Below are 1023030 nucleotides of genomic sequence, written 5' to 3'. Positions count from 1 at the left end.
TCCCCCTTTCCTTATTCCTCTGTCACCATGACAACTAATGATGCTCCCTCATCCTCGTCCCCTCTCTGGCTGGCTCTGGTCCCCAGGCCCCACCACTCTGTCTGACCAACCTCACAGAGCCTTTGCCAGCCTCCTTCCACATCACTCAGCCTGGTACCCAGCCTAGCCCTCCACCCCCAATACACTCTCCTGTCTCATTTACCTGCTTCCAGGCCCCTGCCCTGCCCCTGCTTTAATCCTGATCCAGGCTTGAGCCAAATTCCCATCTTCCTTCAAGAAGTTGTATGGAAATTAGATTTTTGCCACTCTAACTGGATTTGAAATGCATTAAGAGATCTGTCTCTTGAAACACCTCAAGGTGAGGCAGTTGTGGAGAAGGATCCCTTACTGCTGCTTCCGTGCTTAAACACTGCTGGAGTGAATCACATTCTATTTTTGTACTAGGAAAGCTTTCTGTTTCAAGAAATCCCCCAGCAGGTCTCTGAGTGAAACAGAGACTGTATCATAAGGGAAATCACATCTCAAGTTCAGAGACTGTGAGCCAGTGGGCCTGGCCCACAGACTTTTGTTAGGTCCATAGTATGACAAGCAAAACAAAACAAAACAAAAAAACACAAACCAACAGTTCAAAATCAGCAGGTATTACATTAAAAAAAAAAAAAAAAAAAAAAAAAAAAAAAAAAAAGACTGGATTCCTGGCTGTTCTTGACCTGGACAGGGACCCAGCATCTTTACATGGTGAAAATGGGGGTGGGGGGAGGGGAGTAGGGGCTGCCTCAGTTGCACTGGCTCATCATTTCCTGTTAGCCACACATCTGACCAATTTCCCTGTTTTGCCTGCTCCACCTGGGCCCTCTGGGCACCCCAGCTTTTGATTCCTGCCCTAGCTGATTTGTTTTGAGAATCAGGATTGTTCTGCACTGTGTGGTTTGCTTAGGGCAGTTATCTGGAGTTCCTCTGAAGGTAGCCTGATATCAGCTTTCTACACTTTGCTGTGCTTCCAGGGTCTTCCAGTCAAAGCTCATCACTTTCTAGGAACCCACTCAGGCAAGTTCTGATGTGGGCTGGGTGGGAGAGTTGTGGCAGGTGCTTTGTGTTTGTGAGGATATAGAAATCACCCAGAAGTGAAAGTCAGTGAGAGTAAACCCTAAGATTCCTCTCTGGGTCTGACCACCTCCCTCTTCTTTTACACACCTGTCATGGTACCCTGTTCTTAACAGAGCCAGGCATGGCTGATTCAAGAGGGAAGACTCCCAGGCCAGCTACAGACTCTCACGTGATTTGAGGGATCCAGTAGAGGATGTTGGGTGGGGTCCAGAGGCTGCTCTCCAGGGCTTTGAGTGCGGATCTCCCACTCCCCTCCCAAGAAAATGGTGGGTATGTGTGGAACAGGTGGGCCAGTGAGTGAGGACTTACATCCTCGTCCCCTCTCAAAGAAAGACAGTTCCCTCCACAGCCTTTGGTGGGAGGAAAGGAGACACTGGGTAGAACAGAAAGGTAGCTTTTTAAGCCAATAGCTTTGAAGCTGCTACCCCTAGATATACATATTTGGAGGGACCCAGTGGGTCTGCGCAAGATGATTGGAAATACACAGTACTCTTCATATATGTTATCAAAGAAGCTCTGAATCTTCATCCACAAACCCAAATGGACAAGACATAGATTTGCTCTTTTTAAATCAATTTTTAGCTCCTTCTCCTTGCCACACTTGGTCTCTGCCACCTTCTGGCTGAGTAAGCTCAGGCAAATCCTGAACCTCCCTGAGGTGGGTTTTCCCATATGCAGAGTGGGGATGGGAATAGTGCTCCCTGGGGAGTGGCCTCGGATGAAATAGACACAGAGCACACTGGACAGGGCAGAATGCCCAGTGGGTATTGAGTAAGTGTGTGCCCCCCTCTCCAGACGCCTTCACACAATGCTTTAGCTCTCCCAGCTTGTCTCAGGTTGCCTATTGCAGCCTTTTGTTCAGTGGATTGTTCATTTTTTTGGTAAGCACTGTTAAGTCCCCAGGTATTAGGTATTAGCCTCTCTGGCAACTTGGCCAGGGTTATTGGAGAAGAGCTGCTCTGTGTTTGAGAGCCCCCCCCCCCCCCCCCCCGCGTGCACGGGCCCTTCCTGGCGTGGAGAGTAGCTCCCTGAAACACCCTGCCCGCCCCCCCCCCCACCTTCTCATCCGGGGTCGCCTTGCTCAGCACTTTCTCCAGGGCTTCCTGGTGGCTGGCTTCCAATGCCTGCTCTCTGCACCAGGACCCTACAATGGCTCCTTTGATGAAAAGTTTGAGGGAAAAGGACTGTGTCATTTGATACAGTGAGGCTCATAGGGGTAAAAAATGGAGCTTTTTTTTCTCCTGTTTTGGGATTTTTGAGTCCAGAGAAAAATGATTAGTTGAGTGGGGCTGGGGGCAGAGGCCAAGAGGGGGAAATGCCCTGGAGGAAGACTTGGAGAGCCTGAGGTTTCTTGAGTCCTGTGATTAGCAGCTGCTAGCCTGGAGCTTCCTCCTGCCCAGACTCTGCTTCTAGAGCCAGTGGGTGGACAAGGGGTCCACGTGGCCCGGGAGAAGTCCTGTCCTCCCCACAGATCACCAGACTCAGCCTCCCAAGTCTGCTCCCAGGGTCCCCGCACCTTTTCAAAAGGCACAGAGCCCGCTCCCCTCCCTCTGGCTGATGGGGTGGCCTGGGACATAGCCTCTATACCCTGAGAGTCTCCTCACCTACCTCCAGGTCTGGCCTCATGGGCTTACCGTCAGGGCTGTGATCCCTGCTGTGCTTGGGAACCGCTGCCATCGTGGGGGTGGAGGGTACACTTGGTTTCCAGGCTCTTTTGAACAAGGAACCTGGCATTGTCCTTTCACTCTGGGCCCCACAAATCGGGAGCCCGTACCCCCCACTTCCCCTAGCTCTCCCAGTCAGGTGGCAGTCAGGACACATTCCCTGCTCCTCTCTCACTAGCACCTCCCATTTGTATAGCTCTGCATTATCCATTCCCCCTCCTCCCCCCATCATCCGTACCTGTCACTACAGCTTGTGACAGCTAAGACCACCAACTCACCGCTGAGGAAAAGGCCTTATGGGAGTATTTGTCCCTTCACCATAGGCTCCTTGATGCCACCCCTTTGTTCTCCTTGAGAAACAAAACTGCTACCTGCTGGCACTATCTGTGACCCTCTCCTGCTTAAGGGTGGGTAATTTGCAAGTCCGAAGCTGATCCTGCTCTTTGCTCTAAAGAGCTACCAAACCCTTTGAGGGCGCTTAATAAATACTGACTAGTGAGCCTCAGCTGCTGCTCCTTTGGCTAATTAAATCTAAATAAGTCACAGACTTTAAATTATGCAACAAGGCTTGGCCAAAACAGCTGAAAAAATGCGGGAGCCCTAGCTTTGCTGCTGTGCCCTGTGGAAAAATCCCATCTTTTAATCATGCTTAACCTTCCTGAAGGAACAGTGGCAACCTTTAAATAATGAATGAATGCATATTAGCAAGATTTTCCCAAGCTACACGTGTAGAAGCTAGATCAAAAAAGGGACAGAGGCAGAGACAGGCCTGGGGGGATTCCGGAAGTTTCTGGTGAATCCCTGAGTGCTGGGATAAATCATTTGGTTCCTCAGAAGCCCAGAGCCAGGGCTCATGAAAAGGCACAGAGGGAAGAGGGGCGGACACAAGGCCACCCTGGGCTGTGCCAGATGTTGGTGGCCTGCCCCCCTCCCCCTCAGCACTTCTAGGGGCTACAGGCTCAGTCGTCCTCTTTCTCCTTCCCATCTTGCCTCCACATCCCCTTCTGGAAGATCCTCCAGGCTAAGAGCAGTATCTTCATAACAGAGGACAGGTTGAATTGAATTGAATTGCATCACCTACAGTAATACTTCCCCTGAGAGTCCCTGGGGATATTGTCAAATGGAGCAGTTAACAGTGGGGTCTGGGCAGCTGGGGCTGGGATGCTGCATTTCTACGATGCCCCAGGCAATGCTGAAGCTGCCGCTCTTCAGATCACAGGTAGAGCAGCCAGGAGTTGGCTTTTACAATACGGCTGCACATTGCAATCAACTGGAGCACTTTTGAAGCGACTGAACCCATATCGTTTCAGTTAAATCAGAATTCTGAAGTCAGACCCTAGGATTTGGTCCTTTTCTCCCTCACTAAGAGTTTCGGTAATTTACAGGCCATCCAAATGAAGCCCAGAAACCTTAACCAGCTTGCTTACAGTCACCTGCTCAAGTGAGATTAGAAAAAGAGAGGCCAGGAAGTGGCCTTTGGAACCAAGCCTGTTCCCTCTTCCCTCCTGCAGATTCCAGCTGTCTTCAGGATTCTGCTTTTGTCCTTGGGCTTGGGGTAGCGACTTGTGTGATTCCATCTGGGGAGCAGGAAAGATTCTTCTATCTTTCCCTCCGGAAGCCTGCCTGAAAGTTAACTATTAGTGTTTGTTTGGACTAAAGCTGAGTGGCCCTTTATAAGGCGTAGGATCTGTCATACCCTCAGTCTTTGGCAGCTTGGGGTGAGGGGACTGGCCGGCGAGACGAGACAGGGAGTGGGGGCACTGGGCTCAGTTCTGTGGAAACTGGGACTTGCGGGGGGGGACTCTAGGAGCAAACTTGCATCTTGCAGCTGTGCTGAGGGCACTCAGCACAGAAGGGTGTACCGTCTAGTGCCCCGGCCCCAGCCAGGGCTGCTGTCCTGGATGTGTAGGGCCTTGGGGCCTCAGGCAGAGGTCAGGAAGATGAAGGCAGAGCTGCTCCAGCCGCCCGTCCAGAGGAGAGGTCTGTGACCTTCCTGCTGTGGTATGTGAATGCCGCCTTAGGGCAGTAGTGCTGCAGTGCTCCAGGCCCGGACTGGCCACAACTGTGCCCCCAACCCATGTCTCAACCCCACTAAGACCGGCGCAGGGCTGGGAGTGGAAGCTGGGTCTAAGAAAGCAGGGTATGCTAGACATAGTTATTTGATTCTTCGATATCCATCTCTCCCTCCCCCACACTAATTCTCCCTCCCCAGAATCCTAATTTTGTTCAAGGCTGCAACGGTGCGCAGGTAAGAAACTTCCCATCTCAGAAAACATGCAGCTAAGAGCAGCCACATGACCCAGTCTGACCAATGAGATGTAAACAGAAGTCTCTGGGTGAGTCTTTCTAGAAAGCTTCTAAAAGCTGCCCCTTTTCTTTCCTCTCTTTTCTGAACTGGAGTTGTGGATGTGGTACTTGGGGCGGCCGCAACCATTTTATAATCATGGGGCTGAAGGCCATAGGGTGAGGAGGATAAAAGCTGAGTGCTAAGTATGGTGGAGGAAAAAGCAGCCTGGGTCCCCTCTGATTTCCTAGAGCAATTTCACCAGTCGCAGACTGTCTTACCTGGGACTTCTGAGTATGTGAGAAACATAAGTCACTATATGGTTAAGCCACTTTGGTTGAGTTTCTTTTACAGCTGAATGCAGTCCTCCACGTGGCCAAGGCAAGAACATGGTCCCCAGGAGAGAGGGGGAAAGGAAGTCTTTTTTTTTTTTTTTTTTTGAGGGAGGTTTCTATCTCACACTACACTCTTCAGGGATTCTCTGTTTCCCAAGGGATTAAGTTCATATTCCTCAGACCAACATTCAAGACCATAACATTTGGCCTCCTATCAATTTTCTAGGCCTCTTACCCTTCACACCATTTATTGGAGCAGAATGAGCCTTCTCTTTCTTCTGTACACTGTGTATACACTCCCGTCCTGACCTTAGTTTGTGTGAATTCCCTCTCTTCCTTTCTGCCTATCCCGGGCTTACCTGCTCTTGTAGGCTGCTCTTTTGAGAGGTCTTCCTATCACCCTGGGTTCCAGGAAACTCTCCTTTGATTTCCTTCATCACTAAGGTCTGTGTGCGACATTTTCACGTATGTTAACCTCATCCTGCCAGCAAGGCTGTGAAATCCTTCAAGGCAGGATCATGGGAGCATAGTCATGTAGGAAGATCACGTGTTTAGGAGTCAGACTTGAGATCTAAGACGATTTCGGGTAAGTTATTTAACCTCTCTGAGCCTCAGTATCCTTATCTGTGAAATGGAGATAGTAAACCCTTCCAGGGTTTGAAGAGCGTCTCCATAAAGCATTTAGCAAAGTGCCTGGCACGTTGGAGGTGATCGAGATATTCTTGGATGTTGTCTGTTTGCAACCCCTTGACTGTGCCTTCTTCCTATGTTGTACAGCTCTCTCCACGTTCATCTCTCTCCCTTCTGATTTTCTGCTCTGAATTTGAACCAGGAGAACTTTACCACGTTTGGGGAGTGACCATGAGCTGTTCTCATTTTCCCAGAGGGCAGATCTGACACTACCAGCTTCAGTCTTCAGTCACAGGACGAGGAATAGAAGGAAGATTTCATGCCCATTCTAAGGATGGGATGCTAACTTAACTGTTCGAGGGAGTTAATTGTCTTTCTCTGAAGATTTGCAAGGAAAATGGATGTATTTAAGTCCAATTTACCTGGCAACAGGGCAAAGAACTAAATGGCCTTTTAGCACTTGGTATTTTTCTTTTTTTTTTCAAATGTTTATTTTTGAGAGAGAGAGACAGACAGACCATGAGCAGGGGAGGGGCAGAGAGAGAGGGAGACACAGAATCCGAAGCAGGCTCCAGGCTCCGAGCTGTCAGCACGGACTCCGACTCGGGTCTCGAACTCACGAACTGTGAGATCATGACCTGAGCCGAAGTCAGACACTCAACCGACTGAGCCACCCAGGCACCCCAGCACTTGGTATTTTTCACAAACTCCCAGTTCCGTCTGCTATAACAAATACCTGGACCTTAAATCTTTTTGATACTCTGATTTCCTTCTCCTCTTACCTCAGTTCCACCCCAGATCAAATAAGATGAGGGTGAGAGAGGACCCATAGCAAAAACACCTATCATTCGAAGTTTAACGAGAAAGGAGAGTTTTCCTACTTTCAGGTAAATATGTGGTGCATGCAACTATGAATGGGAGTGGTACCCCGAGCTGGGCGGGAAATGATGAGTCACTGCAGACTCACATGGCTTGATAATGTGTTCGGATATCGAGTCCCAGGGCAGTGCTCTTTTTTTCATGTGTCTTCACTGAGTATCTCTCACAGAGCCCGATGAGACAGAACCGTATTCTTTCGTCCGTCTCAAGGCTGAGATCTATGCCCCAGAAAAAGAGGGGTTATGACAGACTTGACTGATTACAGAACTGTGTCCACCCTCGTTCAGTTTGCTGCATTTTCCTGAGGGCCTCCTGTGCCTTAGTCAGGTGCCAGTCCTCCCCGGGCAGGGCTGGTGGGGCCGGAGCAGCTGATGGCCTGCTAGCAGTGTGGTGTGTGTGTGTGTGGGGGGGGGGGGGGGGTGGGTAGGGTATTGGCGATGGGGGAGTTGAACTCTTTGTTACATACATACTGGGAACCCCATTTTGTGCCTACTCTGGACCCTCTAATGTTCAAAGTCGGCTCCTTTTCATTGCTGCTGCCTGTTTATTTGGGGGTGGGGGGACTGTGTGTGTCGCTGTTATGGACAACTGCTTATTTGCTATGCATCTGCGTGTGTGTATATGTGTGCGTGTGTGTGTTTGGGATTTGAAGGTTGAGCTGTGTGGCCTGTTTTTTTTTTTCTCCTCCTACTTTTCACTAATGAGCACTGCGGAATTGCTCTGGGCCCTGTCAGGCATTAGAGCCTCCCTTCCCCAGTCCCCTGGGAGCAGGCAGGGACTATGCTCTCGAAGTCTCACCCAGGCAAGCACTGCTCAGAGGTAGGGATAGCCTTTGCCTATCAGATTCTGACAGGCCTGTCCTGGGCTCCCTGGGGCTTCAGAGGCTTTCTCTGAACTGCCTGTTGCCTGAGGGTAGGGTCTTCGCCTACGTGACTGACTGTACAGTCCTGCTCATGCCCAGTGTTAAACCAACTCTTGCCCATGGCCTGGCGCTGCTCTCCTGACATGTGTGCGGAGCTGGAAAGAGCTCGGGGAGTCTTGGCTCCTGTATTAGTTCCGTGTTGCTGCTGTAACACTGTACTACCCACTTAGTGGCTTTAAGCAACTCAGATTTATTCTCTTTACAGTTATGGCGGTCTACAGGTCTGTCTAAAATGGGTTGGCAGAGTTATGTTCTTTCTGGCGGCTCTCAGAGAAAATTCATTTTTGTGCTTCTTCTAGTTTCTAAAGGCTGCTTGCATTCCTTGGCTCGTTCCAACCCCCACTTCTCTGAGGTCACATCCCCTTCTCTCTCGCCCTCCTGTCTCCCTCTTGCAAAACCCTTGTGATTACGTTGGACCCGTGGAACAGTCCAGGCTTATCTCCCCATTGGGAGGCCTTTAATCACATCCCAGAGCCTCTTTTACTATGTTAAGGTGAATCCACAGGTTCTGAGGATTGGGACAGGCACATCTTTGGGGGGGCTTATCCCCGAGCCTACCACAGCATCCTCCACCTCAGAGAAGATCTGTGCAAATGAATAGATGTGATGGATCCCGAACCAACCTGGTCATAGTATGATTCCTGTGATCCTAACAAGGCTTTCCAAACCCCTTCTCCCTCTAGAAACCTCCCTAGCTTGATAACTTCTGAAGTCCTCCTCTTAGGGCATAAAGTATCCTCAACCACACTGAGAACCCAGGCTTAGAACGAGGCCTGAATGCATTTCTTCACACTAATATGTAAATGGTTGACAACAGAGCCTTTCCTAACAGCCAGTTCTGATTGGAGGGAGGCTCGTATGAGGGAAGGAGGAGGCAGGGAGGCCACAGGCCGACTTGGATCATGTCCTAATTACCCATGGAGGTTCCCAGTGATGGAGGGAGCGAAAGCACCTAGAAGTATGACCATAAAGTTTTAATCAAACAGAGCAGAATGGCCGCGATGCAGAACAGGTAGTGCTTGGAGAAGAGGAAGAAGACCATCTCCTTGGTGACATAGATTATGTGTATAAAGATGAAGCAGTACAGGAACATGGCAAACTGGTTCTGGGGGAGCAGGAGATCCTGGAGGCCTCCGGAGAACTGTGGGGGGAAAGAAGAGAGTGGAGCTGGCCAAACCGGGCTCGGGTGCCAGGCAGGTATGTGTGTCAGTCCTGCTCTTGTCCCCTCCGGAATGGGACCTGGGGCAGGTTGTCTTCCTCATCCCCCGCTCACAAGACCGCAAGAGGAAGAGTGGACCGAGAACCGAAACATTCCTAGTCAGGTCACTGGCACGTGGAGGAACTCATGGGTTTTCACTTCTTGAGTCTGCCTTTAGCCTTCCTGAGCCAGGCTCCAGGTGACACCTTCCCTTCTCTGTGCGTTCTGTGCTGTGGCTGAGTCACACAGGTGGCAGTCTCTCTCCGACTCTGAGGTCCCCAGATCTGGATGCTGGGTTCTTGGGAATGTTCTCTGCATGGTTTGCCCTGACACTCAGCCTTGTTTTCTGGACAGCGGCACAATGAGAGGATGTCCCTTGGGCACAAGTGACTGTTTCTGACCTCTTGTACTGGCATATGTCTCACAGGGTCAGTCTGTGGTCTATCAGTCTAAGGTTGGGTCTCCCTGGGGGATAGGTGGTGAGAGACAGGTGATAGAGCCTCCCTAAACCCTCACGGTATTGAGGAGGAGGAAAGCAGCTCAAGTTAGTTCTGGCTGATTCTGCCTGTGTTCTTGCTGCTCATTTCTGGAATCTATAGAACTGAGATCCAACAAGCCTCCATTTTAACTGTAGAAAGCATCAACATCGAAGTACAGCAAAAAAGCTGATATAACTATTTTGATCTGTAGTTAAGAAGGCATCACCCATGGTTTATTCTTTAAAATATCTTTTAAAATCATGCCATGTTTTTTTGTAAGCAGGCAGATGGCAGGAGCTGTGATACCCCAAGCTGGCTAGAAACAGACAGAGATACTTTTCAATACAATGAAATCGATCTACCCACCCATTCATCCAGAAAAAGAGAGTGGGGAGGGGCTTAAAAATCAAGTCAGCTCTCTACCTGTCAATAAATGCACAACACGTGAAATACTTTTGTAAACGATTATGAAAGACAGCAGTTTCGGACACACCATTGTTGGAGTAACCACATACAATGTGAGGGCAAATAAATAAACCCGAGGGGGCAGAAAATGACTCCAGGAATGCCATTTCCAAAATGAATAGCAAGGCAGGTTGAAGAGCAGAGGAAGAAACCCAGTGTTCTAGAGGGAGGGGTGGCTGCATGGGCCCTACTGGGCACCTATGGACCTGCTATGGCTCTGGGTCCATGGATTTCCAGCGGCCCCAAAGCAGCCAGCATATGCTTTCAGTCTAAAATGCTGATGGGTGATAATTATGATATTGACAACCAGACATGCATTTGTGAAACCTTTTAGACTTTTCACAACACTTTCCACGGTCTATCTTTTGAGCAGAAGACAGACAGCAGATAGGACCATACACCCAGGGTTTCAGCTCATCCAACAAGAGTAAGCTTTTCAAACTAAAAAAAGGGAAAACAAATATGGTTAGAAGGAAGCATAGAGCAAAGGCACAGTACCTTAACCACAGGTGCTTTAAGTAGTTTCAGTGTCCAACTCGGGACACATTTTATCCCAGGATATTGAGAATAAAACCCCAAGCCTGGACATGGAACTTACCTGTGAGAAATCAAAAATCTGAGGAATGTGCCAGAATCTTAGAGACAAGCAAATGTTTGTTCTATTTTTTCTTTAAAGAGGGAGTAAAAAAGATGGGATTCTGGAGATCCCACTTCCATCAGCTTGACTTGGCTTAGCAAAACCATTCGGTGTATAATTAAGCAGGCATTTTGTGAGCAAGAAAAAAAATGATTAATTGTTAAAAGCCAGCATGTGTTCATTGAAAACAAATCATGCAAAACCAATCTCATTTTCTTAGGGAAAAAAAATTGACCCGTCAATTAGGGAAATTCTATAGGTAGTGTAATAACAATTATGGGAAACTGTTTGACGGTGTGTCTGTCTCAAGATAGTTTTTCTGGACAAGGTAGAGAAATGTGAGCTGGATAAAATGTGACGCAAGGGTGGTGATTAATGGAACATTGCTAACCTGTAGGGAGATCTTTTAGTGGTATTTACTTTAGGTCATATCCTCCTCAACAATTACAGTGATGACTTGGATAAAGACAGAAGGCAAGTTTCTCAGAATTGAGGATGACCCAGAGCTGGGAAGCATGGCTAATACATTACATCCCAATAAAATTGCCAAGTGATGAATGTAAGTTGTTGCATTTGGGTCAAGAAGTGAATTGCGTGAGTGCATAAAAACGGTAATAGCTAACATTTATTGAGCGCTTACCTAATCTGCCAGGCTCATTGCAAAGCACCTCACATGCAGCCTATCACTGAATTCTCACGGCAACCCTATGAGGTAGGTACTGCTTTCCAGATGCGCAGAGCGAGGCTCGAGGAGGATTCGTAACTCACCCAATGCCATGCAGTTCATACACGGGAGAAACAGAGTTTTAACCAATCCTGTCTGATTTGAAAGCCCGGGCAACCTGCTTTAAACAATGGCGTCTTGTGTAATTTGGGACTTGTGGTGGCCCAATCACACAGTGCTAAGTCCTTCACATCCCATTTCATCAAGAATAGGCTTTTTTATCCCCATTGAGTACAGGTTAGGGGAGAGCAGCCCATTTCTTGCCACAAGACGTCTAAGCCTTCGATGGCAACAAGGCAGAGCGAACAGAACCAATGCAGCTCTGATAAGGGGAAGGTGATGGTTTTATCAAAATCCACTGGCCAGACTGCAGGAGGGCTCACATCTCTTACACAACAGGCAGAGAGGAATAGAGAGTGGTGAAAAGATGTTGAAGACTTTTCCCTGAGGAGGGAAGCTGCGGACAGGTGGGTGGACAGGTGGTTCTGGGGCCCCCTCCAGGGTCAGGGTCAACTCTCCTTAAAGAGTTGATCTCAGCCGAGCAGGGCAGCTCTAAAGCAGCCGGGCAACCCATCTCTAGACCCGGGGCAGGGTGCAGGGGTGAAGCAGGTCAGGCGGGCTCCCCATGCAGGCAGCCCCCAGCCCTCGGGCGGGGGGGACCTGAGGGCCTCTGGCCAGCGCCCCCACCCTCCCGGCACCTACCAGGCGGGGCATGGCCTGCTGCTGCAACTGCTCCATCACCTCCTCGTGCTGCCGCTGGCGCTCGTTCTCCTCATGCAGGTACCTGAGCCGCGTCAGCTCAAACTCCATGCGCACCTTCTCCAGCTCCATCTCGGCGTTGCGCTCGGTCCCCGGGGTCCCGGGGGTGGCCGGGGCCGGAGGCAGCTCTTCGAGTTCGGGTGCGTCGCCCGCCTGGCCCTTGGCGGTGGGACCGGCCTTGGAGCACAGTGACTTGGGCGGCCCTGGACAGCCTCCGTCCTCGCGAGCTTCCATCTCCTCCAGGTAGTGGTAGGAAGAGTCTGGCTTCGGGGACTCCGCCTCCTGGAGCAAAAGCGAAGGGGCAATTCAGGGGCCTGGGGCCGCCCACATTCCCCCACAGCACATCTACAGCCCCAGGCCACAGTGGGCGGGGGCGTGTGAAAGAGGCTATGACCTGTAAGGATCTAGAGTTCTAACCAGAGGTGCACTTACCTGGAGTTACACGGAAGGACAGGGCACACTGACGGGAAGGAATGGCACCCTGGAGTTGCAGGGGGAGGCTTGGGGCGTTGAGGTAGAAGTCTGACTTCCTGATGACTTTCCAATCACCACTGGTGAAACTTTCCCACCCCCCACTCTATGTAACTCTGAGGCCAGTTATACACCCGGTCCTCTCTGGGCTACAGAGGGAGGAACCTCCACATAGAGGACCAACAAAAAAGGGCTACGGGGGAGCCAGATCCCAGTCACAGAGGGAGGAGAAGGCCCTGAATGGGGCGCTAGACGGGAGAGACCAAAGCCAGCTTCCTGTGACTTCATAATCTCATCAAGGACTACCTGGTCCCTGGTGACAGCTGGGGGCCAGTTGTGGGGGTGGGGTGCACATCACCTGCTCTTGTTAGCAGCTCTCTGGGATCCCCTAGCACTTAGCTCCGATCCCATGTTCCCTCAACACTGTCCTCCCTGTGTAGGGACAGGCTGGGGCAGTGAAATGAGGCACCCCCCCCTTACCAAAGAAGGCCTTGACTTCCCTTCAGACATGGGGTCATCAGGCACCACCTTGGGGAAGGCTGGGCCGCTTTCTCCTGCTCCCCGGGCTTCCACTGATTCCCTGTCCTCTGCTGCCATCCAGAAAACTACAATGCTGTCAACTGCAGCCAAAGGACATCTTTTGAGGTGCTGACATTTGGTCTCGCTGGATTCCACAGGTGGGCCACCATCACAATCCCCTGCCCTCATAATAACCCACATTCTATTAGTTGCTAGGGCCCCTTTGGCAGAGGGTGTGACACACCTTTGAGGTCCAGTATGAAGAACTGCAGGATGAGTCTTTGCTACCCTAGGGACTGCTTTAGAAACTACAATTCCACCACTTGAAACCCAGAGTTCCATCATTTGAAATGTCTTCCCTTGGGTCCCTCTTTTATTTGTATGTATGTATGTGTGGCTATTGACTGAGGAGGGGAGGGGAGAGGGAGAGAGAATCCTAAACAGGCTCCATGCTCATCACAGAGCCCAACGCAGGGCTCGAGCTCACAAACCATGAGATCGTGACTTGAGCCGAAATCAAGAGTCAGACGCTTAACTGACTGAGCCACACAGGCGGCCCCCCATCCCCTGCTAGGGTCCCTCTTTTAAAAGCAGACTGTATTGGGATGAGTTACAGTTGGCTCCACAAACCCTGTTACAGGCTGAATTGTGTCTCCCCTCCAAATTCATATGTTGAAGCCCTACCCCTCAGTTCCTTAGAATGTGCCCTTATTTAGAGATAGGGCCTTTAAAGAAGTGATTATGTTAACATGAGGTCATTAGGGTAGGTTCTAATCCAGTATGACTGATGTCCTTATATGAAGAGGAGATCTGGGCACAGACACGCACAGAAGGAAGGTGGTGTGAACATAAGGGAGAAGAAGCCCATCTGCAAGCCAAGAAGAGAGGCCTTGTGTTAGTAGTCAGTGTTCTCCAGAGAAACAGAACCAATAGGGGCCATACATATATATGATCTATTATAAGGAATTGGCTCATGTGAAGAAGTGGCATGATCTGCTGGCTGCCAGTGGGACCTCCAGGAAAGCTGGTGGTGTGAATTCCAGTCCCAGTCCATGGCCAGGAGAAGACCGATGTCTCAGCTCAAGCATTCAGGCAGAGAGAACCAATTTAGTTTTCTCCCACTTTTTTCTACTCAGGCCCTCAAAGGATGAGATGATGCCCATGCACAATGGGTAGGGCCTTCTGCCTTATTCAGCCCTCCAATTTAAATGCTAATCTCTTCCAGAAATACCCTCACACACACTGAGAAGTTGGGTATCCCACGGCCCAGTCAGGTGCAGACAAAATTAGCCACTACAGGGCTGGAACAGACCCTTTCCTTACAGCCTTCAGAAGGAACCAGCCCTGCTGGCACCTTGATCTTGGACTTCCAGCCTCCAGAAGTGAGAAAATACATTTCTGTTGTTCAGGTCACCCAGTGACTTTGCACTTTATCGTGGGAGCCCTAGCACACTGGTACAACTCCCATTATTCATAGAATGGATTGAGGGAGACCAGCAAAGAAACTGGGAGACTGGGGAATGTACTTTGCCCTCTTCAGTTTTGTGAAAATGACAAAAAGCATTTTTGGTAGCTGGAGGCAAAATTGCATTACGGAAAGAGAAAGGATTGTGTTTGAGTTTTAGCTTTACTACTCTCCCTAGCTGTTGTCCAAGGGAAAGTTATTTTATCCGTCTGTTGCTCGGTGTACTCATTTAGAAATGGGGGTAAGATTTAGCCACTTCCCTACACTGTGGCACTGACATGAAGACAAGAAAGTATATTTGCCCACTACCTGCCTCTATAGGGGCTAAGGCAATGGTCGTCATCATCACCATGATCATAGTGGGTTTGTCACTGGAGAGGAGAAAGTGCTTAAGTTCTGCCATCTTGCAAATCTTACAGTTTGAAAACCATGGCTCTTCCCTCCCAGCACTTTAATGGTGACCAGGAGAACTATGGCAAGATTATTGTGTAAGATGTTGATACTGCCTTAAGCACTAGAAGTAGGATTGCTAGATAAATAGAGGATGCCCAGTTAAATTTGAATTTTAGATAGTTTTTAGTATCAATATGTTCTAAAAATTACATGGGACACCCTTATATTAAAAAATGATTCCTTGTTTTTCTGAACTTCAAATTTAACTGGGGATCCTGCAGTTTTATTTGCTAAATCTGGCGATCTTAACTAGGAGAGAGCTACCCAAAGAAACAATTATGTGTGACCAAATAATGAACTGTCGTTAAAAGTCACCAAGTACTGGGGTGCCTGGGTGGCTCAGTCAGTTAAGTGTCTGACTCTAGATTTCAGCTCAGGTCATGATCTCGTAGTTCATGAGTTCGAGCCCCATATCAGGCTCCATGCTAGCAGTGTGAGCCTGCTTGGGATTCTTTCTCTCTCTCTCTCTCTCTCTCTCTCTCTCTCTCTCTCTCTCTCTCTCCCCCTCCCCAGCTCTCTCTCTGTCTCTCAAATAAAGTTTTTAAAAATCACCAAGTACTAAAAAGCATAATAAGGGTTATGGGTAGTTGTATTAGCTATCTATCAAAGAACCATAGAATCTCAGTGGTATAAAACAATAAACATGCATTTAGCTCAGGCATCTAAGAATTGGCTGATCTAGGCTGGGCTCAACCAGGGGGCTTGCCCAAGGCAACTTGCTTCCACATGTCCCTCATCCTCTTCTTGGGAACAGTGGGTTAGCCTGTGCATGCTCGTTTCATGGCAATGGAAGAAGCACAAGGGTCCTTGGAACTGGCACATCATCACCTCCATCTTGAGCTATTGGCATTGGCCAATAATATAAGGTGGTCATATGGCCAAACCCATGTGGTTTGCCCACTACCTGCAAAGGTGGGAGTCAAAGGTGGGAGAAATGTACTCTGCCTTTTTAGTGGGAAGAACTGGAAAGACATACAGTAAAAGGTATGGTAAAAAACATATGTGGTATGGCTAGAGGGCAAGATGAAGAGTTGGGGCCCTTAAGGCAATGTAGTCATGTTAGTAAGAAGACCAATGCTAATATGGTTGGAGCGGCTAGGGAGGGCTTAGTGGAAGAGGTGACATGAAGGGTGGGTGGAATTCAGGCAAGAGGGAAGGATCTGCATGAGCAAAATCTCAATTGCTAATTATTATCCATTTTCCTCTCCATTTCTGCTCTCTGCCCCTCTTCACTCTGACCTTTTCCCAGAAGGCTGACTTCCATGTAGCTGCATCGATTTCAGCAAAGCAGTATATTCTAAAGCAAAATGGAATCTATGACTCCCATTTCCCCTGCCCTGAGGTAAGATCTTCACACACCTGTCATTTAGGGGACTCTGCAGGAAGCTGGGGATATGGGTCTCACAAGCCTTGGCCTGGTTTCACACTCCTGGCAGCACGAAGAGGGTCTTTCCTCCTCCGCTGTGCCCAGGGAAAGGCAGGGTATGGTAAAGTCACATGAGGGAGCGAGGGAGACAGGATCATACGGGACCCCAACAGGGACTTGGATGACGGGGCCTCACCAGGGCCTTGTCATGTTGGCTTCAGCAGCTGAGCTGGTCACTGTTAGAACGCTTTGGTTCTGGTGGTTCTGCTTCTCTGTGTCCTCTTTTTACCAGCATTCTCCACTTTTTTCCTACCTCATAGCTTCCGCGTATTCAGCTAACTCGTTTCAGGAACTGTGGCTTCTAGTGGCCCTCCAGGGCCCTGACTGCACGGCCTCTCACTGTGTATTCCGTCTTATGTTTGTCCTAACTATCTTAGTCACTCATGACTTCCTAGTAGACTTTTCCAAAGACAAGAGTCAGAATGAGTTGGGTTGTCTGGGCACCGCTTCTCATTCTAGCCACTGGGGAGCCTGTGGTCAGTGTGCCTCAGCCAGGTTCAGTCCCGAGGTGAAGTGGAAGCTTGGGGGGAGCAGGGACACACAGTGCACAGCAGCCTAGGGTTGTCCGTAAGCAGGAGCTGTGGGGGTGGGGGTGGGATGGGGTGGGAGGGTACGTTTCCTTTAGAGGGAGCCCTGGGTGCCCCAGGCAGCATGTTGAGGATTTATGGGCACAGTCCTCGAGCAACATATCAACTGTAGGTTTGGCCAATAACCTGGTTAGAGGCTTGTGGATTAGCACAGTGCTCACCAGCTTTCATGCACCTTGTCTCATTTGGTCCTCAGAATGCCCTTGTGAGGCCATTGAACGCAGGTACCACTATTGCCTGACAAGCAAGGAACCTGAGTGACACAGGGAGGTGAAGAAATTGGTGCCTGTGTGTGAAGGACATGATTAGTTGAGATGGGTCTGGAATGCAGGTTCTCAGCTCCTAACATGGTCATGTTAGACCATAAGGATGGCCTTTGGATCTCCAACTCTAAGAGGTGAGATGATTTTTCTACCTCATAAAAATAAAGAAGTCATTATGTACAGTAGATAACTTTTGACAACATTGTTTATGACGGGAAAAGACCGGGGAGAAATAAAATTTCCACCAGAAGGGCTCTGGTTAAATACTTAGTGCTGTATCCATATCAAGAATACTATGCACATTTAAAAAAGAATAAGATGAAAGAAAAAAATGAATAAGGGAGCTGCATCAGTGCAAATATGGAATGCTCTCCAAGATATCTTATTCAGTGGAAAAGCAAAAATGGTGTTCCCGTATGTATTAAAATATGAAAACATATTATATTTGTATATGCCTAAAATATGCCTGGAGATACACATAGTAAATTGGCTCATGGTGACTGTCTCTGAGGTGGGAGAGATGACGGACTGGGGGTTTGGTGTGGGAGGGAGACATTCTTGACTGCATAGCATTTTGTACTCTGACGTTTAAAAAAATCATATGCATATATTACATTTTCAATTAAAAATTTTAAAAGGAATCTGGGTGAGAGAGCTGTGCTCAGTGTATGTGAAGGAAGTTTAGGGTATAAAACTCGTTCTGGTTGAGGACAGGCAGGGATTGGAGCCAATGGGGCATATCCAGCCTACACATCATCCTGTTACTCTCTGACTCCCTCCCCAGTCTTTACTTCAACTGGGGATGGAAGTCTTACTGCTGAAATGTCTTCTTCCCTTCTTGGCTGCCTCAGATACAGTGATGTGGCTTTGGGACCCTTCAGCTCAGATGTGCTGGAACATTTAGAGGATTATAATAGTAACACTAATAATAGCTTATAGTTCTTGGGCACTAACCATGTACCAGGCCCTGGGAGTTTTTCATGGACTATTTTACATAAGTTTTCAGAGGTGCCATATGAGTTAGGTGTTATTTTTATCTCTATCCTTATAGAAGTGGTAACTGAGTTTCAGAAAGGCCAAGTCACCTGCCCACAGGGACAGTTAGGAACAGGTGGAGACTGTTAAGCACCAGAGTCCCTGTATTAAATTCCTTCCTGCTTGAAATACTTGGGATGGTTCCTGTCTTCCTGGTGGAAGCCTGATTGATACCAGGGATATTCAAGAGGAGGAGGTGACTCAAGATGCTCAGAGGATTTACGAGGGGGGAGAATCCATCTGAGGAGGGAGCAAGGAGCCCCTCCAAAGAGTCTGTATATATGTGTGTGAGTGTTTTATCCATCGGGGCCTAATCAGGAGACAGAAACCACATGGTAATTCCAACAGGGAAGGTAGACTATCAAGAATTATTACCTAGTGACAGGAGATTGACTACTTAGAGCTAAAAAGAACTCTAAACATATAGGAAGGAATAAAATGGGAGAGGTGTCTCTCTAAAGCTGAGATTCAGGTCTCATTGGAGAGGGTGTGGCTGGTGCCACTGAACAGTATAAAAGTTCACTAAAGCCAAGGTCAAGTAGGTCAAGGCTGGTAAGCAGGAAACTGCCTAGTGGGGGGCCAACAAAACTCACTATTCACCTAGGGTTCGGTGTTGAACTTACCAGAGTGTCACTGGAGAGAACCTCAGCTTGTTGTGAAGCTGTCCCTTAGGTGCCCCTGAGACTCTCGAGAGGTTAGTGTCATCGGATGTGCCCACGAGCGAGCATTGCAGCATTGAGGGATCAAGAAAAGAGAAGACTCACCTTTTCCTGTGACGTCTCTCCGTCGCCCTCTACTGACAAAGCATAACATCGCGCACGGGCAAGAGGAATGTTTATAAACTCTGGCTTCATTACCAAGACCAAGGCAATGAAGGGTAGAATTGCAGCCCAGAGGCAGTAACACTGCAGTGTGTGCAGTTCCAGGAATTCAGTTCCCTTTCAACATAGCTACTCCAATGCCCTGGGGGAATGTCCTGTCTTTTGAGAAGTTCACCCAAAACAATAACTGGCCCCTTCCAGGTTCCTGACCCTGTGCTAGTTACTGATGGGAGCACTAAGGATCATCATATGCAGTTCTTATCTTTGTGGAATACATAATCTGGATGGAGACAGAAGGGGTGCTTCTCTCTGTTCCCTAAAAACACCCTAGCCTTCCTGCCTTCCAGGCTTTTTGCTGGCACTTTTGTCAGCCTATAGAATGCTCTCTCCTTTATCTCTGACTATGAAAGTCCCTGCAACCTTTGGGGTCCATTCCAGCCACTGCCACCTGTGAAACTGTGTGCTTTGTGTCTCTGGCTGCTTGGTGTTAACATGATCTGGTGCTTGTTTCACCTCTCCCCCTAGATTAGGGGCTTGGTGCAGGCAGGGCATACTGCTTCACTCACGGTAGCACCGAATGGGTTAGTGTGGCCCCTGGCCCCTGGCCAGGCTGTGGCTCCCTTCTGGCTAGTGAGCGTAACATAGGCAGGCAGACCAGAAGGTCAAGGAACTATATCTTTTCCTGTTTGTCTCTACACGCCCAGCTGAACCAGAGGCCTCACTTCCTACCCACTTTTCCTGTTTGATCCCTCGACTTTGATGTGGGTGAGTTAGCAATCGAGGGATTCACACACAGCTGGGTGTAAATTAAACCCTTGTCCCTTTAACTCTATTTTAAATGCTTGGGAAGTAGGATGATGGGTGCAGGAACTTTGCCATTTCAAGGAATTTTGTGCATCATTTCACAAAGCTCCTTTCCCCCAATCTACAACATAGGCAAATCCAATGGCCATTCATATACTGGGCTTGTTCAAGCAAAGCCCACCTGTGGTGACCTCAGAGAAACCAAAATATAGGTGCTCTTGTGCTCTAACCAGGTTCGAGCTCTTGATGGGAGGAATATTCCAATGGAGAACCTTCTTAAGGCTGAGATTCTGGATTTTCATCATTCAGAGCTGAAAGGGCTATGGAGACCTACAGCCTGGGCCACAGTGGCTCTCAATAACAACGAGAATCCATTTGGGGTCAGAGAAGAGGACCAGTGGAGTGCAGTGGAAAATGTTCTGCACTGGTGAGTAGGGGTCCTGGGGTTCTGGCCCAAGCTGTGCCACTGGCTAAGCCACGATCTCAGTAAGTCATTGAAACACTCCAAAGATGCAGCTTCTGTGTGTAAAAACTGGGGCAATTTAGGCCTGCCCTGCTTCCTACAGGCCCATTATCCTTGTTTCCACTTGATGACAGGTGGGCTTGCAGGTGGTGGTGCGTCTGCTATTAGAACTGCCCCCAGCTGGCCTTTTGGAGCGTGCCGAATGAGGTGATGGAAGGTCTCCCCTCACGTTGTTGAAGTTGCCCTCAAAAATCCTCCTTGAATGTTTCATCTGATACTCTTCTTTCGTTTCACATAAGTTAACATAAAACAAATTTATTCCAGGGAAGACCTTTACTCTCCTCATCTTTGTCCCCCTCCATCCTCCTCCTCCCTGGCGACAAGAGGTGGGGAACCAACTCTGTGAAGCAGGGGTTGTCCAATACTGCCCCCTTGTGGTCCAGCTTGTCCTCACTGGGAGGCTTTCAGCTCCGTTCTCCAGAGATTCCCAATTCTGACCATTTGCAGAATTATCAGAAGGCCACCCAGAAAAGCTGACCCACAAGACCCTTGGAAGGGGTTCCAGATCCAGAGAATTCCTGGTGGCAACCCAAATGTCTACACTGGCTTTGTGGATGTCTGTGTTCCAGGGAGGACTTTGGGGGTGGAGAGGGAAGGAATACATCATAAATATCTGGCAGGTGTGAGGGTGCCTCTGGGAACAGGTGAGCACAGAGCTCTACAGAGCCATACTAGGACCTTGGCACTATGCCCTGCCACCACCACAGCCAGTCATTTATGAAGGGCTGTGTGTGCTAGGCCTGGGCTGGGGCTCCGCATGTGTGCATTGCCACATTTAATTCCCCTCTGGAGGGATTATTATCATCACCCCTATTTGTGTGGGAGGCAACTGTGGCTCACAGAAGTTCAGCGATTTGCCCATGTTGCGGCTGTGAAGTGGTAAACTGATGACCAAAGCCAATCTGGTGTCTTACTTCCTCTTGGCCCTAGGGCTCACTGTCCCACACCCACGGGCTGAGCCAGGGGCCTAATAGCCCCCCCAAGTCATCTCCAACCAGACCCCATAACTTTCCATCTCTCCCCTTCTCTAGACACCCTGCAAGGGTCCCGGTCACCAGGGTCCTACTAACAGTGCTGCCTACCATGATGGGGAGTGAAGGCAGTGGTAGGACTCAGCAAGACATGCTTGAGCCTTCTCTGCCCTCCCTTTCTGCTGCCCACCCCCAAGTGTCACCTTCTCTGTTCCCATGGGACCATTTCCTCTCTCTGCTCCCAGCAGATTTTTCTCTTTTGAGTATTGTGTCCCGTGGTACATCTCCCTCATGACACTAATCACAGTGAAATGTTACTATTGGCTCTCATGTTTCTGGACTTCTGAAACTCAGGCTTTTTTATTTTTTATTTTTTTAACTTAAATTTTTAAGAGACATTTTACGTTCATAGAAAAAGACTTTAGGTTTTTTTTTTCTTTTCTAGGACAGAAACTATCCAACTTATCTCCACCCCATCACCTAGCATGGAGTCTGGCACATAGTAGGTGCTCAACTATGAGCTTGTTGAGCGATGAGTAAGGCAAAACACACTGGACATGCGTAAAAAACAACAGCGAAGTATATCATTCAATGCATCTTTGCTGTAGCATGTGAAATCAATTACTGGTTTCTTGGCAGTTAAAAGTGATTTTTTTTTTTTCACGGCCCTCCCCTGGTTGATTTTCAAGTTTGCTCCAGAAGCTGCTGTGACCAAGGAGAGGCCTCTCCCTGGCGGCAGTACCACCTTTGTCCAGAAGATGGCGGTCAAGGCCAGGAGAACACACCTTGCAGCCCTCCAGAGCCAGGCCTGCGCAGGTGTGACCCCTTTTTGTAAAAGATGCAGGGATCTGAACCTAGTTGCCAACCCTATAAATGCGCATGAGCGATAAGAATTGGCTTTCGAGGTGGGTTCTCTGGCTGATCCCTGTGAAAAGGAGCTTTTTTTTGAAGACGTCTTTAAAGGGAAAATGTGGAAGCTGGCTGTGAGGGGACTGCCCCTCATAAACCCTCTTTCAGTAGTTTCTTGAAACACTGTGGAAAATGAACATAAAGCAGACACAGTCCTCACACTCTAAATGACTCAGGACAACATCTTTTTTTTTGCCTCTTAGAGCTCATTTCTTTGGAGATCCTTCCCAGCTCTGTGGCCACCTCTCCAGTTGACTGGAAGCTTCTCTCCTGCCACGTCTCTGCAAGTCTTCACCCTTAAGAGAGGTAAGTAAAGGCTTTCTGACTCGAACTGACTGAAAAGAGGTTAACAGCCTAACAAAACGGCCTCGGTCTTTCTAACACGATGGGAGGTTGCCAAACAGCTTTTTGGCAGAATTAATAAGACCTACCAATATTTTCTCCTCAGATTCAGCATAATTACTAAGGTAAGGCCAGGCCTCCCCTTCCCCCTGCTCCAGGGGACATGGGTGTGACCGTGGGAAGAGGGAAACATCTCCCTAATCTTGTGCTAAAACAGATTTTAAGGCTGCGGCCACCCCCACCCCCATTTTCCTTCTGACCTAAATCCTCCCCTGAATCTGAGCTGGGCTCTGCGCCAGGGTGTCAGCTGTGGACAAAGGCGCCCTGTTTGGGAGGCCTGGCTACTGTGTTTTCCTACCCAGTCTAACAAACGGTGTTGAACTCCCCCAAGTCAATGTGATAACACAGAGACATGCAAAGATAGGCAGTGGCCTCAGTGCTACCTCCCAGGAAACCAGAAACACTGTCCCCTCATATTTCTACCACCTGGCAACAGGGCTGTTCCTATGAAGCCGCCCACTCCTCTGCCCTGGGTGTGGCTGCTTACATGGAGGGCGCTGTGCTGGAGGCCTCCTCAGGCCAAGCTTGCCCTATTTTTTCTGGCTGACTGGGGAGCCAACGGTTACTCATTGCTTCTCCTCAGGGTCTTTGGAGCGTGAGTGCTGTCCCCCCTCCTCCCCATCTCTTTCTCTTTTCAGCACCCTGGCTCCTCTGCCTCTGGTATTGCAGGAGTGGTTGGGGAGGGCTGGGCTGGACACCGGGACCAGCTCTGCTCAAACAACCCATTGCCTTGCAAACTTGAGGGGACAGATCTTTTACTTCTGTAGGCATCGCTCCTGCTTTGGCAACGTGGGCATAACACACAGGCCCTAACTCGCCAGTTGGCCAGATGCCACTTTCATGTAGATGGTGCCGATGACAAATGGGGTGTTCGTTCGAGATGGACAGGGCTCTCTGTGGGCCTGGAAGGAAGACCAAGATGGAAGGAGGAGGGAGGGTCAGAAGGATGAGAGGGATTTTGACCTGTGTTCATTTGGTGGGACGGTATGCCAGGTGGGGAAATGGTGGGAACGGCGGCACAGTGGCAGGAATCCACGGAACACTTCCTAGGAACAGGGACCACATCATTCTGGCTTAATCAGAAGTTGTGTGTGTACACGCATGCAAGTCTGCCCGTGGTGGGAACTTGGTGTGAGATCCAATTATGGAAGGCCTTGAGGTCCTGGCTCAATACTTTGGAGAATATTGCAAGTTTATGAGCAAGGTTCACCTGTCAAGTAGCATGAGGAAGATGAATGTGGACATTTATGTATGAGAGAGGGTTGGAGAGACCGAAGGTAGCCGTTTGGGACAGAGAGGAGAGTGTGTGAGACCAAGATGGCGCCCAAGGGACCATTATAAGGGCCATTATGCACGAAGATCAGTAGGACTTGAGTCCAGGCCTGAGACGAGAGGCTGGTGGTACCCTGGCAGAAACTGGCAAGGCCAAGGAAGAAAGCCTGGTGTGGGCAGAAAGTTCAGCTTTCAGGTCTTCCACCTGAGGGGACTGGGTTCCTTTGGCCAAATAGAAGCGGTGACCAGTGAGAAGGAGGACAGAAGCTTTCAATGGCCCTGCTTGAATGAGCTCTCTCTACCACTCTGGGTGCCTTGTCCTTTCAGAACGTGCTCTCCACCCTGACCCTGAGTCTGGACTTGGGCCTCTACCAACAATCAGTTTAAGAAACTGGGCCTGCTGACCTCTGACCTGGGCCTAGGTGGAAAGATCTTTGGCTATGGCTGGGCTTAGTGTCACTAAGGAGCTGGTGTCCTCTCCCTGCAAAGCCAGGCTTCAGCTGTTTTTTTCTGGGTCTAGCCACATTTGGCAGGCTCTATATGGGAAATAGAGGCCGGGAGTTCTGCCGAAGAAGGAGGAGAGAAACAACAATGATTATTTTCTGGGAAAGAGCAAAAGGCAGAAGGGGGCATTTTGTTTCTCCAATTCAGGCCCTTTAGGACAGCCGCTCATATGATTGATGGAGACATTTATTTGCAGCAGTTTTCTTGGAATCCCTAATCTCTAGTAAATGCTCAGCACCGTGCAGGAGAACACTGGTAGTTTTGTAAGGTATGCATTTCAATTCTGAGGGAGTCACAGATGCAGTCAGGACATGGACGGAGCAGTGGCAGTAGAAGGTAGGTGTGAGCACCCACAAGGAGGAGTCTGGTGGAGAGGGAGAGCCCGCCCAGCTCTGCGGCAGACTAGTCCCTCCCTCCCTCCCGACCTCCATCTTCTCATCTGTAAAGTGACGGCACTGGGCTGGAGGACCTCCAAGCCCCTTCTGTACCCTGACATTTTGTGACTTCTTTTGTGTCGCGGTCTCAGCCTGGACCTGGGCTCTGTGGTCAGTGCTGGAGAACAATGCACCGACTGTGCTATCTGGAAAAGACCCCATCAAAACTGGCCGTCTCCAGCCTCTCAAAAGCTTTTGAATCAGTCTTGATCAGCTGAACAGAATTCTGGTCTTGTGAGCCAGTATCAAAGCTCACGCTGCCCACGGTGTGGCCCCTCCCACAAGCTGACCATAAGAAATAATTTTTATGACAGATGGTCGAAGACTAATTTTCAAACATTTTAAAAAGCAATTAAATCCTTGTTTTCAAAGGACTTGTTTTATGTGGACTCGAGACAAGAAGATAAAACTCTGGCTGCTCTAGTGGTAAGAACTTGCGGTCCCCAGGCCTCTGCAAACCCACAGGCTCTGAGCAGCGTGGTTTGAAAGGGGCCGACCGAGGGGGCAATCTAGTGACAGATACGGGGACAAGCAAGGTCCTCATCCATGTTCATGTCCTGCCTTTGCATTTTAGCAAAAGCCGCTTTGAGGACCAGCCATGAATGCTCCCCTGCTTTAGAATGCTCTAAAGCTTTCATTGAAGACACTGCACGTATAACATCACACGATGTCCACTAAGGAATGCCACCACGTGAGAAATGGCTTTCAGCAGTTCAGAGTAGGAAAAACTTTATCTTTTCCCCAGGAACTCCGATGTCCTTTAGTTCTTTGTTCTAAAACAAACAACCAACAGGCAAACAATCACTTTGTCTCCCCTGAGAGGAACTTCGCCATAATAAGATATGTATCATTTATTGCATTTCCCTCCCCGTGCTGTCTGGTGGATGTGGTAGATGGGCACTTGGCATCCATTTCCAACTCCTTCCCTGTGCCTTCCTGTACCTGAGGGGCTGGAAAGCTAACAATGGCATTTCCCGGATTCCCCTGCTCCGAGGGTTCTGGATTTAAAGTAGTTTCTGTCCGTAGGGCACTAATGCACTCTCTGGACGTGAAAGTGGAGGGGAGGCCATCTTCACTCTGTTCTGGCTCTTGCTGGGAACCAGCGTGGTTTTGGGGTGTGGATGTTCCTGCAGTCGTGACTTGATGTTCAGCCACAACCTCCAAGAGTGGTCTTGGCACATTGGTGGGGTGGCAGTGCCTCCCTGGTCCTGGGGTTGGAGGTTAGATGGTGTGTTCTTGACTTCAATAATTCTGTGTGATGGTCTTCGGTTCTCTGTCATCCTGATGACGGCAGAGGTGGGAGCTCCCTTGGCAGGCAGGTTGCATGGCGAGATTCTGATCATCCTGTCTGACAGCCCAGCCTGGAGCCTTTTTATCCCCCACTCTTTCCATGACCCATTCTGTAAGCACAAATTCCTTGTGTTACACTGTCTTTGTTTAATAAACAAATGAGCAAGAAGGGATTGTTTCCTTTTTTAAAAAATTCTTTTTTAATGTTTATTTCTGACAGAGCGCACATGAGTGTGCGCGTACCAGCAGGGGAGGGGCAGAGAGAGCGAGGGAGACACAGACTCTGAGGCAGGCTCCAGGCTCTGAGCTGTTGGCACAGAACCCAACACAGGGCTTGAACTCACGAACTGTGAGATCGTGACCTGAGCTGAAGTCAGAGGCCCAACTGACTGAGCCACCCAGGTGCCCCTTCCTATTCTTGATCTCTGACTAATACTCCTCGGTTACCAGCATATGCTTGGATCCAAGTCATCTTGCCCTTTGCTCCTCAGTGAAGCTTGAAGGGTCTGAGCCTCAGTTTCCACATGTATAGCTCTGTGATAGTAGTAATCTCATTGTATTGTATCCTTGAATCCCTCACTATGGGCTCCAGTCTCCTTCCATGACTAACATCTGTTTGAGGTTTTACAGCTTGTCAAGCCTTTCCCCTGTTATCACTTGACCCTCACAACCACCCTAGGAGGTCAATAGGGAATGTTGTTAGAATTACAAGACTACAAGGTAATTGCCAAGGCAGAGAGAGGCATGTGCAAAATGTGGCCAGAGAATGGGTGGAATGCTTCGGGTTGCTTGGGGCAATCAGACAAGGCCTTAGGAGGACCTGGTGCCTGAGCAAACTTTGAAGAATGAGATGTCTAGAGGGAGATAGGCAGGGGAAGACTTTACCAGCAGAGGGAAAGCATGTGCAAAGGCTGGTGGGGTGCACATTCAGGGGAGTCTGTGAGTGTGAGTTCAGGGCTGTTGGAGTGGAGAGTAGGAGGGATGGGCTAGAGACGAGGCAGGTGTGGAGGACCCATGTGAAGTCCTGGCATTCCTGACTGAAAGGGTTCAGATTTGCCCTGTAGATGGCTGAGAAGCAGGGGAACAACCTGATGGAGCAACCATGTTGGGACAGCATCGAGGGTGGGCTAGAGGGGTGAGACCAGTATGGGTGGAAACAAGGGGGCTGGTGAATGATCTGATGTGGAGCATGAGAGAGGGAGGGGTGATGTGGGTTCCTCCCTGTTTCTGGCTTTGATGGTTGGGCAGGTAGTGCTCACTAAGAAAGGGAACTCTGGAAGAGGAGCAGATTTGGACATATTGAATTTGGGATTATCTGGTAATTAGCTAGCTACATGGCTCTGAAACTTGGGGGAGAGAGTTCTGTCGGAATGTATGAAGTTTAGGTAAGTCTATGTTCAGGTGGTGGTCAGAGCCTTGAGTGGATGACCTTGTTTAAGGAGAGTGAGAGGACTAGGGAAGAGGGGGAATTAAAGATAGAGCTGGGAGGACCATCCGTACTTAATGGGAGAGAAACCTGTAAATAAGCAGGGATGAGTGGCCAGAGATGAAGAGGGGAGAAAACTGAAGGAGAGAGGTTCAAGGAAGATGCAGTGGTCAGCAGTGTCCCAGTTGCAGAGAGATCCAAAAAGGTGAAGACCAGAACGTTCCCTTTGGACCTGGCAGAAATTCACTGGTGACCTTGGTGATTCAATTCATTTGTAACAAATACTTACTGAATGCTTACTATGTGGCAGGCACTGTTCTTAGACTTTGGGGTATTACCAGTAAATGATCTCATTCTAGTGAGGGGAGACAGCTAATAAAGAACGAACATAACAAATAAGTATTTTTATAGCATGCCAAGAAGGTGGTAAGTGCTATAAAGGAAAAAAAAAGCTGAAAATATAAGGGGAAAATCAGGAATGTTGGACAGAGGTTGCAATTTTAAATATGGTGGTCAGAAAGTTACATGTGAGCGAAGACTTGAAAGTGGTGAAAAGTTGACCATGTAACGATCTGGGGGAAAAGTATTTCAGATGAAAGGCATAGCCAGTGAATAGGCCTTAAGGTGGGATGTGCCTGACATGTTCTAGGAATAGCGAAGAAGCCAGCATGGCTGGAGGGAAGGGAGTGAGGGGAAAATAGTGGGAGATAACATCAAGGAGATAAGGTGTAGGGTGGAGGCCTCTTTCAGGACTTAGCAGATGTGGGGAGGACTTTGACTTTGAGGAGCCACTGGGGACTTTTGAGCCAAAGAATGACACAGTCTAACTTACACTTTTAAAAAGATAATTCTGGGGTGCCTGGGTGGCTCATTTGGTTAAAGCGTCTGACTTCGGCTCAGGTCATGATCTCACAATCTGTGAGTTCAAGCCCCATGTCAGGCTCTATGCTCACAGTTCAGAGCCTGGAGCCTGCTTTGGATTCTGTGTCTCCCCCTCTCTGCCTCTGCCCTGCTCACGCTCTGTCTCTCTCAGAAAGTGAATAAACATTAAAAAATATATAAAAAAAAAAATTTCTGGCTACTGCATTGACAACAGACTATAGGGAGGGTAGGGTAGCAGCAGGGAAACCTGTTGCAATGACCCAGGCAAGAGACGATGGTATCTTAAGTCCGGATGGTGGCACTGGCAGTGGTCAAATGGGTCAGATTCTGGATATATGTTGAAGGTAGAGCCAACAGAATGCCTGATGAATTGGGCCGTGGGATATGGGAGAAAGAAAAGGATTACTTCAAATCTCTCGTTATGTTATCAGTTCCTCATGCTGTTTCCCTCAACTGAGATGGTGGGAATCGTAGGGGAAGAAGGTTTGGGTTCAAAGATCGGAAGTTTAATTTGGGGCATGTTGAGTTTGAACTGCCCACTACACACTTGAATGTGGATATTGACTAGGCGTTTTCAGTGGTGTGGGAGGGGGTGGAAGCCAGATTATCCCCCTTGGGGGAGCGGATTGGAGTTGTGTAAGTGGAGGCTGAAATAGAGACTGTATGTCCTAGAAACCTGGCTATGGGAGGAAAGTGTATTGTATGTGAACGTGAGGGGATGGATAGGTGGAAGAATTTTTTTTTTCTTTTAAGAGGTGTAAGTGTGTTCACAGAAGTGAAGAATCGAGTGAGAACCCATAGGTTTTTGATCCTAGAAGAGAAATTGTTCCTGATGGCTCCAACTCCTTAAAGCAGTCAGTGATAATGGGTACATCTGGGCATCAGGAATACCTTTTCTTCTGAGAAGGGGTAATGCTGAGCACAGATGTAGATAGATAGGTTTCTTGGTAGTAGCAAGGAAGCTGAGAGATTTTAATTTACGTTTCTGCAAAAGAAGAATTTGGTTCAACCAGGAGAGAAGGGAGTGGAGCTGGGGACTGGGGGGTGGGGGGGGGGAACAGGAAGTCGGAAGAGACCCTGAGGGGAGAAGTTGGGGAGGGGGTTGCTGACAGTGGTGAGGGTGTAGCTGAGGCTATTGCCAGAAAGACAAACAGATGATTGAGCTGAGGTAGTTGAAGTGAGGCTCTGGAGGGTCCCTGCTAGATGGGGGAGGAAGCGAAGTCAGGAGATGCTGATAGATAGGGAGGACCAGGTGGAATCAGGAACTCAGAGGTCAAGGTGAGGTCAGAGAGTAGGTGTGGTGGGAGGACCTGAGTGAGAGCTGGAGGAATTGATTGTGACCTGGGAGTGGGGTATTGAGGTTAAAGTGGGGTATTGGGGTCAAAGATGAAATGGTTCTGGGTGGTTGTAATCAAGAAGGTGGGACCTCCAGGGGGATGGGCAGTTCAACCTAGACAGGAGATGAAGGTCACTGGAGCTGAGAATGTTAAGGACCTGGAGACTGGGATGTTAGATATCATTCACACATATGTGAAATTCTCTTGAGATGATGCTGGGAATTGGGGTGAAAAGGAAGTCAGTGGGTCTGGATGATAAACTTTTCAATCTAAGTTGGGGGAAGTTCAGGCGGTACCTAAAAAATCATGATAATGGGGAGTTGGGGACAACGAGATGCTTGGCTTAGTACCAAGGAGAGGGGGATGTTGCCCAAAAGCTGAAGAGGAATTTGTTTCTCTTTCTGAAGTTTCTCTGCACATTTTTGGCATCTCTATAGATAGGCTATGTTTCATATGGCCTCCTGCTATAACTGACCTCTTTTCAGTGTCTTTGTTTTACAACATTGTTAGGTCCTTGGGGACAGGTATAATATACTCTCACATTGAAGGTACTTAATAAATGCTGGTCTAAAAATGGAGAGTTGGACAGATTGGGACTTGTGTTGGGTACATTACCTGAAACAAATTGGTGAGAGCTGTATTTTTTTCTCCACCAGTTTGTGTTTTCAATGGGAATACCCCATCCCCTAAATTCAAGGTCTGAGGATGGCTGGCCTCACCTGGAAAATACCAGAAATGTTAGATTCCCATATGTATCACTGCCTGGGACCTTGGGGTCTGGAAGTGTCCCTGAAACCTGAGTGTGCTCAGGCTCTTGGTGACCTGACACCTGATGGGGAAACACAAGGAAGTGGAAAAGAAGCCAAACCCAGAAGTGGCTGCTGAAAACCAGAGACTCCAACAGAAGATGAGTTGTACAATGAACAGCAAACTGTATACAAAGGCAAATATTTAATTTGAGGTGGAGCCTTATTTTCCTTACATCAAAATAATACAGACCTTGGATCAAAGCCTCTGGGATTAATGACAAAAAAATTAAATTAAGTGTAATTATATGCCACTCAAAGACTCCTGGGAAGCCATTCAAATATGCAAGAGTCCTTTGTGAAAGGTGGTGTTAGTTCTTCCTGATTGGGAAGGGCAAACTGAGGAGGAGGTTGGTTGAGTAGAGGTAATTATGTTTGATAAACTCAATTACCACTTCTCAGCAGCTGTAATGGGTTCTGCTCAAACAATGGAAAAATGATTATGTACCCTGTCCCTTTGATGATCCAAGTGAATAAAAGAAGAAATCACAGAGTTTCTAGAACCTGGCAACTTCAAGGCAAGACCAGATCCTAAATTTTGAAAGATACTTCAGGACTCGTTAATACACAGGGGACTGACCCATTTAGCCAGCTGGTGGATAGCAGGTATTGGATGCCAGGGATGTTGGTAGCCCCCTGTAGGCAGGTACTATGTTTAACACTCTTTGGTATTCTGCACATGGCGTGGGCATTGGCCACAGTTGGTTTGGGAATGCTCTGTTTTGCTCCCCTGAATAAGGAGGGATGGATGTTTTGTTTGTTTTTTGATATAGTTGGTTGCACATTTTTCCCTTTGTGGTGGCTGTAAGAGGCAGCTTTAGTTCACACCTTGATTCTATGATTAGCCCTTAGAGAATTAGGTCTGTAAAAATAAACAAAACAAAAGCTAGCTTTAGCCATGAACGAGTTAAAAGTTGCCTGGATTCATAGTAGTCTTTTCGTATCACTGTGAGTGAGTGTCCCAAAATGTTTTGCCTTCCCGATTTGTTTACCCCATCTTTCTTTTAACGTTCTGACCCACATGTCCAGTGGTTTACAGACACCTTACACAGGTATTTGAGATTCAATCCTCCCCTTCTCTACCCTGTGCCTAGCTATCCTCCCCTGGAACCCCTGCCCAAGCCCTCAGGGTGACCTAGGGACCCCTTTCTCTCTCTCAGTCCGATTGTGACTTTCCAAGTTGTCTTCTGCCAACTTCCCTCTAAAGTCTGTCCTCTTTCCTCCAACCCCCTTGACACAGTCCTAACTCCTGCCCTTGGTACTTGTCACATTGATGGGGGCAGCCCATCTCTAGCTGTCCTCCCTGACTGTCCCCCTGCTGAACTATCCTCTGTGATGTTTCTGGAATACTCTTTGAAAACAAAGCAGAACAAAAGACAAATGGATCACACTGCTCATGGCCTATTGGTGGAGGATGCAGACTCTGGATTAAGAGGCCCGCTCCACCATGTCCTGGTTGCAAAACCTACTTGTAAAGCCAGGCTCAAAAACGATCCCGACTTACTGTGACAGTTCAGCGAACAAACCTTTCTTGGCTAAGAAAATGAAGCTTGAGACGTTGCCATTTTATGAAGTTTCTCACATGCATATAACCCTTGGAGCAAGCTGTGGCAGCTTCAGATAAAAATCAGATGAGCCAAACCAGCCACAGTTTATACATGAGTATGTCTTGGGGGAAGGAAACTGGCCTTCAAAAGGTAAGGGGAAAAAAAAAGGTAATGTTAAAATGATTGTTTGCATGGCAAGTAATAACTTAAATAATTTTAAATTATTAATGAAAATTTTGTTTTTTAAATGTTTATTTAGAGAGAGAGCAAGCGAGTATGGGGGAGGGGTGGAGAGAGAGAATTCAAAGCAGACTTTGTGCTGTCAGTGCAGAGCCTGACGCAGGGCTTGATCTCAGGTACCAGGAGATCATGACCTGAGCTAAAATCAAGAGTCGGACTTTTAACTGACTGAGCCACCCAGGCACCCCTGCTGTGACATCTTTACGTGCAGCTTCATTTAATGATTCTTGCTCAGGGCTGTGTAATATTGCAATGAACGGGCAGCTCGTAGTTTAACAAAATAGTCCCCTTTCATTGGAAAGCTAGGTTGTCTCTGTTTAAATTTGACATGGCAACACTGGTGATAATGAGTTTCTGAAAAAGGAATGTCTTGAGGGCTAACTAGGGAACAGTTTACGAAAGGAAAACTAAGCTGAGGACCCCAAAGATGGTCAAGAAAATGACACCGGCATAAGAGTGGACCATTGTCCGTCTGTCTCCCCAGATGATGCTTGAGGTGTTATGTTCTTCTGGATGCGGTGGAGTTTGTTCTGAATACCTGTCACTGTACTGTGTTAGGTCCACTCAGATGCTGTGTAAAAGTGACTGTATTTTTTCAATCTCTGCCCAGCAGGAGAAGGGTGGGCCTTTCTCTATATAATAGTCTGATCCTAAAAATCCAAGCACCACATTTTTGCTTTGCATAAGGATAATTCCCTTTACAAGACCTGTACCTAATTATCTCTAACTAAAATGTTTTATTCCTGATTACATTGGTGGGGCTTCTGATTGGGAAAGGAGATGGAAAGTAGGGAGACTTTAAGCTAAAAGCCTGGGATTCCCTGTCTCCTTAAAGATTGATGGAAAAACAGTAAATTAAAAACAAACAGCTAGAAAGTAAGGTGAACCACATTTACTAAACTTCAGAGTCCACTGTGGTAGATTCTGAGAATCTCAGCCTTGGAAAGGACACTTGGTCCCTCGCTCTGCTGAGTGTATGCTCTCTGAGGTCTCTTGAAGGATGGCATGGAGCCTTTGGGGCTAGAACATTTGCTGAGGTGGGGAGGTCACTACCTCCATGAGATGCTCTAATTGCAGGCAGGCTCTTCTTCCAGTGGTGATGTCTTCTGCCTCCCTTGGAGCTTCCTGTGGTGGTCCTTGGTTCTGCCCTGTGTGGCGGCCCCAAGCAAACCTATTTCCTCTCTCCACCTTCCAGCTGTTTGTGGCAGTTATTATGCCTGTCTGGAGTCAGCTCCTGTCCAGTCTAAATACCCTCATTCCTACTTGTTCTTCAGCAGACGAGGTTCCCAGCTTGCCATTCTGCTCTGTCTCCTCAGGGAAAAGGCCATCCCGTCAATGTCTAGCAAAGGAGTGGTACTCATGAGGTTTCTGGGACTTGGACTTGAGTAATCCCACCCGATGAGAGTAAAGCCTCATTGGATAGAAGAAACCTTCCTGCAGTGATTTTTTTTTTCTTCTTTGTGGGACAGTGAGAGTAAGAAACAGGAAAAATAGACCTACTGATTCCACCCAAATTTAGTTATTCATGGGGTCTCTCCAATGATGAGGCCAGTTACTTCTCTGGGTCACTAGGGGTCATGAGGGGGAGGATGGATAAAGGTGTATCAGAAAAGAAGAGGTAGACTTGATCCATTTCTTCCCAGAACAGAAAAAAGAATCTCTTTTATTTGTGGTCCTAGAACATAAGAGCTGGAAAATTCTTAGACGCCATATCCACCAATCTCTAGATGTTCATACAACAAAACTGATACCAGACTGATCTGCCCAAGGTCACAGAGAGATTTAACAACAGGCCTGAAACTATAGCTCAAATCTCTAGGGTACTTTCCATCAATTTCTGCTGCCTCTTCATCTCTCCTCTACCTACTCTCAGACTTTACCTTTGTGGGCAATCCCCCAGTCCCCAAACCTCTTTGTCCCTCTGACCATTATTTTTATCTGAAAACTTCATAGTGAAAACACAAGCACCAAAGTAAAAAGATGCCTTGGCACCTTTTTCCCCCCCACCCCATGAGAATCTTTTGCACTGTGGTTTGTGGAGGAAGCTGACGTTAGCAATGTAGGTGACGTGGTGGTTATCAAGAGAGAACAGTGGCCGTTGAGATAATGTATGTGTCTAAATATGTCAGCAGGTGCAAGAGCTGTCTTGTCCCACTGGGGCTACAGGAAATGTATACACCCAAATATTCGGGTCACAGATAGGTCAGAGAGATAGCATAGTACCAGGGGTCAAACCAACCACAGTGTGGTTTTGATAGACACATAGCCTTCCCAGAGCCAGGGAAACAGAAATGCCCATCTCTAGAAAATGTCTTGAGTGTTCATATGGGCACCCAGAAGGAGAAAACTCATTTAAATGGGAATTTTTGCAGAGTCAAGGGCCATATTTAATTTTAATCTGTGGTCTACTCACTGCCTCTAGAATATATCTTGGACATTACAATTTGTTCTTTTGTTTCTCCAGGCTTTGCATGCATTCTCTTATCCAATAATTATTTGAGGTGAACCCTTTAAGATTCACCTGGAATTCTAAGTCCTTTGGGATGCCTCTGTTGTCCACCCCAGCCCTCAGGGTTCTCTCTCTGCTCTTCACACTGCCTATACTCCCATCTGCTTTGGACACTTACTGCTCTCATGGGTAGGCTTGAACTCACTAACTGGATAACCAAACCAAACATTTGTTTAGCCATTGGTAGCCAATCAAGTTCATGTCTATCTTCATATTTCATTGCCAGAACATTAGGTAGATATTATTATCATTCTCATTGCAAAAGTGACAACATTGAGGGCTCTGAGAGATCGAGAAACTTGCTGGTCACATGGCTGGAAGTGATGGTGCAAGACTCAAAACTCAGCTTTGTCTGGCTGAAATCTTCTACTTTTTCTTTTTAACCACATTATACTTGTCTTTTTATGGACTATGTTTTAGACACTTTTACTGTGAAATATACACTGAAAAAGTGCATAAAGTGCATCTGTATATATAGTTTGTTATAAAGTGAATGTCTGTATAACGAAATAGCCAACACTCCACACACCTCTGTGTATCTTTTTCTAGTATAATCCAGCCCCTCTGGTCCCCCTACAGGTAGCCATTAGCCTGAGTTTCTGTGTATATAAAGCTAAACAAAAAATTAGTTTGCTTGTTTCTGAACTTTATTGGAATGAAATTAAACTATATTCTTTCTGGCCTTGCTTTTCTTTTTTTTTTTTTTTTTTTCCCAACATTTATTTATTTTTGGGACAGAGAGAGAGAGACAGAGCATGAACGGGGGAGGGGCAGAGAGAGAGGGAGACACAGAATCGGAAACAGGCTCCAGGCTCCGAGCCATCAGCCCAGAGCCTGACGCGGGGCTCGAACTCACGGACCGCGAGATCGTGACCTGGCTGAAGTCGGACGCTTAACCGACTGCGCCACCCAGGCGCCCCTGGCCTTGCTTTTCTTGTTTGACATGATATCAGGAATATTTTTCCATGATCACGTGTATAGTTGCAACCTGCTCACTTTCACCACTTTATAATATCCCCTTGCATGAATATAGTAAGAAGAATTCATTCACACTATACTTGTCTTAAACTTCCTTTTTTTCTGTTGATTCTTACACACCGTACCCAACTACATTCTCACTGATTGAATTGTTCCGATGTTTTTCTACTCTAGTTTGATAGTTATAGAAGGACATATTCACTAGGAAACCATCATGGAAATATGGAAATGTTGGATTGTACTTGTGGCCATTTTTGTTTCTAGTGTTATGCTAATTGCTTGGGCTGAGCCTGGCAGAAGATGAAATATATACATTGCCACCATAAAGCAACTTGTTAGTACACAGCAATCACATTATGCCCTACCCTCCAAAACAGAAGTCAGTTTCTGGGGCAGAGGAGGAGAAGAAGAGAGCTACTGAGGTGGCCTAAACAGAACAGATGACTTGGTATCTGAGATCTAGTGAAATCTCTCAGTTTTCATCTATGTGTCTTAGGATCCATATCAATTCAGTTCAAGTTTTCTATTTAAACTGGGAGTTTGGTTTTGTTTGTTTCTCGTTTTTTGTTTTTTTTGTTTTTTTTGTTTTTTTAATGTGGGCTCTGGTTGGGCTCTAGGATGAACTTGAAAAAAGAGTTCCAACTTCTTAATTTGAAATTATGTTACCAAATTAGTAAGAGTCCGTCTTATACTGGGTGCCAGATCTGATAGGCAGTCTTGCTAACTGTGAATGAAGATCGTTTCATTTCTTTCTTTTTTTTTTTTTTTTATCCCATCTGTATACTTCTTATTTTCTTTTCTTACTGCAGTAGCTAGACTTCCAGTGTGATTGTGAAGAGGAGAGATGAGGGGGCACATCTCTGCGTTGTTACTGATCTTAGGGGGAAAGCAACCCATTTATCCCCATTAAATGTGATGTTAGCTGTAGGTTTCTTGTAGATGTTGTATATCAGGTTGATGAAGTTGCCCTCTATTCCTAGTTTGCTGAGCGTTTCCTTTTTTTAAAACCACAAATGGGTGTTGGATTCTGTCAAATGCCTTTTCTGAATCAATTAATATGACTATATGATTTTACTTCTTTAGCCTGGTGATGTGGGTCACATTGACTTTTGGATGTTGAACCAGCCTTGCATACCTGGGATAAATTCTGCTGGATCATGGTATACAATTCTTTTTATACATTGTTGGATTATATTTGTTAATATTTTATTGAGTATTCACCTTGATTGATTTAAGCCCCAGCCGTGAATAAATCATTCCCTTGTTCAAAAGCCTCAACGGCTCTTAATTCCAAGCAAGTAAAATCCAGATTCCTTACCCATTCAATGCCCTCTATAATCTGGCCTCATATTACCCTTCTGTGCTTCCTCTCTCCCACTACTTTCCATGATATACTATTTCTGTAAACATTTTCCTTTCCTTTCTTTCTTTTTTTTTTCAAGCTTTTATTGAAATTCTACTTAGTTAACATATAGTTTCAGGAGTAGAAATTAGTGATTTATCACTTACATAAAACATCTAGTGCACATTACAACAAGTACCCCCTTTAATACCCATCACACATTTAGCCCTTTCCCCTGCCCACCTCCCCTCCAGCAACCCTCGATGTGTTCTCTGTAGTTAAGAGTCTGTTTTATGGCTTGTCTCTCTTTTTTCCCCCATGTTCATCTGTTTTGTTTCTTAAATTGCACATATGACTATCCCTAAACATCTTCTATACTTTCTTATCATCCTGTGCCGAATTATCTTATTCCCTTCATTTGGGACTAGGCATAACATTCAACATTTTCCCACTCCCATTTTTTAAAATCCCATTTTTCTTCAATACCCAGCTCAAATTACATTGGGAATTGTGTCTTTTCATCTCTGTACCTCCTGAAACACAGTGTCTCCTATATAAGGTGCTTAGGAAAGGATCCTGGAATTCAACTTTGCTTCATTTCTCAGAATCTGACTTTCAGTCTTTGTTTTTTGATCTCAGATATTGAGGTCATCTAGTTCAGCAGTTCATGCAAAGTGGTGATCCCCCTCTCTATTATCTCAGAAAAGTCATTTCTGTGATGAAGCATCCACTACCTCATGGCTGGTTCTGTTGCTGGATTTTGTAACTGTGAGAAAGTTTACATGATATTGAGCCAAGTTTTGCCCACTTACGACTTCTGTCATTAGTGTAGCAATCACTAGCTTTCATGAAGTGGTTTCAGGGAGACAGCTTGGTGGAATGGAAAGGGCCTAGGATTTAGCATTGGGTGGTCAGAGTCCACTCTGCTGCGTACTAACTATACTGTCTTGGATGAGTCCAGGGATTTGCCAGTGCCTCTGTTTTCCCATCTTTAAAATGGGGGTAGTGCTACTTTTTGTAGAATTGTCAGAACAACAAAATGTATGTGTGAAATAAATGATGTAAAGCTTCAAGCATAGCAGCTGGAATAAAGTACTCACCAATTCAGCAATTATCGAGCTCCTACAGTACACACAATACTAGGTGTCATGAGGAATCAAACATGTATAAACTTATCCTCCTCACTTAAGGCTAGTTTGAGTTAAATTAAATTTGGTTTCAAATTTGTTGCTCCAGATGAATAACAGGAGAAACTTAGTTCCTTCACTTGCCTGTGGGATGAGGCCAGCTTGGTAGATGAGGATTGTGATTTCTGTTGGGGGCAATGTCATAGTTTCTTGGCATCAGGAATGAATCAGAATTAATTGATCCATGATCAGTTTAATTTAAATTGCCAGTGGCAGGTTTGGAAAGGCCCAACTGTCAGTATGATGCCTGTGTGGAAAGGAAAAAGTGAGACAGACCCTCAGGGTGTTTGGTGAGTTGAGTGAGCTGTGGACAGTTGAGCAAGGGAGGGGGGAGGGACAAGTGAGAATTCCTTAGAACTTTCTTTTCACGTCATCAGAAGACTTTGTGGTGACAAGTGTCTATTTTCATAGACAATAATTCATAGTGATGTCCAAACCTTTTTTTCATTTTAGCATTGGTATATTCTTCCCCCTTCTTTCTCACGCTAGCGTTCTCATTTTTTTTTTTAATGTCTTGTAAAGATAACTGCGTGTGTAGCTCATTTTAGTTAGATCCTGCAGTGTTTCTTGTTTGTTTGTTCGTTTTTTAAATCCATGAGCTGGTATTAAGGTTCTAAGTGTCCTGGGCACTTCATTAAATGTTTTGTGGTCTTCGTGGGCAATTGGTAATGGTTGTTTTGAACATTTCCTAGGCTCATGTGCTAGTGGTCACTCTCTATGACATTTAGCTTTTGGGACCTTGCCACAGGTTGGAAGAGATGCAGAACCAATTCCTGTGGGAAACTTTGCTGCTGGTCTTGGCCCTGTTCTGGGTAGGGGTTCAGTGGATTTTTATGCTGGCTCGAATCCTGATTAGGCTCCATAACTTGGCAAAAGAGGACACTGGCTCCATCCTCCACTTGGCTTATGGCCAGAGCATATTCAGCCGTCCTTTAAGAGGAAAAATAAAGCTTTTGCCTGATAGTATAACTTCAAACTCTGCAGCTATCTTCTTTTCAGTAGCTCATTTTTAAGAAATGTTTATGGAGGATTACTTGAAGGATAAACCATTCGTCTGTTTCTCTATATTCTAAATATTATCCTTGGGTCAAAGGCTACCATCAGGTGTCTGTAGGCTTGGACTGCAATGTCCTGGTCTTTCAAATAATTCAGTCTGATGATTTGAACTTTGGCCTGTGCCATTAATCTATATTGAAGGATAGCCCCTTGAAACCTGCTGTTGTATTCATTATGGGTCATTCTTTTTATTATTACTATTTTTTGGATACTGTTTTTAATTTTATTTTCTTAATATATATCCAAATTAGTTAGCATATAGTGCAACAATGATTTCAGGAGTAGATTCCTTAATGCTGCTTACCCATTTAGCCCATTATGGGTCATTCTTGAAGGTGGAATTCATTCCAAACAACTACCTTTGGGGCAGGGAGAAGATTCTCCCTGATTTCAGTACCAGGATAAGCTATGCTTCATCTAGGCACCTATTTTTATCTTTTAGAAGCCAGGAAACTTGTAACTAATGTTATCCTCTGTATTTGCCCTGGGGAGCGTACTGTCAAATTTGTGGTCCTCTCTCTACCTAGCATTGTGTCTTACTCCTTTGCTTTATCTCTTTTGCCTACTTTATTTTTCCTTCAGGCCAATTTTCTCATTGAAACAAAACTCTCATTGTGTTGTATGGATGTCTGTACCTGGTAACTGGCACAAATCCCTCCATGAGCAGGTCAGGGCAAGTCTAAATCTTTAAAAGACTACTCTCCTTTGACGAAGGTCAGCACAGCATATGGGAAATTCCAGAGGAAAGAGCAAAGGGAGGCACTCTTTAGAGAACAGAGGTCAGCATTTGCTTGCATCTCAGTTCTGCAGAACTCTCATCTGTCATTTGTTGCATGCAGTAAACTCAGGCCGCAAGGTTCGGCTTTCTCAGGAAATCATGGAGATGCTGCAGAAATGAAAGTCTGGGCCCACTGACCAGAAATGCAGTTATACTGGGTGGGTGTTTGGGGCCACAACCAAAACCAAACACACCCTTTGTCAGAACCCCACAGCCCCAGCCTGCCTCACCTCTCGGGTGACCAGCAGCTGCTGTGAATACCCACCTACTCTGCATGGCGGAGTCTTCAGAGTTCCGTGTGTCTGTGTATCTGCCTGCATCTTCGGGCCTCTGATTAATTTCTTTAATTAATCCTTTCACCTGCCAAACAGACAGATGGGCCAGTGAGCTCTGTGTAATCCTGGCAAAGAGGTAGATGACCCCTAGAAGAAGTCATGGACTCCTTAAGGTGAGAATGTCTTCCTCAGCCATCGCCTCTTTCCTTGAGATGCCCTCCCTCCTGTGCTCTGTGCCCATCACTCAGGCCGTTGTAGGCTATGCTCTGCATATGTGTGCTATGGCGTCCTTCAAGCTCACTCAAGTTCTTTAAGTTCAGTCCACACCACTAACAGCCCCCCACACCTGGCATTATTCCGGACTTAGGTCTGGAGCATGCTTGGCCCTTAAATTCTGCTGTCCCTGTGGCTAGGCCATTTCATTTGTCCATGGCTCTACTCTAACTAGATTTGAAACTTCTAGAGGGCAGCATGTATACCCAGACCTTGATCTTCTATTTCTCACAGACATTAACGTGGTTCGAAGCACCAGTAGGTACTCAAAAATGTCTCCTCCTCTCCTCCTGCTGTTCCACATCGTCCTCTTCTCTTCCTCCTGTTTCTCCTTCTGCTTGTGGGTCTCTCTCTGTAGGGACGGTTCTGCTGTGGTAACATGTAATTCCCAAATCTCAGTGGCTTATAAAACATAGGTTTGTTTCTGCGTCATGAAGGCCACTCTGGCTCTGCCCCATGTGTCTTCTCTTCTAGGAACCCTGCTGAAGGGGTGCCCTGATTTGAGATGAGCCATGGCTGTAGGAAAGAGTGAGAGAGAACTGGAAGAAATTCCCATTGTCCTTAAGGCTTCTGTCCTTCCCGTTCACATCTCATTGTCCCAAGCCACGTCATGCGGCCCAACCTGACTTAGGTGGAGACTGTGAACTCCACCTGCAGGAAGGCAATGGTGGGATGTATGATCAATTTTCAAGGAAGGGAGCCAACAGTTGGGCACGATGAGACATTTTACCATAGACTCCTTCTAGGTGCCTGGCCCTCCTGGGAGCATCACATAAAGCATGTATGACTATCTCCAGGCACAGTAGTTTTATGGCATGTGACAATTTTAGACCTGTTTTTTTTAAGTTTATTTATTTATTTTGAGAGAGAGAGAGAGCGAGCAAGCAGGAGTGGGGGCAGAGAGAGAGAATTCCAAGCAGGCTCTGCACTGTCAGCGCAGATCCTGATGCGGGGCTGGAACTGTGAGATCATGACCTGTGCTGAAACCAAGAGTCAGATGCTTAACCGACTGAGCCACCCAGGCACCTCAGCCCTGTTTTATAACAAGGAAACAGAGGCTCAAGTAATTTATTTAAGCAGCTCTGAAATGAATGAATGAATGAATGAGTGTCCACATTACTTTCAGCTTTTCTTGGCAACTGCTAATGCCCAGGTCCCATCAGCACTTTTCTTCTCCAGATGAGGCTACCATTATCACTCTTACAGTTCTCCGTGTGATCCTGTAGAAGAGCACCCCATAGGTCTCAGGATGTTATTTGTTATCTCTCCAGATTAAGTTATTTTCATTTCAGTGGGGATTTCTAAAGATGCCTCAGTCCCCAGTGGTGAGTCTAGTGGTGGAAACTTCAAGTACTAGCCACATGTAAGACTAAGGGAAGCTTATTGATAATATCTGTTAAGCCTCTCTCTCTCTCTCTTTTTTAATGTTTGTATTTAAATTCCAACTAGTTAACATACAGTGTAATATCAGTTTCAGGTATATAATATAGTGATTCAACACTTCCATACAACACCCAGTACTCATCACATCAAGTACACTTCTTAATCCCTATCACCTATTTCACCCATCCCCCCACCCTGCTCCCCTCCGGGAACCATGAGTTCATTCTCTATTATAGTTAAGAGTCTGTTTCTTGGTTTGTACCCCCTCTTTTTTTCCTCTTTCCTCATTTGTTTCTTAAATTCTACATATGAGTGAAATCATCGTATTTGTCTTTCTCTGACTGACTTATCGCACTTAGCATAATATTCTCTAGCTCCATTCACATTGTTGCAAGTGGCAAGATTTCATTCTTTTTTAATGGCTGAATAATATTTCATTGTGTGTGTGTGCGTGTGCATGTAAGGCCTCTTCTTTATTCATTCATCAGTCGATGGACCCTGGGCTGTTTCCATAATTTGACTATTGTAGATAATGCTGCTATAAAGATCAGGGCGCATGTATCCCATTGAATTAGTGTTTTTGTATTCTTTGGAAAAATATCCAGTACTGCAATTGCTTGATGGTAGGGTAGTTCTATTTTTAACTTTTTTAGGAAATTTCATACTGTTTTCCATTGTGGCTGCACCCATTTGCATTCCCACCACAAGGGGATTCTCCTTTCCCCACATCCTTGCTAACACCTGTTGGTTCTGGCGTTGTTATTAGCCATTCTGACATGTGTGAGCTATTATTTCATTGTGGTTTTGATTGGCATTTCCCTGATGATCAATGATACTGAGCATCTTTTCATGTCTCCATTGGCTATCTGTATGTCTTCTTTGGAAAAATGTCTATTCATGTCTTCTCATTTTTCCTCTCTCTCTCTCTCTCTCTCTCTCTCTCTCTCTCTCTTTAAAGCTTATTTTATTTTGAGAGAGATGGAGAGCAAGCAGGGGTGGGACAGAGAGAGAGGGAGACAGAACTCCAAACAGGCCCTGCCTCATCAGCAGAGCCCAATGCAGGGCTCAAATTCATGAACTGCGAGATCATGACCTGAGCTGAAATCAAGAGTCAGACTCTTAACCAACTGAGCCACCCAGGCACCCCAAAAAGGTGATTTTATTAAAGCATAGGGACAGGACCCGTGGGCAGGGAGAGCTGCCTCATTTTTCCTCTCTTAATAAATGTTCCTAATTGCTGGTCTCAAATAATTAATGGGTCTTGACTTGAAAGCATTTTCATGGGTGATCAAAGATGTATTTTAAAACATGAAATAAAATGGGGTGAAGAGTATCAGATTGCATCACGTACAATAAGGCTAAGTTTCATCAAACTACTGTCTCTATTATGTATGTGTATGTGTTATATGTATGCAGAAGTGCAATGTAAAACGTATTTTTTGTTGTTGTTGAGTTTACATCAAAAAAGCTTTGAAAGCCATTGCTTTAAACAATGTCTTTTTCAGTTGATTCACTGGGTCTATCCTGAGATCCAGTTCAATGAATATCCTTCAAGGCCAAAGTTCACCTTCATTGTGCTGTTTCACCATGGAGGTCTAACCTGGATGACAAGGATGGCTTCTCCCTCTCTTCCAGGTGTCCAGACCCCAACCTACAACTAGGGTGCTGTAGGCTTCTAGAAAAAGATGTGTTTATTAGGTTACCTTACATCTGCAAGAATGAAGTGGTTGATCAAGACACTCCTTAAAAAAATTTTTTTTAAGTTTTTTTTATTTTTGAGAGAGACAGAGCATGAGGATGGGAGGGGAAGAGAGAGAGGGAGACACAGAATCCAAAGCAGGCTCCAGGCTCTGCGCTGTCAGCACAGAGCCTGACACGGGGTTCGAGCCCATGAACTATGAGATCATGACCTGAGCCAAAGTCAGATGCTAAACCAGGCACCCCTGATCAAGATACTCTTTAAGGCCACTTTCAGCTCTATGATTCCACAATCCTACATGTTTTGTTGCAGAAAAGGGCAATCCACCACAATGTTATGGTTTGATAATGTGGAACCCAAAACATTTTGTATCTTTTGGACTGTGACCTCCTACCTCACTCCTATGTCTGTGTCACCAGATGTTTTCAAATACCCAAATGTTTGCCAATTCATAGGGATAGTGGACATTTGTTGTTTTTGTCTAACCCCCTTTCCTTCCAGTTCTGCTCTTACTCTCTGTTAACCACATTGAACCCTGACAAGTAGACAATGGATAAGTGTGTGGCCCAAACAAAGCCAGCCAGAAACTTTCCTTGAGGTCTTTCTCTGATGAAGCGGAGATAATTTTCTCTTGTTCTGGACTCCTAGATGGACACTCAGAATGATGTTAAGCCCAGGGCCTGATGTGCCTCTCCTGTCCCCCATCTCCACGAGGAGGTTGTATGCAGTAGAGGATGAGGGCCACACTCAGAGAATGGATACGTGGTGGTAGCTTGAGAGTGAAAGACGGACTCATCAGAGCATCCTGGGTTGAAGATAACATGGTTTGAGCTCTTGGATCCATCTGACCTCCTGCCAGACCTATGTCCTTTTTCTGTGTCACATGTACCAACGTATTTCTCTTTTGGGTGTAAACTAGTTTCAGTTTGGTCTCTGTCCCTTGCATCAGAAGGAGTCCAGATCAAACAGTGGATTACAACATTTGGGTGATTTTCTAAAAATATCACTTTTGATCCAATCTGTTCACATGGCTTTCGTTAAAAACCCTCCCTTCTTTCCAAAAGTGTTGAAGCACAAAACATGTGCTCTAAACAATGTTAGATCTAGATAATAATGACTGCAACTGCTGTGTGTAGCAAGTTGTGCTTCAGTGTTTTTTTCCGACATTTGCTTAGTGCAAAAAATAACGTGACATGGCTCAAGAGAACCTTCCGGAGAGTAAGATTTATCTCTATTTCTGCCAAAGTAGTTTTTCTGTTTTCCATCTTTTCACGTAGTGTTCCCTGCTATGCAAGATAGTATTCCATGATGAAAATCATGGTGTACTCCAAGTTTAGATTTCTATTTTTTTCTCTTAACATAAAATAGAGTCTTCATATCAATCATGATTTCTGTATAACAGAGTTTCTCAACCTCTGCCCTATTGACATTTGGGGGCCTGTCCTATGCATTGTGGCCAGTTTAGCCACTCCTCTGGCTAGAGGGGTGCCCTTAGGTACCTATAGAACTCATTCCCTTCCCTCTCTCCCATTAGGACCACCAAAAATGTCTTCAGACACTGCCAAATGTCCCTGGGCGGGGGAAAAATTGTTTCCAGTTGAGAACCATTGCTCTACATTAGTCCTTTGACTCCACACCATGGTCTTCTTAAGTAGGCTCCTATGTTTGGACGTTGAGATTACTCCCAATGAATTGCTGTTACAAATAATGCAGCAATGTATCCCCTGGGCATGCACCTTTTTCTATTACAAAACTGATTTCCTGAAAAGAAATTCATCAAGATCAAGTCGTAAGAACACTTTTAGGGAGCTTTCAACTTGATCTTCAAAATACTTCCACTAGTGTGTACTTTCCTGTAGGAGGTACAATGTTAATTAATGAATGTAATTCTTTCCCTGCCATCTTGCTAGTATAGAGTCGAATATGTTGCAATTTCAGCTTCATGTGGTAAATGGAATCTAGAATTTGGAGTTAGCCTGGTCTGGACCCAAACCTAACATTAGCACTGACAACAAGTTGACCTCGGGTAGTTTCCTCATCTTTCAGCCCCTATGTCTCATTTGTAAAATGTGCTCAAAAACAACTATTTACTGTCTTTGCCTTTTATCACCTTGGATTCTTGAAGTACCTCTGCCTATGAGTAGTATGCACTGAAAAATATCATTTCTGTTTTACAAAGGCCATAAAGGGGCAGGACTTTACCATGATCAGACCTGTGCTTCCGAGGTGGAGGTTTATTGCATCCGTCAGTTTCCTGCTTCATTTCAGCCATCTGTATGTGCTATGCCGGGTGCCTGCCCTCCTGTAGGCTGTGGGGCCCGCAGAGAAAGGGGTGGGAGGGGTCACTGTCAGACACCTGAGATTATAGGGATGGTAGGCAGAAACAGCAAAGCCAGGGGCTAAATGGGGCAGAAGCCTTTGGTAAGAGCTATGGGTGTGCCCAGGAGGATGGGAGCACCAGGGGCCATAGGGCAGGGGTGGAAGGCTTTATGGGGACCTGGGATGGGCTGCAGGTAAGAGGTATGCTATGGAGACAGAGGAGGACACACAGAGATGGAAATGGGTGTGGCAGTTAGTGGGGACAGCTAGAAGCCAAGAAGGGCCAGGAGCCTGAGCCAGCACAGAGGGGAGGATGAGTGTCCTTGGAGCCAGTGGGACGGGGTGGTAAAGAGGGGGCAGGTAGGGTAGAGCTCGGGGCGAATCAGGACAAGGCGATATAACTGGCCCTGTCCTGTCCTGCTCCTGCTGTTTGGGTGGGTTGGACCAGGTATTTCCAAAGGAATTGCTGAGCGGACCAGAAATCTGGTTTGAGCCCCTAACAGCAGGACTCTTCTTGATGAAAGTGCCAGAAATACGATGTGTGCAACTTTCAGTAAAAAGAAGATACTATTGGTGGTTCCTCAAAAAGTTGAAAAGAATTCCTGTATGACTCAGCAATTCTAGCCCAAAGTGTATGCCCATCCCCCAAATGAAAATAGATTCAAAAACTTGCACGTGCACACTCGTGGCAGCACTACCCACAGTAGCCAAAAGGTGGGGACGACTCAAACGTCCACCAGTGGGTGACTGGATAAACCAAATGTGGTATATGCATACCATGGAATATGGTCCAGCCACAAAATGAAATTCTGATACAGGCTTCAAGGATGAAACTTGAAGACCTTATGCTCAGTGAAGAAGCCAGAGACAAAAGTCAACATGTTGTAGGTCTGTTTATAGGAAATGTCCACAACAGGTAAATCCATAGAGGCAGAAAACAGACTAGTGGTTGCTAGGGGGCAGCAGGGAGGATAGAGAGTGACTGCTTAATGGTATGGGGTTTTCTCTTGGGATGATGCAAGTGTGTTTGGAATGAGCAGTAGTGGTTGCACAACACTGTAAGTGTGCTAAATGCCACTAAATTGTTCTTTCTTTTCTTTTTCTTTTCTTCCTTTCTCTTTTTCTCTTTCTTTCCTTCTCTCTCTCTCTCTCTCTCTCTCTCTCTCTCTCTCTCTTTCCCTCCCTCTTTCCCTTCCTTCCTTCCTTTTTGAGAGAGTATGTGCGAGTTGGGTAGAGAGGCAGAGGGAGAGAATCTTAAGCAGTCTCCATGCTCAGCACGGAGCTCAACCTCAGGCCCATAGGATCATGACCTGAGCCAAAATCAAGAATCGGGACACTCCGTGGACTGAGCCACCCAGGGGTCCTTAAATTGTACACTTTAAAGTGGTTGCTTTTATGCCGTGTGAATTTCACCTCCTTAAGAGTCACTCCCATAGCCTCAGGAAGGGCAGGCTCATGGCTGGTCCTCAGGAACAGCCGGAAGCAGGGGGTTCCAAGGCCTCTAGGAGGTTTCTCTCTGTGGTTCTCTGTGTGTCTGTGTCATGCTCACTCTTCATGGAGGAAATGTGGCAGCGGACAGTTCCAGGGTGCCCTGAGCACACAGCCTCCCAGCTTCTCCAGCTTTATGACAGCGTTCCCTTATTGGCCCAGCACTGACCAACGGCCCGGTCCTGTGTCCTTCAAATGCAGCAGAGATAGGGTCAAAAGAGCCTTGGGGGAGTGGAGGAACAGAGGGAGCCAGCAACGGTGCTGTAAGGTCAGCTCTGGGGCCCACGCATAGATTAGATTTCCAAGGGAGCATTAAAAGGTCTCACCAAACTAAGTCCACCTTGCAAATGTAATGTGAAGGTTCAGAGTAAATGTCCCCTTTCACCTTTCTGAGGAGCAGCGCCCTTCCTCAGCCTGTGCGCAGTATACGTCCTGATTCTCCGTACTCTCTCTCACTGGTAGGACCTAACTAGGGCTCCTGCCTCTGCTGTCACCTCTCTATAGTTTGTTTTCCACAAAGCACCAGCCCTTAAAAGGCCAATCAGATCACGTCACACCTTTCCCTAAACCCATCGATGCCTTCCTACTGCATTTAAAATAAATGCAAACCTTCTTCTGGATGGTACCTCAGTGGCTCTCAACACTGCCTACACTTTAGAATCACCTGGAGTGGTTTTTAAAAGTCCTGATTCTTGGCTTTCCATAGACTAATTGAATAGGAACCTCAAAGTGAGCACATGGGCAGCTGGGCATGAATATTTTCTACAAGCTGTAGAGCTGTTTCTCTATTGCAGTCAGAATTGAGAGCTACTGCCCCACATGGTCTGGTCGCTGGCTACCTGCCTCCCTGAAGTCTCCCTTATCACTATTTCCTTCATTCCAACACTCCTGCCACATTGGCTTTCTTTCTGCTGCGCAAGCTCAGACAAGTTCATCCTGACCGCAGGGCATTTGCACTGACTCGTTGGCTTGGAATGCCTCACGCTCATGTCTTCCCTTGACTGGCTCCTTTTTGCTTTGGCAGATCTGTGCTCGGATTTCACCTTCTGACCCTCTGCCTGTTTTATCTGAAGTTGTTTCTACCTTTTCCTCTTCAGTTGCTTTCTGTCAGGTTACTCTGTTTCCCCTTTTTCACAGCACTTGTTACCAGCTGAAGTAAACTTAAAAGGAAATCTGTCCATGCCCTGTGTCTCCCATGGAAATGTCAATTTCATGAGAAAAGGGGCCTTTCATGATTTATCCTCAGAATCTATAACTGTGCCTGACATTTAGTGTATGGCTGAACCCTTGCATCTCAAATTCCACATCGTGTAGACATGGGCTATCTACATGGCTATTGAGCACTTGATATACGGCTAGTTCGAATAGAGATTAAAAGTAAAATACACACTAAATGTTAAAGTCTTAGTGTGAAAGAATGTAAAGTACCTTATTAATAGTTGATCATTTCAATACATAATAAGTTTTTAATGTTTCTGATAAACTGAGTTAATTAAAACATTGAAATTAATCTCACCCGTTTCTTTTTACTTTTTGTAATGTGGTTATTAGAGAACATTACATTATACTCAGTTCAGATTAGGTTTCTATTGGCCCACTAAGGAGTTGGGCCAATAAGACACTTTGTCCAGGGTTCATCTCCACTGGCCCCCACAATTTCATAGCCCTGCACTTGGAGTTCTGGTTCCAAGAAGCCTCGTGGGTTTCTGGTTTCTGCGTACAACATCCATGGAGCTGCCAGGCTAAGGACATTTATCACCTTGGCTTGAGCCCCCTCCCTTGCCTCTGGTGTTTCCTCCCTTTCTCACTGTTAGTCCCTCATTATACTCTTTTGAATTTTTCCTGTAATCTTTTCTATCAAAATCAATGCTATGCTACTTGGCAATCGTGTTTTCTGTTTTTCATTATATCTTTAGTCATCTTTATAAAGTTCATTTATTTTGAGAGAGTGCGCATGAGCGGGGGAGGGACAGAGAGAGAGGGAGAGAGCATCCCAAGCAGGCTCCACGATGTCAGCTCAGAGCCTGACAGGGGTTCGAACTTATGAACTATGAAATCATGACCTGGGGCTGAAATCAAGAGTTGGACGCTTAACCGACTGAGCCACCCAGGCGTCCCTTCTGTCTTTAAAAGGGCCACAAAAAACTATTCAAAAAAGAACCAGAGTTGTGAGCTGGATGGGACTGTAGGGAAAATTTTATAAATTATGAGACTTGACTTCAACGAGGCTTCACTTAAGGTCACCAGGGAGATCATCAGGGAGTCCAGACTCAAGTGCAGAGGTCAGTAAGGTGTGTAAAATAAGAAGTGATGTATGAGCTGCAGCCCCTGTGCTCTGGAGACCTTCAGTACAGGTGGACAGGCAGGTGTGAACAGATGAGGACATAATAATACACTTGCTCCAGGACATGAGAAGGAGGGGGCTTGCTGGGGATCCAAGGGTTGGGGCTGGTGCACAAGGGGGATTCATAACAGGAGGGAGCTCAGGAGATGGAAGACATCTACTTAAAGAGACCGGTTTGGCTCCTTCCCAAGCCCCGTTGTGACCCAGGCCACAGGATTATGGTTTGCCTAGACTTAGACAATTTTCTGAGGGAGTCCATCATCTTTGTGTCCAGGGGTTTCTGAGGATATGAACCAAGGCTTTAAAATCCTTACTTTGTCAGTCTGATGGGACTTCTAAGTCTATGAAAAACCATGAAATAAACCCATTCACTCATTCATTCATTCTCCAAGGACACTTGGAGAACCTGCTATGTGTTGGACACTGTGCACACAGAGTTGACTGAGACATGGTCATGTGGTACCACAAGGGAGGTCGTCTGAGGACAAGGTGAGGGATGGAAAGAACCCGGGTCTTCAGTGGTTGTCTGAATGAGCCAGTCCTGCACTTTGCTCTGTGTCTGGATCTTCTTATTTTAAGGCATTGTTAGTCAAGCTTCCTTGTTGCTTAAGCTGAAGCTGTCCTGATGGGACCAGTGTTTCTCTGGTGACATTTTTACCCCTGGCTGTGTCCCTAGGAGCCTTCTTCATCTCTCTTGTAGATCCTCATCGCTCTGAGGGAGATAAGCTATAAAAGGTACAGAATTAAGTGAGAAAGATGAAAAGACATGGTTTTCTGTGGGACATTCACTTTTCATTGACTTCTTTCCTACCTTCCAGCTCACCAGCATCACCATTCCTCGTGTCCTTTTAATCCAGCTTAGACACTCCCACCTGTCATTGCAGAACCCTGAAACCCCACCTGGGTCAGTTTTACTGGCCACTGTCTTTGTACACTCATGCTTTCCAATCTCAAGTAGACTCTTGGGACTGGTCAGCAGTTGTACTACATTTCTCTTGTCAACTCATTCTCTCACATCCCACAAGGGCTACTTTTAAAACCCTTTATTTTTGCAAAATTCCATTTCACTCTTCAGCATCTCTGATATTGCTAGGAAAATTCAATTCCCACGCCAAATCTACAAACCAATTAGTATTTTTACCCCCCCCTTTCCCTTTCTATTCTTATAAACAAGGTGCTCCCTTTTCTTTCTAAAGCCATCCATTCCTCTTTGCTTGGCTTTTACCCCTTGCACCAATTATCAATCATTTCTCACTTTTGTAAGCATTTTTAATTTTCTCCTATCTTAAGAAAAAAAAAAAAAAACCAAGCCCTCCTTCCTTGATCCCATGACCTATTATAGCTATCACCCTATTTTTTACCCTCCCCCCGCCCCCATACAACCAAACCTCTTGCAAGAGTTGTCTGCCCTTGTTGCAAGACTGTTGGGATTTTGAGCCAACTGCTTCGGTTGGGCTCCCCTCTTTCTTGGCCTGAGGCACTGACTAGGCCCAAGGGCAGAACATGATGGCTGTAGGACAGCCTTGCTTGCACTCTCCTCCCTCCTGCCTTCACTGCTGCTCTTCATGGAGATGCAGATGTACAGCCCTCAGCTGGGCTCCACCGAGTGACTCACCATCCAGGGCACCCTGCTGGGCTCTGGCCTTTTCATCTTCTCTCTTACTGCCTTCAGTAATCTGGAAAATCTTGTCTTTGGCAAAGATTCCAAGCAAAGATCTTCCCTGAGATTCTTCTCTGCCTCCTGTTGGCTCTCTCTGCATCTAGCCTCATCCACCGAGTCTGCGTCACCACCTGCTTCATCTTCTCCAGGGTTGGCCTGTGCTACGTCAACAAGATCTTCTCCACTGTGTATCAGGCAACAGCTCCAGGGCTCACACCGGCCAAGGTCACTAGGAAGGGCAAAAAGAGAAACTGAACTTGAATGTCCAATAAAGTTGATTCTTTGTTTAAAAAAAAAGATTGTTGGGATTTTGACTGGGATTGCATTGAATCTATAGATCAATATGGGGAGAAATAATCTTTTCAATATTGTCATCAAACCACGAATGTGGTAAAACCTTTCCTTTGTTTTCACCTTTAATTTTTCTATTTTATACTTTACTGTGTGGAAGTCTTACTGTGTGGAACTTGTGTTGCATCCCAGAAATTTCATATTTCTTCTTGCTACTGGATATGGTATTTAAAATTTTTTATTTTCTGTTTCTTGCTTATATATAGAAATATAGATGAAACTTGTTTGTTGACTCTGTGGCAGCATTCTTGCCCAATTTACTTATAAATTGCAATGATATGTCTGTAGATGCCTTTGGATTTTTTCGTGTACACAATTATATCATCTGCAAATAATATTTCTTGTTTTCCAGTCATTACTGACTTACGTACTTGCTTAGTACCTCCAGTGCAATGGTGACTCGGAATAGTGATAGTGTGAAAACTTGACTCATGTTTTACTTTTTAAAATGGAAGTATAGTTGACACACAGTATTATATTAGTTTCAGGTGTATGACATAGTGATTCAACATTTATATACATTATGAAATGATCACCATAATATGTCTAGTTACCATCTATCATCATACATACTTAGTACAATACTATTGACTATATTTTCTTTACATGCCCATGACTTATAACTGGACGTTTTTACCTCTTAACCCCCTTCACCTATTTTGCCCATCCCTCTACCACTTTCCCCTCTTGCAACCACTGGTGTGTTATCTATGTGACTCTGTTTCTGTTTTATTCATTTGTTTTGTTTTTTTGTATCCCCCATATAAGTGAAATCATAATGGTGTTTGTCTTTCTCTGACTTATCTCACTTAGCATAATACCCTTCATGTCCATCCATGTTGTTGCAAATGGTAAAATTTTATTATTTTATGGCTGAGTAATGTGTATGTATGTATGCATATGTGTATATGTATGTGTGTGTGTGTGTGTATATATATATATATATATATATATATATAAGCAAATCTTTGTGTGTGTGTGTGTATAGCAAATCTTTATCCATCTGTCAGTGGACACTTAAGTTACTTCCATATCTTGGTTATTGTAAATAATGCTGTAATGAATATAGGGGTGCATATATATCTTTTCCAATTGGTGTTTTCACTTTGTTTTTTATTTTTATTTTTTTTAATGTTTACTTTGAGCGAGAGAGAGAGAGAGAGAGAGAGAGCGTGTGAGCAAGTGGGGAAGGGTCAGAGAGAGAAGGAGAAAGAAGACAGAATCCCAAGCATGTTCTATGCAATCAGCACAGAGCCTGAAGTGGGGCTTCATCTCACGAACCATGAGATCATGATCTGAGCCAAAATCAAGTCTGATGATGGACTGGGCCACCCTGGGGCCTCTTCATTTTGCATAAATACCCAGAAGTGGAATTGTTTTGTGGTGGTGTCATATGAGAGTTCCATTTTTAATTTTTTGAGGAACAGCCATATTTTCACAGTGGCTGTGCCAATTTACATTCCCAATGACAGAGCACAAAGTTTCCCTTTACTCCTCATCCTCACCAACACTGGATATTTCTTGTCTTTTTGATGATAGCCATACCGACCGTGTACCATGATATATCATTGTGGTTTTCTTTTGCATTTCTCTGATGATGAGTGATGTTGAGCATCTTTTCGTTATCTGTATGTCTCCTTTGGAAAATGTCTGTTCAGGCTCTCTGCCCAGTGTTTAAATTGTCTGTGGTTCTTTTGGTGTTGAGTTGTAGAAGTTCTTTATATAGTTTGCATATTAATTCCTTATTGAATGTATCATTTGCAAATATCTTCTTCCATTCAGTAGGCTGCATTTTCATTTTGTCGATGGTTTCCTTCATTGTACAAAAAGCTTTTTAGTTTGATCTAGTTCTATTTATTTATTTTTGCTTTTGTTCTTGCACGAGGAGATAGATCCAAAAAATTATTGCTAAGACTGACACCCAAGAGTTTACTGACTATGTTTTCTTTGAGGAGTTTTATGGTTTCAGATCTTACATTCAGGTCTTTGTTCCTTTTTGAGTTTATTTTTATATATGGTGTAAGAAAGTTGTCCTGTTTCATTCTTTTGCATATACCTGTCCAGTTTTTCCAACACCATTTATTTTTTTTAATTTTTTTTTTAATTTTTTTTTTCAACGTTTATTTATTTTTGGGACAGAGAGAGACAGAGCATGAACGGGGGAGGGGCAGAGAGAGAGGGAGACACAGAATCAGAAACAAGCTCCAGGCTCTGAGCCATCAGCCCAGAGCCCGACGCGGGGCTCGAACTCACAGACCGCGAGATCGTGACCTGGCTGAAGTCGGACGCTTAACCGACTGCGCCACCCAGGCGCCCCTCCAACACCATTTATTGAAGAGATGGTCTTTTCCCCATTGTATATGCTTGCCTCCTTTGTCATAGATAATTGACCATAGAAGTGTGGGTTTATTTCTGGGCTTTCTACTCTGTCCCATTGATCTATGTTTCTATTTTTGTGCCAGTATCATCCTATTTTGATTACTGTAGTTTGAGTGTAGTTTAAAATCAGGGTCCCTTGATACCTCCAGCTGTGTTCTTCTTTCTCAAGATTACTTTGGCTATTCAGAGTCTTTTGTGGTTCCATACAAATTTTAGGATCATTTGTTATAGTTCTTTGGAGAATGCTATTGGTATTTTGATAGGGATTTCATTGAATCTGTAGGTTGCTTTGGGTATATGGACATTTTAACAATACGAATTCTTCTACTCCATGAGCATGGAATATCTTTTCATTTATTTGTGTCATCTTCACTTTCTTTCATCAATGTCTTCTAGTTTTTAGAGTAGTGGTGTTTAACCTCCTAGATTAAGTTTATTCCTAGGTATTGTATTCTTTTTGATGTAATTGAAAATGGGTTATTTTTAAATTTTAATTATTTTAATTTTAATTGTTTTTTAAATTTCTCTGTTATTGTATAACGATAATAGTAATTGTTGTATATAGAAACACAACAGATTTCTTTCTTTTTTTTTACTGAAGTGTAGTTGATATACAAGATTACATTGGTTTCGGATGTACAACATAGTGGGTCAGCAAGTCTACACATTATGCTATGCTCACCACAAGTGCAGCTGCCATCTGTCCCCACACAATGGTATTACAATACCATTAACTATATTCCCTATGCTGTATGTTATTCCATAACTGGAAGCCTGTATCTCCCATACCTATTTACTCATTTTGCCCATACCTGCACCCCCCGCCCCCTCTTTCTGGCAACTATCATTTGTTCTAGGTCTATTTCTGCTTTTGTTTGTTTTGCCTTTTAGATTCTACATATAAGTGAGATCATATGATACTTACCTTACTCTGTCTGACTTATGTCACTTAGCATAACACCCTTGACGTTCATCCATGTTGTTGCAGTGGCAAGATCTCATCCTTTTTTTTTATGGTTGAATAATACTCCATTATAGAATATCTGTATATATGTACACACACACACACACACACACACACACACACACACACCCTAAATCTTCATCCATTCATCTATTGAAGGATACTTGGACTGCTTCCATATGTTGATTATTATAAATAATGTTGCAATAAACATGGGGATGTATATATTTTTTTAATTAGTTTTGGTTTTCTTTGGATAAATCCCTAGTAGTGGCATTACTGAATCATATGCTATTTCTGTTTTGTATTTTTGAGGAAACTCCATACTGTTTCCCACATCAATTTACGCTCCCACCAACAGTGCATGCACAAGGGTTCCTTTTTCTCTACATCCTTACCAACAACTTGTTCTTTCTTGTCTTTTTGATCCTAGCTATTCTAACAGGTGTAAAGTGATATCTCTTTATGGTTTTGACTTGCATTTCCCTGATGAGTGACATTGAGCATCTTTTCATGTATCTGTTGGCCATCTGTATGTCTTCTTTGGAAAAATGGCTGTTAAATTCCTCTGCCTATTTTTTAATTAGATTATTATTATTATTATTTGTGTGTGTGTGTGTGTGTGTGTGTGTGTCTGTGTCTGTGTGTGTGTTGAGTTGTATAAATTCTTCATATATTTTGGATATCAACCTTTTATTGGATATATCATTTGTAATATCTTCTCGCATTCAGTAGGTTCCCTTTTCATTTTGTTGACATTCTCCTTTGCTGTGCAAAAGCTTTTATTTTGGTGTAGTCTCAGTATTTATTTTTGCTTTTGTTTGCCTCACCTGAGAAGATGTAGCCATAAATAAGTTGCGAAGGCTGATATTAAAGTGATTACTACCTATGTTTTCTTCTAGGAATCTTATGGTTTCAGGTATTACGTTTAGGTCTTTTATCCATTCCAAGTTGACTTTTGTGTATGGTATAAGAAAGTATCCCACTTTCATTCTTTTGCATGTAGCTTACCAGTTTTTCCAAAGCCATTTGTTGAAGAACTGCCTTTTGCCCATTATATATCCTTGCCTCCTTTGTCCTAGATTAATTGACCATATAAGCTTGGATTTATTTCCAGGCTTTTTATTCTGTTCTAATGATTTAGGTATCTATTTTTGTGTTAGTAACATACTGTTTTGATATTATAGCTTTGTAGTATATCCTGAAATTTACAATTGTGATACCTTGAGCTTGTTCTTTCTCAAGATAGCTTTGGTTATTCAGGGTCTTTTTGTGGTTCCATACAAATTTTAGTATTGTTTGTTCTCATTCTGCATTTTGTATTTTTATAGGCATGACTTTGCTTTGGGTACTATGGACATTTTAGCAACAGTAATTCTTCTAATCAATGAACATAGAATATCTTTTTATTCGTTTGTGTTGTCTTCAATTTCTTTCATCAATGTTTAGAGTTATAGTTTTCAGAGTATAGGTCTCTCACCTCCTTGGTTAAGTTTACTCATAGATATTTTATTCTTTTTGGTTCATTTGTAAATTGAATTGTTTCTTATTTTCTCTTCTGATAGTTTGTTATTAGTATATAGAAATACAACAGATTTCTGTATATTCACTGAGTATCTGGCAACTTGACTGAATTCATTTATTACTTCTAATAGTGTTTTTTGGTGGAGTCTTTAGGGTTTTCTATGTATAGTACTATTATGTTATCTATCAATAGTGACAGTTTAATTTCTTCATTGCCAATTTGGATGCTTTTTATTTCTTTTTGTTCTCTGATTACTGTGGCTAGGACTTCCACGACTGTGTTGAATAAAAGTGGTGAGAGTAGACATCCTTGTCTTGTTCCTGATCTTAAAGGAAAAGCTCTCGGTTTTTCGCCATTGGGTATGGTGTTAGCTGTGGGTTTGTCATATAAAGCATTTATTATGTTCCTTTTATTTTCAACCATTTTGTTGAGAGTTTTTATCATGAGTGGATGTTGAATTTTGTCATGTGCTTTTTCTGCATCTATTGAGATGATCATAAGATTTTTATCCTTTATTTTTTAATGTGGTTTGATTTTTGGATATTGAAACATCTTTGCATCCCTGGAATAAATCCCACTTGATCATGGTGATTGATTTTTTAATGTACTGTTGAATTTGGGTTGGTGATAGTTGGTTGAGGGTTTTTGCATCTATGTTCATCAGGGATATTGACCTGTATTTCTCTTCTTTTCTTTTTTCTTCTTTTCTCTTCTTTTCTCTTCTCTTCTCTTCTCTTCTCTTCTCTTCTCTTCTCTTCTCTTCTCTTCTCTTCTCTTTTCTTTTCTTTTCTTTGACTTGTAGTATCTTTGTCTGGTTTTGGTATCCAGGGTAATGCTGGCCTCATAGAATGAGCTTGTAAGCATTCCTTTCTTTTTAGCGTTTTGGTATAGTTTGAGAAGGATAGGTGTTAATGCCTCTATAAATCTTTGATAGAATTCACCTGCAAAGCCATCTGGTCCTAGCCTTTTGTTTGTTGGGAATTTTTTGATTACTGATTCAATTTTGTTAAAATAATTGGTCTGTTCAGATTTTCTATGTCTTCCTCATTAATTTTTGGAAGATTGGATGTTTCTAGGAATTTATTAATTTCTTCTTCGAGGTTGTCCAATTTGTTGACATATAATTGTTCATAGTAGTCTCTTACAATCCTTTGTATTTCTGTGGTGTCAGTTGTTACTTCTACTCTTTCATTTCTGATTTTATTTATTTGGGTCCTCTTTTTTTCTTTAAGTCTGGATATAGGTCTATAAATTTTGTTTATCTTTTCAAAGAACCAGCTTTTGGTTTTATTGATCTTTTGTTTTTTTAGTCTTTGTCATTTACTTCTGCTCTGAACCTTACTATTTCCTTCCTTCTAATCTTGGGCTTTGTTCTTTACTAGTTCCTTTAAGTGTAAGGTTAGATTGTTTATTTGAACTTTTTCTTGTTTCTTGAGGTAGGTCTGTATTGGTATAAATTTCCCTCTTAGAATTGTTTCTGCTGTGTTCCAAAGATTTTGGACTGTTGTGCTTTTATTTTCATTTTCATTTCATTTATTTCATTTTTTGATTTCCATTGACCCATTGGTTGTTTTAGTAGCATGTTGTTTAGCCTCCATGTGTTTCCAGTTTTTTCTTGTGATTGATTTCTAGTTTCATATCATTGTGGTTGGAAAAGATACATGATATGATTTTAGTCTTTTTAAATTTATTGAGACTTGTTTTGTGGCCTAACTTGTGATCTACCCTGGAGAATGTTCTATGTGCAGTTGGAAAGAATGTGCATTCTGTTCATGGATGGAATGTTCTATATTTACTTTTTGAGTTCATTTTGTCTAATGTGTCATTTAAAAACACTGTGTCTGTATTGATTTTATGACTGGATGATCCATCTATTGATGTAAGTAAAGTGTTAAAGTTTCATTATTATTGTATTACTGTCAATTTCTCCTTTGATGTCTCTTAATATTTGCTTTACATATTTAGGTGTTTCAATGTTGGGTGCATAGATATTTACAGTTGTTAATTCCTCCAATTGGATTGGTCCCTTTATCATTGTGTAGTGCCTTTCTTTGATTCTTATTTCAGTCTTTGTTTTAAAGTCTATTTTGTCTGATATAAGTATTGCTAAGCCGGCTTTTTTTCCCCCCACTTCCATTTGCATGGGATATCTTTCTCCATCCTTTCATTTTACACTCTGCTTGTGCCTTTAAGTCAGAAATGAATCTCTTGCAGGCAGCATACAGATGAGTCTTGGTTTTTTTTCATCCATTCTGCCATCCTATGTCTTGTGACTAGAACATTCAGATCATTTACATTTAAAGTAATTATCAATAGGTATGTACTTACTACCATTTTGTCATTTGTTTCCTGGTTGTTTTTGTAGTTCTATTTCTTCTCTTGCTCTTTTCCCTTGTGATTTGGTGGTATGCTTGGCTCTCCTTTTGTGTGTGCGTGTGTATGTGTGTATCTGTTATAGGTTTTGTGTTTGTGGTTACCATGAGATTCATATATAATATCCTAAGTACATAGCGGTTTATATTAAGTTGATGGTCATTCTAAAAGAACCTTTTTATTCTCTGCCTCCACATTAAAAATTTTTAAATATTTATTTTTGAGAGAGAGAGAGAGAGAGAGAGAATGTGAGCAGGAGAGGGGCAGAGAGAGAGGGAGACACAGAATCCGAAGCAGGCTCCAGGCTCTGAGCTGTCAGCACAGAGCCTGACGCAGGGTCTTATAAGACCAATGTAGTGGTGATGAACTCCTTTAACTTTTGTTTGCCTTGGAAACTCTTTACCTCTCCTTTATTCTGTCAGGTTTTTTGTTTTTTGTTTTTTGTTTTTTTGTTTGTGTTTTTTTGGTTTTTTGTTTGTTTGTTTGTTTGTTTGTTTTGGAGGAAGAGCGAGAGTGTGTGAGCAGGGAAGGGCAGAGAGAAAATGTGGAGCCTGACTCAGGGCTCCATCTCATGACTGGGATCATGACCTGAGCCAAAATCAAGTCAGATGCTTAACTGACTGAGCTACCCAGGCACCCCCTCCTTCATTCTGAATGATAATCTTGCTGCATAGAGTATTCTAGGTTGTGGAGTTTTTTCCTTTCTGCACTTGGAATATATCATGCCACTTCTGTATGGCCTGAAAAATTTCTGCTGAAAAAATTAGCTGATAATCTTATGGGGTTTCCCTTCTACCTAACTATTTGCTTATCTCTTGCTGCGTTTAAAAATCTCTCTTTAGGGGTGCCTGGGTGGCTCAGTTGGTTAATTCCTGAGCCTGACTTCGGCTCAGGTCATGATCTCGCGCGGTCCGTGAGTTCGAGCCCCGCGTCAGGCTCTGTGCGGACAGCTCACAGCCTGGAGCCTGCTTCAGATTCTGTGTTTCCCTCTCTCTGACCCTCCCCCGTTCATGCTCTGTCTCTCTCTGTCTCAAAAATAAATAAACGTTAAAAATTTTTTTTTAAAAATCTCTCTTTAGCTTTCTTGAGAAAAAAAAAAATTTAATGTTACTTATTTTTGAGAGAGAAAGAGACAGACTGCAAGTGGGGGAGAGACAGAGAGAGAGGAAGACACAAAATCTGAAGCAGGCTCCAGGTTCTGAGCTGTCAGCACAGAGCCCGACACGGGGCTCAAACCCATGAACTATGAGATCATGACCTGAGCCAAAGTGGGATGCTTCACCTACTGAACTACCGAGGTGCCCCTCTCTTTATCCTTAGTCTTTGGCATTTTAATTATCGTATGTTGTGGTGTGGAAGTCTTTGGGTTCATCTTGTTTGGAACTCTCTGTGCTTCCTGAACCTGGATATCTGTTTCCTTCCCCAGGATAGGGACATTTTCAGCTATTATTTCTCTAAGATTTCTGTCCCTTTTTCTCTTCTCTTTCTGGGACCCCTATAATGTGAATGTTCTCTTGATGTTTTCCAAGAAATCCCTTAACCTATCCCCAGTTTTTCTTTTAGAAATTCTTTTTTTCTTTTTGATGTTCTGTGTGGGTGCTTTCCATTATCCTGTGTTCCATATCACTCCATTCCTCTGCATCTGCTAATCTATTGTCAGTTCTCTCTAGTGCATTTTTGTTTCATTGATTGTATTCTTCAACTCTGATTTTATTCTTTTTTAATATTTTCTATCTCTTTGTTAAAATTCCCACTGAGTTCTTCCACTCTTCTGTTCAGTACAGTGAGCATCTTTATGGTCATTACTTTAAACTCTTTGTCAGGCACGTTGCATATCTCCATTTCATGTAGTTCTTTTTCTGAGGTTTTGTCATGTTCTTTCATTTGAAACGTATTCCAATGTCTCCTCTTTTTACTTGACTTTCTGTATTTGTTTCTATGAATTAGGCAGTGTTGCTACTTTTCCTAAACTTGGAAGAATAGTCTTGTGTATGGTAGTTCCCTGGTAGACTGTGTATGCCCAGTGACTTTCGCTGACTGGCTGGCTTGAGCTATGGCTGGTGTAGGCTGGGGGTCCTGGGGCACTCTGTGCTGGGGATGCCCTGGTGGGTGGTTGGAGCTGAAATGGGCATAAGCCAGGGCACTCCTGGGGCTCTCCATGCAGAGTGCTCTGGCAGGACAGCTGAAGCTGAAGTAGGTACCAACCAGGGAGCCCCAAGGCTCTCTGTGCAGAGGGTGTCCTGGAAGGACAGCTAAAACTCAAGTGGGTGTGGGTTGGGTAGTGGCTGGGCTGTTCACACAGAGGGTGCCCTGGCAGGATAGCTGAGCCTGAAGTGGGTGCAAGCCAGGATATCTTGGGGTTCTCTGCATAGGGGGCACCCTAGCAGGGCAGCTGGAGCTGACTCAGGCATAAGAAAAGGGAGAATCTGTGTAGAGGGTGTCCTGGTTGGCAGCTGGGGCTGAGGTGGGGTTATAGGTTCTAGGGGTCCTAGGGTGCTGCATATAGGAGGCACCCTGGTAGGATAGCTGTAGCTGAAGTGGGCATGGGATGGGGTGGTCCCACGGTTCTCTTTCTGTAGGGTACCCTTGAAGGATGACTGAAGCTGAAGTGGGTGCAAGCTGAATGGTCCCGGGGTGTTTAGGCACAGGGAGCAAGCACCCTGGTGGGGTGTGGGCCAGGGGTCCTAGGGTTCTCAGTGCAGGGTTGCCCTGGTGGGGTGGTGGGAGCCAAGGCAGTGTGTAGGTCAGTGGGTTCCTGGGTGCTCCACATAAGGGGTGCCCTGGTGGGATGGCCGAAACCAAGGCAGGCATGGGCCAAGTGTTCCTGTGGCCCTCTACGCAGGGGGTAGCCGGGTGCTGTGGCTGGAACTGAAGCAGGCATGAGCCAGGAGATCCTGGTGTGCCCTGCACCTGTTGTGCCCCAGTAAGCCTTCTAGAGCCAAAGTGATGCAAGCCTGGAGTGTTCTGGTGTGTTTTGCACCTGTGTCACCTTGGTGAGCTGGCCAAAGCTATAGTGAGTGCTGACCAGGGGTGTCCCATATGTGCCACACTGGGCCACCTTGGTGGCATCACGGGGGCTGGTGTGGGCTAGAGCCCTGGGGCTCACGAAGGTGGCAAGCCAGTGATGGCATCGAGACCATGTTCCCGGCTGTTCTGTCAGGTTGGAGAGGGAACATGACCATGCTGCTGGCCAGTCCCTCCGATGTGGAGAGAGTTCCAACAGCTCCCCCACCTTTAGGCAGGATTCTAAGTCTGGTTTCTTCCTATTCTAATTGTCCTTTTAAACTGCAGCTTTTTTTTTTCCTGTGCCCCAGGGCAGATGAATCTGTTCACAGTCCCTCAGTATTATCCCTCCCCACTGCAATTCTCAGCATTGGGGGTCCCTACCCTTCATTACTGTGTGTCTGTCTCTCTATCTTTTGTTGTGAAGAAGCTGTTCAGTCACCCCCCAGTTCTTCCTCAGGAGGAATTGGTCTATAAGTAGATTTAGATTTGGTGTTTTCATGGAGGAGCTGAGTTCAGGGTCAGCCTGTGATGCCATCTTGGGTCAGAATTTCTTTCGTTATTAATGATCGTAAGTAATTCAATTATGATATTGTTTGGTGTGGTGTTCTTGTTTCTTTTTCCTGGGATTTGTTGAGCTCTGGACTTACGGTTTGCATCATTTTTGGAAAATTTGGCCATTATTTCTTTAAACAGTACTTCGGTCTTCTCCAATTACATGTATTTTGTTCACTCAGTTCACGGATGCTCTTTTTCATTTTGATTTTTTTTCTCTAATCTTCTTAATTTTTGATACTTTCTATTTCTGTGCCTTTGAGTTCACACATCTTTTCTTTGGCGTGGTCTGATTTCTTTCATGAATCTTATCTAGTGTCTATTTCAGACTTTGAAGTTTTCATTTTTAGAGTTGGATTTGGTTCTCCTTTACATTTTCAATGTAAAGTATGACATGAGTTATACTTTCTTTTTTTTCTTTGCATGCCTGGTAACTTTTATTGGATGCCAGACATTAAGAATTTTACCTCTTTGGGTGCTGGGTATTCTGCATTGCTCTAACTATTCTTGAATTTTGTTCTGGGATGCTGCAATTTAGAGAAAGTCTGATACTGTGTGCTTGCTTTAAGTTAGCTGAGAGCATCATACCCTTTAGTCTAGGGCTACATTTCTCCACACTACTGAAGCGATGCTCTTCTGAGTCCTCCGTCTGATATATCATGAATCACAAGGCTTTCTGTTTTGCCTTATGGGAATGCAAACTTCTCCAAGTCCTGTGTGAGTTCCATTGATGGTTTTTCTCCTTCTGAGTGGTCCTTTTCCCAGCTTCAGGTTATTTTCTCAACTGAATGCCTTAATTCTTAGCTGAAGTATCAAGGCGGTTGGGGGGGAACTGTCTGCAGATCTTTAGATTTCCCCCTCTCCCATCTCTTTTTTTAAAATTTTTTTTTAATGTTTATTTATTTTTGAGACAGAGAGAGACAGAGCATGAACAGGGGAGGGTCAGAGAGAGAGGGAGACACAGAATCTGAAGCAGGCTCCAGGCTCTGAGCTGTCAGCACAGAGCCTGAGGCGGGGCTTGAACTCACGGACCATGAGGTCATGACCTGAGCCGAAGTCAGACGCTTACGACTGCACCCAGGCGGCCCCCCCTCCCATCTCTTGTGCAGCTCTCTCCCTTCTGCTACCACCCCCCCCCTGCAAACTCTAGCTTCCAGGGGCTCCGTAGACTCCCTTCTCTGTCTCCTCAACTCAGAGACTGTCAGGCTCTGCCTGGGTCCCCCACCCTGCACTGTGCCCTGGAAGTGCTCTCCAGTAAGCTTGGGCAATAATAGGGCTCACCTTGTTTTGTTTCCCATCTCTCAGGGATCCCTGTTATGCATTGCCTGATACCTGAAAACTATTGTTTCCTTTCTTCCTCCCAGTTTTTTTCTTTTTTCTTTTCTTTTATTATTTAATTTAATTTTTTTTTATTATGAAATGTATTGTCAAATTGGTTTCCATACAACACCCAGTGCTCATCCCAACAGGTGCCCTCCTCAATACCTGTCACCCACCCTCCCCTCCCTCCCACCCCCCATCAACCCTCAGTTTGTTCTCAGTTTTTAAGAGTCTCTTATGTTTTGGCTCCCTCCCTCTCTAACCTTTTTTTTTCCTTCCCCTCCCCCATGGTCTTCTGTTAAGTTTCTCAGGATCCACATAAGAGTGAAAACATATGCTATCTGTCTTTCTCTGTATGACTTATTTCACTTAGCATAAAACTCTCCAGTTCCTTCCACGTTGCTGCAAAAGGCAAGAATTTCATTCTTTCTCATTGCCACGTAGTATTCCATAAGTGTAATAAAAGCTAGAAGCCATAGAAGGAACATTTGTAGGTTCTCTCTTTATTTACTTATTTATTTATTTATTTATTTATTTATTTATTTATTTATTTTTTAAATTTATTGTCATATTGGTTTCATACAACACCCAGTGCTCATCCCAAAAGGTGCCCTCCTCAATGCCCATCACCCACCCACCCCTCCCTCCCACCCCCCATCAACCCTCAGTTTGTTCTCAGTTTTTAGGAGTCTCTTATGTTTTGGCTCCCTCCCTCTCTAACCATTTTTTTTCCTTCCCCTCCCCCATGGTCTTCTGTTAAGTTTCTCAGGATCCACATAGGAGTGAAAACATATGGAATCTGTCCTTCTCTGTATGACTTATTTCACTTAGCATAACACTCTCCAGTTCCATCCATGTTGCTACAAAAGGCCATATTGATCGCCAGGGTTGATTTGGCTGATCTGGCTGGCTAGGCAGGTGCCCCCTTCCTCCATTACCACTCCATGTGCGTCCCTCCAGAAGCTGCACGCTCGGTCGAAGAGGACAACCTTCCCCGATAGAGGAGGACCATTCTTCAGTCAAGGGTATACGAGTAGCTGCCCTCCCCTGCTAGAACCTCCAAACAAGCTCTCCCAGTTTTTTTTTTTTTTCTGTTGTTGAAGCTGGGAGGATAAACCTAGTGTGTATTAATCTGGGCCAGAAACAGAAGCTCATGTAGATGTTAAGGCCTCCACACATGAACCACTGTCTTTTGAACTCAGTGGATATTTCCATTCTGCTTCCTCAAATTAATTGTCCCAAATTTAGCCCATACTGGAAACACCATACAGCAGTTTGAGCTAAAGCCGATGTTTAAATTTTCCTTGCTTTTAAAGTTGTGAGTACAGTAGATGCACACTGGACTTCCTAAATTAATCCTAAAAGATTAATTCAGTGCTGATTGCTTGCCTGCCATGCAGTAGGCCCTATTCTCAGTACTGGGAGGACAACAACGAACAAGTCATATGAGAATTTTTGCCCTTCTGGACCTTACCTTGCAGTGAAAGATGGATAGATTGGACCATGTAATAGCTAATGTTTATTGAGTGATTGCTATGTGCCAGGAGTTATCTAGGTTCTTTAGACATATAAATTTATTCTATCCTTACAACAACCCTCTGTGGTAGGTATTATTATGCCCATTTTATAAAGAAAAAGATCCATTATGTGCCCAGAATGGCAAAGTTAATAGGGGATAGAGCTGACAGCAAATTCTCGCTGTTGGTTTCAGAGTCTGGCTAAGCACCGTGGTATGCTGCCTCTCGGTATATGGTAACTCGGATGATTTCTGGGGTCGACTCACCTCAGTTATAATTTTTGAGCTCAGACCTCCGTTAACACACAGCTTTGCCAAATCAAGGTCAGTTGATCCAAATTATGCAAAACTCAGACCTCAGACCATTCTCTAATTGTTCTCTATTTTCTTGCTAGTAAATATGATGTTACCTTGAGAAGATGTCTTGTTCCAGAGCCAATTAAGAGCTGCCTGGAATGTTGAGGTCTAATCTCTTCTTACCTTTACCATCTCTACAGGCAGTCCTAACTGGTGCCATCTTGTCCCTTTTTAGAAAGGTAACTCTGCACCCCCTTAAATTGTCAGGTGAGCCGAGTAGGCATTGCTTCTAAAACAAATGTGTTTTTGTGCAACAAATGATAAGCTAGGGCTTTTCTTGGTCCGGTGTTTTACAAGAGATGCAGGCAGGCTCCAGACTTGGCTCTTCCACTTGAGATCACCGTTGCCAAACCTTGGGACAAGGCAGGTCAAGAGTATTAAAAGTGGGGCTTTAGCATTCGATTCTGGACAGGAATCAGTTATGATGTTATGATGTTAGACGAAGAAAGATACCATTTGAATTATTTAATTGACAACTTTAAAACTATGAGTCCTGTCCTGTGTTATCTTTTATTTTCCTTGGTCTACCTGATTTGGACCACAGACTTCTTGGGAGACAGATCTGATCAATGTTCAGTTATGGAGAGTTCCAGGAAAGGATACTTTACGTATTGTCTGCCATGTACGTTACGATAACTGGTTCATTCTTGTCGGTTTATACTGGCTGTTTAAAAATCCTAAATCTAAAGACCTACAAATAATTAAATACTGTTTTATTATAAATTATATATAAATCACATAGTTTCAAATCCAATTAAAATAAAAAATACTAAAGATAGTAAAACTATTTGGGGCACTATTGTCGACCTAATGCGATGTGTCAGTCTGATGATTTATTTTATGAAATGTCAAAAATAACTTTTGGGCCCAGAAAGTCACTCTAAATCTGTAACTTTTGTTTGAGAACCATAATTTTAATAGCTGTATATGACTTAGAACAGCTTTTGGCAAATAACCACAAGTCTTTCCCTTCCCAAGTGTGGATATTTTTGCCTGGATTTAAAGGAAATATCAATATTTGGCTGGGGAGTAAGGTTTGGTCTATTTATTATTTGCACGGTGAGCATATTTTTAAAAACTTAGGTTTTTAATCAGGAGCATGAGGACTCTTGGGTTTGTTCCTTCCTGCCCTCTCTGGGCTGTTCACTCTTGTGCTTAGAGGAGAGAACTTGGAGAAATTAGCGGCCCAAATGTGTGATTTCTTGGTCTGCTAGGGCTGGGCACAAAACAGGTGCTTCCAGGACACTCACGGGTTGCCCAGGGTGTTTGCAAGGGCATGGGAAGGGACCCGCCCTGTCTAGACATTTCGGTAGCATCATTTCCCAGTGTTCAGCTGGCTCCAGCAACCTGGGCCATTCCAGATCTTTCCAGTTCTCTGCGACAGACAGATGCTGGCTGTTGGTGACATGTGGGGCTGACTCTTACCCCTAAAACTTGGAGGTGAAGGAAACAAGGACACAGGTAGTGCTGTACAGCCTACAGAGCCCTGAGAGGGAGGAGCGAGGGGCATGTGCTCTGGGGTATGTCCAGGAATAGATGTAGAGTTAGCTTCTTCCAATCCTTGCGTGGAGTCTGTGTGATGTAGGGACAAGAGCTCTACCTGCACACGGAACCCTTGGATTCTGTCCCTTGCTTGCCATTGGACAAGCAGTTTTCTCAGCTGTAAACAAGAGGGTCAGGCTAATGAGTGATCCGTAAGGTCCTTTGAGGACACACATTCTATGTTCTATGATCCCCACTTCTCTGGGTTTTTGTCTTTCTTTCCCGCCCCCACTTTGGGGGCCGAACGTTGGTGCTGTATGTGATTGGATGGAGTGAGGGGGGTGGATGGAGGGCAGGGAGCGGCTTCTCCTTCTCCTGGCTTTCACTCTCCCGGCCTTCACTCTCCCTCCTTTCCCATCGTCTCCCCTTCTCCAGGGTTGAAAGCACTGCCGAAATCTCAGAATGTGGAGTTCCCCTCAGCAGTTCGTGAAGCTCGTTACATGAATTAGTAAGCTAGGCAAGGCTCTTCTCCACTGACAGCTCTTAGTAGATACCTGTTGGGATGTTGAGGGAAGTGCCAGGCACTTGAGGTGAATTTGGCTGGGATTGCGGTGACTCAGGGAGCTGGCTTCTGGGGAGGGACTGGTGTGTGTGTATGTGTGTGTGTGGCCGCATGGTGTGTGTGTGAGCCAGTGACACAGCCTAGCGGGACCTGGGCCAGTGGCTGGCCACTGTTGGGGCCGAGGTAAACACCTTGAGACGCTTTTGTCAACAGAGCCTAAGCCCTGTCCAAATGTGGACTGGGAGACATAATTGAGCCTCACAATAGCCCAGGGAGGGTTGGCCTTTTTCCACCTACAGTACTTAGTTTTGTCTCCAAAAACTGAGCCCAATCCTTTTAGCCCTTGCCTCTCCATGCCTCCAGGGGAGGAACGTAATGCTATCCTTGCCTCCTCAGGCTCAGTGAGGTTATGCAACTGGTTCCAGGCACCAGGAGAGGGCCAGGTCTGCCTGTGTTCTCTCTGGGCTGGTGGGAAGGGAGGGGGTTGCCTGCTGGATTCTCCTGGGGAGCTTCCTGGCTGGCTGGACATCTTCCCCCCGGCCCCTGCATGCCTGAGCCCCTCTCCACATCCAGTCTTGCCCTTCTCTTTCCTTATTCTCAGACACTCCCAGAGGATCTCATACCCTATCCCCACCCTCCCCACCATGGCTCCCAGAATACCTAGCTTCTAGCCCAGGCCTCTCTACTGGGCTCTAGACACACCACCTCCCCTCAGATGTCTCATGGTCAACGTGGAGCAGAGGGTTAAGAACGCAGACTCTGAAAACCACATCATGGCTCTTATAATAGCTATGATGATAATTTTCAATCACTCTGCCTCATTTCTCAGCTGGAAATGGAGATGATAACTGCACCCTTCTCAAACAGTCAGTGTGAGTTTAAATGAAATAATTCATAGAAAGCTCCTAGATCAGTCCCCAGCACCTATTATTTTATTTCTCTTCTTTACCTTCCCTCCCCTCCAGCCTGCCCCTGCTGGGTCTCCCCAGTCCTGAGGAATGGCTCCATGGTGACCCGGTCTTCCTGGACTCTGTCTGTGCTTCTCCTGTATCTGGTCGCCTCCAGGACCCAGTGACTCCCCTTGCCTCCATTCCTGCTGCCATTATGTTAGCTTAGGACCTTTTATTTCTCTTTTCCATTGCTCAGGCTTCCCAGTGACACTTCTTATCCCCATGTCCCTTCTTCCAGTCCAGCTGCTTCATGACACAACCACCAAATCCGATCATCCGATCACCCCAAAGAGGCATCTAGTTGCTGCCTGTCAGCTACAGGACCAAGCCCACCCTCTAAGGTGCACATGGCCTGCCAACGTCTGGCCTTCACCTGCCTTTCTGGCTGCCTTTCACCACATGTTCCCATGGAGCAGCCATGCCAAACCACAGCCCACGCTTCCACCATCCACGGCCCGTTTATGCAGTTCCTTCTTCCTGGAACACCTTCCCTACGCCCTTCCTCATCTGCTAAATGCTTGCCTTTCCTTCCAGACAGTAATAAATACATTTCTAGGACCTAATAGCTGGCATGGTTCTAAACATGTTTTATGTGTATTAGTTCACTTAATCTTTTCAACAACCTTATGGAGTAGGTACCATTTACAGAAGGAGGAAACTGAGGCACAGAGAGGTTGATAAGTTGACCAAGCCCATAGAACTGGTAGCTGGCAGAGCCTGGGTACAAACTGACTCAGCCAACTCTAGAACATGTGTCTGACCACATGCTTCATGACCCTCATGGGCACTGACCTCCCATAGAAGTCCCCGCCTCTCCAGGCCTTGTTTGGTGCCCCCTCTTCTGGGCTGATGACTACTGTACTTTGTCAAACCTTGGTCACATTGCTTTCTCCTTTGGACCTCTGGAGAGAGAGGACCATGTTCTATTTGTTTCCATATCCCCATTGCCTGTAGTGCCAGAGGGATGCCCATACACATTTATTAAATGAAATGAAAGAACCCTGAATGAAGTGTTATCTGTAGGAATGCCTTCTTGTTTCCACCAACCTTTGGCTCTCTATTTCCAAGACTTACCTGCGACTTGCCTCCCCCAAGAAGCCTCACTCCCCCTCTCCCTCTCCTTTGGCTTGAAGCCTTCTTCACCCTTGTCCAGGACTGTGTGTATGGTCAGCTCTTGGTTAGATCTGCTGGCTGCAGAAGAGCCACAAGCACCGGGGAAAAACTCCGGTTCTGTTTGGTTTGGGAAGAAGAAGCTTGGAAGTTTGGGGTCAGATCACGCCTAGCTGACAGGACAGAAGAGTGAAGAAGGGTGTGTGGGGTTGAAGGTAGGAGACAGACCAGCAGTGGGTTCTGTTCGGATGACCCTCTGCCACCACAGCCACCCCAACTCAAATGAAAGAAAGAGTAACAGGGAATCCAAATGCAGAACCAGGGGCCATCCTGCCCCTACACAACTATAATTAAGGAATCTGACAGAGGGAAGGAAATGTCTTTCCCTAAAAGTAGTCATTCTGAAGCCAAAACTGTGAATCGGGTCAGGCAGGACATTTTGAGGCTGATTCAAAGTTCTCTCAGTCTAACAGCTGTGTTTCAGGGGCACTGATGGGAGCAGTGGGGCAACAGGGCCACCACTGAACAGGATCTTTCTTTGTGCCAGGCACTGAGCTGGACACCCCATGTACTTCATCCCACACAGTCCTCACTGAGACTCTAGGAGCTGGGGGTCATGTTCTTTGTGCAGAGGAAACTGAGGAACCAGGTTGCCCACTCCCAAGTGTCTGTCTCTAAGGCCAGTCACTCGAGATTTGGACACATCTTTTCCTTACAGGCTGTCCTTCAGCTCCCGGAAGGAACTAAGTCTGTGGGCCTTCGTGGCGTGGGCTCCTTCCTCCAGGAAGCCTCCCCTCTTTAAATGTGTGTTGTCTCCAGGTGCTTCCTGCAGCCTCTACCCCACACTTCCTGAGGAAGCTGAAGCTCAGAGAAGGTTTGGAATATTCTGTCAGCCACCCAGAGAGAACCATTTTGGTATGGATGTGTCAAAATGGCCCTGTCCAAATGTAAAATCACTGGTTATTTTTTTTTTAAGTCCCCAAGTGATGTGTCCCATAGGCCTCCTTCAGTCACTGACCGCACATTAGTCCTCATGCCCAATCCCTGACTTCCTCTCCTCTCTCAGCCCCCACTTGACCCTCAGATCTCAGATGATCAGGTTGGGGGCAGGGAGAGAATAAAGATTTACACGTTAAAATGTTGTGACTTTTTAAAAGCAAAATGTCTAGTGTATGTGTGTGGCTGTGTTGGTTTTAGGTGGCCTTAAAATGTCCCCAAATGGGCCCTCTTCCAGAGTGTCGAAGTTTGGGGATTTCCCTGGGAAGTGCCCCTGCAGAGGGTGGGGCTCCCGGGTCACAACAGCCTCAGATAGGCCTGGCCACAGTTTGTCTGTAAAATCCGAGTTCCCTGCCCCTGAGACCTGCTGGCTCCCTTCTTGACAACAAGAGGGGTGCTAAGAATCCTACAGGACACAGAGCTGGGCTCCGTGCACACAGGGCAGGCTACCCCTGGGACCCAAGTGGGGACCTTAGTGAGTTTAGCCAATTCTGGCGGTGCCCATGGGGCCTGGAGGGAAGGTATTTAGCTAGGCGAGTGTGGGGTTTGGACCCAGGCCGACTGAGCTCCAGCTTTGCCACTCACCACATGGGTGACCTTGGATTGGCCCCTTAACTGCTCTGAGGCTCATGTCCTCATTCATCGTAAAGGGAGAAAATGGTGCCTTAGCCATAAGTTTGCTGCGAGGGTTAAATACTGATATATCGTTGTAGCTGTTTGCCCTTCAGTTCTCATAATTCCATTAGCCTGTGTGCTGTCCACGCTTTCCCTCACCATTGGCCCGAGAACATAGCAGAGTAGTAACCGACTCTTATTCCTGAAGGACTTCAAGAACAGTGGCTGCCTGGGGGTGGGGGTGAAGGAGAGAGGGAATGTAAAGGGAAGGATGAAACTCGGCGGATGGTGGGAATGTTCACTGTTTTTGTGGTGATGCTTTGGTAGGTGTATGTCAAGGCTGGTCAGTCTGTGTACTTTGAGTACGTGCACTTTTTTGAGAGAGAAGGTAAGCATGTGTTTGTGGGAGAGGAGCAGAGGGAGAGAGAGAATCTCAAGCAGGTTCCATGCTCAGTGCGGAGCCCAACGCAGGGCTCGATCCCATGACCGTGAGGTTATGATGTGAACTGAAATCAAAAGTCAGTCGCTCAACTGACTGAGCCACCCAGGCGCCTGGCATTTGTGCACTTCAATTATACCACAATAAATTTGGGGAGAAAATTTAAAAGATGTGTTGCAAATGGGCACAAAGGACAAAAATGTGCTTTAATGCTATATTTGAATTTCATTAAACTACAACGGAACGTTAAAAGCAGCTTTGGTGCACCTGGGTGGCTCAACTGGTTAAGTGCTGACTCTTGATTTCGGCTCAGGCCATGATCTCACGGTTTGTGGGCTTGAGCCTTGCGTCGGGCTCTGTGCTGACAGTGCGGAGCCTGCTTGGGATTCTGTCTCTCCTTCTCTTTGCCCCTCCCAAGCTCTATTCCTCTCAAAAGCAAACAAGCAAAACAAACAAACCCAACAAAACGGCTTTGTCTGTGGCCTATCAGTAGGTGGTCTCACTAGACCATCACAGTTTGTCTGTGAGCTAGGCCAGAACGTGCTGTACCTCATTCTGCCAGGATCACGTTTACGGTGATATTCCTCATGCCCAGTCCAGAGTCTAGTGCCCAGGAGGTATGCAAAAAGATTGATGGGTTATTGAATGAAAATATGAACAGATGGATGTGGAAATGAAGCCCCTGGACTTGCAACCAGCTCTTCTCTATCAAGCCTGCTTTGGAGCCGGAGAATGTTGTCAGTGGTTCCCTCCTATTCCCCCCAACCTCTGGTCTGTCCAGGATGCCATGCCGGACCCTTGGTGTTGGTCTCCCTACCACCCTGTCGCCTGCACCCTCCCCCAGAGCACCTGCTTTTCCTGCACACATTTCCTGGGGCCTTAGCTGCTGTCTGATGGTTGCGTCTGCACACAGGTGGAAGAGTGATGGTGTGTGAGTGTGTTTAACTCCCAGATCATGTATTTTCCATTTTGGAGGAATGCAGACCGTGGCTGCTTCAGTTTCCTTGTGGGCATAATGGGGGGTTGGGACCTGATGGCCTTTGAAACCTGGTCCTTCTCTGGCACCCAGGTGCTATCATCCTGGACACCATTGTTTTCTCTTTGGATTGACGTATTTACCTGCTGACATGATACAAAATTCAAAAGGTAGAATAGTGGCTCTGCCTCCTAGTGCCTGGCCATAGAGGTGACCATCACTGCTGGGTCCTCAGGTGTCCCTCCAGGGACATTTCAGTATACAGAAACCTAGAATAAAGCTTGAGGACTTGGGCCACACTGGGTCAACATTTGTTTGTTTTGACACTGGAATGCTATCGTCGAGATGCCCCATAATTTATTCAGCAACCTCCCCCCAGCTTAAAAACAGTGCTGCAATGCATATCCTTATATATGTATCTCTGTGCACATGTACAAATATAACTACAAAAATCCTAGAAGTAGAGTTGCTGGATCAAAAGATATATATGGCATTTCAGTTTGTATAGATATGACCAAATTCCCATTCAATGATATTTACAATTTATACTTCCACCTACAATATAAAGTGCCCATCTGCCCACAAACCAGCACCAATAATATTTATCAAATCATTAAGTGTATAGTAGATGAGTTTTCCCAGAGTGGAACATGCCTATATAACTACCTTCTAGGTTAGAAGTCGCATATTAACAGCATTCCAGAGCCCCCTCCCCCATGCTTTTTTGTCACCACTCACTATTCTGCCCAAGGGTAATCGATATCTGACTTACTGCTTTTTTGAGAAAGTGCACGTGCGGGGCGCCTGGGTGGCGCAGTCGGTTAAGCGTCCGACTTCAGCCAGGTCACGATCTCGCGGTCCGGGAGTTCGAGCCCCGCGTCGGGCTCTGGGCTGATGGCTCAGAGCCTGGAGCCTGTTTCCGATTCTGTGTCTCCCTCTCTCTCTGCCCCTCCCCCGTTCATGCTCTGTCTCCCTCTGTCCCAAAAATAAATAAACGTTGAAAAAAAAAAAATTAAAAAAAAAAAAAAGAAAGTGCACGTGCAAGTGGGGGAGGGCCAAAGGGAGAGGGAAAGAGAATCTTAAACAGCTTCCGTGCCCAGCAGGGAGCCCGACTTGGGACTGGATCTATGACTGTAAAATCAATAGTCTGAGGCTTAACCAACTGAGCTACCCAGGTGCCCCAATATCTTAAAATTTATTTTTAATGTTTATTTATTTTCTAGAGAGAGAGAGAGAGACAGACAGACAGACAGAGTGGGGTGAGCTGGGGCAGAGTGGGGTGAGCAGGGGAGGAGCAGAGAGAGGGAGACACAGAACCCGAAGCAGGCTCCAGGCTCTGAGCTGTCAGCACAGAGCCCGATGTGGGGCTCGAACTCACAAACTGTGAGATCATGACCTGAGCCAAAGTCATACACTTAACCAACTGAGCCACCCAGGTGCCCCTTAATATCTGACTTTTTTAATACCATACGTGAGTTTTGCCTGTACTAAACTTTTACATGGGATTATACAGTTTGTAACCTATTGCTTCTGGTTTCTCACACTCAGCATTTATGAAACTCATCTGCGTTCTTGTGTGTGGCAGCACTCATCCATTTTCATTGCTGTTGCATATTCCATTTAAAAAAATATAGCTTGACTTAACTTGTCCATTTTGCTGGTGACAGACATTTGGGTGGATTTTAGTCTGGGGCCATTGAGAATAATGCTGTTACGTATGTTCGTGTGCCTGTCTTGCAGGACAACTGTACTAACTTCTTGGGCATTTCTATGAGCAGAGCAGCTGGGTAAGGCAGCATGCTTATGTTCAGCTGCCTGGCATTGTGTGAAAGCTCCAGCCACTTTGTGTCCTCTCCAGGACTTGGTGTTGACAGAGTTTTTTAGTCATTCTTTGGGGGTGGAAGTGGTTTCTCACTGTGGTTTTAGTTTTCATTCTCCTGATGACTACTGCATTTGAGCTCTGTTTTATATTTTTTGCCCATAAAAACTTCCATAAAGTGTCTCTTCGAGTCTTTCATTAATGTTTCTATTGTTTTTAAAATTGATTTGAGGAATTCTTTATATATTCTGGACATGAGGTTTTGTTTCTTGTTTTGTTTTGTTTTTTTTTTTTTTTGGTCAGATGTAAATACTGCAAATATTGTCTCCCATTCTGTGAATTACCTTTCCGTGTACAAGAAGTCTTGTCTACTTTGAGGTGACGAAGATAGTCTCCTATGTTCTTTTCTAGAGGCTTTATATATCTTTTATGTTTAGATCTCTATTCCATCTGGAAATCTCATTTGGTATAAAGTAGGAGTTAAGAACAATTTTTTTCCCCATATGGATATCCTATTGATTGGGTATATTTATTGAAAAGACCATCCTTTCCTCATTGCTCTGCAGTATTATTACCTTTGTAATAGAGTGAGTGTTCATGTATGAGTGGGTTGATTTCTGGGCAGTCTTTTTCTGTTTAACTGGTCTATTTGTCTATCTTTACATGATATGCTGTTATGATTTTTGTGATTTTACAATAAGTTTTGGTATCCAGGAGTATATGTCTTTCAACTTTGCTCTTAATATTGTTTTGGATACTTTTGACTCTTAGCATTTCCACATAAAGTTCAGAATACATTTTTCAGACTACAAACACACATATACACACAAACTAAGCTCTAGTGTTCTGATGGGGATTACATTTGATACGTAACTAAATTTGAGGAGAATTGATATCTTAGACATAATGACTTTTCCAATCCATGAACAAGGGATAGCCCCTCTTTTATTTTGGTATTTAATTTTTTCTCAATATTTTTCAAGGTTCTGTATTTAGCACTCTTCTTCATCTTCTATGTCTATTTGGATATTATATTTTTACTGATTGAGTAAATATTTTAAAATGTTATTTTTCAATTATTAGCATATAAAAATACAGTTGACTTTTATATATTTATATTCAGTAATCTGAAGATCCTTTTGCATTTTCTGTATACACAATCATGTAGACTATAAATAATGACAGGTTTTTTTCCTTTCTAATCCTTGTTCTTTTATTTATTTTTCTTATTTTATTTCACTGGCTAGGTCCTCTAACATTGTGTTGAATAGAAGTAATGATAGTTGGCATCTTTATCTTGTTTCTCTCAAGGGGAAAGCTTTTAGTGTTACTATTAACTTCACCACTAAATATGATGTTTATTTAGGTTTTTAAATAAATATCCTTTATCAGATTGAAAGAATTACTTTCTATTCAAAGTGTACTTAGAGTTTTTTTCCTAATAATGCATTTCAAATTTTATCAAATATCTTTTCTAGGTCTCTTGAGTTTATTCTGTTAATATGGTGAGTTACATTGATCATTTGTTAAATTAACTTTGTATTCTTTAATAAACTCAGCTTTCTCATAGTGCATTTTCCTTTTTATATGTTACTGGGTTTGATTGGATCATGTTTTGTTGAAGATATTGAAATTGGTGTTTGTGAAAGAGATTGACCTCCTGTAAGCTTTCTTTCTTGTTAAATGCTTGTCAGGCTTTGGCATCAAGGCTTTATTGGCCTTGTAAATGAATTCAAAGTAGTCCCTCTTTTTCTGTTTGCTAAATGTGTTTGAGAAAGAGTGATTTTCCTCAAACACTTGGGAGAATTTAATAATGAAGCCATCTGGGACTGAAGTTTTCTTAGTGGGAAAGTTTTATTTAAGGATTCAATTTCTTTAATTAATATGGAATTATTTTCTATTCTTGAGTCAGTCTTTTGTTTTACAAGAAGTTAGTCCATTTCATCTAGTTTAATGGCATAAAGTTGTTTTTAATATTCTTTTATAGTCTTTAACTTTATTTTGGGATATTTATAACTTGTATACTTTGTATTAATAATTTGTCTCCTTTTCTTGAGGTGTTTATCAATTTTATTGTTTTCAAAGAACTAACTTTAGCTTTGTTTATTTTTCTTTATTTTATATTTGTTTTCTATTTCATTGTTTTCCTCTCATATTTATTATTTTCTTATTTCTGCTTTCTATTAGGTTTAATTTGCTATTTATTTCCTAACTTCTTGATATAAATACTTATATCATTGGTTTTCATCCTTTTTTTTTCTTAATGTATCTATTTAAGGCTATAAAGTTCCCTTTAAGCATGGCTGTAACTGAATCCTAGAAGTTTTGACACACTGCTTTCATTAATATTTAATGTCTGCTCTAATTTCCAATGTGATTTTTTTTGGACAAAGTACTGTATATTCCTTACATTCAAGACTTTGTGATTCTTTTTTTTTTATTTTTTTTTTAACGTTTATTTATTTTTGAGACAGAGACAGAGCATGAACGGGGGAGGGGCAGAGAGAGAGGGAGACACAGAATCAGAAGCAGGCTCCAGGCTCTGAGCTATCAGCCCAGAGCCCGACACGGGGCTCGAACTCACGACCGCGAGATCATGACCCGGGCTGAAGTCGGACGCTTAACCGACTGAGCCACCCAGGCGCCCCCAAGACTTTGTGATTCTTAAACTTCCATTTGGTTACCGACTTCTAGTTTAATTCCACTTCATTCAGGGACTATACTGTGTATCATTTAAAACCTTTGAAATATATTGATATTTGCTTGGTACTAATACTATGGCTTAGTACAGGGCCAATTTTAGTAAATTCTCCATATGCGCTTGAAAGAATGTCTGTTCTTGGGGTGCCTGGGTGGCTCAGTTGGTTAAGTGTCCAACTCTTGATTTCAGCTCAGGTTGTGATCTCAGGGTTGTGAGACTGAGCCCTGTACCGGGCTCCACGATGAGCGTGTAGCCTGCTTAAGATTCTCCATCTCCTTCTCTCTCTGCCCCCCCCCCCCCCCCCCCCCACACACACTCACACTCACACACACGGAATGTCTATTCTGTAGTTATTTGGTAAAAGTTCTACATACGCCATTAGGTCTGTTTCTTAATTGTGTACTTCAATTTTTTATGCCATTATCTACTTTATTTTTTATTGAACTGTAATTCACATGCCATAATATTCATTCACTCTTTTGAAGTGTACAATTCAATCGTTTTTAGTATGTTAACAAAATTGTGCAACTATCACCACTAATTCCAGAATATTTCATCACCCCCAAAAGAAACCCTGTTCACTTCTCTCTTCTTTAGTCCTTGGCAACCACTAATTTACATTCTGTATCTATGGATTTACTTATTCAGGACATTTCGTATAACTGGAGTCATATAATATGTGGCCTTTTGTGTCTGACATCTTTTGATCCATATCATGTTTTTAAGGTTCGTCCATGTTCTAGTATGTATTCGTTATGTTATATGGCTGAATAAGTAATATTCCATTGTGTAGTTATACCACATCTTGTTTATGCTTTCATCAGTTGATGGACATCTAGGTTGTTTCTCCTTTTTGGCTATTATAAATAATGCCTCTATAAACATTTGTGTACAAACTGTTGTGTGAGCATAGGTTTTCAGTTCCTTGGGGTGTGTAGATATATGTACGTGTGTGTGTGTGTGTGTGTGTGTGTGTGTGTACATGTATAAATTTCAGGGTCATATAGTAATACTATGTTTAAATTTTTGAGGAACTGCCAGACTGCTATCCAAAAAGCTGCACCATTGTACATTCCCACCAGAAATTTGAGGTTTACAATTTCCCCACATCCTCACCAACATTTGTTACTGTCTATCTTTTAGATTTTAGCCATTCTAGTGGTGTGTGAAGTGGTATCTGATTGTGGTTTTCACTTGCGTTTCCCTGACAACTAAAGACATTGAGCATATTTTTATATGCTTATTGGCCATTTGTGTATCTTCTTGGAGGAATGTCTAAAATCTTTTGCCCATTTTGAATTGGTTAATTGCCCATTTTAAAAAGGTTATCTGCCTTTCACTTGTTGAGTTGTGTCCTTTATATATTCTGAATATTAGCTCCTTATCAGATATGATTTCACAAATATGTCCCCTATTTTTTTTTTTTGGCAGATATGTCCCCTATTTTGTGAGTCATCTTTTTACTTTCTTGATTATTATTTACAATTTTCCTGCTTGTTCTATCAGTTAAAATCTCCTACCATGATTATAGATTTTATGTTTTTTCTTGTGGTAGTATCTATTTCTAAGGCTTATTGGGTGCATAAGTCAGAGACTTATAATATCTTTCTGTTGTGCTGACACTTTTATTATGAGATGTCTGTCTTTATTTTAGTAATGCTTCTTCCTTAAAGCCTACCTATCTGCTATTAGTGTGCTATACCAGATTTTTGGGCTTTTTTCTTTTTAGTGTTTGTCTTTTTTTTTTTTTTTTGTCCTTTTAAATTCTCCTGTCTGTATTCTTCTTTAGAAGTCCTATATCCTGTAAGCAGCTAATGTTTATTTTTTACACCCAGTCTGACATTTTGCATTTAGTTGAAATATTTAACTTATTTGTATTTTATGTAATTACGGATACATTTAGATTCAAACCTATCATCTTACTTGTTTTCAATTTGTCCCACTTATTCTATGCTCATTTTTCTCTCCTTTTTTGTTTTCTTTTGGAGTCATCATGTATTTTTTAAAGATTCAGTTTCTCTGCTGTATTAGCTTGTTAGTTACGTATTATTTTACAATTCTTCTAGTGACTTCCCTAGTGATTACAATATGCATTCTTGGCTTATTAAAGTTGAATATAAGTTAGTACATTGACCACTTCCTAGACAATGCAGAAACTGAAAGTCACTCCATTTACCCCTTCCCAACTTTTATGCTATTGTTTGCATATATGTTAATTTCACAGTTATTTAAAACTCCACAGTATATTATCATTATTGCTTTAACAATCAATATTCACTTAGATTTATTCACTTACCTATCCTTTTCTTTGCTTTCCATTTTCTCCTGCATTTATTTGTCTTTATCTGACATCTTTAAAAAATTTTTTTTTTATTAAATACTTCCTTTTTCTTTAAAGAACAGTTTTGGATTTACAGAAAAATCACAAAGGAAGTACAGAGGATTGCCATTTATCGTGCGGCCACTTTCCCTTATTATCATCTTACATCAGTATAATATATTTCTTACAATTAATGAACCAATACTGATGCATTAACACTAGGTGATGTACATACTCTAGTCAAATTTCCTTATTTTTAACCTAATGTTCATTTTTTCCCCACGCAAGAAATCACATTATATTTAATCATCCTGTCTCCATAGGCTCCCTTTGTGACATTTCTCAAGTTTATTATTTTTTTTCCTAATGTTTGTTTATTTTGAGAGAGAAAGAGGGAAAGCGTGAGCAGGGGAGGGGCAGAGAGGGAGAGAGAGAATCCCAAGTAGGCTCCATGATGTCAGTGCAGAGCCCAATGTGGGGCTCAATCTCACCAACAGTGAGATTGTGATCTGAGCTGAAATCAAGAGTCCAACACTTAACTGATGAGCTACCCAGGCACTCCAGGGTTACTTTTTTTTTTAACTGTTTTAATTTTAATTTTAATTTTGAGAGACAGAATGAGAGTGAACTGGGGAGGGGTGCAGAGGGAAAGAGAAAAAGAGAAATCCCAAGCAGGCTCCATGCTCAGTGCGGAGCCCAGTGCGGTGCTCGATCCCATGACGCTGAGATCATGACCTGAGTCAAAATGAAGAATCAGAAGCACACGGACTAAGCCACCCCACCACCCCTCCTCTTCCTCCTTCTTTTTTTTTAAGTTTACTTATTTTTGAGGACCTTGACAGTTGTCAACAATACTAGGGAGGCATTTTGTAGAGTGTCCCTCAATTGGGATTTGCCTGATATTTTTCCTGTTACTAGATTGGTGTTACAGATTTTGGGGCGGAAGAACCACAGAGGTAAGGTGTCCTTTTTACCACATCTTGTCAAGGGTACACACAGTTAACAGGCCCCTCAAAATCAGGATCTGCCCCTGAATGTGGGTCCCCATGCCCACTGACCATTCTAGGAAATGACACATGTCCCTGAGGTAGGTTGGGGAAGTAGCTGTGGATGCTCTCTCCTCAGGGAGTCTGTCACCACTCCCTTCTCAAGGTGTGAGCATCCTGCTGTTCTGAGTGTAGTTGTGTTGAAAGACATGCCTCTGCTTTGCAACACGCTCCCTAGATGTAAGCCAACTATTTCATCTTGTGCTCATCCAGAAACACTGCGATTGTTCTGACACTGGAGGGGAAGCCGGCGGTGCTGGGCTGGCTGGGGTGCCAGTTTTCAACAGGGTCATACCTTCTGAAAAGGTTCGCAAGGGTAATTTTGGCTCAGGTGATTTTTGTTTTACTCACTGCCTTTAGATGTGACCCCACAGGGGGTGCTTGGGTGGCCCAGTCGGTTTAAGCGTCTGACTTCGGCTCAGGTCACGACCTCACGGCTTGTGAGTTCGAGTCCCGCATCGGGCTCTGTGCTGGCAGCTCATAGCCTGGAGCCTGCTTTGGATTCTGTCTCTCTCTCTGTCCCACCCTTGCTCACACTCTGTCTCTGTGTCTCTCAAGAATGAATAAACATTAAAAAAAATAAAAAAATAAAAAGATGTGACTCCACAGTATCTCCTAAATAGAAGCAGTAACTCTTAGAGACCATGCAGTTTAAATCTGTATAAGAAAACCGTTTTTATTTTATTTTACTTTTTAAAATATAACGTATTGTCAAGTTGGCTAACATACAATATATACAGTGTGCTCTTGATTTCAGGGGTAAATTCCCGTGATTCATTGCTTACATACAACACCCAGTGCTCATCCCAGCAAGTGCTCTCCTCAATGCCCATCACCCATCCCCCCCCTTGACCCCCCATGAACCTTCAGTTTATTCTCTATATTTAAGAATCTCTTATGGGTTTCCCTCCCTCTCTGTAACTATTGTTTTTCCTTCCCCTCCCCCATGGCCTTCTGTTAAGTTTCTCAAGTTCCACATATGAGTGAAAACTTATGCTATCTGTCCTTCTCTGACTGACTTCTTCCACTTAGCATAACATCCTCCAGTTCCATTCACATTGTTGCAAATGGCAGGATGTCATTCTTTCTCATTGCCAAGTAGTCTTTATCTTCTTTATCTATTCATCAGATGATGGACATTTGGGCTCTTTCCATGATTTGGCTATTGTTGATAGTGCTGCAATAACCATTGGGGTGCATGTGCCCTGTGAATCAGCATTCCTGTATCCTTTGGATAAACTCCTAGTAGTGCTATTGCTGGGTCGTAAGGTAGTTCTATTTAAATTCAGCAAAATTTGCACTCTCTTCTGACCAGACAGGAAAGGAACACTTAAGGAGCCGTTCAAGTTCCCCTCTCCCTGCGCCAATTTCCATGGGGGCCATCGATGTCTGACGGCCAGGCCAAGACCTGAGCAAAGATTTGAAATCACAGTTTTTCTTTATCTTGACAAGATCTCCTGAGATGACATCGTTCTCCAAGTAGCTTTGTTTGGTGATCAGGGTAAAGACCTTATTTCCCTGTTATACTGAGCAGGTGAACACTGACACATTGGGGAAAAAGTGAGGTTAACTCTTGAGTGTATTTGCACTGAGCTGAACGCTGTCTGACCTATGGGCCTGGTTCTATCATGTGGGGCCATCCAGAAAAATACACACTATGCTTCTCTGGATATTTGAAAGTGCGCTTTTGAGCTCCCCCAAATCTTAATTCCTCTGGGACAAACTGTCTCAACTTTTCTAGTCAACTCTTGTGACGTGGTTGTGAGCCCCGTCATCATTTTCGTCTTCCTTCTGTGAGTAGATTCCTGTTTACATCTCAAAGTGTGGTGTTAGAGAGGGCCATAGTGTATTGGGGTTGCTGCCTAGCTCATGGTCTTGTGGAACATAAGCTCCCAGGGCCTCAGCACAGCACAGCTCAGAGCTGGTGCCTAACCTGAGGGTCCTTGGTATGTGGGCTGCCGGGAATAGCCGGCCCTTACAGCAGAGGCCACCCTGGTCAGCATAGCGGCCACTCCATGTTTTAAGAAGCAGCAGGACTGGAAGCACATTCTCTCGATTTCCCACACCCATCTGGGCCAATTTACCCCATTCTGAGTTCTCTCTCTCATCCAGATTTGAATCTTTACTTGGAGTTCTGCCTTGGCTTTTAAGCAAGCCCCCCCCAAATGATGTCAATGTTCATGCTCAGCTGCCCTCGCCTCAACCAGGCTAACAAGGACAGGAGAAGGTCCCTTTGTTTCTGGCCAATGGGTCCTCCAACTACAGCCGACTTCCTCTGTTTCTGTAAGCGCTGGGCCCACCTACAGGGTGTAAAACCCAGATGCCAAGAGGCCGGGAAGTGGGGGGGCCCTGGCTACCCTCACACCTACCCTAGAAAGCAACAACTCCACCTTTCATTCAGTGAGAACACTTGTGTGATGGTCCCTAGGCACTGTGGGGTATAAGGAGGGCCTAGAAAATTCTGCAGGCAGGGTGGAGAAGCCATGCAGGCTGCAGGGGGGTGGTCAGCTCCCCACCCTTTGGCTTGCCACCTCTAAGAGATGGTCAGGATGATACACCATCTCTTTACTGTCTCTACCTCAGTCAGCGGTGGCAGACCAAGGCTTCCAGGTCATCTGTCACCATTTGGCCCCTGGCCCCAGTTGGTTCTCTGCATCCATCATTCTCTCCCATCTCCCATCCTCCAGATCCTTCCACCACACTCTCTGGAATCTGTCTGACATCAGCCACCTCCTAGATCCTCCCCTCTTCTCTGAACGTGCCTTCACCTTTCTCTTGAACTGGACCCTGGCTTTCTGCTGAGGCCCCTACTCCCTACAGCCCTCGGGGAGGGGACGGTTTCTCTCCTATGGGTGGATATCAGGCAGGGCCTGGAGGGGGAGGGGGTCCTCCTAGTTTTGGGATGCTGCCTCCAAACCACTTCTCCCTTTTCCCTTCATGTCCTAGGACACTTCTTTCTCCTCGTGGCTGTCTACCTTGGCCTCTGGTCACTCCCCCTTCAGTGATTTCAGCCCACGGCTCATACCTCTCCTCCACCTCTCTGCTCAGCATCCTCGTGACCCCCACCTCATCAACCTGTCTCTCCTACTTCCTCACGTCTTCCCCTCCATGTTATTTCCACCACCTCTGAAATCTCAAAATTTGCTTTTCTTTTTAAAAGTTTTGTATTTACACAAAGTAGAATTCTTTTTCTGATGTATGGTTCTATGATTTGTGTACATGCACAGATTTGCATAACCAGCACCACTGCCAGGATATAGAACAATTCTAATACTCCAAAGAACTCCTCCATGCAGCCCCTTTATTCAAGCTGCTCCCACCGCTAACCCCTGGCAACCAATGATCTGTTGTCTCTTCCTGTAGATTTTGCCTTTTTCCAGAATGTCATATAAATAGAATTATTAGAACATACTGTTTGTTATTGCCTTCTTTCACTCGACAGAATACCTTTGCGCTTCCTCTATGTCATGTGAGTCAAGTTAGTTAACTTTGGTTGCCGAGTGGTATTCCATCGTTGGGATGGATTACAGTTTTGTTTTAAATCCATACCCCTGTGGAAAGGCATCTGGGTTGTTTCTAGTTCTTGATAAATACAGCAGCATTGTTCACAAATAATGAATATTAATGAATATCTGTTTGTGGGCAGATTTTGCATAGATCTAAAGTTTTCACTCAAGATAAATACCTATTGTATTTATTTATGGTGGTGCTGGGTCATATGTGAGTCTAAGTGACGTTTCAATGTTAAGTTTCCTCTCCTCTCTGGCGGTGACTATCTGCATGCTTCCTTTTCTCCACACCTCTCTCCGACCCCTGTCTGACCTTACTAAGGCCTCCGGTTCACTGAGCCTACCGATTTTGCATCGATCATCATCCGCCTCATCTTTTTTTCTTTCCTTCTCAGACAACTTAGTTTTCATGGTCTAACATAATAGTCTTGGGAACATTCCTAGTTCCTTCTAACATACTGCCCCAGCTGCCCCCCAACCTGGTAACCTCAGCTATCCATCCATTCTGCCTCCACTAAGGTGGACCAATGTGGTTGGAGAAAAACATACAACTGTGCCAATGGGCTAATTTGTGACCCAAATCGCATTTGAACATCTAATACTAACCATCAATCTGACCTCCTGGAATGACAGTTCCATACTTCTCTCTCCTCAAAACTGATAACACCTCCCATCCTCTCCACTGATGGTCTTGTCTCACACATCACTGAGGAAATGGAAACAATTAGATTAGAGGTTTCTCATCATCTTCCCCCCATCAATTCCGCCTGACAGGCTGCAGACTCATTCTTCTCTTTACCCCCCCCCCCCTTAAAACGATCAACTGCCCATGCTTCCATCCATGGGTAGCCACTCCATGCTGCACTGGATCCCATCTGTGGCCACCCCACCTTCTCGGTGGTGGTATTCCTGAAAGTATACCTTCTCTTTTCTGTCCTGATTGATTTTTCCCTCTGCCATCACCATATAAACACTCCAAATACTATAGCTCATCTTGAAACATAACTTCCCTGAAAAAAAAAATCTGTAACTTTACAGGGGGGCAACCTGACACGCAGTACCTCAGCCAACTAATTGAGATGAACATCAGCAGTGAGATGTCACATTGATTGTAATGTGGCCTTGATATGAAGCGATGAGAATGGCACTTTACCTCTACAGTCTTCCTCCCACAAACCCATCATCTAACTATTCTAACTATGAAGATAACGTGAGAGAAATCCAAATTGAGGGATGCTGTAATTTAAGAATATCTGAATAGCACTCCTCAAAATTGTCAAGGTCATCAACAACACGGAAAGTCTGAATGGGTCTTATGATGGACCATGAAAACTATCAGTGTAGAGAAACCTAAGGACTCATGGCAATTACATGCAGTGTGGTATCTGGGATGGGATCCTGGAACATAAAAGAAATACATTAGGCCAAAACTAAGAAAATTTGAATAAAGTACAGATTTTAGATAATAAGAACGTATCCATATTGGTTCCTTTGTTGTGCCATATGTCCCATAGTAATGTTAACAAAAGAGGGAACTGGGTGCAGGAATGCTCTAGAATATTCTTGCAACTTGTTTATGATTCTAAAATTACTCTAAAACAGAAGTTCATTAAATGTTAAAAAGCAAAACAACCCGTCCTCCAGCTTTACTCCATTTCCCTGCTTCCCTTCACAGGGAAACTTCCTGAAAGAGTTGTGTGTTGCTGTGGTCTCTATCTGCCCCTGCCCCACCCAGCTCATTCCTCAATCTACTCCCATCAAGCTGCTTTTCTTAGCTCTCTACCCAAATTACTTCGGACAAGGTCAGTGATGATCTTCGATCTTCGTGTTGCCAAACCCGATGTTCCCAGAGCCAACTTTGTTTCCTTCTCTTACCTGGCCTTTCAGTCTAGGGTGTGACCCAGTTAACTGTTCCTGCTTCCTGGAACACCCTCTTCCATTGGCTTTTGGGATGTGACATTGCTGGGTTTTTCCTACTCGTGGCTGCTTCTGCTTAGCCTCTTTGCTGGCTCCTCCTCTGACTTTGACCAGCACTTACATGGCCCAAAGGCTCTACCTTAGAATGGTACTCTCTATGCTCTTATCTCCTGGGTAATTTAATCCAGTCTCATGAAGTATAACTTACCTGCTGTTGACTCCCAAATTTATATCTCCAGGCCTCATCTATGAAATAGAGACTATTATACCCAGTTCACAGGGAGGCAGACACAGGCTCTCGGGCATGAAGGGGCTTCCCCGAGGTTACACAGCTAGCAGCAGCAGAGCCAGGACCTGAACTCACGTCTCTGTGACTACAGGCCTGTGCTGTGAGTGGCCAGGCTGCCCTTTCCCCCAATCCTAGCATCCTGTCTGCTCCCCAGGGTCCCCTGCATGTACTATCCATTCTGGCCTTATGCTTTCGTCCTCCTCCTACACTCCTGGCATGACCTTCCCGCCATTCCCCCCTTACTAAGCTTCTTCCCTCCCAGCTGTGGTGGGAGGTTTCTGCATTCTTGAGGCCCAGGCTGATCTTTCCTGGCCTCTTCTGAACTGCCACAGGACCTGGACTCTGCCCAAAAGCAACTGAGGGCTCATTTGCATCTATTAGTTTTGTGCTTTTTGAACCCAACATGGGCATCCTTGGCCCAAGTACAAGTGTAGCTGGGGACACTGGAGCACAGTATTTGAGACAGGGACTATCTGGGAAAATGTGGGCCAAGGGCCTCCATCGTTGTACACCAGCTCACACAGGGGAGTTGTTCAGGATTTTGTTTCCGCCACTATCTGGTAAGCTCTTGTGGAGATCATGACTTCACCAAATGAGTATAGTTAAAAAAAACAACAGTGTGTAGGGGGGAATACTTTAAAACTCTTTTCTCCTGGGTCCTGCCTGGGTGGTCATGGAAGTGAAGCAATTGATTTCATTTTCACAGAGGCCACAGAGAAGCCAAGCAGTTCCCATTGGGGCCACAGAGGTCAAAGGAATATGCTGGAATGGCCGGTGCTAGGACTGATGGTTGTAAGCAGAGGCTGCTGCCGGCTGTCTCCCTAGCCCTGCATGGAGACAGCTGCCTATTCATAAGCAGGTCATGATTTAGAAAAGTAAAATTTGAACTCGAGAACGCATCACATATGGTCTTGGTCTGAGGCGGTCTTTGCCCTTCCCATCCTACCTGGGAAGGTCCCGCTGGAGCCCTGCCACCTCCAAATGGAGGTCCTTCCTGACCCTTCGCGCAGCTGTCATGCTGCTTCACATAGTCTTCTGAAAGCAGGGCTGTGACTTCTGTCCTTGGGGACCCCCTAGGATATGAGAAAGGGCCCAGAGGCAGACAGAAAAATATGTGGGAAATATGGACAATGCAACATGGCGCCCGGTCTTGAGCCGTTCCTAAGTGTTAATGTTGCTCTGTTCTTCCTGTCGGCTGGCCTCCGTTGCCTCACAGAGATCAGCGCCAAGGTTCGTGGTCTGTAAACCGTTTAACAGATTCTTTGCTTTACGTCGGTGTAGCCCATGATAAGTCCCCACGGAACAAGAGTCACCGGCAGTGGTAGGATCAGAACACTTTAATAAGATATCAGTGTCAAAATACATTTCTTTATAAAGTTAAGCTCCCCTATAGTAATAATGTTGTCAGTAGGAGTTTGACAATACAATAATGTTCATGAACTCGTTACGTTGACAGGTAAGGTTACTATGAAGCTTGGAATATTTTTCAGAGTGTTTTAGTAAAACTGCAAGGGTAAAAATGCCCTTAATGCTGAGGCAACACACACAGGAAATCAAACACCAAACACCAGCATTAACGTGTCAGTAACCCTTCAAGTTCTGCCGCCATGCGTGGGGCAAAGCAGTGGTGCTAAAGTGTGATTTGGTCAATGCAGCGACCGGGTCATTCTTCTTAGAGATTTCTTTTGAAATTGTTTTTTTTTGTTGTGTTTTTGGCAATATATCCCTCCAGCTTTACCAAATTCTTCACCTGCTGTGCTTTGTGTGTGTTTCTAGAAACTTCCTTGTTGTATCCAGGACAGAAAAGCTCCATGTGATTGGTATTTAAAAACCAAAAAGGTATCGTCCTTCTTACCCAGTGAGTTACAAAGTGCTCTGAGAACACTTGATTTTCAGTGCTTCCTACCTAAGTCACTTCAGGTGACAGACAGAACTTGGGGAAGGCCTGAGGCTAGGGGCCACCCAGGAAGTCTGCCTGCTGTTCCTTGCTGGGCCACCTAACGGCAGGCTGAGGAAGGGGTGCGTGGCCAGTCAGGACCAGCTGTGCCCCCTTCCCATATCCTCTCTCAGGCCAGCAACATGTGCTCCCGGCTGGTAAGCTGGGAGCACCATGGCTGGATCACGACCCCCATTTCTGAATCCTGTCTTTCATGAACTCCCACCAAAACCATCTTGTGGTAATTCTGGAAATATCCAAATGTGCCATGTGAAAGACCTTTTGGGTCCCATAGCTCAGTGCACTTGAAGGGCTGGCAACAAAATCTGAAGAAAAATTAAAGCACTTCCCCTCCCTTAGATTTGCCCCACCCTCACCCCCACCCCATGACATGCCATCAGACCCTCTTGGCAGCAATAATATACATACATACATACATACATAATACATATAGAACACGAGAAGACAGCTCGCAGTGCTCCCACACTTTATGATTCCACGTCTTGGATTGTCTGTCATGCCCAGGGCATATCCCTGAAGCAAAAAGCCACCAGCAAGAGGCCTTGAGCAGTGCTGGTACAGGCCTGTGGGAGTTCTGTACAATCTGCAGCGTCAGCAACACCAGGGGAGAGAAAATGGACAGCTTCAAAAAGATCTTAAAGTGATTTCGTGAGCAGGATTCCATTTCCAAGTTTTTAGATATTACAAAGTACCCATATATATGATAAACATTTAACCCAGATATAACTTTTCTTTTTAAAGAACTCTTATATTTTTGAATAATAATTACCAAACAAATCCACTGAATGTGGGAGAAAAACCACACTGGGGGAAAAGCCACACTACACAACCTTCACAGTTAACCCCATATGCTGGAGCCCACCCTTTGCGTTTTCCTTTTCCCCAACAGTTGTGTCAAAATTAGAGCCGAGAGTCAGCTTAAGAAAAGAAGAAAAGATGGAAATTTATTATATGGTGATTAGTTTTAAAAAAGAAGGAAGGGCTTTGAGAGGGAAGAGGCCATGAAAATCAAGCTTGGAAAGCAAAATTATTTTGTTTCTCTTTGGCAACAACAACAAGACCTTTTTAGTTAAATGAAGCCAAAGCTTTCCCTACAAGAGAACAAATGTACACAAAACTCGTTAGTATGGATATTATGTGTGTGAGAGAGCGAGACAGAGGGACCCATGAATAATATAAATTAGAAGTAATCAAAGTCGGGGGAAGAAAAATCTTACAAAATTTAAGAACGTTTCATTGACAGAATAAAACACAGCAGGTAAAACAACTGTGCATCTTAAAAATACACTGAAGTGAGCATCTTTAGAAAAAGGCCACCACGTGGGGACGTGGGCGAGTTCACCAGGTAGGTACATCTTGTAAAAAGTGTGTTGGTGTTAGAAATACCTAGTTGCAAAAAGAGACGTAGAAGAGTGAAGCTGGTGGGGCGGCGCGGGCAGGGGGGGCGGGGGGCCTGCCCAGTGGAGGGCCCTGGCTCAGGTGGCCTGGTCCAGGGCTCTGAGGAGGTCCCCTCCTTGCAGGAGCGTGGAGCTTCCTGGCACAGGAACATTCACCTCACAGTCATATCTGGTCAATTCGGGCAGCAGGTAGGGCTCAAAGGAGGGCCCAAGCAGCCGACTCGCCATGCCTGAAAGAATGAGAGTTTTAAAAACATGGTACCAAATGTGCCAAAAGGGTCTCTTCCATAAGAGGGGTTCTGGCGTGTTTCCCCCAAACAGTACCCTTTTCGTGATGGTATCTGTGTTTTGTAAATGGCAGCACACTCAGGCAGCCCAGGGAGGAAGACGGGCATCAGGTGCCTAACCCAGAGAACAAGGTCCAGGAGGGTGGCCCCTGCAGAGCTCTCTGGGCACATCCTCCGCTCAGTTCCCGCCTGAAGGCAGAGCGGCACTCCTGCTATGGGAGTGAGCAGCAGGCAGTATGGCAACATGAAACCCTGAGCAAAAGACATGGGTCTGGGGACTCGTAGGTCCAAAGGGCCCTGGATGTCCCTTCTAGAGCCCTGTGGGCACATGGCACCCAGCCCCTGCTGTAGTAAAAATCTGGAAAGGTCGCTGCCTTCCAGGGTGTCAGTCTCATTCTCGTGCCCTGCTGAGTTCTGTGGCCTTGTGAGATCCAGCTCCTGGCGCTCTCTGTCCCCCGTCAGACCCTAGCATGGTGGGTCTACTTCCTGAACGCACTCACCTGACACCTTGGGAGCTGACGGCAGGCTGTAGTCCTGGTACTGGGGGGCATAGCACTGTGGGGGGAACCCACTCTTGGTATTCTCCCTGGGGCTCATGGCAGACGGCGGCAGATGTCTCAGAGGCTGTCCCGCACCCCTCATGGGAAGTTGGGTAAACTCATCTGAAAGACCAATGCTGGCGAGTGAGGGCAGTGCCAGGACGAGGGAAGGGAGAGGCCGTGCAGCCCCCAGCATCCCCCTTCCTTCACAAAAGGTGCTCGCAACTAGAGCCAGCTCCTGGGGCAGCAGAACCCAGAGCTTTCTGACTGTATCGGCTGAGCCAGAGTGGAAAGGGGGTGCTGGGTGTGTGGAAGGCAGAGGACACCACCCTGTTCTACCACGGCTCAGAGGTGCAGGCGGTGAGACGGTGGGGGATCCCGGGTGGGCCCCTGCAAACACTGTCCCCCCAGCACCCCAGGAGGCCCGGGCCTGCTGCTTACCACTGGGGGCGCTTGCGCTCAGCAACTTGTTGGGCACCAAAGGGCAGTTCACGCTGCCCCTGAGGCTCTTCATCCTTTTCCACATCTGATGTGAAGTGCTGCTGCCTGATGGGTCCCCCTGGATCTAGAGGGGAGAAGGCCAGAGACCTGTTCCTCAAACTGAGTCGGGGGTGGGCTGCTCTCTCTGCAAGGCTGTATCCCTCTCTGCTGCCCGTCACAGGCTCTCTGAGCCCTCACAGCCATCGTGAGGGTTTCTGCCCGGGCCGGACCTCTGCCTTCGGGCTGTTTCCACCCCCAGCCAGCATCCCTAGGCCACACCAGGCAGATGGCTCACCCCGCTCAGGTCCTGGAAGGCCTGCTCCTCATATTCTCGCTGTCGCTTCAGCTTCAGCTTGTTGGACAGGGCTACCATGGCCGGGCTCATCACATCCGGGCCCTGGGGCCCAAAGCCTTTTGCAGACCTGCGAAGCCCGAGAGAGGAACTGTGGGGAGCCCCATACCCCCCAGGGCTTTCCCCCTGCTCCAGGGGCCCTCCCAGAACCAATAGTTGACCGTGCTGGCTCTAAGACCCAAAGGGCAGAGTCCCAGAGGAGGGGCAGGGGGCTTGAGATACCGATGGCTCAGATCACCTGTACCTCCCTCCACATTTGCCTGCTGGCCCAGCTGTACCCAGACAGCCTTTAGGCCTGACCTCATTCCATCTGTCTTTAAGACCTCTGGCTCCTGCCCTGTCTCTCCCCTGTACCACTGCCCGGAACCATTCCCCACTGAGGACCAGTGATGGGCAAGTGCCCCAGGGAAGCATAACCAGTAGGTCCTGGGAGCTAGAAGTCACATCCCAACCATGTGACTCCGCCCAGTGAGCACCCTGCTGGTTGGCATGAGGCTTACTGGGGAGATTTAAAGGAGCCCTAAGATGTTGCTGCACTAGGACCTTGGGAAGCCAAAAGGCAGGGCGAATCAAGGGCATCTTTTTGCTTTTCTCAATCAGGGTTCTAGGAGAGAACTAAGAAAATAGTCACTCAAATCATTCTTTGCATTCTGTGGCTCAGCTGATGAACCCTGGTCTGAAGAGAGAGATGGTGGGGCTCAAGGCCCTCAACACCCCCCTTCTCTTCCTTCTCTGGGCCTCAGTCCCCTCTTGGTCTCCAGCCCTGATAGAAATGTGTCCTGCTTGAGGCCTCACATACCTTGGGGTGATTCCCTCAACGCATCCAGACTCTGAGTACAGAGAAGGCTGTGGTGGGGGAGAAGGGGAGGAGGCAGGGAGCCTTTCTGGGGCCCCAGAGATTACAGTGGGAGTGCTGCTGCAGCCAAGAGTCTCTGCCACTTACTTTTTCTTGAAGATGGAGAGATGGGGCGAGTTGACGGGGCCCCCCAACGGTGATGGCCCCAAGGACTCCGCGTGCTGATCCACAACAGGCCACTTCGTGGGCCCAAAATGTAATGGCGGATCAGGGGGCCACTGTGTGCTGCTGGACCTGCCTCCCAGGGAGGAGAGAGGGGTGCCGGCTTGGCCACAGCACGGGGGCAGGGACACTTTACTGCCGCCATCAAAGAAGATGGAGGACAGGGGCCGGTGCTCAGGCTCTATCTTCTTGCTTCCCAGCTGCTGTTGATACTTGTCCAGGAGGAAAGGGCTGTGGGAGGCCCCGGGCGCCAGCGGCTGGAAGATGTTCGTCATGGTGCTGAAGCAGTGCTGGGGGGTCGACTGGGGCTTCTCCTGCAGAAGCCTCTCCTCGGGGCAGATGGGACTGAGCTGGAAGTCTTCCCCATCCATGGGGATGTAGGGGGCCAGGGTCTCCAAGTCCAGCTCACCGAAGTCCGTCTGGGGGCGGGGCAGGGCAGCGGCAGAGGAGTGGTGAGGCTGGTGCCTCCTGAGAACGCTGGTCCAGCCGCCGTCTGCCCCTCACAGCCCTGCCCCTGTCCCCCCTCTCCCGTGCCCCTCCCGGCGTCCCTCCCTTGCTTCAGCACCTCTGGCCGTTGCCCACCAAAAGGAAACCCAGGTTTGTCTACCCCATGTACGCGTCTCCCCGCACGTGATGCTAGCCTTTCCAGGGGTCCACCCCTCTTCAGCCTGTGCCCCAGACTGCCCCACACTGCTGTCCCTGCCTCACCCAACCCGAAACGCCCTCCTCTCTCCAGTCTACCTGTCCAAACCACCCCCCCCTTCTCTCCTGTGGCCCCAGTAAGACTTCTCTGCCTGGGGTGACTGCCCCTGGGGCCAGAGCATACACAGGGGCTCCTGGAGAGCCAGAAACAGCTTTATATGTCCCAGCACAAAGGACGTTTTACAGAATTGCGGGAGCTTGTGCGAGGCAGGGCAAAGAGACCAGCTGAGCAGCCAGGTGGGATTTGTTTTATAACTGGGACTGAGACAAAGGGGGATTAATAATTCTTCTTGGGGCTTTGTGAAATATCCACAGATACAGAAGTGGCCCTTTTGTAACAAACGCGTTCCTAAAAAGTTGTGCGTAAGTGAAAATTTGTCAGACGCCTGTCATTTTAAAATCCATTTCAAATAAAAATTGTTCTTACAGAATCCTAAGGTGAAGGTGTTTGTGAGGAGAGTAATTGCTCCTTATTGCTTCTAAACATCTCACAAATCTGGAGATGCTCTTTAAACGTAGGGCCTCTTTAAAGAATGCAATAGCTGGATTTGGCATGCAAAGCCGAGGGCAGAGGGGGGAGAAGAGGCTACCCACCGGCCCCATTTCCCAGTTAAAACCAGGGCCTTGGCCAAGTGTTCCCACTGGTCTCTGCCAAAAGGAACGAGGCTGCAAGAATGGGCGTGAGCCTTCACGGTCCACCTACCTGGGTGCTGCCCTGGTCCTTTGCCTCTGTATCTATGGTGAAGAGCTTCTCGATCACTTCAATCTTCAGATCGTCATTCAGAGATGTGTAATAGTCTCCGGGGCTGCTGGGCTGGGGGCCAGGAAGGAGGGTGACCAAGTCAAGAGTAGGACACTGGTCTTCCCAGAAGTCCAAGGTGAAAGGAGAAATCTATTTCTGGACCCACAGAGTCAACGCCAATCCGTGGAACAAGCATGTGTAGAAGGAACAATCCTTACAAGAAGGCTATGGCCAGGGGCCAGTGGTGGGGAGGGGAGTGCTCCAGAAGCTGTACAGCTGTCTGCCTCGAGCAGGATGGTTACTGCCCTGCACAGGGAATGAGTCACGGGCTCCAAGCTGTGTGTAACTCAGCCCCCATCTTCAAGGATCTTATCAAATAGATAAGGGGGTGGTGCAGACAGATATTAATGGCAAACTGCTGGAACAGCCGGCAGGTAAGGGTTACCACTGCCCTAGGGGACTCTGGGATAGCCTGAGGGGCATGCGGGCAGTATTCTTGTCTGGACAGTCTACTCAGCCATCCTGCAGCAGCCAGAAAGAGCAGCCCACCCTTTCAGTGTCCTCACCCCAAGACGGGGTGCTCACCGTGGAGCAGCTGCTGCTGCTGGTGGCACTTGGGGTGGCGCTCCCGGAGGCAGCCGCTTGGGGCACGGTGAAGGCGGGCAGGCTCCCGGCCTCGCTCTGGGTGCTGTGGCTCCTCAGCTCTCTGGACCACGGCTGGCTCGGGGGCAGAAGGGCACTGCTGTAGGCTGAGGACTTCTCAAAGTTCTGGCTCCCTGTGGAGACAAGGGCCTGGCCGCTTAACCCCCACAAGCACTAGGCCCACCCCTGGGCAGAGAAAACCCAAAGGAAGCACAGAGCGTCCGAGGAGGCTCTGAAGGTGTACCTGGGGGCTCAGCCCTCCATGCTCCGAGGTCTGGCTGTGACCAAGAGGCCATTACTGGGTCTGTGAGTCAATGAACAGGCTCCCTCTGAAGCAAACACCTTCCGGGAGCATCTCATTTTCAGAGACCTCATTTCAGATCCTAGCACCCACTTCCTTGACAGGCAATTGGGAATGTTGAGGAGGAGGAGGTTGCAAAAGGACAAGTGGACAATTTGCCTCAGTTCTGCCACAAAATAAGGAAGCTGCAAGACCTCTTGTCCTGGGGCTGCTGCCCTTTATAGTTTCTGAGGTTGCATGGCCTTCCAGAGCACTTCTGAAGGGGCCAAGACAGTTGTAGGGTGAGCACGGGGAGGTGCTACTGGCCCTGGGGCAGCTGTGCAAGGCTGGGGGAGGAAGATGGGGGTCACGACCTGGGAGCATGGGGCTCCCCGGGTGCACACTCAGGGTGCCTCCAGCACAGGAGGGGGACCAGGGCTGAAAATTTTGCCTGGGGCCATAGGACATGCATCTCCACTGGACTGGCATACATTTGTAAGAAATAGTGCATATGAGGGCTTCATGCTGAGCCAAAATCTTTTCTCCATCCACATTTCTGGAATTATTTCTGACACTATTTCAGCCTGGCCCTCCACCTAAACAGTCAATCTGTCCTTCAAGGCTCAGGTGGAGATTTATCCTCTATGAAAATGTGCCAGTGGCCTCAGGGCATCTCTCCTGCTGCCTCCTCCCTCATCTCAGACTCTCTGCGGCCTGGACCAGAAAATCAGTCGACGTCTCAGGAGGGAGTCCCCCATAACCCCGCCCCACTCGGCACTGTGCAAGGTCAGAAGCAGGACTGTATTAGTGGCAGGAGCATGCGTTCTGTTTTGGGGCTCAGCACAGTCTGGCCACATTCACAAGACGCAGGGCTTAAGAAAAAGCTGAAGCCAGGGAAGCCTGCTACAGTCAGAACTGCCTCACCCAGAGAGGCTCAGCAGGCCCCTTTGAGCTAAGAAGCACCCACCGAAATCCAGGGCAATGATGGCATCCCCCGCAGTGGGGGCCAGCTGGGCCAGCTCCTCCGGCTCCTCCTTCAGCTTGGTGAACAGGTAGTCACTCTGCTCAGACACAGCCACCTCACTGCTGCTGTCAAAGATGCTGCTCATGGCTGTCAGGTGCGGCTTGAACAGGGATTCCGTCTGGTCCATGGAGAACACCACGTCATTCTTCTCAATCTCGCTGATGGGACGAGAGGTGTGTCAGACCTTCCGGGTTTTCCAGCAAAATCCTTTTACACACCCCGACCCGTGGAATACCAGGTAGCCAAGCCTTTCAGCCAAAAACATGGGTTTGGCCCCCATACCAGTGCTTTGTAAGGAACCACACAATGACATCTGGAGTCATGGCGGCAGCAATCCTGAAGAGTGCTCTCTGAGTATGGATGTATCTTGGATGCTTTTTATTATTGTGTGTGGGCTGCACTGTGTACATAGGTTTGAGGGCTTTTGTTTTTCTACTCTAGCAGTGTGACCACCTCCAACTCTCTTCCCAGGCACTATGGAGTGAAGGTGTTACATCTTCTCCCGGAAAGAACGAGCAATCCTCTTTCCTTGTCCCCCATTTAGAAAATATTAAGTGACAACTATGCTTTCTGCCTCCCCACGTGGGTCAGAGGCATGACACAGAGGACAAGCAGGGAGAAAGATGCAGGGGAAAAAAAACTGTGAAGGGGAAATGCCAGGTGTCCTATAATTCCTGAGACAGCCATAGAAATCCTGTGTGTCATAAGGATCAGCACTGCAAAGAGCTTTCGGAAGTAGTGCCCAGGTTCTGGCAGGTCTGGGTTCCCCGGGACTGCTGCCCTCCGTCCAGGGAGCACCGTGGCCCTCATAGGCTTACCTCAGGACGTAGTTCACACACATGATGCACTGGGGCTGCAGGTTGCGAGGGTTGTAGATGACCGTCCCCTGGGTCTCCAGCCACACGTAGCCCCCATGCTTTGCAAGCATCCGGTACTGGCCGCTCACCACCTGACCTTTGGTGCACACTGGGGGAGGAGAAACGGAGCCTGAGGTCAGGGAGGTTGGAAAGCGAGACCTCACAGGGAAGGCAGCCTGCAGGGAAACAGACAAGACTGGCCCCTAAGGCAGCAAGGACCTGCTTATGGCTTCTTTCCTCCTCCAGATTGTTCTAAATGCTCATGTAGCATTTGTTTACTGTATGAAAGCCCTGGGAAGGCGTCTCACATTCCCTACTCTGGAATTCTTCATCTGCTCCCAGTAAAAAGGAATCAATAAATCTCCTTAAAGTCTAATGTTAGAATTTCTGGTAGTTTTCCAACCTGGACATATACATTTTCATTCCTTGGGAATTCATTCTTCAGAATCCTGGCTCAGAACTCAAATCACAGAGAACTGGAAGAGGCACAGTGTAAGCATTAGAAAATCTTGCTTCATGGGGACTTTGGGAAAAGAACAATCCCCCTTAGATTTGGTTTCCTTATCTGCAAAATGAGGTACTGATAAAAATAATAGTAATGATAATAATCATTCTTAACTACCCGTATACCACAGCTATTCGTACTGGGCATGACATCTGCCTGTCTGGCTTATCAGGTGCAGAAGTGTTGACTGAATATCCTGGACAAATGCTGTATAGGAAAAGCCACCTCTTCCCCAGGTGTGCAGGTAACGTTGTGAGGGACCCCACGGAGAAGACCCAGATTGTCTGTAAACGCGGAGATTCTCTGGGTACGCTCATGGGCCACCTCCCCATTCACCAGCCCTGTGTGGTGGAGGAAGGCAGCGTGGTTCATGCTAACACCACTTGTGGTCTTTTACATTAATGTTTTTCTAGGCACAGTTAGCGTCTTCAAAAATTGAACAAGCACCACCTCCAGGGTGCAGGAAATACTAACTTACGGGTGTGCAGTGCTTTGCAGTGGTCAAAGCCATCTCAAGATGAATGCACTGCTGCAAAGCAACTAGAAGTACCCGCACGTAAGTGATCAATGAGGATGAGTGTTATCAGCAGCTCATGTGACACATGGTGGCACCATGAAGTGTCTCCTGTGATTCCTGTTTTACATCTGAAGAAACGGAGGCTTCGAACTATTGAGTGACTTACTGAAAGGTCCCCTTGGTGGAAACAGTAGACGGGATCACAGCCTAAATTAAAGACTCCTAGTCTAGGCTTTTGTGGTTCAGTTTTCATTTTTAAAATCAACTGGAGTGAGGTTTAATTTACCTTCAATAGAAAATGCACCTGCTTTAAGCACACAGTTCAGTGAGTTTGGACTAACGTACACACTCTTGCAGCTATCACCCCACAATCAAAGGTAAATGCCCTTCCCATCACCCCTCCCCCACACCACCAAATTCTTTATGCCTCCTGACGGTTAATCCCCATCGCCACCCCTGGTCCCAGGCCACCCCTGATCTATTTTCTGTCACTGCATGTTGCTCTTCTCTCCATCTGCATGTAAGTGGAGCCATACAAGAGTGTGTACTCATTTGTGTCTGGCTTCTTGTCACTCAGCATGTTTTCCAGATTCCTCATGGTGCTGCAGGTATTCATGGTTTGTTCCTTTTTATAGCTGAGTAGTATTCCATTGTATGGAGGTACCATAATTGGTTTATCCATTCACCTGTAGATGGATGTGTAAGTTGTTTTCAGTTTCTTTGCTTATTACCAATAAAGCTGCTATAAACATTTGTGTACAGATCTTGGTACGGACACGCATTGTGGGTGCAGCTAGGAGTGCAATGGCCAGATCACACGCTAAGAACATACTTCCTTTATAAGAAGCGGCCATGTTACTTTCCAAAGTGGTGTATCAGCCTCGTCTAATCTTTTTAACAAAATCCTGGGCCGTAGAGAGGACAGATACGATCTTCTTTTAACAGGAAGAAACTAAAGCCGGGGGGATGGTGACCTGCTTGACATGATGCAGGACAACAGTGACACAGTCTGGGCTGCACAACAGCACTCCAGGCACCACACTCTCTTCCTATATCCCCCAAGCCGCCATTCACTGGGAAGACTTGATTTGCTATTGCTGTGGTCTGAAATCATCAGGGACTCCTTGGCCAAAGAAATCACTTCCTCCCTGATGTCCCTTTATGTGCCCTGCTGAGGATCCCTTGCTGCAAAGAAACGATTCTTGCACAATTTCAAGTGCCTGGAGTTAACTTATTTAGTGGGATCTTAATGCAGACAAAGTTCAGGGCTCTTACTCTTTTTGATTAAACAGTACAGTGAGCAAAGGTCTTAACTGCATTTCTAGTGATTGCAGGCGAGGGCCTGCTCTGTCAGTAGAATATAATTACGCCTGCTTTCTAACCATCTGCTCATTAATGCCAGCCTTGGTGAGGGGCCTGCTCCCTGGTAGATAGGCCTTTTATGGCCTTTAATCTTGTTTTCCTAAGAGCACATAATGTCCTCACACAACAAAGAGAAACCGACCCCCCCAACCTTCCCGCCTAGCTCTTCCCACCCCTACCTCCAAGAGTAACAATGTATAAATTACTAATCCATTTGGAAATGATGGCTTTCAATTATCTAAATCTGGTTTGGGGACAGAGCTTCCCCAGTAATTTCAACGGTAAACTTTCACAGGCTAAAACACACATAGATGCGGAGACTCAGGATGCTGGTGTATAAACCTGGACCAGCCTCAAAGTTGGGCCTCCAATTATTCCACAGCATTGGTGTGAATCTGTGCTACAACTTTATTTGCACAAACCCAACCTCCCTCCCTCCCTCTCTCTCTCTCTCTCTCTCTCTCTCTCACACACACACACACACACACACACACACACACACACAGAAATAGATGCTTCCGTTTTAGCTGGCATTCACACGATTTCCAACCCATGCAGATTTCCCTTTGCTGGATTTGGGTTTGCTGGCTGGGTACAAGGCCTCTGAGCTCAGAGCAGCTTCACTTGGCTTCATCAGGAGAAGAAGGGAGACTGTGATTTCTATTTGGGTCATGAATTACCTTTAAGTGTGCCTAATGCTTAAATATACAGATTCAATAAAAAGCACCATAATTTTCCCTGGAGTCAGCAGGAAAGTGATATGACAAATTTTTACCCCAGCTCTGTTTTAAGGATCCAGGATTTTCTAAGAAGAAAGAAAAAATCTTTTTTATATGCCTTGTGAGAAGTCATCATTTTTGTTCCCTTTGATAGTAGTTACCTCCACTTTCCCACCCCAGAAGACAAAGTACAATACTGTCCTCCAGGAATTCCCAGAACCTTCTAGTACCTTCTAGTCTACTTGTAGAACCCTGAATTGACTTCACCCTTGGCTCATAAAAAAAAAAAAAAAGCTGGACTTTTCCCCAATTTTACATCTAAAGGAGCAAAGGCCCAGAAAGCCAGGCCCTGGGCCAGAGCTGGGCCAGAGCCCAGGTCCCTGAGTCGCATTGTTGGGATAACTTTGGGACCAAGAACCATCATGTAACAGAAAAGCATGGGGAATCCTACCATGAAGGCTGGAACCACATCCTACAATTTCAAAGCTGGGGCGGGCTAGGGCTGGGTCACATCCACGGGCACCCATCTCTGGGTCTCTAAGTGGGACTGAATCTAGGTTGGTTGGGCTGGTTGGTTTTTTTGCCAGAGAGCAGAGTGAGAAACTTCTCTGAGATATCCTCAGGGGCCCTTCTGCACTGTCAGCTCAAACCCCAAAGCCATGAGGAATAAGCAGAGAGACCAATTAGAAAGAGAAGATCCCACTCCATAAGAGAATATTAACTGTGCTCACGTACAGCTTATAGGGGTTGCTAATCTGTTAGCTGCTCTGAACTCAGCTGGCCTAGCCTTAGGACAGACAATGGATTTAAGAACAATGGACACACAGCAGCACCGCCATTTTCTTCACTGCCACCCCAAGCCACAGCTAATCCTGGAGGCCCAAGAGCAGCAAGGCCACGGGGAATCTTGTTAGACTTACCTTACCCATTTTTAATCCTCCTATGATCCTCTCAGCACCTTGGTCTGCACCACTATCACCACTTATTTTGAAGCATTCTTTCCCAAATATGTGTTTTGCCCTTGGGTTTATCACTCAGTGCCTGCATTTTGCCAAACACTGTGCTAGATATTGAGGCTAAAGGTAAGAGCCACCTTGCTCCCACAGAGCCCACAACCCTCCTTTTCCTTCAGAAATGAGATCCCTTAAGTCGGGGAGTAATCCCATAAATTTCTCTGTCCCCCAGTGGGGCAATATAGGGTCATAGGCCCAGAGTCCTTGCGTGTTGATGGGCTGTATGGATTTAAGGAAGTTGTCTTGGATCACCTGCAAATAGGATGTCTGAATTAGGAAAATGGCTAAGTGAATGCCTTAGAGTTGCCCTGTCCCATACGGTAGCTACTAGCCAGGTGTGGCTATTTAAATTTAATTAAATTAAACAAAAAATTCAGTTCCTCAGGTGCACTAGACATTTCATATGGACTATGCAGGTATAGAACAGTTCCACTGCAGAAAGTTCTATTGGACAGTCCTGTTCCAGAATCTCTTTTAGAATTCAGGTTTTCGTTCAAGGGGCAAAGCACAGTGTCCATGTGCCATCACTAGTATGCCTGGGATAGCCTCCAACTGACTTCTCTGATCCAGCAAGATCTCTTGGGAGAACCACAGCCTACCTCAACACATCTTTTAAGTTGTGCCCTATGACTTTCACCCATGTAGCCCCATCCTCCCCCATCCTTCAAGGTGCAACTCAAGTGCTCCGTCCTCTCCTTTTCCTGAACTCTCCCAGGGCTCCTCTTCTCAGGACATGTGGACTTCCTTCTATAGCATACAACCCAGTTGACTGTGTGTTGTCTCGTACTGCTCTCTACAGAGCTGTCCCACAGGGTTGTACAGACTGCTGACTGCATGTGGGTGTTGGGTGGAGGTGGCCCGTGGGGACTGAGATTCAGCCTGCCTTCCACTCGCCAAGCTGTGTGCCTTGGCATGGGTGTGTGCCCCCCTGAGGAAGGGTGTGTGCCCTCTTCCTAATTTGTGTGAAGTTGTCATCTGGGCTGGTGGCAGCCTCAGTTTCTGACCATCCTGAGGGCACGGGGCTTGTCTGCCACAGAAGATGTGATGTCTGTGAAGGAGGTAAGCAGGTCTTATCTCACTGGTCACACCTCACTCAAGGCCATATTCCACAGATACAAGGGAGCCACATAGGGCACTCCAGGAACTTACGGTTCTGGTGACTTTTGGTCATGTTCTCTGAGTCCAGGGCATGGTAGAACTCGTAGGCTGAGCGGCCGAGCAGCTCCTCAGGGTGGTAACCAATCAGTTCTGTGATTCTGAATTAAAAAAAAAAAAAAAATCACGTGGGAAGAGACACTGCATGAATGTGGGCGGGGGCTCAAGGAGCTAAATCCAGAAGGTAAATCAAATGCACGCATTCTGATGAAAACACTCCAGGCTTTCTGGTCACACCATTCATCCAAGTTAAAAAACAAAACAAAACATGTGGTCCACCTGCAACTGTGGCTCCACCCAACCTCCGCTCTTCCTGCCCTTCCCGGACTCATGTTTGGAGGGTCAGGATTCCTATCCCCCAGCCCCAATATACACGTACACCTAGTCTCCAACAACCACTGGACGGGGCTCTCCCGCCCTCCACCTCCCGATTTCTGCAGGCGAGGGAGCAGAGATCCAGGGAGAGCAGACAATTTGCTTGATGCCCACACAAGCATCCAGGGACAGACTAAGAACGAAAACCAGGGATCCGATCGCCAGCTCAAGCTTATGCTAGTACAGGGTGATATAAACACAAGTGAAGACGATGTGGTGTCAAGTTGGGAAAAAGCACAGAGTCGGCCTTCGTCTGTGTGTTAAGTCGTGACTGAGGAGGAGAGTGGGCAGGAGATCCCCGTGTGTGTCTGATATTCACTTCTCTGAGTGCTTTTCCTTAGGCCCTGCCTGGTGACTTCAGGTACCTCTTGGACATCAGGCTTGCCTTCCATGGAACTTTAACCTACCCTCCCTACTTCAAGGGAAGGGGGCAGGTGGGAAGTGCTGAGGGGAAGAAATATAAAAGTAAGGTGGTGGAAAAGTGTCTCCTCATTATACTCTGATAAAGGGGCAGCTCTGAAATGACAGGGCTCGGCTGTCCCAAGTGTCCCTGTCTTCACCCTGTAAGGTGTCTGGGTTTGACGGAAAGTGGGCAGAGAGCAGGCAAATGTGGAGAACTGTGAAGGGTCATGTAACACTCTTAGGACTCTTTGCTCTGTACCAGAACCATTGAAATCAAGAAGACCTGCCCAAAAACCACCAGATTAGCCGCTTTCCCACATCATACCTAAATATTATTTCTTGTCTTTCTTATCTCACAGCTTTCCTAATGGGCTCATTGTCTTGTTTACTTGGCCTACCACAAGTCAGAAGTGGGGCTATGTTCTTATGATTACGAGCTCTATTTCAGAACGCATGACTTCTGAGTAAAGCCCTGTCATCGATCCATTTTGGAAATTAATAACAGAGGAGAAAGCACAAGCAGAGAGTAGACGCAAGGGCCCCCTGATTTCCTGTCCCTATTCTCTCCCCGCTCCAAAGGGCCTTTGCACGTGTCTTCCAGAGCAAATCTCCCTGAAATATTATTTCCATCTTGTCACTCCCCTATTTAAGCACTGACAGCTTTCTGTATTGTCAACCACTATCATCACCATGATCAAGAGTAAATACACTCTGCCTAACTTCAAAGACCCCCTGGAATCTGGTCCCCGACTTCCCCAGCAATTTGATTTTCAACTAACCTGCAGCGTGTCTTACACGCTGTGCCCTGGCAGATAGCTCTCCTCAAAGTGCCCCACACCCAGAAAACCCATTCTTGCTGCAGAGCCTTGACGCTTTCTCCTTCCCCCTCTTCTCCAGGCCCTGACGACTGCAAGGCCAGCTCAAGGCCTGGCCCTCGCCACGGAGCCCTAATTCCCCCACCCCTCACCCATGTCTCCTTCTCGTGGAGTCCTAGCAGGTGGCTATAACATCACAGAGAATTACCCACATCCTAGGCTGCCAACCCCTGAACTCAGGGACCACTTTCTCCTTTGGCCTTCCCTCCAATGGACACTTGATAAATACTTGAGTGACTGACCAGTGGATTGATTCTGTCTTAGGACCTAAAGTACAACAAGAGCCCTGTCTCCTCCAGCACTGCTAAGGGATCTGGGCAATAAAACTCGACTTTTTCTCCCAGAACATGAGTAACTTGTCTCAATGCATGTCAGTGAGTGTGCGCGCACACACACACACACACACACACACACACACACACACTTCTCAGCAGAACCCCTCGTGGTATTCAATACATCCTTTCTTCATTCTGGAAGCTGTGGCTGGTGTGGTCAGAGAAGAGAAAAATTCTCTGCCTAGGTGAGACTTTGGGGTTAAACGCTTGGTTAGACAAGGAGCAGCCCAACGGGGCTGAGCAGCTTAGGCCTCAGCTGATTCAGCCCCAATGGAGACTTCTTCAGAAAGATTCTCAGCAGTTCACTTGTGCCAGCCAGCTGCTCTCCCACCAGGAGGATCTGTCCCCTCACTTGGCCAGGAGCAGAGAGGCCTTTAAACTCATCGGCAACAGACATGTTCCTTGGCAGCCTGATCCTGGGGGTGGTGCCCAACAGCACCTTAGCGAGGTGAAGCCTGGGGGAGAACATGGAGACAGCCGAACAGTGCTGGCCTTTCCTTCCTTCCCTACAACCAAATAACTTTCTTGTTGGATCCGGGGCTTTTGAGCGTAAGCCTGGGAATAAGAATTATACCAGTGGGCCCTGCTGACAGTGGACCGGCCATTAACAGGCTTGCTGGTTTGCCAGATAAATTGCTTCTGTTTCTGGACAGGGCTAGCATTTTCTAGAGACCCTCAAAAATGAGGCCATCCTGGAAAAGATAGGATACCACTCCCTGAAGAAATTAAATTTTCTTTCAAGATTAGAATCTTTAAAATGTCCAAAGTAAATGTTTATGATAATCAGCCTCATAATAAAACATTTAAAAAATCTAATTACTTTACCATGCATTCAAAGGCACACAATGGGCATATTTTGGAAGGAGACAAACAAACCTAGATTTCAGAATTGCCAGCTAACTTCCCAGGAGTGGCCTTCATTTATCTTGTCAACTAAAATAAATATTTAACGTCTCCTTCTTCATTCCTTTAAACAGACTACTATAAAAACTGGGAAATACACATACCCCAAACACAATTGAAGAACATTCGAGTTGTCAAACTTCACAAAGCCAGGAAACCCCAACTTCAAGCTAATGGTCATTCCCCTCCATCTGCAGGCACGCAGACGCCAATGGGGAGGTTAATGAACCCAGCTTGTTTATAGGGTCAGCTACAACAGCACAGAAGGGCCTTCGCTGCTAATTTCCCCGGGTCCCAGAGAAGCCTGTGGAGCTAGGCTGTGATAACGCTTTCATCTGCTCTCTCCATCAGGGGCAGGGAAAACTATTTTTTTTTCTTTCTTTCTAATTAAGGGCCCTGACTCACTGGAAAAAAAAAAAAAAATCAGTCTGGGGCTACCCATAAATTTAAAAAGTCAACTCAGTAGGGCTGTTCTGTTTTAGAGAAGAAGGAAATGTAAAAGGGCCTAATTTACCAGATTTCAGAAATGAGAAGAGTAGAGCTCCTCTTTAACAATAAAGTAGAAGAAACAGATCAAGGGTGAGGCACAGAGAGAGAGATAGACACAGATGGGCAGCCACAGGAGGCAGAGATAGAAGGCAGAAAGAAAACAGAAAATACAGAGGAAAAAAGGTCACTGGATTCTGAAGTGTTATGCCAAGTTAAGATGTGGGTCAGACCGCCTGGCTTTGGGATTCAGAATCAGATATGTCTTCATAATGTAAAATGACAGTTACTCACTGTCCTTCAACTGTTCTTTACCTGTAAATGCCCACAGGTTCTTTTCAACATGGATTACCTGTGCCTCTCTTGCCTACAGTATCCATGCCATTGCCTCAGTGGGCAGCGGAAACCCAGCAAAAGGCCTAAGGTGACTCGCTCCTCTTCCAGGTGACACCGCTAAGCACATGTGCACGCGGGACACGGCAGCAAGCTCCCTGACTCTAGACACCACTGCCTGGAGTCAAACAAGGTCTGGCCACGGCTTTTACCCCTGCTTCCTAGGCGGGTAAAGAGTTTGCTAAGTCAATTCATCATGTAAACAAGCTGTTTAGAGGGTATTTTAAACTATTCAAGAGGATAAAAGTTTTAAGGACTTTGTAAACCACGTATTTGTTTTCCAAAGAATGCATGTGCTAATAAACCATACTTCTGTTGAAGTCTGTTTTCTTTCCTTCCACCCTTTCTGGCCATGGCCTGTCTCCAGCAACAACCTGATTCACCTCAGTTTGGTTTCTATAATGGGCTTAGAAGCTTTGGAACTTTATTTCCTTAATAATAGCCAGACTGCTCACAGACTCAGATTTCAATGTCTTGTTTTAATATACTTTTACCCGGATTTTGTTTGCTTTAAACAGTAGTCCTTAAGCTTTGCGTTTTCCTCAAATATTATGTGGCCTTGTGAAATCTATATAAACAGCTCTGTAGTTAAGGGACAATCAGTTTTCATCTTGTCGGTGTGATGTGCAATGGGTGTGGTGACTTTATACCTAGGAAGACCGCCCTAGCTCAGTCCCGGACTGACCCTGCTCTGAGTACCACCAAATGCCACAGCTGCCTTTGGTTACCTTGGGACCCCCAAGCAGTAAGAAGAAATCTGCCTTGAATTGTTGCAAGAGAGGAGCAGATCGTGTAGAAGAAATAATCTTTGAATTAGGACGTTGATTCAACTTCGAAATATATTGCAAAGAGAATTTGTAGAGCTGTCTCTTCTAGGGGAGTATCTCAAGCAGACCAGGCAGGATAACATATAAGCATTTCTCATATGTATGTTCAAACTCTGGCTGATTTCAGGACACTGTCATTTGGAGGAGACATAGATGCCAAGGAGAGCACTTAAAACTTCTTCTAATTCAAAGATTTAAAGAAAGTCACTACACCCTCTTCTATTAGATGTGAGCAGAAAGGCTAATAATGTGTAGGGCTGCAAAAATATTTAGAATACACTAGGTATGGTACTAAAAAACTACATGTATTAATTTGAAAGGCCACTCTGAGTTTTCAAATGCCACCTACCCTCTAAAAAAAGTACAATAATTTATTAAGTTTATCTCATGATGCAATGAAAGTATATAATCTTTTACTATTAATTTGCCTAAAATTAATGTATTTTATTCTCAGATTTCAATACTCCTGCCTCCCAAGTATTTTGATGTGTATGTATTTCATGACTCATGGCTCTTTATAGTTTTCTTCACTGACATTCTCTTTATGATCCCCAATTCTTCTCTCACTACTATTATTTTTATTATTCCAGACTTTTTTTTTAATGCTTATTTATTTTAGAGAGAGAGAGAGTGCATGCAAGAGCAAGGGAAGGGCAGAGAAAGGGGGACAGAGGATTCAAAGACGGCTCTGTGCTGACAGCAGCCCTCCCAATGCGGGGCTTGAACTCACGAATCATGAGATCACGACCTGAGCCAAAGTCGAACGCTCAACCGACTGAGCCACCCAGGCGTCCCCCTCTTCTGTGTATAAAGAGAATTCCTCATCAATTTGACCCACAGAATTTGAAACACAGACATCTTAACTTACCCAATTATGCCTCATGTTGCCTTAATCCAATGGCAAAACAGGGTTGCCTTCAAATTCTTTAACTGTAGACTACATGATCCTCTTTGTTAATCTGAAATTTTCACTGTAACTCTGATACCGTATTCTCCCTATTGATATGGAGCCTACTCACAATCTGCTTTTATAATTTATTTCTCAGAGACAGGAACACTCACACACAAATCACGGTAGGATTATGTGAATTAAGAGTTGGCCCTCTCCCTGGATGCCTGGCTCCCTTCGCAATTACTCCCTGTCACCACTAGGTGGCACCTCCACATGAATTTAAGAACCACCCCATTTTAGAGTTAAACTATTTGTGAATAACCTCTATCTCCCTTTTCAGTGAACGGAATGCTCTATTTTGTGCCATCTACTGCAGTTCATTAAGCTGCTGGTGTCTCAATATCTAAACTCTTGGAGATCAGGAGCCATTTCTTTTACTTATTTGCTAGAATAGTCTCCAGCACAGGGCTAGATACACAGCACATGCTCAGTAAATAACAGGTGGCTCACTGGTTGCTCAGTATTTTAGGAAACGGAGTAGAATGGCTCTGTGGGAGTCCTAAATGGAGACAGATCATCGGTCACAGTGATAGTCAGGACATCCTTCCTTAACCTTGCCACCATGGTGCTCCCCTTGTCAGGAGCAGTCAACCGCATATACCCAAATGTAACTGACATGAAGTGTCACAGAATTTACTTTGTAAAATGTTTACTTTTTAGATGATTAATGCGAGACCTAATAACGGTCCTCTAACCCTTTACGATGAGACACGGGACCAGTGCATTCTGAGCTGTTTTCCTTTATTCAGCTGTGGGCTGCCTCAGAACCCCATCGCCTGGATTCCATGGACTGTGGGAACCCGAAAGTTAAATGTGAGATTACAGCCTGATTTTCTCTCTTCTTTCTGCTTTATTTCTCTCCCCTCTCCCTTCTCCCTTTATTTCTTCTCCAACACCCCACCCCCCCTTTTTTTTTTTTGATTATCATCAGTCTGTGGTTTCTATACACGGAAGAAAAAGTACTCAGCCCTCTTTAAAAAGTGATTTTGTGGATTCCAATTGCCTTATATTTTCATCAGATTCTTTCAGTTTTCCTTATGATAAAGTAGTCCCCTGGGTGGGAAATCACAGCCCCTCAATGTAGTTAGATGTCATCAAATCTAGTGAGTTCCTAGATTAAATGGGAAATGGAAAGCAGTCCCCCGCCCCATTAGCTATTATATGTAAGTGTTGGTTTTTGAAACATTGATCTCGGAAGGGTATTAAGGAGGCAGAGTGGGGGGGGGGAGGAAGAGTGTGTGTCTGTGCACATGTGTGTTCATGTACACCTTTCCCCATTCTAATGAAAGAGCGAAAACAAAACAAGCTACCAAACCCAAAAAACTCCAGTTCTCATCAAAGCAATAGAGAAATAGCACTTAAGGATTAAGGACTTAAAATAGTCACTTTATAAACCGTCTAAGCCATGTCTGTGCCCTTGTTAACTAATCTGCTAATCGGTTAAACACAACTTCCGTGAGGCACAGCATTCTGTATACGTAAAGCACCTCTGTGTTCATCCCTCCAGCCCACTGAACTCAGAGTTCGGGCCATGTAATTAGGTTTGTTGAAAGGCAAGATTTTGCTGAAAATGCAATGTGTCCAGCAGAACTTAGAAGCACTATCACCCTCCACACTCTGAGTCACAAAGCCCTAAATCACAGGTTCCTTCCAGCCAATATCGACTCTGCCTGTAAGCCCTGAGCCAGACTAAGCAGCCGGCACCAGGGATCTCTCTCTGCTCTGTGTCCGTTCCCTCCTCGACCACTGTTAGGCCAATTCCTGCTACGTGTGTCCCCTCTTCTTTTATCCAAAGCAAAGCTGCTTTCAGGAAATGACCTGAGACCCATTCAAATAAGGTAATGAAAGGAGGACAACCTCAGATTACTCTTTCCAGAGGATTTTTTTCTTCACTTTAACAAGGATCAAAGTCTTAAGCTTAAAAAATCCCTGTCTTCTATTAACTAGAGATGCTGAGTTATTTTCTCGGACTGTAGGGCTTTCCCAGAGCTTGTGGGCTCACATGAGGGATGGCTTCACTCACAGGGGCTACATGCAGCTTGCAGAGTCCCAGGCACAACAGCGGCTGCTCCGGGCTGTATGGCTAAGGCATCCAGAGCACCACCCCATCCTGGAGCCAGACATGTGGGCCACGCAGTGGGAATTCCCATGTCATCTGGAGCGTCTACGTTATAGATCTGTGTCTTCTGCCAAGAATGTTCCTTTGAATGCAAAGGCTTCATCTGACGGATGACCCCTTACACACAACATGGATTTCTCCAATGCCTGCCTTTGGGACAACCTTTATCTCCAATCTTCATCCCGATCACAATAATGACACTATTAACCACGGTAATCAACGTCGACTGTGTCAGAGTTCTAGGACAAAAGTCTTCATATGTGCATTTTCTCCCTATGAGGTTAGAGTACTTCTTACTAGAGAATTAACTGCTGCCTGGGTCCTGGTGCCATGGTGGTCAGAACAGGGGGCCAGGAATGACTCAAGGACCCTTTCACAAAAGTCCTTCTATTGTGCCTCGAGTGGAGACCAATTCTAAGAAGGGATATATGCAGTCTTAAGCACTCTTTCAACAACTTTTAATAAAGAACAATTTAGCATGAGAATAACAGCTCACACTGAACATTTCCTATTGGACTTGAACCCGGGGCCATCCCGCCAGAGCCGACACTCTGAAGCACGTCACTCTCCTGTAGGAGAGCTGCCAGTGGGGCCTGGTTTGGGGGGTTAGAGTCTAGCTTAGCTTCCTTCATCAAAAAGTCTTTGAAATTAGCCTGGACAGTAGCTGGGATGGAGGTGACACAGAAGGAACAAAGGCTGAGGGAAGAGCTCATTAATGGAAGAGAACAGGTGGAAGGCTTGCAGCCATGGGGCAGTTTCAGACCCCGAAGCTCCTGGCTGGTCTCTGAATTGGGAGTGCTGATGGGGATCTCTAGACCTTGGTCTCCTGGGAATGAGACTCCTGGAAATTTGCTCAGGAGCCTGACACATATGTGGAGGACTATGTACACACTCAACAAGGACAACGGGGCCACAGAGCAGAATGGCTCTGCCTTCGTGCCCTGACATCGCATCAACGGGGAACCACCAAATAGGGTACCCAGAGCCCCTCAGCCGCACTGATGGGATGAAACAGTGACACACGCCCACAGACTTGTACCCGGCAATGCAACGTTCTCACCCCAGACCCACACCTTTCCCACAGGCACAGCCACACACGCACACCCGTGCAGGTGAGACACAGCCCTGCTACGGCACACGCGCTCCGGGGCCCCCACCTGTCGTCACAGTAGGTGAACTTCATGTCCATGCTGTGGCGGCTCAGGAAGGTCTTGCTGTCCAGGGGGATGTCCATGTGGGATGGGTGCTGGATGGGTTCGCACATGATGATGAGGCAGGAGAGCAGGGGCTCCTTGAAGCTGCACAGACTACTGTGAGGGGGGCAGCTGTTGTAGACCTTCACCTGGCCGGTGCAGTGCAAGACCTGGAGACCAGCCACGGGGGGATCAGCTGCGGGGCCAGCGGCACACACGGGGGTCGGGGTGGGGGACTCCAGCCCAGGCCTGCTGTCGTCCTACCTTCCAGGTGGCTGACTTGAGGTTGACGGTCCGGCCTCTGTTGGTGACGGTGCACTTCATCCTCATGAAGAAGTCCCGCTCTGTGGACATGTCTTTGCCTTTCTTCCCAAAACCAGAGCCTGGATGGGGGCGAGCAGAGGGACCCGGATGACTTTTAGTTTCATGCTTATATTCAGAAGAGGGGCCCTGATGCAGTTTTTCTGGGCAATGTATTGTGCGTGCTTCCCGAGGATCTGCTCCCTTAGCACCTGTGGCCTGCCATGAACGCTCAGTACCATATTGGCCCACGGACTAACGTTGTCTCATCTCCGGCTAGTCTCTCCACCTGGAGTAGAAGCTCCTGAAGGCTGTTCCACTGTTTTGTTTCCCACTGCACCTAGTACATAGTCAGTGCTCACTTCAGGGTTGCGAGGCAAGGGGTGACCAGTAGCCATGATCTTGGCATGCCTCTCCTGGGTCAGGCCCATGTCCCCTAGAAGGAATTCCAAAGGACGGTCTGGGCGAGACCCAGTCTCCTCAAAGGGATAAACCTCTCAGATTAGAAATGTCCCTCAGACACCCCCGTTTTTTCCTCATCCCTGGCCCTCAGTAATTTGATCCCTCCAGGGCCCTATTTTCAACCTGCAGTAGCTGCATTCAGGATACCAAGCCATCAGCTTTCTCCCTAAAGCGACATGTGTCAGGACTGGTCCAAGCCTCCTGGGTTTAGTGAGCAAGTTCACTTTGAAGATTAACTCAACACGGATCATATCCTTTCTCAGCCAGAATTAAATAAATCACCACGACAAACACCACAGCCTCCTTTCTGATAGTCTTCAGATGCCTGCCCACTCAGAACTTTTCCCACTTTCCACAGAACAGTGATGAATGTGGTGAGTGCCAGCTGAGTCCCCGTTGTCAGTGCCTAAATTCTGCCTCCACCACCACCACCTCTCGGACCTTCCTGGGTGCACTCCTGCTTCCCCGCCCAGCATCACAGAACAATCCAGAGCCTTTTTTTCCCCAAATAGTCACAGCCCTCCATAAACCTCTAGAGGGCCATGATATATCGGACTGATGTATCCTCAAAGGGCTGTATCAAATGAATTTTGGCATCTCTGAATCTATCTTAAACTTCCCTAGGAGCTGTTTAGCCCATGAAATAAGAGAACAAAAGTGAATCTCTTTTTTTTTTTTTTTAAGAGAGAACATTCCTTCAACACGATTATAAAATCATCTCTCCCAAAACTTAATGATGGTCCCTACAATTTTCATTTTCATCAGTGGGGTCTACATATCATGAGATATTCTTCTATCCTGGGGCCTGGATCCACTAGTAGGACCAGTTCAGGTGCTGTTGATAAGTGGACTGGAGGGACTCATTTGTGGCTGTGGCATAGGTTACTATTGTGGCCTCCTAACTTTGCTAACCTCTAGATTTTCCCCATTCTGCCATTTAATTAATCTTTCTAAACATAGCTCCAATAAGATTACCCCACCCCTGCTCAAAAACTTTCAAAAGCTCCCCTCTGATTACAGGATAAAGTTCGAGGCCCTCTACCTGGCCTTCAAAGCCTTCCACAATCTGCCTCATGGCCTTATCTCCTTCTCGGTGTTCACACTAACCCTTTGCTTCCAGATTGTGAGTCCACGCAGGCCGGCACCTTCAATGAGGATTTGCTGATTCATACAGTTTGATCCCAAGTCCTTGACACATGGACCAAGCGACCTAAAGTTCTACTCAGATAAATAGAGTAGAATCATGCTATGAATCATGGTACTTGTGAGCAGAAGGTCCCACCTAGACTTTGCCTGGTCCAATGCCATCAGTCTGAAAAAGCAGAGGCTCTGAGGAACAGAGCAATGGAGTGGCCTGGCTCAGGTCTCATGGTCAGACTGAGACTAGGGCAGTGGCTGAGCTCCGACTGAGAACCTAAGGGCTGAAGAGTTTCTGGAGTCCAGAACAAGAGACTTTTCCATTTTCCCAGGCTCCCAACACCTGCCTTAGAAAGAGATTCAGAAAGTCTGGTAGCCCCTTCCTCAGAGAAGCAGACAAGATCTTTCAGCAGCACAGATAAGGCACTAAACGGCCTGTGGAGTGCTCTCCAGCCTGTGCACTCTAGGAGCCAGGTGGCCCGAGGCCCTCAGGTGGGAGAGCGTAGGGGCTGGGTGAGAACTTTAGCAGGGAGGGGGTTATAATTCCACACTTTGCGGGCTCCGACTGTAGCAAGGGTGAAGGTGGGCCTGTGAAGCACCTGTTTCTGCAGTGTGTGCAGGAACAGAAGCCCAACCCTGCAGGCTTGGTGCCACTGCCTCTGTCATTCAGGCTGGCCAAGCACACACCCCATGGCCGTGACAGGTAAGAGATGTTACAGGGGATGGACAGCCATGGGCACAATCTGCCCAGGACAGTGATGGAATCTCTGATTCAGAAGGGACCTGGAAAGTCACTGAGCCCTGTTTCCGCTCAAAGCTTCTTCTTGAAGCTTCTCAAGTCTTCTTCTCAAGTCTTCTTCTTGACAATATCTTCATTTGTGCCTGTGCCTGGATGTCCCCAGCTCTGACCGTCCTTGCAAAGTGATTTCAGCTTATGTGGGCCCTTCCATCCACTGGTATGTGCTGGATACCCCCCATAGGTAGGGATACAATATATGAGAGCTTTTCAATCTCTTCTCCATCAAAAACTACCTGTTGTGCGTCTTATCACCCGGGGACCAGATTCATTCCTTATCTAGTCTTCAAAGTTGGCCCCCATGAGCCATGCCTCCTGATATCCATGGCCTTGTGTACTCACCTCCCACCCTGAGCAGGGGCTGGCTTATAACTCCCTCTAATAACAGAATGGGGCAGGGTGATGCAGTGCCAGTTTCAGGGCTAAGCCTTCGGAAACTCTGGCAGCTTCCGCTTTTGTACTTTGGGAGCCCTGAGCTGCTGTGTCAGAAGTCTGGAGAGGGAGGGGCTCTGAGACTCCACAGAGTGAGAGAGAGGTCCAGCACTGCCAGCAGCCCAGCAGAATCCCAGCCTCAGCTATTGGTCACAAGGTCCCAGACGTGTGGGGGAGCCATCCTGGTCATTCCACTTAGTCCAGCCCCCAGACAACAGTAGCCCAGCTGATGTCATGTGGAGCAAAAGAACTAGTCACAGAACCCACAGAATATGACAGGTAATAAAATGATCGTTTAAGCCACAATGCACTGTGTGGTTTGTTACACAACAGGTAAAAGCAATAGGTTCCACGAACATCTGCGCACAGACGAGTGTACTGGTTTGGGTGGCCCCATTCGGCAGAGGCACTGGCCTCACAGGTGGTCAAACCTGCTGGAGACAATGTCTTAACCTAAAAGACTGCCTTACTAGCATGGCATCAGGTGCCATGAAGGGCCGGCCAGACACAGTTCTGAGTACCATGTCCCACCCGTGCCCTCCATCTCATGCTGGATATTTTAGGGATGCCAGTTTTTTTCTGGATAATGACCATGATCTATCAGCCCTACATTCGTAGACAGAGGGAATACAGATCCCCTCCCATGTGATGTAAGAAGGAATGAAACACAGAGTGAAGAATACTTTACCATTTTTGAGACTCAGGTTCTCACGAATCTCCTCGTGGTCACAGGGATGAGTGAAGTCAAAGATACTGTGTCCTGTTAGCTCCACCTGTTTCAAAAACAAGGTTGGGCTTCATTACTCCTAATGCTGAAGAAGAGGTCTCCAAGAGACATTTGAGCCACCTTCCAGGTCAGGAGACAGAGAGTAGGCTGAATTGGGTCTTCCCATATTCCAGTCTGGCTTCCCACAGACACGTGGACATAATACATAAAAGACTGCCATTGATGACAGAGAATTGATTCACAGGGTTGGTCTGTTAATCTAGTCAGTAGAACTGTCCATCAGCAATGTCAAACTCAACACCAGGGCCTGGGAGTGTGCTCCTGAGGCTTGTAGCCTGAGATCAGAGAGAGTGGGGGAGGGCACAGGCAGGGAGAAGTCAGGATGGATGTGACCAGAACCTTCCACTCATTTCTACCCCCAAATGCAAACATCTTCCCTTTTTGAAAGAGCCAGAGGAGGGTGTCACCTGTGTGAGTCCCATGAACTTGCTGATGTTTTCCGATAGAAAGATCATGTCGCCATCTTGGGTCACCACGGCAATGAAACCCTCCAACGCTTTCAGGTACAAGTTGTCCATCTGTTGGTTAGCCTCAGTTTCAGACTCATTTTCAGAGCAAACTGGAAAGAGAGGGTGGGGGGGGGGGGTTGGGTGGCTTACACGAATGTGGTCCTAAAACAGATATGACTGGCACAAACGAACACCAGCCCGGGATGGCTCAAAGGCATTAGGTGGACTTTTCTGGAACTCACACTGTCAACCATCTAAGTGTCACCACATGCCTAAAAAGTGGGTATTTGATAAGCACTACACAGAGGACACCCTGATGGGGCTCTGCAGGAGTGTGGCTGTAGTGGCAGCATACTTGAAGGACCAGGGGTAACGGTGGCAGCAGGCATCATAGATATGATGGCAGTCACAGTGGTACTAGAAACCGTAACCTTCACCGCTAACGCACACTGAGCAATGACTATATGTATTAGGTACTGCACTGAATATACTGTCTTATCTTTACAACGCCTGTGACGTAGGTACTATTCTTTGTCTCACCTTACAGACGAGGCTTAGAGAGATGTAGTCAGTCATTTGCCCTAGGTTATAAGGACTGTGGTTAGTGGGCTCAGGCAGCTGAATTCAACAGCTACACTTCTAACAATTTATAGGCCTTGGAGTCAAATAAATGCAGGTTCCATTCCTCCCATTAGGCTATGACTTTGGCTAACACCTTCTCTGAATATCAGTCTCCTCATCAGCCAAATGGAAAGAATAATTTCCATCTTTTGAGTAGCAAGGATTAAATGAGTGTCTACAATGCCTAAAACACCACCTATCATTGTGATTTCCCCCCTCTTCTGCTCCCTCTAGGATAATGCCGCTCCCCCCAAATTGCTCAAAGCCTAGATAGGGGACGTGTAGCACACGATGGTACAAATCTAAGTAAGAATGCAGGAGCAACAGAACTGGGTGACCAAAGACGAATATAGACAGTAAGTGCTCAAGGGTTCAGGGGAAGAGGGGGTCACTTTGTGGTGGTCAGAGACAACTGTTCCAAAAAAGGGCATTTGAGGCAGCTCATAAAAAACAGGGATTCACTCTGTTAGGTGAAAGAACTTTCTGGGCCCGGTCGAGGTGGGCAGATACTGGGCAAACATGGAGGTGGTACGGCCTGGAGCAAGCTCCCACCCGGGGACCGAGGAGACACTGCTGAGGGGAGCCCAGCATCCTGGAGCGGTGGCATCGCAGAGCACTGCTCTAGGGGGAATCACCTGGCAATGGTACTCTGAATGGTTTGGAGACAGACTGTGAAGACCAGAGGTGCAGAGATCACACGAGGAGGCCACGAATCAGGTTGCAGAAGTAGTCACTAGGGGCAACCCGGGGAAGAGCCCACCCCACGGAAGAGCCCACCCCACAACCACCACTCTGAGTAGCGCCAGCTTTTCAAGTGCACCCCTGCCGCCTGCGGAACAGCAGATGAGATATAGGCTCAGCTCTTGTCCCAAACAAAGCTCTCAGGCCCTGGGCCCTTGGCTGTTGTCCTCGGACCAAGGACTTTCTTTTGGCCCTGCTTCTCCTACCTCATCATTGAACTCCAAACATACATGTACTTACAAAAATTTGTATTCATCCAGTACAAACGTTAGGCCACGTAGACCTCCTTTAACTTAACAGAACAAGGGGGTTAGAGAGTGATTTGTCCCTTATAAAAAGTGAATACTCACTTAACTAAAAGGAGTCTTCCAACACGAGGCTGTTCTGGGGAATGTGAAATGCAGTTAGATTTATGGCCCACTTGGCAAGGAACGCATGGATACTGTGACATGAGGTCCAAGGCCCTCTCCATGAGGGCACTGGATTTATTTAGTTTTCTTTTCCCTGGAGTCCCTAAATTTAAGCTCTGGGCTATATGCTGTCATTCCTCAAGAACAAATCCAAATTAGGAGATGTTTCTACCAAGGGGCTTCGGTGGCACCCCTGGGGACCAGCCACCTTCAGGACATGGGACCAGCACACGTGCCCGAGGCACCAAGAGAGCAGGCAGTCCAGGGACAGGCTAGCAGCCTTTGAAGCTAAGGGCTGGGCTGCAGACAGTAGTAGCCTGGTGGCTTCCCTTCTGTTTTGCGAAAATGGTGAAAACAACGAGAGAAATTCTTTCCCCTTCACACCCTAGCCAGCCTCTGGGAGGGGAGACCATCTGGGGACAGCCTGGTGCCACACACATACCCACACTCGATCCCTGCGTTGGGTTTCTGCCCACCAACTAGTCAGCTGAACTAATGATAATGAGCCAAAGTTCTAGGTATGGATGCCGTTACTGCTAATGTTGCGGTTCCAGTCAACAGCCATATTTAACCTGGGGCTTTAGGAGAGATGGTGATAGAACTCAGTACTTTCAAAGTTGAGCGTGCACCAGAGTCCCCTGCAGGGCTTGCTAAAGCCAAGGATTCGGGGGCCCAGACTACTACATAACTCAAAGCAAAAATGTGAGACCTCTCGTTGAAAACTTAAGCCATGTCCAGGGCCCCTCTCAATGTGCCTTGGGGGACCACACAGGGCACACACTCATGAAGCCGGCCTTGGATGGTCCTTTCCCCAGGGTTCCTGATTCAGTAGGGCTCAGGTGGGGCTGAGAATATGCTTTTGTCACAAGTTCCCAGGTAATGTAGACTTGCTGGACCTACGGCTACAGGTTGAGAATCACTGCCTTAACTCAAGGTCCTACGAGTGACCCTTAGTGCTGGGAAAATCAAACTGTTTTGGCAGGTGGTGACCTATTTTGGGGATGGGTGAGGAGAGGTTTCCAGCACCATTAAATCACACCAGATAGGTGACTACCCTCTCCAGACAGCAAAGGCCAGCTCTGTGATTCCTGGCCTATTGAGACAATTTTTTTCTCCTCAATTTCTTTGATCTCAGTGGCAACACTGACATCAAAATCTGGTGTAATCCCAAGACAGCTCTATTTGGGTTAGCTAGGCCCAGAGGAAATAGTTCTGCTTAAAATTTCCTGTTTTTAACAGTTCCAACCTAGCCAAACTGGTTTCTATCCATGCCTAGTACACTTGCTTCCAGGAGGTGGTGAATTGGCTATAGCAGCTGGCCAGCGGCCTCTGGGAGGAAGGCAAAGGGGCACTCAGGGACCACGAATGGAAACAGAACACCTTGGGACTGAAGTCACAATGGCTGCAGGGCCAGGAAGCCAGCAGGCCGGCCCCGAGGGACCCCTGGGACAAGCTGGCCTCTTGCCTTTGTGGCACTATTTGCTCCAGCACCTGCTTTTCCTCCTAGGGGATTCTGAAGGAACCTGGCCAGCTCACTGTCAGCTTGGAGCTGAGGCTGAAAACTGCAGGGCTCGAGGCAGACCTTCACCCTACGGGCCAGGGGTACGCGTATATCACTCTCCGCTATCACATCCCTACTATGTGTCTGCCCTGTGCTAGGCACCAGGCAGGAAATCAGGACATCTGTAAAGAAGTGTCACTATGTACTCAATCCTGTCCTAGGGAGAATCAGGGATACTGAAAGGTGTAAGAGCAATCTTTTTTTTTTTTTTTTTTAATTTATTGAGAGAGACCGTGTGCACACATGCACATGAGTGAGTGGGGGAGGGGCAGAGAAAGAGGAGAGAGAGAATCCCAAGCAGGTTCCGTGCTGGCAGCCCAGAGCCCAACACGGGGCTCGATCCCACAAAGCATGAAATCATTCTGAGCTGAAATCAAGAGTCAGACACTTAACTGACTGAGCCACCCAGGTGCCCTTAAAAGCAATCTTTTTGCTGAGGGAATCTACAGATGGGTGGGGAGGACAAAGATAAACTACCATAAGGTTTCACGACGATCCAGAAGAAATCTTCAGTGCTAAATAAAGAGGAGCCCACCAGTAGATGCTCAAGAAGCCCCCAAAGGGGTCTTTAAGTTGCCTTGGGTTCGGTCTCAGTTACTCGCTTCCCAGGACCCTTCAGGGTCTGACCCCCAGAAGAGAGAGGAGGGTCATCAGAATCAGAGGCAATCTGCTGAGGCGACGCATGCTCAGCGTGGGGAGCACAACAAGATTCTTTAATGCTAAAAATAGCCCCAGTAAACAGGCTTTGATGACGACTCCCCACAGCCAGGATATGCGCGGGCTGAGGTTTCGGAGCACTTTTTCCGGAGCACCGCTCATTTCCTTCAGGCAGCACCACCCATGTGGGGCGGGACCCCATGGGCAGCAGGAGCTGGGCATCTGGGGTGAGCGGGCAGGGTGGCAGGGCAGACATTCCTGACCAGGTCTCTGAGACCAGACTGTTACAAGGTACTGTCAGTCAGGACGCATTTTTATTCCACCAGGGTCATCTTCCCTCTTTATTTCCTACCCTGAAAAGTTCCAGGACTGCTCTGACCATTCTTAAAACCATGCTGACGTGATCTTCCCGATTCACATGTGCTCGGCAGTCACCATTTAGTTATTATTACAGGGGCTTTCTTTTTCAATCCAATTCCTCCCCTCCAACTTTCCCAGGCCCATAGACCCACCACTGCCATCACCAGGTAGTGGGCCTGGGCTATCCTTACATCTTGGGCAGAAGGCACTGTGTTTTACCTGATCTTGCTGGCCTCCCAATGGGCCTTAAACATCCACCACGTGAGATTCGTTCCTTTGTTCTCTACATAGCTTATTATCCTATCTTACGTCTTTGTAGTACCCTTCGTAAGACGCACAGGGCCGGGGTCACCAAATACCTTTTTACCAGACTTTTTTGGTTTAAGTTAAGGGAGTGATCTGAACAAGGTCAGTATCTCTAGAAGAGATTGTGTATTAGCTGCTTTTAGCCATTTACATCTCAGCATGAATCAGCTTCTCAGCTCCTCTCCAAACAGGACAGACAAAAGGCTCGAAGTAGAAGGTGAGTGGGGCAAGACATGAATCAATCGATTCATTCATGCCAATGAATTGATAATAAACCTAACATTTCTCTTTTGAAACCTTGCTACATAATGACCTCTAGCAATCGTGTAAAATCAATTTGATTTCACCTCGTATGAGTGTGGGAAGCCAAAAGTCAATTTTACGGTGGAAAGCCAATTTTGCATATTTGCTGTTTGACGCCCCCCGAATGCAGGAGCAACCCTCATTTGGTCACGGTTTGCGGGGCTCATCTTGAAAGAGGATTTCAGACAATCAAGCGGTACTTCCACTGATGTTCCCGTCAGAGTGTGTTCTGTTCTCGGCCCAGCGTGGAAGCTAATATCATAAAGCTATTGTTTCAGTTTGTTTCCTGTGATATGGATCTCATTCGGCCGTCCCGACTCCCAGGCTGAATTTCTCAGCGCTGAGGTTTTCCTCTCCAACATTCCCACACAGAACAGCCTACTGTGAAAATCAAAGGGAAGCATGTTACTAAGTAAAGCAGAAACTTTTCTAAAGCAAAACCTGGTCTTTTTTAGCCTTTTGAACTCTGAGCTAGGCAACTGGCTATTTCCTATTTTAAAGTGAGCCAACACAAGTGCTCACCTTTGTTAAAAAGGCTTCAATAATGAATCTCTGGTTTGTTTTGACTTGGAAAACCCTGGCTGTTCGGCATTTTGATAGGCGTTGCTGGAAGGTGGGTATAAGAGGACAGTAAGAGTTTCTGCCGGGTCTCCGTCTATGCGATTTCTCCAGAAGCCTATACTTAGTCTAAATCCATTTGCTTCTTCGTAATGACTTTTATTTCTAAGCTGTAACTCGTGAAGAACCTCCTATGTGGCAGCAGAGAGGATAGGGCTTTTCTATCCACTTAGATCAATCCTCAGATAGCACTGCAAAAGAACTCCTGTCATCCCACTCGTAGAGATGAGAAAGGAAAGTTCAAAGGCAGTGAAGAGATTCTCACAAACTTGTAAAGAAGGCTCCAGGGTGGGTCTGTGTGCCCACAAGTCCCATTCTCCTTTTTACTGTATGGCATGTTTTGAAAAAGCAAAATGTGATTTAAAAAAAAAAATCCTGTCTCACATGCAATTCCTGAAGATGATTTCAACAACTGGTCTAAAGAATGTGCAGCTGAAGCCTGGAAGAGAAGGCAGAGAAAGGGGATGTTGAAAAGCCATCCACTGCCTCCTCCCCATCGTGGGTAATGCGTGTTTTATGAGAACTGCTCTGTCAAGGACAGCAGGACCCGACGGCCAAATGTAGACACTTCTTATCATTTTCCGTCATTTCTTTCCTCAGGATGGAGAGGACCAGAGCTGACGTGCTGAGGGCTCTGGTCCATCTGGGGCCAAGACCAGCCAGAGGGCAGGCAGTTTGTGTCCACAACTTGCAACAGCTCCTGAGCGGGATGTGTGCGGTCTCGCCGTGGTCCCGTCTCCCAGGGGGTGGCTGGCACACGGAGGCTCATGCCAGCACACAGGCAGGCAGATGTGCTCAGGGGACCCAGCCTCTGGTTCACAGCTTTCACCGAGCCAACCTCTGAACCACTGAGAAGAATGATTGTATGTGGGGGAGCATGGAAATCAAAGCTGTCTATCAGAAGAAAGAACAGAAACAACTCACTGAATGTGTGAGGGCCATCGCTGCACCCCCTGCTCAGGGCTGGCCCCCAGGTGCTTCTGCTCAACCTTGGTTCTCCCACCAAGGAAGAACCTGTCCCCCACACCTAGCCCTCATCAACATCTTTGCCTGACCAGGTTTGCACAATGCTCCTGCCCTCCCATGTCTGCCCTTCTCACAAAGACAGACTCCAAAGGACTCGCATAGCAGGTGCAGATTCACCAAGTGCTAAGCATGTGGCTCTGAGCAACCGTTTTTGTACCTCACTTCTTCTCATCATTCTACAAGTTCTATGACGTTCTACAAGTCCAAATTCAATCAGAGAGCTGTCCCAGGATGAATACAGTATTCCTTTCGGGGTCTCTGGTGGTGGTGGGACGGGGCTTGCGGTGGAAGGAAGCAATAATTTACCCAAAGAAATTAATGTCTAAGAGTAGGATTTCAAGGCTTCATAACAGGGAAGTTGAGGAGATGCTTCTGGGTGTGGAGGAAGCGTCTGTCTGGTCATTAAATCCTCCAGTGCAGACTCTTTGTGTGTGTAAAGATGATTCCAATGGTACCAGACACTGCCCTCACCTGTCCAGAAACAGAAGCCTCTTTAAAAAAAAGAGGTACACACGTGCCCTCTGATGGTGTCTCCCGGCCACTGTCCCCTCTCTCACTAGCATCTGTGACAAAACTGCCATCCCTTGGCATTGTTTCTTTGTAAGTATTTATAGAGCATGTCTTTGCCCTTGGTTCTCCCCCCCTCCTGTCTACTCTTTTCGGAGACTCTTTAGATTTGCAGGACAGGTTAGCCCTCCGACCCTTGGACCCACTGAGCTGTCATCCTATTTTCTGAAGGTCTTTCTTTCCCCATATCCTTCCTGTGCTTCAGGCCCAGAATAGCACATGCTGGTCTGGCCTCCCTGCCTCGCGCTGGATTCCCTCTGCTCTGGGTTTCCTTCCCAGAATAGCCACTTCATAACAGGATGGCAGAGTCAACCAGCTCCCAGGCACCAGGCTCACTCAGGAAAACTGAAAGCCAGCCACAAAAGAATCTTCCCCTGCCCGCCTCCCTGCCGCTCACCGGCTGGGACGCTGCCCACCCGTGGCGCCTCAGCCGCCGCGTGGGGAAAGGTGCTACCTGCTGCCCAGTTTCCTCACGAAACTGACAGACCGGATGGGACTGTCACATAGGATCTGAAACTGGAAAACTAATTCCCCAGGCCGCTTCTTTCTGGCCAGGGCTAACAGGAAAAGGTTTCTCTGAAGATTGTGAATTCGGAGGGGAAAAAAAAAAAGATTGTGAACTGGAGACTCACAGTGATAGCAGGGAGGGTGAGTGAGCTCTGGGGAGGCTGTTATCCACCCAGGACTCCATGCTGGGAATGAGTGTGGCTGGCTCAGGGGCCTCACACACACTTCACCTCCTCTCATTCCCACAGACACCCTGTGTGGTAGGCATTTTACAGGCGAGCAAACCAAGAGTGGAGACACCACACAATCGGTATGGTGTACGGGCTGGTAGGAGAGAAAAGACTGCACGGGCACACCAGCTGCCCTTCTGGAGAAGGTAGCTGGAAGATAAGCGCAGAAATGCTTCCTAAAGACGCGCTCTGGAGTGGAGTGTGGGTCTGATGGCCGGATGGCCGGGCACCTGGGAAGCTGGTGAAAGCCACTTCTGATGCCCCAGACCTTTCTCTCCTCCTCAGCTTCCGGGTGCCCATGTGCTTCCTTGGTCCTGTCCCTGCTCTTCACCCCATGGCGGTATTCACTGTAAAGGTCACTGCTGGACCAGGAGGTGTTCAACACCAAGAAAGGAAGCACCAGTGATGGTGTCTGTGTGGGCGGGGGTCCTGCAGAGGAAGACCTTCCCAGGAGCCTCCTGACCCCGGCACGACAGAGCCTGCTGCGTGTAAGCACACACTGGTAAGGACGCCAGCCGTACCAGCCTGGGGAGACTGCCAGCCTCACCTGAGGACAGGAGCTTGTGTGTGCGCAGGAAGCTGATGGCCAGCCGCATGATGGAGGCTTTGTCCAGGTGGGAGCTCACGCTGTGAGGCAGGGGCAGCTCGTGGGCCAGCTCGTAGAAGACCTCCGTCTCCTTGCTCCGTCGGCACCGGGCAGCATCCCGGGACTTCTCCTTCCTCCTCTCTGAGCTGCTCCTAAATTGAGAGAGAAGGGGTTAGATCCTGATATGTCACGGTCATCCTATCACGCCTCTGGTCAAGACATCCCCAGGGCCACAAACCATGGGGCAGCCAGACTCTTCCCCTGAACGGATGTGGGTCCATACCTGTCGTCCAAGCACACACAGCCTCAGCTGTACATTATCAGCTCTATTTTCGTGTGTGTGTGTTTGTGTATGTGTGTGTGCCTCTAACCGCCTCCCTCCTCTTGTGCACCTACAGTGTCCAGACTGGGGGCTTCACATGCAGGGGCTTGGAGCAAAGACTTGCCAATTAATCAACTGGCAATGACTGGAACTGGTCCCACATTATCTGGGGACTGAGGTGCGTGCCCGGGAATGGTGGGGGCAGAGTGAGGAAGCCGTGGCCACTGGCTCAGAGGGCTGTGTCAAAGGATCTGGAGAACAAGACGAAAAACCACTTCAAGGCCCTCTTTCTGGATAAAACGCACTTAGAAAAAATTAAGCCCGGGACTGGACCTTAGATCCCATTTTGTATCAAAGAGTGATTTCCTCAGTAAACATTGAAAATGCCATGAGAGCCCAAGAAGAAACAGTCGGCCAGACATCTGTCAGGCTGGTGTCCCAAAGTGCATGCCTGGCAAGGGTTAAAAAGGATTATGCACAAACACTCCTCCTCTCTCATCCTGCCAGCATAGGTTAGCAGCCTGTCTCACGCTCACTTTCCTCTTCTTTGCAGGACAGAAGGAAAGATGACACACAGTCAAACCTGCCTCTTTCAGGAAATCCTAAAGAAATCCTGTATCTTACAAAGCCTATGTTAGGTCCTAATGTGGGCAAGTTCAAAAGCCAGCCTGCCTGGGTTGAAATTCTAATTTCTCCATGTGCCAGCTCTGTACACTTAAATTATTTAAACCTCTCAGAGTCCTTTTTCTCATCTGCAAAATGGGACTAATAGAACTTATCCCACCAAGTTACTGTGAGGATTGGATATGATAATGTATGTGAAACCTTTACAACAGGTTTATCACAACTATAAGCAATCAACGTTAGCTTATATTAATAACAAATCTGAAAAAAAAAATCCTGAGAGTAAAAATGTTACACAAGAGTACAGTTCAACCTATTTTCATAGAAAGGTAGGTATTATACATAATACTTCTTATACATTACATAGGAAAAAATGTAGAAATATAACAAAAATAACTATTATTCTTTTTGTAAAAAAAACTTTTAATATTTATTTTTGAGAGAGAGAAAGAGAGAGACAGAATGTAAGCAGGGGAGGGGCAGAGAGACAGGGAGACACAGAATCCAAAGCAGGCTCCAGGCTCTAAGCTGTCAGCCCAGAGCCTAATGTGGGGCTCAAACTCCAAACTGTGTGATCATGACCTGAGCTGAAATTGGACGCTTAACCGACTGAGCCACCCAGGCGCCCCCCAAAATAACTATTATTCTTACAGTTATAACATATATAGTGCTTACTATATTCCAGGAGCGGTTTTAAGCACTCCTACATTAGCTTCTTGAATTCTCACAATTGTCCTTAAAAATAGTACTGCTGTTGTGTTTAATTTATAGATGAGGAAACACATCCAGAGAGGTGAAGTAATTCACCTGCAGTCCTTGGGCAGGTTAAGTGCAGAAGTGGCTTTGTGCCAGGCTTTTATCCATCAGTGAAGTTAGTGGAGGGATTATTATTTTTTAGTACTTATCTATATTTTCTTATGTTTCTATAAATAACCTGTACTGCTCATTTAGTAAACAAGTTTTTAAAAAACTTCTTCTATTTATATATTTTTTAAAGTGGTTTTTTTTTCTTTTTTTTTTAATGTTTGTTTTTGTGAGAGTGCGCCAGCAGGGCAGGGGCAGAGGGATGGATACAAAGAATCCAAAGTGGGCTCCACACTGACAGCAGCGAGCCCCAGGCGGGGCTCGAACTCACCAACTGAGGGATCATGCCCTGAGCCGAAGTCAGATGCTCGATCGACTGAGCCACCCAGGGGCCCCCCAAAATTCTTTCATTTTTAAATAAACTGCCCAATGTAGTTAATAGTTCTCAAGGCCTCATCCGACCAGCTCCACCTTGCTCCCTCTGTCCTCCCATCTGAGACTTGCAGAGCCAGCCACGGCTTCTCCTTCTGTTTGGTTTTGCAGACTATTATCTGGACAGAAGATTGGTATCTGGGGATTCACAGAATGTTGACGTGTCTCTCCAACCCCTCCAGATTTGGGGCGGAGGCACTTTTTGGCTTTATAAGATGCTTCATTTTTAAAAAACAGAGAATCCAGCTCCCTGGATGGATTAAGCATCACATACTCAGACTACGGGAAGAATGTCCAACAGCTGTTGATAGGCAGGGAGAAGCTTCAGAAAAAGTGTGAAATGGGTTAGTTATTTCCTGTCCCCTCTCCCTATTCTGTTTCCTTTACCAAACTCCTGTTTCCTCTGCTCCCCCTGCATCCATTCTCTGAGTCCTCACTCCATACCCTACCATCTGCACCCTCTCAGAACCAGCTTGCTCCTGTATAAGAGTTTTAACAGCACACTGTGTATGAGTCCCTTCCACTTATATTTTAGTCCTGACCTCTGACTGTGGAGCAAAAGCAGTTGTTCAAGGCTTGCCAACATTTCAACATAGGGAAGGAGATTGGGAGGGGACAGGACACTAAAACTGGACACATCACACCTGTCTGTCATGAGAGCAGGCAAGGGAGCGCTAGTGTCTTCAAGATGCTGGATTCCACTCTCTAGCACCAACCCGTGGCTCCCCAACAAAAGCATCATCAGCACATGATCAGTATTAAGGCTTCTAGAGAAGCAATCCTGGGCAGAACAGATTGCCAGCACTGGCTGTGACATTAATGCCAACATCTGCATGCACAAAGCTTCCCTTTGCTACTGCCCCTTTCTTAGAGTGCAATAGATAAGGCAGAGAGGAAGAGCCAGAGGTAAGGAAAAAAAAAAAAAAAAAGATAGGCTGGAGTCGATGCTCTGTCTGGCAATGGCATTCATGACTTGGGTCCTACCACGTTCCCTCAACCATGAAAATGTTTATTCACACCCCCTTTTGTGCCTCAAAACTGCACCAAGGACCTCACATATATGACCTTATTATAATTCTAATGACAATATGGTAGGTACTGTGGGCACAGTTTATACATGTGGAAACAAAGGCTCTGACATGATGTATAACTTGCCCAAGGTCACAAAGTAAATGCCTGCTTAAGCCCTTGGAAAGCATGAAGTCAGTTGAGCAGACACTTAGAAGTCCTAAGACACACTGATGCTCTGTGTCTAATTCTGTCTTTACAACCTGCATGTGAGATGGGCAAGACAGGCATAACTCTTGCCCCCATTTCACAGATCTGGAAACTGAGGCCCAACCAGGCTAAGTTACTTACCGAGGACAATCGAGCTAATCAGTGGCAGAACTAGGGCTAGAACCCATCTCTTCCTAGGCCAATACTCTGTCCACTGCTTAATGGCAGGAGATAGTGGCTCTAGCAAGAAATAAAGAAACCGCAATATCTTAACATTTAGAAAAAGAAAGACCGGAGAATCTCAGGCAGCCTCTTTTAAAAGTCATGAGCTACATGTTAGCTACCTTGTTCTTACAGTTGCACTCTGGGGCTAGTATAACTTTAGATTATCTAGTTAACCTTGACACAGCCCAGGGATATCTGTTTAATGCTGACTCTTAGAAGAACAAAAATGTGTAACGCTGCTCTCATTTAATTAGCAACACTGAAGAAGAAGCATAATTAATGATAAGTGTGAAGGTAAGACCTCCCTAATAGATGCATCCACAGCCTACTTCAATTTGCCACAGGTTGAGCCTCTTAGCAAATGGAAAAAGGGGCTGGAAGTTAGGAGGGCTGGTGTTTTTGTTTGTTTGTATTTGTTTTATTATTAATTTTTGTAAATGTTTATTTATTTTTGAGAGACAGAGATGGGCAGGGGGTGGGGGGTGCGCAGTGAGAGACAGAGACACAGAATTCAAAGCAGGCTCCAGACTCTGAGCTGTCAGCACAGAGCCTAACGCGGGGCTTGAACTCACAAACTGGGAGATCATGACCTGAGCCGAAGTTGGACACTTAACCGACTGAGCCACCCAGGTGCCCCAACTGGTGTTTTAATATACTGGCCACAAGACTATCTGATTCAGATGAAGAAATACATTCTCGGTGCCTTGATAGCCTCATCTGAAAAATGGGAGAGGTCTCATGTCTTATTTATTTGTCAGGATCAAAGGTGAGTGTACAAGGGCTGGAAGCGCTAGAAAGCTTCTCCACAAACGAAAACCATCATGACATCAGGCTAATCTGAGCGTCAGTCACAGAGTTTGGCCATAACAGCTGCTCTTCATCACCAAATCCACACTGTCCCAGGGCTGGAGGCATAACTGGGGGTCAAGCTGATCTTGACCAGTTCACGTTATGTTGCTGAACCTTCTTAGGGCAAGGAGGCTTCATGTACTAAAATACTTCGCATTTTGTTTTCTCTCCCTAGATAGGTGCTAGAATTACCTGCAATATGGACCAGCATTTTTTTTTTTTTGTTTTTAATGACAATTCTTGACATGGCATGTTAGAATTCTCTGCTTTCTCATCAAAAGATAGTTAAATAAGTTTTCCAAATCATCCGAAAAGACTCAAATTTATTTCTTACTCCAAATTGTTCTTTCTACGAAGTGCCCGCTCCTGTCTTTCTTGGTGGCCCTCCTGCAACCACAGGGTGGTCGTGCAGAGTATTTGGTGTCCAGAACGCACAACATAAACATGGCCCTGGTTAACTCTGTCCTCCTGCAGACCCAGAAGCATTTACTGAACTCCACGCTGGACCTCGTGAAACTGCAGAGTGGGTAAGGTGCTCATTCCTTGTTTGCACGGAGCATGCAGTCCACATGCAGTCTCGTTAGGAGCCAACAGCTTGAAACACCTCCGTTAACCACAGGCAGTAAACAATATAAGCGGTTAAGATAAGGAACCAGCTAGGATGAGCAAGTCACAGAAAACTACTCAGGGAGGCAGGACTTCAGCAGATCCTAGAAGGATACATAATACCATCCTTACATGGCTTGAGGGTCAGAAACTGCTTCTGCCCCCTCCCCCCCCCCCCATATATGTGCTATCTCATTTGATTCTCGCAACAACCCTGAGGGATAGGAACTATTATCCCCACTTAATAGATGAAGAAGCAGAGATTTAGAGAGATTAAGTAACTTGATAAAAGACATTGTCTCCAAGGGAGTTCTTCTGGGTCCAAGATCAAAGATTTCCCCACTGCCAGTGGGGAAACTGCTGTTTATTGCACAGCTTTGACATGCTGTGTTAGATACTTTCCCACAAAGTGGATGTCCACAGACACTGCAGGGAAAAGAGGTGGGTTAAAATTTGAAAAGGACACAGTGACATAAAGATTCTCTGTCCTTAAGTGAGTACCCACTCATTTGGGAAAAAGACCTGAAACCTCAGAAGGAGGATTAAGGGCGCTATCCGTGTTCCTATTGGGTGTGAGAAGAAGGCAGGAGTCAGTGTGGTGGCCCTTCGTGGGATGCAGCCTCCATCACTGTGGGGGTGGGGTGTGGAGGGGGGACTGCTGCCTCCATCACTATGGGGTGGAGTGTGGAGGGGGACTGCTGGAGGGGACCCGCTGGAGGCTTTGGGATGCAGCCTGCAGATACGTTTCTCTCCACGCTGCAGGGGAGGAACACGTATCTATCATTTTTTTTTTGACATGTTAATACCTACAAGTTTATACTTACTCTCCCCAAGGTGGAAACTCACATTCTGAAACATTTGATCCTGATCAAGGGAAGCAACCATGTAAGGACCAGGCAGCTAGTCAGAAAAGAAAACAAAACTGATGTAAAGCTTCAGTGGGTATATGCCACAACTCAGCCAGGAAAGACCTCTGTGTCCAGAGCTTTGCTCTCCAAAATGTCTCAACTTCTGGGTCATTGGTCCAAGCTTGGCTTAAGTCAATAATAGAACCATTATCAGCTCTTGGTCAAGACGATCCTGGTTGCTGACTTCCAGCTGAATACAGCCTGGTGTGGGGCCCCCAAGATATCCCCACATGGCACCAGTAAGGCTGGTTGCTTAATTAGCTATCTTCTTCTGACCTTCAGGACTCCGTGCCTAATGTCTGTGGGCCACCAGGGGACCAAAACACTATGCCTGTTACCCTATAAGCAGGATGGATTTCAGCAGGTAGAGAGAGAGACTTAAGTTAATTAAGCCAGCTTGCATCAGTCTATTGGTTGGTGGTGAAATTCTTTGTTTTAAAAATGTTTATTTTTGAGAGGAGGGGAAGGGGAGGAGGGAGGGAGGGAGGGAGGGAGGGAGAGAGAGAGAGAGAGAGAGAGAGAGAGAGAGAGAATCCCAAGCAGGCTCCACGCTGAGCATGGAGCGTGATGCAGGGCTCAGTCCCACAACGCCAGGATCACCATCTGAGCTTAAATCAAGAGTTGGACACTCAACCAACTGAGCCACTATGTGCCCCGTTGGCGGCAAAATTCTAAGCTGTGCCAATTTGCAGGAGGTTGTGAACAGACGAAGGTCAAATGCCATTGGGAGGGCTCTCGTGACCCTTCTGTAAGGCTGTGTGGCCGCTGCACAAGGGCTGCCCGAAAGGGACGAAGAACAACAGCTTCAGGTCCCAGAGATCAGGACGAACCCCACACCCAGGGGTCGATAGCTGCACGGATGAAATCAGAGCAGAGCCAAAGCAAGTACTTCTCAATCTTGGCTGCTCACTTGAGTCACCAGAGGAGCCTTAAAGACTGATGCCTGGGTCCCCTCCCCCAGAGTCTGACTTAATAGAACGTTTTAATGGTGTGGAGTCGGGGTATCAGGGATTTTAAAGCTTCCCGTGTGATTCTCATGTGTGCCCAGGCCTGGGAACCACTGTTGCAAAGCAGCCAGCTTAAAATAAAAAGGTTTGTGTTTTGGTTTTGGTTTTTGTGGAAGGAAAAGGAAATTGATATTTATTGCGCACGGGGGCAAGGTGCATTTCATGGACAATCTCATCTGATCCTTGGTTAAACTATGGGGCGATACTGGTCCTGGTTTTTGCAGAGCCGTGATTCTCAACTTTGGCCTCCAGCAGAATCACCCGGAGGGCTCACTAAACCACAAGCTTCTACACCTGCGATCACATGTCTTCAGAGGCGTGAAACCCACGTCTATTTCTGAAATTAACCACTGCTCTAAGTATTTGGGGTGGCCTTTTAGAATGAATTTCAGAGCCACAAAAGAAAAGCAGTTGTAACACTTCACAGAACATATTTCATTTTAAACCCTAAACAATATCATCCTGTTTGCCCGCCTCCTTTAGTCACCAGATTTGGCTGTGGATGGATGTTGGTTGTTTGAAAGAATGAAATGTGCCCTCAGAGATAAGGCCTTGCCACAATTGAAGTTACTCAAAAGAATAGTCTTTAGCTCTACAGACAATTCTAAAGGAGTGGCAAAAATGTGCAGAAGAGGGTGGTATTCTCACGGCCAATTTTCTGGTGTATTCGGATATTTGTCCAAAGGGAGCAGAAATTAGTATATGAATCTATAACAGAGGGGAGTAAAGGCATCAATGTTAATCAGTCAAAATAGAAGAAATTAAACTTGCAAACTCAGGAGGAACTGGGCATATCAGACAGACCTCCACAAGGGGGGGGGGCGGGGAACCACATTAATATAGCTTCACTATGCACACCTCTGGTGAGAGGCATGGGCTCTGCCCGAAAAGAGACCAAGCCTCACTGGGAGAGAAGACTAATACTATAGATTTGTATATCGAAAGTCCTAAAACAGGGAATACCAAGAAGAGGTGAGGGCTAGAGTGGCTAAAACAGGAGTGGATGCTCCCACTCATCTCTTCCCTGAAGGACAAATCCTGGAGAGTGTCTCATACCTCAGCCTCCCAACCTCCCCTCCACTGGGGCCGAGCCCCTGACTCCCTGACCCACGTTGATGGTCTGTGTCCCTGGAGAGCGGGCCTGGACTGCATTCAGAGCTGACAGTAATGTCTGGGGCCCACCCAACATGGCCCTCTAATGGTCAATTCTGCTTAGGGCCCGCTGGAGATGCTTATCTCGTGGGCTTCTGGGCTCCAGGCAGCCTGGGAGAAGAGCAGCAGACCCAATTACCAAGCAGCCCCATAGGTATAGCCCATGTAGGGCTCCAGATGACCCAGCGCCTTATATAATCTGAGGACGTGTGCAGTCCCCAGCCCAGCTGGGAAAAGTCAGGCAGGCAGAGGAGTACCAGTGGTGAACTGTTGCCGTCCTAGCTTCTCTGAGCCCAAGCCTTAGCGGGGTTTTCCTTATTCGACATATTATGAGCAACACCACTTTGTACCAATCACTACAGTTTGTAAAGCGCTTTATGAGCTAGTCTGTAAATCTCACCCAGTAGGATAGAAAGAGCAGATACCATTATCCCCATTTGAGAGATGAGGCAACTTGAAGTTCAGAAGGGTAGTATCAATGTGCGGAGCTGGAACAGGAGCCCTGAGCTCCGAGTTTTCCAAGGACACATGAACAGAGAGCCCCCTGCCAACCAGCACTAGACATGTCACACAACTGCAACAGACCTTCGTTATTCATTGCCATTCTATAACCTAGCTTATCTTAAATCATTTCCTTTTAAAAAAATGCTTTGGTGAAGATAAGGGTAATACACATTTAGTGTAGGCAACTTTAAAAGTACAGAAAGGTGGGGCGCCTGGGTGGCGCAGTCGGTTGAGCGTCCGACTTCAGCCAGGTCACGATCTCGCGGTCCGTGAGTTCGAGCCCCGCGTCGGGCTCTGGGCTGATGGCTCAGAGCCTGGAGCCTGTTTCCGATTCTGTGTCTCCCTCTCTCTCTGCCCCTCCCCCGTTCATGCTCTCTCTCTGTCCCAAAAATAAATAAACGTTGAAAAAAAAAATTTATAAAAAAAAATAAAATAAAAAAAAAAGTACAGAAAGGTATAAACAAAACAAATTGAGATTTTATTGGATTTATGGCTTCTTAATGGTTTATCACATTTTAAAGAATTCTTTAAAGATACTCATAACAGTCAGTCATATATTGTGTGGGTATATCACAATGCACTATGCTATTGTTGAGTTACGGTTTCTAATTTCTAGGTGTTATAAACACCACTAAGGTGACTGTGCATCAGGTGTTGCTTTCTAATTTATTTTTTATGATAAACAAGGACACATATCAGCTGGCTGTCAGCTCCCCACAGCTGCCTCGCAGTGACTCCCCTGTGCAAGTTGAGGACTGGACAACATTAGCATTTCCAGGGCCACGATGGCTGCTATTGAAGGCAGGGTCTCGGGACAGGTGCCGCAGAGGGAGGTATCAGGGGCAGGAAGGTAGGAAGCACACACCCTCTCAGCCACTTTCCCTGCCCAGTCTCATAGGCTTCCTTTCTCTCTCTTGCCATATCCATGTTAACACAAGTGAAGAGAGATGGCCAACTGAGTTGGAATTGGAGATCCCAGTTCTGTAAAGGCAGCCACTCTTGTTGGTCAGGAGGACCTCCTTCCCCATTGTATAAGTGTCTTTCCATCTACTCTGATCTCACCACAACCAATGTGTGGACAGAGAAGGCTCCGTGGCATCTGTACCCATGAGAAGGGGAGGAAAGCGAGTAGCCGCAGGGGCATCAGCCTGGCTCTCCATGGCGCTCTCTGGTCTCTGATGCCTGCTACTGCCTGACCCTACACTGTGCAGACTCTAGCCGAGGGACTAATCAACCTCAGTGACCTGAGATACTGTGGCTGCTGGTGCTACAGCATGAGATACTTGCTGTTGTAAAGGTCTCTCATCATACTGCCTCTGATTTAATCCTGAAACAATCCTATCAGGGAGGTATGGTGTCATCCCCATTTTACACAGAAAGAAATAGGTTGCAAGGATGTTAAGTGACATGCCCGGTATCACCCAGTGATGGAGCCAGCACTCAAACCTGTCATTAAAAAAAATTTTTTTTGTAAAGTTTACTTATTTTTGAGAGACAGAGCACAAGTGGGGGAGGGGCAGAGAGAGGAGGAGACACAGAATCCGAAGCAGGTTCCAGGCTCTGAGCTATCAGCACAGAGTCTGACGTGGGGCTCGAACTCACAAGCCATGAGATCATGACCTGAGCTGAAGTTGGATGCTTAACCGACTGAGCCACCCAGGCGCCCTTTAAACCTGTCATTTAATCATAAATCCTATTTCTCTTCATTGCATTGCCACCTTCTGGGAAATGCTCATAAGCAGATCCCTCTTGCAGGTTCAAATGGGTTAGCTGAGCTGGGTGTATTGGGGGTGAAGCCTTCCCTGTAAGGATACTTTATTAGATGAATTCTCGATCTGGGAAGGGATGTCCCCAAAAGAGACACCCTGGCCACCCTCTTGCCCTAGGTCAGCCCCTTTTAAGCCAGGCCCAGTGAGATACGTTTTCTCTGCTTGGAGATGTCTGTGTTAAAAAAAAAAAAAAAAAAAAAAAAAAAGTCCTTACTTTGCTAGCAGACTTTGCAGACACCACAGGTAAAGTGTTTCATTCTAATTTTTTCCTATTAAAAAACTTTTATTGATGTCTAATTGACCTAAGTTACATTTGTTTCAAGTACACAACAGAATGATTCACTATCTGCACACACTGCAAAGTGATCACCACAATACGTCTGGTCCCCACACTATTTTCCTCAGGGCCACTTCCCTAGGCTTGAGACTATCTGTCCGCACTCAAGGGTCTTTCTCTAAAGCTTCTATCTGCCAGCAGCCTTTCTTCCCCTGGGTCCCACGGGCTTCCAACCGCATGATCTGGTGGTTTGGCTCAAGCCATTCTGCATGTGCAGCCATCCTGATCCTATACCGCTGCGTGCAGCTAAGAAAACTGAAGAAATGACACAGCAGAAAGACAAAGGAAAAAGTGCCTGAGATGAGATGTGAACGGATTCCCACGCATGAAGCATGCACTTTCTCTGGAGGGAGTCGGGAACAGCTTACCGTCAGCGACCCCAGCCTCTACAGACCAGCTCCTGGCCTTCCCTGTCCCACATCCCGCCTGATACACATGCCCTTCATCCACCTGGCCTGCCTAAGTGACACCCATGTCTCGGGACCTCCCGCAGCCCATGTTCTCCGGGAAGGCCCCACCTCTGCAGACTTCTGCACATCCCGCATCAGAGATTCCGCACTGCATGATCCAGCCCTGGTATTTATTCTCTTCTTATATCACTTCTGTAGTCTTTGTCTCTCCCTCTAGACCACATATTCCCCAGGGAAAGGACCCATCACCTGTTCTTTTGGTGTCCTCTAAAGCATAAATAGTACAAAGTGGTACAAATTGGAGACACTGGATAAAAAGCACTTGAATGATTTCTGTTCTGTGAATTCCTCAAAGTCTCTCACCGTTCTAGGTCTTTTGTAAGAATTCTAATCCAGTTCTCAATCAGAATAAAAGGTTTCCATCCAGGAAGAGCCATAGAGAGATTCAAAGACGTGTGTGTGTGTGCGTGTGTGTGTGGGGGGGGGGCGCGCGCACGTTTCCAACTCCTTGAATGAAACCTGGGGTCTGAACTAGTACTGCTGACAGCTGCCTGTGGGGTCCCACGCACCAGCACTTCTCAAACGACTGCGCACACAAGTCACCCCAGGATCTTGGTACAGTTTCTGACTCAGTAGGTCTGGGCTGGGGCCTGTGAGTCTGCATTTCTAACAACGTTCCAGACGATGCTGATTCCACTGACCACACCCAGGGACACAATGGAGATGTCAATGTTGACAGGGTCAATGTTACCCTTGATGCCATCCTTATCCAAAGCCACCTAAAGTCTAACAAGTCAGATCTCTCTTCTGCCAGGAAGAATCTCCCTCTCTTTTTATATTTTCTTACAGGATATTTCACTGGGCTCCACTTGGATGTCCCTGCTCTCCTTTGAGTACCCCTCCCTCCATCATCTCATCCCCTTTTATTTCTTAAAACTCCTTCCCTCAGGGCCAGTCCAAGCCCAACCTCCCGCAGACGCTTCCCGGCCACCCTCGCTCCCTTCTCCAAGGTGCTTCCTGCCTACATTACTCACTGGCCCTCATGAGAGGCCTCCCTGTCTTGCTGGCTTTTCTAAGCCAGAGCCCTGCTGCTAGAGCTGGACTGTAAGTACCTTGGTGCTTTTGCACAGAGAAGGGGCGCAGACACAACATTTACTTCTGTGCATCCTTCACGGGACCTTGGCCCAGGGCAGACACACTGGGTAAATATTTGCTAATTGACTCTAAGGACAATTCAAGCATGCCCTTTACTCTTCTCCTTTCCCTCTCAGGGCCGAAAGCAAAAGTGATCACAGCCGCCTTGGCCTCCAGCCCCAGCCCCGGGGCCTTGCCTCTCCCAGGAGCTGCAGCTGGGCCAGCTTAGATTTTGTGTAGTGCTCCGCAGCTCCTCTTCCCTTCAGTGAAGAGTTAAAGCACCGGGAAGGCTGCTTCCCACTTGGAAACCTCCATTTCCTCATGCAGCTTGAACAAGAGAACATCTATGGACGGAGGCTGAGTGAGCCAACTGCACAGGGAGTGAACTCATTCTGAATGGGGCTGTTCTAACGCCAGCCAAGTCAAGCCATTAAGATGCCAGCCCCAAGGCACAGCCCCCAGCCTCACCTCTAGATATCCCCTCAGCTCTTTGGCACAAAGGATGAATGGTGAGCACAGAGCCTAGTGAAAGCAAGCTCTTTCATGAGCAGGGGAGCGGGGCTGGGTGCTGCAGAGTGGGTGCAAAAGTAGAACTCCTCTCTCCCGCTCCCCCTCTTCACCACGCTGAACCAAATTAACCCCCGATGTACACGGAGTTGCCCAAACCACTGCTCCTCAAAAAGGCAACCGAGGGGAGGGGGGGGGGAGTAATAACATTAGAGAAAATATGTGCAGTGCCAAAAATAATCACCGTGTCATGAGAAAACAGAACTGGGCCGCCTCTGGGGCCAGCGCCGGGCATAGGCAGGAAGGAGGGGGCAAAAATTCCCCTGGCAGTGTCGTCAGGCATTCTGGGTGAAAAAATTTAAAAAGCTATAACTGGAGTAGACAGTTGTCAGAAAGAACGCTCTTCTTGAAAAGAATATGATTTTAAAGGTCTGTTCTCTCCTATTTCAGACACTTTAATTTCAAAGAAAATAACATTTGTTTAGTCTTTGAATGGGGACTGACGCTTGATCATATGCTAATAGTGAAATATCCCAGGATCTGCCTTACTAATCCCAATCTGACGCCAGAAATTCTGGTGCCTGGTATTTAAAGTATTTCAAAACAGAAATAGAAAGCGGGGGGGGGGGGGGGAGGGGGGTGTGGCGCACAGACAGAATCTCTTACTTTCTCCCCCCATCCCATAACACCCTCTCTTCTCCCTATTTAAAAAAAGAAGAACATGGGGAACCTGGGTGGCTCAGTCAGTTAAACGTCCGACTTTGGCTCAGGTCATGATCTCACGGTTCGTGGATTTGAGCCCTGTGTCGGGCTCTGTGCTGACAGCTCAGAGACTGGAGCCTGCTTCAGATTCTGTGTCTCCTTCTCCTTCTGCCCCTCCCCCACTCACGCTCGCTCACGCGCGCGCACGCTCTAAGATAAACATTAAAAAAATTTTTTTTAATACAAAAAAAAAAAAAAGAAGAAGAAGAATGCAAGCAAAGATAAAGGAAAAAGAAAAGGAGAGAGAAAGGAACCCAAAGAAAACCTCGGGGACCCTTTCTGTCCTGGGCTTCAATCCTATTTTCAGACTGTTACACAGTTGCATGTCCAGAGCTGTGGGATCTGATTCATGGCCAAATGCTAGTCCTTGCTTTCTTCCAATTCTGCCTGCCATACTACAATGAGAAGGGAGATGTTCATGCACATTATAGAAGCTACATTCCATTCCTTTGTAGAAAAGTCATCAAAAGCCACGGGAAATGCCAAAGTCTTCCCCCAAGTTACTATCATGCTCTCAAATGATAATATTGAGCAATTTGGGAAATAGGGTTTTCTCCCCGGCAACAGCCTTTCCTCTCCACTCACTCAGCAAGTATTTATGAACCCCTCTTCATGTGCTCAGAATGGGAGCAGTAGAATGAAGCCTAGAATGACCACTCCTGGCCTCAGGGAGTTTGCAGAGAAGTGCAGGGTCAAGTCCTGAAGGGCTGGCCTGGCAATCAGCCACTGTGATGCCAGGCACCAGGAAAAAGTCTGCAAGGCTGAACAATACAGGGAAAGCTGGCTTCTGGAAGAGGGCTGCTGGAGCAGGGGGTACAGGGAGGCAATCGGTGGGCAGGAGGGATGACAAGGACAAAGATACTGCTGAAGAAATGTGGGGGCGGGGTGGCTGGGAGTCAGGAGACAGGCTGGAGCAGGTACCAGGCTGGAGAAGTCAGAGTGGGGAGATGCATTCATTCCACAAACACCACTGAGTATCCACAAGGTGCCAAGCACAGAGGAGGGTTTTCAACAACAAAACGACAGGGAAATAAAGTCTGATGATCAGATACCTGCCTACCCCACTGACTGGTAGTGTCTGAGGTGCCAGGTGGTGGGCAGGGCAGAACCCAACCTGGATCCCTCTTCTGCTGGATGTGCTTTTGCCACGCTGGACAGCAAGTATGAGAACCCCTCTTGGAAGTAATGCCAGGGGAAATGAGTCCCTTTATTAGGAGCTCTAAATATGGCAGCAAATTGTGGGCCACCACGGACTGGAGCCTTGGCTCAGCCCACAGAGACCTCAGCAAGGCATGCTTGCTAAACAGTAACTCATAAACGCTACCCATGGGACGAAAAACAAACTTCACTGAGGGTGCGCGCCTCTTCTGGCTCCAGTGGTGCTTTGCTTATTTTCAAAGACATCAGCCCCCATCTTCTGGCTGTTTCCCCTTGCTTCCTGATTGAGAAGAATACAATTCCAATCAGACCTCAGGGGAAGGAACAGCTCTCCAGTCCACTCCCCTTGCCCCCAGACCATTTCAGCATGTCACTGCCCTGTTTAAAAATGAGAGTGGCTCCCTACTGCCTGATGAAGCCCAAGCTCTAGACGTCCCTTGAGGTCACCTAGCCACGACCTTGCCTTCTTGTCTTTATTCCTCGAAGCCAGCAGCACCCTACCTGCTCCAGCCAGACCACGTTCCATACTGCCCCCCCATCACTGAGCACCCCTAACTGCCACCTAGTTATTTTTTTCCACCTGAAATGTGATCTTTACTCTCCTATATTCCAAACCCTATACTTTCAGAACCACCTCTTCCATGGAGATTTTTCTGATCACTCTACCCAGCCCACCCTGATCCCCCACCCCTGTCCTGAACACATGGAGAGCTGATCAATACTTACCTGTAAGGTAGCATCACCTTATTGTTCCTTATCTTATGGGCCTTCTCTGACGGCAGAGGCAAATGTCCAAGTTCTTATGTACACACAGCCTGGCACTATACCTTACCCTCAAAATAAGAGTTTCATCTCTTTCAGATGGCAAGCTGGAGTGAAGGCCAAAGCAGCCAAGACCACCCCCCACCCACCCCCCTAGTTATAGGATCAGGACTGCAGATTTCTAATGCTTTGGTGCTTTCTGAGTAGAAAGGGAGTTAATAAAGAGGAACGATGGTGACTGTCTTCCTCACTAGGTTACCTAACATCCGATGACTCCTCACTGTCCCAGGAAACAGGTCCCCATACCCTGTCTTCATACTGAAGGTGCTGGCTGTGCCTGCTGTTCTCATCACAGGGGGTGTTCAGTGAGCCAAATGCCACTCAGCTTTCACTGACAATGCGCAAGCCTAGACAGAGGTGCCCCCCCCAGCCCCCGCACCAGATGAGACCGGGGAGGTTTCTGTCTCAGATCCCAGGTCCTTGGCACAACAGAACAATTTGCTGCCCAACACCACCCATCACCCAAAGCTTTCACGTCACATGTATAGATGCCCTTCTTGGAATCAGATTTTAAACAAAGAAGATGCCAGGGGTTGGCCAGGGTTCCACCCCTTTAGTGATGTAACTTGAGAAAATGGGCCAAGCCATCCTCCCGCCCCCAAAAAGCTTCTAAAGACAAAAATCCTAAGAGACAAAAACCAAACAAATTTAAAACCCAATGAATACCCTGGAGGTCAGCAAGAAGGGTTCAAGAACGACCCACACTTTGGAATAAACATCCTCCATTAGCCCAAATGTCAGTGTTTAAAAATCTAGTCCCCAAACCACATTTCCACCCCCTCAACACACACACCAGACCAGGAGGGGGTTAATAGAACCCAGCTGCTCCCCTTATCTGGCTAACCTGCTAATGGCAAATCTCTGCTACTGATATTTTATCAGTGATTTCTGCAGATCACTTTTATTAGAGATAATGTCATTTTTACTTCATTATCCAGCCCAGCAGTCAAAGAGAAAACAAGTTGCTATTTTTTTCTGTGAAACACCAGTTCTGTCCATTAATGCTGACAGGTGACAGCAAACTGAAACTCTTTGGCCACAATTTTGGGCAAAAGACTGGGCAGTTAACCCTCTGTTTCCTGGGTGGAGCGGAGCACCCCGGAAGCCTCTTCCATCATGGCTACAGAGCCAAGGATGGCTTCTATGTTTCTGATGCCCATTATCCCGAATGCTCAAGAAGGGCCCATTGGTTTTGCCTCAGCCATCGTGTGCGCTCAGTCCCAACTCGGCAGATAAAAATGATTGTATGACATCTGGGCAGGCGAGTGCAGCAGCACTGTTAATTCTACTTTGTGGAAAGCGATAATTAACATATGAGTCAGCAGCAGAGAAAGACTTTAAGCCCAGGGAAGAAACAGCCCCAGAGTCCCTGAGGCCTCAGAGGCTGGACAGTGTTCGATTAAATGATTTAGAAGATTAGCCCTAGTATGGGGAGACCTGATCGGAGGGTGGTTGTGTAACCCCCAGTGGCTCTTTGGAGTGGCTCTCAGCTATGCCTGGAATAGTCCCAACCAGGCCGCCAGCGTGTGGAAGGAAAAGGCCCATTCCTCCGGAATCAACTAAGAAATGTTCTTTTCTGTCCTACTGCTTACTTGTTTCTCCTAATTATTTTTTAAAATGCCAGATGCAGCTTTGAGTGACTTCTGATTGACTTACAGACTGGGACAAACCCATTGTCCTATACCCGCTGTGGTGGGCCACACCCCACAACTCTGTAGCACCTGGAAGAAAGTTCTAAAGCAGCCAGAGGTCTACAAAGCCACTATTTACTTGGCTAAAAGGGCAAGTACTCCTTTGCAGTTTAGCATTTTTTTTTAAATTTTTTTTTTCAACGTTTATTTATTTTTGGGACAGAGAGAGAGCATGAACGGGGGAGGGGCAGAGAGAGAGGGAGACACAGAATCGGAAACAGGCTCCAGGCTCTGAGCCATCAGCCCAGAGCCTGACGCGGGGCTCGAACTCACGGACTGCGAGATCGTGACTTGGCTGAAGTCGGACGCTTAACCAACTGCGCCACCCAGGCGCCCCTGCAGTTTAGCATTTTTGATAGAAGTGTGGCTCTCTGGAATTTAAATCCCATCTGGCGTTTATGTTTGGCGAGCTTTTAGCTTTCATTAACTGAACATTTACTGAGTGTCCGCCCTGTGCCAGGCACTGGGGATACAGAAGGAAAGACAGGGCTCTGCCCTCAACCAGCTGACAGTCTAGTGAGGGAGACAAATAAACAAACCACGGCCAGGTGGACCGCCTGGGCTTTGGGGCTCAGACACCCCCTCTGTGACCTAGCAAGAGTCCCTCAGGTTTTTCTAAACCTCAGTGTCCTACAAAACAGTTACTCTAAAAGTGCTGGGCTCCTTGAGCTTTTGTGCAGAGTAACATATGTACATGTAGCCTCGATCCATGTCTGTGGCACACCGTGGGCTGGGCGGTGCTGAAGGTGTTGCTGCAGAAGTCAGCAGTGAGTGCTCTTGGGAGCACAGAAGGTGCCGTGACCCAAGGCAGGGAGAAGGGGAGCCTCACGGAGGGCTCTCTCAGTGAGACTGTGCAGACAAACAGGAGTTGGCCAGGAAAAAGAAGTGGTAAAGGGGTCTCGAGAAGATGCAGCACAACAGGCCTGGGGAGGTCTAATAAGGAGGTGCTTGGCTCAGGTTTTTAGGAGCACGGGCCTTACCAATCGGGGCTGGCTTCCAGAACAATGTTTGGGACCGTCCCTCCCAAGGTGTCCCAAGGTGCCCTCGGCCAGAGGCAGAATCCTGGGTCCGCTGGAACATGGGGCAACCCTGTTGTGGCATTTCTTCTATTTTTGCATTCCTCGTGTTTTGACAATGAGATGATTGTGTGGATATTACAAGAGGTGATTATCTCCACGGGCGCTGAGCCTGTTTTAGTGCAAAGACTTTGCCTTGCCAGAGCCAAGACTTCTGAGGTCACCGCTGAGTTGCCAGTTCTAGAGAACCTCCGACAAACCTCAAGGCCACCAGGGAACCTGCTCTTTGCAGGATGGCTTATTTTAAAAGATAAGCCATGCTACACAGGTGTTGGATAGGAGACAGTCTGTGTGGGGGACAGTTTCAATTCAGGGTGGCACACTAAACATCTTCGTGTGCCTAGCTTTGTGTGCAAGGAATTGAGGGAAGAGAGAGGTACCCTCTGCCGTGAGGCAGTAACTGCACAGAAACGGTCATCTGTTGGGGCGCCTGGGTGGCTCAGTCAGTTAAGCATCCGACTTCGGCTCAGGTCATGATCTCGTGGTTCGTGGGTTCGAGCCCAGCATCTGACTCTGCGCTGACAGCTCAGAGCCTGGAGCCTGCTTTGGATTGTGTCTCCCTCTCTCTCTGCCCCTCCCCAACTCACATGCGCACACACTCTCTCTCAAAAATAAATAATATTAAAAAAATTAAAAAAAAAAAAGAAATGGTCATCTGCACTTCTGGATTCCATAAATTAGGATTTCACTCCAGATTTCTGTGTTCAGTACAGCTCACATCAAAGGAGTGGTGAGCACTGAGCTTGTTTGACTCTTGCGTGATCAAAAGCATTAAGGTGAAACACTGGAGGAAAAGTTTTAAGAAAAGGGAAACGATGAAAATATTCCTGTTTTTTCTACATGTTACAACAAGCAGGGAAGCACATATGTTCCGGGACCTCAATCAAAATATGGTCAGCAGTTACACATTCTTAGTTGGATTTAAGTCACTGTGAATGATTCATCTTGATGCCTATAAGTGAACTTCCTGGCTGTGAAGGGATGGCTGGAGAAATTAAAATGTATACTATCCCATTAAGAAGCAGGCAGAGGCTATCCAGATAGCCAGTGGTGCTTTTAGCTTTAGGGAAAGTTTTTTTTTTTTTTTTTTTTTTTTTTTAAAAATTCTTACCATTCTTAAAATTTTCTTAGAGATAGAAATAGGGATGAGCACAGGCCAATGAACAAGCAAGTCTCCAGGGAAAAAAAAACTTGCCGTATAGAGGGAGGGCTCCTGACTCCTATTGCTTTTAGCTGCCAGCTTCCCTTGAGTATCTTCCTGTTCTGCAGAATAACCTCCATGCTCCTCTCCTGCCTTGTAAGGATCCAGAGTAGAGGCTGAGTCCCAGGAAAGAAGGAGCATTCTAGAAACGGTACCTCCTGTCCTGATGTTGCCCAGCACCCAGATGATGATCCCCAAACCAGCATCCCCAGCCTGAGGTCTCCACTTTAGGACAGGGTCTAATCACCCAGGAAGGATTTCTGGAACTGCCCTTATTAAGGAAATGTAATATGTAACTTGACTTAAAAAATCCAGGAAGTTCTAACACTCTATCAAGTTCTTAAGACGTTTTCTTTCCTCCATAATCCTTGGCCAAGTTCAAAGGTGAGCACTTTCCCAGAGGCTTATTAGGAATAATGTTTATTTCATATATTTGGGGTTGCAAGGTTTGATTCCATCTTGCTTATTTGGGAAAAAATAACTTTTTTTATGAAAGGAAGGGAGGGGGTGGGGGATGAGCCAAGGGTAAAATTTGGGAGAGAAGAAAGGTGCTTAGAATACTGGCCTGGAGGGCAGGCTCAAGTTCTGAACATTTTTTATCTCTGATTTTCTCTGAAGGGTCGTAAGGCCACCTCACTGTACCTTTCACTCTTCTGAACCTGTGTGACCGCATCTGTCCTCCCTATCTTTGTGGGTGCTTGTGTCAACGGGTGCTCTGATGGCAAATGTAATACAAGCTTGTGCCTTCACAGAGGGTGCTATATAAATAAAGTGTACTGACAGGGATTACCAAGATTTCTGGGTTCTTTACCGTGAAAGGAATTCAGCAGAAAGCTGTGTGCGAGGGTTTGTGGTCTGTGCATCTGAAGCCAGGGTGTCACAACTGGCCTATTGAGCCAGGCCATCACTGACGGCTTGGGGCCGGGGGTTGGGGAGCAGAAGTTCTCAGTGACTGAGGGAGGCCAGGGAGTTCATTCTTGAAACTCATGTGTCATATCCACTTCATATCCATCCCCCAGGATAAAGCGCCAGATCTAACTGGCCCTGCCACCTCCCATGTTTGGTTAGTGAGGAGGAAGTATGGGAGTGCGAGTAGGGGGGATACAAATACTTGATGCCTCTACCCATCTTATCTGCTGACTTGGCCTCTACTTGTTCCTCAAGCCCCCAGCTCACCCCTCCAAGGACATTCCCCCACATTCCCTGGCTGGGGTGACCTCTCTTTTGTCTGCACCACTCTTTTGTCACACGGTGGTCTTTGCCAAGTATTGTTAAGTCTCTTGTCGCCTTTGTAGGTCAGGGGCACTCAAGGCCCACTCTGCATATCTACCTTGAGGAACTACGGGATAGTCAGGCTGCAGGAGAAATTGGAGGCTATTGCCAAGTTTCCTCAAAACCTAAGTTCCAACGCTGCTGGGCAGAGGTGGGGCAGAGGTGGGGAAGCCTCATCTCTGATAAGGATGGTTCAGTAGGCATGAGGTAAAACCGAGCTCTGACAAAGCTGGGGCTGGAGGACTCTGCAGGGCTGCCTCTGAGCGCTGCCCTCTAGAGGAGGGGCTGAGAACACCACCAGGATGCCCGGGGCTGTTTGAAGCCTCGGGAGGGCACAGGGCTGGGCTTTTTTCCCACAAGTCGTGCAACACATGATTGTTTTATGCCTACTTTGTGCCAGCTGCTATGCTCTACCGGAATGATTGTCTAAGAAGATCTGGAAAACCAGTGAGTTTTCTAGACTTTGTCCCATCTCCATCCTGATGTGTAACCCTGGTCTTGCTACAGTTCTACTTTAAATATGAATGCAGTGTTCCAAGCTGAAGAATCCTGGGATTTGGTCAACTGGTCTGAGCTGCCGTCTACAGTCTTTGTGTTGGATTTATGGCTGCTACAAATCTCCTGACTGCTCTGGTCCCCTTGATATTCTCTATTCCTATTGTCTTACCACCCATACCACCAAGATTTAAATTTCTAATATTCTCTCACTCTCTAATTTTCTCCTGAATATTAATGTCCTCTCTCCTCTTAGACTATAGGGCCATATATTCTACTTTTTCTCTTTCCCACCGCGCTCAGCACAGTACTGGGACCAGCACACCACTGGCACTGAATGTATACTCAATCACAGAACAACAGCATTTTAGACTACACACGATGTTAGCATGTATCTAGTCGGATCAGGTCCCTCTGATGGACACATGAGGAAACTGAGGCTGGAGGTCATCATTCACTGACTCAAGCAGCACAAACCCTGTTTTCATGTCTTGGAGCTAAGACCAATGTTACGAGCCATTAGGACACACCCTCTGACATAGACTCTACTAGAATGACCCCCATTTTGCAGATGAAGAAACAGGAGTAGGGAATGCTTAAGCAACTTATCCAAGATGCTTCCACTAATAAACAGCAGATCCGGGACTTGAGCACAGGCTATGTGGCTCCAGGGCCTACATGGTTACCACCACTCTATCCCATTTCTCCTCTCCAGAACCCCTAGAATCATCTCTCACCAATTCCCCATCATGGCATTTACCATCTCCTGCCTTGACTATGACCACCTGCATGCCTGTCTCCCCCTACCCAGCCCCCACTAGATTGCAGCTCTCATGGGCAGGAACAAAGGTGTTTTCTTCTCCTTTAATCTTCCAGGGTCTCCATTCAGTGCCTTCCCTAAAGTGGATGTTTATGGGTAAAACTCCCAGGAAATACAAATAAAATATGCTAGACTAGGTAAGGCAATAAATTTCTTCCTCCTAGAATGCTGTGCAGAACTCTAAGTTTTTTTAATGTTTATTTGTTTTTGAGAGAGAGAGAGAGAGAGGGAGAGGGAGTAGAGAGAAGGAAACACAGAATTTGAAGCAGTCTCCAGGCTCTGAGCTGCCAGCACAGAGCCGGATCCGGATGCGGGGCTTGAACCCGCAAACCATGAGATCATGACCTGAGATGAAGTAGGACGCTTAACCGACAAAGCCACCCAGGTGCCCCTGTGAAGAACTCTTTACACCTGTTTTCCCCATGTTTACCAACATGTTTTCCCCACGTTTCCCCTGTTTACCTACAGGGTACAGGCATCTGTTAAAAGTGCAAATGCCTTTGCCAAGGCCTCTCCACCCTGACCAAACATTGCACAACTCTTGCACAACCATGGAGTCACAAGGGAGGTTCATCCTCCAGGCAGGTGATCTGGCCACTCCTTTCTGCAGCTTATTCATGGTTTTCCTTCCCTTACTCTTTCACTCTGTACAGAAGACTCCATCCTGGCCCACATCCTTAAGCTACTTACTACTCCAAGACATCTTATGTCCCTTAATATTAAGTAGGCAGCTGGGACTGGAAGCTAATGTGAAAACAGACCCACCATCCCCCAGCTTCTCCTAGGAACATAAGTTGGTCCCCTGCTGGCAAGACAGTCAGCAGTGACTACTGGATTTGGGTGTTTCCCAGCTCCACACAGGAGAGGGAACCGGGCTATCCCCATGGACAACTGAGGCCGGGAGCATGCGATCCCAGAAGCATGCGATCATGTCCAATCCCAGCAGCATGCGATCATGTCCCTTTCACAGAGAACCCCACTCTTTTCTCAAATATTCAAAACGGTGTCCCTGCTACTCCAAGGCTGCCCCTTAGGAAGACTAACTGGCCCCATAATTACAGTTTTCTTTGCAGGAAGTGATTACTACAGCTTGCTATTTTCTCTGTTCAGGATTTAAATGCTGTAGGAACGAGGGGTTTTCATTAACCTTGTATATATAGCTTTCTGTTTCTTCTATATTTTGCATCCTTGTTTTAAAAGCAAAAAGCCCTAACACAAATTTTGAAAACCAACATGGTAATGGAATTTCAAGTTTTTCACCAAATTTCTTGTCTATACAGCAGCTATGGATAAATGTAAATAAGACCTACTGGAAGTGAGGATGCTCATCCCAGTGGAGTTTTTCTGTAACAGATGGCAGGAAGAGAGAAAAGTGGTTATGGAACTCAGAATCCTCTAACATGTGCCTGAAAACACTGGAATTCTCCTGCTGAGCAACGTGGAGGCTGACCAGCTATCATACAAGTAACCTCTACTGACCCGATTCACCTGGACTCTCAGTTGAACAGCCAGGAGGTCACCACCAGAGTGAGTCACCTCATCCGTCCCCCACTGGCTTCCTGGGCATTCTTACACTGAGACTATCAGGGATTTTACCATGAAAGACGCACACCCCTGGTGTCTCTCCCTGTCTCTCAGCCCTTAAGTAAACACATCAGTAGAGTTCACACGCTGTTTTACATTCTCCTCTCCCGCCTCCAGTGGATGGGGCAAAATAGCTTTCTCTCCAAAGAATAACTATCTAAAATACTTCCAAAGACATTATTATTCTAATGTAACACAATAATGACTTTTAACACCTTTTGGAAAACTCTGACCTTTGCATATCCAGAGTCACTGCCCAGTGGAGTGCAATGGTCCATCAGGTGCTGGGAAACCTTCTTCTCTGTGCTTAGGCAGGGAGGTGGGCTCTTCCCAGGAGCCTGTCCTTAGGGGGTTTCTCTGCTCCATCTGGGAAGTTCATATCCACCCAAAAGATAAACTGGATCTGTTTTCTTTTCTTTTGTTGTTCGAACTCTAGAACATAACTGAATATTAAGCAATCTCTGTCAATGAGGAACTTCCCAATCCAGCACTACGGCTAAAGTCTGTACCCACATTAAGCAGAACAAAAGTATGGTTCGTGCAGGCCATGAGACTGACTCCAGCCAAATCCATTTTCAGTGCAGAGCAGGAACATTCACTGGTTTTGAATTTCCTTACCCTTGACATTTAACGAAACAGGCTCCAAAGAGAGGACTCTGCCTCTTCTGTTAAGCCTTTTATTAGGTGCAGTCAGCTTCCCAATTACACAGCTGTTTTTAATACATGACTTTAAAACTTACTGTGGAAAGGAAAAACCTTGGCATCTAGGAATTGCCCAAAGATGACCAGTTTTTATTCTAACCAGCCCCAGTCTTGCCCACCATGGGGCATCATCAAGCCAAAATGGACAGAGATGATGTCATTCCTTTTCTTATGCTCCCAACATCTATATGCTATTCCCAAACTACAATGGTCTGCTCAAAGCATGTATACTAATTAGCCAGGACAGGAGACATCATGAAGAAACCTCTTTTGTTTTTCTCTAGGGGCCCTAGGTTCAAGTTTTTAACCATTAAATGATCTGTTCTTGTTGATCTACTTCATTTAACCTGCCCAACCATGGCCAATGGCTTTCAATAGCTAACTGAGTCATCATTGTGTATCTGCATGAAACTGACTTCCAATCCCATACAGTTTCATTGAAGACCCATTCAATATCTTGGAAAGCGTTCTTGTCTCCAGACAGATTGTTGGATGAAACTTTCTTCCTCCTTTTGCCAGGGGGCTACACAGGTGGTCTTATTTTTAAAAAAAGATAGCATGACTACAAGCATACTCATATAGAAACACAGGCATTAGGAATGTGCAGAGAAAATTGAGTTTTCTTTTTTCTCTATAAAGATTCCAAGGTGGAGATGGTCAAGTACCACAAAGTCTTTCCTTTTAAAACAATCCAGAAGGCAAAACCCAGGAAGGCCCTTCAAGGTAATAAACATAAATGCTCCCTGTAACTGCTTCCTGGTTTGGCCAGACAGCCCTGGACAGTTACTTTTCCCCACCTCCAACATACATACACCTTCCCTACCGAAGCTCTTTTCAACCATGTGCATGTGACCTCAGCCCCAATCTTCCCCTCAACCCCATCACATGTCCATTTCAGATCTGAAATGCAAAGTCACCCATCACTTAAAAAGAATACACACACACACACACACACACACACACATACACCCTACTCACTCTCATGTCAGATATACAAGGTAGATGCAATACACCCATATTATATGTATGCTTATGGACATTACATTGTTTCTTTTTCCCAAATTTAAAAAAGAAAAGATCTGTGTTTTCAGATAATGAATTTTTATTGAGTATCTACTACACAAAATCTTGCTAAATACTATGGGACTCAAGACATACGAAATCGTAATTCATCCTGCCCTTCCTTTTAGGCTGTGAACAAACATTCAAAGCAAACATTCAAAGAAACAAGAGATCTCCCTATACACATAATAGCAACAGACTAAATATCTGTTGGTGGTGGTGATGAGGGCCAGACATTGTGTGGGCTGGGAGAAACATGCACAAGGTGGTGGGGGGGGGGGGTTATTTCAGAAGACAGGATAATCACACCTGACATAATCAGTTTACTTTGATCATTACCATATATAGTTTAGAACACTCTTGACCTTTATAAAACTCTGCTTTAATGGAATAACTAATTTTTGAGTAAAATATAGCAGAGATGAATAGATTATGGCAGCCTTAAAAAATCTCCTTATTAATGTCATCTAAATTTTAAAAGTTATGGGTGAGGGCCCCTAGCCAAGGATCCTGCCTCTGCCTGGGTGCTGAACCAAGACTCACTGGTGATCCATGCTGTTCCAGTACTGTTTGGGATGGCTGTGCTTCTCACGGCTCCAAATCCACCAACCACTTCTCTCCGAAGCAGTGGGGACTGGAGCTCAGGCTAGGGCTCTTCAGATGTTAACAGACCACTTTTTGGTAATGTCTCTATTTTAGGTATAGGTATAACTTATTTCGGCTCCCACCCACTGATGGGTAGGTATGGTTGTGGAGAGCAGTGTGTGAAGGAGCCCAAGGCCATGTCTGTGCTCAGATATGCTATGCTTGGTTAATACTGCTTGTCCTGGGGGTGGACTGGATGAGAGATGCTCAAAGGCTGTGTACCTGCCACTGCTGATTCAACAGGAACAACAGAGGCTTTGGAGTGAGGGCCACACCTTCAAATCTGGGCTTCTGGCACTCTATGTGACCCGGGGCAAGTCATTTTGCCTCTCTACAACTCAGCTCCTCTTCTATAAATGGAAATAATGTCTATTTCACAGGGTTGATATAAAGTACTGGCTCTCAAAGTGTGGTCTCCAGACCACCAGCAGCAGCATCACCTGGGAACTTGTTAGAAAGACAAATTCTCAGGCCCCACCCCAGATCCTGAATCAGGAACTCTGGGGATGAGGCCCAAGATTGTGAATTCTGGTTCTGATGCACACTAAAGTTTGGAACCCCTGTTATCAAGAGTCGTATGAGTCCTTAAGTTATAAGTCCTAGAGTAACTTATTTTAAGGACAGAAGTCATGTTTTTCATCTGCTACAAAGTGACCAGCAAAGCACCAGGCTTAACCACGGGTGCTCAATTCTAACCCCCTTGGTAAGTCATCTGGGAGACTTCCTCCCCAAGGAGAGGAAAGAAGATGGGCTCATGCTTCTGTAGCCAGTGCCAACAATGATTATTCTCAGGGAAGAGAGACACTTATGCCTATACACCATGCTAAAGCAGGAAGGATTACAGCGGGTAGATCCAGCCCACAGAGGGCTTGCCTTTGTTAAATCTCCTCCAAAGAACCGCCATTCCTTCAGTCCCAAAGGTCTCCAGTTTAACACAGTTTCACTTGCTCCACAGTGCAGGCTTTGAGAATAGGTAGGTGGTCTACTAACATGCCTGTGCAATAATCACACGGTGCCTCCCTCCCTTCCACCACCTCCTACTCCAACGAGGATCACCACACAGAGAGTCCCGTTCGCCTCACAGATATAAACAACGAGGCCGTGATTTCCACTGCCACACAGGCCATCGCGCGTAGGCCAACATATGCACAAAGACAAATAAACTGCTAATTGTTAGGGAAGTACAAATTAGAACCACAATGAAATACCTTTTCATACCTGCTAGGATGGCTTTTACCAAAAACAAAAAACCAGAGAAGGGCGAGTGCTGGCGAGGATGTGGAGAAATTGGAGCCCTTGTGCACTCTTGGTGGGAATGTACAATGGTGCAGGGGCTGTGGAAAACGTGTGGTGGTTCCTCAAAAATTTAAACATAGAATTACCATATGATCCAGCAAGTCCACTCCTAGGGACTCAAACAGGTATTTGTAGACCCGTGTTCCTAGCAGCATTATTCACAATAGTCAAAGGTGGAAACAACCCAAATGCCCATTTATGAAGAATAAACAGAATGCAGTACAGGCACACAATGGAATCTTATTCACTCTTCAATAGGAATGCAATTTTGACATGTGCTACAACATGAATGAAACTTGGACACATTATGGTAAGTGAAATAAGCCAGACACAAAAGGGCAAATATTGTATGATTCCGCTTACATGAGGCACCTAGAGGAGTCAAATTCACAGACAAAGTAGAGTAGCAGTTACTGTGGGCCTGGGGGAGGAAGGAATGGGAAGTTATTTTTGAATGGATGTAGACTTTTCAATTAGGGAAGATGAAGTTCTTGAGATGGATGGTGGTGATGGCTGCAAAACAGTGTGGATGTACTTAATGCCAATGAACGGTACACTTAAAAAATGGTTAAAATGGTAAATTTTATGTTATATATTTTTTGCCACAATAAAAAGAGAGTCGTTAACCACCCTCATCCCACCACCATCACCAAAGGAAAAAGACACCACAATGGCAACCTTGTAGTCTTAAGTCTCAAAGTAAATGTCTTGAACAAAAAGGACTCCCAAACATCTCCATGTTTGAAATCTAAAATGATAATGACAGCTACACCTTTTCAAGACGGTGTTCCCAATTTACTTCAGCTTGCCAAGCTCTAAGCATATCTGATGTGAAAAAGAGACACTCAGCTGAAAACGGAGATTTGGCTGTGGCTCTCCAGTGTGTTCGCTCAGTAGCTTCAAAATCCCCATCCTTCTTCCTGTTAATGAAGGTTTGCTTCGACCTTTCCATTAGCCCACAAACTACTATTAAAAAAGCCATTTATCAGATTAACACTGAGTACTGCAAAAGTCATCTGCAAGCAGCGTGCACTTTTCCATGTAGGGGTTGCCATGCCAACAGCTGCTCCATGTTCATTGTACAGAAGTATCAATTTCAACAAAGTCCCACTTCATAGTTCTGAGGACCGATTCAGTCTTGTTGTCCCTCCTCACTTCCGAGATGTGCCCACATGGCAAAGACCCCACCAAAATCAGGTAAATGGCCGAGAAAAAGAGCAATGACAAAATTAACCAGCTGCATGTCTACATACTGAAAACGCTGTAAGGCAGGCAATATAGTTATTTCCTCTATCTCTGACCCCCATCCTAATTCCTCAGGAGTACAGTCAGGGAATCTGATGTAATAACCATTTTGCCAGTAATTCTAGAAATGGGAGTCCAGAGGGAATAAACTGAAGGAGAAACCAGAATTACACAAATTTGTTGTAATAGATTATTTGCCCAGAGAGCAGACAACTATAAACAAAATGGGGTAAGATACTTGGATTTTATTGGTGCTAATTTTGATTGCAATTTTTTTTTTTAAATAATGCCTGAGAGGTTTTAAATAAATGTGTTTCAATTGACTAGCATTATCACATTTCAGAAGGTTTAGATTTGGAAGAAGAGTCTGAAACAGAAAGCTCTAGGAAACAATTTGTCTTTGACTCAAGAGTAAACCTAACAAGCAATTTCCAACCACGAGTAATGAACCCCAGTCTCACGCTAAAACTCCTGATGAAATCAGAGAAATAGCCAAACCAGTTTAAAGTCATTCAAAGAAAATAAGCAAATGCTGTAGACACCAGGCCCCTAAATGAACAGGAGCCATTTTTATGTCAAAGTGGACTAAACCTATGTCACACTTCCAGCCACCGTCAGCAAAGGAAGAAAAATAGCTCACCATAACCCTTAAAAACACATAGCTTTCAGGGATGGGACAGAAACATTGTATTGATACCATTTATACCAGCTAATTAAAAAAAAAATCTTCTCACCGTGACATACCCAAATGATACTTTACACACATTAAAGTTTTCAGTATCAGGAGCACACTATTGTGTGAAGAAGAAAGGGCGCCTTTTACAAGATATGGATTGTATCACAAAATTTCAGAAGGGCAATAACCAATTAAAATTTTAAATGGGGCTTATTTGAAATCTCGGGCACAGGAACACCACTGAAGAAAAACTTGTCCTCCCAGCTAGTGGCTCCTTGCTCAAAGCAGATACATGGGCCACACTGGGAGATCATCTTATCCAAAGTGAGACCAAGCCCAGTCCTGACAGCCCTATGGCCTCAGCCTTCTCTATGCAATCATGTGTATTATTCTAAGCCTAGAGAAAAGCTTACATGGGTGGGGGAGGGGGAGGGAAGCACCTTTTAATTTGTAGTTATTTCTGGGATACCAGAACTAATACACTGGTCGGGAACATGGAAGAGATGCTGCTTTTCAGGTTTGAGAATAATGTTTGGGCTGGTTGTAGCTTGTTTCCTGAGCCCAGACACGTTAATGAACAGGGGTTGCATTATGATACATCTGTAAGTGGGACGTAATACAGCTACTTATTAAATCTACGTACCATGATAGCTAAGAGATAACTCTGATATATTGCTGTATAGAAAGTGCAGTTTTCACAAGATATAATAGTATCCTATAATTACGTATCTATATTTAATATAAAGAAGTATGAGCAAGAAAATGTTAACAGTGTTATCTCTGGGTGGTAAAATTTTGCTGATTTTTAATCCTGAGGACCTCGCATATTATGACTTTTTATAAGAAAATGCATACTTTTTATAATAAAAAAAGTAGCTACTTTAAAAATAATCTTACAGGAGAGAGAATTTATAGGGACTGCTGTGTGTGTGTGTGTGTGTGTGTGTGTGTACATGAACATTCTTGCACAGTCTCCCCAACTCCCCTTATGCTATCATCTCTCACCAGCCAATATGGGGAGCACTATCCCTCCTGCCTTTGACTCACAGGGCCCAGGGCACTCCTGGGTGATGTTTACACATCCCCATCCTCCCTCCATATCCTGCTCTCCATCCAGCAGCGTCATTGAGCTGCCCCTTGCGCTGGGGGCAGCCATTCAAGAAGCAAGGAAATATTATGCAAGCGCACAGGAAGTCAGAGGAGACAGGATTCTGGGCAGGCCTGGCAAGGAGTCTGTGTGAACTCCAGTGAACATGCGGACTTTGCTCAGTGGTGCTGAAGCCAGCGGAGAGCCTTCCCAGGGCGGCAAGGGAGAGCCGTCCACCTCAGGTCTCTGGCCAGTGGGCCGCCATCTAGAACTTGATGTACCTGATTAAAGGCAGATAAACCCACATCCCAATATTTCTACTTTTTTGGCCCAAGTTCAAGGTGACTCCCCAACACTCACGCACAGTGACTCACCTCTGTCCCACAGCGTGCTCCCCTCCCCCCCCCCCCAGTACAACATGATTCCATTCAGTAATGTTTGAGCCTGTTCCTCTCAAGGCCACCAGCTTCCTGACTCGGGCCTCCTGCTCACTGCCTCAGATCAATACTTTCAGGTGGCTTGTGTCCCTCATTTCATGGCAATATCAAGCCTGAGCACCCCAGTTATGTTCATTTACACACACACACAAACACACACATGCACATATACCTATTCCTGTATATACGGGGGTCGTGGCAGTAATAACACCCTCTCTTGGAGCAGTTTCTATTTTCTCAGCCCAGGCAGAGATAATAGCAGCCATGTAACAGACGTGGAATCTGAGGCTCCGAGGGAGTCCATGACCGACTGCAGCATGGTGGTGGCAGTTGGGAGCCGGTCTCTTAGTTAAGGGTGCTCTCACTCACCCCAGCAGCCCACCCCCTGCTTCTCTGGCATTAGGAGATGAGCCACTGCCCCTCCTGATAACACACGGCTGTTCCCTCTGTAGAAACCACTGGGCAGTGCACATTGTGTCACAGCTCACCCCTTCCTACTTAAGGGAGGTCCTGCTGCTACTGTGGAAGTGGATCCAGCCCTTCTCTCTGGCATCACGCCATGCCCAACAGCGACTGCCAAGTCTCTGCCCCTGTCCACTTGAACCTCCTCTCGGGCGGGGAGCAGTTCAGGGAAACTGGAGAGGCTTCCTCCAGGCACCCACTGATCACCTTTAACGCCCATCCTCCTTCCCTAAGGAAGCACCTGGAAACAAGGCTCCACTTGGACTGCACTTCACAATGGAATTAGAACCCTAAAAGGCATCTTTGTGTCTGGTTGCCCCCTACTGGCCCATTTTAAAGGTGGAGACACTGAGGCCCAGAGGTCACTCGGCCAGTTAGCATGCCTCTTTCCTCTTCACCAGACCACAGAAATTCCACTAGCTACCCAAACAGGACCTTTCCCAAGCAGAGGGGGACAAGATGTGAGTGGTGGGACAGACAGACCCAGGCAGAAATGCGGCTGTGGTCCTAGGACTCCCATTCCCCTTTGTCTCTGTCAGGAGCAGGCAATGGTATTCCAACATGCAAAACCAGCCACATAAGGAACGACACCAACCCAGTCACTGCCCCTGGCCTGACAATTGCCAATTGTGGTAAGGAGCAACACTGGAAGTCTCCTGGGACTCTGTTGTATATTTCCAGACGCCACCAACACACAATGGCCGCTACTCCTCCGGTGTAAACATTGCCAAATAGGGCAAACAATAACATCATCACAACACAAAATCAGTAAAAAGAGGCTGGGCCTGGGGGTTTGTTAACACGGGCTCCAACATTTTTTGTGATCACATTTTTATGCCACATGAGAATGACAACTACTTTATATCATGAGCTTTGGGGGAAAAAATTAAGCACCAAATGAATGTAAGAAACAAAAGTGCAGAATTGAGGACAAAGACCCAGAAATCCTAGCTTAATTATTTCACTTAGCAATTATTTAAGAAACATCTAATATGTGCCTGGCACTTTCCCAAATGCTAAGGATATGATGTTGAGCAAGTCAGCACAGTCCCTGTGCTCCAGGATATTAAAACTAGAGGAGAACAACAGGTAACAGGCAGACAAAAAAAAAAAAAAAAAAAAAAAAAAAATCACAGCATGTGGAAGTATTGTTAAAAAAAAAATAGAACAGGGACAGAGGGATGGAAATTAACTGAGGGAGGTCAGGAAAGGCTTCCCAAGGAGGTGATACTTAAGGTGAGACCTCAGACCTAAGTCAGCTGGCTGGCCTGGGCACGGGGCTGCAGGAAGGGCAGGTTCAGGCACAAGAGATATCAGGAATGCTGCAGATCTGAGGCCAAGTATCATGGTCACTGTGTGGCAGAGCCAGGGTCCTCCACCCAAAGCCTCTTCCCACTTCTAGTAACACCCAGAGGCCCAGGTATCATCTAGGCAGTGTATGTCCCCCCATATCTGGATCTTCCAGTAAGTTGCCTGACCTTTATTTTAAAGACCTTGGACCAGGCACTCTGTCCCTTCAAGAGCCCACAATTAGGTCTTGCTTGTAAGATGCAAAGCATCAGGTGGGTCCTGAGCAGATGTGATGTGGATACAGCCCTTTAGATCATGAGATCTGGGGGTGCCAAGTCAAAGGGAAATTCCCACTCATAACAGGATGGTAGCCAGCATGGATGCTCTGTCTCCACAGGTGAGGGGACACAGGCCAGGCATGGAAAGGGACACGTCCCAAGTCACACCATTGTTCAGGAGTCCTGGAAGGTTTCTTGGTCTCTTGGTGTTATCAGATTTCCTCACGTCTCAGAGTATGGGAAAAATATAACTCATGCCCTGAAATCACTATTGGCAGGAGCCCATAATCCTGAAAAGCATCTTCTTTTAGATTCTCCTGAGACTCCCTTCCAACTGCAGTCAACAGGTAACCATGTTACCAGTTATTAGTTACCAAAAGGTAACGAAGTGCTGAATAATTACACTGCTGTGCTTGTTAGTAATGATGCCTTAACGTCTGCACTTTATACTTTCAAAGATCTTTGTAGGGAGATAATGGCTGCAGAAATGATTTTTAAAGTGTAATATACTTTTAACATAAGTGGTTTTATTGAAACTCTAGCTCATTTCAACCTCATGACAGCACTCATGGAAAGCAGTTAGTGTGTCTAATCCCCATCTAGGAGTGAGAAACATTCAGAGAGGTTAAATTACTGGTTTTCGATCACACAAGCCAGAAAGGAATCTAGAACAGTCTTTCAGATTCCTTGAGACTGTCAAGAGCTCCCCTGACCTGCACGTGGAGGCAAGTCCTGCCAGGGACACAAAACAAATGAAGGTGGCCCTGGAGCATTTACAATCTGTTTGGCAACACAATGGCTAAGAAATATGGAATTCTTGGGACACCTGGGTGGCTCAGTCAGTTAAGGGTCCGACTCTTGGTTTTGGCTCAGGTCGGGTCGTGATCTAATGAACTGTGAGATAGAGTCCCACATTGGGCTCTGCACTGACAGCTTGGAGCCTGCTTGGATTCTCTCTCTCTCTCTCTCTCTCTCTCTCTCTCTCTCCCATTCCCCTGCACTCTCTCCAAACAAACACTTAAAAAAAAAAAAAAAAAAGAAATATGGAACTCTTGTGGTCATTCCCTGACGCTAATTTTGGAGGCAAAGAAACTCAAGTGGGTGAAAGTTTGTCCCTTTCCAAAATAAACATGTACCCTGCTGTGGCCCAGAAGATCTAACTCAAGGAGAATTACAGCTGTCGTCATAACCCTTATAAAATCTGAATCCATACAAGGAGATACAGGTGGCCCAGAATCACAAGGCTTATGCTAATCTATGGAAATAGTTTCAAAGGTGCTCGAATGAATGGCTTGGAAAAGACGGGATCAATGTTCATAGTGAGCTCAGACTCCTTTCTCCTAGCATTCTCTGGTCACTAGGCTTTCCCAAGGCCCGAAGTTGGCCAGAGGCTGTGGTGACCCCACAATCACCAAGAGTGCCCGGGTCCCCTGTCCTCACTGACCTAGGTGGGGAGAACAGTTTGCCAGGAGTTCTGCAGAGGCAACATTGAAATTTTTCAAAAGGAATTTTTACTTTGGAAAGGAAGGGAAAAGAGAAAAAACACAAAGGAATGGACACGCTATGTTCACAGGTTTTAGACCCCAGTGGTGTAGTCACAAATTATCTTGGTTAGGACACCTTCTTTTCCTTCCAAAGGCCTACCTGGAGCTGACGTTAAGTAGACGCCAAACTCAAGCTTCTAGCCCTAGCCAGATTCAAGTAAACACCACTTTCCGGCCAACGGGGGTTCTTAGGATGACCCAAAGGCAACTTCCTGGGGACTGCCCATGGCCCCAGACAACCCTATATCCGGGCTGCACAGGGCTCTGCAGCTGTCTGTCACCTGCAGTCCCAGATGAGGAAGCCTCCTTCCACCTGCCTCCAGAGGCCCTTCCCTGGGTTCAGGCCCAAGGTTCAGCAGCCTGCACAGAGTAGGTACGGACATGATTACTGAGCACACCGCTGAATAAAGCTATTATGCCAGCGCTGGGTAGCAGTTTCCCAGTTTGACAACCATTTATTGATTACTGAAGGGATAGAAAAGGAATAAGAGATGAAGACATGCGGTTGTCATGATGAGATTAAATCCCAAGCCAAGAGCATTCAGGAGCTACAGGCTCCCGCAAGGTGCCATTGGGCAGCATGCGCTGAGGTGACTCTGCTGGTCCTTGGTGTGGGATCCTCTCCAGTGATTTGGGATCTCTGGTCAAAGCTCTGCTCACAAGTGTCCAACCATGACCTCTAGTGCTTCTAAATACCTCCAGGGGAAAGGTTACACCTGCTGGGGGAGTGCAAAAATTTCAGCCACCCTACCCACCAGGTGACTCCAGAAAGATAATGCCTTTTCTTTCTCTTCTGGCAGCATCTGCCCAAGAACATCAGAGCTCAGGCTTTAGGGAGTGGTGTAGGCACACAACAGGAAAGGCAGAGGTCAAGGAACTGCTTGGCTGCAGTTCTCTGCACAAGAAATGCTATTAATGGGTAGAGACTGGCAAGAGGGCTGGTCTGACTTGGATTTGGTGGTCTCTCTTCCTATAAGTAGTGGTGTGTTGAAGGGACTTTACAATAATCAGACTCAAAGCCCTAGAATGTGGAATGAGAAAGAGCAAGAAGGGACAGAGTAAGAGACTTGATCAAATTGAAGGGGACAAAGACTTTACCACCAAAAACGAGAACACAGGGTAAGGGTCATTGCACCCTCCCTCAGAGCCTGAAGGAAACTATTGTAGCATATGGTAAGCTGACCCCTTTCAGCTCCCGTTTTGTACAACGGGAGGTATTTATGCCCCTGAGTGATGGTATAGTTCTATATATATTTATATATATGTTCCAGTGTGATTTGGATACACTGGCAAATGACCGATTTCCTAAGCAATATGGGGGGACTTTTCAGTCTTGGAAGTCATTCCTATGGAGAACAACCACAGCCTCATCCAGCCATCTTGCCGTGTTCACACAAGAGCCAGGCTCCTGGTTGGAAGATAAAAGAGGTGCCCTGAGCAGCTCTCTCATGTCCCACTAATTCTCAAGAGAGACATGGGCTGCTCCTGTGGCCCCAAGGCAGTCCAACGATTCTATCACAAGATAACTCAGGACAGACTGCTCCCAAACTTCTCTATACCGGCCCAGGCCTGGTCCTCACCTCCTGTCCGTTAACAGTGCTCTGGATTCAGCTGTGCAAGGAGCCAGCTCACCAGCCCTGACATGCACACCTTGTTTATTTCTGCCTCCTCGCTTAACTTAAGCTGTTCACTCCAGCTGGAATGTCCCATACCCACATGCCTACCCAAGTTCTACCCAATGTTCAAGACCCAGATCTTAAGGCTCCTCTGTTAAATGGCCCTCTAATAAATGCTAACCATCTCCCTTCCTAACTATTCGCAACACACAAGACCTATTTACCCTTGTTCACACTCATTTAATTACTACCAATATTCCACTGTTCGGTCAGTCTTTTATCTGAGCTAGTTTCAACTACCAAACAAGATTGTAAATCTTAAAAAGGGGCCTAGGGTTCCCATCAACATAACCATCTTGCAACGTTTTAAACAATTTTAGGGATTCTTTAACACCAACACTAGACTGTAATTCCCCTGAGTGCAGGTCCATCTAATGGACCTCACTGCATGGCATGCCACCTGAATGTGGTAGGTGACCATAAATGTTTACACACAGACCTCACCACATGCATGGTGGGTGACCAAGGAGAATGGGAAAGTTGATCTGAGCAAAGGTTTCTCCCTGTGTCTCCAACCCTCTGTAACTAAGCACCCAAAATTCCAGTCACAGAATTACTGAGTCTACAAAGAACTACTGGGCACCCAAATGTGGGCCTCTGTTCTGGGTGCTATGGGAAGAAAGAGAAAGGTGACTGCCCCTTGCTCCCCATGGCCCTTTACCCCAAGCACCACCCCACAGACTGGGCACCAGATCCCTCCCCAAATCCCTTTAGTTGGGGAAGGAAGAGGACAGAGGGGAGGGGACCTGCCTCCTCCTCAGGCACCTGGGAGGGCCCTGCCTCCATTAGCTTCACCCTTTCCTAAGGGCTCTCTCCCCGCCACATTTTTAAAAATCAAACCTGAGTAAAACCACAAGTGTAATGCAAAAAAAAAAAGAAAGAAAAAGAAAAAAGAAAAAGATGATTGGTCCCTGCTCATGAAGGCCTTACCACCTACATGTTTTCAGAGACAGACACACACAAGGACACGCACACTCAAAAGCAAGGTGTGAAAGCCTCATACAAATAAAATACAGACGGAAAACCATATAAATACAGGGGTAACCAATGTGCTGCTGATCGGGGAAGGTACCTCAGGGGAGGTGATTCTTCTGAACTGAGAGTTGTGTTCCCTTCTGCACACACTTTCCCATCTGGCCTTTTAAACACTGACACTAAGCTGGAGTACTTTATTGTTTGGCTCACACTTGCCTTGGTGTATTGGGTGCTCCTGAAGTGTTGACATAGTTCTAGCCTGAGGTTTGCATTTGATGTAAAATCAGGTATCAACAAGACCTGCATGTGGTTCCCCCAAGTTTTTCTTTTCCTTTTTCGTTCTTTTTAAAGGAAAATGAGTCCAGGGCTCAAATCTACATGACTGAGAAAAGGAAGGCCCAAGAGGAGGGCTTTCCAAGTGACCCAAGGGACAACAACCAAGCAATTCTATGATTTTTGAAAGTTAAGTGTGATTTTAGGGACTCAAATATGGAAAATATTACAGAACACAGCAGAAAATTTAGACACCCTGGCCCTTAAGCAACACACAATCTAGTTGGAAAGACGAGAACACATGAAATGTCATTAGATAACAAGGAAACAGAATCAGGCAGCCTCTTTAGTAAACATAAGGAAGAACTACAGTGCGGTGGAGGGGGGTGCAGTACGAGCATGGGAATTACTACAGCAGGCTTTGCTGGAGCCGGAGAACTTGGGCTTGCACTAGGAAAGTGGCTGATATTTGAGTAGAAAGAGCATCCAAGATAGCAGTACTAGGGTGAGGGAATCTAGGTGGGAAGGAGCCTGTGACATGAGGTAAACAAGTCACTAGGGCACGGGGAGGTGGAGGTCTGCATAGCTGGAGCTCAGAAGGCATGTTGGGTGATGGATGGTGGTTGGGGGGAGAGAGCTGGGATGGGGTCCCTTCCACTGCCGTGTAGGCTGCCCTTGGGAAGGAAATTAGGCCAAGGATCCAGGTCTTCTTTCAGACTACACAAGCCAATCCTTCGAGATCTTTAGGAGAAACAGTCCAATCCTCGACAAAAGAAACCCTTTTCCCACCCAGTCAGATAGCAGGTAAATGCATGGGGCACCAACTTCCATGGAACACCATAAGACGCCAGAGAGTGGGGCCCCACAGTGGACTACAATTTCCTGACTTCTTGACCACCCCAAAGGGCCTCGCCTAATGGGAGGGGCACATCAGCTGAGCCAGGACATGCTCAGTACAGGCAAGGAAGCCAAAAAACCAAGAAGGGCCTGGTTCCCATGCCCCACCCACCATTAATTCCCCTAAGTCCCTGGTTTAGAATAAAAGACAGACTCCTGCCGCACAGTGATATGGTTACATTTATAGAAGCGCCTGTCCCTGGCAAAATGTGACCTTCATACTTTTCTTATCTTAATATCTGGGTAAACATTTGTTGTGCAAGCACACAAATAAAGGTTCTAAAGGTGAAATGTGGTGTGTCTGGCAACACCATGCTGCTCCAAACCGAGGCACCAGAAAGCCCTTTTGGCTCTGCAGAGGACTTCTCTCTCCCTTTACCCTGGTCACCAAAATTAGCTTCATCAACCTTAGCCAGTGCTGGAGTGAAAGCTGCCATTCTAAAATAGGATCTGAGGACTCTTGGAAACATGGGAGAGAAATACAAGGGTACAGTGGTTTACAGACACTGAAGAGAAAAATTGCAGTGAAGTGCTCTTTAAACCAAGTGTGTAGGAAATGAGCATTATCAGGATTTACTCCGGAATCTTTATTAGGTGGATGATATTCTTCTTGCTCCCTGAAATCCCCACATGGCATATTTTATAAATCCTGATTTACTCCATTATGCACGACTGTTTTCATTCAGAAAAATATTGTAGAGATCACGTTCATAAAATAGTATTTACCGAATGACCTGTGCTTGAACTCAAAAATTTTTCTTTGCAAAGTTGTTTTATTTCTAGAATAATCTGCAAAAACATCTGGTGTCCCATTTCCCCATATATTTGATCATCCAGAATTGATTTTTTAAAATTTGTTTTAAAGTTACTAGGGATGGATCCTCAAACAGCCCCTCATGAACATAATTTTGTTGTTTCCATGTGGAATCCGTGAACAGAGCCAAGCAACTGATTTTTTTGTGTGTGCTTAAAGCCACTCTTTCCTGCAACTGTGTATGACGTATTTTTCCAGGACAATCTTTCTCAATACTCCAAAGTGCTTCAGCAACAGGAAGTCGTAAAGGTAGGAAGGAGGCCTGTAAATATTTGCTATAATTACTCATTAGTAATGAGAACAGTTACCACTTAAATTTGAGTCACCCCTTTTGTGCTCTTGACTCTTTATTACCTTATAGCAGGAGCCTTAGGGGTCTAGCCTCACCAAGGGCACCTGGACCCAGTGGTAGATTTCACTGCAGACAGAGTGGTTTGCTCCTGTTAGCAGCTCAATTTCCCAAGTACAAAGTTAGGATAATGTTTTGCCCTTCCTTCCCCTTGCCCCCAACCCAGGGGCAGTCAGGACCAATATACAACGTGGTTACAATATGAAAAAAAAATTTTTTTGAAAATTTTGTATCACAAGTAAAATACGGTATTTGTTAATACAACATCAAGACACAGAGAAAGAGTACTGCGTGGCTAGACAATACAGCACAGTGACTTAAATGATTACCACCAAAAACAACCATATACTTTAACTGACGTATTTTAAAGGATTTATAAAATGCTTCTGAACAGTCTCAGATAGAACCCATGGATCTCTTATGCATAGCAAACCACTGACTCTCCACAAGAGAAAGGAGCCTCAGACTGAAAATAAGACCGAGAGAGTCAACTAAAGTTGTCACAGAGTTGACAAGCTCCTACAGAAACTATAACATTGGCTGCACCCCCAGCAGTTGCAGGAAGCGAACCTGGGGATGGGGACTACCCTCCAGTGGCAGCAGCATGAGTATAGCACAGTGGAGTCATTTTCCACTCATGTGTTTTCTTACACAGCCTAACCCAATAAAATCACTAATCTGCCAAGATTCCTAGAACCTCTCAGGTTTGACTTTTTTTTTTTTTTTTTTAATCGGAAGGTGCCATGGAAAGGGAAGTCACCAGAGGAATATAAGAAGAGAGTTCTAACAATCCATTTCACGGCTTTGTAGAATTGGAAAAATGCCCGATGGGTGTGTGGCAGATCAATACACATTTTTAACGGGGTCCTTTTCCTTACTCATGAACCACCCTTTCTGAAATACCTTCCCATGTGAGAAAAGAAACTGCTTCTCAGAGTCATTATCTTGCACAGAAGTTACTTGTAACTTTAAAACTGAAGAATTTTCCCAAATTAAGGGGGAAATGTGTGCCTCCTGGGAACACGTGAAGCCTCTGGTGGCCATGCCACGTAATCAGTGTTGCTGATGAACAAGTGGCCCCTGGGAAGGGCCCAAGGCAGTCAAACAAACCAGTATTTCTAGAGAAACTAGAAAAAAAGAAAAAGGCCACCTAGAAATAGATGACGTTCTGACCCATTCTGCACCTGCCTCCTTGGCTCCGGAGATCTCAAAGGGCCCCACCACTCTTCCTGACTCCATACTTGCAGACCAGTCTGTGGCTTTCAATACCAGACAACTGGCAACAAATTACACCCAGACTCTGCTTGAAAATCATAGATGCTGTGAGTAGCACACACCCACGCATGACCTACCACACATACGGTGATGTGCAACTGCCAGTAGGATTTGCTTCTCTCTGTGTGATGGTATGTGTTGGTACACTTATAGTTTACAGCATGACGAAAACTCAAGAAACCCATCTAGGCCCACAGTACAGAAGCCAATGGTGTGACGGCTGCGAAAAAGCTCAGGGCTCCTCAGAGAAAGGGCTCTAGAAAAACGCAATGTATTATTATTGCAACGGTCATAGCTATTCTTTATTCCCCCCATCCATTCTTTCCTTCCTGTCCTCGCAGTTTCAAAAGATCAAAAGAGCCAGAGGAAGTCTTGTGCATCTTGATTTGGAGATGGTTCTTCAGAAGCCACAGAGGAAAACTTCTAACAGGTTCTTCTGCACAATGGGGTCTGAAGGCTAAAGTAATTATTGAAGTCTTGCCACCAGTTAAGGGTGGGAGGTGGAAAGCTTTGAACTTGTTGGGGGCAGTAGAGAACCACCTCCTATAAGAGCTGAGGAAAACGCACGAAAAGTAAGAATTTCCAGGACTTCCATGTCTACCCTTCAGATCTTCAATCCCTGTCTATGAGGTTCAATCCAGCGATGAGTCACAAAAAAGTAATTGTAATAATTATAAATACAGCAGCAAAAGCAGTTATCATCTAGAGAGTACTTACCACGTATCAGGCATGGTATTAGATAGCTTCGAAAAGGTAAGGGGGAATGGAGCCCCAGTTCAGAATATAGACTCTGGAGATTATCTGCCCAGTTCAAATCCCACTCCCACCCATGTGACCTCTGGCAGTCACCTTCCTACACTTCAGCTTTCCCATCGGTGAAATGGGGATAATAACAGGGCTTATTTAACGGGGTTGTTCGGAGGATTAAAAGAGTTAATCCATGTAAAGTTCTGAGAACAGAGCCTGCCCTAATAAGACTAAAATGTTCAGGTTTTATGGTTTTGTCCTACTGCATATACGATTTCTATTAAGGACACACATTCTTACTACATAAAAGGACCTCCAAATAACTGTTTGAGGATGATGGAAAATGTGAGGACACATTTTCACGGGTGTTTTAAGAAGCATTAAGAAAATGAATCACACCAGAGCTAACCCTGTGACGCACACTCAGCTCCCCTTCCTTCTATCACCAAAAGCAGACATGTAGCTGGATACACAGGACAGCCAGGTACAGGTAAGGTTAAGGTGCACCACAAAATCTCTACTAGATTACACATACCAAAGCCCTCTCCTATTTGCAACCGGGGAGAGACACTGGCAGTAAATGTAGGAACTGTCTGGGACCTGAACAGAAAGATCCTGAAATGGAAGGCAGTCACCGAATCAGACACTGAAGAACAAGGGCTTGCCTTTTTCAGATCCTAGAACCTTTTAAAGGCTATTGAGAGCTGAACAGACTTTCATCCTGGGGGGGGGGGGGAAGGCATATATACATAGTATCTTGCACCCAATTTCAGAAGCTCATAGACCATCCCCTGAAGCCTACTCACAAAGCCCATGTTAAGAAGTTCCCTCTCTCTCAAGGAGCACCTGGGTGGCTCAGTCGGTTAGGAGCCTGACTTCAGCTCAGGTCATGATCTCTCGGTTTGTGGGTTCGAGCCCCACATCGGGCTCTGTGCTGACAGCTCAGAGCCTGGAGCCTGCTTTGGATTCTTTGTCTCCCTCTCTCTGTTCCTCCCCCACTTGTGCTCTGTGTCTCTGTCTCTCAGAAATAAACATTAAAAAAAAAAAAAAAAAAGAAGCTCCCTCTGTCTTCTTGGCCTTCTTGAAGTCACAGCTGTCTACACTGTTATCCTCAGAGGGAGAGGGACCACAACCTCTATCCCCATCACTCCCAGGGCCCTGCTAGAGACCCCTTCCCATGCCCCTCACCCCAAAGTTCTTAAGAACAGCAAACACACATCTTAGGGGCCTTTCTGTCCATAGTATGGAAGTGTACAACAGGAAATACTCCTGAATCCTCCATTTTCTCTTTACTCTCATTACCCCCAACATGGACTACCCCCGTTTGACCCTACCAGAGTCAGTCGCCATGCTGGTGATCAGCGTCTGCCTGTACGATTCCAGGAAAAACTATGAACCAACTCTCCCACCCACAAACCCACACAATGCCTTTCAATAACTGCGTGCTTATGTGTATGGTTATGAGCTTTTCTTTAGCTTCAAAAGATTTGATCTCAACCAAAAAGTGACATGTAAGCTGCTACCTAACTATATTTTTAGGTAAACCTCCTTATGTGTCCTCCTCCCCCCACCAATCAAACTAAACAACTTGAAGGACCATATCCCCTATTTCTTAGTCTCTTGTTTAGCATTTTCTCCAGGTACAGGTGTCCAACACTCCTTTGTTGTCTTAGGGATTTACATCATGGTGTGAACAGCAGAGCCGGTTTCCATCAGGAGAGATGACATCATGGTCGGCGGGGGGGGGGGGGGGGGGGGGGGCGGGGGAGGGAGGGTGGCGGGGGGGCAGGGAGGGCTCTGGTGAGCCAACATTGGTAACTTCACAATATTGGCAAACACCCGACCAGGTGAACTATCAGTGATGAACTATCAGTGATGGGCAGTACTGAAAGCAAAAGGGAAGATTCATTAGGCTAAAATGAAAAGGAAAAGTCATGTTGGTAGGAGACAGAACTGGGGAAAAGACAATAAAAGCAAATAGGACTGGATAGGTTTCTTAAAAAGTGAAAAAGCCTAAATCTTGAGACAAGTAATGATGGCAAGTATTTTCAAATGTATGGGGCTAAAATCCTGGAGCACTAAGCATTATCTAATTGGTTCCTTCTTTCTGTAAACATTTTATAGAATAAATTCCTACAAAGTTGAGGATCACCCTACACAGGCACACACGTGTGCACACACACACACATGTGTACACACAGACTGACTGATTTACATTCCAAGTGAATTAAACACTTTAGTACTACCAACTCCATACAGGAATCAATCTAGTAGCTGCTTGAATGTGTCTCCTGACAGGGGGCTCACTACTTCACAATGCAATCTGCCCTACTGTGGAACAGTCCTTGCACTGGTTTTGTTTAATGAGGTCCACATATAAGTAAATTTTCTTCTAAGTGAAATAAAGGGAGAGCACTAAAACAACTGAATTCATACTTCCTCAAGTTTATAGACAATGGAACCAGGCTTCCTATTTTGCAAAAAGCAAACAGAACTGCTCCTGCTGCAGCTTGGAGTCTCTTATAATTATCTAGAAGAACAAATCTCCTTTCTACAAGGTTCAGTGATTTGGCGGGGGTGGGGGAGAGGGCACTGTAATCCCTTGGAAATCATCCTCACTGTTTAGAGGCATTTCAGGGCAGGGGATACTATTTGGTCAACAATAGGAAAATACATCATTAATGAAAGTAATGAACCAGGGTTCTGATTCTTACCAGCACTAACTTTCCTTGTGACTGGAAAAGTCACTTAACCTCTCTGGGCCTCAGTACTAGATGATTTCCATGACCCCTCATAAAATGATCGTTAAGCCCCTCTTCAGCGACACTGAAAAAAACCTGAGCCACAGCATTCTTTTTGAACTTTGTGAAAGCTGTATGAATTAAATTTTAAATGCCTGAACCTAATGTGTTAAACCAACTCCGTATCATCTCTGCATGGTCATGCAGTGGACAGAGATAATCAAATGATAAAGAAAGATTTATAGGAAATATACTTAAATTGAGAAAAAGTGCCTAGCAATAATATCCCCATCAGAATTGGGAAAAGATGGGCTTTGCGTTTATTTTAGCAGAGGAACAACTAACTCCAGCCGGCAGGGGGATGGGGAGGTAGTTTGAAAACTTCTGGTCCAGATGTCTCCAACTCCGTTCCACTACTGGCCCTGCACTAAGTGACCTATGCATTCCAGAAAGGTGCTCTGAGCTGGGTCTGGCTTTGGGGTAGACTTTGCTCCCTGATTATCCAAAGATCTCATTTACATTTACCTGAACCACTCTCCAAATCCCCACATCGCTAAGGATTTCCAAACTCTTCTCTCCCAGGGAAGGGACTCAGGAATGGTTTTATCAGGAGGTGAGACACTTTCTAGCTCTTCAGAGAATCAGGAACCTTAACTAATGAGATCCCCACTTGCTCAAAATAGACTGATACAGAAAGGGGAGTGCAGTACCCTTACCAAACTTCGGCTTCTGACCTCTGAAATCAATGGGAATGCCCACTACCACCCAAAAAGTGCACTTTGATACCCATTCTGGAGGCCAGCCAGCCAACCTTTAGAAAGCAAACTCTTTGCTATTAAACATTAACATATCCATGGAGGCATAAACGTTTTTGGAACAAAATAATCCCGCCCACTTCTTGAAGGGCTGTTGTTAGAAGGAACATTGCAAAAGTTCTGTGCCTCTTGAATTTGGGGTAAGAAATGGTTCTGTTGAACCAGAAGATTACAAAATCTTAAGAACCCATGTGCAGAATCATCATCCTGAGAGCCCCCTGGGCAGGCATCACTTGTGAGGCACGTATGGAAAGCTAAGAACAGACACTTAGATGTAACTAAGACAGTAACTAAGACAGTATCTTTGAATGTATTGGTTCACATGCTTTAATTACACCTTGGTCCCGCAAGGAGCCTGCAGCGAACAAACAGAACCGGGCAGGAAAAGTAAATATATCTCAAAACAACCCAACAGGAATTGGACAAGCCCTAGTGGGGCTCTGGAAGGTGAGCGGCATGCTGTGTATGCTGCCAGTCTGGGACGCAAAAATCAAAGCAAGCCACAGAGGGCAGACACACTGGGCTCGGTCACCAGCTCTGCTCCTCAGCCCCAAGGGGGCCTTCAAGGCGACTTCGCACGCGATCCCCACAGCAGTTCACACCGGCCGCCGTTCAGGAGAGTTAATTGGAGTCTGTTTATCCACTTTCTTTCCTTCTCCTATTCCAGCTCTCTCCATCTCTAACCAAGGAGGTAATACGGCCAGGCTTATCGAAGTAATTATTTCCCCTACTCCCAAGTTTCTTGCAATTATTAAAATACATAACACAAGGACCCAGGCGCTGAGCCGCGGGGAGAAACTGACACTTCACACATCTGTCAAGATTACCATCAGGCCCCACCTCCGCGATTGCGACCTTCCCCGATAGGCATCACAGTTGTAAAATGTACCTACCATAAGTTCCCTCGCCGGCTCCGGAGCCCAGAGCGCGCTCATAAGAGCGGACTACAACCTCGTTTTTTGGTTGTTCAGTCGTTAGCGTTGGCATCATGACGATGCAGGCTATGTTGGTTTTACAAAATACGTCTTAAGAGATCTTAAGGTCTCTTGCTTTGCCGCCGTCAAAAGACACAGGACCCCAGAGAAGCTGCGAGGCCCTGGGGACCCAGCGCGGCCGGGCCCACGCTCCCTCACCCGTGGCAGGCCGGGGGGGGCGCCACAGTGACGCGGGAGGGGGAGCCAGGCTCAGTCCCCTCCCCCGGCGATCCGGGAGCGCCGGCCCGGGCGCCCTGCCAGAACGCGCGCGATTCGCTCCCAGTTATCAAATCCTTATCGGTGCCCCGAGGTGGGAACCGCCGCTTGACCGAAAGATGCACTGTTTCTGGCGCAGGTCCCACAGTGGAAGTCAGAACAAGAGCAAATCAATCCCGGAACTGAGCTCTCCCGGGCCTCGGTTCGGGGTCAGTCACCCCCTCCCTTCGCGGCTCCGTTCCCCCATCTCCGCACCACCGCCCCGCAGCCCTGCAGCTTATCTGACCCGGCTCTGGCCACAAGTTCTATTCGGTTCCCCCCGAAACCCAGCCCCGCCAAGCCGCCGCCGAGCGCAGGGCTGAAAGGGCCAGCCCACCGGGCAGCCCCAGAGGAGGAGACCCTGAGCAGTTGGGGTCTAGGCGGCCGGCCTCGTTCCATTGCTGGAGGCAAGGCCGTGCCCACGCCGTGCGGCCGCGCCGCGCGCTCCCACCCCCGCCCGGAGAGGGCCGGGCGGGGAGCGGCTGGGAGGGGGCGGGAAAGCAGTGAGAGTTGGCCGGAGTTGCCTCTCACCCAGAGCCGAGAAGCTAACGAGGGCAGACGCGCAGATCGTGGCTGCCCTTCTCTGTCCTCTTGAGGGAGAGACACCAGGACCTGCCGGGGTTACCCGGTGTCGCCATTCCCTCCTCGCACACCAACACACCTGCCCCCCGCGAAGCAACCTGGCCCACCACCCACTCCCCTCCGGAGTCAAGGTGCGGGACCAGTAAGGGCGTTTCTCCAGGCTTCAATAAGGTCTGTAAACCCAGAGTTGGGGGGGCCCTTTGCTGCGTACTGGCCCTTCCGCGGGGGCGCGTCCCAGAGCCGCGCTCCGCTTCCGGCCCCTGGCTAGTTTGGGGCGCAGTACGAAAATAGCTCACTTGCAAGAACCCGAGGGGTCCGAAGGAAAAGAAGACGAGTGGATGGTGCCTCACATGCAAGACCTGAGAAGGTCGAAAGTTGACCTAAGTCGAGTCAACCCAGAAACATTTCAACATGCTGGCCACATGAGTTCGGTGCGGGGGCTGGAGCGGCAGCGATCTGGGAAGGTTCTGCGCCCCAGAGCCCCTCCGACCTCCAGGGCCATCTCCCTGGGCCTCCTGGCTTCGTCGCGCGCTCAGATTCGTGATTCCTTCGGATCACAGAACCCTCCCCTGCGAAGCCGCAGCCCCGACTCCGCGTCCAGGGACGGGGCACCTGCTCTCCCTCTCAAACCCCTCCAAGCCGATCCTCGGGCCTCAAAGACCTCTCCGCACTTCTCTCCTAGCCGCTCTTGGTCGTGCCGACCCCGCGCAGCCTGGCCATCCCGCTCCAACCAGGTCCCTCGCCGGCTTGGACGCATGCTTACCTTTTCTTCTCCTTGTCAGTTGTCATTGCGGCCGTGGTGCTCTGAGACGCCGGACACCTGGGCTCCGTGGCCGGTGGGGATTGCAGGCGCCGCCTTCGCTGTGGCCCTCGCCAACTCCTCGCGGCCGGGGCCGGTGTTAAAGGTCCCAGGTGCTCACAGGTCCCGGGCGCCCCGCACGGTCAGGTGGAAGTTTGCGGGAGGCTGGGTAGGTGCGGGGGAGGAGGGTGGAGAAAGGTGACTGGGAGGAACCTGCACAGGGAGGCGGGGTCGGGAAAAGGAGTGGGAGGAGGCTGTCAAATCCAAAAAGAGGGCAGAGAGAGCGGGACCGAAGTTCCTTTTTCCCACGAAGAAGAGTCACTTTTCTGGGTTTTCAAAAAAAAAAAAAAAAAAAGAAAAGAAAAGAGAGAAGAAAAAGTGGCTGCAACGATGTGAGTTGGAAGAGTCCAGGGCCCGGCAGGCGCGTACGCGGAGATGACCGTACAGTCTCAGGACACTGCCGAGGATTGTACAGCCTCCTCAGGCTAGAGCTGTGTTGGGTGCAGGGACTGTGTCGCGGACCGCTCTCGAATGTCCGGCTCCCGCGGCCGCCCGCCCACTTTAAAAACTCCTACGGCCGCGCGGGGGAGGGCGCTGGGGGCGCGGACGCGGGCGCGGGGGGGCGGGGGCGGGCGTGCGCCGGCAGGCCCCGCCCCCGCCCACCCCGCCCGCGCAGCGCCGCGCGCCCGGGCAGCCCACTGCGTCCCGGCCAATGGGGAGGCGCGGCCGCAGCCTCTGCCCTGACCCCGGCCCGCCCCCTGCCCCCGCGCTCCCGGCCCCGCCGCGGCCCGCCCGCCCCGCCTCCTCCCTTCGCAGTTCCAGAAGTTGTTTATGAGGTCGCGGGGTGGCGGGTGGCAAGGTGGGACTCCGCACCGGGCAGGCGCAGCTTAAGTGGGGCTAACTGGCAGCGAGAAGTCGGTCTCCGGGAGTGCTGCGAGCACCGGGAGCGCCCCTTTGCACCGGTGTCCTTCCACCTCCGCCATAGCTTTGGGTCTAGGGCAGGACCGCGAGTTCAGAGGGTCCCGCGCTCTGCCGGGCCTCGCAGAGCCCCTCCTAAGTGCTGCGCTCCTGCTTCCCTCGCCCTGCTGCCTGGTCCCCTGGCCCGATGGGGATAATTCGAGGGCCCAGCAGCCGCGCTCCGAGCCTAGGCGATGCACTTTTTCGGCCGAACGCAGCTGACTTTGCCGTCTGGACGAAGAGGCGGGGAGACCACCTGCAGCTGTTGGGTCTGGGGGAAACAGTTCGGTGAGGCAGAGCTAGGGCTTCGCCTGCTCTTCCGTTCCGACTGATACACCGGTTTGCTTGCGGGGCTGTGTTGGACCCTGTGACCTTGATAAGGATGCGGGAAAGGAGGGTCCTCGCTTTGAGCTGTCTGGCCTGCCTGCCGCACCCTACTCTCAACACCTGGCCACCACAGCGTGGGCCTGCGCCACTTCAGAATTGGCCAAGGCAGTCTGGCTTCCCAGTGTAATTTTCGGATTAAGAGTTGACAGCGTGTCCTCAAATCACAGGATCTCAGGCCTGCCCTGTGTGTCTCCAAGGTTTTATTGAAGCACTAGGAACATGAAAACTTCAGGTGTCGAGTGTGGGGAGACCAGAGATCTAAGGAGCGGGCCGTCAGAACTCAGGGATTTTCCAGATGTGCTTTAAACGCTGCCTTTGGGACACCTGGGTGGCTCAGTCGGTCAAGGATGGGATTTCTGCTCTGGTCATAAGGCTCTGTGCTGGCAGCGCAGAGCCTGAGCCCGCATGGGAGCCTGTGTCTCCCTCTCTCTTTCTCTCTCTGCCCCTCTCCCGCTGGTGCTCTGTGTCTCTCAAAAATAAACATTAAAAAAAATTTTTTTTAACGCTGCCTTCAATCGGTGCTGGCCCAGGCACCTATGTTCTATGTGACTGGGTGGACTCTGCTCTCCCAAGAATCCCACCCCATCGTCTACCTACATTTGGTTAATCCAGGTGGTAGGGATCGGGGACAGGGGAGGCTCAGTCTTCCAAGCCTTGAGAAAAGTCTGTGGGCTTCACAGGTGTGAGTGGAAAAGAAGAGAAAGGCCCACAGAACTGGTAGCCTGGGCACCGAAAGCCTTGCTGTATGTTTCCCCATAAGCTTTGCCGTATTTTATATTAAATAATCTGCATAATGAAACTCTAGGACTTTATGCAAAGTGAGAAAGGCCAGTCACAAAAAAATTCCGTATGATTCCACTTACATGAAGTATCTGAAGTAACCAAATTCATAGGAACACAGTAGAAAGGTGGTTGTGTGTGAGGGGGATGGGATGGCAAATTAGTGTTTAATGGGTATACGGTTTTGCTTCTTGCAAGATGAAAACATTCTAGAATCTGTTGCACAAAATGTGGATATATTTAACTCTACTAAACTGAACACTTAAAAAAAGGTGGTAAATTTAATGCCATGCTTTTTTACCACAATACAAAAATAAATATTAAGAAAAAATAATCATAAGTGGAACTTTTTTTTTGTATAGGTTTGTGTTATCACCAAAATACAGAGTTTTTTTTGTTGTTGTTTGTTTGTTTGTTTGTTTTGCATATCAGGAGGGGTGGGAATACTTTTCAGGTGCCTGGAAGGCATTGGAAAGCAGAGGAGAAAACCTGCTGAGAACCGGATAACCAAGCACATTTTCTCATTTTCCTAGAGCCACTGAGCACTGTGTACACAGACTTTGAAATCAAACATCACGCCTGACAGTGAAGGGATTCAAACAAAGATTGCAAATCTCTTTAGGGGGCCATTTCTTGGAGGTGGTGGGTTTTCAGAAATAGAGTGATTTCAAACTGGGCTTCTCCAGCCGCCCAGTCCTAGTGGACACATGAACCTTAATAAGGAGATTGGTAAGACACAGCGCTCCCTTAATCAACAATTAGCTTACTTATCTCACTTGGTGCAGGAGTGGGAGAAGAAACAGGTGCTTTGGCAGCTTCCAAGGTGCTCAAAGTGGTTCACTGCCAGAGCAAGGAGAAACCTCCTGAGTCCTGGGCTGTGCTCTCAAGTCACAGAACAACACCTCCAACCTACACAGAACATTTCAGTTGTACTGAGCTTATGAAATTAGATTTTTTGATGTTTAAAAAAAAAAAGAGGAAAGGTAAAGGATCACTTAAGAACACATCTACCATATCAATATTGCTCCTTCCCCATGGCCAGCCTGCCCATCTTTCTAATTGGGATTTTGCCCTCTAAGTGAAAGGTCCCCAAGCTCTGATAAACAACTGGATGGATTTCGTGGAAATCCCAGTGAGTAACTTTGAAGAGTCTGGGATTGAATCCAGACTCTCTGATTGAATCTGAGAGATTCACCAAAAGCCCTATACAGAAGGATTGGCCCCAGCCTTGCTTAGAGCAGAGCTGAGCAGCCCAATGACCTTTTAAGATTTCTTCCAGGATTCAGTTCAACAACCTTTGCAGGAAGGAGCTGAGAGTGTGAACCCAACACCAGCTTGTGGCTGGAGGGTCCCATTTTACTTTTTAATGCCCATGGAGCACTAAAGGAGAAGAGCTTTAAAAGATAGTGGCGGAGAGAGATGGATTCCAGGATTTAGAGGAGTGTCTCTAGAGACCCTGATGTTTTGGCCACAGAGGGCAGCAGAGGGCATTACTAAAAGAAACTCCCAAACTGCTTAAAATGGGAGCAGCTGCCCATCTCCCAGCAAATTTCCCTCCCTGTCCCCCAGCTGTAGCCTGGACCTCTTGGCAACAAAGTCTGTGACCCCAGGAGAACACCCTCTTGTTTTAATATGGGACAAGACTGGGTCTCCAGCTTCCTCTGTCCTCTGTAGAGCACAGAGGGATAGGACAGGATAGGGTGGGATAGATGCGAGACAAACAGGTAACTTACAAACTTAGTAGAGAGCGGGCACTGGGAGGTAGTGGGCAGGTAGAAGACAGAGGGCCTCAGTAATCTTGTTAAAGTAACAGTATGATCCAGGATATGGTTGGAATTTAGGTTGGGATGAGTGGGATCTAACAGGAGAGATCTTGGAAGGCAGGGCTGTTTCTTTACTATTTTACAACTTGCAATGTATTGTCACATGTCAGGGCCAGGGTGCAAAATTTAAGGAGGTATTTACTCTCAGGGTGGTACCAGCCCTGGCCCTGCCACATATGTCATCTCTCGTAACACCCATCTGGCCTAGTCTCGCCATTTATTTGGTTGGAAGGGAAGTCACCCCTTCCCTCATATTTGCCTGTTAGTCCTCCAAACAAAACCAACTCTTAAATTGTGACTTTACAAATCTATCCTCATACCCCTCGTCAGTGAACTCCGTGACCAGAAAACCACACCCCTTGTGTTTGGCTTCAGGCCAAAGCCATGGGCTATTTCACACAGACATATGCTATATCTACAGTGAAATGTGACTTTTGACCGTACAAATCCAGAATTTGTCATCTTTCAAAAAGAGTTCTGTGACTCTTATTGAGGAAAAGGAGGAAGAAAAAGTAGAGCTTTTTTTTTTCTACTTGAATTCTTAGCGCTTACTAAGAAGGATCCAGTTTTAAAAGAAACACAGTTTCCCCATCCCCCCTCCCATCTGGATGATCAGTGACTTAGAGATTAATGTCTTTGCCCATGAAAGGTCTTGTGTGTTTATCATTTTGTCACTCAACAAATAGTGAAGAAGTCTTCCTCTCCCAGACTACTTTAAAATACATATATATAGGTATGTATTCTTAGAACTTTTTAAATATGAAAATTGAGAGCAAAATCATATACTCTAAACAATAGGTGTTGTGAGAATCTGGTGATGCTGGGTGGGAGGGTGGAGAGAGTGAACAAGAAGGCAGGTAAACCTCGAGTCCCAGCCATATCCACTGCTAGGACTCAGAGACGCCTCGCCCACACTGGCCCGTCTGCCCGGCTGGTGGGTGCGAGCTCTGGGGTGGTAAAGTCACACACATGTGAGAGGAATGGCCGATAGGAAGGATGTGCCAGCCCCACCTTAGAGTGGAAAGGACACAAGAAGAAATGAAGGTGCCACTGTCAATAAAGATGATGACATTGGGCCCCAAGCAACACTGCCCTGAAGTCTGGTAACTAAGAATGACACAGAGTGGGGGGCAGAGACACCCTCCCCATTCCTATAGTATGGCTTTGGCCTGTAATAGGGTGTTAAAATGGGACTTTTTCTAGCTCAGTTTCAAAATACAGAAATACAGAACTGGACAGAGTGCTTTTGAAAATGGTTTTGTGTGCTTTAGTCAATGCCCATCTCAAGGGGATGCATGAACTGATAGAGACAAGGACTAAGAGTTCGATTTCTGGGGTAGAGTTGTCAACATCATGGAATTTCCCCTCCCTACACCATGGACAAAGGAATGCTTTTCAACTATCTCCAAGTCCTGTGACTGGGGCTTACTGGAGACCACATGAGAGCTTGATGTCTGTCCCCTGCAGCTTGAGGGACACAGGACACTGCCCCCGGGTGAGAGCTGGCTTAAGTGGCTATTGCAGCCAGGTGGAGGGCTGGGTTTGGAACTTACTCCCTCTCACCTAGTCATGGCAATGGTGTATTTTGCAGGCTGGATTCCCTGGAAGCCAACAGGAGGGGGAGATTAGTGTTCAGCAGGTTGATGAGGGAATGCTCTGAGGGATCACATTTGGGGGACAGAAGTGGGATTGGGCAGAGAGAAGTGGAGCCTCAACAAAAGTCTCATCCAAACCCTCAGGGGGTCTGGAACTGGAATGGCTCTTCACAGTCCCAAAGTGGGGTGAAGGGGACAGGCCTTTCTATCTCTGTGTTGATCAGTCAAGGGGTGTGGCTTTGGGCAACAGCACTCAGCGGGGGAAAGGCCTTCATTCCTGCAGAGGGATCTGAGTAGGGATTTGGAGCTCCAATACACAGCATGATGTTTACAGATCAGATGTGGAATCCACAGGAGGAATACCCAGTGAGGATTTTTAAGACGACCTTGCCACATGGACTTCTTCAAGAAGGTCTCAACAGAAAAAGATGGGGGGCACTACTGGAGGCAGAAACTGAGGAGGATCACAAGTGATCTGCTGGTGGAGGGTCCTTCCGGAGCCATTGGGGTTGCAGTTGGAGGAGACTGTAAGGGGAATATCCAAGGAATCCACAGAGATACCAAAGAAGCAAATAACTGCAATGGTGAGAGAAAACCAAAGAGAAATTACACTCATGCTAGTGAAGAAGAAGAAGAAGAAGAAGAAGAAGAAGAAGAAGAAGAAGAAGAAGGAGAAGGGGGACGAAAGGGGGAAGGGGGAGGAGAGGAAGAAGGGGGAGGAGAGGAAGAAGTGGGAGGAGAAGGAGGAGGAGAAGGAGGAGAAGGAGAAGGAAGAAGAAAGAGAAGGAAGAAGTAGAAGAAGAAAAAGGAGAAGGAGGAGGAGGAGGAAGGGGAGGAGAAAAAGGAGAAGGAGAAGAGGGGGAGGGGAGGGGGAAGAAGAAGAGGAGGAAGAAGAGGAAGAAGAAGACCTTTCTTATCTTAGTTTTCCCTCTCTCCTAGCCTAGAGGGGCCAATGTAGGCTAGTAGAGGGGTTAGGTGTAGAGGTGCTAGGTAAGGAAATATCTTAGCATCCTCAGTGCCTAAGAGGGCATCTGGCATAAAACGGGCACCCAGTAAATGCTGACCAAACAAATATGCAAATGTATAAATGAATGAGCAAATGAATGGATCAGTCAAGATTCTAAGGTGTAAGCAATGTATAGCATCTTGCCTCCTGCACAGGTTTCCAAGTTCAAGGAAGTCTGAGCTGGGGAGGACAGAGCTTTAAGTTGGGGTGAAGCTTGGAATTTTCATTATCTACTGGATTTGGACATTTATTTAATATGAGCAAAGGAATTTCTATTTTTACTACTAAAGAGTGATTTAAAAAGTCTTGGGACCTGAGATTTTACTTGAAGTGGGAATAAAATAATCCATCAAATGGACTACTTAAAAGTTTAATGGAAGAAAATAATAATGTTGCCTTCTGATTGTGTCATACGCACCCTGTTTGTTTAATGTAACTCTTCCAGAGGTCTTGAGACCCCTTTCAGGTCTGTGCGTGTGGATGATGTCAGAAGCCACAGTAATGCTTAGAGACTCGTTGGAAGAGGCTCAAGAGGTGGCCCAGAAAAAAAATTGGGCCCGGGAGGCAGTGGTAAATGTACCAACCTAATTTTGCAGAAGGCCTTAACTATGGAAATCACAGGAAGGGTTGTAGAAGGCCGGGGGAAAATGGCAGCAAAGGCAGAACTTATGAAAAAAAACTCCAGGGACTCCCAGAAATAAGTAACGGGGAGACTCAGGAGCAAGGAGGGGGCATCCTGCAGCAAGAGTCAGCCAAATGGAGCAAATAGAGGCAAGAGTTGGCTAAATGCACAATGTATTTACATCTTGCACCTACATTTTCTTAATTTATTTGTGGTAATGAATATTTTCTTTCTTCTTAGCTCCTTAGCTTCTGAACCTTAGCACCTTCCCATGACTGGGGAGTTCCTTACTCACCTTATTTAGTAAGGCCTGCCTTTCACTAAAGATAGTAAAAATGCTAGATTAATCTCAGCTCCCCTAGAACCCTTGCCATGGACATGTGACTCAGGTTCTTTGAATCAGACACGTCTCCCTAGATTTCAAATCTAGTTGAATCTGGGGGAAGTGGGCACCTTGCAAAGTGGTCGCCATCTTGGTGTCATCAGTTCTGACATCAGTGTTCAGAGTCGTGAGTTGGCGGGTTGGCCATGTGAACTACAGTCACCTGCGGTGGCAACTATGGTGCTCTCGTGGTTCCAGTCTGGGACGTTATTCCTGGTTGCCTCAACCTCTGACTCTTCAGTTACCACCCCCACCCCAGAGATTTTGTGAGATAACCAGAACCTTCTTAATAAATCATTTCTTCTCAAATTGCTAGAGACAATTTCTGTTACTTGCAGCTAAGAATCTTGGCTGATATATTCATTCATTCCTTCCCTCATTCATTTGTATATGGTATTTACTTGATCAGCACCTGTTGAATGCTCACTATATGCCAGGTATGCTGCTTGGCATTGGTGACACCAAGATCAATGAGACATGCTCCATTCCTCAAGGAACCTACAGGCAGATAACTTGAACAACTAATTTTCTACCTCTGGCCCTGAGTTTCCTTTTCTTTAAAGTGAAAGGGCTGGATCTTTAGATACTTTGGGCTCTGATGTTTGAATTGGCTATGCATCATTCAATTAAGCGGAGGTCTTTACCCCATTAGCTTCAGCTGGCAGAGATGTGAGACCATCTGTGGATTACTTTGGGTCAGGCCATAAGCTGTGTCTTTAGGGCTTCCATTTCCTACATGGGAAATTAACCACTCTCGGCATCTTATTTAGGCAGGTGCTTGACTAACGTTTGACTCGGCGGGAGCTGGTTTCTAGCATCTTCTCACCCTGCCTTCTCTTGATCTCATTTAGAGCCCTTCTCCTGCCAGCCTGAACCCATCCCTGTGGCAGACCACAGAGCACCCAGCAAGGTCTGTGAGGGAGCTTGTCTACTACAAGCAGATCGTAGTGTTGTCTGGCCCACTCTCTCTGGGTTTAAATTTCAGATTTAAGCTAATAGAAACACAAGGGAAAATGGAAGGAAAAAGCCTCACAACCTCACAAATGGCTTTCCCTGCAACTCATTATCATGTCTCCCCGGCACAGCACCTGCAGATTCAAGAAATGGTCAGAAATAACAAGATATAATTGAGACTTTTAGTTGAGAAGGATGGTCACATGACATTTAGGGGGTCTGGATACTATAGGAGTTGGTTTTGAAACTTATTAATATACAGGGAATGAGGAAAAAGTTTGCCCCTTTATGATTTCCATGGCTATGTAAAGGCTTTTCCTATCTGCATCACTTTGGAACTAAAGCTGGGTCCTTCTGCAGCACTGATGTTAGAGGGGAGAGCGTCAGGGGTGCATACTAACATGGCCCTAAGTGCACCTGTACATTCATGCACCTACACGCACCTTTACCTCCCCAGGTGCCAAGCCCAGAAATAAGTTCCCACACAAACCTCATTGAAATGTTTGATTTTCTCTGAATGCATACCTCTGTCTTAGCCCTTTGAAGAAAACCAGAGATGCAATGCCGAGAATGTGCCTATAAATACTTAAGATTTTAAACTCTGAGGATTTTCTCTGGGTCTGCTTCAGAGGATTGCAGACTCAGGTGCATGAATGCTGGGGTTGCAAGCCCAGCTATGACCAGTGTGCTCAATGATCTACTCTGATGGAGGGGGAGGCATAGACATGTCAAAGCCTTTAGACAATGGGTCTGGGCATGCTTTATCTTGGTAATTTTAAATTAGAGCAGATGAGCATTCCTAATTATTCTATTTTAGGCTAAATTAAAGTCAACCTTGATCAGACAGGAATTTATGGTAGAGAGATGCCTTCTGCCATAAAAACATGCCAGTGGTAAAGCTCTAAGTAGATGACTCCAAGTCAGAGAGCCCAGAGTTCATTGCGTATCAAAGTGAAGCTCATATACCCAAGGTTCAATAATTAGGATCATAGTTAGGAGAGTACTTGAAAGATCTAAAGGCAATTCCATAGTAACTTTACCAGTTAAGAATAGATAGCACATTTTAAAAGTAATAAAACAACAGCGTTTAAAAATGCACCTTTCCAAATTCTCTCCTCAAATCTCATCGCACGTGAGGCATCACCCCCTTCGCGAGAAGTCCGATTTTGTTTAATTAATTAATTTTATTCGTTCATCCTTCCATCCTTAAGCATTTAATGAGTGCCCAGCTCACACTCATCAATGTGGTTGAAATTCAGCTTGGGCGGATGAGTGAGACACAGCCCTACCCTCTAAACTCACAGTGTACCGTTGGGGACAAACTCGGAAACAGACAAAACACCACACGGCAGAAGTTTACACCCCTGTTTTTGTTTTTCTGGGAGTTCAGAATAGAGAATGATTCTGTCAGTCTGGTGGGGGTTGGGGGATGAGAGTAAAAGCCTGCAGGAAAGGTGACATTTTGGCTGGGTCTTGAAGTGTAGACCTGGAGTTTGCTAGTCAGAGAAGTGGCAGAACAGCATTTGGGTCTGGGAGTAGGGACCAAATCCTCTTTTACAACCCTCAGAGCAAAGGGCAGGGCATACAGAAGCAACACAAAAGACCCTTCAGGGGGGTTAGTTATTGTTGTCATCTGAGGTCATCAGCTATTATTGGCTCTATAGAGCACGTAGACCACCTGTATTCATGCCTCCTGGGACCTTTGGAGGATGACAGCAACACCTATGCTGGTGAGGAAGGGACTGTGACCCTCTTCTTTTAGCCATGACATTCCAGTTTTCCCATCATGAATTTGCTCCCAATAATTAGGTGGCCATTGTGGCAGTAATGATACCACTGTATAGGACTGAGTATTTCTCTGCAAACTCTGGGAGCACATGTGGAAAGGAGTGTGGATGTCCTTGATCTGGGCAGCCCTTGACTCAGGTTACCAGGTAGCTTTTCCCAGGCTTTCATAAGAACAATTTATCATTCTTGTTCAGCAACTCCCCCCCTCTTTTTTTTTTTTTTTAAAACCTTCATGCTCAGTTTGTACTAGAGTTTTGCACAATAGGCATTAATATCAGAGCAAACTTCCTGTAGGTTCTAGAATCTCCTGGGTACGACCTCTCTAAGCAAGGAGCCAATTAGTACAGCCCTGAAATTTGAGGGGATTCTGGTCTGTATGCATAGCCCTGGAAGTATAGACAGGTAGCTGTAGAGGCCATAGCATCTTGGGGATGTTAAGTAGGTTCAAAGGCAAATCAAGCTCTCCCCACAGTCCAGTTCAGAGGATATTTATGTGTAAGCAGCATGGGGGAGGCCCCTGGAGGTGTGACAGGTGGACACAGGCCCTGCAAGTTTCTTCTGTATGTCTTGCCATGGGCAATCCCACCCCCTACCTGCTCCCTACCTTCTTCCTTCTCTTTCTCCACTCGTCTCTCCCAGTGAATACACCTTTTTTCTCCACAAGTTTCTACTGAGTTTGAGGGTTTCAGTGACCATGCTTTTCCCAGCCACAATGATCCCAGAGATAAGAAGGCCACTTCCATTAGTACCTGCATAAGAGAGAGCACAGTTGAGAGGCCCCTCTGCGCAGGCCTGCCTGGGCTGTTCAAGATGAACGGGTAGCAAAGATGTGTGGGAGGTGACACTCCAGCCATCTTCTGTGGCTTGAAGTCACTCAGGCCAGTGCTGAAGAAGCCATCACCGGGCTGCGCATCGGGCCCACAAATGCTGGAGAGGTATGACCGAGAGACCTCAAGAGAAGGCATGAGGAATAAACACATCTCGCTTCCCATTTGTTCCTACATTTATTTTTCTTCCAAATTAAAAGAAAGGTGAGGAAGTTAATGAGCCATGGAATGAGGAGAGTCTAAAGCCCTATATAACCATAAGGACCTGATTTGACTGAACTGGGTCTGTGTGAGCTCAATGCTCTGGGCTGGGCTAGAACAAGAGGCACATTCAAAGGTGCCCTTTTCTCCCTTGGGCCCAGAGGCTGTGCACGGGGCAGTGCTGTGGAGCCCCACTGGTAGGCTTGGAGTCTGAAGCCTGGAGCCCAGATTCTGGCCTCCACTTCTTTTTTTTAAATTTTTTTTTTTCCACGTTTATTTATTTTTGGGACAGAGAGAGACAGAGCATGAACGGGGGAGGGGCAGAGAGAGAGGGAGACACAGAATCGGAAACAGGCTCCAGGCTCTGAGCCATCAGCCCAGAGCCCGACGCGGGGCTCGAACTCACGGACCGTGAGATCGTGACCTGGCTGAAGTCGGACGCTTAACCGACTGCGCCACCCAGGCGCCCCTTTGGCCTCCACTTCTTAGGTGGTCACTGATCCATTCAACTGAGTCCCAGTGTCCCCATATGCAAGATGAAGATACTAAGGGTTCCTACTTCACAGACTTCGGGACAGGGTCAGATGCAATCCTGTGCCCAGAAGCCCCTTATAAAACTATGATGCAAATGTGATTATTAATGTCCTATCAATATCATAGTTTCTCATACTGTTATAGATTTCCAAAGGGAAAGCATTAGCAAGACGGAATCATCTCAGACTGAACTAAAAAAAAAAAAACTCTGAATTTTGCATACTGATGTAAATTCCATACCTTTGAAGCTTAGTATTTATCCAATATAATTTTAAGCCAATTTATTTTAAAATTAAGAGGCATTTTTTTTTTAAGAGTCAGTAAAGACCCCTGTCTTCTGCTCTTTGCCATTGCTAAATTAGCCTACTTCTGGAAGGGAGGCCCCCCCCCGCCCCCCCCCCCACTAGGGTAGAGCTATCCAGCTGAACTCCCTCCCCTTCTCCCTGAGCAGATGGGTGGGGACCAGGTAAGCCTCTAGTCACATTTTTAAAATAGTGTAGAGGGAGAGAGAGAGGGAGGGTGGCAGGCAGGGAGGCCTACTTGACAGGAAGGGCAGGTTCATCTTCTTCTCTCCCTGCCTGAGGTTCTAAAGCAGGCCAAGCAGCTGAGCCCCACACCCTGTCACCTTGTCACCCCAGAGGAACGTGGGCCCAATCTCACACATTAGAGGGCACTATGCTGGCCCTGCACAGACTTACCGCAAGAATTTGTCCTTCCCACTGTGTTTCCCTTTTCCCCAGGGGCTTCCCCCCTGACATAGAAAGAAATCCCTTTTCCTAGTTCTCGGTTCCTGCATGCAGGCCCTCAGTCACTCAGTCACTGAGCCAGCCTCAGTCTCGGTCACTCAGCCAGTCACTCAGCTAGCAGCTGGCAATGCTGAGAGAATGACTCTGTAGGGAAAATGGACAGCGGGGCCCGGGGCTGTGCCTGGGGCATCTGGGCTATCCTGAAGTGTGCGTGCCGTCTGTGCTGGGCACTCCCGTGGCCCTGTCCCGGCTTTCTGCTGTGCTTCAGAGAGACACACAACCTGAGTCCCAGGCCCTGGAAAGGGAAGCCGTCAGGCCCTCTGGCCTTCTCATGGTGGTAGCTGAGGTCCATCAGCATTGCACGGACCCTGATTCACTGTTAGCTCCTGGTCAGCTCCTTCCTCAGTGGCCAGCCCTGCCTCTCCTCTGGGCATAGACACGGCTGCATCTTGTTCTCAAATTATTCTTGAATCTGCACACCTCCTGCCTGCCTGCCAGACCTCTTCCCCAGGCCCGTAATTAACATCTGCTGGCTGATTGATCATTTGTCTTTTGATGGATTAAATGACAAGCCAGCCCCAAGAGGTCTGACTTTGTCCTCAATCATCTCTGGCCTGAGGGGTTCCCAGAATGTCTGGAGAACTGGCCTTCATGGAAAGAACTGTGGAGAGGTACCCTAAATGCTTTAGGACTGTGAGCCTCAGGGCTGGGGTGCACAAGGCCTTGGAATCGGCTGACCGGGCCTAACTCCCAGCTCTGCAGCCCATCAGGCAGCCTTGGACAAATCCATTACCTTCTCTGAATTACCAGTTTCTCAGTCTGTAAAATGAGGATGATGATATCCACTCGGTTAGGAAGAAGTGAGCTTTAATGCACTCACAGTGCTAAGGCACAAAAAGCACCTTGATCCCACCCAAGGTGTATGTGCCCATAGACTCTGGCTTCTTACGGTTTTGTTTGTTTGTTTGTTTTCTGCTTCGTGCATGTGTTTCACAAAATGGCCTTCCTCTGGAATCCAGCCTGCAGGGCTGGAGGCAATAATCTTTCTTGATGTATCATAGGCTTTCTTTCCCAATCCAGTGACAACAGTGGTAGTTCCCTTGGCAGCAGCAACAACAGGACTAACACTCCAGCCCCTCCTCGGGGGTTTCTGTGGATCTCACACCACCCCCCCACCACCCCGGGAGAAGCCGGGACAAGGCCCTATTCCCCATTCTTATGAGGCAATTGCCTTGGAGGAGTGAAGCAACTCAGCCATATGGCTGGTTTGAAACTCATCTTCAGTCCCAGGTGATGTTCCCATTCCCCTGCACAGAGGCTGTCTTAGTGGTGGTGGTGGGGCGGCCACTGGTTCTGTGGGGCCGGTGGTGACCAGTGACATCCAGCTAAAAGCTGTCTGATCAGGTCGTGGCCCGGGGATGGAGGGAAAGAATCTGGCTGGCACTGGGGTTCAGTTTGGCCTCATTAACCAAATGAACTGACCAGCCTCTGTGCCAGTGAAGACTCAGATGCCATGATGTTCATGGAGGAAATGAACTCAAGTTCTTATGACGCAGACCCCACTTCTTCACTTGAATTTAGTGTGTCTAACATACTGAGGGGCAAGAAGATACCACAGTCTTTGTTTTGTACTGCCCTTTGTCCTTTAAAGGTAACATTTTAAATGGTCTATCACTGATTGCTACCCTGTCTCTATGACGTAAATAGCCTAGATACTACTACTGGCATTTGACAGACAGATAAGACAGGAGAGAGGCTAAGTGATGCATCCAAGATCACACACAGCACACTGAGGAATCCAAGACTCCTATCTCCTTGCCCATTGTCCTGTTTTGTTTGGTTTTCTCTTGTCACCGCTCCAGGCTATTCTCCACACAGTGGCCAGTCATCTTTGAAATCTCAGATGAGGCCGTGTCAGTCCTTCCTTTACACCCTCACGTGGCTTCTATCTGCAATGGAAGACAATCCCTTCCTGGTGCAGCTGCTACTCCTTCTCTGAGCTCTGGTCCTGCCCACCCCCCCCCCCCAGGCAGTGTTGCCCTCCAGGCTCTGGGTTCCCGGCCCCCTGGTCCAGCTCCCCACTGGCCTTCAGAGCCCTCTCCTCATGGGTCACAGGGGCTTCTCCATTTCTACCCACTGATCCTTGCTAATTGCCAGGGAAAGAAAGAGAAGAAGGCAGAAGGGAGAAGACAGGATTGTTGATTTCTTTAAGATGAGGGCACACGGTCTCCCAATTAGAACTTAAGCTCTGTGATATCCATGCATCCCCGGAGTTTTGCTCCCCACATTCACGCTCCCAGTAGCTAACATAGCACCTGGTGGGTAATCAGGTAAGATCGGGTAATCAGTAAAGGTTTTTGAATGAATGGCTATTACACTGTATCATTAAGAGACAGAGAAAAGGTCCTGGGCAAGAGAGGTTATTAGCAATGGGAAACACATGCCTCCGGTCCCCTGAAGGAGCAGCTGCTGTGAGAGGCCACAGGACCCCTGCCCGCCCGGTCAGCCCAACCCAGCCCCACTCAACTGGGCCTTCCTGAGCCCCGGCTTCTCTAAGCCAGCTCTCGCAGAGCTCTCAGGCAAACCAAATCCAAGCAGACTGACTGTAAATTGGGCCCTTCACCCTAGGCCTGTCCGGTAGCCCCAGCATCTTCCCTGACTTTGCCCCACTCTGAATCATCACCTCAAGTTGCTACTCGAATGGCAATGGCACGGCAGACTCATAACTATAGTCTTCATGGGCTAATTTCAGACCCCGGAACCAGCAGATTCATTCATCCCAATTCTCCCATAACTCATCCTAACAAATTCTGCCTCAGTGCCACTAGTAGATGCTGTCACGTGAATTACAATCAGAGACAACAAAAGCTGGAAAAGACCTTAGAGATGATCTCATTTCTTCCCTTCATGGGTGACGTTACCATTAATGGATGCTATCATTGCTTTCCTATCTGTCCATTGGTTCTGTGCTCATTTTTCTTGTACTCTTTCAGATCAACTGCGGATTATAACTTAATATTCCATTTTACCTCCACTCTTGGATTTGTAGCTAAACCTCTGTGTTGTTTTAACTTTTTGTTCTAAGTATTACCACATGCATCCTTAACTTCTCCCAGTTCACCTGGGATTTGCATATGAGAACTTAAACCAGTGCAAATCCCTTTCCCACCCCCCCCCACCCCCCATCCTTTGTTCTGTTGTCCTGTATGTTGTTTCTTGAACATAAGCTCCAGGGTACATTGTTGTTGTTGTTGTTATTGCTTTTGACAATTGTCTTTTTCTTTTTAATTTTTTTTAAGTTGACTTATTTTGAGAGGGAGAGAGCTCGTGAGTGGGGGAGGGGCAGAGAGAGAGTGGGGAGACAGAATCCCAAGCAGGCTCTGCACTGGCAGCCCAGAGCCCGATGTGGGGCTCGAATCCACAAACTGTGAGATCATGACCTGAGCCGAAACTAAGAGTCGGACACTTGACCAGTTGAGCCACCCAGACGCCCCTCGACAGCTGTCTTTTAAAGAAATTGAGAATGGAAAGATTGTTCTGTTAGAGCTACCTATATAATTACAATTTCTGATGCTCTTTATTCCTTTCTGTAGATCAAGCTTCCATGTTATTATTTCCCTTCAACCTGCAGAACACCACAATTCTCTTCCCACCTCCATGGACACTGAAGCCTCCAAAATCTGCAAGTTTCCATCCATTCCCCATAGTGCAGTTAACTGCCAAGATACAATTTTAAGCATTTCCAAACTCCCTGAGGATGGGTCCAGATGGAGCTACAAGAGAGGAAAGGGCAAGTAACAAGGGGCCTCCCTTCTTTCCCCTTCCTGTGCCACCACCCCCTTCCCTGCCTCTGCCCTCCCTCTAAAGGGTATCTGCTTCACCCCAGAATGAAAAATTAAACTACTGCATTTATTTACTGTTCTTACATCCGTTCTTTCCTGGAGGAGGGAGGACAGCAGACAACCTTTCAGCAGTAGTGTAGACCCCCCTGTCAGTCATTCACAGGCATTTACTGAGCCCATCTCAGCCCATGCCCTGTGCTTGGTGCAGGAAACATGGAGGAGAAGCCCGCATGGATGTCAAGGGGCTTAAATGCTAGTCGGGAGAGCACGTGCACCCATCCTAAGGGAATCAACAATCCAGTCTTCTGCCTTCTTCCTCTTTCTTTCCCTGGCAGTTAGCAAGGATCAGTAGAAATGAGGGTTGTAATAAATGTAACTGGGTAAGAAAAGATGACCAAAGAAGACCTCTGATTTTGGACTCCGCTGAAGGATGTGGCCTCCAGGGCCTATCCCATCTCTAAAGATCAGTGTAAGAGGTAACAAGGGGCCTTTCAAAGACCTGGGAACATACAGGTGAGGACAAACTGAAAGTTGTGCTGCGGCATACAGATTTGAAGAGGATGTGGGTAATTGCTGGAGGCAGTCCTCTGAAGGGTCATGAAAGTATGAAGGATGCCAGAAGGGTGTCCCTCAGCTTGGAAGCAATGATCAAAAAGACGCACAGCTGGCACCAGGCCAGGCCCCTTCCTGGCTTCCAAGTCCCCCAGCACTGTGTTCCTTCTTCTCCTCCATAAACATCTCCAACACTTCCAGCAGCTGACTTCTACTCATCCTACAGAACAGACTCAAGTTCCACCACTGAGGCTTCCACAGCTACCGTTACCATTTCTCTACTCTTCGTATTTTTTTCTGATTAAGAGTTCTACAGCCAGTAAGACCTGGGCTCAAATTCCAGCTAGACCATTTGCCAGTTGGGTGACCTTGGGTAATTCACTTCTTCACTGAGTCTTGGCTTAGTCATCTGTAAAAATGGAGATATTTTCTTCTTTACTTGGAAAATTCTCCAAGAATAAGTATGATAAACATAAGGTTATGTTTATAACCTTTAAAAGATAGAGTTCATCTAAAACATCAAAAAATATATACTAAGACAAAAACAGTAAGGTGAATAGGCGTCATGAACAGATAATCCCCCAAAATGAACTACAAGTAGCTAATAAACATTTCAAAACATTATCGTTAATAAGAAAAGTGAAAATTAAAGAAATGAATCATAATCAGTATTGCAATTATCTCTGGTTATAAGGATACATTTTGGAACGCAATTTGGCAATGTGTGCCAGTAGCTCTGACAATGCTCGTAGGCTTCGACCTGGTAATTTCACTTCTAGGAATGTGTATGAAGGATATGATCAGAGATGAGGTCAAAGATTAGTATTCACAGATATTCAAGATGTTCAGATATTCATAAGAGAGTTACTAATGGAAAATTTGGGGAAACAAAACTCTAAGTGGCCATGAATAAAAGAAGGCTTCCATTTGTATGCTGTATCCCTACAGTGGCATTGGGCAGCTGTTAAAAGTAATATTGTCCGGGTGCCTGGGTGGCTCTGTTGGTTAGGCATCCGACTTCGGCTCAGGTCATGATGCAGTTCATGGGTTCGAGCCCTGCGTCGGGCTCTGTGCTGACAGTTCAGAGCCTGGAGCCTGCTTCAGATTCTGTGTCTCCCTCTCTCTCTCTGCCCCTCCCCCACTCACAGTCTGTCCCTCTCCGTCTCTCAAAAATGAATACATGTTTAAAAAAAAGTTAAAAAAAAGTAATATTGTCAAAGATAATTAATCATACAATTAACAATACAATGCTTGGTGATGAGCAGGCTGGAGCATGGTATATACTAGTAATACCAATTTTTTGCAGTCATATTTATTTATACTTACATATGTATGTCATTGGAAAAAAAACTGAGAAATAAGCACCCCAAAATGTTAATAACAGTCATTTGAAAAGTTATGATGCTATTTTCTTTTTTATGCGTTCCAAATATTTCACCAATATTTCACAAAAAACAACTCTCACTTTTGAAGTCAGAAAATAAAACTACTATTTAAAATCAGTTACACTGACCCCAACCGTTCTTCTTCAAATCTATCAAAAATACAAAAACAAAAAACAAACTCAGAAATTCATAGGAAGATGTTGGTACCAAGATGTTACTGAATCATTATTTATAATTTCAAAGGATAGAAAAACAGATGCCCGGTAGTTGGGAAATAGTAAAATTAGTTGTAGATTCGCAGAACGGCCACTGCGAAGGCACTACAGATGTTATTTTAGAATTTTCAATGACATAAAAATATTTCTGTCATAAAGTTCAGTAAAAAAAAATAGAAAATTGTAGGTACAAGGTAATATCACATATATTTAAAATGGATTTTGAAAACTGGAATATACACATATATAAGTGCTAATAATGGTTATATCTTTGTTATGAGATTAGAGATGATTTTCTTCTCTCCCCTGCACTTTTATATTATTTTCATATACCATGTTTACAATGAATATGAATCACTTTATGACCAAAAAAGAAAAAAAAAAAAAAAAACAGGAAAAAGAACAATGGAGAAAGGGTGTGAGAGGAAATAAACTATGTTGGGGAATGCAGCTAATGACAATTATCTCCCAAGATTTGGGGGAATATTAGGTGAGGTAACATATGTAAATGTGATTAGCACAGTGCCTGGCACACAATAGGTGCTCAGTAAATGCAAGTTCATCCCTCCCTCCCTCCCTCTCAATACCCACACCTGCTTTTCCCATCCTTATGCACCACCGGCAGTCTGTCCCACTCTCTTATAATTGAGTAACATTTGTCCCTCCAGTGGGACCATAGGTCCTAGAGGACTGAGTTAGTTCCTTCCAACAGCTCTTCCTTCTGGGCAAGGGGCTGGCAGGAGCTTGCTGCCTTGCTGACGCTGACCAGGGACAGAGGAGCAGACAAATATCCACAAGGTTTCTCATGGCGATATCTAAAGAAGTAAGGTCTGCATGGAGTAAGGGAGTGGTAGGTTTCCTTGTAAGTTTCTTTCTCCTCTTTCTACCCTGTGCCCCTTGTCTCCCGCCCTGCCCCCATGCCCTGTCTAGAACCGGCAGCACAGAAGGCAAGGAGAGCGGGGTATGACTGAATGGCTCCGAGAAAGTTTCTCATGCCCACCATTCATCCCTTGTTGATAACTGGCATTCCACCACAAAAGCTAAATGATGGTTCACTAATGCTCTTTTCCAGGCACCTCTGGCAATGCAGATTCCCTTTGGAGGACAGATGTATGAAATTCCCGATCCCTCAATATGCATATATTTATCAGCTCCCCTTCAGAAGCATGTAGGTGGCAGCCCCGGCACATGGCAACTGTGCAGGGAATGACTGGAGACAGGAACATCTGGGGCTGAGGTCTGGAAACTTCCCATTAGTAAAGCCACACTGAGCCTGCTATCGTGCACCAGGCATTGCTATAGCACAGAAGATGCCAGTTGGCAAAGGCAAGGTCTGGTCCCTAAAGCTCTTGCTCTATGAGTAGAGAAGTGAACTTGTAAAAAATGACAGCAAAATCACATGGTTGTAATACAACTGCAGGACAGAAGGGACCCTAAAAGCTCTCAAGGTCAACTGTCTAGTTATTAAATGACTGTCATAGGTAGTAAGCATATGTGATCCAGGGCTCAGAGATGGGTAGCCCAGGGCTGTCTGGACAGGTTTGTATGTGGAAGCATTTGTTAGAATTGGGTAAGTAGTGAGGAACAGGAAAGGCATCGAGGACAGGTAAAGCCCAGAGTGGGACAGTATTTGAGAGACAGTAAGTACACTATTGCACAGAGTTTGGTGACAGGGAAGGGTAAACAAAGGTGCACACAGGGGAGTTAAGGTCAATCTTCAGGGGACCCAGGACACCAAGTTTGAATGTTCAGATTTTGTCTTTTGACACCCAGAGTCACCTCTCCAAGTGGAGGTGAGAGGTGACTTGGAAAACAGAAGTATCTGAAAATGGTTCTAACATTGGAAGGAGAAGGTAGGAACTGATAGGGGATGGAGACAAGGTGGTGAACCAGAAAACCTTCTGGGCTGTCCACATGGGAAGACAGGGGCATGGGTTAGGACTGTGCATGTCAGAATAGGAAGAAAAGGACAATGACTTTCAAGGGAAGGCTGGCAGGCCTTGGAGGCTGAGCGGTGACCGGCCAGCCAGTCAACTGCACTTTTAATTTTTTTTAATGTTTATTTATTTTTGAAAGAGAGAGAGAAAGAGAGAGAGAGACAGGGGAGGGGCAGAGAGACAGAGGGAGACACAGAATCCAAAGCAGGATCCGGGCTCTGAGCTGTCAGCACAGAGCCTGATGCGGGGCTCGAACCCACGAGCCATGAGATCATGACCTGAGCCGAAGTTGGATGCCCACCTGACTGAGCCACCCAGGCACTCCTCCACTGCACTCTTTGTAAGTGGCGCTTCTGCAGGAGTGCTCAGAGTCCTGGTGGGAGGGAGAGGAAGCCCATTTCTGACCAGGGTTTCCAGGAGTTGTGTGGCCAGCCACAGACTGGCATCCAAGGCTGGGGTGGAGTCAGGGAGAGGGGCAGCCTCTCCTATTCTCTCGGACAACAATGCCACATGAGCCCGTCATTTTCTGTAGTTAAAATGAAGGCCTTTCTCCCGGCCAGTCCCTCACCCACAGGAAATCCGTGACCCGGGAGTCCACAGCTGTGAATACAGTCTGTTAAATATCCAAGGGCAGGGCCAGGGACTGGTTGACTCAGGCCTCAAGGCACTTAGGGAACCAAAGCAGCCAAGTACTGCTCACTCATTCAGTCGAGTTGTCTTTACTGAGCACCTACTCTGTGCCAAGCAGGTGCTGGATGCTGAGGATACAGAGGTGAGGGAGCCACCGACAAGAGGCCACCGACAAGTCAACACATAACTGCCCCGTGGCCAGACACTTGCCTGTTGAGATCTGTGCCAGGCATCACATAAGCAGAGGACGGGCTGGAACATTCAAGGGGAAGTGAAAAGGGGCCTTATGGAGGATGTGACATTGAACTGACTCTTGAAGGAAAAGTAAGGGCTTGTCAGGTGGGCACAGGTAGGAGGAATGTGTGTGGCATTCCAGGAGATGCCATGTACCCAGGCCTGAAGCAGCACGATGCACCTGGGGAACCACAAGTCACTGGGCAAGCTGGGCACAGTGCAAATGGAGAGGGCTCCGATGAGGGACTGGAGACAGAAAGAAGGCCCAGATAATGAGGATACCTGTGGGCATCCCAAGGTATATCAAAGGTATATCAATGTTATTCTGCAGGCCGAGGGGAGTCACTGGAGCACAGACGTGGCCACTCATGTTGGCCCTGCCTCAGGGAGATTTTTTTTTCCTTCAACTGAACTCTGGGGGTCCAGGTGAGGCCCAGATGGCTAAGGGGGGGAGGGGTTGGGGAACAACGATCTCTGTATAAGTCACATTCTGCCAAGCAAGCTCTCACCTCAGCGCTTTCCATTGCCTGTTTCCTCTACCTAGAATGTTCTTCCTCCAGACAGGGATTTGGCAACTCCAACCCCCACTCCCATTATTGATCTTCCCACCCCCTCCTCTTTCTTTCCCTCCGCAGCACTTGTCGGCTGTATAATTACTTACTACATCCGTTATTCATGGTCTGTCCCTCAGCTAGAATGAGAGCTTTAGGGGCAAAGATCCCTGGCTGTATCCCTAGCGCCTAGAACAGTGCCTGACCCATTAGTGCCTGGCCAAATAGTTAAAAGAACAGTAACTACTTGTGGAACGAATGCATGAATGAATGAATGAATGAATGAATGAAGCGGAAACCGTCTTTGTAACGCCAGCAGCCAACAAAGCTTGGCAGTACGAAGTGCTATAAGGATCCGGGGAAGGAACGAAGGAACGATCCAAGAAGCGAGCGCACCCGGCTGCCCCTGCAAACCCCAGGGCCTGATTTGGACCCCAGCGTGGCGCCACCCCCCTCACCTCCGCCCAGCGGGGCATTTGGCACGGCCCGAGGCGAACGTGCCACTCGGAGAATCGAGCGCTTCCTCGGCGTGGCCGCCCTGCCAGGCTGCCCGGCCGCGCGTCCAGGAAACGCCTCCCCCCGGCCGGCGGCGCGGTCCCCAGGCGCGCGCACAATGGCTCGCCGCGGGATGGCCAAGGCCGCGGAAGCCTGGGCGGGTTTTTCTAGGAAGCGACCCCCTCCCTCTCCGGCTGCTCTGGCCCTGGGCCCGCGGGAGAGGCAGAGAGAACCTGGGGTCAACTGGCCCCAGACACTCCGGAGCGGGCCGCACTGAAAATATCATGGAGAGCCGGTCCCCATTTGTAATTTTAGAATTACATTGTTTTTATTTACACAAACAGAACGCTGCACAGAGTTGTAAGAATAGGATTGACTTCCCGACTACAAGGGCACTCTGCTCTACCTGAAATGTTTATTTCTTACAAAATGAAATGATTGAAAGCAAAGGCGAAATCAATCTTAGCTTAAATTTTAAGCGGTGAAACTCTGGGTGCTGGTTAGATTATTCTGTGACTGTAAAATAGCTCAAGATTCAAAATAAAATCAGCATAAGGAAGAGGGACCAGATTCATATTTTCTTTTCCATGATGATCACTTGGAGGTTGGCTGAATTAGTGAATGTCCTGGATTCCTGCCTGGGTGCTGTTGTTCAACCCTTCCGGAGAGGGAGGCACCAGGACAGTTCTGTGGGCAGAAGGGATCTCATAAGGTTGGTGTAGACCCAACCTCATCTCTTGAATGTCTATGAAATCAACGACTCTGCTGGTATCTTAGCTCTGGCTGCTGTAATAAAATACCATAAACTGGGTGGCTTAACTGACAGACCGCTGTTTCTCACAGTGGCTGGGAAGTCCAAGATCAAGATCTAGTGCTTGCCAATTCACTTCTTGGTGAGGGCCGGCTTTCTGGCTTGCAGACAGGTACCTTCTCACTTCCTGGCAGAGAAAAGATGCCCTGGTGTCTGTTCCTTTTCTTATAAGGGCACTAATCCTATCAGGGGGACTCCACTCTTATAATTTCATCTAATCTAATCTAAATCTCATTACCCCATAAGGTCCTCATCTTGTAGTATCACTACATTGGGGGTTAGGGCTTCAACAGATGAATTTAGGGGGACACAAGCATTCAGTACATAACAGGTGGGAAGCATCTTGGGGGCCAACCCCAACAGGTGACAGAAACAGCCCTTCTGACTATGCACACACAGTCTCCCTTTTAACTTCCTCAATGACAGGAAACTCACTACCTCCATCCACTGAAAACAGTTCTGCTGTCTGGACTATACTAAACTTGCCTGACCCTTGTCCACAAGGCACCCTTCTCACATTAATAGACTGAGTATTCCTTTCTTTAGACTAAATGCCCTGGCTCCTCCCATAGGTCTCCCACTCTGAACAGGTCTGTGGAATGTCAATGATGCTCCCAAGAGTACTTGGAAACCCCTAAAGATTGATAAGTGATCAATGCACTAGCTGGACACGACAGCTTGGCATTACCCAAGCTATAAAATCACCCAACTCTGTTGATTTCCTGGTCAGCTGGGTCACAGAGTTGGTTAAAGATAGAGTGGCCTCCTAAAGTGTTTAATCTGGGCTCACATGGGGCTTGGAAATTTCAGGACTTTTTACAGGAATATTCTTTCGATTACTGCTTCATGTACCTTGTCAAGTGTCAACTCTTCAGGGCAATAGAAGGCTAAGGAATCCTCCACAATTATTTCAGAAGATAGACAGTGTAGTCTGGCCTAAAATCCTTAAAAAACCCGTGTTTTATGTAGATTCACATGGCCCTCCATATGGCACCATTTCAGGGGTTGGGGTTGGGCCCAGAATTCGTCTATTGCAAATGTTTGCTGTGAACAGGAGGTATTGACCAGTATTTCTGATCTCTAGGGAATCAGGATGGAGCAGAGAGCTGCAGTGTGTCTGTGTGTGTTGGGGGGGGGCGGGGTGGGGGGTGGTTAGAAGATGGGGGAGGGGAGGTTCTAATTACAAAGAAAGAATGGGTGCTAGAGGGTCCTGACTTCCTTCCTGAGACACTCATCATCCTTCCTGCCTCACCCAGAATGTAATCCAGCTCCCTGGTGGCTCCTCTTTATCTACCCCCCACCCCCATCCCAGATTTCCTTCAGAGATTTCCTTCAGCCGACCGTGGGCACTTGTGTGTGCAGGCCTGAGTCGGGAGCCACAGTTTTTAATCTGGGTTGCCTGCTGACTCATTTTGACTCTGGATAATTACACAGGGCTGGGCACAGTGTCTAATTCAACACTGCATCTCCTGGGACCCAGCCAGGCACCCATACATGTCAGGAGGCCCTAGGGAGATAGCACAACAATGAATGGGTTTAGAGACCCAAACAGGTACTCGGGAACATGGAGGGCCAGGCCTTGGGCACCATATGCCTCTGGGGCACAAGCCAGCTCTTGAAAATGTCTCTGTTTTTTTTCTGGGCCTGCTGGGGCTCAAGGAGGTCAATATAGAACATCTATGTTTTCCTCACACAAATTCCAAAATACAGAAACAGCAGATAGAAGTAGAAATGTCAGCTCTATTTCCTGGAAGGATAATGCTCCCCTCCTTAACTTTCACACAGCAAACCCAGCTCCCATCAGTGGGGAGGGGTCTTGGGTGAAGCAAGCAGTCAGGAAGGTACAGAGCATTCCCTCCTATAAAAACCACAAGAGTGGGGAAGAAGCCAGCTCCTATCTAGTAATTTACTTCCAAGAAAAAAGCTTTGAAATTCGGGGTAAAGAGTTTTGGTTAGGAATTGGCAGGGAAAGTTGGAAAGGAGTCACTGAGGGAAGCCAGTAAGTCTCCTGGGCGGGGCAGAGAGGATGCCTTCAACTCAATTCCACAACAGCGTGAGTATCCACTTGTGATGCCAGGGTCTGGGCTCTCCCACGAGAATGGCAATTTCCTGCCTTCTGCATTCCCCACTACAGCCGTCCAATTTCTGCTCCATGAAACTTGGAGCTGGGTCACACTGTGCTGTCCGGAATTGAGGTATGAATCAAGTGCAGAAAGAGAGGAGGAAGCAATGTTTCTCCAGGGGGACATTCTGAAGGTGAGCAGATATAGGGTAGCCCTGAGGAGAGGACAATCATGGAAGCATCGAAGGAAGCCTAAATAACATCCTATCTAGAGGCAGAAGATTGTGCTAGTTGGATCTCTTAAAAATCCCAAACTGGGGTGCCTAGGTGGCTCAGTTGGTTAAGCATCTGACTCTTGGTTTTGGCTCAGGTCATGATCTCACAGTTCCTGAGTCAAGCCCTGCGTTGGGGGCTGTGCTGACAGCGTGGAGTCTGCTTGTGATTTTCTTTCTCCCACTCTCTCTGTCCCTCCCCCCACCCTCAAAATAAATAAATAAACTTTAGGGGGGGAAAAATCCCCAAACTGTAGCTAACTGTAGGAGTGCTAGGTTTAAAGCAATAATCCTCCAGGGAGAGAAACCATAGTCCCACCTAGGCCCCAAGTCAGCTCGTTTGCTTTGGGCCGCACCTCTGCACCAGTCACAGCTGCTTTCTGCAGGGCTACACCCTGCTTTTGCAGTGCTTTCACTGGCTTTCTGAGACAACTTTTCCCCAGGTGCCAGCAGAACCTTTGGGGGGCCTCGGGTCAGCCTCCAAAGAACCTAAGTCATCTTCCTAACCCTTTGGTTAAGTTGTTCCGATTATGAGGTCTCACAACCAAATGGCAGGTCAGGAAAAGGTTCTCCATGTAGTAGTGTTCCCCCCATGAATAGTAGAATTATCTGCCCTAGAGGTAATTGTTGTTGGGGCAACGAGTGCTTTCACCCTAGAGAAGGGGCCAACCTTTTCCAGGGGCCTTTCTCAATCACACAGTCCCATCCACCTGACCATGTGACTGACCAGGTCTCCCAGATCCTGGCGAACAGCTCAGGGCTTCTGTGGCAGCCATCGGCCCCAAGCAAACCACAGTGCTGGCTTCTGAGCCCACACAGACTTCTGCCCAGCTCTGCAAAGCCGTTACCCTCACCAGCACACACAGGCCAATTACGGCTGGCCCAGATTTAATAAGACGTTAATACCCAACAATAACAAAGAATTCACTTAAGCAAAAAGAGAAACCCAAGTTTCAATGCTCCATGTGTCAGATTGATTTGCCTCCTTTGGGGCCGGGGCAGGGTCCTGGGAGGCCTCAGGGTTGGTAGAGGGAGTTGTGTGTGCCAAGAATGCTGTTGAGGGGAGGGGTGCTGTGTGGGACAGGGCTGGAGGCCTGGCCAATCCAGGTCTCAGTTTCTTCATCTGGTCTCTGGGCTAGAAGCTACCTCTGGAGGATGTCATGCAGATGACATGCAATCACATGGCCACATTGTGAACCCTGCAGAGGGGGTAGTAGGTGCTAAGCTTTCCTTGCATATTCTACAGCCCTTATCAGAGTATTCAGCTCTTAGAAGCCACTTAGCAGAACCAATCTTTGTTGAACAAATGAATAAATCTGTTTCCTCCCTGCCAGAAATCCCCCATCCCCAAAGGGAAGCAAGTTTTGGGTGAGTCACAAATATTACAATTGTTGTATCCAGGACCTTCCATTTCCATATTGTCTGTAGTTCTAGGAATTTGCTGAGAAACCTCAGCAAAGGCTTTGCTTTATAAAGGAACAATGCTCCTGAGAAGCTGGGTGTAAATCAGAGTTTTGTGAAAACAATTTAGTATTTTAAAGGCACAATGGGAACTGGCTATTTTAAGAATGCTGTGAATTTGTATAGAAAGTGAATAATTTGTGAAATCAGTATAAGGTGATCCAACTAAATCACACATACAGATACATACTCACTGCACCCTCCCACATCTTTCTTTATCTGTTGTTAAGGGACTAATCCTATATAAAGATTGTATTACATTATCAAAAAGAAAAAAGAAAAGAAACTCACTACTAGGGCTGTGGCCCTTAAAAATGCAAATAAGTGATAGGGATTCTCCTAATCTTCCAGGATTGCAGCCCTGATTTCCAGTAGAAGCACAGGGGAAAATGGGCTGGTACATCACTAGTCACCAGTTGGTTGATTATCTTCTGGGAAGCCAAATGAGTCACACAGTGGCCCCTGTGAGTAGCCCGCATGTGCTCCTCAAAAATGACCATGAGTCTACTCTCAGAAGGGGCAGGGCGGGACCCTCACAACCATAGGGCAGACCCAGCTGGAGTGTGGGAATGGGACAGGAAACGAACAGACATGGAGGGGACCTACCGAGACCTCTACACCCAAAACAAATTCCCCTAATTGGTCTTGGAGTGCTCTGCTGCAGGAGGTGGAGGCGTTAAGGGTTCTCTCAGTGGGGCAGAGTGCGTGGGGGGTGGGTGGGGTGGGAATGGCCCTCTCCCCAACCCCAGAATTCTTTCCCCCAGGGGTGAGGGAAGTGCTGGGGGCTGGTCAGTGTGGTGGATGGTACTCCTCTTCCCCAATAGTCAGTGCACTCCCTGCAGGAGGATTATAATTTCCCACCTATTTTAAGTCTTGCTGGGCCATATGACGTGCTTTAGACAATGAAATGTGAGCAGAAGTGACCTAGGTCATTTCCAGGCAAAGGCCGTAAGAGCCAGCACCCACAGTTACCACTGTCTTCCTGATAGTGGCTATGGCATCATCCTGGATCCCAGAGGGGCCATGACACAGAGAAGAACTCTGGCCAACCTGAGGTGGATGTGCAGAGTGAGCAAGACACAAACTTCTAATGTTTTAAACCACTGAGATTTGGGGATTGTTTATTAGCACAACACAACCTTGCCTATACAGATGGGTTTGTGCATAAATACAGATGGCGGAAGCATAGATCCTGAAGGAAGCTCCCACAGAACCACAGAACACACATAACGTGGGCCGACCCTCAGGGAGGTGGGGAAGAAGGTGGAGGGCAGGCATGCATCTCCCAGGTCACCCCTGAGCCTCGAGTAACCAGGCTTCAGAGATCCAAGGGAAGGCTCATCTTGTCTCTGGGAGATTAAGATAACCTTCAATGAATCCTTTCAGAGCTCCCCCCAAGAGAATCTTCCTTTCTGTACTCTGAGCTTCTCCATCCCCTGTTGATTCCTATCTATGGATTAAGCATGAACTAATACCCAGCCTCGCAAAACAGGTGGGCTTGTAGACCCAGCGCACGGGAAGCCTTCTTGAGAAGAAAAGTCTAACCTTTGAGAAAGATGTAGAAGCAAGATAATGCAGAGCCGACCATAAACCCTACAACCCTCGTTTTGTTTTGTTTTTAAATGTGGTAAAATACACATACTATGAAATTCACCATCATAACTATTTTTTAAGCGGACAGTTCATGGCATTAAGTACATTCGCACTGCTGTGCAACCAGCCCCACCATCCACCTCTGAACTTTTTTATCTTGCAAAACTGAAACTGTACCCATTAAATACTAACTCCCCATCTCTTCTCTCCTCCTCCCCAGCTCCTGGCAACCACCTTCTACTTCTTGTCTCTGTGAGTTTAAATACTCTCGGTATCTACAGTACTTTTTGCTCAGGCTGAAGGGCAGTGGTCTGTCTCCAAATCTTTCAAACAAGAACTCCCATCAGCTAAATAAGTTTGCATACACATAACCATTGTATCAAGAATTGTTAATTTAAAAAAAGTTTATTTATTTATTTTTAAGTTTTGTAAATGTTTACTTATTTTGAGAGAGAGAGAGAGAGTGCGTGCCAATGGGGGAGGTGCAGACAGAGAGGGAGAGAGAAATCCCAAGCAGACTCCAACCTATCAGCGAAGAGTCACATATGGGGGGGCTAGATCTCATAAAGCGTGAGATCATGACCTGAGCTGAAACCAAGAGTCGGACACTTAACTGACTGAGCCATTCAGGAACCTCTAAATGTTTATTTATTTACTTTGAGAGAGAGAGAGATAGTAGGGGGAAAGGGACAGAGAGAGAGAGAATCCCAAGCAGAGAGAGAGAGAGAGAATGAGCGCATGGGCAGGGGAAGGGCAGAGAGAGAGGGAGAGAGAGAATCCCCAGCAGGGTCCATGCTGTCAGCCCAGAGCCAGACATGGGGCTCGATCTCATGAAGCTTGAGATCATGACCTGAACTGAAATCAAGAGTTGGCTGCTCAACTGACTGAACCACCCAGGTGTCCTTATAATTGTTAATTTATAAATTAATGGAAGTATCTCAATATATGAATACATTATGTGCATTTTAAAATGTATGAGAGCAGTAAAGTTTTTATTCCTTTTTTTAAAAAATTTTTATTTTGAAAAAAAATGTAAACTTCCAGAAAACTTGCAAAAATAGTACAGAGAGTTCCCACAAAGCCTTCTCCCAGTTCCTCCTAATGTTAATATCTTACATAATCATAGGACAATTATCAAAACAAAGATAGTAACATGGGTACGATACTGTTAACCAAACTACAGTCTTTATTTGGATTTTCACTAATTTTCCCACTATTATACATATTCTGTTCCGAGAGCTAGTCCAGAATCCCACACTGCATTTATTTGTCATGTTGCCTTCGTCCCCCGGTCCATTCTGTGATAACTTCTGCCTTTCCTTGTCTTTCCTGCCTGTGACATTTTGTAGAATTTTCCCCAGTTGGGATTTGTAGGATGTTTCCTGTTGTTTAGATTGCGGTTCTACATTTTCGGCAAGAATAAATACCACAGAGCCCACGTGTTCTTGCCACTGTGTCATAGCAGGGTCTCCACGATGCCACCAGACTCACTTCTGGCTCTGTCTACTTGAAGCCTTACTTAAGGTGGTGTCTACTAGGTTTCCCCACTGTCAAGCCGTAGTGTGTCCCTTTGTAAATGATAAATATCTTGAGAGAGATGCTTGGAGATTATGCAAATATCGACTTTCTCCTCAGACTTTTGCTCACTAACCTTAGCATCTGTGTGGGTTTGCCTGTAACATTTATTACTGTGCTGTTCTGACGGTGGCTTTTCGATTTCCTTCATTCTTTCTACATTTCTGCATTCTTTCTACGTTTAGTAGTTGGAATTCTACTGAAAGGAGGAGCTGTCCTTTCACTGCCATTTACTTATTTATTCAGTTATTCATATCGGTATGAATTCATGGATGTGGTTATAACCTAAGATTATTATTTATTTTATTCCTCCAATTGTTGTAGCTTTGGCTACCGGGAGCTCCTTCGATTTGGCTCCTGTGCCTTTTTTTACATGTTCCCAACCTTTTATTTGATTATTATTTTTTAATGTTCATTCATTTTTTTTTGAGAGAGAAAGCATGAGCAGGGGAGGAGCAGAGAGAGGGTGAGAGAGAATCCCAAGCAGGCTCCACACTGAAGCAGTGAGCCCGATGTGGGGCTCGAACTCACAACCATGAGAACCTGAGGAGAAGTTGGATGCTCAACCGACTGAGCCACCCAGGCTGCCTGTCATGTTCCCAACCCTTTAAAAGCATTCCCTAACTCTCTGGGTCCACAAGATGTTACAGACTCATCTCACATTTCCCCTGTCCCAGGCCTACAGTCAACCACTTCTCCAAAGAGAAGTGTTTATAAACTAGGATCTGGGTGCTAGGTATGTCCATTGCTCCTGGAGTATAGTGTCTTCATGGCCCTCTCAGTGGACAGAGACAGGAAAATATGTTGTGTCCTAATACATGGACACTCATGTCTCCATATTCATTTCTGTAGCTACCTATCTGTATATAAATTTAAAAAGTCATGAGTGCCCATCAACAAATGAATGGATAAATAAAACATGGTGTAGACAATATGGTATACAGTAGAATATTATTCATCCTTAAAAAGGGAATGAAATTCTGGGGCATGTGGGTGGCTCAGTCGGTTAAGCGTCAAACCTCAGCTCAGGTCATGATCTCATGGTTTGTGGGTTCGAGTCCTGCATCAGGCTCTGTGCTGACACCTCAGAGACTGGAGCCTGCTTTGGATTCCATGTCTTCCTCTCTCTCTCTCTGCCCCTCCCTGACACATGCCCTGTCTCTCTGACTCTCTCTTTCTCTCTCTCTTAAAAATAAATAAATAAATAAATAAATAAATAAATAAATAAATAAATAAAAGGATGAAATGCTGCAGTGCGTAGATGGCTCAGTCAGTTAAGCTTCTGATTCTTGGTTTTGGCTCAGGTCATTATCTTATGGTTTGTGGGTTTGAGCCCCTCATTGGACTCCAAGCTGGCAGCATGCAGCCTGATTGGAATTCTCTGTCTCCCTCTCTCTCTGCCCCTTCCCTGCTCTCTCTTTCTCTCTCAAAATCAACATTTGTTTTTAAAGGGATGAAATGCTGATACATGCTACAATATGGATAAACCTAGAAAGTAGTATGCTAAGTGAAATAAGACAGAAGAACAAATATTGCATGATTCCACTTACATGAGGTATCTATAATAGAAATATCTATAAAGATAGTATAATAGAGGTTAACAGGGACTGGAGGGAGGGCAGAATGGAGAATTTTTATTTCATGCCTACAGGGTTTCTGTTTGGAATAAAGAAAAAGTTCTGCAAATGGATAGTAGAAATGGTTGCACAACATCATGAACGTAGTTAATGCCAATGAATTTTAAAACTTAAAAATGGTTAAAATGGTGGGGCACTTGGTTGGCTCAGTTGGTTGAGCATCCCACTTTGGCTCAGGTCATGATCTCACGGTTTGTGAGTTCGAGTCCCACATTGGGCTCTCTGCTGTCAGCACAGAGCTGCTTTGGATCCTCTGTCCCCCCCTTTCTCTGCCCCTCCCTCACTCCCTCTCTTTCTCTCTCAAAATTAACATTTAAAACTTTATAAAATAAAATTTCCTTATTTTCCTTATTTTCCTCCTTTTCCTTATATGTAACTTCTTTCTCCGGCAGTGAGAAATTGGGCTGTCCTTATCTAGAATATATTTACGTATTTGTCCAATATAAGTATATTCATTTTCAGATTTGCCAAAGCACATCCCTGTGAGAAACAAACCACAGAATTTGTGTACAGTCTATTTTTCCTTTAGCCTGACAACATCCAGTCAAAATACTAGTTTCCGGAAGTACATAGGTGAGGTCTTTTCTTTTCCACCCCAATTCAGGGTAGTGACGTTATTCATTTATAATACATTGACGTTCATTTATTATAACTTATATTCTATTTTGAGTTCATCCTGTATCCTGGTTGGTTTTTTCTTAATTTACATATTGTAAAATTCACTTGCTATTATGCTCAGTTCTATGGGTTTTGGAAAACACATAGTGTGGTGTATCCACAATGCCAGACACGTGATGCAGGACATCCCATCACTCCCATGTGGTTCTCTGTTACCCTCATGCTGGTTCTCTGTTACCAACACTCCTCCCAGCCTCTGGCAACCACTGATCTATTCTTTGCCCCTTCCGTTTTGCTCTTTTTGGAATGTCACGTAAACAGAATCACGCAATACGGAGCCTCTTGGCTCTGGCTTGTTTCACTTTTAAAATACATTGAAGATTCATCCGTGTTGTTTGAAACAGATCTTTGTTCCTGTTTTATTGCTAAGCAGTAGTCCAACCATTTTATGGATGTACCATAGTTTGTTCATTCACTAGTGAAAGGGCATCTGGGTTGTTATCAGTTCAGGACAATTATGAATAAAGCTGCTAGAAACATCTACATACAGGTGTTTGTGTGAATACATGTTTTCGTTTCTGTTCAGTCAATCCCAAGAGGAAAGATTGCTGGGTCACACAGTAGGTGTATATTTCACTTTATATGAAACCGCCAAACTATCTTCCATAGTGCCTGTGCTGTTGCTGTCCTTCCAGTAACTGATCAGACTTCCAGTTGCTCCAAATCCTTACCAGCACTTGGCATTATCAGGGTCGAGGGAACCCATGTTTTTGTTTTCATTTTGTTTTTACTCTAATGTGGGTGGGGTAGTATCTCATCTTGGTTTTAATTTGCATTCCCTGGTGACCGATGCTGATGATCTTTTATTTATTCATTCTTTAAGGTATAAAATAAATCTGAGTAAATGCTCTAGTATTTTCTAGCTTTACCCTAGTAGGAGATAAATTGTGGGCACTTTGGAGGCCATTGCTATAGGAGGTGAGGAGGGAGAGCTCAACCTGGCCTGAGGTGGTTCCGAAAATTACCGGGGCAGTGAATGTGTGGGCTGGTGTTGGTGTTAAACTGGCCCTTTAGTGGTGAGGAGCATCTGGCCAGGCAGGGACTTCCTGGATGCATTCTGAATCCCAGCTTCTGGGATCCCTACTCAAAGTCCTTGAGGTGAACAAGAAGACAGCAACGAGCCAGAGGAGTAGAACTGTGTCTTTACCAATCCATGCCTGGTTCTCTCAACTAACTCCTATCTGTAAGGCGCTTGTATGTTTCCCACTCACAAACTCCTTAAATCTTCATAACCACTGCTGGTGTAGCTACTGAGATTACTCCCATGTTACACACGGGGAAACCGGCTTGGAGAGGTTAAGTAATGTGGCCAAGACTACCCTGTTGGAAGCAGCAGAACCAGGACTCATGTCTGGATCAGTTCATTCTAGATCTTGAGCTTTTGTCATTTTCTATGCACGATGGAAGGGGGGGGGGGTGCCACTGTTTTCACATCTCAATCTTGACTTTATTTTCATAGACAGATATATCCATGTATTCTATAAATATTTACTGAGACTTTACTGTGGATAGATAAACCACTCCTAGGTTAGGTGGGGGTTCAAAGATTAACAAGACATAGTTTTTGCCTCAATGGACCTACCTGAATATAAATAATCTAAATTTGATTAATTCTTAAATTTATATCTTTGGCTTTGACCACTTCCCAAAATTGCACTCTAGTATCCAACTGCCTGCCTGACGTCTCCACTTAGATTTCCAACAGACAATTCAAACTCAAAATGTTGAAAGCCAGACTCCCGATCTTCCCCAACCCCCACCAGCCCTTCTTGTCTTTCCCCTCACTTAATGGTGACCCTACCCTTGCATTGCCCAGTCCTAAGGTCTTGGAGTCATCCTTGACTTCATGCTTTCTTTTATATCCACATTCAATTAATCAGCAAGACCTGTGGGCTTTACCTTAGAATAGATACAGAACCTGACCACATCTCACCAGCTGTGACACAACCACTTTGGTCCAAACTGCTGTCTTCTCCCTCCGTGTCCCCTACAGTCTCTCCTCAATACAAATGATCCTGTTAAAATGGAGTCAGATCAAGTCATTCCTCTATGAAAAGACGAAAGACCAAGTTCTTATAGTGGCCCCTGAGGGCCTGTATGATGTGGTTCCCTGTGGCCCCTTTGACCTCATTTACACTCACCAACCCCTGCCATTCCAGCCCCACTGACCCCCACTGTTCCTGCTCATATTCTCTTGCCTCAGGGGTTTTGCACTTGCAGTTGCCTTTGCCTGGACCACTCTTCCTCCAGGCTGTCACATGGCTCATTCTTCAATCTCTCCAGGGCTTTCTCAAACCCATCCTCAGTAAGGCCCTGACCTGCGCCCCCATCCTCCATATACACACGTTCCCTATTCCCCTTTCCTGCTTTGTGTTTCTTCACAGTACCTATCACCATCTGGCATATGTTGTAAATACAGGATGTTTTATTTCTTAAAAAAAAATTTTTTTAAGTTTTTTAATTTATTTTGACAGAGAGGCAGTGAGCAGGGGAGGGGCAGAGAGAGGGAGAGAGGGAATCCCAAGCAGGCTCTGCACTGTCAGCACAGAGCCTGATGCAGGGCTCAAACTCATGAACCGTGAGATCTTGACCTAAGCTGAAACCAAGAGTCAGATGCTAACTGACTGAGCCACGCAGGCACCCCAGGGATGTTTCATTTCTTTATTTATGTGTCCATCTGTTCCCGCTAGAATATAAACCCTATGATGCATCAGTTTTTATCTGTTTTGTTCATGATATACCCCAGCTCCTGGAACAGTGCCTGGAATGTAGCAGGTCCTCAATAAACACTTGTTAAGTGAAGGAAATAACTAGTATAAGAAGAAAGAGATTTGTGTCACAGAATAGGTGCTATAGGATTGCCTAAGGGAAGTGACCATATCGGAGGGAGTCAGATGGAGGAGAACTGTAATTATTTGAGAAGAAAAGGACTTATTTTATAATTCTGCATGCAAACCCACACTGCTTGCATTCTTCTGTATATTTCTAGCTCTTTGCTTGTTTTGAAGCATTTACGATTAGGATTTAGAAGTAACCACATAAAAATAAACTGCTCTAATTACAAGTGTGTACACATACACATACAAAAAATGGTTTTTAAAAAAAGGCTTATTTCAGACAGCCTTATCTAATGCCCTTTCCCCCAGCTTCTCCGCAGCTCTGGGAGCCTCCATGTGCCCCCAGGGGCTGGACCACGGTGCCTCCTCTGCGTTCCCTTAGTCCCACACTGACCCCTTTTTTTCTCAGCCATTTTCTTGCCTCTTTTCTTGTCACCGGAGTGTTTTGATAGCTTGGGAGTCTTTTTTCCTGTCTACATCTTTCCCAAAGAAATTTAAGAAAGAAATTTCTTACCAAAGAAATTTAAGACAAACCCATGGAGTAAAATTGGGCTGCCTGAAGTTGAGGCTTTTTTCATTCCATCCAGTGAATCCAAGAATGGTGACTTTGGAGGGCCCTTCTATCAGGCCTCAGGTGTGGTGTGGGGTTTCTCAGGCCTTCCTGACTACAGACCATTATTAACCCATTCTACACACTCAGCTGGCTCCCAGGTCACCAGGCGTGAGAGAGTGAGGCTTCTCAAACCAGAGGAACTTGCATGCAACAGAGTGGAAGACTTTTCTCTCCCTTAGCCATAAACCCAGACCCTTCCTCTCTACCTTCCGTGTCATTCTACTGTATAGAATTTGACTGCTGGTTCCCATTTTGCCTGCCTCCTTCCCCAATGCAGGCAGGGCCCACGCACACCACTGAGTCCCTGACTCATTCAGTCATCAAACATGTACTGTCTTCCTACTTGATGACAGGTCCAGGGTAGACCCATAAGCTACAGAGAGAGGTAAGGCCCATCCCTACTCCGGCAGAAGTCTTGGGGCTCAAATATCCATGCCTCATCTATATATGTTTTGGGGCCAGAGTTTTCAAGGGAAGCCATCCCTGAAAGTTTTAGGAATTCCAGGATGGGGTAGAGGAAAGTTTGGAGTAAAGAGGGATAATGGGGGAGGGGGAGAAGGACTAGATGAGTTTGGAGTGGGGAAGATGTCTCTGGCGGGAAAAATTACAATACATTCCGCAAATAGTAAATCAATAGCATCTCAGCCCTTGATATTTTTCAAAACCTTCCTATGTATTATCTTATTCTCTCATGACAACATCCCTGTGAGTAGGCAAGGCAGGGACAATTATCTCCAATTGATCGATGAGGCATTTGAGGGCTCAGATCGGGTAAGCGCCTCACCCAAGATTGTAGAGTGAGTCAGCGGTGCAGCTGAGGCCAATTGGGATTTTCTCTCTCCTCTACCAGGGTGAAGGACATTATCCTATTATGATGATGTCATGTGAGGCATGTATATGTGTCTTCTAATTAGATTCATTTCAGTCAATTAAGTGTCATAATCTTTTATGAGGACATGAACTGTTGCTCTTGCCCCAACCTGCTTTGATCTGTGATTGGTTGGCCGAGATGATGGGCACCATGGTGACGGGTTGGCCACCAATAAATTCGTAGGCTTCCAAGCAAAATATTTTGTTAGGAGTAGTCATTGTACATGTTGGTGTGGTTGAGATTCCTAAAATGTGAGTTGGTTGCCTGCTATCGAGCCTGTGTGCCCTAGCAAACACCTTTCTCTGGACTTAACATAAGGGAGAAGCCTATGGCTTCTGCTCTCATGGAAGCCCCTCATTTGGTGAGGATGGAGTCCTCGAGGTGCCCCTAGGTGAAGGAGGAGGCTCGGCTCCCATCTTCAGTGAGGCTTAGTGAACCTCCATGGGAGGAGTGCCATGGCTATGATGTTAGGGGCCTCCTGGTTTGGTTGGCTCTGTTGGTGACCCAACCGGCTCTGTAGGTTTCTGAGTTTCTGGTCCAGAACCCTCTCCCTAGTCATTTAAAGTGTGCAAATTTTTCACCATCAAGGCTTTCCTGGTCAATGCCAGTGAGTATAAGAGCCTGAGCATGCATTCTTGGAGTGGGAGTAAACTTTTAAGGCAGAAAGAGACCACTCAACAACACCAATTGATGCCCAGTTGAAATTATGGCTTAGAGGGGGCAAAGTCCATAGTTTTCTAAAAAACAAACAAACAAACAAACAAACTGGAAATTGGGTTCTTAAGTGAAATTCCTCAATGTTAAAATATTGGCTTAACTTTTTTTTAAATGCTGTAAAGTTGAAGTTGTATATTTCTTTGGGCAAGATTCGATTATTTTTTATTTTTATTTTCCCCAATTTTATTATGTGGAACAACTTCAAATCCAGGAAAGGTGAAGGAAGAATAAGATCAATCCCTATATTCCAACTTCACTTAGACCAGCCTATTGTTACCATTTTACCACATTTGCTTTATTTCTCTCTCTTTACACACACACACACACACACACACACACCACAGATTCTTTTACTGCTAACTGTTGGAGAATAAGTTGTAAACATCATGATCTTTCCCTGCCTAAACACTTCAGCATGTATCTCCTAAGAACAAGATATATCTCTACCTAACCATAGAATGATCATCATATTGAAGAAACTAAACGTGTCTTCATCTCAAGAAAACAAAGTTTTTGTAACTATGTATGGGGATGAATGTTAACTAGATGTATTGTGGTGACCATTTCACAATATATACAAATACTGAATTATGTTGTACACATGAAACTAATATAATGTTATGTGTCGGTTATACCTCAATAAAAAAGAAAAAGAGAAACAAACTAAACATGATACAATATTGTCTAATACACAGCCCGTATTCAAACTCCCCCAATTGTCATAATCCTTTCCTCTGTGACTCTTTTTTTTTTTCCTCCTCAATCAGCAACCTAATCCAGATGTACACACATCTTTAGTGTCTTTTAGTCTCCACCAGGTCCTCTGCCTTCTTTGCTTTTCATGGCAGTGACAGTTGAGAAGAGCCACCAGCCAGGTGTTTGGAGGCCGTCTTGTCTATGGCTGCTCAGCAGTTGGAAGGTCAGACATCTTTGGCAAGAATACAAGATAGGTAATGTTGTGTCCTTAGTGCACGATGTCAGTTTGTCCCACGAGTAGTGATGCTAAGCTTCCCCACTTAGTTAAGGTGGCTTCCGGGGGGTTTCTCCATTGTAAAGCTGCCTTTCCCCATTTGTAACTAGTAAGTGATCTCTGGAATGATAATTTGCGACTGTCATCTTTGGTTTCACACCTTTGCAGGTGTATGGGAATGCAGAAAGAGACAGCGGCACATCAGTAACCAGATGCCTGCGTTCCGAATCAGGCCAGCCGCCCGGGAGCCCCTGGGCCTGATGTGTGCAGTCATTAGAAGTGAGGACTGTATTTTTCACAAAAAACGGAGCATTGTTAGTCCAAAACACACCTGCAAACCGGCTCAAGCACAGCGACCTTGGGAGGGCCCCAGCTGACTTTCTCCCTCAGGCTCTCAGTCTCCTCATCTGTAGAGTCGATTATATTACATGATTTTCAAAGTCCATTTCAGCTGTAATATTTTTATTTTTAAAACGATTGGGGCATCTACTATGTGCCATGAGTTTCCCCATCTGGTATCTTGTTTCAGTTGCCAAGAACTCCTTGTTTACCTAGGGTTCTGAGGCCGAAGAAGACTAAGTAAACTTGCTGTAGTTGCAAGTCTTGTCAGTAGGTGGTCCAGGGCTTGAACTGTGGTATTCCTGAGTACAAGAATCTTGCGCTCTGATCCAGGGAGGCAAAAAGCAGATTAGTGGTTGCAGGGGGTGATGGGAGGGGGACATGGGGAGCACAATAGGTACAGGGTTTCTTCTTGGGCTTTTGAAACTGCTCTGGAATTAGACCGTAGTGATGTTTGCATAACATTGCACATGTACTAAAAGCCACTGAATTATGTACATAAAAATGATGAAAATAGTGAGTTTTATGTTATGTGCATTTTACCTCAATGATAAAAAAGAAAAACAAGAAGAAAAAAATAATATGCTTTTTTCCCCCCTTTTCTATGCTATGTCAGCTTTCTGGTCACAGACCAAACTAAAACTGTATCAGAAATGTGAGCAGATTTGTAGGTGGATGCCAGTCTCATTATTCTTCATTAAAATGGAAACTTGGAAATAACCTAAATATCCAACACTAGGAAATCAATGAAATAAATGGCGAAATAGCCAAGGAGGGAACATTGTGGGGCCATTCCAAAACACGTTAAAAAAACCTTTCAATGACACAGCAATGTGCTCATGATATAATGTTAAAAGAAAAAAAACAGGACGCAATACTATGTATAATTATATACAGTGCTTGTGTGTATGCTTAAAAAAAAAAAAAAAAGTCCTATATGGAGACATGCCAAACTGTTAACATCGGATGTCTCTGAGCTGTGAGATTATGGAGGATTTCTTCTTCTCTCTGCTTTTGCATATTCCAAGTTTTCTCTAGTAAGCAGCTATTACTTTTATAATAATAATAAAAAAAAAGTACAGTAAAAGTTATTAAAACAAATTTAAGCAAAGTTTCCCTGCACTCTCTCTGGCTCTGGGCATAGTTCCCAGGACCTCTGTTCTCCTCCGCACCCTGCCCAGATAAATAACAAGCAGATAAATATTTCAAAAGGTCTTGATCTCAGATGCTGCCCAATTCCAGCAGCAAATTAAAGGGACACTACCCTGCTTACAGGCCCAGGGCTGAGTATGGCCCTGGAATGTCCTATTTTTGATGGGTGGAATATAAGAGCACCTCTTGGGAATCCAGATGAGCCTTGTGGGACACAGCTACTCACCCCCTAGATGGAGGTTTGGGGGGCGTGGATCCAGAAGGGCCCTATGGCTCCTCCTGTTCAGACAAGGGACGTCCTATCAAAAAGCTAACTGACACATGACTGTTATCAGTCATTGACACCTCAGTGTGACTGAGCTTGTCAGTTTCCTGAGCACGGATTGATAAGAAGAGAAGGAAGTCACACCCCCAAGAATAATGATAAAATCCAAGTTAAATTTCTTTAGCTCCTTGGATACTGACTCTGAGAAGTGGCTTTTATAAATATACAAAATTAACAAGGATTGAGGTCATTTCAGGGCAGGGACTCTCAGTCCTGGCTGCACACAGAAACAGCTGGGAAGCTTTTTAAAAAAGACCAATGCCCAGCACCACCCCCCAGAGATTCTGACATGACTGGTCTCAGGTGGGACCGAAGCATCAGTACTTTCTTAAATCTCCCTAAGATTCCAGTCATGGTTGAGAGGCACTGGGTTTATGCATCTTTTTCTTCCAATAGCTCTTTGCTGTTAAAATAAAGTAATTTATGGGCGCCTGGGTGGCTCAGTCAGTTAAGCATCTGACTCTTGATTTTGGCCCAAGTCATTGAGCCCCACATTGGGCTCTGCGCTGACAGATTCTCTCTCTCCCTCTCTCTCTGACTCTCTCTCTCTCTCTCTCAAAATAAATAAATAAACTTAAAAAAAATTTAAAAAATAATTTAAAGATGCTGTTTCATCAAAAAAAAAATAATTTAAATAAATAAACTTAAAATTTTTTTTAAATACAGTAATTTAAAGATTGCAGCTAAATGGAATGCCGGGGTAGCTTAGTAGGTTAAGCGTTTGACTTCAGCTCAGGTCCTGACCTCGCAGTTCGTGAGTTCAAGCCCAGCATTGGGCTCTGTGCTGACAGCTCGGAGCCTGGAGCCTGCTTCCAATTCTGTGTCTCCCTCTCTCTCTGCCCCTCCCCTGCTCTCACTCTGTCTCTGCCTCTCTCTCAAAAAGTGAATAAACATTAAAATTTTTTTTAAAGTGCAGCTAATAAAAGCATTCATAATATCTGACAATAAATGACCCCTTCTTTTCTGAAGAATAACTTAGGATGGGGGAGAAAAAAAAAAAGAAAACTTTATCTTACACTTGGGCATATCAGGATTCATAGGCCTAGACCCACATTCTGCTATTTGGAAGAGAAAAGAAAATGATCTGAGATGTAAAGAAAGACTTATTTAAAAAGATGTTATTTATAACATCAAAAATTCTGAGACAGTATTGTCTGTTGTTTTTGATTCCCTGAAACCTGGTACAAGTTGAGTTTGGTCAAGAAAATAATCAGGTAAGTAATTTTAAACATAATACCGAGTTTTTAGACATAACATGAGGATGGTTCTATAGCTCTCCGTGTGAATTAGATCCTTCTGTTGCATAGAGGAGACATGCTTTGGTTTTTCAAAAAACCTAACAGGAAACAACATTAAATGTACTAAATGGCCAGGTGTCAGGGAGCCTGAACCATCAGTTGGAAAATACTGTATTTCTTAGGATGCAACCTAGCTGTAGTGACGCGATTATTTAGCCACCCCCTGGGCAATTGATGCTGAGGCCCTGTCTGTCACACTCCATCATTATGGTGACTGGGCTACTCTCTGTGCTCTGGCTCTACCGACTTTCTGAGCCTTTCCAGGGCAGACTCTCAGGAAGGAATCTGATTGGTCGTAATCATTTTCTAAGTCCTTAATTCAACAATTATTTACTACACACCTACGATACACCAGGCTCTTTTCTAGGCACCAAAGACGAAGCAGTAGGCAAAATGCACAAAGTCCTTGTGATCATGGTTTTACATTTTAGTGAAGGAAGACAAGAAAAAGTTACACACACGTCTGTGTCAAATGTCAGATGGTGCCACATGCAGAGAAGAAGAGAGTATCACGAAGGAAGAGAGAGAGAGAGGAAATGCTATGTGTCATTGAGCAGTAAGGGGAACTTCTCTGACAACATGAACTTCAAGGTGGGATCTGAACACAGCGAGTGCACTCAGGAGATAGGCAGCAGGGAGGCCAAAAGCTTGCTTACTGCGTTGGAGGAAGAACAAGAGGCCAGCATGGCTGGAGCATGGTGAGGGGGGAAGGAGTGATGGGAGGCCCCTCAAAAGTGATCTTGTAGACCATGGTAAGGGCCTTTGCCTTGCTCCCAAAGTGGGGTGGAAGCCCCTGGGGGGTATAGAGCAGAGATGTGATGTGATCTACTTTTCTCCCCAGTTTCTCCCCGATTGCACAGTATGGAGTTCTGACATACCCCCTTCCCTCAAGCTTCCTCGATTATTTGCATCTTACATTAGTGTGGCACATCTGTTCCAACGGCTAGGCTGATACTGACACGTTATTAACTGAAGTCCACAACTTATGGTAGGTCTCACCCTTCCTGGTGCATATAGTGCAGGTTTTGACGTGGAGGATAGGACCTACTTTCTGTGTTATGAAAGGATCACTCTGGCAGCTGTGAGTGGAGCATAGAGGCTGGGGATGGGAATGGAGCAAGGGGAGAAGGGAGCCTACAGTAGGTTTCTCGCTGAGGCGAGGGTGACATGGGCCAGGGAGGTGGTACAGAGTGGCCAAGTAGAGCTGACAAAAGTTGCCGATGGATGCCACGTAGAGAACGAGAGAGAGGAGAGTCAAGGGTGAGTAGCTGGAGAATAAAATTGGTGAGATAGGGACATACTGGGGGTGGGGAGAGGGGGCCGGGAAGTGTCAGGAGTTTGGTTTTGAACACGTTTAGCTTGAGGTCCAAGGGGACGTTTTGGACAGGAATTGAATGTACGAGTGGAGGTTAGGGGAAAGGTCTGGACTGAGGTATACACCTGGGATTGGCATTCATTTGAACATGGGGCTGCATGAGCTCAACTAGAGGGAAGTATGGATGGTGACGACCAGAGCTGAACACTGAGCCCTGGGATGTCTCAGAGGTCACAAATCAAGCAAATGAAGTGGGTCCTGCAAAAGACATTGAGAAAGAGCTGCCAGCAAAGATGGAGGAGAACTGAGAGAGAGTGGCCTTGGACACCAGAAGAAGAAATACCTCAGGGAAGAGAAGAGCCAGCATCCATGTCAAGCACTGTTGAGATGTGGAGGAAGATGAGGACTGAGAATTGGCCGTCAGCTTTGGAACGTGATGGCCATGCGTGGCTCCTTCGAGAGTGAAAGGTTGGGGGAAGAAGTCTAACTAGAGTGAATTTTAAAAATACAGACAGGAGAAGCACTCCTTCTTGCCGGAGACAGCGAGTGTAGACAACTCTCTGCAGCCAAAGAATGAGGCCATGGCTACACAAGGTTGCTGGGTGGCAGGGAAGGGGGATGGACCCACATATGTTGTGGATTGCTCAGTCAGCATCGAGTGGAGCACACTGGTGGGTGGAGGGGGCAGAGATTTCATACCTGCTATCTTGCCTGCATAGGGTTGCCCACCTGGTCTTGTTGGCTGTAGTCAAAAGGGGTGTCATGTGGCACCAAGCCCAATGACCCTCTAGATGAGTCTCTCTCAGGATGAGTCATAGCAGCATCCAGTCTTCCCAGGAGGGGCCAGCGTTTCTAACTAGTACCTTGTATGGCTAATTTGGAACGATCCTTTCTTTAACGGAAGTGATATATTTTTATTTATTTAAAAAAAAATTTTTTAATGTTTATTTATTTTTGAGACAGAGAGAGACAGAGCACGAACGGGGGCGGGTCAGAGAGAAAGGGAGACACAGAATCCGAAGCAGGCTCCAGGCTCTGAGCTGTCAGCACAGAGCCCGACATGGGGCCCGAACTCACGGGCTGTGAGATCATGACCTGGGCCAAAGTCGGACGCTTAACCGACTGAGCCACCCAGATGCCCCGGAAGTGATACATTTTTAATTAACCCAAGGAAAGCATTTCTTCATTCATACACTTAAGTGTTTGCTCTTCTGAGGTATTAGAGTCTCCTTTTCCTAGTTGTATAGTAATGTCAGTATTGGTCACGCTGCCTTGCTCTGCAGGAGAACTTTATATTCTTCTAAGCACCTACCTATACAGCCTTGCCATTCAGATCTCTCAACTCCATGGGGTAGGAAAGATAAGCATTATTTTCCTCCTTTTAGTGTTGTAATCCCAGAAATATTGAAGCCCTGCCCAGGAATGTGGTATTAGGAACCTGGTTCCTACAGGAACCTGGGATTAGGGTTGAGGTGTCCTGATCCAAGGCCAATGATCTTGATTTTCTCAGGCTGCCTGGGGGGCCAGCTTGCTCCAGGTTCTGAGGTGTGTCAGAAAATGTTTTACATTCACTGAGATTTGGGACAGAGCATGGGCCTTCTGTGTGTGTGATCCATTTATGGTGGTGTGATGGATGCACGGAGGGGTCAAGTTGAAGGTCATGGTCCAGAGAGCATCATCAGGAAGCTTTGACCTGGGCAGAAGACCCTAACTGGCTTAAATAATCTGAGAAAGCCATTATATTAACACCTCCATGTGATAAATGGGAACTTCGAGGCCAGAGAGCAAGCAGAGTGACAGCCACCTCAGTGTCTTAGTTCCCAATCCAATTGCTTCTCTTCTTCAAACATTCTCCTCACTCATACTCTGGAGTTTCCCAAAGTCTTGATAGCAGTGGTGATGAGACTTGGCCATGTTTTGGTTGTTTGGGCCCTGTCAGTATGTCAGGCCTTGAATCCCACTTGAGGGAGACTTTATCCCTCATAGGACCCAGTCTCCTGGACACTCTGCTCTGGATGAAGTGTGGCCTCTGGCATTACCTCCAACCTCCCTATCTTTCTCGACCCTTCCAACTTGCTCCCAGGACTCTGGAAACATAGGATCTGCCTTCTGCTCCCCTCGTTCTTGGGGGCTGAGGTCTTTCAGGTATCCTGTCTATCCCCAGGCCTCCTTTCCAGCTACCCAGCCAGCCTTTGTTAGCTCTCTCCGTCTCTCTCTCTCTCCTCTCCCCATCTTCCCCTGGCACACCACCCATCAAACGAACTGAGTCACTTGGAAAATGTGAGAAATCACTTAATAAAGAACTGCCCTGGGGAAATGGACAGGTAAAAGGCTTTAAATAAATGATTTCATCTCACGCTTAATTTAATAAGAACTATGCCCACAGTATCTCCACTAGTAAGGAAGATAGACAGCAGATAAGTGGACAAGAAGAACTTGTCAGCTCTGGGGCATGTAATCTCCATGAGTCCAAATGTCTCTCTCCTGATGCAAATACGGCTGTGCCAGGGAAGCAGTTCTCTGCCTGGCCCTACGGAGAAGAGAAAGGACTGGGAATCAGGCCAACCTGATGTCAATTCCAGATCTGTGTAACTCAGGGTAAATGACTTAGCTTCTCTGAGTTACATTCAGGAAATGGAGGAACGATACTTACTTAACTTTATCCATTACACACCACACACACACACACACACACACACACACACATGCACACACACACACACACACACACACACACACACGCCAAGTGCCAAGCCCCATGCCAAATGTTGGGAACACTCAGTAAGGACCAGTATGCCAGGAACACCACAAGCTGAGGTAAAATGGCACGAAGAGTGTAAAACGACAGGGCAGGAACAGAGAGGCTGGTCAACCTTCACCATCCAGCGCAAAGAGGTGCTATTGGCATTTGATGACGTCGTGGTCAGGAATCCTGGCAAATCAGAATCCTGCCCTGCTTCTCGTGTTTTCTCTCTTCCTCTCAGCTCCAGAAAGTTCCCATAGGAAGGAAGAGGAGCCAAAAGGGAATGAAAATTACACTTATATGCTGCACAAATGCAGATCTTGAACAAAAGCTGGGTTGAAGCATGAAGCTCAGACTGTAAACTGAATGACTTCCTACTTCCTCCTAGGCCCGCATCCAAAGTTTGTGAGCTCACCAATTTCTGTCTGGGCTGCATGGAGGAAGTCAAGGACAGAGGGGAGTAATAAGGCCAGGTCTGTAGAGTAAGACACGGCCTATTTACTAAGCCAGCTTGCTATCTAGCCAGATGGAGAAAGAAAAGTGAATGCATGTGACCCATTAATGCACAGCATTCCCGCCCACCTCTTCAGGTTAGTACTCTCCATGGAGAAGAACTAGGAAGAGGGTAGGAATGGAGGTTATAAGGAATTCTCCTTTCTCCTAGATGAGTCAAGCTAAGAATCCGGAAGCCCAATGGGAAACCCCCAGAGCTCTTCAGCCAGGACAATGCGAAGTAAGATTTGCATCTTTAAGAAGCACAAGTGCTGGCTTTGTTCCCCCAAGATCAACCCAGAGGATCTGTGAGATAGAAAACTGTGGGAACCCCCAGGGATGACAGGAGCTATTTTGATTTGTTGTGTGGGGGTGGTGACTTTGGCCTGGGGCTGCAAGCACTCCCTGGGACTGTCAAATAGAAAGAGCTGTTGGCAATCCACAACTGCTTCTCCACCAACAGTTCCCTGAGTCAAACCCCGTATTTACGGCACCTGGGAGGTGAAATTGGGGCAGTGCGGAGTGGGAGCTGTAGGCTCCAGTTGCTGACAAAACCAGGCGGGGACCAGCTGGCTTGTTTTCTTATCCCATCTCCTTCCCACCCCCAGGGATGGGGAATTACATTCTAAGGAGTGTCTCCTCCGAAAGCACTTCTGCGTCTGGGGTGTGGAGAGGAGGGTGAGGACCAGACTTGACCTGAAGGTTGTTTTGGATGGTGAGCAGTGATTGACTATGTCTTATGGGGGCGGGGACAGTGCCCACTTGAGAGGATCCGGAGACCTTTCCTTTATAAAATATATTAAGAATTATATTTTATAACTGTACTAACATAAAGATTAATATAATCCAGGCTGGATTCATTATTACACATACATTGTTATTACGTTAGTTTTTTTCTTTTTATATTAAAGTGAATTAGAAATGACACATTCTCATGGGTCTTTGAAAGCATCATGGAAGCCAGGCACCATGCCTGCTATGGTGAATGGATAGAGAACTGTGGTTTTAGGCTGCCTGAGGCTCCCTCAAGGTTTATTCACTGGCCATCCCTTGAGCCTTTTGGCATCTTCCCCTCCCACCCCCTATAATTATTGCCTAACACAGTAGCCAATACACATAAGAGAAAACTAGCCCCTGGCCAAAAGAGCTGGCCACTTGAAGAGCTCATAAAAAAGGAACCAAGTAGAAATATTAGTTATGAACACCTAATGTTTCAAATATAGAACACAGTAGATGATTAAATAGCTGGATGGTCACAACTGAGAAATGAATTCATAAATCAGAAGATGAAATTGGAAAAGCAGACAGAAAAAGGAAAGAAATGGAAATAGGCAAGGAAAGTTAAGGAGACATGGATTTTAGAGGTAGAAATGCTAATATCTGGATTAGAAGTTACCAGAAAGAGACAGAAATAAAAAGGGAGAAGAGAAAACATTTTTTTAAATGTTTATTTATTTTTGAGAGAGAGAGACAGAGCATGAGCGGGGGAAGGCAGGGAGAGAGGGAGACACAGAATCAGAAGCAGGCTCCAGGCTCTGAGCTGTCAGCACAGAGCCCAATGTGGGGCCCCAATTCACGAACTGTGAGATCATGACCTGAGCCAAAGTCGGACGCTCAACCGAATGAGACACCCAGGCGCCCCAAGAAAACATTTTATAAAGCAGCCGAGCTGTATTTCCTGAAATTAAAAAAGAAAGAAAGAAAAAAAAAAGAACCTCAGATCCAGAGGACCTGTAGAGTGTCAAAGAGGAAAACATTAAAAGGCTCACACTTATCCTCAGTGCAGTGAATTTAAGACTATTAAAGACAGAAATCCTAAAGACCTAGGAAGTTCATCAAGCTGCCTGGATAGGAAATCAACACTCAAAAGTCCATTGCATTTCTACCTGCCAGCGCAAATAACTAGAAAATGCAATTGAAGGGAAGGTAGCATTGACAATTGCATTGAAGAATATAAAATACTCAGGAATAAATGTAATGAAAGGTAGTAAAGACCAGAGGAATGGTATTAAGAGATATTTTTAAAGCATAAATAAAGGGGAAGAAATACCATCAGGAAAGCTGATTATCAGAAAGTTGTCAATTCTTTCTAATCTGATCTACATAGTGAATGAAATTCCACTGAAAATCCATTAAGATATTTCTTTCTTTCTTTTTTTTTTTAGAACTTGAGAAAATAATTCTAAAATTTAGTTGGGGAAGTAGAGGGCCAAGAGTAGCCAGAGCACTTCTGAAGGAGATGATCAGGAGAGGACTCATTTTGAAGCTGTTAAGGGTAAGATCGTGTGGTACACCCATACGGTTCAGGGATGATGAGGCTGACCAGTGCAGTATAGCAGAGAGCTCAGAAACAGGTTCACACAGTGTGGGACTCTGGCACGAGATAGAGATCACGCATTCAACTGATGGAGAGAGATGATTAGTTAATAAATGAAAATGGGGAAAAAATGATTGCCCAAAAGGAATAGATTAAATAAGATCTCTTCTTCATAACACCATGTGGATTAAAGACTTAAAATTTCAAAAACAAAACTTAAATTATGCTTGGTAAAAAAAAAATGCGAATATCTTTTATACCTTGGGGTAGAGAAGGATGCCTTAACATACAAAAAGTATTGCCTCAAATAGTAAAGATGAATAAATTTGAGTATATTAAAATAAAGATTATTTTGTTTTTCAAGAGACAACCTGAACAGGCTTAAAAAAACCAATTCAGACACTGGGAGAAGATATTTGCAATATACGTGATAGACCAGGATTAGTGTCAGAATATATTTGTATATATATAACAACAGACATTTTATTTATTTTTATTATTTTTTTAACGTTTTATTTTATTTTTGAGAGACAGGAGAGACAGAGCATGAGCGGGGGAGGGGCAGAGAGAGACGGAGACACAGATTCTGAAGCAGGCTCTAGGCTCTGAGCTGTCAGCACAGAACCTGATCTGGGGCTCGAACTCATGGACTGAGAGATCATGGCCTGAGCTGAAGTCAGATGCCCAATCAACTGAGCTACCCAGGCGCCCCTACAACAGACATTTTAAATAAGAAGATGGGTCCAATCAAGCCAATAGAAAGATGGATATGAGCAGGGATTTCACAGAAAGGAAGCACATATGGCCAATAAACATATAAAGAGATGTTCCTCATCATTGGTGATCAGGGAAACACAAATCAAGACCATAATGAAACACTGTTTCAGACTCATTTGATTAGCAAAAAATTTTTTAAAGTTTTGGAGTATGTGCGCCCACAGCCACACGGTCTTTTGTGCGTTGCTAGTGAGGGTATACATCAGTGGAGCCATTTTGAAGAAGTAGTTTTTGCATTATTTCCTTAAGTTTCCAACATAACCTACGCCCCAGATTTTCACTCACTCACATATATTCAGGAAACACGCGCAAGAGTATTCAGAGCAGCACTGTTCACAGCAGCAAACACCTGCCAACAAGCCAAGTGTCCATCTACACAGAGTGGACAATTACAGTGTGGCATATTCCCGTGTATGGGTTAAAATAAATGCACTGCAAAGATAGACAACAATATGAATAAAACGCAGCAAAGCAAAATATTAAGTGAAAATATTAAGTCCCCCCCCCACACCCCTGTTCCACACAGCATGGCATTGTTTTTGTAAAGGTATTAATAGGTAAAATTTTACAAATAACATTTTAGGAATTATATAGAGTAAGAATCTTAAAAAGGAGTACAAGGAAACAAAGAATCGGGATTCAGGATTATTACCACCTGATGTGAGGAGGAGGGAGAAAAGGTTAGTTGTGAGGAGTGATCATATCATTAGATGTAAATTCATAGAGACAGAAGTAGATCAGTGGTTGTCAGGGGCCCTAGGGGGCTTGGGATGGGAGAATGGGGAGAGATTGCTACTATGTACAGAGTTTCTTTTTGGGGTGATAAAAAGGCTCTGGAATTAGATAATGGTGATAGTGACTCAACTTGGTGAATATATAAAATCCACTGAATTATAAACTTTAAAAGTGAATATTATGACCTATGAGTTATATCTCAATTAAAAAAACAAGAAAGGGGCGCCTGGGTGGCGCAGTCGGTTAAGCGTCCGACTTCAGCCAGGTCACGATCTCGCGGTCCGGGAGTTCGAGCCCTGCGTCAGGCTCTGGGCTGACGGCTCAGAGCCTGGAGCCTGTTTCCGATTCTGTGTCTCCCTCTCTCTCTGCCCCTCCCCCGTTCATGCTCTGTCTCTCTCTGTCCCAAAAATAAATAAACGTTGAAAAAAAAAAATTAAAAAAAAAAAACAAGAAAAATTTTATTATAAAACTACAGTAATTAAAAACAAAACTCTAGTAATTAATATAGTGTGTATTGGTTTAAAGATGGACAATCAATGGAACATTGAGTCCAGAAATAAATCCACAGATATGTGGTCAAATGATCATCAACAAAAGTGGAGAAAGGAAAATCTTTTCAATAAACAATGCTTAAAAAACTGGATATATGTCTAAAAAAGAGGAAGGAAGGAAGGAAGGAAGGAAGGAAGGAAGGAAGGAAAGAAAGAAAGAAAGAAAGAAAGAAAGAAAGAAAGAAAGAAAGAAAGAAAGAAAAGAAAAGAAAAGAAAAGAAAGAAGGAAGGAAGGAAGGAAGGAAGAAAGAAAAGAAAGAAAGAAAAAGAAACAAGCTTTGACCTACCTTGAACTACATAAAAAATTTAACTCTAAATGTATCATATACCTCAATGTAAAATCTGGAATTATTATAAAAGTTCTAGAAGAAAACACAAGAGAAAATCTTTATGATCTTGAGTTAGGCAAGAATTTTTTAGATGCAACGTCAAAAGCATGATTTCTTTTATTTAAAAAGGGATTTTTTTTAAAGAGCAAGTGGTAAATTGGACTTCATTAAAATCAAGAACTTCTCTTTAAAACACATAGAAGAGCATGAAAACACAAGCCACAGACTGGAAGAAAATATTTGCAAATCACATTTCTAAAAATGGAATTTTATCCAGAACATGTGCAGAACTCTCAAAACTCTGTAAGAAGTAAATAAGCAACCCAGTAAAAAATGGGCAAAAATTTCAACTGACACTCTACGAAAGACAATATGTAAGTGGAAAATAAGCACATGAAAAGATGGTAAACTTATTTGTCCTTCGCGAAATGCAAATTAAAACCACAATGAAAGACTGATACTAATTTTAGGATGCCTAAAATTAAAAAGACTGATCATATCAAGTATCATGATGATGTGGAACAACAAATTCTCATGTATTGCTGGTGCGAATATAAAACAACCACTTTGCAAGCGAGCCTTACGGTTTCCTAAAAAGTGAAACACACCCTACCACGTAACTCAGTCATTCCACTGCTAGATATTTGCCTGAGAGAAATGAAGTCAGATGTATACATAAAAACGTGTACCTGAATGCTCATAGCAGCTTTCTTTGTAATAGCACCAAACTAGAAGCAGTGCAAATGTCCATCAACAGGCGAATGGATCAAAAAATCATAATGTATCCTTCCAATGGAATACTACTCAGCAATGAAAAAGAATGAACTATTGATACACACAACAACAATCTCAAAATAATTAGGCTAGGTGAAAGGATCCAACAAAAAAAGAGTATTTGCTATATGATTTCATTTATATAATACTCCAGCTAATGTAAACTCTGTTACTATGACACATCGGTGGTTGCCTGAGAATGGGGGTGGAGTGAGCTTCGAGGTAAGGATTGATTGCAAAGGGGTATAAGGACATTTCTGGTGGCCATAGATATGCTCAGTACCTCGATTGTGGGGGGGAGATGAGGGGTTGTTCCATGGGTGTAAACATATTTCAAAACTTAATGAATTATCCACTTGAAATATATGTGATTTGTCATTGTTGTTTATCCTTCAGATAAAGATACTGGCCTGTGTTCATAATTGGAAGCTCGATGATGGGTATATGAAGGTTCATTACACTATTCTCTCTGTTTTTGCATATGTTTGAAAGTTTGCCCATTAAAAAGTAAACAAATGTCCATAATGGTGATGGTTTTAAAATATTTTTACAAGTTCTTTGATCCTCCTCCCTTCCATAGATGAAGTCCAAACTCCACCCCTTAAGTGTGTGTGCTGTATCTAGGGATTGGCCTCTAGGCCAATCAGAAACCGGCCCATAGAAACTGGAAGGAATGGTGCATGATTACAGAAACTAGGTCAGAAATGACAGTGCAGTTTCCCCCTTTCATTCCTTCTTGGATAGCTCACTCTGGGGGACGCCAAGTACCTCATCATGAGGATTCTCAAGTGGCACTCATGGCAAAAAACAGAGGTGTAACGCTAACAGCCAGTGCAGAACCAACTTCTCCTGCCAATGACCATGGCAGTGAATGTAGAAGTGAGTCCTCCAGCCCAATCAAGCCTTCAGATTACAGTGCAGCCCAGCCCAAATTTTGACTGTAACCTCATAAGAGACCCAAGGCCAGAGCCACCCAGCTCAGCCATTCCAGAATTCCCAGCCCATAGTAACGTTGTGAAAATGAATGTTTGTTGTTTCAAGCCAGTATGTTGTGCCATTGTTTGTTAGGCAGCAACAACTAATATACTAACATTAAAAAAAAAAATCAAAAGACAGGCAGAAAAATTACCCACATGAAACATGATCGGGCATCTTAACCAAGTCAAAAGTTTCATTCAAGTGTCAGCTTCTACAGCAAGTGTCTACAGCTGATCCAGACCTCACCCGTGCCTCCCCTTTTATGACCAGCTGCAACCCTCACCTGGTCCACACAGTTAGTCCACACTACTCTGCACAATCTCATCTCCCCAGAGCCAGTCTTTGTGTTCCCAGGGAGGCCTATAGATTCCAAAGGTCATCCCCTGCTTCCCTCATGACACAAAACACAGGGCAAAGCTCATGGGAATACATACTTTTTGGTAGATACAAGTCAGGAATTCCAAACAGTACCATTCTCTACCTCATTTAAATTAGAGAAAGAGCAGGCATTTCTCTCTTGAGAGTCTCATCTCACTCTAAAGAATGATGACAGCAAAAGCCAACAACGTTCAGAGGTAAGCATTTTCATCTGTTTTACTGATGAGGAAACGGAGCCTCAGAGAAGTGAAGTAGCCCCCGCAAGTTAGCACATCTGGAGAGTGACAGCATCACTATTGGCCATCAAGCCTGGCTTGCGTGGGTGCTGGTGTGCTCACAAGATGTCCATACCAGGGTCCGTCCTCCCTCTACTGATGAGGGCGTTCAGACCCACGAGCTGGGGAACAGTGTGTGCATTACCATCAGCTGGCCGTGTTGTTCCTCCCTGCCCAAGATAACCTTCCCAATCCTCTGAGCTTCTCCTTGGTGAGCTGCCAAACCCACTTCCTCTCTCTGCATCGCCTTCCCAGACCCTCTGACCCACCATGCTCTTCCCTCCCGAATGTAATACAGCACTGCTGGGATCTGGCACCGCTTTCTGGATGGATTACCCATTTCCTTGTGTGAGCAGACTGGGTGTACCTAGATCCTCTGTCCATGGGGCAGGAAACACATCTCAGAGATTTGCCCCACGGTGCTGTGTGCAGAGACTATGGCTACACAGCCATCACCTCTGGGCCTCTCAGACGTGAGGACTCTGATTTCAGGTGAGCTGAGGCATCACAGCCCAGACCTTGCGGCTGCTGTCAGGAACCTCCAGCATGGCTCCCAGACCCAAACCATCAGGCCAGGCTGCCCTCAGGGGGTCAGCTCCACCTGGTCCAGCCCTCTGTGGGAACAGGATTTCTGAACATACTGGAAAGACCACATAGTTTTTTATCGCAGCTGCAGAGGCATGGTCGGAGGCCCTCCTCCTCTTTACTTCCTCCCCACCCTCCCCACCCAGGCATGTGGAGCCCAGGGCCCTGGGGGGTCAGAGGTGGAGGGTGGCCAGAATGCTGACTCCAGAGGGAGGGATGGAGGGATCTGCTGTCACTGCCCCTGTCCTCAGGGGTACAGAAGCCCTTTGGGATACCAGGTCAGAGGGCCATGTCTGCCCAGGGCTCCTCTTCCTAAACCAAGACACTCCCCTATGAGGAACACTGTTCTTCCAGGTCACAGTGTTTCTGAGACTATACAAAGCTACCCCGGTGACCTTGTGGCCCAAGAGACAGGCTAGGAGACAACTGCAGACAGAGGGTCTCTTATCATCATCACTATCTTGAAGGCATGAGGAGCTAAGGACACAAGAGAATAAAAGTCCCTACCCTCAAAAACAGACCATCTAGTTGGGAGGTAGGTACAATGTTAAAAAAAAGATGTCTTTTTAAGACAACAGCTAGGGGTATAAGTCCAGATGGCCACTGTACTCACCAGGATGTCAGGAGCTCAGAGCAGGGAGAGTGACAGTGACCTGAGGTTATGAGCATGCGGGCCTAATCCCAATGGTCTTAGTCAGTGAGTATGGCAGTGGGACCCCAGGAGGGATCTCAGACATTTCTGAACCTTGGTTTCCTTGTCTCGAAAACTGTGGTGCTAACAATGCCTATTTCATGACTTTACTATGAGACTCGAGTGAGAGCGTGTATGTAGTCTGCACAGAGACACCAAGGTCCACAGTGTGTCCAGTCCATGCTCCAGCACGCTAGTGTCCAGGGAGCGTTCCGTAGCAGATGGCTGCTGCCACTGCTGTTCCTGACAGCCCTGAGTCTTAAAGGATGCCGCAAGAGCAAGAGCCGGAGCAAAGGTACAGAAGCAAGACTGGGCAAGCCTTATGTAGCAAAGCACGAAGCAGCTCATCATGTTCCACATTGGGTGAGATTGTAGGAGGGGCTAGAGATCTGGCCGTGGTCTCCCAGACGAGGAGACCCTAGATCCTCTGTGTAATGTATGCTTTTCCCTGTCCCACGCTGCTGCCAGGGAGGCCCAGAGCAGAAAAAAAGCAGAAGCAGATTAGGAGGATGCCGGGCCCAGTGTTGGTCCACTCTCTCCCGTGGCTCAGCTCTGCCCTGCTGGGCTGAGGGAAGCCTTCACAGAGCATGGGGTCCAGGTGGGGAACATGAACAACTAGGGAGGTGGAGAAAGCCATCCCAGAAGATGGTAAGGAAGTGGTGGTCAGTGCTGTGGGTACATGGGTACACACATTCAAGCTGATGCCCACACACACAGGTACTCCCCCCCTGTCCCCGACAAGAGTATGGACAGATCCACCCAAGGCAGGGATAAGTGCACGGAGGTACACAATGACATCACACGTTCACACAGTGAATAGACACAGCAGTACAGAGATGCACAGACACACCAGAGCTTGAGTGCTACATCTAAGGGAGGTAAGGGCCTTTCTGGGCTGCTGTCTTGAGATGGGTGTGTTGTCTAGTGCACAAGGGTGCCTGGCTTAGCCAAGAGAGGACAGTGGGACTGAAGTCCAGCCCCCACCTCCACTTTCCAAGCTATGGGCCTTAGTTTGGGGCTATGTCTTCCAGGAGGAAAAGGCTCCTTTTCCTGTGTGCAAAATCATAATTTACTGGCCACGCCCTGTACCCATGAGACGGCATCCACTGATAGGACAACTTTTTCTACTTTGCCAAATGGGCTAGCAATGGTCCTACATTTGCCTTGTTCCAGGCTGACTCCCCAGCACCTAGCACTATGCCTGGCACAAGGTAGGTGCTCAATAAATATTTATCAAATGAATTAAAGGTATATTGAAAGGGCAGACCCAAGTGCCTATGCAGAAGCACACACATCACATGTATAGACATAAAAACAAGGATCCTCATAGAAACAGGTGTGACTGCAGGCAGTGGGGAGCCTAGCAGGGAAGCTTGGGCCAGGCTAAACTTGACTATTCAGAGAAGGGGAGGGTATTGAGGGAGGGGGGATGTAGGGGCAGCAGAAAGAAAGGCACGGACAGGTTCTGAACCCAAAGTCCAGGAGTCTGCAAGAGAAATCCCTCTTGAGAGTGTCATGCTTTCGAGTTTGCAAATGATTTCTCTGGCTCACTTTACATTTGAGAGAATCAAACTCAGAAGGGAAGGGACAGGTCCAGAGTCACGTGACTAGGAAGTGGTAGTCTCTCCTATCTGTGTGCAGTAAGAGTGGACGATTGTGGGGTGCCTGGGTGGCTCAGTCAGTTGAGCATCTGACTTTGACTCGGGTCATGATCTCGTGGTTCTTGGGTTCGAGCTCTGCATTGGGCTCTGTGCTGACAGCTCAGAGCCTGGAGCCTGCTTTGGATTCTATGTGTGTGTCTCTCTCTCTCTGTCCCTTCCCCACAGGTAGGGGTTCCTCACAGGTAGACAGGTTCTGTCTCTCAAGAATAAATAAATGTTAAAAAAATTAAGAAAAAGAAGAGTGGACGATCGTGCTGGAGGGGTCTATGTATGCTAGGCATGGAGGACCTTGAACGCCAGGGTAAGACATTCACGTTTAGGAATGGGGAGCCACGGGTGGATGTGAAGCCCTGCAGATACCCACCTGCACTCCCCAACACAATTACTGTGCCTCGAGATGCCTAGGGACTGAGGTGCCCTGTTCCCATTTAATGGACACCATAAAGCCTAGACCACTTCATAAAAACTAGATGCTGTACAACATGGACATACCCACAGACACGGAGATCCACACAAGCCCATGCAGTGGGACACACATAAAGAGACCCCCCGGAGAAGCAGGCTGTGGAACAGAACCTTCCCTGCAGTCACAGGAAAACTCCCACTTGCACACTATAGCACAGACAGACATGCTTGTGCAGGCACAGAGGCCCACACACAGATGCATAGAGCACAGGCAGGGCCCTTAGGTTTGGGCAAGCTGACTGTCCTTCTGCCTCACATTTTGTCACAGAGGGATCCATGGGACGCTTACACTAGTGGTCAGCAAGCCAGGCCATTGGCCCCGAGCTCCCTTAGGTGAGTCTGAGACCTTTCCCTGCATCACAGTGTGCCTCAAATAATCCCTTGGGCCGAACTTCAGCTTCTGCTCTGCCAAGTCCCTTCCCTGTATTGGTATCATCTGAGCCTCTGAGTGCTCCTGGGTAGCAGTGATATTATCTCCACTGGCAGGGGAGGAAGCCAGGACCTGGCCTAACCAAGGTCAAGCAGTGACCTAGCAGGCCTCTCTCCCCACACTAAAGCAATGCATTTCTCCCAGAAGACTCTGCCAGACCCCCTCTCTCCTATCTCCCCAAACCCTCCCTTGACAAGCCTTGCAGAAATGTCACAAGGACATGGGAGTGACATCTGTGGTGGGTGGAGAACTCTCAGAGGAAGGAGCCAGACACAAGGGCCACTGTGGGAGCTGAGAACAGAAGATGAGGCAGCTCAGACATCCTTTTTAGTCCCTTTCCGTCATGCCTATCCATTCTTCCATCCCCAGAGAAGCCCCAGAACTTACATGCTTAGGACTGGGAGGGGACGGTGGAGACTGGCCCTCAACGGGCCTCAGCACTTTGGGGCTCCCTGTAGGGCAGAAAGCTAGTTAGTACCTTTGTGCACATAATGATTTGCCTGAGGCCAGTGGTGAGCTGGCTGTTGGCTATCCTATAGCAAGCAAGACAAGGTAGATATGAAGAAGGACTTTCTGTCTCTGAAGCTGAAATGCAATAGTCTATGGGTCCAAGGAGAAGAGGCAGCAGCTATGGTTCTTAAATTCATTAGGGCAGACCAACCTAGGGGGTGAGGCCTGTGGGGGCCATCCAGTTCTCTAGCTCCCCAAACCATTAACAGATCTGATAGCAAGTAGCATTGGCATTGCACATCTTTGTTTACAGACTGTCTGCTATAGCTTATTTTTGTCAATGAATATATTCATCTGGGAGGAAGGAGGGTGCAGTTGGTCAAGAGTGGGAGCCTAGAGTGGCTGCCTACAGTCAAATTCCACTGTATTCTGTCTGGTTTGGGCCAGTCTTTTCCCTGCTCCAGGCCACAGTCTTTTCACTTGCAGAATGGGGATAATAGTACCAGCCTCCCTACCTTGAGGGTTAAAGGAAGTTGTTAGCATGGCACCTGGCACCTCAGATAGTTCAGTAAATATTAGCTATTTGGATGAATTCTTCTGTTGATTGGTGCCCTGCCTCTACCTGTAAAGTTGGTTACAAACTTGGATTCAATCTTCCCAGTAGCCCTGGGGATAACCATGTTTGTCTCCAGGGTACAGTTAAGGAACCCGAGATCCAAAAGATCGAGTGATTTGCCTTGGTCCCGTAAGTGAGTCCAGGCCTCTTGCCCAGACCTTTGGGCCCCCAGTGTTGTGTTCCTTCCCGGTACCATTAGTTGACCCCGCTGCCTGTCATGCAGCCCCTGGAGCCTGGATTGGGGACGCTGGAGGAGTGGGTAGGAGGACAGGGCCTCTTAGCTTCAGAACTGGGAGCTGCATGGCAGTCTCTAGATGTGCATGGCATAGAGTCTGATGGTGTGTCCTTTGACATGGATTTATACATTTTTAAACCTGAAAGCTGATCTACAGTGACATAAATCAGACAGCGGCCGAAAGGAGAGGGGGCTGAGTGGAAAGGGGCATGAGGGAACTTTTTGGGGAAATGGGAATATCTAGAACTCCGGTGGTGGTTGCACCCAAATTGTAAAGAATGATCAAACTGACAGTACATTTTGTTATATGTTAATTTACCAAATGGTATCAAGTTTAGATGTAATTATATAAATTACATAAACAAAGAAGTCCGAGCCTACCTTTGGGGGCTCTTTGAGCTATATAAGGGGATTAACTCCACCTCAGTGCTCTGTGGCCACCATGGGCAGTGCAGGGACCTCTGAGGAAAGGCTTCAACTGCATCTGCTATGAGGGGTGTGCACCCTTGCAGGCACACATGTGCACACACGTTCACACTCAAACTCAGATGTGGGAGAAATGATAGGGACAGGGCAGGGAAGCATAGGACACTGGCAACTGAGCGCTCAAGGTAGGCTCCAGTCTCCTGTTTGCCCCATAGAGCTGCGCACTGTTGAGGGCACCAGAAGAATGTGGGGGTGGGGTGGGGGTGGGGGCACACAGAAGAGTGTGCCATGAGCTGTAGCTGGAGTGAACCGGCCATCGCCCCAACTTCACTACCCTCCTGGCCGTTTTCTGGCCTCCCCTTCCTGGGAGCCCTCCAGAAACCCTGCTGGGCTGAATCGGTTCTCTGTCTGGGACCAGGGCATTCATCCACGAATTGAGATGCTGGAGCTGACTCAGAGGACAGGGAAGCTTCAAGGACGTGAGTGAGAGCACGCTGGAGCTGCCTATGCCTCCCACACCACCCAGGCCCCAGCAGGAGTCCCAGGCTGCCCTGACAGGCCCTCCATGCAGAGTCCATGACCACACAGGTTTCCTGGGTGGTCCCCACCACCCCTATCACAGGCCACCTGCTGGGACAGAGGGAAGGACTCTAGAGGAGCCGAGGAAGAGCAGCCACAGGGTGAGAGGGAGGGGGTCTTTCAGCTCTCAGGGTTTTAAACTCTTGTGTTTCAAAATATTTATAAGATGCATCTAAGAGGAAAGAAATAGTTTTGAGATCATCTGCTATGATAGGTTATCCAGACCATATATTCATTTATTTATCCAACAATGTACTCAACTGGAAGCTAGCTTATTCTATGCACAGCTCTGTAAGAGGCCCTTGAATTGCATACAAAGATGGATAGTATAGTCTCTGCTTTCATAGTGTTTACAACCCAACTAGGCAGACAGGCAGGTAACAAATCACAATAACAAAAAGAAGGACATCAGGACAACTAGCAGCAGTGGCCCAGAATGAGTGTTCATTCTGGCCGGAGGGGTTTACAGGAGGCTTCCTGGGAGGGAAGCATGGGTTGAGCCATGAAGACTGAATGCATCTGGTGAGGGGAACAGCATGAACAGAGATGAGGAAGGTGAGAAGAACGTCATGGGTTCCCAAATACTGAGCCTCTGGAGATGGTAGGTGGGGGTCTGGCCAGTCTACCTGATCATCACCTCCCTGCTCCCAGTTGACTGGATCAGGCCGGGCACTGCTCCAAGTCCTGTCCGTGAGGTGGTCTGGTGAGAACTCTCCACCCAAGGAATATTGGGACTAACCGGCTCAAGAGATTCTTTCCCTGTGCGGGATGAAGTAGATGTAGGAAAAACAAGGCAGCTAGCTGGTTGTAAGAGCAGAAGGGAAAAGGCAGAGAAGGGCAAGATGGCACACCTGTCTGCAACAAGTAGAGCTCAAGAGTCGAGGAGGTGATGAGGTAGCCCAGGTTCTAAGCTCAGGAAACCAGAGCTCACTGTCCACCTAGGTCTTTCTTGGTGGCTTTTCCTGGCTTTTGCCAGCAGCCCTAGTCACGTGGTTGAGGTTTGCCATTGCCTGATTTCCCTTGTCCTCCACTCCCCACACCTGCTGCAGGGGCAGTCTGATCTTTACAATGAACATCATCATGAAACAAGTACTTTGAAGTACAGGCTGAGGAGCTGAAGTTCTGGTTTATGGGCAGTGGGGCACTTGCCAGATTTATGAGCTATTTAGGAAGACCCTCTGGCAGCAATATGGAGCATGGGATAGAGTAGAGCAAGACTGGAGGAAAGAAGGGCCTCCTGATGGCTGTCCCAGCTCTAGCAGAGAGGCCCTGAAGTGGAACTGGTAACTGTGGCATAGAGCCACATGGATGGTCTTCAGAGACCTTAAGGAGGTAAAATAGATTAGATATGGTGACAGGTAGGTGGGGAATTGGGGCTGAGGAGAAACAGTCAAAGACTCCTGGGTGCAGAAACCATGAGCAAAGAATAGGTTTGGGAGAGGAAATGGGTTGAGTTGAAGGACCTTCTAAGACATTGAGCCCAGGAGAAAGATCTGGGTCAGGACATAGAAAAATGGCAGGTATGACTAGAAAGTTTTCAACCACAAAGCATGACTGACCTCTCAGGTGGGCCAAGATGGAGCCATAGGTGGTGAGTGACACTCTCTGGCACTCTACCCCTCCTCTTGGTTCCAGATGAGGAGATTCCAAAGGCACAAAGACATTCAAACATTATTGAGATGACCCAACTAAAAATCGGCAGGCGATTTGAACAGGAATTTTACAAAAGAGGACATCCAAACTGCCAATAAACACATGAAAATGTGTTCAACAGGCCCACCTCTAACACTTATGGTCCCAGAACCCACAAGTCTAGTGATATCCCAATTAACATCAGTCTTAATATTTCAGTGATAAATTGAGTTAACTATTAACTAAAATATATTCTATCCACCTAACTCCACAATACACATTCACAATGACCTGGGAGGCCAGGTTCAAATTTAGAATCATCACATTCCTGGGAGTTCCATGCCTGAACGTGGAAGTTCTGATAGAGTGGACCCACTCTCCTCTTTTTCCTACCCCCAGTGGCATCTCTCTCTGCAGAAACTTCACACTCCATAGGGATAGGCCAGCCTATGTGTCCAAGGTCCACCCACAGCTAGCAAATTTCTGCCCTGTAGCTACCCTTGAGAGTAGAGACAATGTGTATATACAGTACAGTCTACCCTTGGAAAACAGGCCTGGAGAAGTGGTCTGTGTAGACTCTGGAACCTTGTTTGTGGACATTTGGGCAAAGAATTCCAGAGTCTTATGCATCAGCTCAATCCCTAACTGAACAACTTAACTTCTATGAGCCTCAGTTTGGTCACTATAAAGACTCAATAAAACCTCCTCCACTAGCTTGTTATGAGGTAAGAACATTATGTAACTCTTAATTCCCATTCAAATGTTAGTCCCATAAATTTAATAGTACTGGGCTGGGCACTGTCACCAGGAATAATGACAAGCTGAGAGGGGGCTGGGCTCCCGCTGACCCCCTCCTGCAGCCTCACAGGAAGGGGAAAAGGTAGCTAACCAGCCCAGTCCCGGGACCAGGTGGGCAAGAGCCTTGGCCAGTTTGGCCCCCCTCAGGCCTCCAGGCGATCCACAGCCTTGGCTAGAATGCCTGGCTGGGCTGGGAGCTCTGGCAGCAGCCCTGAGTTGGGTAACAGGATTCTGGCCCCAGCAGCATATCTGCCAACTGGGCTGGCTTGCAGCTTGGGTAGAGCTGTGTGAGTGCCAGAAGCAGGGAGACCTATTTTTGCTCCAGCCACAGGCCAAAGGCTGGAAAAAAAAAGTTAAATTAAGATGGCCTTTTTTTTTCTTGGCACATAAAGAGTGCAACTTGCCTACTTTTGAACAGAAGTGATTACAGAATCTGGTAAAAACAACGAATCCTAAATATGTGTAGGTCTGCCCTGAGGCTGACACAGGGGTAGACACATGAAGACAGAGGACAGAAAGAGAAGTGAGGAAAAGGGGAGGAGGAGGAAAGGGGGATAGAAAAGAACAAGCGGAAAGTGAGAGGAAGAGGGGCAAGGGGAGGGAGAGAGAAGACGGGGATGGGGGAAAGGAAAGAGGTACAGATACACAGATACACCAGGGAGCCTACAGGAGAAAGAGAGGAAAAGAGACAGACTGACAGAGACAGAGAAGATTTGGCAGGTTTGGAGGAATGCATGGAAGGAGGCCATGAGGTGATGTGTATTTGGATGTGATTCTTCCTGGCTAACCATTGGTCAAGCTCTTCAACTTCTCCCATCTGCGAACCCCCAGAGAGGCCATTTTCAATGCACAATACCAAGCAATCCATGAAAGAAGAAGAAGTTATTCTTGATGACCTCAAATGTTGTCTCAAGCTAAGGGGGCACCTTCTTCTTCTGTGCTCCTGTTACTTCCTTGAACGAAGGCAGAAAAAGGGTCAACTGGGAGCAGACCCTGGTAGACAGGGGCCATCCAGCCCACCTCATGGTGAAGATACTCAGAGAAGGTGAGATATCTCCTTCCAAATAGCTTTCCAAAATATCAGGGTCCTGGGCCCAGGACCAGCCAAGACATTGGGCAGCCGCCTCCAGGGATGAGATTTGAGAAGTGCTAGGGAGACAGCCCTACCCCACAATATCACCCCCATTCTCTGTCAGGGCCTTGGCCTCAAGGTAACAATCCTCAGCCGGGTCAGGAGTCAAGCTGCTAGCTGGAGGTCCCTCACAAAGTTCTCCAAGTCCTAATTTCCTATCTTCTATCAGGATCACATTCATTTCCTGCCCATTTCCCAGGGTTGCCGTGAGAACCAACCTAACAAATGGATGCGCAAGAAAATGGCCTGAGTTTGAATCTGGCTCCGCTGCTAAGTAGACAGGTGAATCAGGCCCTCTGTTTTCTCACTGACAATATGACCAGGAATAAGTTGCTGTGACAAAGAAGAAAAGTAATTATTTATAGGGATCTAGCACCAGTTGGTGGCCAGTAGGAAAGTGCTCAGGTACTTTCTCTGGCATAAGCTGTAAACTAAGACATTATTAGGATTCCTTTTTGTGTAGGGACCCATATCACTTTTTGGACCCTGATGCATGTATTCCTGGGAGGGAAACACATCTGAGCTGTTGTTAACGTATTTTCACAAAAATTTTCCAATAGGACAGGCGGTGGAGAGCAAGTTTCTGATGGCCTGCTGCCACACAGCACAGGTAAGGTCGGATGAAGATAGGTGAGAAATTGATACAAGGCTGGGCACTGCCAGGGTTCAACCAGGAAATCACTCAGTGCCCCACCTGGCAAATTCTAACATGTTCTTGAAGACTCAACCCAAATGTCACCTTTTCAGTGACACTTTCCCAAGTAGAGATAGTTCCTTCTCTGGGTCCTATCACTCTTTTTCACTATTCTGTTACCTTTCTCACATTTTACTGCAGTTATGGCTTGCCTCCCCCCATCAAACTGAATTCTTTGAGAGCGGGGACTGCATCATGTTCAACTCTGGATCACCGGCCCCTGGCCAAGTGCCCGGTTTCCGAAAGGCACCCAAGGTTTATTAAATAAATACCCAGGCTTGCCTGCCCTCTGGGGAAACCAGAAAACAGAAATGTTTAACCTCTGAGAAGATCCTTGTTATCAGAATAAAAGCCCTTCCGTTTGCAGAGCCTTTACAGATTACAAATTTACATATCTCATTTGCTCCTCAAAATGGTCCCATGGGGTAGACTGGAAAGGTGCTGTGCCCCACAGGACAGCTGAGAAAAAGAGCTAAGGAAGGCTAATGGTTTTACAAGGTCATCCAGCCAGTGAAGGGTGGAGCCAGGACTGGCGCCCAGGCCTCCTGAATTCTAGTCCAGGACAAATCTGCTAAGTTCTTGCTGGGCTGAGAAACTCCAGCCAGCTGAGGAAAGAAATGGGGGATATTATTTTCTGTTTTTTTTTTAAGCTAAAGCACTATATACTTTTTAAAGAAAGCTTGTTAAAAAAAAAAGCCCAATAACTAAAACCTATGAAACATCTAAAAGCAGAATATTCTATAAATTTCTTTTATACATTTAAATTTATTGCATTTATCATTACTGAGTTGCTGAATGAGAACAACAAAGCTGTTATAAATCACACAGAGGTAGAGATTATACATGAGCTCTGCAGCCTAGTGAGCCTCATTATCAAATGAATTTATGTATTTTGTCTTGAATCACAATTGTTGTTTAGTTTTATAGCTTATATTAGGGAAAGTAGCTAAGTGCTTTCTAATGACCATCAAGGAGGTGCCAGATCATTACAAATATCACTTTTCTCCATTTGTCACACAAATGGACTCATGCTATAAATATTGCCAGAAGCTTTTTTTTTTCTTCTGGCTTTATATATGTTGTCCTCTCTTTGACATGAACAAACACAGATCAGCATCTCTTCCTAATGGTGCAGAGTATTCTGTATGCTAAGTTCTGGATGTCTGTGTCTCCTGAAAATTCATAGGTTGACACCTAATCCCCAGTGTGCTGATATTTGGGGGTGTGGCTTTGGTGAAGCAATTAGGTCATAAAAGTAGAACCTTCATGAAAGGGATTAGTGCCTTTATAAGAGACCCCAGAGAGCTTCCTCACTCCTTCTGCCATGTGAAGAGCCAGAGAGAAGACCACTGCCTTTGAACCAGGAAGCAGGCCCTCACCACACACTGAATCTGCTGGTGCTTTGATCTTAGACTTCTCAGCCTCTAGATCTGTGAAAATCAGTTTTTGGTGTTTATAAGCCCCCAAGTCTATGGTGTTCTGTTATACCAGCCTGAATAAACTAAGATACCATGAAAAGGATTTATCACTATTTGCTTAGCTAGTCCTATATTGAGAGACATTTGTGGGTTTCCCAATGAATGCCTTTAAACCCAGAGTACGTACTTGTGAAGTATATCTATAGGATTAAATATCAGAAGATGGGCTGTTCAAAGAGCAGGAGCGTTATACATTTTCACAGATATTCCCTATTGGCCTTCAACAAAGTCTGCCTCAATTTGCACTCTTACCTACCTGCTGATCTGCCTTTACCTTTGTTAGTGATGAGTATAAAATTCATTTTCTGTGTCAATATACTACAAAGAATTGGCATGACATCATTCAATTTGCATTTCCTTAATTATGAATGACATGAAGAATTTATTCGTGTGTCTCTTGATTGTATTTCTTTTTTTTGTAATGTGTATTCATATTCTTTGCCTCTTTTTCTCTTGGTTTTCTCTTTTCTCCATTTTTGATTCACTTATCTCTTTGAATATTAAGGGGGGGTTCCACCCCCAGTGTCGACCAAGAATCTTTTATCTGGCAAAACTCCTTCAGAAGTAAGGGAGCTATTGAGACATTCCCAGATAAACAAAAGTTGAAGGAGTTTAGCCTAAACCCAAGGGACCACCCTGTGGGCAATGTCTATGTCAAGTACCAGCACAAAGAAGATGCAGAGGGGCGCCTGGGTGGCGCAGTCGGTTAAGCGTCCGACTTCAGCCAGGTCACGATCTCGCGGTCTGTGAGTTCGAGCCCCGCGTCAGGCTCTGTGCTGCCTGCTCAGAGCCTGGAGCCTGTTTCCGATTCTGTGTCTCCCTCTCTCTCTGACCCTCCCCCGTTCATGCTCTGTCTCTCTCTGTCTCAAAAATAAATAAACATTAAAAAAAAAAAAAAAAAAGAAGATGCAGAGTGGGCAGTGGCTGAGCTCAGTAACTGCTGCTTCAACAGTCAGGCTGTGCATGCCAAGCTGTCCCCTGTCACCAGCTTCTAGGAGTCATGTTGTTGGCCACATGAGATGGGGAAATTTACCCATGGTGGCTTTTGCAACTTCAAATCCCTGTAATCCATCTCCCAGAAACTGTGGTGGAAGCTCTGGGGTGGGGGGTGGGGGGTGGGGGGTGGCACAGGTCCAGGTACCTCAGGACCAGCCTTCTAAGACTTCTCATACCTTAAGTTTCCTATACCCTGAGATGAACCTGATGCCATGCCTCATACAGTATTTCAAGCATCTTGTACCCTAGGACTAGCCCCGAGTGCCACCCTGGGACCAGCACCTAAGTCCTAAGTTGGGACCAAAACCCAAACCGAAACCAAAACAAACAAGGTCTTCTGTTTCTTTACTCATATTTCCATTTGTTCATACATTATTTTCTAGATTCTCTTCACATATTCCTTTGGATCTTTAAGTATATTTTGGCTGTTTTAAAGTCTTTGTCTAGTAGATCTGCCATCAGATCTTCTTCAGAAATAGTTTCTGTTGACTTAAATTTTTTTCTTTGAATGGGCCATTCTTTCCTGTTGTTGTTGTTGTTGTTTTTTGCACGCCTTGTGATTTTTTTTTTTAAACTGGACACTTGAATCTGATAATCTGATAACTCTGGAAATCAGATTTCCCCCCTTCCCTGGGGTTTGGTATTTTTTTATTATTGCTTTTGTTTGTTTGTTTATTAATTATCGCAGGGTGTCTCTATGCCACAGATCTGCCTGAGGTGTAAACTTAAGGTCTTCTCAGGTCTTTTCTGAACTTGGAACTCCTTTGGGCATGTGTTATCACTTTTGTTTTCTTTTTCTTTCTTTTCTTTTTCTTTTTCTTCTTTCTTTCTTTCTTTCTCTTTCTTTCTTTCTTTCTTTCTTTCTTTCTTTCTTTCTTTCTTTCATTAGAGAGAGAGAGTAAATGAGCAGGGGTGAGAGGCAGAGGGAGAGAGAAAGAGAATCTCCATGCTCAACACAGGGCTTGATCCCATGACCCTGGGATCATGACCTCAGCAGAAATCAAGAGTTGGACTCTCAACTGACTGAGCTAACCAGGAGCCCCATGTATGATCACTTTCTAAATTTCCTTATGTATGCAGTTGCTTTTAAATATCCTGATTTTTAATGTCTGGCTCCCAACAGTGGAAAAAGAGAAAATTAAAGGGGGGACAGGGAAAGGAGTGGTAGCCATTTAAATCCCCCTTGAATGGATTTCAGCTCCACGCAACAATGGGAGGAGATGCAACAACGATGGCCATCCACCTCTTTGTCCACACTTCTGTGAAAAAAAGCAACTGTTAGAGGGCAGAGTCCCTTCTGCCTACCCTGGTTCCCACATGCTTCATGCCAGCTGCTCCTGGAATGTGTGCTCATACCTCTGCCATGGGGCTGGGAATAGGGTTTGGGTGTCCACAATAGTGCTAAGAGCTGAACTTGAGTGAAATTAACAGCAATGTACTGTTCAAGACTTCCCCTGGAAGTGGCAAACCTTCCACAGACTCCAGAGTTCCAAAACAGTTACATCAGACACATTCTGCCAGTGTAATTGTTGTCTGGGTATGAAGGCAGATTACTGGTTCCTGGTGCTTCCCATTTTGCTGCCTTCTGAAAATCCTCTTTATTTTGATTAAATTTACATGAACATAGTTGGAAGATTACAGTAGTTATATAAGGTTTATTATGAAAATTAGCACACTTACCCTCATACCCTCCATTAAATGTTGTTCCCCAGAGGCAACCAGTTTCAACCACTTAGTCGATTCATTTGGTATTTACTTCCACATCTCTAAGGAACATGCTTATACGGCTATTTATTGATTTTTCAGTTCTAGATATGGCCTAGCCTGCTATGGAAAATGAGAATCTAGCTTTCTTTTAACCCTGGCTTGCCCCGTCACATTTCATTCATGAACGCTCTTCATTCCTCTGTCCATCAAATACAGTTACATCATAATTTAGTTAGATTGCTATTCTGTGTTTGCATTTTTCATGACTGCAAATGCCAGTTCCAGTTGAGGCAGAGAGTAAACTTTGATTGCTTTACCTTTCCCCGCCATGTTTTGTTTTCTCTGGAATTAAGAATTTGTTTTATTTTCCCATTATCTTCCGTTTTGATGAACTCATCACTAGCTCAACTTCAAACTCTCTCTCAGTTGTGTAAATCTCTCACCGTGTTCATAAATCTTAGGTGTTCTATCAATTTAATCCTCTCATTAAATAATCTCCTGAGTCTTCTGACCTGTTCAAGTCTGTCCTCTTTGCTCTCTGCACTTGGCAATAGCTGTTGTCTTTGGAATTTTTTTCTCCATCATTTTGGGGATTTCCTTCTTCTCTTCCTTGTATTGAATCTCTTGTTTCCTGGATCTTCTGTTTTCTCAAAGTTTCTGAGAAAGAGTGTGTGGGAGACCTTTTTTTAAACTTGAATATCTAAAAACGACTCTATTCTGCACTAAAACTTGCTCGTGGTTTGTCTTGGGTATAAAATCCTATATTTAAAGTAATTTTTTCATCAGAATTTTAAAAATACTGCTTCATTACATTGTCTTACACACTTGTCTTTGAGAATTATGAAGGCATTCTGATTCTAAATGTTTGCATGTGACATCTTTTTTTTCTTTCCCGGGATCTTGAGAGATTTTTTTCTTTGACTTTTAGTGTTCTGAAATTTCATGATATGCATTGGAGAGTGTTATTTTAATCCATTGTTCTAGAAACTTGAAGAGCCCTTTAATCTAGAATCTAATTAGCTCCTCATCTAGGGCATTTTCTTCTATGTATTCACCTAGTATCCACTAGTATTCATGCTCTTGGGAGGCCCCCTCCAATATTGAAAGGGATGACCTTTCTGATCAGTTGGATATTGGAGTAGTAATGATGCATGATATGTAAAGCTGTCATAAAACACATTTCAGCCTTTTACTTGGTCTCTTGGATCACTTTCTTGGGGGAAAGCCAGCTGTCATCCCAAGAAGACATTCAAGCCACCCTGTGGAGAAGCTCACATGGTGAGGACCTGTGCTCTTCTATCAAGAAAGAGCACAAATTTGATAGCCATATGAGTGAGCCAGTGTGGAAGCAGCTTCTTCAGCTATAGGCAGGCCTTAAGAAAACTGTAGTATTGGCCAATATCCAGTTGAATCTCATGAGAAACTCAGAGACAGACCATTCAATTAAAGTACTCCTGAACTCATGGTCACATAAACTATGTAGTCCTTATTCATGGGAGAGAAGTTTGAAATGTTTCTCTGTACTAGATATCTGTTGTTTTGCTTGGTCAGCATTTCTTCTTCTGGCAAAATTACTATGTCTTCTCCTCTGGGGAATCATCTATGTGGGTTGGAAAGGGCTTGTTCCTTCCCCTCTATCAGAAATGAACTGACCCAGCAGGCAGAAAATCAGTGAGGACACAGTTCAACTCAACAACACCATTAATCAACTGGATATAATGAACATCGATACACTACTTTATCCAACCACAGAATACACATTCTTCTCAAGCTCACATGGAACATTCACCAAGATAGACCATGTTCTACACCATAAAACACAATTTAACAAATTTAAAAGAATAGAAATCATACAATGTGTGCTTTCAGACCACAAGGGAATTAAACTAGAAATAAATAATAAGGTTACTGTAAAGGCACCTGGGTGGCTCAGTCAGTTAAGCTTCTGACTTCAGCTCAGATCATGATCTCATGTCTTGTGAGTTTGAGCCCCGCATAGGGCTTTGTGCTGACAGCTCAGAGCCTGGAACCTGCTTTGGATTCTGTCTCTATCTCTCTCTGCTCCTCCCTCTCTCACATTCCATCTCTCTCCCTCTCAAAAATAAATAAACATTAAACAAATATTACTCTAAAAAAAGAGATTAAACAATACTTTTCTAAATAACACAAAACAAAAAAATCTGAAGAAATTTAAAAATATTTAGAACTATATGAAAATGAAAACACAACTAGCAACATTTGTGGGATACAGTGAAAGTATTGCTTAGAGGGTTGCTTAGTATTAAATACATATATTAGAAAAAATAGACAATGACAAAAAATTGAAAACTTGAATGAAATTAATACATTTCTAGAACAATCTAAAGGATGATGGTTTTATATGGAAGTTTTGTTTCAGAGAATAGAAAAATACACAAATTATTTCAGATAATAGAGAAGAAAAGTTATCCAGCTTATTTTATCCAGTACATTAGTCAGGTTTTGCTGTGATAATGCCATGTAACAAATAATGCCTTAAAACTTAGTGATTTACAACAACAATTATTTCTCAGTCATTTGTCTATGGGTCTCTATACTCCACCTAATTATATCCATCAATATAGAAAATATATGTAATAAAAGCCAACACTCAATCATGATAAAACAAACTAGATCTCGTAGCAATGTAACATTAGAAAGTAATATGAAAAGACATGGCTTTCAAAAACTTATAGCAAAAATACAGGTTACAAAACTGTATGAAAAACAAACAAACTGGGGCGCCTGGGTGGCGCAGTCGGTTAAGCGTCCGACTTCAGCCAGCTCACGATCTCGCGGTCCGTGAGTTCGAGCCCCGCGTCAGGCTCTGGGCTGATGGCTCGGAGCCTGGAGCCTGTTTCCGATTCTGTGTCTCCCTCTCTCTCTGCCCCTCCCCCGTTCATGCTCTGTCTCTCTCTGTCCCAAAAATAAATAAACGTTGAAAAAAAAATTTAAATAAAGAAAAACAAACAAACAAAACAAAACCAAGAACCCAAAACAACCCTAAAAACAAACTTTTAGCAATCATTATACTCAATGTTAAAGCTATAGACTTCCTGTTAAAACTAATAGCAAATCAAGAGTGTTGGCTATAACGGCCTCTATTCAAATTGTCCTGGTGGTCCTCACCACAGTAGATTTGGGGAGGTGGAAGGATGAAGAATTTTTTAGCTGATGGCTTTTATTTTCTCCATGAAGCATAAGGCAAAGTCATGAGCTGAAAGTATGGATGGGAAGAAGTTGTCAGAAGTACAGCAAGAGAGGAAGGTATTAGCTAATCATCTTCCATAATGGGAGAGCAAACTTATTTGGGAACTATCTGAGGATTTCCAGGAACAGCTAAATGGCCACTGTGTTTTGTGGTCATGAAGGTAAGGGGAAACCTGTGATTTAGAGTTTGTGATTTTTCTCAACCGATATTTAGCTGCTCAGGGGTAGGCACAGTGAAATTGTTGGATTTAACCAAATTTGGGATTTTTGACAGACAAGTAATGCTAAGCCCCAAGGAAGCTAAGATTGTTTGAAAGGTAGTCATAATGACGATGGACTCTAAGCTGGGTTAAGAGGACTATGAAGACAAAAGAAGGATGATAGATGACGAAGAGGTGGTGGGCTCAATGGATTGTAAGTCTCAATGAAGTTGAAGATTCCTTCAGGGGATACAAAACGTAAGTACACTGTTGGCTAGAAGGCTAGAAGGTTATGGTGAGAGAGTCTGAGGCTTGTGGTTGAGTTTCAGAGATACTGCAGTTACTGGGTCTGAACAGGAATGGGGCAACCATCAGGGTAGGGGGTGGCTAGGTTGGGAATGGAAGAAAGTTGGAATTAGAGGCAGGGAGGGCAGGGAACTGGGAGATCAGGGTGTTAGATGTGGGGGCTCCATGGATGTTACAGTTTCTTAGAATGAGGTCAGGAATGGGAAACAATGACCCCAAAACTGGAATCTTCAATGAAAGAGGGAAGAGCAGGGAGGTCGATAGTAGAGAGGGATAGTGACTGCAGATGGTATGGAGAGATGGGGTCAGTGTCACAGGAACCGGGATTTGGAAGGAAGGTACAAAAAGGCTTGGGAATGTCAGTGGAGGGCAAGGAAAACACCTACCCCAGCTCTGGACCAGTGGAAAGCTGCCTCCACCTGGGAGGGCTGCAGGGGACAGGAAGACTTCAGTGAGGGCTTAAGGCACCCAGGCTGAGGGTGTAGTGGAGGTTGCTAAAAAATGGGTCTGAGGTGGTGGAGGTTCAATGGGAGGGCTTGAGAAGGAAGGACTAGCAAAGGATTAGATAAAGCTGGGCCCAGGATTCACCAGAGCAGGAAGATCCTTGAGGACATGGGCAATGGCTGAAGTAAACAGGGATTATTTACTGTCTTGGGGAGGGTTGAGAGGAGAGAAAACTTTTTAAACTACCATCTTGAGTCCTTGGTTGGGGGCTTGGGGGTTTGGGGTGATGAAAGCCTTATCAATTCAAATGAAAGAGGATTATGGAAGTGGAGCTGCTTTTTTTTTTTTTTTTAATTTTTTTTTTCAACGTTTATTTATTTTTGGGACAGAGAGAGACAGAGCATGAACGGGGGAGGGGCAGAGAGAGAGGGAGACACAGAATCGGAAACAGGCTCCAGGCTCTGAGCCATCAGCCCAGAGCCTGACGCGGGGCTCGAACTCCCGGACTGCGAGATCGTGACCTGGCTGAAGTCGGACGCTTAACCGACTGCGCCACCCAGGCGCCCCAAGTGGAGCTGCTTTTGAGAGAGGGTCCCTCAGTGGGTCCTGAGGGAAGTTTCTGGAAGGGGGCAAAGGGGGGTCAGGACAACTCCCTGGAGGTAAGTGTGGGTCACAGGCTCAGCTCAAACTGCACCTCTTCAGGCTGCAGTGGCTTCAGAGGGCAGCAGCCCTGGGGAGCAAATGTGTCTGGGCAGAGATAAGGTCTACAGGAGATGGTTTAACCAGGAAGTGGTGTCCTGTCCTCTTATCATTGCTCATAAACAACAGGTATTAGGAGTTCTGCTTTTTCGGGCTGGACCCAGAGGAGCAATCTTAGTGGGTCCTATAAACATTGGTTTTAAGGAGCCCCTTTAGGCCAAAGCTGGGGTAGGGAGGTCCTAGGAAATGGTGGGTGCTAGCCTTCCCACAGGTCCTGAAGATGAGCTGACAGGTTTCTTTCTACGCACCTTTCTAGGGGACTGCCCCGAATTCTGCAAGGAAGAGCCACCCTGGGCATGTTTGGCATCTTATCCCCACCCAACAACTCTGCGAGGTAGGGATGAGGGTCTCTACTTTGCCAATGTGAGCAACCTGCTCAGTGTCCCATGGAAAGTGGCAGATCCCTCAGACTTCAGAACCTGTGCTTCCTGCATGGTATCTCCCTGCCTCTCATTCAATGCTTCATGTATTTGTGGGGCACCTACCATGGCAGGCCCTCAGCTAGAAATCAGGGACACCCTATCCACAGGAGAACAGTTTCATGGCCCTGGTTATGTACCAGGTCACCTTTGAAACCCCCCACCCTCAGACCTGACTTCGTAAGTTGAGGGGTGGAGCCCACAAGTCCCCATTTTTATTTGAACAATATTCGGAAATGACAATACTAGTTCCCATTTGTGTGGGGCCCTCTTGAGCCACCAGCAGCTGAAGGAGATCGGTTTCCCTTTCTAGGCAGGCAAGAGAAGTGGGGTGGTCTAGCTTTGATCACTTGCAGCTGGACTCTGCCTTAGGCAGGGGTGACAGAGACAGCTCAAGGCTCCCCTGCACACCTTCCACCACCACCCCATCTCCTCCAGGGTGCCTGAAACTCCACAGTTAGAGATTTATTTCTTTGGGTTAGATTTTGTCTCCAGCTAAAATGCAAATCCCTCTGGAGGGGTGGTGGGGAGAACATCAGCTATTATAGGTTGGATTTGGGTGAGTTTGTCACATCAAGACACTGGGAGAGCAAATATTCAGGACCACTTTTTTTTTTTAAGTCACAGCCCAGGCAAGTAATGGTGAGAAAACCAGATCAGAACCTGCCCTCTGGGAAGTTCTAGAAGGGAAGTAAGGAGAAAAGGGGAATAGGTCCAGAAGCCAGGGCATTGCCCTGGAGGAGTAGGTCTGGAGGGGGGTGGTGGGAAGGGCATTGGAGCACACAGGAAATCCAGAGCTTACAGAAAGGAGGATGGCTCAACCAGTGGACCAGCTACTGGGGTAGGAGGTGGGAGTCCCAGGAGCAGGAGCGAGACCTGGGAGGTGGCTGTGGGGAGGGGGCATCATGCCCAGGAGGGCCAGGGAAGGCTTCCCAGCAGATTTGTGATGTCAGTGTTAAAGAAGCATCTGATGTGGTGGAGGGTGGCTGGGAAATGAAGGGCACAAACAGAGGGACAGCAAGGGCACAGGTACCAGTCTGCGCAGAGGACCATCCATCTGGGGGACAGAACCCTCACCAGGGGGGTAGGTGGGCCCTTGCTGGGCCAGCCAAGGCTGGGCTCTGGCTGCAGTCCCTAGTCTTTGTTAGTTGTGGTCTCCTCCACTGCTTGAGCGGCAGTGGGAAAGGTGGGTGAAGGGCAGGACTGACAGAGTCATAGAGCCCTGCAAACCTGGGTTACTGCCCTAGCCAGGTCCTCCCTGACCTCCCCCTCCAACCAGAGAAATCTTCCCTGAGGCCTGCAGGGGAGGAAAAATGTTCCCTTCTACTCTTCTAGATTCTGTGGCTGGTCTATGAATTAAATTAACATAAGATAAACAGGGGGAAAAAAGCCAATTTTAATTACATAGGTGTTGTAGGGTCAGTAGCCCCACAAAGATAAGAGACTCAAAAGGTGACAGCCAGTTGATGGGACAGGGCCTGGGGCTTCTGGAGGGGGAGAAGATAATTCACTGGAAGGGGACAGGAGGAAGTATAAGGAAGGAAAGTTTGCCCAGCTTTGCAGACCAGTCTCCCAGGTGAAAAAGTTATCTCTGGTAGAGGTTCCCTTCTTAGCACTGGGAGGGAGACACCGGGACCAATGGTGATTTCCTTTACGAAAATAAATTTCCCTACAAAAGGGTAACTTCTACTCTGTTTACAGAGCTTTTGCTGTGTCTTCAGTTTCTCAAAATAAGCAGCACAAAATGATCCTGGTGCCAGGGAGACATATTTTGGGGTGGCAAATTCTGCTTGCCTCAGGCCTCTTTCCCTTCCCACTGCCCTGTGCACTGAACAACTTCTACAGAATAAACTAGGGTTTTAAAAGATTCAGTTAATCTCGATGGAAGGAGGGGTTATTCCCTGTGTTCAGTTCCCAAGAGCCTTTAACTCCAGCCAAGGACCTGGCCTGCTCTTGCAGGATATCTTCTTCCTCTCAGAGGTGGCTAGGGACCACAGTGCCTCTCTGGGCAAAATAAAAAGGCACATTAAAAGAATTACAACCTTTAAAAAAAAGCAACTAAAAAAGAAAAGTCCAAGAACAACAGGAAGCTGAACAGGAAGTTCCCATAGAAGATGAAAATATTTGAGAGTCATGCTGAGTGCAGAGGCTGAGGGCAGAGGGGGATTGCAGGGATACACAGCATGGAGGTGGTGGTCCATGCCACCCCTCCTCTTAGCAGGATGCCCCTGGTCCTGCTGGCCAGGCCCTGCCCACCTCCAGGGGCTCCTTCATCAGGCGCATGCACATACATATCTATACACACATGACAACTTTTACATGTGCTTGCCGAGATATGTCCGTGCACGTTCATGTACACCTATGCCAACTAATATGTGTGCATGGTGAATTTATTTATGTACCCAAATGCAGAAGGACAAACACTCGGAGACGTTTTGTGTGCCAAACTGTAAAGAAAGTGAAAGTTAGACTGTAGGCCCTTCGTTTCACTTGCTGTGTTTGGCCACCTCTCCCAGGCATCCAGGCTTCTGAGTTGTTGGGGTCTGAGAGGTTTCTCGTTGGCATGTGCTTCCCTTGCCCCGCACCCCAGGGCAGCCCTCCTCGGGCAGTATCCTAGCTCTATCCTTTATGACCTGTGGTCCTCAAGTTTTTTGATCTCAAAATCCTTTGGAGGGCCCCAAAGAGCTTTTTATTGATGTGGGTGACATCTCTCAATATAGTGGCATTGTTTTCCATTTCTACAAATCTCCTTTTTTTCCCTACAAATCTCTTTAATGTGCAGCTTAATAGAGGACAGCTGGATTCTTGCATATGCTTCCGCATGAACTCTTTTGGGTGAAATATATGAAGAAAATCCAGCATCACAGAGATATGTTGGGAAAGACAGAGCCTCATGGATTTCCTGTTAGGCAGCATCTGAAATCTCTCCCAATGACCTCTGCCCCCCGATCTTCATGCCCTTGTGGAATCCCCTCCACTTGGGTGTGGGCTGGACCTGGCAATTTGCTTCTAAGGAACACATAGAGCAAAAGTGATGGGATGTCATTCTGAAGATGACATCCAAAGACTGTGGCTTCCGCCTGAAGTGCCTTCTCTTGCTCTCTTGCTCTGGGGGAAGTGAACTGCCATGGTGTAAGCTCCCATGTGGTGCCACGGGGAGGTCCACCCAGCAAAGAACCGAAGGAGGCCTCTGGCCGAGGTCCTGAGTGATGAACTGAAGTCCGCCCACAACCACAGTGGGCAGTTAGAAGCAGACCCTTCCCTAGCTGAGTCATCAGATGAGACCACAGCCCTGGCTGACACCTTGACTGAAGCTGGTGAGACTCTTCCAGCTAAGCCACGCCTGTGCTCCTGACTTATTGCAAGTTACTATGAGGTAATATCTGTGGTTTTAAGCTGCTAGGTTTTGAGGTATTTGATTACATAGCAATATATTACTAATAGATCACACCCCATGAAAAGATCTTGGAGATGCCAAGAGTCCTCAGACCTCACCTCCTTTGGACCCATCTATCTTCACCTGCCCTCATGGATTCTGCTTTTCTTTCAGTGTCCTGCTCTCAGCTGGTATGGGGAAGAGGGCTGGTAAGGGAAGCAGGCCTGCACAGGTGACAAGTGACAGGTAATGTGCAGGTGAGGTATAGGCCAATGCCTGTGTATGGGGTTGCTGCTCCCCGATGGTGGACTTCCAGGCAGTGCACCATTAATAAGGGGTTAGCTTATTGATTCAGTTAATGATGGCAGAGTGGGGACAGTTTGTAAATAGTGGTTCGTTCCCTCCACAGCCAGTCTACACTCTACCCACTGCCATCCCTGTGTTTTCTAGGGAATCAAACCACATGTGAGCGGTCTTCATCCCAGATTATCCTAATTCCTCTACAATTTGGGTCAACACATAGCGAAAGTCCTGACACCTGTGGTGTCACAGCTCTTTTCACAGATGGAAAAAATATTAGTGGCATCTAGTCAGGGCCCCACCATCTATGGGGGAACCAAAAGGTCAATGTCCAAGTGGTGGAGGGATTCCTTGAACCCTCATCTACCACGTAGAAGTAAAAGTGCCTGACCTCTTATACCCTCCCAACACTGACGATGATGCCTTATGTTCTAGACTGCTTCAGGCTTCCCCCATTGGCATGCACCATGGAGGATGGGAACCTCAGGAACCATCTGGGCATGCTGTCCCACTGCAGAGGAACCCATGGAGACCTTGGCCCACGAGGTGATGTGACCAACCCAAGGTTACCTGGCAAGTTGGAGACAGTGACGACACTGGAGTTTCAGATAAGTCTCCTACTATCTGCTCCTGCCACCTCCCCCAAATCTGATTAGAGCTTCACATGTGAGGCCTACCTTCCCTCACAGACAGTTAGGGTCTGTGCAGGCTGTGTTGGGCTTACAGCACTTAGCACTCAGTAAACTACTGAATGGATGAGGAGACTGGCAAGCAATTGAGTTTGTTCTGTGGCCAGGGTTAGGAAGCAAATCTGTAGTTAGTACCAAAGGTTAGTTTCTGACAAGGTCAAGTGTAGAGGGTCAGTGTGTAGCCAGGATGAGGAAGTGAACCATAGGAAAGGACTAGGAAGTCAGGTTTTGTTGGGGGCCAACCAATCTCTGACGGGGGGTTAGAAGCCACTGGGGTGGGGTGGGGGGGCTGGTGAGAGGTCAGCCTTTGGCTGGGGTGAGGTCTCCACCCACGGTTAGAAGCTAATTAGCCTCTCTGGTGTTTTATGTAGGATTGCTGGCATTCCAGGGCTCTGGCCTAGTCTCAAATGACCCGTATCCTGAGTAGGGGATGAGGAAGTCAGTTCTGGCTCCAGGAGCAGAGGGGTTTGTAAGTGGCACTGAGGATCCCAGTCTCCAGGCTGGGGGTTGGGTGGCCTTGTGTCTGGGCCTTTGCTCAGCAGCTGGCCTGGGACGCAGACCCTATGCGAAGGGCACGCAGTGACTAAAAAGACTTCAGACCCTTGGAGGCATTTCCTGTTTTCCAGTGAACTGAAAACCGGCTTCCTGCTTAGAATAGTCCATAGGGAGGGGTTCTTTTTCTGGTGGTGGGAGGGGTTTCTGAGGGTGGAGGACTTGCCGGGCTCAAGGACCTCCTGGGAGGGGGTGGCATGGGGACAAGGGTGGGGTAGGAGAGAAGGAATTCCCAGATACCTCTGCCCATTTCCTGGCTGTGCCTCAGTGTTCACACTCAAAGCTTTCTGAGAGAGCAACACAAGTCTAATTCCATCAGACAATCATATCTTTTCACTGGGAGGTGACATTTCTCTGGGAAAAAAAGCAAAAAGCATGCAGGACCTATGTGGGGACAGTGACCAGAAGCCCCACGGGTAGAGCCAGGTTTGGGGCACCAATTAGATGCAGATTCTTTTTTTTTTTTTTTAATGTTTTTCTATTTTTGAGAGAGAGACAGAGAGACAGTGTGAGCAGGGGAGGGGCAGAGAGAGAGGGAGACACAGAATCTGAAGCAGGCTCCAGGCTCTGAGCTGTCAGCACAGAGCCTGACGCAGGGCTCGAACCCACGACCGCGAGATCATGACCTGAGCCGGAGCTGGACGCCCAACCAGGTGAAACCCCCCAGGCGCCCCTGATTAGATGCAGATTCATGTTGCAAGCTTGAGTCCTGCATCTGCAGGGGACTGGTTATGTGGCTTGGACAATTTCCTGAACTTGCTGAGCCTCAGAGCCCTCATTTCTTCTCAAGCTGGGGACCTAATCAACACCGCCTCCGTGGCACAGTGCCCGCCCTGTCCATGGCAGGCGCACCAGAAACCAGCCTCCTTCCCTCAGTCGAGCACAGCGGTGAGGGGGTTACTTGGGCAAGAGGATGAGGCACATCCGTCCCCACAGCAATCCAGTTTGCTCCCCTGAAGCCGAAATGCTCCCAGCTACTGTGGCCAACCCTTCCAAGACCCCGCTCCGTCTCTCCTTTCCACACCTGCGGGCACATCGTGGTCAGCCAGCTCCTCACCTGCTCCCGGATCTCTTCATTGCCTCAGTGGTGGTGATGAGATTTGGGAGGACAGACTTTCTTCCTTGGCCCCACCCACCTTGCTTTTGGCTGCATTTATCCTCACCAGGCTAGACTCTCGCTGTTCTTCTTCCCCTGTCAGGGGTCACGCAGGAGCCCCTGACCCCCAACCCAGAGTTCACACAAGATACAGATTAAACACCCACACACACAGCGGGGATAGGTGGAAGGCAGGGCCATTTAAGACCCCAAGTTTTAAGGAGGTGTTGGCCAGGGTAAGTTCTTCTGATTCTAGCCCACTGTGGACCTGAGCTGCAGAGGAGGGGCTGGCCTCAGCTAAGCAGGAGGGCAGCAGGGGAAGGCGGGGAGGGGCTGTTCAGCCCATCCCTTGCTCTGATTTCATCTGCCGTCTTTTGTGTTACCACTCTCTCCTCCTAGTGAACAGAACCCACTAGGAGGGGCCCTCAGGAGTGGACCCCCTTACAGTAACTGGAATCGCTGGAGGTGATAAGCCCGGAATCACAGGTACTTACGTAGGTGTCTTTGTCAAGGGACAGGGCTAGCACATATTTAAAGGTACCTTGACTTTTAACTTAAAAATATATATATATTTAGCCCTATGATCTGGACCTCCAGTTGTACTCTGACTTCAAATGTTAGGGGTGGCCTCGACCTTCTTACAAATTATGTAATTCACTTACTGGTCGTATTTGTTGCTTGTTGTCTGTCAAGATCCCGCCCCCTCGTAAGTTCCGTAAGGGCAACGATTTTTGTCTGTTTTGTTTGGTTCACTGATGTCTAGATGAATGGTTGGCACGTGGTAGGAACTCTATGAACATTTGTGGAATAAATGGGGGAATGAATAGTTCTGCATTATCTGTTCCGCGTGCAAATACTTTCTGTCCTGTCTGAGCAGACCCTACCAGTCACTGGGTCTGACAATTTGGGCAATTATCTGTAGAATGGGCATAAGAATACAACAGTTTCATGGGGTCATAAGGACTAAGTAAGTTAGAAAATTTCTGAGCTTCAGTTTTCTCATCTATAAAATGGGGGTAACTGGAGCATCAACCACCATATAAACTAGAAACTACCTAAATCGTGTGATTTTTGTGAGGCTTACATAGATTACTTATGTTAAGAGCCTAGCATGGTGTTCGGAACAAAGAAGGATAATACATGTGAAACTTAAATAAATAATTAACAACCCAAAGAAGGAAGCCTAAACGGTGAGATTCTGCAGTTGGTGCCCGGAGGGGACCCCCCCCCCCCCCCCAGAGCTCCAAGAGCAGGGTGGCTGTCTGCTCTGATGCACAGAAGGCCTGAGAAGCAAGTACAGTTTACTTGGTGTTTGGGTCCTAGAACTGAGAATGACCTGATCTCAGTCCTCAGGCAGCAACTACCGGGTCCCATCGGGAGAGCGGGCAGGGAGACCTCATCTCTCCTGTCATACACAAAGGCAGCCCTCTACCGAGGGCTGGGCTGGGCTCTCTGAGAGACCATCCCACCTGCAGAGACCATTAAGGCACTTTGAAGGATTCCCATCCCCTGACAATCTCCTGCTGGGAACAGAAGTTACAGCATTGCCCTGGAACTCCAGTTCCCCACCCCCGCCTTTCCCTGCTACTCCAAGCTGAGTGCGGGTCTGGTATTTTTGCGGTAAGCGTCGTTGGTATAGATGCTTAGGCCCAAACAGATTTACAAGTGTTTTTGCCCACATGACTAGTTGGCCATAAAACAGTTTGCCATGAAGATAAAAAACAAAAACAAACACTGGTTGATAGTTTGGTTTCGTTTCTCCACTGGTACAGTGCTCCCATTTTGACACTCTGTAAATCTTAGCTCTCGTGCTATACAGCAGCACAGGGTGTCGAACCCATGTTTCCCATAGAAAATGGGATGTCAATGGATGTGAGACAATACACCGAGAGCAAACAGCAGGGTAGAAGGCCTTCACAATGCGACACAAAGCTCAGTTATATATATGCATCCTAGCACTTGGAAACACATACCTCTCTTAATGAGGGAAGAAAATTGAGTGAGGAAAGAAAAAATGAGATAACAAACAGGGAGATGAATCAACCAGCAAAAAAAAAAAAAAAGTATAATATTACGATAGAAAGACTTTGAAGTGCTTTTGCACAACACACAAAATATAATCAGTGGTGGGGTGAAAATGCTTGTGGCAAAGTTGCTTACTGCCCAATTCCCTAGAACCAGCTGAGTGGCCACCCGGAAGGCCCTTCTCTGCCCTTTGCGTACCCATAGTTTCATCATCCTTCAGTACCCTCTCACCACTGCCTCCTCCAGGAACCTGCCTGGATAGCACACACCTAACCCCTTTCTCTGGACTTACCCAGTGTCATCTGAAGAGCTTATCTTTGTCTCTCCTGTCAGCCCTGTGCTGCTCTCCTGCATGGGCCTATCACGTCTTCTGCTGGTCATAAGTTCCCTGAGCACCAAGACCTTGTCTTCACCACTCTTCTCCCTGCCTCCCTTCCTGCCCCCGAAAGGGTCTTTCACAGGTGGGGTAGGGTGTGAGGGTGCCCCAGGAGAGCTGAGGGGCAGGACATCCGGAGGATGAGAGACAACAAATCGGAGCGAGGATAGGAGAGCAGACCTCAGGAGACCAGGCCACGCCACTCGTGGTACAGGCTGGCCTCTGATGAAGGACAGGGCACCTTGGGGAAGAGAAAGAATACTAACAGTTCTAGATGCTGTGCTCTGGAATCTTTATCTCCCTGACCCTTCACAACAGGACTTTGAGGTAGTAGGTCTTGTTATCGCCATTTGATGAATGTGGAAAGGCACGGTTGCCTGCCCAAGCGGAAAGAGCTAGAGCCAACCCTCGCTTGCTGCAGACTCTCTGAACCGATTTTTGTGATGCATTTCCCCGGGTTCTTTTTGGTGATCTCAGTAGCTGCCAAAGGGGGAGGCTTAGCTGCTCCCTGATGACCTCACTGACCATGTTCTGAGACATATATGGACAAATATTTTATTAGCAAGCAGGCACAGAATAGTCTTGTGGACATTCCGCAAGTTGCATGAAGTCCCAGCTCCGGCAGCCTGGGTGTTTCCAATAGGGCCTTGAAGCAAAGGTCTACCCAGGTCAAACACAACCCTGTGCCAGCCACAGACGAGGCTGTCTGTGGGAGTTAGGCAACCAAGGCTCTGGCAGGACAGCAGGGGGACACGGGCAGCTTATGGGGCCAGCCTAGAGTGCCATCCCCAAGGGTGAAAGACAAACCTCATCCTAAGGTAGGTGTGTGTGTGTGTGTGTGTGTGTGTGGCAATTTTTTATTGATGTACAAAACACATAGAGGGAAGTGCACCAATTGTAAGGGTACAGCTCGGTGAATCATCACAAAACGAACGTAGCTCTTTGGCAGCTCCCAGCTCAGAGAATAAAACTTAACCAGCATCCCAGAAGCTGTTTCGTGGCCCCTTCTAGTCACTACATCCCTTCCCCATGAGGGCAACCACTCTCCTGATTTCTAGCGACACAGATGATCTGTTTTGCTTCTCTGCACAAATGGAAGCATACAGTCTATACTCCTTTCTGCCTGGCTTCTTAGACTCTGCGTTATGTTCTGAGATTCATCTGTCTTGTTGCACGTAGTTATAAGTCATTTGTGGCTATATAGTATTCTGTTGTGTAAATACTCCACAATTCATTTGTTATTCCACAGCTGCTAGACTTTTCTGTTGAGTCAAGGGTATTCATATCTGGCTTTAGCAGACTTTGAGTAGCCAAAATGTTTCATAGTGGTACCATTTTATACTCAGACCAGAAACACCCAAAGTTCCAACTGTTCCATATCCTTAACGAAACCTGATACGTCTGCCTTTTGGATTTAGTCATTCTGGCAGGTATACAGTGGTATTGCACCGATTTAAATTTGCACTGCCCTGATTACTAGGGGAGGAGAAGGCTATTTTCTTACATTCTGGTTTTTTTTTTTTTTTTTTTTTTTTTTTTTTACTTTTAAATGCAGAGATTTGTCTTTAAATATCTTTGCCCATCTATTATCCCAAATGTATCACCAACGTCACCTTTCTAACATTCTTTATGCTAGTTAACAAGCCACCATTTTCCTTGAGAAAATAGTTTCCTGGAGTTCCTTATGCTGGTGACAAGACCTCCAGGTGTCGATGGGAGATAAGAGAGCACATGCACTTGTGGTAGGCTTCTGGAAAAACACTATGCGATCAGCTGTCTGTCGCTAGAGGAGGGATTCCTGATGGGCGCAGCCGTTCCATTCTTCAGGTATTGCTTACAAACAATGAGGCTAGAGTAAGAGGAAAGTAAGAAAGAGACTTCATAATATGACATCTAAGCCTTCTTTCCACCCCCATCTCTCTGTGGCTGTAAGTGCTATGATAATGCACGTCACGTGGCTCAGTCCTCTCATCACATGGGGATCTTTAGGCCACTGCTCACCCAAGCGCTGGACTCTATTCAGGTACAAGGAAATGGAGAAGGGGCAAGGTACTCATTGATCCTATGAGAAATCTGTTAGACTGGCAGGTTTTCAGTTCCAGGGCACAGCTGCCCAGACAGGCTTTCCTGAAGCGGTTCTGGAGCCATCTAGGCCTCGCCAGGAGACAGCGTTCCTCTTCCTGGAACAGACCTACCAGCGCTGGGCATTCTCTCCTGGAATGTGGCTAGCGGTGGGGAGAGAGGTTCCGAACCAGGGATGCTGATCAGCCAGTGACTTTTCCTATAGCTTCAAAGTGATTTGTGCAGTATATAGATTTGGAAGGATGAGTTCCCTCATCTCCGGGACTTTGGAGCTGTCTCTTCTGGGCTACCAGGCAAGGGACGTGTAGGCTGGTCAGATTGCATTCAGTGCAATGCTTGGAGAGGTCCTCTGAACTCTCTGGAATGGCTCCTTTTGTTTCTTCTGACTTTTATGTAAATTAGTAAGACAGATAAGCTGGCAAGAGGTTTGCTTTTCCTTGGTCACTTACCTAGAAACTTACCAGCATCAAGGGAGGAAAATATGTGATGTATACAACTTTCCTGTTGGGGTGGATCCGGGGGTCCTTTTCCTACATCTCCAGGCAGGCAGGCGACATTGCTAAGGGGAAACCGAGGGTACATTCAGGATGACATGCCATAGTCATTGGAGGGCTCACAAGGAAGCACCACCCTTACCCCTGAGGATGACAGATGGTAAAACTGCAAATATTTCCACAACTTGGAAGGAAGACAAAGTTGTGGCTAATTGAAAGTTGTGGTATACTCCAGAACGTACTTAGGAGTTTCAAATATGCTTGAAAAATCTGTGTCAGAGAAGGAAGAGGAGGAGCCTTGCAGAACCAGCAGCGTGACATGAATGGAGTTGCCAAAAAGGAACACTCCAGAACAAAGGAGGAACCGGAGAGCCCAGGAGCCACCATGGTAGCCACGAACATTGGCTGAGCAGGGGCGGTGGGCATGCGCTAAAGCTCAGAGCCCCAGTGACCAGTCATGCTCCGGGACCAGCCTGCAAGGGGCCCCAGTCTTGAAGGAGTTTCCTGGACTCCAAAAGCCTGAAGTTCTGAGCGACCGGCCAGAACCTGAGTCCTGACGAGGCTTGAATGGGCACTGGCTTCAAGAAGATTCGGTGTTTGCTTTGCTAGAAAGATAAGAATGAGGGTGCTGCCTGCTTTGCTTGCCCAAATTCCAGCACTCCCAGGCCGACTGCATGCTTTCGCTCTGCGCCCAGACAGCCCAGAGCCACATCTGATCTACTCAGGCCCCCTCCATCTCGATGGTGGTAGTCCCAGAAGCACAGAGGCGAGGCTGGGTGGGCCAGTACGGCCATTTGCATCCTTTGTGCATATTCTTCTCTCTTTTTTAATGTTTATTTATTTTTGAGAGAGAGAGAGAGAGAGAGAGAGAGAGAGAGAGAGAGAAAGTGGGGAGGGGCAGAGAGAGAGAGGGAGACACAGAATCCAAAGTAGGCTCCAGGCTCTGAGCTGTCAGCACAGAGCCGGGTGCAGGGTTCGAACCCACGAACCACAAGATCATGACCTGAGTCGAAGTCAGACACTGAACTGACTGAGCCACCCAGGCGCCCCTCCTTTGTGCAGCTTCAAAGGGAAGGGGAAAGCCGAAACTGTGCCTAGGTTTCGGAATTTGGAATCCCTAATGTACAAAAGGCACAAAGCTTCATTGGTGCCACGCTGCCACTCCCAAAGAAGATAAAGAAATGCTCATTGGAGCCGAGAAATAAGATTTAACGCCATTGTATTTATTAGGTTCTGAAACAATACACATTCACATCCTTTTGAATACAGTACATTTGGCACAATAATGTTTACAATGAAATAACACTAATGAATGGCAAGAGATTAAAATTACATCCAGAAAGGAAAAAAATGTACAAATAAAGCATCACAATACAAAAAAACCCCTAAAATTGAGTACATTTTATATTTAGCCAGAATTATTTTGCACATAATTTAAAAAGAGGTAATTTTTTAGCCTTCTTTTTTTTTTTAAAGCAAGAATGCATTTTTTTTTCACCTTTGGAGGAAAAAACGATGTTTCCACTTCACAAAGTCCATAATGAGAGAACACAGGAGAACAGCTATCCTTCATATATTTTTTGGCATTTTTTTTTGCACTCAAGAGCTGGATAGATTAGAAAGAAATGTAATAGTGTGTCCGCTTCCTAAGCCTTGTGAAAATTGAAATGAAACAGTGAATACTCGAGGAACACACAAGCTTTTTTCTATAGACGACATGGGATTTGAACCCGCCTGTGAGAGAACTGATCAGCTCCGGCCCCAAGCAGGAGGCATCCCAGCCAGCCCAGCTTTGGTGCTGGAAGGGGGCATCTCTGGGCCAGGCACCCCGCGAATGACTGCCTGGAGCTGCCGGGTGGAATGTATTACTTGACTCTGCAGCCAAAATGCCAGTTGTTCTGTAGGAAAGGCCCGAGCCCGGCTGACATGGGAACGCCACCGGGGCCTTGAAGCAGGCCGCTCATCTTGCAGGTAGAGCTTGCTTGGCTGTTCCAGGTTCATCGTAGTGAAGGAAGCAGAGGAGAAACAGAGCAGTAGTGATGCAGGAGTATGATGGGCAGTATTGTCACGTCTTCTTAAAAACTGAGATGATGCCACCGTGAAGATGTTTCTGTGCTTGTACTCAACTCCGGAAGATAGTCTCTCCCCCAGTACGTCAAGTTACCGAAGAGAAATTAAGTTAATCTGTTCTTCTTCACTTCACTGGTACGCCAAACACACAAACTGATAGAGTAATAGTATTTCTAAGTATCATAAGAACGGATCATAACTACACCTGAGTTTTTCAAAAATAAAAACAAAAGGAAACTGAATGTCATCCTTAGTAATAACGAAGGCTACGGCCAACCAGATGCAAATATGGACACCAACCTTCTATGGGCTCGAGCTGGTCACCGTCCAAGCTTCGAAACCACCATCGAAAACATTCCTTTCACTTCCCCATCCCTCTCAGGGCATAATAGAGCACGGGAGAACTGTATGTGAGATTTAATGTAGCTTACTATATGTTTACGTCTTTTGAAATAAACCAAAATGAAATAAACAATACAAAGGACTCCTCCCCATCCTTGAAAAAGAAACATACCTTATCTCTTGGTAACTTGAACCAATACGCTTACAGAGTATTGCACCTGGACATTATTATAATTATTCTTTCATAGACTAAAGTTTTATAATATGCCTGAACATGCAGCAGTTGATACCTCTAAGTTCAATGAATTAATTCCACAGGCCTTGCAGCAAACACTATATACAAAAATCTCAAATGTACAAAAGGCAAAAAGCTTCATTAGTGCCACTTTGCCACTCACACGTATCTATATTTAGGGGCAGCTAGGAAATCCGCGTGCAACAGTTGGAATGGATTCCATTCCCTGCTAAAATCAGTTCGGTAAAATAGATAATCAAATAACCTCCGGGAAACATATACACAAAGCCACAGAGAACCCTTGGAAATCAAAGAATGTAACACTGTTAGCATATCTACAGGAGGTAACATCACATCCATGAAATAGTGTCCCACACGAGTTGCCATTTGCATGTCACACAGAAACAAAACTCCGAGCACGTCTCGCCACATTGGCAGTTTGCAGATAAGTTGCTGTTCCGTCTCTGGATTCCCTCCGCATAACCCACGTTTAGCCTCATTCGGCTTGCTCCGAAAGCAGAGATTTCATATTTAACGTTATATGTTTAATGTCTAAAAAACACAACACAGCAGTACTACCAATTCTTCGTAGAAGTGCGCAAAAGTAACACACTGTTGCAGGAAATAAATAGAGCGTATGCTGGGAACTCAGAACGAAACTGGAAAGAGAATTTGGGAGTGAGTTTTCCTAGAACCTCAGGGTCTTGGCCATTGCTGCGGTGGCCTCTGTGTTCAGGCAGAATTTGAAGAATGAGGAGCATTACTTGTTTTCTTCTCTCTCAATTCATCCAGCCCCCGTGTGCCACAAACCACAAAAACGTTAACAGCCTAAACCCTGGACAGTTGGTTTCTCATTGTATAATAGCCCTTTAATATCTACCTGTGTTAATATTGGAATTTATATCATTTGGCCGATTAGAAAGCCAATTTGGTGATATATTCTTCAAATGTTAACCGAGTTCAAAATCCGATTTCTTTTTCTACAAAGAGTGATTTCTTTCACGAGACACATGCTCTCACAACTTTGGCATGCCCAAGGGCTACAACCGAAGCAAGCCAGCGTTGGCCATTCTGCCAAACACGGGCAGCCAACCCATGCATCTCGCGGTGTGCCTCCACCACAGCGCGCCTCGAGGGCACCCACCCCCATGCCGAAGAAGCACCTGTCTCTCCTGGACAGAAGGGCGGAGGGCGGCAGGCTCTCAAAAGTGGGAGCCTCAGAACCGAGGCTCTCAGAAGTGAGAGTGATCGGGCCCCTATGTCCAATAGCACGGCCAGGCCCTTCTTGTTTGCTTTTCTTGTTGCTCTTTGAAGTAAAAGAACCGAAGCTGCCTTGCTGCCTCACTGCCAGGAGCCCCCGAGGAGTGGAAACGGGCTTGCCAACAAACCAAACACGCAGTGTGTCCAGCCGACCGCTGACCCCATGTGATTCTGCATCACTGGTGAGACAAGAACCAAGAGTGCCTTCTGGTCCCCAGGTGGAAGAGGGAGGAGCCCGCCTGGGGTGAGGGAACACAATAAATAGAGGGTAGACGAGGGACTAGGGCTCTGGAGAACAGGAGAGGCAGTTCCAGGCCTTCTGAGCCTCCAGAAATAGGACTCTTCTCGGCACCCTTTCCTGCAGCGTCACCAAACTCCACCTGGAACAGCTTCTCAGGGCATCAGGTCTTCGCCAAAGTAGGAGAAGCCTTTGAATTCCTCCTGGTTGATCTGCTTCACGATTGCTTCATCCACGAGTGTGAGGACGGGCTCTTCCCGGGTAAAGTCTTGGTCAAAGTTATTGACGTCTCTTTTGGTTTTCTGTGAGAAGAAAAGAGAAAGCACTGACTCCAGGCTGACCTTCCTCCCGGGGCCCCCCCACAGGGAGTGGGCATCACACCGACCAGCCTCTCACCAAAGCAGGCCTCTAGCTACTGAGAGAAGACACGGGGCTGCTCCAATGAGGTCACGACGGATGGCCCCAGGACCAGGAGGTGGCAGAGGACTTGGAAAGGAAGAATGAGTCCAGGTGGGAGGGAAGAAGGGGTGAGAGGGTATGATGGAAAAGCAGGGAAGTGGGATTCCCACAGACTGCCGTGTGGGGGTGGAGCACGCGTGTTTGGGAGCGTGGGATGCATAGCTCTCATCCCGTACTCCCCCTGCTAATCTAACCCTCTGGCTCCATCGAGATCTCCATCCCTGTGACCCGGGGAACAAACTTGAATCTCTCTCCCATGGAGTCTCCAGTGGTCTTTCTTGTCTCTAGGTAGACCTCCATAACCTTGCCAGGTCTGCTCCATATGACCTCTTCTAAGTAGGAGGATGAGTGGAGTGGGGGCAGGGGACCGTCTTCTGGGAAGCCTGCCTTGATCCCTACCTGCATCCACCACGAACCCTATTTTGTGCTCCTACATTCTTTCCATGATTATACTCAACATGCTGACTTGCAACGAATTGTGGCTATTTGCCTTGACCAAGAGCTCCTTAAAGGCAGGGGCCTTGTCTTACTCAACCTTGGGTTCCCTACAATAAGCATCTACTGAATGAATGGCCATGTGGAAGAACCCGCCACTGCACTGACTCCCCAGCCCCGAAGGACCCATACCCAGTTAGAGGCTCAAGTTCCCGAAATAGGGCTTATGGTCCATGGGGGATGGAGAGCAGCAAACAAACAAATCCTGGCTTTTGGAGAAAAATCTGGAAGTGTAAATAATATTCTCTCTGCCTTTCGGGACTTCCAGTTGATCTGGGAGCCAGTACTACTGTCTAGAACACACGCTGCAATAGTTAGAAAAACTTCCATGGAGAAGTCGAGACTTGGCTGGGACCTGAAGAATGAATTACGGTTGTGTTGGCAGAGAGGGGAAGAAGTCACCTCGGCAGGGAGAGGTGGGACAAAGATGGTGGGTGGGGAGGTGGGAACACGGAAGATGTAGAACAGGGTTCACTGAGTTGCCCAGGGTGGAGTCCAGCATGGGGATGGAGGGAGGCAGAGTGAGTCCGACTGCGGAGGCCTTCAACGCCCGCCCCCCTCGCCCTGCACTACATGGCACAATGCCCAGAGGATTGAAGGAGCTCCGGCAATACCCTTTCAGGTGCTGATTAACTGGTGTTACCCAGGATTAGTGACCTGGATGATGGAATAAATCTTGTGGAAAGATTAGCATTATTATTTGTAGGAGGAATATTAATTAATATAAGCTTTGTTCTGTGGAAACTAGTAACCTAAAAGATGTTAATAATACTCTATGAAAAAGGTGGTTTAGAGACAAAGCTATTTTTGCACCCTGCTCTTGGAGGTTTGCCACATACAGTGGCAAATTAAAGGCTCTGAGATGTCATAGGGTCAAGAAACCTGGTTCACTTTGTTTAGAACAGCCTTCCTCAAACTTGTCGTGAAACTTTCTTTTTCCTGAATAGCTTTTTTTAAAAATTTAATTATTTTGAGAGAGAGAGAGAGTGCACATGTGCAGGGGAAGGGCAGAAAGAGAGAGAGAGAGAGAGAGAGAGAGAGAGAGAGAGAGAGAGACAGAGAGACAGAGAGACAGAGAGAGAGAATCCCAAGCAGATTCCGTGCTGTCAGCACAGAGCCTGACTCGAGTCTCAATCCCATGAACCGTGAGATCATGACTGGAGCCGAAATTGAGAGTGAGATGCTCAACCGACTGAGGCCCCCCCACCCCACCTCAGGCACCCCTTTCCTGAATAGCTTAACATCCATCTCAGATGCAGAGTTCTGCAGGACACGGTTTGGGAACTGTGGTTTTATAGTTTATAAAGCACCTGCCCATTTGTTTCCTTATTTGATCCTTAGAACAGGCAGATACTATTACCCTGATTTTACAGATGGAGACACTGTGGCTCAAAGAGATTTGGTAACCAGGGTCACCCAACTAGTTAAGAGCAGAGTTGGATTCAAATCCAGATCCCTGCATGATGCTGCTTGCATAGAATGTCTAGAAAGCTGGACACTGGAGAAATGGAAAGACAATGCAAGGATCAAAGTCCACCCGGAGACATTCAGGCCAGACTGCTAGGCCTGGAGCCAGAAGGGCTTGCCAGTGGGTGAGTGCGGCAGGAGAAGCTGTGGGTCGGGGCGAGAGTGGGTAACCTGTACTGGGCGAGCTTGGCTGGGGGGGAGGGGGCATGTGTTCAGACCATCCCAGGCTGAGATCACAATCAGGAGGATAGCACACAGCAGGGATGACTGGATCTTTCGGCCACATCAGTCCTGCTTCGTGTCTTTTCTCTGGGCTTGAGCTGCATAGTTGAGTGGGTCTCGGAGACCTCAGAAGGGAGACAGAAGAGAGATACAGAAAATCCAAGGGATGGAAACAGGACCTGAAGGATGTGTGTGTTGCCCTTGAGATGAGGAACGTTGAGAAATCTGGAACTGCTCGGGCACTGGCCTTCCCTGTCTGCTTACTTGTTTATGCTTCACCTTTTCAGTCATTAGTGTCCATGGAAACTGGCTTCATTTCCTGAGGTCGGCTGAGCGTAGTGACGGAGCTAGATTCCACAGGACGTCTGAATTTCATCACTCACTGACTGTGTACCAGGCAACCAGGTTCGGTCAGCACAGCAAGGGATGTCCTTCCCAGAGGACCTCTAGCTCCATTTCATGCTATTTTGGGGCACCACCAAGTCAGCTCTGGGCTCTCCAGGGGTCACAGAATCATGGGTGGCATTTCAGTGACGGTGCCATTCTTTAAGAACTCTAGAGAAAGACATACTTGCCTTGTTTGCCCCCTTATCCAAACTGGCCCAGGCCCTGGTTTCCTTGGAAACATTTTGAATGCATATCAGTTACTCATTTCCAATTCAAGAAGCCAAGATCCCCACTATGTGCAATTCCTGACCATTAACCTTAGAGACTTGAGAAGTTTTCCAAAGCAAATATCTCTGGGAAACACCACTCCCTATTAACAGCACATAGACAGCATAGCATCCTCAATGTGGAGGGGACTGGGCATTATATCCTTTATTCACCGATTTTATTCTTTGAAAAGCTGGGGCGTCCCTGTGAGCGAGCATAAGACTCAACTCCAAGGTTCAGATGGACAACCCCCCAGAGACATTCCCCGTTGACCTAGATCCTCAGTCTTCCCATATGCCTCCCCTAGAGTCTAAATGTTAGACTCTTAGCCCACAGTGTGGAGCCTGAGAGGTGACCCTGGGACCTCTTCAGTCTTTATCTCCTTCATGAAGCCCATCCTACATGCTTGTCCCACACTTAGCAGGGTGACACGGAGGAGGACAGAGAGCACTAGCTGACCTCTTATCTTGGTACTGCCCCTTCCTGGCTATATGACACTGTGAGGTCACTCTCTGAGATTTAGTTTTTTCATCTGTAAAATGGGGGTAGTGACAGGCACTCTATAGATTGCCTTGAGGACTCAGTGAGACATCAGATGTTAGGTGCCTCAGTGCAGACTGCAACATGTAATGGGCACCCAATAAATGCACCTCCAAGTCTTAGCACCTGTGTGCCATGGGCACACATCATAGACAGCTTGGTTGCTACCCAACACAGTCTGTGTGGCCTGCCCATTGATGCCATGAGCTTCTCGAAGGAGGGACTGAGTCTTACATTTATCTGTATGCCTCCAAATGCTGAATGAGTGCAGAGCTAGGGTCTACCTGAACGTCCCAGTGCTTTGTCCAGAGATTGAGATTCTTCCAATGGCACCTGACTGCCCTTGGTAAAAGTCCCAGGGTCTTATAGTCCTCTACTTCTAAGGCCCTTCAGGGTCTTATCCCCGCATAGCTCCCCACTGCTTCTGGGCCCTGCTGGACCATGAGGTTCTCTGGACTCACTGGCTTCCCCTGACTCCAAGCCTGTGCCTGGAACCCCCTCTCCCACCCCTGCCTCTGTCCCATGTCCTCATCACCCAGCTGAATTGCTCACCCTTCCCAACCAGGCTTAGATGGCCTTCCTTCAAGCAGCCTTCCTGTCCTTCCACCCCTCTTATGGGCGCTCCATCATCTCTCTCTCTCTCTCTCTTTTTTTTTTTATGAAAGAGAGAGCAAGAGAGTGAGCGAGTGCACTAAAGCAGGAAAGAAGGGCAGAGGGAGAGATAGAATCCTAAGCAGGCTCCACGCTCAGCACGGAGCCCGACACAGGTCTGAATCCTACGACACTGGGATCACGACCTGAGCAGAAACCAAGAGTCAGATGCTCAACTGACTGCGCCACCCAGAAGCCCTCTCCTGCCTTATCACAGCCCTGATCACACACATCCTCCTCCTTTCCACTAATCTGTGAGTTTGTTGGGGATGGGGACTGGGTTGAACTCACATCCCATCCCCATCCTAGTGCACTGCCTGGCACACAGTGAGTGCTCAATAAATAGCTGCTGAGAAATGAGTGAATGCACTGCTCTTGCTTCTACTGTATCCAGAGCCAGGTAAGTGCTCTGGCTTCAGGACCACTGGCAGCTGTTCTACCAGATGGGCTTTTCACGGCGGGGGGGCCCAGGTGACGTGGCGAGATGGCTGAGGTCTGATCTGTGAGGGGCCTAGCGAGGGGCAGCCCAGAGAAACAGGCAGACTTAGGCCTACTTCATGGGGTTTCCTCTCTGAGCAGCAGTCATCTTGGGGCACTGGGGTTCCCTGATTGCTGGCAGGAGACCAACACAAACAGGTTCAACCAGGGTTTGGGAAAATTCCATCAAAGACAGATGGGCTAAGGGGACTTTATGACACTAACCCTTGTGGCTGATGTTAGAGGAAAATGACACTCCCCTTCCCTCTGGCATCCCTCCCGAGAGAGATAAGGTCTGGGATTTGAGAGGTCCGGGGCTGACTCAGGGGCAAGGGCCTACCTTTGGCATCTCCCACGGGGGAGTGAGGTAGGTTATGGAAACAGTTACAGGTCCCTCCAGATCCTTTTGAGAAACTGCAACTGAGAAGCAGAGCCACTGGGCCTGCCTTATAAATCACCGGAGGCGGCCGAGGGCTTGGGGGATCAGCCGGCTGTGGTAGTGCTTGGATCGCAGCACGGACATGGGCAGGCGGCCTGAATGCCTGCTTCCTGTCTGGCTGGTGCAATTCTTTCTCTCACTGTACTGAAGTCATAAACACCAGCTTTCAGAAGAGCCAGCGATTTCTGCTTCTGTCTTCATCTGATTACGAGATCAACAGATGACTTTGTTCTGAAGCACCGAGAAAACTCCCTAGTCTCACCAGCTGGGGCATGGGGCTGGCTTTCATGTGGCTACCTCGCTGGTCCCTGCCCACACCCCTTTACCTCTTCCGGGCATGACGAGAGCACAGGTTGTGGTCGCTCTGATCCATGCACACAATCAGAATGGGGGAGGGGGGAACATGCTGTCTCCACACAGTCTCCAAAATGCCAGCTTTTTTTGGTCTTGGGCCCACAGCAGGTTCCGACTCCCTCTTCGGAGTTCCCTTACAGCCACCTTACCCAATCTCACCCTCCTCCCAGCTCCCACAGCACTTTCTGGATCATGCATTTGGCCCCTTCTAAAACGCTATGTGTGTCACAGCCTCCTCTCAGATACCTTAAGACACCTAGGACACAGCAGATGATGTGAAAATATTCATTTGCTTGAAATAATTTCATTCACCAGAGCAGTCAAACCCCAAATTCCTCCTAGCTTTGAAATGTCAAAATTCTCACCTAAGCTCCACTTGGCTCTTTTACATACTTGAAAACAAAAAGCAAGACTTTAAATAATTAGAATGCTTGCTCTCTATTAAACAAATCTTTGTAGACACGTATCTATTCATTATACCCTTACATTGTAAATAACAGCGTATACGTGTGTATGTTAATGCACCCATGCTTACATGTGAAGTTAAATGAAACAAAGGATGTAAAACTGCATAATGCCTTGCCTGGCAAAAATGAGGGCTGGAACAGAATTTCAAGTTAACTATCATTTACCTAGAAATTGCTCCAAACATAATCTTCCATTCCTTTCTTCCCCTCTTGATCTTGTTAACTGAGAATTGGTCACACTTCGGGATTTTCTTTATAGAAATCAGAGCAAGATGTACGGGCCTCCCTGGCACTCGGCCGCCCATGGAGCTTTTATGGCACCTATCCTGCCCTGAGCCCTCAGTGGCTCCCTCCTTTTTAAAATCCACCTCCTTCTTAGCATGTAGTGGCCACAGCTGACCTTTCCACTCCTGACTCTGGTCTGAGCAATGCCAAGTGCTGTGGCATGACCTTCTACTTGGTAGGAACCCTCAAGTTAATCCGATGCCTAGTTCCATTTCTCAGGGAGCTGTGATAAATCAATGATGCTCTTAGTGTTACCTATCCAGTGTGACCCTATTATGGGTTGAACTGCATCTCCCAAAAAAGAGATGTTGAATTCCTAAGCTCTGGGATCTCAGAATGTGACCTTATTTGGACATAAGGTCCATGCAGATGTCATCAAATTCAGATGCAGTCATGAGGGTGGGCCCTCACCCAGTGTGTAACTGGGGTCCTTACAAGAAAGGGAAGTTTGAACAGTGACAGACCTGCACAGAGGGAAGCCCACGTGCAGAGACATGGAGAATGTCACCTGAAGAACGGAGATGTTGCCACAAGCCAAGGAATGTCTGGGGCCACCTGAAGCTGACAGAGGCAAGGGAGGACTCTCCCCACCACCTCTAGGCTGCGGGGGCGCCAAGGCCCTGCTGGCAGCTTGATTAAAGACTTCTCCTCCCCAGAACTGTGAGATAGGTTTCTGTTGTTCTAAGGCACCCCGTTTACGACACTTTGTTTGGGCAGCCCTAGGCAACTGATACAAATGTCAATCTTCTGAAATAGATTGTTTTGAATCCAGATGTAATCCTTTGCATTTGACTTTGATTTCTTCTTACTTTGGTGCTTATTTCCGGCTTGTTGAGATAGTCATAAATAATGATTTTGTAACTTACTTCTCTGATCTCAGTCTGTTACCAACAAAGTAGGGATAATAAATATGCCTAGCTTGCCGAGGGCTCTATGAGAGCATATAAGCAAAGCTCATGTAAATGTGAAAATACTATGGGAACATAATGTTAATTCTATCATCCATCTTGTCTGCTATATCCTTCGACTCTGTGTCATCCTAAAATATGACTGGCATGCCTCCCATTACTCCAGTAAGACATGTATAAAAATACCATGTAAGGCAGGCTCAGGCTTGGACCCTTCTGGCCTGCCCTCTACAAACAGCCCTCTTGCAAAGCCAACATCCAGGGACCCCAGCAGACTTTGGGGGCATTATGGTTAAATCCACTGTGAATTGACCAGCCAAGGTCACTTTTTAAAAAATGTTTATTTATTTTTGAGAGAGAGCACAGGTGGGAAAGGGGCAGAGAGAGGGGGACAGAAAATCCGAAGTAGGCTCCTCACTGACAGCAGCAATCCTGATGTGGGGCTCGAACTCCTGAACTGCGAGATCATGACCTGAGCCAAAGTCAGGTGCTCAACGGAAGCACCCAGGCATGGTCACATTTCCCATCTTGTTCGGGAGGATGATATCAAAGACTTTCAATTGCTTTGCTGGAATAAAGACACCTAACGCTGTTGCATTTCTCTGGTCTATTGGTCTAGAAATGAAGTTAATTGGCTCCAAGTGATTACCATTTTCCCCCAGTGTTCACAAAATATCTTTTCATAAAAACTTCTAGAAATTGCTTTAATAGCACCTACCTCCAAGTATCCCAAATCTACATTTTCCCTATTTTTGAATATGGGGAGACTGTCTGCCCATCTCCCATCGCTTGGTGTCACTGCTGGATTCTGGAAATCCAAATTACCAAGTAGTGGGCACAGCAGATTTTTTAGTAACCTGACATGTAGTTCACCTGGGCCTAGACCAGTGACTGCACACTGGACTGCCAGGAACTTTACATAACAGTGATGCTGGCCCCACATCAGAGAGTCAGTGTCACTGCTCAGGGATCCGGCCCAGGGAATGGCCCGTCCTAGCTCCCCAGGTGAGCTTTATCAAGTGCAACTGATTTGCATTTGACTTTGATTTCCTCTTATTTTGGTACTTATTTCTGGCTTGTAATGACTTATTTCTCCCTTGGAAATCAGTTCATCTTTACTGGGTTTTGCCCTAATCTTTGTACTTCTAAGAGACTTCTCTTTGGGGAAAAGCTAGAGACAAGGTAACAGCCTTGCTTTTTGTCACTGGTAACAAAGCAGTTCTCCATCCTGCCTGTGCATCAGAAACAAAGGGAACCTGGGCAAGGAGCCCTGGTGCACTGCTGGTGGGAACCCAAACTGGCCGTGGCTGCTCTGGAAAACAATGTGGAGCGTCCTCAAAAAGGTAAGAATAGAACTACCCTGTGTTGCAGTAATCACTGCTGGGTATTTACCCAAAGAAAACACTAATTCAAAGGGATACATGCACCTCTAAGTTTACAGCAGTGTTATTTACAAGAGCCAACACATGGATGCAGCCCAAGTGTCCACTGACTGATGAATGAAGAGGTCATACACACACACACACACCCACGCATACTGGAACATTACTCAGCCACAAAAAGAATGCAATCTTGCCATTTGCAATGACGCGGATGGAACTAGAGAGTATAATGCAAGTGAAATAAGTCAGTCAGAGAAAGACAAATACCATATGTGGAATTTAAGAAATAAAACAAGGGGAAGAAAAAGAAAAAAGGGAGGCAAACCAAGAAACAGACTCTCAACTCTAGAGAGCAAACTGATGGTTACCAGGGAGGAGATAAGTGAGGGTGAAGGAGGGCACGTGTCATGATGAGCCCCAGGTGGAGTAAAATAAAAACTTAAAAAAAACAACAAAAAATCCAACAGTGTGCCCACATGGACACCTGGGCCTTGCCCCACACCTCATTAATTGGACCATCCAGGGGTGCGGCCCAGACCTGTGTATGTTTGAAAGCTTCCCAAGTGATCCCGACAGGCAGCCTGACTGGGTCCCTCTGTGTAAAGGAGCAGTGGGTCCCTTTCTTCCTTCTTTTCCTTGGTGTTTCAAAAGGCCTTTTTGTGGCTTAAAAGCCTATGTAGGGCTGTAGTTGCTATGGATTTGGCTTCCTCTCAAGTTCACACTGTATATTGGCATTCCTTCTCAATTTCATGCCCTCCTTTCCTTATTTGATATTAGCCTTTATAAACTGGGACATCCAAGAGCTCACTGGGAAGCATGCTGGTGTCTCCAGGTGCTGCCTCTGAGAGGCAGTGCAGCTCAGTAGGTTAGCACGAGAGCTCTGTGGCCAGACTGCCTGGATTTCACTTCTGCATCTCTCCAGCTTTGTGGCTTTGGGCAAATCACGTGGTCTTCTCTGGGCCTTACTTTCATCATCTGTAAAATGGGGATGCTGGTAGCCCTCCCTGTATATTTGTTATAAGGAATAAGTGAAATAATACATTTAAGTGGTGAGAACAGCACATGGCATAGAAGAAATGTAAATTATTAGCATTGCTTCCTCATCATTATTTATCACAACTGTATGGTTAGAACAAACAGCACTGTCTTTGGGATGATCCTTGAGAGCGATTTCTACTTGATCTTGGTTCACAGAACAGTCACTATTTCACCTGGACACCCTGGGTGCTTTCTCGTCCCCCCCCCCCCCACTCTGCTCTACAATTAACAGTCTGCTCTCAAAAGCTAAGAGCCACATGTGTGACACTCCCACAAAGAACATTCCTGATTTTTTTTTTGTCTTCCTGCCTTTGTTTTTCTTTCCTCATTTTCACTGATATTATATTTAGAGTATGTCCTTTATATATCCTGGTGGGCCATCTTTAAACTTTCAAGAATAAAGCAAGATAAGAAAAACAAGAAGAAGAAAGAAGACAAATTTTACTTTTGGCGCTGCTGGCTGTGATGTCATCTCTCCTCTGTAACGAGCAGGGTGTGAGTGTGTGTATGGGGGGAGCCTGGGGAACTTGGAGCTGTTAGAGACTGGGGCACGGTGGGCACCACACGGTGATGACCCCTGTAGGAACAAGACCCGGGGCTTCCAGGGCTTCTGAACGTCAAGAAATGCTCCAGTTACATTTTCACATTAGAGGTCCTAATTTTTATTTTATTTAAAAAAAATTTTTTTTAACATTTATTCATTTTTGAGAGACAGAGCGCAAGTGGGGGTGGGGCAGAGAGAGAGGGAGACACAGAATCCGAAGCAGGCTCCAGGCTCTGAGCTGTCAGCACGGAGCCTGAGGTGGGGCTCGAACTCACAAACCGTGAGATCATGACCTGAGCTGAAGTCGATGCTTAACCAACTGAGCCACCCAGGTGCCCCAAAACCCACAGAACTTTAAAAGGAGAGCCCAAGACACCACTCCCTGGAGTCCCCTGCTTAACATGGTCAAGTGGGGAGCTCATCAAGGTGATTTTCAAAGTCGCTTTTACCTCTAAAAATTACAGCTCAATTATTTTTTTAAGTTTATTTATTTTGAGAGCGAGAGCAGAGGAGGGACAGAGAGAGAGAGAGGAAGAGAGTGAATCCCAAGCAGGCTCTGCACCGTCAGCACAGAGCCTGACACGGGCTCAAACCCACGAACCATGAGATCATGACCTGAGCCAAAACCAAGAGTCAGACACTTAAACAACTGAGTCTCCCGGGGCACTGCATACAGCTCAATTATTTTAAGTAAAGTATTTCAAGCAAGCCTCTTAACCTGGATTCTCACTCTTAAAGCAGGGGTGGCAAATTTTCTCCAAAGGGCCATACAGTAAATCTTTAGGTTTTGTGGGCCACAGGATCTGTTACAATCACTCCACTCTGCTGTCGTGGCTCAAAGGCAGCTGCAGACAGTTGCACAAGTGTGGCTTTACATATGGATGCAGAACTTTACATATGGATACTGACATTCGAACTTCATATAATGCTCATGTGTCATGAAACATTCTTCTTCAACCATTTTTTTTTTTTAATTTTTTTTTTTCAACGTTTATTTATTTTTGGGACAGAGAGAGGCAGAGCATGAACGGGCGAGGGGCAGAGAGAGAGGGAGACACAGAATCGGAAACAGGCTCCAGGCTCTGAGCCATCAGCCCAGAGCCTGACGCGGGGCTCGAACTCACGGACCGCGAGATCGTGAGCTGGCTGAAGTCGGATGCTTAACCGGCTGCGCCACCCAGGCGCCCCTCTTCTTCAACCATTTAAGAAAAATGTGAAAACCATTCCTAGATCGAGGGCTGAACAAAAAGAGGCAGTGGGCTGGATTCAGCCTGTGGGCCAATTTGCAAAGCCTTGTGCTAGGGAATGGACTTCAGGGCTTCGTGAGCCTCGTATAGTACAGCATGTTGTGCATGTGGAAACATCTCACTGCAGCAGATTTTTGAAGGGGCGGTGATTTGATTGCTAAGAACCACAGATTTGAAAGTTTCCCTTTGAATAAAGCCTGAATCTGTCCAACGTATGATAACTCTGAGGAATCCACATAGAGAAGAAAGATTCTCAGGACATGAATTGTCCCCTTGGACCATGGCGAAGGGGTCCCCAGCACGGGGCGTTCCCTCTGGTGTATTCAGTGCTCTGCCGGAAGGCTGAAGCGACTCTATGAAAATGATTGGGAAAAGTCCCCCGGACACAGACTGTGTATCTGAGGCTCTTTCCAGAAGGTTCTTTTAAGGCCAGGTGAAGTCATTTGTATCAGAGTCTTAACTCCACAGACAGCATTTCTTCATTCCTTTTGGGGAAGGAGGCATTTCTGTGCGGCTCTGAAGGGTGGTACTTCTACCTGCTCGAACCCTTCGGGCCTTCCAAAGTCCACCCACATGCACACCTTTGGCTGTGACAATTTGATTCTAAAATTTGGTGACAAATGCATAATGCATACATTTCAGCCAAGAGTCATTTTGAGCCACGTGGCTAGGGAGAAGTCCTCATTGTCTGTACGGTGCACACGGGTGCTTGATGACATTCAGTCTGGAGTTTATAACCAGCCTGGAGGTGCCTCTAAGTGGCCTGTGAATCTTGGCTTCCCGGTGAGGCAGGCATCTCACCAGCGCTGCCTGGCTCAGAGCTGGGGCCTTGCCAGCTCCCGGTTAATTAAATGGACCCTGCTGCATCCCCAGAGGATGGCAAAGTGCAACGGCTTTGTTCAAAAGGTGAGCCTGCCCTCTGAGACCAGCAATGAGAATAAGGGAGAGTCCACTGCCCTCTCAAAATGCTGTAAAGGAGTTCTGAAACCATTCCTGAGGCCACAAGGCTTCCATTCTGCCACTAAAGACAGGGTCTGGCGCTGCCATGTGGGGAAGGAAATGCCCCTTGTATCAGTTCCCTTTCCTGGGGAACCATTCCCAGCCTAGGCTGGTCCCCCCCATACCCCTCGGTTGTCCCGTGCCTCTCTTTCCTGGTACTCCTCATAACTAGCGCTAAATAATGACGCACTGGGCATCTCTCTTGTATTCTTAGCGTCGTCGTACAGAGCCTGGCACGCTTGTTTCCGCACATGAAAACGTCACTAAAGCCCACGGATGGAGGGTTTTTCAGGTGCCGGGCTCTGCGCTGTTTCCCCTGCCTGATTCACTCTTGCTCACCCCCTCCCTAGGGGTAGCGAGCACTGCCAGAGACCCCGCTGGAGAGACTGGGAAACAGTTTGCCCAAGGTGCAGCCGGGACTGAATTCAGGTGTCCTAACACCAAGGCCCATGCTCCTGACATGTGCCGTCCTGCCTCCCTCCGAGAGGCATCGATGCGTTCATGTGCGCGATGGGTTGCTGCACGGAGCCCAGCACAGGCACGCTGTTCAGAGCTTTCCACCAATAGCCTTGTTATTTGCATTACAAACGCACACCTGCAATCTTCCCTGTACATGAAGCCACCGTCCCCACTACAGCTCATGGGGTCATTTCTTAGACATGAGGAGCGAAGAGGGGCCTAGCCCTTCAGAACTTTTTAGTATGACCAACAGTAAGAAAGACATTTTGTCTATAACCTAGTGCATATCACCTCATCCCATCAGCGCAAGAAATGATTCAGCAAGCCATAGTTTACCTAGATTGCATTCCGTGCTATAGTCTGGTATTCTACTTATTCTTTAAAAACTTTTTTTAATGTTCATTTATTTTTGAGAGAGACAGAGTGTGAGAGGGGGAGGGGCAGAGAGAGAGAGGGAGACACAGAATCTGAAGCAGGCTCCAGGCTCCAAGCTGTCGGCACAGAGTCCGATGCGAGTCTCGAACCCACGGTCTGCAAGATCATGCCTGAGCCGAAGTCAGACGCTTAACCAACTGAGCCACCCAGGCGTCCCATGATATCCTACTTATTCTATTCTGTTTGATTCTACTTGACCTGACCCTACTCTACCCTATCTTAGTCTTTATTACACTTTTTTCTTCACCTGACTCCTTAAATTGACTTCACACCCTACTGCTGCGGAGACCCTGAAGTAGGGCAAAGGGGCACTCAGTTGGGGTGTCTGGAACTGACAACATGCGGAAAACCTGGGTGGATAGCCAGCCATAAAAAGGCTCAGGAGACAGCGCCCTACATGCTGTGGCCCGCCCGAGGCCTGAGCGCCCGAGCTGGGCTCTGCAGGGAGCTGGCCCCACACAGCGGGACGTGCCGCGGCAGGACCTGTGCCCGGTGATGCATCAGGAGCCTGCGTTCTCCAGCTGAAAGTGGGGAGGCCCACAGCGGCAAACCTGGCCCCATTCCGCTTCTAATCGTGCAGGCCTTTTTCATGTAGCATCTACTTTTCAAAGCAGTGTCATGGCTGACGCCTGTTGGGTTGACATCTATCTAATTCCAGGGACTTTTTGGTGCCCAAAGAAACTTTTCAATCTGGTCCTGGCAAAAGCCCTGTTCCTCCACTCACCAATACCACCCCCCTCATTTATGAAAATGTTCTAGATAGAAATCAGTTCTCTTGGCCCGGAATGTATTGTTGCTCTGCCTGCTGGCTTTGAAACGGGAACTGTAAACACCCGAATATATGCCTCTCAAGTCAAGATGAGGTCACCCACCTCTCCTACCATTCAACACTTTCAGGTTTCCCAATGCAGGATCTTATCACCCTAAATTCTGAGGCATAAACTGGAACAGATCTTGGGCCATAAAAGGTGACAAGAGAATTTAGAGCTGGAGCTAAGAGAGAAGTATTCTCTGGAAAAACACCGTCGACCTATAGAACTTATTCATTCATTCACAGTATATGTTATAACACCTACTACGTGCCAGGAGTTGCTGAGGATGCTGCTGTGCACAAAACAGATAAAAATCCCTCCCCTGACAAATTAACCAGAGCAGGCTAGTTGTTGGTGTTGGGTGATGGGCACATGGGGATTCTCTCTACTTCTGTACACGTTTGACGTTTTCCATGGTAAAAAATTAAAAATATAATTCCTAAATCTCACACACATGGATGCTGAGTGAAAGAAGCCAGACGCAAAATCACAAAACAGCACACACTACACGGCTCCATATATATGTGTGTGTATACACACACACACACACACACACACACACACACACACGAAACTCTAGAAGACAGATCTACTCTCCAGTGACAGAAAGCAGATCAGGGACTGCCTTGGGGCACAGGGCACCTGGGAACAGTTTGGGGTAGAGATCTTCTTTCACTGTGCTGGCGTAACATGGGTGCATCCATTTGTTAAAATGCGTCAAAATGCACATTTTAAATGGGTTAAATTTTATTCTATGTAAATTTTATTATAATAAAATTGATTTCCAAAAACCTCCAATCCCTGCCCTCATAGGCTGTAAGACATTTTAGGGATTATGTAAGTCCCTCATTTTATAGGAAGGGAGCAGAGAAATTCAGTGATTTGCTCCGAGTCTCAAAGATATAAAAAATAGAGGGACCAGCACCCAGCCTTGTCCAGTGTTTTCCTCTTAGCTCGTTGCCTCTGATACAAAGTGGGGAATAAATTCTGGAATCTCATGTTTTGGGGTGACTATATTCTGAAACTTCTGGTGGATCACCCACATCCCAGGTGCCTGGGTACCTGTAGCCTGAATCTGCCATGCCTCCCCCAGGAAGACCACCTGTGGTTTCCAAATACTGGCTAAGATGCGGGAGGGGTGGGGAGGAAGTCTGGCTGAGGCCCCAAGTCAAGGTCTACTTTATTTCCTGAGTCTTCGCAGTTGGTAAGCCCCACTGTGGGCTTATCTTCCCATCTCCTTACTCAAGGCAAGTATCATATCTCACTTTCCCTGCCATTCTTGACCTTCTTCCACACCTAGCGGGGCTCACACACCTGACATTCAAGCTCTGTGCACCGATAAAACCCCTTTGGGGGTGGAGCAGGTCCCAGAAAGAAGAGGCCAGAATAACGTGGGGGTCTGAGTCCCGCAGGCTGGGATCACCTCGCTCTGAGAGTGAGGCTGATGTGGAACTGTAATGATGTGCCACAGACCTAATGTGTGTTTGTCAAATCCCAGAATTCCAGAAGAATGTCTGAGTGTCGAGTTTAAGCTAAATCCAAATCTGTTACCATCCACTATCCTGGCACAAACAGTGGGGAGTAACAGGGCACTAATGCCCCTGCCCCCCAATGCAAGCTGGGTTTCCAAGAGCTTCTTTCCTCCCTGATAGCCAGCTGTGTCCCCTTGGAGGCTGGCATGGGTGGGGAACACCCCCAACCCCTTGGTGCACAGTCTCCCTTGGTGTCTGCACCCCTCAGAGAACAAATGCTGGCTGGAGGCCTGGAGGCCTAAGCCCCCCACCTGGGGAAGGTTTGAGCTTCTATCTGCTTCTACTTCGATGCACATTATCCAGCCTGGGACCACTGCCCCTCTTTTCCTGGCTGCCAGACCACCACCCCGGGCGGGACCTTCTGTGAGACTGCAAGTGGCCAGTGGCTCCTGTGGCCCACAGAGGCCCTGCCAGCTGGCCTGTCCAGGGAGGCTTTCCTCTTCACATCACCTTTCCTCCCTGCCCCCTAACCTTAAGAGGCAAACCCCAAGACCCCTGCCCTGAGTCAAGGCCTGCATTTTGTACTGTGCCTGGTATTCCCCAAGCACTTTATGTTTGAGGCTCCTCCTGCCACTGGAACCCCTCAGGATGGTAGCATCCAGATGATTCTTCTTTCTTTTTTAAAAAATTTTGCTTAATGTTTATTTTTGAGAGACAGAAAGACACAGAGCATGATTGGGGGGTGGGGTGCAGAGAGAGAGGGAGACACAGAATCCGAAGCAGGCTCCAGGCTCCAAGCTGTCAGCACAGAGCCTGATGTGGGGCTTGAACCCACGAACTGTGAGATCATGACCTGAGCTGAAGTCTGACACTTAACCAACTGAGCCACCCAGGCGCCTCTATAGGTGATTCTTCTTACGTCAACCAGCCTTCTCCCCTACAGCTTCACAGAGGGTACAAAGTACATGCTCACTAAATTCCCACTGAAAAGACCTGACGTGAATCCTGCCTTGCCCTCCCCTGCTGCCATGCCTCTTCCCGGTAGCTCTCTGTCCCTAATCCTTTTTGGCTTTCTCTGCCCAGATCCAGCTCCTCCGGAGAACCTTCCTTCCTTCAGTCACACACAGCCCAGTAGGTCCCATGCTCCCCGGCAGGCTGTGTGTGTTACCTCAGGTGCTAGTGGGGTGGGGAGGAGATTAAATTCAATATACACTAGTTCGATGAACCCATGAAGGCAAATCTCAACTGAACAGCTATGAAGTTATAAATGAAAACTTCAGAGCTTACAGAAATGCCCAGCCCAGCCCAGGGCTCAAATTCCTCCCCTAGGGTAGTGGGTGGGAGCACCAAAGTGATGTGCAGGTCGGGCTATAGGAACGCTCCTGCAAGCAGAATTCCCAGACAGAGAAATCCCTTGTGCAGAGTCAAAGATGCCCCACTGAGGCTGTTTAGCTTAGAAACACTTGGGAACCCTCCGTGCTCCTACGGCCACGGTCATGGGGTCTCATCAGACTGCCAGCACTTTAGGGTTGGGCTGCACGGCTGTGCTCGGCAAACAAGACCAGTGAGGACAGGGGCAGGGGAAGTAAAGGTGGTGGCAAGCTCACACCGTAAAAGGGGGACAGATCCTGCGGGGAAACTTGGGGTTCCTCAAGGGGCATTAGGGCCGGGGTGAGTCTCTGTCTTGCCCTATCTCCTGTCTCCCTGAGCTCTCCCATCCCAGACCAGGGGCAGGGCTGGAATGAAACTCCAGAAGGCTCTCTGCGGGGACTGGATAGTGCTCTTTGCTAGTCCTCTGCCTTGCAATGGCAGCTTCCCCGACCACATGGTGTCATCCCTCATGTGAACCCCTGGCCTCTCCGGGAACTGCGCCCTCTCTAGCCCCCTTGGCTTAGACCCCCGGGGTCTCCAGTACTGTCAGCTTTAGCTCTGTCCCAGCACCCGCTGTATCCCAAGGAATGTGCTAATCACTTCACTTGATTTGCTTTTCACTCCTCACAGACATTCGACGTGGTACATACTAGTATCCCTGTTCTATGGATCGGCTCACTGAGGCTCAGAGAGGTGAGACGACTCTCCCAAGATCCTGCAGCCCTAGTTGGAACCTGGCCGCCTCTGATTCCACAGCCTAGCCTCCATACACCGCACTGCCTCCTTAGCTCTTGATTCCTGACGTGAGCGGGAGAAGGAGGGGCTTTGACAGGCTGGGTGGGGATGGCGACTGGAGAGAAGAACTAAAATTCATAGGGAATCTACAGGTTTATCTAATCCTGTTCATAATTTTATGAGTGGATATTTTTATCCCTATTTTACAGATAAGGAGCTCAGGCCCAAGGAGGCCAGGGGTCTGCAGATGAAGTGAACTCCCGGGCTTACACGGCTAACCCACGACAGCAATTTTGTTCCAACCCAAGTCTCTCTGCGGTCAAAGCCGGTACCGGTCCACTGTGCCATGTCACTACCTGGGCCAACTGCCAGAAACAGCTTCCTGGACATTTCCCATGATGCCCTCTAGGCCCGGACTGGTGTCCTGGCTCTTTGCAGGACCTTGCAGCCTCTTGGAGACGAAGGGCTCCCACTCTGGCCTGGACACAGTCCGGGGGGATGTCCTCACTGATGTCTCTAGGCACTGGCCGGGTCCCGTCCCTGCTCTGCTAGGTGGAGGAGGAGGACAGCCTTTGCTGGTCACCTGGGACTCTGTCTTCATGGGGCCCATTAACAGGTGGTCTCCTGGGTGGGTTGACGAGCTTCAGGGGAAAGGGTTGCCTGTGCCTGCTCAGCAGGGCTTCTCCTCAGGCTGCTACGTTGGTGAGGTTGTGAGGGTCTCAAACCCACTTCCCGGTTTTCTCTCAGCACAGCCCGGTCATGCAGGAGCATGCAGGAAAGGCCTCCCTCGAGGGTCCCGCCATGCAGTGTGGACGACTGGATGGAAACAGATCATGGGGTTGGAAGGGCCTCCATGTCACCGGGCCTGAGAGGGCTCACCTACCTGGACAGACTCCCCATTCAGGAGGCCTTACCTTAAAGAGGGACATTCACACTGAAGCAAACTTGAAAAGAGAGAACACGTACACAAAGAGAAGTTTACTTGGCCGGCATTTCCCTCATTGCCCTTGGCTTTCACTGAGGATAGCTAGGTTTCTGGGGAGGCAGATCTCTCCCCCCTCCACTGGCTTCCCCCAATTCCAGCGCTGGAGCCCTGGGAGCCATAATCTCGGAGCCTAATGCTTTTTGGGTGCAAGAGGAGTGCCCAGGAAAGAAGCCTGGAGCGAGAAAATACCTCCAACATCCGCACGGTCACATGATGCCATTCAAACACACCGAACCCATCACTCTGCCCTCTGCAGTCCCCAAAGAAGGTGAGCTCACCAGTAACACAAAAGCAAAATGTGCTACATTTATTGGCTACTGGACGATGCCATCACCTTGGAACTAAATCCCCAGTGGGACAGACGAATGAACTCTATGCCGGGAGATTTTTTTCCAGCATCAAAGGCCTTGGCTCCAGCCTTACTGGCTTCTCTAGCCCCCCAACCGCTGCTGGGGTGCCTGCCACCCACCCTGTGTGCCCTTGCCGTGAGGCCAGCCACCTCCAGAAATCGATTTGAATACAAGGGTGGCACAGAGTCTTTGGTTTGGTGTTGACGGCACATCGCTTGTGCAAAATCAGTTGCAAACGTGGGTGGCCAGAGGGTAGACAGGAGGAATATAAAAGGGAAAGTGAGGGCAGGAGAATACAAGATAGTTGGCAGGACGAACGAGACGAAATCCCCACATTGAAGCAGAGGCCACTGAAAAATGTCCCGAGGTGGGGGTTAGTGCAAATGGGCCTAAACCCGAAGGCAGGCATTCCAGTCGGACTAATGACAGCTGGTGAGTCAGGGCAGGGGTCAGACAGGGAGGCTCAGGTGTGAGGGAGCAGAAATCTAAGCTTAGCAAATGTCTTGAGAAGGTAAAGGCCTGGAGGGGACAGCAGCCACCTGAGGTCTGTGAGGGAACTGGACCAGAGGCCAGAGGCCAGCTAGGGATCTGGACAATCTCGGTGAGATCTTTGGAGGGACGAGGATTCCTACGGAGGGGATGGAAACCAGGCCTGGGAACCTGCCATATCCTCAGCCCCTACGGGGGCGACTGAGCCACCCTAGTCTTCAGCAGAGCCAGCCTGGGCAGTGTACAGGTTTGCTCTCCCACCACAGGCTGCGCCGTGGAGGAGCTTCATCCCTGCCGCGCGAGCAGGAAGAGTCCGGAGATGCAGAAAACATACCACGGAGTCCTGGCTCTTCTTAAGCCCTGGCGCCTGGATGACGTGACCTCACCTGGCCTCACTCCAGCACCTCCCACCAGACAGAACCAACTCCCTCCTGGATCAAGACAGGCAGGACACCCCCAAGGCCCTTAGACTCGGTATGGCCGGCTCATCCAGTGGGGTGGTCGCTATCCTGCTGTTTTCTGGGGGTGGCGGCATTTTGCTGTGATGTCAACAGGACATGGGTAGGAGCTAGTGGAGCTAGCCCAAGACAAAGGAGCCCCAGGGTTCCCTCTGTGACTGAATGCCCAGGGCGGGGGTTGGCATGAGGAGATTAGAGGATTTCTGTGTATCTCGTTTTACTGCCTTCTAAAACACACACCCCGTGTCTTCTTGAGGCCACCGCCAAATTGCAAGGCTCACACACTTGTCCTCTCCCTTCTCAAGGAGGCTGTCTGTCTCTAAGATCCAAGAAGCTCACACTGCCCTGTCCACTTCTTCCCAATGTCAGGCTCCAAAGCAACTTTCCTTCCTCCCACTGTCACAACCTTTCCTTCTCAGCTCTCCTCAAAGGGCATCGATGTGCCCTAAGGTTATGCGACACCCTCAGCCGGCGGACAGCCTATCTTGTGATGGAACCCCTCCCCTGTAAACAGAAGATGACTTCTGTGGGATGCACTTCAGCCCCCAGTGTCTCTCCCGTGACCACTCGTGGGTGGCTATCTATTTTGCCTGTTGGTAACCGGCCCTACTTACAGAGCATAGCCACCCCCACTGCTGGTATCTGAGCCAGGAGGGCCTGGCTACCCGTGGTCCCCCCAGGGTTAATCCTGGGTTAGTAAGAGGTGGGTGTTGGCTTCTTAAAACCTTGTGTGAGTTACACATGGGTCTTGCAAGGCTTTCAGACACGGGAACTAGAGTATGTTTGTCACTGTGGTGGGCTTGAATTCAACTTAAAATTCATTTCTGCTGTGAACAAGCCCACAGAGGACTCAGGGTGGTACCATCAACATTTTTCAGAAAAGGGCTTTCAACTTAGGGGCAGTCTCAGGCAGACCTTTCCAACCTGCTAAGGAGATGTAGACTATTCTTTTCTTTCCCATTTTGATATTTCTCCAGAGACAAATCTCTAGGATATAAATGAGATCAGATACTTAAAAGAACTTGAATACATCTTTAAAGACCTGTAGCTGAGAACTCTGTATGGAACATTATTCGGCTCAAAATGTGACCAGAGACACCTGTTGCACAATGGAAGTTTCCTTTCTTATCCTTCCTTCAGATGGCCTCTCTCTTCCAAATGGAATTCAAACCAGCCAGATAAACGCTCTCCCTGCCTCCTCCCCCCGCCCCAACCCCCAACAGTGTTAAGGATAACTCTGGAGTTCTGTGGGGGTGAGCAGGGACTTGCACAGAAGGTGACGTGTGAGGTAAGGATGAACTCAGTCTTTGGGAATGCTGACTCAGACAGTTGGACACTGTTGGGAGCTCCTGAACAGCCCCTGCCCTCACTCTTTGCCATCCTCTCAGGGGATGGTCTGGCCCCAGGAAGCCTACTTGAGTCCTTCGGCAAAGGAAGCGTGGAGAGTCCTGCCCTCCTGTCCCACACTGGAGGCTCGGGAGAGACCCAAGGGAGGGAAGCACGGGTCCCTTGTGCTCCGGGTGGAGTCCCACCTGACCTCCAGGTCAGCCTGACCCCCTCACCCAGAGATGTACTTCTGCTGCTGGTTCCCAGGGACCCTCTCCCACCCTGGCCCACAGGAGCACCTGCACGCCAGGCCGGCTACCCCTGCCTGTCCAGGCCGGGTGAGGCCTGTCTACCAGTGGACTGGGTCACGGGTTGGCGTCCCGAGTCACCCTTCTCTCCTTCTTCCTCTGTGTCTGGTTCCTTCTCCATCCTGCAGGCCCACAGAAACCTCACGCTTGTTCTTTACGCCCTTCCCTCACTCAGGGGAAGCCAGGCACAGCTCAAAGGGTCGCTTCTCTTGGGTCTGCCCTTTCATTTGGCTCAGAGGTGAGACAGAGGGTCGCAGCCTCAGGAGGAATCCCTGCTATTGCTCGGCTTTAGGGACAGGCTTCTGGAGACAGGAGCTTCGCAGGGCCCCTGAAATCTCAGAGCACTTTCCTCTGCTGGGTTTGAGCCATGTTCTGCCTTCTCTTTATCCCAGAGAGAGACTCTTCTCCATGAATCCACACTTTAAAACTTCTTTGGGCCTTTTATCATAAAGATTCTCCCTAATTCCTTGTTTCCCTGTGACTTCTCAGCAAAGACTTGGGTGCCTGCCTCCGCCCTACCCCAGGCCCGCTCTTCCCTTTGCATCCCCTGCTGACGGTCCCCTCAGCTTGCCCCACACCCGCAGGAAGAGCTGCCCCTCCAGCCCTGTCTGGCTCTCTATAAGCCTAGCTTTGAGTCGAGTAAGTCATTTTGCAGACCTGTGCTGACTGATCGGTCCCTGCTCTCGCCCTGGGATCCCTTTTGTCAGGTGGATTCTCTACCTCGCTCTACTTCCCACTTTGCTTTGGGTACATTACCTTAGACTAAACCTGCAATAACATTTTACCCTCAGATCTGAGTCTTTAGTTTTCCCCTCCTTCTCCACCTGGTCTCTGGTTTCCTACTTCCCCTTGCTTTTTCCAGGACACAGTTGATCTTGTCCTTGTAAACCATTCACAGAGACCCTCTGGGTAGGGGGGTAGCCTTTGAGCACGATGGCATGTGCAGGGAGCCCTGCCCAGAGCCAAGGGGGAAATGGGCAGGAGCGAAGGTGATGCTAACAAAGAAAGAAGGCGAGCCTGAATCTAGCCTGTTCCGAGCTGTGCGCCAGCCAGTGAAAGTTGTAAAAACCAAAGGAGGAAGCAGATGAGGAACAGTGACCCGATCAAGCATCCAGGGACAGTCAACCTTCCGTGCTCTAGACTGGCTGAGCCTGGACCATGCTGAGAGTTGCTTCCTACTTGGGACATTTCACAGCACTATCAGTAACTGCTCCCCAGAAAACCTCCTGGAATATAACAGAATTCCTCTGTGATCATTCACAAAGCACAGGAGGGTCCGTCCTGTACTTGGAGGTGAGGGAGAGGGGGCTGCATGACACAGTGTGGGGTGACTGAGGCTTGACTGGATGGTCTCAGGTCTTTCCTGCCCAGGACCCGGGTCCCAGCATTCCGGGGCTCTTGGCCTGTAATTTCCTAATATTACATACCCCCTTTGCTCCTAGCATACTAGCCAGCTGGCTACCCCAATTTTCAGTCTGAATAATTGCCTCATCAGGCCACAAGCCAGCAGACTTGGGATACTCCCCCTACACAGGCCTGTACGCACACTCTCAACTTCAAGGAGAGCCCTGCTGACCAGAAGGCCTCCCTCTAGCAGAAGGTCACTGCTAGGACATGGCCTCTGCTCTCTGATTCCTCTTTCCAACGGCTGAGCTTTGACACCCTTTCCTGCAGCCTCTTCGACAGGCATCACCGGGACAGGGCTGAGAACCTGGAAGGAGGTGTATGCTGGGCCGGAGGGAGGCCAGCAGGGACAGCGGGGCAGAGGGGGGTGGGGAGCCCTACAGAGACAGCCTCTTACAGACTCGGCCCCAGGGTTGGTGCAGCACAGCCCTACCCCAGGTGTTGGGCACTGGGTCTTACCTTCTCACGCTGTACTAAGTCCACATAATGACCATGACCGTGACTCTTATTTACCTAGTAAGTACTTTTCTTTAAATTGACTCAGTTATAAAGCGAACCCATTTGTTTATAAAGAAACCTTAAATCTCCACCATACACGGCCAACTCATATCATTTGTAACTTCTGATTGAAATCAATCAATTGATCTCTGTTAAAATTAAAAGTCTTCTGTGTCCCATACGAATCAGCATCTTGGTTATGGCTCTAGGTTATGTATTTTTGACAGTAAACTCTGAGGGCTAGGAGACTCTTTCGGGGAGCAGCTCGGCCACCTCCTGCCCTTGTCATTTTGGCTGTAAAACGTGCCCCAGACCGCTTTTTCTGCGCACCCAGGCCCGACGCACAGTGTGGAATGGGCTCTGGGGCCCTACTTACAATTCGAGGCTTGAAGGGCGGCTTGATCTTCTTCTGCTCCAGGAGAACCCAGTCGATCTCCTTGAAGAACGGGTGCTGCTTGATGGCGTCCTCGCCGTTCTGTGCCACCACACAGCCCAGGCGCTTGTGGGGGTTCTTGGTCATGAACTGCAGGGAGGAGGGCATAACAGAATGAGTGACAAAGGCTTGGCAGGGACAGGCTGTGAGGGAAAGATGAAAGTCAGCCATGGCAACAGCTTCAAGACCATCTCCCAAGCCTGTTTCCTGCACTTTGAGGGGCTCTGCCCCTCAGGGTATTCTTGCACTCTTTTTTTTTTTTTTTTATGTTTATTTATTCGAGAGAGAGAGAGAGAGACAGAGAGACAGAGCGAGCGAGCACACGAGCCAGGATGGGGCAGAAAGACAGGGAGACAGAGGATCCAAAATGGGTTCCATGCTGACAGCAGAGAGCCTAATGCAGGGTTTGAACTCACGAATTGTGGGATCACAACCTGAGCCGAAGTTGGATGCTTAACCGACCGAGCCACCCAGGGGCCCCAGGGTACTCTTTCACTCTTATACAGAATTTACCATATGTCAGCCGTCATTCTAAACATCATATATAAATTAACTCATTTCATCCAAATGCAAGCCTCTGAGGTCTATTATTATCCCTATTTTATAAGTGAGGCACAGAGAGGTTAATTAACTTGGCCAAGATCAAACAGCCAACAAGGTACAATGCTGGGATTAGGAACTCAGGCTACTACTAACTCCCTGATTCTCCTCAGGTTCTCAAGTCTTCTAGTTGGGGAGACTGAGATCAGATAAACTCACTCATGCTGAGAGGTCCACAGTCCTTGTTGAGGTAAGGAAAGAGGACCAGATATTCATGCCAAGGTAAATTATCAAAGGCACCCCCTCCACTTCTCCTTTTCCTGGACCCTCTCATTTTTTTTTTAATTTGAATTTGTAACCTCTAGCATAAAATATCCATGTAGATCAACTGATTAAAAAACAAACAAGAAAAGGAAAAGCTTACTACTTGTCTGGTAAACCACATGGATGTGTTTTCCTCCTTAGCCTTGTGAGAAGAGCTTCTGGCTTGGAGGCAGCTTCCCCAGATGTTAAAATCTGTACTTTTATCTGTATCCCTGATAGTTCCCCACACACCCAGGCGAACTTATTCCTGTTAAGTGAGTCAGTCCTGATGGCAAGTAATTTGAGCAGATGTGTACCATATAACTGAAAAAAATCAGTGCTGGTAGGTGGAAATATTTCTGATAGCCACCCAAAATAAAGGCAGGGGTGTGTGTGTGCACGTGAGCTGGAGACAAAGAGTTAGATTTTACAGGGGGAAGGCTGAGAGCCTGTATTTAAACAAAGGAATTTAAGAGGACAAACCATAATCCAAAGGAATAAATTTATACTGATACAATTTCAGGCTTCATCTTCAGGGAGATTTTCCTGGGCTGGGAGAGCCTCTTGCTGACTCTTGCCTGGTGTCCCTGAAGCCAAAGCACATGGACACTGAGCTGGGAGAGCCACAGGTAAGAGAATGCCTTAAGGGGTTTGGGGCAGTTTGGAGTTAGAAATGGTACCAATGCACACCTTGCCCTCCTAATCTAAAAGTCAGCAGAGGCCACCCCTGCTTAAACACTCCTGATTCGTAACACCCATAGGATAAAGTCCATACCCCTCCGTTTGGCACACGGAAACTTCTCAGTCTGAACCAAGATTACCCGGTTAGGCTTTTGTATCCTTTATTGCACCTATAATGCCCATATCCAGTCCCTATGTATCCTCTAAGAACCAGGCAAAATGCTGCCTGCTCTGTTGAAGCCTCTCCAGATTCTCTCCCCTGTAGGGACCTGGGACCTCATGTTTCTCATTTATTTAAATTATAATTTATGGGGCACCTGGGTGGCTCAGTCAGTTAAGCATCCGACTTCAGCTCAAGTCATGATCTCACAGTTTGTGGGTTTGAGCCCCGCATCGGGCTCTGTGCTGACAGCTCAGAGCCTGGAGCCTGCTTCAGATTCTGTGTCTCCCTCTTTCTCTGTTCCTCCTCCGTTCATGCTCTGTCTCTCTCGCTCTCCTTCAAAAATAAATTAAAACATTAAAAAATTTTTAATTATAATTTATCTAGGGGCACCTGGGTGTCTCAGCCAGTAGAGTGACCAACTCTTGATCTCAGCTCAGGTCATGATCTCAGGGTCATGGGATCAAGCCATGTGTTGGGCTCCACACTGAGCGTGGAGCTCAGCCTCTTTCCCTGTGTCTCTGTGCCTTCCCCACTCATGTTCTCTCTCTCTTAAAATAAAAAATTAAAAAAATTATAATTTATCTAAACATCCCTTACCCTTGGTGAGCTCTAGGATATAGGAATCAGTCCCATCTTCCCAGCATTTGGTTCAGTGCCTAGCTTCTACTGTGCACTCAGTACATTTAAATGACTAAATAGGGGGCTGAACACTGGGCCTTAGAGCACAGTGGTAAGGAAGGAAGGCAGCAGGACCAGCACTTACTATTGCACAGGTTGTGCACTGCATAACTCTATGATGCAAATGGCCTTCTCGAGAGCTCTGCACCACTTTGATGTAGGCAGCAGGTCTCAGAGACAGAGCTCAGTGGCCAGTCATGAAACCTGGCCTGGGATTAGAATGTGAGGAAGTAAAGTGTTCCAAGGCCAAGGGAGTAAAGATTCTTCCTTACTTCCTTAGCTCTTCCTGTCCTTCCACTTCTGGGAGACAAAGTATAAGGGCTACTGACAAACATATAGATTTTAACATCTCAAGAAGATGCTCCTGAGCCAGAAGCTCTTACAGGGAAATGCATTCTCTCAGAGACTTTGCCCTCACGGATCAGTGGACACAGGCACAACTTCTAGCTTCTGAATCTCTGTACGTCAAAGTTTCTCAACCTCTGTGCTAATGACACTTTGGATGGGGTACATCTTTGTTGTGAGGACTGTCCTGTGCACGGTAGGATGTTTAGCCATGTCCCTGGGCTCCACCTACTAGATGCCAGCAGCAGCAATGCTCCCTCCCCACCCCAAGTTGTGATGGCAAAAACATCTCCGGACGTTGCCAGACGAATCACACCTAGCTGAGAAACACTGCTCCGGGTTGGCCAGAATGAAAGAGCCTAGTGGGGGTGCCGGCAGGGGGCTCACTGGAAGGTTTGCCGGGCTGGTGTTCAGGGCGCCGGGTGAGTGATCAGCTCTGCTGGGCTGGTACTCTGGGTGTTTTGGGTGCTGCCTGCACGTTTCTCCTAAGCCGGCATCTGACACAGTGCCTGGTACATAATAGATGCTCACTGGCACACACTAGATGAGTGAATACACATATTCTATCTGCTTCCTTCACCGCTTTCACCCCAGTGGTGACTATGTGTGGGTCTATTTTTTATTTACTGCCCACGTTTGCCTGCTGGATTGTAGTCAACCAATCCAGCAGGACCCTGGCTGTTATAGCCACCAATGCTTACTTAGAATGAGGCATGATGCCCAGGACATTGGAAACACTCAATAAATAATAGGTCATTATGGGTCATTATGGCTCAGTCAGTTGAGTGTCTGACTTCGGCTCAGGTCATGATCTCACAGTCGGGAGTTCGAGCCCCGCGTGGGGCTCTGTGCCTATGGCCTTCAGATCCTCTGTCTCCCTCTCTCTGCCCCTCCCTCACTTGTGCTCTCTTAAAAAAAAAAAAATAGGTCATTAAATTATTGACTAGGAGGGAGAGAAGGCGGGGGGGAGGGAAACTGATGAGTTGAGGGAAAGAAGAAAGGAGGAAGAAAAAAAGAACTGCGGAAGAGAATAGCATGCTCTGATGTGGCATTTTCCAGAATATGGTATGTGTGCTCCCAGACACCTACAAAGTGATTTTAGGTCTTTTTACCAATTTCATATGATGATTTGTGTTAATTAGTTATGGCAATGATACTGATTTTCCATTTATGACAGCGATATAGAACTTCTTTGTAAAAAAAACATGCCATTAGGTAAATATTGGTAGTGGATTGAAAGAACAAGTAAATCACAGTTGAGAGGGTACCTGATATGGGAAATCTGGTGAATGTGATGTGCCAAATACTGAACTTTGGAGCATTCTGGTGGGTGAAAGAAGCCAGGACTGGAAGGTTCTGGGGCTGTCACCTCGGTCCTGCCTCAACCCTGAGGGTCAACTGCTCTGCTCACCTTCCCTGCACCCCAGCTTTTACAGCTTTCCAAGGAGGTCAGGGAGCTTCATATACTTGCCCTAGCACAAGTGGCTCCCATGGCGGAAAGAGCCATGCTGAGGCAGTACTGAGCGTTTCACGTGTGAGGATTATTTGCAGGGCTGGGATAGTCTCTCTGTCATGCCTGAATCCAGCGCATGGATTCCACGCCCTAAGTGGACACTTCTTTTCTGATCAGGTCTTCTGCCACAGAGATGCCGTCATGCACGCAGATACACTGTGCTCGCCTCCCTCTTGTCCATCACAGGCTCCAGAGGAAGATGGGTGCAGGTGGCAGGGGAGGACGCAGGGTCCAGTGCCTGGTGTGTAAGGGGGCAGAAGTGATCCTGGCACGGTTTGGGTTGGTTCTGCTCCCTCTGAAATGCAGAGCTCCCTCTCAGGAAACACAAACGCGTCCCTGGCCCACAGAAAGCAACTCGAGCCTCAACTCCCCACTGTGACTGCCTACCATTCGGCTGCAGCAGAGGTGGGCCAGAGACAGGCGGAGAGGGATGGCGAAAGGGCTCATGGGATGGGAAAGGAGTGACAGGGACAGAGGGAGAAGACAGAGGCCAGGGGAGCAGGCACGAGGGGGAGGGGGAGGGCGAGGACTCACGGCTTTCAGGATGCTGACGGCCTCCTTGCTGAGCCAGACCGGGTAGAGCACGTCGTCATGGAGGATGGACTCAAACAGGTCGTCCTCATTGTCGGCCTCGAACGGGGGCTGCCCAGCCATCATTTCATACATCAGCACCCCCAGGGCCCACCAGTCCACCGAGGGGCCGTACTCCAACTCCTGCAGGATCTGTTCGAGGAAACAGGCAAGGTCAGGGCTCGCCAACGATCCCCACCCACGGCCGCCCTTGTCTCAAGTGCTGTGCGAACTGCCTCGTTATTTCCAGCTTGTTTCTTTGCACAGCAGGGCCCAGGCTGGTATGATTTAGGCTCGAAATCAGCCAATTCAGTGAAAACTGAGTTTAGAACGCGCGATGCTGGGGGCTAACTATCAACTTTCCTCCAAAGTCAACACTGACAGCCTGTCCTCCCGTGGGAATAGATCCTGTTCTTTGAGCAGATGAAGTTCCTGACTTGCGCTTAAGACCATATAAAAATGCGTGAGTGTTTTTGACACTAAATTCAGGGTCAGAGGAGCAAGATGCAGACTGAGAGAGACATAAGCAAGCTGTGAACGACAGAGAGCAAACAAGGATCGTCTCACACCGAGCACGGCGCACACAGTGAGAAGGTGAACAGAATGTCAGTCTTCTTTAAACTGTGACAATGTCAAGTTCACCTGAGTCCTGTGCTTTTGGAAAAGAAACTGCAGTCAATAAGTCTCCCCATCCTTTTGTGTTCTAACCACAAAGGATGACTATGTTTTTGGATGTTCCAGGAAGGAAAAGACCCATCTCCAGCGTTCCTCACGACTCCCATAAAACCCACTGATGAATCCCTTGTTTGCCTGCCTCTGCAAAGCCCAGGCCCCTTCACTTTCTGTGAGGCATTCTCCTTATTGCAATAGCCCCAATCAAATCCTCTCCTTGATCATCCAGTGTGCTTTATCTTTGTCAACAGTCACTTCTCTCACCTAGGCTCTCAGTCTCTCTTTTTTTCCTCTGACTGTAGGCACAGTTGAATGCATTTATGTTAAACGCATGTATGACACATGGCTGAGGAATGTTCTGTGCCATCACCTTCCTGCATGGCGTGTGGGGACTGCAGTTTTAAAAAATGAATCACAATTTCAGTATCTGGGAGAAACACCACCTAAAGTTAGGAAGCTACAGAACCTTTAGAAAAGCGAGTAATTGCCCCGATCCTATTTTTTTCTGGAGCACTGGCTATGGGTTCCAGTGGAAGAGATGGAAGACTGACCGGGATGTTTCCACTCTATTCCAGGTTTGGTGCTAAGTTCTTTCTGGGTGATCTGGAGCCACTCACTTGACTTCCTCATCCGATGAAGCTCAGATTCTCAGCTCAACCTCATAAGATGAATCAAGGTGGAAGATTTGAAAGCATATTGCAAAGTACAAAGCTCCAGATAATTGGAAGGTGGTAGGAGATCCAAGTTTTCTTCTGTTAGCTTTGGTCTCCATGTATACAAAGTACATGGTAGGTCAATGGTCTATGTGTGGCTCAGGGTAGAAATAAATGCTGCGCTGTCCCCACTGCTAAGGAAGGGATTATGAAGTGATGTCCCCATCCCATAATTATCTTCTCCTCTTATCAGAGCAGGAGTAGGCCTGGTGCTGCCCAAGAACAGAAGGGCAGAGGAGATGACCTCTCCTGGTTTCTCTCAGCTCTGTAATTCTATGGAGAATTCCCCAAAGTGATGGTGATGGAGGACAAGCAAGGGTGGGGTGCATGTCCTAAAAGGGGTGTGCATCCAGGACTCTCCCCAAAATGGCAAAGGCCATGAACAGTCTCATCAGTTTGCAGGTAACTTCACAGGGAACTTGTCCAGAGCAAGGCTCCAGTTCAAGTTCTCAGATTTCAGGACAGCCAGGGAAGAGGATGCTGACCGTGAGGACCGGGGCTTTCCATGGTCTCTCAAAACACCCTTCTAGAGACTAGAGATTGCTTGGGATTAAGTAAAAAAAGACTTGGGAGGAATCATTTTGAAAACATTAAAAGCATGCATGATTTAAGAATTTAAGAATCCTTTTAATTTAGAATGGAAAGAAATGCAAGCAAACACAGCCATCTTTGAATTATTTGGGGCTGGCACTCTGTTTGGTGAGTATCTTTGGTCTCTTAGCTCAGTGGTCATCACATGGTATCTGAGGGTCAGTAAGCTCTGCTGTCCCGAGAAGCCAGTAATGCTGCTCTGTGCCAAAGCCAAAGCCAGCGAGTGGCTCTGTCAGTCATGAATGAGCCAACACCCTGTGCGGCTCAGCATGGCATTGCTGGTTTTGAGGGCATCGCTATCACCCATCGTGTCCAGAAAGCTTTCTCATATTCCCCCAGCTTTCCTCTTATCTTCTGACATCCTAAGACCCTTTCCTGTCCCTAAGATCTTTAGGCACTTTCCATATACTACGGTGATTTTGGTTATTTTTTCATGGTCAATTGTTCCCTCTGGGCATCTCTAAGGCACCAGGCATAAGGGTTCTAGCATGCTTCTGAGCAATGCGCCCCCCACCCCCGGCTCCCCCGCAACCAGGCCAATTGCAGCACTCGGGACACTGGCTGCTACATGTGCCCCAGTGTGTGTCTCACCGGGTGTGCTCCCTTCTCTCTTGGGTTCAGGGGGCTTGGGGTGCCAGGGTGGCCACCCTCCAGCCTCCAGGAGGTGGAAGATCTGGGTTCAGTGCTTCACAGGGTGGTGGGGAGGTGACCTCCAGGTGGCCCATGTGTGCTCAGCCAGGACGGCTCTGCAGAAACCACAGAGCGGCCCTGCCCACCCTTCCCCAGGCCCACTCCAGAGCCTTCCCTTTTGGGGAGGCATCTTTTGTAAAATTCCTTTCGGGCTTGGCCCTAATTTTATGCTTTCTCACCAGCTTGTCAACAATGGAGAGGTGAGAAGGGCAAGGCTTCACACGCCACGGGAGGGCACCTGGTACGGTGGCTACCCCCTTGAATTGGTCAGAGCCCGGGTAGAAGAGAAGGGCAGGCACTGGGTCTAATGGCGCCAGTCATACCCAGGGCTGGCTGCCATTTCCTGGGGAGCATGCGCTGGGCATGGGAAATGGAGAGGGGGTGCAGTGGGGGCTAGCCCAGGTCGCACGGTGGGAAGAGAAGCCTTGGGGAAGAGCTAGCACCAAATGAGCTAGCGCCTCATTAGGTGTCTCTGGTTTCAGGGTTAACCCAGGTGCCTCACAACCCCTCCCTGTTTGAATAGAGGCTTATGGTTTCTCAAGCATTTCCATGCTCTAATCTCATTAGATTCTTATAACACCTTGATGAGGTAGGTAGGGCAGGAATTGTTATTCCTATTTGAAAGATGAGGAAGCTGGGGGGTTGAAAACATTTTGTGACTTGGTCAAGGTCCCATGGGGGCATCAGTGGTCAAGTCTAGCCTGGAAACTCAACTCTCAGGACTGTGCTTTTCCCACACTGCACGTGCCAGCAACAGTGATGATGTGACAGAGCTACTAGGTATTGTCCCAGTGCTCACTGTGGGCCAGGCACCAGGCTAAATGCTTTAGAGGCATAATTTCATCTAATCTCCCCCGTAGCCCTTGATAAAAGTAGCTATGTCTCTATCAGTTGTAATTTGCCTACGGGAAGACCAGGGATTGCTTTTGGCATTGCACACATAGTGGAGATTCTGTATCGCGGACATAAAGATGGAATGGGAAGGAACAGTGTCTGCGCCTCCTTATAGACAGAGAGATCAGCCCTATTCATTGTGACTCTCATCAATGGACTGCCTTTCATGAAGGTTGTGTGGGCGTTTTGTTCATCATAAAGTGAATGTTTGCCTTGGGCTGGGTCCTTAACTACTATGCTGGCCTGTTAACCCTTTGTCTCTGGCATCAGCTTACAGAGGAATTGGAACCAAGTATTCTGATGATAAGAAATGAATGAGGAAGATGGTAAAAAAGAAGGTCCCAATTGAGAGCCCTCACTTTTGCTGATTTCTCCTCAAAGATTAAATTCCTAGTGTTCCTACTAAGGAAGATATTTTGAAATCTCTCCTTTCAGATCTCTTAGAAGATAAAGGTCCTAAGGGAATTCAACTATTACTTACCATCCTCACATCTCTCCTCAGGCCCCCCATGTCTTGTCCGGTCTGTGAAAAGTCTCTTCACTGACCTTCCCTCACTCTCTGTCTTCTGAGCTATATTGCTGTTGCCTGTCTGTGTCCTGGGACAGGTGTGAGAAACCTGGACACCCTCCAATGGAAAACTCTTAGTGGGTCTATAGAGCCGACAGGAAAAAGACCACTTTCCTTGGTCCTTTTTCCTAATTTTATCTATTACCATAAATAGCTATACTATTTTCCTTTTCTGAACAAGGCCAAGAATATTCTCATCCTTTCAACTGTGTTCATGGTGGAGTGTCACAAGTTCAAATTCATTTATTCATTCAACGAACCATGACTAAAAGCCTGATCTGTGGTCTGGTTCCTGGACTCAGATTAGAAACACAGCCTCTGCCCTAAAGGATTCAGAGCCCAGGGATACTGAACCTCCTGTACTGCCCTGCCCCCACCCCAATCTTCCCTGTTGTTTTCGGGAATGCTTCCCACTCCCTACCACCAAAGGAAATCCTGCTGATTCTTGACAACTTAGTTAATCTACCAGGTGCTTCAAAAAGACTCCCCTTATCCCTGAGGATACCATCTTGTCTCTCATATCTATTTATTCTGCTTAATTAGTTGTTTACTTATCTGCCACTGCCTCTAGACCAGAAGTTCTTTTAGGAGAGTGATGAGTGTTTAGCCAATTCTTTATCCCCACTTTGCTTTGTGTCTAGCAGGTGCTCAAACAATGCCACTGAAAGGAAATGAAATCTGAATGGGCTAACACCTACCCACCACGGGCAGTGCTTAATGGAGATTGGTATTTCCTTCCCATCTTACATGTGTCAGAACCCTCAAGTCCATTTTTATTAAGCATCTGTGATATACTTTGTCCTAAATTGGAATCATGTCACACTAGGTATCACTCAACCTAGGTAAGATTGATTTGGAGAAATTCGAAGCAAATACTTTATGAGGAACAAAACATCCAGACAACTTGACAAAAGGCAGCCCATCAGTAGGGCTCCCAGTGGACATCTCTGATCTATATGTATCAGATATACATATAGCTTTCCTCTTCCTGCTTGACCCTGTGCACCTGCTATGCAGAATCGTCACACCACTAGGAAGGGCAAATAATTCTTGGTTTTACTGTAGGTGCGTTACAGCTAATGAAGAAGCTAACTGCTGCCTTTATCGATGGTGCTCCTTTATTCCGGTTATTAAGAAGTGAAAACAATGATAGAAGTCTACAAAGTTCTCTTAGTCTTACTTTCGTTGGTAGTTCTGGACGGAGAGGGAAGGACCTGCCCAGGTTTGGGGAACTGTTCACAGTTTGCCCAGTATCTCCCTTATCACCGTCAACTTCCTTATGGAGAAATCAGCAAACCTTCTACCTTTCCTTTTCTCCCTCCTCCCTCAGAATCTATCCTAGTTTTCTAGAGCCTTCCCTCAGCACCAGTAAGTGACCCCAGTGCATGGGAATGGATCCCTGCCTCTGCCCTGGTGGAAGAAGGTGGTTAGCACATGGTCTTACCTCGGGTGCGATGTAGTCAGGAGTTCCACAGAATGTGGTGGTTGTGACGCCGTTCAGAATCCCCTCCTTGCACATCCCAAAGTCGGCTAGCTTGCAGTGACCTTCTGCATCCAGAAGGATGTTGTCCAGTTTCAAATCCCTGCAAGAGGGGTCAGAACCACATGATTAGTGCTTCAGCCACCCCAATATGGTCTTCTTGAGTTGGAGAGATGTGGCCACCTCAGGGAAATCTGCGATAAAAAGGAAAACCTTTGAGGAGGCTTGACCTGCTGGCAACCAACCTCTGTCCGGGGCTCTTGCCCAAGTTGAGCAACCCCTAAAGGTGCCTCCATTGTCCCCAACATGAGAGGGGAGCTCCTAATATCTCAAGACTACTGTGGTTTAATAAAATCAGTAGCTACTTATTGAAGCCCTACTATGTGCTGCAATTCAAATTATTTAGACCTTGATATGAGAGAGAGAAGCAACTTATCCCCCTTCCTTCATGGGTTAACCATAGGGATCAGTTGGAGGGACAAGACTAATGCATAGTAACATCGATGACTCAGATAAAACCACAGAAGGATCAGATGCTACTTTACAGGACACCGACTATGTGAGCTATTGTGTTTCATGGGGAAGACCACTGAGAGCAGCTGCAGGCTGGGAGAGCTTCAGCAAAAAAAAGGACTCTCAAGAGAAGCTTGGAGAGATGGTTAGGTTTGGAAAGGGCACAAAAAGAAAAGGTGGGAGGGAAGGGAAAGCCAACACAGCAGGTGCAAAAGGCAGTGAAAGGACCAGAGAATTGGGCTCCAGTGAATGGCGGGGCAAGACAGGCAGATTGAAACCAACCCCAAAGAGCCTAGAATGCAAGAGGGGTTTGAAATTCCTGCTGAGGACAACGAGAGACCTGCCTGCATGAGCACGATCTATTTGTAAGATCAGTCTTCTCTGGGCAAGCAGGCAGAGGGGGGAAAGGTTCTGGGGACAGGAGGGAAGACACACTGGTGGCAACGACCAGGGCCTACAGAGACCAGGTGGTTCCTTGCAGTGAGTGAGGGCCACAAAGGGTGGGTGGGGGCCTGCTGGCCTCAGTCAGTGTAGCTCTCTTGCATACTGCTTTACAGTTTGGGGTTCTACATAAGATCCTGTATAAAATCTGAAGTTCTGGATAAGAATTCCCCTACCAACCAAATCTGCAAACCCCAACCCTGTCCTGTAGAAGAACCCAGACTGTCAGATGGAGGTCCTCACCCTGGACCTCCCTCAGCATCCTCTCTGGAATGGGGCCAGAGTCTTACAAAGAAGGCCTATTGCCCCGCACACAGAGCAAGAGGGGCCTTTCTCATAAGTCTGCTGGCATCTGGATTTGAACTTCAGCCATCATCAGAGATCTGGGCCTGAGTGCAAAGGTGGGGCAGGAAACATTTCAGGGCCTGCCTGCTTTGCACCCACAGCCCTGTTTCCGCTTACAGCTGGGACTTCTTGAGAAAAGAGAAGGCTCATAAAATATGCTGTTCTAAGCAGATGCTTGTGAACTAAAGAAAGAACAGGGAGCGCAACCAAGCCACGCCACTGGGACTGGGCTCCTCGACCTTCTACCCTGGCCACTGTGTGTGGTCAGGGCTCAGCTCTGGCTGGGGTGGGAGGGAAGGGAGAAGAACACTGACGTGGTCACAGGAAGCCTGGGTTTTAATCCCTCTTGTGGCATGGCCCTGGTGAATTCACCTTGTGGGTCTGTTATCTGGTCTATCAAATTGGGATGACACTTTCCTGCTTGTCTAAAGGGTTGAGATAGTATGTGTAGAAGTAGCAGGCCTTTATACCGTTACACCCACTTCCTTCACAAGGAAACTGAGTTGGAGGGGAGTGGGTGTTCTGTCTGCCCATCTGAAAATGTTGGCGTCGTCAAGAGGTGAACCTATGTGCCCCACTGAGTTACAGCCCCTTGCTGCTCCCTAATCTAGTGTTGCCTTGTCAAGACCCACACGCACGCACCATGGTCACCATGGCAACACTTGCAATTGTAGCAGCAATAAACAAACATGTGGAAAGCACCTCTGTGGTCTACAAACCACATTCATGTTCTGAACAAGGGTTCAGAAGAACATGCTTTGCTATTATCGTGGCAGCAGTAAGCAAGTGGAAGCTGGAAAGAGGTAGGTGATTTCTGGAAGGTGACGAGGGGGTTGATGTAACTAGGACTTGAACTGGGTCCTCTGCTCTAAAATCTGGTGTTCTTGCCTCTGTGTACTACACTCCTCTACCTTCCTGCCTTCCTGTTGGTGGTCTTCTTCCAATGCCAGCCACCAGCCCCAATTTAGAAAGGCCCCACCTGCACCCTCTCAAGCCCTCTCTTTTAAAGCCTTGTCATTGGAAGGGTGCATTCTGCTTTGTATGAATGGAGGAGATTCGGAAGATTCCAAGCCAGCCTGAACTTTGCCCTTCTAAAAATTCAACTCCGCGCTTCCTTCTGCTCAGGATTCCTACTCAGGACAAGAGAAGGTGGAATGTCTTTCTTCTCCCTCTTCTGCTCTCTGCCTGTCCTAGCCCTGGCCCAGGTACACACTGTCCCCCTGCTTCTTGCCTCCTCTTCTCCCCGAGGGAAGAAGCCACCCCATGCTGAAGGCCCAGGGGGACCACGAGGGCTGAGTATGTTCTGTAGGCAGTCCACGGGCAGCTGTCCCCTCTGCCGTGGGGAAGGGAGGCCCCAGGCCAAAGCACATCTTCACACTGTCCCACCGCTGATGCCAGAAATCCTGCCACTACTCACCTCTTCAAATTTCCCCTCTGCTGTCTGTGTTTCTCTAGAGCTCTGCCTCCCCACATGAAACCATGTCTCATGGAAGAGATGGTGACTTAAGTTCCTTTCCTCTGTGACAGGGGAGACTGGCACAGCTGGAAAGTCCCCTGGGGACCAGAGATGCCACAATTAAAACTTTATTCCCCTGGGGTCTTCAGTCTCTTTAAAAAGAAAACTACCCACACTGCTGGGACTAAGCCTGCCTGGTGCTGGGCTCTCAGTGAGTTCTCAGTGGGGTTTCAGTGGATGGCACAGCCAGGGCCATGTTTTGCTCAGGCAGAGGAAAAGGGAGAGAATGCCCTTCCCTACAAGGGCGTAGGGGCCCAGGGCCCTTCACGGAAGGTGGCGTCCCTGGAATCCTGCTTGCTGAATGGCTGGCTGAGGGTGGTGGCCCCTCTTGGTTCTCCCTCCCTCCTCCTTGGCCGCACTGCTGCCCCAAGACCCCCCGCCCCCCCTCCACTTTCTACTTGCCGTTCCGGCCCCAGGATCTCCTCACCTGCTGGCTTTTAGTGCTGCCTGTTCCGAGGGGTCTCTAAAGCTTCCCTGGGAAAGAGGTCAGAACAATGGTTTCTCAGCCTTGCTGGCTCTGAGGCCCAGCTTGCAGGGCAGGGTGAGTGGGCTTTTCTCCTTCCTAGGTGTTCCCCAGGCGCTCAGGTCAGGAGCCGGGCACATAGTGGGTTCTCATCGAACTTGTTGACTGATAGCTTTGCAAAGAGGGATTTCTGACTAGATATTAACCCCCATCAGTCCTCAAATACAAGGGCAGGTTACATTTGAGGACTGGGGACATTTTTAAAGGAATGGGGTCATTTAATAGTGGAAAAAAATACAGCAAAATCCTTTCCCCTATATATGAATCAATATAACTAGCTTTTACTTATTAAATAGTTTCAACATTTTAAATAGACAATGCCTTCATGTGTTCTAAAACCCAAAGTATAAAAAGGGCATACGTAACAATAAAAATTCTCCCTACTGCATCTGTTCTCCAGACACCTCTATTTTCCCCCTACAGGCAACTGCATTAAAAAAAATGTTTAGGGGCGCCTGGGTGGCTCAGTTGGTTAAGCATCCAACTTCGGCTCAGGTCATGGTCTCGTGGTTTGTGGGTTCGAACCCTGCGTCAGGCTCTGTGCTGACAGCTTAGAGCCTGGAGCCCGATTCGGATTCTGTGTCCACCTCCCTCTCTGCCCCTCCCCTGCTCATGCTCTGCCTCTGTCTCTCAAAAATAAATAAATGTTAAAAAAATTTTTTAAATGTTTATGTTTGAGAGTGAGCAAGGGAGGGGCAGAGAGAGAGAGAGAGAGAGAGAGACAGAGACAGAGGATCTGAAGCAGGCTCTGAGAGCACAGAGCTTGATGCAGGACTTGAACTTACAAACTGTGAGATCATGACCTGAGCCTAAGTCAGATGCTTTGACTGAGCCACCCAGGCGCCCCAGGCACCTGCATTTTATTCATGTCTTGTGTATCGTCTTGGTCACATTTTACGCATAAATAAGAACACTTCATGTCCCCCCTTTTAACTAATCACGACCTTACTACATGCACTGTTTTGCGCGTTACCTTTTCCATTTTATATGTACTGGAGATCTGTCTTGGCACATAAAGAGGCTATTTTTTGTGGCTGTATAACACTCTACCATATTTATTGGGGAACGTTTAGCTTGCTTTCAATTATCGGGCTATTACAGTGCTGCTGTAAAGATGCTTATAAATATATGAAGGTAACCGTACATGCTTTCTAGAAAGGAAATTTCTGAGTCAGATAGAACGGGAATGTAGATTTTGATGGATGTTGCCAAGCTGCCCTCCTTAGAGGTTGAAGGATTTACACTTTTTTAAAAAATGTTTATTTATTTTTGAGAGGGAGAGACAGACAGACGACAGAGTATGGGCAGGGGAGGGTCCCTGAACTGTTAGCACAGAGCCTGACACTGAGCTCAAACCCATGAACCATGAGATCGTGACCTGAGATGAAGTTGGACACTTAACCAACTGAACTACCCAGGCACCCCAACGATTTACACTTCTGTCAGCAGTCCATGATAGTGCCTCCTTGCCAAATGGTACATTATTGAGTTTCTGGTAGTCTGACAGGTGAAAACAGTGAGTTTCTGGTAGTCTGATAGGTGAATACAGTATCTCAGTATATTCTTAAGTTTCTCTGTAAGTTTGAATATTTTTTCATATGTTTAAAAGATACCAGTATTTTTTTTCTGTGAACTGTTGTCATTTTTATTTTATGGTGTTTGTTTCTCATTGTTTTTTTTTTTCTTTTTTTTTTTTTTTAAGGAGCTCTTTCCAGATTAGGAAGTGAAATTTGAGTGGCAGAGGAATTGCAAATTCTTCTCCCAGGTTAATTTTTGATATTGCTTATGGCGGTTTATTTTATGGTTTTTGGATTTTATGTCTTAATTTGAAAGGATTTACCCCTTTCAAAGTTAATAAAAGCATTTTCTCAAGATCCCCCTTTGTACTTTTCTGCTTTCATTTTATTAAAAAAAATTTTTTTAATGTTCATTTATTTTTGAGAGAGACAGACAGAATGCAAGTGGGTTGGGGCAGAAAGAGAGGGAGACACAGAATCCGAAGCAGGCTCCAGGCTCCGAGCCGTCAGCACAGAGCCTGATGTGGGGCTCGAACTCACAGAGCTGTGAGATCATGACCTGAGCCAAAGTCGGATGCCCAACCGATTGAGCCACCCAGGCGCCCCTGCTTTCATTTTATAAACAGAAGTCTTTTGACGTGTTTGGAATTTGGCCTGATAAAAGTACGAAGCAGAGATCCAACTTGGGTTCAAATCCCATAGGTTGGATAGTTCATGGACTGAAACACCACTTTTTCAAATGCTGTTACTAGCTCTCCATAAGCATTTGGACTTATTTCTGTACTCTTCATTTGATGATGTTGATCTATATCACACTTTTTAAATTACTGTGGGTTTATAAAACATTTTCACATCCAGTAGGGCTGATCCCCTTCTTTCTTAACATTTCCTAGCTACTCTTGCTTGTTTATTTTTCCATATGAACTTTAGAATCATCTGTCTTGTTTTAAAAAAAATCCTTGTGATGTTTTTATTGGGAACATGTCTAAAGCTATAAATTAACTCAGAGAGAATTGATATTTTTATGATGTTGAGTCTTCCTATCCAATAATATTGTTTGTCTTCTGATTTGTTAAAGTCTAATGTCCGTGAGGGGCATTTGAAAGTTCTCTCTTATAGATCTTGTGCATTTCTTGTTATATTTAATGGCAGCCTGCTGGTTGTCCCAATACCCCTTCTCATTTTCTTCCTTAGTAAGAGAACGTTGCTGCTATTGTTGTTGTTGTTGTTTTTTGAGCCCTGCTCATAGTGATGTAGCTATAAATTGGGACTCAAAGCCTTCCTTAGAGCTGGGTGTGGTTATGTGACTATGTTCTAGCCAATCAACTGTGTGAAGTCGCAAAATGAAGAAACTTACTCTTCTCGTTCCTTCCTCTCCCTACTGCCTGGATGAGGATATCATGCCTGGAGAATCAGCAGCCACCTTCGACCATGAAGGAAAGGACCAAAAGCCCCAGTAACGGTGACTGGACTTCCCATCTCCAGTTAGCATTCATATGAAAAAGAAACTTGTATCTTATTTAAAGCACTGTTGTCTGGGGTTTATATGATAATTACAGCGGAATCCATTTCTAAAGAATGCAAGTTGTTATTGTCTGTTTTAAATTCCAATTATACATGGGGTCTTTTCTTGAGGGTGCCTGGGTGGCTCCGTGGGTTGAGTGTCCAACTCAGGTCATTATCCCAGGGTCGTGGGATTGAGCTCCCTGTGGTGTGCTAGGCTGAGCATGAAGCCTGCTTGGAATTCTCTCTCTCCCTCTGTCCCTCCTTGTCCCCTCACTACCACTCATGCGCCCTCTCTCTCCAAAAACACTTTTTTTTATTAAAAAAATTTTTCCTATTATAAACGAGGTCTTTTTTTTTTTTAACATTTATTTATTTTTGAGACAGAGAGAGACAGAGCATGAACGGGGGGAGGGCCAGAGAGAGAGGGAGACACAGAATCTGAAGCAGGCTCCAGGCTCTGAGCTGTCAGCACAGAGCCTGATGCGGGGCTCGAACTCACAGACCGTGAGATCGTGACCTGAGTGAAGTCGGACGCTCAGCCGACTGAGCCACCCAGGCGCCCTGAGGTCTTTTCTTCCATCATATTATTTATCTGGTTGCATATGTATTTACTAGTTATTAATTTCTGCTTATCATTTTATGCCCTGCCACTATACTGAATGTTTTTTATTTTTAAAAAAAAATTTTTTATATTTTATTTATTTTTGATAGAGGGAGACAGAGAACAAGTGGAGGAAGAGGGAGAAGGAGACACAGAATCCAAAGCAGGCTCTAGGCTCCAAGCTGTCAGCACAGAGCCTGATGTAGGGCTCGAACCCACAAACTGCAAGATCATGACCTGAGCCGAAGTCGGATGCTAAACCAACTGAGCCACCCAGGCACCCCAAATGTTCATTTTTGTAAAGGAGTTTTCCAGTTGATTCTCCTGGATTTTCCAAATCATCTGTCGTTGCTGATCATTTTTACTTCCTCCTTTTCAGTGTTTACATTTTTAGCTTACTTATTTTGCCTAATTGTGTTAGCTAGAACCTGAAGAACAATGCTAAATAACGATGGTGATAGTGAGCATATTTGGTAGTCTTTGATTTTAGGGTGGGGTCCCTCCCAGCACTTCCTCAGGCAGAATGCCTTTATCATAGCCCTTGTCACTTGGTACCTGACTGAAGGCGACTAGACCTCCATTAGACTGAAGACTTGTGAGAAATTCCATGGAAACTCCCTTTCTCTCCCAGCTTCCAGAGGTCCAAATGAGGTGTGGGGAAGAGGGTAAGGAACAGGGTGTACAGTGCCCCCCTCTAGTCCTGGGTTTCTCGTCCTTGGAGCTGGATTGACATTGGCAGCTGGATAATTCTTTGTTGTGGGGGGCTGTCTGGTGCATTGTAGGAAGTTCAGTAGCAACCCTGACCTCTGCATATTAGATGCTATTATCAACAACCCCCCCCCCCCCGCCCTGCCTAGTTCACAAGGCCCCAGATGGCTCTAGACATTGTCACATATCCCCTACAGGACCTCTGGTGGACTGTTACTGCCCTAATCTAAGTCTTAAAGAGTGATCAAAGCTCCAAGATGGTCTGGCCCAGATCATTAAGCCAAACAGGGATTTGACAGCAAAGCTATCAGGAAAGGGTACATCTGCCTGGAATGTCCTCTGCCATTTTATCCTGGGAGACAGGAAGCCTGACCACACCAGCCTTGCGGACATTTGGTATACCATCAACCAATCTTTTTAAACGTCTTAGGAAATCGAGGCTCACCCACACGTGCATGGCTGGTAAGAGGAGGTGCTGGGCTTATGCCACACAACTACCCGTGACCAGCTTTCAGACCAAATGTAAGATCCGTAAGCTGTAAATCTCTGTCTGCTGATGGGACTCCAAATTTCTTTGGTCTTATAAAGGTGGGCTTCATGGTGAGAAGGGAAATACAGAAGCCGAGAGGTCACAGCTGCTGACAGGGAAGGAGTGATTTAGGGGCAGGATGGTATAACCAAGGCTCCCTTGAGATAGGAGCACAGATCTCTTCCAGAAACTCAAAAGACAGTCAAGAAAATCTCAAATATCTTTGGGACTCAGTTTCCTTATCTGTAAAATCTGGGTAACAATTGCCATGATTAAATGATGTAACCCATGTGACAGTTCTAGCATAGTACCCAATACATGGTGGTTACTCCAGGAGTAACTAACTGTCTCTAAGAGTCTCCAGGGGTCTCCAACCATCATTTCTTAAAACACACATGCCCTGTGAGGGCAGGTGAGTAGGTCCCTAAAAACTCTTTGAGAAGTACTTATTACTTCCTAGTGTGTATACACCACAGAGATAGACTCTGTAGGGCGAAAACTACAAAGCATATGTAACTATAACATACGGGGAAGTGTCAAATAATACTTGAGAGATGGAAAGAGACTGAAACTTTTAGTCTAGTCCACTGAAAAAATCACGGATTCCTTTCCCCTGGGCCTGGGGAATGACACCTCGCACGCACGAGGGGAATACCAGTGCCCCAGGGGAGAAAGCAAAGGTGGAGGCCATGGTTTAAGTAGTAGGGGTTAGAGCAGCACAGGTGTCACTAATCAGGATTGATGCGACAGCTTCCAGACCCTCAGCAACCTTCCCAGGCCCTTGGGGGTAGGCGCTCTGCATAGCCAGGGAGCAGCTGTGGTAGCGGCATGAATCTGTTCCTGTGCTTTGTGGCTCACTGTGTGCTATCACACACCTTATCTCTCTTTCTCCCAACAGCAGCCCCAACTTGCAAAGAACATGGCGGCATGGCCCGGCTGGGGGTGGGGGGGTGGGGAGCACCAAGGCTCTTGAGGTGAGCAGGGACCTGAACAACAGAAGCTGGGTGGAGTCCAGCTTTCCTCCCGCTGTGGCTCAGCCATCTTATTTGAAAATCATCCTTTCCTACTTGTGAAATTGTATTTTCCCAACTTGGCAGATCCCCCAAGAATAAGGGCCAGAAAACTCTTCTGTAAACCACAAGCATTTAGCAAAGGGTTGGCACAAGTTGAGAACTTTCACCCATAAGAAAAAAATTGAACAGGGGCACCTGGGGGCGGGGTGGGGGGGGGCTCAGTCAGTTAAGCGTCCGACCCCTGGTTTTGGCTCAGGTCATGATCTCATGGTTTGTGGGATCGAGCCCCACATTGGGCTCTGTGCTGACAGTGCAGAGCCTGCTTGGATTCTCTCCGCTCCTCTCTCTCTGCCCCTCCCCCTGCTTGCTCTCTCTCAAAATAAATAAACTTAAGAAAAGAAAAAAGAAAAAAAGTTGAACTTTTTTTTTTTTTTGCTTGACTTGAAAACTCACCCCAAAGGAAGAGGCCCACATGCCCCCATCCTCATCAACCAGGCTCCATAAAATTTAATGCCTTCATTTCCCTGGTGCTACGCTCACTGGAATATTTCTCTGGCATGCTAATTCCACAAAGCTCAGGCCTGAATGCCACACATATGATAGCAAATTCTTCCATTTACTTGAAGATAAGAGATTAGAAGGATTACTTCTCAGGATGCCAAATATTTCAATCACCAGAGAGCAGGCCCCTCAGGGGAGATTATGAAGAAACTCTGCTTGTTTTTGGACAAATAGTGGAGACTAGCACGTGATTGTGGTTAATCAGATGGGAATATAGGCCCTTCTGGCAGATGTCGCTAAACACCTTCGTAAATTTAACAACACATTTACAAGAAAGACAAGTTTCCCCTCTGGGATAGCACACTCTCCTTGACACTGTGGCAAATGTTGGTGACCAGCTGATGTCCTTTCTCCTGGCTCCTTCTGTGGCAGCCACCCGAAGCACACCCAGGAAAGCCAAATCACTCAAGCACCACACCGGGCCAGATGGCACTGCACGCACGGAGCCTGTAAAACCACCCTTCATGCCTTTCACCCAAGAGAAAAAAGCAGAATTTGCTGCAGAGTCGAGGTAAATGATTTAAAAAGTCTCCACTGCTATGATACCTGAGCTGAGAGTCAGTGGTAATGTTTCACTCCGGGCCAGCATGCTGGGAAATCTCTGAGTCTTTCCATAGGAAAAGCTCAATAATTTAGGACAAAACAATTAACTACATTTTTTCCCCCAAATGCTTTTGCCCAGGCTCAGCATTAAATCTTTAAATGCATTATCTCATTCAATCCTACCAATAGCCGAGGAATGTGGCAGGACTATTGTTATCTCCATTTTATTTATTATTTATTTATTTATTTTACGAAATTTATTGTCAAATTGGTTTCCATACAACACCCAGTGCTCACCCCAATTTTAAAGATGAGGAAGAAGGGTCTGAGGGGTTATTTACCTAGCCCTGGACACACAAGTGGGGAGTGACACAGTGGATCTGCCTGATATCAACTCCCATGCTCTGAATCACTTTGCTATGTTGTTTGGCGGCGGGGGGGGGGGGGGTGTAGGGAAGTGTGGAACATTGTATTTATAGCTGTGCTGCTGTGGGATTGACAGCACAGTTGTTGCTATTGGGGTGATGGTTGTTTCTGACTCATGGCAACATGGTTATAAGATGTAACTGATAAGCTAGACCATGCTGTTTTGACCAGCAGGCCTTCAGCTACTATGCTGACCTCTAGAAATCTGAGGGGTGAAACGGTACTCCTTTCGTGGCCAAAATAAATAGCCTGGGGCTGTACCTGGACATGAAGACTTGGAATCGAAGCACTGTAGAATAACTTATCTGACTGCATGATTGTCCAATTACTTTTTAAAATTTTTTTTAAGTTTATTTATTTTTGACAGAGACAGAGTGTGAGCATGAGCTGGGGAGGGGCAGAGAGAGAGGGAGACACGGAATCCGAAGCAGGCTCCAGGCTCCAAGGTGTCAGCACAGAGCCTGACGCGGGGCTCAAACTCACAAACTGTGAGATCATGACCTGGGCCAAAGACGGACGCTTAACCAACTGAGCCACCCAGGTGCCCCATCCAATTACTTTTTTAAACCCGCAGTTGTGAAAGCAAATTCTTTTTTTTTTTTTTTTTAATTATTATTTGAGAGGGGAGGGGAGGCAGAGGAAGGGAGAGAGAAGGAGAGGGAGAAGGAGAGGAAATCCTAAGCAGGCTCCATGCTCAGCATAGAGCCTGATGTGGGGCTCAGCCCAATGACCCTGGAATCATGACCTGAGCTGATATCAAGAGTCTGATGCTTAACCAACTGAGCCACCCAGGCGTCTCATGAAAGCAAATTCTTAAGCTTGACACACTCACAGACAATATCCTGACTTCCACCGAAGGGAAATAAGTCTTGACTTGTGTCCCCAGCCAGTGGGATGGATCCCTCAGACCATCATGACACTTACCCCTGGCCCCCCCTATTCCTCTCCAGGTCATCAATCAACCTGCGCTGGGAAATGGCTATTTATGGGCTTTGGTGTACAGACTGGGTCCAAGGACAACGACAACCTCAAGCAAATCACTTCTCTGAGTTCACTGTCCTCAAATATGAGAAAAGACGGCTGGATGAGTCAATCCCCAAGGACCTTCTCGTCTGAGATCCTGGGAAGTGAAGGCAGCTGGAGCCCATGAAGTCTGAACTTGCAGTCCTGGCTGTTGCACACCAAATGTGTCCCTTTCCACTCTGGAGCAAACCTCTGCCCGCAGGCGTTTTTATAGAAAACGTAAATCAGACGACGCTCTCCTTCCGCTTGCATTCTTTAGAGGCGCCCCACGAACATGCTTCCTGGCATAGTGTGCAAGATGCTTTGGGGTCTCCACCAGCCTGGACTATCAGCCTCATCCCTCACTGTACTCCCTCATAATCCAAACCTGGGCCTGTGGGCCTTGGGTGCTTCCCAGGAGTGTGAGCCTGTTTCCTGCCTCAATGTCCTGGCTATAAGGATCTGCCTCCCACAATGGACACCCCATGGGGGTTGCTGAGATGTCCCCCAGTTGCCAGATGCTCTCTAGCTTCTCAATACACAACTTCCATCAAAGGATGAAAGAATCAGTGAGCAGGGAGGGAAATTTGTGAATCACGGCCCCAGGCAGCCAGACGGCCCGAACAAATGCTTTCAGATAATATATGGAACTATTAAAACATGTTATTATTAAAAATTGTTAAGGCCAAGGGCAAACCATCCAAGGCAGCTGATTGCATCCGTTCTCCCATTACATTCAGGAAGAACCCCTTCGCTAACGCAGCAGCTTCCATGGCAGTCAGAGGGGAGCCCCAGACCCTCGCTCTGGCTCTGGCACTGGCCCTCCCCTCCCTCTCTTTTGCCGCCACCTTCCCATCTGTCCAGCCCCACAGGGGACTCCGACAGCACTTTCCTGCCTTGAGACCTTTGCCACATCGCCGTTCCGTCTCCCTGGAGAACAGACTCTTCATCACTAGGGTCCCTGACTTGATCCCCATTCCATAGGCCTCTCTCTGGACACTGTGTCTAAAATGGCCCACCACCACTCGTCCCCCACCGACTCTGACCCTCATCTCTGTCACCTCAGCCACTCCCTTCGCGGCAACGACCACAGCCTGTAATGATGGTGCTTGTTTATTTCCTGGAGTAAATGGTTTTCCCCCGCATGAACTCCATGAGAACCGGGGCGGTGTCTTTGTGTTCCCAGTGTGGTCCCCAGAGCCCTGCCAAGTGAGCCTGCACTCACTGTTGGCTGAGCGTCTGGAGGAGCCGGATCTGTGTTAAGTCCACCTTGGTGAGGGTGTAGTTAATGGCATGATTACAAACCCTAATGCACCCATTGCCTAGATGGCCCTACTGTGTAACGTTCCATTATGGTTGCCACTCAGAGTCTGCCTTTTGTAGCAGGCCGTGAGGATACCGAGAGAGAAGACAGTCCCTGTACTCAGGGTCTGGAGGGAGAGGTGGACGTGAGGCCAGAATGCCTGGGGTGGTAAGTTCTACACTAGAGGGACAAGCAGAATGCTACCGCTGCCCTTAGAAGGTAAGGGCTGCCGGCCTCGCCTTTTTTGGGCCCAGCGATTTGCAGCTCAAAATCCGGCCAGTATTCTGTCATCACAGAGAGGGCCACTCCGGCTAAAGGACCAAGAGTGACCCTTCTGGGGGTGTGTCGGGAGCCGAGCAGAAGTGGACTCTAGACCCTCGTGGCCAGGACTCCCAGACAGGAAGGCCAGAGCGCCACTCTCCGAGCTCCTTGGGCAGGGCGAGCGGCTGCCCAAACGAGGGCAACGTAGGTCTTCCTCGTCTGGCCACATGGGCAGCCGCGTGCTAGAAGAGAGGTCAGCGCCTCGCGGGTCACCTCCACCCAGATAAAGAGCTGAGGGAGCACAAATGTAAGTCCGCACAAGTGGAGGGGGATGTAGGGAAAGCACGTCTTCCTGCAAAGTGGGGGTCACCCAAGTTACTTGGAGGATAGCAGAGGCCTCGTGCGAGGCCAGGGAGCTGAAAGTGGACTGACCTCTGAGGGGACAGAAAACAGATTTTATTAGTCTTAAAAAAAGGCGTCTTACATTTGTATTTGTTTAATTTGGCCACGCAAGGGATTTGCTTCTAGGACTATGTGGTGCTTTTCAGCTGATCAGAACCGTTAATATGGGAATGTGCGCGTGTATATGCATGCATACATGCTGCAAGGACAGCGACAGGGCTGTGCTCGCGCCTACACGTCTCCTCGTGGGCGTAGGCCTGCAACTAATGGCCGAGGAGAGGGCACAGGCCCACAAGGGGGAGGCAGGCGAGGGAGATCCCTCCGTGTCTTCAGGGAGGACAAAATCTGGTGGAATTTATAAAGCAGACAGCCTCCATCACTCCACCTGATGAATACTGAATGGGCCGCTACCACGCACCAGGGAGGTCCTGGCTTCCGAGTGAGGGCAGGGGTCTCCCAATACCTCAACCCGCCCATGCGGAGTCTGAGGTGACTTGGAGACGTCTAAATGGACATGCCGACCAAGTGGTGAGAGATGAAGGTTTGGGCTAGAGAAATAATGAGCATGGGTGAAACAGTCTGAGAAGAGAAGTGGGTTAAGACTGGTCTGGGAGCAAGGCCGATATTTAACGGGACAACCAGAGAGGAAACTCAGGAGCCTGGGGAGTCCGGAAGCCCACAGAAGCCCAACTATCCACCTCAGGCTCGGAGAGATAAAGGCACTTGCCCTTACTTATATTTATTGAGATTTTCTCTCTATGCTTAGATATTCCAATGCATACTCAGAAATGATGATGATAAGTTGTATTTTTCAAGAAAATCCTTTCCAGATCAGTAGAGGTATCATGGGCCAGAGTTGGCCCAGTGAACAGCTTTAGTAAAGAACAGAATTGTAAACTGCAAATCCGCCAGTGGGAAGAAGGGAAGGGATTTCCAGGATTCTGCTCAGGGGAAAAAGGAAAGAAAGCATCATCTCTGCAGTGACCCCGGGAGATCTGCCCGTGCACAAGACAGCAGCTGTCTCTGTGCAGGAAGAAGCCCCGTTCAGAGACACCCTTGTTCAGAGACACCCCTCCACCCCCACCCCACCCCCCCGAGCTCTGTGTTCTCCAGGAGCCTCCCAGTCTCCAACCAAGATGGACCTAGTGCCTCCTTCTCTTCCCAGTTAGTGGATTTAGAGAGAGCCCAGCTCAACAATAGGGCAGTTTCCTGAGCCCTCTCACTTCTCTACTAGCCCACTGCCTTCTGGGTGCCCTCCATGGACTCTTTTGCTCCATCCGAGGGGGCCACTGTGCTCTGGATATTTCTTTGCTTCCTTCTGGTTAGAAATCACCTACCCCCAGGGCACCTGGGGGGCTTAGTCGGCTAAGCGTCCAACTTTTGGTTTCCACTCAGGTCATGATCTCATGGTTCATGAGATTGAGTCACGTGTTGGGTTTTGCCCTGAGAGTGGGCAGCCTGCTTGGGATTCTCTCTCTCCCTCTCTCTGCCCCTCCCTCCCTTTAAAATGAATAAATAAACATTAAAAAAAATAACCCTCCCCCAAACAATAAAACCCTTTCAATTAGTTGCAAATCTGTTCAATGTCACTGAGCTAAGGTGCGCACTTATGCCTTGAAGTATAACCTCCCCCAGGGAACCTGCCTAAACTGAAGACAGGACTCTGGAGAGTTAGTAGAGAAGATGGGGTGTGGAGCAGGGGGCACAGCTTCAATACCACGTCTCAAATCCTGGCTGGAGGGGGCCTAGATCCCTTCTAGGGGCCACTGGCTTACCCCACCTCTGGGTCCAGCCTGAGCCAGCTACTTCTTTTTATTTACCCCTAGGAACATCCTGGGAGGACTGGATTTTCTTGATGTCATTCAGCTAAAACTCAGGGTGCTGCTCATCCCCTGACTTCGCTGGCAATCACCAGCTGCCTTGATCTTCACACTGGAGCAGGCTGTTTGGCCACAGATGTGGATGAAACAGTACTAAGTTATGTCCAATGGAGGGAGGTACTTAAAAAAGGTTGACTCATCTCTGCCTTGGAAAAACGTGATACCCAGCTTTTAAACAAAGTCTCTTTCATTACAGTCAAGGTCATGGATGGGTAGTAAGGGCACGGGGTACACACAGAGCATAGTGGACCCCCAGATTGAGCAATAGTGTTACTACTCTTGAGCTAGCACGAGTATGCTGTATGAAAGCAGCAATTTCTGGGGCGCCTGGGTGGCGCAGTCGGTTAAGCGTCCGACTTCAGCCAGGTCACGATCTCGCGGTCTGTGAGTTCGAGCCCTGCGCCAGGCTCTGGGCTGATGGCTTGGAGCCTGGAGCCTGTTTCCGATTCTGTGTCTCCCTCTCTCTCTGCCCCTCCCCCGTTCATGCTCTGTCTCTCTCTGTCCCAAAAATAAATAAACGTTGAAAGCAGCAATTTCTACCTGTACAGAGAACATCTTTTAATTTGGTTTTGAATGGAGCCAGTTTGTAGTGTAAGCCAGCTGGCCAGAGAGTGGTCAGACCAAGTGAGATACTGATGAGGTCTATGAGAGGAATAGTTTTCAGCTAGAAAGCATGTTGTTTGACCAAATTAAGCACAAAAATGTGCAATCTGTGGGTGTTTCAGATATATGACAAATAAGTTCTCCAAATATTCTACTCCGAAATAAATCATGACTTGTGAATTTATTCTAGCAAGTGCTGTGACAAAAACTAAACTGTAGTGAAAACTAAAAAGGAAGTGAACATGGCTGTGAGGATGTGCCCAGGCAACACAGAATTCTCAACATCTCCCCATCCACCTACAGCTCTACATTATACTAATCATACTCTATGCTTTAGGATACACACACTGCATTATCTATGTGCTTTATTACATATACATAATAAAGTATACAGTGTTATTCACATAGAGACAAATTAATATTTGTAGACACAGATACATACAGAGACGCTGGGAGCTATGTGTTGCCTGTATATATACAAAGACATATATGTGTAATAAAGTAGTTAACATATTGTGTGACAATGAGTGAAGATGTAACTCTCTCACATATTAATCGTACTCGGTACTTTGTTGTGTGTATAATATGGTATATAATAAAGTAATATATATAATAAATTATATATATGTAATAAATATAATGATAAATACATATGACATAGAGAGATATGGGGAGTTATACATTACATATATATATATATATACACACACAAACACAAAATATATATATAATAAAAACAAATAATATAAGTATATATGTAATATATATGTAATAAACATGTAGCATGATTAATATATGCAATATTTATTTGTATATGTATTTATATTTATATAATTCATGTATGTATATATGAAACATGTGTATACAGTGTATGTTTTACATCACGAAGTTTAAGTGACTTGTTAGATTATATTTGGTGTTGTTGGTCTCTTTCCAATTTTGCAATATATTCCTGCCTATTCATTTATGGTAACAGAGATGGAAACAATTACTCTTGAGGCCTTAAGAGTATACAAATGCAAAATCTGTCATCTTATGAAGGAAAAAAAAAATTCACTCTTTTCATGCACTAACAGCCCCAAATGGAGGTTAATTAAACAAATGCTAATTTCCTAATCTGTTGAAGACTGTTAAATAGTTTTTATTGCCAGAGATTAGCTGTTAAGATATATATATACCCACAACCATACCTGCTCTTTTTCAAAACATAAATGTTCGGATTTGATGGAAAATCACTGCAGGGCACAAATATAAACTATAAAACAATTAAAATCATAAATCCAAATGGCAGCGATTCCCAGTGAGTTTTACAACATTACACTAAGCCGCTGCCAATCTGAAAAGCTGTGCCCTGGGCCCTGCAGGTGAGCTGGCTGGAGCTGGGTCAAGGGACCGGCACAGGCAGCTTCCGTGAGAACCCAAGCCTGGCTGCAGTCTGTGGGACAGTGGGATCATTAACCCCGGGGGCTCAGGAGGTCCCGGGGCTAAGGCTGCCCACAGGTTTCTAGCCAGCCTGTTTTCCTCTCTGAGGAAAAAACATTCATTCGTGCATTCAGATATTACGGAGCAACTGCTCTGTGGCAGGTACTGTTCCTGGCATGGAGGAAACAAAGTCCCTGCCTCATGGAGCTTACCTTCGAGTGTGGAAAGAGACTTCAGCTAATGTAACAATAACTAACGTGTGAAGGGATGCAAATGCTGGGAATATTTCGGGTGGGATTAACTCTGGTCCATGTCCTTATCTCTCTTCCGTGAAGTGACGAGTATCGAGCACCTTCTAAATGCCTAGCCTTTGTGAGAGGACTTACATGAGACAGAATTCTCACACGTAGCCTTTGTCACTCGCAGGTGAACCCGGGAGAAAGCTACCTGCTTGATGATGGTATTTGGTGAGTATTTACTAGCGCACCTCATGTGGATGATCTCATTTAAGTTGCCCCCAAACTCTCTGGAATGGGCACTGCCACACTCCCATTTCATAGATGACGAAATTGAGGCCTGGAGTAGGTGAATACCTTACCTGGAAGCCCACTGCTAGCACTGGGGTGGGGACAAGGATTTGCACCCCATAGACCTAGCTCCTAACCACGCCCTGGAGGGAGGGTTCTAAACTGGGTGGTGGAGACCATTGGCACTGGAAGAATTCATGAGCAGCTGCAAAGAAGGGCCCCCATCTGCTGCACTGTCCATATTCTCCCTTGGCTCTGGTGCCAGGAAAAGTCAGTACATACTGACAGCTGGGTCGTTCTCTGGAGGTCTCACGTCAGGGTCACCCCAATTTCTAGTCCAGTAGGTTGTGAGGTGTGGTCGTCCAGCCCTGACTTCTCAACGTTTATTTATTTTTGGGACAGAGAGAGACAGAGCATGAACGGGGGAGGCGCAGAGAGAGAGGGAGACACAGAATCGGAAGCAGGCTCCAGGCTCTGAGCCATCAGCCCAGAGCCCGACGCGGGGCTCGATCTCACGGACCGCGAGATCGTGACCTGGCTGAAGTCGGACGCTTAACCGACTGCGCCACCCAGGCGCCCCAAGCCCTGACTTCTCAATAATGGCATTTCATTGGCTTGTCAGACTTAATTTTTAATGGTCAGCCGAAGATCTAGATCTGGGGCCTCTGGAAAACTGGTTAAAGATCAAAGGCATAAGGATTAGGAGACATTTACCAAAACAGGGACTATTCATGATCCCACCTAAGGATTAATAAGGCAAAACTGCCTGAGACCGAGCAGGAGACTGAGACATCTCACAGATACGAGTCTGAAGATTACTCTGGTTCTGACTTACTATTAATGATGTGTGAACACAGTGACCTAATCTCACTGAGCCTCAGGTGTCTCACCTGTAAAATGGGGATAACAATTACTCATTTCAAAGGCTTACTGTGACGCTTAAATAATACGTAAAAATTCATTACGGTTCCTGGCACAGAGTGGGTGCTTGACAAATATTAGTTCCAATTCTCCTTTGTGAGCAATTTCCAAACTTGATCACTGAAACCACTCATTTCTTACTCTTCTCTCACCTACAAAAAAATGACTGTCTGCCGCGTAGATTTGAATGTCTGGTGTGTGTGTGTGTGTGTGTGTGTGTGTGTGTGTGTGTGTTGACTGACCACATTACAAATGACACTGGAAGGGAACACCGCAAATGGTAAACAACCAGAGGGGGAAACCAGAATGAAGAACTCGGAATTACAGAGGGGTAGCTGTGCCCTTGTTGCTTAGACTTTATCTCCCACAATAGCTGACTTTGTGTGTGTGTGGGGGGGGTGGTGGTGGTGAGGGGGGCACCCCCCGTGTGTGAGTTGTGGAAGGACACGGGACATCAAAGTCTGGCCAGCTTGGTACTCCTGTGACTTTTGAGGCAGAGGCACAAAGGTGAAGGGACTGAGCTGACCAGGCTGTGGTTTCCTATGGTCATGTCGACGAGGCATGGCTGTGTCCGGCCTCCTTGATCCCTGCTTATTTCTGATTTTCCAGCTTGCCCGTTGTATCTGTGAGCTGCCTCCATTGCTATCCAGCAAATTCCCTTTTTTGTGCAAATTAGCCAGAGCTCTGCTTAGCACTAAGTCCCTCATCTAAGCCCCCAGACCCAGGCCAATCTAAAAACCCCTCAACTCATTAGCGGTAGCAAGCTGCCTGTGATGACAGCCACTCAGCCTCAAAGGGTTGCAAACTTGGATCTATCTCAGGAGCCGGACCAGCATACTCTGAGAATGGAGAGAACTTGCTGGTCCTTGTCCATTCACAAGTACCTGCAGATCGCCTACCATGTGCACACAACGGATTGAAGACGGCTGCTGGGAAGAGCAGTCAAGGGCAGCAGAACAAGCAACACCAAATTCAGTACATCTCCAAACTCTAAGAGAAGCCTGGAATGGGTGGAAGCCAGTCAGTGTGTGTTGACATGACCTGAACATCCGAAAGCTGAGAGGTTGGGATCAGATGCTAGCTTATGGCTCAAGCTCTCTCTCTCTTTTTCAAAATAGACTACACAGCTGTTTCTACACCAACTCCAAAATAAGAGAAAACATTAGGCACACGATTAAAAACCCGGAGGCAGCATCGCTAGGGACACTATGTTAAGAAGATTATAAGGAGGCACTTGTTGGGATGAGCACCGGGTGTTATATGTAAGTGATGAACCACCAAATTCTACTCCTGAAACCATTATTACACTATATGTCAACAAACTTGGATTTAAATAAAAAATTTTTAAAAAGGAGGTTCTAAGAATCCAGGGTTTTAGCAGTACGGGAAGGAAATATCAATGGCAAATGTTTCAGGGCAAGGACCAATGATTTTAAGCAGAACAGACCTGGAAGTTAAATAAAGACACAAAGTTGGAGCACAGAGCTAATTGGGAAGGCCCAAATCTACAGGCTTTCTGGCCCTGAAGTCTTTCTCTTTCCATACTTTGCCCCTCAACTCCTAGGCTAAGGGTCTGGAGGCCTAAAATAGCATCAACCGTCTCTAGGTGTTAAATAAAGCTCAGCAATAATACCCATATGGCAAGGGAGCTCACCTAGAGAAGCCTATTAAGGCCAGGCCTTAAGGAAAGTAGAATTCAGAGAGGGGTCTTCACTCTCTGGAGCCTCTCCACCCTCAGGCATCTACTCTGCTGGCCTCTTCCAGGAAGGCTGCCACAGAGGTATTATCCTCGGGGTGAACGCTCCGGAAAAGAGGGAAGGGAATTCACATTTTTCAAACTGTTACCACAGGTCAGGTTCTGTAGGGAGACCCAAGGATACTAAGAGAGTTTCTACTGGGAAAAAGCTTTTAACCTGGCCTTAAAATGGGAAATATATATTTACGTATCAATAAATGTCAAATAAAAGGTGTAAATAGTAAGACTTTTGCAGAAACTGCTCTCTCTGCCTACAACACTCTTTCTCTCTCTTCTCTGGCCAGCTTCCATCACTTACTTCCTGCAGGAAGCTCTCACAGGCTCCCCCAGTTAGGTTCCGTCCCCCTCCTAAGGGGTCCCAAGGTGCCTGGATTGCCCCTGGCATAGTATTCACGACAGTAGAATCTGAATGCCTATTTTTTTGCCTCCCAAACAAGGTGCAAAGAAGGATGAAGGCATTACACTGAGTTCACCACTGTATCCCCATACGACCCTGCACGGGGCCTGAGATGTAGCAGGCACTTAAAAAAAAATCTGTTGGTTGACTAAGAATGAACATGGGTACTGAGAAGAGACTCAGAGACATCTCTGTGGGCTGAAGAGGGTCAACTTTCAAGACAGCAGGCGCTTTGGAGTATTGACTAAAGAATGAACCATTAAGTAATTTTCTTCTGGAAACTTAGTGTTGCCTGTGCCACAGCTCAGATGTCATGCTGATAATACAACCCTGCCTGAACCCGCTCTACAAGAACCAACCTGCTGGGTTATTAGTACCCTGGCTTGGCAGCTGCAACCCCGTTGCTTCCATCTGCCATGCTGTTTGCACAGATTAACTTCCTTAAATAATTTTTAATCATTTTAAGCAGGTACTTCACTCAGACACAATGAAGACACGTACAACTTGATTTTGATTCACACTCCATTTTGTTATGGCAGTAATCATGTATGGACTGGACTTTGATTTTCATACCTATTTAATCCTAATGCGAATTACGAATGACTCACTGTCCTAGGCTGAACATTTGTTTTTCTCAGTGGATCCTTACTTATGTGCCTACTAAGGGTCCCTGCACTGTTAATGCTTTGTTGTGTGTGTGTGTGTGTGTGTGTGTGTGTGTGTGTGTCCACATTTATAAGCACGTGTGAACTTAGAAGAAGGGGATTATCAAAGACACTAAAAAGTAGAAAAAGTTCATCAGTTAGTTGTATTTGACTAGATGAAGTCAATGACCAATTCATTTCCTTCCTGATGATATATAGTTAACCATATTCAGGGAACTGACTTTCCTTCTCCCTTCCTCCCTTTAAGTCCTGCATGGCAACAGCCAACCCCCAGTCCAATATACCAACTTCAGAAAAGATCCCTTTGTTCCAGATAAACTGGTTCCCATCAACTCAAACTTTTATTTTGAACTCAGTCACTGTTACCAAAAATGTCCCCTCAAAGTCGTTACCTTGTTCATTTAATGACTGGTTCCAAAGAACTTTCTAGAACAACACAGTATACCAGAAACTAAACAATCTTCTTTGTTAACCATGTGATGGGGACTATGCCTATTTTTCTTTTCTAACAGAATTTGGATTGTTGAGTTCTCTTGGATGAACAAACTATGGAACTGCTCATCAATTAATTTTCCCAAATATTCTTCCAAAGGCATTTTTCCTAATATTTAGATACATGTCAAGGCAAATCAACTAAATTCCAATTTTTCTAGAGTTTATATACGTCAATAGGACTAAAGTATGGCAGTGAGGAAATGGAGAAATTACTAGAGAGAGAGATCATTGAGCAATTAGTGGTTGAAGTGGGCAAGACACCTTTGCAAATAATTACCCCAGTGTCCTATTTGTGCCCCAGTGGCAGAGTCCAAGTGAGACATCCCTTTTTTCAGAAGAGATTTCACTATGTGTAAACGGTGTAACATCCACCATATTTACCAGTTAAATGGAGGTTGCCAGTGGAGAAGTATTTTTAATTGTGTAGGGGCACCTGACATTATATAAACAGGTAACACAATCATCCTTATCACTCGCAACACTGACTGTAAGGAGCTTTGCTAGATGTAGAAGATCAGAGAGCTGGAGGACTGGTTCCGGTCCTTAAAAGAGTTTGTAGCATGCCAAAGTTAGATCAACGAGTGAAGTTTTGGTATAAAGAATATGATCTCTTTCCTCCACCCAGAAGCTCTAACATAAATATAGAGCCATGGATTTACATGGTCATTTTTAACACAAGCAGGAATTTCCAACTGGTGAATGAACATAGGGCAGTGTCAAGGGTACTGATCAGATAAGTTTCATAGAGGAGGGGGATCTTGATCATATTAATATCAGCTTATCAGGTTAGTATTTAAAAAGAAATTCCCTCTAGATAGTTGCCTATTCATATTCCTTATGACGTCTAAATATACCATACATTAAAATAAGAACAGCATCCACTGTTTGACACTAATCTCTTCATTTACAAGCAAACATTTTATTAACAAATTTTTTTCTTATATGTTTTTATCTATTTTTGAGAGAAAGAGAGTGTGTGAACAGGGGAGAGGCAGAGAGAGAGAGGGAGACACAGAATCCGAAGCAGGCTCCAGGCTCTGAGCTGTCTGCACAGAGCCCGACGCGGGGCTCAAACTCATGAACCACCAGATCATGACCTGAGCTGAAGTCAAATGCTTAACTGACTGAGCTACCCAGGCACTCTGCAAGCAAACATTTTAAAGTCACTTTTCAAACTAGCGGCTCTTGGTGAAATCACTTGACCACCATCAGTTGCTTGAACTTGGCAGTGCCTTGAGTTTGCTTCCCCTTTGGATCAGTACGTGCCTCATAAACATTCATTTTCTTCATTTATTGTTGGCAACTTGATCTCTTTGTGCTTGAGAAGGTGCTAAACCTTATCACCAAATGCCAAAGAGGGTGGAAGGAGGAAGAAGATACAATATGACCTTAAAACCAACATATTTGCTTTTGATCCATGTGATCCAGAGCCCTTAAGGATTCTTAGAGTAAACAGGTGAAATCATTCATTCCTCCAATAAAAGTAATTCCTTGTTTCGGGTAGTGCTTTTGACACTTCCCCCAAATTCCTTTATCCTCATGTTCCATCAAACTTTATTTTAGTCTCCTACTTCTCAGTAACTGTCCTACAATTGGAGGTAATAGTTTAAGGACATTAATATGTGTGACTTATCTTTTTACTCTGAGTTTCCTTTTCACAGTGTGTAGACAAAAAATAAGGGGGCGGGGGGAGGCTCAAGTGTTTTCCTTTCTAAGGCTCTTCCTTTCCTTGTATTTGTACATTTTTGCTAGTGAACTTAAGTAAACTTTCTTTTTTAAAGACTGAACACAGCACCTCAAAGGGAGGTTTCAGAAACCATGACCACTGGGCATTAAATATTGCCACAATGACCAATGGCAAGGTAGTCTGGCAAAATTTTCTAGAATCTTTCCTCAAGCTTTACTAGGGAGGACTGAAGTCAGTTTTATATGAAAAATAATCTGGCTTTGCTCAGACTCTTCTACGTATAATGGAGGCAAGTACCTGCTGGCATCATGCTAAAGGAAAGAGGCTTCGGTGCCTGAGCCGGGTTCCAATGTGGCTTCCCCACTTCCTGCCTACAGGATCTTTTTGCTTCAAGTTACAACCTGAGTCTCAGTTTCTTCATCTGTAAAATGGGGACAATGCTGTCTACCTCCCAGACCACGTTCCTGAGGGTTAAATGAGAGAACATATGGAAAACCTCTACTGCCAGGCATGATTTAACCTCGGTAATCACTACTAATAATTTCCAAAGTGAGGGAGTGTCACATATCAACCCAGACCCAGGTAAGGTCAGAAGGATACAGTGAGGGCTAATTAGGGTATCCTATCACTAAGGTCATCTTTAAAGAGACCTGAATGTAAAACTTACCTATGGTCAGAACGGTGGCTACCTCTCAGGGGGTGGGATGGTGCTGATTGAAGGGCTGTAGGAGAGCCTGCTGGGTGCTAGAAATAGTCTGTATCTTGATCTGGGTTACATGGGTGTATATTCATGTAAAAGTTTGTTAACATATAGGAATTGTGTACTTTGCTATAAGCTTATTATACCGCAATAAGAAAAAAGAAATAAGAAGGAGGGAAGGGAAGGGAAGGGAAGGGAAGGGAAGGGAAGGGAAGGGAAGGGGAGGAGAGAAAGAGGAGGAAAGAAGGGGTAAAGAAAGAAGAGAAAAAAACAGGGAACAGACATAAATAATTTTTCCTTTAGTCTGCCTTTGCTCCATTTATGTTACCTACAAACCCAGCTCCGGAGAGGATTGTTCAGCGAGTGAGCTGACTGTACAGAGACATTGACGAATGTCATTTTGGGTATATATTTAGGTGTATGAAGCCATGGGGGTGTGTGTTCAGAGATAGCATGCTGGTCTGTTTACAAAACAATGTACCTACTGACCTACTGAAACTGGTGAACCTGACCACCAACCCAGAATTTCCCATCAACAAAGTGGTCAACATTTTCTCTAGCCACTCCCCTAATAAGCCCTACACTGGGCTAGGTTCTGTAACTTCCCGGTGGGCACCTATGCCATCTCAGAGCCCACTTGCTATGCTGCACAGACCGGGCAGGTATTTGCAGGCACCGACCACAGGGCATTGAAGAGAAGGGAGTGAAGGCACTGGGTGCCCTGGTGTCAGAACAGAACCAGGAGACTCCTCTCAGGGTGCAGGGTGGACCCTCTCCCAGGGCACTGGGGACGGAGCCTCTGCAGACTGATCTCGCACCATAAAACGTTCAAGGCAGTCTGGTCCCAAGAAGCCATAAACAATACGAAGTCTACTTTATGACGGGTGCACTGAGGTGGAAATCAAAATTGTCTACCGGTGTATTTGTAATCCTTTTAATCCCAAGAACACCAAACCATTAACTGGCATAACCTTCTCATAAAAAGATTAAAGGGTGGGGTGGTGTTAAGGTGCTCTGGTTAGATCGGGTTATGATGGTAAATTGACTTTAAAAATTTTTTTTGTTTTGATTGGAGCAAAATTTATCTGGAGAGAAGTGGTTTTGGTTTGTGAGTGGGCCAAGCAATTCCAAAGGATACTGCCACATGTTCATTTTAACCATACGTGAGGGCCAACCGGGGTGGGGAAACCCACATTAATACAGCAATAAGAAGAGAGGATCATATTTAGACTATTTCAGCTTTTATGGTATGGATAAATATCTTTCTTAACATTTACAGAAAAAAATATCTGTTTTTTCAAACATGGGTGGTATTCTTTAGGGAAAAAAACTCAATGCGATCTCAGAGGTTATGCTGTAGAATCTTAGAGAGTGGAGGAAAGGAAAGGAAATGAAATGACAAATGGAAATCTCTCCCTTATGCCTTTCTTATCTTCAAAAGGGTTTTAAAAATCTTCAGCATCTTGATCTGATTTCTTCAGGGTCTGAAAACCCTGCACTTCTGGCTGTGCTCCCCCTAACATGCACACACCTTACAAGGGCCAAGCAAGGGTCCTGTTAACTCCCAGCCTCCCCAAGCCATTAGAGCTGCTTCAGCAGAGAACTTTAGAACCGAGGCAGGGACTTTTGGTCTCGGCAGCCCTGGCAGGTTGGTCGGACAGCGTGCGCTGTGGGCTGTCTAGCAATACTCTTGGCTTCCGTCCACTGGATGCCAGCAGCAGCCCCCTCCCCAGATGCGACAACCAAAATTGTCTCCAGACATTGCTCATTTCCCCTGGGGGCAAAATCACCCCAGCTGATGTCAGAGGAACATCAAGAATCACCTGGTCCAGTTTTAACAGAGAACTGAAAAAGCTATGGGCAAATAGAAGTTTCTGAACCTGAGTTCAGTGCTTTTTTCCCCCCCTAAACAGTGCTGTTGCTTGAGAACCAAATTCTGTTTTTTTCCCTGAGCTCCATGCTGGGAGCTGAGTTCCCCAAGTCTATTGTCCAGAATGACAACACTTCTGGGAGCTTTAGGAACAAAGGAGGCTCATGGCTCTATAGGCAGAGTGCATCATCTCTGGGCGGTGCCCAAGGGGCCACCCATCTGCAAACTCCCAGGGCACACACCCACTGAAAGCCAGGAGAATCCAACCAATTCCCAGGTGGCATTTTAAAAGACACTTTACAACTACAACTTCTATCCAAATTCCAGCAACAGGAATTGAGAACCCTAAAGCCGAAAGTAAGATATGCTAGATGAAGGTCATTAACAGACCAGGTGGATGTTTCTTGCTAGCTGCTGGTTGGTAAGAATTTAGCTCTGCATCGGAACATTGTGTGTCCCTTAGTCCACTGGTTCAGAAGATCTCTTTGTAGGAGTTTCTTTACTTGCTAAGCGGTGATGGTTTCTGAGAAAAGAAATTGCTGGAAACGGTCCTGCCTTTTCCAGCCCTAATATACACCACACTGCAAAACGAGGCACTTTGCTAAAAACTAAATTCCTCCTGAACAGCCTAGAGGCGCTAGCAATTGGAGGATCAGAAAACATGAGCTCCCAGGGCTAACAAACCACATTTAGAACCACTCGAACATATTTTGTACTTAAAGGAATTTTATTTATGATAAGAATTTGAATGTCTTCTTGCCTCCTCCCCACCCCTTATTTATAAAGATTAATTTAGCTAAAGAATGCCCTAAAAAGAACTAATAGGCCAAGTTGTTTCTACCATTTAGGAAAGGAAAAAAAAAAGCGAAACAAGAACAAACCCAAGAAACGTTGTTTTTTTTCTCCTTCACAAAAATAACAGAAGGAAAGCTGCTACTGTAATCAGCAGTGATTGCAGGCATTTCCTGTATTTTTATATCAAGCTGCTTGTTTTTTTTCCATTACATACCCAGTGAACTCCAGTTAGGTCAAGATGAGAGAAAAACAGTACTAATTATGCCTCCAAACCCACAAATCTGCCTACTTAGCTCTGCTAATTTGTGTTGACTCCATGGTTCCCAGGAACCAGTGGAAAGAAAAATCTTCGTAAGCCATTGGCTCCTTCTCCGGGAGCCACGGCCCTCGATATCCTCCGCCCCCCCATCCCACTTAGTTTCCAACATCCCGAGAACAAACTTTTGCCCTATGTGTTTCAGGTTGAGATTCAATCAGGTTGCTCAAATGAAAGGGTCTTGGGTCAAAGATCTACTTTCTCAGGAGTTCCCAGGCTCCCTGGGTCAGTGCTCCAGGCCTGCTTATAGACAGTGAATTCCTAAAGCTCCAGGTGCCATAGTTACTCTTGCCCATCACTAGGGATCTTTGTCCTTATGTTTTATCTCCAAGAAGGTCTTCTTCCTTACTCGTCACCTTCCATCTCTTTGGCTTTAAGTCTGTTCTGTCTCCTTTGTCTTCCATGGTTACAAGCGAGCATTAGAAGCCTCGTTACTGAAGTCAGTATATTACTGTATGTCAGTATATTACTGTATATCAGTAATATCAGTATATTACTATGCAGTGATAATCAAATAGGCTCATCTCCATTTTTCTTTTTTGTTACTTGAAGGCTTTGCATGAAAAGCGTCCCCTATTGTGTTTCTGCCTTCTCCCAATTTTTGATTGCTTATGATACTGCGTCACACTGGGCTTTGTAGTCAACGTGGTATTTTCAGAGCTGCGAGGGCCTACTCTCCCTTTTGTAGCTGAAAAGGTATGAAAACCTTATCAATCTGAGATCATCATAAGAGGGTGACAAGATCTTTGGCCAACCTTGGACAGTTTTCTCTTTCCCCGCCCTGTCCCACGACTGCCCAAGGGCTCACTCTCCTTTGTTTGTGGACTTTGAGGTAGGTTTTCTTCTTGGTGATGCCTCCCATGCTCCAGTTAAATAAATGACCTCATCGGTTTTGAATGACGAGGCCACAGAGGAGCCTTTCCGGTTGACAAAACTGTCCCAAGGATATTCTCCTCTATATAGGGTTGAGTCTCTGACAGTTTATTTTTCAATTATCTATGCTACTTAACATTTTTTCTTATTGTTCATATGAATTCCTTCGTTTCACCTAATAGTCAACTTCACAGAGTAGGATTGCTGAGGTGGAACTCTGGGGTAAATAAATGCCACTCTAAAAGAGTTTCACAGGAATGAGGATTAGACGTGTTTCCTAGCCCTTCTACAATGACCTCAGATGACCCGACTTGTCAGCTACAGGTATACTTTGAAGTCAAAGCCTGACATCTTTTGCATCAACCTCACAACCAACCCACTGCTCTTTAGTGATTACCAACCATGCACCTGGTTCCACAGTCAGATAGTATGAGGGAAGAATAATAGCAATGGAATTACTATGCCCTGCCTATGTGCTTTTCAAGCATTACCTCATTTAATATTCCTAACAGTCACAGGGCACCTGGCTGGCTCAGTCAGCCAAACATGCAACTCTTGATCTCAGGGTTGTGAGTTCGAGCCCCACACTGGGTGTAGAGAGTACTAAAAAATATATATGTATACCTACACACACACACACACACACACACACACACACACATATTATATATAAACTTAAAAAATAAATATATTCCTTACAGTCACAAGAGGTAGGTGTTATTCCTATCCCAGGTTTTAAATGAGGAAATTGAAGGCCAGAAATGTTCAGAACAGGCTGGCAGGCAGAGCCAGGGCCTCACCTGGCCCAGGTGTGTCTGGCTTACAGGTGGGTGATTGCCCAGGCAGGCTGCTGCATGTTGGATCCCTGGAAGTTACTGGAGAAAGCAGTGAGGGTGCTGCTTCTGCCTGCTTGATTTCTGGACCTCATGTAGAACTTACTTTAGAATGTTATCACTGTAAAGTCCCTCAGAAAATCGAGGTTTTCCCATTATATGCACACATTATTTTTGATACAAAGTATAGGATTTTCAGAAATCAGATTTACTCCTAAAGGAGAACCATCATACATGAAGGACACCACTTGAAGAAGAAGCTGGAAAGGAGTGTAAAAATATTCAAAGTGAAAGCAGTATTTTCCCCCGAGAATAAAGTCTCCCAGGAGGACTCCTTTAAAGGAGATGACCATACTCATTCGGATAGGCAAACTCTGGTATGTTTGTCTAAAAAATCAGTCCATTTCCTGATGGCAGAATTGAGAAAATCCTGGCCTCCTGATGCCCTTGTGTGCTTTCTGGAAGAGCTAACTTGACAGGATTTTATAGTATGTTTGACAGTCAATTGTGGTTTTCTCCCTCAACGTTCTTTCAAACATTCAATTGGGTTCTTAGCTATTGAAGATAAAATCCTTCATTTCATGTTGCTTCTTATATGAAATTTGACCCATAATTTTCTTTACTGTGGGCTTCCCTTTGAACAATAGCAAGGAAAACCAGCACAAAATTCTTTAGCTTCTCCAAGTGAAATCTCTTTCTGTTCTCCACAGTTTGCTTTTCCCCTCTGTAAACCTCACCACTGAAGTACCTTCTCATTTGCTACTTTCTCCTTCTCCTAATTTCAGTATGGGGTGTTTTTAATCCTCACATTTTCTAGCCAGCCTTTCAAGGAGTTTTCATTTGTTTGTTTTTTTAAAGAGACATTCTTCTCAGAAAAAGCATTATTTGTGATTATTAAATTACCGCCTCTGGCCAACCACAGGGGAGAGTGGGGATGGGCAAACTTGGCTGGTGAGCCCATATAGGTTGTGGGGATAGCACTGTTATCAGCACAGACCAAATCGCGTCAGTGAAATGGTGCACTTGGTTGCAGTTAAGGTGGGGACAGCAGGGGAGTGGGGTGTAGTGGGAGGTGAATGGGGGGATTGCAGGGGAGAACTCATACTCAGGATAACCCAGAGTTCTTAGCCCATGATCGATCCTTCCCAGGTGTCAACCATACCAGGCTACCCCAGCAGCTCTCCAATCTCCTCTCACATTTCTCCTCATCATCTTAGCAGCTCACACCCATGGGTGCACACTGTTCTCTGAGAAGTTCTAAGAGGCAACTCTGATTTGACACTCTCCATCTGCAGGTGTAGTATGCCCCCTTGTCAACAGGGATATCCTCTCTGAAGCCAGCTTACCTCCTATGCAGCTGTGAGGCTGGGCACCTTGGAGGACCTGGGATGAGGAGAGGTCATGGCCCCTGACCACCAAGGGCTAACAGCTTAGTTGGGGAGAAACAACAAAAATGAAGCATTTTGAGACAGAGCAAGCACTACATCCCTACCTACACTCTGACATCCCATAAGCTACTAGGCAAATGCTCATTCACCTTTCAGGGAAATCTCACCCTAATCCTCCTCCCCTGTAACATTATAAGGCAAGATCTTTCCTCCTGTAACTTTAGGCTTTCAGTTCCTGATAGTGAGGACTTTTGTTTGTCTCATATTGAAAAGAAAAACAAAGAGTCATATACAAACAGAAAAGAAGGCAAAGGATGGGAGAGCTCTCTCTGAGCTGCATTCCCCAGGGTACCCTCCATGATGGGGTGCTAATTACAGAGAGAAAGAAGCCTGTGTCTGATTCTAAGTGGGTTCTAATTATAGCTCTGTATCTTATTTCCATCAAAAACACTGATTTATCTCACACACACACACACACACACATATAAACTTGGTAGCTTTGAAGCAAGTACTGATGCATATATTGATAGCTCTAAAATCTGGCTTCATGCATGCAAAGATATGTCCCTCATCAATGGCCAGATACCATATTGTATGCACACAAATGTGTCCTTAGACTATAAAGGTCCCCACTGGAGAATACTGTGGAATCTTCAGGGAAGCAGGGCTTCTGGGTTTGTTACACCTCTTAGCACATTCTTCCAGTCATGTGCTCAGTGGCTCAACTCTGGACAAGATGGACTAGGTGGTCATTTTTTGCTGGGGATTTGAATTTTATGAGAAGTGAATTTCTCTTTGCCAACAATAAGTTAGGTTTTCAGGCTCTCACCTGAAATGGCAATCACCTCCACTACCCCTCAGGAATATGGAAAGGATGAGACACAGCGTCTGGGACTAGGCCCTCTCTGTGCAAGCTTACAATATCAGGGGGTGAGAGTCTAAGGTGACCAGCTGAGCCTGGAACCTTTGTTCTGCTTTGGGTAGTGGATAACTCGTGAAATACTTCCCTGCCACTTTATCCAAGTATAACCTTCCAGTGCCTAGGACTGAGGCTTCAGCTCCGCCGTATCCAGGAGGGACACCAGATGCAGAAACTCTCCACAGTACGCTTCACGTGGAGGGCCACTCAGGACAGGGTGGAAGCCTTCATGGAACTGTCCCTACATCTCCTCAGCAGCCCAGACCAATGCGACAGGATTTTCCTGGGATCTTGCACAACACACAATCTTGAGAAAAGGGGTCCCTAAATATATATTATGAAGGGCTCAAATCCTTTTTCTTCAAATCCTGCCTTTTTCTTACACAATCCAGATAATTGCTTCAATTCACCCATATTTTTAAAATTCATGTCAGTATATCACAAAATTCTCACCGAATCATAAAGCACAGCAAAGAGGCACTCTTGAGGGAAAGAAGTTTCCATTCTTCTAGAAGCCTTGGACTCTGGAAGGGCAATGTTGTTTCCTGCTAGGTTAGCCAGATGATGGCTTCTGGAAGGTTGCAGTCTTGACTCGGAAGAATCATGAACAAAGCCCCCTGACCACAGAAAACTAGGTCAGACATAGAAATTTCCTCTCAGGCAGGCCTAGATCTGCATGTGTTTAGTTCTGTGCTGTTTGACATGCTCACCACTGTGGTGAAACAGAACCAAGCACTATAGGGTTTTTCTGTGAAGGTACTTCTCCCTGCTCATCTGGGTCCAAAGGCCAGCCTGGTGGTTATTCAGACATTAAAAATGTATCTGGGGAATGAATAGAGAGGCAATGATTCACTCCCATTAAAGCAAAACTGCAGATTCAAGAAAAAAGTTACATACACACACGCACACGTGTGTGTGTGTGTGTGTGTGTGTGTGTGTGTATGGAAAGTAAATAAGGAAATAAAAAAATGAAAAACTAGCAGTATCTAGAATATTCTTGAGAAAATTACAGGGATGAAGCACAATCACCTGGGACTGAGATGAATATGTAGGTGGTATTCCACCAAGATTCACTGCTTTATGATGGATGTGAGAATGGGGTTACTGTCCTGTGGCCCCTGTTGCCTGCATCGGCCAGGAGTCTCTTCCTGCCCCAGAGCCAGCCCTGTCCAGGGTTGAGAGGTAATCCCCTACATGAGGTACACTATAAAGTGGCCCCATTCCCTTTCCCCTGACACATATACCTATGGCTCAAGGCATTTCTCCTGCTGATGCTTACATCCTTCCATGAGCCTTCTGCCTTCCTCAGGTCCTGCCTAGAGTTTCCAGCTCAAAAAGAGAGACTAAGGCATAGGGATGTTTTGTTTACAGGAAGATATATGACAACTGATAAGAGTATATCTATGATTTGGTCACCTGTTAGGTCCTGACCACATTCTATAAGGCATTAATACAAGCATTCTACAGGTAAGGAAACTGAGGCTTGGAGGGGCTTAGAAATTCCCCAAAGTCATACATTTGTAAGTGACAAGTCTGGAATTCAAATACAGGGCTGTCTGACCTCAGAGTTCTATTTAACTGTGGACTACAGAGCAGGTCAAGAGAACATATTCTCAGCAAGTGACTTAAAACAACAACAACAACAACCCCAGTCCAGATCTATATTCCTATGTATTTAGGGTAATTATTTTCAACTGTGGTGCAGTAAGGGAATTGGGGTGTCTAAGTCAGCTATGAGGTCCACAAAGTAATTGGATAGTACTAACACAGTAATTATAGTAATAGTTAATGTTTAGTGCTCACTGACAAACCAAATACTGTGCTAAGTACTCTGATGAATGATCCTATTTAAGCCCCATAACCTCCTTATAAGGGGGGTATTAAGACCATGTTTTATAGACTCTAGAACATAATTCTCCCCCACATTTTCATAATTTTGATGATGCATCTTACAATTCAAACTGATAATTTTTCTTTTTAGTTAAAAAGCATCAGAAAAAAGTGGGGGCGGTGCAAGAAAACAAAGAACAAATGTAATGAATAGTTACAAAAATGGTAGATATGAATTCAATTATATCAATAATCTGAATATACAAGTTAAAGGACTAAGATTGTTGGAGTAGATTTGAAAACAAATAAGACCCAATTATATGTTTTCTATGAGAAACCCACTTTAAATATAAATTATCAGGAATAAAGAGGCATATTACCTAATGATAAAGGGGCCAATTCTTCCAAATGACCTAAAATCCACATTAGCCACATAGGTATGCAAACAGAGAGTGAAATAGAGGGAAAAACTGAGAGAACATAAAACCACAATGGGCTATACGTCACATCCACTAGGATCTGTAATAAAAAATGCACACAATGACACGTGTTGATGAGGATGTGGAGAAATTACAATCTCCACGTGTCGCAGATGGGAATGTAAGAAGGTGCAGCCACTTTGGAAGACCATCTGGCAGGTCTTCAAAAAGTGCAACACAGTTGCCATCTGGCAGAGCACTGACACTTGTAGGTATACAGCCAAGAGAAATGAAAACCTACCTCCACTCAAAGACTTGTACTGCTGTACTGCAACATTTCTAGCAGCGGTTGGATAACCCAAAGGTCCAGTAACTGAGGAATGAGTATACAAAATGTGCTACCTAAGCCACATAAAGAAGGGAAGTACTGATGTATGTTACAACACGGATGGACCTTGAACACATGTGGAAGAAGCCAGTCACAAAAAACCACATACTGTATGGTTCCATTTCTATGAAATGTCCAGAAGAGGCAAATCTAAAGAGAAAGAAGGCGTTAAGAGTGGTTGCCTAGGGCCGTGGGGGAGGGGTGGGAGGCTGAGGGAGTGATAGTTAAAAGGAATGAAGCTTCCTTTTGGCCCGATGGAAATGTTCTCACACCGACTGTGGCGATGGTTGTACAATACTGTGTGAAGACACAAAAACACATTTGATCTGTATACTTCTGGTGGGTGAATGGTATGGTATGTGAATTACATCTCAGTAAAAATGCTAGGAAAAGAGATGTCCATAACTGAAAGGAGAAATGGACAAATGGATCTGTCAGTGACAGGTCAGGCAGGCGGCTAATCAGTAAGGATGTGGGTGACCCGAACGGCACTGCCCAACTTAACCTCCGGATTCCTTTTACAGCAGTGTGCCGGTAAATGTTTAACAATAGCTCTTGAGGGGAACAAAGCTTGAGCTGTAGCATTTGCTGAGCTCCATGGCTGATTTCAAACCATCAGCAAATATCACCGATCTCAGAGTTGGGAAGAGGTGCATATAGTCAGCTGTCCCTTCGGGTACACTGTTGCTGGTTCATACTGGCGCACAAACCAGACTGCTCAACTTCCAAGGATTTTCTGAGCTGATTGTTAAATATGGGTAGTTTGAAATTGGCCAGGGGCTAATATTTATATCACAGAAATCAGCTACAAATTAGGTATTTCTGTTTAGAGCCAGTTTATTAACACACACCATCAAAAAAAACACCCAACTCACAATTCTGCTTGTGTCACCAAGAGACAGAACGACCTTGGGTAAGTCACACAATCTCTCTGTTTCAGTTTATTTATCTATAAAAGATGGAACTGGAGTAGCTGACCTCCAAGTTTTCTTCCACCTCTGAAATTCTATTAAATTGTAGGCCTCTCTTCCCCAGCCCCTACATACAATACAATCTAAGATCATGTACTGACATTACCTCTCATGGGTCATCTATGGTCCCTCAGGATGAGGACCCTGGTCTCCCCTCAAGCCTTGTTGCTCACCAGGCCTCCCTTTGCGCTCTGAGACACAGGCATGTAGAAATTCTTTAGCCCACAGCCCATTTGGTGTTGCCCCCACCCCAAGCCTTCGCACATCCTGTCCCCACTCCTTGGCTCATTCTCCCAGGTTCTTTTATTCTGGCCATCAGGTCTCTATGGGAGAGGTCACTTGCCCCAGAAAGCCTTCTTTGATGTTCTCCAGCTAGCTGAGATATCCCTGCTATGTGGTTCCCTAGTACCCTAACCTTTCCCTATCACCATTCTTATCAGTTTTTATTGTTATTGCTTGTATTACCGTCTGGCATCCCCACCCAAACTTAAGTGCTAAGAGGGCAGCGAATGTATGTCCTTTCCTTTCCATCATATATTGAAGTCCTATACCTGACAATGCCAAGGGGACCAGACAATCATTGATTGAACAAATGAGCGTCTGCTTAAGCATAGTGCTCTCTAAACAACAGAGACATTTTCTTGGTTGTGTCTCAAGAAAAGGTATAAACCCAAACAGAAATCCCCTTTGGGATTTAATCTGCTTTTACATTAGCAGATTTCTAACAAGGGAACACATTTCACCGGACAGATGCCCCTCTTCTGAGAGGGTTTTTGACCCCTGGGTGTGAGATTCTCAGTCCTGATGGGTCCACAACTATCTAAGCCAGCAGCCGTATTCTTCACCCAGTTCTTGCGTTTCAGCCCCTCAAGGGATAAACATTTAACTTGGCAACATCAGAGCCTTGAAAAACTATTCATTTTGATTAAGAGAGAGGACTGAGGAGACATTAGGGAGGGGAGCCCCCATATGGTGACTTGATATTCAGAGAGCAGCTTATGGGACCACCTCCAATGATGTCTCATGTTCCAAGGGATCATGGGAATCACGGACCACATCTCTGAACCTTTCCAAAGGGCACCAGGCACCCTTGCTACTTTGATCAGTTGCCTCCAGAGACGCACTGAAATCATTTGGAGAAGCCATTTTCAGACTTTCATTTTCAGATTCTGTTCAAGGCATTCCCAGACCAATAATCTTATGGTCACAGGGCTAGATCATCCAATCCTGCCTACACGCAGGGTACTAAAGTCCAGAAGGGAGAATTTGCCTAAGGTCACAAGGCTGAGGCAGAGCCCTGTTCGAGTTCTGGGCCCTGAGTCCCAGCCCATGCTTTTCACTGCAGCACTTCATCAACCAGGCACCGAAGAACAGAAAGACCCATGGCAGGAGCACAGCATACAGAAAAGGGCCCAGGGGAATGGTAGTCTAGCAAGAAGTCCATTAGAAAATACACCCTGTGGGGATGCCTGGGTGGCTCAGTCACTTGAGTATCTGACTCTTGATTTCAGTTCAGGTCATGATCCCACGGTGGTGAGATCGAGTCCTGTGTCAGGCTCTGTGCTGAGTATGAAGCCTGTTAAGATTCTCTTTCTCTTCCTCTGCTCCTTTTTCAGCTTGTGCGCTTTCTTAAAAAAAAAATCCTGTGGCCAAATATGTTTAGAAAATTCTCCCACCTTTCTGGAGGGGGTTCCTCGATATGTTTGAATGGGTTGGCCAAGAAATCAAGGACTATGGGGCAAAACCTTAAGTTCAGCATAACTGGGGGAGCTCTCTGTATATGATCTTTCAACCAAGAAAGTTACAATACGATGTAAGAAATGCTATTATATAAGGTAGCAGGTGCAGTGTGAACAGGAGAAGGAAGGGACTCACTGTGCTTGAAAAGGCCAGGAGATAAAGAAGTTGTGGTTTATATAAACAACGGAATACTACTTGGCAATAAGAAAGAATGAAATACAGCCTTTTGTAGCAACGTGGATGGAACTGGAGAGTGTTATGCTAAGTGAAATAAATCATACAGAGAAAGACAGATACCATATGATCCTGAGAAAATTAACAGAAGACCATGGGGGAGGGTAAGGGGAAAAAAAGGTTACAGAGAGGGAAGGAGGCAAACAAAACATAAGAGACTCTTAAAAACTGAGAATAAACTGAGGGTTGATGGGGGGTGGGAGGGAGAGGAGGGTGGGTGAGGGGCATTGAGGAGGGCACCTGTTAGGATGAGCACTGGGTGTTGTATGGAAACCAATTTGACAATAAATTTCATATTAAAAAAAAAAAAGAAAGGGCCAGGAGAAATGAGCTGAGGCAGAATCTCAAAGGATATGAGTTAGAAAAAGTAAAAAGTGAAAAAGAAGGTATGGTATTCCAGGAAAAGGCAAAGGGAGGAAGGAGTCCTGTGACTGGTAATGTTCAGGATCTAGGCAATACATGTCCAGTGTGTGGCTGTGTTGATAAGGACACCTGTTAGCCTCAAGAAGGTATTCGAGCAGGAGCTGGGTGGGAGAAACACTTGAAAAGCTGTGGGTAGCAAGAGAATGTCCATAAGTTCCAGAGACGAAGCTAATTAAGAGAGTCAGCTTGGGGATGGCTTTGAGGAAGAGGTAGAAGAAGTCTAGACATTATCCTGATAATGGAATGTGACCGCAGACTTCTGAGCAAGAAAGTGCATCAACTCCTTATTTTATGATAATTAATCTGCAAGGAATGGTCAGCCTGTTACCCCATGACCAAAGAAAGAAGCAAAGACAATTAAGTGTGACCCCTGTGGCCTCAATGTGCTGAGGCACCCTGTCCCCCCACCCCAAGCCCGAATCATTCTGGACTCAGCCAGGGCCCACAGAGACCACAGGACCAACTCAGGTGTTCATGTACACTCTGCTTACCATGGGGCGGAGCCACCCATTGTTTGCTAAAACAATTCCCATTTTTAGTAGTTCAATCATTAGCCAAAGGCATTGAAGAAACAAAATCATGACTAAACCTAGGAGGGTTCAGGCTCTTATTATCGACTACTTTCTAGAGCACATTTTATAGTCCTATAATAACAGTGAATATACAGATATTGACTGCCTTCTCATATGGCAGCTCCCACCTCCTCAGATTAGTCTTCATTTGGAAGCTCTGATGTGACAAGGTGGTTTTCCTCCATTTGCCAGCTGGCAAGATACGTTCAGGGTGAAATTCTCAAGATAGACAAAGTGAATCTTATCCACTGTTCACTCTGCCACTTGTGAAATAGAACAATATGACAAGGAGGACAGTAGCTAACACCTAGCGAGTGTCTACTTTGTACCAGACACAGTCGTAGTTACTTTACAGATGAAGAAACTGAAGTTTAGAGAAGTTCCTTGCCCCAAATCATATACCCGATGAGCCGTGGAGATAGCGTTTGAGCCCAGAAGTCCTTAACCACCATACCAGGTTCTCAGCTCTACAGTAGGTAGCATGAGAGACACAAAAGTAGATGACAAGGTCCCTGATAATTTTTTTTTTAAACACATACTATTAGCTGAAACACTGAAACAAATTTAATCAGGAGTTTCCCTCTGGTTCCAAACTTCCTGTTTGCTCTGAATGTCCGATGTCAATGAGAGTCAGAATCCTACTTCTGATCAGGTCAGCAATAATGTGGCTTCCTCAGAGGAATGTAAACTTGGCCTTTCAGCCCAAGCAGCTCAGTCCCTTCCTCTTATTCTCCCTCCCCTTTCTCATGTCCCAGTGACTTCACCCCATGCTGTGACGGGCAGGTAACACCACACAAAAACAGTTTGGGATAAAGATGATCTCACATTTAAGAAAATCTGGACCCACAAAAAAGCAATTACTCCTGAAAAACTCCTGATGATATTTAGCATTCCTTTATCAGGAGGGTAAGCACTTTAATTATAAGAGATGGTACAGGGGCAGAATGATTCTCATGACCAAAATGCACATTTCTGAAGTCAGTGCATTTGGGGAAGCATGTCACGTGGGAAGCGGGTGGTGCAGGTGTGGGAGGGGGTAACAATGGATGGATGCAAACGGAGCCCAACAGGAAGGCTGAGGCACAACAGTCAGACCTCCAAGCTTTCCAGCGCAAGCACATCTGTTCAGGCCACTGGTTGTTGTCAGGCGCATTTATCAGGAGTTGCCTGTCCTGTCCCAGGGCCTCTGAGTGCTCCCAGTATTAGAATAGCACCAAGGAGAGGCCCCCTTTTCTGAAACAGTGCTTGGCCCGGAGATCTGGCCCTGCCCTTGGTGGGCCCTTTTACTTGCACGGGGCACACGACATCACATGTCCACCATCCTGCTCCCCTCGAACAGGGGCATTACTACACCATCATTACTGCCACGTGCCTGTACCTCTGCAAGGCTTGCTGGGCCCCAAACAACTTCCAGAGGCCTTTCTGTGTGCATTAGCTGATTTAAATCTTTCAATTTATGCCGAGACTGCAGGCCTGGCCACCTTATTTTATTTATTATTAGCAGCTCCATTTTATAGATGAGGAAATTGGGGCTCAGGGAGACTAGGTCATTTGCCCAGGACGACACCAATTCGTAAGTGGCTGCGCTGGGGCTTGAACCTGGGACTTCAGTATTAGTTTGTTAGGGCTGCCATAACGGAGTACCACAAACCGAATGACTTAAGGGAAATTTATCTTCCGAGGCTACAAATCCCACATTAAGGTGGCAGCAGGATTGGTTTCTTCCGAGGCCTCTCTCTTTGGCTTGTAAATGCGTCCTTTCCTGGGATCTTTACATGGTCCCTCTAGGTGCATTTCTGTGTCTCAATCTCCTCTTCTTCTAAGCACACCAGTCATATCAGATTAGGGCCCACCTATGTGACCTCATTTTACTTTTTACCTCTTCAAGGGTCCTCCCTCCAAATAAGCAGCCACGTTCTAAGGTTTGGGGGATTAGGGCTCCAACATATGAATTTGGAGGGGACGCAATTTAGCACATAACATCCTCTGACTCCATAACCTATTCATCTAACAAATATTTCTGGAGCCTCCTAGGTGCCAAGGATTGTACTTAGTACTTCTGTAAATGCTTTCTCATGCGATTCTCAAAAGCAGGCCCGGGTAATTCCACAGGAGAATGAGGGCACTACATTTCAAGCAGCTTGAAGATCCTGCCCAGGGAAACACTACAAAGACTAGGCAGAGCCAGGATGCGGCCGCAGTTCTCCGAGTCCGAACTCAGCGCTGTCTCCAACATACAACTCTGCTGCCCACGTGAAATCACAGCTGGCCTGTCAGGGAGATGGGACATTGGCGGCGGTGGGGCAGGTCTTCAGAAAGATCACAAATCCCGTGGATAATGGCAGTATCTACTGCCAGTATCTAATGGCAGGGGCTGCTGTGAGGATTGAATGAGTTAATAAGTGGGAAGCGTGCAGAACAGTGTCTGGTTTGTAACAAAGGCTAAATAAGGGTCTTGCTATTCGTGGTTGTCATTGCTGCTGCTGTGGCTGTTGTTGTTGTCATTGTTGTTATTATTATTGACTTCTGGATAAAGAGAGTAGCTTGAATAGCCACAACGACTTTTGTCTCCTTCCCAAAATTACACACAAAGGCCTAAATACACAAAGATGGGGAGAAGAAGAGAAGAAACAACAGCAACACAACGTTGGAAGCTGGCAAGCAAAGGGTTGAGTGGTGAATAACTTAGTAGACCCGAGAAAGAGCTGAACCCAGGACACGCCATGGCCATGGGGAAAGTCAAGAACAGCTACATGTACGCTGTAGAATCTCCCGTCCTCTGTCCCACCCAAAGCTCAGGAATTTGCAATAACGTTTACTTCTGGAGAGGACGGTGGAGAGAGATAAAATAAAAACAGTTGGCTGAAAAGGAGCCATAAACCCAATTCTCTTCTTCACTCTGCATAGCCCCTTCCCTGCCCCCAGAGGTTTATTCTCTGGAGAAGAGAAACAGAGGGTCTCTGGACACAGGGTAGGATGGGGCAGAGGGCAGGCACCAGGATACAGAACTGGAAATGGAGGATTCAATGGACAATGTATCCTGGGAGCAGGGCCCTCCAGGTCTCCCTCCTCATGTGGCTCCTATGATGGAGCCTCTTGTGGCTGCTAAGCCCTCTCTCTTCAGGCAGGATGCTGGAAGAGTCTTCCCAGGGCAATCTGAACATTCTAAGAGGAAGGTTCTAAAAATATTGACAATTGGGGCCTCCCCAACTATGTAGCCAGCCGTATTAGTCCACAAGCAAGTCCAATACCCAAATGACAGTTCCAGAAAGAGAAAACAGAAGGAATCATTAAAGAAGTATTTTCCAGAATTGAAGGACATGATTTTCTAAATTGTAAGTCTATCCAGAGCCCAGTGCAATGGATGAAAAATGGCCTACCCCACATCATTAAGTAATCGCCAGCCTCCAGAAAAAAAGAAATAGATCCTTACCAAGGGATCAAGAATAAAAATAGCTTGGGACTTCTTAAACAGTAACACTGGAAGTTAGAAGGCAATGGAGCAATACCTCCAAATTTTGAGTGAAAATGGATTTCAATCTAAAGTTCTATACCCAGCCAAAGTCTTTAGCAGGGTTGAGAGTAAGATAAAGACAGTTTTATATATAAAAGAAAGGTCTCAAAAACTTACATCCCATCCTTTTCTTCAAAAACCTTCTGGGGCTGCTTCACCATATCAAGGGAATACATGGAGAAAGGGGAGATGGGGGACACAAGACCGGAGATTCACAGAGGAGAGAGGCCAAAGGAAGCCCGGCAGCAGGGGAGGGAGAACGCAGGATGACAGCTGGACGGCAGCCACGGGGGTGGTGTTCAGACTGCAGTGGTCTAGAGGGTTCCAGGAGAGTTACCCATGAGCATGCAGTTGATAGAATACCCACTGCACGGAAACATCCTTCAGGGAGATGTGGACAATTTGTAGAGTTTGTGTTGAACTAATAACCACGTAGAAAGCAAGGAGATAATGATGACCTCCAGGGAAAACAAAGAAAATGTATAGGAAAAGTAATGATAGCTTACCACAGGGCTTAGTTCCACATAGTCTTTCACTGTCATAATAATGTACACGACGTATACTCATTAACCATGATTGCAGTAAACTCTAAGGAGAGGAAGGGAGGAAGGGGGGTTGGTACCAGAGTGTGGATGTGGGTGGGGCAGGGAGCGGGTAGAGGGTGGGGCAGAGAACCAAGCTCTCACTTCCACAGTGGAAAGTCACTATAGAACGCCTAAAATAAAGTCTGACAAAAGTAACAATAAAGCATGTTATTTAGAAATACGAAGGTCCATACGAAAGGCAGCAGCTGGAAAGATTGCAAATGGTTATCTCTGTGGAAGAGGAAACTGGGCAAGAGGGAGAGTGGAAAATGGCTTTTTATTGGCTTAGGCACCTTGTAGAACAGTTTGAATCTTTATCTATATGGGTATCTCTGGTTAAAATAACATCGAAGCTTTATAGTGCCTCAGTGTGTAAACGTTGGGGAGTTACTTCTCAGCTCTGGTTTCAAGTTCTGCATCTAGAAAATAGAATTGGATTAGACTGTCTCTGGGCCCTCCTTGATTTAGCATTTGAGATTCCTGCCACCCTCTCATTACACACTCAGTTCTGACATCCTTAGGAGTATTTAATCACAATATCATTTTCTAGAATGATTGGGGAAAGGCTGACAGTAAGGGACAGCGCTTTGTGAGGGAAAAGATACCCAAATGTCCTAGGAGATTTTCTGAAGGCAGGCCACAGAAGTCTGGGAAGGAAGAAGGAAGAAATGATCCTAACCCCTCCTCCTCCTCTGCTTTTTTTTAGCATTAGAGAAATTGAGAATGTAGTGAAAGAAGATAGGACTCTAAATATTAGGGCTTCCATTTGTTAGCACAGGCTTTAGCTGGAGACCTCCACCAAGTCAAGAAATGTCTAACTGCCAATGGCAGGAGATGGCTCTGGGGATCAAGGCAGGCCATCATTCCCCAAACCAGGCACACATGTTCCCCCTTGGACTAGCAGGAAACAAGGCTAGTGTTTACATCATGACTCTGTGTGCATTTTCCAGGGGGTTCTGGCTTGCGAGCATAGCTAGGGACCTCACTGTGTCTCCAGCTCTGTCGAGGGAAACCCCCCTCAGCCTCCCGTTGTTAGCTTTGTCCCCCAGTCCTTCTGAGGACAAGGCATTTAAGATTCATGTTTATTAGGTATTCTGAGGTTTTACCTAAATCTTTGTTCCATGCTTCTCACTCTTATTTGACTTCTTGTGAACATGATCATCAACAAGGAAAGTCTTTTCTAAGCACCTCTTGAATATAGAGTGATCTAGAGTGAGCCAAAGCAGAGACACCCTTCTCTCTCCTCCTGGTGCCCCACTGCCCCCACTTCTGACACCGGGCATGCAATAGGCCCCTAGAGCAGGATAGCTCTTGGGGAGCAGTGGTGATGATGTCTTGTTACAGATGGAAAGTTCTGAAGAATTAACAGAGGAGAGCATTAGAAGTCATTGTCCCCTGTGCTAGATCAAGACAAAATTTTAGTGATCGCAGTGAGACATCATTCATCAATGAGGCTTCCCATGAATAAAATGCCTTGTCATTTCCCACTTGCTTTCAGAACCTTCACCTGGACCTGGTCAGTGTGACTTCCAGGAATCACGCTCTGCTCCTGCATGAGGGAGACAACACAGGCATTGTCTGAGCTCCAGGTCAATGGAGGCCAGTCACAAGGAGGTTCGGCAATTTGCTCAAGAAGAATTCTCAAAGGATTCTCTAGAAACTGTTGAACTATTTTACCGTGGATGGCTGCAAGGCTGGTGAAGGGAAAACTGACTTCATCCTTCACTCTGCTGCTTAAATTTTTATTTTTCCTATGATTACTACTTTCATCATTTAAAAAAAGGAATCAAATTGTTTAAGAAGGAAAAAGGAATTCATTCTTCTAATGTGATTCCAGGAATCCCTTTTGGAGCCTGGATTGGTTAAAAGATCTCCAATGTTCTTTCAATACATTTTAATAAAAATCAAGATACAATGAGATAGCTAACCTTTATTGGGGACCTACTGTGTGGCAGGCAGTATTCAAAATTACTTAGGCCTATCAGATCACAAAATCTCTACGACCTCAAGAGATAGGTATATACAACTATCATTCCCACTTTAGAGGTGAGGACACTTAGGCATCAAGTGTTAAGACGCTTGGCCAGTGTGACAGCGGCCATGTTCTCCACCACCCTCTGCCACAACGGTCCTGGCTTCCGAACTCTAAAAACACAAAAGATACATTCCTGTCTGCCAAGCTTTTGGTTCACTTCCCAGGGGCCCCCAGCCGTCCTCTGTCTGGGGTGGATCACACCGTCTTTCTCTCTCATGTTGCACACACAGAGAGAGGTGTGCTGAGAGTCAGCTGCTCCCAATAGAGCAGCTCAGAGGAAAATGGACAGGCACCAAGCCTGATGTAGAGGAAGAGAAAGTTCTCTGAACCCACGCTTTTTTTTTTTTAAGGCAGATTTTTTAAAGTTTTTTTTTTTTTTAATGTTTGTTTATTTTTGAGAGAGACAGAGCGCCAGCAGGGGAGGGGCAGAGAGAGAGGGAGACACAGAATCCGAAGCAGGCCCTAGGCTCTGAGCTATCAGCACAGAGCCCTACGCGGGACTCCTCCTCGTGAACAGTGAGATCATAACCTGAGCTGAAGTCGGACGCTTAACCGAATGAGCCACCCAGGTGTCCCTGAACCCACTCTTAAAGAAGGCCCACCCTTTAAAACCTCTACCTTTCACGGTGTATGTGTGTAAAGGAGGGAAAGAGATTCTTTTTAAGCCATAGTTAGGAAGAGCGGACCCACAGTGAGCCACACAGAGGAGTCCCAGGAACGCTGGGCAGGGGACACAGAGACAGTGTCCTGTGCAGCCTGGTGCTGGAGCCTGGCTCAAAGATGAGAAGAAAGGGGGCTATGGGCTCTCTGTTGTTAAGTGTGAGCCACCAGCCAGAGAAATGACTTTTTTCCTTAGTTCTTGAACGCTGGCCAATTAGCTGCTGATTAGCATGTATATAAATTCCAGAAAGAAGGCTGGAAAATTCAATCTCAACTCCAGCCATCAGCTTCCTCCTCCAAAACCTGGCCTTGCCAATCTCCTAAGTAAGACCCTGGATCACACAAAATAGGGTCTCTGCCTGGGCTTCAGGACAGAGGCAAATGGCAGAGATACAGTGTCTCTAGCCAGCGGCATACAGACAGACTGCCCCTTAGCACAAAGCAACATGGGAAATAGAGGTCATACCATGCTCATTAATCCATAAAATGAGAGATATGAAGGAACTGGGGGGCCTTTTAGGGTCAAGGAGTTAGGAATGCTTCCAACACAGACTTTTAATCAGTATGCACCTATGAGGGAGCAGCCCACTGGACTGGAAGGCTCTGGAACATTACATACATGAGGAACAAATATTTAGTGAACACCTACTATAAGCAGGCTACTGTTCTAGGCCAACCAGGTAAGGACTCTTGTGTGGAGTTCTCAACCACGGAATAGGCATCTTAAGTAAAAATATAAGCCCTGCAAAGAGAATCTGCTAAATGCCTGGTATGGAGAGACGTTATATTGCTCAGGGAAGGCACGGTTGCCAGGACAGCCTGGGTGGTCAGGGAAGGCCTCACACAGCAGGGGAGCTTGGCATAGTTCCAAAGGCACAATAGAATTTTTCTCGATCTGTGGTCCCCAAGCCACCTGAGGAACACTTTATAAAAATAGAGATTCCTGAACCCCATTCCAGACCTACTGAATCAAAAACTCTAGGAATGTTACCCTGGAGTTGCTAGTCTTTTTTAAAAAAGACATTATAGGGGCGCCTGGGTGGCGCAGTCGGTTAAGCGTCCGACTTCAGCCAGGTCACGATCTCACGGTCCGGGAGTTCGAGCCCCGCGTCAGGCTCTGGGCTGATGGCTCAGAGCCTGGAGCCTGTTTCCGATTCTGTGTCTCCCTCTCTCTCTGCCCCTCCCCTGTTCATGCTCTGTCTCTCTCTGTCCCAAAAATAAATAAACGTTGAAAAAAAAAATTTTAAAAAAGACATTATAATTATGGCAAATTTAAACATATACACAGTAGATAGGATACTGAAGCCCCAGGTACCCATCACCCAGCCTCAGCAATCATAAACTCATGGCCGTTCTTTTCTCGCTGATACCCTTATTGGTTTCCCCTCCTCCACTATTATGGAATCTACACACCTTTTAAAGCAGGGACTCAGAGGCAGTCAGAACACGGATGCGAACTAGGAACTGCTCATTGATGAAGACACAGATTAGAAGCAAGGGATTTCCAGGGACAGGTGTACAAAGGCTCAGAGAAATGAAAAAGAATGGTACTGGGGGAGGGGGAGAATGGCAAATAATTTGGAACACTTAGAGGGTGGGATGTGTGGTTAGAAGGAACAGTGATAAGGGTCACAAGATCACTGGGGCTACTGGGGCCCAGTTAGCACATGTGGTGTCTTTGTGAGAAACACAGCAAGGCATCTCCTCTGGGTAGAAAAAGCACCCCTTTCCTGGGCTGAAACCACCCACAGAAGCAGAGCTGACCTGGATGCCACCCTCCACTCACTGCCTGTGCCCTTCACTGCTAAGCCATGTCCAGACCACAGACCTCTGCACAACAGGGCCAGGGCATGAGGGAGTCTGAAGGCCAGAGAAGGGGACTGTGCTTTATCTTTAGGGGCTGAAGGATGCTAAAAAGGGGAGCATATGACAATCGTGTGCTTTCAAAGAATGCTGGGCAGCAAACGGAGGGAGGACAAAGAGGAACGATGGGACACCGAGAACCGGTGAGGGAGTCAGGTCAGTAAACTACTGGAAACTCACCTGGGAAGAAGGAAGAAGGCCCCCAAGGTCAACTCTTGAGAGAGAGAGGTTTGGGATAGAGATCTTGTTTGGGGGTCTGGGGATAACTGGGGACTGGATATAGTGACATAGAGTCGCTGGCACACAGGAGTCATCTGAAAGCATGTAAATGTTGAAATCGCTCGGGCAGAGTATTTAGGGAGGGAGTAAGGAAGGATGAAGGCCCTGGGGAAAACCAGCATTTAGAGAATGGACGTTGGAAGGGAGAAGCAGCCGGGCTGGGTAATACAGACACTGAGGAGAAAGGGTCAGGGAGGTGGGAAGGAGGGGGGGAGGGGAAGGTACGGCGCATAAAAGCCAATAGAGCAAGTGTTCACAACTGTGATGAGACAGACTTGGAAAGGAGAAAAGTAGAAATGTAAGGGAAAATCAAGTTTTGGAATACCTGGGATGACAAGCCTAAGAGTCTGGACTTGGACCTGAAAAGGCAGAGTAACAGGTGTCATGGCGTACAGCACGAGCTTGCTTATCAGTCACTTAGACTTCCCAGGTCTGTCACTGACCAAGTAGGGCCTTGGGCAAGCTATTTAAAGGGAGTCTCTGAATCCCTGCCAGTAAACTGGACAGTTTATACCCACTCCTAACAGGGATGGAATGGGGATGACATCTCAAAGGACAGAAATTCTTCCTCCTGCCACTGGCACCTAACAGTGCACTGCCTTGCAGGATGGGTGAGCCCTTTGCATACGTAACTCCTGTATCTGGAACTGGCTTGTGAGCTGCTCTGGGGGCAGAGATTAGGGTCTTAAACTAATTGAAGTCAGTGGTCATTTGTTGAATATTTACTATGTGTAAGACAAGAAGGGTATGTAAAATAAGATGATTGAGGGCTTGAAGAAGAAGAAGAAGAAGAAGAAGAAGAAGAAGAAGAAGAAGAAGAAGAAGAAGAAGAAGCAGCAGCAGCAGCAGCAGCAGCAGCAGCAGCAGAAGAAGAAGAAGAAGAAGAAGAAATGGTCCTTTAAGGTTGTTTGCAACTTGGTGAAGGATCCACAGCGATGCCTACTGCTAACACAAGGTGGACAGTGGTAGGCGCAGCGACGCAAGTCTCAAATCCCATTCATTCCCAAATTGCAAATGGAAGTGTCCAGCCTGGAAAGACCTGCTCTGGCTGGTGAGACCAGGCTTTGTGCAGGCAGGCAGTGTTGTGTGAGGCCTCTGGGCTGGACAGGGGAGGGAATAAGCACAGGAAATTGGGAATTGGCAGGTGAGTTTGAGAAAAGCTACGAACCTTGGTGAGGTCAAAACAAGGTACTATGGGGAGTAAGGAGAGAAAGGTGTCCTGGGCTATAGAGCAGATACAGCCTAAGCTGAGCCCCACTGAGTCACATGCTGGTATAATTCCGTAACCCCTCCCCCAAGTATGGTGGCAGCTGTGACTTAACTCTAACCGAAAGAAGGTGGAAAAGATGATACGCTATCACTATTGTGATTATGTGACATTATAGGAAAAAGGACTTCTGCAAAGATAATAAAGGTCCCTAATCATTTGAGTGAAACCAAAGGGAGATGATCCTGGACAGTCCTGATCTAATCATGCGATCCTTTGAAAAGAGGACCCAAGCCTTCCCTGAAGGTAAAGACTCAAAGCAAGAAAGGTTTTCTTTCCTGCTGGTCTTGAAGAAGCCAGCCATGTGCTTCGAAGAAATGAATTCTGCCTACAAGCACATGAGCTGAGAAGAGGACCCCACACTTCAGACAAGCAGGCAGCCTGGCCTGACACCCTAATTGCAGCAGAGAGACCCCGAGCAGAGAGCTGGGGCACATGATGTCTGAACTCCTGACCCATGGAAACTGGGCGATAATAAATGAGTGCTGTTTTAAGCCCCGAAGTCTGTGGTATTTTGTTACAGAGCAATAGGAAACAAATACATGGACGCAAGATGCGGAGGGCCATGACTAGGGGCTAAAGAGCATGGGCTTTATTATGTAGGCCATGGGGAGGTCCTGACTATTTTTGAGCAGAGAGATGCATACTTTAGGAAACTAAGACTCATCAGTAGAAAGGAAGTCTGGGGGGCGGTTGGTCAGAACCCCTTCAAGAGCATTTACTCAGAGCACTATTCCCAGGAGAGAGTCAGAAAAGTTTTGGTGACTAAGTTCTAGGTTGAACCCAGCCAGCTATTATTCAACCCAATTAAAAAAAGGGGGGGGGGAGCAAAAGCAATGGACAGTCATTGAGAAAACCTTAAGGAACTTTAGTGTCCTTATTGCTAATTATAAATATTTACTCCCCCCAGAATTCCTGACCTCACAGAAGAGCCTGCGTAAATAGCCCTGCTCCCTTACTGGAAAATCAGTGTGTGTGTGTGTGTGTGTGTGTGTGTGTGTTTTCTTGGAAAGGGGACAGGGCGGCAGTAAGGGACTGGATGATCTGCAGTCACTTCCTGTTGGATATTGTCTAGCTCCCTTCCCCTCCTCCTCCTTGAATCATAAACCCAGAGACCCCCAAGCAACTCCTCCTTCTCTGATTCTATCTGCTGGAGACAACTAAGCCAAACAAACTCAGGAAGTGGCAAGAGGTTGGGAAGGGAGGAAGTTCATGGCACAGAAGGAAAAAGTAAGGAGAATGCCCTGATGTTGAAGGAAGAGGGTGGGGAGAGAGAGAAATGAAGGTCACCCCAAGGTCGCTCGGCGCCAAGCCTTTAAAATGTTGTGTTTGGGCTTTCAATCAAAACTGGCACAAACGGTGGGCCAGATCTCCCGGGGCTATTCAAATATTAACATTCACAGTGATAAACAGCCCCCAAAAAAGTCCTCTGTGAGCAAATTGGAACAAACAACTAATCTAAAGCGGGTTGCTAAGAGACCAGTTGGGCAGGAGTCAAAGTCAGTTCAAGTGCCTGCAGAATTCTTTATTTTTTCGCTGTCAGGGAAGGGAGGCGGAGGAGGAGGGAAGAGCTACCTGTAGATGACTCCATGTTGGTGGAGGAACATGAGGGCTGACGTAACCTCTGCAGCATAGAACCGGGAACGAGGCTCATCGAATTTTCGAGAGCGCTGAATCTGGAACATGAGGTCTCCACCATTGACATACTCCATGACAAAAAAGAGGCGGTCCTGAAAGGAGAACAGAAAATGCCATTTAGGTATTTCTACCGCAGCTGCCCACTCAGGCCAGAGAGGGTATCGTGAGCCCGACACAACAGAACTCGAGGGGGAAGAGGGTGCGGAGGTGAATGAGTCCTGGTAGCACCCAATCCAGACAGAAGACAAATAATGCAGACAGCACACAGATTAGGGTATGAGGTGTTATTTTAAATCTCTTCCTCTGTTTTATTTTTATGAACATCAGCTTAGTCTAGTGGAGAAAGCCCAAAGCTGACAGAAAGGAGACTTGGGTCTTTGTCTGATTTCTGTAATGACCTTGGAGTGTGTCCTTGGGCAAATCTCTGCCCCTTTGGAAGCTCCAGTTACCTTTACACGTGGGGTAGGTTGGATAATGGCTCCCCAGAAGAAATCCATGTCCTAATCCCTTAATGTGCAAATGTGACCTTAGCAAAAAAGGACTTTGCAGATGTGCTAAGGATCTTGAGAGGGGGAGTTATTCTGGATCACCAGGGTGGGCCCTAAATGCAGTCACAGTTGTCCTTATAAGAGAAAGGCGGGGGGGGGGTTTGAAGCAGGGAGAAGGCAATGTGGCCTCAGAGGTAGCGACTGTGATGTAGTCCCAAGCCAAAGAACATGGCGGCCACCAGAAGCCAGAAGAGGCAAAGATGGACTCTCCCCTGGGGCCTTGGGAGAGAGCAGGACCCAGCCCACACCTTGATTTTGGCCCGTGACACTGGTTCCAGACTTCTGGCCTCTAGAGCTGTGAGAGACTGGATTTCTATTGTTTTAAGTTCCCAAACTGGTGGTGATATGTTAAAGGCAGTCCTAGGAAACTACTACAAAGTAATGAGGCTGCAAGTGCCCCTTCTGCGAGGGCCACTTTTCACTCTGGAGGAGGTTCCTTCTGGGATTCCCATCTTGGCACATTTTCCTGTGGATTCCTCCCTCAAGGCAGCCTTCTGAATGGCCCGACCACACTCCTACCTCATGGGAGGAGGGGCCTTCTTTATCTGCCCTATGTGAGCACGTTACATGAGCATGTGCGAGGCAGATGGATGGATATTCACTTTGCGGTGAATTTCTTGACTACTATTTCCTAAGGCTGTGGGGGTGTGGGGTGCTGGGCTGGGTAGGAGACAAAGAATGATGAGCCAGCACTGTCCCTGCAGAACTTATGATCCAGGGGTAGAGATGAGAAATGGGCAGATTGAAAAGCAAAATAGGAGCAGAGTGTCTTAAAGATGAAAGAGCAAGAGAAGGGTGGGTTCTCTAAGCCAGGGACCATGGAAGATTCTGGACAGAGCTAGGGCCTGAGAAAATGAGGATGCGGGGGTGGAGGGCATGAACAAATCCCAGGATTTGGGGACAGAGTGAGAATGCCCAGGACAGGAGCTGAGCAGCTCAGCGGAGGAGGAATGTTCATGGAGCAAAGGGAAAACATTGATGTTGGAGAGGCCAGAGGAACAGAGCACATTCTTAACGTATAGACAGAGTCTGAGTGAAGCTGCCAGGAGGAGGTGAGCATACTGTTTTCAACCAAAATTAGTAGAAACACTTCCATTAAGACTGACTAAAAATCACAATACTTCTTTATTCATGAAGCAGTCTTGATAGCATATTTACTTTACAATTGGAAGTGCTCTGAAAATAAGTCCCCCGTGAAGAATTGTTATGAATTCAGACTGCCTTCTCCTCCCACAACAGTGTCCAGATTTATTCAAGCTGTATTGGTATTCACAAAGGGCCTAAGGTCTGGCTTCTCTTCCATTTGTCTTCTTTCCCCTTCAAGACCTGCCTTGTTTTCTCCCCCAAGTATGATTCTGACTCAAAAATACACAGGCTGCCTTGCCAACCATTCACTCAATCATCCACTCCCCATTCAAGCCTTCATTACAAGAACCAAATGCCCAGGCTGACCCCAGCCCAATGACACCAGGATTTCTGAGGGTGGGACTTGGGCATCGGTAGTGTTCAAAGCTTCCCATGTGACCTCAACGTGCAGCCAGGGTTCAGAATCAGTCTTCCATCTGGTTTCTGCCAAGGCATTTTGTATCTGTGAGATACATGGATTATAAGCTATTCAGATTTTCCCTCTTCTGGTTTCAAGGATACCCCAAGAACACGGGTTTGTGTATCGGAATCACACAAAGACTTGTTAGAACATGGATTCCACCCCTCGTCCCCCGAGGTTTTGATTTGGAAGACCTGGGGCGGTGAATCTGAGAATCTGCATCTCTAACAAGTTCCCAGGTGATGTCAACACTGTTGGTCTGGGGACCCCACTCTGAGAACCGCGGCCGTGAAGCACTGGGGGCAAGCCTTTCCGCCTAGCAGTGCAGCTGTGTCACGTATCCGACACTGCCCTGCTCTAGCTGAAACACGCCATCAGAAACAACTGCTACAGTGCCTTCCTATGGTCACCAGCCCGGACTTGGGCTTTAGCAACAACACTGCATTTCCTCAGCTGACTTTGAAAGAATCCAAATCTTTCAAGAGGAGAAAACTTCTCTTTCCCATGCCCCTCTCCACTCCCTGACTGCTTTTTATTCCACCAACCCCAGACACACAGCATTTAAGAACAGGGTCCATGGAGTGACGGAGGAGAGCTCCCTCCCGAATCTGTCACTTACTGGCTATCTGAGCTTGGGCAAATGACTTCATTCCTGTCCTCAGTTTTCTCATCTGTAAAAAGCAGATGACATAGGACCTGCCTTACAGGTGTCTTACGGGGGATGAAATTATATGTTAAGATGCATGGTTCACGACTGGTACTCTGTGAAGGTGGCCTATTCCTATTGTCACTGATGGCTGTATAGCTGCCACCATTACCAAGTCTTCATTTTCCTGTCCTTTTAGCAGCATTTTCTCATGATCACATCCTCTTCCTGCAAACGCTTGGCTCCCTTGGCTTTTAGGCTGGTTTCCTCCCCATGTCTCGGGCCGGTTGTCTTGTGCCTACTCATGTGAGGATCCTGAGGGAGGTTAAATCCCTTACTGTATCTCCAGCAGCTAGAATGGAGCCCGGCACCTAGTGGGTTACTAGTGTGCCTTTGTCGAATGCACAAGTTCTTGAACATCCACCATGAGTGAGGCTCTAGTTGCTGGAAATTCAACAGTAAATCAGAGCTGGTTTCCCATGTTATTTCTATTGTTAACCTCACTTTGAGTTATTCCAACATTAGCTCATTCTGAACTTCTGTTTTAACCTTTCTACTCAATATACCTCAGTGTACATGGCCCCAAAGCAGAATCAACCCTTTTTAGATAGGATGGACTGCTGCTAAAGCAAGATCAGTTTTTCACTCCCCCTCCCTCTGTTTAGTGAGCTTGGATCCTTTCTGACCTCCACACCTAACACATCTGAGAAGCATGTTTTGATGCATAGTGAGAACCTCAAGTCATTCTGGGAACTGCTTAATTACATAAACTGAAATCAAAAGAAAGCTGGCAAACCCAGCAGCTACTCGTTAATCCCCTCTTGGCATCAGTAGAAAACAAAACAAAACAAAAATCCAACTTCCTGGTAAAGTAAGCAAATATGTTTTCTGAGGTAACCAAAGGTTTTAAAAGCCTTATTCCACCTCCTCCTCCCTTAATCTCACCTGAATGTCTAAAAAGTTACGGTCTTGTGATAGTAAGTAAAATAATAAAATTAGGAAAGAGATTATATGTCATGGCCATTTAGGGTAAGAATAGTTAATAATGACCTACAAGCCGGAAGGGCCACACCGTGTGTTTGAAATTCCCATTGGGCTCTGTTTTCCCAGAGCGCTAACCTTTCCTGCCTTTGAAGGGAAAGCTGGGCCTGCCCTGTTCATCTTTCAAGGTGTGATGGATAGCCAGAGGCTTCCTCTCAACAGCACCACATGTCCTGCCAATTGGATTTGTTTGGACGCACATTCTCCATCATTTGTTAGCTGTTTATATGTGCAAAGATTCTATCGCTTTTGAATCAATTTCAGATGAGTGCCCAACAAAAGACTGGACTTGGAACAGTCCTCCTTTGATGTGCCAGTGACAGGATGAACGATTTCTCCAATGCACCATCTAAGGGAATCATGGATCCTCACTTCACACTCTGTGACATCTCCTTGACCCCTCCACATCTACACCATTTAATCTATCAGTTCAACAGGTCTTTCTTGGGTGTCCAGCCCTGGAGTGGGTACTTGGGGGGATATGAAAGATAACATAAGCCAAGGCTTTGGTTTCAAAGAACTAGAAACTGAACACGGGAAACCACAAAAAGCAACACAAAATGTTCTATCGTTATGTACGAATCAGATCGTGAAAGCTATGTATCTGGGTCATTACTTTCTAGCCACCATAGAGAGTAATCATCTGTCATCCAGGCCTTAGTACTTATGATCATTATAGGAAACAGTCATGGGAAAACCCTTTTTATATTTTATTTTCCATAATATCACTGGTCCTGGTCGAAGTGGCCATTTCTACAGGAATTTGGATGACACAAATCTGAATTAGAGTCAGGAGGGGGGGCAGGTGGAGGAGAAGTCCTGGCAAGTGAAAGGAACAGCCCTCGAGGACAGAGGGAAACAGAAAGGGACACTGCATGTGGGGATGGGGAGGCTGGGAGCAAGCAGGTGGAAAAAACCTGCTATCTAGGAAATGGCATAAACTCTGGATGTGGGTAGGAAGACAGACTGGGTGGTGGGGGTGGTACAGGGAGGAAGTGGTTCTGAAGACACAGGGAGGAACCAAAGAACCCTAGAAATATTTCTGAGTTGTGAAATGGCATAAAGAAAGCTGATTTTATGCAAAGCTATTCTGGAAGCAGACTTCAAGATGGAGTGGTAGAAGGCAGCCTGAAGTTATTCCCACTGTTCCCTACTGCCACTGTCCTAAATACTTCATTATCTTTGAACAAGAACAACAAGCCATCCTTCCTCCTCTCTATTACACCTCCTTGGTAGAACCAAAGGAAAAATCCAATCACTCTGGGAAACTTAACCAAAACAATTTTTAATTTGTTTTTTATTTTTTTAATGTTTTTGAGAAAGAGAGACAGAGTGAGAGTGGGGGAGGGGCAGAGAGAGGGAGACACAGAATCCGAAGCAGGTTCCAGGCTCTGAGCTGTCAGCACAAAGCCTGATGCGGGGCTCAAACTCATGAACCATGAGATCATGACCTGAGCTGAAGTCAGACGCTTAACTGACTGAGCCACCCAGGTGTCCCAACAATTGTATTTCCCCACAAAGAAAGGAAGCCATCATCACAGGAAACATCCTTTTTCTCACTGGAGACTCAACTCTCAATTAATAGAGAAGAGTCTCGTGTGAATAAGAATTAGGATTAGTGATGTCAGCATCCCGATGCAATAACAAAAATAATTATCACTTAAATAATGTTGTCTACAGAAAATCATTTTCACACATTCTCAGTCCTTCTTCTCATAGGCCTTCTCTTCCTTTCGTCTCCCATCGTTCAAAGGCCTTACTTGAGTGTAATGACCTTGTTGTGATATTTCCTCAAATTCAGATTTATCTCAACTGAATGCCTATCACAATAACCGATTCTGCCAACAGCAATGGTAGCATGGGAAATAGAGAGTGGGTTTTCACATGGCTGTGTCTTGTAACGATCTTCTAGAAGCCATCGAGGGTAGAGTCCACCCTACTTTGGGTAAAAGGGGAGACGCTTATTTTCATGTGGGAAAGCCTTAATCAGAATTGGCCAAATGGTAAAAATTCCACTTGACAGTTTGCCGGTTGAGAAGGTCTAAGCTTCATTCAGGTACATCTGATGTTTGTCTCCAATTGCTTAAAACTATGATTATTTGACATACACAGGATGCCCCAAGTTTAAAGTGACCTAAAGCTGTAGCAAACTGACTCACCCAATAAAGTTCAAATAAACATTTCCTGCCTCTGACTAGAGCTTCACTTTGCTCAGAGAACAACTTCAAGTTACTGCCAACCTGCACCACGCACTTTCAACTGTGTGAAAGCCAGGGGCAAGAGGAAGGGTGTGCGTTCAATACATCAGAGAACACTTTCCTTTTACAGCGGTCATCAACATCTTATAAGAAAGAAGCTTCTATGACATGACACGACAGTACGTATGGAACAGCCCCCAAATAGGCTACATGTCCACAATGTTGACTGCTGGAGTGTCTTCCTGCCATGAACAAGGGCAGTGTCTGAAGTTAAGTGGGAATAATGGCATGTCGTTAATTCCCCTCCCCATGTTAATGTTATTTTGAGAGAGAGAGAGAGAGAGAGAGAGAGAGAGAGAGAGAAGGAGGGAGGGAGAGACAGAGGGAGAGACAGCACAAGCAGGGGCGGGATAGAGAGAGAGAGGAGACAGAATCCCAAGCAGGCTCCATGCTGCCAGCGCAGAGTGCGATGCAGGGCTCGAATTCACGAACCAGGAGATCATAACCTGAGTCGAAACCAAGAGTTGGACGCTTAACTGACTGAGCCAACCAGGTGCCCCAGTTCCCATTTTGAAAATGATAGAATCAAGAGGGTTTCAATGGGGAACAGTGAAAAGGATAGCAGTGTGGCTTTGCTGAGTCTCTTCCACTTCACCACATCATCAGAGCGTCAATGTCTTGTACCTCAGTGGCACCTCACAAAACCCAAGGTCCTTCTTCCTGGTTTCCCCCATTGGCTGTTTTGTTCATCAAGTGCCACTCCTGGGGTGTAGCATCTGATGACTGTCCTCTCTTCTTGGCTGTTGACCTGGACTCCAGGAAAGCACCAAGGTATCAGGAACCTTGCCCCTCACTTGTTTGCTCAACTTAGTGGCCCAGTCACCCAGCAAAGGTTTTAGGCTCTGTGCTATGCCTACTGCCCACCCAGAATCTGGTCTTCCCATTCTGGGCAAGATGGTGGCATAGGCCAAATCTGTCTTTGATGATACCAAGAGATCATTTAAAGAGGAAGAAGACACTGCCTGTTCATTAGAGCCCATTGTCACCAGTTGTTGGCTGTTTGAAGCCAATGTTAAGGACCTCTGGAATGTTCCTTCTAAGTGTTTTTAAGCATAGGAATAAAAGTATTCTTGTTCTAACTCCATTTTCCCAACCCAGCCAAGGTCCACATCATAGTCTTGTTCTTTACCAATGTTCTTCCCATGAGCTCAGGCTGTTCCTCCCAATCCAGTGTGTGACTGTATCCAACTCTGCTTGTTTCTCACACATAAGCCTTCCTGTGTCTTTGTTAGGTCATAAGCACCAATAGGTGGGGCTCAGGACATCCCTGTCTTGTGTAACCCCATCTTGTCTAGGCTTGGTGCATGTGCAGCTGAGTAAAGAACTAGCTGAGATGCTCAGTTTTGATGCTAGAGATGGACCCCACACAGGACTGAAACAGCTCATTTAGCTGCTGCTCTGATTCCAGAAACTAAGCCGTCATCTTATCGTTTCCTGGGCCCGACACAAAAAGCAGCACCTATAGAGGTAATATTGAGGTTTGATTTCCAGGGAGCTCATGCACCTACTACCACTGCAAATAAAGCCTGTGGTCCTGGGTTAGGTCAGTCCTTGAAGCAGGTTATTGCTGTTGCTATTGTTTTTTTCTGTTTCCCTATCTTTGTTTTTGTTTCTGTGCTTACTTGATTCTATTTAGAGAAAAATCCAGCTCACCACTCAGAGGATTAGAACGTACCCACATTCATGGTAAAGTGACCAAGTCTATTCAGTGAAAAGCAATCAAGGCAAGTTTTTTTCAATCTGGTGTACACAAAACAACTGACCAGTTAACTGAATTGTTCCCTTTACAACTAGCTCCTTTCTTACCTTTCTTTTCTTTCCAAAGATTATGCAAAGTTCTTGTGCCAGCTTTAAAGATAAGCAAATACCAGGTAGGTGACTCTGAATGGAGAAGGTACATCAATATTTCCCTTCAATTGTGGGAAGAATACAGAACCTGCTTAGATGGAGATATTCAGGTTGATCCGCACCAAACGTGAAGAAAAGAAACGCTGCCCCCCATGTCTCCCGGCTCTGGGTAGCAGACAGAGCTGATCATCTGTAACAAGATCCTAGAATGTAAATTCCTGAACCAAAGGTTTCCAGCTTCTTCCATTCTAGCACTCTGACGGACAGAGTGTGTTCTCATGAAAACCATGGCTTTCCACAACAGGAGGTGTCTCCTGGAGTGATCAGAGCCCCGTCCCCTGCATCTGGCTGCGTCTCTGCTGTGCTTAACACCATGCTGGGCTCATCCAAGCCATTCCAGTAATGCTGTACGAAAGCACTTACTGTGTAGCTGATACTGCGTTGTGTCGTGTGTTTTGCAACTGTAGGGCCATACGAAATCAAATCAAGGGCCTGAAGTTCCCACCCGGGGCTAGAGAGCTGTGGTTTCACTGCATCATTGTATTTCTGTCTTTTCCTTTCTATCAATCCCACTTGGCTTGACTTTTAGTCCCATAGTCACGTTGTTGGACTCACATGCATGGCTGCCTTGAACCAAATAAGCCACTCCATGATGGCAAGGAAGCGTGGTTGACATCTCCACTGTGCTAAATCCCCTTTCATGTTCTGACTCCTTTAATAAAGCCGAAATGAAAATGTGCTAATCTGGGGGAAACTGGCAACTTGGAAATAATACACTAACGTACCCATACAACTCAATCCTGTGGATTCTGAACGCTCAATCACATTGTTTTAAATCTTAAGTGGCATGGTTGGTGGCTGCAGGCGTGCTAAAGAGGATTTCCATACCACTTCACTAATACTCTCATTTGATGGCAGATAGAGCGTGAAAGGTGGTTTTTTGATTATTAAATTCTTTGATCTCCATACTACTGCCCAGGTTTACTCAGAATGCCAGGCGGTGTGGTGAGATAAACTTCTAAATATTTGGTGTAATAGCACAGGGCCCTCTCAAAGGAATTGTTTAGCTACGGTTGTGCTATTGTAAGAAAGTGCTAAATTCCGGCATGTGTTGCTTTCAAAAATATATGGGCACGGACTCCAATCGACACCAGGTTATCTGCACTAAACAGGTATAGGTACTCAAAAAGCGGAACACAAACAGCGTAGGTTTAATCTGCTCACAAACCTTTTGTTCTTAATGACCGGGAAAGGTGGTGATAGGGACAAAGCAAGAGAGAGTTTCCGGTTGAGTTGTAGCTCTGATGCAGACCGGGGGCGGGGGCAACAAATTTAATTTGGCTAGAACGCTGGTTTCTTTAAATGTAGAAATCCATTCTCTAAATAGATTCATTTAATGTCACGAATGAGGGGAAAAAAAAGACTCAGGAACTTGCACACCTCAACAGGAATAGGGTATGACTGGACTATAGTCAAATCCTATTTGTGGTACCTTGTCAGTGGGTGTTTTTAAATGTTCTGATATCGTTCTCCATCCACACTCTCACCTGCTTGGTGTAGTGGTCCGAGCTCAGCCTGTGGACCCAGATTGCCTGCGTTTGAATCCTAACTCAGCTGCTTATTGGTTGTGTGAGCCTGGACAAACACGGACGTTGGCTTCCCCAACTATCAAATCAAGATCCGATAGCTGTGACTGCACAGAAAACAGATTACCTTTACTATAGGTGCTTGGGTCTGAAAAAAAACCCAAAAACCAAAACTGCTAAGGAAAATATTAGTTCTAATTTTTCATTCACAAGCCTCCTTTTATTTGGTGGCTGCACGTGGCTCACTCAGTGATGGACTCATTTTAAATCAGTCCTTTGTACTACGTTTTAAACTATAAAGCACCATAAAGGTGTTTGCTATCATTGGTGACTTAGCTAAGTTTTTGCATAACACACGCATTAAAACAAAACCCCTACTTACAGAAACCTACCATAGATGCACACCACATCACTACCCAGACAGGACCTACCCTCAGCCTTCGGAAACCACTTCAAAGAGCATTTATATGACTTCAGCTCCCACAGTTAAATGACTGGCAATTTGGAGAGGTTTTCTCGTGCAGGTGGTGACCAGCAGGTGAGTGAGAATTACAAGTGAGAATACTGAAGAAGCGTACAGGTTGAAGACCATCTCCCCAAGGCCCTGGTTTGCTAGCTCACTAAAAAACAGGCCACCTCTCTACTCCAGAGCCTTCAAAGGGTCTCCACTGTCATTTGGAACAAAGCCCCAACTATCTGTAATGGTGCTTTTCAAACTTCAGTGTACAGAAGAATCAAACGGACACTTTTTTAAGAACACAGATTCCTGGACCCCAAATCCCCAAATTCTGAGTCTGTAGGTCCAGATTGGGACCCAAGATTCTGGATCTCCAGCAAGCTGCCACGTACTGCAATACTGCTAGTCTGGGGATCGTGTTTTGAGTAGTTCACACTAGAACCTCCCCATCTGGTGGTGATCCAAATTTCAGTCTATCTCACTGCCTCCTACTTGACTTGATTTCACTTCATCTTGCAAGCAGTCCTTGGTCTTTGTCACTTCTGAACCATCTAGGCAACTCTGCTCCCAGGGCCTCCTCTCCACATTTCAAACACTTCCTATTCTCCTCCTCCTTGGCGACGTCCCTTCCAGTGAAGACAGCATTTACAGAACCCTTTCTCCAGTGAACTCATGGCAGTCCTCAAGCCTCCCAAGAGAATGAGTAATCATATCCTGTGCACTATAAATTTATACCATTGGCATATATTGTGAATGCATACAGGGTCATTTGCCTCAGTGCTATTTTTCTACCCTACTTCTTCAACGAGACTTTCTCAGGCCATGAGAGCAGGACTTACACCTTGTATGTAACAGCCAGTCAATAATAATGACTGATTAATTAGACTTATCAGTCCACGTATTTAATATAATTTTGGTTCTGCCCAGCTAAGACTGTCTGAATTATGAGGTAGGTGAGTACCACCAGACAATCCAAGTCAACACTTTTTTGCAGTCTTGGTTCCTCCAGTGGCTCCTGAGGTCTCTTTCTGAATCCTTTACTGGACCTAGCACAGAAGGCATGCTTATAAATTAGATGGTTCACCACTGATGAGGCTCACCCAAATAGATTACTTCTCTTCATCCTGGATACAGACTAGCTGAGGTTTACACATGTTCATGACCCTTCTTTTGAGAATTCCACAGGGGAGATCTATCCACCAATGATGTAAAGTGCAGGCAAACCATCGCAGTCTCTTATGAACAATGAAAACAAAAGACTTTTCAACTGCCTTCTGACTAATTCCTTACTTAGTGAAATAATCAGTGAGCTGGTAAGGAAACCCTGCTTTCAACCACAGTATTATGTAAAAAATGTGCACTCTCTTGCAATACTGACCTACAAACAATCCAATGCCAGGAAACTCCAAATAAATGCCTGGAAAAGAGGTGCATTTCCAGATTCACATGAATTTTACTGTTCCTCTGCTCTGCGTCAAATTCTTGGTTTGCCACATCAGAGGAAAACTAAGTAACTATTCTGAAATAAACTGGCTTCCTAAGGATGGGCGGTCCTGCATCCGAGAGCCTTCAGGCCCTGCCCGGCTAAGTCTAAGTTTGGTACCTTCGTTTCATAAATGTCAATCAATCTTTGGCAGATACTTTCTGAGCACCTACTAAACACAAGGCAGCATGCCTCCAGGGTATAAACTGCTCATTCTCCATCTCTGTTCTCGGAGAACTCCAAGACATGCCATGCCACCTCTTGAGATTATTGTTGGTGTTTCATTATGTACCGTGTGGACTGGGCCCAAACCTGAACATGTGCTGAACAGACAGAAGAGATGCACAAGACTGCAAGAGGGCACAACATGCACTGCCTTAAGCTGCCAGGTACCCCCCTCTGTCCCGCCTCCCAGGCACGGTCCAAGTCGCCTCGCAGAGGCCGCCTCAGGTTGCTCTTCAGTGCTCTAAACCACTGTTTAATATCTCTTTCCATAAGGTGGACAAGGCCTCAGTATACAGTGCACTTCACCCATGTGGCATGTGTCCAAACACAATGCTGTAATATCTCGAATGGGAATAAATTGAAAATTTATCTTTATAAAGGAATGCATTGCTTGGCCAATGAATGGCCAATTCAAATGCATGAAAACTGTGTAACTAACTGAAGAACACAAATCTTTAAGCACACTGACAGCACCCATCTACTCTCTAGCAAATGTGCTAATTAAAATTACGCTTATCGTTTTATCATGGAAGGTTCCTAGGGAACCTCTACTTGGCAGCTAGGAGTTAGCAGTTCTAATTCCTTTCCACGCACAGAGGTAGTAGCACATCATCTTTCTGAACATATTCCACATAATTCAGATTTACCACCAATTCTAATTGCCCAAATTAGTTTTCTTTTGCTGTGTATCTCTGTTTGGATAAGATAAAATTCTGCCAACTTGGTTAAAACAGAAGCACTGACACAAGAATAATTAGCAGAAGCTCCCGACAAACCCGAGGCAGACTTCGCCCTAGAAACGAGCTTTTCTCCGCGCCATGAAGGCCTCGACCAAGTTCCCATGCACCTACAACCCAGGGTCGGCCAGTGACAACAGTTGCCTGTAGCTTAACAGCGCCACAAAAAACTTCTGCCCTGCTCTGATCATCCAAATGGAAAATTTATGAGAGACACAAACACATCAGTTCACAGGCTATGCCCCGAGCACTAGAAATCACTTATTTTCACAGTTTACTCGAAGACAATGCACTGAGTAATACAAAGTTGTTAAATGAATATACGTCTAGGATTTCTAATTAGAGCAGGTGGTCTCTTGCCCTCTTTTCCCCAGACACTGGTTTAGCAAGAGGCAACCAACAGCTTTAGCCAACCCAACCTCTGATTATCTATTTCCATTTACAAATGTTTGGGAAAAGAAAGGAAGGGAAGGAAAGCAAGATCAAAATAAAGGCAGGTGACTCTGATTACTGCAACATTTCCTTTGGGGTGACTCTAGCCACGCCGACACTCGAACGGGCATGCAGGCATAAATGGAGGGGAATCTACAAAACCCAGGAAAGGGAGTTTATCAACTCTTCCCCCTCACCCGATATTGTACAGGGCTATCTCATCTCCCCACAGACCCCCTGAAGCCCCTTACCACTTTCATGTCCTTCCTCTAGGTCCTGGCCTGCTACTCCTCTATTCTCTCAAGGGAAATGCCAAGGTTAAAATGGTGGCTGAGCTATCTGCAAGCAGCCTTTTGGAATGTCTGTGAAATAGTAATCTCCGGAGGGCTGCTGCTGGGTCTTTACAAATGTGTTGGGGCGGGGGAGAGGAGGGGAGCAATACCGTCTCAGAAGAGATAGTTATGACAGAGTCAGCAGCGGCATTCCATCAGCCCCGTGTGCATAAGGCAAGGGGGCCTGAGCTTCCAAGGAGACAATGCCATCAGCTAAAGCATGCGTCAACTGGCCCCTTCCACTTTCTCAACTTGTGTAAACACCTTCCTGGAATCAGCAGCATGACTCAAAGCATCTGTGATCATTTACAGCTGGGAAATATAGTAAAGATATTTCAGGGTAATTTTCCAATTGAAAAATATTTAAATGTTCTTTTTTGCTTATGTTTCTGACCTCTAGTCACACCAGACCTTGATCATTAAGACAAAGCAAAGACCTGTCAGAAGGATCTAATTCCAGAATAGGAAGGTAAAAGGGTGTCTGCTAAAATCTGAAAAGTAACGTTTCCACATTTAGTTACAACAGATCTTCTCTGAACTGTGGTCCCCACACCCACATGATCTTTGGCGATTCCAATGAGAAGAATACCCCATTTCCCCCAAATGACTGTGTCCTTTTTCTCACTGTAAAGCTTAGCAATCAATGGACAGATAGTAACATGAATGGTCTTCTGGTAGAGTCAGAGAAAGACTTTCCAAGGAGTGACACTGGCATTCACTTGTTGGGAAAGAAACTATTTTGTGAGTAGGTTAGAAACTATGACAAACCCCAACCAAACACTGTTCCTCATGGAGACTTGGGGAGAGGTTGCTTAGATCACCCAAAGACACGTTTCCTGACACTTGGATACTTGGTGGACAGCGTTATTTCAAGGTTCAGGTCTTGGACGGTCGCTTTCCCCTTTTCTCTTCCCTTAAGGGTAGGCCTTTAGGTTTAAATGAGCCAGGAATTACATCAACACCCCCACCCCCACTCCTTTACCTGTCTGAATAAAAGAAGCCTGGAGAATTATTACCCTATACTCTAGGATCCTAGCTCTGAGGTGTGGAAACAAGGAAAATATTTCAAAGGGTTAAGAATGTGCAAGGGTCAAAGAACTTAAGAGTATGGTCTTGTAAGTTAGAAAGTCAACACTTTCTCCTTCATACCCTGGCTAAAAGTAAAGAGCAACATCTGTAGAAGGCGTCAGCTCACTGTCAGCGACAACACCTAACCCCCTTCCCTGCCCCCTCAATCACATGCAAAGGAACATAAATTCCCCGGGCCAGGGACTTCCACAGGCAAAGAGAGACATGTGAGCATAAGGTAGCAAAATTCTGTAATACTAAGGAGCCCACAGAGAGAGCCCGAAAGAGCTAGAAAACATCAGTCGCTGTTGACTGTGCTTCCTGCGGTAGTTGGTCGTGCTCCCAGCGTTAGGCCGGTGAGGCGTTTTCCAAGTCCCAGTCCACACCGTCCCCCAACTCAGAGTATAGCCAACCTCAGAAAATGTTTCCTTGTACCTTCCCGGTTCTTCTATCTAATCTAGAAGAGAGATAGCTTTCAGGAAGACTTTGCTTCTAGTGTAGGCTGCTGCTGATAATCTCAATCCCTTGAGCTATAGTTGAAGCATTTGTGGCCAAGATGTCCTTCCCATTATCATCCACTACCATTTTCTAAAGAAGCCTTCCATGCAGGGAAGTCTAATTGATTTTGGGCTGCCCAATTAGTCAGTATTAAGAAACACATCATTAATTGACGTTCATGTGAACTTCATTTATAGATATATTTAGATGACTTTTGGGTGTCAGAGGAGTAAGACTATTGTAATGGCAGTTAGCCGTCCTTCTGTGCAGCAAAAATTAGCAAATGAAGGATTTGAGGACTAAAACCTTATTATAGTCAACAACCCTTGGGGCTCAGAGGGGAAGGAGGGTTCTGTCAGGTCATTAGAAATGAATCCTCTGTCCTCTCCCTGGGTTATTTAACAATTTGCATCTTCAAGGAGTTTGATAGGAAAATGCAACTCCAATCTAGGCAGAAGAGGGGTCCAGGGGTCCCTAGTAAGAACTCCTGCAGCAGAAAGAATAGAGATGAGGCTTTCTCAGGGAAAAAAAAAAAAAAAAAAAAAAAAAAGCTGCAAAAGAGTTCTCTGTCCTGGGAGCATGCTAGGCTTTCATTTTCAAGTGCAGGGGAAAACAAACTTGGGCTGCTTCACACAGCCTCAAATAGCTTCAGCCCTTGTCAGGTGGGTTTTTGAGGGCCCAGACCACAGAGACAGTCTGGGAGTCTGTGCTCCAAAGTCCAGAACAATTCAGAAATTATTTCAGCTGTTCTCGTTTTAGAAGTAAAACAAAAACACCAAGTAGGAATAAACAAACACATGCTTCTATGTATCTATTTTTAAAAGAAAAGCACAGCTCTGCCCCTGACTTTTTGTCCGTGTTTTGTTTTTTTTTTTTTCCCTGCATAACTTCAGAATCTTGCTCATAAGAAAAAAAGTGTCCTGCATTGCTGGACATGGGGGTAATTCCAAAATTTATTCTCCTAGAATATCACCAATTCACTCACTTAGCTGAGCCTAAAGCATTTTAGCTCTCCCGCCTGCTTTTCCTGGCCGTGGATCAATCAAACATAATAACCAGTGGCTATTTCATCAGTATCGCCTAGTTCAATAGCCACCCTCTCTGCCCTCCCTTCCAAGTACCGTCGCCCTCTAGCGGCACAAGCGGCTAACTGCAAGATGTTCAGCAACTGGCTTGAAGAGAAGAGAAAAAAAGATCAGCTTTTCCCCACTCCGCTTTCTGCTATGGTTTCCAAGAATACACTTAGCAAAATGAGAGACGTGCTTGAATATTTGTGTGCTGTGGTTGTAAATGTAGGAAAACCTACATTAATACGCTGAGTTTTTATCCTTCACCTCCTAGTTAAAAGACGGGTAGTGAAATGGGGAGAGGGAGGGGTGGATGCAAAATAAAGAAAACGGAAAGTGAGCATATCGCAGAGAACCTCAGCCATCATTCTGTCCAACTCTCCTATTTACCCCTCAGTCCTCATGCTTTGTGTCCAGTCCCGGATTCTCAGGGATTGTTTTAGAATCACAGCGGGATTTTCTTGGCATGCTGGGCTTCTCATGGCTTCCTAAGGGGAACACTTTGCATGAAGAGGCTGACTAGATTGGGTAAGACACATCTGCCCAGGGAGTGCCCACAGGGATGACCTATCACCAGAACACACAGACTATGCACTGGGACAGATTTTGCCCCTGAAAGCCTAAAAGTTATCCCCAGCAAGAGGATAGGGGCCACGTCTATCTTACTCATTTCCACGTCACCAGCATCTGACGCAGTGCTTTGTATCTGGGAAGAGAGCAAGAAACACAGTTTATGCATGAATGACAGCAACATGCTGAAAAGGTGCTCAGGAGAGCAAGCATGATACTACTCTCCGGGAGACTCTGGACTACCAGTCCTGATTTCCCCCCATCAACGAAAAGAGGGGATTTAAAATTATACTCCAGGAATCCCAGGTACCAAGGAGGAACTTTGGGGGCCAGCCACCAGAAAGCCAAGTCCCCTTTTATAATTTTATACACTGAGCTGCTCTGCAGGTTTTGTTTTAAGGAAGGGTTCCATTACTATAAACAGCCTGGAACCACCTGCTGTAGGGCATTGGTCTCCGCAGAATAACAATGAATCCAAGAGAATTGCTTCTCCGAACTAGAGAGCACAATGCTAAATCAATTCTAAAAAAAAAAAAAAAAAAAAAAAAATTAGAAGGAATTGGACACAATTAAAGGAAAAATAAGAGCTGGTGCTAACATTGACAGGACTAGACAGAGTTCTTTGGGTGACTGGGATGGACACACAGACTGAGATGCCTTCAGCGTGAGCAGGGCTGAGTATCCTACAAGCATATAGAACATTCCAGAGCCCTGCTCCCAGTGGCCCATTGCAACCCAGCGGCGCTGGAAGAAAGGCCTGCTTCGTAAAGCTACCGTGAGCGGTCACCACCTGGCGTGCATGTGGGCTCCCCGGGTTGGCGGGGGGTGGGGAGAGGGTGGTAGAGCTCTGAGACTTAATGCTCCAAGGCCTTGCCCACGCAAGTCTCACTCACAACAGGTATCCTGAAACCTCAGACAGGGTCTCCTTTCCACGTCCAGGCAGTGCTCATGGAAGGGCTGTCTGACCTTACGTGTGGTGGTTATACATGAACTGCTTTCGCAGTCATCCACGTTGTTAACTTCGGCTCTGGGGACTGAAAACACATTCCCAAGTTGAAATGGTATGTTCTATAGAGAACAGATACGGCAAAACTACTCTTCTCGTGGCATTTAATAGTGTACAGCTCAAAGCCAACAACATGCTCTGTTGTTCTTTAATAACGTACAGGATAATTCACGTTTGGTTAATCCTATGCCTGGTATTTTCTTTAGTCCTTTAAAGGTCTGTTTGGTTTTCATTCTTATCGTACATGTAATGGTGCACCCACATGACCTTGAGCATAGAGCAGTAAGGACATGTCAAATTAGCAAGGAGAAACGCTCTGGTTGGCTAATCTTTAAAATGTTGAAACATCCCTTGAATTCCAGTTCATTTGAAAATGAATTCAGATACTTGTCTTCAGTAAGCACATGACAAGTAGCGAGCAGATGGCCCAAGCCAGACGCTGGGTCCAGAGAACGTGAACACGCACAGGGGTGGTAGGGAATGCCCACAGTGGAGTGCCTCTCACATCTGCTTGGAAACATTAACAAAACCACTAATCCCTGCAAAAGCAAGATGAATCCCAGTGGTCTCGAAGATGAACTGTTCTGAGTCAGACCACTCTGTACAGACTCACCGATCACTTACAACTGCACTGGTTACCTAAGGATCTGAGTGACAACGAGTGCCCTGGTTGATGCAACGATCTATGTGCTGTGGCCACTGTCCCCGAGGAGTCGAAGAAGAGAACTTCACTGGCCAAAAGAAACAATTAATGTGCAGGCAAACAGGCATTCATAATATTTTACTTCACTTAAAAGTGACATTTTTAAGTAACAGAATCAAGAACCATTCAATGAGATGGAACCCATGGCATTTGGTGAACCTTTTGGAACGTCCAGAAAACCAGAAGTCCCTGGGTCTGTCCTGCTTGGGTGAGAGCACAGCCCTCCTCTCACCAGGTGGTATATGCGGACCAGGTCCTGAGTGAACATCTTGATCACAACTTCTGATCGAAAAAGACTCTCTTCTTTCCTTCCGCACTGTCCGTTCCCTCTAAGCCAAGTCTGTGGGATTTCAAATTCAGACCCTTTGACTAACTTCTTCAGCTGAAGTCTGGTTTGACCAAATAAACATTTAGCATCCGAAACAATGAGCCAGTTCCTTTGGAAACATTTCATCCCATCCCCACACAATGGGCATCTGGATCCCAGCCAGTCCAATTCCGGCTTTCCAGGGGCTGGGTGGACGGCATGGCCAGCTGACCTCCTGGTGTCCTGACCTGCCACAGGCCACCTAGGCCAGGATATTTGTGTCCTGTCAGGACAGAAAGCTTTAGTCCTTGATCCTAGTAGGTCCTGAAAACGCAGGTCCTCCCTCTGGCCTTGTCTAGCATCTGTGTGAGCTGTAGCAGGCCGTTTTCTCTCACGGGAATTGAACTAGCCAGTCGCTAAGGTTCCTTCCAGCTCAAACTGCAAAGTACTGAGAAGGGCATGAATTCATCCATTATTTTGCTCCTCTTGCAAACCAAAAAGTGAGGGCAAAGAGGGGGTCGAGGAGAGGAAAGTGGGTTAAAAGTAACTCTTGAGGTCTGAACCTAACCTTCTCATTTCAGGTCAATTGGCTGGTGGGGGGCCTTTGCCTCTTCTGTGTTTCAGCCAGTGTAAGAAAAGTCCCTGTGAATAATCCTGACAGAGATCTTTTTTATATTCTCATCTTTTCACAAGTGGTCCCTCTTCTCATCCTCCCAACAGCTTGGCCAGGAAGCCAGGGAAGCTATATCCAAATCCCTGTTTTTGTGGAGGAACAAATTGAACTTCTGAATGCTTGAGTAAAAAAACCAAACCCAAACAAAACAGAACAAAAATGCAAAGTCACAGAGCTGAGTCATTCAGCAATTTGAAAAGAGAATCTTTCTTGCCTTATCCTATGTCTCGCCCTCTTTCCAGCACTTTACCCCAATAACTTTATCAACTGTGTGTTAGAGTTCTACGTCAGGCGAGACTGGGTGGGAAGAAGGTTGCGTGTTTTCCAGATTGCTGCAAATTCCTCATTCCATGTGTCCCTTGAAACTGGGTGGGTTTCTGTGGAAGAACTGATGCAACGTGACTCCTGAGGTTAATCACAGATGGCACTGAAGGCTCCCCATTGTTCGCTGGAATGTTCTCTCTTGAAATCTTCAGCCACCACACCAGCCCTGGGGCCACCATGTTGTAGGGAAGCTCAAGTCAACCCATGCGGTGAGAACACAGGGACAGGCTTGGAGACCCCATTAGGAGGGAGGGATACCAGTCAGTCCCCAGCTGCTTCAGCCCCCTGCTCCCTGTTTCAACCACCCTCCGACTGCCCTCAGCCAGAACCAACCAGCTGGGCCCTCCAAGCTGAGGTGACCTCTTTTGTAGCAAAAGTAACCAAAACAGGGCCAAAGTTGCATCTTTCTATCAGGGAGGAAATGCCTTCATCCCTTTCATATGTTCGGGGTTTCTCATTAGCATCAGAGCCATGAATTCCACCACTAAAATAAAAGGTTTGAGAGCTATCTTTAGGAAAGAGAAAAGGTAATTTCAGCCCTGCTGCTACCCACAGGAAGGATGGTGTCAGGAGGACAAAATCGAACTCCAGGCTTGTCTGGTTTCCAATATTCATTTTTATACAAAGAGACAGTTACAACACACAGTAAAAGCTCTTAATGAATAGTGATTTGGGAGGAAATAATCTACGGGCACCTGGGTGGCTCAGCCGGTTAAGTGTCCGACTTTGGCTCAGGTCATGATCTCGTGATTCACAAGTTCGAGCCCCACGTCGGGCTCTGTGCTGACAGCTCAGTCTTGGGATTCTGTGTCTGCCCCTCCCCCACTCGTGCTCTGTCCCTCTCAAAAACAAACAAACATTAAAAAAAGAAGAAATAATGTAAAATCTAGAAACACCTAAATGCACTAATTGCCACCAATTTCTGTCTTAATCACTACAACACCTTTTGAGAAAGGAAAGGAAAGAGGATCTGGGGACAACAGCATATGCTCCCTCCAGGTGACAGCTGGAATGAACAGCTTTATCAGGAAGCCTTGTGCTGACACATGAATCCCATCTGAAAGTGACTGTGGGCTCAGCTCACAAGTGGGCTTGGTCAGACACATCAGGGGTTACAGAGTCCAGCTCTGGTGTCTGCCTTTTGGGACAGTTCTTTGCAGGCAGAGTGTACCCAGAAGAGCGAGTTCCGAAAGGAAGGGTCTGTAAGCCACGAGAGGTGGTGGGGAGGTGGGTAAAGCAGCAAAGGTGCTGACATGAAGAAGAGGAAGCTAGACTGGAGTGACCAAATATGGTAACAGTGAGCAGCCCCGAGAGCCTAATGATGCACTCCTCCCAAAAGCTTGTTTGCATTTTACAGATGAGGAAACTAAGGCCCAAGGTTACAGAGTGTGTCACAGAGCTGGGCTTCAAACCCAGGAAACGGGACTCCCTGAGCACTGTTCCAGAGGCAGAACCGGGGCTGAGGATGGAACTGACAAGGCCAACGCCACCTGGGGCTCAGAAAGGAGGAGAACGTTCTATCTAGAAGGGCTATCAAATAATAGTCACTATAGGGAGCTTCCCAGGGCAGAAAATGTGTAAGAGGAAGCTGTGTAATGAGCTTTTGGTGAATATGGGTGAAATTGCAGAGATGCTGAGTTTGGATAGGAGTTGCCCTGAAGATCGAAGATTTTTCGTTCTCCTGTCATTCTTCTCTAACTTACCTTACCTTATGTATGTGGGACGTGTGCTCGCAGTGAACAGGATGGGTGTCAGTGTCTGAGGCAGCAGAAACACACCAGTGAATTGATGGGCAACTTACGTCATGGCCTTGAATAATTGCTTACAGGGTCTGTCCCTGCACTTCCTCAGTTATATGCAAGTGATAGGAGGCCGTACTGGGCCTGGTGAGGAGTCACCGTCCTGTAGCCATGCTGCACGAATTTGTACCCCAGCTCTGCACCTTCTTAGCTGTGGGTCACAAAACCATATTTGCCTCAATATCCTCATCTGTAAAATGGGCGTGAGAACAGTACCCACCCCCTTGGGCTGGTTTGAGAATCCAGCGAGCTTGTATTCTGTAAAGAGCTGGGAGCAGAGGCTGGCACTAGGCAGGCATGGAGTGAAGATGATGGCAATTCTGCTCCTATCTCACCAGAAGGCTGTAGTGTTGGGAGGGGGGAGAGGGGGGAACAAAACAAAACAACAACAGCTACATACAGGAAATAACAAAAAGAATTTGAAATAAGTAGCTATTTTATATTAAAAAGTTAAGTTCCCTTATAACATAATAAGGTCCTTATTAGGTCCAAATTTCTTGGTCTGCAGATGACCCGTGGGGTCCAAACAGTGAAAGGTTCCTGCTTTCAGAGCTGGGCTTCTCACCATGTCTATAATCTGTTTTTCTCTCCCATCCAGTAATTTCTGCAGAATCACTGAAGGTCGTGCTTGTATCTCTTTGGACACTGCCCCAGGCCTTTGACATTCTCATTCTGGTGACTTCACAGGAAGTTGTAGGTAGGACAAGGTCTCACATTTAGGCTTATAATTCGCTTTGAGTGGATTTTAGCCGATGGTGTGGGAGAAGGTTCTACATGTCCTGGCACCATTTGCTGAAAAGATGATCCTTCCCACAACTGAGTGGCCTTGTCCCTCTTGTCAATGATCCATCCATTCACCATAAATGTGAGAGTTGATTTCTGGAATCTTTGTTCCACTGATCTGTAGGTCTACCCTTATGCAGGCACCACACTGTTTTGATTACTGTAGCTTTACAGAAAGTTTTGAAATGAAGAAGTGTGCCTCTTCCAACTTTGTTCTTCTTTCCCAAGATTCCTTTGGCTATTCCAAGCCCTTTGAATTTCCACATGAACTTAAACTTCAGATTGCCGCTGTTTGCAAAGAAGCCTGCTGGGGCTTTGATAGGAATTGCATTGAATATGCAGACCAACTTTGGGAGAAATTCCATTTCAATAATATTGTTTTCTAATCTATCAATATGGACTGTTTTTTCATTTATTTAGATCCTCCTTAATTTCTCTCAGTACTTTGTACTAAATTTTTTTTTAATGTGTATTTATTTTTGAGGGGCAGAGAGAGAGAGGGAGACACAGAATCCAAAGCAGGCTCCAGGCTCTAAGCTGTCAGCACAGAGCCTGACGCGGGGCTCGAACCCACAAACTGAGATCAAAACCTGAGCCAAAGTCAACGCTTAACCAACCGAACCACCCAGGTGCCTCCAGTACTTTGTATTTTTTAGTATAGAAATCTTCAGCTTCTTTTATTAAGTTTATTCTTGAGCACTTAATGCTTTCAGATGCCATTGTAAATGGAGCTGTTTTCTTAACTTCATTTTCGGGTCGCTCCTTGCTAGTAGATAGAAATGCAACTGATTTTTGTAGGTCCATGCCCTTGCCCTTCCTCTGCTCTTTTATTAGTTCTAGTAAGTTCTTTACGTGTGTGTGCATTTGTTAATATTTTCTACATACGGGATCATACATGGTGACTTCTGAAAGAGGCTCAACCCTTAGATACACTCAACTACTAGAGGGATGAGGGGATCATGTCCAAAGTGACACAACCATCGATTATTCAGCTTTTCTCCTCTCTCTCCATGCACCCCAGAAATCATCCCTGAATATTTGCTTCTCACTTGACTTCAGTGATGCCTTAAAAAAGAAATAAATAATACATGCAAGTGGTAAAGCACCGGACAGATAGAACAGTCCCTAACAAATACTATGCCGGGGCACCTGGTTGGCTCATTGGGTTGAGTGTCCAACTCTTGATTTTGGCTCAGGTCATGATCCCAGGGTCTTAGGATTGTGGCCCATATCAGGCTCTATATGGGAGTGTGGAGCCTGCCTGGGATATTCTCTCTCTCTCTCTGCCCCTCCCCTGCTCATACACGTGTGTGTGTGTGTGTGTGTGTGTGTGTGTGTGTGTGTGTGTGAGAGTGCGCGCGGGCACACGTGCATGCTCTCTAAAAAAAAGAAAAAAGAAATGAAATGCAGCATGACTTCAAAGTGGGTACCAGATCCAGGAAATAGCTTTCCAGCTTCCCCCAAAGGAGATCAGAGCCACGTTAAAGTCTGCATCTGGTAAGAAAATAGCAAGGGTACTGCCTCGTGCTCAGGGGTTCAACCACGCCACAGGCTGCATGACTGAGCCTCAGCTTCCTCATCTGTAGAAGATAAACACACCTGCCCTGTTCACAACTTCCCAACCTTCACCACCAAGTCTCAGAGACAAAGTGACAGCCTGTATATGGTACACAGGGATGTCTGGACAACTCCTTGCCACTGGGAACCACCAGCCCGAGGACCCGCTACTCTAGGCTGCCCCAGGGCTGGCCTCGTTTTTGACAGAAGCAGTCATGTTACAGCGTGCCCACAACGCCCTGGTGGTACCCTGCCTGGAAAGCTCACATCCGAGCATCAAATGACACCAGCCGGAGGTATTTTGAGAACTGCTGTTGCAAAGAGAATTTGTGTTCAGCACCCAACCTGACACGACACACAGATCGCCACCCCCCTTCCTCTCCCACTCCGCACAGAATGAAGGTGCAGGGAGAAGAGAAGAGGATCATGAGGAATCGTGGCCTTTACGGGACCCCTCAGATGATGACCCAGGAGGTGCTTCTGCCCATGAGGGACCTCGTGAAAAATCACCATTTTGGTTTTTATACGTTTTGCTTTCATTTTCCTGGCAAAGAGTGAGGCTTGGATTAAAAAAAACAAAATGGAAGAAGGCACATCCCAAATGTACTCGCCCGCCCACAAATGACTCCCAGGACATGGCTGAAAAAAAAAAATAAAAAAATCAGAGATCTACCAAGTCATGTTCTTTCTAAGCCATGGTAGCAGTGTCCTGAAATTGCCCCTGGTACCCTCTGGAACATCACCAAGGGGCCAGTGCTGGGGGCGGGGGAGGGGAAAACCAACCCCCAACGTGGTTCCTTCCCAACCCCCAACGTGGTTCCTTCCCAACCCCCAAGGTCACACCTAGCATTTTATAATCCATTTGGCTCATAAGGGAGGGGCTGGGAGAGAGAGGAGGCAGGGAAGGCTGGAAAGGAAACCAAAAGACCAGAAATAATGCTTTCTCTCCACTGCAACCCACAGGGATGAAAGCCATTAAGCTTGGAGTGATTACAGAAATGAGACTCCTTCTAGGGAGCAGGACCCAGAGCCTAGGTGTGCCCCAGGGCAGGCACATAGGGACGCCCAGTGAGCAGCACTCAGACAGCTTCTCACGGCTTGGGGATTAGAAGGAAGACTGTTGACATGAATTGCAGAAACTCAACAATCACACAATTGCTCATAAGAAATTACCAGGGTTAAACAAAACTAAAAGGCAACCAACGGAATGGGAAAAGATATTTGCAAATGACATATCGGACAAAGGGCTAGTATCCAAAATCTATAAAGAGCTCACCAAACTCCACACCCGAAAAACAAATAACCCAGTGAAGAAATGGGCAGAAAACATGAATAGACACTTCTCTAAAGACGACATCGGGATGGCCAACAGGCACATGAAAAGATGCTCAACGTCGCTCCTTATCAGGGAAATACAAATCAAAACCACACTCAGATGTCACCTCACGCCAGTCAGAGTGGCCAAAATGAACAAATCAGGAGACTATAGATGCTGGCGAGGATGTGGAAAAATGGGAACCCTCTTGCACTGTTGGTGGGAATGCAAACTGGTGCAGCCACTCTGGAAAGCAGTGTGGAGGTTCCTCAGAATATTAAAAATAGACCTACCCTATGACCCAGCAATAGCACTGCTAGGAATTTACCCAAGGGATACAGGAGTACTGATGCATAGGGGCACTTGTACCCCAATGTTTATAGCAGCACTCTCAACAATAGCCAAATTATGGAAAGAGCCTAAATGTCCATCAATTGATGAATGGATAAAGAAATTGTGGTTTATATACACAATGGAGTACTACATGGCAATGAGAAAGAACAAAATATGGTCCTTTGTAGCAACATGGATGGAACTGGAGAGTGTTATGCTAAGTGAAATAAGCCATACAGAGAAAGACAGATACCATATGTTTTTACTCTTATGTGGATCCTGAGAAACTTAACAGAAACCCATGGGGGAGGGGAAGGAAAAAAAAAAAAGAGGTTAGAGTGGGAGAGAGCCAAAGCATAAGAGACTCTTAAAAACTGAGAACAAACTGAGGGTTGATGGGGGGTGGGAGGGAGGGGAGGGTGGGTGATGGGTATTGAGGAGGGCACCTTTTGGGATGAGCACTGGGTGTTGTATGGAAACCAATTTGACAATAAATTTCATATATTGAAAAAATAAATAAATAAATAAATAAATAAATAAATAAATAAATATTAAAAAAAAAAAGAAATTATCAGGGTTAGAGTCTTGGTGGTGGTGCTTGTAAAGCTTTCCTGCTTTGGCCCTTTTCTTGTGAAAGGTAAACATGACTTAAGGGAAGTGACTTTATAGATGTGGGCCATGAGCTCGCCTAAGCCACCCTGTGAACAGGGCAGCTGAGTGAACAGCAGAAGGCCAATGTAGGAAATGCCAACCCTCCAAGGCCACAGGGCTTAAAGTTTCCCATTGGTCCAGAGGCCTGGTTTTCCCCTACAGCCTTCACTGGCTGTGACAATGGCATTTGAGGCTGGCACTGTGCTGAAGGGCCCGGTCTTTGCCCCAGGGGCCTTATAGTTATGAAGAGGAAACGCATATCACAAGAAATTAACCGCAGAACATGAAATAGTGTGTCCTCAAGACCTAAGTGGAGGTAAAGCAGGAGGAATTGGACAGAGGGAAACCAACGAGGGAGATTAAGATAGGTCACCTAGAACAGATGGGACTTCGGACTCAGCAGAAAAGTGGAGGTTAGGTCCCTCAACCCTTGGTGACCCAGATGGAATCAAGTGAGAAGACTTTTCCACAGCTTTCAGGAAACCAGAAGGGATTTCCTCCAACAGGTATATAACCTACAGATGCTTCCCTCTTGCCAGAGTGCTCCTCAGGAACAGTTCAGGCTTAAACTGGCATGGCTCCTCAAGGCCCGGACTCTGGTCTGGGCTCATAGTTCATTGCAAAATGTGTGTGTAAAGGGCTCTGCACCATCTGGTACATGATTTCCCATCTCACCCTATCTCAGACCACTTTAAGTCAACAGAGGCTTAATGGACCTGTAGGCCTCAGTGAGGCCTGGCTACAGGCATCGTCAGGACTGGAAAGAAGCCTGGATGGCACTAATCCAAGGGCAGGGGCTTCCATCACACTCTGAGCCCATTCTGCAACTAGTCACTGCTTGGGAAGCTTCTAGACAGAAACCCTGAGGCCCCTGGAGACACTAAAAAGGGCCGGGGACCGGATAAGGAGAAGACACCAGGAAGGATGGGCCTGGACTGGCATTCCTGCCCCAAGCTCAGTCCAGAAGGGGAAAGAAGGGCCTGTGTCTTCTTCTTGACCTTCTAACTCTGTCAAGGTCAAATCATCTCTATCAGGGGACCCCAAAGAAGGTCTTCGGGACTCTAGACTGCAAGGAAGAACCAACTAACCTTTTTTTAGAACTTCACTGAGTTCCTCCCATACAGGTGAGAGACCAGGCTTCACTGGAGAGCCATATAACACAGGCCCAACGATTACACTGTGTGATTTGTGGCATGTGGACGTGTGAAAGAGGAGAGTGCATTTTCTCTGGGAAGGAGAAGGAAGAAGGCAGGAGTCATTCGGAGATGGGTCTTGCAGGATGAGCACCATTCCCCCAGTTGGAGAAGGCTCTGAGTGCCCTGACCAGGCCCCTTTTGCATTCAAAGCCCAGTGCATTTCCTACCCAAAGGAAAGGCTCACCTCTCAGATGCTGGTTTCCTTCACCACCACCAAAACCCCCATGCAGAGCAGATCACTTCCAGCTATCACCTGCCTCTCCCTGGAGAAAGGCCAAATGTTAGGGAAGAATAGGGTCGAGGACCACTGGGCAGATTCCCTACCCTGGGTGAACCTGCCCCTGCCCCTGCCCATGCCCTCTGTGCGGAGACTGAGGCCCTTGCTCAGAAAGCCATCTGTTTGGTGGGAGGCGCTGGCAAGTCACTGAATGCAGTGAACACCATGTGGGCCCTGGCTGGAGGTGAGGAATCCTTGGAAGTGGGAAGCTGAAGGCGGAATACAAAATACAGAAAGAACACACAGGAAGACTCTTCCATTTTACTAACACCCTCAGGGCTCTACAAAATGCTATTTAAGCCTGAGGACAATGAATGAATGAAGCAGGTAAGGACTGTTGTCCCCATTTCACAGATGGAGAAAATGAGGCTCAAAGGAATCACCATCCAGCAGCCCTGACTACAGCTAGTCAGAAACAGAACAGAAAATATAACCTAATTGTCCTGGTTTCCCCCATGTGCCCCTGAGCAAGGTGCCAAACCTTACTGCGGTGGGCAGGTGTATCCATCTGTGGAGTTCCTGTCCACGGTGCAGAAGGAGTTCAATTAAGACACTGATTTTATGACTGTTGATAATAGTTAACACATACGTTGGCCTTCCAATGTTCAAAGCACTTTTTTTTACATTTAATGAGCTACCCAGCTGGTCTTGGTGAAACCGAGAGAGAACAACATTTCAAAATCAAGTTCAATTTTCCAGGATTTGCTTGGCACTTGACAGCAAACTTTCTGTATGCAGGTCAGAGGTCAGCAATCAAAGTGGAAATGCTTTGATGGGATTTTTTTAGGCCAAGATATCTTCTCTCTTGAAAAATTTTTTCCCAAGTTTTGTTTTTGAGTCTTTTACCATGCTCACTCAAAAATAAATGAGTTGGGGCGCCTGGGTGGCGCAGTCGGTTAAGCATCCGACTTCAGCCAGGTCACGATCTCGCGGTCCGGGAGTTCGAGCCCCGCGTCAGGCTCTGGGCTGATGGCTCAGAGCCTGGAGCCTGTTTCCGATTCTGTGTCTCCCTCTCTCTCTGCCCCTCCCCCATTCATGCTCTGTCTCTCTCTGTCCCAAAAATAAATAAAAACATTGAAAAAAAAAATAAATGAGTTAATGATTAAGTAAATAAGAGAGGGGAGAAAGGGGACCACTTTGATTTAAAGCCTTGAATGAGTGAAACAACCAACATTGTCAAGTTGGACCCAGTCCACTTGAGTGTTCTGAAATGTATAGCTTCTCAAACATTGAGCATCTAAAATGTGCTTAATGGCCTGAGCACTATGGTGACCTCTAACTTGGCAAGTCAGCCAGGATGTGCCAACTACATCGCATTGACCTTGCACTGACCACACGGCACTGTGAGCTCGGTGGCCTGCTGGGTGGGCAGAGGGTGCAGTGACTTCCCAAAATGTCTTCCATGACACGTGTTTTGCCTTATTCTTGTTTCAGCCGTGGATCTTCATCACTCTATAAAAGAGCATGTGCATCACCAGTTATCTGTGGTATTTATCAACCCCTAACAAAATCTTGTCAAGTTCAAGTGCTTGGTCCCTTTGGCCAACTGGAGAGGAGATTTCTATACTCTTTTTTCTGAGGTTTTAGAAAACAGTATAGCAAAGAGTGATTCAGACGAGGAGCACAGCTTCAGTGAGAGCCCTTGCCCATCGGCTCATCTGAATCAATCTATTCGTGTGCCTTGAAACTTACTCTAACGAGGGATAAATACAGTCAGGAAGGCTGGGTCTCCCAGAAAAACAAATGCCACAGGATTTCTCCCTCAAATAGTTCATGGATATCAGATACATCTCTCCTGACCCAAGAAGAATCCACTGCAGGAGAAGGGACAGAGAACAAGGCTGAGCATGGTCCTTCAGTGCTGAGTTGAGGAAAGCGGCAGAAAGCTCAGTGTCAGGCCCATGGGGAGCTCTCAAGAGCTGCTTGTTAACTGGCAGATGATATTGGAAGTAGGGTTGTTCTAACGAGGTTCACTTATTACCAGAAATAGACTGAGAATGTGGAACACCTCGTGAATCCCATCTAAGTCCTTGCTTATAAGATGGTATTTTCAAAAGGATTTCTGAAGGAGTCATGCCCAAGGTGATGCCCCAAGATCAGGGCTCTACTGTTGCTGCTGTAGATGAAGAGTTGATTCTCCCACTTCCTTTCAGTTTCCAACCAGCCACATAGCAACCCTAACCAAGAAGAATCCACAATGAAGCCGAATTAAAGTTTTTTAATTATGAAAGAATATACCCCACATACTTACGTTTTTCCATCTTTCAGTGTGATATGTATATCAAAGAAAGCCAAAGCTGAGATCCTTAAACTTTAATGCATAGAAGAATCCCCTAGAAGGCTTGTTAAAAAAATCACCTGGGACTCAGCCCAGACCTTATGCCTCATCAGGTGATTTTGATGTGAAGCTAAAGTTCTGTGGGCCACTCTTGGGGAAGACTGCTCTGTGGAGCTGCTCTGCCCCATGTCATCCACCAAGGCAGCCTTTTTTTCACAGTAGGATCTATGGCCATCCGTCATCTGGCCCCAGCCTACCTACCCAACCCCCCTTCCTTTCCCCCTCTCTGGTCAGGTGAGTATACCCTCACTCTCTTCCCTAACCCTGAAACTACCGTGCCATTTTCTCTCTCTGTTTACAGCTGCATTTGAGACTCTATTTGCGCTGATCCCCTGGCCTGTAGATTCCTCCACTGCCCATCTCAGAATTCAAACATTGCCATTCTGCCTCCTTGATGTTATGTAATCGGGACTTAAAGTGCCCTTTCATTATTTCATGTAGCTAAAGCTTCCATGCTAAATAAGAACGTCAATGCCTTAAGGACCAAGCCCAGATTTTCTCATTCACTCATTCATTCAACAAATATCTACCAAATATTTGTACCACTAAGCACCACGTTACCCTTCTCTCTTATCCTTGGTCTCTAGACCAAGGTTTTGGAGAGTCTCCGGTCTACACCACCTGTATGGAAAAGAATTTAATGTGCATAGCTGGTGACCAAAATGAGAGACGTGTATTTTGGCCTCAGGCCTAGGGTAGCTGGCTTAAAGCCTTAACGAGGACAGAGCCCATGATGTCACCCATCGCTGCTGCGTCCAGGACACTCAAGCCAATGGACCCAGACACTCGCCATCCTCTCTTCACAGGAGGGTCTTCCCCACTTTGGAATTCTGCATCTGCCGGGAGGTGGCTGCAGCCAGAATACATGAACCACTCCGACACAAAAAGTCTCTATTTCACTCACAAAAACACCCACCCACATTTTCAGACAAATTGATAAGAGCTGTAATGATTCATGGACGTGGAAACAAATTCCTTTCTGATTCCTTCCATGTGGAGCTCCATGATGAAAATACAGGGGAGCAGTCAGAATTAACAGAACATTTCTGTCACCTTCCTTTCTCTGAATGATCATCACAGGTGCCTCCAGCCCTGCCCTGTGCCTCCCACCCACACCACATCCCCACCACCCATCCACACAACTGGGTCTCTTCTTTTTTTTTTTAATTAAAAGAAGTTCGGTGGATGCTTCCATTATTTAGCAAAGTGCCTTCCAGGCAACCATCACCTTGAGCGCCACAGATCTCTAGTGGAAGGTATACTATGTAATTGCCCCTTGAGTTAAAACATTTCAATGTAACATATCAAAAAAGAGATCAACTGGGCATTTCTCTTTTTTTTTTTTTTTTTTTAATTTTTTTTTTTTCAACGTTTTCAACTGGGCATTTCTAATGTTACTTAAAAAAAAACAAAACACTGGAATAATTACCGCATGTATGACTCTTACCCTCCGCTGTTGGACTGAAAGTTGTTTTTCTTGCCATATAAGCATGTCTATAAGAAGTCCAAACAAGCTCTGGGTTATATAACATATTTCACATTTTTGGGGGCTATAATTAGAGTGATAAGATTATGGCAATGATCCTAGAACAGATTAAGGACCTAATTGTGATGAAAGAGGGCTCTGGGTCAGTAAAAGTACAGATCTGAAACTGTTTTATTTAACATGGTTTTGGCACAGGAGCAGTAGTAATCCCCTATTTACAGAACACCTTTCAAAAAATGTGTTTCTGAAGGCCCCACAAGGTTTTCCCACTTCACATGTTTAATCTGGATGTAGAGTTGCCTTGTGAGTTTAGAATGAAGTTATAAAACCAAGAGAGGGACTCTCAGGAAAACCACCACAATTTTGAAGGGCGTAAAGAGGCAGGTGACTCGAGAGAGGCCAATATGGTTTCTAAAACTTTACCATGTTCTCCTATTAAAAAACAGTACACACAACACAGCTGTGCTGGCATATGATGTCTGAAAATCAAAACGCTGACGAGGGCAGTGCCTGTCCATGAAGCAGTGTCCATGGAAAGGCCCACAGTCAGGTCGGAGTAACCACACTGCCTAACCTGGGGGAATCAGGAGAGGGTCTCTACAGCTGAGCTTCTGGGAGTGAACCCCTGCCCCTTGCCTCTGACATTCTGTAAGATGGACAGAAGACCCCCTTGGAGAAGGAGATTTCTTCTCCCACTGGTGACTTAACAGTATACTCCTCGCACTCCTCTTGGGGAACAGTATACTCCTCCACTGCTCTGTGGAGCTGCTCTGCCCCATGTCATCCACCGAGGCAGCCTTTTTTCACAGTAGGATCTATGGCCCTCTGTATTCTGGTCCCAGCCTACCTACCCAACCCCTCTTCCTTCCCCCCTCTCTGGTCAGGTGAGTATATCCTCACTGTCTTCCCTAACCCTGCAACTACCGTGCCATTCTCTCTCTTTGTTTACACCTGCCTTTAAGACTCTGTGCTGATGGTCGAAACTTAATAGAAGGACCAAGAAAGGGATACCTGGGCCTTGAAGATGGAGGTGGAGGGCCCTGGCCCTCGTTCTCCAGAGGCAAACAGAACAGAACCGTAGGCTGGCATGTGGACCTCTTAAGCCTGGCTGGCCATTTGACTCTGTGGCTAGAGCTTATTTAAAGTTGGAACAGAATCTCGGACTCTAACCTCTCCTGCTTACTTCTGTTTGTTTTCTCTTCTTACCAATGTCCCTTTTGAAAAAGCCCAACTTTTGCAGGCAGTAAACAGTCAGAAAAAAAACTTTTTCCTTCCCTTAATAAGAATTTTAAAATGGGAGGCAACCTTCTTTTAGGGGGGACTAGGACATCGGAGGTAAGAAGTGAACAGGAAAAGGGAACTCACAGAGCCAGAATGTGGGTCAGCCACGGAAGCTACAGCCTGAGTCAGAGGGTTTGATGAGATCCACATGCTACAAAGACCCGCAGGTACGGGACCTTACGACGCTGTTCATTTACCCATTCTGACTTGTCCTTTTCACACTGACCTATTTTCAGCTGGCCAGTATTCACAGTCGTCAGCTTTTGGAGCTTACATAGAACTCGCATATTAAAAAATGAGACAAACAACAAAACAAGTGAGATCCCTAGAAAGGGGGCTGCCACATCAAATTATATTGCACCCTGCGATACAGAAGTCAGATATTGTGGTAACTAAAAATCAGCCACAGAAAAGAAAAGCTTATATAATGTCCGTAGGGTAGAAAACAAGAGGGTTTGAGCTGAAGTGTTAAAACGGCAGACTGGCTTTTTCTACACCGAATTGCCAGCAGTGCATCGTAGTTGTAGAATTTTAAACGGAACTATAAACAGTGTAATGTAAACTGACCTACCGTTTGCCATGATGCATATGGAAAGGTATTTGCGAGGAAACACTTCAGGACGATGTCGTTCATTTCACATTAAGCAAAACAGCTATTATTTGTGACCAGGCAGTTAGCTTAGTAAACAAACGCAAGGTCGTCAGTGCCTTCATGGTTACTCAGCACAGTACCTGTAAAGCCCGTCCTAGACTATGTGCCCAGATTCCTCCAGTCCTGCAAATGCTGTCACCTCCCGCGTTCTACATTTTCCAGCCTTTCCTCTAGAAGTCGGCATGGATGTGAGCAGAGTTCCAACAGGTGTAGGGAGAAATAGACATAGATGAGTTTCTCTCTTTAAAACCCAAGAGGGGACATGTTCTCTACTAAGTGGGTCTGATTTATTGAAAGCCCAAGCACCGGGTAGTGACTTACGGAAAAAAAGATGAACGGAACAAGTCCCGCATGAAAAGCATTCTTTTTGTTTGAATACTGCTTTAAAATTCTTACACAGGACATGGGCATCCCCAGTATTCTATGATCAAAGGTAATTATTTGTTACCTTAAGCCCTACAGCACAGTTACTGGTACCAATATGAGAAACGCCCGAGACTGATTCCACACTATGAACCTGAAGGCCTGAGGAATGCAACCCTATATATGAAACGAATGCTTTGCCTCACTTACTCATGAGAAGAAACGATCTTCAAAAAGTCAGGATGTGACGGTTATACTAAATGATTTATTTTGAATAGTAGAAATATAAACAGTACCCTAATGAGCCTGCTGGCTTCTCACTCCTGGGATATATGGTGCTTTCGCTGTGACCTAGATATAGGGTAAAGTCTGAACTACATTTAAAATTGAGATTAGTCAGTTTGCAAGCATTCAGGAAGTCAGCAATTTTCAGAGTGCAAGGGTTACAATTAAGGGAGAGCAGGGGCAGGCGAAGTCTTAGTAAGTCGTTAGCACTGCCTGCCCCAGTGGTTTCTAGCCCTTATCATTTATTCTTTGTCATTGACCGATCTCTCTCATTGATTTTTACACTCCTCTTTCTAGGGTTCACGCCGGAATCCTAAGCTCCAGCCTGGAAGGCTCTAGAGGCAGATTTTGCCATTTCCCCGAGACTGTTACCAGTTTATTGTGAAAACGGCCTCCTGGGTGTGGGACTCTTGCCTTTCTGCAAAGTGTCCTGGCGGTGCTCAGCCCATCCCCAGAACCTTCTAGGCCCCACCCGCAGGGATTCAGTTTTAACCAGACTAAGGTAAAGCCATGAGGGGGTACATTTTTAAAGTAGCCCGAGTGACTCTAACCAGAAGCCAAGGAGACAGCACTACGCTAAGTTACTCAGCACACAGCCAGCGGCTGCTGTCTGTCCTCCCCTCACTGCAGTAGGTCACTGAACTGCAGTCGGCTTGCCATTCACCATTCATGATCCCTGCTTCCTGCCTGCTTGGGCTCCTCCTTCGTGTGGAAACTTCTTCCTGGAATGCTCCGAGCAGCCCACTTCTCCCAGGGACCATCCTACTCATCCTTCAAAGCTCACTTAACATTCCCTGGGCACCCACTGGGAGCCAGACGCTGTGTCGGCTCAGAACACAGCAAAGATACACAAGACACAAGGGCCAGCCTTCACAGAGCTTCCAGCCATGGCTGAGAAGTCAGATTTTCTGAGACGCTAGCCCCAATCAAATGTCCTACCCTCCGCAGGTAAACACGGCAATTCTAGAAACAGCGTGGGCCTATATGCATGGTAGCCCGGAAACGTAACCGCAATCAACTCAGGTGGTGGAAGAATAGATCTAGGATGCCAGGGAGACCGATGAAGAACCCAATGACAGTAGATGGTGGTGAGACCCCACACATCCTCCTCCTTGCTCAGTAGTGATCAGAGGGAACTAGCAAGTGGAGCCTCAGGTCTAAGCAAAAGGGCTTCATCCCCAAAACTTATCATCCCGTTTCTTGAATAAACAATAAATAAAAGATACTTTAAAGGATGTTAGCTAGAGCAGGTGTCCAGAAGAGGAAGACTGAGCCAATCCAAACCAGAGATCGAACTTAGACCCTGGGAGCAGAATTGTTTTTTGCTTTTTGTCTTTTAAGTTTGGTTTTATTGTTTTGTTTCGTTTTTGCTTTTTGAAGTAAGCTCTATGCCCAATGTGGGCCTTGAACTCACAACCCCAAGATCAAGAGTCACATGCTCTATTGACTGAGCCAGCTAGGCACCCATTTTTTTTTTTTAATAACATGAGCCAATAATACAGCCAGAAAAACATAGTAGCGATAAAAGAGACAGGCTTGGTGGAGGTTTACTTGGCAACTGTTTGGAACATCAGTGTGGGAGCCTGAAGCCCCAAGTCAAGTGCAATGCCAAATGAAAATGGCGGCAACCCTGCTAACTGGGTTCCAAGCTCTCTGGAACTTGTGAGAGGCGCAGAGAAACTGGAGGTGGGAAAACAAGGAACAGTAAACTTGCCGAGAATGGTAATAAAAATCATAGCAAATTTTGTGTGCCCTATACTTTACATTACAGACATCACCTTAGAGTCATTCATCTAAATCCTCAAAATGAGCCTTATTAGTTACGGTTATTTTCATTTGGCAGATGAAGAACCTGAAACACCGGGACGTCAAGTAGCATGGCCAAAATCACACAACCAGTCAAAAGAAAGGTGGGATTTCAAGCAAGGTCGTGATCTTACCACCACGTGAAACTGCATTTTCACAGCAGAAACGGCGCCTAAAAACTAGATAGACTGCACTTGAAAGTCTTTTTTGAATATGTGCTCAACGCCAGGAACTGTGTTGGCACTTCAAACGTCGATTAGTAAGATCTAGTTCTCAGTTTGAAGATGTTCATGGTGGCTACAGTGAAAAGTACAAAAATTCAAAGTGAATTGGCATTTAAAAGAAAAATCAAAATAAATGTTCTATTTTTCATTTCACTGTTTGGAGTCAGCAGAGCAGCTCTGTTTATCGTTATAAAGTATGGCTAAGCCTGGAAGCTTGATGTAATGGAACAAGAACATTACTCACACGGAAATATCTGGAAAAAGTGTGTTTGTATGTGAGAGTGTACGTATTCGGGAGGGAGGCTGGTAACCACGATGCCTTCACTTCATTTTCCAGGCTATTTCTTCCCTATCCCCAACAACAGTGGTGAATACTGGGGGGCATCTGGGAGGCAGGAGCATCTGTGGGTCAAATCATTTTCGAGCCTCTTCTGAAGTCAGTTCATTTTAAATTGACAGATCACTTGGAGCTAACAGGAGTTTGAACTTTTGCCCGGCAAGATATCCTGCCCACTGGTAAGTAAACATGCACCGGGGACAAACAGTTTTTATACAACTCTTCATTGTATGATGATAAGATCTGGGGAAGCTTTTTTTTTTCCCCCTAGTTTAGATTTCTTTATTCAAATATCACACTCAGAAATTCCCCACCCCACTTTGCCAAGACCCGACATTCACTCCCTTGTCTGGGAACTTCAATAATTTGGCATTGGCTGCCAGTAGGCTTTTTCTTCAAAAAGAATTTTAAGTGCTATGTAGCCTCCTGAATTTTTTTTCCCTCAAAATTATACCAACAGTATAATTGGCTTATAAAGAAGATAAATATAGAGGAAGGGCCTCCGGCCAGTGACTACCACACCCGACTGCTCCCCTTGAGTCCCCAGCTGACGCTAGAAGGAAACTGGCACACTGAGGTCCCTGTGCTAGGCATTCATAAACATCTTCCCATCTGAACCTTGAAGCAGCTCTAGCAGATGGTAACGGTCACCCTGTCCCCATCTTCCCCCCTGCTTTACTGAGATACAACTGATATATGACATTGTGTAAATATAATGTGCACAACCGTATTGATTTGGTACACTTACAGGTTGCAAAATGATTACACCACAGTATTAGCTAATACCTGCCCCCATTTATTATTTTAAGATGATAAAACTAAGGTCTGAAGAGTCTCAGTAATTTGACCAAAGCCAACCGGCACCGAAACCAGAGGTCACACAGGTGTCTGGATTTGAAGTCTAGGGTCATTTCCTCTTTGCCAGAGCGAGGCTGCCATGTTTTAAGACGTTCCCTCCCACCCCCAAAGGCCTCTTAATCCTGCCTGTAATCTGATCATAACCCAGACCAGTTTCTGGAGGTTGAAGGGTGGCCTACGAAGGAACAATAGCCCCACGATGTCCTGCCCGCAGAAATAAGGTTTAGAAGTTGCTGCTGTTTCCTAGTATTATTACCAGGCTGAATAACAACGTGGGTATATTTCTCCCTCTTTTGAAAGATGGCAAGTAAAACAATACTCAGCTCTAGAGTTACCAACGTAAGGATGTCAGCATTAGCCTGGGGGGAGCTTCAAACTCCTCCGGAGTGTTTTATGTAATAATGCATCTCTAAGCCAAATGGCACTGGCAGGTAATCCCTTCTCCTTGTTTTATGGCAACAGTGCCTCCCCGCTTCTCTCACACGTGGCTAATTGCTGATGGAAGGAAGGAGGTGAGCTGGTCTCAGGGTGGCTGGCAGATAAGCATGCCTTGGAGTTGGAGGTCCTTATCTTGAACTCTCGCATGCCTTTTCAGTCCAGAAGCTGAGTAACACTTTTCATAATAGCTGCCCACCCCCTTCCTGTGGGATTCCAGTGGTTCCAGAAAGAGCATTCCTGCAGACCTCAGAGATTTATGTCCAGGGAGGGTGTCTGTGGCTGGGAGGGGACCTGGTTTGTGCCCCTGGCAGAGTGATAGTCATCACTGGAAGGGATACAGGAAAGTCTGAGTCAGCAACAGCAGGGTTGAACCCGAGGCAGGGTTTGAGACGCTCTGGAGAGCCGGAATCTCCACCAGGCTGGGCCAAGCTGCCTGCTTGGTGGGATCGAACCCTGGACAGCCAGGCCCGCACGGACTTTTCACAGCCTCATCTGCCATCTGAGGCCCTCTGAACACGGCCCCACTTCTGGGTTCAGCTTTATTGTCCATTAGCTTCCTTCACATCTCTCCTGCCTGGAACATCCTCACCCCCACCTGGCCATGCTGCCCTTCCTCTCATCAAGCCTTTCGTCTCGCAGGAGGCCTTTCTTGACCACCCCAGCCCAGAGAGGATGCTCTCTTCTCTGGGTGTTTTAAAACTGTCTATGCCACTCTGTGTGTACTTACCACATCCTGCTTTTCTCAGTTACCTAAGTTTTTATGTGACTATGTTCTTTCTTTCCTAGCATGGCCAGGTGAGTGCCTGCTGTCCTTCTGACTCCCATCTCCTCCTACCCTCCTTTTGGCTCACTCTGCTCCAGCCGTGCTGGCCTCCTCACTGTTCCTCAGAAAAGCCAGGCACACTCCTGCCCCAGGGCCTTTGCACCAGCTGTTCCTTCTGTCTGGAACACTCCTCCCCCAGGTTAATGTCTCACTACTTCCCTTCCTTAAAGGCTCTGCTCTGTTATTATAATTTATCAGAGAGGCTTCTGTCATTACCCCAGATTACAACAAACAAACAAACATTCTTTCCCAGAACTCCACTTCTACCTTCCCTTGCTTTGTTGTTCTCCTTTCTTTCATCATGGATTTTTAAATCTGCTTATTGCCCTTCTCCCCCTACTTGAATGTAAGCTCTATGAGGGTTGGGATTCCCCACTATTTTGTACAATGCTGCAACACTAAGGACAGTATCTTACATGTAATAGACACATGCTAAACAGGTATTGAATGAATATCCCTATGTTATTCTGGCCCCTGTGGCTAGCCAGTGCTAGGCCATACGTGTCTATGTGTGTATTTGGGATACACACATGTGACATATACCATATATGGTAAATGCTCAACACATATTTGTTATAAATGACAATATTGTTGTTTCTGAGCTCAGACCCCTATTACTGAGGTATCAGCAAGGTGGGGGGGGGGTATCTCTGGGTCTAAAGAAGGGAGGTATGGGGTGGGGTAGAGCAAGCAGGGACCAGGGAGGACAGAGTATCCTGTTGTCACACTATGTCCAACATTACAACCTACCAGCCAGGTTGGGCCCATGCTCACAAGACAACTATAGAGTCGCCCATTGGGCATCTGGTTTAAGTGTGAATTCCTGGCTGGTAGCCCTGAGAAATCAAGGGAAAATTTTTCAAGTTAACCTGCATCTTCCTGAGAGGAGCCTCAATGAGAGACACGGGCTAGTCATGCAAAGCCCTGGCCCTCTCTGCTTCCTGCCCACATCGGAGATTCGGACCTCGTCACCTCTGTAGAAGGGGGCTTGGGTCCTTACAGCCACAGGGAAGTCTCTGGACCTTCAGCTCAGCTCCGATTCGGATATTTCCACAGAAGTATAAAGTACACCCTGAAGTATGGCTGACTGAGCTGAGCTACGGACGAGCCTGCTGGTGTGCAGAGACCTGGGATGGGGGGCTGATGGGGGCTGTGAACGTTCTCTGCTCAGAAGCCCTGAGATCAAGGACCATCCTGATTTTGCTGAGTGGGAGTAGAGGAGATCCTGTCTGAGGCGAAAGACAGCCAAGGCCTTCGGTTGCAGCACAACTCACGTGATCACAAGCTGCTTCCGAGAACGGATGGGCTGTTTGGGTAAAACCCAAATACATGGTCCCCTTCCCAGAACCAAGATCTGCGCGTAGTGGGGCTACCATGTAGTCAGTCCAATGTACAAGCAGCACGTGCCGGTGAGCAAGCAGTCCCCAAAGTTGCAAATCTCAGGGCATACCATCAATAATGAGTCAAGCTACTGTTTATTAGTCCCTGATATGTGCCTGGTGCTATGCTAGAGTAATTTTCCCAACCACCCTCCATGGTGGGTCAGAACGGCTCATTTGCTGAAGGACTCACTGCGGTCACACAGCACAACCAAGCCTGGGACCCCTGGTCCAGGACGCCAGGCTACCTCTCACAGCCCATGGCCTCAGAGTGCTCCCAAGGCCAGGGGGGTGAAGGTTACAGAGACTGAGCTACTGTGGAACCCCTCCAGGTGTGGGAGGGACGTCTGCACAAAGGAAGCAGTGATTCTGCCATTTCTTGAGTTTTGATGGACTGGTGGCCAGAAATCTACAATGTTTTCAAAATTGACTTTGGAGGCAAGATACTCTGACTGAGGAAGAACATAATAGCAAATATGCAGGCACAGGCACAGAGCTGCCCCCACCTCCATATGAGAGTAGTAGGGGGGGGCCCTAGTGACTGCTATCATTTATGCAAGGCTAACAGCCCAGCACCATTCTCAGTGCCTCACCCAAGTTACCTCATTTAATCCTCATAGCACCTCTCCCCAGTAGGTGTTAATATACCCATTTCTCAAATGAAGAAACTGTGGTGTGGACGGGTTAAGAAACGTGCCCAAGGTTATTTAGCTCGTAAGAAACAGAGCAGTCTGACTCCAGAGCCTAAACTCTTAACCTCCATCCAGGCTGGGAAGTCAGAGGATTTCTGCTGTGGTCATGGCCCTCCCCACCTTGGGAGGATCACCTGGCCTATCAACCCAGGTTTTCTCATCTTTGAAAGTGCAGGTTGGACAAGGGCCTCTAAGATCACTCTTTTGCTGTACATTGGCTGAGTGCAATTCTTTGCCTGGCACTGAGCTCGTCTAGGAGAAAACAGAAGTGGACAAGCCATAGACTCTGTATTCAAGGAACTCAAAGCCTGGAATGATCCTTTCCAGCCAGAAAATCAGAGGCTCCACTGCAAGGGGACCCTTCTAGGCTGCCTCAGGAAGTCTCAATTCCTCCACAGCCTCTCTCAGCTCTCTGGAGTTAGGACCCAGCCTGTTCTCCATCTGCCTGATTCATCTGTGAGCACTAGTATCTTCCAGCCCTGATGCTGTGGTTCACGCTACTTAAACCTACCCAACGTCCCAAGGACCAGTAGACCATCCACAGGACCCAAACCAAGGACCAGCAGAAGCCCCAACTCCCTAACTCCTTCAAGATACCTACATTCCCTCTTTTTTCCAAATTTCACTACCATTTACTGCCTGGCGCATACAGTTTAATTCATTATTGGCATATGTGTCTCCACTCATTTTGTTTGTTTCAGCCTTGTTTACCAGACATGGTTTATACTTTTTTATTCCCCACAGTAAGAAACACAAAGCTACACACACACAAAAGAATTCCAAGCTTGCCTACGAGTTCCACCAAGGTTGTCTCTTTGCCCAAGAAGGGGTTCTAAACTGGACTTCCTTGACTCACGTCCATTCCTCTCAAAGGAGAGCCATTAATTTTGGAAGCCTCAGCTTCTTCATTTATAAGATGGAAATGATACTAGCATTTCCCCCATCAAACTGTTATGAGGATTCAACATAATGCATAAAAACACTCAGTTTTAGTACCTGACAACAGTGAAAGCTCAGTATTAACTGCTTTCATGACTGGTAGATGGTCTCCAAAGATGGTCCCATTGATTCTCTCTTTCCTTGATGGGCATGCTCCTCCCATCGAAAAGTGAAGTTTGTTTCCCTCCCCTTGAACCTGGGATGGCCTGTGGCTTGCTTTGGGCAAAATACACAGAAGTGATGCCAGAACTGTGCTAGTTCTGGATCTACTCTTAAGAAGTCTGGCAGTTTCTGTTTCTGTGCTCTCTAGGGCAGTGAGCCACCATGCTGGGAAGAAGCTTGGGCGCAGCCACCAAAGGACGAGGCCCTTCGTGGGGGCTACCAGATGTAGGAGTGAAGGCTCCTAGCAACTTCTAACCCTATCCCAGCGACCAGCTGAATGTAGCCAAGTGAGGGAAGCCACCTAACCCAATTTCCCAAATTCCTGACCCACAGAATAAGGAAAATTAACTTATCATCGTTTTAAGCCACTAAGTTTTGAGGGTGTTTTTTTGTGTAGCCTGGATAACTGAAACAATCAACATTATTATTGTAACTCTTGTGATTAGATAGATTGAACTCAATCAGTTAAGGACACATTGAGGGGCTACTGAATGCAAGACAGGTATTTGTATCCCCCATGATCCTCAGAGCCAAAGCAGATAAAAAAAAAAAATAAACAGGAGTCCTATCTAATTCTTCACCTTGAGGTTTCCGGTCTAGTTTGGTGGGAAATGCTACCACAGACATAACTACCATACACATAAGCATGGGGTACATGGTACTCAGAGTGACAAAGTCTCAGGAGGATAAAAGGAAGAAGAGATGAGCCTTATTTAGGAGGATGAGGGGGCACAGGTCATATGGGCATTCATAAAGAGAAAGACGTTTTAGATAGATCTCAAAGGGCAATAGGAAAGGATTTTTTCTTTTTAAACAAAGCAGAGCCCTAAAAATGACTCCAAGAGCCTTGGTCCTCACACGCAAACTGGTCTCAGTGGGGTAGCAGAAGGGTCTCAGCTGCGGACCAGAGGGACTCAATCCCACCCCATATCACTGACAGGATTTCAGGAACACTCCACCTGTTTTCTTACCCGTTAAAGGAGGTGACAGTCCCCAAATCCCACCAAAGGCTCAAACAGAAGCAAGAGCTTTGAAAATCTGGAACATACTCTGCAGACAGGTATAAATAGTGAGGTCTGAACTGTTAGAGGCCACAGCCTACGTTGCCCACGTCACCCTTTGCGTCAGAGTACAATTCTGAAAGCCCAGAGTGTCACTTGCCATCTGCAGCATCATCGGAGCTACGTCCTGACCTGTCGGTAGCAGGTGGGGCCGCTGCCCAGACTTGGCTCACGGACACCAGATTTCAGGGAATCTCGGCCAGTGCCCACTGAGCCCATGACTTTCACAAAACTGAAATGTATGTTTTCAGGCTGGTGAAGTACCAAACTCAAGGCTGCACTCACACTAGTGGTCCCCCATCACAAATGCCTCCTTTCCCCTCTGAGTCATCAGTGCAGATGCTGCTGTCCTCCAAGCTCAGCTGGAGCCCCCACCACCCATGCCCCACCGGCCTTGACTCTCCAGCCCTTTGGGAGCTCCTCTGGCAGTCCAGCATCTGAGTCTGCCAAATCCTGTATGCCCACTCCAATTCTTCCATACACCTCTCAAGCATGAGGCTTACAGTATGTGAATCTTTTGCAAATCCCAGTGGGGCCTACGACAGTGTCTAGGACAGTCACCTGCCATCTAAGGCCAGCCATCCCCAACAGCAGGTGGCTGTGCCACTCCGGCAGTGTCGTCAGAGACCACATTGCATTAAAAAATGCAAATCCCGAGCGCTTCTTAATCTAAAGCTCCAGGAGTAGGACCCATAATGTGCCATTTTAATGAGCTTTCTGGGAGACAGAACGCACACCAGTGCTTAAGGACCCTGTCATAAGACATGGCGCAATAACCAACTTGGACGACAAGATCCATGTCCAAGGGCTCTGCCCTGGAGACCAAATGGGTCTCGCACAACCCTGTCTAGTGAGAAAGATAAAGAGCGATAGCTACCTGACCCTCCTCTTGCCCCTCAAACGTTGATGTGCTGATATGGTGCCATTCCTCCAGATGAAAATGATAGGCCTGAGTCTGTAGCCAATGTTTGATTCACGTTTTCTCCTTTCTAATCCTCCCAGAAATGACCGATATTTGTAAATGCTACATGTTGATTTCATGCCGTTGCTTTGTGAGTGGGGGCCATCCAGTCCATGCTTCCATACCGTTCACACTGATCACAGAGGAAAGTGGGCCTTTTCTCCTCCAGCTGAATGGCTCCAGGTCTGTAAATGAAACCTCGACCTTTAGAAGCAGTGCTGAGGATAGATACTTCATTCTCCAAACTTTCCTGTTTCCAGTTCATGATGAATTCCCAGCAGAGTTCCTTTCTCACAGCTGAAAACATTGGCAGGTTGCAGATTTGGAAGTTTCAGCCGGGAAGCATGAAATTTCATTAACATCCCCAAAGCACACACCTTGGAAGAGTAACTTTACCCAAGACTAATTAGAGTCGCTCTTAATAAGGAAATTACAGAGAGGATTAAGACACTTCATCCCTTTCTCTTGGCTTCCCATTAGGGGCTTCTAGGGTTACAGGGCTTTTCATAAATCACCACCCGTGTAGCCCATCTGACTCCAGCATCAACACACCATCACTGCCTGGGTGTTTTCCAGCCCAGCCAATGAAAGCTCCCAAGACACCTTGGAACTTTCTAGAATAACTGGGATGCAAGAAAAATACATGGTAACCTTGAACAAATCCTACTGCTGGAGGTAAGCAGGGGGGAAGGTTCCAGAGGGCTGGGAATAAGGAGGTGGCTTGACCATAATGAGGACAAATCTTGCCGGAAACTCATGTCCATTCTAAGAGGAGAGTGGTAGGCAGAAGTCAGGCACTGGGGCTCAGTCTGTAGGCACAGGCTGCCCCCTCTCCCCACTGCCCACAAGGCGAATGTTGCCAGGAGGAAGACCAGGCATGGCAAGGTCTCAGGTCTGGCCCAGCCCTTCGTGAATCATGGGTCCTTGAGAAGACCCCTCGCTGATTTGTGCCTGTTTCCTCATTTCTCAAAGGAAAATATGCTACTGTCCTGCCTATCTCAGAGGCTCTGTGAAGATAAACTGCAGTGAGAGCCAACAAAGGACTCTGTAAGGTGGCTGAAGGCTGCCCGTGTGCACCTGCTGGGCACTGTGCTAAAGGCCGGACAGGCCCACACTGAATTCTCATGGCAGCCCTTTGAGGGGAACATCCTTACTTCCACTTTGCAGAGGAGGACACAAAGACCTTTTCTGGAAGTTTAAAAAAAAAAAAGAATAGGTCTCTGAAAACTAAATGTCTGTGCAAAATAAGGGCTACTGTGCCTAAGGGGCTGGGCGCTGGGCATATCTAAGGGGAGGGGAGGCAAAGGAGAAGTTGGGATTCTCTCCCATGCTACCTGTGGTCAGTCAGTAGGGGCTGGCAGGGGCAGTGCAATGTGTTCAGGAGTCTGTAGCAGCGTGCCCAACGGAGGAGGAGGGCGGGTTCGTCACACGACAGACAGTGGTGGTTCAGTCAGCTGATTTCAATTCCCGAAATGATTCCTGCTGGGTGCAGTCACATTACCATCACTGCCATGGCGACCACAGGAAGCACTTACTGAGCACTTACTTTGGGTAAGCAGGCTTTTCCTAAACACACACACACACACACACACACACACACACACACACACACATATGAAAAGTAGGAAGGGGTAAAAAAAATGTGTCAGCCTTTGGACACATACAGCTGGTTTGGGGAGGTAAGACATTTGCACACATGAATCTAACAGCTAGTCATGCTGTATATGCTGGGTGGCGAGTAGTGAGTAATTAATAAACACTAGTGAAGTTCTGATGAATTGAAGGGTTCACAGAGGAGGCAGATATGGATGAGGTGGGCTGTGTCTTTTAGGCAAAGGGAACAGGCAGAGAGGCAGGAATTGGCATGGTGGTGCCCAGAACTTGGGCAGTGAGATGGACAAGGGCAGGGTGTGATCTGCTGGAGGATGTTTTATTTTGTAGGCCATGGGCAGAACGGTGTGGCAAAAGTGGCAAGCTCCTTTGGTCTATTTGTAAAACTCCTTCCCTGATTCATTTCAAATTAAAATCAAAATGGCTAATCCCACCATAATCTGTTGCTCCTGTCACCACCTGACATCACATTTAGGTAAGTCCATTTCAATATTCATCCCTACTCATAGGGAGTGTGCTACGTCATCCACAAGGAGGCAGCTCAAAAGTAGGATGCCCGACAGGTAAGGAATGATGGATACGGAATGAGTGCAAGATGCATCCCCCAGAGAGGTTCCCTTCTACCATGAAAGGAAACACAAAACGAAAACTGTTTTCAGGGAGAAGAAACTTATTCTATGGATGACAAAGATGGCAAGGAGCCTGGAGTTTGTGGGGCAGGAAGACAGGGATGGTCTCCCGTCACCCAGGAGCAGGAGAAAGCAGCATGGTCATTTCAGTGGTTAATTCCTTTTACTGGGGCATAGTTACAGTTTGCTACAGAAAAGGGTCACTCTGGGGTGCCTGGGTGGCTCAGTCGGTTAAGCATCTGACTCTTGATTTTGGCTCAGATCGTGATCTCACAGTTAGTGAGCCTGAGCCTCGCATTAGGCTCTGTGTTGTCAGTGCAGAGCCCACTTCAGATCCTCTCTCTCTGCCCTTCCCCAACCTGAGCTCTCCCTCTCTCTCAAAATAAACATTAAAAAAAAAAAAGTGTCACTCAGCAGCAACCTTAGGTGACATTGATTTCAATGATTCTAAAGGCAGCAGCGACTTTACATCTTATCACATCCCCCAATCACCTCTGAAAGATGCCATTGCTTTTCAGAAGGAACACCAGTGGAAGAGAACGGAGAGCGCTTACAAATCTCCAGGTTTAAGGGGAACCTGGGTGGCTCAGTCGGTTAAGTGGCTGACTTCAGCTCGGGTCATGATCTCATGGTTTGTGAGTTCAGGCCCCGTGTTGGGCTCAGTGCTGACAGCTCGGAGCCTGGACGCTGCTTCGGATTCTGTGTCTCCCTCTCTCTCTCTACCCCTCCCTCACTCATGCACGGTCTCTGCCAAAAAATGAATAAACATTAAAAAAAAGTTTTTTTTTTTTTAAAGAAATATTCAGGTTTGTTGTGTGGCTGGAAGAGCCCATGGGTCATTTTGGCAATTGCATCTTCTGACCACCTAATCCCCTCCCCCGCAAGCCCCACTGCCCAGCACCACTGTCCTTCGGGGGCTCTGGGATACAGGAAGAGCTGAAGTCTGACGAGGCAACCAGGAAGGCCCTCTGGAGAATCCTAGCGTGGGTGTAAAGGATGTGGACATTCCCCATCCACAGGAGGTTGATGGCTGGGGTACTGGTGAGAAAATGACCTAGTTTTTTTTGGTATGTCAGCTGTGTTTCTGAGTGTATCCTTACCCTCTCCAAGTACATGGGGGATGCCTAGAATATCGTCTATGTTCATACACAGAAGACAGAAGTGAACATAGTCCACCTGCAGGACAGGAGGGCCACAAAGAGCTGTCAACGTGGTCACCCCATGGGACCTCCCAAAGGTTTTGCAAGTGAGGACTTTTCACCAGTCCCTGATGGGAAGTAGCTTAACTTTCTGATTGGTGTTCACAATCTTCTAGCCATGTTTTGTGGGTGGACTTTCCTCCCGACATCACAGCGAGGGCATTCAGAAGAATGCGCAATGTGGGAAATATTTACCCAAATGTGCAGCCTGGGAAGGGGGTCATTATTCATGAAGCCTTCTGTTACAAAGGCCCCAGCAAATGCCCCTAAATATAATTTCCTCCACTTACATTTAAAGAGAGAGAGAGAGAGAGAGAGAGAGCGAGCTGGAGGAGTCTGATATTTTCTAGCAGTTTCCTTTTTCCTGACGCTCTCTGTACAGGATGATGTAGTTGTTTACTTTAAGGCTCAGGAGTCAGCCAGCATTGTATGAAAAGCTTTCCCACACACACACACACACAAAAAAAAAAACAACAAAAAACACACATATAACGAGACAAACTCCTTTCCATGATGTTCGAGCAATTAGCAACACATGAACAGGCTTGCTCATGCCCTCGCTCCAGGATCTGCTCCTTCCTCCTATCATAGAAGCCACTCACCCCAGGATTGGCTGGGGTAGGGGGGACAGGGAGGACACTCATTTCCCCAGGGAGTGGGCTGGGGAGGGGAGTGAGTAGGAGGGTGAAAGAGTGGGGGGAAATGAACAAATGGTGTCCTCAATGGTCCCATATCCAAGCCACTTTTGTGGCTTCCTCTGCTGTTCAACCCTGCGTGAAGTGAAATTACAAACCTCAGTATGCTTATCTGTAAAATGGGGAAATAAGAAAGCTTTCAGAGGCACGGTTAGAATAAATCAAACCTATAAAGGTGTTAGCATGTTACCTGGCCCACACAGTGGAATGGTGGGCACACAAATGAAGGAGTGGGGACGATCTGGGTTCAAATCCCAGTTCTACCACTTATTGGCTGTGTGATATTAGGGGAAGATCTTTCCGTAGTTCAGGAGACCTACCTCATAGGTCCCTTGCAAGCATTACCGGTCAATATATGCAAAGAGTTTTAAAAACAACAGGTACATGGTAAGTGTTGTCAAAATGCCAGCTCCTATTATTTTTGGCTTATAGAAGACATTGTATAAATGTTTGCTGCTGCTGCTGAGGACAGCGAGGAAAGCTATTTGAAAACCAGTGGCAGGACAGGGGAGGGTGACACAGGAAGGGACATGTTCTCCGTAGAGGATGTGTCAGAATCCAGAAGGAACACATACATGTACAGCTTAGAAGCAGAGTTAACTCACAATGTAATTTTATAGATGGGAAATGGAAAGATGTCTGTGGTTTTCATGATATAAAGTGCCAAATGAAATCTTTGACTACATCTTCTTAGCTGTAAAATGTGGTTCAAAAAATGCTGAGAAATGCCAAAGTTGTGGAAACCAGGAGAGATTTCTCCCCTCGTCAGAGCCACGTGCCGAAAGAGTAGGGCTCGGCTAGGTCACTCCTTGAGAATTCTCCACCCGTGAGGCCACAGGCTGGGCTAACGGCAGGCCAGCATTCCACCTGGGATAACCCTGAGGTCCCAGCCTCATCTTGGCCTTGGTCTTGGGAAGGAGACAGGGACTGTGCTTTATCCTTCCAGCTAACCAGACCACGTGACCAGCTGCCACACTTCCTGTCCTTGAGACAGACCTCCCTGCCAAAGACAACAGGAAAATCAAGACTTTGGTGGCAAAATACTGACATGCAGACATTGTCCTCAAGCTCAGTTCTTACTACAGTGAGGTTTTTTTTTGAGGGGAGGGGCTGGATATTATAACTTAAAATGCTAACATCTCTGGTAGTTTAGATACTTTCATGATCTTGTTCTATCCCCCCCTTTAATTATAAAATACACCTACAGAAGGATATACAAAACACATTTATTTTAAAGAATAACCAAATAAAACAAACCCCTTTTAGCCATGACACATCTTGACAAACAGAAAATGGTTGCTTGCTGGTCCTCAGAAGCCCCTTTAAACCTCTCTGGCAGCATCCCTCCCCCCTACTTCCCATCCAGGGGTAAGGGTAACCACCATCTTGTTTCTCTTTATAGTTTTATCACCCCTGTGCTTGTCTCCAAATAATATGTTGCTTGGTTTTTTTCTGTTTGGGCCCTTTCTATAAATGAAGCATGCTACACGTGTCTTTCCAGAACTTGCGTCTTTTGTCTCTGTGCCCTCTTTAAATCACCAGCTCTTACAGCTCGGGTCTCCTTTCTGAGTGGGGGAGGGGGCTCCCTCTTTGTCTTTTTAAAAATTTTTAAAATGTTTGTTTAGTTTTGAGAGAGCATGAGTGGGGGAGGGGCAGAGAGACAGGGAGACACAGAATCCAAAATAGGCTCCAGGCTCTGAGCTGTCAGCACAGAGCCCGATGTGAGGCTTGAACTCATGACCTTCGAGATCATGACCTGAGCTGAAGTCTGAGGCTCAATCAACTGAGCCGCCCAGGTGCCCCTCCCTCTTTGTCTTTTAAAAGCACCTTTATAAAACATCCCTCAAACATCCTCCATAAAATATCATGACACAGCCACTGAATGGATTCATTCCATCCCCTTGCTTGCTAACAGGCTGCCACATTTACTCAAGCTGTGGCCACTTCCTCACCTTTATAATTCAAATGCACTTTCCTTAAATCAAAATGACATATTTTGGGTAGATTTAAAGATAAAAGAAATGCATTCAAACCTTCCAGATGATAATCTCTTCCAAAAGGGGAGTTCCCCGCCCCCAGTACCACATTCTTAATATTTTTGCACATTTTGTGTTTCTTTCCAGTTTTGTCCAACTGCTCACACTCTTCCTATTCTTGCCCTTCCTTACCGATGAAGTCTAAACATCCCTTTTTATGGAATTAGGATTTTAAGTCTCACATCTGTACCATAACCTTTGACCAATTTGTATAGGTGTTCACAAAGCCCTCTGACTGTATTTTTCTCCTCCCACAAAAGTGCCTATTTGGATCAAATGGGCTTTTTACTCTCATAATTCTGCAAACTGTTAGCACCATTTTCTATAGAGCAGGAAGGAGCATCAGACTGTCTGCGTTTTATCCTAAACTTAGTGTCTTCAGGATTCAGGACTTACCGTGGAGCTCAAAGAGCTGAACAGAATCCATCATCCCGGGGATACAGATGCATAGGAATCACATAGTTTTTGCACTAGAAGCATCTATCATTTTTCAGTTTAGGGGAGGACCCAGTTTGTTCCTGCCTGTGCCATACACAACATATTGCCTTCCTGTGCTCACCCGATGCCAGCGCATCAGTCTCTCCCCAGTTCCCAGGATGGGGGGCTGATTTCCCTGCCATTAACCTCCTTTAACACTGGGAGATCAACACTGGGGGGCGGGGGAGGCGGGTAACAGCTGGATGGGAGGACCTGAATTACAAAAACATCCAGACTAGTCTCACACGAAGTTTGTTCCTTGTCACAGAATGACAGGACCACATAGAGCCAGTCCCATGGGCTCAGCCGGGCTCTCAGCACTGTGCTCCTGACAGAGATGGACCCAGGCTCTTCCTCCCATGACAAAGCCCCTCATATGTGACAGTAGTGCCCCTCCCTTGTGCAGGAGTGTGCCTTCTGCCCCAGCCCACTCATGCCTCTTTCTCTGACTTCCTAAGAAAATTTCTGCATCACTCACTTTTGTACAGATTTCATTTTCTGGTTCACCTGTGCTGGTCTTACCTTCCTGGACAGACTAGAAGTTCTTTGGACAAGGACTGTGTCTTTTCCTATCCCTGGCATACCTGCCACTAAGCTGAGGACATACCAGGTATTGAAGAAATCCTGGGTGTCTACCATATACCAAAGCAGGACACTTCCTCTCTGGCTGATGGCGCGTATTCTGTGTGTCTTCCCTTCCTTGGGACCGCTCTTCCACTGCCACAGGTTTTAATGCTGTAGGTTAAATACCTCTACATGTCAGCCGTTCCACCTGGCAAGTCCAAGTGGACCTCGTCAACCCAAGATGTTTTCTAGTGAATTCTCTGCTAAACGTTTTACAAAAGGAGTTGGCTTTTGTAAGGTGAGCAATCACACCTAAGTATGTATGTATGTATGTATGTATGTATGTATGTATGTATGTATGTATATTTTTTTAAGGGTCAGATTTTATTTTCAAGTTTTCTTGTCACTTCTACTTCTTTGAGGTTCACTTCTAATTTACGTACAATAAGAAATGCTTCCCGTATTTCTAATAAATTCCCCCATAGGAAAAAAAAGTCTGAGTGAATTAGACTATGGGATTATTGCCACATTAACAGCAGTGCATTTCATTTGGTTGTGTTTGAGTGTTTCTAGTGTTAACACCGGTGCATCTAGGAAGCCTTCATAAGTCAGGACTTGATAAAGGAGGTTATCAATCTATGACTTGAAAGCCAAAACAAAACAAAATGGGTGTTCAGCTGGATAAATAATGAAGAAACGCTAAGAACAAAGCCATCGTTTTCCCCAACCACTCCTTCCTCAGACTCTTACCATACTGCATTCTCCATGCTCTTTCTGGAGGACCAGGGAAGGCCTCAAACCTCATCACCACTCCTGTAATTATCAGTTAGCCAGGCCCAAATTGAGCCTTAGAGCTGAGCAGCTCAGCTCTAAGAGCCAGGGCCAGGTAATGAGCTTAGTTCCCTAGCAACCTGTACATAAGTATTCCTGATAAAATGGATTACATGCTGCTGACGAATCCCAAGTAAATATCATATTGACCCAACAAAGGAGTTAATTTGTACCTTCTGCCATGCCATGGGGGTGCTGAGAGAATTCTTCATTCTCTGTTTATATTATCCCTGGAACATCATGGTAAAATAAAATGCCCCAATGGGGTCAAGAGTAGATGTTTCGACTTCTTATCGCCCCTGCAAAATAAAGGTCTCATAACAGGAATAAGAGGGTCTGTTTTTCCTTCCATTGCTTTCCCAATACAATTCAGATTGCCTAAAATACTACTCCCCAAGGAGTTATTCCAGAATGCCCTGAGCAACAGACATAAGTAGTCACTCCACCGTAAATCAACCAACCACCATTTTATTTACACCTGGTCTCTTAGGAGTTTGGTTTGTGTTCATCAGTCTCAGGGGCCTAATCTGCACTGGATATTCAGACAAAATGAAGTTTCTAGAAGCCAATGGAGTGTGAATCCAGGCTCTGCCACTTCCAGCTGTGTGACCTCTCTTTGGAATAATAGGTCTACCTCAGAGGCTTGACATGAAAATTAAATGAGTTAATATATATAAAATGTTTGAAATTGAACGTGGAGTATGATGAGTCCTATAGAAATTGTTGCTATAGTATTGTCATTATTGAGCCAAGGACGACCCTGAAATGGAAGGTGAGGACTAGCCCACCTAGATGACCCCTGTCCCCCTTTCTCAGACCACCACAAGGGCAGTTTTGCCCAAGATATTCTTTACTGGAACCAGTAACCTCTTCCTCTCACATTGGGGACCTGGCCCCAATATGTGACCCCCTCCATCCACCATCTCAGTCATAGGAAGGAGACAAAGTGTCTAGCAAGAATTCACTAGAATCTTGTGGATGAAACAAAGCATTTAGAGGGGATATACAGAAACCACTGTCATGGCAACCTTGTGTTGGCCCTAGTTCAAGTTATGGGTTGGGGAGTCAGAAGGATGAATTACTTAACTCCTAGGGACATATAATCACAGGCGTGTTCCTCACACCTTAACTAGTTACACTTCTAAGTGTAATTGATTTCATCATTAAGAAAAGATTTTATAATTAAGAAAAAGGATGTAACAGAGCATTCATTTTCTAGTTGAGCAGACACTTCTTCAAAAAGGATGGCCCCTCCTGATGTACTTATGAGAGGAACAGACGAATTCAGAGAATGGGCCACAGCTATAGTCAAGGACAATCTGGGCTCAGGTTAGGGGACAGGTAATATATATTTTCTCTTTGTTTAGCTAGTATACCTGGGGGTCAAATCTACCAACAATGGGGGCTCAAGTCTGTTTCATGAACAACTGGCCCACTGGTCAGAAGAGGTCATCATTATAGGCAAACAAAGCAGGACAAAGCTCTCTATCCACTTTGGGGCCTATCTTTGTAAAGGATATTGAAATTGTTAACTAGGTAAGACAGAAGCTAACATTTATTGTGCCTTCTGTGTGCTAGAAACTGTGCTATGCTTTAATGAGAGCACAATAATACCTCCTAGGAGCTCTTCCGATGTGGCACCATTAGTCATTGAAAGTATGTCTGAATTTGGAACCCTGATGAAGAAGGAAAGCCCTGTGAACGTAAAGGCTTTGATCAAGTAGAAGCCTTTACTGAATTGAGCTCTGAAAAGGGAACACTAAATAGAAGCACTGTTCATTGATTTCATCCTTGTTTTTCTCTCACATTAGCAGCAAGCAAGTCTGGAAGGGTCCTGTGTATGGTTCCCAGTGAGTTGCATTTTCAAAGATCTTTAAAATCCTATAGATCATGCTGTCTAATTCTTTCTGTGTGTCCTCCCCCAGCTTTTATGATGAGTGAGGAAATCAATGCCCAGAGAAATATCTAAGAACCATCAGTGTCAGAACCAGAACAAGAACCAGAATTCCTTGATTCACAGTGCCTTCTTTCCTATATCCCATTTTCCCTACAAATCAACAGGGCACAAACACACACAAGTAGCTGAATGGGACATACCCACTGTCTGGCAAGATCTCAAAGTCAAAGCATTAATGGCCAGCAGGGCCATCTGAAGTACCTGAGACCATTGTAACAAAAAGTTCAGGTTATGTGAGGAAAGCCTGTTGCCTAAGTTGAGCAATCTCAATAGACTGACTTCTCCAAATTGCCCCGTGTGTAAAACATCAGTCTACTATCAAAATTCAACATGAATCTAAAAATGGACACAGACACACACACACACACACACACACAGAGTAAATCCCGAAACCCAGCAGATGGTGTTGGGGGGAAGGTGGGAGGTCTGATGTCAACCAATGAGGAAACTGGCTTTGTTTGGTGAATGGGTTCGATGACTTGGCCCTCTGGTTTTAGATTTCAAGTTGAAACTTTGTATTTAAATCTGATCCTGTGTACCCATGAACTGTGAGCAAAGGACACCTTAGAAGTGTGTAGGTCACCGAACCCAACTGGCAGCTATCTAAATTCACATTTCTAATCTGTCTGGGATTACACCACCAATATTTTCTAGACTATCCAAAGGAACACTCTACTTTCTTCACCAGCCTTTCTAGATGCAGAGGGAAGGTCAAATGGCCTGTGGCAATTCTTTCTTCAGAAGCTCTCTCTTACTGCCTCTGGACACATGTGGGTTATTGAAACAGCCTCTTTCCCAGTATGTCTGCTTTTCCTTTCTCCCTTTCGTCCATGGCACACGGAGGCGTCACATTGCACTAAGTCCTCACTTCCCATGTGACCCTCAAGGAACCTTTTATCTCCAGAGTAAGCCCAGACTGCTTGCCGGGCATTGTAAGATCTCCCCAGCTTGGTCAGAACCTCCTCAGGAAGGCGTCTTTCTCATGCCCTCCCACTGTGGGCTTCCTGTTTCAGCACAGCCATTGCTCTCCTTTCATTGGCGGGTCTGTTCCTGGCAAGCCCTTCTTCCCTGTGGCTCCCTGTGCTCTGAGACCCAGATCTGTGTGAGCCTGGCCAAGCTGTTGAGCACCCCAACCTCAGTTTCCCCATCTGCCCAAAGAGACGGCAGAAGCATCACACCCCATGAAAGTTTGTGTGAGATTACATCAGTTCTATGCAAGACTCACCACATAATAGGTGCTCATTAAGTAGAAGCCTCTCTGTGCCCCTCATCACATACTATATTCTCAGTTACTGATTGATGTATATTTTATCTACTCCCCTTGAACAGAAGAGTTACAGTCCCTGCTATCTTCCAATGGCACCTGATAGGGTGCTGGCACAGAGCAGAGCTTCATGACCAACTTTCTCGTCATCAGAGTGGCATATCCTAGCCACGTTCCATCTACTTCCCTCTCTCTCTCTCTCTCTGGTAGAAAACCTTCCTCAGTGAGCCAAAGTGGTTTATACACTTGCTTCTAGGTACTGTTTTCTGCAAATGCTTGTATTAACCATCCAACCCATTCAGAGATGGCACTCACAGAGAATACGAGAAATCTAGGTTTTAAATCTGCTTCCCCAAATTCCATCTCTACCTAAATCTCAGGAATGTGCCTGTTTTAGTAATGGAAGGACCTTTGTAATGACAGTCTTCAGGAACCGCTGCTCCATATAAACATCAGCTTGCATATGGGTAGGTAAAAATCATCAAGATTTATTCCAGACTCTCAGAAGTTACAGTGGTTTTAAACTGTTGTTTTGTTTTGAAGTGAAATCCCCTCTTCAAATGATAGGTTACTTGGAATCCTAATGTGTGAAGAAGTTAGAAGTGCTCCTTTGGGAGAAGGAGGCAAGCGAGGGTTCCCTTGCCACGGCATATCCAGGGTCTGTGTGTCCTCATGCGTGTGCACACACATGCAGGCACACACCGCACCTCCACAAAACCTCATGCAAAAATTACAGCTTAGAAGAATATGCAGATAGTTTAGGAAGACACGGGTAAGTATATTCTTTAGAGGTGGAAAGAGCGTTTAAATCTTACTCTGCCATATGTCAATGTCAGGTAGATTATTTACAATTTGCACTCGAGTTTATGTTCTAGAGAGAGAGAAATGGCAATAGAAAGAGGCAGTTCTGTTGCAGAGAGGCAAAAGCCATTTCTGGGCAGCACCTTCTGGTTCACTTCCTGCTGACGCAAGCTCCACAGGAAGCCAAGCATGGACTGATGGCCTGCAGCCCCCAAATACAGCATTTCTCTACAAGAGGCCCTCACATATTGTAGAGACCTTGGAAATCATTTGATGGAAGAATAGTGACAATGGGGATGGTTATACGCTGTCACCTGGTGAAACAGTTTATTATATAGAATATCAACTTTATAAATAAACAGATAACTACTTTTAAACTGAAAATACATCAGATACTAGTCATTAGAATCACTCTTATTTTCTTGAGCTTTTCTGAATTTTCCAAATCTTCTACAATGAACAAAAATGCTCTGTGATAAAATTTAAATATTTTTTAATTTATTTTTTTTAAAGTTTTTATTTGAGAGCATGAGAGAGAGCATGTGCGCATACATGAGCGGGGGAGGGGAAGAGGGGGAGGGGGGGAGGGATGGGAAGAGAGAGGGAGGGAGAGAGGGGGGCAGGGAGGGAGAGAGGCGGAGAGGGAGAATGAATCCCAAGCAGGCTCTGTACTGTCAACACAGAGCCTGACATGGGGCTCTTTTAACTCATTTAACATGAGATCATGACCTGAGCTGAAACCAAGAGCCAGACGCTCAACCAACTGAGCCACCCAGGTGCTCCAAAATTAAATATTATTTTTTAAAAGCCAAGGACAACAGTTTCGGAAAGAAAACAAAGCAACGAGTTCTGGGCAGTAGGTGCATGCCAGCACTTCTCACACCGTGGCGCAACAAACATGTTCCAGTGAAGCTTTGAGTTCCATAAGGCCAGGAAACATAACTATCTGGTTCACCACTAACTCCCTCAGCAAGTAGCATGGTGCCATGACACCCATGGCATGGTACGTAGTGGTTGCTCAGTAACTGATGGCTGAGTGGTCAGGTGTGAGGACCTCATCCTATTCCTGCTCATTTCGGATATATGGACAGTCCCTGATTTCCGATGGCTCAATTTATGTTTGTGATTTACGATGTAGTGAAAGCAATATGCTTTCAGTGGAAACTGTACTTCAAATTTTGACCTTTACAAAGGCCAGTGATTGCGGTACTTCCTTTTGAGGCTGGGCAATGGCATGAGCCCCAGTTCCTAGTCAGTGACATGGTCACCAGGGTCCACAGCCCACGTGCTTACAACCAATCTGTATCCATACAACCATTCTGTTTTTCACTTCAGGACAGTATTCAACCAATCACATGAGATATGCAACAGTTTGTTGTAAAATAGGCTTGGTGTTAGATGATTTTGCCCAACTGTAGGCTGATGTAAGTATTCTGAGCATATTTTCAACTTATGATGGGTGTGTCAAGACATTACCCCCTCATGTAGAGAAAGAGCTCTAATTCCTGTGCCTAGGTCCCTTTCTCTTCCCTTCTCTTGCACTCCCAGAAAACAGACACATTTCCAGAAACGGTCTGATAGATCCTACTATATCTGCCAGCATTTTTTTAAATTTCAATCTCACTGGGTCCAAGTCAGATAGAACTATCATCCTTAGACCCTTTCTCCTATGTGTGATAGCAAATGGAGACAGGGGAAAGGAGTTTGGAGGTGAGGCTATCTGAAGTAGAGGATTTGAACAGTAGGAAGGAGCTCCACAGAATAATGTGTGAAACAAGGGCCATCAGGAAATCTCCATTCCAATCTGGATTCTATTACAGACAAGTTGTAAGGCCTTGCTGGGTCTCAGTTTCCCGTCTGAAAGAGAGAGTAACCATACTCGCCTCCCAAAGACACATTTAGGGCATGTTCAATGGCTGATATAAGCGAAAGCATTTTTAAAAGCAACTGTCCATTTTTAAAAGCAACTTTAAAAAGCATTTTTAAAAGCAAATGCAAGGTTTCCTTAGAGGAAAAGAGGCAGGAGCATCGTAGATTAAGAGCCAACATGCATACCTCTCTGCCCCCAGGGCACATGAACATTAATTAACTCTATAACCTTTGTTTCATCAGGTAGAATGTACCCTGGTATGTTTCAAGACCTGAGTCAGATCCTTCTCCTCTGTGAAGCCTTGCCTGATTATGAAAACTCTTATCTCCTCTGACTGGCTTGGGCATGCCTGGCCTGTCCGCACATAGACACATCCTACCAAACACACACACACACACACACACTTTCTCTCTCTCTCTCTCCCTCTCTCTCCCCACCCACACTTCCTCTCTCTCTCTCTCTCTCTCTCCCCTCTCAATCCCCACCAGCCCTCCATGGCCTCAGACCACCCCTCCTCAAGAGAATTGAATCTGTCCGCCATACTAGTTTGATTTGCGAGCATCTTGATTACCAGGTGGCTTTCTGACCCACACGCCAACTCATGGTGTTGAACATGTCAGTCTACTCTTGTGAGGCACCAGTTCCAATCAAAACTCCTCCAGCCCCTTCCACGTCTGGCTGCCTCATACAAGCACGCTCTAGTAGGAGGCATACTTTGTTCAACCGTTTCTTGGCTCTTATAATCTGACACAGTCATCTGTTTTTCAAAATATCTCCCAACGGCCTAATTTTTAACTTTGCTTTTTGCTTTTGTGTTTGCCATCCTACAGAAACAATGATCAAAACAAACATCAGGGTTCCTTGCAACGGTCATTTTTTTCCCTATGCTGTCAACACCCCTGCTCTGTAGTTCTCACCCTACACTCACACGGATTACTAAAACTCATTTGAAAAATGTCTCCAGTTGCTTTTTAAGGATTTTTCCATTCTGCATTTCCCCCAGGGCAGCGAGGGAACCTGGCCAAGGGAGATTCTCTAGGAGTTCACCCTCTGTTTCCTTCACAGCAGCTGAGAGAGGCACAGCCCTCCAGGAGCTAGCTTCCCAGGCCTGGCGGGAAATGCCAAAGGGAGGGGGATGGGTGCGATGAGGTAGAGATTAATATTTTTAAAGAGGAAAAATCGTGGATGAAATTACTCGAGACAAGTTTTATGGGATCCAGTCGGAAGCAATGATTTCACAACGGGGTTCATACATAGAATCTAAAAATGCCTGAGAATTTTATTTCCTGTAACTACAAAAACAAAAACAAAAGCAAAAACAAACCCATCACTCAGTGGCTCTCTCGTCCCTAAGCTTTCTGTGCATGAGTGACAGGCCTGAAGAGGCAGTTCCTGAAGTCACTCCTTGCCCTAAGCCCTGACTTTGACCAAACCTGTAACTTGTGGAGCTGCACTGGGTGCCTCGCCCAGTGAGGTTGGCTCATAGTACAATAGGTCTGGAACAACATGGCAGTTGGGGTGCGCAGCCCCTGCACAGTCAAAAATCTGCATAGAACTTGACTCCCCCCAAAACTTTACCAATAGTCTACTATTGCACAGAAGCCTTGCTGAGAACACAGTCGATGAGCACATATTTTGTATGTAATATGTATTACACACTGTATTCTTACAATGAAGTAAGCTAGAGAAAAGAAAATGTTATTAAGAAAACCTTGAGGAAGAGAAGACACGTTTGTAGTCCTGTACTGTCTCGAAAATAAGCCGCACATAAGTGCGCCAGTTCGAGAGCGTGTTGTCCAAAGGCCAACTGTACTTCCGCCCCCTCTCTACCAATCATCTGATCTCGCAGGTGCAGGAATTTTCTGAACATCCTCTACTCTTCCTCTCCTTCACTGCTGTTGTTCAGCCATTTTCATTTGCTTGCGGAAGTAGGGCACAGAAAGAGGTGAGAGTTCCAGCGTTGGGAAAACAGTGTCGAAGAGGAGACTGGTTGATAAGTTCTAGGTTTCCTCAGTCATCTCTCTGCCCTTATCCTCTTTCAAATGCCACCCATGCTTTGAGGTCCTGGTTTTGTTTCACCTCCTCTAGGAAGCCTTTCCAACTACCCTTTGCAGGGCTTCAAATTTCTCATCTCCATGGCACCATTAGAAGAGCTGTCCATCACTCCACACATCTGTCTCCCCAGTAGAAGTCATCTCCCTGAGTTCGGAGTTGGTATGTTTGGAGCTTTGTAGCCTCAGAGTCTAGCAGTGTCTAGCCTATAATAGATGCTCAAAAAATACCTGTATATTCATTGAAATCATTGTGGACACTACTTTTTTAACCAAGAAACAGTTATTGTGTGTGAAAATAGTAAATACCATTGATAGCAGTTTAACATCATCCATTTAAAAGTCATCTGGCAGTTTTAAATATGGAAATTTTAGTTTCTCATCTGCATCAATAGATGATACTGTAATTCTGGATGGCTATGTCAATCTTGATGAGCATAATGCCTTTATGAAATGAGAATTACATTGAGGGTTCTTTAGTTGTGAGAGAGAGGATCTGATAGAAATGAGGGTTCTCTATCTCAGCTGGAGTTGGAAGTCCCTGATCCACCTTTCATACTATATATTTGATAGTTAATTAAATACAGTTTTGTAGCTTTCCCTAGTTCAGGCTACTCCACCAGCCCCAAGAGCACACAGCATAGCAGGAACTGAAGTCAAATATACTGGTTTGAATTTGACTGAAATTGAAGTTACTGGCTTAATTTACTGGCCTGTCTGCCTTTTCTTACTAGCACTGGAACAATGGAGCTGTTTCCTTTGCTTTTCTTCCTTCCAGATCTCCAGGAGAAGGATCAGAGTATATGAACCAATGGCAGGTAGGCACGGCACAGAAAAGGCCAAATTGGCCTTGAATCGTACCTTCAGTGGGCTGTGAGGACCATATTGAATTCACGACTTGACATCATGACTGGTGCCAGTAGGTTTATATACTCATCACCATTGGTCACCACACCAGACATGGCACCCACACCTCACACACATTTAAGTCCCATCGGGCAATCTGTATAATAGTGTGTGGCCTGAAGCTATGTGCAAACTATCAAGAAGTTCTAAAGGTGTGTTTCTACGGGGGCCTTTTCCCCTACACACTGAAAAACAAAGGCTCACCTAAAAGTAATTAAACCCGACTTAACATTATTGCTGCTTTGTGTGTCATAATTAAGTAAGAATGAAAGAAATCTTAATAGGATTGCAATCAGATCTCACATTCCTTTATCATGTATTAGAGTCTTAGTTGAAACCAGGTTCAGTGTCCTTTCTTTTCAGGAAAAGTGAAATGAAAGCAAGACTGAGCTATGGCTACTGAGCCCGGCTCCTGTTCCCACCCAGACCCTGGCCCAATCCTCCCCTCCTCACAGCCTGGCTTGAGCACCCTCCCCACTCCAAACCCCAAGAGCACCTCTTCTCTGAGTCCTCCTGGTTTGAACACCCACCCAATACTCTTTGCTGCCATTTGTTTACAGAAAGAGTATAAACTCCCCATTGCTTATGGAGTAAACCCCTCCACATTTTGCTGATAAACCTAGAGCCAGCACCTACCTCATAGTCAGGTGAGTGAATAATAGCTACTCTTTAAAACCATGACTACTGGGGGCACCTCGGTGGCTCAGTCGGTTAAGTGGCTGGCTTCGGCTCAGGTCATGATCTCATGGTTCCTGGGTTCGAGCCCCACATTGGGCTCTGTGCTGACAGCTCAGAGCCTAGGCCTGCTCTGGATTCTGTGTCTCCTTCTCTCTCTGCTCCTCCCCCACTCATGGTCTGTCTCTCTCTGTCTCTCAAAAAAATAAATGTTAAAAAAAACATGACTACTGGTTGTCAGAGGAAAAGTCACCTTTTCTAGAAGTTGGGAGTTCATAAAATGATTCTTCGTAAGATTGCTTTCATTAATAAGCTAAGGTCCTTCCAGTGAAGTTAAATATGATTCACTTTCAAAAACTGAGATGAACATATGTCTGCTGTGTAAAGTGGGGTGTGCTATTTCTCTATGGAATAATGGTGGCAGGGAAGAGGTGGGGCAAAGTTGCTCCTGTAACTATGGCTACCTGACATCGGCCTGAGAAAAAGAGTTAGTAAATATCTGAACTACTAAAGTCTCTTCTCTCCCCAACCCCATGCTTCAGCCATCCAGACCCCAATCACCATGTGTCAGTTTGGGGTATTGTTCTCCCTAAAGGAAATCCATGGTGTTTATTAAATACTGCTTTGTGTTCCAAAAGCTGCCATACAGTGAGGAACCTTAGCCTTGATATTCTACAATGCACAGAGGAGAACACTGCTGACATGGAAGACATCCATTCCCATATCTCACTTATTCAACAAGAGGTGTAGGAAAGCTGACCCTTCACTGTGGCTTCCCAAGAATGTTGAACCTCTTGGCAATATGTCCAAAGAAAAAACACCAGTGTGGATCTCTACCCATGAAACCACCTCAGACAGGGAAAGAGATGGCTACCCGCTAGGGGTAGGGGAAGAGGGGGAAAGCTCCCCCCACAGAGGGGGGCACGGTGCTGGGTCAGGCAAGAGAGAATATCAGTGTGATATCAGAGCAAGGTCCCACTGGACTAGGAGTCCCAGAGACCAGATGCTAAGTCCACTGTGGCCAAAACAGAGTGTCTATAGGCAAAAGACTTCTACTTCATTGACATCTGATTTTCTCACTGGTGCAAAAAGTAGAGTAGAAGAGATAATTTTTATAAAATCTTCCAACCCTCCAATTCTGATAGTGAATACCCACCAAATGTGAGGCCCTGTGATAGGTGCCATGGAAGATAAAGACTTACAGGACACATTTTTTCATTAATCTAGAATTATACTCGAGTAGAGAAAAGAAAAAGTTAACCATATGACTGATCCTCTTTTATCATGTTGGGCTCCGCATATGTACACATACATGCATAGACCCACAAATATTAGGAATTACATAACACATTTCAAAAACAAGGATAGTTGGGGCGCCTGGGTGGCGCAGTCGGTTAAGCGTCCGACTTCAGCCAGGTCATGATCTCGCGGTCCGTGAGTTCGAGCCCCGCGTCGGGCTCTGGGCTGATGGCTCAGAGCCTGGAGCCTGTTTCCGATTCTGTGTCTCCCTCTCTCTCTGCCCCTCCCCCGTTCATGCTCTGTCTCTTTCTGTCCCAAAAAATAAATAAACGTTGAAAAAAAAAAATTTAAAAAAAAAAAAAACAAAAAAAAACAAGGATAGCTAATGACTCCTGCACCTGTTCAGAAAAGGGATTTCCAGATTTTCAGAAGGTGTTTCTTATCTTTCTGAGAGATCACGAGGGATAGGAAAAAATCCCACTAGATCACTGTTTCTCAGTGTGGAATAGGTGATTGTATAAGTGGAGCTTGAGATCAAATAATTGGGAAATAGTAGATTAAACACAGGCAATCTTTTTCCCCCCCATTGCATTTCTTCTCAGGGACTTAAACAAGCAAGTACATGTTGAAGCAGTCTAGAAGAAGTCAAAATTTCAATTTCCCAAACTATGGGCCAAAGGATCCTTTATTCTTAGAATTTCTCAAGTGATGAGGGTTCAGAGAAATATCCTTTGAAAAACAGTGTACCAAAGAGACTGTAAATTCCCTGAGGTGAGAGACTGGAGATACCGCTGTATCTCCAGTACCTGGCACATGGGAAGAAGTCAATAAAATATCATAAAATAAAAATTTGCCAAATGACCAATAATAGTTGAATTCAAAGTGGAAGAACATCATGGCAGTGACATAGAGGTGAGAGTATGCCAAGGGGCAAGAGATCGTGTCTCCATGATGGTGCCCTGTACTGTCTGGGCTCCAGATGGGCACGGGGGAGTTTCAGGTGAGGTTGCCTTTGCCTTCTCACAAGCTAAGGACGACAACCCATAAGCCACCATAAAAGACCTTCACCTCCCCGCAACAAAAGGGGTATAAAACAGGAGCTTCATAAAGAATGTTGGCATTTCTCTTCTTTACTAACAAACAGTAAAGTTAAAAAATCAGTTACGATAGTCATTGGTCAGACTCCATAATGCAGCTACAAATTATTTTCATTTCTTTACTGCCACCTTCTGGTTCCCAGGCTCCCACACAGCCAGCTGAAAATGAGCATTGTAAGCACTTGTCCACATCCTCTGCCTCATATGACATTATACAAGTCAGAAGTGGTCAGGGCAGGCTTTACTCCTTTTCATTTGATCTGAAGGCAACAGAGAACTTAAATGATTTGCCTAATGATAGAAAGTTAGGAGAAGAGCAAGGACTAATCACGCCTGTTGTTTTTTCCAGGGAGCAAACACTGGGTTTAGCCATTTGGCTTTGTCCAGCTGCATTTGCAAAGTTCTATTGCCCTCTCATCCCTTCACGAGCACAACCCTGAATGGAAAATTCCGCACCCTTAAAAAAGAGGATGCCGTTCAGATATACCCTGATCTTTTCAAGGGTAAAATCCATGCCACTTCACAAGGCCTGTTAGAAAATAATGGAGAGGGTCTATAATTGATGTTTTTAATCAGACATCAAGATACCATCACATCATACAGCACTACCTCAAGATGGTGGCTTCTTCCTAGACATACCTTGGTCTGAAAGCAGCAATAGAGTTGGGTTAGGTACGGGTGTTTCCGCGCCAGAGCCAAAATCCTCTTCTCTGTCATCGTGCAGTCCACATCATCATCCTGGAGGATGACATCCTTCTTTAAAACTTTCACAGCATATACTTCATCTTTGCCTTTCAGCTCGGCCAACATGACCTGCAATGAACCAAAACCACTCATAGCAATCTATCCATGCATGGAATCCAAAGAAGAAACACAAGTCAATCTCTAGCATAGAAAAAAAAAGAAGCAATACATATCTGTTAAATAATTGTTCATATGTTCATATAGATTTGTCCTGCTTATAATCATACTATTTCACATATAATTTTATTTAAACGAAAGTGATTTCATAAGGTTTCATCACCTACACCGTCACCAACATTATCAGGGATGCTTATATTTAACTCAAGTAAACATATTACTGGAGCGCCTAGGTGACTCAGTCTGTTAAGCATCTGATTCTTGATTTCAATAAATAAATATATATTTATTGGATTGGGTGTTTTTGTACATGTACTTTTTTTTTTCAACCATATCCTTAAGCTAGAAAGTCTTAGAAGTTGACTACAGGGTTAAATATTTTGCACATTTCTTGAATTTCAAAAAGGATGTACAACAGAATTTGCCATCAGGAGTGGAGAGGTGCCTTAGTTTTATGGCAATGTACCCACATTGGGTGTTTTCACTTAAAAAGCATTTTTGCTCATGTAACAGGTGTGATATATAGCCTCCAGTCTGTTTTAACTTGCAGTGAAACTTGTTTTTAATTTTTAAATTTTGTTTAAATCCCCATTAGTTAACATATAGTGTAATAATGGTTTCAGGAGTAGAATTTTGTGATTTATCACTTACTCATGCCAGTAAATGCCCTCCTTAATGCCCATCACCCATTTGGCCCAACCCCCACTTACCTCCCCCTCCAGCAACCCTCAGTTTGTTCTCTGTATTTAAGAGAAACTTGAAAAAATTTTTCCTCTAATTGTGTGAACTGTCAATTTATATTTGTCAAGGTAACTTTGTCTAGTTATCTACTACTTTATATTATTTTCTTATGAGTTTGTAGGAGTTTTGTATATAAAGATGCTAACACTTTACTTTCTGCAAAGGTTTGTCTAGGCTTGCTTTAGGATTTTCTGTTCTATCTTCTATCAGACTGGATCACTTGTCCTCATGTAGCTACATCAGTCATGTTTGCCTTTGCGGTTTCTTCTAACACTGGGAATGTGATTCCTTTTCCAGAGGGCAAATTACCAGTTTATTAAAGTTCTCCTATCACTTGATATTTTTGCACTCATTTCTGCACAACATGACAAGTCTTTCTCCTGTTAAACAGCTCCTAAGCACAGTATTCCAAGGTGAGCTGCCAGTTCTCAAGAGTGGGAACTCAGAAGCCTCAAGAGGGAATTCAGGGGACTACCTAAGGACCTTTCGTCGCCCACACGTAATTCACTCTTTAAAACCAACTCCAACGTTGGCTGCAATTTTCCCCAAGAAACAACCTAAATACTCCAGAGTCTCCCAAGTTCCCATCCTGCCTACACAGTATGGAGACCTGGAAACTCTGAGCCTGCTTGTTTACCTTGAATCTTGTTCAAAATTAAAGTGGCTCACATCCCGGAGTTAGGCCTGGACCAAGGGACTGGGGCCTGCTTCTTACTTACTCAGTCTCTGAGGAATGTGATTGCTTCAGCATTTGCCATTTAAGCCCCCTCTGGTTACCTTCCTGCTACAGTAATCTCAGGAGGAGATGGGGCAGGTGAGGGGCCAGGGGGCAGGCCCATACCGTGGAGGCTTCCTGAGCCATTCCCTTCAAGAGCAGTAGAGCGCTTCAGCAGCTCCGCAAGCTGGCTGACCCGCCGGCTGAGGCTTTCAAGAGTCCAGGACACGGGAGGGCACGTGACCCTGGGGAGCTGCGGGGGGGGGTGGTGCCTGGGCCCCAGAACAGGGCCTGGGGAGACACCTCCCATGGACTCCTGCCTTTGAGAAGAGCGAGAGAATCATCGGGGGTCTTGGCTGAAATGTTAGCCGACATCCCAGGCTTTCCGCCCTTATACCTTCTTTCTAAAACGAACAGTATTTACGCACCCCACTTTGCCAGCCATCAGAATCGTGCCTGATCGCCACGAAAGCTTCACGGGACACGCTTGGCACCCCTACCCTGCATGGTTCTGCTCACCTCAGTGTGGGGCAGGACAGGGAGGCTGGCACCGAGGGCAAAGCAAGACCCAAGACATGAGATGATTATCCTTATTCTCTCGCCAATGTGGAGGATAAACCCAACATGTAGTAGTGCCAGAAAAGTCCGTTCAATAGCGTTTACCTTTCAAAATAACCCACACTCAGATTTGCTTTGAGCCCCAAGCTCACTGAGTGCAGCGATTCTAGAGTTCATTTTTTAAAGTCTTTGCAACGAATGAAAGCCAAAATTTCGCATGGAGCTCTGAGGAAGGGAAGTAGTAGCTAGTAGTACTGCTAACAGGAAGCCAAGCTCATGTTAAGCAATTTAAGCTTTTCTTAAAGCTCTTCTACCCGTGATCTCACTGGATGCCTGTGTCACCATCTGACAAATGAGAAAAACTGAATCCCAAAGAAGTTAAGTGACTACATTGAAGTCTCATAGCTACTTAGCAGCAGAACCCGGACTCCCACCTGCTCAGCCGCAGGCCGTTTCCACTGAACAAGGAAGGAAGACGCAACAAGACTGGGCTGAAATGTTCATAGCTTAATCTGATTTAGATCAGATAGATGAGGCAACGCCACAGGGCAGAGAAAGTCAGCGGTTGTACCCACGCACGCCACAGACCTTGCCAAAGCTGCCTTTGCCCAGCACCTTGATGAAGGTGAACTCATCCAGACCCAAGCGCTTGGCCTGGCCCTGCCGCACTTCGCCGTTCTCGCCGGGGCTCGCCAGGTGGCCATCGCTGCAGGCCGCCACCCTGTGCTCCTCCCCTCGGTTGTCAAATGACAAGGCCTTCCGAATGTTGTTTTCAAGTTCTTTTATTTCTAGGGCCAAGGGTGACAAGATACCACATTAGTGCATGCCTCATGATCCCTTTCCATCAGGACCCAGCACTCAGAACGTCCCCTGCCCCCAAGCGTGAGGCCTCCACCCTCCATCCGGTTCTTCACAGCAGCCAATCCAGTGCGGCATCTCTTCCCACATTCATTTGCTCTACACACCTTCATTGGCACCGAACGTACATGTAACGTACACGCTTTCATTGGCACAAACGTACACGTAACGTACACGCTTTCATTGGCACCTAAGGTACATGTAACGTACATGCTTTCATTGGCATCTAGGTACGCAAACAAGAGGACACGGTCCCCACCAGCCAACACCTTCAGATTACACAAAAACCCGGCCCTCTCTCTGAAAGCCCCCTTGGCTAGCGGCCTGTTGTTATCTTAGGTGTAGTGCAGGAATCCTAGCCTTGTCTGGAATCCTGCAGAGTCTCAAAGGCAACAGGTACCTGTCAAGTCCCTTTGAAACTTAGAACAATGACTGAGAACAGTCATCACAGTTATCACTGGTGATATGACTATATCAAAAGCGAGGACCAGGAAGCCTTTAACTTGTAAAGCACTTTACTCGGCCTTGTTGTTGCGTTTATTCCAATACCCATCTCCCAAGAGGATATTAAACCAAATGAGCAATGGGCTTATCATTAAGTGAAGAACTGTTTCCCGAGACTGGCATGCTGCAAATTTATTGGAGCCGGGGCAGGGATTCCTCAGTTCCATTTCACGACCATGGGACAGTCCTGTGCCCTGGCAGAGCATGTGACCTAAACTACCTGGCGGTGATAACACTGGATGACCCCCTGACCTTTGCTGTTTGGGGAAGCTTTATTGTTAGCTATTCATTCACCAGGACACACACACACTCCTCATTGTAGAAGTGGGCACCGAAAGCATACTCCGGTTTTAAGAGATGCTCATGAATAACTGGGATGGTCGAAGGAGAACACAGACCATTAACCCTGAGGAATCCGGGTTAGGCATGATAAGCATGTGCTGCCTGACATAAACAGATCTTCAGCTTCTTTGCAGGACTGAGGCCCATGAAGCCTGCTCAAAGAATCTGGATCTTTCTTAGACCTGGAGTCCAGTTCCTCTAAGATGTGCTGGGGTGGAGGGGAGGGCAGGGTGAGGGTGGTTCCTGAGTCTAAAGCTCTCCCCTTGGCCAATTCACCCATTTCCTCTCTTTTATGCCTCTACTGAGTATAACTTCTAGTCTCAGCAAATGGCTCAAAGTCTCCGTTTTCAAGGCAAACTATTAAATGGATTTTGGAAAACAGGACTTGGGTGTTTAGGGGCTTTAGAGCTTAAAGAAAATGTCACTGTGGGTGTTCCTTCCTGGAAGGAAGAGAAACTATGTGGCATCCCTGTTGTGTAGCAATGCTGTGTCTTGCTAAGGGTCTTTGCATCCATTTGTGCCCACACCACTGCCAGGTAATGCTCGTGCCTGCACTGACCAGAGACAAACACAGGCACTGCATCCTGCCGGGTCTGGGCAGCACGCTGGCAGGAGCCAGGCCTAGAAACTCCAGCCAGCTCACTCTTACTGGGGGTCTCTACCATAGAACCCTGGCTCCTTGAAGCTCCCAAAGGAGGTCTCAGCACTAACATGGGGCACATGAAAACACCTGCACGGGTTCTAGGATAATACCTACTAGTTTGGAGGCCCCCTGAGTGCCACTGGAAGTACATACAAATGGACCAAATTCTTTTTTGGAATTAAGCAGACACAGGAATAAAGACACAGGAAACTAATCAGAGCAGCAGGAGGAGGGATGCAGGCCGAGTACTTTGAGGCCTCAGATCGGCATATTGCCCTGCAGCTGTTTCGTCTACTGCTGGATAAACTGAAGTGGGTCACACCCCCAGGGAGAGTATGACAGCACAGATTCTGAGGTGGGGCGGCAGCCGGGGTGGGGGGGGGGTCCCAAAACCAGGAGGGGTATGACGTTGCTCTTACTGCTGACTTAGTTCCAGGCCTTTGGACAGAACTTTTTGACTCTCTGATCTTCCGCTTCCCACCCTGTAGCATGGGGCCAGGGATGGGGCACACCAACACAGAGTTAGTGTGTGGATAAGATTAAGATAAGGAACACAACTGGGGCTATGGAAAATCAAGGCACTATTGCCACGCAATGATGATTATTCCTGCTCTGCAGGAGCAGACATCCCTTTCCCAGGGACGCTTGGGTCTGATCACCAGAGGGCAAGGTTTTAAATGTGTTAGTCTCCCCTCAGCATTCTTGGATGCCTGCAGAACTCAGAAACTTCGACTACATGAGGCATATTCTTACGGGGAAGAAGGAAACATCCTAAGCTGAACTTTAGGAAGGGGTCAGGCCTAGAGCTGGCTTCCTCCCTTCTCTGTCTGTTCTCTGCTTGGCGCTCCTGTCCCTGCTCAGCCACAGGCCCCCACTCATGCCCTGCTTTCAGGTTTTTGGGTGTGATGACCAGAGTCAGGAAAGAATTTGCTCTCAGCTGAGCGGCACAGACACATGGAAGGTCTAGGAGCAGGCTCAGGGTGCTTTCCTACACTTGGAACCCGGGAAAGAGGCAGGAGTAAAGAAAGAACCACAACATCCCCTGCTTTTTCTCTCTTACCCTGGCACAGACAAGGTTTAACACAAGCAGAGCCATTTAGTGCCTCTCCCTGAAGAAATACTTGTAGAGAGAAAAGAGTAGCTAATGAGTCAGCAGGGAGAGGGTGTCTGAAGCCCTCAGTCCTTCAGATGATATTACTCAGAGGTCACAAAGCAAATCTGAGGGTCTCACCCTGGTCACAAGGGGAGGTGGGTGCTGACTTGGATCGATCTTCCTCAGACGGTGAGCTTCCGGAAGCAGGCTGCGGAGACTCGGCGCCAGCGATGAGCTACAGAGAGGGAGAGAGAGGGAGAGAGAGGGCGGGGGCGGAGACATGAGAAGGGAGGGTGGGGAGCAACCCCCAGGTCAGAACCACCCAGATGCTGGACCCCAGCGAGGGCTGTAGGAGCCCCGGGGGCACAGCAGCACTTGCTGAACTGACCTTCTGAAAGCCCAGACTCAGGTTCCTCCTGACAGTTAAAGGGAAGACGAGACTGCACGTGGTGATGCACACGAGTGCTGAATCACTAGGTTGCACACCAGGATCCAACATTACACTATGGGGCAGCCAACAGGAGTTAAAAACTTAGGAAGAGACTGTGGTTTGTTCAGTTTTCATCCTATGCAAAGGCAATTGACCTGGCTAAGCAAAGCACAACTGCACCCCTTCCGTGAAAACCCGCTCGCCAATGCAAGCAGCGCGAGTTATCACGTTTATCCGTCCTCTTGTTCAGCTGTGTTTAGTTAATGGCTTCTGCTTGTGGATCCTGTGTGGGGCACTCTCCTTGGGTAGACTATAGGCTCTTTGAAGGTAAGACTCTATCTAGCATTTGTATTGCCTCTGGTGCCTTGTACCAAATGATACCTTTAGTCGAAGCTCAATAAATATTTTTAGGTGCATTGATATCGGTTGGCAAATTTTAACAGGACACCCTCCAGTGAAGTCTATTTCCCAGCACAGGTGTCAGTGCACCCATGTGGAGCTCCCACCAAAGTCAGAGGTTTGGACTAAGCGGTCACACATACTCTATTTTACTCTTGCTCCAGAGCCGTGTGCACACATCCTTGCTGGGTGAAGGACTACTCGCAAGGGGCAATGTGAAGACAGACAACGCTCCAGCAAGCCTGACGCTCTTGCAAAAAGCCCGCTTAGCTTCTGAGCAAGAGACTTCTCTCCCTTCCTCACATGCTAAGGGACCAAGGGATCCAAGCCACGACTTGGATCATGTGGCTTTTTTCCAGCTTTTGCATCAGAAGCAACCCAGCAATAAAAATATCAGAATCCTTTAGTCTTTAACTCTGTCTCTTCTTGAATTCCTCCATGTTGGCTTCATATCACCAAGTGCCCCCAAACCTCAGACAGACGAAGGCTGGTATTGGCATTATGGCCGGTGTAAATTGGGGGTGGGGGGCAGGGAGGGCAGGTGTGTACTGAGTTTTCTTTTAAAATGCTTCATGATGATTAATGAAGGTTCTGTCTCCATTTCCTTCTAGCAAGGAGAAAAGCCATATCTCCTGAAAAGGGCTCTCTCTAGAGCTCATAAATGTGTATGTCCAACTCTGTCATCACAAGGTGTTTACTTAACCCACTCCTTCGGTGGGGGTCTAGCATTCCTGGGTGCAGACATTCTGCTTGCAATTGCAATGCCTTGGGTCAATAACTAAAGTCCTACTTCCACTGGTGGGATTTACAGAGCTAAGAGTCACCAGAAGCACAAAATCCCATAGCTAACCAACCGAGGAGAAGAGAGTTCTTCTCCTCCAACCTTGCTTATTGGGAAGGTAAAGAAGGAGGAGTTTAAGAAGATTAAAATGATCCAAACCTCCCCATTCAAGGGAAAGGGCTCTTCTGAGATGCACCCGGGAAAAGGGGTGGGCAGCCTCTAAAAGAAGGGAAACACAGAGCCCTTCAGAAGGAATTTTAGGGCAGGACTTAGGGAGAACATTGGGAGTCCAAACTGTAGAGCACCTGGTGTGAGAATTACTTTTCTAGAAAGTGCTTGAGGTTGCCTGGTACTGGGCGATGAGGATCACTGCCTGCTTCTCACCTCCACCAGAACTTCTTGCCCAGTTAAATGTGGTTCTGATTTTCTCATAACTTACTTTTTCAAAAACTCTTACATTTTCTAGGCTGGGAGCCAAGGCTGAGAAGGGCCTTCAAACAAAATGCTATGGATGCCTTTAGCTCTGTTTACATCTGTGGGCCCTGACTTACCAAAATAACATTTTAGCAAATGGATCTCTTCCCACTGACATTCCAAAGGTCACCCGGGTAGAGACGGGGGCTTAGGTCTCCCAAGAAAGACCCAGATGTTTCATGTTACGGGGCATTAACAATGTCCCTTGGGCAGCTGAGTGCGGGCACTAGCACAGACCTTCTTGGCTTGTTCCCTAGAAAAGAATGTGGCTCCAGCTCTTCGTCCACTTATCCTCATTACAGCAATACCAGGGGGCAAAGATCAAAACGGTGACATTGCTTTCATGCCAGTTCTGGAGGCAGATAAGCCTATTGCCTTGTCTAGAACAGTGCTTTTTCTAGAGAGAATTCCAAAGTCCTCATCTCAAAGGTTATGTTTCCCCAAGGAATGTAACACTTGACACTTGCTTTGTTTTTCCCCCCACTTCTGGAACTGAAGGAGACTTTAATGTCACCTGCCTATTTTTTTTTTTCCTTCCCTTTAAGCACATGCTATTTTGTGTGCAGTGTCTCAAACCCAGTGATCTTGGAACCTCACTCCATGGGGCTCTCAGGAAGCCAGCACAGAGAAAGTGGGCCCACAGAGAGCTCCAGAAACACCACCAAATAGCCAGTTACCTTTTTCCTCCTCTGGCCGCTGTTGGTGATTTTGTCTGGAGTGACTCCTAGGTCCGCCAGGACTTTGGCAATTCCTCTGGCGTCCACTCCACAGTTGGGAGCTACGTTGGTCTCACAGCGTCGGTGAACGTTCATCTTGCAGACTGTAAGGAGACACGGAGAGGAGACTTCCAACATTCATGACTGAAAACATTGCTTTATTTTTTTCCTGATTGTAAATGTAATACATGTTCATTTGACAGAATTTGGAAAATGCAGAAAGACAAAAAGAGAAAAATAAAATCACACAGAACTAACAGCATCCATCCAAACACCATACAGTGGTCACCACTGTTTGTGGATAAATATCACATTACATTTCCTTTCAGGGAGCAGAACACTGACTATGAAAGAACAAAACTGGTTTATTTAGAGAAAGTTCATTTGGATCATGAGCACAGATAGGTTGCATATATACAGTGCATTATACTACTTTGCTAAAATGTGCGAATATTACCCAGAGAGAAGTGCCCATAGTAGAGCCTGAGACACTCATCTGAACATGAGGACACTGAGTAAGGAGACCACCAAGGCTCCTTTCAAATCTAAAATCCAATTTCAAAGGAACAAGAGCTGTGCCTGAAAGTCTTGTTTTGCCCATACCACTTAGTTGTTCTTGGTATAGAGCATCGCAAGTGAAAACATCAACCAGCTGGTTTCCAGCTTAGTATTCTGGTTTCCAGCTTAGCATGTACAGCATTTGGAGGACATCACTGGGTCCTAACAAGCACAAAGCTTGCACGAACCGAAAAACTCATTCTTCTCAGATTTACCAGAGAAGGAAGGCCACAGGGCAAACGCTACCGCCAAAATGAATGAGACAGATGGGTAGCTACAGTGAACCACAACTCACCAGGCAGAAACTCCCCAGCAGCAACCTCTGTGGGGGCCAGGGCAGGGGAACTAGAAGCGAAACTGACAAAGTGTTGGAGTCTCCGGGCAGACAAGGCTGAGTCCAATCTCTGGGCAGACCCAGTCAGTCATAGGGACCCCCACATCTTTGTCAGTTTTGCTTCTAGGAGTTTGACCAGGTTCTCAGAGTAAACCCTAGAGAAAAATTCCCTTATGCTTCTGGCTGCAGGAGGGTGGGGGGTGGGGGGTGCGGGACGGGGGAAACCATTTTGAAATAAACTAGAATACTTTGTTCTTAACAAGGCCTGCTTTTAGGAGAAACTATTTTACAAGAGCCTCAACTATAGTAGTTTTATCAGATGCTACCTGACCCTGGCTCGGGGCGGGGGGGGGGGGGGGGGGGGGGGGGGGGGCGGATACCCTAAGTCTAGCCTGCTGTAGCTTCCCATGTGGAAGAAGAAAGATACCCAACTCCAGCCCACTCCAGCCATACTGTCCTACCTAAGGTGGGAGGGAAAAGAAGAAAACAAAAAAACCCTGAGTAATAGTCACAAAGCTCATAGTTCAGAGGAACAGGCTCAGGCAAAGACTGAGATCTAATTACAGGACTATAGAATGCTTCCCCTCCCCCACACCCTCGCCACCACCTTATTAAAGGCCTATTTACTGCAGTTCCTTTCACCTAGTACATCATGTCCAGCTATCAAGAAAAAGTTAAAAGGCATTCTAAAACGGCAAAACACACAGTTTGAAGAGACAGAGCAAGCAGTCAGAACCAGAACCAGACCCGGACATGGCAGGAATGCTGGAATTATCAGACTGGGAACTGAAAACAGCTATGATTAATTTGCTAAGGGCTCTGATCAATAAAGTAGACAGCACGTGAGAACAAATAGGCAATATAAGCAGAGAGATGGAAATTCTAAGAAAGAATCAAAAGGGAATTCTAGAGATCACAAACACTTAACAGAAATGAAGAATGCAATGAGCCTGGGTGGCTCAGGTCATGATCTCACGATTTGTGAGTTCGAGCCCCACTTGGAGCTCTGTGCTGACAGCTCAGAGCCTGGAGCCTGCTTTGGATTCTGTGTCTCCCTCTCTCTCTGCCCCTCCCCCACTCATGCTCTGTCTGTCTCTCTCTCTTGCTCTCAAAAATAAACATTAAAACATTTTTTTAAAATGAAGAATACCATTGCTGGGACCATTGGTAGAATGGACACAGGTGAGGAAATAATCTCGGAGTTTGAGAATATGTCAATAGAAACTTCCAAAACAGAGAAGCAAAGAGAAAAAAAAAAGACTAAGGAAAAGAGAGACTGTCTAAGAACTGTGAGACTATAAAAGGTATAATGTGTATGATGGAAACACCAGATGAAGAAGACAGAGAAAAACAGAAGAAATATTTGAAGCAAAAATGACTGAGAATGTCCTCAAATTAATGTCAGACACCAAACCACAGATCTGGGAAGCTCAGAGAATATCAAGCAGGATATATGAAAGAAAAAAACAAACAAACTATACCTAGGCATGTCATACACAAACTTCAGAAAATCAAAGATAAACTATTCTTGAAAGAAGCCAGAAGGAAATAACACCTGACCTACAGAGCAGCAAAGATAAGAAGTACATCTGACTCATCCCCAGAAACCATGCAAGCAAGAGAACACAGTGAAATATTTAAAGTACTGAGAAAACAAAACAAAACAAAACACCAACATAGAATTCCGTATCCATGAAGTTATTCTTCAAAAGTGAAGGAGAAAGAAAGACTTCTTTCAGACAAATAAAAACTGAGGGAATTCATTGTCAGCAGACTGGTCTTGCAAGGAATGTTAAAAGAAGTTCTTCAGGAAGAAGGAAAACAACATCGGTCAGAAACTCAGATCTGTGTAAAGAAAGACCATCGGAGAAGGAACAAGTGATGGTAAAATAAAAACTTGTATTTCCCTCAGTCTTCATCTAAGAAATAACATTTCCTCAAAATAATGGCAACAATATAACCAATTACATATGCTGATGTACATCGTATGTGTATAAATATGTGTGCTTACATGTAAGGGAAATGAACCATAGCAATGATACATGGAGTGGGAGAAATTATGATTATTTTGTTATTATAATGTACATGCATTACCTCTGGAGCATTAAGAGTATTATTTGAAAGTGGATTTGGATTAGTTGTAAATGTATATTGCAAACTCTAGGCAACCACAAAGATAATTAAAAAAGGAAAAATAATTGATATGTTAACAACAAAGAGAGAAAATGGAACCATATGAAATATTCAATTAATTACAGAAAGCAGGAAAAAAAGAGAATAAAAATAGGAAGAACAAGGGCATCAAATGGAAAACAACAGCAAAAATGGTAGCTATTAATCCAATTATGTCAATAATCACTTTAAATGTCAATGGTCTAAATATACTTGACCCTTGAACAACACAGGAGTTAGGGGTATTGACCCCCCTGCATAGTAAAAAAGCCAAGTATAACTTTTGACTCCCTCAAAACTTAACATCTAATAGCCTACTGTTGACTGGAAACCTTATGGAAACATAAACAGTCGATGAACTCATATTTTGCATTATATACTATATTCTTTCAACAAAGCTTGAGGAAAAAAAATGCTAGTAAGAAAATAATAAGGAAAATACATTTACAGTACTGTAAAAATTCCACATACAAGTGGACCCACACAGTTTAAACCTGTGCTGTTCAATGGTCAACTGTATGCCAATTGAGATTTTTAGAGTGGATCAAAAAACAGGACCCAATTATATTTAATCTACAAGAAATATACTTTATTTTTTTGTTCTTTTTGAGGTTAATTTTTTTTAATTTTATATATTATTTTTTAATTTACATCCAAGTTAGTTAGCATATGTTGGAACAATGATTTCAGGAGTAGATTCCTTAATGCCCCTTACCAATTTAGCCCATCCCCCCTCCCACAACCCCTCCAGTAACCCTGTTTTCTATATTTAAGTCTCTTATGTTTTTGTCCCCCTCCCTGTTTTTATATTATTTTTGCCTCCCTTCCCTTGTGTTCATCTGTTTTGTATCTTCAACGTTTTTTTATTTTTTTATTTTTTTATTTTTGGGACAGAGAGAGACAGAGCATGAACGGGGGAGGGGCAGAGAGAGAAGGAGACACAGAATCGGAAACAGGTTCCAGGCTCTGAGCCATCAGCCCAGAGCCCGACGCGGGGCTCGAACTCACAGACTGCGAGATCGTGACCTGGCTGAAGTCGGACGCTTAACCGACTGCGCCACCCAGGCGCCCCTGTTTTGTATCTTAAATTCCTCATGAGTGAAGCCATATGATATTTGTCTTTCTCTGACTAATTTCATTTAGCATAATACCCTCTAGTTCGATCCACGTAGTTGCAAATGGCAAGATTTCATTCTTTTTGATTGCCGAGTAATACTCCAGTGTGTGTGTGTGTGTGTGTGTGTGTGTGTGTACACCACATCTTCTTTATCTATTCGTCTGTCGATGGACATTTAGGCTCTTTCCATACTTTGGCTATTGTTGATAGTGCTGCTATAAACATTGGGGTGCATGTGCCCCTTCGAAACAGCAAACCTGTATCATTCGGATAAATACCTAGTAGTGCAGTTACTGGGTCGTAGGGTATTTCTATTTTTAATTTTTTGAGGAACCTCCATACTGTTTTCCAGAGTGGCTGCACCAGTTTGCATTCCCACCAGCAGTGCAAAAGGGATCCTTTTTCTCCGCATCCTCGCCAACATCTGTTGTTGCCTGAGTTGTTAATGTTAGTCACTCTGACAGGTGTGAGGTGGTATCTCATTGTGGTTTTGAGGTAAATAATCCACAAGAAATATACTTTAAATGTAAGACATATTTAGGTTAAAATTAAAGGCATGGAGAAAGATATACTGTGCTAACACTGACAAAAAGAAGGCAGAAGTGGCTATATTAATTTCAGACAGAGCAGACTTCAGAACAAGGTAAGTTGACAGGGATAGCAAAAGGCATTACATAATGATAAAGGGATCAATTCTCAAAGAAGACATTAAATCTTTAATGTGCATGCACCTAGAAGCAGAGTATCGAAACATGTGAGGCAAAAACAGAACTGCAAGGAGAAATAGATGAATCCACTGTTACAGTTGGAGACGTCAATACTCTGCTATCAGAAATGGATAGATCGAGAAGGCAGAAAATCAGTAAGGACATGGTTAAAGTCAACAGCACCACCAACCGACTGAATATAATTGACTACTATATCTAGCAATTACTCCATCCAACAACAGCAGAATACACCTACTTTCGAGCTCATATGGAACATTTACCAAGACAGGCAACATTCTGAGCCATAAAACACACCCTAACAGATTTAAAAGAACAACAACAAAAAAATCATACAATGCCTGCTTTCAGACTATAGTGGAATTAAATTAGAAATCAATAACAGAAATATGTTTGGAAAATCCTCAAATGTTTGGAAATTAAATAATACACTGCTAAATAACACATAGGTCAAGAGGAAATCTCAAGAGGAATTTAAAGATATTTTGAACGGACTGAAAATGAAAACCCAACTTCTCATAATTGGCAGGATACAGCAAAACCATTCCTGAAAGACACAAACTCTACCAAACCTCACAAAAGAAATAGACAATGTAAAAGGTCAATCAAGTCAGTAATTAATAATTTTCCAAAACAGCATCAGGCCCAGATAGGTTGATTGGTGAATGTTACCAAACCTTTAAGTTAGAAATTATACCAATTCTCTATAGTATCTTCAGGAAGATAAAAGCAGAAGGAATATTACAAGAAAAGACAACTACAGCCCAACATCTCTCATGAATATAGATGTAAAACTCCTCACTAAAATACCAGCAAATGGAATCCAGCAGTGCATAAGAAATATAAACCATAAGCAAGTAGGACTTATTTCAGGTACACAAGACTAGTTCAACATTTGAAAATCAGTTAATGTAATCCTTCACATCAATAGGCTAAAGAAGAAAAATCACACAATCCTATTGATAGATGCAGAAAAAGCATTTGGCAAAATCCAACACCATCACAATCAAATCTCTTAGAAACCAAGAAATACAGAAGAATTTCCTGAACTTGATTAAGAACATCCACAAAAAAACCCTACAGCTAATATCATACTTATGGATGAGAAACTAGAAGTTTTCTAACGTTAAGTACAAGGCAAGGATGTCCCTTCTCATCCCTACTATCCCTTTTCAGTATTGTATCAGAAGTACTAGATAATACAATAAGACAAGAAAAAGAGATAAAAGGTATACAGATTGAAAAGGAGGAAATAAAACTGCCTTTATTCACAGATGACATTGTCTATGTAGAAAATCTCAAAGAGCTGAAAAAAATCTTCTGGAATTAATAAACAAGGATGTAGGATACAAGGCTAATATACAAAAGCCAATCATTTTCTTATATACCACCAACGATCAAGTGGAATATGAAATTAAAAACATGATACTGACATTAGCACCTAAAAAATACTTAGGTATAAATCTAACAAAATATGTCCAAAGTCTATATGAGTAAAACTACAAAACTCTGATGAAAGAAATAAAAAAAGAACTAAATAAAGGGAGAGACATTCCATGTTCCTGGGTAGGAAATCTTAGTGTTGTTAGCATGTCAATTTTTCTTAAGGCATTTTCAATCAAAATCCCATATTTTGTGGATATTGACAAAGGGAGTCTAAAGTTTAAATGGAGAGGCAAAGACCCATAATAGCCAATGCAATATTGAGAAGAGCAAAGTTGGAGGACTGAGACTACCTGAGTTCAAGGCTTACTCTAAAAGGTATATTAAGACAGTGTGTATTGGTGAAAGAGTAGACCAACCAATCAATGGAACAGAAACAGAGAGTGCAGAAAGAGATCCCCATAATTATACAACTATCGATCCTTGATAGAGGAGCAAAGGTACAATGGAGCAAAAGACAGGTTTTTTTCAACAAACAGTGCTGGAACCCCAAGACATACTCACACACAAACGAATCTAGACACAGACCTCACACCCTTCACATAAATTAATGGAGCACAGACCCAAAGATAAAACTCAAAACTATGAGACTCCTAGAAGGTAGAAGAAAACCTAGGTGACCTCAGGTACAGTGATGACTTTTTAAATACAACCCCAAAGGCATGATCAATGAAAGAAAAAATTGATAAGCTGGACTTCATTAAAATTAAAGACTTCTGCTCTGCAAAGGACATTGTCAAGAGAATGAGAAGACAAGCCACAGACTGGGAGAAAATATTTGCAAAAGACAATCTGACAAAGGCTTATTATCCAAAATAAGCAAAGAATTCTTAAAACTCAATGATAAGAAAATGAATGACCCAATTTAAAAATGGGCAAAAGACCTGAGCAGAAACCTCACCAAAGATATACAGATGGCATCCGTTGAAGATGCTCGATATCATCTGTCATTAAGGAATTGCAAATTAAAATGACAATGAAAATACGACTACCATGCCTATAAAAATGGCCAAAATCCAAAACAATGACACCAAATGCTGGTGAGGATATGCATGAAGCAACAGGAATTCTCATTCATTGCTAATGGGAGTGCAAAATGGTACAGCCACTTTGGAAGACAGTTTGGTAGTTTCTTTCAAAACTAAATATACTCGACCATACAATCTAGCTATCACATTCTTGGTATTTACCCAAATGAGCTGAAAACTTATGCCCACGTGAAAACCTGCACAAGGATGTTTACAGCAGTTTTATTCATAATTACCAAAAGTTGGAAACGGCCAGGTTGTCCATCAGCAGGTGAAGAGATAAATAAACTGTGGCATGCCCAGACAATGGAATTTTATTCAGCACTAAAAAGAAATGACCTATTAAACTATGAAAAGACATGGATGAGCCTTATATGCATATTGCTAAGTGAAGGAGGCCAATTTGAAAAGGCTCTGTGTTGCAGGATTCCAACCACATGACACACTGGAGGAAAAAAAAAAAAACAACTATGGAGACAGTAAAAGGATCAGTAGTTGCCAGTGGTTGGGGGGAAGCAGGGATAAACAGGCAGAGAGCACAGAGGATTTTTAGGGCAAGGAAATTACTCGGTATGAGACCATATTGGTGAATACAGGGCATTATACCTGTCCAAAATCATGGAATGGACAATACCAAGAGCGAGGCCTAATGTAAACCGAGTGATAACAATGGGTCAGTCTAAGTCCACTGATTGTAACAAATGTACCGCGCTGGTGGGGGATGCTGATAGTGGGGGATACCGATTGTGTGTGAGGGTATGGCGTATATGGGAAATCTCTGTACCTTCTCAATTTTGCTGTAAACCTAAAACTTCTCTAAAAATTAAAGTCTATTAAAAAAAAAACAACAACACAGACAAATCTTTCTGAATGAAACCAAGCAGGGTGGCTGGGCCTCCTCCTGGCCCTGCATAGCCTGATCACTGACCTGGAGGAGGGACCGCACAAATCACACCCCCGACCCCAACTCAGGCTTGGAGGGTTCAACTGAGCTATGGAGCTCAAGATGTCCACAGAACCAAAGATGAGGGTGCAAGGTAGGGGTGCTGGTGGGAGGGGCCTTTCTCAGACAATATAAACATATAAGGAAGCTCCCCTGCAGCCTAGCCAAGGTGCTGATTGCATTCACTGAATGACTGCTAGTGAGGTCCGGAAATCCTCAGGCCCATCATGTACTCCCAGCCCTCTGTTCTAAATTCCCTATCCCGCTCCCTGTAGCAGATGCTACCCTCTGACACTCAGCTCACCTTACTACTCCTGCCCACCAGCCCTGTGAATGCTTTCTCCTGCCTCTTCTTGAGGTGACAGAAAGGACAAGAACAAAGCAACCAAATTAAAAGGATTTCTCAGCAAGGGCAACTGATCTACATAACTTAGCCTCTGGCGCCCTCTGCTGTTAAAATGCTGACCCTGTCGTAACGAAACCACAATCAGAGTGAGTTGGCAGATAGGAGAACAGAAAGTCTTCAGGGACTTCATTTTTTACTTTTAAAAATTTTGTTTTCTTCCTCAAAGATTTTGCTTTTTATTTTTAAAGACTCTGTTACTTCCCCGGGAGAGCCATGTAGTTTTCTTAATACGTAAGAAAAAACAAATCCCAATGATGTGTCAGTTCAAACGGATGGCACGAGACAGTGATGTTGAAAGTGCTTTGAAAAGTCTGGAAACATGACAGCACAGCTGGCTGAGGAAGGGGAACTGGAGATAATTCAGGCAGCCACATGGGTCCCCTGGAGGCTGGGGGGTGATACCCAGAGGCTACAGACCAATAAAAGTATGTGGCCCTGCTGGCTGGATCCAAAAGAAACCTGAGGTTCACTCACGTTAATGGGGACCAAACAAACCACCCACACTGTCCTTCCTCACCTCCACACCCCACCACTACCGGTGAACACCAAAGTCAAGGGCCATCAGCCCTGAGCTGCCAGTCTCAGCCCTTTAAGGTTTCCCTGTCCAGACTGCCTTGAATGTCCATTTTCAGTGGTTTCACCTGCACAATTCATGCCGGGAAGAAACAGAGCGGGCCTGCTGGGGCTCTTCTAAAAGGACAATCATTATTCTGCTACTTCCCAGTTACTCATAATTGTTGAGCTCCTACTGCGTCCTGGGCAGTGCCACCATGCACTCACCTACGTTTTCTATCATCCATTCTACCGTCCTTTGGAGAGATTTTCTTTCTATGTTTGCAGCCTTTTCTTTGCGAAGATTAAGGATGGTACCAAGGTGGGTCAGGCTGTTGGGAAATTTTCCAAAGCAAGCAGCCAGCCTTCTGAGAACAATGACGGAGCCATGCCTGAAGAGAGAGGCAGGCCCATGTGTCCTGCAGAATTCTCTTTATGTTAGTGTGACCTGGCCCTTGAGCACGAGGCAGGGCGCTGGTTTGATTCCATAGCAGGTTAGAGAGGGTCGTGCCGTGCTCGGAGGCAGAAGATAAATAACTGTCAATAGGAAACAGTGTAACTATGTAACGCAGGTTGGCAGGGGGCAGGAATGACAGACTGTGGAGTCCCAGGAAGAAGATGATAAAGGAAGGTAGAGGGGAAGCTGCCTGGCGGGTCACACCGGGCACCGAATGTCACGGATAGAGATTTGGGAGCCCTGATCACACTGGAACCACCAGTCAAAGCTTCCCAGGGACTGACTGACCAACTATCTGCTGCCCAGCACTCTTCAGATGATAATGCTGATGGAACGCTCCACCGAACGTGCAAGCATGGCCCCCAACATCACCAGGTGCCACTCTGCAAAGGAATCCAAATCAACCAGACTCCCGTGGCATTCTGGTGCTGAGCACAAAACTGCTTCTTCCTTCTGTGCCCTCCACTTACAACCGGTTGCTTACCCTTCCCTCTTGCCCTCCTTCCTGTTCAGGTCCTTCTCCTCACGGTATAGCTCAAGTCCCATCTACCCTCAAAAGCCTGTCCTGACCGCCTGAGTCCCAAGGGCCTCTCTTGCCCATGACTTGCTCACACTTATTTCTGACTCACTGCTTGATTTACTATTATTTAACTTGTTGATGTTCACCACCCAAGTAAGGTGGAAGTTGCTAGAAAGCTAAAGTAATGCTCTATCTCCATGTTCTCCATGATGCCTTGCACAAAGCAGGGTGCCACGCTCTTAAATGAATTCTCTCGAGAGAGTAGTGGAACGTTGGCAGCATAAGGGCAACTCAAAGACCAGACCCCAGTACGTGACAGTGACTGAGATCCTAAACTCCCTACACAAGCATTTTCCACTCATGCAAAACCCAACGTCAAGGCAAAAGAAGGGAAAGCAGTTATTTAAAGACAAACAAACAACAAACGAAAGTCCCCTGATGTAATTACCTCCTCATGCAATTCAACCACACAAAGACCAGGACTTAAAGCTATTGCAGGACTTCTAGGGGCCTTTGTCCCATAACTATTTATACATATGTGTGAAGATACACATACGAGGATGTTTGTAGCAGCTTGAAATAGCGAGGCCGCAGAAACAAGTAAGTGTCCCTCAAGAGGGCAACGTTGAAATGACGGATGGAATGGTCATAATGTGGATTATTAAGCAGCCATTAAAAAGAATGAGGTAACATATATACACTGACTTGGAAATACTCTAAGATGTACTGGCAAAAAAGCAAATTACATAACAAGGCATAGACAATTTAAATATTTATTGAGTGCCAAGGTATCAGACACTGTTGTAGATGCTGGGGAAATAGAAAAACAGATGGAAAAAACCTTTTGCCTTTATGGACCCTTGGAGAGAAATAAACATTATATATAAGTAATTTAGAATATTAGAAGGCGATAAGTGCCATAAAGAAAAAGCAAGCAAAGGAAGGGGATGGAAGGTAAGAGGTGAGAGCTTCAGTTTTTAAAAGGGTAGTCAGAGTAGCCCTCACAGAGGAGGTGATCACACGTGTGTGTAGGAGAGCATGGGCGTATGGGGTGGGGGGGGGTGTGGGCAGCTTCTAAGATGGTTCCTAATGGTCCTCCTGGTACCTATGCCCTCATGTCATTCCTTCCCATTGAGTGTGTGCTGAATGTAGGAATCTGTTCTCATGAACACAGAATGTCAAAAGTGATGGGATGTCATTTTTGAGATGAGGTTACAAAAGGCTGTGACTTCTGTTTTGGGCATCCTTGTTCACATTCTTGCTTGTTTGCTCTGAAGGAAGCCGGCTTCCGTAGCGTGAGCTGCCCTAAGGAGACACCCACGTGGCAAAGAACTGATGTCTCCAGCCAACATCCAGCAAGGACCTGGGGTTCCAACAGCCACATGAGCGAGCTTGGAAGAGATCTTCTTCCAGTCAAGCCTTCCTATGAGACCAGAGCCCCAGCTTGCCTACAAGCTCATGAGAGACTCTAAGCAAGAAGCACTTAGCCAAGCTGCAACTGGAAAGAGACTCTGAGATAATATTGGTTGTTTTAAGCCTCTAGGTTCCAGAATAACTTGTTATGCAGCAATAGATACCTAACACAGAGTGAGCGAGCGAGTTTAGGTATCCATGCAGCAAACATACACAAAAACATCCCTGGAAGGACCCATAGCAGTTAATTCTTGGGATGGAAGTAGAAAGAGACCATAAAAGGTCTTTAATATCTTTTATAGAAGTTTTAAGTCTTATTGGAATCTTTTAGAGAATGACTTACATATTACTTGTTCTTGTTTGTTTGTTTCCTTCTAAAAATACAAACAAAATTTGAAGTTATGACAAGGAGCCAAGTTGCTAGAAAAATAATAAAGGATCGACATTTTCAGAAATGATGAGAATAAAATCACTGTTGTGTGTGTTTAGTGTTTTACAAATGGCCAAAACACTTAGAGAAGAGAAGAGAAGAGAAGAGAAGAGAAGAGAAGAGAAGAGAAGAGAAGAGAGGAAGGAGGGAAGGAAGGGAAAATTCTTCCTTTCTCTGGTCTTTCTGGCTCCTCACAGCCACTCCCCAAAGTACGCCACGAAGGTGGCTCAGTTCACCATTTTCATTGCAGTTCCCAGAAGGCAGGAGGGCAGCTGAGATCAGAAGCAAGCCCAGGGTCACCAAGCCAGAGTGACTCCTGCAACTGCTCAGCCAGGAGATAATAGAACCAGGACCGAAACAGCCTCCAAGACTCTAACCCTGTGATCTCAATGGGCCACAACTCCCCTAGGTCGTTTGTCCCCAAACAAATTGACCCATTCTTCATCACTTCTTGGAGAGTAAGTGATACTCTGGCTCCTTAGCCCATGAAAGCAGCCTCAGAGCAGGGCGGTTATTAAGATGGGATCTCAGAGAAAGGCAGGGAGCCCGGGGGGTTCTTTGGGAATCTCCCAGCCAGACTTTCCCCCAGGGTACCGTCACCCCTGCCTGCGGACAGAGATGCAATCAGAATGGACATGCAGGCACAGGGGGCCCACCTCACATGGGGATGACAAAACGCCAGCGCTTCTGCAGGTCCCTGCAGGGCACACTGTGAGCAGTGTAGACGGATCTGGCTTTCTGCTGCCTTGCTCCTCAGTGCCCGATGACTTCAGGGCAGCTGTGCTGGAAGATGTGAGTGTGGGGGGATCGTGGGCAGAAGAGAAATGGAAGGCAGGCTACGAGGAAGGTGAGAATGTGTATCTTCTTTAGAGACGAAAAGAAAAATCATAAGGTATTAGGTGTCTTTCCCTCCAGGGGGACTGAGTCCATGTGTCAATGGAAAAATAAAACACAGGTGCAAAAGGGGCTGGAGAGGTTGGTGGTGCAGGTGAGGTCACATTGGGGAAGCTGAGCAGTTAAAATAAAGTGAAGAATTGGGGCGCCTGGGTGGCTCAGTCGGTTAAGCGTCTGACTTTGGCTCAGGTCATGATCTCGCAGTTCATGAGTTCGAGCCCCACGTTGGGCTCTGTGCTGACAGTTCAGAGCCTGGAGCCTGCCTTGGATTCTGTGCCTCCCACTTTCTCTGCCCCTCCCCCATTCATGCTCTGTCTCTCTGTCTCTCAAAAATTGATAAACATTTAAAAATAAAGTGAAGAACAAGGATTCACATGCCTCAGGGGCTCAGTGATGCTGGCCTCTGAATGTCTGAAGCCAGTTTCTGGTCTAACAGTGGTTGGGGTGCTCAGGCAGACCCATGAATGAATCCGGAGAGAGACGCAGACTCTACGGGCACTTGAGTCCTAAGAAAAAAGGGATGAAATGTTTTGTCTGCGTACTTAGTGCTGGTGTTTTTCTACCCTTTACTAAGGAGCTCGGTTACCCAACAAGTGTTGGTGAGTGTCCTCCTTAGGGTCCAGTGCCTCCGGGCCGTGGGCGGGGAGGGGGCAGCCCAGAGGACAGAGGTGGGTCCCTGTGGGTCCCTGCCTGTATCCTCCTGGTGCACTCCAGTTCTCCATCCCCCACCAGTAAAACAGGGTGGTTATGTTCCCTCTACCTGGCTGACAGAGGGACGGTCTTTAGGGGAATACACACACAACCCATGACCCCACAGGGCTCAGGCAATTTTAGGCTGAAGGGAGATTAACCAAGACAGCCCCGTGGGTCCTTCCCTGTAGACCCAAGCTCTCAAGAAAACGGTTTCACTGAAAATACGTGACCCTATTCACAGGAGGGGGACAACAAAGCTGAAGGCATGGGCCAGGGGACCAGGGCCCCAGCCTAGGGGACCAAGCCAGCATGATCCAGCGAAGGTGGGAACCTGATGGAGGCTTCCAGAGCAGGAGAGGGCATGGAGCAGAGATCGGAGGCAGGTGGGGTAAGCTCTGGCCCCACAGGAATGTGCTCTAGGCCCCTGGGCAGGTCTCTAATTCCTGGTTTCTTTTCTTTCTTTTTTTTTTTTTTTTTTTTTTAGCAATCATAGCAGCAGAACCAGACTCAGACCCAGGCAAGAGGGGCCCCTGCTCTGAATCCTGCTGGCCTCTTCAGACCATCACCCTCCCTACAGGGTAAGGGGTCCGCAGGAGCAAAAAGACATGAGGTTGAGAAAGGATCAAAAGGGAGAAGTAAACACAGGAGATCTGGAGCAAGGAAAGCATTCTGTAGATACCATGGGGGTGGATTCAGGTCACTGTACATTTGTCAAGACCCAAAGAATGTCCAACTCTAAGAGTGAATCCTAATGAAAGCTAGGGACACTGGGTCCCCAGGGTCCTACTGTGGCAATGGAGGCTCAGCCATTGCAACAAACGTACCACTGGTGGGGGGCACATTGATGGTGGGGAGGCTGTGTGTATGTGGGTGCAGGGGGTATATGGGAAGTCTCTGTACATTTCTCTCACTTTTGCTATAGACTTAAAGTTGCTCTAAAAATAGTCTGTTAATTAAGGGTGGGGGAGAGGTAGCCAGGATAGGGAAGGAGTAAGAGGGAGTGACCACACCACGGTAACAGGGGAACAGGAGAGGGGAGACCTGTGAACGTGTGCTGGGGACCCTATATTCTGACAGCCTTGGCCTTGAAGTCTGTGTGGCCTGCCTCCCATCCGCTGCTCTGGGCTCCTGGGAACAGGTATCCTTGCTGTAGGTAGCCTCACTGTCCCCTTCCTCTGCTTGAGCTGGCATGAGAGCGTTTCCTGCCAAAACAGCTGAATACACGTCCCTGAGTCCTGCCTTCTCCTAGGGTCATCCAGGGACCCTACAGCCCTGGCAGTGACATCTGGGTGCCTGGGAGGCTTTCTTAAAATGTCAATATTTATGAGATGATGGTATTTTCATTTAGATTCCCCACATTGATCAGTCAGTAATATATTTACTGAAACCCAGACATGGCCTTATCAGAGTGGCATCCAAAGCAGCTCTGTGCTTCCCGGCAACCCCACTCAACAGTCCCTAAAAGCGTCACTCCCCTGCCAACAACACTCGAGAGTCCTGCTCCACTCACTCCCTCCTCTTCCACTGTTTTGATGTCACTGAGTGTCAAGAAGGATTTCGGGCAGGCCCTGCTTCTTTGTCTCAGGGTCGTGTGCGGGAATGCTGGTCTGAAAGTCTGGAGAGCTCACCCAGGACAGACGTGTGGACAGCCAGAACTTCCTCCTGCCCCTCCTGCTGGTGCCCTCGGTCTCCAGCATAGCCGCTTCCAACCTGCACCACCTCTCACACCCTCCACCCACTCCCTACCTCGACTTCGAAAGGGATCTCCTCGTTCAGAAGACAAGGGGACTCTCGCGCAATGCCCTCAACAGAGTCAGAACTTAAAGGGTCACCTTGTGTCCTCACCTCCTACCCCTGACACAGGAAACACATCCGCACCTGTGCCTGGCCTCGAGGCTTCCTGTCCACCTGGCAGGAGGGGTGTCCATCTTTCTCCCCAAGGCCCACTCCTCTCCCTCCCAGCTCACTAATCTCTCCTGTTCTCACGGTCTTTTCCCTCATTACCTAAAACATTCTGAAAATACTTCATCTACAGCCTCCACACTTGGCCTTCAATCCCACCAAGACACCTCCTGTCAGGAGGTCACTAGAGGCCTCCTGAGAGTTAAATCCAACTCCATGTTCTACTTCTTACCTTGAATGAACTCTTGGAAACATCTGGCGCCACTTATCACTTCCTTTGAACATTTTTAAATACTCTCTCCCTCTTTGTCTTCCACGATGCCTTTCCTCAAGACCTTTCCTCCTACCTTTGAAGTCCCGCCATAGCCTCTGCAGGCTCATCCTTGAATGCTGGTAACCTTCCTCCCCCAAACCTCAGGGTGTTACCCTCTCTCTCGACGCTCAGGTTCTTCCAGGGATGAACTTTATAGCTTTAAGTACTACCTACTGTACCTTTAACTACTACATTGACAAATCCCAAGTCTGGACGCTCACCATAGCCTTCGCCCCAAATTTCAATGAGAACGCCCAAAAGTTAGCTCTGGTAGATTTCACACAGGCACCTCAAAGGTAATATGTCCTCAACTCAACTCCACCATCTTTGCCTCTAGCCTGATCTCCTCTCCTATTTCCTCTCAGCGAACGGTGTCACTGCCCTCCCAGTTGGATCTGGTCACACATCCAATAAATCACTCCTCAGTATCAAGGTAACTCTGAAGTTACTCTCCTTCTCTTTATTCCCTCTACACCTATAAACTTTGTTTCCAGTTCTCATAATTTCTCATTGGGATCCTTCAATGACCGGCCTGTTCATGGCCTCCAGTTTCCTTTTTATCCTTTACCTTTAATTTTTCCATAGTGGGAATTTATTAATAATATATTCAGTACAAATCCCAACAGTCCATGAATGTCCAATGCTGCATGCCAACTGGACCAGCCCATGAAACTAAGCACTCCATTCAGATCCCCAGAGCATGTTCCCTCCTCCCCACATTATTATGTATTGTTACCCATCTCATCTGAACAGAAGACAATTCATGAGCAGGACAACAGGAAACAGAGGAAGGAAGTCGAGGCTCAAGAGTCAAGGTTCAAACCTTATTTTTACTCATAAGCGGTGTGGCATGAGCAAGTTACTTAGTCGCTGAGCCTCAGGGTCATAGGAATAATATCACCTATGGAACAGACCTATGAAGGATCAATAAGACGTCTTAGGTGATAGGGTCCTAACATGGCTCCTCCCAAGAGTAAGCTCGGAACCATGGATCGTGACAGGGTATCTATTACTTCTTTCGGGTCCTCTCTCCAGAAATATTTCTTCTCCTCTGCTCCAACCTATCTTTTCCTTAAATTATATCTACACTTTTATGGACTCATCGTGTTGCTCTGCCTTGTTCATGGTCTTGATGGAAGAAGCACACCTCCCCCTCCACATCCGCTCTGTGGAGTTTCTTTGGCCGCCATCTGCATGGAGATTGTTTAACAAATTCACAAGTAACTAATGAGAGCCAAATAAGGGCTTGGGCTCAGTCCTCCGACCAGACCTGGAACTTACTGGGGAACAAAGATTTTTCAAAAAGGAGACCAAGGGGACACGCGAGTACGGAAGGGTGAGGGCAGGGCATGGGGCGCCTTACCTTTGCACTGCAAACCCTGCCGTAAGAGGCCCCAGAGCAAGGACCCACAGTGGTCGCAGAAGGTGGGGACCTTGTAGTTGTGGATACCAAACTTGTGGGGCATGTTGACGCTGAACCGCTGGGAGCCCACCTGCAGGGACGGCAAAACACAGGGTCACTGCCAAGCTCATTCACAGCCCGGTGTGCTTAGTGCTGGAGCTCCCAGAAGGCATGACCGCTGAAGGGGGCCAGGTCCGAGCGGGGCTCTGGAAGCTTCCCTGACAAACGAGGTGAAGAGAACCTCCCTGGACCTCTGCTCCTGATGCCTGTAACTCATTCTCCACCTCTTGGTTTGACCTTGCGAGGGCAGGCCTGCTCCCCTGTGTGGTCCCTCCAGGACCGCAGGCTTCAAACTCTCACGGTGCACAGCACCCACTTCGTACCTCATGTTTTGGCTGTTGAGGAGATGTCGCCGTGTGCTTTTCAATGCCACTTTGGGCATGGAAGCTGCACCTGGGCGGTCTTTCAGCAGCTGGATGGTGGGCGGATTCCATAAACACCCTGAAAACCCAGCACAGCTGTGGAGACTGTCGGCCATCCATTGGGACAATCACTGTGGTACGGAATGCTAATGCAGAGTCGTGACCACTACGGGCACTAAGCTACCAGTGCTGGCCACAGACCAGGCACTACCATCACAGTGAAGCCTCACCTGCACCTACGGGCTAGATGCCATCATTAGCCTGAGTTTACAGACGGGGAAGTTAAGGCAGTGTGAGATTAAGGAGCATGCCTGGAAGCTGAGGAGTGGCAGAGCCAGGATTTGATGCCCACAAGTGTGAATTCAGAGCCCAGGCCTTTTAACTATTCTGTTGCCACTTACCCATTATTGAAAAGGGGTAAAGACAAGGTGGCAAGGCGGATGGGGAAGGACTGAAGGATGAGTCGGGGAACCTGATCTGCAGGCCTGGGTCTGCCACCAACCAGCCGTGAGGTCTTGGACAAGTTCCGTGACTTCACGGGGCTGCAGATTCCTTACCTGGGCAAATAAGGACAGCACCCCCTATCCCACCTAATGTCACAGGGCTGTGGGGTGGACAAGACACACGGAAATGAGGGGTCATCAGCATGGTCCACCATTTTGGGTCTCCTGTGCCCCTCCATGGAGCCACTCTCCACCTATGTCCCTAGCAAAGCAGCCACATGAACCAGGTCCCCCTCAAAACGGGCAGGGACCAACACCTGAGACCCCATGGACTGGGAAGAAAGTCGCTCTTGTTACATTGGGAATCAGGGGGTACAAAGCAGGCCGCAAAGAAGCTGTCCTTGGCTCACTGCGGACTGGTGAATGAAAGGCCCCCATGGGGGGGGGGAGCATCAAACGGGGGAAAGCCAGACACAGACATGACAAAGGTGTGGATGAAGACTTGAGCACAAACGTGGAGGCGTGCCTGTGCACACGCACACGCACTCAGGGTCACTCGCCTTCACAGCAAGGCACAGAAAGTCTGATTCTTCCAGTGGGCCAGAATTTTACTGACCCCAGCTAGAGACGCATGGGCTATCAATTAGGGTCTTGCCCCAGTAAAAGATCCCCTGATTTACTGAAAACAACTGCGCCCACCCCTCCTTAGATGCATAGCTTAGGTGTATGTATTAGTGGATATAATCACCTCACCTCTATGTGTGCCTGCCCACCCCGAAGGATGTACATCATTGTACCCACCCTCTTCCTGCAAATGCTGAAGATGTGGTGGACCTAAGTGGAGAACAGGGTCGTGGGTCCCAGGACGAGCCTCATAGGGATATGGGTGACAGACAAAGGTGAAGAGATGGGGAAGTATCCAAGAACTAGGAAGTTCAGGGAGGGGTGGGAAGAGCTGTGTGACTCTCAGCTGGGCTCCCTAAGGACCCGAAGGTGTCGGAGAATGGTGGGAGGTGGGTGGGGCACGTGCAAGAGCCACAGAATCAGAGAGGCTGCGAAACGGGCACGAGAGCGCATGCATCAGGGCCCAGCTGTGCACACACCACTCTACCAAGGAAGACCAGAAACGGGCGAGCGAAACCAACCCGGAGCTCATGGGGAGGAAGAAAAGAGCAGAAAGACAAAACTGGAAGGTTAAAAAGTGAAGGAGGGAAGGTAACACGAAGGAGAGCCTTCCTTGGTCACCACGCTCAGAAGTGCGGGGAGAGGGGTGTCAGGAGAGCTAACCCCCAGATGCAAAACAGGGAGAGAACACCAGCTGGGTGCTCATGGTGTCCAAGTTCCAAAGCATCTGATAAGAGGAAGACCCTAGACATTTGGTGTTTAAAGCTACGTGTGTGCACGTGTGTATGCACATGCAGGCAGTTATGGGGGGAAAAATGAGCTCGAAGGATGCTCCCCAGCAGTGCTATATTGGGCAGAGGGCATGTCGGTCGCCCAGGTATGCCGCGGTACACCAGTGCTAAGGGAGACCGGTCCTGGGAGCAGCGGCCCACAGCCCCCGTCCTCAAGCCTTGACAACTTATCTCCCTTGGGAGACCCGCCGAGTGTGGGAACACACCTCACCGGTGACTTCGATTCACTGCCAATATGCCAGGAAAGACAGAAGAACTCGGTCACAGACTAAGCTGCTGTGGGTATTTCAAATCTCAACCCTCTAACCCTCATGGCGAGGGCTCATGTGCGACTTTTTCTCTCCAAGGAGACAGGAAAAAGCTGGAGAAATATCCAGGGGCTCTCAGTGGATGAAACCTGTGAGATCCTGGAGGGCAGGAGTTGTGTGTTCCTCCTGGTTCTGAGGGACATGTACAGTAGCTGGTATACAGGGAGTGCTCAGTGGACTGTCCAGAGGAAGGAACAGAGATGGACAGCGAGCCAGCCATGTATCTCTCATTTACTAGAAAAGTAACAAGGGTGACAATCTGTTCGGGTTATGATCCTGGTGCTGGAGCCAGGAGGCCCAGGTAGGGACGACCTGCAGTTTCTGCCATGACAGTAAAGTCCCTGCAAACAACTTCAGTGCCCTGGGCTGCCTGCCCCTTGGGGACATGGAAGGTTCCACCCTGGGCTGCCTGCCCCTCAGGGACATGGAAGGTTCCACCCAAGTTTTGTCCCTTGCTGCTTTCTGGAGACCGCGTGAAAGCAAAGGGAAATGAAAGATAGGAGATGCAAGGATGCCATTTGGTTTAATTATTTTTAAGGAGTAGAAGGTCCTGTAAGTCACTCCTTTTGAAAGACACATTAAAAATCCACTTGATTATGAAGCCACCTAGGGTCTCTCTGACCCCCAATTCTAATGTCCTATGATTATAACTGTATTTCACCAAGAATTAAAAGCATGCCTTTGAAATCAACTGTTGTGAACACAGATAACATCCAAACTCTCAGTCACGCTCTTCTCCCACTCGCTTAGTTAGGAGGACTCTACCTTCACTGTTGAATCACCTTGCTTCCTTACTCCTAGCGACCTTCCCTAATCACCAATCCAATACTAGTTGGTAAGGATAAGAGACAATCAAGTCTGGCGGTCAAGGGCTCAGACTCTTCTAGAACAGACCATCTGGGTTTGAATGGGGCTCTTTCACATAGCAGCTGTGTGATATGGGGCAAATTAATTTGACCCCTCTGTGCTTCTACTCTCTTTGTTGCAAAATGAAGATGGTAAGTGCATTGATCTCATTAAAACTGTTATGAGATTAAATAATATTCGATGAAGTACTGAAATCGGGACATGGGAAGTACCCAGTGAACGTTGGCTTTTATTATTACTGTGGCTATTTCCACCTCCTTAGTGTTTCTTGGGTCTGCTGCTTCTACTCCGATCCCCCATCACCTCATAAAGAAAGGTTCTTGCTTGTGCATTGTCTCACACTGTTTATAAACAGTGTGGAGCTACTGACATGTCAGCTAGCTACTTTTCCGTTCCAATGAGATAATGACATAAACCAATTCACATTTTCCTCACAGGCTTTAGCTCTGGGGTCACACGGCTCTTGGCACAACATCCAGAGATGCGAACCTGACTCTGAGCCACGCTCATTCTGCAGAGTGTGCCTCACGCTGGAAGGCTGTAGACAACTGCTTTAATTTCGATCAAACACAATGAAGAAAGCAAGGAGAGCTCAGAGAGATAAGGATTTTCTTAGGGAACCTGGAGGAGGCAGGGGAGGGTGGGAGTGGCAGAGAAGAAAGCCCAGAATTTCAATGTTAGAAATATTTACCTCGTCGGGAGTTTCCTGTTTCTTTAATCCCGCACACTTCGTAATTATGAGCTCATGGCATCGCTTGTGGACCACGCAAGTGCAAACTGCAAACAGCAAAAAACGGAAGGCTGAGCGACAAGTGGGGGGTAGGGAGGTGCCCAACCCAAGATTCAGCTCTGAGCAGAGGGCTGAGGGGAGCCACGCCCCTTCTGTCACCAAGTCTTAAAGTAATATCCTGGCTGAAGCCCTTCGTGCTTCGTCATTTCAAAGCACTTTGCCATCAGAGCCATTAGGGTTTCCTAAATGCTCTGGAGAAGAATGCACCACTCACACCCAGAGGGCATCAGCACTTTTCTCTAGTTCCAGAAGTACCGATCAATTTCCCTGCTTCTTTACACCAAGGTCAGGGAACAGTTTCCCTTCCGTGAAGCAGGTCTATTAAAGGTACTGCAGCAGCCTTGTGGTCCACTCTGGAACGTCAATGTTGGCAGGTGCGATAGCAAACACTGCAGCCGGGGAATGGATGTCTTGTGGCACAGGAGTTCCTAAGCTTTTTGATCTGGCTGTGCCCTTACGTGCCGAACATTTTTGTTTAATTTCATAGCGGCCTGTAGCTGTGTCATCAGTGTCATGGGGCAGTGTGGTGGAAGAGGTAAGCAACTGTTTGTACACGTGATACCCTAAGGACATGGGAAGGTCCAAAAGAACCTATCCAAGTTCCCCAGGGGTGAGACCCAACTTAACCAGTGGCTGACATGACCACAAGCGCATATCCACCCTCCAGTCCTGGACAACCTGACCTAGCATTTTTGCCAAAGAACCAGAAATAAACAATCTGCAGTAACTTCAAGTGAGTCTTAAATGCTTAAGAGCTAAAGATTCCACAGTAGAGACTAAAAAAAGAGAATCAGCAAGGGCCATTGGGTGATAGGAGTGAAACGAGGTGAGGGAACTTCTCCAGGGAGCGAGAGAAGGAGGGAGCAGACAGGAGACACAGAGCCCAGCTCCTTGTAGAGTGGGGCCTCCAAAGGGCCTTCGACTATTGTGTCTCACCAGGAAAGATGCTAAGACCCCTAGGACACCTGGAGACGGGTGGCACCCCCAGGTACTCTGCTCTCATATGTGAATGCAGGAGCCAGGGCCAGGCGGGGACAAAGAAAAGCAGGGTCTTGCTTCTCAGAGAGGGACCATAAGCAGGCAAACAGTATGGAGCCTTCAAATGTTGTCAAACCCAGCACACGCTTCCCGTGTCACTGATCCCAATAGGCCTGTGGGCCCCCAAGGATTTAGTTCATACAATGTCTCTTACCTTGACACTGGTATCCCTGCTTTCCTATGACACCCCTGAAAAGAAGAATACAACCTTTTAATAAAATTTAGCAGGTCAAAAACCATACAAAGCCACCCCATTTTGGCCACCACCCACAATGCACTGAGTACACGGGAGGACCAGCTAGTGGTTTCACGCCCACTTGCAGGGTGCTTTAAAATCGGCATCAGAGGGTAGACCCAGTGCTTGGGATGAATATAGAGTTTGGTCAGTATCAGGTCTTGGCTCCCTAGACAAACAGCCATTCCAGTGGGGCCATTAGTGTTCTGGAAAGCCACAAAGACTCTGTCTGCTCAAGGCAGGCCTTGATTAGTCAAACGTGCTGTTCCTTGTGGGTAATCATGTAGGCAGGCTGCAGCTTATAGATACATTTCCTGGGCATTCCAGAAGCAGTCAAGAGTTCCAGGTCAGTCTGTGGCCAGGACTAGGGGTTCAGTGTACTGTGTGGTGAAGGCCAATGTTAGAGGTTCCCTCCATGGCAGGCGTAGGGTTCCCTGGAGCAGGGTTTGTGTCAGCATGGATGGACAAGATGGACCATCTGGACCAATGGACACAGAACAATCCAACCAACCTGGCCTGGGCCCTGTCCTCAGTGAACCACCACCAAATGGCCAGGGGGCAATCTGCAATTCCCAGCCCAGCAAGAGCAGCCAGACGCCACTTGGGGGCAGTGCCTCAGGAAGCCTAGAACCCCGTGGAGCTCACCATGGGCTCAGAGAAGAGCTGAATCCATAAATCTCAGCACTCACAGCCTACTCCCTCCAAACACACAACTTATGACCGAAATACAGAAAATGGAGGTCAGAGGGCAGAAGCAGCCTTGGGGGTGAAATGTGTCTGTGGGTGGGAGTGGGGTATTATTTCTGCTTCCATCGAGTCGAGTTTGCTCTGATCTGCACCACCTCAGATGCCCACGCCAACCTCGGTGGCTAGTCCTGGAAAACCACAAGGACAAGACAAGCCACTCCTGGACACCTTGGGAATCCGGGGGGTCCTCAGAGTCCAATTCAAACATCCCCTGGCATGATCCATGCTGCAGACTGGCCTCACTCTTTCTCCGCCACACAGGATCCAAGTGTACTGGCAAACTTCAAGAGCTCAGAGAGGTTGCCAGAAAGGCTGGTGGGATGTCAGAAAAAGCTTTCAGTCGGGCCTCTGACACTTCATACCTGGGGGACGCCAGACTAGTCTTGTTTTCATTTCTGAGCCTTGGTACTGTTGTTAATGAAATGGGTTTGATAATACAAAGCTCCTAGGACACCGGGAAGATTGAATTAGACATTTTCAGTGCCTAAGAGAAAGGCTGGCACATGGTAGGTATTCCTTAAAATCCCCCCTCCAATACCCAAGCGAGTGCCCCTTATCCTTCTCCACTTCCTCAAAAGGCCTACAACCTGTCTCTGCCTACCAAATCCCAGTCATCATGAAAAAAGAAATGCCACCTCCTCTAGGAAGCCTTCCCTGAGCACTCCAGCCAATGCTGTTCTCTCACTCCTCTGAAATCTGGCCACCCTGGTAGCACCACTGTTAGAACAGTTATTAACAACTGCTTGGAATTACAGGTATTGGCAATCAAGTATTTTTTAAGCTTTATAATGGAAAAACTCAGATGTATACAAAAATAAAGAGATAAATGTAACAGGCCTATCACCCACCTCCAACAATGATCAACACGTGGCCAGTGTTATGTCCTTTACCCCAAGCCCCTGTCCTCTCCTTCCAGATCATTTTTATTTATTTATTTTTTTTTTTAAACGTTTTTTATTTATTTTTGGGACAGAGCGAGACAGAGCATGAACGGGGGAGGGGCAGAGAGAGAGGGAGACACAGAATCGGAAACAGGCTCCAGGCGCTGGGCCATCAGCCCAGAGCCCGACGCGGGGCTCGAACCCACGGACCGTGAGATCGTGACCTGGCTGAAGTCGGACGCTTAACCGACTGCGCCACCCAGGCGCCCCCTTCCAGATCATTTTTAAACAAATCCCAGACACCATATGATTTGTAAATAATTAAGCTTGTGTCTCTAAAAGAGAAGGATTCTTAAAAAAAAAAAAATACATCACAATATACCATTACTAGTTATAAACTTTTAACTCCTTAAACGTGATATGTGATATGATTCTAAGTATTAAGTCACCAGGAACCATGGTTTGTTCTTCCCATTTATCCCCCCTTCCCAAGCACTAAGCATTCATTTAGCCTTCCAGAAAAGTCTTCTCCAATCAAATAGAGGACATAAAGCACATCAGCGCTTTAAAAATAAAGTTTCTATTCTCCAACACCGCTTCCCCGACTCCTTGCCTCAGAGAAGGCATAGCTAGAGGTTCCCGGGAGAGAGGGCCTTACCAGATAAAATCTCTGCAGTGAGAGCAGTAGGTGGGCTGCCGAAGGTAGGTGGCCATGAACTTGTGGCCGTTGACCTGGTGGACCCTGCGCCTGACGGCCCCCTGCCGCTTCCTGGGCCGCATGCGCTCCCTGAACACTCGCTCTTCATTGTCTTTAGGGGCTGGGGAAGGACAAGAGCAGAGGAGAAAACACAATCTGGGTTAGCACACCTCACAAGAGACCGCCCACCCCACTCTCGGTGCCTGGAGTGGGAGAGTCGTGGGGGCAGCATTCACCAGCTGAGGGGCTCCGGGGTCTGAGCCTCACTGCCCAGCCCCAGCAAGGGAGCACCACTCAGGGCAGGAAGGCCTAAAGTGTGCCTTTCCCTGCACCAGTGGCGCCCTCCAAATCCATCCCAATCCCAGTCCTGCCCTGGTCCTGTGGCTGCTCCATCCACCGGCTGCAAGGGTGTGGGAACCCAAAGGCTCAAGGTGCACACTTTATTGCAGCTTCTTGCAGTGTGACCTTAGACAGCGGCGTTTCCCTGCCTGGAGCCTCTGAAGGCCTGGCCCTCTGTAAATGGGAATAACAGTGCTGAAAACACAGGGTGCTATGGAGTCGGTGGTGTGAGCCCTCTGCACCCAGCTGCCTGGCCCAGAGAAGCAGCCACCAAATCTGACTTTTCTTCCTTCCCCTCTTCCAGCCTAGGACAACCAGGAGCCTTTTCCCGAAGGTCAAAAGGAAAGGGAAATATAACACTGTAAGAGCGGTTTTCCAGAAGGCTCAAGACCCACCACCATGGACTTGAAGACCTCACTGGAGACAAAAGGACTGTCCCCATTTCTTCCTTCCTTCCACAGGAGAGGTTGCTGCAAACCTAAGTAAGTCCTGCAAGGGGGCTAATAAATGACAACAACAACAATAATAGTGATTGTTATGGACTGAATGCTTATGTCTCCCCCCTCCCCAACTCACATGCTGATGCTCTACCCTCCAATGAGATGCGGTCATGATGGTGGGATTCCCAGGATGGGGTTAGTGCCCTTAGAAGAGGAAGAGACGTGAGCTCTCTATTTTATGAAGACATGGCAAGAAGGTGGGTGTCTACAAGGCGGGAAGAGGGCCCTCACCTGACCATGCTGGCACCTTGATGTCAGACTCACAGCCTCCAAAACTATGAGAAATACATTTCCACTGTCGAAACCACCCCGTCTATGGCATTTTGTCATGGGAGCCCAGCAGATTAGTACAATGATAATAACGGCTAATGCTCACAGAGGGCTTACTCTGTGGCAGGTGCTCACTGAATCCTTACAACCACCCTTTCTTGAAGGATACTGATAGCATCCCCCCTTCATAGGTGTGCCAACTGAGGAATAGAGAGTTCACGTCTCCTGTTCTCGCGAACACAGCTACCAAGTGGTGGAGCCCAGGTTCTAACCCAGACAGCAGGGAGAAGCCACCATTCCACTGTCCACACATTGCTTTGGGGGACAGCCCACTTTCCCAACAGCAAAGCCTCAAAGCTCTCATAACACAAGGGCTGAGTTGCCTTTAGCTTCTCCGAGGGTAGGGAAGGTAGGCTCTACTCTCCTGCCTCGTTCCCAGTACTAGTGCAGGCCCTGGAAGGTTGCCTACGTGGCACTGAAAAAGCTCCATGCTCCCAAAAGTCCCCCCACACTCAATATGCCACCGTGGCAGTACCATTACCGGGGAGAAGAAAAACGGCTCCTCCCAGACCCCTTTGAAAATAAGGTTCTTTGCAATGGAGGGCACCTGTGTGAGCCAAACAGCTGCTGACTCCAAGGGCAGCTGTGGGGTCAAGGCAGAGAGGGGAGGGGTGGAGGGACGTAAAACTGGAGGCAAAGGCAAGACAGAAGCACATGCCCAGCGTGGGCTTTTAGAGGGAAGCAGCCTCCAAGCAGACAGGCAGAGCTGCTGATCCCCAGCACAGACCCTGAGACCCCGATGGGGGTCTGCCTGCGGACCCCCCCACTTCCTGGCCCCCAGCCTGCCTGGGTCCCCTTTCTAACTGGTGCTTATTATTTCAAAAAGCCTCTGACACAGAAAGATATGGAATATGGAAAGCCCACCTCCTACCCTGCCACAGCCTAGGGACCAAGACCCAGGTGACCAAATTCTTATGGGGACATCCCAGCTGTTTTATTTTATTTTTTTAATTTACTTTTCCAGTTCTGTTTTAACACAGAGACATGCACACACACACACACATACACACACACGAAGAAATCTGGCAACTATCACCCAGTTGTGCAATGATAGGTGACTTCCATTTCTGCTTCCTACTTTCCACTGCATTCAGAATATTCTACCATTTTTATAAGGAGGAAAAAAAAAAAAAAACATGGTTAATAATAAAAAAAAAAAAAAAAAAAAAAAAAAAAAAATCTATGCAGCCCTTACTTGCTACAAACCTCATCTACAAAAATCCAGACGCCAATTTCCAGGCCCGGGCAGCTGAGGCCAGAGGATGGAAATTCTCTGCAAAAGGCAACCTCTAACTGCCTTCACCGGATTCCCTATGGGACACATTGAAATAGTAAGTTGGCCTCCTATTGCATTTAAGGTGCAATTTGATTTGCAAATCCCTCAAGCTTACTAATCATTTTGACCCTGGAACGTTGTGTTTTCAGTGAAACTCATGATGAGTCCAATCTAGTTTCCTCAAGGGAGTCCTGCTGGAACGGGGGGTACAGGTATCCCTGAGGGCCTCATTTCTCAACTTTTTACAGAAATGACCAGGGACCAAATCAAACTTCTAGACTCTGTTTCCAATGATTTGATACGTTAACACAGCATCCCATTAATTTAACCCCACCGATTTTTAAAGATCTCTTGGAGGGGTGCACTCACACCTGGAGAGAAGCTGTTTAATGTCTGTGGCGGGTGAGGGGAGGGTCCTGGGGACAGGTTAGACAGACAGCCAGGAATAATTCCCCTTAGTCTGATTGTCAGACTGAACTTTCCCCCAAAGGTTCTGCCACTCCTGCCCCCAGAGCACATCCACACTGCCTCATGAGTTATATTCTGTGTCAAAGATGCGTGAAAACAGAAGGCTATAGGAGGGGAAGAACACAGGTAAACCTCATGCTCCCTTGAGGACCTCCCCACCTGCCATGTACACAGTAGTAGTAGGACAGGCAATAGGAGAAAGGGGACGGGGCCCCTGGTCGGTCAGCACACTCCCTCCCACATTCCTCTGGACAGGGAAGCCGAGGGTCCGGCCAGAGCATCTCTGTGCCTGTCACCCACATGCCTGGATCATGAGGGGAGCCGCAGGGTTCCTCGGCCCCACAGAACCTCCCTGCCGGGCCTGGAGTCACCAGCAGAAACCGGTCCCTTGAGCATTTCCTGCTGCTGTCAAGGGTCTCAATTAAAATGCAGTTCCTGTAGGATAATGCACCTGTGGGGTAATGCATCACACACGTGTATATGTGAGTGTGTGGTGTGAGTGTGACAGGATTTATAAATGTATACAGATGTGTATATAAAAATCAGTTAATAGATTAGATATTAAATATATCATGAATAATTTCTATTATTTATAGACATACATAATAATACAGACCAATAAAGTATTACATTTATTTACATCATGAACATAGTATAACCGTATATTATAATTACAATATTAATATTATGATCATGCTTTAATCATAATATTATTAATATAGAGTACATAATAGGATATAAACCTATGTAGTTTGGCTAAACCATTTGAAGGTGGCAAACACAGTGACACCTTATCCCTAAATACTTTAGCCTTCATCTCCTGAGAACAAAGCCCTTCTCCTACATAACCACAGTATTAGAGTCAGGAAATTGAACATTGCTGTAACATTATCTAACATATAGTTCATTTTCAAATCTCTCCAATTGTCCTCCCCCAAAATACCTCTTATAGTTGTTGAAGCTTTAAATTTTTCCAGAAGCTACTTAGAACTCATGCCTTGCATTTAGTTGCTGTGTCTCTTTAGCCTTCTTAATCTAGAACAGCTTTTTTTTTTTTTTATGGCACATTTATGTTGTCTTATGGAATGTTCCACAATCTGGATTTGTCTCTTTCCTCCTGATTAGCTTCAAGTTAAATGGCAAGTATACCACAGAGGTCTATGTATCAACACATCCCAATATATCCATTAAGATCCCTAGAGACAACTGTGTAAATGACACGAGCATACAATTTATGGGGGAGATACAAAATATTCACTCTTCCTAGGAATTTTTAAAATGCAAAGCAGAGCAGTCTTGACATACCGCTGACTTACCATATAATACCTAATAAAGAAACAAATTTGCTTTAAAATGGTATTATCCACAGTATACCTACACAATGTGACATAACATTTCCAAAAGTGATATTATAATAATAGCAAATACCACAAAGAGACTCACATCCTTTCATCTGAGTTCCTTAGCTATTAACTCTAAGTCAATAATTAAACTAAAAGCTATGTAATTTACAGATGTTCCCCATCGCATATCTAATTTGGCCAACAAACAGAAGTAACTTGATTGTCTAACATTAAGAGAATGGTCTAGGGGTGCCTGGGTGGCTCAGTCAGTTAAGTGTCATACTTGAGCTCAGGTCATGATCTCACAGCTCATGGGTTCGAGTCTTGCATCTGGCTCTGTGCTGACAGCTCAGAGCCTGGAGCCTGCTTTGGATACTGTGTCTCCCTCCCTCTCTCTCTCTCTCTGTCCCTCCCCTACTTGTGCTCTCTCTCCCAAAAGTAAATACATAAACATTTTTTTAAAAAGAGAGAGAATGGTCTAATGAATTATATTACATCTATAGCAATTTAAAAACGGTAAGTGGAGACTATGTAGGAACATGGGGAAATGTGATAGAATACTGTAAACAGAATTCACAAGAGCACAAACCTATGGAAAACACATTTGCAGGTTGAAGGTAACAAAAGTGAGAGTTCCTATGCTCTACTAGGATTATGGGTTTATGTATTGTACATAGTGTTTGAAAACAATGTTCTCTAATGTTCCTTAATGACTTTTAAAAGCAGTTCTCTGTGCCTAAGGGTCCTTTGTGCTGCGGAAGCGGGAGGCTGCCTGGCATGAACGAGGAGACAGGCTGCAGTGCAAAGGGGGACAGGACAGATTTCATCAGCTTCACAGCCGCCCGTGCTTCTAAACTGAGCGAAGAGTCACCCTGACCTGTCTCCCGACGCCCGCTCCGAAGGATGCTCACTGCTGTCACTGGATGCACCCAACTACGCCCACCTGGTGGGACCCTTCGTTTGCAGCAGCCCCAGAGGGAAAATCAGGCTAGCTTTCCTCCCAGAACCCCCATCTGGCCCTTTCCAGATCCTTTGTTTTATGGGTGCGTCTGCCACACAGCAGAAGGGGAGACCGTAAGTCACGGAGAGACCAACAAAAAGCTGGATCACTTCTGCCAAACTTTCTGTGGAAACGCAGATTTGGTCGGTCAGATATAATGACAAGAGTTCACAGAGGCATCAAGCGAAGCAGCGAATCCTCTGGAGCAACCCTGAGATCCTCTGTAACCTCAGCCTCCAGCAACATTCCTGGCAGGTTTCCCGCGTGGTTCGATTAGTCTATCAACTTCAGGCTCCTAGGAGCTTTACACGATGAGCATCCTACGTCCCCCATGCTCAGAAGAATCTAGGACAGCCTGCAGGCAGGTGACAGAGCAGCAAAAAGAGCCGACGTGTTGCAGTTACGACTCTGTTAGTCTCTCCTCACCTGGCCCCTTTTCCCGGGGCCGAGACCTCCCTGTTGCAACCACAGGGACACTCTTGCACACAGAGAAAAGCAGCTCCTGGCACCAGTCTGATCGTTGAAGATCTCACTGCTCCGCCATGTCCTCCCTCACCCCACCTCACCACCTCTTACACAAAAAGGGAGCTGGCTTGACAGGACTGAACACCATCCCCTACATGAGGTGACAGACACCCTTCACCTCCACACACCTGGAATATATTTCAGTTTAAGAATACCGAGCAGGGAATTTCTGACAGGCCCAGACCTATGAACACCTGGATGCCAGCACTTCCTTCCAGGTCACATGTAGCAAGGTCGGCCAAACCCAAGGATCGACCCTGCCCAAGACCCTTGACCAGAAGCCTGGACCAGACTGACTAATATGCATGACCAGCAGCCTCTGGGTACCACTGCTGTTCCTCACCACAGGACAGTCACCTATCCTTATGCTCAGGGACACAGGGGGGTCTTTTCCACAAGCAAATATGCTGTGGGGTTGTCTTTATTTTTTTCTGACTTCTCTCTTTTGACCTCTTCTGCCAATATGGTTGAACTAGGCATGAGGAGACCAGACAAATGTTGCCTCTCCCCCAAACTTGCTTTATGTTCTAGACCAATTCATTCAATGTCTTTGGGCTTCTGCTTTCTTATCTATCAAGCAGGAGTAATGCAATGGCTCAGCCTAAACCCCAAGCTCATGTGCTTCTCTTTTTCTTCCTGGTGCGAACACAATACCTCCTTACTGCGGGGGTGGGGGGTGAAACAGCCTCACTCCCCACCCTGCGAAACCTGCTCAGTCACCCCCTAATTGCCCCACCCTGCTGGGGCCCAGCTGCCTCCAGATGTTCCACACCTGTCACTGTGAGTAAGAGAGAGTCAGCATTATCTCTCCCCACCCCATCCATTAGGAGCTTTAGAAAAACAACTCCATCTTCAGACTTGGCAAGCCTCCAGGAAGGTTGGGCAGGGCGAGGGACACTGACTCAGTTCTGGGACTCAGTGAGAAATGTAACGGGTTTGGGGAAAGGCTGGAGACCTTCTCAGAAGGCTTTTCTTAGAAGCCAAGCCAAGAATGAATCCAGTCCTCAAAGGCAGGTAATTTCACAATACAAAGAAAACTCAACCATCCTCGTAGTTTTGGTCTAAGTAACTGTCAAACCTGAGAAATGGGGAGCTGAAAAATAACAGCTACAATTTATGGGGCCCCTGCCATGTGCTGAGTACCATTCTAAGCACCTCATATCCATGAAATACTATTCTGTGCCCATGAGGTACTGTTACATACACATGAGGTGCTGTTCCATATTCATGAGGTACTATTACATATCCATGAGGTGCTGTTACATACACATGAGGTACTGTTCCATATTCATGAGGTACTGTTACATATCCATAAGGTGCCGTTACATACACATGAGATATTACTGCATACACATGAGATATGTAAGCAACTTACATACATCCTCTAATACTAAGGAGTGGTATTATTCTCGACTTACAGACAAAGAAACCAAACCTTCAAGAGACTAAATAACTTATTTGTTGAAGGTCATACAGTTAATAAACAGTAAACGTCAGTTCAGAAATTCCCACCTTGGCCCATCCAGTCACACCTCCCAAGGATGGAGGGATGGCCCGGGGGTCCCACTTGTACCCAACTGTGTGGACAGAAGTCACCTCCTGCTGCTGCCCACCTCCCTCTCCACACGTCTACCTCTGCTCTCGTCTGGAGACATAGGAAAGGAAGCTTAAAGGGACTGATGAGTTCATGATCCACCCACATGATGGCATTTAATGCAGTGGTTTAAAAAAGGCAGATATGCTTAATCCATCAAGAAACAATAAATAGAAAAAAGAAAACTAAGAAATGTGTGTATAGTCTGTCGTATATAATGAGAAAGAGAAAAGGATAAGCATACTCATACAACATAAGTGAAAAGACACACTGAAAATCTTCGAAGGGAATAAAATAAACCGTTCATCTAAAAACGTTTTCTATGTGGATAATGGATATCAGGCACTGTTCTGGACACAGACTCCACACCACAAAGGATGGCCTGTGGCCACTCTCTCAACTATTGCCCTCGGATATTCTAGATTTGGTCCTTAATACACAGATCTCCACTAACAAAGCAACAAATACAAGGTTATTCCAGACAACGGTGGTTATGGCTTGGGGGGAGCGCCTAATAGAAGCCAGACAGAACCCTTCCCATTCCGTCTCTGAGGGGTTAATTTTCCCTCTCAATAATTCTCTGGTCTGCCTTTATGGACTTATTGGTGAAAAGACACAAGATAAATGGAAAGAAGACAAAACCACACTTCCCCCAAAACTAGGTACTGAAAATCAAAGAAGCAGTGACTTTTCTTTTTTATTTGCCATGAGGAAAATAGGTTATAATATTTTCAAGTGGAATTAATGCTTCATGAGCATGAGTTTTAAGTATTAAGTAAATATTTATGTGATGCCAGAGAATATGTTCTACATGCTGTACTCACACAATAAAGAAAATTTCTGTTCAAAACAGGAAAGAGGAAACAATTAACTCCCAGGGAGAGATTACTCCATGCTATCTATATCTTCCCAGAGAGTCACACAAGGAGAATCGGAGATATCTGAGGGCGGAGGCTTGCTGTTGTCTACATGTTTTATTCGGTGTGGAATCTAATCAGAAGAGCACTGGGGGCATTTCAAGATTAGCATCTCAAATGTAATAGAAACTATTTCTTCTTTCTCTGCTTTCTGAATGATCTGTCCTGTGTTTATTGCAGAGTCTGAGCTCTGTCCACATAGTAAAATAAAACTTAAGCTGGTTTGTGCTTTGTAGGGAGAAAATGTGAAAGAATCAGACGCTGATAGGTTAGGGAGAGAGCAGAGTATAAGGTGAGGTGGAGGGGCGCCTGGGTGGCTCAGTTGGTTGAGTGTCCGACTTTGGCTCAGGTCATGACCTCACGGTTCATGACTTCGAGCCCCATGTCAGGCTCTACGTGGACAGCTCAGAGCCTGGAGCCTGCTTCGGATTCTGTGTCTCCCTCTCTCTCTGTCCCTCCTCTGATCGTGCTCTGTCTCTCTCTGCCTCTCAAAAAATAAAGAAACGTAATAAAAAAAAAAATTCAAAGTGAGGTGGAAAACATGCTGATGGCCAGTGGGATGATGATCACTGAGGGAGAATGGGGAGGGTGACCCCCCCCAATCCCACCACCCATGTTCTGATGCAAAGCACACACATGAACACAGAGAACCATTGGACAGCAGCAATTTCACTTAAGCATGGAATGTGCTCCCCTCCTGCCCTTCTGTATTCATTCATTCATTCACTCACTCATTCATTCCCTCTCTCCCTCCTCCATCCATTCAAAATTACATACTGGAGTTACACTGGAACTTCACTGCATGCCTCTGGAACCCAGGAGAAGTCACTACTTGCCAGGAGGAAACCACAGAGCAAAACCCTCCAGGCTGACCTGCTAAAAACTCCAAGAACTTTCCCAGCCCGGGAAATCAGCCAAGTGGGGCACCAGCCAAGGGTGGGGCGAGAGGCCCCGCGGGTGCCAGTGACAGTCCTGTGATTCAGATCGCAGGAAATAGAGCTGCTGCCGCATTCCTGGGCACCTGAGCCCTAACGGAGCTTATGTCCATGAGGTTCCGTACTGTCCACTGTTCACGTTTCTAAAATACTGTATTGAAAAAGGCCTGTGGGAGAATAGTGGCAGAAGTCTGTCTCGGCAGGGCGTCCGTCCACTCCCAGGTGCTAACTGGTTATTGTGGAGAGGAGTGTCAGAGAAGGGGTGTCAATGCCAAGTGAAGGCTGGCTCCCACCTGCCTTCAAATATATAATAAGCCTTCTAATGCCACGGTCACCCCCACCAAAAATGTTATAGGGTTACAAAAAGCCCACACACATCCAGTGTTGTTGATATCAGCCCTTCCGCATCATCCGGTCAGCGGTAGGCAGAGCTCAGAAAGGTTTGAGCACAGTAAACTACCAATCATAATCTCTAGTGCCCCAGGGCCCCTAGCTACCTCATCCTGGGCTCCACCCAGCTTCTCAAAAGTGCCTGTACCATTTTCAAAGACATCACAATAAACTAACTCTGTCTTCTCCAACCTTCTTCTTTGCTAAGGTAGTTTTGAGTGCTTGCTAATGAAGTTAAAGTTCAAAAGACAACCCACATCCTGTCCCTGAGTGATCTGGAGTCCCAGGCAGGGGTCCCAGGAAGCTGGCTAGGTGGGTAGGTCTTGTTCCACTGGCAGGAGAGAAGGAGTGTTTCAGGGAACTAAAAGATGGAAAGAAGAAAATAAAAGGCAATGTAAGAATGGCAGGACAAAGGAGCTGGAGCAAAAAAATAAAAAGAGGTAAAGATGATTGTGAAGTCACAAAATCCAGGCTGGTAATGGGCTAAATGAAGGCCACCCCTTCCCAGGAAGTTGAGGGCTTTGTCTTAAGTACTCAATCCACCTTCGCCAGCCCTTTGGTCCATGCCAAGAAGCGAGCTCACCTTCCTTCCACCCTCCCTCTTGGAAGCCCAGCCCAGTCCAGGCCCCAGGGCATATCACGCAAGAAGCTTAACACAAGTGAACAAGCCCCATGTCTTTCTACTGAAACAGCTATAAGGGCCCCAGCTCTTGTGGAACTTGGATGTTTTCCCCTGGCTCTGAAACCCTGCTTAAACTTGTGCTTTCAAATTTTATGTTCCATTAAGAGTGTGACCAAAACTCTGCACATGGAGAGAGGGATGAACAGGTCAAAAGCAATAATGCTTTTGTTATGAACTGAAAGCATCCCATAATCCAACCCATGCTCCCTTAAGGTGCGTGCATGTGCTCTTGTGTGCCAGAGGTCTCTCTCCCACCCTCCCCCCACCCCCTGCTCCAGGTATTCTCCCCAACCAGGGGACACTGCAGTCGAGGAAACCTAATAAATCCCCAATTACTGCTTCTTAGGGCCTCGGAAACCCCTATCTCCCCTTCAGCTGTCTTTCCTAGTGATATGGGAATGTTGGGAAAAGAACAGTCACTATTGTGAGGGAAAAAAAAAAATGTTTTTCTAATAACTCTGTCAAACAACAGAGCCATTCATTGAAGTTTGGGCCCTGTATCTATAAACTCCCATACAAAGAAAACAAAAACTGCCGAGAGGAAAAGAGGTGTTGGGGGTTGGGGGGGGGAGATCTTCTTTTGTTCCAGTTTAATGAACATAAGAAAATATTTTGAGGCCACAGATGCTGAAGGGTGATCCAGTTAGCTTAGGCCTTGGTGCTAATGAAATCCAAGTGAGATCAAATTCTCCAAGTAAGTGAGTTATCTTTGTCCACAGGCAAATGTTTTTGGCCACAGGCTCTGCCTTGAACCTCAGTAACTTCTTGCCCGTATATATTCTTGGTCACCAGAGCCCCGGGGAAGAAGTGGTTATGGCTCAACATTATCCAAACTCTGTTCTAAAAACATAACTCCCATCCTACACCCTACTACCTCTGGGCAGCCCAAAAGTTACGTCTTTGCTTATAGAAGGTGGTACTTTCCTAATCCAGAAATCTGGGTCACGCATACAGTGCAGCAACCTCCCTGAATTTTCATTAGGGCTTGGCTTAGCAGTAACTGAGACTATGCAGCAAGGGTTAAGCTGAGGTTAAGGTCTATCACATATTTAAGAGTCAAGAACCACTGGTGATGGATTAGCATTGCCCCTGGCCAAAGCACATCTCTGCCACATCTCTGAAGTGCGAGTGAGTCTGGTTATCCCTTACTAGGTCATGAGATGCCTAAGAGGAGAGAATTGAAATGCATCTAGAAGACAGTGGTAAAAAGGAATTCTAGTTTCTGGCAGAAATAAGAAAGGGTTGAATGAGAGGTATCGTAGCCAATCTCCAAGATGACTCCTAGTGATCCCTGCCTCCCGATACTCACACCTTTGTGTAGCCCCCTCCTACAATGAATAGAAGCAACCTGCTGACTTATATAACCAAAAAGATTTTGTAGACTATGACTTCTGAGGCTAGGTCATAAAAGACATTGCAGGTTCCACCTTGTTCTCCCTTGGGTCACTCACTCTGGGGAAAGCCGGCTGCCATGTCAACAGAACACTCAAGAAACCCTAAAGCAAGATCCATTTGGTAGGAAACCGAAGCTCCCTGCACACAGTCAACCCTGAATGGTGAACCATGTGTGTCAGCCATGTTGGAAGTGGATCTGGCAGCTGACCAAAGCCCTGGCCAACATCCCATTGCAACCTCCTGAGAGACCGTGGGCCAGAACCATCCAACCTAAAGTTGCTCCTGAATCCCTGGCCCCCAGAAACCGTGCGAGATAACACATGTTCATTCTTGCCTGCTAAATTTAAGCTGCTAAATTTGTGGTAATTTGTTGCATATCAACAGATACCTAATTCAAGAGATAAAAGATAAGCCAAGCAGAAGAGATATAAGGTCAACATCAGAAGGAATCATTTTTTACTTGTGAGAATCAGTCATTCACTCAATCAGTGTTTACTAAGTGCCTCTTAGATGCTAGGCACTGGGTACTTTGTGTTACACACCTATCCTGCCTATGGAGAGAGAGGGGAGAAGAATAAATACTAACAGGACAGACTATATCAGATTGCTGTCACATGGATCCCAGAGTCTGTGTGAAAGCTAGTTTGGCTGACCTGGCTCTTGAACCTGGGAATTCAGAGATATTACTGGCTGTCCTAAAACCCAAAATGATCCCTGTAGGCGTTCGACTGTACTGCATAAGCTTTATCCTTTAAGTGTGAGGCTTTAACCCTGTTAAACCCTTAGATCCTCTGGGAGGGCCCTCATGAGTTTAGTTTGTGAATCTCAGATCCTATTGGGAGAGGTCAAGCTGGGAAGGGAGGAAATTGTGCTGCATGAAAAGGGGGAGGACCTAGAGAGAGTGGTGGCAAGAGACACATTTTGGAAAGTTCATATCCAAGGCTGGTGAGTGCTTGGCACATCTAAAGCAAAATATGAAATCCATTTTTTTTAATCTAAAACTCGGGGTGCCTGGGTGGCTCAGTCAATTGAGCGTCTGACTTCAATTCAGATCATGATCTTGTGGCTCGTGAGTTCCAGCCCCGTGTCAGGCTCTGTGCTGACAGCTCAGAGCCTGGAGCCTGGAGCCTGCTTCAGATTCTGTGTCTCCCTCTCTCTCTGCCCCTCCCCACCTTGTTTTCTCTCTCTGTCTCTCTCTCAAAAATTAATATATTTTTTTTTAATTCTAAGAATCATGGTGAGCACTGAGTAATGTATAGGATTGTTGAATCATTCATTATATTATATACCTGAAACTAATATCACACTGTGTGTTAACTATACTTGAATTTAAAAAATAAGTTTAAAAATAATAGAACTTATTTACTGCATAATAACTTCTCAAAAGGGTCCTCAGGATTGCCATTATTACCTGCACTCTACAAATGAGGGGTAAGAAAATCTAAGTGACTCACCCAAGGGTGCGTAGTTATTACATGGTACAGCCTGATTTTGCATCAAGGTCTCTCTGGCTCCAAAGTTCATGGTTTCCCCACCATATCTCACATGTTAAAGAATATGAAATGAGGGGCGCCTGGGTGGCGCAGTCGGTTAAGCGTCCGACTTCAGCCAGGTCACGATCTCGCGGTCCGTGAGTTCGAGCCCCGCGTCGGGCTCTGGGCTGATGGCTCAGAGCCTGGAGCCTGTTTCCGATTCTGTGTCTCCCTCTCTCTCTGCCCCTCCCCCGTTCATGCTCTGTCTCTCTCTGTCCCAAAAATAAATTAAAAACGTTGAAAAAAAAAATTAAAAAAAAAAAAAAAAAGAATATGAAATGGGACATTCCCCCAACTCCTCCCCTTTCACCTCATATGGAAACTAGGGAAAACACAAGAAAATTCAAGCATGCTGTTCATATTTCTCTAACAGGTGGCTCATAGATTTTTTTTTTAGTGAACTTTCCTTCTTAAATGCTGTAAATGAAAAAACACTACGTGAAAAATTATTAGCAGATTGGAAAGGGAGAGGCCAATTTCTTTCAAGTGAATATGGGGTTTGATGAGAAGTTCTGAACGTTGTTTTGGAAACCAGACCGCCGGCAAACTAACAGAAAATGCAAACTCACAAAGACAACTAACTCACTTTCATACATACACCAGGGAGCATAAGGGAGTGACAGACCAGAGACCCCACTTTGGGTCTATTTGTACTGATCCAGTTAGGTCATCCAGAATTTTGAAAAGCAGGAGGAGATGTGAGGTATGATGCAGGGACAAATGCAATCACCACATAGGCAACAACCTTCTGGAAACAAAAGGTTTGTATTCACTCAAGTCAAGCAAGGAAGCAAGTTTCAGTTCTAAGTGTTCCCCAAATCTGACCCAAGTCATCTAGTGTCCAGCAGGAACACTGGTCATGGAGAAAAAGTCTATTCTTTTCCCCAGGTCGGTCCCCTCCTCAATCCTGAGGCTACAAACATGGAAATTTAATGCTGCTGTTTTGTTTCATTTTAATAAAAATCATCCTCTTTTTCCAAACACAGCAGTCAACAAAGGCTCAGTTCGAATCTATTACTGGAAAATTAAAAGTGAGAGGTTAAAATATCGTGTGTGTTTAAGGTAGAGAACTAACATGAAAATATGACATTATATCTTTTGCTCTTTTAAACCATTTTCCTGAGGGGAAAAAGCTTGCAGTGTTGAAGATGGCATCCCTCCTGTATTCCGCAGCTGCCCTGGCCTCTCTGGCTGTAGCCTGTACCAGACCATCTGTGGAAAGGCCACCTCTTCCTGTATTTGCCACCCAACACGGGAAGAACAGGGCGACAATTTTCCTCTTGCAGTCAGGAAGTTTGAAGCTTTTTCATGTTTATTTATTTTTGAGAGAGAGAGAGTGCAAGTTGGAGAGGGGCAGAGAGAGAGGGGAACAGAAGGTCCAAGCTGGCTCCGTGCTGACAGCAGTGAGCCCGATGCAAGGCTCGAACTTACGAACCGTAAGATCATGATCTGAGCCGAAGCCAGACGCCTGACTGAGCCAACCAGGTACCCCAAGTTTGAAGCTTTTTAAAAGCTTACACAATATTCCCCCCTTATTTGCAGTCAAGAAAACCCCAGTTGACTTTTGGGTGGGGAGGACCTGGCACTTGACACTCACTAACCAGAAGAACCTTAACCTATCAACCTGATATGCACACCCATTAGATCCCTGACTTGGGTCTATCTGAAGTTGGTGTCTTGCTTGAAAACCTTTCTCGATATCAGAAATGCCCTCTCATTCCTCAAAGGGAACCTCATTTCCTGTTGGAGTGTGATGGCCACAGGAGTTCAGAGAAACATTTTAAGGGCAGGAAGGAAGGGAAAAAAGAATCTCTTTCAGACAGGCAAGAGCCACGGTCTCTGGTCCAATCTGAATGAGAACACAGAAGAACCTGATTAAGCCCATTAACATCATTCCACCATCATTTTCTTCTAAATGATCTGAATTCTGAGATCTTCACCTCCTTAAAAAAAAACAAAAAAAAACCTGTGTTTCTCAAACTTCAGCATGCATCAGAATTACTTGGAGGGCTTCCTGAACACACGCTGTTGGATTCCATCCCCAGGGTTTCTAATTCAGCAGGTTTGGGGAGGCCCTGAGGATTTCATTTCTGACCAGCACACAGGTGATGCTAACACTGCTGGTCTGGGACCACATTTTGAGGACTGCCTAGACCACATTAGGCGCCTTATCTGAATCACTGAAAAGTGCTACACTTACTTATCCAAAAGGGTTAGGGCCCTGCTAAGAATGTAGAAAGCTAGAAAGACCATCACTCCCACCGCTGCGATAAAAAATAGACAAACAGAACAAGGAAACAGAATAGAGCCCAGACATTAGTCCACACATACTTGCTCAACTGACTTTCAACAAAGGTAGTAAGGCAATTCGATGGAGAAACTGTAGTCCTGTTCAACAAACAGGACTGTAACAACTGGATACCGGTATGCAAAAATAAACTCAAGATAGAGGATAGACAGAAATGTAACAACTATTACATATCTGGAGGAAAATAATCTCTGAGACCTTGGGATTAGGTAAATATTAGATACGACACCAAAAGCACAATTCATAAAAGACTGCAAATTTGAACTTCACCAAAATTAGTAGTATCTGCTGTTCACAAGACACCATTAAGAGAATAAAAAGGCAAGTCCCCAACCTGAAAAAAATAATTGCAAATTGCGCATATGGTAAAGCACTCAGGTCTAGAATATATCAAGAACTCCCAAAACTTGATAGTAAGGAAACAGCCCAATAAAAAATGCCCTCAGATTTGAAAGACACCACACCAAAAAAGACATACAGATGTCAGCTAGGCCCCTGAAAAGATGGTGAATGTTAGCTTTAGGAAGATAAAAATTAAAACCACACTGAAAACAGTACGTACCTGTTAGAATGACTAACATCAAAATAATAATAATAAAACTTGAAAAAATCAAGTGCTAATGATGATGGAAAGGAACTGGAATTTTCATACCCTGTTGGTGGGAAAACAAAATGGTTTCACCACTTTGGGACACAGTTCACAGTTTCTTAGGAAATCAAACTCACACTTCCCACACATGTTCTAGCAATCCCATTTCCAGGTATTTACTCAAATAAAAAATTATAGTCACACAAAAACCCATATGCAAATATCTCTAGCAACTTTACTGGCGATCCTCAAACACTGCAAATGATCCAAAGTCTCTCAGCTGGGGGACGGATAAACAAACTGGTGAACACCCATACAATGGAATTCTACTCAGCAACGAGGAGGAACAAATCACTGACACAATCAGCAACACGGATGAATGTCAAATGCACTGTGCTAAATGAAAAAAAAAAAAGCTAAATTCAAAAGGCTATATACTGTATGATTGCATCCAAATGCCATCCAAATGACATTCTGGAAAAGACAAAACTGTAGGCACTGAAAAGGGATCAGTGGTTACCCCCTACCCCTTCCCCCGCACCCCACATGTCACACATTTTTAAGGTAGTGCACTGTGAAGGGGAAAGATAATGGGGGGATTTGGAGGGTGATAGAGCTATTCCGTACTTTGATCATGGTAGCGGTTACATAACTGTATGTATCTGTCAAAATTGGCAGAAATGTATGCTAAAAAACAGAGGAGTTCTACTGTCTATAAATATTGCCTTAACATTTTTTTAAAACAGTAATTAGGGAGGAGCTTCCATATCCTCAGCCCTGAGTCAAGAGCCACTAGAGATAGAAAGAGCCAACCTGAGGATAGCTTAGAATGAACATCTACCTAAAGCATTTAAGAAAGCCTGCTGAGAACTTGGGTGAGCTGGAGAGATGGTAAACACCAGAGAGAGCTGGGGTACCTGGCACAAAGCCAGTCCCCTCCACCCTCTAGTTCTACCGTGAACCTGAAAGCTTTTGTTCTTCTGCTCCTGCTCTCACCAGCCTACAAAGGTCTATCCAGACGGTCCTCACAGAAGTCATGTTTTTCCTCCCTCCAAGCTTCCTGTAAGTCACTCCTACTTCCCAAGACATGGATCTTTTCCTATCTCCCAATCTAAAGCTTTCCCATGCTTTAAGGTCTAAATCTTCCACAAAACATTTCTTTATCTGAGCAGACCATTAGGATCTTCTCCTAGCACTTGGAGTCTTTACTATTCAATTTGATATCCATTCACTAAACACCCATTTATACACCTTCTGAGTGCTTGATGTGGTGCTCGTGCTGTTTCCTCAGCTATGGGGCTAGTTGCTTTAGGAAAAGAAGCCCTTAAGATTTCCTGTGTGTCCTCCCCTACCTTGCCTCTAACACACCCACTGCCTAGTTCCAATCATCATTAATTGAATGAAACACTGAACTATTGACAATAGTAAGAGAATTAATGTTGTATTAAACACATTGCAATTCATTTGCTTATAGCTCAAAATACTTGTGAATTTCTTCCTCACTGACAAGGGGATTAAAATGTCTTTTCACAAAATAAAACCCATCCCGGTTCTAAACAATTTAACAATCCCTAAAGGACCCACAATCGTACAGCAAATATATGCATCTTTTGATATGTGATTGTTTCCATGTATTAGATTCCTTTCATGATAGCACATGGGGATGAGGGTTGGGTTGTTTTCCTTTAAAAAAACAAACAATAATCAAACAAATTCTACATATTTATCCTCTAGAAGTCCTTGACTAAGCATCTTGAGTTTGTAGGCACCCTCTATGGATATTTCCTATTTTCATGCATGCTTATGTTTAAATTAGACAGGCCAATTTAATTAGTCTTTCAGTCCAGCAGAACAGCGATGCAAGAACATCATGCTGGGTTATTGCCATCCTATTCTGAGTCTCAGGCTACATTTCATTATTTGTTCTTTGGTTATTCTACAGTAAATTATAAATGAAAAGTGCTGTATTGATGAGGAATTATTTGATTGCAAGGAAACTGTCATTTCGTTAGAAATTTTCTAACCAGCATTTAAACTCTTCACTCTGTTGAAGTTTTAGTGATAAGGAAACTATCCATCCTGTTTGGCTTGGATACACAGACCCCCTCCAATACTATATCATAGAGACGTGTGTGAATGAGTTTGAGAACTGTGATCTTCCCTGCCCAGAATCACTGGGCTGCACGAAGAAGCCGTGCATCCCTGAGGCAAAGCAGAGGTGAGTCTTAAAAAGGCTTGGAAAGTTAAAGAGGACTTGTCCAAACTGATAATTTTGTCACTGGCCAGTTCTTTCTAGGTATAGCTCACAGGTGTGATTTGAGGTATTATCTCCAGGTAGACAAACTAAAATAGATAGGAGAAGGTTACTAAATCAGTAAGATTAAAATAAAACCACTTAGAGTCCCTGGAAGCTTGTTAAAGCACAGGTGGCTGGGCCACAAGCCACCCATTCAGGAGGCCTGGGGTGGGGGAATGGGGCTGAAAATCTTCATTTTTAAAAAATGTAATGTATTTCCAAATTGGCTAACATACAGTGCGTACAGTGTGCTCTTGGTTTTGGGGGTAGATTCTCGTGATTCATCGCTTACATACAACACCCAGTGCTCATCTCAACAAGGGCCCTCCTCAATGCCCATCACCCACTTTCCCCTCTCCCCCACACCCCATCAACCCTAAGACTGTTCTCTGTATTTAAGAGTCTCTTATGGTTTGCCTCCCTCCCTCTCTGTTTGTAACTTTTTTCCCCCTTCCCTTGCCCCGTGGTCTTCTGTTTTCTCAAGATCCACATATGAGTGAAAACATATGATATCCGTCTTTCTCTGACTGACTTATTTCACTTTGCATAATACCCTCCAGTTCCATCCACGTTGCTGCAAATGGCAGGATCTCATTCTTTATCATTGCCAAGTAGTATACCATTGTATATACAAACCACATCTTCTTTTTCCATCCATCAGTTGATGGCATTTAGGCTCTTTCCATAATTTGGCTATTGTTGAAAGCACTGCTATAAACATTGGGGTATATGTGCCCTTATGAATCAGCACTCCTGTATCCTTTGGATAAATTCCTAGTAGTGCTATTGCTGGGTCATAGGGTATTTCTATTTTTAATTTTTTTAAGGAAACTCCACACTGCTTTCCAGAGTGGTTGTACCAGTTTGCATTCCCACCAACAGTACAAAAGGGCTCCCTTTTCTCCACATCTTCGCCAGCATCTGTTGTTTCCTGAGTTGTTAATTTTGGCCACTCTGACCAGTGTTAAGTGGTATCTCAGTGTGGTTTTAATTTCTATTTCCCTGATGAGTGACATTGAGCATCTTTTTATGTGTCTGTTGGCCATGTGCATATCTTCTCTGGAAAAGTGTTTATTCATGTCTTCTGCCCATTTCTTCATTGGATTATTTGTTTTTCAGATGTTGAGTTTGGTAAGTTCTTTACAGATTTTGGATACTAACCCTTTATCTGATATGTCATTTGCAAATATATTTTCCCATTCTGTCGGTTGCCTTTGATACTCCACTTACAGCAATGGGCAGATCATCCAGACAGAAAATCAATAAACAATGACCCTGAATGATATACTGGACCAGATGGACTTGAAAGATATATTTGGAACTTTTCATCCTAAAGCAGAATACACATTCTTCTCGAGTGTACATGGAACATTCTCCAAGTAGATCACATAGTGGGTCACAAAACAGCCCTCAATAAATATAAAAGAATTGAGATCATACCATGCAGATTTTCACATTACAATGCTATGAAACTTGAAATCAACCACAGAAAAAAGTTTGGAAAACCTCCAAATGCATGGAGGTTAAAGAACATCCTACTAAAGAATGAATGGGTCAGCCAGGCAATTAAAGAAGAAATCTAAAAATATGTGAAAACATGACAATGTAAACACAACAGTCCAAACCCTTTGGGATGCAGGAAAGGCAGTCCCAAGAGGAAAATACATTGCAATCCAGGCCTATCTCAAGAAAAAAGAAAAATCCCCAATACAAAATCTAACAGCATACCTAAAGGAACTAGAAGCAGAACGGCAAAGAAACCCTAAGGCCAGCAGAAGAAGAGAAATAATAAATATCAGAGCAGAAACAAACAATATAGAATAAAAAAAAATAGAAGAATAGATCAATGAAACAAAGAGCTGGGTTTTTGAAAAAATAAAACTGATAAACCCCTGGCCAGACTTCTCAAAAAGAAGAGAGAGGACCCAAATAGATAAAATCATGAATGAAAATGGATTTATTACAACCAATCCCTCAGAAATACAAGCAATTATCAGAGAATACTATGAAAATTATATGCCAACAAACTAGACAACCTGGAAGAAATGGACAAATTCCTAGACAGCCACACACTACCAAAACTCAAACAGGAAGAAATAGAAAATCTGAACAGACCCATAACTAGTGAAGAAATTGAATCAGTCATCAAAAATCTCCCAACACGTAGAGTCCCAGACCAGATGGCTTCCCAGGGAAATTCTACCAGACATTTAAAGCAGAGTTAACACCTATCCTTCTCAAGTTGTTTAAAAAATAGAAATGAGGGAAAAGTTCTGGACTCATTCTATGAAGCCAGCATTACCTTAATTCCCAAACCAGAGACCCCACAATAAAGGAGAATTACAGGCCAATATCCCTGATGAACATGGATGCAAAACTTGTCAACAAGATACTAGCAAATCGAATTCAACAGCATATAAAAAGAATTATCCACCATGATCAGTGGGATTCATTCCTGATCTGCAAGGCTGGTTCAATATTTGCAAATCAATGTGATACATCACATTAATAAAAGAAAGGATAAGAACCATATGATCCTGTCAATAGATGCAGAAAAAGCATTTGACAAAATACATCATCCTTTCTTAATAAAAACCCTCAAGAAAGCTGGGATAGAAGGAACATACTTAAACATCACGAAAGCCATATATGAAAAGTCCACAGCTAATATCATCCTCAATGGGGAAAAACTGAGAGCTTTCCCCCTGAGATCAGGAACATGACCGGGACGTCCACTCTCACCACTGTTGTCTAACATAGTGTTGGAAGTCCTAGCATCAGCAATCACACAACAAAATGAAATAAAAGGCATCAAAATTGGCAAAGAAGAAGTCAAACTTTCACTTTTAGCAGATGACATGATACTCTACAGGGAAAACCCAAAACACTCTACCAAAAGACTGCTAGAACTGATACATGAATTCAGCAAGGTCGCAGGTTACAAAATCAATGTACGGAAATTGGTTGCATTTCTACACACCAATAATGAAGCAACATAAAGAGAAATCAAGAAATTGATTCCATTTACAACTGCACCAAGAACCATAAAATACCTAAGAATAAACCTAACCAAAGATATAAAAGATCTGTATGTTGAAAACTATAGAAAGCTTATGAAAGAAATTGAAGACATAAAGAAATGGAAAAACATTCCATGCTCATGGATTGCAAGGATAAATACTGTTAAAACGTCAATACTACCCAAAGCAACCTATACATTCAATGCAATCCCAATCAAAATTGCACCGACATTCTTCTCAAAGCTAGAACAAACAATCCTAAAATTTGTGTGGAACCACAAAAGACCCCAACTAGCCAAAGTACTATTGAAACAGAAAACCAAAGTGGGAGGCATCACAATCCCAGACTTTAGCCTCTACTACAAAGCTGTAACCATCAATACAGTATGGTACTGGCACAAAAACAGACACATAGACCAATGGAATAGAATTGAGAACCCAGAAGTGGACCCACAAATGTATGGCCAACTAATCTTTGACAAAGCAGGAAAGAATATCCAATGGAAAAAAGACAGTCTCTTTAACAAATGGTGCTGGGAGAACTGGACAGCAACATGCAGAAGAATGAAGCTAGACCACTTTCTTACACCATACACAAAAATAAACTCCAAATGGAAGAAAGACCTCAATGTGAGACAAGGAAACCATCAAAACCCTAGAGGAGAAAGCAGGAAAAAACCTCTCTGACCTCAGCCGCAGCAATTTCTTACTTGACACATCTCCAAAGGCAAGGGAATTAAAAGCAAAAATTACTGGGACCTCATCAAGGTAAAAAGCTTCTGTACTGCAAAGGAAACAATCAACAAAACTAAAAGAAAATCTGCATTTCTAATAAGCTCCCAGGTGACTGCTGCAGCTACTGCTGCTGGACCAACAAGTGAGTGCACTGTGAGTATCACTGGCTGCCGCAGACATCTCTGGTCCCCTGGATCACCAGAATTAGCAGGGAATTCTGCACTGATGGACAGGAGATAGTCCAAGAAAGAAGAGTGACAGAGATGTCCTCTATCTTTATGTGGTTTATGTCTAAACCACACTCCTAACAGCGGCCCCAACAGCTCCAAGGAGGGACACCCCCAAGGCACTGCCCATGGGCGTGCCAGTGCCCCGCATCTCACATCTCCATTCAGGAACCCGCTTCTAGGAGCATGTCAGGGAGCAGGGGACTTGGGCTAGGGAAGGAGACTGGCAGTTCAGGGATCAGAGAGCCTGTGACTACGTGAGGGACAGGGGGAAGAGCACCACTAAACAGGAGAAACTCGAATTCTCTGGCAACTAGAGCACCTGCTGTGCAGAGTACTGAGCCCAACTCTGGGACCGGGACCTGAACTGTCAGGATGGCACTTCGCCCTGGTGGGGGGCCTGGGAGCTGGGCATCCCGCCCTCCCTGCAGAGGCTCGTTTCTCCCGTGGGCATGTAGGGTCACCACATTGGAAGCTGAGAAGCCCTCATTTATGACTAGCTTCTTCCAGTCTTCTCCTAGTAAAAGACCCTAGAGCCTTTCTCCCTGGGAAAAAAAGGGAGAGCTTTAAAATACACAGAGGCCTTGCCCCATCCACCCACCAAGGGTTGCCATTTAAATGGCTGGGGGGAGCGCCCTGGAAGGAGGTAGTTTTTAAAGCTCCCCAGGGGATTTTTAACCTGGGGTCAAAATTGGGAACCACTGGTGTATCAGATCTGAGCTTCTGGGCCCAAAAGAAGTCTGTATTCCGACATTCCCTGTCCTTCATCTGGTGATGAGGGCATTTCCACAGCCAGGAGATTTGTTTTATTCCAAAATCCAAAAGAACTATAAAAAATGGCATTTAAATAGGTCTCCTTTAGTTCTCTTTAATAGGCAAAGGCACTAGATAAGACTGTAGGAGGGCAATGCAGCTTCTATGCCTTGGGAAAATAGACAGCTTTTGTGAATCCATTCCCCTCCCTGAAAGCTCAACCCCCTCCGGGCTTCGCCCACATCAACTGGTAAATTAGGTTTAGCAGGTACAAAAATAATTAGAACTAATATTGCGTGACACTAGCTCTCAACCCAGGCTGCACATCAGACTCACTTGGAAAGTACTGAAATATGCCAGTGCCTGAGGCCCACCCCAGATGACTGAATCACCATCTCTGGGGGTGAAGCACAGGAGTGCTAGTTCTTTAAAGCTCACCAGGGGATTCTAATGTGCAGCCAGTATCTAGAAGCACTGGTGGAAAGGGTGGGTGGTGGTGCAAATAAAACCCAGGAGAGGCACGGAGGGACAGTGGCGTTGATCAAGCCGGTGGCTTCTGACTCAGCAGCTGCCAGTGACCTTGAACAAATGTTTGGGTTCCATGTTTTGGGGGCATGACTCAGAATTGGGTATTCCAGAGGAGATATTGCAAGGATAAGAGAGAAGAAGGAATGGGAGTTGGTTTTCAGGGAGGGGGAGGGAGGGAAAGAAGAGAAAGGGAGATTCTGTTCTATCCTAATTGCGAAGTGTACGTAAAGTGCCCTTGACTGGGAATCGGCTAATGGAGGATAAAGTCTTGGCTCTGACACTGATCAGATGTGACCCTGACATAAGCCTTTTTGCTTGCCTTGGTCTCAGCTTCCCCCAAATTACATGGATGACTGTGAATTTGCAAGTCCCTCCTGGTCCTGACATTCTCCAGGTATGTTCCATCAAGATCGCCTGAGTGTTAAACGGACATTAACACCACCCCCCCCGCCCCCCCCCCCCCCCCCCCCCCCCCCGGCAAAAGGAAGAGGAAGGAGCTTCAGAGCGGAGTCTCTTCTAAGTAACCTAATACAGACGCTCAAGTTTGAGAACTGGTCCAGGGTTATTTCAGAGCTATCAACTATTTGAGAAAGTTATCTCCAACACACTTGGTAATGTCAAAAAAAGGTAGCTGGCTTGAACTTCCTATCCATGAAATTGGCTTTGGGAGGGAACCCAGCCTACTGTGTAAAACAAATTCGCATACTGAAATCTACAGTTTTATTTGGCTGCTGTGTTTTTGTGTTTTGTTAGTTTATAAGCTCCCTGGAAGTAGAAACTGCTTGTCTAATAGAACCTTGGTGTTATATGGCGTGACTTACAGCACTTTCAGGGTTCTTACTTTTCCTACAATTAACTTGTGTTCCTGGGAAGCTGCACGTCAACGGGATTCCCATCAATCAAACCCAATTTTAAATGTATCTTAAATGCTGTGTAAAGGAGCCCCGTGCTGAGTACTTTTGAAGCCTGGCTAAATTTTTTTGGTAATGCTAATAATTACACCTTAATTCAAATTTGGTAAATCTAAATTTTAATGTAGCAATTTAAATGTAAAATAGAGGTTTTCTATGTGTCCTTAATTTAAACCCTTAGCAAGGGGCTCTGGGGCATATTATAATAAATTCTGCTATAGTTCATGCTCCTTTAGAATACTTTCAGCAAAACGAGGGGTGTTTTGTTGGTTTAAACTTCAGTGTGTTTCTGCGGTTGAGCCACTTACACACACAGAACAGTGATAACTCTCACAAGGCCTAGGAGCTGCAAGGTGTGCTGAAATGAGCACAGTCACAGAGTTGGGAGGCCTAGGTTCTTCGGCCTAACATCACCTATTGTGTGCTTTTGAGTGTGGGGGGGGTCCCTTTTCTGGGCCTTAGTCTGTTTATCTGTGTGATGGGAATATTGGACTAGGTGATTCCTGAACTCCTTTTCAGCTCTAGCATCCTAAGATTTAGGGTTCCTTGGAGAGTCTGGATCATCTGAGGTTGTCAAGTTTCACAGCCCTAAACCCCTCTATTAGCGTTTTGACCCAGCTTGAGGCAAACTCGGAGAATGAGATGTGGGAGAACCAAGCCCTCCGTGTGTGACCGCACTGCACGACAGCACTCAGCCTCTGCTACATTTGCCCCCAGCGCGGGGCTGCGTTAGGTCAGTTATGGCCCCTGTTATGTTAGATGCTTCATGGTCCAGCCTGGCCCTGGTGATAGCAGGACCTTTAAACCTAAGGACCACAAAGCACAAATTCTGTGGTTAACGTCATGACACAAGAGTTATCCTTCAGGGCTCAGAGGAGGCTTGGCTTGTGGATGGAGATCATGTACACATAAATATCACCTAGTTTCAGTGAGGAAGCCAGGGTTAAGGGGGAATTATGGAAGCCCAAAGTCTTGCAAGGTAGAAGGGCATGTCTGCGAGTTGGCTGTGGGTGGAAACATTACTTAACGCTCTACATGACCTGCTTCCTCCCTGGAGCCCAAGGTTAAAGCTGTGTAGAGCAGGGGTTCTCAAATCTGGCTGCTTTTTAGTCACCTGGGAAGCTGGTGCAACCACATACCCCTGAATGGGTCCCTGATCCTGTTGGGTGAGGCTGGAATATCTGTCATTTCAGTCCGCTCCCCAGGAAATCTGGTGCAGCCAGCCAGGCACCAGACAGCACTACAGTGTTTGAAGAACACTGGCTTACAGCGATCACACAGCACTGGGTGAGGCGTAAGCTCTGGAAAGGGTCAGAATATACTGCATGATCCTGATCAGAAATAGACAAACGCCAGGGGAAATGGAAGGAGGTCATCTGGGGCCTTCTGTCAGGGTGGCCGAGTGGACGTAGTCCCAGGCAGAAAGTCTGAGGCCACCCAGTGGGCAGAGACAGGCCAAAGAAACGATCGTGGTGGTCAGGACATTTACTGAGGCAAGCCAAGTTCTCAGAGGTACTCAAGGCACATCTGTCCCCCTCATCCCGGGACACCTCTCCCCGACCGCCAACAGGAGTGCGAACCACAGAAACTGGCAGCCTCCCCAAGGCACCGTCTCTCTCTCTGCCCTCCGTGTGCCTGTGGTAATCTTCTTTACTGCATTTCTTATTAGACACTTGACCTGAGGTATCAGCAAGCCAGGCATCTGGCAGTCCCTGGGGAAACTGGAATAGAGTCAAGAATAAACCCCGCTGATGACCTTGAAGCCTATTTATTTTCTCCATACCCAGAGCTACCCATGCAAATGTGCTGTGACATCTTTATTAGCTACCCTTAAAATCAGAAAGCAAGAAACAGAAAAAATGAACTCTGGGAGTGTAACTGCAATTCTGCCAGCAAATTTCAAGATCAAGCTTTTAGTAAGAAAACATGAAAATCAAATGCACTCATCTAAAGACCAAACATCGGTTGATGTCCAAATTACCTGATTTATAAAGCAGTGGTATGTTTTTATACCTACTATCAGAACTCAGTGTTACAGTTTGATAAATATATTGATTTTATTAAAGCAAAAAAACCCACAAAAAACTAAACTGAAGATAGCTGCAGGCCTTGGCCAAAAATTCATTTTGCAGAAAACAACCTTTGTTATGTTCCCCAGGATACCAATTAGGGATATAGTTTCTAAGTATTTATTTTAGGCAAATGTTTTACTTCATAAAAACTTTCAACTCAGGAATTAAAAAGCCTGAATAGATCTATAATCTTTTAAAAACTCAGTAATTCAAAAAAAAAAAATCAATGCATTTCCAGTTTAAATCCCAGTTTTTCATGGAACTTGAGAAATTGATTCTAAAAGTTACAGGAGAAAAATGGCCAAAAATAGTAAAAAGAAAAAAAAGAAAGAAAGAAGAGTTAACAAATCACAATAAAGAATGAGAGCTTGCTCTATTAGACACTAAGATTTGTTTCACAGATAAAGCAATTAAAACAATGTGTATGGGTTCAGGGATGGACAGACAGCCCAAAAGAATAAAACAATGATAAGATAATGGATAAGAAAATGGGTTGAGGGTGCCTGGGTGGCTCAGTCGGTTAAGCGTCCAACTTCAGCTCAGGTCATGATTTCACAGTTTGTGGGTTCGAGCGAGCCGCACATTGGGCTCTGTGCTGACAGCTCTGAGCCTGGAGCCTGCTTCAGATTCTGTGTCTCCCTCTCTGTCTGCCCTTCCCCTGCTCATGCTCTCTCTCTCAAAAATAAAACATTAAAAAAATTTTTTTTAATTAAAAAAATAAAATAAAATGGGTTGATCACAAAGCAATCTTAGGTCCATAGGTTGTTAAACTGGGGGTAAAAACAGAATTAGGCCCAAGTGTAAAAAGCAAAACACTGAAACTTTTACTTGAAGGCTAAATAGGAAAATATCTCTGTCACTTAGACAGGGAAGGCTTTATTAAAACAGAATGAAAAAAACACAAACCCAATATAATCATATTTAAAATGTGAAACTGCACAGAAGGCACCATAAATAAATTATAACGACAAGCCACAGACACTGTGAGAAGATACTTATAACATTTAACAGACTTGGATTTGGTAGTCCAGTTTATATATATTCTTCTCAGGGGGCACTTAGCCAATAACCCTAGCAGGGTCCTCAATCTTATTTATAATTATTCGGAGAAACACGGATTAAAATACTAACGGCATGCCACATCATACTTACTGCTTGGCAAAAATTAAAATCTAGCATTAAGAGATATTGGTGAGAGTATCAAGAAACAGACTCTTACACACTGCCAGTAGGGGTGTAAATGAATATAACTAAGTTGAAGGCCATATAGCTATGTTATAATTAAGCTGATGATGTATATATCCTATAACCTAGCTGTTCTACATACTGTATAGACTATATGTTGTAATATACCCAAAGAGACACAAAGACGTTTACTGAAACAGTCTGAGGTAGCAAACCACTAAAACCAACTTAAACGTCCACCACCAATGGAATGGATGACAATTGTGATGCTGTCTTATAATGAATATCATTTAGTAGTTAAAATGGACACACTCTAGTGCCACAGACACATTTTTAATGCATAACATTCTCTTTAAAAAGCAAGTTACAGGGGAGCCTGGGTGGCTTAGTCAGTTAAGTGTCTGACTTGATTTTGGCTCAGGTCATAATCTCACGGTTTGTGAGTTTAAGCCCCGAGTCGGGGTCTGCACTGACAGAGAGGAGGCAGCTTCAGATTCTCTCTCTACCCGTCCCCTCCCCCCCATGCTCTCTCTTAAAAAAAATAAGCATTAAAAAAATAAAATAAATAAAAAGCGAGTTACAAAAGAATATGTAAGGTATCAGTTTACCTAAAATCAAATTCACAAAACATTGATGGACAGACACGCGTATGTAAAAAGAAAATAATAACAAACATAAGAATGAGCTAAATACCAACATCAGCTCAGTGGTTACCTCTGGGGAGAGAGGAAGGGCAGAAATCCCTCTTCAAGGCTACTTCAACAATATCTGATGTTTTATTTCTTTAACAAAGTCAATGCAAAAGCCTGGAAGCAAATGTTAAATTTTTATACTTGCTAACTAGGGGAATTAGATTGCCACTAAATTATTATTGCTTTTTTCATCTGTTTGAAATATTTTCAACATTCTTAAAGGTTCTGTGTTGTCCACATGCTGATGAGCATTTGTTTTGAATGTGCCACATTAGCATATAGCAAGGACTCAACTTCAGTGCACCGAATTTGGAGATAGGACCCGTGAGCACTCCATAAGTGATTGCCTTGCACAGCACAACTTTACAACCGATGCAATTTATAGATTAATTGTTCCCCACAGCTGTAGTTATTAGCCAGTGTCTAATGTTTAGACAATTTATATGTGAGCAATGTCTGAGCACAGTCTAGGGTCGGGGTGGGAGAGTGAGTTTTATCACTGTTCCAAGAGAGCACTGCTGATCTCGCACGTTCATTGTTCTCTGACTTCCCCTGCTTCTAAGTCATTTTGACACCTCCAAACTTGGTTCGGTAAAATAGGCTAGAAAAGAAATATAAATTGCATGGCAAGAGATTTGACTAGATAGTCCCACTCCAAAAAAACAATCCTAAAGAAATTTTGGGGGGCACCTGGGTGGTTCAGTTGGTTAAGTGTCCGACTCTTGATTTCGGCTCAGGTCACGATCTCACGGTTCGTGGGTTTGAGCCCTGTGTTGGGCTCTGTGCTGACAGCATGGAGCCTGCTTGGGATTCTCTTTCTCTCCCTCTCTCTCTGCCCTTCCCCCACTCATGCTCGCTCTCTCTTTCTCTCTCCTCAAAATAAATAAATAGACTTAAAAATTTTTTTTTTAGTTCTACATAAACACCACTGCCAACAAATCTGGAAAACTGAATGCCTATCAACTGGAAAATAATTGAGCAAACTATCAAACTGATAGAATACAAATGACAATTATAAAGACTATGTAACAAAATTTAAAAAGATTTGCTTAAAAAGGAAAATGAAAACAGTATGCTGTGACTATGCCTGTGTAAAAAAGGTGTCTCCTAGTAAAGATCAGAAGACATGTAAAGTTAAAATAGTTTTGTCAGCATTGTATTATTATAAACATTATCTTAATCTTTTCCTTAGCATTTTGATACATTTGTTTCTTTTTTTGCTAACCACTTTGAGCTATAATTCACATACCATACAATTGACCCATGTGAAATGTACCCTCAATGGTTTTTAGTCTATGCAGAGTTGTGACGCCATCCCCATAGTCAATTTCAGGACATTTCATCACACCGAAAAGAAACTTCCATACCCTTCACCTGGCATCTTCCGTATCCCTGCCTCCAGCCCCAGGCAATCTCTAATTTACTTTCTGTCTCTATGAATTTGCCTGTTCCAGACATTCCACATAAATGGAATCCTATAACATGTGGCCTTTTGTGTCTGGCTTCTTTCACTGAGCAGAAGGTTTTCAAGGTTCATCCATATTCTAGCAAGTGTCAGTACTTCATGTCGTTTTATTGCCAAACAATGTCCCATTGAATGGATATACCACACTTCACTTACAAGGTGCGGTTCTTACAATAACAACAGACACACCCTGCGATGGACAGAGGTTCAGAGAGTGCCCCATCCCGCCTACTCTGACACTGGTTACTTTTGGTGGCTAAAGGTGATCTCAGGGCTGCTACAAACAGCCATAGGGTCTAAGTCTACTGAGTCATAACCGGGACTTAGCTGGTGGGTAGAACAGGCCAGACGTAACGGGCTGTGATCTGGGGACCAGAAGTCTCTAGGGGCTGAACTGACAATTGGTGCAGTCTGGCAGAGATCAAGGGAAACGGGGTTTTCTGGCCCAAGTAGTAGGTGGGAATTGTGAAGGACAGTGCAGGGCAGAAGACGGGCAGAGGTCCCTACAGGTGACCAGCTGCCCAGGGTGGTCCGGCCACACGAGCAAGGGCCCAAGCACAGGCCTGGGCTCAAGGCAGGCCCAGAGCATGGAAAGCCCTGGGACACAGAGCATGAGTGCAGGGAGTAGATCTGGCTGCGGGCTCAGAGTGGCCCTCCACCAGAGAAAGCCTGGTCGAGGCAGAGCCAGGCTACTCAAGCAGGGGGTTTGGAGCCAGAGAAGGACCAAGGGGGCGCAGAGCTCGAGAGGGTGCTGTCCCTGGGTTCTGTAGACTGAGCCCTCATGGGAGGTAAAGGTTACAGACATCGTGCAACTCAAAGGACTGGGACAGAGGAAACAGTTATCATCATAACTGGCCCCACTGATTATTTGCTGTGCACCAAGCAGGGTGACAGGTGATTTAACATATATTATCTCATTAATCCTCACCACCGCTTATAAGGCAGGCACCATTCTTATCCTAATTGCACAGATAAGAAAATTAAGACTTCAAGAGGTTAAACAATGATACATTAGATGTGACAAAGCTCTGAACCCAACTCTGACTCCAAAGCCTGCGTGGGCAGCTGTGAGGAGGGCAGTGACAGTTTGCCCAATCCCCGGCAGGCAGCTGTTCTCAGTGCTCCTGGCCCCTGCAAGCTGGGATGAGGCCACTTTCCATCCCATGCAGAGGACTCAAGGCCTGCCAGAGGGTGGTGACAGCTAAGCTGTGCAGCAGGCAGCATCCTGAACTGATCAAGAATGTGGTCACACCCCTCTTTATCTGGACTCTGTTTCCACTGAAGCCCTGGGAGGCAGGTCGGGGAGGATTAACCCAGTCAATCTGTTGGTGCCTTGATCACAATCTGGTTCCACTGGCCTTTAATGCATCTCCCCCTCCCCCACGGCACTGTGACAAGGACCTCCCGGGGCACCGCAGAGGACCTCAGAAAGAGTAAGCTGGCGGGGGCGATTCTCCCACCTCTCACCATTGTTGACCTTCTTTGAACAGGAGCTCGAGAGCCGATGTGTTCGGGATTGGGCAGCTCTGTTCTCCAGGTTCTCACCTTCCCTCCCCTCAAATGGACAGATGTTTTAGCGGTCCCTGCTTTCCCTGCAAATCCTGGGAAGAGCTGAGCCAGCATATCCCCAGGCTCTGACTTGGGTCATTTATAACCCATTTCATTTCCATAAGATTTAAATGGAAAATAGATTCAGGTGAAGGGAGCCAGAAAACAAATGGGGGAGGAAGTAGGCCAAGTGGCCTTATTGCACGGTCAGTCACAGACTGATCAAGCATGACTCACAGTCACCCAGGGTCCCACGGGCCTGGAGCCCTGTGGTGGGCAGGGATTTACAAGACGCAGGGCTCCTCCTGGCTCCTCAGCAGAGTGATTCTGCCAATGCCAGTCACCTTGGTTGGTATTCAGCTAGCAGCCTATACCTGGGAGGGTCTCTGTCAGGTTCAAAATCAATCCTGGCCCCACAGATGATGGTTTAATGGCAGCCCTCATCGTTAATAAACATGAAACAATTTGTACATGCAGAGCACCGAGACCAATTCAGTTTTCTTGGCTTATCATCACTGCAATCCAGGGCTGACCTCACACAGAGGTAAAAGCGGCCGTCGTGTGGTCTCACCGAAGGACGTGGAGAGACCCTGTACCAGTCTTCCCCACAAGGGCCTGACATTCTACCACTAGCAAGTCATTATTTCCTCTCTAGGGACCATATGAAAATAGAGACAACTAGCCTTGGCTTTGGGGTCACGTGCCTGGATTCGGATTCCGGCACCTACCAGCAGGGCACAGTTACACAGCCTCTTTTTAGAAGATCCACAAGAAGAGGGTGATAACAGGATTTACCTCGTAAAAAGCACTGAGCACAGCGCCTGGCACATAGTATAGACTCGCTGAAGGACAGCCGCGGCTGGGGTCGCGGTGTGTTGTGGCCTTCTCCGGACCCCCTCTGAGACTGAGACCCCGCCTGGCAAGTGCCCTACTCTTAGTGCTTTGGTGCTTAGTGTCAGTCACTTTCTTTTCTTGCCTAATGGGGGAACCTGTGGCAGCTGAAGGCTCTGGAAGGGGCAGGTGGGACGAGGAGCAGGCAATACAAGACCCATTATTGGAGAGGAAAAGGCACTGAGGAGGAGGACTGGGAGTCTGAAGACAAGTGTCTCCACTCCACAGAGGGCAACCTCCACAGGAAAATGGTTTTGGGAGTGGGTGGAATTCACCAACCTACATGCCCAAGGATTTACAAGTGAGGGTTTTGTGTGTGTGTGTTTTTTTTAAGAATTTAAAAGGATTCTTTTTGAGAATTAATGTACGTAAAGTGGAACGTATACATCTTAAGTGTACAAGTTGATGGGTTTTGACAGATGTCTACACCAGTGTAACTACCACTCCAAGCTAAACTGCCTTACACGTACGTGCTGGCTCGAGGGCTTCCACACAGAGCTCATGAGTCAGAAACACACACTTGTGGGGACACGGACCTTCCCCTGTGGCTCCAGTGCCTGAGGCAAGCTGCCGAGTGCAGAACAAAAGCGATGCCAAGAACCTTGAATGGCATCAAGGGACTTAGAACAGTGAGGCAGACCGTTAAGAACTGAGTCACCAGCTAACTGGTTCGATCTGCAGGGGCCGCGGGACCAGGGCATGTGGGCAAGAATCTGCAGAGAACGCCACAGTGGTGGAGCCCTGGAACTGATCGTGACGCCTAGATTCCTTCCACATCTGACTCGGCCACGGCCCCGCCATCTGTCTTTGAGGAAAACACATCACAGCTCCGTGCCTCGGTCACTAAACCTGGACAACGGGAGCACACTGGACACTCATTTGTGTCCTTTCCGGCTCTAGCAACTTGGACAGGCTAGACTGGGCAGCTCCACTGCACAGTGACCCCAGATTCTCCCCCGTTTACTTAACTCAGACACAGCCTCCCCCGCGGCCGTCTGGAACACTCTGCAAAGCTGGGACACTCGGTAAAGAGGACACTAAGAAGCAGGCGCAGGGGCTCGGTTTACGCCAAGATAGTGGGACTTGGCTGACACAATTTTCATGTCCTGGTATCTGGTGAGAACTTCATATTCCTGTGTCTTCCTCTAAGGCATTTGGGACAGTGGAACTTGAAAATGTTTAAGAAAAACAAAGGAGATGTGGAAAGAAGAAATTCTGGTCTGTGTAACCTCAATGATTCTGAGTCTTTGCAGGAAAACTCGTTTTCATCCGGTACGTCTGAATTCTGATTAACCGGCAAGGCCCAGTTCAATCATTCTCTCTCCCCAAGAAGCCCTTTCCAAGGCCCTGGCCGGCGGGGTGCACGCCTAGTTCCTGTGTAGTTACCTGTGTCCATCTGCGATCTCCCGGCTGAGATGGTTACCGTCCCTTTAATCTTTCACAGGCTGGGGGTTTTGTGCATGCTAAGCGCAACATCCTTTTTGATTTTATTTATGCATTTATTCATTTTTTTGCAACGTGTCTTTCTAAAATGGAGGATTCAGTGAATTATGACCTTTAACAAAGGAATTTGCCTCCTACAAGGCTCAAAAGGAAAAAATTACATAAAATGAGTTCTTAAATCCTCCTGAATCTTCGTTGCTGTGTTTGAGCCCACAAAATGCACCCAATCTCTCTAGCTAAAATGGTCACCTACAAACCATCATACAAGTTGAAAGGGTATCTGAAATAATAAGGACAATAACTGCACGTATTTGTGTCGCCTTTTGACTTCTAGAAGGAAAGGAACGGCGACCGCAGCCAGCTTCCAGGGAGAGGGGATCAGGAGTCAGGGGGGTCAGGCACCTTTGACTCTACTCCTCAAAACACTTTTCTGTATTGTTAAATGTCTTCCTGTAAGCATATGGGTTTTTTTATTATTTAAATACTGTTTAATTAAAACTAGAGTTTACAGAGAGTGTCGACATTGATACACTCCTTTAATTACATGTGTATTACAATATATACAATGCATACAATGCATTATAATGCAGTTTATTGTTGAAAAAACTAAATCTCAAGGAGATTAAATGACTTGCCCAAGAGTTAACTGCAGAGCAAGGAAACAGTATACTTATGTAACGAAGCACAGGGAAGAGGGAAATTCGTATTCCACTCACAGTCTAATCCTTCCTGTGAGGACCTCATTATTAGGCCAACGTGATTTACTCAGTGCACACCCTGTGCCAGTGTCTGCTACTCTCCTCCCGAGAGCTGGGAGGACCTTGCGCATCACACTGGCTGCAGAGTCCTCTGCACATGATGCGTATGTGAAATGCACAGGCTTGCTCCATTGCATCACCTAAATGGACTCTAGGAAGGCAATGTTACTTATATTGTTACTTTCTTTTCTCACCAGTACAATTTAGAAGTCATGGACCAAATGCAGTTATCATGTTCTTATCCTAATCCACAGGCAAATTTTTTGTCAGCATCTCAGGGTACACCAAGATTCATTCTGTCAACATTAAACAGGTAGAAATAGAATCAATGTCTAATTTGTTCTGCCTCAGATGAACACAAGAAGTGAAAAAATATTTGTTTTTAATAGCAGGGTCCTACAGTTCTCTAAGCAAGAAGGCTGACGTTCCACAGACCATGCTAGACGGATCATGCCTCAAGAAGAAGGAGCAAACTCAGAACGGCAGCTAGGTTTGGTTTCCAAGAGTTTGCTTTGATAGCTGTTTGGAAAGACCGAGCCCACTCAGAACCTCCAGGCATGTAGCAGCCTTCTGCCTGGGTCTCCAGTTTTCATCCGTGTAGGAGAGGTAATCCTCTAAAGCAACAAGGGTCTTTCACCCCAACCAACAACCTCACAATCAGTGAGTGTATCACCTCTTAACCAGAACCAGCCAGGAAAGGCTGTGTTATCGTAGAGCCTCAGGTGGACTTTCAGAGTTATCTAGGCCATTTACTTTCCACCACTTGAAATCCCCCTGAGGCTTCTCCAGTATCCGTGTGGACAGCCCAATGACCAGGGCACTACTTGCTTTAGAATAAGCAACTTTAGGGGCGCCTGGATGGCTCAGTCAGTTAAGCATCTGACTTTGGCTCAGGTCATGATCTCACTGTTTGTGGGTTCGAGCCCTGTGTCGGGCTCTGTGCTGCCAGCTGAGAGCCTGCAGCCTGTTTTGGATTCTGGGTCTCCCTCTCTCTCTGCCCCTCCCCTGCTCACATTCTGTGTCTGTCTCTCTCAAAAATAAATAGACACACACAAAAATTTTTTTTTTTAAATATGCAAGTTTAGTTTGGCGGGTCCTCGGTCACTGAACAAATGGAATTGTGCTGGCTGAATCTTCTCTTCCCTCTTACTTTTCAACTCAACTATCTATCCCAGCTGAAGTCTACTTCTTCCTCAAAGTTCTCCCACTGACTCTCCTCCCTCTGAACTGCACAGTCTGGCATGTTATAAATACCTGTCAGTGCCTAGTTTGATGGTCGATATCACCTCTCAATCCAAATATTAAGTTTCTTAAGGCTGGAGACCATGTGTTTTCCTCTTGCCTGCCCTCCTGTTGCCTAATCTATTGGTGACCACACACCGATGGTGTCCACCAACACCTGGTGGGCATGCAGAAAATGCCTTGGCTGCTAAGGGTCAGTGTGCACGTGCAGTGTGCTGACTTCCTGCCGCCCGGGTCGACCCCAGCCATCAGAATGGGTTACATCGGCCAGCAGGTGGCCACCGGTGCTCCTCCAAGAGACAAACGGCCCTATTGCCTCCCCTTCTGCTCCTGGGAGTGTGTGTTCCTGCTTCGCGCTAACACACAAGTCATTTGTTTATTTGGGAGTGGGTGTCTATCAAGTTTGCAATCATCGCAGGTTATTAAGCTGAAGGTGCCCGTCTGTGTTTGCGAATGTGGGGTGTGCGGGTTTGTGAGAGTGGGGGAGGGGGTGGGGAGTGTTTGTAAATGGACGTAACCATGAGTATGTGAGGGTATGAGGGAAGGCGCGTGTGTGCGGTGTACACGTGGCACGTGGGTGTGGCGTCTGTGGTATTTGTCAGTACAAGCATGTGAGCACACGTGTGAGGATCCAAATGCATGCTGTGTACGTAGTGTGAGTGCATGACCGTGTGTGCACAAGCGTATGGACAAGTCCCCGGATGTAAGCAATCACGTTTGCTGTTGTTCCAACTGGCATGCTCTCAGCTTCATCCACTCCTGGGATCTACCGGGGTCAACTGAACCAGAGGTCTCCCCATGGTTTTGACTGCAAATACCAGCAAAACCCTTCTGGTCTAAACGTTTCTCACGAGCTGTGAGCATGGCAATCTATTTACGAAACATTGAAGTGAAATCACGTTGTTTCTGAGAGAAGAAGGTAAATACAAAGGGAAGGTCTGTTGCTTCTTTCCCATAGCCAGTAGCCCAGCTTGCCCAGCTTGGGCCGCGTGCAAATTCCACTTTGGAGGCCGCTCCTCCAAACCACAAGTGCCCCTGATCCGGTCTCTCACTCCACTCCTGGCCAGTCACACAGACACATGGACACACAGACACACCCTGATGAGGGTTAGCCCTGGATCGCTCAAAGCAAATGTCCAGCGATGGACTGGAAACAGGGTCTGTGTCCTTCTGCACGTGAGGACAGCCTCCACTGTGCACTGTTGATGCCCATTTCTAGAAGCCAATAAGTAAGAGACAAAAGAAAGAAGCCAGGAAGATGTGGAGATGAGTTCTAAAACGTGAAGTCAACTAAGCAAGGAGAATCTTTGAGGTTTTATGGGGCCAAAGGGGTGGTGGTAGTCATGTTATTCTGGTGTGTGTGTGTGTGTGTGTGTGTGTGTGTGTGTGTGTGTGTGTTTAATTTGTTTTAATGTACTTTCTGGCAGTTCACTGCCAGCCCAGCATGGTGAGGGGCTGAGTTATACCTGCATCTCAGAAATGCCAGCAGATTCCCAAAACAATTTACAGCAAGTGTGCCTAAAAGTGCATTAGCTAACTACTGCTGGAATCACTTAAGTAAAACACTTTTTTAAAAAATTCATTGCATTTCATTTTAATGACACAGAGTTGAAAATGTCTCTTTGAAAACCTTAGTAATCCAGCCAAAGAGAAGGCCCAGATAGTATTCTAAGGAGAGTAGGATATAACATAATGAAAAACACAGCAAAAGGCCACCTCCAAGACCCGACCACCTGACAGTAAGGCTTATTAGGGGCTGAAATTCTGAACCCTGAGGAAGATGGGGGTGCTGGCTTTATACAAGCCTGTCTCTTGTCTGTCACTATTGGGGCACTACCAAGATAAACTCAAGATGTTTGATCACGTTTCACACTTGTATCAAATTTCGCTTTTCCAAAGCGCACTTATATCCGTTATTTCACTGAAGGCTCTGAAGCGACCATATGAATGAGGCTCAGAACAGTACAACGTACAGGGGTCTGTTTTTGTTTTTTCACATTTTCCAGAGAAAAGACAACTTGCAGAGGGACAGTCCAGCACCTCCCCCACCCTGGGCTGGATCTCGCTGGGATGGTCGCAGGGTTGAACGAGGTTGGAGCCAGTGGGGAATTAGCCTACTGCACTGGATTCCTGAGTGTTGGTGCAGCCACAAAACTCCACAAGGGGAGAGAGCTAAAGTGCCAGAGTGAGATCCCAACGTGGTGCCCACTGTGCCTCACTGGGCACGAAGACTGACTTCTGCCCTCGGGGGTTTACGAGAGGATCTATCACAAGTAGGGCCAATGTTTTTGAGACATGGAAATGAGAAAGAAAACTGGCATCATTTTGTAAGTAGACGCTTTCTCAGTTTAAGCAAATTGGTACAGTTGTTCCTTTTGTTCCCAAAGTTGCTGAATAAGATACAATGAGTTTATGGTCAAATAATCAGGAAGAGGCAATGTTCAGGCAAAAGAGAAGGGATCCATAAGTTAGTAAAGAAAGCACACTGGATGCCAGAAAAAGCGTGCTAGCTGAATAAATATCTCCTACAAGGACTGGTGGGGGTGAGGAGGGCAGGTATGGGAACACTGGAAGGGCACCAAAGGGTGGGTCATGGAAGCAAGGTGGGAAATTCAGGGAGATTTATAGAATAGGGAGAATGTAAGTTCTGATTTGCCTGAGAGAGTCCTAGATTTTGCCTGTTTTCCCACATTCATTGTGAATAGTGCCACCTTTCATGCTCGATTGTGTCCTTCTTGAAGAATAAACTAGGCAGTCGCCCTAGTTCTCAAAAACCCACAAGATGCCTCCAATCACCAGATAGCACCCCCTTCAGTCAGGCTGTCTACACTGGCTTCGATATCGACACAAGCTCTCCAAGGGGCTAAACACCACTTCATCAGCCTGTCCTGCGCGGGGAGAGTTCCTGATTTTTCCTGAACAGATGGTAACAGTGTGAGGTCACACAGTCCTTTGTTTCTGGGGCCACACTGACTCCTGAGAATGGTATGAGGAGTGGAGGTGGGGGAGAGAAGAGGTGGAAAGGGAGAGATACCACAGAGATTGGGGGCTGGAGCCCATCATATTTTGGTCCCCCACTCCATAACATCATGGCTTAGGTCACCCTGAGGCAGAGAGACATGGGAAGTCATAAGGCTGGACTTGGTGGGCCAAGAGATACAGCTATGGCTGGGGTATCAACAACATCTACTATGACCCCCTAAAAGGTATTTTAATTACAATTACAAAACTACACGCAAAGGGAAAAAAATGTAAAGGAGATTTAAAACACATGAATAAAAACTGAATCTATTCTTCCCAAAGGGGATCACCTTGTTCACTCCCTCTCCTCTCCACATCTCCTCTCCTCCACATCTCCTCTCTAAGGAGCACTCTGGAAAGGACCCAAAGAAGAAGGTCCAAACTCCTATGGCGTTCAAAGCACGAGCACCAGAAGCCTTGTGTCTGAACAGCACAGCCCTAGCAGGTGTTTGCAGACGCCTGTGATTGATTAGAGCCTGCAAGTGTCAAGGGGGAAAGGCAGACCTCTAGCTTTTGTTCCTGCCCCTCTGAATAAAAACCTGCACCTGTAAGAGGCTGTGGGTCGGAGGAAGTCTCCCAGAACTAGAAGGGGGCATACCCCACACCTACCAAAAATCCAGCCCTCCTGCCCTCACAACTCCTCACAACCACTCCTCACACCTCAAGTTGAACAAAGCCCTAGAATGCTTACCTGTTAAGAAATAGTAGCAATAAAATTAAAAACTACATGTATCAACGAAGATTATGTAAAATGTCTTTTTCAGGAGGGTGCCAGGCCTGCAGGTGCCGGCTGCATCCTCCAGCCTCCCCGTAAGGAAGACCCGGCTGCGTTTTCTAAACGCGTCCACCATGGCCACACGGGGGCACTCGAGTCAACGCCTTGGACTTGGGGCCTCTGGGCGGCTTCCGCTGGGTAAAGTAAGAAAGGAACGACAACGACGTTGGAGGAGGAGGAGGATAGATGGTGAGCGGAGAATCACTCTGGATGATTCCTTGCTTGGCCCACTGCCACGAGGCCAGTGACTCAGACTAATCTGCCTTGGGTGTTTCAAAACCGTGTGGGTGCCAGCCCAGAAGGTCTCCCCTCACTTTCCGAGCACCTTCCCAGCACTGCGGCCTGGGCACTGGTTACTGTATTATAGGGGGTGGGAGGGGGTGGGGCACAAATGAAAACCACCTAAACTGCCGTCTGGGGAGTAAATGAACCCCCCCCACACACACACACACAAAGGAGAGCTTGGAGGGCAGACAGCAGGCTGGGGGTGGGGGTGCGAAGGCATCGCCTGTTCTTCTGTGTTGTCACCATGGTGTCCTTGGCACGAATGGCATGCTCACCCTGAGTGCCTGCCAGGTCTGCTCAGAGGGTAAAGAATCCAGCCTGAGATGCAGGGCAGCAGGCTGGCTCCCAAACAGGGCAGTGCTTAGCTTCTGGAACAGAGGCTCTCCCACACGCACAGGCTGCAGCTTCCTCCCCACCACATACTACATGTCCACACCCCGGAGACAGGCGAGCCACCCAAGCTCCCAGCATCAGCAGACATTTGCAGCAAGGCAGGCGTGAGCTCCAGGCCGCAGGCCATAGGTGGACCCGCCGTAAAGATCACTGTGGATCCCACAGCACTGATCCCACACTTCAATCAGAAGGGAATTTAAATCACCAAACTACTCCTATTACGGAAGAATTCAGCTAACTCATAGAATTCTTCTCACAGAAGAAGTATGTTGTTTTATTTGAAGATTTGGGGGAACAAAATTTATTTTGTTTTTAAACATGGATTAGAATGCAAATATTGAAGTATAAATATTGTTGCTGTTGTTGTTTTTAAGGCAAAACTACTTCAAGAAGTTCCTAGCTTGAGGCCATCCAGGAAAGAGGAAGGATTCCTTCCCCTAGGCCCTCTTCTCCATATGAATAGAACAATGTTCCATTGAATGAGCCCATTAAAGCAGAGAATCATGCAAAACTAAGATATGTAGTTTCAATATTTTAACTGACAGCATACGTTCAAACTTAAAACATTCATCTGAAAATATGTCCACCCACTGGCCAGTACCATAGAGCCAAGGACTTTTCTTTAAAGCATGTCCCTGTGTTCAGCAGTGTCTCGTAGATAATGGGTCATCTGTGAGTTCGAATTTGTTTCTTTAGAGTGGAACAAAAACTCTAATATATTAACGAAGCAATCTGAATTCAGAATCTTAGAAAAACTCTATTATCTGCACCCCTCCCCCTGGATCGTATGGCCTTCTCTTACACACGTAGTTCAACAGCAATTTTATTAGCAACTTATCTTTCCAATGCCTTCAATTTCATTTTCACACAAACTTGTCACACTCACGTAGCGCCACTTTAAATGAGACTGTATCAAACTTAGGCAATTACTGTAAGAACAATAAGCATAAGTGACTTTTGATAATTATACAATTGATGTGTCAGGACGGAAGTCCACGTGCTCCAGAGAGCAAGCTACTGTGCTATAGCTGAGGGTTTCAAGTGTGCTCTTGGGTGTCAGTCAGAGCGAATGGAATGCAGAGTTAATTTAACCAGTCTGTAGGGCAGAGGCGGGTTAATACATAACCATTCCTAAACTTTGGCAGAAATATCTGAAAAGTCATAGATTCAGCATTTATAATATGGCCAAGTTCCCTAATTTATATGCAACTCTTCAGAAAAACAAAATAGTGCCTGTACCCATGTATACATCCACCAGTCACCTGAGCTGGTTACCAGTGGCTCGAGTTAACACGTTTCACCAACGTGCTGCCCAAATTCTAGGTTCCCACTGCAAGTATCCCACTTTCCCTAGGATTAAAAAGTACTCCCAATTGAGAAGGCAGACATATTAGATGAAAGGTAAAGCGATAAAGCTTCTGGAAGAGAACACAGGTGAATATATACCATGACCTTCAGGCAAGCAGCACTTCCTTAAACAGAAGGCAAAAAGAGCGCTAACTATAAAGAAGAAAAATGGATGAAGAATACTACATTCATTGAAGACTTCTATTCATCAAATATATTCTTACGGAATGAAGAAAAGGCAGGACACAGATTGGAAGAAGTTGCAAATAATATACCAACAAAGACTCATTTCTGGAATATATTAATATTTCCATAAATCTATAAGAAAAAGGCAGACAATCCAATAGAAAAATGGGCTTAAGTCTTAAAAGACTTAAGCAGGCCCTTCTAAAAGAGGATATCCAAATAGCCAATAATCACGGAAAGGTGCTCAAGAGAAATGTCAAGTTCTCAAATGCAAATTAAGATCAGAATGAAATGGAACGATGCGTGGGTCAACAGAATGTGGTACATACAATGGAATATTCTCAGCTTTAAAAAAAGAAGGACATTCTGATTTACCTCTGGATGAGCCCCAGAAACATTATGCAGTGGAAATAAGCCAGTCACAAAAAAATACATACTGTACTTAGTCTGAGGGTGAGTAGTCAAATTCATAGACATGAAGTAGGATGGTCTAGAAAAATAAAAAACGTTCTGGGGATAGAAGGTGGGGATATTTGCACAACAATGTGGATAGACTTAATGCCACTGAATCGTACGCTTACAAATAGTTGAAATGGAAAAAAATGGTTGAAATGGTAAATTTGAATGTTATGCATAGTTTACCCCCCCACACACACACACAAAGAGACACACACCCAAACAGCTGGGTGTGAGAAAGAGATGGATAATACCAAGTTTTGGTAAAGGTGACTTTCTTTAAAAGTCAAACCCAAGTAAATCTATGCTGTGCTCTTGGGAGTCCGGATGGCAGAAGAAGGTGGATGGTGACAGTAAGAGGGCAGGGAGAAGGCTGGTCATGTTGTGTTGCTTCATCTGGATGTTGATCACATGGTATATCCACTTGGTGAAAATTCAGTGTGCTGTACACTCACGAGCTATGAATTTTCCTGTGGGTATGTGTCACTTTAATAAAAATGTTGACATAAAACAAAATCACATGCAGCATTGCGTCTAGGGAAGTATCCAATTATGGAATATTTAGGACACAAGAGCATTGGTGAAGGGAAATAATACATGCAGCTTCCACCAGATGTGATTCACCACCAGGGAGTCCTTCAGGAGTGGGGGAAATTTAGGTCAATGAGCTGAGGACACCAGAAGGTGTTGTTGGAGCATTTACCACCTAGGTCATTCATCTTGACATCTAATCGCATCGTGCTTCGTTTTGTTATTTAAGTGTCTGATGAGTGTTTGCCTTACCTATAAGCTCCCTGAAAGCCGAGACTGTGGTGGTATTTCCCTGGTATCAATCAGAACCTTGCACAGGGCCAGGCATGTTGTAAGAGTCAAAGCCACTTGTTTAATAACAATATACCACAATACTGGACTTAGGTGACGAGAGCATAATAAACTAAATGTGTTATCAGCTAATGCAGGGACTTAGACATGTTAGAATATCTATCTAGGGGCAACTTTATAATAACCAAAGAGGTTTGGCTTTGAAGCATGACAGATCTTGGGCAAGTTATAGAATATCCCTGGTATTGTCTTTGCAGCCTCAAAGTGAAGGTAGCAGTGACCTCACGGGGTTGGCATGAGGATGAAACAAATTATAGGAGGCAAAGTGAGGAAATGGAAGATTAGGGGCACAGTTATGTGCCCAGCGGCACACAGACAAGCATGGTAGTTATCTTCCCCCTGAAGCCTGTATACACTTCTGACCCTAAGCAGAAGAGAAGGCAGGAAGAAGAATCTGGAAGCTTCTCCATCCTTCATTTCCTTACATCTTCCCGATGCCAGCTCCTGGAGGGATCACACATCATGCACACGTCGTGCTTTCTGATCTGTTACCAGGAATCCCTTTTGCCATCACACATTCCTCTTCATGAGCCAGATGCCTCTTCTTTATTAATTTCACAGTTCCACAATTCAAGAATAACTTGATTACCCCAGTTAGGGCAGGGGTTGGTCCTAAAAAGCACTACAAATTTCTAAGTACAAATATGCCCTCACTGCCACACTTAACTGTTTCAAGCCTCTTTTCCAGGCCTCTCTCCCATCAAATCCCTCTCCTGTCCCCATCGAACACCCACTGAGAGCCTCTCACTGCTGGAGGCCACAGGTGCTGGGATCTCATAGCCCTGCTGTGATTCTCAGAGATGACACCGTGGACATTGGAGCAGGGAGTCCAGGGATGAATATCCAGTACATCCTCTGTGAGATGCTGGCCTGCTGGTCTCCCCTCTTGGGACCTCGGTTCTCCCATCTCCACTGTTAGATGCATTCAGATGCTTTCATTTGCAAGCAACAGGGACTAAAAGAGGCATCTTCAGCATGAAGGAGAATTTATTGGGAAGACAATGGACCATCTCAGACTCCAAGGAATACTTGAACCCTGAGCCCCCAGAAAGAGGGAAGGAGGGCTGCTCAGGACACCCCAGCAATGGGAGGTTGTGGAGCTGACAATGTGACTCAGCTCTAGACAGACACATTTTTGAGTCAGACAAAGCCAAACAAACAACAGATGCATGAAGTGGACTGTAGGTGGAATAAATCATGTGAGTGATGGCGGTGTGTTCCTAACCACGAGGCAGCAGAGTTCATCAGGGGTAACTGCAACTGACTTGTCCTCTGTAGACCAAATACAGGCCCTCCGATGGTAAGGTGGGCAGCAAGAGCCTTTGCAGATCCCTGTGGGTGGGAGGGCTGCCCTGCCCCCAAGATGTCCCCTTTCTTTCCAGCAAGGGGCAGGGTGGTATCTGTGGAGGGCTCTGAACTAGGTAGGGTTCTGAAGATGGGCCCTGTGCTTGTTTGTAAGGCTTACTGAGCATCCTACGTGACCCCGCAGGCATTGTCCTGGAACTGCCACTCACTAACCATGCCACCTGGGGCAAATTTTATGAACATTCCAGGCCTTCATTTCCACATTTTAAAACTGACCAATAGTACCAGGGCATCTCCAAATCTCTTATCAACCCGTGAGCTTTCCAAACACGATACTAACTGTCCTCAATTTCTGACTCACTCCGTGACATCTTGTTCAGATGTCTTCAGACTCCTCAAGTTCTCACTGTGGAGTATCACATGGGACGGTAGTCAGGTGACTGGTGAGCTGGATGGAAGTGCCACTGGCTGCCAAAAGGAACCTGCCCCAGACCTGAATAATGAGAGCAGGACTCGTCTCTCATAATAGATTTTTAGAAACCATAACATACCCCCTTTGGTTTGACCATTCAGTGATTCACTGAATCATTCATGTATTCAACAAGGAAGTATTTGGTGCTCACCTTGGACAAGGCACTGCTCTGGGCATTGGCTTAGACCAAGACCCTGCCCCCAGGGTGTTCACGTTCTAGGGGAAATGCAGACCTTAAACACTAATCACACAACAGGGCACGGTGAGGGAGAGCTGTGCACGTTGGAGGCAGAGGGACAGATGCCAGGAGACAGGTGATGGAAGATGTAGGAGAAAGAGACCAACTGATGCAGTGAGGACCTGGGGGTGAGGGGTTGCAGATGGGGACAAAGCTGGAGGAAAACAGTATTCCCTTCGGTTTCAGAAAACTCCCTAGTGTTAATTTCCAAGGCAGAAAGTACCTTTGGAGAATTTGAGTCTTCTGAGTGTCTGGTTTCAGGAGACATCTGAAGTGGGAGCATGGTTTACCATCATAACATCTGGCCACCCCCCTAGACAGCGCCTCGTCTGCTCTTGATGGGCCGCAGCTCTCTGCACTGTTCCCTTGTTACTCAGTCTTCATTTCTGCTGCCCAAATTCAGTTCCGTGGGGGATGAGAGGGAACTGAACATGGTTAAAAAGCCACAAAATGGAGAGTACGCACAAGAGTAAAATTATTTATATATGAGCATCTTCCGCTGGGAGGAGACGCTTCCCTATCACTCTTTGGTGTCTCAGACTAAGGCTTAAACACAATCTTTTTTGTGTGTGTGTGTGTGTGTGTGCTGTTCCATTCCAATTAGCTGCATATTTTTAGCACGTGTTATATAAGGCTCATCTGCCCAAATTCGTTGGCTTGGGGCCTTTCCTTCCTTTCATTTCACTGGTGGATTGACCCGCGTGCTGGAATGACAAATCTCTAAATAGCCTGCCTGAGGAGGGGTGGATGGGAAGAGAGCTCTCGAGATGAAGTGAGGATTTGTATTTGGCATGCCAGAGCTAAATCCATCTCTTCTAAAAGGGGAAGGCAGAAAGAACGCATGATTCCGAATGGAACTGCAACACGCTAGGAAGGGCTGCTCCGCCTACGATAGGCACACGCGGACCAGAAGCACAACTCAGGCAGGTGGAGCCGAGCACCCGCAGACAGGCCCCCAGACTTCCACTGAGCCAGGCGCGGATGGGCCAGCCTCGGGTACAAAATGCTCCAGGGGCTCCGGCAGCTGCAGAATCATCTAGTTCTGCCTGCCCATGTACTACAGGTATTAGTCGCAGACCTTTCTAGGAAAAACAAAATGCTCATGGCACTGTCAGTGGGAGGCAGGAAAAGGCATGCAGTGGGATTCAGAAAACCTTTCCCTGGCCCCATCGCTGCCAACCATTACTGCTCTAGGGCAGACCCCTCACCTCTCTCAAGATTAGCATCCTTGTTGGGGCGCCTGGGTGGCCCAGTCGGTTGAGCGTCTGACTTCAGTTCAGGTCATGATCTCACAGCTCGTGGGTTTGAGCCCCATGTCGGGCTCTGTGCTGACAGCTCAGAGCCTGTAGCTGCTTGGGATTCTGTGTCTCCGTCTCTCTCTCTGTCTGCCCCTGCCCCACTTGTGCTGTGTGTCTCTCTCTCAAAAATAAACATTAAAGAATTAAAAAAAAAAAAAAAAAAGACTGGCATCCTTGTGTTAAAAACACCTACCATCTCTTCCAGACACAGGGTTGTGGAAGGACTAAAATGACACAATGGATGTGTCCAGGAAGGTATTAAAGTTACATTCTGATGTAAAGCATTAATGCTATAGGAGTCTGAACTGTAATCCATGACTATAAGCCCCAAGTAAAACTTGTGGTGGGCACAGGGGCTGAGGCACTTCCTTTCAGAGACCACATCACGAAGTCAGTTCCTCTAGAACTGAAGCCTAGAGAGGGAATGGGGAGGAAATCTAAAAGTCAAGGAGTTTAGTGGTGGGGCACTGCCTTAGAGACCCAAAGAACATCCAAAAGCCAAACACCCTTCCCCAGGTCCTGGGCTCATGGGAGGTAAGTCGCCTTCAGCCCACATCCCCCCTCCGCCCCCTCCCAGGCTATAGGTTATGCACCAGGCAGCAGTTACCACAGAAGGCACACATTTGAATGAAGCCTCAGAGGTGTCCAACCACTCAAAGTCACTACAGAAAAGTCTTTCTAGAACTGAAGAGAAATAAAGGTGTATTTTTTCTCAGCATACACCAGCAGTTGGCAATTATATGTTTATCTGTTTAAAGAGAAGGCATTCAAATCCACTGCAAGAGAGCATACCAGCATAGAGACGGATGGGACCTCCCGCCATTTTGCAGTTCCTCTCTCTGATGCCCTTCCGCCTGAGGCGCAGAATCCAGTAACCTATGCCAGGCTGCATATCTGTGGGCCAGCCATCACAGACTGGCACTTAGCATGCTTGGTCTTGGCCAGGCACTGGGGTGCTATAGAAAGATGGCCTTTGGATCATACGGGCCTGGATTCATGTGGCTTTCCTAGGTGACCTTGAGGGAGGTATTTATTAACTTTATGCATCAGTTTCCAACTGTGTAAAATGAAGATAATTCCTACTTCATGGGGGGGGGGGTAAGGATTAAACTGGATGATGCATATAAAAATGCACATTTTTTTATTTAAAAAAATTTTTTTAATGTTTATTTTTGAGAGAGAGAGAGAGAGAGAGGGGCATACACACAGCATGAGCAGGAGAGGGGCAGAGAGGGAGACATAGAATCGGAAGCAGACTCCAGGTACTCTGCTGTCAGCACAGAGCCCGACTGGGGCTCGAACTCATGAACCGTGAGATCATGACCTGAGCTGAAGTCAGGCGTTTAATCGACGTTTAATCGAGCCACCAGGCACCCCAAAAGTGCACATTCTTTAAAAGGATGTATAAAAAGCATAGGGCTTGGTAGGTTGAAGAGACTCAACAAATACTCATTTCCTTCCCTTCTCTACATTCTGATTCAAGGAAGTTACAATTAAATTCGTTAGTTCACAAATTATGTCCTTACTTTTAAATCTCCCTCTTCTCTGAAAACACCCAACACTCATAATCACAGATACACATACACACATTCTCACACCTTTGACTGTCCTGTGTCCTACTTTCCACCCCAAACTACTAAGCTCAAATTCCATTTCCAGAAACCATTTTGGTGCTTCTGGCCTACAGCAGCCCCTTTCTGTGTGAACACTTCTAGCCATAGCTTTCCATGCCACTCATTTGCCGACAAGAAAACAGTGGTATTTAAAAAAACAAACAAACAAAAAACACAAACAGCCCTATCGTACAAATTCTCTGAATCTCAGCCTCCATTTCTCAACTGGAAATATCACTACCTTTTTTCACCTCATTTATTTTGAGAGAGCAAGAGAGAGCATGAGCAGGGGAGGGGGAGAGACAGAGGGAAAGACAGAATCCCAGGCAGGCTCCATGCTGTCAGCGCAATGTCTGATGCAGGGCTCGATCCCATGAACCTTGAGATCACGGCCTGAGCCAAAACCAAGACGCTTAACCAGTTGAGCCAACCAAGGTGCCCCCATAACACTACCTTCACCGTCTACCTCACCATTTTGCTTAGATTACCCATATGGAAGAGCTAAGCGATCTGCCAGTATTACACAAGTACAAGGTCTCTTCTTTACCACCATCATCATCATGACTATTCCTATCATCACCATCACCCCTCCATCATCATTAGTACCACTATCACCACCACCTCCATAATCATCACTGCTGTCGTCATCACCACCATCATCATTACCACCATCACTTCCACCATGTCCACCTCCACCATCGCCACCACCCCTACCATTACCTCCACCACCCCTACCACGATCATAAATACCATCACCATCATCACCATTATCTCCACCTCTACCACCATCACTATCATCACAACACACAAAGGGTTATCAGGGCTGTAGGCACTCACATAAACCATTGAATTCACTAGCTGCTCCCAGACTGGCTGTGTAATGGAAATTTATTTCTGTCAGGCTTTTCCTTGAAGACAGTGGTTATGTATGGCAGTCGCCCTAAAACAAGGAGTGGATAACCCTTCTACCACACACACCCTTGGCCAGGGCCCTGGAGAAAGGAGAATTCAAAATTAGCCAGCTAAGTTTCCATGAATATCATTGCAAGCCCCAGAAAACTCAGTCAGCTGCTGAGCAGCAGACTGAAAATTCATGCCTGCTAACCTTGTCAATTCTCAAAATTTCTGAGTTATTTATACTGCACAAGTCTGTGAAATTTAAGTCCCTAGTTTCCTGGGATGTAAGAGAAACTGGCATAACGCTCTTCTAGAAATGCCCGACCAAAAGTAGGTGGTACTAAGGTTTCTAATATTCTACCCCACTAATTTCTCCCAATCTGATTCTACCCACCTACATTAGCCTTGACTCTTCACGGACCCCTACCCTCAGGGAACCCCTGCAATATGCTTATGGAAAACCTTGAAGTTCTTGCCCAAATTGCACCTGTTGCTAGAAGTAGGTCCAGGCTTTCCCACCCTATGGTGATCAGTGATCCACACAAGCTTTCTCTCATCAACATCATGGATCTTAGTTCTTAACAGTAAGCTCTGGCAAAGTGATTCTTGACCAGCCGGTGAGCTCCCAAAGCTTATGCTCCAGCATTCTCCCCTGGGTTCATTGCTGGCTGGGCGTATCTTCTGTACATGTAAATACTTGCTGATAAGATTTGATAAAAATGCACGATGCTTAAGAGGTCAGGCGAGATAAGTATCAGAACAATTTGCAAGCTTATCAGGCCTATAAGAAAGGAAAGGGGAAAACCCTCACCCTTTAGTACATGGCCTAAGTCTCAGAAATAAGCAACTGGACATTTTAAAGAATAATCCTCAGGTCCTGGTGGCCTGATACCAGGCTCCAGATATTTCTCTCTTTCCTGGGAGTCCTAGCCACCGCAATCAGACAACAAAAAGAAATAAAAGCATCCAAATCAGTAAGGAAGAAGTAAAGCTTTCACTATTTGCAGGTGACATGATACTATATATATAAAAAACCCAAAACACTGTACCAAAAAACCTGCTAGAATTGATAAATGAATTCAGTAAGTTGAAAGACACAAAATCAATGTACAGAAATCTGTTGCATTTCTGTACACCAATAATGAAGCAGCAGAAAGAGAAAGTAAGAAAACAGACCCATTTATAATTGCACCAAAAATAAGATACCTAGGAATAAACCTAACCAAAGAGGTGAAAGACCTGTACTCTGAAAACTATAACACTTTGATGAAAGAAACTGAAGAAGACACAAAGAAATGGAAAGACATTCCATTGCTCATGGGTTGGAAGAATAAATATTGCTAAAATGTCTATACTACCAAAAGCAATCTACACATTTAATGCAATCCCTATCAAAATACCAACAGCATTTTTCACAGAAGTAGAACAAACCATCCTAAAATTTGTATGGAACCAATAAAGACCCCAAATAGCCCAAGAAATCTTGAAAAAGAAAAGCAAAGCTGGAGGCATCACAATTCCGGACTTCAAGTTATATTACAAAGCTGTAGTGATCAAGACAGTATGGTACTGGCATAAAAATAGACACGCAGATCAATGGAACAGAATAGAAAACCCAGAAATTAACCCACATTATATGGTTAATCACTCTTTGACAAAGCAGGAAAGAACATCCAATGGGAAAAAGATGGTCTCTTCAACAAATGGTGCTGGGAAAACTGGACAGCTACGTGCAAAAGAACGAAAAGGAGCCAATTTCTTATACCACGCACTATTCTTATATCTTATACTACGCATATTCAAAATGGATTAAAGACCTAAATGTGAGACCTGAAACCACAAAAATCCTAGACAAGAAACACAGGCACTAATTTCTCTGACATCGGCTATAGCAACATTTTTTTTAGATAGGTTTCCTGAGGCAAGGGAAATAAAAGCAAAAATAAACTATTGGGGCTACATAAAATTAAAGAGCGTCTGCACAGTGAAGAAAACCATCAATAAAACTAAAAGGCAACCTATGGAACGGGAGAATATATTTGCAAATGGCACACCTGATGAAGGGTTACTACCCAAAATATATAAAAAAAAAACCTTATAAAACTCAACACCCAAAAAACAAATAATTCAATTGAAAAAGGGGCAGAAGAACAGATATTTCTCCAAAGAAGACATCCAGATGGCCAATACACACAAAAATGCTCAAAATTACTCATCATCAAGGAAATGCAAATCAAAACTACAATATCACCATATCACTTCATACACGAGAGAATGACTAAAATCAACAACATAAGAAACAACACGTGTTGGTGAGGATGGGGAGAAAAAGGAACCCTCTTGCACCGTTGGTGGGAATGTTAGCTGGTGTAGCCACTGTGGAAAACAGTATGGAGGTTCCTTGTAGGAGGCAATCGCACAATGGGGTATTTACCCAAAGAACACAAAAACACTAATTCAAAGGGATACATGCACCCCTACATTTATAGTAGTATTTACAATAGCCAAGACATGGGAGCAGCCCAAGGGTCCACTGATTGATAAATGGATAAAGATGATGTGGAATATATATGCAATGGAATATTACTCAGCCATAAAAAGGAATGAAACCTTGCCATTTGCAACAACATGGATGGAGCCAGAGAGTACAATGCTATGTGAAGTAAGTCAATCAGAGAAAGACAAATATCATATGATTTCATTCATACGTGGAATTTAAGAAACAAATGAGCAAAGGGAAAAAAGGAGAGACAAACCAAGAAACAGACTCTTAGCTATAGAGAACAAACTGATGGTTACCAGAGGGGAGGAGGTGGGGGGGGGTGGGTGAAACAGGTGATGGGGATCAAGGAGTGTGCTTGTGATGAGCACTGGGTGGTTAAAATAAAAATAAACAAAGACTTTAGCAAGCTTACCCTTGAGGCAGAGTTGGATACCTTTAAAATACCCTGCCTACCATGCCGAGCATCACCTTCCCTCATCCTCTTTGGTGTTCCTCAGTTTCCCCTCACTGAGCCTATCCATGAACTCTGGCTTAGTCCTGGCTGCCATGGGCCCTTAAGCTGGTCCCTTGTCCTCTGTTCTCAGAGCTGTCCACATCCCAGCTAGCTGATGAGCCCTGAGGCATCCAGAATTCTGCTGGCTTCTGCATAGCCCAGGCCTGGCTTTGGTAACCAGCCTGTGCCTTCAGCCATGAACACCTGCCCTCAATGCAAGGTCTATGTTTGGCCTCACTTCCCCCATAAATCAATTTCGTGCCACCAGTTCAAATTAAAACACTCGTTCTTTTCAGCGTTGTGTTTGAGGCCAATAATAAAACAACAGTATCTCTAATATTTACTGAGCACATACTATTTGTTAAGCCCTCTTCCAAACACTTTATGTGTGTTCTCTCCTTTAACGTTATGACAACCCCGTGAGGCAGGGGGCTGGGTATTAGTATCTTCCCTGCTGAGTTAAATAACTAGGTCAAGGACCCATTGCTGGGAAGTGGCAGAGCCCTGTCCAGTCTGGGCAGGAGGCTATGTTCCCAACCTCCCTGCTCTCCATTCAGCACCCATGTGCAGTGAAGAATTCAACCTACCCCAACAACCATTGTTTTCTTAATGCCTCCTCTGCCTTCAGTCCTTCATCTTCCTATTCAGAACCAACTGGTCTGGTAAAGAAAGACTCAAATGTATATAAGGATTTCTTTCTTCTGGCAGTGGACATATTGGTTTTACCAGTCCCCAAAAGTATATTTGTTTCCCTTTGTTAAAATAATCAAGGAACAAATTACTTAGCAACTACATGGCTGGGCCAGGGATGAACAGTCTATTCTACTGCCCCTCCCCACCCACAAGGAAAGGTTCCCACTTAAGTTCCTGAGAAACTGAAGCCGCAGGAGAAAGACGATTCTCCCTCCACAGAGAATATGGACGAGTGAATTGGATCCATTTGTTTATTGGGAATGAAGTCCTGTGGAGGGAGAGCTCACATTCATACTCCTCCCTCCCTCCTTCTAGCTCCAAGGAGTCTAAGACAAAAACTCGTATTTAAAGAAACATTGATTTAGTCATGCCCCTCTTCTCAAAACTTCTGATAAAACCCTCTCCTCACATTGCCCATTGCACCCAAGAACATTCAGCTCTGGTCAGTGAGGTTCCCACACACTCCTAGTACATTTCATGCTCCTTCCAACCACTTCACCTTTGTCTACAAGGCTCTTCCTGCCCCTCCTTCCCTCTGCTCATAGAAATCTGTCCTCCAAGGCCAGCCCCAGACCCACATCCCCCATGGAGGCTTCCCAACCCCATGAAGCCTGAGGGAGAGCCCCCACTCTTGTTCCTACCTCATGAGGTCCATGCTACACAAATCAGCGTTTAACTAACTATATACCATCATGCCCTGTTTTACATGTGTCTTCTCAACTAGTCTAGGGATAGAAATCAAGTGTCTTACACTTCTGTACCTTCCACAGCGTCTGAAATGGTGTCAACATGGCAATTTGCCGGTCAGAGTCACAGATCCTACTGACCGCACATAACATCTCTTCCTCTGGTCCCCAGGCCCTCCTCCGTGAGCCTCAGGGAGTTGGGCTCACAGCTGTCCCATCGGGGCGCGCTTCTGGGCACACAAGCACATTTGTCTGCCAAACGACTAGTTAAATCCTCCAAAATGATACAGCACTCCTATCTCCATATCTGAGAGCTGTCAAAACCTCAAGTAAATATCAGCTCAGGGGGCCAGGAACCTATACTTCCTGCATTTTCTAAAAGAATTTTAGTGTCACCCTCTCTCCAACAGAACCTTCCTGAAATGCTCTCACTCGGGGAGGCTTAGTCCTCCCCGTACAAATGAATAGTCACTCTGAAGAAAATTCAAAAGCACCAATTCCCTCCCCTCTATACACACAACACTCAATTTCTGGTTCTTTCCTTTATCTTGCTTTACAGGTGTGTGGTATTTGCTTCCCTCTAATGTCCTGAAGAATCACTGATCCCTGTAAACCTGGGGATATGGAACACGATCTTTTGTGTACTTGTTATTTCCAATGACAAATACATGAAGGATGTACCTACCCTTAAGTTATAGGGATTTAGCATAAAAGCAGACCTGCGAGAGAACGGTTTGGTGGTGTTTAGGTGCTCGAGCATATCCCGGCACCAGATGAGATACCCACGTGTGGCCTCAACTCCGTGATAATCTCCAGGCAACCAAAAGCCAGCTGCTTAGCAACATGAGCTGGAGAATCAGCTCCTGTGTCTCTATTAAAGAGCAGTTCTCGCCTCTTGGTAAGCACAGGTCTGCACTGCAGGTGCCCTGGGCAGCCCGCTGCCTGGCAGAGATGGGGCCACACAGGCTTGGGGTGAGGGCATCCCAGGAGGAAGGGTTTAGCGAAGACAGTCAGTGAGAAGTGAGTGGGTGGCAGACTTTGCAGAAGTTAAGGGAGGAATTCCAAATGAGACACAGGCTACAATTCCAGGGAGGGCACTTAACCCCCTCGAGGGGTTCTGAAACACCACCTCACACTTAACTTCTTATTCCTCCATTTTCCCTCTCTAGACACTAAACCCCTTGAGGTCGCAAGGGGGCCTTGGCTTCAGAAAGGTCTCAGAGTTGGTTAGTTCAGCCAGTACAAAGCATTTGTACTGGCCTCTACTGCAACTCTTTCCCATTGGACCACACCTAAACCCAACTGTAAAACTAATAGGGATTCGTGAAACCGCTATTTAACAAATCGCAATGGAACTCAAGCTTTTCCAGTTGCTCTGAGGGGTAGCAACAAGAACATAGGAGCAGAAAGCAAGCTATGATTTGGAATATAGGGTACCTGGGCTGGAGATCAGGCTCTACCACTCACCAGCTCTAGAACCAGGGGGGAAAAACGCTTTCCAAGCCTCACCTATAAAAGAGGGATAATAAATACTTGTTCACCCCGGTGTCATTGTGAAGGTCAAATGAGAAAATAGGTGTCTGGAGGAAGTCTGTGGAGCTCTAGTATTAATACTATGCAGGGTGCCTGGGTGGCTCAGGTGGTTGAGTGCCCCACTCTTGATTTCAGTTCAGGTCATGATCCTAGAGTCGTGGGATCGAGCCCCATGTTGGGTTCCGCACTGAGCAAGGGGCCTGCTTAAGATTCTCTCTCTCCCTCTGCCCCTCTCCCCTGCTTGTGCCCTCATTCTTGTCCTCGTGTTCTCTCTCTCTCTTAAATAAATTTTTAAAAATACTATCATAGATCAAGAGACCTGCCCTGAGGGGTGCTCAGCTGGAGAGAGACCAATGTATGATACAATGTGAACTAGGAAGCAGGTGGCTGGCAAAGCTGTAGGAAAAGGGAATCCAGAGACTGGAGTGTCTTTTTCCCATTGCCCAGTTTCCTAACTGCTTGCCTAAAAGCTGGGCAATGAAAAGCATAGGAAAAGCAATTTACACTAATCCAGAGGGGTCCTCGGGGACAGCTCCTTTGAAGTAGGTCTTAACTGGTCCGTGTCCTGAACCAATTCTATGGATTTTAATTATCCAGGCTACCGCAATCCCCTGGAGTCAGAGACAGCCTCAAGCGGCTGTCAGTGGAGAGATACTCATGCCATCTCCACCCCAGATCTTTCGGTGTGACCTCCCAGAGGAACAGCAGCTCATTAGTAACCACATGCATGTCACCAGGTGTCCTTAAGAAAATCAAGTCCCTAAAAGGAAGACATCTCCTGTGCAGAAAAGGTTTTTGAGATCTCAGAGTACCCGCCCACCTGTAATCTCATTTGATTCTTAGGCTCACTTTTCCAATATAAGGGTGTAAAGGGATATATATTATTTGTAATTATAATTCCATCCCTACTACTGACAAATATAAAAAACAATCTAGAAATCAGTTAACCACCTTCATTTATTATACATCCAAATTATGTATCAAGTCCTTTCTATAAGCCAGCAGGCATCACACCAGGCGGAGATACCAAAATGAAGACAACACTAGCTGTGCCCTCCAAGGTCTTGCAGAAGGGCTATGGCCCAGGGTTGTCACACCAGGGTACCCTTGCCATGGAATGGCACATGTGGGAAATGATAGTGTTTGATCAGCACATACATGTAACTGGAGGAAACTGCTCATGGCCAGAGACAGCAGGCCACAGTCTCTGGCCACTGGGACCACCTTGTCAATTTATCCTAGCTCTGCCACTTGCCAGCTGCAAGACCTTAGGCAAGTGACCAACTTGAGTTTCCTAATCTAGAAAACGGGGATGATAACAGCAAATAACTCATCGGCTTGTTGTGAGGAACAAATACACTAAGACTTACAAAACGGTGTCTGGAACAGCATAAATGCTCCATTAAGGCCAACAATCACCAATCTGCCCCATCTTTTAAGGGAATCCCATTAACTCCTTTTAGGCAGCTGCACCTTATTCATCTTTATTTTCTACCATCCCCAGCCAGTTTCTCTCAGAGGACATAGGAATTTCAGCAGCTCCAACCCCACACATAGTACATCTTCTATTTACAAAAACTTTGGGGACTCTATCACGGGCTTTGCTGTGTAAGATGTAGTTCCCCGCCCCACACCCCACCCCCTCCCCGCCCTCCTCCCAACACACACACAGCTGTATTTGACCCATATTCTTCAGTATTCTTTGGTTCATTGAAGACCTCAGCCTAATCATTTTACTTCTCTTCTGTGATATATTTTTAGGTCAATGTTCTAGGGCAGGGGCCATCTTGACTTCCTTGCGTCTGACGTCTGTTTTACAGAGTTCACGCCTCATTTCTGCAGCACGGTTTAGCAGCGATGGGCTGATTGCCTGGCTGCTTGTTAGAAATGTTTAACCACAGGCCCATGCAAGGGGTGGGGAGGGGACAATTATTGGGTTGATCTTTTTAAAAAAAAACAACTTCACGTACCATAATTTCATCCCTTTAAACTATACCATTCAATGCGTATAGACTTGTGCAACCATGACCATAGTCCATCTTAAAGCACTTTTTTCACCTCAAAGATAAGCCTCTTTTAAATTGTCACCCCCATAACTCTCCAATTCCCCGTCCCCAGCCTAGGAAACGGCAAATGTACTTCCTGTCTACAGATTTCCCTACTCTGGACATTTCACACGAGTGAATCCTCTAACACATGGTCTTTTGTGTCTGGTTTCTTTTACTTAGACAATATTTTCAAGGTTTGTTCATGCTGTACCATGTATCCATACTTCATTCCTTTCTATGGCTCGTTAATACTCCCTCGTATGAATATTCCATATCTTACTTATTCACGCTCACAGACATCCGCGTTGTCTCTGCTCTTCGGCTGTTGTGAATAATGCCACGAAGACCATTACAAGCTTTGTGTGGACATAGGTTTTCATTACTCTTGGGAACATACCTAGGAATGGAATTGCTGGGTTAGGGTAAGTCTCTGTTTAATCACTGGAGGGACTCACAGACTGTTTCCAAAGCAGCTGCACCATTTACACTCCCCTATGTGATTAATTATCGAGCGGCCAGTTAGAAAGCCTAAAGCTGAAGCCTTAGTGTACTCCCCTTCACCTTCTAAAGTTTTCCCTCAAGTGAAGGTCACTTTACTTCCTCCATGAGACCTTAGGAACAAAGCTTTTCTCTTGTCAAAGAGAAACTTGACTGTGAGATTGTTCAGACCCTGCCTGAGTATCGCAGAGCAAAGCAGTGTCCTTACCCCCCAGTGGGGCTACTGGCCCTCGCCCCACCAGTCTTGGGGCTGCAGGAGATGAAGACGACAGGGGTGGACTGCCGTGGCTGGGCCACCATGCAGGCATGTGGAAACAAAGCCTGAGGAAACCCGCGGGCCAGCCCAAGATCACTGGGTGACTGGCAGGGTCGGGGTGAGACAAGCCAGGTCTTGCTTCCGAGTGCCTTCCTTTTCCCCTTACCAGTGTCTCTCCTTCACCCAACCGAAGCCTTCCCACACCTGACGGACGCCGGCACCAGCCCTCTCCCCACCAGGGAGGACCCCACACACATGGAGTCCTCTCTTTTGGAGAGGTTCTTACATTTCTTTCCTTCCATGTGTCAGAACAGACCCCACGCGTGCTGTGACAAATGTCCGCAGTTGTTTACTGTGCTCTTTTCCAGCCCCCACCCGACGGCCTGGATTTAAAAAAAGCAAGGCCATTCCTGACAACAATCTCGGGCTGCCCTACTCAGCTTTTCCGTGGCCTTTGTCTCCTGGTAGCCTTCCCACCCCCATTCTTCTCAGTGTTCTCTAAAGCGTGAGCCAAACAGCACCGAGCACACCAAGGGTACCGGCTCACCACGCGAAAAAGGTACGGGAAGGGGCCCCAAACTCAAGCCAAAAATGTGGCATAAACACACACTTCGGTGGAAAGGCAGCAGATCCAGTGAGACTGGAGGGTAGAGGCAAACACCTTCACACACACACGGACTTCCCTGCGGCCTCCCTTGCCTAGTAATTTGGAGATCACGTGCCTTGGAAAGGAAGAGGCTCTCTAAGGCCAAGCCAGTGCCGGAGGGTCCAGCGTGGCCTGCCCACACCTGGTCTTCCAGGGGAAACTGGTGCTGACAAGTGTCGGCCTGCTTCGGCTTCCGCTCGCTCCCGTTCCCAGGACAGGCTCTCGGTGCTACATCACCCCCGCCCCCAGCTCAGGCCAGGCCTCTTTCCCGTGGTCCGCCCACCCCCCTCCCTTCCTTCTCTCCGGGCCCTGAAGTGCTCCTGTTTTCAATTAAACTGAAGTGAAACCAGCTGTCTCCGTATAGCCACCTTGATTTACATAAGCCTTATCAAGCCAGAACCGGCTGGCTTCGGGCCTGTTCTGACACACTCTCTGGGTGGCACTGGGATACCCTGGCCACTGCCACATCCTGCCAGCTCTTCCCAGTGAGCGTCTCCAGGCCCCTGAAGTAGCTTACATTCTCCTTCCTCTGCACCCATTAGCAGCCACAACCCCCCTTCTCCAACCCAGCCCATGGATGCCTTCCCTGGGGCTGTGACCCCCTCCCCCTCCCTGTCACTGCCGGCCTGTCCCTACCACCCCCTCTGACATTCGTTTTCATCTGCCTGTGACATCTCTTGAATAGCAACCTTATGATTTCCATCATGAACACTCTACAAGATTATTGAAGAAAATCTGGCCAATTAAACAGGTGTGGAAGAAAAGCTATTCAAAAACTCCACCATCCAAACACAGAACTGTTAGCGTTTGGAAGTATTTCCCCCCAGGGGTGTCTGTGTATGTGTTCACATCACGGATCTTGCCTTGTTTAGCTTTTTAGTTCTGTCCTGCTTGTATTTCTATCTGAAAAGGAAGCTCCTTGAAGACAAGGGCTGTTTGACAGGAAGGCAACGTAAGTTGGGCCCTGGAAAGAGCTGTGAGGCCTTCCAACCTCTGCGACATTTGGCCTAACAACAGTATTCTCTGGGCTTCTGCAAAACACAGGCAGGCTTGTGGGACTCAGGCTCAGAGGCCTTGCACTGCCCCCCCCCCGCCCCCCGACAGGCTCCTGTGTGCCTCGCCCCGCCGCCAGCCTTGGCCAGCCCCACCACAGAGGACTCAAGCCGGCAATAAACCTGGCCCATGAAAAATAATTCCTATATGTGCCTTTACTTTCCAGCTGGTGGACAGATTGGTTTACTATACACAACCATGAAAGCTTCAGGGATTTGGGCTGAATTTGAGTCATCTGGTTTTAAGGGAACTATAGAAACCTAAAAATGATTTCTATGGTGATTTTCCCTCCTACAATTCCGTTTATTGTCCGAACCTTTTTCTGGTCCTTAATCCCATGTAGCCTTTTATGGTCATCATCTAAGTATGCGTGTTTATACACACAGGCCTTCACATAACAAGAGCTACCTCTGCCTTGGCTCCTTGACAAGTCCAGATGCTTCTTGGTTCTGGTCATGCTGTCCTCCACAGACCTTGCAAAATGGTAGCCGAATAATAGAGGCTTAAACTCGATGCATGTTGCTGGTACAACATGTTTGGTACAACAATCAGAGCTTCAGTAAAAATACAGGACTTGTGATTTTGAACAAAAGTTCAAGTCAAGCGCCTTCAGAGAGCAGACACAGAGAGATGAAGCTAGAATCCTCCTTATAAACCTCCTCCCTCACAGGTCGGGGGAGGAAGTGCCCACCGCCCCTCCCACGGAGAGCAGGCAAGGTTTCATAAGCAATATTAAGTGAGCTGATGAATAGCAAGACACCGCCATGGGGCTTTACTGTGTAAGGACAGTACGCTCTTGTAAAAGTATAGCCGAGAGAGACCAGAGCATCGAAGATTCTCTATTCCACTAAGCAAATACTCAGTGTGAGAGGATGTGGAAATTGACCACATAAAATGCTATTACTGCAGACATGCCTCTGTCAAGTCAGAAATTTCCCCAGTGCAAACAGAAGAATCCCACGACTCTCTCCTGCAATAAAAACACTACGTCCTAGAAAACTTTCAAGGAAAAGTAAGTAGTGATGGAAGAGACCAGCACAAGCCCACCAAAGAGCAGAGGGATCCTTCTCTGTGCCTATGTTTCCTTCTCAACCTAGTGGTCTCTCCTCACGTGAACCCCAGAACCACCCCAAACTCTCCAAGTTCTACCTTCTTTTCACAGTAAAGGGTGAGCTTCTTTAGACCAATTCAGAGCATGGTCCTACCTTTTCTGGCTGATGACAATTCTAAGAGGATGTGGATGCTGCCGAGGTCTCCATGGCGGGGGCTGGGGGGGGGGGGGGCCCAGGTAGGGAAAACGTTCTCCTGGGTTTGTTCAGCCCACTACATCTCTTGTGACCTCCCCTTTGAGACCAAGAGCACACAGGGCTGAGTCACACCTGAACAAGGCCACGACATGACCCTGCCAGCACCATCATGGAAAAGATGGTGTGGGTTTTGTACCACTTTGGGAAGGCTTGAAAATCTACATCCATCTCTAGGAAGCTACGGTGACTTTCATTTGCCCTTTTGTTCACTCCTCAGGTAGAAAATACTTGCTCCTTGAAAGGCCCCTGGGGAACCTAATCTCTAATGATGAGGGGCTGAGTTCTTTAGGGTTCACTGGAGCTTTAGTGAATTCTAGAACACTCATAAGAACAGCCAATTCTCAATCCGATTAATATTTAAAACCTTTCTTCTTATAAATTCATAGCATGGATCTTGAAGATGTGTTTAGATGCTAACAACGGATGGGCTGGCTAAACACTTTTTAAAAAAACATCTATTGGGGCGCCTGGGTGGCGCAGTCGGTTAAGCGTCCGACTTCAGCCAGGTCACGATCTCGCGGTCCGTGAGTTCGAGCCCTGCGTCGGGCTCTGGGCTGATGGCTCAGAGCCTGGAGCCTGTTTCCCATTCTGTGTCTCTCTCTCTCTCTGCCCCTCCCCCGTTCATGCTCTGTCTCTCTCTGTCCCAAAAATAAATAAACGTTGAAAAAAAAAAATTAAAAAAAAAAAAAAAAAATAAATAAAACATCTATTTATTCCTTAAAAAAAAAAAAAACCTCTCAACAGCATGTCCTACTCCTCCATTGTTTTAAATTATTTTGCACAAAACTTCAGGTGTAGGGAACGAACAAAAATCTCTTCAGTCTGAGGGGCGCCTGGGTGGCTCAGTGGGTTAAGCATCTGACTCTTGATTTCAGCTCAGGTCATGATCTCACAGTCATGAGATTGAGCCCCATGCTGGGCTCGGTGCTGACAGCCGGAGCCTGCGTGGGATTCTCTCTCTCTCTTTCAAAATAAATAAATAAACATAAAAAAAAAATCTCTTCAGTCTGAAATTATACAGTATGGTAAATCCTAACAAAAAGATACTTTTTTCAGTGTCTGATAATAAAGGAAAACAGAAATTTGAGGAAGGAAGCCCAATAAAGAGTTCTCTATTGGGTTTCCATGTGGAATCCCCAAGGGCTGGGCACTCCAGGAGAGCTATGCATGGTATTCAGTCATTTCTATGTATGTCAAGCCAATAAAAGCAACACTTGAATAATGTGCCATCAATGAAAGACTCTGTGGACTCTTAAAAAATTCCTAATCTGATTATGGCTCATTGACTTTAACATGAAAGTGAGAATAATATTTGCTGTTGAGTCATATAGCCCCTCCCCCTACTTAACGCCAAAACCAGAACTTTGTAAAGTGGGTCACTCAGCCAAGCAGCCTCCCTTTACAAATGAGGAAACCAAGGCCCATAAGACGGCTCGCCCAGGGTCACATCACTAGCACTGACAGAAGCAGAAGTCCTCCCTCAGTGCTCCATTTGCACAGTATTTAGTGAAGTGTGCTCGCTTTTTGACAAATGTTCAAAAAAGTTCAAAAGGCTCAGAGATGCTAAGGTAGGCTTGAGAAGACTCTTGCTCCCATAATACCCTGAATTGCTTAACTCGACAAAAGGAAAGCTTCAGAGAAAACAAAACCCGCTTTTTCTTCTCTGCAGGGCCATCCGTGTGAAGGACATGACAGATTCATTCTGTAGAGCTCCAGGGGATTGACCAAAGCCAGCCAGAGTGAAAGCTTTAGGCAGGCCGGGTTTGGATCAGCCCCCAGGACAAGTTTCTAACAAGAAGGTGCATCCCATGAGGCATTGAATGCCTGCTGTTCTGTGAGGAAGCAGCTCACAAATGAGGCTATTCATGCACATACCTGGTGGTGCACAGGGAGAGAAAGGCTGGCACCCAGAATCTTGGTTATCACTGGCCAAAAATAATATAAATGGGAATCCTCTTTTGGGTGTGAGTTTGAACCTGACCAGCAGATTTTCAACATGGTTGATCGCTGAACTCTCTGGGGATGCTTTCTAATGCCAATTACTCAAAACAATGGGTGGAAATCGGCCTGGAAATAGGGTAGTTAAAAAAAAAATTCTCTGATTTCAAGGATTCTACAAATAGGGAGCCAATGAAATGGGTCAGTGGCTCCCATACTTTTTGACCACGACCCCAGAGTATGGAAAACATTTTTGGCACAGAAACTCGAGACACACATAATTATATAACTGAAAGAGAAATTTCACAGAACAATTGTTGCCCCTACTGCATATGATGCACTTTGCGATTTTCAATTTTGTGTGCGTGTGTGTGTGTGTGTGTGTGTATATATTTTTTTTTTTTAAGTTCATTGAGATTCACTAAATTCACTTCACAACCAGCTATGGGTCACTGTGGAAAATAGTGAACTACATAACCACCAAGGACTCAAGACAGTAAAGGTGAGAAAGAGAGAGAGTGCCCACAGAAAAAAAGGAACCATGATGTTAGATTCTCTTGGCAGTTTGCATGTGGTTTGGTTGCTTTAGGTATAGATGAGAAGGAACCAGGCAGAACCCTGAAGGAAACGGCTCATTCAAAAAACAAATATTCAGGGCACTTGAGTGGCTCAGTAGGTTAAGCATCCAACTTCAGATCAGGTCATGATCTTGCGGTTCATGGGTTTGAGTCCCACGTCGGGCTCTGTGCTGACAGCTCGGAGCCTGGAACCTGCTTCAGATTCTGTGTCTCCCTCTCTCTCTGCCCCTCCCCCACTGGTACTCTGTCTCTCTCTCAAAAATAAATAAAACATGAAAAAGAAAGTATTCAAAGAGGTGGCTGCTAAAATAATTTTTAAAAAATCCTCATAGGTAGGCACTTACTGAATCTTTCAGAAGCAAAACATCTGAACAAACCTCTGGCACAAGATTTATCTTCCCTTTGGAGAGCTTTGAAGAGGCAGCATAGATCAGGCTAATCTACACAGCTCAATCACACTAGCAGTGGAAAGGGTATTTCCTTCCTTTACATCTGAATTATTATTTGAAGAAAATGGCTGTTAATTAAAAATGTAGGAAAACTTGCCCAGAGCCCAGGGTGCTTCATCAGCCTATTGTCAAGGGGGCCACCATGGCCTCGGTCCCATGGCTTGGTGGCCAGTGCATGCCCTTCCTGGTAAAGGGAGCTCTTCAAGGCCCTCTGAGCACATGCAGCTTCTCAAGCTACTCATGGAAGGGAAATGCATGTCTTTCACCCCATTTCTCTTCTCCCAAAGTAGTTTGGGTCCTTCTTACCTGAAACCTGGGTTACTAACATGTGGTACGGGGGTAAGCACAGAGCAGTGCTTCTCACACTTTAAAGTGCATGTATCTCACCTAAACTTTGTTTAGGAGCTTCTCTTTTTATCTTTTAAAAAAATTTTTTTCTTAATGTTTATTTTTGAGAGAGAGAGAGAACGAGCGTGAGTGGGGGAGGTGCAGAGAGAGATGGAGACACAGAATCCGAAGCAGGCTCCAGGCTCCGAGCTGTCAGCACAGAGCCCGATGCGGGGCTCCAACCCATGAACCGTGAGATCATGACCTGAGCCGAAGTCGGACGCTTTACCAACTGAGCCACCCAGGCGCCCCACAGGAGGTTCTGAGTAGGTCTGAGGTAGGGCCTGAGAATCTGCATTTCTCATCAGGTCCCAGGTGATGCCCACGTTACTGGTCCCTCCCTGCACCACACTTTGAGTAGCAAGGTCCCAGACTTCAGAGCCAGGCATATTGGGATTTGAATCCCTACTGGGCCACTCTCTGATTGCAGTACCTTTGGAAAACACTGAATAACCTTTCTGGGGGCAAGGAACGGGGGTGGGGGTGGGGTGGGGGTGGGGGTGGTGGTGAGAGTGGGGGTTTCTGTTTATAATAGTAATGTGAAAAGGGACAAAGTATTTCACCTCTCTGAGCCTGGTTTCTTCTGTAATCAGGAAACAACAACCCCACCTCAAGTGGGTGGTGGATATTAAAAGCTCTCACCCATACTTTCTCCTCCCCTTACAGTCCTGAAGGTGGCCCCTCCTGGTCCCTTCAGTGCACCTGGCCTCAGCTTCCTCTTGAGATGGCTCTCACCTGGGACACTAGGTTCCAACAGGTGCCGCTGCCCCACTCTCATCTGGATCCCTCGTGAACATCGGAAACTAGCTACCTTTTTGTGCCACAAGGCTCTTTGGTTTGGGGAACAGCCCCCACCTCTACCTCCCGGTTTTCCTTCAGCTCCTCTGGCCAGCCCTCCTCCTTTGGAGATTCTTCTTCCTCTCCCTATCCAAGCATCTGGGGCTTTCTTAGGCTCTTGCTTTTTGTCAGATTCTTCTACACACGCTTCTTTGACCATCTGGCACTGGGATTCTCCAAATGTTGGCAATTCCCAAATCTAGATCAACAACATGGAACACTCTTCTAAGCTCCAGACCCAGAGAGCCACCAGCTCTGTGTCCTCGAGATACCCCCAACTTCACACGACCGAACAGAACTTGCCTCTTGTGTACCCATATTCAGTCCCTGGACCTGCCATCCACCCACCTTAGCTATTTGAGGGGCTGTGGCATTTACCCTACACCTGGCCTGTATCATTACTTCTTCAATTCACATATGGAAGTATTATCTCCCTAACAGTTATGTAGTAAGACTCCCTAATGGCCTCAGAGCACTTACACTATACCCATACTTCTAATTTAAGTCACCAATAAGTTATTTCAGAAACCAGCGTGTGAATTACACTTTGCTACACACGCAGAGAAAACTGCATCCGCTAATAGCTCTTGGCTTTTTGAATGTTTCTACCTAGGAAGAAAAGTACTAGGTTCTGTTAAGTTTGTAGGTCACAAATAAAATCTCAGAATTAAAAAAAAAAAAAAAAAAAGCAGGGGGGAGGTGAGGGATCCTTGTTTTCCTAGGACTTGAGGAATAAACACTCACGTTTTGGCTGGCGGCATTATCAGTATAGTCCTGGAATTATCATGGGTGAGCAATATTCACTGTATTGCACAATAACATGTCTGTTTATACACCTGGCTCCTCTCCCTGACTATATATGAGGTAGACGGCAGGTTACAGCCCCAGAAGCCCAGGGCTGTGTTCAACGTATTAGAGTTGCCTCACTGAGTAGATGGACGAGTAGACAAAAAACTGGCCTACTGATGCTCAAGTAGGTCTTTCCACCTCAAGTCCTAAAAATGGGCTGGAGAGATTAGACCGGGCCTCACACTTCAAGCAGCTCTCAGATGAGATCATCTAATCCAACCCAGAACCCAGTGTTCCTCTTCATGTCCGACCATGATCTCTCCTTACACAAAGCAAACACAAGCTCTGTCTTCTCCATAAATCCAGGGGCTAGAGAGTACACAGATCATGGGATACTTGTCTAGCTCCCTCATTAAGTGGCTCCTGAGTGCCAATTCCACACACTGCAGCAACATCACGGCTATTGCTCTGTCTCGAGTGGCCCCGTGAGGTATGGGCTTGAACTTCATCAGGATGCTCACTCCGGCTCTGGTGGGGTCAGCTGGTGGCCCCCAGGAAGCTCCCAGGCAGCATACTACATATGTACAGGTGGGCCCTTTCCCAACATCCGGGCTAAGTCAGTCTGTTTTGTCATTTCCAAGCCTTCCACATCACAGACTTGCTAAAGCTTTTCCTTTGAAAGCTATTCTGTATTAGAAGCCTCCACCTGGCTGAAGCCAGGGGCCAGGAATGGGTCCTGGCTGCTCCAGAGGTGTTTTCTGGCAAGATATGCTTCTACGATGGGTCTCTGAGGCCACTCCAGGCCACCTGCAAAGCCTGTCTTTCAAATGTCCCCAGGGAGGCTCCTTCCAGCCTCCTGAATTATCACCCCTGCCAGGAGCTGTCAGATGCCTTCTTCTCTGACAAAGGCTGGAGTCTCAACTTCTGCAGTCAGGGCCCTGCGGTGTATGGCAGAACCCGGCCCCCACCCACCCCTCAGGAAGTTACAGTTCCAAGGCAAAGTGCCTTCCTCTCTCCTGAAGGCAAAGCAGACACAGGGTAGTGGGGGTGATCCCTGATTGTGATTTCCTTCCTCTCTGACCTTCCTTGCACCTGAAGCACGCTCAGAGGGCAGTGCTACTGACCTGCAGCTGGGGAGGCATGGACCATGGGGCCTTCATCTGTCACTGACAAGCCTCGTGGCTTCAGGCAGAACAAGTACCCCGCATCTCATCTATCACGCAGGATAACACCTTCCCTGCCTTTCAGAGTGTTGTAAGAATCCAGTGAGATTAGGAGTGCGTTTGGGAAATGCTTGCTTTCATCCTGGCGTTTTCCTTATTACTATGACCAATACGCCCCACTAGTGAGAAGCCACTCTCGGGGTTCTTCCTTAAATTCAGTTACCAACAGGTTTAGGCAATATTCTCCTGGCTCCCTAGCAAACTAAACATTCCCTATTTTTCTCTAGTTTCTTTGTAAATGCGCCTGCCTGTGACTGCTGCACCACACTGCCTCCAGTCCTTGAAGCCAGATACCATGAGCAGACCAGATTCCCAAAGTCTCAGAAGATGCACAGAGGCTCTGAGTGGTCATCTGATCAATCCATCCCCTGCCTTCGGGTAGGGCTTACAAAGAATACTCCTTAAAATCAATTTCTCATCTGGTCTCCAGGGTTTAGGGGAAATGAAACCACATACAGCCCAGGAGCATGGCCTTGCCGGAAATGGAGTCACAGCTGCTTCCAGTCACATTTGGGATTTGGTGACCCATTATCCCAAGGGACCACCATGCTCTGCATGCATAATGCAGCACTTCTGAGCCGGCAGCGCACTCATCACCTAGCCCTCTGCAGGCCCGGTCTACTCTGAGGCCTGTTTCCTCAGTGATTCGTTGTTTTTCTTTTTCCCTTTTTTTTTTTTTTTTTTTTTTTTTTTTGAGAAATGTTGGGGAGGGGGGTTGAGAAATGTAGCAGTGGGGCTGGGGAAGGTGCTCATAGCAAAAAAGACACAGCTTTTTTGTTGTTGTTTTAAAGAACGCATCTCTCTTCCTAATGTTGGTTGATAAGCGTTTCCCCTGGATTCCAGTCAGAAGAAATTTGTAAGGAAAACCCGTTTAGGCTGACAACGCCAAAGGTCCATATCTCTTGGGTAAAGGCAGAACACCCAGGCCTTTGCTTAGGTTTGAGCAACAGTGCACTGCTATGGGCCGCCTACAGCAATCGGCGCAGCTAATGTGGAAACCAGTGACCCTCTCTGTGATCAGCATCACCTCCTGCCTTATTTTCCATGCCTCTTGCACATGTCCAGGACTCTGGACAAGCTCCCCTAAGCACATACGTGCCATGGGCCTCCATGCAGCATATTCTGCTGCTGTGCTGTGGAATCCGGTATGCGTCCCTGCTCCCTGTCCACGCCTGCAGCTCCAACCCCAGCCCCCACCCCTCGCCTTGCACCCTTCCTTCCCCTCCGCCACTGCTCCACCCTCCTCTGATAAGTGGGAAAGAAAAGAAGGATGGAACTAGGAGTGTTCAGGGAAGGCCTGCTATGTGCAAGCCACCATGCTAAGCTCTTCAACGTGCACCATTTCACTTTGATCTCGTAGCCACCTAAGAAGTCAAGGCGCCCAGATACCAACAAGCCACCCAAAGTCCCCGAGCTCATGAGTGGAAGAATTAACGATCCGCTCCACAGCCTGCCTCTGGGAGAAGCGCTCCCAGTCTCCTTTCCACAGCACAGCTGGAACCCCGATGCAGTGCTGGATAATGGGTGCAGGATGGTCTTCCCTCCAGATGGCAAATCCTTTTGGGGCAGGATCCCTGTTTGAGGACTCTCTAGATTCCCCGCCATCACCTTCTCTCATTTCCCAGTTACCCCACCTGGAAACGGTGCGTGCAGCTGTAGGGACTCCAGAACTGGGTCCCAGTGGCAGTGGCCTTCAGAGCCCATTTTATGGTGAGGCTCTCCTTGTGCTTGGTGACTTGTTTTTTTTCTTTTTTCTTTTGTTTTACACAGCAACTTAGCAGTTACTTTCCTGGAATCATTAACTACAAAAGGAGCTTAGAAGAGATTGTTCTCAGGTGTCCTGTTTTGCTGTAAGTACTCTGTAGGGTGAGCTTCAGGGCCCTCCTCACAGGTTCCAGGACACTCGGCTGGGGGCGAGAGTACCGGAAGGGGCGCTCACAGACAGGCCGCTCTGTCACTTCCACCTTGCACAGACGCACAAGTGTGATTCCAGCTCTATTTGAGGGAGAAGGCAGTAGACCGTCTCCATGGCAACTGGAAGCAGCCTGTGAAATAGGAGCCTAAAGAAGGTTTGGGGCAAATTCAGTTGTGGCTGGCCACGTGTCCATCCCACCTTGTCACGGCCAGGGGCTTGATATGCCTGCCTGAAGGCAAAAGAAAGGTGTGGTGGCCTGGAGGAACCGTTCCAGAAAGGAGTCCAACATGCACCACACAAATGACCCCCTGCTTGGCTTTGCTAAATGCTTTCCTGAGGGATGTCAACCGAGCCAGGAAAACCAGGCAAAGCGTGTGTGCACACACGCGAGTTTGAGAGAAAGTGAGAGAGCAACTGAGTAACTTAAAACACGCTTTCTAGCTTATATACTCTATGGCTTGGTTTTTGCTGGTGTTGTTGGCTTTGTTTTTTTTTTTAAAAACACTTTTTTAAACTTCAGAGCATTCTCGACTATGCACTTAAGTAACAATGTGGCCACTGTCATTTCAGGAGGAGTCCTAACACCCAGCTGCAGGCAGACCACACTAGGAGTGTCATCTCTGATATGGCATCACGAGGCCGGGGCTGGGGCAAATTACGACCCAGGGGATTGGCAACTGGTTCAACTAATTCCACTCCATAAGAATATGCACCCACATCCCAGTTCTGCCTCTCAACACCTGTGATCCTGGCAAGCTCATAAACCAATCTGAGCCTCAGTTTCCTGAAGATGATAATCTTTTATCTCATAATGGCCGTTTGAGTATCAAATAAGATAATGGTGATGAAAGTGCTTTGTAAAACAGAATATAATCCACAAATGGAAAAGAGTGCTATTATCGTATTATTAATAAATGCAGGATTTAATGCAAAGAGGTCGCATTACTAATGACGTTATTTTAGCCAAACGGCTTACTGCTTTTCCTGCCTAACCTTTTTCAGAGTTCAAAGAGACAGTGAAAGACAGAAGCCTCCATGGCTGGCCGGCTGGCTTCAAGGTCAAAACTCAGTCATGCATTTTTCTGTGGCACAAAATGTGGCCAATCGATTGGACACAGAAATCAGAGCGCTAAGTAGAAAGCTGCCTGAACAGATGACTGTGGGGCTCAGAGGAAGGAGCAGGAGGTACCAATCTGCCAGCTGCACAGCCTGCTCCCCTCTCTCTAGGGCTGCACCCACCCTGGAGGATAACCCTTCCCTCTCGGGGAGAGCAGAGCAATGTGCTCTCAGAGAGGTCCTCCACTTTGCCCCAGTGGGACCTCATTAGCCTGAGTGTTGTTCCCATCCGGCTGGTGTTGAGAAACCTGTGAGCCTGAGGAGGAAAATAAAAGCCATGCACAAGGGAAACAGAAGCGGTGCACACCGATGGGAAAAGACATCCGGCCCATGCCCATGCGCCCTCTACACCCTCACCACCGGGCCAGGTCCGTGAACCGCGCATGGGCAAGACTGGGAGTTGGGGAGAAATGCAGAACTTGCGGCTGTACTTGGACCCACTGACTCAGAACCTGCATTGCAGTGCGATGCCCAGGCTTCCCTGGTGCAATTCAAGTCTGAGAAGCACTGCTCTTGTACCCAAGGGGTAGGAGACGGGGTGAGCAGTCCTTGGGGGTGTTTGGTAAGCTTCGCCCACCTGCCTTGATCCTGATGAGTTCTGGCAGCCCCTGCCTCCTGATCACTTGGTACAGAGAAGGACCACCACCTGGGTGTGCCACTTTTCAGCAAGAAGCCCATAGGCCAAATCGGCTTTCTCCTCCTCCCTACTCAGGGACAACCGGTGACCTCAGCCTCTTCAGTGCTGTGGGAAATTCGCCTTTCCAGTTCACTAGGCCTCTGTCCAAAGAACTTGAGAGGCTGGAGTGGTCACTTCCAATCACACTTCCTTAGCACTTGGGAGCAGGCTGCACTCTGGGCCTTTAAACCCAGACCGCGGGGTCAGTCCCCTCTTCAGGCTGTGCAGCGCGCCTGGCCTGCAGCGCCGTCCCCTCCCCCACCTCCTCGGCACTTACTTTCTCCAGGCGCTGAGGACTGACCTTGTCATCTGTTAGTTTGTCTTCATTCCGCGCCCGGGAAGCGGGCCCCTATAGCAGATGATGAGACTGGGAAACTGAGGGAAAGTGGAGGGGCTCAGATGCAATTCCTTCCCCTCTGAAAGTGGTATGGTCAACGGCTCCAGCTTCTTGGTTTCCACCCTGCCCATCCACTAACCAGCCATGGGCACTCTGGCAAGGTCTCCAAAGTCCCCTTGTGTTTTCCCCTTTTCCAAAACGGGCAGAAAGTCCCTCCGCACCTTAGAGGTTTGTAGAAGATGAAACTACAGGAAGTGAACACTGGGATGAACAGATCATTCCGGACAAGGTGTTTTATTCATTAATATAGGCGGCGGGCACAGCTCTCAGCACCTCACGCATGCTGACCCTATCGGCACAGCAGGGTCCGGTTTAGGATAAGGCCCGGAGACCCAGAGTCAAGGAGTTTGCTCACGGTCACTCCTGTGGAAAGTGACAGAGAAGTGCTGTGATTCCAGCTGGAGCTCCAGGTTGGTGTCCCACAGGGGCTCAGAGAGGAGGCCTGCCTTGACAGCCTTGACCGTTGTCTAGACTGGCTCTCGGGCTGGGGGAAAACACAAGATGCATGACAGGGGTCAGCCACACCCACCTCACCCACCTCCACCAGGAAGCCCTCAGAGAAATGTGCTCCATCCTTGGCTACCACCTGGTCAGGGACAAATCCAGTCGAGTCTAGTTTTTTCCTAATTGCACAGGAGAGTGACCCCCAGAAGCTCTTCAGAAAACACAGTACGGCCTCAAAGATGTTCTTGACCTGTGAACCCAAATACAATCTGGTGCATTCAAATGTTTCCTCAGTATCTAATTGGTCTTGCCTCTGACTCCTGAAAGTTGCTCAACAGGGGGTTGATTTACTTCTCCCTTTGCCAACTGCCAATCCACTGAAAACCCTGTTACTCCCAGTCTGACGCTCTGTGATATGTAAGCCTGGACTTTCTTCTCTCTCGGGCTTACTCCTCCACTGCTGGTCCAATCACTTCTACAGTCCATCATTTAACCTTGAGCAATTTAACGTAGGATGACCCCTGGACTCCTTTCCTCTATCTCTTACCACACTTACACCTCCCCTGGCTTGTTCTGGAGCTGACCAAGGAGGCCTCCCCGCATGGTGTCTGTGGGGGGCCATGAAAGATTCCCCCTCTCTGCCCCTTGCACTCCACCGGGGGCCCCCACCAGGTTCTCTGGATCTGGACCGACCAGCAGAATTCAGTGCAGCCCACAGGGAGGACAATAGGCAGACACCTTGCAAACCCCTGCCCCAGCCAAGGGTGGGACAGTCTCCAACAGGCGTTTCAGTCAATGCTGGCCTGGGGCCTCTCCACAGGGCTTGCACGCTCAGCCAGGTGTCTTGGAAGCTGCTGGAATACTGACACCCAGGGAGACCGGCAGTAACACATCATGGCCTTTGCTCCTGCTGCCCCTTAATCAGGGGACATGTGGGGGAGCACATCACCCTGTCAAGGCAGAGACAGCCGCCCGCCTACTTCCCAGCGGTAAGATCGAGGGATGACCCCAAGATCCACACCAGCCAGGCCTGTGTTCAGAACCAGGTGAAAGACAATCAGGGAAAGCATGCACCCTGCACCCTCCTCCCTCCTTCCCACCTGGGTTAAACCAAGCCGTGCATAGCCCCACAGGTAGAAAGGCCTCACCTTGTTTAATTGTGGGAGTTTGGGCTTTGTTTTAGTAAACGCACGCTTTTAAATCTTCAGAGTCTCTCAGAGCAATTTTGCAGCTGGTGAGCTATAGGGGTTTAATTAGCCTAATTACCTTCAACTTCCTGCCTCCAGAAACCTGTTCTGTAAACATTGGCAGTGACCTGGCCCTGTGGTCTCGGCCCAGGCAGAGCTGCCTGTACCCTGTGCAAGGCGGGCTAGACTCTCAGACTCAGCATCGCCGCACCTAGCAGCGGCCCCAGTGGGCAGGAGATGCCCGACAGTCCAGGGGCTGAGACTCTTCGACTGCCCATGGCCCAGCTAATTAGGAAAATCCATATGAGATTCCAACGTATGACCAGAAAGCACGTCACGCTCCAGACCTGGGGACATGAAGGTGGGAGGAGGAGGAAGGCCAGAGCGCTTCACTGAAGGCAGCCCTCCTCCCAGCTTCCCCTGCCCATGCACACTCGCACACAGACAGACACATACACGCACATCATGCTATGCACAAACTGCCCTCCTCCCACTGAGACTCTCAGAATAAAGGTCTTAAAGAAAACTGCTTCCCAGTATAGGCACTATGTCTCACCCAGTTTGGGGTCCTGAGAACAGAGCTGGGGAAGCGGTTAAGGGAAGGATGTGTGCTTCTGGACTGCAAGGGGCAAGAGCCAGTCCCCATGAGCCCTTCGGTACACAGCCTGCCTTCACATCACAGTTGAGGGGCTTTGCCCCCGGCTTCCACCCTCCTGCCGGGCTCCTGTTCACCCCAGTACCTGCAGAGGCTTCAGCTGGGGCCGTGGCCGGCCCCTCTGTCCTTTAGGAAGAGCCCACAGGGCCATGATACAGGGCTCAATGCAAACACTGCTCTGCCAGGCTTTCAGGAAAGCACAAAAGGCTCCAATGTGTGGAAGCTGTGTTTTACTAGACTGCAGGATATCTTTAGCTGATTATAAAGTCACGGTCTACTATGGCCCATCAACAACCAATTTGGCCCCGGTAAAATGGATTCCAGTTCCCTTAGTACTAGTCTCCTAGAAGTCAGCTCATCAATATACATCATGTTTAGAAGCTGGATATTGATTGTGGAACCTAATGGACTCATTATTTAGGATTCAGCTTGACCTCTGGAATAAATTTTTTTGGAGCTCCCCTCTATTTCCACTACCAAATTCCAAAACGGGTGGTGGTGTGGGGCAGCAGGAATTTTGAAGAGCAAGCAAAGAGTTTCCTGGGCCTTGACCATAACTAAAGAATGCTCATAATCCAGGGGTTTCCCCCAAGCCCACGTGAAGTGGCCTGTACCACTGCCTGCCCCCAGATTCACTGAATTAACAAGGAGCTGCCGTTGCCATAGGATACGGCAAACACCAGTGGTGTGATTAACATTGGTGGCACCCATGTGTCACAATGCCTGCAGAGGCGACTTGGAGTCCCTACCAGTGTCTTTATAATGATCAGCAGAAGCTCCGTGCCCTGACCCTCATATATGGCCCCCACAGCCCAGTTCCCCAGTGTTCCCCAACTCCTCACTCAGGGCCACCAACACCCATCCACTGCACAGGAGCTGCTTCCAACCTCCTCCTAAGTCCCTGCTGTCAGGAGCACATCCCATGCATGGCTGGGGAAAGGTGGGCTCCTGGGGCAGAGAGCAGGTGGGGGGAGGGGGTCATCAGGAAGAGGAGGGTAGCTGTGGTGGGCAGTCCAGCCACCCAGCAGATCCTGGGAAGACCTTTCCAACAAAGAGATTGGTTTGATTCTTTCTCCTCCTGATGATATCCCTGAGCAGAGACCACTGATAAGGCCTGACCTTTTAGTAACAACCATCCCATCACTAAGCACGGAAAGGAGATATTCCACTTCGCAGCAGGGAAAGGGACACCAGAGTCTGTGTATCCCAACCAAGGATAGCCCTCCCCGGCCAACCTTCATTTACAGTTCTTTTGGTTTCAAGACTTCTAGGTTCAGACACAACTGGCTTCTTCCTACAAAATTATAGGATTTTACATTTTCGGATCTGTGCTTTTGGGGGTAAACTTTTGGATCTGACATTTGTTTGTAAAAGTGTGTGAGCCAAATAAAGGTTATGACCTCTCACATACAAACTCTCCCACGCCCAGGAGAACAGGGGCGAGCGCAGGGAGGGGGCCTGAGGCTGTAGTCACACATCTCCTAGGAGGGAGGGCCTAGGCTCTCAGGAACTTGAAATACATCCACGTTACCTTGCCTTTACACTGTAAGTCACTTTCTGGTCCTAGCATGGCTAGGCTCCCCGAGCATCTTGGGCAAGTGGGTCAGATTTAGAAAATAAAAATACCAGACGCCTTGTTAAATTTCAATTTCAGATAACAATGAATAATTTTTGTGTGCAATTATGTCCCATACAGTATTTTGGGACATAGTTATACTGAAAAATTATGCAGAGTTGATCTGAAATTCACATGTAGCTGGGCATCCTGTATTTTATCTGGCAAGTCCCCAGTGCCAGCTAACGTTCAAGGCTCTGTCCCTACAGTGAGGCTATGGTGTGGATACGAAATCCTTCCCCGTATTTTAACAGAAGCAAGGGCATAACAGTAACAAAACAATTATTTTGTAAAGCCTGTGTTATGTGTGTATTCACATCCTGGGGAATAACTTCTGAACTAAGATGGTATTTCACTCCAGGCTGGGCATCCTTGAAGGACCACTTATTTGCTGGTTTCTTTAAATGAAGTTCCTCTAAATTCCTTCCAATCAATCCCCTTGGGCTTTCAAGACCACTGAAAACATGACTTTATTGCTAGTGACTTGCACTGAAAAAAACACACGGAAGTAAAATCATTTAGGTTAGCATTTCCCCAACTCGATTATACTCTTTGGAGCTCTATTCCTGCAGGAACCTCCTGGAGAAAAGACATGGTTCTGTGGTCAAACAAGCAGGAAACTGCATGTTATATATGCCCATCTGGGAAAGTCACTGTGAATGTCAGCCTATAAAAGGCCTGAGGAGTCTTGCAGCAAGAAAACTCTCAGTTGCTTATTCTAGCACTATCCAAACTTATGTGACCACAGAGCCCACTGGCCTCCAATTCCCCCATTTAATACCTACAAACCCTACAGATAACACGTTGGATATTAGAAACAGATGAATATTTGAGTTAACTAACAACTAACCCTTGAGTTAGTATTTCTATTCCTTACTTGGGTCTGGGGTCCTTCTGGGTTCTTCCGAAGTCTTTTCCTAGCCTTGCTTCCAGACCTGTTCAGTCATGGCCCTTTATCGAGGCCTTCCCCAAGCTCCACATGCTCCAAGAAGGCTCCCTGACCTCACACCTCTCCAGCCCACAGTGACCACCTCCTTGATTACCTGATCTTATCCAATCAGCACCTACTGTCAGCACAAATCGCTTGCCTGAGGACATTGATCCAAATATCCTGATTTTTTAGCTATTATTTCCTGATTCTTTCATTTCTATATATTTTGGCTCTCCAAAGAGACTTGAAGCTACTTGGGGGCAAGACTCTTCCTGCTTAACTACAGCCACTTAGTGCAAGATGGATTGGGCATCCAGCAGGCCTTAGCAAATGCTTGTTGACAGAATTATGTCTATTCATGCACCCATATTCTAACTGTTGCAAATTTCAGGGGCGGGAAACGGATGGTTTCCCTAGAAGAGCTATGAACTGGCTTCTCTCGTGTGCCATGAACGATCAAAGATCAATCTCAGCGTTGTTTCCTGAGCCACACATGGTCACATCAGTCACTACTCCCCTGGCAGAAGCCCCAACTCTGACCCAAATTCCTGGGGGTGAGAAAGACTTGATTTTCTTCAAGCTGGAGTGACTTCTCAGTTAAGTTCATAAGTCAAAATTCCCAACAATTATGGGACCCACAGCCCCGTGCTTCTTTCCTGGGAAATACCACTGCAGTATCCTAAGGCAAAGGCAGCCATGTGCTCTTATAAAAAAAGAACCATTTGCAAAATGACTGATCTCAAACTCTGAAGTCACTGTACTCTTTTATAATGTGCCTGGCTGAACTTCAGGGTTTTACAGACATTGTGTTGTGAGCTCCATCACAAATCGAGGCCTGTGCGGTGCAAACTTCTAACGATTCAACTGCATTCCCATGGTCCTCAGGGGGCTCTCATCTTCTGCCCTGAGACTCTGACTTAAAAAGACAAATCTGGGCAAAAACAGGGGAGTCTCTAAAATACATAATGGGAAATCTAAATACCTTGTACAAATCAACTGTGCGCTCACTTCGTTGTCCCAGAAGCTGTTTTCTTTCCATTGTAAGTTGTTAAAAAAAAAAACCTTAAAACTCCACAAAGCTTTAAATAAATAGCCTTGGTTTCTAGGGTAAAAAATAGACTGATCTCCTCCTGAATGATAATGTGATAAAAATATCAGTAATAACTGATTTTTGTAAATGAATTGTTTTCTAAAAGGCATAATAGTCTTCCCAAGAAGGCTTCCACTGCATTTAGATCCTGAAAGTGTTAAATGAACAATATGTGAACCAGCTAATATCATTGCCTGGGTGAAAACATTACTAGGTCTGAACATTTGGAATTCAGCAAGAAATATTTTAATATTCTAAGCCACTAATACTTTGCTTGTCCCCATCTCGATCCTCAAGGTGTCAATCAGGAATACTTGGAACGTTGTTTGCGAGCACAGTTCAAAATAAGCTTTGGATTCTGCAGCAATTTCTGTATCTCAGAAATACCAATATGATTTCAGGTAAAATGAAGTTCAAATATATTCGGTAGGTTCTGGTGGATCAGACTGTTTTGTATCGTTCAGGACTTTGCCCAAATGCTGACCCTTCAGAGTCCTTCCCAGGCTTCCCCAGCTAAAGCACCCCTGGCCCATGCACATGCAGGACGTGGTTCTAGACCACATCAACTACCTGATTTTATCTTTCTCAAAGTCCTTACGGTACCCACACAGCCCTTCTTGTCTGCTAAATGTTTATTGCCCACCTCCCATCAGTAGAAAATAATCTGAAAGATCTTGCAGTCAAGTCCTCTGCCTGGTCCAATGCTGTCTCCAGTGCCTAGGCCTAGCAGCATCAATTTGTAAACCACTTGCATTAAAAAATGGTTAACTTCATTGTGACAAAATGTATATTACATAGTGTGTATTAATTTAATCATCTCTAAGTGTACAGTTCAGAAGCATTAAGGACGTTCACTTTGTTGTGCAAAGCATCACCACTCTCTATCTCCAGAACCTTCTCATCTTCCCAGACTGAATCTGCACCCATTAAACACTGATTCTCCATTCCCCCCTCCCCGCTGGCAACCACCATTCTACTTTACGTCTCCATGAATGTGACCACTCTAGGTACCTCATTTAAGTGGAATGATACAACATCTGTCCCTTTGTGTCTGGCTTATTTCACTTTGCAGGATGCCCTCAAGCTTCATCCTCACTGTAGTCTGTACCAGAATGTCCTTCCTTTAGAGGCTGAAGAGAATCCCATCGTAGACATATACCACACCTTGTCAATTCATTCATCTGTCAACGGACAATTGAATTGTTTCCACCTTTTGGCTATTGTGAATAATGCTGCTCTCAACAGTAGTGTACAGAGATCTGCTCAGTCCCCTGCTTTCAATTCCCTGGGGTGTCCATTTGACGGCAGAACTGCTGAATCTTATGGCAGGTTCTAGGTTTAACTTTCTGAGGAAATGTCACGCTGTTTTCCACCTGCTTCCAACTTCTCCTCATCAACACTTGTTGTTTTCCGGGTCTGTTTTTGTTTTTCGCATTTTGGGTTGTCAATTGCCTTTTACTTGCACCAACAGTTCCTCCTTATGTCTGCTGTTGATTAATGGATCTAATGAGAACAACCTTTGCATGTGACTTGGCGTACCACCTAATGCATACATAGGCAGCAGTCACAAGCCGCTAAACAAAAATAATTTAACTTCCACAGCTCAGCCTGAGCTAATTAGCACAGGATTACTTCTGAATACTTAGACTCACCTTACACTATACCTGTCAGCAAGTCCAAGTAAAGAGAACCACCTGCTGGGTAGCTTTCTCCCCATACTAGTATCAAACAGCCCCGATGAACAGCAAGCGGGACCTCAGGCAGGAGCTGGTCTGTGCAGCACTAACTTCAGGCCTGTTGCTTCTGGACAAGCATGAAGGGGCCTCTGAAAATGGTGTGGCATGGGCCATCAAGACTTGGAGGGAAAAAGGAGTGGAAATTACGGCCATCTGAACGCAACTACCTGGCTTTATCTTTGCCCAACACTCTGAGAGCCTATAAACATCAGCAGGAAAAAAGTTTAATTTCTAGACACAAAATTTTCAGAGCTATGTGACCTCTGAGAGAATATGGCCATCTGAGAAAACTATTTCCTACAACCCAAATCTAGGCTTTGGGGGTGAGGCTGCCTGCGAAGGCTCAGTCTTCCACTCGAAATGACTGCGTATCAGTCTTTCCTGCTGGAGAGAAAAGGCTGTGGCCTACCTAAACACGTTGCCACATCCCTTAGCAGAGGCCCTGACACCCAGCTGGGAATAAATACATATTTCCTGAAGCAATAAATGTATGGATGACAAGTCTAAGAAAACTGGGGGCTTTCTGGTTCCAAAGATGAGAGAATGTTGCCTTCTTGGTACTTTCTACCCCAACTGTTGCCTTTCTCAAGGACGAGGCCTCAGTGTCCCATAAAGACCCAAGATAACGGTCCTTCACAGAAATCCCTGTAACTGTCACAGCCTCACGTGAGTTTATGGTCAAGACAGGCCTCCTCCATTCCTGCGTTGCCTCTATTCCTGAGCCAGCCCTCAGGAATACTAATCTGGTTAGAATAGTTTTCAATCCCCAGTCCATTTTTATGCCCCACTCCTGTGTCTCCCACAGCAGTACCTCTTTCCAACAATAACAACAGTTGTGGCGATAATGACAGAAACAACCAGCTTCCTTTATTGCTTTATGGTTTACATAGGGCCTTCAACTGCATTAGTTTATTTGACTCACGGTATAACCTGACAGGAAAACCAAAGGGAAACTGGATTTACCAAAGGTATGTGAGGAATATATGGTAGAACCAAGTTTCTAGATTCCAAACACTCACTCCTCTTTCTTGTTAGTGGCTTCCTATTCCTTAAATACTACCCAAGCACATACTAATCTCAAGACCAAAACTCTCATTCTTTAGGAATGTCTTCAATAACCCACTGAGAGGAAAGACGGCTCCCAGTGAAGAGATCCTAACCATACTAATGACTGAGAATGATCTCACATGTTCGTGGTTGTTTTAAAATCTGTCCACAAATTCATACTCCTCTCTTCAAAAGGGGGAGCTTACTACCCTCCCTTTGAGTGTGGGCTGGATGGACTCAGTTACTTGCCTTTAATGAATAAAGCAAAATGATGTGTGACTTCAGACACTAAGTCATAAAAGCCCCTATGGCTTCCTCCTTGCTCTCTCTCGGCTCACTCTTGGTGGGGGAAGCCTGCAGCCATATTGTGACAACACTCAAACAGCTCTACAGACATGGTCACATGGCAAAAAACTGAGGTCTCCTGCCAACAGCCATGAAAGAGTGTTTGGGAAGTGGATCCGACAGCCCCACTCAAGCCTTCAGATGACTGCAGTCCTAGCCAGAAGACTGACTACCTCATGAGAGTCCCTGAATGGGAACCAGCAAAACTAAGCTTCTCCTGAATTCCTGACCCACAGAATTGTGAGGTAATGTCTGTTGTGTAAAGTAGCTAAGTTTGAGGATAGTTTTTTGTACAGCTATAGGTACCTAAGACAGTTTTCTACCACTTTGGGACCATACTTTAAAAAGGTTGCCTTTAAAACAAATTATATTTATACCATTAATGTATGCTAATATTAGAATTTTGAGTATACATGAGAAAAAAGACACATTTAAAAAATTATCCATATTTTTATTATGGATTTTATATGGATATTTATGGATATTTATTTATATGGATATTTATATGGATATTTATGGAAATTACCCATATCTCTTTCAAAGATAACTAATTTTATCATTTTAATATATAGCGTTTCATGTTTTCTATTTGTGTATGTTTTTCTTACAAAAATGAACTCATATTACTTGGAATCTGCCTTATTCAACAACACTGAATAATATTTCAAGTCATTAAAGAAAATTACAATATGTGGAATCGTTGCATAGTATTTTATTGTACAGGTACACAAAATATACTTAATTTTTTTTTAAGGCGATTTAGGCTATCACCAGTGGATAACCATCCATGTGGCTTTTATGTGCTTGCTTGAGAGAAGTACAAATGCTGGGTAAGAAAAGGCACATATGTCTTAAATGACTGGCATACACATTGCCAAATCACATCAAATATTGGGCAAATTTAGATCCTTCCAGCAGTTTATCAGAGTGTCTTTCCCATCCTACCCTGGCCAACAGCAGTGCTCATCAGAATCATTAATGACCAATTCTTAATGAATTGAATCTCTAGTGGTGGAATTTCTAGCAGACTAACAAAAAGATATCTGGGCGGCTGAGAAAGGATCTCTCTCAAATCATACACCATACTGCAATATTCCCTCTGGTCTATGTCCCTCCAAGCTTCCCCTTAGCTCCTCTTACTTCAGCTACACAGACCAGGGGAGGAGGCAGAGGTAATCTCTGCCATGAAAGTCCCCAAATGCAGTTGCAGAAAACGTGGCACCATCTTCTGGTGCCCCTCCAGACAGCAGTTATCTCGGGCAAAAAGCTCCTTTCTCCCCTGAAGATCCTCAATTGCATGCTATTCTCTAACACTAACCATTCATCCCTTTGACCTATGTAAACTCATTCTCTGATTTGCAAAATAAAAATGTAAAATAAAAACCACCAAATGACTTATTTCTGTTGGCATGGTCCAAGATGGGCAGGCGGACCAAAAGGAGGAGCCTTGATTCACCGGACCCATGGACACATGGCCTTGAACAGCATTTACCAGGCAGTGTTCTGTGGAAAATCAGTGTCCTACAAGAGGTCTAAAGGTAGGAGGTAAGAGTCTGGGGGATGCTAACGTTACGTGGATGGATGGATGCATGGATGGATGAAAACAATAGTAATGCCTATATTAGTTAATGGAACTAAAGAACTTGCTAGATTATTTGAGTGTATGTTTAATATAATTTCAGCTATTTCGAAGGACATAATATTACATTTAATGGTACTACCAATCCAGTTAATGGTCATTTTTCTCTCGTATACCCCTGCAGCACATGAAGCTCTGGGCCACAGTGGGTCACTGCTGGTCACTTACAAACACATATATATTTATCTCAGGATTATTTACCATCTGTGTATATTTTCTCCATAATCCATTCAAATAAAAATGTGTGTATTTTACTCCTTTGATAAGGGTATATCAACTCAAAATTCCCTCTTATACAGAAAATACGCACATTGTGCTGTTTGCACAGTTTAAAAAAGCCAATGTCTTGATTCAAAGGTATAAATTCGATATATATCCAAAGCCAGGGAAGGGGAATACAGAAAAGAGGCTGAAGGGGAAAAAAAAAAAAAAAAGCATTCAGGTGGTCGTTCACACTATCCTTGAAGCAGGATAAAAAGGTGAGACTCCCAGGAGACGGGATGGAGCAGAGAGTACTTGAGCCCCTTGTCAGCTATGGAAAGCCTGTGACTCAAATTTCTTCCCTTGCAGCCTCTGTAGACCACCTGTAGGCAGGATGGGGAGGACTACGACCACTTAACCCACCGGCAAGAGCTACATGCATCTGAAAGAGGCTACCATGACTCAGACAAGGTAACGGCGCTGCGCACGGGGCAGGGGCAACACCCAGGTAACAAACACACCTTTGTGGCCAACTGCCCCAGCTCAGGCATGTCTAGGACAGCCATCCGAAAGTGCTGGGACTCTGTCAAGTGCCTTTGACACCTGAGGCCTTCCTCGTGGACACATATTCACACAGAGGGCCTCAGCCACGGCCCAAACACCAGCTCCTCTGGAACCCTTCCCCATGACCCCACCTTTCCATATTAGTGGCTCCATCCTCCGGGCCCCACAGCACCTCTGTACCCCTGTAGCTCATCTTGCCAAGACAACCCCTAGTTCCCTGACCCACTGGGATGGGAAGCATGCCCTCCTCCGCTTGGGTTTCCCAGCCCTTAACAGAGCAGAAGGGCTCCGTAAAATCTGACTCAGCTGAGATGGAAAAGCTTACATCATCCACCCTGCATGCCTTGAGAGTGACTTCTACCAAATGATGAATAAAACATGATCACTTTGCATAAATTCAGAGAAGCATTTTTCCCCTAACCAAACTGAGGAAGTAAAGAATGAATTAGGCTTTCCTCGTGTCCTACAGTTACTCTTCTTAAAATCACCACATGGCTGTCTTTCTTGGTCCTGGGCACCATTTACCCACACAGTCTGAGGTCAATCAAATGCCATCAGAGCACCCGGAGACAGCCAGGCCTACTCTCACTGCAGAGTAGAAGCTTTAGGAGAAAGTCCACCGTTTCCATGGAAACTCCCCAAAGCTCGCGTCCCCAGCACGGGGCTCACCGCCGCTGGGGAGCTACCGTCGCGGCTGTCTGCGTTCTGGAGGAACACACCAACACCCTGTCGTGTGACCGCGAGTGAAGATGAACCAGAACAGAAATCACCTTGTGAAAACACACCCAATCCACACCCTTTATGCTGCAGAAATTTTATTTCTCGGCAGACCTCCTCCTCAGCATGCGGCCAAACCCTTACAACTTAATGCCGTCGACACGCACCTCTGTCCGCCTAAGTTCTTGAGTTTACCCAGACCCAGACAGGAGCACGGATAATGGGAATGGGCCCACTTTGAAAATGGTCAGGATTTTTCCCCTTCAGGGGGAAGTGGTCACATCATCTTACTGTGTGCCAGGCGATGGGGAGAGTGTCTCACATACAAGGCCGAGTCTGCATTCGCATCAACTCTGAGCACTGGCATTACCCCCACCCCGGGCTTAAAAAGCAGCTGGCACCCTGAGGAAGGTGAGAAAGTCACCCGCCCTGTCACCCGGCCAGGCTGCCTCACCTCAGAGGATGCCTCCACGTTACTACACGGCACTAACTCTCACGCATTCCAGCTATACTTCCTCTTAGGTTTATCCTATTAATTTTTATCGTTCCCTCTACTGAATGCTTAACTTCCTCTCTCTGAAGAGGCCTCTACCTGGCATTAACCAGATATTCATTGCTCAGCAAAGTAATTCGTTACCTTAATCTTCCTTTATCATCAAACCTACGTCCTTAATCCCTCGGCATAAGTTCCAGGCTCCCCCCAGCGGTTCTAGATCTGAATGCTGGCAGGCTGAAGTCCGAGCCCTAAAAGAAACCTTCAAAAACAGATACCATTAAACTCTCATCACCATCAAACAGCAGGTATCGACAGAACAACTATTATGCACAGATCCTGTGTGGTAACATGTATGGGCTGCAGAGGAGGGGAGGGGTGTTCATTTGGACAGCGTGTGAATGCCCACTCTAGGTTACCTCTTTAAAGACATACATTTGTGTTCTTTTTACAAATGAACAGACTGAAGTTAAAGACTTCTTCACCTGGAAGCAGAGAGGCAGGATTATGGCCCTAGAGCCTGAGCCCTTCCCCCACCCTCATGCTGTTTGGCACAGTGCTAAAGTACCCTAGGGCATACACAGAACAAGCCAGTTCCAGGCTTCGAGCTTCAGCCTGGCTGTTGAGCAGAAAGTGGACCCACAATTCAAATGAGTGTTTGCAGAGGGATGAATGGCTGTCTGAACAGAAGGGGCCCCCGAGGCAGGAGAAGATGGGCTTCTGGGGAGGCCCTGGGCAGAAAAGACATGAGCCAGCTGTGATGAGGGAGACAGAGGCTGCTCTTGAAGGACAGCGTCACCTCAGAGCCCACAGCACATTGACCCCACAGGATGGCGGTCATTCTCATGGGCCTGTCCTTCCATCGCCCACTCGCCACAAGCCTCAGGAGACACAGGTCACTTCTCTGCTTCCACCACTCCCTTGGTGCCCCAACTCTTCCTTCTCATTCCTCCCTACTTGAACTTTGCTGTGGACGTGGCCCTCAGGGTTCCAGGAGGGATGTAAATTATCAGCCCAAACCGGGGGCCCCCTTTCAACACTTTTCTGGACAGATGAACGAGACTCATGGGAAAGTGGGCAGGAGGCCCTGGGCTGAGTCACGGTGATTTCCTGAATACCTGGCTACGCTGCCTGTGAGAAGTCACCTGTCATCAGCAAGCCGGGCCAGCGGGGTGAGAGGGTGCATTAGCGACTCCTATGCATTTCTGAGCTCTCGGAACCCTCCTGCTGCAAAGACCACAATGATCTATCTCAAAGTCCCCCGCTGGTGCGAGCTACGAGGACAATCCTTCTGCCATCAGCGTATGCTGGTAAATCCACGCGCCGTTCAGCAGCCAATGTTGCTCAAGCACACACCACTCTTGCCTCTGTCTAAACAAAAACATGCTGAAGTCTCCAGAAAGCCTTGCTGCCGACTCTCAGCCACCTTCGGAGCATCTTTTTGAACCAGGTGGGCGCTCAGAGCACACGACCCAAGTGTACTCCACAAACAGAGCAGATACACAACCACCCCATCCTCCCAAACTCACCTTCCACGCCAGCTTGCCTGACCTCCTGCTTTTCCACCTCTGCATTTTACATTTGACCTTCCCTGTTTCTAACATCCCCCACCCCCTTCACTCCTTCTTTGAAAAAACAAAGCTTCAAATGTCTGGAGAGCTCCCATGTGCTCTGCACAGTGCTGGCACGCAAGAGAAAGACGAGGACCAGCAGCATGATATCCAATGAGCTCATCGGTCCACACGGACAGACATGGGCCACGAAGGGGCCCAGTAAATGCCCACACGTGCCGCAGGGCTGAACGCAGGCAGTCCCCCCTCTCTGGGGAGGTGCACAGAACCTGAGTGGAACAGAGACTTTGCTGTGCAGGCAGCAGCAGCGAAGGCCTTCTGGACAACAGAACTATCAGCGAACAAAGCACGAAGCCAGCAAGGCACAGGGTATATCTGAGGACCTGCTTAGTCAGGGAGAAGAGTTTCCAGAATGACAGACAAGGCTGCAAATGGAGACCAGACGTCGACTGTGAAAGGCAGGGCCAATGGAAGGAGTCAGTCTTTATCCTCCAGGCAACAGAAAGATAGCAAAGAATTTTCGAGCCACCGTGCTGTTTCATGGGGATGGGTGTGACAGCGGCGCTGAGTAGGAGGCCTGCAGGTGGGAGCCACCAGAAGGAACCTGCTCAGATGCTCTGAGACACCTGCCGGTGAGGGGCACCTGGGCTCTCACCGTTGCCATGGGAACAGAAAAACAGGATCGACGCATACAAATGGCTTTTTTAAGGAAAACGATGTTGTGACGACGGTGCTGAGAGCAGTAGAGAGAGAACAGTCAACGAGGACAGTGATGTTCAGAGTGGACACTTCTGTTTTGGGGGACTTGGCCTTTAAACCCTTTTCTGTCTCGGAAAAACCCTCCCCACCCCCCCATCCCCCAGTCACATGCTTCTTGATGGAAGACAGAGCCCATATCTTCTAGAGAAGTTGAAGGAGACAGACTGTCCTCTCCCCCTCCCCTTGGCAGCCATTGTTCGGAGGTATGACCTCCCCCAGATGGTCCCACCTGGACTTCGAAACTCAAGGGGTGACAAGGACATAGGGACAGTTTAGGATTCAGTCCCAGAGGAGGCATCCAGCAGCAATCAGGGCCGGATCCAGGGCTGTGATCAAGCCAGAGAGCTTCTGTGGTTAAACTTGGGCCGGGCTTCCTGTGGTCTGGCAGAGCATGGCTCTCCAGCCATGTTGCAGCCTAGAGATTCCTCAGTTACTCAACGGGCCCTTAACAGATGCCTTTAGTCAGAATCATACTGATAAAAATATCAAATCCAATCCATGCTCTGTGCCCCTCCTCAAAGCCTTTGTCCCCAAACACCCAGATGGCACAGCCTCTTGTCCTGCTGAACCCTTCTAGCTCCTCTGAACGTAGACGCTCACTAGGTAACCCCTTTGTGCTCACTTCTATTAGCCAGTGTTCCACTGACTAGGCTGCAGGTGCAGCCAGGACAGAGCCCACATCTTTTTTTTTTCAGGGTGGGGAGGGGCAGAGGGAGGCAGAATCTTAAGCAGGCTCCATGTTCAGGGCAGAGGCCGACATGCAGCTCAGTCCTCCGACCCCGGGATCACGACCTGAGCCGAAATCAAGAGTCCCACTGAGCCACCCAGGCGCCCCCCACGTCTTCTCTTAAACTTACTTCTGTGGTCTTGCTCCATTCCACACCAGCAAAACCTGGCCCACTCCCACACTAGCACAGCACTGTGGGTAGGAAAGGCACTCTGGATACACCTACAGAGGGATATGAATTTCATTTATTCACTCTGGGCAAAATCTGAAAAGCCTCTCACAGGAGTTAAAAGTCCTTAATGCTGCAATGTTTGGAAAATTTTGTAAAAATATTGAGAGATAAGGTAGAGAAAGAAGAGGGCTGCTAGAGTAACATCAAAATATATTTAATGATAATTTTTGCCTCAAAATAATCCAGGGGAACAAAGAAATGGGTACAAGTATAGATTCAACGAGACTGGCCGTACATGAACGGATAGCTCGAGTTAGGAATAGGCACATGGGGATTTATTTTCCTATTCTCTTTAGTTTTGATGTTGAAATTTTCTATAATAAAAACCTTAAAAAGGTTCAAGATATCAAAATTAAATGGCTGTCCATGAGAGTCTAAGCATGAACAGAGAGGGGATTGAAATCTCCCGTGACCGGGTAATAATTGCTCAGGACGGATAGTGAGCAGTGAGCTCCATGTTTTTAGGAAAAGCTTGGATTTAGTGATAATGCAAAAACTTCCATTTATTAAAGAGCTTCCAGGGACAGAGGTGGGGGAGAGTGCTTCAGTAATGGAATCAGCATGGAGGGATTTCAGCCCAAAGAGCACACAAGGGGGAAGCGGTGGTGATAATACCCACTGTGCAGTGCCTACAGTTCCCTGCCCCGTTCTGGTCACCTCAGGGTGACCTGGAGGAGAATGACTGATACCCGTGATTTACCTTTGTATACATAAGAAACTGCCATCCATCCCATAACGTCAGGTGCAGTGAATCAGAACACGTAAAGATATAAGGAGTCAGAAACATGCTCTTGACCGCAGAGACGTAACTTCCACCTTTCACCAAACTGATTGAATCTTATAAATCCCATGTCCCCGTTCCTGGGAAAGCTGCATATAAATCTACTTAGGGCACGGCAGACTGACTTCTTATGGGAACCCACCTAGTGTTCAGAAACAGAGGTGTACAGTCAGATTTTTCAAAAACCCGGTGCATTATTTCAGTGCTTCGACTGAAACTTCAAAAAGGGCCAGCTTGAGAATGACACACCTTTGCCACAGATGACCTGTGTGTCAGATGGCAGAAAATTAAAATCAGTGGAAGATGAATTGTAAGATGGAAGTCCATCTCTGGAAGGGTCTCCTCTTACCCTCTTCTGCATCACCATAGTTTTAGAAGGTGCTTACCGACTACATTTACTGCTGGTCCGACCCTCATTTCCATCTCTGGCGTTTTGCCATCATCCTGGCTGCAAATTCCTCTAAGCAGGGGTCTGCCTTCCCCTGCCCTCAGCTGCAGCTGTCACTCACAGAGGTCCCCTATACTCACCCACCTCCCCCTCTTCTACCCAGGACACTCACTGGAGACTCTGAGCTCCCTCTCCTGCTGACCTTATATTCCTTGAGCTACATGCAATTCCCTCCCTGCGCCACCACCTGCTTCTGTAACAGATCAACACACGAGATGTGGCCTATCACTGATTAACACTTTATTATTGTTGTAACTTCTCCTAGTGATTACAAGGCTACTTCCTTAGAGGCCTCTAAACGTGCCATCTGGGTGCCTAAGGGAACCTCCTCTGTCCACACAGGCTCATTTCACCTAGGCAGGTGAATGTCCCCTCCTTTCCGGTTCTCCTTGAAGGGAAGAGAGCCACCCTCCCTTTAGGATATCCTATCATTTCGATGGTAAATGTTCCTGATGGAGGCTATAGAGAAGGTTCAGTTCCTTGGAAATAAAATAAACCCCTCCTCCAAGGTAATCCCTTGCTTCCTCTTTGAATTAGAGGGAATGTGTGTTTCCCACATATGTTGGGGAACACTACTTCTACATCTCTTAAAAGCAGGGCTTTCCTGTGACCAAGTTGGGAGAAGCTTGCATTCTGTATTCTCACTGAAGAGAGATTCACACACATATTAGTATAGTAAAGACTACACTTAGGACTGTAATGTATCATTTCCCCTAATAGCATCCAATGAGATTAGAATTCTCTAGAACTCTCCCTTGGGATGTTGCAGCTACAGCTTAATAGTCCCAAAGAAGCTAAGCAGAAGCCAGAGGGCAAACCTGTGGCCTTTCCTGCTTTTAACTCCTTGCTGTCTGTTATCTGGAGTCATGAACACACAACCCCCAGAAAGATTCATGATGATTCCCTGCCCTGGCTATAACCTCATTTCTGTCCACGTCAGCTGACTCTGAAAATCAAGGCCCATTTCTACTGACCATCAAGCACGGAGGATACAAAGGATTGGTTTTCAGCACACGTGCTACCCTCTTCCCAGCATGCCCACCTGTCCTGAAGGGGATGGAAAGCCAGAACTACATCTCCCAGATATCTCATCGCTAAGGTTCCAGCTGTGAGTTCAGCATGGCCATTCAGATGTACTGTTGGGAAATTTGGAAAGTAAGAGTGAGGCAAAGGCCATAGTTCTCTGTTGCCGCTCCTTCCACAGCAAGAAAAGTCCAAGAGGCACTAGGTTTTTCTATGATGGTTTTAGCCAAGGTTCCAGCATGCAGGTGCCGTGCCAGCTTCATGGGTGTCAGGAGGCAGGACTAAAACACCCATGTGCTGGTGCAGATCACAGCAGTGTGGCCTGGTTTTGATCGAGGCAGCCTCTCAAGCATGGAAGTGTCAGTGTGGTCCTGGGGAGGTTGCTCTGTCACTGTGGAAGAGGCAGCAGCTTCCTTGGTGGTCCAGCTCTTTAGCATGGCTTTGGGACACTCAGTCCTGAAACCTCCACCTGGAGAACTGTGTCATCAGAACTCTTAATAATTCAAGCCATTCAATTCCCTGCAATAAATCCCTTCCTCCTGGAGTTTGCTATGGTGGATTCTGCTTCCTGAAATTGAACCTTGATCCATACTCCAGCTCCGTCTGTGTTCTTGCAAGGATGACCCAACCTCTCAGTTGCGCGGTGATGGCTGTGGGATTCTAAATAGTCATGGTCTATGTTCCATCCAGGAAGGAAGCCTCCTGTATGGCTGACTGTGGGGGAAAATGCTGAAAACCTGAAAAGCTGGCCTTCTGCAACCAAGTATGCGTCCTGGGTCAGTTCAATATAGATGTCTGCCTCCCAAGCAAGTAATGATGCCAAAACTCCTGGAGTGGCAACTATATGTTGGATGCCACCAGAGGTGGAAACCACGTAAAGCCCAGGCAGCAAAGTTTACTGGAAGGAGCAATATACCTGGGTTCTAACTGCAACCTATGCCATTTAAACTTTGTGAGTTGCAGACCCCCCTGTTCTGCCCAGTGGGGACAGTGACATCATCCACCTCAAGGGGAGACAGGAAGGAAGAGTAACCTGAAAGGTCTTTGGGCAGTAGGCAGTGGGCGAGGCGGGGGGCGTGGAAGGGAAGGGGGAAGGGCGGTGATGGGAGACAGGGGCGAGTATTATTATTTTTGAAGGATGGCATTTATTACTACTAATTATTATTAGGATCCAGAAATCATAACCAAGAAAAGTATATTTTCCATACTTTGAAATATACTGGCTAAATCTTTAATACTCATAACTTTTCAGCACATTGGCATTTAGAGACAAAATTTTATGAACCTCATAAAAAAAAAAAAAAATCAGAGCACTAAAGTGCAATGCTTCCTTTAGATTACAGCCAAGCATTGGAAAGGTTTTTTTTTCAAAAATCATCTAATTTCAATGGTACTATTAAGACCCCTCACAGGGTTACTATTTTCAGGTCAGTTATCCTTCTGTGCTGTCCCACAAGTTGGCTGGAATATTTCCTGTACCTCTGTGGCTCTGGTTTTTTGTTGTTGCTATTGTTGTTTTTGTTTTTAAGCAAGAATCATTCCTGTTTCTTCAGTTTTTGACACAACAGGAAATCAATATGGCAGGTTTCTCTCACCACTAGCCTCAAAATGCCATGACCCCTTGAAGCAAATCCTCTTGACACAATCTCAAAGTGCTGCTCTAAGATAACAGAGAGCCACAAGGCAAGGGGTTCTCGGGAAGAAATAGACTAACAGGCAGGAAAGCAGGCAGTGGCCAGACCAAGGGGAAGGAGCTCCGCGCTCTCAGTGTGCAGCAGAGCAGTGGGTTAGGAATTGGGACAAGTGACAGAAGGGGACCGAGAGTCACGTAGCCAGAGCTCCCTGGGCTGAGGACAGTTCTGCAATCAACTCACCATGCATTCCAGGACCCAGAACAGAAGTCAGCCACAGTTTGGAGCCCAGAGCCCATGGGATACGGCAGGTAAGGGTTATACCTGCCAGCAAGAGCTGGGTCCATCAAAAGAGGCCAAGGAAGGCCCCTGGGAAGGTCTCTGATCAGGGAGTCCTGTGGAAAGGATCCAGACCCTAAAGAGGGGGTGGGCTCAACACTCTCTCCACACCTGATTCTTGCACTTATGTTACCAAAAGTCTTCAGTAAGACAAAACAAAACACATAACTCAACAGGATTCCTTTAAGGTTCCCTAGTGCATTTAACATAGGATTTAGCTTTTTAAATGGTCTTACACATAACATTTTGGGAAAATAACAAAAATCAAACAAAAAACCATAAATCTATGGATTTTTTTAAACCATAAAACATTTCACGCTGCAAAATGAAATCCTAGGAGGTGCTCTGACCCTAAAATATTCACTTTAGGATGTTTGAAGTGTTTGCTCTAACCATGGAACTAAACCCCATTTGTTGTCAACGACAGGCAAAGAAGTCAGACTAGGGGATGATTGTGCAGTGCTGAAAGAACAAGCAGGTCCGATGCAATCAAAGGGATACATGAATTCATGTAGATTAACTGCTTTTTAAAACGAAGTTGAGGGGCGCCTGGGTGGCGCAGTCGGTTAAGCGTCCGACTTCAGCCAGGTCACGATCTCGCAGTCTGTGAGTTCGAGCCCCGCGTCAGGCTCTGGGCTGATGGCTCGGAGCCTGGAGCCTGTTTCCGATTCTGTGTCCCACTCTCTCTCTGCCCCTCCCCCGTTCATGCTCTATCTCTCTCTGTACCAAAAATAAATAAACGTTGAAAAAAAAAAAATTTAAAACGAAGTTGACTAGATTTGCTTTGTGTATAGGGAGACATGTTTTAAAATACATGCAGCCACTTTCTACGATCCAATTAATGGCAACAGCTTTATCCAAGGACACTAAAGAGTTAGTTGCAAATATAAATGTCCCAAGCAGAAGGGCTCTGCAAACAGGGCTGCCTAAAGACAGCTTTGCTGTATTCTCTCAGATCCAAAAAAAAAAAAAAAGAAGGGGAGGGTGGGGGTGGGGAGCTTTGTTAGGTCCTTCCCTCCAGACACACATATCATTTTATTTGGAAGTCACATGGTGTGATTAAATTTAACTGGGTGGAGCAGTGGAAAACCACAGTATTAACAACACAATTCTTTTTGAGGAGAGATTCTTTCTGCCAAGTGCAAAGGAGATAATTCTGAAAGTGGTGAGCTGCTAAGAACTACTTTCTGCATTTTTTAAAATCTAGAGGTACCAAGATAGAAGATCTCTGCTCATTATGGCACTGCTTCTAATAACTGAATCCAGGGAGGGACCTGGGTTTTCATCATTTGGGCTCATGGTGGGGGAAAAAAAAAAAAATCATAGCCCATATAGGAGAGATTAGCCGCTTACATAACTTATGTAAGTTAATATCTGTGCGTGTCCATGTGCCCAGTTTCTGGAAGGTTACAGAAGAAGTAAACAGAAGTCATCTCTGGAGAATAGAACAGATTGGGGGAGGAGTGTCTTTCCCTGTCCAGTTTACACCCTTCTGTCCTAGCTGAATTTTTATGCTAAGTATTACTTTTATAATTAGAAAAACTAGCCACGAACACATGCTTAAAAATCACTTTAAGAGCCCACAGGCCAGGAATCCTAGAAAGCTCAGTGTGAGCCCTGCTCAGTCACCAGGAAGCTATAAAGGTAGAAAGGCTCTACAACTGTAACACTCTGCACAGTTTCCAGGGCATACACTGTCTCCCTTTATTCCTGTAACACTGTCACTGGCATCAAGACAAGACACTCCAGAGACAGTGACTGCTCCTATTTAACCCATAAAGAAACGGAGGTGCTGAAGACTAAATGTCCTTCCCGGGGCCAAAGGAGCTACAATCAGGGAAGCTGCACTTGGACCCAGGCCGCCTTCATCACCGCCATCCTGTCTTCATTCTGGAAACCTTACACAGGTCACTTCTGGGTCTTGGTCTACCCGTCAATAAAATGGAGACATTATCATAGGCATCCTTTCAACAAATGAGTAAACAGTATCTTATTTTACTAAAGACACCACTGAACTCAGGTCAAGTAACTTGCCCAGTGACAGACAGCACTTGAACCCAGAAACCCTCTCACTCCATTTCCTGGCTGCTATTCCAGCCACCTCTCCCGATTGTCCCTTCCACCTACAACAGGGCTGGTTTCAGGCCCCCAGATGTTCACAAACAGTCTTGACTTGCAAAAACAGGTGTCCTAGAACGTGCATGGCAGGGACAAGGGCCGATAAACCGTCCACAGAGCCACCCACTCTCAAGGCATTTGCCTAAAATCTGCTCCATGCCCCAGAAGGCCTCGAGCAAGCTCATGGATTCCAAGCTGCTCTGCGGGAAGGGAGAAAATAAACTTCGGCTCTGCAGAACACTGACAATTAGGGAAGCAACTTCCAAGGAAAGATTCCCAGGACCTTTCCCCAAAGCCAGAGCCTGCACATCTCTCCAGGAGATGCTGGGGAGAATGATGGTCTCCCACCCACTCCCATGCCTGAGCTATGCCCCGACCTCCAGTGCCCACTACGGCTGTGTAGAAACAGACATGCCAGCCCAGCCCGCCCTTCCCCACAGTGTGACAGGGAGAGAGGCCAAGTCCCTCCTAAGGTACGGAGTAGAAACTATCCGTGCAGGGAGGGAGACGGCACTACAGTCGTACGGGCTCACTTTCAGCGCACGCGATGAGAACAGCTATCAATGCATGAAAAATACAGTATAAATTTAACTCCTCCTGCCCAGGAAAAGCAAAACCCCATCCAGAAGAGCCAGGAGGAGGAGTCCATCAGAATGGCCAAGGCAGAGGGAAGTAACTCCATCTGTAACCCTAACACACAGGGAGCTCACCCCAGGAACCTTCCACACACATGGCCTGGCTCCCTCGGGGCATCAGCCACTGGTCACAGCTCGGGAGCCTGTAACAGGCCTGGGGCCCTCACCCACACCCTGGGGCCAGCCGGGGGTCGTCCCTGCAGGGCCCTCAGAGTCCTGTTCCAAGTGCCCCGCAATTGCTCTGCAGCTTCCAATCAACGCAAACTCAACATCCAGTTAATCTCTACAAAATCAAAATCCCTACTTGGCTCTGTTCATGAGCCATCTTTTAGGGAAGCCCCCACGTGGCCAGCTGAAATGCAGCGAACACACACAATGACCACACAGTGCCTGGCTGCAGCAGTGAGGGGGAATACCTAGGACTAGGGCTGAGACATTCATTTGTATATGTGAGTTGTTTTGTTTTGTTTTGTTTTTTCCCCCCACTAAGATTTAAAGCCCAGATAGCCAAATAGTTTAGCGGTGACTGGTCATCGCCACACACTGCTGTGGAGTGCGGTTTCTGTCCAGCTCTGGATGAGCGAATGGCAAACCTTTAGATCTCCGAGTGGTGGCCAGCTTTATTAACAACATCCAAGTCCTTCTGAATGGAGCCTGCTTTCCTCCACACAGGTTCGCCCTGCCAGGGGCGATGACAGAAGCCGGAGCTACCCTGGAACCGGCGAACTCAGAGGCGCCACGTGAAGACCTAAGAAGAAAAGTGCAGTGCAGGCCTCAAAGGGGCAGGTGGAATCTTGAACTCTAACTCACCAGACAGACACCTTCCATTCATTTTCCTCCTCGTCCTTTTCGTCCATTTGTGGACAGGTCCCCAGGGTCAGAGAGTCGCTGAGTATTAGGCCAGTTTGGGGGGAATGCAGGAAAAGAAAAATGCCCACCAAATATCAAGGTGAGGACAGCATGCGAGGAAAGGCAATCGATGCCTTTTTATCCAGCAAAGAGAATTTTCCAAACATCATTTTCCCGCGGTCACTGAACACAAATCCCCAAGACATCTTTGTATTCTTCGAGCCCAGCTGTCGTAGGAGGACCCAGCACCACAGAGTAACCCGCCCAACAAAGAAACCCTCAGAGTCCCACAGGCTCAGACTGCTGTGTGACTGACACCGGCAGGGCAAGGGTGTCGCATTAACTCCCACGTGTCCCTTGCCAGCTTCCACATGGTCGTGTGCAATGGGACAGCCCCACCCTGAAAGCTGGAGCCTGCTCTCCACAGAGGAGTAACTGCATCCCCATGAAATACAAAGGAAGTAGGCGAGACAAGTCACCAAAGAGGAGAACCCGCTGTAACAGAGCCATTTACTCTTTAAACGTTAAAAAACATTTACTTATGTTTGGGTTTTGGTTTTTTTCTTTCCACAAAAAAAAAAAAAAAAAAAAAAAAAAAAAAAAAAAAAAAAAAAAATGCCTTTTCCCTTAGCCAGCCAGACCTGACACATTAGGTTCTTTTGGAAATAACTCAAAAATCCAATGGAAGGCAGGAAAATGCCCCTGCGGAGGCTATGGCATAATGATGCACAGAGCTCCAGAGGTCCTCCAGCTACCACTGAGCTTTTTAGTCTCTGGTTAACATGCACAGTGGCACACAGCCCTGGGTAGCCTCAGAAAAGCCACTTAGAATTCAATCTTGTTCCCTGCAATACTAGAGTAGGAGATCAAGAAGATGGACATCAGAGCCAGAAGGAAGGGCTCTGTTCAAATCGTGACACTGCCTCTTACTGTGTGACCTAGTTACTCCAGCACACCGGGCCTCAGTTTCCTCAACTATAGAAATGGGGATGATAAGAGCATCTACCCCACAATATTGAAATGATTAGATGAACTTATAAAACATATTTAATATACTTCTTGAGATATAGCCAGCACGATGTAAGCGTTGGCTATTTAAAAAAAATTTTTTGATGTTTATTTACTTTTGAAAGAGAGAGAGAGAGAGAGAGAGAGATAGAGAGAGAGAGATACAGAGCATGAGTGGGAGAAGGGCAGAGACAGAACAGGAGACACAGAATCCAAAACAGGCTGCAGGCTCTGAGCTGTCAGCACAGAGCCCGATGTGGGGTTCAAACTCACAAACCAGGAGATCGTGTGAAGTCAGACACTCAAACGACTGGGCCACCCAGGTGCCCTAAGCACTGGCCATTATTAATTAGAATTGCTTAATGCACTGAGGACCTACTGAGGACTGTGAATGCAAGAGCTTTTACATTGCAATAATAACTATATTCATAAATTTCTGACTTGGGTACTTGAGGGTTATTGGTGTTATGCATTATCAAAATATAGTAGTGAGGCCTGGAAATCCTGTCAATTTGAAATGTGTACACCTAGATAATTTTAAAGGTGTGCACCTAGACTGCCAGATGTGCTCACCCTTTGTTTTTCAGGATGTACGGGGCAAAATTCAAACACGGTGTGTCCTATATATGGATTGCCTTAATTCTGTGGTCCGGCCTCTTCTGGAAGACACTGCATAGAGCAGGAGAAGGTGGGCACGTTCAGGTGCCAGCTGCAGTCCCTGAAACCTTGAAAGAGCTGTTCTGAGCCCTTAGGATCTAGCTCTCACTGATCCATGAGAATGTGACAAATTGTGCTTCCTGATAGAACTGTATTCAAACCACCGCAGTCCTTTGCATCTAGCCAGAACCTACAGACCCAACAGAGACTCTGCTGCGTTCCTTTTCCGAGAGACCAGATATTTACTGCACATGTGCTATGAATGAGCTGCCGTGCTAGACGCTGATATACATACACTCTCTGCCCTCACATAGCCATCCAGGCCGATTTCTTTAATCATAAAAATACACATAAAATTATAAATTGAGATAAACGTATGAAGATAAAAACAGGGCTATGAAAGTGTATACTGAGGAGACATAATGGACACTGGCCTTAGCCAATTCTCTGCTGAAGAAGTGACAAAGTGAGACCTCCAGTTTCTGGTAATGGTAGATTAGGTAATGGTAGTTGAGCCAACTGTATCACCAAAAATAATGGCCAGATTAAAAAAAAGTCAGATAAAATTATTCTTTAAACCATCGAAAAGTATAGGGATGCCTGGGTGGCTCAGTCGGTTAAGCATCCAATCTTGATTTTGGCTCAGGTGATGATCTCATGGTCCATGAGATCAAGCCTGTGTCGTCAGGCACTGCGCTGACAGTGTGGAGCCTGCTTGGGATTCTCTCTCTCTCTCTCTCTCTCTCTCTCTTTCTCTCTCTCTCTCTCTCCTCCTACCCTGCTTTTGTGAGCAAGCTCTCTCTCTCCCCCTCTTTCAAAATAAACAAACATTTGAGGCAAAAAATAAATAAAGCATCAAAGTATAGACGAGATAGTGGTGAAGAACAAGGGAAATTGCAGAGAAATAGGAACACAAGGAGCCACTTTTGCCCTGAGGGTATTTGCCAATTCTGAAAAATTTCTATTGTTTACGAGCCACTCAATCTATGGTTTTTGTTACTGCAGCCCAAACAGACTAAGACAGAAATAGCAGCCTGGATGAGATAAGACAGAGACCCAAGCCCTAAACTTGGCTTAAGTTAGCTCTGGATACCAGGCATTAAGCAGGAACAAATACTAGAGGAAGGCACCTTTGTAACAGGTCCCAAATACAAATCAACACAACAACCAAAGATAACCAAGTCCACAAGGAAAGAAGCACCATGAGTAAGAACTAGTTGAAAAAAAAACCCCATAAGAACAGAACTACAAAACCTTCAAGTATTGGAACAGTCAGACCATAAACTATGCTTACAGCGTGGGAAGATTTTAAAAAGACCACTTGGAAAATATGTACCAGGAATAGGAAAACTAGTGACCTGAAAGATTTTAAAAAGAACCGAATAGAAATCTAGAAATTAATATAGTACCAACAATTTAAAACTCAAGATTTTAATACCAAATTAGATACAGTCAGAGAGAGATTTGAAAAATCAGACTAAATTATCCAGAGTATACCATTTAAAGACAAAAAGATGGAAAATACAGAAGAGAGGATAGAGGATGTAGAGGAAGAGAAAATGAAGTGTTCTGTAATCAAGACCTCAGAAAGAGAAAAGGGGATGGGGTAGAGGTAATATGTGAAGAGATAAAAAAAAAAAATTCTGGAAAACGATCAGCCTTTAAGTTTTAATGTTTTATTTTTATTTTTTTAATATAACTTGTTGTCAAATTGGCTAACATACAGCATGTAGAGTGTGCTCTCAGATTTTGGAGTAGATTCCCGTGGTTCATCGCTTACATAAACACCCAGTGCTCATCCTAACAAGTGTCCTCTTCAATGCCCATCACCCATTTTCCCTCTCCCCCATCCCTCCCATCAACCCTCAGTTTGTTCTGTATTTAAGAGTCTTTTATTTATTTTTGAAAGACAGAGCACGAGCAGGGGAGGGGCAGAGAGAGAGAGAGACCCAGAATCCAAAGCAGGCTCTAGGCTCTGAGCTGTCAGCAGAGCCTGACACAGGGCTCAAACCACGAGATCATGACCTGAGCCAAAGTCAGATGCCCAACCAACTGAGCCACCCAGGTGCCCCATCAGAACTTATGAAAGACATCAATATGTAAATGTAAAACCCATTCAGTTCTAAGAAGGAAAAATAAAAAGCCAAACCCTGACATAATACTATTAAAATATACACCCCCAAAGATAAGGAGAAAAATCTTAAAGGGATCCTGAAATGAAGCCAAGCATATTACCTTTAGTAGTGACAGAGTGATGGGTGTCCTCTCAGTAAGAACAATGTGAGATAGTAGAATGATCCCTTTAATGTGCTTGAAGAAAATAACTCCCTAACTAGAATTCTATACCAACAAAAACAACAAAATCATTCAAGGATGAAGGTCATCAGAAATATTTTTAGGTAAAACTAAGAGTGTTTGCCATCAGCATACTGAAATGTGAATTGTAAGGGAATTTATAAAGGATATACTTTAGGCAGAAGTATCCTAAATGATAGGTTTGAAGTATATGAAAGAACAAAGGGCAAAGAAAGTGGTAAATATGTGGTACTATCAACAAAATATTGGCTACATAAAACAATTATAATATTTTATAGTTTCCTTTAATTAAAATTTTTATCATGAACAGCATGTAAGATGAGCATGGGGAAAACAAATGTAATTATTCTAAGAGCCTTGTATTATCTGAAAAGAGAGTAAAAGTTTGATTAAACTTTAAAATTTGAAAAGTGGGCATAAATATATTTAAGTGGTAATTTCCAAGGTAATCACTAAGAGAAACAGACATTTTCAAAACTAATGGCAAAAATAAAATGATAAAAAAAGAAGAAAGAAAAGAAAAGAAAAGAAAAGAAAAGAAAAGAAAAGAAAAGAAAAGAAAAGAAGGGTAAAAGACCAGGGTACATGTAGGAAGAATAAAATGTTAGGTTTAAATCCAAATATATCAGCAATTACATTAAATATAAGTAGATAGAGATATTCTAGTTAAAAGGCAAGGACTATCAGACTGGATTTTTAAAAATTCTGCAGTAGGATATTCACAAGAGACAAGGTATCGGAAGCTGTTGATCTGACCAAGAATAGTTTTCCAGGCAGAAAGAATAACATATGCAAAAGCCCAGGAGTAGGAAAGCTCAACTGATAGGAGGTCAATGTGGTAAGGTGTAGAGATTAAAAAGACACACAGCCTAAACTGAGCTGGAGGTGTAAGCTTAGCCACTCCACACAGGGGCAGGCCAGAAAAGAATCACCGAATTTATCCTAAATGCCTGAGAAGTATTGGATGAAGTACACAACGCACAATCTAGGATCTCAAGCTGCAATGAATAGACTTAAGCAGAAATGATAAAAAAAAAAAAAAAAAAAAAAAAAAAAAAAAAAAAAAAAAAAAAAAAAAAAAAAGCTAGTGCTTCCAAGGGCACCTTGGTCCATCTGGGAAATGGTGTGGCTCGAGTATGAATTCTGAGGTGAGAATAAGCTGAAGGTGACCTGGGAAGAACTGCAGGGACCAGATGATGGAGGGCTTGTATTCTGATAAAGGAATGTAGATTTGCATGTTGCAGGTGATAGGGGACTGCCGAAGGATTTTAAGCTGTAGAGTAATTTGATGAAAAGTGCATTTAAAACCATTCAGGCATGACTGTGGAAGATGAAATAAGAGGGGGACTGGAAGTAGGGAGACCAATTAGACCACTCGTGGTTTCAGAGCCACTGTCATTTTTTCATACTACCTCTCAGTGATATACAGAGAAATGAGCATTTTTTTTTAAGTTTATTTATTTTGAGAGGGAGAGAGACAGACAGTAGGGAAGGGGCAGAGAGAGGAGAGAAAGAGAATCCTAATCAGGCTCTGCACTGTCAGAGCAGAGCCCGATGTGGGGCTCATACTCAAGAACCTTGAGATCATGACCTGAGCCAAAATCGAGTCTGACCCTTAACTGACTGAGCCACCCAGGCACCCCAAGAAGCGTGCACTTATCTCACACTCCCCAGACAGAGGGACCAAAATCAGGGAAGCAGAAATGGATTTTCAAGCACCCATAGTAGATTATTCCCACCATGGTTACCAAACTCCAGAAAGTGGCTTCATTTTGAAATTATAAAATCTACCCACTGTACTATTAATTAGCAAACATTTTTTTAGCATTTTCTGAAGACTAGGTATCTGCTAACATGGTGGGAAATACAAAAGACCTAGCACTTTTAACTAGGAAGAGATGTTATGTCATTCACTTTCCAAAATGTCTGAGGAGTTTGACAACTCATTAAGTTCAACCTCCCAGGCATTGCCCGAACTCCCTGTAGGCGGAAGGTTGGCTGACATCTATACGAACATGTGGAGGGATGGGAGCTCACCATCTCCACAAAGCAGCCTGGTTAACCGTGGGGAAATCTTTACCTTGAGCTTGCATTTTACCCCACTGCTATTTTCCCTGATCTGTGCAGAACAAAATGCATCCCTCATCTATAGAACCACACTTCCCTGGGAGGTGACTGCCTTGAGGCCTTGATCCATGCCAGGTGTCTCTTCCCTCAAGCGACCCCTCTCCTGGTTCCCTCCAGAGTGGGCTGGGGTGTGCCAACATCCTCCTTAGCAGGCACCCCCTGAACCGGTCCCCAACGTGAAGTGTTCAATATGGTCGTGAACACTGAATTAGCAAGCTTTAAATCATAGCGAATTTAAGGCTATAGATGAAAATGCTTAACCAAGACCAAGGTCAGACATACTGTGGGATTTTCACCACAAATACTGCCGGCTGCACCTTGAGCTCAAATGTATGGCTTTCTCTATTAATGGACTAGAAAACCTGCATTTGGTTGTTCTTTCCTCTCAGACTGCTGTCCCACCGCTGCCCTGGGCCTACCTGGAGAAGCTGCCCTCACATCCACACCATCCAAATGCTCAATCTTGCAGCTTCTCAGGCGGCCCATGGAGATCAGGTGCACTTGTTGGGGGTTTTCTATATTTGTAGGCATACACACATAGGCATACATATATTTCATAACTAATTCATATATCTATATTTATATCTATCTATATATGGATATAGATATTTCTTCCTACCAAAATAATACAGGATACACTCACCTGCTTGAAACAAGCTTATAGACATAAGCTTTACCCCCAAATTAAAATAAGAAACAGACAAACACAATGAGGCATTTAATTCCCCAATATTCCCAGTTGCCGTCTGTTCAGTGGCATATTCTGAAATCTGTGAGATCCAGGGCCAGCAGTGAGCAGAAAGCAGGAATCCTCTCTCTCTGTAAACTGTGGAATGCAGTTTGTTGGAACAAGCCACCAGCCACATTTCATCACCAGGAATGTAGACCCCAACAGCAAGGGTTACTTACGTGACACTTTAATGAAATAAGCAGACACCTTAGCTAGGTATTTGACACATCTCATGGCCATGCTCTGCCCAATGTGACTCTTCCAACAACCCTTATCAGACAGTAAGAAGGAAGGAGAGGGGGCCCCCGAAAGAGTGGCAATTGGCAACTGGCTCAGAGGCAAGTGACACATTGGAAAAAGAGCTCCGCATGGCTCAGTCCAACTGTGGGGAGGACATGGTTGAGAGCTGGCAGCCATCTGTAGGCTGAGAAGCCTCCTCCCTCACTCAGTCTTGAAGATGGCAGGTGGGAGGACAGGTACCAGTTCAGGGCAAAGCAATCACAGGAGCCACCCCTCCCCCACCCCAGCTGGAATGGAGCCCCTGTCATTCCATGAAAGCCCTACAAGGTGGCCCATCCAGCAACTTGGGATCCAGCAGGCTCACCACATAATCCTATGAGCAGACAAGGCAGGGAAGGAAGAGACCTCAAGAGAAGGAATCACCCTGAAGGTCCCACTCAGAAGGAAGAGCTTAAAAGATAAAAGGTGGGGCAAGGCTGGAGTCCTAAGTAGGAAGCTCCCTACCTGGTGTGATTTGACAGAACTTTGGTTGACAGATTTTTGACAGAACTAGGTACAGTGCCAGCTCCTCTCCCTAGGTACCCCACACCACTATTTCACATAACACTCCCAACAAGCTATGATGAGGAGATGGTCACCCCGTTTTATACAGGGGGAGGGTTAAGACTCAAAGACTTACAATGTGGGGGGTCTAGTCCAGATTTTCCAACTAACTCCAGGTATAACACTGGGTATAACTTTTACACTCCTGTGTCACTGAGTTTCCCTTCAGAAGATGACAAGTTTGGGGGCACCTGGGTGGCTCAGTCAGTTGAGCGTCCAACTTTGGCTCAGGTCATGATCTCGTGGTTCTGGAGTTCAAGCCCTGCATCAGGCTCACTACTGTCAGTGTAGAGCCTGCTTCGGATAATCTGTCCTCCCCACTCTCTGCCCCTCCCCTGCTGTACTCTCCCAAAAATAAATAAATATTAAAAAAAAAAAAAAAAGATGACAAGTTTGAACCAGGCAGCCACCAAGGACCCTTCCAGCTCCCAGGTGTCATGCTCTCCAGACTTACAGCTCCATAGACTGCCTACCTGCTCATGATTCCTCAGTTCCCATCTCCAGCCTGGACCTCTCCCCTGAACACCAGAGCCATACATCCTGCGGCCTACTTGATGCCTACCCTCAAGATCTCCCGGACATCTCAAACTAAACATGACTGAGGCAGAGCTCCAAAATCCACCCCCCCACCCCTCTTGGTCTCTCCCGTATCAGTTAATGGCCAACTTGATCCACGCAATTGCTCAGACCAAAAATCTTGGAATCATCCTTGATTTCTTTTATCTTGCAACTTCCAACATACAAAAAAAAAAATTTCAACTTACATGTTCACATGTATCCCAAATGCAACTCCTTATCATCCCCACCACCCTGATCCAGGCTACACCATTCTACTGCTGGCCTGACTCATGGCAGTGCCTCCTAATAGGTCTCTGGTTCTGCCTTTGCTCCTCTGCTGTCCACTCGTGCACAGTAGCCAGAAGGATCCTGTTAAAACCCAGGTCACCTCTCCTCTGCTCAGAACCTTCCAGGCTCCCCCCGCCCCCTTCCTTCAGAGCAAAGCCCTGCGTAAGCTGGCTCCCTGCTGCCCTCTGACCTTGCTTTTTACCCTTCGCCTCTTTATTCTCTCTGCTCCAGTCACACAGGCTCCCTTACACGCAAAGTCTTTCACTTGCCATTCTCTCTGCCCAGAATGTTCTTCCATTTCTGCAGAGCGCATCCCCTGATTTCCTTCAGGAATGTACCTGAAGGTCTCCCTGGTCCCCTAACATCTCAGGGTCCGCCACCCGCTACAATTCATATCCCCCTTTCTTAACGTTTTCTCCTTAGCAGTTACACTTAGGTAACAATACTTCATCTTGTTTGTGGTCTGTCTCCCCCACCAGAATGTAAGTGCCCCGAGGGCAACGATTTTTGTTTTGTCCCCAGTCCAGCCCCAGGGTCCACTACAGTGCCTGGCACAAGGTAGGTGCTCAACACATCTGTGGAACAAGGGAAGGAGTTCCACGGGTCACTGGTCAAGCCGGTCCAAGGTCCTCTGGTTGCTCCTTCTCCACTTGGTCACCAGATCCAGACAGCGAACATCTCAGGCCTAAGGGGACAATTCCAGCAAGGGATGATAAAGGCCCGTCCCCATCACTGGGGCACTGTCTTGAGAGGGGACTGCACAGACGTCCGCTCCTCACAAATGCCCCAGCTTCCAAAGCCGCTGCTGTGCACCATCATCTCTGCAAAGGAAAATACCCCCTAGGATGGCTCTAAAAACCTAATCCCATGTAAACCCTTCAGCTGTTTACCTGAATTCCATTTAATCTCCTATAAAGATGCCTCTAAATCACCTGCTGTCAAGGACGGGGGGGGGGGGGGGGGGGACCACCAACTGCTCCCCAGAAAATGTTTTTATCACCCTGCTGCTGAGAAAATAGGCTTTAATTTCCATCAAGAGAAGTACAAAGCAATAGAGCAATTACTTATATTTTTTCCTCAGTGCTGGATTATCTAACCACGGGTCTCACAGCGTTTAATCTCCAACAGGTAAAGGGCTTTACCCATGCAAATGCACCTTCAGACAACGATCTCGGTCCCCAGCTACAGGCTTATGTGTGAACCTGCTGGACCTTCCATTTGACCTCATCAGGGAGGTCATGAAATACTCTCAAAGCCAGAACCATTACAAATGAGATCTTCCTGTTTAGGGGCAGGAGGTGGGGCAGAGAGGGTCTCTTCCCTACCTGTGGTTCACGAGATGTCTGCTGTCTCATTCCACATCCAATGGCATTCCCTCTGAGAGGAGCAGGACACCCCAGAGGATCTCAAGACAAGAAGCACCTGGAAGCCCTTGGGGCACTCTACTCTCTGAGAAGTCCCTTCCACAATGTCCCAGACAACCAGGCCCACTGTTTGCCCAGATGCTACTGGGGACAGGGCATTCCTTCTCCATCTTCTGGGAAGCCTGTTCTTCCTAAGTGCCATTGGTCCCCTGGGTTTACTCTTTTCAAAGATCCTAGGCCTTTGTAATCACTGAGTGCTCACACTGTGCCCAGCACTTGACATAGTTTACCTCACTTAGTCTGAGGAGAGAGTTACCGTCCCCATTTTCAGATGGGGAAATGGAGGCTTCCACTCCTTCCACCCCTTCCTAGCCACTCTCCTGTGACATGGGTCCTAATGCGGCATTTTATCTTATGAATGCTGTAACCATGACTGGAATCTCTTTCTCTCTTATTCTAGAAACACAAGCTAGCACTTGTAAATCCACTAAAGTCTTCAAAGACAGGGAGAGAAAAAAAAAACAAAACACAGCATGCTTAGCCTAAACCCCAAGAAAGAAACTGAAGAAACTCAGGTTCATCACACGTTCAAATAATGAGGCAGGTCAGCCTCTCAGCTGAGATTAGACCCCAATTTAGATGCCGACTCTGTGAATCTTCATTTCACCAAGGCCCTCTATCATTTTTGAAATAGCTTTTAGAGTAGTTTTAGTTTTATGGGAAAATTAAACAGGAAGTACAAAGTTCCAAAATACCCCCTGCCCCCAGAAACACAGTTTCCTCTCTTATTTACATCTTGTCTTACTGTGGTAAATTTGTTAGAACGGATGAACCGATGCATCCACGGCTTCCTTTAGGGGCCACTCTGTATTATGTTCTACAGGTTTGGTTGGACAAATATATAATGACGCGTGTCCATCATTACTGTATACAAAACAGTTCACCGCCCCAAAAATCCCCTCTACATGCTCATTCCTCCTTCCCGTCCCCAACTCCACCCTCTGGGAACTGCTGATCTCAAATAATTGACAAGAAACCCCAGAACTAATTAGCAATCAGAGTAAGGTTGCCTAATACAAGCAATTGCTTTCCTATGTCCTAGCCATGAACGATTGGAATTTGAAATTAAAAACACATTAGCAACAAACAAAACCCAAAAACCCTCAGGTATAAACCGATATGAAGCTAACAAAATACGTACGTGATCTATAGGAGGAAAACGATAAACCTCTGGTGAAAGAAATCAAAGAAGATCGAAATAAATGGCCATCCTTTCGTTGAACTTTAAAAGCAAACCCTCCAACTCCCTCTGTTACCCTGATCTCAAATCGTAGCGGTAGTTAACAGACAAAACCCCCAAGCAGAGGTAACCCCATGGATGTGCGGCTACAAACCCAAAGTTCAGGCCCTCCGCCCACTGTGGCAGGGAAAGAGGTGCCCAACGGGGTGGAGACGTGAAATACAAACAATTGCTTCCTAGTATGTATATATCTCAAACTTTGCATGGAACATATTTACGCTAAACAATTAGAAAGTTACTTGTACTTTAGCTACATTTGAAATTTACCTGGGGCTCCTCTTGCGGTATCTGGTGACCCTACTCCAAGGCCTCACTGTGGCCACACAGGGAACAAGGAAAAGTAACAAACCTCTTAGGTGTATTCAGGGCTTGACAGTTTTCAAAGCCTTTTCAGTTCTCTTTCTCCGGATTTGCTACACGTCTGAGAGGAAAACAGGACAACTATCTCCACCCTCATTAACCAGAGGAGGGGGAAAGGCAGGCGCCAAGCAATGGAGCCGAGGCCATGCGGGTCAGGAACAAAGCTGGCTCTCATTATGCCTAAGCCCACCTGTTCAATTAGTCCGGTGGCTGAACCTTGGGATCACCTGGCGAGCTGCCAAAAGCCCCTGAGGATTGGGCCCCCCTCCCAATGTCCGGGCATCTTTTAAAAACACTTCATGATAGAAAATATTAAAGATGTATAAAAGTAAACAAGAAATAATGAACCTCCAAGTACCCAATCACTCAGCCTCAACAATGATCAGCTCATGGCCAATCACATTTCACATACCAGTGCTGCCCAAGTATTTTCTGTCGTGATGGAAATGTTCCATATCTATGCTGCCCAATATGGTAGCTGCTAGCCACATGTGACTAATGAGCGCTTGAAATGTGGCTGGTGTCATGGAGGAACTACTTTTTCAGTTTTTAAAAATGTTTAGTTGGTTTCAATTCAAAAAGTCACAGGTGGCTGGGGGCTACATATTGGATAGCCCAGATCAATACCCTCACCCATTTCTCCCCACCACCATGTTATTTATTTTTTTAAGTTTTTATTGAAATTCCAGTTAGTTAACATACTACCATGTTGTTTTAAAGCAAATCCCAAACATATTATTTCACCCATGTATCAATAGCTTTTAAAGCTTTCCAGATGATTCAACTGTGAAACCACGGTTGGAGACCAATCACTAGTCCATCAAATACTCAAAACTGTAACACTCCATTTAATTTGAGGACTTTCAGCAACTTCACAATCTTGACAACCAGATTCTAGCCTTGAGTGCTTATCCAATCGCCTGGGGAGCCCAGACTCCACTCCCAGAGATCTGGGTTTGGGGAGATAACTTTATCTTTCCCTCCTCCTCTTGCTCCATCCCCATTTTTCCACAAGCTCCTCATGTGATTCTAATGTGCAGTCTGAATTCAGAAGCACTGCTTAAAAGTCTTTCTATATAAAGCATCTTCCACAGACCAGCCTCACCTGGAAGCTGGTTAAAAACAGCAGAATCTCGGACCCACCCCAGACCTTCTGAATCAGAATTTACATTTTAACAAGCTTCCCCAGGTGACTGACATGCACACTGAAGTTTAAGGAGTACTACTCCGAAGCAGTGGTTCTCAGAGTGTGGTCCCCTGACCAGGACCCTTGGGCTCCAAGCTTATTAACAGTGTAAGTTCTGGAGCCTCATCCCAAGCCTACAGAATCAGAAACGCTGGGGGTCAGGCAGAGCGATCTGTATTTGTACTTTCACCAGCCCTCCTGGTGATGCTGATGCACGTTCTAGTTCAAGACCCACTGCTCTGGAGTCTAGAACGTGACTGTATTGCCCAAGCAGCAAGTACTGATTATAAAACAACACTTCGCTTCAAAAGAGAAGCTGAAGCCATCCTTGGGCTCCTATGCAAACAATTATACATAAATTAAGATATCTCTTTTTAACTCATGACATAGGAAAACAAGGAGTAGAATTAAAAACAAAGCAACCTGGGATCCTTAGGAAAGCACAGGCCAATAACTGATGTTTATAAAAGCATCCAAGATATTAAACATGTCGGTTATGTTCCATACATTCTCCTCGAGAAGGCACCCAAGTTTACATTTTAGAAATAGTTCTATTACAATGTTTTAAATTTCTTTCAAGCAGAAAAAGAATTGCTTAGGACAGTGTATTGTGTCACATAGTTCATTCCTAAAATGGGGAGGTGGGAGAGGGAAACAAGAAGAAAAGTCCCTCTGGGGTGGCATGGGAGGACCCAGCACCATTCTCTGGAGCGGTTACTGTTAAGCTTTTTGAGGTCTTGAATTCTTCTGAGAACTGGAGCAAAGATCTGCCCTTAAAACACGTATCCAGAATGTACAGAAAATTTTGGACACAGTGTCAGAGGAGTCAAGGCTCCTAGGCCAGTGGGTCTGATGCTGAGGACGCCTATTCTGGTACAGAAACCAGGCAGAGAGAAGAGAAAGCAGCTCTCTCCGGGGGAGAACCATTCAGTCCCCTGCCAAATCCTAGCTTATTCTCTCACCAGCTACACAATCAGGGATTCATATTCCACTGAAAAAGTGGGTGCAGGAAGGCCGGTTTTACTGCTGCCGTCTACATACGAGTAAGGAAACGGAAATCCGGAACAGTGAGGCGCTAGTCTAGGTGGGCCAGTGACAGAGTCAATCTGAGCCTTTCCACTGGCCCATCTCCTACATACCAGGATGCAAGAACCCTGCCATCCTCACAGCCCCAGGACGGCCAGGCACACCAGTCTCAGCTTTACCGCCCACCCTTTAGGGCCCATCTCCCACACAGCCACAGCCTGCCATCTGTGACCATTTGTACCCTCCTGACCAGGAAAAGCCCATCTCTGCCTGCAAGCCTCTATTCCAAGCCGGGTAGGGTTGGCCAGCCCGTCCTTGAAGCCTCAATGAATCCTGAACAGGAAGAAGTCTTAAATCAATGACACTATGGCACTGACTGTTGTAATGCCTATTCCCACAACTAAAAGCATGAGCTCCTTGCCAGTAGAGTCGTGTGACTCACCTCTGCATCCCCAGAGTTGGCCAGTGAGCACTCAACAGATGAGGAAGGGAGGCCAGAAACCACTACAGCCTGTGAAGATTCATAATGGAGAAGCCTTCAGGCCTTTGCAAGTGTTAGTTTCCCTGGGATTGTGTTTGCAGACCAGGCTATCTCCAGGACTAAACTTTAAGCCCCTGAGGACGCAGGTAAGTTTTCCTTTCTTTATGTGGGAAGTACCAAGGGCCATGTTGTATAGGTGTTATATATACAGTGGGTGGTCTTAAGACCCTCCATTTTCCTGAAGAGTCAAGTTCTTCCAAACAAAGTAGCCATAGGGTCTAGGCTGAATGCTAACGAGATGTCAAGAAATGGGGAGCCTAATTCTACAGACCCACCTTTCAAGAACCCCAAACACACATTAACGGGACAAACTGCAGGTCCGGCCGCCCTCTCCCACAACCTCACAGCTCCTCAAACCACACATACTGCCTCGAATTTCTGCCTTCTCCTCCAGCAGAGCCCCAGCAGGTTGCAGGAGGGGGCAGTGGTCCCTCCAGGCACCAGGGAGTGGAACAGAGAACAGGAAGGCTGCTCTTTGCAAAACTGTTCTCAACCATCAGGCACTGACCTGGGGCGGGGTGGGAGGGTACCTGCGTTTCCAGCACGAATGTCACTTCTGTGGAGCTTGTGGAGGACACAGCATCGGCAGAGCTTAGAGCCCAGGAGCACACCACACAGGTGATTGTGAATGCACGTGTGTGCGTGTGTACGTGCACGAGCACGCACAAGCACAAGCCTTGGGGGTTGGAACAGAGCTGACTTTAGTAATTGGCTGCCTGCCCTGAGTCCTAGCAGCAAGCAAAGCCCTGGGTATTGAGCCCTTATTCCTATCACCTGTAGGGGAACAAGGCAATATACGTTTCCCAGCCCAGCAGCCCTTGGAAATGGGTCGCAGAGACCATGACTCAAGTCCAGCTCCAGGAGCACAGACAGCCCAAAGGGCCAGGCAAGAGATCTTTGCCCCTCAGGCTGCACCTTGAGGCCTTCTCGTACAGTGTCGTCTTCTCTCTGGACAGTCTGGTTGAAGAGCAGTGATAACCGTGAAACAAGGCAGAGAACAACCTAAGAGAGGCCTAACGGATTGCTAAGCTGTGCAATCAGAGAGTTCTGTGGGGCTTCAGAAACAAGGCCAATGAGCTCAGTGTCAATGAGCTAAAATGACATGGGGGCAGGCAAAAGTCCTTTGCTCTGATTCCAACTCTGCAGAGGTAAAATTCTGTGTGTGTGCACAGGTCTAGTGTGCATATGCGTGTGCGTTTCTTTTTGCACGAATGGGATCATACCATATCTACTGTTTCAACTTACTTACTTTACTCAACCATTTGTTTTGAACATCTCTCCCCGTTAATATATAAAAATCAGCCTAAAAAGTTGTAATGGTTGCTTATTCCATTATAGGGAGGTACGAAATGCCCCTCAGCTGTAGGATTTTTCTTGTTTCCAGTATTTTGCTATTTCAAATCCTGCGATTTGTCTTTGCCAGTGGGATAATCCTGCAGCAGAATTTCTGGGTCAGGGGTAACTCCAGGTACATTCCTACCACCAGCTCAAATGGCACTTACTGAGCACTTACCATGTTTTACAAAAGAGGTCAAATAAAACAGCTTTTATTTTAATGACACTGAAAGTAAACTGATCCTGAGCTCCTGACCCCAACGAGGAGGAGGCCCTTTATTGAGGGATGAGTTAAGCGCATTTCTACTCTTTCTATATTTTTTTCTATTGTATGCACATATATATTTTATGATAAATATTAAATGTGCATTCTAACACGTGAGTTATAAAAACATCACTGCAGAACAGGTAATTACATGGCATATTTACCCCAATCTAGTACACATCATAAATTCTTTTCACTGTCTTCAGCACAACCCAGTGTGTGATTAAATTATGTTCATAAAAAAATCACCCTGCGCTTTTTTAGAATTCTCTCCCAGGGGTTGCAAGGATTGCCTGTAGGGAAGAACCAAATTAGTCTCTAGCCTCAAACCCACCCCCACCCCTCACACCAGCCCCAGCACGAAGGAACATTAACATCAGGCAATAGCTCAGCTTGCTGATTTCCCAGCCGGAAAACCAGGGAGTAGGAAGCAGTGCTTCCCACTTGGGTTCTGATTTCCTGAAAAGCCAAATTCTCACTGCTTTCCCCACCCAGACCCTTTCTCTGCCCCCACCCTTTGATCAAAAGTGAAAGTCACTGCCACAGCACACAAGCCTTGGCTTCAAAGATTCGTGTTACTCACTGGTTCCCAGAAAAGCACTTGTCTGGGACACGGGTTAAGGAGCAGCCAAGAAGAGGTCATTGATCTCCGTCTCCAGGGCTCAGCGGCTTTGGCACCAGGAGGGGCCAAAGCTTTCCAGATGTTCCACGGAATGGCTGGAACAGCGCCAGGAGAGCCCTGCAGACCTACAAAGGGATGCCTGTCCCCCAAGCGTGCACCATTCGAAATCACAAGCTCTCTGAGGAGAGCGCCCTCCAAAGCGGGCAGGGCCTTCATAGAGAGGTCTGCGGTGTCCTCACCCTGTGTCCTGGGCCACCACCCAGCTCTGGAGCTCTGCCACTTCCACAACACCCCTCCCCCAGCATTCACATGCACACACATTTCCCCCAAACTACCAGCTCTGGTTTCTATAGCAACAAAGCAAAAGCCAACAGGGTTTGAAAAAGCAGCGAACTTGACGGCAACCATGCAGAAGGGCAGAGAAAAAAGCCTGGGAAACTCTGGTCTCACCCTAGCAATCTGCCCTCAGAGGAGTGCCAGCCCACCAGGGGCCGGAGCTACAAATCTAAAAACTGAGCTCTCGGCTCCCAAGGGTGCAATTCCCTTCCTTTGGCTCCACCTACCCTCCCTGGAAAGAAGAAGGCTGTAGAATACACTGAACAATGCCCTACACAAGTTGGAAAGTTATCTGAACAGGGAACAAATCCTAAATACAGTGTTGGGACGATCGCACCGCTATGGTACCCTGACTGCTACAAATACCACTGGCTCAAACTCACTGCACAAACATTTTTGAGTACCTACTCTGTGCCAGGCACCAATCCAGATTGCCAGGAATGCAATGACAACCCAGCAAGATAATACTTGCCCTCTGCAGCTTATACGCTAGAAAAGCAACTAGATAGTAAGTGAACAAAATGTCAATAATAATTTCAAAAGGCACCCACTGCAATTTAAAAAAAAGCAACTCAACAAAAAAGATTTCCAGAGAAGATGTTATGGTATAGAAATGAAGGCAGTATGATATATGTGTATGGTGCTTTACTTTCAAAGTGGGTTTTCATGCATAAAAACTCCTCCCGCCATCACTCTCTGTTAGTGAGTAGGGTGGGAATCCGTCAGTATGCTCACTTGATTGAGCAGAAACAGAAGCCCAACCGTGTGAAATGACGTGTTCAAGATCCACACGTTTCATGCCTGGGATCTCTATTTATCAGATGACCACGGAGAGAATGTAAATATCAGCCTCATATAAACATTAGGGGAAGAGATTTGCGACAAATATAACTGCCTCTGAAGCTATAAGACCTAGAAAAAAAGCTATGTAAAAGTGTAAAAAGTAATGAACAGCTATCTTTCATGAGTGATCAAAAACCTGTAGTTACATGAAAAGATTCTCAATGTCACTAGTAGTCAGAGAAATACAAATTAAAACTCCAATGATGCATTACCCACCGTACTAGCAGAAATGTAAAAGTCTGATAATACCAACTATGAAGCTATAAAGTGATTGGAAATTGCAAACATGTCTGGTGGCAGCAGCAACGGGCATGATACTTTGGAAACCAATTTATCATGACCTAGTGAAGTTGAACATACACAAAAATATTGAGCCATCATTTCCACACCTAAATAACTTAAAGAAGTTATAGAAGCCAGTATGCCCCAGAACACAGTATTATCCCTGATAGCAAAAACTTTAAAACAACCCAGGTATCCTGAATAGGACAGATAAATGAACTTTAATATATTACTATAATGGAATAAAAATGAATGAACTACAGCCACCCACATCAATATGGATGAATTTCAAAAGCATAACAGTGCATGAACCACAAAAGTATTTATATAGGATGATACCACTTAAAGAAACCTTAAAAAGTAGGTAAAAACAGGGGCACCTGGGTGGCTCAGTCAGTTGAGTGTCTGGCTTCAGCTGGGGTCATGATCTCATGGCTCATGAGTTTGAGCCCCATGTCAGGCTCTGTGCTGACAGCTCAGAACCTGGAGCCTGCTTCAGATTCTGTGTCTCCCTCTCTCTCTACCCCTCCCCTGCTCATGCTCTGTCTCTCTGTCTCAAAAATAAATAAAAATTAAAAAAAAAATTTTTTTAAGTTGGTAAAAACAAAACAATGTATTATTTAAGAAAACACACGTAGGAAACAACACACAATTCAGGACAATAGTTACCTTTGGGGATAAAGGGTGAAGACAAGATCAGCAAAGGGCCACAGAGGGCTACAAAGGCACCAGAAATGTTATTTTTCTCTATCTGGATCATAGGTATATATGACCCATGATATATAATATGATATAATTTCCGAATAAAAATAGTGGGAAGAGAGTAAGGGAGACAGAGAGTAAGGCTGATTTAAATTTAAATCTGTCTCAAAGGACAGATTGATTCAAGGGAAACAGATCACAAGAGGGTATTTTTGCCAACAGTCAAACCAAGAAATTATCATTTTTCATTTTCTAAGGCAAGAAAGCCTGGTGAGGGCCTCAGGCAGCATGGAAGGAAAAGCTCAGTCGAAAGTACCCTGGTTTGATATATGTTTTAAAAAATTAAAAATAAAAACAAAATAGGTCCTTCTGCAGTCCAAGCTAGGTGTTTCTAGCGGGCCTGGCAGTATAGTGGCTACAAAGGCCATAATTACAGCCAGGGAGAGGTCCAGTGGCTAGACGGACATCTGTAATTAGGCAGGTGAAGTCTGCCTTACAGACTCCAGCTGCTTGGCCGACAACCCTGCTGACCCCAAACCCACCTATGACAGGCAGTTCTCGGCTTCCATACATCTCGCGTCCCAACAACACACATGGACGCTGGCCATCAGCCGGCAATCGCGTTCCACAGTGGTGTCCTCTGTCTGCCAAGCCACTGTGCCACCTTCACGCCTTCGCCGTATTTACCTGGACAGCAGCCACTCATTAATTCACGCAACAAACATTTCCCAAGTATGCCCAGACCCTGGCGCTGTATGAGGCCATGAAGGTAGAGCAGAGACCAAAACAGACATGGTCTCTGCCTCCATAGGACTTAAGAGTCTAATGAAAGTGATTTTGCAATTATTTTATTTTATTTTTTATTTTTATTTTTCAATGTTTTTTTATTTATTTTTGGGACAGAGAGAGACAGAGCATGAACGGGGGAGGGGCAGAGAGAGAGGGAGACACAGAATCGGAAACAGGCTCCAGGCTCCGAGCCATCAGCCCAGAGCCCGACGCGGGGCTCGAACCCACGGACCGCGAGATCGTGACCTGGCTGAAGTCAGATGCTTAACCGACTGCGCCACCCAGGCGCCCCTGATTTTGCAATTATTTTAATATTTTATTGCTTCCTGCCTTTTTTGGTTAAATAAAAATAATAGTAAGAAAAAAATGAGAATATTGGCCTTTGTGATAAGATACATCTTTTCTACTTCGGAGAATAGATTCTAATACAGCAAATCAGCAAAGGGTCCTCAGGGGGCTGCAAAGGCCCCTGGTTAGCCTCGGCTGGACCCTCCCAGCCTGTAAACAGGTCGGCAGGCTGCCCAAATGACCAAGTGGGGAAGGATGCTGGATATAGGACCAACGATGGTATCTAAACACCGAGACACAATGAGAGCATTTTATAACGTATGTTTGTTCTCTGACATATCTAGAAAAATGCTGCTACAGCCCATGTCAAAAAAAATTACTGCCTACGCGTTTTTCTAAGAGTTTTATGGCTTTAGGTCTCAACATTTAGGGTCTGTAATCCATTTGGAGTTTATTTTTGTGTATGGTGTAAGAAAGGGGTCAAGTTTCTTCTGCATGTAGCTGTCCGGTTTTCCCAATATCATTTATTGAAAAGACTCTTTTCCCCGCTACCTTTGTCATAGATTAGTTGGCCATAAAAATGTGAGTTTATGTAAGGGCTCTCTATTCTGTTCCATTGATTTATGTGTCTGTTTTTGTGCCAGTACCATATTGTTTTGATTACTACAGCTTTGTAGTATATCTTGAAATCTGGGATTGTGATACCTCCAGCTTTGTTGTTCTTTCTCTAGATTGCTTTGGCTACTCAGGGTCTGCTGTGGTTTCATACAAATTTTAGGATTATTTGTTCTGGTTCTGTGAAAAATGCTGTTGGTATCTGATAGAGATTGCACTTAACCTGCAGATTACTTTGGGTAGTGTGGACATTTTTTTTTTTTTAATGTTTATTTATTTTTGAAAGAAAGAGAGAGACAGAGACAAACCAGGGAGGGGCAGAGAGGGAGGGATACAGAGAATCTGAAGCAGGCTCCAGGCTCTGAGCTGTCAGCACAGAGCCCGACACAGGGCTCGAACTCATGAACCTCAAGATCATGATCTGAGCGGAAGTCAGACTCTCAACCAACTGAGCCACCCAGGTGCCCCGGTAGTGTGGACATTTTAACCATATTAATTCTTCCAATCCATGAGCATGGAATATCTTTCCGTTTGTTTGTGTCGTGTTCAATTTCTCTCATCAGTGTTTACAGTGTTCAGAGTACAGAGCTTTCATTTCCTTGGTTAAGTTTATTCCTAGGTATTTTATTCTTTTTGGTACAACAGTAAATATTTTAGCCCTCTGGAATGTAATCTCCCATTACAACATTAACTCAGTTATTCAAACTTTCACTCTTTTGACCTTCAGACACCTTTTTAGAAGTGTGTACAAATTTAGGGACCTACCTACAAACCTAACTGTTGGTCCTCTGAGCATGAGGAAATTCAAGAAATGCTTAGGATTTCATCTTTCTATAAGGATTGGTCTTTCTTTTCTTTTCTTCTCTTTTCTTTTCTCTTTTCTTTCTTTCTTTCTTTCTTTCTTTCTTTCTTTCTTTCTTTCTTTCTTTCTTTCTTTTTAAATAAAAGAAGAGTTAGATATTCAATGAGCATCATGAGCTTAAACCAGCAAACACATGAAAATTCTGGAGGTAAAATTTCAAGCATTTAACAAAACGTAGGTCACCATTAAGGGGAGATGGGCCGACCTGCCTTCCTGGTGCCCCACCTCATATGGGCAATAAATTCTTAATTGTAATCTTTATGCTAATACATCACCCATAGTGAGAAGCTATCTATTCAAAATCAAACCACTTCTCAGGGAAGAAGCTGAGTAAAGTCTTCTCAAAGGAATTTCCATTCTTCCTACTTCTATAGCTCCTAGGCTTCTTAAGTCTGAGGAGAAACTCCTTACCCCCCAGCACACATGAACTGATGCTGCTTCCCCTACATCAGGGGCCTTGGTTGCCATCCTTCTCTCCCCTGGGTGATCTCTTCACAGATGCACACCAAGGGACCACTCTTTCGGTGATCTCTGTGTGCATACCCGCAAGAACGAGAACTAAGGAGCGAATACTGGTGTTACAAGAGATTTTCCATTTGCAAAAAGTATTCACAACAGGGGTGGACACAGTTTGGGGTCCGTTCCAATAGAGATCTTCCCTAGTTCTCTGGAAACAAGATCCACACTGTAACATTTCCATTTTTGCCTAAATTTTCAAGAAATATAACTATTCTGTAAATAGATGCTGAAACCCAACTTATTCCGTGTCCCCATTATCCCATACTCTCTTGTTCTCTCTGTTTTTACAATGAGGACCTTGGATTTTTTTTTTAATAAAATAAAGTTGCCCTATGATTCTCCACTTGTATATACTTAAGGAAATTATGTTACAAATATTCAGATCTCACAAAAGACCATTAGGGGATTGATTTTTCTATAATATTTTAAAATGCTCATTCAGTCTCTGAATACCTCCAGCGACGGAGAGCTCCCTGCTTACTGGTCAAATGTGTTTAAATGCTGGAGAGCTCTGTCTACTAGAGGCATTTTCTATATACTAAACCAAGCTTAAAGCTGCCTCCCTGTACCCCTACCACTCTGGTCCTAGAACTGCCCCTAAGGGGTCATGAGATAAACTCTCCCTCTTTACTTAGCCACCTTTTAAGTTCCTCAGACTCCCACCATGTCTCACCCACTGCTAAGGACCCTGTGCTTTGGCCAGGGATAACTGAGTCTGACTTCCTGGTGGTAAGTAGGGATAAGCAGAGTAAGCAGGTAAAGAGGGATTATGAAACCTTCTCATTGAGCCACACCTGTATTCAGAAAATCTCCGTCCGATCTGGCGTTCTGGAATCCTGAACATTCACTGAATCACCGCGTCTTAATGCTGTCGATGCAATCCAGTCAAGGGCTGGAAACACTCAATGATTTGTTCACCTTTAACTGGCTGGTTAGTAGCAGGTCCAGGAACCGAATCCAAGCTTCTGATGTTAGTAAAGGGGTTACTCCTATCACCACTTCACCATAAACTGCTTAAATGCTTAATGCTGAAATTCACTGTAACTAATCAGGGGGCCTTGTGCCCAGCACTAGTCAGGCCTGGCAATAATCAAGGCTCCCATGGACTGAGTCAATGTCTCTATGGTATCCCGTACCACCCTGGGTTTGGGTGGTCTGGTTCCTGGCTGGATGGAGAGGCCCCAAGTACAGAGATGGCCCTTGCTTCCCATCTAGCTTTGTATAGTCCTAACGGTAGGATGGTCTGCATTGTCATATTGTGAGGCCACCCAGGAGCCTCATGGGTGCTGGGCCAGCTCTTAGCTCTGGGTCCCTTTTACAGAAACCTCTGTCCTCAGATGGCTTGTGGCTTACTGGGGCGGGAGGGCACAACCAGGACTCTCGTTATAGATACAATATAAATATATGAGTACACGGTTGTGCAGAAAGACACCGAGGAGTGTGGGAGCAAATACAGTGTTGTGAACCAGCAGGTGGGGGTGAGTGGGCTGATGTGGGAGGGCCTCTGGCAGGAGGCAAACTTGAAATCAAATTTTGAGAGAATGGAGAAGTAGCTGAATAAACAGGGAGGGGACAGGGTATTACAATTGGGGACATGGTGTGTGTGGAGGCTCTGAGGAGGCCTCAGAGAGCCCCTAATAAGTGCAAGGTACAGAAAGCTTAAACACGCAGGCCCTCGCTCACCCATGAAGTCCCCAGTGACTATACACTGGACTATGAAATAACTGGCTATCCAAAGCAGAGTCAGTCCAAACACTTGTTTATCTTAATAGTTTCCTTTTAAAGTGGCACTTTCTCCTGTTATTTCATTTAGCCGCGCATTCATTTATTCAACAAATAAAAATTATGCCCCTCCTGTGTACCCAACATCTCATCCAGAACTCCCTCTATGTTTCCGCATCCATCAAAGGAAGGTGCAACCTGCCTACCTCATCAGAGGAACACATAAAGGTAAGTTCTAGCAAGGGCCCTGGGTAAGCTGTTTTCATCAAAGCCCCAGAAACCGGGAGAAAATTAGCACAGTGGGATCATATTCAAGCACCACTCAATACTTGCAGGTATTTATAGAAAAGCAAACACAAAAACAAAAACTCCAATATCCTGACTGCTTTTTGTTTTCCTCGTGCTCCTCGCTGAAGAACACCAACGCCCTCCACTCTGACCTTCTGCAGACAACTAAAGCCGGGCCTAGAAAGCCAAGGCCGGGGAATTGCTCACCTTCCCTAAGAATATCAAGTGCCTTCTCAGCCCCTTTCCCAGAAGAAAGGAGAAGAGGGATGGAAAAGGATTGAAAGGTATTGACTTTGAGACAGGATGTAGATTTCCCTCTCAATTTCCAGTGAAATAGAAACTGATGCCTTCTCAGCATGCTGCAAGGACACCATCAAAGCTCTAGTAGTGTCCTGCTTCTCAGAGTGTTGTCCTGAGGATCGATCCCCAGCACCTTAATCGCCTGGGGTGGGGGTGGGGGGCTGCTGAGAAATGCAGCATCTCAGACCCCGCCCGAGGCCCACTGAGTCAGGATCTGCATTTCCTCAGGATCCCAGGTGATTCACACTCTTCAACTTTCTATTTTTTATTATTATTATTTTTTAACATTTATTTATTTTTGAGACAGAGACAAAGCATGAACAGGGGAGGGTCAGAGAAAGAGGGAGACACAGAATCTGAAACAGGCTCCAGGCTCTGAGCTGTCAGCACAGAGCCCGACGCGGGGCTCGAACCCACGGACCGTGAGATCATGACCTGAGCAGAAGTCCGTCGCTTAACCGACTGAGCCACCCAGGCGCCCCACTCTTCAACTTTTTAAGCCTAATTCTTCTCATGTGTAAAATAGGATCAAAGTTACCTGACAGACCCCTGGAGGCTTCAATAAAATGATTTCTATACGGAGATTTGGCCTAAAATTTTGTACTCACCACTTGCCCCCTTTCAGGTGCCTGGCTGTGTGTAAATTCTTGGTTTTGATTCAAACCACGGAGGGAGAAGGTGCCCTTAGTCCCCATCACCCTGCAGGTATGGAGGAGGCCCCTGAGGCCTAAAGAGAGCCTGTGACTTCTGGATGACAAGCCCTAGCCTGGGGGCACCTGGAGGGCAGGGCCTCGTCTTTCTCGCCTTTGATTCTCCAGCTCTCAGCATGGCACACAGCCCACAACAGGTTCTCAGATGATGTTTGTTCAGTCAATTGGTAAAGCCAGTAATTAACTAGTGCGGCAGGAACTACAATGCAGATGTCTAAGGAATCCTGGTCCCAATAACACCTAGACATACCTTGAAGGGAATTTAACTTCCCCTGACAACTCCAGGAGAATTCACACCTGGCAAACTGTAGCGGTCACGGGTTCCTGTTGGAAAGAACATCTCTGTTTGAAATAAACATGACCGTTATTTTCAATGTCGGGAAACAGGCAAACTTGAGGGTCTGGAGAGGGGGAGTAACTCACCCACTGGCAGCCAGCTGGCCCTTCCTGGCTGGACAGGAGGTACCCCAGCTGGTGAAGCCACTTGGTCTGTGGACATGACCAAGCTTGGGACCAGTACCAGCTGCCACTAAATGCTGGAGAGTGCTGCTTGGTGCTAGAGAAGATGCCACCATGAGATTGTGCATCCAGGGGGGCGGGCCTTTCAGCAGCCTCAGGGCTAAGCACCCAGAGGCAAGGTGCTCCGTGGAGTGAGCGTCTGCCCACATCACTGGTTCATCACCCACTCTGGCCCACCTGCTTTTCCACACTGGGGCACTCGGTCCTTGGTGACAGGCACAGTCTGGGGGATCCCTACATATCCTACATTTCAGCACATCCCATTACAAATCAGAGGTGTCTGTGGAGTAATGCAGAGCATTAAGAAGGGCATTATCCTTAGAGTCCCTGGATATGATGGGTCATTCCTCTCTGCAGGGTCTTCTGGAACTTGTCGTAGCCTCTGGCCACGGACAAGTTGCTGTGTCTGTGTGTATGGCAATGGTTGTATTTCCATCTATTTTTTTTTTAAGCTTCTAAGTGATTGTTTTAAAAGCTAATACACATACATGGGAAAGAAAAACAAGATTACAGGTATTGACAGGAAAGTCAATTTACCCTTTCCCCTCCCCAGAGGCAGCTGTCGTTCCCAGTGTGTTAGGTATCCTTGCAGAGACAGCCTACACACACACAAGCATAGCCACTAAAGTGTAAGGCCCATGCGGCTTTGTATTGTTTATAGGGTTCACTTCTGGGCCCCTAGCACTCACAAGTGTAACTGGTACAGTTGCCCAATAGCTAGAAGTTGAATGAATGAATGTATAAATCAGATATATTCCTGCAAAGTTCAAATTAGGTAGATCAAAGTCTTTGTCCACCTTTCTTTTACCTTCTGATTGGACAGTGGCTCTGTTTCTTCAACCAAGGAAAACTTGCCTTTTGGGTTTGCCATGAAGAGCTGATGGGAGGCTATGGACCTGTAATCTTGTTTTTCTTTCCCATGTATGTGTGTTAGCTTTTAAAATAATCACTTAGAAGCTTAAAAAAAAATAGATGGAAATACAACCATTGCCATATACAGAGACATAGCAACTTGTCCATGGCCAGAGGCTACAACAAGTTCCATCACTGAACGACTGCCTCCTCCAGGGTGAGCCCTCAAGTTGAAGGGAGTCTCTTCGGTGGTCCCACAGCATTCTGTTCTGCCAGCCGCTACACAATAGCTAAAACATGTCTATCGCCTGCCTCCTTCTGCAGGAGTATAGATACCTGAGAGCAGGGGCCAAGTTCATTGGCTCTACTCCCAGAGCCTACCATATCTTAAGTAAACAAATACATGATGTTTCCAATCAGTGACGGAAACTAAGGACGAAGGGGAGACAGAAGAGGTGATTCAGAGACATTCATTCTCATCTATGTGTGTGTGGACAAATGCACAGACTTCCCAGTCATCCCAGCTCACACCAGCTCACACCCCCCCACCCCAGCTCACACCAAAGGTCTGTAAAGAGGAGGAAGATAAAAGCCCCTGTGTTAGCAACTTGAAAAAGATGGTGAAGCACTTGATTGTGAAAATGTGAATGTTTCAACAAAGCTAGGTAATAAGGAAAATCAATAAAACTGTCAGCACTGGCCAATTTCAACTGGATAAAAGAATAAAGTAGTTGATCCTGAAAGACAGCTCTCTAAATTAGGTTAGATGAATGGAAATACTCTCTTGTTTTAAGCCAAATCATGAGGACATAAACAACAGTCAATGATTAAATTATAGGCCGCTTTGACCCAGTGTGAACTAAGCTGCAAACATGAATTTCCCAAAACAATCTTCTTTATAAGACACAGAAATGATGCATAGCAAGACAACAGAGACAGAATTAGAGGCCATGCCAGGAAACACGGGGCTCACTTCTTGACTAAAGATCTATTATAAATCCGCCCTTTCTAGAAGCTGCTTTCTTCAACGTAACTATTCCTTCTTCAATTACTTCATTAGTGAAATAGGCACAAAAGTCAATAGAAAATACACATCTATACTCCATAATGGCACAGGGGAAGGAGGCTTTGGTAGTGATACGAAAGAGCTCTGCTCTTTCAACACTCAGGATTCAATTCTGTTTTTCATCTGCTAATGGGTGGCATTTGGTCTTGTTAACTGTGGATGACTCATTTCAGAGGAAGTGCTTTGCATCTAGAGCCTATTTGGAAGGAAATGAGGGTTTCTTGGTTTATTTCTCATCAAGCATTTTAGCACTGTCTCTTTGGGACATAATAAACCCCTTGATGGGGGTAAGGTGCTCTGTTTTCTCCCCTTGGTTCACTGCTGACTGCCCCCCCCCCCTCCAATGTCTGGTGCATATGGTCATTTCTAGGAACAGGCATTTATTCCATCAGAAAATAGAGCCAAAAACCTGGAGACTAAGGGCTCTGTGTCCTGGGTATCAGTGGTAAGTACTTATGCCGGGGGGGTGGAGACGTGGGATACACACTGCAAGATCAATGTTTTTGCTCATCTGGACTTTATTTTCACTCTTATCAAGCCCCGAGGCTGCCTCTGTGCTCCACATGCTACTAGAGAATCTCCCATGCCCATGCACGTCGGGGGAGTCTGCGGGGTGAGCCGGACCACATCCCACTGCCTAAGGCACCTCTTAGGAGGGAGACCTCTCGGCATCTTGGAACTGGAGACTGACTTTGAAATCCCATGTTTGGGAAAGTGAGAGCCTTCTTTGCTTCTCAAGCTACGCTTCTCGTTAGAGACTGAGCAGAACTTGCAAAGAGAAAGAGGGAGTGTCAGGGCTTGCTGGGGGGACACAAGCTAGATAGGCTGGCGAGGAGGAGGGTGGTGGAGGTGGTGGAGCACTTACCATAGGACTCCATGTGGTTGCTGAGGGAGAAAAGGGGGGGGGGCAGAAAAGATACAAAGGAATGCCTGTACCTGGACTTGATCTTCTAATCCCCTAAGCCCCAAGCTTATAATAAAATGTGCTCTACTCAACATCGCAGACTTGACCAAACCTGACCTAGAACATTCCTCCTCCTTGGGCTCCAAGGTGGGTGAGAGGCCTTGACCATGAAGACACATCTAGAAAGAACTGCCTCCAACCTTCAAACACAGCTTAATCATTTCAGGTATTTCATTTTCTTGTTTGCACTGTATGAGAGTTTCTGTCTACAATACTGATAACTGTCTTTGTTAGGAAGCTCTTAGAGAAAACAATTTGTATCTATTTAATTTATCATGTCTATCCAACCTTACCTAAAAATAAAAGCCACAAAGCTGTCTTTGATAGCAATGATATGATGCCCCTGTGCTCAGAATGCCCCCCCCCCCCCCGGTTTCTTCCCTGTCAACCCAGGCGATCTATCTTTTCCTTTTCAGCCCAAGCCCTGCCTCTTCTCTGAGGTTGTCCTGGGTTATTCCAGCCCCAATTTGTTCTCTGAGGTTGTCCGGGATTATTCCAGCCCCAATTTCCCATTTGGAGCACTCTTGGTAAAACCCAAGTGAGCATTTCATATGATACTACCTTGCATTTCTCTCTAGTACTTTTGTCCTACAAGTGAGTCCTGGATTCCTAAATGAGCTGTACACTTCCTTGAAGGCAAGGCCTTCTTGGGTCTTGTGAAGGCCATCTCTTGTTTTCTGCTTACCTCCCCGCTTCCCATTCTCCAAACCCAGCACGGGGCACCATGCCGGGCACATTTGTTAAAGCGCACCGGTGACTATCGTTCGCTTGAACTAATGGTTCTTTCTAACTGTCTGGTAACTGAAGGCATTGGATTAAATGCTGTAGAATTCTCAGGAACTAGACCTGAGAGATGTTATCCAGATAGAAACTGCCCAGTGGGCGAGGCAGTCTCCAGAAGCCCTCCCCTTCTATTTCAACACGGAGGATAGCACTCTAATGCTGGCCGTGGAAACAGGGTAAGAAAGACAACTAACCTGCTTGGATTTGAATCACGTCTAGTTGTAGACCAAGCCTTAGTTAGGAACCCACCTTCCAGAAAGCCTGAGAAGGAACTAATGGCTCCTGAACTAGAACTAAAGGAGTTCTCATTTCTAAGAGAGCAGAAAAGAAATCTGCTTATATATGAAAAGGACTCTGGGTCACCTTTGGATTCAAAGCTAAGAATTCTAGCTCCTTATCACTGTAAAAAAAAAAAAAAGCTGAAGAAAAAACCAAAACAGAGTGTTGGGGAGGTCTTTGCCACGTTGGCACACTCACTACTGAGGCCATGATGTAGAGCAGGGCACCGGATTGCGGACTGGGGGTCTAGACCCAACAGGGTGGTGCAATCAGACTTTTGGCCTTGGGCGTGGCACTTGACCTCTCAATGGGACTATCTCCCACGTGGAGGTAACACTGTCAGGCACGTGCCCTACACACCTCTACACACATTACCATTTACGCCAAGCAGGTCTGATCGTGTCTATCTGTCCTTGCAACTTGCAAAAAAGTCCAGAAGACAGCTGCGAAGATGAGTTAAAGTTCTCAACGATTCCTTCAGAAAAGGTAAGGGATTTGAATGATCAACCTGAAGAGGAGAGATTTAATGACTGTCTTCAAATCCATGAAGGGCTTTTACCCAGGGGCCAGTGAGAGTGTGGGGCCCACATGTGCTCAGTCTTCACTGAGCAGAGAGGGCACACCCAGGCTCCAACAAAGACAAGTTTCTGACATCCAAGGCCAGAGATACAAACAGGATAGAGAATGTCCTTCTAGGAAATAGTTCACTGGGGGGAAGGGTGAGGAAGAAAGAGAAAGACAGAAAATGGGGCAAAACTATGGCAAGGTCTGAACTCTGCAGAAAGCAGTCTGTTAGCCCCAGGCAGATATAGATAGGAGTCTATAAATGGCCTCTTTGTCACCTTGATCTGTTCTTATACCTTTTTAATATGCCCCAGAGTCAGAAACCTGCCTTCAAACTGCTTCCCTGTATACCCTTCCCGCTGTTCCTTCACGGGCTTTGCCCACCTCCCTGCCTGCAGGGCTCCAGGGCCTTAGGACATTTACTGAGCATCACCTATATTCAAGGGCACTGTTCCCATAGCGATCTGACCGTAGTCCCTGCCATACACGGGATTATCCCCCCTCGCCAGTGAGAAACTCCAAACCAGTAAGCACTAGAGCCAGGATTTAAGGCCAGGACTGATGGGCTCCTGGGACTGTACTCTTCCTACCCCACCTGCTGGGGCTCCCAGGGAAGAGACTGAATGGTGTCCACAGCATGTGGCTGCAGGAAGAAGGGGATGGCGTGGGTCCTGCTCCCTGCTCTTCTGCTTCTGCAATGAGCAATCACTCCACTCCGAAACCTGATCGAACTGCATTATTAGCGATGCCTCTGTTACAAAAATCCTTCAAATTATTTAATTTCTCCTGCGTTTTATTGGAGAAGCAGTTTGGCAATCCAAACATATCAGTGAGACCCACTTTTAGTTCTTTCTGTTGTTGTGTAGGCTCTGAAGGACTCTCCGGGGTGAACACTGTATCTGGATGGAAGGCAGGGAAAGGAGAGCTTAGAAATCTCTGGGTCAGACCCTGCTGGCTCCTCTGGGAGCCTGCACATAGTGGTGCATTGTCACACCATTATAAAGAATCGGAGTAATGGACAAATTGCATCACAACAAAGGTAGAAAGGCTAACTAATGTGCACAGCAGGAGACAATACTTTGCACACTTGAGAATAACATTGCTGTTCATGCGTCTGTCACCTGGGCTAATTATGCTCTGATTTAAGTATTTAAGTATCCGGTGAGCCTGTAGTGCTATGTTTACCAGGAAGCCAGGTGGCTATTACTTAGGATAAAAGCAAACACTAAGAGGCACCCGACACTGGAAGATCCCACGTGAGTATTCTGGAAGGTTCACTACTGGGGATAATGTAGGTAAAGTGCCTGGTGTGGTGCCTATCCAATAGAGCCCATTTCCTTCAACACCTTCAACCTGCTACAGATATTAGCCAGTCCTCAACTTTGAGCTCTGATAGCTATTCACATGAGACCAGAGATCGAAACTGCATGACCGGAAATGGCCTTCACTGTCATCGTGCCTGACCCCTTATATCTGGGGTTAGGGTGCCTGGTTTAGCTAAAGCACACACCAGTCAAATCCCATTATGGTGAGCTGCACAGGACATGCAAGCAGTGGAATTTTATTAGACAGCTAGAAATCACATTAGCTCCAGCTCTGGCAGACACAAACGTCCAGGCGTTCTACAGTGTGTTAGCAAGAAAAAGAAACCTTTGGCACATCCTGGGTTTGCAGCCTCATCCCACACCTTTCCACACGGCCTCATCCCACACCTTTCCCTGGGCTCTTTGATGTTTGCCTGTGTTGTAAAGTGTATGTGATCGCTATGAACATAGGTATTTTTCTCCACTGATGGGACTGGAGCATTTGAGACAGGTGAGCTGAAGGGATGCCGGACGGCAGAATAACAGAGTGAACCTGTCAGCCCTGCTTCATTGCAACTCTCTTTGTATGCTTTTGTAGAATACAGTGAGGTGCTTTCACTAAAGAAAGGGACTTAGATAAGAATCTGTGAACATTCACAGTCCAGCTGGGACAACCGTGTTTTGCACTGGACCCTTCTCATGCAGTCTAGGTAACACATGTTGTGGCTACCCAACCTTTGCTCCTCTCCTCGCCCCACCCCCCCAACCCCTTCCCAAAACCTCTGGAGCAGATCTTCAAAGTCTCAACGGTATGATGGGCGAACAGATGTACAGAACGCAAACGGAGCACAACAAGGTCAGCTCCTACAAAGAGGTTGCTGGAACTCTTTCCCGCCATCCAGAGAAAGACTCCCAAATCCGGGAACAGTGAGAAAAAAAAAGGGGAGGGGGGCAAAAAAAGTTTTCCTTTTCTTCAGAGCAACACATGCTAGCACTTTACAGAGTCTGGCATGTGTCAGCATTTCTGAAGTAAACTCTATTTTCTTAAGATGAAAGAGATAAAAAAAAAAATACACTCCGAATTCAGCCCAATGAAAATTGCTTTGGCCATTCACATGCAATAAGCCACAGAAGCAAGGAGGAAAAAAATCAATTGCTTCTGATTTATTTACTCATTCATTTGTTCCCTATCCTTTCTGTCTAACGTAAAAAAGGGGGTCTTCCATAATTTCACAAGTGTTTCATCTTTTCAAAGCAAAAAAATAATAATAACCTAAGCCCTCCGATCGGTTACCCAGCATTTTGGCACAGGAAAGGTATATTTTGTTAATTTTCCTAGTTTTCCTATGACATATAGATTATGCAAGGAAAGGGGGAGTTGATTTTGCTCATCAAAATTTTCGCCGGGATCTACAATCAGGAGGCCACTGTAATACTTTTAGGTCTGCTGAATTTGGGATCACACGCTACGTTAAAAGCAGTGCGAGCTTCCACCCTAATCATTGCTTTATTTCTTAATCTGGGTGGTGGGTACACTGGTGCTCATTTTATTATTCTTCAGGCCCTTTGGCACATCTTAAATATTTCACACGAAACATTGCTAAATCCCTGAATCTTCTACAACAGATTCTATTCTGGGCTGCTCAGAGCCGAGGGTAGAGAAAGAAAGCTGGAAACGCCAAAATGTAATTGCAGTAAAGAGAAGAAAATGTACGAGACCAATTTTGGAAGGCTGTTTAAAGTTTTAAACCTATGCCAAATAATTGAGATCTATTCAAAGAGGACTGAATTCTATTATAAGCCCCATATACACACAATTATTGAATTATTCTGAACACCTGTTGAAACTGGGTGATAAATTAGCCAAATGAAAACCATCAGGCACAACTGTCAAGCACATCGTTTGACCCACTCCACGGAGTCTACGAGCATAATCTCTCCTCCCACTACTGAACTGCAAACTAGAGCTCATCCCTAAAGCAAGGAGACCATGTGGTGTTGTGACTTTGTGCTTGCAATCTCCAGCATTCCGGAGAGATGCTATAAAAGACCCCGGTCTTCCAGCCAGGTCTACAGGAGCTGACTGTCTTTCCCTAAAGACTGCCACAGTCCCTGCGTTCCATTATTTTCTCATCGCCAGGAGGAACCAGCCTTGGCCTTCCCATCCATCTTTCTGCCATGACATTAAAGCCAACTGTTCTGTCCTCCTGCGCGTAGAGAGAGGAGAGGAAAGATGGTTCCCAATAAATTCCAGCCCTAGTTCCCAGCCTCCCTGGGGCCTACATCTGCCACCATCTCCCTGTTCTGTGTGGACAAGGTTTTACTGTCCAGTCTTCCCTTCCACTCTGATTGCTCAGTCCTCGCCACCCGGCAAGCCTTTAAAGGTAGTAAATGTGCCAAGACAGGACGGAGAGAAGAGGGTGTATGGAGAAAGAAAGAAGGAAAATCCAACCATCAGAGAACGTCTACACCCTATTTCATCATCCAGTGGGGAGCAGACATTCCCTTACCCCATTATTTCTCTCTATAAGCAGGGCTTTTGCCTGCGTGGGGAACTGTAAAAAGAAGTAACACTTCTATAAAAGCTCGAAAAAAATAAGATTCTGAAATTTGACACCTTATTTGTTTCATTTCAGAATACCGTTAGACCAACTGGTTTTACTTCCTTCCCCCCACACTCACACACACCCCACGCGAGCCTCCGGGGAGAGGCTGCCGCTCTACTGAAGCCTGCCTTGTGCACCAGTGTGCAGGGACGCCTGCTTTGTTGGCCTTACTTGGTAAGTCAAAAATCTTCCCTCTGCTCCACCAAAGCTAACAGATGGCTGGTCCCTTTTGGTACACAGGCGTAAGCATCTTCAAAATAACCTTTTCCTTTGAAGGGTGCCAATTAATTAAATGTCACTGTAATACGTCCCAGCCACAGAGGGGAGGGAGACAACGTTAGACAAAGGGTCAATGGAAGAGAACAATGAGGAGAGATCACATCCTCCTACCTTCACCCGATGACCCCGACAGATCAATGATCACATACACTCTTCCTTCTGGCTCCAGATCAATCTGCAATTAAGAAAATGATAGTGACTCTGTTAATGCATTGTGGGAAACAGCTGGAGAGTTCCATGACTTTTCCACCCCGAACTGCTAAAACCTAGGGTCACAGCTCCGTTCAACTCGTCAACCTGTAGCGTGCCAAGTGCGGGGTGAATCAGGAAGGCAGGAGAATCGGCATTTGTGGAACATCAGCTGTGTCCCGGATGCAGCACGAGGAAGTCTGATACAGACCCAACAGGTAATGTCATCCCAGTGGTTCTCAACTGGAAGTGATCTTGCTGCACAAGAGAAACTTGGCACAGGGGACGCTTGACACAGGGAAGCTTTTTGGGACACAAAAATTATCTGGAGATGTTTTTCATGGTCATGTCTGGAAAGGGAGGGCTGCCAGTGGCATCTAATGGGTGGGAGCAAGGGATCGTGCTAAGTATCCTACAGCGGACAGATGGTACCCGCGACGAAGCATTATCCAGTCCCAGATGCCAATAGTGTCAAAGTTGAGACACCCCGGGTTACGCCATTTCACAGAGAAGGAAGCTGAGATCAGCGTTTTAGCGAAAGTGGCAAGGCTGAGATTCAGTGGCAAGACCGTCTAGAGAAAGCCGTGTTCTCTGTGCTACACAAACTGCTCACAGGGGAGGAAAGAAAAGCATAAGATGCCATTCACACTCTGAAGGTGTTTACACTCTCATCGGGGAGTTAAAAAACGGAGAACAATGCTGAACCCGGCTTGGTGATGAGCGACAGAGGATAACCGGTTAAGTATCTGGCAGGTTGGAAATCAGTGTTGAAGAGCAGTCTGGGAAGACGTCATGAAGACAAGAAAGGGGAGTCATTCAAGGTGGAAGAACCGAGACAGCAGAAGCAAAGGCTGGGAGTGTGCATGGTGCCCATGCAACACTGGAGGGCCCGAGTGCTCGAGCTGCGTGTTGATACGTGTGTTTTGCAAACCCCAGATTCTACCCGGGTTGTAAAGAGTGAGCCAATACTGCCACATTCTTACCATCAGCCTTCTCCACCCACCCTCACTTCCTCCCTGCCCACCTCCAAATCCAGCTAGCTGCTTCTATATAGAACCAGGCTGACAAGTCAAGGCAGAACGCCTGGGCCTCTTCCACTTGACATCTTTGCAAGGTCTGAACTGTCCTTACAGAAACTGTGTTCTCCATGAGAGAGGAGTAACTCTGGAAACCCTGGATCACCAAGTACCCCTGGTGGCCTGTCCTCGCCTCCGCAATTCCATCTGTCTGCACAGAGCTTTAATTGGCTCGTACGTCCGTGCCAGGCCCGTCTCCCCAGCAAGCTGTGAAATTCTTGAGGGCAGGAACCACTACCCCTCCTTTTCTGTTTCACTGTCTCCAGCAAAGAGCAGAGACACACATTCATCAAGCACCACTTAGAAAGGGTCAGTCTGGTGAACACCTCCTTCTCATTCAAGGCTGAGGTCAATTATCCTCTCCTCTCTGAAGCCTTTCCAGATATTCCCAGTCAGAATTGATCACCCCTTCATTTGTGCCCCGACGAGACACATGCACATCTGACCTACGGTTCCTGTAACACATTGTCCATATGTCCATCTCCTCGGCTAGGCAGAGAGTATGAGAATTACATGTATATATCTAGCGCCCACCTCACTGTCCATTAGTCAGGAGACACCCAATAAAGCTTCGTGGAGGGGGAAAGACTTTATGTTCAGAACTCTGAGAGCCTATTCTGGGGTCATTTGCCCCTGCAAGCCCCACCCCCAGGAAGGTAGGCAGGCATGTGATCTGTACTAACACGACATTCAAATGAAGTAGCAGGGGAAGAAGAGGTGGCTTTCCCACGATCACTATGTACTCTCTGTGAGGTGAAAAAAATTCACCTTGGACTGATATTCTCCAGGTCCCTCCCCCAGCACCTCACGCCCCTCACAGTACAGGTTTCCCGAGACATGCGTGAGCCCTACTTTCTTTGTGGACTCAGTCTTTTTTTTTTCTAATTTTTTTTTCTCAATGTTTATTTTCGAGAGAGAGAGAGAGAAAGAGAGAGACAGCATACCAGAGTGAGCAGGGGAGGGGCAGAGAGAGAGGGACACGGAAGATCCAAAGCCGGTTCTGTGCTGACAGCAGAGAGCCTGCCTGCCTGCTGCGGGGCTTGAACTCACGAACCGTGAGATCATGACCTGAGCTGAAGTTGGACACTTAACCAACTGAGCTACCCAGGCGCCCCCTCCCCCCAGACTCAGTCTATAGTGGTTGAGTGTTCAAGGTTTCTCTCAAAATTTCAGTTCCACTGGGGCACCTGGGTGGCTCAATCAGTTCAGCATCCAACTCTTGATTTTGGCTCAGGTCATGATCTCACAGTTCATGGGTTCAAGACCCACTTTGGGCTCTACACTAACAATATGGAAGCTGCTTAAGATTCTCTCTCTCTCTCTCTCTCTCTCTCTCTCTCTCTCTGCCCTCCCCCGCTTATGCTCTCTCTCAAAATAAATAAACGTTAAAAAAGACAAAATCCAGGTCCACCAAGAGAAGTCTCCAGTGGTTGCCCCACAGGGGCCGCTCACCTGAGTTTGGGATCTGGAGATTGGGATCCAGATGGAAACCCAATAACAGAGTGGTGATGCCAGGGGATGACTCTCCCTACAGTTTCTGTCCCAAGAATCTGTGATTTTAGGTTTCTGTCTAAAGAAAATGTTTTCTGGCACCCTCACCACTAGGAATCCCCGCCCCGCACACCCCCCCTTGCCCCCACACACACTGCCACAAGCATAACCCAGCCCCCACACGAAATTACAAACAGGAAAACCACCAGTCAGCTCCACTGAACAGAGCCAAACCAAAATCCTGTCCCTGCCACAAATATCAGGGGTCCTCTTGTCCAAAAGCATGGAATTTAAATAATGTATGCCTTTCAGAGATTAGATCATCTCTATTAAACCCTGCCAGCTAAATGAAACAATTTCTCATATCCTCCAACTCGGAGGTTTCCCACGACTTCGGACTGCATTGGCAGAATACAATGCTATCTGTGAAAAGCAGGGAGGGAGACAGAAAAGGAATGAGATGGGCTGCGAGGGCCTATTGGAAGGCAAGCAGCCTGCCTCTCTTTGCAAAGGGCGAGTGAGAACTTGTGGCAAGGCGGGGGACAGGTCATTGACGATAAAATGTATTAGGATATTAACATTCAAGATAGCAATCAGACACCATTTTAGCACCCACTGCTGCCTCAATGCCGATGAACTGCATTTCCAAACAGAAAAATAGAAATTAAGCTATTAAGCATGCCAAAAGCAACAACGAGCTTTGCAGCCTGGGCAGATGGCCACGGAGGGCTGGCCGGGCCCCAGCCGGCCGAGTGAGGAGGCGCTGAGAACCATGTAGGGAGGTAGGACTTCAACGCAGATGACTGGAGGCTTATCAGGTACAAAACGTGATGGAGTGTGCAGCAACCTCATGGTCAAATTAATTTAATCACAAGTTCTGCTCACAATTACCTGGCCCAGATAATGAAGCAACGAAGGTGCCCAGCCCTGCAAAACCCCTGCAAGCTGTCGATTGCCGTCACCACCAGGCAGCTGGCAGTACATGAAAGGAGGCCTCCTCTCTCCTCCTAGCCATTCCCAGGATTGGTTCTAAGCTCTTTCTCCTGCACTCAGCGTTCCTGCAAATGATCCCAGATGCAACCCTATTTATCAAATCGCCTTGAAACTCCTACCTTTACTTGATGAGTCTTCCCAGCTACCAACACAGAGATAGTATGTCTATGTCTGTTTTCTTTGGACCTCTAGCGCCTTTGGCTACCCCTCCAGCTGAGGCCAGGAGCAAGGCAGTAGAACAGTGGGAAAGACAAACACAGCCTTTGGAGTCAGACCAGGGCTGAATCCCAGCTCAGGCAATTATTTGCCTTCTCTGAGCCGTGGCCTCAGTCTCGTCATCTGTGAAATGGGCTGCTGTAAAAATGCCACGAAACACACATAAAGCACTTGGCACCCAGGAGGTACTCGGTACAGGATGGTTATGTATGAACCTACTGGCTCTCTGGCCTGAAGCAAGCGACTACCTTCTCTGAGCCTCAGAAGGCTTCTTCACGAAACGGAGCTAATAACAGACCCTGTCACATCTGTTAAATGAGATAGCCTGTGTAAAGCACTCAGCACGGGGCCTGGCACAAAATACTCAGTTACCGCTGGTGCTCTTGTTATTAAAAAGCCAAGTCTTCAAATGTGCTGCATAGTTCAATATTCCCTCCACTCGGTCAAGCTGTGCTCCAACAAAAAAGGCATTTTCTTGCCCTAAATTGACATTATTACATGCTATTCCAGGACATCTGACGGCGTTACAGAGTTGGGATTATCAAATAAAGCACTGTAGTGAGAGTTTCATGCCCAGCCTGTGGGGAACCCCGGGGCAAAACAGGCTATAGCCTTGGTCACCAGAGGGGTCATGAGGTGCTCATGAGAGAAGGAGAAGGGGAGGGGGACCGTGGAGCTTCCGAGCTCCCCCTATGCCTCAGACACCGTGTGGGTGCTTGATCTGCATTCGTTCCCTCAACCTCCCGTGTGGCCAGCAATACTCCCTACTTTTTGGATGGAAAAACTGGAGCTCAGAGGGCTTTAGGCAGGATTCTGACCACCTCCCCCCCCCCCCCCCCCCCCCCCCGCTCCCAAGGCTGTCTGGAGAAGACTCTGCCGGAGCTCCTGTCCCAAAACCCCAACCAGCCTGGGAAGCCTTCTCTGACAATCCAGGGCCAGGCCTCTCTTCCCAAGGCCTCCGGCTCTCCCGCTCACCTGCAACTGACGGGCTCCCCAGCCCGGGCAGCTGGTGACAGAGCAATGCCTCTGGCACCCTTCTGGCCTCCCAGAGCTTTTGGGGGCAACAGGCTCTGGGCGTAAACAAGAGCTCCCCTCTTGTGAATGAGGAACAAGGCAATGGGGAAAGAGCCTAAACCATAGAAACCCATGCAAGAGCCACCTCTGAAAAGCACAAAAGTACCACAGGCACTTCTCCAGGTGATGCCCGACTTCACAAATCCTTCACGCACACTATTTCATTTATTCCTCACAATTAACCTGTAAGATAATAAGTACTGCGAGCGCCACTGTATGCGTGAGAAAGCTGAGATTAAGGAAGGCAAGTGGCCAGCACTGCGCGGCTAGGGAGGGAGCTAGGGAGGGATGAGTGCCCCAGAGCTGGACAGCCTGGAGTCCAAGCTCGAAGCCTCAACTCTGGCCTCTCGGCCAACAGGCCTCCCCCACACCTCACCCGTCCAGCGGGAACTCCCGCCGATGCCACGGCAATGGGCGGCCTGCTTAGGCGGTATTGCTGTGCGTCACTGTGACCCACAGGTGTCTGCACGCCCGTGTTTTGCGGGGGGGTGGGGGGGGTGATCGAGTTCAAGTCAAAGGAGGTAAGAAACTCACTGTCAAGACTCCCCCTAACCACAGGCTCAACTTCCTCCAGAGACCTCTAGACAAACCTTCCCTTGGAACAATCCACAAAGGTCACACGTGCCCAATTTGAGTTTTGCATCCTTTTCCCTCTGCTGTCAGGCTCTAGGGCCTAGAGAGAAGCCAGAAGTAGGGAGTGGGTCAGAAAAAGACGAATCCAGGGGCGCTTGGATGGCTCAGTCGGTTAAGCGTCTTACTTCAGCTCAGGTCACGACCTCACGGTTCGTGGGTTCGAGCCCTGTGTCGGGTTCTGTGCTGACAGCTCAGAGCCTGGAACCTGCTTCAGTTTCTGTGTCTCCCTCTCTCTCTCTCTCTGCCCCTCCCCCACTCACACCCTGTCTCTGTCTCTCTCAAAAATAAATAAAACATTAAAAAAAAAAAAGAAAAAGATGAATCCAGAAAGGATGAGAAGGAGGAAGGGAGGCTTGCACTGCCTGTGTTGCCCCAATTAAGCCCTAGATAAGAGTCTGTTTCTTTTTCCCTTGGAGGAGGGGAGGGGACCGGAGTGAGAGACGCAGAGGTATAAAGGGAACCATCAAGAGAGAAACTCCAGGGTTCCTTCCCCAAACAGGGGTCCCATTTCCCAAGTCCTACACACCCCTTTTTGCTGGTCATTGTCCCCTGGTGACACCACAGTCATATCACAGTCTCTGGAGGCACCTGGCACGGAAGAGGCACCCTAGACATTGCAGGAGACCTTCAGGCAGCAGGCATCCTCCTCACTTCCGCTTTGGAAAACCCTGAACGATGAGCACGCTGCTGGGCGCCAATGTTGAAACCGGCCGCTGATTAAAGATTTCATTTGGGGAGGACGTGGCTACCAGGCCTTACTGGTAGCGTGCACTGTTTGAAAGCACAGAGTGCCCACGTAATTAAATATTTTAAGGCTTCCAATAGCATTTACTTCCCTAAAATAAGGGAGACGAGCGTTGTTTCTCTCTCAAACACTTCCCATGGCAGTGCAAAGATATTATTCGGGCTTTAGTGTATATGCCCGCAGGGCAGAGTCCTGTCTGACCAGCACATGGGAGGGATTTAATACATATTGTGCATGTTGGCTCAATGGATGAATGGCCTGACTTTAAAGTGAATCTGCACAACTGAATTATGGAGATGAGTCACTTGGGAAGCCAGCAACCTGGACATAAATGTTCCCAGCAGCTTCATTCATAACAGCTAAATGCTGGCAACAACCCAAATGGCCAACAACAGGTAAAGGAGTAAGCAAACCATGCTGCATGCATACGATGGAATTTTGCTTGGCAATGAAGAATGGACTACTGATATATGCAACAAAATGTGTCGCTGTGAGAACGAAGCCAAACGTTAAGACAATATATCATGGGCGATTCCACTTATATGATGTCCTAGAACAGGCAAAACCAATCTATAGTGATAAAAAGCATATCTGTGATCTCCCGGAGGTGAAGGTGGGTGGGAGGTGAACATAGAGACACAGAGGAGCTTTTGGGCATAGGGTTAATTTTTCTGTATCTTTTTCTTTTAATATTTTTTTATGTTTTTATTTACTTTGAGAGAGACAGTGTGTGAGCAGGGTAGGGGTCGAGAGAGAGGGAGACACAGAATCTGAAGCAGGCTCCAGGCTCCGAGCTGTCAGCACAGAGCCCAACACATGGCTTGAACTCACCAAATGCAAGATCATGACCTGAGCCAAAGTCAGATGCTCAACCGACTGAGCCACCCAGGTGCCCCCAGTTTTCTGTATCTTGATTGAGGCGGTGGTTACATGAATGTATACATTTGTCAAACTCCATCAAGCCAAACACTTAAAATGAATGCATTTTACTGTATATAAATTAGACCTCAATGAAGCCATTTTTTAAAAGGGAAAAAAAGAAGCCATCATTTCATTTTGACACAAGGATTCCTCTGCAAGTTTCCTCTAAATAACAAATCATCTTCCCACCCTCAGGGCATTTAAATTTTCATATTCCAGTTTTAAAAATAAAAGGGTTCATTCAGAGTTTTTCAAGAGTACATCTGTCACACAACATAATGTACACCTACCTGTGTAGGCACACACATTCACACATCCACCCACGTGTGCAAAACACACTCACAGGCACAGCCACCTTCTTCTGTCTTGTGTGATCAAAATACAATAATAGCAAGAAACACACATCCAAAATGTAGGTTTAAGAGCCTGCTGACTTATTTAAATCTGTCTGTGTGTGACTGTCTTTCAAGACAATAACACCAGATGCTTTAGAAGATCTTTAAATGACCTTAAGTACCTAAATATCCATGAATAGGGAACTGCTTAAATAAAATAGGATACATCATGTGGTAGATCGCTAGACAAGCCCGAAAAAAAGAATGAAAAGGCAGAAATGTGCTGATCCCTGGGATATATTAAGTGGGCCGGGGTTGGGGGGGACAAGCAAGGTGCTATGTGTTTATTATGCTCGGCTACTGTGTGAATAAAATGGGCGTGTATGTGTGTGTACGCCCTCACACACTCTCACACACCCCCTCACACTTGTTCCACATCGATTATCTCCAGAAGTCTTAATCAACAGGAAGCAGGGGTTGCCTTAAGAGATGGAAACGACAGGATTGGGGACCAGAAATCAGGAAAAGGCTTATTCTTCACTAAAGCTCTCTTGAACCCTTTGATTTTTTAAGTCATGTTCTTGGGTTAACTTTTTACATAATTTAAATTTAAGTCAATACCTTTTGCCTTAGCTATTTCTAACCTCCAATCCCCCAGAGAGCAGTTTGCTTCAGTTACAAGACACATCTTAACTTTTTTTTATGTTTATTTTTAAGAGAGAGAGAGAGAGAGAGAGAGAGAGTGAGAAAGCACGAGTAGGGGAGGTGCAGAGAGAGAGAGGGAGACACAGAAACCGAAGCAGGCTCCAGGCTCTGAGCTGTCAGCACAGAGCCCGATGCGGGGCTCGACCTCATGAACCGTGAGATCATGACCCGAGCCAAATTTGGGTGCTTAACTGACTGAGTGGCCCAGGTGCCCCACCAGACACATCTTAAACGCCCCTAGAAACTGGCTAACAAATTGTTTTCCCATCCCCTGTAGCCAGGTCATGGCAACCAACCCACCAGCAGCCATCATCTCCATGTGGCAGTCCTCCGGGCTGGACTGGAGGTCTGTGTCACAGATCCTAAGCTCTTCCAAGGCCACAACTGAAGTCAACTCAAGTTAGCACCTGCTTCCTCTTTTCAACAGGCTCAGAAATAGACCCAGAGAGCTGGCTCCGTGGGATGACAGAGGTGGCTAAAAACAAATAACTCTATGTGTACACAATGCTTTCCTGCACTAAGAAAACATCCAAAGGTGCCAAACCCAGGATCAACAGTGTGCAACGGTTTACAAAGCTTCAGATAGGAACAGTATAGATTTTCTATCTTCCTTCAGGGAAATGGCAGTGCATGATTGTGCATCCCAAGAGGAGATGGTGCATGCAAACAGAAGGAAATGGAGGCACTTACCCTACCCCCAGGGTTGTGAAGTGAAAACTATCCCACTACCAATCTGCAGTTTGCATTTTGCATTTTGCCTTGCAGTGGTCTCTCTCTACGGGTATATTTGTATGTGTGTGTTTTATTCTACATTTCCTATTTGTCACAGAAGGCCAATACATTGTAGTGTCTAAAGCTAGCCCACCTGGGTTCAAATCCTAGCTCTGCCTGTTACAAACTGTGTGGCCCTTGTTTCAATTTCCTCATCTATGAATTGAGAACATCAGTGGCGCCTGCCTCATGGTGTTGGGAGGTTCAAATGACACGGTGTAGCACTTGGAGCTGTGCCTGGCACACAGCTCACAGCCTATAAATGTAAGGTGTTGGGCCATTATTGTTACTTCCTGCCCAGACTGTGAGCCAAGTGTTCCTTTGGGGTGGGAGTGTTCTGCACTTCTTTCTCCAGGGCTGGGCACAAGGCAGGTGAACACTAGAGACTCCAAGTGAAACTGAATGGATCCATGGAGAACAGCTTAGGCAAGCTGAGCTGGAGGAGCTCAGGACTGTGCAACCAGAAAAATTACCTTCAACTTCTCTGTCTCTGTGCTAGGACAACCCAGCAGAACCTTCCACGAATGGCTGCTCACAAAGATGTTCATTTCTTGACTCCATTCAAAATCCAAGACATGTAATTGTTCTCCATCCCTTCTGAGCTCCTCGAGAGGGTGTCTGGTTCCTAATAATAATCACAACCCCAATAAACACCCTTTATTGAGCACTTTACACATGTTATCTGTGTAAGGGAGGCAATGTCCTTATTCTTTCAGGGATGAGAAACTGAGGCTGATAGATTTAAATAACCAGCCCACATTCTCACAGCTTGGAGATGAGAAGCCTGGATTACAGCAGGGCTCTCCAACTCTGGACCCAATGCTCCTGGTTGCATTTTATAAAATTCACATAAGTATGAAATTTAAGAGTCATAAGCCACTTGGAAATCACTTGGTTAAAATAAGCAAAGAAATAGGGCGCCTCGGTGGCTCAGTCAGTTAGGCCTCTGACTTCGGCTCAGGTTGTGATCTCACAGTTTGTGAGTTCGAGCCCTGCGTCAGGCTCTGTGCTGACAGCTCAGAGCCTGGAACCTGCTTCAGATTCCATGTCTCCCTCTCTCTGCTCCTCCTGCACTCATGCTGTCTCTCTCTGTCTCTCAAAAATAAATTAAAACATTAAAAACATTTTTTTAAATAAGCAAAGAAATAGGAATTAAAGGGTAAGAGTTTTTTTAAATGTTCTTTTTCCCTATCAAATGAACCACAGGTGCTTTAGCTTTAGGTATTTTTGTGTTATTTGTTTATTAAAACATAAACAAAATTAAGTCTCATGATACGTTCAGTTGTTAAAAATAAAAAACTACATGTGAATCTTATAATGAGAAGCAACAGTCCCCTGCCCCATTATTCCCCAGGGGGGGCCAATTTTAAGAATTTCTATTTGGGTTTTGCTGGTGTCACTGCCATGTCCCTAAATAAAATGCTTGTACCTCAATTTCCTGATTTTTTATTTTAGACACTCTCTTTTGCCTTGCTGCTGTGATCAATGAGGATTTAGTACTTTCACCGCCTCCCTCCACTTTCCCCCTCCACAAAATATACATCACAATTCTCAGTTCCTTCTCTATTCTCTGCAACTGCAAAAAAAGCAATGTCAAATGTCAATCTCTTGTTCTGTTGGCTATAGACAATATTTCCTAGGCCTCCACATTACAACTAGAGGACATTGGTGCCTCCAGCCCTCTCTGTCCTGCGATCACCTCTCCCACCGACCTCCACCCCTATCTATGTGTCTCTACTGTTAGACTATCAGTGTTGACAACAGTGATGCTCTGTTCTCTCATTGTAATTGAGTTTTCTGTATATGCTGTTTCAAAAATCTGAAAACAAATTAACAGTGTTTATTTATCCTAACTTTGTAAATGGTATTACATATATTGTCTTTTCCATGGGTCCGGTGTGAAAACCCATGTGCCACCCAATGGAAACTATATCTAGTATCCAATCTAAATGGATTTTTCCCCCCACTCAGTCAATTGCCTTTCTGAGATCATCAAGTTTTCCCTGGGTCCTTATCTCTTGGGTTTGTCTTTCTAGAAACCCCCACTCTCCTCCTCTTCCTCTTCCTAGTGGACGGACCGCTCTCTGGTCTGCTACACAGCTGTAGTGCTGTGACTTCTTTTCACTGCTCTGCTGAATGCAGCCACTGTTGCTGGAATCCATCATCTTCTTTGTTCTGGGTTACTCCCTTGTTTTAACCAGTAAAGTACTCACTGAGATAAAGTTCTGATTGAAATATTGATTAAGAATACATTGAAATCCAGCTAAGACCTTGTGTGCCTGTCCTCACACATGATTGATACTTGGCTCTATACAGAATTCTAAGTTAAAAAAAAAATCATTATCTCTCAGAACTTTCTTTTTCTAACATAAATATTGCCAACGAATCTCATGTCAGCTTGACAGCTGTTGTTTAGTAGGTGACTCCATTTTGTTTTCACTCTCTGGAAGTTCTAGAATCTTTTTTATCTTAGTGTTGTGGACTCTCACAAAGATACGTCTCAGGCTGTCCTTTTCTGATTCATTGTGCTGAAACTCAACTTGTGGAAGAGGCTTTTCTCTTTTGTTTTTTGTATTGGCCTCATTTTCTCTATGAAACACCTATTATCCAGATGTTGGACCAGTAGGATGATCCCTATGTCTCTTACTATGTGTTACACTTTTATCTTCTTTGCCCATATTCTAGGAGATTTCCTTGGCTTTGACTTACAACTCTTCCACTGTACTTTTATTCCTGATGATATTATGCTGTGTTTCCAGAAATGCCTTCCTATTTTCTCCTTTCTCATAGCATCCTTTTTAAAATTTTGACTTATTTATTTAGGTTTATGGATGCAACATATTTCTGTGGATACCAGTCCAGTGGTCTTAGGGTTAGAGAGTGGGAGCTGACCATTCTAGCAAGGGATCCCCACACCAGCCTTGCCAGTTCTCCCCAAAGCATTGCACCATTTGCTTTTGAAAGAACCATCCATCTTTTTACCTGGGAGTCAGAGTCTGGCTCCAGGACCTTCTGTAGTGAGAGTAGGGAGTACATAGTTGTACATATAGACCTTTAGATGGGCACATGTTTTCAGCTACACATCTCACGTCTTCGAGGTTCCTACAGTCTTCAAACTTGGAGCCCCTTCTGGGTCCTGCAGATGAGGCTCCAGTATCTTCTGCACATGTTCCTGGCTGTGACTCTTCAGTATTGCCCATCAATTGCCACCCTGCCCTCTACTTTCATCCCCAGAAAGTCACTGAGATAATGTGATGATAGATCCCTTCTGCTGACTTAGTTGTTACAGAATTTTATCCCTCCCCTTTTTTTCTTTGTCTATTATTTAGATGGGGACTTTAGTAGGCAGAGGAGCAAACATTTTTGCTTCAAGACGATCTTGAATGGAAAATCTAAAAGCATATCATCTTAAATGATATAATCCTGTGCTGGTGAGAGTAGAAAAGAAACAGACACTCTTGCACACTGCTGATGAAGTGTAAATTGGCACAGAATTTGTAGAGAGGGGTTTGGCATTATATAACAAAAATCCTTTGACCTAGCAATTCCATTTCTGGGAATTTATCCCAAATCACACATGTGCACAATGATTTAACAACAAGGATGAGCATTGCAGCATTTTTTTAAGAGTGTAAAATTAGAAACTAATTGTTTAATAGTAGCCAACTATTTAAATAAATTGTGGCATATTCAAATCATTAAATACCATGCCATCACAAAGAAAGATCTTGTTGAATTATATTTAATGACATAAAGAGATATGCAACGTACTGTATTAAGTGAAGGAAAAATGAGATGATAAAGGAATATATATTCTATGATACAATTTTGTAAAACAAAAACAAAAGGTATATGGGTGGGTATATACACAAAGGGGAAAAAAAAGATTATCTAAGGAGGAGTGAAATAGTGTGTAAGGTTTTTTTTGCATTTCTATACTTTGCTAAACATTTTACTTTTCTTCTATGTCCCACTATAACTTTTGTGGTTAAAAAAATCAATAAATTTGTTGTTGCTTGAAGAATATTGTGTTGCTCAATCCCCTCATTTATAAGTAAGGAAACTGAGGCACGATGAGATTAAACAATCCATTTAGGCACCTGAGTAAATTACCCATAGCCAGGAAAGAGGATAGGGAAGGGAAGAGAAGGGAAAGGAAGGGGAGGGAAGGGAGGGGAAGGGAAGGGAAGGGGAAAAAGAAAAAAAGAAACTCAGTTATTCTAATTTTCAGTAGAGTTACAGTGAAAGTTAAGAATGAGAAACATTATTTTAAATTTACATATTTTTAAAGTGTAGTTTTCTAATCATATAATAATAGCACTACTCAATCCTAATCACCCATTTGAGAGTAACCAGGCATATTCTTAATTAGATACAATTTGAACATATTAAGGAAAAGCTTCCACAGCTCAACCAAATAGACACTACAAATCCTTTTCTTTGATCAAACCTCTTTCTCTACATGTGTTCCTCTGTTTCTATTGGGTGATGTGGTCCACATTTTTACACCTTACACACTGTTGCCTTTAAACTACCTTTCATGGGGGCACCTGGGTGGCTTATTCTGACTTCAGCTCAGGTCATGATCTCGCATTTCATGGGTTCGAGCCCCGCATCGGGCTCTGTGCTGACAGCTCAGAGCCTGGAGCCTGCTTCGGATTCCGTGTCTCCCTCTCTCTCTGCCCCTCACTTGCTCACGCTTTGTCTCTCTGTCTCTCAAAAAGAAACATTAAAAAATTTAAAAACCAGTAAAATAAAGAAATAAACTACCTTTCATGTAATAGACTTTCATAACAACATAGACTTTATTCATCAGGTAACAAGCAAACATTTTTGTTGTGACACGCCCATACAGTGCCTATGACCTAGCTAGTTATGCTGCGTCACCATTTTATTTCTACAGGAATACTTTGGAATATATTCTCTATTTGCCTTCAAATTTTAGAAGACATTGAAAAAATAATAATTAACAATGCTGGTCCTACAAAAAATCAAGCATAGGTCTCAAATTTATATACTATAAAGAAAAATAGAATTTATTTCTATATTTCTATATCATAATCAGTAAAAAATTTTCCACCCATTGGATACTTACTCATCATGGGACATGTTGTGACTCTATTGAATTTTGAAGGAAAACATCAAATTCTAAAAACTTTTAGATTTTGTATCAAAAAGGTGAAAAAGATGTCAATAAGTTGGGCATAACTTCCAGTTTTCTGGGACATGGCCTGCCTGAACATGTACTCTAATGAGTGCGTGTTAAAGTTAAGTTGGGTTTTTTTTTCTATAAATAAATGAATATGTAAGTGTCACATGTACAAATTATATATGAATGCACAGACTATCTAGTCTCTGAAAATGGACAACTCCCCTTATACATCTGCTCTCATTTTCTCCACCTGAATGAAGTCCCAGGTCTTATAAAATGAACAGGTTAATGCAGCTGGAGACACAAATCAGACATATGTGTTCTGAAGGCCACACCAACATCTGAATCAGAAGGAGAGACCTTCCTAAAGCACACAGCAAAGGGGACCTGAAAATTATCTGTTCAAGCCCTAAATGTCAGAAATAGTTGCTTAATTCACAGTGTTCTATCCTGGATGTTAGACTTCCATATATATTTTGGACAACCACAGAAAAGAGTTATATCACATATATATTGTGCTATAGACCATATGAGATAGATTTCATGAACCCAAATCTACTTTGTGAGGACAGCTTGGGGCCATCTACAATCATTAATTACTTAATTAATTAACTGGGTAGGGCTTGAAAGAAATAGAAGACATAAATCACTGCTCAAGCATAAGGAAAGTTCTCAGCCTTTCAAAGAGATCAAAGAAAAATAGAACATCCAACTCTATCCTTACAGTAGTCAATGCTTTGTTTATGGCTCAGAGTGGATGTGTAACTGGAACTTAGTTTTCGTTAATAGATCTCTTCTAATGTGTTGGAGTTTTTGTTGGTTTTCATTTAGATTATTTCATGCCTTGGCTGCAGAAAGGCACTTTTCAAAGTTTGGGTTTGGTGATTGTATGTTAATGTATCTGTTAATTCATCAAGGATGGCCTTCCTGATACTCAAAGGATCCAGGCCTGTGGGTTTCTGGAAGGGGAATGGAAGCATCGGAAGCAGAGGAAGAACCAGTGCAAAGGCGTAGAAGTGGGAGAGGACTTGGCCTGGCCAGGAGTAGTGGAGGCAGGTGTGACTGGAATAGAGGGAGGGGAGGGGCAGCTGGAGGTGAGGTCAGAGAAGTGAAGCACCGTGAGTACTTGGGCTTTGGCTCCCAGAGAGATGGGGAGCCAGGAGAGAGTCTGAGCAGAGCAGTGAGGTGCTGTGGCTTACGCTTTGGAAGGGTCACTGTGGCTGCTGTATGGAGAATAAACCTGACGCACAAACAAGGAAGCAGGAGGGCGGCTTAGGAGGCTCTCCTAAGCATCCAGGTGGGAGACGATGGTGGCCGGGAAGGGATGGTAGTAGTAGTGATGGCCAGTGGCCAGATTCTGGCTATATTCTGAAGGTAGAGCCAACAACAGGATCGGACGCAAGGTTAGAGATGAAAAGTGGGCTCAAGGATAGCGCGGAGATTTTTGGCCTGAGCCAAACATGGAGCTGCCGTCAGCCGAGCAGGAGAAGGACTGGAGCGGGGTGGATGGGAGAAGGGGCGCCAGAAAGAGGGTGTGCACAGGCTGGGCTGGAGACACCTCTGAGACAGCCAAAGACAACTGCATACACGCAGGGAAGGGCCCAAGCTTATGATCTGGATTTGGTAGTAACTACAGGTAAACGGTACAGATCCACAGGCCCTGACCCACAACCCTGACATGCAAAAGGCTCTAAAAATTTGACTTTTTCTGAAGTTTGGGTCAAAATCATTTGGCAACAAACCCTGACCCATGCTAACACAAGGCTATTTATTGTTCATATTTACCCCATTAAAGTGAATGTTTATCCATTTGTGCTAGAAATCTTAATTTGTTTGATCATGAAGGGCTGCCCTATGGTCTGCTGGAGGTGTTGTGTAATACATAGAATATATACTATATGAACCTTCTAGAATTAAAAAAAAAAAAGATTTCTAAGCAAATCTGGCCCTAAAGGTTTTGGATAAGGGTTATAGGTCTGTAGTTTGAGTAAGCCATGACACTGGAAGGCTGAGAATTGATCCCAAAGGCCCTCCAACACACAGAGATTGGGCAATGTGTGAAAAGACCCCCATGCAGAGGACTGACCTCCAATCTTGGCTGGAGTCAACTTTGACTTCCCTCCTTCTTTCCTCCAAACCACCACCACCAAGCAAACAACAAGCACTTATCATAGATACATGGCTTATAAAAGCCTTGGTTTTCTTGGTTTTCTCCATGTCTTCAAAAGAGATGGCAAAAAATCTCTCTCTCTCTCTCTCTCTCTCTCTCTCTCTCTCTCTCTCTCACACACACACACACACACACACACACACATCCATAGTTTTTACTAAGACTGTTAAACACTGACTTCATGCACCGCTGAACTACTCGCTGTAGTTGTTGCAAGGTGGGGTGTGTGTGATGAGGGGGAAAAATGTAGAAAACCAGAAATAATGCTTGTAGTTAGCATAAAGACATTTCCTGTTTCTGGGAAGCCCGTCTGCCTACTGCTGTTGCTTTAATAGACTGAGTGTCCTTCCTCCCACCATCTAAACACCCAAACTCCAAACTTCTGTCAGGATGTGGTGGCAGAGGCTTCCAGAAGGACACCCAGACCCCAGGCCTGTCACAGGAAAACACTGCTCCTAGATGCGGTGTCTCAGCCCCTCCCCCTGCTGTCCCCTTGAGCTGCAGAACCACAAGGTCCCGACAGGGGCAGCCTTGTGTTCTAAGGCAAGAAGAGGTGAGAGGATTCAGAACAAGGCCAGGGAAGCTGCTGTGGACATGGCCGCCATCATGAGCACTGCTATGCCTACATCCATTCCTGAGGATAAACGCGCTCTAGACCATGCTTGCTGGTTTACTGAAGATAAGTAACCTTGTACACAGTTACAAAAAAAATTAAAAGGTAGTTCTACTCACAAATCCATCCAACCCCCAAACAGACCCAGGTTCTGCTGCCTTCCCAGACCCCACCACCCAACCCCCCACCCCCCATCCATTTCAACTGCCCAGGATGCAGATTCCGAGGCTCAGAAGACCTCCAGATTAGCCTAAACCATTGGCCCATCTCAATTCTAAGAAACAAGAGACAAGAGATCTCTATTAGAAATGCTGGGAGCTCCTTTATTCATAAACAGGTGAACAACACGCAGAAAATGGAAAAATGGTCAAGATAAGTGTTGAAATTGGGCAGTAGATAGAGGGGAGTCCATTATCCTACCTTGTCCACTTCTGTACATGTTCGAAATTCCCCATAAGACAAAAAGAAGGGTGGGAGGAGAAGGAAGTACTCAACTTCAATATCCAGGTGGACCCATGTTCCAAGGCCAACCCTAGGTTTTTGTAAAGACCTCAGCTGGGGAGCAGGTGCCTCATTGAACTCAAACCCTTCCCACCTCCCGTTCCAACCAATTCAACCCAATACCTTGCTAGGGACAAAGGGATGGGTAACCACAGCCACTGCTGTCCTTTCTGGCTCTCATCACGGCCCCTCTGAAGAGACTCTTCGGGCCTTTTCCTGACCCTCTCATGCAGATACAGTAGGTGGCTATAGCTCTTAATGTTGTGTTGAGGATTCACAACGGTAAGTGCTTGGCAGAAAAAAGGAGTTGATCACTTCCTGCTTTCCTTTCTTCATAAAGACGTTTTCCCTGACTTCAAAGGCTGTCTGTTTACCTTAGATGATTAGGGAGGATTAATGGCATTAATTGAGTTAACAATAAGACTGTCCTGCTGAAGCCTGCAAATTACCCCCAATTCCCTTTGACTGTCTCGAGATTACCTCACCACCATCAAACCCGGTAAACTTCCATATGACCAGGCTTGGCTGGGCCGCTGTAGCAAGCCGGTTGTGCAAAGTCAGCAATCGGCGGGACAGAGGCTGCGGCAGCCTTCGGAGTGTGAAACATGCCTGCCAATCTCCCAGCAGTGCCGAGGAAAAGCCAGCAACCCGATGAGCATTCCCTGGCAGTGCAAAGCTCGGTCCCTGTCAGCCTATCCAGACGCCCTGCCTTCACGCATGCCGGGAAAGGTGACTTCTGGCTGGCAACTGCTGTGCAAGCCACCAGCGAGGGACAAAACCAGCTGCCCTAAGCACACGCATCTCAGATGCCTCCATGGTGCCAGAGGCAGAGCAGAGTATGCCACCAGAGGAGGAACTGGACCCAGGGAGCAAGCCGGGAAATAGAATGCAGCCAAAGGAATAGCTATGGAAAACCTGAAGCTGCCTGTCACAGACACATGGAAGGTGTCCTCCTTGGAAACTTGTGGCCGGCATTCACACCAAGCAGGGACGGGGGAGGGGACACTGTCATGGCCCACTCGTGACTTCCTCTCTGCCTCCCCACTCCCACAAATTATTGCTGTGGGTGACTCTCATAGGGTGTGACACTGACCCTGGTATTTAATGAGCCAAATATGCGCAAACCGACCACTCGATTCTCCTCTCGATCCAAGTTACTCTGATTCTTTCATTCGTTAACCTGGCGGTGAATAACAGGCTTCCCAATGTAATGGGATCCAAAGCCTGCAATAGTCTTTCCGAGAAAGTGAATTCAACGTTTCAGCCGCCGCACGAAATATTTTCCAACAAATTCCAATTTCTCTTTATCCAGAAAGAGCAGAGAATCAAGGTCACTGCTGAAAAACCTGGCGGCCCTGGGTGTGCTGTTTGGGGCACTGGGAAGGATGTGGCTGTCAGGACCAGTTTCTCAACTTTAAGAATCACAGCCCTGGGAATTCACTCCAGTGCTCCAAGCCCTAGCTGAGCCCGCTTCCCTGTCCGCCAAGTCTCCTGGGGCACACAGGGCTTGACAACGAGGAACAACTTCCGTGGGAGCCTGGGCTCTTGCAGAACAGGCCCCCATCCACCTTTGTCTCCCCAGGCCCAGCATGGCACCTGTGCAATTGGGGTGAGGGTTGGTAACAGGTGTTAGTTACAAGGAAGTGACCGTCCCAATCAGAAGACTAACAAGAAACTTCATGTATTTGGCGTATCCTTTTGTTTAGGCCATTACATACCAATCATAAGAACAAGGGTAATTATTAATGCGAGTTTATGCTTTGCATAAGGGCATCATTGCCAATATACAGAGCTAAGAAGCAGCTCTCCTAACAGAGAGAGAAGGTTAAAAATAAACACTCCTAAGGGAGAAAACAGAAACCAGTCTTAGGAGGGTTAATCCTCGATCATGCAGCACATGCAGTGAGGGACATAGATCCATACCTCCTGGTCCACAACATCCCCAAATGCACCTCTCGATACCTCACCTGCCAAGTTAACCAGGCTGAAAGCGCACAGCCCGCGGCACAAGGCTCTCTCCTGCCCAGAGTCCTTCCAGGGCATCACAGCCGGGCGAAAGGAAGAAAGTAACCTTGCAGAGTTGGGGACCGCGGGCAGTCACCCCTCACTGCACACTCTCCCTGACTGTATCTCCTGGGGCAGCCAGCGAGTGCACAGTTCTGGCTGCTTTTCTAATTTCCCCTAGAGCCGCAGCACCACTCCCCAGGGCTAGCTCAGGCTTCCTTCACTGGAAAGTAGTGCTCAAATGCCACGGGCTCCATGCAAACAACAAAATTACCATCCCCCCCACCCCCCCGCCTCCGGAGGTGGTGGGAACACAGCTTTCTCGCCTCTGCGTGTGTTTGTACACACACACATTTGATGTACACAACAACCAGTACACCCTGACTTCACGCAAGAACTTCCGAAGGCATACCTACAAAGAATTCGGAAAGACAGAGCGCTGGACAAAGGCCATCTCAGGGTCCTCCCACACCGGGCCCCTCACATCTGGTCAGTCACTGAGCCCCTCAAATCCTTCTTCAGAGGCTGCTGGGCCCACGCCTTGTTTGCATTCCCATCCCCCAGGGCCAGCCCTCACAGAATCAGGCCTGAGGACCCCAGAGCTTCCCTTCTACTCCCCAGCACTCATCCACCCTCCACGCGCAAACCCAACTGATGGATGTACCACACGGTCATCACGATGCCTCTTTCCCCACACCTCTCTCTGCCCACAGGGTGACATTCGGCTCCCTGTGCTCCTCCCCACCGCAAAGGCCCCGTGCTCCAGGCAGGCCCACCCAGCCACCAGGCTGACCGAGCTCCCCTACACGTGCTGGCCTCCAGCCTCACACTGTACTCTGGGGCCCAGCCTGACTCCTCACACCTCCTCCAGGATTCTCCATGGGGCCCTTCCTCTGGCACTGAGCATCGTTTAGGTTGTCAGGAAGTCTCCTTTCACCTGTATTACTGGTCCTGGGGTAGACGCCACAGGGAGCTTGCAGGGGCATGACCCCGCTCTATACTCTCCTCTTTCCTTCTGTCTTTCAGCCCCCGGGCCCTAGTCAAGGACCCCAAGCATAGGAGCTTTTCAAACAATATTTGCTTTGGGGGGTGCCTGGCTGGCTCAGCGGGTGCAGCGTGCAACTCTTGATCTCTGGGTCGTGAGTTCAAGCCCCACGTTGGGTGTGGAGTCTACTTACCAATAAAAAAATATATTTGTTACTTGTTTCTACTCCAGGCTGTGATACTCCATCTTTCCTCAGCATTCTAACTTGGAGGACATAATTACTTCAACTTCTAAGTGTTCAATGTTGAGCAAAGTGACTCTAGACTTAAATGGTAGTTTTCAAAAGCCACACCTCCTTTCCATCAATCAACCAGTTTCTAAAACAACAATCGGGTAGTGTGCCTACACTATACGAGATGCCCAGAGGGCATGGGGGCTTGGAAGGGTGAATGACCCCAGGCTAGCCTTGGAAGTCCTAAACACAGCGCCTGTCTCCCCCTACCCCCACCCCCATCCCAGGCTTGGCTCCCTCAACCCTTGAGGCTCAGAGATGCTGGCTCTCTGCAGTCTTGTGTAAGGGATCAAGCCACACAAGCCCTCTGGAAGTGAGAGAGCCAGAGCTAGGCCTCAGAGCATTTCAGCTTGTTATCCTGCAGAAGGAGAGCCCGAAAGCCAGGTTTGTCACCTGGCCTCTGCCACTGGGCCCACATGACCCTGGGTCCTCTCTTGCCCCTGCCCCCAGCCACCTCCACTGTTCATTCCCCCAGGGACAGGGTGGGGAATCTACAACCATCATGCATAAAGCAGAGCGTTCAGAATAGTCAAGAACTCAATAAATGAAGCAACGAAGCTTTCAGCTTGAGAACTTCAATGTCATTTGGGTCCTGAATCAAGACTTAAAGACCAAAGTTCCCCTAGGCACCTCAATTTTCCAAATAACAAAGTTAAAATCTTCGGTTTTGTCATTTCTATTGCCACAAGTCACAACTTCTCTTGTTGGCATTTAACATTCTTTAAAGCTCAGCCCCAACTGGAATTTCCAACTCTCTCTCCCATCCCTCTGCTTCAGCCATACTGGCCCCCCCACCCGCCACCGTCCCCCTCCCCTCCCCACCCCATCCCTGTCCCCCTCTCGTCCCCCAACTGGCACCCCACCCCAGGCCTTCCTCACTCCACCCTCCCTTCCTCAGCACAGGCTGTTGCTTCCAACCCCACAGACTGAAATTCGATAAAACCTACCTAAACTTTCAGACCTACGTCCACCCAGAACCTACCCCCGCTCTCAATACTGGGACCCCTCAAAGGCAGGTCCGCACCTACATCCTTGTATGTGCCCCCCCCCCCGAGATGCCCCTCTCCCACCACGAGCACATGGAGCGCTGTTGGGCACTTGAAGTGTTCAATGACTCTTGTTTGTTCAATGATGTCATACCAAGAAAAACTGAAGCGCCATGATGTTTCCATTACATTCAGCTGGAAAATCCCATTGAAGATCCACTCCTGCAGTCCCACCCCCTGAATACATCCTCCTTCATTTTGCTGCTGAGCTCATCCCAGTCCTGTAAAAGTGCCACATCCCAGTTCCAACTGCATTCTCCAGACCAGTGATCACTTCCAACCCCTGTTAAACTCCCCATTCCTTTTCAAAGAAACAGCCACTCCGGATCCATACGCTATGGAGGCGCTGGGCTGTGCAGTGACATGGCTCAGCCCCATCTTGATGCAATTACTTCCTTGTGTTGTTGCTTCCTGGCAGTGTCACCATTGTTCTTCATTTACCCAGAGAGCCACGTCTGAGGCTTTATTGGAAAAATGAATTACGACTTGCATTACATCCCACACTGCCCAATGCACCACCACGGGTTTCAAAGCATTAAGTTGGGGGCTCTCGAGGCTCCAAGGTGAACAACTGCATGAACCAGCTTGCCATACAGTGTCATTCAGCTCTGGCCCCCATCCTCCAACCTCCACGTCCCATGTCCCATGTCCCATCTGTACTATGTATGCCCTGCCTTTCCATCACCTGGACTCCCATCCCCGGCTCAGGAACCTGAAAAACCACATGCTAACAACCAGCCAGCCCGGCAGAGAGCAAGCTGGAAGAAAAGAATCATTCCCGAAACCACATGCTTTGGAGGAACGGAACAGCCACTCAGCTCCATGGCTGTAACAATCGAGGACAACGCGTCCTCTTGGATCCACACTGTACACCTTGACTCATAAAAGTGGCGTCCTCCCCACCCGCCCCAGAGGAAAGACAGCGTTGTGAGCCAGGTGAATTCTTAAGTCAAGAGGAAAACCTACCACGTGGTGCACAAATGACTGAGGAGCCAGCCTTCCTGGGCTCCAGCTCCACGTCATAGCCATGTGACCCTGGGCAAGTCAATTACTCCCTTCACGCCTCAGTCTCAATCTGCAAATTACAGACACAACAAGACCTGTCTCATAGGGCTGTTGTTCATCTATATAAAATGCACAGAAATTACGCCTGACGGTGTAAATACGTATTAAAGCCACCATCATCATTATGGTTATTATTACCTCCTCCCTTTGCTTTGTTTAGGCAGGAGAGGAAATGCCTCCGCCTCGACACAGATCTTCCTGTCACTGAAGACTACACTCCAGGTTTTCCTCCCTACCTCCTTCTCATCGCCTCCAACATTTCAAACATGAAATATCCATCCAAGCATTCAAGCCAACACAATGAACTGTTGTCACTTGCATTCTCTCCTCAGCAAACATCCCAGATTCTTGCAAGCTACTGGATACACTTTGTGGCAACTTCACGGATGTTTATACAGCTTTTCATCCTTGCACATGTTTTGGAGACATGCGCGGTAAGTGCTGACACAGGGCAAAAGGGAAAGCAAGACATTCCAAAGATCAGAAACAGGTCTCCACCTCCTCGTAGTGAAACTGCAGCCAGCGGTCATTCTCCACCAAAGCCAGAGGCTCCTTGACTCTTCTGTTCCTCTGAATTGTCAACTCAAAGAGCTGGCCTGGGAGTGAGATAAGGCAGATGGGAAAAACTGCGGATGAAAGCGGGATAGAGGGCTGCATCCCAAAGTGTAAGATGAATCCTTTAGATGTTCTCATTTAATAACAGTTTCTGAGACTTGCCCACCAGGGTCCTGTCCTTCCTAAGTAAACATCTGTTAGGATGACTGAGACCCAGGGTAGTTTGTTCTTTCTTTGCTAAAACTTCCGGTGAGGTATTGATCTCATAAATGTTATCCTTATGGCTCAGATGAAAGTCAACTTTCAAATCCAGAAGGGGGTGTGGGCCACCCAGCCTATCCATCTTCCGAAGATAGAGATCTACAAGTTGCAGGATTGATTGGTGTTTACGCCTCCATTCCCAAATATTTGGAACGAATGCTTTGATGTAGCAAAAACATGTCCCATGAATGCCAAAAAAATAAAAAAACAGAACTTACATTTCTATGCGACAGATAGTTAATGGTACCTTATGGGCCGGCCGATTACGCAAAATGATTGTGCAATTCCTACCGCTGGTCACTGAATCACAAACGGATCACCTTCTTTTCTCCTGTCACACTCCAAAGACCAAACTGATTTAAACTCTGCACGACTCCAGGCTTAAAAAGGAGAAATTCCAGGGAGGCTGAGCCTCGTCTGGTTCCTACCCCAGCTGGATGAAACCCTGCCTGTTGCTTGCCCAGAACCCCGAGAGCAGGCCGTGACCTGACCCCTGCCCCTCCCAGCTCTCTGCAAAAGCAGGAAGACAGAGCACTGAGACTGCCTTAACACACAGGCCTCCAGGGTGCCGTCAGGCCACTAAACCTACGAGCCTCATTGTTGGCAGAATTTGAGGGTTATTTGAGGATTTTATAAGATAAGATATTTGACAGATGGTATTGGCAAACTGCAAAGTCCTATCACATGCAAACTGCAATGCCCAATAAGAAGCTAGCTACTGCCATTACTGGAAAGGATGGATGGGGTTGCAGCTGGTGGTTTAGAGGCATGTGTCCCCTCCCCCACTGCCACCGGGGCAGGCACCTACCCGTGTCACATACACACAGAGACGCTCAGCACACATTGAGTAACTTCCTCACCGAACAGTCTCCGCCACCCCCCCCCCAATTGGGTACGCTCCTATGGATTTTTAGTGATACTCTTATTTAAAAAGTTCATAGTAGGGGCGCCTGGGTGGCTCAGTCGGTTAAGTGTCTGACTTTGGCTCAGGTCATGATCTTGCAGTTCGTAAGTTCGAGCCCTGCATTCTGTCTCTGTCTCTCAAAAATAAATATAAAAAAAAATTTTTTAAAGTTCATAGTAGTAATTGTAGAATAGAAACAAAACCTCAAAAAAATCACCATAATCTCACAACCCCAAAGACAGGTTGCAATATATTCCTTCCAATTTTTCATGTTTGTGTCTATGTATACATGTATGTATAAGTACTGTTTTTAAGTTTATATATCTATTTTGAGAGAGACAGAGAGAATGTGAGCAGGGGAGGGCAGACGGAGAAGGAGAATCTCAAGCAGGCTCCTCACTATCAGCGCAGAGCCCAGTGCAGGGCTCAAACTCACAAAACTGTGAGATCCTGACTTGAGCCGAAATCAAGAGTCAGACGCTTAACTGACTGAGCCATCCAGGTGCCTCTGTATAAATAATTTTTAACAATACAGCTAATATGTATTGAATACTTTTTCTGTGCCAAGTACTAGTGTAAACACCGAACATTTTTTAAATCATTTAATCATATCAATAACCCTTGAATAGGTACTATTCGTCCCTCATTTTACAGAGAAGAAAACTGAAATACATGGGGCGCCTGGGTGGCTCAGAGGGTTAAGCGTACGACTTCGGCTCAGGTCATGATCTCATGGTTCATGGGTTTGAGCCCCGCATCGGGCTTTATGCTGACAGCTCAAAGCCTGGAGCCTGCCTCAGACTCTGTGTCTCCCTCTCTCTCTGCTCCTCCCCTGCTCGTACTCTGTCTCTCTCTCTCTCAAAAATAAATAATAAATATTAAAAAAAATTTTTTTAAACGAAAACTGAAACACAGAGAAGTTAAGAAACATGTCAGAGGTCACACACCTTGTAAGTGGCAAAGCCTGGGCTCACACCCAAGCAGAGTCCAACGTTACAACATCAAACCAAACATAACAATATAACCTGCAAATCTTGTCACTTAATATATTTTGAAAATTTCTGCACTGAATTCACTTCATTTATTCACTTCTATCATCATAACTGCATAGGCTTCCACAGTATTGATGAGCTGAGTTTTAATCAATTGTTTAATAGGACTATTTCTGAGTAGCTACAGCTTACCCCCATTGGGGATGTTTTCCAGTTTTTCAATATTTTAAACAACACTAAAAAGAACATCTTTTATATACATCTATGATCATTCTCACCTAGAAATGGAAATGCTGGGTCAAGAAATATGTATTTACAAATGCATATTTTTAAAGTTCTTGATATTTTTTGCCATATTGCCCTCCAGAAAGGTCTCATCAATTACACCCCCACTTGCACCATAGGAAGAAATCCGTACGTCTTCATCAACACTAGGTAGTATCATTGCCTTAGATCTTTAAAACATTGTTTAATAGTGCAACACATCTAAAAGGAATTAAACGTACCTCTTCATTCATGCCTTGGGCCAGTTAACGCTCTACCAATTAGGGAAAGGGACGTGGAGGGTTACTAGGAAGACCAAGGCGGTCAAAGGAGCAATCAGCTGGCAGGGAAGGGCAGTCTGACGAATGGGGGTGCAGGGTGCTGTGTGGCATGGGGAGAGACAGGTACAGGAGTAGGATTATGGAAGACGGGGCAGAAGGAAAAACCAGGGTGGTCCAAAAACAAAGGCCTGGCACTTGAAAAATAATTATGATAATAAAATGGCAGGAATCTAAGGATAAGGAAAGAAAGATTCGTTGAAAACAAAACAAAAGAAACAAAAGCCAGAAGTTTCACAAGAAGTTTGGAGTCTGGCCAGCGCTGGGTTGCTTCTGTCTAGTTGATACAGAAAGGGAAGCACGTCTCTAGGGGTTAGGGATGCTGAAGTGCCAAGTTACCCACCTGTGCGCTCCATCCTGGAGAAAGTGCCCCTGGAGTCATCCCCAAGAAAAATCACTGATCGATGTTTTAGGTCAGAGGGCCAGGATACCCACAAAAGCTTAAACCTCAGTACAGTCCAAGGAAGGGTGAACACAGACCACTCAGCCTGGACAGTTAGGACAGGCTGTTCTTACATATACACGGCGGGTCCGGGACTCAGGGAAGAGCCACATGGGGCTTTTAAAGCAGAATCTTGAGCTCATACCCACTGGCCAAGGCCACATACCAAACCTCCATACATGCAGTGCCAGGCAACAACAGTGGTAGGGATTTCAGTAGCTGTGATAATGAGTGGACAGGTGAATAAATGCAAATATAAAGGAAGATGTGTCTTTCCAGTACACCTCATAGACCAGGAGAAAGCGGGTAGGTGAAAGTCCCATCTACGCCTGGGACGCATCTTGCTTTAATGGCCAGATTCATGAATGCCCTGCGAGCATTTTCATCTCACTTCCTGGCATTCACACGCACCATCCCCGTGCCGGCACTGGGCTGGTGGGGTGGATACTATCACTGCCATTTTTCAGATGAGAAATTGAGACTTGAGGATGCTTTGCCCGAGATCATCGAACTGGAAAGTAGCAGACAGAACTAGAACCCACTCATTCCAATACCAGCAACTCCCAGCAATGGTGATTTTCTCCTCCAGCTCTATGTTATTGCTCACCAACATCTCCTGGCTCTTTCTTATAAGTAAAAGAGAGAAATTAGTATGCTTGCTGGAACATTCTATCAATAAAACACTCTCCCCACAGGGAAGGTCCGGACTCTGGCTAAAACATGTGGTTATTTGCAACTACCTGAGGGATTTTCACCTAGGTTGTCTCCCCCTTGAAGCGAGTGAGGAAGAAGTCACTAACCAAGCATAGGTCCTTACTGAAGTCTCATGGGGGGAGCCCAGGAAGAAAAAGAGAAGGCATCCAGGGTTGGAAAGCTGAAGGGAGATGATGAAATATCAAATCAGAATAGGAGCCTATAAGACAGGGTCAAGAGAGAGGAAGGATCTACTGGAGTAGTGGAGGAAGGCACCACCACCTGAGCTTTGGATTCCAAAGAGGATTCCAAACACCCGGAACCACGGCCTGCCTGCTATGGTCACAGCTCAAAGAACACACAACTTTCTTTTGGCTCCAGAACCAGGATTTTACCCAATGCACTTCTTGCTACAGATTATAAAATAAATAAGTAAATAATAAGTCATATTCTTGACCCTGAACCATCAAAGAGAGAGCAAAGAAAGAGGGGGGAAACTGCTGTATCAAATTTCCTGCATAATCCTCTTACGAGATTAGTGCCTTCTTAATGGTAATGAGGTTCTGGCTTGGGAACTAAATTATACCACTGGTGAATGCTCCCTTGCGGCTAGGGAATGCCTGATGATATGAAACAGGGTGGGAGCACGGACCTCGGATCCCTTGCTCCGAACGAGTGCAGCTGGAGCCATTTCAAACCAGGTGCTTTAGAACCAGAAGGAACTTAGCACCCAACCCAGTCCAAAGCCGTGTTGATTTGGATTTTGGAGATGTCACATTGCCACAGCCTCCAAGCCCACGGCATGGGATGGTGTCCCCAAAACCCCTTCTTGGACCTCTTCTCTTCCTAAGGGCCCATCTGACAAGTGCAACCTGTGTCTGAGGTGCGACCAGAGCCCGGCTCCCTGGTCCCCTCCGGAGAATAGAAAGTGCCCTGCAAGACACTGTCCAGGGCTAGGACATTTCAGCAACTCTCTTGCACTAAATATTCTTGGCGCCTCAGCCACCTCCTGTACGTGCCTGAAGTCTGAAAGAATCAAGATGCCTGGCTCACACCCTGGAGCAGCTCGGGCCCCAGAACAATCGGCGCTGCTTGTTTCCTCTCAAACTGGCAGTAACTCGGGATTATCCTTCCCTCCTTCTCCACATACAACGACATGTTCTGTCCATGAGTTTTATTTGCCTTCTGGGTTTTCAGCATGAAAGAGTCCTGAAATCCCACTGGAGGAGGAGTGAGCCTGGACCCCAGCAGTGGTGCGAGGAGTGAAAGCAGAGATGCGGACAGAGGCAGGGCTGTGAGCACCAGCTGCAGCCTGGAAACCTCTGGCTTCCACGCAGGGAGCGCTTCTGCAGAGAATGGCCCCGCGTCATTCCTGGGGGGCTGAATTTGCTCTGAGCCGTTGTCAAGTTTGCCACTTCTCGTCGCTGGCTCTGGCTTCCAGAGTCTTCTCAACCTGGCCCCGGAGTCATGCTCAGGCCCCCAACACAAGCACCATCACCATGGCTGGGGCTGGGGGATGGTTACCCCCTACACCACCCCGACTTACAATCTATCTATCCAAGTCTCTCTTTTTTTCTTTCTCAAAACCAAGGTCCGGGGCAAGGCGGGTGGGGAGACTTTGCTGATTATCCTGTCCACCCTAGGAGCTCAGTTCCCTGATAAGGGTCAATTTATATGATTCATGTTGGACTCACGTAGACTATTCTCATTTTTGAGTTTCCTGTGCGTGCTCCTGGAGGTTTAGATTCCACAAACACCCAGTTAGGCTCAGCCGTGTCGATGACCTAACAGTGGAGAACCAATTTGGACATTCTGGAACATGTGCTCCATGAGCCATATTAGGGACTTTACATTATCTCAGTAATTCCTGACAGTATTATACCCTACAGGCCATTTCACAGAGGAAAACCCACGATAGGGCGCAATTTGGACCCTGCTCTGCCGGCTTTTCCCCTGTAATGTATTGTGTGGCCACTGGAACCCTGAAGGCCCGAGTGCTGGGTCTGGCTGGGCCCGTGTCTCCAGCTGACCTCCTGGGGCCTCCTGGAGCCCCAATTTTCTCACTTGTGAACATGTAGGGATGGCTCATGAGGTCTCTTCATGTCCTCATGTGTGTTTAGCAGGGGGCTCACCACACAGGTGGAAGGAAAGAGGAGGACAAGGCTGCCCCTACCCCTCCTCTCTACTCAGGAATATGACACTTCCCCCCGCCCCCCCCACCGTTCCTTATCATAAGCACCTATATCTGATCTGCTTCCTACCATCTGCACCCAGCCATTAACCTTGTGAGCCCCTTCCCGCTAATGCAGCCAAAGGGTCACTTTCAGGTCCTTTATAAGAAATGACTTGAGCCTGGCCAGCAAGGGGCAGTCCGGGAGAAGCCTGAGAGCCCATCCCGGGACCTTCCAGACAGCTGGGCTCCTGAATGGCCTTAGATAAGTGCCTCAGGAAGGCGCAATGGCTTCCCGGCTGGTGATTAGCACATTGGATGAGATAATGCCAAATTCCCTGAAGTTTTGCAGCCTGGAACTAGACGCCAAAAGCGTATTAACTCCGTCCCAAACAAGGCTCACTCCAGGCTGCTAGTGGGGCCAGGAAACCCCAGAAATACAATTTCCAATAGCTGTTTTCTCCTAATGGCCTTCCATGTTTTTTGCAACCAAGCTCAAGATTCTCCTTAAGGTGCTTGTTAACCTGCCAAGGCTCCGTAACGCCGATGAGGGCACTCGATATTTAAACACTCACCTGGTGCCCTACTATTTTGCTAGTGCAGGCTCTTTCATGGGAGTCCTTCCACCATGAGACTGTACGGGGCACAAGGGCAGAGAGCAGCGCGATCAGCACCTCGACTTCTCCACCACTCACTCCCCCTGGGAGGCCAAGTCACGGGGTTCCTGGCTCTGGGCTGGGTGCTTCACAAATCAACAGCTCTTTTCATCATCCCCACCCACAGAGGTATCTTTCACAACACGTCCCACGTGCCAGGCATTGTTGTTAGAAGTGCTCTACATCTATTAACTCATTTAATCGTCAAAACAAGCCTATGAGGTGGGTACTAATAACCGTCATTGGATGGAAGAGCTCACTGAGACACGGAGAAGCTAGGTCACCAGTCTGACATCACTCAGCAGTCAGGGAGTTTGTGATCTGCCCCACCCCACCCCCGCTCCTGCCTTCCTGGGTACCCTGCAAACACTGGTGTTTTGGAAGCCACTGCCACAGTTAGCTAGCTCTTCGGGCTTCGTGTTTCAAACGGCTCTTCTGCCGCCGAGGGTGGAATTTCCTATAGGAGGTTTGAGATCTGTGCCTTCTCTCTCAGCGGGTAATAACAATCCTTTGCATTTGAATAATGCTGTCGTTTCACACGCACTGACAGTTCACCTGCCCACCAATCATAAATCCTGACAGTGTTCCTGTAAGCTAAGTAGAACAGCACATGGAAGTAAGCCTCGAACAGAGGTGGAGTCTTTCTCCAGAGATGTGAAGCGACACCCAAACTCATGTGGCTCATCAGGGTTGAGGCTAAAATCCAGGCTTAACTCTTGATTCACATTCCTTCCCAACTTAAGAAGAGATGAGTATAAATAGTCCCAGGAGATCTGCCCAGTAGTGGACTCTCCCAGCCAGGAATATATGGATATGGACACAGACACGGATATGGATAGAGACAGATGTGTGGGAGGGAGTGTGTAGAGAGGTGAACTATAATAGCTACCATAATTTTAAGTTTTATTTAATATTTTGATTAAAATATGTACTGGTGGGAGTCAAAGGGTAAAAAAATAATAATGTTCTTAAATACCATTAAGGCTGTAAATAACATAAGATCCACCCAGTTCAAAATTCAAGAATTACAAAAGGACATGCAGTGAATATCCTGTGTTTTCATTCTAGGATTCCATCATTTTCTTCTTTGAGCCTCCCGCTTCTCCTGATACTTGGGAAACCCAGTAGCAATAATTTAGAAACCCTGCCCCCTCCCCAGCCTCAGACCTACTCCAATATTTCTTTGAGCCACACATGATGGTGACTTTTATTTTATTTTATTGATGACAGACAATACGTGAACACAGTACAGATTCCCAAAGTACCAAAAAACAATTATAGTAACGGAAAGTCAGCCTCCCTCGTTGCTCCCTGTCACGCAGAAACTTTTACTTCTTTCTCTTGTTCCTTTCAATAAGAACCTATATATTTATGTGCATATTCACATGTTCTTCCCAACTCAAACGAGGGTCCTGTGTGTGTGTTTTCACAGAACAAAGTATCTTGGAGATGTCTACATCAGTACTCATGTAGCTGCCTCCCTCTTTTACTGGCTACATAATACCCCATTGTGTGGACATACCACAAATTACCTAATGGACCCTTACTTGTCTCTGTTTGCTATCAAGAACAATGCCCCAGTAGCCATAGATAACAGTTGAACAGGGGCTACTGGCTGTCCTCAATGTCTTATCTTCCCCTTCCCCCATACAAGAGAATCTTATAAAGTCCGCATTTCCCAACCGCCCTTACAGCTAGGTGTGGACATGTGACTAACTTCTGGTCATAGGATGAAAGCAAATGCATATGTGGCAACTTCTAGGAACTTTCCTTAAGAGAAAGCAGACGTATTCCCTTTACTTGCTTCATCTTTCACTTGCTGGGAAAATTGTGAAATGGACAAAAATAATTACTGGTGTCCTGGGTAGAGCACGACTTCTGTGTTCTATCAGACTTTGGTTATCTTGGAGCAATTTTACAACCCTGTGAGTGGTAGAATACTGTTCATGGAAATGAGCCCTGTTCATAAAAATGCAAATTTGGGCCAGCAGAGATGAAGTTGATATCGCAGTGAGTACTGATCAATGCTGCATCTAGCTGTAGGCTCATTTCAGCATTCTTTTTTTTTTTAATTTTTTCTAATGTTTGATTTTATATTTTGAGAGACAGAGCACAAGCAGGGGAGGGGTAGAGAGAGAAGGAGACACAGAATCCAAAGCAGGCTTCAGGATCTGAGCTGTCAGCACAGAGCCCGACGCAGGGCTCGAACGCATGGATGTGAGATCAAGACCTGAGCCGAAGTCAGACGCTCAACCAACTGAGCCACCCAGGCGCCCCTCATTTCAGCATTCTTGGTTGGCTGTATGTGTGTGTGTCTAGCTCTCCTTTGAACGAGCCCTAACACCTTACAAGTTCCTTCATAACTTACAAGGTGTTTATTGTACATTTGTTTTGACCGGCATGATTTTACCTTTTCAAAAAATTATCCTTTAACAATCCTTCTTTCCATCTCGCTGCCTGGAACACAGAGGGTGCCACCCTGGACAGTAAGACTGAGACCACCCTAGATGGAAGGAGCCTGGGTCCCTGAGAGCCTACAGCACCACACCCACACTGGACTTTCCCCCAGACTTTTATGTGCAAGAAAAGCACGTGTCTGTCTCGTTTAAGTCACTGTTATTCAGAGTTTTCTGTTAAAGTCAGACCTAACAGCAATAACTTCCAAGAGAGATTTTTACTGATAGAGTATGTAGTGATTTCATCTTTGTGCAGCTGCAAATTCCCCCTCAGATGGCTCGTGGTGGACAACATTCATCAGTCACGGTGCTTTGTTTCCCCCAGAGCCCTTACTCAGAATGCTTCTCAAGGTCACATTCTAAGTGGTCATTAGTATCAAGAAGAGTTATGGATGACATTTAATTGCCCTCCTGCTACAGGATAACAAATCAACACAAGTTTCTCAGTCGTCCAGGTTCTAACCCAAAACTCACTGATTTATACCCCACCTTATTCTTGAGAAGATTATAACCAGCATGTCCAGGGACCTATGTAAAAAAAGCCGGTAGAGGTTCAGAATGAGCAAGAGTGTCAGCTCTTCTCATCAATCCGGGATACACCCACCGCGAGGTCTTTCCCCTCAAGGAGCTCACTCCCAGTCTTAACACCCACGTAACTCACAGAGGGAACAAGTCACCTGGGTAAATGAGTACCATCAGGGAGAAGGGTGGTCTAGGTCAGAGAACAGCGGTGATTTAAGAAAGATTGCCCTCAGGGCGCCTGGGTGGCTCAGTTAGTTGAGCCTCTGACTTTGGCTCAGGTCACGATCTCATGGTCTGTGGGTTCGAGCCCCGCATCTGATGGCTCAGAGCCTGGAGGCTGCTTCGGATTCTGTGTCTCCCTCTCTCTCTGACCCTCCCCCATTCATGCTCTGTCTCTCTCTGTCTCCAAAATAAATAAACATTAAACAAAAAAATTTTTTAAAAATAACAAAAAAGAAAGATTGGCCTGGAAGTGGGTAAAGGGCAAGATGTATGAAGAGAGCCCCCAAACTATCATTGTACACATGCCAATCCCAGGTAAAGCCGGAGAATGAGCACTGAGCTAGAATCAGGGACGCCAGTAACCCTTCCGGCTCTACTCCTAATTAACTGTGTCACTGAGTGAGGCACTTTCCTTCTCTGGGTCTCAGATTCCCCAGCTGAGACTGGACTAGATGATTCCCTGACCCCAAAGTATGTACTTCACTTTACCTAGAACAAAATACAGTCTAGGCAGCCTTGAGAGCATCTTCAGCTCAGCGGGGCCAGGTGCAGAGACAATTTTCCCACCCACCCTGACTCCTCAGCTCTGGGGCCCCAATCTGGCAGCGCCCTGGCAGCGAGCTCAGTGGCAGAGGAAGGGCTGGCGGGAGAGGTGACATTGGCATTCTCTAGACCGTACACAAACAGTAAGCCAGAGAGGGGTGATAATTGTTTAATCAGCTCTCCAGCAACACCTGTTGAGTTTCCTCTAATGATGTGAAAAGCCGGGCGTATGGGGAATAACAGTTTCTTGTGATGATTAGCGCTGATCTTGACCGTCAGAGATGACAGGGACAGCATTCTCCTCACAATTTTCCACAGTTTCTGTTTCTCAAATAGGTATATTTTGAGTGTCTACCATTGGTGCTTAGAATGCAAAAACACACACTGAATGCCGAATGGGAAAGAAAGAACTGGAAGGCTCACTCACTCCTTGCCAGCCAGGCATCTGCAACTCTAGCTTGGGGGACAAGACGGATCTCCAGAGAAGCTAACTGATGAGAAGGGCAGCAGTGAGGGGGGTGGATCCTAAGGGTGACAGATGGTCAGAGAGGAAGCAACCACTATGGGCTGGCATGACCAGGTACGGTTCTGGATGGATATAATCCTGATGAGGTAAGGGAAACAAGATTGCAAGTGTAGGGCGTGAGGCTGGAAATGTCCCTTGCATTATGAGGGAGACCAGTCTGGCCTGAGCAGAGTTTATGTAAAACAGCAGGGGGAGAGAAAGCAGGAATGGTGGCGGGGGCTGGAGCGGTGATTCTCAAACCTGAGTGTGCACCAGACAGCTTATTAAACGCAGGTGCCAGGGCTGTCCCCAGGGCGTCTGGTTCAGCAGGTCTGGGCTGGGGCCTCAGAATCTGCATTTCTAACAAGCTCCCACATGATGCTGCTCCTGGCCCAGGGACCACACTTTGGCAGCCGCTGGGCTAGACCGTGGAGGGTCATGAACGCTGGGCTGTTGGGAGTTCCAAGAGGTTTTTCTGCAAGGGAGAGGTGGCATGGGGGCCGTGCTTTGTGTATTTTGTACCCTGGTCTTTTCCATTTCTACCTGAGCTTTTCTGCCTGTCACTGTTTTCTGTTTCTGTATAGACGGGATTCGTAGACATCAACCACTACTAACTGCCTCTACCCATACTCTTACTCCTCATTTCGGTGTGAAACACGACGCTTCTAAGAGAAATTAGCAGTCGTGATTCAGGGCCAACAGCAAAGACCAGGAAACGCTCTCCAGTTGGGAGATTTCATCTTCTTTAAAATGCCAAGCGGGGGGCACCTGGTGGCTCAGTCGGTTAAGGGTCCAACTTCGGCTCAGGTCATGATCTCGTGGTTCATGGGTTCGAGCCCCACGTCGGGCTCTGTGCTGACAGCTCAGAGCCTGGAGACTGCTTTGGATTCTGTGTCTCCCTCTCTCTGCTCCTCCCCCCGCTCACTCTCTCTCTCTCTCTCTCTCTCTCTCTCAAAAATAAATAAACATTAAAAAAATGCCAAGCGAGTGTGAGAAACCCATCTTGGATCATTCCATGGGTACCATTTGTGAGTGCTTCTATGCTTAGACACGGCGTTTCACACTGTGTACACATCATTTTTTTAGCACAACGTTGCAAGGTAGGGATTGTCATCCCCATTTTACAGATAAAAAACTGAGGGGAAGACTAGTTAAATGGCTTGCTCCAGATCACATCTAATAAAAGGAAGAGGCAGTGTTCAAAACCAAGGTCTACCTGCTCCCCCACCCATGCCAGGCCCGCATCCCGCAGCCTTCCTGCTCTATCCACCCCGGCCTGCAGAAAGCTCACAGATGCCGCTTCAGCACTCTTGTCAGCCTCGGTGAGGACCGCAGGCTGTGGCTCTCTAGGCAAAACGTCCGCAGAGCCCCAGCTTCTAAACAAGCCTCACAGAGGTTCTGAGTGGCAAGCCCCACCCCTCACTCACAGCCCCCTGGGGCTTCAGAGCTTTCCCAGCCCCCCTCTCCTTGGGCCCTGACACACACGTGATCTCTTCTGGCACGCTCACTTCCCTCACAAACCCTCAGGTCCTCCTCCATCTGCACGCAACCTGAAAACCATTGAGGGGCAAGACTCAAGTGGCCTAAGTAACGTAAGCCCGTCCCCAAAGGACGATACTATAGGATTGCAGTTCCGTGCGGTCCCTAGAGCAGTGAAATAGACACAGAGTAGAAGAGTGGTTGCCAGGGGGCTGCAGGGAGAGAGAGGTATGGGGAGTTGTGTCTGATGGGGACAGAGTTTCAGCTGGGGCAGATGAAGAGTTCTGGCGAGGGATGGTGGTGATGGTTGCCCAACACTGCGAAGGTACCTCGTGCCACTGAACCGTGCATGTTAAAGTGGCTGATACAATTAACATGGTAGAGTGTATGGTGTGTATATTTCACCCTAACTTATACCCGAATGAACGAGTGTGAGAGAAGAGAACTGGTCCTGTTCTAGCCAGCCTGCATCTCCTGTATCCGCTGCTCACAGAGGCGCAGTCGGAAGTGAAAGTGAACGTCAGCCGGAGGACAGGTGAAAATGATGGGGGGGGGGTGTCCGCTGGGCTCACACGCGCATCATGGAATACTGATGCTGTCTACGGTGCTCTTCAGTTCACAAGCGTTCTCACACGCCCTTCCCTCGTTTGGTGGATGTACCTGCCAGGATCCCCAGAACAAAACCCTTCTAGAATCTACTTTCTCAGTGATGTACATGTTCTGTTGAGACCTCCCCCCCACCCACTCCCCCCCGCCCTCCACTGAAGCTGGGAAGGAGGGCCTCAGTCTCACATCCTGCTGCTAAAAGCCTGCATTTCAAAGCCTAGCCCCTGAGCTCAACTGAGCAAACATTTACTGAGTTAAACGTAGGGGCTCAAGGGCATGGATAAAGTTGCCCTGGATGGCTTTGTGGCCTTGGGCAATTCCCTCGGCTGCTCTAAAGGTCATTCCTTTCTGGGTAAAACAGAAGAGCTGTGAGAGGATGCAAAAGGTAATGAAAGCAAATGCTTAATGGAAGTTCTTTGAGGATCTTTTTTTTTTTTTTTTTCAAGTTTTTGAACGTTTAATATTTTTGAGACAGAGAGAGAGAGCGTGAGCGGGGAAGGGGCAGAGAGAAAGGGAGATGCAGAATCAGAATTGGGCTTCAAGCACAGAGCCTGATGCAAGGCTCGAACCCACAGACCGTGAGATCATGACCCAAGCCGAAGTCAGACGCTTAACTGACTGAACCACCCAGGCGCCCCTTTTGAGGAGCTTTAATTGCCAGGGTCTGTTCTTGTCAGACCCCCTCCTGTCCTTCAGAAGTCACGGCCCAGGGAAGCAAACAAGGAAGGAACAGGTACAGTAAACACCACCACGGTGTGCTGTGTGAGTGGGCAGGAACGCCGAGAGAGGACACAGAACCCAGCCAAGAAGATAGGACTCATCGCTAAAGGCCCCTTAAAGGCCCTACGTGTAGCAATTAAGAGCATACAGCCATGCAGCCAGACTGGGTTTGAATCCCACTGTGTGATCTTGGGCAAGTTAACCTTCTCTGTGCCTCTGTTTTCTCATCTGTAAACTAGGGATCATAAAAGGTGGCTAACTCATAGGGTTCCTGTAAAGACAGGATAAATTCATGCTCAGATACAAATTCATGTATCTGAAAAGGCGAAAGCGATATTTACAGCTTAGCAATTTGAATTATTGGGTCTTTGACTTGTCTTTTGTATTTTTTCCCCTTTGCTTCCACACATCTAACCTCATTCTAGGATTTAGGCAGCAGAGCTGGGAACATGCAGTAAATGCTCAAAAAGTAGTTGATGAATTTAATCGAACAGAGTATTTAAAGGCTTAAAACCGGGGCGCCTGGGTGGCGCAGTCGGTTAAGCGTCCGACTTCAGCCAGGTCACGATCTCGCGGTCCGTGAGTTCGAGCCCCACGTCAGGCTCTGGGCTGATGGCTCAGAGCCTGGAGCCTGTTTCCCATTCTGTGTCTCCCTCTCTCTCTGCCCCTCCCCCGTTCATGCTCTGTCTCTCTCTGTCCCAAAAATAAATAAACCTTGAAAAAAAAAATAGATTAAAAAAATAATAATAATAAAAAAAAAAATAAAGGCTTAAAACCATATCCTGTCCCAAAGAAGCAAACAAATAGAGAAGGCTTTGAGACCATCAAATTTGATTCCTGGTTGCCCTTCCTGTGCTAACATGCCCTAATCTCTGATTTCCGACATGCGGACACCAACATGGTGCAGCCCTTCTGCCAGAGACGTACTTCCCTCCGTCTCCATATTCACTGGATGATGGGGTGGGAAGAAGAGCCATCTCTCCTCTCAGTGAGAGAGCTGAATTGTTGGCCAGCGACAAAGCTCATAGTGCTTTCTGGAACAACCTGCAAAGATGTGCCCAGGGGTGGGTCCTTCCTCTAGCCACAGCCTTCAGCAACCCAGTGTGGAAGTTACTCCTGTTTAGGACAAAGCCTTTCCAGATTTGCCTTGCTCTCAGCCCTGGAAGACCATTAAAATAACCTGCAGCTACCTCTCTGGGGCAGGTCCTCACCTTGGTTTTCAGGTCACTAAGTCTGGGGTGGGGTCTGAATATTTGTATTTTTAAAGCTGCTTCAGACAGTGCGGATGCTTAGGGTTGAGAACCACTCCAGTATTTTCCCTAGCGACTCTAAGCTCTGGCTATACTGCACTAAATTTTTCCCTACTGGTTGTAGCATCTTCTTGAAGCTCCCAGTAGGGTTGTGCATTAAGCATTCAAGGTAGGCAAGACACTGAGCTGAATGCTATAGCAGTGGTGACAAAGATGACAGACAGCCTGGGGACCACAGAACCCCCATCCGGTAAGGGAGAAACGTGCTCCTGTAGGACAGGAAATGTAAGGCTTGGCTCGAACTTGTGACCACAGGTCCCTCTCCCAGAATGGGGTGAGGACACAGACCCGGGAATCCTGACTTCGGGCTTTGCCCATTTAAGCAACATTTTCTCTACAGAATCCCTGCAAGTTTAGACAGGCTATTTTATGGGACTAACCCCCACCAAAGCATAATACATTGTTTAAAACTAACTAAATTTAAAGTGCAGACAATATTTTGGGGGGGAAGCACTCGGTTACTAAAACATTTCAGAAACAATTTACTAAACATTTATTCCTTTGGCCTAAATAGAGCCCAGCCCACGGTGGCCGAGCCGGCATTCATCACCACTGACGATGGTAACAAGCCACGACTATCCAAACGCAAACCATAGACAAATATTAAAGGCCAGCGTATTGCTGGGGCCAAAGAGGCATTAAAGTTAAAAGCTTCAGTGACGACTCTCTTAGTCTAATGGGACAAGCAGGGCCAAAAGGATTCTAGCAAACCTTCCCCGCTATCTCTGATGATGCCAGTGGAAAAAGCATATAGTCACAGGCTACCTTCCAGTGTCAACCCATGCCCAAGAGCAGCTGAAAGTGCCCATAGGACAAAACCCCAGGGGAGGGGGGTGGGTGGGAACACACTGGAAACTTGACCATTCAGGTCCTCCAATTCCACATAGACCTCAAATACCTTATTTTGCAATGCCAAACGGTTACAGCTAAATGTCACATCACCGTGTACAATTCAAATGCCTGGACAGAGTTCAAATCTTGATCTCTTGTATCTAAATATTGCTCCTTTCCTTCCAGGGCTCGTAGTGGTTATTAATATGATTCCTCTGGGGTCCACCACTGTCTGAGACATTTTAAATTTTGATTTTTTTTTTCTTTAAGGTTGCTTTGCATATTGTTTAGAAGTCAAGTTCCACCTTTCAAAGCAATGTTTTACTTTTACTTTATAAAATATACATCTCCAGGGGAGCCTGGCTGGCTCAGTTGGTACAGCATGTGACTCTACATCTCAGGGTTGTAAGTTCAAGCTCCACATTGAGTGTAGAGATTACTTAAAAATAAAGTCTTTTGTGGGGCGCCTGGGTGGCTCAGTTGGTTAAGCGGTCAACTTCAGCTCAGGTCATGATCTCACAGTTTGTGGATTCAAGCCCAGTGTCGGCCTCTGTGCTGACAGCTCGGAGCCTGGAGCCTGCTTTGGATTCTGCGTCTCCCTCTCTCTCTGCCCCTCCCCTGCTCATGCTCTGTCTCTCAAAAATAAACAAACATTTTTAAAAAATTTTTAATAAAATCTTTTGAAAAAAAATATATATACATATCTCTGTCCACATAGCAACATTTTGCGTATCTTTCATAAAATTAGTCCAATGGTTCTACTCTAGTTTGGTTATAGTTCATGTAACACTTGGGCTTCCTCAGTAAACAGGTGATGATAACAGAATCATATACAGATGTTAGCTGTGTTTTTAAGTCAGTAACTAAAAAAGCTGAAATAGTAGTCAAAATTCTCCTAGAAAATCTTAAACCACTCATACCATAGAATGTATATGTTATGTGTGCTTATGCTTCTGTGTGCAATGATCTTAATTCTCACTGAAATGTGAGAGCCACTGAACCAGATCCCTCGGAAGGAACAAAAGGTGCGGCACTCACAAACCTTTCAGCTTTTAGACATCTATCAAATCCACCGCCACGAAAGGGGGCTGTGTGGGGAGTTCTAGAGTGCCACAGCTTCCCTAGAGGGTTTACTCCAGTTGTTTAGAATTATGCCCTTAATACATTTTAATTTGTTGTTTGTTGTCTTGAAGATTAAACCAGAAGACAGACTCATCTGCAGTGGGAGGAAGGCTGTCAAAGACTTATAATAGTCTTACTTTGTTGAGATTTTCAAAACATACATTAATTACAGTAGTTCAATTAATCTAAGACACCATCACTTTTAAGACAGACCATTATCTTATCTATCATTAAAAAAGAAAAATGCTGCCAATTAAAGCATGTAACAGGCTACCATTATAAGAAGGATCTAGAATTGGTAGATGTTAAAAGGTACAAAACTGTGCATCTTAGACTAAATGAAATACCATCTTGCTCTGAAATCTCAACCTAGATGGCGGGTCTTATGAGCCGTATTTTGCAGAAAGGGAAAGGAGGAGAGAAGATGGGCCCCAGTCACAGGGCTGATACAAGCAGCAAAGTTGGGACCCTGACTCAGCTCCCTGACCAGTTCTGGTCACCACCCTCAGACCCAGAGTGGCCTCCCTCCCTCTGGCGGGGCAACTTGCCTTGGTAACTGCCAGGAGGCACCAGGGAAGGACATCCTCCCTGTGACCTCCACTCTTGCTGTGCCCCCACCGGCCTTCTGCAGACTCCTCTCCACCAACTCCCACACTGCACTCCTTACCTTCCCCCTCTCCCCCAACACTTACCCCTAAGTCCTGTGGATTCCACCACCTAAATATTTCCCCAGTCCTCCCCTTCTGTTCCAATTAACACAGCCCTAGTTCCTATTCCTGCCACCTTCTGCCTGTCACTGGTTTCCCTCTAAACACATCCCTGAAAAATTCATTTTAAAACTCAGCCTTTAATGAGGCACTAAAATGGCCACTCTTCAGCTTCAAATCCTCCCATCATGGTCTAGGTGAACAAGGGGGACCGCGGGAGCCCAGCAAACAGGCCCCCGGGTGTGGCTGCCCCTCCTCGAACCCTCCTCCATCACACCTCCCACACTCTCCTGCGGGGAGATCCCACAACACACCAGGGCTGCGTCCCTGCCTGTGCTTGTGCTGCTCCCCCTTCCTGGAAGGCCCTTGAGCAGCTTCTGAGACTGGCCAAGGAGTCTTTCCTGGCCAAGTGAGTGATCTATAGGGCTGCGCTGGTCTCAGTGTATTGTAATGGGCTTCTCTTCTGTCTGCCTTGTATGGTGGATTTTCATCACCTGGTGGGGAGATGCTGGGACTGTGGTTCATTCATACAGTGCATGATGCGTGGGAGACAATCCATGAATATTTGTAGAAGGAAGGGGGGAGACCAGCTTTACTAACTCTGCACCAAATTCCTTTCCCAATTTTATTTTTTTAATAAATAAATAAAATATTTATTTAAAGACAGAGAGAGCGTGAGCGAGTGGGGGAGGGGCAGAGAGAGAGGGAGAGAGAGAGAATCCCAAGCAGGCTCTGCACTGTCAGTGTAGAGCCCAATGCAGGGCTCGAACTCACAAACTGCAAGATCATGACCTGAGCCGAAATCAAGACTCGGACGCTTAACCAACTGAGCCACCCAGGCGCCCCTGACTTACATTTTAATATTTAGACACATGGTATATAGATCTTATCAGTACCTATACGAGGTTTCATAAATGCGGGGCAGGAATGTGTATGGGGTGTGTTTCAGCAGTAAGAGTTTGGACTTTTAAGTTCAAATCACAGCTTTGCTACTTATGGGCTGGATGACTTAACTTTGGGGAGCCTCAGTATCCACATCTATAAGATGGACAGAGTAACATCTAGCTCGTGTTGTATACTCCATAAATGTATATTCCTGTTTTACTCTATAACTCTATTTTTTTATGCTTCCCATCTTCCTTTTACAATCTCATCTAGCCTTATCCAAGGGAAGTATGGTTTCAGCTGGGTGCTTCATTTGAACAAATGAACTCTGCCGAGCTCCTTAAGATCAAGCTGGGAGAAGTTCCATTAAAGGAGTGGTCCTGGGAATCTCATTACACATGGCCTCACCCAGGACACCAAGGAGCCAGCTTATGGCTGGTTTATGGTTTATGACATTATGCATCCCCAAGAATTCTTCACGGGAATATAAAATAAGGGAATGGGAATGAGCCTACATTCCTGGTTTTACAAATCCAGGGGCTCAGGAAAGCCAGCGTATGGTTTTGCTGTTTTGGCAACTTTGCATTCTCCTTCCAGCTAAAATCTAGCTGAACACCAGAGCCCCATAAGGACGCCTCCACACCCGCAACCTTTACGGAGGCAGAGCATAGCAGCATTTATACTTAAAAGCAAAACACTAAAGGTGCCGAGGTGGTCCCGCTTCAGTAAGACGGGGTTCGGGACAAAATTAAATGGCAAATCGCAATGCAGTCCCTCCTGAGGTATGGAAGTTGCAGCCATCCACTTCAAAACCACTGTGAGACCCTCTGAAGAGATGGGGTCCAGGGCCTGTTTAGCTGCTCCCTGTCTTTCTGAGGGGTTCCACCTCCTCCCCGAGCAGAAGCAGGCTCAACTGGTTTGCACAGCGAATAAATAAATGACCTCAGCCTCTCGCCCAGGAGAAGTCTGCTGGAAGGTTCAAAAGAAGCCATAGGATGTGGCCGCCAAGCTCTGGAAAGGATGCCTGTGTGAGTGAACAGGTGTGCTATGCATCGTTTTCCGGGGCACCTGGGTGTAAACCTGGACTGTACTGGGCAACACCAAACATGGCCGCTTCCGTAAGTCTAGTAAGGACTTGGGGGTTCGTGGCTCCCTCTCCCCCACCCACCCAGTTGTCTTTGCTATGGGTTTGGCTCAAAGAAGACCAAGCAATGAGTAGGAGTAAAGTGACCTGGGTCCTGAACGCAAGTGGCCAGCTGTGTGATGTCAGCTAAAACAGGTTCAGGTGAGGCTAATAATACCCACCAGACCGGTTACACAGATCAGGTAGCAGGCAGTCTGAAAATACGACACACTACACAGGAAGCGGTGTATACTCTCCCTCGTCTTCAGTCTGCATTGTCTAAAGCATGTTGCACACCCTCTCCTGTACTGTTATATATCTCAAATAAATAGCAAATAGAGCTACGTGACCTTGAGCGATTTTTTAACTGCCTTGATATCTTTATCGGTAAAGTTCAAAAGCCTCATGAACTTGAAGTCCTTTCTAACTCTCCGATTGTTGACCTGAGCCCTGGGGGAAATATGCAAAATATGCAAAAAATAAGGTGGCTCTCCCTTACTGACCACCAAGTGCCAGGCACTGTCCTGGGCACCTCACCTACTCATTTCATCTCCCCCAGTGACGTAGACATTGTAGTAATGCCATTTAGCAGACAGAGAAGCTGAGGCCAGGAAGGTGAAGTCGCCTTGCTAGAATTAGACCTTTCAAGTCGAGATAAGATAGTAGCTTCTCTTGAGAAGTTCAAGTTTAGTAATAATTTCAGTTTGGCACATACTAAATGCTACCATAAGAGTTCAAAAAGAGCCAGCACATGTGGCACTTACGAAGTACCAGGCACCGTTCTCAGAGCAAACCAGATATTAACACATTTAATGCTCTAAGAAGTTATTGTCACCTGTTAACATATGAGGAAACCGAGGCATAGAGGGTTAAGTAAGTGCCCACGATCTCAGCTGGTAAGTAAGCGCTAGGATTTGAATGCAGGCAGCCCGGCTCCAGTCTGTGTTACCAGCCACCGCACTACACTAACTACACCAGCACGTTTTGTGCAACGAAGAGGGACAACTTACCTGGGGCAGGCATTGGGATGGGGATGCTGAAGATTAAAGAATTAGCTGCAGTTAGGCAAGTAGAGCAGGGAAGGGCATTCCACACTGAAGGAACAGCATAGGCAAAGGCACAGAGGTGTAGAGAATAACTTCATTCAAAGAAATTCAAATAAGGCTAGAAGAAGGAGGGTGGGAGATGGGAGAATTTCTTAGAGAAAATGACCTGTGTTCACTTTTCTATTCTTTTCAACGTTTCCGAATGCTTCAAATTTTTTGTAAGAAAAAATTTTAGAGGCACTTGGGTGGCTCAGTCAGTTAATCTTCCAACTCTTGGTTTCAGCTTAGGTCATGATCTCGTGGTTTTGTGAGTTTGAACCCCCACATCGGGCTCCGTGCTGACAGTGCAGAGCCTGCTTGGGATTCTCTGTCTCCCTCTCTCTCTCTGCCCCTCCCCAACTCATGCTATCTCTTTCTCTCTCTCTCTCTCTCTCTCAAAATAAGTAAATAAACTTAAAAAAAAAATTTAAGGGGCACCCGGGTGGCTCGGTCAGTTAAGCACCTGACTTCGGCTCAGGTCATGATCTCGTGATTCGTGAATTCAAGCCCCGTGTCGGGCTCTATACTGACCGCTCAGAGCCTGGAGCCTGCTTCCGATTCTGCGTCTCCCTCTTTCTCTGCCCCTCTCTCATGCTCTGTCTCTCTCTCTTTCTCAAAAAGAAATAAGCATTAAAAAAAAAATTTTTTTTAATGTAAAGCACTGTTGTGCCTCAGTGGGGATCATCCAAAAAAAAGAAAAAGAAAGGGCAGCATAAATCTGCATTGTTGGACAAATGCATGGGGTCCTGTGGCAAGGCCCACCTCTGCTCTGCTCCTGGCCCCTTGGGTGGGGTTGGCAAACAATGAAGAGAGAAGGTACAAGAGGCACAGCGGCCGAGCCCCAGCAAGCCCCTGGTGAGGAAGTCAGAACCCAAGGAGCCAGTTTGTATGCTTTTGAAGCAGTTGACTGCGGTCTTTGGGCCAGGCAGAGAATCCACCGTGGCCAAGGAGCAGATAATAGGCTGGGCAAACTGGAAATGTTCTAGTGTTTAGGGTTTGAGGGAGGGCCGGCATGGATGTTCAGAAGGGAAGAAGTCAAAGGCAAGAGGTAAGAAGCTTGAGGTTGGAAGGGGATGTGCCAAGGTGTCTCAAGTGTAGAAATTCCACGTGTGAGCTCACACACACATGCACACCAAGGAGGGCCAGAGACTATGAGGCCAGAGGGCCAGCTGGCTGATCAGCATAGGTCCTACAGTCTCTGGAAACCCCAGTGGGGAGAGACCTGGAGGAAGGGAAGAGGACGGTCAACGCCGGCCCCTTGACCTGGCAGCAGTGATCTCCAAAGGGAAGGGTGGGTAGCACAAAGATTCAAGAGCAGTGTCTGGAAGACAACAAAAACTGTGCCTGAATCGCTCTGCTCTCGTTACCTCTGTGATCCAAAAATTTCTACTTTATTTGAGGTTCAGTTTCTTCCTCTGTTAAAAAGGAAATGGGGGCGGTAACAGTCGCTCCCATATAGCTCTCGTGTACTGAATGAGCTACTGTGTCGCCCAGTACAGTGACCACTTGGTGAACAACACATGGTGGCTACAGTTATGGTGAATATTTCAAGTAACTAGAAACGGAGAAAAATAGTCATTCACCCATCCCAAATCGGCACTGTGTGAGGACGACAGGAAGCAGAGACCCTCTGAAGGAAAAGCACAGAGCTTTGAGTAGTCAGGGACCAGTCACACATCTCCCTCTGGGGACAGTGTTGGTGGGCGATATTCACGCTTTTCTGGAGATTTCCAGCAACAGCGACGCTCGGCTTCTTCCCCAGGTGCTTCGAACCACACAAAAGGTGTACATGGCATTCGGTGCTGGAATAAGGCACCAGCCGGGGACAATAAGCTTCTTGCTTCATTCAGGCGGGGTTAATCCCTCCCTCAAAGATAAGAAGAAACCCAACCCAGAGTGCAGTTCCTTCCTGTCTGTCCTGGCAATGCACTTGCCATTTTGAAAAAACAAAAATCTCTCCCTGAATAATTCATTACTCAAAGGAAACATCAGCCCAGAGTGCTCTACTCCATTTATTCTGGCATAAGAGCTAATCTCGGGCCATGTGTATGTGTCTCTGCAAAGGATCCACACGAGAAATCACTTTTGAAACATCGATATCTGAGGAGGCAAGCAGAGAGTTTAAAAGGGCCATAATTCATAAATCAATGACGCCACACTCCTGAGGAAGCATTCCACATTGACTGCTCAAAGACCCCATTTGCAGCAATCTCCAACATCTGCGTCTCCCTGGGTCGCCCACCAGGGTCCCGGGGCTGTGGTCCTGCGCTAATGAGGCAGTGTTTCAGGGATGATCACAATCTCATGTTCTTTGGGATTTAGGCATGGGGATGTGGGATTGCTGTAGATTTTCTCTAAATCAAGGACTTTTTTTTTTTAACAATTTTTTTAATGTTTATTTATTTTTGAGAGAGAGAGAGAGAGCACGCACACACGCGCGCATCAGCGGGGGAGGGGCAGAGAGGGAGAGGGAGACACAGAATCCAAAGCAGGCTCCAGGTTCCGAGCTGTCAGCACAGAGCCTGACGCGGGGCTCGAACCCACAAACTGAGATCATAATCTGAGCCAAAGTCGGACACTCAACCGACGGAGCCACCCGGCTCCAATGTACCAATAACTGGAACCGATCTGAAATAAGCAAAAAACCAACGATTTGCATGGTCATAACTTAGCGTCCTTGTTGCCTTGGTTATTTAGCAAGCCTGTTCGCCAGCCAGTGTGAGAACCTGCCCTCGTCCTTCACAGGCACCTGTCTAGGTTTCGGCTGAGCCCGAATCCTGGGTCCAAACATATCTGTGGGGAAATTTCAGCAATTGTTGCTGTTGTTGATGGTTTCCGATGGCCTCGATCGAGCACAGTACTTGGTGCTGCTGATCAGGGCTGCGGAAACAACCCCGCACTGGGCACTGGCTAAATGCCCAACAAATGTTTATGCAGAAATAAAAGCCAGAGCATCGGGGAGAAAATCAGTAAGCCCGGGCCTCTGGTTAGAGCTGCTTTTTGACACAAACCGCACCACTGCTGGAGGAAAACAGCCTGAAGCTCAGCCTGACTGATAATTCTCACTGCAGAGAAACAGGAGACAGGATACCAGGAGTGCTCAGGATTTCTTTTCAAAGAGCAGGGCTTGGGAGAGTCTACGTACGATTTCTTCTTCCTCCTTCCTCTCTCAGCTTGCTCCCCTCCCCCTGAACTGTCGAACCAAACACAGAACACACGCTAGCGGAAGAAACAGAACAAGTGAGAGAGAAGAGCAGAAGCCCAGAAACAACCAAGAACTGGTAGCATTCGGAGTTGCACCTTTCCCCCATTCACCCAAATTCAACAAATAGGAAGAATCTTGCCCTTGCTCTCTCACAGTCATCAAAGAGCTCTCCGGCACATTTTGTATACTAAATACCTCTTCTGTGCCCTGTTTCGGTCTATTCTGGAACAAGGAAGGGTAAATAAATTATACTACCTACCATTTACCAACCTTTACAGAATGGGTATGTTTATGAGCACTATCTCATTGAATCCTAAAACCAATTCTCAGAAAAACTATTCTTACCCCCACTGTGCAAGGGAGGAGGCCTAGGCACAGAGAGGCTACGTAAATTGCCCAATTAATTTCACTTGGTTGGTGGGCGGTTAGAAGTGGGACGTGAACTTGGACAGTTTGGCACAGGAGCCACCCCAGCCGCCAGGCTCTCCTGTGTCAGCAGAAGAAGCTGACTAGAGGTGAGGGGGTGGTTTCTCCGGCGTTGTGTTTAGGACGGCAATGGGAAGTGGCTAGTGACAGGAACACTTAACATACACTGAGCGCTTACGATGTGTCAACTAAGCAGCAAGCCTGTGGTCATTTACAGTGCCCGGTGGGAAAGGCACCCCTGTCCTCATTTTACAGATGAGAAGACAGAAACCCAGAATGGTTCCTGGGGTGTGTATATACTAGAGCCAGGATTCGCATCCAGACAGCTGGGGTCAGAGGCTGTGCTCTTAACCATCACGCTCTACTGGAGTTACAGCTGGCAGTTGAGAACCTGAGCTGCAATGCTGCGTTAATATCAGCAGACACGAGCACAGTACCCCCAAAGCAAGAAAAGGCTGTCTTTGAGGAAAGCGCAACTGCTTTGCATAAGCTATCAGGATTTAATTCAGCAGCTATTTAGTTGGGCTCCTATTTGGTCAGTCAAGATCAATCAATGAATCCATTCTTCTAGAAAGAGATAAAACAAAGGACACGGGAGGAAACAGGGAGTTATAGAAATATAGTGTAATGTGGACCCTGTCGGCTCCGAGGGGTGCCTGAAAGAAGAAAGCGAGACCTCATGGGCACAGGACCTGGCTGAGGGGTTGCTATGTACGTTCTACTGGGCAAAGGGTTCTGGACTGAGACCACCACCGGGCCAACTGTGACCTCTCTCCATCAAAAACCTGAGAGCCAGACCCACAGCTCCTGGGGGCTTTTCCAGCTTTAGCGTGCTGTTATTCCAAAAAGGAAATTTCAGTCTTTTAGTAGCAGGATTTTCTTTGTCAGAAAGCCTAATATCTAAAATGCACACCAGGAGCCGACAGATGGGAATGGGGAAGGGGGGTTCAGCAGAGTGTAGGCCACCGGGTCCTATTAGCCCAGCCCCATGACAAGACAGGTATCTTTGCAGGCCAATTTAGAAACCTCCCCTCTGTCACCCAAGTGAGCTGGCTATAGACTACAACACTGGGGGCGGCGGGGACCATATATGCAAAATGTCTGGACATGCTGGCCTGGCCTCTTCAGGAGGCCAAGATGCCTTTATAGAGGCCCTGAATCAGGTCCAGGTCCCCTGTCTCCCAGGGCAGGGGCTGCCCACCCCCTCACCGCCACCACCACAGCCATCCAGACCACAAAGTAACACTGGCAGCTGCCTGGCTGGAGAATCAACAACCTTGAGAGCCTCATCAAAAGAGATACAAAGTGTGTCCACAAATCATCTGTCCCAGAGCCCAGAACTTAGCACATCCCTCGTCCAGCGTGGCAGCCTTCAAAGTCTGCAGAAGATGGAAAAGGAGCAGAAAAAAAGTGGAGGGTTACCCAAGGTTGCAAGCACAATGCCCAGAATGTGTGTAAATACTGGAGTGGCCCTGTGCCGCTTTGGATCCCCTGATATAATGGCCACTTCCTGGAGCCCCATTTCCTCTCATTGTATTTCAGCAGGACAAAAATGTTACAGTGAGCAGCTACTCAGTCACATAGGTTATTTTAATAGATACATCCTACAAGCCTTGAAAACTTGCTCTGTGCTCTGATGACAAGGCTAAATATAGCATAGTCCCTAATAGTGAATTTCAGAGCCTGAAACAGGGAGATCAGAACACACATGTGGTTTTCTCCATTTTCTCACATTCTGGCCCCCTCCACATGGATCCACCCGATCCTCCCCCCGACCCTCTGCTGAATCTCACTTAAACCACTGCTTGCATGCAACACTAGAGAATTCTATGGCACTGATGCATGTCTTCAGCATCTCTGATTCAGCTGCACATTAATCTGAAGGCTGAAGGATGATACACTCATTTCTGTCCTTGTGCATTTTTGCAAATACAAATGTGCACGACAGACAATACTAAAAAGCTACTTATGCAAGAGCTGTCCATCCAGGTGGCCATCGCAGAAGCCAATCCTGCCACAAACCATTTGTGAGCTCCTGCTGGATCCATAATTCACAGTTGCTCTCAGGATTTCCACTCTCGTGATCAGAGACAAATCTGTGGTGTCCCAGGTGTCTGATTAAGTTCTCCTTTCCCTCCTAGCTTACCGACATGAACACATTCTACCACGTGGGTGTTAGATTTGTAAAGCTAATCTAAAGACAAAGGTTGCCATTATCTCCGGAAAAACACTGATACATTTAAAAAAAGATCTCCAAGCCTCTCAGAAAATGCAGACTTATAAAAAGCAATCTTCCAGCCCAAATATCTTAAACCAGTGGTTCTGAGCCCTAATTGCTCACTAGGAAAACCTGGCAGGGGTATTTTCAAACTGTTCCTAGCTCTTCCAGGTGGTTGTCGTGGGCGGCCAAGGCTGAGAACCGCTATCCTAAAGAAACACAGCTCTTCAGCATGGTGGTTTGGGAAGGATCCAAATCAATGGTTGTCAATCTTGGTTGCATTTTAGAATCCCAAGGATATTTTTATTTTTTTTTAATGTTTATTTTTGAGGGAGAAAGAGAGAGAGTGAGTGACAGAGCGTGAGCTGGGGAGGGGTAGAGAGAGACAAAGAGGGGAGACCCAGAATCCGAAGCAGGCTGCAGGCTCTGAGCTGTCAGCACAGAGCCTGACGCGTGGCTCGAACCGCAAGATCATGACCTGAGCCAAAGTCAGACGTTTAACTGACTGAGCCATGCAGGCGCCCCAGAATCCCAAGAATATTTTAAAAATATTAATGCCTGGGCCTCACCCCCAAAGATTCTGACTTAAGTGGCCTGGGGATGAAGCTGAGTCCTGGTATTTGAATATGATTTGAAAATTCAGCCAGGGTTGAGGACCACTGGTCTAAGTCGACCCACTTCTCTGATTGACTCATCTTTAAATATGTGAAGATAGAGGGCTCACGGTATTTATCTTCGTGTATTTCTTCAGCTTTACAAAATCCAAAGGGCAGCTCTACTTTGCCTACCTAAAATAGGAAACAAGTAACCAAGGCACATGAATGTACAAAAACATGATGTCACGATGTCCATGGACATCCTTTCCAGGCTGAGTGTCCCTAGGGTCTTCATGTATAGCTTGTGTCATTTCATACACTGTTGAACCAAGATCATTAATCTGGTTTCTACACCAACAGCAGATCAGAATCAGGCAAACAAGTGACAGAGGGGGCAGGCAGAAAGGAGGGAGACTATTAGAAACAGGTCCCCTGATTCAGTGCACAGTGACAGCTAATAGGGAAGAGGCAGAAAGACTGAAGTTGGACACTGCACTAATAAGCATTAAAGTCAGGGTCCTTTAATGAAAGGACTCTGTGGACACCCAGGATATCACCGATAATCCTGAGAATATCCCAGAGTCACTTAGAACAATTACAACCTGGTTATGGAGGCTGAAATGTATGTGATACTTCCATCAAAAATAGTAATAATAAAAGTGAGAGCTATGAAAAGGATGAATTTTTAGCTATTTGGAAATCCCAGCCACCCGGAATGACTCATTTCTTGAGGGTCCCAGGTGGCCGTAGACTTTTTCAGGAGACATTTTAGCGGGTAAGCTTCAGCTTACCCAAGAAGAATTCCCCTTCCCTATCAGAGTCAGAAGATAGTGAGGTATGGGAGAGGAAAATGGTAGTGGATGATTCTGACCCTTGGGGTTTCTAGGCACCAGGGCACAGAGAGGGTACTCTGAGCTTTCACTGAAGACTTAAGACCAGGCACAGCTAAGTCCCAGGGAAATCCTTTCGGGCTGGTAGGATCTGATTGCTCTGGGTGGGTCTCCAGTTAAATGGTATCTCCATCGCACAGGGTCTCCAAGCCTACAATTCCTTGCTGAGAACATCATCCCTCAAGGCCACACATCCCACCATCCAGACATGTCTTTAAAATGCAAAACCCTGGGATAAATAATACCATATATATACATATACATATATACATATGTATAATATATAATTATATTATATTATACAAATAAAATGGGACACGCCTGGTTGAAGGGCTCTTGGTAGCTCGAGTCCCATCAAAGTTCCATGAAACACCTGCTTAGGAAACCACTTGGAAAGGACATGCTCCCGGCCCCGCCCCAGACCCACCCAAAGGCTCAGTCCCCCTGTGACTCTGTGGTCAATGTTTCTCAGGGGTGATGACTAGTGTGGAGCCCCTAGCTGCTGTTCTCCTTCATGGGAGCAGCTACCCCCTCCCATTATATTTTATTCTCCTGGTCTTTCTGATCCCCGAACCCATCCCCAGAGCCGTCTAGGTCTGCTGATTGAGGCTGTGTACCTGGAACCCATTTTGATCACACTCCTAAGCCAAGGCTATGTCCCAGCTGACACAAGCTGATGTTAGGAAGCCGCTGCCAGCGGTGTTCCCACCAAAGCCTGCAACCAGAGCCCAGGCTCTCCCAGCTGGGGAAATAGCACCTCACTTCCAAATGGCCGGGGGCCCAACTTCCTAAAGCCACCAGCAGGGAAGAGTCACTTAGGGTCTCTTTCATTGTTCAGATTCCTGTACCCACAGGATCCTAGTGGCTGATGGAACTCCCCGGGGAATCCACACGGGAACCAAAGCCTCAAGTGATTCCTATAACTGGGTGAAGCTGAGAAACACTGGCTTCACACTGGTTAACTATGAGGCTCTGGAGCCAGATTGTCTGCGTGTGAATCCTGGCTCTGTTACTTCCCATGTGACTTTATGCAAGAGACCCAAGCCGTCGGGGCCCACAGTTTCCACATCCGTAAAGCAGGGATGATGCTGCTGGCTGCCTTGCTGGGTCACTGGAAGATTAGGTGGCCCTGAGAGCCCCCCCGGCACGTGGCAGATCCCTGGGAAGGGTTGCCACTTCTTGGTAATGAACTCAGACCCTGGCCACCTGGCTCCCACCTCTGACTTCTCACACAAAATACTCTGCCTTCCCCACTGAGCCTCCAGCACCCGAGATGACCCCCTCCTGTGCCCCAAAGGCCCGTCCCATCCCTGGGAGTGGGCCTGGCTCCTGTGGGTCTGCCTTGTCTTGTTGCAGTGAATGAAGTTCCATGCAGATGGAGCCTAAAGATAAAACGGCTGAGGGAGAAATCAGGAGCAGCCAGGGGGAGGTGGGGTTGGGGGACGATGGCACTCAGAAACACAAGGTGGCAAGCAATGCACACTTCTCTGATGTCATGGTTGTCTAGGAACCCGGTGGATGAGGCGGTTAAACCCCAACTGCCATGTAAACGGTCTTTTCACCGTAACGCCTCCTGGAGAGGGGGTATGAGCTCTACTGGGCCACCAAACCAGGGATATGCAGACGCCGGATGGGGGACTCGGAGAGCACAGGCTCCCTGGGAACCTGGGGGCCACGAGCAGCAAGGACACACGCCCGTCACAGAAGGACTACAACCGATGTTCCCAACGCACTGTTTATTTCGAACGGAGACCCTCCGCATGTTATCTATGGAGGCCACGGGTCCCTGGAGAGCCCACGATGGCCCACAGGGCCTGGCTGTAACCTGTTCCCGAAGCAGGAAACTACAAGGCACTGGGTCACAGCAGCAGGTGAGTAAGGGAGAGGGCTCAAGGGAAGTTCACGGCCCTGTCTCTCTCTTACTCCAACACACAGCATGGCTGGCCTCTCAGTCACTGGGAGCTGCTGTGAGGTGGCGGCCAGAGTTTTGTGTCCAGTTGAACCACTCACATCTGCTGTTTCCGGGGTCCGGACTCACTGGTCTCCCGCCCACCACAGATGCCCGGATGGCAACAGCCGTCTTTCGACGCCTCTGGCTCTGGGGGGCACTGCCCCCCCGAGTTCAGAAAACAGAGCCAAACTCGACAAGGAATGTCTGAGTGAATCCGGACAGATCATTTTTCGGCAAGAATCCTTCTCCTCTGTCCCACAGGGTCACCCTGAAGTAACGATCCCCCACCCACCAGTGTTTCCCAGATGTCTGCCGGCCACATGCCATTTTCCAGTTTTCACTCTGTATGCTTACCGCTTCTGTCTCCCTTCCTTAAATTATTTTATTTTATTTATTTACTTTTTACTTTTTTTTTTATTTTTTTAATTTTTAAAAAAAAATTTTTTTTTTCAACATTTATTTATTTATTTCTGGGACAGAGAGAGACAGAGCATGAACGGGGGAGGGGCAGAGAGAGAGGGAGACACAGAATCGGAAACAGGCTCCAGGCTCTGAGCCATCAGCCCAGAGCCCGATGCGGGGCTCAAACTCACGGACCGCGAGATCGTGACCTGGCTGAAGTCGGACGCTTAACCGACTGCGCCACCCAGGCGCCCCTATTTACTTTTTACTTTTTGAGAGAGAGAATCTCAAGCAGGCTCCACAGTCAGCGTGGAGCCCGATGCAGGGCTTGATCTCACGACCATGAGCTTATGACCTGAGCTGAAAATCAAGAGTCACTTAACCGACTGAGTCACTCAGACGCCCCTAAATCATTTTATTTTTGAAGAAAAAATATTATAGTACTACTTAGGAGAGCTAGTATCAATAGGCATAAATAATTTTTTTTTTTAATGCAATGAAAACAAGATAATGTTCTTTTGAGGCCTCTGGCTTTTGTTTAAAAAAGGAGGGGGGCGCCTGGGTGGCGCAGTCGGTTAAGCGTCCGACTTCAGCCAGGTCATGATCTCGCGGTCCCTGAGTTCGAGCCCCGCGTCAGGCTCTGGGCTGATGGCTCAGAGCCTGGAGCCTGTTTCCGATTCTGTGTCTCCCTCTCTCTCTGCCCCTCCCCCGTTCATGCTCTGTCTCTCTCTGTCCCAAAAATAAATAAACGTTGAAAAAAAAAAAAATTTAAAAAAAAAATAAAAAAAAATAAAAAATAAAAAAGGAGGGATCAGGGCGCCTGGGTGGCTCAGTCAGTTAAGTTCCCAACTTCGGCTCAGGTAATGATCTCGCAGTTTGTGAGTTCGAGCCCCGCGTCGGGCTCTGTGCTGACAGCTCAGAGGCTGGAGCCTGCTTTGGATTCTGTGTCTCCCCCTCTTTCTGCCCCTCCCCCGCTCACACCCTCTCTCTCTCTCTCTCTTTCTCTCAAAAATAAACAAACATTTAAAAATTTAAAAAAAAAAAAAAGGGAGGGAGCTAAGTATTAGATGGTATCACCCTCTGGCCCCAACCAGGTTCTCCTTGACATGATCAAAAGGACTGAAAGAAAATTAGGGGCAAAACAAAAGAGGAACAACTTTATTTTTTAAGGTAGAATGGCGTGCAGTGCTTAGATCTTTTATGCAGTTTGCTAAGTTTGACAAACATACAAACTTTTGTCACCAATGCCCCCATAAAGATGAAGAACTTTATCATGATCCCAGAAACTCCTCTCTTGCCCTCTTAGTCAACCCCTCGCCCCCACCAGAGGCAACCACCATTTTGATTTCTATCCCCACAGGTTAGCTTTTTCTGCTCTTGAACTTCAGGCTGTTGCCTCACAGGGATGAATTTTTCATGGCTAAATAGAAGTTATGTTCCAGGGCACCTGGGAGACTCAGTCTGTTAAGTGTCCAACTCTTGATATCAGCTCAGGTCATGATCTCACAGTTCGTGGGATTGAGCCCAGTGTTGGACTCTGTGCTGAGCATGGAGCCTGCTTGGGATTCTCTCTTTCCCTCTGTCTCTGCCCCTCTCCCTCCCTCTTTCTTTCTCTCTTTTCTCTCTCTCTCTCCCTCCTCCTCTCCCAAAATAAATATAAACATTAAAAAATTTTTAAGTTATGATGGTGTTATAACTTTGAGTATTTTTGAAAATTTTTATAATAAAATGTTCTGTTTTGTTTTTCAGTGTTGGAACACCCTGTGCACGCTTTACTTACCATTTTCTCCAGACCCTCCAGTGGAATGACACCTATAATTTTGGGCACCCTGAACTAATGAAAGGGGAAGATGCCAAATTAGGAAATTGGATTCTGACTTTGCAAATCCCAACATGATCCTGATTATAGCATTGATTTGCCAAATTTTCTCCCCAAAATCCCAACTAATCTGATTATCTTTTAAGCTCCCAAAAAGGCAGCTTAGACTCACATTCCTTCCTGGCCAACCCAGTTCTTCCTCCGTCTTGGGTCAGTTCAGCTCCCCTCCTCACCCACGCAAGCCCCTCATCCCCACTGTGGGCTGTTGTTCATGCCACTGCCTCTGAGGAGCTGCTTTCCTGCTTACCTCCCACCCTGCACTGACCTTCCTCAGCACCCCGCTGAAGGCCAACACCCTCCATCCCATTAAAATCAAGTTTAGGGGCGCCTGGGTGGCCCAGTCCGACTTTGGCTCAGGTCACTGTGCTGACAGCTCAGAGCCTGGGTCCTGCTTTGGGTTCTGTGTCTCTCCCTCTCTCCCTGCCCCTCCCCTGCTCGCACTCTGTCTCTCTTTCTCTCAAAAGTAAAATAAACATTTAAAAAAATCAAACTTCTATCACACATTTACATTCAGCTTTCCTTGCGTTCTGTCGTTACTCCTCTTTTACCATGAGTACACCTTGTCTCTTCAACTAGACCCTGAGCTCCTCCAAGGTAAGCACAGAATTGTCTCGGCATCAGTGAAAAGATATTGGAGACGGAGAGGTACGTGTGGGTGAACATGTTTATAACAGAAGCGAAGTGAAAACAGCCTGCAGGTTGGATCCTGACAAGGCTCAGAATCAGCCTTGAAGAGAAAAGATATGTATGGGGCCAGAGTTGTATGATCTGTACACAGACCAGCACTCTGTGACTGTCCTTTCTCAGGCTCCTGGGCCCCACCACCAAACACTCAGACTTAGGCCAGGGGTTTGCATAGTCCTCAGTTTCTGGAAGATCTACTGCTGGTGGTTCAAGGGCCACACCAAAAGAAACACCACCTGTGAACAGAGAACGGGGTGGGATAACGAACATCCCTGCACCTACCAGACAAAGGAAAACAGCGTTCCCAGCCCATGTTAATTCTACCTCTGTCCCCGGAGGTGAGATTACATGGTAAGAAAACCACCTCAATACAACCAAAAAGGAATGTGAAGTGAAAAGAAAATGCAGAGAGAAGGGGATTCCCAGGGAGGGAAAAGCTGAACCCCAGCAAAGGAGACCAGGGTTCCTGGCCTGAGACCTTGTCCTATTTTCCTTATAATGTTACATAGAGGTATTTCTATGTTTCTGGAAGGAAAATCAAGAGTAAGGTGAATCCTTGGGGTGCAGCCTGAGGCGGGTGCACTTAGTGATTTAGAAAAATTTTTAAATGGGGCACCTGGGTGGCTCAGTCGGTTAAGCATCCGACTTAGGCTCAGGTCATGATCTCACAGCTTGTGAGTTCGAGCCCAGCATCAGGTTCTGTGCTGACAGCTCGGAGCCTGGAGCCTGCTTCGAATTCTGCGTCTCCCTCTCTTCTGCCCCTCCCTCGTACACACACCCTCTCTCTCTCCTTCAGAAATAAATAAACATTTTTTAAAAAAGAAAAACGTTTAAATAAAAAGGCTAACCACAGGACAGCTACCAGCAGGAGGATGCCTGCTGAGGGAACTGGCATTCTTACCACTACGAATGAAAACCCCGAATATTTGTCCTCTGCAACCAGGGAACAAAGGGGGTTTTGAGATGGCTGTGTGTGCAGGAGGTGGAAGTCATTCCAGCACTTAGAGCTTCAATTGAAAATAAACAAACAGCCCAAGCCTGCCCAAGGACCCCAGCTGCCAAGCACCAGCCCGGGAGCGCACGCGGGCCGCTGGGGCCAGCGCACAGCTATTTATATCTGTAATCCAATTTGGATGGGGAAGGCGCATGAAAAGAAATTGATTATCTTGAAACTGTAAGGGCAAATTCGCCGGGACAAAAAAAGTAATGAAATAATAAAGAGGAAGTACCTGAGTAGGGTCAATGGAGGGGGTGTTGCTCATGAAGCTGCTTCCGACCCCGTTTGCTTTTGGGATTCGGGTATGAGGAAACCGCAGCAGAGGACTTGCCAGAAATCTTATGTCAACCGTGGGTAGAGGTTTGCTGAGATCCCCCCGCCTGTGCCGTGTGTGTGTATGTGTGTGCATACATATGTATATAGAATCAATCAACCAAAAAAACACTCAAGAGATTATATGACAGAGAGCTGATTATCTCCACTCAGTTTATAGCTTGTGAGGAAGAAAAGTGGGTAGTTCATAAAAAACAACCACCCTTCCCAAATCTAAGGGTCAGACAAAAGCATATATTATCCTGAAAACACTGGCCTTTTATCTTAGATCTCTCTCATGCCCCCTTCCCTAGAGGCTGGATTCAACTCTGCCTTTCCATAGTTACAATGGCAACCATTTATTAAGCATGCGGTGCATGCCTAAGGCTGGAGATGTACAGTCTGCAATGGCCACAGCAATCCTGGGATAGAGATTGTCAGCCCATTTTAAAGATGAAGAAACTAAGGATGGTTATCTAAGTGACTTGCCCAACCACCACCCTGCTACCAAATAGGGACGGAGGATTTGATTTCTTTCATTACACCACCCATCTCCATGAAAGGACAGGAATACGGTCTCCAAAATCAACACAGATTCCCAGGAAGTGTGCAGCTGAGCCTGTGAGTATTTGTCAGTCCAGAGTTGGAAGAAGGATGCGGACAAAAGACAGTAAGAAGAGACGTGGTGAAGCATTTTGGTAGCTCAATCAGGAAAGCACTCACCCCCTAACTTAGCTCAAAAGAGTTTATGCAACAGACTTAAGGAGGAATAATCCCCAACTCACAGACTGCACCTATGAAGGATGCCTGTCACTATGGCCTTTACCTCTGTGGGTAAATCATAAAAAAAAAATACAAGGATTTTGACAAAACTCAAATAGACATAACCGAAGACTAGGCTCAAACCTCACTTGCATTTGTTACTGATTGACTCTGAGAAATGATAGAACTCATCTAGGATTCAGATTATATATCTATCTATATCTATCTATAGATAGAGAGATATAGATAGAGATATACAGATATATATAGATATATATTTTTTTTAATTTTTAAGTGAAGGCCTGGGGAGCAAGGGATCAGACAGAAGAATCCTGGACCAGGCTATCTTCTGTGGTCCCCTCCAGCAGAATCTAGTAACTACGAAAAGTAACCCTGTGGTAGCCCAGACTCCTAGGAGCTCAGGAAAGTGAAGACAAGACTTTTAATCTTTCAAAAGGCCCAAAGAAAGGTACGCATTTCACTGAGATAAGACTACACAGCAAATTAAATTATCAACCTTCGTTGCTTTAATGTCATGTTAGTGTACAGACCTTGTATTTGCTGCTGGTGATGAGCAACTCTGGGCCCAAGTCTTTGATTGATCGAAAATAGCAATCAAATTATCTTTAAAAAATGCCACTTATTCCCATGGTGGAGGCAGGGAGAGCTAGCCAAAGGTACTGAAAAACTGGAATGATTGTTTAAGAAAAACGGGGCTGAAGATGAGTTTCTAGGGATGGGGTAGGAAGTCAGATTCAGAGCTAGTCATATAATTTGGGCCCAAGTCTTTGATTGATCGAAAATAGCAATCAAATTATCTTTAAGAAATGCCACTTATTCCCATGGTGGAGGCAGGGAGAGCTAGACAAAGGTACTGAAAAACTGGAATGATTGTTTAAGAAAAACGGGGCTGAAGATGAGTTTCTAGGGATGGGGTAGGAAGTCAGATTCAGAGCTAGTCATATAATTTCAAAATTAAGTGATTCTTCTACAGGAGTGTGTGATACGAAGTGTAAGGCATTTCAAGAGCACTAGTAATTTCTGCAAACACTGTCCAGATCTCTCCTAGCTCTGAGCTGAGACAGTTAAGCTGTCCTTGGTGGCTCAGCAGTGTCATCGGGATAAACTTGCTGGGAAGAGGAGAGAAAAGCATTTTTATGGTGTTTTTTCTTTTTTTTTTAAGTGGAGATGTTGGACTTGTGGGAAGAAGGGAAGGAAGCCAGTGCAAAACCACGAGAGAGGAGAAAGCCATAGGCTCCCATTTGAGAGAGCCAGCTGCCGGTCAGCTCTAGCTGACCAGATGGTGGGGTCAGATGGCCCCAGGGGCCCCTTACAGAAGGTTCTGATGAGGTGAGAACCACCCCCACCCCCAGCAACTGAGCATCCTTGAAGCCAACCCTACAAAGGTTTGGGGACAGTCCCCTTGGGTTGTTGGGAAAGGCCGGTAAAGCGTCCCTTTCTTTCCTGGCCAGTTTTGCCACCAAGTTTGCTCCTGGTCACTTCACTCCCCTGCCTAAGCAGCTCCAACCTTTTAGCCAAGGAATCAAATCTGATTCTGCTCAAGCTCCTAGAACTAACCACCTGCTTACAGGAAATATAGGGACAGAGAAATAGTTTAAAAGACACCATGAAGATATACAATCCGCAAAATCCAGGATGTGGAAAACTTTACAGGACCAATGACTAGTTTCTTCAGCAAATGAATGGCAAAAAGGAAAAGGAAAAGGAGAGAGTAGAAATCTATGAAGAAAAAGAGACTTAAAAAGCATCAAGCAAATGTAATCTATGGGCCTTATTAAATCATGATTCAAACACATCAGCTGTTACAAGTGGAAAAATTTGAACACCAACTAAATAGTTGGTGATATGAAGGAATTCATGCTTTTTAATATGATGATAGCATTGTGGCTGTATTTTGTTTGAAAGTTCTTTTGAGGGGCACCTGGGTGGCTCAGTCAGTTCAGTGTCCAATGTCAGCTCAGGTCATGATCACACAGTTCGTGTGCTGACAGTGCAGAGCCTGGAGCCTGCTTTGGATTCTGTCTCTCCTTCTCTCTCTGCCCCTCCCTCCCTCGCACTCTGTCTCTCTCTCAAAAGTAACAAATACATTTAAAATAAAAGTGTTCTTTTGAGATAGATACAGACCTATTTACAGACAAAATGTATGGTATCTGAAAATTTCTTTAAAAAATCCTGCTGGGAGGGGGCACCTGGTTGGCTCAGTCAGTTGAGCATCTGATTCAGCTCAGGTCATGATCTCACAGCTCTGTGAGTTCGAGGCCCGCATCAGGCTCTGTGCTGATGGCTCAGAGCCTGCAGCCTGTTTCGGATTCTGTGTCTCCCTCTCTCTCTGCCCCTAACCCACTCGCATTCTGTCTCTGTCTCTCTCAGAAATAAATAAACATTAAAAAAAAAATTTTTTTTTAATCCTGCTGGGAGGACACTAGGAAGAGGGGCAGAGGTGAAACAAGATTGGCCATGTATTGACAAATGTTGAAGCTGGGAGAATGGATTTATTACAGTATTCTATTTTTATAGCTGGTTCACATTTTTAACAATAAGATTTTTTAAGAAGCTGGCTGTAATATATTCCTGAGTTTTTTTAAATAACAAGGAAATTATAAAATTGTAGTTTAAAATAATCCAATTTAAAATAACTCACACTATACGTGCACATATTTATGTGCGTATGAGTGGATGTATTTATTTGTCTATATAATTTTACAGGAATAGGAAATCTTTGGGGAGCGTATGCACCAAACTTTTAACTATTAGTTCTATTTCCTGGTGGGGGACGGGTGTGAAGGGAGACATTCACTTTGTTTACTTTATGTACTTCTACATTGTCTCAATTTCAATTTCACCAAGCATGTCTTCCTCGCCAATTTACCAACGTAGCAGGGGAGAAGACATGGTGACTCCCTGGAGCCCCCAGCCTAGCTCTCAAAGTTCTGTATCCTGGTCCTGTACACATGACACCAGGCTTGGCCCTGGACAGGCAGCCTTTCCTTGCCCACAGACATTCCCCATTCCTGTGCCACCTCTGTGCTTTCATCTATCAAATGTTCTCTTCCCACTCGGCCTTCCAAATCCCAGACCCACCTCTTCTATCTGGGTAGTCCTGCTGGGCTACTTCAGGGCACAGCGTCTCCCCGACTGTGCAAGATGGCCAGGACCTGACAGTGCTTTGCCAGTGTGTCTGGATAGTACAGTTTTGGAGGAAAACAGGCTGTAATCCACATACTACCTCTAGGAGGCCTCTTGGCATGCCATGGTTTGAGTGCATGCCAGGTGCTCAGTAAAGTGCCAAGTTACCTAACTTTCCGAGCCTTGATTTCTTCATCTGTAAATGGGGCTGCACACACCTGCCTCATCGAACTGCTGTGAGAATTAGTCAAGGGACAGGAGGTAGAGTTCCCCGCACCCGTTGCAAAGGTTCTGTCTGTACCTCACTGACTCCTGCAAGAGAATGGAAAATGGACCTGACAATCCACTTGGATCTGCTACTTAGAAGAACACTGTACTCACAGCTGCCCATTAGTTTACCTATTAATAACAGAAATAATGCACTGGGGTCAGGAGGAGGACCTCTGAAGGTCACACTCTGAACTCCCACTAGGTGGCAGTGTTGTTTTCTTGCTGTTATGCAAATAGAGGGGCGGGCCTGAAGGGGAAAACAAATCTTTTTCTGAGGCTGATACAAAGGAGAACATGTCTATATCAATTTCCCCATGATACTGAAAGAGAGGTTGGTGTGAGATAATGCACCAACTTAGAAGAGCATCCAGTAACACCAACGATGAGATCCCATCAAGGATCCCTTGTGTCTCTGGGAAATAAAAGGGGGTCGGAGGGGATGGTGATGAAGTGGAGCTTCCATCTCAGAGAGGGGATTCCAGTCAGGAGTGAGAACTTACTAGAAGTCCAAACCATGATTCAACCTTCCTCATCTGAAAAGGCACATGAATGAGAACAGTCGTAACGGATCCCCCCGTGAGGGACCCCTAGAGCACAAACTCTGTGGATCTAAGTGGCTAGGCATGTCCCCTTGGGAAGTCAGCCTCTAGAGAAACATAGTTGTCAGATAAAGGCCTCTCAGGCTCTACTTTCCTAAAGCAATACTTTCTTCTTCGCGTCCCCCTACCGACAACCTCACCCTGGCTCCCCGCTACCTCAGGACAAAGTATGAACTCTACCCTATGACAGAGTCATCAGCAGTGGTCTGAACCTCCCCTACTCATCAGTGGACTTCAGAAGACATTCTATCACCCACCCTCACCGTTCCTCAATGTTGCTGAAGAAGAACACAAAGCCCAAGAGGTGAACTGCCTTACCCCCAAAGCCGAACCTCCACTCGGCTTGGTTTTCCCATTGGTGTTGTGTTATGTTGCATTACTATCTTTTCTCTCCAGAAAGACCACAGCTCCGTGAGGGCAGACAAAACATCATGGTTCAGCAGAAATACTGCAAACTGAGGTTATGGTAGGAGGAAGTACAGGGTGATAATTAGGAATGTGGGGGCTCTGCAGTCCTGACCCTACTCTGAGCGGTGTGACTCTGAAGGGGTTCCTTAACCTCCCTCAACATCAGATTCCACATCTGTAAACAAGGAACGATAACAGTACTCACTGCACAGAGCTGCTAGTGAAGATTAAATATCAAGCATGCAAAGCACTAGAAGTGTGTCCGCCACATGCAAGGGCAAACGCGGCTTTGTGTTCTGCTCCCAGTTCTTTTGCTTATCAGCTGAGGTGCCCGAACAAGTCACATTATCTCTTGGGCTTCATTTTCTTCACTGGCAAAATCCAGGGGGAGTGAGGGTAGGAGAGGATGGGTTATATAGCGTTCTCTGAAGTCCACTGCGCCTCTGAAAAATCCATGCTTCTATGGAACACATCTCCCCCCTTCCCCAAAAGACCTAGTATATGAGTATGAGGGGAGATGAATCCAGGTACTGACTTCACCTACTTAAAACTAGCCTTCGGTCAGGGCGCCTGGATGCCTCAGTTGACTGAGGGTCCAACTTTGGCTCAGCTCATGATCTCGTGGTTCACGAGTTCGAGCCCCCCTTCCCGCTCCATGTCAGGCTCTGTGCTGACAGTTCAGACTCTGGAGCCTGCTTGGGATTCTGTGTCTCCCCCTCTCTCTGCCCCTCCCCCATTGTCTCTCTCTCTCTCTCTCTCTCTCTCTCTCTCTCTCTCAAAACTAGATAAACATTAAAAAATTAAAAATAAAACTAGCCTTCAGTCAACACACAGCACAAACATCAGCTTCGCAAGGAAGTTTTCCCTGACATCCCCCACTCTCACCCCACCCCTCTTCAACTAGGTTCAGCCTCTCTGCTTTATGCTTTCACAAGACCACATACTTTGCTTTGAAATACATACCCCAAATGTCAACTCAATTATTCATTGTGCACTGCAACCCCCATTTTGCAGATGAGCAAACTGAGGTTCCAAGAGTTTATGTTCTTCATCTAAGACCCATACTCCAGTAAGTTATGGGGCAAGACTCAAACCCTGCTCTATTCGACCATAGAACCTGCAGGATCTTTTTTTAATATTTAGCTTATGTAGCTTATTATTTTATATTTGTTACACATAAAAGAATATTTATAATATATATGTGAGTTATGTGAATTATGAAGCATAACAAGAATTCTAATGAATCGGATAATCCAACCTAAAGACAGTAATGGAAACTCAAAGCTCCCAGGACACTTCTCTCCAATGCCATCTTCCCACATTCCCTCACCCCCCAAAGAAGCCCTCCCCTGAAGTGGTGGTTATTATTCTCTTGCTTAATTTTCTCTTCTTAACTTTGCACTGAATTGGAATATATTTACAGAAAAGTACACTAAGTAATGGCAGGCGACCAGTGACACAGAAAGAGTAAGCGTGCACCAGTCAGAAGTCCCTGGTGCCCCAGGCAGTCATGAGATCTGATATTCTTCTTGCTGGGCCAGGCCAATCCTAAGGGCTCCTTAGTTCTGTCTAATCAAATGCAAATGTCCACAGCAAGATTGAGGTCTTTCTCACAGACAAGATGCTCAGTCGTCAGAAAGGGTTGGCATTCTGGGCTCTTGGGAGGAGTCTGCTTGGAGAGTTCTGGTCCAGAAAAGAATCAGAGTCATCTGTGGAAAAAAAAGCCAGTGGGGCTGTCCACCCACCTGCGGCTGGCCTCATCCAGCAGCTTTCTCCAAGGCTCTGGAACCACACTTGGACTTCTTTAAACAGAGTCAGAGGGCAATGGCGGGTGGGGAGGAGTGGGGAGAGGAGCATCATAAAAGCGTCATGTATGGTTTCGATGGGATCATCTGAATTAATAGTTCTCACAGCCAGGTCTTGAGTAAAAGCAAGTAAGTTTGCAAATGGACCACCTCCTGAAAACTACCGAGCTTGGTGCAGGAGTTAAGATTCAAGTCCCCTGAGGAAAAGCTGGCAAGAATATGTGGATGAGATACTAGGCTTGGTCAGTGTATTCAGATGTCCTGAGAAAAGCCACCCTTCGCCCTTTAATCTGCAAGTTCCTGGTAATTTATTCTCTTCAGTGGGCACTGGCAGCTTCTGTTCCTCTCAAGTCAACCGGCGTTTATCGAATATGGGTTAGTACAAGGGCCAAAGTTCGCAGAGGATTCGAATGATGATGTCTGAGCCCTGACGTCAAGGAAAATGCCAAAGCAATGGCTCAGAAAATAAGGAGTTGGTATGGTACGTCTGGTGGTCAAGAAAGAATGTCTTGTGGGAGAAGGGGTTTAGGTGGGGAGTTGGAATTAGGCCTTAGCAGGGTGTGGAGGGCCCCATCGGATTGTTTCTTCTCAGAAGCTTCGCTATTCTGTCCCATGTTATGTGTTGAATTCATTGTCCATTGGAAGGCAGAATTATAACCCATTATGTGAATTATGAAGCATAACAAGAATTCTAATGAATCGGATAATCCAACCTAAAGACAGTAATGGAAACTCAAAGCTGCCAGGACACTTCTCTCCAATGCCATCTTCCCACATTCCCTCACCCCCCAAAGAAGCCCTCCCCTGAAGTGGTGGTTATTATTCTCTTGCTTAATTTTCTCTTCTTCTTAACTTTGCACTGAATTGGAATATATTTACAGAAAAGTACACGAAGTAATGGCAGGTGACCAGTGACACAGAAAGAGTAAGCGTGCACCAGTCAGAAGTCCCTGGTGCCCCAGGCAGTCATGAGATCTGATATCCAAGTGCTGGGAGAGGAACCAGTTCGATCCTATTGGGTTCTATTATAACCCTTTTAAAAAAATTTTTTAGAGAGAGAGAATACCAAGAAGGCTCGGAGAGGTCAGCACACTGAGCCTGATATGGGGCTCAAACTCACGAACCCTCGAGATCATGACCTGAGCCAAAATCAAGAGTCGGCCACTTAACCGACTGAGCCACTCAGGTGCCCTTCCGTTATAACCCTTTTAACTTTCTCCACAGCCCACGAGGACCCAAGGCTGAGGGAAGTGAAGCAGCTTGGGTCCCTTAGTACCTGAGAGCAGGCAAGGATGAGAAATGCCCTTAAATGACTACCCAAAGCCTAACCGAAGCCTTTCCGTCTCCATGGCAACTCTCCAAACCTTCACTTCATTGGCACCCAATGTTCTGTAAGGTGTACTCAGTGTTCCTAATTATTCCCCTCTTATCAGTCAACAGGAGGGCTTTTTCCGGGCCAGTTTGGACAAAATGGATATCTACTTGTGGTGAGTATGACCTATGATAACCCAGGGCTGATCTTGGTGTCCTGACTCTTCATATTCAATGATGATGGCACCCCACTGCAAAAACCCCACAGTTAGGTGGTACCCCTGCCCTACATGGAGACCAACTCTATTTGCCATACTGCCTACACTACTCTCTCTGACTTTTTGGGAACACCTTATACGTGTTGTGCTTTTCACTTCCAAACTCCCAATTAAGGAAACGTCCCCAGCACGTGGTTCACGTATTATATTTGTGTTCCTGCTTTGTGGATCTGTCATGCTAGTCATTTTATATAGTATGTCTAATCTGGGTAGAACAGAAGCGCCTCAGTGAAAAGAATGAATTCACCTTTAACTGTATGATCCGGACAGCGGGTCCTTCTAAAACAGAGGCGCACACGCTCATCTGGGGAGGCTTCCACACTGGCTTCCTGTTGGTTCTCAACAGCTTGACACAGAGCATGAAGGGCATACTGGGGAGGAGCCTGCAGGGGGTTGAGAACAGCAAGGTGGTCTTCCTAATGGTCCCCTGCAGGCTCCCTCCACAGAACCAATGACCAAGCTTACCGGTGCCCCAGCTCTGGAAATCGGTAGCCAACACACCCTTCAATGAGTAGCCAAACCTTACAGTTGCTTTTTTGCAACCTGCTGGCTTACTCTGGCTGGAACCCGGGCAAGCACTGGCACCTTACTAACAGGTGCCCATAGGGATGCAGTCAAGTCCACTTAAGGCATTGCAGGAAAGGAGAAGGAGGCAAGGGCCAGCCCTCCTGATCCTGGGAGACGGGGAGCGGGGCCCAAACCAGGTGAGCTCAGCATCAGGTCTGGCTCTCTCCACAGGCAGCAGGAAAGTCGGGAGCAAACAGCCAGGTTGTCAGTGCTGTCTCCTCCAGGGAGGCCTGGCATTCCCAAGGTGAAACCCCGCTCAGTCTCTGAGTAGTCTCTGCAGCCATGGGCACATCATGTATCTTCAGTCCCACTCCCCTCTCAGGGAAGATGTGTAGACAGCATGAGATGATCGATACACATACACCGCACCTGGCACATATTTCACGCACGGTATACTCAGGTACACTTTGGCTTTCTATGCCCACGTTACATCTTGATTTCTCTCCAAAAATTGAATTGTTTTCTTCTAACATAAAACACTTGGTGGGAGGGAATCTTTAGCTTGGGAGTAAAACGCCAGGTTCTGGTCATGAGTCCCTCGCTGACCTGATCTGTGATTTGATTCATTCACCAAATATTTACTGTGGTGCCCACTGTGTGCCAGGCCCTGATCTAAGCACTTGGGATGTGTCAGTGAGCTGACAAGGGGAAAAAATCACTGTCTTTACTGAGCCCGCAGGCTAGCTATAAATAAATTGCATGATGTTTCAGAATGGGACAAGTTCTCTGGACAAAAGACTAGAGAGAGCAGGGTGAGAAGCATCGGGGCAGGGGAAGAGGTTGGTGGTTTTCAGTATATTTGAGAATATTTAAGGATGTTCTGGGTATACCTCATTGCAAGGTCACTGGAGCAAAGACTTGAAGGGCAAGCTTCCGATATCAGAAGTGATCCAAGCAGAGAGAATGGCCAGTGCAAAGAAAGTACTCGGTCTGTTCTAGAAACAGCAAGAGACCAGTGGAATGAGTTGGGAGAGAAAAATACAAAATGAAATCAGAGAGGTGGGGTTGAGGGTGCAGGGCCTTGTTGGCCACTCTAAGGATTTTGGTTTTCACCCATGATGAGGACCCTTGGTGGGATTCCAAGCAGAGGAATGACATAATCTGAAGATCACGTGGGCTAGGGCAGCAGGGAGAGGGCAGGGATAGAGGCAGGGGGGACCGGTCGGGAGGCCACTGTAAGTGTCCCAGCAGGAGACCTAGAGGCTCAGACCATCATGGTCGACACACAGAGGAGGGGTCAGATTCAGGATTTATTTCCTTCTTGGACCCTCAATTTCCCAGTCTGTAAGAGTTTCTGCACCCCTTTCCATATTCCAGGCAGGTATGAAAGTAAGTGAGAAGCAACAACCATCTGGAAATGTTTGGGGCCACTTAGATTTAAAATACCCCTGGAGATGCTTGGGTGGCTCAGTCAGTTAAGTGTCTGACTTCAGCTCAGGTCATGATCTCACAGTCTGTGAGTTCGAGCCCCGAGTCGGGCTCTGTGCTAACAGCTCAGAGCCTGGAGCCTGCTTCAGATTCTGTGACTCCGTCTCTCTCTGCCCCTCCCCTGCTCATGCTCTGTCTCTCTCTGTCTCAAAAATAAATTAAAAAAAAAAAAACATTAGAAAAAACAAAGGTAATAAAATAAAATAGAAAAATAAATAAAATGCCCCTGGAAACTCACAGCAGTATGAATAAACTCTTGCTGGTGGAGGGATTTTAGGAGCCTCCAATGCCATGAGAACTGGGCGAAGCATGGGGATGGATGGTCTGCATGGAGTCTGTCTTTCCATATGTCTGCTCTCACAGCCCCGTGCACAAGTGCGCGCACACACACACACACACACACATGCACTCAGTAGGAAGACAGCCATGGAGGGGGACAGACCTGTCAGGAGCTTGGCTAAGACCACAAGGCTTAGTTCCTTATGAGCAAATGGGATAAAAACATGGAGAGATGAGGTCAGGGGGACACTGACATGAACAAATGTGGGCAAAGTGCCTGTCACAATGTCTGGCACATAATATAGTCTCAATAAATCTTAGTTCCTTCCTTGCTGCTAACCCCTTTGGGAACCCCTCCCACCCTGGGAAGAGAAAGCTGTGGATTATCCAGAATGCAGATGAACCCACTTGTAAATAACTGAGAAGTGTCTACACTGCTATTGTTGTTTTACTATCCTGTTTACCATTGAGAAAAACAACTTCCTTCACCACACCCTGCTGGGACCATGTCACTGTGCTTCCTCGGGTCAGCATGATACCCTGGACTTGGAGACAGCCTCAGGAATGGGAGGAGCAGGGCTAGTGCTCGGAGGCACACGGGAAAGGGGGTGCTAGCTCCAGGGGAGGGTGCTGCCTGGGTAGCCCTCTCCAGGAAGGAGCCAGGGTCAGGGTGACCAGAAGTCCCAGCCTGATTCGCCTCCCCAGAGGCAAGGTGGGAGGTCAGACGGTGCCAGAGGCCAAGGCCAGCATGTCTTGCTGGGTGTTGAGAACACCCCCATGGTGGAACACCACTCCTCACCTTGCCCTGCCTCTGTAGGGTCACAGCAATCCACATCTGACTCCTAACACCCAGCTCTCCCTGAGACAGGCAACCATGGGAGGGGGGAGTAACGGGGAGCACAGAGTGCTTTTGCACAATGGGAAGAAGACAGGACAGATGGGGAGGGAAGGGAATTCAGTGAAAAGAAGGACATAGAAGCACTCAGTCCCTAAAGCTGTGTCAAGGCTGCCTTTACAGGCCCCTGCCTCCACTCTGCCCCATGCCATGTTCACGGCTCAGTTCAACACGTGTGTAGGGAGACCCTCTGCAATGGAAAGCTGGAAGCTACAGATGGCCCGGTGAGCCTCCCTGCCAGGCTGGTGTCAGATCCCTTTCTGGGCACTTGTGAAGCAGCTTGGACAGAGGGGAGGCCTTGAAGCCTGAGAGCCAGCCGCAGGCCCTGACCACAGGGATGGTCCCCCGGTGCACTCCAGCAGGGCCACCCTAGAACTCCCAGGCTGACAAGCCCCTGGCTTCCTCCAGCCCCCTGCCCCTCTGAGGGAGGCCCCACCAACAAGGCACACAGGTGGGTCCCCCAGATGAGCTGCGGCAGAGGGGAGGGCTCTGGGGCCCAGCAGGAAACTTCTATTTCTAAACTGATGTGGCTGTCAGCAGCAGCTGCGGGGTGGGGGACAGCAGCAGAGGGCTCTGAGTAGTGAGCTGTGCTCGGCAGGATGGTGCTAATGGCCCAGCCGCCAAAGAGGTGAGGCATCGGGCATCCCCCGGTGTGCCTTCTCTGGGGCCTGGTGGCTCTGGGGACAACAACCCCAGGGGCACCCAGAGGGAGCCCAGCGAGGCATGCTCGCTCCAGGAGGCCAGGGGAGAAAGGAGCCAAGAAGTAGGCACTCAGCTACTACAGGACAAGCAAAGGCCCAGCTGCTTGGCTCTTACCCTCCCCAACATTTAGGAGGCGCCACCGTCCGCAAGGTCTTTGCCCACCTGGGATACCTCCTCTCTAAACAGCTAGAATGACAGTGGCACGGGAGCCTGAGCAGACAGTTCACTCAAGTCCTAATCTTGCAGGCAAGTAAAGAGAGGCCCAGGGGTAATAACTGGGGAGGCAGAGCGCCCTAATCATCAGCGCAAGGTCTTGGGTGCCAGGAAGACTCAAATCCCAGCTGTGCCTCCTGGCACCCAAGAGTTCCCCAAGTTCCGATTCCTCACCTGCATGAGGGGTGTACGGATAGCACCTCCATCCTAAGCTGTGGTGAGGATTGGACCAATTGGTGCTTAGCGCAAGGCCAGACACAGGGAGTAGTGACCATGGCCATCTTCACCCAAGTCACACGGCTGGCCAGGAGCAAGCAGGATCCAGGTCTCCTTCAGCCCACCACTCCCCCTCTGGCCCGCCCCCCACAGCCCGGGCACCCTTCTCCCAAGGCAGATCTTCTTCGACTTGGGGTCTTGAAAGACCCACCCTGAGGGATTTCCTGCTCAGAAATCTCCTCACAGGCATTAGGCAGCCCGCACCCAAGGAGACCCAAAGGGGACAGAGGAGCCAGGAGCAGATTGGTGGGTTGGGCTCTGGTCCTTCCTGGGGATGACAAAGCTCCTCCTTGTCAGATTTATCCAGCCCAGATACATCACCCCACCCCCACCTGCTGTCACCGTGGTTCAGGAGAGCTAGATTCTAAACACCCAGCAAAATGGCACTCACTGGGTGTCACAGGTGGCCAGGTGAGTGCGGCTCACTTCACATTTCTCCAGCGTCCTTCCACAGCAGGGTAGTGGCGGGGGGGGGGGCACATTTTCCAGCTTTCTCTTCTCCCACTGAGAACCCCTCCCTCACTGCCATCCCCACTCAGAGTCGGTCGCTTGGAGCCCATGGCTTGGTCCTGAATGGTGCCAGGTACACAGCACGTGATCAACACACCTTTCTTCGGTCAACAGCCCTTTGCTGCCTTACTTAGTGCTCCCAAGTGTGTTGGCCCGGCATAGGCTACAAACTCACTGGAGCTTGTCTCTCCCAGTCTCAAATGTCCCCAAAGGGTCCAAGACCAGGCACGCTGACCAGAAGATGACCAACAAGCATAAAGAAGCAACCACGTGCCGGCAGTGATGGAGAAATAATAGGACAGGTTAACAAGACCCGCATCCACCGGGGAGGGAGCCCCTGCCTGTCCTCCTCTCAGTGACCCCTGGAGGTGGGTGGGAGAACGTCCGTCACCAGGGCCCCACCCCTGCTCCGGTTCACCCACCCCCCTGCTCTGTTTCCCCTTTTTCTTCGGTCACCTTTACTTCCCTTGCTTTTCCTTCGCTCTCTGGCTGTATGAAGAAGCACTACATTAGGCACCAGCATGTCTGGGTGCTGATTCTGACTCTACTAATCAAACTACCTGCTTTCGCCTGGTTAAATCAGCTGCTCCATCCCCCGGGCCTCAGTCTCCCCTTCTGTCCAATGGAGACGATCACATTTCCAAAAGCTGTTGGGAGAATGAAACGACGTGACAAGGGGCCGCCCATCCCTTCCAGCCCCTTCCACCCGTCCGCAGTGTGCTTTGGGAGGGGAGGGGGCTGTGGTTCGGCCCTCACGGCAACGAGTGAGCATGCCAGCCAGGAAGCTGGAGTCACGCATGGTTCTGGCTCCACTCTCCCCTCTCCACCCCCAGCAGCGTGTGCAAGAGCCGGGAGCCTAGGGAAGGGTTTCCAGAAGAGGCTGGAGGCCGCTGGAGAGGAAGGGGCACAGCCTGTGGCCACTGATGGAGGGCAGCCCCCCTCACACACACACCGTTACAGAGTCACCCCAACAGAGCCCCTCCACTTCCCCTGGGTCTTAGGCAAGGGTAAAACCGGAACGAAAGTTCTGAGAAAAGACAAAGGAGGAGGAAGGGGAAGATGGCCAGGATTCAGTCCGCGTCACAAAGGGCGGCTCTCAGAAAGAGGCAAAACCTGGGCCACAGAGCACACGCTGCTCGGCGCCTGCACCTCAGAGGAGACAGCAGCTGTGGGGAGAGGTCACCCTGAGGCCACCAGGTTCCCCACGTCCAGCTCACGCTGGGGGAGGAACCTCTCATTAGCTGTCTGCTAGGCTCTTCCCCAGCCCACTGCTCGCAGCGTCTGCCAGGAAAAGGGTCTGCTTAATGCAAGCCTACATAAACAGATTCTGCTTGTTCCTTTTCGTGCGCCTTCTTCCGGAGCCCTGCCCTCTGCTTGCCTCCCAGCTTCCAATTCCCCGAGGTCACCTCCATCTTTACCAACACAGGGCAAGTGTGTGTCAGCCTGGGCAAGTATGAGACGGCCAGCCTCTCCCACCCGGCTCGCTGTTCACCAGCAGGGCCCCCCCCAGAACACTGGCGTCCCTCGTCACCACTGAATTTGTAGGGGGCAGGGCGGGGTGGGGGGTGCCCGGTCCAGTCCCAGAGCACTCCGGAGCAAGGAGAACATGTAGAGAGAACAGGACGGTGGTTTCTAAGAGTCCGTTCCTAATGCAGCCGAACTGACCAGCCTCAACAATGACCAAACTTAAATATTTTCCACCCACGTTAATCAGCTCAATAATTCCTTAATGACTTCCTAAGAAAAGTGTTACAAAAAAAAAAGCCCTTGTTTGTTTTGATTTGGTTGGTCTTTTTCACCCTTGGTTCAGGATTTCATTGTCTCCTCATGGCAAGAAGCAGCCTGGATTTTTAGGAAGGAAGAAATAATGTGCCGTGCAGGGGCCGGCCCCTGCTGCCCTACGGGTCAAGAGAGAGGGTGCGGTTAGGGAGCTGGCACCCTGGCCCCAGGGCTTCTCGCTGTCTTAATTTCATCATCCACCTATGCAGTTAAGATAGCCATAACTACCGCCTGCCTAAATCACAGGGTGTTTTTGTGGGTTTGGGGGTGGGCCCATGGCTGTGCCAGCCTGGTCCTCCTGTGAAGGTATGAAGCTAAAGTGATAGTCATCCTGCTGGGCAGACAGTCAGTCCGCCTTCTGGGAAGGCCCAGCAGCACTGCGGAAGGGACGCCACACATCTGAAATCTCAGAACACATCTCGGGGTGCCTGGGTGGCTCAGTCGGTTAAGTGCCCGACTCTTGATTTCAGGTCAGGTCATGATACCACAGTTGTGAGATTGAACCCCGCATCGGGCTCTGTGCTGAGTGTGGAGCCTGCTTGGGATTCTCTCCCTCTCACTCTGCCCCTCCCCAGCTTGTGCTCTCTCTCCCTCTCTCTCTCTCTCTAAGAAAAAAAAAAAAAGATAGAATACATCTCAAACGCTACAATCTATGTGAATATGAAAAGCTTGAGTAATACTCATACCTTGGAAACAGAAGAGTGGTATCATATTCTTAAAATAAAAAGCCACAGCCAGTGTTATGTTTTCCAGATACAGGAAGCAGGATTTCCACCTTCCTGATGCATCTGTGTAGTAATTCCAGCTCGTGCCTGGCTGCTCAGGGCTGGGCCCCGGGGAAGAGATTCCACGGACAGGGAGAGCAGCAGAATGTCACTGAGCGGGACCCTGAGTGTGGGCTGGAGCTCACCCCCAAGCCAATGCCTGGCATCCTCTCTACAAGAACCGCCCAGGAGAGGGGACAGCAGACCTGCGAGCACAAGGGAAGGAGAGCGTTTCATAGCCTACCTCTTGCAGAATTGCAAAGCCTTTGTGGTGGTCGTGCATCAGTGTTCAGCTGGGCATCCAGGGATGTGGATGTGAGTGACCGAGTGACTGGGTACGGGCTATGCACGTGCCTGTTGCACCCTCAGAGAGCAAGGACCCACGGAGGTCGGGGCTGTGCGTGTGCTTCTATCTGTCCCTCTCCTCTCCTCCTACGGTTGTATCCAAGATGCTAGAATTTGAGGGTTTGGAGACAAGTGTTCACTGAGCGAAGGCTACGCAACCACAGGTTCGGCGATCCTAGAGCCTGGGTATGACCCCAAGTAGCAAAGCACACCAAACTACGTGAGCACAGAATACAAACTTCATGCTGACGGGCAACTGGTTAAGGCCCACTGAAGAGAAAAGAACTCACAAACTCAGGAAACAGAACTCCTCCACAATTCTGTATCACAGGAATCACACCACTGAAACAATGTCAGTGAGAAATAAACAATAGCCTGTGGAGGCAAAAAGCTATTTTTTCACTTTGTGAGGGCCCCGGATCCCTCTCCGGTGCCGTAGTACTCACGTAGGGGCTGCGCTCCAGCGCGTGTGCAGGGCTATGTGCAGGCACGATACTCAGAGACGCACACACAGAAGCCCACACGTGTGCGTGTGTGCACGGGGGAGGGTACATGCACATGCGCATACATAAGCGTGCATGGGCGTGCACACAAGTGTACGCACAAGTGCAGACGTACACACACATACACACACTCCTTCCAGCCCTGCTGAAGGGGAGGCAGCACAACCGTGGAGCCATAAAAGCGAACAAAAGGGGTGGAAGAGAAAACGGCAAGTACGAAGTACGAAGTACGGGTGAGGAGGAAGGAGAGAAAGCTCCTGGAAGTGCAGCTTGACTCACAGTTTTCAAGGCGCGAGGTGGGCGAGGGTAAAAAGACCTGCATGGAGCGCGTACAAAGGAAGTCAGGGCAACAGTTGGGCCTCGCTGGCTCCCACACAGAACAAACCCAGCCAGACTCCAGATGATTAAAAATGAGCTAATCTGATTAGAGAATTTTAAATTTGGATGGATTGCCTAGCTCACCAATAAATGGGAACAAATAACATAAATCCTGCCCCACGGCTCTGTTGCCAAAATTGCCCGAGATCCGCCAAACACTGAGAGCAGGGTTTGATCAGACGACTGGGGCAGTGGCGGGACCATCAGATGCTCCATAAGTGTCCGTGGCTAAGCCCTGTCCTGGAGATGCGGGCACGTAGAGATACCCAATCAGCTCGGGGCCACCAGGAAGTGACCTACGGCTAAGCAGACACACGTGTGAATGAGAGAAAGCGTAGCCAAGAAGTAGGTGTAAAAATCATGTTAAACTGGGTAGAAAAGACTGTGATTGCTGTAGATATTCAGAGAAGGGACAGACAACGAGAGGCGGGGGTGAGTTTTCCTTCATCTGGCATGTGAAGGGCACAGAGGATACGGATAAACAGAGAGAGGGAAGACAGCATAACTGCTCACCTCCATTCTCCTGCCCATTCGTTGGGCCCACTATTCAGGTAGGGCTCCAGGTAAGAAGAAAAAGAACTATCTAGTATTGTCTCTCAGCCCTGACTGTCCCTTCTAACTCTCCCTTGCCCCCATTTATTTTAGCTTTTGTGGAAGGAGAAGAGGGAAGGGAAAACTAAAATGTTTTCATTTCTCAATCAAATTGGATAGTGCCACGAAGGAAGGGACCCAACTAATGAAACGCGATATGGTTCTCAACTGTTCCTTCCCAAACCCATCCTCATGGGACTCGCGCAGGGAGCATGTCATTTGGAGTTAATCAGATGTCCCTGTAAATAATTACAGCCAGGCAGGGATAGGACCAAGAAAAAAAAAAAGCACTCCCAAAACGTACATGTAGCCATGTAGCTGTCTTTTGAGGTTCATTCATTGTTTTGATTTTTTTTTTTTCTATTAACAAAACTGGACAGTTTCCTCAGAGGTCGGCTCTACTCATCCGAACACATGTGGGTGAAAGAGGTGTGAAAAGCTTGGCCATCTCAGAGTCTCTCCTCCATGACTTCAGTCACCGGGGCTCAGGTGGCCATCCACAAGTCCTGGCCAGTGCTTTGCTTCCCACCAGGGCATGGGCATTGCTGCCAAGGAACAGCCCCTCTCTGGAAAGCTTCTGGAGTCTTGGCTCTCAGAGCTTTAACTCCTCGGCTTGGTGCTGGGCGAACTTTCACTCTTCGGGGTATTTTTGCATGGATCCACTATTCCCACAAATGTTTTCTATCCTTCAGTGTTTCTAGTTCACCAAGCTCTCTCTGGGAGGCCAACACCTGTCACACCAGGAAGGGTAGGACAAGAGATGTCCCCCATGCCTCAAATAAAGCCCTACGTCTTCCTCCAGGAAAACCATCCAGTAAGGAATCCAAGATTCCACCCAGGGGACACAGGGCAGACAGCACCCTGGGTAGACAGCAAGTCAACAGAAATTCTGCTAGGAGGGAAGGCATACTTTTTTTCTGAGGTTGTTTCTTTGACCCATAATAGAAACTGAGGGTAGTAACAAGAGAAAAAGTAGTTTGAGTATGCCGGATTATAAACATATTCCATGTGTTCAGCCTCCAGGATTACAAAGGCTATGCCAGAGTCCTCCTGTATAAATGCTGTCTGCGATATGAACTTGGCTGAGGATATACCCTCCTTCTAAACAAATGCCCTTAGAATGCAAAGAGATAGGAAGGCCGAGACTTTCATATCAGCATCACAAGGATGCCAATTTCTGATATAAACACTGCCGAATTCTGAAAGTGCTAAAAATTACCTGTTAGGAGGCTTTTGAAAAGGGGATGTGGCTGTGCAGGCTTTTTACTTTCTTGTTCTTTAAAAAAGATAGTTTATTCATTTTGAGAGAAAGAGAGGGAGCGCATGTGAGCGGGGGAGGGGTAGAGAGAAAGGGAGAGAGAGAATTCCAAGCAGGTTCTGTGGTGTCAGTGCAGAGCCCAACTTGGGGCTTGAACTCACGAACCATGAGATCACTACCTGAATGGAAATCAAGAGTTAGACCCTTAACCGACGGAGCCACCCCGGTGCCTCGGTTTGTTTTTTTTTTTAAACATTCACAAAGAACAGCAATGTATTGGGTTAGGAAGGTGAGATAATTCCTTTCCACTCTCCTTTCAGGAGAACATTTTAAGAGAACTACTGCCTCCATCTGATTTTTGTGATAATTATTTGTTCTGATCCCTTCAAGAAAAGAAAAAACAAAGTACATCTATATGGGAGGCAAACATGAAGATCTATGTCATTTTCCCACATTTACTCAAGGAAGTCAGACTTGTTCTTCTGTCCCACCATTAGGAACTTGAATGTAAGTGAAGAGGCCCCTAGGAGATGTGACATAGGAGACTCCGGCAATGACATTCACCCCAACCAAAAACTAACCCACATCCATTAGCCCATGCTAGCATCTAAAATTCCACCGGTAAGATTTACTACTGGGAGTTAAGAAATTACACTATAGGCTCTTTTTTTTTTTTTTTTTTTGTCTTCCTGTGATTTGCTTATCAAACTTCTCTCACTACCGCTTCTCTGCCTGTCTCTGTATCTTAATTCTCTAGGACTTTCTCTGATCTTCTTCAAAGTAAAATAGAAGGTCCACGAGCTGGAGAAAAAGAAGAGAGTTTGAGCCAACCTGCAAGTGGCCACAGGGCTCTCTCTCGCTTACATCATAAAGTGCTAGATTGGCTTCTCGCTCAATTCTTCCTTCAGAACAGAGATCTACACAGAACCTTGAACCAAAAAGGGAATAGAATATTGGTGTAAGTCCTTCAGATTAATAAGCAATCTTCTCTTTTTCTTCCCCCAGTTGATTATTTTGGCCTGAAGTTTTTGGATGAGCAGGAAAATTAACTGGCTATAGGGTCCACAGACCTACATACTTTTATCTGCCGCAGCTCAACGTTCAAATCCCCAAAAACACAGATAAACTTAGGTACCTGCCAGCAACACAAGCGACCTGCTTGCTGTGCCTGCCAGAGTCCTGAAAAAAATCTCTCCCATCTCCAGTATCTCTTAAGTTTCCTAGTTGCCACCTTGAGGTAAGGGTCAGGGGGTCAGGCTGGAACCAACTTCTGGACATGCAGGTTCATTGCAATAAAGTTCTTAGTTCTTTCTGCCACCCACATTTACCCAATGCAATTCCCTTTTCCTAAACTTGGTCAAGACCAGCTCTTCTGGCTGGAAGTGAGAGCAGGGAGGGTGGCAAGAGAAAGGGGAAATCCCCTTCCATGCAGGGATGCTCTGTGTTCTAGAAGGCAAACTCCGCCAAGAGCCCAGTTCTGGGAAGCAGCTCTAGGGGCAGCCCAGGATCCTGCTGGGTGGTCTCATCTTTAGGCCTGGGGTGGGGGGTCAATGGTCCAGAGTTCTATTTCCAGCACCATCAAAACTTTAGCCAAGATACTTGACCTCTTTTCATAAGCCCTTTCCCCCAAATGAAAATGAAGAGCAGGGTTGAGAGAAAGAAAGAAGTAGAAGGGGAGGACCACACTGTGGCAAGACATAAATACTCGGTGCTGTGGAAACAGACCACAAAAGGTATTGTCACACAGCAAGGTGACCCTGTAGGGAAGAAGGAGGGTTTGAGAATGAGGTCAGTTTGGAGCTCAATACCCTGCAGCTTTGAGGCATCTGCGAGTTCAAATGAAGCCCCTCTTCAGAATTCCATCCACAGGTCACACCTGAGAACCCAACGTAGCCCTTCAATAGGCTCTGTCCATTAGAGTTGCCCCTTTCAATAAACATATTTTTGTTGTTGTCAATAAAACCTCTTCAGAAAGCTAAATCTCCAGGCTTCCTCACCATGTGACTTCTTTTTCTAAAAATGAAGGAAAAAACACTGAGGAATTAAGTAAAAATTAATTAGAAGCACATGGCTCAATTTCTCTTAAAGTTACACATGGCTTAAGAACATATTAAGGGAAAAGCATTCCCTCCACGCCGGCTTGAACATTTGCTGAAAACAAGGTCTGTGTCAGTGCGTGGGTTCTGAGGGTCTGACATCTAGAACTGCCCCAGGCCAAGGCCATAGGGAGGAAGGCTTATAGCTTAAGTCGGATCCCCATTATTCAGCATGCCCACTGCTGATGGCAAAGAGAGATCCAAGAGATACCAGAGTTCCCTTTGTCCCCAAGGCATTCAAGTCAAACCACTTTGCAAGATCTCAAAGAATAAAGGCAGGAATTATAAATATTTTTGATATATGATTTTAGTGGTTTTTTTAATGTAGTCTAATTCATCTCCAACAGAACAAATGGCAATTTCTTTCCATTCCAAAAATAATCATAAACCCATGCCGTTACCTTCTGGCACGGAAATAATAATTTGAATTTACTTCTAGGAGGCCTTACTAAATGAATTTTTCTCAACTTTCCAGTTGTGGGAAGTGGATAAAGAGAAATCTGGAGAGTCAAACCCTGCCATCAACCACCACTTTCATTCAGCCTCAGATCTCACATCATTCAGCCTATGATTCCCTTGTTGGGTTTCAGGGCCATGACTGTCCCACTACATGCATTTATGCTACAGACTTAACTGTCACACACACGTGTACGTACATATGGATCGTGCCTGAACACTGAACCCTGGTTGCAATAGAAACCAGTTAGCAGATTATTTTATTATTTCTTAAAATGCTAGTTTGGATTTTATTGTGGACCATAATCACTTCCTTCTTTAAACTAAAATTGTTTGCCTTCATTTACAAGCTCTTGGTAAAACGTGTGTGAGAATTTCCTCAAGTTAATTAGAACTGTGGCCATCTTGTATTGAGCAAGTATAACTTAAGTGGGTCAACAGTTTTACCCATCGACATTCTTACAAGTGGGCTTCGCCTTAACACACTCAAAATAAGAGGATCAGCATTTTAAAAAACAGAACAAGACAACTATTCTTGGTGTGGAAGGACTCGTGGTTCCTCCAAAGATTCACCAATAACAAGAACTCCTGGGGGACTGTGACTAATAGTGGGTGCCCATAAGCCTTCCTTGAGAATAATGAGAATGAATTTTGTGATAATCTAAAGCATTTTCTCTGAAGGAATAGCATTTCATGACCTCAAAGATTTCTTCTAGTTCTTTCCAAAATATCAAGAAGAAGGGAACATTTCCAAGCTCATTCTGTGAAGCCAGCATTACTTTGATACCAAAACTAGATGAAGATACCACAAGAAAAGAAAACTATTGACCAACATCCTTGATGAACATAGATACAAAAATTCTCAACAACATATTAGCAAACTAAATTCGAGAACACTAAAAGGGTCACACACCATGAGCAAGTGCGATTTATGCCTGGGATGCAAGAATGGCTGAACATATGCAAATCGATAAATGTAACAAATCACATCAATAAAACGAAACATAAAAATCACATGATCACCTCAAAAGTCGCAGAAAAAGCATCCAACAAAATATAGCATCTTTTCATGATAAAAAAGAAAACCCTTAACAGATTGGATGTAGAAGGACCATACGTTAACATAATAAAGACCATATATGACAAACCCACAGCTAACATTATACTTAATGGAGAAAAATTGAAAGCGACTCTTCTAAGATCAGGAGCAAGGCAAGGATGTCCACTCTCTCCACTCCTATTCAATATAGTACTGGAAGCCCTAGGCAAAGAAATAAAAGGCATCCAAATTGGAAAGGAAGAAGTAAAATTGTCGCTATTTGTCTATACAATCTTACATAGAGATTCTGTGATTTGATACTGAACATCGGAAATAGCCTAAAACATAAGCAAGATGGGGGGTGGGGAGGCATGGTTGAGGATGAATTAAGTCAAAGGATTTCAGATCTAAGTGGAGAAATCCAAGCATTCAGGAAAGCATCCACCAAAGCAAATAATACACAAAGCTCCACCACAAAAAAGACTGATAAAGTGAGTGCATTAAAAAACATGATCTCTTAGGCCCTTCCCAACTCTAGAGCTCACCAAGTTTGGGCAGGATGGTGGCAAAAGAGAGTGGAAGCCGGACCCCAACACCTAAAGCAACATGAGAAAAAAGGAAGACTGGAGAATCGAGCCATATTTGGATATTATGGAATCCAAATGCTAAGACTTTCAAGAAGAGGAGAAATCAACGAGGGCTGAGGTCGTCTCAAGAGGACATCAGGGGAGACTAGATGGGACATGGTGAAGACTTGACATTTCCTGCACCTGGCTGTGTAGCACTACGTCTGGATTTAGATAATGGAGACAAAGACTGATATGAAACCATTTCAGCCCCTGCCCTTTGGCCTAAAGCTTGGGCTCAATCTTCCACCAACCAGTCTCTGCTGTTTTGTGCTGCAAGGGCTCTTCATTTGAGGGGAAAACCCCTCTCCTCTCTCCAGGCCTGAGCCCAAGCACATCCAGGATCTCCAAAGAGGGGCCAAAGAGGGGACCATCTTACAGGGCTCTTGGGCCACTCAGGGCCTTAACCTCAGGATCTCCCACAGCATGGTGGTTCACATTCTGGTCCTGCCACTTTTTCATCTGTAAAATGGGCTAACATATATCTATTAGGTTGCTGTGTAAATTAAAAAAGTAACACACTTAAAGCACTTAACACACACTCAAAAAATGGGAGCAGTTTATGTTGATGGAAGAAATGAAGCTATCAGTGCGCATTCATATGTGTGCTCCAGGAAGTTGCTCACAACGTAGCTTTTAGACATCTACCTTCTTTGCCTTTCCAGGCCAGCCCTTGCAGACACAGCCCAATATGAGAGGCCAAGTTGGTCCCACTGAAAATACTGTCCATCAAAAGTACCAAAGAATATTAAAAAAAAAGCCCTCCTGTTCTGAAAGGGACTTCCCTCTGAGTCTCTGCAAACGTGCGTTTGAGGCCACCCAGCTCATCCCATCCAGTTTCCGGTGACAAAGGTCAGATGGGAGCAAAAGACAGATGGAGCAGGGACAAAGGCAGGAATTTCGGCCTAAACCCAAGAGTTACTCAGCTGGTCACCAGCTTTCCCAACACAGTGGGACCAATTTGGCAACATCCCCAGATACGCAATCTCTCCACATAGGAATAAGGGCACATGGATCCTAGGGTCCAAAGGGAGGAAGAATCCCAAATCCTTCAGAAGTCAGAGAGCTTGACAAAATGCCTTTCTCCTCCTTTACTGATGGCAGTGATCAACCTAATGTACTTTAAAAATATTTTTGATGGGATAAAATTACAATGGCACGTGGCAGCCACTCCCCCTGGAGAGTGGCTGAGCAGAACGCCAGCCTGAGGAACGCCGTGGGAGGATGGAATGGACCCTTGTCCACCCCTGACTTGGCAATATCCTCTGTGGAACTTGCTGGGTGGTCCTGAAGGGAAGGCGAGCTTTAAAATCAAGGAGACCTGGACTCTGCTTTTATGATCTTTGGAAGGGACTGATGGGATGCAGGCATTACTGACTGAAGCAGAAAGGGTGAGGAAGGGTGTGATTCTGGAGATGGAACACAGCAGCGTGGGGCCCAGAAGAAGAATGTCTGAGATCAGATGGGCAAGTGCCTATCTCATACAAAAGGCCAGGGTTTTGCAAGAGCCCCAGGGCAAGCCTGAAACAGACAAACATAGCCAGAGAGAAGGGGTTTGAGACAGGAGACGGAGAGATCCGTGGCCAGGGAGAGACAAGGAGCCAAGACTCGCTCCACCAGACCTAACGGTGAGGCCAGCTGGAATCTTCCTCAGACTGGAGGCTTAAGAGCATATTGAAATCTCCACAAGCCCCAGTCCCTCCAAAAAAAATGGAGACGATAACAGCACATACTTTTGGAAGTTGAAAGGATGACATAAACATAATACAGGTAAAGTGCTGAGGACAGAATAATGCTCAACAAAGAGCAGCTGTTGATAGTTTCGAATCATTGCAAAGCCAACTTACTAGCGTGTAATCTCCTCTGTACTGGTACCTAGCTTTTTTTTTTTCAAGTAAAATTATCCCTTCTAGACTTCAAACTGCTTGAAAACCTGTCAGGAACGATTGCACATGCTTCACGGCTTCAGTTAACAGAAACATAGGAATGGGGTACTAAGGAATGCTGGTGATAGAGACAGAGACAAGACCAGCTCTGGACCCTGGAATCAGACACGTGTTTCCTTTATGCCCCCGGCTGCCAGGACACCCAGCACCAAATCTGATCCCCACACAGGCTAATTGTATGATGGAGAGTGGGGACCGAGGGAGGGAACATCCACAGCCTCTCCCTGGGTAGAACCTTACCAGGCCAAGGAGATTTCCCTTCTGAATTGCCCCCTAGAAAGGCTCCATCAGGGATTTCTCCTCTGTCTACTCTTCTGGTGGATGATCCTAAGTTCATTTTGCATCAAGTCAGAGCCCCCGAAGCCACGTAACCGGATCCTGCCAGCTTAGCCACTGGCCCAATTACCTTTATGTTGTCACACCTTGGTGCTCAATCCTCCACATTTATAAAAGCTTTTGTTGCTGATGGATCAATAGCCATTATACCCCTGTGTCCTCTGTATACACTGCTACATGAGAAAATAATTTTAGAAAAATGTGCCGGGAAGAATTTTGCCTCCCCTTTCTGATCAAGAGAGCTGTGTAATTAACCTGCTTTTCATTATGTCCTGCCTGCCAAGAAGCTCAAAAACAAATGCAGCACTCAATCACAGCAAGTAAATTAGCCAATTCTTTCTTTTTGTGGCTTCGATTTTTTATTTATGCTTGTTAACTTTCTGGCATAAGGTGCTTCCACCCTTAGGAGACAGAGGCAGGTGGAGAATCAAGTGAAAGCCAAACATTCCATCCCTTATGTCTCCACCTGCTCACATACCACGTCCTCCAGGAACCCTTCCCTGACTACCCCAATCCACAGTGATCCCCCGCCCCGTCCCCAGATTCTAGGGGCTCTTACAGTCCCTTTCACATGGCACTTTTAAATGTATCCTCTTAACCTGCGCGGAGGTTTTGCTCCTAAGACCCAAGGGCTGTGTCCTGCGCTTTTGGTACTGCCCATAAAATCTAAGCACAGTCACACGGTGGGGACCACAGAATATCAGGTGCTTGGCGGGTCACCCAGGACGGAAACTGTGAGGAATTTTAGCCAGGGCTTCCCTGAGACCTCCACCTCCCTTCCCCCCAACTGTAAATGTGGGGTGCCTGAGCACTCACTCAAACTTTAAACAGCACATAACGCCATGGCAAGGACGATCCCTGGGAAATCTTTCAGAAGATTACTCACCCACACGGACTAGCTATTTCTGTCTTACTCCTGAGAGCATAACCGAGGTGCTTCTATACTTAAATTCCAAGAGTGTAATAACTGACATTTCAGATTGGAGCTAAGAGGTCTGCCCTTAAAGAGATGACGCTAATTGCTGAACTTGAGGAACAGCGGGGCGTCGCCCAGCCACTGGGGCCCCTGCCTCCCCAAGGGGCTCAGGTGTGAGGGCGGAGGCCCAGCCTCCCAAGGGCCAAGCAGCCTGGGAGCCCCGCGGCAGCACCCGGCCGGCCTGGGCTCCTTCCCGGCCATGCGCTGACACGGAAAAATCAGAGCCATCTGGCTGGCTCGTCTTCTGACACATGTATCAGCCCCTCTCCCAGCCTCCACGCCCCCTCAGCCTAATGCGGTCCTGATGCCCAGAACCTGAAGTCGGCTCCGTTTCAAAATGGAACAGCTCACGACATATTAAAACAATGACCCCACGTACCACTCACTTGGCATTTACCGACGCTGCCTGGTTCTGGCACATTCGTCTCCCACGTGTGTCTGGAGCAGGATGCCCAATGCAGGGCATTGGCAAGAGACAGCACAGAGCCCAATGGAGAGAGGAGAGAGTTTGAAACATCATATTCAAAATTACCTTTCAATGACTGGGTTCGCTTTGCAATTTCAAACAAGGCATCAGGAGCAGAAGGTGCTTAAGTCTCCAAAAATAGGAGGTTTTTTTTTTTTTTTTTTTTTTTAAAGGAGAGGGACAGAAACATACAAATGTTCATAGCAGCATTATTCATCATAGCCCAGAAGTAGAAGCAACTCAAATGTCCATGAGCTGGTGAACTGAGAAACAGAAGAGTTACAGCCAACACATGGAATACTATTCAACCACGAAGGGGACCCAAACTCTCCCAATACACCCTACAACGCAGAGGAACCCCAAAGACGACACACAAAAGGAAGGAAACCTGATGCAAAAGGCCACCTACTTTATGAATCCATTTACATGAAATGTCCAGAATCAGCAAATCTAAAGAAATAAAAATTAGACTAGTGGTTGCCATGGGGCTGGGGAGAGAGATTGCTCCCCAGCACGTACGGGTTTTCTTTTGGGGGTGGTGAAAATGAGCTAAAAATCGAGGTGGTGGTTGTACAACTCTGTTGAATATACTAGAAACCACTGAAGTGTACATTTTAAATGAGTGAATTGTACGGTATAATGAAGCCATTATGAAAAGACGGGGGGAGGGGAGAGGCAACACTGGCCTCGACCACAAGTACTTTGTGGGCAGGAAGGAGTCTCTCTCCTTAGAATCCATAATATTAAGCACAGGCCTGAATACAAATCTTTGCCCAACAGGGCCCTGACTAATGAGAAGAAGGAAGTGATTTACATTTTTTTAAATGTTTGTTTGTTTATTTATTTATTTATTTATTTATTTTTTAATTTTTTTTCAACGTTTATTTATTTTTGGGACAGAGAGAGACAGAGCATGAACGGGGGAGGGGCAGAAAGAGAGGGAGACACAGAGTCGGAAACAGGCTCCAGGCTCTGAGCCATCAGCCCAGAGCCCGACGCGGGGCTCGAACTCCCGGACCGCGAGATCGTGACCTGGCTGAAGTCGGACGCTTAACCGACTGCGCCACCCAGGCGCCCCAAATGTTTATTTATTTTTAAGAGAGAGAGAGAGAGACAGAGTGTGAGTGACGGAGCAGCAGAGAGAGAGAGGGAGACACAGAATCCAAAGCAGGCTCCAGGCTCCGAGCTGTCAGCACAGAGCCCGATACGGGGCTCGAACCCACGAACCGTGAGATCGTGACCTGAGCCGAAGTTGGACACTCAACCGACTGAGCCACCCAGGCGCCTCAGAAGTGATTTACATTTCTACGCGTCAGTGCGGCCCAGTGGGCCAGGGCCACATCCTTCCTGGATGCCCTCTCTCCTTACCCTCTTCTCTCATGAGCCCCAACACTCTCTCATGGCCCCTGCATCACATCACCCCTCGCTGAGACCCCACACCCAACTCCCCCAGAAGCACAGCAGCTTCAGGCTGGGAGGGCTCGATAGGTTTACAGGTGAGGAGACTGAGGCCTGAAGAAGCTACACGACTTACCTCAGGATACACCTTGAGAAGTCCGCCAGCCAACAAAATCTACTGAACATCTACTACATTCCAGGAAGTGTTCAGCTTCAGAGGATAGGGCGGTAGACAAAGCACAGTGCCTGTGGAGCTTACGTTCTGGTCGGGACAGGGAAGACACAAGCAAACAGATCGAAGTTGGGTAGCAAGTGGTGAGGGGGCTGTTATTTTTCAAAGTGGTGGTCAGTGAAGGCTTCTCTGATGGAGTGGCAGAGACCTGATACATGTGAGAGATGTCAAGGAGCAACCAGGTGGACATCTCAAGGAAGAGTGTCCCAAGCAGAGTTGTCCCAGCAAGAGCAAAGGTCCCGTGGTAGGACCAAGCTAGAGGCAGTTCTTCCTCTCACTGCTTGTTTCTTGATGATCCTGGCATTCAAGGTCCTGCCCAATAGTACATGATGATGATGATGATGATGATGATGATGATAGTGATGGCAGCAATGACATTTGTTGAGCACTTAGTATATACCAGATATGATTCTGAATACTTTCTGTACATTAATTCATTCAATGTCTACCTTAACCCTATGAGGCATAGACTATTACTGTTCCCATTCTACAGTGAGAAAACCGAGGCACAGAGATGTTAGGTGATTTGTACACAGGTTGCCCAGTTTCTAAATGGTGCGGCCAGGACACACAGCCAGGCAGTCTGGATTCATCCAGCATCCAGCTTAGTTCTTGATATGAGCCCTTCTCAAAGTTCACCCTAGTCTTCCCTGCACCTGCCTCCCTCTTGTTGTTCAACTCGGCTGTTGACTCCATCTTTAGGCTTTGCTCAGTTGGCACCTCCCTGCTTTTTTTTTTTTTAAGTTTATTTATTTATTTTGAGAGACAGCAAGAGCGCAAGCAGGGGAGGAGCAGAAGGAGGGAGGGAGGGAGAGAGAGCGAGAGCGAGAGCGAGAGCGAGAGAGAGAGAGAGAGAGAGAGAGAATACCAAGCAGGCTCCATGCTGTCAGCACAGAGCTTGACATAGGGCTCGATCTCACAAACCGTGAAATCATGACCAAGATCAAGAGTCAGACACTTAGTCAACTGCGCCACCCAGGCGCCCTGGCACCTCCCTGCTTTTAACATGCTCTCTGCTCCATGAAGTTCATGTGTGATACTACACCCACCCAGAGATTTTCCTGACAGGTCCTCAAAGGCAGTGCCTTTTTCACCAGTATTCGCTTCCATTAAGGCTTGCCTTTAATTGTGTTTGGTGTTAACACTGGCCCTTCTTTGCCATCCTAAGCTCTTTGAGGCTGTCCATTTTTTTTCCATTCATTTCCACTGAAATGAATTCATCCTGGTTCAGGGATGGGAACACAATACGTTTGCCATAGTGGCTTATTTTAATGAACTACACTGAATGTCTGAAATTTTTAACAGCTGTTGAGGTATAATTAACAGACAATAATTTGAACCCACTTAAAGAGTAAACTTGGACACATTCTGACATAGACACCTGTGGAACTATCACTACAATCAAGAGAAGAGACATCCTTCAGCTCCAAGAGTCTGCTCATAAATTGGTTTGCATTTTCAAGGACTGTCTATGAATGGAATGCTATTTTTCATCTGGCTTTCTTCACTCAGAATAATTATTCTGAGATTTATCCTTTTCATTCCTCTTTATTGCCAAATAGTATTCCATCGTACGGACACGCCACAATTTGTTTACCCACTTGTCTCTTGATGGACATTTGAGTTGTTTCCAGTTTGGGGCTGTTACACACAAAAGCTGCTATGAACATTCCTGTACGAGACTTTCTATGGACATATGCTTTCATTTATCTTGGGTAAATACCTAGGAGTGGAATGGCTGGATCACATGGTGGGTTTATGTTTAACTTTTAAAGAACCTGCTAAACTATTTTCCAAGGCAATTGTACCATCACCACGGTTTTCAGTCTGAAACTTTGCACGCTTCCATCTCCTCCAACCCAAGTGTTTCTTTTCCAGCTAACCCGCCAGAGCCCTTAATCCTCCTCTTCCTTCCTGCCCCATTATCTGGTGTTTGGGGACATACTTTTTCGAAGTCCAAGAACCTAGAAAATAGGGTGGATCTCCGTCTGATAAGCAAATGTTTATCTCTGTCTTAACCTGACTCATCCCCATCAGTCTCCCCAGGAACTGGAGTGAGCATACATTTTAAGAATTTTGTAGCCACCCTTCCCTGTGGTCAGTCTGTAGAGTTCTTGGCAGTTCATAGTGTGTCTAGCAAACACCCAGAAGCCAGTGGTTCCAAACTAATTAGCCACACCTCTCTATTAAGCCAGTAGTGCAAATGCAAAGTCTCTTCCGATCCTGCCAACACGGAACCTGCTCTCCCTCCTCTTCCTCCTCCTCCCGTCCACCCTGCCCAATTCTCCACCGTGCCAGCCCATTCCAGCCTCCTTCGGGAGGGCTCTCCTGACGACTCGAGTGCCCAGGAAGATCCCCCTCGTCTGAACTCAAAAAGAGCCACCGTCTGAGCCATTTTCAGCACTCACCAAACACGGCAGCCTTGAGTGTCACTGGGCAACTAGACTGGAGTCTCTGTTATTATGTGTACACCACGGTGCCGGGGCTAAGGAGGACGGGAAGAGAAACCAAGTGTAAATTCTGCCCTCATCACACACCATGCAGTCTAGATTAGGGATAAGACATGGTTACAAGTGAAATATTTCTCAGCAGCCTGGTTATTGGCATAAGAAATCTGAGCTCAATGTAGTGGGGGTTTTCCAGGCAGGAAAATGTGAGGAACAGGACATTGATAGGGTTTCTCAGCAAAACAGTAGCCATTAGCAGGCACATTCCAATGAAATCTCATACCTTGGGTAGATTAGTTGTTCTATGACATTCAGAACCATCCCTGATTTGTTTTTGTTCTGTGTGGTTAACCTAATTCACCACAAAGACATGTCCCTTCCCTCCATTTCCTGGGCTGCAGCAACGAATTTGCTGAGTACCACTGTGTACCAAAGGTCAAGATGGTCAACATCACTGCCCCTGACGATCTTCTAGTACAAAGGAGAATAAGGACAGGGCAACAGCTCTTTAGAGCCCAGTGTGGTTGCTGCCCTGATGGGACCACAGCAGCGGCACAAAGAGGGCAGACAGGGGGCACAGGGGACTGTGCTGGACTGACGTGTGGCCGTGAGCCACACACTCTCTCCTCTCTTCCAGGTCCTCTTGCTGGGTCATTCAAGGGTGCTGCTCCCCCAACTTTGAGCCAATGATGGAAAGCCCCCAGCAGTCCCCTGACCCTCAGGCCCCTGTTCAGGAAAGTCCTCCCCTCTCGGTAGCCTCACGTTTCCATCCTCAGCCACGCTTGAAGCTGGCAACCCCTCTTAGCACCGCGTTGCGGGCCATATGGCAGTACAGCTGATGCTTCGCTCTCCAATCCACGTCAGCCCCAGCCACGGGTACACTGTGGCATTTAAACTGCAGCAAGGGACCTTTGATTTCGATGGGGAAACTAAATTAGAAGCCTGTAACATGTTTGCAACACCTACGTGAAGAATGAGTGTGGAGGCAGGGCTGTGAGGGGGCCCGGCACCGCACATCAATATTTATTTATCATACTTCTGGCAGGAAACCAGGCCACCCAAGGGGACTAGGTGTGCACGGGAGCTCTCAGGGCTGGGAACTCCAAGGAATAGTTTTCCTCCGGGAAGCCTGGATGGAGGCTGGATTGTTAACAGAGGGAGCAAGGAAAGCCCATGGAGAATAAAACACACATCCCAGACACTCTAGAACACCCACAGCCAAGAGTCCTCGGGGCCAAGAGCTCCTTTTGCCGAGCCTGGGCAACCGAGCTGCTTTTCCAAACATATCCTAACGGATACGTACTCCCACATGAAAGCAACTCACTGATCTAGAAGTCACACGCCTGGTCTCCTTGCCTCTGCAGATCAAAGAAAATAGAAGAAAGTACAAGAACATCTGTGCAGACAACAGAGATGTCTCCAAGCCCCTGAACCAGACCTGCGCTCTCCTTACAGACCGTCACTTGAAACCCGTTTTCCCTACTTTAAATGCACATCATCAGCTTTGGGTAACCAGTGGTGATTATCTCTCCCCAATTCACGGCAGACCCCATGCCCCCCACCCCCAAGTAGCAAATTCGAAGGTAAGCTACCTAACAATCAAAAGCTTTGAGGACATAAACCTTTTTTCCATCCAGATCCAACTAGAAAGACTTTTTCGAACAACTTGGAAAATGGGAATACAGTTTCAGTACTAGATGATATTGAGGAATTACTGTCGGATTTGTTAGTCGTGATAATGGTCTTGTGGTTAGGCAAGAAATGTCTTTATTTTTTAGAGATGCAGTCAGAAATATTTGGGAGTGGAATGTTATGATGTCTGGGATTGACTTTAGAATAGTTCTACAAAAAAAAAGAAGCAAAAATGTTAAAAATCCAGATGATGAGTATATGGGAATTCATTGTCCTACTCTCTCTACTTTTATAGGTGTGAACATTTTAATAAGAAAGCTTTTTCAAAAGCTCTGGACAGGAAAGGAAACTACAGGTATACCAGCCAGAATGAGGCGGACCGGCCGACCTCCAGGGGAGGGTTGAAAAATGTAAAACACAAAGCAACAACTCAAACAGCCTGGACCAACCTCAAGGGGGTCCCAGAGACCCCCAATTACAGCCAACCATAATAATGAACAGTCATAATTATGACTATCTATATAAAAAAGATACTTGATTCTTTTTTTCAGTATATCTGAATACAAGTGAATCATTTTTACCTACACACATAGCCAGAAGGGCTTTAGTTTTGGTTTCGTTGTTAAAAGGATGGGAAGTTTTTATTCTCTGGCACAGTGGTTGTCAAAGTGTGGTCCCTGGACAAGCAGCTTAGGCATCACCTGGGAACTTGTTAGAAATGCAAATTGTCAGGCACCACCCCAGACTGCCTGAATCAGAAACTCCCGGGTGGGGCCCAGCAAGCTGTGCTCTGAACAAGCCTTCAGGGGATTCCGGGGCACCTCAATCTGTGGTGCTAGGTAAAGCAGACATCTCTCTGAGCCTGTCCTATACACCGCAGAGGTGTAAACACGTACACACAGTGCTCAGACCCTGTGCTCCACCCGTTGCCCTGATCAGAAAGCTGGCAGGGGAGGGAGCCTGGGTGGCTCAGTCAGTTAAGCATCTGACTCTTGGTTTCGGCTCACATCATGATCTCACGGTTGGTGGGTTTCAGCCCACATCGGGCTCTATGTTGACAGTGTGGAACCTGCTTGGGTTCTCTCTCTCTCCCTTTCTCTGCTCCTCCCCAACTTGTCTCTGTCTCTCTCAAAATAAATACGTAAACTTAAAAAAATAAATAAGTAAAACCCGTTCAGGGAAAGAATCAAAATGGCACAGCCCCCTTTCTATGCATGCGCTGTAAGAAGCTTATAAACCTTGAGGACCCTCCCCCTAAGTCCATGCTCCAGGAAGCCCCATAAACAGCAGGCACCCATCTGCAGTTCAAAGGATGCACACTCTATTAAAACGGATCGTAAATGGATTACATAACCCACTAAATCCCAGACGCTCGGCAAAACCCACTGAGAGGGGCGGGCTGGCTGGCAGCTTCTCCAAGCACACTGAGGTGCGGGGAGGTACCTGGGTCAGGGTGACCTGACTGCTTGCCTGCATGAATGGAAGATAATATGCCTGCAGGTGCGCAGATGGGGAGTGGGGCAGTGGGGGGAGGGGGAGCGGTGGCAGGGAAACACGGCAGGAAAGCAACTCCCTGCTTCAGTGCCTAATTCATAAAACCATGGAACGTTCTAGCTGAATAACAGAGATTGGGGAAACCAATTCCCAGATTTATAGACAAGGAGACAGGCTCAAAGAGGTGAAATGATTGTCCTAAGGTCTCACAACAGGTGAACGCACAGGGGAAAGAAAATCCAGCTTCCCTAAGTCCCAGTTCTGATTTGTCCATTAAACATGAGGCAGGGAGGAGGTACATGTTGGTGGGTGTGGGAAGGAGGGGAGGCAGTTTAGCACAGAGTGAAGAGTATAAACCCTAAGGCCAGATAGCTTGTGTTTGAAACTCAGCTCCTCTATTTACAAGCCTTATGGTCTTGCACAAGGCACCTATTTGGTGCCTCAGTTTCCTACTCTAAAACAGGGATACTAGTAACCCTTGTATCATGGTGGGAATAAATGAGTCCAATCAGATGGACACTTAGCAAAGGGCTTAGCACATAACAAGCACTCAATAAATATTAGGTACTACATACGATATTAACTGGTTCTAATGTTAGTAGTGGGTAACATCAGAGGTAGGATTACAGGAAATTTTCATTTTCATATTTTCAAAAATTTCTAACGTTGCTTTGGTAATTTAAAAAAAATTTTTTTTTAATGTTTTTATTTATTTTTGAGACAGAGAGAAACAGAGCATGAGCAGGGGAGGGGCAGAGACAGAGGGAGACACAGAATCTGAAACAGGCTCCAGGCTCTGAGCTGTCAGCACAGAGCCCGACGCGGGGCTCGAACTCATGAATCGCGAGATCATGACCTGAGCCAAAGCCAGACGCCCAACTGACTGAGCCACCCAGGCGCCCCGCTTTGGTAATTTTTTTAATTACCAAATGTTAATGAAATTCATCAGGTACGTGTTAACCCTATTCTGTCTGCACAACCTGGTGCTACATGCTACAGAGGATCAGAGAATAAACGAAGTCGAAGGCCCTCCTTCAGAGACCTGACTTCTTTCATCTGATAAGAGAAACAAGAAACTGTTTAGGAAACAAATCAGTACGTGACGTTAGGGGACGATTATATATATCTATACATATGTATACACACATGTGTACGTGTGTACACTCGGGAAGAGGACAGAGTCAAAGGCAAGGTGGTCACAGACCACAAGTCCCCATGGAGGAGGTGGGAAGAGGGAAAACCAAAGCACAGAGGGAGTGGGGAGGTACAGATGACAGCAAGGAAGACGGCCCGGGAACGGACAAGCAATCTGCACGAACGGCATCTGAAAGCAGTTTGGGGTCAGAATGATGAAGGCATTTGCTGAAGTTCACACAGTTAGTCTGCAGCGCCGGGGCCCCTCTTCACAAGTTGGCATTAATTGGTCAGACTAATCAGGCCTTTACCCACCACAGTCCTGGATGAATGACGGGGCACAGAATAGGCAAGTTGTGAAGTGTGGGCGGAAGCAGGGAAAGGCCTAACGCACAGAAGGGGCCTGGCTAGGGCAGCCCTGTGAGAGGGCCTCTGGGCGGCAACCCTAGCTCCAAGGCGGCGTTTTGGGACCCTAAAAGGTCGAGAAACAAAGCCAGCCCATTGCGCCAACTGGCTCTGAGTTCAAGTGACTTCCTCTCCCTGATGGAAGCAGGGGCTGGGAATAACCAAGAAGATCTCTCATTTTCATTCAATTTAAGAAATAACTGTAGAGGGGCACCTGGGTGGCTCAGTCAGTTGAGCATCCAACTTCAGCTCAGGTCATGATCTCACGGTTCATGAGTTCGAGCCCCACGTTGGGCTCACTGCTGTCAGTTTGGAGCCTGCTTCAGATCCTCTGTCTCCTTATCTCTGCCTCCCTCTCTCTCTGTCTCTCTCTCTCAAAAATAAATAAACATTAAAAAAAAAGAATAACTATAGAAACTCTCTGTACACAGGGCCCCCTCTAGGCACAAGTGGGGATACAAACATTACAAGATACAACCCTATTCTCAAGGAATTTGCAGCCTACTTGGGAGAGCAGATGTGTGCAAACAGTCTTAATAGAATGATGTAATGATACGAAGATAACTAACACGTCCCAAACAATTACCAGCTGTCCCCCACATGTGTGCTTTTCATCTCAGGTGACATTGCTACGTGCTATGTATCATCTTCGTCGTGTATTATGTCAGATAATCCTCAGAACAACCCTGTGATGTACGCACTATTATGAGGACAAAAAGCTGAGGGAAAGAAACGAGCACAGCTTTGCCAGGTGACAGCGAGTGGAAAGTCATTCCCAACAGAGGGAAGACTAGGAGCAAAGGTGTAGAGGCTGGCAAGCCCAGGCGACCTTGCGAGCCAAGGGTGGCCCAGAGCAGGGCTGGGAATAGGCTCACAGGGAAGAGGATGGGCAGAGAAACCCGAAAGGGAAGGAGTGAGAGGCAGAGGGCCTTATATGCCAAGCTGAAGACCGAGAACTCTCTACACTAGGCGGCAGAGAGTCATGGCAGTTTCCTGAGATGACAAGTGGCCAGCGCTGCTTGGGTGACGACATCCAGACCAGCTCTGAGCACAGACGGGCCACTGAGGGGCCTCTAATGTTATCCCAGGGGGTGATGTAGGGCCCAGTCTCATTTCATGCCACCAAACCAAGCATGTGCTTCTAACACATAAAAAGCAATTCCCATACGCAAGCACTGTTCTAGGTGCTTCCCTGTATTACCTCACTTAACCCTCAGAATGGCCCCATGATATTGATGCAATCCCCATCTTACAGGGGAAGACAACCAAGGCAGAGAAATATTAACCAACTTGCCCAAGGTCAAGAACAGAACAAGGAGCTTCACATCATCTCACTGAATCCTCCAACCACCTTGACCAGCTCAGAGAGGCCACCTCACTTGCCCACCTTGGTCTCTCTGATCCAAAAGCCATACCCACCGGGGGTCACAGCTCTCCATGGGGGCCGTGAGGCTGTGAATGTTGGTACTGAAAGGAGAACCTTGAGTGGCAAAATTAACGGGACGTACACAAGGCCACACAGTTTGTACATTCATTTACATGAATTGTAAATTTCCACTTACATGAAATATTGAGGTCGGCAAATCTGTAGAGACAGAAAGCAGATTAACGTATGCCCAATGCTGGAAGGGGGAGGGATGGTGAGCGACTGTTTGATGGCCACAGTGCTTCCTTCTGGGGTGATGGAAACGTTCTAGAACTAAACAGTGGTGAAGGCTGTGCAAACCTATGAATGTACTAAATGTCACTAATGGTATATTTTATGTTGTGTGTATTTTACCCATTTTTTAAAAAGCCCTAGCAGGACAAAACAACCCTTTGGGTGTGGGGAGCAGGGAACTGTAGACGGTGATACACTCTTTGCTACTTAGATTTCAGAGCCTAGGAAAATCAGCCATGCTATAAAAACTCGGGCTACAGACAAGTAAGGTTTCCTTTAGTACAGAAAAGATGTGCTCCCCAAAAAAGTCCTCATCCTTTAGCTGACTCATGGCCCCTACAAATGTCTCTGGACATTTGTCTCTAACTGTGGGCATAGGTAAAAGGCATTTATATTGACTTCCATTTTTCAACCAATGTCCTATCTTCCAGTAGCTTGTGAGACGGAGAGGTGGTTTAGTATGGCATCTGAAAGCAAAGATTTAAGAAACGAAGCAGAATCCATCATCCACCAGTTGTAAGATTATGGAGAATTCACTTCGCCTCACTGATAATAGTACCTACACTCCACAGGATTTTTACAAAAAATAAATGAGATTGTATTCATAAAGTATTTTAAGTGCTCATTATGTGGGTTATAAGTGCTAAAATATGTAATTCACATCATATGAATGCCACTCTATACCTGGAACTGTGTGCTCCCACTTTGAGGCTGGTGGAGCCATCTCGTAACGACTTCCCTTCATTCATGACACGTGTTCATGCAAATAGCTGGTCTGTGTCCTGTAGCAGGACTACATCCCATGCACTGCAAGCCACAAGCCAACGACACTCAGTGGTAGACATTCAATCCCAACTAAACCCAGGCCCAGGCGGCTAGAAAAATGCAAAATCCAAAGATGGCATTTCTTGGCTCTGACCACACTGTACAATTTGTTTTGTAGCATATTTCCTTCCTGAGTATGTTTGGTTCAGCATGACATTGGACAGGTGGGCTTTTCAGAACATACATCCATGGTGGGTCAAGAAACATGTAAAATCTGTTCCCTCTCTGTTCCTGGAGCCTTAACAATCTGCACTACGCCATTTACTCAGCTTTCAAAGGTGCAACATCTCTCTTTGCTCTAAGGTTGTGTTTGCTGCCTGGTCTAGCCCTTGTAGTGTCTACTACTTCGGGAAGGGACTGTCTTCCCTTCCCCCAATCCCACACAAACTTCCTGTTGAATCGAATCGATTAATGCCTGTGAGCAGCTCTGAGAAGTCCCAAGCCAGAAGCAGGACGGCAGAGATGATAGATTTGAAAAGCCAGAGTATCTGCCCTCCCGACGCAGGTTGAGTAAAGAAACACCAGGTATTTGAGTCACATCAAGAGCCAAAGGTGGAATGGGATCATATTTTGCAGAGTCAGGGGTGCTGGCAGTGGCCTGCTTGCCTATCACTGGGGTTTTTTAATGAAATCCAGAGAACAAGAGTGATGAGCAACACATGTGTGAAGCTTGCCCACACGCTCTCACACACAGTCTGAAGGCGCAGGAGGCGAGTGGAGTCAGAAGGGCTTGGCTTCCCATCCCGGTTCTGCCACTTCTTGGGCTGGAGGACCTTGAGGAAATTTTTGGACTTCTCTGAACCTCAGCTTCTTCATCTGTAAAATGGAAGTGATACCTCACACCTTCCAGGGTTGTTGGGAGTTCTGCATGAGATCAAGGATGGAAAATACCAGGCATATATCCATAGATCAAAAAAATTCTAGGGGCACCTGGGTGGCTTAGTCGGTTGAGCGTCTAACTTCAGCTCAGGTCATGATCTCATAGTTTGTGAGTTCGAGCCCCGTGTCAGGCTCTGTGCTGACAGCTCAGAGCCTGGAGCCTGCTTCAGATTCTGTGTCTCCCTCTCTCTCTGCCCTCCCCGGCTCACACTCTGTCTCTCTCTCTCAAAAATAAAATAAACATTAAAAAAATTTTTTTTAATTCTTTCAAATTATTTGGCAGCTGGCACCTCAGGACCTTCAAGTGTGGATTCCTATAGTACGGTCATTGGTTAGCAATGAGTTCCTTATCAAAAAAAAAGTACCCAGTTATTTCAAATCATGTATCTGACAAGGGGTTAATATCCAGTGTACATAAAGAACTCTTACAACTCAACAACAACAAAAAAGACATCATCTGATTAAAAAATAGGCAAAGGACTCAAACAAACATTTCTCCAAAGAAGATATACAAATGGCCAATAACTATGAAAAGATGCTCAATATCATTAACCATTAGGGAAATGCAAATGAAGGCTGCTAACAAAAACAAAAGCAAGTACTAGCGAACATGTGGAGAAACTGGAATTCTCCTGCACTGTGTAGGAAAATGGAGTAGCCGCTACGGAAAACAGTATGGTGGTTCCTCAAAAAGTTAAACAACGAATGACCACATTGTCCAGCAATTCTGCTTCTGGAAATATACACAAAAGAACTGGAGGCAGGCTCTCCAAGAAATATTTGCACACCCCTGGTCACAGCAGCGTTATTCATGATAGCCAAAAGGTAGAAGCAACCCAAGTGTCCTTGGGTGAATGGATGAACTAAATACACACACACACACACACACACACACACACACACACACACACACCTAGAATGGAATATTATTCAGCCTTAAAAAGGAAAGAAATTCTGACACAGGCTACAACATGGATGGACCTTTAAGGACATTATGCTAAGTGAAATAAGCCAATTACAGAAAAACAAATACTATACGATTCCATTTATCTGAGGTTCCTAGAGTAGTCACATTCGTAGAGACAGAAAGTAGAGTGGTGGTTGCCAGGGGCTGGCGGAGGGGGAGAATGGGGGTTATTGTTTAATGGGTATAGTATCTCAATTTTATAAGACGAAAAGAATCATGGAGGTGTGTGGATGGTGGTGATGGCTGTACAACAATGTATTTAATACCACCGAACTTGACTTGTAAAAATGGTTAAGATGGTAAATGTTACATTACATGTATTTCCCTGCCATTTTTTCTTTCTTTTTTTTTAAGTATAATGTGTTGTCAAATTGGTTTCCATACAACACCCAGTGCTCATCCCAACAAGTGCTCTCCTCCATGCCCATCACCCACTATCCTCTCTCCCCCATCCCCCATCAACCCTCAGTTTGTTCTCAGTCCTTAAGCATCTCTTATGGTTTGCCTCCCTCCCTCTCTGTAACATTTTTTCCCCTTCCCCTCCCCCATGGTCTTCTGTTAAGTTTCTCAAGATCCATATATGAGTGAAAACATGTATCTGTCTTTCTCTGCCTGACTTATTCCACTCAGCATAATACCCTCCAGTTCCATCCATGTTGCTGCAAATGGCCAGATTTCATTCTTTCTCATTACTAAGTAGTATTCCATTGTATATATAAACCACATCTTCTTTATCCATTCATCAGTTGATGGACATTTAGGCTCTTTCTATAATTTGGCTATTGTTGAAAGTGCTGCTATAAACATTGGGGCACATGTGCCCCTATGCATCTATAAAGAACTCACCAAACTCCACACCTGAAAAACAAATAATCCAGTGAAGAAATAGGCAGAAGACATGAATAGACACTTTTCCAAAGAAGACATTCCGGCCATTGTTTTTAATCTGAAAATTTGAAAAACACAGTTATTTCATGCTATATGTACTACAGGATGAAAGAGAATGAGAAACAAAAGCCCTGGCCTCAGGTGGTGACAATCTCTGACGAAATGACATGAAAACATTCGGGGGAGGCAGGGTGCAACCAATGTAGGTAAGTCCTGGAGAAATGAGAGCACCAAGTAATCGGTGTAGCTGCAGAGGGGCGGAGGCCAGGGGGGGTACTCTGGGGGAGGATGGGACTGAGGCCCTGAAAGATAGGAAGAGTCTGAAAGGGCTGAGGACATAGAGGACAGCGTTCCAGGCCTGGGACCAGGAGAGGAGACCTAGAAGCAGGAATGTGAGGGCATGGCCCTGAGACAGTGAGGAAGTCTGCCTCCTTAGAGAAAAGGGGTGTGTGGAGAAATCCTTTGGGCAGACAGGATAGAGATGTGTAAAGCAGTCTTGAATAAAAGCTGCATAAAATGCCCACATGATGCAGCAGGCACAAGGGGGACGCTGAATGCTCTGGGGAAGGCACGCAACATGAAGCCCTGCGACAATATAGAGCCATTCTCTCATTATGTCCCGACACCGTCCGCCACAGATTCAGTCATACCCACATTTTAGTGGGGTAGAAACTGAGGTCGGGAAGCAACACACATCTCATTAGCCATCGAGTAGGGAAGGCACCCACTCTTGACTCAAAGCATAAAGGTGTGAACTCTTCAGTTTCTTATTCTTCATTCTACAAATATTTATCGAGCACCGACTATGTGCCGGTACTCACTCTTCTGGACGCTGAGGATGAGAAAGGGTCCACAAGGAGCAGATCTGGGCAGGAAGACCAGGAGCTCAGGTCCGGACATCTAAAGTGTGACAATCCATGGGACACCCAGGCAGGTGGATACAGAAGTCTTAGAGGAGAAGTTCAGACAGAAGGAGAAATTTAACAACTGGCAATATAGGAAGCGTCTGAAGCCGTGGAACTGGAGGTGGCTGGTAGCTTTCCCTACCAATACAAACAGAAGGGAGAGGAAGGAAAGAGAAATTCTCAGAGAGGAGAGACAAGCGTACTTAGGATTGCTGCCTAATTTCCTTCAGTTCCACTGCGTGGCTTCTTTTTGCTATCGCGTACAGGCACTTGATAATCGACATCTTCATTTACGAAAGGGAAGGACATCTAGTATGGTAAAAGTCCATAAGCTTGTGACTTCACCTATAATGACCTCTTAGGCCACCCATTTACGTTAGCACAGTGACTGAGGATGAAGTTAAGACAAGGCAGGAAAGAACTGGATGCTAAAAAAAGAAAAAAAAGAAAAAAAACCCCTGAAATCCAGAAACTGGAACTCTGATTCTCAGAAAGACCCCGGTGCTGCTCTGTCTTCCCTGTCTCACACTGTTCAGATAATGGGGACACGGTAAGCGGCAGGTCCCCATCTGTGCTCTTCCTGGGAGACAAACTGAGAAGGCTGGTCAGAGCCCACTCTCCTCCCCAGGTACCCCATTAACCACCAGAAACAAAATTGCCTGAGATTATTAAGGGAAGCTGGAATTTTGTTTAATACCATACCCACTTCCATTTGGGGGCAGTTATCCGTACAGACCATAAACACAAAAAAGCAAAATGTTCATATCTTGCAGTTCTTTTGTTTTTTAAATTTTTTTAATGTTTATTTATTTTTGAGAGAGAGAGAAAGAGAGAGAGAATGAGCAGGGGAGGGGCAGAGAGAGAGGGAGACACAGAATCCAAAGCAGGCTCCAGGTTCAGAGCTGTCAGCACAGAGCCTGACATGGGGCTTGAACTCACAAACTGTGAGATCATGACCCAAGCCAAAGTCAGACGCTTAACTGACTGAGCCACCCAGGCACCCCCACATCTCACAGCTTAAATTAGAGAACTTCCTCTGAAATCCAGAGGTCAGATCTCCCCGGGGCAGAGTGTGCATTGCGGAGGGGGCAGTGGGAAAGAAGGATTGTTTAGCAGAGATGAAAAAGGGAGACTCACCAGAGCGAATAGGAAAGCAAGCCACGATTCTAGGCACAAGTTCCAGGACCGCCGGAGGGAGAGGTGTGGTTGGCCTGTCAGAGCACAGTGAGACTGGGGCATCTGTGTACCGGGGCTCCCCACGTCCACCACCATCTGCTGCAGGAAGAATGCAGTGGTTTCCGGGACCCCCACTAACAGACAAGGACGAGTGTAAGAGGTGACTCATCTCAGGGTCCTGAGAAAGCAGCCCTCCTTGCCCTGCAAGCCTTCCCTCGGCAATCCCACACCACACCCCACACTCCACAGTAATGTTTAAAATTCTACTCAGGGCAATGAATTCCTCTGGGTTCGAGCAGAAGGCACATCAGAATCACCTGGAGGGCTCCAAAAATTACAGAACCTAGGGCACCACAGGAGACTCACGAGTCAGAATTGCCACAACTGAAAAGCCAGGCAAGTGCCTTTTTTAAACCACTCTATATGATTCTACTGTGTGCCCAGAATTGAGGAGAACATATTGCCTGGTGTCGGAAATTTTTTGGAAAGCAAAACTGCAGACTGCCTAGCTGATAAACAGTATTAATAACAAGCACTACCGTTGATGGACAGCCCCTTCCATTACCGATCCTGAGCTGTATTTCTACGCGTATTGTCTCCATTATTTCTCATATCAAACAACATGGCTGGTATTATTATTCCCACTTACAGATGAGGGAACTAAGCTTGAAACATGAAGCGAGTTACCTGAAGTTACCCAGCTTGTGGTGGCTCAGGATTTGAACCCAGAGCCACCTGCCTCTTTCCCACACGTCATTTTTTAGATGCACTATCTAAAGAAAAACAACAGCCAAAGCCACAGTCCTCTTGGCTTCTAGGGGTCAGGCTTCTTCCTGTACGTTCAGGTCTCCGCACTCTTCACCGGGGCCCAGTGATGAGGTCATTCTGGCACTCGGGCCCTCTCTGGCCAGGCCAGCTTCCTATTTTGGTGGCCCAGAGGCTGAGAGAACATCTGTAGGGGACCGGGGCCGGAATCAAGCTCTCTGTAGAGTCTGCTCATGTGGGTGTGTTGGCTCAAACTATTTGGACTGAACAGAATCGAAGAAAGCTCATGCTTGGGGCAAGGTTTTGAAAAGAAGCAGTGGGGGCGGGGTGGGGGGGAATACCCACGCCCACAATACGGATGTGAGGAATAAGTAAATGTACACAGATGTAGCCAGGCAGGGCGGGATCTGAAAGATAAACCAGAGTTGGCTCAGTGGGAAGGGATGAGCTAACTTCCGACATTAGCTTCTCCCGGTTCCTTTCTCCGGAGCAGCTTCAAAGGCAGAAAAGCATCCGTCTAGCCTGGAAGGTTCCTGGACCTGTCTGTGAGGGTAGGAAACAGCAGGAGAGGAGAAAGGCCTCCACCATTTCGCCTTTGGCTGACTCTTTATCCCAACTCTTAAAGTTTTAACCTAGCCAGTGTTAATAAGAAGGAAAAAAAAAAAAAAAGTCTGTTCAAACTATTGTCCTGTGCTTCATTGCATGGATAATTTAAGGCTGTCTCTTCGAGAGCAGGAGAGCCCTGGCTGTGTCCCCAGCTGCCAGCTGGCAGTCCCCTTTCGATCCTTCAGACCCCCTCCAGCCTGAGTCTGTAATCCCTTCGAGGAGGCAGGCCCAGAGGTGCGCCCAGGTCCATCAGCGGCATAGCTCCGACAGGTGATTTAGGGCGCACCTGCTCGAGAAGGAGGCCAGTTTCCAACCCTAAGAGTAGGTGGAGGGCACCCGGACGCAGGCCCCACAAATCCACCCGTGCCTCACCGTGGCCTGTCATTCCAACATTGCTGCGGCACAGGGCGCTCACTCCGGGCTGTCAGAGGCCGAGCATTACAGGGGAGTAGCTGCAAGACCCTCCTGTCTCTGGCCTCCCCAAAGCCCAACTGAGAGGACTGTGCTGGAGCAGCCGAGCCCTGTTGCGCTCCTGGCCGCACTGGCGGTGGGGTTGGCAGCCTTCCCGGGGAATCCAGCACAGGCCGTATTAGCACCGAGCTCCCTCCTGAACCTGCCCTTCGAGACCACAGCCCGCAGCCTGTCAGCAATGCCATCCAGCCCGGGCACGGGCCCAAAACGTGTGCATGCCCATCTGCCGGGCCGGGCTGGCAAGATCTCCGAGCCAATCGGTGGACCCCGGCTGGGGGCTGCGGCAGAGCAGAACAGGCCGCGTTCCACCCAGGCAGTGCTGGCTCCCCCGGAGGACCCCTTGCTCTCTCTCTCTCACTGCCAAAGCCAGGCCCTGATATTCATCCCCAAAGGGCTCAAGACGCTGTCTCACTCCCTGATCACCACTGATTGTTTCTGTGCAACTTAAGGCCAGAAAGTGTCAGACTGCATACACAACTATAAACAACCTCCAGGAAATGTTTCCTGTGAGCTTTATTACAACCCGAGTCTCATCTCTAACTTGTTTCCAGGGCATGTTGTTCAATCTGATTTTCTAACTCCTCAAAAAACTCCTAGTTGCTGAAATGGAACAGTCTCCCCTGAACCCAGATCCTACCTATAGCTCAGCACAGCCTATTTCCGTATCCGGTGACTCCTTTACAGGCACAGATAGACGTGACCCCATTTGGGGTTGCCGTGACCCACTTCCTAAAGCCTCAAGTCTACCACCAGAGTTTTCCTTATTTTAGTTTTAGTAATTGGTGAGCAACATTTGGGGGTGGGGTGGTTAAGAGAGTTGTTTCAGAAAAAGTAAAAATGCTTGCAGCTTATGCATATTTTTAATCAGATGTTTTCAATCAGAAAATGCGATCGATATCTACAACTGGATGGATTTGTTATTTCCCTGTCAGCAGAGACATTGAACAGAAGACCGCTAACATGTCAGAAAGCACTATGCGATTTGTACATGTGCATGCAGTATCTTATCGCGATGCCACACCTTTGAACAGCTGTGGTCTGAGATGAGACCAGGTAGAATCAAGGTGGGCCGAGGAGAAATCAAAGCATTTGTGGGTGCAGACGTGAATAAGCAGACAGGAATGAAAAAGCAAAAGGCCCAGATTGCAGCTGGTTGAACCAGACGGGACCGGGGAGACACAGGGAATACAGAGACTGGCATATGACAGGACAGAAAAGATAGTCCCCTGGGAGACGCTGGGAGCCAAGAACAGAGAGTGCTGTATGAGGAATGCTTGTGGTAGGGTGGGTGATGTGGGCACCTGAGTGGGTCCTAAAGAACAGCATGGGGTGGCAGGGGTGGCCGAGTAAGGGGGGGAGGGGTGAATGCTAAATACTGGGAACAGTCCTATTCTCCCATGTCCTCCCAACACACCAGCCCTGTCACCCATGCCCCGCCCTCAGCCCTCTGCACCAATCCCAGACTCCCCAGCTCCCTGGAAGCGTCCACCGGACGGACTCAGCCCAAGGGAGGGCAGCTGGGGCACAGCTACACTGCTCTAGTCAGATGGCAACAGCAGAAGGAGCGTGTGATTCACTGAGCTCAGGGAGGGATTGTTCACTTCCCGGGAAAAGAGAGTAATTATTCTTGAACAACTCCAATACTTGGTGATTTCTCATTCTCCCTATGAGATTATGGGGATATCGCAAAGCCCCTTAGTTCACAACCTACCGTTGTGATGTTCGTGAAGATGCAAATCCCGTTGTCACTCAGGCCTGAATGGGATCTAAGATCAGGGCTTTTTGTTGTTGTTTTTATTAAGGTATAATTTGCATGCCATAAAATTCACCTTTTTTTTAGTGTACAGTTCTGTGAGTTTTGACAAATATATGCAGTCTTGTAAACACTGCTACAATCAAGATATAAAACCATCTAGGGGCACCTGGGTGGCTCAGTTGGCTAAGCGTCCAACTTCGGCTCAGGTCACAATCTGGTAGTTCGTGAGTTCGAGCCCTGTGTCGGGCTCTGTGCTGACAGCTCAGAGCCTGGAGCCTGTTTCAGATTCTATGTCTCCCTCTTGCTCTGCCCTTTCCCGGTTATGCTCTGTCTGTCTCTCTCAAAAATAAACATTAAAAAAAAAAGATATAAAGCAATCTATTATGTAAAAAAAATCCCCCATGCCACTTTGTACTCAATCCTCCACTGCTACCTCATTCCTGGCATCTGTTTTCCAAACCTAGAGTTTTGTCTTTTCCAGAACATCACATACATGGTATGATACAGTATATAGCCTTTTGAGTCTGGTTTCATTCACTTAGCATATTGCTTTTGAGCTCCATATCAGGTTTTTGAAAAGGATGGGAAAAAAAGAATTAGAAGGAACTGGACATTACCTGAGTTCTCTGGTAAAAGAGTCCAGAGAAAGGAAAACAGACACCCCAACAATACAATATGCTACCTTTGCAAGTGGGCCAGGGGCTGCCTTGAACTAAAAAATGACTCACACATAGACATAAAAGACACTGGTTGTCCAGGAACAACTTACGGTAACTCAAAAAACACGAACTTTGGTCAGAAGATGCATACATACTTGAGTCTGTTGTGTGACCTTGGGTAAGTCACCTAGCCTCTCTGAGGCTGAAATTTCCTTCCCTGTCCAGTGAAGCCCAGACCCAGCCAATCCGAGTATCACATCTCCTTGGCCACAATGATGAGCTCGAGGAAAGACTGTCCCTTGGCCACAATGATGAGCTCGAGGAAAGACTTTCCTAGTGACTTCTGCTGAAGCTATCAGTAAAGACACTTTCTCTTGTCATTCTGTGGGTTTCTAAAATAGTGGTAGTTGTTTAGGCATGGAGCTGCTGGTGGCCATTTCCACCACCACATGGGAAAAATGCGTCTGTGAATATGACCAGCCAAAAGACAGCAGTCTGGAGGGACAAAGATATCAATGTGATGACATCACATGAGCGTGCTGATCCAACTTGATTTCCATCTATCCCTGGACTGGTATATGAACCAATACAGACCCTTTATTTGCTTAATACAAATAATACAGGAGCAACCTCATTGCTCAGAGATATTGGAGGGATCATAAAATAACACTTAAGGCAGAGCCATGTCAACTACACAGATACATGATGTTAAAATGCATCTATTTCAGGCTTTGGAAACACGATTCCCAATCCTGTGCCTTTAAGAGCACAATCCTAATTTCCAGTAACTCTAAGGCCAAAGGCGAGGCATTTCTTACACCACATATGACAGCCAAACACACCAAGACTTCTCAGCAGTGGTTAGGCCTTCTTGGAGACTCATGCTGGCTCTCCTCAACTTGCTACTATCCAGTGCAGTTCAGCCAACACTGACGGAGAACAGGAACAAAGCTAGGATCTGAGGTTAGATAAGAGTTAATAAGCTATAGCTTACCATAAAGGCAATTTGAAGGAAAGAGAAAACGCATCTGGTTGGGAAAATCAGAAGACCCCAGAAGACATGTTATTTGAGAATGAGATTTCAAACAAAGGAGAAAAGAAGGATGTGCATTTAGGGGAAGGCAAGGCAGAAGCAAAGGTAGGCACGGAGGAAGGAAAAACTCAGCTTCTTCAGAAAACAGCAAACATGGGAATGCAAGCTGGTGCAGCCACTCTGGAAAACAGTATGGAGGTTCCTCACAAAACTAAAAATAGAACTGCCCTACGACCCAGCAATTGCACTACTAGGCATTTATCCGCGGGATACAGGTGTGCTGTTTTGAAGGGGCACATGCACCCCCATGTTTATAGCAGCACTATCAACAATAGCCAAAGTATGGAAAGAGCCCAAATGTCCCTCGATGGATGAATGGATAAAGAAGATGTGGTATATATATATACAATGGAGTATTACTCGGCAATCAAAAAGAATGAAATCTTGCCATGTGCAACTATGTGGATGGAACTGGAGGGTATTTTGCTAAGTGAAATTAGTCAGAGAAAGACAAAAATCATATGACTTCACTCATATGAGGACTTTAAGAGACAAAACAGATGAACATAAGGGAAGGGAAACAAAAATAATATAAAAACAGGGAGGGGGACAAAACAGAAGAGACTCTTAAATACGGAGAACAAACTGAGGGTTACTGGAGGGGGTGTGGGAGGGGGGATAGGCTAAATGAGTAAGGGGCACTAAGGAATCTACTCCTGAAATCATTGTTGCACTATATGCTAACTAATCTGGATGTAAATTTAAAAAAATAAAAAATAAAACAAGTTAAAATTAAAAAAAAAAATAAAACAGCAAACAAACCCTTTTGCTGAGGTGTAGTTTATCAACAGGTGTAAAGGAATTAAGTCAGAAAGGCTAGGTCAATACTACAGGAGACTCTAGTTGTTAGGCAGGAAGTCATTATTTAATTACAAAGCAAAGAGAAAAACCCTGAAAGATTTGAGCAGGAACATAATTAAAACTGGGTTAATTAATGAGTGCCATTAATGTAATGAAAACTATACATCTGGTAATCGTACGTAGGCTGGGCCTGGAGGTGAGAGAGACTGGAGCAGGGACACCAGTCCAGAGGAAACAAGTCACAGACACCTGCCTGAGGAGAGATGGCAGGATCTTGGTTCAAGAGGCTGTCAGGAAACACCAGGAGGACAAGGTGGGGGAGTGACACACAAGTCAACGAGGCCGGAAGAATGGCCATGCTGTCATCTTCAGGAAGGGAAGCCAAGTCGAGGGGAGGGATAATAAGTGTTCTCCTGGGCCTGCTGAGCTGGGACGCTAGGGTAATGTCCAGATTGAGATACCCAAGGAGCTTTGGAAATACAAACCGCTTAGCAGATGGGGCAAGCCTCAAGACCCGGAGCGAGGAGAGGAAGCACTGGGGGCGGAGGGGGTTCTCCGAGCAGAACACAGAGAACCTTCAAGAGGAGATGGCGGGCAGAGTCAGCATAGGGCACCTGGCTGGACTTGACTCTTCTAACCTTGACTGTCTACATCTCATGGCTCCAGAGGAGAGGGGGTTCACGATGGCAAATGCTGGAGAATATGTACACATCAGGGATGAAAGGGGAGACCCCGTGAAAGAGCAGAAAAGGCACTGAGAAGTCAGAGGAGAACCAGTATGACTTTGTGAGGCAGCTGGGCGGGGGAGCCACAGCCTTGGACGAATCGGCCCCCACTTCGGACCTCAGTCCCCAGCCAAGTCGATGGACACACTGCCTCGTGCCCCGCCTCCTGGGCCGGCCGTGTGAAGGGTGGACAGGTAACGTGCATACGAGTGTGCCGAGGAAGAGCGCGGAGGGTCCCATGGCTGGCAGGCCTTGACTCCGCCAGGCTCAAGGCAGGGCAAGGAGGGGGGATGGTTCCATGGGGAGCGTTGGGAGTTCCTGATTTATCTAAAAACTGAGAGAAAGCTCAAGCAAGTAGGCAGGCTGTCAGCAAGCCAAGACGTGGGCCGGGGGTAATTCATGCCCGCTTGCTCACCCGCCTCCCTTAAGGATTTCATTTTGAAGACAGCTGTGTAGGAAGAACATTTGGTCTCAAGTTGGCAAGGCTGGCATATCCACACTCCCCTGGGGGAACCATCCAGTCCCCTGTGCCACGGGAGAGACACTGGCCACCAGGTTTGGGCCCGACTGCACCCAGGAGGAGAGGTACGCGCGACTGGGGACCCCGCCGCTCCCAAAGGCAGCAGCTCCCCTATAGATCGTGCCCCTCTGCCCTCTGCCCTACCTGACCCCTTTTCTCCTGTTCTCCAACCTCTGGGTCTGGGCCTCGCCTCCTCAGCGAAGCCCCCCGTGACCACCCTTCGCCAAAATGAACCTTATCTCCACCGGATTTTTAAAGCACCTGAAGCTGCAGGTCACTTATTACCATTGTCCAGTGTTCGTATCTGTTCATGCCTTCCACAAAGCTTCCTGAACACCTACTGGAGGATGCTCAAGGAAAGGCAACATGCAGGGCTATGGAGGGGAAGAGGTTCAGCCCTTCCATTCCCTAGAAACTTGACTCCAACGGGAGTGAGAACAGCTCCCCTAGTTGCCACAACACCAGGTAGAAAGGGAGAGGAGCCTCAACAGAGAAGTCGGAGCAAGGGGCAGACTCCAGGGCACTCAGGGAAAGCTTCCTGGAGGAGGTGGCTTCTCTGTCTGATTTGCCCAATGGACTGATTTGTGTGAGAGCAACTGATTTATTCCCATGCCCCTCTGGCCCTGGCCCACGACAGCACTTTAGTGCTGTCAAAATGCTTCAGGCAGCGTGATCTAGCCACAAGAACACGGGCCCTGCTGTCACACAGACCTGCCTTCCAATTCCGCCTGTCACAGAACAGCTCTGACCTTTCACAAGCAACTTAATGTCTCCCAACCTCAGTTTTCCCATCTGTGAAGCAGGGATGAAAACGCATGTCAAACGGATATGGTAAGGAATGAATGGCACAACATACGGTAGGATTTGACACATCACCTAGCACACAGTAGGTGCCCAATTAGCGTTGGCTCCCTTCCCACCCCCACCCCCCGGCCCAGCTCTAGAATCCAGGCCCTGGCCTTTGTGAGTAGCGTCTTTCGTCCTTGTTTCCATGCTCCTCAGCATAAGGGGCTGGCCGGCCCTCCCCATCCATTCCCACGTACATCTTCGGACAAAATACACCAAACAGTCACGTTCTAAGAGCTCTTTTCGCCTTGGCGCCCCCCCAACACTTTACTTCTGTGCCACCTGCCATCCCCTCTGAGCGCCTGTCTCTTATTAATGTTCTAAGAGCCGACGGTTACACAGGGAAGTGCCAGGCGCCCCTGAAATTGCCCTCAAGGCACTACTTCACTCAATCTGCAAAACAACCCTGTGAGGTGGTCACCATTTTGCAGACGATGAAGAGAGGTTAAGTGACTTGCCTGTGGTCACCAAAGCTAACATGTAAGGGAGCTGAAATGCAAACCCAAGCAGTCCGGATCCAAATTCTAGGCCCTTAGCCCCAAACTGCACCACCTCACGTCTCACGGCTGCTTTAGACTGACTGCCCTTCTCAGGGACTAAATCGCTTTGACATATTCATTCATATTGAGGTGACAGTCCCCGAAGAATGCAGAGAGCCAAAGGAGAGGCCACTGGAAGAAAGACAACATGTAACTCAAAGATACAAATCTCCAGTGATGACAGATATGGCAGACAGCCTTGCCAGAGACCCAAACCACCCCACAGAGGTGATGGGCCACACAGAGTGATGCACTCACGTCTGTCCCTGTGGCTCCAAGGGATCTGCCCACACCGCAAGCTACTGTTTCCACCAGGGGCTGGCCTGGCCTAGCGTCACAGGTTGGGTTTCTGGGAAACAGACTCTGAGATGAATTTTTGTATGCAGGAGGTCTCCTGGGGACCACTCTCAACACCAACCCCTGCAGGAGGAGTGAGGGAAGCAGGGTGGGGCAAGGGAGAGGGGGACTGTCACACAGTCCTAAAGGCCTCAGCCGACCCTAAGGCGACCTGTGCAAGGTCCTCTGTAAGATGGCCTTACAGAGTTGGCCCCAACTGGGGGGAGGGGCAGGGCCATTTTACTCCCCAGAAGCTGGTCGTTCCACTTCCCTGGGAAGGTTGGGACCTTGGGCAAGAAGGCTCTCTTCAACTGAGAGTAGCAGGCGGGGCAGGAAGGTCTGCTGTGATTGAAAGCAGCCTGGCGTCTACAGTCCCAGCGGTTGGGGGAATAAAGGCTTCAGGCCTGGAGTTGGGGGGTCTGTGCACCACACCATCCACCACAATACTCGGGCTCAGGGATTATCTCGAGGCGCTAGAAGCCAAGACCAAAAGTCCTACTGCCCCAGACCTGGGCAGCTCATCACCACCCTGGCTTGCCTGACTCCCGAACTGCACCAGAAGGCCGGCTCTTGTCCTCCAGACATTTGCCTGTGTCCAAACACTCTGGCTGCTCAACCCAGGAAACCACACGTGCACACAGAGGAACACGGTGCCTTTCTAGATTTCGATCATTATGCAAAACAAGTTCAACTATGGACATGGTACTGAGTGTCAGAGTACAACGAATGTCATCAGGCTGGACTTCCAACCCAAACAGCCTAAAGTGTGTACCTTTGAACCAATTCACAATGACTCAGCCTCAAAGGCACAACCCACACTGTGCCACGTGCCATACGGTACACATGAAAAGTACGACATGGTCCCTGCCTTCAGGAAGATTTTTCTGAGACGCTAAGACCACCCTGGATGGATCCATGCTGGATCTCAGGAAGTACAGGCTTGAAGTGAAATCAGAGTTCTCAGAAGGCAGGGATTGGCAGGCCCAGGGTGGCTCCTTACTCGGCAGAGTGGGAAGAGACCACAGGGTGATCATCAGAGTCGTGTTGGAATCCAGGCCTCCCCAAACCCCAGGCTTCACCTGCCACGGTACCTTGGGACACAGAGAAGAATGACCCACAAAGATGTGAGAGGGAGGACAAATGGCCATTTCAGGAAGCTACTTGGCCAACCCCATGACTTGCTTCAACTCAGCTCAAGTCCCACCCTCCCAGTGAGGCCAATGCTCACTATCTAAAATATTGACTAAATCAAGGGCACCTGGGTGGCTCAGTCAGTTGGGCATCTGACTCTTGATACTGGCTCAGGTCATGATCTTGTGGTTAGGGGATCGAGGCAGGCATAGAGCCCTGCGTGGAGTCCCCCATCAAGCCCCCTGTCAAGCCCCCCATCGGGCTCTGTGCTGGGCATGGGGCCTGTTTGGGATTCTGTTTCTCTCCCTTTCCCCCTGCCCCTCCCCCTCAAAATAAGTGAATAAACTTTTAAAAATAAATAAATAATAAAATATTGACTAAATCATACTGCAACCTGCCACCCCCACATCACCTGGGAGCATTCCAATGTCCCTTACCCTGCTTGGTATTATTTCTTTTTCCATAGCCCGTATGATCTTAGCACATCCTGCATCATTAATATTTACTTTGCTTCTTGTTTATTATCTGCTTTCCCTTGCCAACATGTAAGCCCCATGAGAACAGGGATCTTTGTTTTCTGTACTGAGGCATCACAAGCTCCTAGAATGCTTGGAATATGGCAGGCATTTAATAAATACTTGATGAATGAATGGATGAATGAATGTGAAGATTTCTCGAGCACCTACTATATACAAAGACAGGCCAGCTACCAAGGAACAGGCAGTGAGTCAGCCAGACTCTCTGCCCTCACCAGGCTCACGGTTGGTCTAATACTTCCTCAAAGGTTCTGAAAGAGAGATAAAGCCTCATGCCCCAAGCCACGGGGTCAGCAAACTGCAGCCTCTGGGACCAAATCCCAGCCACTGCCTGTTTTTGTAAATAAAACTTTTTTGGAACACGGCATTTATTCATTCATTCATTCATTCATTCATTCACTTGTATTGTCTCTGGTTGCTTTTGTGCGACAACAGCAGAACTGAGTTGTTTTGACAGAGACTGTATAGCCTACAAAGCCAAAAAACACTTACTTTCTGGACCTTTGGGGCAGAAAGTTGCCAACCCCTGATCTAGAGCATCCATGAATTATCACGAATTAATATCTCTCCTGTTCATCCACAATCGTACCAGTTACGTACCATCCTTGGGAGAACTGAGAAAATAGTCACTCATGTCATGTTTTTGTTCCGTGGTCCATTTGAGGGATCCTATTTGAGAAAGATACTGAAAGAGACACATAAGCAAACGGGAAAATACCAAATAGCGTGCTAACTGCTGACTGGGGGAAGTACAACAAGATACTACTGAGGCACACAGACAGTGGCACGCGTAGCCCGATTTGAAGGATCCATGAAAGCCTTCTGAAGGAAGTGGCGTGTAAAATACTATTGTTATTTTTCCCACCACTACTACGGCCCCAAATCAGCTATTCGTAAAACACAACAATACAGACTGACTTGAAACCTTTTTTCAAAGAAGTGGTTATCAATGGATGTAATAAGCCCATAGAACATGGGTAATGATCAATAATATTGTATTTGATTATTTAGTAATCTCCTGGTTGTATGACAGGTTCTCTGAAGCATACAGCTGCCTTGTGAATTGATATCAGCACACAAAGAACCTCAAAATATCCTAGATTTCAGCATTGTTAGTCTGGGTAGAATGTAATGATAATGGCATTCAGGGCCCCCTATAGAGAAACCTGAATTCCCGAGACCTGTCTGTGTACAACCTCCCCATGTGGGGCTCCGTTCTGCCCTGGGATGTGCAGGGCCCTATATTCTCTCGTCCCCTCCCATGACAGTCAGTGCCATGTAAAGCTTTCATAAATTTCATTTACACTGATGTTCAAATGACTGATAAGATGGTGTGGTCCTATTCTAGAACATCTGTATTTTAACCTAGTCATAAAAAGGTGTAGGTTACAGGTAAGACTTTCTAAAGGTTTCTGAAGGTAGAGATTTTCAAGGACTGTGGTGGAAGGCAGGACAGATCTTCTGTGGACTGGGAGATCATCCCTAATGCTTGATTTGCATTGTTAATGGCAGTCCACTGCAGGAGAGAAGGGCAGGAGTTCAGAAGACTTCTGTTTTTAGGCTTCAGTCTTCCATTTAACTGCCTAATCCATGATACAGTCCCTGATCACGACCAAGATCCTGAATGTCCCTCCTCCTTCTCTCCTTCTCTCATCCACAGAATGAGGTGAGCAGCAGAGAAGGAAAACTGAATTGTTCCCAACAGCCAAGACGTGGGATCAACCAACCTCCATGTCCACGGACAGATGAATGGATAAAGAGAAGGCGGTGCACACACACGCACACACAAGGGAATAACATTTGACCTTTAAAAAGAAGCAAATTCTGCCATATGTGACAGCATGGATAAGCCTGGTGAGTGAAATAATTATGCTGACTGGAATAACCCAGACACAGAATGAGAAATACTGCATGAGTCCACTGGTATGAGGTCCCTACAACAGTCAAACTCGTAAAGACAGAGTAGAATAGTGGGTGTCAGGGGCTGGGGGATGGGATCACAGATGCTGTTCAGTAGGTATAGGGCTTCAATTACGCAAGATGAGTAAGTTCGGAAGGCAATAGTGCTTATAGTTAACAACACTTATTGTCCACTTAAAACCTTGTTAAGAGGGTAGATATCGTGTTCAGTGGTCTTACCAAAACTTAAAAAAAAAAAAAAAAACAACTTAAGGGACTCAGTAAATGAAAAATCTCCGGACAGATGATTATTGCTCTAAGAAAAGTCCACCTCTCTACCCCTTTGGGCATCGCTTCCGAGCCACACATTTCTACATCAGACCCAATAAGCCATAGAACTGATGGTCCTAAAATATTAGCTGTAAAACCCCAGAGAATGGGTCTGCTTTAAGTGACTTACCCAAAAGGGTAAGCTGTAAAAGGCAGGTGATCTTTTTGGCAAATGGCCTCCATCCTGAAACCACACGAAAACAACATGTGTCGGTCCATCACAGGCAAAGATGGTGTGTCCCTCAGTTTAGTCACACCCGTGCTCCCCTGAAAGTTGCAGTGATAATCATCCTCTTCTGTAAAAGCAGAGTGCTAACTAATCACAGTTATCAACTGGCCCTAAAACTCACCTTCTTCCCAGGCCCAGACTGTCCCTAGCTGCTGCCTCCTGCCTAAGACTAATTCCTAGTTCAGAAGCACCCAAGCTTCCACTATCTTCCACATTTCTATTTCCTACAGCTCAACATTTTTATTAACAGCCTCCACATATTGTTTCACACCAATGGGATTGGGTTTCCTTTTAGGTAAACCTGGGGAATATAATTTTCATAGTCCATGAATGTTAAAATTTATTTTTAAAACATTTTACAGATAATAGCTCTGTGTCTCCCATGATACATCGGGCTGACACACAGAGTTGATTTCTTTTTTAAGTGGGAACTGTTTCTTGGGAGAAGTGTCTCCTAAGAGACAGGAGAAAGAAAGAAAGAAAGAAAGAAAGAAAGAAAGAAAGAAAGAAAGAAAGAAAGAAAGAAAGAAAGAAAGAAAGAAAAGAAAGAAAAGAAGGAAGGGAAGGAAGAAGGAAAGGAGGGAAGGAAGGGAAGGGAGGGAAGAAAGGAAGGAAGGAAGGAAGGAAGGAAGGAAGGAAGGAAGGAAAGAAAGAAAGAAAGAAAGAAAGAAAGAAAGAAAGAAAGAAAGAAAGAAACACAAAAACCTGCCGTTAAAAATGTTGTGATCCAGGGGCACCTGGGTGGCTCCATCGGTTAAGCGTCTGACTTCGGCTCAGGTCATGATCTTGCAGTTTGTGAGTTCGAGCCCCGCATTGGGCTCTGTGCTGACAGCTCAGAGCCTGGAGCCTGCTTCGGATTCTGTGTCTCTCCTCTCGGTCCCTCCCCTGCTCATGCTCTGTGTCTCTCTGTCTCTCAATAATAAATAAACGTTAAAAAAAAATTTTTAAATGTTGCACTCTGGGAAGACCCCAATAACAATTCCGGCTCAGTGTCCCTGGCAATGTGACTGTTCTCTCAGTGCTGTTCTTCTGATATGACGTTTTTCCATCTTTCTTTCTCTTTACTAATGCAACGTTAATGAAGGGACTCAAAATCATCCATTCTTGTCAGTGCTCTTGAACTGTAAAATTATGATCCTGCATCCTTAAAAAGCAATGCAAAATATGCACATGCCCCAAAGATCCCCTCTATAGTGATTAATTTCTCTCATAAAACCCCAGAAGGGTCTAGAACCCTGCCTCCCATTTGGTGGGCTCCAAAGCTGTTGTTAAGTCTGCTGTCCTTGGAGTGAGGTGAAGGTACCAGTCTCTCCCTTGTAAAGAAGGACCAGAGAATCCCTCGGACCCCACTCCAGCCTGCATCATCAAAGTTGGCGTGCAGGCTGACCACTTAGATGGCCAGTGTCCCTTGGAATATTTTCTGCTCAAACTTGAAAAATAAGCCCCCATGGAGGAGGAAGCCTCTGGCACAGCACAGAACCTCTAGGAGAGATTCAAAAGCAGCTGTATTCTAGAGCCTGCAGATCCCTTCACTACTATGTAAAAATTCACATAAGCCAGAGGGCAGTGATCGTAGCTTTACTGGCCTAAGCAATATCCTTCAGGCTGTTGGTATAGGAAGTAGGGGAGGAAAACAGAAAAAGAAGAGTGAAAGGCAGAGACACAGACGCATATGAGTAAGACACAGACGCATAGAGACCTCAGGCGGGAGCCCCTCAGCTAGCTTGCCACCACATCTGTACTGGTATATCCTGGGCCATCCGTATTAGAAACATACCCTTTGATGATAAAGATGACACAGCTGACCCCTGCTTGAGGTGGGGATGGGATTCACAGAGCCCTCCATCTGCTCTCTCTCTACTCTGTTTTGCTCAGTCTCTCCTAAGCTAATGTAAGAAGGGACAGGATTATGCCCTCTGCTGCCCTAACCAGCCAAGGATTCCTGGAATCAATGATATGATCTCAGCCCCTTTAAGTCCCCAGGATAAGGATAAGGCTTCTGAACCATTGAAAATGCTCCAAAGGAAGGAGGCCGGGCTCCTGAGTCGTCATGGTGGCCGCGGTCAGAATCCTACCTTCATACTATAGGAAAGAGGACAGTCCCGGTGGGACAGGGGAGAGGAGTGAGGGGTAGAACCAGGCGAAGATGTGAGAGCAGAGAGAAGATCTAACTTGGGAAACACGGTGAAAGCACAGCCTACCCGTTAAGAGCCGGTTCTCTACAGTCACCCACTGCATTCTCCGTTCAAATCTCTGCACCACTACCTATTAACATCTGACTAGGACCATATTCCTCGACCCCTCTGACCTTAAAGGAGGAATGATAACAACACTTCCTTCATACAGCTGTTAAAAGAAATAAAGCACTTCACACAGGGCCTCGGTAAGTGGTAGTGTTGCTATTTTCTCAGATACTGAAGAAAATCACGAACTGGGTGATGAGAAACTTGGATGAGTCTCGGGCAATCTGCGTTCTCAGTTCCCCATTTTTAAAATGAGGGGCTTATAATTAAGGTTCCTTCCAGCTCAGATATTCTAGAAGTCTGTGACTAAGAGCTAAAGACTAAAATGTCATGTGGTTATTACAACTGTAATATAAAACGACACCCAATAGCACATTCGCCACCATCAAAGGAAGCTACGTGCACAGCAGGCTAGTGTGAAGACTGAGTGGGTGTGGGAGTGTTGGGGGAGGGGCGCCGGTGGGAAAGGGGGTGGTTAACCACAACTGTCATTGCTTATATTGTTTTTCTTTGGTTTGCTAGACCAGCCTCCAGAGAAGTTTCTGACCATCTAGGTACCAGGCAGGCAACTAGGCTGTTATTTTATTTTTTATGTTTTTAATGTCTATTTACTTATTTTTGAGAGACAGCGTGCAAGCAGGGAATGGGAAGAGAGAGAGGGAGAGAGAGAGGCAGAGGCCGACACGGGGCTCGAACCCACAAACCGTGAGATCATGACCCAAGCTGAAACCAAGAATTGGATGCTTAACAGGTGCCCCAGGGTCTTATTTCTAAAGTTTCCCCTAATATCAGGAGGGAGAGATTTCTCCTTGCTCTAACCTTGATTCTCTGCCCTTTGAAGTCAAAACTGATAGTACCTGTATTTTTTTTTTTAATATTTATTTAGAGAGAGAGAGAGAGAGAGAGAGCATGCATGCGAGCTGGGTAGGGGCAGAGAGAGAGAGGGAAAGAGAGAATCCCAAGCAGGCTCCACGCTGTCAGTGCAGAGCCCAATGTGGGGCTCTATCCCACCAAACATGAGCCAAAATCAAGAGTCGGATGCTTAACCAACTGAGCCATCCAGGCACCTTTTAATTTATAAAGAATAACTTCTCAGCCATCATCTTACTCTCTTGATGGGCTACAAAAGGCTTTTGGAGAGAATGTGAAGTCACACTTTAAAAAATACACTCAAACAGACAGGCATAGTGTTAACATAATACACCGCCTCCCTCAGCTTAGTTTAGACCAACAGGGCTTTAGTTTCATTGGTGTCCTTCCTCGCTTCCCAGAGTTCTGGTACAGCATGAAAATACATGCCCTAAATGTGGAGCCAAGAAACAGAGACCACTGCGATGGCAAGAAAATAGAGTCATCAGTGACTCAAATGATAGCCGGCACATCTGGGCAGAATGACAGATGTTGCACAAAAGCTTAGTCAAATACTCTAAGCTACTGGGAATGCCTTCCCTCCTGGTCCAAATCCTCTTAGCCTGCAAGGCAGAGTTCAAACCCCTCTTCTTCTGGAAGCCTCCACTGATAGCACTGCGTGCCCAATGGTGGCTCCCATCGGGGATACCCATTCACATATACTGCCACATACTCATGGGACATACAGAACATTCTGCAGCTTGTTTTCTGTCCTCACTACATGCCTCATTTTCATGAAACGACATCCAAAGTGCTTGCATATCACCTTGCATTTGGCTCACACTGAATAAATAGCTGTGGCCTAAACAGGTGAGTAAACCATTCTCATGATACACACAATTTTCTTCTCAGGAGTAGACTGCACCATTGGCCTACTATTCCCAGTCGCACAGTATCAGTTTCACTTTGGGCAGAGAAGGGACTGTGCTATGACAAACATCAGGCATACATCTTCACCTAGAAAATATGCTCGGTGAATGGCAGGTCTATTAATAAGAACTCTAAGGCCAAATCTTAAACTGAATAGAGCTTCCCTTACCCTCCAGCCACCCTCCAAGGCCCTCTATGCCAACTAGGAGAACAGGGGGTCTGAAACACAAGACGATACCATCAGAAGCCAGAGGCTCTGATTCCTTAAATCTGGTTCCTTAAATCAGCACTATTTTGTCTCAGAAAAATGTATCTTGAGACTCAAAACTATGCAGTGGGGACACCAGCGCACCATCCAGAACCTGAGGCCAGGCAGTGGTAACTAGAGATTCTAGACTGTTTGAGCTGTTCGAAAACAAGAACTAAAAGTGGGATCTTCTAAAAGAATGCAAGAATGGGCCATGTCATGACAGCATGAAGAAATTAAAAGAACATGTGTTGGAATGTTAGACCCTAAACCAGTGAGCTGTCCTGAGTAGCAGAAAATCCACAGTGGGCAGAAGGGAATGGTGAATCATGGCCATCAACAGGGCAAACTTGTTAGGAAAAAGGACAGCACCTTCCCCGTGAACAGCAACAAGCCACACACACTTAACCTAGAGCCCAGAAGCCCAGAAGCACAACGGTGTTGATAATTAACACTTAAACCTCAGGCCCTGGAAGATTCCTGGGGCTCCATTGCAGGCAGCCTCTAAGTACTACTACCTTGGAAACACATGTGAACCGGATCCTGGGCTCACAGAGCCTCTCTTCCCCGATTGCATATTTTAACAGGGAAGATTCACAGCATTTGCTACCAAGAGTCTCCAGGGGTGAAACAGCCACATGTGTAAACCATGTGGACTGAGTGCTCTGAGAGGGCAAAAGTTGTATCTCGTACTCTACTTGTTACGCGCTATCAGGAAATGGGGAATAAATGCTGTTATCCCCTGGCCTACTACAATACATTCCCAGGTTTCTACGAAGGGAGCCATGAGGCGCCTTCAAGACATACACAGGGTGAGATTAGAGCTCCAAATGGAAACAGGCCAAGTCTGTCACCACCACTGCATCACATCTGGTTAGGACACGTAGACTCAAGAGATGGACCAAACACAATCATTCCCAAACTGAAAGGGTAGTGTCCAATCTGCTTTCCTTCTTCCTCCCACTTCCTAAGGGAGACCCGCCATGACCAATAAATATCCCAAGTTCAGCACCGTCTTCTGCCTACATTTAAGTCCTACTGCCTACACTAAGTCCTACATTTAAGTCCTACATTAAGTCCTACTGGTTCACAGCCAGGGACCTTCCTTCAGTTCTTCTATCCCTCCAACCCCTCTTCCTCACTTTCTCTCTCTCTGGCAGACAGCCCACAGCTCCATCAGGGAGAGACAGGAAGCAGCCAAGGAATGCTTTTTCCGTGTGAATGTGGATTCCACCGCCTTGGATTGTAATCCCTGGGAAGGGACTCTAGCCAACAAGCCCCTGTGTGTGAACTCAGGACAGGTGATCTGAATATTTTAATTGTTTTCTGGGGAGTCACAATTCTGTTTGATCTTGATTGCAAAGGAGGGAGAAAAAATTTCTCACAAGCCATATCCACATGCTCCATGTGCTGAACAGCTACGTACGATGCATCACGCACATAAGTGTCAGATGTACCACACCTTGGAATATTTGTTAGATAAAACCCTGACTCTGTCTTTCAAATGTGATCCACCATCAGTTCATCCCACCACCCACTGAGTACACATTTCCCAAGGGCCCACTGCCCACCACTGCTTTCCCGAGAGTGGGAATGAGCTGGATGAAATGAAGGTGGGGGGATGCCCAAAGAGTCCTTCCCGTGGCCCGCAGGACCCCCTGGGGATACGGGCTGAAGGGATGTCAGGACTTGGGCCTCCACGGATCCTCCTTAAGAAAAAACTTCAAAATAAGAAACATAGTTTGCCCTGTGAGACCAAAACTGTGAGAACACAATAATGAATCAGTGCAAAAATAAGAAAAGTCCATCACTTAGACTAGATCTCAGATTACTAACACATTAACATAATCTCAAAAAGAAAATCAGAGGCTGAAATGGGACTGGAGTGGGGGGTGGGGCGGGGTGAACCAGCAAAGAGTCAAGAAAGAGAGAAGTCCCAAAACATAATAATGACACTGCCCAGCCCAGCACTGCTGGTGAGGGTATCCTATGGTGGGGACGGGTGCCTCCGTGATGGAGTGTGATGGTGGGCCACAGACTTGACTTCTGAAGTCAAGACCGATTAAAGAACTCAGATAAAAGGAACACATTATGCTCCTTGGGACCCACAGGTATGCACAAAGCATGAGTTCTGCTTTAGAGGGGAGCCCAGGATGGTTTCCTTGTGCAAGCAAAACTCTCCCAAATATGTACATATCTGTGTTTGAGCACACGTGCCCATGTGTGGATAAATAGATGAAACAAGATGGATGATGAGTGGACACACAGATGATTGATTGACTGCACGATTACAAAGTGGCTGGTATCTAAGTTCTGCTCCTTAACCCACACGTCCTTCTCTCCATCCTAGGGGAGTTTCTGTGAGACAGACACACAAACAACCTGCAAGTCACAGAAGCTGCACTCTGGTAGCTAATGAGAGGCTTAAGCTCTGCCTTCCTCACAGGCGTGACGTCACCCTCACCAGGGCCCAGCCTCTGGGGGAGGCAGACACAGTGGGAGCCCCACCGTTCACTCAAGGACCTTGAACAGGTTGGGGCAGCTGGACTCTCACCATGGCATTAGCCTTGACCTTTGAAAGCTGGAGAAATGACCCTTCCCAAGGATTCAAGTTCTGCCTTGGCCCCTATTTAACAACTGTAGATGAATAAAAGAGGAGTACACAGAGAGGAGGGAGGGCAAGTGCCTGCAGGCTTGAAAAGGCACCTTCCAGGTTACGAACTGAAAACAGGATTCTGACAGGTGGGACTCAGCTAAGCTTGGGAGGCATGGCACTGGGAGGAGAGACCTTTGGGCCTCTACCCAGGAGGGAGGGGATCAGGGGTGCTCTGAGGTGACAGGCTCCAGGGGCGAGGTGCAGAAAAGAGAGGACAAGCAAGGCTTTGTGGACTTCAGTTTGCCTTCAGCTAACACTGCTCAACCTGTCCCAAACCATTAGACCCCATCCTGCCCCAAAAATAGGAGCAAGAGGAAATAACTGAGTCAGCAGAGAAAGGCAGTTTATGTGGTACAGAGAGAGGGCAAGAAGGAAAAATAAAAATCGAACTAGCAGTCAAGAGATCCAAGTGAAAGAAACAAGATGACCTGTGCCACGTGGAGGAAAAAAGCACCCCACCCCAATGCCATTATTCACCGCAAACCAGTGAGAGCACTTAGGTCAGCACAGAAAACAAGGCACTCTGGTGTGGCAACACACACACAGGCTCTGGAGGCCAACAGACCGGGTCTCGAGCCCAAGTGCCACCACAAAGCTGACTGACCTCAGGCAAGGTGATTTCCTCCCCAAGACTCAGCTTCCAGCTCTGCAAGATGGCGGCAACAATGCCTTTCTCCCTGGGTTGTGAGGCCCAGGGTGGTGCAAACAAGGCAGAGGGCTCTCAGAATCCATCCATGCACGGTCCTTCCCTCCCCCACTTCTTTATGCCCTCACCACATGCAAACTATTTCTGAGAGGGATTTGATTCCTGAGAATATACTAGTCTGTTTCTATGGAAACAATAGACTAACGATTGTAGAAAATTCCAGAAGAAGCCAAGTCTTTGGGAGGGATGGCAGGATTCCCTTGTTCCTCAGAAGCTCCATGACAATAAGGGACAATAGATGGATGAAAGTAGGAGGAGAGGGGTTTCCTCTGAGAGAACGAGCTGAAATTGGTCAGGGAAAAGAACCAAAGTGGGTGACATAACTTAAGATTCCCTAGCATCTGCTGAGGGTGTCAAGGGACACTGGGTGCTGAGGGGGTCAGAAGAGAAGGAGAAGAGAAGCTTCCCCCACCAGGAGCTTAGGCCTGGCAGAGGTCCTAAGCCCAATACACTGGGAACAGTCCATGGCAAAAGATGACCAAGTGCAGACCAAGGGCATCTGATGGCACCATAACACCCACCCCTGCATACAGTCGGTGCTCAAGAAATATTCGTGGAGTGAATGAGTTACTCATTAAATTCACATCTTTGAGTCGCTTGCCTGCGGAAAAGCTCTGTGGAGCCCAGTCTCCTTTTCTTCCAGGGAACAATTCCAGCCTATTTCAGGGAAAACAACAAAGCTTGGGGAGGGACCTGCAAATGATGGAAACCCTGAGGCCAAGAGGTGAGCCGCCCTGTGGTCGTCTGCTCGGCCCAAACACCCAGACCGCGGGGCTGCAACCCACTCTTACTCACATGTGTGACAGTTATTAATACTCTCGGGTCTATGGTCAGCACCTCAGGTCCGCCTTGGTTCTGAGAAACACAGAAATCACACTGCCAAGCACACTGAGAGATTCCGGGACAGGCTCAACAGGCTCGAGGCCCATCGCCTGAGTCAGGAAAGGCATTCATGAAGTCTGACCAGGATCACCCACACTCCTCCCCACACACTGTGTCCACTGCACACAGAAAGGACATCACCTCTTTAATAGGCGAAGCAGTGCTGGTCCAAGAAAACCTTTTACTAGGCCACAGCAAAATGAGACAGGTTGGAAGGAAGATAGAAATACCTTGTAAGTTTTTCATAGAGCTGAATGTGTTTAAAGAGTCATCCTTTATTCTGAGTTATGTCTATCCTACTTTTTCTATTTTCAGTCTTGAGCATACCAGGTCCTTGCCCACCTCAGGGCCTTTGCACATGCAGTCTCCTCTGCCTGAAATACTTATCTCCCTTTTTATATCCAGCTCCTTCTCTCCCTCTGTGTCTCAGTTTAATTGTCCTTTCAATAGACCTTTGCTGAACATGCCACTGGAGGAGGCAAGTTTCCTCTCCTCACCCTGATCTTAGCCTCCTGTTTTTCTTTAGAACCCCTTTTACAATTTGCACCTCTTTATTGGCTTATCTCATGCCAAACCCCCACCCCGCTGTAAGTCCCAGCAGAGCAGGGTCCATGCCATTCCACAGCCACTACCTGGCACAGTGTTTGGGACATACTGGCTCTCAATAAATGCTTATTCAATCATTGGATTAAAATGCTGCTTGTTTATGGTAGTAAATCTATTCTTCAAATTCTTACTTGGAAAAATTAAAAGAGCTTAACTCTAGGTTGGTGCCCTCCTCTTTTTCAGGGGTGGTGGGAAGAGGAAACATCTTATCGTTTTAAGAAATGCAAAAGTTTGCAACCAATGCTTTACAGAACAAAAGTCCTTTTGTGAATATTATGAGGGTCCCTCTGTTAAAAACAAGAGGCTTTTTTTTTAAGTTTCTTTTTATTTTGAGAGAGAGAGAGTACGTACGAGCATATGTGAGCGGCGGAGAGGGAGAGAGAGAATCCCAGGCAGGCTCCATGCTGTCAGTGTGGAGCCTGACATGGAGCTCAATTTCACGAACCATGAGATCATGACCTGAGCCCAAATCAAGAGTCAGATGCTTAACCCACTGAGCCACCCAGATGCCCCCAAAACCAGAGGCTTTTAAGAGGTACCTGAAACAGGTACCTATAAATGGAATATCTACAAATCCAGATCTATTTCCAGAGAAACTCACTTTTTCAGAGATGTTTTATCTTCATTCATCCTTCACCAACAGTGGACACTAAGATCACATCTCAGGCTCTTCTGGCTTCCCCTTTCTTTACCGAGTTCTTTATTGCGTAGGTTTTAATTTTTCCACGCATAAACATTCGTGGGTTTCTAATTAAGGAAATGCCGATGAACCCTTTCTTCAAATGAAGAACGAGTTTTGTTAGCATTAATAATTCCCCACTGTTTTGTTGATTTGGATGTTCATATAGTGAGTTTTCTTACAACAGGGTTCACCTGAGCACCGTATGGCTCCCTGGAGGCCTGACCTCTCGGTCAGTAATGCAGGAGAAGGATGTATATCCCTGCAGCTATCCAGGACATAATGAGTCTTTCCATCTATCCATTTCCACCAGGCATTGCACAACTATGTAGGGCACAGAAAAATACACATTATCAGCTACCCCCAGGCTTGCGCTCTCCCGTGGCTGTTCCCATCTGGCAAAGTGATCGGCTATGGAGTCCAAGGGCAAGATGTGCAAAACAATGACGCCCTCTGTATGTCTGAAGCTCCATGCCAAACACATTCTTCAATAAGCATCCACTTCACCTTTACAAGATCCTTGGGATGGATGTGACTGCAGATCTTTTACAGGTAGAGAAACTGAGGCCCGGAGAGATGCTCTTGCAATGCTACACGTCAGCTCCAGATCAGGATGAGGATAAAAATGCAGAGGCATGAGAGCTTTGAAGTCATAATGTGCATTGGAAATGCAAAGCAACAGTGCTGTGGCTCTCATCAATATTCATCCATTCAAAATCTTGGAGCATTTACTGCTGCCACATGTGCTTCCGGACTCAAGGAGGTAGACGCGGGGGTGAATACAAAGATAAATGACACACAGTCCCTGCCCATCAAGGCCAAGGATGTGTACTGGAGGAGCTGACTGTCTCTTCAACAAATCAGTACCAGAGAATAGAACCCTAGAGTCAAGCGGCTGGGATCCCAGGGGAGGACAGCTCAACTCCATCTGCAGGAGCAAAGACAAGGGGACATCTGAGCTGGAACTTGAGGAAGGGCTTTGATGGATGGAGGGAAGCAATGGACCATTCTGGGCAGAAGGAACAGCTTGCTCAGACCCTGGAGGTGTGCCAGATCATGAAGGGACTGCAAACGTCAGGTGCGATCGGCCAGGGCCAACTGGCCAAGAGCCTCATGGGCCTTGCCAAGGAGGAGAGCCTTTCCTGGAGGCTACCAGTAGGATGTGTCTCCAGTGGGGGGCATCAAACAGAGGGACAGCATGATCAGATTTGGGTGTCAGGAGGATGAGACAAGCAGTAGGTTGGCGAGAGGGTACCAGGGGCAGCTGGGAGCACAGAGACCAGTGAGGACAGCACACAACTGGTAAGGCAAGTGACAGTGGGGGGCTAAACAGGGGATCTGTCTCCATCACTGAACCCTTTACCCACAGAGCATATACATAGTATTTGTCCTCGTTTACAGGACGATGATGAAGTTCTCAGTAATAATGGAAAGACAATAAAAATAGTAGCCAACAAGTATTGAGTACTTGTACTTGACTATTTACTTAGCATTTGCTAGGCACCAGGCATTGTCCTAAGCACTTACCAGTACTAGTCCATTTTCTCCTTGTAACAACCCGGTGAACTTTTATTATCCCCACTGTACAGATGAAGAAATGAAGGCACAGAGAGGTTAAGTAACTTACACCAGGTCACACAGGCAGTAAGTAATTGAGCTGTGGTTTGCCTGCAGGCTGTCTGGCCCCGGGTCCCTGCTCTTACTCAAGTCCATGACTCTTGCTTGTCACAGTGCAGCACTGTGGTGAGAGCCTTACAGCCATTGTTTGTTACTTCAGTCCTCACAATAATCCTATCAGGTAGGCATGTTTAATCTTGCTTTGCAGATAAGGAAACTGAGACAGTGAGGTTACACATCTAGTAAGTAATGAAGTTACTTTGCCCATGGTTACACATCTAGTAAGTAATGAAGTTGCAAACTGTACCCTGAGTCTGTGTGACTGCAAAGTCTGTGGGTTTTTTTGTGTTTGTTTTTTTTTTTTTTTTTTTTAGAAAGAGAGAGAAAGAGCACATGCAGGGGAGGGGTAGAGAGAGGGGGACACAGACGATCCTAAGTGGGCTCTGCACTGTCAGCCACAGAGCCCGATATGGGGCTCAAACCCACAAACCGTGAGATCACGACCCTGGCCAAAGTTGTATGCTTAACCAACTGAACTACCCAGGTGTCCCTGCAAAGTCTGTGTTTTTAACTGCTTTCCCCTCTCCCTTCATTCTAAAAGGATGAAAAATAAAGGGGGGTGGGGACTGGGAGGGGCAGCAACCTGGAAGGAAGACCAACCACCAAGTGCAGTGGGCCAGCAGACAGAATAGGTTTTTGCCAGGCCAGAGTGTCCCAGCCAAAGTCAAGCAGCACCCGCATCCCAGCACCCCCTCTCAGCCTGGCACACAAGTGAGGCCCTGCCAGCCAAGCAACAAAACACCCCAATCCCTTGGGGTGAGGGTCTGTAGGCCTCCGTGCTGGGAACGGGGGTGGAAAACAATGGTATCTGAGTCAGGCCTGGGCTTCACTGATGGGTCCTGGCAAAAACAAGATGTCAGTTCTGTACAGTTGTGAATCCTTGTGACAGCAGCTCCCCAGGCCCTGGGAACACTCTGGGCCATGATGGAGCCTCAATGTCTAGAGGCTTCTGCCACCTCTGAGGACTGGGAGTCCTGGCCTGGGGCCTAGTCATGGAATCATTTATCTATAGACAGGCCTCCTAAGGAAGAAAACATGCAGGAAATGTGACAGAAGAAAACAGAACTGAAAAATGATTTCACCAGGTTCAGCTGAGCCTACACCATCTAAGGCAGTGACTCCAAAGCAGGAGGGCATAGTAGAGGTTCTGGGGGATGTGTGGACCCAGAAGGAGCACTGACGACAGGCTACATATCACAGTGGTCAAGGGCATGAAGCCAGACTCCCTGGGTTCAAACCCCAGCTTGCTCGTTTGCTGGCTGAGAGCCTTGGGGCAATTTCTTTAATCTCTGCAGGGCTCCGGTGTCTCACCTGTCATACAAGGATAAGGAAGGCACTGACCTCATCAGGTTGGTGCAGAAATTAAACGAGTTGCTCTATAAAAAGCTCTGAGCATGCTGCCCAGGACCTAGGCAGTGCTAAACATGTGTTTCTTAAATAAGATAAATGGGCTGGGGGAAATAGATGTTTCATATCTCACGGTGTGAGATATCATAATATCCGGGTTCATGGAGGTGGGGGCCGAGGATGAGATGCTTCTATTACTTTTAAAAGAGTTTAGACTTCGTTTAACATTAGAAGTTATTGCTTTGGGGTCACAGGGAAGTTGGAAGCACTATTCAGCAACATGTCGCAGCAGCTACACAAGACAGAGCCAAGGCTTTGCAGTCCAGGGTGGGGCGGAGTGGTCCAGGAGCTCCAGGAACTCCTACACTGTGGTCTGTACTAGAGCTTTCAAAATGCACACTCAGGAATCATCTGAAATCATCTAGTCCACACCCGACCCACTGAGCAGGAAAAGGATCACGCTGAGGGCCAGGGAAGGGCCTTGTCCAAGGTCACATAGCTGGCTGGCGTGGGGAAACAGAGCAAGAGCCAAGAGCTGCTGGAGCTGTGGCATCTTCTGGTCCCGCCCCAGGTAGGCTGGGAGCACCGCCCACCCCCACCCCCAGCCACCCATCCAGGCTGGCCCCGGCCCAGGGCACTCCAGAGCAGTAACTGCCCCCAAGCGCTGGCAGTCCCTAGAAGCCTCGGGCCAGATTTCTTCTTTCGGAAGCAGGGATCGGGGTCCTCGCCTCCTATGCTCTCACACCCAGAAGGGGCTCCCGGCCGGGGCGCTAGTCCAGAAGGAGCTGCTCAGGAATTCCTGCAGTGTCACTTGTTCCATCCATACTGATTCCATGTTCCTGACTCAAGCCAACAACACCATCCCTAAAACCAGTATAGTAGGGAAATAGGTACATCCCCAAATCTCAGTGGCTCAGTGCAATCCCAAGCCCAAACTGTGTGCTCCCATCTGCACAAGAGGGCTCTCCTCCAAGCAGGGATTTGGAGACCCAGGCTCCCTCCTCCTTGTGACTTTGCCACCTCCAACCCATGGCCCCCAGAGTAACCAAATTGGCTGCTTCAAGCCAACAGAGTGGGGAGCAATGACCCTCTGGGCTTTTGATGGGCTTATCCCTTCCAGCCACCTTCCGCTAGCCAGATTCAGCCACATGGCCACACCTGGCCAAAAAGGAAGCTGAGAGGTGTAGTCCAGCTGTTTGCCAGAGACAGAAGAATGGGCTTTGGTGGACACATAGGCCATCTGCTCCAATCCACCTTACAGCTTTGCTGTGTGGCACTTAATGGCCCTGGCCTGGAGCCCCAGCTTAAGTCAGTGACCTGCTCTGCCCAGGTGACTCAAAGGGAGTCTGATGGCCCACAGTGTCCAGGCTGTGACACGCAGGGAGGAGTGACAGGGACAGACTGTACTAGACCAGGAACTCGAGGGCAAGAACTGCACAGGGCTCCCTGTGGCATCCCCAGCACAGGTTCCCTGTGGCATCCCCGGCACTCTGTGCACGTGGCCATCACAGAGCTGGCCCCGTGCTTGTTCGCTGAATGGGGAGAAGGCGATGAGTGTGGTGCATGAGTACCAGGCAGGAGTCGTGTCACAGGAACGCCACAATGTGACTAACTGGAACTTCTTGCCTGGGATTCCCAGGTCCACTTTACGGGGAGGGGGAGCGCCGCGAGAAGGGAACAGCCAGAGCCATCTCCTCCTCTGTGCCCAGCTCTCACGTCAGAGGCAGACTCTCAGCTTGTCTGCGTGGGCAGGAAGCAGGAGCTGTTTCCATTTTATTTCATCTTCATGACGAACTCTGTCCCACGGACATGAGAAGCCACAGGATAAACGTTCTCCCTCCCCCACGGTGGTCTCAAAAGCAGGAGCCCCAGGAGAATGTAGATGCGAATCCCCTTGACTTCAGGGGACAGACAAAGGCTCCCCCAAAGGGGCCAGCAGGGGAAAGAGCCAGAAGCAACGACAGCTCTTGGTTTGCTTCGTGACCTTGAGCAAGTGACAGATTCTGTGTCTATTTTTCCCCATCTGTCAAATGGAGATAATAAAGGCTGTTCTGAAGTCAGAATGAGATAATCAATGTTTAAATGGCTCTGGAAAGTGTAACACTTTATATGGGAATATAAGGTGTTATTATCCACTCACCCTTCCTGCCTCTCCAGTGAATTCAGATGTTTGATAACAATTACAGTCTCGGCTAGGGCTCTGTCTTGATGAGTAGCGGCCTCCACTTATAAGAGAGGGGTAGTGAGGCACAAGCCTGGGCTAGACACAGGCCCCGTATGTTCTGGCACACACGCTCTACTCAAGGAATATTTGCGGGTGAAACAACAAACTGTGATCCACGAGGGCCTTCCCCTGCATTCATCGGAAGCTGGCTCCTGCAGACTCCGATGTGGTATCTGTTGCACTGTGAGGAATATAGTCGAAACATTGCAGAATTCTACAGTTGACCAGGCCCCCGGTCTTTGGGGGAAATGATCTAGTCAACTCAATCTCCCGCTGACCTGTGAAAGGCAAAACGCGTTCGTGTCTAGCATCATTTACTCAGTTTGGGACCTTCAGCAAATCACTTATCTACCCTGGACCCCAGCATCGTCCTCCTCAGAGGACTACAGAGCGGGAAAGGACTCTGGTCACTTAAAGACACAGTTCACACGAAAGGTACTTCTTGCTATCGAGGATCAAGTTTCTTACCTATGAATCACCTGCTGTGTTCTCAGATTCTCTCACACACAGAAGACAGCAGCCCCCGTTTTCCTTCTGCTGGAATTCAATTCAACGTGGGGGAGGGGGCAACCTGTCCCGCAGCCAACACAAAACCCTACCTTGGGATAAACAGGAGAGAAGATGCTGCCAGAATGAGGCAGCAGAGACTGTGACACCTGCAAACGATTAATTCAAAGCAGAAGCAGGAGCAGAGATCATTCTGGACTCCAGTCTGACTCCTGCAAGGGCCGAGGCCAGGTTTCCAGATACCTTTCCAGACGGCTTGACAGCTCCTGCTTCAGGTCCCACTGACCTGACAGAACCACAGGATGGGGCCCGAAACAGGGCAGGCAGGAGTCATGGAAAAGAAGGGAAAGATGAGAATAACAAGAAACAGGGTACTTTCAAGAGCCCCGTTTTCTCATTACCATTACTGTGCATTTATTTCCTCTGTTGAAAGGGAAAAAAGTTTTCCATTGAGAGTCTAGGGCAATTCCATGTAATATTTCACTCCGCGGCCTCCTTTTCTTGCCAACTGCCTCAGCAGCTGTTAAGCACTATCCTTCCTGTCAGCCCCAGGGCACTTCTCCCCAAGCGTCAACTCAGAATCCTCCTCCTTTTCCCTCCTTCCCCGCCCCCCTCCCCCCCAAGGTGTCACCTGGACACTTTTCTGTTCAGGCAAACCCCTGGCAGAAACAGTCTCTAGACCTTGAGCAACGGAAAATTCAAGGAAGACCAGAGACCCCTTGATGTGCTAGAATGACCTATGGGACAGAGTGAGCAGAGGAGGGAAAGCCAGGTGCAGAGCTCCAAAGCGTACATCTAACTTGACATGTCTGATGGTTATTAAAGCCCTGCTCAGCACCAAGTCTCAGAACCCTTTTCAAAAAGCTCCCCGGTCCCACCAGCCACGGCACTGGACAAACTCATTATCTTTGGCTCCAAGGCAAGACAGAAGCTTAATCAGGTCAGCAGCATTTGATCTGAAAATAAGTACCTTCTTTTGACACTCGACGGATTATAGGAATTACGCCTGGTAAAGCCACCTATACCAACATCATGTCAAAGGATATTCGGGGATATTCAGCTGAGAGGAATAATTACATAGTCACATGCCACCAGACCCACAAAATGAAAGTAAGCCCACCCATCACTCCAGAAGCCAAAGCTTTGAGGTTGATGTAACAGTGGAAAAAAACAACCAGTTCCTAAGATTTGTCCTGCCTCCCTCCTTCCGTTGAGCCTATAACCTAGACTGGGGGAGGGCAGGGGATGGGATGGCTGGGGCTCCACCCAGCCTATTCTGATGGGTACATATGCCCTGGTTTCTGGTCACTCCTATGTTTTCTGAAAAGCTATTGCTTCCAGCTAAAATTTTCCACTCCTGGACTCAACCCAAAGGTGAGTTTATTTTGGAAAGTCTGAGCCAAATTTTTCTGCAACTAGAGTTTTAAGCAGGTGAAATCAAGGTTGCTGCCTCCCCTGACATGAAATTATGTCCTACAAGTACAACAATAGTTCGAACTCCCCCCGCCCCAGGTTCCATGGAGCCACTCTCCACAGGTCCAGGGGCAAAGTATGCATGAAATGTGGCGTGAAAAGTTATGCTTCCAAAAATGATACTGAATGAGAAACTCAGATTTAATTTTGACATATCCAAACACGGGGGTGACAGGGAGTTACAGGCAATTATAAGCTTTAGACTTCTCAAAATACTTGACCCCAAGCTCTCATCCATGCCACAAAGCTGCCATGGGGATATGAGGGGACCTTCCATGCTTTTATCTGACATATGGTAAATGGGAGCAAAGGAGAGGCCAAGGAGGACATAGGGTCACGTTATATGATAGTCGCTAAGGTCAAGACCACCCTCTTGATCGCTGGTCTTCTTAGGCCAAATTCTATAGCCTTTTATAGGAGTTACAACGAAATCTTAAAACATGGCACTGAACTACATTATCAAAACTTCTTAAAAGTTTACCTTGTTTGCCATCTTTACAAATTCGAGAGACAAGGAAGACACTGGCATTTGCTGAGCACCCACACACGTCAGATACCACACCGGGCATTTCATTCTCACAAAACTTCTACACAACTGCTCTGGTGATGCCCTTTTTTCAGAGAAGGTAGGCGAGAGAGCCAGATAGTAACTGGGGGTCAGGGTCAGTACTAGGGATCAAGTGGGTCTTCTCACAGAGGTCATATCTCCAGACCAGAGTGCCAGGCTCAGGAAAACTCAAAGACCCCAGGTCACATTTTATATGGGAAAGTCACGTTAGTCTTACCCCTCCTTTCCTGACCCTCTCCAACAGCTCCGTCTCCGGAAAGGGAAGGATCTTGCCCAAAGGTGTGGAATATTCAGGGGATGAGGTAAAGAACCTACAAACCAGAAAAACAACCCCTACATAGGAAGCCAGTAGTGGCCTTCCTGTATACTGCACTGAAGAGGCACATATAGGCTTTTTACCTTACATGTAATCCTAAAAACAATGAAAGAAATTAAATGGAGGTACAATGCTAATAATCTCAAACACTACACACTGCTCCCTGCCATGACTTCCTTGGCCTTTTTCTATGTAGGTATGTATCACCCATGGGTCTCTGGGCCTGCACCAAGTAAAAGCTCAATGATTGGTGGATTGTTGGATGGATGGATGGATGGATGGATGGATGGATGGACAAAATAATAATGTTTTCAGTAATAATGCCTCTTAATCTAGATGGAATTCAAATCTGCACTCTTCCAATCATTTGATATTTGGAGACATATTTGTCATTTTAATACTTGTAATATAAAAGAAGCTATTTTAGCTTTATCTTCTGTGAGCATATGTACGAAAGAATATGAATGTTTTGTTGTGAGTGAACAGACTGCATAGTTGAAGATAGTTTTCCCAAAAAGTGTGACAGAAGCCCAATTATTGTCTTTTTAAAAAACAAAGCAAAATAAATGTTCTGGGAAAGAATTTTTACAAGAACAAGTGGAGCTTTCTACTTAGGACAATAAAAGAAAATCCAAAGAAGAAACTGTTCTACAAATGGAGGGCTTCTGTCTGTCCTTCTAGTAGAAGGTACTCTGGAGATTCCAAATAAAACGCCTCTTACCCTGCAGGAGCTTCTAATCGAGTCATGTATTTCTGAGCTAGAGAATAAAACTTAGGAGGAAAGGAAATAGTGCCTGGTCTCTAAGTCAGATAGGGGGGCCTGTAACAGTCACTAGGAATGCAAAAATAATTACACAGAAGCTGAGGCCCAACACATTCCACCTTTACTAAGGGCAGCTGACTTGTTAGATTTATAGTTGAAAATAAGGACTAATTTCCTTCAAGCAAAAAATAAAATCCCCTTCTAGTTCCTTCTACGCTCAGAGTAAGGTTTTTGAAGGGCTCCTTTGAGGGTATTATCCAAGGGATGACAAAGGACAGGGAATGAGACAGAAGAAGCAGTCCTTGCCCCGCCTTCAACAAGAGAAGCTCCTTAGATTTACTTTACGTGCTGGGGTTCCCCTAGAGTTTTATTTAGAAAAAGAAAAGGGGAGGGGGTTTCCTACTACTAAAAAATATTAATAATTTGGATACCACTGTTGTAGAACATTGGCTAAATCTCATTCAAGTCTAGATGCTTTAAATAGTCAAGATATTGAAACAACCTATGTATCTGTCAATGGATATGGATTTTTAAAATGTCTGCACTGAGAGAATATTATTCAGAAATAAAAAAGAAGGAAATCTTGCTATCTGTGACAACCTGGGCAGACCGGGAAAAATTATGCTAAGTGAAATAACGCCTGACAGAGAAGGACAAATACTGCGTGATCTCACCCATATGTGGAACCTAAGAAGTCCAACTCATAGAACCAGAGGGTAGAGCCATCGCTACCAGGGGCACGAGGGAAATGGGACAAGGTCGGTCAAAGTGCACAAACCTCCAGTTATGTGATGAATGAGTTCTGGGAATCTAATGTACTGCATGGTGATGATGGTTAATATTGGCCCTGATAATTTGCCAAGAGAATAGATCTTAAGTATTCTCACTGGAAAAAAAAAAAAAAAAAGTAAGCATGTGAAGTGATGGGTGTGTTCATGACCTTGGTTGTGGGAATCATTGCACAATGAATTTACCATGATCACAAAGTCTATGTATATTAAATCGTTACATTGCACCCCTTAAAAATCACATTGTTCAATTAAATACATATATGTAGATAGATAGATAGATAGATAGATAGATAGATAGATAGATAGATCAGCCTTCAAGAGGCATAAATCCTACAGCTCAAAGTAAACACGTCCAACAAGCTGACTGGGCAACTTCACAGGTGCCATCCCATATGATCGCCACTAAAGAACTGCCTTTAGTGGCAACTTTATATCCCACTCTTCCAGGTGAGGAAACGGACACTGAGAAAAGGCAAAAAACTTGTCCAACAGCTGGGACTAGAACCCCAGGCCACCTGACACCAAAGCCGCCTCATCACAAAGCATCCTTGCCAGCTACTGAAACCAGGTTGATCTCCACTTTCGTGTTTCAGCATGCCACTCTCCAAGTCAGGTTTACTCTTCATATTTGGCTTCTGGTTTTGTATCTGCTAGGTGATTCCTAAATTTCGATACTAAAGAGAGAAAGGAAGGAAATATCTAGACTCCTCAATGTCTCTAAGAATCCAGATGTCTTCTAAAACCCCAACGTAAATGGTGTTTTACATCGCTTCTTAGCCTGAACCAATAGGAAAAATTCTGCCTTCATCCAGGGTCAGGCCTGGGTTAACCCACGATGTGGGCAAAACTTGCTTTCTTCCCTGCCTTCTCCTTTTTGGAATGCCCTCTTCTGCACTCCAGGCCTTTATTGCCCTCGGAGGCTCTGTGCTCTCCCCTCTCTAGATAAAAACTACCCCTAAAAAAGATCTGGGGATTGGTCATTTACTTGTTAGTGAATCTTCAGGTCACTGTGACCCACCTCCCAGTGCACCTGCATTTTAAAGCTCTCCACTGATAAAGGACTGGAGGTCTCATCGATGGAGGCATTTATTTTTAGCATGTGAGTATAGGGGATTCTCTAGAGTGGCTACCAATGTTATATATACATATCAGGCAGCCCAATTTAAACTTTGAATACTTCCTATTTTTCCAAAACCAAAACAAAACACCACACATCGGCACGCACTCACACACACACACACACACACACACACACACACACACCAAAAACCAAAATGAAGCCTGCCCGTGTTTTCCACCCAATAAGATAGCAATAGCTACTATACACTGAGCACCTATTATGTTCCAGGCCTTGTTCTAGGTGTAAATATATTTATCTGTAATCTTCAACACAACCCTTCCTTTTCCTTCTTTCCTCGCTGTCTTGGTTTCCTGGGGCTGCCATATAACAAACCACCACAGACTGGGTGGCTTAAAACAACAGAAATGCATTCTCTTGCAACTCTAGAGGCTAGGAGTCTGGAATCAAGGTGTGGGCAGTGCTGTGCTCCCTCCAAGCCTCTAAAAGAGGACCCCTCCTTGTCTCTTCTAGCTTCTGACAGCCTCAGATGTTCCTTGGCCTGTGGCATAACTTCAATCCCTACCTCCACCCTCATGTGGCCTTCTTGTCCCTGTGTCTGTCTTTGTGTCCATATTTGTTTCCCTTTTTAAAGGTACGCTAAACATACTGTATTAGAACACACCCCAATGACCTCAGTATAAATTGATTACTTCTGCAAAGACTCTACTTCCAGATAAGGTCATATCCTGACAAACCAGGACTCAGGGCTTTAACACATCTTTACAGTGTAGGAGGGGGGGTACATAGTTCAACTCCTCATACCCACCTATGAGATGACCTCGTGGTCCTTCAAGGTCCTGGTGAAGGCAAAGTTCTGTTTCATTTCCTAGATTATTCTAGGTCAAGCAGAAGCGCGGGCTCGAATATCTTGAAGGAATGTCTCCCATCAAAGCTGGCAACATTATGCTGCTTCCTGTTGTTCCCTCTGCTTCAGGCCTCTTCTGTGCCTTCTTTATCCAACTACGCCTTTTCCTCCTTTACATCTTGGCTCACACATTGTGACCCCAAGGAGCCTTCCCTCAGCTCCCAGACCAGGTCAACCCATTTCAGGATCTCTGCACACCATCTATCTCTCCCTCACTGCCCTCATCAACATTGAAATTTTCCATTTGTTTCAGGATTATTTGACAGACATCTCTCTCTGCCAGCAGCCTGAGAGCCCCCAGAGGGCAAGGACCTCTCTGTTTTGTTCACAACTGCATCCCCAACTCTTAGCACAGCCCTGGCACTCAGGTGGGGCTCAGAGCTTTGTCCTCTGCTCCTCAGAAAGAAAACGCAGGTAACCATTTCATGCTCGGCCCCAGGCATCCTGGTTAGTGAAATTTAGTCATTAACCTGGGGACCCATGCCTTCCATCTTCAAGAGCTGCGCCCAGCTGCTGCCTCCCCTCTGCAGCCCAGTCTGTGGCTGGCCATCTCTGAGAACCAGAGAGCCATCATCCAGTGCTACCCTCTAAGTTCCCCCACTTCCCCATCCCCACCCAGCCCTCATCAGTGTGAAAAAACAGGTGTCTTCTCTCCCACCAGACACAAGAGGCAACATCCGCCCTAGAACTTTCCAGGGTCCTAAGAGGTGTGTTCACTTCACACCTTCGTCATCAGCTGGCAGCACCAACACAACCTCCTCGAAGCCACGATGTTCTGAGGAGTCAATTTCATACTTCTAACACCCTACCAAACCCCGTACACCACACCCACCCTGCTCCTGAAATCCTCCAGGACCCCAAAAAACAGGGCTGACCTCCTTGGGATCAGCTTTACACGGTCAGTGCAGCTAAAGCAAGTGTGGCCTGTGTACAGATAAGGACAGCAGAGGCACATCTACAATGACCGAGCACGGCGACTGGCCTCTTACCCCCAACCCACGGCCCCTCCAACCAAGGGACTCTGGGTGGCACCACCGAGGAAGGCCATCTGGCCATTCCTAGGATCCTTCACCTTCCAACTCATGATAACTCACTCACCAATCTCTTACTGGGTTCCTATAGTGGCCATGGGACAATCTAAGACACTGGAATTGACAGAGTGGGGAAAAAAGAGATCCATCATGTTCCCCCATTCCAGCACCTCAACTCTGGAGAGACACAGACAAGAAATCAAATGAGAAGGCAGTGGAGCAAATGCCCCAGCAGAGGTAAGCACTAACGGGCTGCGGGGGGGGGGGGGGGGTGGTGACATCTCTGGGGAGTGGCTGGAGCCCCTCCTCTGCCTGTGAAGGACAGTAAGGGAGGAGGTTGGGAGAAGGCAGGGGGCATGAGGCAGAACTTCCAAGCAGAGAGAAGAAAAAGATGTTATGGGAACAGCAAACCACACCATTTGCCTGCGGTGTAGGGTGTCCAGTAAAAATAGAAATAGATGAAGCTAAAAAGATAAAACTGGGGGCCAGCTTATAAAGGGTCTTGTAATGAGCTGACAAGGCGTAATTTGTTACCACTCCCTCGGTGGTATGTAAGTTTTGCCCTCATCCTAATGGTGAATTTTAAGTTCATAGATGTTAATTTTCTCAAAAGGGGTGTAAGCATGTAGGCATCTCTATGTGATGCCTGTTCTGTTCACCTCTGCACACACAGCCAGACCCTAAGAAACCCAGACAACTCACACCCGCATGGCTGCCCGTGGCCATCCTCAGGGCTTTCTCAGATTGGCTGTTATTCCAGATGGGTTCCTGGGGTACATGCGCTCGCAATCATGCCCCAGATACAAGAATTTGGATTTGAAGAGCTAAATCTCATCCTTGTTTCCTGCTTACATTACTGACCTCCCTCCCCTTCTCTTCCTCTCACCTTCCCCTCTCTCTCTTCCTTTATAGTTTGTTTTTTTTTTTTTTTTTCTGTGCTCACTGCTCTTTGCAACAGCTGCAGAACCTCACATATCTGGGAAGTCCATTAACTTGTTGTTTACTGACATCATTTACTCCACATCATTAGCAGAGGTGCTGAGCAAAATCAAGCCTCACTCCCAGGGAGCCATAGCCCCTCGTGAAACTAGGGACACTCCCTCCAGCTGCCCCTTCTTCTCTCTCCCCCAACCGAAGATGGATGTATGTTTTCTATCAAGCCAGATTATATTAACTTCGCTACAATAAGATTCTAAATACGATGTGGGATGTGGGTAGGAAACAATTCCAGCAAACTCACCTACCGGGAATCTGGACAGTTTAATGTAAATCTACACAGCATCAGACACAAAATCTGCTTTTAACCACTTGTCCAGAATTTGCCCACAAAATGAGTGCGGGCTGCCCGACACGCAGCCAAACGTTACATTTGCATGTGGCACCCAGCAGAGCATTTGTGGGAAATAAAGCCAGCGCAGACTGATGTCCGCTCTAGTCGTCACTGCCTGGACATGGAAAAATAAGCCTATGGGGAATTGACACACGCTCAGCAGCACTTTGGAACCTGGTCTCTTCCTTCTGTCAAAAGGCTCCACTCCACTCGCTCTGGCTGAGAATAAAGTGCTCCAAGAGTTTTAACGTTCTTGACTTCTTTCAACATAGAAAGCAAATACACACACAACTAGAGAACTCGGGAACAAACTCTGTCCACTTGCAGGAACACCTGGGTGTTGGCTCATCCAGAAAAGCTCACAGGGAATCGGGTGGTCAGCTGAGCTAGTATGAGCATTCGGTCTGGGCCGGCAGGGGAAGGATGGGGCTCTGAGTCAGGAAGCTACTTCCGGGCAGCTCCTGGGAATGGAGGCCGGGGAGGGCCTTGGTACTCCAGCCGAAGCTGGTCCCTGTAGGAAGCCACCTGAAGGGTGAGGTAACCAGGTCTAGAGTGAAAAAGACAGGCTGGAGACAGTGCCAACCAGTTTCCACCAAGTTAAGAGCAGAAGCCTATTCTATGTTGGCCCCTCACTTTGCTTTGTCAGAAGGCCCTGATTGCTATTGCTACTCCAGTTTTGTTTTATTTTTGATAGTAAAAGTCCATATCTGTCGTGGTTGAATGAAGAAGAAAATGGACTTTCACCCACATTTCGGCCACAACCAATAAAGGACCAGAGCACCGTTAGGGAGCACAAAAGGCAATAATGTCAGCCAGACCACTTCTCTGGGGCTCCAAAATAAAATTCTTCAGGACCGTTCAGAGCCAAGCAGAACGTGGGCAGCCACAGGGACGGGACAAGGCCAGAAGGGAGCCCCCCTCCCTACCCCCCCCCAGGCCCTCCCAGACCCTCCCAGGCCCTCCCAGGCAGAACACTGGCTTTGAAATGACAAATCACTTGTCAGGTACATCAGACTATTTCACTTCATATGGAGGCATCTTCCTGAGTGTTAGAGAAAAATCCATCTTTGATCTCAGGATAATCCTCTGTATCACCATGGGTGTGAATGGAAGAGGGGTCACAACAGGGTTTGCCTTCAGTTCTGCACCAAACATAGCCCTTTTTAGCAGGTACAGAAGCCAAGGCAGGCAGGAGGTCAAGAATAAAAAGGAAGTAGGGTTCGGGGCCCAGGAAGAGAAGAAGGGCTCTGTGACCATGGTGGTGTGGTCACATGATAGGTCACAGGCCCAAGCAGTGTCCTGAGCAATCATTTCCTGGTTCTCACCTGCACAGTCAAGGGTACTAGAGCTTTTTCAAGCTCTGTGATGAGCCCAGAAATCTAACAAAAGGTCCAATGCTGGAAGAAAAAGCCACCCGGTGTCCAGATTTCACTGTGTGGAACAACCTAACCGTCAGCATTCTTGGCTTCCTGTGAGAAGATTCCAGCCCGGTGGGAAAACAGAGGTCTGGGTTCTCAGATCTCTGCTCACCCCCACCATCTTGGCAGCTCCCTGTCAGGTCTTTTGCTAATTTCTGGAAAGCCTCAACTATTCAAAGAAAATGAAAAGATGATGCCAAGCAGCACCTTCACCTGCCACGGGGCCCTGTGGACTCTCTCCTAAGAGTTGTGAGAAGAGGGTGCGTGGCGGGAAGGACAATAGCAAAACGCAAGACGTGAAGTGGAGAAACCAGAGAAGCCAAAGGGACACACGAAACACCTCAAGCAAAATTCAACATGTGAAGGCAAGGGGGGAAGGGGTGCAGTCCCCTGTCTCCTGCCAAAACCCCCACCGGGATCTGGAGAGACAAGGTGTCTCTCTCGTGGCCCCAGGAAACCCATTGTGAGGAACTGCCGCTGATATTTAACAAGGCCTCAGAAAGCCTTTTTTTTTTCATAATTTAAAAAAAGTAATTATTTTAACCGCTGATGTGTATAATAAACTCTTGTCAGCCTGACATAAAAATCTGTTTCTTTTCTCTGCTCCCCACCCGCTTCCCCACAAAGCCCTTGCTTCCCACAAGTGTGGCACATGCTCCAGTATTGTTATTTTAGGATTTCTTCAAGGAGCTCGGTGATGGGCAGCTATTTTGTTAAGTGGCGGTGCATTTATCTAACACACACACCATCTCCCTGCAGGAAAGGAGAGAAGGCTTGGAATGCAGTCAGTCTCTCAACCTCCGGCTGGGTTCTCTTCAGCGAGTGGCAATGGCTTCAGCAAAACCACTGTGGATACAGGGAAAATCTGAAGAGGAATGGTATCAACGTCCTTAAAGGCCAAGGAGAAGAGACCAATGTTGAGGGAGAAAGAAGAAAAAAAACGAAAACCTGATTTTTCCTTTCAAGATGTACAATAACCCTCATTCTGCACAGTCTGGAGGAATAAACTCAAGCTCCTCAGGAAAGTTTCCTGACAGAGAGAGGAAAAACAGGAAGGAAGAGCTGCCCTCCTCCTTGTCTGTGAGTTCCACAGGGCAGGAAACATGGCCGGTGCATCTTGCATGAGGCGGTTAGCTCTTCACAGCCAAGCTAAAGTAGAAAGGAGAGGCGCTCTCCTTTCTGAAACATGGGCTTCCTCATGAGACTCCTTTTCTCTAAATTCCAGTAGCTCCCGGTCTCTCTCAGACAAAAAGTCCACACTCTTCAGTCTTATATTCAAAGCCCTCCACAGACCAGATTCATTCCACCCGATCACAGCCCGCTCCCAGATACAATCCCTTCTTGGCTGGCCAGTCTTCTCATCGTCTCCTGGACACGCAACATTCGTGCCAACATGGTAGCCATCAGCCCGAGACGCTTCTACATTTCTTACCTATTTATGTAAACAAACTACTCATCATTCAGAGTCTCTCTCCTATCTCCCATGAAGCTCTTCTCCCCCACTCTAGCCAACACTGCCCTTGCCTCGCCTTTCTGCACTAAAAACTAGCACACGTGCGTTGCTCAGGGAACTCTGGTCTCCTCCACTAGTGTGGCACAGGCTCTAGGTCCCATGTAGGTCCCATGAAGGCAGGACACCCATCCCTCTTGTATCTGTTAGCACTTAGCATGGAGCTCGACTGGCTGATTCCTCTGGTACCTAATGAGTATGGCAAAGGGTTGTGGTCACACACTCCAGGCTTCCTGACCACATCCTCATTCCCCTGCCCCATTCTCTAGACCCAGATCCAGAAATTCAGATCTCGAAAGAGGTAGGAATGAAGGAAAGAAGAGAGCTGTTTCTCTGGATGGTGACAGAGGGAAAACAGTTGTGATTTCCAGGCCAGGCTCCTACAGCACTTTTGTTTCTGAGATGAGCCATTTTACTCGGCATTAGTTGTTGGGCCAGAGAAAGCCTATCTGGGATGTAAGCCCTACCTTTTAGTTTTGGAAATAGCCATAACATGAAAAGGCTGGACAATCTATGGGGAAACCATTGGAGGTGGGGTGTGAGTCTTCTGTCTCCATGACAGTATGGTACAGCAGAGGTCAATAATCACAAAGTTCTGTCCCCAGGTCAACTAATTCATTCTCCAGTCTTCAGGGAGGACTGTGGACCCCACCACATGAGTGATTCTCATTGACTAAAAATCTCCATGAGATTTGGGGTACCTGGGTGGCTCAGTCATTTAAGTGTCCGACTCCTGGTTTCAGCTCAGGTCATGATCTCACAGTTTTGTGGGTTCAAGCCCCACATCGGGCTCTGTGCTGGTAGTGCAAAGCCTGGTTGGGATCTCTGTCTCCCTCTGTGTCTCTGCCCCTCCCCCGCTTGGGCTCTCTCTCTCTCTCTCTCTCTCTCTCTCAAAATTAATAAGTAAACTTAAAATTTTTTTCTAAAAAAAATCTCCGTAAGACTCAGATCTCATGCACACTATGACTCACTTCTATTTTTCTCAAAATTCCCTTCAGAGTCTCAGTTAAACTTCTTCTCTCCCTGCAATTGATCCCATAGCCCGCCACCTATTCTAGAACTTGGTTCATCAAGTAATTATCCTCTTTTCTACCTTCCTGACTATTCCTTCTTTTTACTCTGCTTCCTCCTCTACCCCCCACCATCTCTCTTCTCCCTGCCAAGAAGTGACAGTCAACCCTTCTCCCCTTTTCAAGAGTGACAGACTACCCTTTACTGCCTTGCTTCCACATCTCCCCACTTGTCTCCTTAACCTCTCACAATTTGGATTCTGCCCCCAGTTGCTTCGCGGAGAGGGTTTTCTCACAATCAGCCTCTCAGACAGAATGTCAACTGTCAGATCTGACAGTCTCCTTATTTTTCATTCTCCTCAGCTAACTCAAGGCAGGACGTGGCCCTGCTGGGTGTACTGTCTCAGCTCTCTCCCTGCTGCCTTTCCGGCCTGCACTGTCTCCTATCCCTGTCTGTCCCCTAGGCTTTGCCCAAGGTTTGAGCCTGCCCTGCCTCCCTTTGGACCCTGTCCACTCTCACATTCACTTCACCCGCTCCCATGGTTTCAACAATCACATTGGCATCGTTGCCTCCAACCTGGACCTCTCCTCCAGAATGCCAAACTCAGGTTTCTAAATTTGTGCTGAACATCTACACCCAGAGACACAGTTATCTCAAACTCAACATACTGACAAGCAAACGCATTACTTCCCTTTCAAATGTGTGCTTTCCTCCTGAGTTCCCTGCCCCGTCTAATGGCACCACCATCCTCCCAGTCAACCTCACCAGAAGCCCTGGCATCAGCTCTCCTCTGGCCATCTCCCCCTACCCACCCGCTGCCACCTTCCATCAACTCCCTGCCCCTACCCCGCTCTTCAGGATCTCTCCCTGACTTCTCTTCCCACCTCCATTTCCAAGTTCAGGCCCTCCTGAGCCCCCTGGGCCTCCTGCAGAATCTCTCAACTGGTCTCCAGTCTCCAGACTGCCAATTCTTCCCTCACATTTCTGCCAGAAGCATCTTTTTTTCCGGGTCTGACCGAGCGTGCTCACATTCAACTTGAAATGCCCTTCACTGCCCACTTCTTTATAACGGAAAACCACCTACCCTTCCAGGCCACAGCAGGAATACTCCACAGAACCTTTATAACTTATCAATTCTCCATCATACCATACATGTGTATTTGCTGTTGGTTAGGGTATATGTATGCATGTGCCTGTGTGCGTATGTATATACGTGTGCGTGCACATGTGTACGTGTATGTGTGTATATATGTGTATGTATCCTCCCCTCTTCAGCCCAGCATTTGGGCCTCTGTTAGCGCAGATTTCACCAACCTTTTCCATCAGCTTCCCCCACTGATTTGGAAGCTTCCTGAGGTCAGATGGCTTTATGGGTTGCTACATTGAAAGCTGTGTTGAAGCCCTAGGTCCCTGTGAATGTAACCCTATTTGGAAATAGGGCCTTTGCGGATATAATCAAGTTAAGATGAGGTTGTGGGGTGGGCCCTAGTCCAATGACTAGTTGTCCTTATAAGAGAGAAGGAAGAATGGGAGGGAAGCCGTGTAAAGACAGAGCTGGAACGTGGACTTCTACTGACACAAGCCAAGGAATGCCTGGGGCTACCAGAAGCTGGAAGAGACCAGGAAGGATTCCCCTACAGATTTCAGAGGGAGTGTGGCCCTGCCTGCGGACAACTTGACCTTGGACTTGTAGCTTCCAGAAGTGTGAGAGGATAACTTTTGTGGTGCTTTGCCACAGCAGTCCTAGGAAATGAAAACAGATGGGAGTGAGGTCTTGATTCCTCTTTGTGGACTCTCGGTATCCAGAGGATCCACAGAATTCTTTTTGTTTTAAGTGTATGTATTTATTTTGAAAGAAAGAGAGAGACAGCACACATAAGTCAGAGAGAGGCAGAGAGAGGGAGAGAGAGAATCCTGAGCAGGCTCCATGCTGTCAGCCCAGGGCCCAACACAGGGCTCAATCTCATGAAATGTGAGATCATGACCTGAGCCAAATTCAAGAGTCAGACGCTCAACTGACTGAGCCACGCAGGCGTCCCAGGATCCCCAGAATTCTTGAGACTCATCAACTTCTTGGTGAATTTGTGAACAAAAATGAACTATGCACACCGAGGAACTTTTACCATGAGTGCATATTAAAAAAAAAAATCTATTAAAAAAAAAAAACTCAAGGCGCCTGGGTGGCTCAGTCGATTAAGAATCTGACTCTTTATCTCAGCTCAGATCATGATCTCACAGTTCTTGAGATTGAGCCCCGAGTCGGACTCTGTGCTGACTGCACGGAGCCTTCTTGGGATCCTCTCTCTTCCTCTCTCTCTCTGTCCCTCCCCTGCTTGCACTCTCTCCCTTTCTCAAAAGAAATTCACCTTAAAAAAATCATAAAATAAATTTTAAAAATAAATTTTAAAAAATCTCTTAAATTTAAATTCACGCTTCAGGATTACTGACTTATAAGCACTAGAACCTCAGTGTGCGTTCTGTGTCCAGAAAGACAAAGAGGTGGGCTGAGTTTAAGGCACCTGTACCCTCTTCACCTGGCCTTCCTATCCCTCATGGAAATGCTGGCGAGGCAGCTGGCCGGGCCTGCTGGTGTCCTCTACAGGAAAGTAACGCCTTCCTCCGTGCAAAGCTGTGACCTTGTACTCATTAGCACAGGGCCCTGTTCCACTAAGCTAATGACCTCAAATAGCAGTCAGCAGAAACTAGATTCGCTAAAACAGAGTGGGGAGAAGAGGCTGATAAAGACGGTATCTCCCTTCACATGCAAGGTGAAGCCGAGCATAATTCGCAGGACGTCAATGCTGACACCGAAATGCTTTCTATTCAACCAAGTGGACAGTCAAACCACACGGCTTTTAGGAATGAACCGGGCAGGGAGAAGGTGGCCAAATCAGCCCGAGACTGAGTTGTTCTCTTTTCTCTTTCTTGAGCAAACACTGAAAGCCAACACGTTGGGGGCATTCCAGAAAAACCTCTGAATGGAAAGAGGGGAAACACTCTCCGAGCCTGTGTCACTCAGTCTGTCTGTTGCTACCAGCACGGTGGCCATAAATACTACTCATGAGTCACAGCGAAAATCCACAGTCTCTCTGGAGACATCGCCGAGTAGCAGCAGGTGCGCCTATAGCCCTGTTCCTGTGAGGAAATCAAATCTCGGGGGTGGTAAAACAACTATCCCTACCACAAAAATGCAAATGGTCCATTCTTCCTTGAGCACGGTGGAAAGGAGAACTGTACAGCCGGGCCCCTGCTGGACATGGCCCACTGGTTTCCAGAGCCCCGCCACCCCCACTTGGGCCCGGTTACCGCCTTTAGATCCTCGGTCCTAAAAACTTGGCACTATCCATGTGTGTGATTTCAAATAAAATGAATACAAGGGCTCCTGGGTGGCTCAGTCGGTTAAGCATCTGACTTCGGTTCAGATCGTGATCTCACAGTTCGTGGGTTTGAGCCCCACCTCAGGCTCTGTGCTGACAGCTCAGAGCCTGGAGCCTGCTTCAGATTCTGTGTCTCCCTCTCTCTCTGCCCCTTCCCCGCTCATGCTGTGTCTCTCAAACATAAATAAACATTAAAAAAATTATTTTCCTTTAGAATGAATACTGAGCCATAAGGGAAGCAAGTCCGATAAAGTTCGTGATGACTACTTTGAAGGTTTTTTGTAAATATGAGACATAAAATTCTCTCCAAAATAAACATGCAGTGTCCCCACTTTGCTGGTGCTTCATCAGCCTTAGGTACTTGAGTGTGGCCCATGCTGTCACTATGTCATTCCTCAGTGGTGAGAGCCCCCCCCCCCCCGCCCCGTAGTCTCCAACTGCCAGTCCTTTGCCCCCACTCCACACCCCTTCGAGTGTGTTAGTCCGGTCACTTGATCACTAGACACAGAGGGCAAATCACTCCTGCCCTCAACCTCCCTGATTATCTTAGCTCCATTACATCCAGCTCCCCTATATGTGCTTCATCCTCTGTTCCGTGGGTTCTTCAGGAGCCCCCAAATTTTTAAAACTTTTTTAAATGAAAAATCTCTAACATGTATCTATCATTTTTTTAATGTTTACTTATTTTTGAGAGAGAGAGAGAGAGAGAGAGACAGAGCACAAGCAGGGGAGGGGCACAGAGAGAAGGAGACACAGAATCAGAAGCAGGCTCCAGGCTCTGAGCTGTCAGCACAGAGCCCGACACGGGGCTTGAACCCACGAACCGCGAAATCACAACCTGAGCTGAAGTCAGATGCTTAACCGACTGAGCCATCCAGGCGCCCCACAACTATTTTTTTTTTAATTTTTTTTTCAACGTTTATTTATTTTTGGGACAGAGAGAGAGAGCATGAACGGGGGAGGGGCAGAGAGAGGGAGACACAGAATCGGAAACAGGCTCCAGGCTCTGAGCCATCAGCCCAGAGCCCGACGCAGGGCTCGAACTCACGGACCGCGAGATCGTGACCTGGCTGAAGTCGGACGCTTAGCCGACTGCGCCACCCAGGCGCCCCCTATTTTTTTTTTCTTACTCGGACATCTTCTTAACCAAGATGTTAAAGTCATAGACATTCAGAGCTGCAGGGAACTGATGATCTATGAAAATAAACTATTCATCAACAAGACACTAGTTAAACTAATTACCGAGCTGTGGATTACTACACTGTAGAGTCTTCCAGAAGAAGAAAGTAGATCAATGCGAGCCTATAATCACAGCTTCCGAAATTGTTAAGTAAAAGAAGCAAGCAGCAGGACAATGTGTATGCCAATGATCTCATCCGTTTTCAAAAGATAGACACATAATATACCTGCAGAAGATTTCTGGAAGGATATACAAGGAACTAGTATACTGGTTGCCTCTGGAGAGGGAACTGTGGGTCTGGGGTAAGAGGAAGGCTAACGTTTCACCATCTGCCTTTTCACTATTTGAATTCCTTACAATGTATATGTATTAAACCTTTTAATCTTTTAAAAAAATCTTTTAAAAATATTATAAATATATAAACATATAAACACAAATAAAGCACAGATTATATATTTTCAATTTTTAACAGGGAGAGAGACCTTGAAACCATCTAATACTCTCATTTTCCCAATGAGGAAACCACGGTCCAAAGAATGGCCTGAGGGTGGCTGGAGGCTGGACCTCTGACCCTTCGGTTCTTTCTTTCTGCTTTTCTACAGTGTTTCCTTATTCATAGCCATGTTCTGGTTGCCCAAGGTTACCTGAAATCGACCCCCCAGTTAAATGAAGCATCATTGTTCTTTATTTCATTTATATTACATGTTTAAAACAAGGAATCCGTGATCTAGATTTTTTTTTTAATCAAACTCTTCTCAATTTGCTATGAGTTGTGCTTCAATCACTCCTTTCGTGAAAACCAAAGTGATCTCCCAGCCTATTAGGTTTCTTTAACCCCGCTTTTCTTTTATGGCGTTTGCCTTAAATAGAGCACACCTCTCTCATTCCTCCCTGAAACGTTTTGTCCATTTTTCCTTGTGTGCCTATGTTCGGGCCACACCAGCGCTATCTGCTTTGAAATGTGAGCTCCCCAAAAGGTCGGCACTGATTCCCTTCTATCACTGGTGTGTGACCAGTGGATATGCCGCATACAGGCACTTCAGAAGCCTTCTGATATGACAGCCTCTGCAGCTAATGCACTTGATGCATTTGCTATAGGTGCAATATGTTAAATTATCCTAACAAATAATCAGAGTATATTCTTCCAGCCCAGATAAGACGTTTGATTTGAGATCTTGTTCCCCATGTCTTTTTTCTTGACTTAACCAATACAAGCTGAAATGTTACATAAGTCAGGGAGATTCTAAATGCTTGGGCTCTTTCAAGAAACCCACAAAATCAACACAATCATTTGGTGGTTTAGGCTTTTGCCATTAACAAAGCCCAGACTGATGCTCTTATTTCTTATGGATGATATATTCATCCAAGTTAACTTCTCTTCATTTTGCTAAATTGTAGCCACTGCTGTTTATAAACTCCCAGAATAGTTATTTTATTAGGCTTTATTTTGGGGTTGAGGGGAAAAAAAACCCCAAGGAAATCTAACATGGTATTTTTATAACGATATTTTAAAGAAACAAGCTTAAAACCAAAGTTTTAACTTCCCACGAATCTCAGCTTACCTTCTTCTATTATATACCCTTTTCTGGACAGATAATAGCTATGACATCTTATTCTAGAGCTTTTCCTGTTTTTTTTTTTTATATTAAATTTTTTTTACCCCTCCCCCCCCCCCATTAATTACTTGAAAATATTTCCTTCTGGCCTCCAACTGCTCAGGGACCTCCCTTAGCAATTTCCTTACCTATGATTACCACGATGGGCTGTGTAACAGGCTACATCATTATCTGAGTTAAATTAAGATTGGTGTAAATGTAACGTCACATCTGAGGGCTCCCCGTGTTCTGGGACCCAAGGAGATGGCCCCAGGGGAGCTACCCTCTTGAGGCATCCCAGGCCAGGCTAGATGCTCCCAAGTGGTGAGGGCCACATCGTCCAGGTGCTCCATCCTCTTGGGGCCCCATGCCAAAAAGGCCACCAGCCACCTCTGTCACAATGCTTCCCAACCATCAGTGTTTCCCTGAGCATTTGATGCCACAGTAGAGAGAAGCAGGCAAAAACCCAGGACAGCTAAGATGACTTTGCCCTGGCATTTCAATTACCTAAAGGCAATTACCTTATAATTAGGACTCTTTCTTTTTCTGAAACACCAGAATAATATCCTAAATTGAGAGAATACCTTTCTTCTTTCAGGCAGCCTCGCTGTTTCTGAGACACCCTCATACCAACCATTTCGAGTGTCAGGAAACTAGAATCATTATTTCTGCCTCACAGATGAGCAAAATGAAACCCAGAGTAATGAGGACCTTGAGATGCTGCTACGAATATTCTCATACATCTCTTTACACCTAAATATTTCTGAAGGATAACATCTCTGGAAGTGAAATTATTGAGTTAATGATACCCATTTTAATAAAGATTATCAAAACACCCACTACGGAAGTCATTCCAATTTAAGCTCCCATTATGCATGAATGTCTGCCTCCTTCTACCCACAGTGATAATTTTTTTTTAATGTATTTACCATTCTGGCGGTTTAAAAAAAAATAGCTTATTATAGGTTGAATGTCCTTTTATATATTTGAGACTCATTTTATTTATTTTGTCTGTCAATAATCTGTTCTTGTCTTTCCTCATTTGTCTATCATGTTGTTGATCTTTTATTAATGTATTAGAGCTTTTAATCTACTAAAGATATTGTCTTTTGGATTTTATATATGATTCCAAGTTCACTGTTTTTTGACTTTGCTTATGATGGCCCATGAAGCTGTCATAGATGAGGCCTGGGTTTTTTCCATTTTTTGAAATGTAACATATCAGTCTATGTTTTTATGATTCCCAAGGGTTTGTGTTACACCTAACAAGACCATGCTACCACAAGATTTTTTAGACTTCTCTGTTTTCTTCTACTGTTTTTAATATCTAAATTTTTTATTCATCTGGCACTTACGTTGGCATAAGAAGTGACGAATGGATCCAATTTTTGTTTTCCCAGATGGCAACCCAGTTGCCCCAAACTATGCACTGAATAATCTATCATTTTCTTACTGATACAAAATGCCACCTTGATCTGAAGACAAAGTATCTGTATATAACAGCATCCAATTCCAGATCCTATTCTGTACTATTGATCTTCCTGTCTGTTCCATACTACTGAAATATACCAGTGAAATATACACAGTGTTGTTTAAAACACATAATATCTGGCACAGCTACTTTATCTTAATTATCCTCACTTACTACGATGAAAAGAACCTTTGCTCCCATTCTATTTCCCACCTGATTGTTTTCTCTAAAGCTACTTTCTTTATTAATTTCATGCCAAGCCACTTTACTATAGTCTCATGTTGTTTACATTAAATCGCATCTCATCTAGCTATCACATAGGTATATCACATGCACATAATAACTCCACCTCTTGTTTTCCACATGTGTACTTGCCTTCTCTATTTCTCTTGTCCAAGAGCATCAGCCAGTTCCTACAGACCAGCATTTAATAAATGTAGTGGACATGCTTATTTTGATAGCAGCATGACCCCTAACGATCCTGTAATCATGTAATCCTGCTGGCTCTATGTCCTGCAAACCCTTAGAAGAAAAGAAAAAGGGAGAAAATCACATTGCCGATTTCCACTCTGGGATCTGGGTGAAACAGAAGCAGGGAAATTATGAAGAAGGAAAAGCTTTTCTCTAGGACCTCACCCCCACCCCCGCACTCTCCCTGCTAGGGCCCCCCTGGGTTTCTGCTTGCCTTTCTCTCCCCTTTATCGGCCACACTTTAGAGGGCCAGGCAGGTGCTCTGTTGATGACAAATACAAAACAAGGGACTGATAGACCATTCTAAGAACCTCTGTGAGTGATTCCCTCTATTATACCTACAAAATCTCCCATACTTAAAGTTTTAAATAATAGTAACAACCGAAACCTATTAAGCTATATAACTTGTCTCGTGGAGCTACCGGGCAATCAGGATTCTATGAATGGACAGGGAGAAGCTAGACTTCCAGGGCAGGACCTTCACAAGCTCTAGTCTAAGTGTATCAGCACCAGCAGAGGCGTCTGGGCTACAGCATCCAGAGTGTCAGCCAGTCTCATCCAAATACTATCCAGTCCATGAAAGCCTGAATCACATCCCACCCCCTTTACAACGCTTTCCTACACCACTGTACCCAATACCTGGGGAGAGATGTTAGTTGCCTACCTCAAAATCCATTCTTCCCTTCTTTCCTAGTGATAAACTTCCTGAGAAGCACCTGGGTGGCTCAGTGGATTAAGCGTCCGACTCTTGGTTTTGGCTCAGGTCATGATTTCATGGTTTTGTGGTTTTGAGCTCCGCATAGGGCTCTGCCCTGGCAGCTCAGACCCTGCTTGAGATTTTCTGTCTCTCTCTCTCTCTCTCTCTCTCTCTCTCTCTCTCTCTCACTCCCTCCTCCCCCACTCGCACTATCTCTTTCTCAAAATAAATAAATAAACCTAAAAAAAAAAAAAAAGAAACCTCCTGAAATTTAGCTGTGTATACAATTGCTTAGAAAAAGGCTGCACTTCTCAAACTTCCTCAAAAGGGAGAAAGTGTATCTTTCTTCTCTCCTTTCTTCTGGAATGAATATGTGGTGGCTGGAGATCTGGCAGCCATCTTGGACCATGTGAATGAGGACCACACTCTAATGATGACAAAGCAGAGAGCTGGATGGAGCCAGGGTCCCTGACAGCTCTGTGGAAGACATATCAGCTCTGATCAAGACTCCTTGTCTGTGACAAAATAAAACCTTAAGTCTTTAAGCCACTATTGATTTAGCTTTCCTGTCACATGCAGACACACTTAATCCTAACTGGTATACGCTGAGTGGAACCTTTACTGATCACCATGTAAAGGGGTCTCAGGGCACTTTCTCATGCTTGATCAGGAAAAAGTCTTAGGTTCCCCTCAACCCTGCTCCCCAAGGGCCCCTGCCCTTCTCAGTTCTGCTTCAGGTCAGGTGCCTACTCAGTATTGGGGGACACAATAAATATTCAATAAATATCTGCTCAACGAGGAACTCTGAATGACATGAAAGAAATACCAGTAAATTTCTCTGCTTTCCATGGTGTTATTAAGGACACGAGGGGAAAAGAAAACTTTTTCTTATCCTAGGAAACTTGGCAAATGTTTTATTAAGTTTAATTAATTCTCTGACACTCCCTCCTGGCACAATGGTCATTATTTGAATAACAGCAGTTGAGTTTCTTCCATGGTGAGGAAATTCACGCTCACTGACCAGCTAAAAGTGGAGAAAATTCATAGAATTCAAATGAAGGCATTCATGCAGATGGACAAATATCTTTTTTTTTTTTTTTTTTAGAGAATTTGTTATCATCCATGGTGACTATAAGAAGCTATTTAAACATCTGACTCAGTCTCAGGTACAGAGAATGTTTTCAACAAATATTTTTTGAGTTTATTATTTATTCTCTATTTATTTTTTCTCATTGCTCTTTCCTAATTTTCCCACACAGACAAAACTTCAGCTCTTCCCTTCAGACACCCCTTGGTTCTGTAAGAGGCAATGGCTAGTGGTCAGGTTACCTAAGCTCTTTTGTCCTTTGTCTCCGTTCAGCACCTTCCCAATCTTCTGACCACAAAAGAGGCCATGAGAAAATAAGCCAGAAACTGATACACTAGACCAGCACCAAAACCATGGCAGTGTCCTTTCTCTGGATCTAGCTTCTCCACACCTGTGACTTTCTTCCTTCTCTTTCTTCTGCATGTTACCTATTGACAGGACACTATGGGCCACACAGATCCTATCTGAATTACAGATGGTGTTGGGGGGGGCGGGGAAGGCACACAAGTCCCCTGCCTGCCTTAGACACATGAACTGGGCACGTTATAAAAGCACCTCCTTCCTCCAGCAGATCCAGTCTGAATCTGGATGCCTGAATCTCAGAAAGGAGATCTGAGTTTCAGCCCCACGTGCCCTGCCACAGGAACCCTAGAACAGCATCTGGGCCTGGCCCTCTAGTTCAATGTGCCACTTGTGAGTAGTGAAATCAATTTAAGACGTCCAATCAACATTTTTTAAATTAAGTAACAGGCTAGTAAAACGGATCAGGTGTCCTCTCGTGTAACTAAGTGTTATTCCATGACTCCTCATGCGTGATACGAGGCCGAGTGTGTTTCCTACTGCGGGTCTAGCTCAGAGGTGAGAACCCAGCCTGAAGTGGGCCCACGGTGCTCTTTTGAACGCAGTCCGAGAATCACACCTGTCTATTTTTCATCTCCTCGTGGGTCCTTCCCCAGGCTGTTTAGTTCGCCAAAGAGACCCAGATTCAAAAGGCAAATTTCCTGAAAAGGGGAACCCCCTGACTTAAGTCGCACTGGGGGAGAAATGGCTGATGGCAGATGTTCCTGAGAACAAGTTTCAATAAGGTGGGGAGAGACCATCACCTTACTGAATGGAGAGGAAGGGAATGAAGACATCTCCACTTAACTTCACCACTTTGTCCAGCTCTGGCATAACTTCTCCTTCCCTCCCACCCCTCAGCCCCCCAACACCAAGCCAGTTGTATCTGAAATCATTTATGGTGTTGGATGGCAGGGACAATTGAAACTTCTGCCTTATAAAGCCTTGGGTCTCCTTGCGGATGGAGCTTCCTAAACAATTTCTGTCCCCCTAACACTGCAAACGATTGCGAACTGGCTGCAAATGTAGCCGTCCATCAGTGGAAAACATATGTCTAGGCAAGGCAGGACAAAACAGGAGCATCCACTACTGAAGACAGACATTGAATCCCTGCTGAGTGTGGCCAGAGGGGCGGGAACACTCAAGGCTGTGGGCTGTTTGTTTTTTCAGACTTTATTCTTGTGGCATCAGTATACAGTTCCAGCCCTCACGATTTGTTCAAGGTAAGAAGATGCCTTCTGAAATGGCCGTAAATATCGCTCCCAAGAAAGGTTTCCCCAGCTCCGTGAAACATGAAGGCTTGATTACAACCCATCTCACTCCGTGAAAACAGGGCTGAAAGTACTTGAGGGCAAAGACTTTCAGCATCTTCTCCCTGCTGTACCAAGCCCCACAGCTGCGTTCAGAATGAATGTTTCTGGGCACCCTGTGCCTCGGGTATTTCTTTTCCTTATCTCACTTCCTCCCTATTTCTGAGAAAGGCGGGACTTGCAGAGACTGAGCCTGAAACAGTTTTGCCTCTTGGAGGATGCCAAAGAAAGATGTCTCACCTTTCCTGATGTTACTTGGCTGACTGCTTGGGGAAAAAAAAACAAAACTGTTACAGTCTATGGCAGTGCTAATTAGAATCAGTTAACCTACCCTGGCACTGAACTACCCTGCAGGGCCAGCTCAGCACTTTCGAAAATCAAAGAGGGATCCGGAGAGAAAGATTCTGCAGTGACCGGAGCGTCGGCTTACTGTCCTGTCTGAATCTTCCAGCTAAGACTTAGCCAGCCAGCATCTCTTCGCTCAGGGAATAAAACCACTGCTGCATTTGTCAAGAGGAAAAAATGTCCTTAGTTGCTGAGGGCATTCTAGTTTATAGTAAAGTGATGTATCTGTCAATGAATTTAATTTTGGGAATCATATATGTGTGTGTATATATATGTATATATATATATATATATCTCATATCATCATGTTGGACACTTTAAATATATACATTTTTATTTATCGATTATACCTCAATAAAGCTGGAAAAAATACATGGAAAAAACAACCCTCCGTTAAGAAAATAAAGGATATAATTTTTTTTTTTTTTAAAGGGGACACAGATGAAAACTCGAGCATCGCACACACATGACCATCAGTGACTGGGACTTATCACATGCCTGCTGCATGCCAAGAGCATCTCAAGTCCCCGTGGCAGGAAACTACAGCATGAAATTCATCTGGGTGCCAAACTACCCCCTTACTGCCACACAAGTGTCATTTCAAAAGTTTATACCTTACAATCCCAGGCAACTTACACGAAACAAAATCAGTGCTTATTGAAAAAAAAAATTGTTTTTAAGTAAGAAATCAGAGGTGCCTGGGGTGGCTCAGTCAGTTAAGTGTCCAACTCTTGATTTTGGTTCAGGTCATGATCTCGCAGTTTGTGGGATGGAGCCCTGAGTCAGGCTCCACGCGGACAGTGAGGAACCTGCTTGGGATTCCCTGTCTCTCTCTCTCTCTCTCTCTCTCTGCCCGTCCCCATTCATGTGCACTCTCTTTCTCTCTCTCTCAAAATAAAGAAATAAACATTAAAAAAATAAATCACATTATCAGCTCCAAATTTATCAAATTGTATACTTTCAATACAAGTAGTTTCCTGTATGTCAATGGTGCCTCCATAAATCTGGTTTTTCAAAAGTAAGTCCAATTAATCCACTTATAATTGGTTGAATAAACAATACTTATATTTTCATAAATCAAACACCCCATTTAAAACACAAATCAAGTTTGTTCCTATAATGAGCACTCGTAAGAATCTGAATGGGAAGGAAACCCTGTGTCCACACCGTGGGGCAGTCAACCTGCAGAGGAGAAATTAATGCACACAAAGGTTACTAATAACCCAACACAGGATGTAATAGGTGCCAAATGAGTGACTCAGACAATGCGTGCTGTAGGAACAGCGACTGTGGCCATATTCGCTCAGGGGGACCAAGCCACTCTGATGTTTCAGAGAGGCTATGCGTTCCTCTTTCAGTCCCAAGGGCATCACACATTCACGTCCACCCTCATGGGCACAGCATTCGTGGCACCAAGAAATAACCCTAGCAGGGCATCTGGGTGGCTCAGTCAGTTAAGCATCATACTCTTGATTTCGGCTCAGGTCACGATTTCGCAGTTTCTGAGTTGGAGCCCCGCGCTGGGCTCTGTGCTGACCGCACAGAGCCTGCTTGGAAATTGTCTTGTCTCCCTCTCTCTCTGCCCCTCCCCCTCTTGCTCGCTACCTTTCTCTCTCAAAATAAATAAGCATAGGAAGGAAGGAAGGAAGGAAGGAAGGAAGGAAGGAAGGAAGGAAGGAAGGAAGGAAGGAAGGAAGGAAGGAAGGAAGGAAGGAAGGAAGGAAGGAAGAAGGGAGGGAAGGAAGGAAGGGAGGGAGGGAGGAAGGGAGGAAGGGAGGAAGGAAGGAAGGGAGGGAGGGAGGAAGGGAGGAAGGGAGGAAGGGAGGAAGAAGGAAGGAAGGGAGGAAGAAGGAAGGAAGGGAAGAAGGGAGGAAGGAAGGAAGGGAGGGAGGGAGGGAGGGAGGAAGAAGGAAGGAAGGGAGAAAGAAGGGAGGAAGGGAGGAAGGGAGGAAGGGAGGAAGGGAGGAAGGGAGGAAGGGAGGAAGGGAGGAAGGGAGGAAGGGAGGAAGGAAGGAAGGAAGGAAGGAAGGAAGGAAGGAAGGAAGGAAGGAAGGAAGGAAGGAAGGAATCGTAGCTTCTGGTCTCCCTGACCTCACCCACAGGCCAAGGGAGGGATAAGCAAAAGAACTAGAAACATTTTGGAACACAGTAACAGATGAAATGGCTCAAGGAGTCAATCGTGGCATTAATCACAGGTATAAACACTAAAGCCAAACCACTAAAACGAAAACCAGATTGGCCTCTGTTTCGGTACATAAAGTCCTACTTGGGCACTCTGAAAACTTTATGACTCAGTTTATAGATAAGCGTAACAGGACCAATTTCCAAATGGCAATTTAAAACCCACCTGACTAAAGTTAAGGATAACTACATTGCCCCAGATACTCGATCACAACTACTTCTTATTATGAGACGCACGAGGAGAAGCTATAGCAAATACAGGAAGAAAACACTATGTCTCTGACACTTATAGATGGTAATAGTGAGTGCTAAAATTTCTGGGTTTTTTTTTTTTTTAATGTTTTTATTCATTTTTGAGAGATAGAGCACTAGCGGGGGAGGGGCAGAGAGAGGGGGACACAGAATCCAAAGCAGACTCCATGCACTGAGCTGTCAGCACAGAGCCCGACGTGGGGCTGGAACCCACATACCTGAGATCATAACCCGAGCTGGAGTCAGTCGTTTAACTGACTGAGCCACCCAGGCGCCCCTGAGTGCTATAATTTCTAACCTCTAACACAGTGTCTGGAACATAGTCAATAAATGTCTGTTGAATGAGGAACAAATACGTTGTATAAGAACTTAAGAGTGTCTAAGACAATGCTCTGTTTTATGTGGATCAGCCTGGCTTCCATTAGAAGCACCTTAAGACAACCATATCTTCTTATTTATTTTCACAAGCTGAAATGTAGAAGGTGTTGGAAAGTCTCTATAATACGTACATTTGTTAAAAGGATTTTCTTCTCTCCTGAAAATCCCTCGACAGCAGGATGCTTAGGGTATGTATGTATGTGTATATCTCGGAGTGACCGAGTTCTGGTCTAATGGCCAAAATGGGCTGTGCTTTATCAGCCTGGCTCTCCATGTTCTGAGCATGTCAACAGCCCGATTTTAATGTTTAACCCTGGGCAACATAAAACTATCAAAGAAACAGGTTTGCACCTAAAGGGCCAGGACAAGCCTCCCTACCATATATTAGCACATATTGGGGATATATCAGGAGCGTGATCTTCTTCTCCCTTTTGGTGGGGGAGGGAGAGGCATACAGAGCCCATTCCATCAGCCTGAACACATTAGAATCTCCTAAGTTGGAAAGAACAAATCATGCTGCTGGACCTCCTAAGATTACCAGCCCTCACCATTCACATTCGACAGAGTCGGCAACCTGTAGAATTGTAAGCTTCAATGCCAAACCACTCCCTTACGATGTGTCTAGTGGCTTTTCCTTGTTTCTAAAACCGCCAGTGCTGAGTCTGTCAAAGCCAGCTTCAAGCCTGCACCCTCACCCTTCATCCCAACACACTCCTGTTAATCTTTGAATCTATCTCTTTGCCTCTCAATACTCATTACAATCTCTCTCAAAGTCCTCTGTTACACAAAGAGATGCTAAATCTCTTCCCAGAACTAACAACATGGAATAAAAGCATGGGAAATAGGCAGAGCCTAGATTCGGGAAACAGACTCGCCCCGCCCTTCGCTCAAGGAGGACCTCAGCCTGCACTGTCCTCTGGTCAGACCTGGAAAGGCTAAGCTGAGCTGGTCCTCTGTCCTAGCTGGCAAGAACCCAGATGAAGGAAGGTCAGAGTCCCCACAGGGGTTAATCAACAAACCCACAGAAGGGCTCCACATTCACTGGCTCTTGGCAGTCCCCAGCACCTCAAATCCCTTCTTCACATGGGCCCCAACTTGCTCCTGTCTTTTAACCCATCACCCAGGGTCCACTTCTCCCAGCAGGACTTCTCGACTGTCACAGCCCATATGCCCATGAGCTTGACCTTCTGAGATCTGCAGTGCTTCCTGCCTGTATCACATACTTGGCACTTATTACAGACTTAGATTGTAACATATGTGCATTTTATTTTCCCAATTGAATTGCAAACTCTGAGGGCAGAATTTTCCCTGGCAAAACCACCTTTTCCATAGACACACTAAAAAAATGTGTGAATTGATGTGGAATAAAGATAAAGTAGGAGCTTGTGCCTCCCCTTAGTGTAAGCTTTAGAGGAAAAAGCCTCAATCCCAGTAGAAATGCATCATTAGGCTTCCAATACCGTGTTTTTCTTTTGCATCTAATATGTGGGCCTGTAGTTTAGTGTTTCCAGAAAGGGATTATCTGTGGAAGTCCATGGGCAGATTCTATTGTAGCCACATTACCATTTGCTCCTTGCATATTTATGAAAAATTATCCTTTCAGGATGAAATTTTCCATGACTGGTTTCTGATCCAAAATAAGGGTGTTTCTCTCTCTCCTTTTTTTTTTTTTTCTTTTGGAAAATTTGAACAATATCCAGTCAGCCATGTAGAAGTTGGGCATTAGCGAAAAAACAATGGCATGTTTTGTCTTTCAAACTCAATGTAAGCCTTTCTTTTGCGTGACCAATTAAAAAACAACTAAACTTCAAAATGAGAAACTTTCCACTTGTCTAGGCCTCATCAAGGATGAACCTTGTTGCTAATGAGATAATGCAATGAGAACAGAACAGAAACCATTGAAGTATGTATCCCTTCGTGTTACTTGCATTAAACTTCACAAATGCCCACAGATGTAGTCCGCCCCCCAGGCCTTCTGAAATTTAAAAATACGCTGTATCTGTGAAATCTCAGCATCCACTGAGGCTGATCATCAGCTCTGAGAAACGAACAAAGTTTCCAGATAATCCAGGATAAATTTCTGGACAGTAAGTAATTGAATTATCTTGAAAGAAGGATTCCCTCCAAATATGGGAGAGTTCTCTCCCTTAATACAGATTGGTTTGCCTTCAAACTTCTCATCAATAAAACTTCCTCAACCTAATACTTGTTTTAACACTCGGATTGACTCAATTTCACTCTGTGCCCTTAAAATCAGAAAGAAGCTTAGAAATGACCAGTCACCTTAACTAGCATGTTCAATTTTTATTTGGCAATAGCTGTTGCAAAACAGTTGCAATCTACAGAATAGAACAACATTGTAGACATCTTCAAACCTGATCTTCACTAATGTTACCAAAATTATACAACACACTAAAGAAATTTTAAAATCTTGCCTTTAGTTTCTTTTATTATTTTTTTAATTTAAAAGAAAGACATTTTAGGAAATTTTTGCATCACAGAATTCAAAAGAACTGTATTCTATAGTCTGAACCCATTTGACCATAGATGGAAATATTAAAAGTTTTTTTTTCTTTTAAAGAAGCCCAAATTTCAATATGAAGTATTCACATACACATACAACCCAAGAAAACCAAAAAGAAATAGATGAGGAAGGCAGAAGAGCCAAGTGGGTAGAAATTCCCCGGATATAACTAAGACACAGAGCTTTCCCCCGGATCAGTGGATGAACCGCCAGTTTGGTTGATTAGGTCCTAAAAGATTTCTCAGACTCACATAAAATAAAGTTGATATTTACATTGCAGGAGCAGAGAAAAGGGCGGGGAAAACTACTGTTATGCTCATCCCAGCTCCTAGCACCTCTTCAGAGTTTCTATCACTGAATTCACCCTTCAGTCCTCCTCATCACTCCTGCCTTACACAGCCCTATTTATTCTGTAACAAAGCCCATCTACAGCAGCCGTCAAAGACCCAGCACACATAAAGGCACCTGCTCCTCTGAATCGCCCACAGTCAGTAAATAGAGCCCACAGCCACCCATTGCTCAAGCCAGAAAACTAGGTTTCATCCTAGATCCCAGCCTTCCTCACCTCCCTCCCCACCCCCCACCCCCATTCAGTCCACTGCTGGCTCTAACTTTCACAATCACTATCAGCCCTGCCAATTTCCCACTTGGGGTCACCAGCGTCTCTAACTGGCTCACTAACTACAACAGTTCTCTCATTTTTTAATCCCTTCCCTGGTCCATTTTTGAGAATGATAAAATTCAAACCTGATCAGGCTATCCTGCAGCTTGAAAATCTTTCACTGGCTCCCCTGTTACCCTCAGATAGAGCCCAAACTTACAAACTGCTGTGCACTTAAAGGGGCCTCCCATGACTCCTCTTTTTTTTTTTTTTAATGTTTTATTTATTTTTGAGAGAGAGAGAGAGAGAGAGAGAGAGAATGAGTGGGGGAGGGGCAGAGAGAGAGGGAGACACAGAATCAAAAGCAGGCTCCAGGCTCTGAGCTGTCAGCACAGAGACTGACACAGGGCCCGAACCGACAACCCGTGAGATCATGACCTGAGCCAAAGTTGAACATTTAATTGACTGAGCCACCCAGGTTCCCCCAGGATTAAATCTTTTTTTTTTTTTTTTAGTGTATTTATTTATTTAAAAAAAATTTTTTTTTAACGTTTCTTTATTTTTGAGACATAGAGAGACAGAGCATGAATGGGGGAGGGGCAGAGAGAGAGGGAGACACAGAATCGGAAGCAGGCTCCAGGCTCTGAGCCATCAGCCCAGAGCCCGACGAGGGGCTTGAACTCACGGACCGCGAGATCGTGACCTGAGCCGAAGTCGGACGCTTAACCGACTGAGCCACCCAGGCGCCCCTAGTGTATTTATTTATTTGGTGAGTGGGGGAGAGAGAGAGAGAGAGCATGCGTAAGTGAGTGAGCGGAGGAGGGGCAGAGAGAGAGAGAGAATCTCAAGCAGGCTCCACATTCAGCACGGAGCCTGATGCAGGGCTTGATCCCATAACCCTGGGATCATGACCTGAGCTGAAATCAAGAGCTCTTCAACTGACTGAGCCACCCAGACATCCCTCCAGGATTAAATCTTAAAGAAGGAAGAGAAGAGAGAGAAAGAAGGAAGAAGGAAGGAAGGAGTCACTGACAATACAGATTTCATTCCTCCGCATGCTTCCAAGTCACCCCCAGCCACCGCCCTACTTCACAATGCAGCTGCACTAAACTATTTTCAGTTTCCCATTTTAGGTCTTTGCTCAAATGTCACCTTTTCCCAAAAGCCGCCCCCCACCCCCACACATCTAGTTCAGCACCCCTTTTATGCCCCCACGGCATACATCACAGCAAGTCGCATACCATATAATAATTGCCTATTTGTGTATCTGCCCCCAATTTGATGTAAGCCCTCTGAGGTCACGGTCTGTATCTGTCCTGTTCCTAGTTATACCCTCAGGGCCTAGCTTGATGTCTGGCACATGGCAGGGGCTCCCTAATGACTTGTGGAATGAGTGCATGAATGACCTGGAAAACAGGAAGAAAGAAGGAAAGGATGGAGACACTTGATACCTCCCCCCCGGACAATCAGAAGGATGGGCATGTGCTGCCCTCCCTCACATCTCCTGAGAACCTGCGGTGAGCTTTTCACGACCCTCTTCACACAGCCTTTCATCACAGTGGAACTTTGGGTGTGTCCAGCAAAGAATGCCAAAGGCCACAGTATCTGCGTGCACGGGTGCCATGTCCTGGCTTTGCTTTGGTGTGTGGGTCAGAATCCATTTCAAGCAGCACCTTCCTTCTCTCCTGTCTTGAACTCAATCTCCTCTCGATGTGAAAATACAGTCCTTATTGATGTCATTCTGAACCGCGTGTGTTAAGCGAGCGAAAGGCTCTGTGTCATTTAAGAAATTATTAAAACGTCTTAAGTGATTTTGTTGCCCTCGTTTTGGTTTCTAAAAATCTCTTTCACAGCAACACTCCAGTCACTGGAATGCTTGCCTTGTGAGGCAAACAACGATCAAAACACAAGCTGCCGGGCCACCCTGCACAGGTGAGCTCTAAAATGTCAGCCGGGCTGACCGTCCAGCAGAGAAGCAGGGGCAGGAGGGGGGCGCACCCTGAGACTGGAAAGGATTTGGGTAGTGATCTCCTCCAGTGAAGCCATCTTGGGGCTCCACGAAGTTCCCAAGGCCCGCAAGAGCTCCCCACTCCGGTAACTTCTTCCAGAAAAATAACAGCCACTGGCACCCGTTAACCACCATGACTCTAGAGCCGAGGCACAACAGCAACGTGGACAGGCTGAAGCTTCTCTTGTCAGAGCCTGGAGCGGAGGCAGTGAGTGTGAGGAAAAGAAGCCCAATGCTGAAATACTTTTTCATATCCATGACCAGCATCTGCCCCCTCTCCAGCCCCCGCCCCATTCCTGCCAGCTGGATGGGGCTTCCTGGTGGACGGCGGCCTCCCACGGAGGCCCAGCTCCCTGAAGACCCCTAGGAATTCCGAGTGGTGAGAGGCCTGGCAGCTTCTTGCATGACCTTCAGCCCAGCCCCTCCCCCTCAACCCCTCCTCCCAACCGAAGATGAGGCGAGATAAGGCGCCAAGTAAACTGGCGACTCTGACTCTCTCCACTCTCTCGGAAGGAGCCCGAGTGGAGGGGAATAAGGGGTGACCAAACCAGGAAATGCACCGCTGCATTTCCCCAAACCACACGGACCTTAAAACTCGTCAGACCGGTTTCAAATTAGCCAATACCCAGAAGAATTTATTAAATGCAACTGTTATGATTCATTGAGATTCACTCCAATTCCAAAATGAGAAGTGACAGTGTAATGACTGGATTTATTTCCCCCAAAGCAGTCACAGTAAAAGTGCCTGAGTAAAAGATGGGATAAAAGCATGAAAGCAAAGACTTAAAAACGGCTCTGTGCTCATCCGCTGTACGAAAAGGAGGGCAGAGAAGAGTTGAAAGCTTGGGTTAAGACGATGAGGGGCTCGCCGGGTCTTCTCCATTTGAGGAAACTTTCTGGAAAGGAGACCGCGGTACGTGTCTACCGAGTGCTTTCTCATGCCGGTCCTATTTTGTTTTGCAATATACAACCTTCCGGACTGTTCCGTTTGTTTGGAATTTATGATGAAGTCCAGTCTCCAGAAACTGTCTGCTTTCTCCCTTGGTCAGCCAGCCTCAGAAACTCCCACTTCATCCCTTCTTTTCCTTCTCCAACATTTAACCAGCATTCAATTGGAATCAGGTACATGTCTGGCCTGGAGAATTCTCTGCCTTGTTGGGGCAGATGTCAATTAAGATACTGGATCTGTCTATAACAGGCATAATCCAAACCCAAAAACCTTGCTACCAAAGTAATCCCTTTTGCCATCCCAAGCCGTCCAACCACCTGCTCAAGTGAAGCCAAGTGAGTCTTCTGGTTCATCATCATGAGGCCCAGAATACCCATAAACTTGCCAAAGGCACCAGAAGAGGAGTTTTTGTAGACTCACTGAAGTCTCCCCTCCCACCCCCACCTCCACTTCTTCAGGCAGTGGCTCCCTCTTTTCAGGAAGCAATCTCTCTTTTCCATTCAGCTTTCCATAAACAAGCTGGAGTTTTATTTTTCCTTGGCTTCCAATCTGTGCTTTGGACAGTCCCATAAAATTCCTTAGGAATTTATGGCCTGCTTTTCCTTTCAAGTGGAAAAGCACTAATCCCTCACAGAGGGGAAGGACAAGTGTTTTGAATGGGAGGTATGCTAGAAATATGTCCATTCAGCATAGGTGAGTTGGGGCCTGACCCACTGTTGAAGGCTTCCATGATGAGCCTAGCCCTTGACATAGAGCATGGTCTCAGTAACAGCCTGGGTAAAAGTGAGTGCTTGGCTTTGAAAGATTTCTCTTGACCAGAAAACTTATCTTCACCTGTCACTGCCATCCAAAAATTCCCGAGGCAGAGCTGTCACCTAAATGTCATCCTCTACAGCACTCTTCTAAAATGCCAGCCCGTATAACTCGTTATTATGTGTCTACACCTCAGTGTAAATGAGTTTATCAGCAAGAGGAATCCAGGAACACTGACTTTGCCCCAGGCTAAGAGGGGGTCTCAAGGGAAAGAAAACCTGAAGTCCATCTTTGCCTCCTGCCCTCCTTCACATTTTTTGTTGCAAGTCAGCTCCAAAGATCTGATCACACTCAGATCTGTGCAAATAGCTTTTCACCATCTTTTCTAATAAACACAAGGGAATGGGATATTAAAATATGCCTTCACAATTGAGTTGATTGGTAGCAACAACCAAGTAACAGATGATTTCTGAGAAGGAGGGAGAGTTCACTTGAACTTGGATGATATTCAGCCTGATTTGAGGCAGGAAAGAGGAGGAACCATGGGGTTCTGTCTCAGTCCATGTAATTCTATATGAACAATCTCAGAAACCATAACATTAGCTTTGCTACTGCTTTATAAATGTCGTTGACTAAAGACAGAACAAAAACTACTACAATATCATTTAGACAATCTTGCGAATGAGGGACCCATTTGCACCCCTATTTTCGTATAAAAATATTTGTTCAACCTCAGCTTTTCTCCCCAAAACAGTGTTGCATGATCAAATGAGCTGGAGAACACTATTCACTAAACTGTCATCCTGGAGATTAATGGGAATTAGCATATTAAAGGCTCTGAGAAGGCATGCAATAAAATGTTTAGCTTTATTTAATCTATCGTGTCACAAATCTACTTGATTATGGCATTTATTGATTTACTTCTTTTATTCTGCAGACGACATTTTAGAAAACCCTGCTCCAACTTAAGAGGAAGGATCTGGCCATTGCAGTAGGCTGAATTACAAAGTAAATGCATCTGAACACTGTAGAGAATTCTGGAAGTGGGAGGAACAAAAAGGAGAATCTTAAAAAAAAAAAAAAAGTAATCATCCCTCATCACAGTTCTTACTATCCTTTTGACAGGTAAAGACCAACCTCTAAGAGACAGGTGAAGGGTTATCTCAACAAAAGAGACAAGTCTCCACTTTTGTCAGCCCAAAGGGTGAGCTGATAAACTGTTCCAACTTCAGTCAACAGCTGGAGAACAAACTGGAAGCATAAATATATCCATCAGCCTCCTTATTAAAAGTTCCAGACACACGGTATCGGCTTTAACTTGTGACCGATAACCTGGATGGGCAGATAGAGGTGGATGATGGGAGTGTAGCAGGTGGATAATGGTTTGGATCCAGCTAGCTACATAAGCACCTTACCAGGAATCGGGAAACCTGTTTGCTCCTAATTTCTGTCTCTACTGCATTTTTTATTTTGATCAAATCACTGAAGTTCTGAGCTCTTATAGTTTTCCATCTGTACATGACGATTTAATGAATATCTGTTACTAGATATCAGTTTTCACATTCTTTCAATTGGAGGGAATATGTTCCATAGGCCTTTCCACCACTTAGGGATGATTTGATGATCCCTAAGAGGAAAAGAGAGAGAAAGTAAAGAAAGGGGAAGCAAAGATGAAGGTGGGAAGGAATTTTGATTCATTTGAATGCCTTTTGAATAGAGCTTAAGTGTATAAATACATAAAAGTAGGGACACCTGGGTGGCTCAGTTTGGTTGAGTGTCCGACTCCTGATTTCAGCTCAGATCATGATTCCACGGTCATGGGATCAAGCCCCGCATGGGGCTCTGCGCTGAGTGTGCAGCCTGCTTAGGATTCTCTCCCCCTTGGCCCCTCTCCCTGACTCGTGCTCGCTCTCTCTCTAAAAAAAATAAAAATGAAAAAAAGAATACATAATGGTATTGAATGTATCATGGCATTGATATCAATACCTTCTGGACCATGCCCTGGGCCTCTTGGACTCATTGTGTTTGGGAGATTATATATCCAGGCATGTAAACAGTAAACAGTAATAGCTAAAATAGTGAAATAGTAAATATAGAATAAGTAAATAGCTCTTCCTAACAACCAAGAAATGTAGGTGCTTATTCATCTGCCCCAGCTGTCGATCCATCATTTAACTTCCCTGGGTCTTACTTTTCTGAGATGTCAAACTAAGAGGGAGAACATGTATCCGTGAGGCACCACTATGTGATTCTGCATGCCATCTACAGGGATTTCAGGAGATGGCGGGGGGGGGGGGGGGGGTGGGCGTGCTCCTGGAGAACATAAAGTATTTCAGTTCATCAGGTCATATCTGCATCCTACATTGTTACGGGACTTGCTCACGGAGGAGTCGTTGGGCAGGTTTTTCAGAACCAGTCTAGCCTACCCATTCTTCAGAAGCCACCTCCTGCACAAAACCCTTGTGGATCCTCCCCTGGATAATCCTAACACATCTGCTTTTATGGAACTGTCTGGCTGAGCACATTCAAAGCTTACTGAGAGCAGAGAACCCTGTCTTCTTTGTTTTCCACATCTTATTAGTACTAAGTAAAGTTCTGTTAAATGAAAATTGGTGTTCTAGGCCATTATTTCTCAAAAATTTTTTTAGTTTTATTTTTTTAAGCTTATTTATTTATTCTTGAGAGAGAGACGGAGACAGAGACAGAGCGAGAGCAGGGGAGGAGCAGAGAGAGAGAGAGAGAGAGAGAGAGAGAGAGAGACAGAATCTGAAGCAGGGTCTAGGCCCTGAGCTGTCAGCACAGAGCCTGACGCGGGGCTCGAACTCACAAACCGAGAGATCATGACCTGAGCCGAAGTCAGACGCTTAATTGACTGAGCCACCCAGGTGCCCCCCAAATTTTTTTTATTGGGACCCACAGTAAGTATTAAGATCATATAAATAATACTCATATAAGTAAAACTGAAACAGAAGCTTTATAAAGCAACATCTACCCTTACTGTATGCAATGCCTTCTGATAATTTTGATATTGTTCTACACTGCTTCCATATTTAAAATTGCTATTTGAGACCCACCTAATGGATTTCATGACCTCAAATGATGGGTCCTGACGTATAGTTTGAAAAACTACTCAAGATATGCCCTGATCCTCTTTTCTCCCCCGCAAAATGAAAAAAATGGATCCTTCACAAGAAGCCGATGAAAATTCTAGAAGTTCTTCACTGATTTAAATTTGGAAAGTGTCAAATGATGCTCACGTGCCTAATATCCAAATCCCATTAGAGAAGGCACACGGCAGGCAGCCTTACTGTGTGTGGGCGTCACTATCATTCCACCAATAGGTTAGGACAGGATCTACTTTCCTTTCTAAAACTGATGTGATCAGTCTTTTCAAGCATGCATTTCTCCTTTTTATATTCCTGAGTGTAGGTAGGAGACGTCTCCTTAGGAGCCCCTATTCCTCCTAGCACTGCCTCATGCACAGGGCAGGGCTCAAACCTCCAGGAGGGAGAGCAGTAAACAGCACACCCCTGGTGAAAGCATCCACATGTGAAAGGTGCTCCGTCTGGGTCTGAATCTTCTCAGAGCACTGGAAAGGGCTTTCAAACACATGCCTGATGGGCCTCAGTTACTCTCCAGGGACTCAGGAGGTTTTCTGAGTCTACAGAACTGCTATGCATCCCACCCACAAAGGGGACAACCACATGACTCCACTTTCCTGCTTGTTTCTGAATCACTGTCTTATCTGTCTTCCTCCCTTTCCCCCTTAAAATAGTTGGCTTCACGGTTGTCTGTGCACAGTCATATGATAAGCAGTGATAAAGAAAAAAAATTTTAAAGAGCCAGGGAGGAGTAAGGAAGCAAAGAGAAAGAGACGTGTTCTCTTGCACATGGGATGGGCTCCTAAGACTCCAGTTTCCTAGAAACAAAGCTCGCAGATCAATTTTAAATCTTGAGCCCCGGCAATGTGAAAAGGGCCAGGCTGAGAAACCCAAATGCTGTTCAGTGTTATCAGGCACTTGAGGAGATAAGAGCTAAGCTCTATTCTAGTCCCTACCAGGAGACACCACTGTCCTCAATTTTCTCATCCACAAACTTCGGATGAAAATGCTATCCCCCTCCCCAAATCTGAAAGTGGTTCATCACTATGACTTGTGTGTGTGTCACGTTTCATTTTGCTGAAGTATGTAAAATGAGTATCCAACCCAACAAGGTAGGCAGAGCCAATATGACTATTTGCATTTTACAGTTGCGGGAACTACGTTCAGAGAAGTTACATTTCTTCCCTGAGGTCACACCGCTCATTCCTGTGGAGCCGAATTAATAAAGAATAAACAAACACATTGTGAATGCAGCCTTTTGTGAATGTATACTGGCCCACAAATGCTTGAAAGCAGGCAGCAAATACAAACTTAGCAAGCCATAGTGATTTCCTACGCAACTCATTCTAATTAGAACAACCCCTCTATCCAAGTCATGGATAGAGATGGAAAGCAATCCGTAATCCCTAGAGACCCTGCAACACACAGAATCTAACCAGGCACTCTCACAACATAAATCCTAGACCACATAATCTACAATTTATTTTTTACAATATAATGATAATGATGATAGTAATAATAATAATAATAATAGGGCTCCTGGGTGGCTCAGTCAATGAGACATTCGACCCTTGATCTTAGCTCAGGCCTTGATCTCAGGGTCATGGTCAAGCCTCGCGTTGGGCTCCATGCTGGGCATTAAGACCTACTTAAATAATAATAATAATAATAATAATAATAATAGTGACAACAGCTAACATTTTGTGTGCGCTTATCATGTGATAAGCGCTTTTCTAAGCATTTACTACACATTATATTGTTTATTCCAAATAACACGATTAGAGAGATATTACTGATCTTGTTTTATAGATGATGAAATGAAGTCTCAGAGAGGTTAGACAACTTGTCAGAAGGATGCACAGGGGCGCCTGTGCGACCGACTCCGGCTCAGGTCATGATATTGCGGCTCATGGGTTCAAGCCCTGTATTGGGCTCCATGCTGACAACTCAGAGTCTGGAGCCTGCTTCAGATTCTGTGTCTCCCTCTCTCTCTCCTCCCACTGCCTTCCACCTCACGCGCTCTCTGTCTCTCAAAATTAAACTAAAAAAAAAAAAGGAACGCAGGGCTGGTTCAGGGATTGGGACCTGTCCCTCTAGTGCAAAGCCTTTGCATTTAGCCATGATGCCACCTGCTTCAAAATGCAGTCACTGTACTCTATCTTTTTCACCTTTTCTTACAAGTCAAATATATACACATACAGTTGACCCTTTAACAACCTGGGTTTCAACCGTGCAGGTCCACTAATAGGCAGGTTTTTTCAATAAATACAGTACAGTACTATAAATGTATTTTCTCCTCCCTATGATTTTCTTAATAACATTTTCTTTTCTCTAGTTTTCTTTGTAAGAATACAGTATATTGTATCTATATATTCAACATAGCAAATAATGTGTTAATCTATTGCTTAAGTTACTGGTAAAGCATCTGGTCAACCACAGGCTATTAGCAGTTAAGTTTTGGGGGAGTCAGGTTATACTCAGATTTTCAACTGCACAGCATCAGTGTCCCTAACCCCCTCATTGTGCAAGGGTCACCTGTAATAACAGGGGAAACTATATGCGCAAATGAGGCGGTATATGGGAACTGCCTGTACTTTCTGCTAAATTTTTGGTAAACCCAAAACTGCTCCAAAAAAAGCAAAGTTTAGGGGCGCCTGGTTGGCTCAGTTGGTTAAGTATTCAACTTCATCTCAGGTCATAATCTCCCAGTTCGTGGGTTTGAGCCCAGTGTCAGGCTCTGCACTGACAGTTCAGAGCCTGGAGCCTGCTTCGGATTCTTTGTCTCTCTCTCTCCCCCTCTGCTGCTTGTGCTCGCTCTCTTGCTCTCTCTCTCTCTCTCTCTCTCTCTCTCAAAAATAAACTTTTAAAGAAAAGCAAAGTTTATTGGTTTTTTTTAAATAATGTTGAAATGAAGGTAAAAGATAAAAATTCTCCCTATTATGTCAGCACCCTCCCTTGCCTTTTCCTTTTTAAAAATAACATACAGATATGTGTGTGCGTGCGTGTGTGTGTGTGTGTGTATGATTTTTAAATATTACCACACTCTCTGTCATGGAAGGAAGGAGAACACTCCAGAACAAATGTTTATAGAACACCTACTGTTTAGTTAAATACTATTATAATTTAATGTTAAAATTTACTTAAACAATCGAACATCTATCACGTACAAGGCAATATGTCAAGTGTTAGCACAAACTGGCCCAAGTGTTTACTCTCTGGGATCTTTCCTACCTCTGTAAGAGAACAGATAGAGAATACCCCAACATGAACACTAGACATCAATAATTTTAAGTAGAGAGTGCAAACAATAAAAGCTACCAGGATTCCAAGGGCCAAAAGAGCTATAGCCCGGAGAGTTCTAGGAAGGAGGCCCAAGGAGGAGGGAGACTAGGAGAGGTGGTTAGAGTATTCCAGGAATATGGACATGCGGAGATCAGAGTACCAAGAAATACTGGACAGGATGAGAAAAACAAGCCACCGTGCAGGAGGCTCCCAGCATGCAGGATGCGGGATCCACTTAGCAGAAAATGGGGGAGGGGATGGACACAAGCCACATAGGACCCTGAATGTCTGCTGGAGCGATGAAGCTAGATTCTATTCTATAAGTAACTAGGAGTGGGGGTGGGGGGACAACTGGTTCTGAGCACCCCAAAAGGGTATTTAGTGCCATTGCACAACTCTTGTATAAATCCCCTGGATTCCGGAGAACAAGGCTAATAAAGATATGAAAACGAGCCCTAAAGCTATCATCATGAATTCGTACTCAGGCACCTAAAACTTAAGTGAGCTATTCTTTTCTAAAATGAAAAAAATATTTTTAAAAAAGCTAGGTGGTCATGGCCAGTGACTTGCACTTTCTGTGAATAGAGCTCTCATACTCAGTACCAGGAAAGTGAGAAGCTGTGGGGTCCTGAGGCACAGAACAGGCCAGTGGTGTGGACTGAACTTCAAACTTTCAGGCAGGAGGCTGCCTCCATGATTCCAGGGGTTCTTGAAAGGGGTCATTCATCAGAAAAACATGTTCCCTACTTCTGGCTAATGCTGGAATTGTGTTAACAAGGGGCTAAGCCTTCCATTTTAAAGTGACTGCAAATCTCCCTCTTCTGCCTTCAGTGGGACAAAGAGATGATGAACATATCCTTTTCCTGGGCATGTTTTGTTACTGGGGTCGGGGGACACAGGTCCAGCTTTAGCAAATAAAAAGGCAGGATGCCCAGTTAAACCTGAATTCTGCACAAGAGATACTTTGGTAGTGTATGTCCCATGCAATGTTTAGGACATACTTATAGCAGAAAAGTATTTGTTGTTTATCTGAAGTTCAAATCGAACTGGGCATCATGTATTTCATTTCATCTCGCAACTCTGGGCTCTGGGCACCTAACAGAAATAGGACAGATTCCTGGAAGAGCAAAGGATACAGATAAAGGAGACTGGGTGCCAAAAACAAACTTTTCAAATCAATTTCAATATATGAAGGTCTACAAAAGCATACCACTGCTCATCAATAGGACTTAGAGTTAATGCTGACAGGCCCAAGAACCTTCACCTACCTGTCCCTCATTCAATCCTGCCCACAGCCCTACAACCCAAGAAGGGTGACTATTGCTAACCCTTTTCATAAACAAGGAAACAAAAGTTTGAGGAGGTCAAGTGAATTTTCACAAAGTCACAAAGCTATAAAACAGAAGACCCAGATCCCTACTCTTGGGTGAATTCCAAAGAAGGTTTTAAAGGAAGAAAAGGATTCATGTGGTTGAAGGCAAGAAGAAAAGACAGTTTGCAAGAACTGATCCTTCATGGTCATATGAGCTCTCTGCTACCTTTAGTCTCATTACTTCAGTATCAATTATCTAAAATGAAATCTGAGCTTAAAAACCAAGGGTCCTAACAGAAAATTAACGAAGGAATTATGATTCCTTACAAGCCTCCCATAATCTTTTCAAAAGGCTGGCTACCCTTCAACTCATGTTTACCTTAGCAATTCTGATGTCCTGGTCAAAAGCAAAGTCCTGGTCTCTCAGTGCGGTACCTTTGTGCACTACTGACATTCAGGCCAGAACACGGCAACCCGTGTGCATTCTGTTAGAGGCTGGGCTTACTGAAGAGACACACGGTAGGAAAACGCAGTCAGGTGCTTTGGCCCAGAGAAATGGGATGTACACCTGGGCCACAGCAAACAGACGGTAAGAAATCCTCAAACCTCAGTCACCCCATTAGGCTCATGAGTTAATGCAGGTGATGTTCAGGTTAAAATGCAGCCCTGAATCTACTTTTTAAAAATTCCAGGGGTGCCTGGGTGGTTCTGTTGGTTAAGCATCTGACTTCGGCTCAGGTCGTGATCTCACAGTTCGTGAGTTCGAACCCTGCCTGCTTCGGATTCTGTGTCTCCCTCTCTCTCTGCCCCTCCCCCACTCACACTCTGTCTCTCTGTCTTAAAAATAAACATATTTATAATTTTTAAAAAAATTCCAGAGGGTGCAATGCATCAGGTAGGTCAGGACCAAAGCCAGCCCCAAGACAGGTAACCCATGTTCCCTGAACCTCCCACCCCAGGGGCTGCCTAAGAAGCACCAGGTTCTAGTTCTGCACACCTGGAATCTGGCAAATGCTGAATTCCTGTTGCCAGCTTATTTCAGAGAGGGAGGGAAGTAGGGAATGGAACAAAACTCCTCATTTGGCCATTACTGAATGAAATCTTCAGACAAAAGCACAGTTTCACCTGTATCAAATAAAAAGTATTAAATGCAGACAATTACCAATAATTAATTACCATTTATTGAGAACTTGCTGGAAGCTGGGCACTTTTTCATGTTTCACCTGTCATTATAATAGCTCTACAAGGTAGCTATGATTCCCATTTTACAGATGAGGGGACTGGTAGATAGGTTAAATAATTTTCCTAGTATCATGCAGCCACAATTGAGAAAACTAGAATCCGACCCAGGACTGACTCCAAAGCCCACGTGACTGTTCAAGATCCATGAATTTAGATTAAGTCACCACTCAATGACATGAAGGATGCCATCCTACAAAGCTCTTCTTCATCTCTATTGGGCCTATTAAGAAATAAACAAAGAAAATCAGCTGGAAATATAGTGTGAGATTGGGGTTAACCCTTAGGATAGATTCCCTTGATAATCAAGAGTTCAACATATCATCATAGTGATGCTGTTCAACACCTTGCTCTGAGCAAAATCCCTAGAACGTAAAAAGTGTTTATTATTTATTTGTTGAATGGCTGGCCGGCTAGCTGTATAAACAGATGAATGCATGAATATCCATTCTGTCCACTGTTCCCTTTCTTTGGATAGCTTATCATTTTGGTTTTTGTGTGTGCTTTGTTAATGAAGCAATTATTTTTGGATTGCATCCCTCCTTTGACCTCACTGGTTTCCTAACTGCCCTCATCACCCAAAATGCTAAAAAACTGCTTGCCCAACATTTTGTATGCTCTTCCTCCCATTTAGAGGGGCTCCCTTCCCTACCCAGATTCCATTTTTGACAAGGCCTGGCTCAAAATCTTATGAAGAAGCCTTTGCCAACTAGTAGAACCCACATTAATCTCCTCTCCTGTGATGTCCCACAGGGTCTTCAACTTCACTGTTTCATGAAAGGGTGTTAATCCCAAATCCCCAAAGGGCCCACTTGAGGAAGGTCCATTTCTTCTTTTATCTAATTATAATGTTTTGCAAAGTATGTCCACAAAACACTAGTTCTATGATGCTAATAGTTTTTTCACAAATAAGGGCATTCTATGATGGATAAGTTTGAGATATACATAGCTACACACAGAGGGATACAAGTCCCTTTCCTACAGGCCATCTTGGCGCCTTAAATATACTAATGCGCATTTGACTCTGCAAAATTCCCCAACCTCTTTGATCAGAGCAATCTGAAATTATTAGAAGGCTCCTACTCTTTGAAAGATACCCTGGCAAACACTGGTCGATTACACGCCCATCCTCGGTGGCTGACTGATGATTCTCTCAGCCGCCCAAAATGGTTTAATCATCCATTCCAAAAGGTAGGGAGATGGAGTCATAAGCCCTGCATTCCAGAAATTCTGCTTGCTTGTTTGCTTTTGGAATATCTTTGGAGTGGCTCAGTCATATAGACGGAGGGCTCCATTTAAAAAATAAATATATTTTTGTGGGCCTTGAACAGTACGTAAAGAAGCAAGCTATCAAAAATGACTTTGTGATTTTGATCACAGTAATAAAGATAAGGAGGGAAAAAAAGCAGAGGCTGGCAGTTTTTCAGAGATATAAGACTTAGCTTCATGGAGAACAATAAAGATAAAATATCATCAACTGCTAGGCTGAGCAAAGTCAAGGCCCAAAATGCAGAGAGCCAAGTACGGATCACTGTTAACAGAGGCCTTACCCAAGGGTATCTAGATCTATACTAACGCCTGCCTTCACAGGTGTGGAATCTAAGGTCAAACCCCATTGATTAATAGAAATCACCTGACTCCTAGTCAATAAATTTCTCAGGGAGTTGGGGGGAAGTATTAGTGAACCCAGCCCTGAGGAGGTGAAGCCTAGGGTGTCCCCAGGCTCAGAAAACCCTGGGATGGGCTCTCCTTCTTAATTATAATTTTATTCATCAAAAGATCTGTGTTACTCATAGATTAATATTGTGTCTCCTACCAGACTACATGCTCCATGAGAATAGCTCCTGGCATGGCACCTGGCATATAAAGTATTCACGAAATATTTGCTAAATGGATGAAACGATGGCTGGAGCAATGAATGAACATACCACTTTGTCCACTGGTTAGAATCTTTTGTGGGTTCCGCCATCTTTCTTTCCAGCACTGTACTGGATGGTGAACTTCTAAAGTTTCTTTTTTTTTTTTTAATTTTTTTTTTTTCAACGCTTTTTATTTATTTTTGGGACAGAGAGAGACAGAGCATGAACAGGGGAGGGGCAGAGAGAGAGGGAGACACAGAATCAGAAACAGGCTCCAGGCTCCGAGCCATCAGCCCAGAGCCTGACGCGGGGCTCGAACTCCCGGACCGCGAGATCGTGACCTGGCTGAAGTCGGACGCCTAACCGACAGCGCCACCCAGGCGCCCCTTCTTTTTTTTTTTTAATGTTTATTTATTTTTGAGACAGAGAGACAGCATGAATGGGGGAGGGTCAGAGAGAGACGGAGACACAGAATCTGAAACAGGCTCCAGGCTCTGAGCTGTCAGCACAGAGCCCGACGCGGGGCTCGAACTCGTGAATCGCGAGATCATGACCTGAGCCGAAGTCGGACGCTTAACCGACTGAGCCACCCAGGCACCCCATGGATGGTGAACTTCTAAGAAGAGCAGAATCTAAGTTAGTCTGATGAAAGAGTGCTGCCGGATGAGTGACTGGCTACCTGTACTCCCTGAGTGGCTCATACTCTGCTTGGTGAACCACTGGGAGGAAGACACTTCTACTCACAAGATGCTTGTATTTGGCTAGGGTAAGACTACTGGCATCAAGAGATAGTACAGTCTGAAAAAAAAATCTACTCAAGAAGGACATAAGCAAAATCAAAGTCTATGTTTTTCCTCAATAATTAATTACTGATCTGCCCACCATGATTTTCCTAAACCCTTCTTGAACCTGATTGTATCTTTAATCTGATCTACCCCTTGGAGTCATTAGCTCAACGAGTTTATGCCTTGCTGGCAAATAAAGGTGACTTTTTCACTGGCTTAAAAAACTACCTCTCTGAAACTTCAAGGTGAAGTAGAGGGGACCGGGAGAGGTAGGGCAGGAGAGGTTCTCATTTCTGTGCTTGGATTCGTTAACAGATTGTGCTTTCCCCCTTCCTCCCAGGCATGATATCATGGGGCTCAATCATATTCCCTCTGGAGTCTCCATTCTGTTTAGTGGCCAGTGAGCTGCAGTGACAACAGTACGTTCCTGTCCCCTCTGCAATCCCAGCACAGTACAGACTTTTGGCCACTTCACATGGTTTCTGCCAGAGAACTGGATTTCAAACAGGTGCAGCCCTGCTGATTAGCATTATAATAGATTGTAATTACTTAACCAGCCCATATATACCCGGAGGAACTTGGAGAGAAATATAATGTTTTGCCAAGTGTAGCTTTTATTTATGTAAAATACTGCAGGCCTGCTCTGGAGTTCTTTTAGTCTAAGTGAAATCCTGGAAGCTTTGTCTGCATATGCTTCAATGAGTTCCGGCACTGGAGTTCAGGCACTGGAATTTAAAATTTCATTTCTTGTTGTTGTCAATTACAAAAGGTTTTGTATCTAAGGCCCTTAGGAGAATTTAAACTTGATTTTAAACTTGGCAAAGGGAGGACAAGTGGGCCTTTTTCTTCTCCCCTTCCCACAGCACCTTGCACAGGCCCTGACACCCAGAGTGTTTATAACTCCTCTCAAAGGGGTCCCTGGGTGGCTCAGTCAGGTGAGCCTCCGACTCTTGATTTTGGCTCAGGCCATGATCTCATGATCATGGGACGGAGCCCCACACCAGGCTCTGCACTGAGCCTGCTGCCTGCTTGAGATTCTCTCCCTCCCCCCTCCCTCTGTCCCTCTACTTTCCACTTGTGTGGAAATAATATGGCTTTCTTCCATAAGAACAGCTTCAAGGATCCCACAGATTTTTTATGAGATATCCTTTCCTTCTGTCTTCTCCTCACTTCTTTCAACTGTACACAAAGACTGTTTAAAGGGATTCCTTCAACCATTTAGCACACTGGTCTTCCCAGCTAGATTTCACCCTCCTTGATATCATAGACAACTTTTGTCTTACCAAGTCCCCGACTTGCTAAGGGAATACACACTTGTTTAATTAAATTCATTCACTCATTCAACAGGGGACCAGGAACTGTCTGGGATACCAAGGGTAGAGCAGTGAGCAAACACCAGTGCATTTATAGAACTTCTGTTCTGGTGTTAGAGACAGACAATTAAGAAAAACATATGAGATAGAGATAAGACCCAAAGAGTAAAACTAAAGCAAGAAAGGAGTATGTAAAACATCAAGGAGAAGGGTGAAATTTTAAATAGGGTTACCAGAAAAGGCCTTACTGAGAATGTGATATTTGAGTAAAGGCTTGATCCATGAGGATATCTGGGAAAGGAACATTCCAGAAAGATGGAACAGCCAGTGCAAAGACTGAGGTAGGAACATGGTGAATATGTTTAAGGGGGTCGAGTGGGTCAACATGGCTGGGAAAAGAATGATGGAAAAAAGTAGCAAGCAATATAGGGTCAGAGAGGTCATAACGGGAGGCTGACCGTGTTGGCCTTGTAGGTTATAAGGACGTGGGTTTCTACCAAGAGGTCTGTGAACTGAGCGGCATGAGCTGGTGAAGTTGTGTCAGAGGGGAAACAGTTAGGATGCTGTAGAAATAATCCAGGTATGAGATGATAAGGTCTAGGGCCAGAGTGATGTCAGCAGAGGTAAACAAAGATGACCATATTTGGGATATATTTTGAAGGCAGAGAAAACAAATGCTGCTGTGCGCCTGGATATGGGGGCATCAGAATGCCAGGCATCAAGAACAGCTTCTCACGGATTCTGGCCCAGGCAACTGAAAGGATGCAGTTGCCATTTCTTGAGATGGGGAAGCCTGTAAGAGGCTTAGATTGGGGAGGGGGGAATCAGATATACAGTTTTTGACATAATAGAGTTTGAGATGCCCTTGCACAATCAAATGATAATGACCAGAAGGCAATCACATATATGAGTTCTGAAGCTATAGTTACATGGGCTGGAATTAGGAATTTGGAGTCAACAGCATTGAGAATGTATGTAAATCCATGAAACTAGATGAAATTGATACAGTAAAACCAAAACAGCAGCTCCCAAATATCCTTATTTTCAATTGGTCAGATGCTTCAATAAATAATTAACCTTTGACTACAGTGGCCACACAATTCCTAGACTTTTCAAAACAATCTCATTTCAAGTGATTCTAATATTTTCAAAAAGGCAATTGTTAAGCGTAATTAAATTAACTTTATTTTTAGAGTATGTGAGACTTTTCATATAAATACATTCACAAATCAAAGAGAGAAATATCACTGGACCATATGTTCTGATTTAAGATTCTAAAACTATGAATATACACATATAACTCTTCAACTATTAATAAAATTGTTAGAATGTACTGTAGCCTGGCCCTTTGCTAAGAACTTTACATAGATTCTCTTATTTCTCATAAAAACCCCCAAGAGGTTGTCAAATTTCATAAGAACTATTATAGTCCCATTTTACAGATGAAGAAACAGACATAAAGAGCCTAAGTCACATGCCTCAAGAATGACAGATGCAACCTGGGGCACCTGGGTGGCTCAGTTGGTTAAGTGTCAGGTCAGGTCATGATCTCATGGTTCGTGGGTTCGAGCCCCTCATCGGGCTCTGTGCTGACAACTCAGAGCCTGGAGCCTGCTTCAGATTCTGTGTCTCCCTTTCTCTCTCTCTCTGCTTCTACCCCCACCCACCCCCCAGCCCCCGAGCACGCACGCGCGCGCGCGCACACACACACACACACACACACACACACACACACACACACTCTCTCTCTCTCTCTCTACCAAAAATAAATAAATAAACATTAAAAAAAAAAAAAAAGAATGGTAGATGTATCCTGTAGGTAGAATCCACAGATCCAAGGGAGAGGGGCCCACTGAAGAGTTAGGGAACTGAGGGTCTCAAATATTCACTAACTCAGCTGCTGGTCAAAGACAATACAGAGGAGAAATAGGGCTGACAGACAAGGTCTGACTGCCCAGAAAACCCTTTAACTGCAGGGCCCCCATGCCAAGTGGCTTTTTGCAATGATAGCACTGGGGCAAGAACTAACCCTTAGGGCAGTGGTTAAATAACCAATTATGTACCATAGGGAGCAGTATTTAATGAGATGTTAAGTATTATAGGAGTCAGTAGGGAGTCGAGTATGGAGAAATCCTGGAACCTAAGCTGTTGTTGGACAAATTCAAGGTGTACGTTGCATAGGTGGAAAGGGGCTTTGACCACGCCCAGTCCTTCCACAGCCCCTTCTAGAACCTTCCCACCTCACTCTATCTAAATGATAATAATAGCTTTCAGGGATCTTCTAAGATTTCCCCACAAAAGTCCTGAAGGTAGAGAGATGCCTTCAGGCAGTGTATATCGAGGGGTACTCAAGCCACCCTCCCTGTGAGACAGAACAGGGCCAGTTTAACCACCAAGCCAGTCCTCAGGCTCTGCCCAGAGCATCAGCATCTGAACTAACAGGGGGTTGGCCTGGGCCTCTGTTGTTGTAACAGTCTCCCCATGGGATTCTGGGGTCAACACAAAGTAACAGTTCCTGAGCCTGACCCCTTCAGAAAGAGTGTCGGCCTATCTCACAGGGTCAGCAGGGTGGAATAATTTTGAGAAACCTTGTTAATGAGCTATTTGGGAAATATGAAACAGAAACACTAGTGTCCCATTCCTTGCCAGACGAGGCTATCCAACTGAAAAGAAAAATTTTGGAGGTGAAAAACCGGCTTATTTAGGTCCTGTATAATAATCAACTCCATAAAGAACCCTTTCTGGGACCAATCCCATGGTAGGCTTAGGGGACATAATACTAACTGTAGTCGCTAAACGTTCATGAGCTCTTGCTGAGGGCAGGCCTCGGTCTATCACTTTCCATGTATTAACTCCTTTCATCCCTTCAACAAATGCATTTTGTTAGAAGTAGAGACTTTTACAGTCATCCACTTTTTACAGAGGAAGAAACAGGAACACAGGTTAAATATCTCACTAAAGGTCACAAAAGCTATTGGTGGTAGAGGCAGGATTCGAACCCAAGCAGCCTCCCTCCAGAGCTCTGCCCTTAAGCACTGGGCTGTACCACCTCTCAGAAAATGACTGTCATTATCACTGCATTAGGAGTGCCTCTTCTACACCGGGGAGGAAGCCAGGGAGTGACACAAACCAAAGATGTCTTCAGAGGCAGGGGTGGTGGAACAGGGAAGGGCCGAGCTCAGAGTACACACTAAGTGAGGTGACCACAGAGCAAACTCCAGACTGCAAACAGGAGCAGTCAGCTGTCACGTGCTCGCTCCTTCTACCCTCTGCCATCCACCATGCTCCCACCATCTGTCCTCAATGCAAAGCAGCTCCATCCAGCATTCGCCGGGCCCCTGCTTCTAAGGAATCCCCATCCTTCTTGTTTCCACAACTATGCTTATAAATCTTGCTTGAGGAATCACAAAGGTCTACTATAAAATTTCAGGACATTTCTGTGTACAAAGTCTTGATACAAGAATTATCTGGAACCCTCCCTCCCCTGCTATTTTATTCTCCCCCAATGTTTCTCAAAGCATGCTTTGGTCAAATTCTCTTGGACCACTTGTTACAAATGAGGATTCCCACCACTTGTCCTAAACTACCAAATGAAAAGCTCTGAAGGTACAGATATAGGCAGACCTATATTTTTAACACCCTCCCCTAGTGATTCTAATACACACTCAAGTCACAGAAGCATTATTATCTCATTCCTGGAAAACAAGCGACAGCAACAGTGTTTAATGGGTTTCTGCTTTCAGTACAAGTGAGATCTTCCCATCTCTCTGTAATGAGCTTTCTCTAAAACAACTCCCTTTGTCATCACAACTGATGCATCTCTCATTATCTGGAGAATAATTATCTCAGCCTGGCTTTCAAACATTCTAGAATCCACCTCAGTTTTCTAAACTTTCTCCTACTCCAGTGTATCCAAATTGTGGCTCCCCGTATAGCTAACGATGTGAAGAGGTACCTGACATGAACTTCCTTCCTTTTTATTTTAGAAGCCATGTGTTTATGTTCATGTGAACGAAGAAAAATTGCAACCGCAATATTCCAACCTGTGACACTGGGGCTAAAGTGAGAAATAAGGGAATCAGTGTTTAAAGGTTTTAAATAAATAATAGCACAGGTGGTATGAAGAGAAAAGTCTTAAATGGGGGAGATTTTATCCTGTCTGACCGTGGCTGACAGGCACCCTCAGTTTGGGCCATGCCTGTCTGTTCCCCAACCTTGACCACAGGTGTTCTCAACCTTTATTCCAGCAGTGTCTGTGCCCATGGAATGATGTCTCCTATTGTGAATACCTCTTTAAATGCTACCCACCACCTCATGCCCAATTCATGCCTCCTTCTGACCTTTTTGTAACTCAAGTTTTGGTGTTTTTTTGTTTGCTTTTTTTTATCTGTCCAATACCTGTTGTACCTAATTCATATTTGCTACGAGACAAAAGAGATACGATTTTGAAAGCACTTTAAATTATTGTGTACCATGAAAACATCAGGGACACGGCACAAGAATCTGCAGGGAGAATACACTGCAAGGACCAGGGGGCTCAGTTCTCCCCAAACAAGCCATGGGCAATAGATGTAGTGGGCCCTGTGCTTGTCATGTGACCTTGGGTACCCACTGGGCTTCTCTGAGACTCAATGTCCTTGTCTCTAAAACCTGCATCTGTACTAGCTGATCTGGTCCAGGGCCAAGTCCAACATGAATTTGCGAACCTTAGAGAATAATAACCAGACAAGGCTAGTGCTCACTGGATGCTTCACGGCAAATGCTCCAATGTGGGGACGGTGCCCTGATGAACCTAGGGCTGGGGTAGGCGCCGGCAAAGCATCACCAGAGACACTCGGGCACCTCTCCCTCCAACGAGATGTGTTCTGTGGCTAAAGCAGCCCCACTGTTCATCCCACCTGCTCTCTGCCTCACTCTCCACCTTCCTCATCGGCATAGACAGCAAAGACCCTATGGATGGCTTCACTGCCATACTCACGTTTTTCCCATCCTCTTCCTGTTCTAAGACAACAAATTCAAAACCACAAGTTCTTAGTGTGAAGGTCTGGTCCTGAAATTAGCTATCCCTGCAGCTCCCCCTCAGACATGCACTACTTTCCTGAGTCAAAGAGCCCACGTGTGGAAAGGAAATGGGGAGTGGGTGGGAAGTCTGATGGTGGGAGGCAGGCAGAAGGAAGGGGCATTGCTGAAACGGCACAGAATGGGATGGCAATGTGTTCTTTGGGACTCCACAAAGGTCTGCCTGCTTCCCAAAGTGTAAGCCGCAAATCTCCCAGGGTGGTACTTGGTATGGTTTGTTGGAGCTTCCCTGTAAGCCCCGTAACCATGGTTTCGGGCAGACTACATCACAGCGTGAGCATAAAGAGAAGAGGCTTTTTTCCTATTTTCCTCTAAAAACTCCATCTCCTTTTTAAAAATATGTAAGGTGATACGCCAAGGTGGTCCGTATGTAACCTCTGACCCTAGGAAAGTCACCAAGTGGTCTGCTTTTGATAATTAGAAGGGGATTCCTCTATATTTCTCCATGAGGATCCAGATATTTCTTTTGGTATAGACCAAAGAACCCTGAAAACATGCACCCAGAGCCACACCTGCTCTCGGTGGAAACATGTAGCATATCGGAAAACACCAAAATCCATTTCCTAATTTAATACCTTCCTTCCAAAAACGGCAAAGGCAAGGTTTGTTTCCCTGCTTCTGTGGGGGCCACGGTTGAATGCATTTGGCTTATAGTACCTGGACAGGGGAGGCCTATTTCCAAGTCCCTAATATTCTGACAATGTAATCAATCAACTCAATGTCAGACTTAGAAACAGTATCACACTGCACAGTTACCTTGAAAAATCAAAACAGGGAAATAATATAACTTTAAGTGGGATTCAAAGCACTGACTTCCAATTTCTCACAAGCAGAATCATTTTAAAACTACAACACTCATTCTGGATGAATGGGCAATGCACCGGGCAAAACAAGCTGGTCTTACGTTGCTGGGACCCTGGAGGAGACATCCTAGAGGAGAACACATTTTTCTCCCTGTATGTCAGAAGATGAGCTAACCACCATGCAACAGAACAGAAACAAGCTAGCTTCCTCCCGGAGGGAAAAATAAAGCAGCTCCTCACTGGGCTACACAGGACAAAGCCAGGACGTGCGAGAAGCCTTCAGTCTAAGGCTCCACGTGCCTCTCCAGGGACGGAGGAACCCACCCACACACAATCACACACAGCCAGCCCACCACGCGCCTGCGGAAGGCGCCGGGTTCTCTGCCAACCTTCAGCACCAGCGGATGGGGGCTCCCCCAGCTTGCGAGCGCCCTGTAGCACCCGTTGTCTGGAGGGGACAGAGGGCCTGACCCTCTTGCCAAGTCTTCTCTTCCTTGCCCCAGCACCTACTTCTCCCCACCTACGAAATGAAGTATGCTTCCCCAAGGCAACTGAGACACATACACACACACCCCAGATGGCAATAATTCTCGGCGCCCCATGACCAACGCCAAGGCCGCGAGTGCTTCCCCGGGACCCCACAGCTGGGCTCCTGGACCCGGAGACGCCCGACTCACCCAGTCCTCGAAGTGCCGGCTCCCGTTCTGCAGCAGCTCCTCAAACTGGATGGTGCAGTTGGCCACGAAGTCGTCGTAGCCGATGGGGGCATCGTGGAAGACGGCCAGCTCGATCTTGCGCCCATTGCACACATCGGTGACGAACTCGTCGTGCCAGGCCGGGCTATTGGTCTTCTGCTTGGTGGCCGTTTGGCCGATGCGCGAGTCGTCCACGTTGAGGGCGATGTAGGGGTCGAGAAGGAAAGTCTGCGGCCGGGGTCCCACCGCATGGCGCAGCGACCAGGCTGTGGGCTTCAAGCTCACTGCCTCGCAGATTTTGATCTTAAGAAGGCCATTGAACACTACCATGGTCGGGGCGGGGAGTGGGGGCCGGGTCACTCCGTCCGCCCCGAGGGCAGGAATGAAGAACCGACGCCCCGGCGCTCTGAACCACGGGGACTCCTGGGTCCCCTCTCACCCCACCCCACACTCTCCCTACACCTTGTAGCGTTGCGCCCTAGCGCGGGCGATTCTCGGCGAGTGCATGTATTTCCTCGCCGGGCTCCTAACGGAAAACAGGGAGGGGGGGAGAGCTGGGGGACGTTCGCGTTTGGAGCAAGTCTCTCCCCCCCTACCACCAGCAGCACCCCCAGAAGAGGAGACGAGCTGTCGGCTTCGCTGCAAGCCGCGGGGGCTGTGTCGCCGCCTCGCTGGCTCTCCGGGTCCGGGCTGCGGGGACGCGGGCGCCGCGCCCGGCGCTTACCTACCTTTCCGAAACATAATCCCCGGGAAATTTCGACTCCGGGAGGGGGAGGGGGAGGTGGGACGGGGCGGGGACAAGAACCGGGGGCGCAGATTTCAACCCGGATCCTCTTCGCACACCCAGCGCCTGCCTCTGACCGCGCGGGGCGGGGGATGGATCGAGGGATGTTCAGTCTATCCGGAGGGATGCATGTCGAGAGGAAATGGTCCTCCTCGGAGCCAAATTTTTAAAAATCCACAAGCCGCACAGCCCGCCTGGCCGCCTCCTCTTGGGCGAAGCCGCGCGGCGCGGCAGTCGGCGATCGGGAGGCGCCAGGAGCCCGGAATCTCACATCCGCGCGGGCTGGGGAGTCGGGGTGGCCGCCGCTCGGGCTCGGGGCGCAGGCCGGCACCGGGCGGTGCGCAGCGCGGCGGCGGCGGGGCCGGGACTGCGACTCGGCGCGGCCCCACCTCCCGGGCGCCGGCGCCCGCCGGCCGCGCTCCCCGCGTCCCCGCTCTCGGCTGCCGCTCGCTCGCCGCCCGCCCGCTCTCCCCCTCGGTCTCTTCTCCCTCCGTCGGTGTGCGAGCGAGTCTCCCTCCCTCTAATGCAGGAAATGCGCAAAAGACGTCAGTGTGTGTGTGTGTGTGTGTGTGTGTGTGTGTGGTGTGTGTGCGCGTGTGTGTGTGTGTGTGTGTGTGTGTGTATGTGTATGTGTGTGCACGCGCGCGCGCGCTCCTGTGTTTGGGGAAATAGAAAGTTTTGCCTGTTGGGGGAGCAATACGGGAAAAGTGAGCTGAGGAGAGGAACGACGCAGAGAGGGCGAGCCTGCCGGGTCGCGGCGGCGGGCGGGGGAGCCGAGCAGGGGACCCGCGCGGGACCCCGGGGAGTGGCGGCGTTGCGGACTGCGGTGCGGACGCCTCGGGCCGTGGACACCTCGTCTCTGGTCTCCACCGGGAGATCAGCGGACCGCGCGTTTCCCCGGGGCTCCACGGCCAACACGGTCTCGTAGAGCCGGGGGGTGGGGGAGTGGTGGGGGTCGCACTGCGGGAGGAGAGTCGGGACCCTCCCCCAGTCCCACCCCACTCGGGCCGAGGCGGGCGAGAGCAGCGGGCGGAGTATTGGCCCGTCTGTCTGTCATTCTGTCCGGAGAGTCCCTGCTCCACCGCGTTGGGGGAGGGGAGAAGGGAGGGGCGTGCAAAGCTTGGTGCGAGTTTTTTAAACATTCATTCTCTCTTCCCTTGCTTTGGGGGCATATCCCCCCTTTGGGATCTCTCCTGGACTTTTCGGGCCGCGAGAACTTGTTGACAACTGAAAGCTCAGTAGAGCCCCGGCTCTATTTGTGTTTGTTTATATTTTACAAAGTGACTTCATATTTACTCCGGGCCTTGTCTGTGCCCTTTTGGGGGACATGGCTCTGATCAGCGCGCTGACAGCGGCCGTCGAGCTGCGGCAAAACGGGGCGCGCCCTCCGGGGGGGCGAGTGCCTGTGTCCGCGCTAATTTCCTCCGTAACCTTTAAACTCTCGCTGGAAGCCGCGGCGGCGGCTGATCACGTGAGGCGAGCCTTGGGCTGCTAGGGAAGAATTTCCTCCGCGGGGAGCCGGGGACCGGGTAGGCGGCCCGGCGAGGGACGGCCCCGCGCCGGGGGACGCGAACCTGGGGGGGCGGGGCGAGAGCGCAGAGGCCCTGGGCGCGGCCCCGGCTGCTACAGCCCAAGGACTAGGCTGGGAAGAGGTCATCTCCGCTACCTGCGAGCAGGAGGTTGTGCACACGGAAAAAGAGAACCTCGGCGCTCCCCCCCACCCGGTGCCGATCCAAGTCAGGGACTTTGTAGGCATCGCGATAAACTGAGTTTTTATCTGGCGGATTTGGTTAGTGTAGACCAAAATTTTAAACCCACCCCTCGATTGCATTTTCTCAGGAGAAAAAGGTTATCATGGTCTGTAGCTTAAAGGCTTAAAAAGGATTAAAGGTGAGGAAGGAGGCAGTCGCCTGAAACAACTGGATACCAAGGGCAGCAACACAGGACGCAAGAATGATCAGAAAGTCCCAAGGTGATCTCCTAAGGCCTGAAATCGCTGCTCTCCCTGATCTTACAATTTCTCCCAGCACGCCCTGATGAATAGGGCAGCTGGGTAGAGAGTGCTAAAATGCAGTCTTAGGGACTATTGAGATCTTGTGCATGTAAAAAGTCAGGATATAAAAGTTATGCCTTACATGGCCACTCCCACCAGCTGGAGGTGTATTTTAAAATCTGTCAGTTGGACAAAGCGTGAGTGGGATGTCTCATTGCTGTTTAACTTTTATATGTCTTTGTTCATCAGAACTTTTTCCTCCTTGCTCTTTCCTTCCACCATGTTATTGTTATTAAACTTGTTTCCCCCTTCAGGGGGCATGTGATTGAAGGCAATGGCAAACAGGGCTCCATCATTGGACAATGCATCTGGGAAGCAGAACCAGCACTAGAGCTGAGACACTTGACAGGCAAAATTTAAGGGGTACCAATAATAATCAGCTAAGTAATCAATAATATTTGAATGCAATATTTTTGAAAATCAAAATTAATGTAAAAATGAATGGGCATAATATCCAACTTTTAAGTAAATTTAAATGTTGCATTAAAATATTACTTATGTTACTGAGTTTATTGGCACGCTTGAACTTCTGTACCTGAGGTGAGTGCTCCATTTGCCTCGCCCTCCCCCCATCCCTCTTGGGAAGTCTAGAAAGGCAAGGATTTCATGAGTTTAGGGATCCATGAGGGTTTCATACCTTCTCTGTACTTTCTCTGGGTGAGATTACCATGCAAACAGAAAAGTACGCAGGATTGAAAAACATTGGCCAAAATACCTCCTTTTCAATGGGTTAAATAGGAAATAAGTTTAGAATTAAGGGCATGATGAACTTGAACTTTTTGCATGATATCCTATTCCACCCGTCCCCAGACAAGACCTCCCAAGTATATATAAATAAATAGGGTCTGTTGACATCTCAGTGACTAGGCATTCTTAAAAGCCAGTAACCTACAAATTTCCAACACCAAAATTCCTTGTGACCTGGGTACGGTTGCAGAAGGACAGCATCTGTTACGCCATGTAAATAATCAGGCTGCAATTCTCAAATGCGACCAATACCGGTGTGACCTCACCTTCCTTTTTTGTGGGTTTTAACCCTTCACTTAAGTTTTTATTTAAATTCCAATTAGTTAACACAGAGCATAATATTAGTTTCAGGTGTACAACATAGTGATTCAACACTTCCATACAACACCAGGTGCTCATCACAACAAGTGCACGCCTCTTAATTACAAGTCTTTCTGTCTGGGGTGGAGTCACTCAAAGACTTGGCCAAATACACTGCCTGTTTTGTATTGAATGAATACTTAAATGGAAAGCGAATGCCAGTATTCTACATTCAAACATCGCTAATTTCCTTCTCTTCTTACATCCTTATTTCTAAATAAACCTCTCACTTGCTTAACTCTCGAAGCCGGCGGCATACAAATCTGTATTCTCCGGGATCACCACTGCGATGCCGGATGTGAGGTTGCTGAGGGAAATTTACCTTAAATTTACCTGAAGGGGACTGCTGGGGAGAGAGTGGGGTATCCAAAATAACCCTTTGCTCCAGATTCCTGTGAAAAGAAAAACAAGTCCTTGCAGGTGGGAAACTTGAGAATGTAAAATTTCAATCAATAACTATTACCTACCTTCACCTTCTCTTGGCCCCTGTGTAGACCTGAAAGATAGGACAGAGATGGCATTGGTGCTAAATTAGATGCCCTGTCCATTCCAACTATGGCCTAGTTATTTTGTGACCTTTGGGAGAGGGAAAGGAAGAAAAATTATTTCAGAACTTAACAAAGATGATCAAGACGGTACCCCCTCCTTCAAAAACTAAGCTCACGGGGAAAAGGACCGATTGAACAAGAGTCCCCAGGGCCACATGATAAATGCTGCAATAAGATTAGGGGTGCTCCCAGAGGCAGGTTCACCCCTTGCCTGGGAAGGCATCAACCAGCAGGTCTAGACATTCCAGTAGGCAAAGAGAAGAGGGAAGGGCACTGGAGGCATTGGGAACAGAGTGTGCAGAGCATGAGTAGTAAGAGTATGGCTGTGTGGGATGAGAAAGCAACCAGGCAGTATGGCAGGCAGTAAGAGGAGGAAAGGTAGGTTGGTTGGGATAATTAAGACTCTGTTGAGCCTGTAAACAAGTTTGAAGTTTTTCCTTGAGAGACACTGGTCATTCTAAAGTGGGGAACAGCATAACCAGAGTTAATGCCTTAAAAAAAAAGCCATTTTGTAGGGATGGATATTTTCCTCTTCAGCAATCTCCCCTCCACCCCAGAAGACTCTCCCCACAACAGGATGTTAGAGAGATGGAAGATCCATGTCTGAAGATGGTTTACTCTAATCAAAAAGAAACACTCTGTGGCTATTGTTTAGATTGGCTAAAAGAAGCAGAGAGGGGGTGCCAGAACCTTAGCCTAGCATATCAATATTCATGTCCTTGTTGCTGTGCAAGTTGCCATTTATAGAATGTTAATGGCTTCTGCAAAGGTCTGCCTGGTCAGGGACTGTCATATATTCCACACATGCTCTGTGGAGCAGAATTCACCCACCTGGGCCACAGGATGGGACACGTAGTAGCATAATGACAGGAGAAGCCTTCCAGAGCTCTGTTGGCCTGGCCTGGCCTGGCCCAGCCCCACCTGAGTTCCATCCCAGCTTCTAACCCCACCCCAGGTCCTGCCTCTTGTTGCTGGCCTATGCCTGGCCTGCTGCGTCTTCTAATTTTGGCCCTGTCTCTGCTCTGAACTCTGTTGCAGCGACCCAGAGAGCAAGCTTCACTCACACCCTGCAAAGAGATGGAGGGGTCAGAGGTAACCCCATAGAGCTTAAAGGTAGATACTGGCATGCTGCCCCTCCTTCCTCAGTGCCTTTGACCCTGAGTCCCACTCTCTCAGGCAGCATATGGAAAGTGACATCACACACCACATCTCTAGCTGTGATATTGGGTTGCATCTGGGGACTCGTAAGCATATAAATCAATCCATGGGTCTTGCCAAGCACCTGCTATGTTCACAGTCCTGGGGCAGGTGCTCTAGAGAGGACAAATGGATATATGGACAATCCCTACTCCAGTGGGAGAGATCGGAAGAGCGATTCAGTCAGTCATTCATGCCACAGTTGGTATTGACTACCATGTCATTTGGAGCCCTGGGGAAGCAAAGATGATGACACACAATGACCCTTTATTAGTCAGAATGGGCCACGGCATGCTGCTGTAATAAACAGTCCCCAAATCCCAAGGTCTTAAAATAACAGGCTTCTCCTCACACTGCCTAAGACCATAGTGGGTTGCCTGGGAGCTCTGCTCTGCCTCGGCATCATTCTCACTCCTGTACCCAGACAACCAGAAAAGTCACTACCTGGAACTTAGCTGGTCATAGGTAGCAAGCAACTACCCAGGCAACTGAATAGTCCACTGGATGTGCTAAATGTCACTCTGCTCACTAGTTATTAGCTAGAACCAGTCAGGTGGCCTCTCTCCCCGAAACTCTAGGGGGCTAAGAAGTTGTCCCACATGCAGGGGTGAAGAGTCTGGACTATTTGGTGAATAACACTGAAGAATACCATAGACCCTGTCCTCAAATACCTAGTGCAGAAAGATCACTCCAGGCAGCCCGCACTAACTGACAGATAAGTGGTGCAGTCAGAAAGTGCAGTAGAAATTCAGAGGTGACAACAATCACAATCAGATCCCCCACGGCCCTGGGTCACCACATGCAGAAAAGACTTCCGATGACACGGAGAATGCAGCCTGTATCAGAACTAGCAGCCACCTAAGCTCCCTTCCTGCAGTATTCTTTTTTAACATTTATTTGAGCAGGGGAGGGGCAGAGAAAGAGGGAGACACAGAATCAGAAGCAGGCTCCAGGCTTCGAGCTGTCGGCACAGAGCCCAACACGGGGCCTGAACTCACGAACCATGAGATCATGACCTGAGCTGAAGTCTAACCAGCTGAGTCACCCAGGTGCCCCATTGCCTCACTATGTTTAACCTCACAGGAACTGTAGGTCCTTCAAGTGACTTCAGAACCAAGTCAGTACGAAGAAGGCATCTGGACGTGACAGAACGAAGACCTGTTTGTTGCATGCTCCAGGATTTGAGAGATCACCTGGTCTATATTCTTCCTTCCTATTAAATTCCTCTATTAAATGAGGAAATAGAGACCTAGAGAAGTTAACTGACTTGCCACAAGGGGAATTTTTAATGATAATAATAAAAAAAAAAAAAAGCACTAATTAGAGGTCTAAGATCAACTCTTACACTACAATTCCTGGTTGGAGTTTACTGTTTTTCCTAAACTGTCATGCTGGAGCCAATGCCATGCCATTTAGTGATAAGAACTCCAAATACGTTTTAATGCCTTGGGAACAAAATTTCTGTAAATCCAAGGTCCAGGTTTGTTTTAATTTATTGGTTCCAAACTTAACTGGCCTTAGCATAAAACAATATTATAGGTTTGTGGGGCACCTGGGTGGCTGAGTTGGTTAAGCGTCCGGCTTCAGCTCAGGTCATGATCTCGTGCTCTGTGAGTTTGAGCCCCACATGGACCTTTGAGCTGCCAGCTCAGACCCTGGAGCCCGCTTCGGATTCTGTGTCTCCCTCTCTCTCTGCCCCTCCCCTGCTCGCACTCTCTCTCTCTCTCTCTCAAAAATAAATAAACACTTAAAAATTAAAAAAAAAAAAAAACAATATTATACAGGACACCTGGGTGGCTCAGTGGGTTAAGCGCCCAACTTTGACCCAGGTCATGATCCCATGCTTCGTGGGTTCGAGCCCCGCATCGGGCTCTGTGCTGACAGCTCAGAGCCTGGAGCCTGTTTCAGATTCCGTGTCTCCCTCTCTCTCTGCCCCTCCCCTGCTTGTGCTCTGTCTCCCAAAAATAAATAAATAAATATTTTAAAAACCCAATATTATAGATTTGTTGTACTAATTCTCTGGGAGGACTATGACATTCATAGAATTCTTCCTTAGGCTGTTTTGGTGATACGTGTAAACAAAGTCCTTAAAACAAAAGGACTTTATTGTTCCTCTACATCTCTATTTTTGCATCTTACCTCCTAAGACCAATTAGATGTATCTTTGGCCTATGGTTTTATGACACCTGTACCAAGTATAACAGCTGTTTCTGCAGGCTCCTGTGGCTATTTCAACAATTAGCAGAAAGACTAACTGTTCAGATTAGGTTATATATCTGTAACCCATTCTGGACACTTGGCAGTGCATTTCTACTTCTAATTTACCTTTCAAGATTTAGGAGCTCGGTCTCCAGGGCAGGGAATGTTGCGTTTTGGCACTGATAACACTCGTTTAGGAATAACGGATGTACAACCAGAACTAGCTAAGCTCACAGGTTCTGTTGCAACCAAGCTGTGATGCGGGGTGGCAAATCCTTTCCTCTCTTAAGAGCCAACCCCTCCCTGTCCCAGTCCTTATTCCCCTAGCTGAGGCTACAGACTCTCCTGCCTGACCCCTCCCACCACTTCCCCTCACTTCTCCTCATAGCCCTGACCTCTGCCTGAACTCCAGTTTTCTATTTGGCACCTGTCTTAATTCAGCCACTTCTCCGGAAAGTCTGTAAGTTTGGAGATGAAGTATGACTCATCTCGATACTTACTCTCCAGGATCTTGGACGTAGTAGGTACAACTTTGCGCTCTCTAAATACTTGTCACAAAGATGACACTTTGAAATAAGAAGGGCGTCACAAATCTTGTTAGCATCTTTCCTGCTTGCACAGATGAGCGCCTTGGCGAGCGCTGGCTCGCGCCACTCCACCGCAGCTGGGGATGAAGAGACGAAATCACTGAGCAAATGGGCAACTTCGCATGGCCGCCACCTCCAGGCCCTGGACCCCGCGGCCAGCTCCGCGGGCCGATGGCGCCCTCTGGCGGACGCGAGCGCGCCCAGCCGGGCTCCCAAAACGGAATTACTTGACAAGGCGAAGGGATGGGTTGGGGTAGACCACGCGTATTGGGACTATTCGTTTTATCCACATCCCCATCATGAGCAGGGGACAAACACAGTCACCGAGCAACTGTCTTATGAAAAAACTATGCTGAGTCTTTACAAAAAAAAAAAAAAAAGGTTCTTAAACAAATAAACTTCTGAAAATGAAGAGTTCTGTTCCAATCTCAGCATCAGAACAATAGGCCATCCATTTGCCAGTGAAATCCATGCTGGGTTCAGGAAGAACAAGGAAGGAGAAGCAGTCCAGGTTTTAGAGAAGCTAAAACTTGAAAGTAAAGGAATGTTACCTCGGGACAGGCCCCAGGGACCCACCTTGCCTCTTTCCAGATGTCAGACTGCAGGCCAGTTCCTAAAGCTGAGGTGAGGGCTGTGAGAGATGACCGAGGAGCCCTACTGGAGCAGTCACCCCCAGACTGGGGGATACTGGGAGTGGTAGAGAATTGAGTCCCTTCCAAGTTTGCTCTTCTCGTTCCAGCAGAAAACTTGGTTTCCTTTTCTGACAAAACACCGAAGCCATCAGCCGGGGGCTCACTTGACTTTCTGCCACCTAACTCCACAAACACGTAGGAAAAAAGAAAGGATGCGTGTTGTCTGTCCATCCCACCAGGTGTCATGGAAGCGGGTCCCCCCAGCCCAGGCCCCTGCCTGTGTCCTGGACCCATTACCCAGCCCTACTTCTCAGGAACTCTGCTGCTGGCCACCCCCCCCCGGCCCCCACCCCACCAATCTCTCCCTCAACCTCCCCCTCTCTTCCATTCTTGCCCATCAGTCAGTCTCATCCATCCTAAAAGACATCTCACACCCTTCCTCACCTCACATTTCTCTCCAGCCACCTCTCAAACCTTTCCTCCTCCCTAAACCCCTTAAGAGTTGCATATTCTCATTTTCTCTACTTTCTTACTCTCTATTCTAAGCCCAAGCCCATGCACTGAGGCTCATTGAGACACCTCTCGTTGAGGGTACCAATCATTTCCACCCTATGAGGCCCAGTTTTAGAGTCTCCACCATACTTAACTACTCTTTTGGCCCCACCTGACCATGACATGCTCCCCTCCCTTGGTTTACATGACATCTGAGCTGTCTGAATTTTTCTTCCTGCCCCTTTGACTTCTCCTTTTCAGTTTCTTCCATTCTCTTTGTGCTTTGCCCACCTCTTAAAGGCATGATTGTTTTATAGTTATACTTCAAAATGCTACGGCAATAATGTAAAAGCTGACTCAATGAAATTGTGACCGTAGGTGCTATAAACTTTGAAGGAAGGAAAGATCACTGCGGCCTGGAGTGGTAAGGGAAGCCCCCACAGAAGGAGAGAGATGGGAATTGGAAATGGAAGGGGAGTAGAATATTATAGGCAGAGAAAAAAGAGTAAGGGTGTTCCTGGGGGAAGGACTGCCCACTAAGTTCACAGACATAAGGTTTAATCCAGTGACTGTTAAGCATCTCTTTGCTAGGCATGGCATAAAATAGAGAAGAAAGACATGAGTCCCTAGTCTAAATTTTAGTTAACATTCCATTAAATAGCAACATAAGGTAGCATTTGGTAGAGGTACGGGGGGTGGAAAGAAGGAAGAGATCAGCATGAGCTTCCTGGAGTTGGCAGGACTTACAGGCTATTCTGCTCTGTATGAATTAGGGTAAGCTAACCGTTCCAACAGGTATACCCCCAATGTATAAAAGCTCAAACACAATAATGGCTTATTTCTTACTCAACAGTACTGGGTGAGTGAGTATGTCAAAAGGGGGGCCCTGGCTCTCTAGGCTTCCAAAGTCACTCTGGGGTTGAAGCAAATGGAGCCATCCAGAAAGAGAAAAGATCACGGGGGAGCATGGAACCTGGGGGGTTGTTATGGGCCAGATTGCCAACATCCCATTGGCTACGACTTAGTCACATGGCCTCATATAACTGCAAGGGAGGCTGTAAAACAAAGTCTAGTGGAGAGCCAGGAAGAAGAGGGGAGCGCGGCTTTGTGGTGGGCAGAGAGCAGCACCTCCCACGTGGTCCCTTCCCCCTTCACTAGCGATTAGGACGATCTGTGTGAATTAGCCCTCAGTGCAGATTTGATCTCGTTGCCATTTTCCCCTCCGATGTGTGAAAAGAGCTACAAGGACTCTGCAGCTGTGAAAAAGAGATGCAGGTGCCAGTCTGGGCCAAGATAAGGGTGATGAGGCAGGAGAAAGAGAACAGTGTGCTGAGCTACGGGTGTCCGGAGAGGACATGCTCTTCCAGCCCCCCACCCCCCACCAGGTTGCTTTCATCTTTGGTGCAGGTTGTGACATGACAGGAGACGTTGCCTGTTGCTTTCTGGGAGAAGGGTCCATCCTCAGTCCACAAGTGAACTTAGTCAATGTCCTCCTTCCCTGTGACCTTGGAGACGGTGCAGCGCAGCATGGGGTGAAAGTGTGGGATGGTGAGTGAGCCACCAGGCAGAGACTTCAAATGTAATAATATTCCGCACTTTGAACTTCTTAGGGGGCTTTTATGTCTATCCCTCCTTTATTATTCCCTTCTCTGAATCACAAGTTCAGGGCAAGTATCATTATTCCCATTTTACAGATGGGGTAACTGAGGGGAAAAAAGGTAACCCAAAGAAGGAGAGGGACTCAAGGGCACATAGGAGCAGAGCCCAGAGCAGAACCTGGTTCCCTAGAAGGGGCTTCCTTTCGGCGACCAACCTTACCAGCCTTACCAACCTTATGTGTGTAGTGGTCAAGGCATAGTGGGTGGCTGTTCTATAACTCCCCGGGGAAACTGAACCTCTAAGGAGGCCTCATTGCCCTACAGGACATAAACTGCTGCTCTAGCTGGCAGGCTGCATGGAGACACGGGCCCCAACATACAAGTCAGTCCATCTGCTCTCTGCTGGAGATTGTGAGGGTTGAAAGAGTACTGGTGGGGGCACATTCACATTGTGGTGGAACAGGCAAGGCACTGGGTGCATAGAGAGGAAATAAGGATATTCAGAACACCACCTTTAAAACTTAGAGCCACTAGGGCAAGCTCCTTGTCACTTTTGGAGAGGGCACTAACTTCACCCCACTCTGGGTTAGGCTAGATGTCCCTCAAGTTCTTATCTCACTGAAGGATTTTATTTTATTTTATTTTATTTTATTTTATTTTATTCAAAGATTTTTTTTAAGTAATCTTTACACCCAATGTGAGGCTCAAACTCATGACCCAAAGATCAAGTGTCACATGCTCCACTGTCTGAGCCAGCCAGGTGCCCCAAGGATTTGATGTGATTTGGTTTGATTTGATTTGATTTTTTAACGTTTACTGATTTATTTTGAGAGAGAGAGAGCACATGCACAAATGGAGTGGGGGCAGAGAAAGGGAGACAGAGAGAACCCCAAGCAGGGTCCACACTGTCAGTGCAGAGCCTGATGTACAGCTCAAACTCATGAACTGTGAGATCATAACCTGAGCTGAAGTCAGACACTTAACTAACTGAGTCACCCAGACACCCCAAGGATTTTATTTTAAAAGACAGTCACTCTGGGGCGCCTGGGTGGCTCAGTTGGTTAAGCGTCCGACTTCAGCTCAGGTCATGATCTCATGGTTTGTGGGTTTGAGTCCTGTGTCGGGCTCTGTGCTGACAGCTCAGAGTCTGGAGCCTGCTTCACATTCTGTGTCTCCCTCTCTCTCTGACTTCCCCACTCATGCTCTGTCTCTCTCTGTCTCTTAAAAATGAATAAATGTTAAAAAAAATTTTTTTTTTAAAGACAGTCACTCTCCACTTCTCCTCTCTTCCTTTTCCTATCTTTTCTTTCTTGGAACGTGTTGCACCTCAGGTTAACCTCTGACAAAGGAAGATTTCTGGATTGTTTTATTCCTATAAATGCAAACAAAAGCTAGGAGAGGCAGGCCAAGGACAGCCAATGCTGGCCTGTATTCTTAGAGTCTGGGCACCCAGCCTGGGTCCCTTCTTGTGGGATCTGCAATTTCTCAAGAAGCTTGGAGAAAAGGCGTAAGCCGTGCCCAGGGCAGGTCCTGTTAACCTCTGGAATGTGGCAACTCAGGGCCCTGCACTTGGGGAGGGACCTAGTGCCTCGGGGTCAAATAAAGGAAGGAGAAAAGGCATCCCTGTACACTGTGGCAACTCCTTTCCCTCACCCAGATCCTGTGCCCTTTTATTCCCTCTGCCAGGACTCCCTGTCCCATCCTGGATGGAAAGAGGCATAAGCTTAGATGGCATTTCCTCTAAGAGACTCCTCTGCTCCCCCATCAGCCCTGAAGACATGTTACTGTCAATGCAGCTCTACTTGTTGGCTTCCCCCAAAGGCAGAATTGCAGGGAAGCTGCTAGAGCTTACACTTCAGGGCCCTCCCCTGCTCCTTTCCAGACCCTTTTGCTAATTTTACATTCTTTTTCCCAAAGACAACTTTTCAAATTGTTTAAGTTTAAGCCACATGAAACCCAGGTCTACTTGTGGTCTTTCCCATTACTCCTCCAACTCCCTGATTTGGGGTTGTGAGTCGGATTCCCTGGGGTGGGTGTTTCCTGGGTCTAGAGCACAGGAGAGGCTCTCCATAGTTTGTTAAATGAATGAATGAATGAATGAATGAAAGGAAGGAAGGAAGGAAGGATCTTTAGCTGGTGCTCAGCTGAACAATGATTCTCATTAAGGGTCCTCATCGCTCTCACCTGGGCAACCCGGATAGACAGACAGATAGACGGCATTACATGCCTGTCACTTCAGTGCAGCACAGTGTGGGGTGGGATCCAGCCTGGAAGCTCCGGGGGCCTGGGCATATCACCCGCCTCTCCATGGGACCTTATTTGTTCAAATGTAATAAGGAGTTGTAACAATTACTTTCTAGAATAATAACAGGTATCGTATTACAGCTAGGCACAGTACCTGGCACTAAGTAGTTCTCAGGAAATTTCTTTATGTACTCACTCCCTAAGGAACATTTCATTTTTATGGCCTTTTGTCCAGGTGGCTCCTGAACAACAAGGTTTGGGTGAAGGGTTCAAGCACACAAAGGAATTTGCACTGGGCCCAGCCCCCCAATGAGAATGGTTTTGAGACCAGGTCTGGGGTATCCCCCTATATACTGCTCTTTCCTGCAATAAGATAGAGGACTGCAGGACAGATTCAGGGAACTTGAATAAAAATACAAATAATAAGAAAACGTATGTGGCTAACCAGCTTCCCTTTGCAGCCATGGTTGACTTTTCCAGCCATTTAACCCAACCGGAACCCTAATTTATGTATACCCCTTGGTGGTTGTAAGTAGTAATTATTTCTCTCTGTCTCACAGAGAAGTAACTAAGACTGAAATGGCATTGAGCCACGTGCCATGGGAGGCAAGCCGCAGACCCACAAATGCAGGCCAGGTCCCTGCTCCTGCCGCCTTACACATGGCTTCCTGCCCCTGTCCTTCAGTGCAGGATTGACACACGCAGGCTCAATTAGATGCCGTTCCCACTCTGACTCTCCCATCTTGTGTGTGTGTGCCAATGCAAGAAACAACCTTGCCAACACAACGTCTAGAGTGTCATTGTGGTTTTTCTCTAACAAGAATTGAGAAGTGGTAAATGTTTCTCACGTTTTTTTTGTTTTTTGTTTCTTTTTCTGGTGACGTCCACACATACTGTGTTTGCATGTGCCAGAGCTTGAAAATTCAACAGCAAAGTAGGTAGGGCATGCAGAAGGCAGGATGGAGTGGGAGAGGCATTTTAGAATGTATTCCAACGCAAGTTCCGCTATTCGTTTCTTAAAATAGTAATAGTAGTGGTAATAATAACAACAATGTAATCATAATAATAGCTAACAACTATTAATTGAGAACTATGTGCCAGGCATTAACATTTAACAACTTTTTTTTTTATCACCAAAACAACCCAGCAGAATAAGTATTATCACATATCTCCAATTCTAAGACACACTTTTTTTTAAATCACATTTTAACATCTTATAATGCAAGATAAGAAAAGTACTGTGTTACAGTTTAATTGCTGGTGAGATTTGTTAAGTCTCTTACTGGTACATAAAACTAGGGTACATTTTGCAGATGAAGCAATGGAGATGGGAAAAAACTAAACAATGTGCTCAGAGACCCATCACTAGTAGGTAGCACAGCCTGGATTCAGACACAAGTGGTCTAGATCTCCAGGGCCCACCCATTTATTCGTTTGTTTTCTCTGGCATCCTGCAAACATCTTCCCTAATAGCCATATGTCTGTCCATCAGGAGCTGGATCCATGCTGACCACACCCTCTATAAAATAGGCTATGTGTTTGCCATTCTTACTGATTTTAACTTGTACATGTAACCATGATTCTGCCTCTTACAGAAAACTCTGAATTTAGAAACTGCCTTAAGAAAAAGAGGCCAAATTAACCCTGGCTGGGTAGGCTTGGGGTGAAAGGCTGCAGAGATGGTTACCAAGAGAAAATAAACTCTCATGGTTGTTTCATCCTTTTTTTTGGCCTTAAGTTACTTTCACTTTCTGGCCTCAGTGTCCCCAGTTGTAAAATGAGGGGCGTGCACCACTTCCCAACTTTTTGATGATGTATCCTCTTAGCATTCGAAACATTTGAGCACACATCTTCAATATCTGTATCGTTTTTATTTCACTTACAAAGCATAAAATGTATGTGTGTGTGTATGGGTGTGTGTACATCTATGAGTTTTAACTCCTGTACAGATTTGTACAACCACCACCCCAATCAGAATACAGAACACTTCCATTACTGGCCCTGAATTCCCTTACTTTATCTTCAGTAGTGAAATGGCCTCCCATATCTAACCTTTGGCAACTACTGATCAGGTCCTCTCTAGAGTGTTGCCTTTTCCAGAATATCGTGTAAATGGAACCATACAATATGTAACCTTTGAGCTTCGTCCACGTTACTGAGTGTATCGATAATTCACTCCCTTTTATTGTTGAAAAGCTATCCATGAAAAGGTATGTTATACTTAGCCATTCACTCACTGAAGGGCATTTAGGGTATTTCCAGAATTTGGGTGATTATGAATAAAGCTGCCACGAACACTCATGTATAGGTTTTTGTGGGAGCATAAGTTTTCAAGTCTTGAGAGTAAACGTTTAGGACTGGGATTGCTGGGTTATGTAGTAAATATATACATAACTCTGTAAGAAACTGCCACAGCTACCACCTGTCACCTACCAAAACAGCAACAACCACAAAAATGTAAAAAGAAGAAATTAAAGGAAGAAAAAAAGAAACTGGCAAACTGTTTTCAAAGTGTCTGGACCATTGTGCGTTCCCACTGGCAGTATGTGAGGGTTCTAGCTGTTCTGCATCCCCTCTAGCATTTTGGCTATTGTTTTACTTTTTATCATTCTGACAGATGTATCCTGGTATTTCATTGTGCTTTTAATGTGCACTTTTAAAATGACTAATGATGATGAGCATCTTTTCATGTGCTTATCAGCCATTCCTGTGTCTTCTTTGGTGAAATGTTTATTCAGGTCTTCTGCCCATTTTTAAACTGGGTTGTTCTCCTACAGCTCGGTTTTGAAGTGTATTTATGTGTTCTGGATACAAGTCCTTTGTTGGATATATGATTGGCTAATATTTGTTCCAAGTTTATAGCTTGTCTTTTAATTCTTTTAACAATGTCGTATGCAGAAAAAAAGTTTGAATTTTGATGAAGTCCAGTTTATCATATTTTTTTCTTTTATGGGTCAGTTTTTTATGTTATTTCCAAGAAGTCATTGCCTAACACAAGGTCACAATCATTTGCTCCTATGATTTTTATTTTTTAAATATTTTTTTTATTTTAATTTTTTTTTCAACGTTTATTTATTTTTGGGACAGAGAGAGACAGAGCATGAACGGGGGAGGGGCAGAGAGAGAGGGAGACACAGAATCGGAAACAGGCTCCAGGCTCCAAGCCATCAGCCCAGAGCCCGACGCGGGGCTCGAACTCACGGACCGCGAGATCGTGACCTGGCTGAAGTGGGACGCTTAACCGACTGCGCCACCCAGACGCCCCTTAAATATTTTTTAATGTTTATTTTTGAGAGAGAAAGAGAGAGAGAGAAACAGCATGAGGAGGAGAGGGGCAAAGAGAGACGGAGACACAGAATCTGAAGCAGGCTCCAGACTCTGAGCTGTCAGCACAGAGCCCGATGGGGGCTAGAACTCACAGACGGTGAGATCATGACCTGAGCTGAAGTTGGACGCTTAACGGACTGAGCCACCCAGGTGCTCCACTCATGATTTTTAGGTATAATATTTATGCTTTTGGTTTTACACTTAAATCTATGATTTTTTGAGGTTAATTTTTCTATATTATACTCTGATATATAGGTTGAAGTTTCTTTTTTTGCATATAGATGTCTACTTGTTTTATTTGTTGAAAGGACTATCCTTTCTCCATTGAATTGTTTTCATATTTTTGTTCAAAAATCAATTGATCATGAACTGTATGTACACTGTAAAATGATTAAAATAGGAGTGCCTGAGTGGTTCAGTTGGTTAAGCGTCCAGCCTTGGCCCAAGTCATGATCTCGCAGCTCATGAGTTTGAGCCCCGGGTCAGGCTCTGTGCTGACAGCTCAGAGCCTGGAGCCTGCTTTGGATTCTGTGTCTCCCTCTCTCTCTACTCTGCTCTTCCCCTGCTCACACTCTCTTTCTCTCTCTGTCTCAAAAATAAATAAACATAAAATAAAATAAAATAAAATAAAATAAAATAAAATAAAATAAAACAGTAAATTTTTATAGATGTGAATTTTATCTTAATAAAATAATCTATCTATCTTAAAAAATCAATTGATTATAGTTGTGATGATCTATTTCTGGACTCTCTTATTTTATTCCATTGATCTATGGATCTAAACATTCACCACTACCATATTGTCTCGATTACTTAGCTTTAGATTAAGGTTTAAAATGGAATAGTGTGAGTCCTCTAACTCAGTTTTACTTTTCCAAAATTATTTTGATTATTCTAGGTCTTTTGCTTTTTCATATATATGTTAGAATCAACCTCCCTATATTGACAAAAAAACAAAAAATCCTGCTGGGGTTTTGACTGTTAGTGCATTAAATCTCTAAAATCAATTGGACTCTGCAGGGTTGTCAAATAATATATAGGACATCCAGTTAAGTTTAGCTTTAAGATAAAAAGAAATGAATATTTAGCATAATAACATCCCAAATATTGTATGGAACATAATTATACTAAAATTTATTCATTGCTTATCTGAAATTGAAATTTAATTTGACATCCTGAAATTTTTTTTACTTCTAAATTTGACAATTCTTGCTTGGGGAGAATGAACGCTTAACTATATGAGTGTTCTGATTTATGAACACTGTATTTCTATTTATTTAGGGCTTCTTTGATTTCTTTCTTCAGTGCTTTTTAGTTTTTAGCATATGAATCTCACACATGTAGATTTATATCTAAGTATAACTTAAAAGAAATTTTTTTTAATGTTTATTTATTTATTTATTTATTTATTTATTGAGAGAGAGGGAAACAGAGTGCAAGCGAGGGAGGGGCAGAGAGAGAGGGAGACACAGAATCTGAAGCAGGCTCCAGGCTCTGAACTGTCAGCACAGAGCCCGACTTGGAGCTCAAACCCAGGAACCCATAAGGTCATGACCTAAGCTGAAGTCTGGCTTAATCACCTAAGCCACTCAGGCACCCTGGAGCAATGATTTGTTTTTAAAGATGCAGGATGTCAGGCAATAATGAAGAGTGATCCCTTTGAGATGGGAAAGAAACAACGGAAGCCCTGTGATTGCCCCAGCTTAATGCCTTGAGAGAATTTCCAGGCCATAATGCAATGAGGGAGAATCCAGATAGAGCTTGATGGACTGCTTGCTGAGCTGGGGAGGTAGAGCTGACAGTCTAGGAGATCACAGTGGCTAATAAAAGTTGTAGGACATAGTAGTGGAGAAGTGAGAACGATACAGAGGGGTAATCTGGATATGTAAAGAGTTCTCACCCATAAGCTAGTTTAATATGTGTGTTAAACTATCTGCCTGAGAAAGAATCACCTGAGAGGATTAGAGAGGATAGTGTTCCAGTACCAGAAATAGGGACTCTTCTCATCATCCAGAATGGGAAACCTCACTACTCACAGAGCATTGAGTACTTGGAAAGATCTTCCCTTACTAATGGGGAAAATTAGCCTCAGATTGAGCACTGCTCTAGCTCTGCCTAATAATTGTAAAAGTATACCCAAAAGGATCAAATGATTTCCAACTAACTTAACTGTGCCCCAGAACAAGGCTTAAGAATATTTAAGAAAAACAAAAATATCTATTGTGTAACAACTTTAAAATGCACAATGTCTAACATCCAATCAAACATTACCACATATGTGGGGTGCTTGTCTGGCTTAGTAGAGCATGTGATTCTTGATCTCAACATCATGGGTTCAAGACCCATATTGGGATGTGTGGAGCCTACTTAAAAAAATTACCAGGTATGCAAAGAAGCAAGAAAATATGTCCCATAATGAGGAGAAAAATAAATTGAAATAATTGAAATGGATGAAGAACTGGCACAGATGTTAGAATTAGCAAAGACATTAAAACAGTTATTATAACTGAATTCCATATGCCCAATAGGTTAGAGATAGATAATATTAAAAAAGACACAAATCAAACATCTAGTGATATAAACTATAATATCTGAGAAGAAAAACCACATTGAGATTAATAGCAAATTAGACATCACAGAAGAAAACACTGAATGAATTTGAAGAATAGCAATAAAAATTATCCAAATGAAACATACAGAGGAAAAAAGTATTTAATGAAAAGGTCGTCACTGAGCTGTGGAACAACTTTAAGCAGCCTAATATATACAAAATCTGTAATTGCAGTCCTAGAAGAGGAAATACTGGGAGAGATAGAATAAATACTTGAATCCAATCCAACTCTATCACTTTTATAATTTTAAATGTAGGCAACTCATTTAAAAAGTAAAATAATTTGCAGGCCAGACATTTCCAGTAGGCTGCCAGTTTGAAGTCTCTGGCATAATGGGATGAGTAAAGTAAGATACTTCCCATGGCAGTACAATTGCATAATGAGGCAATAGTTTTTCTCCCAGTGCTCCATTGCCTGAACTTAAACTCAGTGCTTAAAATCTGAACTTAAAACTGAACTTAAAATCAGTGCTGCTCAGTGGGTAAGATGCCCAGAGGATACTTTGTACTTTGGTGGAACTTGGGGTAGACTTGAAAGGTAAGACTAATAACAAGACAACAACAGTCAAGACAGTATCTCACAGGGTGTAACTTACGTAAATTGTACCAAAAGCAAATATAAGTTCCATGAATTTAACACTAGTGAAAGGTGGGTTCCTGGATAACTCAAGGGCAGGGGCTGCTCCATGAAAATTGCTTTTTTGACATTTCCTCTGGAGGGAAAAGGTTTACCCTTTACGCGCAGGTTGCAAGTTCAAAATCAGGCTTTGTAAGATAAGGCTAGTCTCCCTGCAGTCTCCAGGCTGATTTAAATGCAGATATCCCTGGTCATTCTTCCTCTAGCAAAAAGTCTTGCCAACCTGTTTTCAGCCATATCTGCATAGCCAATCATTTTTCCAAGGAGACATCCTGAGTTCTGAAAAGAGCTTTTTCCCTGGTGCTTTGAAACCTCAGTAATTTAAAAATACTGAGTGGCCATGCTTGGCTATTTGCCTTATGACAAGGTAGCTGTCTTTTGAAAGAATATTTAAAAAAAGATCCAGTTGATATTCATTGAAATGCCTTCTCCCATAGCCCCTGGCATTTCAGAAGTATGAGGAGAGCACATGCAGAAATGCCAGATGCTTTTTTTTTGCATCTTCCTTCCAGCCAAGTGCCCCCGACTAGGTATGTGCCATGTGGTAGACAACTGCACACGGTAGAGGTCAGCTCTACAGCTGGTAGGAAAGGGGGTAGCTTGTGTGTAGTGTAGACACTGGTAGATGCCTTCCAACAACCATCCACTAACCCCTACTTCCTTGTTGAGATTGTTTTGTTTTGCTTTTTATGGGAGGTTACATGTTTCTCAGAGGCTGGACCATCCCTACTTCCCTAGCCCCAGGAGTGAATTCCTGATCAGTCTCAGGCTCGAAGCCAATCATGGGAAGTATAAAGTGGCTCCCTTACCTGCGATTAGTTTAGGAGTGAGCATGTACAACAAAACTATACAGGGGAGTCTTTTGGGGGATCTTTCTGAGAAGAAAATGATGAAATAGTTCTTTGGTACTGCCCAAAATACCACTATTAGTGATTATTTTCCTTTTAAATTAATCATTGCCCTTTTCTTTAGGTTAATATATTTTTAATGCAAATACAACTGGAAGGAGTAATACCTGGGCTCATGTTGTCATGAATCAGTTGGTCAGCAATATAGGAAGGATCTGGGTGGTTTAAGGGGATTTCATGGTAGCCCCCTAAAAGATAGGATTACCTCTTAATTTCTGGAATCTAATCCTTGGAACTGTGACTATTACCTTATTTAGAAAAAGGGTCTTTGTAGGTGTAATTAAGTTAAAGATCCTAAGATGAGATCATCCTGGATTATCCAGGTGGGCCCTAAATTCAATGACAAATATCCTTGGAAGAGTAAAGCAGAGGGAGATTGACTTAAAGAAGGTGATGTGAAGACAGGGGCAGAGATTGCAGTGATGAGGTCACAAGCCAAGGAAGCCAAAGAATGATGACAACCCCCCAAATCTGGAAGAGGCAAGGAAGGATTCTCCACTAGAACCTCCAGAGGTAGTGAGGCCCTGTTGACACCTTGATTTCAAACTTCTGGGCTCTGGAACTGTGAAAGAATAAAATTTCTGGTGCATTAAACTCCTGGCTTATGGTAATTTGTTGCAGCAGCCACAAGAAACTAAGATAGGTGACCTGGGCTTGCTGAGTGATTAAGTGAAATAAAGACCAAGAAAGGGAAGTCTTCAGGTCATGAAGAAGAGGTCATTGACTCTAAAAGTTCAGCTTTTCCTCAGAGTCCCAGCTTGGACCCTAAGTAGGCCAGTTAGCCTGTGCCTTGCTCCATACTCAAAGATACACTCACAACTCCTTCTAGTCACACATTTCATCTCGACCCTGGCTATAGATGTTGCTCCTCACCTTGACCATCTGTCTTTCAGATGCATGCCCTTCAACACAGGAAATCAGATGAAACCGTATGGCACACCATTCAGTACAAATTGTTCTCATTCTTGGGGATACAACTCAGAGGGTGCTTTCCCTCCAAAAGCCTTCAAGTTTCCATGAGAAGAAAGACAGAGGCCCCTGGGTGGCTCAGTCAGTTGAGCGTCTGACTTCAGTTCAGGTTATGATCTCACGGTTCGTGGGTTCGGGCCCCATGTCAGGTTCTGTGCTGACAGCTCAGAGCCTGGAGCCTGATTAGGATTCTATGTCTCCCTCTCTCTCTGCCCCTCCCCTGCTCACACACTGTCTCTGTCTCTCAAAAATGAATAAACATAAAAAAAAATTTTTTTTTAAAAGGAAGAAAGACGTGCTTGGTAGATTCACTCCCCCAGGTGACTCTGACCAGGTAATTGACATAATTGAAGACTGGAAGAGAGCAAGGAAGAAAAGTTTGGGGAAAAGGAACCAATGTTTGTTGTACAAGTACTGTGAACCTGGCCCTGTGTTAGGTATTTACATACACAATCCTATGTAATGCTCACAAGAATTGTATGTGGTGTTAGTATTCCTGTTTCATATATGGGTAAACTGAGACTCAGAGGGGACACAATGTGTCCATGATCACACAGCATGTAAGTGATAGAAACAAGACTCAATGTGGTCTATTTGGCTTTAAAATACATGTTTTCTACACTAGAAATTGCTGTCTCCCTGTGGAAGTGAGAAAAGGCTCAAGACTGAGAGCAAAAGATGAATGAGGGAAACATTGGATTCATGCTTCTCTGTCACTCTTTCTCCACAGGCAGCAGAAAAACACCTTCAGTGTCCCTGGAAAGGAGTAATCAACTTTTTGATAAATGTGTCTAGGCTAATTAAGGAAAACTGACAGTCTGCATATGAAATGACACAGAGCTATCATGTGGCTCACTGGAGGCCTGAGCTTCACAGTTACCCTGGAACCATGGATCATTCGGAAATGAAAAGATAAGAGTAGTTGCCTACCTCAGGCTTTGGGGCTTGTTTCAACCCAGGTCTGATGACTAGTACTGGTGTGAGCCAAAAGTCTATTTGAAAAAGGAGGCAGTGTTGTTGACTTTTCCTATTCTTTCTTTTTTTTTTTTTTTCTAATCTCTATTTATTTTTGAGAGACAGAGTGCGAGCAGGGGAGGAACAGAGGGAGAGGGAGACACAGAATCTGAAGCAGGCTCCAGGCTCCGAGCTGTCAGCACAGAGCCCGACGTGGAGCTCGAACTCACAAACCACAAGATCATGACCCAAGCCAAAGTCACTCAACCGACTGAGCCACCCAGGCGCCTCATAGCCTATTTTCAAATCAAGCAACCACACACTCATTCCTTCCATTAATGAGCTTAGTTCAGAAGAGGCAGGTGGAAGGCAATCTCTGGAAAACTGTTATGAGTATCTGCATTAAGACTGGCCTTTCCTTCACTGGCTTGTTTGCTTTACTTAGCTTTGAAGATTACCAAAAACCTTTCTCATCACCACCCGGCAGGATCTATTTACCCGAAGTTCAGCTTTCCTTGTGACTTTTCTCTTAGAATATGGACTGGATCCAGGTTGTAAGTCCCTGCCTGACCAGTTACCAGCTGTGTGATTTGGAGTGAATCACTACATGGCTCTGAACCGCAGCGTCCTCATCCACATAAAAGAGGAGAGTCATCCCTGCCACCTACTCACAGTGTTGATCTCAAACAAGAGAGAGAAGATATGTGAAAGCACAATGAAAATACAAGAAGCTGGTAGCAGGTGTAAATGATACCGTTGTGAAAATCTTTGCCCCACCAGGATGTTAGCTGTCACCACTGCTCAGCATTCAGCACTGTTCAGAGACCCTGAACTCCAATATCTTGTAGTTTGATATATATAGAGAAGAACTCTTTATATCCATTTACACTAACGGTTCAGCTACGGCCCACTCTAAGTTGCAAATTGAGTATCCTAAAATAGGATACTATACCATGGGGGTGGGTGGTGGAAGAGGAATGCCTTTAGATGCCCCTAAGAAGATATCCTTTGTTTTCATGTTGGGAACATACACATTTCTGATGGTGCCATCAAACCTCAGCTGGGACCCCTCTGGGTAACTTCCTTTAAGGGTCCCCTTCTCATGTGGGTCAGTTACGACTGTTAGCAAATGCTTCATAAGTGAGAATCCAAACTTATCTTTACTTTTTTTCTTCCTGCGGGAGTCACAGAGAAGGTCTGCCCACTCCTTCACAGGCTGGAAGATATTTGCTTGCTTTATATCTTTTTCAGATACCTTGTGCTTAGCATACAGAAATGCAACTGATTTCTGTATGTTGGTTTTATATCCTGCAATCTTACTGAATTCATTGATTAGCTCGAACTTTACTTTTTGGTAAAGTCCTTAGGAGTTTCTACGTATAAGGTCATAATATCTGAGAACAGAGACAATTTTTTTCCTTTCAAATTTGGATGTCTTTTATTTCTTTTTCTTGCCAAGCTGTTCTGGATAGAAGTTCCAGTACTATGCTGAATAGGAGTGTTGAGAGCAGACGCCCTTGTCTTGCTCCTGACCTTAGAGGAAAAGCTTTCAACCTTTCACCATTGAGTATAATGTCAGCTGTGGGGTTGTCGTATATGGCCTTTGTTGTATTGGGGTACATTCCTTCTATCCCCAATTTATTGAGAGTTTTTATCATAAAAGGAGGTTGTATTTTGTCAAATGCTTATTTTGCATCTATTGAGATGATCATATGATTTTTATCTTTCATTCTGTTAATGTGGTGTATCACATTTAATGATTTGCATATGTTAAACCATTCTTGCATCCCAGGGATACACCCTATTTGATCATGGTTTATGATTCATTTATTTATTTAGTTATTTATTTATTAATATAATTTATTGTCAAATTGGCTATCATACAGTGTGTAAAGTGTGCTCTTGATTTTTGGGGTAGATTCCCATGGTTCATTGCTTATATTCAACACCCAGTGCTCATCCCAACAATTGCCCTCCTCAATGCCCATCACCCATTTCCCCCTCTCCCCTGCCTCTCCCTCATCAACCCTGTTTGTTCTCTGTATTCAAGAGTCTCTTATGGTTTGCCTCCCTCCCTCTCGGTAACTATTTTTTTCCCCTTCTGCTCTCCCATGGTCTTCTGTTAAGTTTCTTCTCAAGATCCACATATGAGTGAAAACATATGATATCTATCCTCTGACTGACTTATTTCACTCAGCATAATACCCTCCAGTTCCATCCACATTACTCCAAATGACATAATTTCATTCTTTCTCATTGCCAGGTAGTATTCCATGGTATGTATAAACCACATCTTCTTCTTCTAGGGGCGCCTGGGTGGCGCAGTCGGTTAAGCGTCCGACTTCAGCCAGGTCACGATCTCGCGGTCCGTGAGTTCGAGCCCCGCGTCGGGCTCTGGGCTGATGGCTCGGAGCCTGGAGCCTGTTTCCAATTCTGTGTCTCCCTCTCTCTCTGCCCCTCCCCTGTTCATGCTCTGTCTCTCTCTGTCCCAAAAATAAATAAACGTTGAAAAAAAAATTAAAAAAAAAAAAAAAGAAAACAACGGATATTTAAAAAAAAAAAAAATAAAAAAAATAAACCACATCTTCTTTATCCATTCATCAGTTGATGGGCATTTAGGCTCTTTCCATAATTTGGTTATCGTTGATAGTGCTGATACAAATATTGGGGTACATGTGCCCCTATGCATCAGCACTCCTGTATCCTTTGGGTAAATTCCTAGCAGTGCTATTGCTGGGTCATAGGGTAGTTCTATTTTTAATTTTTTGAGGAACCTCCACACTATTTTCCAGAGTGGTTGCACCAGTTTGCATTCCCACCAACAGTGCAAGAGGGTTCCCATTTCTCCACATCCCCGCCAGCATCTGTAGTTTCCTGAGCTGTTCATGTTCGCCACTCTGACCTATGATCCTTTTAATGAGCTATTGAATTTGGTTTGCTAATATTTTATTGTGAATTTTTGCATCTGTATTAATCAGGGACATTGGCCTGTAGTTTCCTCTTTATGCAGTGTTCTTAGCTGGCTTTGGTAGCAGGGTAATTCTGGCTATGTAAAATGAGTTTGGAAGTGTTCCCTCCTCTTCCATTGTTTGGAAGAGTTTGCGAAGGATTGGGATTAATTCTTTAAATGTTTGGTAGAATTCATCAGGGGAACCATCTGGTTCTGGACTTTTCTTGGGAGGTTTTTGATTACTGATTCAGTCTTGTATTCAGGTTGTATGTTTTTATGAATTTATTCTTTTGCTCCTGGTTGTCTAAATTATCAGCATATAATTATTTCTACTAGACTCTTTGATCCTTTCTATTTCTATGGTATCAGTTGTAATGTGTTTTCTTTCATTTATGATTTTATTTGAATCTTCTTTTTCTTAGTCTAGGTAAAGGTTTGTCAATTTTGTTTATCTTTTCAAAAAAAAACCAGCTTAGTTTTGTTGAATTTCCTTAAAATAGCTATTTAGAATTCTTCATCGGGTAAATTATAGATCTCAAGTTATTGAGGTCAGTGACTAGATTACTGTGACCCTTTGGTGGTATCATGTTTCCTTGATTTTTCATGTTTCTTGAAGTTTTGCATTGCTGTCTTGGCATTTGAAGTAGTAATCACCTTCTCCAGTGTTTACTAACCTTTCCAAACTTATATATATATATATATATATATATATATATATATATATATATATATATATTTTTTTTTTTTTTTTTTTTCCCAAAAGTATGCTGGAACCTCTCTGCTGGAAAGCTGGAAGCCTTCCACAAATGCTATCTCATCCACAAGTGATTGTCTGAGACAACGTTTTCCAAGGCTCCCAGAACATGGTCAGGAAGGGTTGGAACTGGTTCATAGGTTACTGTAGGGTCCACAGCTGGGACAGAAGTTTGTATGTCCATTACCTGACACATATGTGGGTGATACTCCTCCCACACTCCTTAGTGTATGGTGTTGGATCCCTCAGCTCCCAAAAAGGCACTTTTGTCCAAGGATGGATGCCAAATTGTTGTTGTTGTGGGATGGGACATGATGAGGGATGTTTTATTTAGCCCATGATGCCGATGTCACCGAGCTGGAAAATATTTGCACACAAAAGCCAGGTCCTCATCAGACTTTCCTACTTGAGACAAAAACACCTCAAGTGCATTCCACACATGACAGGGCTTCACACCTTAGTGCCTTCCTGAGTGTCCTTCTTGGGACACACTTAAGTTTGTTAAAGTGTGTGTCTTAGGGGGCGCCTGGGTGGCGCAGTCGGTTAAGCGTCCGACTTCAGCCAGGTCACGATCTCGCGGTCCGTGAGTTCGAGCCCCGCATCGGGCTCTGGGCTGATGGCTCAGAGCCTGGAGCCTGTTTCTGATTCTGTGTCTCCCTCTCTCTCTGCCCCTCCCCCGTTCATGCTCTGTCTCTCTCTGTCCCAAAAATAAATAAATGTTGAAAAAAAAAATTAAAAAAAAAAATAAAAAAAAATAAAAAAATAAAGTGTGTGTCTTAGTCATCTATTGCCATGAAGCAAATTACCTAATGTTTAGTTGCTTAAAGTTACAAGTGTATATCATCTTGTATCATTTCTGAGTGTACAATTTGGTGATTTTTAACATATTCACAAAATTATGCAACTATCACTACTATCATTACTGTGTAATTCCAGAACATTTTCATCATTCCAAAAAGAATTGGACAGGAACCCAGGAATGACTTAGGTGGGTGGTTCTGGCTCTGCTCTTTCATTAAGTCCCAATCAAGAATCAGTCATTTGAAGGCTTGACTGGACCAGCAGGATCTGCTCCTAAGAAGGTTCATTCACATAGCTGGTAAGTTCCTTCTGGTTTCTAGCAGGAGGCCTCCATTCTTGAAGGCCCTAGTTCCTTACCATGTGGACCTCTCCATAGGGCTACTTGAGTATCACCAAACATGGCAGCCTGCTTCCTTCAGATATAGTGATCCAAGAGAGAGAGAGCAAGAGGGAAGCCACAACATGTTTTATGTCCTAATATCAGAATGACATACTATTACTTCCTCCTTATTCTATAGAAACAAGTTATTAAGCACAACCTACACTTGAGGAGGGAAATTTGGCTTCACCTTTGAGGGCACCAGCATCAAATAGCTTGTGGACACAATTTAAAACCATCAGTGAGTTTTTCTAAGCTGGTCACAATGGCCACGATGGAGTAGAATCTGTGCAGTTTGCTGTCAGATTATCATATCCCTTGATCTGGACTTTTCATCTTTTTTTTTTTTTTTTAAGATTTTAGTTTTAAGTAATCTCTACACCCAATGTGGGGCTTGAATTTACAATCCCAAGATCAAGAGTTGCATGCTCTACTAACTAAGCCAGCCAGGTGCCCTTGTACTTTTTATCTTTTCTTAATGCAAGTATGGTTCAGTGGTCAGGCACACAGGCCCTAGAGTCAGATAAACTGGGTTCAAAGCCTGGCTCTCCCTTTCCTAGTGGAGTGCTCTTGGACAAATAACTTCAGGTTCCCTTTCTGTAAAATGAAGAAAATAGCCATTAGCAAAGTTTTTGTGATGATCCTGGGAATACTTGACTCAATTTCAATGTCTTCAAGTGTCGATGAAACTCAAGACAGCATATTTTCTTTTTTTATTTTAAGACCCATTAGCAGTCATTCCCCATCGCCCCATTCCAATTACCCTGCCAACCAACAATGTATTTTCTGTCTGTATTCGTTTGCCTATTCTGGACATTTCATATAAGCAGAACCATATAATATGTGGTCTTTTGTGTCTGTCTTCTTTCATTTAGGATCATGTGTTTAAGATTCAGCCATACTGTAGTATATATCAGTACTTCATTCCCTTTAACAGCTGGATAATATTCCATTGTATAAATGTGCTACATTTTATTTATCCTTTCATCAACTGATGGTCAGTTGGGTCATTTCCACTTCCTGCTTATTATACATAGTGCTGCTATGAACATTTATGTGTAAGTTTTTATATGAATACATCTTTGATTTCTCGGGGGTATATATCTAGGGTGGAATTGCTAGATCCTATGTTTAACTTTTTGAGGAACCTCCAAACTGTTAGAAATAGAGGAGTTCAAGGACAAATTTATTAAATTTCCTTTTACTGATTTCAGAGATTGGTTTTTTTCCCCAGTAGAATGATTTTATTTGATTTATCAATGAACACGTTGTGTGGAATTGCCAGCCTGATTGGAACTAGGTGGAAATCGAATCCACATTTCTTCATCACTTCCATGAAGATTTCATGAAAGACAGCAGACACTTTGCTTACTTACATAAACAAACTCTAGATCTTCCAAATTCTCCAGGTTATAGTTAAAACATATATAGTTATATATAACGTAATCACAACCAGGTTTAATTAAAATGTAACTCACTGGAACAAAGTTAAGAAATAATAAATGTAATCTCTTCATTTTAGAGAAAGAAAAGTAAGATGAAGTGACATGCCCAAGGTCACTATGCAGTGTCAGAGACAGGATTTGAATCGAGTTCCATTTTTCCCGGGTTATGCTTGTTGTTCTTTTCTTCTTTTTTGAGGGGGAGAATCTTTTTTTGTTTGAGTGTGGTTGACACACAATGCATGTTTGTTGTTCTTTATAGGTCACTCAGGGCACAGGTGAAGGGAACAGTCACCTGACTGTTGACAGGGTATAACCATTTAGTTCGCTGGCAAAGTAAGCCATCACTTTAGACACCTAGATGGCATAAGCTAGGCATAAAATTTCCAGCGAACCTATTCTGGGCCTTCCTAATTACCTCTTTTTCTTTAAATTACAAAAAAAAAGTATGACATTTTTACTTTTTAAATGCTAACAAACTATCTTTTTATTAAAAACATTTTTTTTAATGTCTATTTTTTTTTGAGAGAGACAGAATGCGAGCAGGGGAGGGGTAGAGACAGAGGGAGACATAGAATCTGAAGAGGCTCCAGGCTCTGGGCTGTCAGCACAGAGCCCAGTGTGGGGCTCGAACCCGTGAACCACAAGATCATGACCTGAGCCAAAGTTGGACACTTAACCGATTGAGCCACCCAGGAACCCCTAAACTATCTTTTTAATAATATATTATAAAAGTTTTGTGAATGAGAAACTTTACAAATCTGTATATAGCATAATCTACATTTTTGCCTTTTGTAAACACCTTTCATACCATCCCCAGTCACCTCTTCTTTCCTTCGTATTTCACAGTAATTCCCAAGAATGATTTTGTTACATCTGTGTGTTGTTACATCTGTGTTTGTGATTTGTCTTTGTGCACACTCAGACACTTTAACTTCTGTAAAAGGACTCAATATCGTCTTCGAGTTTTTTTTTCTTTTATGGCAAACTTAAGTCTTTCTTCATGATATTTGTTCTACACTTTCCAATTTGAACATCTTTATCCATGGAGAAGAAACACAATAAGCATCACTGGGTTTTCTTCTCCAGTCCTCTGCAGCTTATTCGTGATCTTTTCCAAAGAGTGTCCTGTTCTTTCCCTTTTCACTTTCTGACATAGGACATACTCATTAAAGACTACTTTTCACAGTGCTCCCACATTAAAAACGAGAACAAAATGCCTTAGATATTGATACGAAATAAGCTCTAGGAAATATTGTTAAGTGAAGCAAGCATGGTACAAATAATAAATGTAGGCTACTATCTTTTGTGTAAAATTTTAAAAAATATATAGACCATATTTCATTGGTTCTAAAATGCACAGGTTTTCACATTTTTGATGTCTTTGAAATTAGAATTCATTGTACAATTGACACCAAGACATAGTTTAATTGGCAGAGCTTTAAAAAATCTTTTGTAGTATTATAATAATATACCATATTTATAGTATATATAATAAATAGTATAGTATATACAGTATATACAAACATAATATTTGCATCTTATATGCAATTAATGGCATCCTAGGTTTGATAAAATATATTATTTCAATTGATTGCATACGCAAAAAATTTTCCCTAGGAGGATTTGCAAGAAATCAGTGACACAGGTTGCTCATAGGGATGGGTATTAAGTGGTTGGGGAACAGAGGTGATAATTTCTATTACATTCCTTTTCATATGTTTTGCATTTTGAATCCCATAACTATGTTGACAAATAAAATGTTAGAATCATAAATTCAAATTTAAAAAATGCAATTGGAGGGGTGCCTGGGTGGCTTAGTCAGCTGAGCATCTGACTCTTAATTTCGGCTCAGGTCATGATCCCAGGGTCATGGGACTCTGCATTGGGAACTGCACTGAGCGTGCAGCCTGCTTGAGATTCTCTCTCTCTTTCCCTCCCTCCCTCTGCTCCTCTCCCCTGCTCACACACTCTCTCTTCCTTTCTAAAGTAAAAAATTAAAAAAATAAAAAATAAAAATAAAAAAGTCACCTGGACATGAGTCGACACCACTGCTTCCTTCAGATTTGTACAGTTTTGTGTTTGTTCCTAGTAATGACAGACGAGCACTGTGAAGGAAGGGCTGTGCCTGCATGCATCACTCTTCATCCAGAGTCCAGCACTGTGCCCGGCCAGCTACTAACTCCAGCAGACATCACTCCTTTTTCCCAGGATTTTTGTCACTTGTAAATCATCAACTAGATATTTGCTGGTTAAAATTAAGTTCAATATAGCTATTTCCCTCATTGCTTCCTTGACAGTTCTACTGATGAATCTGTCCCATAAGGCAAGGCATAAATATATCAGATGTTCTGTTTTTGTTAGACTTTGACTTCCAGAAGAACCAGCTAGTAGCATCTAGATGAATGAGGAGGGAAATATCTTGAAAAGAAAAAGAAAAACATTTTAATTGGCACCAGTGCACTTGGCAACAACAGGGATACCACGATAGCTCATACATGGTGTTTGCTAAATAAACCAGGAAGCAACTGCAGTGAATGACTCGAAGATGTTGGCAGCTATGCCATTAAAACAGCACTGCTGACTCATTCCTGTTGATGATGATATTTAGAAATGCAAAGATCCACTTCCCAGACCACTCTGAATGTCTTATACACACAAAACGTAGTATTAAATCTCAAGTAGGCAAAATCAATCCTAGCAATTCTGAGTGGCAAAGAATAACTGATAACCAGTGTTGAAGAGGTGAGATGATACCAGGACTATTGTGAAAATAACTCAAAAGAGTTTAACACAGAAGTAAAATTTTTAGGGTCAGAACTTTTAAGCTTGACAGAGATGGGAGCTGGTTGGTTGAGGATAAGAGCGGGAGCCAGGTGGTTGCCATCAATTACTGTTGGCATTTGTGTTCCTTGTTGTAGGCAGGCTGGTGCTGAGTGAAGCAAGCTTTATGTCCCAGCAGCGAAATGAACAATTTTCAGTGGTTTGTGTTTTCGGTTACAAATACACCACTTCCTAGAATTAGGACAGACCTAACTTTATATAAATTTATTTTTTAATAAGATTGATTGTTTAATGTGCAACTAACATAAAACATTTCCACGTGATGAAAACTTTCAGATCTTACTCTCTTAGTAACGTTCAAATATACAGTATTGTTAACTACAGTCATTATGTTGTACATTACATCCCTAGAACTTGTTTATCTTGTAACTGGAAGTTTTTACTATTTTATGAAATAGTCTACAGACATTTTTAAGGCATTATTTTTAATATATTTTTAAAATATGTACTCTTACTTATCCAGACTCTGTCTCTCTGGACTCCAGTTCATTCAGTTTATTTACCGGGAGATTATTTAAAATATTTACAACACTAAAAAATTATTTTGGGGTAATTTGTTTTGTAGTGATAGGTAACTAATACATAAAGGTCTAGTTGAAGTAGGCATATAACTATATATTTTTTTAGTTCTTGAGGTTTGTGGTACATATATTTAATTGTGTTCTGTATTTGGAGTGAATTAAACTTTCTAAGATTCAGTTCCATCATCTTAAAATAGGGATAAATATATCACCTATTTGTTTTAAAGTTACTTTTAAAACAAAGAAAGTATATACTTAGCAGAGTATCTTACAAATATCAAGCAATCTGTAAGTGTAAGCTATTTTCAATTAATAAACTACACCATGGTAGTTAGTGTGGCTAGTAGGAACTGAATATCTGGTCTTCCTTTTGGAAGGGCATGTTTAAGGTTAAGCCTCGTAAAACACTATATTTAAAATATACGGCCACAGCTCAGTCCTCTAACTTCCTTTTTTATTTTAAGATTATTTGTTTGTTTGTTTGTTTAGAGAGCATGTGCAGGGGAGGGGCAGAGAGAGAGAGAATCCAAGCAGGCTCTGTGCTGTCAATACGGAGCCTGACTCAGGGCTCTGATCCCATGAACCATGAGCTCAGGACCTGAGCCAAAATCAAGAATCAAATGCTCAACTGACTGAGCCACCCAGGCACCCCATCTAACTTTCTTAAATCAAGTGCCCAGTAAGAATTAGACCAATCTTTTTGTAATGCATAGATACCCCATCTGGTCACCTGGTGTTCTCATACACGTGTAGACACCAGCTTAAACTCATTAAATTGGGATCCTGGGGGCTAGTGGGTGGAAATCAGCATTTAAAAAGAGCTCTGCTGGTGATTCTCATGTATATTGAAGTTTGGGAAACACTAGTTAATAATTTCTAGAAACAGGTTTGAAAATTTTGGGAATTATAGACCTGCGTCTTTTAACTGACAAAAGCTTGTGGCAGAAAGCTATAGATGGCCCTTATATATGCAATACCTATTTCCCCTTTTTTTTCCTTAAGCTTTTATTTTTAAGTCATCTCTACACCCAACGTGGAGCTTGAACTCACAACCCAAGATCAAGACTCTTGTGCTCCACTGGCTGAGCCAGATAGGCACCCCTTTGGTACCTACTTCTGCTAAACTCTATAAGTTGCAGGATCCAGCAGGAGTTTCTTGGTAAACCATTTGGATTTTCTTATATTCAGATCATGGTCCAGTCTAACCAAAATATCCAGTAATGCTGTATGAACATTATGGTTTAGCTAACTTTCCACATTATTTGCTAAAGCTTGTGGGTACCACCTTCTCAATTTTAAAGCATTCTTTTAGGGTGATCATCTTTCAGTGTGAAATTAGGTCATTTTTTCCTCCAAACAATGTTTTCTGTATGTGGTAATGTTGGTTGCAGGAAAATTCATGTATGTAAAAATGTTGGTGGTTTTGATAACATCTATTGGCTAGCTTCTTGAAGAACATTTGGCTGTGGCAGAGTTTTCTTTGTGGTTAGAGAAGAAATCAGTTTTCTGTGTGCTATTATGCTGGCAACTGCCTGTGCTAACTTATGACTCTTAAAGCTAAGTGTCATATTTGATAAAGGACTAGTATGCACAATATATAAAGAACTCTCATGATACACAAATCAAAAAACCCAATGAAAAACTGTGAAAATATTTTAACAAACACTTCACCAAAGAAGATATATGGGTGGCAAATAAACACATTACTAATAAACACCATTAGTCATTAAGAAAATGCAAATTAAAGCTCTAATGAGATACTCCTACACACCTATTAAAGGGTAGAAAAAAAAGAAATAAAGAAAAAACAAACTAACTATATAATATCAAGTCCTGGCAAGGGTGTGGAGATCTCATGCATTGCTGGTGGGAATGCAAAATGGTACAGCCACTTTAGAAAATAATTTAGTAGTCTCATAAAACTAAATATTTACCACATGACCCAACAATCCTGTTCATAGGTTATTTACCTACCCAAGAAAATGAAAATATATGTTCACACAAAACACCTGTACATGAATGTTCATAGCAGCATTAAAAATAGCCAAAAAGTGGAAAAAACTAGGTGTTCATCAACTATTGAATGGATAAACAAACTGGTACATTCACAACGGACTGCTAACCGGCAATAAAAAACCCTATTGATATATGAAACAACATGGATTAATCTCAAATACAATATCCTAAGTGAAAGAAACCAGACTCAAATGGCTACTTACTGCATGATTCCATTTATATGACAATCTGGAAATGGTAAAATTACTGAGACAGAAAACAGATGAATGGTTGCAGGGGCTGATCGGGAGGAGGCTGACTACAAAGGGGCATTTTTTTTAGGTCATGGAAATGTTTTATTTCTTGATTGTGGTGGTGGTTACATGACCGTATGTGTTTGTCAGAATACAATAGTTAGGTTTTACTCTATGTAAATTATACTAAAAAACATGATTAAAAAAAAAGGCAGGTGCACAAATGTGGACATAGACTGATCTGACACACAGTGCTTTTTTGAATTTGAATTCAAGTTAGTGTGTGAGGCTTCCAGTATTAAAACTCTGACAACAGGCGTTCTGAATAAGTATTTCTAGCAGGCATTTTGCGGGATAGTTCCAGCTTCTTAAGCTGTAAGATGGACCAACGGTGTTAGAAGCAAAACCTAGGTCTGATGTAGAGTCTCCAGACATGGCTCCCTATGGTGAGGAACAAAATAAATCTGGCCCCAAGATGCCGCCTTTCATCCCTTCCCTGCAACCCAACCAGCCATGCCATCATCAGGATCCTAATGACTCTTGTGGGGTTTCTCTGCTTAGATCTCAGGTTATTTAATGGATATTTTAGGCCTTTGAGGGGGTCCCTGGACACTACTTGAAGATGAAAAGCTCATCAGGAGAAAATTGTACAATATGTTTGCTCATGAATGCAACTGATTGAGCCAGTGAATTTGCCAGTCAGGTGATGAGCAGAACAGTGGACCTTGCAATAGATATAGTATTTCATCTATTATTCAGGTATTTTTTTGTCTTAATTTTGCTTTTAATTGCATTCATTACAAAATACCTTGAGGGGTTATAAAAAAAAAAAGTAAGTGGGACAAAACACTGGAAATCTCAGTTTTCAGCTAAAACAGAAATTATATTTTAGTTCAACATGTACGTCCTATGATTTTACTTCATGTAAGATAAATGTATTTAATTCCTTTGAATCACGCCTGAATATCCATTTCCTACAAAAATCTACAATTAATTTTCTCAGGCTTAACTGATGGCTCTTCAAGATCCATTCAATATTTTATCAAAACTCAGGATTTTAATCCATTGAATCTATTTTCTTTTACACAAAAAAACTGACATACTTATCTGTGCTAGAACAATGTCCTCAGACTAGACTAGCCCTTTGGAATTATGCTGCTGTTCCCAGACTGAAAAAGTAATAGGAAAGGCCAAGTTTGGGAACCCATTCACCAGCCTGGTCTAGCTCTCTTAACAAGAAACCCCTTTTCCCCTTTCACGAAGATGGCGCCGAAGGCGAAGAAGGAAGCCCCTGCCCCTCCCAAAGCCGAAGCCAAAGCAAAGGCTTTGAAGGCCAAGAAAGCAGTGCTGAAAGGCATCCACAGTCATAAAAAAAAGAAAATCCGCACATCACCTACATTCCGACCATCCAAGACACTGCGTCTCCGAAGACAGCCCGAATAGCCTTGAGAGGGTGCCCCCAGGAAAAACAAGCTTGACCATTATGCCATCATCAAGTTCCCCGTGACTACCAACTCAGCCACGAAGAAAATAGACAACAACACTCTTGTGTTCATTGCGGATGTCAAGGCCAACAAGCACCAGATCAAACAGGCTGTGAAGAAGCTCTACGACATTGACATGGCCAAGGTCAACATTCTGATCAGGCCCGATGGAGAAAAGAAAGCATATGTTTGACTGGCTCCTGACTATGATGCTTTGGATGTTGCCAACAAAATTGGGATCATCTAAACTGAGTCTAGCTGGCTAAATCTAAATTTTTTCATCATAAAAAAAAAAAAAAAAGAAAAAAGAAACCCCTTTCTCATTTGGAAAACACAGGCCATCCCCTCTCTGCTTAATAATCATTTATATTTTGCAGGAAACATCTAAGTTCGTGGCTGAATTATTGAGAGAAGCTCATTGAAGCCAATGAGTTTCAGTATGAGGAATGAGAGCTGCTAGAAGTAGGAAAGTGGATGGTTGAGGCTTATATGCAAATTCATGAAATAGGGCTTAGTTTCAGTTTGTGCATTCTCTAATCTGAAACACTCATCTGCTTTTGCCAGGTGATTAACTCTAAGGGATAAAAAGTTTGAACTTCCATAAGTACACTTGAGTTTTTATTTATTTTTTTAACATTTACTTATTTTTGAGAGACAGAGCATGAGCAGGGGAGGGGTAGAGAGAGAGGGAGATACAGAATCAGAAGCAGGTCCCAGGCTCTGAGCTGTTAGCACAGAGCCCAACAAAAGGCTTGAACCCATTAACTACAAGATCATGACCTGAGCCAAAGTCAGACGCTTAACCAACTGAGCCACCCAGGTGCCCCTACACTTGAGTTTTTAAATGGTAACTCACTGGTGGCAAGAAGTTTAGATTACTTTCATAGTGCGAGGAAAGATGTATTTTTTTTTTACTACAGGCACATTCTTTGGGCCACGCATTAGTCTATTATTTTATTAAGTACTTATTATTTGTCAAGCATTATTGGGCACTATGTGGGTGGAGGGAAAAGTTAGAGAAGGAGAGACCAAAATGACTAGGACTTATTTCCAAGGCTTAGATCCAAGTACCTTACAATTTAGCGGGTGCAAAATATAGTGCATCTTTATTAAGAATTTTTGTTCCCATGGAACTTTGATTAGTTTGAAGTCAAGGGAGAGAAGAGCCTTGTTGTATCCCAGGTGGGTAAATAGTACTTTATTTAGTGTATTTAGAGATTCAACAGTTCCTGAGCATCTCAAAGATTCAGTCTTGCACTGGCCAATGTAACAGATAAGGAAAGATCTTTGCTTTGAGTGGAGGTATATGCAGGTCTTTCAGAGTACTAGGTTTAAATCCAGATCTGCAATTTAATAGCTGATGTGACTCTGGATGAGTTATTTAACTTCTCCATACCTTGGTCTTCTCATTTATAAAAACAGGATAATAGCAGTATCTCATTGAGCTGTTATGTGAGTTAAATACACACATACATGTAAAAACTTAATTTAGTGCTTGGCATAGGGTAGATGATCAATGAATATAAGTCATTACTATTATTACAGTCTCCTTGGGGAGACAGAACCATAGGGAAAGGACTTGAAAACACAGATAATAACATATAAGTGATCACATACCAAGGAATATATGAATAGCTACATGCTTTGCAGCAATAAAATAAATAGCCTCCAAAACATGTTTCATTACTCCAAAACTCTGTTGCAATAAGTCTCAGGTGAGCATCCAGATTATTCCAGGCTAAAGTCATGAATTTTTTGAAATTCAGCACTTAAGGTGCAAAAGTAAACAATAGATTGGGCAAGGACCTGGAGAGAAAAGGCAGTCTTTGTGGTGGGGCCTGGTTTATACTTAGTGATTATAAATTTCCCTTGACAGCTTTTAGTGGGAGTGGCTGTCTTGCAAAATTCCAAGAGAAATGTTTTCTGGAGAGTCTTACTTATCTTTGGAGCAGGTTGCCACCTGCATTACTTTCAGAGGACACCACCCCAGCTTTTATTTTTCCCAGATGTCTGATGTCTAAAACCTTACAGGTTATTTACTTTCACTTACTAATCATTTTTCTTCCCCAGTTGAAAGGCAAACATCTCTGATGGAGGAGTCAAGATCCAACACTCCACCGTCCAATCCTTATACTCATTCTCACTTTACCACTGTGGCTACTTTGATATACAACCTAACCCTTGAATCCAGACTGTCTTGTATGGATCTCTGTCTCTTACAACTGTATATATTCTCCAGTCTTGTTTGTAAATTCCTCCAGGGTAGAAATTATGGCAAAAGATTTTGCAAAATACTGGTTTATCTTGACCGTTTTTACTTCCTACCTTAAACCTGTATAGCACAATTCAACATCAAAAATAGGTGAATAGTAAATAGTAAATTATTGTTGATTATTATGTCCTGGTTTCCCTTCCCATAATTCTGGACTGTAATGTGTTCTCTAGTATTTTCAGAACTAGAAATTATGGAGCAGACTGTGATTGTAGCAGACAGTTCCAAACCTTCTGGAATCACTGTGAAAGGCAACAGAAGACTACAAATTAAGGAGGAAAAAAAAAAAAAAAAAAAAACCAACTCCAAAAAATCTCAGAAACTGATCCTTACTGACCAAGAATCTTAAGATACAGATGAACAGACTTACTAAATTGAAAAAGAGTCCTATTTTCTTCCCATAGCAAACATTATCTAGTAAAATTTATGTTTACTTTGGGTGAATCTATAGTTAGCAAGGCCCACTCATAAGGTATTTCAATACCTTGCTTGGCCTTTCAGTACTCAAAACACATGGAAATGAGTCATTAGTATGGAAAGCTGCTCTATATAATCTTCTAAAACAAATCCATGTTTGTTTTCTCTGTAGAGATTTTAAAAAAATTTGTTTTCAGGTAAACTCTATGCCAAATATGGGGGGCTCAAACTTAGGACCCTGAGATCAAGAGTCACATGCTCTACTGACTGAGGTAGCCACGCAACCCAAATCCAGGGTTTTGATCTAACAACAGACTTTATTCCCTAATTTTACGTCTAATTTTGTTGTCTGTTCTTGTGAGTTTAGAATTTAGTGTGTTTGGCAAAAAAATACATCACCAAAAAACAAGTCATTTTTTCTTTTTACTGAATACTGATTTTGAGAAAATATATTCAAGGTAAAAGGAAAGAATTGCTGGGGAGGCCTTTATAGCTCTTAATTTGGGTTAGTCAAAAAAAAGTGGAGCTTAGGGAATGGCAGTGAGGTTAAAGCTTCCGACTTCAGCTCAGGTCATGATCTCATGGTTGCCGAGTTTGAGCCCCACATCGGCTCACTGCTGTCAGTACAGAGCCTGCTTTGGATCTTCTGTCTCCCTCTCTCTCTGCCCCTCCTCTACTCAGGCTCTCTCTCAAAATATAAACATTTGGGGCACCTGGGTGGCTCAGTCGGTTAAGCATCCAACTCTTGGTTTCGTCCCAAGTCTCAGTCTTCTGCCCCTCTCCTGCTCGTTTTCTCTCTGTCTCTGAAAAATAAATAAACATATATATATTTATTATATACTTATATATACATAAACATTTAAAAAACAAGATACCTTGGAATCATTCAAACAAAAAGCAGGAGCTACTTTTGTGTTTTGTGGAAAGGGAAATGGAAATTTGGGATACAGAGGAAGACTCGCCTAGGACACTGTTATTAGGACTTATAAGTAAGTCATAGCACTCTCCAAGAATCTGAAAATGAAATGGATCAGGGTTTTCCCATTTTTGCCCAAGGTGAGGTATCTGGGACCTGCGTTTACTTTGAGTAAATTGAGTTTTTACCTCTAATATGGAACGGGGTACCTTACCAGGTGAGGGGTAGGATGGAAGGGAAGCCGGTAAAACAAGTTCAAAGACATAAAAGGATTTGCCCAAGTCTATCAGTAAGTTTCTAAGAGAACCCGGTTTCCAAATCGGTGTACCTGGCAGTACGAGCTGCCTGAGAGACTGAAGCAAGGCAGACGTGACTCTAGGGTTAAACTCCATTAAGGTAGCATGCACCTCAAGGGCTGTGTGAGGGCTTCTCAGAAGAGGCCAACTTTGTGTATTTCCATAAGACTAGAGCAAAACCCTTATCTCGGGGCCTAGGAAATAATGAAACAGGCTAAAAGTATGCTTAAAACACCCTGAGCGAAGTTCATTAACGACACCTAAAATTGACTTTAGAAAGAATATAACTTGCTTCTCCTTTTTCTACTGCAAATTAAAAATAATGTAATGAAAAGAAACATTTTTGACTGAATTTCAAAGAGCAGGATGCAAAGGGTAAGCCGGGTGAGGAGAAAGAGAAAGAACAAGGAGGTGGGTCCGCGTTAACAGCACCTCGGGCTCCGCTTCTGGCAGTATCCGGGGAGAGAGTGCTCGTTTCCACTCCCGCCACACCCCGGGTAGGGCCCCGCCTCAGAGCTCCCGAAGGATCCTCGCCTTAGCCCCGCCTCCGTCCAGCTTGGCCCCATCCCGCTCCCGCAGTCTGAGCTGCTGCCGCGAGTCAGGGAGAAGCGAGGCGGGACTTCCGGCGTTTGAAAAACTTCCGGCGGGAACCGGAAGATGCGGTCACACACAGAATCCCGGGCCTTCTGACTCGCCGGGCGGGAAGGTGAGCTGAGCGTCCGCCTTGGCGGTGTTCCTACGGGCTCGCGTGAACCCGGCGCCCGGGCTCCGGTAGTTTTGGGGCCATTTAAAAAATTTTAAGCGCTCATTTGGGAAATAACATCCCTTTTTAAAGTGAGAAGTGTCATTACATATTACGGTCTGCGGTCTGTATCTTCCAACCTACACCCGGAAAACCCCTCCTAGCTGCCGCGTGTCACCTGGCGCGTCTTCTCAGTCAAATCGCAGCTCTTAGCACGTAGGGACAGACATGGGAAAACCCAGGCAAACCTAGCTTGTTTCCACACCTCAAGTTATCGGAGATGGGGGAGGAAGCACCCTTTTTACCATCAGATCATGGCCTTGTCGGCATCATCCGCATCCTCAGCAGCGTGTCTGGCATTTGGAGGCGCTGAATAACTCTTGAGGAAAGGAATGAATGGGAACTCTAGGCAACTTTCCTTAAACCTCCCCCGCGCTAGCATGTTATACTATAATGTTTGTGGAATGGGAAACAAGGCTGGTCTTGCTGTTGGGGCTTTGGATTCTACCTACATAATTAGAACATTCCCTTTGAGTAAACCATCTCATCTCCTGGATCTCAGGCTTCTTATTCATTAGGGGGGTGGGGAAGAACTGTCTGATTTCTTAGGATCTTTACAGGTCTGTTACTTTGTATTATGTAGGGATCTTTGCCGACATTCCAAGCACTTCTGTTTGTACCCTTGGGGAAACTTCTTCAGCTGCGTCTTAAAAAGTTCCCCTCTGCTCTTAACATTTCTAATTGTGGTTTTCCCATTTTTAATGTAATATTTATGTGTGTGCAGGTTTCTTCACACCCCCTTCCCGATTTTCACTCACCCTAATTTAGTGCCTTCTCCCTTAGGACCATCACAGCAACTGATTTTGAATATGCTCTTGTGTCCACAGAGATAAGACAGCGTTGAGAGGGAAAGATCTTAAGCCACTAAGAATAAGAATGTTCTTCTGTACCATCACTTTTTCAAAAAGAAAACAATGAGTGCCATGTGTGATATTGCCTAATAGTTATGGGGAAAAATGTATATTCCTTTATAGAGACCATTTTGTATATATTCTTATGTTCATTTAATACATGTATATTATAGGGTAGCTATTAAGTGCTAAGCTCTGTGTTATGCAGAAAAAGGCAAATGTGGTTTCTTCCTTCATGGTGTTTACTGCCATGAAGTAAACATGGGGGATGCAGACAATAAACAAGGATAATTCTAGATTATGTTATATAGTACTGTATAAAGGAAATAAATAGGGTCCTATAATAATACTATATTTTGGAAACCCATTTTAGGCCTAAAATGCTGAGCTGTAAGAAATGAGAAAGAGCTAGTCCATTGATAAAGCATCGGGAATAGTGTTCCAGACAGAGTGAACCTGAGATGGCAAAGAATCGTGGTTCATTCAGGGACTGAAAGAATGTTGTAACTGGCTGAAGAGCTGCAACAAATGGTAAATGTGGTTAGAAAGACAGGCAGGGGGTAGTCCTGTAGGGCATTTTAGAAGGTCCTGGTAAAAATATGATTTGATTCTAAGTGGAGGATGGAGTGGGAAGTGGGAATGGTTTTTAAGCATTTTCTAAATGATCTTTTGGGTCCATATGTGGAGAATGGGTAGTAGAGGCAAGAGTGGAAGCAGGGAAGTCAGTTAAGAGGTTATTATAGTCTAGATAAGAGATATGGGGACTGAAGAGATCATAGAAATGTAAGCTGTATTTTGGAGGAAGAATTTATGTTGCTTATTAGTAGACTGGGAGATGACAGGAAAAAAAGATTTGCAAGGCTTTAGCTTAGCAAATGAAGGATGATTTGATGGAGGATGATAGATGTATTATCTTGGTTGTGGAGATGTGTATACATATTCCAAAACTTACCATGTTTGTACACTTTAAGCATGTATAATTTATTGTATGTCATTTATAGCTCAGTGAAGCTATTAAAATTTTTCCAAGGTTCTAGCTTAGCCACCTATTTAGATGGATGATGGTGCCATTTACTGAGATGGGAAAGACTGGTAGGAAGGGGTTTTAAGACAAAAAATGGTTATCAAGATTTCATTGTGGGTATGTTACATTTTAGGTAAGTATGAGGCATCCACATAGTTTCTTAGGCAATATGAATAATTTATTATGTAAATCTGAATCTTAGGCAAGATTTGGGTTGGAGGTATTAGGATTGTTAATAAGTAGGTGATACAGATATTTAAAAGCAGGGAAATGGATGGAATTTTGGTTAATTGAATGAGTCCTGTGATATGAAGACGGGAACTTGGGAGGAGTGGAGATGGAGAAACAGCTCCTAGAAACATCAGCCTTTAAACTGGAATATGTATACCCTTGGGAGTATACCTGGCATAGGTAGTTTTGAAAAAATTTCTGGGTCCTTAGCTTCTATATATACTCTTTCTAGAACCAGTCTGAAATTGGCCTACATGCTCAAGCATATTCTCCTTCCCCACCTCCCTTTTCAAATTCATATTTTTCTACTTGTCAGAGGATAAGTTTACATCTTACTCATCATTCAATGGTAACATTGCTTCCAAGGTGCCTAATAAAGGGGAATTTGGACATATTTGTTTCAGGAAAGAACAATATTTGTTTCTTTAATGGTTACTCAGAATTTTATGAGATTGCCATGGGTGTGTCTACCCCTATTTTAAACACATTTCTGTTAAAGTGTGGAGTGAGAATTGGTGCATGGTGGTCTGTATGGGAATGTTCTGAATTCTGGTATATTGTAGAATGGAGAGGTGCGAGTAGATGATCTAGTTGGGTTGTTTGTTGGGGGAATTTAGTATCTTCAGGTTTTTATTTTTGGGCTGGTCAGATTCTCCAGAGAAGAGTCTTTCCATTTTCCTCCCTGGAGAAAAGGTCTGACTAGGAGCTTAGTAGCAGAAGAGGACTGGTGGGGAGGGGTCCTCTTCATTTACTGTTTGGTCTGTATGTTTCTCATGCCCACAACTGTATTTGGTGTCCTGTAGTCTAAAGATGGTTTTATTCTTTCCAGACTTTTTCCCCAGGCAGTTGCTTAATAGCATGAAGTGGAGTAGGGCCTCTAGAGATATTTCTTTGCCTCAGACAACTTACACCAGCCCTTAGTCCCTTCATTCTTAGTTCCAAGGTATCAGGTACTGCTTCTTGTGATTTTTTTGATGATAGTGCAGAATAAATTGGTTTGGTTCTGAAGCACTCCCACTGCTGACTTGGAATTTTAATTTTTATATAGTGAAATCTGTTTCTCTTTTGGCTTTTGAAATTTTGAGTTATGCCTAGGAAAACTTTTCTTCCCCTACCTCCACTCTAAATTATGAAAATGGTCATATTTATTTTCTGTAGTACTTTTGTAGTTTTATTTTTTTTAATGAAATTTTTTTTTATTTTAGGGAGAGAGCATGAGTCGGGGAGAGAGGCACAGGGAGAGAGAGAGAGAGCTTTTAAAAAAAATTTTATTTATTTTAGTGAGAGAGAGCTCGAGCAGGGAGAGGGGCAGAGAGAGAGAGAGAGAGAGAGAGAGAGAGAGAGAGAGAGAGAGAGTGAGTCTTAAACAGTCTCTATGTTTTGCACAGAGCCTGACTTGGGGCTCAATCTTGTGACCCTGAGAGCATGACTTGAGCCGAAGTTAAGAGTCAGACCCTCAACTGACTGAGCCACCCATGTGCCCCTTGTAGTTTTATTTTGTACATTTTATTTTTAATTTATTTTTTATTTTTTGACTATCTCTTTTACATTTATTTTCTAATTATTTTTTTCCCTTTTTTAAAATTTAAATTTTAGGTAACATACTGTACAATATTGGTATCAGGAGTAGAATTCAGTGATTCATTATTTATAAACAACATCCAGTGCTCATCATATGTGCCCTTCTTAGTACCCATCACCCATCTAGACCATCTCCTACCCATCTCTCTCCATCAACCTATATAGTTTGTTCTCTATTATTAAGAGCCTCTTGTGGTTTGTTTCCCTCTTTTCCCCCTCTTCCCATATGTTCATCTATTTTGTTTCTTAAATTCCACATATGAGTGAAATTATATGGTATTTGTCTTTCTCTGATTGACTTATTTTGCTTAGCATAATACATTCTAGCTCCATGTTGTTGCAAATGGCAAGATTTCACTTTTTTGATGGCTTAGTAATATTCCATTGTGTATATAAACCACATCATCTTTATCCATTCATCAGTCAGTGGACATTTGGGCTCTCTCCTTAGTTTGGCTATTGTTGATAATGCTGCTCTAAACATTGGGGTGCATCTATCCCTTCAAATCTGTATTTTGTTTTTTATCCTTTAGGTAAATACCTAATAGTTCATTTGCTGGATCATAGGGTAGTTCTATTCTTAGTTTTTTTTGTTTGTTTGTTTTGTTTTTTGAGGAACCTCCATACTGTTCTCCAGAGCGGCTGCACCAGTTTGCATTCCCAGCAACAGTGAAGAGGGTTCCCCTTTCTCTGCATCCTTGCCGACACCTGTTAATTCTTGTGTTGTTAATTTTAGCCATTCTGACAGGTGTAGGGTGGTATCTCATTATTGTTTTGATTTGTATTTCCCTGATGATGAGTGGTGTTGAGCATCTTTTCATGTGTCTGTTAGCCATCTGGATGTCTTCTTTGGAAAAATGTCTGCTCATGTCTTCTGCCCATTTCTTAACTTGTTTTTTGGATGTTGACTTTGGTAAGTTCTTTGTAGATTTTTGGATACTAACCCGATATCAGATATGCTTTTTGCAAATATCTTCTCCCATTGTGTAGGCTGCCTTTTAGTTTTGTTGATTGTTTTCTTCACTGTGCAGACTTTTATCTTTATGAAGTCCCATTAGTTCATGTATACTTTTGTTTCCCTTGCCTTGAGTGATATGTCTGGTAAGACGTTGCAGCGGCTGAGGTTAAAGAGGTTGCTGCCTGTGTTCTCCTCTAGGATTTTGATGGTTTCCTAGCTCACATTTAGGTCTTTCATCCATTTTGAATTTATTTTTGTGTATGGTGTAAGAAAGTGGTCCAGTTTCATTCTTCTGCATGTCACTGTCCAGTTTTCTCAACACCATTTGTTGAAAGACTTGTGTTTTTCTATTGGATATTCTTTTCCTGCTTTGCTGAAGATTGATTGACCATATAGTTGTGGGTCCATTTCTGGGTTTTCTATTCTGTTCCATTGATCTTTGTGTCTGTTTTTTGTGCTGGTATCATATTGTCTTGATGATTACAACTTTGTAATATAGCTTGAAATCCAGAATTGTGATACTTCCAGTTTTGTTCTTTTTCAAAATTGCTTTGGCTATTTGGGGTCTTTTGAGGTTCTGTACTAATTTTAGGATTGTTTGTTTTAGCTCTGAGAAATATTTTGCACGTTTTAAATTATTAGTTGTGTGGAATATATTTTTGTTCAGGGTATGGCAGTAGGACTTAAATATTTGTTTTCCTCCAGAAGGATAGCTTGTTGTCTTAATACAACTTTTTGAACAACTCATTTCTGCCTTGATTTGAACTGGCACCCCATGATACACTAACTTTTTCTGTTTGTGTTTTTGTTTTGTTGTAGTCAAGTTCATATAACATAGAAATCAAAAGTTACCTATTCCTTTATGATCAGTATCTAGAAACACTTATTTGAAGAAGGCTGACTGGCATAAGCGTACAGTGCCACAAAGGGAGGTGAAGGAAAAGATGGAAGATTATCCTGTCCACTTCCTGGAGACTGTTTTCCTTTTGTTCTCCTGGTTTACTCTGGGTGCACTCTTGACTAATCTGCAACTACTGGACTGAATTGAGCTAAAGAGCCGAGGGCACGTGTATGCTTTTGTGACAACCCCTTTGTATTTCTATGAAGCATTCCTTCTTCTTCTAAGTGGAAGTTAGAACTGGAGGCATTGTAACATGACTGGTTAAAGGGTTCCAAGCATGTCAGAGTCTAATGTGGATTTTAGGGTTTGACATACACTCTTTAGGTAATAAAATTTATTAGCTAAAGTAAATTTGCTGACTTCCTATATTGTAGGATGTCTCTGGTTATTTGTCTCCGTGTTTTGAAGAGCTGGTAACTATTTCTAGTGACATTAGTGATTATTTTTTATTTTCCAATAAGTCTTTTATTTAAATACCATAAACTAAGGGAATAGATGTTCTTGTTTTAAGAATAACGTGGCTGCCTTTTCAGTCCATCAACATTTATTTGACTGTCAACTTTATAGATAGGCCTTTATATTGTAAGAAGATATAAAAGTGGGAAAATACTTCTTATCCTTAAAATAGTTTGATAAAGGACTTTATAATTTGCTGTCTGATAAAACATCTAATAGTGCTTGCGGTATATTCACGCATGTAACTCTAAAAAAACCTAAAAGTTGTCACCCTACCGGAGCTTACATTTTTCCAAAGGTGGCCCACATTCCTCAGGCTTTTGAAACCATTGGAAGGCTGTTAGCTGCTCTTATATTTGGCAGCCTCATAGGAGGGGAAACCGGTGTTTGGGCTTTTGAATACTTCTCATTTTTTTTTTTCTGTGGCATTTTTTTTAACAGCGGAGCTATTGGAGTGTTAGTTTTGAGTGGCACATCGCTTTGTAGACAACGTAAGTGATCAGTTATTCAGGTGATTCACATCATGCTGATTTTATCTTCTGTTTCTTCCAGATGTCATCATTGCCAAGAAGAGCAAAAGTCAAGGTCCAGACTGTGGTATCCAAAGATGAATTCTCTTCCTTCTCAGAGTTGTAAGCATATTGGTTTCCTATGGGGTTGGGAGAATGATGTATATTTAAGGACAAATGCATTCTGTCACTTACTAATGTAAGTCATTTGGGTTGAGGAAGACTGTTGTCTTTTTCATTCATTCACGGGACAGATATTTATTGAACTCATGTTGTGTACCAGGCTCTGTTTCGGTGTTGGTGTTCAACTATTGAACAAGGAGAGAGAAAGTAACCAAGTGTATACCATGATATTTACACTAGAGTGTAAGCTCCATGAGAGCAGGGAGTTTTTTTATGTCACTTCAGAACAGGGTTTCTCAAAATCAGCACTATTGACCAGATAATTCTTTGCTGTGGAGACTGTCTTTTGTATTGTAGGATGTAGTAGAGACCAGGAAAGCTGGTCTCTACTAACTAGTGCCAAAAGGATCTTCCCAGTTTGATAAAATTGTCCCAGTTGTGACCATCAAAAATGTCTCCAGACATTGCCGGATGTTCCCCAGGGGGATAAAATTGTCCTCAGTTGAGAGCCTCTGCTTTAGAGCACTGTACTGTATGTGCCCTGAAGTTATTTGTTAAATAGTGACTGATAAATATTAGGCAGTAATAAGTACTCTAAAAGAACATTAAACAGGGCAAGGGATAGCATGGTGAGTGTTCTGGTCAGGAACCATCTTGGATACAGTATTCAGGAAACTTCTTTTGGAGGATGTGGCAAGAGATCTAAATGAGATTTGGAAGTAACAACTTGCAAGGATATGGGGATGGGTGTTCCACGTGGAAGGAGCAGCAAGTGCAAAGACCCCGAGGCAGGAATGAGTTTGGTGTGTTTAGGCAACAGCAAGACAAGGGTGGCCAGACAAGAGTCACCAAGGCTGAGAGTGACTAGAAATGAGATTGGAATGGATGGGACCTAATAGGCCTTGACAAGGTGTCAGCATCTTATTTTGAAGTTGTCTAACTGGACCAACCTGAGTTTGCTCCTAGGTGAGTCACAGATACACCAGGTGGAGTTGTCATACAAAGTAAACTTTATTTGCAACAAGTAAGGAGATCACTGGGAATATCTTGCAAAGCTGTGACTCCCCAAAAGAGGGTGAATAGGTACCTTTCGTTTAGGGTTAGGATGACAAGAGAAGCCTTGTCATTGTATGTGGAGGTGGGCATAAGGTCACACATGCACCTTAAGGAAACATGCCCGTACATACATTGCATGTTATGTAAGTGAGGCTTGTGGCCCTCCTTGGGTGGAGATTTTAGTATTGTAACAAGATAAAGGTAATTGCTGGACATTTCAGGGGTCTCCCTAAGGTCTGTCTGTGCAGGTGCAAGTCAGGTTTAGCCCAAAGGGACTGGGTGGTCTGGCCCTGCAAGAGGTCTTGTCAGGGAAGTCCCATCACCTGAAGGGTGGTTTTGGGTTTCATTTGCCTGATTTAAGGGATAAGTTGCCAGAAAGAAGAACTTAAAGGAAAATGTAAGACGGGAAAAATGTTAGTACAAGCAAGTGGGCAGTAAAGGTTAGGTCTTGGGGTCTAGCTGGTGACAGGGGGTTGGGAAGCCATTGGAAGGTTTGGGCAGGGATGTGACATGATCCGGTTTACATTTGTAAAAGATCATTCTGGTTTCTTGGTGGAGAGCAGACTATAGGGGAGCAAGAATGGAAGCAGGGGATCAGTTAAGGAGATTATTGTAGAAGTCTAGGGTCCTGGAAGTGAACGTGGTGAGAAGTGGTCTAATTTGGGATATATATATATTTATTTATTTAAGTTTATTTAGTTATTTTGAGAGAGAGAGAGAGAGAGTGAGCTGGAGAGGGGCAGAGAGGGAGAGAGAATCCCAAGCAGGCTCCACGAAGTGGTCAGTGCATGGAGCCCGATGCGGGGCTTGAATTCACTAACTGTGAGATCATGACTAGAGCCGAAGTCGGATGCTTAACTGATTGAGCCACCCAGGCACCCTGGTGCTGGCTTTTTATGTAATTTAGGATGTTTCCTACAGCTATTTCCCACTCTTTACATTGGTTTGAGGAACTTCATTTAAATTAATTTAAATTAATTACCACTTAGGAAATTGTTAAAGTGCTTTTCATTGGTATAATAGCAAACCTCACAGACTGTGGTGTGACACCACCCAGTAACTTGCGTTAGGGAATGAATGATTTCCTCTGTCTTGAGTGAGTGTGTGTGTGTGTGTGTGCGCGTGTGTGTGCGTGCACACACACGCACGCACATGCCTGTGGGTGCATGCGCTGTATAGGTGAGAGGGGAATGGAGACACCTGTGATTCATCGCATATCTGGACTATTTTTACATTGGCCTTTGATCAACTCTTGTTTCAGTACTTAGCAATATGTATTCATAGCTTGTACTCACATCATTCCATTTTATATTAAACACCTCCTACCTTATTCTTTTTTCAAGAAGCATGTCTTTTTGCCTTTAACATTTGGCTTCATTTTTCCTTCATTTTCTATCAATTTACTCCTAGATCATCTGCCTCTGAAGAAGATGACAAAGAAGATAGTGCCTGGGAGCCCCAAAAGAAAGTCCCCAGAAGTCGTAAGCAGCCTATTCCCAAGGAATGCAAACCAAAGAGGGTGCGACGGGTAAAGAAGACCACCCTACAAATCAGTGATGGCTTGGAAGGTGTGGCTGTTAAGGAGGAGCTGGTAGGTGCTTTAGTTAGATGGAGAGAACACTGCAGTGCTTTCCTAATTGGCAACGCTACTTTCTCCTAACAGAGAGAAGGATGAAGCAGGTAGATGACAAAACTTCTAAGGCAGTGGTATTCTCTGCTGTGGGCCTTAATAGTATTTATCATCAGATCCACTGTATTGGAATGGAAAGGGTATTAATCAACTGACATATTTTTTGCTATAAGTAAACACTATATCTCTACCAATCTGGATTAAAAAAAAAGCCAAAAAATAAGTTATAGACTTTATTGCATTACAAAAAAATTAATGCATCTCCAAAATCATTCTCTGTGATATTCCTTTAAATAACTGCTTCCATAGTACATTTGAAAGAATTTTAATATGTAACAGAAGCCTGACTTTCCAGGGACATATTTATTATATATGGTTGGGGACATTACATTGTACTTTCCTGTGCCCTTGGATAGGGCTTTTATTTAAATCAGTCTTTTCTCCTATTATCCTCTGTTTCTTCATCTTTGCATACAAGCTTTTCATTGAACACACTTTTAATGGGTGAATGGGCATTACCTATAGCTGAGAAAGTATTGACTTATATCATCTCGTTGGCAGAATTTGGAGGTTTTTTCATTAAGCATGGCATGGCTTTACTTAAAGGTAGCTTGATTGCCTAACCTATGAAATATCTCTTAGTTCAGTGGTTGTTGGTATTAGAGTCATAAACCCTTTGAGAATCTGATAAAAGTTATGAACGCTCTCTTCCCATGCCTGTCTTCTAAATTTTAAAGTATGGTTCAAGAAGTTACAGTTTAAGAAACCTTGTCATGGTGATTTCTTGATCCTTCCAATGATGCTCAGTTATATGTGTATAAGGGGAAAAGAGAATTCAAATAGAAAGTCTCTCACTTAAGAAACATTCTGGGGAGCCCCTGGGTGGTTCTGTCAGTGAAGCGTCCGACTTCGGCTCAGGTGATGATCTTGCCATCCATGAGTTCGAGCTCCGTGTTGGGCTCTGTGCTGATACCTCGGAGCCTGGAGCCTGCTTCGGATTCTGTGTCTCCTTCTCTCTCTGTTCCTCCCCTGCTCACACTCTGTCTCTCTCTCTCAAAAATAAACAGAGATTAAAAAAAATTACATTTAAAATAAGAAACATTCTGGGAAGATTTTAGAATTTCTTCCAGAATTGTCAAAATTCACATGTTTTATACCTCAGTGAAAGTACTTTTAGCATGTTAGAAGATTTCATTTCATTGGATTTGGCATTTTGCTCCTCTAGCCACCACCAAACAAAGTAATTGAAAACCTTTTTTTGGGTCGAGCTAGAATTGGTAGCCTGCTGATAACTTTGTTTTTACTAAACATCATAGACAAAATTCATCATTATTTAGTGTCAACCCATTGGCCACTCCTCTTTGTTTTTTGAAGACTTTAGCTCAGCTCCTACTTCACATCTCTCTTTGCCACCTTCTGCCATTGTTTGTAGTGATTTCCCCTCCACTGGGATGAGCTCCCTAGTGCCCTGTGTTCCTGGTTCTTTGACCTCCTCATCTCCAGGGACTGTTTCGTCTTTTCTGCCTCTATCACCCCTCTCATGAACTCAGCCTGAATCCTGTCATCATTAGAAACTGTTACTACTGGCATTCTTATTCAGCCATCCCACTTTTGGGGCACTATCTCACCATTTCCTGTTCTCCCAGCTCCCTGTTTAGGTACTCTCACTGCCATTGTTTTATAGCCTTGACACAACTTCTCACTGGTAGCTCTCAACCTGTGGAACTCGAAAAAATGTCAGTGACAAGGTCACTCTAGTGTTCTAGTGACAACCCCTGTTCTAGACCAGTTAAGCCTGGAAAGAATTGTGGGGGTTAACCTGAACATCCGTGGTATTACTTTCCTAAAGCTCCTCAGGTGACTTCTGTGGACAGCCAGGGCTGAGAGCCACAACCCAGATCTGCATCACAGATCACTGCCAGTCAGCCCTTTTCCTGCCTTACCTAGTCTAGACTACATAGTGTCTCATTTAAATCACTTTTTATTAGTCACACCAGTTTTGCCCTTCTTGCCTTCAATTACACGTGGCTGATCAAACCCAACACTGGGTGAGCCATCGCCTCTCTTCTGCCAGCACCGAGCAGCTGACCGTTGCTGAAAATGGCCTTGACCTAATTTGTTTTCCTTTAGATTCATAATCTCAGACCTCAAAATTACACTAAAAATACCTGGTAGACTCATTTTTTTTCTCTGGCAGATTTGTTTTTCCAATTTTTTCTCTTTTCTTCAACTTCCTAAATTTCTTCCTCCTCTTTCCCTCTCAGCTGATGACATTGCCTTTTGCATATTTGAGAATATATGGAGCTTCTTGTTGTCTCACAACCGAGCTAGCTGTATTTGTGTTCATTGTCCTGTTACAGTGGAGGAAATGTCATCCCTCCTATCCTGAGTTAGTCCCACCGCTGGGGCTGTCAATGCCATCCCCTCTGGATCAAGGTCTGTGTCGTTAGGCATCCCCTTTCTTTTTTCTTGTCAACTTTTCTTCCAGTGGCTCAGTTGCTACAGAGTGTAAAAATGCTCTTTAAAGTCTAATTTTTAAGAAGCGTCCCCTTGACTCCTTATCCCTCTCCAGTTCTCTGTCAAGCTCACACAGTACAACACAAGGCAAGGCCAAGGCCTGCTGACTGATTTGACTGGAAAAGACACAATGAGCCACATTTTTACCTTAGTTTACTACTTTCGGAGACAGCAAAAAGAAGAGTGATCTGATTTTTCTTGGATTTAGTCATAGGCTACATAACAACCATTTGGAGTGTTAAGGCTGATTGAAAAAACCAGTGAAGGCAGAAGAGAATGAGCTTTGATTATTCAGTCTGCCAAAGATTGAGGTTGAATATAAGGAGGGAAATGTTCTGATGGAGGCATGTTAAACTTGAGTATGTCACTAAGACAGGCTATAGAATCTTATAAAATGGGGAGATGTTTCCCTATGTTTTTGGTAGTTTAGATCTACATTTCTCAAAATTATTGGTCTTTGAACCCCTTTACACTCTTAAAAGTTACTGATGACCACAAGGAACTTTTGGTTATGTGGGTTTTTGATACTGATATTTACCATATGAGAAATTAAAATATTGATCAATTTAAAAATAATAAACCTATTATATGATTATGCAACTAACACTCTCGTGAAAAAGAAGTATATATTTTCCTAACCAACTACAAAAAATTAGAAGAATGACACTGTTTTACATTTTTGCAGATGTCTGACTTACTAGAATATGACAGAAATTGTATAAAGAACACCCGCCTCCACACAGATATGTATTTGGAAAAGGGAGAGGTGTTTTAAAAGCTTTTTTCAGATAAATGTGGATATCCTTACTTGATGCAGTACCAAAACTTAGGAAGTGGTAGTTTCTTAAAAGTTTGTTTCATTGTGGAATCCGAAATCAAATTAATGAATTTTTTTAGACGATTACATTAAAACCCTTTGGTCTGTGTTATTTGGATGGATCTTTCACCCATGCATGAATATGTGACATAAAGTATATCAGTCTTTTGCAAAATATCGGTTCACTAATTTATGCAGATCTCCCAAATGTTAGCATCTTTCATTATCTGATGATAAAATGTTACATTTATTAATATAAGCACCAGTCTCATCACAGTGTTGGGAAGCTGTCAAGTTCACAGTGTATACAAATTTTTCAAAATCCTAATTTTCGCTTTTAAATCTTGAATTTTACTGTTGGTTGCAAATGTCAGGTGTGTCCTTACAGTGACAGTCTCAGTTCATTTATGAGAAAATGTCTGCCAGATCCCAAGTCTGAAAATCCATAACTTGTCAGTCATTATTTCAAGTAAACATGGTGGTGTATGGAAAAAGAAGCCAGTTCAGTTCACAACTGACACAGGTGCAGGAGAGCTTTGCTCCAGATGACTGGTGCACATCTGTATGCACCCGCACGCAGCAGAAGTGCTTTACGTGGACTGACCAGTTCAACATAGAGGTGTGTTTTCAAGGAATGAAACCTTAAAAATTAGTAATTTTTAACTGCATTGTAAAACTCAACATTGTTTTATTCTGAGTGTGTGGCTGTGAAGGGAATGGTGATTGCTAGTACTGCTTTGTGTCATTGCCTTTGGGTGTTGCTACCGTTGCTCTGGTACCATCGGTGAATGTCAAAAAAAAAAGGCAAATAATGTCTTAGCATTATTTTGAATGGAGTTGGATCTCATAGACCCCCTGAAAGGGCTTCAGGGCCCCCAGGGGTCCATGGACAACACTGAGAAACATTAGGTAAGTCTTACCCAAAGACTCCAGAGAGGATACCCTTAAGGGTCTTTATGACTGTTGACTTTTCTTCTTTTCCTCTTAGTCATTTTACTTTTTCTTCGTTTTTTTGTCTACTTCCTTTTCCCTCTCCTAGGAGGTGGTCTAGGTGTGGTAGTGGTGGTGTTCACAGATATTTTAGTGCTTACCCTTACTTAGCGAGGCAACATGATCAGCACTTCAATTGTATGAGCTTACTTCATCCTCACAACAACCCATTGAGGCAGATGCTGTTGTTATCCTGACTTTATAGATGAGAAAGCCAAGGTGAGAAATGCTAAGTGACTTGCTCGTGGGTAACATATAAGTCATGGAACTGGGGTTTTTTTTTTTTTTTTTTTGACGTTTGATTTATTTTAGAGAGAGAGAAAGACAGAGACAGAGTGTGAGCAGGGTGTGAGAGAGTGTGACAGAGTGTGAGAGAGAGAGGGAGACACAGAAACACAGAATCTGAAGCAGGCTCCAGGCTTGGTGCTGTCTGTGCAGAGCTCAAAGCAGCGCTCGAACTCATGAACTGTGAGATCATGACCTGAGCCAAAGTCGGACGCTTAACTGACTGAGCCACACAGGCGCCCCTGGAACTGGGTTTCTAAGTTAGCAACATGATTTTGTCAGCATTTCAGGAAACAGTATTATCTCTCTTGGGTGGTTTTACATCAGCCGTGCTCATAAGAGTGGTTTAATAATTAATGACATTTTTCTGACTGGTATCATCACTCCTCAGAGGTTGAAGTAAGTAGGCACTTAAATGAGAATCAGAAATTTACTTGATGAGCATGGATTCAGATTGGGAGAATTAGATAAATCCATTTTTTTGGGTCTATTGAATGCCTACTGTGGCCTAGGTATTATGTTTGTCACAATGACATCAAATGTTTTAAATGCACATATCTAAGGTAGTCTGGTCTGTCCATCTCACAGGAGGGCTATCTGACCATTGGGACCAAAATACTCAGAATCTGTATGCTAAGCTTCCCTCTTCCTTGCACCTTGCTTAGAAGAATGCTGGTCATATTTACCTTTTACAGTTCCTCTTTTTCTTCTCTTCTGTGGCTGACAGCCCTCTGTATGATTGACACCTTCTTTCTTTTGCTATGTCAAGTCATATGATCAGAGTTATTATCAACTCTTATGGACCTAGGACTTGTTCTATTTTTATATCTCTGTTCTTACCCATTATGTTGCAGCTAAAAATGTAATACCCAGAGGGCTACATCATTTCCAGGTTAGGTGGTGGGAGGGGTGCTCTTTATTGTAGTTTCCAGTATTTTCAGTAGTCAGGAACTCTGGAAAAATACTTGATAAAGGAGAGAGAATTGGATTTTGACTGAAAAATAGTTTGGGAATTCTTGCTTTGGTTGAGTTTGTGCCGTCTGCATCACTTAGGCAACCCCAAACAGGCTAGCTTGTGAAATTGTAAACTCCATACAGGCAAGGTCTATATGTTATTTACCACTCCATTGCCAAAATGAATGCCAGGTATCATTCCTTCACACTTGAGCTGTCACGAGGGCTGAGTAGCCCCTGAACACTAGTGTGGACTGCTACTCAGACTCTTCCTAAAGAAAAACTCCTGGCACTACTCTGCTGTCATGCCATGTTTTCTCTTCCCTAGCCTTCTGCATAAATTGGTGGCAGGTATAGCCTGTTGAGTTTTATGAGTGTGTGAGTGTTACTTTTTTCCCCCAAAGAGTTGACTTTTGATTGTAGGTTTTAAATCTTGGTTTTTCCAGCACGTGTAAACTTATCCTTTACTCATTTTTAAAAATTAAGCTTTTTATTTCTAGATAATTATAGATTCACGTACAGTTGTAAAAAACAATACAGAGACCATGTACCCTTTAATTTCCTCCAGTGATAACATTTTGCAAAACGATAGTAAAATATTATAACCAGGATATTTACATTGATAAAATCCAGGGATCTTATGAGATTTCTCCAGTTTTATATGTGTGTATCTGTATGTTTAGTTCTGTGCAGTTTTATCACATGTATGCCTATGTGTATCCACCATCCAGAACAGTTCCATCACTACAAGGATCCCTAGTATTGCCTAATATTTGCCTTTTTGTAGCTGCATCCACCTGTCTCCTGACCCTTACCCCAGTCTCTGACACCCAGTAACCACTAATTTTGGGGGGAATGTTATATAAATCATAAATCATTAATATTATGTAAAATTACTAAGTGTGTAACTTTTTGCAATTGCCTTCCCTCCCGCCTCCATTCAACATAGTTTCCTTGAGATTCTTCCAAGCTATTGTGTGTACCATAATTTGTTTCTTCTTATTGCTGAATAATATTCCAGAGCATTCAGTTTTTCTCTTTTAATTCTCACATGTTCTATTTACCATTTGATAGAATAACTCTGTGGCTGTTGCTGATGTTGATTTGGAAGACAGAAAAAATAAGTTGGATACTGTGCAGACTCTGAAAACAGCAAAGACAAAACGGAAAAATTCAGCTCAGTCACCTTCAGGTCAGAGGACCAAAAAGCTAAAAGTTGATGAAGAAGGCAACAGGACCAGCACCATGGAGAGTGGGCACGAGGCTGCAGAGATGCCGTCCACAAGCACCATGTGGGAAGGTGCGTGCAAGAAGGAAGAGAATGGAGATGACTTTACATTTGGTCAGTCCCCTTTAAAGAAAATGAAGACAGAAACATGTCCCCAAGGGCAGCCTGTGAGGCTTCCAGCAACTGCCACCAATATTAAGGAGGAGGTAGAAATGAACTGGGACATAGTACAGGTATGTGCAGTTGCTTTCTGGCGTTTTAGTTCATTTGATTCCTTTCTGTTTCACTAAGTAGGAGTGGCACTGGCTAAGGAAAGGGTTGGGAGTTTTCAGTTCTCTTTTGTTTTGCCAGTGATTTCCGGAGGCTTTGGGCACCGGTTCCTGTCCCAGGTACGCCGTTGTGTATTATAGCACTCATCATCACATCATCGCCAGCTCTTGAACTATGAGCTATGACCTCAGGCAAGGTTGGTCTCTGCCATGGTGTTGGAGTGAACATGCACTTTGTAGAGAGATTGTACCAACAGACTGGGCCTTCAAAAGTTCATTGTTAAGTTTTTGTTTTGAACTCGGCCTGTGTTTCCCTGTAAAAGTAGGTGAGTGATTAGGTCATTAGCCATTAGTACATCTCTAACTCATAATGTAATGTTGTAATATACTATAAACAAGGCCTAGAAATTTCTTAGGAAATTTCTATCTGAATTCCAACTTGAGCTGCCATTGACTTCTCCCAGTTTCTTGACTGGCTTTGGGGATGGCAGAGAAGACCTGAAGAGTGACTTTTAAAGAGTGATTCTCAACCTTCTGTGTGTGCCAACACACTCTGGGGGACATTTCAAACTTAATTATGGCAGTGCCCATCTGGGTAGATGGGCATGACCTCCCTCTTTCTTACCTGTCTCGTGGTGATTCTGATGTAACTTCTTCTGCTTCTGTGAATTACTGCTCTGCAACCTGGGGGCTCTGCTGGCTTCTCAGCCTGGGACTGTGTGTGGGTTACCTTTTTCTTCAGAGGAACTTTTTTTTACCCATGCTGTCTCTTCTATTACCTATTAGTTGAACATCGCCAGTAATTTTTAATTATGATTTTTCTTTTCTCTGGTCCACTAAGGAATAGGATGCTGCCTCAGAGTTTTCTTCTCATCTTTGTTCTCAACTAAACAGTTCGAAGTTTCTTGGAGAAACAGTGTATAATTAGGCTCCTTTGTATACCATCTTTTTCTTTATTCACTTAAGCCTACAAAGAAATGTTTTAAAAGGATGGTTTATGGACCACCTGTATCCGATTCATGTGAAAACTTTCTTAAAATGCAGACTTCTTGCTTAGTTCCAGTCCAGACTCACAGGGACAGGTGGATATGTCCCACTTTCCTTTCACTAACACTTACAAGCTTATTTCTGTTATTGACACAGATCTGCTGCTAGTAGTGGACAGTGAGCAGGAGGGAGGGAGGGGGGGAAGGTTTCAAAGACGATGAAGTCTCTTGAAGTGCGGTTGTAAGTTCTTCAAAATTAAGGGCTCCTTACTCTATGGTACCTTACTTCACACCCATCCCCTAATCTATGTAACAGAAAAAGAGAAGAAAATGGTCCTGCCTTACCCAGTTGTCTCTTGGTTACAAATAATACAAAACTACTTTTAATGAGTTTAAACAGAAAAGAGTTTATTTATTACCAAGAACATCGAGGTCTTTCAAAGAATGTAAGGGACAAAGTGTGATCAAGTCTCCTAAAGGCCTTGAACCAGAAATTGGAAAACCATGAGGACTTGAGGAAGATACTTTCTCACTTCTCTCTCTTTCCTTTCAATTCCAAGCATTGTTTTCTCCTCCCCTCCCTTGTCGGAAGTGATTTTTGACAGCTCAAACAAGCGTGTCCTTGGAATCTGGCACTCCTTGCTTGTGAGTTAGGAGAAGTGGTTGCTACAGCGGCCACCTTCACTGAGCACCCTGACAATGAGTAAGCTCAGCATTTTCTAGGTGGGTTTAGGGGTTGCCTGGGGAACTTTAGGTGTGATTTGCATTTGAGTTTTTTGTTTAACCAGATGTAGTCATCCTTGTCCAACCCTGAGTTACTTTTTCAGACAATTCTTGTGATATATATGGATCTTTTTCATTCCTTTCTTATTCCCCCATAAGCAGCAGAGAATAATTTTATCTTGGGACTGCATTCCTGCTTCTAAACATGGTTGACAACAGTGGCAGGTGTTAGGGGAGAGGGGATTGAGAAGAGTGAGATTGACCAGTGCTGAGTCTGATGATCAGGAAGGCCTTGAACCTGTGGGTGAGGACCAGACTCATTGAAATTGCTTTGATATGCATATTATCTGCCACAGAACACAATATATGGCCAAGGTCGTTGGGAAATCCTGAAAAATACTTAGTAAGGAATGGTCAATGGAAATTAATTATATAGAGATTATTAATCATTACTAATTGAACATGTGGGAAATGTCTTTTATATTTCTTTGATTTTGTGTGCTGTTCCCCGTGGCTCCTGCCCACCATGACACCATGACCTTCTGTTTTTTTCCCTTCATGGTGTGTTTCTCAACTCTGAAAAGTCCACTGATTTTTCAGGACATCACCATCTTGTTTGGGGACGGAAAACTGCATTGCCATTACTTAAGTACTTAAGTTATTTATAGACTTCATTAGAAACATACTTTGTGTCCATTTCTTTTCTTTTCTTTTTTTAAATTTTTTTTCAACGTTTTTATTTATTTTTGGGACAGAGAAAGACAGAGCATGAACGGGGGAGGGGCAGAGAGAGAGGGAGACACAGAATCGGAAACAGGCTCCAGGCTCCGAGCCATCAGCCCAGAGCCTGACGCGGGGCTCGAACTCAGGACCGCGAGATCGTGACCTGGCTGAAGTCGGACGCTTAACCGACTGCGCCACCCAGACTCCCCTTTGTGTCCATACTTAATCAGGCTTTGGGGATCTCTGGATCCCTTGAGCAGAAGCAACCTATTCTTCAGCCCTTTCCCCAAAACTACAAATGTGTGGTCACTATCAGAAACTGGTTTTTGTTAAACACATTATATCATTATGCAAATATAATATAAACACCATGACCTTTATGAGAGTTTGAAGAGGTGACTAGCTACAACCAATTTTTGAGAAAAATTAAATGCTTCAAAATGGTGATTGCTATTATATAGTTTCTTTATTTTGAGGGGGCTGGAAGTAGGTGAGTAGAACAGCCACATATAATATATTAGTAAAGTTTGCTAAATTAGGGAAGAAAAGCAAGCCAACCCTCTTTATTAGCCATTTTTCTTGCAGGAAATGATCAGGATGATGGGATGACAAAACTGGGGAAAGAAGGGGGACAGGAAGGAGGTGGGTGTCTCTAAATTGGCTTTTTCACTGTAGTTTTGCACATAAGCACACACCACCCATTAGGTTACCTGTTGTTCCAGGAGAGATTAAGTACAACAATGGAATTAGCCCTTTTTGTTTCTTTAATTCATCTGGTATTTGTGATGGGCTTTAAAAAAACCCCAAAAAACTGAAGGGTGCCTGGGTGGCTCAGTCGGTTGAGCATCTGACTTCAGCTCAGGTCGTGATTGTGCTGCTCGTTGGTTTGAGCCCCATGTCGGGCTCTGTGCTGACAGCTCAGAGTCTGGAGCCTGCTTCTGATTCTGTGTCTCCCTCTCTCTGCCCCTCCCCCCACTCATTCTCTCTCTCTCTCTCTCTCTCTCAAAAATAAAAAACATTAAAAAATTAAAAAAAAAACTGTTTTTGAAGTATGTGTACAGAAAATTATACTTAAGTGTATAGCTCATGAATATTTGAAAGTGTGACCATGTAACAAGCTTCTAGTTCAAGAAACAGAACCTTACCAGCATCCTATAGTACTCTATATGGTTTTCCAGTTTCCTGTCATCTTTCCTATAACCACTATTGATATGACAGCATAGTTTTTCCTTTTGCAGTCTTTAAGGAAGCTCCTGTGTGTGATAAAATAAGTGATATAATAAAAATAAATAGACCAGGGTAAAGAGAACAGCAGGAATCAAAAGCCTTTCAGAAAGGAGGTGTCCAACTGCTGATTTGGGGATGATTTTGAGTAGAAAATTGCATCTCTCAATTCTCATTAGGGTTGAATTTAATTTAGATGTTCTTTTAAAATGTAGATGCTGCCCAGGTGATTAAAGCTATAGTTTGTTGATACCCAGATGTTTTCTTTTTTAACTGAGGGAATGGGAATATAGATTTGGAGAAGTAAATCTCAGGACACTCTGGGAGAAGTCCATTTTGTTGGAAGTTTTAGACACCAGAGGGCAGTATGAAGGCACCATGTTTCATCTCTAGTGGGATTCAGGAAGAGAAGTGAGGATGTTTGATTAATTTATATTTTTGCCTAAAAAAATCATCTTGTTTTGCACACATCAGATTTTTGAAAAGGTAATATAGCTTGTGGAACTTTAGGCAATTTAACTTTTTTGGACCTCAGGTTTTCTGTCTCTAAAATGGGAGCACTAATACCTATCATATAATTTGAATTAATGCTGAATAAGTGAAAATGTTTAGAACATAATAAGCCCTATTCAAGTGTTAGCTTCAAATGACAGTCACAAAAGGTGCTTCTACTATTTAAGTGTTAGGGTTGAAAAAAATCTTGAGACTGCCTCCCTTTTTACTTTACTCTCAGTCTTATCCACCAGTTAACTATAAACATTATTAGATATTAGTAAATGTGAATAGTTTAAAAGTAAAAATTATAGTAGTTCTCTGCCTTACCCCTACCTATCCCTAAGGTTTGGTCTCTGCTTTTAACTCCTTTAGTTATGTCTTTGTTGTTCACCTCGTTCTTCTAAAACACAGATTTCTGGGCCCCACTCAGAGTTTCTGGTTCAGTGGATCTGGGTGGCGTTCAAGAATTTGCATTTCTGACAAGTCCCCAGGTGATGCTTATGCTACTGGTTTGGGGACCACGCATTGTGAGCCACTTGCTCTAGTCCACAGATCTCATTGACTCGTAAATGTCACAGGGTTCATAGGGGGATTGACTCAACAACTGCAATTCAGTAATGAGCAGATCATTATTGAGTGGGTTACTGTTGAATATAGAATAATGTTCAAACCTATATGGAATTCGTCCCCTATCTCCATCCACCTTTCCATTTCTCACCTCATCTCAATACCCCTTGTACATTTTAGCATTGCTGAACTTACAGCAATTAAAAAAATTTTTTTTTAATGTGTATTTATTTTTGAGAGAGAGAGAGACAAAGCATGAGCGGGGGAGGGGCAGAGAGAGAGGGAGACACAGAATCCGAAGCAGGCTCCAGGCTCTGAGCTGTCAACACAGAGCCCGATGCAGGCTCAAACCCACGAACTGCGAGTCATGACCTGAGCTGAAGTCAGATGTTCACCCGACTGAGTCACCCAGGCGCCCCTGAACTTGCAGCAGTGTTAAAATGTGCAGTGGTTTCTCATCAGTGGCTTTTGATATGCTGTTCTCTTCCTGGAATTCCTGCCCCTATTGGCTGCCTGGAGATACTTTAATTCTCTTTGGTGCTTTTCCATCACTGCAGAGTTAGATGTTTCTACCTTTCGTTTGCTCTTAAAACAATCCATATGTGCTTCTGCCAGAGTACAGATCACACTATATTTCAACTTGTCTGTCTGTCTTCTTTCTAGCTTGTAAGCTCCTTGGGAAGAGGGACTTGGTTTTTTACATTTGATTTTCACTGGCTTGGTATGGTTATTGGCATATAACATGAGCTAAAATAAACATTTGACTAAATTAAGACAGAAGAAATTGGGTGATTTGGAGGCCCAAGCGTGGTGACTGCTTATGGAGGGAGTTCTCTTGTCTTAAATTTCAAGGAGCAAATCTATACAAGCAGCAGCATACACTCCCTTAACACATATGATGCTTCTGGATTTGTTAGGACCTAGTATGACCCAGATGTGGAAGTTGGACTGAGTTGGAGCCCCTTTCCGTTAACGGTAGCTGAGGTAGTTTAGGGTAGTGGGAACCCATAGGTTGCTGTAACAATCACATGGTTCCAAAATAATGAATATTTTGGTCATTTTCATTTCTCCAATCTATCTTTCAGAATCTGGCCTATCTTTTAAGAAAGGGCCAGCTGAAATACTACCCCTGGAGAAAGTCTTTCTTGACTACCTTTCTCTTCTCTGAAAACATTATATCACTGGCACATCCTGTTTTATTTGTACTTATTTACATTAACGTTTGTTCTCCCTTCTAGATTGTTTACTCCTTTCGAATAGTGATATTTGGAACCACACTTGGGAAGGGATTTTAAAACTGTGCCACAGTGGCTGGACTTTTACCAGTAGGTAGATAAGAGTCATTGGAGCCTGTGTTCAGAAGAAAAAAAAGAGAAAAAAATACAGAATTCATTATGTCTATGTTTTAGAAATATAATCAGGGGCTCCTGGGTGGCTCAGTTGCTTAAGTGTCCCACCCTTGATTTCAGGTCAGGTCATGATCTCACAGTTTGTGGGAGTGGATCCCTGCCTTGGGCTCTGTGCTAACAGTGCAGAGCCTGCTTGGGATTCTCTCTCCCCCTCTCTCTCTGTCCCTGCCCTGCTTGCATGCGCTCGCATGTGCGCGCGCGCTCTCTCTCTCTCTCTCTCAAAATAAATAAACATTTAAAAAATGCATAGAAATATCAGCAGTAATGCAGAGGCTGAGTGGAAGGCATAGAAAACAAAACTGCTCTGTGGTTCAGATAAAATAATGATATTAGCAGAAAGGGAACTCGAGAGGAAAGAAAAGACATTTTAGAAGTTCAGTTTGCTTCCTTGGTGACAGATGAGATGGTCATGATAGAGAACACACAGCGATACTGAGGACATTGATTAGAATGCTTTTGGTTGCAATAAGAGAAAACCCATCTCAAACTAGCTTAAGCAATAAAGAAGATTTATTAACCTGTATAATAAGAAAGTTTGGTCATTGCACTGAAACAGTCTTTCCACGATTATCTTAGCGCTGCCATCCTCAGCTTCAGGAGTCTAACATGTACAAGCTGTGTTTCTCCAGAAGAAGAAATTGTACCTGGGTCCGGAGTTGAACCTAGATTTTGAGCTTCATGCTGACTGGATTAATCTTTCTGGCCACACTCTGGCTGTCAATTATAAAAGTCATTTTTTTTAAATGTTTTATTTATTTCTGACAGAGAGAGAGAGAGAGAGAGAGAGAGAGAGAGAGAGCGCATGAGTGGGGGAGGGACAGAGAGAGACTGAGACACGGAATCCGAAGCAGGCTCCAGGTTCTGAGCTGTCAGTACAGAGCCCGATGTGGGACTCGAACTCACGGACCGCGAGATCATGACCTAAGCCGAAGTTGGACGCTTAACCGACTGAGCCACCCGGGCGCCCGTCTGGCTGTCAGTTATAAAACAACTGTGTTATATTTGTGGACAAAATGCTGTGAAGGTAGAGTTGAGGTCAAGTGCTCTCAAGTCGCATGGCTGCTACATAATGAGAAGGTGTTGTTGCAGGAGATAGCCATAATATTCCTGAGGCTTTCTATGGTGGAAGATGATGTTGGCTGGAATAAGAAAGAAACAAAAAAAAAAAAAAAAAAAAAAGAAAGAAAGAAACTCTTGTTTACAGAGTGGCTTTGATTGGATTTTATTGAATTTGTAAACTGACTATTTTATGGTTGCCAGTACATATGTGTATTTTTTTAAACCACAGCAAGTAGTTTCTAAGTGACTGGAGAACGATTATTTCATGCTATATTTAAACCATACGTTACAGTATAGATGTGTAATTTTCAGAATTTTAAATAACTACGTATCCTTAATTTGCAGGTTTTATCTGAGAGAACTAATATTGAACTTTGGGTTTGTGCCAACATTATTCGTCTCTTTAATGACGATAACACAATTCCCTTCATTATACGGTATCGAAAAGAACTCATTAATAACCTTGATGCTGATTCCTTGAGAGAAGTTCGACAAACCCTAGAGGAGCTCCGGTAAGAAACCTGGGAAGGGATGAATGTACTGTGAGTGGAAAGAGAGCCCATGAGCCAGTGAGGAGAAACAGTGAGGAAGTGAATGGCAGCGTATTTCAGCAGTTACGCTGTTTTATTTTCTTGAATAGTCTGAATATAGTCATCTTCTGACAGAGAAAAGTCAGCTGTTTTCCTTATTTAGGTGTGCACTCCCTCTGCTGGAGTGTTTGTGCATAGCTTGAGTGCACATGGGGAGAAAGGAGCTTTGCATTAAAAGTGTGCACCTGAGAGTTTGACCTCATATTCTCTCAGAAGTGACTGTGCATAACGGCAAAGGAAGGACACTTCTCCACAAAAGGAGAAAGGCACCTCTCCACAAAATACTTAATTACAAAGAAATAGAGTGCCTGCACCATGGAGAAACCCACAGATACTATCAAATGATCTAAAGTGATAAGTAGTAGTACAAATGAAAAGTACATTTTAGTCTGAATCTTCAACAGCTTATTTAAAACTTCCCTCTTAAAACTATAAAATCCCTAAATGGAGAGATTTTTTGGCAGTATAGAGTTTGGTGGGAAATATGTCTGTTTCCTTTTTCTGTTCTTTTAAAGGGCATGGTAGTTTGATATTAATGGGTTTTACGTTTTGTGTGGTTATAGAATGAAAAGCACCCTTTAAAAAATTATTACTCTGGTCTTACTGTAATAACTCAGAAATAAGCATACAAAGACTATCAGATTAACTGTAATTTTTAGTAGAGTTTATTAAAACACTCTTCACCATTTCTGCATTTATTGCATGTCTCTTACATGCCAGCCACTGTGATATCAGTGGGTGTGTTCTTCAACTTTATGACAAGGTATATAGTCTTACCAGCAAGCCATTCTAAAAGTGCTAAAGGTTATTTTTACAACAAGCCTAATGACCTTCCTGTGATTTCAGGAGAACTTGCAACTCACTAGCATTTATTTCTACATCTTTTGTTGACTTTCTTTTAGTGCCAGGAGGATTAAAATGCTAATTGTGGAGAGTTACATTTCATTGAGAGGCAAATCAATTAGCCAACTCAGTGGTATAAATGACTAGTTAATCAGATTCAAGTCTTCTAGGACCAGGTTAGTATAATAAGGCATCAAGGGATATGAACTGGAGACCCAGACTTCTAACTGCTGCCCCTCTACTCCAGCAGATTACTGACATGCAGACTTGTCTACCCAGTTTGACAGCTTGTCCTATTTTTTAAAAGAACCCTCAATCTGAGTTTTTATGTAAAAAATTTCTGGGTCAAACAAAACCATCTACAGGCCACATGTAGAAGGCCAGTAGTTTATAAATTCTGAAGCTTTCTATTTAGGTGAAGGCAAGGTAATGAGGAAAATGTGAGGATTTGGGGATCTGAAGTTGGGGAAAGTGTCACAAACAAGCAAGAATAGTTTGTTTTAAAAATTAAAGGTATTCTAATAATATTTGGTTGTATGGGGAACAAATGGAAACTTTATGTCAAGATTATTATTATTTTTTCTTTATCTATAGAATAACTTCTGCAAAAGAATTAATTCTCTGGGTATCTATTAATAGTGAAATATATTGAATATTAGTAGAAGAATAGTTCTCTGAGTGAGTGAGAGCATTGACTGGGGCTTGGAAGATCTTTTTATATTATATAGAGATTTGGTAACGAATTATGGTTTTCATTTTTTTTTAAGCTCAGCATTTTCTATTCCTGGAGCACTGCTTTTTCAATCTGTTAATTGCTACCAGTAAAGGAGTAGTGAAACTAATTTAGTAGGTCATTACCACTTTAACAAAAATGAAATAAAGAATAGAAAATGTAAGACGCAGTTTATGTAGTAAAAGTAAATAGTGTTTTATGAAACTGTTTATCATACGTTTATATAACTGTTTACTATATATATTTATATTATGTTTATGTAATTTTATTATATATGAAATTATATATGTGTATATAATATATGCCAGATTGCAAAGTAAAAAATATGTTTTATTGATGGTCTCTGTTAAAAATGTGAATGAAAGAGGTTGATTATGGCTAGTAAGAAAAACTTCCTGAATTTTCTCTAAAGATGCCTTTCCTCCTTTTTATATGAAGACCAGTAGTTCATTGGCCTTTTGTCAAAATGACCCTGGTGGGCTTCAGCCCCTGAAAATAGTCTTGGGTTACCAGGAATGTAAAAGATACATCGATTGTAATTGAAGAACTCATGTGCCTCCTCTTTAATTTACCATCTTCTCTCTTTTTTTTTTTCTTTTTTCATAAGTAGATTTAATTTTTTTTCCATCAACCATTTCTAATGTATATTGTCATCTAACTTTTTTCTATTATTTTAGCAATTTCAGTTGCTAAATATAATGATAAGATTGTACATTCACAGTACAAAATCATCATAAAGTGGTGGAACAACTGTGCCTTTGCCCCTACCTGTACTTCGATTCCTGGTATCAGCTTTTTTCTCTGTGGTATCCTGGCTCTCTCCATTGGAGAACTGTGTTTAGAAACCAGTTATGGATGGGTGTTATGCATGCTGAGCCTGAGTGGTGATACCCAGTAGCAGTGAGCACATCTAGCACCCATAACTTGGTTTCTATGTACTATTCATTTGATTGCAGGGCCGGGGCAGAGAAAGTAAAAGCCTGGAGTATCTTGTGCCAGAGAATAAGGAAGTACTTACAGAATGATGGGGACATGTCAAAAGAACACAGAAACTAGCTTGAAGAGGTTACTTCTGGTCAAATTTGGAACAATTTGAGCATCAAAATAAGTGTTAGTAATGGATTATAAAAAAATCATGAGTCCATGGTGATATAAATAAATTAGTGAATAAATTGAGAGTTTAGTAAGGAATGGAATAATTAAATAGTTTCAGAGCACCTCTCCACAAAATACTTAATTACAGAGAAATAGAGTGCCTGCATTGTGGAGAAACCCACAGACACTATCAAATGATCTAAAGTGATAAGTAATAGTACAAATGAAAATTATTTGCTGCCTAACAGGATGTAGTGATAAGAACATGGCATTACTCTATTACAATATTCCTGGCCAGAGATAGACCATCTGAATCAAATTGTGAAGAAACATCAGAGAAACTCAAAAGTGTAGGACATTCTACAAAACAACTGGCCTGTAACATTCTAAAGGATCAAGGCTCTAAAAATCAAGGGGAGACTGAAATACGGTTTCTGCTTGAAGGAGACTGTAGACACATGGCAGTTACATACAACCCACTCTTAATTCACTATCATGGACATTATGGAAATACTTGGTGATACTTACATGAGGTCTGAGGATTAGAATATAGTAATATATCAATACCCATTACCTGATTTTGATGGCTATATTGTACTACACTTGATCTTAGCCCAAAGGCCGAGAAGTGATTGATGGCTATATTGTTACATAGGAGGAGATTCTTGTTTATAGAAAACATACACTAAAGTATTTGGGTGAAGGTAACTTATCCTCAAATGGTTCAGAGGGCGAAAATGTTTTTATCTCCCCTACAACTTTGTTGTAAGTTTGAGACAGCTTCATAAAGGATGTTTTGACATAGAAGTCTTGTATATTATGAAAGTTTTTATTTTCAGGGCTGTTGCAAAGAAGGTTCATAGTACAATCCAAAAAATTAAGAAGGAGGGGAAGATGTCTGAGTGCTTGTTAAAAGCCTTACTGAACTGTAAAACTTTTGAAGAACTAGAACATGTGGTAAGAAACTCTTTTAATCTTTTAATATAATACCTACCTAAGTATATAATTATATGGATCTTTTTATAGTTATAAAAGATCTGGAAATAAAAAGCTAAAATCATCAGCCACCGTTATTTAATTCAACAAGGTGTTTATTCTTTATTCAATAAATATCTATCAAATGCTTTTTTGTGTTTTCTAAGATAGGTGATACGCAGTCCTTGTCTCCAAGGCATTTCCAGTTAAGTGGGGGGCAAATGAAAGTAGGTTATGGAATTGAATTGGGAAGCCTAAGGGGGAATGCTGAGCTGGAGACCTAGCTGTGAGCGTCTTCAGCATGTGGTTGGTATTTATAACCAGGAGAATGGAAGATTTCACTCAGGGAGAGTTTGTGGGTAAGCAGGTCAAGATAGACCATTGAGGAACACTAACTTTTGAAGCACGGATGGAGGAAGGGTGAGCCGAAGACGGAGACATGGAAAGAATGGTCAGAGAAATAAGAGGAGAATCAGGAGATGATGACATCTTGGAAGACTAGGGAAGAGAGTCTTAGAAGGAGGTAAGGATCAGCAGTTAAGTAAGTAAATGTAGCAGTGAGGCTTGGCAAGTTGAGGACTGAAAGATGTATATTTGGTAATTAGGGGATCATTGTGGTTCTTTGGGTTACGACTTTCAGCAAGGTGTGTGGGCAGAGAAGTCTGATGGCTCAGATTGAGGAGTGAATGTGCCTTAGGCAGTGGAAGCATTGTGTATTTGCAGCTTTTGGAGGAGCTCCCTTGGTTTGAGGAGAGGGCCTTACAGTTCTTTCTGTCCAGGCACTGAGGTTTTTTTTTTTAAATAAATAAATACTAAATATTTACTTAATATATAATGAGAGAGAAAGAGACAGAGTGCAAGCAGGGGAGGGGCAGAGAGAGAGGGGGAGACACAGAATCTGAAGCAGGCTCCAGTCTCTGAGATGTCAGCACAGAGCCTGACGCGGGGCTCGAACTCATGGACCTCGAGATCATGATCTGAGCTGAAGTCAGATGCTTAACCGATTGAGCCACCCAGGTGCCCCTGGCACTGTTTTTGAGATGAGTGAATCCAAATAAATGCCTAATGTCAAGTGTGTAGAAAAGTATAAAGAATCAGATGAGGAACAACCATCTTTGTATAGCTAGTAGTCTCTGGTTAGTATTAATTTGTCTCTGAAGGGTTGAGAAAAGGATGTCTTTAGCCTCCCCACCATGTCTTCTAATTGTGTGTTTTAATTTTAACTTTTGCTTTTTAACACTGAATGGTGTGGTGTATTTTCTGACTTTTTTTTTCCTCCCCCTGCAGTCAGCTCCATATAAAACTGGGAGCAAAGGCACTAAAGCCCAGAGAGCAAAGCAGTTGGGATTAGAAGGAGCAGCCAGGACACTGCTTGAGAATCCAGGGCAGCTCAATCTGCTATCTTACATTAAACCCAATGTAAAAGGTACCAGCTTTACTTCAAGAGATCATCCCTGTTTCTTTTTCTTTTTCTTTTTTTCCAAATTTGAAAACTATGTTAAAAAAATATTTCATTAAGTAATGACTATACAAAAGAATATTATAGCATATAAAGAATAAATAATTCTAATAAAACAAATCCCCATATACCTCCTGCTTAGCCATCCAGCTTCTTCTTTTGATGAAGTGCCTGTTCTAGTCTTTTGCCCATTTTTATTTTGTGTTGTTGTTTCTCTTTTCTTATTAATTTATAAGTACTTTTTAAGTTACTCTTTCTCAGTTATGTGTATTATAAATCTTATCTCCCAGTTTGTAACTTCACTTTTCACTTTCTTTATGCTGTCTATTAAATAAAAAGAAAATAGAAGATCTTAATTTTATTGTAGTTGAATTATTAATCTTGTCAATTTTGCTAACCTTTTCTTTTAAGATAATTGCTTTCTTTTCCTTTTTAAATAATTTTTTCACATCCCAGTGTTATAAAGAATGTCCTATATTATCTTTTAAAATACTCTGTTTCTAAAAAATTATTTAATTACAAAAGTTGTATGTATTCTTTAAAAAGAATTTCAATGATTCTGACATACATGAGTTATAAAGTGAAGGCCTGCTTCCACACTTCTACTCTCCAAGTGTAAAGTTTCTTTTTTCTGAAGTGTATCTTCCTCTCCTTTTGTGTGTGTGTGCACAAGAGAGAATGAGATGGGAAGAGGGTAAGAGAGAGAATTCTAAGAAAAACCCAAGGAAAGTGACAACTGATGCATGTCAGGATACATTGGTTTTATTGACAAAATAAACCCTAGAGTGAGAGCTTTGAGTAAGCACGGCTTTTTTGGGGGAGTGCTCTGACAGGATGGGATGGGGAGATTGGTGCTCTCCTAATTCCTGCACTCATTCTAGTTTCTTTGGCCTTCTGTTGATTCTTTAGGCTGGGAGACTTAAGTGTCTATAGGGGGCAGTCTCTGTTAAGAAATTCCACAGTATGTACTACTACACTGTAGAGAATCCTAGCATACTGTAACCTGTGTTCCTTTTAAACAATTCAGCAGTGTGAGTTTGTTATTAAAAAATTAAGGATGAGTGTCTGTAAAACTCCATATGTCTGTTCACATACAAATACACTTATCTTAATCTCTGTTTCGAAAAAGGCAATAATTAAAAGAAAAAGCAAATTAGTATTATTTGTGTTTAGAGATGGGTTGAAATGAGTAAAAGTGAAGTTTGTTTAATTTTTTTTTTAATTTTTTAATGTTTATTTATTTCTGAGACAGAGAGAGACAGAGCATGAGTGGGGGAGGGGCAGAGAGAGAGGGAGACACAGAATCTGAAGCAGGCTCCAGGCTCTGAGATGTCAGCACAGAGCCAGACACGCGGCTCGAACTCACGGACCATGAGATCACGACCTGAGCCGAAGTCGGACGCTTAACCGACTGAGCTACCCGGGCGCCCCCCTGTGTACTTTTTTAACGTGTGTTTTTTAGTTAGATTTTCAAATGATTGCAAATTTAATATTTTAATAGTAGCTGAGACTGTATAGACAAGCATGAAGGTCAGCCACTGTGGGAACTTTCTTGGCCAGTGATAGTAGGTTTTCTTAGAATCAAATGTTGGAGTTTTCAGAATATCAGATGCATAAAGTTTTGTTGTCTGTTCTTATTTTTCTCTTATGGTCGATTTCTTTTCCTTTCACCTCCTTTGGTACAAAGTTTTCCTTAGTTCACTCATATACTGAATTCCTACTGGATAGGTTTGATAACTGTATCTCTGAGTGGCTATTTGTAGTGATGCTCATGGACTACATGGTGATGACACTTGGTGATACTTCTGATAATGCGGATCGGTCAAGGCTTATTGCAGCTAAGGTAGTATTAGCACATGTATTGGACTTCCTGTTTGCTTTATTCCCTTTTTCTTTCACTCTTATCATAAATGTCAAAGAATTATAATTAATTCCAAACAATCTAGGTACTGGTTTTTAAAGTTCGCTTGGAGTGTTCTTTTCTTTGCTCTTTTAGGTTATCTACAGACTCATGATCACCCTCAGATCTCTTATTGTTTCTCTAAAGAAGTATTTTCATCATTCCCATCATTTCTCAAAGAAATGTCTAAGAAACCAGATATTTCAGTGTGAAGTAGAAGACACTTCTTGCCACAGACCAACAAGAATTTGATCTGAATCAGAAACATATAGATGCCACAAATGGAATACATCCTAGAATTTCCAGAATATCCCTGTTTTGTTTACGAAGAGAAGTAGCTGATTGCTCTGTTGTACAGAAGAGGTAGCCTTAGTGCAGATAAAGTGAAAGAAATGTTGGTCCTTCAGTTTTTGTTACATTTGTGGAGCTTTGAAGAATCTGTGGCTGGAAAGCTTTCACTACAAGAAAGGAAATAAGATTTTTGGCTCCTGTAGTCCTTATTTTCTCCTGCTTTCATTGAGGTGCTAACCTTTGTGGACTTACATTATTCTTGGCTGTATTAAGCCCCAATGACCGAGTCTTTCTGATGGAAGAAGGTGCTTTTTCAAACACACAAGACTCTTTTCCAGTCTTTTCTCTTGAGAGGGCTTATGTAATTTGGATGAGTCCAGTGATTGATAATTTCTACCTCCCACTAAGAACCACTGCTCTAAGAGTTCAAGGCACCTCCCCAGCAGTGTTGGTTTTTTGTTTTTTTTTTTTCCTTAAACTTGAATGAGTATCAGAATTATCTGGGATGCTCTGTAACACAAAAGTCCCAAAGCCTAGGAATCTGTGTTTGTAACAAGTACCTAGTGTGATTGTATTCTGGGGTCCTTAGACTATAAAAACATTGCTCTAGAGCTCTAGCATAATTTTAATTATATAAGATTTATTAATTATAAAAACTTTACAAATTGTGTTCACCCAAAATGATGGGGGCTTTTCAGAGGTCTTTTGTTATAATAGCAAAATCTATAACTTCCTCTTTCTGTTCTCTCTCATCGATGGTTGTTATTGGAGATGGGTTCCATCTTCACTTTTCACTTATCACCCTGGTATTCTCATTAAACTTTGTGTAATGATGCTGTGAGGTGGTTTGGGACTCCAGGAGTTAGTGCATAGTGACTGGTTTTCTAAGATGAAGACTGATCTAGGGAGATAGCTCACCAAGAACAGACATTTATTGACTGCTTACTGTATGTCACAGCTGTTCTAGGTCCTTTACATAAACAGCCTTCTACTTCTCAAAGGTAATTCACTCCTGAAAATCCCCTCATGGGGAAATTCTCTTAAAATGTAAACAGAATTTGTATTAATTTTAATCGTTAAATTCCTTTAAAATAAATGTAGTTACTCAAGATTAGTTATAACAAAACTCAACAACGCATTTCTCTTTATTAATGACTCCATAAGTCTGTCCTCCTGTTCTCTTTGTCTTTTGTACCTATTACTCATTAAAATTATGCTCTCAGAAAAACCTACTTATGATACTTAGTGCTTGTGTAACTCAAGCTTTAATGCAAAAAAAAAAAGAAGCTTTAATGGAGATAGAACAATTAAGATAGAAGAAACGGAAGAAGGCAATGCAGATGATTTCTCTCAATGTATATAGAAGTTGATATCACAGGGGCTATAATGTTCAAGAGTCACTGCTATAAATTAGCAAACCGGAAGCACTTAGAAAGAACATAACGCACCATTGGTAGACAGTTCAACTATGAAATAGATGAACAATCACAAATAGCTCTTGTTTTGTGCTTCTGAGATTTGAGAAATTCAAGTGGGTCATTAAAAATGTGAGTAAACGGGGGCGCCGGGGTGGCGCAGTCGGTTAGGCGTCCGACTTCAGCCAGGTCACGATCTCGCGGTCCGTGAGTTCGAGTCCCGCGTCAGGCTCTGGGCTGATGGCTCGGAGCCTGGAGCCTGTTTCCGATTCTGTGTCTCCCTCTCTCTCTGCCCCTCCCCCGTTCATGCTCTGTCTCTCTCTGTCCCAAAAATAAATAAACGTTGAAAAAAATTTTTTTTTTAAATGTGAGTAAACGCCTCAGAAGTCAAAATAGGAATATTAATAAAATTACTATTTGTAAAGGATAATTTTTCTAAGTGGTATGAGATGGTATATCTTAGGTTATGACTCTGTTAATACATATTTCCCATAATACATTTAACCTCTGTAAATACTTTGTGAAGTAGGTAGTATTATTTTTGCATTTTTATAGGAAACTGAGGCACAGAGAGGTCAAGTTACTTGCCCAAAGTCAGACATTTGGTAAGTAGTGAACTAGGATTAGACCAGGCAGATGGTTCTAGAGTTGCATTTTTCACCATTAGGTTATATGGTATGTAAAGGTCCTGTATTCTTGCTTTGGAGACTTGTTACTTTTTTTTCAGAGGTAAACTGGTCAGTGCTATGATACTTTTCTGTCCTAAGTTTTTCCGTTTAAGGGTTTATTTTGACTGGAATAAATTTATTGTGATTTAATTATAGATAAAAAAAAAAAAAACCAATCTGTAGTTCTTGCTTTTGTTTTCCCTCTTACCCATTTCTTAAAGGACTTTCAGCACTCCAGGATATTGAAACGGGAGTGCAGCATATTTTAGCAGACATGATTGCTAAAGACAAAGACACGCTTGACTTCATTCGGAAATTGTGAGTAACTCTTTTATAGAGTTCTCTGCTTTGTGGACTCATGCTGGTAAGGGTCATATGGTTAGTGCTAACACCAGTGTTCATTAAAAACTTTATTTTTGGACTGTTTTTTGGTAGCAGAACTCTTTGTTCAAGCAGCAGAGCCCTAATACATAAAACAGATAAAAGTAAAGTTGCTTTAATTGAATTCTAGGCAGGGCACCTGGAACTCTGCCTGCTCATCCTCCTTACACTGAAACTCCTCAATGGAGGGCTGTGAGGAACAGTTTAAAAACTATTGCATGGTTACACAGTGTGTGCTAGAGAGATCCATGTTCATTTAGAGCGGGTGGCATGCTTTGTGAACATATGTGATGTGTGTACTATACATGTATTATATAATATCATTTAACTTTAATATCAGGTGAAGATAAAAGTGTTGACCTCAAAATGCATTTCAGCTGATGGAGAGAGCAGCTTATCCATGGTATCACAGTCCCAATTTATAAGAGATTAAAACCTCATGACCTAAGCCCTACTTGGGCCTTTGGATTTTATGCCTCATTAAAGAAAGATATCTCAAAACCCTGTTTTAATATATTTTTCAGCTGTGTATCAGCAGACAAGACAGGGTTTTCCAGCAAAAACCTTTATGCTCTTACTCTTTCTCCACATCGCTGGCTGAGTGAGGTGTGCAGAGGAGAGGAAGGGGGGAGATGAACCCGTTGACTACCATCGCTTGTCAGGATTTTTGTTAATCCAAGGGAGAGAACTTTCCTATTTCCTCAGTGGCCCTAGTAGGAATGAGTCAGAGAAGGAGAACTGCCCAGATTTTAATTGTGTTTTTGTAAGTAATTACACTGCTGAATTTGGCCTGTCGTTGGAAGCTGTCCCACCACATCCTCTTGTTTCCCTTCTTTTTAGCTTTTACTGGGCTCTGACTGCTTCACTCAGTGGTTAGGAAAGATATCTAGACTAGAATTACCGATCTGGTATCTGTAGATACCAGATGGTATCTGAACTGACATAGGCATTTTATAGGAGGATTGATATAGACATAGCTCTGGAGGACCTATGCTAGCATGAATGGGCAGAGTCCTCTTTTGATGGGTCAGTACATTTTTATAGTTGGGCATCATTTAAAAATTTTTCATTTGGTAATGGCTTAAGTTTTTGCTAACGTTATTTCCATAAAAGGTGTTTCTTTACTAAGGCATAGTAATAACTATGCCTTAACTTTTTTTTGTTAATTTTACATTAATAAAATATATTTGTAACTGCTTGTTTTGTGCATATTTATCTGAACAGGTGCCAAAATAGGTATATTTGCATCCAGTCATCTCTGGCGAAGGTGTCCTCAAAAAAAGTAAATGAGAAAGACGTTGATAAGTTTCTGCTCTACCAGAATTTTTCATGCAACATAAGAAACATCCAACATCATCAGGTAAATAAGGAAACTGCTTATCCATGCTGATAGTAATAATAATGATGATGCTTTGAATTTGCCTACTACTTTGGTTTTTAAGGAATTAAAGTTTTTAAGGCAACCATTTTTTTTCATATAAATTCTTATAATATTGTCATATCCTTCCCATTTCAAAATGGGGTAACTCAAGACCCAGAAAAGTTGCTAACATTGAGAATTATTAGTAGGGCTGACAATACACTACTTCAGATATTTTGACTTTCTGGCTGGTGATCTTTTGTATTAGACTTTGCTTCTCAGTGTGCTTGGATTTGAGCTCAATTCTGGATCTTTTTCATATGACATACAAATTAGAGGTATTCTGATTTAGAATAAAGTGTGAGAGATCTCACTTAGTTGTATAAACATAGTTGTTTTATCTCAGTGTTTTAATTTCATTTTTCAGTTTACTGATTTTTTTTCCTAATTGTAGTCATAGGTTGTCTCTACAGTGTATAAAGTGGCTTTTATGTCACATAGGGGAAAAAAAGATTATTTACAAACTGAAATTTTAATTACTGTTTTTTACCTATGTAGCTACTTTTACCAGTGTTCTTTATTTCTTTGCATACTTTTGAGTTATTGTCCAGTGTCTTTTCATTTCTGCCTAAAGTAATTCCTGTAACAATTAAATGTAGGGCTCGTCTATTAGTGACAGACTCCTTCAGTTTTTGTTCATCTGTAAGGTCTTAATTTCTCTTTCTTTTTTAAAATATATTTTTAATTGTGATAAAATACATGTAACATATGTGTTTAACTTATAATCTTACCATCCTGGTTTTTTTTTTTTTTTAGCTTTTTTTTTTAATGTTTATTTATTTTTGAGACAGAGACAGAGCATGAACGGGGGAGGGTCAGAGAGAGAGGGAGACACAGTATTCGAAGCAGGCTCCAGGCTCCGAGCTGTCAGCACAGAGCGAGATGCAGGGCTCGAATTCACGGACCGTGAGATCATGACCTGAGCCAAAGTCGAAAGCTCAGCGGACTCAGCCACCCAGGCACCCCATTTACCATCCTGTTTTTAAATGTACAGTTCAGTATTGTTAAGTATATTCACATTGTTGTACAGCCAATCTCCAGAAATTTTTCAGGATATAGAATTCGTGGTTGACATTTTTTTTCCAGCAGTTTGAATTTATCATCCCACCGTCTCGTGGCTTCCATGGTTTTGATGAAGAATCAGCTGTTGATCTTATTGAATCCTTAACACATAATGAATTACTTCTCTTACTTCTTTGAGGATTCTCTGGCTTTAGGTTTGGACAGTTTGATTATAATGTGTCTCACTGTGGATCTCTTTGAGTTTATCCCTCTTGGGATTTATTATGATTCTTGGGTGTGTTGATGAATGTTTTTTTATCAAAACTGGGAAATTTGGGGCCATTATTTCTTCAAATATTCTTTCTGCCTCTCTCTTCTCTCCTGGGTCTCCTGTTATATGTATGTTGGTATACTTGATGGTGTCCCATAGGTCTCTCAGACTCTGTTTATTTGTTTATTTTTCTTCTCAGACTTCATAAATCACAATTGACCTATCTTCAAGTTTGCTGATGAAATTCTGCTTCCGCTTGCTCAAATTAACTATTGAACCCTTTTAGTAAATTTTTCATTTCAGTCATTGTAGTTCTTGGCTCAGAATTTCTATTTGGTTTCTTATAATTCTCAACTCTATTTATATTCTGTTTTTGTTGAGACTGCATTCTCTTAATTCCCTTTAGGTCTCTGTCCATGATTTCCTTGAGCTTGGAGCATATTTAAAACAGTGGTCTAATTAAGACTAATGTCTGAGCTTCTTCAAGGATAGTTTCTGTCAGTTTCTTTTTTTTTCCCCTGTAAATGGGTCATACTTTACTGATTCTTTGTATGCCTTGTGGTTTTATGCTAAAAACTTGACATTCTGAGTGTTATACATTGCCAACACTGAAAATCAGATCTTCCCCCCACCCGCATCCTTGGTATATGTTGCTGCTACCTTTGGTGGGGAGGTTTGTGGATGTTTTTGTTGTTGTTTAGTGCCTTCTGAATTATTTTTGAAACATCTGTATTCATCTTTGTCATGTGTGACCACTGACATTTCTTCCATTAGCTTTGTGGACAGCTAGTTATTTGACAGAGGTTTTCTTAATGCCTGGAGCCAAAACAAAAAACAAACTCTCCCCAGTTCTTGCAGATTGGCTGTGTGTGGGTAGTCCTTCAACATTGGCCTAGAAAGGCTGTTTACACCTCTGCCTTAGCTTTCACTTCCTGTTTGCATGGAGCCCAAAGGTCCGTCAAAGGTGAAAGCTTAAGGTCTTTTCAGAGTGTGTGTCTTGTCCCAAGCATGCACGCAGACTCCCGGATTCTCTAATCTATGCAGGAACTTTACAAAGACTCTTTCCCCTTTAGTATCTAATTTTCAAGCCTCTTTTTCATTGAGGTTTTTTTGACGTTTGTTAGTTGCCCTGACTGTAATCCCTACATCTACTGTTAGCCCTCACCCCTCAACACTGTGGCACAATTATTTGCCTTTAAATACTTCTAACAAATGCCACTCAGGAAATGGCTTCTGTCCTGGGGAAGCTCTGAGGCAAAACAAAGGCCAGCCCTTGAGTCTGTCCTTCAGGGAGCCATCAAACAGGTCAAAACACAAGATCACAAATTTTTGAGAATATGATCCATGTCGCTCCCTCTGGCCCTAGCAACCTGCCCTAGGAATGAGGCTGTTATCTTCATGGCCGCTGCTCATCTACAGAGCGAAGGAGAGCAAATGGTAAGTTCAAAGTGCTCTTTTACCAAGATTCTGTGGCTTCTTGTTTCTTTAAGTGTTCCTCTGGTTGTTATAAGCTTTTTACTAGGGTCCAGAGTTCTGAAAAAGTTGATTCTGACAGTTTTTGCCAGCTTATTACTATTGTAGTAGGATGGACTTTTGGAGTTCCCTACTCTACCATGTTAGTGATGTCTTATGTAACAGCATCTTTAAAGTGTGATATGTAGTCCCCTTGCTCTATTCCAAAACCAGAATGTGGCTTTAACATTATAAAGTGTTCTTCTTTACTTCATTTAATGGTTTTTAGCTTAAAGTCTACATTGGTATCAGGATTGCAACCTGTATTTTCTTTCTTTTTTAAAAATTTTTTAATGTTTATTTATTGTTGAGCAAGAGAGAAGGAGGGACAGAGAGAGAGAGAGGGAGACAGAGGATCTGAGACAGACTCTGCACTGACGCAGGGAGCCTGATGTAGGGTTTGAGCTCACAAACTGCGAGATCATGACCTGAGTCGAAGTCAGACACTCAACCAACTGAGCCACCCAGGCTCCCCGCAACCTGTATTTTCTTAATGGATATTGATTCCATTTTAATCTTAGCCCTACAGTTATATGAAATGCCTGGCCTTAGTCCTTTTGCCAAAACTTTCCAGTCCTCTTTTGGGTGAAGCTTATTCTCTAGTCAAATAGAGAGTTGGCAAAGTTTTTCTGTAGAGGACCAGAGAATAAATGTTTTAGATTTTCTGAGCCAGGTGGGTTTTCCGGCAATTACACAGCTGTCATTGCAGCATGAAAGCGGTCATAGATAATACACAAACGAGTGAGCATGGTTGTGTTTTAATAAAATTCTATTTATGAAAACAGGTGTTCATCTGGATTTGTCCCATGAACCATAGTTTACTGACCACTACTCTTCTGTATTTTTCAAGGATGGTATATATGAACAGTATTTTCTGAGTTCTAACACATTCACAGTTGTTTCCTATGGGCTTGATACATGGACAGCTTGGATCAGTATATTTTTTGTTTTCACTTTCTTCCCTTAACTTTCTTAAATATGTTGCTCCGCTGTTGTCTTGCTTTCTTTGTTGTTTTAGAGAAATCAGATGGCGATCTAGTTCTGGTTCCTAGAAATGCCATAGATGTAGGTCCTATGTTATTTTATTTTCTTTATTAAGGTTTTATTTTATTTTATTTATTTATTTTTAATTTTTATTTATCTTTGAGACAGAGAGAGAGAGAGTGACAGAGCGTGAGCAGGGGAAGGACAGAGAGAGAGGGAGACACAGAATCCAAAGCAGGTTCCAGGCTCTGAGCTGTCAGCACAGAGCCTGACATGGGACTCAAACTCACAAACCACAAGATCATGACCTGAGTGAAGCTGGATGCTTAACTGACTGAGCCACCCAGGCGCTCCTTATTTTTAAATGGTTATGTATTTATTTTGAGAGAGAGTGATTACATGTGAGTGGGGTAGGATCAGGGAGAGAAGAAGAGAGGGAGAGAGAGAATTCCAAGCAGAACCTGATGCAGGGCTCTATCTCACCACGGTGAGATGATGACCTGAGCTAAAATCAAGAGTTGGGTATTTAACTGACTGAGCCAGTCAAGTGTCCCTCTTTATTAAGGTCTTATAGGAAGATGAGGGGGAGATTTGGAATCAAGAGATTGCCAGTTTTTCCAAACTTGGAAGTGCTCACTATAAACATTTTTAAAATTGAGTTTTTCTTCCATCTGCATTTTACTGTTAAAAGAGAGGATAATGAAAAGATTAGAGTACATTACTTTTTGTGGGATATTTCTCATCATAACAGCTGTTAATGTTTGTAACTTATGATGATACAGATGTGAAAAGGTGTTTTTTTGGTGTAAGGTAACATGGAGATTATCCTACAAATTTTTCTTGAACACTTATTTTATATCAGTTCCTACTTGGAGTGTAGAGGTGACATGGTCTTTGCTCTTGTTGTATTATTTATATGTTCTAGATCTAACTCTTTTATGTGATAACTGATTTGCAAAACTTTTCTTCCATGTTATGTGTTCTCTTTTCACTTTCTTTTTTATTTTTAATTTTTTTAATGTTTATTTATTTTTGAGAGAGACAGCATGAGTGGGGAGGGGCAGGGAGAGGGAGACACAGAATCCGAAATAGGCTCCAGGCTCTGAGTGTCAGCACAGAGCCCCACGTGGGGCCCTAGCCCATGAACCGCGAGATCATGACCTGAGCTGAAGTTGGATGCTTAACTGACTGGCCACTCAGGCGCCCCTCTTTTCACTTTCTTAATTGTATCCTTTGAGGCATAATGTTATTGAAGTCCAGTCTGTTTACTTTTTTCCTTTAGTGATTGGTCATGTAGTATTATATCTAAAACCTTACCTAATTCATGGTCACAAGGATTTTCTCTTATATTTTCTTCTAAGAGTTTTATAGATTTAGTTCTTATGTTAAGGTCTAAGGTCAGTTGTGAACAATTTTTGTGTATGATGTGAGGAAGGCAACCAGCTTCATTTTTTTTGCAAATACCGTACCCCTGTAGCTTCATTCTTTTGAACGTAGCTATCCAGTTGTCTGGGCGTCACTTGTTGAAAAGACTGTATTTTCCCCAATGGACTATCTTGGCATCCTTGTTGAAAATCAGTTAATTCTGGGCATATGCATTTATTTCTAAACTCTTTTAATTTTATTCTACTAAGCTATGTATCTATCCTTATGCCTGTACCACACAGTTGTGATTACTGTTAGCTTTGTAATAAGTTTTGAAATCAGAAGGTGGGAGTCCTCCAACTTTGTTCTTCTTTTTCAAGATTGACTCTGGGTTGCTTGAACTTCTATATGAATTGTAGAATTAGTTTGTCAGTTTCTGGAGAGAAGCTAGCTGGAATTTGATAGGTGTGCATTGAATCTGTAAATCAATTTGGGGAGTATTGCCATCTTAGCAATATTAAGCCTCTGGTTCATGAACATGGGATGTTTTTCCATTTCTTCAATTTCTTTTAACAATGTTTTGTAGTTCTCAGAGTTTACGTTTTGCATGTCCTTTGTTAAATTTATTCCTAAGTATTTTATTCCTTTTGTTGCTATGGTAAATGGAATTAAAAAAAAATACTTTCAGAATGCTTACTGCTAGTGTGTAGAAAGTGATTATCCTGAAATCCTGCTGAACTCCTTTTTTTAGTTCTGATAGCTTTATGGTGAATCCCTTAGGGTTTTCCATATATAAGATCATATTATCTGCAAATAGATATATTTCTTTCTTTTCAATTTAGGTGTCTTCTTTTTCTTTTTCTTGCCTAATTACTCTGGCTAGAACCTCCAGTACAATGTTGAAAATAGAAGTGGCAAGAGTAGACCCTTGTAATCTTAGAGGGAAGGCATCCAGTCTTTCACCATGAAATATGATGTTATCTGTGGAGTTTCTGTATGTGATTTTTATAGCATTGAAGAAGTTGCCTTCTATTTCTAATTTGTAGAGTGTTTTTATCATGAACAAAGCTGGAATTTTGTCTGATATTCTTTTTGCATATATTATGTAAGAAGATAATTGTGTAATTTTTGTTTTTTATTTTATGGGTATCATGTATTATGCTAGTTGATTTTTGGGTGTTAAAGCAACTTTGCATTCCTGGAATAAATCCCTTTTGATCCTGGTGTGTAATCCTTTTTATATATTTATGAATTTGGTTTACTACTTTTTTATTGAGTATTTTCATGTCTATATTCATAAGAGATAATGATCTTAATTTTTTTCTTGCAATGTTCTTGTCTGGTTTGGGTATCAGTGTAAATAGAGTTGGGAAGTTTTCTATGGTATATTTTGGAAGGGTTTGTGAAGAATTGGTATTAATTCTTTAAATGTTTGGTCGAATTCTATGGTGAAGCTATTTGGGCCTGGACATTTTCTTGTGGGAAAATTTTAAATTACTAATTCAGTCTTCTTTACTTAATTTAGATCTTTTTGGATTTTCTGTTTTTATTTTACTGTTTGGCAGTCTGTCTTTTTAAGAATTTTTTTCATTTTATTTATGTGATGTAATTTGACATGCAGTTGTTCATAGTATTCTGTTATGATCTTTTTTATTTCTCTAATTTCAATAGTAATGACCCCTCTTGTTTTTGATTTTGGTAATTGGAATGCTTCCTCCCTTTTTTCTTGGTCTAATAAAAGGTTTGTTAATTTTGTGACATTTTCAGAGAACCAACTTTTGGTTTTGCTAGCATTATTTTCTATTATTTTTCTGTTCTCTTTTTATTTTCCCTCTATATTATTTCCTTTCTTCTACTTGCTTTAGGTTTGTTTGCTCTTCTTTATTTTTTTTTTTAATTTTTTAATGTTTATTTTTGAGAGAGAGAGACAGCATGAGCAGGGAGGGGCAGAGAGAGAGGGAGACACAGAGTCTGAAACAGGCTCCAGGCTCTGAGCTGTCAGCACAGAGCCTGATATGGGGCTTGAACTCACGAACCATGAGATCATGACCTGAGCCGAAGTTGGATGCTCAACTTACTGAGCCACCCAGGTGCCCCTGTTTGCTCTTCTTTAAAGGAGTGTTTTTAATATATTTTGAGACAATTACTCTTTTATTTTTTATTATTTTTTTTTCAACGTTTATTTATTTTTGGGACAGAGACAGAGCATGAACGGGCGAGGGGCAGAGAGAGAGGGAGACACAGAATCGGAAACAGGCTCCAGGCTCCGAGCCATCAGCCCAAAGCCCGACGCGGGGCTCGAACTCACGGACCGTGAGGTCGTGACCTGGCTGAAGTCGGACGCTTAACCGACTGCGCCACCCAGGCGCCCCCAATTACTCTTTTAATATATTCATTAAGAGATAGCTTGAACTGAATTTACATTTTTCCTTTATTTGTAATCTTTGTTATTTGGGACAGAGTAGTCTTAGAAAAATTATTATGTAAAATGAAGAAAATACATACCTCACTGGTGGCTTTGAAAATTAAATGAGGTAAGTATTTAAAGTGCTTAGATGGACTTGACAATTAGTAAATGCTAAATAAATGGTGACAGTAGTTACTATTCCACATGGGAATTTGCATGTTTGTAAATCTCAGCCATAAATTTTCACAAATGTGAAAAATATATTTTTTAACTCCAGATGATCAAAAATTTTCAGTTAATCAAATCTGAAATGAGATTCTTAGATCACCAAAGTCTCTTTCTGTGAATGTCATAGGCTTTTACCAGTATTTTATTAAAATAATTTTTTTTTAATATAAAGAAGTGATTATTTTTAAATACATTTTGGTAAATAAATGAATGAAAAATTCATATAGCTCTAGACTCGATAACTGCTCTTTTATTTCACAAATGTTGACTGATTAAATTGACCATTTATATATTTTGTGGATCATCAGTCTTTGCCATATATGTTTGCATTCAGATCCTGGCAATTAACCGTGGGGAAAATTTGAAGATACTGACTGTTAAGGTCAACATTTCTGATGGCGTGAAGAATGAATTCTGTAGGTGGTGCATCCAAAACAGGTCTGTTTATAGATTTTTAAAGAATTTCTTTCTTTTCTAAAATAAATATAAATGTTGTGTATGTTTAAATAGGAAACAGGATGTATTGAGTATTTAAATAAATTATTCATATTACTTATCTCTAGGGAGAGGGATTTTTACTTAGTACTTTTTTGTACTGTTGGAATCTTATAATAAGAGTGTTTTCTCTTATGAAAAGGTAAATTAACAAAAACATGCTGTATATGACAGATCTGAAATGTTTTGATCATTAAGGATAATTGAAGCAAAACTATAATTTGTCAGATATTATAATATAAATCTCTAAAGCTATATATGCAGTTTACCTAAAATATTTTGCACAGTAAAGATGATTGCAGTTAACATTAAATTTATTGGAAATTTCAGAGAAATCTCTAAGCTTATGTAACTTTTTATTATCTTTTTTCATTTGTTAACAGAACCTTTTAAAATTGCACCATATGTTTGTATAGAACTTCTAACTTTTAGTTTTCCCTTTTCAGAGTGTATTTGATCCTTATAACAATCTGGTTCGTTGGTAGAGCAGATTTGTAGCTGCCATTTTGCGAGTGAGAAAACTGATACAAAGGTCAAGAAGATTGCCTGGCAGTTAGGATATGTAGTTCTGTGTAACCTTAAGTTAGGGAGATTGCTGGGAAAGCTATTTGAAGAGTCGGATGAATTTTTCTTTGAGAGGAACCAGTACTGTGTACTTTAGAAATTAGCTCTCTCATCCAACATAGTACTTTCATCAATTCATTGGAAGCCGCTTTGCCAAAAACCAGTTCCATGAAGGATTAACTTGCTTAATGACCAAATAATGCTAACCAAGGACTCATGAAGTGAAATGTCTATCTCAATGTTACTCAGTAGGTAAATTGTGTAAGCTAATTATGTTATAGCCATACATGGAATTCTGTGCAGCCATCTTGAAAAGTTGAGATAGAGCTGAACTTGAGATACAAACATGTCTTACTGGGTTAAAAAGACAGCTTATAATTAGTATTTATAGTATGGTTTCATTAATGGCAAAAAATGTCTGTGTGTAAGAACATTTTTTGGAAAAATACAAATGATCTATTCCATAGCTCTGGTGTGAGATTTTAATTTTCTGTTGTATACTCTCCTGTGGATTTTGTAGGTGTTTTTTTTAGTGAATGTTTATTTTCTTTGTAAACAAATAAATTTCATTAAAAATAAAAAGGAAGTAAATACCTAAAAGAAATCATAGATTTAAACAGTAGTGTGAAGAAATTAGATAGTTTTAATTTAAAATATGATGAAACTCTGAGATAGTTGCATAGAAAGAACAAAATCTTGAGGCCCCTGGGTGGCTCAGTTGTTAAGCGTCTGACTCCTGATTTTGGCTCAGGTCACAGCCCTGCATCGGGGTCTGTGCTGATGGTGCGGATTGGGATTCTCTCTATCCCTCTTTCTCTGCCCCTCTCCCACTCGGCTCTCTCTCTCTCAAATGTAAATAAGTAAACATTTAAAAACAAAACAAAAAAACCCAAAATTCTAAGAAGCAAATATATCTGAGTTTGAATTCCAGTTATATTACTTCTTACCCTTGTGACTATGAGCATGTTATTTCTTTCTCAGTTTCATTATTGTCTAAATGATAAGTAATACCTTTTTCACATATTTGAGAGAAGTAAATGATAGTCCATTTAATTGTGTAGCCTTCAGTGGTATCTTTTATTACAAAGTAGTGGGATTATTGTGCATATTTCCTTTTTAGAAATATCTTTTATAAATAGGGGGACAACTTCCTAATAAGGAAGTATTAGTTATGGTTTTAGCCTATTATCTTCATACTGAGTAGATGTTAAGGAGTGGTTTCCTTACAGTGATTTAAATGGTTTTTCTTGGTTCATCTATATTTTATTTTATTCAATTCAATTCAATTGAATAATTGGTAATATTATTTAACCTATACTATAATACTTTACTATGGTATAGTGATATGTTTCAGTTACATTCTAGAAGCTTCTCTGTATATAGATAATTGAAGAAACACTTCTATGGGAAGTAAAGACCTGAAACAAGAGCTAGCTAAATTATTTCTCTGGGAACCAAAGAAACATTCTCAGGGAATTGTTTTCTTTTTTTTAAACACATTTGAATGACTGGAGATGCTTACTCAAATCTTTCCTTCTTCATCCTCTTCTGTTTTGTTTATTCTCTATGCCCCTTCTTCTTTCACCTTCCACCTCTCTCATGTATTCATCCATTCAGGTTATATGCTAGATGCTGGGGATCCACCTGTAGCCTTATGCTACAGATAAATACGCTGTTTGTCCTTGGTGACAATATAGTTTAATGGAGAAGATCCTGACAAGTGGTTAAGGGTATGCTGAGGTCATAAAGGAGAACTGCAGTGTTTCATGAGTCTGTAACAGGGAACCCTAATGGAGTCTGGGTTGCATGCATATGTAGGTCAGAGACAGAAGGAGAGGAACAAAAAGCAACATGAAATGACAATTGACTTGTAGGCATGGGCCGGATTGATCATACCTAGCTTTCTAGACAGGGAAGGATTTTGTTCTTCTTTATCTTAAGGGTAATGGAAAGCCAATAAAAGGTTTAAACAGAGGATTATCATAATGATCAGTTTGCATTTTAAGATCACTCTGGCTCAGTATAGGGAATTATTTGGAAGGAAACCAGAGTAGATGTGGGGGCAAGAGATAAGGTTTAAGGAAGACTGTTGAGGCTTCCAGAAGGATCAGATAGGCAATGTTAAGGATTCCTGGTTTCTTCCTACTAGCAATGGGGAAACCTTGGTTTGGCCTTAAAGGGAATGACCCCCAGCAGATATCAGGTACATACATCTAAAAAAATCTCTCCTTTAGGGCCTTCCTGCCTCTAAGGACTGTCTTCCTATCTTATTGTCTCATGACCCAGGACTGTGTTCTCTCCTAACTTGCCAAGCTCCATAGCATGATGTGTAAGACGCTTAGTGATCTGAGCTCTGCCATGTTTTCTAGCCCCCTCTACCCCCACACCTGCTCCTGGCAGTTATGCTCTAGCAGTACTAATCTACTTGTAGTCACTTAGACTCATCATGTGCTTTCATGCCTCTGTGCTTTTTCATATGCTATGGTTTCTTACCAGTATGCTTTTCTTTCTGGGTCTTGTTTGATAAAGCACAGTTAATTTTTTCAAAACCCGTCTCAGATGCTTCTTCTGGGACATCTTTCTTGACATTGGGCTCTCCAAATTAATAATAACAGTAATAATATTATTAATTTTAATATTAATTATGTGTATCCAATTCATATCCTACTCCTCCCTACCCCTCATGCCCTCAGATAAAGGTGACAGTAGAGAGTTACAGAGATTTGTGTGGAAAGATGTATGTCCTGAAAGCACTTTCATTTAAATTAAAAAACAAAACTATATGCTACTCAGATAATAATCTTCTATGGAAGGGATTCAATTAGTTATTATGAAATCTTTGGTATACTATATAATTGATTCTTGAATGTTTATTCACTGAAGTTTAGTTAATTTCCTACCTGAGATAAGTAAGGGAGATGACAGTGTCCCTAAGGTATATTAATGGTTTATTTTATTATTATTTATAAAGTAAATATTTATTAGTGGTTTATATTTAAGAGTCATTGAAGGGCAAGGGCAGAGATACTCTAGATGGATGGAAACACAGAAGGGGTAAGGCTGAATCTGTCCTTTTTAGCTTATGCTTTTCTCTTATTGTTCTCTATCCAGTGTCCACTAACATTTGATTCTCTGACATTTATATCGATCAGCATGTGTGCAGATACACTGCATGGTAGAGCACTACAGCCTGAGGAGTAGAGTGAGTTCTACTCAGGAATGGCAAGAGGCAAGAGTTAAAACAGAGTTTGTCCTTTGCTCAGTCTGCTCTCTCAGGAAGAGATAAAGAAATGGGGCAAAGAGGATACATGTTTGTCTTAGCTTTGATGCCATAACAAAATACCATAGACTAGGTGGCTTAAAGAACAGAAATTTATTGGGGCGCCTGGGTGGCGCAGTCGGTTAAGCGTCCGACTTCAGCCAGGTCACGATCTCGCGGTCCGTGAGTTCGAGCCCCGCGTCAGGCTCTGGGCTGATGGCTTGGAGCCTGGAGCCTGTTTCCGATTCTGTGTCTCCCTCTCTCTCTGCCCCTCCCCCGTTCATGCTCTGTCTCTCTCTGTCCCAAAAATAAATAAAAACGTGGAAAAAAAAAAATTAAAAAAAAAAAAAAAAAAAAAAAAAAAAAAAAAAAAGAACAGAAATTTATTTTCTCCCAGTTCCGGACACTGTAAAGTCAAGGTGCAGGCTGATTTGGTTTCTGGTGAGAACCCTCTTCTCGGCTTGTAGACTGCTGCCTTCTCACTGTGTCCTCACCTGACTGGGAGAGAGAGGGATGGAGAGAGGGCAGGCTCTCTGATATCTTTTCTTTCAAGGCACTAATGCCATCATGAAGGCCCTTACTCTCACTACTGTATTTAAACCTAATTATCTCCCAAAGGCCCTATCTCCAAATAACATCTCACTGGGGGTTAGAACTTCAATATATTAATTTTAGGGGACATAATTCAGTTCACAGCAGTGCATTAGTCATTTTCTGGTGACTTTTTTTTTTTCTGGTGACTTTTTTATATCTTAATATTTTCACCATTATTAATAATGCTTCGGGAGACTCTTCCCAGAATAAGAAAGTTTTTTCCTCCTTTAAGTTTTATGTATGGATGTGGTTACCAGGTTTTTAAAAATAAGAACTCCAGATGTCATAGTAATAATTTCCAGACATCACAGTCTTTCCTCACAGATTATGTTACTTTGGCTTCGATAAAGTTTCCCCCTCTTCTGTTCCACTTCCTCTCCCCTCTTCAGGAGCCCTTTCATGGTCTTGTTATTGTTACATCAGTTTTAGTGTAGGCTTTTCTTTTTTGCAGGTGGAGACCACGTGGCTTTGCAAGGCCGGAGTTAATGAAGATCTTACACAGTTCACTGGATGATTCTTTTAAACGCCTTATTTATCCTCTCCTCTGTAGAGAGTTCAGGTATGCATCTTATTTAATTTTATATACCATTTATTATTATGTATGGTAATACATACATTACCATTAAAGCATGAAGTAAATATTTGTTGATCCACTAACCAGTCCAAAGAACTGAGTCAGAATCACAAAGTAATTATAGTTAAGTCTCGATTTCAATCTGTAGAGGCAGTCACATGCATAGATCACAAAACGTAACTCTTAGTTACAACATACTTTTCAAATCTTGACCACTTAATGTATACCCCTTCCAGTCTTACAATACCAGTTTTGCACTTTGACAGCCAAGACAAGCAAATGGTTTTATTGATGAGAGATTTGACTTGGGAATAATAAACCAAGAAGTTAATGAAGAATTTAGTTGGAAGCGGTTTTTGGAGATAAGAGAACCAAAGACACCATAAGGAAATCCATGGAGCACATGATGCATTTCTTACTATGAAGAGAGAAGGCTAATATATACGTTTTAAACTTCCAACTGGGAGTTATTTGGGTGAATATTATCAGCAATGATGAGTGAATATTAGAGGAGATGATTAAAGTGACCATCTAAGTGGACTAGCAGAAGGACTAAGAGTTACAAAGAACTGCGGAAGAGCTAAGGTGCAGATTGTGAGTTTTTGTCGGGGAGGAGATGGAAAGAACTTGTGGGAGGCAAAACCCTCTTTCCTGCTTCTCTCTTGCCTTTGTAGTCAGTCTTCAAACCCGCCATTCCCTTCTATATTCCTTCCTATGTGCTTTAGACTTTTCTTCATTCTCTTTTATGGGTTTCAGCAAGGATTACTTGAGAGTAGATTTCTAGCCATCTCTTCAAGCTCACTAGAATTGATAGCAACCTTTATAATGTTTGGCTGTTTTTCTTTTACTGGACTTGGCCATTGACTTTGGAGGTGTTATGAGCAGGGTTTGAGGAGGGGCGCCTGAGTGGCTCAGTTGGTTAAGCGTCCGACTTCGGCTCAGGTCATGATCTCATGGTTTGTGAGTTCGAGCTCCGCATCGGGCTCTGGGCTGACAGCTCGGAGCCTGGAGCCCGCCTCAGATTCTGTGTCTCCCTCTGTCTGCTCCTCTGCTGCTTGCACTCTGTCTCTCACATTGTCTCAAAAATAAACAAACATTAAAGAGCGGGGTTTGAGGAGGTACTATTGAAAAAGACACACAGCTTTTTTAACCAGCTTCTTTTTATCAAAGTCATGCATTTTCTTGATTCATCCTTCATAGCTCAGTTGTCCCTTAATAGTATTGTTTCGGTTTGAATCCTATTTCATTTCAAGTCTGTGTGAGGTACCATCTCTTGCTTTTGAGTGCTAGGGCATAAAATTTTAAAATAAGGGATTTTGTTTATAATGAAGGAAAAAGAGAAAATTACTTTATTCAAAATTTTATTTCCTTTTATATATTTTTTCTTTATCTTGTTTTTTCATATTGCATGAAATGTCCAGTAGTGCTTTTGACATTTTTGCATACATTTGATTTGAGTAGCTTCACTGCCTATGGAATGATTTCACTGAGATTTAATGTAAACCATTTGGGTGTGGGTGTGTTAATGTATAACCCTTCTTTGACTTATATTAGCAGTGGGCAAGCAAGACCACTTTTCTTCTCTTTTTCTAAAATGGCTGTGGTTAAAAAAAATATGTATCTTATTTTAGTCTGTAAGTTGGTTTGCAGACATTGTCTGCAGATGTGTCTCTTGATAGAAATACTTGTAATTACCTGAACAGCAATTGAGGGAGAAAACTCCCAATTGATTTTTCTTTAAAGAAAATTAACTTGATTCTCTAATTAAAAAGAAATTTGTCCTAATGTAGAAAAATTGAAAGAATTAGTAAAACATAAAAAAGCTCACAAAATTTCACTACCTAGAGATAATCATGAACATATACATTCAGTTCAGTTGACTATATATATATATATAGTGTCATTTTTCACACCTATCTCTTTCATCAATCCTACATTGTCAGTTACCAAGTGCTGTCTATTCTCCCATCCATCCTTTATCATACCTTGAATTTCGCCTCCTCTTATTCTCTGTGGTTACGGTTTTAGTTCAGGACATCATAATTAGTTGTCTGGATTACTCTTCTGGGGTCATAGATGATCTCTGTCTTTGTTTTGCAATAACACATTTCACTTTGCCATCCTAAAACTCTCATCTGATTATTTCATGCTCTTCTACTTAAAATTCTTCAATGGCTCTTCTTTGTCTCTAGGATTAAAGCCAGGCTCTTCAGAAGAACATGCCTAACCCTTTGTGGTTGGATTTTGTTTTGACTTATATCTTGGTATTTCTTTTTACCTTAGCATATGAAATTACTTGGTTTTCCATTGCCTGGAACATTTCCTCTATGTCTTCCATCCACTCTCTCTACCTTTGTTTTCTTATTACTCTATTAGTTTTTGTTGTTTTTTTTTTTCTATTAGTATTCTTAATTCACCTGAGAAAGTTCTCCAGTTTAGGGGCACCTGGGTGGCTCAGGTGGTTCAGCATCTGACTCTTGATTTTGGCACAGGTCCTGATATCACAGTGGTGAGATTGAGCCCCACATTGGGCTCCTTGCTGGGCTTGGAGCCTGCCTAGGATTCTCTCTCTCTCAAGGGGTGCCTGGGTGGCTCAGTTGGTTAAGTGGCTGACTTTGGCTCAGGTCATGATTTCACTGTTGTGTGAGTTCAAGCCTCATGTCAGGCTCTGTGCTGACAGCTCAGAGCCTAGAGCCTGCTTCAGATTCTGTGTCTCCCTCTGTCTCTGCTCCTCCTCTGCTCATGCTCTGTCTCTCTCTCTCCTTCAAAAATAAATAAACATTGAAAAAAATTTAAAAAAAACCTCCCTGTCTCTCCTGCCCTCCCCCACTCACACACACAAATGTGCATGTGCTCTTTCTCTTTCTCGCTCTAAAAAAAAAAAAAAAAAAAAAAAAAAAAAAGACTCAAGACAGAAAAGCAGAAATTAGTTAGCTGTGTCTTCAAATGTTTTTTTCATTTTTTAATGTTTATTCATTTTTGAGAGAGAGACAGACAGACAGACAGACACAGTGCACCAGTGGGGAAGGGGCAGAGAGAAAGGGAGACACAGAATCCAGAGTGGGCTCCAGGCTCTGAGTTGTCAGTACAGAGCCTGACACAGCGCTTGAACCCACAAACCATGAGATCTTGACCTGAGCTGAAGTCGGACACTTAACCGACTAAGCCACCCAGGCAGCTGTGTGTGTCTTTGGATATGTAGATAATTGTACCTCAGCACTGATATGAAATGTACTTTGAGTGGCTTTTGTACTCTTTTCTTGTGGCCGTGGCATGAATTTCTTAACCTAGTCTAGTGGTGAAGACATGCTTGTTATGTCTTATTACAAAATTCATTAAGAATTTCAGGACATGATAATGTTCAGGGCTTTTGTTAAGATGAATGGTGTTGAAAACTTAGTTTCCAGTGGACTTTAAGTCCATCGTGGACATATATATTTTATCCTAGAAAAAGTTTTAAAATTAGACTCTTACTAACTTCTTTGGAGTAAGCTGGGAAGTTATGTACATGAGGCAAGATTCTGGACTGCTTACTGGTATCCTTGATCATGTCACATCTCTGTGAGAATGATAGGGTGGGGACTCAATGTGGGGAATGGAATTGAATGATTAGATACTCAGGTTCGTACAGATAAAAGTGTAAAAGTTTAAGTGTTGATAGAAGAGATTACTTAGGATTTGATAATTTATCACTAATTTTGTGTTTGTGGGGCACCTGGGTGGCTCAGTCAGTTAAGCGTCCAACTTTGATTCAGATCATGATCTTGCAGTTTGTGAGTTCGAGCCCTGCTTCGGGCTTTGTGCTGACAGTTCAAACCCTGGAGGCTGCTTCAAGTTCTGTTTCTCCTCTCTGTTTCTCCTTTGCTCACACTCTGTGTCTCTCTTTCTAAAAATAAAGAAATGTTACAAAAAAATTAAAACAAAAACTAATTTTGTGTTTGTATTTTTAATCAGCTGGTAAGCTTTAACTTGACATTCTATGTGATGTCCAAGTCTTTATATGCTCTATTTCTCTCACATACACAGATATTTATAGATATAGATTTTTGCATAGAGCAGATAGAGAAGGAATATAGGTATGACAAACTCCTCAGATTTGCTTCAGAATTATTTGTGGTTCCATGTATTACTGCAGTTAGCAAAAATCAACTCATAGTATAATTTTATATATGATGTTTTTTCCTTTATTTTTTATTTATTCTTTATTTTTTTTGAGAGAGAGAGGAGGAGCAGAGGAGGGACAGAGGGAGAAAGAGAGAATCTTAAGCAGGTTCCATGCTTAGCGCAGAGGCTGACATGGGGCTTGATCCCACGATCCTGACATCATGACCTGAACCTAAATCAAGAGTCTGTCACTTAACTGACTGAGCTACCCAGGTGCCCCTCCTTTATTTTGTTACAATAAGTATTCCTGTGAAGAATAAGTGGAATGAATTTTGTTCTTTTTCAGGAAGAGACCTTGGGTGAATGAAAAACTAAATCCGTTCTTTTTCCTTTTATTTTTCGGTTTCTAAAGGGCCAAACTAACATCAGATGCAGAGAAGGAATCAGTAATGATGTTTGGACGGAACCTTCGTCAGCTCCTTTTAACAAGTCCTGTTCCAGGGCGCACCCTGATGGGGGTGGATCCTGGTTACAAACATGGTTGCAAATTGGCTATAATTTCTCCTACCAGTAAGCACATCTTTCAGCTTTTCAAATAAAAGTTGGTTGGCTGGTCATAACTTTTACATGGTATATGTTGTGAGGGTTTGGAAATTATGTTAATTTTTGAGGCTTAGAAAATGGTTGTCTCACATATATGGAAACTAGAAAATCAAACTTCATATTTGCCTTCTTTGGTGACCAAAAGTCTCAACATATTACTATCATTTATGACCTTTCCTATGTCACAGTGGAGATATTGAGGATTAACTAGGCTCAAGCTTTAATAACTATCCTCTAGCAACTTCTGTTTATTGTAGTGTATTTATATATGATGGATTTTAACTCTGTATATATTTTAATACCAGAAATTTTTGTTTTCCCCAGCATTTTTTCCCTTACTCTCTACTTTTGCTATTGCTCTTTATTTCTTACTGCATTTCTGTGTTATTATTTGAGATCATTTTCTTTCTGCCTGACACTCTAACTTGTTAAATTTAGTGTGGGGTCAGCTGGTGACAAATTGTGTCAGTTTTTGTCTAAAATGTTTCTGATTTGCCCTTGTTTTTTGAAGGATATTTTTGCTGGGTATAGAATTCAGGATTGGTGTTACTTTCAGTACTTTAAAGGTGTCATTTCATTTTTTGTTAGTGTTTTTTCCCACCTCTGGCTACTATACTTTTTGTTGAGAATGAAAAATCAACCAAAAATCTTATTATTGCTCCTTTGAAGGTAATGCTATTTTTTTTCCTCTGACTGCTAAGATTTTCTTTGTGGTTTTCAGAGATTTTCTTATGATGTGCTTAGTTGTGTGTGTGTGTGTGTGTGTGTGTGTGTGTGTGTGTGTGTGTTTGTTTTGTTTTTTGCCGGGTTTTTTGCATGAATTTGGCTTGGGGCTTGTAGAGCTTTTTCCATTTCTTTCTGGGATTCCAGCTACATGCATATTAGATCTTTCAACTTCTTCTGTTTTTCATTCTTCTATTTTCTATTGTTTGTCTTTATATTAATTATGTTTTATTGTATGTCTGATCTGCAATTAAAGCTATCTATTGAGTTCATTATTTAAATTTCTATGTTTTTAAGTTTTGGCATTTTCATTTGGTGCTTACAAAAATTCATTTCAGTTCTATAGTGAACTTCTTCACTTTAAATTTTTTTAACTTTTATATTTTTCTTATACCTTATGGTTCTCTTATTTATTTATATTATTGTATGCTATTATAGATTACATGTAATTATATATATAAAAGGATATTATTATATCCTGTTATATTTATTCTTGTGTTTCTTTTGGTTTTGTTTTTTCTTTCTAAAATAACTTTTTCTTTTATGCTAATTCACTTTTGAATTCTCTCATTTCTGGGGTTTTTTAATTCTGATTTATGTTATTCTTTTTTTTATGATTTTTTTTGTAGATCATTCTTCTATATTAGGTTACCATTTTTCTCTGTTTTGTGGACACATCTTTCTGTGTCCTCTTTTTAATTTCCTGTTTTTAAAAAATAATCATTCTATATGGCATTTAATTGTGATCCTTTTCTGTTGGTCAGTTTTATATAAAATTCATTTTCTCCAACTTCTAGGATAGAACACCAGGAAAGGTTTTCTAACAGTATATCTCTAGAACTATCACTTATTTTTTTCCCAAAATTATTGTGGGGGAAAAGCTCCTCTGTATCTATATGAATAAAGAGATAGTCTTCTACTTTCTAGAGTCTGTTTTCCCAATGCTTTCCTCCCTTTTACTGGGACTTTCACTCCCTTTTCCTTTGCCCCTTTTATTCTTGCCTTGCTCAGTGTGGATATGATTCTCAGCAGTTTGTCCTCAGTTGGGGTTTTTGTCTTGAAAAGCATATTCTTCTTGTTTGTTTCAAGAATTCATAGAGAGCAGGGTTTTCCAATCCTGCCTGAACTCAATGGGCAACCTTTATACTGACCTATAAATTAAGAGTGTTCAAAGGTCTTTTTCCCAGGGAAGTGCTTTTTGATATTTTTGGTCCATGAGATACTTCATTGCTTCTTTCTTCTTGCTCCCACAGAAATGCCCATACATGTCGGCCTTGATAGTTATGTTATTCCCAATTGATCATCCTTTGGTTTTCTGGAGATGCTTTGTTATAGATATAGTCATGGGTTTTTGATTTTGCAGTTCTACTTGGCCTGTTTTTTTTTTATGGTGTACATTTTTACAGTAAATGGGAAGTATATTTTATTAGTGTTTTTTCCTGCATCTGTTGAGGTAACATATGTATTTGTGTTTGGACATGATATTATTTGTACTGCTTGTAAGATAACTTTTTAAAAATACCATATACACTCCCACACGTATATATGTATGTATATATTTTCAATCTGTTTTGGTAAGACATTTCCAAGAATTTATCCATTGCATCATTTAATCTGAATTAACATGAAGTTGATTATCATAGTCTCTGTATCTTTTTAATGTGTGCTGAAGCTCCAGTAATATCCTCTTCTCATTACTAATATGATTTATTTGTATCTAACTTTTTTTTAAGTTACTTGTGTCTTTCTTTCTCTTGATAGGTATTGCTAAAAGTATGTGTTTTTCTCAAGTGATTTTTAACTTTAAACTTCACCAATCCCCTCTATTATATATATTTTTTTCTGTTTCATTAATTTCTGTTTTTAACTTTATCATTGCTTTCCTTCTGCTTTCTTTGAGATTTTGTTGTTTTTTTCATAACATTCTAAATTGGTCACTTAGTTCATTATTTCTGTTCCTGAGGTCGTTACCATCAAATATATTTTTCACTGAAATATAATATAGAGAAGCACACAAGTCATAAATATGCAGCTGAAAGAATTATACAAGGTAAAGAAATTCACATATCTGTAACCCAAAAGAAGAAATAGAATAGTATCACAACATTGCCTGGCACATAGTTAATATTCAGTAAATGTTAGCTTGATATTAGGTGTTGTTAAAAACCATTTCTCTTTTAGGCATCATGATATTTAATCTAATGATTTTGTTAATAATAATAAATAGCAAAGTAGTGTCCTTGTAACTTTGGAGGTAAGAAAATTTTAGAGTACTTCGGGAGAATTCAGTTTAGTGAATATGAATGATTCATGCTGCATTTTAAAAGACAAAGCAGTTCTCTTTTTTGGTTCAGATTGCTTAATCAGATCATCTGTGTGTTATGTTTTGTAATTTGTTACAAACTGGCTTCTTATTTTCATTTTTTCTAAGGTCAGATACTTCATACTGATGTGGTTTACTTGCATTGTGGACAAGGCTTCCGAGAGGCAGAGAAAATAAAGAGGCTTTTGCTGAATTTCAAGTATGAAAATAAGTAACATTTTGAGTACTTCACTGTCTCAGCCAATCAGAGATACCTTTGACGCTCCTAATTTGGAGGGAGGGATTAAGGGAAGTGCCTTGGTGAGAGAGAAGGAACCATGTAAAACAATGCTGGGGCAAATTGCTGGAGAACTCTACGTTTGGAGACTCAGGAGGGACATTGCTCCCTTCCTCTGCCGCCTTCACTAAACAAAGGTGGTAATATGAGCAAAAGTGAGCATTGACTTCTTTTATTTGGGCTTCCTCTGTCTCCTTCTCTCTCTCTCCCTCACTTCCTGTCCATCTGTCCTTCCTGCCTTCTTTCCTTCTTTCCTCTTCCATTCTTTTTCATGGACTTGAGGATTTGAATGGATATGATAGTAGTTTGAAGCTTCAGAGATTACTTGACAATATATCACATAGTTCAGGCATGGCATCTTCATTATGGCGTAGAATGTACCACAGTTTCTTATCCATGTCTAAATTTGGTTCCTTCTAGATGGGAAGTAAGCTGATTGTTCTTAATTGTGTCACAGTGAAATATTTGTCCTCTGCCTCCCATAGCAAATGCAGCGGCATTGCCCTTAATTCTACCTAAGTCTGTGTCTCCCTTGTGATACAATGGAGAGAGTAAGATCATCGTATGATAGTATTTGTGCATTCTGTACGTTTTCTCCTGATTGATTTAGAAGCAAGCCTTGAGCTCATTCCATTTCTCATCTTGTTTATCCCTTGAAGCTGCAGCACGGTGGTGATTGGAAATGGAACTGCCTGCCGGGAAACAGAAGCTTACTTTGCTGACCTGATAATGAAAAATTACTTTGCACCACTGGATGTTGTTTACTGGTAAGGATGTTAGGAATGTTTGTTTTCTTTGAGGGACAGGGGAACTTCTGTAGTTCCTTCTGTGATGAGTTCTCTCTTCTCTTTTTATGATATGCCTCTTTTTTGCCTGTAGACCATGTCTTGCTGTTCACAAGAGCTTTGCAGGACAATGTAAAGTGTCTGTCTCTCAGAGAAATTTGAGTTTCAGTATCCTGAAAACTCTCACAGGAATAGCAATGTAGGATTTACCTGTTTTCATGGGGTTTTCCAGGCTGTACCTTGCATGAGGGCTCTAATTAACTACTAACTGGTACATAGGACTGTGGATAACTTAGCTTTTTTCTCCCAAAGTTCTGATGCCTATAAATTGTTGGTTTTCAGAACTGAGAGCCAAGGTAAGTATTATACATTCAGAGCACTTCTGATATTCCTTTCTTATTTGTGTCTTCATCACAGGCTTTCATTTCATATAGTTATCTAGTTAACTTCTGAATAGCTTTGGATTCGCATCACCCATTTCTCCAGTCCTGCCCCTAGAACTATAATAGTTGTACTTTCGTTCACCATTGTTTTCTTACTTTCCCTTTGTACCTCAGGTAGCCATGCTTACCTTTTCCAAACTACAGTAGAATATTAAGTTCTTAAGAGTTTAATTCTACAAGAGAAGAGAATTACTATACCTGATATCTAGGGAAGAGTGCACGAGCACCATTTTCCACTGCTGTTTGAGAAATATCATAACTAACTATAAGTCACAATTGATGAGTATGTGACTGACAGGACCAACAAACAAAACCTAGCATGACAAGAATTCTAGGATCCATGGAGATAGGCCAAAAGAGGGGGGGCCTCGTATTTAGTATAGCGTTCCATGTGCCAAGAGTGTAATCAAGATGTCAGGAAAACAAATGCAGAGTAACCGAAGGGGATTAGGAAGTCAGGGACAAACTGTAGGTACCACAGGGCCATGGTTAAGGAAAGGCTCAGATTGAAATGTCTACCTCAGCTTTTTTCCCTCTCCCTCTTCTTGTTCAGGGTAGTGTGGGGAATACTGGGGATCTTCCCTATCCTGGGAAGTGTGCATATACATCTACTCCTTTTGAGAACCTAATACAAGGACCTGATAGAGCTAATTCAGTTTTTTCAGGCAGCTTCTCTGATTTTTCTGTAACTTGTTCATGTTACTTTCATAAAAATATCTTGGGTACATTTTAAGTGCTTATAAATAGAACTTTCAGGGCACCTGGGTGGCTCAGTTGGTTAAGTGTCTGACTTCGGCTCAGATCACTATCTCACAGTTCGTGGGTTCGAGCCCCGTGTTGGGCTCTGTGCTGACAGCTCAGAGCCTGAAGCCTGCTTCAGATTCTGTGTCTCCCTCATTCTCTTCCCCTCCCCCACTCATGCTGTTTGTCTCTGGCTCAAAAGTAAATAAACATAAAAAAATTTTTTTTTTAAATAAATAGAACTTTCAAATCATTGAAAATATTAAATAGTGAAGGTTTCTTGAATTTTTCTGGTTTTGCTTATGGAGTATCCATTGACTGAACTTTCAGCAATATCTTGCGTGGAAAAGATGAATTTTGGAGTCCGACAAATCTAGGTCCGTCTTTTTTGTCACCATTTACTGGCCAGGCAAGTTAGGAAGACTTCCTGTGCCTCTCTGAGCTTCACTTCACTTCATCTTTAAAATGGGGAGTAGTTTTGCTTTCAGTAACACTTTGAAGTTTTCTTCATAATTATCTTGTATATTAAATATTAAAACTTTCTTTTGTATTTATCTCCTTTTGTGTATCTATTAAGAATTATTTTACTACATTACTTTATCTCTGTATAAAAGAATACCATTTTTTATGTTAATTTTGTCCCTAGCCATAGCACAGAATTCTTTCATTGTTTATAATTAGTTTTTTTAGTTGATTCTCTTGGATTTCTAGGTAAATGGTCGTATCATTTGCAAAAGATGATGAATTCCTTTTCAAGTTCTATACCTTTTGATTTTCTGCTCTTGTTTAATGGTACTATGCAATATCTTTGAAAAACTATTAAATATTAGTAATGATATTAGACCCTTTTTTTTCTTCCTTTTATGAGAATGCTTCTAGCACCTCCCTCAAGTCTAATACTGACTTTTGTATATTTCTCAAAAATCACTTAAAGGAAATCTTTTTTTTCATGCATGTTGAAAAATACTGATTCCTTTTTTATTGTTTTAAAAATCAAGAAAGAACGTTTATGCTTCTTTAGAATTCTGCTGTAATTGTGTGTGTTTTTTCCTCTTTTGGTCTATCATTACGCTGAATTATAGTAGATTTCTTACACTTGAACCATCTTTGCAGTTGTGATTTGAGCCCCACTTAATCATAGTGTATTTTTTATGTACTGTAAATCTGTTTGCTAATATTTTAGTAGGTGGTTTTGAAGTCCTTAAACAATGCAAATACCTAATCAGAATTTATAGTGAGTGCTTTAGGCAAATCAGCTGATTTCATTTTTTTGTCAGCTCACCTTGCCTCTACAGAAAACACTATTTTCTCATCTAACACTTTGAAGTTACATTACAGACTATATTGAAGTTGAAATTTCCATACTTTCTTTCGCAGTCATTTTTACTATCCCCTGTACAGATAATCTGATATGCATTAGTATAATCCTGTCAGTTATTCATTCTGAAAAATCTTTTCCTAACACATCCACCAGCATATTTTCTCTTATCTGTTCTTTCCAATACTTTTTCCTTGGCATATCTGTCATAGGTTAACATACTGTGTGACTTACCTCCTGACTCATAAACCCCATGTACTTTGACCCATCCATCCAACTTCCCTATCCCATTTCTCTCCCTACTCTTAAAATATCTTAGACTCTACTATTTATACATACTATGGGGGAAGTCTTTGAAAGCTTCAAATCCCAATTACTAAAGGAGGAAAAAAAACCCTGGAATTAAGTTGTAGAACTTAATTAGAACTATGCTAAGGCTTAGTTACTTAGACATGTTTAAAGTTGGAAGTGTACTGTAAACTACACATTAGACTTCTTTCTTCTTCTTTCATTCCAGTAGCGTGTCAGCCATTTCATAGAAAAGAAATATAATTTAAGGAATCGCAATTTTGTTGCTTGAGTTGTTGTATCTTCCAGAGTCTAACTGAAATGCAGAGAAAAGCTTGAACCTCGAAGGGTTAAACTCATTTGTTGAAAATGCCTAAGACTGAAGGTAATGAAAATCTTTTGCCTTAAAATTAAAAAACAAACATCATTTCTTTAAAGATTTTAATATTTATTATCGCACATTGGAAAACACAGATAAGTGATAGGTTTTTCTATTAGCAAAATTGTTATTTATATTTTAGAGCATATTTCTAGATTGTGTGTGTATGTTATAAAAAGGAACTCACACTGTATATGTTTTACATTTCTCCCACTTAATATATTCGCATGCCAATAAATGGACTTTACAAAATCATTTAAAATTACTACAGATAAACTCTTATATGAACTTCTATTTTATTTATTTATTTATTTATTTTTTAACGTTTATTTATTTTTGAGAAAGGGAGAGACAGAGCATGAACAGGGGAGGGTCAGAGAGAGGGAGACACAGAATCTGAAGCAGGCTCCAGGCTCTGAGCTGTCAGCACAGAGCCCGACGCGGGACTCGAACTCACGGACCGTGAGATCATGACCTGAGCCAAAGTCGGCCGCTTAACTGACTGAGCCACCCAGGCGCCCCTGAACTTATATTTTAGACATTCCTCATTGTGTGACAGCTGGCTTTTTCTAATCATCACCATTATCAGTAAAGCTATAATAAATGTTTTTGTGCTTAGATCTCTACACATCCTTTATTTCTTTACAATACATTCTAAGAAATGGAGTACAGGTTTAAAGATGTACCTGACCACTGCTCCTAAACTGAAATATGCTTAATTACCAAACTGAGTCTATTACTGAGATTATTTCCCTGCTGTTTTTCCTTCTTCTCATTATGTTGGCTAATTTGGGATGTCATTACTTAAAAACATTTATGTCACAAGTCCATATAAAGGTCCAGATAAAATGGTAAGGAAAGAAAGGATTTCTTATTGTGAAATATATCCAAAGAATATAGAACCTCTGTATACAGTTTAAAGATGAGTAAAGTGAATGTCCTTGTTCCCAGCTTTTAGGCTTCTTATGTGTTTTTCCCTGGAGTGCCTCCACCCCATGTAATCACTGTCTTGGGTGGTATGAATTATTGCTTGAGAAAATTTTCAAATATTTGTAGGGCTTTTGAACTTCATTGCCATGCTGTCTTTTAGAGTGACTATGCTAATTGATACTCTTACCTAGGGTGTCTGTTCCCATTTTCTGGGGACCTTGGGTATTAGTACAGTGCATGCTTGCTCTGTCATTTTTGTTTTAATTACATAGTTGAAATCCCAGCGTCACTGCTTATTAACTACTTGTGTGAGTTTGGACAAATTACCTAACCTTTTAGTTTCATCATCCATAAAAGGAGATGATAATAATACCCATTTTACAGAATTGTTGTGATGGTTAAATAATAATAAATATAAATGTATATATAATATATATATAAACTGCTTAGAACAGTATTTAGCATATACTTGTGTTATTAATGAAGTGAAATATATTTTTGTATGTTCACTGGCCATTTCTGGATTTTTTTGTGTATGTGTGGATGGCATGTGTCCTTTGCTCATTTTTTTTTCTTTTGGAGGTTTTCATCTTGTTCATAATGTTTTGTACATGTTTTTATATATTAATTATTGATCGATTTGTCCTAATTTTTTGAGAGACAAAGTGAGACAGCATAAGTGGGGGAGGGGCAGGGAGAGAAGGGGGACACAGAATCTGAAACAGGCTCCAGACTCTGAGCTATCAGCACAGAGCTCGACGCGGGGCTCGAACTCATGGACTGCAAGATCGTGACCTGAGCTGAAGTTGGACACTTAACCGACTTAGCCACCCAGGCGCCCCTGATTTGTCCCAATTTTTACAAATTATACAAGTAGTTTTCTCCATTTTGTGTTTAAATTTAAGAATTTAAACCTTATTTCATACAGAATTCTAAATTTTGTTTTTTAAGATGTATCTGTCTTTTTTCTTAATGGCTTTTGAGTTTTTTATTATTCTTGAGTCTAGAATATTAAAAAGCTTATTAGTATTTGTAGAAAATATGAACCTCTCCTATATCTGGAGAATCCGTTCTGCTAGTCTTCTGGAGGTTTTCTGGGTTATTTAGGCAGGTGTAGGTGGAATCTAAGTGATCAGCAGGACGTGGTGAGCCCAGCGTCCTCCTATGCCGCCATCTTCCTAAACCTCTCCTATATCCAAGAATATCAAGGTTTTTTTTTTTAAATGCAAGTTTTTATTTCCCTAATTTTTCTTTAAGTCTTTTGACTTTTCTTTGTGAAGACATAAAACCTCATTATTTTCTCAGTTACTTATATGGTTGCTTTAAAGCTTTATTCTTTAAGAAAGAAACTAAAAGTTAACCAGAGAACCTTAATCAGCTTAGGTAACAAAAACAAAGAGTTGAAGGCTGTAAATTAGCTTGAGAGTAGTTTTGAAAGAAGAATGGATGCTGATGTTTCCCTTTCTTTCTTAAGGCCTTTGTGACCAGCTGTAGTATTTTGTAAACAGAGCCATCTGATTTCTTTCTTTTCCTCCTGTCTTCTCCCTCCTACTTTCTTTCTCCTTCCTCATTTTTCTCCTCCTTCTCTTTCTCCTTTTATGTCTTTAATTCTCTTGTTTGGTTTCACCTTATTTTAGTCACTTCCTTTTGTTTGGCAATTGATTATTTTTGATCTTTGATGTATCTTTAGTTTTAAACCTGTTAGTAAAAACTTATCAGCCGTAATTTCAGTATTTATTTCCAGGCATGGGTAGTATGGGATTTGTCCATAACCTGTTTAAAGTTAATTTTTATACATGGTATAAAGTTCTTTTTTTTTGCCTATGACTATGAACTATTCCAGTACCATTTGTGAAAGATTTTCCTTTCCCCATTGAACCGCTTTGGCATCCTTCTTGGAAATCAGCTCACCATACACCTGTGAATGTATTTCTGGAGTCTGTTGTTTAATTGATCTATATATCTTAACACTAACAAGTCATGAAATTAGATAGTGTAAGTCCTTCACTTTTGTTCTTTTTAAAAATTGTTTTGGCTATCGTAGGGCCTTTGTTCTTCTACATAAACTGTAGAATTAGCTTTTCATTTTCTACAAATGGTCCTGCTGGGATTTTGATTGGGATTAAGTTGGCTCTACAATTTAATTTGTGGAGATTTGACATCCATTCATGTAATTTTTTATTTTATTTTAGTGTAGTTGACACATGATGTTACATTAGTTTCAGGTGTAGGATGTAGTGATTCAACAACTCTGTACATTATACTATGCTCAACACAAGTGTGGCTGTCATCTGTAGTAATTTTTATTGTCAGTTCTATTTTTCATTTCTAGAAGCTCTGTATTTTTTCAAACCTGCTTGATCATTCTTATAGTCTTTTGTCATTCCTGAATATATTTTCAAATCTATCTTTTACTTCCTTAATCATTCTAACCATTGTTATTTTATAGTCTGTGATAATTCTAGTAATGACAATCCTTGAAAGTCTATTTCTGCTATCTGTTTTTACTGCTGGTTCTGCTGTTTTGTTTCCTTTTCTGTTCGGTTAATTTATATTGAAAACTTCTATTTTCATGGAACTTTATCTGTGGGAATTCATCGAGGCCTGCATTGATGGGGAGATGCTTCAATGAGGATTTGTACTTACTTCTGTCAGGCTCCTGTAGACACCACTGGTTTGGAATCACTTAAATTCTCAGGTTGAGATTTTTTTTCTGGCTACCTAGGTATTGTGAATTTAGGCTGCACACTAGAGAGATGACTTACTGTTCCATGTTCTCATCAGAGATTCCCCCTATGACAAGGGTTGAGATAGTCCATTTTTTAGCACAGTATCCAGGGGGTAGGGTTTAGTGAGCTTATTTTTCTTTGACCCTTATACTGGGGGTTTACCCTTTAGGATTGTATATATATATATATATATATATATATATATATATATATATATATATATATATACTGGGGGTTTAACCTCGGGGTTTTATATGTGTAAGGGTAGTTGGGGGAGTCTTTTCTTAACATATATTGTAGGTGGACCCTGGGTTTTATATTTTAATCCTCTAGTTGTGTGAAGCTCTGTGAGACCTTGAAGATGGAAAATAAAATTCACCTGGTTGAGCACCTGCCCTCAGGTGAATGTCAGCTTCAGAAATCAAGGTTCCCACATTCACTTCACTTTTTTTTAGCTTGAGTATTTCTTTCTTGCCAATTAACTTTTTAAATAAGAAAATGTATTACATCTAGGACTTTTTGTTGTTTTCAATAAAATATCGGTCCAGGAGACTGATCTTCCATATTACTGGCAAACAAGGTTATAACTTGATTTTCTATTTTTGTTTGCCTCCCCTCCACCTGCTTTTCTGTTTTTAATCTACTTTAAATTTAAAATTTGGTGTTTTCAGACATGAAAGACATAAAACATAAGGTAAAATTCAGTGATCATTTTTAATCATCTCAGTTTACACTTTTGAATTAAGAATTACTTATTTCTTTTATTTGTTTACTCTGGGTATGAATGCCTACTGAAACGTGTGTGACATTGTTCTCTGGCAATTAAATATATGTGTGTGTGTATATATATATATATATGTATATATATATATGTATATATATGTATATATATATGTATATATTTTGAAGCATGCTTAAAAGAGATTTTGAAAAATCCAGGAAAATACAAAGAGGAAAATAAAAATAATGTGTAATCTCACCAAGAATGGTATCAATATTTTTATATACTTTATTTGTGTATTCATCCACAAGTATTTATCACGTGTAAACGTGTCATCGAATGAGATAGACTCAGTAAAGGTGCAAGAAGAAAACAACTACTTCTTTCCCTCCCATGCCCACTCAACTCATGTTTGGAGTAGTTCTTTCATCCCTGGCTGAAATAATAGACAGGTCTCAGCTCTGTCAGTCCCTTTTAGTCCTGAGAACAGTCTCACTTCAGTAATTGAAATATCTTCTTTAGTGTAATAATCAAGCCTCCAAACTTGATAGGCATTAAATTCCATGTCATGTCTGTTTCACTCTGGGAAACACCACTTCACCCTAGGGGTTTGCAGGGGGCATGGTTAGCTTCCTCACTCTTCCCTCCTTGTTATTGTTTTCTTTCTTCTCAACCCACTAGCTGAATTTTCTGATTCCTTTAAGTATAGTGTTCAGAGTTGGGAAGAAGTGAATAGTCTACACAGTGGTGACAGTTGCAGTTTGAGCATAGGGCCCTCTGGGTGGCGCACATGCAGTTGGTAATTTATATGGGGTGTTTTTAAAAAACTTGACTTTTATTTTTGTTACCTTCCCCAATAGGATCTTTGAAATGTCATTGCTGTGACTTGGCAGATAATATTCTCAGGCTGACCCTGACCCCCCTTCTTCAGTCCTGGGTTTTAGGCAGACTGCTGTTGTCTGAATCACTTTGCTACTCAGTCCTCTTGGACAGAATCTCTTTAGAGCACCCCACCCCCCAACACTTCCTTCTACAGGCCTGTTTGGTTCATACATCCTTGTCTCCTCTAAAAGGGGGATCAGCAACTTATCCCTGGTACAGCTCTCTGCCTTTGTTATTCTCTCTCTGTCTCTTTCTCTCCCCTTGCATCCCCTCGCCTACCCCTGTGCTTGTGTTTGCATCTGTTCTCTTCTAATGTCACACTCACATATTGGACCCAGGGAGGCCCCTCTCACCTGGCACAGGGGGAGTGAGACACTCCTCTCCGTGAGATTTTCAGATTGTCAGGCAGCAGGACAAAAGCCACAGCATTCCAACAGTCTTCTTCAAGAAATGTTCTCTTTCAGGGGTGCCTGGGTGGCTCAGTTGGTTAAGTGGCCAACTTCGGCTCAGGTCATGATCTCGTGGTCCTTGAATTCGGGCCCTGCATCAGGCTCTGGGCTGACAGCTCAGAGCCTGGAGCCTGCTTCAGATTCTGTGTCTCCCTTGCTCTCTGCCCCTCCCCCATTCACACTCTGTGTGTGTGTCTCTCTCTCTCTGAAAAATAAATAAACATTAAGAATTTTTTTTATAAATGCAAAGAGCTAAGAAGATTGTAGGAATCCTTAATGAGAAGTTGGGAAACTCTTAGATATGTAATTCAGATTATAATATTGCAAAAGATCCTCTTAAGGAAAGAAAATAGGGTTACAACCCTCTACACATTGGGAAATGTAAGCTGGACTAATATGCTCTACCACTAAAATTATGAACTACGATCCTTTCCAAATCCTCTGGAAGAAGTTAAATTAATGGATAGAATTTTCTTAGTTAAACTTCCTTGTGTCAAAATTTTCCAAACGCTACATTTACATAGGTGAATTTTTTGATAATCTTCTTGCAAAGGTAAAGGCTTCTAGTAGGCCAATTTAGAGATTCAGTCTTGGTAACAAAATACTATAGAAAAAGAGAAGGTAGGATAATTACACTAGAAAACAAACAAAATAGGTTGGGTGACTGGTTTGCTAAGTCTTAGACCTATAAAAATATAGCAGAACATTGCTGAGGCATTCTATGAAGAATTTTTTTCTTTTCTAGAAGAAGGCTGTAAATTACATTACACAAGAATGGTTCTTTGCCAAATGAAGTTTGGATCAATTTTAATTTTACACTTACACATTTTTCTTAATTTTTTGATATCTGCCAGTATCTAGTATTTGATTTAGCCCTGTGTGTTTAATCATATGATTTAAAATTCATGTATTCCATCATGTTCCGAATAGTGCATGTTGACTTCCAGGGGCTTTACCACCAGTAAAAGACTGGGAACTAAATCAATTTATGTGTGTTGGCTGCAGGTTTTGAGTCCATTGTATGTTTCAGTATATGTGCTGTGGAAGCGAGTGCGAGTCCATTGTATATTTCAAAAGGACAAATACAAAGCTGAAAAAAGTGTAAGTAACCAAGAGTGTGTAGCAGAAGAATCACCGATCTGCCAAAAATAGTACAGGAAGACTAAAGCTTCAGGCCTGAATCCCTCTGTTTACTACCTCCCCATAAACGTTAAGTGTATCAGAAAAGATTTATAATGATTATCTTAGGAAAAAGAGTGAGACAAGAGATCCCACTGCTTGTAGAGTATGTCACCTCCTCATCAGGGGCTGTGAGAAAGTAGAGTTATTCACCTCCTCTTTTGATTGGCAGGTTAGAATGATTTGCGGCTGACAAGATAGGATAAGGATCACCAACGAAAACCAAAATGTAACTAAAATAGGGCATCAGGAAGAGAGCTCACATTTCTTATTTCATCTTTCAGCTCAGATGAAATATTTCCTAGAGCTCTGGGTGGACTTGGGAATAAAATTTTGGTGCCACCGTTGGTTAATTATTGAGAAACTGTGGAAGCTTAGAGAGAGGCAGATGTTGTTTTAATGTTCCAAAGGAGAATTCAGATAGATAATGCAAATGACTGTTGAGTGTGATCTTGGTCAGGCAAGGCCATTATGAAATCAGAAAAGGATGGTTTATGTGCACTTAGGAAGGGACAATAGAGTATATCCACTGGAAATCAGTGTGTGTTGCTTATAAATAAAACATTTTGGCTTTATCCGGTTTCATTTTCTGTGTGGAAGGGTAGAACTGGTAGACACAGCTAGATCTCAGCACAGCTTTGAATAGTCTCTTGATACTTTTATGGAGGAACTAGAGAAATAGAGATTTGGTTACGTGGCTCCCAAAAGGAACTGATTAGCTACTGAATTGATGTCTGGTGTGAGGTCTCTAGCGGCTTGCCACAGACATTGTATTAACATTCTACTCACTGATTTAGTCAAGGTTTTCAAGTTTGTGGTTATTGAGGTGTATTAGAATCAGGATCAAAAAAGTTTTTGAAACACTTCAGTTGTCGAACCTAATCTAACAAGATGAACTGGAACAGGGACAAGTGACTTTTGTGATGCCCGAAGGAATTTTCAGTAGAGATTTCAATGGGATGATTTTTAAAAAAAAATTTTTTTTTTTAACGTTTTATTTATTTTTGAGACAGGGAGAGACAGAGCATGAACAGGGGAGGGTCAGAGAGAGGGAGACACAGAATCTGAAACAGGCTCCAGGCTCTGGGCTCGAACTCACGGACCGCGAGATCATGACCTGAGCCGAAGTCGGCCGCTTAACTGACTGAGCCTCCCAGGCGCCCCGTCAATGGGATGATTTTAAAGTTTCCTTCAAATCTGACCGTTGAGGATTCTGTCAAAATAATGTGTAGCAGATACCCTGAACCACCTGGACCTATTTTTTTGTTTTGTTTTGGTTTAAGGATATTTGCTTTCCGTCAAATCAGTAAGCTTAGCTATGTGACTTAAGATTGTCTAGCTATGTAAAGCTCATTATGTTGTGAAGTTGAAGTATTTTATATGGAGGAGAAACTGCTGTGGTTGCTGTTATTTACTTATCTTTTTTAATGTTTATTTATTTTTGAGAGAGAGAGAGAGAGACAGAGCACAAGCAGGGGAGGGCAGAGAGAGAGAGGGAGACACAGAATCCGAAGCAGGCTCCAGGATCTGAGCTGTCATCACAGAGCCCAATGTGGGGCTCAAACTCACAACCCATGAGATCATGACCTGAACTGAAGTTGGACACTCAACCAACTGAGCCACCCAGGCACTCCAGTTGCTATTATTTACTTTTGACTAGTGCAATAATTTCTGCTTTCCATGTGGAGTGTAAAAGCAGTTTGTTTGTATTTAAAAATATGGTCTTCTCCATCTTCAGTTTATAGCAGTGATAAAGGCCATGACTTAGTCTTGAAACTTGGGAGAGCCTAAAAGTGTTTTTTGGATATTAGTTTGATGATTATGCTTAATGACAAGTTAGAGTGATAGAATATTTGTCTCACTTCCCTCTACACTGATGGCTTGAGAAAATGTACTGTGATATTCTAGGATTTTATTGCCCTTCACCTATTTTTTTATATAATTTTTTTTTTATTCTTTAGAGAGAGAGAGACAGAGCGCTAGCCTGTGAGGGGGGAGAGGGAGGGAGAAAGAGAGAGCAAGAGGGAGAAAATCTTAAGCAGGCTCCACACTCAGCGTGGAGCTCTGATGCAGGGCTCTATCCCACGAGGCTGGAATCATGACCTCAGCCAAAATCAAGAGTCAGATACTTAACCAAGCCACCCAGGTGCCCTGCCCTTCACCTATTGATTGTTACTTCTCTCTCCGTTTCTGTGACTGTCATAAACACTGGACTCTTGTTTATAAGGCTTCCTTTCTGGGATGCTTGTGACAGTAAGTAAATTTTAAAGAAAAATTATTTTACAACTCGTATGAATTATGTTCATTTTGTTGAAGTGGCCAGAGTACTTTTAAAAAATACATATTTAAATGACCATTTCAGCGAGCTAGTTGGAGAGGAAACATAAGGAATGAGTCATTATGGGTGGATGTGGATGTGTGTGTGTGGTTTTAAAATACTGTTTGGATTCAGATTCAGTTTGACAGTTTTTGATGAAAATAAAATATTTTTTACTAGCTTTGTAACCCATGTGTTTCTGTATCCCTAAGTCCGATCTAAGTATCTGCAGGAGGTACATCCACCCCTCTTTGCTGTAGCCCTTCTTGCAGATCTTTGTTTATTGACTTAGATTAGAACTGGCCAAGAGCCCAGTGATGGTCATTTCTCCTCTTAAGGTTTTTGGTTACAAATCTGCTTTTGTTGCCAGATCCAATAAAGATTTTTGATTGTTTTTGTTGTTTTATTATAAGTTCTTGCCAAAGATACAGTGTATTATAACCAAAACAGATGTTCTGTTTAGACAAGTGTATTTGCTATAACAGAACCTAAAAATGTAAATTAAAACAATAATGTGTTCAGCTTTAAGGTAATAAGTGATGAACTTTGGGACTTTGTGAGTATTTTTGATAACCTTTAGAAATAGAAGGACCAACACCTTATTTTAAGCAATTGTTTTATTTTTTTCTCCATCTGAGTTTGTGCATGTATACTCTTACACTCCTAGATTCTCTTCCAAACTGACATTTTACTGTGATCGTAAAAGTGGAGTGGGTTTTACCATTTTCATATGTACATAGTTCTGTTATTAAAGTGTGTACATCAGATAAATCGTATTTTCTGTCATAGAGACATCAGTTGCATAGAAGAGTTTTTAAGATTCTAATGTTTATAAATGTAAATGAAATAATTATTCACAGACCTCTCTGTAAATGGTGTACTTGGTAAAGGTAGAAACCCTATTATAGGGTTGTAGTATAGATCTTTTGGGATGCTAAATGCCTCTGTGATTAGGGCCCAGAGCCGTCTTGATTTACTCTGAATTCTGTGTTGTAGTGAACATAGCTATGTGGTAAATACAAAATGAATGTATTTATATTCTGTAATTTTAAGTCTTGTTTTTTATCATAGTCCCTCAATAAATTAGATGTGTAAGGAATAAGATCACATTATTAACACATTATAAATGGATAGAGTTTTACCTTGAGATTTTTAACTCTTTGGCCCATTCTGATTCATATTTTCCTCTTTTCTTTGGCATTAAAGAGCTGTTTTCTCTCACTTTTGGCTGACATTAAAAACAAAAACAAAAACATGTTCAATTGATTATTTGGGAATATTTAAGTTTTTTTTTTAATTAGGAATGTTCAGGTTGTACAGAATCACTGTGATGTGTGTCTCATTTCAGTTGCATTAGGAGAATGCAAGATTGCTAGAATTCTTTGTTGTTGAGATCCTTTTCATTTGATTACATAGGACTTGAAGATTCTGCGACCAGAAACCAGTACCTGCAAATAGTTTTTGAATCCATCTTTATTTGTGTTTTATATTATTTTCTGTTTTGTGTTTGTTTTTTGAAGGAGGAACCTTTTGAATCTAATATATTTTATGTGGCTAAATCTTTGTATTATGCTCTTCTAACTTATTGAAATACCACTTTCAAGTTCCCCACATCCATACATTTCTAAGGTTACACCCAGCTTAATTCCCATTACTTTTCTGCTTCACAGCACTTGCATTTTGAAGGGACCCTAACATTTGGGTTCACATTATGATAATTAGGTTTCAGGGGCATGGGGGATTAAAGATGTCTCAGGTCTAGTTGCAGAATAAAGTTCAGAAGCACTTGTAAAACTTGCCTGATTGGTGGTGGAGGTGCTTTTATTTATTCACTACTCATGCAGCATTAATCCGTATTTCATCAGGTACCTACAGTGCTGTAATTCTAGATGTGACCTTGGGACTTGATTTACTTCGGCTTCGTTTTCTTTATTAATGTGCCATGAAAGAGGTACATGAAAGATAGCCAACATCAAAGTACCTTTTAAAGTAAAATGGTTGATAGGAATTCCCTGGTATTTAACACTGTCTGTCAAATGTTTCAGCTGGTTTGCATCCTTTTACAAGCTATTGCTTGCTGCACTAAAAGAAATTTAAAGGAGTTGTTTCAAGTCTTTTGTGTGTGTGTGGGGGGGGGGGGGGCACTGATCATGGTGGTGGTGGCTGGGGTAGTAGTGGTTGGGTGGCAGTAGTTAGCCAGAGAAGCGAGTAAACGAGAGGAACAACCTCATTTTCAACTATGCTCCTCCCAAGATGGTTCATTTTGGTATTTTTCTTTGGGTTGGGGAGTCTTTAGTCCAAAGTGGTGCTAGAGTTGAAGAGGCACTCACTTTGGTTGTAAGGAGATTGAAAAGGGTGGCCAGATAAGATTCATCAAACCTCAGTGAAAGAGAGAATAAAAGGGAAAGTCAGTATCTTATTCAGAAACAGTTTACCCAGTTTAACTTTACAGCCTGTTTATTCTTTACTGAGCCATCTGAGAAAAAGCTTTTCAACATAATAATGCAGGAAACTGAGTCTGAAGAAAAACAAAGGCAACAGGACTCAAACAAGGTCTGCCATATGTATTGTGGAGTATTTATTTTCCTGTAAATTCATAGTTTAGAGGCTGTTGTCTCTGTTCTGGGCTAAATATATGGCGGTAGAACTTCTCGTGGCTCATTTTTAAAACTGCTTCCTTCTTTGTTTCAAACGTTTGTTGGATGTTTCTCTCTACTTGAGAAGAAATATATAAAAGCATTTTGCTTTTTAGATATAATCATAAGGATTATCTGCGGATCTTTTCCTATCATCTTTACCATAGAACTTACCTTAATCTAAACAGTGAAAAATAAAAATCACAGAATGTTTTAGAAAATGAAGTTTACTTTCAAATTTATACTTTGTTTTCAAATTACTTCATCTTGACTTACAGAAGGCTTTTAAAATCATTGTAATAAAAAGCTTTTTATAATTAGTATTTGTTAACATGTATTTGTATAGTATTAAAATGCTCTACAAATAGCATATTCTCTTGATATTCTATAATTTTGTTTGTACTTAACCTGCTTAACTTTTTATTCCTATATGGCAAGAAAATAAATTTCAAGCCACACCTGGTCTTGGCAATTTATTGAACCTAAAGTCTTTGGCCTGTCAAGTGTAAGAAACCAACGGTAAACCTGACACAGAGGAGGTTAGTAATGGCCTTTCTCACTGTCAACACAGTGCTACAGGGCTACAGAGGTCTCCTGAAGACAGATAGCTTAGTTTATGTGGGGAATGAGCAGTGCATGCAACTTATTTGGCGTTTGAGTCTACGATTAAGGAAGTGGGTGGAAGAGGTACATCTTGGCCCTTTTACTGATACGGGAAATGCAGAAATTCTTGCTGCCCTAAATGACTCACCCCTGGCATTAGGAAGAGTGACCTCGGGTTGAGAGGGGAGGATATTAGGAAATCGGTAGTAGAATGAAGGCTGGAAGATGTGTACCTTTCCATTCATGCCACATTTTCCTCTGCCCCTTCATAGTTAACAGCATCTTTTTTTTTGCACAGAAAATATGTTCCTTTAAGAATTTGCTTTGCCTCATTATAGTCCGAGGGAATTGGGAGACAGAGAAGCATGATACTGCCTAGAAAGTCCTCAGGATCTTATTTTGCCAGCATTTTAGCTTTCATGAGACAGAGTATTGTCTAGTTCTTTGGTTAACATAGTGATCCACGCTTTTTTTTTTTTTTTTTAAGATTCTGAAGTTTTGTGTATCCCATCTAATTTCGGGCCAATGTAGTTAAAACACCTGAATTAGCCCTAATATTGTATAATTTAATCTTCCAAACATGTTAACTATGTTAATCTAAAGCTTAATTGGAAGGATTAACAGAGTCAAGGATCCTAAGTATATTTCTCAGTTACTTAGTGGTAAGCAATTTGAGCTTGTGAATGAGCCACCAGCTTATAGTTGATTGATATGTTTTCGACTGGTTTTTAGGTTTTCTTAGTTACCCCATTTACCAAAAATTCCTCTTATTCTTCAAAGCATTTTATTTTTCCTCAGCAGAATGCTTTTCATGAATCTAGGAATATAAGGGATGACAAGAAGTGTGATAGACTCCCCTCCCAGTTCCCAACAGGTTTGAATTCATACAGTTTCCGTGGTTTAAATGGTGACACTGTCATCATTGCCATTGTCACGTTCTACTTGTTATTTTAAGTTACACTCAGTAATATATTGCGGATGTCTCTGGCTCCAAATTCAGATGTTGGCATGGCCAAAATGCTAAAACTCTGAGGAGGGATATGATGTGAAGAAGCTTCTGTAGTGTCTTCAACGTATAAGAAATATTTTGAAGATGTGCATTTCTGTTCAAATCATATGCTCTGATTTGTACGAGTCAGTGATTTCCTTGTCTTCCAGGTCCTAGGCTTATTTTGAATTAAAATTCACTGGTTATATAAGAGGAACCCAAGTACCTATTTTCTTTCTTACCTGAACTTCCTTACTGGAGGGCCTTTACCTCTCAAGCTCTTTAGGAAATCCTGTATCTTGTTCTAAATATGAAATGCTACTTTTAGGTTTTGACTTTGGTGGGAAAAGTAACAAATAAAATCTCTACCAAGAAGTTGGTCTTTTTCTGTTTTAATAAATTTTTGTTAGCTATAGAAAGACTGGAAGGATGTTAAAGACCCATGCTTAAATTTTCAGATTTGAGACTTGATGTGTTTCTGATTCATGGTTTTGGCAGCAGGGTATGAGAAGTGGATAATGGAAGCTGACTGGAGAATCTCCCAGTAACATGTTGAGCTTTTAGAGCATCTTCATCTTTCAGGTTTGGTTTGCTTCTACTTTTCTTCATTTTCTTACTGGCTTTTTTTTTTTTTTTCTCCTTCTGGCTACCTTTCCTTAGTGAGAAGTGACAAGTCTGTGTTAAGTGGGAAAAATTTAAATGTACCTGTCTTGTTGAATTTAATAACTTGGAGGAAAGTTTGTCTCCAAAATTCAGTGTAAGTACAGCATCCTTCATTTGTTTTTACATAGAAGCAATATTTTTCAATTAATATTTGGTCCAGCTTATTTGGACTCCTTTTCAGTTTATATTCTCATATTTCTCCCACTTCTTTTAAATACTCTAACTTCTATTTCTGATCATTCTTTTTTTCTATGCGTCCTTCCACCTCTTCTTTGCTCTTCAACTTAGTGCTCCAAATATTTTCTTCATTCCCTTTTCCTTCTCTGTATATCTTCCTTTCCTTGATAATTTCTCTATCCATTCTTCTGGGGCTTCATCTTTTCATCTGTGGGTTCTAAATGTATATCCTTAGTTTAAAATTTTCTCCAGAGATCTGGACTCAAATTTCAGTGGCTAGCGGCCAGTCATTTGAGTATCACTCTGGTGCCTTAGATTCAACCAAATTTAATTCCATGCTTTGGCTCCCAAAACTATTTTTCTTCATGTGTTTTTGTTCTTTTTATAAGCCCCTACTTTGCTAGTGATTCCCTTGGGTACAAAATCGACAAATTCAGCTATATACTCCATTCAGACTACTTTCAAATCCTGTCGATTCTCCCTCAGGAATGTTTTTACTATTTCTTTCTTTCCTTCAGTGTCTCTTGTTGCCATTCTACTTCCTTCAAGAGTTTGGGTTTTTCATTAACTGGCCTCAAGCTACATTTCTGAGATAATCTCTTGATATTCCCTTCTCAACCCAAGACGTGGTGTTTATCTTTCAAGCACTTGTAATGTGAGTCTGCATAGTTTTTTATGTTATGCTGCTGATATCATTCATTAAGGAATAATATGGGGCGCCTGGGTGGCTCAGTCCGTTAAGGGTCCGACTTCAGCTCAGGTCATGATCTCATGGTTCGTGAATTGAGCCTTGCATTGGACTCTGCTGGCAGCTCAGAGCCTGGAGCCTGCTTTGGATTCTGTGTCTCCCTCTCTCTCTGCACCCCCCCCCCCCCCCTCGCATTCTGTCTCTCTTTCTCTCAAAAATAAATAAACGTTTAAAAAAAATTTTTTTTAAAAAGTAATAATATGTTACCCTTCCTTATAAGAGTTAGGATAGAGTTATAATTTATAAACCTGTATTTTATTAAATAAAAGCTAAAATAAGTCCATCTTCAGTATTTTATTTTTCAAAGTATTTCATTTAAATCTTCCCCTGATCTGTTTCTATTATTTATAGTGAAATTGTGGTTCTTATTTTCAGTGGATTCTACTTAAATGCCCTCTTCTCTCATATTGGGTATCCTCAGATATCAGAAATTCTTATATGCCAGGTAAATTGGAATATTTGTTCTTTGAATATGGGTGGGTTTCTTTTTCTAAACTTTTGTAGTTAAGAAAACAGTCTGTGGATAGCTTCATTCCTTACTGCCACAGTGACTGTAGTTAAGTCGCTTAATCTTTTGGCCTTTTCGTCTCTAAAGTGGGAATGATAATATTATCTACCATAGGATTTGGTGAAGATGAGGTGGGGTGATACACCACAAAATGCTTAGAATGGTGCTTGGCACATAATTTGTAATCAATAAGTGTTCGTAAAAGGGTTCTTGGCTGTGCAGTATGGCTACCCCTTTGGTCATACCACCATCTTACCTCACACCCCACCCCTTTCAAGCTAAACCTTGGCCTCTGTTAGCTCAGGGAAGAGAAGGCTTTTACCACAGCAAAATAGGGACAACAAGCTCATCTGGCCTGTTGTGTGGCCACTTAAGGAGCTCACGAGGTTCTCTGGAGTAAGCACAGTTTCGTTGTGCTCCATCGTCCCCGTCGCACACTCTGGGGAGTGCACCGTCAGCATACAGACACTGTGTTCTGCTTGTGATAACTCCTATAGCCGTGTCTGTCTGCTGGTTCAAAAGCAAATTTTGTTACTTCTGCTGACTTACGCACATACATTACGTGATTTTTTTTTTTTTAATTGTGTGTTCATTTTTCCTGGCATCTCAACTCTAGAAAGTCTTGATGCCTGCATTTAAGGTGTTTTTCTTTCAGAGAGGATGGAATTTGCCTCTGTTAGAGGAGTGGTGCAGTCTTTTAAATACTTTCATACATTAACTCATTTCATCCTTACAACAATCTTATAAAGTTGCTCTTCGTGTTTAAAAATATATATCTAAAATATGAGACATAGAAATGACAAAAGTAAAAAATGGAAATTTATATCCCAAGCAATTACTAGTCAAAAGAAAGCATTTCCAGATGTCAAAGGGGGCCCATCCAGCATTGAGCGATGAGCGGTGAGCTGTGCAGAGGCAGCAGCAGCATGCTCTGTGGCCCCATTGATACTTCTGTGCTGCTGCCGGTTCGAGTTAGGCCCATGCCTGCAGGAGTGTATCTGCTCAAGCTCTGAATCTGGTTTCACTGAAGTACATCTGGAAGAGATACCCCTCCAGCCCAGGATGCCTTGTGAGAAAGTGGATTCACACCTCTTCACACAAACTGCCAAAGAGCAGTTTGCTTTTGGCATTTTTGATGACAGCCAGAAGATCTCCACGTTTACCACCAGGATGCAGCCAAAAACCTACAGAGATCTAGCAAAGCAGCGAAGAAAGGGCTGGTTCCAGCATTATAAATACAGAACTCCCACAACTCTACCAGAAAGACAGCCCAATTCAAAAATTAGTAAAGGACTTGAATAGACATTTCTCCAAAGAAGAGATACAAATAGCAATAAGCACATAAAAAGAAGCTAGACACAGGACAAATAAATATTGCATGGTTCCACTTCTATAAGGTACTTAGAATAGGCATTCTTCATAAAGACAAAAGGGGAATAGAGGTTAACAAGAGGAGGGGTGGGAGGAAAGGGGGTAGGGCAAATTATTATTTTTTGATGGCTATAAAGTCTAGGTTGGATATGATGAAGTTCTGGATATAGACACTAGTTTGTTAAACAACATTGTGAATGTATTTAATGCCACTGAGTTGTACACTTATGAATGGTTAAAATGATAATATGTTGTGAATACTTTACCATAATAAAAACAAAATTTAAAGTAGTGATGGTGATGAACAAATAAAATATAAGAGGGTAGAAACAATATAAAGCATGTTCCATAAGCACAATGAAATGAAATTAGAAATTAGAAAGAAAATTGGGAAATTCACAAATACATGGAAATTGAATATTAAATAATTAACCATAAATAAACAAGAAATCCAAAAGGAAATTAGAAAATACATTGAATGGAAATACAGACGTAACATACCAAACTTTATGGGATACAGCTAAAGGAGTGCTAGGAGGAAAACTTATAACTGTAAATGCCTGTATTCAAAAAAGAAATCTCAAAGCAAAAACTAGCCTTTCACATATGACAAATAAAGAAGAGCAAACTAAACTTAAAACAGGCAGAAGAAAGGAAATAATAATAAAGAACAGAACATAGAGAAGAGAACAGAAATAGAGAAGAGAAAAACAGTAGAGAAATTCAACTTTGAAATCAAAAGTTGTTTCTTAGAAAGTATCAACAACATGGACGACTTATTAATGAGACTGACCAAGAGAAAAAAAGAAGACTAAAATCACTAAAATCAGAAATGGAAAGAGGAAATCACTACTGACTTTACAAAAATAAAAATTTATATAAAGGATTAATAATGTATAAAAATATATAACATTATATATAATATGTAAAAATTATATACCAGTAAATTAGATAACTTAGGTGAAATGGAAAAATTCCTGAAAAGACACAAACTACTGAAAATGACTCAAGAAGAAATAGATTATTTGAATAGGCCTATAACATACAAACACAGTGAATTAGTAATCAAAAAACTAACCACAAAGAAAAACCAGATCCGGTTGGCTTTACCACTGAATCCTACCACACATTAATTCCTCACCCACTCTTCCAGAATGCAGGAGGAACACTTTGGAACTTCTTCTGTGAGGCCAGTATTACCCTGATACCAAGACCTGACCAAGAAAACTATAGACCAGTATCAATTATGGATATGAATGTAAAAATTCTCAACAAAATACTAGCAAGCCAAATCTAGCAACCAATAAAACAACACACAATGACCAAGTGAGACTTATCCCAAGAATGTAAGGTTAGTTCCAAATCCAAAAATCTGTGAATGTAATAGATCATATCAAAGAATAAAAACCAAAATTCATATGATTAGTAGACACAGAGCAGTTGACAGAATCCAACATTTTTTTTCATTATAATAACACCAAAAAAACAAAGATTAAGAGAACTTTCTCAACCAGATAAGTAGCACATGAAGAAACTTAGAGCTAACATCATAGTTAATGGTGAAAGACTGGATACTTTTCCCTAAGATCAGTAACAAGATAATCTATTCTGGCCACTTCTATTCAACATTGTATTGGAGGTTCTAGCCAGGGCAGTTAGACAAAAAATAAAATAAAATAAAAAACATCCAGATGGGAAAAGAAGAAGTAAGACTATTTCTGTTCACAGATGATATGACCTTATATGTAGAAAATACTAAAATATATACCTAAAAAAACCTTGCTCAACTAATTAAAATGTTCAGCAAGGTTACACGATACAAGGCCAATTACAACAATTATATTTCTATATACCGGACAATCCAAAAATGAAGAAAATTACATTTATAATAACATCCAGAAGACTAAAATAAATTTAACAAAAGAAATATAAAACCTACCCTTAAAAATTACAAAACATTGTTGAAAGAAGTTTCAGGAGATCTAAATTAATGGAAAGACCTCACAAGTTCATGGATTGGAAGACATTATTAAAATGGCAGTAATCCCCAAACTGATCTACTTATTCAGTGCAATCCCTATCAGAATCTCAGCTGACTTCTTGGTAGAAATTGGCAATTCTAAAATTCATATGGAATTGCAAGAGATTCTGAATAGCCAAAACAGCCTTGAAAAGGAAGAACAAAGTGGAAGACTTGCACTTTCTGATTTCAAAACTTCAAGCAATTATGGTATGTGGTACAAAGATAGACATAAAAATCAATGGAATAGAGCTGAGAGTCCATAGACAAACCTTCACTTCTTTGACCAACTGATTTCAGCAAGCGTGCTAAGATCATTCAATGGGGAAAGAATAGTCTTTTCAACAAATGTTGGTGGCACAACTGGAAAGCCACATGCAAAAGAATGAAATTTGACTCTTACCTTGTAGCATATACCAAAATTAACTTAGAATGGATCAAAGACCTGAATGTAAAAGCTTAAAACTATAAAACTCTTAGAAGAAACCATAGGAGTAAATCTTCATGACCTTGAATTTGGCAAAGGATTCCTACATATGACCCCAAAAGCATGAGCAACAAAAGAAAAAATAGGTAAATTGGACTTCATCAAAATAATCTCCTAGCAGTGCTCAAGGAAGTTGGGAGGTATTGGGGATAATTACTTAAATATTCAGTAGATTCTTTGAAGAGTCTGTATTGCGTGGGAGAGCCAGAGGAGGAGAACTAAGTGTCACGATGACTGGTGAGGGGTTGTGGAGGTGGAGGAGTCACTGCCTCTTTGGTAGATGAGATGTCTAGTGATAAGTCTAGGAGCATAGACTTCAGAATCCTACGGTCTCGAGTTTGAACTTCAGCTCTGCTCCTTACTAGCTGTCTGACTTTGGGCAAGTTTCTTCATCTCTCTGAGCTTCTGGTTTCTAATTGGCAAAATTAGAATAATAATATCTGCCTCTCAGGAGTATGAAAATTAATGAGATGGCTGCATTGTGCTGAATATAGTACACAACTCAAAATAGTGGTTAAGAATTTGGGCTCTTAGGTCAGACTGTGGGTTCCTGTTGTAACCCTGCCACTTCTAGTTGTATTAATTTCAGCAAATTACTTAACCTCTTTATGCCTCAGTTTCCTCAGCTGTTGTATGGGATAACAGCAGGGTTGTCGTGACAATTAGAGAAAGCTAACGCATATTGGAGAACCACAGTGTCAGACCCTGTAAATGCTACCACTCAGTAGCTAATCTTAAGTCCCATTTCATTCAGAAGTGCCTCCACACTTCATGTCCAGTAGGATATCATCCCATCTGCTCTAATTCCTAGATTCTCACTGAATGTGCTGTTCTGGAGCTTAAAGCACTATTAGTTTCCAAGTGTCTCAGTCATATTGCTCGGTGGTATGTTTTCTCATGAGATACAGAAATGCCTTTGAAAATGAAAGAGTGACATCCAGTGATAAAAGGACTGAATAGGGTATTTGGTAAAGAACACGGTCTATGATAGCTGTTCATAATCTAAGACAGACTTGAAGTTTTGGGCTGAAAATGCTTTGAAAATTGTTAGTGCTATAAAATTTGAAGGTATAAGGAAGTTGTTAATAATTTTAAAAGTGGTTTAAATGAGAATTGGAACACTTTGAAAAGCATTTATTCCAGAGGGACTGTGATGAAAATAGATATTTCCTCTGGAAACCCTGACTCAGACTGTTCATCGATTTCCATAATGATGGAGCCAGAAGGTCTCAGACAGTTCCAGCACCCCCATTCCATTTTATTCTTGCTGAGAAGGGCCCAGAAGTGTGACATGCATTTGTTTTCATTTCAGTCATGGATTATGGAAGCATATAAAATTGTTTTTCTGCTTAATTTGAGCCTGAAAACTAGCTGAAACTAAGTCACAGGTAAATTATTTTTTGGGGGATGCATTTCTGAATGGTGTTTTTGCATTTTAGGAAATAATGTATGGCAGTAAAATAATCTTTTTTTCCTTTTCTTTCATAGGTGAGTTGCCACATAAATTTGATTTCTCACATTTGTTCTTTGTTGAGATTCATACCAGTTTTCTTGGGAAGTTATACTTGTATCATTTAGTGATTACCCAGGACACTACCTCACCACAACCACTTCTTCCTGCTGATTTGCTCTGTCAGTACGTCACTGCCTTGTAGAATGTGATTTCATAAACTGGGAAGTCCTCCCAGTAAGAATTTCATGTGGCTGGTTTGTAGCAAAAAGGTTACTTCAGTCAAAAATCAGGAACCTTGCTTTCAAATATTGACTTCAGAGTCTTACCTAGAAAATGTCCTTTATAGTAAATCATTTTGTGTTCTGTTATGTATTTCTAACTTAAATCATGATATCCTTCTCTTATAGGTGAAAAAAAGTAGATTTTACTGAATTCTTTACTTCAGACTTCTTTGTAATACTATGCCATGGCTTTCCTACTGCCTTCAAGCACCTTTGCACCCATCTGATCCGATCCGTATTTGTTTCTCATGGTAAACCCCTGGTTGTTAAGTATTCTTTGCATTTTACAGGTGAGGAAGCTGGACTGCAGGCTAATAGGGATTAAAGACTTAGTGGAATGGGAACTTGGGTCAGGCTACCTGATCTTCAGTCTCACACTATTTCCAGCACACATGCTTTTTCACCTCTCTATTGTTTAAATATGGTAGGCGTTTCTGGGAAGTTTGACTTAAGGGAATAAACTTGCCTATTTTTAACACTCTTAATTTACTCTTTTATCTTTGATTGTTCGTTTGGAGAAGTTGGAGACAACAGCAAAAACCTTCCGAACAAGACTGAGTTTATATTCAGATTAATCCATTTTCATCTGTTTTTAGCATTAAAGAATTTCCCCAAATCATGCACAGTACAGTCGTAGGGTCAGAATACCCTCAAAGACCTCATGTTCCTGAAGGGGCCTGAGGCCCAGTGATCAATCTAGCCGGATTTTGTTCTGTGTGGGCCCTCAAACTCTTAAATGGTTTGTCATTAAGGTAGTGGGATACAACACTTCTTGAGTTTCCCACCCTCTTCCACTTTTATGTTTTAGAATTCACCATGAACTAAGTTTGTCTCAATGCTGAGTTGAAACCATTTCATCAACTGGTCATTTTTTTAAGAAAGCATTCTGGAGGAGTGGCCTTTTGGGGGTAAACTCGCCCTTGTTACATAAGTAGGCAGTTTTGAGCCAGAAATCTTAGCAGCTGATAGGAAATAATCATTGAGGGATTACCTTTGGCCTGATATAGTTTTTATATGGTGAAGAATGTGGAGGAAGAAAGAGATCTCTCCACCACTTCTGGTGTGCTGTCCTGTGGATATGACCTCACTGGAGCCTTGGGTTAAGTGTTCTAGAAGAATAGTGGCATGATGAGGAAGGAAAGAATTTGAAGGTAGAGCTTGATTGATTTCTTGGTTTTGTAGAGGAGGGAAAACTTTTCCTTGACTCTCTTAAAGTCCCTGACTGGGTCTGAAAGTGAAACTGACAAAGACAGATTAACAGAGAAAAGCCTGCACATTTATTTCATTTAAGTTTTATGTGACACAAGAGCCTTTATAAGGGAATGAAGACCCAAAGAAGTGGTTAAATCTGAGTGTTTTGATACTAGGTTTGAGGAAGGGTGGATAGTTGTGGAAAAACATGATAGGACAAAAAGCGTATGAGCTTTGGGTAGTAAATTGGTGGAAACTTGGCAAGGCCCATGTATTGGGTTTCTTGGCATCCCTCCATTTTCAGAGGTAAGGATGCTCCCTTACTCAGATACAAGGAAGATAGCTCTGACAGGAGAGTTTCATGACCTGCCTCAAGGGGGAAGGGGGTCAGAGAATCCTTCCTGTACCTGCTGTTTCTCAGATTCCTTCAACTTAAAATAATTATTCTGTCAAAGTGGCAAATTTGGAGGTGACATATCCTGAAATCCTTCACTTTCAGATTTCACTTCCAGTTAGCTGAGGGGATATGTCCCAAGGGTAATTAGTGAGTGATTATTGTATTTTTGCTTGGTCCTTCTCAGCAGGAGGTTTTTACTTCTTCCCATTTCCCTTAGGAACACAAACTAGCTTTAGGTGAAGGGGGACAGGCCTTTCTTTCTTCTAACAGTAAAACATGGAGGTTCACGTTTCCATGATTCATATAAGTATGGTGCAGGCGGAAAGAAAAGTATAATTCAATTATGCAAATTCTAAACGCAGAATCACAAGTTAAAAGCTCATAATGGAAGGGATGACCAATTGCTTTATCAAGTAATTTTTTTGCACTGTTAAATTTCACTTTGTAGTTCCTTTAGCTGGGGAGCTGTCTTGTTGCATTTAAAATGTATTTAAAATGGAATTTGACTTGTGAAAATTCAGGTTAGGAGCAGATTTTCATGAATCCACCTACACCTAATGCAAAATCATCCTCTTTTTGTTCAAAGCCCAAGTTGATTGTCACTTGGAAATAGTAAAGACTTCAACATATGCTCTTGGCATAAATGCCTGAATTTGATATGCCAGAAAATTGTATTATTCTTTGAAATTTAAAAAATCTCTTCGGGAGATAAGTGTAGTTTAGTATGTTGATACGATTATTTTTTATAGATTCAGGTTTTCTTTCCATTTGGGTTAAGTGATGGGTATTCTTCTTGAATAGACCAGACTAAAAGTTTCTACGTCCAGAATTGTGGTTAGCAGTAGGGCTCCGAAAATTAAGTATACTCAGATCATGCAAATCTAGGAAAACTAAGGAAGGATAGTCCGTAGGCAGAAAACTTGGGGAAATGAGAGTCAATTACATGAAGATTTTCATTTCCTGTCTTTAAACAGCCTTCAGGTTTAGAAGCATACTTAGAAAAACAGTGTTTTAACCAGTCTTAACCAAGACTTCTGTCTTGACAAAGGCATGTGGGTCTGCGTGCTACTTTGCATAAGAGATGGATGGTAGTGATGGGAATGGAGAGAAAGGATTCAAGTGTATTTCAGCCGCTTTGCAGGATAAGGCAAAGCAAAGAAAATAGCCATGCTGTGTGTCTCAAAGGGCCCTTGTGTGGGTATTTGAACTTGAAAGGGGATTAGCATTGGAAGTCTGTGATCATGTCAAACATTTGTAATTGAAGGTGGCTGTTGAAAATAATTCTTAACATAACTGGATTCTAGCAGTCTTGTTGATGATGAGGTAAGTGGAGTGAATAGGAAATGATCTGTTTGTCATCGCTTGAGCCACAAAGCCGAGAAACTTAGTCTCCGGGAATGGAAAGTTTAAAAAGCAACAACTCTGGGAAATGTTTGATATTTCAAATCAAAGAGGCTTTTGGTGAAAAGTACAGAAGGGATATATAGACGGGAATATATACCATTGAATTTTTGCTTTTAATATTATCTCTTGATATAGTTAAAACCAGACCTTTTGATTACTTTAATAGCCACAGGTCATACAGTGCTTTTGCCAAATTGTAAGACTAGATAACTTAAGTGCATGCCTCATGTAAACGGTTGTATTTTGTGAGCTTGTCTGTCCTGTTGCTTGTATGTATTTCTTGTCCTTTGAAATCAAGGTTTAGGACTTTTGGGGGGGAAGTTCATGGACAATCAGTAGCTCTAGTAGGTGCACATGCCTTCTATGTCTGTGGGTAAATGACAAGTATCATATTATGTAAATTAATCTGGACTTTGAAGTGATAAAGATACAGTAGGATTGGCTGCCAAAGAACATCTGTTACGTCTGCACACTTACACTGCTAATGAATGAACACTTCCCCAAGGCAGTCTGAGTGATATGCAGCTTTTGGGAAACAACAGAGTGAACAGGAAATGTTTTCCTTAGAGGTTTTTATTTGCTCATCTGAGGCAATAGAGAAACATTAAGTGATTTGTGGTGGATTTTATTTTCCTGAAGCACCTTCTATAACTTGAAATTCAATCAGTTATTGTGCTAAGGGATGGGTGCACTGACCTTGTCAAAAGAGTGAGCAAGGATTTCATTTGACTTTGGTTTGTTAGTTCACAATACTCATGTATATCTGGGTCTCTAACCTTGGCTTTTTATAACTCAGTAATCCTACGCAGTCATTCACTATGAAAACACTTGTGTTTCTCTTTTTTCTTTGTATTTGTTCATTTGAAAAGCCTTTCAAAAGGAATTGCAGCCTGCATGTGATTATAGCTATCAGTAGCACTTAAACTAACTGCTGAGATGAAACTTTTCTTTCTGGACCCTGCTAATTTCAGTTATCAATAGAAAAAGAAATTTTTTCTCCATTAAGAGGCCCGACTTTACTAATTGGTAGCTGTGCTTTGGGTTGAGCCTACATTCCTTAGGGACAGCATTTGATAGAATAATTTTTGACATTTTAATTTGACAAGAAACAATTCAGAGAAATGACCTAGACATGTGCCTGAAGTGAAGTCTTCTCGCTGTGATTGTGATACTCAGTGCCAGGAATGCCTTTGAACGTCTGCAGCACTTTGTAAACCCTGTGATCCATTTAATATGATAGTTCAAGCTTCTTGGCAGGTGTTTTCATAGGACCTTCACCTAAATGATTCTTACACAGTTTAAAGACTTTTTTCCCTATAGATACTAAGATGTGGGGCTGATGCCGTATATTCTACGTTTGTGATGAAAGCACAGCTTTCCAGGAGAACAATAAACTTAGGTATGAGCTGTGTAAATTTTATGCCTCTTTGTTCTTTGATTATACTGTAGTCTCCATCTTTCTAACTCAGAATTATTACTTGCTTTAAAATTTTGCTCCTCACATTTGAAAATGGTGGAATAGGCTAATTTCAGATACAAGTGATCTGTTATGTATGTATCTCCATATAATGGAAAATTTACATTTTTAAATGGTGAAGTTAAAGCTTGAAGCAAATATAGAGTGTACACACACACACACACACACACACACACAAAAGCATGCATGCTCACTTATTTCTTAAAATTCATCTTAGAATCCTGCATTATTCCAAGTGTATTGGGGAATATTTAAAGGACCAAACACTTAAATGGGTGTTTGAAAAATATATGCTGACAGAAGCCTGGTTTCTAAGCCTGGGAAATAGGCTGAAAGAAAAGGAAAAAGTGATTTTTAGTTTCTTCTTTGTATGTGTGTGTGTTTCAAACATGTGAGGTTTTGTTTTTTAACCACCAGATAAGGTAGAAATGGATACTCTCAAACTTGCTCATGATGATAGTGATTTATTCCAGGTGAGGAAAATGCATTCTTTTTACTACCAGTGTATCCCCTGAGAGTGGGGTGGGTAGATGGTTTGGCAAAGAAGACTGCTTTGAGTCGACTGGTTACATTCTGTTACTTCTTTATAAGCTGTTATTAGTTTGTATCCTGTGTATTTTCGTGAAAAAAATACTTTAATGGATTTGCCAGTCATGTATGTGTTATGTGTGTGCTTGCTTGCTCTTTTCTCTCTCTCCTGAAAACACTTATCTGTCTGCTTCCTGTGTCTCTCCCCCTCCTTTTCTCTCTTCTTTCTTTTTCTTTTTGCTCCCATTTAAATATGAGGAAAAAGTTAACATCCTCCCTCTCACTGTGTAAGAATGCCTCTGTCTACAAATAATTTTTGTTTTATAAAGACCTATTATTTAAATCATTTTTATATTTGTTTTTAGTAAAATCATTTATTTACTGTATTTAACAATCCAGTGTTTATAATTGCACATAAAGAAGAAACACCACTATTCAGTTTTCCTCTAAGAATCAAAAAAGTCATAGTAAATATTAACATACATACACTTGGGCTTGTATTTTAACACTTTTGTTTTTGTTTTTACAACTTTCAAATGAAAATCATGTTGGAATATGACTCCTGACTATGTGATGTGCTACATTAACATTACTTTAAAGATTGTAGTTTTACTTATAATCATCCTAAATTTGAGTTGGAAAACTTGAAATTAACAGGAAAAATTCATTGTATCCCTTTGATATAAAATATATTTTTAGAACAACATCAAGTCATTTAAAATTTACTTTGGAATAGAGACTTCATACTTAAACAGACTTAAGGGAAATAAAATCATTTTAAAACCTTTTTCAGCCATTGTGCACAGTTACTGTTGGAGGTGATTGCCAGCACTGGAGAATCAGGAAGTGTGTAGTTTAAATTCTTCAGGATCAGATTATATAACAGATTTTCTTTACACATGGTGTTAAGTAGATATTAAGTGACAGCATAACTTGCTTTTCCTTTCTTACCTTTGGGAGTCTCAAGAACTCAGCTTTAGCTTCTAATTTGTGTTATTTTTAGATTTGTTTTTAATTTTAAAGAGTATATGCCTTTACATTGTGACTATCTGAATAACTTAACTTTCTTTAGTATAATGTGTTTTTAAAAGTATGTAAATATCTAGTAGCCAGGTTTTAAAATTTCGGGGCAGGAAACTTTATGAAGGAATGGGGGTGAGGTCATTACTTTTAGGTAAGATTAGACGTGGAGGTTATGTTTATTTGTTATGGTTATTTGTTAGTTTTAGGATCCTTTACTTCCTGTTTATGATTTTCTTAACATTGAGTGTTGTTGAGATAAAATATGTTTGCCAAAAACATAGAACATATGGAGTAGAACATATATGTGAGAGTACTCTTCAGTCCTTATGTGAATGTGGGTCTGTGTTAATCGATATTTACTTTAATCCTTCCCATAAGAATAAGATCTAAAAATACAAAGATGAGACATTATGTGAGCAACTGCACACAGTTGAAGAATAGTACTTGCTGGTTGCTTAGAAGGCAAGATAATGTAGATTCCAACGAATTATTTTAGTATGGAAACAGACACAAGTATATGAAAAGTAAATGAATTTCAGTGGTGTAGCCATAGTAAGTAAAAATGTAGAAAAAAAACAATTTCTAACTTGAATTCAAGTGAGGTCCTGGTTCCTGTTTATGCTTTGTCTTTTGAAGTATGGGAGGAAGTCAGGTGTTTTAATGTATAAATCTTTGGTGCAGTGATCCCTTTGTATATTTGAATAGAGCAAAAACCCTAATGATAATGGATTTCCTATTCCATGGATGGATTAGATCATTATATTGTGTACTCTTCATCTGAGTGAATCTTAGTTTATTTAGTTTCAGATGTATCTAACTAGATGACCTGATAAATGCTCCTCCGTAAACAAATAACTTATTTTTATGCTTCTCCAGCATCTCCTGCTTTGAATATTCCTCAGAAATCATTATTATGTCTTTTAAAAAAAAATTTTTCAAAGACTTGATTTTTCCATATGTTTTATTTATTTTTGAGAGACAGAGCACAAGTCGGGGAGGGGCAGAGAGAGAGGGAGACACAGAATATGAAGCAGGCTCCAGGCTCTGAGCTGTCAGCACAGAGCCCAACGCAGGGCTCGAACCCACAAACTGTGAGATCATGACCTGAGCCAAAGTGAAGATGCTCAACTGACTGAGCCACCCAGACGCCCCTAAAGACTTTATTTTTAAGTGATCTCTACACCCAACTTGGGGCTCAAACTTCAAGATCAAGGGTTGCCTACTCCACCAACCAAGCCTTCCAGGTGCCCCTCATTACTGTTTCTTAAGAGTCAGATCTGAGGAGAAACCTGAGACCATCATGCCAATTACATTAACCTCTGGGAACAAAATGCTTATCGATTGACCTTCACAGACAACTTTCAAAAGGCTCCAAAGCTTTATTATCGGGAAAAGATGATTGGGAGGCAAGGAACAGACAAAAGTAGCTATCTAAACAGAAAGAAGTCTGGCCAAGTAGTTCGGAGATCACTTTTTTCTTTTTAAGTCTTGGTTTCACATGATGTTGGCCTAACTTGAGCTCTTTGGTTCTCTTTTACTCCTTTTACTCCATAGGTAAAATGAAGAGGTATTTGTGATGCTGACTTCCTTATGGGAAGTTAGAGTTAGTAGATCTTAAAACGCTTTCAAAAAGGTAAAAGTACTATGCAAATGCAGGAGATGTGCATTATTACTTTAGAATAACTGAAAGGGCCCTTGTGAAAATAATGCCCATGTTTAGACTAAGCAAAGCATACTATAGCCATTTTCTTCTCTGCATGGAAGGGGCTAGTTTGACCAAATTATCAGACAGACAGGATAGGGATAGGTACCATTGCACTCAGCTATTTTCCCTTTTGTGAGAATCTTGAAGTTCAGTGTTTCTCTGGGCAGCTAATCTTTGGCAGCAAGGCTTTGTTCCGATAGTGGCATCTGGCACCAGATTGATTTAACCACGTCTGAGGTTTGCTCTTTTCAGAATGTGCTCTCTAGGCAGCTTCTGTGTGGCTGTGACATGACCACACGCTGTTGCTGCTTTTCCTGCCTTCTAGCACCACATGTGAGGCTAAGGCCTTCTGACACCTGCCATTTGGAACTTTTACTTGCTGAAAGATGTCAAGATTTTCAGACAAGATGAAGACAGATATAACTGATCGTTCTTTCCTTTCTCAGGAATCAGATGAGGGCATTTGTTCCATGGATGAATTGCTGAAGTATGCAGCTCTGTTAGCTTTGGAAAGCACATGGGGTTTATGTAGATTTGTGTGTGCTTGTTTATGTGCTCTTATTCTCCTTTATACCTATTTGGTGTGATACCCATTTGCTATTTGTATAAGTAAAGGTTTTAGTGTTTACTTTATGGATTTCACTGGATAAATGGTGAGGGTTAGGGCAGAGTACTCCTCTGTATTCCTCATTTTTATTAAGAACCTCACTAGGAAATTGCATATTTTCAAGGACGAGCTTCTTTTATGACCGTATTGCCATACACATGCACACACTAATGACTGTCAAATCTTCAATGGCCAGGAGTAAGACATCTTATTTGAGGTCCTTGCTGCTTCTGTTTTTTTCTGCCTTGAGCCATCCAGAGGAAAGACTGGTGAATAAAAGACCGAAGTGCTAACCTGTTGAGTTTGTTCCTTGTAGTAACTGGTACCTAAATGATTGAGGAAAGGAGCTGAACTCTGGTATAAAATGAAAGCTTAAAAAGCTATTATATTTTGCTTATTCTTACCCTTCAGTTTTGTGGCTAAATCGTAATTGGCTGTGTGCTATTATGTAAACTCTTCTGTTTCTCATATCTTGATATTTATGTTGGATCACAAGCCCAGTAACATCACAAAGATGGTGATACCCTAACTTGTTATAATTTAGGAGTTTTCCACTGACTCGAGTTATTTAATTGAAAAAAACCACCACCACCAACAACAACAAAAAAACGTAAATGGGGTGGATGAGAAGATGACTAAAAGTGAAGTTATTGGGATTGTTGAGACTGTGTTGAGAACCCATGGATCACCTGTGAAACTATATCTTCTGGCATCTCTTTGGACAGCTTCTATTTAGTGGCCTTAAGTGGCTAAGTGGAAAAGGGAGAGTGAATATTGGCCAATAGGCTTGTTCCTTGTAGTGTAATGTATGGAAATTAGTAGAAATATAAAATCTGTCTCCAGCAATTGGAAGGCAGTGAGGACTAATGACTTCTGTGTTAATCAACAGTATCTATGCATTGGAACAGAAATATTTGCAAACATTTTAGTGGAAGCCTGGTAGTCTTACAGTTATCAAAACTTCTTGCTTTACATTCTAGGTTAACTTGAATTATATACGGGACTCGTGCTGCAAATGGATTTTCTTTATCTTTTAACTGGATCCTTCCTATTTTTAGGGTTTTTCCATAAAGTCACAGAATATGTATCTCAGGTCATGGTTATAGAAACAATGTTCATATAAACTTAATCTTATGATTTACTTTTTGGGTAATCATCAAGGGATAAACATATAGTATTTTGGGTTTCACCTTAGAAACTACTAATCTTACTACTGCTTCTACATGAATTAAACCTACCCTATATATTCTTGAAGTATGTTTCATACACTTGCAAGTTATAGTTCTAGACAAGATTAGAACTTTGGTTGCCATCTTTGGCTCCTCTTGATTTAAGGTTCAATAGCTTTTCAACAAAGGAAGAGCTGTAATGATATATGAATTATCTTGAAAGGCCCTTAAGTGAGGAAGGCTAATAAAATCAGACAAAAATATCAAGATAAATGTATCTTTCAGGGAATGCTCTTGTCTCAATAATCTCTACCATGGCGCACCATTTATCTTTGTTCCCATTAATTTGTAGAGTTGATATATTTCTTACATCTTTAAGCATGGTGTTAAAAGCCATAGGACTGATTAATAATTTTGAAAATACTGGCTCAGAAGTTCATATTGTGTAGTGCTACCATTCCTTCCATTGTTCCCAGTTGATATCTCAGGCCCATTTGCAGCTGAATTTATTCACCCCATAATATGTTAAAGCCAATTAGTTCCAAATTCTCTTTTCCTGTTTTACTCCTAAAAACAGTAAATATGTTTAGGATGGTAGTTGTGATAGGCTTTGCTAAAACAAAACGAAACAGAAAAGCGGATGTGAGTGACGTTTACATATTTGTTGACGTAGATGGGAAACCACTAAGCTTTCACATTTTTGAAGGGTTTGTTATTTCTTTTGAATTTTTGAGGCTTTAGAACAGTGGTTCTCAAAGTATAGCCCTAGACTTCATCAAAATTAAAAACCGTTGTGTTTCAAAAGACCATTAAGAAAATGACAGGACAAGCCAAAATTTGGAAGAAAATGTATGCAAGTCACGTGTCTGATAAAGGACTTGTATTTATAATGCATAAAGAACACTTCTGATTCAATAACAAGGAGACAAGCCAATTAAAAATGGGCAACAGATTTGAATAGGTATTTCCTAAAGAAGATTAGGGAAGGCCAACAAATATGTTGAATAAATGCACAGCATCATTATTAATTAAAGATATATAAATTAAACTACAAGTAAAAAGATACCACATAACTACTAGAATAGCTTTAGTCAAAAAGGCAGACAATAACAAGTATCATCAAGGAAATGAATAAATTGGAGCCCTCGTTAGTTGCACCTAGACAGTTTCTTTTAAAATTAGGCATAAACTTATACTTCAGCATTTCCACTTCTGGGAATCTGTCCAAATGAAATGTGTGTCCAACATAAAGACTTATTCTTTTTTTTTTTTAATGTTTTTGTTTTGTTTTTTATTTTGTTTGTTTTTCTGAGAGAGAATCCCAGGCAGTCTCTGTGCCAGCAGCACAACAAGGGGGCTTGATCTCAAAAACAGTGAGATCATGACCTGAGCTGAAATCAAGAGTCAGATGTTTAACCGACTGAGCCACCTAGGCTCCCTGCCACATTATTCTTAATACCAGAAAATTGGAACCAACCCTAAAGTCCATCAACTGGTGAAAAGATAAATAAAATGTGGCGTACCTAGAACAATGGAATACTGTTCAGCACTAAAAAGGAAACACTGATGCTACAACATGGAAGAATCTCAAAAATCTCATAAGTGAAGAAGCCAGACTCAGAAGACCATATATTTTATGATAACATTTATGACACATGTCCAGATGAAGTGAATAGAAAATGGATACCTGGGGCTGGAGGTGGGAATGAAAACTGTAAATGCGTACACACTGTCTTTTGGGGATGAAAGTGTTCTGAAATTGGATTTTGATGATGCTTGTGTAACATTTACTAAAAGTCATTGAATTATACACTTTAAGATGGGTGAATTTTGTGAACTGTGAATTATACCACAGTAAAGCTGTAAAATGAAAAGTGTGGTCCTAGGCCTAGCAGTGCCAGCACCACCAGATAATTTGTTAGTAATGCAAATTCTTGGCCTCAGGGGAGCAGAAACTCTGGGGGTGGGGCCCAGGGAGCTAAGGTTTAATAGCCTGCAGCACATTCTGATGCAAGATCATGTTTGAGAACCTTTGTTCTAGAATCAAGGAAGGTCAAATGAGATGAGGATAGTTTGGAGTATGGTGTGTGTACATTCAGACTACCCTGTTCCTGTAACTGCAGGGAAGGTTTGAATTAAGACTGTTGTAGTAGAGCTAAAGAAAATTACAGGGCAGTGGGAATAAAAATAAACTGGCCTTTCATGTTCTTGCTATGTCCCCACGAGAAGCTTTATGATTGTGATGTTTGTGTACCACATATGTTAGTAAATTCCTGTGTACTTTTAGGCTTGCTGTTACTTAACAAACATAGCATAAACAGGTTCATTTGCCATAACGACAGTGGAAATTTAGATCCTTGAAGGGAATTATTTCTCCTAAATATTTACACAGTATAATATAGCAGAGCCAGAAATGTGCAGTGATCCCAAAAAAGTAAAGATCTGACTATAGATAAAGAAGTAAATGGAGCAGTCAGCTGAACTGAAATTCATTCTCTCCTTCCATCTGTTCAGTGTATCTTTAAAAACCATGATTAGAAACGTGGTTGATCTGGAGTAGTGGTCTTATTTATGCATGGCCTGTGTGTTCAGGTTTGATTTTTCTTTTTCTTTTTTTTCTCCCTGGCATTATCCGGGTGGCCAAAAGAAATTCTGACGGTAGAGGTTGCTCCAGAATTGGGCTTGGTAATCCAACTTGCAGGCTGCTAGCTGGTGAATGTGTAAGATGATGTTCCTAGATAGGGTCTCCCTTAACAGGGATTGGGGAGCAGCGGGGGCGGGGGGGGGGGGGGGTGATGGGTATGAAAATTGATCAATGTGTGTCATTAGTGAAATTCACTGAGATTGTCAATGGTAATATTTAGAAGAGTATTAGGGAATGTAACACAAACCATTGCTGTTACCAAAACTTTATTCTGTGGGTAGAAGGAACTGGGCTACAAGTTGTTGGCAAAGTAGGTCTGTGTCCTTTTAATTATTGTTATTATTTTACTTTTCATTGTCTCATTCCTTTGCTTCTCCCCTTTTTTGTTACTGTTCTTTCTTAAAACTTTTAATAATTAGTATTGCATTATTGAACACTTACTATTACTGACAAATATTAGAATAGTGTATCTTCTAAGTTGGTAATTCCGATTCTGGGTTCTTTGGGTTTTGTTTTGTTTTGTTTTTGTTTTTTTAGAGAGAGAGAGAGAGCTGGAGAGGGGCAGAGGGAAAGGGAGAGAGAGAATCTTAAGCAGGCTTCTCACCCAACATGGAGCCTGACATGGGGGCTCGATCTCACAACCATGAGATCATGACCTGAGCCTAAATCAGAGTCAGACACTTAACTGACTGAGCCACCCAAGCTGCCCCTGACTTCTGTTATTGGGTGGATAATAAAGGAATAAAATATTTTGCAGTAAGTTTCATTCTAAAAAGTCTGTCCTCTAGCAATCTGAAGTCATATTTACTAATGGATAAACTCCCATAGATAAACTAGAAAAGGTGAAAAGATGAGTTAATGAAGCAAACTTTTCCCTTTGTAAGAAAATTCGACACAGTTCTCTGTGCAACTCTCAAATTTATATCTGAATAGCATTATGTTTGAAAAAGAATAAACAAATGCAGATAATTGGTTTATTACATGAGTAAGCACAAATTGAGTCAATGAATGATTTTGGAGTTAAATGTAAGAATCAGAAGAAGCATACTTTTTGATGTATGGGGGTAGGGGACTCGGCAGATAGGTTGACATCATGTTCTTTAAATCAACACATTTCAAAATGTTGACCAAAGGACATTTTCAGTGTAAAATCAGGTCATTATTATTTTTGTGTCTTATCAGTAGTGAACGTGGAATGTTTCCAGTACTGCTGCAGACGACAGTTTCCTCTGCAGTTAATGCTCCTCTCTTTGGGCCGGATTTTCTTGTCTTGGAGCTAGGAGGCCCTGTCCTTTTGCTTAGTCTGACATCACGTAGGCTCCAGGCCTTATGGTTGCTCCTGTGGCAGCTTTTTCTTGAGCTCCCTTTGTGGTACCATGCAGTACTTGTGACAACTTCATGTTGATCTCAAGCGTAGATGGGGAAAAAGAAATAAAGAAGGGATTTTTAAAAGAGAAAGCAGAAGGTGAAGGGAAGGGAGAGAGAGAATAAAAGGGATGCTTACTGTGGAGAGTAGTGGAGATGATCACTTCTGCTGAAGCCATTCTTGGTCAGGAGTAGCTTCTACCTCACTTGAGGGACCCAGCCTACAAATGGGAGACTAGGGGCACCTGGGTGGCTTAGTCAGTTGGACGTCTGACTGTGGCTCAGGTCATAATCTCACATTCATAAGTTTGAGCCTGTGTCGGCTCTGAGCTGACAGCTCAGCCTGGAGCCTTCTTCAGATTCTGTATCTCCCTCTCTGTCCCCCTCCCCCACTGGTGCTCTGTCTTTGTCTCTCTCAAAAAATAAATAAACATTAAAAAAAAAACAAACCAAATGGGAGACAAGCTCTCCATCCTTTTTGTCTTTCAGTTTGTTGACAGTATAGCCTGTGTGTTTGTTGCTTTCCCCTACAATAGCATTTGAAGATACCAGTGATTTTTGGCATCTCTGGCATTGAATGTCCTACTGCCAGTAGTACCAGTGATTTCAACGTAATATTTTGACACAGTGGTCCACTGTAGAGACATAGCATCCTTGTGAACATAGACCTCTGATACTAAATAGCATCAAAACTAACCGTTGGTTTGTTTAGAGCCTGGAAGGATAGGTAGCTGGTGCTCTGAGGAAGCTCAAACTCCAAATTAAAGTTCTGCTCCATAGTTGCTAATTTGGGTCTTCCTTTTTTTTTTTTTCTCTGTGGCTGCAAAGTGTTCTTTTTATCTATGTATGGAGCACTGAAGGAAAGGTAGCCGAGGGAATTCTGTACTGTTGAAATCTTGCTGTGTGGGTAAGGTATGATAGGATGTCCATCTGGGAGTACGTACCCACCTTTGGTAGACATTTTAAGTTCTCCCGGGATTATGATGGGTCCTCTGTGTGATTACTGTACCTTTGCCAGGCTTATTCTCTTTGGAAAATGCTCAGATTTTGAAAGAAGGCTTGGAATTATGCTTTTTTCTTTTCTTTCTCTCTTTTTTAAAACTAGCAATTGAATTGTTTCTAATGAGTCATCCACCAGATGGTGCTAGTGTTACATATCTGAAGGTGAACTTCTTTGGCGCTATTGAAATCTTGAGCTTGTGTGTTTTCTTTTTCTCTTTCACCATATTGTTTTTAGTGGTTTTTTGTTTTTTTTTTTTTTCCACGCACCCTGCTTTCCTGGCACACTACCGTGTCACCTTGCTTCTGGTACGCTGTGGGTAGTGAACTGATTGTTCCTTGGTGATCATGAAGGATAACTTGGGAAGTGGATTCAGAGGCCAAGGACTGAGTAAAACTTAAGGATATATGAAATATGTAATTTCTTGTAAAATTTTTCATCATACATTTGTTTCTTATCTAGCCTGTGTGTATAAATTGAGAACTTGTTCTTTCTGCTCCAGCTTTCTTTTGTTATGGCAATGTCATAAAACTTATTGTTTGAGATCTAGAAGCCATGTGTGGAAGTTATTTGTAACAAATGATATGTTTACCCATATTAAATTCAAAATAACTTTAATAACTGTACAAGAAAGTTTGGTAGAATAAAAGAGAATGTTGGGTGCTATGTGATACCATCTTTTGTGGCAATTAGCAATTGTTATTTTAAACTTAAATTTTAAACTTTTTCTGTTTACAAATATTACATGGCTATTGAAGAAAAATTTAAAAAAAACAAGAATGCAATTAAAGGAGTAACTCATTTAAGCACTTTTAACATCACATAAATCTTTTTTTCTTTTTATGTAAAAATTTAGGTAAATTTTAAAATATTAGATTGGTCTTATCATAGTCCTTTTTTTTTTTTTTTTTTAAGTTTATGTGTTTATTTTGAGAGAGAGAGAGCATGAGCAGGGAAGGGGCAAAGAGAGAGGTAGAGAGAATCCCAACTAGGCAGAGCCTGTCGCAGGGTCTCAACCTCACAAACTGCCAGATCATGATCTGAGCCAAAATCGAGTCAGAAGCTCAATTGACTGAGCCACCCAAATACCCCTCATGTTTTAGTCTTATAACCATTTTTTTTTCACTTAGTTTTTGGCAACTAATTTTTAGTGACAGTGTAGCTTTTTATTTAATGAACCCTCTAATGATAGGGGTTTTGGTTTTCAGTTTCTTTCCATTAAAGCTATGCTCTGACAAATAGCACTTGTTCATTTTTTGTGTATTTTTAAATATCTTTTGTATAAATTCTTAAAAATATAATAGCTGATTCAGAAAGGATGCATGTTTTTTTAACTTCTGATTTATATTTTCAGGATACCATCCAGAAGAGTTCTACAGCTTAAACCTCTTTAACAGTTTATGATTTTGCTTGTTTCCTTACTTCCTTATCACCACCAGGTTACCCTAGTTTTTAAAGTGACTAGACATTGCTCATTTGAAACTCCCTGAAATGACAGTTCATCACTAAATATAGGAACTTAAAATTGCTTTGATATTGTCCTAGAAATAAAGTTTGTGCTTTAACCATTAAATCCTAGAGCCCCTTGTGTTCACGGGGTTTTGGTTTGGGCCTTGTTTCCTATCCCTAAAGGACAACAGCCATCCTTTCATACTTTAGAACAGGTTATCTTGTGTGCAGAGCACAGAATCCAGGTCTGTGTTGCCTAACTTTTTTAGTACTATGTATTTCTTGTTGCGGAGCTTAGCTCAAAGCATTTACTCTCTCTCCATATGAATGTTTCTCAGTCTGAAAATTTGGAAGAAGAGTTTTTAGATCAGTTATTTTTAAAAACTGTAGTGAAATAAGCTGTGCATTTAACCTAGTAGTTAGTGTGTATTATTATTTTTTTTTTGGTGGGCAGAAGGAAGATATGAAAGCTGTTAGCTAACAGTAAGATTTGAGGAATTCCAATGTACTTTTGAAAAGAATTAAAAACACATCAGTTTTTGTTAATTTAAACAATATATCCTGGCTGATTTTGATATCTTCCTAAATAACTGCATTTTCATTTAAGTAGATTACCTTTGAATTAAATTCTCCTGTTAACGTGAGGAGGCATGTGATTTAAAATAAGAGAAAACAAAGCTATTTTCATATTTGGGAAATGGGGAGAAGAGAGGAGACATCATGTAACCTTGTAAATGAATGTGAAAACTATTAGCCTAATAACTTAAAAAAACAAATGGCTAGTTCCCCTGTCTCATGAAAGGAATCCCCACCCTCCATCTCAATTTCGTAAAAGAAAATTGCCATTTTCTTATTGTCAGAATGAATAGTCACTCTAAGAAAACTACTTGAGAACTGGGTTTTAAAAGATTCATCAACATACAATCTCTTTTGGCAGAAGATACTTACAAATTCTGTAGTTTAAGCCTAGCTTTAAAAAAAATAAAATTATATTGATAAATGGTCAGATTTATGTAATATTGAATTTTACTTGAGATAACAAAATTTAGCGTTTTTAACTTAAAGAGTTTTTATTAAAATTTTAAAAAATGAATTTAAGAGTAAATGCATCTGTGTTGTGGGCATTTCAGTTTTTAGTTTTGAGTGTATGGTTTATATATTTTTAAATAAAAGAGACCCTAAAATCATGCTGAGTTTGATTAAGTGTTTTTAAAAATACCTATTTAATTACAGAGCATTATTACAGTAACATATATATCTGGTAAAATGTGAGTCCAGTGTGGTAGCTCCTGAAATGTACTTTCCTATTTTTAACACTTGAGATATTTGCCATATATATATATATATATATTTAGGTATTTACATGTACCAGCAATTTCATTGAAGGAACTTCAGAGCACTGTAATAATATTGAACCCTTAGTTCATTTACAATTCTCTCATTTAAATTCCCCCCAAATAATAAGTTCTGCTCAAAGTCTTGTCTGCTTTATGGCAAAATAAAGAAAGTAATCAAATTGCTAAGATTATGAGTCCAGTTTCTTTACACCTGAGAGAAATTTGTTTTATGGAATATAATATTTATTAAATCAGGAGCTGTCTGAATTTTATGTAAAGTTCCTTTTTGCTTTTTTCAAAATATATTAGAGATAATTGGAGTACTTTTCCAATAATTTATTGGGAAACTTGCAATACACAGAAAGTGGCTTATAAAATCTAGCATGCTCTCTGAATGTCTATCCTTGAAATCCAAATAGGAGTGAACAGAATGGGGGTGGGGTCATTATAACTTTTGTTCTTCTCAGCTTCTCCTGGAAAAAATCATCACCACTCCCAGCTTGATTTGTTTCATTTAATTCTTGCCACATACACTTCTTAGGTCCTTCAGTGTTTTATATTGAAGAAGTCAGTGTTGAGGTTTTTCTGTTCATTTAGATTATTGGAGCATTCTGATCTGTGCTTAGTACTGAACTGTTTATTGGACCCATGCTATGTAATAACTAAAGCATATGAAATTTACTACATTTTGTATTGATTTAATATTAATGTTAATCTAAAATCTTTTGGTGCAGTGTGTCACATCTGTTTTGTATTCCTCTGTTTAAAAGAAGTGGCAGTGTGGTATTTGGAGGAATATTTATTATCTGAGTGTTTTTCTTTGCAACAGTTTCCCTCAGTCTACTGAGAATTATACCTTCCAAGAGACAGTGAATCACCCAGAAAATTCTCAGGTACCAAGTTGCTAAAGGCCACAGTTAATTGGAATTTGTAATTACCACTTCAGTCTCCTTTACTTAATAGTGGTAATTTTGGAGCCTTCTTGAAATGATAGAAAATAAATTTGTGGTGAAATTTTAAAAAATATTCTTTTCCCTTAATAATAGGTCCAGCCTGCACTTCATAGATGCTCTAGGTTTTTTTAGGAAAAACAAAACAAAACAAAACTTTGTTAGACTGTTGATTTGTGTTTGAAACCAGATTTTCCATGACTAGTGACTGAATATTCTTATACTGTGATGGTGCTTCCTAACCTCTTTTGGGGTTGTGGATTTCTTTAAGTAATCAGTGAAAACTATAATCCCTTTTCCTAGAAAAAATGGATAAACACAAATATTTTGTATACAGTTTTTATTAATCCTGTTTTTCCTTGCCTAGAAGACCAAGGGCCCCAGGTAAGGAAGTACCACTATGATGGAACTGAAAAATCCCTTCTAGTATGTTGGTTTTAACATCCTATTATGCCACACTAAGAGTTTTCTTCACTTCAAGCTTTATTTGACATTACATTTTCTCCTTGACCATTACATAGTAGAAGATAAGCAGAATCTAACTCTTATATGGAAGAAAAAGCACAATTACCTTTTCATTTTAAAGTCCATCTCTGAAATCATAGACCATATTTGACCTTCTCCATGCTTCAGGTTCTGTTAGACACAGAAAACAAAACCCATTTTACCTTTTGATTGGAAGTGAAGGCATTGAAAGAGAGAAATGTGCTCCTATGGATCCATTATTTAAGAAAATGGTTCTTCTTTAAAAAGATATTATTACATGTATTGTTTAGTACAAAAATATGGGTTTTCATTTTAATGAGGGGTTGTAAAGCTATTCAGAAGTTATTTGTGCTTCTTTCTGCTGGTTAAGAGCTCATTCTTGGGTTTCAAGCAGATTAGGGTTCAAATCCACCTCAGTAGTTTACCTTCCAAATGACCTTGAGCATATTACTTATCTGTTAAAGCAAATTTTGTAATACACACTCATTTACCTCCTTTTGTATCCTGAGGGTAGTATTGATGAGGAACAGGATAAACAGCCTTGCTTTTCAATCGCAGTGTGTTCATTTTTCCTATTATGAAATTTAGGACAATAGACTTGGTTGCAAAAAAATATAAATCTTCATATTCCCCAAAATAATCTTCTCAAATTTTGGTGGTTTTTAATTGTTGTCAAAGTTCGGTCAGGAGTTCTTGAAACACAAGGGGTAGCAAACTAACTTTTTCACACTTTTCTTTATCAGTATTCAGCTCTTAAAAGGGGGCAATATGTTAAAAGGTATCCACTAAACTTGTCTCATAATTGAAGTAAATATTGAGGAACAGAGAAGGGAAGAAGTTTCTAATAGTGGATTAAAAATTAAGTGCTAATATATTTCTGCTTTTGAGTCTTAATGCCTAGATGGCATGGCAGAGAGGTATAGGTCTTGTAAATTCTAAGGGTAGATGATGTTTCTTTGCGTGTTTTGTCATAATAAAATGCCTCTAATTTTAAAAATGTTGAATGAACTGTAGTGATGTCAACCACCATAAACAGGTCAGCTGCAGAAGAGTGGAGTATTTGGAGGCAAAGAAGAAAGGAAGAGGATGATGTATGGGATGCTTTGATTAAATAGATGCTGAAATGAAATGGTTTGACCAACTGCCTGAGGTCAAAGGCTTCAAGTGTACTGAAGGATGATTTTAGATTCTCCTGAAAAGAAGTGGAATAATATCCCATCTGATCCCCTTCCTGTTCACATTGTGGTTGTTCATTATAATTGAGTAATAATAATGGAAGTGTCTATGGCAGTGGTTTTTGTATATATCCACGTATGTACATATCCACACACATGTGTATGTGCTTTCCATGATGCTTTAGAATGGTTAACTCAGTTGGGAGTCATTAAGTGTCAGTCAACAGCGGATTATAAAGAGAATTTCAGTGTATTCTGGAAATTTGAAGTTGGCATCAGAGGAGAGTATCCATTGTGTTTTTCTATAATCTATTTGATTACTATGGACAGGAAACAACTGAATGAATTCATTATGTATTTAAACCTGTGTATTTCTGGGGCACCTGGGTGACTCAGTTAAGCATCTAACTCTTGCTTTTTGACTCAGCTCACCATCTCATGGTTTGTGGATTCGAGCCCTGCATTGGGCTCTGCGCTGACAGCTTGGCACCTGCTTTGGATTCTCTCTTCCCCTTCTCTCTGCCTTTTCCCTGCTCGCTCACTCTCTCTCTGTCTGTCTGTCTCTCTCTCTCTCAAAAAATAAATAAACCTAAAAAGTAATAAACCTCTATTTCCTCTGTGCAGAACACAAACATTACTTGATCACTTTATGTTTATGAAAAATTAAATGCTATAGGTACCACTGAAATAAAAAGAGAACAGGTGTTTTGTTTTTTTTTTCTTATAATACCCAGTCTTATTCATTTATTTTCTTTGACCAGGCAGAAAGTTTGGAAAATTATATTCCCCCTTTTGTTTCTTCTCAGTATCGTCAGTGAAGCAGGGGCATCAATCTACAGTGTCAGCCCTGAAGCTAACAAAGAGATGCCGGGGCTGGACCCTAATTTGAGAAGTGCAGGTAAGAAACTACGAATCATCACAAAAGCATGTGATTGTGATACTTTGGACTTATGTTTTAAGCAAGCAAAATATTTATCCAAAACATTTAGAAGATATATACGTAAGAATTGGCATGTTAGGAAGAAAGTGGTTGATTAGGATAATTAGAATTATGGACCAGAAGAGGAAGAATACTAGAAATTAGCCCAAAATGCCTTTAGTAAAATTAAATGCTTGAAAGTTAATAATAAAATTAATAAGATACTCTAAGATCTCATATTATTACTATAAAATATTATTTATTATAGCTTTTTATTGGCAAAATTAATATATTAACCTAAATATATTTATATTGCAAATTAAACACGCATAGTTTATTGCTAAATATTTGTCAGATGACCAGTTTCTCTTGTCTTGCTAATGCGGTTTCATTTAATGTTTAAAACAGCCTGCTTTGAGTTTAGTCACATTAAGTTGCTTTGGTTTCTGTTTTGTGGAATAGTTAAAATCTTGTGTGTGAAGAAATTAAGATAGTTTGATATGTCCTGTGAAAATAATTTGTATTATAAGGAAAATGTTAACTCTGGTCAGAACATTTTTCTGTGTAATAGCTGGAAATTTAGACTTTGTTAGAAAGGGACTTTTGAAAAAAATTTTAACTTAAAATTTCATTGGCTCTTCTTCAAGTTTCATTGGCTATTCTTGAAATATGTACCTGGAGATACATATTTGAAATTTTTTGCATTAATCTGAGGCTAAAAGCCTACTTACATCCAAAAGAGCTTGTAGTTTCCCTTTGATTGTTTGCTCCATGATACAGTCTAACATGGTCATCTTCTCAAACTCAGATCCCAGCTCAAAATTTTGATCCTTCTGTGAAACTTTTCCCTGTCACAGCAGTTCAGTGTGGGCTTTGTCTCCTTGCCATGTGCTCGGTCGGAGGAGGAGATATAATAATCATATTGGGAACTGCTAATAATTGCCTTAGTCTCATAGTTGCCCTTTTAGACATTGATTATTCCCACTTTACAGATGAGGAAACCAAGGCTTAAAGAGGCCACATAACGAATAAGTGTATATATATGTACTTCTATAATAAAAGGATACTTTTTTCTTTCTTAAATAATAAAATTCAAAACCTTCCAAGTTGGTGGCACTGAAAGATAATCTTCTAACAGAATGTTTGAGAGAAATATCGTCTGGGGGGTGGCAGTCTCTCAGACCTACCACTGCTATGGAGGCTGCTGTTTCCTCTTCACCACTGGCCTGCATGGGTGTGTAATTGTCACAGTGTTGTGGGTGAGACAGGATTACAACATCCCAACAAGACTCTCTGAAAATAGGAGATAATAAAAAGAGGAATCATTATATGGTCCTACTTACTCAGATTCCAAAGGCTGGCTGTGTCTTCAGTGTGTGATTCACCGCAGGTATGCCTTCCTTCTGTGATTCAGCTTGCTCTCGTATGGCAGTGACTATGTTTGATCCATATCAACTGAAAAAATCTACCTAGACATATTGAGTCTTCCAGGAGTGGTCCTGAAGGCAAATACTGAAAGAAGCTCGGAGTCTCCATTCTTGGTTTTCTAGGGCCGCCACCTTTTCAATTCATGATTTCTGACCAGAGGTCCTTCTCTTTCCTAGTGACTGATGCCAGGGATGACTTTATACTTCATTTGAGACCTGTGCTACCTATGGGTGTGGGTTTTACTTTTTAACCGTCTGTAAGTTTACTCTGTCTGAACGTAACAGAACCTTAACATTCATACAGTGTTAAACATAACGTAAGATGACCTTCCGATCACTACATCTTCTGACCTGTTTGTCAGCTTATTGAAAGCAGAGGTTATCCTTATATGTGCTTATAGTCTCCCATAATAAGTTCATCATACATGAGAGGAATTTCAATTGGATAGATAGAATAGTAGGTAGGTGATATTAAAATGTTCATTATAGATTTCTGACTTAAACAAGAAGATTGAGTATACCTGTTATTCCTTTACTCCTTTCTGAACTCCCACCAAAATGACAGTAACATGACAGAAAGAAGGCAGAAACTCAGGACAAGGAGGATGGAGAGGAAAGAACAGCAACAATCATTTTGAAGCTAGAAAGCAGATGACTGAATAAGAAGTAAGGTAGCCAACTTGAGAGAGTTGAATACTAAGAGAGCATGTAGAAAACAGAGAACTAACCTGAAGTGGTCATGGAACCCTTATAGGTTCAGGAAATTCACCAGGTTACCTTTAGAAGTATCTTGTCAGGGCAGTGGGTGGGTCTAAAGTAAGAGGATTGGTTGAAAGTTTTGTTTAAAGGGCAATTAGACCAAGTTAAACCCAGCAATTCCACTCCTAGGTGTATACTCAAAGTTGAAAACAAGGACTCAAACAAAATACTTGTACACTGTGCTTATAGCAGCACTATTCACAATAGCCCAAAGCTGGGAACAACCCAAAGTCCATCTGTGGCTGAATGGATAAACAAAATGTGGTATATCCATACAATGGGATATTATTTTTAGCCATAGAAAAGAAGTACTGACATGTGCCACAACATGGATGAATCTTGGGAACATGCTGAGTAGAAGAAGCCAACACGAAACGCCACATATTGTATGGTTACATTTATATGAAATGTACAAAATAGGCTGAGCTATAAAAGCAGAAAGCTGATTGGTTGTCATCGGGCACTGAGAAGAGGAGAAAATGAAGAGGTACTGCTTAATGGGTACAGGGTTTTCTTTGGAGGGCGTTGAAACTGTTTTGGAACTTGATAGAGATGGTGGTTTGTACAACAGTGTAAGTATAATAAATGCCACTGAATTGTACTCATTGGTTAATTTTATGTTACGTAATTTCACTTCAATTAAAAAAAAAGACCTTCCATTCCACACAGTTAAGTGATTGTTCTTTCACCTTTGCAGAAGACGGGAGATTTGTTTCTCTGGAGAGGGCTAAACAGAAAGTCTGTATACTGGAGGACACAGGTTATACATGAGAGTTGGGATACCTACTGAAGAAGGGATTAAATAATTACTTACATGCTGATGTAGAGATCTTGGAGAGCACTAAGTCCTCCATTTAGGAGATAGGGGAATTCTGACACCTAGACAAGAAAAAATACCTAAAGAACTGAGATCAGAGGCACAAACAGAAATGGGCCAAATCACCATATAATGAAGCCCACAGCTGATAAACTTCACATTTAGGCAACGCACTTAGAGGCAGCTTTTTGGTACCCTCTTCCTGATGGACAGTCAAGGGTCACCTGTCATTTAAGGAAACTTACACTGTTAAAGATAGATGGTGGTGGGGGTGGGGAGGGGACAGTACAGAAGCCACTTGGGTGAAATAAAGACTTTAGAAAAAGAAGAAAAACTTTTACATCCTTAGAGAAATGAAAGATTTCATTCATTTAAATAAACTTTACATAAAATAAAATTCACCCTTTTTAGGTGAATTTTTGAATTTGTCTATGCATTTTGAAAAGCTTAAACTAGTCGGGTAACCACAACCACTGACACCACAATCAAGATAAAGAATATTTTTATCAGGTCAACAGATTTGTCAGCTTCTTGTTCAGAAATGTAGTTATTAATTAGGGGATCAAGATCATTAATAAGCTTTATAATGAAAAAATTCTTATTTGGAGTTGTTGAATGAAAAAAGACAGCACTGGGAAATTTTACTTACCTTCCTCTGTTGCTGTCTGATGGCAAGAGGAAATTTAAAATGAGGTGAGTGTTGGACTTTAGAAATAAAAATTTCCACTTTGATATTCTTAGATAACAGAATATGCCATATTTTTAGATAACAGAATAAGGCAAATTTTTATTGGATACTCAACCAACCAAGCCACCCAGGCACCCCCAGAATAAGGCAGATTTAGGAGAATACAGTTATTACAGTCTTTTAAGCAGGAAGTTTATTTGCTTTAGAAGCTTTAAGAGTCTAGATATTTCATAGAACTGAAGACCAAAACCCATACCTTTTTATGCTTCAGATAGAAGGCATATTATGAAGGAGAGGGAAACAGTGCTTTCAAGGGTGCTACATACAGTGGTGCAGGTTGTACACTGTACATCCTGCCTAACCACATGCCGAAGCTCTGGTTGCTTACCTTTAGCACTCAGTCTGTGCTCCCTGCCCCTCTTTTTGGTGTAACTAACAGAATTTTTCCCTCTAATGCTTAATTTTGTCTCAGTAGCAGTTGAGTTGTCTCCCTTTACACATCAACTTACATTTTTCCCATTTAACAAGTTACCATATATTAAAGACTAAATTCCTACGTATCCTTTTTGTCATCTTTTCATTGGTCTGTCTAATGTGCCACAATGCAAGAAGCTCTCAATTACTGTGGCTTATGATGTGATTTGCTTTAATCTTCTTTTAATGGCACTTTTCTTTTTTTAATGTTTTTTTTTAATTTATTTTTGAGAGAGAGCGCATGCGCGCGCGTGCGCGCGCGCGCGCGCACACACACACACACACCAGACGCGCGCGCGGGAGGGGCAGAGAGAGAGAGAGAGAGAGAGAGAGAGAGAGAGAGAGACACACACACACACACACACACACACACACACACACACAGAATTGGAAGCAGGCTCCAGGCTCCGAGCTGTCAGCACAGAGACTGATGCACGGCTTGAACTCAGAACTACGAGATCATGACCTGAGCTGAAGTCGGATGCTTAACCAACCGAGCCACCAAGATGCCCCTTAATGGTGCTTTTCTTATGCATTTCTTTTTTTCCATATAAATTTTAGAGCCATTTAATTAATATTTTTAAATCTCTAGAATATAAAGTGAACTTTCTGTTAAATTGGCACTTTTATCTACATTCTGTACACTTAAAAAAATTTTTTTTAACATTTATTTATTATTGAGAGACATTTATTTATTTATTTATTATTGAGCGTGAGCAGGGGAGGGGCAGAGAGAGGGGGAGACACAGAAGCAGGCTCCAGGCTCTGAGCTGTCAGACACAGAGCCCGATGTGGGGCTCAAACTCACAAACCGTGAGTCAAAGTTGGATGTTTAACCGACTGAGTCATCCAGGGGCCCCTGTACACTTTATTTTTATTACTCGCAGGCGATATACAACACAGTAAATGGATTGTCCTCTGTGGTATTTTCTTATTGGTTGTTGATGGCATATGGTACTGCTTAGTTATTGTCTGGGTGTCTTTTAAAACCAGCCAGTTGAAATGTTGCTAGTTTCGATATTTTTTCAGTTGACTTGCTTGGGTTTTAAAGGTAGTCAGTCACCATCTGCAAATCGTCGTCATCATCATCATCTAGTTTCTATCTCTTCAGTAATTATACCTTCCTTTTCTTGTTCAGTTGCGTTGACTAGAATTTCCTGAACAATGGTGAATAGTAACAGTGATATAGAGATATATTGACATCATGTGGGCAAAATAGTATTTGGCATATGTTTGAATATACTACATTTAAAAAAATATAGGGGTGCCTGGGTGGCTCAGTTGATTAAGCATCTGACTTGATTTCAGCTCAGGTCATGATCCCATGATTCATGAGTTCAAGCCCCACGTCGGGCTCTGCTCTGGCAGGGCAAAGCCTGCTTAGGATTCTCTCTCTCTCTCCCTCTCTCTCTTTTCCTCCCCCACTTGTGCTTTCTCCCTCTCTCTCAAAATAAATAAATAAACCTAAAAAAAATAAAAATACATAACCACTTCATTGACATATAACTTACACAGCCTCAAATTTGCCCTTTTAAAGTGGATAAGTCAGTATGTTTTAGTACAGTCAGAATTGTGCGGCCATCACCTCTATCTAACTGTAGAACAATTTCATCCCAAATAGAAACCCAGCACCCATTAGCAACAGTCCCCCTTGCCCTCTTCCCCCAGCCTCTGATAAATACGAATCTACTTTCTGTCTGTATGGATTTGCCTATTGCCAACATTTCATATAAATGGAATCATTACAACATGTGGTCTTTTGTACATGGCTTCTTCCACTTTAGCATAATATTTTCAAGGTTCATTCACGCTGTAGCATGTATCAGCACTTCATTCCTTCCCATTGCCAAATAACTTTCCATTGTATGAGTATATCACATTTTGTTCATTCGTTCATCTGTTGATAGATATTTGGGTTGCTTTCACTTTTTTGGCTGTTATAAATGATGCTGCTATGAACATTCATGAATAACATTTTATGTAGACATATGTTTTCACTTTTCTTGAGTGTATACCACCTACGAGTAAAAATTGGGGGACATATGGTAACTCTGTGTTAAACATTTTCTAGAATTTTGTTTTCTATCTACTGCTATACTTTCCTCCCGTTTATTCTCTGTCTCTTTCACTGTGTCAACCTTTTCTTCTTTTCTTCTACCTCACAGTGTGAATGTGTCCCCAGCCTTTGGGCCATGACTCTTCCTTTCTCTTCATTCTCTTTATCAGCACTCTATATAATTCCCTTTGCATGAGCTACCTATCTGTCTCTTACCTTCAGGAATCTGTTGTCAGCCTGATCATTCTCAACCTACGGGTAGTCATTACTGTTAATTAAATAACTTCTTTCTTGTGTACCCTGACAGTACCATCTTCTCTTGAAAGCCTGGACATACAACTTTCCACTGCTACTTCAAACAATGTTTAAGTTACCTCCTTCAAGAACAATGAACATCCTTCAAATGAACAATGGTCATTTTCCTCTTGCCTCCCATCTCTCCCATGCTTGGGTTTTTATGCTCTGTAGAGTGAGTAGCATCTGAAAGCAAAACACCAATTCTGGAAATATTAGGATCTATGTAGAGGTTGTGTATTGGGGACACTGTAATTTCAAAGGCTCTTAGGACGTACTGGAGAACTGTCATGTCCAGTTTATTGTTGCTGCATTTAGCAATATCAGGATGAACAGAGGAGATGCTAGCAGTGAACCAGTTAGGGAGGAACCAGGTCGAAAATAAGTTAAAACCCTTTTGTGTATTTAAAAACTTTTTAAAATATGGAAATCTGCTCACACTTAACAACTTATACAACTGTCTAACCAGTTTCTAAGTATAGATTTTCATAATGTGGGTTTTCCTGAAGGGGTAGATTTGAGAGATTTACTTATTTAATATCTTTTTTTTTTTATTTCTAATATTGCCTTCCTGCAATGAATGTTCTGATGCCTGTATTTTTTCACTTGGTTTACTGTTGTGGGTTCTTGTTTGTTTGTTTTTTGTTTTAAATCTGAAAGTATTTTGACTATGTATGTGTTTGAAAATCAGTCTTATTGGCTAGAATAAAGGAATGCTGCTTGCTTTCAGAGACTATGAGATGTTTCCCTGGTGGCATCTATTCTTACTGTGTAATTATACGTGTGATTACTGGGGGGAGGCATTTCCCCTGTAACCTGCAGTGCTTGCACTCATTATTAACCTTTTGTGAGGTTTGAAAAGAAAGTGTATGTGAAGGCCTTGGAGTTCCCATCTCTTTGGTGGGGAAATAGGCAGATTATATGACACCAGCTTATCGCTGTCTGCTAGCTTTGTAAGCTGCCATTGTCACTGTATGTTAGAAGTAATAATAAAGATATGAAAAAGACTTGAGTGACCATGCAGTGAACTTGATGCTCAGAGTAGGTCTTATCTCTGGTGAAGAGATGGTACAAATCAGTGACAAGAGAACATGATAGTCCCTTGCATGAGGTGGCTTCTGTTGCCAGACCTTGAACAGTTTAACACAAGAACAGGCATGGGATCTCCTCTGATGGCCTTCATGTTTTCACTAACTGAGTTTGTATTTCATCCAACCGTCTGTGTAAGTAGATGACACTGACTAGCTTTCTTGAATTTAGAAGAAAGCTGTTTGTAGGTAAGGACCCAATGTAACTATATTACTGGGGAAAAGAAAAAAAAAAAGAGCTGTCTTTGGAGGCATCCTTAGTATTCATATTACATTTCTTTTCTCCAGCTAAATCTATCTTTTAATCTCAATTAGATATGAAATTTTGTTAACATTTTGTAAAAAAAAAAAAAAAAAAAAAAAAAGACAGTAAATGATGACCAAGTATAAAACTATGACAACAGATAAAGGAATGTTTGAAGCTAACTCAAATCTCTTGAACATGGATTGTGATGTTCAGGAAAGGGTTGTGATTTAGAACTGTGAATGTGTTAAGAGTCAAGCATTTGAGACTCGGATCACAGTCAAACTTGCAATCGTATTTAAGGCAGTACAAGTGTGTTCAACAAGCAACTGACGTGGTCTCTGGTTGCAGTAAAATATGATTCCGTCAGTTACTCATCATTATCAGGATCTTGTCCTAGTAACATATTTGATGTGCAAATGTATGTCATAATCAGGATTATTTAAAAGTAAAACAAATATATATATACTTGTTTGTTAAAGCGTGAGGTGCCCTACTATGCTGTGTTCAAAGAATGAACAGATAATTGTGTACGCATAGTAACTGTTTTCTGTGTTTTTCCAAATGTATAACCCTTTCAACCTGTTTGTGCTCAGAAATGCCTAGGGATTCTGGTAACAAAATTAATCCTGAAATTTTGCCTTTACTTTTTTTGTGTGAAAAAAAAAAAGATACTTTGAAACTTAAATTGCTGGTCTCCTTGTGTGGGAGAAGAGGGAAGGAATTAAATACTTGCTTATGAGGAAGTAACATAAGTAATTATCTGGATACTGCTTTTCACATTAAGCCATACTTATTTTCTGTTTTTTCAGTTTCCATAGCAAGGCGTGTACAAGACCCATTAGCTGAGCTGGTGAAAATTGAGCCGAAGCACATTGGAGTCGGAATGTACCAGGTAAAGCAGTGTGGGTCATTTACTTTATGAAACCCATCAATAGTATGCAAACTTGGCACCGTAATTAGGTGTCAGTGGAAATAGATTCCCATTTCCAAAGGTTTTACAGTTTATGGGAAGGTAGTTAGGAGTTATGTTATTAGGGAAGGAGGGAACTTTTTTTCTGGTGTTTATGGTTTGGATCAAGATTTAGAATTGACTGTAGTCCGATTTAAAGATTATTAAAACATTAGCTCCAACTAGTAACTTAATCCAGAGAGTCTCTCCTTTTACCATTATTATAAAAAAGGAGAGGATATGAAGCAAGGTGAATATGTTGGCTCTTTGTGTAAACCAGTATGAAATATTGATCTTTATTGATCTTTGAGGAAGAAGCCTTTGGTACTTACTGTGCCTTCTTTCTTTTTTCTGTTCCTATTTGATTATTATAATTAATTTTTGGCCATTACCCAGGATGAGCTAAAGCCTTTCAATTGTTACTGTGTAGCAGTCGTGGTAGTGGTGCTTCTTGTTGTTACTGTATTTTCAGTTCTTGAGGTCGTATGTGTTCATTGGGCAATCAAAGCCGACACTAAATCTTCGCAAAGTGAATCCATGGTAGCTTATCTTTAGAAACCTTGAGTTGAATTATTTTTCTCTTCAATGCAAGTCTTTTCTAAACCTGAAATCAATGTTATCTTCTGTGTAATTGCCATGGGAGCTGAATGATACGTTCTATACTTTTCTCTAAGGAAATGTATTAGAGCACGGAATCTGTGACCACTAGAAATGGAAGAGATTTTAGAAATTATTTGACAGAAAAGGAAGCTGTGCCCTACAGTAGTTAAGATTTTTATTCAGAATCACACATTGGCAAAGCCTGAACTAATATACTAGACTTAAACTGGGAGTTTTCCCATTTTATTGACTGGGCCAGCTAGGTGCCCTCTGGGAGTATTCCCATTTTTCTTTTCTTTCTTTCTTTCTTTCTTTCTTTCTTTCTTTCTTTCTTTCTTTCTTTCTTTCTTTAAAAAGTTTTTAAGTTTATTTACTTATTTTGAGAGAGACAGAGATAGCATAAGTGGGGGAGGGGCAGAGAGAGTGAGAGCGAGAGCGAGAGAGAGAGAGAGAGAGAGGAAGACAGAGAATCCCAAGTAGGCTCTGCACTGTTAGCTTGGAGCCCTATATGGGGCTTGAACTCACAAAACCGTGAGATCATGACCTGAGCTGAAACCGAGAGTCAGATGCTTAACCGACTGAGCCACCCAGGTGCCCCCCATTTTTCTTAATGTTTGTTTATTATGAGAGTGAGAGAGAGAAAGAGCGAGTAAGCTGGAGCAAGCAGGGGAGGGGCAGAGAAAGGGGGAGAGAGAGAATTCCAAGCAGGCTCTCTGCTGACAGTAGAACTTGATCCAACGAACTGTGAGATCATGACCTGAGTTGAAATCAAGAGTTGGAGGCTTAACCGACTGAGCCACCCAGGTGCCTCAGAGTATTCCCATTTTATAGCAAGTTAGGCTAAGAAGCATCTAGACCTTTGACTTGTTCATTTGGGAAGGATTGTTGCTGAAAGGACAGACCTAGCTTTAGATAGATAGAAATGCCTAGTATCTAAAGAGTACAACTAAGCAATTTTATTATATAGGCATTGTAGTTAAGAGGAATTGTGGCTATATTAGTTCAAGATGAAGTTGTGGAATGCCTCAGCAAGGTAGTAGAACAAAGAACAGTCAAGCTCATAGAACCCAGGCAGGCTAATAAGCTATTGGCATCAAAAAAGTCTTTAATAAATAGCAGAGACCTAGCCTCCAGATTCTTCAGATATATAGCATTTAACATGAAAGAGTTTGGAATTCATTCCAATAGCAGTGAGAAGTAATGGTAGAGCTTTATGCAAGGGAATGATATGATCAGATTTGTATTTTTAAACATTGGCTCTGGCTAATCTGGGGAGAATGCCTTAGAAGGGAAGAGGAGAAGCAGTTAAGACCAGTTCAGAGACTTATATAGCTCAGGTGAGAGATGATGTGGCTTGGACAAAGTTAATAGCAGTAGACATGGAAAGAAGTTAAATCTCTTGCAGGGACTACTTGGTAATAATTGGAGGAAAGGGAATTGTCCAGAATTTGCTCCAAGGGTCCTGGTATGTGGATGACGCCTGACTAGAACAGATTTAGTGGGGATAAGATGAGTAATTCAATTTTGAATGCGTTAAGTTTGAGATGCCTGTAAGAAATCCAAGAGATGGCAAATAGAAGTTGTGTATACAAGTCTGAGATTTAGAGGAACGGTCATGTTAACATTGGAATACATGCTTCTCAGCAAATAATGACACTGAGAAAGCGATCAAGATGGTAAATTGTCATATCTTATGATATCCTTTAACTACACTACCACTACCACTGTCATATCCACAGCTCGACCTTCCATAAGATGACAGAGAAGGTGAACATGTTTATTGGTATCCATATAAACATGTATTTACATGAATAAATTGATAACATGGGAAAAGAAGAAAGGGTTGGTGGATGGAAATTTCAGGAATTCCTGAAAGCTCTTAAGCACGAGGAAGCAAATCCATGGAAAAATAAAACCTGATGGAGCAATAGCTCAAAATATACAGATCAATAGTGTTCTCAAACCAGTCATGTTCAAGTAGTGGAGAGGAGGCCTGTAGTATTAGATAAGGAAATGCATATAGAGTGACTAGTCCCATACTGATGCTCTTCCTCCATATACCATGAATCCAAGCTGAAGCACTGGGTATAACCCAGAGGCCACAGAGAGGCTGGGAGATCCCTCAAGTAGCCTCTGATTGTCAGGAAGCTCAAGGAGCCTCATGCTGGGAAGACAAACTCCTGACATATGCCTGACACCAGGCATCATATCTCACATTCCCTACATTATCACCAGATGCTAGATAACCCAGGTAGGCTAATAAGCTACTGGCATCAAAGAAAGAGAGAAAGAGTTAGAGCAAGCAGGGGAGGGACAGAGAAAGGGGGAGAGAGAGAATCCCAAGCAGGCTCTGCGCTGACGGTGGGGCTTGATCTCGCGGTTCGTGAGATGGTAAACAAAAACAGCACACACAGACAAATGGAGACTCTGAAATGACTTTGCTACTAAGAATCACTAAACATTTGAGGGAAACCTATCTTAGCAAAAAGAAGCACCAAATGTAATAAGCAAAAAATAACAAACCATGAATAGGCAATAGACTTTGAAATAACTAAAATTAATATTCAGAGAGGTAAGAGAGGTTATTGTATGTATAAAACAAACCTAGGATAGAATGAATTAAACCAATCTTAGCATTAAGAAATACGCTTGTCAAGATAAAAAAAAAACCCAACACAAATGGAATAAAGTGGACACAGCTAGAAAGAAATTAATGAATTGAAAGATCGAGCTAAGAGATTCTTCAGAATGCAGTCTTAAACTGAGAAAGATGGACAGTATGAACAAAAAGTCATATATAGAGGCCATTTTATTTTTATTTTTTTCTATTTTTGTTTTGTTTTGAGGCCATTTTAAAGCTTCAACATTCATCTTCCAGAAAATTCAAATAAAGACAATGGAAGAGAGTTAAACTCACAGAAATGATAGGAGGAAATTTCTCCAGACTGATGACAGACAAGTCTTTAAAAAGCCCAGTGAGTACTGAATAAAAGAATAACTGAAGACCTACACTCAGACACCTTCATATGAAATTACAGAATGCTAGTGATAAAGGAAGAACTGACTAAAAGCTTCCAGAGAGCACACAATTCACTTCCAAAGAAAAGAAGCAGTCCTATTATAGGGAAAAACAAGTCATACAAGATAAAATGCAGTAGTTTTGAAGTTGTGGGAAAAATTTTATTTGAGCCCATAATTCTATATTCAGACAAATCAGCAATTCAATGTGAGCAGAAAATAAAAACATTTTTGGACCTACAGTGATTTACCTTTTTGGATTGTTACAGATCTTCTTTGAAAGAATTATTTATGGAAGTACTCCTGATCCCGAAAAGGGGGGAGTAGGGACCAAAGAAGGGAAAGGCATGTCATGAAGACACAGTATTGAGGTAAAGAAACAGTGGAGAGCTTTGCAGTAAAATGTTGAGCCTCATAGTTTCTGATCTATGATGTTCATCTTTAAATATGTCAGCTTAAAATGGGAGGCAGAAGAAAAAGAAGTGAAGTATTAGGATTCTTTTTCAGGAAAACGATTAAGATATAGATTAGCTCTACACTTGTTTAGAGAAGCATAATCTGAAATGTATGAAGAATAATCGCAAATAGGACATTTAATGTAAATCATGAGACTAAAAAATTAGAAGTTAATCATTCCAACCAAAGGCGGAGAAAACAAGGAAGTATCGTAAATAAATAAAGTATGTGATGACAGGAATAAGTATAGGTAATAGGTAAAGGTGAATGGGTTGAATTCCCCTTGTAGTAGAATCCCAGACTTTTAAAAATAAAACACGGCTCTTAGCTGTATGTCTGTGTGAGATAGTTCTAAAGAAAAAAGCAACCTTGAAATTAGAAATGTGGAGAAAAATATTCCACACAAATGAAAAAGCAAGTCATAGTACTGCTAGCATCAGATGAAATAGAATTTAAGGGAAAATGCATTAACGAGGTCAAAAAGGGATATTTCATATTAATAACAGATACAGTTTCCCAAAAAGATGTAATTGCCCTGAACATTCTATGTTATCTAACAACATAGCTTCAAAACATATGCAGTATTAAAAACTTCTAGAGTTAGAGACAAATATACTTTTTTGGTAAGTCTTAATAGACTACAGTATATTAACACATAAAATTTTAAAAGCAGCTTTATTAAGATATGATCACATACCATACATACATACATAAATTCACCTATTTAAAATGTACAAGTCAGTGAATTTCTATATATTCAATGGGTTATGAAACTATTATTGCTATCTAATTTTTGAACATTTTCATCACCCTAAAAGGAAGCCTGGTGACCATTAGCAGTGACTCTCCACTGCCCCCTCCTTCCCTGCCCCAGGCAATTACTAATCTGTTTTGTTTTTATAGATATGTCTGTTTTGGATATTTCATACAAATAGAATCCTACAGTATGTGGCTTTTGGTGACTGGCTTCTTTCATTTAGCATAATATTTTCAAGGTTCATCCATGCCGTGGCACAGTCATTACTTCATTTTTTCTTTTTTGTTTTAAGTTTATTTATTTATTTTGGAAGAGAGAAAGAGCAAGCACAAGCATGGGAGGGGCAGAGAGGGGAGGGGGGAGAGAATCTCAAGCAGGCTTTGCACTCTCAGTGCAGAGCCAGATGCGGGGCTTAAACTCCTAAACTGTGAGATCATGACCTGAACCGAAATCCAGAGTCGGATGCTTAACTGACTGAGCCACCCAGGTGCCCCATTTCATTCTTTTTTATGGGCAAATGGTATTCCATTGTATGTGTATAGTACCACATTTTGTCTATTAATTCATCATGTGATAGAAATTTGGGATATTTCCATTTTTTGACTATTATGAGTAATGCTATTATGAACATTCTGTACAAATTTTTGTGATGTATATTTTCATTTGTTTTAGATACATACCTAGGAGTATGTTTGCTAGGTCATTTAACACATAAATTTAAAGCTAGATAATGAACTAGGGAAATTATTTGCCACAAATACATATGTACATATGATAACTACATATTTTATTATTAAGGTTTTGTTCTTGTTGATTTGCATACAATTGTATATTATTTTACATAAAACCTTTACATAAAATATGTAAAGAGCATTTAGACACCATTCATCATAGATGAAATAAAAATTTCTCTTTAACAGGGCACCTGGGTGGCTCAGTCTGTTAAGCGACCAACTCTTGGTTACCACTCAGGTCATAATCTCATGGTCTTGGGATCTAGCCTCACATTAGGCTCTGTGCTGATACCGTGGAGGCTGCTTGTGATTCTCTCTTTCCCTCTCTCTCTGCCCTTCCCTTGGTCACTCACTCTCTCTCAAAATAAATAAATAAACTTAAAAAAATGTTTCTCTTTATCAAAGAAACCCAAATTAAACAAGGGGATATCATTTCAATCTGACAATTGAGTAAAGTAATAAAATGATAAACATCTGTGCAGGTGAGAAGGCTACAGTGAAATGATCATTCACATACACTGCTGGTGGAAGTATAAATTGTTATTTCTAGCAAGTAATACCTATCAAGACGCACTTTTAAAGAATGCATCCCATTGACCTGGTAGTTCCCCTTTTAGGGATCTCTTCCAAGGCCATGTTAAGAACTGCTGATAGGGGCGCCTGGGTGGCGCAGTCGGTTAAGCGTCCGACTTCAGCCAGGTCACGATCTCGCGGTCCGTGAGTTCGAGCCCCGCGTCGGGCTCTGGGCTGATGGCTCGGAGCCTGGAGCCTGTTTCTGATTCTGTGTCTCCCTCTCTCTCTGCCCCTCCCTCGTTCATGCTCTGTCTCTCTCTGTCCCAAAAATAAATAAACGTTGAAAAAAAAAATTAAAAAAAAAAAAAAAAAAAAGAACTGCTGATAAGGGTGCCTGGGTGGTTTAGTGGGTTCCAACTCTTGATTTCAGCTCAGGTCAAGATTTTTTGGTTCCTGATATTGAGCCCCATGTCAGGCTCTGCACATACAGCATGGAGCCTGCTTGGGATTCTCTTGCTCCCTCTCTCTGCCTCTCCCCTTCTGGTTAGCATGTGCATGCACGCTCTCAAAAATAAATAAACATTAAAAAAAAAAAAAGAACTGCAGAGGCTCCTGGGTGGCTCAGTCAGTTAAGCATCTGACCTTTGACTTCAGCTCAGGTTATGATCTCACAGTTCGTGAGTTTGAGCCCCACATTGGGCTCTGTGCTGGCATCGTAGAGCCTGCTTGGGATTCTCTCCCTCTCTCTCTGCTCTTCCCCTGCTTGTGCTCTCTCTCTCTCAAAATAAATAAATAAACATTAAAAAAAATTGCTGATAAGATTTATACACGTTTGCTATTATAGCAAAATTATTGGAAGCAACTACAATAGAATAATATATCCACCAATTGAAATATTGTACAACCATTAATACAGGCTTTCAAGGAGGATTTAATGACATGAGAAGTTGTTCTTGACATATTTTAAAATTGCAATAAAATTGATACAGAATAAAGCCAATTTCTGTTTGAAATACATAGATATGCATTTACACTGAAGAAAAAAAACTGGTTGGTGACTGATATTTATATTTTTGTTGGTGTGATTAGGAGGTTTTATTTTCTGTTTTACTTTCATTCAGACTTTCTATAGGGAATATGTATTAGGAAGAAATTGTTGTAAAATATATATATCCATATCCATATCCATATCCCAACCAATGGCCCACTTAATTTTTAAGCCTTGACACAATAGACTTCCAATATAACCAGAGTGGGACTGAATTTCTTTTCATTTGGGACCTCTAGATGCTTTGAGTATAAATTTAATACTTGAATTTATTCTGATTTAAAATATAAGTAGCTAGACAAACATTGTTGATTTTAAAAATGAAAGCTATTCAAAGAAAGAATGTTAAATACTTAGATGAAATAATAGAAACTATATTATTATTTCAATAGAAACTAAAATGCTTTTGGTTTAATAACAGCTAAAAATGTTAAAGGCAGCATTCCAATCCTTGTCTTAGAAAATAGGGAGACCTGATTTTAAAAACACATGCCTGTCATAATTTCTGGAGAGAGAGGCCGCCAGTGTGGTTGAATGACAACATATCCCTAACTGACCCCTAAGACTTTGCTGGAAAGTGGCTTGGTGTTACTCCCAAGCAAACACTCTAGGGTGAGAGCAGGATGATGCAGGGTTGGCTCTGTTGAGTTCTGTGGGACATGGAGAGTGTGGTTTAGCTTGGCCTTTTCATATCCTGAGAGCACAGCTTAAGTAAGTTGGATTTACTTGTTCTTTATTTCTTCTCTGGACCGTGTTTTAGATACTTTTGTGCTCATTAACACCTCAATTTGTTAATGAACGTGTACAGTAAAGTAGGAAAGACAAAACAGCCCTCTTCCTCCTTTCGTGCCTCTCTGTTAGATCATTTGATGATTTTAGAGAATGAAGTGGTGTTCCAAAATGAGTTTTTGGAACCCTTAGTGGATTTTCTATATCCAGGCCATTTTTATTCCTTAATATTATGGATAATGGAGAAGTCACCGTAAAAGGAAAATCATCTTCCCAGCTGAAATTTTTCATGGTAGAACTTCAAAGGTGGGAATTTGTATTTTATTTCCCTACTCCCCCGCTGTGGGATCAGTTCTAGGTAAAAACAAAAAAGCAACTCTTCAGTAGTGATATTACTCTGTTAAAACTGTTTTATAGGTAACATGGATTATGAAATGTTTTAGTTTAGATCTGTAAAAGGTAATAATATTATGCCTGCAAAATACCTGTAAAAGGTAATATCATATTGTTTGCCCAAATCCTTTTAAACATATTAATGCCTTAATTATTTGTTATTGTAGAGTGGGATATAGGAAAGAGTAGAGTGGATGTTCACTTAGATGACTTTTACCTGGATTTTCGCTCCCTACACTAAAGCGGTATTTTGAAATAGATAAAGCACAGAAGTAAAACATGGAGGAAATTTGTGCTAAAAATCAAGCATCACTTACGTAGATGAGTTCCTTGCCAAAATGTTTTTACAATCTTGTCCCTTAACTGTAAGTCCCAGCTAATGGCCTGTTATCTAAATCTGTTTTATCTGGTATTGTAAATGAAAATCAAACTTAGCCTTGCACTTTAGATATTTCATTCATTTGTGACCATAACTGAACTATTTGTGTAACTGAACAAAAACAAGTAATTGACTTTGGGAGTGTGAATAAACTCATGTATTACAATTTGGTAATTATTCCTTAAACTTAGTTTTAAAATGTCTTTTTTTGGGTATTTTTTTCACTTCAGGATGAATTATGCATCTTTTCATTGAAGTATTAGCTTCAGTTTTCTCAGATTCTTAGAAATTCCCGACAATGTAATAAGTCATGTATATGTACACACGCCCTAGTATAACACCATACTTATCTTTAAATGAAATGTGAAATGTTAGTATGATTTGAAGAAACTGTTATCAATAATGCCTTAAATTATTAACAATGAAATATCTAATTTCCTTTATCTTTTGTTTGCTTACTCTTTGTATATCATTGACCTTGGACAATGAAACGAGATCAATTTCAGTTTCTACTCAAGTTCACCTTTTAGTTTTCATACATCAGCACAAAGTGGTAGGATTTCTAAAACATTAAGCTGTTTTCACGGTGTTTAAAACTAGTAATTGTTTAGGATGATTGAAAAAAATTACACATGACATTAAAAGTACTACAGTAAAGGAAAAGATTAATACATTTTACTGCATTGGAATCTAAAACATCTCTGGATCATAACACAGTATATAGAAAATCCACAGACAGGGAGAACGTTATTTGCAACACATATAATCTGTAAAGGACCCAGAATATATATAAAGATCTACAAATCAAGAGGAAAAAAGACAACAGTTCATCAGAAAAATAGGCAAGGCATATGAACAGGCAGTTGACAAAAGCAGACACACACACAGACACACACGCGCACACACACAAATATTTTTTAAATGATCACTTTCACTAGTAATTGGGGAAATGCAAACTAAAGCCAGTATAGGAAACCTTTCAGGTTGTCGAAACTTAGTCTGACAGTTTGGATGTTAGCAACTATGTGGAGTATTGGGAATTTTGTATATAACTTGTAGGAGTATAAACTGGTACAACCTCTTTGGAGAGCAATTGGATATTAATAAAGCTGGTGATGGGGATTCTTTTCAGGTCAACAATTCTGTTGCTAGATATACATAGCCTTGAGAATTTTCTGAAATGTGCACAGGAAGACATGTATAAGAAATTCAATGAAATACTATTTATAGCAGTGAAAATTTGGAAACAGTATGTCCAACAACTGGATAACAGGAAAATAAACTAGACTATACTGAGACAGTGGAATATTATACAGGAGTGGAGATGACCCAATTAGAGCTTTTGGTATTAATATGGATAAACTTCATAAGTATGTACATTATTATAGGATTGGTATAAAAATTTTAAATATGAAAAGTAATACTGCATACTATTTGTGAATACCAGTATCTATAGTAAGAATATAGAAATAAGCACTGGAATTTACAATTGTGATTACCTTGGATGGGCATGGAATGGGAATTGCAGTTGGTTCCAGTTGGTTTTAATTTCTTCCTTACATTCATGTATGTGTGTGTGTGTGACAATGAAGTTTTAAAGAGTCAGGAAAAAACAGCTACTTTCAATTTTCAGTGAAAATGAGAAAAAAAACCCACATTTGTTATTAAGTTGAATTTCTCTTGATAATATTCCTTGAAATTTTCATCTTTAAGTCCCTAATTTTGCACCAAATACTTTTTTTTTAATTTTTTTATTTTTTAAATATGAAATTTATTGTCAAATTTGTTTCCATTCAACACGCAGTGCTCATTCCAACAAGTGCCCTCCTCAGTACCCATCACCCACCCCCCATCAACCCTCAGTTTATTCTCAGTTTTTAAGAGTCTTTTATGGTTTGGCTCCCTCCCTGTTTTTTGTTTTTTGTTTTTCCCTTCCCCTCCCCCATGGTCTTCTGTTAAGTTTCTCAGGATCCATATAAGAGTGAAAACATATGCTATCTGTCTTTCTGTGTATGACTTATTTCACTTAGCATAACACTCTCCAGTTCCATCCACATTGCTACAAAAGGCCAGATTTCATTCTTTCTCATTGCCAAGTAGTATTCCATCGTGTATATAAACCACAACTTCTTTATCCATTCATCAGTTGATGGACATTTAGGCTCTTTCCATAATTTGGCTATTGTTGAAAGTGCTGCTATAAACATTGGGGTACAAGTGCCCCTATGCATCAGCACTCCTGTATCCCTTGGGTAAATTCCTAGCAGTGCTATTGCTGGGTCATAGAGTAGATCTATTTTTAATTTTTTGAGGAACCTCCACACTGTTTTCCAGAGTGGCTGCACCAGTTTGCATTCCCACCAACAGTGCAAGAAGGTTCCCATTTCCCCACATCCTCGCCAGCATCTATAGTCTCCTGATTTGTTCATTTTAGCCACTTTGACTGGCGTGAGGTGGTATCTGAGTGTGGTTTTGATTTGTATTTCCCTGATGAGGAGTGAAGTTGAGCATCTTTTTATGTGCCTGTTGGCCGAAATATTTGCAAATGACATATCAGACAAAGGGCTAGTATCCAAAATCTATAAAGAACTCACCAAGTACTCTTTAATGCAAAGTTCTAACACTATCTTTAAATTTTTTCTCATTTCACAAATTTGAATTTTTCTTCTGTAAATTTTAAAAATTAAATATTGTTTGTTGGTCCTATTATTTGAAATGGTCATTTCAGAGATATAGCGTAGGACAAAACTGTGGGTGATCATCTTTCTAGTGCTTATTTACAGGGCAGAGTTAGGTAGAATCAATGTTTAAGGAATTGTTAGTAATAATAATGGTGCCATAATATGACTAGCATTCATATGTACTAGTTTGTTTTCACTGCTAGCTACTCCCCCAACACACTCCTAAATTATCCAAATTAGGAACTTTAAGATCAAGCAGGGGAGCTTCTATTTTTGTTTTAATGTTTATTTATTTGAGAGAAAGAAAGAAAAGAGAATTTGAAGCAGGCTCTAGGCTGTCAGCACAGAGCCTGATGTGGGGCTCGAACTCATGAATTGTGAGATCTTGACCTGAGCTGAAGACAGACGCTTAACCGACTGAGCCACCCAGGTGTCCCAAGCAGGGGAGCTTTTAAAAATAACTAGCCTGGGGCGTCTGGGTGGCTCAGTCGGTTGAACATCCGACTTCAGCGCAGGTCATGATCTCGCGGTCTGTGGGTTTGAGCCCCACATCGGGCTCTGTGCTGACAGCTCAGAGCCTGGAGCCTGCTTCTGATTCTGTGTCTCCCTCTCTCTCTGCCCCTCCCCCGCTCCCTCTCTCTCTCTCTCTCTCTCTCTCTCTCTCTCTCTCTCTCTCTCTCTCTCTCCCCCCCCCCCCATCAAAAATAAATAAACATTTAATAAAAATAACTAGCCTAGGTCACATCCTCATAGATTTTTGTTTAATTGGTCTGGGTGTTGGGCCCAGACATTAACATTTTAAAGTTCTGCAGGTGATTCTAATGTAGACCAAGTTGAGAACTGTTGGTTCTTAGAGACCAGCAGCATCAGTATCACCTGAGAACTTGTTAGAAGTGCATCTTCTTACACCTACTTCTCAGGTTTATAGAATTGTAAATTCTGGCGGTGGGGCAATGTCAAGCTTGAAAGTGCATTAAAAAAACCTTTGGAGGGGGCGCCTGGGTGGCGCAGTCGGTTAAGCGTCCGACTTCAGCCAGGTCACGATCTCGCGGTGCGTGAGTTCGAGCCCCGCGTCGGGCTTTGGGCTGATGGCTCAGAGCCTGTTTCCGATTCTGTGTCTCCCTCTCTCTCTGCCCCTCCCCCGTTCATGCTCTGTCTCTCTCTGTCCCAAAAATAAATAAACGTGGAAAAAAAAAAAATTAAAAAAAAAACAAAAAAAAAAACCTTTGGAGTCTTGTTAAAATGCAGATTCTGGTTCGGTTGGTCTAGGGGTGGGGTATGAGATTCTGTGTTTCTAATAAACTCCCAGGTGATACCAATGCTGTTGGTCTGAGGATTACATCTTGAGTAGCAAGAGACCCTACTGAAAGCCGTTTGGGCCCCAGCCCAGCCTGTTGAATCAGAATCTGATTTTAACAAGATTTCCGGGAATGCACATTATAGTGTATGTAATGAAAGAGGAAGATCAGGACATGCCAATATCTAAGGGATATGAGAATTTGGAGAAGCAGAAATCAACATGGTAAAGATAAAGGTAGGATAAAAACTGAAAATGTGTCTTTCACATTTAATTAAAAAAAAATGTTGGTGGCCAAGAATTTCATTGGAGTAGTAGAAGCAGAAGTCAGATGAAAGCATATTGAAAGCTGAATGGAAGATGAGCGCATAGAGACATGTGTATACAGATCTCTAACGAAGAGAGGTTTTTAAGGAGGTCGGGATTTGAATGCGCTTAACTGTTGATAGGAAGGAGGTAGAAGTAGAAAGGGAGAGGTTGAAGATGCTGGAGAGGCAGAAGCTGGAGGAGGCCTGAGGAGATGACACCTATCACTTCCCTAAGGGAAGGGAATGGGCAAGAGTTCAGAAGAGAGAAGCCCCCAGGGTGGCAGGTGGCTGGGAAGAGAGCAGGACTGGGAGGGGTAGCTCCCCTACCTGGATAGTTTTATTTTTCTGTGAACTAGGAGCCTACTGTTCAATACCCCTTCTTCCCCCCAGGAAAAAGAAAAAAAAGAAAAACCAGCTGATTTTTTAATTTCTGGAATCATTGTATTATTTTGTTTACTGTCTGTCTCTTCTAATGGAGGACAAACCCTTATATGAGGACAGGGTATTTCCACCTTTCTATCCACAGCTCCCAGGGCCTGGCACACAGTAGATACGCAATAAGTATTTGCTGAGTGAATGAATGGCGAAGTATCAGTACGGTTGCTCTTTTATTGTACTTTTCAACTCTGTTGTGAACACACCATAAAATTTTGTAGCCTCTCACTTAAAGTTTTTGTTGGGTAAAGGTGAAATGTGAGTTACTAGTATTTTTTCTAATGAGTCCTATTCAGGCAAAGTGAGAATTTCAGAGCAGAGAGCATTAGCATAGCCAAGTGGTTGCAGTAAGAATGACCAGAAAGTGAAGAAGGCCTGCTATGGCTGGAAGAACGGGAGTTCTCCACTTCAACACCTGTTGCTTCCTTCCTTTCTCGCTCTATAATGCATATTCTGTTCTCTGTGGAGATAATTCTCCCAGAGATCAGGTGGAGCACTCACAGAGGAGTGTTCTTTGTGACAAAATCTGCCAGTCAGTCTATATCTTTATCAAAGAAAAAGTTTTGTTGCAGTGGGATTCATTGAAATAGAGTCTTCAAAGTGAAATGATCTCCTAAAATGTAAGTTTATGAAACTTCTTAACAATTTTATCTGTGCTGCCACAGAGCCCTGAGGAAGTTTTGGTATACTGGTTAAGTCCGATATTGATTGTGTGCAGATGGGCAGTCTACAGACTAAAAATGGTAGAATAAGATTATTCCAAAAGTGTTTAATTCTGACATTCAAATAGATAATACGTTCTGTTTTGCTGAATACATAATTATGTGTGGATAACTGGCATACTAAAAGAGAATCTTGGATGTAATTCTTAGTGTAAGAAACTACTATCTGTATAATACAGTAATGTTCATATTAGAAAGGATTCTTGAAAGTCCAAATATAAGATTGTGTTAGGTAATTATAGCAATCAGGAAGAGAAATAAAATGTACAAATATTAGGGGAGGGCCACTTCTGAGAATTTAAAAACTATATTCTGAACACCTGATATCTAATATTTTTAAAGAATATTAATGAACTCATTATGTGTGTATCTTGGGGTAGGTGTTGATCATGGTCTTTAAGAATATCACAGGTTAAAAAAAAGAATATCACAGATGTAAATTAAATTACTTGTAAGATTATATTATATTTTAAATTCAAGGGGAAGGCATTGTGACAGGATGCCTTAAATGCATAGGTAAGAAGTGAACCCTGCCGGCAAAGTGATAATAATGTGATGCAGAGACAAGAAAGATGGCCTCATTAAATTATGGCATGGATTCACTCACAGCACATTTCTCCTCGAGATCTCTCTTATATTGTGGATGGTTGTATAACAGTGGCTTTCTTTCTGGTGATCATGGAAAGGAATTCTAAGGGGAAAAGTCTGTATTGAGGAAAAATTATACTGATGAGAAGTTTTGGGGGGAGGGGTTGCTCTCAAGAACTTTAAATATCATTACAGGTAAGAAAAGTTAATTTGCCTGCATTTGTACAGAATGAAGATTGTTTTCTTAGTTCCACAGAGAGAAATGTCATGTGTCATTTGTCTTGTTGAACAACCAACTTTAGAAGGGATCTTTGGTTTTGGGTAGGCTAGTTGGCTGCTTTCTCTGTGCACTGCTAACTCTGGTGATGTATTTTCTTTAATAATCCAGATCAGGCTCCCAAGCTGTTTATTGTATAGTATTATTAAAAAGATGTATTTCCCTTTCAAATGTATAATTGAAAGCGAGAATTTTTTCTGGACATATACATGGCTTTTGTTTCATTATTTATTTGGGATAAATGGGGCCAGACGGTATGAGTGCAGTTAGGTTTTGTTGGAGGGGGGCTTGCAAAGACTTTTTGAGGCATGATGTGCAAGTGAGTGTTTTCAAATCTCAGAGGTGTGATTATGTCATAACAGCCATAACCTCTGGGCTTGCTTTATTACGTTTATTAAAACAAATCTGTATGGGGGTGCTATGTATATTTTGGTGATGAAGGAAATGAGGTGGTTAATTTATTATGTGAACAGCACTTTCAGCTAACCACAGTGTGATTCACTGAGAGAACGGTGGAAAAGCCTCGCTCTGTAGAAATGACTGCTTTTTGATTTGTGGACCATAACTTTCAACGCCAGAGCATGAAGTTTATCTACAAAATGGTCCCCCCCCTTCCCCCCCCCTTTTTCCTGTAATGTTTCTGTCCAATCTTAAACTTAATTTTTTTTTCCTTCATTTTATTTTGGGCATTTACTGAATATGAATGATCTAAATCAACTTAACCTGCCAGCAAGTTAAGGGGAAAAAATAAAAGAAGAGATCCATGTGTTAAGAGCATTAGGGAAGTTGGTAGCATCTTTATGGTTCCCAACCCATATATACCTCATAGGAGGACTTCATAAAGTAAATCAGTATTACAAACCTGCAGCCAATGAGGATAACTACCTGGGGTATCAGATGTGAATTAAGGGAAAGTGAGGAACCTATTGTCCTTCCCTTTTGTAGGATGTGTTTAGAAACGTGCTGTTTCGGAATACTATATTGGAAAGGAAATTATTCTCATGCAGAGTAGTCTCTGACAAATGTCTGTTCTGAAGTGGGGCTTGGCTGTGGGAAGAGGTGAGGATGTAATGCCACATAGAGGCACACATAGTATAGAATGGAATCACGGGGCGCCTGGGTCGCTCAGTTGGTTAAGCATCCGACTGTTGGTTTCATCTCAGGTCATGATCTCATGGTTCGTGAGTTTGAGCCCTACTCCGGGCTGTGCACTCACAGTGTGGAGCCTTCTTGGGATTCTCTCTCTCTCGCTCTCTCGCTCTCTGTCACTCTCTCTCTTTGTCCCTCTCTCTGCCCCTCTCCTGCTTGTGCTCTGTCTCAAAATAAATAAACTTAAAAAAAAAAAAAAAAGAATGGAATCAAAAGAAGACCTGTCCATCTAATGAGCACACAAGGTATAAAGCACTTGTTATATACTCATAAACAGCCATTTCAAGATCAAGAAAAGTTTGTTTTCTGTGGAGTTATGCCATAAACAGCATGTGATGATGTGAACCTGCCTAGAGAAAGAGTGGAAAATAGGTCATCTTCCTGGCAATATTTTTGAAAGACCCCCTTCATTTTCCAGATGCGCCACGTACCAACCATTCACAAAGTCTTGGAAATCAGTAAGGCCTTTAACTGATAAGAATTCATTAAAGCATTTTATATTTGGGATATTACATGGTTCCATGAAAGACCATGGATGACCATCAGTTTTCTATTTTATTTCTGCTGCTTTGCAGTGGCACACCACATTTTTTCAGAGTCCTCAATTTGCTCTAAAAATTATGTCATTCCCTCATAGCACTTCCCCGGAGAGTTGGTAAAGACCAGGAGAAACATTATTTGTGTAGTTTCAAGACAGAGTGTAGAGGAGGGAGGTCCAGGCCTGTGGTTTATGTAAACAGGGTAGACTGAGAGGGGGCACTGGCACCCCTGGTTAGGTTATTACTCAGTCATCATGAGCAGTCAGTCCTGGTGAGAATGTGTCCACTCTGAGACTGCTCCAGCCCCGGTGATTAGCCGTGATCATCCACGGCCCCAGACTGGGATAGACATTTAATTTTAAAAGGAATTGGCTTGTAGGCAAAACTTCATTTTAGTGACGTTGGTTGGGGCTCTCAAACTTTTGAGACTTCCTCACTAGAAGAATGAAACTATGTTTTGGACATTCCCAGAGACATTACGTTTGATACCATGTCAGCTAGCATTTACTGGGCTCAAAGTGGATTTATCTTCACAACGGTTTGGTTACTTTTTAAAAGATTGAAATTTTAAAATTATTCTTGAGAATTGGCTTTAAAAAGTCTGTTACCCTGCCTTCCCCTCCTAAATGCCCATCACAAACACACACAGAGCGTAACAGTTATTTTAAAAGCATGGCTAATGGAGAAACCTTAATTCCAAGCATGCCCTCCATTTTTCTCTGCCTTCCTCAGCATTTTCTCCTGCTGAGTCCTTTTGCTTATGTGCCTCTTTCCTCATCTCCCTTCCAACCTCCTGTGAGCTGTTTTTTGAAGAGGTAGTTTGTTCCCTAGTCCCTTTTCTCGGGGCCCCTCCCTTCATATGGTGTGAAATACAACCAGGCTTTTAAAAAAGTGAGTCTACCCTCGTTTACGATTTGAAACCTACTCAGATATGTGTTGACAAATTTAAGCAACTTTGAATTTTTCAAAATACAAATTTACGGGCATGTTCCCAGAGTAGCATTAACCGAACACAGACCCACTGATGGCAGCAGAATACAGAAGATATCCAGCCCAATCTGCTAGATGGTAAGAGCATGATTTTAAATAAAATGGAACCCTGTGGTTGTGAGAGAGATAGGAGCTATCTTCTTGTGGAGAAATCCTCTGGTTATCATTAAGTTTGCAAAGGAAAGTTGGATTCTAGATTAAAATACTTGTTAGTCATACCTGGGACGCATTAAGTATGCCCATTGACATATACTCCTCCTTGTATTGGGTAGTTATAATGCAGGGTGTGTTTAACCAAAATTTCCCAGAGAGGTAAAGCTTCTATATGGTTAGGGAACCTGCCTACCACTGAAATTGCATGAACATTTTCACTGGCCTCCCACCTCATTTCATTGTGGTTCAGTGGAAAGAACACAGGGGCCCAGCAAAAGGAGCTGTGATCTTACCTTGGTTTAGCTACATTTGCTGTGTGACTTTGGGAAAGTAATTTTACTTCTTCATGGCTTGTTGGAAAATAAAATAAGGTTACCTATATGCTTTCTGAAAGGGTGTTAAAAGGAAATGTATATGTATTTAAAAAAAAAAACCACACACAAAAAGTACATGAAAGTGCCTGAAGGTGCAAATGTGAAAGTGATTTTATTTCATATGACGAGGACATCAAATAAAGATTCCATTTACGTTTGTGGATTTTTTTTTTAACCTGTGATGTTAAGGTTCTTTTTATTCCCATTATTGATTCATACGCTAAGCTTATCAAGTATTCCTAGAATCATTTAGTTTCAAGTTACAATGGACCTTAGAGTTCACACTGGCAGATCTAAGCATGCTCATTCCCTGCTGCTAACAGGGAGGATGGAAGAAGCTACGGAGAAAGCTTCCAGAACAAAGGATCAGAGTGGCAGCATTGCTGTGGTCATAATCCAAGAATGAGGAAACAGGCCCATTGCCGGAGCTGCCTCTTATAAATAGTAATGACAGGACGTGTTGCACAGGGAAAGATAGCCATTTGAAGTTGAATTGGAAAGTATACTTTAAACTTCTGTTAGTTATTACGTACAGAATTTTTTTATAAGTCTGTAGTGCTTTACTTGTTATCCTTGTGTATCCGATTCTTCTGTTGTGGTTTGCATCTAATGTTTAAATCGACTCAGTATTTTGGACGTGGGAGGGGAAGGGGGTGGAATAGTTAAAAACAAACACAACAGCAACAACAGAAACAAACTCCTTAGTTTGTTGGGATGCACGATCTAGTTATGGGTTGTCAATAAGAAACAGCTGTTTGTTTGTTGACAGCCCGCCTTGCCTCTCCCATAATCAAGCTGTTTCTCATCATATAATTACCAGCTCTTTAGTATTTGAGGCTTGTTGTGGATTTATAGTTGGTTATATAACGTTTGCCAAAACGTCATAGTTTAGATAAAAAATTAGTGACTCCCTTGTAGTTGTTCTACTGAAATATGAATGTGGGCTGTAATAAAAGAAAGATGCCTGAAGAGACTTATGAAATTCATTTCAAACTCAAGGGAATGTAGAGGGTGGTGTGTGTGTGTGTGTGTGTGTGTGTGTGTGTGTGTGTGTGTGTGTGTGTTTTCTAAGGAGGGAGTGTCACCGTAAGTCTTGCCCATCCATCTCGTAGACTCTATTGCCATTCCAAAAAGCGTTCAGTGTTCTTCTCACGAGTGTAGTTAAGCAGCACAGATGTGGGTGGCAGGATTTCCTTCTGATCTAGAAGGACATGGTTTCGTTCTCCCATCCGTTCTCTTCTTTTTTCTGTCTTTTCAAAATCCTGTTCTGATGTTGAAGCCAGAAATGAAAGGAAATAAAGTCAAGTTTCAGTTCTCTGAGAGTCCAAGGTGATGTTTCAGCCCCCTGGGTAGCTTTACTAGTTGAACCAAAGCTGGATGTGCCTCCTACCCTAAAGAGAACCTATCTAGGACAGTTTTATAAGCAGACCCCTTTTTCAGTCTGGGTTATGCTGAGTGAGGTCCTTTTTGAAATAAGGATAACCTGTGTTTTAGGAAAAGAAGCCAGAAAGGTGACGTTTCCATTGCTCCATTTAGTTTTACTCTTCAAAATAGAGCAAAAACATTTCCTAATCGTGCTTAAGTCACAGCTTCTCTTGGAATGAAAGTTTCTGTCCATAGTCTTCTCATAGTACAGTTACTTCAAAAAAAAATCCCCTTTGAAGACTATAGTTCCACAAATTTTAATTTTCATAGACTCCAGAGTAATGTAACAACTTCTTCCTTTAATAGGTCTAAAATTATAATGGAATTTAGAATATTTTTAGTAATTTTCTCTCTTCGGTCTCAAAGGCAATGTTACATAAATTAATTTTTTCCTGTATAAATATTTATCTTGAAAGATAAAATAATATGGGAATACTAAGTGCTCTTCTTGATAGAAGGTGTGACCAGGAAAAGGGAATACTTCAAAATTTGTAAAAAGTAAAATTTTGAGGGGAAATGTATATTTTGCGTGTGTGTAGTTTTTATTTCTATCTTTTTAAGGGTTCATGCTGTATCTTTGATCAGAAGCCCACATCTATTCTTTCCTAAAAGCAAAAGTCATAGAAATATTTTACTTTCCTTTAAAAGAATATGTCAAAATGCTTACTCTCTCATAGTCCATGCTCCCAAACGTCAGTGGGAATTTGTCTAACAATGATTTCCACCAGGTGGCCAGGGATAGTCAGTACTTAGGATTATTACCAGAATATGAAATGTTCTGATTTCGTGTGTGTTTTTAATACATCATGAGAATGACATTTCATATAGCTACTTGAAACTCATTGGAGTTACTATCAGGGCAAGATTTAATTCTTGATTTTAACACCTGGGCTGTGCCATGAAGTTGGAATCCAAAATTAAAAGATTATGTCTAGCTTAATCGGGACAGGTAGAAATGATGGAGTAAAAAAATGAATATTTTCCTTTGTACAGCTGTGCATATATTCTTAGGATCCGTTAGTTAGCCAAAATCTGTTGTCTTAGCAGTACTCAGGTGCATAATTCAGTCAAATGAATCACAGATGATCCATTTTAGAAGCACTTTACTATTTGGGTGTTAGGAAGATAATTTAGTTGTAATTTTAAGAAAACCACTTAATGGTATATTGAGTTTTAGCTCCCCCAAATCTATGTGGACAAAAATTATTGTTATAAATAAAAGAAGTGCAAATCCTTTATTCCAACTACCTGTTTTTGGGGGGGGGGGTGAAGGAGATTTAGAGATGTTATAGGATGTAATTACAGTTTTCTATTTTGTTTCTCCATTAGACATTTCTGTTTGGAGAAGTTTTCTTAAAAACTATGCTAAAAATCCATTGTTACAGGGCCATTAAAAATGCTGTTTTATTATCCAGTGATTAATATCCATGACCTTTATTTTTGGATCAGGTTCATAAATATATACATTTTTCTATGTCAGTCATTGTCTAGAATTTCATTTTTGTTCTGCTTTCCATTACATACCATGAATTATATGAAATTAATTTAATCGCTCCTACAAACAGAAATTAAATGTGCCCTAATCCAGAGTTACGTTGTTTGCTTTTACAACTGTAAGTCATAAGTAATTAATTTTCCTTGGAAAATTAATTCACTTACCATTCCCAGTAGCATCATATGTTGACACAGGGTTATACATAGTTTAATATTTTTCTTCAGCATGCTGGCCTCAACTTTAGAAGACCTTAAATGAAAACAAATTAAAATTGACTCAACTGTATATAATTTGGAGTCATTTAAAATAAGTGTTGTTGTTATTGCTATCATCCAGGTGACTGGAGAATTACATTCAAACTTTACAAAATCTCCATTAGTATGTTAACAAGTCTGAAACAATAGTAGTCATTAGTATTTTCTGTTCCTCAATTCTGGGTAAAACAGTTTATACAACAACCACCAGACAGCAGCAGCATGGTGTTTTTCCATCACTTAATTGCTAAGGAAGCGGAGCAGGTAGCTTCCTTGCTGGACATTTTACCGCCTAGAATATCAGCCATCATATCTGATTCTTACAGAGCTTATTTTCGGTATCCGACATCAGTCAGTAGACGGATTTTCTTCAAGGTCATCTTAAAACATAGACTATGAAAGATATTTTGTTTTAACCCCCTAAATATTTTTTATTTTAATGACTGCCTTTCTCTGATTCTTTCCTGTTTAATACTTTTTTTCCTTTGCTTTCCATAAAGGCTAATGTGGAAAATGAAATAAGCAAAAGTCTTTCAGTTAAATAAGTTAGGTTTCCCCTAGCTGCTTCTTATATTCTGGGAACTCAGAAAATATGAGCAAACCAAATTTAGCTTTTCTTTTGCATTTGCCAGGAGGTTATTTTGTAAGGTGATTTTTTTTTTTCTGGTTCATAGAACTCTATAAAACATATAGTGTTTATTACTTTATTTATATTTATTTAAGTCACTAAGGTGAAACTCTAGTGATGGTGGCAATGTTACAGTTTTAACAAGTGGGGGCTTATTATATAAAGGTGCCTTTGTGGCCACAGCTTTCAAAAATGCAGGGGGTTAGCAGTGAAATGCTCTTTATGCTTTTTGGAAAGAAAATCTGCTGTTTAATTCCAGTGTAAAAGTACTACTATAATACAAAATCACCACTGTTATTTTTTATTATTTTATTCATTGTTACAGTTAGTTTTTTTGATCTGTACTCAAGGAGTGAGCTATGTACATTCCAAAGCTGCATGAAGAAGAAAAGTGTTTTACTTGCTACTTCTTTCATAAGGAGGATGACAGAGGAGTCCCCTTCCCTGTGCTTCAAAGGGTTTCTCTGAGTGGCCTTCAGAATTATGATAATGACTTTCTTTTTAATCATCAGACAAAATTAAACCATCGCACGTGTCAAGTCATATACATTTATGCTTATGCTCTGACTCAGACACAGAGTGTTAGGCAGTCAGGTTTAAGGGAAAGCAGTCTTTCAAAAATAATTTATGTAGGCATTTTAGGCAATCATTATTCTAAAAACTTTCTAAGCCGCTCATCATATACCTACAGTGCGATTACCTATAAATATGTATGATAATTCTGAGTGCATTCTCACACAGCTTCAAACAAAAATGCCTTTGCCTTCTTTCAGAAATGAATACAACAGGATTAGTTTATCCTTGTTTTGAGATAGAAAAGTAAACGTGTGCCGGTAGGCATTTGCTGGTATAAATCTGCATTGTATTTTATAATATACTCTCTCAAAATATTACATTTAAATGGGAAGAATTTGTCATGTCCTTTATTGACTTTTATTTTGTATCAAAATGAACACCTTTTAGAGAAACGTTTTTCTATTGAGCTAAGAAGTGTAGAGGGTTGTATGTGGGGCGCGTACACAAAAAGGTTGCAAGGGTGTGGAGAAAAGAAGGGCTGAGTTTCAGCGACGTGGTACTTCACTCAAAGCTGGCAAATGCACGTTATGTTAAAATTTATAAGAATTATGGATTCAAGAAACAGTGTTAAGAGAAGCAAAATCTTTCACTTTCCATGATTATTTTGTGGATTCAATTAGAATGGAACTAACAAGACTTTGTGGTAGAAATGAGTGCTCTTTTTAAAAAGTGTATCATATGGAGATAGTACAAAGCTTATAATCCGCTGAATAATAGTTGTGACAGATGTTAAAAACTATTTGTGCTATTTGTGACAAGTCGACAAACAAGTGTGTGTGTGTCAGGAGGATTCTGAGGAACTTTGAGCACATGCTGGCTTGGGTTTGGTCAATAAGATTTTATTTTTAATCTGTAAACAGAGCATAAATAATAGCTCCCTAAAGTATGGTGGAAGTGGGTTTTGCCGATGGCTGATACCTGTTGGAGAGTGACATTGATGTCTTATAACCTGTTAATTGTTCAGTAGAGTCCTTAGCAATGCCACTAGTAGAAAAGCAAACTTGTACTTAATGAGGTGTACAGCTATTATGTTCTGTTCCACACTGCTCTGTCAGAAGACTAAACTTAAATGAGTTTGTAGTTCTATTCACGAAAGTGATACTTAAATTAAAAGGATGTATAGAAAGGTAAAATGGCAATTTACCACCACCTGAGGTTTACAGAACTTTTCCAGATCCTTCAAACTGAACCATGCTCCCAATCACATCCCATTCAACCTTAATCTTACACATTGACGTGGGATAGGTTGGGTTACATTTTTGCTTTTACTAGAAACTCAAAGAAAATGGTAGTCAAGGCAGAGAGTACTACATGGGAATATCCTGTTTTTATGCTTCTTTTAATTTTATATACAATATTATATTACATCCTTTTGGCTATAGTAAACAGCTTACCTAGATACTGCCCTTTTCTTTTGCAAGCACCATTCATCGTTTTGGATTGTCTTCAGTCTGATATATAAGAACCCTGCTTCAAAAGACTCTGTGTATATATAAGAATGCGGAATAATTTAATGTCCCCTTTTGATGGGTTTAAATAACCTAGAGACTTATGTTAATTGCAGTGGATGGATTTCCTCATTTGTCCTACTAAACCTGCTAATCAGAAGATGAAAGTGGCAGGAGAACCTTTAAGTAATGTCCCGTCTCCAAGTTGTTGTGTCGTGTTTGCATATTAACCCGGAAGATTTTTGTCTGTAACACACACACACACACACACACACACACACACTAGAGGAATCATTTTTGGATTTGATTTTTATTAAATTTGCAGAAACTCCAAGAACTTCTTACCCATAAACATTGCTACTACGTTTATCATTTTTAGAAAGAACACTAGTTAGAAGCTATTTAATTTGTTTTAGTTTTAATATTTACCAAATTTATAGGAATCCTCACAATGTTGTTTTATTTTTTTTCCCTCCATATATGTAAACAGAATGAAGTTAAAAATAACTGGTGATTCTCCCCTGGAGTGATTAGAAGAAAAGTAATGTATTGTGTTTGCTAATAGCAAACTTGTACTTATTTTTAAGTTATCTTGAAGTTACTATACACTCTATATGATATAACGTGGAAATAAGGAAGGAAGATAGAAAGACTATTCTAGCTAATAAGAGAGTTTCATTCTAGAGGGGCCACCAAAGAGTCTATCGTGATTGACAAGTATTCTAGTGGAGTCTTTCTTCTTTCTTTCTCTCTCTCTCTCTCTCTCTCTCTCTCTTTTTTTTTTTTTTTTCCTATAGCAGTGTTGAAGTCAGTCAAAGTATATATACAAAGCTGAGTGAATACCAGTTTCCCCAGTACAGGGGCTATTTTTTCAGGAAGTCTAACTCAAACCAGATGTTTTGCCTAGACCCAGAGTTTGTTGCTGCCAAGCATCTCATCAGAGGTCAGAGTTCTGGGCTCCGGGCCCTGCTAGAATTCTTTCACAAATTGCTATTCGGTGAGGTTTTAATCCTAATGGAAAGAATAATGTGCTTGTAAAATCTACAGTTATTACAAACACAGTATACATATTGTGGACTTCAAATGACTACATATTTCATTCCCATAAACAGGGAACACAGATGAATGCCTTGTGTGATAGCTTTAGACATTCTAACTAAAGTCTAGTATACAATTTATACTGCATTAACCATTTGCATTTGTAATACCCCCATAAAAGTAACTGTTATCTTTGGGTGACAACTGGTAACCAACTCATGCCCCCCTCTCCCACCAACTTTTTTAAGAAGCTCTGCCACTTCATACAGCTGTTCAAATGCAAGAATTAAAAGCATTTGGAACTAAATATTGGGTATTCTCTTAGGAACCTCTATGAATGCTATAGCACTAAATGAAAAGTTCTTAAAGTAGAGCAGAAGATGCTGTTGCACCAAGGCTTAACTGTCCCGTATTTGGAAACACATATTAAAACTGAATTCATTTACTCACATTAGAATGAAGACTATTTCTCTGTAATGGAGAATGTGATTGGTGTATATAGCTGACCTTGAATTGTGGCTCTTTTGAAAAGATTAAGGGAGATTAGTGAGACTTATTATATCTCTGCTTACTTAATTTTATATACGAATGGTATTAGGTGCTTATTTTGAGTCTTTGCTGTTGTTGATTATAAGCCCAAGAGAAATTCCCAGGTAGATATAGGTGTGTGAAACCATAGAATCACAATTTGGGCTAGAGTTAAGTATGTTAATTAGACCATACCTACTAAAATTAAATCTGCATTTGGGAGAGATGTGTGTCAGTTTTTGTGTCAGCATAACAGAGAGAGACTAAATTTCTGAAAATGAGGGAAGTTGAACTTAAAAAGACATAAGACAGCAGATTCTCGCATCCCTGAATTATGTCATACCAGTATGAAAACACTTCTTGGTTTAAATAGTTTGTAGCATTTATTTGGGAGTTGGAGTCTAATTTCTAAATACCACCTGTTTGTTTTCATATTTAAGTGTCAACAATATGGGGTATAATAAGTATATAAACAAGGCTCAAACAGGTTCTCCAAATCTTCCAAATACATAAAATTTGGTTAATCTTGGGAGCCCAGAAAATTGTAATAGAACCTTATGTATGGTATAGGTAGTACTTTTTAAGCTACAGTTTTGACTTTCCCTACCATTTCTACAAAAGAAAATCAGTGTTAATATCCTCTCTCCTGCACAGACAACTGCATTGGTGTTCAGAGGAGTCATCATTTCTATGAACATTAAATTCACCTATTAGCTGTCAATGAGTGGAAAAAAAAAATAATTTGTGGAAGTGTGTGATGTAAAAAGAAAATGTTTGTAGGGCATTTGTGTTGCATCACTCTCTTTCCATTGTGCAACAGTTTTTAAAAGCTATTTCCTGGTCAATCTGTATGCTGCTTTATGCCTCTGAAAATCTAGTGTGCTGACAGGTCTTCTACAGAGTCTTACTTTCTGACGTGCATGTTCCTGAGTAAGTACTAGCTCCTTTCCACATACAGTACATCATATTTGCTACCCTTATGTAGTTTCGCCTTATTTTAGCATTGCTTAGAAGGGATTTTTTTCTTGGAAGAAAGGTGCGAGATCTCGTGGTATTTTTACTGTCTTTGACATTCTGAAAAGTGAAATAATGTTTTTTAAAATTTGATTATAAACTATAATTGGTGACCTCCCCCACACTCATAAAGACAGGTGATACCATTATCAATTTCTGTAAAGAAGTTGAAAGTAAATGTCAAAACTTGAGGCTACATTTCATTCTGTATTGTATAATCATTCAAGTGCAATTAAAAGAATAGTCTGAGACTGTGATCAGTTAATGAGAAACAAACAATTTCATATTAATGAGTTCCCATTTGCCAATAATTCTGTCATTTGTAACTTGAATCAGTCATCACCCCTGCAAATAGCCCTTTCAAGACATTATTTGCAATTTTGCCCTCTGTTTTCTGTCCTTGATGTTGTGAAAATGGCCGTCTACTGTTACAGGAATGAAAAGAGATCCCGTTCAAACATCTTTTGTGTTTCCACTTTCAGTGAAAAATGTTTTTCAAACCTGCAGCTGGTTATTTCTGCAGGAGTTCCCACTTATGCTCAGATTTGATTGACATTTTGAAATGGCAGCTTTTCATGAAAAGCTGTTAACTTGTAGAATTCAGTTATGGTACTAAGACAGACTGACTTTGTTCTGTGGCTGGGACCTGTCCAAACTAAATAGAACCCTGCATCTGAATTTAATAGTGCTACTCAGCCAAGATAGGGCAGTTTTGCCTTTTTTTTTTTTTTTCCTCCAAAACTCTGATGCTTCTTATGTGTTCTAAAACTAACTTGATGGATATTCATCCCAACATCTTTCTGTTCTATAATTGCTTTAATTGACATGTATAGTCATTCTCTTACTTCCCCCCTTGAACATCTAATGAACAAGGACAGTGCTTTATTTTAAGATACGATGCTGAGAGGAACTTATTTCACAATTAATATTATAAAGCACAAAAAAATTAGGAATATTATAATTGTTTTCTTCTAGCATAGAGGATCTAAAATGTTTGGAAACATGTTCCTACCAGGACTTACAGATTCAATCGTTCTGTGAAAATATTTTGAAAGCCATTTTGCATATGATACTAATCAAATATAGTTTATTAATATTATTTATTCATTTACTCAGTAAATAATTATACCCTCAATTTCAAAGCAAATGTGCTATAAACCATGGGAGTCACAAAGAACGTGACTCAGTATCTTCATATTAAACTTAACTGATAATTAGTGCTTCCACATGTACCAATTTATAACATCTAGTGATAATGACGTTTAATTTTTCAAATGCCTCGCTGTTCTTGTACTTGATTTCCATATATAATAGTCTCATGAGATGAGTAAGAAAATTTAGTATCCTAGTCCTTTGTGTTGTTTTGTTTTGTTTTGTTTTGTTTTGTTTTGTTGCTGGCATTTAGGTGTGTGTATGGTCCCATGCTATCCTGTTAGGAAATGTAAAACTCTGGTTTCACTTCCAGATTTTGGGGCACTATTTGTTTTGTTATATGGGGGTCTTAAACCTGACCATGATACCTGGTTTCACCTGTCCTAGAGAACTGAGACCGTTAATTACTAAAGACCCTGATCACTTTTATGAAGTGATCAGCTTTACCCCTCCAAGTTTCATTGAAATAGGTGACTCAGGTATGATTATATAGTTTGTATTAACTGTAGCTGGCGAATTGCTACTGCTTTACTCTTAGGTAGATAGACTTTAGGTTCCATAGCACATCCCGGCGGGAGCTAGAGCTCTACAGTAGGCTCTGTGACAATGTTGATGTAAGTAAGATGTGGTGTTTTAATTTTTATTCCTATACTTCTGAAACAAAAAGAAATTCAGGGTTGATGTTGGTTGAAAATATTGCTAGGATGATAATTTTAATGTTTCCCTGGACTTTAATTTCTTTTGATGATGTGTAAGGAGTAGTTTCAGAATCTTAATTTAACATATGTGTTAGACATACCATAGATTCATAGTTGGCAAACATAGCCAAAAGGCATTCCTTAATCTTTCTGTGGGATTAGTTACTGATGTAACTATTTCAGTGTTCAGATGGACGATATCTATCAAGGGACTTTAAAATGTCCTTTTTCATTTTGACCAATTCTTGGGGGGGGGTGCGATTATGTCCTACAGAAGTAAGTTAACTTTTAAATTTTATGCATAAACATATTCTTACAGTATTACCTATAATTAAATACTGAGAAAGCAAAGGAAAATGTTCGATTTTTAAAAAGACTTTGGATTACTAAAGTGTGTCCATATAACTGAATAAGCTACAATTATTTAATGTTAAGTTTCCAAAGAATCTTAAATCAAACGTCCAAATATTCAGTCAAAAACTTGGGTTTGTATTTGTATTACAAGAAGAAAAATATGGCTATGAAAAGTTGAAGGAAAAAGGAAAATCCCTAAACATTAAGATCAGTTGCTCCCCAGTGATAAGATTGTATGTGTCATTTTCTTCTCCTTTGTGCACCTGCACACTTTCCTAATTTGCTGTAATTAAAACATGTAACTCTTATTCTGTGGGGAAAAAAAGATTTATTAAAATGAGAAACCTAGAAAAAAATCATAGCAACACATTGGAATCTTAGAATCCTGTTTTCTGGTATCTTTCTAAGGGGCAGCTTGAGAGCTTAAATAATGGTTTTAGTTCAGGCAGTGAAAACCAGTTACCTATGGGCCATATTCCACCAGCAGAGGATTTCATTTAGCTAGCACTGGAATTTTAAAATAATTTTTAAGTTTGATTGGAAAGGACACACCACCAGTGAACCACCAGCCCTTACCCATCTCCGTCATATTCCTGGCCTGATTTGTGTAACCTCCCAGGCCTCTGAGATGCATATATTGTATTTGTATAGGGTCTGTGCCTAATGCTGAATACTTCTCTCAGTAGTAGAATGATCCATTCCAGTTTTGGGGTTTTGTTTTGCCTGCCCAACAGATGAGAATGGTGGTGGTGGTGGTGATGTTGATCATAGCAGTTAGCATTTGTTGAGCCCTTATTCTGTGCCCGGCTTATAATAAAACTTAGATTAACCATGTAATCTAATCTTCACCATATTGTTAGGCCAGGCACTATCTCTTCTTCCATTTTATCGAGGAAACAACTGAAGCTCACAAGGTTAAAAATCTGTTAATAGTAGAGCCAAGATTTGAAGCTAAGTCTACTTTGATTCAAAGTCTGTGTTCTTAATAGTTAAGTTGTATGCATAATTAATATAATTGAGCATTGCTGGGCATCTGTAACCATGCTGCTTACGTTATTGAAGAGAGGACTTGGTTACAGTTGCCATTCTTGTTTATGCATGTCACAAATGAAAGGAGAAAAGGGTTTTGGTAGTATTCTTTATACTTCTGTTAAATAATAAACTATGTTACTTCATTTTTAGTTTATAACTGTACACTGTATGTTAAGATATAGAGAGGAAATACTGGCGTTTACAATGAAAACTTGGTATAAATGTCATTTTCTGTACTAAAGAATTGAATACCTGTTTCTTAATATAAAATTATGTTGATTTCAAATATGCAATTCTTATATGTTCAGTCCCTGTTACGTAACATATTCTGGAACATTACATACCCATGTCGTAAGTATCTAACTAAAAACAAAGCTCTCTGGTAAATACTTTGGTACATAGCTTTCATACGTCTATACACCTAATGCCTATTATTTCACATATATGCTTTGTTTTACCATTTGGTTTTCTTTTGACAAAAGAGACCAATTTGGGGATTCTGTGTAGAGGGAGAAAATTGGTTTATATAGAACAAAATAATGCTTTCCAAAGTTTTTAATAATCTCATGAGGGTTAAGTCACGTGACTCTGATCTCTGAATCCCGTTTAGGAACTGTGACATGCCATTTTCAAATTATTTACAAGTGATGGGAAAAGGAAAAAAAGAAGTGACCTCTGCTTTAAACTCTCCTTCATTCAGCAAACACAAAGCATTTATTACACTAGTAGTACGTGGAAGGTTTGAAAAGAGGAAAAAGCAGTAAGTAAAACCCTACCATTGATAGATAACTGTTTGGAGGTGTGTAAGAGGTAAATGCTTTGACTTTGTGCATGTCAAAAAGGCATTTGACTCTCACACGTGAATAATAGTTTCCCTGGGTGCAGAATTTTAGGTTGAAAATAATTTTTCCTCCAAGATTTTGTTGCTTCCATTCTGTCACTTTCTATCATGCAGTGGTATTGGTGGTGATCCGATTCTCATTCCTTTGAGGGGGACCTGTTTTTCACATCTCTGGAAGTTTTTTTGTTGTTGTTGTTGCTGTTTTTCCATTTTCCTTTATATGCCTAGGTGCTTGTCTCTTTTCATTCCTTGGGCTAGACACTTGTATCTTTTATAATCTGAAGATGTCATTTGGCTCTGTTAAAATACCTTGTGCTATGCATTTGATTTATTGTCCTGTGTTTTCTCTAACTTTGCTAAGGTAGATAAGGACCATCTTAGGTGGAATCTGTCTCTCTTTTCTGAAATTGTCAGCCTTTGATTTTTGTCATTGTTGTGCTGGGCCAGCCCTCAACTTTACCTTCTAATCATTTTATTTTGAATATATCATTTTGGTAATCTTTTTTTTTTTTTAATATGAAATTTATTGTCAAATTGGTTTCCATACAACACCCAGTGCTCATCCCAACAGGTGCCCTCCTCAATCTTAACTTTAATTTCTAAAAAATGATCTCTTGATCTGTAATTCCTTTCTTATGGTATTATTTCTTGTTTGTTTTTATTTTTAGCTACAACATTTTCTTTTATTTTCCTAAGAATGCAAACCAGAGGGATTTCCTCCTCTATCTCTGTTTCTCCTGCTTTTTTTGTTTGTTTTGTTTTATCTTGATATTCCTTGGAATGGAGACTTTTTCAGTTTTTAAGAGAGCCGTGGTGATCTCTTCCTATTTAAGAATATGGCCATATGAGGCCAGATGGAGCTTTGCTATATGCAAGTAGTTTGCTTTATTGTGATCTCTTGAGGAGAGGTGTCTATTCTTTAACTGGGCAATGTCTACATGCCACATTTCAGAAGACTTTTTCCCTGGGGCCTTTTTAGTTTCCTTAGTGAAGAATCCTACATTTTTTTTTCCTCTTTGGTGAGGGAAGGTAAAATAAATATTTGGCTGTATAGGTGGAATAAGTGTTTTGGATGCTGCTTGTGGTGAATTTGGAGGTATACTGGGTTGACTAATGTGCCCCCCAAATTCATAGCTACCCAAATCCTCAGAACATGGTCTTACCTGGAAATAGGGTCTTTATAGATATAATTAAAATAAAGCCATACTGGATTAGGGCTCATCCTAATCCAATGGCTGGTGTCTGTGTGAGAAAACACACACACAGAGAAAAGAACACTATGAGAAGATGAGATAGGGATTGGAGTGAATGTAAGTGGAAGCCAAGGAATACCAAGGACTGCCAACAGTACCAAAAGCTAGGAGAGTGCAGTGGAGCGGGTTCTCGCTCAGAGATGGTGGACTTCTAGGCTCCACAGCTGTGAGAGAGTACATTTCTGTTGTTTTAAGCTACCTAGTGTAAGGCAATTTGTCACGACAGCCCTAGGAAACTAAAACAGGGGGTGCAGCAAGCAGTCTTAACGATCTGACCAGCACGCTCACCAGACCTTTTGAGCAGCGTCTGTTGCCTTCCAGCCTTCTGCATCTGGGCACCGTACAGAAGAATTGCAAAGGGCCAGACCTCAGACTTGAGAACTCAGGCAAGAGTAAAGGATTTCCAATCCTTAGGTCTGTGAGATTTTAGCTTTAAAGGTGAGGGAAGGATTCGCCTCTCCCCTGGTGTGAGTAAGGGCTAGAAAGACTCAGTCGTGACAGGGTGTGGCAGAGTTTTTTTTCTACCATCCCTGGCATGGTAGAAAGGACTGTGGTCTCGGGACTTGCGGTTCCAACATTGGGAGCATTTATGAAGTAGTGACCTGATTCCCCACCTCAGATTTCTATCAGGATTGATTGTCTTACGCACCGGGCTCCTTTTTCCATGGTGTGCTGTCCTGAACCATCTCCTTTTTATGTGAAATCAGCCTGCCGAGAGTCCTGGCACGTTAATTTTTACCTCTCACAGAAGGCAACTGTTTTATAGTCTGACTCAGAATGAATGCCCCAGGTCTTATTCCGGTATGGTCTCTGGCATACCCCAGGCCAGAGCTTCTCCAGAGGTTCCGCCTGGTTCATGAGAGCCTTCCTCATCTGTGTCCTCTGCGTGATGTACCAGCCTGCAGCCTCTTCCTTCTGACTTTCCTTCCTCAAGACACCTAGACTAAGGCCTTGAGGAACACATGTTCCTAGCCACTGGACTTTCTCTAGTACCAGGTACCATGGAGGTTCAGGCAGGGGGGAACGTCCCGGCCTTTTTTTCTTTTTAAATTATCTTTCTATTTTTGTTACACTTTCTAGGGAAGATTTGTAGAACTCAAGCCTTTAAATTCAATTCCTGTTAAGATGGATAGTTTCCCAAGTGAGCTATCAATGGTTGAAAAGTATATCTGATTTTTAGAACTAGCCATTATTAAAACAAGTATGGCATGGTTTCAAGTCACTGACGACATGTGGTTTTCTATGCTGTCTATGCATTGCTTTCTGTAACGAGTTTCTCACTTTGTTCCATGCCTTGACTAGCACTACTTCCTTTTCTACCACTTCTTTACTTCTGGGAAGGTATTGCTTCTGTAGATTTCACATCGTAGAGTGAAATTCACCTTATGGTGACCCCTAACCTATGTAGTAAATCCTCTGAAATTAATTTTGGTTCTTTCTGATCTGTGCCCCCATATGACTCCCCCCAAGGTTTCATTATTAGATTTTGACAGCCTTTTAAATTTGTAAGTGCCACAAATTTGTCACTAGAGATGAATGGGTAAAAAGAAAATTCCTTGCAGTGGAGGATATGGGTAAAATATTTCAAGCGACAGATCTGCATCAATAATGTTAATGTTTATAGGGTGATGAAAACCATATAAGTCTTAAGCCAGAATCTTGTTTCAGCTGAGTCCCAGAAATTTTGACCACAGAAGCCAAGGCACATTCCATTTATTCCAACAAATGTTTTTTTCAAGTCCTTTCCAACTGTCTGAAAGACAATTGTCACTCTTGAATGCCTGAAACATTAATTTTTTTCTGCCATATTAGTGAAAAGCAATGGAAACATTGTCTACTATTCCCAAGGTGACTTTTGTCTTGCCTTGAGTTCTAAAATGGAAAGCAAATTTGACAATGTTATTTTGCCCTCTATTTTTCATGTTCATTCTCTGGCGAGGTTTTTAAGAAATTTTGCATCATTCTTTTTAACTGACTTCTGGCCTTGTTTCATGCCAGAAAATTGCCTTTACTGAGCACTGAGCAGCCACAGTCACAGATTTTCCTTGTTATTGATACCAATGGTGTTCGCTCAGTGGTTTCTAATTTTGGTGAAAAAGAGTATTAATATTTGGGGGACGAAGAAGTACATTCAGAAGACATCTAGAAAAAAATATAATTGAAACTATCATGAATATGATGCCAATGAGCATATATGTGTATGTATATGTATTTTTTTAAAGAGAAAGATAAATAATATTAAACCATTATAGTATGGTCTTTTGTTTATCTGCATAGTGATTGTCATATTTTCTTAAAAAACGTTAACGAAAAATGATTTATTAAAAAGTCAGCTATTAGAAAGTTTTCAAGGGAAATTAAAAGTAGTGCTTAGGAAGAAGAAGAAAGAAAAAGGAGAGAAAAATACCAAGATTAAAAATTAAAAATTACTACCACCACCCCCCTCCCCCTCTCCAAGCCTGCATAGAAGCTTTCCTTGACTATGGGTATTTTTTACCAAAGTCATCTGGAGGTGATACCCTAACAATATAGCAAGCATGTTCATTTTACAATGGAAATTTTATATTACAGAAAGCATTATTATATTACAAGTTGTTATGAAGACACGTTTCTTGAAGTGGGCCCTTATATTATGTTGTCCTAAGTAAGTTATAATAAAATAGCTAATTAGTATTTATGAAATACTTAGTAGGGATGGAATGAGATTGTTTTCTCCCTTTTGCAGTGGATGAGAGAGTAAGGTAGCAAGATGTTACTTAACTTGTTTAGTGTTTCTCACTGTCTTTCATTTTCATTTATTTCCAAAGGTTAAGATATATAGCATAGGCTATACAGTCGAATTTCCTGAGTTCAAATTTTGGCTTCACCATTTATTAGCCTAGTGAACCTGGGCAAGTTATCAAATTTGTCTTCATTGTCATCTTTATCATCATCATCACCATCATCATCATCCCTAGTGTAGAACTGTAGTGTGTTAGCACTGGAAGGTATTTAAGAAACTATCAAATCCAACCCCCTTATTTTCTAAAGAAACCTAGGCAAGAAAATCAAGTGACTTAATTTTTCACTAACTAGAAGAGTAATCTTTTAACTTTTATGTCCTTTCTATTGCAAAAGTTTTCAGATTTGATTTTGTGGTCTAGTAAAATAACTTAAAAAAAAAAAAAAAAGAAATGTGGTCCTGGTAGCCAGTCTCCAAAATGGTTTAAAGTAATCTCTACCTTGTGGTATTAACACTCTGATATAGTCCCTTCCCACATTGTACTGGTCTTTGTGACCAGTAGACAATGACAGAAGTAATGGCATATCCCTTCTGAGATTAAGTTACAAAAGTCATTGTGGTTCTGTCTTGGATGCTTTCATTCTCTTGGATCACTCACTGGAGGGAAGCCAACTTCCATGTCGTGAGCAGCCCTAGGAGAGACCTATATGGAGAGGACCTGAGGCCTGTGGCCAACAGCATTTGAGGAGCTCAGGCCATCAGCCAACCATGATGCGAGTGAGCCATCTTGGAAAAAGATCTTTCAACCCACTCAGATCTTCAGATGATTTCAGCCCCAGCTGACAATTTGACTGCAGCCTCATGAGAGCTAGAACCATCCAGCTAACCTGCTCCTGGATTCCTGACCCATAGAAACTGAGATAATAAATGTTTGTTGTTTTAAGCTGCTAGATTTGGGGGTATTTTGTTACACAGCAGTAGATAACTAATATAGTAGGGTTAAGGAGAGTGATATATTTCTGGGATTTTTTCCCCCCACATAAACAGGGAAAAATTAAAGGACTGTTTTAGTACCAAAATAGCAGGAGTGTCTTAATTATATAGTACAGGACAGTTCTTTAAATTGAATAAATTCATCTCGTCGAAAAACTTTGACATTGTTCTTTTTCTCATTTTGCAATTGACCACTAAAAAGTTTGTCATGAACTGACATTTGGGAACCATTGTACTTCATCATACTGTATTGCAGTTAGTAATTTTTTTTTTAAAACGTTTATTCATTTTGGAGAGAGAGAGAACACAGGCAGGGGAGAGGCAGAGATGGGGAGAGAGGATCCAAAGCAGGCTCTGCACTGACAGCAGTGAGCCTGATGTGGGGCTCACGAACCGGGAGATTGTGACCTGAGCTGAAGTCAGATGCTCAACTGACTGAGCCACCCAGGTTCCCTGCAGTTAGTAATTTTTGACTTTGCCTACTTTTGTGTCCTCAGATGTTTGGTGAATAAAGGAAAATTTGTTGTCTTTTGAAATGCGGCTATAGAAAAACCAAACTGAGGAAACTTGGGTTGTATTCCTTGTTCATGGTAGAAGGTATAAGAGCACATGAACATGGTCCTAACTTCAATCACTGTAGCCAATATCTGTGTACAGATGTACTCATCTGTGAATTGAAAGGTTATACTATGACCTCCTGTAAGACTTTCCAGTCCTAAAAGTTTTGAGAAGTTATTGTAATAGAAGGCCTTCTATTGGAATATAGTCTAATACGGGAATTTACTTAACTTAGGAGAAACGGGAGCATAGGTCCTGAAGACCTTTGGACATCATTCTTTTCTCTTGTACTATTTGCCAAGAAAAGGGAGGTAGCCATGAAATAATTTGCTTTTTACATTTTAAAAAATGTAATTGTTTAGAACTTATCAGGACTGATAGTTACCCAAAAGGAGAAAGAAGGAAAACCACCAATAGAAGGGACATAACTCCTTTTCTTCTGACTCTGACATGAACATACTTATGTCCTAACCTCCATACTTACTGTTCTGCTGTGAAGGAACCAACCATAAATGAAAATGTCCCGGGGCACCTGGGTGGTTCAGTTGGTTAAGTGCCTGACTTTGACTTAGGTCATGATCTCATGGTTCCTGAGTTCGAGCCCTGCATTGGGCTCTCTGCTGTCAGTACAGAGCCAGCTTTGGATCCTCTGCACCTATCTCTTTCTCTCTCTGCCCCTCTCCCACTGGTTCGTGTTTGTGCTCTCTCTCTCTCTCTCAAAATAAATAAAAACAAACAAAAACCCAGAAATGGAAATGTCCCAAAGCAGTCAAGTTTCCCTTGAGAAAAAGAAAAAGTATCTGTCATTCATAGCTGAGCTGGTTAGGTGGCAAATCATAATTATTTTCAGTGTGTCAAATAAAATGCCGTAATTGATTTTTCTTATTGACAGAAAGATAGAAAAATTAGAGGGAAAGGGAACAGGAGAAAGTAAATTATAGTTTTATAAGAGTAAAGACTAGTACCCTGTCAAAACAAGGACTGTACTTTCTTCACAAATCTCCTTTTTTTTCTTTCTTTTCTTTTCTTTTCTTTTCTTTTCTTTTCTTTTCTTTTCTTTTCTTTTTTCTTTTTTTGGTCACTACATAGACACTGTCACCATTTACATCAGATTTGTAATAAGAACAATGTGATACAGAATTTTAAAAGCATACCTATTTTGTCAGAATATTTTTAGTCATGGTAAGCCTTATGAATGAATAGAAAATATTACCTTGTAAACAAAAAAATGTGTTCCTGGTTGTTACAAAACTTTCCCATAAAAAAAAAAAATATGTAAAGTCAGTGGGTTTTCTTTGCAACCCAAGCAAGAGAGCTGGAATTAGCATCGCTAGATCAAATGATACCACTTCACTTCTAAGAAACAGAGAAGGGCATTGTGTTCAAAAGCTTGGGCTCCAGCAATAGACCCATTGCATTCAGCTACACCCTGGCAGTGTGACCTTGGGCAACTTGCTTAACTGCTCTGTGCCTCTTTACTCTTAGGCAAAATGGAGCTAATTATACAACAATAATAACAACCACAGGGGTGTGAAGATGAATTAAGTTAGCAGTATAAAATTCCAGACATTTATTAGCACCCAATATAAATATTTTCTGGTGTTATTACTAAAAAAATTGATTTTCTTATACAAGGAACTTGAAGAACTTTGACAGCTTAGTATATAGCTTCTCCGCAGCCCTTTGTATTTTGCCCCTTCATGGTGGTAACACCGAACCAAATTATGAATTCTCACTTGACAATTCAGTCCTGTCATGATCATTTACTTATGGAATATCTATCATTAAAGGTTAAGTGTCTCATCCAATGAAAATTACTAGGTGTTCATAAAAAGGATTCTGGAGGGAACACTCAGTATAAACTAGTAGTAGTTTTTAGATGAATTTCAGAATTATTTGCAAATAGCAACTGCAAAAGAATTGTATTCAGTTTTTCATTTTTATAGCTGCTTACAGTGCACACTTCCACCTCTGTCCCTTGTTGCTGCTCGAGCCTTTCCCTACACTTTGCCTCCCTCCCCAGGTTTTAGATGTTTATTATGTTCATACCTGGAATGCTTCCCCATACATCTCTCCCTTGGGCTCCAGATCCCATATATTTAGCTGCCAACCTGACTTTTCAGTTTGGAAGTCTAATAAATAGACTTGTCTAGAAAAGAACTCTTGGCCTCTGTCTGCTAACTCTCCCTACCTTCCCCAGATTTAAGATGGAAACCATTAAGTGAATCTCTGCCATCTTTCCCTATTTTCGATTAATGACATCACCATCCACCCAGTTAGTAGAGCCACAAACCTATCCTCATTAAAAATTTATTTTTATTAAAATCCTTGATCCTTTCTTTTGCTTCATCATCTCCCAAAATTGACTGCTTCTCCTTTTTTCCACTCCAACCTCCTGACTCTAGACCACAGTCTAGGTATACTGAAAAAGCCTCTTACCAGGACTCCCTGTTTCCACTTCTGTCTGTTTTCAGTCCATTATATACAGCATGCTTTTTTGCAAATGTGTGTTAGATCCTGTCTCTGTCCCCACTGTAAAAAGAATAAAATTCAGACTCCTTGCCATGGGACCTGTCAGACCCTTATCTGCTTTATCTCTGACCACTTTTCCTTTTGCCCATTATGTCCTAGCCACACTGCCTCCTTTCAGTTTTGTGAACATTTAGCACATTCCCTTCTTAGGGTTTTTGCATTTGTTTTTTCGGCCTAGAATGTTCTTTCTCTGGCTCTTTGCATGGCTGGCTCCTTCTCATTCTTTAAGTGTCCATTTTACTGTATTTCTTCAAAGAGTCAATCCCCAATCATTCACGTAGCCACCTCCATTCTCTGTGACTATCATGTTACCCTATTTCCCTTATAGCATTTATCACATTATAATTATAATTTTTATTTGTTTACTTAAGTTTTCATCCTGTTTGCTGCTGTAATCTTATTAATTAGAACAAGGCCAAATACAAAGCAGACACTCAAATAATTTATAACACTCATTGAATGAATAATGAATAGGTTTTTATAAGCATTAGAACGTTTGTTTTTTATTTGCTTGCTTTTGAGTCCATTCAAGGCACTTCTAAGCTTCACTTTCAAGCTCATTCAGGTTGTTGGCAGAATTCATTTCCCAGTTGTATGATTGAGGGCTTCAGCTTTTTGCTGGCTGCTGGCTAGAGACCACTTTCAGGTTCTAGAGGCCACCCACAGTTCCTTGCCACATGGGCTTCTTCAATATGACTGCTTACTTCGTCAAGAAATTAGGAAAATCACGTTTCCCCTGTTAGGTAACTTGATCACAAGAGTGACATCCTGTCACCTCTGTCATATTCCACTGCTTGGAAGCTCACACTCAAGGTGAGGGGATTATACAAGGAGTGATCACCAGGAGGTGAATCTCTCTGGAGGGTCTCCTTGGGGTCTGTCTGCCACAGTAATTAATGATAAAGTTAAGTGTGACCTGGATCAATGTGACTTTTAAAAAGAGTGAAACTTACTACTTCTTCCAATTGGAATGACGGAATTGGGTTGCCTCTTGAAATTTTCTGTTCAAAATAGTAGGTGTTATTTATAAACCATCTCTTATGAACCAAGAGACACCCCTGCTTCAAAGGGAAAGGAAGAAGTTTTGTTAGAATATTATAAAAGGGAAGGGACATAAAGAAGAAAAGCTTTCATATAAAATGGAAGTAAATTTCTAATTCACTTTAAAAGTCAAATTTATTTAAAATTGTCAGTTCTGAGATGTACTCCATCAGAGTATTCCTCTTAGTGGTTTGAGAAATGAATACCATGAATTATTTGTGCTCTTACCTGCTTGTGTAGCTGATCCTATAAGGACCAGTGTTTAGTTCTTATATCCTAGAATTCTTTCCTTAGTAACATCTGTATCCCTCTTCTAAATTCTGGAATTCTCCAATTTGTATTTTCTTTAACTCTATGACCTAACCCTTGTCCATGGCCCAGTTATTCTATGGATCAAATGGGCTTGATTCTGCCCAATTCTGCAGTGACCCACAGAGATATCTTGGGAAAATACTACATTGAGTCTTAACGAAAAAATTGTGTGTAAATATAACATATTTTCATATCAAAAGTATTTTGTCCTCAGGGTGCCTGGGTGGCTCAGTCAGTTAAGTGTCTGACTTCGGCTCAGGTCACGATTTCACAGTTCATGAGTTCAAGCCCCGCATTGGGCCCTGTGCTGACAGCACAGAGCCTGGAGCCTGCTTCGAATTCTGTGTCTCCCTCTCTCTCTGCTCCTCCCCTGCTCACACTCTGTCCCCCCCCCCCTAAAATATAAATAAACATAAAAAAAAGTTATTTTGTCCCCAAACCTATTAGCAATATCAAGGTTATGTACCTGTATCAAAGTTTGCTCTTTGACCTTCCTTTCTGGTAAAGGTGCCTAAGTCCATTTTTATTCATCCTGGTGATGAGATCGTCCATGGTAAATGGAGTCCTATGAATGAGTCTCAGAAATCTTGACCTGGGAGCTGGCAAGTCAGGACTTTGTAAAGATTTTTTTACATTCTAGGTCAAATCTCTTAGCTTCCTTGGTCTTCTTTTATTGTGTGACAGGATGCTGTACTTTAGCTTATGTTCAAAATGGCAGAAGCGTAAGTTTAATTCAGTTGCCAAGAGAAGAAAGACTTAAGCTTTTCTAATTAATAGCCTCAGAGATTAGTCTATGAGTTAACAAGAACTGTTTTTGACCTAGAAACATACCAGAAACTGTTCGCCAGAGGATTTGGTGGCTTGGAATGAGAGATCCTGTGACCATGGTTAGCCTTAACATGCCATGTTAGGGCATCTCAGATTTCATTTGCGGATTTCACCTGAGCGTGCTGTTGATTGGTGCTTGCTAGGACAGTTTTCCCATAATACGAATGTGGGTTGTACTGCTGTAATGCCCTTAAACAATCTCTAGTCACTGGCATCTCCTTTTATTTTAAGGCAACTCTTTTTTCTTAAACCAAATTCCCAGCTTCATCAAGAAGAATCCAGAAGCAAAACTGCCAGAAATTGGCTCTTGATTGTTCCTTCCTTTATGCCTTTAAGTTGTAATTTATTGAGTCTCCACCATGTGCTAAGGAGCATAGTGTTAGGAAGTGGGAATACAGAGGAAAGTCTAACTGGCTAGGAAACACACAAAGAGATCCTCAACTAAACCAGTGCTCAAGGAAATGCAAACTAAAACAGTAGTAGGATTGAGCACCTATTGTGTGCCAGGATATAGAAGTGAATGAAATATAAATATAAATTTATATATTTTAAACACACAAACACACACACACACAACAAACCCGTGTGTAGTAGATGATAAGTACTCTAGATAAAAATAAAAAAGGACCTGGGGATAAAAGTGATGTAGAGGATGGAGTTTGGGAACCCTGTCTTCACTCCCAGTACAGAAGGCTAGGTGCGGAATAATTGTTTCAGATTCTGTGGAGCTCCTAGGCTGAGCCACAGTAATACAGAGGCAGGGGACAGAGGCAAACAAAAGGGAACCTTGCCTTACTATATTAATGCTTCACCTGTGGAAGTACATGAATATGGATTCTGTGCTGGTGTTGTCAGCCTCAGGTGTAATTGGGAAAAATGTACTGTCCACAGTTTTAATGGACCAGAAGATGTTTCATATATGGCTGTATGTGTGGCCACATATGAGTATATGTATGTGAATTTGGGGAGACAAAATGTATCCTTAATGCTTATTACTGGAAATATGGACAGGGAACCTAGTTTTTACAATTTGGGGAGGAAACAACATTTTTTATTACTTTATATTATATCCTCCTTTTATCCCTACCCCCTGTCCCCACCTAACAATTTAAATAGTAGACTGTCAAAATTTCTATGCACAAGGATCTCTTTTTCTCTCTGTCTCTCTCTCTCTCACGTGCACATTCACACACACAGAAGTTTCAGATCAGATTTTCTACACACTGTGTTACTTTTAATTTATTAAAAGGGAAATTTCTCTCTCATGGCTAAATGTTTGTACCCTACATTTTTCTTAAGTCTGCTTTTATGACTAAGCTATAAATCTTATAAACAGAGATTTACAGTGGAAATGCCGACTTCTTTGTATTAGGTCAAAATGTCTAGCTAATTGGTATGCATTTGTTCATGCATGTGTCATAAACCAGGATTATGTTTTAGTCCAGGTCCTATATTTGACCACACATGGGGCAGATAGGTGTGGTCCAGTTCAGATGTGTTAATGTTTTTCTTTTTTTGTGGTGAATTGGGTGGTATGAGGCATTGCTTTGGAAAAGCATGTGGGCAAGGCAGGCATTTAGGATTTATGGACCTTTACTTAGCTAGTATTGCCCTTACCTTTCTTCTACCATATCGACCCGTATCCACTAGGGGACATAAGAGCATCTACTAGAAGACAAAATGAAAGCCAAACTAGATTAGAATTTTAACACTGAACTAGTATGATAGCAAAGACTCATTTTTTAGCTTCATACTTCATAAAGAAGTTACACGTTATGTTTAAATTTTAATCATCATGAGAACTTTTTAGGGCAGGATCTCAATGAGATAGTTCTTAATGAGAACTAACAAGCAGCTAACTAGCCAGTCTGTGCCATCTAACTGAGTGCATTTGTCATTAACTAAGTTCCTATGTGGTCTACTGAAGCTGTGCTGAGAATGATTCTGGATTTGCAAATTACTTTGTACAAAAAAGAATTACCTTTTAGGCTCAGGAGGTGAGATGTCTGGGAAGAACATCTACCATCGGATTCCAAAGAACAAAAACCAGAAGTGGTCTATATGTTGTATCCCAGCCATCTGTTCCAGAGCTATGAATCCTGAGACTGAGCTGTAGATAAGGGCATCACTGTTCCCAGCTTAATGATTCAGAAACTTAGGTATTTTTATTTATTTACCATTCTTTTTTCTTTTAAGATATAATCTACATACAAAAAAGGGCAAAGTGATACAGTGCAATAAGTTTTGACATGTGTAATCCATGCATATCAAGATGTAGAACTTTCCTCTCATCCCAGAAAATTTACAACTGTCCCTTCTCACACTCAGAACACGCATGTTTTCACCATAGATTAGTTTTGTCTGTTTTAGAATTTTACATAAATGGAATCATATAATGTACAGTCTGTTGCACCCGAGTTCTTCCAATCAGCTTAACGTGTGTGAGATTCATCCATGTTTTTGGATGTATCGGTAGTTCTTTTTATTGCAGAATAGTATTCCATAATATGAACATAACTACATTTTTAACCCATTCTCTTATTAATGGACACCTGGGCTATTCCTAGTTTGGGGGGTTTTCTGTTTTTTCTTATTAGTCAATAAAACTGCCATAAATATTTTGTACAAGGTTTGGGAGAACATACTTAAAATTTTCCCTTAGATGAAAATAATTTTTTTTTCTCTTAGGTAAAAACACTTAACAATTGAATTGCTACAGGTATTTTGAAGCTCTGTAATTAGGTAATAAGCATTTTGTGTTGAAGTCTTTTTTGTCTAATATTAATATATCCACTCTAGTCTTCGTAGTCTTAATATTTGCATAGTATATTTGTTTCAATCATTTTACTTCCAACCAATTTGTTTATAATTTACTGTATGTCTCTTGTTAATTGACAATCTTTGCCTTTTAATAGAAACATTTACTTCATTAACATTTAGTGTACTAATATGGTTGAATTAAAATTTACAATTTTGCTATTTGTTTTCTATATATCCCATCTGTTTTCTATCCTTTTTTCCTTTTCTGCTTTATTTTAACAGAAAATGAAATAATTTTTAGTTTTCTGTTTTAACTCTTTTAGTAACTTTTCATCTGTACTTCTTGGCTTTTTTTTTTTTTTTGGTGGTTACTGTAGTGATTATAATTTATATTCTTTTCATAGTCTGCTGAGAGTTAATATTATACCACCTCACTACCCTTCATTCTTTGTGTGATTATTTTCATATATATATCCCAAACTATTCTGTAATTTTTGCTTTGAATGGTCATATGTCTTTTAAATAAAATTAGAACATAATTATATATTTATCATATTTACCATCTGGTATCAATTTTCCTTAGTCTGAAGAATTCCCTTTAACATTTTTTATAGTGCTAATCTGCTGGCAGTGAGTTCTCATCTACCTTAAAGTGCCTTTATTTTTCCTTCTTTGAAAGATACAGAATTTGGTGTTTTTAACTTTGAGTCTTATTTTTTAATGCAGCACTTTAAAGATGTCATTTCTTCATCTCTGGCCTCTGTTGTTTCTGATAAGAAGTTAGCCATTTCTCCTGTTGTTCCTCATATGCAATGTGTCCTTTCTTTCTGTCTGCTTTTATAATTTTCTCTCTATTTTCCTGTAGTTTGACTATCATATCCATAGATGTGGCTTTCTTAATATTTATCCTTCGTAAGATTCTTCACTGAGCTTCTCTGTTGTATACATTAAGTTTTTCAAAATATTTTGGGAATTTTGGTCATGACTTTTTCAAATTCTCTCTTCTTTTCAATTACACCTATTTAAATGTTTTGATATTGTCACACAGGCTGTGAAGGCTCTACTCTATCTCTGTTCTTCAGACAGAATGATTTCTGTTGATCTCCCTTTTTTCTGCTTATCTCCAGTCTGCTGTTAAACCCGTCCAGTAAGTTTTTCATTTCAGATACTATGTTCTCAGGTCTAGAATTTCCATTTTGTTATTTATAGTTTCCATTTATATAGTTTCCATTTATCTTCTGCTATTTCATATCTATTCATTTATGACCATATTTCCTTTGCATGAGTGAAAGTTCCTGTCTACTGTTTTCAGTATCTGGGTTTATCCGAGGTTGATTTCTATTTATTGATGGTTCTCCATGCCCATTCTGTTATGGGGCATATTTGCCTTCTTCTTTGTCTAGTTATTTTTTTATTGTATGGTGGACATTGTGATGATGTTGAGATTACAAATTCTGTTGTCTTCTTTTAAATAGTATTGAATTTTATTCCAGCAATCAGTTAATTTTCTGTCACATCAGATTGAATCTTATGAGGAGTGTTGTGGGTTTTTTGTAATAAACTTCAAACTTTTTAAAAACTTTATTTCCAGAACAGTTTTTAGATTTATAGCAAAATTGAATGGAAAGACAGTTTTCATATCCTCGTTGTCCCCACATATGCACTATCTTCCTGTCAACTTCCTGCACCAGAATGGTACATTTCTTACAATTGACACATTAATATCACCCAAAGTCCACAGTTTATATGAGGATTCTCTTTTGGTATAATACATTCTGTGGGTCTTGACAACTGTTTAGTGACATGTATCCACCATTATAGTATACAAAGCAGTTTTACTGCCCTAAAAATCCTCTGTGCTGTGCTGATTCCTCCCTCTTTTCCTGATAATCACTGGTCTTTGTATTATCTCCATAGTTTTTCATTTTCCATAATTCGATAGAGGTAGAACCATATAATGTGTAGCTTTTTTAGATTGGCTTATTTCGCATAGTAATATGCATTTAAGGTTCCTCCGAATCTTACCAGGGCTTGATGGCACATTTCTCCTTAGCAGTGATTAATATTCCATTGGCTGGATGTGCTAGTTTATCCATTTACCTCCTGCAGAACATCTTGGTTGCTTTCATGTCGTGACAGATAGTCCCCTATTTGTAGTGGTTTCACTTAGGATTTTTCAACTTTAAGATGGTGTGAAAGCAATACACATTCTGTAGAAACCATACTTGGAATTTTGAGTTTTCATCTCTTCCTGAGCTAGCAACATGGGGTATGATGCTCTCGTGATACTGGGTAGCTGTAGCAAGCACAGCTCCCAGTTAGCCACATGAGCCTGAGGGTAAACAACGAGGCTTACAACCATTCTGTACCCATACAGACATTCTGTTTTTCACTTTCAGGACAGTATTTAATGAATTACAGGAGATATTTAACACTTTATTATAAAACAGTCTTTGTGTTAGATGATTTTGCCCAGCTGTAGGCTAATGTAAGTGTTCTGAACATGTTTAAGGTAGGCTGGGCTAAGCTATCATGTTCAGTAGGTTAGGTGGATTCAACACACTTTCGACCTAGAGATATTTTCAACTTCCAGTGGGCATATCGGGATGTAACCCCATCGTAATTCAAGTAAGGTCTGTATGAATAAATCTGCTGTTTTCTGGAGGGGATTGTAGAGAATTGGTATAATTTCTCCCTCAAATGTTTCGTAGAATACACCAGTGAATTTATCTGGACAAGGATTACTTAATAAACTTTGTTAGGATGGGTGTAGAGTCACCCCCTACTCTAGAACTACAATAGCTCCACTTTTTTTTTATATGAAATTTATTGTCAAATTGGTTTCCATACAACACCGAGTGCTCATCCCAAAGGATACAGGAGTGCTGGTGCATAGGGGCACTTGTACCCCAATGTTTATAGCAGCACTTTCAACAAGAGCCAAATTATGGAAAGAGCCTAAATGTCCATCAACTGATTAATGGATACAATAGCCCCACTTCTAAGGCCTGTCCATTCTAGAGCGTTATTGGAGTATCTGGGTGTTCATTGAGGTTTCTCCACTGTGGCTGATAGGGACATTCTGTGTCTCCCAGCTCTGTGCATTTTCAGGAGTCTCTGTGTAGTCCAAAACTCCCAGGCAGCTGTTTTCTAACTTGTCTTATAGAGTCTTGTCCTGGTGCCCTGGGTATATGCAGCTTAGTATTTGGCTAAATACTTTCAGAGTGTCATACAAATTTCTGGAGTTATACTCTTTAAAGCTCCGTTCTCTCTGGTATCCCACTCTTTTTTTTTTTTTTTTAATTTTTTTTTTCAACGTTTATTTATTTTTGGGACAGAGAGAGACAGAGCATGAACGGGGGAGGGGCAGAGAGAGGGAGACACAGAATCGGAAACAGGCTCCAGGCTCTGAGCCATCAGCCCAGAGCCTGACGCGGGGCTCGAACTCACGGACCGTGAGATCGTGACCTGGCTGAAGTCGGACGCTTAACCGACTGCGCCACCCAGGCGCCCCTCTGGTATCCCACTCTTAAAAGTCCAGTTACTTCAGCTGGCCAGAACTCTAATCTTTGCTTCCCCAGTTCAGTGAGATGGCTGTGCTCTGCTAGCCACTTCCCTGTGCCACAGTCTCCAAAGTCAGACAGATCATGGGCAGCTATGGGACTCATCTCATGTAGCTCTCCTCTCTCTAGACTCATAGACCTGCATTGCTTATTGTCTAACATCTAAAATTAGATTTATTATGCCTGGCTTTCTAGTTGTTTATCGTGGGAAAAATACTCTGGTACAAATTACTCGATTGTAAATAAAGGAGAAGTCTTAACTGAGAATAAACTGAAGGTTGATGGGGGGTGGGAGGGAGGGGAAAGTGGGTGATGGGCATTGAGGAGGGCACCTGTTGGCATGAGCACTGGGTGTTGTATGGAAACCAATTTGACAATAAATTTCATAAAAAAAAAAAGTAGAAGTCTTGCTTTTTTTTCAAAAGATTTTAACCAGATATTAATGTGCACACATGTAGGCAGAGACTCCATAGGCCTAACATAGAAAAGCTGCCGAGGCTTTGGGAGCTGAGTGGAGATTCCAGAGGTTATACATTGCCCTGGAAACACAGGGGTTCTAGCCATCCATAGTGGGAAGACGTCACTGGAAGAACTGTAGGCACTCCCTTGAAAACCCCCAGAAGATCCATGCCTTAAGAGTGGGGCTACTCTAGCCCTAGAGTCAGGGTAGAAGGTTGGGTTCTAAAAATTAGTTTCCATTTGTCTTGTGCAGGACAAGGAAGACAGTTGCCCCAGGGATCTTTCTGTCAAGTTGGCTTGAATAAATTGGTTTATGTTAAATAGCGTAAGTTCATGCAAACTAAACTGGGTGCCTAAATACTGAGTTAGCAGTAAAGGAGTCTTCAGCATACCTTCCATGTGATTTTTTAAGGGAGGAGGATTTACAAAGATAATCTCTTCCTGTATTGTTTTTCCCCCTCTTACGACCACTGGCCATACTTCATGTTTCCAGGTCTGAAAAAAAGTCCCTACAGTACTGAAAGACTGATGCCCTTTGCCGTCTTAATTCCCAGAGTCCCATAAGCATAATGAATTGTTCACTGTATAATTTGTTCATTTAAAAATAAAAATATTCTGTTAGTGTTCAAACTATTTTTTCTTAAAAGAATGTGTTTATGAAGAAATATTTTAAAGGCTTTTATTAAGAGCATTTGTCTCATTACATATAAATATCTCTGCTCTAGTAGAGCTAGAACACGTAGGTTTTTAGAAGGTTAAATACAGTATTTCTATGGTGCTGAACATTGTCTTAGTCTTTAAAGGGAATATACTGTATACTGGCTTTGAAGAAGTAGAGAAGGAGCTACTCTTAAGCACATATTCTGTTTTCTGAAATGTCTCCATTCTTCTATCAGTTCTGCGTTTCATGGGTCATCAGTACCCACTCCCCTAGATGACTTCTTAAAACTGTCACATGTCAAAGAAAAGTCAATGCAACATGAGGAAGTCACCTTGCTTTATGTGATTGGCTAGACTTTCCCTGTAAAGCTTTTTTGCATCTTTAATTCCTAATTGCATTTTGTATTTTGATGATAGTAAGAGGTAGGAAGAACCATGAATGAGTGATTAATTTATAAAGAAAATACTCAAGAATATTATAGGGAAAACAACTTGGGAATAAATTTAAAGTTTAATATGGAATATGCAGGGGCGCCTGGGTGGCGCAGTCGGTTAAGCGTCCGACTTCAGCCAGGTCACGATCTCGCGGTCCGTGAGTTCGAGCCCCGCGTCAGGCTCTGGGCTGATGGCTCAGAGCCTGGAGCCTGTTTCCCATTCTGTGTCTCCCTCTCTCTCTGGCCCTCCCCCGTTCATGCTCTGTCTCTCTCTCTGTCCCAAAAATAAATAAACATTGAATATGGAATATGCAAAGTGCAGTTTCACTGCTGTAAAAGTTATAGTCCACAGACAAGGTTTCATCTGGAAGGACTTTTTAAAAATAGTTGTGAGATAATTTTAGTGCTTCAGGACAAAAAAAAAAAAAAAAAAGCAGTTTGGATCAGCAATTCTTCAGAAGTTTGTGGTAGAGTAATAATAAAAACGTGGATTCTGACCTCAAAAAAGCTGACTGGCATGAATGAGTGCTTATATTCCTAAAATCTCATAAATTTTAGGTAAAAATGTAATGGCCCAAACAATATTTCTTAGAATTTGAAACAGACTGTTTCTACAATTCAAGTAACTTATCCAACAATTCAGTTAGATAACTTTTTAAAAAATGGAGTAATTCATTTTTCTGGCATCAAGGCCTTGACCATTAGCATAGCCAGTCCTGGGGTCCTCCTGCTCTTCTACTCATGACTGCCAGTAGGGGTGTGTGTCTCCTCTCAGCTTTTCACAGATGTCAACTGGGCTTCTTAAAGGCATGGACTTCATATGTTTTTCCCTGTACTCAAAACACCCAGCGCAGCCAGCCCAGTGCCTGGTGCATAACAGTCGCTTAGAAAACGTTTTTAGAATGACAGAATCAATGCCTCTGCTTTACTGCCACAGATATTATTATGGGACAATATGGAACTTCATTCATTATTTCCTCCCCTAAAGGTAGGTGATTTGTACTTTTAGAAAACAGTGTTAATTTTTTAATACTTTTCCTAAGCAAAAAGTTGGGGAAGAATGTAGGCCAAACCCAGGAGTATAGGTCACAGCAATTCTTGCAGAAAATTTTCTAATGTAAGTCTCCCTACTAGAGGAATTAAAAAATATTTGAACTCCATAAGTTATCTTACAGGGTGTTTTGGTAAATAGCTGTTCTGATTTACATGTTTTAATGACTTCATAATAGTTCACATTGGTGACTATAATTTATTTGTATCAGTCCCATCTGAGTGTATTTTTAGATTGTGCGTACACACACGTCCTATCTTTGCACATATCTTTCTATTTCCTTAGAATAAATTCTTAACATGTGAAGATGCCACATTATATTACATGCAAATTTTGTACAGTTGTTGTAAGGATTAAATTAGATAATATTGTAAAGCCTTATAACAATGCCTGACAGTAAAATCTCAAGGGTTTTTGGTAGTAAGGTTATTGGTTGCTGTTTTTGTTGTCTCAAACCTTCCCACTAGACCTTGAGCCCCTTGATACAATAACATCAGTTAGAAAAACATCAGAGATCCCAATTCCACATGAGTTGAACAATAAGTAAATTTATTATTCTTTATTAAATAGTAGAGAAATTTCATTACAATAAAGTCAGAGTAGTGGTGAGTTCAGAACTGGTTAATATAAAGTCTCAAGAGTATCATGAAGAACTACATTCCAGCCATGTGTGCCACCTGCCATCCTCACGGAGTCAGCTTTGTCCTCAAGCTTGTCCCAATCACGTGATACAGTGCTTACCCCGGCTCCAGTAGTCCTATTTGAATGAAAAGAAGAAAAGATCCAGCTCTTCATAAGGCTCTATATACAGGGGTCTTTATTTAAGTTAGTCTTTAACCTCTCAGTAAAGAAGGCTTATTCTAAAGCCCTCAGCAGATTTACCCTTGTATTTCATTTGCCATCATGGAATAAATGGAATGGGACCACCATGACTGGCTTAGACCATTATTTTTCATACCCTTTGATCGTGATACACAGTAGGAAGTACATTTTATACCATAACCAAGATACCTATCACACATGTATGGGTATATGTATACGTCTTACACAATTAAACATAATTCAAAATAAAAGCTTCTCAAAGTAATACCCTTATGCCTATGATAAAGTTAAATACCATTTTTCTTTATAATTAAATACAAGGTTTTTTAACCCTCAAATACAAAAAAATTAGGAAGATTTAATTCAGTGTATAGGTATAATGTTCATGAATTTGTTCCAGTCTGGAATAAATGAGGACAATGAGCATATATGGTACACTATTAAGCCTACTATTTTAAATCCTGATTGAATCAAAATTGAAAATATGGAGCACTTGGGTGGCTCAGTTGGTTGAGCATCTGACTCTTGATTTCTACTCAGGTCTTGATATCACAGTTCATGGGATTGAGCCCCGCGTCGGGCTTTGCGCTGTGGGATTCTCTTTCTCTGCCCCTCCCCTGCTTGCACTCTCTGTCTCTGACTCTCTCTCTGACTCTCTCTCTCTCTCTCTCTCTCTCTCTCTCAAAATAAATACATAAATATTTTAAAAAGACATAATTTAAAAAAATTGAAGATACTTTTTCATATAACTAGGTCACTGAGTGGTAAAGTAATCTTAGTGATAATTCATGCAGATAAGACTCCTGAGTGAGTTCTACACTCAAGGAGACAGGCTGCAAAGTACCTGCATACCAGGAGTTGGATCAGTGAGAACCATCTTGGAAGCTGCCTAGCACAGAATATAGAAACATAAGACAACTAAGTGTAGTGTGTGATGCTGGATTGAATTCTGGATGGGGAGGAAAAATACTGTAAGTATAATTGGGGTAGTTGATGAAATTTGAGTATGGGCTCTACATTAGATAATAGTACATCAGTGATAACTTTTCTGATTTTGATTATTCTATGGTGGTATGTAAGACAATGTCTTTGTTGTTTGCAAATATACACTGAGGTACTTATTTGAGGGAAAGCTAAGGAAATTCCTTGCATGTTTTCCTCTGATTTTGAGATCACTTCAAAATTTTTAAAGTTTAAAAATGCCAAGAGAAAGTATTTTTCACCTGAAAAAAAATATGTATGTGGTTCTTGAGTCCACATATACTGAATGCATCCTATGTATATCATGTGTTTAATCCTTCTAATATACTGTTGGGTTTTGTTTGCTAGTATTTTGTTGAGGATGTTTGCATCTATCTTCACAAGGAATATTGGTCTATAGTTTTCTTTACTGATGTTATCTTTGTTTGGCTTTGACTTCAGAGTAATGCTGGCCTCATAGAATGAGTTAGGAAGGGTTCTCCTCTCTTCTGTTTTCTAGAAGAGTTTGAAAAGGATTAGTGTTAATTCTTTTTTAATGTTTGGTAGAATTCATCAAGCTGTCTGGTCCTGGGCTTTTCTTTGTTGGGAGATTTTTGATTACTGATTGAATCTCTTGCTTTAAGTCTGTTCAGATTTTCTTATTTCTTCTTGAGCCCATTTTTGGCAATTTCTGTGTTTCTAGGAACTTGTCCATTTTTTATTCCTTTGCAGTTTATCTAGTTTAATTTGTTTTTAAATTTTTTATATACATTTATTTATTTTTGAGAGACAGAGAAAGACAGAGCACAAGTGGGGAAGGGACAGAGAGAGAAGAAGACACGGAATCAGAAGCAGTTTCCAGGCTCTGAGCTGTCAGCACAGGGCCTGATGTGGGGCTCGAACTCACAAGCCGTGAGATCATGACCTGAGCTGAAGTCGGACGTTCAACCGACTGAGCCATCAGGCGCCCCTTATCTAGTTTAATTTGTATTGAACAAGAATGCATTTTTACATTGTGTATATATATGTGATTTGGTTTTATGTGAATTTATACTTAAACCATACAAAATAAATCTGCCATAAAACTGCCTTCCCTTGCCTAGCATACCTGACCTAAAAGGCATTTATCATGTTGGTGTTTTGAGCATTCCATTTGCTTCACATCCTTACCAATACTTGGTATTTTCCATCTTTTGTATCTTAACCATTTTGGTAGGGATGTTCCCAGTGTTTTTGTTTGGTTTTTAATTTTGCAGGTTTTATACTGTCATCTACAAACACATTGTTACCAACAATGCCATCTGGGGTCGATCATTTTTATTGGTTTGTGTATTTGTAAAATCATTAAGTTTATTTTAAAGTCTTACAGGTTTTTTTTTTTTCTATTTAAAATGTGCCTCAAGTCCAGTTGAATGGAGGAGTCAGCATTTTCTCTCATTTTTGTCACTATTAACACTTCCAAATCTGGTAGTTGAGCTTGCTTCATTGCTTTTCTTTTTCCTCAGAGTTTATGGTGCTTAAGGTCAACTTGAGCTAACTTAGTTAAAATAGTACAATTGCTGATAATTCAAAAAGTGTTATACTCAGTAACATCGTTTCTGAAAAATACAGTGAAAGTTTGTAACTAAACTTGGTTGAAAGAATCAGAACTTTGCCAATAGATGGTAAACTTCTCATACTTTCTTTGATACTCTGCTTCATAAACTTGTAAAGTTACTCTTTAACCTTTCCGTCAATCTGTGACAATCATTTATTAAAAGATCTAATGAGACAACCAGGAACATTGAAATTGAAATTGTCCATGTTCCTGGCCAATGTATATATCCCTCTCACGTGGTACCCTCACCTGGCTGCATTATTGATTGTACTGTTTATTCCATGTTGAATATGTGCAACATGCTCTGTGTGGGTTATTTCTGTCTTGACTTTTCTGTGCTGCTGGCCAGCCACCAAATTAACTTTATGACCCTCTAATTGATCACAACCCTCAGCTTGAAAACCATTGATTTTAGGGGCCCCTGGGTGGCTCGGTCGCTTAAGCGTCCGACTTCGGCTCAGGTCATGATCTCACGGTCAGTGAGTTCGAGCCCCGCGTTGGGCTCTGTGCTGACAGCTCAGAGCCTGGAGCCTGTTTCATATTCTGTGTCTCCCTCTCTCTCTACCCCTCCCTGTTCATGCTCTGTCTCTCTCTGTCTCAAAAATAAATAAACGTTAAAAAATTTAAAAAAAAAAAAGAAAAAAGAAAACCATTGATTTTACTGTTATTATCATCTGCTGCAGTGAGGCCAGTCTCCCCAAATCATATGGTCTTCCAGGGATGGGGTGGATGCATGGAACACAGTCACAGTTCTGTTTGGAAGGAGGAAAAGAGGGTTGGAGACTAGAGGTTAGGCAACCAAGACCGTCCAGCTATAGGGACTACTTACCAAGCATCTGGTGTGGTTTGACATATGTGGGGTTGTTTGCCTTTATTCTAATGGCTCGCAACTATGACTTTTAGTTTTTCCTATTTGCTTATAGTTTTGTCTCTTTCCTCAGATACTTTTCTTGTCCCTGTCATGGTGCTTGCTGCTACGTTGTCTGCCATCTCCTACCTTCTCATTTTTAAACTGTCCCTTTTCATTTTGCTGTTTCTCATCTACTTAGGCCGAGAAGACTCTCCAGCTTCTTAAAAGTTGTGCCTCAAAAGTAATCAGGTTCTTAGCAGGGTCTTAGGTTTTTCTTTATGATCCTTTTCATGATTATGTTTGCTTATTAGGATTTTTAAAATTATGTCTGTAGTTTTTAGCTGTGGCCTAGATAACTAGGATATCTCTGAAATATGAGAATACTCCTGCACCCTTCAGTCTTCCAGAACAAAAACTTCTATTACTAAAAGATAATAGTGTAATTACAGTCCCTAAGGACTCTATTTACTCTATGGTCTTCGTAAGAGTTTAAGGTTATCAAACTTAACCTTGTTTTCTTGAGACAAATGGGGAAGGATGCTGACGTATAGTTTCCCATCTGGGAACAACAACTAGAGTACCTTTAAGTTTAGAATTATGAATAACATCAAGTGTATTAGGAGGTACTCATTGTGGTAATCTGGCTTCAGTTAGCCAACAAATATTTACCTTCAAATACTGTGTTTCATAAATACTAAGATGCACATTTTCTTACATTTTAACATCTCTGAAATCAGGATGCTTAACAATTAATGGTGTCCTAAAAAAATTAAAAAAAAAAAAATTAATGTGTCCTATGGTTGCTGTTGGCCCCGGGGCATATCGTGGTGTAGTTTCTGTGCGAACTTGATTATTAATCTTGGAGGCATGACTGAACTGCAGGCCCTTCGCTGTTTTAGTCAACAAGCTATTGAACAATAAAACACTTAAGGATCTTTAAGGAAAGAATAGGAGTTTTGTTGCTGTCCAAAATCTCTTCTGTTGATACTTTCTGTTCAGATTAAGGTAGAACTACTACCACAGCTTACAGAATGAGCATCAGAAGCTTTAAAGAAACTCTCAGAGACTATGGAGTATAACTGTCTCAGGAAATGCTCCATGACCTGGGATCTTAAGAGTTCAAGGGCAATACTGAATGGAGAAATTTGGACATCTAAGGCTCTGAGTAAAAAAGTGGTTCAGAAGAGTTGAATGCTGAATGTGAAGAAATTTTAGAAATACCTTAACCAGTTTAGATTGCTTATATTTTCCTTTTTATCTGTGCATAATAGATGATTTAAGAACTTCCTAATAAGTCTAAAAGAATTCTTTCAGTATTTGAAAAAGTAAAATTTTCAAGTAATAAGAAAGCATCGTGTCATGATTTAACAGGCAGTGTAACTTCTTTCTTAGTGGTACGTCAACTAACAGTGCCTTTGATAAGCAATAATATCTTCACTGTGATGAAACAGAGTTTGATTTACTGTCACACTTCTTGTGTATTAGTGTACTGCTTCCTACGATAATTTACGCTTTCTTCTCCTAAGAGGAACTAAGGAACAATGCACATGTGAGTGAAGGTAACACCACCAGGCAGCGTGTGAATGATGGAGACCAGTAGGTCTCAAAGTGTGTTCCTGGAAGCAGCAGCGGCAGCACCACCTGGGGGCTTATTCGCATGCAGATTCTCAGGCCCCACCCCAGACCCACTGAGTCAGCCTGTGTTTTAACAAGCCCTATGGGTGATTTTGATACCATGCTAAAGTTTGAGAACTACTGTTCGGGCAGAATTCTGGGAAAGGGAAACTTACTGGTGCTGTTCTATTGAGGTTAGGTATATGAGTGATTTAGAGGGTAAGAAAACGTACATTTCTTAAGTTCGGCTCAGTTACATGCTCACAGTGTGTTTAAGAAAAGTGAAAAAATGTACTACGTTGTGTCTCAGCCAGCTGCCGGTGACACAGGTATATAATGGAGTAGTCCAAAACCTGCCTGTCTTGCTTTCACTTTTGGTTGACTTTTGATCTTTGTCTTTTTAGCATGACGTATCTCAGACTTTGCTCAAGGCAACACTGGACAGTGTTGTAGAAGAGTGTGTCAGCTTTGTGGGAGTGGATATTAACATCTGTTCTGAAGTTTTGTTGAGGTGAGACGAGAGGTCTGTGGCTGAAGATCACAGAATCTTCAGTTTAACTGGCTGCTCAGTTCAAACTGAGCAAACGTAAGGAGACACATGTATGAAGTTGTCAAGTATAAAAAACCTCTGAGTTCCTACCTTGCTCTAGGTAATCAGTTTGAGGGGAAGACATCGTTCAAAAAAAGACTTATAACAATTCACATTATCCTTTTTAATACTGCAAATCTAAAGTGAAGAGCATATGGTAACCATTGAGTGCATTAGTGTTGCTAATAGAACTTAAATAAGGTTAACATGGAAAAGAGCTGTTTCCCACCACATGAGAGTAGATATTTTTCACTAGTTCAGTCTCTTGCATACATCTGTCAAAGCTGGCAGTAACCAGAAGATAAATTCTGAGGGTTCAAAGTATGGTTACCATATTTTTACCTGGAATCTGCAAGTCACATATCAAAATCTTTATCGTACTATAATCATGTCTTATATACCCTTTTTAGTGTGGTTATAGAAGAGCTGCTTTTTTCCGTTCATAGTTTGGCATTTATTACACAAGTCTGCTGATGCAGCATGAAATTCTGGACCTCTGTAAAAGATCTAGACTTCTTTGCTTTGAGATTAGTATAGCAGAAAATATCCCTTACATTTTAAGGTGTTGACTTTCTACCACAGCTACAAACATTCCATACTTTCATGTATAAAATTCAATAATAGAATTAAGAATCTCTTAAATAGAAATTTTTAAAGTTAGCACCAAGCAAACTACCTAATGATAGAGTTTTTATATTTTTAAACTAACCAGGACAGTCATGACTTTCTATAGTTTAAGGCTTTATGTTAATGAGAATAGGCTGATTAAAAAAAAAAAAAAATAGGGTACTACAACACAGCTGAAGCTATTGTAACTTTTGCTTCTAACTCACTTTGTAAACTAAACAGGAATAGGCAGAATTATTACTTGATTCAGAAACACGAGGAACATGAATAGTATAGAATTACTGTGGGGAACAATTCTTTTCTTATCCCAGTGTCCATCAGTTTACCAGCATCTTTATGACAGCTGCTGGTTTTGTCATTAGTTTGCATTGTGTTGTCCTTGCCTCCTCTTGGACAACTCTTTCCCCTTTGTCTTTTTTATTTAACTCCCCTTTGGATTTACTTAACTTAGAGCCATATGACAGTATGTAATTGCAATGGTTTTTATGATGCATATCGTTGACTTTCCAGATGAGATCTTTTCTTTGATTATTCTTAGAACTATTGTATCTACCACATTATTCATTTTGTTTATTTCTTTAGGCATATTGCAGGACTCAATGCCAACCGAGCCAAAAATATTATTGAATGGCGAGAGAAAAATGGACCCTTTGTCAACCGAGAACAGCTAAAAAAAGTGAAAGGGCTGGGTCCAAAATCTTTCCAACAGTGTGCTGGCTTCATCAGAATCAACCAGGATTATATTAGAACATTTTGCAGGTGATTATTAAAGTGTGCTCTTTGGGTTCTGTTACCAACCTTCTCTGTTACTGTTGCCCATCCTGCTCACTGGCCTAAATACTAGGTGTCCATTTGTTCAGTCCTTCAGTATATGTGGACTCTAATCTTTGCTCGGCACTGGGAATCCAGCAGTGAACAAATCAACAAATTCCATGTTCTCGTGAAGTTAAATTTTAACACATGAGGCAAACAATAAATAAACTAGTAAAATAAATAGTTTCAGATGTAGTAAATATTATACACATTAAAACAGAGTGATATGACACTGTCTTGGGGAGCGGTACAACTGCTTTCAATGAGTTATTCATTGAAAAGTTATTTGAGCTGAATTTTGAATGAAATGAAGGAGCTAACCACACAGGGATTAGAAGGAAAGCATTATAGGAAGAGCATGCGGGATGTGTGCAAGGTCCTAAGGCACGACCAAATTTGGTGTATTCAGGAAATGAAACTAAGGCCAATGTGATTGGAGCATCACAAGTGGGAAGGACCGGTACAAGAAGAGGTGACAAAGAGGACTTCACAACAGCCACTTCATATTGACAGCTGTTTCCCTAAGTATACTTGGGCCTCCCCACACCCTCCTCCCTGAAAAGTGACCAAAGCATAATTGTCAGTTGTGTAGATTAAGAGCTAAATTCTTGCTGTTAATTTCTAATCCTGATAGCACAAAAGCAAAGAATTTGGGTAAACTTCGCATTTTGTAATCATGAAAGAATAGTTTTTATGTACTTGCTACTTTGGGACTACCTGTCTATATTCGTTTCTATTATGTTTTTCTTTTGACAAAATTATAATAAAGGGGCGCCTGGGAGGCTCAGTCAGTTAAGTGGCCGACTTCAGCTCAGGTCATGATCTCGCAGTTTGTGAGTTTGAGCCTCACCTTGGGCTCTGTGCTCAGAGCCTGGAACCTGCTTTGGATTCTGTGTCTTCCTCTCTCTGTGCCCCTCCCCTGCTTGTGCTCTGTCTCTCTCTCTCAAAAATAAGTAAACATTAAAAAAATTTTTTTAATAAAAAATTATAATAAAAGTAATATGGAAAAATAATCTTTAGTCTGGCAAAGACTAATAAGGGAAAACCAGACCCACTGGACAGTAATAATAATAATAATGGAAAACCAGCCCCACTGATAATAATAATATTAATAATATAAAGTTATAGTTACATAACTGGTTTTGATGTAGAAATAGATGAGAATAGAGTCTGCAATTCACCAAAATATAGACAGAATTTAGTTTATGATAAAGGTGGAGTTTCAAACACTGGTATTATGACAGCTGGCAGGAATTTGATATGTGTAGGGGAAACTGTAGTTGCACCTCATACCTTATACCCAAATAAATCCCAGATGGATCACAGACTTAAAAAGAAGAAGTGAAACTGCAAAAGTACCAGGAGACAACATGGGTAAATTTTGCAGAGGATTGGAGTGGCAGAAGGCCTTTTCTAAGTAGACCACAAAACCCAGAAGCCAGAAATGAAAAACAACTGAGGATAAAATAATCCCATGTTTCTTAGTTTATATGTTTTTTGAACACTTAGTTAGAACAGTATAAAAAATAAATGAAAAGGAAAGAGTACCTCAGCTTCTGACTTCAAATAGTTTCTTATATATTGCTTCCTGAAAGTAAATTTATACTTATATCAACTTGTATGTTTATTATTTAAAAATTCAGAGGCATCTGGATGGCTCACTGGGTTCAGCATCCAACTCTTGATTTTAGCTCAGGTCATGATCCCAGGGTTGTGGGTGCTGCTCTGAGCGTGGAGCCTACTTAAGATTCTCTCTTGCTCTCTCGCTTTCACTCTCCCTCTCCCTCTCTCGTTCTCTCCCTCCCTGTGCCCCTCTCCCCTGTTTGCACGCTCTTTAGGGGAAAAAAAAAAAAAAAAGATTGTGCTATACAACTATTTGCAACTTGCTTTATTTGTTTCGGTAATACATCTTGGTTTTCTTTCCACATATTACATATAGATATAGATCATTATTTATGGTGTCTGCATAGTATTTAGTTTGTGGGGGAAACCATAGCTTAATCTAATCAGTATCCTATTGATGAACATTTGAGTTATTTTTAAAGCCTTATATTTTTTCAACTGATAATGAAGTACTTGAAGTTTCATGACTGTTACATCTTCTTGATAACTCATACCTTTGTTCGAAATGGACTGTTGCTATCTCATTGAGTGTTTTGTGCATTGAAATCTATTTTGTTTGCTAGCTATGTTGCTACACTTGCCTTTTCAGTATGCTTGGTATTTTTTTATTTTCAAACTTTCTATGACATTTAATTTTTGTTACAACTCTTGTAGATCAATAGATTTCATGGGTTTATTCAATTTTATATTAATACATTCACATTTGCTACATTTATTGATATTTTGGACTTCATCTATCGTATATTTTCTTTTCATCATGCTTTCTGATTTTCTCTCATGCTGTTTGTTGGATTTCTCAGCTAACAAGTTTTCCTTATTTTTCCACCTCGTTTTTATCTCCCCTTAGTGATTTCAAGTTGTTTGTGTTTCTCTGGTGATTATCCTTAAGTGTGATTTGGACTGGCCTCTGCAGTTAATAGGTGTCTCTGTCCTCCTCCCGGAAAAGACTAGCACCTTAGGACTCTTCCCAGCCTCTTTCCTTCAGCTGTATGTCCCATGATGAGATGACTTGGGATTTTAGTTTCAGACTATCCTATATATATATACATATATTTATAAGTATACATATATTTATATATATTTAAATACATATATTTATATATTATATATTTATAAATAAATATATTTATATTTATTTATTTTGAGGGAGGGAGAGAGAGTGGGTGAGCAGGAGATGGGCAGTAAGAGAGGGAGACAGAGAATCCCAAGCAGGCTCCATGCTGTCAGCGCAGATCCCAACATGGGGCTCAGACTCACAAACCACGAGATCATGATCTGAGCCCAAATCAAGAAGCAGAGGCTTAACTGACTAAGCCTCCCAGGTGCCCCTATACATATATTTCTTACATTATTCATGAGCAGTTTTTTAACGTAGCAAGATTTTATAGTTTCTGTGCTCATCACTGTTTCTTGTAGCCCACACAATCACTCTTCTTGAATTTGTTGTTTTTGCTGGAATGTATTCTTAAATTCTTTTCAGAGAGAGTGTATATATTATATGGGTTCTACTTCAATCCTTACATGTCTGAAAACAATTGTAATTTGCCCTCCTATCTGAATGCTAGTTTGGCGAAGTATATGATTCTCGATTCAAAATCATTTTCTCTCAGAACTTTTAAGATACCAGTTCACTGCATTCTAGCATCTGCTGTTTATCAGGGAGTAATCTGATGCCAGTCTGATTCTAGTTCCTTGGGAAGTATTCTGTTTTATTTTTCTTTCTTGATTCTTAAGTCCTATTCTAAAGTTGCCCCACAGTATGTCAAATCTGAGTCTTTTCCCATTCATCCTATTTTGTACTCAGTAGGTTCTTTTAATTTGGGAACTTGTATTTTTCTTCAGTTCTGGGAAATTGTTTTCTCTTTCTCCTTCTCCCTTTCCTTTTTATTTATTTCTCTGCGTTTTTCTCTGTTCTTCCCTAGAATGCCACTTTTACAGGCTAAATCAGTAAAGAATATTTTTGGCTTTAAGTAACAGGAAACTCTGTTAACAATGTTTAAGCAAATATGTGATAATTTCTATGAAGGGAATGGTCAGAATGTGGGTGCTGTTTGTACGTATTTGTGTGGCAGAAAAATAAGCACATTTTAAAGACTTTTCTTTTCTTCCCAATTTTCCCTTCCCTCCTACTCCTCGCCTCTTTCAATGGTGATAGTAGTCAGCAAACCGAATCTGCGGGCCAAATTCAGGGAGTTGCTCTGACATCTTCAGCAGGTGTTGAGGTCACAAATGAGAAGCAAGGCAAGAAGAAGAGCAAAACTGCAGTAAATGTTGTACTGAAGCCAAATCCTTTGGACCAAACTTGTATTCACCCGGAATCGTATGACATAGCGATGAGGTAAGTCTGAGGTCCATGTGAGAATTCTCCGTGCCCAGAGTGAGTTCTCTACAGCAAACGGCCTTTGTTTTGACATAATGGAGACTTAAAAAATATGGCCATATTTAACATGACAACATTTTTCAGAAGTTCCGCATTGCTGAGTTATGTGACACATTATTTTATTTCAGTGAGGAATGAAACCATTATTCCTGGAGCAGTGTCAAGCTAATAAACCCTGGTACTAATGGTGAAGTGTGTGTAATGGAAATTGCATGGCACTCTCCTCTGTTTGTTTTGGAAATTAACAAGACACAAATGACTAGCACCTGGCTTAAAGCTTGTGCTTATCTAAAGATAAAGCCCTTTTGGAAGTAAACAGCCAACTCTCAGATTTCTAATAAGTATTGCCCAGCTAGGTTATTACAAAGTCTAAGAAATGATGTACTTTTAATGAGCATACATTCCACAGAATGATATGGCGGAGGTTTTTGAGTACATGGAAAGATTTAATGCTAGGCATTAAAAGAAAAAAAAATTAGCACCACATTGAATTAGTTTAAAAATTTTTAATTAGTGCAGAAACTGTCTCGCTACATCACTAAATAGTTTAAGGCTTTTAGTGAGTTAAATAACAGTAGGTTTTAAGATAGTGAGTATTTTAATGTTCATTGAATCTGAAGTGAGATTTTTAACTTGTTTTGAGAAAATTTATATTTGATTATTTTAGTAAATGGAAATTGTTTTCTTTTTTAAAAGATGTTTGAGGGGCGCCTGGGTGGCGCAGTCGGTTAAGCGTCCGACTTCAGCCAGGTCACGATCTCGCGGTCCGTGAGTTCGAGCCCCGCGTCAGGCTCCGGGCTGATGGCTCGGAGCCTGGAGCCTGTTTCCGATTCTGTGTCTCCCTCTCTCTCTGCCCCTCCCCCGTTCATGCTCTGTCTCTCTCTGTCCCAAAAATAAATAAACATTGAAAAAAAAAAATTTAAAAGATGTTTGAAATTATAGATTATATAGCACATGATAGAGAACTTAGAAAATAGGGGAAAAAAGAAGTGAAAAATAATATTCTGTCAACATCAAAACAGTGGTACCTGTTTTTCCCCCAGCATTTTGTTATGGAAAAATTTAAGCATAAAATTGAAAAAACAAAGTTTACAGTGAATTCCTGTATACCCACACCTAGATTTTATCATTAACATTTTATTATGCCTGTTTTTCCACTTACCTGTCCATCTATTTGTTCCTCAGTCCTTCTTATTTTATGTATTTTCAAAGAAAATTGCAGACATCAGTATACTTTCAACTAATACTTCAGTATGCATATCATTAACCAGAATTCTGATTATTAACAACATTTTTTCCTTTGAGGTAAAATTCACCTACGATTAAACTATAAGTGTATATTAGCTGAGTTTTGGCAAATACTTATATGTGTATAACCCAAACTCCTCTTGAGATAAAACAAACAAACAAACAAACAAAAAACCTTGCCATCATCCTAAAACCTTTCCCCATCCTGGACAATCCCTGTCCAAGCCTCCTGGAGCTAACTGCATGTTCTGACTTTTTCTGCCAAAGGTTACTTTGCCTCTTCTAGAACTTCTTATAAATGGTGCCATACAATTGTACTCTTGTGTAAGCCTTCTTTCAACCTAAAGTTTAGAGATTTTTATCCATGTTGTAACAAGTTTTAGTGGCCTGTTTCTCTTTATTGCTAATATTTCATCGTATGAATGTACCACAGTTTATTCTCCTTATTGAAATACCTTTACTATTTCCAATTTTGGGCTATTATGAGTAAAGCTGCTATGAATATTCTTATACAGTTTTTGTTGTTGACATTTGCTTCCATTTTTCTTGGAAAAATACTTAGGAGAGGATTTTCTGGCTCCATAAGGTAGGTGAATGTTTTAGTATTCTTAGAAACTTGTAGCCAATGCCATTTTGCACTCCCATTAACAATATATAAGAGTTCTGGTTACTGTGCACCGTTATCATCATTTGATGTTAGTCTTTTTCATTTTAGCCATTCTCTTATGTGTGTGGTAGAATCTCTTTGTGGTTTTGACTTGTATTTCTCTGATGACATTGAGCACTTTCTTGTGGGCTTATTAGCCATTGACGTACCTTCTTTTGGAAACTGTTCATATCATTTAACCATTTTCTAATTGAGTTGTTTACCTTTTTATTATTGGGTTGTGGGAATTTTTTAAATGTATTCTGGGTATTAGTCTTTTGTGAATATATGTTTTGTCCTGGGTTGTCGTTTACCTCTTTATTTTCTTATTGGTGTCTGTTGATGAGCAGAAGTTTTAAATTTCGATGATGTCTAATATATTGATATTTTCCTTTTATAGTTATTGCTTTCTGTGTCCCGTCTGAGAAACTTTTGCTACCTCAAAACATTTTTCAGTGTTTTCTTCCAAAAGCTTTTAGGTCTGTGATGCATCTGAAATAACAATTCATGTATGATTTGAAGTAAGGATCAAGGTTCATTTTCTTTTGTCCATTACGAACATTCAGTTATTTTGGCACCAAGTTTGAAAAACAACAACAAAACTTTGTTTTTTACCCGTTGCTTTGGTGGCTTTGTTGCAAACCAAGTGACTGTGTAAGTGTGGGTCTCTTTCTGGCTCTCTTCTTGTTTCATTGATCTGTTGGTCAGTACCATACTATCTTGGTCTCTATAGCTTTATGCTAAGTTTTGAAGTCCGAGAGTGTTAGTCCTCTAATTTTTTTTTAAATACTACTCTGAATATCATAGATGATTTGTATTTTCCTGTACATTTTATAGTGAGCTTATCAAGTTTCATTAGAAATGATTGAGTTATGATTGAGATTACATGGAGTCTGTAGGTGAATTTAGGAATAGTTGATGTCTTCATAATACTGAGTCTTTTCACCATGAATTTATCACATCTTTTCACTTATTTTGGTCTTTCATTTCTCGCAGCAGTGTTTTAAAATTTCCACTGTACAGGTCTTATCTTGCATGTATTTTATGTTTTCCAACTTATAAATGGAATTTTTTGAATTTGTTGCTAATTTTTGCTAATATGTAAAAATACAATTAATTTTTCATAGCAACTATGTATCCTGCAGCCTTGCTAATAAGTTCACATACTAGTTCTAGTAGGTGTTTGTAGGTTCTTTAAGTTTTCCTACATAAACAATTATGTTACTAGCAAACAGATGGAAGCTTTACTTCCTCTTTTTTAATCTTAATGCTTTTTCCTTTTCTTGCCCATTGCAATGGCTGGGACCTTTAGGACTGTGTTGAATAGGAGTGGTGAGAGTGGACTCCCTTGTCCTGTTCTCAGTCTTAGAACATGGTTCTCATTTTTTTGGTATTAAAAGAAAGTGTGGTCTCATATTATAGTAATTGTGTTTTAAGTGTTTGTTGTTTGAGAAGATGCACGTGTACTACACATGATTGTATACACTTCTTGCAACAGCTGACATCTTCATGGGTACTAAGTCAGCATTTTGTTATATGCAGCTCAGTGTCTTTTTAGTAATGTATATTTTTGTTCGTTTTCCTAATATAGTTCTAATATAGTTTATACATTTTTCAGCTTGCCTTCTAACATAAGCACAATTTTTTATTTTATTTCTGCCTATCTCTCTTTTTAAAAAGCTGGGTAATATTCCATCACATGATTGAAGTATAATTTGGTAATAGCAGTGGTTCCTCATGAAGGATGGATTCCTCGAAGTGGAATTACTCTGCCAAAGGGTTTGAGAGTTTATGTGGCTCTTGATATACGTTGCCAAGTAACATACCAATTTGTAATGCCACCAGCAGTGTTGAAGCTGGAGAAATCTTGAATTTCTCCTTTTAAGCAGGACTTTTCTGCCAGTTTTCACATGGGCCACTGTCTGCATGTGGAGCATAAAAGCCCTACCAGCCCTACCCGTCTCTTTGCTTCCTTTGGGAGTAACCTTGTCTCTCAGAAGGAGGATACTTGTAGACTATTTCATGGGAAGTTGTTTTCTACATGAAGTTCAACTCCGGACCTTTAAAATCTGGCAGCAGAACTAGTAATTTATCTGATTAAGCTTACCATCCCCATTATCCACCTTGGAAAGATGATAGTCATTTCTGGCTTTCAAGCATACTTAGTATAGACGTCACTGAACATACGTAGCTCATACTTTCATATAGTGTTACACAAGGATCTTCCCAGGGAAGGAAAGCTCATAAAGCTTATGGGTAGGTCATCATTGGTTTGACCTCTGTTCTGTAAAAGTAAGTTCGACTGCAGTAAAGTTCATTTTTAGTTACATCAGAAAACCAGTAGGAATGTAATAATTGGCTTTCATATCCCCCTACCATAATGTCACTCCCAGAAATACACCAAGATATGAAGCTGTTAAGTCTTTTTACTTCTGTATTTATGATATTCTTTCTCACATAATATTTAGAAATCGTGATACTTCTTAACCTAACTTAGTCATTTAGTGGTTCTTTAAAAAGTCTATTTTTAAGCTATTTTTATTATTTATATTACTTTTTAAAAGTTTTATTTTACCAGTTTTATTTACATGTAGGGATTCTCTGTTAAATATTGATGTGATTTGTTGTGTGTTTTCTAGTTTGTTTACCTTTTTTATCTCCTTACAATGCTATTTTGTTTTGAAATATGGATGTTTAGCTTCTTTTTGCTTTTATGCAAATTGGTATTCTCTTAATATAACTGATCTCTAAGATCAATACAGTATTTCCTATACTTTTTTCATATTCTTTGTGGTTTTGGTTTTTTACTCTATGAATTGTATTGATGATTTTATTTATTGTTTGGAATGTACAGAGCATTGTGGTAGGGCCTGAAGAATATGAAAATGAATGGAGGCACTTCATGCTTTCAGGGAACCTACCAAAGTAGAATAAAACTTACTCACAACTAATCATAACAGAGGTCAGCAGTCAATGCCCTTTGTGAAGCACAAAGGTGTTCACCGGACTGAGAGGTCATTGCCCAAGGGGATTGTCTTGTAAGGGCAAGATGACTTGAGGCCATTTGGATTGAGAAACTGAGAGGATGAACTGCTCTATCTGAGATGAGGAAGACCATGGTTGGAGCCAGGTTTGGGGGAAAGACCAGGAACTGGGTTTAAAGCATGTCCGGTTTGAGGCATCAAGCAGGGAGTTGGATGCACGAATCTGGAGTTTGGAAGAGTGGACTGGGCTGAGGATATTAATTTAAGACCCAAGTATTTATGCAGGTCCTTAAAGCCATGAGAAAGGAAGAAACAACCACAGGGGTGACCAAAGTTTGGTTAGTTCTTCAACTGCTCTTTTCCTCGTTCCCTCCATTAACAGTTTCCACTTCCTCTTCCAGTGTCTCTGGTGTTCATGTTATTTTTGCCATTCATATCCAGTTACTGTCTTTTATACCCTTCATCCAGTCTGTCAGACAACAGTATTGGCTGTCCTTTTATTATTTTTAAAATTTTTAAATTTTTATTTTTTTAAGCAGACTCCACGCCCAGTGTGGAGCCCAACGCGGGGCTTGAACTCGTGACCCTGAGTTCAAGACCTGAGCTGAGATCAAGACTTGGACGCTTAACCAACTGAGCCATCCAGGCTCCCCATTGGTTGTCCTTTTAAAATATACCCAAGGTTGACCACTTTTCATCAACTCTTGTGCTGTCATCTTTGTCTCAGTCACCATCATCTTCACCTGGATTACTGCATTTAGTCTAACAGGTTTCTCTGCTTCTACCACTGAGCATCTGGATAGTCTAAGCACGACAGACAACTAGATTCTTTTAACATGTAAATCAGAGTGTGTCACTCTTCAGCATAAAACCCTGCTCTCAGTTTCACTCAGAATTAAGGCCAAGTCCCTATGCCTTCCAATGCCTTTTTGACCAGTTTCCTATTTTTCCCTCCCTTGCCCGTTCTACTCTAGCCATGCTGGCCTCCTTGCTATTCCTTGAACATGCCAAGCCTGCTCCCACATTAGGACCTTTACACTGGTCGACCCTCTTCCTGGAACACTTTTCCTCCAGATATCTGCACAGCTAACTACTTTACCTCCTTTACCTCACCAAGACTTTGCTCACATGCCACCTTATCAACAAGACTGACCCTGACTACCCTACTTAAATCTGGAAGCCCTTACCCATAAGCCTGGTAATTCTGAGCCCCGTTACTCTGTTCTTTCTCTTTTTCCTACAGCACTTATCACCTTTATCATACTTTACAGCTTATGTATTATGCTATTTGTATACGATCAGTCTCCCTGAGAGCAGGAATCTTTGAATGTATTCCAAGATTGCAGAACAGTACCCTGGAATACAGCAGGCACTCAGAAGGTATATGTTTAATGAATGAATAATTCTGTGAATACGAGCCTTGGTTAGTGGAAAGAAGTAGTGCCATTAACATTCATTATGCAACAAGAGAGGAGGACCAAGCCTTTGTATTTGTTGTTTTTGTGCGGGGCTGGTGAGGGCGGATGGGAGGTAAGAGATATAAAGAGAGGGAGAAAGGAGGATACAAATTTCAGCTTTAGATACGTTGAGTTTGAGTTGCTAAAATATTCATGAGAACCTTGCAAGCAAAAGGAAAGGTAGAGCTAGAGTTTAGGAAAAGGGCCTGGACTAGACATGATGACACATAGGATTGGAATTATCAGTGGAGAGGCAAGAGATAAGGAGTCATGTGAGTGGAGGCACTCATCCAAGGAAGCATGTAGAACAAGAGGAGAAGGTGGCTAAGGTCAAACACTTGAAGAATATCTACATTTAGAGGGCCAGAGGAGGGAGAGAAATCAGAGAAGACAGAATATGAAAACAAACATCATGAAAGAAGGTCAGTAAGTTGATGGTGCCACATATGGCAGAATGGGTAAGTGGTTTAAGGATGTAACAGTCAGGGGGTCATTAGATGGGAAATTAACTTTAGTAGAGTGTCAGGGAAAGAAGCCAGTGTGTAAGAGACTGGGGAAAAGCAAGCGGTAAGAATTAGAAGCAGGTAATTCTTCTGAGAAGTTTGGCAGTGAAAAGAAGGAGCCATGTGATGGAAGTCCAGGAAGAGGTAAGACAAAAGGTGGTTGCTGCTTTTAGCTTTTAGGGAGCGTAGAGTGAAGAGACTGCAGCGATAATACATCTGTGGCCAAAACAAGAAGAGTAAGTAGTAGAGACATGAAAGATACCAGAGTCAGTCATAAAATTTTATAAAGCTAAAATGCCTTATTCATTTAGCTCACTCCCCATCCCTAACCCCTACCTTTAGAGGTGAGACAACTATACAAGGTGGAGAGGTCAAGAGTCCTTAGCAGCCTGTGAGGAGTGAGGGTGGGGAGAGGAACAGAATCACCAGATGGAGCAGTAGCTTAGGGAAGTATGGATTAGGATGAGTAAAGATATGAAGACATCTAAGGAAGGGGATTCAAAGGTATTTTTGAATCTTTCAGTGAAGTAGGATTTAATGGAGTAAATGTGAAAAAGGCCCTGAAACAAGTAAAAGATTTAGAACAGAATGGCTTCAAAGGATTACTGAAGGAAGATCGATCTGTAGCAATAGTAGGTTTCTTAATCCCCTGTTTCACTTAAATCTGTAATAGGGATTCTCTGTGCTTTTTTCATTGACATTTCCCAAAAGCCTTGCATTATTCCTTACTCTCTCTCTGTTACTTAAAAATATCTTCTAGTAGAGGTGGGTACATTTCTGGGATGAATATGCTATTCCTGCTTTACACCCTGTTCCTCTCCTAACATGAGAAGATACCAAATGCGGTCACTATCAAGTTGCTTCTTTTGAAATGCACATGCCCTCATTCTGAAAAACATAACGGAAGGGAATTCTTTTAATGCAATATTCAGGAAATATATCTGCAGCAGAGCAGCATAAAATCCTGCAGACTCTATGTGAAGAATTCATTTCCTACAGATCCCTTAATAAAATAAATAGGCCAAGTTTCCTTTAATGGAGGAGGTAATGTTTTCTCCAGAGGAAAGGCAGAGTCTAATTTCAGCCATGTGATGATAGAGAATAACAGTCAAATCCAGCATATTCCAGCTACTCATTTCTTTTTCCTTTCCTTAGGAAACATATATACACATCTTGGTACTTTTCTGTGCTAAACACATACCATCTTTAAGGATATGATATCCTTAATCTGAATGATTGTTATGGATGTATGTATGATTATATTTAAATATATGGTTCCACTTAAATCAGGTTCCAAACCAGCTTTTTAATTGTAACCCAGTTAAGAGATCAGGATTTGGAGCTAGTTAAAAGCTTAGGGTTTGAAGTATCATAGATCTGGTTCATATCTTGGTTCTGTAAGCTGAGTTCTGTTAGTTTAGGCAGATTGCTTCACCTATCTGAGACTCTGTGTACCTTAAAAAGTGGGAATAATAATACACCAACCTCATAAGATTGCTCTGAAGTCAACAAGATGATGTTTCTAAAGTGCCTGATAATGAGGGAGATACTCAATGAATGTTTATTATTTGTATTGAACTATTAGCTATTCCCCAAACCTGACCTGAGCTATATTTTCTTGTCTCCAACGCTTTAAACATCTCTTTTCCACATTCTACTGGTTGAAATTCTTAAAGACCTAGCCCAAATGTCACCTCCTGTATGAAATCTTAGAAAGATACTCCTCTCTGGAAATGAGCTCTTTCTCCTGTATACAACTTCTATACTTCACAAAGGCCACTTACTAATTATTGCCCTGTGTTACGGTTATTTGTAAGTTTTATCCTATTTTGGCTAAAAATGAAACGAATGAAATGTCTAGCTTTACTTCACTCCAGGTATTTTTTCTCTCATCTAAAGTGGCTGAGGTCAATGCAGTTGCGTAAGCCAAATTATTGATAAAACATCGAGAGCATCCTTTCTGCAATTGCCTATCCCACAAGTTGAGTGACATTTCAGAGTCCCTTATGGATTGAAGGCGTTTTCAGACCTCCCCAAGTTGAATCCCATGCCTTCACAGAGCATTGTGTCCAGAGCCTTCCTAGATTTTACAGACTAGAAAAGAAGACAGACTGTGAAAGAAGATTACTTACCATTTTCTGTCATCAACCAGAAATTGTCACGCTGTCCTCATGTGTGAGTGATTTCGTTGTGTTGGTGATATGGGTCATGAGGAAAACTGCTGCCGTACCATGAGTAGAATGAAGTCCAGAAACAACCTATTTAGGGGTTGCCACAACCCCATGCCTCTTCTTTTTTGCCTTACCATTTTGGTTGGTCAAGAGAGCCAAAGACAAGTATCTGATTTCTCCTTTTTCTTGAATAAGGTATTAGGAGGTAGAGCTTTGTGCTGCGCATTATGCTGATTTGTACATGTCACCGTGAGACCTGGCACTGTCCCAAAGAATGTCCTGCATTGAGAATTTGATTCACTGCAGATAGTTAACCTTGAAAGTTGTGATGTTCTGAATTTAGCTTGAAAAAAATTCCAGGAAATTTAATGTCAAGACTGTCACGTGGCACTCATGTCGATAAAGTATTGGCTGGTATTTAATTGTCATTTCCATTTTGGCCATTAGGGAGACATTTTAAAAGAGTAGTTTCTGGAGGTGGTTAGTAGCCTGCATAGCAGGAACACACACGCAGCACCATTCTGATGGACTAGGCAAATGTGTATCAAGGAATGATTTGTGTCAGTGGCTGTACTGTGCCGTACTAACACTATCATTTCCTTTATTACTGCTGAAGCACCTATTTCTGGCCCTTACAATCAATGCTGAAAGTATGTTTTCAGAGAGTAGACGACTATCCATTTAAAATCCAGGTCAGGGACAAGAGTGATCATGTAACTTGACAAAATATTTACTTGGGGAGGGTGAGGATATCTTCTATACAAAAGCCCAGTGATGTGTATTCTTAATTTACTAAAAACCTGTATCAGGTTTTTAAGACCAACAGTGGTAAAAGGGTACAGACTTTCAGTTATGAATAGGTCCTGAAGATCTAATATACAGCACGGTGATTATACCTAACAGTACTGTATTATGTACTTGAAAGTTGGTAAGTGAGTAGATCTCAAATGTTCTCACCACAAAAAAAGAAATGGTAAGGGGCTCCTGGGTGGCTCAGTTGGTTGAGTTGTCCAGCTCTTGATTCTGGCTCAGGTCATGATCCCAGGGTTGTGGAATCGAGCCCTACATTGGGCTCTGTGTTAATCATGGAGCCTGCTTAAGATTGTCTCTCTCTCCCTCTGCCCGTCCCCTGCTTGCACACACTCTCTCTCTCTAAAAAAGAAGTAAATACCTAAGTAAGAAAAAAAAAGAAAGAAAGAAATGGTGATTATGTGACCTGATGGAGTTGCCACGATGGTAATCATTTTGCAGTTATGTGTCAAGTCAACTGGTTGTATACCTTAAACTTGTATAGTGTTTTATGTCAATTATGTCTTAATAAAGCTAGGGGGTAAAAACAAAAGTAGAATTAAGCCAACAGATACACAGGATTCTGTGATGAGGTAGATGGATACATGGATCCCAACGAGTGTTTCTGGCCCAAAAGCAGTTGGGGACTAGGGTTTGGGGAGGCCCCGTAGAGGTCCTTCCTTGTCCCTGGCACGGAGCTACAGTAAGTCAACCCAGACAGTGACAAGTGGCCCATACTGAAGACCTTTAATGAGTGAGCACATCTTAGACTCGGTTTCTTTCCCGTTCCTATTCAAGGATTTAGCATCTCAGAACTGCTCTTTTGGAATGATTTTCAGAGGCTTCATCACATTCTTCCCAAACTTAGCTCTCTGCCCAGCAAAGAGCTAAGTTTTTGGCTAACGAGCAGCTGTAGTGCAGGGAGTTTAGATTGTTATTTTAAAACGAAACAGAACAACAAACAGCAGCATTAGAGCAGTGAGGTTTACAGATGTGACATACTTAGCTTTGACTGTGAGCAACCCAGAAGGCGCAGGACTTGAGGTGATTTGTAACTTTCCTGAGCTCACACACTCACACACCTCCTCACATCTAAACTTCACCGCAGCTTGCTTCTGCGTTCGCATGCCAGCTCACTTCTGCAATGATAAAAACATGTCTCTTTGTGGGGAAACTTGCCTGAAAAGAAACCCAACAACAAATAAATGCTGTGAAAAAAAAAAAAGTGAAGATTAGGTAAACAGATGTAAGAAATTATTTGCACATTTGAGAGGTGCATTTTTCTGGACTTGCCTCACAAGAGTTGGCAGCTTTGGGATGTGAAAATCAAGACAGAATCGTTGCTGACTTGTGACAAGTGATGTGTTAGCATGTGTGTTACCCAGCCGGTTACCCTACGTTAGTTCCTGTGGCGCTGTGACTGCCTCTTCAGAGGGATACACAGCATCATAAGAGGGTGGCCAAGCCTAAACTATTAAGGTAAGTGGGCAGGTTATAAAAGTGATTTTAGGTTTTCTTTGATTTTTTCTTCTTTTTGGTAGTTAAAACCCCCAAACATCAGATCATAATTCCCAGGAAGTAACATTTATCACATTTTTCAAAGGGCCTTCACAAAAGAGCCGGTCAAAGAGCATCTGCCCATTTGACAACCAGATGACCAGGCTGTGGGCTCTTAGGAAGGGACTGTCATGTCTCATGCCCTGCTCGCTGTCCTGACACACCCTGCCTCCAAGTTTCAGGCAAGGCTGGTGGAGGGAACTGGGAACTTGAGGAATCTGAGACAGTACCTGACTGTCCCCTAGCTCTGTCTGGAAGCGGTACAGTACCAGACTACCTGGGTTCACACCATGCCTGTTTGATCTGGGAAAGTGATTTAATCTCCCCGTACCTCAGTGTCCTTGTCTGTTCAGTGAGGAAAAGCATAGTACCTGTCTCATGGGATTACATGAGTTAATATATCTAGAATTCTTAGCCTCTGGGGCAGAGGAAGCTATTGTTGTTGCTGTAATTATTATTGCTGTTTTCTCTAAGTTTATGTATTTATTTATTTAGGTAATCCCTACAACCCAACGTGGGGCTCGAACCCATGACCCCAAGATCAAGAGGCACATGCTCTTACAGCTGAACCAGCCAGTTGCCCCTTATTGCTGTTATTTTTGTTGTGATTGAGGAGGGGCTGTCAAGCTGAGCCTTTTATAAAAGAAAAGGGGGATGTGGTTTATAAACATTGGTCTCCCAGGAAGAAACTGTTCTACCATGTGATCTGGCGATAATTTGGGTCATTTAACATTGCTAATTAACATTAACGCTGGGTCTTGGGACTAAAGAAAATGCTGTGGTTTCTGTGCTGCGTTGTTGGATCAGCCTGTTAGCACCCAGTGGAGGAGGAGTGGCAGTGACTTGCCAGCCAGCCACAACATTGCGTTTGCTTCAGTCTCTCTCATCTCCAAAGTATCGGCCCTCTCCTTCTCTCCTCTTCTTCAGGCTTAGATCACTCAGTCTGGAGCCTGAAATTCAGTAGGGTATCGATCTAGTCTCCCACTGTCTCCCTCCTCCCTTTCCTGTCCCCAGTCTCACTATGGATTTTAACTTTAGCCTGTCTTCTAACTCTCTGTGGGACCAGAAGCAAATTACTTTCACCTCAATTGCACACTCTCCAAATGGAATAAAAATGGCTCTGCCCATTCAGAGGACAGCTAGGGGTTTTATGGAAATGACAGATGTTTAGCATTTTCAAATTCCTTGAAAGGAGGATTCTTTGGCAGTACCAAATTCATAGTAAAAAGGCTGTTTTCTCAAGGAGGAAAGGCCTTACCCTAATACCTGAGCTTTATCCCCTAGTAGTGCCGGAGCTATTTAATTTCAGCTCTGCCATCACTAGCCTGTATGTTTTTGAGGACTACTTTTTTTATTTACTCTCTTCTTTCAAATATTCACAGGCACTAATCCACATTATGGCTTTACAGCCAGTAAATTAAATTATATGAATTCTAAACACAGTGTTTTTGAGCTGTAGAGAGTGTACAGCCTTTGAAACCACTAACTTAATTTTGTCCAACTTTTACTGAGTAACTCAAAAAGAGCCAAACTTTTTCCTTTTGAATTTGGTTTGAAAAAAAATAATAATAAATTATTCCCAGGCAGTGGTCCTTGGGTGCCAAAGTTTAGCCGTGATCTAAATCTTCTGTCTGCATTGAATATTCCCCAAAGTAAAGGGTTAAGGAGTGTTAATGAAGAGGTGATGTATGAGAGCTTTTTCCTTACGTACATCCTTGCGGTCTCCGATGTGTGACTTGGGGCACATCACTTAATCTATCAGAGTTTTGATTCTCTTGTCTGCAAATCTATATCCACAATAAATTTTTGAGAGAGTTCAATGAAATCATCTTTATTGAGCACTTTCAAAGTGTGTTTATCTGCAGGTAAAATCCTACTTCCTGCTTCTAGAAGACCAGGTGGAAGTGGAAGATTATTTATTCTGACATATTGTCTTTGCTTAAAATTAGACTTAGTAAGCTCATTCGAGGCAGAGGCTCTGTCACCGTCTTTCATAGTCTTCTTCCACAGTAAATAAATACTTAGTGAAAAAAGCTGAATATGCTTCTCTAACTTATTTTTCAGGTGCTTCAAAATGCTTTAGCATTTTGTCACATTCCTTTGAAGAGCTGTGTGTGTGTGTGTGTGTGTGTGTGTGTGTGTGTGTGTGTGTGTTTAAAGCAACCAAACTCCATGGAAAGAGGATGATCAAGCTGAGTAATATAGGATTGTTGGGGTTTTCTCTGCTTTTTATTGGAGAGGAGGTGTTGTTGTTTTAAAAAATGTAAGAAAACTAATTTCCCTTTGTCACTTATAAGTTTATTTCTAAGGCAGCTCCTAAAACAGATTTTAGAAATGATGTGATTACATCATTTCAGTGCATGATGCCTTCCCATTTTTATCTACTCATACCCATTTGGATGTATATGTATATACATTTTAAAATTATAGTTTTAATTATATTATCATCACACAGTATACCATAACCTAGCAAGTGGTTCTGAAATAGGAAAAGCCACATAAAAATCAATACTACTTATTCTTTGTGGCATTGGTTATTATTTCACTGATCGTAGATGTTTTGTTTCATGCAACTGTGTAAGCATACTGCCATTTTTTTTATAAAGCTAATGCCCTCTACTAAATTGCTAAAATAAAATAAAACAGCTTTCTAAGGATATGTTCTCTACAGACAGTTAATGCAGTGTGCATGCCATGTCCAGTTTCTATGCATGTATACCAGATCTTTGAAAAAGAAGGAAACATTTGAAGTTCTTCAGAAGTTAGAAGCAGGTAATAGTGTGATGCTTCTAAACCAAGTCTTTTGGAAGACAAACTGCTTCTTAGTCTATGACAGCTCCTTTTCAATTGCTCTTGTTTTTTGTTTTTATTTCTGCCACTCATAGATGCAGGGGGGTGTTCAGATGCAGGGTTTGTTCAGATGCAAGAGGTGCTCCAAAGACACGCCAACTGATACCAAGCCAGTGCCACCTAAGATGCCCCTGGCTGCTGCCTGGATAGCCCCATACCATTTAAAACTCTACTCTTAGATAAAAGTCCGTAAGGGCTTTCAGAGCAATTCCTGTATCCTTTCTTGAAAGGGTTACATTTTTTAAAAGTTTATCTGCAGGCCTCAGAAGCCAGTTGGCTGTAAGTTCTTGTGAAAAAATTGCTTGCGGTAAGTTTCTCTGGTTGATCACATGCTAAGAAAAGCCACTGAAGGGTTATCTTCAGTTACCTACCAGCTTCTCCAATACAGTAGATTCTGTGGGCTTCTCCCTAAATGCACTGTACTTGAATTTACCATTACTCATGGATTTTGCACCAGCAAAGAGTTTTAAGGATTTTGGCCCAGTTCAGTGTCTCAGTTTAACACAGAGGTTAGACAATTGATGATTAAGGCGCAACTCACATTGCTGCCCCTTTGACATGGCTGCTGACACAGCATATGCAGTAAAGTTGGCACCCTCCCTCCAAGCTGAACTAAGCGTGTACTGCTGTGTGCCCACCTGTGTAGATGCAGCTCCTGTAGGTAGTGTGAAAGGAGTCCCGGGTCTTTCTTTTCTGCCACAGTGGAACTTATAGTTGGTCTTTAATATTAAGAGCAGTACATTTGAAAATACACATAGAACCTGTGGTATTGGCATAAAAAATTATTTCTGAACTTTCATTTGTGTCCCACCACTTACTCTACAATCATAGTTAGAATGTCGGGCTTTCTCCTAGAGGACAAGCTCTCCTTTTAAATCACTGAACATCTCCCTGAATTACAAATCACGGCCTGCTTTGTCTGTACCTACTCACTTACAAAATGACCATGCTCTTGCATTTTATGGTTTGTTTACTGATAAAATTGCAACTGAGTCAAACGAATGGATAAAAATAAACCAGTACTAAAGTCTCTTGGAAATGTTGAGAGTGGACAGACGACTTCAGGCCCTCAGCCCTTGCAGCCTGGCTCTTTGCGAAATTGCGAAGCCTGTGTGTTGGGCCCACACACAGGCTAGGAGCCTGTTGCTAAGAGCAAGTTGTTTTTAAAGCGACCGACTTGCATCACCATGGTTCTCCTGTGCTCCGTGGAGTGCTGTGGTGCTTTAATGCCACAACACCAGTCCCCAGCTCCCAAACTGAACGGATATGTCTGAAGTCTTACGAGTCTCAAGAATTTCTTATTCTTTGGGGGAAAATCTTGCAAAGATTAACTCTGTGAGAGGAAAACCCTTGAGTATGTAACAAGTTTCTGTTGCAAATATCAGCGATTTTAGGTTATATAAGCATTCTGCTTGAAAAACAAGCATCATCTCTGCTGCAAGGTCTGTGTTTTAACTTTGTGCAGATGTGCGCTAAAAGAACATGATGTGCTTATTTGTTGCATTTATGCTACTTTCTTACTTAAGTAAGATGGATGAAATTTCATATTAAATAAAAACAGCAGCTCTGACGGCAGTCCTTAGCAAACTGAAAAGCCTTCCAGAGACAGTGGAGAAAATGACACTGTGACTTTAATAACTCATTCACGTTTGAGAGAATTGTCTACATAAATGCATGTATGTAATAATTTCTGTGTGGGATTTATCAGTATTAGCTGTCTCATGTGTAAAACTAATCTGCCATTAAATCATGTTGGTGAAATGTTACCAGAAGTATTATGTTTTATATATATCCCTTATTTTGACACGACTGCAGTTATAAACAGATACACGCTGATGTGTATGGCATGAAACTCCAGTCAGTGAAAATGGCTCTGTGGCCTTGGGCAAATTATTTAACTTCCCTGAACCTTAGTTTTCCTTTTCTGTGTGATAGGACACCTAGCCTTTAGGATTATTGTCAGGATTAAATGAGCACATCGATCAAGCACTTGCGTAATTCCTGGCACTTACTTGTTAGTACACGTTCACCTCCTTTCTGTGTTCCAAGCTTCATAAAAGGCAGTGTGTTTTTATATGGTATTTTTGAGGCAGAAAGTACTTTGTATTGAGTATTACTTAGCCTATCCAGTTCTAAAATGAAACTTTGTATTACATGTTACTTACCACATTCAACTCCAGGGTGAAAATTCAGAATATGTAGAATAAATTTTTCTTAGGCTATTTAAAGAACACATATTTATTGAATGATTACCAACTGTAAAACATTGTTTCCTATCATTGAATGTATTTGAAATCCAGGAGGGGAGCAATCAGTCTGAATGCTATATTCCCAGTTCATTTTACAGTCCTCCTTTTGTTTGCTATTTTTCCTTTTTCATCAACCCTGTTGTAACTTTAAGAAAGTTGTCAAAATAAAGTAGCATTTGACTTTGTTCCATAGTCATTTAAAAATAGGATTGATCAATACGAAACATTAGCCAGGAGCACAATTTGGTACTTTTTTATTGATTTCAGTTACCAGTGCCCTCGGGCTTCTGGTGTGAGAATGAAAATGATATATGAAATATGCACCCAGGTTAAACAGACCAATTTTCTTCTTACATCTGCAACCACTATAAACAGAATTCTTTATATGGAAGTGGCTTTGGAAGCAGTTTAGTCTCATGCACATGGGCACGCGCATGTACACACACAATGCACACTCACACACACACACACACACACACAACCTTAAGATTCCAAGCAGCCTCCTAAGCCAGTGTTTTTGTTATTGAGGCCAAGACTTGTACAGTGCTTTGGAAATTTTCTGCCATTTAGTTACTTTTATTAATTATAAAATGCCATTCAAAGTTACAGATTTACAGCCCATGAATATGCTTTGGCATCTTAATGGTGATTATAAGCCAGAATCTTGAGGATTTGAAAGATGTTCTACTAAATAACTAGTTACAGACCAATCAAGCCAAGAGGATAAACACCGGGGAAGCCTGCTCAGCAGGGCATATGCATCATTTAGAAAGTTGTGCGCAAAAGTTGGCTGTGGGCAGAAGTTGTCGTAGGTCAGCTGTCCCGTCAGTCAGCTTCAGCAGCTGTTCCCTGTCACCAGGGCCCTTACGTGCTACTGCCTGTCCAACAGCACCAGCAGATACTGGCTACCTCTCTGGTGGGCTGGAGAAGCCATGGACACACACACTTACAGTGTAGGTCTCACTGGCCACCAGCTTGGACAGCGACCAAGCACCAATTCCTTGGTCTTTCATTAGACCATTCACCAAGATCTACTCTCTAGAGAATTAGTTGGATTTTGGGGAATCTATCTGTTTTTCAACAAAAATATAGCCATGGGAATATAGAAAGATGGCATATTTGGGCCCAAAGAGATGCCCTCAGTGAGAGATGAGAGAGCTTTCTCCACCAGGTGCCAGATGATCAGTACCACATGATCACTGAAGAAGCTTTTCTGGTTGAACACAACAATGCAGAACAAGACTGGAAATGACAAGCATTCCTTTTGCGATAATGCAGCACCCTGCCAAATGGGATACATCCCAATTCTGATTATAGACAAGCCTCCAACAGTTTTCTTTTTCCCTTCTTGTGTTCCAGAGACATCCTTAGAGGAAAGGATTTGAGGGCATTAGTATCACTATCTGTCTGATTACTGTGTTGACATTTTTAAAGTGCCATTAATCATAGGAAATGGAACTTAATGATGTTGAAAAATACCCAGCCAAGAACTGTCAAGAAAGTTAGCTATGGCCCAATATTCAGATGAAACTGAAGGGGGTAATTCCTTAACCCTTTGCTTTTTTCTTAAGTATTACTGAACTCGGAAGCTAAATAATTGAGAGGCAGCAAATAAGGGAATGCTAAACATAGCAAAGGAAAATTGAGAAAGGCAGGTATTTTTATTTTGTAAATATTGCAACTACAATTTATACAGCATATGAAGATAATATTCATCTTAAGATGATGTAATTGAGATCTTACTTGCCTCTACCCCTTGCATTTTGTAAGAAAGTTATTTTTTCTTTTTGATATCTCCTCCCATATTTTTTCTGTGGACTCAATACTTAATATACTTGATATAATCTATTCCGTGTGAAGCTTGACTGGCGATGAGATTTGAGAATTCGTAGGCTGACAGTATACCTGCACAGGTAACACTGCCATCCTGGGGCCACAAAAGTAAAAAGCAGTGATATGGCATATGAAAAGAATAATTCATTTGTCAAAAGCTGGCAGTTCTTACTGGATATTTTGCTGGATTTTGATAGCATCAGTTCTTGTTTGCCTGTTAGCGAATTTAAATTCAAGTAAGTGTTCCTAACTCAAATTTAGGAAACATGAGGTAAACTGAGGTATCCTTACTTAGAAAATATATATGACACTAAACTCTAATGAACATTACACTGTAAAGTGTTTCTGATCCTGATTTTGAGCAGGTGCTTCATTGGGAAACAGCACAAGAACCTAAATTTATCGCCTCCTCTTTTTTTTTTTTTTTTTTTTCCAAGATCATTCATCATAGCACAGGACACATAACAGATATTCAATCAAGACTGATTGATTGGTTGATTAATGGTACATGGATCTGAGATGAATGAATTTTAGGGTGACCTCTTTGAAAAATAAGTAATATTTGGAAAATAAGTAATATTATTAATAAGTGTTGGGCTTTTTTTGTCCCTGCAGGTTTTTGTCATTCATCAGAGGGACGCTGTATGAGATTGGAAAGCCTGAAATGGAGCAAAAAATAAATTCGTTCCTTGAAAAGGAGGGCATAGAGAAAATTGCAGAAAGTTTGCAAACAACAGTTCACACCTTACAGGTCATCATAGATGGTCTCAGCCAGCCTGAGAGCTTTGACTTTCGAACAGGTAAATAATTAAACGTGAATAACAGCACCTTTTACTTGTATAGCTCACGTTATCTCCCGTGGCCCTCACAACAAACCTCTGCCATAAGCAAAAACGGATATTATTCTCCATTCTGTACGTGTGGAAACTAAAGCACAGTGACCTTTCTTCAAAGTCATTGCAGGTAGTTAGTATCCAGAGCCAAAGCTAGAAGCCCTCTCTTCCCACTCCTTATCCCATGCTTATTTTCCATCACACTAGACTTAAATGCATCACACACTGGCTGCTGTGTGCATGGAGGCACACATTTTTCATAATCCTTTTGTAAGCTGTTATCTCGTAGGAGCCAGAAGTCCAAGGTGAGGCATTCAGTTCATAAACTAAAAAGTGAATCTTCTTCCTAAATTACAGCCTTCCAGGTTACTGGATTCTGTGTCAGCGAACACACTGAACAAATAAGATACTATCTCTCTGTTGATTTTCCTTCTAATTAAAAGTGCTCTCAGTTTTCAGCATAGGTAGATGGTGAGGGAACAGCCATGGTTGTTGAGAGCAATGACCCGATGAAAAAGAATTAAGGGATCAAGTGACCTACTTCCTAAAGAAGTTTGAATAGGAAGCACAGATTTAAATGAATCTAGACTTGTATCATAACCAGTTTTATGACACCATGTTTAGGGCTTGACTCTTTTCAGTCTGAGTTAGGCTCTGTTGAGGGGGTTAGACATGCTTCTTTGAAAAGGTTTAAAGGAGTTTAAAAACACACCCAATAAGGGGTGCCTGGCTGGCTCAGTCGGAAAAGCAAGTGACTCCTGATCTCAGGGTTGTGAGTTCAAGCCCCACGTTGGGTATAGAGCTTACTAAAAAATAAATAAACTTAAAAAAGAAGAAAAACTCACCCAGTGAGTTATACTATTCCCTCAACTTTTCTGTAAGTCAGAAATTACTTTTTTTTTTTTTAAGTTAGAGAAAAAATACACAGTAAGATGTATTACAAAAATGTAGGAGACCCCAGGGTGGTCCATCCAAAGTGGATGTTTCAGTAGACAGATCCACCTTTGGAGTCCTGATGTCCTTGTATGTGAATTCTCTGTTGTTTAGCAGGATACCAGGGAGAGCAGCAGTTCTCAAACCTGGTGGGATACGAGGCTGGTATGCCTAGGACCACCACATATAAAGGACTGGGAACTATTCTCTCTCTAGCTGCAGGCCTCCTGTACTGGGTTTTCTTGTCCGTCTTCATTTTTCTGTGTTGGTGTTGATTGCTCCATTATCCTAGTTACATTGTAGACTAAGAGCAAAGATCGACATTCAGATTATATGGTTCAATTAAACAACCAACTGCTAAGTAGAGGTCCTCACCTTGTCATGCCCTTAGTGAGCAGAAAACCTGGGCTCTGGACCAAGCTTACCAGTTACTGCAGTGTTTTATCAGTGTGACAAGTGAAATTTCAAATAAGTCTCTTTTAAACTCACTTTGGAATTGACCTTTACCCTAGTGTAAGTCACAATTCTCAAAATGTCTGAAAACTTTTATTTTAATACTAAAAATATCCCCAAGTGGGAAGGCAAACAGTCATCCTTGAGAAGAGGCAGTTAGTATGTTGGATATTTCCTCATTACAGTACTTATAAATGTTACATTTTTTCTTTTCTCTGTCTTCTCAAAAATATTCCCTTCCTTGATGCCACATTCTTTCCCTGTACCCATCCCGTCTCCTGTTTTCTCAATGGCGTGATCAGTTCTATTTCTATTAACACGCTGGTTGCTAGTTAGTTCCTATAATTGGGTTTGTCAGAAGCAGCCCGGTGACAGGAGACTGACTATGTAGGCTTGGCCATCAAAGTGTTAATGTTTGCCTGGTACATGGAGGATTTTCTGATTTCTCAGTGGCCCAGGCTGTCTTCAGGAACATGTTAAGTAGTTCCTGACTCTGATTTTCCATGCAAAATTAAACTAAGCAGCTGATCAGGAACCCTTGGGGAATCTGTGGCAGCTGAACCTCTGTAAGAAAAAAGAATTTCCAAGCATAAAAACAATGCCTGTGAGACCTCAAGACCATCCCACCTCTGATCCTGATCAATGACTCAGTTTCACTTTGCTTTGACACAGTCGCTGCCCAGTGTAATATTACAACAGGTTTCTTGCTTCTGGAATCCACTACTTCGGTGTCAGGGGAAAATCTAAAGAATCAATTCGTTTTTGAATATTCCTTTTTTATGAGGAAAATGAGATTTGAGGTTTAAAGAGGACTTTTTTATTTTACAGGCAAAAGGTAAATTAAAAAAAGAAAAACAAACTTGATTTCAGGATGGTTGGACTGGGGGAGGGGAACCAAGAGGTGGCCAGTTGTTAGTACAACTGTAAAGGATAGCTTTAACAAGTAATCAGGATCAAGCCAACAGCTGTGGAGGAAAAGGAAGTGGGATGGGTGGAGGGAAAATGAGGCCTTGGTAAAAGGAGATCCAAGCATAGAATGTTCTTTGTTATTAGAATCAACATTCAGTAATCCTAGGAAAGGGGGCCAAGAAGAGCATGGGAAAATGGAATGCACAGATAACCCCAGAGTCCCACTTAGACTTTTATTTCTACCCTTCTCCCTCACGAAACCTCTGTTGTTGTTCTTGTTTTGTTTTTACTAGAGCCATGATTCCTTGGCACGCTTAATACCCACTTTTTGGGAGAATGGTGTTAACGAACACTGTACGCATACACCGGGGCGAACAAGAAAAGAGGGCTGTAAGGAACTTGAGAGCAGAGATCTGTGTGTCTTCATCTTTGTAGCTCTAGCACCCAGCAGAGTGTGTGGACAGGAGCTGATAAATGTTTGATGAATTGAATTGAAGGAGGAGAAAGAAGATTAGGTACTGGCTGATCTGGGTTTCTGAGCCATAGATAGTCAAGAATCTATTAAGTTTTTGATTGGGTAAATATATTCAAAATGGATGGAAATTGATTCCTGAATCCCAAATTCATGGAGGGAAATGAGAGAGGAGAGCATTTTAATTTCATCTACACTTGACCAAATGTTGACATATTTTCTACCACCTGTAAACAGTTTGAGAATTCAGGAACTGGGGGGAAAACTCCCCATCTTCTGTCGGGGAAGATCTTACTTTTTCTCAGTGTTTGTCATTTGGCCTTGTGTATTCATTGAACAAAGATGTTTTCCCATCACCTCCTCATAAAAAGGAACACAAGACCCTCTATTCTTCTCGGTCCTTGTGTGTACTACTAATGTTTGCATGTTAGCAAGATAGAGTTTGAGAGAAAAAGTGTTCAGGTAAATTCTCCTGACCGTTCCTACTATGCGAATGCTGCTTCTCCAGCTGAGATACATTTTCCCTGAAGGCAGGCCTGGGTTTCAGCTTCTTTCATGGCCCCTCTCAATGCTTACTCCTGGTCCAGCATGTAACTGACACGTGGTAAATACTTATTTACTAATGCATATTGTGTCTAGGAGGTACAGGACCTACTATTTATGCTGTCTTTTTTTCCCGTTTCCTTGTAGATTTTGATAAACCTGATTTCAAGAGAAGCATAGTCTGCTTGGAAGACCTGCAGGTTGGGACAGTTCTCACAGGCAAAGTCGAGAATGCCACTCTGTTTGGAATTTTTGTAGATATAGGAGTGGGGAGATCAGGGCTGATTCCCATACGAAATGTGACAGAAGCAAAACTTTCTAAAACAAAGAAGAGAAGGAGTCTTGGACTGGGCCCTGGAGAAAGAGTGGAAGTCCAAGTACTCAACATTGACATCCCCCGATCTAGGATTACTCTGGACCTCATTCGGGTGTTGTGAGTGTCGTACTAAAAGTCAAATACTGATTTTATTTCCTCATTTCTACAGGTGGGCAAGAATAAGTCAGATGTTTGTGAATTCTAGGTAGCAGGTGAGAAAGAATTCACTCAATATCAGAAGTATTTTTCAAACGCTTTCCTTATTTTTCTTTCTGAATAAACAGAAAAGTAACAGCTCAATTTCTTTTCCCCTTAAAGAAAACAACTAATAGACATCCTTATGGTCTTTACTTAGTAATGATTTTTTGACCCAAATCTTATTTTTTGTATTTCATCTTAGACTCCTTTTGCATTTTGTATAACAAATTGTTTCATTTCTACTTGCCAGCTTGCCTTGCTGGACTTGTATGGAATTGCTTTCTTCATCTGAATTGTACGATGTTTCTTGACATAGAAGGATGGGCAGTGTTTCGCCCTCCCTTTTTTACAGATTTTTTTAAATCAGGTCTTTTGGACTTGATTCATGATTTTCTCTTGCCAAGTAAATAAAAAATAGGCCAATTAGATCCTGATGTGTTCATAACCATCAAGTGAATGGCTCAAAACATTTCTGAGAAGGATATATGTATTGACCCCTACAATAAAGTTCTGTGGCTGGTGACCTTGTTTTTGTTATGTTAACTCAGTGAATGACCTAGGAGTAAGTACATCTTGATTAAAGATGTGGCACATATGGGAAGCCTCTGGAAATTGGAAGGATGGCATTCGGTTTGACTTTGCTTAGCACATAAGGGTATATATTCTTTCTTACGCATTCAGATTAAACTTCAAAGGGGGGAAGAAATGGCCTTCCTAAAGACTGACTATAGATCAGGTAATGAAGGGGCAAGAAAAACAAGTAGATAAAGCAAGTGACTCTTAACTCTGTTTTTGTTCAGTGGAGATGGTGAGTATTAGCATGCCCATTCAGGGTCAAAATTGTTTAAATAGAGCCCATACTAGACTGGTGTTTTGTCCATTCTGGCTGCTTTGGCTGATTTGCTTAATGGAGTCATTTGCATGACTGAATGAATACCTGGTTTTCTCCATGTGTAATGAGCGGAAGATGGTTCCTAAAGAGGGTAACCAGTCCTGCGCTTATTGCCTGGAACAGTCCTAGTAAATACTCATTTGTCCTGGTATGATTTTTAATAGTGCTTCTTTTTTATTCCCAAACTGTCCCATTGTGCACAATAAGTCATATGATCACCTTAGTAATATAGTCCCTTACAAAGTGGTAAATTGGACTGTATTTATTGATAGTTCTGCCTGGTAGTTTGCTAGTCTCAAAATATGCAGTCTTCCAACTGTTGTACGTAGATTTTTTTTTAAGGCAGTAGGTCCCTTAAAAGTTGTATAACTGAAGGCCTGTTTTCCTGACAGTTTCATTTCTGAAATGCTTTTCTCTCTTTGTTACTGGTCTTTAAGAGACAATGGATCTTAATGTTGTACTTTTTTTTTATTTTTTATTTTTTTATTTTTTTATTTTTTAACGTTTATTTTATTTTTTTGAGACAGAGAGAGACAGAGCATGAACGGGGGAGGGTCAGAGAGAGGGAGACACAGAATCCGAAACAGGCTCCAGGCTCTGAGCTGTCAGCACAGAGCCCGATGTGGGGCTCGAACTCACGGACCATGAGATCATGACCTGAGCCGAAGTCGGCCGCTCAACCGACTGAGCCACCCAGGCGCCCCTTAATGTTGTACTTTAAGTTGACCTTCCTACTCCTTCCAGTGTTCTTCCTGGTTCATAATTTGTAGATCAGGGATGAGTGATATGCACCCAAAGGGTCTTATTCTGAAGCCTGCAATGTAATTTTTTAAAAATGCTTTTTTTTTTTTTAAATTGAAGCATAATTGGCATATAACATCATATTAGTTTCAGGTGTACAACATGATTTGATATTTGCGTATATTTCAAAATGATTACCATAATAAATCTGGTTAACATCTATCACCATATATGGTCAAACAGATGCTTTTGGGGAAGAGGTCCTCTCCTTGGCCACTTTAAATGCAGGAACCAGAGCATTTGAAGCATCTCTGTTGACCTGGTAGCTAAGCCTTTGTAGACACAAGAAGAGCTTGATATTGAACTGGGTTGCATGGCTGGTCCTTTCTAGCCCAAACATGGTGGAAGCTCTATAAGGCCTACACTGGGAAAAGTGGGGCATGTCTCATTCATCATGTACCCCTAGAAAGTAGCATGGCACTTGGTGGTCAGTATGTTCAACTAATCCTAGTCCCTATCCTACTGATAATCCACAATGTGACTTTGAGCTGGTATCTTTACTTCTCTAGGCCTCCTTTTCCCAAGTTTAAAATGGGCATGATTGTAATAAAGCATTAATTCTCCCAAAATTTATTGGTGGCCTCCTGACACTGACCATACAGTTATGATGGGAAAATAGACCTTATCCCTGCCCTTATGGAGCTTAGAGTCTATTGAGGAAAAAAGAATCTTTAATTGAGAAATCACATGCAAATATAAAGTTACATTGAGGATAAGCAATATGATAGCTAGCATGTAATAGAGTGGTTTACTTAGTCAGAAATGTCAAAAAATGTTTCGGAGGGGTTTCACTGAAATGTGAAAGATGTCCAGAAGTTAACTAGATAGATATTTTGCTGACCTTAACAAGAGTTGTTTCTGATAAATGGTAGGGGTGAGAGCCTGATGGGATTGGTAAATAGTGGGAGGAGTTAGATTGGGGATTTTGAATATCGACAATTTGTTCAGGAGGTTTGGCTGTCAAGCGAGAAGAGAAATCATATCGTGGTTGGCAGGGGAAAATGGGAGTCCAGAGAGAGTTTTTGTATTTTTTTAAGAAGAAATAATAATATGTACAAATGGAAATGAGCTAGTAAAACAGGAAAATTTGAGACGGGAGACCGAGAGGAATCGCTGGAATGGTACCCTTGAGTAGATGAGACTGGGTGGGATCTAGTACACAGTGACTGGTCTGAAATAGGAATACAAACAGTGTGTCCCTCTTAACAAGAGAGAAGATTGCATGGGCCCAGACATAGGGAGGAGGACGTGATGATGGAAGCTCATAGAAGGTCTCCTTGGTTCACTTCTATTTCTCTCATTGAAATAAAAAGGAAGGTCATCATAGGAGCCTGAAGATCAGGGGTAAAGAGAGTTGGAGGTGTGAGAAGAAAGGAAAAGGAAAGAAAAGGATGAAAAGAATGAAAAGCCTAGGGAAATAGAGTGTGACTTCCAGTCAATGTTAAATGTTCCACTGCAGGTTAAGTAAGGGTCAGGCAAGTAGAAGATCAGTGCACTTGCTTATATAATTTTCTTCCACCCATCAGCTGGATGGGCACAGGTGGTGAGGTGGATCTAATCAGGTTTGGGAGTTCGTCAAGTGAGTAAAATGGAGAGAAGAGCAAGGAAGTTGAGGGAATGTGGACAAAGAAATTGTTGACCATGGAATTTAAACTCCTTAAGAAAGAGTGTAATGGGAAAATGAGAGGCAGTGAAAAAGCACAGGATTAAAGATTGTAGGTCCTGATGGAGTTGGAGGAATGTTAGAGTGGAGGTAACAGAGGACATAATGGGTGAAAGAGTGGCCATCAACAGTGGGAAGCTTAACTTTGAAGTTACAGCTTTCAGGGTTGCAGTGCTTGGTAATTATAAAAAGGGGAGGGGATGATCACAGGAATAAGTAGCAGCAGTAGAAGACCAATGATAAGATCATTAGGAAAGAGAAAGTCAAGGGGCTCCTGAGTGACTAGTGGATTAAGTAGCCAACTCTTGATTTCAGCTCAGGTCATGGTTTGTGAGTTCAAGCCCCTCATTGGGCTCTGTGCTGGCAGTATGGAGCCTGCTTGAGATTCTCTCTCGCTTGCTCTCTCACTCGCTTGCGCTCTCTCTCTACACCTCCCCTGCTCATTCTCACATGCTCTCTCTCTCTCTCTCAAAATAAATAAACATTAAAAAGAGGAAGTCAGGGAATTGAACCTTCAGGAAGAATTATGTATGTGGATAATGATTTTAGGAGGCTGTCACAGTAATGCAGGCATAAAATAATGGTGGCTTGGACAAGAACGTTAGTGGTAGAAATGGTGAGAAGTGGTGGGATTCTGGATATATTTGGAAGATGAACACAGAGCCAAACAGGATTTCCTGGTGTATTGGATATAAGATGTAAGACAGACTGGAATCTAGGATAGTTTTTGGCCTAAGCAACCAGAAGGATGAAATTGTTATCTACTGACATGGAGAAGACTGTTGGATGGTTTTGGTGAAGGACTTTATTTTGGACCAGTTGAGTTTGAGATCCTTATTAGACATCTAAGTGGAGATGCCAAATAAGCAGTTGGCTCTTTCAGGCTCTTTCTGAAGTTCAGGGAAGAGAGCCGGGCTGGAAGTGTTAGTTGGTAATCGGCAGCATAAAACTGTACTAACAGCCCCAAACTGAATAAGGTTACCAGTGGGTATAAATTCTTTGAACATCTCCCTAAGGGCAGGAATTTGTCTTGTCATGGCAGGGCCTGCCTAGATGCCTATTCAGAATTCTCCCCCTCTTCCTTAACTAAAAGAATTCTGATTTGAGGGGAGCGATAATGTGACTAATGGACACGGATGTGTCTATGTGGTGTAGTTCTGGCCAGTGAGTGTAGGCAAAAGTCATGGGGTGGGATTCTAGAAAGGCTAGAAACAGTGGGTGTCAGGACCAGCTATCATACTTTTCTTATCTGGTACCCTTGCCCTCCTTCCTGCTTGGAGTGCAGACAGAATGCCGGAAGTGCTGGAGGTCAGACAGTGACAAACACTCAATAGCGACTGCTGGACAGAAAGATAGAAAGTTCCTGAATCCATCTTGGCATTGTAGAGTCACACAACAGCCCTGAACTGCCTACTCTGGACTTCACGTTAGGTGAGAAAAATAAAAGTTTTATTCATTTAAGCTATTGAGGGGGCAGGGGAAGGTTTAGAGCAAAGTATATTCCATAATATATATCTGTGTTGTGCCATACTTAAATACCCTGTATTTAATACCAGCATGTGACAGGTACTCAATAAATGTTGATTGGATGAGTACATACCTAATAAAAGAGTTTAATAAAAATAGTTGAATATAAAATGTTCCCTAAAATCCAGTTTTCCTTACTCATGTTACACAATATGATGGAATAAACAGTTCCCCTTTATTACAATAACACACTGTAAAATATCTAGAAATAATCTTACAATGTACAAGATCAGTATGAACAAAATGTGTAAAACTTTACTAATGAATATAAAATAAAAGCAGTGGGGCACCTGGGTGGCGCAGTCGGTTAAGCGTCTGACTTCAGCCAGGTCACGATCTCGCGGTCCGTGAGTTCGAGCCCCACGTCGGGCTCTGGGCTGATGGCTCAGAGCCTGGAGCCTGTTTCCGATTCTGTGTCTCCCTCTCTCTCTGCCCCTCCCCCGTTCATGCTCTGTCTCTCTCTGTCCCCAAAATAAATAAACGTTGAAAAAAAAATTTTTTTTTTAAAAAAAGCAGAAAGTATGAAGGCATACCGTGTTCCTGGATTGGAAGACATGGTATTGTAGAAAGATGAGCCCTCCAAAAATTATTATATATGTCTACTTTTAGCAGAAATCTGATTATTCTAATCAGCTTTGCTTTTGTTTGTATGTGTATTTAAACTTAAGCTAAAAATTAAACTTATTTCAGGGCGCCTAGGTGGCTGAGTCGGTTGAGCATCCGACTTTTGATTTCACCTCAGGTCATGATCTCACAGTTTGTGAGTTTGAGCCCCACAGTGGGCTCTGTGCTGATGGCGCAGAGCCTGCCTGGGATTCTCTTTCTCCCTCTCTGTCTGCCCCTCTCTTTCTCTCAAAAATTAAAAAAAAAATTTTTTTTACAGTTTAATTAAAAAATATTAAACTTATTTGGAAGAATATGTAAAAAAAATTCAAAACAATACCTTAAAAGAATAATATGAGGGAATAATATGAGGGAATTTGTCCTTCCAGATATAAAATATAGTCAAGAGCTGCCATAATTTAAACAGTATGGTTATAGCACAGGAAGAGATAAACAAAACGGTAGAATAACCAATTCAAAATCAGTGGGGATTTAGGGGTCCTGGATGGGTCAATCCATTAGGCGGCTAACTCTTGATCTCAGCTTAGGTCTTGATCTCAGAACCATAAGTTCAAAGCCCACATTGGGCTCCTCCCTGGGTGTGAAGCCTACTTTAAAAAAGCAAAAACAGGGGCGCCTGGGTGGCGCAGTCGGTTAAGCGTCCGACTTCAGCCAGGTCACGATCTCGCGGTCCGTGAGTTCGAGCCCCGCGTCGGGCTCTGGGCTGATGGCTCAGAGCCTGGAGCCTGTTTCCAATTCTGTGTCTCCCTCTCTCTCTGCCCCTCCCCCATTCATGCTTTGTCTCTCTGTGTCCCAAAAATAAATAAAAATGTTGAAAAAAAAAAATTTAAAAAAAAAAAAAGCAAAAACAAAATCATTGGAGATTTAGTGTGTGTTAAAAGTGGCATTTCATATTGAGGCAAAATCATATTGACATGCTGTACACAAAAATAAATTCCAGATGGGTTAAACACAGATAAAATTGTAAAAGAACTATAAGCAATCATAGAAGAGCTTTAAGAAGTGATTGAACAGCCATGGTTGTAGAATGCAAGAAAAAATAGAACATGGGCCTATAGACCTAAAAGTTCCATTCAGAAGACATTTATTGGATACCTCCATGAGATCCCGTGCCAGGTACTGGAGACAAAAGATGAATATGATATCTTTTGAGGATGTCTGCAGCCATGGGGAGTTGGAATTTAAACAGCGGCACAGAATATTTTAAGTTAAATATCATGGACGGTTTGGAGTTAAGCCTGGCTGCTATCTACTTCAGAATATGGTGTCATCCCATCTCATTTGCAGCCAAAAGACCCTTTGGAATACTTGGTTTTGCATTAATGGAGTGCTCATGTTGAGGTGTCTATACCTCTAATCCTGACCTCGGAGTTAGCACTTGTGTTAAAACTAGAGATGGAAAGAAGAGACAGAATGGAAAAAACAAAAATACGTATTTAGTCAGTCTTGTCATTTTGGCTTCCTGCCTGAAATCAGTCATAATGAGTTGGATTTAAATAACAGATCATGGAGAACTTCAGAATGACTGGGCTCATTGCCAAAGCAGTCTGTTCCACAGGAAGAAAGATATAGATTTCTTCCCACTCACTCATTTTATATGGTGAGGATGATTCTGTGCGTGGAGGCTGAGTTTATTATTTAGAGGCAGAGTAGGATAAGCAGACTCTGGTCCTGTCAGCACTAAAAATTACCTTTTTAGAAATTAAATGTCACCCCCTGAAAAGATTTGCTATTCTCTTAGCTCATCTCAAGAATCTAAACAAGGATTATAATCCCCCTCCTCTCTAGTATTTTTAAGGAGAAACGTCTATCCCAGAAGAGAGGAAATAAATTATCAATCTAAATACTATGGGGAAACCTCTCATGTACTGGAGAATTTGTTACAGCTATATAGTCCATCTCATGTGACAGGTCAATCCTAGCAGAAAAATCTAAAGTTAGAGATGCAGTGTTGAAGGGAGAGATGGGTGAGGGAGGGAGAGCAGTGGAATAGCCCAGCATTGTTTTGTCTCAAGTTTTGAGAGTCTTGTTTTATCTAAGTAATGAGGCCAAATGTAAGTCTCCAGATTTGTTGTAGTATTTTGCAAAAGCAGTCAAGTAATAGATGGACAAAATAGATGGACAAAAGCCTGCTACTGAAGGCTTCCCACTTCTGATGAACTTTCCACCTCCTTATAGCCAGGCGCACAGTAACTGGGGAGGTTCTCCCCAAGAGAGCAACTCGCCTTTGGATGTCTTTCTCCAGTCCCAGCCATGGTTCTTTGATCACTTGATGACATTTGCCCACCTGCTTCCCAGGTTTGAATCTCTTGGCCATGAAGAAGAGAGTGGCACCAGTGAAAGTCGGACCTAAGGTTTGTTCAAGTTCTTTGCTTCACAAGGTTAAAAATGATTCCATGAATCATAAAACTTAATAAATCATAAAACTTAATATGCCAGCTGAGTGAAATTTGGTATAATTTGCTACTTGGGTAACCAAAACCACTGAATTTCTGGTAAACCAACAACCTCACTTTACCTATAATGGCACCCTCAGGGAACATCTGAAGGTATTTTGGTCATTTTCTTTTAACTTTATTTTCATTATTTTTCCCAATTGAAAGAGTAATTGTCAAAAGTGCAAATAATGAAATATAAAAGCTGGTGAAAAACAAAAATCCCCTGTAATTTGAGGAATAGCCACCTTTTCTAGTTTATATTTTTTCTCAACTGTTTTTCTGTACATAGACTTCTTCATATATAAATATTTTAACAAATCAGGGTGAGATTATATACATTATACCTTTTTATAATGTAGTACGTACATCTTTCCATGTTAGTACCTATGTATCTACCTTGATATGTTTCATCATATGTATGTAAATCACTGCGAACAGTTCTGTGGTGAACACCATGGCACATTGTTCTAGTGCTAGTACTCTTTCCAAGTATATACACGTTTCATTGTTCATAGCTATTATGGAAAACCCCATAAAGATAAAGATCATGTAATGAAACTTCTATTTTGGTATGTCTGTCTGTATATTTGTACTGATACTAGGTTAAGATGTAAAATACATTCTTTATTGTAGGTTGAGTTTTTTTTTTAAGTATGAAAACTGAGGGGTGTCTGGGTGGCTCAGTCGATTAAGCACCCAACTCTTGAGTTCAGCTCAGGTCATGATCTCACAGTTGTGAGGTCGAGCCCCACATCGGGCTCCACACTGGGCATGGAGCCTGCTTAGGATTCTCTATCTCACCCTTTGTCCCTCCCTTGCTTGTGCTCTCTCTCTTTCAAAAAAAAATTTTTTTTAAGTATGAAAACCAAGGCTGGGAGGCATCTTTCTCTGTGGAGAAATCCTTTCTGCTCTCCTGAACTGAGCATGTTCCCCCTCACCACAGAGCCTGTGTAGATGTCCTGTCATTCCTCTTGCCCGGAGCAGCCTCCCTTTGTTCTCACCCCCACCCCTTTGGATGTCACCCCAGATGGCATTTTCTCAGAAAAGACTTACTGAACTCCCAGACTAAATCAAGTTCACTTTTGTAGGCTCTCCTTGCACCATGTGATGCACCTTCCCTTCACTTCCTACACACAGTTTATGACTAAACATTTATGTATGTGATAATAGCATTTAACTAATATCTTTCTCTGTCGATTGGAAACTCCACCAGGACAGCAACCTTGAATTCCCATCGCTATCCATGGTATTGGAACCTTCCCCCCTTTTTATTCATTCCTTACATCCTCAGATTTTGACTCCAGCTTCACCAGACCTGAGTTGTCCATTGTTTACCTTGATTCCTCCGGATACAGTGGTTGGCCTTGGTCTCTGCATTAGCTTTGCATTAGGTTTTCTAGAAAACAGCATGAGAAAAAGCTCTGCATTAACTCTGCATTAGGTTTTCTAGAAAACAGCATGAGAAAAAGCTTATGTACTCATGTTCTATTGGGGTTTACAATTCCAGGGCAGGAAGAGCACGGGAAAGGGGAAAATGAATCCAGGTAGTGAGAGGGCAAAATGAGATCTGCATACAGCCTCATAAGAAAATGCTGCCAGCTTCTTAGAGGCCAGGTTGTCTTTGAAGAAGTTATATGGAATGATGGTGGCTCAGATGGTAAGAGGGTGGAAGGAAGGTAGGAAAGAGGAGGAGTTTATCTGCTTTCTCCTTCCTGTCTCCTGTTTCGCACTGGTCACAGTTCATCCTACCAGGCATGGACTCCCCATGCTTCTAGGTTGCCTTCTGTGGACAATTGCTAAGGAGGTAGGTATGGTTGGGTCAGACCTTTGTGTTGGAGCTACTTTGAGTCTCACTGCAACAAGTGTGATAGAGGCCACACTGAATTCTAGTCCTTATCCCCACTTCTCCAGTAAGCAGCACTAACTGCAGTGCTCAGCATCTGGCTGAGGATGAGAATAGGGGTCACCTACTGAGGCTGGGTGAATCTGGGAGCATAAACAAGTCCAGTACAGCCTCTGGAGCATTAGAATTGAGCTTCTTCCAAACTAACTGTTTCTGTGATCCACCAGCTCATGAACGCCCACCTTCCCTCCTTTCCCCCCCAGTTATCCCTTGCTCCTATTCTGTCCTTGTAGAGCTCAACTCTCACCCAGCTGCCTAGCCAGCTCTCCAGCAAACCAACCCCAGCATCTACCCATCCCTGGCCTCATAATGTATGGCAGCACTGGATAACCTAGGTGCTGAAAAGCCTATGAACCTATTCGTTCATTATTTACAAGGTTCCCTTAGATTACTTCCCTCCCACCTGCACCTCTAAGAACACTGAGCAGAGACTGCACTTCCACTAAAGAAAGAAAATTAGAAATTCAGAGCAGTGGGGAGATCTCTGTGCCTCATGGAGAGTTTGGCTCCTGTATGATTGATACTGGAAGCTGTTGGAGTTGAAAATGGACATGAGTCAGGGGCCAAGAAAACTAAAACTGACAATTAATTGGCCCTTAACCCATCACATCTTTCAAAGAGGAAAACATACCCTCCATGCTCCACCCCATCCCCAAGATAAAAACATCAAAAACCCTAGGAGAGGATATGCAAAACCAGACTGTGTATGTCTAATTTGACAAAGGGTTATTTAAAAATAAATTGCTCAAGGCAAAGCACAGATGAAGAGAGTTCCTTTGGGCTTTGGCCAACTCTTCACTAATACTGTCTGCTGGCCCCAGTGAATAGAGCCAGGACCAAAGAAAATAGTCTGCAATCACAAATTTGCCTCCAGAAACTTTACCTTGGTCTTGTTTGAGTTTGGGTTTTGCTAACAGCTTTATTGAGATATCATTCACCATTTTTAAAAATTTCTTTTTATGTTTTTTCATTCTTGAGAGAGATATAGAGAGATAGAGACACACACAGAGAGAAAAAAGCCGGGGAGGGGCAGAGAGAGAGGGAGACACAGAATCTGAAACAGGCTTCAGGCTCCAAGCTGTTAGCACAGAGCCTGATGTGGGGCTTGAACCCACGAACCATGAGATCATGACCTGAGCTGAAGTCGGACACCCAACCGACTGAGACACCCAGGCGCCCCAGTTCACCATTTAAATAAAGAGCACAAAGCAATGAATTTCATAGAGTTATGCAACCATCACAGTGAACTTTAGAACATTTTCATTACTCCAACAAGAAACCCTGTTTTTCTACATCCTCCTCACCACTTGTTATTCATCTGTATTTTTTATTACAGCCATCTTAGTGGATGTGAAGTTGTTTCACAGTGTGGTTTTAAATTGCATTTCCTTCATAAATAATAATATTGAGCATTTTTTCATGTGCTTATTGGCTGTTTGTATATTTCTTTGAAGCAATGTCTATTCAGGCTCTCTGACCTCTTTTGAATTAGATTATTCTTCTACATTTTTAGGAGTTCTTTATATATTCTCTATGTAAGCCCCTTATCAGATAGATGATTTATAAAAACTTTCTTCAGTTCTGTGGGGTTTTCACTTTTTTTCATAGTGTCCTTTGAAAAGCAAAATTTTTGATAACATGTTGAATTTATTTTTTTCTTTTGTTTCCTGTGCTTTTGGTGTCATATTTAAGAGAACATTGCATAATTCAAGGTCATGAAGATTTACACATTTGTTTTCTTCTAAGAGTTTAATAATTTTAGTTCTTACATGTAGGTCTTTGATCCATTTTGAATTTTTTTGTATATGAAATGAGGTAGAGCTCCAATTGATTTTGTTTTAATGTCCTAGCATTATTTGTTAAAAGATAGTTCTTTCCTCATTTAATTATCTTGGTACGCTTGTCAGTAATCAATTGACCATAGACTTATGGGTTCTATACTAAAGACAGATAGGTAAATTCTATTCCATTGGTCTTTATAACTGTACTTATGCAGTACTATCCAGTCATGAGTACAGTATCTTTGTAATAATTTTGACATGACATGTGAGTCTTCCAACTCTATTCTTTTTCAAGATTGTTTTGGCTATTCTAGATCTCTTTCATTTGCATGTGGATTTTAGGATCAGCATGTTAATTTCTGAAAAGAAGCCAGTTGAGATTTTGATAGGGATTGCATTGAATCTGTAGACCATTTTGGGGAGTATTGCCATCTTAACGATATTAAGTCTTTCAATCCGTGAACATGGGATGTCTTTCCACTTACTTATGTCTTTAATGTCTTTCAACAAAGTTTTGCTATTTTCAAAGTTTAAGTTTTACACTTCTTTTGTTAAGTTTATTCCTAAGTATTTTATTCTTTTTGATGCAGTTGTAAATGGAATTGCTTTCTTATGTTAATTTTTTGAATGTTGGCTGCAGTGTATAGAAATACAGTTGATTATTTTATACTGATTTATGTCCTGCAAACTTACTGAACTCACTACTTTTAATAGTTTTTTAGTGGATTCCTTAGGGTTTTCTATATATAAGATCATGCTATCTCTGTGAATGAGATAGTTTTACTTCTTTATTTCCACTCTGAATTTCTTTTATCTAATTTTCTTGTGTAATTTTTCTGACTAGAGCCTCCAGTACCTTGTTGAACGGAAGTGGTGAGAGTGGATATTTTTGTCTTGTTACTGCTCTTAAAGAGAAGGTGTTCAGTCTTTCATTATTCAGTATAATTTAGCTGTGCATTTTCTGTACATACCCTTTATCAAGTTAAGGAAGTTCCCTTCTATTCCTAGTTTTTTAGTGTTTTTATCATGTAGGGGTATTGAATTTTTTCAAATTCGTTTTCTGAATCTATTAAGATGAGCATGTGGGTTTTGTCCTTTATTCTATTAGTATGGTATATTACATTAATTAATTTTTGAGTGTTAAACCAATCTTTCATTCCTGGGATAAATTCCTTTTGGTCATGGTTTTTGTTATGGGTTGAATGAGCCCCCCCCCCTCCCAAATTCATATGTTGAAGTCCTAACCTCCAGTATCTCAGAATGTGACCTTATTTGCAGAGAGGGCTGTAGAAGATGTAATTAGTTAAGATTCGGTCATTCTGGATTGAGGTGGACCCTGATCTGATTGACTCAGGTCCTTATAAAAAGGAGAAATTTGGACACAGACATGCACACAGGTAGAATGTCATGTGAAGACTGAAGTTATACTGCTACAAACCTAGAAACTACCAGAAAGTAGGAGAGGCCTGGAACAGACTTCCCTAGCACCCTCAGAATGAACCAATCCTGCCAATACATTGACCTCAGACTTCTAGCTTCCAGAACTGGGAGATAGTCAATTTTTGTTGTTTAAACCATTCACATTGTGAAACTTTGTTTGGGCAACTCTAGCATAGCAAACTTACACAGTGAATTAATCTTTTTATATATTATTGGATTTGGTTTGCTAGTTTTTTGTTGAGAATTTTTTGCATCTGTATTCATAACAGATGTTGATCTGTAGTTTTCTTCAATTGTGATCTTTGTCTGGAGTCATTTTCTTAGTGTTTCAATAGGCTTACCAGATAAGATGATAGGTATCAACCTACTTCACATTTATAGTAACTTATTCCCAGTGAGATACAGAAACATCAACCCTATATAACTCTATTCCCTCCCCCCTTTTTAAAATTTTTATTATTGTTATATTATTGTTACATCTATGTATGTTACAAACCCAACAATAATACATTGATATAACCATGACTACATAATTTTATGTTAATTAAAAACCTGATAAAAGAGAGGAAAGCATTATACAGAGTTTATTATATTAGCCTTTTTATCCACCATTCCTGGTTCTCTTCATTTGTACCTGATTTTCTAAGGAAAGAGGATCCACTGAAGATTTTTAGTGGGGAAAGGGGATGTGCAGCATTATTTGAGGACAGTTGCTCTGACAGACATGTGAAAGTGCATTGGGGGTGGTGCTAGGGATAGAAGTCCAGGAGGTATGTTAGGAAGCAGTTGTAGCAATTAAAGTACAAGTTCATGGGAAGCCAATGAGTTTGGCTTCATTTTAAGTCTGTTGCCTTGTATTTTGCCTTCTCGAACTGGGAATGTCTAAGTCAGTGAGAATAGACACTGATTCAGTCCAGATGCATAAGTACACTCATTAGTACTTGTTGATGAACTGATAGCAATCCAAGGATGAACCCAAGATGGGAAAAATGCCTGGTCTGGTTATTTGAGGGGGCTCAGAATGAGAGACTTTCCCATGGCAATCCTCTGTGGAGAACATGATGCCTAGCAAGTAAAGCCCATTGCAGGCCATGGTGATAAAAGTAAACTGCCACACAGTTATGTGTGAATGCCAGGAAGGAGGGGGGTGGGGGGGGGGGAGGAGGAGAAGGAGAGATTCTTCTTCATGCACGTGTCCCTGCAGCTGTCAGGGATGAGGTTACAAACCATGGAAGAGAATGCAGAATCCCCTTTCCCGTTCCCAGGGCAGATGACCTTTCAGAAATTAAACAAATCAATTCTGTGTCCTCAGAGGAAGCACGTTTGACTGCCCTAATTCAATGGGCTCTATTGTTTCAGGTGAAGCTAGGTGATTCAATTTATCACTGATATCCCTCCTAGGTTTTGTCTGTGAATTTTCCCCTGGAATAATTTTGTATGATGAGGATTAGACAAACCACTACATACAGTATTTTTAAAAATACACAAAGAATAAAGAGCACTCTCCCCTAAGTGTAAAGGCATAGATCATGTGTAGTGGTTTTTCCAGTACAAGCAAGAGGTAACCAAGGCCTGAATAAGATAGTAGTGATATTTACTTGCAAGGGCATCTTGGTGGCTCAGTCTGTTAAGCATCCGACTTTGGCTCAGGTCAAGATCTCAATGGCTCATGGGTTCGAGCCCTGTGTCTGGCTCTGCACTGACAGTGTGGAGCCCACTTGGGATTTTTCCCTTTCTGTCCTCTTCTCTCTCTCTCAAAAATAAATAAATAAAAATAATAAACATTAAAAAAAAAGATTTGCTTGCAGAGTGCTCATAGAGGTAGTTGGGGGTAGCAAAAAATAATAATAAAAATGGCAAATGTTTGGAAGTTTAAAAATACTTCTAAATAACATCAATCAAAGAAGAAATCAAAGTGAAAATTAGAAAATACTTAGAACTAAAGAAAAGAAGAAAAATACAAACTATCAAAAATAGTAAAAATGCTGCTTAGCACTGCTGATTTCATACTACTGGAGTGATCTCAAAATCCTCAAGCTAAGAATTTTTTTAAAATGACTGTGCCCCTTGGCATCTGCAGGAGTGAATGCAAGTCTTCTCTGTAGAATTCTCTCAGAAAAGTTAAAGGAATATGACACCATAATCAAAAATTTTAAAGCAAACAAAACAAGTAACTATAAGAAGCAGCAGGAAAAAACAGCTGAATGAGACAAACCCTTCACATATTAGAATTATTAGACACAGATTATAAAATAAGTGTATTTAATATCTTTTAGTGAGAGAAGAGGTTGAACACAACTCATTTGAAGGAGAATATTTTTTAAGTGATCAAGTAGGTGTGATAAACTAAATGAATACTCGGAAATGAAAAATATAATTGGAAATTTTTGCCATAAAGAAAACAAAAATTTTTATAAAATCAAATTTGTCATTTCTATTACCTTTATGTTTATTTTTTCTTTTACATATTTAATCTATCTGGAATTTAATTTGGTGTAAGTGAAAGAGAGAATCCAATTTCATATTTTCCAGATGGCTACTCTCTTATCCTATTCATTAAATGTGTCATTTTAGCCCACTAGTTTGAAATGTCAGCTTTATCAGAAACTAATCCCAATATTTATTTGCATCTATTCTAGGCTATTTTGTTCCATAGATCTTTCTGTTCTTGTGCTGATACCAAACTTTTAATTACTATAATGTTTATAATACCTTTTAGTGTCTGATAGGGCTATTCCTCCCTCATTACTCTTTCCTCACTTGATTCCCGAAGTAATGGTATTAATATTTTTCTTGAGAAAGTTCAATTTATATATGTATTTATAAAGGATTGCCATCATATTCCATCATCTCTATAAGAATATGTCTATTTATTGAAATATTTTTAGATGACCTTTCATAACATTTCCACATTTTCTTCGTGTGAATCTTGTACATTTCTTAGATTTACTCCTAGGTATTCTATAATGTTTCTTGTTTTTGTAACGGGTATTTTTTGTTATATTTTCTAAATAACCATTCAGATATTGGAGAACTATTAATTGTGTTTTAATTTTATGCTCAGCTACCTGACTAAATTATCTTACTCTTGGTAATAATGATTTTTTTAAGTTGATTTTTCTGAATTTTCTGCCGTAGCATCATCCTATCTACTAATGTTTTCTTCCTTTTCCTTTCTGATTTTATATATTTTATTTCTTTTCTTTAATGACGTCAGCTAGTAGCTAAAGTTAAACAATACTGGTAATGTACATCCTTGTTTTGTTTCTGATTTTAATGGGACTCAGTGTTTCACTATGTAGTTTCTAGCCTTTGAAATGATATATATACTTTTTCATGCTAAGAAGCTATTCATCTATTACTATTTTATGATAGGGTTTTTTTAGATGCCCTTTCAGCATCTACAGGAATGTTCATATAGTATTTCTCTTTTTTTGATATATATTTAAGTTGTATTACAATAATAGATAATATTGATCCATCTTTGCATTTTGGGTATGAGTTTGACTTAATCATGTTAGAGTCAGTTGGCTGATATTTTAGTTGCAATGTTTAGGGATTGGGACTATCTCAGTATTATGCTGAATTGGTAAAAAGATTTTGGAATTGTTCCTTTTTATAGTCTAGAACCATTTAAATAATATTAGAGTTACATACTTCTTAAAGATTTGCTAGAATTCACTCACAAAATTTTCTGAAAATTGATCTATTGCATTTTCTTCCTTTTCTGGGGTCAATTTTAATAATTTGTATTTTCCTAATTATGTATTATATATATTTGCATAAAGCTGAACAATGTATTCTCTTATGATTCAATTTCCTAAGTATGCTTATTTCTATGTACTCATTTTTTCATATTTATATACATGCTTCTTTCTTTATTATTTATATTGTTTGACCAGCTTTCCTAAATCTTTACCTTTTTATTTTTCTTTAAGAACATTCTCTAGGACATGTTTATTCTATAGTTCTTCTCTTTTCTAATTCTTTAATTGTTTTTGTCTTTACTAGTATCTCCTTGCTTTTGTTCTTAAGATTGCTGTTGTTCTTTTTCTAACTTTCTGAATTGGACACGTAATCATTTTCATTCTCCATTTGCCTTTCAATTGACAGAGGCTATTTTTAGTAGTTTTTTTTCAAGAAAGATCCCTAGGATTTGTGTTCTGTAAGTATTTGTGTGTTTTAAGTCATCTGCATGTTGCCTTTATGCTTGAACTATACTTTGGCTGGAAATAAAATTCTTGGGTCATAGTATCCCTTAGAATTTGAAGACAGTGAATTTCTACAATGTTGAATGCTGCTTTAAAGAAGCCTGATTTCTCAGGGTGCCTGGGTGGCTCAGTGGGTTAGGCATACGACTTGATTTCATCTCAGGTCATGGTCTCATGGTTCGTAAGTTCAAGCCTGGCAGTAGGCTCTGTGCTGAGCAGACCCTGGTTGGGATTCTCTGCCTCTCTGTCTCAAAAATAAGTAAACGTTAAAAATAAATAAGGAGGTATGAAGCAGCCTGATTTCTGTCTCTTCCCCTTGAGGTCATTTGGTTTTCTCTCTGAATGATCGTATCTTTGAAGTCCAGTAACTTTATTAGGGCATGTTCTGGTGCTGATTAATCTTTGTTCTTCCTGGAAGATGGTGCGCCTGTTTAAATATATAGAGTCAAATTTTTTATTTCAGAAAATCTTCTTGAATTATACTGTGAATGTGTTTCGTGTGCTGATTGTTCTGCTGTCTTCTGAATGCATACTTGAGCATTAACCTTTATGTATATGAGTTGTTCCTATAGTTCTATAAAATTATTTTTTTTCTTTTTGAGTTTAAAAAATGTTATTCATGTTCTTAAAATGTTACTTGACTTTTTAAAATGTGACTCAGTTTCCTTAAGCCTGTCTTCCATTTCTTTAGCTTGTTCTCAACAATATCTCATTCTTTCTGCAGTTTCCATTTCTGTGTGTCATTACTTTTCTACATCTTTCCTGGGCTCATTCAGGTCAATTTTATCTTTTCCGATGTTGTCTTATCATTTCTTCCTTCAGTCCTTTATCTGTGCTTTGAACTCTTGATTCATGGAGGCCACTTTTTCACTTGAAGTTTTTCAAAGAACTTCACTAAGTTCTTTGAATCCATAAGAAGTTACTTAGTCACAATTTTCAGCTATTCCACAATACAGTTTCTGGCATATGTTGAATTTGTTTTCTTATTTCTTTTGTCTTCTTTCCTGCAATGGTTTTGTCTCCTAGTCCCTTTTTAAAAAAAGCTTTATTGAAATATAATTCACATATAATATAATCTACTGATTTAAAGTGTACAATTTGATATTTTTTAACATATTCATATGGTTGTGAAACCATACGTAGTTCCTTTTATGTTACTCTCATTGTTGAATGCAGAGTCCTTTCGGAACCACCTATATGGGGAAAGAAAATGTGAGAGAGGTGTCAGAGGCTTTGAACAACCTCTGGGCTAACAAGTCCTAACTTACAATAAAGCTCTACATATATAAGGTCTAGTGGAATGTATTGTGAGTGTGGGTTGAGCCTTTATAGGAGAATTCAAGATGGCAAGCAGCATGGAGACCTTAAGCTTGTCTCATCCCTGAAATGCAGCCAGATCAGCACCAACTGTTTTGAATACCTACGAAGTTGATGGGGGGGGGGGGTGGTTAACACAAAAATCTGCATAACTTGAGCCACAGAACTCAGCAGGTGTGCAGTGCAGAGAGGTGAACTGGGGGAGAGCCTTTACAAAATATTAATTGAGTAGAATTGGTAGTTGCAATGCCATCCATTCACCTTAGTTTCCCTACTTTCAGAAATTTTTCCTGCAAAAATGTCATGTCTGTGTGGTTTCAAAGGGAGTCATGGAGAATTCTAGAACCAGTTTGCAAACCTCAGCCTTCTTTTAGACAAGCAACTATTGCTTCTGCTCCTCAGGGTATGCTACTAACTTGGAAAACTGTGCCTTGTTGACTCTGCTTGAGATCTGCAGCCATGGGTGTCATCTCTTGGCACCCTTTCTTTGACCTAATTTTCACTGTACTTGGCAGCCTTTCTTTATAAATAATAAGGTTCAGGTTATAAGTGTTGCCCCATTCCTCCTAGACAGACTTTTTATTTCATTTGTATCCTTGTTATTTCTGATTGGTTTTAGAAAAACAGGTTCTGTCTTAGCTCCAGCTGCTATAACAATATGCCATAAACTAGGTGACTTATAAATATCAGAAATTTATTTGCACAGTTCTGGAGGCTAGAAGTCTGAGGTTGTGGTTGGGTTCCCGTGAGAGCCTTCTTCGAGTCTGCAGACAGCTGACTTCTCACTAGGTTCTTGCATGGTAGAGAGCAGAGAGAGGAAGCAACCTCTAACTCTTATGGGGGCAGTTACTGCATTTATAGGGCTTCCACTCACCCCAATTTCCTCCCAAAGACCCTATCTGCTAATTCCATTGCACTGGAGGAATGGGCGTGAACATATGAATCGGGTGGGGGACACAAACATTCAGTCCATAACAGAGTCAGAGATTTCTTTATTCTTCCATCTTAAAACATGAGGCTGATAGTTTTATTATTAATTTATTTCTTCTACTGGTTATTTTTTCAACTTTAATATATTTCCTGTCCAATTTAGACTATATATATTTTGATTCACTGCTTTGTAAAGTAAGAAAATAAAGATATCTACAATTCTGACCCCTTTTTCCTCAATTTTTCGTTTCTTTTTTCTATTTTCTATGTTGCCCTGCCACATCTGCTAGCATCCCAGTATTTTCACAGCTCTGAGATTTAAGGCATTTGTATTCTTTGTAACTGCAATGAAGTGTCTGGGTGTTTTGTTTTTGTTTTTTGTTTTGTTTTGGGTTCGTTGGTTTGTTTGTAAGTGTATTCTAAAACCTAGAAAAAATAGCAGTCGGTTGAATTTTTAGGACTCTAAATGTTGTGAACTACGGAGTAAAATAGTATCAATGGACCCTCAGAAAAGGAAACATAATTCTATGCCACTAACTCTTTTTTTATTTTATTTTTTATTTTTTAAAATTTACATCCAAATTAGTTAGTATATAGTGCAACAATGATTTCAGGAGTAGATTCCTTAGTGCCCCTTACTCATTTAGTGCATCCCCCCTCCCACAGCCCCTCCAGTAACCCTCAGTTTGTTCTCCATATTTATGAGTCTCTTCTGTTTTGTCCCCCTCCCTGTTTTTATATTATTTTTGTTTCCCTTCCCTTATGATCATCTGTTTTTTCTCTTAAAATCCTCATATGAGTGAAGTCATATGGTTTTTGTCTTTCTCTGACTAATTTCACTTAGCAAAATACCGTCCAGTTCCATCCACGTAGTTGCAAATGGCAAGATTTCATTCTTTTTGATTGCCGAGTAATACTCCATTGTATATATATACCACATTTTCTTTATCCATTCATCCATCAGTGGACATTTGGGCTCTTTCCATACTTCTGCTATTGTTGATAGTGCTGCTATAAACATGGGGGTGCATGTGTCCCTTCGAAACAGCACACCTGTATCCCTTGGATAAATGCCTAGAAGTACAATTGCTGGGTCATAGGGTAGTTCTATTTTTAGTTTTGTGAGGAAGCTCCATACTGTTTTCCAGAGTGGCTGCACCAGCTTGCATTCCCATATGCCACTAACTCTTGAGGGAGAATGTTCCAAGTATCATGTCAAGTGAATTATCTTTGGGAGAAAAGTATGCTATATTTTAATTGCTTCACATTTTCTGTAGAGTACCCCTTCCAGGCTTTTAATTGCCTTTTTTCCTTATCAATATATGCATTATTTCTAACATACACAATATTACATTTACCATAACGTTAAAAAGTACATCTTTTTCACTATACTAACTTCTTGATAAAAATCTACTTTCTTCTTTGAAGGTAGCTTGCTGGGGTCCAGCTGGGGCTTGGTCCTTTCAAAGCTTGCTGCTTATTTGTCACCTGGGAATTTTTTTTTTTTTTATCACACTCATAGGTACACATCATTTTCTTGAAGCTTCAGTCTTTCTCATACTTTTTTTTGTTTAACTTGAATACATTCTTAGGTTGTTTTGTTTCTTAGAAAATATGCATGGGATACAAATACCTTGAGACTTACATGTCTGAAAATAGCCATTGATCTATTTAATTACTTGATTGCAAGTTTAGCTGAGCATAGATTTCTAGAACAAAGGTAATTCTTTCTTCTGAGGACTTTTAAAGTATTGCTCTATTCTAAATCTTTTTTTTTTTTTTTGAAGTTTATTTGTTTATTTTGAGAGAGAAAGAGAAGGTGCGTGTGCATGCAAGCAGGGGGAGAGGCAGAGAGAGGGAGAATCTCAAGCAGGCTCCGTGCTATCAGAACAGGTGCCCCAAGTATTGCCCTAGTCTAGAAAATGATTTTACTGAAAATAAATGTGATGCCACTTTAATTTTTACTCCATTATAGGTGATATACCTCCATTAAGAAATAATTGGCATTCAATAAATTGCATTATTAATGTGCAATTTGATAAATTTTAACATTTGCATACACCCATGAAACCATCCTTCTTTCCTCTCTCCACTCAGGATCTCTTTTAATGATGATGTGTCTTTTAGTTAACTAATCCTCTTCTTGTCTATTCATTTTTTAATTCCTATTGAACGTTTTAACTTCAGCAATTTATGTGTATCCATTTGAGAATTTGCATTTGATTCTGTCTTTTCATTATCATTGATTCTAGTTCTCTGGTGAAAGTCTCCCTTTTGTCCTATATTTTCTAGAACATATTAATCATAGTTAAAGTCATGCCTAATAACTCCAATATCCGTATCATGTGTGAGTCTGTTCTAAAGTCTGTCGTACTCCTTGGTTTTGGTCAGTTGGTTTTATCTCATAGTGTGCATGGTAATCCTTTGATTGAATGCCAGATTTTATATATGAAAATTGTAGATACAATTTGAGGCTCCGGCAAATATTTTCTTCTTCCAGAGAAGATTTACCCTCCACTTGGCAGGCAATTAGAGTAGGGACAGATGACTTTAAACCAATCTGGGCTGAGCTGATTTGAAGTTGGACTTGAGTAGAGCATACTCTTCTACTTCCATCTTAGCCATACACCTGTGGTATTTTTTCTTCCAGAGGCTAATTGCAAGTCAGAGATCTATGCCAGGACCTCTCCCCATTAGTAGGCACTGGTCTCTAATTCTCTCACTGGCCTGAAGGATTTGCCCAAAGACTTGATTGGCTGCCTGGGTTCTCAAGGGCTGCTCTTTGCTTTGTGCTTCAGCTCTTGGACCTGATACATTTACAATGAGCAAACTCACTGAAAGGAAAAGTTGTACAGAGTGTACCCCTCTTCCTGGAATTCTTGCCCCTTAAGTCCTGTCAGTGATCTTGGCATCCAAATTAAACTAAAAAAAGGAGCAAATCAAATCCAAAGAAAGTAGAAGGAAGAAAAAGAATACACAGAAACCAAAACTAATGAAATGGGAAACAGAAAAACAATAGAGAAAGTGAATGAAACCAGAACTGATTCTTTCAGGGAAGAAAAAAAAAGGTAAACCTCTACCCAGCCTGATTTAAAAAAAGAAGAAAAAGAAAACACCAGTTACCATGATCAGGAATGAGAGGTAACATAACTACAGAACCTATTGATAAGAAAAATAATAAAAGAACAACTTTATTCAAATCAATTCAACAACTTAAATAAGATTGAATTTCTAGTTTAAAACCTTCCTACAAAGAAAACTTCAGACCTACATGGCTTCACTGGTGAATTTAACCAAACATTTAATAAAAAAATAATACTAATTCCACACAAACACTTCGAGAATACTGAAGAGAGAAATACTTCCCAACTCATCCTATGAGGATAGCATTACCCTTTTACTGAAACCATAAAATAGGGGGATCAATATAATGAACATGAATGATATAAAACTTATTATCTTGAGGTGTTTAAAATATGTAGAGGGGAGCCTGGCTGGTTCAGTCAGTGGAGCATGCAACTCTTGATCTTGGGGTTATGAGTTTGAGCCCCACATGTGGTGCAGAGTTTACTTAAAATAAAAAAAAATTAAATATGTAGAACTATATATAATTCATGACAATAATAGCACAAAAGGCAAGAAGAGAATTAAAAAACTTAAAGTGTTCTATAGTCCTTGTATTGGTGGAAATACAAATTTATGTTAGAGTCTAGCAAATCAAGATACATGTTGTATTGTAATCTCTAGGCTAACCATGAAAAGAACAGTCAAATAATGTATAATTAACAAGCTAATCCGAAGAGAAACAAAATAATTAAAAAAACATTTGGTTGATTTTTTTTTTTTTTTTATGCGCAAGAAAGGAGAGTGAAAACAGCATAGAACAGATGGGACAAACAGAAACACAGGTGAGATGATATATACAAACCCTAATACATCAATATTTACTTTATTTTTTTTTTAATTTTTTTTTCAACGTTTATTTATTTTTGGGAGAGAGACAGAGCATGAACGGGGGAGGGGCAGAGAGAGAGGGAGACACAGAATCGGAAACAAGCTCCAGGCTCTGAGCCATCAGCCCAGAGCCTGATGCGGGGCTCGAACCCACGGACCGCGAGATCGTGACCTGGCTGAAGTCGGATGCTTAACCGACTGTGCCACCCAGGCGCCTCCATCAATATTTACTTTAAATGTAAGTACTTGGATTAAAAGGCAAAGATTATTCAGTCCGGATGAAACAACAGAAACAAAACCATGGAGCTCAAGCAGGAGAGCCTGCGCGAAGAGGCAGAGAGGATGCATTTGCAGGCACATTTCAGAACAGCCTACCAAGGTGTGTTTCCCCACGTTGAGGGACACATCCCGAAGTGTGACACCTGATCCTTCGTGAACAGTAGCAGTAGTCAAATGCACAGGCCGGTGGCAGATGCTTCCCCGAGACCAGATTTGGTTTTGAGAAACAAAAAGAAGATGGACTGAACAAGGAATCACACACTTAGAGTTCACCAACGGGTGCCGCTGATAAAGGCATAACAGCTGGCTCCCCAAGTGTAATTCCAACAAGAATGTTGATATTAACAAGTTGGATGCAAGTGAAACAATGACGATGTGTTGGAACCTCCCACATCCACCCATTGTGTGACTTCTTTGTGGAATTGGATCATAGTTTTGGAATACTGGAAGAGTAGGGGTTTTTCTTCTTCTCCTCTTCCTCCTCCTTCTTCTTTTTTTCTGTTCACAATGTAGTGGCTATAGATGTGACATATTTTTAAGTTTCATCTGTAGCATTAACATTTTCTCCATCACTTTCTTAGATCTAGACCAGGGTCTGGCAAACTACATCCCAAGAGCCACATTAAACTTAGTTCACCTTACTGTTTTAAATTATCCATTCAGGTCTAAATATCATAAGACTTTGATAGGCACCAAATTATGTGAATAAGCTCTTGTTAGAAGTACAAGAAATATTGTACATCATTTCTTTTTCCCTTGAGCTTCTATTTTCCTTTCGTTTCTTTCACATAATTTTATCCCAGTGGAGTATCATTATGCTTAAACATTTTTTGTGTTATTCCTATCATATTTCTCTGCTACAAAAAATGTATGAATTAAAATTTAATTTGTTTTAATTTCTTATGTCCATAAGTCTCATAAGTATTAATTGTTTCCTCTGATGGGAGTTATTGCAGTTATTAACGGTATACAGTTAAACAAAACAAATGTTATGAATTTTGACAAATAATGATTAAAAAGTAAAAGTGTATTAGAAAATTATCATTTCATGATATTGAATGAGACATTTCTCAGTTCATGTAAACACAGGTAAATGTTCAAGTATGATTTATTTTCAGAAAGAGACAGGCTTAACATCAATTCTCTTCCTCCTTTTACATTTTATAGATATAAGCACTGAGAAAGAACCCTTATTGACATAAATAGCTGATAGAGAGAAAAGGAGTTTTACGAAACATCACTCAAGGCTTAGAAATCTTTTCAAATAATATGCCAAAATAATGTAGTAATCAGCAAAAATTGTTCATAATGGTATACCACTGGTAATTTGAGTAGATCCTCCCTCATCTTTGTCAAAACCCAGGAATTAGAAACCACCCAACTTGTAAAAAATTTTGTTTCTAGTCTTTAAATTCATTCAGTTTTTCAATTTCTGATAGTTTTGACAAAAGAGACTTTCCAAGTCTTATCATATTACTATTATTTATTCTTGTTATTCTTAGAGAAATCTCATTTTTTAGCTTAAGTTAAAGTGAGATTTAAAAAACAACAACACAAATATGAAACTTGTACAGCCTTTGTGAAGAAAGTATAATCATGCTGAATTTCTGTTTTGTAAGACATCCTGACATGTCTTTAAAAAGCAAGACAGAGTTGGAAAGAGTTGGTTACTCAACAGTTGTTATATAGAGATAAGTTGGTAATTTATTAGTGATTGAAAAGGAGCATGTTTGTAATTAAATGTTTGATATTATTAAAAAAGCACATCAAGTCTGAGAGGGAGGAATTATCCCTAATTAAATAAAGTTGGTTTTGTAAAGCTCAGGATATTATGTTCTAGTTTATGTTTTGGGAACATTTTATCCTACACCTCTACAGAGAAAGGTGTTCAATTGTTTTTAATAGAGTTTATTTTTTTTTTAGAGCGGTTTTAGGTCACAGCACAGTGGAGCAGAAGGTACAGAGATTTCCCATATACTTCATGCCATCATCCATGCATAGCCTCCCCCATTATTAACATCCCTCACGAGAGTGGTACATATGTTAAAATTGATGAACCTACTATGACACAAAGTCTGTCGTTTACACTAGGTATTACTCTTGCTGTTGCACGTTCTATGGGCTTGAACAAATGTGTGATGATATGTTTCTACCAATATAGTATACAGAGTAGTTTTACTGCCCTAAAAACCCTGCGTCCTACCAATTCATCCCTCCCTCTCCTCTAATCCATGGAAACCACTGATCTTTTTACTATCTCCATTATTTTGCCTTTTCCAGAATGTGATGGAGTTGGAATCATTGAGTGCAACCTTTTCATGTTTGCTTCTTTTACTTAGTAATATGCATTCTTTTCATGGCTTAATTCTTTGTTTCACTTTAGTGCTCAATAATACTCCATTGTCTGGATGTTCCAGTTTATCCATTCATACTGAAAGACATTTTACTTGCTTCTAAATTTTGTCAATTACAAGAAAAAAAATCTGCTACAAACATTCATGTGCAGGTTTTTGTGTGGACCTATTTTCAACTCCTTTAGGTAAATACTAAGCAGGATTGCTGTATTGCATAGTAAGAGCATGCTTAGTCTAGTAAGAAACTGCCAAACTGCCTTCCAAAGTGCTGTACCATTTTACATTTTCACCAGCAATAAATGAGAGCTCCTTTTGCTCTACATCCTGACCAGCATTTTGTGTTGTCAGTGTTCTGGATTCTGGCCGTTCTAGTAAGTGCACAGTAGTATCTCATTGTTCTAATTTACATTTCCCTAATGGAATATAATTTGGAGCAAATGCTTATTTGCCATCTAGTGAGGTGAGGTGTCCACTAAGGTCTTTGACCCATTTGTTAATCAGGTAGTTTGTTTCCCTATTGTTGAGTCTTAAGTGTTCTTTGTTTATTTTGGATAATAGTCCTTTTTTCAGGTATCTATTGCAAAATACCTTTTGCAAATATTTTCTCTCCATTTGTGACTTGTATTTTCATTTTCTTGATAGATGTTCTATTTTTAATAATGCAATTTAAACTGGTTTGTGGAAAGTCCTAGCAAAAGGAAAGTATTAGACGGTCAGTAAGTGGGAGACTTACAAAAAGTTTATTAATGTTGCTGTGTGGGGGCGTCTGGTTGGCTCGGTTGATCACCCAACTCTTGATATCTGCTCAGGTGGTGATCTCAGGGTCATGGGATCCGGCCTGGTGTTGGGCTCAGCAGTGTGCATGGGACCTGCTTGGGATTCTCTCTCTACCTCTCTCCACCCCTCCGCCAGTCATGCACACACATGCTCTCTCTCACAATAAATAAATATTTTTCAAAAATAATAATAATTCTTGCTATGTATATTATTTACATTAAAATCTGTAACATGTCTGTTAAAATACAATAAGAATACAAACATATAAATATAAATACATATAAAAGTATATATAATAATATAACTCTAATTCCACACATGGTGGAAAGAATAATTGATCAACAAGTGGTTGGCTAGTAACAGTAAGGAGACACATGACCAAACAAAAACAAATACTAGGGGCGCCTGGGTGGCTTAGTCACTTAAGCGTCCGACTTCAGCTCAGGTCATGATCTCGCGGTTTGTGAGTTCGAGCCCTGTGTCGGGCTCTGTGCGGACAGCTCAGAGCCTGGAGCCTGCTTCGGATTCTGTGTCTCCCTCTCTCTCTGCCCCTCCCCGACTTGTGCTCTGTCTCTCTCTATCAAAAATAAATAAAATGTAAAAAAATAAAATAAAAATAAATATTAGGTTGGTTTTGTTTTTTTGTTTTTTTTTTGTTTTTTTGTTTTTTTGTTTTTTTGTGAAGAGCATGCACTGTAGTTACCTAAGAGAAAACTAGGAAAGCTGTAGTAAAATAATCTGGTGGTAAACATTGAGTCTACTTAACTGTAAAACTAAAATTAAAACTAATGTAAATATGTATTATGAAAAAGGAATGAAGTAACAAAGTTGAGAGGAGAAGGAAAAAAGGCATGAGTGTTAGTGTAAGCATAACAAAACCTTTTAAAGTTGGGAGGTAACAAGATATCATTTACTAATAGAGGTATAAATATCCTTTTTAAATGATATCTTAGGATAATTTTTTTTGAAAGTAAAACATACATATACAAATACAAAAATTTATATTTTTTGTATTCGATCATGTTGTTGCATGTAACAGTAGTCCATTCGCTATCATAAATGTAGGGCACTCAATTATATGAGTATATTACAATTTATCCACTTTGAATGGACGTTTATTTGATAGGTTATAGGAGGAGACTTTTATGAATAACTTTGCTATGAATATTCTTGTACTTTTTTGGTGCACATATGCCTGCTTTTCTGTTGGGAATAATTATTTAAGGGGAAAAATAAAAATATTAACTTAATATGCAAAAATATTATCCCGATATAACATGTACACTTTGTTGATTTAACCAAAAATTAAAATATAACTGTAAAATAAAATGGGAGAGGAGTGGATAGGTTTAAGAGAGCTATAGCTTTATCTAATAATACAAGAAATCAGTAGATAATGTGGATAAATATAGAGTATTATAAAATATTGAATTCTACTCTTTAATATAAAATTTAATATTTATAATATATAAACCAAATTTTTCTATTCTAAAACAAAATTATTTTAAAATAAATTATATAAGGAAGGTTTACATGCCTGCAGGTTTTTTTTATGTAAAAAATTGAAGCATTAGGATATCATTTAAAAATACAGAGATAAATGTCAAAAGAGATTGCCCAAAATAATTGAAAGTAGTTATCCCAGGTGGGTGGAGAAGACTTCTTTTTATTATAAGTCCTGTAATATTATCTAACTTTCCTCTAAGCCTCCTCTATGATTTATTACCACGTGTATATATTATTTTAGTAAAACTAAGGTTTTTGTTCATTTGGTTTGCTTTGGTTTGGTTTTGCACAAGGACAACCAGCAATAACTTAACATGAAAGTGATTATGAAGCATATAAACGTATCTGACCGGTTCCTAAAAATGCCCCCCACTTGAAAGTTCACCTTAGGTGAACGAGTCAGAGAGGAAAGTCTGAATGAAAAGAGACAGTGATTTTCAACTACAGTTCAGTACCTTATTTTTGCAAATGTTACACAAATACCTGGCCATACAAACATAATGTTAGGGCCTTTCCCGTGGTCCAGGAAGGACAGGTGCAAGTGTGGACCTGATAAATCTGGGAGCAATAGGAAGAAAGTAGACTAAAAGATTCAAGTCCATCTCTGCCTTTTAGGAATTATGGAATGTCAAGTACTTACTCAATCTGTTAAGTGACGATAATAAAACCTTATGTGTTGTGCTGAGATGCTAATAAGATCACAGTGACATCATGTCAATGAAATACCAGCTAGCTTCAAAGTCACAAGCAGTTGGCCCACATCCCACAGAGAAGGCTGGGATCCTCCTATCTGTGGTGTTGTGTGAATTTAGAAACCTCTGGTTACAGTGGGGTATGTCCTTAAGTAGCTCTGATCCCAATTATCTCAGGACAATATGGAACTCCAAATTAAATCCATTTTCTTTCATCTTTGACAAACACGTCGAGCCAGTCAGATTACTAGAAAATTGTGTTCCAAAAGCAGACCTACCTAGGAAAGGATGTTCTAGATATCTCCCAAAAATCACAATGAAAGGAGCAAGTTCTGACCGGGGTCTTTTGATCTTTTTCTTCCTCCTGTTTGTTATCTCTAGGAGTAAGAAAGCAAAGCTGACCAATCCATAGCTGGCCTCTTAGAACAAGATGTTAATTGGCAATGCTATATAAAATTCAGATGTAGGAAAAAGGGTAAAAATCAAAGAATCTACACCTTCCATTTGGAATTCCTGCAGCAGTTTCACCAGGTCGGTACCATTTTACTTGCCACTTTATTTTCAACAATTTTGTTGTTATTGTCCGGCCTGTGGCTGTATAATTTCATGGTATGGATTGTATTTTTTCATTAATTCATTTCAACAAATATTTTTTTAATGTTTTTAATATTTATTTTTGACAGAGAGAGAGAGCGTGTGCGCACATGAGTTGGGGAGGGGCAGAGAGAGAGGGAGACACAGAATCTGAAGCAGGCTCCAGGCTCTGAGCTGTCAGCACAGAGCCTGATGGCCCGATGTGGGGCTTGAACTCACAAACCGTGAGATCATGACCTGAGCCAAAGTTGGATGCTCAACTGACTGAGCCACCCAGGCATCCCTCAACAATACATTTATTGAGTCCTTTACTATCTATACAACTTTTGTGACTGTGCCAGGCAAAGGAACAATAAAGATCTTAATACATTTGTCTGGTCTGAGGGAGCTTAAAAACTAACTGCAGAGCATTTCCAGTGCTAGAAATTTATCCTACAAATCTACTCACAAAAGCTCACCGTGTTGTTACAAGAATATTCATTGCAGCCTTGTAATAGGAAAAAGAGCAGGGGACAACCTAAATGTCCACCAGTACGGGACTGGTTAAATTATAGTTCACCATCCAGTGTAACACTCTATCAGCCTCTCTTAGCCAGGATCCTCATCCAAACCCCAGAAAACAGAAAGTGATTTGAGTGACTGGCTTTTCTCAATTCTCCTAAGGATTGTACACAACTACTACCTTTCTGGAGGCACAGGAGAGAAGTTAGTTCATGACATTCATTGTGGCTTCCAAGTATTAGGGCTTAATTCTTTAATTGGAACAAAGTTGATATGGAAATATCTGCAACACGTAGTATAAAGTGAAACAAGCAAGATGAACAACACAGCGTCCCTTTTGTGTAAATAAAAAAGATCATCTATCTGCTTATCAGAGCAGAGCGCTGGACGAGCAAAGGCTGGCTGCTGGGCCCAGGGAACACAGAGACCAGGTGACAGGTCTTGATTACTAGCGTCCGGCTCCTGCAGGTACAGGCCAGAGAGGTGGGTCCTCTGTCCCTGGCATAAGCCAGCCCTGGCCTTTCTTTCCCCATCTCTGAGATGGGGCCCCACTAATTTGTCAGTTTGAGGATGGATTTCGAGTATGTTCCACAGGAATGAAATCAGTAGGAAAATAAATCCAAGGGAATTTCCATTTGGTCCTGCCTTCTGCTCCACATGGCCCCTGCCCCATCAGCCTTGCTCTGGGATTGTGTTTCAGGCCAGTCTTGGCTGCTCTGGGCACGCTTCTGAGGCGATGCCTGGAGCCTCACACACTAGGGCCAGAGATTGATATGGTGTGTGCACACCAGGGCCAATACAACTCTTTTGATCTATTTCCGAAGGCAGCTTTTTGCCTCCTGCTTCAAGTGATTGATTAAGTTAGGATCTCTTTTAGGAATTCTCTCCACTCATGCTGCCTCACAGGCTCACAATAAGCGCTGCCAAATTTTACTCTCCTTTTATGCTACAGATTGTTCTGTTCCAAGTGAGTAAGTTGAAACTGTGTTCTTAATATGCACTCAGTTACCTAGTCCTTTATACGCAATCAGTTACCTTGGAATTCCTGTTTTGCATTCAGTGTGGTATGGGCACCCTCTTATCACATCATCAGTCATGTTTCTAGCAAGGCTTTGGCCTTATCGTTAGTTAGAGAGTAGCTTTGCTTCAGAGCTTTCCTTCCCCTGCGCGCCCCCATTTTGGTGTGAGAATCACTGGGGAATCAGGGTGATACCATTTGTTTTAAAACAAGCTAGCACACATGTTTGTAGACTTTCCAAAGACCTTAGAATGTAAGTGGACTCGTGATGTCCTTTAGGCTCCAGCTAGAGAAGGGGACCTTGGATCAATGGGTGCAATGGAGACCCAGTGTATCCCAAAGAGCACCAGGTTTCTGGTCATGTAGACCTGGTTTCACCCCCTGTCTCCAAGCATAGTGTTTGCTTATAAAAATTGGGATTATACTTCCCATTGTGCATGAGTGGAGAGGGACTAGAGTGAACGAGTGAATTCCCATCGCTGCTTAAGTCCTCCTCCTACCCCCGAAACCTTACATTGTCTTTTCTGCAATGGCCCATACTGCAGCATATGTGAGACTGGTCCTCCGTGAAATGACGTTATCTGGAAATCTTTCTTCCTCTTTTCTGCAGCCCTCACAACTCCTGGTATCCCCTCACCATACATCAAGCCTTTCCTTCGGTTTCCATGGACCTTTGGTGACATCTCGTTTAAATAGTCCAGTCTGGGCTGAGCTCTATTTCAAGATGTGAGAGCTGGGTTGAATGCAGCAATGGTTCCAAAGCTCTCAGGACAGAG

At 44.2% G+C, this 1023030-nt stretch overlaps 4 protein-coding genes, 3 long non-coding RNA genes and 2 pseudogenes across 9 annotated transcripts; 5 read left to right on the top strand and 4 right to left on the bottom strand.

The window, feature by feature from the left end:
- Positions 1 to 8773: 8773 nt before the first annotated feature.
- TMEM247 (transmembrane protein 247) lies at positions 8774 to 13151 on the bottom strand. The gene is made up of 3 exons (XM_030311785.1): positions 13035 to 13151; positions 12027 to 12365; positions 8774 to 8962 (listed from the first exon to the last, which is right to left on the bottom strand). The coding sequence occupies exons 1-3, from the start codon at positions 13149 to 13151 to the stop codon at positions 8774 to 8776; spliced, it is 645 nt and encodes a 214-aa protein (XP_030167645.1).
- A 37398-nt stretch (positions 13152 to 50549) lies between these two features.
- LOC116738014 lies at positions 50550 to 52016 on the top strand (annotated as a pseudogene).
- Positions 52017 to 88157: 36141 nt separating this feature from the next.
- Positions 88158 to 172237, bottom strand: EPAS1 (endothelial PAS domain protein 1). Its single transcript, XM_030310529.1, has 16 exons — positions 171649 to 172237; positions 124061 to 124251; positions 115565 to 115716; positions 115059 to 115143; positions 111508 to 111626; positions 111208 to 111413; positions 102378 to 102484; positions 97074 to 97221; positions 96199 to 96413; positions 94895 to 95085; positions 94271 to 94381; positions 92791 to 93284; positions 91791 to 91917; positions 91457 to 91580; positions 90977 to 91138; positions 88158 to 90419 (listed from the first exon to the last, which is right to left on the bottom strand). The coding sequence occupies exons 1-16, from the start codon at positions 171672 to 171674 to the stop codon at positions 90268 to 90270; spliced, it is 2610 nt and encodes an 869-aa protein (XP_030166389.1). The 5' UTR covers positions 171675 to 172237; the 3' UTR covers positions 88158 to 90267.
- Positions 172238 to 216243: 44006 nt separating this feature from the next.
- On the top strand, positions 216244 to 236640 carry LOC115509709. The gene is made up of 3 exons (XR_003967464.1): positions 216244 to 216256; positions 231468 to 231471; positions 236550 to 236640. It is a non-coding gene; the product is annotated as an uncharacterized LOC115509709 (long non-coding RNA).
- Positions 236641 to 257384: 20744 nt separating this feature from the next.
- Positions 257385 to 755182, bottom strand: PRKCE (protein kinase C epsilon). The gene is made up of 15 exons (XM_030310527.1): positions 754111 to 755182; positions 571284 to 571347; positions 442281 to 442440; positions 439914 to 439948; positions 438623 to 438708; positions 434438 to 434567; positions 417136 to 417278; positions 414513 to 414609; positions 411523 to 411722; positions 408699 to 408872; positions 344744 to 344898; positions 294597 to 294735; positions 288989 to 289177; positions 284175 to 284321; positions 257385 to 260370 (listed from the first exon to the last, which is right to left on the bottom strand). The coding sequence occupies exons 1-15, from the start codon at positions 754456 to 754458 to the stop codon at positions 260224 to 260226; spliced, it is 2214 nt and encodes a 737-aa protein (XP_030166387.1). The 5' UTR covers positions 754459 to 755182; the 3' UTR covers positions 257385 to 260223.
- Positions 755183 to 790156: 34974 nt separating this feature from the next.
- Positions 790157 to 790673, top strand: LOC115509708 (annotated as a pseudogene).
- Positions 790674 to 794954: 4281 nt separating this feature from the next.
- On the top strand, positions 794955 to 991575 carry SRBD1 (S1 RNA binding domain 1). Of its 2 annotated transcripts, none has more exons than XM_032592636.1 (21): positions 794955 to 795006; positions 801657 to 801736; positions 804203 to 804383; positions 811060 to 811446; positions 819014 to 819180; positions 822769 to 822886; positions 824192 to 824330; positions 828859 to 828955; positions 830243 to 830378; positions 838542 to 838645; positions 843571 to 843678; positions 848210 to 848367; positions 851555 to 851645; positions 852383 to 852490; positions 897533 to 897624; positions 906305 to 906387; positions 962481 to 962587; positions 963875 to 964051; positions 967887 to 968066; positions 987011 to 987195; positions 990686 to 991575. In XM_032592636.1, the coding sequence occupies exons 2-21, from the start codon at positions 801657 to 801659 to the stop codon at positions 990973 to 990975; spliced, it is 2988 nt and encodes a 995-aa protein (XP_032448527.1). In that variant the 5' UTR covers positions 794955 to 795006; the 3' UTR covers positions 990976 to 991575. The 2 variants fall into 2 exon arrangements, with proteins under 2 accessions (XP_032448527.1, XP_030166385.1); XM_030310525.1 differs by having other exon boundaries at positions 967884 to 968066.
- Positions 956762 to 977365, bottom strand: LOC115510547. Its single transcript, XR_003967766.1, has 2 exons — positions 977079 to 977365; positions 956762 to 956990 (listed from the first exon to the last, which is right to left on the bottom strand). It is a non-coding gene; the product is annotated as an uncharacterized LOC115510547 (long non-coding RNA).
- A 4059-nt stretch (positions 991576 to 995634) lies between the features above and the next one.
- Positions 995635 to 1020666, top strand: LOC115510544. 2 transcript variants are annotated; one of them, XR_004343395.1, is made up of 5 exons: positions 995635 to 995839; positions 998738 to 998913; positions 1013633 to 1013720; positions 1014439 to 1014487; positions 1020523 to 1020666. It is a non-coding gene; the product is annotated as an uncharacterized LOC115510544 (long non-coding RNA). The 2 variants fall into 2 exon arrangements; XR_003967759.1 differs by lacking the exon at positions 1020523 to 1020666 and having other exon boundaries at positions 1014439 to 1014580.
- Positions 1020667 to 1023030: the final 2364 nt, after the last annotated feature.

The sequence above is a fragment of the Lynx canadensis genome, chromosome A3 (assembly GCF_007474595.2).
Source record: "Lynx canadensis isolate LIC74 chromosome A3, mLynCan4.pri.v2, whole genome shotgun sequence".
Taxonomy (NCBI): domain Eukaryota; kingdom Metazoa; phylum Chordata; class Mammalia; order Carnivora; family Felidae; genus Lynx; species Lynx canadensis.
Note: the sequence above shows the minus strand (reverse complement) of the source record. Positions and strands in the feature narration are given on the sequence as shown.

Coding starts and splice junctions, on each gene's coding strand:
- PRKCE (XM_030310527.1), bottom strand. CDS start 754,458: ATGGTAGTGTTCAATGGCCTTCTTAAGATCAAAATCTGCGAGGCAGTG. Junction 439,949..442,280: donor CACTGCAGAGATTTTATCTG/GTAAGGCCCTCT, acceptor TCTTCTTTTCAG/GGGTGTCATAGGAAAGCAGG. Junction 417,279..434,437: donor GCAGGGTTTGCAGTGCAAAG/GTAAGGCGCCCC, acceptor GTCTCCTTACAG/TCTGCAAGATGAACGTTCAC.
- TMEM247 (XM_030311785.1), bottom strand. CDS start 13,151: ATGGCAGCAGAGGACAGGGAATCAGTGGAAGCCCGGGGAGCAGGAGAA. Junction 12,366..13,034: donor GGAAGTCAAGGCCTTCTTTG/GTAAGGGGGGGG, acceptor CTTTTGCTCCAG/GAGGCGGAGTCCCCGAAGCC. Junction 8,963..12,026: donor AGCAGGCCATGCCCCGCCTG/GTAGGTGCCGGG, acceptor TTCCCCCCACAG/TTCTCCGGAGGCCTCCAGGA.
- EPAS1 (XM_030310529.1), bottom strand. CDS start 171,674: ATGACAACTGACAAGGAGAAGAAAAG. Junction 115,717..124,060: donor ACACAAGCTCCTGTCCTCAG/GTGAGGCTGGCA, acceptor CTCTCTTTCCAG/TTTGCTCTGAAAATGAGTCT. Junction 94,382..94,894: donor GCAGCAGCAGCTGCTCCACG/GTGAGCACCCCG, acceptor CCTGGCCCCCAG/CCCAGCAGCCCCGGAGACTA.
- SRBD1 (XM_030310525.1), top strand. CDS start 801,657: ATGTCATCATTGCCAAGAAGAGCAAAAGTCAAGGTCCAGACTGTGGTA. Junction 897,625..906,304: donor CCCTAATTTGAGAAGTGCAG/GTAAGAAACTAC, acceptor CTGTTTTTTCAG/TTTCCATAGCAAGGCGTGTA. Junction 968,067..987,010: donor TCGTATGACATAGCGATGAG/GTAAGTCTGAGG, acceptor TTGTCCCTGCAG/GTTTTTGTCATTCATCAGAG.